This window comes from Truncatella angustata (genome assembly GCF_020726525.1).
Source record: "Truncatella angustata strain MPI-SDFR-AT-0073 chromosome Unknown BKA67scaffold_2, whole genome shotgun sequence".
Lineage (NCBI taxonomy): Eukaryota > Fungi > Ascomycota > Sordariomycetes > Amphisphaeriales > Sporocadaceae > Truncatella > Truncatella angustata.
In genome coordinates, this window is record NW_025763382.1 from 470812 (window position 1) to 1451767 (window position 980956).

At 49.6% G+C, this 980956-nt stretch overlaps 293 protein-coding genes and 7 non-coding genes across 300 annotated transcripts; 153 read left to right on the forward strand and 147 right to left on the reverse strand.

Moving 5' to 3' along the window:
* Positions 1-5901: 5901 nt before the first annotated feature.
* Positions 5902-6360, reverse strand: BKA67DRAFT_531621 (uncharacterized protein; the record flags this gene model as incomplete). Its single annotated transcript, XM_046099406.1, has 1 exon — positions 5902-6360. One exon carries the CDS (start codon positions 6358-6360, stop codon positions 5902-5904), a length of 459 nt encoding a protein of 152 aa, XP_045960577.1.
* Positions 6361-16374: 10014 nt separating this feature from the next.
* Positions 16375-17058, forward strand: BKA67DRAFT_551677 (uncharacterized protein). The gene has a single exon (XM_046101762.1). It carries the CDS (start codon positions 16610-16612, stop codon positions 16811-16813), a length of 204 nt encoding a protein of 67 aa, XP_045960578.1. The 5' UTR covers positions 16375-16609; the 3' UTR covers positions 16814-17058.
* A 2820-nt stretch (positions 17059-19878) lies between these two features.
* Positions 19879-25588, reverse strand: BKA67DRAFT_496656 (uncharacterized protein; the record flags this gene model as incomplete). Its single annotated transcript, XM_046097041.1, has 2 exons — positions 19879-20097; positions 20153-25588. Coding segments are annotated over 2 exons (5655 nt in total), but the record flags the coding sequence as incomplete, so codon positions are not given.
* A 6781-nt stretch (positions 25589-32369) lies between these two features.
* BKA67DRAFT_513314 (uncharacterized protein) lies at positions 32370-33880 on the reverse strand (the record flags this gene model as incomplete). Its single annotated transcript, XM_046097555.1, has 2 exons — positions 32370-33351; positions 33399-33880. 2 exons carry the CDS (start codon positions 33878-33880, stop codon positions 32370-32372), a joined length of 1464 nt encoding a protein of 487 aa, XP_045960580.1.
* A 526-nt stretch (positions 33881-34406) lies between these two features.
* On the forward strand, positions 34407-37438 carry BKA67DRAFT_551687 (P-loop containing nucleoside triphosphate hydrolase protein). Its single transcript, XM_046101763.1, has one exon. The coding sequence runs from the start codon at positions 34626-34628 to the stop codon at positions 37188-37190; it is 2565 nt and encodes an 854-aa protein (XP_045960581.1). The 5' UTR covers positions 34407-34625; the 3' UTR covers positions 37191-37438.
* A 190-nt stretch (positions 37439-37628) lies between these two features.
* Positions 37629-39717, forward strand: BKA67DRAFT_654693 (uncharacterized protein; the record flags this gene model as incomplete). The annotated part of the gene is made up of 8 exons (XM_046106602.1): positions 37629-37839; positions 37936-38168; positions 38373-38394; positions 38462-38514; positions 38584-38957; positions 39018-39389; positions 39448-39637; positions 39694-39717. 8 exons carry the CDS (start codon positions 37629-37631, stop codon positions 39715-39717), a joined length of 1479 nt encoding a protein of 492 aa, XP_045960582.1.
* A 918-nt stretch (positions 39718-40635) lies between these two features.
* BKA67DRAFT_551696 (uncharacterized protein) lies at positions 40636-42565 on the forward strand. Its single transcript, XM_046101764.1, has 2 exons — positions 40636-40898; positions 40974-42565. The coding sequence occupies exons 1-2, from the start codon at positions 40828-40830 to the stop codon at positions 42157-42159; spliced, it is 1257 nt and encodes a 418-aa protein (XP_045960583.1). The 5' UTR covers positions 40636-40827; the 3' UTR covers positions 42160-42565.
* Positions 42566-47988: 5423 nt separating this feature from the next.
* Positions 47989-51551, forward strand: BKA67DRAFT_590459 (DENN domain-containing protein; the record flags this gene model as incomplete). The annotated part of the gene is made up of 3 exons (XM_046104591.1): positions 47989-48607; positions 48735-51026; positions 51079-51551. 3 exons carry the CDS (start codon positions 47989-47991, stop codon positions 51549-51551), a joined length of 3384 nt encoding a protein of 1127 aa, XP_045960584.1.
* Positions 51552-52204: 653 nt separating this feature from the next.
* On the reverse strand, positions 52205-52815 carry BKA67DRAFT_642504 (phosphatase inhibitor-domain-containing protein; the record flags this gene model as incomplete). The annotated part of the gene is made up of 1 exon (XM_046105805.1): positions 52205-52815. Exon 1 carries the CDS (start codon positions 52793-52795, stop codon positions 52205-52207), a length of 591 nt encoding a protein of 196 aa, XP_045960585.1. The 5' UTR covers positions 52796-52815.
* Positions 52816-54675: 1860 nt separating this feature from the next.
* BKA67DRAFT_654697 (uncharacterized protein) lies at positions 54676-55920 on the reverse strand (the record flags this gene model as incomplete). The annotated part of the gene is made up of 1 exon (XM_046106603.1): positions 54676-55920. The coding sequence occupies one exon, from the start codon at positions 55918-55920 to the stop codon at positions 54676-54678; it is 1245 nt and encodes a 414-aa protein (XP_045960586.1).
* A 976-nt stretch (positions 55921-56896) lies between these two features.
* On the reverse strand, positions 56897-60315 carry BKA67DRAFT_153537 (adaptin N terminal region-domain-containing protein). Its single transcript, XM_046095119.1, has 6 exons — positions 59935-60315; positions 59832-59845; positions 59706-59749; positions 59361-59650; positions 58973-59307; positions 56897-58925 (listed from the first exon to the last, which is right to left on the reverse strand). The coding sequence occupies exons 1-6, from the start codon at positions 60084-60086 to the stop codon at positions 56956-56958; spliced, it is 2805 nt and encodes a 934-aa protein (XP_045960587.1). The 5' UTR covers positions 60087-60315; the 3' UTR covers positions 56897-56955.
* An 856-nt stretch (positions 60316-61171) lies between these two features.
* BKA67DRAFT_512052 (S-adenosyl-L-methionine-dependent methyltransferase) lies at positions 61172-62269 on the forward strand (the record flags this gene model as incomplete). Its single annotated transcript, XM_046097443.1, has 1 exon — positions 61172-62269. One exon carries the CDS (start codon positions 61172-61174, stop codon positions 62267-62269), a length of 1098 nt encoding a protein of 365 aa, XP_045960588.1.
* A 495-nt stretch (positions 62270-62764) lies between these two features.
* On the forward strand, positions 62765-63655 carry BKA67DRAFT_153572 (uncharacterized protein). The gene has a single exon (XM_046095120.1). It carries the CDS (start codon positions 63067-63069, stop codon positions 63517-63519), a length of 453 nt encoding a protein of 150 aa, XP_045960589.1. The 5' UTR covers positions 62765-63066; the 3' UTR covers positions 63520-63655.
* A 2683-nt stretch (positions 63656-66338) lies between these two features.
* BKA67DRAFT_672170 (uncharacterized protein) lies at positions 66339-67043 on the reverse strand (the record flags this gene model as incomplete). Its single annotated transcript, XM_046108711.1, has 1 exon — positions 66339-67043. The coding sequence occupies one exon, from the start codon at positions 67041-67043 to the stop codon at positions 66339-66341; it is 705 nt and encodes a 234-aa protein (XP_045960590.1).
* A 741-nt stretch (positions 67044-67784) lies between these two features.
* BKA67DRAFT_551710 (uncharacterized protein) lies at positions 67785-69340 on the reverse strand. The gene is made up of 3 exons (XM_046101765.1): positions 69057-69340; positions 68779-68950; positions 67785-68726 (listed from the first exon to the last, which is right to left on the reverse strand). Exons 1-3 carry the CDS (start codon positions 69162-69164, stop codon positions 68206-68208), a joined length of 801 nt encoding a protein of 266 aa, XP_045960591.1. The 5' UTR covers positions 69165-69340; the 3' UTR covers positions 67785-68205.
* A 117-nt stretch (positions 69341-69457) lies between these two features.
* BKA67DRAFT_551714 (uncharacterized protein) lies at positions 69458-71427 on the forward strand. The gene is made up of 2 exons (XM_046101766.1): positions 69458-71307; positions 71361-71427. The coding sequence occupies exon 1, from the start codon at positions 69648-69650 to the stop codon at positions 70995-70997; it is 1350 nt and encodes a 449-aa protein (XP_045960592.1). The 5' UTR covers positions 69458-69647; the 3' UTR covers positions 70998-71307; positions 71361-71427.
* Positions 71428-74434, forward strand: BKA67DRAFT_551717 (Scd6-like Sm domain-containing protein). The gene is made up of 3 exons (XM_046101767.1): positions 71428-71810; positions 72063-72339; positions 72553-74434. The coding sequence occupies exons 1-3, from the start codon at positions 71794-71796 to the stop codon at positions 73933-73935; spliced, it is 1677 nt and encodes a 558-aa protein (XP_045960593.1). The 5' UTR covers positions 71428-71793; the 3' UTR covers positions 73936-74434.
* A 148-nt stretch (positions 74435-74582) lies between these two features.
* On the forward strand, positions 74583-75859 carry BKA67DRAFT_551719 (uncharacterized protein). The gene is made up of 2 exons (XM_046101768.1): positions 74583-75680; positions 75732-75859. The coding sequence occupies exon 1, from the start codon at positions 75016-75018 to the stop codon at positions 75613-75615; it is 600 nt and encodes a 199-aa protein (XP_045960594.1). The 5' UTR covers positions 74583-75015; the 3' UTR covers positions 75616-75680; positions 75732-75859.
* A 62-nt stretch (positions 75860-75921) lies between these two features.
* Positions 75922-78627, forward strand: BKA67DRAFT_551721 (transcriptional repressor TCF25-domain-containing protein). The gene has a single exon (XM_046101769.1). It carries the CDS (start codon positions 76116-76118, stop codon positions 78417-78419), a length of 2304 nt encoding a protein of 767 aa, XP_045960595.1. The 5' UTR covers positions 75922-76115; the 3' UTR covers positions 78420-78627.
* Positions 78628-79570: 943 nt separating this feature from the next.
* BKA67DRAFT_654705 (heavy-metal-associated domain-containing protein) lies at positions 79571-79977 on the forward strand (the record flags this gene model as incomplete). Its single annotated transcript, XM_046106604.1, has 2 exons — positions 79571-79658; positions 79814-79977. 2 exons carry the CDS (start codon positions 79571-79573, stop codon positions 79975-79977), a joined length of 252 nt encoding a protein of 83 aa, XP_045960596.1.
* A 393-nt stretch (positions 79978-80370) lies between these two features.
* Positions 80371-81094, reverse strand: BKA67DRAFT_153713 (uncharacterized protein). The gene has a single exon (XM_046095121.1). The coding sequence runs from the start codon at positions 80845-80847 to the stop codon at positions 80485-80487; it is 363 nt and encodes a 120-aa protein (XP_045960597.1). The 5' UTR covers positions 80848-81094; the 3' UTR covers positions 80371-80484.
* A 3123-nt stretch (positions 81095-84217) lies between these two features.
* Positions 84218-85499, forward strand: BKA67DRAFT_551727 (uncharacterized protein). The gene is made up of 3 exons (XM_046101770.1): positions 84218-84778; positions 84836-84905; positions 84966-85499. The coding sequence occupies exons 1-3, from the start codon at positions 84356-84358 to the stop codon at positions 85397-85399; spliced, it is 927 nt and encodes a 308-aa protein (XP_045960598.1). The 5' UTR covers positions 84218-84355; the 3' UTR covers positions 85400-85499.
* A 980-nt stretch (positions 85500-86479) lies between these two features.
* Positions 86480-87405, reverse strand: BKA67DRAFT_551729 (uncharacterized protein). The gene is made up of 2 exons (XM_046101771.1): positions 86924-87405; positions 86480-86833 (listed from the first exon to the last, which is right to left on the reverse strand). Exons 1-2 carry the CDS (start codon positions 87055-87057, stop codon positions 86674-86676), a joined length of 294 nt encoding a protein of 97 aa, XP_045960599.1. The 5' UTR covers positions 87058-87405; the 3' UTR covers positions 86480-86673.
* A 538-nt stretch (positions 87406-87943) lies between these two features.
* BKA67DRAFT_551731 (uncharacterized protein) lies at positions 87944-91116 on the forward strand. Its single transcript, XM_046101772.1, has 4 exons — positions 87944-88896; positions 88948-90579; positions 90632-90733; positions 90785-91116. Exons 1-4 carry the CDS (start codon positions 88336-88338, stop codon positions 90848-90850), a joined length of 2361 nt encoding a protein of 786 aa, XP_045960600.1. The 5' UTR covers positions 87944-88335; the 3' UTR covers positions 90851-91116.
* A 2744-nt stretch (positions 91117-93860) lies between these two features.
* Positions 93861-96154, reverse strand: BKA67DRAFT_551734 (maltose permease). The gene is made up of 6 exons (XM_046101773.1): positions 95899-96154; positions 95559-95847; positions 95497-95506; positions 94686-95444; positions 94284-94630; positions 93861-94230 (listed from the first exon to the last, which is right to left on the reverse strand). The coding sequence occupies exons 1-6, from the start codon at positions 95940-95942 to the stop codon at positions 94036-94038; spliced, it is 1644 nt and encodes a 547-aa protein (XP_045960601.1). The 5' UTR covers positions 95943-96154; the 3' UTR covers positions 93861-94035.
* Positions 96155-98669: 2515 nt separating this feature from the next.
* Positions 98670-99976, reverse strand: BKA67DRAFT_531640 (uncharacterized protein; the record flags this gene model as incomplete). Its single annotated transcript, XM_046099407.1, has 4 exons — positions 98670-99075; positions 99130-99225; positions 99279-99739; positions 99800-99976. 4 exons carry the CDS (start codon positions 99974-99976, stop codon positions 98670-98672), a joined length of 1140 nt encoding a protein of 379 aa, XP_045960602.1.
* Positions 99977-101465: 1489 nt separating this feature from the next.
* BKA67DRAFT_590464 (thiolase-like protein) lies at positions 101466-102897 on the reverse strand (the record flags this gene model as incomplete). Its single annotated transcript, XM_046104593.1, has 2 exons — positions 101466-102348; positions 102404-102897. 2 exons carry the CDS (start codon positions 102895-102897, stop codon positions 101466-101468), a joined length of 1377 nt encoding a protein of 458 aa, XP_045960603.1.
* A 2133-nt stretch (positions 102898-105030) lies between these two features.
* On the reverse strand, positions 105031-107557 carry BKA67DRAFT_531642 (uncharacterized protein; the record flags this gene model as incomplete). Its single annotated transcript, XM_046099408.1, has 2 exons — positions 105031-105605; positions 105667-107557. The coding sequence occupies 2 exons, from the start codon at positions 107555-107557 to the stop codon at positions 105031-105033; spliced, it is 2466 nt and encodes an 821-aa protein (XP_045960604.1).
* An 854-nt stretch (positions 107558-108411) lies between these two features.
* BKA67DRAFT_531643 (phosphoesterase family-domain-containing protein) lies at positions 108412-109693 on the forward strand (the record flags this gene model as incomplete). The annotated part of the gene is made up of 2 exons (XM_046099409.1): positions 108412-108534; positions 108596-109693. 2 exons carry the CDS (start codon positions 108412-108414, stop codon positions 109691-109693), a joined length of 1221 nt encoding a protein of 406 aa, XP_045960605.1.
* Positions 109694-109978: 285 nt separating this feature from the next.
* On the reverse strand, positions 109979-112483 carry BKA67DRAFT_531644 (uncharacterized protein; the record flags this gene model as incomplete). The annotated part of the gene is made up of 6 exons (XM_046099410.1): positions 109979-110606; positions 110674-111015; positions 111065-111375; positions 111426-111550; positions 111683-112265; positions 112325-112483. The coding sequence occupies 6 exons, from the start codon at positions 112481-112483 to the stop codon at positions 109979-109981; spliced, it is 2148 nt and encodes a 715-aa protein (XP_045960606.1).
* A 2457-nt stretch (positions 112484-114940) lies between these two features.
* Positions 114941-115297, reverse strand: BKA67DRAFT_654714 (uncharacterized protein; the record flags this gene model as incomplete). The annotated part of the gene is made up of 2 exons (XM_046106605.1): positions 114941-115161; positions 115213-115297. The coding sequence occupies 2 exons, from the start codon at positions 115295-115297 to the stop codon at positions 114941-114943; spliced, it is 306 nt and encodes a 101-aa protein (XP_045960607.1).
* A 3340-nt stretch (positions 115298-118637) lies between these two features.
* BKA67DRAFT_551752 (aquaporin-like protein) lies at positions 118638-120664 on the forward strand. The gene has a single exon (XM_046101774.1). The coding sequence runs from the start codon at positions 118814-118816 to the stop codon at positions 120239-120241; it is 1428 nt and encodes a 475-aa protein (XP_045960608.1). The 5' UTR covers positions 118638-118813; the 3' UTR covers positions 120242-120664.
* A 204-nt stretch (positions 120665-120868) lies between these two features.
* Positions 120869-122817, forward strand: BKA67DRAFT_551753 (threonine synthase). The gene is made up of 3 exons (XM_046101775.1): positions 120869-121063; positions 121125-121497; positions 121551-122817. The coding sequence occupies exons 1-3, from the start codon at positions 120983-120985 to the stop codon at positions 122729-122731; spliced, it is 1635 nt and encodes a 544-aa protein (XP_045960609.1). The 5' UTR covers positions 120869-120982; the 3' UTR covers positions 122732-122817.
* Positions 122818-122858: 41 nt separating this feature from the next.
* On the reverse strand, positions 122859-123628 carry BKA67DRAFT_153941 (uncharacterized protein). The gene has a single exon (XM_046095122.1). The coding sequence runs from the start codon at positions 123424-123426 to the stop codon at positions 122986-122988; it is 441 nt and encodes a 146-aa protein (XP_045960610.1). The 5' UTR covers positions 123427-123628; the 3' UTR covers positions 122859-122985.
* Positions 123629-124344: 716 nt separating this feature from the next.
* On the reverse strand, positions 124345-126293 carry BKA67DRAFT_153956 (uncharacterized protein). Its single transcript, XM_046095124.1, has 2 exons — positions 125996-126293; positions 124345-125943 (listed from the first exon to the last, which is right to left on the reverse strand). The coding sequence occupies exon 2, from the start codon at positions 125917-125919 to the stop codon at positions 124612-124614; it is 1308 nt and encodes a 435-aa protein (XP_045960611.1). The 5' UTR covers positions 125920-125943; positions 125996-126293; the 3' UTR covers positions 124345-124611.
* BKA67DRAFT_153955 (putative transporter MCH1) lies at positions 126294-128642 on the forward strand. Its single transcript, XM_046095123.1, has one exon. The coding sequence runs from the start codon at positions 126616-126618 to the stop codon at positions 128344-128346; it is 1731 nt and encodes a 576-aa protein (XP_045960612.1). The 5' UTR covers positions 126294-126615; the 3' UTR covers positions 128347-128642.
* A 1637-nt stretch (positions 128643-130279) lies between these two features.
* Positions 130280-132016, forward strand: BKA67DRAFT_513877 (Alpha/Beta hydrolase protein; the record flags this gene model as incomplete). The annotated part of the gene is made up of 1 exon (XM_046097608.1): positions 130280-132016. The coding sequence occupies one exon, from the start codon at positions 130280-130282 to the stop codon at positions 132014-132016; it is 1737 nt and encodes a 578-aa protein (XP_045960613.1).
* A 3915-nt stretch (positions 132017-135931) lies between these two features.
* Positions 135932-140256, reverse strand: BKA67DRAFT_551764 (uncharacterized protein). The gene is made up of 2 exons (XM_046101776.1): positions 139575-140256; positions 135932-139512 (listed from the first exon to the last, which is right to left on the reverse strand). Exons 1-2 carry the CDS (start codon positions 139814-139816, stop codon positions 136032-136034), a joined length of 3723 nt encoding a protein of 1240 aa, XP_045960614.1. The 5' UTR covers positions 139817-140256; the 3' UTR covers positions 135932-136031.
* A 7253-nt stretch (positions 140257-147509) lies between these two features.
* Positions 147510-149116, reverse strand: BKA67DRAFT_154192 (uncharacterized protein). The gene is made up of 3 exons (XM_046095125.1): positions 148646-149116; positions 148416-148513; positions 147510-148137 (listed from the first exon to the last, which is right to left on the reverse strand). Exons 1-3 carry the CDS (start codon positions 148971-148973, stop codon positions 147769-147771), a joined length of 795 nt encoding a protein of 264 aa, XP_045960615.1. The 5' UTR covers positions 148974-149116; the 3' UTR covers positions 147510-147768.
* Positions 149117-149543: 427 nt separating this feature from the next.
* On the reverse strand, positions 149544-152964 carry BKA67DRAFT_531655 (vacuolar protein sorting protein-like protein; the record flags this gene model as incomplete). Its single annotated transcript, XM_046099411.1, has 6 exons — positions 149544-150917; positions 150967-151302; positions 151354-151587; positions 151641-152651; positions 152728-152868; positions 152938-152964. 6 exons carry the CDS (start codon positions 152962-152964, stop codon positions 149544-149546), a joined length of 3123 nt encoding a protein of 1040 aa, XP_045960616.1.
* A 26-nt stretch (positions 152965-152990) lies between these two features.
* Positions 152991-154526, reverse strand: BKA67DRAFT_551770 (uncharacterized protein; the record flags this gene model as incomplete). The annotated part of the gene is made up of 1 exon (XM_046101777.1): positions 152991-154526. A coding segment is annotated over exon 1 (776 nt), but the record flags the coding sequence as incomplete, so codon positions are not given.
* A 921-nt stretch (positions 154527-155447) lies between these two features.
* On the reverse strand, positions 155448-156553 carry BKA67DRAFT_154238 (uncharacterized protein). Its single transcript, XM_046095126.1, has 2 exons — positions 156072-156553; positions 155448-156012 (listed from the first exon to the last, which is right to left on the reverse strand). Exons 1-2 carry the CDS (start codon positions 156242-156244, stop codon positions 155724-155726), a joined length of 462 nt encoding a protein of 153 aa, XP_045960618.1. The 5' UTR covers positions 156245-156553; the 3' UTR covers positions 155448-155723.
* A 950-nt stretch (positions 156554-157503) lies between these two features.
* On the forward strand, positions 157504-158292 carry BKA67DRAFT_154259 (uncharacterized protein). Its single transcript, XM_046095127.1, has 2 exons — positions 157504-157844; positions 157937-158292. The coding sequence occupies exons 1-2, from the start codon at positions 157724-157726 to the stop codon at positions 158161-158163; spliced, it is 348 nt and encodes a 115-aa protein (XP_045960619.1). The 5' UTR covers positions 157504-157723; the 3' UTR covers positions 158164-158292.
* A 790-nt stretch (positions 158293-159082) lies between these two features.
* Positions 159083-159982, reverse strand: BKA67DRAFT_531659 (SNARE domain-containing protein; the record flags this gene model as incomplete). The annotated part of the gene is made up of 1 exon (XM_046099412.1): positions 159083-159982. The coding sequence occupies one exon, from the start codon at positions 159980-159982 to the stop codon at positions 159083-159085; it is 900 nt and encodes a 299-aa protein (XP_045960620.1).
* Positions 159983-161605: 1623 nt separating this feature from the next.
* Positions 161606-162748, forward strand: BKA67DRAFT_512353 (uncharacterized protein; the record flags this gene model as incomplete). Its single annotated transcript, XM_046097465.1, has 1 exon — positions 161606-162748. One exon carries the CDS (start codon positions 161606-161608, stop codon positions 162746-162748), a length of 1143 nt encoding a protein of 380 aa, XP_045960621.1.
* A 346-nt stretch (positions 162749-163094) lies between these two features.
* Positions 163095-165462, reverse strand: BKA67DRAFT_154269 (uncharacterized protein). The gene is made up of 4 exons (XM_046095128.1): positions 165213-165462; positions 163754-165126; positions 163507-163699; positions 163095-163452 (listed from the first exon to the last, which is right to left on the reverse strand). The coding sequence occupies exons 1-4, from the start codon at positions 165256-165258 to the stop codon at positions 163355-163357; spliced, it is 1710 nt and encodes a 569-aa protein (XP_045960622.1). The 5' UTR covers positions 165259-165462; the 3' UTR covers positions 163095-163354.
* Positions 165463-168946: 3484 nt separating this feature from the next.
* On the forward strand, positions 168947-171154 carry BKA67DRAFT_654731 (plasma membrane fusion protein PRM1; the record flags this gene model as incomplete). Its single annotated transcript, XM_046106606.1, has 1 exon — positions 168947-171154. One exon carries the CDS (start codon positions 168947-168949, stop codon positions 171152-171154), a length of 2208 nt encoding a protein of 735 aa, XP_045960623.1.
* A 1216-nt stretch (positions 171155-172370) lies between these two features.
* On the reverse strand, positions 172371-173721 carry BKA67DRAFT_154323 (peroxisomal membrane anchor protein conserved region-domain-containing protein). Its single transcript, XM_046095129.1, has 2 exons — positions 172525-173721; positions 172371-172444 (listed from the first exon to the last, which is right to left on the reverse strand). Exon 1 carries the CDS (start codon positions 173600-173602, stop codon positions 172559-172561), a length of 1044 nt encoding a protein of 347 aa, XP_045960624.1. The 5' UTR covers positions 173603-173721; the 3' UTR covers positions 172371-172444; positions 172525-172558.
* A 1765-nt stretch (positions 173722-175486) lies between these two features.
* BKA67DRAFT_654733 (PAPA-1-like conserved region-domain-containing protein) lies at positions 175487-176893 on the forward strand (the record flags this gene model as incomplete). Its single annotated transcript, XM_046106607.1, has 3 exons — positions 175487-176441; positions 176495-176601; positions 176651-176893. 3 exons carry the CDS (start codon positions 175487-175489, stop codon positions 176891-176893), a joined length of 1305 nt encoding a protein of 434 aa, XP_045960625.1.
* A 756-nt stretch (positions 176894-177649) lies between these two features.
* On the reverse strand, positions 177650-178588 carry BKA67DRAFT_513959 (DUF1445 domain-containing protein; the record flags this gene model as incomplete). Its single annotated transcript, XM_046097614.1, has 1 exon — positions 177650-178588. One exon carries the CDS (start codon positions 178586-178588, stop codon positions 177650-177652), a length of 939 nt encoding a protein of 312 aa, XP_045960626.1.
* A 616-nt stretch (positions 178589-179204) lies between these two features.
* BKA67DRAFT_531666 (uncharacterized protein) lies at positions 179205-180299 on the reverse strand (the record flags this gene model as incomplete). The annotated part of the gene is made up of 3 exons (XM_046099413.1): positions 179205-179798; positions 179928-180116; positions 180147-180299. The coding sequence occupies 3 exons, from the start codon at positions 180297-180299 to the stop codon at positions 179205-179207; spliced, it is 936 nt and encodes a 311-aa protein (XP_045960627.1).
* Positions 180300-181034: 735 nt separating this feature from the next.
* Positions 181035-183563, reverse strand: BKA67DRAFT_551797 (fungal-specific transcription factor domain-containing protein). Its single transcript, XM_046101778.1, has 5 exons — positions 183374-183563; positions 183292-183316; positions 183152-183237; positions 181830-183098; positions 181035-181774 (listed from the first exon to the last, which is right to left on the reverse strand). Exons 1-5 carry the CDS (start codon positions 183508-183510, stop codon positions 181186-181188), a joined length of 2106 nt encoding a protein of 701 aa, XP_045960628.1. The 5' UTR covers positions 183511-183563; the 3' UTR covers positions 181035-181185.
* A 418-nt stretch (positions 183564-183981) lies between these two features.
* BKA67DRAFT_154504 (eukaryotic cytochrome b561-domain-containing protein) lies at positions 183982-185250 on the reverse strand. Its single transcript, XM_046095130.1, has 2 exons — positions 184911-185250; positions 183982-184680 (listed from the first exon to the last, which is right to left on the reverse strand). Exons 1-2 carry the CDS (start codon positions 185047-185049, stop codon positions 184082-184084), a joined length of 738 nt encoding a protein of 245 aa, XP_045960629.1. The 5' UTR covers positions 185050-185250; the 3' UTR covers positions 183982-184081.
* Positions 185251-186145: 895 nt separating this feature from the next.
* BKA67DRAFT_590474 (uncharacterized protein) lies at positions 186146-190847 on the forward strand (the record flags this gene model as incomplete). Its single annotated transcript, XM_046104594.1, has 6 exons — positions 186146-186239; positions 186302-187271; positions 188068-188162; positions 188254-188630; positions 188699-189094; positions 189354-190847. 6 exons carry the CDS (start codon positions 186146-186148, stop codon positions 190845-190847), a joined length of 3426 nt encoding a protein of 1141 aa, XP_045960630.1.
* Positions 190848-193062: 2215 nt separating this feature from the next.
* On the forward strand, positions 193063-193703 carry BKA67DRAFT_154628 (uncharacterized protein). The gene is made up of 2 exons (XM_046095132.1): positions 193063-193298; positions 193354-193703. Exons 1-2 carry the CDS (start codon positions 193220-193222, stop codon positions 193581-193583), a joined length of 309 nt encoding a protein of 102 aa, XP_045960631.1. The 5' UTR covers positions 193063-193219; the 3' UTR covers positions 193584-193703.
* Positions 193678-195661, forward strand: BKA67DRAFT_154612 (uncharacterized protein). Its single transcript, XM_046095131.1, has 2 exons — positions 193678-193725; positions 193838-195661. The coding sequence occupies exon 2, from the start codon at positions 193883-193885 to the stop codon at positions 195515-195517; it is 1635 nt and encodes a 544-aa protein (XP_045960632.1). The 5' UTR covers positions 193678-193725; positions 193838-193882; the 3' UTR covers positions 195518-195661.
* Positions 195662-196044: 383 nt separating this feature from the next.
* BKA67DRAFT_514131 (rab-GTPase-TBC domain-containing protein) lies at positions 196045-197094 on the forward strand (the record flags this gene model as incomplete). Its single annotated transcript, XM_046097628.1, has 2 exons — positions 196045-196854; positions 196915-197094. 2 exons carry the CDS (start codon positions 196045-196047, stop codon positions 197092-197094), a joined length of 990 nt encoding a protein of 329 aa, XP_045960633.1.
* Positions 197095-198032: 938 nt separating this feature from the next.
* On the forward strand, positions 198033-198983 carry BKA67DRAFT_642547 (uncharacterized protein). Its single transcript, XM_046105806.1, has one exon. It carries the CDS (start codon positions 198162-198164, stop codon positions 198624-198626), a length of 465 nt encoding a protein of 154 aa, XP_045960634.1. The 5' UTR covers positions 198033-198161; the 3' UTR covers positions 198627-198983.
* Positions 198984-199099: 116 nt separating this feature from the next.
* On the forward strand, positions 199100-200744 carry BKA67DRAFT_551813 (carbon-nitrogen family protein). Its single transcript, XM_046101779.1, has 4 exons — positions 199100-199157; positions 199224-199316; positions 199547-200400; positions 200466-200744. Exons 1-4 carry the CDS (start codon positions 199146-199148, stop codon positions 200485-200487), a joined length of 981 nt encoding a protein of 326 aa, XP_045960635.1. The 5' UTR covers positions 199100-199145; the 3' UTR covers positions 200488-200744.
* A 2552-nt stretch (positions 200745-203296) lies between these two features.
* On the forward strand, positions 203297-204122 carry BKA67DRAFT_551815 (uncharacterized protein). Its single transcript, XM_046101780.1, has one exon. The coding sequence runs from the start codon at positions 203522-203524 to the stop codon at positions 203747-203749; it is 228 nt and encodes a 75-aa protein (XP_045960636.1). The 5' UTR covers positions 203297-203521; the 3' UTR covers positions 203750-204122.
* A 1870-nt stretch (positions 204123-205992) lies between these two features.
* Positions 205993-207142, reverse strand: BKA67DRAFT_654742 (uncharacterized protein; the record flags this gene model as incomplete). The annotated part of the gene is made up of 2 exons (XM_046106608.1): positions 205993-206963; positions 207061-207142. 2 exons carry the CDS (start codon positions 207140-207142, stop codon positions 205993-205995), a joined length of 1053 nt encoding a protein of 350 aa, XP_045960637.1.
* An 832-nt stretch (positions 207143-207974) lies between these two features.
* BKA67DRAFT_551820 (uncharacterized protein) lies at positions 207975-210233 on the forward strand. Its single transcript, XM_046101781.1, has 3 exons — positions 207975-208726; positions 208786-208895; positions 208987-210233. The coding sequence occupies exons 1-3, from the start codon at positions 208389-208391 to the stop codon at positions 210126-210128; spliced, it is 1590 nt and encodes a 529-aa protein (XP_045960638.1). The 5' UTR covers positions 207975-208388; the 3' UTR covers positions 210129-210233.
* A 1620-nt stretch (positions 210234-211853) lies between these two features.
* Positions 211854-212359, reverse strand: BKA67DRAFT_551822 (uncharacterized protein). The gene has a single exon (XM_046101782.1). It carries the CDS (start codon positions 212336-212338, stop codon positions 211994-211996), a length of 345 nt encoding a protein of 114 aa, XP_045960639.1. The 5' UTR covers positions 212339-212359; the 3' UTR covers positions 211854-211993.
* A 15345-nt stretch (positions 212360-227704) lies between these two features.
* On the forward strand, positions 227705-228872 carry BKA67DRAFT_551833 (ARP2/3 complex 16 kDa subunit). The gene is made up of 3 exons (XM_046101783.1): positions 227705-228096; positions 228179-228306; positions 228390-228872. The coding sequence occupies exons 1-3, from the start codon at positions 227842-227844 to the stop codon at positions 228604-228606; spliced, it is 600 nt and encodes a 199-aa protein (XP_045960640.1). The 5' UTR covers positions 227705-227841; the 3' UTR covers positions 228607-228872.
* A 26-nt stretch (positions 228873-228898) lies between these two features.
* BKA67DRAFT_551834 (uncharacterized protein) lies at positions 228899-230536 on the reverse strand. Its single transcript, XM_046101784.1, has 2 exons — positions 230123-230536; positions 228899-230061 (listed from the first exon to the last, which is right to left on the reverse strand). The coding sequence occupies exons 1-2, from the start codon at positions 230218-230220 to the stop codon at positions 228951-228953; spliced, it is 1209 nt and encodes a 402-aa protein (XP_045960641.1). The 5' UTR covers positions 230221-230536; the 3' UTR covers positions 228899-228950.
* Positions 230537-233883: 3347 nt separating this feature from the next.
* On the reverse strand, positions 233884-235004 carry BKA67DRAFT_551836 (CI-B8 domain-containing protein). Its single transcript, XM_046101785.1, has 3 exons — positions 234809-235004; positions 234585-234691; positions 233884-234529 (listed from the first exon to the last, which is right to left on the reverse strand). Exons 1-3 carry the CDS (start codon positions 234845-234847, stop codon positions 234049-234051), a joined length of 627 nt encoding a protein of 208 aa, XP_045960642.1. The 5' UTR covers positions 234848-235004; the 3' UTR covers positions 233884-234048.
* A 167-nt stretch (positions 235005-235171) lies between these two features.
* Positions 235172-237758, forward strand: BKA67DRAFT_551838 (uncharacterized protein). The gene has a single exon (XM_046101786.1). The coding sequence runs from the start codon at positions 235225-235227 to the stop codon at positions 237412-237414; it is 2190 nt and encodes a 729-aa protein (XP_045960643.1). The 5' UTR covers positions 235172-235224; the 3' UTR covers positions 237415-237758.
* A 267-nt stretch (positions 237759-238025) lies between these two features.
* BKA67DRAFT_654749 (uncharacterized protein) lies at positions 238026-241818 on the reverse strand (the record flags this gene model as incomplete). Its single annotated transcript, XM_046106609.1, has 3 exons — positions 238026-239342; positions 239397-240631; positions 240681-241818. 3 exons carry the CDS (start codon positions 241816-241818, stop codon positions 238026-238028), a joined length of 3690 nt encoding a protein of 1229 aa, XP_045960644.1.
* A 1465-nt stretch (positions 241819-243283) lies between these two features.
* BKA67DRAFT_154832 (uncharacterized protein) lies at positions 243284-244984 on the reverse strand. Its single transcript, XM_046095133.1, has one exon. It carries the CDS (start codon positions 244846-244848, stop codon positions 243523-243525), a length of 1326 nt encoding a protein of 441 aa, XP_045960645.1. The 5' UTR covers positions 244849-244984; the 3' UTR covers positions 243284-243522.
* Positions 244985-246290: 1306 nt separating this feature from the next.
* BKA67DRAFT_551845 (uncharacterized protein) lies at positions 246291-248761 on the forward strand. Its single transcript, XM_046101787.1, has 2 exons — positions 246291-246531; positions 246596-248761. Exons 1-2 carry the CDS (start codon positions 246460-246462, stop codon positions 248279-248281), a joined length of 1758 nt encoding a protein of 585 aa, XP_045960646.1. The 5' UTR covers positions 246291-246459; the 3' UTR covers positions 248282-248761.
* A 112-nt stretch (positions 248762-248873) lies between these two features.
* BKA67DRAFT_551846 (dienelactone hydrolase) lies at positions 248874-250337 on the forward strand. Its single transcript, XM_046101788.1, has 6 exons — positions 248874-249094; positions 249148-249190; positions 249256-249296; positions 249360-249511; positions 249569-249694; positions 249747-250337. Exons 1-6 carry the CDS (start codon positions 249031-249033, stop codon positions 250170-250172), a joined length of 852 nt encoding a protein of 283 aa, XP_045960647.1. The 5' UTR covers positions 248874-249030; the 3' UTR covers positions 250173-250337.
* An 854-nt stretch (positions 250338-251191) lies between these two features.
* Positions 251192-253796, forward strand: BKA67DRAFT_687858 (heat shock protein). The gene is made up of 2 exons (XM_046109058.1): positions 251192-251429; positions 251486-253796. Exons 1-2 carry the CDS (start codon positions 251402-251404, stop codon positions 253411-253413), a joined length of 1956 nt encoding a protein of 651 aa, XP_045960648.1. The 5' UTR covers positions 251192-251401; the 3' UTR covers positions 253414-253796.
* Positions 253797-253810: 14 nt separating this feature from the next.
* On the reverse strand, positions 253811-255535 carry BKA67DRAFT_551853 (uncharacterized protein). Its single transcript, XM_046101789.1, has one exon. The coding sequence runs from the start codon at positions 255127-255129 to the stop codon at positions 254281-254283; it is 849 nt and encodes a 282-aa protein (XP_045960649.1). The 5' UTR covers positions 255130-255535; the 3' UTR covers positions 253811-254280.
* BKA67DRAFT_551855 (RNA12 protein-domain-containing protein) lies at positions 255536-258628 on the forward strand. The gene is made up of 3 exons (XM_046101790.1): positions 255536-256002; positions 256069-257865; positions 257939-258628. The coding sequence occupies exons 1-3, from the start codon at positions 255798-255800 to the stop codon at positions 258499-258501; spliced, it is 2565 nt and encodes an 854-aa protein (XP_045960650.1). The 5' UTR covers positions 255536-255797; the 3' UTR covers positions 258502-258628.
* Positions 258629-260952: 2324 nt separating this feature from the next.
* BKA67DRAFT_531688 (uncharacterized protein) lies at positions 260953-261995 on the forward strand (the record flags this gene model as incomplete). The annotated part of the gene is made up of 3 exons (XM_046099414.1): positions 260953-261140; positions 261264-261777; positions 261894-261995. 3 exons carry the CDS (start codon positions 260953-260955, stop codon positions 261993-261995), a joined length of 804 nt encoding a protein of 267 aa, XP_045960651.1.
* A 1203-nt stretch (positions 261996-263198) lies between these two features.
* BKA67DRAFT_155029 (Mif2/CENP-C like-domain-containing protein) lies at positions 263199-265812 on the reverse strand. The gene is made up of 4 exons (XM_046095134.1): positions 265510-265812; positions 265293-265453; positions 263467-265179; positions 263199-263413 (listed from the first exon to the last, which is right to left on the reverse strand). The coding sequence occupies exons 1-4, from the start codon at positions 265590-265592 to the stop codon at positions 263313-263315; spliced, it is 2058 nt and encodes a 685-aa protein (XP_045960652.1). The 5' UTR covers positions 265593-265812; the 3' UTR covers positions 263199-263312.
* Positions 265813-266366: 554 nt separating this feature from the next.
* On the forward strand, positions 266367-267446 carry BKA67DRAFT_512059 (ribonuclease H2 subunit A; the record flags this gene model as incomplete). The annotated part of the gene is made up of 2 exons (XM_046097444.1): positions 266367-267077; positions 267138-267446. 2 exons carry the CDS (start codon positions 266367-266369, stop codon positions 267444-267446), a joined length of 1020 nt encoding a protein of 339 aa, XP_045960653.1.
* A 34-nt stretch (positions 267447-267480) lies between these two features.
* On the reverse strand, positions 267481-270419 carry BKA67DRAFT_551861 (RHD3/Sey1). The gene is made up of 3 exons (XM_046101791.1): positions 269880-270419; positions 268060-269810; positions 267481-267999 (listed from the first exon to the last, which is right to left on the reverse strand). The coding sequence occupies exons 1-3, from the start codon at positions 270374-270376 to the stop codon at positions 267692-267694; spliced, it is 2556 nt and encodes an 851-aa protein (XP_045960654.1). The 5' UTR covers positions 270377-270419; the 3' UTR covers positions 267481-267691.
* Positions 270420-271402: 983 nt separating this feature from the next.
* Positions 271403-273015, forward strand: BKA67DRAFT_155286 (mPR-like GPCR protein). Its single transcript, XM_046095137.1, has 4 exons — positions 271403-271407; positions 271460-272191; positions 272246-272476; positions 272537-273015. Exons 2-4 carry the CDS (start codon positions 271637-271639, stop codon positions 272705-272707), a joined length of 957 nt encoding a protein of 318 aa, XP_045960655.1. The 5' UTR covers positions 271403-271407; positions 271460-271636; the 3' UTR covers positions 272708-273015.
* A 373-nt stretch (positions 273016-273388) lies between these two features.
* On the forward strand, positions 273389-274729 carry BKA67DRAFT_155054 (uncharacterized protein). The gene is made up of 3 exons (XM_046095135.1): positions 273389-273810; positions 273896-274172; positions 274265-274729. Exons 1-3 carry the CDS (start codon positions 273591-273593, stop codon positions 274428-274430), a joined length of 663 nt encoding a protein of 220 aa, XP_045960656.1. The 5' UTR covers positions 273389-273590; the 3' UTR covers positions 274431-274729.
* Positions 274730-275459: 730 nt separating this feature from the next.
* BKA67DRAFT_155056 (RAVE protein 1 C terminal-domain-containing protein) lies at positions 275460-280068 on the forward strand. The gene is made up of 5 exons (XM_046095136.1): positions 275460-275879; positions 275935-278232; positions 278281-278718; positions 278771-279017; positions 279068-280068. Exons 1-5 carry the CDS (start codon positions 275619-275621, stop codon positions 279766-279768), a joined length of 3945 nt encoding a protein of 1314 aa, XP_045960657.1. The 5' UTR covers positions 275460-275618; the 3' UTR covers positions 279769-280068.
* A 2898-nt stretch (positions 280069-282966) lies between these two features.
* Positions 282967-284285, forward strand: BKA67DRAFT_654761 (uncharacterized protein; the record flags this gene model as incomplete). The annotated part of the gene is made up of 3 exons (XM_046106610.1): positions 282967-283295; positions 283443-283671; positions 283749-284285. 3 exons carry the CDS (start codon positions 282967-282969, stop codon positions 284283-284285), a joined length of 1095 nt encoding a protein of 364 aa, XP_045960658.1.
* Positions 284286-286326: 2041 nt separating this feature from the next.
* On the forward strand, positions 286327-288722 carry BKA67DRAFT_512851 (OPT oligopeptide transporter protein-domain-containing protein; the record flags this gene model as incomplete). Its single annotated transcript, XM_046097510.1, has 5 exons — positions 286327-286665; positions 286725-286846; positions 286894-288404; positions 288471-288583; positions 288648-288722. The coding sequence occupies 5 exons, from the start codon at positions 286327-286329 to the stop codon at positions 288720-288722; spliced, it is 2160 nt and encodes a 719-aa protein (XP_045960659.1).
* A 430-nt stretch (positions 288723-289152) lies between these two features.
* On the reverse strand, positions 289153-290979 carry BKA67DRAFT_155745 (uncharacterized protein). Its single transcript, XM_046095138.1, has 3 exons — positions 290814-290979; positions 289626-290752; positions 289153-289574 (listed from the first exon to the last, which is right to left on the reverse strand). The coding sequence occupies exons 1-3, from the start codon at positions 290881-290883 to the stop codon at positions 289398-289400; spliced, it is 1374 nt and encodes a 457-aa protein (XP_045960660.1). The 5' UTR covers positions 290884-290979; the 3' UTR covers positions 289153-289397.
* A 2840-nt stretch (positions 290980-293819) lies between these two features.
* On the forward strand, positions 293820-295494 carry BKA67DRAFT_654764 (uncharacterized protein; the record flags this gene model as incomplete). Its single annotated transcript, XM_046106611.1, has 4 exons — positions 293820-294119; positions 294193-294254; positions 294339-294597; positions 294649-295494. The coding sequence occupies 4 exons, from the start codon at positions 293820-293822 to the stop codon at positions 295492-295494; spliced, it is 1467 nt and encodes a 488-aa protein (XP_045960661.1).
* Positions 295495-296131: 637 nt separating this feature from the next.
* On the forward strand, positions 296132-297895 carry BKA67DRAFT_551899 (uncharacterized protein). Its single transcript, XM_046101792.1, has 2 exons — positions 296132-296579; positions 296683-297895. The coding sequence occupies exons 1-2, from the start codon at positions 296426-296428 to the stop codon at positions 297651-297653; spliced, it is 1125 nt and encodes a 374-aa protein (XP_045960662.1). The 5' UTR covers positions 296132-296425; the 3' UTR covers positions 297654-297895.
* A 1806-nt stretch (positions 297896-299701) lies between these two features.
* Positions 299702-302743, reverse strand: BKA67DRAFT_654766 (uncharacterized protein; the record flags this gene model as incomplete). The annotated part of the gene is made up of 1 exon (XM_046106612.1): positions 299702-302743. The coding sequence occupies one exon, from the start codon at positions 302741-302743 to the stop codon at positions 299702-299704; it is 3042 nt and encodes a 1013-aa protein (XP_045960663.1).
* A 1597-nt stretch (positions 302744-304340) lies between these two features.
* Positions 304341-307806, reverse strand: BKA67DRAFT_531701 (tRNA synthetases class I-domain-containing protein; the record flags this gene model as incomplete). The annotated part of the gene is made up of 4 exons (XM_046099415.1): positions 304341-305449; positions 305505-307209; positions 307266-307619; positions 307732-307806. The coding sequence occupies 4 exons, from the start codon at positions 307804-307806 to the stop codon at positions 304341-304343; spliced, it is 3243 nt and encodes a 1080-aa protein (XP_045960664.1).
* A 399-nt stretch (positions 307807-308205) lies between these two features.
* Positions 308206-308987, reverse strand: BKA67DRAFT_551905 (uncharacterized protein; the record flags this gene model as incomplete). Its single annotated transcript, XM_046101793.1, has 1 exon — positions 308206-308987. A coding segment is annotated over exon 1 (328 nt), but the record flags the coding sequence as incomplete, so codon positions are not given.
* Positions 308988-309271: 284 nt separating this feature from the next.
* Positions 309272-309652, forward strand: BKA67DRAFT_531702 (uncharacterized protein; the record flags this gene model as incomplete). Its single annotated transcript, XM_046099416.1, has 1 exon — positions 309272-309652. The coding sequence occupies one exon, from the start codon at positions 309272-309274 to the stop codon at positions 309650-309652; it is 381 nt and encodes a 126-aa protein (XP_045960666.1).
* Positions 309653-310724: 1072 nt separating this feature from the next.
* BKA67DRAFT_156041 (uncharacterized protein) lies at positions 310725-313126 on the reverse strand. The gene is made up of 2 exons (XM_046095141.1): positions 311792-313126; positions 310725-311725 (listed from the first exon to the last, which is right to left on the reverse strand). The coding sequence occupies exons 1-2, from the start codon at positions 312799-312801 to the stop codon at positions 310858-310860; spliced, it is 1878 nt and encodes a 625-aa protein (XP_045960667.1). The 5' UTR covers positions 312802-313126; the 3' UTR covers positions 310725-310857.
* BKA67DRAFT_156013 (Alpha/Beta hydrolase protein) lies at positions 312952-314955 on the forward strand. The gene is made up of 5 exons (XM_046095139.1): positions 312952-313314; positions 313421-313529; positions 313584-313887; positions 313942-314191; positions 314257-314955. The coding sequence occupies exons 1-5, from the start codon at positions 313101-313103 to the stop codon at positions 314628-314630; spliced, it is 1251 nt and encodes a 416-aa protein (XP_045960668.1). The 5' UTR covers positions 312952-313100; the 3' UTR covers positions 314631-314955.
* A 104-nt stretch (positions 314956-315059) lies between these two features.
* On the forward strand, positions 315060-316981 carry BKA67DRAFT_551910 (Mo25-like protein). Its single transcript, XM_046101794.1, has 4 exons — positions 315060-315549; positions 315621-315678; positions 315730-316211; positions 316271-316981. The coding sequence occupies exons 1-4, from the start codon at positions 315451-315453 to the stop codon at positions 316751-316753; spliced, it is 1122 nt and encodes a 373-aa protein (XP_045960669.1). The 5' UTR covers positions 315060-315450; the 3' UTR covers positions 316754-316981.
* Positions 316982-317603: 622 nt separating this feature from the next.
* On the reverse strand, positions 317604-318497 carry BKA67DRAFT_654772 (uncharacterized protein; the record flags this gene model as incomplete). Its single annotated transcript, XM_046106613.1, has 1 exon — positions 317604-318497. One exon carries the CDS (start codon positions 318495-318497, stop codon positions 317604-317606), a length of 894 nt encoding a protein of 297 aa, XP_045960670.1.
* Positions 318498-319382: 885 nt separating this feature from the next.
* BKA67DRAFT_590488 (uncharacterized protein) lies at positions 319383-325129 on the reverse strand (the record flags this gene model as incomplete). Its single annotated transcript, XM_046104595.1, has 9 exons — positions 319383-319910; positions 319975-320607; positions 320661-320935; positions 321400-321494; position 322199; positions 322700-322967; positions 323021-323255; positions 323544-324543; positions 324649-325129. 9 exons carry the CDS (start codon positions 325127-325129, stop codon positions 319383-319385), a joined length of 3516 nt encoding a protein of 1171 aa, XP_045960671.1.
* A 1468-nt stretch (positions 325130-326597) lies between these two features.
* Positions 326598-327805, forward strand: BKA67DRAFT_654775 (uncharacterized protein; the record flags this gene model as incomplete). Its single annotated transcript, XM_046106614.1, has 3 exons — positions 326598-327080; positions 327130-327243; positions 327299-327805. The coding sequence occupies 3 exons, from the start codon at positions 326598-326600 to the stop codon at positions 327803-327805; spliced, it is 1104 nt and encodes a 367-aa protein (XP_045960672.1).
* Positions 327806-329235: 1430 nt separating this feature from the next.
* On the forward strand, positions 329236-330410 carry BKA67DRAFT_156158 (uncharacterized protein). The gene has a single exon (XM_046095142.1). The coding sequence runs from the start codon at positions 329439-329441 to the stop codon at positions 330381-330383; it is 945 nt and encodes a 314-aa protein (XP_045960673.1). The 5' UTR covers positions 329236-329438; the 3' UTR covers positions 330384-330410.
* A 2462-nt stretch (positions 330411-332872) lies between these two features.
* Positions 332873-334561, forward strand: BKA67DRAFT_531711 (uncharacterized protein; the record flags this gene model as incomplete). The annotated part of the gene is made up of 1 exon (XM_046099417.1): positions 332873-334561. The coding sequence occupies one exon, from the start codon at positions 332873-332875 to the stop codon at positions 334559-334561; it is 1689 nt and encodes a 562-aa protein (XP_045960674.1).
* A 545-nt stretch (positions 334562-335106) lies between these two features.
* Positions 335107-337829, reverse strand: BKA67DRAFT_531712 (uncharacterized protein; the record flags this gene model as incomplete). Its single annotated transcript, XM_046099418.1, has 2 exons — positions 335107-337747; positions 337816-337829. The coding sequence occupies 2 exons, from the start codon at positions 337827-337829 to the stop codon at positions 335107-335109; spliced, it is 2655 nt and encodes an 884-aa protein (XP_045960675.1).
* A 485-nt stretch (positions 337830-338314) lies between these two features.
* Positions 338315-340656, forward strand: BKA67DRAFT_551926 (uncharacterized protein). The gene has a single exon (XM_046101795.1). It carries the CDS (start codon positions 338484-338486, stop codon positions 340218-340220), a length of 1737 nt encoding a protein of 578 aa, XP_045960676.1. The 5' UTR covers positions 338315-338483; the 3' UTR covers positions 340221-340656.
* On the reverse strand, positions 340534-341791 carry BKA67DRAFT_531714 (uncharacterized protein; the record flags this gene model as incomplete). The annotated part of the gene is made up of 2 exons (XM_046099419.1): positions 340534-340733; positions 340876-341791. 2 exons carry the CDS (start codon positions 341789-341791, stop codon positions 340534-340536), a joined length of 1116 nt encoding a protein of 371 aa, XP_045960677.1.
* Positions 341792-342629: 838 nt separating this feature from the next.
* Positions 342630-345886, reverse strand: BKA67DRAFT_551932 (GMP synthase). The gene is made up of 17 exons (XM_046101796.1): positions 345680-345886; positions 345471-345618; positions 345380-345412; positions 345291-345330; positions 345088-345245; positions 344907-345020; positions 344677-344840; positions 344526-344622; positions 344320-344475; positions 344239-344269; positions 344118-344188; positions 344006-344056; positions 343904-343947; positions 343815-343853; positions 343567-343758; positions 343475-343511; positions 342630-343394 (listed from the first exon to the last, which is right to left on the reverse strand). The coding sequence occupies exons 1-17, from the start codon at positions 345722-345724 to the stop codon at positions 343075-343077; spliced, it is 1740 nt and encodes a 579-aa protein (XP_045960678.1). The 5' UTR covers positions 345725-345886; the 3' UTR covers positions 342630-343074.
* Positions 345887-345925: 39 nt separating this feature from the next.
* BKA67DRAFT_156345 (uncharacterized protein) lies at positions 345926-347332 on the reverse strand. The gene is made up of 3 exons (XM_046095144.1): positions 346842-347332; positions 346715-346779; positions 345926-346654 (listed from the first exon to the last, which is right to left on the reverse strand). Exons 1-3 carry the CDS (start codon positions 347209-347211, stop codon positions 346352-346354), a joined length of 738 nt encoding a protein of 245 aa, XP_045960679.1. The 5' UTR covers positions 347212-347332; the 3' UTR covers positions 345926-346351.
* Positions 347333-348160: 828 nt separating this feature from the next.
* On the forward strand, positions 348161-349479 carry BKA67DRAFT_156269 (short-chain dehydrogenase). The gene has a single exon (XM_046095143.1). The coding sequence runs from the start codon at positions 348403-348405 to the stop codon at positions 349372-349374; it is 972 nt and encodes a 323-aa protein (XP_045960680.1). The 5' UTR covers positions 348161-348402; the 3' UTR covers positions 349375-349479.
* Positions 349480-349821: 342 nt separating this feature from the next.
* Positions 349822-351823, forward strand: BKA67DRAFT_551944 (uncharacterized protein). Its single transcript, XM_046101797.1, has one exon. The coding sequence runs from the start codon at positions 350135-350137 to the stop codon at positions 351665-351667; it is 1533 nt and encodes a 510-aa protein (XP_045960681.1). The 5' UTR covers positions 349822-350134; the 3' UTR covers positions 351668-351823.
* Positions 351824-352371: 548 nt separating this feature from the next.
* BKA67DRAFT_511940 (adenylosuccinate lyase) lies at positions 352372-355853 on the reverse strand (the record flags this gene model as incomplete). Its single annotated transcript, XM_046097434.1, has 17 exons — positions 352372-352532; positions 352672-352773; positions 352925-352947; positions 353058-353088; positions 353214-353227; positions 353289-353460; positions 353665-353739; positions 353863-353891; positions 354042-354131; positions 354282-354322; positions 354434-354673; positions 354831-354842; positions 354959-355084; positions 355205-355230; positions 355378-355419; positions 355481-355500; positions 355627-355853. The coding sequence occupies 17 exons, from the start codon at positions 355851-355853 to the stop codon at positions 352372-352374; spliced, it is 1431 nt and encodes a 476-aa protein (XP_045960682.1).
* A 1544-nt stretch (positions 355854-357397) lies between these two features.
* On the reverse strand, positions 357398-363552 carry BKA67DRAFT_654786 (uncharacterized protein; the record flags this gene model as incomplete). Its single annotated transcript, XM_046106615.1, has 2 exons — positions 357398-363371; positions 363458-363552. 2 exons carry the CDS (start codon positions 363550-363552, stop codon positions 357398-357400), a joined length of 6069 nt encoding a protein of 2022 aa, XP_045960683.1.
* Positions 363553-365094: 1542 nt separating this feature from the next.
* BKA67DRAFT_514029 (cellobiose dehydrogenase) lies at positions 365095-366851 on the reverse strand (the record flags this gene model as incomplete). Its single annotated transcript, XM_046097619.1, has 2 exons — positions 365095-366515; positions 366566-366851. 2 exons carry the CDS (start codon positions 366849-366851, stop codon positions 365095-365097), a joined length of 1707 nt encoding a protein of 568 aa, XP_045960684.1.
* A 1870-nt stretch (positions 366852-368721) lies between these two features.
* Positions 368722-370227, forward strand: BKA67DRAFT_551964 (mitochondrial carrier domain-containing protein). The gene is made up of 3 exons (XM_046101798.1): positions 368722-369018; positions 369075-369402; positions 369459-370227. Exons 1-3 carry the CDS (start codon positions 368955-368957, stop codon positions 369973-369975), a joined length of 909 nt encoding a protein of 302 aa, XP_045960685.1. The 5' UTR covers positions 368722-368954; the 3' UTR covers positions 369976-370227.
* Positions 370228-373199, reverse strand: BKA67DRAFT_642591 (TAP-like protein-domain-containing protein). Its single transcript, XM_046105807.1, has 7 exons — positions 372376-373199; positions 372189-372302; positions 372056-372133; positions 371978-372005; positions 371614-371919; positions 371433-371501; positions 370228-371371 (listed from the first exon to the last, which is right to left on the reverse strand). The coding sequence occupies exons 1-7, from the start codon at positions 372700-372702 to the stop codon at positions 370371-370373; spliced, it is 1923 nt and encodes a 640-aa protein (XP_045960686.1). The 5' UTR covers positions 372703-373199; the 3' UTR covers positions 370228-370370.
* Positions 373200-373971: 772 nt separating this feature from the next.
* BKA67DRAFT_504932 (Mechanosensitive ion channel-domain-containing protein) lies at positions 373972-376511 on the reverse strand (the record flags this gene model as incomplete). Its single annotated transcript, XM_046097120.1, has 2 exons — positions 373972-375050; positions 375104-376511. Coding segments are annotated over 2 exons (2487 nt in total), but the record flags the coding sequence as incomplete, so codon positions are not given.
* A 3464-nt stretch (positions 376512-379975) lies between these two features.
* BKA67DRAFT_654791 (uncharacterized protein) lies at positions 379976-382195 on the reverse strand (the record flags this gene model as incomplete). Its single annotated transcript, XM_046106616.1, has 6 exons — positions 379976-380302; positions 380364-381118; positions 381172-381444; positions 381497-381954; positions 382008-382100; positions 382167-382195. 6 exons carry the CDS (start codon positions 382193-382195, stop codon positions 379976-379978), a joined length of 1935 nt encoding a protein of 644 aa, XP_045960688.1.
* Positions 382196-386506: 4311 nt separating this feature from the next.
* BKA67DRAFT_512918 (pectate lyase superfamily protein-domain-containing protein) lies at positions 386507-389856 on the reverse strand (the record flags this gene model as incomplete). The annotated part of the gene is made up of 4 exons (XM_046097516.1): positions 386507-388005; positions 388067-388944; positions 389007-389620; positions 389698-389856. Coding segments are annotated over 4 exons (3150 nt in total), but the record flags the coding sequence as incomplete, so codon positions are not given.
* A 1057-nt stretch (positions 389857-390913) lies between these two features.
* On the forward strand, positions 390914-392209 carry BKA67DRAFT_654793 (uncharacterized protein; the record flags this gene model as incomplete). Its single annotated transcript, XM_046106617.1, has 3 exons — positions 390914-391564; positions 391627-391880; positions 392005-392209. The coding sequence occupies 3 exons, from the start codon at positions 390914-390916 to the stop codon at positions 392207-392209; spliced, it is 1110 nt and encodes a 369-aa protein (XP_045960690.1).
* Positions 392210-392343: 134 nt separating this feature from the next.
* Positions 392344-393783, reverse strand: BKA67DRAFT_531726 (uncharacterized protein; the record flags this gene model as incomplete). Its single annotated transcript, XM_046099420.1, has 1 exon — positions 392344-393783. One exon carries the CDS (start codon positions 393781-393783, stop codon positions 392344-392346), a length of 1440 nt encoding a protein of 479 aa, XP_045960691.1.
* Positions 393784-394835: 1052 nt separating this feature from the next.
* Positions 394836-395687, forward strand: BKA67DRAFT_531727 (uncharacterized protein; the record flags this gene model as incomplete). The annotated part of the gene is made up of 4 exons (XM_046099421.1): positions 394836-394865; positions 394918-395246; positions 395331-395346; positions 395403-395687. The coding sequence occupies 4 exons, from the start codon at positions 394836-394838 to the stop codon at positions 395685-395687; spliced, it is 660 nt and encodes a 219-aa protein (XP_045960692.1).
* A 4904-nt stretch (positions 395688-400591) lies between these two features.
* Positions 400592-402649, reverse strand: BKA67DRAFT_654796 (ARS binding protein 2-domain-containing protein; the record flags this gene model as incomplete). Its single annotated transcript, XM_046106618.1, has 2 exons — positions 400592-402214; positions 402266-402649. 2 exons carry the CDS (start codon positions 402647-402649, stop codon positions 400592-400594), a joined length of 2007 nt encoding a protein of 668 aa, XP_045960693.1.
* A 1574-nt stretch (positions 402650-404223) lies between these two features.
* Positions 404224-405757, forward strand: BKA67DRAFT_552050 (mitochondrial carrier domain-containing protein). Its single transcript, XM_046101799.1, has 2 exons — positions 404224-404537; positions 404641-405757. Exons 1-2 carry the CDS (start codon positions 404437-404439, stop codon positions 405515-405517), a joined length of 978 nt encoding a protein of 325 aa, XP_045960694.1. The 5' UTR covers positions 404224-404436; the 3' UTR covers positions 405518-405757.
* BKA67DRAFT_157284 (Mak10 subunit, NatC N-terminal acetyltransferase-domain-containing protein) lies at positions 405686-408459 on the reverse strand. Its single transcript, XM_046095146.1, has 6 exons — positions 408266-408459; positions 408134-408201; positions 407944-408072; positions 407654-407884; positions 407136-407600; positions 405686-407089 (listed from the first exon to the last, which is right to left on the reverse strand). Exons 1-6 carry the CDS (start codon positions 408372-408374, stop codon positions 405854-405856), a joined length of 2238 nt encoding a protein of 745 aa, XP_045960695.1. The 5' UTR covers positions 408375-408459; the 3' UTR covers positions 405686-405853.
* A 628-nt stretch (positions 408460-409087) lies between these two features.
* On the reverse strand, positions 409088-409479 carry BKA67DRAFT_654799 (mitochondrial ATP synthase epsilon chain-domain-containing protein; the record flags this gene model as incomplete). Its single annotated transcript, XM_046106619.1, has 3 exons — positions 409088-409171; positions 409243-409357; positions 409448-409479. 3 exons carry the CDS (start codon positions 409477-409479, stop codon positions 409088-409090), a joined length of 231 nt encoding a protein of 76 aa, XP_045960696.1.
* Positions 409480-409581: 102 nt separating this feature from the next.
* BKA67DRAFT_552062 (cytochrome b-c1 complex subunit 2) lies at positions 409582-411724 on the reverse strand. Its single transcript, XM_046101800.1, has 4 exons — positions 411241-411724; positions 410985-411159; positions 410088-410926; positions 409582-410031 (listed from the first exon to the last, which is right to left on the reverse strand). Exons 1-4 carry the CDS (start codon positions 411502-411504, stop codon positions 409936-409938), a joined length of 1374 nt encoding a protein of 457 aa, XP_045960697.1. The 5' UTR covers positions 411505-411724; the 3' UTR covers positions 409582-409935.
* Positions 411725-412545: 821 nt separating this feature from the next.
* BKA67DRAFT_654801 (RNA polymerase III subunit RPC82-domain-containing protein) lies at positions 412546-414795 on the forward strand (the record flags this gene model as incomplete). Its single annotated transcript, XM_046106620.1, has 5 exons — positions 412546-412554; positions 412620-412682; positions 412749-412847; positions 412966-413607; positions 413659-414795. 5 exons carry the CDS (start codon positions 412546-412548, stop codon positions 414793-414795), a joined length of 1950 nt encoding a protein of 649 aa, XP_045960698.1.
* Positions 414796-415603: 808 nt separating this feature from the next.
* BKA67DRAFT_618536 (uncharacterized protein) lies at positions 415604-422023 on the reverse strand (the record flags this gene model as incomplete). The annotated part of the gene is made up of 9 exons (XM_046105451.1): positions 420821-422023; positions 419591-420541; positions 419027-419335; positions 418607-418663; positions 418196-418336; positions 418056-418142; positions 417264-417480; positions 416687-417091; positions 415604-416604 (listed from the first exon to the last, which is right to left on the reverse strand). The coding sequence occupies exons 1-9, from the start codon at positions 421811-421813 to the stop codon at positions 415604-415606; spliced, it is 4161 nt and encodes a 1386-aa protein (XP_045960699.1). The 5' UTR covers positions 421814-422023.
* A 597-nt stretch (positions 422024-422620) lies between these two features.
* On the forward strand, positions 422621-426500 carry BKA67DRAFT_687905 (XRN 5'-3' exonuclease N-terminus-domain-containing protein). Its single transcript, XM_046109059.1, has 3 exons — positions 422621-423277; positions 423332-425384; positions 425442-426500. The coding sequence occupies exons 1-3, from the start codon at positions 422968-422970 to the stop codon at positions 426031-426033; spliced, it is 2955 nt and encodes a 984-aa protein (XP_045960700.1). The 5' UTR covers positions 422621-422967; the 3' UTR covers positions 426034-426500.
* A 1304-nt stretch (positions 426501-427804) lies between these two features.
* BKA67DRAFT_552071 (GTPase-activator protein for ras-like GTPase) lies at positions 427805-436949 on the forward strand. The gene is made up of 11 exons (XM_046101801.1): positions 427805-428340; positions 428438-429934; positions 429984-430330; positions 430384-430498; positions 430554-432821; positions 432872-433246; positions 433298-433384; positions 433443-433615; positions 433666-436164; positions 436215-436467; positions 436525-436949. The coding sequence occupies exons 1-11, from the start codon at positions 428287-428289 to the stop codon at positions 436537-436539; spliced, it is 7683 nt and encodes a 2560-aa protein (XP_045960701.1). The 5' UTR covers positions 427805-428286; the 3' UTR covers positions 436540-436949.
* A 2166-nt stretch (positions 436950-439115) lies between these two features.
* On the forward strand, positions 439116-440206 carry BKA67DRAFT_531737 (uncharacterized protein; the record flags this gene model as incomplete). Its single annotated transcript, XM_046099422.1, has 3 exons — positions 439116-439293; positions 439354-439567; positions 439636-440206. 3 exons carry the CDS (start codon positions 439116-439118, stop codon positions 440204-440206), a joined length of 963 nt encoding a protein of 320 aa, XP_045960702.1.
* Positions 440207-446832: 6626 nt separating this feature from the next.
* On the reverse strand, positions 446833-448301 carry BKA67DRAFT_552078 (CipA protein). The gene is made up of 4 exons (XM_046101802.1): positions 448063-448301; positions 447693-447988; positions 447378-447585; positions 446833-447301 (listed from the first exon to the last, which is right to left on the reverse strand). Exons 1-4 carry the CDS (start codon positions 448099-448101, stop codon positions 446882-446884), a joined length of 963 nt encoding a protein of 320 aa, XP_045960703.1. The 5' UTR covers positions 448102-448301; the 3' UTR covers positions 446833-446881.
* A 448-nt stretch (positions 448302-448749) lies between these two features.
* On the reverse strand, positions 448750-453081 carry BKA67DRAFT_687910 (uncharacterized protein). Its single transcript, XM_046109060.1, has 2 exons — positions 452619-453081; positions 448750-452565 (listed from the first exon to the last, which is right to left on the reverse strand). The coding sequence occupies exons 1-2, from the start codon at positions 452887-452889 to the stop codon at positions 448937-448939; spliced, it is 3900 nt and encodes a 1299-aa protein (XP_045960704.1). The 5' UTR covers positions 452890-453081; the 3' UTR covers positions 448750-448936.
* A 586-nt stretch (positions 453082-453667) lies between these two features.
* Positions 453668-454870, forward strand: BKA67DRAFT_590511 (4-hydroxybenzoate polyprenyl transferase; the record flags this gene model as incomplete). The annotated part of the gene is made up of 2 exons (XM_046104596.1): positions 453668-453775; positions 453890-454870. The coding sequence occupies 2 exons, from the start codon at positions 453668-453670 to the stop codon at positions 454868-454870; spliced, it is 1089 nt and encodes a 362-aa protein (XP_045960705.1).
* Positions 454871-456988: 2118 nt separating this feature from the next.
* BKA67DRAFT_514301 (40S ribosomal protein S23-like protein) lies at positions 456989-457588 on the reverse strand (the record flags this gene model as incomplete). The annotated part of the gene is made up of 2 exons (XM_046097637.1): positions 456989-457167; positions 457330-457588. The coding sequence occupies 2 exons, from the start codon at positions 457586-457588 to the stop codon at positions 456989-456991; spliced, it is 438 nt and encodes a 145-aa protein (XP_045960706.1).
* A 264-nt stretch (positions 457589-457852) lies between these two features.
* Positions 457853-459036, forward strand: BKA67DRAFT_552087 (uncharacterized protein). The gene has a single exon (XM_046101803.1). The coding sequence runs from the start codon at positions 458086-458088 to the stop codon at positions 458971-458973; it is 888 nt and encodes a 295-aa protein (XP_045960707.1). The 5' UTR covers positions 457853-458085; the 3' UTR covers positions 458974-459036.
* Positions 459037-460106: 1070 nt separating this feature from the next.
* Positions 460107-460525, forward strand: BKA67DRAFT_654813 (uncharacterized protein; the record flags this gene model as incomplete). Its single annotated transcript, XM_046106621.1, has 2 exons — positions 460107-460288; positions 460405-460525. The coding sequence occupies 2 exons, from the start codon at positions 460107-460109 to the stop codon at positions 460523-460525; spliced, it is 303 nt and encodes a 100-aa protein (XP_045960708.1).
* Positions 460526-463947: 3422 nt separating this feature from the next.
* On the forward strand, positions 463948-466766 carry BKA67DRAFT_552091 (uncharacterized protein). Its single transcript, XM_046101804.1, has 2 exons — positions 463948-466287; positions 466344-466766. Exons 1-2 carry the CDS (start codon positions 464214-464216, stop codon positions 466358-466360), a joined length of 2091 nt encoding a protein of 696 aa, XP_045960709.1. The 5' UTR covers positions 463948-464213; the 3' UTR covers positions 466361-466766.
* Positions 466767-468365: 1599 nt separating this feature from the next.
* BKA67DRAFT_157659 (putative 26S proteasome regulatory particle subunit Rpn8) lies at positions 468366-470056 on the reverse strand. Its single transcript, XM_046095147.1, has 3 exons — positions 469584-470056; positions 469239-469510; positions 468366-469175 (listed from the first exon to the last, which is right to left on the reverse strand). The coding sequence occupies exons 1-3, from the start codon at positions 469765-469767 to the stop codon at positions 468597-468599; spliced, it is 1035 nt and encodes a 344-aa protein (XP_045960710.1). The 5' UTR covers positions 469768-470056; the 3' UTR covers positions 468366-468596.
* Positions 470057-470672: 616 nt separating this feature from the next.
* Positions 470673-472198, forward strand: BKA67DRAFT_552097 (adenylate kinase-domain-containing protein). The gene is made up of 3 exons (XM_046101805.1): positions 470673-471104; positions 471199-471251; positions 471332-472198. Exons 1-3 carry the CDS (start codon positions 470792-470794, stop codon positions 471932-471934), a joined length of 969 nt encoding a protein of 322 aa, XP_045960711.1. The 5' UTR covers positions 470673-470791; the 3' UTR covers positions 471935-472198.
* Positions 472199-472201: 3 nt separating this feature from the next.
* Positions 472202-473724, reverse strand: BKA67DRAFT_552099 (uncharacterized protein). Its single transcript, XM_046101806.1, has one exon. The coding sequence runs from the start codon at positions 473691-473693 to the stop codon at positions 472437-472439; it is 1257 nt and encodes a 418-aa protein (XP_045960712.1). The 5' UTR covers positions 473694-473724; the 3' UTR covers positions 472202-472436.
* A 994-nt stretch (positions 473725-474718) lies between these two features.
* BKA67DRAFT_654818 (coproporphyrinogen III oxidase) lies at positions 474719-475983 on the reverse strand (the record flags this gene model as incomplete). Its single annotated transcript, XM_046106622.1, has 2 exons — positions 474719-475738; positions 475807-475983. The coding sequence occupies 2 exons, from the start codon at positions 475981-475983 to the stop codon at positions 474719-474721; spliced, it is 1197 nt and encodes a 398-aa protein (XP_045960713.1).
* A 1249-nt stretch (positions 475984-477232) lies between these two features.
* BKA67DRAFT_t40 lies at positions 477233-477311 on the forward strand. Its single transcript has one exon. It is a non-coding gene; the product is annotated as a tRNA-Glu (tRNA).
* A 419-nt stretch (positions 477312-477730) lies between these two features.
* BKA67DRAFT_t70 lies at positions 477731-477825 on the reverse strand. The gene has a single exon. It is a non-coding gene; the product is annotated as a tRNA-Leu (tRNA).
* A 226-nt stretch (positions 477826-478051) lies between these two features.
* Positions 478052-479470, reverse strand: BKA67DRAFT_672251 (histidine phosphatase superfamily; the record flags this gene model as incomplete). The annotated part of the gene is made up of 3 exons (XM_046108712.1): positions 478052-479108; positions 479166-479390; positions 479438-479470. 3 exons carry the CDS (start codon positions 479468-479470, stop codon positions 478476-478478), a joined length of 891 nt encoding a protein of 296 aa, XP_045960714.1. The 3' UTR covers positions 478052-478475.
* Positions 479471-484289: 4819 nt separating this feature from the next.
* Positions 484290-485276, forward strand: BKA67DRAFT_531751 (dehydrogenase with different specificitie; the record flags this gene model as incomplete). Its single annotated transcript, XM_046099423.1, has 3 exons — positions 484290-484582; positions 484655-484836; positions 484897-485276. 3 exons carry the CDS (start codon positions 484290-484292, stop codon positions 485274-485276), a joined length of 855 nt encoding a protein of 284 aa, XP_045960715.1.
* A 274-nt stretch (positions 485277-485550) lies between these two features.
* Positions 485551-486121, reverse strand: BKA67DRAFT_531752 (uncharacterized protein; the record flags this gene model as incomplete). The annotated part of the gene is made up of 2 exons (XM_046099424.1): positions 485551-485987; positions 486052-486121. 2 exons carry the CDS (start codon positions 486119-486121, stop codon positions 485551-485553), a joined length of 507 nt encoding a protein of 168 aa, XP_045960716.1.
* A 1000-nt stretch (positions 486122-487121) lies between these two features.
* On the reverse strand, positions 487122-489538 carry BKA67DRAFT_654822 (ATP-dependent RNA helicase HAS1; the record flags this gene model as incomplete). The annotated part of the gene is made up of 8 exons (XM_046106623.1): positions 487122-487497; positions 487661-487766; positions 487861-487962; positions 488012-488058; positions 488114-488187; positions 488238-488540; positions 488592-488822; positions 488987-489538. The coding sequence occupies 8 exons, from the start codon at positions 489536-489538 to the stop codon at positions 487122-487124; spliced, it is 1791 nt and encodes a 596-aa protein (XP_045960717.1).
* Positions 489539-490043: 505 nt separating this feature from the next.
* On the reverse strand, positions 490044-492155 carry BKA67DRAFT_552111 (6-phosphofructo-2-kinase). The gene is made up of 3 exons (XM_046101807.1): positions 491857-492155; positions 491085-491788; positions 490044-491024 (listed from the first exon to the last, which is right to left on the reverse strand). The coding sequence occupies exons 1-3, from the start codon at positions 491960-491962 to the stop codon at positions 490500-490502; spliced, it is 1335 nt and encodes a 444-aa protein (XP_045960718.1). The 5' UTR covers positions 491963-492155; the 3' UTR covers positions 490044-490499.
* BKA67DRAFT_157803 (uncharacterized protein) lies at positions 491845-492543 on the forward strand. The gene has a single exon (XM_046095148.1). The coding sequence runs from the start codon at positions 492003-492005 to the stop codon at positions 492441-492443; it is 441 nt and encodes a 146-aa protein (XP_045960719.1). The 5' UTR covers positions 491845-492002; the 3' UTR covers positions 492444-492543.
* A 2625-nt stretch (positions 492544-495168) lies between these two features.
* BKA67DRAFT_654824 (uncharacterized protein) lies at positions 495169-495888 on the reverse strand (the record flags this gene model as incomplete). Its single annotated transcript, XM_046106624.1, has 2 exons — positions 495169-495580; positions 495791-495888. 2 exons carry the CDS (start codon positions 495886-495888, stop codon positions 495169-495171), a joined length of 510 nt encoding a protein of 169 aa, XP_045960720.1.
* Positions 495889-497640: 1752 nt separating this feature from the next.
* Positions 497641-498931, forward strand: BKA67DRAFT_552116 (uncharacterized protein). Its single transcript, XM_046101808.1, has one exon. The coding sequence runs from the start codon at positions 498010-498012 to the stop codon at positions 498880-498882; it is 873 nt and encodes a 290-aa protein (XP_045960721.1). The 5' UTR covers positions 497641-498009; the 3' UTR covers positions 498883-498931.
* Positions 498932-500044: 1113 nt separating this feature from the next.
* On the reverse strand, positions 500045-500573 carry BKA67DRAFT_157927 (uncharacterized protein). Its single transcript, XM_046095149.1, has one exon. It carries the CDS (start codon positions 500443-500445, stop codon positions 500176-500178), a length of 270 nt encoding a protein of 89 aa, XP_045960722.1. The 5' UTR covers positions 500446-500573; the 3' UTR covers positions 500045-500175.
* A 3013-nt stretch (positions 500574-503586) lies between these two features.
* BKA67DRAFT_531757 (uncharacterized protein) lies at positions 503587-507426 on the reverse strand (the record flags this gene model as incomplete). Its single annotated transcript, XM_046099425.1, has 2 exons — positions 503587-504285; positions 504322-507426. The coding sequence occupies 2 exons, from the start codon at positions 507424-507426 to the stop codon at positions 503587-503589; spliced, it is 3804 nt and encodes a 1267-aa protein (XP_045960723.1).
* A 5347-nt stretch (positions 507427-512773) lies between these two features.
* On the forward strand, positions 512774-515272 carry BKA67DRAFT_654827 (uncharacterized protein; the record flags this gene model as incomplete). Its single annotated transcript, XM_046106625.1, has 1 exon — positions 512774-515272. One exon carries the CDS (start codon positions 512774-512776, stop codon positions 515270-515272), a length of 2499 nt encoding a protein of 832 aa, XP_045960724.1.
* A 363-nt stretch (positions 515273-515635) lies between these two features.
* On the forward strand, positions 515636-517003 carry BKA67DRAFT_552138 (uncharacterized protein). The gene has a single exon (XM_046101809.1). It carries the CDS (start codon positions 515872-515874, stop codon positions 516760-516762), a length of 891 nt encoding a protein of 296 aa, XP_045960725.1. The 5' UTR covers positions 515636-515871; the 3' UTR covers positions 516763-517003.
* Positions 517004-518279: 1276 nt separating this feature from the next.
* On the forward strand, positions 518280-520634 carry BKA67DRAFT_552142 (uncharacterized protein). Its single transcript, XM_046101810.1, has 2 exons — positions 518280-518973; positions 519030-520634. The coding sequence occupies exons 1-2, from the start codon at positions 518457-518459 to the stop codon at positions 520484-520486; spliced, it is 1974 nt and encodes a 657-aa protein (XP_045960726.1). The 5' UTR covers positions 518280-518456; the 3' UTR covers positions 520487-520634.
* An 80-nt stretch (positions 520635-520714) lies between these two features.
* BKA67DRAFT_687931 (uncharacterized protein) lies at positions 520715-522672 on the reverse strand (the record flags this gene model as incomplete). The annotated part of the gene is made up of 2 exons (XM_046109061.1): positions 522175-522672; positions 520715-522094 (listed from the first exon to the last, which is right to left on the reverse strand). Exons 1-2 carry the CDS (start codon positions 522655-522657, stop codon positions 520715-520717), a joined length of 1863 nt encoding a protein of 620 aa, XP_045960727.1. The 5' UTR covers positions 522658-522672.
* A 296-nt stretch (positions 522673-522968) lies between these two features.
* Positions 522969-523995, forward strand: BKA67DRAFT_158152 (uncharacterized protein). The gene is made up of 2 exons (XM_046095151.1): positions 522969-523356; positions 523406-523995. Exons 1-2 carry the CDS (start codon positions 523125-523127, stop codon positions 523939-523941), a joined length of 768 nt encoding a protein of 255 aa, XP_045960728.1. The 5' UTR covers positions 522969-523124; the 3' UTR covers positions 523942-523995.
* BKA67DRAFT_158148 (uncharacterized protein) lies at positions 523882-524953 on the forward strand. The gene is made up of 3 exons (XM_046095150.1): positions 523882-524075; positions 524130-524692; positions 524758-524953. Exons 1-3 carry the CDS (start codon positions 523984-523986, stop codon positions 524799-524801), a joined length of 699 nt encoding a protein of 232 aa, XP_045960729.1. The 5' UTR covers positions 523882-523983; the 3' UTR covers positions 524802-524953.
* A 1063-nt stretch (positions 524954-526016) lies between these two features.
* BKA67DRAFT_552146 (uncharacterized protein) lies at positions 526017-528829 on the reverse strand. Its single transcript, XM_046101811.1, has one exon. The coding sequence runs from the start codon at positions 528790-528792 to the stop codon at positions 526294-526296; it is 2499 nt and encodes an 832-aa protein (XP_045960730.1). The 5' UTR covers positions 528793-528829; the 3' UTR covers positions 526017-526293.
* A 1638-nt stretch (positions 528830-530467) lies between these two features.
* On the reverse strand, positions 530468-531215 carry BKA67DRAFT_552148 (uncharacterized protein). The gene has a single exon (XM_046101812.1). It carries the CDS (start codon positions 531144-531146, stop codon positions 530601-530603), a length of 546 nt encoding a protein of 181 aa, XP_045960731.1. The 5' UTR covers positions 531147-531215; the 3' UTR covers positions 530468-530600.
* Positions 531216-532692: 1477 nt separating this feature from the next.
* Positions 532693-536947, forward strand: BKA67DRAFT_552150 (uncharacterized protein). The gene has a single exon (XM_046101813.1). The coding sequence runs from the start codon at positions 532976-532978 to the stop codon at positions 536672-536674; it is 3699 nt and encodes a 1232-aa protein (XP_045960732.1). The 5' UTR covers positions 532693-532975; the 3' UTR covers positions 536675-536947.
* Positions 536948-539286: 2339 nt separating this feature from the next.
* BKA67DRAFT_158186 (uncharacterized protein) lies at positions 539287-543881 on the forward strand. The gene is made up of 2 exons (XM_046095152.1): positions 539287-541660; positions 541718-543881. The coding sequence occupies exons 1-2, from the start codon at positions 539457-539459 to the stop codon at positions 543660-543662; spliced, it is 4149 nt and encodes a 1382-aa protein (XP_045960733.1). The 5' UTR covers positions 539287-539456; the 3' UTR covers positions 543663-543881.
* A 1168-nt stretch (positions 543882-545049) lies between these two features.
* Positions 545050-546529, forward strand: BKA67DRAFT_514335 (family 1 glycosyltransferase; the record flags this gene model as incomplete). Its single annotated transcript, XM_046097641.1, has 2 exons — positions 545050-545236; positions 545322-546529. 2 exons carry the CDS (start codon positions 545050-545052, stop codon positions 546527-546529), a joined length of 1395 nt encoding a protein of 464 aa, XP_045960734.1.
* Positions 546530-547909: 1380 nt separating this feature from the next.
* On the reverse strand, positions 547910-554329 carry BKA67DRAFT_654836 (uncharacterized protein; the record flags this gene model as incomplete). Its single annotated transcript, XM_046106626.1, has 2 exons — positions 547910-550171; positions 550229-554329. 2 exons carry the CDS (start codon positions 554327-554329, stop codon positions 547910-547912), a joined length of 6363 nt encoding a protein of 2120 aa, XP_045960735.1.
* Positions 554330-556083: 1754 nt separating this feature from the next.
* Positions 556084-557202, forward strand: BKA67DRAFT_590515 (Deoxyhypusine synthase; the record flags this gene model as incomplete). Its single annotated transcript, XM_046104597.1, has 2 exons — positions 556084-557079; positions 557134-557202. 2 exons carry the CDS (start codon positions 556084-556086, stop codon positions 557200-557202), a joined length of 1065 nt encoding a protein of 354 aa, XP_045960736.1.
* A 1238-nt stretch (positions 557203-558440) lies between these two features.
* BKA67DRAFT_552160 (uncharacterized protein) lies at positions 558441-559717 on the forward strand. The gene has a single exon (XM_046101814.1). The coding sequence runs from the start codon at positions 558491-558493 to the stop codon at positions 559502-559504; it is 1014 nt and encodes a 337-aa protein (XP_045960737.1). The 5' UTR covers positions 558441-558490; the 3' UTR covers positions 559505-559717.
* A 189-nt stretch (positions 559718-559906) lies between these two features.
* BKA67DRAFT_552161 (cyclophilin type peptidyl-prolyl cis-trans isomerase/CLD) lies at positions 559907-561752 on the forward strand. Its single transcript, XM_046101815.1, has one exon. It carries the CDS (start codon positions 560068-560070, stop codon positions 561688-561690), a length of 1623 nt encoding a protein of 540 aa, XP_045960738.1. The 5' UTR covers positions 559907-560067; the 3' UTR covers positions 561691-561752.
* A 2644-nt stretch (positions 561753-564396) lies between these two features.
* Positions 564397-566645, forward strand: BKA67DRAFT_654840 (uncharacterized protein; the record flags this gene model as incomplete). The annotated part of the gene is made up of 2 exons (XM_046106627.1): positions 564397-564869; positions 564929-566645. 2 exons carry the CDS (start codon positions 564397-564399, stop codon positions 566643-566645), a joined length of 2190 nt encoding a protein of 729 aa, XP_045960739.1.
* Positions 566646-568133: 1488 nt separating this feature from the next.
* Positions 568134-569205, reverse strand: BKA67DRAFT_642639 (6-phosphogluconate dehydrogenase; the record flags this gene model as incomplete). Its single annotated transcript, XM_046105808.1, has 3 exons — positions 568134-568735; positions 568778-568934; positions 568993-569205. The coding sequence occupies 3 exons, from the start codon at positions 569203-569205 to the stop codon at positions 568134-568136; spliced, it is 972 nt and encodes a 323-aa protein (XP_045960740.1).
* Positions 569206-569969: 764 nt separating this feature from the next.
* Positions 569970-571969, reverse strand: BKA67DRAFT_687943 (aspartate aminotransferase). The gene is made up of 7 exons (XM_046109062.1): positions 571687-571969; positions 571592-571630; positions 571336-571425; positions 570632-571272; positions 570483-570564; positions 570387-570433; positions 569970-570332 (listed from the first exon to the last, which is right to left on the reverse strand). Exons 1-7 carry the CDS (start codon positions 571837-571839, stop codon positions 570179-570181), a joined length of 1206 nt encoding a protein of 401 aa, XP_045960741.1. The 5' UTR covers positions 571840-571969; the 3' UTR covers positions 569970-570178.
* Positions 571970-572699: 730 nt separating this feature from the next.
* Positions 572700-574737, reverse strand: BKA67DRAFT_514480 (amino acid permease/ SLC12A domain-containing protein; the record flags this gene model as incomplete). Its single annotated transcript, XM_046097647.1, has 5 exons — positions 572700-573324; positions 573465-573567; positions 573672-573914; positions 573982-574202; positions 574262-574737. The coding sequence occupies 5 exons, from the start codon at positions 574735-574737 to the stop codon at positions 572700-572702; spliced, it is 1668 nt and encodes a 555-aa protein (XP_045960742.1).
* Positions 574738-575810: 1073 nt separating this feature from the next.
* Positions 575811-577173, forward strand: BKA67DRAFT_654844 (proline dehydrogenase; the record flags this gene model as incomplete). The annotated part of the gene is made up of 2 exons (XM_046106628.1): positions 575811-576301; positions 576360-577173. 2 exons carry the CDS (start codon positions 575811-575813, stop codon positions 577171-577173), a joined length of 1305 nt encoding a protein of 434 aa, XP_045960743.1.
* Positions 577174-577295: 122 nt separating this feature from the next.
* BKA67DRAFT_552172 (pyrroline-5-carboxylate reductase dimerization-domain-containing protein) lies at positions 577296-578549 on the forward strand. The gene is made up of 2 exons (XM_046101816.1): positions 577296-577589; positions 577644-578549. Exons 1-2 carry the CDS (start codon positions 577562-577564, stop codon positions 578501-578503), a joined length of 888 nt encoding a protein of 295 aa, XP_045960744.1. The 5' UTR covers positions 577296-577561; the 3' UTR covers positions 578504-578549.
* A 396-nt stretch (positions 578550-578945) lies between these two features.
* On the reverse strand, positions 578946-581160 carry BKA67DRAFT_552173 (pyrroline-5-carboxylate dehydrogenase). Its single transcript, XM_046101817.1, has 3 exons — positions 580754-581160; positions 579278-580700; positions 578946-579218 (listed from the first exon to the last, which is right to left on the reverse strand). Exons 1-3 carry the CDS (start codon positions 580880-580882, stop codon positions 579046-579048), a joined length of 1725 nt encoding a protein of 574 aa, XP_045960745.1. The 5' UTR covers positions 580883-581160; the 3' UTR covers positions 578946-579045.
* Positions 581161-581425: 265 nt separating this feature from the next.
* BKA67DRAFT_552176 (dihydrodipicolinate synthetase) lies at positions 581426-582732 on the forward strand. Its single transcript, XM_046101818.1, has one exon. It carries the CDS (start codon positions 581638-581640, stop codon positions 582583-582585), a length of 948 nt encoding a protein of 315 aa, XP_045960746.1. The 5' UTR covers positions 581426-581637; the 3' UTR covers positions 582586-582732.
* Positions 582733-583174: 442 nt separating this feature from the next.
* BKA67DRAFT_552178 (L-asparaginase) lies at positions 583175-584500 on the forward strand. The gene has a single exon (XM_046101819.1). It carries the CDS (start codon positions 583324-583326, stop codon positions 584419-584421), a length of 1098 nt encoding a protein of 365 aa, XP_045960747.1. The 5' UTR covers positions 583175-583323; the 3' UTR covers positions 584422-584500.
* A 107-nt stretch (positions 584501-584607) lies between these two features.
* On the reverse strand, positions 584608-585539 carry BKA67DRAFT_672285 (uncharacterized protein; the record flags this gene model as incomplete). Its single annotated transcript, XM_046108713.1, has 2 exons — positions 585391-585539; positions 584608-585340 (listed from the first exon to the last, which is right to left on the reverse strand). Exons 1-2 carry the CDS (start codon positions 585522-585524, stop codon positions 584608-584610), a joined length of 867 nt encoding a protein of 288 aa, XP_045960748.1. The 5' UTR covers positions 585525-585539.
* Positions 585540-586408: 869 nt separating this feature from the next.
* Positions 586409-587770, forward strand: BKA67DRAFT_654850 (FAD dependent oxidoreductase; the record flags this gene model as incomplete). The annotated part of the gene is made up of 2 exons (XM_046106629.1): positions 586409-586618; positions 586673-587770. The coding sequence occupies 2 exons, from the start codon at positions 586409-586411 to the stop codon at positions 587768-587770; spliced, it is 1308 nt and encodes a 435-aa protein (XP_045960749.1).
* A 511-nt stretch (positions 587771-588281) lies between these two features.
* Positions 588282-591012, reverse strand: BKA67DRAFT_552188 (fungal-specific transcription factor domain-containing protein). The gene is made up of 9 exons (XM_046101820.1): positions 590811-591012; positions 590623-590745; positions 590449-590567; positions 590255-590392; positions 589660-590201; positions 589315-589588; positions 589082-589257; positions 588839-589016; positions 588282-588783 (listed from the first exon to the last, which is right to left on the reverse strand). Exons 1-9 carry the CDS (start codon positions 590876-590878, stop codon positions 588323-588325), a joined length of 2079 nt encoding a protein of 692 aa, XP_045960750.1. The 5' UTR covers positions 590879-591012; the 3' UTR covers positions 588282-588322.
* A 920-nt stretch (positions 591013-591932) lies between these two features.
* On the forward strand, positions 591933-593128 carry BKA67DRAFT_552193 (uncharacterized protein). The gene has a single exon (XM_046101821.1). The coding sequence runs from the start codon at positions 592368-592370 to the stop codon at positions 593028-593030; it is 663 nt and encodes a 220-aa protein (XP_045960751.1). The 5' UTR covers positions 591933-592367; the 3' UTR covers positions 593031-593128.
* Positions 593129-593130: 2 nt separating this feature from the next.
* On the reverse strand, positions 593131-594689 carry BKA67DRAFT_552194 (zinc-binding oxidoreductase CipB). Its single transcript, XM_046101822.1, has one exon. It carries the CDS (start codon positions 594305-594307, stop codon positions 593186-593188), a length of 1122 nt encoding a protein of 373 aa, XP_045960752.1. The 5' UTR covers positions 594308-594689; the 3' UTR covers positions 593131-593185.
* A 4621-nt stretch (positions 594690-599310) lies between these two features.
* On the reverse strand, positions 599311-599821 carry BKA67DRAFT_531784 (uncharacterized protein; the record flags this gene model as incomplete). The annotated part of the gene is made up of 2 exons (XM_046099426.1): positions 599311-599516; positions 599578-599821. The coding sequence occupies 2 exons, from the start codon at positions 599819-599821 to the stop codon at positions 599311-599313; spliced, it is 450 nt and encodes a 149-aa protein (XP_045960753.1).
* Positions 599822-601161: 1340 nt separating this feature from the next.
* BKA67DRAFT_552205 (palmitoyltransferase PFA5) lies at positions 601162-602849 on the forward strand. Its single transcript, XM_046101823.1, has 3 exons — positions 601162-601474; positions 601569-602018; positions 602078-602849. Exons 1-3 carry the CDS (start codon positions 601189-601191, stop codon positions 602770-602772), a joined length of 1431 nt encoding a protein of 476 aa, XP_045960754.1. The 5' UTR covers positions 601162-601188; the 3' UTR covers positions 602773-602849.
* A 3037-nt stretch (positions 602850-605886) lies between these two features.
* BKA67DRAFT_513987 (impB/mucB/samB family protein) lies at positions 605887-607921 on the forward strand (the record flags this gene model as incomplete). Its single annotated transcript, XM_046097616.1, has 3 exons — positions 605887-606107; positions 606157-607592; positions 607656-607921. 3 exons carry the CDS (start codon positions 605887-605889, stop codon positions 607919-607921), a joined length of 1923 nt encoding a protein of 640 aa, XP_045960755.1.
* Positions 607922-608682: 761 nt separating this feature from the next.
* On the reverse strand, positions 608683-609482 carry BKA67DRAFT_531787 (uncharacterized protein; the record flags this gene model as incomplete). The annotated part of the gene is made up of 3 exons (XM_046099427.1): positions 608683-608920; positions 608978-609003; positions 609225-609482. The coding sequence occupies 3 exons, from the start codon at positions 609480-609482 to the stop codon at positions 608683-608685; spliced, it is 522 nt and encodes a 173-aa protein (XP_045960756.1).
* Positions 609483-610304: 822 nt separating this feature from the next.
* Positions 610305-612128, forward strand: BKA67DRAFT_158552 (uncharacterized protein). Its single transcript, XM_046095153.1, has 5 exons — positions 610305-610717; positions 610780-610842; positions 610904-610985; positions 611046-611447; positions 611514-612128. The coding sequence occupies exons 1-5, from the start codon at positions 610556-610558 to the stop codon at positions 611873-611875; spliced, it is 1071 nt and encodes a 356-aa protein (XP_045960757.1). The 5' UTR covers positions 610305-610555; the 3' UTR covers positions 611876-612128.
* Positions 612129-616375: 4247 nt separating this feature from the next.
* On the forward strand, positions 616376-619985 carry BKA67DRAFT_511976 (importin-beta domain-containing protein; the record flags this gene model as incomplete). The annotated part of the gene is made up of 6 exons (XM_046097436.1): positions 616376-616465; positions 616611-616689; positions 616799-617265; positions 617327-618701; positions 618753-619745; positions 619801-619985. The coding sequence occupies 6 exons, from the start codon at positions 616376-616378 to the stop codon at positions 619983-619985; spliced, it is 3189 nt and encodes a 1062-aa protein (XP_045960758.1).
* Positions 619986-621562: 1577 nt separating this feature from the next.
* On the forward strand, positions 621563-625271 carry BKA67DRAFT_618608 (uncharacterized protein). Its single transcript, XM_046105453.1, has 5 exons — positions 621563-621997; positions 622049-623080; positions 623129-623594; positions 623647-623951; positions 624013-625271. The coding sequence occupies exons 1-5, from the start codon at positions 621928-621930 to the stop codon at positions 625197-625199; spliced, it is 3060 nt and encodes a 1019-aa protein (XP_045960759.1). The 5' UTR covers positions 621563-621927; the 3' UTR covers positions 625200-625271.
* A 397-nt stretch (positions 625272-625668) lies between these two features.
* BKA67DRAFT_t41 lies at positions 625669-625763 on the forward strand. Its single transcript has one exon. It is a non-coding gene; the product is annotated as a tRNA-Asn (tRNA).
* A 1420-nt stretch (positions 625764-627183) lies between these two features.
* BKA67DRAFT_531791 (uncharacterized protein) lies at positions 627184-628734 on the reverse strand (the record flags this gene model as incomplete). The annotated part of the gene is made up of 1 exon (XM_046099428.1): positions 627184-628734. One exon carries the CDS (start codon positions 628732-628734, stop codon positions 627184-627186), a length of 1551 nt encoding a protein of 516 aa, XP_045960760.1.
* Positions 628735-629952: 1218 nt separating this feature from the next.
* BKA67DRAFT_531792 (uncharacterized protein) lies at positions 629953-631758 on the forward strand (the record flags this gene model as incomplete). Its single annotated transcript, XM_046099429.1, has 5 exons — positions 629953-629992; positions 630557-630795; positions 630893-630917; positions 631281-631607; positions 631697-631758. The coding sequence occupies 5 exons, from the start codon at positions 629953-629955 to the stop codon at positions 631756-631758; spliced, it is 693 nt and encodes a 230-aa protein (XP_045960761.1).
* A 527-nt stretch (positions 631759-632285) lies between these two features.
* BKA67DRAFT_552237 (IMP-specific 5-nucleotidase) lies at positions 632286-634512 on the forward strand. Its single transcript, XM_046101824.1, has 3 exons — positions 632286-632709; positions 632768-632803; positions 633145-634512. Exons 1-3 carry the CDS (start codon positions 632685-632687, stop codon positions 634377-634379), a joined length of 1296 nt encoding a protein of 431 aa, XP_045960762.1. The 5' UTR covers positions 632286-632684; the 3' UTR covers positions 634380-634512.
* A 1331-nt stretch (positions 634513-635843) lies between these two features.
* On the reverse strand, positions 635844-637698 carry BKA67DRAFT_552241 (uncharacterized protein). The gene is made up of 4 exons (XM_046101825.1): positions 637388-637698; positions 636951-637244; positions 636520-636888; positions 635844-636465 (listed from the first exon to the last, which is right to left on the reverse strand). Exons 1-4 carry the CDS (start codon positions 637461-637463, stop codon positions 636035-636037), a joined length of 1170 nt encoding a protein of 389 aa, XP_045960763.1. The 5' UTR covers positions 637464-637698; the 3' UTR covers positions 635844-636034.
* A 9-nt stretch (positions 637699-637707) lies between these two features.
* On the reverse strand, positions 637708-638788 carry BKA67DRAFT_158890 (Molybdopterin biosynthesis MoaE). The gene is made up of 2 exons (XM_046095155.1): positions 638387-638788; positions 637708-638330 (listed from the first exon to the last, which is right to left on the reverse strand). Exons 1-2 carry the CDS (start codon positions 638514-638516, stop codon positions 637843-637845), a joined length of 618 nt encoding a protein of 205 aa, XP_045960764.1. The 5' UTR covers positions 638517-638788; the 3' UTR covers positions 637708-637842.
* Positions 638789-639371: 583 nt separating this feature from the next.
* On the forward strand, positions 639372-641560 carry BKA67DRAFT_158899 (uncharacterized protein). Its single transcript, XM_046095156.1, has 4 exons — positions 639372-639584; positions 639639-639893; positions 639946-640006; positions 640060-641560. The coding sequence occupies exons 1-4, from the start codon at positions 639549-639551 to the stop codon at positions 641472-641474; spliced, it is 1767 nt and encodes a 588-aa protein (XP_045960765.1). The 5' UTR covers positions 639372-639548; the 3' UTR covers positions 641475-641560.
* Positions 641561-642473: 913 nt separating this feature from the next.
* BKA67DRAFT_654864 (OPT oligopeptide transporter protein-domain-containing protein) lies at positions 642474-644925 on the forward strand (the record flags this gene model as incomplete). Its single annotated transcript, XM_046106630.1, has 2 exons — positions 642474-643883; positions 643942-644925. The coding sequence occupies 2 exons, from the start codon at positions 642474-642476 to the stop codon at positions 644923-644925; spliced, it is 2394 nt and encodes a 797-aa protein (XP_045960766.1).
* Positions 644926-646334: 1409 nt separating this feature from the next.
* On the reverse strand, positions 646335-647733 carry BKA67DRAFT_654865 (uncharacterized protein; the record flags this gene model as incomplete). The annotated part of the gene is made up of 5 exons (XM_046106631.1): positions 646335-646508; positions 646561-646692; positions 646750-647058; positions 647116-647300; positions 647355-647733. The coding sequence occupies 5 exons, from the start codon at positions 647731-647733 to the stop codon at positions 646335-646337; spliced, it is 1179 nt and encodes a 392-aa protein (XP_045960767.1).
* A 1652-nt stretch (positions 647734-649385) lies between these two features.
* On the reverse strand, positions 649386-650274 carry BKA67DRAFT_654866 (uncharacterized protein; the record flags this gene model as incomplete). The annotated part of the gene is made up of 3 exons (XM_046106632.1): positions 649386-649451; positions 649505-649555; positions 649627-650274. 3 exons carry the CDS (start codon positions 650272-650274, stop codon positions 649386-649388), a joined length of 765 nt encoding a protein of 254 aa, XP_045960768.1.
* A 1706-nt stretch (positions 650275-651980) lies between these two features.
* BKA67DRAFT_531800 (uncharacterized protein) lies at positions 651981-655528 on the forward strand (the record flags this gene model as incomplete). Its single annotated transcript, XM_046099430.1, has 6 exons — positions 651981-652685; positions 652734-653059; positions 653143-653309; positions 653360-654540; positions 654596-655236; positions 655291-655528. 6 exons carry the CDS (start codon positions 651981-651983, stop codon positions 655526-655528), a joined length of 3258 nt encoding a protein of 1085 aa, XP_045960769.1.
* A 739-nt stretch (positions 655529-656267) lies between these two features.
* Positions 656268-658748, forward strand: BKA67DRAFT_552261 (aspartic peptidase domain-containing protein). The gene is made up of 3 exons (XM_046101826.1): positions 656268-656906; positions 657098-657387; positions 657549-658748. The coding sequence occupies exons 1-3, from the start codon at positions 656333-656335 to the stop codon at positions 658443-658445; spliced, it is 1761 nt and encodes a 586-aa protein (XP_045960770.1). The 5' UTR covers positions 656268-656332; the 3' UTR covers positions 658446-658748.
* A 398-nt stretch (positions 658749-659146) lies between these two features.
* BKA67DRAFT_531802 (uncharacterized protein) lies at positions 659147-666495 on the reverse strand (the record flags this gene model as incomplete). Its single annotated transcript, XM_046099431.1, has 9 exons — positions 659147-660627; positions 660683-664864; positions 664951-665307; positions 665367-665607; positions 665677-665879; positions 665929-665994; positions 666050-666137; positions 666193-666249; positions 666301-666495. The coding sequence occupies 9 exons, from the start codon at positions 666493-666495 to the stop codon at positions 659147-659149; spliced, it is 6870 nt and encodes a 2289-aa protein (XP_045960771.1).
* A 4558-nt stretch (positions 666496-671053) lies between these two features.
* On the forward strand, positions 671054-673448 carry BKA67DRAFT_687971 (drug resistance transporter; the record flags this gene model as incomplete). The annotated part of the gene is made up of 7 exons (XM_046109063.1): positions 671054-671485; positions 671540-671691; positions 671730-671853; positions 671913-672119; positions 672170-672514; positions 672560-672990; positions 673126-673448. Exons 1-7 carry the CDS (start codon positions 671394-671396, stop codon positions 673446-673448), a joined length of 1674 nt encoding a protein of 557 aa, XP_045960772.1. The 5' UTR covers positions 671054-671393.
* Positions 673449-675241: 1793 nt separating this feature from the next.
* On the forward strand, positions 675242-676428 carry BKA67DRAFT_654871 (Intradiol ring-cleavage dioxygenase; the record flags this gene model as incomplete). Its single annotated transcript, XM_046106633.1, has 3 exons — positions 675242-675611; positions 675669-675943; positions 676003-676428. 3 exons carry the CDS (start codon positions 675242-675244, stop codon positions 676426-676428), a joined length of 1071 nt encoding a protein of 356 aa, XP_045960773.1.
* A 410-nt stretch (positions 676429-676838) lies between these two features.
* On the reverse strand, positions 676839-678600 carry BKA67DRAFT_159169 (S-adenosyl-L-methionine-dependent methyltransferase). Its single transcript, XM_046095157.1, has 6 exons — positions 678190-678600; positions 678073-678131; positions 677895-678019; positions 677655-677838; positions 677036-677593; positions 676839-676976 (listed from the first exon to the last, which is right to left on the reverse strand). Exons 1-6 carry the CDS (start codon positions 678304-678306, stop codon positions 676931-676933), a joined length of 1089 nt encoding a protein of 362 aa, XP_045960774.1. The 5' UTR covers positions 678307-678600; the 3' UTR covers positions 676839-676930.
* Positions 678601-679657: 1057 nt separating this feature from the next.
* On the reverse strand, positions 679658-680702 carry BKA67DRAFT_654873 (prion-inhibition and propagation-domain-containing protein; the record flags this gene model as incomplete). The annotated part of the gene is made up of 2 exons (XM_046106634.1): positions 679658-680088; positions 680159-680702. The coding sequence occupies 2 exons, from the start codon at positions 680700-680702 to the stop codon at positions 679658-679660; spliced, it is 975 nt and encodes a 324-aa protein (XP_045960775.1).
* Positions 680703-681509: 807 nt separating this feature from the next.
* BKA67DRAFT_531807 (uncharacterized protein) lies at positions 681510-682614 on the forward strand (the record flags this gene model as incomplete). Its single annotated transcript, XM_046099432.1, has 2 exons — positions 681510-681687; positions 681752-682614. 2 exons carry the CDS (start codon positions 681510-681512, stop codon positions 682612-682614), a joined length of 1041 nt encoding a protein of 346 aa, XP_045960776.1.
* Positions 682615-683651: 1037 nt separating this feature from the next.
* BKA67DRAFT_514279 (glycoside hydrolase family 27 protein) lies at positions 683652-685407 on the forward strand (the record flags this gene model as incomplete). Its single annotated transcript, XM_046097634.1, has 6 exons — positions 683652-683751; positions 683806-684144; positions 684199-684424; positions 684475-684544; positions 684593-684720; positions 684768-685407. 6 exons carry the CDS (start codon positions 683652-683654, stop codon positions 685405-685407), a joined length of 1503 nt encoding a protein of 500 aa, XP_045960777.1.
* Positions 685408-685796: 389 nt separating this feature from the next.
* Positions 685797-686989, forward strand: BKA67DRAFT_552289 (uncharacterized protein). Its single transcript, XM_046101827.1, has one exon. It carries the CDS (start codon positions 685982-685984, stop codon positions 686597-686599), a length of 618 nt encoding a protein of 205 aa, XP_045960778.1. The 5' UTR covers positions 685797-685981; the 3' UTR covers positions 686600-686989.
* On the forward strand, positions 686990-690116 carry BKA67DRAFT_552290 (fungal-specific transcription factor domain-containing protein). Its single transcript, XM_046101828.1, has 7 exons — positions 686990-687305; positions 687446-687810; positions 687862-688041; positions 688156-688252; positions 688305-688671; positions 688725-689114; positions 689166-690116. The coding sequence occupies exons 1-7, from the start codon at positions 687065-687067 to the stop codon at positions 689713-689715; spliced, it is 2190 nt and encodes a 729-aa protein (XP_045960779.1). The 5' UTR covers positions 686990-687064; the 3' UTR covers positions 689716-690116.
* A 716-nt stretch (positions 690117-690832) lies between these two features.
* BKA67DRAFT_552295 (RraA-like protein) lies at positions 690833-692027 on the forward strand. The gene is made up of 3 exons (XM_046101829.1): positions 690833-691048; positions 691100-691274; positions 691460-692027. Exons 1-3 carry the CDS (start codon positions 690990-690992, stop codon positions 691910-691912), a joined length of 687 nt encoding a protein of 228 aa, XP_045960780.1. The 5' UTR covers positions 690833-690989; the 3' UTR covers positions 691913-692027.
* On the reverse strand, positions 692028-693829 carry BKA67DRAFT_552297 (uncharacterized protein). Its single transcript, XM_046101830.1, has one exon. It carries the CDS (start codon positions 693698-693700, stop codon positions 692276-692278), a length of 1425 nt encoding a protein of 474 aa, XP_045960781.1. The 5' UTR covers positions 693701-693829; the 3' UTR covers positions 692028-692275.
* Positions 693830-695200: 1371 nt separating this feature from the next.
* Positions 695201-695808, reverse strand: BKA67DRAFT_531813 (stress responsive A/B barrel domain-containing protein; the record flags this gene model as incomplete). Its single annotated transcript, XM_046099433.1, has 2 exons — positions 695201-695443; positions 695704-695808. The coding sequence occupies 2 exons, from the start codon at positions 695806-695808 to the stop codon at positions 695201-695203; spliced, it is 348 nt and encodes a 115-aa protein (XP_045960782.1).
* Positions 695809-696452: 644 nt separating this feature from the next.
* On the reverse strand, positions 696453-698126 carry BKA67DRAFT_159240. Its single transcript, XM_046095158.1, has one exon. It carries the CDS (start codon positions 697976-697978, stop codon positions 696473-696475), a length of 1506 nt encoding a protein of 501 aa, XP_045960783.1. The 5' UTR covers positions 697979-698126; the 3' UTR covers positions 696453-696472.
* Positions 698127-698935: 809 nt separating this feature from the next.
* BKA67DRAFT_511798 (uncharacterized protein) lies at positions 698936-702757 on the reverse strand (the record flags this gene model as incomplete). The annotated part of the gene is made up of 1 exon (XM_046097424.1): positions 698936-702757. The coding sequence occupies one exon, from the start codon at positions 702755-702757 to the stop codon at positions 698936-698938; it is 3822 nt and encodes a 1273-aa protein (XP_045960784.1).
* Positions 702758-705548: 2791 nt separating this feature from the next.
* Positions 705549-705635, forward strand: BKA67DRAFT_t42. The gene has a single exon. It is a non-coding gene; the product is annotated as a tRNA-Pro (tRNA).
* Positions 705636-706106: 471 nt separating this feature from the next.
* On the reverse strand, positions 706107-707443 carry BKA67DRAFT_552301 (pyridoxamine 5'-phosphate oxidase-domain-containing protein). Its single transcript, XM_046101831.1, has one exon. The coding sequence runs from the start codon at positions 707165-707167 to the stop codon at positions 706304-706306; it is 864 nt and encodes a 287-aa protein (XP_045960785.1). The 5' UTR covers positions 707168-707443; the 3' UTR covers positions 706107-706303.
* Positions 707444-710262: 2819 nt separating this feature from the next.
* On the forward strand, positions 710263-712755 carry BKA67DRAFT_552304 (uncharacterized protein). Its single transcript, XM_046101832.1, has one exon. It carries the CDS (start codon positions 710702-710704, stop codon positions 712556-712558), a length of 1857 nt encoding a protein of 618 aa, XP_045960786.1. The 5' UTR covers positions 710263-710701; the 3' UTR covers positions 712559-712755.
* Positions 712756-714075: 1320 nt separating this feature from the next.
* Positions 714076-714742, forward strand: BKA67DRAFT_531818 (uncharacterized protein; the record flags this gene model as incomplete). Its single annotated transcript, XM_046099434.1, has 2 exons — positions 714076-714492; positions 714542-714742. The coding sequence occupies 2 exons, from the start codon at positions 714076-714078 to the stop codon at positions 714740-714742; spliced, it is 618 nt and encodes a 205-aa protein (XP_045960787.1).
* An 866-nt stretch (positions 714743-715608) lies between these two features.
* On the reverse strand, positions 715609-717476 carry BKA67DRAFT_552305 (uncharacterized protein). The gene is made up of 4 exons (XM_046101833.1): positions 717159-717476; positions 716824-717101; positions 716541-716609; positions 715609-716480 (listed from the first exon to the last, which is right to left on the reverse strand). The coding sequence occupies exons 2-4, from the start codon at positions 717079-717081 to the stop codon at positions 716019-716021; spliced, it is 789 nt and encodes a 262-aa protein (XP_045960788.1). The 5' UTR covers positions 717082-717101; positions 717159-717476; the 3' UTR covers positions 715609-716018.
* A 2173-nt stretch (positions 717477-719649) lies between these two features.
* On the reverse strand, positions 719650-721156 carry BKA67DRAFT_687986 (uncharacterized protein; the record flags this gene model as incomplete). The annotated part of the gene is made up of 3 exons (XM_046109064.1): positions 720814-721156; positions 719881-720758; positions 719650-719831 (listed from the first exon to the last, which is right to left on the reverse strand). Exons 1-3 carry the CDS (start codon positions 720819-720821, stop codon positions 719650-719652), a joined length of 1068 nt encoding a protein of 355 aa, XP_045960789.1. The 5' UTR covers positions 720822-721156.
* A 50-nt stretch (positions 721157-721206) lies between these two features.
* BKA67DRAFT_552310 (uncharacterized protein) lies at positions 721207-722274 on the reverse strand. The gene is made up of 2 exons (XM_046101834.1): positions 721567-722274; positions 721207-721508 (listed from the first exon to the last, which is right to left on the reverse strand). Exons 1-2 carry the CDS (start codon positions 722171-722173, stop codon positions 721492-721494), a joined length of 624 nt encoding a protein of 207 aa, XP_045960790.1. The 5' UTR covers positions 722174-722274; the 3' UTR covers positions 721207-721491.
* Positions 722275-723145: 871 nt separating this feature from the next.
* On the reverse strand, positions 723146-723217 carry BKA67DRAFT_t69. The gene has a single exon. It is a non-coding gene; the product is annotated as a tRNA-Pro (tRNA).
* A 637-nt stretch (positions 723218-723854) lies between these two features.
* On the forward strand, positions 723855-723963 carry BKA67DRAFT_t43. Its single transcript has one exon. It is a non-coding gene; the product is annotated as a tRNA-Ser (tRNA).
* A 278-nt stretch (positions 723964-724241) lies between these two features.
* On the forward strand, positions 724242-726808 carry BKA67DRAFT_159395 (P-loop containing nucleoside triphosphate hydrolase protein). Its single transcript, XM_046095159.1, has 2 exons — positions 724242-726624; positions 726688-726808. The coding sequence occupies exon 1, from the start codon at positions 724565-724567 to the stop codon at positions 726488-726490; it is 1926 nt and encodes a 641-aa protein (XP_045960791.1). The 5' UTR covers positions 724242-724564; the 3' UTR covers positions 726491-726624; positions 726688-726808.
* A 255-nt stretch (positions 726809-727063) lies between these two features.
* On the reverse strand, positions 727064-728126 carry BKA67DRAFT_511831 (uncharacterized protein; the record flags this gene model as incomplete). Its single annotated transcript, XM_046097430.1, has 2 exons — positions 727064-727929; positions 728030-728126. 2 exons carry the CDS (start codon positions 728124-728126, stop codon positions 727064-727066), a joined length of 963 nt encoding a protein of 320 aa, XP_045960792.1.
* Positions 728127-731732: 3606 nt separating this feature from the next.
* Positions 731733-732468, forward strand: BKA67DRAFT_552320 (uncharacterized protein). Its single transcript, XM_046101835.1, has one exon. It carries the CDS (start codon positions 731963-731965, stop codon positions 732425-732427), a length of 465 nt encoding a protein of 154 aa, XP_045960793.1. The 5' UTR covers positions 731733-731962; the 3' UTR covers positions 732428-732468.
* Positions 732469-732700: 232 nt separating this feature from the next.
* On the forward strand, positions 732701-733698 carry BKA67DRAFT_654891 (uncharacterized protein; the record flags this gene model as incomplete). The annotated part of the gene is made up of 2 exons (XM_046106635.1): positions 732701-732884; positions 732956-733698. 2 exons carry the CDS (start codon positions 732701-732703, stop codon positions 733696-733698), a joined length of 927 nt encoding a protein of 308 aa, XP_045960794.1.
* A 148-nt stretch (positions 733699-733846) lies between these two features.
* On the reverse strand, positions 733847-735132 carry BKA67DRAFT_513786 (NADP-dependent oxidoreductase domain-containing protein; the record flags this gene model as incomplete). Its single annotated transcript, XM_046097604.1, has 6 exons — positions 733847-734142; positions 734205-734399; positions 734453-734566; positions 734623-734763; positions 734824-734902; positions 734974-735132. 6 exons carry the CDS (start codon positions 735130-735132, stop codon positions 733847-733849), a joined length of 984 nt encoding a protein of 327 aa, XP_045960795.1.
* A 383-nt stretch (positions 735133-735515) lies between these two features.
* On the reverse strand, positions 735516-737102 carry BKA67DRAFT_552327 (the polygalacturonase). Its single transcript, XM_046101836.1, has one exon. The coding sequence runs from the start codon at positions 737007-737009 to the stop codon at positions 735903-735905; it is 1107 nt and encodes a 368-aa protein (XP_045960796.1). The 5' UTR covers positions 737010-737102; the 3' UTR covers positions 735516-735902.
* Positions 737103-738518: 1416 nt separating this feature from the next.
* BKA67DRAFT_654894 (SGNH hydrolase-type esterase domain-containing protein) lies at positions 738519-739319 on the reverse strand (the record flags this gene model as incomplete). Its single annotated transcript, XM_046106636.1, has 1 exon — positions 738519-739319. One exon carries the CDS (start codon positions 739317-739319, stop codon positions 738519-738521), a length of 801 nt encoding a protein of 266 aa, XP_045960797.1.
* A 1410-nt stretch (positions 739320-740729) lies between these two features.
* Positions 740730-741119, forward strand: BKA67DRAFT_654895 (uncharacterized protein; the record flags this gene model as incomplete). Its single annotated transcript, XM_046106637.1, has 1 exon — positions 740730-741119. One exon carries the CDS (start codon positions 740730-740732, stop codon positions 741117-741119), a length of 390 nt encoding a protein of 129 aa, XP_045960798.1.
* Positions 741120-741286: 167 nt separating this feature from the next.
* On the reverse strand, positions 741287-742198 carry BKA67DRAFT_590545 (RmlC-like cupin domain-containing protein; the record flags this gene model as incomplete). The annotated part of the gene is made up of 1 exon (XM_046104598.1): positions 741287-742198. One exon carries the CDS (start codon positions 742196-742198, stop codon positions 741287-741289), a length of 912 nt encoding a protein of 303 aa, XP_045960799.1.
* Positions 742199-743576: 1378 nt separating this feature from the next.
* BKA67DRAFT_531830 (uncharacterized protein) lies at positions 743577-744554 on the reverse strand (the record flags this gene model as incomplete). The annotated part of the gene is made up of 3 exons (XM_046099435.1): positions 743577-743964; positions 744029-744166; positions 744409-744554. The coding sequence occupies 3 exons, from the start codon at positions 744552-744554 to the stop codon at positions 743577-743579; spliced, it is 672 nt and encodes a 223-aa protein (XP_045960800.1).
* A 523-nt stretch (positions 744555-745077) lies between these two features.
* On the reverse strand, positions 745078-745803 carry BKA67DRAFT_531831 (uncharacterized protein; the record flags this gene model as incomplete). Its single annotated transcript, XM_046099436.1, has 1 exon — positions 745078-745803. One exon carries the CDS (start codon positions 745801-745803, stop codon positions 745078-745080), a length of 726 nt encoding a protein of 241 aa, XP_045960801.1.
* A 2771-nt stretch (positions 745804-748574) lies between these two features.
* On the forward strand, positions 748575-749829 carry BKA67DRAFT_552338 (uncharacterized protein). The gene is made up of 2 exons (XM_046101837.1): positions 748575-749093; positions 749158-749829. Exons 1-2 carry the CDS (start codon positions 749043-749045, stop codon positions 749644-749646), a joined length of 540 nt encoding a protein of 179 aa, XP_045960802.1. The 5' UTR covers positions 748575-749042; the 3' UTR covers positions 749647-749829.
* A 7139-nt stretch (positions 749830-756968) lies between these two features.
* BKA67DRAFT_531833 (uncharacterized protein) lies at positions 756969-757814 on the reverse strand (the record flags this gene model as incomplete). The annotated part of the gene is made up of 3 exons (XM_046099437.1): positions 756969-757019; positions 757240-757391; positions 757460-757814. The coding sequence occupies 3 exons, from the start codon at positions 757812-757814 to the stop codon at positions 756969-756971; spliced, it is 558 nt and encodes a 185-aa protein (XP_045960803.1).
* A 513-nt stretch (positions 757815-758327) lies between these two features.
* Positions 758328-761090, forward strand: BKA67DRAFT_654899 (DENN domain-containing protein; the record flags this gene model as incomplete). Its single annotated transcript, XM_046106638.1, has 2 exons — positions 758328-760422; positions 760471-761090. The coding sequence occupies 2 exons, from the start codon at positions 758328-758330 to the stop codon at positions 761088-761090; spliced, it is 2715 nt and encodes a 904-aa protein (XP_045960804.1).
* A 1126-nt stretch (positions 761091-762216) lies between these two features.
* Positions 762217-763157, reverse strand: BKA67DRAFT_552343 (uncharacterized protein). Its single transcript, XM_046101838.1, has one exon. The coding sequence runs from the start codon at positions 762903-762905 to the stop codon at positions 762288-762290; it is 618 nt and encodes a 205-aa protein (XP_045960805.1). The 5' UTR covers positions 762906-763157; the 3' UTR covers positions 762217-762287.
* Positions 763158-763365: 208 nt separating this feature from the next.
* On the reverse strand, positions 763366-764277 carry BKA67DRAFT_672321 (uncharacterized protein; the record flags this gene model as incomplete). Its single annotated transcript, XM_046108714.1, has 1 exon — positions 763366-764277. One exon carries the CDS (start codon positions 764275-764277, stop codon positions 763366-763368), a length of 912 nt encoding a protein of 303 aa, XP_045960806.1.
* A 599-nt stretch (positions 764278-764876) lies between these two features.
* On the reverse strand, positions 764877-765374 carry BKA67DRAFT_688000 (uncharacterized protein; the record flags this gene model as incomplete). The annotated part of the gene is made up of 1 exon (XM_046109065.1): positions 764877-765374. One exon carries the CDS (start codon positions 765372-765374, stop codon positions 764877-764879), a length of 498 nt encoding a protein of 165 aa, XP_045960807.1.
* A 1535-nt stretch (positions 765375-766909) lies between these two features.
* Positions 766910-768897, forward strand: BKA67DRAFT_654903 (uncharacterized protein; the record flags this gene model as incomplete). The annotated part of the gene is made up of 2 exons (XM_046106639.1): positions 766910-767305; positions 767389-768897. 2 exons carry the CDS (start codon positions 766910-766912, stop codon positions 768895-768897), a joined length of 1905 nt encoding a protein of 634 aa, XP_045960808.1.
* An 878-nt stretch (positions 768898-769775) lies between these two features.
* BKA67DRAFT_654904 (uncharacterized protein) lies at positions 769776-771434 on the forward strand (the record flags this gene model as incomplete). Its single annotated transcript, XM_046106640.1, has 2 exons — positions 769776-769950; positions 770119-771434. 2 exons carry the CDS (start codon positions 769776-769778, stop codon positions 771432-771434), a joined length of 1491 nt encoding a protein of 496 aa, XP_045960809.1.
* Positions 771435-776864: 5430 nt separating this feature from the next.
* Positions 776865-777967, reverse strand: BKA67DRAFT_159625 (uncharacterized protein). Its single transcript, XM_046095160.1, has one exon. The coding sequence runs from the start codon at positions 777687-777689 to the stop codon at positions 777048-777050; it is 642 nt and encodes a 213-aa protein (XP_045960810.1). The 5' UTR covers positions 777690-777967; the 3' UTR covers positions 776865-777047.
* A 1129-nt stretch (positions 777968-779096) lies between these two features.
* On the forward strand, positions 779097-784555 carry BKA67DRAFT_590548 (uncharacterized protein; the record flags this gene model as incomplete). The annotated part of the gene is made up of 2 exons (XM_046104599.1): positions 779097-779395; positions 779524-784555. 2 exons carry the CDS (start codon positions 779097-779099, stop codon positions 784553-784555), a joined length of 5331 nt encoding a protein of 1776 aa, XP_045960811.1.
* A 1612-nt stretch (positions 784556-786167) lies between these two features.
* On the forward strand, positions 786168-788653 carry BKA67DRAFT_159653 (cytochrome P450 6A1). Its single transcript, XM_046095162.1, has 4 exons — positions 786168-786654; positions 786871-787399; positions 787505-787991; positions 788149-788653. The coding sequence occupies exons 1-4, from the start codon at positions 786314-786316 to the stop codon at positions 788337-788339; spliced, it is 1548 nt and encodes a 515-aa protein (XP_045960812.1). The 5' UTR covers positions 786168-786313; the 3' UTR covers positions 788340-788653.
* Positions 788654-789061: 408 nt separating this feature from the next.
* BKA67DRAFT_159644 (uncharacterized protein) lies at positions 789062-791484 on the reverse strand. The gene is made up of 5 exons (XM_046095161.1): positions 790931-791484; positions 790781-790872; positions 790497-790621; positions 789514-790434; positions 789062-789474 (listed from the first exon to the last, which is right to left on the reverse strand). Exons 1-5 carry the CDS (start codon positions 791251-791253, stop codon positions 789139-789141), a joined length of 1797 nt encoding a protein of 598 aa, XP_045960813.1. The 5' UTR covers positions 791254-791484; the 3' UTR covers positions 789062-789138.
* A 350-nt stretch (positions 791485-791834) lies between these two features.
* Positions 791835-793511, forward strand: BKA67DRAFT_159770 (putative vacuolar ATP synthase subunit D). The gene is made up of 5 exons (XM_046095163.1): positions 791835-791971; positions 792033-792121; positions 792205-793100; positions 793226-793237; positions 793285-793511. The coding sequence occupies exons 1-5, from the start codon at positions 791940-791942 to the stop codon at positions 793366-793368; spliced, it is 1113 nt and encodes a 370-aa protein (XP_045960814.1). The 5' UTR covers positions 791835-791939; the 3' UTR covers positions 793369-793511.
* A 142-nt stretch (positions 793512-793653) lies between these two features.
* Positions 793654-794697, reverse strand: BKA67DRAFT_531844 (uncharacterized protein; the record flags this gene model as incomplete). The annotated part of the gene is made up of 2 exons (XM_046099438.1): positions 793654-794570; positions 794646-794697. The coding sequence occupies 2 exons, from the start codon at positions 794695-794697 to the stop codon at positions 793654-793656; spliced, it is 969 nt and encodes a 322-aa protein (XP_045960815.1).
* A 618-nt stretch (positions 794698-795315) lies between these two features.
* On the forward strand, positions 795316-796360 carry BKA67DRAFT_590551 (ribosomal protein S2, flavodoxin-like domain-containing protein; the record flags this gene model as incomplete). The annotated part of the gene is made up of 3 exons (XM_046104600.1): positions 795316-795485; positions 795591-796039; positions 796101-796360. 3 exons carry the CDS (start codon positions 795316-795318, stop codon positions 796358-796360), a joined length of 879 nt encoding a protein of 292 aa, XP_045960816.1.
* An 844-nt stretch (positions 796361-797204) lies between these two features.
* Positions 797205-799043, forward strand: BKA67DRAFT_654911 (uncharacterized protein; the record flags this gene model as incomplete). The annotated part of the gene is made up of 1 exon (XM_046106641.1): positions 797205-799043. The coding sequence occupies one exon, from the start codon at positions 797205-797207 to the stop codon at positions 799041-799043; it is 1839 nt and encodes a 612-aa protein (XP_045960817.1).
* Positions 799044-799178: 135 nt separating this feature from the next.
* On the forward strand, positions 799179-799674 carry BKA67DRAFT_159830 (uncharacterized protein). Its single transcript, XM_046095164.1, has one exon. It carries the CDS (start codon positions 799314-799316, stop codon positions 799614-799616), a length of 303 nt encoding a protein of 100 aa, XP_045960818.1. The 5' UTR covers positions 799179-799313; the 3' UTR covers positions 799617-799674.
* A 1546-nt stretch (positions 799675-801220) lies between these two features.
* On the forward strand, positions 801221-802969 carry BKA67DRAFT_654912 (uncharacterized protein; the record flags this gene model as incomplete). Its single annotated transcript, XM_046106642.1, has 1 exon — positions 801221-802969. One exon carries the CDS (start codon positions 801221-801223, stop codon positions 802967-802969), a length of 1749 nt encoding a protein of 582 aa, XP_045960819.1.
* Positions 802970-805075: 2106 nt separating this feature from the next.
* On the forward strand, positions 805076-805309 carry BKA67DRAFT_513912 (ubiquitin-related domain-containing protein; the record flags this gene model as incomplete). The annotated part of the gene is made up of 1 exon (XM_046097611.1): positions 805076-805309. A coding segment is annotated over one exon (234 nt), but the record flags the coding sequence as incomplete, so codon positions are not given.
* A 540-nt stretch (positions 805310-805849) lies between these two features.
* Positions 805850-807339, reverse strand: BKA67DRAFT_159856 (uncharacterized protein). Its single transcript, XM_046095165.1, has 5 exons — positions 806662-807339; positions 806418-806607; positions 806260-806366; positions 806092-806210; positions 805850-806044 (listed from the first exon to the last, which is right to left on the reverse strand). The coding sequence occupies exons 1-5, from the start codon at positions 807020-807022 to the stop codon at positions 805871-805873; spliced, it is 951 nt and encodes a 316-aa protein (XP_045960821.1). The 5' UTR covers positions 807023-807339; the 3' UTR covers positions 805850-805870.
* Positions 807340-810821: 3482 nt separating this feature from the next.
* Positions 810822-811379, reverse strand: BKA67DRAFT_531849 (peptidyl-prolyl cis-trans isomerase-like 3; the record flags this gene model as incomplete). Its single annotated transcript, XM_046099439.1, has 2 exons — positions 810822-811244; positions 811302-811379. The coding sequence occupies 2 exons, from the start codon at positions 811377-811379 to the stop codon at positions 810822-810824; spliced, it is 501 nt and encodes a 166-aa protein (XP_045960822.1).
* Positions 811380-813363: 1984 nt separating this feature from the next.
* Positions 813364-815260, forward strand: BKA67DRAFT_159893 (arrestin domain-containing protein). Its single transcript, XM_046095166.1, has 3 exons — positions 813364-813626; positions 813843-814727; positions 814779-815260. Exons 1-3 carry the CDS (start codon positions 813537-813539, stop codon positions 815019-815021), a joined length of 1218 nt encoding a protein of 405 aa, XP_045960823.1. The 5' UTR covers positions 813364-813536; the 3' UTR covers positions 815022-815260.
* Positions 815261-816244: 984 nt separating this feature from the next.
* Positions 816245-816352, reverse strand: BKA67DRAFT_t68. The gene has a single exon. It is a non-coding gene; the product is annotated as a tRNA-Leu (tRNA).
* An 811-nt stretch (positions 816353-817163) lies between these two features.
* BKA67DRAFT_531851 (tRNA-splicing endonuclease subunit sen54 N-term-domain-containing protein) lies at positions 817164-818603 on the forward strand (the record flags this gene model as incomplete). The annotated part of the gene is made up of 1 exon (XM_046099440.1): positions 817164-818603. One exon carries the CDS (start codon positions 817164-817166, stop codon positions 818601-818603), a length of 1440 nt encoding a protein of 479 aa, XP_045960824.1.
* Positions 818604-825760: 7157 nt separating this feature from the next.
* On the forward strand, positions 825761-828214 carry BKA67DRAFT_531852 (uncharacterized protein; the record flags this gene model as incomplete). The annotated part of the gene is made up of 1 exon (XM_046099441.1): positions 825761-828214. The coding sequence occupies one exon, from the start codon at positions 825761-825763 to the stop codon at positions 828212-828214; it is 2454 nt and encodes an 817-aa protein (XP_045960825.1).
* Positions 828215-830131: 1917 nt separating this feature from the next.
* Positions 830132-831444, forward strand: BKA67DRAFT_654919 (Alpha/Beta hydrolase protein; the record flags this gene model as incomplete). Its single annotated transcript, XM_046106643.1, has 2 exons — positions 830132-831102; positions 831165-831444. 2 exons carry the CDS (start codon positions 830132-830134, stop codon positions 831442-831444), a joined length of 1251 nt encoding a protein of 416 aa, XP_045960826.1.
* Positions 831445-831740: 296 nt separating this feature from the next.
* BKA67DRAFT_552399 (6-O-methylguanine DNA methyltransferase) lies at positions 831741-832814 on the reverse strand. Its single transcript, XM_046101839.1, has 2 exons — positions 832004-832814; positions 831741-831899 (listed from the first exon to the last, which is right to left on the reverse strand). Exon 1 carries the CDS (start codon positions 832634-832636, stop codon positions 832148-832150), a length of 489 nt encoding a protein of 162 aa, XP_045960827.1. The 5' UTR covers positions 832637-832814; the 3' UTR covers positions 831741-831899; positions 832004-832147.
* A 172-nt stretch (positions 832815-832986) lies between these two features.
* On the reverse strand, positions 832987-834459 carry BKA67DRAFT_654921 (uncharacterized protein; the record flags this gene model as incomplete). The annotated part of the gene is made up of 6 exons (XM_046106644.1): positions 832987-833445; positions 833512-833625; positions 833686-833780; positions 833832-833971; positions 834028-834254; positions 834328-834459. The coding sequence occupies 6 exons, from the start codon at positions 834457-834459 to the stop codon at positions 832987-832989; spliced, it is 1167 nt and encodes a 388-aa protein (XP_045960828.1).
* Positions 834460-836320: 1861 nt separating this feature from the next.
* On the forward strand, positions 836321-838134 carry BKA67DRAFT_654922 (uncharacterized protein; the record flags this gene model as incomplete). The annotated part of the gene is made up of 3 exons (XM_046106645.1): positions 836321-836366; positions 836426-837139; positions 837188-838134. 3 exons carry the CDS (start codon positions 836321-836323, stop codon positions 838132-838134), a joined length of 1707 nt encoding a protein of 568 aa, XP_045960829.1.
* Positions 838135-838450: 316 nt separating this feature from the next.
* On the reverse strand, positions 838451-838951 carry BKA67DRAFT_531857 (uncharacterized protein; the record flags this gene model as incomplete). Its single annotated transcript, XM_046099442.1, has 1 exon — positions 838451-838951. One exon carries the CDS (start codon positions 838949-838951, stop codon positions 838451-838453), a length of 501 nt encoding a protein of 166 aa, XP_045960830.1.
* Positions 838952-840140: 1189 nt separating this feature from the next.
* BKA67DRAFT_531858 (ERCC4 domain-containing protein) lies at positions 840141-842237 on the reverse strand (the record flags this gene model as incomplete). Its single annotated transcript, XM_046099443.1, has 1 exon — positions 840141-842237. The coding sequence occupies one exon, from the start codon at positions 842235-842237 to the stop codon at positions 840141-840143; it is 2097 nt and encodes a 698-aa protein (XP_045960831.1).
* Positions 842238-845262: 3025 nt separating this feature from the next.
* Positions 845263-846851, reverse strand: BKA67DRAFT_642718 (uncharacterized protein). Its single transcript, XM_046105809.1, has 3 exons — positions 846054-846851; positions 845598-845988; positions 845263-845539 (listed from the first exon to the last, which is right to left on the reverse strand). The coding sequence occupies exons 1-3, from the start codon at positions 846435-846437 to the stop codon at positions 845424-845426; spliced, it is 891 nt and encodes a 296-aa protein (XP_045960832.1). The 5' UTR covers positions 846438-846851; the 3' UTR covers positions 845263-845423.
* Positions 846852-847160: 309 nt separating this feature from the next.
* Positions 847161-849358, forward strand: BKA67DRAFT_654926 (uncharacterized protein; the record flags this gene model as incomplete). Its single annotated transcript, XM_046106646.1, has 6 exons — positions 847161-847225; positions 847282-847912; positions 847965-848037; positions 848094-848577; positions 848636-848807; positions 848888-849358. The coding sequence occupies 6 exons, from the start codon at positions 847161-847163 to the stop codon at positions 849356-849358; spliced, it is 1896 nt and encodes a 631-aa protein (XP_045960833.1).
* Positions 849359-851171: 1813 nt separating this feature from the next.
* On the forward strand, positions 851172-852800 carry BKA67DRAFT_654927 (acetylcholinesterase; the record flags this gene model as incomplete). The annotated part of the gene is made up of 1 exon (XM_046106647.1): positions 851172-852800. The coding sequence occupies one exon, from the start codon at positions 851172-851174 to the stop codon at positions 852798-852800; it is 1629 nt and encodes a 542-aa protein (XP_045960834.1).
* Positions 852801-855507: 2707 nt separating this feature from the next.
* On the reverse strand, positions 855508-856587 carry BKA67DRAFT_531862 (uncharacterized protein; the record flags this gene model as incomplete). The annotated part of the gene is made up of 1 exon (XM_046099444.1): positions 855508-856587. The coding sequence occupies one exon, from the start codon at positions 856585-856587 to the stop codon at positions 855508-855510; it is 1080 nt and encodes a 359-aa protein (XP_045960835.1).
* A 7297-nt stretch (positions 856588-863884) lies between these two features.
* On the forward strand, positions 863885-869748 carry BKA67DRAFT_160213 (uncharacterized protein). The gene is made up of 3 exons (XM_046095169.1): positions 863885-864269; positions 864359-868863; positions 868918-869748. Exons 1-3 carry the CDS (start codon positions 864107-864109, stop codon positions 869470-869472), a joined length of 5223 nt encoding a protein of 1740 aa, XP_045960836.1. The 5' UTR covers positions 863885-864106; the 3' UTR covers positions 869473-869748.
* A 674-nt stretch (positions 869749-870422) lies between these two features.
* On the reverse strand, positions 870423-872053 carry BKA67DRAFT_672342 (uncharacterized protein; the record flags this gene model as incomplete). Its single annotated transcript, XM_046108715.1, has 5 exons — positions 870423-871133; positions 871222-871577; positions 871642-871763; positions 871821-871877; positions 871939-872053. 5 exons carry the CDS (start codon positions 872051-872053, stop codon positions 870473-870475), a joined length of 1311 nt encoding a protein of 436 aa, XP_045960837.1. The 3' UTR covers positions 870423-870472.
* A 1374-nt stretch (positions 872054-873427) lies between these two features.
* Positions 873428-873986, forward strand: BKA67DRAFT_552418 (RlpA-like double-psi beta-barrel-protein domain-containing protein-containing protein). Its single transcript, XM_046101840.1, has one exon. It carries the CDS (start codon positions 873455-873457, stop codon positions 873875-873877), a length of 423 nt encoding a protein of 140 aa, XP_045960838.1. The 5' UTR covers positions 873428-873454; the 3' UTR covers positions 873878-873986.
* Positions 873987-875195: 1209 nt separating this feature from the next.
* Positions 875196-875568, forward strand: BKA67DRAFT_531867 (uncharacterized protein; the record flags this gene model as incomplete). Its single annotated transcript, XM_046099445.1, has 2 exons — positions 875196-875332; positions 875373-875568. The coding sequence occupies 2 exons, from the start codon at positions 875196-875198 to the stop codon at positions 875566-875568; spliced, it is 333 nt and encodes a 110-aa protein (XP_045960839.1).
* Positions 875569-877908: 2340 nt separating this feature from the next.
* Positions 877909-878924, reverse strand: BKA67DRAFT_512691 (thiazole biosynthetic enzyme; the record flags this gene model as incomplete). The annotated part of the gene is made up of 2 exons (XM_046097496.1): positions 877909-878555; positions 878606-878924. 2 exons carry the CDS (start codon positions 878922-878924, stop codon positions 877909-877911), a joined length of 966 nt encoding a protein of 321 aa, XP_045960840.1.
* Positions 878925-879877: 953 nt separating this feature from the next.
* Positions 879878-880405, forward strand: BKA67DRAFT_654934 (MGMT family protein; the record flags this gene model as incomplete). Its single annotated transcript, XM_046106648.1, has 3 exons — positions 879878-879992; positions 880049-880172; positions 880231-880405. 3 exons carry the CDS (start codon positions 879878-879880, stop codon positions 880403-880405), a joined length of 414 nt encoding a protein of 137 aa, XP_045960841.1.
* A 1032-nt stretch (positions 880406-881437) lies between these two features.
* On the reverse strand, positions 881438-882396 carry BKA67DRAFT_654935 (histidine phosphatase superfamily; the record flags this gene model as incomplete). Its single annotated transcript, XM_046106649.1, has 2 exons — positions 881438-882275; positions 882341-882396. 2 exons carry the CDS (start codon positions 882394-882396, stop codon positions 881438-881440), a joined length of 894 nt encoding a protein of 297 aa, XP_045960842.1.
* Positions 882397-883729: 1333 nt separating this feature from the next.
* Positions 883730-884560, forward strand: BKA67DRAFT_160728 (uncharacterized protein). The gene has a single exon (XM_046095171.1). The coding sequence runs from the start codon at positions 883995-883997 to the stop codon at positions 884307-884309; it is 315 nt and encodes a 104-aa protein (XP_045960843.1). The 5' UTR covers positions 883730-883994; the 3' UTR covers positions 884310-884560.
* A 558-nt stretch (positions 884561-885118) lies between these two features.
* Positions 885119-887672, reverse strand: BKA67DRAFT_160878 (amino acid/polyamine transporter I). Its single transcript, XM_046095172.1, has 5 exons — positions 887241-887672; positions 887001-887185; positions 886871-886950; positions 886414-886818; positions 885119-886358 (listed from the first exon to the last, which is right to left on the reverse strand). The coding sequence occupies exons 1-5, from the start codon at positions 887373-887375 to the stop codon at positions 885604-885606; spliced, it is 1560 nt and encodes a 519-aa protein (XP_045960844.1). The 5' UTR covers positions 887376-887672; the 3' UTR covers positions 885119-885603.
* Positions 887673-890284: 2612 nt separating this feature from the next.
* On the forward strand, positions 890285-891712 carry BKA67DRAFT_160242 (uncharacterized protein). Its single transcript, XM_046095170.1, has one exon. It carries the CDS (start codon positions 890629-890631, stop codon positions 891508-891510), a length of 882 nt encoding a protein of 293 aa, XP_045960845.1. The 5' UTR covers positions 890285-890628; the 3' UTR covers positions 891511-891712.
* Positions 891713-892538: 826 nt separating this feature from the next.
* BKA67DRAFT_531874 (uncharacterized protein) lies at positions 892539-893486 on the reverse strand (the record flags this gene model as incomplete). The annotated part of the gene is made up of 2 exons (XM_046099446.1): positions 892539-892846; positions 892907-893486. 2 exons carry the CDS (start codon positions 893484-893486, stop codon positions 892539-892541), a joined length of 888 nt encoding a protein of 295 aa, XP_045960846.1.
* A 573-nt stretch (positions 893487-894059) lies between these two features.
* BKA67DRAFT_654940 (uncharacterized protein) lies at positions 894060-895319 on the reverse strand (the record flags this gene model as incomplete). Its single annotated transcript, XM_046106650.1, has 3 exons — positions 894060-894810; positions 894859-894988; positions 895052-895319. 3 exons carry the CDS (start codon positions 895317-895319, stop codon positions 894060-894062), a joined length of 1149 nt encoding a protein of 382 aa, XP_045960847.1.
* Positions 895320-895992: 673 nt separating this feature from the next.
* On the reverse strand, positions 895993-899028 carry BKA67DRAFT_552452 (fungal-specific transcription factor domain-containing protein). Its single transcript, XM_046101841.1, has 7 exons — positions 898817-899028; positions 898671-898753; positions 897681-898610; positions 897432-897631; positions 897021-897369; positions 896812-896970; positions 895993-896753 (listed from the first exon to the last, which is right to left on the reverse strand). Exons 1-7 carry the CDS (start codon positions 898910-898912, stop codon positions 896285-896287), a joined length of 2286 nt encoding a protein of 761 aa, XP_045960848.1. The 5' UTR covers positions 898913-899028; the 3' UTR covers positions 895993-896284.
* A 1147-nt stretch (positions 899029-900175) lies between these two features.
* BKA67DRAFT_531877 (uncharacterized protein) lies at positions 900176-903160 on the reverse strand (the record flags this gene model as incomplete). The annotated part of the gene is made up of 1 exon (XM_046099447.1): positions 900176-903160. One exon carries the CDS (start codon positions 903158-903160, stop codon positions 900176-900178), a length of 2985 nt encoding a protein of 994 aa, XP_045960849.1.
* A 1296-nt stretch (positions 903161-904456) lies between these two features.
* On the forward strand, positions 904457-906094 carry BKA67DRAFT_590560 (glucan 1,4-alpha-maltohexaosidase; the record flags this gene model as incomplete). The annotated part of the gene is made up of 3 exons (XM_046104601.1): positions 904457-905070; positions 905119-906021; positions 906070-906094. 3 exons carry the CDS (start codon positions 904457-904459, stop codon positions 906092-906094), a joined length of 1542 nt encoding a protein of 513 aa, XP_045960850.1.
* A 6788-nt stretch (positions 906095-912882) lies between these two features.
* Positions 912883-914192, forward strand: BKA67DRAFT_161168 (uncharacterized protein). The gene has a single exon (XM_046095173.1). The coding sequence runs from the start codon at positions 913028-913030 to the stop codon at positions 913898-913900; it is 873 nt and encodes a 290-aa protein (XP_045960851.1). The 5' UTR covers positions 912883-913027; the 3' UTR covers positions 913901-914192.
* Positions 913867-915168, forward strand: BKA67DRAFT_552472 (uncharacterized protein). Its single transcript, XM_046101842.1, has one exon. The coding sequence runs from the start codon at positions 913921-913923 to the stop codon at positions 914767-914769; it is 849 nt and encodes a 282-aa protein (XP_045960852.1). The 5' UTR covers positions 913867-913920; the 3' UTR covers positions 914770-915168.
* Positions 915169-917318: 2150 nt separating this feature from the next.
* On the forward strand, positions 917319-919350 carry BKA67DRAFT_552476 (MNNG and nitrosoguanidine resistance protein). Its single transcript, XM_046101843.1, has 2 exons — positions 917319-917881; positions 917944-919350. Exons 1-2 carry the CDS (start codon positions 917713-917715, stop codon positions 919296-919298), a joined length of 1524 nt encoding a protein of 507 aa, XP_045960853.1. The 5' UTR covers positions 917319-917712; the 3' UTR covers positions 919299-919350.
* Positions 919351-919622: 272 nt separating this feature from the next.
* Positions 919623-920501, reverse strand: BKA67DRAFT_552478 (uncharacterized protein). The gene is made up of 3 exons (XM_046101844.1): positions 920311-920501; positions 920119-920247; positions 919623-920047 (listed from the first exon to the last, which is right to left on the reverse strand). Exons 1-3 carry the CDS (start codon positions 920443-920445, stop codon positions 919814-919816), a joined length of 498 nt encoding a protein of 165 aa, XP_045960854.1. The 5' UTR covers positions 920446-920501; the 3' UTR covers positions 919623-919813.
* A 3848-nt stretch (positions 920502-924349) lies between these two features.
* Positions 924350-926576, forward strand: BKA67DRAFT_161259 (high-affinity nicotinic acid transporter). The gene is made up of 7 exons (XM_046095174.1): positions 924350-924995; positions 925051-925058; positions 925115-925291; positions 925368-925541; positions 925604-925695; positions 925754-926033; positions 926094-926576. Exons 1-7 carry the CDS (start codon positions 924487-924489, stop codon positions 926363-926365), a joined length of 1512 nt encoding a protein of 503 aa, XP_045960855.1. The 5' UTR covers positions 924350-924486; the 3' UTR covers positions 926366-926576.
* Positions 926577-927797: 1221 nt separating this feature from the next.
* Positions 927798-930615, reverse strand: BKA67DRAFT_590563 (cytochrome P450 monooxygenase CYP53A26; the record flags this gene model as incomplete). The annotated part of the gene is made up of 3 exons (XM_046104602.1): positions 927798-927800; positions 929028-930015; positions 930068-930615. The coding sequence occupies 3 exons, from the start codon at positions 930613-930615 to the stop codon at positions 927798-927800; spliced, it is 1539 nt and encodes a 512-aa protein (XP_045960856.1).
* Positions 930616-931212: 597 nt separating this feature from the next.
* Positions 931213-933523, reverse strand: BKA67DRAFT_552489 (major facilitator superfamily domain-containing protein). Its single transcript, XM_046101845.1, has 4 exons — positions 932885-933523; positions 932332-932744; positions 931742-932239; positions 931213-931581 (listed from the first exon to the last, which is right to left on the reverse strand). Exons 1-4 carry the CDS (start codon positions 933444-933446, stop codon positions 931555-931557), a joined length of 1500 nt encoding a protein of 499 aa, XP_045960857.1. The 5' UTR covers positions 933447-933523; the 3' UTR covers positions 931213-931554.
* A 2914-nt stretch (positions 933524-936437) lies between these two features.
* BKA67DRAFT_531885 (uncharacterized protein) lies at positions 936438-936944 on the reverse strand (the record flags this gene model as incomplete). The annotated part of the gene is made up of 2 exons (XM_046099448.1): positions 936438-936812; positions 936849-936944. The coding sequence occupies 2 exons, from the start codon at positions 936942-936944 to the stop codon at positions 936438-936440; spliced, it is 471 nt and encodes a 156-aa protein (XP_045960858.1).
* A 1722-nt stretch (positions 936945-938666) lies between these two features.
* Positions 938667-940554, reverse strand: BKA67DRAFT_654950 (uncharacterized protein; the record flags this gene model as incomplete). Its single annotated transcript, XM_046106651.1, has 2 exons — positions 938667-940072; positions 940146-940554. The coding sequence occupies 2 exons, from the start codon at positions 940552-940554 to the stop codon at positions 938667-938669; spliced, it is 1815 nt and encodes a 604-aa protein (XP_045960859.1).
* Positions 940555-942660: 2106 nt separating this feature from the next.
* BKA67DRAFT_552502 (SDA1-domain-containing protein) lies at positions 942661-945430 on the forward strand. The gene is made up of 3 exons (XM_046101846.1): positions 942661-942835; positions 942907-942934; positions 943015-945430. Exons 1-3 carry the CDS (start codon positions 942812-942814, stop codon positions 945198-945200), a joined length of 2238 nt encoding a protein of 745 aa, XP_045960860.1. The 5' UTR covers positions 942661-942811; the 3' UTR covers positions 945201-945430.
* Positions 945431-947491, reverse strand: BKA67DRAFT_552505 (major facilitator superfamily domain-containing protein). The gene is made up of 6 exons (XM_046101847.1): positions 947017-947491; positions 946850-946963; positions 946661-946790; positions 946180-946609; positions 945914-946118; positions 945431-945854 (listed from the first exon to the last, which is right to left on the reverse strand). Exons 1-6 carry the CDS (start codon positions 947342-947344, stop codon positions 945544-945546), a joined length of 1518 nt encoding a protein of 505 aa, XP_045960861.1. The 5' UTR covers positions 947345-947491; the 3' UTR covers positions 945431-945543.
* A 338-nt stretch (positions 947492-947829) lies between these two features.
* BKA67DRAFT_642742 (uncharacterized protein) lies at positions 947830-948987 on the forward strand (the record flags this gene model as incomplete). Its single annotated transcript, XM_046105810.1, has 5 exons — positions 947830-948036; positions 948174-948316; positions 948404-948483; positions 948607-948827; positions 948871-948987. Exons 1-5 carry the CDS (start codon positions 947968-947970, stop codon positions 948985-948987), a joined length of 630 nt encoding a protein of 209 aa, XP_045960862.1. The 5' UTR covers positions 947830-947967.
* Positions 948988-952476: 3489 nt separating this feature from the next.
* On the forward strand, positions 952477-953584 carry BKA67DRAFT_642743 (cutinase; the record flags this gene model as incomplete). Its single annotated transcript, XM_046105811.1, has 3 exons — positions 952477-953131; positions 953185-953342; positions 953421-953584. The coding sequence occupies exons 1-3, from the start codon at positions 952818-952820 to the stop codon at positions 953582-953584; spliced, it is 636 nt and encodes a 211-aa protein (XP_045960863.1). The 5' UTR covers positions 952477-952817.
* Positions 953585-954663: 1079 nt separating this feature from the next.
* BKA67DRAFT_514300 (pyridoxal phosphate-dependent transferase) lies at positions 954664-956159 on the reverse strand (the record flags this gene model as incomplete). The annotated part of the gene is made up of 2 exons (XM_046097636.1): positions 954664-955689; positions 955809-956159. 2 exons carry the CDS (start codon positions 956157-956159, stop codon positions 954664-954666), a joined length of 1377 nt encoding a protein of 458 aa, XP_045960864.1.
* Positions 956160-957594: 1435 nt separating this feature from the next.
* On the forward strand, positions 957595-959812 carry BKA67DRAFT_514699 (Alpha/Beta hydrolase protein; the record flags this gene model as incomplete). Its single annotated transcript, XM_046097668.1, has 2 exons — positions 957595-957686; positions 957739-959812. 2 exons carry the CDS (start codon positions 957595-957597, stop codon positions 959810-959812), a joined length of 2166 nt encoding a protein of 721 aa, XP_045960865.1.
* A 1553-nt stretch (positions 959813-961365) lies between these two features.
* BKA67DRAFT_552518 (glutamate decarboxylase-like protein) lies at positions 961366-963491 on the forward strand. Its single transcript, XM_046101848.1, has 6 exons — positions 961366-961501; positions 961729-962158; positions 962277-962375; positions 962424-962512; positions 962567-963175; positions 963230-963491. Exons 1-6 carry the CDS (start codon positions 961370-961372, stop codon positions 963281-963283), a joined length of 1413 nt encoding a protein of 470 aa, XP_045960866.1. The 5' UTR covers positions 961366-961369; the 3' UTR covers positions 963284-963491.
* Positions 963492-964936: 1445 nt separating this feature from the next.
* BKA67DRAFT_654957 (transcription factor) lies at positions 964937-967396 on the reverse strand (the record flags this gene model as incomplete). Its single annotated transcript, XM_046106652.1, has 1 exon — positions 964937-967396. One exon carries the CDS (start codon positions 967394-967396, stop codon positions 964937-964939), a length of 2460 nt encoding a protein of 819 aa, XP_045960867.1.
* Positions 967397-971484: 4088 nt separating this feature from the next.
* Positions 971485-971986, reverse strand: BKA67DRAFT_552530 (uncharacterized protein). The gene has a single exon (XM_046101849.1). It carries the CDS (start codon positions 971799-971801, stop codon positions 971574-971576), a length of 228 nt encoding a protein of 75 aa, XP_045960868.1. The 5' UTR covers positions 971802-971986; the 3' UTR covers positions 971485-971573.
* Positions 971987-976739: 4753 nt separating this feature from the next.
* BKA67DRAFT_552535 (adenosine deaminase) lies at positions 976740-978114 on the forward strand. The gene has a single exon (XM_046101850.1). The coding sequence runs from the start codon at positions 977024-977026 to the stop codon at positions 978095-978097; it is 1074 nt and encodes a 357-aa protein (XP_045960869.1). The 5' UTR covers positions 976740-977023; the 3' UTR covers positions 978098-978114.
* Positions 978115-980956: the final 2842 nt, after the last annotated feature.

Below are 980956 nucleotides of genomic sequence, written 5' to 3' on the forward strand. Positions count from 1 at the left end.
ACTTGTTTCCACACCGGAACCACAAATAAGCAAAGTTCCAGAAGGAGAAAAAGATCCCCAAAAGAATTTATTACATAAATCCACGCCAGTCAACAGAGAACGGGCCGTCCGGCGTTCTTTGCATTTTTCTTTCCGTGCGTCCCCCCGACGGCGTCAATGTAGAGCTATACACATACGCCCATCGGGGTGCTTGGACTGTTACTTTTATCTAGAGTCAAGCCCCGGGGAGGGGGCGTGGAGGGTATTTACTGTAAGATGACTCTTGCTCATTGATTCATCTCCCTCCCCCTATGAGGTGTAATTGCGTATCATTTGTCGACCCACTCGTCGGTTCGCAAACGGAAGAAAGAAATCTGGGTGGTGTTTTGTCCATGTGTGCGGGCGTTGTGTCTCAGTTTGGCCTGCCGCTCATCTGACACGTTCTTTATGCCAGTTAGGGCTCCTTGCCGCAGCACAAGAATTTGGTTTAGAAAACCTTCTATATGTAACAATTTTTTTTGTTGGGAGATGAGGTCGTAACGGGTCACGGTCTATGTATCGGTCGTAAGATCTTTTGTACTAGAGCTTACTGCCTCTCCGGATCCGGGCATAGCAAGATTTGTATTGCTTTCCATTGTCTTTGCTCGGTAAAATAAAAAAAAATTGTGTAACAGCATGAGTATACCACAACAAAGCAGGCGTGGTGGCTGCGGTTGGAAGGTCGTTGCAGGTGGCCGGCAATGATCCGGCAATTGTGAGACCCGTGGACTGGAAGCCTAAACTACGGAATGAGGTCCCCTGAATTTTTAGATAGTGTGAGACAACATGAGAAAGAATCTTTTTCTCGTTACGTTCCCGAGCCAATTCGTCCATCGTAATGATAGAAAACTTTTCACCTGAAGGGGTGTTCAATCAGACATGGCTCGCACCACCGGTTTCGCCAAGTCTCTACGGGGTGGGCCTCAGCATAAATTATCATCATCGATTCCAAGTGCTACAGAGCCGGTTTTGCCTAGTTTTATCCAGTCTGGTCTATCCCGTATAATTAGTGTGAGTGCAATGCGAAGCACTTATTAACACGACCCCATCCTGCCTACCCGCAGCCCCATAAGGCTGCGACCCAATGTTGCCGTCAAAACCCTTGATAGTGGATTGTAACCAACCACGGGCCGCATTTACCTAAAAACGTACGAGAATTCTGGCGATTCTGGCGGAAATGGCCTTACAAAGCGAAAACTCTTTCGATTGATCATAACTTAGCGGTTTTCTCTCTAGACTCCTGGCGCTTCGACTTTTATGCAATGCTGCCTCATTCGGTTGTCGGCTCATATTTGTGCGTCCGGCGGATCCTCCGCTATTGGTAGAGTGTCAGATCGCGTGCCACAGAGGATCTGAGGCGGGTTTATGGTGTCAGTTTGCCAGCAAGGTCTTATCCGCGTGTAGCAGCCAATGCCCAACAGCAATCATACAGTAGGCAGAAGTGGAGATACCATTCCTCAGCAGACCAGCTAGTGAATCATAAGAGGGTAACATCTTTGCATAGACCCAGAAACACAATGCCCTACCATGATCAGAGCAGCAATTAATTGGAGGGACAAGCTCCGCATACCTCGCTTGTGGTCTGAGCCGTACAAGAAAAACAAATTGTTTTCGCAAGCCCGGAACGCCTTGGAACGTGGCATGGGAGGAGCCGCTCCGCTGAGTAGCAAATAACGAAACAAGACATGGCGAGCTGACCCGACAACAAGCCTGAAGGGCTGACTTTTGAAATGCCGTTAAGCAAGTTTTAGTGTGTTCTTGATATCGTGCGGAATTGATGGGTGGCACAATGGCGGAAGCATTGTGGAAGACTTGGATGTTCCTGAACAGAGCGGGTCAAGCAATCTATGCGAGGTATGATAACTGGACCTAAGAGGCCTCGAACACCGCAGCAAATGCCGTACCAAACATGACGCTTCTCGGGAACCAAGGTCCCTTGCTGTACACATACCAAAGTCACCAGAAGAAACGAAAGGTCCCCCAGAGGAGTCGCGAGTTTCATCCTGGACCTTGTCTTCCCGTGATGATCGACCCCTTGCACGGCAATCAAGTCTGATCCGACCGCGGAAGACGGAAGAATGGGTCAAATGGAACCTGAGAAGCAAGGAACAGTTGATGACAATTTACATAACCAACACCCCTCGGGGATTAAGTACTGGGAAGCCTGTTTATTTTTATTTTTTTTAATCTTTCCGTTCATCCAGCAAACTGCATCCAAGCAATCGGCGATCGATCCTGTACTCGCCCGAGATGTTTCCTTGCATGTGTGTTGGCTAGAGGTTGAAAAATGCCTCCAAGCGAGGCCAATTATGGCTGGTGGACAAGCCTGCTGCAGATGTTTGCTGAAGTTGACTGGAAAAGACCCTTGAACCTAGCTTAGACAGGCTCGTCAAGATAAAATATCCGAAATAACTGGAACCGCGGGACGTCTAGTGAGCCTTGTAAGTTATGTAATGCAGAGGTGCACAGTCATTGGCCCTTTCGATCATCTGAAACTGAGATACACAAGCCGTCCCACACTACGATCGCTGGTGGCTCATAGCGTACAGTAAACATGCCATACACACCCGGCTCGATATTACTGTAACCTTTGCCTGAGCTGTTTTGGGGGGGAAAAATGCACCTCTAGATCGAGATCTCGTCGCTCTCCCGTGCTATCTTGTGGTGCTCTGACTTTATCCCGTCTATGCAGCGAGCATTATTTCTTTGGTTGCGCCGTACTGCGACGCTGCAATTTGTTTACCCCCACGGGCGGCTTGAAGGCTCTGAACTCAATTTCCATTTAGCAAGAAAATAAAATAAATAACTGTGAATGGGAAGTCTTGGGGCCGAAGTGACGTGATAGCACATAAATGGCACCCATGGTGACCGGTACGGAATAACGGAAACTAGAAGAAATGCAAATTGGTGACGTCATGACCCACGAAAGATGTCTCAGAGTGACAGTCGGCTGCGTTCGCAACAAGGCGGTCGAGTAGGCAAGATGTGAAAATGTTCCCGGATTCTCAGTTCCATTGTTTCCTGTTTCCATTTCTGTTTCCCGCTCATTGCCGCCGTCGCTTGCACGTGCGAGCATACAACAAAAAAGAATTTCGTGGACGGGATATGAAAGTGCTGACTGGGAGTCTGGCTGGGAGGTGTCAAACTATCGCATTGACCGGCCGAAACTCAAGGCTCTGGGAGGCATGAAAATTTTTCACTACCGAGCTCAATGTTTGAAACAGTGGTTTTCCGGCTGAGGACATACCTCGAATTAGACGCCCGATCAAATTGCAATTGTCAGTGAGTACATGATACTGTAACCTCCTGGGTTGCCAGTAATTCCGATGGTATGTTGTGTTATGCACGTGAACCTGGTCATAGGAGGGGTCCCCCGGTAGTCCCGCTCCTCCCGTCACCCCCGAAGTGACGCTCCAGAATGGCCCTTCAGTTGGACAAGGGGTCACAGTTGGGGGCTAAGGAATTCGAGACCTTCCAAAAAATCTCTTGCACCTGCATAGTGTGTAGCAAATCAAACAAACAATGCAATAAGTTCCGGGTTAAGCTCAATGCGAATTCATAGTAAGACCTTAGTAAGGGGTGGTTCAGAGGGGGGCTTGGGGGGCTTCTGGATCGGGTCTTGAACTCTAAATGCCCAATTGGTATGTCCATGTGGCAGCGTGAAAATTTTTTGTTTCCCGGTTCCTGCAGTCAGGTCCCCGAATACCGGCGAAAAAGCATACGCATTGAAGTCTTGAGATTCTCAGTCCACGCAAGATTAAGCTCTGCCCTTGCAAGCGAGGCAAGATCCAGATTCTCCCAGGCACTCGAAGATTGAGTTCAGGCTACCATGTGTCTAACCACTCCGTACCTCGAATATTCCAATAAGCGTGTGAGGATGGGGGTGGACATCCCACATTCTGCCTGCACTAGCATCGAACTTAAACTCCAGCTCACCGAAACCCTCATTGCCTCGTTACATCCCAGAACTATGGGGCAGCAGACAGAGGACCGCCGAAAGGTGGTTCGTTGGCAGAACTTTAAACGCCTCTGTGAATGCTGTAGGTATCTCCCCCCACAAGAGGGAAACCGGCCAGGCTGTGAACAGGACTGGATAGGCAGAGTTTTCTTGTACCAATCTCTCGTGAAGAAATAGTGCTGGGTAGATCTAATACCCCTTATTCATATTTTTTTTTTGTCATATTGGCTTCCTGCCTGATATCAGAGGATACTATTATGTTTGTATGATTCCGCCACGATTGGAACACTTGTGTGAAGTTGCAAAGTTATATATGCCTTAGTACTCGCTGGTGTTCCAAGCAGCTGGTTGCGTAACGGTCATGAACACCACTAATTACACTAAAGCCCTGGTGCCCTTTCATATAGATGATGGTGTGTACTGCCTCGGGCTTCAGTCTTTTGGATTGAGCCTGGCGGAAGTCTAGACTGACCGGTGCTTCGGGTCTCAGCGACAAGTGAACACTTCTTCAAATCCAGGCACAAGCGTCCAAGGTTCGCAACCGTCTCAAAGATTGCTGCGAGTAATTTATGAGTATGTTGAATTGATTCATACAGTCCAATCCATTTGCAAAAGTGTTGCGCCTCTGGCACTGCTTGGATAACTCATGTTAGCCCTGGCGTGTCGGAGCGCTGAAATGACTCCATTTGGTGGGCCGGAGACGACACCGGCCCGCAGCACGGTGTCAAGACTGGAAGCAATGGATAGAGCCTTACAGTAACAGTTAGCAATTACATTGTGTATCGTCACCACTCACAATCTTTCTAGCACGGGACCAGAAAAAAATCCATCCGCGCGGGTCCAGAGCCCACCTGTCTACCAAGGTGAGCAACATAATGATGTTGATGGGGCTCATGTAGGCAGAGATAGTTTCGAACTATTGTCAGTCTGGGGTTCACCGAAACAGTTAGTGCGGTTTTGATGCTTGCTGAAGCATTTATCGTTGACTATCGAACAGCGTCGGACGCCTTTCAGTGACTGGGCGTAGAAGCCTTACCAGCGCTGCGAACCTTGCGCGCTCCACTGTTGAGTTGTCCGATCCCCACAATCTTGAGACTTCCCGCTCTGGGGAGCATTGATGACAAGCTCACTTTTACCTAATTAGGGCCAGGCAAGTTGGAGTCCAGAGCTGGTGGGACGACCAGCGGCCGAACCGGCAGTTCGGAGCTGGATTGACTCATCGTGGAGAAACTAGGCGATGAGCAAATGTTTCGTTTGAGTATGACGAGATCACGCAATAGTGGAACAGAAGAAAAGTAGTAGCTGGGAGGCAATGAACCATTCATTCACTTTCTATCCAATTGATGATAAAGACTCGCGATGGAGAATATCGCTAACCAAATGGAATCAAATGCTTGCACAATTCCATTTGTCCACATGAGTGTATCTGCTACATCCCTCACAGATATTGCCAACATGTGATGATCGAAAACGCCTTCGTCTCCCTTGACGAGCTGCATGGCCATGCAAGTGCCATGCTTGGGTAACTGATGCCACAGTCCGATATACCAAACCCAGTTCCTGTTCCCCATATGCCTGTAGAAACACAATGATGTCTTCGCGGTACAATCGAAGTGGCCCCGGTGCCTTCCCTCCGTGATACGCCCTGATAAAATAACCAATTTGAGGAAACTTGAACCGTCCCGGCCCAATAACTTTTCTAATGCTGAGCTCCGGTATATGCTTTTGTACAATAGACCGTAAATGTGTAGAGATATTCTTGTATGCCCAAGCCAAGATAATGTGCAACAAAGTAGAGAGATGAATGATGTAGACTTGAAACGTCCGAGTAGATCGTAAAAGTAGGAAAATGTCGTTGACGGGTATATTGTAAGCGCGAATAAGAGTGACGTTTCGTGAAAGGTGTGTACATTCGATGTACAAATCTAGCAAGATCGACGTCGTTGAACGCGAGCATTCTCGAAAGAGCTGGCATAGTCCCTTAGCTGTTTTCTAGCCTTGTCTGATAGTTGCTTGCCCTCGGCACCTGTTGACGATGTGCTTTGCATCGAGTTCAAACTGCTGTAGGAGCTAGAAGGTGTAAGTTGACCGGTCGACGAGATCGATTGCCGGGATAGGTATGTTTGGGATTGTGTTGTTGAGCCATAAGGCTGAGCATTGCTGAAGTCGTATGCTGGTGAAAGGTAGAACTTGGATTGCCTCCTTGAGCTTGTCCAAGTGAAGCCAGGACCTTCCAATCCAGGTGAGCTCGCAGGTGTGCTGTACGTGGTCGAAGACTTGTCGAAGTCCGATAGTCTGCATGACTCCGAGCAGTATGTAGCACCGTCTGTTTGCCTATCACAGGCCAAGCAGTATTGGTGCTCCCACGACGGGTTGTAAGACATGGTGGAGGATAGTGTTGAGGTTGTAGAGTTGATGAGATAGTGTTTTTCCGAGGCAAAATATCGCCCGACTCGAAAGCTCTCGCAAGAACCTGAGTAAACGCCAGACGCTGGAACTTTTTCAAGGTTGAGCTTGACTAAACAGAAGCCTGACTTGTTCAAAAAGTTGAGCCTCGATCATGTAGTGACTTCAGGAGATGTGCGGGAATATGATGGTATGTCCTATTATCACTCTTAAGAGTTCTTAAGAGGGTTCAGATAGATTGAGAGGAACCGAGGTTGTAAAGAGAAGATGGTGTTTCGAAGTTGACAATCGTGAATTCCGTCAAGGTGTGAGAGGGAGGGAGGAGGTTCATATGTATGAACTGCGAGTGTGGATGCGTCCTTGGTGGGCGCCTTCTCTTGCACTGGCTTGTAGGTACCTTGCCGGCTTTCTTGGGCGAGAGTGTACCTAGTGCTTGGATCTTCAAACACAAATATGCATCGTTCTCCAGATGGTGTGCTCTGGGCGGGACATGACCAAGGAACATGGGTCACTGTGAGGGTGGAGAGAGCGTGACGCTAGAAAGGCGCTACTGCAGAGGTGTGCTTTTGCATCTTTTTGTGCGACTCCCATCTTTTCGAGAGTACTGAGATACGTACCTCATCAAGGCAGTGTGGCAGTCACAGGCATGGGCACATTCTGGCGTGTCCGGCTGTGAGTGCCTGGGGTCCCTGAGAGATGCCTGCGGGGATTCTGCAATCGTGATTCGGCGCTAAGCTTTGCAAGAATTAGCGTTGCAGCATGCTTGAGCGACACTGGTGTGTGTCATGAGAGAAAATTTTCTGGTGTCCGTGAACTAGATGGGGTGGCCGTTGGAGAGGTGTGTGGCCTAGAGGGTGTGAAATAGGGGGTGTCCCTCCAAGCGACGATCATTGAGACCTTGTCGCTAGCCCAATGCCAAGCCGAGCTGTGTGCTGGGGGGTGGGGCATGAGCTGGACTGCAAGGGATGAGCGCACACTGAGTTGGATTGCAAGGGATGAGCGCAGACATGAATTTCCAAGGTTCGCTCAGCCAATCTGCGTTGGAAAGTGTCGTCTAACATCCATGGCCGATTCCGCCAAGCGAAGAAAATTCTTTGATGGTACAATTACAGTCATCCCTAAAGACCACTCTGTCTGATCCTGTACTCCGTAGATATCTCAATGTCCCTGAATGGCGATGTAGGCCTAAGGTCGCCTCTGTCTGCGCAATGCCTACGTCCGCAGAAGACAGCCATGTCCACTTGCAAAGCAACGGAGAACGGATAGTGTGTGGGCCCGTGGGGGCTTCACTGAGAAAGCAGATAACAAGTCCACGATCGTCCGCACGTATTAATTTCAGGCTTCTGAGTAGGCAATATGGCGTCAAGGTGGGAGAGTGTTACACTATGCAGCTTGTATTCGCAGCGTATTGTCAATCGGCTGTGGTTGGAGAAGTGGATGTCCATTTTCTCACGGCGCATAAATCAAAGGACATCAGCTGTTCCTCATTTGACGACATGCATCGTGCTGCAATCTTGCATGGAAATGGAGGGATGAGCATTGTTTCGACAATTCTATTGGTTCTCAAGATTCGAGCTGGTGTATAGCAATTTGAGGAGTCCGTTTAAGTGAACGCGTGAGACACACCAAAGTCGCACGACCCTCCCGTTGAAGGTTTGATACAATAGTATAAAATAATATAGTGGGCTGATGCTCAGTAGATTCATATTATGTGTTTGGGTAGATACTCACACGACAACGCCGGACGACGGGGAATTTTCTCGGTGAGTTGTACATTGTTGTCAAGACTACCAGCAAGATATTCAATTGTGTTGTGTTTTGGCAAATTGATTATCATGTGTGCTTTGCATGTCTAGATGTTTATTGACGGTCAAAGATAGTGCTGCAATGCATGATGGTGCACTTGCTACCCTACATGCATCGAGCAAACCAACCGCCTACACAATACTGCATGGTAACTAATTGAGCGTCGAGTGATGGGTAAGCATGCGTGGCAACTTTTGGCTTAGTCCTTGCGGCTTTTGTAGGATAGATCTTGGTCATTTCTCAAAGTTACGAATAAAGCAGCAGCACCCAGTATTGAGTATGGTACTCGTATGTGACGACCGATAATGAGTAAACTGCACGCCGTCACAAACACTGGCTTCATCTCCCTATCGAACGTGTAACTGACAGCTGGACTGTTAGCCGTAATCTCTCGTGCCTACCAATGGAATCCCCGTGCTGGGCAGTTTCCAGCAGCCTCCGCCCATAACCTCCCACACGGGATACCCAAAGAGGTTATTCGTGGATGACCTGGTGATCCATCCAATGGCAGAGCACGAGGCACACCTGCCGTATGGAGCACTAATTTGGGCGCCCTGGTTATGCTATATGACGAATCTCTTCCCGTCCGTCAAACCAAGTGCCGAAGAACAATGAGATATAAGAGACAATTCCTGAGACAACATAGTTATCAGATGCATTGATTGAGGCAAATTCGATTCAACACTCGTAATAATTCGTTGCTTTGGAGATTTTTGATGTGATAAAAAGAGGGCACTGAGAAAACGGGCGCTGCGCAATGCCTCAAGAGGAAAGATCGCCTCCCCCGCGGGATCGTTCGAAGGGTCGCAAGCGAGCGGAAGATTTCACGACGCTAATGCTTATGAAGTTTAGAGTCATGCGGGAATGGTTTAGCTGCTAATCAGTTGTAACTTCGACACAACCTGGGGCTGGGATGGCGACACTCCTGCATGAGCACACCACCCCCGACAAGAAATCCGCGAGAATTGTCTGTACGATTTCAAGGATGGCACATAATAGCATGATGCTGCAATGCATTCTGGTCTGCACGAAATGGCTTAGCTGTGCACAACCCATTTGCCGCTCGTCTTTCTTGCCACTTTCCACTTTCCCGTCCTACGCGTATACTCGCGACTTCAGATGCGCATCGTGAAATTCCCACACACCTTACATTAGATGGTGGGGACAATGCAGCTGAAGCAGGCAGGAGACCACACGGAAGCTTATCCTCGGGAAACTAGGGACGTTGGAACAACCCCTACAGTATGTAAAGACCCTGAGTTTTGGGTGATCTTCTCCATTGCCAGTCATATGAGGCCGTGACATGGTACATCTTCTTTGGATGTCTCACGACGACTTGATGCGAAATGTACACACTCGGGAATAAACTTGTATCATGCTTTAAACCAAAGTGACGTTTCTGGTCGCCATTCTCGTGCCCCCTTGCAATTAGATCAATGCAGGTGACAGATAACAACAGCTGCGCCTGCAAAGAATCAAAGGATAGGGTGGGACAACATGGTGTTTGATCCGCGTTGCCTATGTCGACCTGGTTAGTGTTGAGATGAATGCTACACCAACCACAGCGACTAACACTTAGCCATTTACGCCGACGTACAAGCAGACTTTGGGAGTTAATACTACGATATGACGGACCAAATTTGAGCTTCGGGCAAGGGATGTGAAGTGAACTCCAGCAATGCCCTGCGGAGCAGAAGTTTTAGTAACCAACACTATTTGGCTGCCATAGTAATACTGTAAATGCCGATCACAACAACACTCGTTCAATGGCACTACAGCCTAACTAAAGGGAACAAAAGCTCCAACTGGTAAGAATGTAGGGCCGCTTGGTTTGTTTTATCGCTGCTTGAAGCAAGTAGGTTAAGAACGTTATATGTTAATTACATGGTCATTTAAATAGAGCAATCCCTCAATCGCGCATCGACGAGCTCGTCGACATACCCAGCCGAGCCTATCGTCAAGTCGCATTCCAGCGCTCCACATCTGGAACCATTGTTTTGGTAACTTATTGTTTTGCAGGTTCCATCGGCCGGGCCACCCGCGAAGTTCCTTATCTTCAGGGCACCAACAACTGCGACTGGAACCAGCGTGTCCATACTCTAAGCTATACGCATATGTAGCCGCCCCAATAAACCCCCCTATCCTATTGCTACTTTCGCGTCAGATATTGATGCAAGAACCCCCAGTAGATACGCAACCATACTCCAGGGCCTACCAGGCTGCCAGGTAGACAAAACATCAAAACCCCCACGCGCAATAGATTAGGTTAGTGGTTCCGTTTCTCCGCAAAATCTGGTATTGCCGGTCGTCCTGCTTTCATGAACAAACCATGGTTCATTGACCTTGCGAAAACGTATGATGCGTACTAAGATTGTGGGCCGACTCGTTGAGTCGAACAATGTGAGTAATCATATATGCGGTTCGGCATTTTCGGGTTGCACGTCTTGACGGACAATCATCACTGCCATGCCCGCTATATTTTAGGGCTGATTTTGGTGACACAACGTGAGGTCGGGGAACTCATTAACCGACTGTAAGTGTCTCAATAGGTGTCAATAACATATGTCGTCAACCATAACACATATTTAACGCTGCACAAGAATACTGCCATGGCGAAAATTGATCTGAGCTCCTTTTCTTTTTCTTTTTCTTTTTTTCTTTTCAACGTTTAGACCCAGCACTACGGCGGTTGGTTCCCAACCAAAGGGACGGCTCGCTACGGTAAAGCACGTCCAATGTTCGATCTCGCGGAGCTGATAGCAGGGTTTATCCCTCTATTGAATTGACGCGCAGGCCAGTCTTCAGCGCTAGTAATGACGACAAATATGGCCCCGATGGCTTATCACGTTATCACTTTGTCCCATCAACACGGCACATAAACACCAACATTACCAAGGCCCCTGCTCCCATCCCTTGAAAGTGTGGTGCGCCATTCCTGACGAGTTTTCCGACTAGTTGGGGCTGCCATGTGCGTGATGAAAGCAGCTCCTGCATTGCGGGATAGGACTAAGACTCAACCTTATTGCGATATCTCACGCTACAACATTGAGGCTGTCATCAGGCGGCCTTCTAAACTGAGCCTGAGCGTTCGGGACTTTCTCTGTGTGGTTTGAAAAGGGTGCCTTATCCAAGCACATTGGCACACAAAGGGCTGACCGAGACCGTCTTAGATATCGCTGGTTTCGAAATGATTCGTCAGGAAGCGGTTCAGCTCCGCAATAGCTTCAGCAGATGGGGATAAGGATCTTCGCTCTCTTCTCAACACGGGGTACGATCTTATCAGGGTCCAGCTGATCTGATATTTTCGGCGTCTCAGCCGTCTTGTTGCATCTCGTCATTGGTCTGAGTCCGATTGCAGCATGGCTCTAGACACTCTTTGGGAGTGAGAGAATGATCGAGGACTCTTTACGGCTTAGTTCCAAGGACTGGGCCACCACTAGGGGTCCGAGATCACTGCAAGATAAGCTTGTGATGACATTCATGTCAAGTCTGCGGACCCGAGAAACTGTCACAGTCTAAGCACTTTCAGGATAGCACATGAAAGGATCATGAGATACCGAGACCATATCGTTTTGAGTAGCCCAAACTGTCCCCAGCGACGGATCAATTGTTGGCGGATATCGCATTTCAGACAGCCAGCACATAAGACGTATACGTTGATCGAGCACACCAACGTATATTAAAATAAAACTCCCAACCTAACAAACCAAATCAAGCTTACGCAAACGCCTGGATAGCAATTCGAATCCGCATAACCTGTCTGCCAAGGTCGAGTTTGGACGGTGATGCGGAGTAGACTTGATAATACTTGGAGTGAGATGGCAAATGAGCGTCAGCACTGTGCCACAAACCCGCAGCTTCCAAAGGTCACATGCTGTCAGCATCAATATCTGGTAACAGGCCCTATAGTCTAGTTTCCAATGTCCCCATCATCGTACGCAGTAAATAGTCTCAAACAGGAAGAGTCAAGTTCAGCCATACCATACGTGCTTGCCGGGCCGGCAGCGCTAGCCGATTTCCTTGTCCTTGTGGGCGATCGCTTATTAACCCACCACAAGGGACAACGTCGAAGATGAACAATTCCCAGAGCGCTTCCTTCTCCGAGGCTAGACTAGTCTTTGTCCGACTCTATTCCTACTCCAGGTGTAGTATGCCTCGTAAATATCACCGCGTATTCAAACACCTTTCATTTAGATGACCCAGTCCACCATCGAGTGTGGTAGAGATATGCGAGTCCTGCTTGAAACGCAGAATTACGATGCGTCTGGCGCTCATCATGATGCTACGCGACTACCCTGGGCAGGTTTTATCCAGGCCGAACCTGGCAGATAGCAAGGGCCATGCTGCATGCTTTACAAGTACACTATATCTACTGGGGTAAAATGATCCTGCTGGCAACAGGGCTTTGCAACTTGGCAAATCGACAGCTCACCCAAACGCAATGAGCCAATGATGATTTGTTCCCGGAGAGCCCACCGTCCCCCATTTGTGGTTGGACAGGCGTCGATAGCAACATCAAAGAAGGGCAGGCTAAGCACACCTCACTCTTAGCAATCTCGTAGGATCCTGCGCTAGTGAGTCTCCACGTTCCTGCAGGCTTATGCATGGGTATATATCTTCTGATCAAGATCGTTTGGGAGCCATTGATACTTAGTGCTGCGCCATGCGTTGTGGGAACGCACTTGTAAGCAAGAAAGTTGGGGTGTTCTGCAAGACAGTGGGCTCCGGCCGTGATTTTGTAATCACGATGCCCTCAGCTCCTCACGGCGTTGATGTTTGAGATGTCTTCCACGCGACGACGAAAGAGAAGTAACGTCTGGAACGTAACAGGTGTGGGAAATACATGTGGTTACAGCGGGTGTTATTGTTTCATCTATTTCGAATCATCACCTGCATTTCAACAATGGGCTGGAGCCATCGAATTGTTATCGCTTACAGCTCACGACTGGCGGTGCTTTGTCCGTCCATGTTCGAGGCCTTCAATATGCCACACTGTTATCTTTTCATGGATCATGACCTCAGCAAGCATATCATATAGACCCTGCTTTTCGCGATTTGAGGTCGCAACAAGTCTAAGCACTAGTTGAACGAATAGAGTCGCAATCTCGCTCCCCCGCATTTATGGTTGCTTGGCAAAACAAAGAATCCTAACCAAGGTACGTAGTACATAGCATGTGGAGGCTTTTCTTTTTGCCAGGGGAAACCGTGACGCAGACAAGCTGACCCCAGGAAATCAAATCCCTGGGATTGCAAGCATACAGAAAGGTCGGACGCAAACTCACACTGGTACGCTCATCGGCCAGCCCAAGTACCGAAATTAGGCTTGTGCTGAAGTTGGTCTGTAATGTATGGATGTACAGCTCTAAGCATACACCCAAGCTGTCGGGCCTCGTGTGGGCTTCCGTTCCTTGCAATATCAGACAATGCTCCGACCCAGAAGCAAGTCGACGGCACAGCTATTCGGCACCAAACACGTGGAACAGCTTATCTCGCTGCCATTACAATGTCAGACAGAGGCACTTTGGAGCATCGTCCGGACTCCGTGATGATTTCGGAATAGCCCGATCGTCAAACGAAACGAGTCGGTTTGGCTAAGTGGGTGATCACACATCGATCAAGTAGCCAGACCTGTCCCATGTATATTGCAATATTTCCCTATCACCCCACGGATAGTGGTTCTAGCAGAAGATCCATAATGAACCGCTATCTGCCATGGGTATGATGGTGAAAAGTCATCGGCTAGTATATACGAATTATCGTGTCCAATAACATTGCTCTCCAACTCACTTTATTTTATGCATTCGTGGATATTAAAACAAGAGCAAAGAGCTTACCATTGGCTACAGTCGAGATAACATGGACTGTTAGATTGGTCGGCAGCCCAAGGAATGAGCCCCTGCACTATTATGATGTATGTTGCGCGGAGGAGGCACAAGTAGACGAGTGGCCGCCGAAGAAATAATTACATGTCAAGTTACACAACGCTTGTTGAAATGGGCGAGACGCGACGACGCAAATCTGCTGATAGTTTCGCGTTGCAATGCGTACAGTTACACAACTTTTGTAACCCGCGGTCAATCGCTCCCCATCGATGCTCATTGATACATGAGCGTTGTGAGAGATGTTGAAAAAGTATGATCGTACGTATAGTATAAATGCATGCCGCATATGTCATGCAGCTCTATTGGCTGCAGGAATCTGAGACCGCATGAGGATGATGGTATTCGGGGGTTAGTGCGTTCCGATGGCAGTGACCTCAGCTTAAACCCCCGAGCGTCAACAGAAATATGCACGTCTAGTTCCTTCACGAAATCGCGTAGTAGGAAAAAGACAACTCTGACCAATCGAGTACGTGGGATCTACGTTAGCAGCACACCCTCTCCCACGAAGATATGGCAATATGCTACGAGCCGAGACACATTGTGTCAGCCCTAGAACGTGTGATGGAATTGCCAAGATTGAATTGCTTTTCGCCACTCCGGTCGAACCACGATGCTTTTTGAGACCCGTTACTACCGAGAGCTCGAGACTTAAAGTTCACGGGAGCAATCTCGTGATACCACATCACGTAACAACGTGGTATTGCGAACGCATTTCCACAAAAGGCATATCGTAGCTCGGCAGCCTTCGTAATTGGCCAACCCCGCATCTGATGCCATCGCCCTCTGCAGGACGCTCATTGCGGCGGTTTCTCCAAGGGTTTAGGAACACCAAACGCAGGTGGCGCTCCATTGGGCAAGACGGCGAACCGAACTGTAGTCGGTGGCTTGCCGGGCTGTCGCCTTCCAACAGCAAGGTAGCCTGAAACTCCATGAAATCGGATCCCTTCGCGAACTGTTGCTCCCGCTTCCAGGTTTGCCTAGACAAGGCCTACGCCGCTATTATGCGCAAGCGCGTTGGTTCCAGCCAGACCGAGACCATGTCGTGATTGGTCGTTGTTTGACTCGACTACGACAGGCTATGCAACCCAGCATCTCAGGTGGCGTTCGGCTCAAGGCGACGATAGTGTCGCTGAAAATATCCCGCCCCTGGGACACCTTATGGGAGGCCCTGCTTATCGAGTAAGCGCAAACCTTTGCAAGCGAAGGAACGTAGGCGGGCTGAGAGATTCCCCCAGTGGCTCCGCTTCCCAACGAAACAGCCTTTCTGCTGCGCTATTCCATCTTGGCTGTGTCAAATTTTGCTCCCAGGACGCGAACAAGGATTGCGGCAGGCAACGCTTATGACTTCTTGCCTTGTGCCTAATATAGTGCTGAAAATTTTCGATCTTACAAGCCCAGTCATCGTGGCCAAGCCAATGGTGTACGAGGTACATAGGGAAAAGAGCGATAAGCAAAAGCAGGCCAAACCCTTGGGAGCGCGAGGGAAGAGGGGTCTGGAACACAGACGTATCGCCGGAGCCCCCCTCGGCACGGCCCCCATCGTCAACCCCCTGCAGCTCTCAAGTCGGGTCGATATGGTCGCCGACTGCATGTCTATGGCATGGTGCTGCACAGCATTTCAGACGTGCAAAATCTGTCCGTGAATGAAAGCAATCGCCCGCCCTCGCAGATGCTTCGAAAAGCCTCCTCATGTTGCCGTTCCCCTGCTCGGAAATGAGCCTCATGCAGGAAAGCGCACTCCGAAGACGTCGTACAAAACTAGGAGGAGGGGCGTTTTCTTCTTCTTCTTCCTTCTTTCTCGGAGCTTCGACCAGAATGGAAGTGGTGTCTTGTGCGACGAAAGGTAGCTCATGATGCAATAATGCCGTCCGTTTCCGCTGTCATGGGAATATAGTGCCCTTGTTTTGTGCAACAGAATAGTGAAGACGTCGGCCACGGATATCAGTATTGTTTCCACACCATGACATGCCATGCACTCAGTAGTGTCCCCTCAGTTAAATGGAATATCACGTAGTTTGTGTTATTAGTTGCAAACTGGTGGATGGCGCTGCCAAAGCACGGTTAATATCAGTTTTTCCATTTGACGTGTCAAGAAATTTTGCCATTTAGAATACCCTAGCTCGTACACGTAAGGCTGGACAATAACGTCTGCCCGTGTTACCTAGTGTTCAATTGGCTTACTGGCGAAACTTAGAAAAGACATATATGGGCACTAACTAAGGTTAGTGGAATGATAAAGCTTTACTGGCATTTATCAGAACGTGAATGTCTTCTTAGAGGATCGATATTTTTAACAATTTGTACGCAAGTTCGCCGCAACCTGGTAACTAAGTTGTGAAGTAAATTATATATCATAGACCTGCAACTTGTGCTACAAGTCAAAAGGAAAGGAACTTTTGTTTCTCCCTAATAGACTATTGCTATTTAGTATCCATGATCAGGACTTCAGGATTCCTGCCTTTCTCAAGCATTATGTTCCCAAAATCGTAACTTGCGCAACTTGATACCACCACAATAGTAGAAGTACCGAACAGGTTAGATGTCCTTGGTTACATTTCGGAGTCTTTTTCCTGTTGCCATTTACTGTACCCAACTCATCTGCAATGGCTATTCGGCGGCGAAACGCCATACAATCTGTGCGCCGCCTCCCCCGCCATTTTTGCACATGACTTTACAATGGTTGACAGAATCTAGGAATTTGTCGGAGCAAATCGCGTGGTGTAACCCAGAGCGGCTGGGATGAGCATTTCCAACACCATCTGGAAGATACACCGGGGGAATAGGTATTGCCCAGGTTGCTTACACAATGGCCTTGTCCTTGGGAATAGTCAATACGTAGTTTCGTTTACACTATTATGTTAAGCACTCGACTCCACGAGTCTTGCACCGAACGAGGATAGTATCTCGATATGTATTCTGTGTTAGCTATAATTAATTTAGGTGTAGCTTCATTGCATAAATATAACGTGTATTCCATCGTCTGGCCAGGGTCATTTATAGAAGTATGTACAAGTTGGAAATGAAAATACACCTCTGAAGCATCCTCATCACAAACTACCCACCGTCGACGTATGGTGTCTATAGGTCAATGTCCCTCTAATAGTTGTGTCCTCATTCAGCCACGGACGGCATAACCCCACGGGCTCCGATTCCTTCGATGAGTTTTACGAGTACAAACACTCGTATGCTTCATGACCGAATCCATCTGACGAACTTGCTCCACCTCTACGTGACCATTTCCTGCTGTGCATGCCTGAAATGGCATAGACAATCGAGTGTTGCCATTGCCACACTGATCAAGTCAACCGAACAGCAGCAAAGATACACTGGCGTTCTTAATTCGTTCCGGCTTAAATATTTACATGCTTCTGACCTGCCGAAAGTGAAACACGACTTTGGAAACCGACCAAGATTTGCGTCATGAAACGACTACCTTGCGGATGGTCGCCGGTGTAACCACATACGGCTTCAGCAATATCATAACATATGGCATACGAATCCAACAGTGCTCCAATCTACTCCATAGCGTTCTTGAACCTTCAAGACATATGTGCGAGTGCTCCGTTGCCATGGAAGAGTTTAGTGTTGTCTCTGTAGCATGATCCAAAATGAAAGCCATCGTGTCTATGGCATCATCAAGGTCAAATATCGACCGTGTAACAAGGTGGCTAGAAAATCCTGGAGCCAGACCACGGATCTAGAGCGCGCGATTGGTTTGATGTCATGCTTCCGGGTGGTGACTTTACATAAAGCGCGTATGAACGGCATAAATCCATAGACGCATGCAACCTTTTGGAGGTTGCTTAACAGCTTCTTGTCTGTCTTCTTCAGCGAACCACGGTGGAACATCAGGTTGAAAGAGTCAAGAAAATTGTGTGCGATAGCGAACTGGATAGGTGAACGATTTATTATATTTTCTCCCTTGTTTTTAGCACATGCCTGCCTTTGCATCTAGAGGTAGACTTAGAACTAAGTTACCGGCAGGATGATTGATTGACTCACGTAGACCCAGTCTGCAAAGAGCTGTGTTGGTTGTATCGGGATCTACACCTAATCATTGTAGTTTGCTTGTACTTATGTTATAATCTCTGCTGCAGAAGCAGCTCAGCGGGCCACCAGTCATCTCATCTCCTGTACGAGAAGCACCTCCGGTCAACAGAAGCTACATCATGCCGCGCATTAAATACATGTTTTCAACCGTAAATATTTCGTGTGTGAAATGAACAGAAAGAAGCTCAACGCATCCAAGCTTCTCTCCCGGATCTTTCGTATCTTTGGGTTTGTGGTTGTAAATGTATTCCCTAAGTGCATTTTCGCGAACTTCTAAGAGGCTACCCTGATCGTGAACCATCGGAGCGTTGTTGATGAGAAGTTCTAGGATTGCCCGAATGGTTTTGCACCACGTGCTGTTGCAAGTGCAGTCAGGTGTTTGTCGTCGCAGGCACCAAGTCTAGCCCTCGGGACGATAATCAGATATCTTGGTAGCCTCAAAGAGGCGTGATTCGACAGCCATGACGGTAGAAATATGCTGACAAGTCATGCCAACCCATCATCGACTTCACATCACTTGTGGCGCCTCTGCTCTTCAAGACCGTCGATGTAGCGTGTTTGTACTTGCACACGTTCTTATATCTAGCATGATCTATAGCCAAAGGCACAACAGTGGCATTGTTCATTTTGGAGCCACTCACCAGACAACCAAACTCGACCAGGTAAGTGGCATCATCCCGTTCCATGGTTTACTACGTCAACAATAAAAAACAAGGATACCTGTACACATTTGTTCAAGAGATAATGACAACTCTCCTAGTTCGAGAGATGGTAAGCGTACGCCAAAGGGATGGCGTTATCGTCATCTAGGCGGTTGATCGCTGTGTCATGGCTTTTTCCAACGAGAAATTAGAGTAAGCTGGAATTGACACACACCATACACATATACAGCTTAGATCAGATTCGTCGCTATCCGTTTTGTCTTAGAATTCCCCAACGTAGAGGTGTCGTCATGTCATAAAGATTTGAGTTGGTACTGGCCCAGAGCGGCCTGATCACCGCACTCCATGACAAAAAGCACAAACTCAGCCGGGATGGTGAACCAAAATATCTTAATATCTTTAAATCGAATTCGCACAGAATTGTATTCATATCTGGAAGAAAAGAAGATTTCGGTGTTCATGGTCGAATTAGTTGAGGCCCAACGTTTGTTTGAGAAAGGCATTACATATGGATTGACAACTATTAAGCTAAAGACATCTAGAGGTGTTGCCAACCTAAAGCGCTCATGAGACCAACTGCAGGTATATCATAGTATCAACAATAGTATTGGTTGAATAGCTAGTAACCGAACAAAAAGGTGTGTATCCTCACTCCCCCCCTAAGCCTTCTAATACCAGGTATCAGGTATATTAGTAATAGTGGTACGTCAGAGCTAACCGCTACCACAGGCCATATTACATGTATTTATCCCACCTCATTTCAAACCTGTTTCATAACCGCGTGTCACCGGACTTTCCCCCGGATGACTCTCCACAAAACTCTTGCGCAAAACAATTGCGGCCCGTGTAACGGGACTCCCTCTGATGCCAATTCACCTTATTCTATTCATCTGGAGCAGGTTACCGCTGATGTCATAACATCCTTATATAGTATGGAAGCATTCCCTAACTCAGTTGACTCCGGCCATGACTGAATATCAACGTGATATGCCGCTTCTCTTTTGACCATGGAAACGCCGACGGGATGCATGAGTGCTTGCTATCGTGTACTTGCAGGCGCTGGTGTGTATTCGTAACAATAATGATAATCCGAAGATCAGAAGAATCTGGACATGGCAGTGCTCAATTCGACAAAGTCAACCGGTTTCGTGACATAATCACTGAAGCCAGCCTTAACACATTTGTCCTGAACGTCTGACATTACGTTAGCCGACAAGGCTATAATTGGCAATTTCTTGTAGTTATTCCTCTTCTCCCATTGTCGAATATCTCGACACGCTTGATATCCGTCCTTACGAGGCATATGGAGATCGCACTAATAATGTTAGCCAACGATGAAAACGTGGGCGCGGTGCTATAATATGACATACCAGGATGAGCGAATAATGACCAGGTGGTTGCGATAACACCTTCTCAGTACATTCGACGCCGTCATTGGCGATCTCTGCAGTGATACCAACCTTTTTAAGATACCTAATCAACACCTTTTGGTTGACCGGGTTGTCCTCAACAAGGAGTACCCTATAGCCCTTGTTGCCAATACGTTTTTCGATCTCAATGTAGCTCTGCTTTTGAGATTCCACCATGAGTGCGGCCGTTGAACGGTTGCGATCTATACTCAAGTCGCGCAACTTTGCTGGATCAAACACAGCAGCAAACCGTGAAGGCTTTACCGGTTTGTAGATGAAAGTAATTAGATTCTGCGCAAATAGCTTCTGGTGGTCGCTGTCAGCAGCGAGCTTCAGCACAGCCTGGCGTTGGTGAGAGTCGGAAAGGACGAGAACCGAGATTTTTCCATTCGACGAAGACATGACCTGGTCGATCATGTTCATGACCTCTTCAGCTGAGGTTAGATTGAGAACAAAATGGGTAAATGTCACCGACTCTTCACCGCCTATTAGCTTCTGCGCTTCCTTGACAGAGGCCACAGCTGTGATTTGATGAGGCACGTCCTTCGGCAAAGTAATTTCAATGTGCTTGGTTGTGGCCTCCCGACTGAATTTCTGAGGGCAAATGATGAGAATTGAGTACATAGAAGGTCGGAACTGGTCAGCCGTTACAGCGAATTTCAGGAGATCTGGAGTTGGCGTATCGCTTGGTGTCACCCCTCCTAAAGGCATCTCAAGCCTCATCTGCGATAGCTCCTGACCGCTTGCTTTGGCAGCTTCGCTGAAGGGGGTAAGGCCAACGTTGACCGACGAAACCGACGACGAAGATGTATTTTGCGTCTGCGTTGAGCGGACAGATGGATCAGAGCTCGCAGAAGAGTTCATTGTGGGGGAGGCAACGCTGGCATCCGATGCAGGACTGCTAATAGATGGGATTTCCGGAGCTTTTCGCGGAGAGAATGGGCGTACCGTTGATCCTGATCTCGAGCTTTCTTCGGATGTGGTTTGCCTAAGAAGAGGCACGCTGACTGGTGATGTGGGGACACCAGGATAATCTGTTGCCGTGGGTAGTCCGAATTTCGCTGTGAACGTGAATGTTGAGCCTTTGCCAGGAACTGCACTTCCGTCCATTTTCCCACCGTGAAGTTCAACCAGTTGTCGTGATATCACTAGTCCGAGACCACTTCCACCATGTTGACGAGTGCTGCTTCCGTCAATCTGACTAAAGGGCTTGAAAATAAGATCAGATTCTTCCTTCGTGAAACCGCGACCAGTATCGGTAATGGAGAATTCCAGCATGATAGTGTGGTCATCGTGCTCCTGCCGTTCTATGACCTGACATCGACTGAACACCTCGCCTTGACTGGTGAATTTGATTGCGTTGCCTATCACATTGAGTAGAACTTGACGAATTCGGACTTTGTCGCCTTTGACCCACGAAGGCACATCCTGCTCAACTACGTAGTTGAGCTCAAGCCGTTTGGCTATCGCCATTGTAGAGACAAGTTCGTTGACATCTTCAATTAGTGAGCGGGTATGGAACCATTCGAAGTTCAGCTTCATCATTCCAGCGTCGACCTTCGACAAATCCAGAATGTCGTTGATAATCATCAGTAAGCTGTTGGCACTTGTCTGTATCGTATTCGTATAATCTCTCTGTTCTTCATTTAGAACCGAGTCTTGCAGAAAACTGACCATACCCGAGATGCCTATCAATGGCGTTCGAATCTCGTGCGACATGTTGCTGAGAAAGCGTGCCTTTGCCTCCATGGCTTCTTTGAGTTTCGCTTCAAGAAGCTTGTGATCGTTGATATCGGTGGCCGATCCAAAGTAAGAGCTCTCGCCGGTCCCGAAATTGATATTATTGATCTCTACGCATCGGATCAAATGCCAGCGATACTCCCCTGTCTTTGACCTCAGCCGAAGCTCAGTCGTGTAGGAGAGGCGTCCGGTGCTATCTGTCGCTACTTTGATAACCCCTTTCTTTGCTAGTTCCTCAAGTTCCGAAGAGGGCATAGAGGAGCTTGAGCCACTGCTCGAATATTTGCGAGACGAAATTTCGCCTAAACTGCCGAGCCGAGTCGGTGTTGCCGTAGCGGAAGCCATCCTGCCTGGAGTGAAAGGCTCCGGAGATTTCGCTGCCTGCTTCTCTGATGGTATCCTACATTTGGCCAGATCTTCCGGGTGAACGAAATCTATGAAACCTAAGCCGAGAGAATCTTCAAAGCTTTGTCCAGTATACGAGAGCCACTGTTCATTGGCAAATGTGATCCCATCTTCCTCGGTAGCGGCAAAAATGATTTGAGGGATCAGATTGGCCAGCAGGCGATGCTTAGCTTCAGAGGCTTCGATCTCCTCCTGACGAGCTGCCACCAACTCCGCGATTTTTTGATCGTGGATGTCCATATAGGAGCCGATGAACTGAACAATGATTCCCCTTTTATCCTTCGATGCAATAGCACGAGCTTGATGCCATCGATAGACACCGTCGAAACGCCGAAGGCGGACCGTGTAAGCAAATTGTTCGCCTGTACGGAGGGAATGAGTCCACTTTTGGATGTAGCCATCTCTATCCTCGGGATGAACAGAGCCCCAAGGATCCACGATGAGATCAGCAACAGTTTGACCTCTGTACGAGAGATACCTGCTATTTACCCATACTATTTCACCCGTGCCAGGTAGGGCCACGAACACATGGGCTGGTAAAGAGTCTAGCATCAGCCCCTTGAGTCGATCTGACGGAGGTAGCATGCTGACCTTGTCTTCTCGCGTGGGTGGCTGGTTCACGTAAGTGCCCGATGGCAACGACTGGAAGGTTGTAGCGAAATCAGCACCATATGAGTGTAATTTTGTATGTTTCTGACCGACTTGCCCCGGACTCGATTCAAAATCATTTGATCCGGCTTCTCTCGATACAGCTCGCCTGTTTGAGGAATTAGGAAGTGCTCTCTCATCTGGGGTATATGTGGCGCTTGCGGAATCATCTGCCGTTGTCCAAGCTGGGGTACCTGGCTGGAGACTTTGTCCGTGGTGATGTAGTGATTTTTCAAGAGAAAAGGACGACGATTCTTTGTAACTTCGTCCTGGGCGATAACCAGGAGTGCGTGGTGGAGCATCATAACCTGAATTGCCTGACTGAGCGGCGGCGGAGAAATACCCGTCAGCAACTACCATACCAGGACTTGTGCTCGTTGTTCGCCTTTCCACAACCAAGCCGAACGAGCTTGGATCCCAGCTGATTGAGCCGCCGGGGGAATTAGCAGCGCTCCGTGCTGCTGGGCCGGACGTATCGCTGGGGCTTGTTATGCTTCCAGTCATGGAGTTTTGTGACGGGTGTTCTGTTGGCGCGAATTTGAGTTTGGCATACAAGACAGGGTCCGCGAGAGGGCGTCCATCGGGCCCAAGGGCACCAAACCCAACTGTGGCAGGTCTCTTCCTTTGAAATCCGGAAACTTCAGTTTCCATATTCGTGTAGTGACGACACATTGAAAATGACGTGGCAAGATGTGGTGCGAGATGATCCAAGGAGTATCGCAAATTCGAAGGATATGGTATAAGAGGACTCGAGATGGACAATATGGCTATAGGGCTCTGGCGATTGTCGCTAAAGGAGTCAGATGATGAAGGGCGCTCACGATAGCCCGACTCTGCTGTCGCATCCTGACGACCGCGGAATGCTGACTTTTGTGCCAAGACTGCCGAATTGAGTTTGAAACTACCAGCTGGCTTCGAGAGCAATATGTGTTTCAGTGGGATATGAAGCACAGTCCACGAATTATCAACCCCAATGGCTTCGGGAGGCTGCATGTTGGTATAATCATGCGGACTAGGACCCGGGTTGAATGAGTCTTCGTCCACCATTGCATCTGTGAAGAAGGGATTCTCTGCAGGGTCCGCTCGAACAGCAGGTGAAGGTGCGGGAGATTGAGACCATGGAGACGGCGGTGCTTGTTCATACTCCTCGAATCTTGGAGTCGGAGGGCGCGGTTCTTCATCGTCCAACACTGATAGTAAGTTGGCGCGCTTGGAGACTCGCTCGCTGCCAACTGGTTTTGTACCCCGGCTTGCGGGCTGTGCCCCTGTTGCATTCCCTAGGATCGAAGATAACTTGGCGCTCGATTCAGCTCGGAAGGGTCTCTTCGGCCTCTTTTTGGATTTTTCGTTCACGGCAGCATCAAGATAAGGGTATGTGCGTGTCAAGGCAATAACTTTACCGCGCTCAATTACACCCTTTATACCATTATGATCAATAAGGGGATCGGCCTCGAGATCCAGTCCTTGCAATACCGGAAGCACTCGGCCCTTGGCTTCGGGTCGTGAAACTAGAGGTGCCTCCCAACTTGGAATGCTCTGTTCTTCCTCAACAGCATCATGCTCTTCGAGCGCTTGCTTGTTGAGCGCCGGTCGAGGCGAACTGGGCACGCGTTTCTCGGTAGTTGGGAAGTAACTTTTACTGCGTGGCATGGCGGCGGGCCTTCGTGGCATTGTGCTCGGAGTTTCTGCTGCTTGGGCTGCCCTGGTATCCTTCTTGTTCTCATAGGATGTAAAGGAGTGTCGGTTCTGCATTCCAGGTCGCAGTGGACCCTCACCTCTGGTGGAGCCGTCCAACGGGGTTGCCATCTCCGACACATCGTCCACAGTGCTCGGCATCATACTGCTTCTTCCCATGTAGCTCATGCTAAATTCATCTTCCTCCATGGGGTTGTAAGTAGCCTTCTGGCCCCAGGGTACATTCTCCAGATCTGTAGCATCAGCGGGCACCGAAAGTGTCACCCGCTCGGCTTTGTAGCATTGCTTCATTATTTGGACCACTGTACTCCACCAAGCATCGAGTCCAGGTTCAGCTCCAAGCATCAAAGCTAACTCGTAAAGATTGGGTGTGGGGAAATCGCGGTCCATTATCAAAGGCTCAGCACCGGTGGGCTGAAAAGTCATGGTCGAGGCCGGTGTTGAAGGATCCGAACGAAGCTGATCGTGCAATACAGGGTTTTCGAACTGACCGCCGGTGGCGCCAAGGAAGCCGCTGTGAAAGGCTCTCTGCAACGCAGATGGCCCATGAGCAGGCGTACTGATCATTCGGGGAAACGGGTATGATGGTGTCCTGGCTGCTAATCCTGGGGTGAAGGCTGGAGTGCTGTCTCCGCGCACGGTCTTATTCGATTCTGTCGATGCTGTGAGTATGTCAGAGCTAGACGCGGAGCCAGGCGGTGGCGAAAGAGATAAGTCCTCATGAATAGGAGATGTGCGCTTCTTCTCGGTAGCTGACAGTGGACTCCGGGTAGCAGATTGAGGATTTCGGACGGCCATTTCGCGGCGTGCGATATCTCGTGCCAACCGTTCTCTATACTGATTAATCACGGACTGCGGGTCGATTATCTCGGGTGAACCTTGGGCAATGCTCACGCCTTTGGGCTTCTTCTTTTCGCCGGAAGCTGCGCTCAGTTCAGACTGCAGGACTTCTTGGATCCGAGGAGCCTTCTTTACGGGTGGGCTCTCTGGGCTGGACACTTTGTCGGGACCGCCGCCGCGAAGTGACAATGATGCGGTGTCGTCTTCGGCGCCATAGTCATGGCTTGATGCTGACTGTGGCCCTGGAAGATCTGGCATGCCTACGACCAAATCATCGCCACTAGTTTCTTTGCGTTGTTCCGTACAATGACTCAAAGGGCGAGCAGGTTTCGCATCGAGGTCGTCTTGGGAGTCGTGCGATGCAGTGAAGGAAGTCCTTGAAAGTCGAGATGGTTTGCGGGCTTGCTGTGGCATTCCTATGAATGCATTCCCGAGCAGAGAAACCGGGAGGTTGTCGACAGCGCGGATGACAGTGTATTAGTGTGTGATGGGACGGTATGGTATGCACAAATGCAAGTCTTTGCTGTTACTACGCGTGCGATCTCGTCAGTGTTGGGTCGAGCAGAGCAGAGCAATGCAATGCAACGTACGAACGGCCTCGATGGTGACGATTACGGTGGCCTACCGGTGTCGCACGTTTTGTTTGTCGTGTGCGTATGCGTGTGTGTGTGTGTGTGTGTGTGTGTGTGTGTGTGTGTGTGTGTGTATGTGTGTGCGCGTGGCAGGGTATATCGAACAGTATGTTATTGTTCCCAGTAGTGTTCTTGTTCGTCTTCTTGTTCCTGTCCTGGTCCTGATCCTGGGTCTAAGGTCGGGCTGAATGGAGTTAAGGTGGAAAAGCTGATGTTGCGGGCGGATATTTCGAAATTCTGGGGCGAATGGAAGGCACTGCGGCTTGTGTCAATTATGACGTAACGAACGAAGTCTTTCGACAGCCTCCAAATATTTTTAGACACACCTGCCTAGGGCCGGGTAGTATTACCGTCAGGTACAGATTCTACAGGCGAGAGGGAATAGGAGTGACCGCTCATTCATGACGGCTTCAACTTGGTCAAGAACAAGCAACAGCAACAGCAACAGCAGCGTCAGAAACAAACAAAGGATTATCTGTCATGCATGAGCGGACGGAGACAGGTAGGCGAGATTGCCTTAGCGTTACCTACAGTAGGAGGAGCGACAGCAGCGAACGGTTCAAAAACAGTAGCCGCGACGATGGATCCTTGCCCACTAACGTTACCATATCTCCATATCCCATATCCAAGTTCAAGTCCAAGTTCAAGTTCGAGTTCCGGTCATGCTGCCCTGGCCCACCCGCTACTTTATCATCTACAGTACCTACTACGTACATACAAGCAGGCATCGTAGACATTCTGCATTCAATCACTGGTTCTGACCCTCGTGGTCTTTTCGAGCTACCTGCTGTTGATTCTCGTTCGTGCTTGTGCTCGTGCTTGACTATTGGATTTCTCCCACCAGTCCACACGCCCTCCTAAGTTAGTTAGGTTAGTGACTTGCTAGCCTTTACAAGCAGTGAAGCGGATCTTTTGCAACCCTGACAATAAGATCCGCTTTTCAATGCCCTCGTGGACCCTTTGCCCTAGACATCAACCGGGCAAAGCGGCAAATCCAAACAAGCTGCCATGTTTGATGCTGTTGTGGCGCCGCGGTCAGATAGTTCTCATTAGGCGAGGCGGCAGGAAGGATACGCCTGTGCCTCTACTCACAATTTTACTCAACGTCTTCACGATGGGCAATCGGACAATTCCATTGCAGCACCGACCGCACTTTGACATGGCATTTCGATACCACACGACAATCCAGTCGACCTTCTACCATGAAAACAATCAACAACAACGACGACGTTCATGGCTTTTGGGTTCTTATCTCCTCGGAAAGGGACCTGCGACAAGTCCCATTCAGCGTTCGACATCATCGGCACCAACAGCCCTGTTTGTTTGGCCACGGATTGACTTTTCAAGTGATGAGATAGGGGATCAGAGTGTCAAACCAGCATCATTGTTGCCCCCCCGATTGTTCGATCGCGATGCCACTGGCAGCCACTGTGTTCACCACGATATAGGTGGTACAACGGCAAATGTCCATTGGGAACCTGATAAATGCCATACGAGCTACTCAAAACTGAAGCGGCCAGACTCATTGTCAACCACAGGTAAGGGAGACTAAGCACTCAACACACCAATAGCTTGGCGTGCATCGTTCCAGATCTTTGAGATCCCCCATCTTTCACAATGCTTGAATTCGAGTAAAACACCGGTTCTTTTCGGCTTTGTCCGCGCATTGGTGCTGTTCAGCAGAACGATCAAGGATGCGCAATCGTTGCCCCGCAGAGTGCTAATATGTGCCTTTGTTCGCGGAGTCTACATCCCAAATTGCGAGTCTAGATGCCAAATTGCCCTCCAGTCCTAAAGTAGAAAGGGGGCTACACAATGCAACCACAAGCTTGTAAAATGAACGGCGGCATCTAGTCTTCAGCCACGTTTGGCAACTTGTCGATTCTGGAGTTTGGCAACACCGCTCCTCGTCGTTAGGCCTACTCTTCGTTAATATATATTCAGGCTAGCCTAGGATAGTTTCAGCTTGAGACCATTTGACTTGTTTTTGCTTCTTCATATCATTGTACTTAGTCAGCGCTATAGAAATAATGCTGTAATGCACTTCACCATGAAGGAATTTCTTTAGAGGAAGTTCTCGTGCGCGAGACTACGGAGACCTTCGAACCAGACACCACTGCTTTGTCCCAACATTTGTGATCCTGAGATGGGTCTATAGAGATACCACAAAGGTACGCACCCGCGGCACCGGCCGCAGATGCTCTGCAGATCGAGATCAAGCACTTCCATTTATGACCATGATCAGAGGTCCTGGGAGCGGTGACACGCCAGGTACGCTTATTTCTGAAGGTTTTCCGCGCGCGGAGCAAATTCAGCGGTTCGCACTCCACCCTGGTCTCTACCATATGCAGTATTGCGCATGCTATGTAGTCCACAACATTTCTGGCCCTATTACCCCGACCAAGTTAGCGACCATAGGCTTCCAACATAACACGGCAGGATGGATAGCATACGAAAGCAAACCAAGTGCTTACTGACTGTCCCGCAGATGAACGTGAATACTGGTATGGAAAGCAGCATGGGTACCTGCAGGTCCCTGATTTTGCTCTCATGGCGCGCGGGTTTATGCGGTACTTCTCCGGAGTCACCTGTATGGCATGCTTTCAACAGCCCAGTTACGGATTAATCCAGACAAATACAGAAGCAGGTCTTCAAAGTTGCAATACTACCAAATCCCATCTTAATCCCATGGCCAGGCGATGTCACAACAGCAAGAGTGGCTTATATCATCGTCCCTATCAGACTTTATTCTATGGGCGACATACGATTCGAGAAATGGTTGGACCATATCTCGTTAGACTTGATTGTCACGAACCTCAAATCATTCATTCTATCGTGCTGCGGCTAGTCACAGATGGCGAGCTGAAAAGCAGATAGTAGCTCGGAATGTGACACCAATACACGCTACCACGCTTGACACATCTGAATCGGCGCCTCTCTTTAGGCTTACAGCCACCACATGATTCGCATACGTCGTCATGTCTTTGGTAAGCCAAATCGTGTGGTACAGCCAAAGCCACGGATATTGAGGCTGGCGAAGATCCGTTTGTGCCTGATGTAGTACAGCTTCCCCTGATCATTTAAAGTTCTACTAACCCGCAACCGGTATCTGTCATGCGTTGGCAGAATCCCAGTACTCCGTGCAGTTGTCGCCATTAGTAACCAGCCACTATACCGCTCCAATCTGAAAACTTCTCTTTATCAAAACCCGAAGAACATGATAGTGCCACTTTATTAATATCGGATCATACGATGTCGCGGCTACCGACAGCACGAAACCACTATTCAAACCCAGTACGTCATGAAACCCTTGCACTCCATCCCAACCTGCAGGCATCAAACGAAGTCCCAGAAAATCCGAAAATCCACACAGAGCTCTTTCAATGGGTTGCTACCAACACGCTGGATTATTTTCGGTGGTATTGCCCACTATTTGCGTTGCGCGCTATGCACGGGCAACAGTTGGCCGCGTTGCCTTGACATCAAGTAGAAAGGAATCATATATTCTGCGACAAGCTTCCGTCGCCATTAAGCGAGAACCTGGCAGGGTCTTCACATACATACACATACTCGACGCGCTATCGAAGTTTATCCCGAAGTCTTTATCATCGACGAGTCATCAGGATTCCATTGATCAATTATTGACACGTGGTGATCACGAAACCTTGCCTAGCAACCCTTTATAGCGGGATTCTGCTGTGGATATCGTTTCCACCTACCCAGAGCGCCGGTTCGTGAAGTCGAACAGACCATGTATAATTATTTTTCACAAAGCCATTCCATGTTCCAATCGAGGAAACTTCTCAACTAAAGCGCTTTTTCTCACTAAGCGGGTCGCTGAGGCACCGGTGTGATGCCGGCCGATTGCGGACCCTCATTGGTTATGGGTATACGGGATGCTTAACATGACAAATATTCAGTACGGTCCGTACATTTGGTCAACGCGACCATATTTTTCTACTCAGCTAACCTAGGTACAAGTAAATCAAGATTCTTAGCTCACAACGCTCCACCTACATACATTCGAAACCCATCCAAGCCCCGACCCCAGTACTGCAGGGATATGGTTGCGGTAGGCACTGTAGACAACAAAGGAATGTAGGAGTACGGTAGTTCATATATTTCAAAGCTTCCATCGTTTGAACTAGCTCTCTGAGGAAGGATATACTCGAGTAAGCAACGATACAAAGGAGTATCGTAAAAATTACCCCGTTGGATAATCTGCGGGTGCGTCGGGAACACTCTGAATTAGCGATAGAAAGTATCTTGGGACAACACGACTGCGGGTTTTAAATCGACTCTGTCTTCAATTATTCGTCAAATGACACTACAGGTCACGAGAACGCGTGTTCCCAACAGTCAACCCGAGTTTGGGCAGCAAGAGCGACGAGCGGTCGACCTGCGAGATGAGGGTGTCGCAGCTTGTTCTCGCAACTAACTGCACTTCAAAGATGGACTGCATTCGATTTCTATGACGTGTGGTCAACTTTTCTCAAACATGACGACTTCTTGAATTCAAACACTGTCGGACATGTGGAAGAGACGACTCGCTGCAAATCATATCAAACCCGTCTCTTCCGGCAAAACACACCATTTTGCAGGAAACCGAATTTCTTTCTTCGGCCCTCCAGCTGGTTCTGGTGTCCTTAGAAGAATGTTTGTAAGCGGTACGGGCTAGCGACCGAAGAAGAGCTTGTGGCTATGTAGATCAATTGCATGATTAGGGATTCAATCCAGGGAAGTTGGCCTGGCGGCAGCCCTTGCCCATAACCATTAGACTATCGACCGGCACGACTCGAATCACCCAGCACACCACAAAGGAACAGACTGATCAATTTCAAAACGCACATAATCGCTTGAGGGCATCGTGCACCGAACTGTTCTACTAATACACTGACGTTGACTTGGCAGCCAAGGCCATACCATCTCGCGGCGACGAAGATGCGTAAGCCACATCAAGCGCGAGCACAGCCTTGCAATATCTCTGCTATACCTGCCAAAGACTTCTTCGCTTTCCACATCCGCCATGACGGCCTGGGGTATACCACGGATCGTCTTGAGCTGTTCCTTCAAGGGGCGAGTCGAAGACCCTGATCCATCTTGAGGTCCTGCTCCTCTAGTCGCTCCAACGCCAGCTCCGTAGGAACCTCGTACGCCGCCCGAATCTCGCTGAGATTTCTCGGTGCTCTTTCTTTGCTGCTCAAGATCCCCGCCGGCTCTGCCCGCATGGTGCTCGAGAGCTGGGGGCGTATATCATACGATAGTACTCACTACGGCCGCAGTCTGAGGAAACTCGATGATGTGACCGATTGATGCAGAGCGTAGAACATACCTCAATCCAGGGCGTGGCAAGTGGGTTTAGGTAGGATTACTAGCGGGACACATACAAGAACACACAAAGTGGTGCGATCTCAGCTCATATGGAATATTTCCATGACAAAGCATGCTCATAAAATAAATCTGGCTATTCATTATCTAATTTTGCATCTATCGTTCAACATTCACGTGGGCAATTCGCACCGACTTTCCGCACTTCCTGATGCCTTTGCTATAGCGATCTCTTTCATTACCTATTACCCAGTTCGTAATGAGCAGTCGACTGCCTGGAATACCAGTTCGGCGTCTGTTTCCACGCTGCGCGATGCATCACCTGTCCGGGATACCACTAACTCCCATGCCCAAGGCGCTGTCCAATAGTTCTTAAGCTCGCACCTTGGCTGTGCAGTTACGTTGATATTGCCTCCACCTTGGAGCGAGAGCGGGAGGCCGCCCGCTGCAAGGGCTGGACTACACGGTCTAGTTCCACCAGTGCGTTCGAGACTAGAAGGTCCATTTTGCAAAGTGACTGCAAAATTATCGACCGAGTTGTCGGGCTGGCGATCTCCATAGGGCCTGAAAGATATATTAGGCACGTTTGTTGAGTTGGTGCGACAGAGGTTGCTCTTTGTGCGACTTCCAGCACGAAACCTTTACCCATGTGAAATCGTCGGTCAATGGCTGACAACATGATCGCACCTATGTTGTCTAACCCTCTGACTTCGACCGATCGACACAGTTTATGACCCAAATCGACCAGCCATTTGGTCATCATGAGCACTTCTATGGTTCGTAGGCCATTCATACCTGTCCCGACCTGCTGATGGCGGCTGCATCTAAGCGATACACATATTTGTCAGAACTTGAAACTTGGAAGCAACAAGAAGAGTGAACCTGTAATCTCATTCTTCATCGCTTTCTTCGAAGTGCTTTCTTGGCCATTCGGCGGCGATATCGGTCTGTTCTCTTGGCCACAACCACTCGCAGAACATAAATAGAAGATAATCAATGACAACACACAGGCAGAACAACTTGCCTGCCCAGATACCGCAGCCATAGTATCTCTTAAGCCGATCAATAAGAGCAAAGCTTCGCACTGCAGAGCGACTCGTGGCGCCCCAAGTCGTTGGGTCGCCCACATCATAACCATAAAACTCAGACTCACTTATGCCACCCGATATGCCATGATAGACGTGTTCAGTACGTTTCGCAATGTTGCTCCAAGAGTACATGACCTTGACCTGGTCATGAAACTTCTCCGTACGAACTCTGCCTGCGCGGAGAGCTGTGATGGCCTTGCCCGTCGCCACGACGATATCATCCTCTTCGGGCTTGGCAAAGACTGTCATGTGACTAGGTAGTACCTCAGGGATGCCGCCGACGGCCGTACACACGACGTACAGACCGCAGCTGGCTGCCTCAACGATAACGGTGCCGAAGGCTTCTGTCAGACTCGGGTGCAAATAGATGTGGCCGCGGACCATAATATCACGAACTTGTTCATGGCGCACTGAGCCAAGCATCTCAACTCTATCTTGCAGTACATTCTGCTCGATCATTTGCTCTAGATCGATAGCTTTAGGTCCGTTGCCGGCAATGATGAAGCGAGTATTCGGATGGTTCTCCAAAATCCGTGGTATCGAAGCTGTGAGCAGATCGGTTCCCTTGTTGTAGAACAGCCTGGAAATGACGACAATGTTGATTGTATCGTGTGGTCCAAGCTGGTTGGCTGGAGGGGGGATTTGGATCTGGTTGAACCCAGCTTGAGGAGCAGGTGATTCAGTTGGGTAGTTTAATGGTCTGAAGTTCTCAGACACCACAGCATTCGGAATGACAGACACCATTAGAGGGTCCAAGGCGGCGCGTAGGACAGTGTTCTCCTTGCTGCAACCCATCAGCATTCACCCTGCCGCGTGTGGATTGTGACATACCTTGTGTGGCTAACGCAAATGACATGGTCCACGTCGCTCAAAATGAACTTGAGCAGCTTGTTGGTCAGGATGCTTGCGGCGTCTGCAAAGCCAAAGAGGGAATGATCTGTGAACACAGTCCTCAGACCCATGGTCCTAGCATGGAGTAGGGCCTCGTGACACAGACTGCTCAGACTGGCATGCCCATGTACGATCTCTATTTGTTCCCGTATCATGATATTCCGAAATATGGGAAAGAAGGAGAAGACGGTTGGGAAGGTGGCAGAACGGTATATGACAGCGAACGGGACATGGTAGACTTTGATACCATTTGTAAGATAACGTATGCCCTTGCGGTCATCATAAGCGTGAGTAACCACAATGACCTTGTGTCCGCGGTCTATCAGCTTTGACGAAAGCTGGTATATATGGCTCTCCACGCCTCCTGGCTGCGGGAAAAAGAAATCGCATACCATGGCGATGTTGTAGGTGCGGCGCGCCATTTCTGCAATGTCACGGCGACGGCTGCGATATGTGCGCCTTTCAGGTATCGAGTTTGCGATGGAGGGGGCAATCTGCAATCTTTGTATGTGTAGTCTTGGGTCGACCGCCAGCCGTCCTGCAATAATCGCAAGGGGTCAAAGAGCACAAATCGAGCAGGAGAGGCCGCAGTAACGAGATCCATCATCCCATACGCTTTCCATGCGTCGGTGTCGGTATCATGTTGCTTTCGTACAGAAATGCGTGGCGGGAAATCAGAAAAGGGCATGTGATTGCCAGTCGCGCTCCAGCAATACTCTGTATGTACGTAGGCCCCAGCCAGAGATGGCACTTGAATTGAGCTCCAGAACGTCGTCACGTCCAGCAGAATCTATTGACTAAGGGTAGTTTAAGTTAGAATCGAGAATCCAGGATCCAGAACCCCCTGAGCTGCAGGGATGGCGGGCGCGCGCCGATAACGATAAGGAGGTGGGCTGGCCGGGGTTCAGCTCCAAAAAGTTTGGGAACTTTTTAGTTCAACATCGTGGGGGAACCGCAGGTCCAAATTGCAGTCCAGTCGCATTTGCGAACAAAACATCTTGGGAATAGAATACGCGATGACTATCTAAGCCAGCGCATCAGCTTCACTGTCGTTCGGTATCCTGCCTCTCCCCAAGGGCTGTGTCAATCATCTGGTTTACCCCCTGGGCAGATATCACCTTGAATCTTTTGTGACCGGGCCAATTGGTCAACTGAAGAGCAGAGCAGATGTATTCACGATATATCCCACCGCCAAAAGGCAAGGCCAATGCTGCGCCCCCAGCACGAGAGCCAGGGCCAGAGCCAGAGCCTTCTTACGTCGAGTCGCTGCCAGCACAGTCGTCAGTACAGTCGGCGACATCGCGGCCAGGGTCCTACAACCGCTACATCCCAACAGCAAAACCTTCACCACAACCACAAAAACACTTGCACTTTGGAGAAGAAGCAGTCGATAATCTCGTCGCCGAACAACCTCCAGCAAAACGCACAAGATTCGAGTCCACCACGGATACTGTGTCGCAGAAAACATCGGAAGGGGTCTCGACAAAAGGCAGCAAGAAAAAGAAGAGTTCAAAGAAGGACAAAAAGTCAAAGAGCCAAGACGATGAACCTATGGCCGAGCCTGAGCCTGAGCCTGTGAAAAACCCCGTGGCGGAAGACACTACTATGGAATCCGTAGAAGCCGCCGATGCTGCTGATCCCGACAAGAAGGAGAAAAGGACGAAAAAGAAGAGGAAGAACCAGGACCAAGCTCAGGCCAACGAGCAAGATCTCGCTTCAGATGATGACCAAATTCGCCGGCGGCACAAATCGGTCTTTGAGAAGAAACAGAAGTCAATGAAGGCCCCCGAACCCTCGACTACAGAGCAGGATAACAGCACAGCTAACGACGATGTTGCAATGGAAGATGCTCCTGAGCCAGTGGAAGCCCACGGGTTAGAACCTTTACCTCAACCTGCACCTGTCCCCGAAGATACGTCATTGCCGGACTTTGAGGCATTACCGCCATGGTTAGCAGCGCCCATACGAGTTTCACGCCAAGCCACGGCGCAATTCACTGATTTTGGCCTTACTCCTGAACTTGGCATCACTCCAGAGGTCGCAGGTCGGTTAGCACAGAAGGGGTACAAGGAAGGCTTTGCTATACAAACGGCTGTTATTCCTCAGCTCCTGCCTCATTATTGCAGAACAATGCAAAGCGACATCCTGGTGTCCGCTGCCACTGGTTCGGGAAAAACCCTCGCGTATGCGATTCCTGTCATACGCGACCTCAGCCAAGGCAATCGTCAGTTGACGAGACTGCGTGCGCTCATAGTCCTACCAACAAGAGAACTGGTTCGCCAGGCGCAGAAGGTCTGCGAAGAGTGTGCTGGCATCTTTGCGCTCGACGGCAAAAAGCGGAGGGTGAAAGTTGGCACCGCGACTGGTTACCAAACCATACAGGAGGAGCGGAAAACCCTGCTGGAAAGAGAGGATCGGCATGACCCCGAAGCTTTTGGACAGAAGACAAAAAGGCTTGCATCTGAGGCTTGGAGCCATCATGACGACATCGACGAAGACGACGAAGAGTTGGCTCAGATTCGCAAACGGGAAGACCAGAAAGAGACCCTTCCAGATTATGTTATTGGCTACAAGTCGAAAGTCGATATACTCATCTGCACTCCTGGCAGGCTTGTGGACCATATCAAGTATACACCTGGCTTCAGCTTAGACCACGTTCGCTGGTTAATTGCAGATGAGGCAGACAAGCTCCTAGGCCAGGGCTTCCAGCAGTGGCTAGACGTTCTCATGCCCCGGCTGCATGATGATAACAAGCTGTCAACTCGTCACCACAAGCAATCACACCTCACAGGTGTCAGGAAGGTTATCTTGAGTGCGACAATGACTCGAGATCTTGATCTTCTCGGTGGGCTCAAGCTCCGACGACCAAAGCTGATTGTGCTCGAAGGGTCAGGAGCGGCTGTCGATTACGCGTTGCCTGAATTACTGCAAGAATCCGCTCTCAAGGCTGATGCTAACCTCAAACCACTCTTCTTGCTCGATTTGCTCCAGAGCTCCCACCTATGCAAAAACAGTGACAGAACAGATACCGTCGATGACGATGACACATCCTCCTCAGGTTCAGATTCATCCACTGACTCAGACTCGGACTCAGACTCGGACTCGAACTCTTCAGATCCTTCAGACTCTTCAGACTCCGAGTCAGACTCGGATACCGAACCGCGTAGAGTCAAGGCAAGAATGGTATCTACGAGACCCGATGTCAAGCCTCCACTACCTAGAAGCACTCTCATCTTTACGAAATCGAACCAAGCGGCATTGCGTTTGTCCCGCCTCCTGGCAATCCTGTCACCCAAGCTTGGCGAAGTTATTGGGTTGCTTACATCGGAGACTGCCTACTCGACCAGAAACAAGACGCTTCAAGCCTTTGCTTCGGGCAAGCTTCGAATCATTGTTGCTTCTGATCTGGTTGCGCGTGGTATCGATTTCGAGCACCTCGAAAATGTCATCAATTACGATATGCCGTCCAGCATTGCCTCATACGTCCATCGTGTTGGACGCACGGCGCGTGCTGGTAGGAGTGGACATGCTTGGACGTTGTTTACAGATGCAGAAGCCCGCTGGTTCTGGAGGGAGGTTGCTGGCGACAAGACGATCCAAAGAAGCAGCAGGGTTGAGAGGATCAGGGTAACAGAAGAGAAGGAGGCTGCTTATGAAGTCAAGAAGGAGAAGTATGAGGCAGCATTACAAGCCCTGGGTGATGAGGTCTATGAGAAGAGAAGAGGCCGATAAGTGATTGGTTGGAATCGGTGCGTTGGATGTTGTCAAAATGTATAGAGCGTAATGTCGGAAATGCTCATGATGCTCCTTTGATTGTCAGGACAAGGAGCCCTGACTTCAGGGGTTCCTTGGAATGTGCTTTGTTTTGTACAGAACCTTTTGTCATAGAAATGGAAGCCGAGGGATGATCATTCTTGCAAAATTGCAAAGTGTGATTTCGATCTGATTCTCACGGGCTGTGCAGTGAGTGATGCATGCACACGATCTCAGCATTTTATTTTCATGTATCATGAGCCAAGGCAACCGCGGCGTGGGGAATTTTACAGCATGCTCCACCCCAGCCTTCTGGCCTCAAATTCCATTTCTAATTTAGCCTTGCGACACAAATCTTTCGTCTGCTTGTCACAACATAATTCCCTACACAACCGACATCTTGCATCACCAGACATCATGGGCGACTCTGAGCAACGTACCGTGAAGAGGTCGCGATTCGACCAGACCGAGCCTGACCCTCCGCGTCGCTCGCGCTTCGATAGACGGTCTCGTTCTCCGCCCGCCAGAAAGTCCGACTCTGGTCGCGATCGCAGCCCGCTCAAGAGTGAGGGCGACGGTGCCCCGGAGCCCAAGCGCGCATCCGCTGTAGATGCAGCTGCGGCTGCCGGTAAGTCAACCTTGATGCCTCTGCTCCTGCTTCCACTTGGCCTGCACTGTGCTGGCTGTCTCCTCGTTTGCATGCACGCTGACTCTGGAGGAATAGCTGCCGCTGCTGCCAAAATCAACGCCCAGATCCAGGCAAAGAAAGGTATCCAACACGTCGATGTACCACCCATTCGATCTACCTCGACCGAGTCACCCGGCCCGAATGCCGCGACTGCGACCCCGAACCTCAACGGCGATGTCTACGTTGCAGATGGCGACTACATCAAGGACATAGAGGTTAACGATTTACGCAACCGATATCTACTGACCAAGGGATCAACTCAAAAGATGGTAAATACTCCTTGTGTACTCCTACTGATTCACTTCAGACTTCCGCCTCTTCTGGCTATATTGTCCCTCCAAGTCTCATATACTGCTCAGTATTTCTTACAAGTCATATACAAGCGTCTGCGGATGGTCTTGCTTACAAGAAGCATGCTAGCTCGCGCGCGAACCCCCTCTGTGGCATCTGCTGACCTCACATTCCTGATCTAGATTAAAGAAGATACCGGAGCTGGTACGCTATACCCCCGACGTGTTGTTGCTTTTACTATTGTACAGAGAACGAAAGTTGACTTGTGAAGATGTCACCACCCGCGGTAGTTACTATCCCGACAAGAGCATGGCCACTGCAGCCGTAAGTCTATTCCAACGCTGTCGCATAACGTCTGCGTCGGTCGCGCCCGCCACTAACACCTTCTCCTAGAACCCTCCCTTGTATCTCCATGTTACCAGCACCTCCAAGACCGGACTCGAGCAGGCAGTCGCAAAGATCGAAGAAATGATGAAGCAGGAACTCCCGAACCTTGTGGACGAACGACGATTCCGACGCCGAGACCAGGAGCAGGTAGAGCGAGACGAGTTTGGCCGACGCAAGTGGCCTGACGCCAAGATCCCCATTGATCTCGAGCCCGTTCCCGGTTTCAACCTACGAGCTCAAGTTGTAGGACACGGTGGTTCTTACGTCAAGCACATCCAGCAGGAAACAAATTGCCGAGTCCAGATCAAAGGACGAGGATCGGGCTACCTGGAGGCTGCTACTAACCGCGAGAGCGACGAAGACATGTACTTGCACGTAGCGTAAGTTCCCGCGCCACCCTTTCACGCCCCTTCGTCGGGTTCAGACTGACATGTTCACAGTGGACCAGATCCGGCCATGGTTGACAAGGCCAAACAGCTCTGCGAGGACCTCTTGGGAAGCGTCAAAGAGCAATATGAAGAGTTCAAGAGCCGACCTCCGCGCCAATACAGCGACCGCGGTGATCGTGGCGGCCATGGCGGTGGCTATGGCGGACGGGAAGACCGTTACAACAGCCATGATAGGTCTGGCGGCCACCAAGGCTATGGAGGTTATGGTAACAGCTATAGCAATTCCCCTACCCCAGGCGCTAACTCAGCCTCGCCTGCACCTGGTGCTGCCAGCGCGGCCAATTCTAACGACCAGTATGCTCAAGCGTATGCCCAGTACTACGGCGGCCAGGATCCCTATGCAGCCTATGGTGGCTATGCAGCGTAAGTTTTCTACGTCTTCCCCATATCGTGGCGAGAACGACTGGCTTACTGGTGATAGATACATGCAATATTACCAGCAATACTACGCTGCTGCTCAGGCTCAACAAGGCTCACCGGCGCCTCCTGCCCCTGGTCAATCTACCTCGCCGCCACCGCCTCCCACCGAGGCCCCGCCTCCTCCTCCAGGTGGTGCCGCCCCTCCGCCGCCGCCATCCGGTTCGCCTCCGGGCGTTGGAGGATACGGAGCTGTACGTTTGCTCTCCAGCCAGATATGGTATGACTCTGTGCTAACACATTGGTTTAGGTTCCGCCCCCTCCCGGCCTTTAATCCAAACCGGGCTGTCCAAAGATTTCAGGAGATAGCAGCTATGCAATATTGCAGTCAGACAGCATCAAAAGGTAGTCAATGATTGTGCTTGGAGCTAAATTAGCAAACAGGGAGAGGGCTACTCGATATATTGATCCCGCTTACTGGCACTGTCGTGCACTCGGACATGTTTACATGTAGACTGCTACTGTATGCTCACCTCTTCCGTTGGCAGTACGAGACAGGTTGTACTGACATGATCGCTGGAAAGAAAGGGCATATTGCTTGTACATGAAATAGCTGCGCTGCTTACACAGTGGTAATGAAGATTGATCGATTTGTTAGGTAATGAAGACTCCAGGTTTCACAGCCTTGATAAGGTTTCTGAGATCCGCTGGTTGCAACTGACTTCGGTGTGGCTTACACAAGCACGGCGTTACGGCCTCTGCCGGTAAGGGTTTATTTTGTTGGCACAATGCATACTTACACTGCTGGACGTAGATGGAACAAGTTCCGCGCCGTCACTTTCACCTCCACCTTCACATGCAGCGCCAAGTGCGAGCGACAGACACAGCTTAGCAATTGACTAACCTAATCGATGTGCCATTGGTGAGGTCCTCCTGAGTATACAAGTGAAAAGGATCCGCCTCGCTAGACTCTCGTCTAGGTTGCGCAATCTAGTAAATGGTGGGTAAACTTGTGTCTACCACATATTTCTTGCTTGGATATTTCAAAAGCACGGAGGCGCAGACATGTCACAGCTCAACCTCAAAGGTGAAGAAAGCAATCTCCTTTAGTCAGACTATACTACGCTACCTAGTCTAGTTCTCCTCATTGGCTTGTTCCATCGTCGGCCTGTGGCTCTCGTATACAAAGTAGAATTATATGTACAGAGGTAACCTCAGTCGGCGACCCCACTATGACTTCGCACCGTTAGAACACACTACAGTGCATACCTAATCGATAAAGCTCCAGTCGCATTGCATCGGAGCTGTCGCATGCCTCAAAGCAACTGCTCCCCCCTGCTCTTCTTGACACTTCACATTCGTTTCTGCTTGTAACATGACGCAAAGCCTTCCTTGATACCAATCGCGACGTGATCGTACATAGGCGACCTTCCATTCTCCCAAGATGAGTCACCAGCGCTACCCCTCCATAGATCCCGTCAAGGAGCCGCACTCGGTGTCCCTCAAGGTGCTCCGGTACAGATAGTCCAACACCATTTCACAATTTCAGTTATCATAAACTAATGCCCGGGGTTCTTCCAACGCAAACAGCCTGTCGAGACCATCCCTTGTGACCCAACATCCACTCACAAACCCAACTCCCTCCCCAAGCACCACCTCGATATCAGATCGTGCGCAGCAAACGATACCGGCCTCCCTGGCCTACAAATCGACCAACGGCAGCACGAACCCGGATCCGTTCCTCCTGACCCCGATCCTGAATCTACCACCTTCTTTCGGCTCTGCGTATGTTGGCGAGACATTCAGCTGTACGCTCTGCGCAAACCATGAGGTGTCGCCCGAGGGTTCAGCAGCAGCAGCTGGGGGCGGGCCGCTTTACACATCTACGAATCTACAGCCCGGAGTAGTAGGAGGACCAGGAAGAGCAGACACGACACATGCCACGCCGGACTCACAACAACAGCAGAATAACAGCAACAACAATAAGAAAAAATGGATCCGCGACGTGCGAATCGAGGCCGAGATGAAAACTCCCAGCTCCAGTAGCGCCGCACAGAAGCTGAGATTAGGATCGTCTTCCTCGGTGGGAGGACAAGGACAGGAGGAAGAAGGAACAGAAGATGACGAGACCAAAGGCACGGATCTCGACCCGGGCAAGACGTTACAGAGGATCGTCAATTTCGATCTCAAGGAGGAAGGGAACCATGTCCTCGCCGTTACGGTGTCGTATTACGAAGCCACGGAGACGAGCGGGCGCACGAGGACGTTTAGGAAGCTCTATCAGTTCATCTGCAAAGGCAGCTTGATCGTCAGGACCAAGGTCGGGGCTCTACCTCCTGCGAGGAGGAGAAAGAAGGTGCAGGATAATGATGAGGAGGATAAGGAGAACCGGGCTGCGACAGACGACGGCGACGAGAAAGACAAAGCTGGTGCGAGCGGCGGCCGGTGGGTCCTGGAGGCACAGCTGGAGAACTGCTCCGAGGACGTCATACAGCTCGATCGCATACAGCTCAACCTGGAGCCCGACTCGGGAATGAGATATCGGGATGCGAATTGGAGAGTCAGCGGGAGCGCCAAGCCTGTCCTGCACCCGGGCGAAGTAGAGCAGGTCTGTTTCGTGGTCGAGGAAGACAGCAGCGCCAGCCAGCGGCCCAAGATCGACGAGAAGGACGGCAGAATCGTTTTTGGCGTTCTGGGCATCGGTTGGAGGACCGAGATGGGCAATAGGGGCTTCCTGTCTACGGGCAAGCTCGGCGCCAGGGTCCCGGGGGTATAGCCTTTTCCTGCAGAATCTTGTGTCCTTTTTTTTTTTTTTCCTAATTGGAATCCCATGGCGACTTCGCCTTGTGTCACCACATATATCTGTACACTTATCCTGGCAAAATGGCTTCTTGTTGCTCTCCGCCTTTACAGCATTATGAACGCATTCGAACCTGAAAGATCCTTTCTGGTAGTAGACCAACGGGAACACACCAAGTGACAGTACGAACCCCCCTCCCCCCCTCTCTTTTAGAATTCACGGAGGGCCAGTCCCGATGTCAGAAGGTTAGGTTGCTGGCAGCGGCTCGATCCCGCTGCCAAGTGCGTGTAGGCAGTAGACATACGGGAGATTAGAGAAATCTTACAGTTGACGCGATCCCTTGTTCTACGTATCTCCATACAAATATATATTTATACACGTGTTCCACCCGTCGCCTTGGCCCCGTATGGCCGGGGAGGAGCGCAGATATGGCTTGGGATATATGCAAATAAGAAAAAGTGCTGTGCCGAACGAGGCGGATCACCGAAGGTTCAAAGTCAAGGCTCATGGGAGCTATCGTCGGTAAAGCTAAGACAGTATAGTGCTGGCTTCAATCTCTTTCTCTTTTCTTCTTCTTCTTCTTCTTGTTCTTCTCCTCCTCCTCCTCCTCCTTCTTCTATTTTACTTTGTTCTTATTTTATTTTAATTCCTTAGGAGATACCATTATGAGAGGTATTCTGTTTCGAAAAGAGCTTCTCGTCACGAATGACTTATTCGATAAGTCTTCTAAATCTCTTTTAAAATTATTTTTTCCCTTTCCAATTATTATGATTTCTGGATCAACCCTGCGTCTTGAACTTGAGGTTTGCGGGAGTGCTCGTTGTCCAATGAAACACCGACGTGCCCAGCAGTTTACGTTGTGATGATCATGAGTCTTTCGCCCCCAGTAAGACATAATAATATCGTCCCACGGCGGCTTCTTCACTCTGACAGGGTACCCGCACGTCCGAGGAAACGCGAAAAAGAAAAAGAGACGAAAGTCCGACAGCTGTCAGAAGCAAGCCACATCCCGCCTCTGTTCCTGTCTCATCCCATATGGGATGGTGAAGACGGTAGGGGGGTGTTTTGAAATGTCTGAGAGCTCGGCTCAGATTACCGAGCAAGCTAAAACGCTTGATCTCCTCTGCCGCTCCCCCCCTACCCTCGTAATGGTTTACCTTGGAAAGCCTTCTTTGTGCACCTGTGTTGGGTTCTATTTTGCCCTGCCTCCCATTGCTGGTCTTTGCACGTTTCTCTGCCCAGCGTTTTTCGCTTTTGACTCTGAGCTGGCCTAGACTAGACTAAATGAAACGTTTTGATCCCATATGCCCCGGTTACTCTTGGAGAATATTACTCTGACGGTGCCAAGAGAGATATAAGTTATATGTATATAGAAAAATGTGATACGCCCAGATTTATCTGCTAGTTATCAGAGATTTCAGAAGAAGAAGAGGGAGGAAAAATGACGCCCCGTCAGAAATAGGGTTTCTCAGATGATGTACGATAGCCGACTTGGCGACTACCGAAAACCATGTTTGGAGCCGCCAAGCTGGGTAAGATTCAGGGGGTCGGGCATAAAGTTCGGGGCGGCATCTTGTAGATGACAAGTTGTTGGGAACAGACACTAGATGCGCAGATTAGGTTTGTCTTTGGCGGCCCTTTGCTCTTTGGTAAACCCGCGAACCTGTGTCACAGATAGACAGCTCAGTCGTAATTATGTGTTGGTTTTTTCTCAAGGGGACGCGGTTGGTTGCAAAGTCGGAGCCGACTCGTCTCAAAACAAGTAGCGCTTAAATTGTATAAGCTACGTAGCTGAACGTAGACGAGCGTGGTTGCGAGGCATATAGCATGTCGGTTATAGGTGTGACAAAAGTGGACGTTGCTGTCATCTCAGTTTCGCATCTGGCGGGCATTGCATCCGCCCATAGATTGGGCCATGCAAGGGTGATTTCGTCTGACCCGGCTTCCAGGGCTGACTCTGCAGTCGTGATGGAAGACACACTATGTATGATAAGGTAAGCTCGGCCCGAGATGGCGGCAAACCTGAAGCAGATCGACATGCATGCGAGCCGATGGAACTTTACAGAAGCGATCTTCGCCATTTGACCCTGCCCATTTTTCGATATGCAAATTCCCACATTGGAATAGTGTTACCGCGTAGTACAAATTGGTTGGCGAACCTACTGTTTACTTGAGGACGCGGAGGAGACGCGTCCGGATGATCAACGAGTCAATTACTTGCAGAACGGGAACTAGCATCGCAGCTATGGCTCGACTGGATCCTAGGCGCAGGATGCAACAGTGGCTGAACGTTTTGCTACATACATTTTGCTTATTGGTGATACAAAGCTAGGCAGATAGCGTGCTTATAGAACAAAGCCGTCAAAACTTAGCAGCATGTTACCTATGCAGGTACAGAGCCCTAACGGGCAGCCGAAACTGCTTGTTAGTCACATGTTAGCAAGATAGTGAGGTGGAGGAGCAACTACTCAAAGCCTGAAGCAGCTGGTCAGTGAGATAGCTTACCTAGTGCATAGTATAAAGTGTTGAAATATGTTAGTGGGCCTCAATTGTATATATTGATGCTAGCGTGCACAAGCTTTAGCAAAAGTTCCTGAGGGTCGATACTTGTACCTGCATACGAGGAAATTCGGATACGCGGAAGTAAATCGTAGGTGCCATCGATGCCGCTCGATTAGACCCCAGAAGATGGCCAGAAGCATCCAGGGCAATCAATCCGTGAAGTGAGGGATAGACGAGACGTGCTGCAGGTTGGCTTTGGGTAACAACAACATGGGTATTTTGCAGTGGCTCTAACATTATGTCGGGTTCCGATTGTGGTTTTCCATGGTGGATCTACTGCATCTCGCCCTGCAGTGTTGGATGCATCCAAACGAAAGGAAACAATTCCGAAACACAGAGCATGTATGCCTGAATGGATGTCTGCAGCTGCGTGGCCGATGTTCCTTTCTTCCGGCTCCCTGTGATTGCATTATTGGCGGCTGAAACGGTCACCCTGATATGTGCTCTGAAGTGAATAGGGTTGATTACGAAGGTGCCAGCGCATTGAACTAGCCGGTTGTGCCATGAGCCGAGCAAGTGCTCGAGATTGATGCTGCTATGCTGAACGAACTGTGCGGCAGAGTAGAAAGTCCAAGGTAGGACACAGTCTTGTTGACATCAACTCCGCACTATATTCTATGTAGGTTACATGGATCTTTGTTAAGGACGGGGGGCCAGGATGGCACTGTCAAACAGAAAGAAGGTTGGGCCTAAATCTTTCTTCCCTCCCGCGACCGTTTGCCGTATTCCATTTAACGACCCGGTTGACTGTAAATAGACGCACGCGATGTGACCTTTTGCCGGCAGCTCTTATAGGTGTCAGGCATAAGCCATGGATTAAAAAAAAAACTGAAAATTAAAAAGTCGGAAAGTGTGAAGCCGTGGACATAGCTTGTGAATTGATAGATGACCGATTAAGGAGGATTCGGGCGTTCCTGTCCCTATCCCCCTATGTGTTCGTGTGCAGGACACTTGACGCTAGACTAGACATGCACGCGCACACGTGCTGATGGTTACTTTCTGAATTTCTCCTATGCGCCGTCTGCCCATTGGCCAATGGTGCCAAAACAGAGGTAGGGGAGCCAGCAAGAGATCGCTTGACCGCGTAACGAGCAGGCGTACTGTATGTAAAGGGAAAGAAAAAAGGGGACGGCTGCATGGAACCGGCTTGCAATTTTGGCAGTAGCAACGAATTATCCTCGGCCGGTACGTAGGCGGGTTTTCCGTCGCTTTCTAGTGACGACTACAGGCCCCCATCTTTTCTTGCACGGCGATTTGGGTCTAAGGATGAGCGGTCGGAGTGGTGGAGATGAAGAAATACCTCGGTGCATCCCCCGAGCTACCTGCGAAGGGCAAGGAGAAATGAACGACACTGGCTTGTTCCGCGAGTGGACAATAGCTAAGCCTAGGCAACTTGAACGAGGTGGGGTTCATGATATCCGTAGACGAAGGCACTTCATTGCAGTCTGTGTGAAGGACTGAGCGGAACTGAGGACTGAGCATCGAGTGCCAAGACAACCCTGGAGAGCGGATTAATGAAGATGGGTGTGAAGTTGACCAGGGGAGGTAGGGAAACTACATAATGACTGGGGGCATTTGATCTGTGGGCTCAATGAATGGAGGATTCCCCGCTACCAGACCGCAGCGTTTTCCTAGCCTAGGTAGCGCTGGCTGGCAGAACATGTAAGTAGTGCTAGTGGGTATCCATTAAATGGCACCTACATCCAGATGTTAATGGCCTGTGGTAGAACGTTCGCTAGAGCGTGTGAGAGATGAGGTCGGCGTTCTCGTTGGCGATCTTCATGGCTTGTTACGGAAAAAGGCAGATCGAAGTGCTCCTGGAATTTATGAAATGTATGCAATACATCCGTTCGGTCGTCTGGCTTGGCCGAAGTCGACCTCAAGGCATGTGTGATGTACATACATATGCAGTAGGGACGATACGATGTTATGATGACCGACTAAGAAGGGGGATCCTGGAATAAATTAGTATCACCTACCAGGGCCGTCCATATCGACACGCTCGCAACCACGCCACGGCCGCGACCCCCTGTCGATACAAGGCATTTAGACTGCTTATTAGCCGTATCGCAACAAAGTCGCCCTCGAGAGTCAAGGTAGGGGTTCAATTTGTCTGAATTGGGAAACCTCATGCTCCAGGTTGCGTGCAACTATCCCTTTGTTTATTTTTCCCTCTCTCTTCCATCTCCTGTGTAGTGTTGTCTTTTTGACTAGATTATCCTTAAACTTCTGCGCCATTATTACAAACGGTCCGCCCAACAAAGTCAATGTGCCCGACTTTGATACACCAGACGCACAGGACTCGACCAACCCCGCGAAGTGAGGAGCATCGAGAAACAAAAGGGACGGGACTTTGATGCCATTTCGCGGAGTTGCATGCCTAAACCTGCATAGAGGCTGCATGAGAACAGTTGGCCCAGACGGGAGAGACTGAGAGCTCGTGTAAATTTTTTTATGATTAAATTTTTCTTCTTCTGACTTCTCCGGTACTAAACCAAATCATTCCAAACCGACTACACCGGGGCCAAACTTTAAGACAAAAAGCAGACCCTCAAAGTCGCGGCGTCCGCTCGAAGCTCTCTTCAAGCTTCAAGCTCAAAGCTCTCGAGGGAACTAAAGTCCGACACCTGCAGCAGCGCAGTACCTATACCGTATACCCATACCCATACCTATACTCCGCTCAGCGTTGGTTTCGGGCCATCGATCGCAAGCAAAGCCAAAAAGCCAATATCTCATATTGACACACGGCGACTGCCATTAACTTGACGCTTCTATTTTGCGGGTAGCGTCGTCTGTGGTTTTTTTTCTTCTTCTTTCTTTCTCTTTTGCATCACCCTGCGGTTGTTACATTCTTTCCGTCCCAGCATCTGCATGAGCATTTGTTGTATTTGCTTCTCCCCAGTCACGGACATTCACCGGCACTTCTACGACGGCTGCACTGCACACAGCTGCCTCGCCTTGATCGCCGACTGTTGGTCGAATTATTGTCGACTTTTAGAACAAAGGGAAACCACGACGATAACTGCCCGCATTGTATTGCATCCCTGAGACCCGATCCAGCAGGGGAACAAAGCAGTTGCAACCTCGACAAATATCCACACACGTCCGCAAGCACAATACAAGACAACACAATAGACACTCGGTCAGTTCGATCGAATCTGATCCCGCCCGCCCGCACATTGCATCGCGGTAACGCGAGATCCTGCGGCAGAGGGGCAGGCAACGCCCTCGACCTGATATGATATGGACAACGCTCTGGCTCCGCTCGCCGATTACTTCTGGATCGCGGGTATAGAACACATTTCTTACCAGGATTTCCCGGTACCCAACACATCGACGGTAGAGACGACTATAGAAGAAGATGGAGAAAACGACGAGGAGTTGTATAAACGTGATTCCAATGTCGGCCCCGCAAACAAGGTCATTGCTCGGCATTCACGCCAAAATTCAGGCAACCGGCTTTCGAAAGCGTCCCTGAAGACTTTGGAGGAGGTCGACGGCAACACAAGGAGTAATAGGAGTAGTGCTACTATACGACCAAACCCACCTCCTGGCGGCCTTGGCATCACATTACAAGATGGTATCCCCGGTTTCTTGCAGGACTTCGACTTTGACGAAGCCCTTTTCAAATTCGCCGCCGAGAGGGAGAACTTCCTGGAGGATCTCAGTTTCACAGCAGGTGCCAACACCAAGGCGAGACCGCCCATGGTCAACCCTAGAGCTGAGAGGATCAAAGCCGACGAAAATGGGAGAATGAGCCCGTTGAAGAATCTCCGGGGTAGTATTCGGGGGAGTATACGACGGAAAATCAGCTTCAGGGACATGAATAGTGTGCGGAAACAGCCTACACCTTCGAAACCTGGTAAGCCGTCCTCAGAACCTGCCCTTCCTCGTGATGTTCGCGAACAGAGCAGAAAGGGGCATTGACGCCCAAGCTCATATCATGACTGCGATACAAGCTGAAAAATGTACTAACATACGCAATCAAGCTTCCGTGCGGACTTCCAAGAGACTAAGCAACTACAATTCTGTTATTCCACCCCCTGAACCACTCAACCTCGACCCAGACATGCACCCCTTGAAGCGACGTTTTGAGCCCGAGCTACTCGACAGATATCCCCCACGAAACGCCACGGAGGATCTCGCCAAGAGAGGAAGATTCCCTGACTATGTGCCCATGTTTGCCTTCCCGAACGACATTCAGATTGTATCTGCCGACGACCGGCCAAGATCGACGTGGCACGGCTTTACGATGACCTCTGACGACAATTCTAAGATATATGGCGTTACCGTTATTGTTTGGACCGCCGTAGCGGCGAATATCGCCGAGGACATTGAACGGAGATGCGAGCGCTGGAGGCAAAGCCACATGAGTGGTGAAGAGAGAGAGCTAGCCACGAGTCTTGGCTCGAGACTTGCGGCTGAAAGGGCACATCTCTCGCAGCTGCTCGCAAAACTGTCCACTGTACCCTCCGGCTCGAGGGAGCGAGACATGATGGATGACAAGATCAGCACAGTGGAGGAGAAGATCAGTCTTATGACGGAGATGCTCAGACCCCTGAGACACGGGGCAGCTTCCAAGATCGACGGACTGACCGCTGGTGAGAGCGGTCTATGGATTCCACGAGCTTTTGGCATCCTTGGGAGGGACCCTACCCGTCTGACCTTTTGGAAGGATTGGCTTAGAGCAGTGGTGGTGCCCATGAATGATGGTGCAATCCTACGAGTCCCGCCTACCTCGCCCCGTATCGGGCGTTGGCAACCCTTGGAACGATACGTCATCAACCTCTGCGCAGAGGCGTTCAGTCCACTCAGTTCCAAAACCCAGGTCGAAATCAGTGTTCGCGAACTGCGCCTCTATGCTCGAAAAGAAGCGGAGAACGAACTCCCGGGTGCTCGCAACACTGATATATATGCTCTGTTTAGGTGCTTGTCGCTCGAGAACATCGTGGCTCTATTCGAGTATACCCTATCTGAGTCAAGAATCATCTTCCTATCATCTCACACAGCCATGCTTCATCTGGCTTGCCACGCGCTCGTCAGCCTCCTGTACCCCCTAAAATGGGCCAGCATCTTTATTCCAATCCTACCCGCAAGGCTTCTGTCAGCCCTCGATGCTCCGTGCCCTTACATTGTCGGCATCGAGCGAAGGTACGAGAACGTGGAGCTGCCCGATGATGACTACGTCTTAGTTGACCTCGACAAAGACACTATTGATGCTACATCACAGCCTGTACGCCTTCCTAAGCAGCATCGACGCAAACTGATGTCGCTGCTACAACTGGCTGCTCCTCATGCACTTAGATATGGTGTTGCTACTGGCCCACCTCCTTACGCCATGGAGTCTTTTCCATACGACTCCTTCTCAGCTGAGTTTGGGTCCATCTTCACGGAGAGAACCGCGCCAAGCACGCTTGGCAAATGGGTTGCCCAGAACTCGTCTACATTCGGAGAGCCAGACGACACTTCTTTACCGCGAGCTCCTATTTTCAACACATTTGCTCACGCAAAACCTGGCACTGCGGAACGTCCTACCACGAGCAAGTCCAACAAGACTAGTAGTCCACCAAACTCAGTCTCACCGACCTCTGTATATTTCCCAGCGTTACCTGCCACCCCGATCTCCAGGAATGACTCTGGCTATGCGCTTAATGCCACGTTGCGTGAGAAGCGATCCGGCACGTTCGAGACGAAGGAAAGACGCAGCTCCTCGTTTGGGCAAGGCCCAATCGTCCACCGCCCGGGGGTATCATACTTGAATGGACACCAGCAGAACATGTCCATTTCAGCCATCTCCGTCGACTCTAAATCATCTTATGGTGGATATGCTCCATCAACATACGCTCAATCGACAATCGCCGCGTCAACTATCATGCCGAACATGCTGGTTCAGCCAGTCAAGAACACTGAGACAATTGTCTGGGTGGAAGGTCACAACTTCAACTTTACTGCCCACGACAGCTTTTCTACCTGCTCGGTGTGCGACGAACGAGCTGAAGGTGATGGCATTTACAAATGCTCAGGATGCATGGCAGTCTCACATGGACGCTGCTTGGGCTGTGTTTGTCTAGTTTGCCCGGCAGCCTTCAGTGCCGACAAGGTTCGCGCCTCGTTCGTTCGTTGCCTTGCCAGTATGTTCTACACATATAGAAGATATATGGGACGTCCTACAAGGGATCAGAAGAAAAACGGACAAATGTATGCTTTCGACATGAATGGATTCATCAAAAGCCTGCCATATGACCAGCAGGAGTACGCTACTATGCTCAAAGAAACGCAAGGTTTGTTTTGATCCCGATCTGACTCAACTAATTCGAACTGACGCATTACTAGCATTCAATGAATTCATACATGAACGCGAAACGCAGCCTGGCGCGTCGCCATCAATTCGGCTTTTCGATGAGATCATCCTCGCTAAGAAAGCGCGTGGCAAAACCGGGTTATCCGGATTGTCTCGACTTTCCACCTTGAGAGCGTCTCACGGAGTGTCCCAGTCAATGCCAGGGATACAGATTCCGAGCAGGCATAGCAAAATGCAGGGTTACCTAAATGATACGGAAGACCATATTTGGAGAACCGCATCGGTGCCAGTCCCTAATGCCAAGTTTGCCGGCGACTACCGTGAGGTGACCACACGTGTCCCTACCAAACTCGACGTCTCATTCATGAAGGAACCCAGAGCCATCGCAGGCGTGCCGAGGGCTGAGCCACGCAAGAAGGGCTTCTTGAGGAAACAAGTCCCGAGTATGATGATGCTGGGCGGTTCTACACCAGTATCTCCCATCTCACCAGACGGATCAGCTTGAGCCGTCAATCACATGATGGCGGCACATGACGAACATGCACAGAATTAAAAATTACTAGAAACACCAACTTGAGAATGTACGATTAGACCAGGGCAATATTCATCCTCATAGCGCAGCGAGCGATTGTATTATAGCGCAAGCGTTTTTGGCAAGGATGGATTACGCTGGCAGCAGCTAGCGGATGGAGGGGAAACCGGGACTTGGATCAGGACAAGGGAAAAGTCGGCAACGTGCGCGACCAGCCAGCCAACAGATTTTGGCGTCCAGAGGACCAAGACCACACTGTATACGGATTTCGCGTTTCGAGTTTCGCATTAATATCTGCCTGAGAACTTGGGGGCACATGAAGAGGACTTGATAACTTCCGGGGCAAGCCAGACTTGAATATGTGAAGGTGGTGTACAGAAGAGACTTAGAAATGATGCGCCATGATAGAAAACGAGGCTCTGATGCGTCATATCAATGATCTGACTTGAGTTACAATTATCATCATATCATGGTCCGCCCCCGATGTGATTAGCGACGAACAATCCGCTGCATCGCGGATGGGTATATTGTATGTTGCTCTCCACCCCTGGACTTTCCCGATCCATTCCACCGTCATCCGTGCTGTTTCTGAAATACCAATCTGCCATGGTTACCGATATTCCCGCCTACGCCGCCACCTTCGGATTTGATCCCAAACTCCCACTGTCACCACCTCCATCCCCGGGCCGCGGCCTCGGCTTGGGCTGCTTCTCGTACGCATTGGGACTCGGTCTCCTCCTCCTCCTCCTCCTCTTCACCTTGCCCCCCGTACCAGCCCCTCTGGCTCCTCCTCCTCCTACCCCTCCACCAGAGTGATCGTGCGAACATCCATCCTCGCCATGCTCGTGACCCCCGCCTACTTTCCTCCTCCTCGCCCTTCCCGAACCCGAATCCGACGAACCCGAGGACGAGTCCGAGTCCGAATCCGACGACTCGGAACTGCTGCTCTCCCCCACCGCCCGCGGCGCGTGGTATATGCAGCACACCTTGCTCGACTTCCGCCCCAGCCCCTCGTTGTCCACCACGCTCTCCGCCCACTGCACCCGCGGCCCGCCGGACACGTGCGCGCCGCGCAGGCGGAGGATCGGCGCCGCTGCAGGGGGTGTGTTCGTGCTGTTGCTCGTCTCTTCGGCGCTGCCGGATGTGGTGCCCGTGGCGGTAATGGTCTGGGATCCCGCGCCGGCGGCGGTGCCGGGCTGGCGTTGGGGCCCGCTCATTGTGTTGTGTGTGGGGGGGGGGGGGGGGGGGGTAGGGAGCTCTCGGGGTATGTGTACGTGTGTGTGCGCAAGAGAGAGAGAGATAAAAGAGGACGGGAAGAGTTGAGATGGAATGCGAGTCTGGTCGCCGATCGATGTAACGCCCTTCAGAGGTTGGCTCGTGATCGAAGAAAACACGCTGGGTGAGCAGTACCCTGTCCCGAGGCGGGTTTGCCGCAGAGGTGAGTATAAGGGGTGTCTGAAATCGTTTCTTGGGCCGTGGTGAGAGGGATGCGGCTAGAGACCGAACATTGCTTGGATGGAAATTGAAATCAGCCGCAACTTCTCTGGTAAAGCAGGATGCGAAAATGATGTGACTGAAAAGAATTACGACCAAAAAAAAAACCACATTGGGCGAGTTTCGTTGCCGAAAGGGACCCTTAGAATGATGGCAAGCGTGGGGCAACCGCCCGCTTCAGTGGGAAACGTCAGCGAGGGGCTGATTAATTTAACTGGCGACGTGCCCCGCGGTTTTCTTTCGGTATCGCCCGGCGAAGGGCCCCGGTTATGTGGTCCCCCCCCTTAATGTACAGGAGCACTTCTTCCACCTGCTATTTTCCTGTTAACCGACGCTCATGCTCCAGAGTCCAAACGTGGAATGAGGAAAAACGTGCTAGACCAAACAAATACTTGTTCTCCATAGACAAGGTCTGTTTTACTTTTTGTACAGAGTCTTTAGGGGATAGTACGACAAGTTAGTCCAGGTGAACAAAATCCCCGGGGCAACAACGAAGATGTAAGATGCCATGATCCAACTATGATTAAAAGACACATCGTCTACGTCTACGTCTCAAGGCGTGTAGACCTGAATTATTTCAATGTTCTGTACAGCTATAGTGAATCACGGAACTGTTATTTTTCCCCTTCCAATAAGTAGTTTTCAACGCATGATGCTGACACTGAACATATACAGTACTACAGCGACTTTGACTCTGAATCCTGGTGTAAGAGAGATTTTTATGGGTTCAGGGCCTAAGAAATGCCTAATCAATAAAGACATCATCACATCAGCATGGACTCAAATGCCATAAGTCGGCAGAGAAGTATTTACTCCGTGGGTTCAATGTTATTCCTATAAGTCCGATATTTGTCGGATGGACTAGGAAAAGGTAAAAAAAAAAAAAAAACCGGTGAGATATCAGAAGTGACATCTGGCATCAGACCATCATATACGTGACATCCACCGCTGCCCCCCCTCCTCCTTCAATACAATATGGTAAGACCTCCTGGCTGCAGCCAAGCTGAGCCGAATACATGCTTCCAACAACTAATTGCCACCCACGCCTCGAGATAGTCGATATATATCAGCTATGAAGAGACTACCCACAAAGATTCGGGCGCTGAACATGGGAAACTAACAGTGCGCGATCATCTATGGAAGATTGGGAGTTCACGGATCAGACGCATAAGAGCGCGACATGGTCAACCGGCATCCCTTAAACATGTCATGGCGCGGGTGTCCTCACTCGGGTTCGAGACAGTCCGTACCAACCAAGACGTTCGGGACCGGGATGCATAAACTTGAAACATAAGCGTCGCGAGGGAATTTTCGTTTTCGAAATCGCTTTTCTCAATCTCGTAGAAGTGGTCGGAAGGCCATGGCCTTCATGGCCACCGGACAACTGGATCACGACAACACACGAAAGTTGCCCGATCGCTTTACAGGTCGCATAGGGTTTAGCATCTGCTGATGTGACTGTGAGAAGCCCTCTTTCCTTATAGCATACACTGACTCTGCACTGTATCATCCTATAACACACATACTGTATACAATCCTCACTGTCCAAGTGAACAACAAATTAAGAGAAAGGAAAGGGCGTGCCCTTCTGCTATGCTACGCTTCACACCACTGCCGACGATTCGTCTTCTCCTGGGACTTGGCCGTGATACTCCCCTGTTTGGTTCTGCGTCTTGGCCCACCAGATCTTGAAACGAGTGGCCTCCTCAATCTGAATCCTCTGCTTCTCGATGATTCTCAGCTGCGAGTCGAGCAAGCCCTGCTGCATCTGGACCACGTCCTGGGCATTGTGGATGCCTTCTGCCAATCGCCGATTCTTGTCCTCTAGGCCGTTGACCCGGGCCTGGAGCTGCTCCTGGGTGCTGCGGATGCTGTTCTGTAGCCGGTAGTTCCTGTCCTCCAGATCCTTCACCCGGGTCTGCAGCTGCTGTGTCGAGCTAGGGACGCCGAGGCAGCCCGAGTATTGTTCCAGCTTCGCCAGGCTGTCGGGGTCCGGATGGATCAGCTCAGCTGTTGCTTGCCGCGCCAGAAGAACGACGACTTTGGCCAGTCGGGGCACGCGCCAGGAGAGCTCGTAGACTGCCGCGAAGAAGCTGGGTAGGCTCTCGCGGTATGGATTGTCGACTTCCCTTCGCCGACTGTCAACTGCCCTTCGACCCGTGCAGGCGAGGGGATTCGCGGCCCGGCGGCGGGCATCAGAGGTGGCAACACCGGCATTGGGCAAAGCTGTTGTGTTCACCATTCCCGGCTGGTTGGTATGGGTATAAAGACAAGGCGTGTAGACATTGTGCGGACGGTCGGTGGCGGGGCAGAACATCTCGCCGGTGACAACATCGGCAGAAGCAGTAGTAGCGGGGCCAGATGTCGTGCTTTGTGAGTGAATAGTAACAGACGAGTGAGCGGTAGATTTGGTGCTCGCTGGAGAAGCGGTGGTGGTGGACGCGAGAGTGACATGAACAGTAGACGTAGAGAAGACGGTCTCTGTAGCAACAGGAAGAGCATGCCGACCGTCAGCTGTGGTGTTATCTACCAGAAGCTTGTCCGCCATGGACACATCTGGTCTTGGCGGCTCGCCGTCGTCGACGTCGATTTTCCCCAGCCCGCGGCGAGTCGTCTCAAGGGTAATGCCGTAGATGACAGCTGTATCCCAAGAACAACACAAATTGGTCAGCATTCCGTCACACAGAAGCCTAGGGGATGAAAAGGAAGGCACCATACAGATGATTGCCAAGAGCGCCACGAGAATGATGAGTAAAAAGCCCGTCAAAGGCATGGCATCTCTCATGTTGATTGGTCTCTCGAAGGTGCGTTGGTACCATTCGCGGGCGACGAGAAAGGGATTTCGCATGGTCACTTTCTTCGATTCCCGGGCTAGAGTTCAGTGAAGAAAGTCGTGGGATGCCGTATGAGTTGTTCGTTGTGGTTGCAGGAGCCAAATGTGAAACAAGTTTTGTGAATAAGTGCACATGAAATCAAGCGTTTGAATCAGAGGGACAACTAGATAAAGAGTTCGATTGTCCAGCCGGGTACCATCAGCGATCCCCAAGCTTACGACATCGAATAATCGAATAGTCAAGCTCGAATAAACCATAACGATTTGAGTGCTAAATATCGAAATCCATATCAGCACAGAAAATCTTACATTTGGCGACGTGACTGCAGTGACCTTGTGTATTCAATACTATACTATTGGCTCTTTACTCGATAGTCATGAAACTTCCAATGCATTCAAGTATTATTTGTCGTTACTCGAGTCATATCTTTGTCCGTCAATACAAATATATACCTACTGCCAGTGGTTTGTGAATTGGTGTACTCCACATAAAAGTCCAAACCTTGGAAACAATTACCAAAGAATCACAAGTAATTATCATGTTAGCAAGTCTCATCTGTTGTGAGAGCCAGATGTTCTCGGGATAGTATCTGGCCTCTAGAGGAATATAATGGTTTCATCATGTATAACATTGAAGCATCAAAATCACCTGACTGGGGAGTGTCATGTCCATTATATTATTGCGGGATCATTGCCGTAATGCGCCTGATGTCGGACGGATTTGCATCATTGGCTGCAATTGAATTAGACAATGCTTGAAAATGTCCCAAAGTATGTGCTGTGCTTTTCCCATTTTGCCGATTAGTACATCCCAGTCTCTGCCGGCCCCCATCGAGCCACTATGCTACCAAAACATTACTAAACGCATCCGTAATCTCTCTCCTTGTTGGGGCTTCCGTCTGTGGCTTTTTCTTAGAAATTCCGAGGGCTAGCCTGTCCTGAAGGAGCTTCAGCAGCACCGGCGGCACGCTGTCGTCCGTTGCTCTGATTGTCAGTCGGATCATCTGCAGATGAGTGTTAGCAGGTTAATGCTCACGGGAGGTAGAAGGGTCATCTCACCTGAGAAGCGTAGTTCGGTTCCAGCCTCAACAAGCATCCAAACTTGCCACCTCCGCTCGTATGCATTACACTCGCACCGACAAAGTTCTTGCTGTTCGGATCAACGCCATCCAGGACGCCCCAGCGGAAGCCCTGGACTGTCTTGCGAATGAACGTCTCGTGTATCTCACGGGTATCGTGTTTGGACGCCAGACCAAAGATTTGTTGAGCTTCACGGGGCGCACCACCGATTTGCTTCCAGCGTTTGAAGAAATCGTCAGCAGCCAGTTCGGCCGGGTCCATGAATTTGTGGGCAGTCAATGGTAGTTTCAAAGTGAATGCTTGCAGGGCGCCGGCAAGATAGCTGATTCTGATCGTCGGTGGTTTCTCGAAGACTTTCTTGCATTCGAACATGATAACTTCTCTTGATTGTTGACCAGGTGAAATCTGACTTTCTGGCATGTTCTTCACGTCCCATGTCAGGTTCTGCTTTTCGCTCTCGTCAAGGTCTAGCGTGGTGGTAAAGGATGTCATTGGCGCCGGTGTCTTGTTGGTGAAGTACAGAATTAGGCAGGCAACTTGCCCTCTGTACTCGGAGCGGACACCAACCTGGATCTGTCCGTCTTCGAATAGGATACCGTCTGCTTTCAGCAACAGCTTGTAGTAGCCCTGTTCCCAGCCGGGCGACAAGTGAGCGGCACTGGCCAAGTTTGGAGGTTTGAGTGCTTTCTGTTCGTTGGGGCCGGCGCTCATGTCCAGTCCCATGAGGTCATTGTTTGCGTGGCCATTAGTACCATTGGCACCCTCATTAGCACCGGTACCATTGCTATTGCCGTTGTTCGAGCTGAACGTCCTCTTGAGACCAGCGTTTTTCGCCATGTTAAGTTCGGCTGCGTCGGCATTGGCGCTCTTTCCACCTACGACCCAAGTTCTCTTGTCGCTGGTATTGGCATGCTTCTGATGTAGCCTTGATAGGAGAGCGGACTGGCGCTCAGGAAAGGTTGGCATCTCATCGCATACCGTCCGTAACAGGTCATCAGTAGGCAGGCTTGCAATCGTCAGGTATTCGCAAGCTCTCTGCTGGAGTTCTGAGTCCAGCGTGTGACTGTAGATCTCGAAGACGTGAAGTAGCTGAGGTTTGATCTCTGGGAACAAGTTGACGTATTTGACAAAAGACGAGAGAATCATGGCGCGTGTACTGGAGGAACAAGCCGGGAGTTTGCCCTGCAGGGCAAGGAACTGCTCGATCGGACTGCAACCACTTTCTTCGGCGATTAAATGTCCGAACTCTCCCAGAATGTAAGCTCCTATCTTGACCAAGGTCTCGTGGCAGTGGTCCTGCTTGATGTGCTGGAGGATATTTTGTGCAGCATAGACCTGAAGCTCTTCATTGTTGGTTACAATTTGAATGACCCGTTGCCAAACCTCGTCACTCAGGTGATCTCCAGCAACAGCAACGAGACGAAGCGAGACATTGATGTACCATTGAATGTCGGTGGCGTACTTCTCGGTAAGGATGGCGATCTTAAGAGCCATCTCTTCTCTGATCGCAAAGTCGGCATTCTGGAGATAGTGTAGCAGCTCGGATACGATAGGCCCGGAATTGGTCGAGTCGCACATACTATACAGCAAGTCGAGACCTTTCCTGCGGACACTAATATCGCGATCCTTCAAAGATCCGAGAATGACGTCCTGGTGCTGCTTGATGGGGTCCAGGTTCTCTGCGCGGGCTGCCAGATGCGTCATAGCCTCCAAACCAAGATATCGCACATTCGTCTCCCTCGAGGTTATGAAGCGGCCAAGGCGTGTTGAGATTTGTCGCATCAGCGTTGTCTCCGTATCCAGATGAATGATCAAGTCGATGGCTTCAAAGAGCACTGCGTTTTGGGCGTTGTTCTGCTGTACGTTCTTATTCGATTCCATGGCAATATTGAGGATCTTCTGCAGCGAATCCCGAATCATGTCGCGAACATGACTATCCTCTATTGAACTGTCAGCAAAGCATATGGGTAGGAAAAGGTCGACGCACCTGATGGAGGAAAGTATTGTAGCAGCCGTAAAAGCTTGACCTGTATCCACGGGCATGGCACTTTGTAGTAGAGATAGTCGGAGGAGCAATCGCCGTCTATCAGGATGCGCTTCAGTCTCGAGGCAGCCTTGACATATGCGCCCTTGTATGCATCAGGGTCATCCTGAGCCACTGCCATAACGAGGGAGGTGACAGAGAGAGCAACGCCGAGGTCCTGGTCGTCCATAAGAGACACTATCCGCTCTGCCCATTGGGGCTGTACAATGCCTGGATGTTTGCGGTAGAGACGAAGGAGAGTCAAGGCCGCCTTCTTCTTGACGAACGCCTTTGAGGTTCTGCAGAGTATGTTAGGAACGACAGCTGCTGGGATCGGATGCACTGCACTCACGGGGAAATCAAAAGCCGGTGAACTTCTCCGCTGAGGGCCTCGCCCATTTCCCTGCCGCCCACGTTGGCGATGGCATGCAGAGCGAGGCAGTTGAACAATTCATTGTGATCGAGTAGGTCTTTTCGTATGCTGTTCACCACCAGGTGTAAGAGTTCGTGCTTCTCGTGGAGAAACAGGGTCACAGCCAGATATCCGATCTGCTTTTCGGAGTACTTGTTGGCGGAGATGAGGTTGACCGCTTCGAGATGGCCGAAATCAACGTTCCAGCCGAGGATGTATATATACAGCAGCTGGGCGAGAGGATTAGAGAGGCTGCTTCGAGCATAGGTGACGGGGTCCAAGTACCTTGCAGACGTATTTCTTTTTATGGTATCCGCTCAAGTTACCATCTGTGAAGACCCACGTCAGACGCCGACTCGTACTGGCTCTCTCCCGGGTGATTGATATTGTCGGGGTCGGGAGTCGACATACCTTTGAACTTCTGCCTGTAGTCGGAGACGAAGGGGTGCGCAATCAGTACGGTGGCTCTCGTGGTCGCGGGGGGCGCAGGTGCTTCGTGCTCTCCTCGGCTTACCTGATGTTCGCCAACTCTTTATTGATCCTTTTCTCTTCGAGTTCGCGTGCTCGGGCATTTCTCAAGTCGGCAATGAACTGAACCAGACCGCGCATGTTCGCATTGCTGCTACTGGAGCGGCCGAGGAAGCCGGCTGCGGCTGAGGATGCCATGGTGTTGTACAAATGCTCCTTCCCCTATTCCTATTCCTATTGGTATTTCGGGCTGCTGTTCCTGTTCCTGTTCCGATTTATAATCCGGGAGCGCAAACCAAGACGCCGTCCACCACCCGCGCGTCAATAGGAGGGTGCAACTGCAGGAATGGTCCCACCAAAGAGGACAAGAGATTGTAGAAAAAGCACGCTCAGTTTGCGGCTATGGTTGTGGAATGGTCAATTCGACATGATCGGGGTTCGCGGAGGTGTATGGAGGTTTCGGTGGGCTGCATGGAGGCTTGGGCGTAGGCTTTTGGGCGTGGGCTTGGGCGCAGGCTTAGGCGTAGGCGTAGGTGTAGTTGACAGGCGTAGGCGTACAGGAGGGGATGGGCCACTTTAGGGTCTCGCCTCGTCTCGTCGGGGGGTTGTCAATCGGCGCGAGCAGCTCATATGAGGGGTGGTAACGTCAAGGTTCAATGCCATTAAGCTGGCAGGGCTCGACGGTGGTTTTGTTTCAGTCAAGAGTATTATGCGACGACCTCATACGAGTGCTCAATCTTGAGAAGAATGTCTCAGGGAAGGCTTCATTCGCCAGACTGATCGGGAAAGGGTGTGGAGAGGACGTCCCAAGTCTGCTGTTGTCACAAGGATGTAAGTTACAGTGCTGTCAGAATTGCATGTAGGTATGTATTCAGCGGGTGAGCTTCTGACTGTTCCGCCCACTGCACTGCACTGCACTGCAATTGGGTCGGGGGAGGGTTTAGTTAGTGGCATTGCGGCCCCATCAAACCACCTGCACATGGCCCGTGGGCCCTCGCATCCTCGCATGCTCGCATGGAGGCGAGGCCGGCCCAAGTCGCATCCAGCTTAGTCTCTCCCCACCTGCCGAAATCTGCCAAGCTCAACATTAGTCTACGTCTGTTAAAGGCTTGCAAGGATGAAAGCTTAAGCTCACTTTTAAACCGACAGGCGCCTGAGGAGCCCCGAGGAGCTATTCAACGTCACGACTTGTATCAAAATAAAATGTTTGGGCATTTCCGTCCCACTCCTTCCCTTGGCGTTCGACTCCAGAATGTGAACCACCACGTAAACAACCCACGAGGATGAAGCCTACTCTTCAGCCACCGACCTCGTCTCTCATCCGAGCATGTAGCACTTCAATTACTCCCCGGCCTTGCACCCTCGCCTCCAGGATACCTTCCATATCCACGCGTAGGTCCTATGCGTTTACCTCAGCCGGCGCACCCTTGTCCCAGGTCTTCAACCGACGAACCAAGTGGCTGCAGAAGGAGCGCGCCGCTGCCAACGTCGCCGAAAGCCGCACTGCCGACTACCTCAAGGATGAGGTAGCCACGCGCCTCTGTGAGCGCCTGCTCGACATCAAGCGCCACTACCCGAAAGTCCTCGACATTGGCGCAAACTCGTGCAACATTGCTCGCGCCCTGGTCACCCCCGACCCAGACCCAGACCCCAACATGCCAGTGGCGGAACCACTCGTCACGAGGGTCGGTCATCTGACAGCCGCCGACTCATCAGAATCCCTTCTCTTCCGGGATGCAGAGCTCGATTTCAACAAGCAGATCAACATGACGAGAGACGTCTTGAAGGACGAGGAAACACTGCCGTACGACGCCAATTCATTCGACCTAGTCCTCAGCTCCGGAAGTCTGCACTGGGTCAACGACCTCGTTGGGTTCTTGTCACAGATCAACAACGTTTTGAAGCCCGACTGTGCATTTATGGGCGCCATGTTTGGCGGCGACACCTTGTTTGAGCTGCGAACATCGCTACAGCTCGCTGAACAAGAACGCCGCGGCGGCATCGGCCCCCACGTGAGTCCACTGGCAGATGTTCGGGATGTCGGTGGTCTGCTCCAGCGGGTCAACTTCAAGATGGTCGGTGTGGACGTTGACGACATCATTGTCGATTACCCCGATATCTTTGCGCTTATGCAAGATCTCCAGGCCATGGGTGAGGGCAACGCAGTCCTGGGACGCGAGATGGGCCCAATTGGGAGAGATGTCCTGCTGGCCGCGGATCCCATTTATAGGAGCCTACACGGCAATGAGGATGGAACGATCCCGGCTACCTTCAGGCTGATCTATATGATTGGCTGGAAAGAAGGTGCAGACCAAGCACAGCCATTACCTAGGGGCAGCGGACAGATCAACCTGAAAGATATACTGGAGAATAAATCATAAATAAAATATATACCCCCCTATCAACAAATAAGGTTGCACCCCGCTGAAGATCGTGATTCTTGCTTGTTAAGGGTCAAGAGCTCATTGCAGGTCGAAACGAGCACTGTACACTCGATGTGCCTGCTGGATGCTGGCAATAGTCGTATACATGTTTGCAGGCCAGATTGCTGCATGGGGTGAGCAATCATTTCCATGTTGCACGAACTAAATACGTAAACGAACTCCCTAGCTGGAGAGGCGTACTCAGCACGTCGCCATCACTGAGAAATCCTTCGAGAACCACGTGTACCTAAAATGTGTACGGGTGCCTACACTACATCAGGTTGTGTCTTTCGAGCAGCAATCTTGTTCTCGTTTCCCAGGTGGATATATAGGGGACGGAGATGGTTCCTTGACAATATTACTCATTAATCTTCTACCTGGAACAGACGCTCTCGCGTAAGCGGAATTTAAAAATGCAACGGCGTAAGTATCCTATCAATTCTTTTTCTTCTCATCATAACGCCTTTAGCGCATTTGCGAGTATCGGCGGACAAGTATGCCTTGTGTTTTGCAGCACTTCAGCTATAGCGTCCCCGTCCTACTACTCATTCCTGCTGCTGCGTTCTCCCCTTGCGCACCCCAACAGACCGGTAGGGGCAGAATGTGGCTGCGATGTTGGAAAGAGGATATAAACCGCCATGATACCTGCGTTCATCCACGGATGTCGCGGTACCTAGACCGAGGCTCGCCAAGACAGTGTTGACATCCGGGACCGGGGTATAGCCGCGACGGCCTTCGGCTTAGGGGTTAGCAACATGCCCGCCTGCCTCGCTCATATAGGCTGCCATTTCCCGATGGCACTTCCTCGTGGGACAGCTCCCAGGGACCGGTATTCGGGCCGTTTCCGCCGAAGAGCATGTTATGTTAGTATGGGCCGATTGTACCTGCGTACTTGCATGCACATGAAGCGTTTAGTTCTGGGTTGTGGTTGTGTCAGCATAACCAGATTTGGGATCTTGGCAATAACTAAGAAGGAACGCCGTATGGCCACTCTCTTTGGAGATGTATTGTCACTCTGTTCAAGGAGTAGGGATTGGGGGGGTTGGGGGCTGGGGGTGGTGCCAGACGACTCAGCTGAAAGCTTTTCATATGCCAAATCGTGGTTGTCCATGTTCGCGGATCTCTCAATTCAGTTATTGGGACTAGATAGGAGAAGTAAGAGGTATGTTCAGTCTGGAAGTAAAGTGAGAAGAGCAAAAGACGCCTAGAGACAACCCTCGCACTTGTGTAAGACTAGAGACGGCACTGCGAGTGCCATGATTTGTTGGCATCGCGGTACACTGGAATTTTCCCTTGAGAAGACATTCAATCGAGTGTAGAATGATGCCTTGAGTCCAAATCGGAAGACTCCCCAGTGTTCGCAGCAATTTGTTCCTACAGGTAGCGCCATCGGGTTCTGTAGCTCTAATCATGGATTCTTGACTCTGAAATCGGTTCGCCGGCTCGACACATGTGTTTCCTCCATACGGTAATTTGTCTGGATGAATTGGTTATCCGGGGTCTTACAAATCCGATGGAGAATTATGCTCTCCCGACCACCTCCGGATAAGTCACTGAATACTGTGCTGATCATCCCTGCACACATGCGTTTGTCCAGATTTAATTGCAACACCTACAACCTCCCCGGCTCCTTCGAGTATGCCATCGAGACCGCAGAGAATGGCCTGTTGGATGCAGTTGAAGCAATAATTCGTGTGATGATAATTATGCGTCTGGTTGATAAAGTATTCTGTTCCATTTGGCCCATGACGGAGCACCCGGTGGTATTCGCGCATGATCCGGTACACGCAGCGTAGCTGATGGATCCAAGCGGTGTTGTATGCGGTTTCATTATTGATTAATTCCGTCGACCTTATGAGATATGTGTAGTCCTGCCAGTCTGGTACTTTTACCAATCCTTACCCATCTTTAAACGTTAGCATTATGCATAACCTTGCAATAGAGAATTAAATAGAATATAAACTTACTTAGCAACATTCTAGTCCAATTCTCAAATATGCTATCGGTCACATTGGGATCATTTGGTCCGAGAACCTAGTCATCCGTCTTGGATTCGAACTTCACAAGCTTTGTTTTGACTGTGCAAACCAAGTTAGTTACGCTTATTATAAAGCCTGTGAAGCGTTGGAAGTGGCAAACTCTTCGTCGTGGAACTATATGCCCGGCTTTACTACCTCTCCGTCTAGACCTCCTAGTATAGTGAACAGAGTAAGTGATTGTGGTTGCAGAACCATACGATCAGGTTGATGGTAGAGGTGCGAAGGAGTAACACGGTGAATATTTGCCGTTGGTTGGGTATTCATTGCAGGTCGTCGAGAAAGGACTTTGGTGTTAGATGTTCATCGCCTTTCAGCACTAAGCTTTCGATAACCGATTCTACCTCCAAGTCCATGGCCGACTGTTTCAATACAGATTGTATTTGGTGGAGTTGCTATTAGGTGATAGGTAAGCTCGGTCCTAGATGTAATTGGGCTCATCAATGCAATATTCGGTTGACTCCAGTCTTCAGCTTCGGTTATGTGCTGATAGCTGTGCCTCTGAAGTGAAGACTGCTCGGAAAGCTGTAATCAGTCTAGTTGCCAATATGCCTAACCGAGTGATCACCCCAGAAAGTTCCATGAGACAGAAAAATGACCTAATTCACTAATAACTTAGAATTAGTATAACTACACCTTTAGTTCTACAAACCACCAATAATTTTATGTCCATCTTCCCATAGAACACTCTCCAAGCCACAAAATCTCATTTTTGGTAACCCAGACAGCTCGTCCAAGCATCAAAATATCAGTTTCTAACACCATTAGAATGAAGATCTCGAATGTTGTCTCAGCGCTCTTTGGTGCTTCTTTCGTCGCAGTAACCCCTGCTTCGCTTCCGCAGATGGTGTCATCGTCACGCTTGCGGTGTTTGGTTCTAAGCGCTCTGCGGAAGTAAAAGCCCTTGCAAACTGTGCATCAAAGAGAAAGCGTGCTGCCGCCCCTACTTCAAAAGAAGCGTAACTAAAAACCAGTCCGTCGCTCAGTAAGTCAATGTAATTGGAAAGAGAAGTTACTCCCTCTGATTGGGTCATGTTGATGACGCAACAGAATCATCGGAGTATTGATGAGCATTGGTCGTAGAACAAAGCAGGCTGGGGGGTTTGCCATACTTCATTTCCGCCACTTTTTTCACAGCTGTTTTCGGAGCTTGTTCCTGTCAATATATATGATACTCAGATTCCGTAAATGGCTCTGGAATTCCGTATGATTGCTTCACACAGGTCAGCCTTCAAACCAATATTATTACCTGGCACCCAGAACGTGTTGTTCCAGTACTATTCTGCAGTGTCAAGGAAGGCAAAAGAGGATCTGGTATAAGCCAATTTACGATATACGTTTTATCTAGCTTGATACGCCCATGCAAACATAGCGATAACATGGGTGATTTGATTGATATTATTGCCAGCTAGTTGATGCAATACTAACTATCTCACCATTGTAAAAACCAACAAATCCTCAACTCTGCTTAGTGTTGGCTGGAACAAAGCCATTATCTGAGAGATACCGATCATTAATTCTTGACCGCTGGGGGATTTTCCGGTTTCAACCCATCTGGGATAATCTTTAATGTCAAGAATTTGTTCCTCACAGAACACGACATCTTTTCTAATGAACTCTGATGCTTCGATCTGGGAATTATTTACCTAATTGCCACATTCCTTGAGTTCTAAATGGTTGAACAGTCTCACAATCTTTTTGAAAAGCACACCGCACCTAGGATTAGGACACTTAAAATTATGTGGTTCAGCGGTGCTTCCCGGAATACGCGATTTATCAGGGGACATTGTAAAATAGTTGGCAAGATCCTTGTGGCGAATTAGTGTGTACAGATGACCAGGCAGGATGTAGCAATCTCCTTTCTCACAATGCTGGAGCATTTCTTTCTTCGAGGGGAACTTCTGCGTGCTTGTCAAACAATGATGTTCGATCTTTGCCGGGAAGTTCTGGTCTGTCGATGAAGTTTAAGACATTGTGGAGACAACACAGCGTTATTGGAAGTCTTGGGAGGCATCGTGGTCAACTGGGGGAGTCTCGTGTGTTGCGCGGTTGCGCCAAACATGATATTCCAACTGTTCTGCCGATGTAAAAGCTTCATCACACTTGATGCAGTAGAAATGAGTGTCCTGATTGGCTTTAACATGTGTTTTGTATGCTTGCTCAGTTGCGAAGACCTTGCGATCAATCGAACACCAGGTGTGATGCTTGTTGGCATGGAACTCATATTCATCCTCCTGAGAAAATATTGTCTTACAAAGCACGCAGAAGTGATGGTCGCTTGGCATGGCCATGAAGTGGTCATGTAACGATTCCAGAGACTTGGTTTCCAGGGAACAGACATCACACCAGGGATGTGCAGTCGATACGGACTTATGGTTGTGAAATGTATCAATACTGTGGTGAACGATGTCTTCAAAGTACAGATTGCATAGGAGGCAGTAATTGTTTTTGTTTTTGTGCTCAGGCTTGTCCCTGAGATGTTGTTGCAGTGCATTTCCATCAACGAAGTTCCAGTCGCACGTACTGCATCTGAAATGCTGGTAGTAAAAGTGTGAAAACAGGTCCTTCTCCTCTGCGAACCATGTAGTACATATCTCGCAATAGGCGTTATATGGGTGATCTGCGCTGTTCCAAATGTGAAGTCTCAGCTCGGCAGCATCTTCGTGTTCCTCTCGACAGATCGCACAATGAGGCATCGTGACTGCCAAGTATCAGTTCTACTGATGATAGAGATGTTTTGCAGCCGTCAATATATGTCAAGTAAAGAGATTTATCAAGTAGCAGTATGTTTAGATGAACCTGACATTGCGGTGTGAGAAATAGACGTGTCAGTGTCACTTACCTACGCACAACAAGGAACAAGTTCGAGACCTGAAGTGGAGACACCAAAGTAATTTTTGCAGTACGTTTATTTATTTATTTGAGAGGGCTGGACTTGCCCGTAGATGAGTGAATGGAGTAACCCTCATAACAAAATGCATATGCTATGAAGCACAGATCCGCCACATCAGGTGTTAATCCTCTTCGAGCGCCACCATTGGCTGAATTCGCTCTTATCATAGGGTTTCGAAAATTCGCTGAATAAAACCGCCCGTTTATGCTCTTCCAGACACTCATCATAAGTAGTCGATATCTTAAGCACTTCCGTAGCCTTTACTTCATATATTCAGGGCAAGTTCCTAATAGGCCCTCAGCTTGAAGGCTCCATGATCTCGATCTGCTGGATCCCCGCCATTGTCGTTGTCACGTGCCATTTTGTTGGCTGATTGTGGTAATTTAAACTTGTTTGGTGCTCGATGCTTTCCTACTGCCTTGATAATTCTAGATGGTGTTTGAGGTGAGATGGCGATTAGTGAACCCAGGATAGCGAGCGCGCTATCTGGCGGTTTAAATAGTTTTCTAGAGACTGTAATCCAGACCTCCAAAGCTCTCGTAGTCTCTTATTGATTATCTTGCAAGGTACCGTATTATGACAAAGCGGTGCACCAGAGCTACATGTCCAATCATCGTGCGTGCCAGCTGAGTTCCTGTGTGCAATTTAACCACCCATGAATCCGTGTCGGCCATTTGATGCTAACTTGAGGTGGAAGTTCAGGAAGGTGCAGGGAACGGGTATTGGGCTGTCAGCGATTCGGATAGGAAGAACACCAACGATCTAATCCTTCTATAATAGCCTTTTGTTTTAGAAGTGTCCTTCGACGCTCACTGCTGGAATTATGTGAGTAGTTAGAGTCTACCTGGGTACTAGAAAGAAGTCAAGACATGAGAGGACTCGAATTGACCACTCATACATCAAGAATAAGCTTCCTGCTTGGTATTTGCTTCCATGTTGGACGCAGCGATGATGAATAGTTGATTCTATACAGTGATCTTCGCCTCACTTTTCGGCCCTCTGATGCCAAAGATCGTACTGCCCACTCTGACCTCGCCTGAGCCCATGGAGATGGCTCCTTCAAAATCCTCACTCATACCCATGCTCAATTCCAGCTCCTTCTTGCCTTGCAAGCCCAATTCCTTGGCCACTAAGTCCCTCTGCTCCCTCAAGCACACAAAATCTTCGTTCTCGTTTTCCGGCGTAGTCTCTTTGCTCCGCGCAATTGCACCGATGGTCATAAGTCCGAGAAGATTCAGATTCGGGCACTCGTTTATGACGAGCTTGCATAGTTCTACCGTGTCCGCACCAGGCGAACATCCGGACTTTGAGTCTTCGCCGGACGTGTTCACCTGGATGTGGATGTTGAGCTTGGGAACAGGTGTCGCAGGATATGCTGACGATATCAGCTTGCCACGGTGCTCGTCCAGCAGCTGTGCCTTCTTGGCAGTGTCGACACTGGACACGCAGAAGAGGTTTGGTATCTTAGCTAGGTTCTTGCAGTGACCTAGATATTGTGTTGGTGGAAAGAGTCATGGAGGCGTCTGAAAGTAACCTACCTGACTGCAGACCCCCTATAAAATGCCATTGAATACTCTTTGGAAGCAACTCCGCCTTCTGGCTCAGCTCTTGGGCATAGTTCTCTCCAAAGTGCAAGTGCGACGTTGGCGGTTGTAACAGTGCCAGAATGTCATTTGCAGGCTTCAGCTTTGAGACGGCAACCAATCGAACCTAGCGTGCGAAGATTTTAGTAGACTGCCGTGTATACACGATGTTTGGAGAAGAAAATGCCATTGGCCGCCCGGAGGAGGATGGCAAGAAGAGGAGTTCGGCTTACGGTGCTGCCCTTAGCAACGGAGGTGATGCGCTCACTGACACTGTTGAGCTGTGAGATCAGAGCTTTGGCTCTGGATGGATCGACCTTCATTTCTGTTTCTTCGCTCATCTCAAAGTCAAACAGTATAGGGCAAGCCAGGGTGCTGTGGCGGTCAATTACAGGCTCAATTTGGGCTGATTTGATTTGATTTGGTTCGATTTGCCGTTCATGTAAAAAGCCGTGATTCTTCTTCAACAAGCTCCGAACAGCGCCGTTTGCATCATAAAATTCGGCCCCGCCACCCGGACTGTCTTGAAAGTAGTGACGGATGCTGCCGAGGATCGTTGCATGTTCCATGACGTGGGGCAGATGAGGATAAGTGTCCCAAATCTGTCCCAAAAAGTTGCTTTCGACCTTTATCTGGACTCTTATCGTGATCTGAGAGCAGATCTCATCACAGCCAGTAATGCTTTTTATTATCCATTAGCTTTTGAGGTGTCTCTTAGACTTGTCACTAATAATCTGAGTTGATAATAACCGAATATCTGTATTATTCACTGCATCGCGCATGCTTAGTTGAGCAAACCTCAGTCGCAACTCCCAACGCCTGTCATGTCCGACGATCCTCTCCTCACTTCTCTTTGCGGAATATGCCACATACGAGACCCGAAATACAAATGCCCACGATGCGGTGCTAAAACATGCTCGCTGGCATGTGTAAAGAAGCATAAAAATTGGTCATCCTGTACCGGCGAGCGCGACCCTACCGTCTACATCCCGCCCGCCGAACTACGAACTGATCGCGGCATCGACCACGATTACAATTTCTTACATAAACTGGAGCGCAAGGTCGAGCAGGCCGAGAAGGAGTTCACCGAAGAACGAGGAATATTGCCCCAGCGAGAGCGGGACACCCGACCGAACAAGCGGGCGAGATTCAGCAAAGGACAAAGTCGGGGAAGGACTACTCTAGGAGAAGGGCTACGACCATGGGCCAGAACAGCGCTCGTACGACTACGCAAACTAGGTATCAACGTTGAGCATGCACCATATGGCATGACTAGGGCAAGGGAGAATAAGACCGCCTATAGCCACAAGCTGCGAGCGATCAATTGGCAAATTGAGTGGCTCCTTTTTGGCTCAGAAGACGCCCCCGCCAGAATTCTCAGCAAGGCGCCAGACACAACACCCCTATACGTGGCTTTCGGAGACTGCCAGTGGCACATACTTAGTAAGGATGAGAGAGAAGCAGAGAAGAAAGTGCAAAAAGCCAAAAGACTGGAAAATGGAGAAGACGAGGACGACGAGCCCGACGTCCAAGGGCTCCAGCGCGCAAACTCGGGGACATGGACCGAGGCCTTCAGCAATTTACAGCTCTCTTCAACCGGAAGATGGAACACGACGACAGTCATGGGGAAGCAGAATTCGAAAGATTCAGGGATACGGCATGACAAGGACAAGTATAAGTTCTTCCTCGGAAACCCTAGGGACCCAGCTAGGGAAGCAAAGAAACTTGTGCCGATTTCTGCGACACACTCTCTGGAGACTATTTTGAAGGGCTTGACGGTAGTTGAGTTTCCTCAGATCTACGTCTTGCCGGCCAACTCAAGCCTTCCTGTCGGATACGTGTTAAACAAGCCGAAGAACGAATCAAAGCCAAATAGCAAGAAACGAAAGAGCGATACGTTGGTGGCATATGCTTCAGACTCGGATTCAGACTCAGACTCGGACTCAGACGCTGGACCCGGCCCCGATATCGGGCCCAGCTCTAAGGAAGAGGGCGAGGTCCGGGAAGATGGGGGAGGGAACGCAAGTGAGCCTGAATTCGAGTTTGAGAACGAAGAGCAACGTGCAGCATTCTTAGCAGCGTACCAGGCCAACGCAGGGGCAGACGGCGACGATACCACGAGCAGTTCCGGTTCTGACTCGCCGGATGATTCCCCAGATATGGATGTAGATTAGTGCTTCACGCGGCGTGGTGTTTGTGGCCTACTAGGATACCCTGTATTATTATCATCCAGCCAGTAAATAGCAAGAAATCCCACCTGGATTGTTCTGAGGTGGCCGGTTGCACTGTGCTGGTTAGAGACAATCATGAATGTATGTGCAGGTGCGCAACGGTAGGTGCTCGGATGTGAAGAAGACAAGGCAGAACAGGTGGGACTGGATGTTGTTAGTATTTAGCAGTTACTTTCGAGGAGTGATTGAACCCCTGGTGCAGTCAGATACTGGTATGCGCCAACTGGCAAAATATCTCAACGCTTGCCGACAGCTGTGATCTTATTAACTTGGGCGACGACTTCCACTAGACTACCACTAACTTACAGAGTAACTTACAGTAACTAGGTCTCTCTCTCGGTTTCACTGTAAAAACAAACAATCAAACAGAAGCAGTTTGGGACCTGAAGCTTGAGCAAGCTTGAGCACAAGCTTTGAGCCTTGTGAGGTCAGCAACTGCCTGCATCCCCCCGCTTCCCAGATTTCTCGATTTCTGGCCATTAGCCATTCGAATTTGACTTTCAGCCTCTTTCGGTCGCAGATCATTTAGCATTTCTGGTTCGTCACCTTACTCGTGCGCGTGCGCCCGGCGAATGTGCATTGGCATTATTCCCACATCAACTATTCCGTATACCAATCAGCATTTACAGCTCCCACGACAACCCATTCGTCCTCAATTCTACCTCTCAAATAAAAAAAAATAAAAAACATCGGAATCACCTGAGTTCTTTGCGCACCGAGCGCACAAAACACAGCCAACATGTCTGAATTCCTCGGGTACGACCACCTTTCCCTCAACCTGCAAGAGCTTGCCCAACCCCCCCAGTAGCTTCGAAGCTACAGCTCAGTTACGTTGTGTTGTGTTGTGTTGCGTTGACTTGAGCTGCCTTGCGTTGCTTCCCCACAAACTGTCCGCTTTGCTTTGATTCGGGTTGATTTGCATATAGCAAATATTCACCTCCATGTTCACATTCATGTGCACATCCTCGTTCACATTCACGTCGTACTGACCTGCCCGCCTCTCTCTAGTTCACGAATATCACTCATCTCCAAGAGCGACATCCGCTACTCTGGTGTACTCCACGAGATCAATTCCGAGGAGTCAACCGTATCACTCGAAAATGTCAGGTCATTCGGTACCGAAGGCCGCAGGGGGAAGCCTGAGGAGGAGATCTCTCCCTCTGACCAGGTCTACGAGTACATTGTCTTTCGCGGCAGCGATGTGAAGGACCTGCGCATCGAGGAAACCGCCCCCGCCAAAGAGAACAAGCCTCCTGTTATGCCCGATGACCCTGCAATTGTTGGCGTAAGTCTTGCACCTCATCCCCCCAACCAATGCCTCATGTGTGCTCTATATGACGAAACATTTCCGGATGTAAACCTACTTGTCATCTGAAGCGCAAAAATAATGTTGATATTTTCCGTTGCCTTCCTTCTGATCCAACACGCACACCTGTTCTCCCTAATCCCTAAACACCTAACTTGGAATCATGTGCTAATTTGATTGCCTCGTTCCCAGGCAAGAGCTCGTCCTGTCGGCCCTCAAGGCCCTCAAGGCCCTGTCCCCGGCCCGCAGAACCCTCCTGGCGGTTTCAACCAACAATCGCCTTTCCAGCAACAACCGCCTTTTTACCCTCCGGGACCTGGTGGACCATGGGGAGGCCAAGGTGGTCCTGGCCCCGACCCTCGATTCGGTGGCATGCCCTATCCTCCTCCACCCGGCTGGTTCCCTCCCGGGCAAGGCTTCCCTCCTGGCCCTCCTGGTCCTTTCAACCCTTATGGATACCCTCCCGCGGGACCTCATGGTCACCCTGGTGTGCCTGGACCCAACATGGGAGGCCCGCCTCAGCAGGATAAGCCCGCCCCCATTGGTGCTGGCGCCGCTCCTGGGCCTGACAAGTCTCGGTCTATTGCGACTTCTTCGCAAGAGCTTGCCGGTGAGCACAGACAAGCCGGACAGCCCCCAAACCAACCCGCAACTGCTTCCGCGCCTACGCCGCCGGTCGATTCGAAACCCTCTGCCGCTGAGGTAAAGGCTACTGCCGAGTCGTTGGCCGCGAACGCACCGGCCAAAGGCCCACAACAACAGAGAAATAACGCGCCGACTGGCCCTAGAAACAACCGAGTACAGCCCGCTGTCCCATTCCCAAACGCTATTCTTCAGAGGGGCTCAGGGCCACAGGGCATTCCTCAAACTGCTGCCGTGGCAGCAGCTGTAAAGCCAGCAGAGCCGGCCAATGCACCAGTCACGGCCGCTTCCCTTCGAGATGCAACGCAGCAGGCTAAGGCAGCAGTTGCAGTAGCCATGGCCAAGCTTGATGCTACCAACGCAGGCTTTGCTGGGCCCTCGGCGAACGGCACAGGGAACGCTGTTGACAACCTCGCCAGCCGGGTGGACGAGATGAGAGTCAATGCCACCCGAGGAGGTCCCAACCGGGGTCGTGGCCGTGGTGGCAATCGTCAGGGAGGCAACGCCAAGGTTGAGGTCCCGGACGCAGATTTTGATTTCGGCGCCGCCAACGCAAAGTTTAACAAGCACGACCTTGTCAAGGAGGCCATTGCCAGCGGCTCACCTTTGGAAGAGGTGCCAACTGGTGTTACCCCCGAGCTTGAGGAGGCTCCCAGTAGCGAGACCGCGCCTCCAGCATATAACAAGACCACGTCTTTCTTCGACAACATCTCCAGCGAAGCCAAAGACCGTGCCGACAGCAGCGGTCCAAAGCCTGGTGGCCGCGAGTGGCGCGGAGAGGAACAGCGCAAGAACATGGAGACTTTCGGCCAAGGAAGCGTTGATGGCGGTTTCCGAGGTGGTTACCGCGGCCGTGGTCGTGGTCGAGGCCGTGGTCGTGGTGGACGTGGTGGTTTCAGACCTAGAGGTGAGAGCCAGGGCGCGCCTCAATAGTCTAGGTCCACGTAACGGAAGGGCATGGACATCAGACACGCCTTTGTCAACGAAACTCGAACGGTGTGCCCGTTCTTTTTGTACAGCTTGTAGCATTACGACATCATATGAGGTTGCTTACGAGGATCACAAAATGAAAAGGCGTCAGGTGGTTTTGATGGTGGCCGAGGATTTGCCAAAGGCGACTGGGATTGAACATATACACGCCGGTCCGTATTTATTGGCTTGATGGCGATCTTCCTTACCAAAGCGGTCGGTTTGAACGCATAGCTCATGCAGCGTTCTCAAAAATAAAAGCCACAAACCACACAAACCAGTCGGTACAGAAAACGATTCGTGATAAACAATGGCTTGAAATTGCTGTGGCCTCCACATGACACCCATGCTGACTTGGGCATCAGTGGCTTCCATTGATGTGCCGCACAGATGAAACGACTATATACCTGCTGTTATAAGTTTATGATGCTTTTCTACTCCCAATCTGTCATTTCCGTGAATATTACATAGTTCAGAGCTGTGACGACTGAAGCTAACCCCGAGGCATTAATCTGAACCCTCTGAAGCGGCTGCGCTGATCATCATATATTCCTCTGATTTAGACAGATCTAACAGATACACCACGGTTATCCTGTCCGTGGCGAACCATCCCTGTCTGTCTGATCCGTGGTTATCCTGTCTCAAGGGGCGTAAAAGCGTTAATATGTGACTGTTTATCATATTTTGCTACCTTTGAGTCAGACATGCTGCAGCACGCAGGAAAGGGTATATCACAAGTTTCGAAGAGGAAGGTGGATGTCGCTCCGCGTCTTGTAGTTTCTCTACTGTCACCAGAGGATGTGGTTCCTCCCACTGCTTCATAAATCCCGGTTTGTTGGGTGATTGCTTGCAGTGATTCAGATGCAGTTTTGGTTATGTGGCTTGACACTCCAATGATTGTCTACCAAGCCACCCTATAAATTTCCCAAAATTTGATGGTTTTCTATAGAGGGGACATATTCTTCCCTCCAAAATAACTGAGACTCAAGCGTATAAAACACCAACAGAAATCAGCGGCTTGTATTACCAGTTACAATCACCACCATGTCCAACACGAGCCACAACCACGATACCAAGCTAGAGCCCGCCAGCTTTAAAAGCGGCTCGAGCAGCAGCAGCGGTAGCGGCGTGCTTCACGTCTCGCGGGACTCTACCGTCGGTGGCGACGGGGGTGAGTTTGCAGTCACCGCACCCTCCGAGATACCCATTCCCGACGATAGGGAGAAGCACCTGAAGAACCACCGCCCTTCACCTTCTCCATCGATATCGTCGAGTTTTATACACCAATCCCTCTCTCACACTCCTTCTAACGCGTATGCCACGTGGGAGGAACTCCTTGATGGCGGAGACCTGTTCCGGGAGATAGAGGAGCTCAAACAGAAGCTACACAGCAGACAGGCCCTGCTGAACGACCTTACGAACTACGTGATGGTGTTTACGCAACGGCAGGCTATGAGCGAAGCCAGGATCGGTTATCTCGAACAGAAGGAGGCGTACCAACATGAGAGACTCACGAGGATGGAGCTGTTGGTTGATGGCTTGATCGAGGAAAGAAGGCCGTACGGCTTGTCGAGCCGTTTGCCAGGCCGTTGCTCGTGCGGACTCATTTCTTCTTTCGACGAAACCAGTGACCCACATGCTTGAGGGGCGTCGCTAATTAGCATGATTTGATGGTTTATGAGTTCCGATGGTTGGTCGAAGCGATCCTACTAGTACTCAACTCAACACAACTAGACGTCACATCACTTGGCGTTGTTTACCTATGCGTTACATGACATGGTGCAATAGATATGTGGTGAAAAGCAAGAAAAAGGATGTATTTGTTTTCGTGTCATTATCAGTCAAACAGATGCCAAACTATGCTAGACGGCTAACACATTTTTCAAGTTGACGCTTGGGAATGCAGTATATATAATGTTTTGGACGTTGCCGATGACACACGCCGATCGGGTTACATCATCGCCAGTCAAGGGATTGCCCCACCATAGAATTCCTCATCCCACCAACATCACCATATTACCGCCTGCAATTTATACTTGCGCAACAGAGTTCCCGGGAATCAAGGTATCTGGGACAGCTACTCAGAACTCTGCAGTCGTTATTTCTTTTTGTCTCGACGTAACTTCTCATCGATTCCTGTCATCATGTCGAGCAGACAGCTTCGCAAGCTGCAGAAGCAAAGAGAGCTTCAAGCTCTGGAGAACCCAGCGTCCGAGAGTGAGAGTGAGGAAGAAGTGCCTATCGCAAAGCCCAAGCCAAGCGCATTTTCTGGGTTTGCAGCGCTGGGTGGTGGCGACGATAACGACGATGATGATAATAATAACGAAGACGACGAACCCGAACCCGAACCGCAGAAAGATGAGCCGGAGCGGGTAGAGACACCGAGGCCGTCAGCTAAGAAGAGCAAGAAAAAGAAGAAGAAGGCCAAGAAGACCGCCGATGAAACACCTACAAGACATGACATGAAAGCAAAGGTTCCATCGGCGAAAGCCGACCAAGAGGATGAGATTGAAAAGGCACTCCGCGAGCTCAACCTCAAAGCGCAAGTCGCTGGTGGTGCCGATTCTGGAACAAGTCCCGAGTCTATAGCCTACGAACGAATTTGTGACCTTCTACGCATCAACACGTATCATCTCAAGGTCCTCAACGAGATGCGCAACTTATTCGGCAAAGACGCCATGGAAGCCGCACGGGCCGAAGAACAGGAGGAGGAGCAGAATCGCACTCGCCGGCGTGGTATGCAGCAGCTACGACAAAACGTGGACCTGGAAACTTACCTCAAGGGACTGCCGGGCAAGACGTTGCCAGAAGTCACCCTGCGAAGAAATCCTTTCTTACCTGGCAAAGAGACCTGGCCACGCGCACCTGCGGACGGCCTCACCATGAGGCAGATCAAAGACGGCACTATCGACACCAAGTGTGGAACGATCGAGTTCGGATTTGCGCATGATGATAACTACGACGCTCAGGAGTCACAGTTCTTTCAGCTTGTGCAGATGTACGATCCGATGCAGCTGGTGCACTTCCTCCACCGTCATCCGTACCACATCTCCAGCTTGATCCAAGTCAGCAAGGTAGCAAAGCAGGACCAGAACAACGCCCTTGCCGGTGATCTTTGTGAAAGAGCGTTGTTCACTTTTGGCCGAGTGTCGATATCGGCCTTCCGCCAAAAGTTGGAGGAGGGTAAGGCCAGACTTGAGTTCAGGCGGCCAGAGAACCGCCAGTTCTGGTTGGCAGTATACCATTACCTGAGGAGCTTGACGATGAAGGGCACATACAGGACTGCTCTGGAGTGGACCAAATTGCTTTTCAGCATGGATCTCAGTGATCCATATGGGGTCATCCACTTCATGCATCCCCTGGCAATCCGTGCCCACGAGTCCAAATGGTTCATTGAATTCTGCGATTCCGAAGCTTTGGACCATTGCGATACCGCACAGGACTACATAAGACAGACTCTCGTATTGGCGCGTCTCCAACAGAAGGACGCTGCGGGTGCGAAAGCACTGGCCGTTGAGGGCATGGAGAGGCTGCCGTGGCTATACAGCGCAATCTTCAAAGCGCTGAACCTCGATCTGCCACGTGCTATTTGGGGCATGGAACCGCGCGATGAACACGAGCAGCTCTTCACCGAGCTTTATCTGCACCAAACCAAACAGTTATGGGATAACCCGCAAGCCACCGGACTACTTAAGGAAGCTGCCGCACTCGCACAGAAGCCTGCTCTATCATCCCTACCTGTGTCACCGGTTGCCGGTCGTAACGTTGGACGGTTTGTTTACCTGGACAACACACCCGCTTTGATGGGGTTGGTGCCTGGGGGTATGCTACACGGATTCCCGAACTGGGATTTTGACCCTCTACCACCGGCGAAGGAGGAAAACATCTTCAGCTACGAGTCACAAAGTCTTCCGTGGAACCCGGATCGTCCAGCTACTGGCGGGGCGTCTGGCGCACGCGGACTTGATCTCGCTAATCTTGGTGGACGCGACGGTTTTCTACGTGTACTTAATCAGGCACGACAACAAGGTGCGCCTGTTGAGGTTCTCCAAGCGTTGGAACAGGCCATGGCAGGACAAGACATCGGTGGCAACGGCGACGGCGATTTCGTGGATAACACAGGCGATGAGGGTCAAGATACCGATGGTGATGATGACCCGGACGCTCTTGATCAGAGGGGGCTGTGGCAGAGTTTCGTCGATATGATAATGCCATTGCGATACTCCCAGGGTGATGATCTCCCAGCAGAGCTTGATCAGATTGACGGGCTTGCATCAGATGAGCTTCAACAAACACCTGGCGGCTGGGTTGATAGCGACGACGAGATGCCTGCTCTTATCAGGGAGCATCTGTCGGAGGATGAGGGAGAGGATAGTAACAGCCACGGGAGACGGCAGCCCACAGTACAGGATGACTCTGATGATGAAATAGCTCGGCGCCAACATTAAGGAGGGGCAAACCGAGTGTTCTGTGTGTAGTAATCAGTAATCGCAGAACTAGGCTGGTTGGCATCAGCATGCCAAGTGCTCGGTGCACACAAGCAGTCTGCAGCAAGGCCACGTGTATCTCAGGTACGATGCAGATCAATAGATATGGCCCGCATGTTATCCATGTAAATATTGAACAAATATTGAACAAGTATTGAGAGGACGCCATTATCTAACGTAGTGTGCTATGTAACTACATACATGGATCTTGTACCCACGTTAAATCTCTAAAGTGACGCTTTTAATAATGGAAGCTTCACTTGGCAAGTGAAACGAAAGCGACTCTGGTCATCAAAAAAACGCAAAGGATCATTTCCCAGCCGTACCATGACCTAAGCAAGGCCAAGCTTCGCGCTTCGTGCCATGCCAAGCGTACAGATTGAAAGCATCTGGGGGGACCACGCAAAACGCAATGAAGAGCAGGGTGAGTTTCAAAGCCAGCCCCGGTACCACATGAGCAAGTTTCATGTGTTAGTTCAAGCCAGAGTAGCACGCAAGCTTCGGCGTGGAAGTCGTCAGTGTGTTCAGGGAGATAGAAACACAGTGCTGCTCACTGTAGACTGCTGTTACGGAGTGCTTTTGGTGCTTGTTCTGCTCCTTAAATACCCAGCTGGAGGTTAGCTCAGTATCACACAAGGTTCTATCAGCTACATTCCAGGGTCCGGACACAGTGCGGCGCATGTCTGGTGGAACCGAAACGTGATTGGCGGTCTCGGGAACTAAGCTTAGCGATTTGTGCGGCGGGGTATTAGCGTTGAGCTGAGTTGATACGTGATTGCTCATCCCATCCCACCAAGCTGCAGCGTGTGGCGGGTTGGCCTCTCAGCGCGAGTCCCTTATTGTCGGCTCACTGTAAACTTGCTCAATTAATAATACTGCTGACTTTCGGAACAAAGACACCGAAACCTATATAAAGACACTTTATTGATTACCCACCCGCTCCCCCTGGGTGAATCTCGTCTTCTGGCTGAAAGTGAAACCACGCGACGACCGTCCATATAAATTAACACTCACAAACCACGAGACCGTTCTTTTCGACGCCCTAAAAGGAAAACCCCCTGCATCTCTGTGACCCCATCTCACGACAAACAACCACCGACACACAAGACACAATGAGCAGCAAGACCTACAAGTTCAACGTCAGCATGAGCTGCGGCGGCTGCTCCGGCGCCGTTGACAGAGTGCTCAAGAAGCTCGACGGTTAGTTTGGCTCCCCCTCGCTATCTGCAGCTGCCCAATGTCCAGGAGGCGCACCTTCCCCACTGCCCTCCTCTCTGCCCACCCAATGAGACGGATATCCTCTCTTGTCCTGGTCCAGGTTCGCTAACACGGTGATGATTTTCCGCCTGGAATAGGAGTCGAGTCATACGACGTCTCCCTCGAGAAGCAAGAGGCCACCGTCGTTGCCAAGCCCGAGCTCGAATACGAGACCGTGCTCAAGACCATCAAGAAGACCGGTAAGAAGGTCAACAGCGGCGAGGTCGACGGTGTCAGCCAGAGCATTGAGGTTGCCGAGTAAAAAGCAGCAAGGCCCCAGAGATATGAGAGGCAGTGTACATTGGAGGGAAAGGGGCAAGACGCCGCAACGAGAACTAGAAGAAGGACAACAGAGGTCCGATGGCACCTTGGGCATATAGCGGATGAAATAAAGCGTCATGATTTTCGGTTAACCATGCTTGTGCCCTTGCGTGTTTTTGGGGCGCTCGGATTGTTCCCAAGCCGGCTTTCCAAGGTCGTGAGGTCCTCAGATGTCTGGAGACGTCGCGCCGATAGATTGTTGGCAGTGTCTCGTCCATGATTTACTCGTTTGCATGTACATTTGTGTCAGACTTATGGCCTGCCGTCTATGCCGAGCTGGGATTCTGTCTTCGTTCAAACTCATCTACCCCACAAGGATTCCGATATCATCAGATTCGCGGGTGGCCTGGTCTTGCATCGATTCACAAAACTGTCTAGCACACACCTCGTTTAAGGCGATGCGCCGGCCCCGGATTCCCCGTAAAGGACACTCAAGGTCAGGAAGGGTTTATCGATCCTTGCTCGACTTGCTAGGGCTCACTGATATATGTAACGAACCAGTCAAGCTTCCAAGGCAGACGGCCAGGAGTCGGATGTAGAGATTGTAAAGATCGCTTGATGGGGTTATCAAAGATATCCATGACATGGACAGAAACATGCTGCATGACCAAGGCAGTGCCTTTGAACTAATTACAAGCTCGGCTTTCGATGCAAGCTTGATTTTCCTTTTTCTTCTTCTTTTAAGCAAGTATATGTACGACATGACACCAATAATGGGAACCCAGTTTACACAAGGCAGCAACAGGGTTTTCCCCGGATAACAAAAGTGCATATCCCTGTTTTGCAAGACAACCAATGGCTTCTCTAGCATTCCTGAAAGTGCTTGGTTCTCACTTACCCTTTGAATTATGAGCTCTTTGGTCCTGGACTAATAAGGCTATATTTCTAAGTCTGCAGACATAAGAACTAGTAGAACTCTGGCACCCAGGAGATCTACAGCTTTTACTGCATAAATGCATTTTAGGACTCGTGACATCAGACGAGATAGCAGAGCACAACGACATCATCATCATCATCGTCGTCATCGAGAAGAGGACGCTGAGCCGTAAGAGGGCGAGGCTAGTTCCACGCGGTTCATCGCCTGCCTCTCGCCCGACTCGACCGACCAGAGATGCCAGGCGGAGTTCTCGCAATTGTAGAAGACGGGACTCTGGTAGTGGTGATGCGTTTGGTCGTTCCCACCGTCACTAAAGCCCTGTTTTGCTGACCAATCATGGGGGACTGCTGTGGAAAATCAGTGACGGCATTGTAGGATTGATAGGGGAGAATGTAACGTTCGTATTGGTGTTAGATAGTGTACAGTATCATGGCAGTGAATGCTGAGCCACAATGCAGCATATCAATTCTGACCTTGGTCTATGAAGTCATACATGGACAAATCGGCCATTTCTTCTGGAGTTGCGGCAATATCACAGTTTGGTGACTTCTCTCGACTCACAGTTAACATCGGATTTCTACTCCCGCTTAATATACTGCAGTTATTGGAATAGCATATGTGGTTCGACACAAATATACGGGAGCGCTCGCCGGCATATTGATAGATATCGGCTTCTCTAGCCATTTTACGCTCGTCCTAAGTCGCGGGAGATCTGCTCTTTTTCATGTTCCTCGGTAAAGGGTGAAGAGATTCCCCCTTTCGTTATATTACAAGGGAAAATAGCGCATAACCTTAGATAACTTTACTTCAACTTTAATTTATACGCATTTAAAATTTACCCTTTCATTGGTTTTTTGCTGATTTGTAGAATATAACATATAGGTATTTATTAGCTTTATAAGCATACTGTCGGTTTAGTGCTTGATTATATATACTTGATTGAGATTGCATACTAATATTATATTCACTATTTCCAACGATTACGAGCACATACGACCATAGCTCTCAGAAAGCTCGGCATCCCGTCCGCTCTGCCCTAGATAAACTGAGAAGTGCCGGATTAGTACTCAGGTGGGTGACCACTGGGGAATCCCTGGTGTTGTATGTTTTTGTTTTTCTATATCTACAAATTTTTTCTTTCTCCCAAGGATTTGTCTATCTGTACATCACTACAACGCCCAACCACCACATACGAACATAGCTCCTAGAAAACTCGGCATCCCGTCCGCTCTGCCCGAGATAAATTGGGAAGCGGTCCTTTGTCTACTAATATCTATGGGAGACGGGTCTCTCTTTGGCGGGCGCGGGCGCACGGATCTTCTTTGACGATACGGAGCACTGACGGTTCTGTGTTACCGTTTTTTGGATCCGGTCCGGTGCCGTTGTGACGGCTTTTTATACTTACGTCCCCTCTTTTTTATCGCTGGTCGTCTTACTCCTTCCCCTTTCCGAGAATTGCCAGGCGCGCGTATGTATAGCGCTGATTTGTCGGATCACGCGGCCAGCTCACTTTGCCATGACCGGGACTCTTGTTTAGCTGCCGGTTGCTTTTGTCTCGCTAACGTATTCGCTTTCAGGATCGCTGGCGTCCCGTGGTTGGTATTTATTTAGCTTCGCTACACGCTCCATCCCATTTCACGGTTACTATATTTATTCATACAGGCGCCCTTAGTCTTATACTATACTGCCCGTTGGCGAATGTGTATCAGACTATATCAGCATGTAGGCACCCGTATTCCACAATAGTTTTCCGAGATTAATTGATAAAATTTTCTAATTTCTTCAAAACCATCTGTTTTCCTAAATACATATGCACTTATAGATCTTAAACTCTCTCTAAGCCCGGATGAATTATTGTCAGCGCCTGTGCCTCGTAACCTGTTTATAGTGTAACTTATAAGTCGCTAAGTTAGCAGCATCTTCATCTCTTAGCGGCCATGTGACCATACGGTGCACGCTAGCATTATCATCTATATATCTCTGAGTGAAATGGCAGCCGTTTCTATCCATTGGCTCAACCGGAGCGCGATTATAGCCAGTAGGACGGTCTTGGGGATGATAGATCACCCCCGCACGTCCTTAGATTCTGTCCAATGGTATTAATGCCCGAAAAGGGGTTGGATCATTCAAGGAAGACTGTTAAACGCGAGCCCTATTGTTGGACGTACTCTGCATTGTTTATTTGTCGGAGGGTAGCTCTACGCCTGTCTATATCGAAGCGAGCGGCAAGAGGAACTTCGTAGAGCGTCCTATCGTTCCTATTCTCAAACTGATGGAAGTTCTGTCCGTGAGGCTCGTCATTGCGATATATAGCCGGGTAATATCCCCAGGGTTGTCTTCTTGAATGTGGAGCCCTGTCGACATGCTGAGCCAGCACTGACATTGGGATTGTCCCTCGGGGAGTCTAGTATTGCTGTATTTATAACTGCTCGTTTGCTGTAATACAGTACTATAGGTCGATATAACGTGAGCAAACACTTACTATGTTACTTGACTCATTATCCGAGTTTCTTCGTGGGCCACTTACAGCTATACCACGATGTGGATCCATTTAGATGTCACGAATTCTTGTGTGAGAAAGAGTGGAGCCTAATATTTGGGTTAAGAAGAGTTAAGACAATGAGTAAAAGGTATCATGCTTGAGATAATCATTCCTAGGATCTGGCGTACAGCTTCCAGAATTTCTCGCTCAAACAGAAAATCCAGCTTTTATCTTCGAATCAATCTAGTCTTTCTTTAAACCTTGTACCTTCTTTGTTACATGAACAGTTAGGAAAGAAATAGTCGGTACAGGTTGCAGGCTGGTGAAGTTGGCTGCAACTGGCGTTTCGGAGTGGCGCAATGGAACGGCCAACATTTGCGGCCATGGCTAGGAGCAACGCCGTGGCGGGATTGGGAAGCACTGGATCCTGGGTGGTGTGCTAGTACTGTGATTTCAAGGCCGATGTGTTTTGCTACCGGGTTTTTGATTTTCTAGGCATGACCAAGGGTGTCGGGGTTGGGAAAGGGGTGGGAGGCGGTTATAGCGGTTGGAGGACAAAAGGAGCGGGTATACGCCTCGGGTAGCCGCAAAAAAAGAAAGTCCTTTGGTGATTCGTGGAGGCTAACGATGGTATCGTGAGGTTAACCTGCATATGCGCGCGGCAGCAGAAATCATATTATCAACCATGGCCCGCACGCTTATACCATACAAGTTGCTCTGATTGGCTTTTCAGGTGTGGTAATGCAGTGGGTGGTAAAATGCACGGCCAGTCAACCCCGCATGACCAGGTGATAAACGATTATGAGCTACGCTAGATCTAACAAAATATATGTGAGCAATTTGTATTTGCTACATTCTTGGAGACCTCAAGTCTTTGCCCTCCCTTTGGTAGCTCTTGAGAGCACTTCCTAAATTCATCGTCTTCTTATTGATCAATAATGTGCCGACAGCAGCATCGCCATGAATAACACAGCAGAACTCCCATCTATTGCCGGCGAAACTTCGCTGTTATCAAAAGCACCATGGCTCTTATATCTAGAGCAAGAGCTTGTTCCAGAATCTTTAAATGATTTCACCGGGGTGGAAGCTAAGATACTAAGTCTCATACGAGATATGCTCCTTTCCATTGCAGCAAGCAACGTCGAGTCAATTGTAGACAACGCCGTTCAGCAGATCCAAAAGTGCTACATAACAAACTACCTGAAGGAAGAGTCTCCAGATAGACAGCAAACTGACCATGGCGCGGAGGGCCTGCTGCATAGCGTGTGCACGTTTGTGTTTGACCTTGCAAGTCAGCTTCCCTACGTCGATGCTAAACACGAGGCTTTAGCACTCCTCTTAGTCGGGCTAAAAGCGAATGCACCGATGGAGTTTAACAACCAAGTAAGAAAAGATCTTTAATATTCTTGGGTAATTTATTTATCTTCTAATATTTGCTAGAATCCACAGCTTATTTATATGAATGGGCCGTTGCTGATGGTATCAGGCGAGGCATGGAATAATTCCCATGGTAAGATACCCCTGCAAATAGAGCGACGGACCCTTGAGTCTAAATTATATTACACTATAGTTGGCGATTACGCCGGAAATGATAGAGATTTAAAAAATAATTGCAGCAAGTCCGTCAACGTTTCGGCCTTCATTGCCCGGCTTTTGAATGAAGGGATGCTGGGTGCTGATGGACTACACTGGGCGGGGCGTGATCTCATGGTTGGCCTTGAGACTGCCGAGTTTGATTCCAAAGACCAGACTCAGGTTTGTCAGGCCACTATTGCCGTATTGTACATCCTGCTTGCGGGTCGTCTAATAGCTCAAGAAGTCAGACAGCCTACGGTAGAATTAACCCATCCATTGACTCGAGGTAGATGGACAATCTGGGCAAGCCGCCTCGAAGATATTTCTCGCGCTGCTCCAGATGATGCCGAGTGGTGTCTTGGATTGGAGGCCAAGAAGGCTCATAAGGGAATGGTCACGCTTTACTCGGAAATCATCCACGAGTATTAAGAATTTTTAGAATCAAAATATAGTACAATCCATGTAATAAATGGTAGACTGACAATCCAACGTTAGAGCTGTCATGAGGTATGCTTGAAAAGGATTTCCTCGGTGCATGGTAGTCATCTTTAAGTACACTTGCATTAAACTTACATTCCCAAGTCATTATCTTCCACAGTGGCTTGAGATAAACATTGCGAGAATTGAAGGCTAGCCTTCCCAAGTAGTGGTAATAGATATGGTTTTAAGTGTTCAGTGTGCTGAGATGATATTTTGCCCGTATATCTTGGCCCGCCTCCTTATCATGCTTCTCCAAGAGTCATTAGCCAAGGACTTTACCAGGTATCATGTAAGGTGCACACCCAGGACATGGGCATTTACAGCCCTAGGCACCACCTAATGTTCAAAGTGGGTGGTCCATAGAGAACACTCGGAAAAGCCCTAAATAAAAAGCCGAAAGCGAACAAAATAATTCATTAGAAAAGGGCTAAGCCGGTACTATAAGAATTTCACAACGTCACTTCATATCACCAGTCTGGGCTGGCCAGGAATAATGTATAGCACTTCGGTTATATACCGCCCTCGTCTACACCCTGCAGTAGGTAACCTCCTCTACTCCCTATCTTTAGCATCCTAGTCAATAGATTATATGATCCCATAGCAAGCAGCTTTAACCCTGATCGACCGCGCAACTATCGTGACACCGAAAGTAAATATGCACTATATATTGCAGTGGTTCAGGGTGTGTAGTAAATACCAGCTGAAGCCCCTAATACCACAATAACCAGTGGGTGGCTATGACTATACATCAAGGCTCACTCTCATTGAGTAACAGCGACTGAGGTGGACTTAAATAAGAAAAGGCGAATAATAAGAGTAGTAATAAGTAACGAAGACTTTCAGCTGGGCTTGTGGCTACGGCAATAGTCGAAAAATAGTGTGTATTGGTAAAGGAATTACGTCTGCGACGCCCACCCTAGAAACCCACCTCGAATAGGTATTCGGCCAGAGCCTGATGAGCCTGATGTGCCTTGGGGAACGAAAGGTCTAAGGTTATATATGTTAGGAGCTCGGGCGACCCGTCCTCCCCCTCCCCCGCGCGCGGTGTTATTAAAAGAAGGCAAATCCGCCCGGCATCAATTTAGTGGCATTCCCAGCTATCCGAGGCCAGAGTTATCCGTGTGGCATTTACCTTTTATCATCCGTTATTATTTAATCGCGGCCTTACCAAATCCGGAGTATCCGTTATAAGAGTAGCCCTACGACAAACCGCTGACCTGCTGCTAACAAATACAATGGCCTATACTTTCAATTACTTCATTATCTTTATAGCCCATACTATATACCTCCAGGTTGCCGTCGCTGACAATTGGCCGGATTGCTAGTGCGTTTCGCTGAGCCGTGCATTGCTTAAAGCGGTATGGGGACGATGGAGATGTAGACCAATCCGTCAGTCAATATTTAAACAATTGGCGTAAGTTGTATAGTTAAAATGGCTGCAGGGAGAAAAAGAAGAAAAGAGACTATTTTTACCTAAGTAATTTGGGCACTTTACTATGGGCGCCGTGGAAACCGCAAAGAGATATAAACAGAAACGGGTTAAAAAATGAAACGTAAAAGGTGCGGTATAAGCTTAAACCAGGTAGATTGAATCGTTTGAGTTTCATTTAGTTATTACCAAGAGATTTTGAACTGGGGTGCTTGGGATGTGAGGTCTCCGTTTTTAGAATACGATTTGTCTGATTTCGGCAATCGTTGCTCCCATAGACAAGACCTTAAAGCGCTGGATTCGTACTCAGCAGCTTAGGTGGGTGACCACTGGGATTCCTCGGTGTTGTATGTTTTTGCTTTTTGCACGAATATATGTCTAGAGAGATATAGGCGCCGTCTTCAGGGCATATGTATCCATGACATAGGAACGACCGTGTGTGCGTGCGTGCGTGCAAAACATAATTATTCTTCGGGTTTTTCGGCAAGCGTCTCGTTTGGTCGGATAGTTGCGACCGATATTGTTGGGCTGCTCTTATTAAGTGTCCTGCAGTGATGATGATTGAAACACCAAGATCGCTAAAGATGCCAATTTGTTGGCTCTGTCAAGTCTGACATATCACTGGTCGCTTAGTGGCGACCTTGTACCAGATGCGGAGCAGAACATCCTTGCTAGTGTTGAGATGTCTCGGATCCGAATATTTAAATGTCATGCTTCCAAATTCATGCTTTGTACATAGTACTCGCCACCTAGAGAACATTCCAAATATTTGCAGCACATATCGATATTCGTCGTTGTCAGAGCAGGCGGTTTACACCAAACACGACAACCAGCACAACAACGTCTGATACTCCAATCCTTCCTGCTGTCCAGCGTTCGGGACAATAGTTGGCCCATAGAGTCAATGCCCACGAAATCCTAACCCTATTGAGGTTGGTCAAGGCTAAAGTTCAACTGGAGATTGATCCTGCGTCACGTGGACCCCTGGCGATCCCAGCCCCGATGGGCACCTCCTACAGGGGGTAAAGGATACCGCCAGCCCGCACGGCGCCGCTCGCCCCGCAAAGAGATGGAATCATCCTAGCCGCCCTGATGAACAGACCCTGGGCTGCCTGGATAGATGGGAGCCAGAACATCATTATGCAAGACCAGTAAATTGTGATCTAACCTGGCACTACCTAGATAAACTTCTTTGCTTCTTGTGCTTAATCTCGGACGTCTCGGCCGAGTATTCCTTAACTTATCTAATTCTCTGCTTACTTTGTTCTTACACTAGACATGCCCGAGCATTCTTCGTATGCTATTCGTGTGAATGACTATCTGAGTGAGCGCTCAGTGGGCGCGGTAGCCCAGCGATGTTAGCCAACTTGCAGGTTCCACTATTCTCGTGTCGTATGTAACCCTGCCGTCCTGTTAAATCGCAGAAAACCTCGGCATCTTTTTGTTCTGAAAGGCCATGGCCGACCACGGGACCCCGTTGTCGGCCCACGACAACAACACCAACAGCCACATCGCCAGCTCGACAACAGCTGGGACGGCCTCTTCCCGTAGCGTCAAGAGGCCCCGACCGGTCAAGTCCTGTATCGAGTGCAGGAGCCGCAAGTTGAAATGCGATAGACTCCTGCCTTGTTCGCAATGCCAAAAGTCAAGTCGAGGATGTCGGTACGCCACAGATGGCGATGCCAACAATCTCTCAGAAGGTTCTGATGCCGATACTCCTGAAAGGCCGTCAAAAAAGACTAACTTAACGACTACTCATGATGGGGCAACCAAATTTCGGGACCAGACCGTCAGCGCCGCACCCAGCCTATTGGAAGAATATGGGGTGAGGTTGGATAGACTTGAAAAAGTTGTACTGTCCAGCATGAACGCGAGAAGTCCGGTTACAGCCAAAGACTATAGTCACCGAGCGCCCCCGCTTGCCTCTACATCTGTCACTATCCGTGGCCTGACCGTGAAAGGGGGACTCCGGACGAGGTTCTTCGGTCAGAATAGCACCAGGGTACTTCTCAATCTGGTAATTAATTTATTCGCGATCCTATCATCTCAAAACTGACCGCATCCCCAGTTCGACGAAGCTAAAGACTTCATGTTCAGAAAGGACAAGCCTCTAGAGGTTCGGGATATATTTACCAATATCCAAAAGATCCACAAGGGTCTACAAGAAGAGCAAACGAAGGCGCTTGCTCCAATCTCTGTATATGTGGACTCCATCACATCGGTACATAAGCGTATGGTCGACGTACTACCAAAGAGGGCCGTCTGCGATCGGTTGCTTCATGTGTTCCTATCCGGCTCCGAGTCTCTCTACCGCACCGTCCACGTCCCTACTTATATGAACCAGTACGAGCATTGGTGGGATGGAACTCTTCAGTCCGAATCCTTTTTGCCGCAACTCCTCTCAATGTTATGCATTGGATACCGTTTCTACGGAGCTGAGAAGGGTCTTGGACCCGACCGAGAAAGCATTCATATTCCGACAGCATGTTCATTGGTCAAGGAATGGCTCAATACGTTGAGGGGGAAGCAGCTCATGGATTTCGGTACTCTGCAGGCGGAAGTGCTTGTTGTGATGGCGCAGCGCATGATCAACCCAAACAACCAAGACTCATGGACCCAGCTAGGCTCGATATTGCGTATGGCTATGACTATGGGTTTACATCGAGATCCGTCAGAATTCCCTCAAAAGATTTCACCATTTTGGGGGGAGATACGCCGCAGGCTGTGGTACACTATTTTGGAGCTTGACCTTCAAATGTGTATTCAATGTAACATGCCAGCTTGTGTCCGCGAAGGCGATTATACTTGCCAACCACCGAGAAACATAGACGACTGCGAACTGACAATCGATATGAGGGAGCTTCCTGAGCCGAAGCCGATCGACCAACGCACAGATGCACAGATCCAAGTTTTCGCTGCAAGCACGCTTCCTGTCCGGTTCAAGGTTATTGATATTGTCAACAAGCTCAATACCCTCACAGACTACCAAGCCGTCATTGATTGCGGCAATGCTTTGGAGAGAATCTTCGAAGACATGAGGTACATCTTACAACGACGACAGCCCAGAAATCAGGAAGAGGCGACACGGCTATGGTTGACGAAGACAACCCTTGACATGCATCTTCGTCGCGCCCAAGTGGCTTTGTACCGACCATTCGCCTTGAGTACGCCCGATGTACCACAAGAGATCTTAACATGCTACCTGCGATCTTCGGTGGTCATGATGACCTATATGGACGACCTAGATGCGACTTGTCCAAACTATACTCAGATATTTCACCTGCACCACCTTGTTCTGAAGCAGGATATCCTACAAGCAGCATTCAGTGTTTGCTATTACATCAAGCATGTCCCCGCCTCGGAGGAGGAACGAATGTCGCCATATCCGTACTCGCACACACCAGGGGTGAGGCCAGACTCATTCGCAGAAGCGTGCCTAATTGCTACCGAGAGCTCAATTTTGCTTTCTCGTTCTCGCCTTATTTCAGTCACAGAACAAGCTCTGGATGCCATGACTAGTCGAATCAGAGAGATCGGCACGGATCTAAAAGATCTCGTATCGCTGACAGTGGTACTATCCCTCTGCCAGGGTGGACCGCCCGACACAGCATATCAGAGAGTTGTTGCTGGGTTGCACAAGATTGTCGACGCGGGCATACAGTCGATGCACACCAGTCAGAACGACATCGCTGCTAGACCAGTGAGTTGTATAATTAAATTATCGCATTCAGCCAACTGACCTTCAAAATTAGATAATGCAGTCTTCGCCGATCACGATGAATAGCTTGAGTAACGCACAGGGCTTCATGAACCCAGTGCAACAATTCCTGATTTCACCAGAGATTTCTAATATGGTAAGGCATCCTTTTGCGGCGTCAATGAACGAATTGTTAATGCTCCTATAGATACCCGATGATTTTACGATGTGGGATATGGAGTTCTGGAACCCGTTGCTCCAGAGCGGATCATAACCGGCGAAAGTGGAGAGTGATGGCCATTATACTTAGCAACTTTAATGAGGAGGCCTCACAGTGGTCCGAAATGTATAATATCCCTCAAGGGAATGATGAACGTGGCAAGCTTCACATTGTAATACAGCCCAGAGTTGAAGGTGTAATTTATATCAGACATTTTTTCCCCCCTTTATTGGTGTATTTGCCTTTTCACGTTAGCCATAACGATGTACATAATAACCAAACTTTCTTTAGTCAAGTCACTTATCGGTAGCACGCTAGACAAGAACCTTGGGTATGTCAAATGACGTTGAATACATGTTCAAGACCAAACGCATTCACGAACTATTCCGCAAGGCTTTCATCATGTGTTGGGTCACAGTATTGTAACCAACAGACTTGCAAGCAACAAGACTGTGTTTTGTAAAGTGATCCCAACCCTCAGGATTGGCCAAATCGTGTGGAAGATATTCACCCACTGGAGCCGGCACGGCAGCGGACTTTGGCCGTGTTAAACGCTTCCGGAGCATGTATTATCGGACTTTGCGTTCCCGCCCATCAGTAGACAAAGCACATGTATCCTTCTACAGAGCTATCAGTATTGCAGGATTACAATTCATAGTCAACAAAAGGTAAATTAGTGCTCTGCACGTACTAGGGCTTATCTTGTAGATATATGCCGCCATCCCGACTGTATACCTAAAGAATGCCAATGTTGTCCGCCAAGAGAGTCATGTTTATATAATGCGTTGACAGCCAGGGACCAGAAGTGGTCCATGATCATAACCGTGTAGCATGATTGTATTCAAGGCAACTTATCGTCAGCAAGATTACCTTTACCTCCCCAGAGACACGCAATTATGGCCACCTCCAGTGATGCCCACAAAATCCACTTACTACCCTCTACCCACCGCTCTCTCGTCCTCAAGAACCCCTCGGAGCCTCTCTCCCTAGCAAAACACTGCACACACCCCTCCATATACCTGTGACTGTCATCGTATCTCCCCTCTACGCAACAGTCTTCCATTACGCCGACGGAATTTCCACCAACGGTAACTCGACGCTGGGCGACGTGCACATCAAGGTCAGGCAGGGCATGCACTAGAGATGGACGGAGGGCACGAGGAGGCTGTTGGCGGGCGATTGGAGAGACGGGAGCTTGTCAGTACATGAAGGCCCCCATGGAGTACGTGCACACGCTCGAGGAGGAGGATGATCTGGGATCTCTGGGCTAGCTGGTCGTGCCATTCGGCGGCCTGTCGGGTGTCGTGGTCCAAAGCGGCGAGATCGTGTTGGTGGCTCCGGTCACGGGCTCGTTTGGCGGTGTCATGGTGCATGTCGCGTTGGCTATGGGGGGCCAAGGTTATCGCTATGGGTCATAGGAAAGAGGCGCTTGACGAGATAGATACAGAAATTGGGGCTCCTCCAGGGAGACTTGATCCTGTGGTCACCAGTGGAGATTTGCAGGATATGTACAAGGGTTTGACTTTGGAAGGAACCTAGATGAATACGCCACAGCAAGCGAAAGACTTGATCAAGCTGGTGGAAAGCGGTTTTCCAAGGAAACAGTGGAAGAGCTGGCGTGAAATTCAATGGAAAATCTCCGCTTGAGTGGTGGAAAGAGACAATGGACGTGGCTACTTCGGAGGCAGGTGCGGGCCGTGGTGTTTATTTGACGCCAAACGAGGAAGTAAAGCGATGAATCTCTATCTTTAGACGACGTTCTATTAGATTGTCCTCGGAATTTTGAGAAACGAAAATGAACTCTCCAGCTTCCGCATCTTCAAAGTACCTAGAGCAAACTGCCGGGAAAGCCTCTGAGCCCACCGCGCTACGAAAACCTGTACAGTCTTTTAAATTCGTTTTTTAATATTTAGATCTGTCCTCCATCAAGGTTCCAATCAATAGCCTGCCAAGATCCGGCCTGCTGCAGACCTCATTCGCCCGCTCCCGAATGGTGATAACGTTCCTTTCATTACCCCAATATGCACTTTGGAGATACGTTTTGGCGTCATTCAGTATAGAAACGTCATGGACATTCAATAGTATATCATAGACATCGGCTAAGTTGGCCACGTTCCGGATACTGTTTGCCAGGTCTATGTCACTGATCGTGCCAAGAAACAGCACCGACCATGGGCCGGATATCATATCTGTCATAGTTACAAATAACAGTGACGTGTATGGTTCTTTTGTGGGACATTTCAACTTCAAGTGCAAGAAAAGATAGTCTCGTGAATGGATAAGCGTAATTCATCGAAGAAGCCAATCAATCAGCACTCCGATGGAGGCAAAGCTTAAGGAACTTGATCAATGTCTAAGAATTACAGGCACGGTAACTATGAACAAGAACTGATGTATGACTATGTTATTGTTATATCTCTCGCATTCCCAATTTTACTTGTAAGAATCCAGAGCGGCTAGACGGCTCTTAGTTGTGCTATGGCTGGGTTTTTGTAAAATCTAAAATAAAATAAGGGGGCGTACTAGCAAACGCCCTATGTAGAAGAGAGGCTGTAGCTCCCTTCTTGCAAGATTTTGTCTGTGCTGTTGTGTCAATTATATAGTACAGAATTCTATTTCAGCATCTTTATTAGTGTTCATAAAACAATCAAGTTTCCCACAGAATCCTGGGAATTCAATGTATCACAGTTGTGTTTTTCAGCAGATGGCGTATGAACACAAAGAGGTCTCATCTGTATTCAGACAATCACAGGTTTGACTGCTAATAATTCATCAATATCCTGGAAACGTGGGAAACAGAGAGAGAAAAAGAGAGGGGGAAAAAACAGCTGGGAAAACCACTTGCGCCTCTTGAACCCACAACCTCACAAAAGTGCAAAAAGAAGTTTGGCTAAAGGGGGGACGGCTTAGCCAGAGAGATAATGATATTGAGATAAGGATATTAATCCTGGGTCTGCGCGGATGACCACTACACCACTGTGGCCTGTGGTTTCGTGGGGTGTTAGTTGAAGTCACTTCATTTAGACTTATATAGCTTTTACTGAAGGACGAAAAGTCATTGCTACTGGTCGTGGTGCACGGATGAAAGAGTGGCTGTGTTACTTCTTGGTGGAACAACAAAGTTTTGACTTGGAATGGGTGAGCAGGTTTGAGAAAGCATCCCGAGTCTTGGAGACTCAATCCATACCCCTAGCCTCTCTGAAACATTCGTTGCCATAATAATTTCATTTATTGCATTTTCAGTAAGTGTCCCCAGTGGAAATGCCGTCGATTCTGTAGTTCTTGAACTTTCTTGCCGGAATATTCTTGCTGAAGAGCAAGTCGAGTTCTTCGTAAGTTCGGCCACGAGTCTCTGGAACACGGAAGAATGCCCATGCGTAACATATAGCAGCTAGACCGCCGAAGAAGAACCCGAGCTTTCCTTGCATGTTGGCCTGTAATATTGGATCAGCGTCATGACAGAACGAAAGTTCTTGATAAACCTTACCTGGTCAGGATTGATCATATACGGAATAGCCACCGTCATTATGATTCCTATCACTCCTTGAGCGGCTGTAGCCACGGCAATCGTCTTTGACCTGACTCGCGCTGCTGAGCACTCGCCGAGCAATGTGAAGCAGACTGGGCCGATGGACAAGTCATATGCGAAATTCCAGATGAGCATCAGCGCGGATTCAGCCCATGCCACGCCCGATGGTCTGCCAGGTACACAGTCAAGGATACCGATGAGCAACTGCAGGACAATCAAAATGCCAAGTCCTTGCACGTAGATCGGCCGACGGCCAAATCTCAGCATCAGGAACCATGAGCCGATTGTACCAACAAATCCGACCGCTATTAAAGTGTTAGATCCCTTTACTTCCATTTATTAAAGGAAAATGTCACTGACCTAGAAAACCAATGCTCATATAAAACGAGTCTTCGGTGGCCAAGCCTGCCTGCTGGAAGAAATATGTTCCATAGTTAATCAGGTAGATGCCGCTCAAAACCTGGGTGCAGTAGACGCCAATGGATATTTCCGTTCGCCTCCAGTTTGCCGATTTAAAGCAATCGAGATACGTGCTACCCGCCTCCATTTCTCGCTCCAGTCGATCCGTCTCAGCAATAACTGCGAGTGTTGCGGTGACATTGACAGACTCAGACGATAGGCGCCTCAGAGAGTTCTCGGCCTCCTGCATTCTGCCTTTCCCCACTAACCACCATGGACTTTCTGGTACAAAGAACATGCCCGGCAGGATTATCAGCACCCAGAACCATTGAAGCGCGAATGGTATGCTATATGCCCAATGGTCTGAAAGCTTGGACGTGCCAGCTGTTACTCCGTTGGCAAGTAATTGACCCATGACGAAACACAAGTTGGTATAGCTGGTTAGATGTCCTCTCAGTGCTAATGGACACACTTCTGATGCATATGCCGGCGCAATGACCACATAGCAACCGAGTACGAGTCCGCCAATGAGCTCTCCGACGAGAAGCACAGGAAGAGAGCGAGCGAAGAATTGGATGAAGACCAGCCCTGCTGTAAGAATGACACAGGCTGCAAACGTGTACTTGCGGCCAAACTTGTCCATAGGATAGGCCGACACCAATGCGCCCACCACCTGGCCAATCGGGTTTCCCATTGACAAGCCTGTCTGCCATGGTGCACCTGGATTTCAGAGTCAGTGATAGCAGCCACTGTGTATTATCGTTTTACGCACTGATAATATACTGAAGATTGCAAATTAGCCCAGTACACGCTCAACAAGTAGCTATAACTCACCTCTCCCTCATACTCGTAGCCAAAATCACGTTGGAACTGAGGAGTTGCGTACAGGTTACCAAGGAGTTGCGGATCGAACGCCAGCATGATTACACCAAGAGACACGAACATAGACCATCCTACAGCTGTCGGGTATAGCTTGACAGCTTCGACGAAGGACAGCTCATGTTCCTGATGAATCGCTTCGGCAATCACCGCATCGCTTGCACCGGGCTTTGTGTCATCTCGTGCACGATCGGATGCCATGGCTGCTTCGGTGAACAGCGGTGTTTCCTCGTCTGACAGGTTTCTTCTTGGAGTGAGAAGCTGCCAAAAGACCGACTTTCGCCGTGGTACATACGATCCAAGGCCCTGGGCCTGTGCAACATGGCTGTCATGTGCCATTTTATTGACCGTTCTTATCGCACCATGCCCTGCAGGTGCCAGGGAGGTATACCCATGTATTCATTTAGTCCCAGCAACTAGCCTTATCAGAAGACGTTCCGGGTGAGGTTGGGGATTGTCATGAGGGGTCGAGTCCTTGGTTTCGTTGGCAATGGGGACTCTCGTTGATTCCGGCGCGAGTTGCCGAACTACTGATAGCGAGGATGGAAACGTTGCATGGGAATTGATGGGCAGCTACAATAGACTAAACCTCGTTATTGTTAGTGAGATAGCGGGTCCAAATGATTCAGTGCTTCGAGCAATTATCTCAGTACCTAGACGCTTAGGGAGCCTCATCTTCGTTGTGAAGTATCGCGGCAAGAACGAATTTTGACTTACTAGCCGCTGGGTTGATGAGATAACATGAACACTTTACACTGAGGCAGCAATCATGTAATTATTGACTCGAGATCTACGCCGAATGGCGTCCTGTCATAACAGCCCTCTTTGGGCGTGCGGATCCGTCCAGCCGCCGGAGAACCGTGTAGGCCCGCATTGTTTGTATCTTGCCCGACAATCAAAACCTTGCGTTGTTTGCTTTCTGAGGTTTCTGTGCGAATAATGAACAGAGGTAAGAGGGAGTTATTCAAGCCCTAGTATCTCACTCAGAGGGTTTAACGTCTCCAGGCGGTAAGGGCTGGCGGTGCAAAGACCGGATAGAATTCCATTTATGGTATACACATTTGCCTTCTAACATCTAACATTCATATAGAAGGCGTATAGATCGACTTTCTTAGCGAACCTGAATATCACTGTTGCTATTTGCATCGTCTAGGCAAAGCCGTTTGACGCTCGGTCTCTCATTTGGCAAATACTCGACTATCTTGACTTGGACCTGGAATAGAGGCTCTCTCGTCGATGCGTTGTGGGACCTTGCTCCACCTCTATTGCAGACAGGTTGTACCGTATTCGAGTCAATTCGACCTCCGAGCCGTGATACTGTTCTAGAATCACGCTGGATTGAATTTCAATGATATTGCTATTTATATACTATCTAGACCTTCGAGAGCAATAATAAACAAGTGCGCCGAAAGTTCTTATTATTGATAGTCACCTTCCTGCCCTAGACGAAGCAAGCATCTTTCCACGTCTCACCGCACTCCGCACCAAGCATCCCTTGCTGGCACAAGCAACACGAAATCGATTACGGTAGTATCCTGGAAAATGCGAGCATGTCATTTCTAGATTATCAGTTTTATTGTCTTAAATTCTTTGCAAATAGAACTCTAAAGACTAGCAACAACAATCGACAACTTGGCACTTCAATGGTTCATTCTCGTAGGATCCTCAATAGCTGGTTGGACCAAGCAGTATTGCGCAAAGCGAAATGACAGGATCATCCCCCTAGGTTCGGATTTCCTTTTGCAATCTATCTTGTCTACGGGGTGGTTTCTTATGTCACACATATTTTGGACCCACAAGATGTAAGTAACAAGCTGCACCTTTCGCATATATCCAGCTAACTGAGGGGTTATGCTACGATGCAATGATTCCGGGAACGCTTACCTTTAACACATGAGTGAGATTTGGATGTGCTTCCAAAGTCTTCTCGGAAGTGTTCACGTCATGTCTACTTCTTAAGTTCCAACCCTTACAACCACGTACTGGGCATGGATATATAGCCTGATACTACAAAGTCTGGTCATGCTAGTCAACTTCTATTTTCACAACATTACAAGCTCCCACCTGAAATTCTATACTTTATTTTGGAAGACTACGATTCCAGAAGAAGTGCCTGAGGTCTATATACCCATATCTCCATCTGATAAGCAGCATGCCGAGCCGATGCTAGACATCGTACTTCCAGTAGTGATGCCCATGAACTGCGTAGCCCGTGAAGCCTGCATGCTCCGCCTCGAATATTGTCGACTCTCTGACCTCCAAGGCCTTATGGTGCCTTGCAGATGTTGCCGGCCTGAGCACAACATCATGCTCGTCGCGCGGGCCAATTAGTCCCATCTCTATGTTCGGGTTTCTTAGGCGTGGAACCATCGTTGAAGAGATAGCGAGAAGTTCGAAGCACATTGCACTCTATACAATGCTCGCCATTAACCAGAATAGCCAATGTGTTACGGTTGCTCGACAGCTTGCGGGCTTCAAGCATTGTGTTCGCTCAGTCCAAGCAGCTCGGATAGCAACTGGTTGCTTAATACGGAGATCTCGTTTCAGGACATTCGCTGTGGTGGAATGTGATGGAAATTTGGCCAGAGGCCATCAGAACCTCTAGGATCCGTCGTGTCTGCTGGTGAATATCTGGCTGCTGCGAGGAAAGTGATGTACATCCATACTGAGTAGTCCGTACCACAATACATGCATGGTTGTGGGCGGATGGGACGTGGAGATTGAGGTCGGATTTCAATATATAGTCGCGAGTTTTCGAAGAATATTGCGTCTGAGACTGGAGGGTATGCGGATACCAGAACTAGTTCCTTGTGACGAGTAACAAGTTAGTCTCTTGGAAAGCAGCATGGCAAAGCAAAGACGTTGCTAATATTCTACAATAGAATCTCCAAGGAGACTAGAAATCCTATTCCACTATATCGTTGCCTATCATTCACTCAAATGACCTAGCACCTAATCGTTAGTCTAGTTATACAGGGTATCGTCTATCTGTCTATGATTCGCTAACTTTTCCCGAACTCCAAACGCTTGCGAAACCCACGACGAAATCACAGAAACCGCACGCCATCATAGATGCCTGTCCCAGTCTTCACGACTAGCAGATCTCTTCATTTCACCAACAGTCAAGCCACGTTCCGGATCCGGCACTCTTTCTTGTATGACCTCCACACTAACGGTCTTGATTATTCCCATCGGCCATACCTCAATGCCGTCGGCGCTTCCGATAAGTTGACCATCGAAGCTATCCAAATCGGGACTCTCCAAAACAAAATGTGATCCAGTGCTGTTTTCTCTCGAATGCATACTGATCTTGGATTTTTTAGACGTCCTAGACAATATCGACACGACGTCGTCATCCTCTCTTGCATTGGCCGCTGCGCTCAAAGCTTGACTAATTGGCCGGATGCGACTTGATAACAACGAGGCGATGGGAAGAATGTTGGCAGCTATAATGCCAAGGTTCTGCTCTAGGCTACATATTCAGAGTTAGCAGAAACATCTTACAGGGGTGGCTCTGTTCACTTACACTGCTAGTATAGTACAAACTGTTTTGTAGAGTATTTGATCATTAGAAGTTACGAGGGAAATATAGTACGTTCTGGCGATTACAAGCGCGGCAATACTATACATATATTAGTTTCCAAAGTTGATTGCGGAAAGAGGATCGGGACTTACGCGACGGTCAAAATTGAAAGGATATAGAACGGCCAGCGAAGTCCTCGTTGAATACCGAGATCCTGGATGACAATGATTGGAAACAAAGCAATGAACAACCCAGAGAACACGTCAAAAGCGCCCTGGAAATATCCAAATCCCTGCTGAATGTTGATACTCCAGCAGTTTCCAGCAATAGACGTATTCCATAACTTCTCCAAAGGTCTGCACTGTAACAGGGTTGTGAGGCAGTAAACGAAGTTGATGAAGAGTAGTGACACAATTTGAGTCCCCAGAACAATCTTCCACGCTCTAATCCGTGACACCAGTCGTAGAAAATACAGACAGATCGATACTTTGCTCAATGTCGAGCCCATATTGAGCCATGGTTGGGAGAGGTGGTCGAATTTTATAGCAACGATAAGGCTCATCTTGTTGGCTCCCTCGACCAATGTGAATATTGCACCAACCAACCCAAGGAGCTATTATTTTTGTCAATCTCTGGTTCCTTCCAAAAGTCCGCGTGGGGTGGAGAAAGCTACCATTGCCAGGCCCAAGAAGTAATCGTCCGATACGACATTGCGATTGATCCTGATCTTCACACAAAACCGTAGTAAACTGGTAAGGAGGGCCACTATAGTCGATATGATCGATACAGCGAGCAATGCCGGTGCCGGTGCCATCTCGGTCAAAGTTGCATCTGGCCCCAGTCCAGACATGTTCACGACCGTGTCCGTGAGCTTTCGAATATCTAACAGGAACTCGCCCGGTAGTTCATTGTGCTGTTGGTGCTGATCAATTCACCTTTTAAAACCCAGAACCCAAGATCTTGAGAGAGTAATGGGTATAATGTGACATTGGAAAACATCTGGCAAAAGACAGGAACCCCCGACTGGCTGGCTGAGTGTGTGGGGGCCTGAATATGTAATATAGAAAACTTCTAGAAACTGAGCCCAAGCAACAAGTGCCAATCACAAGTATGTAAACAGGGGATGCCCAATCATCTAACCCGCCAAAAAGAAACAGGAAGGCCACTTGGGACTCCGCCGATTGGCAAACTAATGCATACCTACAGAAGAACTGGGGAAACAGTTGCGCAGATCGCCATGGTCGGCATCGTAGTCGCTCGCTAATTGCAGCATGCATCGGCGCAATCAGGCTAAAACGGGATCGTTGGTTGCTTTTCATGCCCTGACGAAGGAGGTCCTCGTAAAAGGGTTTCTCAAACGTCCACGGGAGTCAAGAACATTGGAGATCCGGCCCCATAGAATACGTTGTATTATTGCTGTTATATGCGGCCTGTACTTGTTAAGACCCAAAGTGGAAATGGCCAGGCTATCATGTGTCGCGTATATGCACCGGTGAGGCCGGCTATGACGGCGAATTCCATTCATGGCCCGCAGATAAAGTAAACAAGTCCGACTGTGCCGCTGAAAAATGCACCACATGCTTTATGAACCCAGCCTGTTCAATAGTTGCTGGCTTAACCGCTTGTAGAATCGCATATGAGCTCTTTATTCTTCTCCGTTAGCGACACGCAATTAGGAAGGTATGACATGTTGCACAAGATACATATAGCTTGTGTCTGTAATAAATAGATGTGGTGGCTGCGGTCACAGCTTTTGACTCACGAGACACCTCCAGAGCGATCAAGTTCAAAAATACACTAGCTGCCGCGCCAGCTGCGTGCTAAAGTGCCACAGCGATTGTATGTATCGTTCTCTCCGTCTGCATTGATTTTTCTTGGGCGTATAAATAGAATAAGAAGTTTGAGGACAAGGGAGTAATTGTCTGATCGACGTTGTAGAAGCTTCAAATCATTCTCGAAGGTCTCTAGCGCAAGCGCCCAGGGGAGCTCGGCGCTGTCCCCGGAGGTTTCAGTGGACCATATACTGAAACGCCCACTAAATAAGGTACAGCATATCCGAATTTCGTTATGTAGGTAGCTGAGCTTGCCAATGGTTCAGACATCCATGTGCTGTGGTCGTATATCCCCAAGTATTTCACGTGCCAGCAAAATGGTGCTATTATCACCGACCGCATTCAAGTGTTGTCGCACTGTCGGTTGATAAGCTTCATGCGATTAAGCAAAAGCAAATCATACGCAACATGCATGTTGGAACAGACTGGGCTGATGAGCCTATCGCAAGATATTACAGTACTATGAACAACTATACCCAGATTTGACCAGTCTAAAGACCAGAACGACTAGAATCTAGCTTCCACCTTCTTTTCGGTATCTTGCAAAGCCCAAGCGCTCGACCTATCCTTGCTCCGTACAGCTATTGCCTGTGCAGCAGTGAAGCCCTTGGCTTGCACGGCTGGATTGTATCCGAGCTTATTGATCTTTCCCACGGTGGCGGAGTCAACCTTGGGCGCCTCACTCCTATCAGGTCGGCAGTAGACAGTCACGACAGCAGCTCCGCCAAGTCCGAGGTTGTGCTGCAGCGCATACTTGGTGTGCGGGACCCCTCTGTTGTTGGCCCATCCTCTCAAATGCCAGACAAGTTCAGCACATTGCGCGATACCGGTCGCGCCGAGCGGGTGACCTTTAGAGATGAGACCACCAGATGGGTTAATAACCATCCTACCACCATAGGTTATGTCACCGTTTCGTACCATCTCGTGCGCCTTGCCTTTCTCACAAAGGCCAAGGGCGTCTATCGTTATCATCTCGTTGGCCGAGAAGCAATCATGTAGCTCGCAGATCTGAAAGTCACTGGGTTGGACTCCAGCTTCTGCCATAGCAGTCTTTGCGGCATATTGGGACATCTCATAACCCATCAAGTCAATCGAGCTCTTCGAGAACAAACTAGGAGCATCAGTGGCCAGGGTTTGGCCAGCGATCAGTATCGCCTGGTCTTTGAGGTGCGGTCGCGCATCCAAAAAGTCCTGAGAAACAAGGACAGCAGCTGCACCGCCGTCCGAAGTTGGGCAACACTGAAGCTTGGTAAGAGGTTCATGGATCATTGGCGCTTTTAGTACCTGGTCCAATGTGTAGACGTCCTGAAATTGTGAGTACGGATTGCGGCCGGAGTGTTCATGATTGATTCTAGCGATCTCTGCGAAATCCTCTGCCTTTGCGCCGTATCTACGATAATTAAGTCAGCATACGGGTACAAGCCGGTGTCCTAGACGTTTCTTACTTCTCCATATATTCCCGTCCCGCGTTGCCAAACATTTGAGCGGCTCCGGGAGAATTGGTGATGCCTCTAGTTTCTGCCATCATTTGAACAGATGTGCCAGTTGGGTTTTCTCTGTCGTTGAAGAAGCTCTGCAGACTTCCGCGCATCATCTTCTCGAAGCCCACAACCAGGACACAGTCGGCGCCACCATGAGCTACAGCGTTTCTCCCGAGAGCCAAGCCGGTCGAGCCGGTCGAGCAGTTGTTGTTCACGTTCACAATGGGGATTTGTGTCATGCCAAATTGATAGAACACTCTTTGCCCACATGTAGAATCGCCATAACAGTAGCATGCAAAGCCCTGTTCCACATCGTCATAGGTGATTTGTGCATCCAGCATAGCCTTGATACCCGCCTCGAAACCCAGCTCAGTGTAGTCCACCTTTCCTCGGGGCTTGATGAACTTAGTCATGCCAACGCCAAGGACATAAACGGGGGCCTTCTTCTTGGGTGGCATTTTGAAGTTACTATTGCGGCTGTGCTGGAAGATTGCAGTAATGTTTGGGCGATGATGACTGACGGTGCGAACGTGGACGATGTGATTGATTGGGTGGTCAAATCTGTGAATATTAGGAATTCGGAAAAGGCACAGTTCCACATCTAAATAGCTGATGCACGGGTAGCTTCCAGCCGTCGCAAGGTGCAGACGATGAACGAAATGGCAACCGTTTCTGGCACAGTTTCCTCATCGTGCCATCGGGCACTGCGGGGGAGCCGAGGTTGGCTTTAGCACGCCGCCATTCGCTGAATACTATTGGCGTCACCCCAGTACCCCAGACTCCATCATCCTAGGTTAGGATAGTCCGCAGCCAAGGCAGCTTAACGGTTGTCGGTGGGCGGGGGGTTAGTGCTAGGAAACCGAGATTCGAGATTTCGCATCTTGATCATGACAAGGTTCGAAAGCGGACCCTGAAGCGGCGGATCCGCACACACTCGTATAATCTTCAAAGCAGAGGCTTCACATCCTCTTTCTCATAGTTTAGGTTGCTTCGTTGGAAAAGAATAAGCCAAGTCAAGCAGTTAGCAATTTTGTTAGTTCAACGATTCTTCCATCCCTACGGATGTCTGAAATGTGCAGGCAAATGCTTGTACTAGCAAATGACACAGTGAAAGTGCAAGACCTGAGAACATATAACCAAGGGAATAGTACGTAGTTGTCCCAGGACAGAACTGATAAATGCTTGTGCAAAGTTGATAGAGAACTTTAGCCCTTCCTGGCCGTCTTACGTCCGGATAAGCCTCTAACTCATCATTCTTTGAGCTTTGATTGATAGTTGAACCCGGCTCAAACATGCCTTGGAGAGAAGCCCTGGCCTGGTAATGGTGGAAGGCCGAGTGGTAAGGTGAGAGGGACATCGTGACAAGATGGGCGTGTCAAGTATGACTGGTACAGGTGCATCACTTGTAACATCATGTTCTAGGGGACGAAATATCCTCAAGTCTGACCCGATGGAGTGTCCGAGCAGGACTATACTTGCAGGCGATGCTTTCCATCCGCTTTGGTCGAGTCGCCATTAATACATAGGCTTGTGTCGATTATAGAAGCCCCTTTGCTTTTCAGAATCATTACTGGAACCAAGGTAGAGATTGCCGCATCTTTTCTTTGGTCCCGATTATCTGGAACAGTCTGCCTGATACTCGAGCCTTTAGCTCATCGAACGGTGACAGATATTGAATGTCTCTCGTGTCTATGGCTGCAAATCTAAGTTGATGACGCTGGGTTTTATGTGTAATAAGCGTAAGTTTTGTCGGCAATCATCGACTTCCATGTCCAACGATATGAACATGGCATCGGTTGGAACGGCACCATCCTGTCACATCCCTAGTAGTCGTTGTAAATGCCTCGGCCTACCTCTTTAGGGCTTTCTTGAACAGGATGTTATCTTTAGCTGTTGACTTTCGCTTGGGACCCTGCGATCTGATTGCCGTCGGATGAGAACTCGACAGACCTACATTCCCTTGCGGAAAATTCTCGTTATACTGACAGAGTACATTAAGTCTCCACCCGTGAAACTAGTCTAAGTCAGGTTTTTGCATCTACGCGGCACTTCCCTATACCCTCTATTTGGAGATATATCGCACCCAAAGAATGTTTTAAATGAAAGAGAAATACCAATGAAAAGGGTAGAATCTCAACCAAAACATGGTTCAAAGAAACTCAATCAGGGAAAAGTTATCACACAATAAAAATGGCATGCATTATAACGTTCGAAGCACGGCAAATTGATCATATTAAGGATAAATTAGCAGCAGCAGAACTTCAATAGAGGAGAGCCAGAAAACTTGCGTATTGGGGGTTGGTGTGAGGAGAGCTTCCCCTTCCCAGGAGCATCTCTTTTAGCTCCCTGGAGCACTTATCACACGCCTTGTTCCTTCTAGAAAAATAGCATTTTACATACAATATCTAGACACAGTGCAAGACACCTCGTGGAATAGGTGAGAACCGATCCACCATCTATTTTGAACTAAACCAAACCGTATGAATACAATGCGTAGTGGGGTCTCTTGTGAACAACCAGACCAGATATGCAAGGAAGACGTTATATGAACAACCAGACCAAGCTAAACCAAACCAAATATCCCTCCCATTCTACATGAAGTCCGTACCAGTCCAGTCACTACCACTCCATAGATCGTTCAAATCCATTCCAATCATTTCCAGACTTGAGTTGAGCTCTGGATTAGGTGCCATGACCTGACCTTGTGTCAGATTGGTATGTGGCAGCAACCAAGGCATTGAGAGCGGTAGCCCTTCTCGATGAAACGGTGTAGCTCCTAGCTGCATTTGTATTTGTGCTGCTGCAATCCCGGATCTATCTGTTGGATCGAACGGCGCCGCCGGCTTGGCTTGGCTCACGGCTTCCTGCCCTCTGAGCGCGCCGCCTGTCGTGGCATCGTTGTCCAGGTTGTTTGAGAAGGGAGGTATTTGATATGCCAGCAGCTTGTAATGCAGGCTAATGAAGCGTTCTGCCGCCGAAGCCTTAGCGTTTTCGAACGTCTTCTTACCCAGATGGGTTTCGAGAAGGCCGAGGGCTGCACACATCGACGAGTAGCCCCATGGGTCGTTGTTACCGCACCGAAGGACGCGATCTTCTTTGATACCGATGCACTTCTCTATCAGCTTTAGTGTCTCCGCTGAGTTCGACATGATTACGGTAGTAGAATCTACGAGAGGAAATTAGTCACGGAACAAAACAAGCTGCGAACATGTAGATAGCGAACCTACCTCGTGGCTGATGAAGAGTAACACTACAGAGACTGACAGCAGCGTGCATGATATCTTCGCGTAGAAAGTATAGCGTCCTGATGCCCTTCGAAAATAAACGTTCATGCATCATCACAATATCCCGGGCAGCCGTGTAATAAATGAATTCGGCTACCGAATACTTCGAGTTGTGTTGTCTAAGCTTCAGGTATGGTTGGTGGAGTGGAATCAGATACTGTCGCAGCTGTATGTGTAATAAAGCGTGTGCCAACACCGGTTTTCGGGAATCGTTTGTTTTGTTGCACTCTTCGCTGTCCCAAGGCGGCAAGGCATCGATTTCGTTTGTGATCATTTCCGTGTACCGATTGACACGATCCCAATCCAGGTCTGCAGCGGGTCCAGTCATCACACGGTTGAGCTCTAATCTTGTCTGAAGACTTTGCCTAGCAAGGTGCTGGTATGATGCGTATGTGTACTCGGTGGAATCTTTGGAAGGAGGAAGCTCCTCGCTCTCCATCTCGAAATCATCATCGTCAATGTTCCGTGGAGCTTTGGCGTCAATAGAAATTTGGCTTAGTAGGGTTGGGACTCCTTGGTCAAAGGATGCTTGAAGGTCGAACTCCATCATTGTGGCCCAGATTCGTCTGCGCATCTCTCGGTAGTAGGGAGTGATCTTGCTCGAGACCTGATCGCCATCATGGTGAAGACCGACTATGATGCCATCCCTGATCAAAGAACCAGCGTTTGTCCAATACCTCTTCTTCTTAATGACGTTGGCCCGTTTTGCCAGGTACAACATGCACATGATTTGATAGTGGATCATGTTTCTATGTTTGTGACTTTGCTTGTCGAACCATACGTCACAAGCTTTCGTCCACTTTTCAGCTGTTTGAAAGCCATTGGATTTGACGCCAATAAACTTTGAGGTTGCTTGCATGTCCATACAACTAGAGGTCGCCAGCATCGCCAACAACAACGCAGTAAATACTGCATGCCTTGGCTGGTTGGGATCCCAAAACCTCTCATACTCCTTTCTGAAAGTAGGTACATGGATGATACGATGCAATTGCTCGAATTGGTCCAAGTAGACATTTACTAGAGAGTCTGTTTCTTCTCTTGACGGCAGTAACCCTTCTAAGTCAGGATCTGGCGCTTCAAATAATTTCTGACGATCTTCCCTTCTCCTCTTGCGATCCTTCCGCGTGATATTCAAGGGCCGGAGCCATTCCTCTGCCGTTTCCCTCATGAAAGGAGTGAGGCCAGTCAGTTCTTTGAATGACGACCAGGCGTTGTGAGGGCCGAAAAACCTGGTCTTGAAGTTATGGCCTCTGACGAACTTGAAGTCAAGTCCGTCACCACGTTTGCATCGTTGAAGGAAGGAAGGCATCGGGATGTCGAGTGGGCTGTCTTTAGCAAGTCCATCCTTCGCTGTAGATGGAGTCGCAGCTATGGTCGTACCATCAACAGATGTTTGCTTGGACAGTGCACTTCTGAGCTGTGCAACCTCAAGTTCAAGCTTGCGGATACGGTCGTGGTCCTTGGCGGCATCCTTGAGTATGTTGGCATTAATGTCCCGTCCTACACCTCCGCGGCTTAGGTCGATGGGAATAGTTCGACTTCCGATATCAACGACATTAGAAATACTGCCAGGACCGACTGAAGATATGTTCGGGCCGATAGTTGCGCTACCAGGCCGAGTCTCATAATTGCATCTTTCTGGAGTGCCTGATTTGATACAACGATCACACGGCAAGTCTCGGGAACAGGACAGCTTGCGACGCCGGCATTCCAAACAGGAGAGTCTCACCCTTTGGCGCTTGCGAGGGTGGTTGTCGTCTTGATTATCGTCATCGTCTTGGCCATCCTCAGACGGCTGGGTATGTTTGTCCTGATCAGCTGCAGTGTCCGACATCTTGACGGTCGGCAACTGTCAAGTCAGACCACGAAAGGCTATAGCCGGACCAGTCGGATCCGGACGGTAGTTGAAATGGGGGTCTTGGGGCCCTAGCAGGTGGACCTCAAGTAATGAGCATTGGAACAAACTGCCTCCGCGACGCGTTTTCTTCCTCTATCTCCAGGCGGACAAGACAAACTGGTATAGTATAAAGTTAAGGACAAGGTTGTGCCGCACTATTCTAACGGCGATGCAGCCACGTATCACGTCACCGACTTCGGTGAAACTTTCGTATAGAGATCAGATCGATAAGATCAAATGAGGAAAGAGAAGTCCCTTGGGGCGCATTCCATGACATCGACCTGAGTGTGCTTCATTGATGAGGTTGGAGCCAAGAGCCTAACATCCACTGCTACCTCCGAGACCTCTCGGATTCCGAGACGTTGTCTCCGAGCACTAGTCATTAGGATGCTTCTGATCTACCATGGCTCAGACTACCTATCCCATTAACCATTTTTGTGAGTCATGATTATTTGGTAGACGGCTCAACGCGACATGTGATTGAAATTCTTGGGGAGAGCCTCTCTTGGTGTGTGGTCGCATTTGAATAATATAAGAGGAGGGCCAAGCACAGAATGGGTCGGCTTCAATGGCGGCAAATCCGGGGAAGTTGTGGCAGCACACCCCATAACTTCCGAATAACGTAGGCGGTATATTTTGTCAAAACTTGCGCGCTGCTTCGGTCAGACGTCAAAGCCAATTCTGAAGCAGTCGCGTGGCATGAAAGAGTCAGCAAGGGATAAACATGCTGTCTCTTTCTTTCGCAGACGAATTAATAAACCATGATTTGAAAACTGTAATTTGACGAAGTGATGTGGCGTATAATTTCTCTTCTCTTTTCAGGCTATCTGGTCTCTCAGGTAGCCCTCGTGCAAGGTGCTATCGTAAAGGGCAGAGCCTTTGACAGGTTTATAAGTATCTGGCTTGAGAACCAGGTACGCGTCGCACTTGAAGCGCATTGTGAATGATCAGCTGGCTAATGAAACTCACGACTAGGACTTCGCAAAGGTCATTGAAGATGCTGATTTTGCCGAGCTCAAGAAGCATGGCATTTCCCAGACCAGATATTACGCGCAGACACACCCAAGTCAACCGAACTACCTCGCCTCCGTGGCCGGCGATTACTTCGGCCTCAACCACGATGAAGTCGTTCGCGTGCCAAAGAATGTTTCCACAGTTGTAGATCTGCTCGAGGATAAAAACATCAGCTGGGGCGGGTATTTCGAAGGAAACCCAGGGCCAGGTTATATGGCTGCTGGCAGTTATGCCGCGGATGGCAGTGGCACGTGGGACTATGTTAGAAAACACAAGTTAGTGTCTATCGTACAGCTATGGGCTATGTTTCGAATAAGGGTCTATGCTAATATTGATCGGACCAGTCACTTTGTTTCATTCGACAGCATCAACAAAGACGGCTCGAGACTAGCGAAGCTGCTGTCCTTTGAAGACTTCAAGCGAGAGTTGGCGGCAGGGACGCTCCCGCAGTTCATCATGATGTCACCGGACATGCTCAATGATGGCCACAATACAACACTTTCCTACGCAACGAACTGGGCACACGAGTTTCTGTTACCACTATTAGCCGATGACGCGTTTGCGGAGCCTACTGTCATTCAATTGACGTATGATGAGTCGGAGGACTATGGAAAACCAAACCAAATCGTGTCGCTGCTTCTGGGAAACGGTATTCCCAAGGATAAAAAGGGGACAGAGGACAACGATTTCTACACGCACTATTCCGTCCTTGCAACAACTCAAAACAACTGGAGCTTATCGAACCTTGGACGCTACGATGTTGGTGCGAACGTGTTCAAGTTCGTAGCCGGTGTAACAGGCTACGCCAATAAGGACCCTGAAAACGCCGGCAGCGTAGACAACTCGATCTCATATGCTGGCTATCTTAATAATGAGTCAAATGCACAGGCTGAGATTCCTTCACCAAACCTCAAATTGACCGGTGCCGGTGGTCAACCGATCTTAGAGCATATTCGAAAAGCGTGGCAAGCGGACGAGTTCAAGAAAACACCATATGATGATAGTGGGAAGGTGTTTGATGGGGACAAGAATGTTCCGGAATATAAGCTTCAAGAGTGAATTCGAGAAGCGGGATGCCAGTTCAGAAATGTAGCACTCCTGTCGCTCTACCGTTTATCAAATGGTGTACAACGTGGACTGCCATGATCTATGCAGCGAGGGCTCTTTTTGAAATGCACCCGACGAAATTAGTTATGGCCATGTTGTTGTGGTGAGAATTTCAAGAATAAATCAAATATCAAACAAGCCAGGCTCATCATTGGAGACAGCCCAACTCACGTCAGATGACGAGTCGCATTTGTTAGATGGGACACATTCGGAGGATGCATCTTCGTTCATCTCTGACTAATTATTATATCCGACCCACAGATGGTGACTCTCAGGCTGATCAGGTGTCTGGGTTCCTATGTGCTGAGACGGATCCTCCAAAACTTGTTCGCACCAAGCAATATAGCGACTAAGGCTTGCCTCTTCAATGCTTGTCTTAGCGGTGCTGAAAATTCCAAACGGCCATGCTGAATGAACCTCTTGTATCATTCGACTCACCCTATCAGGCTCTTCGTCGATGTCAGCTACTTCCCGTAATAGCTGTACTTCGTCCTTACTCGGTAACGAGCTCTTGAGTAAGCGGAAAAGAACTTCGGAAAGGAAACAATTCTCGCCCTGATCCCATAGACCTTTGGCGCACAGCACCAAAGTGGAACGCACAGCATCTAGCTGCGGCGACCCGTTCTCCTTCATTTGCTTGTAGTCTTGAAGACAACTCCACGCTAACATGGATATAAACAGCATCATTGTCGGGTCGTACGACTCAAAACCGTGCCGCAGATAATATAGTCGGATAAGTGTTTCCAGGCTCGCTTTCGACTGGGCTATGGTTTTTCCTGGGTCTGGCAGTCCCCTTGACAGAAGGCTCTGCACATGCTTCTCGAACGGCTCGAAAAGACCGATTACGAGAACATGCATGTGCATACTGGGTTGTGTTACTAAATTTACGGAGGGGCAAAAAAAAAAAGGGAAAAAAGGCAAGGCCGGCTTACTGAAGTTTCAGGTGGTTTGGCAAGGCAATCTTGTCAGCTTCTAAGCATGCTGGCAAACTTCTGTACCAGTCTTTAATAGCTTGCCAGAAGTGATCTAATCTGTCCAACGACAAACCATTCTGCCCACTGCCATATAGCTCGAGCGCGACAGCGTTCATTATTATGCGAAACCCCGACATAGCCCGGAAGACGTGGCCGTGAGAGATGTCAACTTTATGTTCGCTGCCTGGGTATTTCACATGAATGTTGCCGAAGAAAGCTGTATCCTGTAGTACATCAGGCAGGTCATGGTTTGGTGGCTCATTGAGTAGCGGAGGTTGAAACATGTGGTAACAATATAGTCTATGAGTGTTAGCTTCCTTGACCACATGCTGTGATAACTTGAGCATACGATTGCCAATTGAAAACGCCCCATGATGTGATTGCAGCTGCTTTCTGCCACATTGGATCTGACTCAGGAGAGTGGCTGAACAGGCCAAGTTGCTGTGCCATTTCAATAGCTTTATGTAGCAGCGACCAGCTGAGCTTGTCGAGTGCGTTGGATGTAAATGTTATGCTCATGATACCCATGGCTTGGACAGACGTGATCTTTGCTTTGTCCTGTTCGCGATGCAATAATCGTTGCGCCTCAGCATAGAAACGATATCCAAGGTTGTCTGGGCGCCAATGTTCTGCACGCGATTGAACAGCTTGATAGCCATGCTTTAACGTGTTAACTCAGTTTCCAGATATGATGCGAGAAGTCTCCATACCCAAGCCGCTGCCAGTACAGCATTAACTAGGAGTGGGGTACAGAATCTCTGTCTGCCATTAAGCATATCTTCTAGGAACAAGTCTTTATGGAAGAACGGGTGAAATGGGTATTCGAAAAGAAAATCTGTAGTAGTTGGGGTTAGCTGTCTTCGAATAGGTACAATTTCCAATCTGGTGGCTTTGGCAAAATTGGTTGCCATACTACTACTGTCGTTCCCTCGATGCTGCATGCGGATAGTCTCGCGGGCTTACTCACATATCTCGAGTAATGACCAAAGCAACGAGTTGTTGGCAGGCACTGCAGTCCATTTTGCGACATCCAGTGAGATGCGTCGCGCATCGGGCATTGCTACCGTATGGTACGGCAATAGATACATTCTTTGGTTATCGTTCCTGATAGATTTTGGCATGACTTCGTCCAAATGTTGCTCTTGCAAATTGGTCATGTAGGTTTTCTCGAACAAAGTTGAAGCTAAGTACGGATTCGCCCACGCACTATTCTTGAGATAGGCTGGCATTTCTTGCTGGTAAGGGAACTTATATCGATATCGGAATTCTGGCCGTACGGAAAGTTGCAGTAATAGGTCGCCTTCTTGAATCGTTCTCACTATAGTTTCGATATCAGTACCAGCGCGGATGCGCTGCAATATACTTACTGCTTCATCCTCCTGCTTAGTCCGAAGGATGTCATAGAGTGCCTCGTGGATATCACATCTTGACTGAAGCGTGCTGACAAGTCTCTTTTGAGCTATCAGATGTGTTTCTGTAGGCAGGGTTTTGTATTCGCAGGGTGTATTTCTCTCGATACAGATGCTGCATCGAGGTCGCTCGGCACTACACTGCTCAACATGTGAGCATACATTGTCAGGTATTGTGATGTCAGGCATATGGGACCAACCTTTGACTTCCGTTTTCTACAAGCCTCACACGCAGCTTTTGTAGGGGTACGCTTGATTTGACGTTGACCAGGTCCTGATGAATCTGGACTCCCACTGCCACGGGATCCGCTACTCTCCGTTGCAGGGAGTAACGGTCGAAGAGACGCTGACTGCGACATTCGAGAATCCCAAGCAGTAGTCTTCAAGATCCGACGATCAAAGCCAGCTGCTCACTAAGTCGTAACATATGCCCACGTCAAAGCTAGGTGATTGGCATCCGGCACCAAGTCACAGACCAAGCACCGTGGAGAGCTCTGTTTCCGTCGGTATTGAGTTTGTAGTTAGACCGGTGCAATGAAGGAATGGCTTGATTGACCCCTCAGTCTACGCTCTCTGTAATTCGGCTCCTCGGGGCGCGTTGCGCGTTGAGTCTCAACTTAAGAACATCGAACTTGAACGTCGTGTGTTCATCTCAATCGTCCATAGAGAAAGACAGTGCGTCGTGTGAGAGTTTTGCTGTGCGTTGCGATGCTGCTATTCACGCACAAAAGGGATGCGGCAGTAGGGCCAGCTGTCCAAAAGGTTTCTGTATCTCCCACGATCCAAAGTCATCCAATAAAACCCCAGGTTAAAGTTCGTCAAGAGGTGAGGGCTGGGAATTGAATGTGGATGGACATGGAATTGTGAATCCGCATCACGAGTACCGCAAGCCGGGACGCGAAGGGACTTCTGCGTCCAGAGGGGCGAGGCCGTAAAGTTGACCGTTTTTAGTGATTGTCATTACCGTCGGATGGTTGTATGCAAGCGATTTCAATTTGCAGCTTCACACGGGGCTATTTCACAGCGGTGGACCCTGAGTATGACTGTGAGCTGCTATTGGTGCCGGAGGCTACCCCGTAGCCTATGGGTGAGGTTATTAAAGGCGCTGAACTGGTTCTTGGTACCTGCTTCTTGAGAAGACGTTTAATCATGCCTTTCAGTTAAGATGGACACATAGTGTGAACGAATGAGATCTCCAGGAGATCGAACGAAATCGAGACCACCAGGGATCTAACGATTTCCCAGAGAGTCCGTCATGGTGAGCAAATGCAGTAAGTTGTCAAAAAAAGGTCAGGAACCCAGGAGAGAAGTCTGCCCCATAAACATGTGAGCACCAGCCACATCAAGAAAGATTTAGACTTGAGCGAAGCAGTCGTTCTCGGATCTGGGTGCTTCTGGCCGACATATTAGTTTTCTTGGCATTTGACTAGAGAAACTGTGGTTTGCGAGCTGGCATCCGGATGCTTGTCTGGGCCTCCAGAAAGTGGTCTCAATAATGGGATTACGCAAAAGGCTATAAGCTGGAAAAAGAAGAATCTTGGTCGACCTCTGGCCAGAGTGGAGCTGGCTGTCTCATGGTGGCGAGATGCCTTTCATTTTTATTTTTTTTATTTTTTTTAATATTTAAATAAATTTTATTTTTTTAATACATATTTTTGTTTTTAAATTAATTTTTTACCGTTAGCGTTGGTACTGGCATCTCCTTGACAAAACGCCCTGCTAGAAGACAAGGTCCAAGCAAAGAGTGGCCTGACCATGTTTTCAATGATTATATAATGAAGCACGAAAATATGAAATTCCACATCGTCAAGTGAAAGAGTGATGTTTCCCGGTGGTTGCACAGATGACGCGTGAATGAGAAGCTATTGTATGGCGGTTCGGGGTGTCACCGTCACTTCGTTGTTCCTGATTGGTTATCTCATGCATACTGGGTCTGCAAATATTATTCGCCTCGGGGCCTGGGCACTTTATCTTTACTGCGAACCACTTATACTATCGCTTGCTTTCAGAAGCTTTCATCGGTACTCATACACCAATCGTCGTCTACGGGCAGCTCCGGTGGGCTATGGCTGGCCCTTCACCACTACCCCACTAAGCACTCTAGCCCTTCCATCTGCATGAGAACCCCATAGCCCACATGGTCCCCAGAGACCCCATAGACCGGTACAAGCCATCAAGACAAAAAAAATGCCATGAAACTAGTCTAGCTACATTATACCATCTTCTTCCATTTTATGCTATTGGCTTTTTGTGTAAACCACTTAGTAACTTTAGTGGTTTTGGATATTTACTTGATACGGTACTCTTGTGGGAGGCATAGTGGCTAAGCTAACAAGGCTAAGCCAACGGGGCTAAGCCATTAGGTCTGCCTAAGGCAGCAAGAACTATGGCTGCCTAGGGCATTAAGATAGACATGTGTACATAACCACGGATTGAGGATCCGTAGATAGCTTTGAGATCATCTTTCTACACAACACTTTTGGACCCCATACACTGCGTACTATTATTACTGTGCCCATCATTCAGTGAAAGTCGATTATAGTAGGGTTTCTTGAGGTTATACCGTGCAATCTTGTCGCACCACTTGTCCGTTGAGACAATAGTGGTCGTAATGCTATTGTGACATGATAACTTTTCAAGCCAAAACCAACTATGTTGCCACTGTTCTAGATTTGAGGTTGTGCAATGAATACTATAATTAATCGTGATAGAACTCGCCACAATGACGACCGGTCAACACTTAATCATAAAGAGTTGCCAGAGGCTTCGAATATTGAGGATGATCGCACGCAATACCACAAGTCCATTTTTAGGTATTAATCAGTCTTCAGTATGGTAACGTTCGTGCCACCAATTCCCTCAAGGGTCTCCTGAACTGCTGCATTGGCGCCGTAACCACCTCCAAAAGCCATGGTTTTGAGAAGAGTACCGTAATTACTGCTTCCTAAACGACTGCTCTTTGTTGAAAGCTCTTGCTCCTTCAGTATAAGCGATAGTTCTACGACTACAACCTCGGCGTTGACAATGGAATAGACAACTGAAATCAGTTGTAGTGGATGCTTTCAGTTGAGTTTGAGGCTAGTTCTACCAACATACTGTGGTCCCAGATAATAGATGACAGCTGCACCGACGTGCTCGGTCCTCCCCAAGAGAAGGGCCAAAATATCCGACATTGCGAGAATCAAGGAACTTCTCTTAGGGCTTGGTATAAGGGGACTACAAACGGTAATGAAAAATACAGATATGAACTCTCTCATAATTAAGAACAATCAATGTTCCGGATCTCGTGTAACAGGTGGATACGTAGCGATCGAATGCTACACTGTGGTGTGAGATAACGCCAGTCCGGTGCGTAAAGCTTCTGATCCGCTTGAGTAAGCGCATTATGAATACAGTATGTAGGATATAACGAGGGTGGATCATCCCTATCTAATGAATGATGGCATCTATCTCTCTCCTTTCTTAAAAGTTCAACGAACATTAGGCACGAAAATTCAGCGCAATAACTTAGAGTTCGACCACTCCGGCATAACAATGGTCATCCATATTATCCCATGCTCTGCCATTCACTATTCATTCACAAAAGCTGGGTAGCATGCGACACCAAGTTTACAAAGCCGTTGAAGTGATAATGATAATTCTGCGGCTAATAAGTTTACAGACTCTTGTAGCTATGAATAATTTGGTCAGGCGCCCAGGTCACTTTCATCGACAATCCCATCTGGTCAAACATACATGTAGAGAACTAAGTCTTTAGCGTTAAGCATGCAGGTAATAGTCATCTTTGTTTAAGGTGTCACCATTTTAGTTTTATGATCCTGCAGGAGACTCTCGTTTATTCCAAACCATGTTGTATGTTGTTCCTTCCCTCCACTCTACTCGACTAGACTAGTCTATCATTGGTGCTTCCACTCAACAAGGGCATATTGCCATATTCCAGGGCACTATCCTTAGTGCGAACTGCGCTGGCTATGTGTGTCGTTGCCGCGGGCCTGACCAGCTTGTCGGGCCTGGGAGTTGTTGCTCTCCGCAACCCTCGCATTGCGAGTAGCGGCAGCTTTTGCGCGGGCTGCAAACGCGGGATCTTTGCCACTTCTGCTCTATCGGTAGTTGAGTAAGGTATCATCAAAGCTGATGGGGCCGGTATGACTTACTTGACTAGCATGGATCCGAGCCGCTGCCTTCGGGGTCATATGTGTCTTTGAGCCAGCCATGGTCTTTGGGCTGTGGGCTATCGGTGGCGTTATGTAGGTAGTTTGACGATCGTAACAAATACTGAAGATTTGCTCCTCCCAGATTGCTAGTTGCTGATTTTACACAAATGTGTGTGCTTCTTTTTTAACTATGGTTAGTTCTTCACTCTTTGTTGGGGTTCCTCGATCGAAAGGTACCCCCTATATATCACAATGAATCGCCATGACTTAGATTTCCTCAGATTGGGATATCAAATCATTGACGGCTGCTGCGTTTTAGATCTCGGGTTATTTATGCAGACTTCCGTTGGGTAAGACTGATCGCTGGCGCCTTTCCATTAGCTCTAGAGCCCGTTGACCAAATAAAAGTTATTTGTTGTCAGGATCCGTGGAGTATTGATGCCCTATCAAGCTCATATATAAGAGCTTCTGGGATTTGAAACATGATTTTCATGTTGTACAGAAACATACATGGCTCGCTCTGGGGTTTGTGCTGAGTCTGTTGTCGCACAAGCCATGCGGCCTACTGCAGAGACTTTTCCAGCTCGGTGGGTTCCCGAGATCTTCTTATTAGGATCGAGCCATTGCTGCCCTGTGATGCAGAGCATGCTGTAGTTCATTCAAGCCAGGCCTCCGGGGAGAACTACCCAACGTCCTGAACGAGTCAATCTGAAACATCTATGTGAACCCAACACTAGTTCTAATCCATACCTCACAGCATAGGCTTCAACAAATGTATACCGAAAGCGTTTGGCTAGGCATATATTTGGGAAAAAGAAAATATCAAAAGACTTTACCCATACAGCTACGTAAGGAACCATATGGTCGGTACAACCTTGGAATACTAGGGAAGTTGTGCTAAATCTGCAAGACTAGTCACCCGAGAACCTTGATGCTCACTATTACAAAGACTGGTTACGTTCTTATTGTTATGCTGATTACACTTATAAATGGCAGTGTAATCACAACTTTTCAATGGTAAAATACTCTCTGAGACATGAAAGCTAGCCATTGGATCAAGTTCATCAATGACAATTACGTGCTTCAAATGACGGTTACCAACTAGATGATTGGTGTTAGTAAGGACACGATCTACCAATAAGGGGGAAGCGGTTACAAGCAGAACATAGTCAAACCCATCAGGGAAGGGGGGGGGGATCATGGGAATACAGTCTTGACAAGTTCAATGTCTTGAATAGCTAGGATATTACCCGCACACAGGCGGGCCAGTTTAACGTTTGTATACCTCTACAATAAGAGGGAAGCTGTTTATAAATTGACATTATAACCAATCGCTGCGCTTCTGCATCTCTGTGATCACTTGTACAAGAGTAGCCAAATTCGAACGAGTTCAGGTAGACATTAGGACTGTACTATGCAAGACTGCCGGCAGACCGCATTTCATGAGTCGTATTACCCGGGCCGATGCACTTCCCATTGACAGTCCTTATATTGCTCACCCAACGGTAATTTCCGGCTCGACTGAATCAGTATTGCTTCTCATTTCCACCACTTATGGAGCACGTTAGTGTGTTCCGTATACTACATCTAGGTACAGTATGGTCCGTCTATTCCCCTCGCCGTACCCTTGTCAATCGAGAACAACTTCCATGCTTTAGACTGAATCCACAGGAGATGCCAAGTTTGCTTCTCGGAGCCAGCCAAGATCTTCCAATATTCCAGGGATTTGGCATCGGGGTGACGTGTTCTGCTTCGTACGGCCCCTTAAGCGTGGCAGCGATGATCCCTGCAACCCGCGAAACGGCCAGATGATTATATAGCCAAAGCCCGAGCGCAAACCCTAGAGCCGCATCCATTTGTTCGGTGGGACCCTTTTATTCTCCGAGAGTGCATTGAAGCTCGTTTCAGAGATTTCTCGGCGCTCCTTTAAGTGTTTTCGTATAAGTTTACCTACTGATATCATAGTCCTTTTCTTCTATTTATCTCATAGTACGTGTATGGAGTCTTTTGACAGGCGGACCCTAGCAACACGCCTTCATGCAGATGATGTGTTCCTGGGATCTATCCATGGTCCTTGAGCCACAACTTTGTTGCGAACTTGCGATTCGCGCAATTGTTAAGCTGCTGCTGCTTTACAGCGACAACCGTGACAGCCCGTATTCTTTGCTTCTCATAGTGATCCAGGATACCCTGAACTTTGAGGGATTGGTGATGATAGATTTTATGAGTGGCTTGCAAATAAGAACAAAAAATCAGGGACGAAATGAACCCTGGAAATGATTTACCTGGATCTTCAGGGTCTGGATCCAACAAGAGTCATGTGATGGGAGTTACTCGCTGCGTAAGATATTGGCTAGATTGACTTTGATCCATAGCTCATCTTATAAGATGTTATATAGAATGTGCTGTTTACCTCAAATTGAACGTTATCAGTTTTCTCCAGGCTCGATACTAAGAGGCCAGTTTATAAAGCTTTTTTCTGTTTCACGGATCTGAAACTCATTGTTAAGAGGCATCTCACCAGTCTTACACAGCATGGAGGGCTATCAGCGTAAACATGACTCTCTATCATCAGAACTCTCTCCGATATCACCATCTGCAACAAGCAGACCCAGGGAACTTGTCCCTCACATCTCCGCCGGCGACAGTCCTACGATGCCTCCTCTTCCGCCATCTGTCAACGACCGGAAAAGATCTCGAGACCGAAATCACGGCTATGCCGATCGCGGACCACAAAGTAAAGGCACAGCATTCCGGAGCGGATATACAACAGACTACGAGGGGCCAATGAGAATTCGCTCAATGCAATCTATGAGATCCCAGCGTCCAAACCGCCCTCGGCATGACGATCGAGACGATTGGAGTGAAGAGGATTATTACAATGAGCGCCGCGAGTACTGGCGCGACCGTGACGATATGCGCAACCATGATAGGTACTCCCATCGTCTCATGCGCGAGAACGATCGCCCTCCTCCAGCGTGGCGTAATCGCCACTTTGCGGACGAAATGGATTCCAACTCTACCATAACACCCTCAAAGCAGTACTTCGAGGAGCAGACACCATCTCCACGCCAGAGACGCATCCAGGACGAGGAATTGGGCTACAGCCCAGGCAATAACCTGGAGTGGAACTCACTCACCAAAGAACAGAAAGCCGAAGTGCTTCGTTTGCCTTGGACTCAGTGGATGCACTCCAACTTCAAGAATCATTTTATTGCCACCCTCGGAGAGTTCATTGGCACAACTCTCTTCCTACTCTTCGCTTTCGCCGGCACTGAAGTAGCCAACATTCAATCTCAGGCAAGCGATTCCGATGCCACTGACAGCAACACAACCACCGGAGGTAACACCGGGTTTGACGTCACCGTACTGCTCTACATTTCGGTGTGCTTCGGTTTTTCGCTCATGGTCAACGTTTGGATATTCTTCCGCATCAGTGGTGGTTTGTTCAACCCAGCTGTTACCTTTGCTATGCTTCTTGTCAAAGCGGTGCCGCCGGTTAGAGCCGCTTGCTTGTTCGTTGCCCAGATCTGCGGTTCACTTCTTGCATCGGTTATCGTTCTTTTCCTTTTCCCAGAGAGCTTTAATGTTCGTACAACCCTTGGTACAGGTGTGAGCAACATCCAGGGTGTTTTCATTGAAGCAATTCTGACAGCTGAGCTGGTATTCACCATTTTCATGCTTGCAAAGGAGAAGCATCGAGCTACCTTCATTGCCCCCGTTGGCATCGGTCTGGCCCTTTTTGTCGCCGAGTTGGTAGGCGTCCAGTTTACAGGAGGAAGTCTCAACCCAGCGAGAAGTTTCGGCCCATGCGTTGTGACTTTGACTTTCGATAAAGAACATTGGATCTATTGGGTCGGACCTCTCATTGGAGCTCTGCTTGCTGTCATCTTTTATCGCTTCATCAAGACGTTGGAGTACGAGGTAAGTCGTTTTCTTCTACAGTACCCCGCTAGGTCATGACTTGCTAATGCGCATTTCAGATGGCCAATCCCGGTGCTGACGGCGACCCGGCCATTGACCCTGTCCATAATCCCGAGAAGAAGGCGGAAGTTCAAAGTGGTCGGAGGATGACAATGCAGTAAGAGATGGCTAGTGTGTTCATGCAAAGAAACAAGATGGCATGGTAACGACGGAATGAGATGGGTAACGACGGAACGAGATGAGTAACGACTGAGGCAGCTGTACAATGCCCATTTATGTCTCCACCCCGCGGTATGAGGGTCACAGTACGGATCCGTAGAGGGAACAGCAACGGAATTAATCATCAAGCTATTTACAGTAGAAGGAATGGTCCGATAATAGAATAGTCAGTCACCGTGTTCTGCATGTACTCTGTTCTGAACTCGCGCAAGTACAGTGTTTAGGTCAGGACCACGCCATTACTCCGAGGACGGTTGGGAGCGGCAAAGAACAGGTTTCCCATGGCATGAATTGGAATTGCTGTCCAGGATATTGGGACAAGCCGACGGGCAGACCGGGGAGTGTTGGGCAAGAACTAACGTCATCGGTACTAGTGCGGGGCAGCCGTTGCCATACCGATCTCGCACCTGCCGTGTCGTGACTGATCGCAATTTTTTGACCAAGTCACCCCGCCATTTCAGGGACTTGTCGACTTCCAAGCCGACATAGTCTTTTGGAAAGAGAAGATCATCAACGATAGCTGTGAGGACTATACTGTGTCGACAAGTATTGCTAGCCAAAATGTCCAACGGCACCACCAACGGAACCGCGAGCACTGGCTCTCCTCAACGATATCTAAGTACTAGAGGAGACGACTACGATGTACGGGCCCCCTGATCGGATGGCAATGCCGCGCCTCTAATATTGACTGCCTCATCCACAGCTTTCCTTCGAGGAGGTCGTCTTGAAGGGTCTCGCTTCCGACGGTGGCCTCTATATTCCAGAGCAGATCCCCAGCGCTAGTCAATGGCAAAGTTGGAAGGACCTCTCATTCCCCGACTTGGCTCTCGAGGTGCTTTCTCTCTACATATCATCCAGTGAGATTCCGAGAGAAGACCTGAAAGGAATCATCGACCGCTCATATTCGACTTTCCGCGCACCCGAAACGACACCGCTCAAGCACCTCCACGACAACCTATACCTGCTAGAGTTGTTCCATGGCCCAACGTTTGCCTTCAAGGATGTTGCCCTGCAATTTTTGGGTAACTTGTTTGAGTACTTCTTGGTGAGGAAGAACGTTGGCAAGACCGGCCGAGGTGAGTCTGCCGAAAGGTATTAGCAGGAGAACAGAACACTTACGACATAGCAGACAGGCATCATCTGTCCGTGGTGGGAGCCACGAGCGGTGACACTGGATCCGCAGCCATCTATGGCCTGCGCGGCAAGAAAGACGTATCCGTCTTCATCCTACACCCCAAGGGTCGTGTAAGCCCCATCCAGGAGGCACAGATGACAACAGTGTTGGACCCAAATGTGCACAATTTGGCAGTGACTGGCACGTTCGACGATTGCCAGGACATTGTCAAGGCCCTATTCGCCGATCCCGATATCAATTCGACACTCAATCTGGGTGCCGTTAACTCCATCAACTGGGCTAGAATCCTCGCACAGATTGTCTACTACTTCCACTCTTACTTCTCCTTGGCCAAGACATCTTCGAATTTCAACATCGGCGACAAGGTTCGCTTTGTGGTACCCACTGGTAACTTTGGTGATATCCTTGCAGGCTACTTTGCCCACAGAATGGGTCTCCCCGTCGACAAGCTCGTAGTAGCAACAAACGAGAACGATATTCTTGACAGGTTTTGGAAGACAGGCAAGTATGAGAAGAAGCCGGCCTACGGTCCTGAAGCAGAGGGTGGCTTAGCCGTAGACGGTGTCAAGGCTCACGAGGACGGCGTCAAGGAGACTCTGAGCCCGGCCATGGATATCCTTGTATCGAGTAACTTTGAGCGTCTGTTGTGGTTCTTGGCATACGGGTTCGCCGAGTCGGCAAAGATGGACGACGAGTGGAACAAGAGGCAGGCAGGCCAGGAGGTCGCATACTGGTTGAAGCAGCTGAAGTCGAGCGGCGGCTTTGGTCCTGTCTACCAGGACGTTCACCAGGCGGCCAAGCGCGACTTTGAAAGTGAGCGAGTGAGCGACTCCCAGACTACTGAAACCATCAAGTCGTACTTCAACAAGATTGGATATGTCCTTGACCCTCACACAGCCGTGGGTGTCGCTGCTTCTATTCGCTCGCTTGAGCGTGCTGGCCAGATACCACACATCTCCCTGTCAACTGCCCATCCTGCCAAATTCGCCGGCGCTGTTGAGATGGCGTTGAAGAACGAGTCGGGCTTCAGCTTCGAGGAGAACGTATTGCCGCCCGAGTTTGTTGGATTAGAGGAGAGGGAGAAGAGAGTGTCAGATGTAGATAACGACTGGAAGGCAGTGCGCGAGCTCGTCAAGAAGCAGGTCGAGGAGGAGCTCCAAGCTGGAGCGCATTAGAGCTTGGTGTGTAAATATTGGAATTTAAGAAACATGGGAGCCCAACAGATGTGGCACCAAGGCAATTATTGCATTACAAATTACCTAACACACTTTATCTTCTTGGTAACATTGATTTCGTGCCCGTAGCCACTGCAGGAGATATCGATCATTAGGTCCACCGTGTTAACCCCAAGTCCAACATTAGCCCTCCGGCCTTCTCCTTTTCGCCAAACTTAACCTCATGCCTTGTCATACATCATTCGCCCTCCCGTCTATGGCAAGCTTTGTACTGGGTAGCTGCGGTCGGGGCTCACAGTCGTCCCGTTGCCCAGCTCGGCGTCCCTGTAGGCAGGGTATGCAATCAGCTTGTTCGCATAGTCGACAACGCTGATGGTAGTGAAGCCCTCGCCGGGGCCGAACTGTCCGCTCCAGCCGCTGATGATGGTGTAGGCACCAAAAGCCGTCGGGCTGCCGTTTGCCTGCGACGCGGGAGCGCTCTCGGTGGCGTTGACGACATATACGGCCGGGATGGCGTCGTCGCTGCCGGTGGAGATGCCGAAGTACCAGACACATGTCGTGTCAGCGGCGTCGCAGGCGCGCTTGACGCCTTGCAGCGTCCATTCCTTGGCTGCGGCAGTAGACACTGCGTACGCGGTGGGTGCAGCCAGAGCCGAGGAGGCGCAGAGGGTGAGGAGGGTGGTAGCGAACTTCATGGTCGTGGTATTAAATCGAAAGGCGAAAAAAGCTTGCGTTTCTTGACGAATAGATTGCTTGGGGCTGGGGTCCGATCACTTATATATGTGGGATTGGTGCCGCTTGCCGTTGTTATCCCTTTCACTTCACCAGGATCTTCATGCTATGTATCCCTTCTGCCGCCCACCTAAGCATTTCGCCCCAAACATGAGAAGCAAGCAATCAAGGAGCAAACAAGCGACATTGCAGAAAAGCGTGCCAGACCGCATTTTGCGGAGTGTAAGTCTAAGTGTGTTTCCTGGTTCCTCGTATCCTCATATCGTTGTAACGCTGCGAGCTCCCGGAAACCAAGACCTGGGTGCTGTCTCGTCGCCTGACCATGCGCGACACCTTCCTAGACTAGGTATCCCAATATATCTAGGGTTACCGTTGCAACTCAAATTGCCCAAAAGATATATCTGAGAGGCATGGAGCTTCGTCATAGGCACGGCAAACGAGGAAGATCAACGCATGCCAAGAATTCGTATTTCCTTTTGCACCTGCAGCCTTCTCCACACCTGCAGTGCTCGTTGGACAGCTGTGTTTGTATACTGGCAACTTTTGAGTTATAATGCACGGGATATAGATTGACAGGACCATCTGCGGGGTCTGCCTTGCAGCTGCGGGATGCATCGGTTGGCTGCATATAGATTCAGTTACCTGTCAGAAATAAGGCACGGTGACAGTCTCTTAACCTCGGTGAAGCACTAGACCTCTGAAACATTGTCATGCGCATAATTTGCAGTAATCATGTTTGTAATCGTCGATGATAGCAGTTTGCGACATGTCTTGGAGTGAAGTTTAACCACTATGCATTGCCTGGCGTGCTTCAGATTGAATGGTGAAGGTCAGCTATCGGCGAGGGAGCAAACAGCGTGGCTGACGGTAGTCGTCGGAAATCAATCCGCATAAACGAGTCGCCTTGTGTTTTTCAAAAATGATAAGCGGGCCTGAGCAGCATTCCTTGCGGATATCCCGATATTTCCAAGTTCTCTTCTGTTCAGCCGTCTACGTTAACCTGGTTCAGTACGGAGATTTTATTGCGTTGTAGTTCGATTGTTGGTGACCGATTGTTTGAGCAAACCGTGACCGGGATCTTGCTTGCAACGACCAAGGATGGATTATCGAAAGAAGTGCGTCGGAATTTTTTGGGCATTCTTCGAGAATCACCAAACCCAGTACTGACGCTCGCTCAGCTCAACTGCAAAGTCGTCGTCGAATGTGAACATAAAGCTGTCGTTATGTCGCCTCCCGCAATGGGAGATATCGCGCTTCAAGAACTTTTCATGATACATATCGAACTCGTAGAGGCAATAGCCGTCAGTTTGCTGGTCCCACTCATGACTGATGGGTATGAAGCCCATCAGCGAACTAGTAAAGCGTTCATTAGGCAGCCAACTCATTGCTACGTCATGATCGAAGGTCTCAACATGTTTCCGGTCAACATATTTATGTACCATAAACCGCAACGTGTACGAAGAACTTCTGTACACCTGGCGGGCATATAAAACATTGTCTCGATGTGGGTGAACGAAGGCCTTAGGAAATGTGTTGACGGCTAGAAGCGCGATGCTAAGATCTGGCAACGCCATTGCGACCAAGGGGCTGCCCATGTCCCAGAAGTATATCTCCTCGTTTGTGATAATGGCGATTCGATTCCCGAACGTGGTACATCGCTCTGGTAGGCTGGGCAGGATCCTTCGTTCAGATCTACCACTTTCGATATTCCACGCAAAAATGTATCGATTCATGGTAGCGACGGCAAGTTGAATGCCGAGTGCTGCCAATTTCATCTCCGGCCCCAAGAGTTTGCCTCCAGGGTGAGAGAGGATCTTTCGTGATCTGTTTCGCAAGTCGTCAATCACAACCGTGTGGGTTTCCCTTTGCCAGGCTATTCGGCCATTGGCATACAATGTCTTCTGATTGAAGGGAAGGTTTGGTGATGCGAACTGGGAGTAGTCCTGCTCGTCAAGCTTGAAATTGCTCTCCGATTCCCAGAGGTAGTTCCCTTCAAACTGCCGAGGCGCTCCTGAGGCAGAACGTTTCATCAGTGACAGCCTTTTCCTAAGGCGATACAAAAACCGTAAACGCAGTTCAGCACGGGTGTTGTCGTTCTGAAGAGCATCTTGTGATACTTTCCAGGTAAGCTGCGGGAAAAGGCGGTCAGCAAGGCTGAAAACTATCCGATCGCTCATGAATGTCGTTTTCCATCCGTGGGACACCGTCAAGCAAGACCATATGTCTCTTTCATTCAAGTAATCCGTAATCAGAATGACTAGCTCCACCGGCAGATTAGGCACAATGTCTTTCTGCAATGTCACGGTGGAGAGCAGTTCTTTGAGGAGGCGAAACTCATTGACATTGAGATGACCACATTGCACGAAGGCACACAGAGCCTCTTTCCGAGCTTGAGGATCAGGCTCGCCTCCGGCCAGAACGAGCCTACCTAAGGCTTGGCTTAGGTGATCCTCCATTTCATCGAAATATCAAAACTACGACTAACAGAAAATTATTAGCTGTTACAACTGAGCCTCTGAATTTGCGGCGTACCATCATATTTGTCGGCAGCCCTGACTGAAGAAAACGGCGTTAAGGGCTTTCCTATTGTGAGACGACGATAGCCAGGCATGGATGTGGCAACTGCGTACACGTCTTTCGCGTTTCGTTCAGTGCGTCCGATGTTGGACGGGGCTCGATATCTGTGATAATGGCCGCGTCCAGTAAGCTGCTAGTCTAAGTCCGATTTGGACGAGAACGTGGGCGATTTGGTTCCCAGCTCCAATCTCGCTAAAAACCCAGTGGGTACGAAACCGTTTCAGTGGAGATCTGCTAGTTGTGCAGTGCATAGTGACGCCCTAGACGTTCCCGAGGTCCGCTGGGATGCGCTAATAAGTGCACCTGAGCAATCTACGACTGCGCTGGCGTGATGGAATGCGGTGTCGAAAGAGCGTCACGAACCCGCTGACCTTGATCAGCAATCTATTGCGGATCAGCCGTCTAGCATCATCTTCTAAATTTGCAATGGCATCGTGAATCCTATATCATTTCCTGTTTTCTTAGTTACAATACCTGGAGCTCCCTAATCATAACCAGATGCCTCTTGTATAACCATCTGCACACGATAAGCCCAGTGTCCTCATCTGCCAGTGGTCCGCCCAACTCGGATCACGATGGCATCGCAATCCGAGTCTGACCAGACGCGAGCACCGTTGTTGCGCTCGTCTTCGGCATCCACACTAGGACCGCTCAGCTCGACGAGCTCCCTTCGCGATGTCTTCCCGAATCCGAAGCGCCGGCGCGACGTTCGAACCTTACAGATCCTATCGTTCGCATCCGCTATCATCTCGTCCTTCTGTGTAGGGACTGTCAGCGTCTTTTCTCTCTACGCGCCTAGGTTTCAACAACGACTGCGATTTACACAGTTTGAGATCAATGCGATAGCGAGCGCTATGAGTATATCTTTATATATTCCAGTACCACTGGTCGGGTACTTGTGCGACCGCGTTGGGCCGGGCCCACTGTCCCTCGTGGCCGCGGTACTGCTTGCAGGTGGCTACGGCACAGCTGCTGCTGTGTATCACAAGGGCGATGTGGCGTTGCGAACCATTGACACATACAACAGCCATGCACTAGTTCCTTACATGGTCGTTGCATTCATCTGCGTAGGCGCCGGCACGGCATGCATGTATCTGACTGGCATCTCTACCTGCGCAAAGAATTTTGGTAAGGGCAAATACCGCGGTCTGATGTTGGCAGCCCCATTGACATCAATCGGGCTGGGTGGCATTCTTGTTCCCCAGTTCGGGAGTCATGTGCTCTACGAAAGACTGCCCAACGGAGGCAGAGGAGAGGTCAATGTGTATCATTTCTTCATCTTCCTATCCATTCTTCTTGCCACAGCCGGCTTATTTGGCGGGTTCGCCTTGCGTGTTATCAATGAGAACGAGCTCATTGATGATGCCGTGGAAGAGCTTGAGAGAAGTGGGTTCCTTGAAGGAAGTGGGATACTTCGGAGATCTACTTCGAGTTATGGGGCTCTTAGCAGTTCGATCGAGGATATGGAAAACGCTGGCATTCTTGATCCATCTAAAGACGACGAAGATGAAAACAACGCACTTCTGAAGAAGCAATGGTTGCTCAATGCTGAAACACGGAAGTTTCTTACAGATCATACTATGTGGTCGCTCGCTGTAGGTTTCTGGTTAATCGTCGGTCCTGGAGAAGCTTTTATCAACAACTTAGGCACGCTTATTGGTACGCTATATTCTCCTGGGTTGCCTGGCAGTGGGACATCGGCAGCGACGCATGTCTCAATTCTCGCCGCAACAAGTACTGCTGCCCGGCTCCTGACAGGATCTTTGAGCGACGTAATATGTCCAAGTCCGCATACTCAACATCCTCAGACGGGCTTGACGTCTTCCGGAACACTGCCTCAGCGAAGGTTCTCTGTTTCACGTATCATCTTGCTTGTTGGTGCTGGAAGTCTTCTCTCAGTCGGCACACTCATACTGGCCTCTGGCATTGTCCAAGGTCACGGAGATCGTTTCTGGCTAGTATCAGGTCTTGTCGGCTTCGGGTACGGCGCTCTCTTCAGTCTCACCCCTATCATTGTTACTATCATTTGGGGAGTAGAGAACTTCGGCACAAATTTCGGCATTGTTGCCGTCTCCCCTGCTATTGGGTCTACAATGTGGGGACTTATTTACTCTGCTGAATATCAGAATGGGGCCAAGAACTCACCTCTACTTGCAGACGGTGCGGAGGATGTCTTTTGCCATGGTAAACAGTGCTACACAGGCACGTTCTGGGCCATGACCGTAAGCGTCTGGATAGGCTGTGCCTTGTTCCTATGGGCTTGGAAGGGTAGAAATGGATGGTCAAAGCGTGGTGTCGTTATATGAGGCCGCACTTGATGCTGTAGTGCTATTTCTGGTGCGTATATAAGTAAGTTTGTGTGTGATCGATAGTCTATTTCTTCCGTTGCCTTTGAGCATTATTATTCTAATCGTTTAAGTAGCTTTGTATTGGGTATGTTAGAGACAAGATCATCTGTGTACATTGACGCAAGTGGAACACGTTCTTACACAAGGATGGAATGCGACAGGAAACAAATGAAAACGATGAAATATACAACAACAGAAAAGCCGCCTAATCCTTATCGAAATCCTCGCGATTAAAGTCGGCACGATGTCATCATAGCATCCCACAACGCAGTTCTTCAATATGATAATACTTTACTCGAGCATGTTATGTGAGCAGATAGGTTGTCGATACTTATCCCACAACCCATTATTGTCCGTAAAGCTGCCGGAATAAGCCGATCGTGTGGCCCGTAGCTTCTATCTCAGGCCTTTCGACGACTGCTACTCTTGGTGGAAAGCTCCAGGGGCTCTGACTTCGTTTGGCTCGCTCTATTTTCCCAAGTCTCAACACCATTCTCTTGAGTGATTGGGATCGCTTGTCATCGTACTCGGCTTCTACTGCAATCAATTGCCTAGTGGATGTTCACATGGAAAACGCCATTGCGGCTGGCACACGGCATGAATAACTGAAGCATGTGAAAATTTATTCTTTTCAAATACAGGAGTGAACTACAGCCACCAAAATGGTGTGGGGGTTCGGAAAATAGTGTCAGCGTACATTGCGGTTTGATACTATGCGGATATTGCGGAGGCGGAGACTCTCCACCATGAAAACGCCAGGCATCATTCTCCCGACCGAACCCTTTTGAGAAGATGTGGCAGTATCTCCGAAAACGAAGACGAGAACGAAGCCGCATTGGAAAGCATGCCATGTCAGCTATGTAAAGTTTTACGGTCACGATGGTAAACAACATAATACTGGGCTGCATTATAAGGTAGCATTTCCCCGCACGGGTATTGAATCTGTCAACCCAAACTGCAAGATGACGGTACTTAACCCCCAACCCACATGAATCTGGGGAATTGTGGGGGATGACTGTGGTTCTGCCGGAGCATTCATTGGCCTGATTCCCACCAGATCAGCGTCGCTTGCCCTTTTTGCATCCCCATCGCCGGTCATCATCCACCAACCAGCACTATCAGAATTGTCGACTATTGTAGCCAAGCCAGACTTATCCAATAGCCTGCACACCATCTTTCTCGTCGAGTGCCAACGATAGCGAGTGATAGTTGCCCGCCGTGCATAGCCACCCGCCCTTTCAGTAACATGATCCTCGAATTAGAACCAACTACTTGCATTAGCATGCAGAAATGCCGTGACCCCACGATAAAGCTGCCTCGGTCGCTAACAGTTTGGTGAGGTCGATGTCTCAGAATTTTCATGTGCCTGAGTCTAAACACGAACGATGAACGAGAGTGAAGATGTACCTGCTTACGCCGAGGCGCTATATCAGCGTACGGGGAAGTGATTTGCCATTCCCTCTAGATGCGAAGCTGTGTAGGACAAACTCAGATCTCACAGGAACAAGGTTTGTAGAAAAGGTGCCGAAATGGGGCAATTCCTGCGGACCAGGCATTTACTCATGGGGTCGCATCCTACGATATGCATACAGGGCATCACAGATCTTGGGACCAGCCGAGGCTGCCCCGATGCAAACAACTTCGCAGCATTTCTCCTTAGTTGGCAGTGGATGCCAGACCTGACCGCCTCAAAGCCATACTTCCAAGTAAAGCTATAAGATGAGCAGATGTTCCGTATCCACAATACACTCGTCCTGATGGATAGGCCGGCAGACAATAGTCTCAACTTGAGTTGCCCCGTTCTCTTCTCCTACTCAAGCTCTGACAGCCAAGCTTCTAGACAAAAAGTCTTCCTCCGAGCTGTCTTAAGAATCTGTTTTCTTTTGGCAGAATGAAGTCGTTCGTCTCTCACTTCGTCGCCGCCATTGCGTTGGCCGGCGTTGGCCTCGGTCTCCCAGCACCGGCGCCAGCACCTACGCTGGTACCAGAGCCTGATAAGACTGAACGAGATGCTTTGATCAAGACAACTGTCGCCATTCCTGCAGGCACAGTCGTTGGATCGGTCGGTCTTGTCGAAAACTTTGGCGGCATTCCCTTCGCCAAGCCACCTGTCGGATCTCTGAGGTTAAAGCCACCGGTAAGGCTGACCTCGTCGTTTGGCACCATTGATGCGACCGGTTCGGGACCATCGTGCCCCCAAATGTTCTTCTCAACAGACGACAGTGAGCTATTAACATCAGTTCTGGGGAACCTGCTGAATACTCCGCTCTTCCAGACTGTCACAGGTCAAACGGAGGATTGTTTGACAATAAGAGTTCAAAGGCCTGTTGGTACAAAAGCCAATGCCAAGCTTCCTGTCTTACTGTACATCTTTGGAGGTGGCTTCGAGCTGGGAAGTCCTCAGATGTACGATGGTACTGGCCTACTGCTCAACGGCATAGTCATGGGCAAGCCATTCATCTTTGTCACGGTCAACTACAGGGTTGGCGGTTTCGGATTTTTGCCTGGAAAGGAAATTCTTGCCGATGGATCCGCCAATCTGGGACTTCTCGATCAAAGGATGGGACTGGAATGGGTTGCTGATAATATTGCTGCCTTCGGTGGTGATCCTGCCAAGGTCACTATCTGGGGAGAAAGTGCTGGTGCCATCAGCGTCTTTGACCAGATGGCCTTGTACGATGGAGATAATACGTACAATGGAAAGCCTCTCTTCAGGGGTGGCATCATGAACAGCGGCAGCGTAGTCCCGGCCGACTTTGTGGACTGCGACAGGTGTCAAGGTGTCTATGATACAGTGGTTGAAAATGCCAATTGCGCAGGGGCTACGGACACGCTCGAGTGTCTTCGCGAGGCTGACTATGATACGTTCCTCAAAGCCACGAACAGCGTTCCTGGCATCCTAAGTTACACCTCCGTTGCCTTGTCATATGTTCCTCGACCGGACGGCAAGGTATTGACTGCGAGCCCTGATATCTTGGTATCGAGTGGAAAGTACGCAGCAGTTCCCATGATCATAGGAGATCAGGAAGATGAAGGCACACTCTTCGCCTTGTTCCAGCCAAACATTACAACCACGGACGAGTTAGTCGACTATCTTCTCACAGTGTTCTTCCGGGATGCGACAGAGGCAGAAATCCGCGGCCTCGTCGCCACATACCCGGACAACATCACGATGGGTAGTCCCTTCAATACCGGCATCTTGAACAGCGCCTATCCACAGTTTAAACGCCTTGCCGCGATCCTTGGAGACTTGGTGTTCACGCTGAGCCGTCGTATCTTCCTGAAGGGAACCAATGCGATGAACCCTGACGTCCCCTCGTGGTCGTACCTCTCGAGCTACGATTATGGCACGCCGATTCTGGGTACCTTCCATGGCTCTGATATCCTACAAGTCTTCTACGGCATCTTGCCTAATTATGCGAGTGCCGCCTTTGCGAGTTACTACATATCCTTTCTTTACAACCTGGATCCTAACAATGGCAGTGGAATCCTGCCAGACTGGCCACAATGGAGTGAAAAGCAGCAGTTGATGCAATTCTCAAATATTGCTAGCTGGGTTACAAATGATGATTTCAGAAGTGAAAGCTACGAATACATTGCGGACAATATTGATGTGCTTTATATCTAGGGTTGGGGATTGAGCTTGAGCCATGGCGAGTGAGGCGAGGATTGGTCGGTCGAGAGTTATGGAAACTACCTTTCACCACGAATCTACCACTGTGTTGAGTTAAGGCGAGCTCTACCAGGTAACGATGAAACTCATCACAGGCTTGAAGGATGGTGGTGGGCATGGTGAGGCTATTGCATCTTTGCTAATGTGCAAAATCTATACTACACTAATGATTGATTGTATGAACTCTTCTTGAAAGACCCTGCCCAGTCTGGCCACACACACCTGATTAATCGTATCGCTTTGACTCATGGTTGCCTTGCGATAGTCTCAACTTGTGTGTAGAGTATGTGGCAAGCCCAGGAAGATACGACTCATAAGGTTGTCGCCACAGTTGTTATCATTTTTACAAGGGGCACCTATTCTGCAGCATGAGTATGTCTTTCACATGTGGGCTGTTAGGTTAATTGACTTGCCAGTACAATGATTAGCCTAGCTAAAGTCTTGTGGGAGGCAACATCGGCTGGAGAGACAAGCCAAGCTATCCGAGCAGTCGGTATTAGTCCTGCATGAAGCCCCTGTTGCTCCATTAGCCGATGCTGATTCGCTTCCAGGGACGGACTCCATGGAAGACTCACCAGCACAATGTCCTTGCCAAGAACAGTTGCCGCCGCCACTCGTAGCCTGGGGCTTCACCCGAGCGATCAGCCTCACATACTGGTCATGAATGGAAGCAGTGAAGTCCTCTTTCGATGCAGCGTTCCACTGGGCTTCATCCTTCCACGGAACGGCATTACCGATGGTCAGCTCGCCCATGGCTAGGGTTGCCTCGCCGGTGAAAGAGGCGTCGCGCTCTCCGCCGTTGGTGTCGCCTCAGATTCAACAGGTCTGTGTGTGGTACCTAGGGGTTAAGCGATGGACGTTGGGCAACGAAGTATTGCATTACGAGGAGTGAGGATCGAATTCGATGGTGCTCGCCGGCGTGTCCGGAGTAATGGCCACGACGATACTCAGCGGCAGTACGCCGTAATTTCTCGGGTCGAAGGGTACATTGTGCGGCTGGGTACCCGAGTTACCAAAGACGACGTACGGGTGCACGAACGTGTTTAGATCTGTGATCCCAAGGATCTGATACGCCTGAGCATAGTCGTGCAGGCAGCCATGCTCTGATCCGAAGGGTTAGTTCCACAACGCTCGTTGTCAGGTGCCAGGGATTTTCCGTCGCAGTCCATAGCCATGTTGGCAAATTTGCCGTTCTTGCCTTGAATGTAGATAATGTTCCAGTCGTTTTGCTGGTCGCCGCAGTAGCACCAATCTGCAGATCGATGCGATCAGTCTTGTTACACATATCAAATTGGGGTTCTAAGTTGGGATGAAAGGTGTAAAAAAAGCCAAAGAACCCGAGTCTTGCCGGGTAGACCTCCATCGCATCTCTAGTTTGATACGGCTGTTGCATTACTCTTGTGCTTTTTGCACTGTTGTAGAAAGTCTTGATGTTAGCTGGAACGTCAATGGCTGCCAAGCCCACAGCAAGTAATACTTAAAATGCAAATCTAAAATAACGACACATTGTAAACCATTGATCGTGATTATGATAGATCCAATCGGATGATCTTTGCAAAGGTGGCAAGCTCAGCCACTCAAGGTGTTTATATATCCAAGCTATTTAGCATGTCTTAGGAATGAGTGAGCCAATTCAGGTGCTGTGCTCTTCACATTCTCATTTTGAAAATTGAGTGTGCAACGCAATGCCGGACCTTCGAGACATGGTCCATTTGTGATACACGTGCTTGACGTGAAGCAAAGCTCTAAAGGCCTCCTTGACCTACTGTTCAGCCGACGTGGGCTGGCAGCAGGCATAGGCTAGTCTAGATCATGAGAGAGTCCTGAGACCTGTGTTCCAGCATCAATAGGCACCTGCCAACCGAAGCACACAAAGTCTCAGAGTGCCTCACTACTACCACACTTGGTGGTGCTCACAATTCACTTCTCAAGCTGCTCCAAAAGCTACTCATGCTTTCGTCTTCGGCCTCGACAGGTTCAACCGCACGGATTTTGTAGTTATTATACTATGTCACACATGGTCTACAATCTAATGATGCAAGTGGAATCATCTTGTCTTCACACGACGTCGGAGTAACTTACTTGAATCCATACCATTTGTGGACGCTATAGATCAAGAGCGCTACGTTTACATCCGAACGTAGTTCCCACAGTATTCCCCTAGCAATTATCTTGCTATCTGATATCAACCGCAGACCTCTATGATACCCGAGCCAAAAGTCTAGGTGTACTAAAGGTCTGCTCCAAGTGGGAACATACAGATCATCCCAAGTCCTACAACTTCAAAATACATATTTGTTATCCAAGAACCACAGAACTCATTATGGACTTAATCAGAAACAGATAGTGCAGCTAGAATCATATTTCCGGCTATTTTAGAACCCAGGCATCCGGGACGTACAATCGGCATTAAACAGACAACAACCAAAGAGGCAAAGCAACTCGCACATGCCCATCTATAAATATCTTCCAGGGACTTCCCCCGGTGTCCTTCAACTTTCAAGGTCGCCTTAGCTTCCAGAAACGTTCACAAATGTCGATATCGCGGTCATCACACCGCCGGTCAAGGCCTTCTACGAGAGTGCGTTTGTGAAAGGCGATTAACGGACGGCGGACCAGCACCGAAACGCAAAGGGGAAGAAGCGGTAGTGGATACGAAGCAGGCCCCAGTGCTTCAATCTGGGGATCGTGCTGGTGGACTTGGCGTTGGAGAGGCCTCTCGATTCTCTGAGGCCACATGTGAAAGAGCCACTCCACAACGATGAAATAAGTTTACTGGTGGATTACGAAATCGCCGTCCAGCACTTTGAACGGGTCGAACAGAGAAGCCGAACTGCTGTATGGACTAGCTGTGCGACGCTGCATCAAGTGCAAATTCATGTCCCTTGGCTTGAGTCTAGAGGATGAAGATTTTCGACATGAAGTTTTGTGGCAAAGCCGTCGTGCTGCTCGAGGAGAATGCCAAGGCCATGGGATCATAGTGAGAATCTTCAGCATCACAATTAAGCATAGCATGAATAGCAAAAGTTTGAGACGAGCATAAAATTTCATCCGAACCGCGTACGCACACATTTCAAAGTATCCCTCGAGTACACGCCTATGGGACACGACCAGTTCACAGGAGCCAATACATGGGCTGGATACCAATTCAATGCGTTTGGAAGTAGTGACTGTACTTAAATGATGATGCCACTATCAGAACTCCTTTGAGTATGCCAGTCTATAGCGGATATGTTTTCCGCCCGCTAACACAGACTACATCCCTTATGCTTTGCCCCTTCCAGTGTTGTGACAATTGGTTTCTTATAATCATTCCACCACACTATATCTGGCTTGGGCAGACTAGTATTTGCAAATGATGCTATGAGAGCCGACCTGTACAGGCGGCAGGAAATTCCAAGACCGTCCGAACCGCCTGCAACGAGATGCTGCATTCAAAGAAACCACAACGCCTCCTATGTTTAATTATAGCCTGCCCACCCTGGGATATCACCGTGTCCACATGTCTCATCCCATCGTCATCTCATTCAAATATATAAACAATTTCGCTTAAACCTTCATGACCTTCCAACTGACCCAGAACTACATCTGCTGTGTTGTCCATCCACACGTACACTAGAGAGGAGTTGATTTGAATAGAAATAAAATAATGTTGTGTTCCCTGTCTGAAATGGAAATGAAGACAACAATGCAGTCTCAGCTCGTGCTGTCTTGGTTGATATACCAAAGCCTCTTGCAAACCAATCTAGAGGGGTGCGTGCGCAACGATTGCATGCTTATCTTAGATTTTTAATGCCTGAAAAGTTGTTGAGAAACGTCCGAAACAGATGCCGTTGTAAATGCACAAGCAAAAAAAAAAAAAAAAAAAAAGGCCGACCCATATGCATTGCCATTCTCCAATACTGCCAAAGGAAACGAGCTGAGAAATAGTGTTATATGATAGTTGAGGTAGAGTGATGAAGCCACGAGCTCAATCGCTGTGGACCACAATCTTCTTGGCTGTCTCGGTGCTGCCAACGCTCGTTTGTGTGTCCCTGCGTCTCGCACTGGTCGCAATTCTACTAAAAGGCTGGCTGGTGGGATCTCTGATTGGTCCTTTTCTTTTTGTCTTTGCCATGACAAGACCTTCGTCGCTATCGCTACTGTCGTCATCCTCGACAGCTCGTGATGAGTACATGGACGAAGAATTATGACTGCGCAGCGATGCAGCAAGGTGGAGCTGAACTGCACTGTCTTCACTCTCCAAAGCCTCGAGTGGGAATCCCGTGATTGGTTCTTTATCAAAAGCGGGAGGTGTGAGTGAGTCGGCAGTCTCGATCAGAGATGGTGGATCAACGGAGCCTGGCCGCTGAAGAAAATCGCCCTCGGCATCAGCAGAGACCGAGCTGGCGCCGCTCAAGAGAGCAGGCAGCGATGGATCCGATCGGAAAACCTGCGAGTTCTCTCTGGCACCCTTGCCCATGCTGACAGGGCTTGCCACTTCACTGGGGCTCGTCATCGGTGTTGCAATATTCCCAGTCGATGAACTAGCAGTGATGACGGTTCCAGTAGTATCTCGTCGTGACGGCGGCGGAGGCTTCTCATTGAACACCTCGTCATCCGGTGATGGTGGGCACGGTACCTCCGAAGGATGTTCCTCACCATGAGATGTCACCAGCTCCCGTCGCTTGGCTTGCCCCTCGTCTTCACGATTTTGGCGGCGCTGCATCTTCTCGTGTGCTCGAGCAAAGGACTCCGGTGTCGATGAATGATACATTCTCGGTGGTGGAGTTTTAGCGTCCATCATCATGACTTGTTGGCTTGTTAGGTATCGGTCGCCCGCGGACGCCCAAGACGACTGCCTCTCGTGATGGCTTGTAGAGAGGATGCTAGGTTCGTAGGAAGGCTCGGCGTATTGGTAGGTTCTGACAGCTCTGGGTGAAAAGAACATGGGCGATGGTAGAGGGTCGTTGTCACTCGTCTGAATGTTATCGACAAGACCAAGAGCCGTAGGCCTCCGAGGTGGCAGTTCCACGTTTCCGGGTGCAACCGCGGTGCTTAAGGCAACTTTAGCCTCTGCGCGCTTGTCGGCACTAGCAAACAGACCTCTATCAACAGAACGTGATCGCGAACCATCGTCAAGAGTGTTTGTGTCACGGGCCTTTCGGAGGGACGCCAATGCATCATCCAGGAAAGTGGAATCGGCAGTAGGCGTTGCAGGCGTTGCAGGCGTCGGATGCGGTATGGGTGGGGCATGAGTCAGAGCCAGGAAAGCGTTGGTTATGGAACGCGTGCGCAGGTGACTTTGCTGATGGGCGGCTTTGCTGGACGATGTCGACATTCTCGAAGGCGACCGATACGGGAGATCTGATTCTATGTTAAAATCGATGGCAGATCTGCTAGTACGGCCGCTGAGGTCTCCTCCTACCAACATCGATTGCGTTTGTCCGTCTGAGACGCTGGCGTTTACTGGTGATTCTTGGGGGCTGGCTGTCACACTTTGCGCGAGAGGATGTTCGCCAACGGTGAAATAATCATCGGGGCGAATACTCTTACGACGAACATCTCGAAGATGTAGGTGAGATGAAGCAGTTACCACGCTCTCACCAGATAAGCTGTTAGTGCTGCTGTTAGCTCTTCGTCTAGACTGAATATCTACTTTCTCTGACGGCCGATGAGTAGTAAACTTTCCCACGGCTTTCTTCGCTGCAGACCGAACCCTTTCCAAAAAGGTAAGAGGTACGACAGCGTGTCCGATTTCTTTCTCATCGACCTGGATCTTGCGTCCCGAGGCTCGTCGCGACGGATCGGTATCATCAAGCCACGCCACGACATTGGGGATGCCTTGGGTGACCCAAGGATGACGCTTGACATCGCGCAGTCGAATCCGTTGCTCGGGATTCTTGGTGAGCATCCTGCGCAGCAGGTCAAGCAGGTTCTCATCTAGTGGCTCGTAGATGAGTTCGTCGTCTCCACGATAACCAGCAGCACTACCAGGTCGCGTGTAAAGTGATTGGGTAGATGGGTTGGTTTGGGGGTCGACAGGCTTAAGGCGCTGACGAGGAATGAGGACCTCATCTTTCGCAATCTTTCTAAACATGTGGAACTCGTCCTCAGCCATGAAAGGAATACGGGCATATATGAGACAGTAGAGAGTAACGCCCAAGGACCATACGTCGATGAGTTCGGAGATTTTAGGTTGTTGCCCTTCGTCTATATCGGTGTAACAGAGCTCGGGAGCGAAAAAGGCTGGGGTTCCCACTGTCTTGGCAAGCTCAAGGTCATTATCGAAATCGCGAGCCTCGGACTCGGATACGAACTCGTCCAGCTCACCGTCCCGAATAGGACGGCCGAAATAGGAGACACCGAAATCGGCGATCTTGACTCTATGATCCCGAGTCCACAGAAGATTCGCTGGCTTGATATCGCGATGAACGATGCCCTCATAGTGGAGATATTCTAGTCCCAAGACGGTGTCACGAAAAGTGAAGCGAGCGCTCTCGATAGTGAAACATGGTACAAAGGAGAAGTCCTCGGCGAAAGCGTCGGCACCAGTTCTGTCAAGGTCGATGGATGACATGTGGGAGATTATGGAATCAGCCATGCTAGGTGACCTCCCCCGAAGCATGGCGTCTTCTGGGCTGAATATGGCAGTGTCGAGAGCGGACGAAGAGCCTGCGTGGGGCAGCGTCGGTCCGGGTGTCTCTAGATCACTCGAGTATTCGCCGGCCATTGATGCAATATCCGACTCGGAAGGGTGTGGTGTCCCTGCTCGCGAACGGCCATTGGTAGACGAAGGTCGTGATGTTGCTCTTGACCATTCCTGTTGCCCATTTTGGCGCATCTCTAGCTGTTGAAACAGAGACCGACCGTCCTTTGACATGGAGCGTGGAAGGGAGCCTGGCTCGTCCTCATCGGCGGCCCCATACTCAATGCTCCAGAAATCGTCCGGTTTCCTGCTTTGTTTCTGTTGCATCTTGGCCCTCTTGACTTCCTTGATCGCTCGCTTCTTGTCCATAAGACCGACATATGCTTCGCCTTCCTCGGTGTCCACCTCGCCACGCATCTCCATCTCGATACGACGACGCTCAACGGCACATATCCATGGTAGTCCTTTCTTGCGCCAAACGACCTCGCCCAGTTCGACATGCTCGAGAACCATGTAGATCTTCTTAAGTTCGGGGTCGTCAATGATCTCCAGTAGGGCCACAACGTTGGGGTGTCTGATCTTTTTCAAGATGGCGATTTCCTTCTTGGTCTTGTCCTCCTGCGACATGGCAGTGAGTTTGCCCAGCCGCCGTTTCTTAGAGAAGCGGGCGACGATCTTAATGGCAACGTTTTCGCCATTTTCGAGATTGCGGGCTAGTTTGACCTTCCCGTGCACACCGCGGCCGAGTTCTTCTATGACTTCGTACTGGTTGATGATCTTGCGGCCTGTCATGAGGTCTCGGTCGACGAGGGCCTTGTCAGTCCTGTGACATGGTGTGTTAATAGGAGCGTTACTAGTGAGAATGATGCCCAGGGGTTTACTTACTCCCGCACTTTGTGGCTCTGCAGCGGATGAAGGTAGGGACTGGTAATGTTCCCTGGGGCGGGTGTCGTCGCTTCGGAGGCGGAGATGCCATAGAGAGCCATGTGAGGCCGTGGGTTGGAAGGGCTGAAGAGCCCCGGTGAGGATAACGGGGTGCTATTGGCAGTCCGGGAAAAGAAGTGATGGTGCGGGGTGATGTCGGTATGGAGGCGGTGAGGTTGGTGATGTGCTTTGTCCGGATCCATATTGGTCGCTGAAGACTTGAGGATTATCTCTCACAAGAGGTGCTGTCTTCATTCTGAGAAATCACAGGTCCATGCTGGTGTCGAACGAGTGGGAAGGAATGAGGCGGGGCGATTCGGAGTTGGGCCAATTCAGCGGGCCATTGCGCAGCGAGCAAAATTGTGTGAGAGCAGGTTTTGCTTTTGAAGTCGAAATTGTTGAGATTTGGCAGGAAAAGATCAGCCACCGGGTGTAGAGGTCGAGGTAAGGTGAAAAATTCGTGTCGTCGATGGTCGGAGTGGATGGTTGGAGAGGTTGAATACAATGCAATACGGAAAGAAACGAAACCGGGGAGGTGTGACGAAAGAAGAGCAACAGAGCGAAAGATTCCCACTGGATTCTTGCGTTGTGGTGCGTTGTGATAGCGGTAGCGGTAGCGGTAGCTGTAGCGGGTGGAGAAAGACCAAGACTTGGACTCCAGCACCTACTTACCACAGCGCACCTACTACAACACGTACATACATACATGCATGCATGCGTACCTACCATAATATGTCGATGTCTATTGTGTATTTCCACTGTATGTCTACGGGATCCATACAGTAGTACTTCCGCTATCTACTACCCAACCATATCTCACGGAAGTACAGGTTGGCGGGTGGATCAAATACAGGCCCAGTACTCCAAGCATGTAGGTAATAATTGATGATCACCGAGGTTGACGTCTCCAGTTGCTTGCGCTTGCGCTTGCCCAGCACCCAGGTGCAGGGCAGCGCGCAGTGGAAGTACCAAGAGAGGAGTACCGAGCAAGTACTTGTGCTCAATCCCATCCGTGAGCAGGTACTTGGAATACTTTGGCCGCGCTTTAGTGGGCACCCGGCTCTTCTTGGGTGCATCTACTATGTAAGAACCCACACCCACCCAACCCAACGAATCGTTTCGGTATGGGCCACTGGGCTTCGGGCTACAGGCTACAGGCTACAGTCCCTGTACCGGAAAGTCTAGGGCAAATGTTGCTGTGGAACCGGGTAAGGCACATGTACCTGGTCTCTCTCTCTCTCTCTGTGTGTGTGTGTGTGTGTGTGTGTGTGTGTGTGTGTGTGTGTGTGGTGTGTTTGTATGCTTGGCTGGAGCCGACTATGGTCCGAAAACCCGGCACTGTGCATGACAATGTTGGATACTTGCTCAACGCCAGCTTTGTTGAGTGTTATTGTAGACGCCCATTGTCTTCAGGTGTTGCTGCTGGCCATCTTCTCGGTTGACTGATTTCAGCTGGTGTGGCAACACCTCCCAACCTGTACAAGTGAAAAGAGCCTCCTTCAGTGGACAAGCGGCAGGCTGGGCAATAGATTCAAACCCAACCGACCATGGGAACTTTCAACCCTCTCGTCCCAAGAGTCCTTGACGGGGAAAGGGTGTGTCAGTGCGCCTAGGCCCAAACGAAGCGTTATCTTTTCATGGAACCAAAAGATCAGATCAGATCGTATCATGTTTATTCTGTGGCGGTGACGGAACCGAATCATGAGAAAAGGTTCGATTGAAGGATAAGTGTTTCAAGAGTTTCGTCGTTTACCGACGAGAAATACGCATCTCGTTGCACAACATGAAAACAGACATCAATATTTCTTCCTTTGAATACCAAGGTGTGATTACCCTTTCTCTACAACTCCAGAGTTGGCTCCTAGACTAATAGTAATAATGTAGGAGTATTAGTTCCCGTCTTTTGTCACCTCGAGGATCCTCACCCGGCATTCGTGGCTGCTCTACTAACTACTTGCTTAGTGGTATGTAGTCTCCAGGAGTGGTCTTGACAAATATACATACAGTGCGAACATTCTGGCACCAAGGCAAAAAGCACAGATAAGATCATGAGGAGGAGGGAGGTTGAATCATTAAGCCAAGCAGCGCTAATAGCCCCCGAATTGGTTTTCAAGGCACGGCCCCGGAAGATCTCACGCTTGGTGGAGGAGTTTTGTCAAATCATCTGCTTGGCTTTGCTGGCTTTCAGGCTCGTAAAATGACTTGGTGTGCCCAAAGTGCTGGGATCGTTAGAGGGGCTAATGCTTAAGGGTTCACTGAAAAGCATCCCACCATGCCAAACCCACTCATGTAGCGTCACTTCTGGTGGGAAAAGTGTCCCCGACTCCTCAGCCGTTTTCGCCAGACAATCGTAAAATCCATGAGGTGAACTTAAAAATCGGGAGGCGTAATTATTTCCGGCCTGGTTATCTGAAGCAGAAAAAACAAACCGCCCCTCTGCCCATCTCCAGATCAGGATTGGAACAAGTTTCAAGTCCAGATCTTAATTTTACCCGAGCCACCAAAAGCTGCTCGGCCGGGAGATCCAGATACCTAGCCGCACAAGAAGACTGGGGTGAAGCACGGCGCCGAGTGCTTTGCCAAACCCTCAACCCAAGCGGACAAGCGACCGACGAGAGCGTTGGAGCAAGCAGGGGGACTGGGGGGTAGCTTATCGACGAGCTGGGTTGTTCTTACAGGGTCTGTGTGAGACCTGAGGCTTGACTGCGAGTCGTTTATGACTCTGATAAAGGTCCTCAGTATTTGACTATTTGTCGATGATCCAATCACGTTGCACCCGCTCATCAATGTTCAATTGTCTTCAGATGTTGGGTACACACACTTCCAATCTTCTTCCGGCTACACAACCAATGACGACAAAAGAGGCACGGCTTCAAAGTATATCTCTGGAAGCTTTTCGATAGCGGCACCGTACCTACTTCAGTGATGATTACAGGCAGCTAGTAAAACTTTCCCATCTACCAACAATGCAGTCTTGCTTGTCCCTGTATCGACTATTGGCTGCTCTATCTGCAGGACCAAGTGCCATCGAGCGATCGAATCATCAGTTGTGAGCCGATGTGACATGAAGAGCGACAGATGTCGACGGGACAGATTCATGAATGAAAAAATCTAATAATTAAAAAAAAAAAAAAAAAAATGAAAATGAAAAGCATGCTGTGAAAACATCATCAGGACTAACGTTTCTTGTGTTGAGCCAGCCCAACGGTGGTTCTCATTGACGAAACTTATCATATCAGAATTGTGAAGAAACAAAGTTGACTGCTTATATCGTACGGTCAACGTTTAACGCCATGTATGTCTGGATCACAGGTGCACACTGGCCACATGTAACCAGGACTGTACCAAGTGCCTTGGCTGTCCTTGGTTGTAGACATATCACAGAGCCATAAGTAGTTACCAGTACAGTTTTCTTGCGCAGTCTGGGGGCTGGGTCTTCAGTGACTTGTCCAGATATGAGCCCTGTGCACGCTGCACAGAGTTACAATCTTGACTACCCTGCCAGATAACCGGCAGATCCTGCTAGGTTAAAAGCATTGACTCGAGAGCGGCTCGAACCAGGAGTACATATATATTTTTTCTTAGGCAAGGGGCCAAGTCAGTGACCAAGTGTACTTTGCAGCGCTGCAAGCCCAAACTCTAACTCATTGCCTAACCTTAGCACAATCACCACGACAAGAAGCAATGATCCCTGTAGAGGCTAATGCGCAACCGGCTATGCGCAGGAGCAAAACCTCAGGGCACATTCTCAGTTGATCCCTCATCACCGATTATAGAGCTCGACGTGAGGCAACGCCCACAAGCGGCCCGATTAAGACCTCCTGGCAGCTGTGGAAAATATGTAATACTGTACTCATTGGCACAGGCTTGGGGCGGTGGGTATTCCAGAGAGAATCTCCTTACAGTAATCTGTACAGTGCCTGTGGGGTGCAGCTCTCAGTCCATAATAATCTGGGGTCTTATACTATCACTCTGAATAGTCGAGTTCCGTCTCACTCGAATCCGCATCGCCATTGACGGCTGCCGTCATGATCCAGTTAACTACTTGACGGGCAATAGCGCAAGAACAACCCATCCGATAATGGCGTTTCTTCGTCGGCTAGAAAGTTTATCACGCTTGTAGATACCGACTGGACGATGTGCTCGTGGTTTACTGGTCATAGCCACAAACCTCTTGGGGAGGAATTCATCGATTTCCGGAAATCACGATGCATTTGCCGCCGGGCATCAATAGCTCTGTTACTGACCACAACATTACATGAAAGTACACCCGCTTGCGGGATAGCGGGAGACGTACTCCCATGTCTGAAGCCATTTATTGCTTTGTTCACGATGCCTTCATTCTTCGCTGTCCTATAGGAGACTGCATGGACCCAGGTCTAGACCATGTGCGTCGGCTTACCAGAAACAGTCGAGATGCCGCGGATTTTACCCCAGTGCCTCAATCCTGTGTGGCCGTGACCGTAGCATCGTGAAGTCCGCCTCCGATCGAACTTCCAGTTGCCAGTCTACGCTGTCCCCCGTAACAATGCAAAACAATTACTTGCCCACCATTCTAGCTGCGGGTCAACTCGGAACTCTCAGCGGCATTTTCTGCAACAGGGTGAATGTAACGCATCATCGTGCATGGAATCCTCCTGAGCCCAATTTGACGGAATCATGATACTAAAAACTCATGAACGGGACCTGATTCTTGAACAACCTAATCTTAGCCACCATTCCCAGTTGATAGATTTGAAAATAAACAGAGCACGAGTTTGTGAGCCCACGAATCTCAAGACTTGAAGTTCTCTCCATGTTGCACTATTCTCCTTTCAACTTCTCTTGCATTACGGTCGGTCTAATACCCTCCTGGTTAGGCTTGCTGTATGCAAAGCTAGGGGGTCACACCAAGTCTGTGAGTTCCTTGCAACCGCGAACAAGGTAGATTTGACGGGTCGGTCTCTTCTCCGTCGTCTGTACGGATCCGTGTACTACCGTACAGTAGACAAGGGAGGAAAGTATGATACTACCTTCTGCCACGATAAGCTACTTTTCATTCGATCCACGATGCGTCAGCTGAACGAAGTCATTCAAAGGCTGAAATATATTTCTTTGCTTTGATATTAAATCACCCTACCCAATTACACGCCGCATCGCTTCCGGGACGGCCTTTGCTACATGCTACCCTGACATGCGAGCCTACTGCTTCTTGGCCCCTGACGAATCTCCAGTTCAACGCAACATCTATTGGACCTTGATCATTTAGTCTCCACCAGACTATTCGTCTACGTCACCTGAGAACCCCAGCCAGAAACTCCATCGACTTGCCTCAAGAGAGGTTTCGGCGATGAGACCGGCGGGAACTGCCTTGCGAAAGGCCCGCAGGCCCGCTTGCTGGGAACTCCCCAGAGTATCCACTTGCCGCAATATCGACCAGAACGAGGCAATCACCCGCTGCAAGCGCTGCTACTAATCTATGGAGACATAACAATACATCTGCTGCGTCAAATCTCAATATCAACGAACATGTGTGGAAACGCTTACAGCCGGACAGATGTTTCGTCAACATCGTCCCAACCAAGTAACTGGATGCCCGCCCCCCTCTCCCCCTTTACATTCAACTTAACGAAAGATAGCCACACCTGTCATCAAGAGCTTGAAGGGGAAACGTGGGCTGTCCGTCGTTCCTTGTAGCCAAGGACCGACAGGGAGACGAATGTGATATATCACATATATCATGCGTCTGTTCGCGAACTCTAATCCATTGCCCCAGGACCCCTTTGGATTCCCAATTCAAGCGCTATTGGACAACCATCAGTCCATAATCTCAAACGTCCATGGCAAGCCTGCTTCCATGGCACACGAACATTGGACACAAACAATATCCTGGAAGCAGTATCATCCGAAAGACGTTGTGCAGTATTGTAACGTCTGGTTGGCCATCCGACGACACCTTGGAAGCGCTGATCGTGCCATAGGCCTTGTCAGCCGCTTGATGTGTCAGACAACGAGCTCGCCCTGATCACGATGCTGCTCGGCCGATAACTGTCTACCGCGCGGCTGAGCAACAATTGAATCCCGTAAACCCCAGTTCTCCACATACGACCACCTCCACGGGGCCCCGGATATCTTCTGGATCTTTTTTTTTTTTTTTTTTTTGTCATGCGAAGTGACAGACCAGACAAGCAGTTCACCTTCATCCACTCGCGGAATGTTACCACGTACTAACGGTTCCATCGGAGCGTTGCAGGCAAGTAAGCATTGAAGCATCGAATCTCATCATCTATCAAATGGAGTTGCACCGATTAGATGCCGCTGCCCCTCCATCATTTAATTTTAACACAGCACGTTTCTCTCCGGACAAATGACACTGGCGCCGTTGTGATTGGTCCTTTGCGTCAGCACATGAATAGACTACAACATCACAAATTGGACCCCTCTTCACAATGTTCCATTCATCGAATATCACTCATACGTCTGCAAACCGCCCATACTGGAGTCTATCCGATATTAGACCTTGCCACATAATTGGCCGGCATAATGCATGCGGGTGATGGTACTGGAGCACTCGTGAACAACATCGCGACCATGATAGTATTAACCAAATATCCCTCGTGCTGTACGGAAGGAATGGGAAATATCTAGCGCTGCACGTCATCTCATTATGTTCCGACCTGCATTGCTTATCCAGATCTATCTACCTGCCTCCTGCAAAAACACATGCGGAGGCGGAGAAATTCGGAGGCTCTCCTCCACATACAGAATAACAAAATGCCTTCACTTTTGGTACAGCCTCAAAGTGAGGGGAGGGGTTGTTTCGCTGTTCAATGAATGTAGCTCAACAGAACGGTCTTGACGTATGCTTTGGAAAGGGCAACATTACCATGTGATGGTACTCCAGGGCCTCCTTACCTAACAAGGCTGGCCATTGAAACCACACGAGCCACACCGTTTTGCGCCTTCCATGACCTAGGGACGGTTTATGACTTGATGGGGTTTCAGCACGATCATACGACTTGATCAAGCCACACCACCCTACCCTTCTTTTCGGGGTTCCCAGTCAAATCTTCTTTTTCTCAAGCATTTCGACCATGAACTTACCTACTTACCCCACACAGCCACACACTTTTCTGTCCGTGATCGTGCTGCCTTCTCACAGAGTTGACGCACAATGACGAAATCATCATGTACAAGAATCGCAGCATTGGCCACAGTGTTTCTACAAGTCATTTTCGCACACAGTACTCCTTGCCATCTCTGGATGAGGGTTGATAGTCGAGGAGGGTCGCATGGTATCCTTTCCCTCTAGGTGACTGGCTAGGATAACTGCGAGGCAGAAAATAGTGATCACACAGTCTGGTTTGCTTTCCCGCGCTATATGTTGTCTCATAACTGGACCCCTTCTTTTTTTCTTTCTTTTTCTTATGGACCCTTCTTGCCGAGACTTTGCGACACAAACCTTATCTAGGGATGCGGGCACACGGTTTCCATGTTCTTTGATTTTGGCTTTTTCTAGAGACCGGCTCACATGCGTCTTTTCCCCCACTGATAATCTGATATCCATATCGCCATGTCTATGCGGTACTATATATAATCAGTGGAGCTAGTCAGAGCAAATGGTTTCATGGCTGGATGGGTTTCGCCGGATGAAGCATCAATATAGAAACATGATTTTGGTTATTGTCCACGTTCCGGCTGTCCCCGTTTCAGTGGGATTCTCAGAACTGCCACTTCCCAAATGTCTGTCATGTGGATTTGCGCGGCTTCTGAAATAAGGCATCGATGTGATTGGTAGGCACAGATGGTAGGGAGTTGGCGAAATATGACATATCGTCTGGCCACGGATCGCCATATAAGAGGTCAAGCGATAAATGGTACACGTTTGTTTACTTCCTTTGCCAACGTCAGGTAATATTCGCATGATGATATGGATTGTTACACGTGACAGCCGGATTCCAGTCTAAAACGACTGCTGCATAATGCCAAAGTGAAATTAGAAATTGTGTTAGTGCGGCGTCGTACCTATACCGTCGTAGATGTGTATCTATATTCCAGTCATTCGTGATCTCAAGGACCACCATGTTCACGCCTATGCACACCCGTCCGTCCTACATGAGAGCTGAGAGTAGTTCCCGATCATCCCAGCCCTGCTACTCCAACCCGATACTCCCGCCTAATAATAAACCCTCCTAACCCACGGCGGATCGAGCAGGTCCAAGGCATTTTGTCTGCCCTGGGCCTCTATGGCCAACCGGGTCTGGTTGGCTTGCATCTTCTCCTGGGCGGCCCTGATGCTCCTCTCCCGGACCTGCTCGACGCGCCTCTGGATCTGGGGCGGCATATCGGCGGGCAGGCACCCGCGGGGCAAGGGGCCCAGGTGCGGCCAGACCCCGTAGCGGGTCATGACGGCCTGGATGGCGCGGTGGCCGCGCTCGGGCTCCGCCGCGTGCTCCACGGCCATCATCTCCGTCAGCCCGCGGAGCGACAGGAGCGGCATGCCGCCGTAGGGGAGCGGTGTGCGCCCCGGATTGCGGACGACCACCTAAGATGAGAACTGGGTGTCAGCACGGCACAATAAGCCTTTTATTTTTTTTTATTTTTTTATGAAAGGAGGGGATGGGGGTTTCGCGTATTGCTTTAGATGACAAGTTCACACTTTTGGGGTAGATATACAAAGTCGGAAGGAAAGAAAAGAAAGAAAAAGCGAGGAAGGAAGAAAGAAAAGGTTTCAGCAGAGAACAACATGCAGCCTGATCGAGGTAGACTATAGCGCAAGTTTTCGGCACAAAACCCGAGCCCCGGCCGAAGAATCCCACTTACTTTGTGATCGAACGGCCAGGCTTCACAGGCCGCTTTGAGTTCGGCATCTGCAATGTCCTCGGGCGTGAACATGATGTTCCCTTTGAGGTTCGACTTCCCTATCCTCGTTATTAGCTCATGTAGTCCCTCTGGATTATGCCTCGCCCCATATATCCCACCCCATTTGACCACCTCGTGACCAAAGGATCGGTAGTGGATGGGCAGTAATCAAGATGGAGAAAAATACGTACAAAGATCCTCATCCGGCTGGAACTGATTCAGGGTCAGGAAGATCGAAAGCACTTCCGGACGTATATACCCAGTCCCCTGCGGATCTAGATGGGGGAAAATGGCAGCCATGAGCTGGTCGAACAGCGGCGTCGGAGAGCCATCAGGGTAATACAGCGTAGACCATTGGCTAGGCTGTGCTTGAGCAGGTCTCTGGTTACGCGGGGGTTGCTGGTTCTGCTGTGGCCGTCCTTGCTGTTGTGGGCTCAGCCGTGGAGGGAGACGCGGATTTGCTGGTGTCCTCAGCTCATATCCTGGGGGCCGAGGCGGGATTGGTGGTGGGTTGTCCATTGTTTGATCCTTACACAAATCACTCTACTTAGGGGCCCCGCTGACTGATGGTCAATAATACCCGCTGAACTGACCTTCAGATTGATTCTTGAAGTTCAAGTATAGAAAACTAAGAGAATAAGATACAATTAGTTTGGAAGACGATCACATCCCCATATAGCCATGTGGTGTTGGCGCCCTCCCACATAATACTCAGCCGCATTCACGTGGAACGGCCGGACAATCAAGCATTAGAGCTCAGAGAACTTCATTGGAGAGCTGTCATTGTTTAGCATGCAGGATTGGCCATGCGGCTAAGCCTGACCTCGTTGTTGGGCAGTCCTCGCGGTGCCAAGACACAAGTATTGATTTCCATTTCAGCTGGCTATACCCTTCTGGACCATAACGGACGCCAGCGCGGAATTGGTGCCGCTACACCCTGTTGGCTTGGTTATCACGTTTTACAACGAGATACTGCATCATTGTTTAATGATATGTTTGCCGTTATATCTGATTATACTTCATCCTTTCATGGGAGACGACAAGATAGCTGAAAATGCGATTGTGCTTTGTAACGTATCCTCATGCGATCTATTCCGGAACGCTGACCCCAGCACCCATAACACCCTGACCAAACCACTGCGCCACGGTTTTGAATCTCTCGTCCCCCTTCCCTTTGTCAAGTGCGTCTTTGAACAAGTCATGCCTGTCCGCTCTCTCCTCTTGGCTGCGCTTCATAGCGCGTACTGCCATATTACTGCTTGCACAAAGAGGACACTCGGTCTCGGTGCCATCTCCGCTTTGCTTGAGACATCGCTGGTGGAAACTGTGTTTGCAGAGGAAATGAACCACTGGCAAATCCAAAAGTCCGCCACACCCAGGACAACGTTGTGGTTTCAAGACAGCGGGCTTGGTTCCCAGCTCAGCAATCTCGATGCGCTTTTGCTCTGTCTCTTTACGGAAAGAATTGATCTGCCGGCGGTTGGCCGCAATCTCTCGGCGCTCCCGGGATATGGTTTCTTGCAAATAGGGCTTAATCATACCCATCGTTGCTACTGCATTGGCCCCCAGTGTTTGAATAACCTGCAATGGAGCCATCAAGCTGTCTTCATCGATTCGTCGCAGTACATTTGCGAGCTCCTCCGGACCAGCCTCTTCGAGGACCTTAGTATCGGAGGTGAAATATGCCAGCGCCGCAGGGTAGAGTTGCGGCTCCTCAGGTCCATACTTGCGTAGGGCTTTGATCGTTCCTCGAGTATCCTTGGCGCTAGTGTAAGAGCGGAATATGTCGAACAGAAGGCCGGACTGCTCTTTGACCAACGTGGTGCCATCTCTGAAGTCCGAAAGGTGTGACAAGAGCAAGACATTTGAGTTTTCGATAGGTAGGTCCCGTTCCGATATGAGCTGTTTTGCCTTTCGCTCCCACTCTTCGCGGTCCTCGCCCTTCTTTTCGCTAGCTTTGTGAAGGTACATCTCGAAAAGAGTCGTATATATGTCCGACTTATCTGAGTCTTTCAGAGATTCTTCTTCTAGATATGCTTCGAGGAATATGATAAACTCATCAGAGTGATCGATGAACGACGAAAATGCTGTCCGTGGTGTTGGTGGTGTATATTTTGGCGGCTCAATCAGATCTGGATCTAGTGTCGCGGAAGAAAGGTCGTTCTGCGTTGTCGTGCTTTGGCCCTTACTTCCTGGGTCTGGAGTGCTGGAAATCGAGGAGGTATTCATATAGGGAAGAGGCAAAAGGTTCGTAAGATTCTGAACGGCGTTGGAAGTGCCCGCCGCCAGTCCTCCGAGCGCATTCCCAAGCGCACCAGTTGAATGTATTGGAGCTTCTTCAACTGTTGTGATCTGGATCTTTGGTTTGTATTTTCCCGTGTAATAGTCGATGAATAACTGTGTTGTATCTGATGGGCAATGCTCAAGTAGCACTCGTGCATATTTCATAAGAGCTGGGTATGCCTGCTTTCATCAGTAGAGCACTTTTATGCAAAGGAGTTCTTGTCCTTACCGCTTCTGGCTCAAGATGCCATATGAAATTGAGTGCGTCATTATAGTTCTTCGAGTCTTCGATGAGAATGTCGACTACCAATTCATTCTCGCCATGCTTCGTTGCCAAGTAAGCTGCCTGCTCGTAGTAACCACCTTGTCTGCACATAGCAATTGCTGTATCGGTATCAAATTTGAGGTCACCTTCCGACTTGATGAACTTTTCGAGCTTTTCCACATCTTTCAGCTTTGCATAACAATTCAGAAGTAGCGTCGTGTGGTCAGCAGTCGCTTTGTGGTGTTCGTGTAGCTGCTCCAAATACTGAATGAGATTATGTATCCTTTGTGTGTCGAGATACTGTAGAGAGTCAGCAATCCGTTACCCATGAGGCTGGGTTGATTTCAATACCTTGCGAATGACTTGGGAAGGTTCAGTGTTGTCAATGGCTTGGATATATTGAGCCATGGCACCTTCATAATCACCTTTTTGGTACAAGTGATCGCCGTATTTCCGGAATATAATATTCTGTTGTTGTTCGTCCAAGCCGACCTTCTTGGCTACACTGATCGCAAGTGGGTACAAGTTGCGCTGGTAGAGAAGGTCGAGCCGTTGTTGGAGAGATTTCTCGTGATATCGGTTGACCTGCTCATGCATTAGCCAGTCCAGGCACATAAGCACAGATATCAGTGATTTACCTTTCCATCTTGAGTCAGAATGAACAAGTCTCCCCAGATCTCAAACAAGGCCTGTACTTTAGAGATCATAGTCTCGTTGTGGGCGACGATCTGGAGTGTTGGATCGATCATGGTAAAAGTTGAGGCACTGAACAGAGCCTCCGTACTGCCACCACCAAAGCGTCGCCCGACGCCCGAGTTACCAGCCGATGGAGATGCAGGGGGTGAAACGAGGGCAACGTAGTTTTGATATGTTTCGGCCAACGTTGTCGTGCCATCATTTGCGAAACACAGTCCTCTGCCATCCAGGTTGTAGTAGTACACAGCATCGTCCCTGACCACGATGATATCACCCGTCTTCTTGTTCAGTGTCATGCATCCGACTGCGCAACCCGAGTCCTCGACCGTTCTCGGAGGTTGACCTTGGCCTCTTCCGGTGACGACAACCTTCAATAAGCGCGCTGTCGTCGCGACAAACAGAGTGGTCACCTTGGCTTCCGATATGAACTCAACGCCCGTCACCGGCTCTTCTGATTCGTGCACTATCCGCTGTTTCGTCCCTCGGTCATGTATTAGGTCGCCGCGTATGAGAGTTACGGAGCCGTTGGCGAAGCCGACAGCAAGTTGCGACAGGTCATCCAATGCGGTAAACGCGGATACTGGGAACTGTTTTCGGCCATTGTTGATATTTAACGTGCTTAGGCAAGTGGGCAACCCCGTCTTCTTGACGGGCTTGTCCAGGGCCCAGACCTTCAAGACTGGCTCATTGCTCAGATCCTCGGCGACGGTAACCAACAAGCTCGTCCCCTCAACCTGGCGCATGTGTGTGATTCGTCCCGTCTCGTGGGCGTGGAAGCTCCGAACGACCTTCCAGCTTGCGCCAACGATGCGCACATATCCATCGAAACTTCCAAGGAATAGGCTGTCGGAGCCGGAGCATACGCTGGATATCTCGTTTCTCTCGAAGAAGGACCGCGTCTCGTCGTCGCCAAGCTTGACCGGGCTTACTTCGAAGAAGTCGAACGCTTTCCACTATGTGCAGTCAAGTCAGTACGTGAGCCCTGGGGCGAGGCGGTCGTCTCGAATGGCTACAAGGAACTTCACTGACCATTAACAGAGCCATGATCACTAACTGGGCAATATGGCCGCCTAACTCATTAGCATGGTCTTTTGCGACGTCCGCATCGTACTTGGAAGCTCTGGGCCTCTGGACGGCAGCCTCGCAGCCTGTCGTCACTGGTGCCCGAGGCTGTCAAATGGAGTTTAGCACTTGACCCCAACCTACAGTGGGTTTGCTGGTGGCTAGCCCACTACATACAGTGCCAGGCACCCAATTACAGTACATGGTTAATCACTGCATAGTGCTTTTGACATTGAGCAGTCGTCTGGCTTGTACGCAAGGTACGGCGCCAGATACGACCCTGACTCACTTGCATATAACTTATTGAATCACGGCATTTTACGGAAACACCACATATCTGAACCCGAGCATTGCAAGCCCTCTCTGACTTCTCAACCTGTCGATCTTGGAGTGTCAAATGGCCAATCCCCGTCTCAAGCCTCTGGTAATTTATCTCACAAACTTGCTCTTCTTTTCTTGTTTTTCTTTTTGAAAATGAATATGTATAAGTCTAAACTTTTACAACTATACGGATATATTGTTTCGCTCAAAAATCAACTACTCTGCTCATGACCCCGGCCTGCGGTATCTAGTCAGCATCGAGCCTAGCAACAGGCGGTGTGTCGTCCACCTGGATTCCTCCTCTCTTCTTCTCATTGGTGTCCCAGAACGGCAACCTCCAGCCACCCTCTTCCTCCGGGACGCTCAACCACAGTCTCATCAGGTGGCGTCTAGGCTTGCCAGAGTCAGGGCTCCAGTCCCTGTATGCTGTCCTGGCATGTAGCGTGTGCGTGTTGGCCACGAACTGAATGTCGCCGACCTCTAAAACCATGTGCAGTCTCACCCTGTTGCAGGTGTCCTCCAGGAGCTGGGTAGCCTCAACTTGCTCTGGCGACAGCGGTGGGATCACTCCTGCATCGGAGAATCTCTTTAAGCTGCGGACGAAGTAAGGGTCCCACTTGCAGTACACCCGCTGCTCGCGCTCGGGGTTGGCCGGGTCCTCTGGCTCGAGGTAGAAGACGGCAGTCCGGATATACGGGTCCTCGCCCTCAGAAACCTCACCCTTGCGGTCGAAGTACCAGACGGGCTTGGTGAGCAGCTCGGCGATGTCCGGTCGCTCTTCTTGAAGAATGTTCCAAACAGCGTGGATCGAAGACACGTCAGACTCTCCGCCGAACTCAGCCGTGGAAAGGCACAGCAGACCGACAACATCCGAGTCGTCGGCGTGGAAGAACTGGCGAGCATTTGTTCTGTAAATACGGACTTTGTCGATCTGTGTGCTGTCGTCGCCGAGGTCCTTCACGTGTCCAAGGATGTGGCCCCTTCCATTTTGTGATACAGGGTAGCCAATGTAGGCACCAAGACCCATGTAGGCCACAGCCGACTTGTGGCTTCCCCATTGTTCCGTGGGAAATCCTTTGTAAAGAATGAAACCCTTGCCGTTCAACAGCTCCCGGCGGATCGAGGCTAAGGACGTTGCTAGGCCTGGCAGCGGGAAGTTGTCCTTGCTGATACCGGTCAACGGCAGGTTGAGCTCCTGAAATCTGTCCGCTGCAGCGGAAAGCTCAGCGATTTCCTCTTCAGAAAATTGGTGGACCCATCGCTCAGGGTTGTTGGAATAGTCTTCAGGTTGCCAGACAGTGGGCCCCTCAACGCGCTTGGGGAAAGCACTATATGGGTAGAGCTGATCGTATTTGGGAGGATGTTGACCTATCGCCGTCAATGCTTGCTCTTCCAAATTATTTTTTTCACGTCATAAGGCTTACCTGTCGTCTTAAACCCATCCGGGAAGACATTCTTGTTCACATTCTTGATTTCAGATTTGAGCTTTTGAATGTAGCCAGACTCGGGCTCGTAGTCTACTGCAGTCGGTGCCATTTTGGGTAAGGTTGGGTTGGAAACGTATAGGAGTTTGGCTTAGTATACAGAACAGCTAATGCATAGAGAAGAGAAGGACAGAGGGAGGGTTAAAATAGCAATAGGATTTGCATTCTTCGTTGAAATCTCGAGCCATTTCTTCCGTCACACTAAATTGCATCATTCACACCATACTGGATCCGATACATCTCTCCCGCTTGTCTGCCTTCCGATTTTGGGTGCTGCAGTGCTCTGGTGCGAGGCATTGGCGAGGGGTATCCCAGTTGGAGTTGGCGAGCACGCAATCCAGCTCCAATTGCTCACCATCCCGAAGCACGGCTGTCCGCACCGTTTATTGCCGACCGATCTGCTCGGCGGCCACAATGTAAACGTCATGTTGCTCTGATTAAACATTTGAGAAAATATTAGTCTCTGTGAGCGATAACAATCGCTCATCATTGGACTTGTTAATTGGATAATGTTTTGTGAGGGCTGATCGGAGCCCATCCGTACGATGGCTGGAGTTATATCGTATTTCCCACAATTGAACCCATATATTTGCGACAAGTCGATCATACATTTCAGTTGGTGCCCTAAGAATCTATTTTCTTTTGCCGAAAAGAAGAACCGTATGTAGGCTACAGCTTTATACTCGGCGTGGGTCCCTGTGAAATTCAAACGATTGTATTCATAGGATCTCTTGGTTACAGTTTCGTTGGTGAGCCTACCACACCGCACGACCGTGTACAACAAGGTACGGCAGCATACAGAAAACACAGCGCTTGACGTAACATACGAGGTCTTTGGGCTGAGCCAACTCGGCAGAATCTTTGTAACATTCGAACACTTCCACCAGTTATACAGTATGCTCTAATAAGTCATCATGGAGATCATTTTGATATTTTGATATTTTGACCTGAAACCAAGGCCAAAGTACTCGTAAGATGGTCATAAAGCCATACACCAGCACTATGAGAGGCGACTTCAAAATATTTTGAGTTGTTCCCGTGATTGAGTGAGAGGCCTTGACATAAGTAATTATGTGCTGAAACGCATTCTCGTCATAAGTTCTCATCCAATGGCTGCCCATTTTCATTTTCACCCGGACACCAACGCAGCCAAACATCTCATGGGTTGTCGAGAGTGAAATCAACATTTCCAGTCGATGCACCCCCGACACAAGTTCCACTGATACTGCCCGTGGGACAAACTGCCCTCGCAGCACGAATGCAACCTTCCCAGCGGCCCTTGGAGATATTGATGGTAGCACCGCTCGTCGCAGCCTTGAGGGTGAAGAGAGCCGTTCCCGACTCGCCTGTTGTGCTTTGTGGTGCGCCTCCGCATTTCGTAATGGCACCTGCGATGCCGCCGCAGATACCCAGCTCTGCTACATTTTGATCGTGGAACACAATATCCCTGCGAATCGTCAGTAATCCAGGGTATCGACATCGTTGGGATTATCTATGAGCACCTACACGCTGGGGTTTGTGCAATCCACGCCTGTCACTGCGTTGGGGTCGACCGTGCTCGAAGCACGCATGGCTAGGATCTCGACATGTTCTGAGTATCCAGGTATCACGGGTGTCGCGAAGACAGAGCTTGCGCTGGCCACAAGAAGGAATGCTCCAAGGAAAGCTGTGGACACCATTTTGTGATATTACCAATAAAGAATGACCAGACCTGTGACCAATATAACGAAAAGAATGCAACCCGATCACAGATCGACGAATGGAACGAATGGAACGAACGAAGGCTAAGAGGCAGAGATGACTGATGATCCAACTTGAAATTAAGGTGTGGATAATCTTACATCCAACTTATATATAATGCATCGCGGAGCAACCGATGTATCGCGGAGCTCACCAACCGCTGGACACGTCAAACTAAGCTTATAAAACTTTATGAGATGGCACCCTGTCATGCCCTCATCTCGATAAGGACCGAAGCTGTCCGCAGAATAGAAGCCCAACCAATGACGACTATGCCGCTGATCCGGTTGCGGGCTCAGTGATACAGGTTGAAGATCAAAGGGTGATCTGAGTGCAGTATGCCAAAATGAATCCAGACAAGTACGAAACATGAGATGAAGCATGAAGTTTCTTGAGGCTGAAATGCACGCCGTTTGGCGTTTATGGGGTAAGGAGTTGAGATGTTGAGACGCGCGCTGTGCCAAGTTGGACATGGATATGGCCTCCCAATGCTACCCTTCAATTGGCCATCAATGGGTATCAGCTTAAACAGTCCATTGTAACATTTTCGGATATCGTCAAACGGTATATGTCGATCGGCTTATTTGTATGTTCGAAGAGGTCCACAAGCTCGCACTAGATATCAGTGCGGTTCTCAAAATATTGGCACTGCAGTTCGTGGAGCTGACAACGACACGATGCGCAAGTAGTGATGTACGGCAGCATGTTGCGCTATCTTTGACCATCAAGGAACTACGGAGCAATATCCAATAAACACAAGGACTCGTGCTCTCTGCCTCGATTATCAAATTCTTGTGTATAGGACGTTTGTCAGGATAGCTCCAATGCAGAATATCCATCAACAGAGTTATGATAGCTCAGGATTTATCGTGTGCATAGAGTTATGTATGCTGACGAGGATGAGGGCTATTGCACAAGGTTTTGTGTCGCTTGGCAGGCCATCGATACCACTGAGCCAAATAAACACGCTATCGAAAAGTGGTTACGGGCTCAAGCATAGTCAATGTGTCAACCACAATGGTAGATTCCATCATTGGAAGAAACCGATCAGGGAAACCGATATTTGATTCTGACTACCGAGGATAATTGTCCCCAACCCATGGTCAATGCGGCACTATGCCAGCCATGGCGGCTCTTTGTGGGGAACTATGCTGTCACAATCCGATCGTCCAGTGCATAGTAAATAATAGTGACGTCACGGCAAGCCCGTCCAATGGACAGCACTTGTTTTGTCCCTCAGGGCAGTTCATAGGCCAAAACCACGGAAGAAGCTACAAATTCCAAAGCGTCTACAGACATCGTGAAATTTACATCAACAGCCTCTATCCCGAGCCATTGAGTCAGCTTGCCTTACACTACGAGATAACAAAGAAAGTCATACCTTCGACACTACTAGTAACCTCCCACATATCATCATAATGGCCTCCCGCACCTTCCTCTCGGCTTTCCGCCCCGCCGCCGCTCTGGCAAGCCGACAGACCATTGTTTCGCGAAGCATCGCCACTACCGCTGCCTTGAGACACAAGGAGGACACCCTCCGTATGTCTCCCCATCTGCTTCGCTTCCCCATGCCTGCCGACGTGCTCGAGGGGTTATAGATATTCCACTGCTGACCTGTGTACACTGTTAAGACGAGAGGCAAGAAGACTCCAACTCCTCGGAGCGCCACAAGCAGGACCTCCTCAAGAAGCAAAAGGATGGTCAGGGCCACTGGAAGCCTGAGCTGGCCTCCAATGCCGAGGAAGCCATCAAGGCGGACCGCAGCGGAGATGAGGACATCAAGAGCCTTCAAGACCGCACCAAGGCAACCGCTGAGGAGACCCACAAGAAGGGCACGAGCATGCGTGATGGTTTGTAAAAAGGCAGAGATACCATCCTTTCATATGCGAACTAGCAGCGTCGGAACGAGCTCGTGTATAGTCACGGGTCGGAGTTAGGGCGGCAGGCTCCACGAAAGCCGAATGGTCTGAGATAGCAGGTCTTGTTTTTGCGTGTATATATATTGAGCCACTGGATAATATCGCTTGCCAATCGAAATGTATTTTCAAAGGTACAACCGAAGCTGAGTGATGTACTTCGAAATAAGAGTGAGCTAAAACAAGTGATCACTTTCATATGGCTGTGTTAGCTTCGACGGGAAACGGATCAACAACGCCGAGTTGTCCTGAGAAGAGAGTCAGGCTCACTTCTGGTCAGATGCGCCGAATATGCTTGGCCACAAGAAATCACATCCGTCATGACTATGCCAGCGCAGTGCTTCAACCTCGAGAGAAGAAAGTTATACAAATTTTAAGCGATACCCTTGAGCAGTTTTATCTTGGTATTTGCAACCAACATAGTAAATGCCGGGGCGGCGTTCGCTCCTCATGCACAAATTGAGCATTTCAAATGTGGAAATTCCCAGTATCTTGCGAAAAGAGATCGACACTTGGAAACACTTGCTCTTCTAAATTCTCTCACATACAAATCATACACAAATCTTTCCATGTATACGGCGCAACCAAAAACCATGATCAGTGACTATACACATGCTAGTACCACCACCGACTTGATGTCGAGCAGCTTATAATATCTTCCGAGAACCCGGTGCTCAGACAACTCCCAAACGCCTAACAGAGATGCAATTTACTTGAACATGCTTGGTCTTCCTCTACAGCCGCCCCAGAAACTCGGGGAACTAGGCACAATACCACTGCTTTACGGCGCCCCGTTCAGGTGATGTGAAGCGACAGGCGAGCGAACATACCGTAGTTCTCCTCGGCCTGCGAACTCAAGGTCTACTTCAACAACGCAATAAGCAAGACCAATACCACGATCAAGACGATGATAGCCACCAGCTGCTTGTTGTCGCCCGCCGTCCTGGCAATCTTGTCCACCCTCCTCTTGGCGCGGTCCAGGCGACCCTGATGCCGGTCGACCTGGACGTCGACCTCGTCGAGCATGGCAACCTGGTCGTCCAGCTCGTCGCCGATCTGCATGCTGAGCTCCCGCTGCCGGGAGATGGAGTCGCCCAGGGCGTCGAGCTGCGCGTCCTGCTGGTCCAGGATCTGCTGGTGGTACGCGTGGATCTGCTGGTTGTTCATGTTCTGCGAGTCGATCTCGTCCCGGTAGCCAGCGCTGTCGTCGCTCGGGTTGTCCCTGTACCGGGAGCCAAAGAGCTGCGCCTCCAGATCCGGGTCCCGCGCGTCATCGTTCGACGATGATGGGTTGTCGGAGAACCGGACCATCTTGGAATTGTTGCGCTGGACGCCGTTTGGCCGGAGTGCCGAAGATGCCGAAGCCGACGCCGACGCATCAGGGCTGCCGTCTTTGTTATGCGACAAGGTGTTGGCGTGTGCAAAGTCGGCGGCGAGGGCCGGGTCGTTGGGGTGCGTGAGCGTGGATTCGGCGCCCGGTGACGAGAAGCCGTGGAACTGCGATTGCAGGTCCTTGTATTGCTGCTGCAGCTCGGGCAAGTTGTCGCCTATCGTCAGGGCGCCGTCTTCGTCCCCGGCCTCCTCCAGCCGCCTCTGCTCCTTGACTAGGGCCTCTAGGCCATCGCGAAATTGGTCGAGCGACCGTGAAATGTGGCCATCGTTGGACTCGGCGTCGAGGTTGAGGCTCTTTGCTCGTTGTCGCTCGAGAAGTGAGAGCTTGATGTGGTCCGCCAAGAGGAAGAGTTGGTTTGCGCTTGACATGGCGACTATGGCCCCAATAAATGCACGCCTCAAACAGAATGCACAGAACGAAATGCCCGCAAATGTTTCAGGCTGAACGTTGAGGTTTATGATGGTTCTTGATGATAGATGAGTTGCGAAGCTGTCCAATCCTTGGGAGGATGCGGAGTTTAGGATAGCCAATGGACGGTGTGCCAAGGCGGACGTGGTAACGACTATTGTGTCCAGATGCTGCTGTATCTCGAGGGAAATCGAAGCCCGAAGCCAGGAAATACTTGTTTATTTGTCTAGATATTTAACCATTCTCGACCATGAGTCCGGAAACCTAGATTTGATACTCGGCTCTGGTTGAGTTATTCTACGGCGGTCTGAGGACCGACGCTACGTCAATGCAGCCAACTTGGCGCAAGCTAGACCTCACAATCCGTCGTCACTACACTTCAACACTTAATGTAGATAGCCATGGCGTTGAGGTATCTCGCACTTTCGAGATCGACAGCCAGTCCTGACCGAACTATTTCTCGTCGTCCTTGCATAAGAACATTGCGAATAGATCATCTAAGACATAAGCGGGCCAACAATGTTTTGGGTGCTGCTATACACTGATCTATTGTAATTATCGATAAGCACAAGACGTCACCAAAAAACCTTATGACGAGGGACCACGAGTATCAGACAACCACTCTAAAATCCGTTGGCAGGTGTCGGAGAGACCAATACCAGGGGGCTATCTGTATACACCCAGCAAGCAGTTGCTTTGCTCACTTATAGATAATTTGCAGCCAAGGCCAAGAACAAAAAAGCCAAAACAGCAGAAAAAGATACAACCCCCCTCTCCCCCAAAGAACACATCCCATACTATATATCAGATTCACATTTCACGAGATTCGAGCACTACAGTAGATTAAGTATTTAGGCATGGAGCCAATACTGTCATTGTGTGTTGTAGTAGCCACCCTAAATTCAAGTGCTATGTAGCTCTACTTGCTGGGAGCCTTCGAAATCCCTATTTAATTGCCGTCGCGGCAATACTTGCACCCGCTGGCGTTTGCGGCGACGCACGAGCATGGAGCACCACCCCACTAATAATATGCATCTTCGAGGCCAGACCCCGCGATCCGGCTGAAGACCCAAGACTATGGGACCGCTTTGGATATCGGACAGTGGACTATCCAATCCAATGTCTGCCGTTCTTTTCGTCGCTAAGTGAGCCATGCATGGCATGGCTGACGGGGGCTGCAGGCTGCAGGAAGGGTGTTGATCTGCTGCAGAAACCTAGAAGGGGGCGCCATGTGTCTGTATGATCATACGGTCGACTCAGTCCCCTGACAAATCTCCTTGCTCAATCGAGTACGGCAGCGTGTGTCAGCAAAGCATCATCACGTCGCTATCCCTTTAGCCGCGGGCCGTCAGACCTGTGGATCTCGAGTTTAGACGGCAGATTAATCTTCGAGCTTACCGTCAAGCAAGTGGGGTTTGATGAAATGTTGAAAGACCCTGAACCCCTCATGGCAGCGAAGTCGCTGTTGACTGGGATGGTGGCTGGGTATTATTTTCTCTCACGGTCCTTCTGACGTCTTCCTTTCTTGATACCCATATGCCGTCTACCAGTGTAGAGATATCAGCTGAAGCACCTCAACGATAATGTCTCTTCCCACAGGTGTATACCGCGCCGACCAGGTCGGCTCTCTGCTCCGGCCACGAGAGATTCTTGCTACCCGTGAGAAGGTGGCCAGCGGTGAAGTGTCCAAGGAGGCCTTGAAGGAGTTGGAGGATAAGTACATCGCCGATGTCGTGAAGAAGCAGATCGCATCCGGCCTCCGCGCCGTGACCGACGGCGAATTCAGGCGCGAGTGGTTCCACATCGACTACCTGGTGAATCTGGGAGGCGTCGAGAAGCGCGGCGCCATGCAGTCGACCAACCAGTCCCACGGCGGCGTCATGCCGCCCAAGCTCGTCGTCGTCGACAAGATCTCGCACCCCGAGCCCATCCAGGTCAACGACTTCAACTACCTGGAGTCGCAGATCGAGGCCGCCGGCGCCAAGGGCAAGGTCACCACCAAAGTCGCCATCCCCTCCCCGACCATGATCCACTTCCGCAACTCCCGCGAGACCATCTCCGAGGAGGCCTACCCCACGCTCGAACCCTTCTTCGACGACCTCGCGCGTGTCTACCAGGAGGAGCTGGCAGACCTGTACGCAGCGGGCACGCGGTTCGTGCAGCTCGATGACACGAACCTGGCGTACCTGTGCGATCCAGGCATGCGGGCCGAGGCCGAGAAGCGGCACGGCGACGCCAACGTGCTGGCGAAGCAGTACGCGGCCCTGATCAACAAGGCGATCGAGAAGCGGCCCAAGGACATGGCCATCGGCATCCACCTGTGCCGTGGCAACCACCGGTCGCAGTGGTTCGCCCAGGGCGGGTATGAGCCCGTGGCCGAGGTGCTGTTCAAGGACCTCGACGTCGACGTCTACTTCCTCGAGTACGACGACGCGCGCTCTGGTGACTTCTCGCCCCTGCGCCACCTGCCCGAGAACAAGATCGTCGTGCTGGGCGTCATGAGCTCCAAGGTGGCCAAGCTCGACGATAAGGCCGAGATCATCAAGAGGCTTCACGAGGCCGCCGAGTTCTGCCCGAGAGGTCTGAAGCAATTGTGCTTGAGCCACCAGTGCGGCTTCAGCAGCACCATGGAGGGCAATGAGTTGAGCGAGGACGAACAGTGGGCTAAGATCCGTCTCGAGGTAGAAATTGCGAAGGAGGTCTGGGGCGATGATCTGAGCGTGTAAATAATTATGTTGAGGGGTAAGTTGGAGGAGCGTGTGAATGGGACGCAAAGAAAAAGCATTTGAGGGGAGTTTTAACATCCGGTACATATTCAGAGGCCATGATTCAACACAACTGGGGTTTGGTAAGGGGCCGTGGCAACGAGAATGAGATCAATGACTTGGCACAGTGGGCCGTGATTGTACACAAAGCATTACCGGCAAATATTGCAGTTGTACCTCGATTTAAGTCGTAGCAGAAAGAAAAATCAATTAGCTATGAGCAACTTTTTCGCAACCATCCTTTTCCCAAGAACTATACAAGTATACAGATCGAGTACTATCCCGGGACTCATATCTGCCCCCTTCCTTGAGAATTGCATTACACCGTGCCCGACCAATGAGTACACGTTCGGCATTCAATGGGTATAGAAGAAAGAAGTATCCGTACTGTACAAGCCAAGACGCCGCTCAGTCCCTATGGCCAGTGATCTCGGTCCGATATGAAGAGAAACGGAAAAACATGAACCCGCAATCTGGTTGCACCAAGCATTATATGTGCCAGACGAGTAGGAGTCCGGTCCTTATTATACTCTATGGACATGGATTCGGATCATCACCGTCAGGAGTTTATGCGCCGCCAGGGGGCTTAGGCATTTCGCCGCCAGTTTGACCTTGTGCAGCCAGAGCCTGGTACCAAAGGGCAATGTAGTTCTGGTAACCGCCATCTGAAGACACATCAGTAAGATGACCAGAAATTTGAAATCGTTTGGTGAACTTACAGGCTGCATAGGGGTCAGCGCCGCCATTAGCTGCTGCCGGAGGTTGGCCAGCAGCGACAGGATTGGGCTGGCTGTGGCCGCCCTGGGAATAACTGGGGTTGTCGTAGTCACGGCGACCTTGGGTGTGGCCTCCTCCACGGCCGCCACGACCACCACCACCACCACCACCGCCGCCTCCACTGTTCTTCTGACGCTACAGGTCTAGTCAGTCAAAGCGATACATTGCGTACGTTCATAGTGCACTTACCACTGCCTCAACCTTGTCTTCAATGGCACGCTTTGCTCTACTGATAGCATCATGGGAGCCTACCAATCCGATTTCTCGTTCTGTCTCACCAGGGCCAGATGACTGAGAAACGTTGATCTTACAGCCAGTGGTGTTTTGCATTTCGCGAATGGTCTCTCCGCCCTTACCGATGATCATGCCAACAGCTTCAGAGGGTACAAAGATTGCATCATTGATCTTATCATCACCACCAGCGGGAGCATGGCCTCGACCGCCTTGGCCGAAATCATTCTTGGGGGCACGGTCAGGCTTGCTGGGGGCAGCGGCAGCGCCATTGTTATTTTGGCGGCTGTCACTGTCCACAATCTCCATGATTTGCTCTTTGGCTTGGGCAGCTGCTTCTCGTGTACCAATGAGGTTGACGGGCCGGAGACCGTTGACACTCTTGGACTCACTCGTAATGTTGATATGGCAGCCACTGCGTTCCTGCAGATCACGGATAGTCTCACCACCACGACCAATAATGAGGCCAACAGTTCGATCAGGCACCATGATTTGCATGACATCTTCACCCTCGCGGAGCGGAGCGGGAGCAGGAGCAGGAGTACTGCGGCTACCACCATGCGGGTTATCAGCCCGAGATACTGCGCCCATACCGGAATCTTCAATGATCTTGTTGATGGCTTCCTTGGCCTCGGCACGGCTTGCACGGGGACCAGTTATTCTGCACTGACGGTAGGGACCCTGGTTATCAGGACCAGTGATGAACTGCACGCGGCAGCCCGTTGAAGACTCAACACGACGGAGGTTCTCGCCCTGTCTACCAATGATCAGACCAACTAGGCTCGATTCTATTTGGATGGTCTCAGTATCATCATCGCCGCCCCTGCCATTGTTACCATGGGGAGAGCCATAGGCGCCACGGCCTCTATTGGCACCAGGAGACACAGAACGATTATGACCATAGTTTCCACGGCTGTCATTACGTCGCTCATCTCGGTACGGATTGAAGTTGTCACGATATGCGTCACGGCCAGACGGTGAGCGCGAGCGAGATCTATAGTGCCTAGCCTCACCAGCGCGAGGATCATGCGATTGGTATGTAGGAGGTGCGCGTGACATATCATACGGCGAAGCGCCCTTCTCAGCTGCGAAGGCCTTTGCTTGGGCAATAGCATCGGCAATACTGACAGTTCCAGAATTGACGGGTTTGATAGCACTCAGATCAAAGTTACCGCTGGAGGAAGGCTGCGGGAGTGAATATGCTCCTGCGCCGTAAGGTGATACTCCAGATGGCATACCAGGCGGGTATGCACCAGGTGTCGGTGTCTGCTGGTAGGGCGGCTGCGGCTGAGCAGGGTTCGGCGTCGAGGTTGTGGGAGGTCGCTGTGCTGCTGAGAGGTTGCGAGGTTTGGTCAGTTGCCACGTTTACATCAAAAGCTAGGGCGTGGAATTGGATCGTGAAGATGGGCAGACCTACCAAGTGCAGCCAGGATTGACTCGATACTCCTATTAGCCTCGGCCATGGTTGTTCTTGCAATGCGATGTGATGCGATGTGATGTGACTTGCAGTCGCCGATTATTTTCAGTCTTGGAGAGTGCGCTGGGCTGGGCGGCAAGAATCAAGGCAGCCGACGACGCAACGATCAGTCAGATGCAGACAAAGGTCGATTCTGAATTCCTTGTTCAGAGTGAAGTATGTATGCAAATGCTAGGCGAATGCGAGGTTGCAGGTGACAATGCAAATGGCATGCGATGCGCAGAAATGTCCAGTCAGATCAAGTAGAAAATCGTCGCGTCAAGAATAACAGAAACTCGGATGGTTACGAGTCAAGATTCAATGTGCAAGAGTGGTGAAAGGATGAAGGTCAGAGCAATATTGCCAGTCGCATCAAGATTCACTAGAAGTGGTGAATGAGGTTGGGGGTTGCAAAATGAGCAGGTTCTCAAGAGACGACCAATTCAATCACTTTCCACCTCTGGACGACAAACGCAACATGAATTGCCGAAATTATTCCCTGGGGATCAAAAGAAGTTGCCCTTTCACTTGGAGACCAAAGGAAACGGTAGAATTAATGTTGTGGACAACCACACTGATGAAGTCCGAAGGTTTTGTTTTGTTTTGTTTTGGCTTGGGTCGATGATGGAACTGCAGGAGATGCTGAAAAGAAGAAGTTTATTTATTATATTATTGTAGGAAGTCGACGTGTGCAATAGCGCCTGCCGCAGCCCCTGCCGTGCATTTCTCTACTTACCGCAGTAATCCGTACAGTACAGCTGCAAACTTTGACAAGGGCTTGCAATTGAAGCTGCGGAAGCGCAGGCTTTTTCAGACGCTAGGCTAAGCAAAAAAGCCGTTTCCGCTTTTGTCAATTCTCCACCTCTCTCTTGGCCTGAACAGCTGCAGGGGCAGGCTATCGCTCTTGCCCATAGCAAGGGCCGCACTACATGAGAAAAGGCGATGGTGGAGCAGCCGAGACTACTTGAGGAGGTAAGTTAACTACAATACTCTTCTTTCTCCAGATTGTCGAGCACTATCATGGCTATATATCGACACACCATCAGATTTTCATCGGCCGAGCTTAAGGACAGTCTAAACGGTCATTGTAAAATCGCACACAACCTTTGACTGATTTCGCATCTCCGATCAGAAGGCCACACAAAGATTTGAATTCACTGAGGCAGCATAACAGCCCAGATTGAACCGTTATTAACAACTAGATAAAATCAATTGCTTACATATATACGCAATCAGTGCGAAGACCTCCCACCTTGGCGAATTGCTTTGCCGAATAATATGTTAAGCTTTCAATACCGCGTTATTGTTGGATCGTAGCTTGATTGGTGTTTTGTGTAATGCTACCATGGATCATACCCTTACGATCCCCACGACAATCAGTCAACGGTACGATATAGTATATACATATTCATCGTCAGATTTTCAACAAAGTCTAACTATGTAAACTCAACAAGGCACCAAATAGAGCTGCATTCGACATACTCAATGCTTTGTGAGATGTCGTGTTTGGACTTGATATCACCATCTGCTAGTGAATGCTGTTAGTAGTTATACAAGCTCAGTGGTTCCTACGACAAGCGTTGCGGGAATGATATCTTTCAACGAACCTGACCATCAACCCTCATATAAAACTTGATGGCACAAATGCTTTTTGCGGAAAACTCATCCCACTAGCTAGACAGCCGTTCATCAGGATTTGTTGCTGGCTGTCAAAAGCCACGGAGCTTTGCTCTGATGAGAATGAGCTGCATTTCCCCCTTTTTTTCAATTTTTTTTTTTCATAACTTTTTTCTCTGACGGCCTTACAGACTGTGTAGTCCTTAGGAGTATTTCAAATCGGACCGGATGAAGCCAACGGGTTTGAGTGATTCACGTCTGATTTGCTATCGCACTGGTGACAATCGCCCATGATCAGTTGTCAAAGCACTGCCCGTCGGATTCGACAATCAAGCAGGCACTGGACGATGGTCTGATGGCTGGGCGAGGCAATTATACGTGCAGGGCAAGTCACGAAGATTTTATACATCAACTCAAAAAGCAAACTACCATATAGAGTTTCTAAGAATATCAGAAGCTGTTAGACGCCTTCACTAAGCTTGTCTTGTGTGAATTGGCGCTGGTCAGTCAATTGGCTCAGGTTGTTACTGAAGATTATGGCGCTAAAACAACCTCCACCAACGGGCATTGCCATTTGGGTAATCACAGCCAATCAACAAGTTCCCAAACGCAATGCCTCAAACAGCACTCCGCCGAGTCTCAACTCACCTCTGAAATGGCTATTCCGCAGCTGGGGTCATGAGTTAAACCCGAGCACGAAGATCCCGTTTTTTGGCAGTCGATTAAATCAGGTTTCCTCTCGACTCTGGTGGCAAAGCGGTGGCCCTCGCAGGAGAGATCATCGCCCAAGGTCCTAGCGCACTTCGGCAAGGACTGAATTGACATACTGATTGGGCCTTACCCAACGAGATCCCTTGCGGAGCCAACCCTATTCAAGTTTAACTCACCCTTGAACGGCAATGTTAAGACTGTATCAAGCTTTATTCGAGATAACCTCACTTTTCAACGATCTTGCATCCCTGGGAAAAGATCATGTGGCTGTGCATGTCTCTGCGACCCTACTTGTAGTTTCAGCAATGATCGTCGAGCCGTGAGCTTGCAGAACCACAGTCTCTGTCAGGCAAGAACCTATTCAACTGCAAGCAATGTCGCCACAGATTTTCATGAGACATGTCTGGGCCAAATCCCAGTCGAGTACGCCACTTCGAAGATTTCGGATATTGCAGAAGATGGGCACCATCACTATATCACGTTTGGTGTTCCCTCGCACAATTCCTCGACTACTAGTATATCAAAGTATGTCATACGCACTCACCCGATGCACATGGAGCACCTTGAAATCTAGTCACTGTGCAAAGCCCAGTCAACGAAGAGTACTATTTAAAACTCAAGCTCATTTAAGCTGTCGTATAATACCCTCCCTATATTTGCTCAGGGTAATCTGCAGCTCCGGAACATTTTCAAAGTCCCTCCGGGACTATCAAGTGAGCCAAGGAATTCGCATGGTTCCCAGCCGACCCTAGATGATGGAATCCACTGGCTCACGATCGCTGACAGGCGCTTAAGGCTATCCACCAGACACGCGCGCACTTTCTCGAGCGGTAACCGGCAAAGCCAATTTGGCTCTGTTTGGACTGTGGAAACAAAGACGATTTTTGGATTTTGACTCTTTGAAGCCAGTCAGTTCGGTCAGCTGAGGCTTGACTGATCCGCACAATGTCTGTAAGCCATGAGGTGTGTCGCATTTAGTCTATCTCAGATTCTCTTTTATGCTCCTCCGCCCCTCTAAATGGCCTGACTTTTGACCACTTGCAACTATGAACAATAATTTCTCGTCCTTTCAACTTTCATTCATGCAGGTCATGGGAACAATCGATTTATTCCTTATTCAGTGATTCACCTTTCTTTCATTGTGCTCGAAACGCATCTTTTATAATCACATTCCCGTTTCAAAATCCTGTTTTCAATCACGACACCCTAGTTGTTGGTATATCACGTTAGACCATTCTCTGTTACACCATACGAAAGATTATTACCTTTCACAACGAACCACCTAGAAATATATCGCATTGGTTTTTCGTTCTGAGAACTGAAAATTTTTGGTTTTTTTTTTATAGCGAAAAATCACTGTTGTTCCTATGGAGTCCATCAAGCGAAAGCTTGATATCTTACCCGGTACTCTCAGGAGTCAGCCTGTAGATTCCCGATCATTTAGCGAAAAAGCGAACACATCATCCTCGGACATATGGCAGAGGAATGGAACAACACCCTATCTTGGACTTCAAGCTCGTCTTTCGCAAGTATGGTTCAACAGGTGGACCGTTTTGCTGCTCCTAGTCTTGGTACGAGTTTTACTACTCATTGGGAGTTTGAACGACAACCTTGGAGATGCAAAAGTCAAAGCACTGTCAGCATGTACGAAAGTGGAGGATGTCGGGAGTGCCATGGCATCTATGCCTCACTACCTATCTGTCGGCGTCAACCGCCTGGCGGCATCAGGCATAACTGATGTTGTCCATGGGATGATGAAAGTCTTGGATATGATCCTTACAGCTGTTCAGGAGCTCATCCTTTTCGTCATCAACATGATGACCTCGACATATACTTGTCTTATTGCTGCAGCGGTACACGGAGGTCTAAATGTCACGGCAGTAGTTGTTACCAAATCAACGGATGCCCTCAACGACGTATTCCCAGCAGTGGCAGACGACCTTGGAAGCGTAACCGACGGCGTCAACAAAGCAATCGATGAAGCTTGGAGCTGGATTGATGGTCTCTCCGGTCTATTTGGCGGCAAGCCCAGCAAACCCGATATTGATATTTCTGCCGACCTCGACAAAATCAAGAATTTCAAAATTGATTCGTCCGGGTTCGTTTCCGACCTCGACAAGCTGAATGACGACCTGCCCACGTTCAAGGAAGTGCAGAACTTTACAGCGCAAGCGGTGGCTTTCCCATTCAATCTGCTCAAGCAAGTCCTCAACGACACTTACGGCGACTGGAAATTTGACGAATCCGTTTTCCCGGTAGCTCAAAAAGAAGCTCTGTCGTTTTGCTCCGAGAACTCTGCGCTCAGCGACTTTTTCGAAAACCTGTTTGAACTAGTAGCCAAAGCCAAAATTGCCTTCATCGTGGTGCTTGCTTTGCTCGCTATTTTAGTATGCGTTCCCATGGCTTGGTGGGAAATCCGAAGCTGGCGGCGTCTCAAGGATTACCAGACCACATTTGTTCAGAGAAAATTCGACGAAACCGACATGATGATGATGAGCTCAAGGCCATTCCCCTCGAAAGTAGGACTCAGGTTCTCGGACTGGCTTACTGGCAACAAAGACCATGGGTCTCACGCTGACCCAAACTCGTCGCAACAAAAGCGAGAGACTCTGACGCGTTGGGCTGTTGCTTACGGTACGACTCTGCCGGCGCTTTTCGTACTGTCTCTTGCGATTGCCGGGTTCTTCTCTTGTCTCTGTCAATACATCATTCTTGCGGGTGTAGAGAAAGAAGTCCCGGCTCTAGCGAATCAAGTCGGCGACTTTGCAGGCGAAGTTGTCACATCTCTACAACGCGTATCAGAGAACTGGGCAAACGACGCGAACGGTGTCATGACCAAGCACAGCGACGAGATCAACAACGATGTCCTCGGCTACGTGGTGAATGCCACCGACGCTGTCAACGATACCCTTAATGTCTTTACCGACGAGATGGATAAAGCCCTGACAACGGCGTTCGATGGCACCGTTCTGATGGACCCTATCAAGGAGGTAGTTTACTGTCTGATCGGCCTAAAGGTCGAAGCTGTACAGAAGGGCCTGACGTGGGTTCATGATCACGCTCACGTCACCTTCCCATTGTTTCCGAACGATACTTTCTCAACCGGAGCAGCGAAGTCAATCGATGGCGACTCTGACCTCACCTCTTTCCTGGCCTCCCCAAGTTCAGTAAGCACTGACGAAGTGACTGGCGCGGTGACCTCGGTAACAACCCACATCCGCAACAACATCATTCAGGAGGCTTTGATTTCGACCGCCCTTCTTCTCGTGTACGTCTTGGTCGTCTTGATCGGCGTCATGCGGATGCTAGTCGGCATGGCCGGTCTAGGTTACGAAGCGAAAGGCAGCACGGGGGAGCCGACTACCGCTCCTCCATACACAGTGCAGCCAGACTCCACGATGAGGTCCGTCGGCGAGACCTCCGCAGACAGCAGGAAGGCCGAGTACGCCGACAAAGATGGCGGCTTTGAGATGCAAGACAATCCGTTCGGGAGCGGCTCCTTCCAAACAGGCTCCGCCGCCCGCGTAGCACAACCCTCGGATCTTCCGAGCTATCATCGCAATCCTGGGCAATAATACCGGCAAGGCTCTGTCGATTAGCCTCCGAGTTTCAATGGAGGTATATTAGGCGTAATATTCGGGCTGCCAGGGCCTGGACGGGATCCAAGTTAAAGGCGGTCGCATCGTTTAGGCATTACATGGCGTTTCTTACAGCATTTCCCACCCTTTTTTCTCCCACGAGAAAATGGGTCTTTCGAGAACCTAGTTACATGATATCCCGGCTTGAAGCCAAAACAATAATTTATCAACGTCATTTTTAAGCCTTGTGTTTTGCTTTATGAGATCATCATGGCATGAGGTGTGAATGTGGAAATTTAATTACTTGACAGCAGGGTGACGGACTGCTCGTATATGGATGCTGTGTATGATACCAGTAATTTAGATACGGCGCCAACCCTTATAGCTATCACCTTGAAAGATTCATAGGAGAAATAGACTTTTAACAGCCTGGGAGATTTCTAAAAAGAACTTCACGACATCATATCTAAACCTACTGTCATCACTTACACGTGCAAATACAATAACGAGCTCCGCTAATCGTGCTTGTATTCTTGTATCCTGCGCTGTCTAGTCACTGACACAAATCCTCGCTCTGTATCGAAAGAAATACTGTCTAGCGCATGAAGGACTTCAACCGCATTGTTGCTCCAGTATCAACTTTTCTTCCTGTTCTTCTTTCCTTCGTATTACATTCGTGGTCTGGTTTCTCTCTCTTGGAATTCGAGCTGCTAGCTGGTGGCGGTGCGTGATCGACCATGACTATCTGTGTGCTCCGCGGTGGAGTTGTTTGCGTCATTAAAGACACATCAGTCTCGGAGAAATTGATTGCAAATCGATTTCTTGCGCGACGATAAGGTTAAGACCTTTCCTAGTTCGAATCGTGTCGATATTCATGTCTTACAAAAGGTCGGTGCATAACCGGTTGATAAAATGCCCATCCATCCCCATCGAGTGTGTGGTAGCCGCCGTCAAGGGAATTAGAGCCTAACATGACATATGTACTCGAGCCGTATAAAATCACAAGACTGCTGGGGACATTGGCATTTATGATCGGGCTCATCTTCGAGATACGTGGCCCCGGAAGAGCATAGCTGTGGCTCATAGCAGGTTGTTGGAGTGACATGGGTGGTGAACCGCTCACATGTCCTGCTTCGTGAGATTCCTGTGCAACTCGCTTGTTGGCTATGGTGAATGCGCCTAGCGAAGTAGGAATCTCGGTCTGGTTGCCCTCTGCTCTCCGGCCGGCTTCTATTATTCTGCTATTTTCTGCGTCTTGACTGCTTTCTGCCTCCTGGCTGTGTTTTGCTGTAATGGGAACACCGAGTTAGCTTATCTTGTAAGATGTACATCCTGTAAAAATATGAATCATGAATGCAACAACTTACTGTCGTGACTGTTCTCCTTTCCTTGACCACGATTCTATCTTGTGGTCGTAGCAGGAAACATCCTCGATGATAAGAACATGCCTTTGACGCTGCGTATGGCATCTTTGGTCTTCTTGAACTCGTCGTCTGGCTCTGAAGATCGACCAATTCCAAAACCTGAGCCACCGTAAGACAGAGACTCGCTGGGATATGCCAGTTTGTCGACCTCCTCACGAAACTCTCGTAGTTGCGAGTGGAGTTCAGACGTGTTCTCGGCCTGAGATATATACATGTCGGACAGCTCTTTCATCGAGGTAGTCAGCTGCGCAAGACGTTCAGCTTGCTTGTCGACAACCTTTTCTCCTGCATCGGAGCTCGAAGCAGAAGAGACTTGTGGTGTTGTCTGAGTGCCTATATCGCGGTGAAACATTTCGGTTGGATCATCGTAACTACTATCGTCGTCGACATCGACCTCGGATTTCAGGCCCTTGCCATTCTTGTAGGGTACCTCGCTGACAACGCCTTCCAACTTCTCGACCAAGGTAGACAGCTTCGAATTGACATGAGCGTAGTATTCTGATCGAGCTTCGGACTGTTTCTCAACCATTGGTCCAACGATAAAGCGTGCTACGCCATATGCAAGGGTCCAAGCAGAGGCCAGGACGGTAGCACCGTTTGCCAGACGAGACGGCGTCAATAGTGGTGGCGGTTTTGGCGAATGGGTAAGGAACTCGGGGTACGTGATAATCGGTGGTGTTTCGTTCGACGATGTGCCCGGTGCCGAAGACGGCTCTGGTGGTGTTGCAGGTTCCGGTAGAGCTTCCCTCGGTTCTACAGCGTCGGCTTTGATTTGGGTCTGCCCGCTGCTTGTCCCGCCGCTTGTTTCCGCATTCGCCGGTCGGCTTGATGACCGCTCTTTCAGCAGCTTCTCAATATCCTCATCTGAGATACCTTTACTTCTCAGGAATTCTGCTTTCTTCTCATCACTCGATGACTGCGCCCTCTCATGGTGTAGGAACTTGCGCGCATCCTCGAGAGTCATACCAAGTGATGCTTCTGGCTCTGAGCTTGAGGGCTGGTCTTTCTTTTCATCCGCCATCTTGAAGCAAAATGACGAGGATTGTGATTAACAATTGCTGCTTGTGTTGTAAGTGTTCGGGCGACTGTAAATAGAGTACAAGTGCAAGTTGGTGATAGGCATGTGCCTCGGTTGACGCCATATGCCGAGCTAGGGAGTTAGAGCGAGATGCTCTTGCTGGGCGTATGTCAAGTGTCCGAAATTGTGCATGTGCCACTATCATCACCCGTCGATCGTAGCTGTTAACGCCCGCAGAACAGTCCCTTGCATGATGGCCTACGAGAACAGCTCTATCTTTTGTTTTCAATTTAGAAGCGTGGCTATCTCATTACTCATAGTCGTCCATAATCCCAACTCCCAGGTCGTCTCAACAGTAAAACAGAGGTATCCAGACAGGCGCAACCGCCAATATGCTATGAAATATGCTCATAACCAGGAAATGTATAAACTTTCCACAGTTGCTGCAAAACTGACTTATGCCAGAAGGTTCTACGTAGTCTGGCTTGACATGAATATACATTGTCTTAAAGGTTATTGCATATTTAGTAGGAAAACAACGATCGTGCACATATATTGTACTCATTGCATGTCCGCTGTAGGGGGCCCGTCGTTTTGCACTAACAGGACGGGAATAGTATTCCGTACTCCGTAAATACTTCAAGAATGCATGGGCCTACTCGTACATTTCTGGGGGTGCCCCACGGTGCTCCATTTGATCACTAACCTAGACTACATAACGTTAACAGAACATGCCAGCATTGGGAAGTCTTGACCGAGCTCACCGAAACAAAAGACTCCTTGTTGACCCACGTGACCGTCTACTGGCAGTGAACATTACCACGACGACACTCAGTTTGTGCATCAAAATCTTGTTCGCTTTACCGCAACTAATCAAAGCGACTACTTTTTTCCCCCTGATATACTTGCTACTTGAAATCAAGCATTTTAATCTCCAGGTCTTTCAATCTCCCAGCACCGAGTTCTTCCTAGTCCGCCGCCAATCAGTGCTTACCATTCGCCCCGAAACATCAATCGGCTGCCGGCGACAGCAACCACCTGCACCTGCTGCGGATCTTCAATTTGATTCGATCTATCACATCAAAGTCTAGACTCTTACTTCGCTAAATCTGTTGTAAGCTGATACTCAGATACGAAAATTCGAAAACTGATTCGACAAGCTAAACGACGCAATCAGAACTTCCGCGCTCGGTGGCCCGTCTCATTTCTCCGTGTGCTCATCCAGCAATCAGGACCTAGAGATCCATTTGCCAGGGTCTCACAAGATCCGCCACAAGACCTGCACTTGGGTGAATTTCGGCGCATCAGAGCATCGGTAAGTGTCAGCTGTAGTATGAAGAGCGAGTCTTTCGTGAATATGCTGCGCATTCCATGGTTCGATCGGAAAGGGGGCTCCTCGCTGCATCGGACCAATGGCCATAGATGTGGGCAGATGCGTAACTTCAATTCAAGTGACGAAAAGAAATGGCAAAAGCGAGCCGTGATGGCGTGTAAATGCTAAACAAGTGTTATGCATACCATCGGCCGGCTGTTGGCTGCATGTCTTGAGCCCCTGGAGTCGAGATTTGGCTGTCAAGTTGCTGTGCACAAACGCCAGAGCCAATTGACGCAAACCCGATTCTGGGCACTCGCCTCATCGGTTTCTTGCCGCAACACCGTGTCACCAGCTATCTGACGTCGCAAGCTTAATCCAACATCTCACCACCTACCCTTGCATGTTACCCTCAAAACTCTTTGTCCCCGACCGGCCACGCCTTTTCCGTGCCACTCACATTGTCTCCCACATAACCTGCTCAAGGGGCCGAGGTCAAATACCTCGCCAGCATCCTGCAGCCTCCAATCAACCCGCTCTCAACTACCTTATCAAACACTTCCAGCCTAGCTATCATGGCTTCTCGGCCTCGCCGCGCTGCGGCACAAAAAGCAAACACAGCAATAACTGACATGGTCGATAGCGACAACATCACTAGTAGTCGGACGGGCAAGATCATGTCGTCGAGGGCACAAGCACGCCGATCTGAGGGTAAGACTGCCGTTGCAACCATTACTCGCGGTCCACCTTCTTCGCCCTCGGATTCTAACCAGCATATTCATGTCACAGTCAAGCTTCCAGCTAGCAAGCTTCGCCAAGCTACCTCGAGTCGCACAGGTCAATCTAGCGGCCGAGTCTCCTTGACTAGCAGGGAGAACTTCGAAGGTGGCGAGATCCTAGAGGGTAAAAGATCTCGAAATCAGAAGAAGAGCTATGTCGTTGAATCTAGTGAGGACGACGACGCTGAAGGTGAAGACGAGGACGCCCCTGGCGAGGATGAGGACATGATGGACCTCGGTGATGATGACGCAGAAGGCGAAATTGTGGTCGACGACTCTATGGACCTCGATATAGATGCCGAAGGAGAGGAGGATGATGACCTTGGCGACGAGGACGCAGAAGGTGAAGAGGATGACATGACCATCGACGTTACGCCACCGATCAAACTGTCTAAGCCAGCATCGTCAAAAAGCACGGCTACGTCCAAGGCAAAGCCGGCCGCCAAACCAGCACTAAAGCAAGTCATTGATGATGAGAACAGTGACGATGAGCTCAGTGAGCTGGAAAGTGAGGACGACGACATCCAGGATACCGTAAAGGTCGGTGGGGGAGATGATGACGACGAAGACGCCGAAGGTGAAGACGAAGATGAGCTCGAGATTGCAGGTGCTGCTGATCAAGATGATGACGAAGAACTTCTCAGTGATGACGATGGCAGCAGAGCAGCAACTCCTGACTTTTCGAAGATGACCAAACGACAACGGGCACGGTTTGAGGATGATGATGGGACTTTGCTGAAGCTATCAGATGGTAAATACAAAACACTTGCTATCGATATCATGCACCGCTAAAATTTTTGGCAGAGGTACAAGCCAAAAAACACTTCACCGCCGAGGAGCTATCAATGCGACGTGCAGAGATGGCACGACGAAGACGAAATCTGAGCGAAAAGCGCAACGAGGAGATCAAGGTAACGATGGGTACTCGCTTATTCAATGTACGACTAACACCTTCCATAGGCAGAGACTATCAATAAGTTGCTCAAGAAGCAAGCACCCAAGACGAATAAGAAATCTCAACTTGGTGGAGACGGAACACTAGATGGGGACTCAAACAGGCCGAACCCAATTTTTGTAAGATGGGTTAGCACCAAGGATGGTAACCGTGTCTCCGTGCCTGAGGAGATACTTGCTGCGCCTGCTGGTAGAGTTTTTATTCCTGGTGGGCTCAAGAGTGGTAAAATGGTCGAGGAGGTCTCTTGATACCGAAGGTAGTCTCTCAGGATGGATTCTAGAGTTTAAAAGGAACTGCGTAAAAAGTTAGTCCATGCGTTTGTGGATAACACGTTTCTTAGTGACCACATATTAGACAGTGTCCACTAATGGTCAGCAACAAGGAGTATTGCCAGTGGGCTGGCTGTGTTTCTTCGTTTTGAGGATGCATGGTAGTCAACTACTCACTAACTCAAATGATCATCGATCAACACAGCCGATGAATAACGCCCAAACTTTGGTCGGCCGTTGGGACATTTTGCCCCCAAGAGAACAGTTCGCTCATGATGATATCCTGAAGTCACCAACAGCACTCTCCTCCGTTGTTTGTTGGTATAGAATGATAATAGCTATTCCGATCATCCATACAAATCAGGAGTGCAAAACATCACACTTACTTCACTCATTCACCCGTCACACATGTAGGAAATGAGCCAACAGTTCAATGTGGCATGTTTTGCTAGAGACATGGAAAATGCCATCACCAGGCCCACGGAGCCAGGATGATTCAGTGAGGTGGTAGTCGCAGCATTCTTAATAGCACAACCTGGTTATTGGACTCGTTAATTTGCAGGGAGAGATTGGGTCTTGAATGTCAGCCGCGGCGATCATCACTTTGACTAAGTGATGCGTACCGGCCAGATCAGTGACTATAATTTGTCTTGTCGTATTCCTGTAAATTCGAGAACACTAGTATAATGACTGTCCGTATCCTACACAAACTCGGTCCCGAATTTCTTTTATACTTCACTCATCCTGCACCACATCCTCATCCTTGCTATCGACTACCAGCATATACCCTGGCGCGTGCGCCATGACAGTTCCCTCTATGGCGGCACCGGCTCTCATGACCGCCTCCTGGGGCGTGACACCACATCCCCAGAAAACAGGAACCTCCTCATCGCTCCCGAACGCCTGGCCCAGTGGCCTCCCGTCGAGCATCAGCGGCGCATCGCCCCACTGCGTCTGATCGATGCTCTGGATCCCCAGCCGCCTCACCGCATCCCAGCCCCACGCGATCGGCTCCCCGTGCGTCGCGCCGTACCGCCTCGTGACCTCGCGGACCCGATCCACGCAGGACGCCGGGTATGGCCGCATGGAGACCACGTACGCGCCACCCGCGAACACGCCCGCGGGACACAGCGGCACCGCCGTCCGGTACACGGGGACGTTGCGGCCCATGACGGCGTGGCGGGCTGGCAGGCCCGCGGCCGCGAGCGCCGACTCGAAGCTGAAGCTGCACCCGACGAGGAAGGCAACGTGGTCGCGCGTCCACTCGGCCTCGACGTCCGGGGCGTGGGATTTGATTAGCTTCCCGCCGCGGTATACCATATACGCCGGGGCATCGCGGCGCAGGTCCAGGTCTGCGGCTACGGCGGGGGCACCCGGGATGTGCGATCTCAGGCGGTCGTAGGAGCCGGGCGCGGCGGACTCGGCGATCAGGGGACACGGGACTGGGTTCCGCGCGCAGAGCAGCCGGAAGTCGGAGGCGTAACGGGATGGCAGGACAATGAGGTTTGCTTGCAGATAGCCTGGGGCCAGGCCAGATGTCGGCAAAGCGATTGTGTTAGTTCGGCATGCTAGACGAACGTCTTGGCCTGTGGTGAGTGTCCTGGTCTGTGTAGATGATTCAGGGCGTTGAATTTCAGTCTGGAAAATGCTGGGTTCTACGACAGCTGTGGCCATAATGTCTTCAATTATGCTTTTGAGAAGTTGCTAGTTGAAGATCTGATGAAGTGGATACAACTATTAATACACAAACCATATTATCAGTGGTCATATGATATTACCAACGCTATTTAGGATCTCATCCCATGTATGACTCGGCTATAGTGAGGCGGCAGCGGAACGCCGCCTGAAGCTAGACTAGTTAGCTGAAAAGAACGGGGACGGAACTCCGCTGCGATAGCCAGCTCACCGAGATACACGATCAATTGCCTTTACTAGCCAATCATGAGTTTGAGTTATCAAGATCAAAATGTAAATCGTTGTAGTGCATATTGGATGTAAATCGAACAGCGCTCAGCCTCGGTTTTGACATAACAGCTGGGCGATACCGAGGGTTGTCTGTGGCTGCACATTCCGAGGCTCGTGGCTGCTTTGGGTATCCGGATTACTACAGCCTGGTAGAACTTACAAATACACAGCAGGAACATGATCATGGGTTGGTTTAGTAGATTCATGTCCCTGATGAGGAGCGATGTTGTCTTGTAGTCTCGGGAGATACACACTTGGCACCCAAGAAAATTGAAGACGGCTTGTAAACGGCCAGTTTGAAAATTGCGGCTTTACGCCCCCTGAGTCACTCATCCTCTGCAATACCGATAACCAACCAGGCCCGCACAACTTGCTCTGCACCACTGCGTTTATCCAAACCCCGATACGCGGGAACCAGCTCTTCAACTGGCTCTCCACGGATGGTGTCCGCATCAGAAGTGCAGACGGATATAACAGACTCTTGGTCATCTTCATCGTCGAAGCCATCGTCCTCCAAGGCAGCTTCAAGCTCCTTTTCGAAGTCACCGAAGCCATCCTTGTCCTTGCCGCCCGTGGTATCCTGCTCACTGCTGTTGAGGTCGAGTTCTGGGATGAAATCAACTGTTCTGGCGCTGATGTTGCAGGGCCGCGATATAGGTGGTTCAGACTCGATCTCTTCGTCCTCAGCTACCTCCTCATATCTCTCCTTATCTTCATCCTCATCTTCGTAATCTGCGGTCCATGCTCTGCTGAGTGCTGGGCTTACCAGCCCAGTGGTGGAGTCGTTCTTGTCATCGCCTGCACTCAGCTCAGCCTCTAGTTCAGGTTCTAGTTCTGCCTTCAATGCAGCCTCCAATTCTGCTTCTAATTCTGCCTCTAAATCCGCCAAATTCCCATTCACTGGGTCCTGCACCTTGCTCTACGTGGTGCCAGTTGCATGAGGGGGCGTCGGGTTTTGAGGTCGATTTAAGCTGACGCGCTTGGAGATTGGCTCAGACGAGACAAGATTTCTTTGACGCTTAGCTCCAGAGTCGCAAGAAGCATGTACCTCTATATTATAGCCTGCTGTAAGCGCAAGCTTTTTGTGGCTATAGTCGCCAGTTCTCAGCTTTTTATCTCTGTGAGAGGCTTGTATTGTGGTGGAGGGATGGGTCGTAATGGCCTGGATCATGTTATTATACGCCAGGGGAAATCTCAATCCATAATTCGGATGAAGAAATTCAATGTAGAATCTGAGCTGCTGACGATCATTCAATGGGGAACTCACATCAATAAACCATTGAGGGAGCCTGGTGCCCTCGTATATGGCATGGTTAATTGCCTTTGTGCGATCCTGATCGGTGCATCCAGTGGGATGCTTGGTCCGCAAATGTTTTCTGCGACGGCGAGCGACAAGCTCTCCCTCGGATAGTTGGCCCATTTGTACTATGATTGGGCTGTGTAACAAAGTAAAGTGATGAATTGTGACGGTGGACGTGGGATAATAGGATATATAATTTATCGTATTGTATAGATGTTATCGTGTTACTGTAATTTTGCAAGAGTACGGTAACATGTCTAGCAAGCCAAGATCTCAAGGTAAGGTGTCGTGATACTACTGCAAGGAAAAAAGAATGAAAGATGGTAAATGTTTTTCTTGAAGCTGTAGGTTGCTCTAAAATACTTGGGCTTCTGATTGTTAGGTTGTTGGATTGTTGGTGGTGCGGAATATTAGTTTTGATATATAGTATTCGGCCGAACAATCGGAATGTGAACCAGGTGTATTGAGTGGGTCAAATGAATTGTATTTGGGAAAACTATCCGAGATAAAAATTTGAAGGTCAGATCTATACGTAGCAGTGTGATTTAGTAGTTTCGGTGAGGCTCGGGATAACTTGTGTGTAAGGGGCGGAGAAGACAATGACTGGGCATGGCACACAGCTATTTATATCAGTGACTTAAATATATGCCTACAAAAAACCAGCGGCTGCCATTTTCGCGACGCCGACTGGGCAAGTATGAAACTAAATAATAAAAGACAGTCGCTGAGTTGACAGATACATGGGAGACTACATAGGTAATTAAAGGCCATGGCATCATGATACTTCATATAAACATGGCATTGGATAAGTTCTGGAAGATGTGCAGAGCAATAATGTGAAAAAGAAAAAGAAAAGGGCAGTCGCCAGTTAGGCAGGTATAAGGGGGAAACAATTCTTACAGAGACGTCTTGGTTGTATGACAAACTATAAAATTATTCTAGGGCAGTCATTTATGCAAGAGATATCCCTGGCGAGCCAGTCGCCAAACCGATCGATACATCAAGTCTACATCTGATGATCCATACCAAGAGTCTGACCTGTAAGTGGATCATCAAAAGTAAATTGGCCTGTAGTAAAACCATCATTCAACAGTAGCCATGAATCAGCTTCAGAAATCTGGAAGCCCGAACTGTTAGTGGCAACATCCAGGCTGACTCCGGCGCTGAAATCTCCCAAGAACCCGAAATCGAGTATTGGATCTCGGCCCTGTGAATCTTGTTGGTCGGCAGGTTTCGATTCCATAGCTTTCGATATGCTTTGTCTTATCTCGACGATACACGGCCACGTGTATTTGATGCTATCCATCGCATCGATTACGACCTCTATCGCCCTAGATATCCCGGCGTCTTCCTTGGAAGCTTTCTCAAGGTACCTCTTCATGAGAATGGTGCCAGCTGTCACAGAAAGGGTATGCACAAAGTCAAGGGGAAGGGCCGAGTATTTATAGTACCGGGAATAAATCTTCATCAGTCGCAACATTGCTTGCAGCGACTCGTAGCAGATCTCTACATCCTCGCTTTCAGCGATGCCCGGTTTGCTGAAGAGATGGCGTGGTGGCCGATGTAGAATTATCATGGCCGTATGGAAGAGCATGCTACCCTCTGGTCAACGCTTATCCCAGGATGGAATGAGGACGTAGGTGAACTCACTGCAAGTGAAGCACAAATGGCTGGACTTGACCACTGCTCCACTGGTTCCAGTACAATTTACTTGGCAAGGTGGCCAACCATTTGTGCAAGGATACATGGATTCGTTGTGCGGTTGCAGCCAACACAGCGCTATCGGCGTTCTGTCGCCGGTTCTCAAAAAGGTCTGTAATCATGATATGAACAATCTTATACAGTTCTACTCGGTAGATAAAGCTTCCAGATAAGGCAATTCCGTCCTCAAAGGCAGTAATGGAGGTGTTCTTGGCAATATACGTCTCAAGAAGCCCTTGCCAGTCATCTGGATATGGTATCCGTATACTGTTCCGCACATCTGATTCGTGGGGATATAGTGCTGGCGGGCGACCAAAATACATACTAACCTGCTTATCAGCATTGAAAGCCGCCCAGTATACTCTACGAAGGATCTCACGGTCCCGATCAAGGACAGCTTCTGCTGGGCTGTGCCAATTGTTTGGGTCGAGATGAAGCCCCATCTCATGTGCTAACCGGAAAGCCATACCGCAGAAAAGCCAGCCCTTGGAAGCCTTTCCATGGCCGATGAATCTATATCCAAGCAATATCATTGCTTGGAGTAGTGTCAAGTCTGGCTTGTCCAATGATGTGTAGACCAGAAATTCCGCTTGGCTGGCAAATACTTCCGAGATTGCGAGCATCGATGCGTCCGCTGATGCGAGCGCGCCCATCGCGCAGATGGCGTATAGGAGGACCTCGGAATAGTATCGGCCGACACCCATATCGTAATCTCTGAGAAAGAACTCACGATATACACACATGCTATAAGGGTACTGTTCTCTAAAGAATTGTGCCATCAGTTTCTGGCACATGTCGTCATGTGCCGAGTATGGAAAGTGCCCTGGATCCGAAACGGCTGATGGAGAGAATACGTTTTGGCCAAATGGCGGTGCCTCAAGCTCGTTCGTGCTGTTTGGCGACACCGATGTTGTTGAATCATCTCCTGAATGAATCTGGAACAAACCCATGCCTCCAAAGTATTGCGACGTGCTACCAGCCCTGAGTTTTCTCAGCTGACCAGTCCGGGCGCGCGCCAACGCAAGTTCGAGATCACCAGACACATCAGGCTTCCCATCTCCCGGCGGGCTGGAGATGATAGGCATATCGGACTTACGGACATAGCCCACGAGCATCTCATCTCGTTTCGTATGGTCTGCATCATGCAGCTGTTGTATGAAGAATTCCAGCGATGCGACGCTGCGTTCCAGGGCCTGCACGTAGCTTTTTGGGACAGGTCTACAGCAGCTATGATCAGCCACGGTTTCCGAGCAATGTATAAGTGGGCTGACCTTTGTTTCTCTCCGGATCCTGCAATCAAGCAGGTTGTGCCGGCTTTGTCGCAGCCTGCACATGGCTGCTGACGATCACATTTAATCTACTGCAGAGTCAGCAGCACGACGTAGACTTCGTGAGACTGGAGCGCGCTTGCCTTCCTCCTCCGACACCTTTCACACCTGTATCTATCTGTTAGCCCGGTGTGTTAATGTTGGGAGTTTTGGTACGATACTCACGATGTTGTTGCGACATCCCCGATAGCGGTGGTAGGTTTGGAAGTCATTGAGCAGTCCCGTTGAAGCGTTCTCACCTCAGAATGGACTTCGAGTTCGTGAAGTAATATCAGCAGCATCAACGATGGCGCAGGGTACATATGTATGGAAGCACTATGATTCAGCTACTAAGAAACAGGGCGTCTCAGCCACAGTCTGATAGGCGTCAAGAGGGTGTGATCCACTGCTTGAACTCCGCTCACATTACGAACCAATCGCCTCAAGCCAGACGCTTCGTAGCCTTATCTTACAAGACATTACCAATGGCACTTTGCTTGGCTGTTATTCCCGTTAACTTATGATACTTTGCTTCTCACGATTCCTCTCAACATTAAATCAGTGAGAAGCGAGGCACCCCCCCGATGCTTTGTGTCAACCGTATCACACGTCTGATAACAGGTGTTGGCATTAGTAATGGGATCGGCTCTAAACCATGCTGAAGAGAGGGATTGAAATGCTGGTAGTATTATCATAGCTCATACTTTTCGATGACAGTACATAATCTATTACGAAAGAGCTCAAGCACCGTACTTCCCGCTAAATCACATGTCGCCATACTCATAAAGCATCGTGTCCATTGCATGCAACATGAAAATAACAGCCACGCCGTCACTGTGCTTATGAAACACATGGTGATCGCATGCGTACTGGGTAGCCAAGCTCTGCAACCTCCTAGAAACCCAGCTTCTGCTTCTTGATCCTGGGATAGACACCAACGATGACCAAGACACTAATAAGGATGAAAGCCCACAACTTGAGCCCCAGGACATTGAAGTTATAGTCCGTCTGCGTAGCACTGATAACCGTTGCCTGAAGGAACAAGAAGAGTACATAGCCGCTGATACGGTGGTATTTCCAGATGCCCTTTGCCTTGGCCTCGCTTCCGTACAATTTGGGCGTCGCGTACATGGTGAAACCGACCAGGTATTGTACGAGCAGCCAGAAGGACGCTATAACACCCAGGTAGCCATGTACGGACTTGAAATGTTTCCCGCCGCTCGAGATCTTGTTATATTCGATCGAAATGACGCCCACGGCGAGGATGGTGAAGGCAAGTAGATTGAGACCCGCGTGAATCTTTTGGCCGACGACCTTTTGCTGTCCGGAGTGGGTGGGTTGAAGGATGAGGATCGACTGGACGAGCACAAGCATGCCGAGCGACTGTGCGAGAGGGTGCACCGAGAAGAGGATCAAGGGCCCGTGGAGGAAAACGGAGGCCCATACTGAGGCAACGAGAAGAAGGGATGCGCCTTCGGCGATGATGCCGGTTCCTGACGAGTAGATGAGTTTCGGCATGATCACAGTGGTGTTGCTTGCAGTGCGCTCCGATGTAGTGAAAGGACAGATATGCCTGGTCGAAGGATCAAGCTGACAAAAGACAGGAGGATGGGAGGTTCGGTGTGGGGATTACACCGAGCGAACGGTAGCTTCGGAAAATGATGGAATCTCTTTGTGCTGGGAAGGACAAGGGACTGGTATCAAAGTGGGTAAATTCGCCTACCGATAATGAGGTTTTTCGCGATGGGAGCATTGTGTTTTTGAGATGCGTCGCCCGGACGGCCGAGAAGGGGTTCCATGTCGTCGGCTCCCTGGGTTTCTCGGTCCACGGGGTCATTGGGGATACCCGTTGCGCTCGCCATTGTGCACGAATAGGTCTTTGCTTCTATTATTTCTCGTCTTTTGTCTAGAGTTGTGTGAATGGGGATGATTAGAGATGAGACTCAAGGCGGTCGTGGTTTGATCAAAAAGCCTAGAGCTATTTAGACTGTCTTGTCAGCTCGCGAGCCCGGCTGGCTTTTATGGCAAGTGGTGGGTTTGCAAGCAGACTGTGTTACCGCCATGCGGACTACGAAGATTCACCTGGACAGTCTCGGAGGATTGGGAAGGCAACCTCGAAGGCGCCATCAATCATGGCCATGAGGAACATTGTAATGCATCATTATTGCTGTGGTGGGGGGGATAGTTATTGGGGCTTTAGCGAATCGGAAGACCGTTATTCATCAGCCCCGTCCCTTAGCAGGCCTACACTGTGGGGAACCTTCGCTAAACCCTGAAGGAAGCTCGTGTAGATATAATTCGTGGTTGGCGCGCTACCTTCGAGGTTTGGAGAAGGTGCTCGCTTCGCGCCAGCTTGTTTTCCGCTGCAGCTTGTTTGAAAGCGCTGCCGCAGAGCACGAGCGTTGGACAAGGCCTTGCAGAATCATACACGTCGTTATGCATTGATTGATCTGATGACGTCGGTAAGTTCATGAGGGTTGACAAAGAAGATCAATGATTACGAATTAACTCCAGCTTTGGGGCAAGGAGTGTTTCCCGTTCGTATTCCTTGTCGCGATTTGAAATGACTTGGTATATACAGCGGTGGAGTTCCTTGGCTATCGTTTGCTGGAACTCATCAGAGCCTTGTTTTGCTTAGCCCAGTGGTATGGCACAGAAGCTTTTACTCGATCTTCTCAGGTGATAATTACTCGATGAAAGTTAGTCAGGGCAATCTCGGATCCGGCCGATGTCTGCGATATTTCCTGCATCGCGCCGTTCCCGGAATTGCCCCGCCATGGACTTGGTGGGGTGAACAGCCCGGAGTGAGAGCAAACGGCTACTTCTCAAAATAGTTAAGAATTAGTAATTGCCGAGCTCACTTTTCTTCTGCTGGGTATCTTGAGTGAAAGTCGCTTGCTGGCCTGAAACATTAATACATCGAACCAGATTGCCTCAGTTGAGCAGCATCTCTCCACCATGGCTGACACTATCGAATACAGGCTTGCGCCTGTCAAGGCGACCTCCGTGGCCACGGAAGATATCGACAAGACTTTTCGTTCCAGCAGTATTGGTAAGTGCAGAAGGTATCTAAACACTCTTGGTTTCCAGCTTGCTGATTAGAATACGACGCAGACTTGATCTCTGGAACGCTGGGTGGCAAAATTCTTGGATTCTCAGATGAGTGGTTTGCGGAAGCATTGAATCTGATCACTCCCACTGCACCTATCCGACAGCCTGGTAAGATGGTCTATACCGGAGCCTGGTATGATGGCTGGGAAACAAGAAGACACAACACTGAGCCATTCGACTGGGTTGTGATCCGTCTAGGCGTAGCTTCAGGAACCGTTGTGGGAGTCGAGGTCGATACTGCCTTCTTCTCCGGTAACCATGCTCCTGCTATCTCCGTCGAGGGCTGCTTTAATCAAGACGACGGCGAGGTCCTATCATGGAAGGGTGGCAAGGGAAAGTGGGAATCTATTTTGGACGTTCGGGAATGCGGACCTTCCCAAAGATTTGCTTGGAAGCTCGATGAACCCACATCAAAGCAGTATACTCACGTCAGGCTCAATATGTACCCGGATGGTGGCATTGCAAGGTTTCGCCTCTTCGGACATGCTGTTCCTGTATTCCCAGAAGATACGGAGGCTATCTTTGATCTGGGCGCAGCTCAAAACGGGGCTGTTGCAGTATCCTGCAGTGACCAACATTTTGGTACCAAGGATAACCTTGTGCTGCCAGGTCGTGGCAAGGATATGGGCGATGGATGGGAGACGGCACGATCCAGGACCAAGGGCCACACTGATTGGGCTATCATTCGTCTTGGTGCGCCGGCTCTCATCCAAAGCTTTGTTGTCGACACGGCGTTCTTCAGGGGAAATTTCCCCCAGAAGGCTAAACTTGATGCCATCGAGTGGAAAGGAGAAGGCGAGCCGGGCGCTGATGTTGACGGTTGGACGGAAGTCGTGGAGCCAAACAAGTGTGGTCCTGACCAAGAGCACACCTTTGCCTGCTCAGTGAAGAATAGGGCTTTTACTCACGTGAAACTCACTATTATTCCGGACGGTGGGGTCAAACGACTTCGTGTTCTTGCAAAGAGGTCAGTGTAAGGTGGCACAAACTGGCTCCAGGCAGGTTACCTAGTCAAACAAAGGTCAATCAATAAATTGTTGGAGAAGAAGAAGAAGAAGAAGTAAAAGAAAAGAAGAAATCGGCCTGTATTGGACTTATAAATGCGATGTTTCCAATGATATGGGGAGTAGTAAGTCCTGCGTTCTGATTTATAACCTTAGCAATAGGGTTAGTGACAGCCAAGACTGCTCTGGCGATGAACTTGTCTTTTCTTATATTCTTTTCTTCTATTTTCTTTTACGGTAGAACAAGCACAATCCTCCCTCGTTTGGGTCCGAGTCGCAGTGAATAGTTGCACCAGAAGATCTATTCTCTTTTCCTTTTCAATAGCATCTTATGCATAGCCTCCTAAGAGTGCATTAGATTCAAATACAAGTGGCAGGTTGCTATGATTGATTACTGTGCAAGGCGTCCTTTGCTTGCGACTGACTGACAGTAAGGGGCACCGAAGGATGCACGGGCCAGTGACGTACCCACCTAATCAATGCGCATAATGGAAAGGACCCTCAATCTATCGACAACGAAGAGATCCCATATCAAGCTAGGCAAACACCAGCATAGTTGTTGTTTCTCTCATCAAGAAGGATTGCGATTTGACGACACTTAAGACAGGTTGCTTGCAGCACTATTCGATCAACGCTTGCCTTATTCTGCGAAAGAATGATCCTACGCTGAACGACACCTGCGGGCAACACCCACCCATCTAACGCAATGGACTTTGGAGACCCTGATGGTGGGGGTTTCGAGCATGAGCAGTCAAAGAAGCCAAGAGACCTGCCGGCCGATCTGCCAAAGTCACTGGACGATCGCAGATATGTCCCTACCGAGCTTGCGAGAGAAACAGAGTTCTACGATGGCTGGCAAGGTTAGTATGTCCGGCGCAGTGGCCGACTCGGTTGACTCAGCTCAGCGCAGTCCATCGCAACGGAGTACCGGTACTGACAACCACACATTAGGAGAATCCCAGTTCTTGACAAGCCCCATGCTCGCAAAGCCCCTTCGCTTCGACGAGCTGACCCTGGACGATTCGAAATATGACCAGGACATCACAAAAGGTATTGCCGACAGCGACACGCGACTCATGGAGATGCTGGCGGCCCAAGCCCAACACCAAGGTGGCGAAGGTCTAGTGGATGCTGATGCGATCGCGGGCGACGATAAGCTCTCCGAAGATAAGAAGAAGAAGATATTACAAAGGTCTCTAGCTATGGCAGCCAGCAACGGCGACTTGGAGCAAGTAAAAGCAGTTCTTGGGGGCAAGGCGAAATCCCTCGTGGATGTAAATGCTCCGGATGAAGACGGAACCCCTCCACTAGTATATGCGAGCTGCTTTGTAGGCGAACCCGATCCTGCCCCTGCTCCTGCTGTGTGATACGTATGAACGTGCGCTGACACAGACAGGGCCATGAAAACGTGGTACAAGCTCTAGTTGACGCCGGCGTAGATGTGGACAAGCAAGACCGCAATCAATGGAATGCCCTGATGTGGGCCATGACCAATCGACACAAAGGCATCGCCAAGATTTTACTCGATAATGGAGCCTCGCCTGAGGCCAAGACATCATCAGGACGTACAGCGGCCGATTTCATTGCACCTGATAGCGACATGTCCTTCTATCTGAGCAACAACGGTTACAACATAGGGAATGCAGGCGTTGACGACTTTTACAACCCTGGGTTCGAAGACCGGCTCGAAGAGGAAATGGCCGAGGCTGAACTACGGCGACGCATGATGATGGACAGCGCCAGGGACCTTGAGGTCGATTTGGGCAATGTGGGCATGGATGATCAGCCCGAAGTAAGTTCATACCATTTGATGGCCCATCTTAGTCGCATGGTGTAGAGGGAAAAGAAACCTGGGACCGACTCCTAAGAAGTCGGTCGCTCCACAAAATAACGAAGGGGTGAGCTGGAAAGTCAACGGGAGAATGCAAGATCGCAGAATCTCGCGACTTTTGGACCAGTGTCCTGGATAACATTATGCGATATGCACCTTCGTGGACGTCAGATCATTGGGCACGTACCAGAACTATTGAATGCTGACAAAGTATATGCAGACTACGGATGACTTCGAAGAAGAGGCACAAGAATTCGATTGGAGCCGTTGTCTGCATGATCAAATGTTCGTATTCCAGGAAAGCGAACTCGATAGGTTACTGGATGTAATCATCACCAACATGCAACCACAAAGATCGCCTTCGCAGAGACCAGTACCTGCCAACATGATATTCCTTAGCGCAAGATATGCGCATTATCACGCAAGCCATGAGCTTCTGGCAGAGCTCCTTATCCGAGCTCAAGACAAGATAAACGAAGTCGTGGAACAACATCAATGGGATATGACCATCCTAGCATTTTGGATGTCGAATGCGACTCTCTTGCTACATTACCTTAAGAAAGACGCAGGACTTGTGGAAGCAACCACTGAATTCCAAGCACAGCTTGCTGAGCTCATCAACGAGATATTCATTCTTATCGTTAGGGACGCTGAAAGGCGGCTTGACAAGGTGGTTGATGTAGCCATGCTAGAACACGAGACCATTCCAGGCTTTGAGGACGTTACCTTCCAACATGAATGGAAATTATTCAAGCGAAAGAAGGAAGTCAAGGCAGAGCCACTAGAAAAGCGCATGCGACCTCCTTCGCCAAAGCAAAGGGCAAAACCAGCACCGCGGAACGTGACATCTCTTTTATCGTCGACGTTATACGTACTGGATTTATACGACATTCACTCTGTCATCACGGCACAGATCATTTCTCAGTTGATATACTGGCTGGGAGCAGAACTTTTTAACCGAATTATGAACAACAGGAAATACTTGGCAAGGACGAAAGCCATGCAAATCAGGATGAACGTGTCGGTCCTGGAAGACTGGGCAAGAAGCAACAATCGAACACCAGAGCACTACGAACGTGGCGAGATGACCGCAACCGGAGAAACAACCGTCGACGCAGCACGGAGACACCTTGCCCCGCTTATTCAGCTATTGCAATGGCTCCAGTGCTTCTCATCATTGAATCCTGACGATCTTGAAGCTCTTGTTGGCACACTCCAATCATTACCCCGGTTAACCCCTGAACAACTTCTTTACACTGCTAAGAATTACCGTCCTGAAGTTGGGGAGAAAGGTTTACCGAAAAGCGCCTCGAAGTATCTCGAAGCAATACAGAAGGAAGCAGCAATCAAGAGAGACCGTAGAAGAACCATGTCACCCTCACGCATCAGCGCCCCAGCAACACCGGTCAAAGGCACAAACGGACTGGAACCAGACACCGGCAGTGTGCAAGGCACACCCAACCCCACACTGGATAGTGACGAGGACGAGTTGCCTGACGGTATCAATTTCGATCCATCGCTTATGCTGCCATTCTCGTTACCATCTGTCACTGACATGCTGGTATCCTTCGGCGCTGGGTTTGGGGGCCAGAACCAAGAGAGAGCTAGAAAGTATATTCCGACAGTGCCTCCCGAGTTTCTCGAAAAGCTGGAATCGGGAGCAGGGGGTCGTCGTATGTTTGGAGAGAAAGACTGGGAGAATGAGGAAGTTTAGTGGCTGCAGATATTAACGTGGGTAGTGACCATCTACACCGAGCTTGAATACTCAAACATTGTTGTCTCATGTTATGGACGTGGTGGGCTTGGCGCAGGAGCAGAATAGCATTTACGGGACAGGCACTGGGACTTTTGTGAACTAGTTTCACTAGACACGCCTATCGTCTTTCGCATGAATGAAGACAGCCACATATAGGTCAACCCGCTTTTGGCCGTAGATGTCATCCATATCGAATCGACAGTGATTTCGGCTCGAGTTTCTCTTCCAGACAATCGACTCTAAACGATGAGGAGAACTTCATTACATCCCTGCTCCTCGCCGTGATGCCGTGCTTGTAAGAAACACCTATGCTCCACGGTTTGCGTGGGCACGTACGATAGTGACATGCCAGTGGCACGTACTTTTGAAAAAGCCCATATTTTTCGGGAACAGTCTGTGTAATTTAGGACACTCTATCATAAAACGACTGCTGGGCTTTCTCGAAAAAAAGGAAAAAAGAGAAAAGAAAAAAGCTGGCTGTCAAGTGTGTGCTTCAAACACCAATCCCAATTCGGAAGAAGGTCACCACCCGCATGACTTTTAAGAGTATAGCAGTGTAGCAGAGTATCAGACATGCAGATGCTAGCAGGCGAAGGCGGGAGGGAACACTCCTTGCTCCGAAGCGCAAGCTGCTCACATGGTCAAGAGTGCATGAACTTGACCGCGGCCTCGATGGCGCTGGATGGCTGGGTAATGAAAGAGCCACGTCAAGACTGGTAGCAATAATTTATCGCGGTGGTCGACCGGGGTAAGACGTTCCGTTTGAGCGGTACGACGCATACACTGCATGTATTTAACCTAGGCTATGCAAGCACCCCTCCACTGAGAGAGGCTGCATTAAAAACTCAGAACTTCATTTCGCCCTAGTGGTAGCACTGTTAGCTGCGAACAGGTGCGAATTGCTTATTCGTTGTGGATATTTCCAGCAAATATAAGGTGCTATTTGCATGCACGTCTCAGTGTGTACTGAACAAGCATGAACCTTCTTCACTCGGAACTTGCTCTCTACAGCAGTGTTGGTAACCATCTAGATTGTGACATAGATATTCTAATTTTCAACCCCCTTAGTCAGCCTAGCTACTGATACCGACAACCGATCCCTGGGGTTTTCAGGAGGGCGGCTACTTCATATCTATTTAGTTTGTGGGAAGATTATTGCTCGTAGGCAGAATACCCCTCGTCCATGTTTTACCTCCAATGGAATGATAAGAGTCGCCCCTCCACCATCAAAACAAAATAAAACCCAAGAGCTCATGGGGTGGTGAGGGACGCTTACCAGGATTGTCTCTCGGAAGCAAACGTATCTTTGACGGCTCTTGAAACGTGATGGCGCGTCAGCTTAAGGGAGGGAGGTTGGAAGGTCATTGGTGTTGAGTGTGTGCAACAACCCAACTCAAAGTATACAGCCTTTCGGAGTCCAGCTGTAGATCTCCCGGTAGTGTAATGCGGGGGAGGTGTTGGCGGCGGGACTAGCATATCGCACAAAAGCCATGGGCGACGAGCCGTAACAAGACAATATTGGCCCTTCGCTTAACAAAAAAGCGAAATGACAAAGTCGCAAACAGCATTTTGGCCACCAACCTTTCAGATAGGCTAGGGCTGAGTGAAGCAGAGAAGTAATCTTCTTTTCCTTTTCCTTTTCTCACAAGTATTTTGCTTCAGAGCGGTCAAAGAGGAGTCCTTTTGCAGCCCAACATGAGACTTATTCATGCGCCAAACAAATACAAAAAGGAACAACTCAGAATCGGGGAGGATCTGCAGCAAGGACCCAGCCAATACTAAGCACTGCTCAGCTGGATACCCTACCCAGAATGGCAACGGGCGTACACGCACCCAATTTCCCTGTACCGATTAGGACTACGTTAGATGCCGTGTTGTGAATTGGTGATGTGCATGACTGCCCTTTGATGGGCCTGCAATGGATACAGCTCTATGTGGCCGCGGCTCTATGGAATGTGTGTCGCTTTTGCTGCCAACCAAAGTAGGTCGACCGGCTAGGCCCCGAGCAAAGAGTCACCAATTCTCCATACTTCGCCGCTTCGGCATAATCCTTTTTTTTTTTTTTTTTTTTTTTTTGGCGAAGGTGTGATGGCAGTAGCTCTGGTCATGTCATGACGATCCACATCTTCTCTATCGGTAAATAAGCAAAGTCAGATGACAGCCCCGAGCTATCAAAGCCGGCGTTGGGTTCATACCTACATTACGGGAAGAGCGAAAGTATGAGCCTGAAGAATAGGTACCTGGCCACCTCAATTACATAGCTGGCCATCATTGGGTACATTCCACTGGCCTGGGTCTCAAACAAGAACTTTTGCTTTCTTTTCGGGTATATGCGTATCCAAGATAAATATATCACATCCCTCTCACCACTTCCCGACAGCTTCAAAATAAACAACCGCTGTCGCTCGGGTACCATGCCGCCTCCTTGAAACTACATATATGAATCCTAACCTTGTGGTACAAGCCGAGCCCGAAATCTTTGTCTCATTGGTCGCCCAGATCAGAGCCATCATTCACGTAGCCGCCCAGACCCTCGTGGACATTCAGCCTACCTCGACTTCCAGCTCATATCGACTGCAGTATTTGTACGCAGCCAGCCGAATTACACACTTGACGTGGTTTTGTTTCCTCAGACCGGATCGGAGCACAGTGGGCTACCTGAAGGCCACGACCTTTTGTGTTCAACTACTGTAGAACGGATCGAAGCCACACTTATTAGTGCACTGGTCATTCAGATTACAACGGCGGTTTTCTACCACATCTAAGTGACGGCAAGGAAATTCGCCGGCAACGCTGAAATTTCCGTGTTCGGCTGTCCAACTTGGAGGGGAGAAAGGTATATTTATAAGTTCAGTCACACAACATCAAAAGATCTGCACTCAACTTCGTGTTTGGGGAGAAAAAGCACAGCCTCTCTGGACACTGAAAGTAATATGATGCCTCCGCAGAAATACGCAAGCGTACGCTATAATAGGTCCCGGCCAACCACGCTCATGCCCTTCAAGGACGACACTAGCCTAGTCGCCCTACGGTACGATCAGACTGCTCAGGCGGAGCCGCCTATACCAATCCCACCAGCAAAATCGCCCTTGCGTTACCAACGTGGTGTAGCAAAGCGGCCAGCTTCCTGCATCTCAGCACCGGGTCCAGAATTCATTCGGAGTCAAGCATCGACTCTGGTGGTCATTGCTCCTCCTTTCCCTCCCCCGACGGGGCCTTTACCTCGTCCGCCAACTGCAGAACATCCTGCGTTCAGAAGCGTCCCGGTGGCAGGTGTGGGTGCAGTCGCGGGTGCAGTAGCGGTGCCCCGGACAGATATCGACGACCCGAAACGGGATTCAGGCCACGCACCCACCACCTCGTCCAACTCGCAGACGTTCTACGAGGAGACCAGCGAGGACGAGGATCCCTTTCCTTACGAGAAAATCGATAGCGTCCAGATTAGTCGAACAAGCAAATTCGTTGCATCGCTTCTTGTTCCACCGCTGCGGGTTCGGTCGTCATCGCCAACGTCACTATATTCAGATAATGGAAGATTGGGGCCGGGGGCCGAGTACAGGCACAGCTTAGGCGGAACCAACAGCGACAGCAACAGCCAATCCAGCATTCCTCTGGCTCTGCCCTCGCCAGGATTATCCGAGGCCAATACCGTGTCGCCAACATCCCCTACCACCCCGCCTCCCAATTTCCCTGACAAAACAACAGCTTCGTCCATCTTCTCCCGCCGCTCATTCAGCTTTCGCACATCTATATCCTCAATGAAGTCGACGAGGCGTCTCAGGAAGAAGCACCCGTCACATGCCAATCCCACTCCCACTGCCGCTCCCCATCCTCAGCCCCGGCCCCATGCTGTAGTAGTGGAGGATGACGGTGGAGAGGCCCCTCGGGACCCTCCAGCCCCTGCGCTGGCTGCCCCGTCCCCCAAGGAAGAAGCCAAGACAGCGACTAGTTCATCCCTGGTCAACGCCGCCCCGCCGCTAGATAGCGACGGACAAAGTCAGGGTTTCAACGGTAGTGGCAGTGACGGGGCACGTCCATCACATTCGCCAAAGCTGTCGACGGGTGCTGCTCATGCACCAGATGGCGATGATTTCGCCGACTTCGTCCAACAAATCTCCTTTTCCAAGCGCGGCAGTATCATGCTCGGTGGGAAGCGTCCATCAAAACACCACGCGACTATGAGCGGCGACAGTGGAATCGCTCAGCATGCAGGTGCACCGGCGACCCCCGTCAAGGGGCAGCGTGCACCGCGTGCGTTCCCCCTTGCATCCTCGCCTCCATCGAATCCCCTCAATGTCGACGGCGCTTCACCCTCCATCCTGGCTGAAAATGAGGAGGCGATCACTTCTCAGAGACCCATGACACCACCGCCTCTGCTGAATGCTGATGCTCCAGCAACGCCCAAGTCATCCCAACGCCAGCCCAGTATCCGACTTATATCTGCAGAAGTGGAAAGGGAATCTCAAAAGGTGAGATCGCTCTATGAACCCGGCGAAGGACTCAGATGGGAAGACGGGGGCCGGGTCTCATCGTTTGGTGAATGTCTCGAGCCCACAGTGGAAGTACCGTCAGATGTGGATGAGAACGCGTATGGTTTCCTTGACTATCCGGTACCATTTTTTGCTTGACCGATCTTGATCATGCTAACGTTCTCCTCTGCTGTAGTCCAAAGCCAAGCCAAAGTCTCCGCCCAAATACAAGTCAGGCCGACCGACCTTCAACCCCTACGCCAGCACCTGGGATCCCAGAGTCCACGGCGTCTTCTGTGTTGCGACAAGATGAGCCCCTGAGGAAAACATACGAACTTGCGGGAGGCATAGAAGATTGGAACAATGTACAAGCCGAGGATGTCGATCGCTATGGATTTATTGCGCCCCGGAGACCAACAACGCCCTCCAGTGCCCCCCCAACTGTTATGGACAGCCCGGAATCCTTCTCGACGCGCCGGCATCGTAATCGCAAAGATGGTGCGCAGCACTCTCGGTTTCTTGGGACAGGGCGTGGGCCGAGTAGGAAGGGGTCAGCACGCTCTTTACATACACAAACATCCGAATTTTCTACCACGTCGAGACGCTCCACTCGTTCGGCTTTCCGACAAGCGGCGAATCTACTTCCCCATAACAAGGACAGGAGGTGGATGGACGAGGCAGGGAACATGCTCGCTCAGCAACCAGGATTGACCAGTATTGGTGATAATATCTCAGCTAACCAACTGATTGACGAGTACACGCGGAAGGAGTCGTCACGCACAGAGAAGTGGCGCAAAATGGCCAAAGTCGTCAAGCATGGCAAAGATGGCGAAGGCATGGTCTTTGAGTTTGACTCCAAGCATCCAAAGCTGATTGAGCGCACCTGGAAGGGCATTCCTGACAGGTGGCGCGCTGCTGCTTGGTATTCATTTCTCGCGACCAGTGCAAGGAACAGCAGCAAGCCTTTGGCAACGGAAGATGAGCTCTTTGCCCAGTATCACCTCTTACAGGAGCAACCATCCCCGGATGACGTGCAGATCGACCTTGATGTGCCCAGGACCATCAGCCAGCACATAATGTTTCGACGAAGATACAGAGGTGGGCAGCGTTTACTATTTCGAGTATTACATTCGTTGTCACTTTACTTTCCCGTCACTGGCTATGTTCAGGGTATGGCTTCCCTGGCAGCAACACTGCTCAGCTATTACGACGAAGAGAGGTGTTTCGTCATGCTCGTACGGCTGTGGGAGCTAAGAGGGCTCAAACGTCTCTACTCCCCTAACTTTGTAGAGCTCATGGAATGCTTGCAGGACTTTGAGAAGCACTGGCTCGCAGACAAAGACGTTGCCAAGAGTCTCAAGGAGCTTTGCATCGACCCAACGGCATATGGAACAAGATGGTATTTAACACTCTTCCACCTCTCGATACCCTTTTCCTCCCTACTTCGGATCTGGGACGTTTTCATGCTATTGGGCACTTCGCCGCCCGATATACCAGTTTCCGAGCCTTCGGCTAGCAAACAAGTCACGCAAGCTATCTCGTCCCGGGGTCTTGAGATTCTACATGCTACCAGCACAGCCATCATTTTGGCTCTCGGTGAGCATATCATCGATTCCGAATTTGAGAATGCGATGAAGGCACTCACATCATTCGTTCCTATCAAAAACGATGAGTTGCTGCTGAAGATAGTTCGCGCTGAATACAAGCAGCATACCGGCAAGATGAAGAAGGCGTAGGAGGCCCGTCTGCAATTCTTTGCGCAGCGCTCAGAGGCCACCTACCATGTATTGGCCTCACCCGCAAGACATCGGAAACAGTCTGCCATGGGCATTTGGAGTCGAGCGCATAAACCAAATGATCCCTCGAACTCCGTCTCAAGCCGCACCACCAGCTGGAGTAGTGGCTGCCTGCGCATGGCGACTGCCACTACCCTATGTCAAATCACGTAACAACATTGTATGGGCCACATCATTAGGTCTAATTTTTCTTCTTCTTTTCTTTTCGTTTGTTGCACAGTATGCCTCTTTCTTTGATGGTTGAGTGAGCGATATTTGCACCATTGAGAAAAGGTGCAGGATGGATTTTGTTCTTGAATGGTGAGACTGCAAGATACCCCTTTATGCTTTTCAGTCGGGCAATTTGCTTGTTGTTCTGAGCACGATGTGCTGGTTGTTGATGGTTTGCTTGTCAAGTTTACAGAGGTGGGATAACTGTCTGGGGAGGGGAGAAGCGGCCGAGGTGTCATGATGATGAAACAAGCAATAGGAAGCGTACCGTACATAATATTCGTAATCTTTTAATACTGGAAGTCGGCTCTCGGTGGCCTTCTGCAACAAAGTGCCCATATCCTAGTGTTTTCAATGCCAATGCCGTGTGGAATCCTTCGTCTATCTAACCTTTTCACGTTCGAGATTGATTTGTCGTACTGCTAAAGATCTTCATGAGCAGATGTGACGAAACGGACCGAACCCTTTGCTCTGTTGGTTTATGTGTCGAACAATTGGCTCTTCAGCTTATAGTCAGTCCGATATTGGCACCACAACAATCGTTAGCAAAAATCATTGCACCATCACATCCATTCTGGATACTGCTGTGATATTCTGTGCTCTGCTATTGGCATTACTGTTAACCACACTGTGACAACAATGTTATATCTACGTGCATTCTGGTTAATCTTTAGAAACTGTTAAGACTATCTAATCTTAAGTTACTTAACTCTGACTGTTGTTATACTAGTCACATATCAGCATCCACCGCCAACACAGTCCCGCTTTGGTCATCCTTCGACCGATATATAGCCAAAATGTGTATTAAACGTTATGTCGGTTTCTTTTCCTGTGGCCATCCAGATCAGGGACCCGATGCGATTGTAAGTGTTGAGTTCTGTAAAAGGGCTCACTCTTCAGGAGTTGTCTGCGAAGATTACCGATGGTTTAGGATGCTGAGCCAACAAAACGGTGCTTTGCAGCACGAACCGGTCTATCCACAATGTCGACCAGGTTGGAAAATGATCTGGCAGGATCGTACTGATACCCTTGAGAACTCGCGATATGTTCTCCGTGTACTTCTGAGCAGCGGATTTCTGAACAGCAGACATCTGAACAGCCAAGACCGCGAAGCTCTATTGGCTACGTTCGAAACCTTTCCGGCATATTTAGATGACGCAATCACAAAGGAGGCCCACAAGGGCTCTTCCAACTTGTCAATTCTAGTTCTGAAAGCAGGGTGGCTTTCATTGAAGCGTCGTATAGAGGATGCAATCAATTGATCACTCCGGTCCGAACTGTCGAGGACAGATAGTATTGGCTGCTTGGAAATATCTGGGGAAAAGGCGTCATAAATCTGGTTGATTGCTGTTCTGCAGTTGTCAAAGTTCCATGTGAACATTCATTTGGTCTTATATGGGCATAGCGATCTCCTTTTGCGATTGAATCGATTATTGAATCAAGTCTGCTGTTCATTGAGTTCCGACACTACACAACCGTTCTGAAGTATTGTGTTATTGAGTGGAGATCTAGCCCTAAATCTGAATTAAGTAATTTGGGTAGAAGACTTGGTAGTGAAAGTGGAAATTGAGGATACCATGAACTCGATATCATATGTCTTTTTAGGGATTGGTGATGTTTGACGCATATCCGTCCAAATGGTATACGCTTCTGCGGTTGTTCCTATCGCAGCCCCACATTACCACCGAAAGACGGAGCTTCAATTCGATCACACCATTCTATACCCCTCGTACTCAGCTGCATCACAACTACTCACGGACAGCAAGTACCAGCACTCAATCATGGCAATAGCGGTACGTGAATATATGCCTGATTTTCCCAGACAGTGCAGAGCTGGAGATGCTGACGATTTCGAGCAGGCAGTGGGGCAGATATGCTCTACGGCGTCAATGACGCACAATCTCGAACAATGCATTAAGCTTGTTTCCAAGGCGGCTGCTGCCGGCGCAAAGGTAAATGGAAGCTATGTTTCTTTGATCCTCAAGGCCTAAGTGGTGTACGATCATAGCTTGTCACTATAGACATTGTGGGCTTACGACACTCTTGAAGAATACAAGAGGCCAGCCATAACTAGAAAAGTATTCAGGGGTGGCCTACATTCAGCCAGGTGGAGCAGGGGAACCAGGTTCCTATTTTGGTCGCAAGTCAGTCCATGTGTAACATCTTCTTACATACTCGCCAGGTCCTCTTCCTTCCAGAGGCATCAGATTACATAGCCACGTCTGCCGCCGAGTCTCTCTCACTTGCCAAACCAGTGGCCAGCTCCCCATTTGTGACCGGCCTACAGTCCGCAGCAGCGAAGCACTCTCTTGCCGTGCATGTCGGCATACACGTTCCAGTAACTGTGAAGGCGGTCAACTTGCAGACTACTAATCCGATTCTAACGACCGTTCCGCAAGCGAAAGAGACTTCAAGCTCAGACTCATTCAAAGAAGGGATATCGACCAAGCTATACAATCGTACGATATGGATCAACGAGGACGGCTCTATTAGTGAGAAAGCGAACTACGACAAACTGCACCTGTTTGATTATGCATCCCTGAGGGAGTCTAACTCAACCCAGGCCGGAACGTCCTTCACAACTCCATTCCAGTCTGCAATAGGCCGTATAGGCAGTCTCATTTGCTTTGACCTGCGATTCCCAGAGGCGGCGCTCCATCTCGCCAAGCCACCAGCATCGTCAGCCTTCGCAATTTCACCAGCACAAGTCCTGCTTTACCCATCTGCCTTCACAGTGCCCACGGGACGAGCGCATTGGGAGGTCCTCTTAAGGTCCAGGGCCATCGAGACCCAGAGCTGGGTCATCGCGTCTGCACAAGTCGGTAGACATGGCGAGGGAGCCAAAAGAGTCAGCTACGGCAAGAGCCTGGTGGTCGACCCATGGGGCAAGGTAGTCGTTGAATTGAAAGGAGTGAGAGGGGAGAACGAGGGAGAATGGGAGGCTGAGGACGGTGCTATCGGTGAGATTGGGCTCGTTGACATAGATCTAGAACAGTTAGAGGGTGTCAGGGAGAGGATGCCTCTCATTCGAAGAACGTAAGTCTTTGTCATAATTCGTGACTTGTGGTAAGACATCACAAGCAGATACTGACTTTCGATAGTGATGTATACTCAGAGATTTGATAGGAAACACCAGGGATGACCGAGGCGCTTTGAGACTGGTATTTTTTGTACGTGTTTCCAAAACGTCGATACTACCATCGGTGGATAAGAGTATTGCAATTTCGTTCCTGAAACTGGCCCCTTGCTGAAAGATGGCAAGCCCCGGAACTCCAGCATTTCAAGACTTGTGGCTCAGAATAAATTCTGTTTAAAAAAAAACTTACCTTCTCATCGTCATCGTCTAGACGCTATAAGCCCGAGGTCATATCTAACAGCAGCATATAATTTGAAAGTCAAATTATTATGCTATCGTTTTCCGTGTGACTCTATGGAGACAGGCTCGATATCTCAAGGATCCTCTCACATTGCCACATCAAAGCAGTACTGAACTAGGACAGCTTTGGAAATGTGAGAGCTAAATAAGTTTCCGTTCAGCGTAGCAGAGTGAACACGCTCGGTTCCTCCACATGCTATGACTTTACCGAACCTCGTGAACTTGATCCGTTTCGCAGTATTCTCCGTGATCTGTGGGCGAAGCTTTACTAGTCGTATGTTGACAAGTGATAAGCATGTTATCGGACTCTAGGGCACATTTTCAGGGTATGAATGGGTCCTCTACATGACTGCAATTTCTCCTGGAATTCAGGTCCACTCGTGGAATTATCAGATGAAGGATATCGAACGGTATCGATACGCGGGTGACATCTGCTGTTAAATGTGAGATAGATTTTTGGAAAAATAAAACTGACATTCTCTCGAGCACCTGCACGCCGCTTCCATATGTTACAGACTTGCCGTCAAGTTCCTTAAGCTCGCCATACTCTACGACTGGCTACGCACCTTCATTCCTGTCCATCAACGCAACGCCATGTTCTGGACGCTCCGCGTCCTGATCTAGAACAATGTCATGTACTATGTCTCGGGGAACTTCTTGGAGATCTCCCGCTGCACACCGCGCCCAAAGATCTGGGACCCCCTCTTCGTGGGCGGCACCTGCCCCATTGATATCGCCGCCAACAGTTTCGCATCCGCGCTGATCAATCTAGTCTCCAGCCTCGCAAGTGTGGCTGCCCCCCGGGTGGTTGATTTGGATTTCGAAAACATCGGCGACTAGCAGTTAGGGGTATCTTTGCTGTTTGGGATCGGAAATTTGTGCGTGTCTCTCCACCTGTCCTGCGGCAGAAGCCACGTTCCCTGCTGACTTTCCTACGAAACCGTCACCATCTGCGGTAATGTCCGCCTAGTTTCAACTCTTCATATTCTCTTCAAAAGCGATGAGACGTACTAGATAACCGAGCTTGGCCTGTGGGGTGTGGGCGAAATCACCGCAGGTTTCCTTATCATAGGAATCCCGGCCACGCCAAAGATCCTCAAGAGCTTGCCCATCTCCAGCTTTTTAAGGTCACTCGTGCGACCTTGGATGGGTAACGGGGAGTCCAGCAAGCCCAGTCAGGGTGACGTTGATCTCCCTGTCTGGCGGGAGCCACTATTGCGGAAACGTCGCGGTATATAGCAGATAAGTGAGCTCCATACCTGCGGATTGGTGACGGCGATCTCTCCTCGCGGTGCGGACTCGGCTTAAGCCACAGACTTCGTAAACAACCAACCGCCTCGTGGGGTTATGATAAAAGTACTCGTGGAAGCCCCAGACCAGCCCAATGACTACCGAACAGATTAAACCATGAGATATATGTGGATAGAAGTGGCACATGCGCCGAAAGACAATGATTGGGGGGTTCGAACATGTTGACTGTCCGATTGAGAGAGTCGATCGCTATAGTTAGTTGATAGGATAATGCGTATCTAAGGATATATATCCGACGTTCGGCATCTTTGAAGATTGCAAATGTGAGATGTCATACCACAACTTATGATCGCGGCATTCAAGAGACATCAACTCCATCCTTCGAGATCTCTGAGTCATCTAACTTGCCAGCTGAGCATGAGGACAGACTCCATGTGTGGTAGATCACATATTGTTGGGGACTGGTTCTGCCAGGTCTAGGTAGCGCCCACTCTTCTTCCCGTTTGCTTCTAAGTTTGCTACTTTAGGTCGCAACGACAGGGTGCCGCAAGGCTGCAGCATATTCTCACATCTAGGCTTTACCACAGTTGTGACATTGTAAACCAAATTGCGTGGTCGAACCAATTCTAAGACCTTTGTACTCAAATGTCGATACCCGATAACGTAGCATAGGTCGATCGCAGGTAAGGACTTCCCAGTCACCATGATGTACACGGGCATCTATACTGGGTACTTTGCATCAGTCGAGACACGGCGGATACGAGCCTTCCACTGACAGCTGCTGATGGCGGGTGGCCCCAAGTAACCTTCACGGTCAATAGCGTGGTCCGTTAACTAGTGTCATCTCTGGCACAACACAAGCCGACTTCTTTCAAGGTGGCTGTTGCAATGACTGCGACAAGACCCAGCGACTTTAGTCTCGCCCATCGAGTTCATAAATACTAGGCCATCAATATGATAGAAGGTCGGAAGCGCCCTGGTGTGTTCTGCCCGGATCTGCTGGCCCCTGATCTTGGTGGCTACAGTGCCGGTAGGGCAGGTAGGGCAGAGGATGGGATGTTCACCGATGCTTCCCATTGTCTATGTTAAATATAAAATAAGATGATTCGAAGTGAGACCGGGTAACCTTAAAAAGGCCCTCGATTTGAAGCGCGCATCTCACGGCTTCTAAAGTATTGTGTAATATCATTGGCAGACCACCGATGCAGTGGATCTGTGTTCCGGAGGGACATACTCGGACTAGGAGCCAGCGGGGCCTGCCGTACGGAGTTCCAGGCCGAGCTGGCTGGGTAATCCGACTTCAGAATCGGCTCTAGTGGCGTGCGCCTGATGGATGGAAATTACACACATCTTGAACAAGTTGAGCTCGACAACGCCGTTTTCCATGGTGTCGAGGCCGGGCTAATCATCACGTCGGCACATGAAGCTGACGTGGCGGTTTAGACGGCCATCGTGCATCCCGGAGATGTGGTTGTGTATGATCCATCGGTGCATTCAAGCATACATAAGAGAATCAAACAAAGTCTTGCAATGCAGCGCATCGAGTTTGCACACAGCGTTGTGAACGACTTCCGCGGCACATTGCTGAAGAGCCTGAACACACAACCGCTGGTCAAGCAGGGAAAACGCACGGTGCTTGTGGCGCTGGAGTCCATCTACAGCATGAATTGCGACGTGTGTCCATTGCTGGAATTGGTTGGTACCAGAGGCTACCACGGAGATATTTCACGATCAGGGGAATATTCGTTTCGTTGTTGATGAGGCGCGCAGCATTGGAGTGATTGAGCCTTTAGGAGCAGGTTTGGTTTGCCATCTCGGCCTGGGGAAGGAGATTGCGGTTATGGTTCACTCGTTTGGAAAGGCGATCGGAGCATCTGGAGATGCGTACAGAATCGTGTATCAGAATCCCTGCGGAGCAGTCAGATTTACAGTGTCTGGTATTGTAGCGATAACTCTGGGCAATGGAAATCTTGCAGACTACCATTGTGAATTTTGCACAATCTGTCATTTTTGCTACATCGCCATCGTTCACATTTGTTGCGGCTATCAAATCCGGATACACGTTGCTCGCAGCTGGCCAAACGGTAGAATTATGATTGACCTAATCCTCAATCTCTACATTATTAAAACATATACTAGACTAACTAGTATTCAAGTCTCAGGAGTGCAATCAAAGTCACGCAGCTCTCTTTTCGAGCTGTTAACGTCACATTGCCTTTGGTCTACAGCCGGAAAACCCGGTCTTCGTTCAGTTCCTCTATCGAGACACTGGGAGGACTGTATTTTCTTTACGCATGTCGTCACGCTTGGAACGCGCTGCAAAGGTTGTGTATGCATGGATGGCGCATTATCGTCTGACATGTTTCGGGAAGAGGTCATACTGATATAACGTTTTGACCATATTCAACTTTATCTTACAAGCTTTTGGATCGTATCAGATAGCAGACACCATGGCCTAGACTACGTAGGCATTAACGAGGGTCACATTTGTACTTGCTCCCTTAGTTGGCTGGGCTGACTATGCGCGCCCAGGTGATACAAGACCAAGTCATATGATACGGCTTTAATAAGACGAAGCTACCCTTAAATATGGCGCCCACTGAGAGGCAAATCTCAATCCTGCCCTCAGCGATGGCTACAGTTAGAAAGTCGTGCATGGTTGTGTGTGTGTGTATTGGCTATATAGATGCAAGCTGCGAGTAAGAACCTTCAGGAGCTATGGACACATACATGGACGGCATGCGTGCCACCGTTTTGTACACATCAGGGACCGTAAGCTTGGCTAGGCTAGTGGTATACCTCAAGACAGATCTGTACACGAAAATTAACAAAAGCAAGCCAGTTGGCCAGCACTGACACATTGAACACCACGAAGCCCGCCGCTGAACCTGTTGTTATTGCAGCCGCTCTTTCAAGCTTCCACAGGTTTTGGAAGATGAAGCCAGCTTCTGGAAAATTCTTGAAAAATAATAAAGATGTTTATGCATAACACCATAGCTTGAGTCCCGAGCCAATTTAAATGCATTTTACAAGCCTAATGCCAACCTCAAGAATGTTGTGTATAGATCAAAATTTCTAGCCCTACACGAGCACATTGATGTCTATACCACTGAAACAATTAATAGTTATCTTCGAAGAGTGAATATTTCGCTAACAAGGACCCAGCTGCCTTCGATGCTCCTTTCCTCCCCATCACCTCCAAGGGTGGGAAGAAAAATCAAGCAATCAAATAGGGTATTGTTAACTATTTCGAAGAAGCTGCATCTATGGATCCTCAACAAAGACGGCTACTTGAAACCTCCTATCGAGCTCTGGAGAATGGTACGTGATACGTTCTCTATAGTTTACTATCCTGTTGTGGCTGAATACCAGTAGCTGGGATCCCAGTAAAAGCAGAAGGCGTAGCTATGGATGTTCTAAAGACGCGCCCACGTTGGTTTTTATTTCTAACAAGGAGATTGATAAATCGTGGAGATCGCCTCCAGGACTCAGGGCGGAGCTCCAGGGCCCCGATGAGAACGGGTGAAACGGGCGAACCTATCGGTGGATGCAGCATTAAGAGATCGAGATATAGCAGCTCTGATTACTTGGACCACAACATCACGTTGACCACGATATTCCTTATTGCGAGGTTTTTGAACAGCTGGTAATATATCGTTGCTTCCTTAATTAGGGGAATTCGTGCCGAATTCAGGGACTACAATTTCAAGACACCTATCGCAAGCTAAGTTCTTACTACTTTGACATAATCAGGTTATTCCTGGGCCGTGTAAAAATCGTAAGTCACGATGATAAGGACCTCAAGCTCGTTTGATCACCCTCCGCAGTTGTAGCGGCTCTTATGATCGTGTCTGACGTGTAAGATCCCTGGTGAATGTGACCTTAAGGGGTTCTCTAGTAATTATTGTCTGATCAGGTTTTCCATCATGGTCGTTAAAAGAATTCTTTGTCGATACCAAGCTTCCTATACTCATACTAGGTGTTCAGAGTTGCTTATAAAATTACATCGGAAAACAAGTCATCGCTTCCTTTGCCCTAAGTATTTTTCTTGCCTGTGCCTCATTCTTCTTCTTAGATGTCTGAAGCTGCCTCTCCAATCTCTCTCTGGTCAACATATTCTGTACGGCTTGTTGTTGGCTCGCGACCTGTTGTCGCAGCATTCTTTGTAAATCTTCCTGCCGCTGCCTCATTTGCTCATCGCGCTGCCTCCTCAGCTGCTCGTTATTGACGTTCATGCGCTCAGCTTCCTTGCGCTGCTGATTAATTTCCCGCCCTTGCAACTCTAGATTTGCCTTAAGTTGTTGGAGTTCTTGGCGTGACGCTCGATCTTTTGACCCAATCATTTTCAGTTCGTGTCGTAACTGCGCCATCTCGCGTTCATAGTTTGCTTGTAAGACGGCAATCTGCCCTAACAGTTCCTGCCCGGCCGACGTTTGACTCAGAGATTTGCCAGCTGCCATCTCTTCTTGGATTTGTAGATTGATGGCAGTCGGTCGCTGGCTATGCGCGTAGAGGATATGGCGCAAGATCCGGAGCGCTGATGTCTCACCCTTATCTTGTCGTAAGACTTTACTTCCCTTACGCAGCATGATTCCCCAAAAGGCTTCCTCTGCTTTCAGCTCCTGCTCACGTGCCTCGTAATTAGAACGCCTGTTGACTTCCTCCACATCCCACATGGTAGTGGCCAGCACGACGCCCGGCAAGCCCTTATCACCGCAGAGCCTCTTGAACATTTGCAAGTTCTTCAGAGCGGTTCCTTGCATTCGTGCGTCAGTGATGCGATGCAGGTAGATGATGCCGGCCAGCTTGACCCCGGTTTGATACGAGCGGTTCAGCCAGTCGGCCAGCTCGCTCAAGACATCGGAGTCGCTGCGACCGCCATTTAGATTGGTGTCATCGAATCCGGGGGTGTCGATGAGGTATACGCGCTGACCGTCGATATTGGCTTCGTGGCGCTCAACTTGGCTAGTTTCTACCAGCCAAAATATCAGTTTTGCCGTGCTGGCACCTACTTTGACAATCCCTTCATCCATTTTCTTCCCCTGTCATCCGAAGAAGGGCATTCTTACCTGATTGGAGGGTGTTCCCGATCTTCGCTGTCTGGCAAAAGTACGAGATGAAGGTTGACTTTCCGCTACCTGTCACGCCCATGACTGCTATAACCAAATCATTTTCTCTGTGATGGCGGTAATCGCCACTTGTCGTTAGCTCACCCTGGCATACCGGAAGGATCTTGCGGTTACTATCCACATAGAATAAACTCACACGAAGGATTGTACTTCTTCGGATGACGCGGCAGAAGTTACCTGCGAATTCAGTGAGATGAATGAGTTCAACGACATGACTCCTAGTGTCTCAGTTGTGCTTTAGTGTTCGCAAAAGGACGTGGCGGGGGGATGAAAAGGAGATGGCCGTGGGAAAAGACAAAAGTCAACGAAACGTACTTAAGCTGAGCTCATTCATTACATTGTGCCCGGCTTCTGATTTCTCTTTCATTGCCGCTGGTGTGAGCAGGCTGTGGAAGGCCCTCCTTCCCAATAGCAGCGACGTGCGTATTGACTCCAATTGCAAGGTTCCAAACTTGCGCGGCAATGCAACTGCATGCTCGAAAGACGATAATATATTATCCGACGAGTAGAATTGCCACTTTGTGACAAGCAGACTGGGAAGCGACAACTCCAAGCCCCTGAACCAAGCTGGGTATCGGCGACCACATCAGCATTTCGGTGAGATGTAGATCACCATTGACCAAGGCGAATCAGATAAGCTCATGGGAGTTACACGTCGACCAAAATTATCCCACTATACTTGAAAGGAATTCTACAAGGCTGCGCAGTTCTGTTTCGACATCATTCCAGTTGCAGACACACCAGATTACTGCAGCAATGTCAACAACAGCTTAGAGTGGGGAACAAAAGCGGTAGCGAATGTCGTTCGGTTCTACTATTTAGTCTTTCGTAACATATAAATAGTATCGGGATATCGTAAGAGGCAAATCCTCCTCATTATGAGCAAAGGCGTAAGATTCACTTACTACTAAGTCTTGCAGACGAATGTGTCTGAGCTCACTGAGATAGTGAAGCAGGCTCTGTGTAAGGGTAGCACCAGGAATGCACGATACCATCCAACGCACAACGCATAACGCATAACATACACAGGCATCTGACCGGCCAATATATTATCGACACGTAGACCATCTCTGCCCTGCCGCCGCATACCATTTTGAGCAACTCCTAGGATGCTTTGCTGCCATGCTCCCGGGCTCCCACCCGCTTTCGGCCGTGCCTCATTTGCAAAAGAATGACATCTACGCGATTGCGCGATCCTGTAGATTTTCCCCCAGGAACGCGATTCACATCAATATACCAGGAGTGATCTCTTTACTCAGAAAACAATCATGACGCAAAAGTCGCGGGACAATGATGCTAAATCCCAACGCAGGAGCAAGCACACCATCGCTCGGAGAACGACTTTGCCCATGGATCAGGGAGAGGACGTGGAAGTCCTAGAGTTTAGCTCCAGTGACAGAAAGAGCTCGAAAATAGCATCTAGACGTTCATCGCTATTGTCATCATCATCTTCTGAAGGCAGCCAAGACGACCGACGCCGCCGCCATTATCATCAGTCAAGACCATATTCACGTCATGATTCACAAAGAAATCGTGACGACGAGGCCTCCGCCTCAACCACGGTGCCTTCGCCTCCTAGCCTCCAGCAAAGCGACTTTTTGACCGAGTAAGCATAGACATAATGTAACGGAGCTCTGTGCATGCACTGACATTTTGATGGCACAGAGAAGACGGCGTGGTAGTGATCGTATGTGGAGTTACTGGTGCAGGAAAAAGTACATTTATCTCTCTGCTCGCCGACCAGAGCGTCGAGGTGGGACATACGCTGGAATCGAGTACGTCAACCGCGCCATAACTGACCTCCTGAAGCATAGGTTGGCCTAAGAAAAACCCCTGAAATGAACTTACTAATAGCACCCGGTGTAGATACGACTAAGGTAGAGGTTTACAGTTTCAAATGCAAATCGCAGACAGTGTACATATTCGACACGCCCGGATTTGACGACACCCGCCGGCCTGACGTCGAAATCCTCAAGGACATCGCCTTCTTCTTGGCACAGCTTCGCGCGCTAGGAGAAAAGAGGGTACGTCTCGCCGGAGCAGTCTACCTGCACCGCATCACGGACCGGCGCATGCAGGGATCAGCATTGAGGAACCTGCGCGTCTTTCAGGCTCTCGTCGGTCAGACCAACTTCGGGGCTGTAACGCTCGCCACGACCATGTGGAGCAAAATGGATGATCCAGCTACTAATGCACGCCACGACGAACTGCAGAGCGGCAGTCAGTTCTGGGCAGGCATGATAAGCCGTGGAAGCCGAGTGGTCAAGCATGACGGATCCTGGGGATCTGCGCTGGCGATTATATCGGGACTCGTAGACCGTGTGGCTGACAGAGGAACGGTATTTGATATCCAGCTCGAACTTCTGGATAAAGGATTGCCGCTGGCTGATACGGCGGCGGGCAAGTGCGTTTTCGAGACGCTACGAGACGCTAAGAGAAATATGCTGAAGGACGTGGCTGCGTTGAGCGAGGAGATCGAACAGGCGTTACTCGAGGAAGACGAGGAGACAGCACGCAAGTTGAAACAGGTCCTGCGCGAACTGGAAGACAAGGCGTCGCAGCAGGAAAAACACTGGGAAACCCTGTTAAGTACTGACATGGACAAGCTCATGGTAGAAAAGGGTCCACTATATCAGAAGCTTGCTGAAAAGAATGTCCCAAAGCAGCGAGGACCGGAAGAACAAACTGAGCAGTCAGCAGCAACGAAGCGCATCGCTGAGCTAGAGAAGGAACTGTGCGAGAGCAAGAGACAACGGGAGGTAGAAGGGAACATAGCAATCCTGCAACAACAAATTCTGAGAAAGGAGCTGGACGAGCAGAAGGCTCAGATCAATCGTGATAATACTTACAACGAGAATGTAAGATGGCGGTTGGACAAAGAGCAAAGTCTCTCAAATGTAGCCGACGAAGAAGATTCGTCTTCACTAAGATTACTGTGGCGTATGGGCATGCCCACATCTCGGTATGTTGTAAGGGAAACCACTAGAGCGCGTTATACTCCCCCGTGATAGAAGGAATAGCATAATTATAGCCCAAATTAATAGAGAGGAAAAACTATAGGCTCGGTTTCATATAATCCCCCGTATATCCTATATCAGACGATTGAGGGGTTTCGAGAAATAGAAAAGAAGAAGAGAACTCCAAATGAGCATCCCAAAATATTGTAAAGAATTCGGAATTTTCGTATGCGAAGAGTATCATAAATTGAAGCAGCGAAATTTATTACGATGATGGCGAATAGCAACGGCGTAATCTAAAAGGTAGGAAAAGAAAGGCGGAGAAAGAGAGAGACGGTAGATGGATGGCGGGAGCAGGTTAATAGTGACACAAAACGTGCTCATGAATACATATAATTTATCACGGATCCAAGAGATAGCTTAATATCACAACGCTTGAGCCTTTCGTGTCGGAAGCCCAAAAGTTCCCGTTATGGAGTAAGAAGATCAATAGAAAATAGGACGCAACTTTAAGGCAGCTAACGGGCCGCAGCTATTTCTAGATAAGCTGGCGGCTCAGTCTCGTGAACGAACACTACTACTTGCACGACAGGGTGGCCGGGCATAATTCAGAGGGAAATAAGATAAGGGAAGAGTGAGGGGGCAAAGGTATAAAACGCGGCCATGGTACGAAGAATAAGGGCCGACGAGCCCATATCACTGTCGCCGCTCCGTATCGGTGGCTCAGACCCGTTCGTGAGCATTCCGATAGACAATAGTCCGTTATAAGGATTTAAATCCAGGGTGAATGGACGTTATAATTGAATAATTGATGCTCTAAACATGGAGGCCTTATAACCCCTTTTACCCTAAGTCCGCAGGATCGCCCATCGCGACAAATTGAACAACTGGGTTCGGCACCATGGCTGCCCTGGGTAATATATCACTTGTCTACTCTATATCAGTATCATCTCATTCATTTTGTTGTAGACATGCTCGATCCACGAGTCATAAAACATGTGACGAGTAAATTCCACGGAGAGGAGGGCATTTCCAAATATGCACTCCCAGCAATGCTATATGTCGATCCACGACTTCAGGACGTTAGACACAGCCTGGAACCCGCTGCAACTACATAGCACAGGCCCAATTCCGTCGGGAAGGCGAGCTAGAGGTGGCAGAGATGGAACCGCGAGCCGCGGACCTAGGAATCCATGACATGCCCGCGGATCAATCGGCGGCACAAGAGGCAGTGGTACGCTACCTTCTGACCATGCTGGCTGATGATGAGTTACAGAGCCAAGATATTCACGGGAACACACCGCTACACTATATGGCATCTGTACGGAACTCGAACGTAAGGTTTATTGATTAAGTGAGAAGATAGTCTCATGGGAACAAGCTTGGAGCACGATCAATTCCTGGGACTTTTCCGCCCATGGTATTTCGGAGAGCGTTACTGCGGCACGCCCTGATTGGGCCAAGGTACGTATGCCATTTTGGAAACGTGGCTGAGATCCGACAATGTCAGATCATCAAAGCAGTCAAATTATTTGATAGCAGCAGCGCATGTTATACGTTGAATTGCTATCAAACAGTGTACCTGCTAACGCAGTAGGCATCTCCAAGCAATATGTTATCCCATTCTTCATCAATGCTTGGGTTCTAGTTCTGGAACCATTCAAACGTGATGCTGTAATCGATCTCGAGCGAATAACAGTAGTCACCGCTTACTGCAGTATGTGTCAGCTAAGAGATCCTCAAACTACCGGTGGCCGTGGGCGCTGGCGGGGCCACAATTGTTGAAGGCGACGTTGAGCCACTCGCCAAATTCCAATCAGCCGTAGGAAAGACGCAACAGTATAATCCTGGCACAAGTTTATCGCATGTCTCATCGATATTTGGGTTGATCGCCTCGAGCGTTGATACCAAGTTATTCAAAGCCACAACTTGGCACATGTCTCCGCTGTCATTCGATAGTACTTTTCACAGCCTGAAGGTCGTGCGGCTCGTGAGGGCACTGGAGGCGTAGCGGTTGGGCCCGCAGCTGACAGTTGCACATCTGTCAAGCTCGTTACTCCATAGATGGACTGAATGGAGGCCCACGTGGTGGTGGATGATGCGTCATATTCGGAGAAGGTTGTCGATTGGCGATTTTGGAGGCGGGCAAGCATACATGGAGAGTAAAGGACGTTGGAATCGAGAGAGTTGAGTGAGGTATCTGCTGTACCAATGGAGACGTTTGCAGATGCTGTATAATCTGTGATTTTGAGTTTCAGCATGTTTTGGTCTTTAACATTCACACCTCATCGGAGTTCGTCTAACTTAGTGGCCGCAACCAACAAGTACAATACTCTCCAGTCGAAGCATCAGTAAGGCATGTTAGGTTGCAGCAACTTGAGATCATATCTCTAACGTATGTAATTGCATATCCGGTCGGAAGTTCTGCATCTGACCTGCTACGCGGATGACATTCTCAAAATAGCTTGAGAGAGCAGAACCACATGTGCCAACACAGATAGAGTCCTGGGCAGTCGAGTTAGACAATCAGCCGTAGTAATCTTGGAGTGCGAGCGCGGTGATTCTGGAGTCGCAATCTATGGCTGAATTGTTTGCCGTGTTGCAGGTCTCATCCAAGCCTATTCGGAATCGCGTGAGGTCGAAAGGGTAGACTTTGATGTGGGCTTTAGTGGTGCTACCCACGACGCTCGGGAGGTAACTTCTGCGGCACACCATTATGGCCCATGAAGTTCTACAAGCAGCGGAATACCAAATGAGCAGACAAACATAGCAGCACAAGTTTTCCATAGAAGGTATAGAAGGGGGCTGAGTCGCAAACATCATCTTCTCCACGCGACCGTGAGTCGGCTGAGGTCGGTCTTCCTCCGATACTACCGCACTAACTCAGGAGTCGGACTATATTAACATGAAATGACTCTTAGGGAGATGGGGATATTATTATATAGCTAGCTGGTCAAGTCCACTACCCCTAGGGAGGTCCAAGGCAGCCGCTAATCGGCAGCCCGCTCAGACGTCAAACATATAAACAAACTGGCGGACGCTGCTGTTATAGTGTCCTGGCCATGGTGAGCCGACTGGAAATAATCGATACATCTACCCAGGCTTCGATGTCAATTTCAACTCACATCGACTCCATCCATGAATTACCTGTGCTAACAGGGCAGTCTAACAACACAAAATGTTCAGCCTGTAACTCAAATATATCTCGTTATTTGTACGTTTCTAGCTCGAGAACCTTTCTCGGCAGAAGCAAGATGGCCATAGCGACCACGGATCATCAATAACGGCCAGAATAGTGACTATGGATATTGCCAATTATTTGACTGGAATAACGCCCCAGTGCCAGCATGGATGCCAATGGTAACGCGTCATGTCAGACTGAACGGGTTTTAGGTCCATGTATTTAGATTAACCGGAGTCTTGGTCCATAATCCGATCACGTCAGCGTGAAAATTTCTTCTCGAAGGAATCCCGGTGACGACTTCAGTACATGCAACGGGATGTCTCCCAAGAACCTTGTATAGGGACATCTAGAAGAAGAACATATCCCATGCCCTTATGCTTCCGTTTCATCAGAGTGATACGGGACACCAGGTCATCAAAGAGACATCAGGCTCTCCCCGAAATCAGCCTAACCATGTTGCCCGTCTTTGCCTTCTTGAATAAGATGTAGTCCTGCTAAGGCCGTCAGCTTAGTGTCACTTTTTCTCTCCAAGTTCTACAGCCGTGCCATTAACATCCATCGTAGCAGAGTGTCTCGCACCGCTGAGAATTCGCTGAGACGTTATCTTGAAAACGGCGCGTGGACAGGCCAACTGGTTCGTGTGTGTCAAGATGGTCAAACACAACAGACCAATCGACACGGTGCTGGGGCCGAGTTTTGTGAGAGCTATGGTTGTTTGTGCTTGAAAATACTAAAATTGCTACCTATATCAGGCTGTTGAGGCGGTCTATCGGTGTGCTGGAGGGTTACACATCGGTGAGACTTTGACCTTGGTAACAGATATTGCCGGAGATAATGCTCTCCCCGAGAATCTCGGCGTCGCCGATGGATATGACAGCATGGTGGTTCGTCATACATTAGGACCGGCCTCTTAGATTTAACGCATGCGACGAGTGACATGGCGAACAAAGAGAATGCTTCGGAGCCCGGTGGGATGAGCTTCTAGAACAAGCGGAGATGATATGATTTGCTACGAAGCGTCGCCCTCGTATCCGAAACCTGCAGGCTGTCCCTCAGGAGACAAAGGAATATCTCTATCATAACCCCAGGGTTGTTTACCGGTCCAAGACCCGAATCATCAGGGTCTTCCGAGCCCGACCCTTGAACCACGCGAGCCCCATAGTTCCGAGTAGTTTGTTTCTGCGAGAGTGGAGGAACATGTTGCGAGTTTCTGTGGAGAGAGGACCAAGAGGTCGAACCAATGATGTAATCAAACTGTTGATGCACAAAAATCACAAAGCCAGACGACGGTGAACGTTTGATTATTCCACCTTGATGGATCGTCCCGTTCCGTCTTATACCGCTAACTATTGATTTGAATCATGGACTGAGGTTCAGTTATTTTTTGAGGTTTGTTCCATATTTTATCATTGTAAGACCATTAAAAATTAATTGTACCCTCCGTGAACTGTTTTTGTAAGCGTCACTTTACCACTACTATGTGGACGCACTCAAGAGGCACAACATCATGCCAATGCCGTACGGTTTCGTTCCCCGAGAATGGTAGCATACGCGCAGATACGACATCGGAGAGTTTCCATGCTTTCGGGTTTCGTCTTACATGTGTTTTGGTCGCACGACTCCCCTGCTGGAATCCTCATTCGATGGCGTCCCCCGATGGTGGCTTGCTTACGACACAGCCCTTGGTGAGATGGATGGGGCGGGCTGCCACGAGAAAGCACGCGTACCCTTCCTTTGGTGTGACGTCGGATGCTCTCCTGTGGCAGAAGCCTTGTGTAACTGGGCCACGATCGTTTCGTCATGATGGAAGACCAAAAGAAAACTGGTAGACTTGCGACAAGACGTCTAAGCCTCGCTGCATTCAATTTCGTGGAGGGTCCCGCAGTTCACATGAGTGTCTACTGTAGAACAGGCATTGAACAATAGATTTAGCTGTCTCCTAGGCGTTACGTGGAGTGCTTGCTTGCTACCTTGTAGTCTGCCTGAACGCACTCACAAACGTCCCAAAGATGCTGAAACAGGAAAAGAGGAGACCAAAAGTAATTCCAAGCTAGTGGTCATCTCCGGACATGAATGCAAACGATGACCACTAATATCGACACCAAGGTTCTAGTCAAGGTCACGCAGGATATAATTGCATTTCATGCTGCATCTGGAACATGGCACATAAATTCATCTTTGGGAACGGGGGAGAAAAGAAAAAGTTTACCGGGTCGGCAGGTTTTCTTTTTCTGTGGCTCGATGCGGGTGCCATATAAATCGGGTGAGAGATGCGATCGTGGCTGCTTGCTGCATTATGCCGTTCGTGGGTCATCCCGCTAACCGCACAGCGGACGGGGGTCGTATTCCGGGTTCTTGGGTATCTTCCTTGAAATCACGACGGCGTGGCAGAGGTCCTCGTTCTGTCGGGAAAGATAATTCACGATTTCTTATGCCGTGAATGCTATTGGGGAACAAATAGTCCCTCCCCCCAAAATAGTGACTGGTCAGTTTTGCCGGCATAATGAAGACAGCAGACAGGGAGGGGTGGAGAAAGAGTCATGGAAGCGGTTCGAGGGCCCGTTCTTTGCATCGCTTTGCATCGCGGCTTTTCCACACTGCGGGCCCCCCCTTAGTACATACAGTACATAGTGCTGTAGCTAAAAAGAACCAACGCTATCTTTTCCCAGCCTGCACCTGCTGATACACGAATCCCTGCCCGAGCAGTTAAGGAACCCGACAGCGCGGTCCATGCATGCAGCCCCTTTTAGAGTTGCAGTAGCTTGGGATTCGCTCCCAGCTCGGTGTTTCGTATATTTTGGATTAACTTTCCCAGCTGTAAAACAAGTAGCCTTTTTCGCGCCAACGAAGAAGAAAGTACAGTAGCATTGGGGGCACAGAAAAAGAAAGAAAGGGAAAGCAAAGAAAAAGGTGTTAACGGGAGAAAAGTAAACAGAGTTCATCAAACAAGCTCCTGACCAGCTTCCCCGTCCCCTGTCGCAAATTATGATCGTGACTGATGATGCGTCGACGATTCTCAACGTTTGCTAGTTTGACAGCGGCAGATATAGTGATTTGAAAAGAAAGAAAGAGACAAATAAAGAAATAACAAAGAAACGTTTGCTTGATCTGTGGGAGACATGGCCCTCGGTAGACATACAAAATTTATTAGTTCTGTCATTTCTCAAAGACACAATGGCTTCCGGTGTCACGTTTCTTTTCTCGCGTTAGGGTCGATGAAATCCTGTTTGCTGCTTGTCGGCAAGCTGACACAATTCAAGGCGAAAATTCATCAATGCCGAACTCTTGATTTTGGGTTTGGTCAGGTCTGCATGCTTCCGGGATGCCAGCCTTGTCAGCTGCTGCGGATGTGAGGTACCAGCCGCTGCGTGCATCATCGTTCGTCCGTACATGTACACACCATGCGGGTCTCTATTTTTGTGACCTCATCCCCGACCAAAGGGATGTGCGGAGGGGGGAGAAAGTACCATACTGCATGTAACACAAGGAATGGTCTCGAGATGACTGTATTGCCAAAGAGTCATATCTGATGAGTGTTTGCCATGCTCAATCGCCATTTCTTTGCAGGACAAAGACGAGGGGGGATTTTACGTTCCATCGGACGGGCCAATATGAGAAGAAGCAAACAAAAAGCACATGTGTCATAATGTCTTGATTTCGAGTGCCACACTTTGCAGTCAATTTTTTGAAAGTGGCACCCGAATTCTTTTTTACGATTCACACAAAGTTTGGCAATGAGAAGCAAGGATTGCATAGATAATTGATCCGTCATTTTCCAAACTCAAACTCGAAGCCGTGTAGCTATCGCACTCTCAAGAGTATTGTACAGTACAGTCTAAAAGCAGGGTATCTTCTTTCAACCGGGCCAGCCCAGCCAAGTAACAAAACGGCTGGAAACCCTCAACAAGGTACAGGTTGGCGCGAGCCGTGCAAAGTATTGCCAAATGATCCATCAGCGAAATCAAACCCAGAAGCTGGAGACCTTACTCCATAGCAGTACAAGCCATAATACCCTGAAAAGACAAGTCCCCGCGAAGGGCACGCCAGGTATGACCTGGCGCGAACAAAGGAAAGAGAAATCAAAGTCTATATGCGTTCCCAAAGCAGTTCTTTTCCAATCCGTACCCAAGTTTTTTGTAAACCATACCATTAACCGTGTGCTGTAACCATGATCGTAGAACCGAAAAGGGGTATTAAAAGTGTGTAGATGCAAACGTCATTGCGAACCGAGCTCGGTGACATGAGACAGGATAGCGTGCGCCTCACGCGGATCCAAGGGATGTGTATCCGCAAACTCGGAAGGAGGCATCAGATGTCGTGATGTGATCGGTACGCCGAACTGCAAAGGGCGGCGTGAGCCATAGTCTAAATCTGAAGAGGCCCAAAATGTGTCCAGATCTCCCAAAGCCATCCAGTCTATTTTGAACGCCGTGAAATCAATAAAACTGGCGAGCTGAAATTCCAAAGTGCGCGCGTGTGGTGATCCGTGAAAAGAGATCCTCCCTTGCTGCTGGGAAGCAAGTGGCAGCGAGCCGTTGTGTGTATGTTGTTGGGTGGGAATGTGATGTATTAAAGGTTTATCGGAATGCGGTTCGTGTCGCAAATATTGGTGTACAGTTGAAAGCGAAAACGATTAATACGGTGCATCGCAAGCCTGTGCTAAAGGTGTCGGATGGCAGCGATGAAAGGAAGACTGGCCGTGGAGCGAGTACCCAGGGTAGCGTGTAGAGCAACGCCAATAGCGCAGATCCAGGGGGTCTCTGTCGCATTGATCTCAGGTGACTTGTCGTATCGCAAGTGTTCGAGAATCTAGAGACTTATTGGGGCTTGGGCCTCGGGGGAGGCTTGGGCACACCCGTCGTGTCATAGGCACCGCGGCCCATGTTGGCGGACGATGAGAATCCGCTGTCAATCATTGTGATGTGATAGTCTGTGAGTGCGAAAGCGAGGCTACACGGGAGAAGAATTTCAGGTTAGCATTGTTGATACAGATGTGACTAGTGCTTGTATATATAGATATATAGAATCGGGGTTGCGCGGGAGACGCTGCCATGGGAATCCTTATCGCCGGCAAACATTTGGTGATGATTACATGATTTTGCAAGGCAGCGACGGGATATGCATATGACTATGGGAACAGGGATCAATCGGAGCTGCGCGTCTGACTCACCAAATTAGTCGTCGCAATGCAACGCTGTAAAGAGCTCGGGTTGGGATTGGAGCAAGAGTTGAGGCGATGCAGCAAGTGCAGGGCAAGCGTCGTCGAATAGCGAAACGCTTCAGGCACACACCGAGTTGAAGAGTTGAAGCGTAATGTAATACTGCTAGGCTGAAAGATGTATCGCAGTAATAGTCGATAGCAGCACCAGAGCGTCTGACCAAAATGATGGCAGTCTCTCGGATTTATATATCTGGCGATGCTGAATAGGGCTGCGCGCGTACGAAGACTTATTGTTTGGCTGAAAACAGCAGATGTTGCGGGATGTTGTTCCAAGGCAGGTAACTGAGACGGGGAGAGGCAGAGAAGCCTAGGTCTTTGTCGGCAGTGAATCTAGGAGCTGTAGAATCCTTCGACTGTCACTCAAGTTTCGGGAGCGTGAGCTATTACGGGTTTTATTGTCGTTGGGTTTATTGTTGTCTTGGTTCGTATGTCAGGTACGATGCATGCAGGTCGCTGGGCTGAACGCAAAGCAACGCTTGGAGACTGTTGCAGTTGCAGTGGCAGGTGGATAGTACCGATCGCTAAAATGCAGCACGGAAAGAACAGCGCTGGAACAGATGTTGTACAGCAGGAGTGTCGCCGAGGGGTCTAAGAGAAGTTCAAACAACAATAACAGCAATAACAGCAATAGTACAGAGCTAGAGAGCGACGATGGGGAGGAGTGGGAGCTCTAATGGTACAAGCAGACGAGTTTAGGAGATAGGAAATATTTCCAGGCAAGCAAACTCGGACTAGTTGAAGGGGGCCCAATCTGTCTTATAGCCTGTCGCTCCAAGGGGAAAGAAAGGACGAGGAAAAAAGGGTGGTGGCTCAATTTACCAGCCAAAGCTCAAACTTCCCAGCATGGAATGAGCCCGCCGTGAAAAATAAAAGAAGAAAAAGTACTTTGCTCAGGGAAGCGAATCTAGCGTGTGCCTTGCGACCCGTGGGTACCTGGGGACGAGGCGGCCCTGGAACCGTAGAAAAAGTGACTTAACTTTTTTTTTTTGGCTCCCAACGACGGGGCATGCCCAGTCCGGCAAGGTCTAGCATGGCAGAGGCCTGCGGCTTGGGCGTACGAGGATTGCTTGTCGAGGGGGGCTTTTGTCTTTCTTTCATTATTATTATTATTTTTTATGGTTACCTGCTTGTCTTTCATTGACCCATTACACGTATGTGGTCTACCCGTCCCTCCCTTCCGCGCCAATTCGCCAGCACGCCAAACAACAATCCTAGTGGCCCGGACAGTCCCCGGGTGCAAGAACGGTCCAAAGTGTATGTATGCATGTATATGGGCGTTGCAAGAGTACGATGCGATGACTTGGCACAATGTAAGTACCTTGTACGTCGCAGGTATGCGCGTGGTGTGAATGGCGTACCGCGTACCAGCAGCTCCGAGCCTAAAGGACACTGCAGGGTCAACTCAGACTGGATGGTACTTGGAATCCATGGTTTCCTGGGTCTTTGGGTCCAACGCAAAACTGGAAATGGTGAAGTGCCAGAAATGCCAGGCGGATGTCGCTTCCAAGGGGGTTTCCAACACACTAACAAGGATGTATGGGAGATCCTTTCGTTGTCGGTACACGCTATCCACATTGCTAATATTTCCCCTACGCTAGCTGGGTCCATCTTGGAATTTTTCTCGAATCTTTTCTTCTCTCACTTCCGCTGCCTTGAGTTATGTACCCCCAGGCCATGTCAAGGGCCGAATCCCCCCAACCGCGACCATCCTCGTCTGCTTAAGCACAGTTTGTTATCATGTTTGAGCTTTTCCCAGGGCGCCCAAAAAAAAAACCTTTATACTTTGACAAGTGTCATGGCGGTCACCATCATCGTGATCCATGAAGGATTGTTTTATTTTATTATTTAGTTTTTATTTATTTCCCATTTTATTTAAATTATTTTCCCACACTTCTTCTTAGCTCCAGAAAAAGCGATTTCTTATTTTTGTTGAATGCGGACGCAATGCATGCTTTGCGACAGTGTTCAGCGTTCCCGGTCCGCAAGAGACAGCGGGTCATCGGGACTAGGGGAACTCGGAAGAGAGAAAACAATCAAAGTGCGAAATTTGGGGAACACGAGCCACACGCCCCCAAGTTGGAAAAAAAAAAACCAAGGGAAGATAAAAAACCCCCGACTGTTACGTGTTAGTCTATCACGGCATTTGGGCAAGCCTGAAAAAGAGAGTTGCGTTTCTGTCTTTGTTTGTGCAAATCCAACGCTGTAAGGTTCTGTGCTATGTAGTTTTCTGACGAGCTGAAGGAAGTGTTTCTTGTGCTACCTATTCAGGACTAGGTGCATTTTCCAAGAATATCTACATAGTATCGCCCAGGGGGTGTTCTAAATGTCACCGGTGTAAGCCATGCATGAAGGAAGGACTGAAGTATTAAAAATATCAAATGCATCATGTCAGATGGTTCACTGCCAGGTCTGCCAATGCATAAACAGAAATTATGGTAAGTTCTTCCTCGATGACCAGTCTTAGAGATATTATGAATGTGCATGCTATGTCATCATTCTTTGATTGCTGTGGAAGTGTACGAACTTCTTGGCCGCCGGATGATAGTTGCTAAGCTAAGATTGATTAGACGAACCCTGATCGACAGGAGTTAGAACGTGCGTGGGGGAGTCATGATGGACGATCACAAATTATCATCACGGTACCCCATATTGCCGTGTACAACGACTTTCGAAGATTGTCGTCATTGACCTGAACCATATCTCGCTTGTATTGATAATGACTCGCTAAATTATCGTGGCTCTATATCTGTACAGCAGATCACAAATGTTATTGGCGTCGTGTAATGAGGCACTGCATCCAATGGACTCTATTCTTAGGCTATGCGTGAAGTTGTGCTTATATTTGGTTCACGTTGTCTTCAATAGCCAACAGCAAATTCCACGCCACAACGAGGCTTGTCCCAGATATCCAGTCCGGATATCGTGGTCCACATTCCCAACTTGAAGTACCAGACATGTAAGAGCTGCGGTATTAGACCACGTCGGCCTTCTGCGCTCAAGATAACACGGACGACCCCTCCTCGTATTTGTTAACGTGCAAGACAGGGCAAATGCCATTGGCAGAAATACAATCATATTGATGTGTTGCGTGATACATGCGTCGAAATATCGACATCGCCCCTTTGCCTTATAAACACGCAATATCTCGGGGGAAGAAATACCGGGATGTTGCAAGTCTTGAGTCACGATATTGAATAGGTCGCGATAACCCTGCAAGGCATTGAGTCAGCGAGTTTCTTCGTCCACTTTCCATCCCAACGGAACGGCACGAAACATGCACACGGGGAGTTCAGCGCACGACAACCTGACATTGCAGCGGAACCTGAACGGACCGGGATAATTATGACCACGGAAATGGAGGAGCAGCCCTGCCACCAATACAACGTGGGACTGTGTGACCGCAGACATACTGAGCCGATAATTGGCCTCAGCTACGAATACAAAATCTCCTCGTATTAGCGGTATGCAACTCTAAATGGCGATTACATGTTTCAACAAGCAGCAACTGCGTCATGGCGCCATTGTGAACTTGGAGCTGACGACTGCTGAGATGAGCTCGTTCCTGCAGACTGATCTTAATGCTGTGTAAGCTTAACGACTGGGACTGAGCACTATATGATGCGCCAGATCTTGAATGTTTGATGCAAAGGAGATCAATGCATCTGTATCGTTCTACCTAGTCGCGACGGCAAGATTGGCGTAGAATGTTTTAGATAGGCGAAGCCTCTCAAACCTGGAATCCGAAATAGGGAAAGCTTCATGCAACCACTTTGGCCGCTGAACTATTTGCGACCAGTCGCCTAGAGACCAGATCCGTCTTCTTGGATGGCGCCATACTATGCGTGAGCTGGTTTGCCTAGACTTTATCGTTTCGTCACGGTTGTTTCTGAGTGAATTGCAAGCGAAAAGTGTTCTACATGGTACCACTCTTTGCGAAAGGTGTGGGCTTACAAGACCCCCTTCCCCTGAAGCACCTCAAGCGATGATAAGACATGTGCACAAGTTGATGGGCGTACCCTCAATTCCACGGCCACAACGATCCTTCCGAAGCATAACGGTCCGCTCCAGTTTGTTTGTGATGAGGCGAAGCTCGAGGGGCGTAAATGAACCACGGGGATTTCAAAGACGCTGTGTGGCAAGCTACGTAGTCTGCCATGGCGAAGGACCTTTCGTCTCCCGGAACATGTACGATATCTGAACTCATGTTTCGACCGCTGAGCTCGTTTCCTATCAGGGTCAAGAACCGGTAGCACACGGGCCGCCATGCATACGGACGTTAGATGGTCAGGACCAAGAGCTATCAATCAGAGGCGACTTGCAGATTTGGCCTGAACTGATGGGAGATTTTGGGCGGCTCAGACATGCTCTTCATACCAGCACGGCGACAAACATGAAAAAGACAAAATGTTTGTACAGTCATTAGCAGCCTTGAGTTGATCTATTGAAGTTCACTCAGCGGCAGCATTGTTCATCAGCAGCCTGCAGTATGATCATAGAGCCTGTCACACTTGGCATGCATAGATGCTGTTCTCTTTGTCTTTGATGACCCGTTTCCCCAGGTTCACGATATCCGCCAGACACAAAAGGAGGCTTCTTTGGAACTTCTAGAAGGATGTCAAGAACCGTTGTGGACCGTCTCCACCAACATGCGACAGCCGGTTAACTAGGGTATTTTGTGTGAGGTGATCTTCCACGAATCTTGTCGTCTTTCCATGGAGCAGTAGGAGCAATAAGGTCTAACCAGTTTGGGCACTCGTCAGATAGATTAAGGTTCATTACTTTAATGGCCCAGGGCAATGATAGCCAGTTGCGCTACTTCGTACTGGTGGTAAAGAGGCAGCTGAAAGCCAAAGCCCCAAAAGCAGACGTGAGACCTGCCAAAAATTGAATACGCGATGAACCCCCATCCTCACCATATCACATCAGTTATCATCCCACGCCGAAGGATCAATGCCTGTCTTACGTCCACCAGCAGCATAGCTACGCTGACCAAAATATCTTCCACACACACCTGACGTCTTACCGTCTTACCTAGCTGGCGTCCCGCAGCACCCGGAAGGCCTACTTGTCCTCTTATCACACGTGGCTAGCTGTACCTCGGCGCTTGCCCCTGTCCTGTTTACGTCAAGGCACTGCATCTCATTGATTAACCGGAAATCAGCGCTCCTGAAGCACGAGCTCCCTTCGTACCGAAGTATAGGGTACAACGATCAGCGGCACGCTAGTCGGGATGCTCTGTTCCTGCATTAGCTTTCTAGTATGGCCAAGTGGATTCTTGCTAGGCAAAAATAGGCATAAAACAAGGGGAATTGTCATTGATTGGCAAAAGGCAACAATGCACAGCAAGTTCCGATGATATTCTTGCGTCAGCGCAGCAAGCTTACCACATCCATTTGGCGAATCTCGAGCAGACACGTCGATGTCGAACGTGCTTTTTGTTTCAATTTTTCTTCCCGAGTTCCGTGAAATATGAACGAATACCAGCAGGGCTCGAGTTATCATCTCACTCCAGTTGGAACTGGAGGGACCTATGATGTGATAGTTGTAACAACCGCGCCGCACCTTTAATCACATTGAGGCCGCCGGGATGGTGTGACTGGTGTTCATATTCTCTCGAGTGACAAATCGCTAATGGAATACCACAAATTGGGCTCTATTGGGTTACGCATGATAGTATCGTCATGTGATAATTGGAGAGGGAGGATCTCCCAAGTTAAGACTACTCGAAGACGATCGCTTCGTCATGGGCCAATTTACCCGCGAAATAGTCAATTACCTGCTTTAGCACGCAACTCTCCTATATAGTAGGCTGCTCACAGCCATTTCATGACGCGCAATAACAGCAACACTATGGATAGCTCAATCCCTTGTCAGTCCGCTGATGCCGCTCCGCTCAATGCAGTTCTTATGACCGTTTATCTGAATATGATTTCCATAATGTTCACTTAGCACTCAATGTTGATGTAACAATGCTTGTTTGAGACGCGGAAATTATTTCAATGATGATAGTCTGACTCGTTAAGCAAGCATTATATCATTTATCGCGGCACGGCTGCGATGCCGCGGTCCTTCAACCCTGGTCTTGTAAACTAGCTTAATTCATCTTGTCCATCTTTCTTTCTTTTTTTGGTTCTTTCTTTTTGGGTTTGGGGGTTTTTTTTTCAGTCGAGATGTCCTTCTAACATGTACAAGGGTTCGATTGTCGAACTGAACTTGACGGTTTTGATTGGCCACTACCACTCTGAAAGTGGTCCAGTCCCAGCAGGACAGTTAGTTGCTTTCTGGAATGATCTTTGTGGATCATGAACGACGATAATTCCGGTCGAGTTTGTGGAGTTATGGCCGGCGTCAAAAGAGGCGACGATGACAGTCCGCGGCAGTCAACCCGGTTCCCGCCCTGCATCGCTCATTGATGGTGGCTCTCTTCCACCCCCTAACGTTAGCCATTCGTCTCAACCACTATTCGGATCTGCTACCGATATGCCTTTGGCAAAACCTTGTCCAGAAATTGCAAGATATGTGTTACACTCCACATGAAGCAAACTCACCTATGCAAGCGAGGTGAGAGCAAAGGCAACAGCTGATCTGTGACATCCATTGCTTGCTTCCATATCCCAACAACAAAACCGGCGGCTCCTTGGTCTTTGTCTACATGACCCTTTTGGGGGGGTGAAAGCAGCATTGATACCAATCAATGCCCATGAACATCATCGATTGATAGTAGGGAGGACCCTGATTCCAAACTTGAATGGCTCCATCTATAATGGCTTCTAGCGTTGCAAGTATCCGCTCTGTCGGTGAGACTTCAAGGGACACTTGCTCACCGCAGGACATGAACAGGAGATCCCCGAACACTTGGACCATGATAATGTCAGAAAGATTCTTCTTTCCGCATTCTAGAAACTGATGAGATGCTCCATAGAAGACTTTCCCCAGCCACGTTTCAACCGTCATGCAGCGACCCCACTGAACAATGGGTTGAGCTAGTTTAAACCAAAAGTCCAGCGTGGCAATTGCTCGCAAATAGCACTACGGTAGATTCGTACCTGCGACTATGACATCGTGCCCATTTCAAAGATCTACTTTCCATCACAATCTCCATCTTCTGGACCATATGAGCAGAAACGTGTTATCATCCAAACTAGCTAGGAGATAGCACGCCAACACGAACAAACTTTGTGATGCAAACTATGTTGGTTTTTAAGGCTTGCTGGCCAGTCCTTGACATGTTCAAACTCTCTTCTGACATGGGCCAAGACACCCTTGCCCATGCGTCTCGTGGCACCGGGGAAGGAATCCGTCCATCATCCTTTAACGCACCAATTCCCGAGTCCTACGAGGTCACTGTCATAATTCATATCGCTAATTAAAATGGAACAAGGGAAAAAAAACTTTTCAGACAGGCAAGCCTTGAGATAACCTCACGAGCCGCTAGGCTCTACCGACGTACGGGTATCCAGTCCGAAGCAGAGACCAATAGATGATCTGCGGTTATCCAGGTGGGCACAGATGAACTTGGGACGAACATGCGCATATTTGGCCGAGTCGTTTATCTCATCCCTACGACAATTGGCGCCGGCAAGAAAGAGGGACTCGTAAGGTAGTTCCGCTCTTCAGGGAAATCAGTCAGCCTCATCTGGGAAAAAATCTTGAACATTATTACGTTGATATAGCCATCAGGAGAATATGACAGATTCTTGCCGCGGCCACGGCCGAGCATTTTGAAGCAAAACATGGAATTCTCCATCGCGGTTGATACGCTTCTACGTCAATGCGGTCCTCGGCACGTGTCGCCTGAATCCATTGTTGATGTTACAATGGAACTTAATCCCCCATGCAGGGTGACCGGCTATCAACTTGCTCACAGGGTCGCGGTGCCCATCTACTCGTTATTGAGGAACTTTTCTCCATCCGGAACCAAACTTTGGGGACTTTGTCCCTAGCACACCGGTGAGGGTCAGCCAAGTTACGGTTGCAAACCTGTCCCAGAGCTGTCAGCAAAGATGACTGAGCTCTCGCTTAAATGTTAACGTTCGCTTGCTGCCTCCCGTCTCCCCACAAACTGCTGCGATCCTGCAGTACGCCTAGATTTTTGGCAAGCAGCAATCAATGGGCTGCGTCACACGACATATCGCAATAACAGTATCAATCCGTTTCCCATCCTGTCATACATGCCCTTGTCCCAGGAACGACTACCTGTCTATAACAATCCATCAGAGCTGCACGCTACAACTGCACGACGCGAGACCTGCTGAATCTGGCAGCACGCGCTGCAGATTCCACGTGGCTCTGTACCCAATCCAAACGGCCCAGGGTTGGGTGAGTCTTTCCTGAAACAGGCATTTTCGAGGTCCGCGCCCGTTGGCTCCGACAAAGCCCAGTTGGAGACACCAAACTTCCAACAGTCAAATCTCGGACCACTACAACCAAAGATGGCAAGCAGGACCGTCTGAAGCTACAGGGCTGAAGGAAGACCCAACCTTTCGGGTTTCACAGCCGGTTTTGGATGGTCTTGACGTCTGTTTGGGAGATCATCTTGGGATCCGTTTACCGTAGGCGGTTTTACCGCTTGCTATAGCCTGAACCTTGTTGCCGTGTCATCTCCTACATAGTACGTGTGAGTGGAACTTGCCGTTTGAGAAACCATCACGATCATCATCAGGCATGGGGCATATGTCGGTCCATATTGGATGCGGTGATGGCATGCCAGGTTGCGGATTGCCGATACACAAGTTGCCAAGGTCATCTACGAGCTGCCAGATAATTTCATCATGTGAATGCAAATGCCATAGTAAAATCAATAACCAGAACAACGGCGTATCCCCTTGTAGTGAATGCATCAAATTGGGGCCTGAGCATCGTCAGTTGTACGAATCCGTACCATCACTGAGTCTTTTAGATGATAGGACGTCCCTTGCTGAAGTGTCGATGCTCAATCTACGAAGTGTCTGAAGATGACATGTTGATAATTGACCTTCTAACGCGTTGTCTTGGCTTCAACGGAAGTGCACTATAATCAAGGCGTAACGCGACTTGCTATGACATTTGACGGCCTGTACCACTGTAGCTCTCGTAGCAACCATGCTAAGCCACATACCATCTCGCTGAAGTTCAGCACCTGAGAGACAGGGTTGTGGCGGTGCTGGCCCACTGAGCCCCCCCGCAACAGCTTCAAGAGCTCCAATGGGGGCTGAACAACGTCAGATCCCGCCCCTCCATCCACCTTGGAGTAACTACCGCCTACATCAGGAGACTACTTACCCAAGCGACGACGTCTTACCGAGCCCAGTCTTCCTGCCATCTGATAATTGGAACTCCCTGAGTCGAGTACGAGAGAAAGGGAAGAAATCGAGGCCGCAATGTCGATCATCCAACAACACAACGCCTCATCCCTCAGCGATGCCTGGCGCACCATCAACATCGATGCGCTGGACCCGGAGAGCTCGCAGAACTTCGACACATCTACGCTGCACCCGCCCCTGCCCGAGATCAGTGAGGCCGAGGTTCGACAGCTCAATGGACAGGTTCGGCAACTGCTCCGGGGCGGCGACGCCGAGGGAGCTCTACGAGGAGTTTTGGAGACTCCCGTGTACAACGGCGATCAGGGCGCAAAGGTAGGACTTTTCTGATGAATCCAACGGACAGAAACAGTATGGGACAATTAGAAGGCTAACATTTTCACTTTTGGGATTGTAGGAGGCACATCTCCAGACGGTCCTCGAGGTCCTGCAGTCCATCAAGGCCAGCGAGATGACGCCCATGCTGCAGCGTATTCACCAGTCGCAGGGCGGAAGCGAACTGTTGGACGCCTTGATGAAGTATCTGTAGGTTTTTTTTTTCTTTTTCCTTTTCTACCTCTGTCTGTTGGCAAATGTTGGAGGTGGGGACTGACACACATTGGTTACAGGTACAAGGGCATGAGCGCTTCGGCACCGCGACAAAAGACATCGAACAATCTAACACCACAGGCGACAGGCTTCACCCAAATGTCGGGAAGACCGGGCGCGGGCAACGAGTCGACGGGTGCTGCTATGAGTGTATTGCTGAGCTGGCATGAGAAAGTTGTCGATGTTGCGGGTCTGGGCAGCATCACCAGATCTATGACAGACTGGAGAAAGGTATAAAGAGTTGTCTGCTATTCCGGCGACTAGATCATGATTTGGCGCAGAAAAGTTAAATAGAATAATGAGGCTATGAGTACAGGTCGCGGTGATACTGCCGTACGTAGTTACCCCTGGAAAGCCTTCGTCTTGCATCTACCAGTGCATATGGTGATGTTGAGGATCCAGCTACTTGGGAAATGGTGAGAAAGCCGAGAAAGGCGGGCACTGTAGATATCACACAGCCTTTAGAGCATCTTGAAATGGAGCAACAGACTATTACTACTGAGCACAATCATTTATTCCCACATTGCTCAAATTCTTCAATCCTCCAGCCCTCCATTCTCTCCCGCTCAACACGGGTTGATTCATTTCCACTGACTTCTGCCAAACGTCTTTGCCTTGTGGAAAGTCAGCTGTCGCTGTTGCCGACAGTCATTCACACCGTCATATGCCTGTGCATTTCCACTTTCCCCGAATAAGGTTTGAGTACTGCTGGAAACCTGCTCCTGCTTAGAACCTCGTGTCTTGCGTGGCTGTACCTCCGTCCACTCGGTGTTGTATTGTGTCGGCTTGGACACGCGCACTGGGAGTAAGGCGAGATACATCTTTCCCGCACGAACCTTATCGGCCTCGGCACACTCCTTCATACGCTCGGTCCTGAACTTTCGCGCGAACATCATCAAGTCTTGATCCTCTGCCGTAATCCACTGGCACAGCATCAAAAACCCTCGGAGACGCGATGCATTCCACTCTATCTCGCAGTCCTTCTGCGACAGCTTGGCCTCGGGTGTCCTGCCCAAGACCAGGATGCGAAGTCGGTTGGTACCCGATGCGCTCTGTGCTACCTTGAATACAGCGCCCACCACCGACCCTGCCTTGGGAATACAGGACCCGCATGTATTCGGTTTGTTCGGGGCGCTCATGGACGCCCATACCTTCGGATCGACGTAGATTGGTACCTCCCATGCATCGTAGCCTTCGTTGAGGAACGGGGCCAGCGCTAGATGGAAGTCTCGAGGAGGCCTCTCTGGCTCATAGTTGGTAGGAAGGGATATTGTCGGCGCCGAATTTGCTGCCAGGTTGTCCTTGCCGTCGTTTGCCTTCGTCGAATATAATTGAGTATTGTTGAGCGATCCTTCAAGCGGAGCCATGGCCTGGTTTCTATCATAAGAGAAGCTCGCGTTTGAAGTTAGCTGAGTGCCTGTACTCTCAGACTGACCAAAAGTGTGAGAATAGGGCCGTGTACTACCGATGGCTGAGGTTGTATACGTGGCGATGTCTTCACGACGAGGCAACCACAGAGCGCTGGATACAGGATGACCCTGGTTTGCAACGTGCGTAATCAATGCGTTGTAACAAAGGATCTCCGGGTTGCACTTAACACCAATTCTGCTCCAGATATCACGAGCATCAGCACCTGATGATCCATCAGGGATCTGCATAGATGGACATAAACCAGCATCCCAAAAAGCCCCTGTATGTATAAGCTTTAATCCGTTGCATTTTGATACGGTAACTGACCTGTGTACTCCGACAGTTTAACGAGGACTTCCCAGCAGTATCTCTCCGTGGAAATAATTGTGACCCAACCGAACTGAAGCATGACCCTTTCCGTTGCCCAGAGAATGCCAGCATGGATTGTATCGTCGCGGATATGAAAATTGTTTTTGCGAATTGCTCGCAAGAGGGATTCCCAATCCCGCCTGAAATCCCTCGCCATGATGATGAGTGCTACACGGGAGCTGAAGAGATAACTCTAAAAGGTTTGCTGGTGAACCTTAACAATATCTGTAGTAATGGGAATTGGACAAGGTATTTTTGAGGAAGAGAACGAAGGGAAGGAAGGCCGCAGCTGCCTAACGTGTTGATGGAATAAACACCAGTAGCAAAGTTCCCTGCGGTACCTTGATGGCTCACAAACAGACGCGTCAACCATACTCAACTAAGCAACATGTTATTCCAATTACACTGGATGAACAGCTTTATGTGTTCCGTATGAGAGTCCCTCGACTTCCAGTGTTTCGAATATCTGCTCCACAGGAAAAGTCTTCGAGACTTACATCAGAGACTAGTTGCGATATTTAATATCCTCTGAGAGATCACAGCACAAGGTCTTTGACTTGTGGTTTGTAACTTGATGTTCCATGGACCGATGTGAACTTCGGCATGTATTATCGTAGCGCCCTCGAATAACAATCCAAATTAATCGCGGTACTCCGTATGGCAGCCCACAGTTTCTTCTCCAGCCGTAGTCAGAGATACGTACCTTGAAGTGCCGCAGGATACCATGGCATAACATCCAGAAACTCTGTATTTCACACGTTACTATGAATGTGCTTTCAAATGTGAACAACAACAGCGGGAATGCAAGATGTAAGGACAGAGGAGTCAAGCATCACGACCTAAAAAGACTCTTCGATAGAAGATTTGCTAGTTTATTGGGTACACCATATACTCCTATGCTATCTAAACGTTTCAAATATTTGAATCCAAAGTTCTCTCTTGCTCAACATGAACAACACTCACACACCTCTCAGCTTCCATCTGCCACACTTCTTTACAGGTCGAAAGTCATCCGTGGCTGATCTCGATGCTATCGTCCCACGATTTGCCTGCCGTCCATTGTGTCTTATTTATAGGCATCGTCACTGGGCCAAGGTTTAATGTTGAGCACTGTTGGATTTCTTCTAGTCTCGGGGTTTCTACTTATCTCGTGCCTCTGGTAGTTGGATATCGTCTGCGGCGACTCAGGCAGCCCTGCCAATGTATAGTTCTGCCGCCACTGCAGCCTGTGACCATTACGCAACCGGAGACTATGACCTGGGCACCTCTCATCACGTCCCATTTTCCTCCGCCACTGAGGACAGTTTAATGTTGTTGAGCGTTCCCTCGACCAAAGTTGCGAGTTACTCATCATCTTGAGCCAGGTTTGAGGCCAGGTTTGCGTGGCTGCACACATGCTTACCTTAAGATATTATAAAGGAGTAACGACTGTTGCCATCAATCTGCCGTTCCCTTTCACTTCCCATATAGAATATTCATCGCAGCGAATTCCTCTCGGTTGAACAAATTCGAAGTCAGGAGAGGGCCCAGATGGTCCATAACTTTCGCTTACTGGCGTACAGCCGTCGAGCGGCGTTTCACGAATGGAACGGTGTTTCGTGGGCTAAATCGTCTAGTGAAATGAAAACTCGATATAGCAGCTGGTAACTACGTCCTCTACTCAGCCTGCCTTACGTGAAACCACACGAAACAAACCTTTATCGAATGCAGGGATCTCGAGATTCGGACAATAACTCAAATATGATGCTTCAGTCTGATATGCTTACTTCAACATTCATGTAATTTATCTGATGTTCAAAAATTACCATATGCTAAGAAGAAAGGAAGGAAGAAAAGAAGGAAGGAAGGAAGAAAAGAAGAAAGGAGGAAGAAAGGAAGAACGAAAGACCAACGTTTCCTGGCTTGAATATGGTGGGACCCTTCAATCGAATTTATACGAAGCTGACCCCAAGAGACTTACAAAATATTAAATAAAGTGACACCGGACGTACTGTGGCACAGATATAAATAGTCCGGATAGTATTCGTAGAGAACTTGTAGTCTTTAGGATAGAAAAGTTTTCGTCTTTGTCATAACTCAATAAGCATGCTCCTGGACGAATTAGTTCACCATTGGGACTGTCGACATCAACAACCGCTTCAGCCTTGTTTGGGTACCAGTGGCTGCTCATGAGTGCTGAGCACTTATTTAAGATCCAGCGTCTCCATTTTTGTCGTTTCGAGATATCAATTGTTCATCGTTCGTGGTAAATTCTATTACGTGCCTCAAAGAACCAGCCTTCGCCCGAATAAAACTTCTGGGCCGCAATGGCAACACCCAAGCCTGATACAAAAGCGACCGGAGATTTAGCCGATTCAGTATGGAAGCTGGACGTTAATGTAGATATATAATCCCACTCAGGTCCGACTAGCTGCAAGCCCCACCCACAACCCAGCGACACGAGAATTATCATGTTGGCCAACTCGGCGCTGCAGCGTCGCGGTACATGCTTGTGCTTCTAGGGCTGATAGCCAAAATTTGAATCCTTGACAATGCATTTATCGAGTCCCAGAGTACTTGGAGATGTGGACGACAGAGAGTGTCAGTCAATATGCTGTGGAAATAGATGCCGGCGTAAACGAAGTAACGAGCATAGTGGGAACGAAGCCGTTATGATGACTTGTTAGTTACACATAAAGCTAACATAATGCTAAGCAAACGTGATTGGGTTTATCATTATACCGCCGTTGTATTCCTAGACTATGTGCCATATTAATGGTTATCCTATATTTTATACATATCCACCACGAATTTAGTCGTCCCTGTGTACTTGAAATCGAAATGCTGTAGGTCAATATCCGAGCTTATAGGCTACACGACAAAGTCTTGAATATGTAAGAAATGGCTTCCGTACAGATCTTCGTTATACAGAGTCAAAGTTGGCGCCCGATACGGCACCGGGGAAGGGTGGATAAAGAGTCAAGTCGAGTGCGAACCGGCCAGCTTCATCGCATGGTGTGTCAGTGATGTTGGGAAGCATGAAAGCGGCGAGTTGAGGAATAGATATGGAGCAGCGTGTTAACGGCCGGCCATTAGGGACGACTAGGGTGAAATCGATGCTGGATGCCTGTCAGGTCATCTCAAAGTTGGACTCTGGCAGGAAAATAGTATTTTTTTTTACCTGGCACATCTATTGTCATCGTAGATATAAGACGCCTGGAGACCAGAAACAGCCCAGGCTTCTATCGGTCCTGGAGCCCGACCTGGAATGAGGAATAAGCTCAGGACGGCTGCGTAGAATATGGGAAACGATTCCATGTTGTAGTGTATGGCGAGAAAAATCCGGCAGGATTGTTGAGAGGAGTCCAAGTGCCAGCCACTACTTTATAGCAAATCTGTCCCGTGTTGAATGCCCCTGCTTGTCCGAATCACTGCAGTAGTTGGTAGTCAGAAAGTGGTTGGCAGATCTGACTACCTCTGCCAATGTTCATATCGATTCACCGTCAAACCATGTCACAACACACTGTACACGATCAGAGGTTGGCAACGTTCGCACCATTTGTATCATTTGTATCATTTGTATCATTTGTATCATTTGTATCATTTGTATCATTTGTATCATTTGTATCATTTGTATCATTTGTATCATTTGTATCATTTGTATCATTTGTATCATTTGTATCATTTGTATCATTTGTATCATTTGTATCATTTGTATCATTTGTATCATTTGTATCATTTGTATCATTTGTATCATTTGTATCATTTGTATCATTTGTATCATTTGTATCATTTGTTTCAATTATACAACAGGTTCTGCGCAGCTGCGCCTATATCTACAATGCGCGTAGGCATTATGCAGTGGTACATGGCTCGTAACGAGCTTCAAGTGTCTTGGTTTCCCACGATCGAAGAATCCGACTATTGGTTGGCCAACCTGATGGCCTCTGCCTCCTCCTTGGCTCTCGACAGCATCCTCTCCTCGGCCCTCTTGGTGTCGAGCCACTTCTTCATGATGGCACGGTCTACAGCACCCTTCTCCCGGAGCTCCTCGATCTGCACCATCTCCGATCTCTCTTCTGCCGTAGGGTGTATCAAGGTGGCGCCTGTTTTGTGTAGGAACTCGGCCAGGATGGCATCTGAGTGCTGGTTCTTCATCTCAATGGTGACTACTCTCTCTCCCTCTTCCGGGGCGGGGGCCGGTGTCTCGTTTGTCGTGCTCGAATGGGGCTGCTGTGCGAGTGGTAACGGGTTGGGTTTCAGCACAGCGGCTTCGGCTTCGCTCTGTCGGAAGTAGATGGACATTGTCGCAGATGCGGACTGGTCGGTGTGACGGTTTATTAACATGGGAATCGCGGGATTCCAAAACTTTAAGCGAGGAAGGCATGATTTCCAGAATTTCCTGCGAGAGGTCAGTCTACCAAGCCCGCCGAGACTCGCCACGCGTGCAGGCCTACCTCGGTCCAAAGTGTCCCTCATTCCATCGCATCGCAAAGTTCATGTGTATCCGCGTGATCTCGGGGGGTAATATCGCTGCACCAGGGCCATGCCGCAAGTCCAGCAGCTGCCATGTCGGTTAGAGGAGGGCTCGTGTGCCGTCGGGGCGAAGCATTTACCTTCTGCGAAGCGAGTTAGCATTGGCAGCACAGCACGGAGGCTTGGGGGCGACTCATGTACTTACGGCCTTCAATATGTTCATGCGCTTGCCTGGGTTCACCATCTTGACTGTCGGGGGGGCGCGAGCTCTGCTGCTCGCTTCAAACGTCAAGATACAATGCTGTCGGGTCAATTGCGCCAGGGGTAGCGGTAGCTGTAGCTGATGCCGTCGCGGCTGAGCTGGGACTGCGACCGATAAATTTCGAGGGCCGGAGTTGAAGCGGTCCGAAGATTATTCCTTATCGGGGGTCGCCCAGCCTTGCTAAGGTTTAGTTAGTTGCTGCATAGCACGCGCCTCGTGGCCTGTCCCCCCGCCTTATCGCGCCCGCTAGCTCGAGAATTTCTAGAATCTTTAGGGGAGCTCCCACACCCAGCAGTAGTGCCTCATGTACGACCAAGAAATTTTGTTTTTATTTTTGAACTCCTGGCTATGTATCCAAGATGCATCGCAGCTTTTCCAAGAAATGGCTGAGCACCGCCCTCCGCACAACTGAGAGGTCCTCATCTCTGGAGCTGCCTGTGTTCTTATGTCCAGCTATTGCGCCGTCTCACTCGAGGCCTACAGTAGCTGGTGGCCATGTACCTTCTGGACGGTTGCTATGGAGGGCCCCGGTTCGCGGCTTGCACGTGCAGGCAGAGGCCTCAGCAGCCACAACATCTTCTGGCCACGAAGCTCGTGACTTCAAGCCAGTGAGGAAACTCCCCGCGCAGTGTACGGGATGTGGCGCTTTGTCTCAAACCGCTCATCCTGAGCACCCGGGATACTATGACCTAGGAAGAAAGGTTGTCAGCAGGTATGTTGGCCTGGAACAACCTCAATCGCGAAGGCGCCAAGATGCAGAGCGCCAAGAAGAGGCTGTCTTCCAGAGGACCATCAGCTCTGTCGACCCGGCAGATTTGGAAAGACTGGGCGTCGATGTAGACGACATTGCCCCGACCTTGACACCCCCTGAGCCGGAACCGCCAAGGCGAGAGATGCCGCTCAAGGTACCCTTGTGTGATAGATGCCACAATCTGATGCACCACCAAACTGGCGTCTCTATATACCACCCAACTATCGACTCCATCAAGGAAACGCTTGAGGAGTCTCCCTACAAGTACAACCATGTGTATCATGTTCTCGACGCTGCCGACTTCCCCATGTCTCTACTGCCCAAAATCCACTCGCTCTTACATCTTATGCCACTGCGGTCCAAAAACCGACGGTCAACGGCGGGCAGGTTCTTTCACGGCCAGAAGACGGAAATGAGTTTCATCATCACGAGGGCAGATCTCCTAGCGCCCACGAAGCCTCAAGTCGATCGACTGGTTCCTTACTTCAGGGAGGTTCTGCGCGATGCTCTCGGCCGGGCAGGTGCAGATCTTCGACTGGGAAACATCAGGTGTGTGAGCGCCAAGCGAAGCTGGTGGACAAAGGAGTTGAAGGAGGATATCTGGAAACGCGGAGGGGCCGGCTGGATGGTCGGAAAAGTTAATGTCGGAAAGAGTCAGCTCTTCGAGGCTGTCTTCCCCAAAGGACGAATGGATTGGGACCCATCAGGTCATCAGATCACGGTTGACATGTACGCCAAGGAGGACACTAAGAAGCCAAGGTCTGGCAATGCCGCTTTGAAGATCGACGACGATGACGACGGCGTGATCGCGAAGCTGGAAGCAGACGGTACAAATGAACTCTCTCTACTACCACCAGCGCCCCCGGAGACTCAGTACCCTGACATGCCGCTTGTTTCCGATCTGCCTGGAACCACTGCATCGCCAATCCGCGTACCGTTTGGAAACGGCAGAGGAGAGCTCATCGACTTGCCCGGTCTAGAGCGGACTGGCCTGGAGAAATACGTCAAGGACGAGCACCGAACCTCGTTAGTCATGCGCGCGCGCACGATCCCAGAGCAGATGGTACTGAAACAGGGTCAGTCACTGCTTCTCGGTGGTCTCATCCGCATCACGCCGCGCGTACCGGGCCCCATCGTAATGAGCTACGCATTCACCCCCATTGAGCCCCATCTCACGAGGACCGAGAAAGCGGTCGAGATCCAGTCACAGACCAGCAGCCTCAACGTCGACACCATCGCCGCCCCCGGCACCGGCGAGAAGATCAAGCACGCCGGATCCTTCGAGCTGAAATGGGACGTGACGAGGGAGCGTACGGGACCCATCACAAACAAGGACGCCGTGGGCATCAATGTCGACCGTCTACCCTACCGGGTCCTCGCGGCCGACATCCTGATCGAGGGCGTGGGCTGGGTCGAGGTCGTCGCCCAGGTACGAACCAGAGATCTCTACGCATCGCGACCGAGCTCAGGGCCCGACGTCGAGTCCGAACCACCCCAGGCAGGAACGACGGCGCTGGAGCGACTCGACGCCTTGGCGGACGGACCCAAACCATCGAAACCGCGGCCGCTGCCCGAGCAGCGGCGACAGGAGGGCGAGCTCAACTGGCCCGTCGTAGACGTGTATAGCCCCGAGGGCAAGTTTGTCGGCTGCCGGCGGCCCATGAACGGATGGCTGATGAACAAGCCCAAGAACACAGCCGCCTCGCAAAAGTCGCGGCCGAGGAAGAGCATGAAGGGCGCGAAGAAGCTCGACAAGCACCGGCGGAGGGAAAAGGAAGCCGCCGGCGCGAGCTTTTAATCATGTTGCGAGTGATGGCCACGGAAGGTGTTGGAGTCTTGTGTGTGTGTGTATTATACGATGTACCCCCGAATGTATAATTATTTGGACTCATGAGTCCCACCCAGGCCTGTGGGTATACGGGTCGAGGGTTTTTTTGCTTTGAGTCTCTCTACGCGAGATTCTAGTAGGACGGGAATGGTATACCCAAGGGCAATTCGAAATTATTCGGCATAAAAGGGAAACAAAGGGAGATAGATGGAAGGCGAATATCTCCTGTACAAGAACAGGTCGTTCCAACCAGTGTATGTAAAATAGCAAATCTTGATACCCCTTGTATAAGACAAACTCTACTCATCCGAAAACTCCCATGAACGGGACTAAATCAATAATTACGAAACTTCACCGGGTTGCAAGTAGAAGTTATGGTAAAAAATTTTGGGGGTTTTTTTTTTTTAGTTCGGTTAAAACATTAACGCATTGCTCATTCTGCGATTACGGTATATTATACAAAGTATTTCCCAGCCAACCATGAAGCCCCAAATACTCGTAATCATTACTCGTTACCTATTGTGTTGTCCCCGACCTGTTCGAACTCCGCGCTGGTAGACCCTGCCAACGAGTCAATGCATTTAGACCTCCGTCTCGACATCAGGCTGTCGTCCGCTCAACGAACCCATCTTGGTCATCTTTCTCACCGCGAACTTGGCCTCATCCTTGGCAAACGCTATGTTGCGCATGGGTTTCCACTGCATCAGTCCTCTGTGCTGGCGGTGCAGATCACGACTGCGCGACTTGTAGTCCTTGTACTGCTTGATCGGATTCTTACTACTATGGCTGCTCTGGGAGTTGACGGTGCCATTTGTTGCCTGCGACATGCCGGTGTCGCTTGTGTCAACACTCGCAAGAGGATACGAGCTGTCAACACTGTGGCGACCATTGTTTGCGGAGCGGCGACCTTCGTTTGCTGGCGCGTTGCTACCATCCACGATACCGAGATCAGTACCTGGGTGACGAAGCACGTTGGGCGAGTTCGGCTGGCTGGCGCTCTCGGCTGTGTCATCATCCGACTCGTAAATGTCCTCCTCATCATCGTCATCGTTTTGGCCAGTGTTACGTCTGCTAAGAATCTCGGCGGGGTCTTGACCGAACGCACCAGTCCAGTCGGTACCGTCCTTGGCGAGCCACTTCTTTTTGTCCTCCTCGCTGGCGGTAGCCAAGACGTCCCGACCCTGAGTCAAGGATTGGTCGTGCAATTGCTGGATGACAGGAGGAACTTCTTTAGACACGACTTCCTCACGCACACCCTCAGCAAAGCATGCCTCCCAAGTCTCAATTGTTTCCCGGGAATCGTTATCAGCGACGAATCGCAGGTGGTCACGGTCCGTACCTGCCTTAAAACGACCGCGGAATCGGAGTCGACCAACCTCTTCCAAATTGAGATCGGGAATGCTGCGATAGTTCTGCTCCGTGATATAGTTCTGCGAGAGGCGCTGGTCGTTGTCACAGCGCCAGACAGGGAGATCGAAGTCCTTCTCCTCGTTGTCAATGAGCTCCAACAACCAGAGAGCCGCAAAGCAGTCAGCATGACGCTTACCGCTGGCGTGAAACTCGAAAAATATTGGCGACCTGTAGCGGTAGCGCACTGGCAAGCGTGGAGTGGCTGCATGTTTCTCCTCTCCTCCTCTAATGTTCCATACGAGCTGCCCATCTTCGGCTGTGCATTGATCGCGCTTGACCACTCCAGAACTTCCTCCCGTACGCATCTTCAACTTAAGCTTGCTCTTATCAACATAAGAAGTGGTGATCGTATCGGACGTGAATTCGAATGTCCCCACATCCCAGCCGAGTTGCTGAGGAGGTAGTTTGAGTTCGACAGATCTAAACAGAAGAGAAATACGGATACGGCCGAAGCCAACGCCGCCGTCCAACGGGTACCATCTTGTAGCCTAAGGCAGGTTGTTAGTGCGAACAGTGTTTCCAGAGATAATTGCAAAACGTACCTGACTTGAGGTTTGGAGTATGTCTGAGAGCTTCAGAGGCACAACACCGATGATGGGGTCATGCTGCCTGTTTCTCGAATCGCGAACACTGACAGTCACGATAGCCGATTTCCAGTCTCTTACAAACCGCTCTGTACCGGCATTGTAGATTGGCTTCGAAGAGACGACCTTGGTCCTCGTCTTGTAGACTAGCTCATCGTTCAGGAGGATAGTGCAATAGGCACTGGGCAATCTCTTGCTGGCCTCCTCCTTGATTTCGCCGGCTTCTGGACGAGCTGGCTCGTACTCTTTTCCACCTTTGCGCTTACCACCGTCGCTGCCCTTCATGTTCTCAAGCTCGAGGTTAACGATCTGGTGTACGACAACAGAGAGAATACCAGATGGCCAAAGAGGATCCGGTGGAGTATGGGTGACAGCATCCTCCTCGGAGTTGTCAATGGCACCCTTGTCGTCTTGCAGTTCCTTCTTATTTCGAAGCTCTGGAGGCAGAGTGAGGTCTTTACCATCGGTCCGTAAAGCAGCACGGAACTGCGTCTTGCCAAAGAAGCCAACCTCCCAGTGAAGCTCACCGGGCATCTCACTGTCAGCCTTGACACCTCTGAGCTTGGAAACCTGTTGATACATCTTTCCGGGGTGCTGAATGAGTTTCTGCATAGACAACTCGACCTTGCCGACGACGTCATCAGCGCTGGACCGATCACTGTCCCACAATTCCATTGACAATTGCTCGTCAGCTTTGATGAGATCAGCGGTTACCATAAGCGCACAGGTTTCCTCAAAGACAGGGTTGAGGTCGTCTTGAATAACACGGGTACAATACATGGGCTTGCCAAATTTCGAGAAGCTGACAGTGATGTAAGGATCACTGCCGCCGCCTTCGGAGCCACGGCGATCTTGCTTGGAAAGACCAACAGCTTTGTGAATGCGGATGAAGATGATGCCAAGGGCTTCTGTCTCCTTCTGGATGTCATCGCCTTGGAGCATCTTGCCCAAATCCAATGTCATGCTCTTGGGCGCCACGTACATGCCTGCTGCTGCCTTGATAGCCCAGTTGACGAAGTTTGAGATTACGGGCAGATTCAGGATGTTGACGCCACGCTCAATCATAGGAGTACATCCGGCCTGGACCTTTGGCACACCCATAAGAGTGAATGTGACAGCCTTCAGGAAAGGAGGTTGTGGTGACATTTGTAATCGAATCCGAACGGTACCAACCAAGCCAATAAGTTCGACCCCTGCAATCGTTAGCTGAAACCTCATTTTTCATTTCCACCAAGCACTTACAAATAGGGAGAGGGACACCAAAAAACCCCTTGACACCAAGGTAGAAGATCAGCTGCATGCCCATATTTGCGGCTTTGCCAGAGACCCCTCCGGTGCTCGGCTTAGCGTGATATGCGAAAGACACCTCCAGGTTGTAGTAATCACCACCCTCCTCATCGGCTGCCAATTCCTGGGGATCCTTGATTTTCTCGTTTTCATTGTGCATCTCATCTTTCATGTCTTTCATGTGATCGTCCGGAAGAGCTCGCATGCTGAGAATACGAATCGGGTTGTTGCCCTGGGAGATGTCGGCCACCTTCACATTCTCAATAATGCCGGGTACCGAGGCCTGCATGACATCTTCCAGGGTGTCGGCAACAGCAGCAAACATCTCCGGATTCACAAGACCCCAGACGATTCCAAGTAGTGTGTTCATCCATTCGACAGATTCGGGGATCAGGTTGGCAGTGGCAGTTTCACCACGCTTCTGTTCACTAGACCATTCGATATCTCTTCCTTGGCGGAGGAGATCTTTCATCCACAGGAAAACTCCAGAAGCTACACAGATGGCGAGAGGAATCAAGCCGAGCAGTCTACCGCCAAAAAGCTTTCCGACAAGCACAATAGCGAAAAATATACCAGCACACAAGATGGTAGTTCTCTGCTCAATGATATCGAACATGGGCTCATAGCTGACAGACGGAGTAGGGTGGAACAAAATGTTGGTCTTCTCACCACGAATGGGGACATCTGATGTGGAACCATTGGTAACTGGGTCTGGCGGTGCTGTCACATCTTGGTTGTATCTGTACTCCTCTCCGGACTGTGTCGCTTCGGTTTTCACAGGCGTTTCCTTGCCAAGATTGGCATTGGGCACAGAGAGTTTGGGATTCTCTACAGCCTCTTCGAAATCGAGGTCGGCATCTGCAATCTCGACTTCGTTGCCCGTGACTGGGTCAGTGACTACTTTGCCTCTCCGGCGCTTTTCTGCCTGGTGCGGTAGAACATTTGAGCCATTGGGTTTTTGCGTGGTATCAATCTGCGCATCTCTGTTTTTCTTGTCTCGATCGAGACTTGCGACGAATTCGTGGATATTCGGGATCCGGTTACGACCTGAATAATGGCCGCCCGGAGCGTGGTGCTCCTGCTCGGCGGACATTGTATTCGATGTTAGGCAAGAAGGCTTGAGAACAGTCTTCGGTCGATATAGGCGAGACTAGTAATTACGACTGGAATCTGTCAGCCCTAATGTCGCAATTGATCGCAATGAGCAGTTTGCAGCATTCTTACAGTAAGTTTGGAGATGCTGGGGACCTCTTGAACTGCGTAGCCCTGCTTGAAATGAAGCTTCAAAAGCGATGGCCTGCTACGTCGTTCACACGGTATTGTCTAGTAACTCCTAATGTGATATAAGTGACTATGCCTCTCCGTCGGCAGGTTACGACGATGGTGAACAAAGGAGAATCGTTTGAAAACCCCCCCTAAAAAGCCAGGTCGTTAAGAAATCAAAGCGAACTAAGGTTGATTGATGCTATGCCGTAGTACAAATCGGACGGCTGTTGCATCATTGAATGCGGCCAAACACGTTCCCGTCCTCTCTTCCAGCTGCATGTATGACGTAGGTGTATCGAGTGAAAGAATCACTGCGTTAGCTTGACAAGTGGGTTGGGATACATGATTAGAGCTATAGCGCAAGTTGGTATGTAACTAATCCTTGGAAGCTTAATAGTATTGCTTTTTTCATCCCCTGTATGGCCGCACATCTAACCTTTGAACCCTGGCAGATCCCATCTAAATCCTTGTATATATTCTCGTCTTTTCGTGCTCACTCCAAACATAATGTTCCGAACATAGATTCAATGTCTGGTTGAATGTAGACAAGCTCCAGCTGTCAGTTGAACATTGGAAGGGTCGAGGCTTGCCCAGGCTCCCAGTGGCCTGTAAGCAGTGGAGCTGTTTCCCCACGACCCGGCCTCCCACAAGATGTCTTGCTATAGCTCCGCTGGGCTTGAAGTGTCTGACGCAGGGGGAAGCAAAAACCGGTTTCTGTAACCGCCCACTACAGCAGTAAACTGGTTGAGATTCAACAAGCTGTCGCTGCATGCGCACAAAGCACAATTATCAAGATATGAAAGGTAAATAATCACCTTTGTGTCACAAACTCGTGCGCTAAGTTCATCGATCGAGTTTGCGCAGATAAATAGAGAGTGGGGAATTGCAGTTCAGCTGAAAGATATCCCTGTGCAAACATGTTCATCAGCGTCGCTTTTGGGTTGGCTCCTGGGCCTGTAACCAAGCTTGCCAAGATCACCCTCGGATCTACAACCAGGATCGTTTATATTTGCGTCATACATAGTGGTTGGGGCTCAACGCAACGCTACCGCTCATCGATCTCTTTGAGTTCAACAACGATCGTGCATGTAGGTGTAAAATGCATTAACAGTTTTCTCACAGCACGCTTGACAAGTCCAATAGGCCAGTTAGTTACTTTGTCCTTAGCGTCCTTAGAAGACGAGAGCAATTTTCGAAGATTTGGGCTTTTATTTGTCGCATTCCTGCGCATGATTCGGCCACACAAACTCTGCTTCAGCAAGCAAAAAGTAAGCCTCATTAAAAACAACCAGTTCTAGAGAAGTGCGGTTAAATTTTGTTCGTTTCATTGTCATCATCATCATCAAAACCTTAACTAATTAATAGTACAGTTCGTATAAACGAAATGGTATAACCCAAGACGCCGACGCCAATGCTCCTTTTGCCTTGCGGTATGCATGTAAGTCACACAATGAATGCCCAATCTCTTGCATGAATGTCGACAAAAGAAAATCGACCAAAGTTCCAATTTATGTGCGTGAAAACAATCTGTTCAGTTATTCATAACCAAGTCTGGCGGAATGGGAGTGTCTCTTCTGCTTCCGGTGTCTGGATTAATTAGATCCATAGATCCCAACCTTCCTGCTTTGGCAACTGCTGCATAGGCTGCGGAGGCGGTAGGAGTCTTCATGTCCAAATCGACACTGAAAGGTGTGGTTGCTCGACTGCTGGAAAACATACTGCTTGTATCTGACATCTCGACATCCATCTGTGTGTCTGCATGAGGTTCCGTCGGCTCGACACTGACGTGAAGTGCTGTCAGGGGTTCGGGTGTAGTGGCCTTGAAAGGTATGGCGATGCGTGGTGTTGATGCTTCTGCTGTAGCTCGAAACGCCGCCAATGCACCACTCTCGTCTTCATTTTCCTCTTGGCCAATGGTCCAGACCCACTTGCGTTTCTTCTCCTTTCTCTTCTTTCTGATGCCACCGGGACGTGGGGATGAGATCGGAGTCTCAGATGCCAGGCCGGCCATACGCCTTCTCATTTCTTCAAACGGCCCTGGAGTCTGTCCACCATCACGTGTTTCATCGCCAGTATACGCCATGGTAAGGTCCAGTGCCATCTCAGAGTCTTCAACGGCCGGCGTGGCCGAATTGGGAGTGACTTCCTCAGCAAGTAAGTCCACATGAGATTTGGTGTATCTCTCATTGATGATAGTCTGGGTGAGAGGACTCTCATATCCCACACGCCGGGCCGCTTTCTCCTGTAGCCGCAAGGATTGCCTCCTCGGAGAGACCGGAGACATCGCACTGGAAGGCGGTAGTGGCGAGTTTCTCAGAATACTATGGAGGGAGCGTGGGTGAGTGTAAGGCGGCTTTGGAGCCGGTCCCGCGGGCATTCTTCTGCGGCTTTGTACCGGAGATGCTGGCACCACTTGACTCGGCATCTCATTGGTAACAAAGGAGAACACTCTTGCGCTCGAAGGTTCCACTGGTCCAGCTGATAACGGCGGCGTTGCGGTCATGGTGCTCGGGTATTGGATCTCCATTTGCATAGGTGATCTCGGATTAGCAGACAGAGGTGTATCAGGATATAATGCAGTATAGGGTGTATGTGTTCTTTGTTGGTCCTTGAGAACTTCAGGGTTGGTTTGAAGCTTGAGGGTTTGAAAAAGGTTGATAGCCGTCAGTGGCGTCGATTGTGCCGGTGTTGACCTCTCAATAGCCGTGACATAGACATTGGAAAGGGTGTTGAAGGCAGTCGGAGACTTCGGATCAGTGTCTGGTCTCAATGTGCTCCTTGTCCTAGCCCGAGGTGCGGTTCCTGTTTGAATTTGAAGAGACAACCTCGGTCTCTTGGAAGCGTTTGAGCTCGACATTGCTGCTAGCACTCAAGTCACAGAGTCACAGACACGTATAATTGTAGCTGAGTCGGATGATCCGGCCTAGACTCAAGCATAGGCTGGTTGTGCGTCGATGGGCAACTGAAAACCGTGCCACAGGCAGGACGAGGATACTTTCAGCAGTTTCCCAGCCGGCCGGGATCAAAGCACCTGGAGGAAGTCGAGACTGGATACAATGAATGGGGGGAAACAAACGGCGGCTACTCTAATATAATATCAAACAGTGCTGTCAAGCGAAAGACTTTCAAACTAATGCAGTGCGAAGAACATCCAACCGCGAGGAGATAGGTGGAAGAAGCAAAGGGAGGGGGAAGGGACAAGTTTGAAGGAGCTGGGCAACAAATGATTATTGAGACTAATGCAACTGTTCGTGAGAAGAGTACACGCTGGTTGGCTATAAAAAGAGAATAGAAGCAGGGATGTGCTAGCCGGCGCTTGTGCACATCCCTTAACCCACAACCATTGTGTAAGAAAGCCAATCAGAGAGCATGACGAAGTCGGCTGGCGCATGTGGTCATGCTTCCACGGCGTCTAATTTGAGCCATTAGCAGCCATCACCAACTTGCGAATTGCGGGGAGCCTTTCCCTCGATCCTAGGGTTTGGGCGTGAGCGGTCAACAAGACAGCTACAATGATTCAAAGAATTGTAATATAATTCATGATCATACAGCTATTCGATCAGGCGGCGGCGACATATGTTCTGTACACTGTCCGATTAGATCAGCGACTAGCGGCTTCGTGATCAGGTTGAACAGCCACATTCGCCCCATTTCTTATCCTGGTTGACCCATAACGACAATTTATTTACTGTACTATGTAGATGTTCATTGCCTTACAAGGGAAGCGCAGGCATGCGAGAAGATTACAAGGGCAAAGACTGCCCTGCATCATGTGAAATGTCATTGCTGGCAGCGTTTACGGTGTATATACTTCGTATTGCTGGTAGTCGCAAAGTACGTCAACTTTGAAAAGCTGACTTTATCCCATACATATGTAAATCGAACCCACCGAAACGCAATCAGACATGCTATAGTTATATTCGAAACACAAATACAAAGGCAAACTGTTAGATTAAATATTTTAATTTAGACGGCTGATAAGAGTAAAGGTGTCTGGCTGACTGTCGGGCCAGGGAATGCTGCGCAGTTTCCCGAGTAGAACTGAAGGATTCCGTGTAGACGTGGCAATCATGGAAAGCAAGGGACATGACTCCATTCAGGAATGACTACTAGCACTTGACTCGTGACCAGGGATACGAGCCCAGCAGACTGGTAGAGGCGTTATGTACATGTAGGAAGGCTTGTGGTGAAGCTGGCAAAACAGGCGCGTTGGCGCCTAGCGACAGAGTAGTCCACTTTATTCTAGCAGGCATAGTCGGCGCTCGTGCACTGCCCAACGATTGATTCGACTCCTAAAATGTTGCCTGGAACAACCACCGAACAAAGTCAAGCGCGGTCAACTTCAGTAAACACGCGACTCAACAATCGATTCGCCGTGCAAATGACTGATAAGAGCATTGTCGCAGTCATATGCACCTGGTCTTCGTTATGCGAGATCTCATGAAAGAAACGGTCAACAGTAACAACCATGCTGCCGGCTCCCGTAAGACCAAAGGATCCGAGGATCTCCGAGCGGAAGGATCGCATAATATTGCATTTCGTAAGGGCCAACACTCAAAGAGGAAATTCCTCCTCATGGCTTGTGGGGCTGAACTATTAGGTAGGATTATGATTGCTTCTACGCAAGTGTCTTCGAGAACGAGCATCCTTCACTGAAGTCTCTACCACTCGGAATCAAGCAAAAGAGCATCCTTGCAACTTGCAATTATGTTGCCAGGGCCAAAGGCGTCAAGAAGCTGATGCTGATCTCCGAGGCCCAGAAGATCTGCCCTGACCTAATCTTGATGAACGGTGAGGACCTGACTCGGTTCCGAGATGCATCGAAAAGGCTATGGTCTTTCCTACGAGCGCATTCTTGGAACAAAAGAGTGGAGCGCTTGGGCCTTGACGAGGTCTTCCTAGATGTCTCTGACATGATTTCATACAATCAAGGAGTACTCAATCCAAATGCTTTGGCCGAATCATACTTCCAGCTGAATCGCGAGGATCCCGAGAAAGGCTTCGCTTTTGACGCGACCTCGTTCTTTGGATGCACCTATCCCCACGAGTATAAGTGTTCAGATGATAGCATCCAAAATTTACTCTACGTTCGTTTGATTTTGGCCTCACATCTTGCCGGGTATTTGCGCCACAAGCTAGAAGAAGACTTTGGTTACACTTCAACATGTGGTGTGTCTATCAACAAAGTTTTAGCCAAACTGGCTGGAACGAAGAACAAGCCTAAGAACCAGACAACTTTGATTAGCCTGAGAGTTGAAGATGTACAGGACTTCGTGGGTGCGCACCAAATAAGAAAAATTCCTGGTATCGGTTGCAAGATATCGTATTTGGTGGAAAACCATGTGCTTTCTCGCAGCAAAAAGGCCACTTCTCACGATGAAGAGCAATCTGCTAAAATTACTGCTGATGAAGTACTTGCACATCCTGATATGTCGCCAGAACTACTCGAGAGGGCAATAACACGACCGGGCTCTGAGAAAGGTATAGGCACAAAAATATGGAATTTGCTTCATGGCGTGGACGACACCGAAGTCAAGGAAGCTAGTGACGTCCCAACGCAGATCAGCATTGAGGACACATACATGTCGAACCCCCTCAATGCGCCGTCAGAGCTTATGCGAGAACTCCGAACACTTACAGCTTCACTCGTACGGAGGATGCATGTCGACCTACTCGACGATGATTCCACCGTTGACGAGCCCAATGCTCGGAGATGGCTTGCATATCCAAAGACTTTGCGCCTCGCTACACGCGCCAAGATGAGACCAAACATAGAGAACCAGCAGTCCTTTAGTCGCAACTCAAGAAGTCAGCCTCTTCCCAACTTCGTCTTGAGTCTCAAAGAAAGCAAAGAGGTAATTGTAGAGCGGCTTGTCAATGAAGCTATAGTACCTTTGTTCAGACGGCTCCACCATGAGCGACAAGGGTGGAATCTGGCCCTGATCAATGTCTGCGTCACCAATATGGTCCTTACTGGGAACGAAGAAGGCAATGGTGGCGGGCGAGATATCTCGTCCATGTTCAAGACTCAGGATGCAAGATTCAGGGAGTTTACGGTGTATGCAAAATCGCCGCCTATCAGTCCAGAAGGCGTTCTACCTGCAGTCAAACACGAGGCCATAGCTGGTGAAGAGAAAAACACATCACTTTCGGTGAATATCGATGAAGAGATTGCCGAGTGGGAGGAAGAAGATGATGATGATGGTTTGCTGAAATGCTCAGAGTGTGGATGTGCGGTACCCTCATTTGCCATGGCGGCCCATGAACGATTCCACATTATGGGCGACTGAGATCTGCAATACGAACCAGTAGGCATCCTGACAGCCTGAGAAGATATTGAAAGCCAGCAGGTAAAACATTTGCGGCGATTGAAGGCGAGCATATGGCAAAGAACCACCGGTCATTACCCTAATCGCCGCGGCACTTATAATGCCAAATGTATGGTATTAGTCGCTAAGTAACAGTCCAACTTGTAGCACGAGCATCATGTCACAGGGAATTAGTCTGTCGTGGAGAGAGCTGATCCTGTGGTATACATCTTCCAGTGTACGGGTTCACATACTTTTCATGAGAAGTTTGTTCTGTTGAAATGATCATGCGTATTGGTTTCACAAGCAGCAGAACATGGAATAAGTTCAATTATGGACACAAGAAACTCATGAATCGCCATACTTTTCACTACATTCATGTAGATAAGACTTCATACGCAGCTTATAAAGTTACGAAGTGCCGCATTATCAGCTACTCTGTTACTTCGCGAGAATATCATGATGTCGTTTTCGAAATTCGCAGTCGTTTTAACCAAATGAATGTTTAGTGAAAGCTAACTTAAGAACTTTGCTTAATGGTACTATCAACTAGGCAATGAAATTTGGTGCAGTTGTTGCATTGAGTTCAACGACTCCGAGCCTAGAAGTGGCCGGGTTTGCTTAGGCCCACTTCCGGAGAGCGGGGGTTATGTCTATCGGCTCGGTGACAATTAGCCCATCGAAAGCTATCCAAAGCACCCTTTCCGTCAAGCACATCGCCGAAACCCATAATGTTGATCAAGGAGAGCCACGCCGATGTACAGACGAAGGTGGATGGGAAGGAGACCTCGATGAGTATGATGCTTCACTCATTAAGCAACATGCTCAGTCTGACTTACCCCTCCTAGGGATTTTTCTCTTCCACCCTACCGTTCCTCAATATCCAAACGCGTATGTTGACTACGTCCTACTTTGTCCTTCTTACTGTAGTATAGCTGTTTACTTAAACTTGACAGACGCTTCCCTGGTGTCGTATTATTCAGCGAAATTTATCAAGGTATAGCCTAATGCACTACCATGACATGTCGTCGATAAGAGCCCTGACAAATCGTTTGTATAGTCACTGGACCGGTGGCCAGATTTGCACGTCAGATTGCTGGACAAGGCTACATAGTAGCTGCGCCGTCTTCGTACCATGACTTCACAGGCCCTGATGCTCTTGCTTACGATGTACCGGGAACCGATCAAGGCAATGAGTGGAAGGTGAAGAAGGTTAGCAAAACAGGTTATAACGGTTAAAGTCCAGATTTGCTTATGTCGTAACACTAGACTCTCCAATCGTACGATGAAGACTCATACAAGACGGTGGACTACCTCCTCAGCCTTTCCACATGCACTGGGCAGATAGGCGTTACAGGCATGTGCTTGGGTGGCCATCTGGCCCTCCGGGCAGCGGTACGGTCTTCCTCATCTCATTCATACCAGTACTGAAACTAATTTCAAGTAGCTCGATTCTCGGGTCAGCGCCTGCGTTACTTACTTTGCAACTGATGTCCACAGCCGAACACTGGGCCCATACGAGAGCGCCAACACATCGGCTACGGCCCCTGAAAACAGCAATCACACCATTGACAAATTCTCCGAGCTTAAGGGAGAGGTTGCCATGATCTTTGGCATCAAGGATACGCACGTACCTGATGCTGGCCGCGACCTGATCAGACAGAAGTTGCGAGATGCTGGGGTGGTTTTCAGTTTCTACGAGTTCGCTTGGGCGCAACATGCTTTCATCAGGGATGAGCTCAGTAAGGGTCGCTATGACCCGGCCATCACGAAGGTCTGCTTTGAAGTCCTACTGGAGCTCTTTGGACGTGCCCTGAAGACAGACCTTGGAACCAAGGACAGCAAGCCTGAGAAGATTGAGCATGTCTGCTAGAGCATTCGTCTAAAGCACATGGGATACCGAACGAACAAGCTGCCAAGGGAGATGGAAGCACAAAACACAAGTCCTTCTAAATATCTATAACCGGGCAAGGCACGAAGACAAAGAGCAGCATGCGACTACTCAAATCGTAGCTTCTTGACGATAGCCAATTAAGTTATACCTTTAAAAATGCTGGTGGTATCTAGACTCTATGACCATCCCGACCTATGATGCTATAATTGGTAGAATTCGATGTAAAACGATAGGTTGTGTCATCATTCACTTCTGTTATCCTACTGGGGTTTCTACGTTATTCTATGTTAGGCGACAAGCGTCGAGTCAACGTTCCATATTATTCCAGATTGCGACATCGTATGACAAAGGTGTACATGTTGAACTCGGTGGCCACGTCTGTTATCCTAATGTGATTCTATACAAGGCTTTCTGTTGTTCTATGTTATGCCACAAGCCTCTAGTCAACTTTCCATATTATTCTAGCTTGGAAAATCGTATAACTCAGGGGTGCACATGTTGAAGTTAGTATCCACCGCTTGAACGCAATGGAACAAGATAGACGTAAAGATTTTACTCAGCGATCCACCAATGAAGATCGGGTGTCACCTCTGTTGCTCTGTATTGCGTCGCCACCTGGGCACCACTAGAGAAAAAACCCGATGGCAAGGCAGAAGAAAAGTGGACCATGAAAATTTCCACTTTTGCCCGAACAACGTCACTGTTGCTAGTCAACGATGGCGGGGTCACCGCAGAAGATGGGCTCTATAGAATCACTCTGTAGCAACTGGTAGGAGACTTCTGCTATGGGATGAATTTGAAAAAAGGACAGTTGGATGCGATTCATATTAAAATGGATTGTTCTAGCTAGATTTAGTACTTTCTGGAGCAGAAAAGAGACTGCTAGAGAGTGTTTTGTGTGAGCTGGAACGCACTGGGTGCCTCAGAAGCTGGGTCGCTCTTTCCAGAAGATTCCGTTTCTTTAGGTGGGGTCATTAGCTTGCCTGGAGCTTTCAGCCATTTAATATCTTGAACTTCTGCCAGTTCAACTCATTCTTTCTATTCTCCATTCTCAATCAATTTACATCTCTAAACAAACTCGCAAATCGTCCTCCTGTCATAAGGACCTTTAAACAAGCGAAATCTGACAATTTCCGCAACTGTTACTACACTCATACCCCTTCCATAATCAACACAACTTCTTCACAACTCTAAATATCAACGACAAGATGGTCGCCGCCGTCGGAATTGATCTTGGTATGTGTAATCTTACGAATTATTTTTCGAGCTCCCTTTACTAACAAATATCGCAGGCACGACCTACTCGTGTGTTGGCGTCTTCCGAGATGACCGCATCGAGATTATCGCCAACGACCAGGGAAACCGAACCACACCTTCCTTCGTCGCATTCACAGATACCGAGCGTCTCATCGGAGATGCCGCCAAGAACCAGGTCGCCATGAACCCCACCAACACGGTCTTTGACGCCAAGCGTCTGATTGGCCGCAAGTTCAGCGACCAAGAGGTTCAGGCTGATATGAAGCACTTTACCTTCAAGGTTGTCGACAAGGGTGGCAAGCCCGTCGTCGAGGTCGAGTACAAGGGCGAGACCAAGAACTTCACACCTGAGGAGATCTCCTCCATGATCTTGATCAAGATGCGTGAGACCGCTGAGGCTTACCTTGGTGGTACCGTTAGCAACGCAGTCATCACAGTCCCTGCCTACTTCAACGACTCGCAACGTCAAGCTACCAAGGATGCCGGTCTCATCTCGGGCCTGAACGTCCTCCGTATCATCAACGAGCCAACTGCTGCCGCCATCGCCTACGGTTTGGACAAGAAGTCTGAGGGCGAGCGCAACGTTCTTATCTTCGACTTGGGTGGTGGTACCTTCGATGTTTCTCTTCTCACCATTGAGGAGGGTATCTTCGAGGTCAAGTCCACCGCTGGTGACACTCACTTGGGTGGTGAAGACTTCGACAACCGTCTGGTCAACCACTTCGTAAACGAATTCAAAAGAAAGCACAAGAAGGACCTTTCCTCCAACGCTCGTGCCCTGCGTCGTCTTCGCACCGCTTGCGAGCGGGCCAAGCGTACCCTCTCTTCTTCTGCTCAGACATCGGTCGAGATCGACTCTCTCTTCGAGGGTATCGACTTCTACACCTCCATCACCCGTGCCCGTTTCGAGGAGCTCTGCCAAGACCTCTTCCGCTCGACTCTCCAGCCCGTCGACCGTGTCTTGGCCGATGCCAAGATCGACAAGAGCCAGGTCCACGAGATCGTCCTCGTCGGTGGTTCCACCCGTATCCCCCGTGTCCAGAAGCTCATTACCGATTACTTCAACGGCAAGGAGCCCAACAAGTCCATCAACCCCGATGAGGCTGTTGCCTACGGTGCTGCCGTCCAGGCTGCCATCCTTAGCGGTGACACCAGCAACAAGACCACCAACGAGATCTTGCTTCTCGACGTCGCGCCTCTTTCCCTCGGTATCGAGACCGCTGGTGGTATGATGACCAAGCTCATTCCCCGCAACACCACCATTCCCACCAAGAAGTCCGAGGTTTTCTCCACCTTCTCTGATAACCAGCCCGGTGTTCTTATCCAGGTCTACGAGGGTGAGCGTCAACGCACCAAGGACAACAACTTGCTCGGCAAGTTCGAGCTCACCGGCATTCCTCCCGCCCCTCGTGGTGTTCCTCAGATTGAGGTCACTTTCGACCTTGATGCTAACGGTATCATGAACGTCTCCGCTGTCGAGAAGGGTACCGGCAAGTCCAACAAGATTGTCATTACCAATGACAAGGGCCGTCTGTCCAAGGAGGAGATCGAGCGTATGCTCTCGGAGGCTGAGAAGTACAAGGAGGAGGATGAGGCTGAGGGTCAACGTATCTCTGCCAAGAACGGTCTCGAGTCTTACGCCTACTCTCTCCGCAACACTCTGGCCGACTCCAAGGTCGACGAGAAGCTCGACGCTGCTGACAAGGAGACCCTCAAGGCCGAGATTGACAAGTGCGTTGCTTGGCTCGACGATAGCCAGCAAGCTACTCGTGAGGAGTATGAGGAGCACCAGAAGGAGTTGGAGGCAATTGCCAACCCCATCATGATGAAGTTCTACGGTGCTAACGGTGGTCCTCCCGGTGGCATGCCCGGTGGTGCCCCTGGCGGTTTCCCCGGTGCTGGCGCTGGTGGTGCCCCCGGTGCTGGTGGCGACGATGGCCCTACCGTCGAGGAGGTCGACTAAACACTTCACTTCTCTGTTATACCCTCTGCTTTCAGTTTCGGCGTTCTTTGTAGGTGTCAGTTTTGACACAATGAGGAAATGGCATATCGTTAGAGTTCTCACGTAATGATGATAAAGGACAAAAAGTTGCGGTCATGATGCATGGATGTATTTTAGAAGAAGATCATCCGATGATCAATGAATAATAAGTTCATAAAATAACCACTTCTCTTATGATTGTGATAGGCGTGAAGGCTTCAGAAGAGCTCTTTGTTGCGGCGTTTGCACGACATTCACCTTAGTTGACGGCGAGGGTATTTCCTCTGGTCTTAAGTCGTGGCTAATCGCTTTTTGTTATACTTAAAAGTATTACTTAATAGAAGAATTAAAATAAGAGAATTATCATAATCTGATATAAGTGACAGTATAATACTTAATTTATAAAGAGGTATGGTATTTTATTGTCTGCATGGACCGGACCAGTCGCGGTGGATGTTCAACACATTTAGTAATCTGTGCTGCAAGCAACGCCATTATCGCTTAAACACTACTGTAGAACTCCATCCACGGCACTGATGATCCAATTTCTCAAGCGCCGTACAGCTTCATGATTTACGGGCGGTTGATATTCTCCATTCTCGGTCAGCGATCATGTTGCTGCCAAGCAAAATACGCGGTATCTTGCATATGGCTGAAGGACCGGGGGGGTTGTCAGCAGGAAGGGGGGTTGGTTGTTAGCCGGACTGGTTTCTTTTAGCAGAACACCTAGCAAACGTCTTGCTGGGCATTTGCAGCTCTAGGTGTCTTTACGGTGCGCGAACGACGGCTTAGAGATGGTTTGGAGTGACGACTCTTGTCTATTCCCAAGTATACTTATTATCTTTCCCATCACTTCTTTGCAAGCGCCCCTTGCACGGCTCTTCTGTTCTGTATCTCCAAAGCCCTCCATTCCTCGTCACTGATGTTCGGCGGGTCATACCGCTCGGTGAACGCCGTTCCAGGCTGCACCTTCTCCTCCCGGCTCTCCCAGACATCCGTGCTGCTCGGCCTCCCGGGCCCGTACTTGGCCAACTCCTTCTTCCTGTAGTGACTCCTGATCTCCTCCTCCTTCACCTTACCCCCCATAGCCCGCACCCGCATACAGAACCACAGGTCCTCCCAGTGGTCCGAGCACGACCGCACCTCGCCCTCGCGGTACACGGCGTTCCACTGCCCGCCGGGCGACTGACAGTAGAAGGCGGCGTCAAGCGCGTTGCGGCACGACATGGTCGTCGGGAGGAGCGACTCAGAGATCTCGTCAAGTCGCTCGGGATGCTGCTGTGGCCGCTGACGCGCTGCGGCGCGCTCTGGTGCTGTGTTAGTAGTGTACGCACCCGACGACGATGACGAAGGGGTCTCGGACTGTGCGGCGGGGCCCCAGAGGGAGCGCCATGGTGAATCCGTCGTGCTGGGGGGTGGCGGTGGTGTTGTGTTGTTGTCGGCTTGTTCGATAGGTGTCGACGTCGTCGAGGTCGCTTTCGAGAACGGTTCTGTTGTTGTTGAGTGCGAGGAGGACGGTTTGCTGCTGCCGCCAAATGCGTCCTGGAGGTCGGCCATGAACTTGGCGACTTCTGGGTCGCTGTAGGCAGGCTCGGGCTGCTGTGTAGGCGCCGGTGGTGCTTGGGGTCGTGCTTGTGCTGTGGTGGTATCGTCGTCCGGGCCCTTGGAGGGGGATTGGGAGGACCAGAGCCAGCCCATTATGTCGTGATATGATTTGTGAAAGTAACTGAGGTTGGAGGTTTGTTGTAAATGAGAAAGGGACCAGAGTGACAGAACGACACTCGTATGTTCTTTGGTTTCCCTCCTCTAAGGTTCAAGGGCAGGCGAGGGGTAATGGCTGAATGGTTGCAGAAGCGACTTCTCCAAGTCGGGTGATATGCAGCGATGCGCTATGAGATCGCCGGGCCAATGGCAATGAAGAGGTGGCAGTGCTCGAAATCGGGCTGTAGACTGTGCAAGAAGTCGCTGAGATGTCTTGAGAACAAGTCGAAACTAGTAGTACAAAATGGTAGTTATACAAAGGCCAGAAGGTCGAAACGTTGAATGGTACAATAGTATTTCAGACATGCCGATTTCCCAGGCGCGATACAATTCAAAATCTCCGGTATGTAATCCGCACGATAAGATCAAAGAGCAGTCGTGGCGCAGACTGTGGCGCACAGATCAATGTGGCACATGGCCGTTAATCACGATCAAGACCAAGACGCGACCCGTTAACAGCCGATGACCTCATATCTGGCTGGAGAAAGTCGGGCTAAAGCAATCGAGGCTAAGCAGCAAGCTCAGCTCAGCTCTGCTCAGATATATCTTAACCTCAGTGCCTATTCTGCCACAGGAACAATGGGTTTCTGCTCATAGTGGTTGCAATGATATCGAGACGTGTCGGCCTTGGCCGTAATGGTCTGATGGGCTTTCACAGGCACAACTTACTCACGACAGGAGCTCGGATACGTCCCACATTCGCTACAAGGATCCCAGCCGTAAGATGGGAGTCCACACCTACCACAGCCCCGGATGACACGACTGGTCATATATCGGCCGCTGACAACGAGTCCATTATATGGATTGACAGTGAGTGAGGCCTTGATAGCCATGCGCCTTGACAGTAGAGGCATTTCAAATGCTGATATCCCATAGATTTGTTTCCTCTCAAGCTTACAGGCTTGCTTCGAGCACCATGGCAGAGCCCAGACAAGGATGTATCAAAGCTTCTGCAGAAGTTTCACAACTCAAGCCTCGGAATCATGGATCCCATGAACATGGTAAAGAGAGCTATTCCAGATAGTTTGCCCGTCAAGGTTACAGAGATTCTGCCAAGACTTAAAGATGGTGGAGCATTCGTCAAGTTCACCCATCCATCAGAATTGCCTGCCAAGGAAATCGAAGGAACGATATCGAAGCGTCTTCAGGAACAGCCAATCAAGCCGTTCTTCAGTCCATTCAGAGGTATCCAGACTGGTCTCGTTAAAGGCGTTCCTTGGCTTGAGGATCTGCACAGGTTTCCTTACGCCCGGTTGAAGATCGAATTTGTGCCGCCAAACCCTGGCGAGGAAGCCGCTGAACTATCTCAAGAAGACCTTTACGTCATTTTCCGCAAGTATGGCAAGATTGCTGAGATTATTTCCCAGCCTTTTGACTCCAAGGTCCTGCCCAAATATGCTTATGTTGACTTCGCTGCCGTGAGAAACTCCATCATGGCGCGCAACTGTCTTCACGGCTTTGTTGTCCCAGCAGAGCTAGGCGGAGGCAAGACAGGAACTAAGTTACGTATGTCGTATGAACAGAGGGTGAAAGCGCACAACATCTGGAACTGGATCCAGAATCACCCTAGGATAGTCATTCCCATCCTGGTGGCCCTCCTTACTGGTTTGAGTGTCGTGATTTTTGACCCCATTCGGTCATTCTTTGTCAAGGCTCACGTACAAAGGACTTTCCGCTTGAGCAACAGCAGATTGTACAGATGGCTGAGGCGGCAAACTTCCGATATCTTCTCTTTCCGCAACAAGAAAGGTGAACAAGCAGGCCTGAATGCTATTTGGAGCCACCGAAAAGACCTGATCGATCAGATTCAGAAGTGGTTGATGGAAACAGCAGAGACCTTCATCGTGGTCCAAGGACCCCGAGGCTCTGGCAAGAAGGAACTCGTCCTGGAACAGGCGCTGAAAGGTCGACGAAACGTCTTGGTAATCGATTGCAAAGCAATCGTGGAAGCCCGAGGAGAATCTGCCACCATCAAAAAGCTGGCTTCTGAAGTCGGCTACAGGCCTATTTTCTCTTGGGCAAATAGTATGAGTAGTATGCTCGACTTGGCTGTCCAAAGTACGACTGGTGTCAAAGCAGGCTTCTCCGAAACTCTAGAGGCACAGCTCCAGAAGATACTACAGACGACCGCAGGAGCCTTAAGTGAAATCGATATTTCTGGTCGCAAGAAGGATGACATCGATGCATCTCTTCCCGTTGACGCTTGGCTCGAAACGCACCCGGAAAGGCGATCTGTTGTTGTCATTGACAACTTTCTTCACAAGAATGGGGAAGGGAACACCATCGTCTACGACAAAATTGCCGAGTGGGCCGCAACCCTGGTTCAATCAAACGTTGCGCACGTCATTTTCCTCACAAACGACACCTCCTACTCGAAGTCATTGTCTAAATCACTACCCGATCGAGTATTCCGTCAAGTCTCTCTGGGCGATTTGTCACCTGACGTGGCGAAGCGTTTTGTGATCAGCCATTTGCAAGGTGATGATGAGCCGCTACAAGACATCGAGAACGAGGATGGTGAGGACAAACCCACTCCAAAGCCGAGGAAGCACAACCTCAAAGGACTGGATCAGTGCATTGGAACTCTTGGTGGCCGACTAACTGACCTTGAATTCCTTGCACGACGTCTGAAGGCCGGCCAAACGCCAAAGGAGGCCGTCGACGAGATCACTGGTGAGTTCACATATTTATTTTGGTATGGCTCATTTCATTGAAGAACCGGAACTAATTTATACAATCCTGATAGAACAATCTGCTTCTGAGTTGTTGAAAATGTTCTTGCTTGGAGGGAAGGCAGCAGCTGATGGTACCGGGAAGGTGTGGTCAGTCGAGCAGGCTTGGTACTTGGTAAAGGCACTTGCTTCGAGCGAGAGTCAGTCCCTTCGATACAACGAAGTCCTGCGATCTGATACGTTCGCATCATCTACAACTGTTTCGGATGGTGAAGGGGCACTCGAGGGGCTAGCAAACGCGGAGCTGATCACAGTCAAGAGTCACAATGGCCGACCACAAAAGATCGCGCCAGGCAAGCCCGTTTATCAAGCAGCATTCAGACAACTTACAGAAGACAAGGTGCTTGCCGCTTCCATGGACCTCAACGTTCTTACCGAATTGAGCAAGGTTGAAGGCAAGACTATTGAGAAGTGTGAGAACGAACTTGCACTACTTGGCAGCCTACCTAGACAACCAGCTCAGACAGCGGGTAGAATCAACTATCTGTTGACGAAGCTTGAGAATAGCCATAAGAAGGTGGAAGGTTATGAGAAGGATATGGCACCTTTGAAGAAAGTCCTGAATACTGATTATTGATCAAGATTATCAGTGGTTGTACATATAGTTGGAGATATAATAGATTGGAGCATGTATCGTCGTGGCACGAATCGCCGTATATGTGGGCATAGAACCCTTCTCAATTCCGATCACGTTAACGTTTTGACCCGAATCTTTGTATGTGATAATATGTTTCTTCTGTGAGCCGAAAATGGCCACTGTACAGAATATACGGCACCCGAATGGTTAGAAAATGCTTCTCAGAGGAACCTATCATTTCTCAATGGAATCTGATATCATTTTAGTTGCATGTATTACAATGAGGGGTGCGGCAAAGGTGCTGTCAAGGATGTCACCTTCCTAGGATCTTGAGAGGTTTCCTACGGATGACATGTCATTGTTTGGAAGTGGTGGGACTGCTTTAAGTGCTGGCCAGGAACACCGAGTGGTTTGAGTTTGCTCTATTCATACTTCTACCGGTTCAGAGAGAATTGATAACTGTTAGGCTCTGGTGAGAGCGGTATCCTCTCCTAAGTCAATCCTATTGCTTGACGACGTTTTTGGCGCGCTGGACAATATCACTTCACCCACGGTCTTCAGTGACTTACTGGCCATCAACAATTTACCAAGGAAATCAGAAACTACTTGTTGTTTTAATCAGCACATTTAGGTGGTTATGCCAACTAGTTCAGCGGCACTGTCTCGAACGCCGTAGTTGTGGAAATGTTGGAGTTCTTTTACATAACACTACGCGAGTACATCGGCAAGATGGAGGTGACGATAAAACATGGCTCATCGCTCACAATCGTCGCCAACATGCAACCCATACCGCAGGCATTTGTGGCTCATAGCAATGAGAAAGGTGGTAATGTGCTAGGTTTGGAAGACCTTGTCGCCGACGGCCCACTCGCTGCATGGCTCTTTTCTGTGACTGTCACCGAGGTTGAAGACCAGACTGAGATACTTGGTTTGGCCGAAAAAATTCGTGTCTCTTGTAGAGGGACATGCGAACGATCTGCAGGCTAACAAGAATTGGCATTATCTCAATTATGCGCACATAATTCAAGATCCAATTGCGGGATATGGTGGAAAGTCTATTGCGAAGATCAAAGACGCTTCAGCTCAATATGATCCTGATGGTGTCTTCCAGAATCCGAGGCATTCCGGATTCAAGATACCAAGTTGATGAGCACATACAACGACACAGTGGCCTTGGAAATGATAGATTGCTCCTAAATTCATGTTAGGGCTCCATAAAGTACCGCACCACATTCATTCAGCTTTCAAAGTGTCTCAAAGATGGCATTTACGGAGAGACAAACAGAGGTAGAAAAATGCTTAATATTTAGCGGCGACGTATTGCTCTCAGTATTCTACCATTCGGGCTTCATAACGAGCGGATCTTGTCCTCCTCTGTAGATAGTTCAGGTTGAATCATTGCTAAATCCTTATGAGATGTGGTGTTGTGAGAATATCATCATAGTTCATTTCAATCAGTTTTCCGGGATCAGAGCTCAGCACAACCTGACTCAAAGTCATACTTAATACAATATGTACCTGGCGGGTAGAAAATACAATGCACGGTAATATGGCTCGTAAATTTGTAACAATCCTGATAATTACATTTTAATTATATGGATCTCAAAAAATCAACGGGTAACCCATGGTTAATTTCTTTTGGTCATGGTTCCTTGCAGAGGCACATGGATGGGAATTCCTAACTTTACTTGTATGGATACATAATAACTAGCTAGCCTGTTAGGCTCCTTTTTCTGTGTATTTAATTGTCTGATTAGACAGTCTGGGTATAGATCTATATATATATAGGTCTTATATTCCTGGATAGTGTAGAAGACGAGCCGTACCTCATTTATCTTCCTACTGCTTGGACTGTAGACTGAAGAGGCCGGCAGAGTTGTTCGTAAAGTATTTCAGGTTGATTCTCAGATGGCGGAAATTCACATCGCTTGACTAAGCTAGGTAGTCAAAGGAAAGGATTCCTTTGTTTGTTACTAGAGCCAACGGTTTAAGACCAGATCACACAAAGTAAGGAGAAGCTGCTGAACTAAGTTATGATAATTTTTTGCAGACAAAGGATCTAAGAGGCTTATCACGAATCACTTAAAACCGCAATACGCGGGTCTTCACAAGACTGCATGAGGCCTTTATGATCATCGAATCCCCTTTCAGTCATCTCTGCTCTAAGGGGCAGTTTGCAGTGTTTTCTACTAGTTTAAGACACTGCAGCAGAGTATGCTCAAAGTCTGCTTGTCTAATCTTGTATTGTTCAGAACATTTGGAAGCTGATCAAGGCCTTTGTTATACTTACGACTGTATAGTCCCAAGATAATATTTATATGTTGGAATTAAACCGCATTGTGGATATGGATTTCATATCTTTAGGACCGACGCCCAATCTGCCTGAATATCGACTAGACCAGCTGAATTTCGGCCCAAAACTATCAAGCCCGTAACTTCTCAGCCGCAGCCATGAGTGAGCTACATAGGGACATATTGAGGCGAAGCGGCTGGTCAGATGCAGCCATTAATTTCTTGAAATCCAACTCAATCGAAAAAGCCGCCAGGGGTATACTCAGGGGGGATACCAGAGAGCGATATTCCCACGATCCATCAAGACCTGCGGGTCCGAGCAGCCCATTTTTTAAGGAGCTGTCCCGGTAGGTATAAGGGGAAGGACCGCTGGCGTTCGTTTTTCGTGATTTTCGTAGGAGATTTCTCGGGGATCGAGGATTCGTACACGGAAGCGGTTTAGTTGGACATGACTCTCTGGATATTGTCAGGACATATTTACCAGCGCTAGACTACCTATTCTTCGATGGCCAATTTACTAGTCCAATACTACCACCAAACGAGAACTCTCCAAAATTGGGACAGCCATACGTCGCTAAGAACTTGATTGTATGCCTTGAAATTCGGATTGGGCATGACCCGCAACATATAGGTGCAGCAGTGTACCTCAAGAACGAAGGGAAAATTGTGCTGTATACTCACGACATACCGGAAAACGGGGCAAATGAGATGTCGTTTGAAGAGACGATCTCCAATCTAGCTCACGAAATGGTGCATGCTTGGAATGATATTTTTTCGTATGATGACAACAAAGGCCGGCGTTACAGACACGTCGAGGCAACGCCCGACAGCGAGAAAGGACCTGGCCACGGGATTATCTTCTGGGAACTGAACAGGTTCATTCAAAAAGCTCTTGCAGATTTATTCACCTGGGAAGCCGTGCAGTTTGAGATTGAAGCAACGAAATCGGATGATATGTATGGCTTTATGCTGGATCAGAACAGGGTAATTCGTCTTTCCGCGATTTCTGACATTGTTGACTCTCCAGAAGCCTCATATACATCCTCATTGCTCAATGAGTCATGGGTTCATAATCCCAGCTCGCGTGATTCTGCTCTTAGGACCATGACGAAGAGCACGAATTGCAGTACAAGTCCAAGTTTGCCTGTGAAGAATACCTTGGGTCATCTGACTGCACCACGAAAGGCTTTGCGTGGATTTAAATTACAGTGCATTAAGGAACTTTGCAGGAAAACCCATTTAATTAGTACGATAATGAGTAAAGGGCATTACAATCCGTCATTGACTTACACCAGTGTAACGCTGTAGATGTGATCTGTGCGAAAAAAAAAAAAATTTTCATATGCAAGAGACTTTTGTTAAGTCTGCCCGATTCTGCATCATCATCGTCGTCCACCGATTGAGCCTCTGAAACCTTTGAGCATAAGACCTCTGACATAAACGCATCACAAACAATGAGAACCTCAGGTCCTTGGCTGGGCATACTTACATGCACGGCAAGACATCATAACCGCACGAGCTGCAATGACATGACGAAGAACTTCTGCTTCAAATCCCAGGCCAAGAGAAAGCAACTGACGGGGTCCGCCGTGATGAGCTTATTATAAGGCCTGATGGTAGTAAAAGAAATATCACCAAACGCCCCGAGGATGCTGCAAGCTGCCTTGAACTCTTCGGCAAAACTTTTTGTCTACTAATCATGGCCAAGTTTAAAGCATACACTGAAACGTTTTATCTGGCCAACTGCTTTGGAGCAACGGTTCCTGCGTCTCGGAAGGATTCAAAGTTTGTGGATGAGATGCTCGAGAAAACGGGTAAAAAAGTATAGTGCGTAGCTGGAATCCCAGGGTCATCGTCAACAAAGTTCTTCATGCCATCTTTCGTACCATCCGTCTCTGTGACTTATGCAACCACTTGTTCCTTTACCAGGGACAGCCTCATGCATTGAATAATCAGTTTACTCGTAGAGATAAACAAGCGTCAAGACGTCATGTAAATGAACGAATTTTTAATGAATTATTTTACACGCGCCCACAGCCACCGACAATAGGGTGTGGCCGTGGACGAATGACTAAATGGTATCAATCGATAGCGACAGCTTTTATATCCTCCCCGCAACGCCGTGTTGCTGTGAGCAGCGTCAATTCAGATATATACCCCGAACATCAATCAAAGATACGTGTGCCATCATCCACACCACCATACGTGCCACATATAATCATATACCATGATACGGTAAGACGATGGGGTGACAATGTGGCTGCGATCCCGCCCTCATCTGCTTTCTTTTAAGCTTGATGCCTTGAACATGGTTGATTAGAAATGTTCGTTGGGTACAGCAATGTCAGTAATCTCTCATCCCGTGCAGGTGTAAGTTCAGCCAATCGAACTCATGCTCGCTGTGGTAACATACTTAGGCTCATTGCCTAAAAATTACTTGTCGTGGTAGTCGTGGTACTGCTCGACTATCCACTGCAAGGGACGTAGCCACTGCTTGACAGCCTGTATGCACACAGGGACTACATTTCCTGGCTCTCTGCCGGCTGGGTCATCTCGCAGCCCTGACAGAAGAATAGCCGCGCTGGCTTGTCCGTATCGTTTGTGATACTGTAATTGTTTCCTGTTTAATGTTAGTATCATGGTTCCAGCCACTCCACGCAGAGAAAGACATACCCCTGGGCACAAACCAAGTGCCACCTTTCGTGATTCTGAACTGGTTCGAGGCGACCGTCACGTCCACGTTGCCATAATGCACGAAGAAGACCATCTGCATCTTCCTCGCGTTCTTAGTGCGCTTTTCCGAATGCGGCGGCAAGTCTACGACTCCAGATCCGAAGAATGGCAACGTCAGTGTCTTGGCGAACCGGAATGTGGCGTCCTTGATGTCCTTCATCTGGATCGCGGCCTCGGATATCGCGATCTCCTCCTCTGCAACCTCGACCTGATCTTCATCCTGCGGGGGGCTGAACTCGTAGTCCGGGTGCCAGTAGATGCACTCTCCCACCACACGACCAGGATCGTCCTCCCACTCCTCGCGGTCTTCCTCTTCCTCTTCCGCGACATCGAAAACGGGACGCTTGGGACGACCGGGGGCTGCAGAGGCGGGCCTACCCCGACGGCGTTTGGGTCTGTCCTCGTCGTATTCCACCCGAACGACACCCTTCAACTTGGAACCAATTTTGATGCGGCGGCCTTGCTTGTCCTCGACGACCTCGTCATCTTGATCATCATACTCATAGTGCTCACCACGCCAGAACTCCAACGGTTTTGTTGAGACTCTACCAGACCGAGTCGTCCTGACCTCGAAATTATCGCGCCTTTGACTGACCAGACTGCGTCTCTTTGGCATAGGAGGGCGAGGGGGTACCACTGGCGAACCTCCGCTGCCTACATTCGAAGATTTCCGCTTCCGGCCGGGTTGAGCCTTTGCCGTAGCCGCTTTAGAGGCCTCAGGTTTGGAGCTCTCAGGTTTGCTCTCCTTTCGCTTTGGTTCAGGCTTTTGCTTCTTGGCTCCGCGTGCCTCGGCGACAGCACTTGTTTCAGCTTGGTTGGAATCGTCCTTGTCCTTGTTTAGAGATGGCCTTCCTCTTGGTCGCTTTGCCGGTTTCGCTGGTTCCACCACTTCCGTAGAAGGTCTCTTGCCAGGGCGACCTCTCTTTTTCTTCAGGGGCTCTCCTTGCACCTTTCGTACCTCGGATGCTGGCTCTGGCTCTGGCTCTGATTCAGGTTCGGGCTCCGGTTCGGACGACTCCTCAATGGCTGGAGATGGGATTTTCGGTTTGCGGCCGCGCTTCTTAGGCTGCGGCTTTGCTACCGGGACGGGTTCTTCTTCTGGTTCCTCCTCTTCCACTGATGGGTCTTCGTCTCCATCCGGAAGCTCTACATCGTCGTCTCCGGCGTCTAGGAAGTCCATAGGCTCCTCTTCCTCTTCCTCTTCCTCGTCATCGTCATCGTCATCGTCATCCTCTAGCACAGGCGACGCCGCGTTGGGCCTTCGCCTGACGGGTTGTGCATCGTCCGAGTCGCTCTGCGCAAAGCCATTGACCCTTGTGGGTTTCGAGCCCTGACTCTGTGCCCTCAATGCTTGACTGGATGTCTTGTGGGTCGATCCATTTGGTTGCGACTGTGTTGCGACAGGTTTTATTCTGGGGTCCTTGGAAAAGTCGAGGCGACGCTTCGCGGACTTGGTTGGACTGGGGTGCTCCCGCTCCTGTTCCTGTTCTTCGTCTCCAACGACACTTCCGCGCATGGGCGAAGAGGTGCGCCCGATGTGGGGATTGTGACGAGCTGGCGAATTGAGAAAGGTCTTGCCTGGCGATCGGGACTTGGGGAGGGAGATTCTATCTTTCCTCATGCGGGCCACTGTCGCGGGTCCGAGGGTGGAGGCTGCAAGGCGAGCAGATTAGCATAGCTTCATCTCTTCTGTGCAGTGCAGTGCAGTGTATTGCTGTGCCGTGCTGTACGGCAAGCCAAGGGTGGCGACGATGATGGGCGCATACCTTCATCGATCTCCATATCTTGTTCGTCGTCGGACTCGGATGAGTGGGGCGCATTTGCGTTGCCATATGTGCCTTTCTCGGGCGAAGAGAATAAATCGTCATCGGGTTCCATTCCAAATTCATCGCGCTCTCCCGTGTCTTGGACCATTATGCCCGTTTTCCTGACGGTGGTATTAGAATGGCTTGCTGTACAAGTTGAACGGATCGGAGCTCCCACCTTCCCCTAACGCCCAGGTCATAGACATGCTCGTTTTGCGACGACTGAGGATTGCGCCGTTGCGCCTGAGGCCGGGGCGCCATGTCTGAACTGGGGTTGAATTACGGCTGTGTATGTTTTTGTTTCGAAGTGGCATCCAGACCTTGGCGTCGGAGTTGATTGGGTTCGTGAGCGTGAAGGCTAACGGCTCAGTTGTTCTGACACGAACACGGAGGGTTCACGATAGCGTCACGTCACGACGCGTTACTGTATTGTATTGTATTGTATTGTATTGTATCGTCTAAGACCAGGTGGGGATGTGCCCTGGATGTTTATTTTAGCGAGACGGTTGACGGGCCAGAAGCTCGAGTATATGTAAAGTCGACTTGATTGGCTATCGGAGCTGTCACCCCCCACTAAAGAGCTCAACTCGGGGGGGCTAAGACAAGACAGACGCGTGAAAGTTGAAGAAAGAAGCAGCACCAAGTCGCGTCCCACTTACAGTAGCTTCGCATGGCACTTTCTTTACATGGGCCTTGGTGAGACCTGCAGTAAAACATTATACGAAATCGAGCCTGGAAAGACAGAGTAAATACTCCCAGAGTTCTCATATTGTCAACCAAGTCATTTGCAAATTCCTGGTGTAGAACAAGCAAGCCTCGTTGCATTATATAATCTTGTATACACCCCACTAACCACTTACACGTCACCTGGCCCATGCTACATACATATGCTACATACAGCCCATTGAGTATAAGCAGGAGTGCGAGCGCAGTATTTGCTGTTTCTGTTCTGCCATCTGAGATTGAACTTCACACATAATCTCTCGTCCTTATCCGAAGGCCACAATGGCACACCTCACCAGGGAAGACACGCAAATGACCGACGACACACCCAACCTCGACCTCGAGACCCCCATCTCCGACGTCTTCGTCCCGCCCTCCATCCACCGCGACGCTCTGCTGGGCGGGGAGTCTTACGAGCACTACTCACCGGTGCCCGCCGCCCTTCTCCCGCCATCTTCCCCCGACTCTTCTTCAACGTCACCCTCATCGCCACAAACCCTCGGACCCGAATGCTGCCTCGGCGTCGACGAAGCCGGCCGCGGCCCCGTCCTGGGCCCCATGGTCTACGGCGTCTTCTACCTGCCCCTGCCGCTCTCGGACCCCCTGCTCAAGGCCGCCCACCACTTCGACGACTCCAAGGTGCTCACGCCGGCGGTGCGGTCGGACCTGATGCAGGCGCTCTGCACCGCCGGGTCGGACCTGCACGCGTCGTGCGGCTGGGCGACGCACAGCCTGTCGGCGCGGGACATCGGGGCCAACATGATGCGGCCGGCGGCGGCGTACAACCTGAACGCCCAGGCGATGGACGCGACCGTGTCCCTGATCAAGGGGGTCCTGGCGCGCGGGGTCAACGTCCGGGAGATCTACGTGGACACCATCGGCCAGCCGGCGGCGTACCAGAAGAGGCTGGAGCGCGTGTTCCCCACGACCAAGATCACCGTCGCCAAGAAGGCCGACAGCCTGTACCCGTGCGTGTCGGCCGCGTCCGTCTGCGCCAAGGTCACGAGGGACGCGGCCCTCGAGGTCCTCTACGAGGCGCGCGCCGCTGCTGATGCTGGTGGCGATGCCGATGCCGACAGCGAGGCGACGCAGAAGCCCCAGGACGGGGGCATGGCTTGGGGCTCTGGGTATCCTTCAGATGGCCGCTGCGTCGGTTGGATGCGGTCAAACATGCATCCCGTCTTTGGCTGGGGTCCCGAGTGCAGGTTTAGCTGGGGCACGGCAAAGGACATGCTGGATGCCAAGGGCGGAGTAAAGATCGATTGGCCGCTGGATGAGGAAGAGGGCACGAGCCGAGTGACGGATTTCTTTTTGGATAGCGGTGCGAAAGAGAAGGACGCAGACGAGCTTGGGACGTGGTTTGGGACGCCTGCTGGCCTGGAAGCCTTCTAAACGAAAGCATGGTTTCGCCACATTATGAAAACAAGGGGGGAGGGGGGGGGGGGCGCTTCTAGATATATGTGTATGTATAAGTTGGACCTGCATGGGAGAGAGGCGTTAAGGAGTAACGGTTGAGATTTAGCTTCACTTGACAGAAATGCATGTCAAGCCATCACACGAGTGTGACTTATGATAATTGCTCCATCATGCAAATACCCTATATGCGCCCCACCATTCATCAATCACTATGTTTTACATCAGATCTCGTCATCATCATCCACGGCACTGCCGCCGTTGGCCCTTCGCTCGGCCTTCTTGCCACGGCTGTCCAGCGTGTCCATGCTGATAGAGTCGGTATCGCGGCGTGCGGGCATGGAGATGGCTGCCCGTGCTGTCTCGTTGTTCTCGAGGAAGTCACGCAACTTCTGCTTGCCGATCTCGACACCCTGGCCCCAGGCCGCGCCGCTCATTTGCATCATGGGCCCAAGGAGGTTGAGAGTGTAAGCCACATACGCGCCACCTGCAAACAGAATGAGGAGCAGGAAGAGCACCGGGTTACGGAGAACTGAGATCATGTTAGTGACATTGCTGTTGGCAGTGGAGAACAAAGGGGGCGAGCGCTTACCTGTGACAAGTTCATTCCACCCAAGTGCCAAGAGTATTGCGTAGAAGTATAATGGCACTTGTGAAACGCCGCCAATCGCGCTGCGCTTAGCTTCGACATAAACGCCATCGGCTGTCTTCTTGAACCTGACCACAAGGTCCTGGCGCTTGCTTTCGCTCAAGATTGTCGTCTCCTCCTCGAGGCTTTTACCGTCTTCCTCGTCTACGCCGCCGATGGGCGTGAGGTCATCTTCGTCCTCAGCTTCTACCCCTGCGGGTTGGTTGCCAATGAAATCGGGTAGGTCGGGTGGGCCGTAAGTTTCGGAAAGTCTGAACCTCGAAAGCAGAGGAATGAGCGTCAGAGTAGACTCTCGAGCCTTGGTATAGATGCCCTCAATATCGTCAGTTGGCCGCCAGATCCGGGGAACACCAGCCTCGTCGTAGCGGAATTTGTCCTCGAAGTTCTCCCGGAGCTTCAGCAAAATGTTGCCTTCCATAACCTCCTCCTCAATCTTCTCTCTCAACGCAACCCAGCTCTTGCGTCGAAGGCGCCATAATCCAACCTCCACCTCACCCTGGCTCGCCTCAAAGCTCTTGGCTCTGTCGGTGAAACGGCCCTCTGCTTCTTTGACGACAGAGATGAAGACGTTCCAGATTCGGTCCCAAAGATCCTTTTCGGTAGCTGGCTTGTCGCCTGTCTCGGGCGCGCCAGATCCCGCTCTACCAGACCCTAGCTTGTTGAACTCGAGTCCAACTGCATCTCCCAGGCGAGACTTGACCCAGCGCTCAACCCTTGTGGCCAGCCTGCGCATTTCTTCCTTTCTAAGCTTGGCGCTGACCTGGTCGAGTTCCTGCTCGAAAAGCAAGTATTGCGACTTGAAGTTGGTCCATGGTACACCTTGGATAGCCAGGCTCTGAGCCTCCTTTTTGAAGAACTCCAACGTTTTGGTCTTTTCGGAGTCAACAATGTCAGCAAACTCGTATGCGCCTCCGGACTTCTGTCCAGCCTTGACGGCGCCAGAGACAGCATCGCTGAATGAGGCGACACCCGATTTGTGGATTGCGGAGACCTGGCCGTGGTATAGAGCTTTCAAACGCTGGTCGATCTTGGTCTCGAGTTCTTGATGCTTCCGCTTGTATACACCCTTGTGATATCTACTAGCAGAGCTTTCAAAGCTCTTCAGGCACTTCTCCCTAGCTGTGGTTCCAGTCTGACCAAGGTCCGGTAGTACGGAGGGCTTTCCTACGCGTGCGGCTTCGGCTTGCTTCTCTTCGAGTGGAGTAATGGCTTCATCGAAGGCAACGAGAGCCTCCCTCGCAATTTCGTCGCATCGGAACTGTGCTAGCAGTTCTTGTTGTGTTGGAAGGTCGAGATCCTTGTTGTTGACAATCTGATCCCATATTCCCTCGGCGTAGACAGAAAAGCCATCGGCAGGGATTCTTCGATGATACTCTGGCAGGAGTACACCTCCATCGAGCTCCTGCTGCCCGTGCTGGCCAATGACCTTGGTGCCTCGACTGGCAGTAACAAACCTTTGCCCTAGTTTCTCGGTCTCCGTTACGAACTTGTCGGGTTGGAGAATCTTATGAGGCAAAGCTGAGAAGGCGAAATCGAAGTAGTCCTCGATGCGCGAGTTTTCCAGCCCCTGGGGCTTTGAAATGCCAGCCCAGAGCTTTCCCAGGTCTTGTATAAGAGTGTTCTGGAGGTTCGACAAGGGGGTGTTGCCAATGTGGTCTCGAATAACGAAAAACAGCAGCGATCGTGGAGTAGACCTGGTGTAGGTTACTGTGAGCAAGTTTCTTCCAACTGTCCTGATTCATTCGCGTGTATAGGAGACATACTGTTTGTCCTTGAGGAAGAGCTGCAGGTTGACCTCGAATACAGTCTTGAGAAGTCCCATGTTGGCTCCCTGATACAGACCAACCTGGTGCTCCCAAATGTTGACAATTAGGACCTCGCTGGTGGCCAAGGCGAAGAGGGCGCTCTTTCTTTCAAAGTCTTGGTCTTCGCCACGTTCGCGACCATCGGTGCCTTCGACATCCATGACCAGGATGTTGTCGGCCATGGACCCCTTTTTGTTCTTGGACATCCATATTCCTTTGGTCGTCTGTCGGCGCTCGGACTCGGACATGACATTGAACTCGGTACCAAACAGATGGTTCAGAAGCGTGGACTTGCCTGTCGACTGCGAGCCGAAGACAGATATGAGGTGGTAGTTGAAGCCAGCATCTGCAACATCGGTGACTTGCAGATAGGTGTTGATTTTAGGGCTGCGATCAAGCTTTGAGTTAGCATCGCACAGTCGGGTGGTCTTCCGTGTTGGAGCGACTGCGCTCATGTGACAGGGAAATGACCTACTTGAACAGCTTATCCTCGTCGATAACCTGCACGCCATGCTCGTATTGAGTCTTGGACAGCTCGTCGCCGGCCGTGGCGAAATGGCCGTTCATGATTGCAGTTTGTGTAACAAAACCAAAGAGGAGAGGATCGTGTCGGTCATGAAATCATGTGGAGGGAGACTGTCATTTCTATGTGGTTTCCAGAAAGCTTGTTGCGACTCACAGCTGCTTGGGAGTCAGGACTCAGGAGTGACAATGGACGCCAGGAGACTGGCGGATGGAGACCAGATCACTCGCTCGACATGGCCCAGATTAATGAATGACCCTCCAAACCTGTGTACAGATGACGATGGCATGGACACCCTTGTCGCTCTCAAATGAGCTTAGCCCACCAACTCAAGAGGCGGCTCTGAGTCTCTCTGCACTCCTTTTTGTGTGACTTTTTGCACCCAGCCAGCCAGCAAAGGCCCAGTGCCTCCTAGCGCCTCCCCCCGTCGGGGTGCTTGGAGCTGGGAGGTGCTTACAGTACATGGCCACGGGTGGAATCTAGCCCCACTGTCACATGCGCACTGGCCACCTGAGATCGGATGGCATTGAAATCAATTTCCCTGCTGAAAGCTCGAATTTCTCAGTCAAACTTGTGAGCAAGCGAGCTGTCATGGATTTCCGTCGGCTAACGTCACTGACAGCACTAGTGGTGCAAATTGGCCAACCTTTCCGTGTCGCGATGGCAACAGACGGGAGCTCGTCAATTCGAGACTAACTTATTATTCCCTGGTAACGGCTCGCTTTGAGTCTCTAACGTTAGTTGCAACGCTTTGTTCGTCCAACAATCCGTGCTAGACATCTCAAAGTATCACGATTTCGGGGTGGTATTTACTCAGGTTGAGTGCTTCACTTCTCAGATCGTTGTCGGCAACTTTACCACAATGTTCTGAAATTCCATCGCGCTCTAAACCCCATTCCGGGGCATCTCGATCCGGGGGGATGGGTCCCACGATTTGGGAATCCCCTCCCATACCGTCATATGGTGGGTCGATATGCAAGTCCAACACCGATTCGGTCGCCAACGGATACTTCAGAATTAGGCCATCAGAGCATTTGGATTTTTTTTTCTCTCTCGTTACTCCCCTCAATTATTCTTTCGTAGTTTTGCAATGTGAGAAACGTCTGCTCTTCCACCAAGGTTAGCCTGTCTTTCAGTTTCTGGGTTTCTATTTTTTTTTTTAGGTCCCGCAAAACGATTCTATTCGACCAAGATGTCTTCGGAGAAATCGCGCTCTGGAAGCGAGGAGTGCGAAAAAAGCCGCTCCGAGCCGCGCGCTCTGCCGCTGTCGATCCAGGATCGCAGGAACGATGGAATTTGCCTTTTGCCATTTGAAGACATTCCGGACTGGTATCAAGACAACCCATGGATTCGAAGGGGATATCGTCCTGTATCCAACTCTGCCAAGACATGCATTCGGAGCTGGGCTGGCTTACACAATGAGCTGGTCAATATCCACTCCCATTTGTTCGCAGCCATAGCGTTTCTTTTGGCCGAAGCCTACATACTGGAGCCTCTCCATCGAAGATACTCGGGGGTATCTGCTGGGGATTACGCTGTCCTGGCCATCTTTCTCTTGACCGCAACCACCTGTTTTGGCTTCTCTGCTGCCTACCATACCTTGATCAACCATTCTCAGAAAGTAGAGGCGATATGGCTACGCTTGGATTTCGTCGGCATCATTCTCTTGATTGTGGGATCTTTCATATCTGGTATTTACGTAGGCTTCTGGTGCGAGCAACTCGAAAAGACTATATATTGGGGAATGGTAAGTATCCTTGTCAAGTTAGTACATTTACATGAAAACTCAAGCTTCATTCAGACAGGTGGTCTTGGTGCGATTTCTATCTTCGTGATGGTGCACCCGAGATTTCAAGGGTTAAAATGGAGAACATTCCGTCTCCTTACTCTTGTGAGCACCGGCTTGTCCGGTATTGCCCCTATTGCCCATGGCATTTATAAGTTCGGGTTTCCGCAAATGGCCCTGCAGTCCGGCTTGCCATACTATTTAGCGGAAGGCGGCCTGTTCTTGGTCGCAGCTGTGATATATGCGGTTAGTAGTTCCCAGGACACGAATTTTCGAGTTCTAGCCATTAACGCGGTCAACCTGCAGACGAGGTTTCCCGAGTGCATCAAGCCAGGAACATTCGATATTTGGGGGTCATCTCATCAGATCTTCCACATCATAGTCGTCTTTGCTACAATCGTCCATCTGGTTGGAGTGCTTACCGCATATGATTACAACTACAACAATCGTCAATGCGCGGCACACGTTGGCCACTGATTCGAGGGACATACGAGGACTGCACAAATCATGACAACGATACTTCAAAGTTTGCTCTCAGTTAAACAGCATGTTGCCAGTGTGTGCCTACGTGCGATTGATGCGTCCGGTAATTGCAACAGCAAGAGCCGTTGTAGGTGAATCCACATCGACCATGTTCAGAAAAACGTTCAGGCTTACTGCTCCGGGTGGATCGGAGCGATTGACTGTTCAAGGTAACGAGCGTTGCGTTTGTCAGCCCTGCAGCCCCGCATGATTGCTACCCCGTAGATGGAATGCTATAGTCACGAGGCTGCGTAATTTATCAGCACATGTCATCAGGTCAGCAAAGACGGTCAGCAATCCGAGTTGTTGTGTTGCGGGGGTGTATGTCAAAGCATGAACTAGTTAGTGCCATGTCGAAAATAGGACTTGGCAAGAGGCGCACTGACTGGCAGCGGATTTCGTTGCATATTGTAAACGCGATGGCATTGATGTGATATGACCGTGATTTATAAGCATTTGTTGTTTAGCGTCACTATGGGTTGGGCTCTCACCATAGAATACTAAAACTACACCACCAGGACCGTCGCTCATTGGTTATTGACGTCTGACAGGCATCCGTGTGAAACGCAACATGCATAGTCGAAGGATGGGCTCATTTGCAAGGCTACAAATCAAACTTTATGACGAATACACGCACGAGGCTACGGAGGCTATAAGCTCCCGTAGCTATAACGCATTCGCCAAGATCGGGTATAAAGACAGCTCTGAGCCGCCGCGGCGTTTATATGTATCTCAGTCTTGTAGCTCAGAAGCATATTCATTATCAAACACGAACAGTCGCCTTTGAGCCACGCATCTGGACAATCTTTGAACACGCTGAATCCTACAAGACCTAATCATGTCGACGGTCCTGATCATCGGCGCTGGCCCCAACATTGGCCTGGCAACCGCAAAGGCATTTGCAAGTGCTGGTTACAAGGTCGCCTTAGCCTCTCGAAGCAAGATCACGGACGCCTATAAGCACTTTCCATTCGATGCCGCCAAGCCCGACACAGTCCACCAGCTCTTCGAGGGCGTCCGCAAAGAGGTTGGCGACCCCAAAGTTGTGATTTACAACGGTAAGTACCCACACCTTGACACCGAGACAGACCTACAAAAGGGGGTGTTTTCGTGGCCAGAACCTCGTCTGATACTGGTCTTCAGCTGCGGCTTGGACACAAACCCCGCCCGAGACACCGTTCGCGTTGAGTCTCGATGAGTACCGCAAAAGTTCGGACGTCAATACGACATCGGTGTTTGTGGCGGCCAAGGAGGCGGTCGACGGCTTCGCTCGCACGGGGCCTGGGAGCACCTTCATCTTTACGGGTAACCTGCTGAACGTCAGGCCCGGGCCGAGGTCAGTAGCCTTCGGCATAGGCAAGGCGGGATCCGCAAACTTGATCAAGGCCGCAAGCACCAGCTTCGACGGAAAAGGTTACAAGTGAGTTCTCCCAGCTGACTTACCCCTTACCTCTGGGGCAGATGGAAATCGTGTCAACAGGACAATTTTTGCTGACGTCGGGTGTGCCGCAGGTTCTACTATGTGGATGAGCGCAAGAGTGATGGAGCTAATGTCTATCCTACCGGTGCTGAAGCGCATGCAAACACCTTCTTAGAGTTGGCAAGGGATGACAAGCAGAGAGCTTGGCAGTATACTTTTGTGGATGGTAAGGGATACGTGGATTTCAATGAACGGTAGTTACACTGTCCACGGAAGAAAGGCCTACAGTATGCGAGCGTAGCCCGGGCAGCCTGCAGCACAGGTGGCGAGCCCACTGACCGTAACGATCAGTGGTGTTCTTTAGCCGTCGTGCTCTTGCCCGCAGGTACCTGAGGCAGCATAAAATTTCATCTCAGGCATAACGTCAGACCAACCTTATAGTAATTGAGAAATGTCTTCTTGGGTCCCACATCTTGATGCCCTCTGACCTAATAGCTGTCAGGGTTGCAGAAAGCCAAGGTTGAAGATACGAACCAAGAAAGGAACAAAACTAAGCGACGACATATATATATATATATGTGTGTGTGTATAGATATTGAGAAAGGGGGTATGCTGATTTGGGAGCGATTTCGATTTCAGATATGCATGTGACGGCTCAATGAACCTGCAATTGATGGGGCTCAAGTGTGTACTACAGCGGCAGGTTTGTGCGCGGATCCATAAGATGAATGTTTCGGGCAGGCACAACGCATAAAGACTTGTCTCAAGACAGGTGGAAAGTCACGAGGGGTCGAGAACATGTGTTCTGGCCGATCAAGCAAAGCTAGACAGCACTTGCCTGCGCCGGCTCTTCTCTTATATGTACGGAATAGATTGACGGGTATACCATGCAACGTTAGGGAGCTCGTTCGGTGGCGGCGGTAGCGGCGCCGGGTCAGTAGCTCCTCTCATATATAGCGCTTTCCAATGACCCCACGTCATCACAGGAGCTCCCCATGTCGCGCAGTTGTGCAAGCTGACAGGGACATCAAGCGCGAGGTAGAGGCCGCCTGATTCTATGACTCCTCCATTTAATTTCAAGGCGAGGTCCGATCGAGCAAGGAACTCGGTGTGACATTTTCTCAGCATAGTCTCCCTATTATTACTGATTGGACAATTTGGTGACGACCCAAAGATCAGTTTGGACCTGCTGCACCCGTGCAGCCACGTCGGATTCCGAATTAGCTCCAGGAAGCTGCAACGAAGCGCACTCTCACAAGCGAGCCCGTCCTTATAACGATTGCCTTACCGCCGGAGCTTTGCACAGCATCTACACTTCAATTCGCGCTTAGATACCCCTTCACATTGCTTCTGTGCCTTGGAATTGGCCGGTACATCGCGCTAGAGCCTTTTCCATCTTCGCAAACGGCAATGACCGACTTGCAGGAGCTCTCTCGGTAACCTGACATGAAAGGCATCCTGCCTGGGAAGCCTGAAGCAAGGCTTCAGGGCGTGTCAACTGGGTACTGGGATGGCCAGCGCATCATCGTGTACCTCAGCGGCAACGCGCTCGCAATTCTCTCAGATCCCGAGACCATCTTGCAGACAATCTACGATGACGACGAACGGAAGCTGCAGGCGGTGGCTTTTGACGAATTCTCAGGAAAGATAGCTGCATCTACAGACTCAACAATTAGGATATATAGGCCGTTCGATGGTGAGCAAAGAGTAGGGTTTCTTTCTCTGCGCCTTGACAGACTTTCAGCTCACTTTGGCTATATAGTGGGCACTACAAGCGACATTCGAAATCGACGATGCGCCGACTCCTGCAACCTTGTCCTGGGGAAGCTCAGAAGAACTTTTGGTCGGCCGGGGCTCTTTATGGTTGTACAACACGACTTCGACACCCCCTTCATGCCATTGGAAGAAAGATTTGGCTACACCTGTAAAAGAAGCGAGCTTGTCATATGACTCGGCCTATATAGCCTCGATAGGGCACCACGACCGGCTCGTCAAGATTTGGCGCAGACTCAATTTTAGTTCAGACGAAGTGCACTTCGACTTCGGCTACCTACCACATACCCAAGCTGTGACGAACATACAGTGGCGCAAACCATTCTATGTCGACCAAACGATCGAGAACGTGCTGTACACGTTCTGTGCGGACAACCACCTGCGGGTATGGACCGGCGCTGACGGGCACGGCTGTGAATCACTCAGGTTATGGGGAAAAGTCAACCTGGCAACCGCCATACAAGATGAGGCACTTCATCGGAAGTCTGGAGCGGACACGCGGTGGGCTTTCATCATCAGTCAACGTGACCTAGCCACCGCCACAGAAAAGGCCGTACAAGAAAAAGTAGACGGCCAAGAGAAGGACGTGGCACTACAATATCTAATATCCATCGCAAATAGGGATACCGAAATCTGCATGGTTCTGGATGGCCACGGGAACATGGCAGCTTATGCCTTGGAGAATATCAGCAGCAAGTCTCAAAGCGCAAACAATATTGATAATGTGGCTCTAGCAAAATCTCGAGACTTTGACTTTACTAAGGCTCACGCCGGCACCTTCCCTCATGTGGAAATTTTGAGTTATTGCAACAAATCTGCTGGCCACTTGAATATCCTTTTCCATTATTTCGATGGCACAGTGGAGGTGTTCGAAAGCAACATTGCAGATCTGCTCGACCCTACGTCCAAGCCGGGCAGATTGAATCACCGCGCGACATGGTCGGGTCATTCTGCTCCCATCAAGAAGATCGTACGTAACTTCAGTGGACGTGCGATCGTGTCAAGAACAGAAGAGGGTGAGAGCATAGTCTGGAAACACTCTGCAAATCCCAAAGAGGCAAAATTGCTTCGCCACAATGTCATCCCCGAGAAAAGGCACATCCACAGAATATGTCTTCTCAGGGGAGGCAGTTTTGTTGTATTCTTGCATCATGATGTCATTTCTTTGTGGGACTGCCGGCATCCGGAGCCCCAATTGCTTGGGGAGACCACCTACAACGCGCCCGGCAAGCCTCTTTGCATTGTTGTTCTACCTCGTCACAGTGTCAAGGACGTCGAAGTGGCGCACATTGCAACCATCACATCAGAACATCGTGGTGTGGTGTGGGAGTTGAATCTGCCGATCAAGACCGCCCGAAATGCTAACGAGCTGCAAACCAATGGGCATAACACCGACAAACTGACAATTCGTGAATATTGCACCTTTGAGCTGGACGGGACAGGTAACTTGGCTTACGTTCTGCCCGTTGACCCAGCAGGTTCTTCTGCTGCAATAGCCGGATTTCTCGATGTGTTTGCGCGGGACGTTGCCGTGTCTTACACGCATGAGGGCCGAGTGGAGTTCTGGACCGCGAGAGTGGACAGCTCTCACGACAAAGTTGAATGGCTCTCGACCTCATCTATGGAGACAGGCGTTTCTAAGCCCGCACTGGTGAGCGGTAGTACTATGAAAAAGGCTGCTTTAGTCAACACCGACCGATCTGAGGTTACGATATGGGATATTAAAGGTGCCAAGCTAGAATATGCTCAGAATTTCGAAAGCCACAATACAGTGCAAGATCTCGACTGGACCTCTACACCTGACTCACAATCGATTCTTGCGGTCGGCTTCCCTTATCGAGTGGTTCTTCTATCGCAAATGCGGTTCGATTACCTGAACAAGGGACCTGCTTGGGCACAGATCAGAGAGATTAGCATCCGAGAGTACACACCGCATCCTATCGGCGACTCGACATGGCTCAGTGGTGGTAATCTTGTGGTAGGGGCTGGTAATCAGTTGTTCATGTACGATCGTATGTTTGAGACATCCAGCTCCTTGACCACAACTGGTCGCCTTCCACCTCGTAAAGATGGAATGAGAGACCTGTTTGAGGTAGTGCAGAGGCTCAACGGTCCCCTACCTTTGTTCCATCCACAATTCATAAGCCAAAGCATGCTTTCCGGGAAGAATTATCAGGTCAAGCGGATACTTTTAACTTTAAATCACGCCTTGAAATATCATGTGGAAGGCGATGTTATTGATGACTACCTGGGCATGGATTTGGCTGATTTCTACCTTGGCGACGATGTAAGTGCCCACCAATCTCTTCAATATGCGGTACTGACTTTGCGATAGGCTTCCTCTAGAACCAACCGCGGTGGTCCATCTCATTTGATGAGGCGCATGTCGATTGATGATAGCGAAGAAACTTTCTCCGAAGAAACAGCGGTAGCAATATGTGAAAGATTGCAAAAGATCGCGCTCCCGCAGCTCTCAGGCCATGAACAGATTCAATTGATTGACATCGTAGAATGCATGGGCATGGTGGAGAAGCAACGCCGCTCAATGGACGAGAATGGCGCCCGCTTTATGCTTTTCTTCCGACAACATGCATTGCGCAAAGGCCGGACAAACGAGATCCATATGTCGTGGCGTGAGACCAACTGGGCGTATCACTCAACGAGTCAGGACATATTGACAGATTTTGTCACTCGACAGTATCATGGTACTTTGCTCTGGGAGAATGCCCGGGAGAGCGGCTTATTTATGTGGCTCACAGACGCTGCCGCTGTGGTAAGTTGTACTGTCAGGTGCACAACGTAGTCAAAAGCTTACCAGGTTACAGAGAGCACAATTCGAGGTGATTGCTAGAAACGAGTACACGAAAAGCGAGATAAAGAACCCGGTCGACTGCACTTTGTTTTACCTTGCCCTTAAGAAGAAGGCTGTACTTCAAGGTTTATGGCGAATGGCTAGTTGGAACAAGGAGCAGCGTGCCACGCAGAAGTTGTTGGCCAATAATTTCGAAGACCCTAAATGGAAGACCACGGCGCTCAAAAACGCGTATGCACTGCTAAGCAAGCGGCGTTTTAGTAAGTTCAGACTCGTGCCATATTGCTGTTACACCGCTGACTCATGCCAGATTACGCCGCTGCTTTCTTCCTATTAGCCGACCACCTTCAAGATGCAGTGAACGTGTGCCTAAATCAAATCAAGGATTTACAACTAGCAATAGCCATTGCCCGTGTCTATGAAGGAGATTCAGGCCCAGTACTAAGGAAACTGCTCGAAAACGAAGTACTCGCCATAGCAGCGCAAGAGGGTAACAGGTGGCTTGCGTCTTGGGCGTTCTGGATGCTCAAGCGTCGCGACATGGCTGTACGTTCTCTCATCACACCGGTCTACACGCTTCTGGAGACTCCAGTCAGCCCAGATCTCAAAGCCAAGCTCTTCCTCACGGATGATCCAGCACTTGTGGTTCTATATGCACAACTCCGGCAAAAGACTTTGCAAACCCTGCGTGGGGCCACCAAGATCTCACCACGCACAGAGACGGAGTTCGTGCTGCACAATGCAAAGCTATACGATCGAATGGGCTGCGATCTACTAGGCTTAGATTTAGTGAGGAACTGGGAATACCTGCGCTCGCCGAGCACGATGCAGACGGGGCTCGGCGGTGATATAGTGGATCCTAGGATGTTGCTGCGCAGAAGATCAAGTCTGGTGGTTGCAGATCTGCCCATGAATCCATTGGGAGGGGAAGCAAAGAGCGTGAAGAAACAGCAGCCTACCGTGTTCGAGGAACCCGACGCCGGCAGCTTGTTGGATAGTTTTGGCTTCTAGGTGCTTCAAGTCCAAAGACTTTGGTTGCGGATGGTCAACGTCGTGTAGGAGTAGTATATGAAATTAGCCAGGCGCACAAGAGTAGCAACGAAACTGCAAAAGTCTTTGGCGGTTCTGATGAGAAAAAAAAAAAGGTTTAGCTAAGAGGCATCGTGTTATCGCTGGGTACTTCAAGTCCTTGTTAGTCCATCTTCTCCCCATCTTGGCGCAAACGGTCGCTCGCTGCAGTGGAGCGTCTAGCTTCTGGCTTGCGGTTGGGGCCGAGGCGCCAGCGCTGGCGGCCCCCAATTGCGCTAGAATTTGCGATGGAGTCGTGCCATACATAGTATGTACAGCCACCATTAAAAAAAGAAAAGGTGGTCCTCATACTATGCACTCCTCGAAGGATTGATGGGGGTCGACCGGCCTAGCAGGGCCCGAGAACAATGTCATTGTGCCGCTTTGCAAGTTTGAGAGGGCTGACATCCTTACGGGAACCCGATGGTACTTTGGGCCAGCTGGGTCAAGGTGAGTAGGACATATAGTGGTCGTGTTTGCTTTGTAATGATAGCTTGCCCACAAGGAAATGGGTTTTGAGCGGCTACCTCTGTACAAACCTCATGGTTTATGCCATTGGCCCCCCTTATGCCCAAATCGCTGCAGCATACTTAAGCGAGAATGACAAGGGGGGCACACGCAGCACGCGGGCTGCTCGCGAGCGCATGAATGTTGAACAAGGGCTCAAAGCAACCATCTGTGCAAACGCCTTGGTGGAAATAAATGCTGGGTGTTGCATTCGCTTCTCAGTCGATGTTTTTCTTCACTTATTCAGCGTCGGGTCGTTACCCGCCTCTGCATTGAGCAATTAGTGGTAACAAGGTGCAATGGCTGTCTGACATGCGTCGAGGTGCCAGTGGCTCCGATTGGGCGGAAAATGCGATTGGACGTCGTCAACCCATATAGTTTGGTTGGGGTCCGTTTGCATTGCCGCGGCTTACCAAGTTCCTCTGCGGATGTCGCTAACTACCAGGATAGTCTTTGCATGCCGCTAAGACGTCAGGCTGTGAAGTAGTACCTGGGCTGTAGGGCGGACTGACCTGAGGCAGCCCTAACTCAGCTGATTATCGCATCGTTGGCAGGCTGGCCATATAAAGTCAAGCGGGCGAAGACTTGCTAAATAGGCCCCTATTCCAGCCTGGAAGGCGGTGGTGGCCTGGGAGGCCAACATTGTGAGTGGTTTGCAGCAGATTGGTTGGTAGCCTTAGCTTCGTGATCCGTGATTCCGCGTTGGTACTGCTGCTTGAGACGTACAACATATACCAGACAAATACCCATAATTCGGAAATTGCAAAGTCCGGCGACGTACTTCGTGAATCCTACCGGGGCATGAGTGAGTGAGTGAGCGGCCGCAAAGCAAAAAATGCTTCCCGGGGTGCGCAAATAGTTTGTCCAATGCGGCGGCCGTTCCTAACCTTGCTTCGTCCACAGCCTGCCCTCTGCCATGAATCCTTCCATATGCAACTCGTAACCTTCACACTTGTCGGTTCCGAGGCGTCTTAAACCCCGACTAGTTGGAGACGCGTTGGACTTAACTATACAGTCCACACGATCCTGTCGAGTTACATAAGTACTCGCACGCAATGTCGTACGAGCGGGCCGCTGCCCTGGAAATATCTATCCCTAGAAAATCCCAGCAGTCTATACCTTAAATAGTAAAGTGTCCTGGGCAAACGTGCAAACCGACGGGGCGGTTCTTATTAGTACATTCCACTCATCCCCTCTCCAGCCCTGTGCTGCATAATAAAAACAAAAACTCCATACTTGGGGGACGATGAATATCAGGTTCAACTTGCTTGTCAAAACCCCTTGGTCTGGGTTCAAAATAGTTAGGGTGTTTTCGTTGGTCATCCAGTCATCCAGCGGGTGGAATAGTTCAGAAAATGAACTTTATAGCGCTCACTTGTCTAGCAGTATTTGTGAATACAAAGTGGATACGAGGGAGCGCGGAGAGATCCGAGGTTTGTATAACTTCAGCATCGTCGTCTTAAAGGGACTAGTCTAGACAAACGAATACCTCAGTTCTAGCAGTCTTCAGCGTATTCATTCCAGACAGTCGGAGCACCCGTGACATGACAAGAGCAAACCCTGAGAGCTCGTCGAATAGAAGGAGTGTTGACTTATTCCAGCAGCCACTAATCCCGATACCCTTGTTCAATCCCTTAAGACCCCTGCATAATGCCTGTCTCCCGTCCCATTTTTATTGCTCCCTGAGAGGAAAGGCATGCAGATCTTGTTGAACAATTCTTCAGCAGTCTGTTCTACTGTAAAGCCCATGCAATTCCAAAAAGACACAGTGGCCGCGCGGGAACACGGTATGTATCACCTCTTACACAGCGCATATAGTCAGCTGTGAGTTGCCACATGAGGCTAGAGCACGCCGATAAGGCAGTCAGTCACCTCAGCCGACGAGGCTACTGAGTGAGGAAAAGTAAGTTGACTCATGATTTGAAAACTGCAGATAGTCCGGCCCGTGTGTCATTGTACCATCGTACAGTGCAGTCTTTTTCTGTAGTAAGAAATGCAAAACTCTAAGCATAGCGCCAGCATCGAGATGCAAGCGGTAATTGATCGTAACAGGATGGGATGGGTTAATGGTCATGATCGGCACCACATATCAGTTGTTGAGAAGAAAAGTCCCTGCCATACCGCAATATGTGCTATTTATTCCGTTTTGGCTAACCAAAAGCTGTGGACACGGCGTACCACAGTCTGACAGCAATCGATCATAATAGCTAAGACACCGACTGGGCGGTAAGGTAGACGATAATACGTAGTGATGACCTTGCCAAAAGTTTAGCTATCTGTTGTAAGACATTTAGTTTCGACATATCCTGTGCTATTCCTGGTCGTAGGAAAGCTGCTTTGCTGTACTGTTGGGTCCTGGTACGTATAGTGGATACTTCTCGTGCTGTGCCAGACGACTGCATATATTTAGCAGGGATCGCGACTTGCACACAATGGAATCCCCATATAACTACACTGCGAGCTGCCTCAGGGCTCATCTGTCGCAACTGCCTTTCTTGAGCTTTTAACATTCCTGTCCTGAATTATCCTTTAAGTCGGGAGCGGTAAAAAAATATATATATATATTTATTTATCACCCGGACTCGCTACACGTGGCGCCGCCTATATATCATAGTGGCCGAACAAAGAGGCAAGATGTCCACCACAATAGCACCCTCGACGACAGCAACAGCGGTCATCGCGACAGTGGAAGCGTTGACGACAGAGTTTGTGGCACCTGCGCCATGTTATTCGATGCAATTGACAATGCTCTCATCGCCGAAATACGAAATATGGCTAAATGAGCCACAGCCAGTGCCTGGGACAAAGGTTTTAAGCTGCTATCCCACGGAGTGGGCCAGTGGATATACCAGCATCTTCAACAGCACCTCGTCAATCGTGCCGATGATGAGCCCGCTGGTGGCACCCGAGAACTGGGTAACGGCGCAGGAAATGGACAATGGTTATATTGCGTTATGTCCTTCGTACGTGCATTCTTTCAGTCTATCTGCGGTCTTGTTTGATATCCCGACAGCGGCTTGCAAGCTGGGAGGGTATTACCGCGTACTGCGCGGGAATGCCCAGTAGTTGAAGATTGAAGCACAAAACTAACTTGTAGTCCTGTCTATTAGTGGGTTCCAAATTCATTTACCTGATTCCCCAATCGACACAAATCGGCCCGCGTACGGCGCCACATGCTATAGCACATTCGACGACGACGCAACTCTTGTAATGAGTGGATACGACAGTAGCAAATATACAGGTACTGTAACGTTTGTGGCAAAGTCAACGGATCAGGCTTATGCACATGTGATTGAAGGAAAGAAGGCATCCTCGACGGCTTCAAGCACAGGAGCGGGTGTGAGTACTCCAGCTACCAATGTCATCCTTTTCCCTATCTTGAGATGCTCGGACATGACTCTGACGCAATCTACCAGACCGCCGGAACGAGCACAGCAGCGCCGAGTTCTGATGCTGCGTCAACCGGAAGTTTAACATCATCGGACTCATCAACTTCGTCAAGCGGAGTCAGTGGAGGTGCCATTGCCGGTGCCGTTGTTGGCTCGATAGCGGGTGTGGCCCTTATTGCTCTTGCGGCATTCTTTCTCTTCCGGCGCCGACGTACTCAGCAGACAGGATCTGCCGCTCAGACCGGCCACAGCAACCCGGAAATGGGGGACGGGTACCAATCCGTCAATGGGCATCAGGGGCACAGCGCTTACCCGGACAACAACGCATATCACACCGCTGACAAGGCGCTCCCGTTAATCCCACCAGAGGGTGCGGATATTGTCAGCCCAACGTCTTACCATGATGGAGCAGTGCCTCCGTATCAGAGTTACGAGCTTCCGACCAATCATACATATGAGATGGAGAGCCCGCAGGGTACCCACCCGCAAGCCAGAGAGCTTGATGCTGGCTATATGGGAAACGAGTTGCACAACGCAGGTACAAATCATGCGCAACGGGTATAAGCTAGTCTAGTTGCATGCTTGATGGCTCTTGGGGGAGGTCATGACAATCACATGCTCGAGCTCTCTTCTAATAAGAGAGATGTGTACGACATGTTACAAATGTCGGACCTCCTTGCATATAGTGCCTTCTTTCGTTAGAGCACGGGGATGGCACCTGTAAATATTCGAATATATTCAAGCGAGGAGTTGGAGAAAGTTGTACATACCAAATTTAGTTCGCTGGTCAGAACTTTACATACTACTAATAGACAGCCCAATTCATCTAGTTGACTTATCTTTCGTCCAGAATGGATTCGGAGACCGTGCATTGTCCAGTCCTTGAGGTTTGTTGAAGACCATACACATATGTAGATATATATCGTCCCATCCCTGTGTGCCGCCGCTTTCGTCGTGTAGCGGACTCAGCGACCTTTCGCACAGCGCTTCATGCTTCTAACACCCAGGTATATAGCTCACCCATGGACACTTGGTGGGGGCAGGATAGTAGCGGGAGCGCTGGTAGACCTGGAGCCAGTTTGAGTTGCCGCACTGAGCGTCGATCCGCCTGGATGTGATAGCGCTCAGGATGGGGACGCTACACTTAGCCTTCTTGTCTTCACACTTGAGTCTTCTGGTCGGACACGGTACAACTCTTCTTGTCTTCGCATAGCTCATCGGCGAAGAACTTTAGAGAATAAGCCGCGTGCTCCGGTCACTAAGTAACTAATAAAAGGATTACGCTCTAGGATCGTTGAAATCTTTGATCGCCGGGAATTTCTTTAGAAGTAGCGACCCCAAATCCAGTGCGTCCGGCGACGTTACGGAACGCAACAACCTCGGTTGCCGAATCATAAGTTAGATTGTTGGTCAGTGTTCAAGCCCTGGCTCACACTCCAAGGTAAGGAAGCACAATAGAAGACTGCAACACTGGTAGACAGGCATCCAGAAAACAAGTAACACTCGTTTGTCGGCATGTACAACGCTTCGTCGTTAAGATAGGCTTGTTATGTGATAATTTGATCCATTCCGACTTTAAATCATTTATGTAAGAAATGAAATCGTTTCCGATTGAGTGTGGTCCTTTTGAGAAACTGCGTCGTCAATGTTACCGTCGTATCGCCTCTTATTTTAGCAGCTTGCTTGAAAGAATATCTAGTGACCAGATAGCCAAGAGTAAATGCATTTATAATGAATAAGGCGGATAACCAATCCGCTTCCAACTCCCACGACTACACCGCCAGTTTTCGCAGGTACCTCTATTCAATTTTATGAAGCTAGTGCTTATTCGTAATGACACGAGTAGCATGATGTTAGCCTTCATCTACTTTGGAAGGACCAACACCTCCACGATGTTGACCGTGTCTGGAGGAGGAGCTTACAATGAATACAGAGAACAAGATGATCTGGTCCTCCTTGCTATGACCACATCTGATTTGATCACAACGCACATTTCGCGTTTTGGGCAATGTGTATTTATGGTTTACCACGAATCACTCTGGACGGAGTTCCGTCCTGGTGCGCCGAAAGTCCAGATCAAACACGTTTTGCCAACATTGCAGTGCGCGTGATGAGATCTTCGAATGTGACCTTTGCTAGGCAGGTTTCGCGTCTCACATCAGCGTCACAAAAGTTCGTATTGCTTGCTGTGTCTCACCCCAAGTCTCACGCAGAGCCTCCATGAAAGGACGGTAATTCATACACGTCCATATCTCAAATACTGATGGCCAATATCGATAAACCTCATGGACAAGATGGAAAACAGATCAGTCATTTCCAGTTCCGGAAGGTTGATGTCGAAAAGTGGAGCTAATGGATAATCGCGATATCTCCGCCATTTTCTTCGGGCCGGCATCCGCTGTCATCACTAACGCCATAACGCAATCGAAAGCCATCTCCAATCCAGTGGCAGAACGCTCCGCATCTCTCACCATGCGCTGATAGCCGAGCAATTGCGGTTTTCTCTCTCTCTTTCTGGAACTCCGTGACGGGATTCGAACTGTTAATACCGGACGCCGGAAGTTGTTTGACGTCTCCCCGAAGCATCCTGAGACTTCGGCACAAAATGTCTCCCGACAGAGGCAGTGACGCCGACGCGCCTCCGAGCTTGGCAGAAGGCTCGCACGCTGCTAGGCTGCTGCCAGAGGGCCGCCACTTCACGTTTCGCGGTGTCGCTGTCGGCCTGCTGGTTGGTCTCGTCATATGTTTCTCGAACATGTATTTTGGGCTGCAGACTGGTTGGGTATCCACGATGACGATGCCGGCGAGTCTGCTAGGATTCGGCATCTTCCGAGCGCTGGCGCCGCACCTCAAATTCCCGTTTACTCCAGTCGAGAACGTCTTGGTGCAGTCAGTTGCCGGTGGCATGGCTATTATGCCTCTGGGATGTGGTTTCGTCGGTGTGGTAAGTGCTTATTTATGGAAACCACGATATTGGTCAATCACGATGTTAACGGACGAAAGATGCCGGCCATGAACTATCTCATGTACTCTGAAGAGCAAGGACCTATATTCTTAAGCTTGTGGAAGATGATTGTATGGTCTTTAGGGCTCTGCTATTTTGGGGTTGTGTTTGCAGTTCCATTGTGAGTTGAACTACCCGACATCATTTGTGCTCAACTGACATTCAAAGACGGCGACAAGTGATCATCAGAGAACAGCTGAAGTTTCCTAGTGGCTTCAGTACTGCGGTGCTCATCGGCGTTCTGCATGGAAAGAATCAACCCGCGAGCGGTATGGTCCTGGACTCTTCAAAAGCAGCAACATTTGGAAGTCTTGCCCTGGAGAATCGGCCTCTCCTGGAGCCTGTAAACGCCAACGACGACGATAACAGCACTCTTGTTGATGAGGAGTCACTGAGTCAGCCATACAGCTGGGGATCGAACATCAAGCTGCTGCTGATTACGTTTGGAATCTCGGGCTTCTACACGTTGTGTACCTTTTTCTTTCCTGTGCTGCGCAGCTTGCCTATCTTCGGCACGTATGCTGCGACGACTTGGCTTTGGGATTTAAACCCGAGTCTTGCCTACGTCGGCCAGGGTATCATCATGGGACCAACCACTACTCTACATATGCTTTTGGGCGCAATTGTGGGGTGGGGCATACTTTCACCTCTGGCCAAACACAAAGGGTGGGCTCCAGGAGATGTCAGCGATTGGGAAACCGGAAGCAAAGGCTGGATCGTCTGGGTCTCACTGGCTATCATGCTTGCAGATTCTGTTGTCAGCTTGAGCTACATCGCCTTCCGGCCACTCGTTCAAAATGCTCCATCGTATTTAGCATCCATCAGTCAACGACTTCGTAGTGGAACCGTGAAAGAACCCTTCCGGCCTTCGACAGCTGGCTACTCAGCTGTTGGTGGCGACGAGAACGATCCTCGAAGTTCAACAGGCGCGCGGAGCTCAACATCAGAACTCCTGCAAAGCCCGGCCTTTGAACAGCAAGACAGCCACGAGCTCAGAGTATGGGACCACGATGATGCTCCAGCAGAGCAGCAGGTCGGAGACAAAACTGTCGGCATTGGACTTGTGCTGTCCATAGTTGTGTGCATCGCGAGCATTCATATCACGTTTGGTGACCTAGTGCCGCTTTACGCCAACATCATTGCAATTTTGATGGCACTAGTCTTGAGCATTATGGGCGTGAGAGCTCTTGGTGAGACCGACCTGAACCCCGTATCCGGGATCAGCAAATTGGCGCAGCTTTTCTTCGCCCTGATCATCCCTCAGACAAACAAGGCCAGTGTTCTCATCAACCTGGTCGCCGGCGCTGTATCCGAAGCCGGCGCTCTCCAAGCCGGCGACCTGATGCAGGACCTGAAGACAGGCCATCTGCTTGGAGCGGCGCCTAATGCGCAGTTCTGGGGCCAAGTGATCGGCGCCACTGTCGGCGCCGTCGTCAGTGCATTGATCTACCGTCTATATACCGCAGTATACACGGTCCCTGGTGACCTGTTCCAGGTGCCGACAGCCTACGTGTGGATATTTACAGCAAGGCTTGTTACCGGACAGGGCTTGCCCCCGCTGGCGAGAGAGTGGGCTTTTGGGGCTGCTATCCTCTTCGCTTTCATCACAGCTCTGCGCACCAAAACCATGGACAAATCATGGCAGGCCTACATCCCTGGCGGCATCGCCGTGGCTATCGGTATGCCCGCTCGCTCCCTGCAGTAATCCAATCTGATCTGCAACGGTTCCGCTGACGCTTTCCTAGGAATGTACAACGTCCCCTCGTTCACTTTGGCCAGAACCATCGGGGGCCTGGTCAGCTGGTATTGGAGACAGCACCTGAAGCGTGAGGACACGCCGCTCATCGTCTTGGCCTCTGTGAGTAACCCTTCTCCAATCTTGGCTCGGCTAGAATGTGGCTAACACGAAAAAAAAAACTTAGGGCTTTGTCCTTGGCGAGGGCTTTCTAAGTATTGTCAATCTCATTCTACAAAGCGCTCGGGTGCCGCATCTTTGAACAAGCCGATCTTGAGGAATGAATCATCAAATAATTAAGGACGAGACTCAGATCTGGTGGATCGAGATTGAATATCACGCATTGCAGTCCTCGAGCTACCTTCGCTTAGCTACCACAGTAAGGTCTGTTGAGTATCAAAATCACGGCTTCGTGTCACAAGGGCTGGGACAATCTTGCCCCAAATAAATACACATTACGGGACGAGCCAGAATAAGAAACAAGCCTATGAGAGCTTACAAGCTGTACTTCTACTTGTTAGAGTAGCAAGCCAAAAAAACAAAAACAAAACCAAAAAAGGTACTCAATACATTTTATGTATTAGCGAATAATCTGTGAGGCAGTGATCAAACTGCGTACTATCGACGGTAAAGGCATGAGCGCAGAGGAAAGTGTCTAGCACAATATTCCTCGTTGCTAGTTATATCCCAAAATAAACAATAAACTCCCAAGGTATCTTGTGAGGAACGCTCCCTCGGTCCGATGAAACTGGCCACCGATGTATAAAAGTAAAATTTCGTTTCAGCCAGTCGTCAAGGCCCCCCTCATAAACTCCTATTTGTAATAACCGATCATGCTGAACCCGTTTTTTGTGGACAGTCCGTCCAATCCTTAAGATGCAGATACAGACATAGAAATATAGAAACGTCATGGCAGCTACCGGTCTGGGATACGTCGTTACTTCAAAAGCTCATTGCCCTTCGTGAGCTCTTCTAGCCAGTCAGCAGCCATTTGCAGCACGGTGCTCTTGCTGTAACCACCGTTCCTGAGGTTTGGCACAATTTCTTGGAGGTTGTCGAAACCATCCTTGATGATAGTCCTTCTTCTTTGTTCGGATTTGATATGATTTTTTCTCTACAGACACGATTAGTTTGCGGTCATGTGATCATGATAATTGTGACATACCTTGGCTTCCTCGCTGAGATTTTCTCTAGGTGGTTTCGAACCATTGACATTAGACTTGCGGCGCTTTTTGCCTGGGGCAACACTTGAGGATGAAGCTTCACAAGTTTCGTTCAAGTTGTCTTTCGACTTGCGCTTCCTGGCGGCCAGTTTGCTTGAAGACATCCCAGCCTCATCATCCTCACCGGCCTCGTCATTCTTCCTTCGCTTCTTCGAAAAGCCATCGAGGAGAGGCTGACCATTCACCTTGCCGCAACGTCCGCCTGCAGGTGAGCTACTACCACTTCCCAAAGGACTAGGTGGCTGAGTTGTAGCGGCACTTGTAATTGGCTGGAAAATATCGAGATACTTCATCCGTTCGTTTTCCTGACTTTGTGCAGTATCCCTTTCAGAAGAGGGGACAAAGGATTGATTACCAGCAAAGCTTCTATCTGAGCCCCACCGCACATCCTCGGGTATTTGTTGTACCACCCTGTGACTGCTAGGTCCATGGGGGTGGCCATAAACCATGTCTGCGAAAAGGTTTTCGTCGCGATGCTCCGTCAGTGGCGTGACTGGGGAGTGGATGGATGCCGCGCGAACGGGACTCGTCTGGCTCGTGAGTTGGCTCTGAGTATGCAGTAAGGGGTGTGCTGTCGGACGGCCAGCCGCCTGGGAAGGCAGCATGCCTCCACGACCGACACTATTTACTCGTGCGGTCGGACCATTTTGAAGTCCTGCTAATACTGCAGCTGCATCTGCGGGAGAGTGCGAAACGTGTTGGGGGTGGTGAGAGGTTCTCATGTGCTGCCGTGGAGGTTGCATGATTTGAGGAGCAGCCATGGTCGGATATTGTATCGAATCGAAGAGTGGATCGGAAGAGATATTCGAGGTGAAGTCGAACATGGACGGAGAGAAGTTGGTGGTTTGATGTCCAAAGGATGTCGCAGAACCCATGAATTGAGGCGGTAGTTGCTGCCACGCATCACTGAAGTTGAGGCCTTCCCCGAATTGCATATCAATCATAGGAGTGCCCGATTTGAGTTGCTCTAGAAGGTGGTTGAGGCTTTGTGATTCTTCAAAGGAAAGAAGTGCTGGTCCTGGCGCTGGCTCCGGTGGCTCGAAGAAGAGATCATCTCCTCTATTGACATCTACACCGTGGTCAGCAACTGGTAAACCCGCAGGCGCAAATCTAAAAGGTCCATGACGTACATCCAAACGGCATCCCAGCGCCCTGGGATGGCTTTGACGACCCCATTCTGGGACGCTGTACCGCGAGCATGGATGCTTTTCGGGTGAGAGTTGGTGTGAGATTGCCGGAAGGTGGGCGTGTGAAGTCTAGCGCTTGAGTGAGACCTGACACGAGATTATGATACTGTAGTCGCGTGAGGGCTTTCGCTGTGTAGTGGTCGGACGGGGTGGGTGTAGGTTTTGGTGTTCGGTGCTAAAGAAGAACTTGTGAGAGGATAGTCGTATGGTGTGTGTTTCCGCTGCGAGTATGTTGCGGCGCGCGCGGTCGATATGGGTGATGAAATTTTGGTTTGAGCTGGATATGGCTTTCACGGACCGACAGGCGAACAGCTCGAGATTATATCAAAGCGCCGGGACGAGTCGAGTCGCTCAACTCCTAGTCGGGTTGTGTTGAAGCCGCATCACGGGAGTTTGCCTGTTTAGGAAGGGAACGGAGCTGCGGGTTACAAACTACTGCACCTCTTAGGATCCAGCATTATAGTCGGCTGTGTTATAGAGAGCCGAAGTAGGAGGCAGAGCGATTCTGTAGGCGAGCAGGATAGCAAGTCGTCGGACAGGGTAGAAACATAGGACGGATAGGCATGAATATGACCCATCCCAAGGTGCGGCTCCTCAAGTGGAAGTTGGGAGCTGCGTGAAGACTCCCGAGACTACACCCAGGGCCGCAAAAGGGTGTGTGGAGAGTGGTGAAAGTGACAGAGAGAATGAGCTCGAGGCCATTCGCTGGAGGAAACGACCGAAGATCCCTGTCGCTCCGCGGGTGCCAAGTCTGGTAGGGTAGACGGTGGTCACGCTGCAGAGGAGCTGCAGAGCGCTCAACAAAGTGGAAGTTGTCTTGCAGCTGCAGGACGGTGGACTAGGCCAACTATCTTTTCCCTGTTTTTTTTTTTTTTTGTGTGTGGTTAAACAGCATGATATCGATTTACTGAAGTTGTTGTCAGGAACGGCCATCCAGACCAAGTACTTCTCTGCAGTCGCGATCATTTTCTCCTTCTTTCTCTCTCTTCCAAAGTCAATCCAATGTACATAACACCGAGAGCCAGCATGGGGGCGAGCTAGCAGGTAGAGAATTCAAATCCATAACTACAGTAGGAAGTCTGCGAGAGAAGTGCCCAACAAGACGTCTTCAACTCCCGCCATCTATCCCTCGGAACGACACCCACGACATCGGAGATCTTATTGTTATTGCTCTATTGTATGTATAAACAAACACGTTTCTGAAGATCTGTTCCATAGGAAGTATTACGGAGTAAACCCCTGCAATTCCACAGGGATTTGGACAAGCGATTGACCATGATTTGATCGTTTGATCTCGCTAAGCCAGAAAAACCATCCAAGGTCCGACCCTAAGTGTGCCCGGCCGATCAAAGGTTTAGTTGCATATCATCGCAAGGCAGATACTTTCTCTCTAACTCGTTAGCTTTGCTTTAGTCGGCTTCTCCCCGTCACTAACGTTAGGTTCTCGGGGGTCTGTCTCCTCACTTGCTGGCTTGTCAAGCTTGTCAAGCTTGTCTCTTCACTTCACCTACAGCGGGATCAATCCGAATTTCACATGTCAAAACCAAATCAATTTCCACCTCTACCGTTCTCCGCGTGGAGTTGCTCTTCCTTTCTACTGTAAATCCCCACGTGAGCCTAGGCGAATAAACGCTAGACGGTAGCACGGATCATCCGCTCGAGAGAGTGAGTCCAAAACCATCAACGTCAATTGAAAAAGTCCACCGTCTGCCTGCTGTGTAAAGACCATGTTTCGAGCATGCCAACTTCCCCTTTCTCTAACCTAACTGCCCCAATAAGTCCGATGCATTAAGCTGTAGTCACCCACACCTACACGATAAGGGCGCAAATCCCCTTATTCCAATTTCTTGCTTCTGGGTTTGTCGGAGCTTAAAGGGGTGCCGCAGCATGATTAATGCGCGTTCGCGTTGCATTGTTCTTTGACCAGAACGGAAGGCCGCCAAAATACCACGTTTTCCAAGCGAACTCTTTTGCTACATACAACTTGCCCGTCAGACCGTTTCTTGCCCAGTTCAAATAAATCGAGACTCTATTAGTAGCATCAGATAAGGTTCATCAGGTAGTCATCCAACATTTGCTGACGTACGTACAACGCGCCGTTCGACATCTCAAATTTCAATGTTTGGGTCCGTCTCTAGCCACGCTACGCGCGCTTGAACGTTGAGGCTAGTAGTCCCTGTGTCGCTTTTGTACCTATCCAACAAACATCACATCACATCACCAACAACACCACCACCGCAACGCTTGCTCTCCAAGGGGCTGTTTCGTTGCGTGCACCGTGTTTCCCCACGGCTTGTTTACTGACTTTCGGATCTCTTCACTCCCCTGGATTTTCTGGAACGATTTTGGAAGCAATTCACTGCACTCTACAAACTCAGCCTCTCGGCTTCATGTCCATATTTCTACACACCACCCTCTTTGCTTCACTCGGTCTCGGAGTCTGCCGTACTCGCGTACCTGGATTTACTGCACCTCCGGCACATCAAACGGAGCATCATCTTCGGCGCCTGCCTTTTTCTGTCACAGAGGAACCCACTCGGCCGGGCTCGCACAGCAGGCAATTGTAGGCCACGGAAATTGGACACGTTGCTCGTGGCTTCAATCTGCGCGAAACGTTGCCAATTGGAGACTTCAAACCCCCAACACGGTCACTAATTTATCTGCGTGGGTCTCATGACAGGTTTGCCTACCGGAGTCGCAGTACATGGTCACCAGAAAAGTTACTACATCTCAAAGACAACTTTTCCGGAGTGTAAGCTAGGAGTCAAACATTTTTGACAATTCCGCGATTCCCTTGCTAGACTAGTGGCAAATAACTCGCCAGGTTAGCGAACATACAGTAGTCACATTTTATGGTCGAGGAGACTTGTCACACTGGGCCGGCATAACACTGTTCGGCTATAGCAAGGGCTGGAAATATCGAGTAGTTCAGTCCTCGAGGTTGCAATAATGACATCTTCATTGCAACATCGGCCTACCAGCGTTCGGCAAAGGCTGGACAAGGATATACCAGCCTTCCTGAGACCTCTTATTCGAGCTTACATACTCGGATATGCAACGTCTATCACACCACGAATCCTCACATTAGTGCTACGGCAGTACGCTGCCTCCAGAAAGAACAGGGGTGCTGACGGTCTTACACAACCCACTATCTCGACATCCCTGCTCCACATCCTTCGCGGGGGCCTGGAGCTGCAACGCTTTCCGACCTTTTGTGCGCTTTTGGTAGGAGGCACGACATTTCTAGAAGTATGTACTGCTATGTTATCGTTTGCGGCTTTCCTCTGATGTCGCCTAAACACTGACTGAAACTGAAACCAAGACCCCTCTCTTTGTTGTCATCTCTAGACTTGCATCTCGTCTAAAGCCCCTGGACCGACAAAGGTGAGTTGACAGGTCCAATGACGCCTTGGCCGGTTTCATCATTTCAAATAAACATGTCAACCACAATTTTCTGACATTTCCCAGACTCTCGAGATTTTTGTCATCATTATTCGCAGCCTGGTGTGGTCTCAAGTTACTTCAGTCGAAACAAAGTGATGCATTTACGGACAAGACACCTGTCGAATCCGACGATGCACAGCCACGCCGAGTGCAGTATCGGACCACCGAGTATGCTGGCCGCACTCTAGATCTGACTTTGTTCGCCTTTACGCGAGCCTTTGACGTGATTGTTGGCGAACTATGGGCCAGAAGACATCGGACGGGGAGCCGGCCATGGGCTCAGGTAGGTTACCAGAGCATGTCAGAGGCGTGGCAAGTACTAAATCTGCGACAGGTTGATGCCGGAATCTCGAAGCTTGCCGATCCGTCCATGTTTGCCATTTCCTGCGGCTTTATCATGTGGTCGTGGTTTTACTACCCGTCAAGATTACCTAGAGCGTACTCGCAATGGATTTCCACGGCGGCCGCAGTAGACGATCGTCTGATAGAGGCACTGCGTCGTTGCCGGAAAGGAGAGCTCCGTTATGGTGAAGACACAGGCCAGGCGCCGCTTCTCGAAGCCATGGCGAGAGACTATGGTTGGCCAATGGAATGGGGCGACCCGGCGAAGACGATTCCTTACCCATGTGAAATGGTGCATATGGGCTGCGGACCGTCTTGTGAATACCACTTCCTATCTCGATTCGTTCGCTCGTTCAAGTGGTCGATGACAACATATCTGCCACTCAATCTCCTGCTTGTGGCGCGCAACCCCAAGCTCAAGGCTGTCAAGGCGGCTCTGATATCTGCCAGTAGATCTTCGGCATTCCTGGCAGCATTCATTACGCTCTACTTCTATGGGGTGTGTCTGGCACGAAGTAGAATCGGGCCACATCTGTTTGGCAAAGACGCAGTGTCCCGCACCAAGATCGACGCTGGAATATGCGTGGGTACTGGCTCGTTCCTTTGCGGGTGGAGCATTCTGCTGGAGGCGTCAGGTAGGAGAAAGGATATGGCCTTGTTCGTAGCGCCGCGGGCTATAGCTACGCTGTTCCCTAGGCGGTATGCCATGGACAAACAGTGGCAGGAGACGACGGTTTTTGCTTTTAGCACTGCTGTCGTGTTTACGTGTGTATTAGAGAACCAGAAGCGAGTACGAGGCGTGTTTGGGAAGATTTTAGCAAAGGTTTTGATACCCTAGAATACATGAGCGGAGCGGTGTTAGATAATGTACAATCACGACGAGCAATGCAAAGTAGATTTTCAAGCTTGAGCTGCCAACTACCATCAGCGACATACAGTGGTTGGGTCGCTCGTGTCGGCGCCGAGGAAACTGGAAAGCATGATCTATCGGACTTGGGCCGTGGACTCTACCATGCTGGTATTCTGACGTCGGACCAAACCATCTCGGAGCCGGCGGTGGGGGTGCAGATTACAGTGCACGCAACTTGGTGCCTTCAATGTCAGCGTTGCATTCAGTCACTTTCATAGTTGTATCCGGTGCATGAGGGTCTGAACATGCCAGACAAGGAGGGCTGCGGCGTCGTACTCAGGGTCCCTAAAAAGCGACAAGTCCGGCGGCTATCGGGGTCACATTGATGCCGGGGCAAGTTGGGAACAGAGAAAGGGCCGGTAAACGAGGTGGTATCCTGTATTTTTAGGGACCACGTCTGGAGGTATGATTGCGAGATACCACATACCTCTTCAGGTATTCAGGAACGATGGGCGATAAACGAGATAAATGTTAATGCATTGCATATCATTGTTGTTGCTATTATAGGGGGAGTATCATCTCGCAGCCTAGCATTGAGGTTAGTGGGGAGGGGAGGGGAGGGGAGGTGGCCGGGAAAACGGGGTCCAAGTTGCGGATGAGGTTGAGGTCGACGTCGACGTTTCTGGTTTGGACACTATCGATAAGGCCAGGAACCGATGGAAACCCAAGGCCCAATTCGATCCGTTACATTCATTCATACATCGACTTGTTCATACAGAAGCACAACGCAACGCAGCGCAGCGCAACGTCATTGCTAGCGTCGCAACGAGCTCAAACCGACTCTACAAGAGCCCAGCCACCCGACCCCATCTTTCAGGGCCACCCTCATCTTGCCTCGCGATAAGCATCACCACCAAGGATGACGGAGACGGTACCGACACCCGAAGCTGCAGCAGCAGCTCGCGCCGCCGAGCAAGTCCGCCTGCGCAAAGAGCGCCGCGAGGCCAAAATCAAGGCCGGTGGAGCAGCAAGACTGAACAAGATCACCGGTCTTGGAGGCGGTTTCCAGCGAGGTTCGTCTTCCATGCATGCATTCATTCCCCTGTCTTGTGTCGCACTCGGCTATGCTACGCTTTGCGAGGCCTCGACTAACATGCGCTCTTGCTCTTTCTCCAGATCCCGCGCCAGCAGAAGCTCCGGCTCCATCTCCTCCTCGACCATCCTCTCGGACCAGCACCGCACCCCCACCACAGTCAACTACACCTTCCTCATCGCAAAACCCCAGCAGCAACAGCCAGACCAACCATGACGATCCTGACGAGGTCGACATATCACAACACTACTATGCCCCGCAGCAGACACAGAGGGTCCCCGAGCCCTCGCTCTCCGAGGCCCAGCTCCGACAGATGATGCTTGGCTTCGAGGCTCCTGGCGGCTCCGGCCCTGCCACCCCACCACGCGGAAACCCCTTCTTCGATCCCAGCGGCGCTGGCATCCCCCCAGGCATGGACGGTCTGGCAGACGACCCCATGATGAAGATCATGCAGCAGATGATGGGCGGCGCCGGTGGTCCCTTTGGTGGCGGCGCAGGAGGCGGTAACCCCTTTGCCGGCACCGGAATGGAAGGGCTGTTTGGTCCTGCTGCTGCCGGCGGACCTGAGGGCCTACAAGCCCAGCAGGCCGCTGCCGTGACCGACAAGTCGGCCAACGTTTGGCGAATCCTGCATGCCGTGTTTGCGCTGGGCCTGGGCCTGTACATCGCTCTCAGCACGACTTTCACGGGCACCAAGACAGAGCGGGATTTTGGTGCGCTATCCGCCAGCGGCAGCACTACCACCGTCACCAAGGACGACTTCGGCGATTTCGTAGTCGACGGCAACAGCGCGAAAAGCATCGACCAGGCACGAGCCTACTTCTTTTACCTGTTCACCTCAATCGAGGCCGTCTTGTTGACGACGCGCTACTTCCTGGACAAGAAACGGGCACCGCCAAGCGGTATCCTGTGGACGATCTCCGGGTTCCTGCCAGGACAACTGGGCACCGGCGTCAAACATGCCTTGCGGTACGGTGAGATCTTCAGCACTGTGCGCAGCGATGCATTGGTGTGCGTGTTCGTGTTGGGAGTTTGCTGCTGGCTGAGGGCTTGAGAGTATACCGTTCAGACCGAACAGTCTGGGGAGGAATACGGTGCTCGCTGTTGGCGGATAGGGGCGAATCATGATGATATTGACAGAACTACTAGCATTGGGTATGACGAGGCTGGAGCATGGCAACGGCGTTTGGCGGCTGGCGTTCCTGTACCATGTACCGGAAAGCATTGCTGTGATGAGACACCACACCCCCTCAAAATTAGGCATATAATGATGATCGCAAGTTGATGAGCAATTGTTTGAGTTTCATTGTCAGTGATTCAAAATACACGTGGTTAGAGCCTCAATTCCTCGAACCAGACCAAAGAGAAGATCGCCCGGTCTCATTTCGTATATACCCCATCGCCATTCAACATGGCCATGCACTCATACTTCGTGAGAGGTGCAGCACAATATTTCAATGTACAGTAGTTACCACAGAACTGACACGACTCTCACTAAGATCTGTAGTCGGAATCAAACAGGAAATCTGATACATTTCTTGGCTCATAAGTACCCGCTTGCTTTCACACATCACAGGACGATCTCCAATCTTTTTCGCCATCAATACCACAACATTTGACTACATACGTACAACGTTTCTGCTAATTTGTCTCCGATGTTTCTTGGTGGCCTCAAAATACATGTCCGCACATGGTATCTTGCCTCGGGGTGAACCCTAAATTGGCTCTCGTCACATGATCACAGCTGCGCTTGTCAGCCATGATGTGCGGATTATTGAGGAAGATATCGTTGGGGAACTAATCCATGTAGGCATCCATATCTTATCAGAGTTCAGTCAAACCAGGGTTTCTACACCGTGGTTTGGTCTGGGAGCTTAATGGAGTCCTGAAGTGCTGCTATCCAATGGGGGTTCACCAACCATATACCAACCAATGCCTAGCCTTCATAACGGCACTGGCACAACCCCGGTACCAGGCAAGTCAGATCAAGTTCAGACGATCCATGGTTGCTGTTCCCTCGCCCGTGGCAGCTCTGCTAGTCGTCTCCGATACACAGTCACACCACTACTTATATACCATGATGTCCTATAATCCTTCGATAATATGCACAATAAAATAGACTCCTAATTATGTGATATTCATCCGGTCTTGAGTCTTCCCACCCCTTCTTGATCTGCACGAGAGATTCCCAGAACATTGTCTGGTCCTCAGCGAGGCAGGGAATAGATGAACAATCCAACGAAAGTCAGCAATGGCGACCGCCAGTACTAGTGCTACGGTTCTTGACACACTGGGTGACGAGCAATTCGCAGGCGTAGTCCCACTCAGCTGCACTCGTGGTCAGTTATACGTCCAAACCAACCGACAACTCCGGGAGGAAGAGGGATGTAGAACACGAGCCGGCACTTCCTGCTGGCAGCAGTGGTGGCTCTAACGCCAGAACGGTCCCGGCGGTCTCCCGCTCAGGCGTAACCCCATTCCTTCCGCGACCATTGGCAACGCTCAGGTGCAACATGGGCAGCCCGCCCCTCGGCTGGCACGTCTTCTCTTCCAGTGGACCATCTGTGTTCACTCGCGTCATGCTCGGAGGGCTCGAACATGCCAGTACGATTAACTCGAAACACAACACAGGGTTGTGCGCAAAAGAAAAAGAAAAAGAAAAAAGAAAGAGACAAAAAACCAAGGCCTAGTATATTCAGGGCGCTTAGGAAAGCCCATCTCATTTCTCAACAAAGCCGAAGCACAACGTATGAAGATGGCGTTGCCGAAAAAGCAATGCCGGAAAAGTCCATGCAACTATCTGATCGTCTCAATCACCATCACCATCAACACAGCGCTCTGGACATATCAGCTACCCTTGGGTGATCTTGGAATGCTATGACACGCAATTCTTCCTGCGTATAAACCAACCGTGACCATGTAGATACTGAAATTTCTCTTACATCTTAATTCACTGCGGAATTATGCATCTTCATCGTCATTCAGAAGCATATGAAACGTGTGGAGGGTTGAGGACTAGGTACTTGACCAGTGAGTCTCACCGCAGTAGAGAGGTATAAACATTTGATTCCGTGGGTATCTCCCCTTAACACCGCTGCCATGCTATTGCGCCCATGACACTCTCAAGTTGCGCTTAGAGCGCCCAAAGGCGCGCGACGGAGGCGGCGCGAGTGGCGTCGTAGATGCCCCCGTCCCGAACAACAGACGTGGTCTTCCTGGGGTCTCTGGCGGTCCGACTGCCCGCTTCTTTTGCGCTTTCGCCATCCATGTCTCTAGGCCTTGCCTCATCAACTTCCTCTCCCTATTCAGGTGTTTCTGAGCAGCGTCTCTTCGAGTTTCCAGCTGCAACGACCCGATCTTCCATTGTTTGATTCTTCCCGACAACGCTATATCTTCGAATAGCTCCTCCGTTTCGGCCTGTGACTGCCGGCGACCTTCTGCTTGTACCCTCCACTCGTCAAGCCGTTTCTGTTCTGCTTCAGCTTGCCGCGCGGCCTCTGCATTAGCATGCTCTTTAGCACGCCGCCGCCAACCCACCCAGGCCTTTGCTGTGGCAGCCCAGTCACGGTCTGCCGTAAACTCCTCTATAGCTATCTCCATCTGCTCGTAGCGTATCTCTGAAGTGGCATGCCACTGGTCGATAGCGCGGGCGCCCATATTTTTCTTCACCCTGCGGCGATTCTCTAAGTAGGCCTGCTTCAATTTGGCCTTCCTCCTCTCTTCAGCTGCTGCCCGCCAGCCAGAGAGGACCGAGGTGGTGCATGTGTAGAACTCGGCTCGTTGGGCGAAGGTCTGTAGTTGCTCCTGCTTCGCAACAGCCTTCGCGGTTGCTTCTCGCCATGATGGCATCGTTTTAGTCTTGATGCGATACAGGCTGACACGGTGGGCCATGTGATCGAGTTCCTCGTTGCGGGCTTGGTCTTCTCCGCATTCGTCTCGCCATGTCTCTAGCGCTTCTACCTTCATAGAGGTCTGAACAGCGGTCTCCCTAGCCCGAGCCTTCCACGTCTGTAATGTGCCATGCTTCCTGCGATACTCGTCCCCTCGCTCAGCCATGTGTTGCCGCTGCTGCTCTTGACCTTTGGCCTCCTGTACAGCAGCCTTCCAGCCTTCCAGCGCACTGCCAACACGCGTTTGCGCGTGAAACTGCGTCGCCTTCTCCTCCAGCTTTTTGGGTCGATCGGATTGTTGCCATTGAGAAAGGCGTCGCTTATTTTTTGTAGTGATATCGTCATGCTTGTGTGCCCTGTCAATATCTGACGCACGCTGCCGCCAGGGGTCAAGTGCTTTCGACGTCACAGCAGCCTTGACTTTTGACGCGTACTCCTGGGTGTGCGCTTCCCACGCAGAAAAGAACTTCATCCGCATTAGGTGGCGTCTTGCTAGCAAAGTCCGTTCATCGGGTTCATCGTCAAGTGCATCCAGCAATTTCTCTTTCCTTGTCTTATGGACTGGTTGTAATGGCTTGGTGGGGTTCCGTGATTGTTCACTAACTTCAGGTGGTCGCTGGTTGGTCTCCAGCGCGCGACCAGTAGATTGTTCAGTGGGCGCTTGCGCTCGTTGCGTGGTTGGTGCTGGCTGCCCAGTGGCAGGGACAGATTCTTTAGCAACAACCCCTCGATTTTCAGGAGATTGTTGCGGCTGTCTAGTGACCGGCGATGGTGATCTAGCGGGTTCAAGTGGTCGCGTAGCGGTATACTGTGCCCGTTCGACGGGTTCCCGTGACTGCTCAATGGTAGGCGCTGGTTGTCCCGTGGCTTCTTGAGGTTGCTGCTCCCCGATTGACTGAGGTTGCGCAGTAGGAGGTAGCTGTTGCTGGGCGGCATCCTGTCGTCTTTCAAGTGCGGCTTTCAAGTTTGCCCAGTTTGGGCGACCAAGACCAAACACCTTCCTCTTGAGCGTCATCTCGTGCGCAGCTTTAGCGAGTCTGGCCTTTTCGTTTTCCTCTTCAGCTCGGTTGGCCCAATGAGTGATAACTCGCGACTTGGAAATGATCTCATGTGTGGACTGCGCTACCCGTGCGAGCCTTGGATCTTCCTTGAAGAGGTCGTCCTCCTCTTCCTGTGACATGGCCCGATAATTCCAGGAATCAATCGCCTTCTTGGTCGTCTTGATTTCGTCAGTGCGAATGGCAATTTTCTCAATTCGCTTCGAGTAGACATTGGAGGGCAGTTCAGCCAAGGGCATCTCATCGACTTCGTTGGCGATCTCGTTCCAAGCAACGATAACATTACAAGCTGCATCTTTGAAATCCTGTTTTTGCGCATCTTCGAACAACTGTGTCCTGTTCTTCAAAGCACTCGACTTTTCCTGCCACTTGTGCAGAGCATCCATAGAGCTTATCTTATCACGATGCTTCTGGTACGCGGCGGCAACCTTCTGAAGGGCGGCGTCTTTCGCAGCATCCTGGCTAGGATATGATGGCTGTGACAGTCGCGACTCGGCGCGGTGAAAAGGGGCAGGTCGCGGCTCGATCTGGCGAGAGGGGAGAGGTTGCGACCCATGGCCGTAATCTGATGAAGGTAGCGACTCACTTTCGTGATATGATGGAGGTCGCGACTCGATGTGGTGGTGTGGTAAAGGCGCGGGGCGGTTGTGGTGAGGTTGCGACTCGGCACGACGAGACGGTGGCGAGGGCGACCTGGGATACCCGGGCGGAGAGGGCTCTCTTTGAGAGAAGACGGGCGAGACTGGATTGATGAGAAGGTCCAATGTGTCGTCCGCGTTTTCAGAAGGGTGGGAACGATGGGAGAAGCTGTCATCCGAAGCGTCATCTTCATCGCCATCTAATCGCACAGTAATGTTCATCCTGGCCATGACGGCCTGGAACTTTTCGATGATGGTCTTGCCATGGCGCGAGCCACCAATCTTGAACAGGAGCTTATCGAGCTTGAGCCCGTTGACGGGGTCAACATCTCGCTCATCACAGATCTGGTTGAAGGCGCGAAAGAGGGCATTGGTTGGTAGTCGTGAGGTGGTGGGCAGAGTTGGCAGGACGGCCTCTGCGCGGATGACAGTATCGAGGATGAACTGAAGTTCACTATTAGAGTATTCGTCGCCATCTTCGGTTGCTGGTAGGACAGCGATGCGTGGCGATGGTGATGATGATGATGAGACTGGTGACGGTGAACAGTCAGTCGACATGGTGTAAATGTCGGCCGAACTCTGGGTGGGTGGTTGTCGCACGGAGTTGGCGACATGTTGTTGGTGCCGGTGAGCTGCTCGAAGAGCGTCAACGCACCTCTACTGCATCTTGATCGATGAGCCGCCGAGAGGAATTTCGATATCCAAGAAGAAGAGGAAGAAGAAGGAAAGGCTACTGGGTATAGTCGAGGACTTGGTATAGCTGGTCACTAAGGTGCCGACGGGAATCGCGTTGGATGAATTGAGTTTTCAACAGCCGAAAACGACGAAACAGTATAGTCCAGAAACGGGCGGATGATTGTGAAAATCTGACACAAGCCGCGGTAGATGTAGAAACCTTAGGACTAAGGAATGGCAATTGCAAACCACAGCAGACCAGAGCAAAGCAAAATGAGGTGAAAACGGCGAGGCAAGACAGAGGAATGTGAGCCTGTCGTGGTGGTTGAATGCGCAAGGGACAGCTATGAAGTTGGACGCGGTCAGGATCGCGCTAAGCCCCGCGACGCCGTACAGTGGCCGTCGTACCGTGGCCATAGTGGGGCGGGGGCTGAACAGAAACGCGTCGATCGCGTCCAGCGCTAAGATCGAGGGTTGGCGACCAACTCATAGTATCTATCATATCCCAAAAGTGTTTTACATAAGTGTCTTTCCTAGATACACATGACGTAAGTACTTGCCTTTCTTTGAAATGGTAATGCATCACCAATAATTGGCATTCTTGATAACCCCCCACCAGGCTGTGAGAACGTGCAAGTCTGTCCCTCGATCAGTCCTTTGCACCGACACTTTTCTCAGCCCAGTAGGAAAATACAAATAGATAAATCTCTGTCAAGATGCCTTCGCGCACACGGCCGATCCAAAAATTCGCTGCTGCGGTATCGCAGTGCTCTGCCGAGGTTGGTCATGCGTTTTCCACTGCGGCCTTGATGGTGCTTGATGCTGAGATAAAGATGGCAGGCCTCTGTTTATGGTAAATGCATCGTTGAGGACTACAACTCCGTCCACAAGGACAAATGCGCCAAAGAATTTATGCAGCTCAAAAACTGCTATCTGGTGTGTGCTGCATCCCTTATTCTGCTAAATAGCTTCCGTGACATGTTGTGTGCTGACCGAGGTGGCAAACAGAAAGCCGCGAAGAAGGCCTGACGGGCCACTGGACTCGTCACATGTCAGCTTACCCGACGAGATCTTCGGATGCCCCAAGTATTCTGAAGCCCATGTCATCCCTCAAAGGACATTTCTGGACCATGCATGCGGGGGTGGTGAAGATTGTCTGAAGATATACAATGCTAGCCCAGCCAACTCTGAGCTTTCAGCCGTACCTGGGTCTAGAGATCATTGCGTTCCGCATCGCGACTCGGAGGTACCAGGAGCGGGCGCCATTCCAACAACTTATTCCGTAAGGGTGGAACTGCTGAACCCAGCCATGTTTGCCTACTAAATAGAACTATCCCATCGGCCTAGTAATCACTCCAATATCTTGCAAAAGGACGGACCGTCATGCATTCATTCGCTTACAACACGATTTGTCTATCTAGAGTGGGAGCTCCCCCTATCGGTGCAAATCAAATATCTTTATTTCTAGCGACACTTGCACTTATAACTTCAGAAGTCTCAGCAGAAACGTCGCGTTCTGCACTTCTTGTTCCTCCTCTGCAATGATGCCCTCCTGCTTCTCCTCGGGAATCTCCCCGTTTACTTGCGTGATCTCGTGCTTGTCAAGTGGCCTCCGTAATGCCTTCACGAAAGCCGCTGTTTGGGTGGTGAATACCTCCTGTAGACCAATGTTCTCCGGGTCTGAAATAACCTTGTACTCCATCTTAATGTCGTCGGTCGGTGCAAGACCAGCCTTTTTGCGGAGACGCTGCACGCGGTTGACAACCTCGCGGGCGATACCCTCGTGCGCAAGTTCAGAATACAACTCCGCGTCGAGGATGGTCAAGACGTCTTGATCGGTATTGGTCTCGAGATTCTTCGAAGAAGAGTCCTCCTTCAGCCCGCGTCTTACGACAAGATCGCCTTCTTCGAGACGAATGCCGTCTACAACAATGTACTTGTCTTCGGTGTATTTTCGCACATCATCACTTGTAACATTGGGCAAGGCTTTCTTGACCTTGGCCATATCCTTCTTGAGCTTCTTACCCAGCACAGGCCAGTCTGCGGTGACGCTGTATTGCACGTTGTATTTAGTCTCGTCTGAAGACAACACAAGATCCCGAACGTTGAGTTCCTCTGTAATGTACGTTTCGAGAGACTTGACATCATCCAGGTACTGCTGATCACGATGGAGAACGATAAGGGTCTTAAGCGGTGTCTTAAGACCGATGGTCTTGCGCTCGCGGGACACTCTGGCCAGCTCAATGACCTTTTGCATACGGGCGACTTGTCTTTCGATGACCGGGTTGAACAACTCCTCGCGGACTTCGGGGAAAGCCAGGAAGTGTACACTCCGTGGGTCCTCTGCTTGGAGCTCCTTAGGAATGTGTGGCAGCAGCTTGGCGTAAATGTTATCCGTAATGAAAGGCGTGAAAGGGGCCAGTCCTCTGCATAGGGTGAAAAGGACCTCAAACAAGCTGTTCAAGGCATGCTTGGTGTCCTCAACACCGTACTCTCCCTTCAGACGCTTTCGGTTGAACCTGATGTACCAGTTCGTGGTGTCGTCAATGAGTTGCAGCAGGCGCGGCACGACAGTATACAAGCGATAGGCTAAAGGACGATTAATTTGTAAACATCTCCAAGAGTGTGTTGGGGGTTAACATACCAGCCATCTCTTGGTTGACATATTGCAGCAGACTCTGACAGCTGGCCAGGATCCATTTGTCCATGACGTTCTCGTTGCTGCTCTCCATCGTGGGATCAAACACGTAATCGACATTTTCCACCTTCTTGAGTAGTGCAACTTGTCCCTCGAAGAACTTGTAGCTGTTCCAGAAAGGCAGTAGCACGTTCTTGACAATTTCCTTCACACCTGCCTCCTTGAAGCGCAGAGGCTCTGCTCTGACAGCAGGTGAGCTGATCATGTACAAACGCAGCGCGTCGGAACCGTATTTCTCGAAAATGATCGAAGGATCGGGGTAGTTCTTGAGGCGCTTCGACATCTTCTTGCCGTCTTCGGCCAAGACCATACCGTTCACAACGCAGTTCTTGAACGGCACAACGTCGAACAGATGAGTGCCCAGAACGACCATGGTGTAGAACCAGCCACGGGTCTGGTCAAGACCTTCGGCGATGAAGTCACCAGGGAAACCCTTTGAGAAAATCTCCTTGTTCTCAAAAGGATAGTGCACACTGGCATAAGGCATGCTTCCTGACTCGAACCAACAATCAAACACATCCTCAATGCGCTTCAGGTCACCCTTGCCCTGCTTGCTGGGGATGGTGATGTGGTCAATCTTGTCTCGGTGCAGGTCAGTGATTTCGCCTTCATATCCGCTCAACTTCTTGAGCTCCTCAATGCTACCGATGCAGACTCTCTCCTCCAAGTCCTCACTCGCCCAGATAGGAAGAGGAGTACCCCAGTATCGCTTTCGAGAAACGTTCCAGTCGCGCGCACCAGCAATCCAGTTGGCGAATCGGTTCTCCTTGACGAAAGTAGGGACCCAGTGCGTGCCCTCGAGGTTCTTCAACATCTGCGGGATAATCTCAGGGACGCGGATGAACCAAGATGGTACGGCACGGTAGATCAGAGGCGTATCTGAGCGGTAACACATTGGGTACGAGTGCTTCAACTGAGAGTCCACCACAAGCCTTCCGGTACCTTTGAGATACTTGATAATGTGCTTATCGGCGTCCTTGACGTGCATGCCAGCGAAGTCGGGGATCTTGTCGGTGAAGACTCCACGATCATCGAGGGGATCCGGGGGCGGGCGCTTCTCGTTGATGATGCCGGCGGCCAGAGCGACATTGTAATCATCCTCACCAAACGCGGGAGCCTGGTGAACGATACCTGTACCGCTGTCGTTTGTGACGTATTCTGCATTGAGGACCTTGAAGGCGACATCTCCGAACTCGGGGACAAGGTAGTCGAAAAGAGGGGTGTATTTCCATCCCAACATGTCCTTACCCTTGATGCCCTTCTCCACAATCTTGTACTTGGCCTTCTTCGGGTCTTTGTAGAGCGTTGTGAGAAGCTTCTCCAGGATGATGTAGTTGTTGCCCGACTTCTCGTCGAGCACTTTGATGTACTCAAAGTTGGGGTGTACTGCAAGACCGAGATGGGATGGTAGAGTCCATGGGGTTGTTGTCCATGCCAAGAGGTGGGTGCTGGGATCGCTCTCAAGTGGGAACGAGACGACGACAGCGGGATCACTGACATCCTGGTAGTTCTGGTTCGCCTCGAAATTCGACAATGCTGTAGTAAGGGCGCATGAGTATGGCATGACCTTGTATCCCTGGTATACCGAGTTCTTCTCCCAGAGCTGCTTGAAGGCCCACCACTCAGATTCCATGAAGTTGGTATCCATAGTCTACAGGTGCACGTTTAGAAATATGCTTGGGAACATTTGGGATATCTCCTTCTCACCTTGTAGTCATTGTCAAAGTCAATCCAGCGACCGAGTCGTTCGATGGTTTCGCGCCACTCTTCCCGATATCTCATAACAATGCCTCGACACTCCGAGTTATACTTCTCGAGGCCCATCTCCATGACAGCGGCCTTGCCGGTGATGCCAAACTTCTTGTCGATCTCATGTTCAATGGGAAGACCATGGGTGTCCCAACCAAAGCGCCGGGGAACATGGTAACCCTTCATGGACCAGTACCTGGGGATGATATCCTTGATGGTGGAAGCCAACATGTGGCCATAGTGCGGCAGACCGGTCGCAAACGGAGGACCATCGTAGAAAACATATGGAGGCTTATCTTTGGAGAGCTCGACCTGTTTGTATGAAGCAAAAGCCGTCAGTATGACTGCCCGCATGCGCATGGCACGACAAGACAAGACAAGGACAGCGGAAGCGGAAAGGAAAAGCGAAATGGGCTTGACTTACCTGGCGCTCGAAGGCCTTGATCTCCCGCCATTTCGCAATGACAGCGAGCTCCTCCTTGGGGAAGTCAATGGACATGGTGACAGTGGTTTCAGTCAATCACTTCCAATGAGACCAAGTAAAGGGCCAAAGAGGGCGAATTTGTCTTGGTAGGATGTGGTGGAATGGAAACAGTCGGGCAATCCCCAGCGCCTCGAGACCCGATTGCCCCTCTATAAAATTATGGCGGGGTGAGTCAAGGGCACGGCAGAGTCAGAGTCAGACCCTTGTGTCAACATAAACACAGACCCTTTGTCGGCGTCAGCGTCAGCGCAAACGGCCGTGGGACAAAAGTTGCTTCGCCACAAATGGAGGGGTTAGTTAACGTTATTTCCCCATGGCCATTTGTTATGCTACCACGGCCACAAGCCACGAGCCAAGAGCGCCACAGATGGTAGTTAATAGTCATATTCAACGAGCTGTAAGCAGACCTTTGCATGCTTAGCCAAACCAACGTTGCTTTACAGCAGACATTCACCAAGTTCGAAGCTCCATAGGGTCCCTGGGCATTTACACAACATTAAACTCTATCAATTCATAGCACTGACTGACCCCTTGTGAACACTACGAAACTTCCTCTCGGCTTCGCGTATCGTCCATGAACGCCAAGCACGTAGCGTCCCATGCGCTCGTTTCCCATGAAGCCATTCCATGCCCCACAAGATCCCATTGACCACAAAGTTGTCCCGAGGGTTCAAACCCAATATATGGCGCGTGGGCCTGGTTATTTCGCCCGGAAGATGGATTGGCACCTGATCAGGGTCCGATTGATGGACTGTAACCCATATGAAATCGACTATAGTCGTTGAGGTATCTATGTCACAAGGCCGATTCTTGTAGGACTTGCAAATTACTTTGATCATTCTGGATCTGAACGCTGATTTCCATGTCCGTCGGCACGCCTTCTCACCCAATGTCAAATGGACAGCATCATGGGACGGCTACGTGATATAGGCAGCGCCAGACTACTGCCATCACAAATATCATTGACTCTTTCAGAAAGTTTGACGCTACTTGACTTCCTAACGGAGGATATGTCTATTCAAGAGTGCGGCGGCAGAGGATGGGCAGCGAGACTAGAAGTAGTTAAGATCGAATATATCTTGTATGCACAATTAGGTCAGCAGCTGAGAAGAATAGGTGGCATATAATCGAAGCTCTAGGCGCCCAGCGCTCAGATCAGGTAATCAGCTGACCTAGATATTCCTCAAGAACCCAACCAGAAATGCTGCATTTGTAAAAGTTTGGAATTGGCATAGGATGTGACCAATAATAGCTTGCTAAGCTCTGCAGCCTGCGTTTGCAAACTTCAACAGGAAACTAATGCCCCTGGGACAGTCTGATCCATGATGGTGGGCGTTGATTGTGCCGTTTCCCTCGAATGTGCATTTATTTAACTGATGATGCATCGAATCCATGAAGATTCTCCGTGGAACCCGCAGTATTGCTTCACCGAGTTGGAGCTCACACTCGCAGATATCAAATCGATCAACGCAGTTCCGGAATGGACCGTCACGTGTTCTTTGCGCACAAGGTGATGGCTATCCGCTTCACGACCACGCTTGAGAATGATACAGGAGACGAGGGAAAGCCTGGCAGCCCAGGGGACGCCGAGTGTGAAGGCGACATCGATGGTGCAATTATTCTTGACCATAGTGTTATAAAGTGGCGGAGAGGTGGCAAAAAAGCTAGGCACTTCGAGCTGTCAAGCGAAGCCGAAAGAATCAAGGTATTGAGGGACTATTTTGGCATTGAGATTGGCATTGAGAAAGCTGCAGCCATGATGGGATGTGCTGCCCAGTTAGCTAACAATGGCTGGGGCGTGTTTGATGATGATATGCTATATAGGGAAGCTGGTGCCCCAGCTGGGAGTATGCCTGTCTAGGGTAATTTGCGGTCGGCTCATTATGATGTGGTGGAGGTAAACGGATGAACACGGACAGCCTATTACTTCAGAAAATACCAGTACAACATGGACAACAGCCGATAAACCGAAGCGAAACGGTAATGACTCCGAAACAATTTGATCACCACTCTTCCTCACAGTTGCCTCCATCACTACCGCCTAATATCATCCAAAATAGTCATCCACAATCGAACTCACGCTTCTGTTAAGCCGTATGTTAAGAAGCGTCGCGGTATCCGCAGATGCATTTGCATCCCTAGATAGCTCGTCAATGACGCTTTCTTCCGAAATGCCGAGTTCTCGCCAGAACGAAACACCCTCATTGCCATGGAAGTAGCTGGGCGTCCGCCAGAGCTGACGTAGTAAGGCTATCACAGGCTCGCAGATGCCGAGGGATTGTATGGAGAGGAGCAGTCTCTGCATCGATACATAGTCGGGATGCGAGGTTGAGGACACCCGCTTGTCCAACTCCAGGTGTTCCAGAGATGCTGCGTAGGATCGCGCGCGAAGGCAATTAGTCTCGGCGGCCAGTGTTGTGCATATCTTGCACTGGCAACTGACCCAGAAGTTTGGAAACAGACCAACCTTGTGCTGGGATATATTACGTATACGATCCTTTATACTCTTCAACTGCACTTTCCAGACAGCATCCGACTGCATAAACGGATGGGTGTGAATACTGATCATGACCAGATAGGCACGCCTAGACTCACTGCCTCCATTCCCCTGACCGTCGCCATATATATCCTGGTGCCATGTTGGTTTCTCCAGAGTATCTCCTATTCGCTTGTTGGATGGCCAAGCTCTGCCGAAAAGAGTCCGAGGTGGGCTCCATGTGTTATGCATATACTTTATTACCAGTCCTTGAGTGAATTCCTGGAAGCCGCGCGAAACCAGGGCGAGCAACGTGTTCAACATGTAAAGACGGTGAAGAACTTCAAGTCTGTTTTGAACCCATTCTCTTGATCCACGCTCCACAAGAAACTCTTCGTAGGCGTCATTGGCTTCAGTTGGGACGGTGTAAAGGCTTCGATCGCGGTGAATATGGATTGTCAGCACGGAGAGGTTATCATGTGGCCCATCGAGAAGATGGTCGGCTAGAGAGCAGATTTCGCTACATAGTTTCAGCGGTGGTAGAATCCAATGACTGGAACAAAAAAGAAAAGAAAAGAAAAAAAAAAGTCTTACCTTGAATTCTGGAAACAAGTTGTGTCCCTTCCTTTCAGCAGAAACGGATCGTGACAAGAGTCGGGCATGGTGAGACCAGAACCTTCCGGATCCTCTTTATAGCGAATGTTGGCAATGTGGTCAAGTATATCAGCATCATTATGGCCGAACGTATCGTAGAGCTGAGTTGAGGAGGCGACGGGATCTACAAAGGGCATTTCGTCTAATGGATGAAGCATGCGTGAAGCAAAACTCATCATGTAACGGATGCAATAGGTGTTCTCATTCTGTTCGAGGTTGACAGGAACTGGCGGGTAGATCCTATTGAACATAGAATCCCACTTATCATGGCCAATCAGAAGCTCGTTGCAAAAGTCCTGACAATTATTGGACAACCGGTTGTACTGCAACTTCACTTCTTTGTGTAGCCGTGATGCAAAGAACAGGAGGCTGCGCCTGATCTCTTCGCCGAAAGTCTCAAAAATTAGCTCTGCAAGATATTGTCCACGTTGTAGTAACTGTGCACGATACTCCTTCTGTGTTTGTGTGCGGTCAATTTTGATGGTTTGCCAACTTTCAGCCATCTTGGTGAACTCCAGGACTATCAAGGCCTCGTCTATGGCGAAACGATCACAGTAATTGGTGAACAACCCTCCGGAAACCTGTTTTCGACAGGTTACAAAGCGCCTCGCACGAATAGGTAAATCTGCTTGATAGAGATGTTTATTCGCCGCATAGGACAGATGTCTTTGATGCAAGACCTCTGATTTACCCTTATACGGGTGGTAATCAGTCGGTTCTGACATGAACTCCTGAAGATCAGCGTTGCTGGAGGCTGTGAAGTTAACCAGAGGCCGACGAGAAATCGATGCACCTCCCGGATGCCTAAGCATGGATCAGCGTTGCCAGGAGGGAGCAGACCATACTGGCGGAGGTAATCAGGACTCTTACCTGGTCATTCCGTTTTCTATTAGTAATGGACCGAACATAAGAGCACAATGGGCATTTCCGGCTGGGAAGAAATGTCGGCTTGAGGTCTTCGCGAATAGCCTGTTTACGGAAGCAAGCTTGTCAAGTGCATTGACTCCCAAACTTTCCATAAATCTTCCGTCTAGGTCGTCTTCCCAGAGGTCGAGTTCACGGGCGAAGCCTAACGCAACCTGATCGCCCGCCTTCGTGTACCCTCTGAGAGCTCTTAAGTGGCTTCTGGGATGTGAAGATTTGGGCAGGCACGCCGGGCATACCCTGTATTGCCTCATATCGAATGCTTTCCTCGCAGAATACCAATGGTATTCGGGAGAAATATATCTAGCCGTTCCTCTAGGACCACTTTCCTTAGGAAACACCTTGAACATATCAATATGGCCATCTTCGTCCTTGCAACCGTTTTGACATTCGTAGAAATGGAATGAACGGATCAGGTGGCGGCACTCTGAGCATTGTCTCCCCGTCAAACAATCAACCATCTGTACTACCTGAGGCTTCTGACCCCAGGATCGAAACACAGGGCGCCGGGCTTCACGGACAAAATCAATATCTAGCAGACCCAATGCTTGTAGAAGCACCCGAGCCCTGCGCTGTTGGAGAAACGACGGATCAAATGCAGAAGGCCAGAGATGTTGGGCCACGGTTGCAACGTAAGCTGCTTCCTCGGGACCAAAAGGGTTCCAGAGATCAACGAGCGGTGCGATTTTGTCTGTCCTGAAGTCATTAGCCTCTGCAACCTCGGACCCGTAGGCATCTGGTTGATGTTCCGTGAAATCTACGAAGGCTTCGATGGCAGCTGCAAGCTCTTGGGCCATGCCTTCGCGGTAGAGTCTGAGCAACTCAGCGAACAGAGTCATGGAGTCGGCTTTCCCTCCGGCTTCCGCGTAGATTTCCTTCCAGCCGCCTTCGAAGCCGCTGTCCTGGGAGTTGGACCAGTCGGACCAGAGAGTATCATCGGAGAGGCTTTGGTTCATGGTAGATATGTTGACACAATACTGGGGAAGAAAAACAAGTGCTAATCCGCGAAAGCGAAGTTCTCGATGTTGGAAGAACAGAAAGTTTCAGATTCAAGCTGGACGTCCAGGGAATTTCTAACCGGCACTGCAGCTTATGAAGCGGCTGAACTGGACGCCACGACACATTCCAGCCGCAGCTGACCATCCATCATTTCCGGTAAACATCGGGCACTCGATAAAGCCGTTGCAATCCACAGAGGGGTTTTTCCTTTCTTCACTCAAAATCGTTTCGATTGATATATCACAGCAGTCTTTGCATGATGAGTTCATCTAAACGCGGCTTCATCAAACGGCTCTTCAAACCGAGTCCGGTTGTCCATCATGGAGTGGGGCCGTCAGCTTCAAGTGCCGTTGGTCTCTCCGGGGAGAGCGCCGCAGTGTCTGGGTTAAACAACTCGGCGGCTGCATCGACGAACTTGCGAGCCGCATCTATCGATCTGGATAAATACCTACAGAACGTCGACACAACTGGTATGTTCGACTAATATGTGCCGATAGCAGAATGAAAAGCCGCAGCCTGGTTTCCCATTCATAATCCAAGGTTCGGCGCCAAGCTCATCCAGCTAACGGCAACTAGAACTGGAAAGTCGATCTTCAGATGTGATCTCCATGAGTCGCTGGATTGAGAAGCAGGAGGCTTACTCAAATTCTTCCTTCAGAAATATAGATGTAGAGGAAGTCACATTGTACGTGGGCAAGCGTCTCGCGTCAATCATGAGTATTAATTCCCTGACTTCTAGGTCTGTTCCTGAGTATTTCCTCATTGGTCTGGCAGCTGTGTCTGCGGAAGAAGCATACGACCGTCCAACTCAAACTAGACTGCTAGCCAAAGGGTTCAAACTTGTCGGAGAGGTTGCTCGCTTGGCTGTTGGCCCAACTGGGAGCTCAATCAAAGCTACAAGTGTTGGAATGTATGAATCTACGGGACCTGCTCCTGATACCCAGTACACGATTGTCATTGCAATCCGTGGAACGGCTAGTATACACGACTGGATGGTAAACCTTAACGATGGCCCGGAGATTCCTATTGAGGACGCGTTCATGGTAATGATGGAAAAGTCTTCTCTGTGGTTCCTTGCCCAGCTAACGTGTCAACAGGGCAAAGACATGAGCGACAATCTCTACCGTGCGCATGCGGGCTTTTTAGAGGGCGCAAAAGAGATGCTCCCCGAAGTTGCGATAAAACTCGCCCAGGTTGTGGATAATTTTTCACAGATTACTTCCAAGGCGAAGAAACCTAGCCTGGTCTTCACCGGGCACTCAGCAGGAGGGGCTGTTGCGGCAATGTTATACACACATCTTACGAACTCCACGTCCGGGTCCGATAGCCTGATAGAACTAAAGCACAGTAAGTCCTACACCATTAGCCTTTCGCTGTGAGGAGAATCTCGCTATATGCTTATGGTTCTATAGATTTCAGCAATGTTCACTGCATAACATTCGGTGCTCCACCGATCACTACCGTGCCCATCCAGCCAGTAGACAAGACGTCCGTTCTGCTGTCGATTGTTAACGAGGGCGACCCCATACCTCGTGCGGATAGGCAGTACATCAACTCGCTTCTTAGGCTGTTCGTGACGGCCATGCCGCAGGGTTCTCCGAAATGGCCTCTTCCTCCGTGTGTCTTTGCGAATGCCGGCAAAGTGCTTTTATTACCTAAAGGTGGTGGTAGATTCCTTGCGCCCAGGGAGACTGGCGAGGGGAGCTTGGCGGAGATGATCATGGGCAATCCCAAAGCGCATAAAATGCGACTATACCTAGAGTATCAACAGGGCATGGCATTTTAGACGAAAGAAGGTGTTCGCTGTCATCATGTTATTTCCCATGTTGGTCTTGCGCAAACCCCTTGGTCTGCTGGGATCCGAGAATTGGGCCTTTGTTGGGACTTAGTGAATGTGTGGTTGTCAAAGGCAATTGCTCCTCAATCATTATTCGGCATATAGTATGCGGATCCGTACAGATCCGTAATGATCCATAAGAACTTCACTCTGGTTGAGAGAGATGTTACTGTGCCACAAATGGAGGGGTTATCTCCCCTCGCATGCTTGTTACCTGGCACCAGCGCTGGCGCCACAGCCGACTTGAAGATTCAGGTTACTCTCCAAGGTTAATACTATTAACTAATACGCTACACTGCAGGGACCATACCTGGTCAACCAGATTGAGGTAAACATTGGCTTGGGGGCCATGTCCCCGCATCGATGCCCTGATGCACTGTAAATAGCAACCGGCTCTGAACAACAACCCATGGTCCCGATGCAGATGCAGATGCAGATGCAGAAGCAAGTTCCCTCGATGAAGGCATACGGCTGATCCACATGTGCCAAAACTGACCTTGTTGTCACTCAGAAGCGAAATACAGTAACTGGCGGTGTCGCAAGTGCCCGCTATTACGTCGATTTCAACCCAATCCAATACAATTACCACTAACCTTACCACCACTACCCGGTCCATCTCCGCCTCTTCAGCCCAGTGCTAAGATTCCAGTTTCGCTACATACCCAACACCGCTCAGCCCGGCCCAGCCCATCTCAGCACAGCATAGCCTTTCTCGTTTCGGTCAAGGAGAGACAGTGTGCGACAGGTGCATGGTAGCCGACCACCAAACATGTCTTTCTTATTCGGCAGAGCCCGAACCAGGACCAACACACTCGACCTGTCCAAGCAGGCAAAGGAGCATGTGACAAAGTTGGACGTTGCCGGAAAGGTGAGCTTCGCGGCGCAAAGGCGACGCTCTCGTCCCAGCGCATACGCATACGCATACTGACTGTTGGGAAGGCAGAGGAACTCGCCAAGGTCCTTAGCCAGATGAAACTTATACTACAGGGCACACCAGGTACGTCCGTTGTTCTCGGGCACAGCAAACGGTACTGACTGCTGTCCTTAGAATCCGATAGCACACCGGAACAAGTGTACCAATTGGTCCAGGGGCTCATTGAAGAAGACCTGCTCCTGCTGCTTGCTCAGAACCTGTGGCGCCTACCGTTCGAGTCGCGAAAAGACACCCAAGTCATATTCTCATACGTTTTCCGCTTCCGACCACCGACCGCCTCGCCAAAGACGGACCCCGTCGCCCTCAGCTACGTCGTGAACAACAAGCCCCAAGTACTGCTGGAACTGTGTCGCGGGTACGAACACAAGGAAAGCGCAACGCCCGCCGGTTCGGTTCTGCGCGAAGTGTTGAAGAACGAGGCTGCTGCCGCCATCGTCTTGTTTGACGATGGAGAAGAGTTGGGCTCAAGTACAAAAGGTGTCACCGCAATCGAGAGAGACCGTCTGCAGAGCGGCAACGGCGTGTTCTGGAGGTTCTTCGACTGGATCGACAAGAGTTCCTTCGAGGTCGCAGCAGATGCGTTTACTACGTTCCGGGTACGTCGCCTCCTCTTCGATACGGGGTCATAATGCCTCTCCCACTGACAAATCACCAGGAGCTCCTTACTAGGCACAAAGAGCTCGTCCCGAGGTACTTATCAGTAAACTTCGAGCTGTTCTTCGACAAGTACAACCACATTCTTGTTCAGTCCAACAGCTACGTAACCAAGCGTCAGTCGATCAAGTTGCTCGGCGAGATATTGCTCGACCGTTCCAACTACAACGTCATGACAGCATACGTTGACCGCGGCGAGCACCTCAAAATATGCATGAACCTCTTGCGCGACGATAGGAAGATGGTTCAATACGAAGGCTTCCACGTCTTCAAGGTTTTCGTGGCAAATCCGCATAAATCCATAGCCGTTCAAAAGATCTTGATCATGAACAGGGATAAACTACTCAACTTCCTAAGTCACTTTCTGGAAGACCGCACGGATGACGAGCAGTTCATAGATGAGAGAGAGTTTCTCATCAAGCAGATCCGAAACCTGCCTCCAACACCTATCCCGCCCACCAGACAAATGTCCCAAGGAGTCTAGAAGAGACATACCCGTGTTGAGCCATGCAGTCACTGAGGGGACATGCCGGTCAAGAAGATCATGATTAGATATTGGCCTCAGGGTGCGTGGACAGCCAGAAACGGCTTGCACAGATGCATGTAGTCAGGCGTTCGGATCAAGGCCGCGAGTAGTCATAAATATTGGCAAATGCGCGATGCTCATTCCATAAAAATATATTAATGCTTCATCATGACTTCAAACCAGTCACACCCATACTAGATGTGTCCATCGAGCTCGTGATGACCAATCACTGACTCAAGGGGCACTACACATCGACCCACGTGCTTACATATCTTGGATTACAATGACTGTGCTCTTTATGCCAGCACATTGGCCATGTTCATTCAACTGTTTTCACGGTGATCTAATCTTCAATCGCAACTTCCTCCAGCGATAGTAACTCCCATATTACCCCTCAAAAAAACGTATATCGTCAATTACATCCAGTAACTTTCGTCTTCGCGGGAACAACCCGGTGGCATGAATCAGTTTACGAGCATTTAATACAACGGTAGTTTTGTGACAGCTGCCAACTCAAGGCGTATGCAATCCGATTCGGCGGGAGTCTGTTCAGATATGTGTAAATTCTTTTGGGGCTCGTCTCTGCACTGATTCGAAGGAAAACGTTACGTCAAGATGTGAAGAAACCTTCCGTGAGGCTCTCGGACTTGCTTTTATGCAGAACATCTCCCGCGTCTGTCATCTGCTGACCCCATAACGGTTCGGCGCCAAAACATACAAGACACCGCGGCCACGTCTACATGCCTATACTGATATTTCAAGGCCAGACCCCCAACAGACACCAAAAGGGTTAAGGAGGAAACAGAAATCACAGCCCCTTCTCAATAGACTTGGCATCCTTACTCATGAACTCAGCCGCCTCCTCCTTATACTCCTCCCTCCAGCGACTGAGGGGCTTGCGGCCTCGGACGGCGTCCCCGGCGCTCCAGAGCATCCTCTTTGCGTCGAGGTCCTCGGAGACCTCGTTGTCGGGGCACAGAACCCAGAACTGGCCCTGCTCCATCTTGGCCTCCAGGAACTCGACCACCTGCTCGGGCCACCACGCTGCCGCGGGCTTCGCCGAGCCGCGCCCGGCCTCGTTGTCCCGGATCCCGCCCGCCACGCCGCCCGCCAGCCCCGTCCACGTCCACCCGGGCACCAGCAGGTGCACGCCCACGGGCGCGTCCCGCAGGGAGTAGGACAGCTGCTCGGCGAGGCTCTTGACGGCGGCCTTAGAGGCGTTGTAGGCCGGGTTGCCCGGCGGGTTGGTGATGCCCTGCTTGGAGCCGGTGATGACGACGGCGGCGGGGCGGTCCGCGGTGGCCTCTTGCTTCACCAGGGGCAGGAGGGCGGCGATGCCGTTGAGGACGCCGAACAGGTTCGTCTGCAGGATGGCCTGGAACTTGTCGAGATCGAGATCCTCGAAGCTGTGCGCGCCGCCCGTGCCGGCGTTGAGAGCCAGGAGCGAGATGCAGCCGCCGAGGTCGGTCTGGACCCTGGACTTGAGGGCGGCCCAGTCCGAGGGGTTGCCGACGTCCATCTCTGTCGTCAGGGGCGTGTTTTCCGGGATGGCGGAGGCGACGGCTGAGAGGGATGCCGTGTCGCTGTCCGCGATCAGCACTTTCATGCCGGCGCCTGCGCAGCGCTTGGCGAGGGCGAGGCCGATTCCCGATGCCCCGCCAGTGATGACGGCCGTGTTGGCGGGTTTGAAGATTGCCGACATATTCTTTTGTTTGTTTTGCTGGTGATGATAGGCTACTGTATCAAATTGTTTCTTTAATATGTATAATGTTTGTTTTTAGTCTAGAATATGGTGTTAGTCAAACGAGAATGGCCTCCCAGGTCACAGACAGATAACGTACGTCACTAGTACAGCGTCAATCTGAATAAGGCGTTTCCGATTGGCCTGATTTCCTTTGCCACTTGTAGCTCTGAAAAGGCAAGAAGTGTTCATGTATAGAGACGACACGGTAGAGGGACAGGTCTATAAATCACCGGTGTTAAGATATAAACTCCGACGGAAGATAGTGAGGAGTAGTGCTTTGCATGACATGTACAGCGAAACTTAATAACCAAACAACGAAATTGCCCAAGATTTGGTGGTCAATCATAAATGAAATTGTAAAAAATGAAACTGAAGAATTCAGGCGGTTCAAATAAGAAACCCCTCCCCTAATACAGCGAGGTATAATTTCGGATTGGTGGAAGATGGTCCATAGTCCCTTTCTACATTACAAAGAATTCAGCGACGAACAATATCAGCAATACTCCTTTTCCAACCTGGATATCAAGATACATAACCAGACGCCAAAACTCCGCTCGAGCTGAGCATGTACTACAGTCAGACCTCATGGATCTTGACTTGCAACAATGGTGTGTACCCCCGAAACAGCCCAGGGCGTGCCCAAAAATGCTATACGTGCACGCCAGTCTGCTCGTTTTTTGAACGGTTGCTATCCCTTCCCTTGTTAGCAGATCCGCTACAGGGTGGCCATCCAGTCAATCAAGCCATACTCATCAAAGGCGTCAATGGTGTTCGGGCCGAACCATGGTGTTGGAGAAGCCAATCTCGCATCTTTCTGATCTCGTTGCTCTTAGCGTTACAGGATTATCGCTGCACATGCTGCGGTTGCTTGGCCAGCATCATGCTGACGCTCTCCTTTGCGTTGACAGTGCCCCATACACTATCTGGACCACCCTTCCTCCATTCGTCGCCAGAGGCATCCTCGCTACCACCGCGGATGGCTTCACCCATGACAATCTCCAGGTCACGTTTCTGCGAACTCAGCCAGTTCTTTACGAAGTTCGTAGGATCTTCGCTGAGGGCGGTCAAAAAAGCATGCTTCGATTTCGAGACATGAATGGCCTGGACAAGGGTGGCCAACTGGTCGTCTTGCGTTGCCACTTCCTTGAGCATGCTGGCGTAGCCGGGGTTGCTTAAGAATGTTGACATCTTCTCCCGAAGAGGGCTTTCAACGGAGACACGAACGTCATAGACAGTGGGCTGCGGATCCTTGTGGAAGTCTTCATCCACACGGATAGTGTACGGGAGTTTGACAGGGGGGAGAGGCTTTAAGGCTTGAGTGATGTAGCTTTGTAGTGATGGGATCACGCCGCTCTCAATGCCTCCAAGCGCCTTGACCCAAGTCAGTAACAAAATTATTAAGAGAAAAAAATGGCTCGTCAAGATCCGCACATACCTTCTTGAGAATATCATCACAACGGAAGTTGCGCTTCTCCTCATCCTCCTGAAGTCCGAAGTACTTGATGTAATCCCAGACAGCCATGACGACCTCTTGGCGTGTGGCGGAAGGCTCATCTAGGACCTCCTGCATCTCTGGGCTCAAGGCATACCTCTCTGGCTCCTCGTGGCGGAAAAGATTAATTGTGATGTTCAAGTTCTCGTCTCCGCTTCGCTTGAACGTCAACTCGTCGAAGTCTGCCGCAGCGGGGAGATTCTGCGAGTTGCCTGCTCGTTCCGGCTTCTTCCATTCCACTGGCTGGTCGACGCCCTTTCGGCTGACAGGGAAGTCGACAGTGAGCGATTTGAAAAAGTGAGAAAATCTGTGACTGTGCGACGTGGCGGTCTTAGTGCTGGAATCGCTGTCCTCGTCCATCTTATCTCCATTCTGCTCCTGCTCCTTCTCCTCGCCATCAGCTTCGTCATCCTTGTCTAGATCGTCGTCATCATCCAACAAGCGACCCTGAATCTTGACCTTGTACGTCGGCTCTGTGTTGGAACTAAAATCGAACGAGTCGTTGTTGAGCGCGTTGGCTTGCCAGACCTGGTCTTCAGCTGTGTTGGTGACCCAAATACGCAACGTCTTGTATCGCTAGAAGAGAAGCAATCAGTATTTACTTGCTGCTCGAGTCCGTGCCATCTCACCTTGACACTTCGGTTGACCGAGTCCACGATATCGAGCCGTTTCCGCGTCATAGTAGCATCGAGGGTCCTCTCGAAGTCGCGTAGTTGCCGGTATCGAGCGGCCACGTCGCCAATTGTGCAGTCGTCGACGCCATCGGGCAGGTTCTTGTCGGTGGGCTTCTTGCTCCGCCTCTTGGCCATCTCGACCTGCATTGCTTGTTGCTGCTGCTGTTGTGCAACCTGCGCTTGAGTCATGGGGACTTGATGATGTCCGGGTCCAGCAGACATCATGGGGCCTGTGGGAAGGGGAATAGATTGTCAGTAAGAGGTGTAGGCGCCAGGGTCGGTCGTTGTAATGGGTCACAAAGGCAAGAAAGAAAGAAGGAGGCACTCCGTAGGGTGGGAAAGCACGGCCAGACGTCAATACTGGTTATCCAGTAGTTGATAATCTGTGGAGCCATGAAATAATGTGTGGGGTACTCTGGCCCGGCGAATTGATGGTAGTCTACAGTAGAGTATTCATTCGACAAGGCACAAGCTCAGGCTCAAGCGCAAGCTCAAGCACAAGCATTGCGTGGCGGACGGCGGATGGCGGATGGGGATGGGGATGGGGATAGATATGCGCAGGCATCGTAACCACAATCCGTAGTGGACTTCTGGCCACTAGCAGCCGCACCCGACACACGTCCAGACGCCAGATCGCGCCCTTCCTTGTGCATCACCATAAAGAAACAAAGATCTGAAGGCAGCATATACTCACCGATACCTCCTCTGCGCGGATTGGCAGCATGCGGCGTGCGCTGAGGCGCTGGTTGTTGCTGATATGGTTGTCGATAGCCAGGCTGCATCTTGGGCCTGTGATGTGGTGCGCCGAGACGATGCGGATGCGATGAGTGTGGAAAGGTTCTGAAAATTGATTTTGTTTTTCTAAGGGTGAGACGAAATGCCGATGTGCTGGGATGGGTGCAGCAGCGCTGTGCAGTGCTTTGTTGCGATTTTAATGGCTTCAGTTTTGATCGTTTCGCAGATGTTGGGGATCTGGATCTTTGATCTCGTTAAAAGCGCGCCTCGCGTTGGCGTTGGCGACAATCCCCCAAGTTAGTCCCAATTGATTGAGGTTTTTGGTTTTTGGTTCACTCCCAAAACCTCCCCCGTCAGCTTCAATATGGCCCGTGCGCTCTTTATAAACTGGCAGGGAGGCAGATATTCCTAACCAAGCGATTTCAGAAAGATTTAATTAAGCCTGTTTAACCAGACATTCTTTTCAAGGCTTTCAGAAATATGTCTATCCGAAGCCGTCCCGTTCACGTAATTTCCAGGCATTCAATGCGAGTTCACTATTGTCATGTCACCAAAAAGACGCATCTAAGTTTGTGACATTTCTGTCCATTACCATGACCACTGCCCCTTACATGAAGCATGGGGCGTCTATGACCATTTGGCAGCTAGATCTACCTAGGCTACCGCTTCTTTTTCGTCTTTTTGCGAGATCTCACTATGTACTAGTGATTTCACTATATGGAGGCTCGTGGCCAGATCAACTGCTCAAAATTCAGTACTCTGCATGAGTCTCAAGCCCTGCTGTATGTGAAGCTCTTCAAAGAGGCATCGCCAACCAACACCTTGATGTATGCATTGCCAAGCCGTCTGTGTATGAATGATGAAAGAAGGAGGGAAAAGAAAACAGAAAAAGAAGAAGAAGAAGAAGAAGAAGGAAAAAAAGGTGATGCTGAAGGGAGTTATGGGGACCACCCCTAACAAAGATGCCAAGACCTCAAAGCCCCCTTTTAGTGATGATGATGATGATGATGATGATGATGAATAAAACCGTCAACCGGCGACGCCACGCTTCAATATGCGACAAAAGAAAAGATGAGTAAGGATGCATTTTCCGCAAGGGGCGCGATAGATGGGGTGCTCAAAGCGCCAACCAAACTTTCGCATCAACTTTCGGAACCAAGCTTGTTTCTAGAAAGCTGAACCGAGTCCTTGTTTGGACTGCCGTTTACTGAATCGATTCCGCTTTGTGTTTGACGATGCGTCGTCAAGACTGATCTGACTCTTGCTCAAGTGGTGCCTCTGCGATCTGTCACTGATGCCGAAGCCTTCACCGTAGGCATTGTTACCGCCAAGTGTGCTAGCAGGACTAGACATAGATGACGACATGTCACCAAATCCATTGTCGCCATTGTAGGCGCCAGACATATTCTGCGATACAGCCATGTCCTTTGCTTGAGCAAGGCACTCAAGCCAGTCGTCCGCAGTCGGTCGTGAAGGGTCTAGAGAATTAGCTGCCTTGGGCTCTTCGAACGTGTAGTGGGTTCCGTACTTCTTGCGATTAGCGGATGCAGCTTAATTGATCGACGTCATGTTTGACTTACCGAGTCGACACACCAGACAGTCTGCCCTTTTGCGTCGATCTGCGTTCGCCAAGCGGCATCTGGTGCCAATAGCGATATTTCCTGCTTTGACTTCTTCTCTTCACCTCCTGCAGGCGCCAGGACAATTCGGCCGCTTGAAGTTACCATGACCAGACGCTGTCGCTTCTTTGTAGTGCTGCCTCCGAAGAACCGAGCAAACTTTCTGTGACCATCTTCACCACCTCGTGCATGAGGACTGTTCGGAATGGGCGCCGAGAGAACCAGCAAATCGCCGAGTCTCAGTATCCTCTCATTGGTTTTCGTAAGTACAGGTGACCATTCGATATCCAGTTGAGAAGGAGGGGGAATGTCCGTGATAATTCTACCAGGCGCTCGACCTGATCCATTCACCCCGTTGCCCTGGTGCAGTAGCCTAGACTGTGCTGCATTCTGGGGTGTGTTGGAGGATCCACTGCCGCCAAGGGGAATGATTTTGGGCTCCTGGGGAGGAGGCACGTATGGACGAAGTCTGGGTGCTTTGGACCTCCATAAAGCTTTGCCAAACAACTGCCCATCAAAGAACTGGTGGTTCTTGATATGCTCAATAGTGAGTCTCCTAGATGGGTCCCTCACCAACAATCGTTCAACCAAATCGCGGGCCGCAGGCGGGAATCCAGCAGGGAAATCGTAGTCCAAGCTGATAATCTTTTCGAATGTCAACCATTCAGTATTGCCTTTAAAAGGCGGCCGACCTGCCAGCATCTGATAAATCATGCAACCGAAAGCCCACAGATCACTAGCCTTGCAAGCATTCCTATCCTTAAGAAGTTCGGGGCTGACATACTCTGCTGTGCCGACGAAAGAATCCGCTCTGCTATCATCTTTCTCCTTGCTTTTACCATTAGGGTCGTCCAGCCTCGGCGCTTCTTGCGACGCAGGTAGTCTTGGGTCTGTCAACAAGCGGGCTGTGCCGAAATCCGTGACCTTGATATGCAACTGGTCGTCAAGAAGAACATTCTCAGGCTTGAGATCGCGATGGATAACCCCCCGTGAATGCATATATTCGATCGCGTCCAGGATCTGTGCACCAAAATATTTCGTGCAATCTTCGTCAAACGTGCCCGTCTTCTTCAACACTCCTAGTAACTCTCCGCCAGTACACAAATCCAGGACGTAGTACAAAGAGCTTTCATCTTGGAAGGTGTAGTAGAGACGAACGATCCCTGGGTGTTCGGTAAGGCGGTTCAATGTGTCCTTCTCGATGTTGACGTACTTGATCTTCTTTTCTTTTATAATGTGCCTCTTCTCTAGCACCTTCACGGCATATTCTTTGAGGGTCTGGCGGTCGGTAGCAAGGTACACCGTGCTATAGGAGCCCTCGCCGAGGATCCTGCCAAAGTTGAAGTCCCGGACACCCTTCTTGACTGGTTTCATGATGGTCCTGCCGTTCGAGTCTACTTCTTTCCGCATGCTGACTGCTGCGCCCTTGTCTTTCCAGTCCTCGCTGCTGTTCGACATGGGCAATCGAATACCACCTTGCGGTTCTGGGACGACAGGAACGCCGGGGATGGATGCATAACCACCCCCTTGTCCCTTGGAGCTCCTTCGAGGAGGAAGAGGACCACCACCAGAGGGGACACCCATCTGACGAGCCTGGTTGTAGGACCTGTCTCTGTGACTTGCTTCCCGAGTAGGAATGGCGCCAGGGTCCACTGAGTAGGCGGTCGCTCTCGAATCGGTTCTCGAGGGGGTAGTGTACACGGATGATCTGGACGGCTCCGTTCTCAGAATATTGTAGGAGTTTGCGGCTTGGTCACGCTCGGCCGTCGTATAGAGCGAAGAGCTTGGCCGTACGACACTCGTACTCGAGTAGGCAGCGGATCCATTGGTTGGGTATGGGTGGAGCTGATTCGGAGACTCATCCTGGAATACTGGCCCTAGCGAGGCCGCTGTCTGAGTTCTACTCAACGTCGTATGGGGCTCCGATTGGGTTGGGACGGTACCATCGTCGGTTGTCGAGACTTGGTCGAGCCCGGTGGAAGCTTCGGCGGCAGGAGCTGGGTCAGCGTCGTCGGGATTCGCTATGCGTAAGCCACCAAGGGCTCTTGAGAGACTCAGATCATTACTCATGGCTGCTGCTGTGAGCGAAGGTGGGTTGAGGTGTGGAATGTTAAGTGGTAGGTCGCGATGTCTATCGATTGGGGGGAGTTGACAGCAGCGTCAGACGTACGACCTGCTTGACCTAGAAAGGGTGCGGTGCAAATGGAAGTAGCAGAGCAACTCATGAGGCCCAGTGAATGACAATGCCTGCAGCAAACAATAGACTTGTTGCGGGCGGCAGCTGGCCGTTTTGCTGCGTGGATGAATCCCACGGTGGATGTGAAGGTGAACGAGGGTGGTTGTGGTGGAATTCAACAAACGTGACTTTGGTTAGGTAGGTAAGGCGCAAGGTTGCGTTGCGACCTCAATAGTTACTTGCTCGCTCAGCTGGCAGCTAGGCAAGGCAAGTGAGTGAGTTGAGTGATCGTGGACGCTGGTGCAGGTGGATTCAATTAAGGTAAAGTAACCAAACGTAACTTGCTTGCGCTCAGTGAAAAGGATCTGGTGGAAACCCACTGAAAGTTGAGCTGTAGCAGCTTGACCTGGTCAGAATCGAAAGCGCCGCAGAAACGTCCATTACAGTTGAACAATCGAGCAGGTTGAAAATCATTTCATGAGTGATTGTCGAACGATTTGCGCAATTTCACCTTGACATGCTTAGTTAGCGGATCAAACAAAGCCAGTTGATCGGTCGGCGCCCATGAACCAGATCCAGATCCGACAATTTGGTGGCTTATTGGCACCTAGGGATCCGTACTGTTTATTTTTATTCTATTTCAAGGTAGGCAGGTACAGTAGGCCCGTTAAGTTTCCCCTCATGCCACGCACCTCAGGCGGCTGAGCTCTCCAGGTCTTTTACTCCAATGCCTCAATGTACCTTGGCAGCAGAAATTCTAATTAACTAGCCAGCCCATTGCTGGTGCCCGTCAATAATTATAAGCTTACTTCAATACGCTGCGCTTCCAGCAGTGATTTGGAGGTTGACTGTAGCAGACAAACACAGTTTCGATTGTGCGTCCATGGGACACGCTCATAGGTACGGCCATGTCTTGAATGAAACGTCTGATGAAAACCCCACCAATACACAGAGCGGGAGGTTCCAAGTCGTTGAGACACTTCAATAAATCAAGGACGTCTAGGTACTCTCCTGAGAACTTGGCATAACCGCAATTTGAGGCAAAAGGCAAAAGAGAAGCACATTCTAGGATGCATAGTAGATCTACCCGGTGGGTACGATGTGAGATGTATCCTGTAATACGGAAGGCACAGTTCAGAAGAACATTTGTTTATGTGAAGCAGGACACTAATTTCGATACTTCTGAAGATGGCAGTGGCCACCGGTTACGGGGGGCTTGTCTTGAAGCAAGGGAAGAAACGGGGATCCGAACATCGACTCCTAGGGACAAGATACGCCAAGTGCTAAGAAGTCATCCCTATTATAGGATTTTATCTTGATCTTCTGCGCTTACTGCTAAATAAATCCTTGAAGCCCCTCACAATGCTACGATATCCTCCTACAAAAATCTCCTTGACCTTGTCGGAGGTCATGGAGTTCGAGCGGCATCGCCGATACAGAAGATTCCTTGCTAGAGAAGATGAACGAGCTCGCAGCCAACAAGAAGCTGGCACTGCATCTCAGTTAGAGCCCCAATCAGCTATCCGTGCTAGGTCTATTGGCCAAGACGATAAGCGGCTGGAGCATGGAGATGTAGAGATCATGGCGGGTTCAGGGGATGCAGTGTTGAACCCGAACGATCTGACCCCCAGAAGGCTCTTAGATTTTTATACACCAGCAGCCCTTAGATTCGACCGGCCGGGTGAGTCGAGCTCAAGATTCCATTTAGGATCATCTCAGATTGCAACCTCGGACTCGGACATCCTTCAGCATACATCTGCTACTGCTGCCACTACTTTCCCGTCACTCCCTCCGCCATTCTCAGCTAGCATAAGAATAGTTTCTAGCGAGCACCTGCTGCCTTCTGTAAGCAAGTCAAGTGTCATCAAATTGTTAACATTTCTGATCGCAACAGATACTGCACAACGCCGACCGTGTGTTACTGAAAGATGGTTCTCCACGAGAACCACCTGTAACGCCTCCTCGAACCTCATCTCTAGATAGGAATAGTCCCCTGAGTTGCACTCCTGTCGGTCTAACTCAACACTGCAGACTTAGCATGCCAACTAACAGTGCCCACATAGCTCACAACCGGCAGGAAGAGACTCTTGCGCTCTGCTGTCAGGTTTGTCGAAACATATGTTCGATCGCCAGGTCGTGGATCATCATCTTCATCCAGTGCGCAGTCTCCGGCGACCATTCCCACAGGATATAACAGAGCAGTACGGATCGATGCGGTGGTCCATGGGTCAGGTCCCGCGCTGAGAATCTACAATGACTCTCTGCCGCCGGCAGAACAACCAAGCACTCCACAGCATCTACCGGAGGCACGCCACCAGAGTCGCCTCCAGGGCGCGTATACGGCTCCAGTTACGAGGTATAGTCATCAACGGATCCACAACTCAGGCACAGTTCAAGACCAGCATAACAGAGCTCATAGCCCGATTGGATTAGACACACCAGGTTTTCGAGGGTTGTATGGAGGTGTGGAAAATGCCGATGATCTAACCCTCTACCAAGAAGTTCTCGGAATCCAGGGCAGAGAGGGCCAGGAGGTAGACGATAATGGCAATCCAGTCATGAATGTGTGAACTGAGCTGGTTGTCGTCAAGATTGCGATAAGCAAGGAAGATTATACGTCAATGAGGTCGTCCACTATTCGCAGTAATCCCGCAGAATTAGTTGCCCAAACAAACAGATTTAACATTGAAGAAACCATTTTTCTTGCACTCGATGCAGTTGTGTCAAATAAATGCCAAACCGGTTTCATATCTGTGCTTCAGGAACAGTACTTAAAAGTTTCAACTCGGTCCGGAGCAATGTCTCTACAAACAGCTGAAGGCTTAGGTGTGTCCTGTCTTTGCAGATCCACTTAAAGATCGGGACTCGTACAACTTCAGTGGAAGATCGGATCCGCCAGCGTCATTCTGTGTAACTTGAGCAAAGTGTCCACCTCGAGGAGCACGCAACAAGAATGCTGCGGCAATGATAGACATCAATCCACCTGAATCGTGTTTGCAGTGGAGCCAGCAGTATGACCTAAATGGAACAATGTCCTCCGGTTTTCCGATAATTGCAGACTCAACCCAACCTCCCACTTTTGCCTTCGGCCCATACATGATGCCTGAGGCATCTCTCGCTTCCGTTGCCAGCAAGGATTGGCACACCCTGCGCATTCTGGCATTCCTGCTAACCAAGGGACCCACGTCATCAGGCCAGCCAATGGGAAGACGCACTTAGAAAAGCTTCCGCAGCCCTGGCCCTCACTGAGTTGTGGGTACTTACTTCTTGGTATCTTGGCCGAGAAAGTCACCAATGAAGGAGCTTTCTAACTACTGCGATGGTCCGGGCGTACTACGCTAGAGTCTTCTGGGTCTGTTACGGAATAGGATAGGCTTGCTCGGCTGCCCGGGCTTTCTGCGTCGCCTTTTGCGCCTCTGCGCCTCACACACTCACACTGGAGACAGGAGGACAGACTTGACAGACAAGACGGACGGGGTAGCTCGCGACCTCAGATCAGACTTGCCGCTTCTCGGTCTCAGCCGTCCAGACAAGGGGAAGCGTTACCTAGTCAGCTCTCTCGTTCATACGCCAGTGCAATCAGCAAGCGACTGACTCTGGATGATCCATCCGCACCCCCAAACTCTCATCCATGCACTCCAGAGCAACCACGCCAATCCTTGTACTTATCCTGCGCAGCTCTTCTCGATGCTGCTTCTCGTCTTTTCTTCTAATCCGTTTCTTACATGTATCTGCCACCACCCTACTCATCACTACTGATTTCCTCTCCTCACGCGTCTCTCCCATCCACACACACATTCTCCTCCTGATTACTTACACTCACCTCCTACATCCGTACTCCTAAAATACCTTCTCCTCCATCTTAACCCATCTTTCTGCCGCGCAGATATACTTGATTCACTCTACGCGCTTCCTCTTGTTGGTAGCGTGCACCACCCAGCCGCACTCTGTCGGCGTCTTGACCAACACCACCTCAGGGTATCGCCGACTCGAACTTGTTTTTCAGATCCCTATATTCACTTATTCACATAAATTGAATTGCCTCATCTTGAATCCATTGATCTTTCTCGTAGTCTACTATTCACCATTTAGTGGACCCTCCTCCGGCCCTACCTATCTCGTCGATTGTTTGCAACAAAGTCGCTACGCGCATCTAACCAAACTTGCTGTCTGATATCTGACATCTAGTACTCACAGATCACAATGGGTTCCTTCTCACGTACACAGTCTCCAGTCTTGGCCATGCCGCCAAGCGCTGCTCATCAACCCACATTTGGCATGCCAGTATTCTCGCATCAGCCTTCTCCTCTGACCTGTCCGGGATCTTTTGCTTCTCCCGCTGCTGCACGCTTTCAAATGCAACAACAGCCCTTGCAATCAGCAACGTCACAAAGTGCTGGGCGTAAGCGCTCCAGAGATGAAGCTGCTATCAATCTTGATGTTGAGGAAGCCAAGCTCGAAACCATTGAACCTGTCAAAGAGCCCGAAGACGAGTGGGTCTATGGCCCAGGTATGACCTTGATTAAGAGATCTCAGGCATACATCTCCCAAGCCGACAGCCAGTCTGGCACATGGTTGGAAGAGAAGTCTGCCGAGGAAGAGCTTCGGAAGAACGAGGAGGCACGCGCTTTTAAACAACAAGAGCGCCCTTCTTTTCGAAGCAACAAATCACAACGACTAGACATGAGTTCTTTCTCGGTTTCTACTGCCAACAGGTCGAGTCCTGTGCGCGACATCAACGACACAGCCATCGCCACACCTGGCCTCTCTGTTGACTCAAGCTCTCAGCCTATTATTGACAATTTCACTCTTCACCTTGGCATTGGCTGGAGCCGTATCAGCAATGATGAGCATAGAGAAGCCGCTGCTCGTGGCTGGGCACGATATATTGAAAACCACTTCCCAATCAGCAACGTGCAAATCCAGCTCGAGAGCAGGGGCCTGCAATCGTATCTCGTCGAGGCCTCTGAGGGCTTCTTCCTCTTCGCCGAAGACTTGCAACGCGGTCAATTTATTAGCAGGGATCTCAATCAAACCTTCCAGAACCTTAAGGTCTCTCCTCCCGTGTTTGAGGGAAGCGAGGTGATGGTTGTCGCTGGCACACCACAGCCTGCACCGTCACAAGACGTCGACATGGAGATGGCCTAAGTCAAATGGCGCCTGAGCGCTGCGAGAATACGCAAACCATAATGATTGCGGGTTTTATGGGTAGTTGCGTTGGTTGGTGTGGTCGGACCGGAGTTTGTGACGTGCTTTACGATTTTCATCGACTTTTTTTATTCCACATTCGCGACAGGCGCCGCATGGGTGGGCTTTCCAAAAGTTTCGGCGCTTGTGTTCCTATATGTACAACAAAATCAATTCCAGCCTCCTTTATGAAATTCTAAAGACATCCTTGCCTCGTACCTCAGCTAAATACACATATGTGTACTCGAAGCGATATTGTAATGCTACTCGACGTGGGTCATTAGGCAACAATGAATCAAGTGCTTAGACCATGAAAGCATCCATGCTCAGATTCACGACAAAAACTGATCACCTTACAATAGTAATATTCGCCCTCATCAAAACTTTGTACGCCTCGTGCAATACTCCTACCAATCCATGAACCAAATAGTACAGCGTAGTTGATCATACTCATGAATCATTGTTGATATTTCAATGCGATCTGTCTGCATGGTCATGGCAAGTCTGCGAATGACAGAAGAGATGCGGGCGGTGATCTGTCAAACAATTCAAATGCTTTCCTTATGATGCCGGCGTAATTGAATATATTCCTAACAATTAAAAGGCGTGTTCCTATGCATTCCCAGAATTACTACCAGGTGAGAAGAGGAACCATTTGTAGTAAATCGTCAATTCACGACTCGAAAGAACCTAGAAGCCTCTGCTCTGTATACGGCGGTGAGATTTAATTTTGAGGTACGAACTCGGTCGAGTTTTCATCATGATTGCGCAAATACGATTTAGGTTTGCGCACAATGGACCGATGTAACAGGCTTGACCTTTCAAATTTTGTTACATAGCTAAAAAGAAATTTTAATTTTTTTTTTAAAAATTTACAGTAGATAACGATATTCAGCCAAAAGCGCAGGTAAGATATATAGACACAAGCAATATCAAGGAATTCACCGCAAATTGAATCCACGCGAAGGGTTGGATAAATAAGCTGGGCACAACCCTCCATTGTGGACTCAACACTGAACTACCACTTACAGAGCGCCCTCGTCTATTGCGAACGACCTGTTGTAAACAGATGAACTCGCATGGGGACCGACTTTAGCGGATCTATGTCAACAACGACTGGTATAATCCGGGCCTCAAAAAGTCTTATAGTCCTGTTCCAAGTAAAAGACCCCTGTCTCTCATAAAACAGTATCAGAGGTTCCAACGGTCGCGGTTACTCCTCCTCGAGTCAATTAGGCTTGGCAACCGTTTCCGGCATTAGGACTATCTCGAAACAGGCTGCACTCACCAAGAGCTTACATGCCAGTTGAAAGTCTTAGCAAATTGGTGCACACCAGCCAGGGCATTTAATGAGTATGTTGGATCGGGGGGTTTGACGGTGGCCCCAGTTGCCAGCGAACGACTGGCCAAGACAGCTCGGTCGCGTTCCCTACACAGCTGAAATGGAGTGGCCCCGGAGCATTATCGATAGGCCCACGAGGAGTGGCCGACAGTGGCCGATGGCTGCAAACGGCCAGCATTGCTGAAGGAGGGTGGGCTGCATGATTTAGTTCGGGAGCAAGAGAGCGAAGCCAGAGTCACTCGACCTACTGGGACCGCCGTACGCCGTCGAGCAATAAACACAAGAAACGCGGGAAGGGGGATGCGAATGATTTGGTTGGCGGCCGCGAGTCTTTTGGACGTTTTTCGACAAGCTTGTTGATGGGGAATTGATGCGTTTTAACTAACAACCTCCTAAAGTTAGTGATGTCGCGTGTGGTTACAAGCTTAATCTTGTAGAGTTATAATCTTACTCATCTCGTGAAACCAATTGCTCTCTGACACTATTATTATTATTATTATTATTATTATTATTATTCCACGCCTTCGCTCCCTTGCTTCTAGAAGTATTCCTGCTTGTGCTTGTGCTTGTGCTTGCCCATCTGCCCATCGGCCAAAGTGAAAGCGACCTCCTCGTTAAGCTTGCCAGCGCTTGATTGCATCCTTGCTCATCGCCCCGACCTCCTGTGGCGACAGCGCGGGCACAGCCTCAGAGATTCAATTGATCTGCCCACCATTCACGAGCTTCGGCATTGGAAACAGGGCAGCAAGTCGATTTGGAAGGAAAACAGCGGTGTTTATCTGAGGTATAGCTCAGGTCTCAAAACTTGCTTTGTCTAGCTCACATTTTCGGAGCATTTGCATTTCACGACATTGACAAAAACATCACGAAACCACGAAAAAAAGTCGCGATCGCTTTTGGCTCTGCTATACTCCTGTCATGAGCTCCAGCCACAACAATTGCCCCTCTTCAGCAACCCGTCTCATCAGCGACTGGTAATAGGAAACACGCGAGGCATAGGGAGGGAAAGGGAAGAAAACCTCCCCATGTCTCAGGGTGAACTCAATCTGCACGTTTCTCGCAAATTGTAACAAGGATAAAAAGAAGGTTACGCACCGAATCTCCGGGCATGGTGTCGCAACGTGAGCCCGAGCCGCTGTCGCATTCCCTCACCGTCCGTGGAGCCCAGTCCGTTGTCGGCACGCGACCGTCTCGAGCCCCCCACGTTTCCTCGCGCAGCAAGAGATACAACCGCTCCCACGCTGGCGGCACAACCTATATACCTCAGAATGAATTTCCCTGGTTCAGCGCGTCGGGCGACGTCGAGATCGTGATCAGGGCGGGCGGCAAGGAAAACCGGTATCTGCTTCACCGGCACACACTCACACGGTCTTCGGGTTTCTTCGAGGCATCGACCAGCCAGCAGTGGTCTAAGGCGACTATATTACCGGCGTTACCGTCGTTGCCAGAGGCGCCCAGCAAAGATCTTGCGAGGATAGGACAAGATAGCGGTGTCGATATTGGAAGCAGGAATTCAACAGACAGCGGGAACGAGTTGACGAGACCAGGCGCAGGATCGCCGGGTCCGAGGAGGCGATGGAGATATGAGTTAGACAACGGAACGGGAACGGATGATATACCCATGCTGGTGCAGAAAGAGGCGGAAGGCAGCAGTAGCCTGACAAACACGAACTCGTCGCAACAAACGGGCTCGATATTCGGCGGAGGCACTCCAAGCGCAAACACGTCTTCGACTCGGCACAAGCATTCGCACTCGGCCTCGCACGCGGGCGCGTCCTTTTTCCGATCTGTCGCAAATCTCTCGCTCACCGGTCACCATGCGTCAAACCTACCGGCTCCTGACGAAGGCATGCCCTTGTCGCAGGCAGATGCCGACCTCCTGCGAGATTACGACAACCTCTTTCGCGTGTTTTACAACTACCCTCCGATACTCGACGGCATCAATATAGCGGACGCATACGTGCAGTGCAAGTCGCTTCTAACGCTTGCAGACCAATACGATGCTCTAGCCGTATGCGGCCCACGAGTCGATCATCATCTCCTGCAGTTCCAGTCACGGCTATGGAAGCAGATAGCCAAGTACCCGGTCTCTTACTTGAAACTCGGATATCTGGCAAGATCGAAGGTGATCTTCCAAGAAGCGCTCATCCACGTCGTGGGCCAGTGGCCGTCAGGAGAGCGCAGTATCAGGAATGCGCTGCCCGAAATTGTGCTCGACATCATAGAAGATAAGGTAGATGAGCTGGAAGAGACGATATCACGGATCGAGGGGCGCCTGTTCAGGTTGAACCTAACCAACTCCCGTGGCGAGAGGGTGACCCCCGGCACTTCCTACCTCGACTGGCTAGCTGTGTCGTTCTTCCGCCAGTGGCTGGCAGACAACACATCCCCAGCGCCCCCGCCACCACCACCTCCGCCGCCGTCAGATCGGAGGGGCGGCTCGTCTTCCGGAAACCGGTCTGCGCCCCCGCCAGCCGCCATCCCGAGCCTCGCAAACGTCGGGCGGACATATCGGATGCTCGGGTCGCCGAGCGGCGCCGTCTACCTCACGCACGACGAGTGTAAGCGCTTTCTCAAGCTCACTCCGGACCTGTACAGCCGGGACAACCTCCGAAGGTTCGAGAAGCGGATCGACGAGATGAAGAGCGCGGCGAGGGAGCTTGTGCGCCCTCTCATGGGCACCGGGCTCGAGCTGGAGCTCAGCAATCCGGGCAAGGACGGGACCACGTCGAGCCCTGTTGGCTACCTCACCTGCGTGAGGGTCATGGAGAGAGATCTGCCCTGGTCGGAAGACTAGTTTTGCACCGTGGTACATGCCTCTGTATTAGTTGAGGACCGGGTGGTAACGATGGGTTGTGTGGCGGCATTGCAGGCACTCGGCCAGTCAGCACGGAGTAGGAGGATGATTGTTGCGTCACATTTCATTTTACGAGTTATGATATACGAGAGAAAGAGAGAGACAAGAGGGGGAATGGCCCTTGTTGTTCATTGGAATTGCCTGTTTATAATCACGACGTCTTTCATGGACCGAGAGAGAGGGAGGGGCAGAGAGAGAAAAGGCCGAAGTTTGTATTTACTGCAGGATACCCACATACCCCGGATTAGTTGGTAAATATGACGGATGATGAGACTTCACGATATAGAATAAACACTTTACATGTTCAAGAGCAGGCGCGGTTGGTGTTTGCCAAGGGGCATAAAATTTGCTTGCTCCTCCTACCAGAGCTTTCGTGATCATTTCATTATGCAACAACTAATACCAGAAAGAAGCCCGTGAGCAAACCCATAAGGCTCGTTTAAACCAGACGCCCATGTACGCCATGTTCATGATTTAATACACATTCAATCGTCACCCGTCAAGTCCACGACACTGATGTCGCTCTGTCGCCATCTCCTGTCATTGCTTCTTCTGAGCGACATCCGCTCCGCCTCGGCAACGGTGACCTCGATCTCTCTGAAGAAGCCTGGCTCGCTCTTGCGTGGAACGTACATCTTCGTCGTGCGCATATTGAAGACATCGCTGAGCTTGCCCTGCTTCCTGGCTGCCGGCGCCGCCTTCGTGGCTGATGGTAGCTTCGACGGTACCGGCAGCTCTGACACGACAGAAACCGGCAGTGGCGATTTCCGCGACCATGTTCTTGGTGCTGGGGCTGGCGAGCTATCTATTGTGATAGAAACGACCGAGTCTTGTACCGTGAATGATGTGTCGGCTGAGAGTGTCGATGCAGAAGGCGCAGGATAGTGACCTTTTGGTTTCCCGCCACCGAAGGTACTTAGAGGTGGCAGATCGAAGTCATCCTCGGAATCAAAGTTTTCAAGTTCGGGCTCTATGGCAACGGTATGAGCTCTCGTTAGAGCTGTACTCCGAGCTCCGAACACGTCGTGATTCTTTGCACCCCTTGGAGATTCAGTGGGCATCGACTCTGTCCTCGCTAGTTTTCTGCGTGATTTCACGCCTGCCTGTGGCGTTGGGCTCGGGGATCTACACCTGGATATTGGGCGCAAGTTCTTAGGATTTCCGTCTACCGGTGTTCCAGATTGTCGCTCTTGTGGACTTGTTCTGGTAGTATGAGACTTGCTTTCAGCAGGTGAATAGCTTCCAGTTCGTCTCATGCGCGGGCGAATAGTCTTGGCAGGCGATGCAGGTGGGCTAGATGCGATACATATGGCCTCGGAAGACTTCGTTGTAATGGCAGCAGCAAGCGACTTTTGTTTGCTAGGCAATAGTGAGCTAGCTAGCGACCAAGGATTGACAGTCGAGTCCAAAAGGGAAGCCTTGTCTTTCCCAGAACTTTTCTTGGCCTTGGTGGGTTGCTTACTAGGTACTGCTGATAGTCGTGTTGGTTTCTGGGGAGAATCTTCGATTACGAAAGGCAACGACTGCTTCTGCGGTGGAGACGATAACGGTCCAAGGGGAGTACGGCTCATCGCATAACATGTTGGCTTCTCCACCAAAGAACTTCGTGAAGCCTTGACGCTTTCTGCTACGTTCTTGCTCACCTTGACGAACTTGTCAAGTGCTCCCGCTTGCATGTTCCTCTCCTTGACTTTTTGTTTCGGCTTGGGAATTCTCGTCCTACCTTTCTTCGCAGCTTTTGCACGCTGCGCCTCTTCCCAGTCTTCGACCATCAGTGGAAGTCCGAGTTTCGCGATTGTTTCAGGCATCCAGACCAAGTCTGGTTCCACGGGACTGAATGGTTTCCTGGCCCCGGGTTTTGCAACTGTGCCATCATCGTCGGCAACTGCTTCGAACTCGTCGTCGCTGTTCAAAGCAAGACCATCCCGACCATATGTTATTTCCTCCTCTGGTTCCTCTTCGTAGTTGTATCCAACTATGTCATTTGGAATGAAAGATATCCGAAGCTCCGGTGTTGCATCTGTGCTGAGGTGTTCTCGTCGGGTTGTTATGGCCCGCACTAATTTTCCTTCTTCGCCCTGCATATCCTCTACTTCCCTGGTCTGGGCAGCCCCAAGATGTTCGAGTTGCATGATCTTTCTAACGAGCAGACAAGGAGCAAGAACCCGAATGAACTTGATCGCGCCACCTTGATACTCCCAATCAAATGTTTCTCTGGCGAATTCCCGCAGACCGAAAATATCCAGCTTTTTATCCCAGCACTGATTGCCTAGTTTATCGACAGTTGCCAAAGGTGAGACCACGGGATGTGTATAGTACCTAAGGACGTCGAGATTTGGGAAGTCTTCCGGCACATTGAGGGCCTTGTGCTTTGTCCGGAAGAAGCGACTCCCGTTCGTGACCAACTCGTGCTTGAGATTGTTCCTCCACTCATTCAGGCCTGCAACGTCAGACTTCTTCAGACGGCAAAGCGACTTCCCAAAACCCGCTCTGGCGGCTTCGCAGGCCAGTTTCACACCGGCACCAGGAATGCCTTCGGGCAAGTAGTCACCGCCGCTCATGAGAGCGACTAGAACCATGCCCTCCCGATCCAATCCAGAGTCACCTTGCCGCAACTCGGCTGTGTCGTACATGGATATATGTGTTGGGGTTTTTCCCTTGCCCTCGGCGGACCAATTTCTCATGGTCTTTGTGCAACCAAACATGATTGTATCCACATCTTCACTGAGTACAGCATCAACAATACCATTGAGCTGCAACAAAGCACACTCGGCCTCAGCCTCTCCCGGCGCATCGTGTACTTGAAATCCAAAAAGGCGAATAAGCCGCTTGGCCATCGAGGTAGCTACGCCATCTCCGCGGCCAGAGCGCTTGTTGCGTTTGAAGACTGGCTTGTTCGGGCCATCAAAGACAAAGACGGGCTGGATATGAAGACTGAGCAAACGAAGTAAGCGGTAAAACAGCGTTCGGATAGCTGGATTCGAGCCGCCCCTGGCAGACTGCACTTGGAACTGCCAAATGGCGATATCAATAGCAATCCTCAGTGGGCGACCTGTGCTCTCCAGGTGGTCGACAGCAAGCTTGGCCAGTGACACCCGGTTCCCTGGGCCGATTTCCTTGTAGATGCTACATGACACATGTCAGTCCCGCGGTTCATGTTGGTGACAGCTGGAGGCAACATCGACACAACATACCCTTTAATGCCCATCTTAGACCCCTACTACCCTGAGGACCGAGAAGCTGCGAAACTCATGGAGAAGCAACTGTTTAAAGCAAAGCATGCAACTTTCAAATGCTACGGGTGATTCATGGTGGATTGTTGGACGATTGAATTGGGTTGGATTGAAGTGTAGTTGCCACTAAACAGAGTCATGAAAGCATGACTTTTAGTGCCGGTTGTTGACTTTGGTTCCCCCGGGGATGGTGGGGAAGGCTTTCGCGGGCTACTTTGAGGTCAAGTCCACGACGACGAAAAGAGTGATTCATGAGACAATTAACCAGACTCTGGACCCCCCAGACACATTTCTCTAGTCTAGACTAGGACAACACAGACAGTGTAGATCTACATGGAATATCCGCGCCGCGGAGAATTGCCGTCGAGGCGGACCACGCGACCAATAACATGGTAGCCTCCAAGTATTGTACTTGGGATGAATGTCCTTTTTAGCACGCCAGGATGGAATGGAGCTTCAACGCGACTCTGAGTTACGTACTGGGCGACATCCTTTCTACTGAACTGCGCATGCGACCGACACGCTGCGTAACAATCCCATCCAGTGCTCGACTTCCGATCATGTCCACCGTTTGATCATGCAACGCTTCGAAACAATCCCCTGAACTCGTAGCACAACTACCTCCCATCATGTCCGCCAGCGCCGCCGCAAGCTTGTCGCATCGTACCGTTTCGAGCATCCGCGGTGGTGGCCAGTCCACAAGGGACGGCGTGCCAGCCACGCCCATACGCCCCCTCTCCTCCTCAGTATTGGGATCACCCTCAGGTGGCAGTGGTCGTGTCGAAGAGGATGCGCTCATAGTCGAGCTGGGTTGTCGAAGAATACGTGTTGGCTTCGCGGGAGATCCGACACCGAAACGCATCATTACTTTCGACGCGGAATCAGACAAGCGGACGGGCGACCTACGAGCTTGGGAACCTGGCTACACCGAGAGCTGGCGAACAAGAACAGTCGGCTGCTCGTGGGGGGGCCACCAGGAGCTCTTTCAACTCGAATGTAGAGGGCAAGACCTGGCTTTGGTGGGCGACAGGCTCGAACGTGGGCTGCGAGATGCCCTCGCAAGACACCTCCTGATCGATTCAAAGCCGAGGAGAGTCTCTTTGGTTCTTCCGCCTGCTCTGCCCTTACCGATCCTCTCTTCCGTTCTCGACACCATCTTCACCCGTTTCCATGCGCCGTCCATATCCTTGCTGTCATCGCCGGCCACCACGACCTTTGCTGCTGGCATACGGTCAGCATTGGTCGTCGACATTGGCTGGCACGAGACCACGGTATCTGGAATATACGAATACCGCGAAGTGAACACATGGCGCACAACAAGAGCAGGCAAGATGCTTTTAGAAGAGACGCGGGATTTCTTGGTTGGTGCCATTGACGGCCGAGCACCGGGCATATCTCAGGACACATCATCGGCTACCGATAATGTAATCAGCTTCGAAGACTGTGAAGAGGTAGCAACACGAATTCTATGGTGCAAAAAGCCGCACAGAAAGCCGAGCCAGAATATTCCTGAAGGCTTGTCGACGCTTCACGAGGAGGACGAAACCGAAACTATAGATCCTGCAGAGGATACAGCCCCTACATCTATTTTCCTTCCATCTTGCAGACCACCACGGACTGTACAGATACCATTCTCGCGACTTTCGGAACCTTGCGAAAAGACGTTTTTCGATACACCGTATGCTCTTGCCAGTTTTGATGATGATGAGCTTCCCCTACATTTGTTGGTATACCTCAGCCTGCTTAAACTGCCAATGGACGTACGCGCCGTTTGCATGTCCCGAATCATATTCACCGGTGGTTGTTCCAGCATTTTAGGGATTCGTGGCCGCATCTTTGACGAAGTATGTCTGCTTGCAGAGGAACGGGGTTGGGATCCCATCCAGGGTCGTGGCGTTCACGCGTACCGAAACAATCCCAAACTAAAGCGCAACGGTGATTCTGTCAATGGTAGCGAAGGATCTATACCGACGATACAGACCTCACCATCATCGGAGGGCAAAGGAGAATCGAACCCATCGGTACATCCCGCCCACGTGCCGCCTGAAGAGGACCCAATCGAGACCGCTATCTGGAAAGAGAAGGGCCACAAGCCACCTGTCCAAGGCACACTACGTGTAATTGACTCAATGGGACCATGGGCTGGTGCGAGTCTGGCAACGCAGCTCAAGATCCCGGCGCTTGCAGCGGTAGAACGCGATCTTTGGCTAGCGCAAGGACTCGGTGGTGCCACCAAAACTAACGAAATCGATGTGCAGGCACAGCAAACGCGGACATCAAGACAGAGCATGGGGCCCGGAGGACTCTTGAGAGGCCAAGGGGTAAGTGGTGGAAACTGGACTCTAGGGGTCTGGGGTGTCGCGTAGGAGTCTACAATTTAAGAAAAGAAGAAGACATCCATCCAAGCTTGTATGCCCAACAAGAAATTGTGACGTGTGCAAGGCATTTGGGGCACAGACTGCATTTAAAGTCCTTTCTAGCATCTCGTGATGCATCTAGTATGCTTGTATGCTGGATCGAGTGCCTTTCTCGGTCATGAACAGAGCTTCATGTGCCACCTTATTGGCAAAATCATAACGACGCAACGCTATGCGTACTCACAGTGGATCGACCATCCTTTCTGGTCGCCTCTAATTATCCTCCGTGTCGTTCGGAGGCCGCGGAGTTCTACTCATGATTCTACTCGGATTGCTCTGTGTTGGCTTCCTTAACGGCCGTGGTCTTCTTGCCCTTGCCCTTTCCCTTTCCCTTGCCCTTTCCCTTTCCCTTGCCCTTTCCCTTTCCCTTGCCCTTGCCCTTCCCATAATTCTTCTGGTAAGCCTTGAGGAAGGAACAACGGGTCTGATCGCCGTTGTAGTAGCAGTTGGCACAAGCACCCTCTATATATGACAATTTAGCTTCTGGCGCCGAGAACCTGAGGAAGAAATAGCCACGAACTATCTCGGAAGCTTTAAAAGCCCCGAGTGGTACATGTCGGAATCGACTGAAGAAACGTCTAAAAAGAAATTCTTTATCACTTACTGGTTTCCTCGAGGATCTCGGGGGTGCTGCCGATGATGCAGCCCTTCCACATAATCTTGCACTCGTGCTTGGCTCCGTCCTCGGCGACGTCCTTGGCCTTTCCCTTGGGCTCCTCCATCTCGACATCCTCCTCCTCAGGCTGCACGGGGTCGGGATTCTGATTCTCCGCACCGCCCTCGCCGTCCTTCTTGAGGACGCGCACGCAGTGGTCGCCGCTCTGCTCGCCCGAGACGTACAGCAGCATGCCCACGAGACTGTGGACGGGCTTCTTAACGTTGAACTCCCCGCGGCGGCTGCCGGTCCACGCTAGCTCGCGCCGGGCCGCCCCGTCGTAGAGGCCCGGGTACTCCCTCTTGATGGTCTGCATCTCGTGGGAACACTCCGTGTGCATGAAGCACCAGACCATGGGGGGCAGGCCGCCGACCTGCTTCAGGTAGCCGAGGGCCCTCATGCCTGCGGTGATGGGGATGGGCTGCTGGGTGGCCGAGTACGTGACTCCGTTGATGCTCATGGAGAGCGTAGCCCAGATGCCAGGGGTCGGGGTGCTGGCGGCGGCGGTAGGGTTGGCGTCAGTGTCCATGATGGTAGTAAGATCAACGGCGACGGCGGGGGTATCCGCATCTGCCTTGGCGCTGCCAGCCGTGGCCTCCATGTCGTCGTCCGTGTTAGGTTCGTCGTCAGTGTCCATGCCGGTGGTAAGACCAATGATGTCAGCAGGGATATCCGCCTCCGCCTCGGCGCTGCCATCCGTGGCCTCTGTGTCATCGTTGGCGTCGGCTTGGCCACCAAGCAGGCCAATGGCACTGGTGCGGTCGGCCTCTTCAGACGGCTCAGTTTTCATGATGGGACGGAGCCCTCTGAAGCCCTGGTCACCAAAAGGCGACAGCCGGGGGTTGATCATGTCTTTGTTCACCATTGTGACGTGTTTCTTGACTGATGGTGATCGAGGGTGAGTGAGAAGTAGCAGGCAGTTGTGGAGGGAAAGATGAAGAGAGAATTGGGGTGAGGAAAGAGTACTGAAAACGGATAAAGGATGAATTCTGTGAATTGCGTGTTGTGGGAAACGTGGTTATGCTGATACAAAGCTCACCAAGGGTGAAGATGCGGACACCAAAATCACCAGGGCGATGGCAGACATCGTGTTAGTCTTATTGACAGGTACACGATATGTTGGTCGTCGTTATGTATCTAGGAACAACTGCTACCATCGAAGATTCTGTTCTTCTTCTTCTTCCCCACTTTCTGCATCTATGTTTTTTCCCTTCTTTCTTTTATTTTTCCCGCCTTCTTGAGTATATGCTGATTTACTAAAGAAATCATCATGCTTGTGCCCTCAGTCATAGGCCTGCGAGGACGTTAACATCCACAGTATCCCGACTCAGATATATATGATACTTGCCATCGATCAGGGGTTTGATGTATTAACGAGGCTTTCGGCCCCTGTATTGGGCGATAATGGAAGAAAGAGTCCTATATGATATCCACCACCAAGCAAGGCACTAGGGAATTGTGCTCATATCACACACGCCCGGAGAGCGAGATAGGTATCTACGGCTAATACACAACCAGGCTGGAACACCCAGCCTAGATTTTGCTAGGCATTATCCAAATCCATGTATCCTTATCTCACAGAGAAGGCTATGCGGCATTTACAAGAATGCAACATATTATACTCTAATCAAATGATTACTATGTATAGGTGGATTAAATACCAGGAACTTTTATGCGTTAATAGCTATGTATTGAATACTGATGTTTGGGCCTTGAATACTCTAACTAGTAGGGTGAGTCGATGTATTGTAGTACCGAAACTATGATTATTTGTGCAACGATGAATCAAGGCTTAGGCGCATATGATTCACATGGAGAGCTTCAAGTTCGACATCCCTCTGAGCATTCCACAATAACCGCCTGGCTGTTTGCCCGCGAACCTTGCCGCTTACGCAAGCTGTCCCGTACATGCCGAACAGCTTTATTTACCCCCAAATGGTTGCTGTTGTCCTGGTTTGCCATTTTGACCCATTTGAGCTCTCTTACCAACGCAAATGATAGAGGCTGGCCTCGAATGTGTACGAAGCGTCAATTGCAATTAACTCCGTGAGATTACTTCATGGCTAAGTTCAAGTCACATTCTTAACACAACTATTAAAGAATACACAACATGCCAGCCGTACTAGGGTCTAGAAAGCAGTCTATTCATTAAATCTGGAAAATTACTCTAGCTCGATAGTGCCTACTGCGAATTAGCACTATTTCTTGGGTACGAAGGCAGTGCAGTGGGATAGTGACAGGATAAGGTGAGAGGGGAAACCGAGGGTTTGTCTTACCTGGAGGTTTCTCGGTTGTGTCGTAAACCACCCTGGAGATGCCATCTACTTCATTGACGATCTTTCTGGAGATAGCTCTGAGGAGGGCCCAGGGGAACTCGAACGGCTCAGCACTCATCATATCCAAGCTCTTGACGGCTCTCAGGATACAAATGTAACCATAAACACGCGAATCACCCATCACGCCCACAGCTGTGACACAAGGCCCAGTCAGCATTTATCTTCGAGTGTAGGACCGCTAATCCGCGTCCAAAGACAAGACAAATACATACCTCTGTTGGTGTCAAGGGCAGCGTATGCTTGAGAGATCTGGTTTAAAGTCAGCGCGAAATCTTTGCCGACAAGGATGTTTGTCCGTCCATACCTCATTATAGAGACCAGCTTCCCTGATCATGGAAACGAAGATGTGGTCGGCCTGCCTGACGATCTCGACTCTTTCAGCAGTGACCTCGCCAAGGATCCTGATGCCGATGCCGGGTCCTGGGAACGGCCACCTCATGACAAGATCTTCATGAATACCGAGTTGGCGACCAAAGCTCCTGACCTCATCCTTGAACTGGGGAAAGTTAGCGACGCGTCAGATTAGATGCTTCAAGGAGTTTGGCTACATACGAGCTCTCGGAGAGGCTCAAGCAACTTGAGCTGTGCTTCCTATAATCCAGGTTAGATCATGCCGTAATCATTCTAACGTTTTCACTTACGCCGTTCTGCATGCGGGCCGGCAATCCACCGGCATTGTGGTGGGCTATGGTAGCGGTCAGCTATTATCTTGGATGGCGAATTTGGGAATTGCAGTAACGTACATTTGATTGTCGCTGATGGACCCTTGAAACTCAGACTCTCGATTAGGTCGGCTAGTCAGAGTCAGTATACCTGTCCTTTGGAACTTGTGCAACAACCAATCATAAAACTGACCGTAGAGAGTGCCTTGAAGGAACCATTCCACCTTGCCGGCCACAGCCGTGTTCTCGGCCTCTTTCTCGATGCTATCAAGTTAGTTCTCTATGGCCAGTAGTGTGTTACACGGCGAGCTTACCGAATAGCCTCCTTCTCGAAGAGATCGATGACTATGCATATTAGTACGATGAGTACACAGGGACGCCCGTAACCAACTTACACAGCCCACCAATGATTTTTCGTTTCGCTTCAGGTTCCACCACACCGGCAAGACGGCTCAGAAAGAGCTCTGCACCATCCACAATGGTCAGGTTGATACCAAGATGTTCCCGAAGCGTCTCTTTAACCTGTGGGCATTCGTTAAGACGCATCAAACCTAGAGAGGTATTAGATCCATCCGTGTTGTGTCATAGGGTATCTCCTTACCAGTATCCACGAGGATAGCATGGAATCGTGAACCAATGGCTTCTTTCATAAGTCGGGCCGCCACCGTGCTGTCAACGCCGCCAGAGACGGCTCCAATCTGTAAACGAGAATTAGTCGGTCACCGGAGTAATGGTCTACGGATAAACCATACGACTTGGGCCTTGTCTCCAACAAGCTTGCGAATTCTGATAATCTCCTTTTCACAGAAGTTCTCCATCTCCCAGTTCGCACGAGCGTTGCAAATGTTCTTGGCAAAATTGCCGAGAACTTCAGTACCCCGGGCTGTGTGCGAAATTTCAGGGTGGAATTGGATTCCTGCCGAAGATAGTGTCAGCTTGTAACGATTGGTCACGCAGGCTTATATCAACAGGGAGGACGAACCGAAGATGGGCTTAGATTCGTGGGCAATGCCAGCAAACTCTGCGTTCTTTGTGCTGGCAATGGTAACGAAACCCTCAGGGAGACGAACAAGTTTGTCGAAGTGGCTCATGATGACTACCGAGACAAGAATGTTAAAACCATGTTCCCAAAAAGCCGCCGCTGTTACGTAAGGCGAACATACCGTGCAGCTTGTCACCGAAGCCCTCGAAAAGACGGTCGACATGGCCACCAACCTGATGGATGGCAAGGTCTGTCTCGCCATACTCGCGCGTGGTTCCACGAGCGACGTTCTCGCCGTTGATGCGCCAAGCAAGCTCTTGGCATCCATAGCAAATTCCCCTGTGACTATGAGCAGATATCTCTGAGTCTGGGATAGAAACCTACAGGATAGGAACTCCCAGATCAAAAACTGCGGGATCAACGTCTTCTCATTGTTAGATTACGAATGCAGCGCGAGGAATCAATCATCTTACGAGGAGCGCCATCATCGTAAACGGAAGAAGGTCCTGAAAGTTGCGTTAGAGAGGCATGAGTCATGGCCATGAAAGTTTTATTTGTACGGACCTCCGCTCAAAATAATGCCAACAGGCTTCCAGGTCAGCTCTGAAAGTTTAGTTGTGCATGAGAGCATCTCAGCATAGACATTGAGAGATCTCAGACGTCGCAGAATGAGATGACTGGTCTGGCTACCGAAGTCCAGGACCAGGATGGTCTGAGCAGGTGTTAGTCAATTCTGAGCGAATTCACAGGCGGGCAAGAGCGGGCGGTTTTACATCAAAGGTGGTGTGCGGCGCAGCCGCTTCGATACTGTCGGCCATCGTGAAAAAAGAGTCCTTAACGAGAACTAGAAATTTAAGGCTTCTCACTGGTCTGTCTGGCTTGGGATGTTTGTTGCTGGACAGGTTGTTGATAAAAGGCTTATAGTGTCACGCAAGATTTTAGCCCCACAGATTTGGGAGTACAGTGCAGCGTGTGGGGAGGTCACATGACCTAAGCCCCTAGATTAGCAGCAAACCAGTGTGGGGATTCGAATGTGCACTGTTATTTTCTAGGCAATCTACAGCAGTGGATAGTACATAGTACTTTTACCCATCAGTAGAGCGGGGAGAAAATCTTTGCTTGTTATATGCATCAACAACGTCCACATCCAATCAAGCAGAATTTTACCTGTGGCTCACCGCTATTAGCTGCTCTGAAATGGAAATGGCGAGCATGTCTTGGGTACTTTGAGATCTAGGAATGGTGCGTCGACCTTGAAAGCGTCTCAGCGCCATGAGCGGTACTCTGCAGCGATTATGTTGTTGAAGCTGAATGTTCGCCTGCGGCTTGTGAACATCGATCTGATCCAGATGCATCAGAGTCAAACTCGAGAAGCGCTTGCGGGCTTCGCACAGGACCGCCTCCAAAGAGTGGCAGCACCCGCCTCCGGGGCAAGTATGGCAGCATTATTTGTCAGAACGTCCTTCGACCAGCTCGCCGAGTTGACAACGGACAACAATTATAGCTGCGCCCATAGCTGTATTTCGGTCCTCTCGCGGCGCTAGAAGTGCCCCCGTCAACAGTGCTGTCTGAGGATCTGACAGTATGCCTTTATCGACGTCAAAGCTTTTGGTTATGAATTCGGGGATGCCGAAAGCCGTGAGCCTCGTTAGCATGTGCGCCGAACCTAGGTATTCATTATCGCCGCCTGAGCCTATCTTGGCGAGGGCGAGATTAATGAATTGTAAGAACTCGTCCTTGTTGAAGAGCTGAATAACCTTTCGTAAGATCAGTGCCTCAATTTCCGGGTTTCTAAGCAAGGAGCCTACCTCAGAGACCATCCCCAGGTCAACCGAAACAGCTGGTGTGACCTGCACACAACGCCAGTGGGCGACTGAGTCGAGGAATGTGTTCGTTGCGCAGCAGTGGCTTTCTGTGGAGGGTGGTGTGGCTTACCTACACCAACGATTAGGCCGTTTCCTGTAATTTTCGTCGTTTCGACTGATATGCAGGAGTTGAACGCTGTTCTCTGAGAAAGCCAACAAGTGACGGACAAGTCAGTGAAATTTGTATGAGACCTCGTTGGAGAAATTCGCGCCTCCCTTGGGTTCGGCAAAACCCAGCTCGAGAGTCGAGACGGATGTTGAGAAAGGCCGTGAATATTACCCGTCCTGGAATGTCCAATAGTAAGTCTTACACAATTGTACTTTGTCATACCTGCATATGAAACATGTTGGGATGTTGTCATTTGAAGTTTCAATAACATCACATACGATCCAATTCCCCCCTCCCTAAAATTGACGTATTTCATAATTCGACTGTCCATTTAACGTCTTAGGTGTACTGAGCATAGCACCAAAACTACAGAAATAGTAGAGATGGGTAAAACAACTGCCCTAGCGAAGTGCTGACTTCTATATTGACTTCACAAGCGAATGTCCCTGCCACCCTTGTCAATACCTGACAGGGGCAGTTAAATTATGCCTGCAACTATAGGACATCCCGCAATTAGGAGTCTTGGCTAGTACTGACAGCGTACCTTTTTCATGTAAGTGTAAGACGACGTGCCTCAGAATGCAAGGGGATCCGTCGGAACAATACAGCTCAATAGTACCACTCCAACAGTTGTCCCCGTGGCTCTCTGCGAATATGGGATACAAACGGATAATGATTGGTTTTCATTCAACGCTATCTCTGTGATTAGAAATAGCCTTGTCCATCCACAAGTATATCCTCGTTTACCACCATCCCCACCATTGTGCGTGCTGCTAGACTTAATATGTGGGCAAGACTTGAAATATACAGCGGAATCGGTAGAGTTCTGACTTCGATTATGTGACGATGCTGATATTTGTTGCATCTTGGGCATGCACTCGACGTGATCATGGAGTTGGAGATTAAGTTGTAGAAGTGGGTCTGTGTGGGTCGCATCTGTAGTTGACGCCCTCGGCACTGGGCAGTCGACTGTACGTTGAGGACTGTAATGAGAATCCCACGCTTCATAAGTGTGATGCATGTCGGTCAAACAAAGCATCCGCAACCTATATGACCGTGGTTTAGAGATTGAAGAGGCCCAGACTGCTACAAGTCCGCACGCATGGTTGCAAGGCCTCTCTGCAGACGTGTAGGTATGGTAGGTAAGCTGCTGATGGCCGCAATGTTTGACCGGCGCCCCCCGCGGCTCCCTTTGTATAAGCCGCCAAAAGGAAGACCAACGATTCAAGGAGCAAACCCGCGGGGGACCGTTTCGCGAAATCGAACTCTGCCTTCCAAACTTTATCCCGATCTTAACTATGCCTTCCAATCTTTCTCCCGATCGATGCTGTACGCTTCTTGTGATTAAACCACACCTAAAGTATAAATCTCGGCGGCCAGTCGCATCCCAAAAACTTTGAATCCATTATGTTGGAGACAGATAGGAAGAGTGACAGCTCTCTGCAAACGCTACCGCCAGACACCGCGACTTAACTGATCTATATCACCAAACTCAAAACGCTGTTGCATTATACTGTCCAGCATGGCACCTTCACGAACCGTCGTCGTCACTGGTGGTACTGCCAATCTTGGATACTTCGCAGCTCTCCAGATCGCTCGAGAGCATCCAGAGTACGCCATCATTCTGTGTTCGCGTACCGATAAAAGCAATGCCGCTGTGGCCATGAACAACACGTTGGGCCGGGAACAAGTGACCTTTCTGCCCTTGGACCTGTCCGACGGGGCCGACGTTCGCCGTTTCGTAGACAACTTTGCCTCTCGGAACTATCCTCTCATTCAGGCTTTGCTCTTGAACGCCGCCCTGCAGTTTCCAGCCGAGATGCACTTGAACGGCGAGGGCTTGGAGTCGACTTTCGCGATCAACCACGTCGGACATGCCTTGCTGTTCCACCTCCTCTGCCCCTACTTGGCTCAGAATGCCCGCGTAGTCCTCACTTCGAGCGGCACTCACGACCCTAAGCAGAAGACTGGACTGCCCGACGCTGTTTATACCACGGCCGAGGATCTCGCGCACCCGCCGCCCGCATCTGTGAACAACCCGAGGGGCCGCCAGCGTTACTCTACTAGCAAGCTGTGCAACGTCCTCTGGGCCTACGCTCTAGCCACGCGACTCAAGGAGCGAGTCCCCGAACGCGGAATTACCGTTAATGCTTTCTGCCCGGGCTTGATGCCCGGCACTGGCCTGGCTCGCGAGGGGACCGGCGTTGAACAGTTCCTCTGGCACAAGGTGCTGCCTCGCATGATCCCGTTGCTGCGCGTCGCAATATCTCCCAACATCTGGAAACCCGAGCAGTCCGGCGCCAACCTTGCTCGGTTGGCCACGGCTGACGACGTCTCTGGCACCACGGGAGAGTACTTCGAAGCAAGGAAGACGATCCCCTCGAGCGAGGATAGCTATGACGTGAAGAAGCAAGACGACCTATGGCAGTGGACCATCAAGTATTGCGCAAACGGGGACCGTAACTTGGAAGCGAAGTTTGAGTCGCTAAAGTAGTGCATGGTTAGAGAAGACGGGGAGTCTAGTTGGGATATTGGGATTGTGTGTCGACACGTTATACTCGACGCTTGAGTAGTTTCATAGAAAGATGTTTTAGAAGTATGTATAAGGACTGCTTTCCTTTGCGCTTTGAATAGTCAAGGTCTGTGAGGCTAACCAAAATGCCGATACCATTGCGAAGTTGTGGCTGGGAATCGAGTAATTTGTCTGCGTAGCTGAAAGGAAAGGAGTTCATGGTACTAACCTAGGAAACAACTTTTTGCTGTTGCTTGCATGTGGCGGCACGGCACGGGATCCAGTGCATGTATGGATTGGACCTAAACTATGGCATGCGTAACGTCAGGAGCTGCCCTGCTGCTACTGTACGTGAGATATGCACGTGCGTACTCCCGCACAGTTTTTGTTTCTGGTTCTTGTTTGTTAAGGTTTCTTTGCTTTTACAAGTGGTTGAACTTGTACCTTAATCATATTATAGCTGCAGGCGCGGAGTAAGTGCAGCTCATGTTCGGGTAGCGGGACTTGAGTTAACACTGCAGCACCCCCCTGTGACCTAGGCCCTTTTACTCTGTATGTTTGCGGGGGGACAAGAAAGCTTCAGTTGAAGGGAAGCTCCACCGCAAAACTCGCAACAAGCCAGGTAGAGTCGTGAGACGAGGTCCTCAATTTCACGTCACACGCGACTATTGCAAGCAAGCCGACTGCTATTCTGTTTTGTCGTTGGACGCCTCTGGCTTCACTCGCCTCAGCCCCGGGCAAAATGAGACCTCCGGCGAAACTCTTCATACGCCGGCCATGTCGCATGCAAGCTCCCACGTCGCGCTTCTTCCACGCATCGCCGCCATTCTCCGGTGCGACCCCTAGCTCAGAACCTCTCCCTATCCCAGCGCGGCCAGCTACAGCTCCTCGGCCCAACATTGACATCAAGCATATACGGCAGAACCCAGCCCTGCACCAGCAAAACTGCATAGAAAGGAACTACGCACCGCAGAGCGCCTACCCTGCGCGCATAAGCGCCTTGCACCAGCAATGGACGGAGCACCAGAAGGAAGCAAGGCATCTACGCGAGCGAAGCAACCTGTTGCGGAGGCAGATTGCGAACCCCACAGCCACACAAGATGACGACGCCCCAGCGATAGAGCAGCTGAAGGACATGAGCAAGGAACAGCTGCTCGCCGAAGCAAAACAGCTGAAGGAGAAGTTGGCCGTCGTCGAGCAAAGCGAGAACCGTCTCACCACCGAGATCGACGACCTGGCGCTGCAAATACCAAACCTGACGAGTGAGGCAACGCCGCGAGGCCACGAAGCTGTCGTCTTGTCATACATCAATGATCATCCCGAACCTGAGCCGTCAGCCTCGGACAGGGTCTGGCGTTCGCATGTGCACATCGGATCAGAACTCGGCCTGCTGGATTTCGCCGGTGCAGCAACATCCTCGGGCTGGGGCTGGTACTACCTTCTAGACGACGGCGCGCAGCTGGAGCAGGCTCTGATCAACTTCGCCCTGTCAGTCGCCACGAAGCACGGCTGGAGGCAGGTGACTCCTCCTAGCATCGTCTATGGCCACATCGCTTCGGCATGCGGCTTCCAGCCCAGAGATCAGAACGGCGAGACGCAAATCTACGCCCTTGCACAGTCGCAGGCAGACCGCGATCGGGGAAAGCCCGAGCTGGTGCTTGCGGGCACCGCAGAAATACCGCTTGCAGGCATGAAGGCGGATACCACCATTGAAGAGAGCGATCTGCCCACGAAGCGTATCGGTGTCTCGAGATGTTACCGAGCTGAAGCTGGCGCTCGAGGCGTCGATACCAAGGGCCTGTACCGGGTGCACGAGTTCAACAAAGTCGAGATGTTTGCTTGGTCGCACCCGGATATGGACGCAACGACCGAGATCTTCGATGAGATACTCGACATACAGACCGAGATCCTACAGATGCTGGGTCTTCATTGCCGGATCCTTGAAATGCCATCAACGGACCTGGGTGCTTCTGCCATGAGGAAGTGCGATATCGAGGCGTTCTTCCCGTCGAGGAGGCAGAAGGATAACGGCTGGGGTGAAGTGACCAGCGTCAGTATTTGCACAGACTACCAAACCAGGAGGCTTGCCACGAAATTCAAGTCGGCCGGAAAGGTCTTCTACCCCTGGACGGTCAATGGCACCGCTCTGGCCGTACCTCGAGTTCTTGCCGCCATACTTGAGAACGGATGGGACGAGTCGAACATGACTGTCAAATTGCCAGAGTGCCTATGGGAACACATGGGCAAGGATAGTATCGGGCTCAAACATCGTTAAAATTTGACTTGAGAAAAGAAATTTTGTAAAGTAGGGAATTTGTAAAATACGACGAACGTATGACACGGGGCATAGGATGTCGGGCCCATCTGCAAAGTCTGACCACTAATACTAATGACAAGAATGATATCACCACATTAAGCCATGCCAAGATATCCGTGAGGTGAATCCATGAGGAAATACTGTACAATACCAACGGAGCAGCTATCCGCCGTTCAATCGCAGTATGCTCTGAATGAACACATGCTACGTTTCGTCCGAGTTAATCCCCAGGCTGGCCAGTCCGTACTGTACCTCAGATTCCTGTGGGCAGCGGGGCTTCCCCCAAAATAGTATCCATCCTCTTCACAATCTTCTCTAGTCTGGCACAAGAGCAGATGTGTGTTTGAAGTCTGAAGGTTTTGTGATCTACTGGCACCCAGAAGCAAACCCAAACCAACGAACCATTGCAAAGCATCACATGCGAGTCACTATCTATCAGCCAGAGGGGGGGTTGTAAACCAAAAGATACCGTCGTTGTGCAAAGTTTGTCTCATTGCTTTTTCTGTCTGTCTACACCGACCTGACTCCCCAACATAAAACGCCCTGAACGCCTCTCATGCAGATGGATAAACTTTTCTACCTCCACCAGTCCACATGCCGCAAATCAGAAAACCAAAGACTTTTTTGACCCTGCTCGAAATGGCTGGCACGCCCGGGCTGCCTTAGACATTGAGCTGAGCAGTGGCAGCACCCTGGATGTGAGACTGGTAGGGCTCGAGCTTCTTTGTCAGGACGCCGCCGCTGCCGCAGAAGCGCTCGACAATCTCGACTGAGCGACCAATGTACAGAGAGGGGTCAAGCATCTGGTCGATCTCGCCGTGAACTATTTGAAGTCAGCATGTTCTGTTGTAGTTTGGCAATATCCGGGGGTAACAGTAGGAGAAACACGAAAGCCATTTATGGCCCCCGTGTTCCTATAAGCATGAAAAACTAAAAAGAAATTGAGAACAAAATTTTCGTACTCGGCTTGAAGTAGTCCGTGGACTTAATGCGGTCGATAAGGTCGTTGGAACCGCCCTCTTGCTTCACGACGGCTGAAGCCTGGTGAGAGAGAACACGAATTTCTAATTATTTTGCAGGTTAGCAATCTCTTCGATCAGAGATCTGGGGTAACGATATAGCCTTTCGAGTGTATTGAAAGGATGAACAGCCACATTCAGCAGCTTCAGCTCCTGAGACGATTCTCGTTAGGAATTAAGAGCGTAGGAGACTGACCTTCATGAGCATCTTGTCGGTTTCTATTTACATAAACATGTCAGCTTCTTGGTCCACGCGCACCTTAAATCTCGGGGTTTTGCAAGTGGTTCCGTAAACCACCTGTCTTTTCTAGAAGGAATGGATGACTTACCCGCCCTTTGCCACGATACGCATGATGATGTCTACACATAATATGTTAGCCTTTCTTATCCTTTTGCTGCCTAGAGCCGGCTGAACGAGTGTAGGAAGACACAAGATAGCCTATGTCTTGTCCACACCCAGAAGAATGTGATTGTTAGCCGCTTACTCTCGGTGGCCATGCTGTACAAAACTCGAATTAGCGTTCCTTTTCTCGTGTGGGAAGGATAAGGTCTTGACATACAATGGCAGCTCGCTCATGACTCGAGAGTTGATAACCTTGGGATAGATAACGAGGCCGTCCGACACGTTGTCCATTCCTATCAGAACAGCATCGGCAAGCAGGAACATCTCAGGGATGTCAATTCTGCGAATGGCGGAGTCGTCCAACGTACGCTCCATCCTACGAGGACATCCTTGTTAGTTTGTCTTTCCGTGACAGCAGGGGATATTATGGGTTACGCCTCGTGCTGCAGCCCATGATACATCGTCGACTAGTATATTGCGAACGACAGAGGAGGTTTGAGGGCTCAGAGCTATATTTTGCACATACCACTGCATTGTGAAGGCTGAGCAGATATTAGTATACGTCACAGAAATAATAGCAAGAGTTCACTGACTGTCCTTGAAATCCATAGGAAGATTTGCGAGCTTACGGCCAAGCGAGCAAATTCGCTCACTTCTCATGGGGTTGCCTGTAGTGATTGAGGTCAGTGTCTACTCTTCCAAAGTTGTCTTGTACGAGTTTGGAAACACATAAGACCATATCGGCGAATGTGCGCCCTGGATGATTTCGAAGGGACAAAATATCTGCTTACGCTTGTACGCCATGGCGCTTGAACCAATTCTACAATATGTCAAATCAGTAAATGCCCTGTTGAAATCGGTTGGAAAATTCGGGAGTAGCAAAGCTCATCCCACGAGCACAAGGATCGACTCGGCCAACATTCGCTTAGGTCGAGCTCGAAATCGCTGGGAAATTCATTGGAGGTCTTACTGGTCTTTCTCAAACGGCTCTTCCATCTCCTTGAGATTTGCTAGGTGGCGAATGTCGGCACAGATCTGCTGTACGCTAGCACCCAATCCACTACAAAACTGTTAGCATTCTTCTTTGGGCTGGGTTGTAGGGTTTTCAGGAGTATTGTGACACAATCACAAAGAGCTTAGCCTCGTATAGGCAATTTACGGTCTGTAGGCATGTTGGAAAGGGCAGGGAATTATCTCAAATATCACCTACCAGATGGCGTTGGCAATACGCAAATCGACCTTTCGGGTGTACTACAGCAATCATATCAGCTATTGTTTCTTTAAGACGAGCGAAAAGCCCGAGTGCCTCTGATGGGCAACGCGCTCCTTGTGATATGTCAATAAGAGGAGAAGATGACCTACCGTCTGGGTGGAGATGTCATAGCAGGCAGGGAAACCGGCCTTGCTGCAAAGAAGCTGGTTCAAACGATCGACCTTGCTGCCATCGTTGTTGAAGATCTCCAAGAAGGAAGCGTGAGTACCAGTCGTACCCTGAGCACCACGGAACCTAAGCTCCTTGCGGACATGCTCAATGTCCTCGAGGTCCATCATCAAAGTCTGAGCCCACTGAGCGGCACGTTTTCCGACAGTAATCAACTGGGCCTGTTACAGTCAAAAGTCAGCCATTTACTGTTTGAGGGTCTGAAGAGTTCTGATTGGGGACACAGTGAGCCATTTCAATGGTCTGTTGCCTCAGATAGGCCCTTGGGTCCTCTAGGGTAGGTTCTGACATAAGAAAAAGACTCTATGAGATGCTTACAGGTTGATAGTGCTGAATAAAATTGACGTTAGCTGGCATTCTTTGGTATGCTCCTAATAATGCTTTCTGGCACGAAAGTGAACCAGAGCGCAGCCACAACTCAAACACCACGGAAAGAATGGACTTACAGTGAAACCAAGAGTGGGAACAGCCTTGTGCTTCTCAGCGAAAGCAGCAAGATTGTGGATGACCTTGGCCAACTTGGGTATCAGCAGATCCATGGCGTCTCTCATTAGTATCAATTCCGCGTTATCCTAAAAGAAGGCATATCAGAGTCCAGCCCAGGAAAATAGAATGACCATTTTCAGGTCCCCTTGTTGGAGTCGCGGGCAAGTTGCTGAGAACTGCCAAAAGGGCGTGCTGGGTTTACGTACAGTAACATAACACGAAGTAGCACCATCTGTGGAACAAAAATCAGCATACGTCTCTCTTAGCGGCTCGATAAGTCTTAGGCAGTTTATGAGTGCCTTCTCTTTCCTTGTTCTTGTATAGACACCTACACGCATGGAGAGAAGGCTGTAAAAGAGCTTAGGAGGAGTTCACTTACAATGGATGATGGGAGCAGCAGCCGGAGCAACCTGGCCAAAAGCTGGGCAATCAAGGTCAGTATTACTAAATCAATACGGCAGGAGAATATCAAGTGAGCATACCGTGCACATGTGCCATTACGCTGTCAAGTATTAATAGTTAGTAATTGCCATTTCTAGCTGATTTTGGGGGGTTTCATAGGGATTCCATAGGTATTACAAAACAATCACAAAGAAAGGGGCAAGAGTTGAACTCGAATATTACTTACTCGTGTCGTCGACGCTTCTCCTCGACGGCAGCAACTCCAAAGTCATCGTTAGTGACAGTGAGGTGCTCTCGCATTTGTGTGAGGGCGTCATCGGTAATGGTATCAATACCAAGATCCTTCTCAGCCTCTGCAAGGTACAGCCATAGCTTGCGCCAGGTGCTGTGGCGGGAGCGCTGGCTGAAGAGCTTCTTCATCTCATCGCTAGAGTAGCGAGAGTCAAGCTGCATCACCAATTAGCTTATGTTTATGTTATATTTGTCGTGTTAAATGCTGAGAAACGAAGGTCCCTTCTGAGTATCCATGATTGTAGTACCACTAGCTGGAATGTCTCAATTCAAGGCATCAAGTTGCCCGAATCAGACATCATCTCCTTTCCTGGCGAAAAACAGTTGCTGTTTTCAGATCTTCTAGATCTCCCTCATCTGACATGCATGACTCGACGGAGTGTTCATCTGAAGATATTACGCAACCCAAGCCAGTAGTATGCCTATTCAGTCCATCATGACAACTCGAACATAAGCTGGCAAACAAGAACAATTTTGTTCAAACCCAGCATACTTCAGTGTCTCCATGGAGGGAAAGTACCGTTGATATCTTCAACTGCATTCTCATGGCGCATTGCAATCCGTGATATTTTTCCTACCCAGGGTGGACCCCCAGACGTCATGTAATGGGTATGGGAAAGGTGAAGGGCGGGGCCATATCCAGCATGATACAGCATCGAGATGATCAAAGAAGACAACTTACCGGCGTCTTGTATGTATCGAAGCCAGACATGATGGGCAACGTGTTTTTGGTCGTCGATGTTGTGTGAGGATAAACAAAGTCGAAGTTTGATTTGCTTTGGGTCACAAAGATTGTTGCTCTGACTCGCCAAGTTGGTGTTAAGCGGGTGGGAAGCTTTGGGGGGCCTGAAGATTCCTAAGGTAAGGGGGTTATATAAAGTGAGGTTGACGAACTACTAGAAGCCTGGGAGCCCGGAAATACTGTTGAGTTCACTCGGGAGCAAACCTAGCGACTTCCTTTTCGAAAGCTCAAAAGTTTTTACGGCAGCCAATGAGGATCCGGACTTTGAATATTTGCGCTCAATTCACTTTTTTGGTGATCCTGCCGGTTCGGAGGAAAGCGGGTCTAGCTTAGACGCCCGGTTAACGGTGGTTCTTCGCCTGGTAGGGCGACGTGAAGGCGGGGAACGACAGTCAATCGGCAACATTTTTCTCACCACAATATATAATATAATTTCATAAATACAGTATGTTACCATGAAGCCATAGTTCTACTGAGCGGGTTTGCTCTTGATTGAATTTTTGCAGCCACTATTAGCTGCTCCAACGAATCTGCCAAAGGGATATAAATTTTCGTTGCTAGGCTAGAGTCGTGTTCTCCCCCGCAGCGCGTCATAAGCTTAATTCGCCGTAGCCGGCCGTGGACCCCTTACTTTCTTCCCTTCATGCTGCGCGTAATGACGGCAACAATACGATTTCCCATCACGATATTTTCTATGATCCCTTCCAAGGCCATTGTGTGGGTTCACGACAAACAGTGTCCCTGGGTTGTGATTATGTCAACAGTTTTGACATTATCATTTAATGCTACCTAATCCTACCTATCCCTCATGATCGTGAATCATTACCGTGTACTGGCTTGCTCATCCTGAAAAAAGCAGAGATCGAAACACAAGGGTCATAACAATAGACAAGAACAAAAGAACCCCATCCAATAACTCATACTCCAACACTTGGCCATTAGTAAGACCTAATCGTCTCATGCATTATGCCGCATGCACCACAAGCTCGCCTCCTCCGATGGCCGAGTCTGCAATGCTCTCTGTATCAGCGTAGCTGTCAGTACTCAGAGCGCTCTCAGTTCCAAGGGCACTCTCTGTCCATTCGCTTCGTCCATCATAGCTTTCGTCATCATAGTCCGAATAGTCACCCTCGGTTTCGGTACTCGTGATGACCGTTGTACCAAGACTTGACCTTCGTAACGTGCCAGCATCACTAGTCGTGTCTCCTTCTCTATCCTCGGCGCCACTTTCTGCAGGTACTTCGGTGGCAGCATCATCTGCTTCAGACTCCGCCTCAGACTCGGACTCAGACCCAGATTCGGACTCAGATTCAGCCTGAGAGTTAGCACCGTTTGCTAACACGATGTCTGTCACTGGCACCGGCTCCGCCGTAGTCTCCTCGGATACGGGTTCGGGCTGAATATCGAGATCAGAGGGTTCGTCCACCTCTCGGACCGAGTCAATGGGCTCATTCTCCTTGTCTCCACTCAAGTCGCCGTACTTCTTGCCCAGACCACCACCCCAGCTGGTCTTCCTCAACGGCCCCGCGCCCGCCGCAGTACGAACACTTTGACTGCGCTTGATGCCGCCGGTAGGAACGTTATTCGTGATCTGACTAAGACTTAGAATACGCCTGGAAGCACCGGCAGGGTTTGGAGGAATCAGACTAGCGCGGTTACCGTTGACGGCAATGCTGACTGCTTTACGGTAAGATGCAGTCGGTTGCGCATTCAGAGTTTGGGTTTCGACGGGTGTCAAGCTGGCTCTGGCGGCTGGTACGCGTTTTCGAGACATAGCATCGCGACCCTTAGCGCCGGACTTTGTCATCAAAAGAGCTCGAGAATGATCGAGCACGCCTTCTAAAATGCGACGCTCGAGACCTTCGGCACGGCTCTCCATGTGATGAAGTTCCTCCCTTCTGATTTCCATAGCAGTTTCTAACGAGGAAACGTCGGCTGTGAGGCGGGTCTTCTGGCGAGTAAGGAATTCGCGCTCTGTTCTCAAAGCAAGGATGCTCTCACGGAGTTGTTCTTCCTCTGATCGCAGAGACTCCACGTTGGCTTCGACATGCTCTTTCTCAGCTTGGGCAACGGCAAGAGAGATGTTGGTCTCCTGAAGCTTCTTCTCAGCCTCCTCGCGAGCCTTCTCATGGTCCTCTCGCTCGTCCTCGATGCGTTTCGCCTGGGCTGCCAAGAAGCTGTTGATTTCTGCTGCGGTCTGCACGACTTGAGCATGGACTTTGTCCAAGGTATCAAGCTGTGCATATGCCTTGCCAGCAGCATGAGAATGATCGACCAGTTTGTCTAGCTTGACGTGCATTTCCGTGTCATCATATTTCTCAGGGGGCGGCGGCAGTGCAGGAAATTCTGGCTCCTTCTCCTTGACATCCTCAATACTCTTCTGCATCTCACTGGTAGTCGTCTTGGAGTGCTCGTAGTGCTGACCCACAATGAGAAGAACATCTTTCACCGCCTCCAGGATCTTTGGCTGATACTCGACGACATGTCCCTGGAGTCCTTCGACGACAGTCACAGCGGCCTTGACCTGGTCCCGGGTGATGGAGTGCTCATTTTTGTCGTCCGAGTGGTTTTCCTCAGACTTGCTGAAAAGATCATCAACCCTTGTGAAGACTGTCTTCGAGGCTTCTTCCATCTTTTCCATGGAATCTGTGACAGTGGAACCAAGAGTGTCGATTAAGAGCTTCAGCTCATCGGCAACCGCCTTCGTACTGACGACGGCAGCCTCCGTCTCGGTATCTCGCGCTTCGCCGGACTTATGGCGTTCCTCCATAACCACTCCGAAAGCATCGTACTTGGTAAGGAGTTCCCCAATCTTCTCATCGATTTTGACAGCCAGTGCCTCCTGTGTAGCTTGCAGCTTCTCATCGTTGTCGATCTTGGCACCAGCCACGCCATTCTTGGAATCCTCAAACTCCGATTTCATGACTTCGAACATGTCATTCAGATGCTCAGAGACGTTGGCGTTCCTGTCGACCGTGAGGCTGAGACTTTCCAGGACTTTGCTAAGAGCCTCAAGGCCCGATGTCTCGCTCTCGAGCTTTTCTTTGACCAGACCTTGGAACTCTTCGAAGAAAGTCTTGACTTCAGTTACACGCTCACTAACACCAACGATCTCGGCTTGTCTCTCCTCGAAAGCCTTTTCGTTGGTCTCAACCTGTGAATCAAGTACAGCTTTTGCCTCCTTCATGACCTCTTCCAGCGCCTTCAAATCCTCCTTCGTTGGCAGTGTGGGAATATTGGTCTCGCGTATCTGATCGACCACTGATTTCATATTGCGGCACACAGTCTCCACGGCATCAACATCGGTTTTCGTTACGCGTTCTGGATCTTCCAGAGCCTTCTCCGATCGTTCCTTCATCTCATCGAACGCAGCAATGATCTGCGTGACTAGAGATTCGACAGCGTTTATATCTTCCTTTTTGGAGACGGACTCGAGATTCGTGGTGAGCAAGCCTAGTGCCACCTTGGTTTCAAGCGCCAAAGCTTCGACGCCGTCAATCTGGTCTTTGCGGATGGCCTGCTCGCCATCTAACAAATCATCAAGGCGGCCTTTAGTGTTTCGAAGAAGAGTCTCGATGGCTTCCACATCCTCCTTCGTGGCGGCGTCTTCCATATTCTTCTTTGGCTCTTCTGCCTCCTCGACTTCTTTTTTCGAGTCCTTCTCTGCAAGTCCTGCTATTGACTCCTGAACACTGCGCAGCATTTCTTCCATTCCTGACAAGTCAGTCTTGGAGAGACTGTTTCGGATGAGTTCCTGCATCTCGGATAAGTCTTCCTTCGAAGGGTTGTTGCGTAGGAGCTCTTCCATCTCGGCAAGGTCGCCTTTAGAAAGATGGTCATGTTGAGTTGGTACTGGAAACTCCATTGCTTCCACCTTGATGCGTAACTGAGTAAGCATGACCTCGAGGTTCTTAATATCGTCTTGCTTCAACGTGTCAGCAGGAATGACGGCATCTGGCATTGCGGGAACAAGTGCCCTTTCGGCGTCATTGTGCTCTCGAAGGGACTCAAAGCCACTTTGGTGCTGCTCGCGTAGGGATTCGATGCCGTTCCTGTTTTGCTCACGAAGTGCCTCGAGCTCATTCTGATTATGCTCCCGAAGTGAGTCAATGTCTGCCCGGAGACTATCTAAGCCCAGCTTGAGAGCATCGAGGACCTCATCGTTAGCAGTGAGGTCCGTAGGCTTGTCGGCGATCCTATCAACTGTGGCACGGAGGTCGCCAAAACCTTCGTGCATTGCGTCAAGAATGTCGGTGGTGCCCGCATGCGGTCGTAGGAGCTCTAGCCTTACACGCTCCAAGCCTTCTCGGAGGGCCTCAAGAACCTCCCTATTGTCGATACCCGGTGGAGAGTGTGGCACAAGAGACGAGTTGACGGCGTCGCGCAAGGATTCAATTTCTTCCCTCAACATAGCTTTCGATCCATCGGAAGCCTTGGCGACTAGTTCTGATATTTCTGCTTGGAAGCCGTTCAAGCTGTCCGCAAGGTTCTCGATCAGTTCGTCTTGGTTTGTTAAGCTATTCGCACGGTCGACATAACTTTCTATGTGCGCACGGAGCTTCTCAAAACCATCATTCGTGGCATCGAGTACTTGCTCCGTGTCTCTGCCATTGGCAGCAACATTCTGCTTCGCCTCCTCAGATACAGCCCTGAACTCTTCCCTCATGAACTGCATGATATCGTGAAGTCGCTCAATGACCTCGGAGCTATCGGCGCTGCCATCATGAGGAATGATAGCATTCGAAGTGGTCGGAAAATCGAAGGACTCCAGACCTTGCTTGACGGCATCTACAAGGTCATCTTTTGAAAGCTCGTTAGTGAGAGCTGATGCTGCGACGGGGAACTCAAACTCTTCTAAGCAATCCCTCACAGCCTCAAGCACTTCATCGCGCGACAGACTTGCGGGCGTGTCCACGGGTGGCGGTGTGAAATTCTTCAATGCTTGAGCCACAGCTTCGAAGACTTCATCTCTAGATGCGCCTTGCGGTACGTCGGGGGGCGCAAACTCCTGCAGGCCCTGTTGCAGAACAGCCAGAACTTCGTCTCGTCCAAGACCAATCTGTTCCACGTGGATTTCGGGTTGGTAGTTCTCCCAAGCATCTTTCACAGCGTCTATCACATCATCCCTGCTCAGCTCGTCATCTTTAGAGAGGCTAGCTTGACTATCGTTGAGGGCGGCTTTCATAGCGTTGTAAATCTCCTGATAGTCAACCAGGGACTTGGTGGACGAAACTGATTCGCGGCGGTGATCCTTGAGCAGTTGGGTCATTCGACTCCTCATCTGATCTAGGCCTTCAATCACGATCTTTTCCATCTGGAGTTTAGTTGCCGGCTCAGCGGGTTCGACATCCCTATCGGTAGCGGCACTGACAGCCACCTTTGCGTTGACTTCGTCGATGCGCCGACCAATCTCTCGTCCCATTCCAAGAACCTCGCCGCGTAGCTCTCTGATAAGAGCCTTGACTTCGGCTGTGAGCCCGCCTCCCTGCGCTACGCTGTCTTTCACACCACGAATGGCTTTAATAACGTCCTCGGTGAGAACCTCATTCGAACGATTTGATGGTATAGATGCACGTCTACCGTCCTTGTCTTGGAGGAAAGCGTTGACTCGTTGTGAAACTGCTCCCGACCCACTATGATTCCAGTTAATTTCTCGCAGACTGTGATTGTCATCATCGTCAAAGCTGGGATTCCGCCCCCGGCTCGTGTTGTTGCCGCCACCACCTCGGCCTCCGCTTGCGGGAACAAGGGACAGCTGCTGATTTGTAGTCTTGAGCTCACCAATCAGTTCTTCAACTTTAGCCGAAGAGGCCAGGCCCTCCAGCTTCGCAGCAAGTTCCGTGAGACGCTCAACCACGCTGTCTTGGCCGTCTCTGGTGCCCATCTCCCGAATGATCTTCTCAATCAAAGCCAACGTGGCAGGTGAGTCACCGACCAAGGAGGGTGCAGAGTCCACTGTTGAAGAGCTGATAGTGGATTCCCTGTCTAGCGAGGCGGAGAAAGTTGTGGGAGATGGTATCCTCGGCAATTGGAACGGTTTGAGAGCCTTCGACTGCGGCGAGCTGCCATGAGGCTTGTTGTCCAGATACAGGCCGCCATAATGATCACGATCCTTTCTGGAGTCGGCGTTGATAATGATTTCGCGAAGGCTCTTGCGGATATCCTCGTCTCTTGCATGAGTGGCCTCCTTGAGACTCATCAAATCTGTTGCGTTGTCTCTGCTTCTACGACTGAGCAGCGACATTTCCTTTTGCAAAGCAGTGGCAATACTGGTCAAAGTGAGAATCTGGTTCGATAGGTTATCCACCGAAGGCTGTGTCTTTACCACCGCGGTCGAGTTGTTCGTGATATTACCCAACGGCCTCGGTGCCTCGGTTGAAGGAGTAGCCTCTCGAGATGAGATTGGCGGCATGTTCTGAAGTGCTAGCATGGTCGCTGACTGCGGCGGGGTGTTCTCCCCCAGGATACTGAAGGGTTGCCTCCGAACTGCAGGGCGTATGGCTGGTGTGGAACTGGCCGACACTGGCGTCGGCGCGGTCTCCCTGTCGACTGACTGTTCTCTCTCATTTTCCCGACCGCGGACGGGGGTCGAGGGCCTGTTGGACTTTTCTGGCGATAGGGATCTCGGGGAGCCGAACGAGCTGATACTATCGCGCCGTGGAGGTCCCTCGAGCATCAAACCAAGGTCTCTTACGCTAGTGGGGCCAAGAGTTTGTGTGCGCTTGTGTGGGCTGGCCCTCGATACCAGTGCTCGCTCGGGAGATGCATCGGTATTTCGCTTGACGAGTACCGGCATGAGCGCATGCTCCTGTGCCTTCTCATTAAGGGCGGCATGGGCTGATCGGATGGCGGGCGAGGTGCCGTGTCGCGATGTGCTGGGTGACTGTGGGTTCAATGGGAGAGGAGCCGGCGCCCTCTCGGGGTCGGAGCTGTCCCACCTGCGGTTCGTCAGTCGTCGGAACATGGACATGGACATGGACATGGACATTGCCAACAATGTCGGGGCTGTCATGTGGGCACTTACATGGGGATCAAGGCGCGCCCGTGGTCGGATGAGGCAGAGTGTTTGTGTCTTAGATGCCAGTCGATCACCGGGGCGTCGCGCTCGACCGGTGGCATCATGAATCTGGAGCAAGTGACGACTCCCTATGTAGTGATGGAATGTGGTGTTTAGGGAGGCGACGTATAAGGTGTTTCACTCTGTGGTGTGGGTTGGCGCGTGCAAGTGGGCTGGCATATGCCCGCTATCGCAGCCGAACTGTAAGGCAAAGCACAACGAGTACTGGGTGAAGAATTAAGTTACTGCAAAACGCAGTGCAAATCGCAAACTCTGGTTGATGAAACCCACGAAAAACCTCAAAACTGCAGCAAAATGTGAACAAGGTTACTGGCAATGACCTTGTAATATGCGACCGCCTAAGACTTGGGGGGTGGTTTGACAGCGCACCGCCGGGCTGCACAACAAAGATGATGTCGTCCAATGTCTTCGGTTGCTGCCCGTTTGCAAACAGAGCTATCATGTGTAGCGCATATCTCCACAGCAACCGGGAAGGAGCTTCAAACCAAATTGACCCCACTATCCACTGTTAACCGCCCTCCACCCATGTAATAAGTTAGTGAGCATCCTCCAGACTTCCAGTTCTTCTTCAGCCGCCAGAGAGTGGTGTTTTTCGTGGGATATGTGTTTTGACACTCAATCCCATCCAACTGGGCCATCGTCGCTCGGAATCACTGTTAGGAGCATGTAGCTCTCGTGAACTAAAGAAATCAGGCTAGTGACACGTTCTGGGGCCGCAGGGAGAGTCACAACGGGTTCTTAGACCCACCTCCCTGAGGTTAGTTATCTAACTAACCTAGTGGTCACCCAGCTGTCTCCAACATTTGAGCCATCTTGCGGGCTTCCACCGCCTAATGAACGTTACTGCTTGAGACCTCCTAATCTTCCCGACCACTGGGCATCCTGCCTCTGTTCTACCAACCTCACTGCGCTGTATATGAACTTTTCGTGTCAGTTGAGACGCTGGGTACTTAGCAGAGATATCGTTTTACATGGATCCAAAATGTGAACTAGCACTAGACTAGCTATCAGAATGATGGGACCGTTTACACACGATTCGGTTGGCTATTGACAAAGTCCACATGCAGGCTGTCGTGTCTAGCATATCTGGGACGCAAGGGCGGTCACCTGCATATGTGAGGGAGCTGGCTGCGACATTGCCGGGTCAAGTTGCGGCATCCAACGCCGAAGACTGCTCAGATGTGTTTCCCGTCAGCCCTCCTCTGGCTTATATGCTCATGCACTTAGTCAGCGCGAATTGAAGAGCAGTGGCCACTCGCCAATCGTGTACTCCACTATCCCAGAGATCGTCTCGAGAGGTCTGCACAAGTATCTAATACATGTTGCGAAGGTGTAAGGCCTGCCTCTCCATGGCGGTTCTGATGAGCTGAGCCTGGTAGGGGCTGCACTGGAATTCCCATCTTCAAGTAGATGACAGTGGCAAATTCCACGATACAGCATAGGCTGCTAACCGCACATCGTCTGGTAATTTTACTGTATTGTTGTTGCTCATTATGTCTATAGTCATTCCTATGATCATTCATAATCAGGGGATCGTTCTAGGTAGTCTATTTGTCAAGATAAAGCATCATGGCTGGCGGATCTCATGAATCCAAAGCCAAGATTCTCTCCGCTCCCTTCTCTCCGGCGACCATGGTGCCGAACTGGGGGTTCACCGTCAGGGGCGCGAGTATAGATGCATCGATAACATGGATGTTATGAGTTCCAATGACCTTGGTGTCCGCATCCACACAAGATCCGATTCTGCAGGAGCTCGACCAGTGCTGCACCGAACCGACGGCATAGGCAGATGGCGTCGTGATATAGGTCCGGATCTCCTCGAAGGTGGAGTTCTGCGCAATGTTCATGGGCGTGAGACCTTCTGCGGCGGGCGAGTCGGGCGTCGAAGCGGGCAGAGACTGGAAGATGTCGTGGATAAACGTGGCGATGGAGTCGGCGTCGCGTGGGTCTGAGTAGTAGACATTGGAATCTGGGCCGGGTACGAACTTGCCGTCATCTGATAGAACCACACGACCTGTGGACAGCATGCCGGACGTGCCGTAGATGTTGAGGGTAATTGTCTTGTTGTCGTTGAAATCGCTGTAACCCGCAGAGTCGATTGTGCCTTGGAGACCAGCTTGCGTGCCATCCTCATAATGAATAAAGTCCCAGAACGCCGAGGTCTGAGAGGCAAAGGAGTAGGGACCGCTGCGGGAAGACAGGTACTGATCGCGGTCTGTAGGTTCAGGGTTGCTGTAGTCGTGTGTATGCGATTCAATGGTGGGTCCGGAAAATTCAATGAATGTGTTTGGGTTGTCGAATAGCTCCGCGCCGACTGCCGAGTTGACGATCCAGTTCGAGGAATTATAGGGAGTGAAAGAGGCATTCTTGAGTTTCTCGAGGGCATCGGCAGGGCCGATGCCAGAAAACATCAGGATTGCTGGCGATTGCAGCGCGCCCGTGCTGATGATGACTCTACCGGAGGCAGATAGGGGCACCTCTACCAAAGAACCTGCTGTTTCGACGACAACACTGGAAGCTACTCCACCAGCCTGGTTGATATATTTGACACGCACTCCAGTTTGAAGACGGAAGTTACTGCGAGCCAAGGCAGTTTGAAGGTAGGTCCTGGTCGGGCCGCCACGTTGGCCGTCAATGTAATTGTAGTTGGTGCGGCCAAACACGCGGGCTTTGTCATCCGGCACTTCGTTGAAAGAGACATTCTTGAAACCGGCACCGTCTACAAGCCAGCTCTCGGCTGCGTCCCAGCCGGTCTGCCAGTAGAACTTTCCATCTGGCGAGTATGATGTAACAGAAGGCTGTCTCTGCAACAGTCTCTGGGTTGCAGCTTGAACATCATCATTTTTCCAACCATCAGGATGATATAAGTCCCAATCGGAGGCTGGAGGCTGGAAATAGAGACCGGCATTTATTGCGCTATTGCCGCCAATAGCACAGGCCTGGAATCCGTTCACTACATCCGAAGGACATAATAACTCCGAACCACCAGAGAATATGCTCTTGTCTATAATATGTTAGTGTCCAAGGTATCTTACAGTTAGGGGATATGCATACAAAGCCCTGGAACATCGACTCTGCTCAAATCAGTGCCGTTCAGCCAAGCAGGCCTCTCTCTTCCGCCGGTAATTCCATAAGAGGGTCCGCCTATCTCGAGCAGAAGAGTCTTCTTGCCCGCTTCACTTAGCCTATCGGCGACAATGATACCTGCTGTTCCTGCACCGACTACGATTGCGTCCCACTCTTGGGTTTTCCAACCACCTGACTCCCGGCGATGTACTGGCGAGGCGGAGCATGTCAAGCCTAGGTATCCCACGGCCGCAATCACAATAGATGTCTTCATCTTGGTCGGTATGAATATGAGTTGATAGGTGACGTCCAAGAAGCGAACACTGGTTAGAGAATCTGGGAGGAGCACTATTTAAGACATTTATACGAGACATCGTATTTCGTGGAGCTATTTGAGGAGATTAGATCAAGTCCCTGGTCTCTTGCGCTATGTACCAAGCATAATTAACTCCAACTTGCAGGTTGTATGACATGTTGAATTGCTAGCGCCCGCATCGTGATGTCAAATGGCGATGCCCTTCGTATGCGGTGCGCTTGGGGTTTGCCGGACTAATGATTAAGGACGTCAAATAAGCTCGTATCGCATATGGCTGCTTCTCCGCAACTGAAATTAAGCAGCCCTGCAAACAAGGGTCCATGTGTAAGCACGAGCAACTACCGGGCTCAGAAGGTAAAGTATCTGCCGTAGTATGACACACCGAAGCCAGATATTGTTGCGCACAAAGCTGTCTTTTGTGGAACTAGTAGATAGTCACTAATAAGCCATATGTATGTGATCATGGACTCATTGTTTGAGTTCAGCCACTATCGAGACTATGGTTGGCACACCGTGCAATTTATGAATCAGTCATGATGAATAGAGGCAATACTACGTTTCTGTTGGCCCAGAAACGCAACCAAGGTGTCGTCACAATTTTTGTTGGAGCTCATCATGACTTCGATTGATAAACCTAGTGCTTGAGTGGGCCGTGATATACTCATGGGGGGCATCTGCACGTATCGACATGTGAGGGGCTTTCACTTTTCCACGCCGAATGAGGGTCTAAACTATTTCCGCTGTACCATTCAATGACGTCCAGTTGCATGATGTTACTTTCAAGAGGTCAGAGGACATATTTGTCTGCACGTTTCACCAAGAAAAGCCGGTGACAGAAGAAAAATGTAAATAAGTTGCCGAAACATTGGTAAGTCTATGGTAAAAGTGTCTTGATATCAAGCAAATGTCTGCGCCGTATATTACAAGATACCGCTGTACGTAAAAACAGCAGACCCAAACAACCGGGCCCACTAGATTTCTGAGCCGTGAAGATTCCTCTCCGGATGGAAACAGAGCTAGATAACATCGAGACCAAGTCATCAAGGCATAGTGTATCCGGACCGCAGAGGGGGGCAAAAAAAGTGAATAACAATAAGCTGTGCATGACTCAACACCTACGAAAACATATACTCCACATCAAGAGACCCTTTTGACTGCCATAGACTTCTATGTGATCGCATCACTGACCTTGTCGGGACATTATTCAAGTCCTCTTACGCAGTATGGTGTAGGCACAACTTTGGGGGCTCCAACCTCGGTTGAGTTTGATCGATGGTCGTCATGGACACCTGAGAAATCTGAGATCGAAATTAGCTTCAATCACCTCAAAAGATATGCTTGAAAAGAAGTTTATCAGAGTTTGAATGTCAGATATGGACCGGTATCCACATGAATACAAGTTCGGATAGGGATAACTGTTTTTTATAGGTATTTTGATCATCATTGTAGGGCGCGCAAGAGGCGCGTTGAGGTGTGTTAAGAAAGAGGGTGAGGTGAATCTTACCGTGTGCTAAAGGCGCTGAGGATGATCGAAGCGCATTGCGATTGCAGTTGAAGAGTTTGGACTACTCCTTCAAGCCATTGCTGGTTTAAAAGGTGATCCGCCGCTGTCTGCAGAGCGCGAGATCCTAGGGAATCCCGCAGCGCAGTTCGGACAAAACTTTGCTCTCTCAAGATATGAGTGTGAACAAGACGAGAAGAAGAAAAATCGGTTGAACCTTCTTAAAGAAAAATTTCGGTGGGGTTGATTGTGGAGAGCTACCCAGTGCGCCAGCAATGGTTCAGGGGGTTGCGGCTGCAGCTTTCCCTGTCGCTTGCGATAGCTCCGAGAAAGAAAAAAAAATTCCAAGTTGGACCTCTTCAATCGCGCGAGTGAGTTTCAACGGGCCCCGAATTCGCAGTCTTGATCCTAGCTCCAGTCTCGGTCTTCTCTGTCAGATCTTGCCTATCAAGACCGCTTCTCGAGTTCTGTCCCTTCCTTCACGCACCAGCGATCAGTCTTTCTATTCGCCGTCTTAATACGTTTCAAGTCATTTTAATACATTAAAAATCATACTCAAAATGTCTCCTCCAATGGTCGCTGGTAAAGAGAAGGAGTCCAACGTAGCGCGACTCCTTGGCTCTGGTATGACACATCGCTCAACAGGACTCTGGTGTAGAGTGCAATCTGACAAATCACAGGATCTGCTGGTATTGCCGAACTGGCCGTCTTCCACCCAGTCGATACGATCGCGAAACGATTGATGAGCAACACCACCAAAGTGTCGGGCTGGCCGCAACTGAATGCCGTCATCTTCAAGGACAAGGCCGCTGCTCCAGTTGGCAAGAAGTTCTTCTCCCTGTTCCCTGGTCTGGGTTACGCCGCAGGATACAAGGTTTCGCAAAGAATATACAAGTACGGTGGACAGCCCATTGCCAGAGATTACCTTGCGGAACACTATGGCAAGGACTTTGAGGGTGCCTTCGGAAAGAAGACGGGAAAGGCCATCATGCACTCGACAGCTGGCAGGTAAGTTGCAAACTGCTGGAGAATACTCGTTGCCCAAAAAGCTTACAAAAATCCAGCCTGATTGGCATTGGCGAAATCGTTCTCCTGCCTCTCGATGTCCTCAAGATCAAGCGTCAAACTAACCCGGAGGCTTTCCGTGGTCGTGGTATCTTCAAGATCATCGCCGACGAGGGCTTCGGTCTGTATAGAGGTTGGGGATGGACTGCAGCCCGTAACGCGCCCGGTTCTTTCGCCCTCTTCGGTGGTTCGGCTTTCGCCAAGGAGTACCTCTTCCACCTCGACGACTACAACAAGGCCTCGTGGTTCCAGAACTTCGTTGCTTCCATCGCTGGTGCCTCCGCTTCCCTTGTCGTCTCTGCCCCTCTCGATGTCATCAAGACCCGTATCCAGAACCGAAACTTCGAAAACCCCGAGAGTGGAATGAGAATCATTTCCAACATGATGAAGAACGAGGGCATGTCGAGTTTCTTCAAGGGTCTGACGCCCAAGCTGCTCATGACTGGACCCAAGCTCGTATTCTCATTCTGGCTGGCTCAGACGCTCATCCCTGCTTTCGATGGCCTGCTGAAATAGACGACGTCCCTAAAATAGATGACGGCCCACGAAGATAGATGTGGAAATGTATTAGCGAAATATAAGGATCTCAAGGTCTTTGATGTATATACTAAGGATAAATCTGGCGTTCAAGGGCGGGCACTGGGCGCAGGTGCTTGGTTTTGGCCTCGGTTGGCAGGTATTTGTGCAAACGATTTTGGGCTATAGACAAGACTCGACTCTATAAAGGTACCTCGTTAATGTAGCGTTCTAATCAACGATGTTCTGGCGCTCTGCACATGATCCCGAGACTTTACTATCCAACCACTATCGTCGTGATAACACACCTGCTACACCCCCGCCCCGTTCTTTCTCCAATGCTCCTAAAACGACGTTCGATCTTCACTGGCTCAGAAGAATCTCACAATCCCATCTTAGCTACCAATAGCAACATTCGCCGTCCTCGAAAGCTCCCGCACAGCGACTTGCAAATCACGGTCACTCTCAACCCCCTCCAGGACGGGGGGAGGATCCTCGAACAACTCCCAATCCTGCCCACACTCTGTCTCAGGTGCTGGCAATGTGCCCTGCTGGAAATACTCTCTGATCACCTTTGCCGTACACGTGCTGGGCGCCGCCAGGCTGGCATGGCCATAGGACCTCTGCACCAGGACAACGGAGCCCGGAAAGGCACGGGAGTTGTTCCTCGCGCTCGAGAGCGGCGTCACGTTGTCGGCGATGTTGCCGATGAACAGGATCGGGAAGCTCGTGGTGATGTTGCGGAACGGACCCGCGTACCGCCATCTCGGCCGATCCTGCCTGCCGGCACAGGAGAGCTGCGAGTGCATGTTCGAGGCGCCGGCGTATCTGCTGATGCGCTGCAGCTCCTCGAAGTAGGCGAGGAAGGTGTCTGGCGTCCACTCGTCCGCATCCGCGGCCTCGCTGTCCGCGCACATGATGGCTGGGAATGCGTCGTCCGAGTGCTGGGGGATGGAGGGGACCGTGGGCAAGGTCTCGTTCAGTAAGCAGAAGTCGAGCTGCGGGGGCCCTCCCATATCTTCGCCCCGGAGTTGGTAATAAGGTACGCCATCCCGCTGTTCAAGTGCGGCCATCACCCTTGCTAGGGCCGGGAATCGGTAGATCGGCTTGTACATGCAGCCGCGGATGAGATTTTGCAGCTTCGAGTAAGTGACAAGCTCTGGCATCTCGAGTTGCGTGCCGTTGGTATGCGCTGGTATCAAGACGGGACTCTTTCGAAGACTTGCAAGAAGTTCTAAAAAGCGCACCTCAATTGCATCGGAGGTCGCTTGGTAAAACTTGCAGTTATCTGGTCCTGCCTTGTTGCAGAACTCAAAGAACGCTTCCATGATTTTGTCGGCATCTTGGAGATAGTTGAGCTTTATGCTGGCAAACCAGTCGTGATAGTCCACATTTCCTGGTATGTACCTATTAATTACTTGATAAATACTATGGTCTGGTTTTCCCCTGGATCTTACCATCGCTGACGAGTTTTTCGACTCTGTCTGGGTATAGTGCGGCAAAGGTGCCACCGAGAATAGTTCCATCTAATAGGATTAAGCATATCAGTTCTCTGCTGCCTCCAAGTAGGATATTTCTTGTAGAATCGAGTTCTTCTTTCTGGGCGTTTCTCGCAAGTGCGGAAAATCTTACGCATACCACAAGAAATTAACGGATGTTGCCTGTACTCACAGCTGACGCCCCAATACTTGACTTTACTGAATCCCATCTTCTCTGAGATCTCCAGCATATCTCGTGCATGGGAAGCGGTGGATATATGCGATAGGAGTTCAGGGGTCATCCTGTTCATGTGCGTCTCGCATTGTCTAGAGAGGGCATCGAACTGGGCCAGCGCATCGAAAAGCATGCCTGGATGGGAGTCCACGACGCCTGACATTTGCATGCTCCAGTCGTGTCGTTTCTGTGATGAACCCCAACAATCTACCCGAGGTATTGAGGCTCCAACTACAATAATACATGGTTAGAAAGCACACTGTCCTTAAGGTTTGGCCTCTAGACTCACCACCACGAGGATCCCAGCTCACAATATCCTACTCGAGTAAGATCAGTGCGTCTTCAACTCTGAGAACACTGAACTCACGTGGTTGTTCCCTACGATTGTCTGTAGATAGTCACCAATTCCATCAGCGATCCAGGCCACCCCTGAGCCTCCGGGTCCCTATCAGCTCAAGTCAGCTCAGCCTTCAGCTCAGCATTTCAGGGGCTTGCCTTACCCCTGGATTCACAAAAACCGGCCCCCTGTAATCTTCCCTGTTCCTTGCCGGAACTCGAATAACAGCAAGCACTACACGTTTATCCTCTGATGGTTCTAGCCAGTCTAGTGGTACCTAGCACACGTTCCTGGTTAGCAGGTTGGCTTCTTATGGAATAATATTCGTTGCATTGCAACGGGTCACATACTTCGAGTCTAGCGCAGTCGAATTTGCCATGGTAGCAATTCTTCCACTTGAGCTCTCTGCTTGGTTGCAGCGCCGCCCAGTCAAAGATGTTTTCTGCTATATATCTATCCTCAGAGCTCGTACTCGCAGGCGTGAATAGAAATATTTGAATAAAATGATAAAGTGCAGCCATGCCAAGCAACGCTAGGATTGTAGAAGTCGCCCATTGTCGTTTGATTCTCTGCCCATGTGTGCTTGGGGTAGCTACCCTGACAGCATGTTGCTGCTTGTCCGGGTCAGGGCGAGGACTCATTATGTTGAGGAGTAGCCAAGTTGATCTTGTGGTCATGCGGGCCCTTTGCGAGTAGGCGTGAACCACAGCGCGTTAAGATGAGTACAATCCAATAAGAGACAAGGTTTTGTGGGTGTTCCCCAATGTTGAAGCAATTCACCACCCCTTCAGCAAAAGCAATCAGCAAGAAACAGACTCGCTTATCGGCTTTGGTTAACTCGGACCTACAGACTATGAGCTGTACAAAACACCGAGTTTGTCTCGTATAAGTTCCACTACACATGGAGTATCACTCTGAGGCTTTCTCGTAAGTTCTCGATGTCGCGTTGCAGGTTTGTCGCATGGCAATCACAAGGTATCACGGTGTCCTAGACATGCGCACCGTGGCACGAAGAAATTCGAAACACCAATACTACAAGATAGTTATAGCTTGAAAGTGACCCGAGGACTACGGCACCAACATTCAATACAACGGTAGGTGTTGGAGATAAGAGCAAAACAATGCTACTTCCCATACATAGGTTATCGGCAGCCCTTTCTGCACAGGCGATACTTCACAGTCGGTAAGATGCAACCACACCAATACCTGAGCATTGACTGGTTGATTTGGTCCGAATTGTGCGAGCTATGTGTGGGGTTCGGCGTGTGATCATCCTGCCGGCGTGATAGTCTTCCCCACACAGGTCCTGTCTCCTTATCTCTCGAACACTTGGCGACCCTGTTTGAGTCGTCTGCCGCTATGGAAGAACACTGTCTTTGGCACTAGTTAGTCTAGACCAGGATGGCAGAGATGTTTGAGTCGAAGCAATATCGACGTTTGGAACTCATCCACAGACTAAGGTAACGCGCAATATATAGTTCACCGTTCACAGAATACAACAGTGTTATTGTCTTTGCGGGTGGCTCAGAGTCCAACGTTGTAGGCAAACCGTCTGACTCTTTGCTCTATACAGTCTAAACTAGACCTCTACCAATGCTTCCGAGCCCCCTCTAAAATATATTTGTCGTCACGGCAAATGTTGCCGGTAATCATGCTCAAACCGAGAGAGCGCCAGCTGCAATCTTGCCCGTGCAAAGAAAAAAAATTTGACCAACGCCTTTTCAAAATGCTAAACCCGCACCGAGTTCTTTTTGTACATGGAGACCACTCTATCGCTATTGATAGGGGTTGTTGTTCTGCGTCCGAGTCACACTTGCGCCTCTAGGCCTGGAGCCTCGTGAGGAAGAAGTCTGTAAAGTGTCCGATCTAGTTGCCTGGCCGGCTCCGGTGGCATTGACAGCACCAGGTGGAGAGATTGATGTGAAACCGCCTTGCATTTGGATAGGACTGTGGTAAGCGCTCGGGCTTCCGATTTGAGCCTCCTCGTCATAACGAGCGGCAGAATCATGCTGCGTAACTTGGATACCGGGGGTACTTCCGTAGTGATCCGCTGGGAGCGTCGTGCCAGCTTGGCGCCGTCCACTACGGGTGCTAGCTGTCTTGTTGAGATCGGAACGTAATCTCTCAATATCGCTAGAACGAATTCTCTCAATCCGGTCAGCTGATTGATCACGTGAACCCAGAGTATCGTCGTCTCTGTTGAAGGCAACCCAATCATCTCCAACTGCGAGAGCTGCAGCGCTCATACTGTTGTTAAGTCTTTGAGCAGCTTCCTCCTCATTCAAGTCGGGCTTCTTCTTCAACGGTTCTAGCCGCTTCGCATCCTTCTCCTCGTCGCATTTATCACGAGCCTGTGCCGCTTCCTTGTCACTCACAGTGACGGAATACGTAGGATTGGTAGGTCCGCCCAACGCCTCACCACCGCCACCAGGGCCGTTGATGGGCACTTTCTTGAGGGCCAGAGCGAGTGCACACATGAACTTGCTGCGACGGGTGGCACGCACCGCATCGTTGTGCCAGTTAGACTTATGCTTCATAGCGATGTTAAGCGTCAGCTTGTCCAAGTCATTGACGGCACCAATTCCAATGACGAGATCAGGCTCAAAGTCTCTTGCGTTGTCGGGATGACGAACGAAAGTCTCCATTTCCCGACGAAGAAGTTCGATGTCTTCGAACGAAGTGTCGAATGAAACATTTACGGAAACGACTTCCTTCATAGCCTTGCTGCGAGAAACGTTCTCAATCCAGTAGTTGTTTAGCACAATATTTGGTACTTGGACGATTTGCATTTTATCGATACGATTGAAGATTGTGTAGAGCAGCGAGATTCTCTCGACGATAAGCTGCTGCTTCTCGGATCCAACGATGTCGACACGGTCACCCACGTCGTATGGATGCTTGACGAACAGGAAAATGCAAGATCCCAAAAACTCTTGAGCTGTAACACTAAAGACGAAGGAGAGCGAAAGAAGAGCCGTTCCTGCAGTGGACAGTGTGGTGATGAATGAACTCTGGAAAAATGCCACTGCAAGCTTATTAGTGAAATTGTTTGTACTCCAACCGTTTGACAAGACTTACAGAAGATGAAGATGACAATTAGTAACACCACAAACAATAGTATCTTGTCGAAGACAGCCAAGGCTTGACTGATGTCCTTCATACTATTCGAGATGGCTTTTCTCTCTTTGCTAGTCTCGACGACTTTCCGAGTCATCTCGTCAAGACTAATGTCACCGTTGCCATCGGCATCAATAGTAAGGAAGCACTCCTCAGCATCTTCACGATGCGCCAGACCCAATACTTCGACAATGTCCTCAATATAAAGGGAGTCATTGCCCTCAACAACAAAAGACATCCAAATACGTTTGGCCAAAGCCTCTGAGGTACGAATTTTCTCCAGGGCCTCTACAACAATCGAGTGAGCCGAGTTGGGGTTGAAGACCTGTCTTCCCGCAATTTCAGACGCCAGATTGCCAAACACTGAGGTAACCTTGTCACCAACACGACCAACCTGTCCAATCAATCGCATGGGTGTGGCAGAACCACCCTTTCGACGGCCTTTCTTGCCGCTGAGCATCATCTCGATACTATCGTTGATGATGTAATCCTCCTCGGCAAATTCTTGGCAGTACATTGGGAATAGTGTGCGTGAAGCGTCGTACATGAGTCCAAGCAGGTGGACCTCGCGCTTAGAGTCCTTTATGCGGTTGGCAAAGGATCTTTGGTGGTAAGTGATACTGATCAACTGTACAATCGTCTTTTCTCCAAGTAGAACGGCGGACGAGACGAAGAGGGAGCCGAGCACTCTCTTCATCGTCTCAACCCACCCAACAGAGTCGTACGTGCCATTGAACAGGTTCTTGAAAATGAGCCAGATGGCCAATGTCCAGAAGAACACGGACAGCGGCCATTCAAGGGCCTCGATGACAGCTGCGTACTTGCGAGTTCCAGAACTAACCACACCGCAAACAAACATGAACACTGGCGGAAGCAAATGTGCAACCACCTTTCCGGCCCACAGACAAACCCAGCATAACTCGATCCAGAGGAACAGATGGAACATAGACGGTCCTTGTACATAGGTCGTGTTTCCGTCGGCATCGGTTCCATTAGCGTCTCCTTTACCGACTGGGTCGTTCTTATGGCCGGTAAGTGGCAAGACAATTAGAGGAATGGCGAGCAGTATGGCGACAGGAACGACATAGATGAGGTATCGCGTCACAACCGAAAACCCAATGATCTTGGTGTAAATCCTGCCCATGGCATTGAGTGAGAACTCATCAGAGCCGAATGTATTACTTCGTCCTGGGGGCTCTTGTTGTTTGGCCCGTCTTCGGCCTGCTTTACTGGCGGAGCGGTGGAACAGGCCATGCTTTTCCCCTCCTTCGGGGGGCGATTGACTGCCATCAAGACCAGAGGAGAGTCCCTGGTTTGCCTTCCGAGCGCCAGTCGAGCTGGCATTGCTCTTCACGTTTGTAAGTGGAATGCCTTGCATACCGTCGTCGATTGTATTTGAGCGTGTGCCTCCCAATGGCAAGAATCCTCGATGATCTCTCGGGGAAGAAAGAGGCGATACGGGCATTGCTAAACACAATGGAAGAAGCCCCGTTAGGGTGCGGTGCGGAGTGCGAGGGGACGGAGTGGTGTGCGTCTAGAACATAGACATGTGCGTTCGAGAGACACAAATCCCACTGACTAAGATAGGGTTTCAAAAGTGAGGGAGCTTTGAGATGCACCAGGCGATCGTCGATTTGGACAAGGAAAGTTGATTTACACAAGTGCTGAAAGGATGTACGGTTGGTTTTGTATCCAAGTTCGACTTGGAAGGACAAAGACAGTCTTGTGAATCACCTGATGCTCAGATTGTGCTGGAGGCACCCGTACCGCCGGTTACGATAGGTATGACAGAAATAAGGAAATGCGAGTGCAGGAGTAACGAGAGATGAGGATGGGAAGGTGATGAAGGAGAGGTAGAGGGAGAGAGAAGTACTGAGAACTGGTGATAGAAACCTCCAGTTAAGCTATGAGGTCAGGGTCCACTCGCTACACAGTACATACCTTTCTTAGGTGTATTCAGCGGTGGATTCGCGCCTACCACGATAAAATAAGATAAAAAATTGGTCATCCAAGCGCTGCTGTGCTAACCTTTTAGTCCTGGGTCCCAATGTTGCGAGATCCTCTTGGTCCCTGAAGCTAAACGTATTCGAGCACGCGTTACACAACCCAGCATTCCCGATTGGGGGTGGCAGTTTTGTTGCAGTCGAGTATGGAATCAGGGGTTTGGAAGAATCATTCGCTGGCGGACCCGGCTTGCGAACGCCCCAGCTGCCCCTCAATCGCGGTTGCAGGGATAGTCGCATCTTTAGTCCAGCCATGACAAGCTTGAGATGGCCAACCCGCCAGCCACTTCATGGTTTTCCTTGTTTCAAAATGAGTAGAGGCGTGATGTACATAGTACCATTTAGGGGCCTGAGCCGAGACCCGTTGGTAGTGAATGCCAATAGATACATACGTACTTACTAACTTACATACTCGCCAAATCACGTTGTTGATGCGACGACTGAGACGCAGCACAAAAGCAAAAGGGACACGCCGGTCGAGTTGCTGCATTATCGGTACTCGTAAAACACCGTAATTGAACTGAGTGGGATATCGTTGAAAAGCTGTCGGAGAATGATCCAGTTCGCATGCTCTGTGATGCCAAAACCATGGTTATCCTGGCATGCCAGAACCACTAGTACAAGGCATTCAGCAAGTGAAAAAGCATATAACGGACGGCATACTTTGGTTTTGTCGCAAGTAAGAAGTACTCTCTGTGAAGAGGTTAATCGGCAAAGTTTCGTAACCCATCCCATTCCGAAATATCTCCTACATGTTGCTCGTAGCAGCAACTTCTGCAACCTTCAACTCAGAGATGACCGAGTCAAAGATCATACACAGTAGTATGACAAGACAACGCATACCAATGTGGGCTAACCCTGCCATACGGATCCGTACTCAAACTGTACTCAATGCATGGAGTCCACATTTAGAATATTTGCGTCCTACTCATCTTGGTAAGTTGTGTTTCCTGTTCCAAATATTGGCAGAGCACAGGAACACGATTTCATTCATCAGTAACGTCGCCGCTTTTCACACGTGAGCATCTGGAAACCAATTCGCAAAGATCTACAAGATTGAAAGATACAGTGGGGGAGCTGAAAGATCCGATCTTGGTGACGATCTGCTTCGGTCGGTTATTGCTCATTGCGAGCTCCGCAGATATCTCTCATGGCGAATTCTCACAGGCTTCCAAGTTCACATCCAGTTCCACTGCAGTTCCGCCGATCTGAAAGTCAAGCAAAATCTTGAAAATTGGGTTGTCCCACACTGTGGTTCTTGTGCGCGTCCCTACGCTAAGGCTGCCAGCGGATAGCTCTTTCAACCAAGCCCACACGCGAGACACGCCAACACACGCCGTCTGCAAGCCACAAGAGACGATCCTCATTGACTTCGACCTGAATCGTTCTGCAATTGTGCAACTTGGTTTGACAGATGACCAACTTGCAAACTCACACAATATCGTTCGCGACGACTTTTTAGCGATCCGAAACAGATGTTTGAACATATCAAATCTTGATCTATCACGGCTGCTCTAGACTCCAAAGACAACGACGTATCCGCTTGCTCTAAGGTTAGTCTAGTATGGCTTCGGTATAGACACATCTTGCCCCCTCGTATCCCCACCGGGACTCAGCCCGTGATGGATTTGCCATAACGACGACTTTTTAACAATTATGCATCCCGTGTTAGCCTTAGCCCACAACAAGCTTTCTCGTAAGCAAAAACAGATTGCGTCATTCCAGGCTCTGATACGAAATGCCTCGGCATAAGACGCGTATTGAGCGGTCGAAGTTTCTTCAGATGAATCGACCTGTGTGGCTTCATTGAGACTTTGCAAATCTTCATGATGTCCAACGTTGGCAGATTCGTTCAAAGTTCGACGCCAGGTCACCGTTTAACACGGCCCGTTGCTAACAGCTCGGAAGACCCTGCCATTTTGCAAAGACGTTGGCGCTACTCCCTAACCCCCAACCCTAGCCTGACCTCCTTTGCATGAAACACACCAGAGAAGGCCAATCTAGATTTTTCACATACTCACCATCCAATTCGTCCCCCCAGAAAAACTCAAATGGTAACGCTCAGGATCGTTCTACGTTTGAGGTCTAGAGCGTTCTTTCCAGGAGTCTTCATGTTTCCTGTGTAAAAATTGCCGGGCTCAGCCTTCTTTGCGGAGTCGGCCGTGTGGTAGACAACAAAAAAAGACGCGGCAAAGATATATTGATCGTATCCTGCGCAGCCGCGTAATGTGCTCTGCCCATGGGCCGACTGTCTGACTCGTGTCGTGAAATCTTTCTTAACACGTGGGCGGGAAAGGATAGCCGAGGCAGACACAATGCTTTGATAGCTTCGCGTCCAGCACCAACATGGCAACTGCAAGACATGAGCGCCAGATGGAGGTCAAAAGAGAGGGTTTAAATATTATCCGAATAGTCCAGACTCGAAATATGTTGATTAATTGCTTCAAGAGTGGTGGCCATTCAATTAGGAGAGATCACGACGTTCACGCCGATTCTTAGATGGATAGCAAATTGCAGTTCTTGAATTTGTGAGAGTAATTCAACCGTACGCTATTGCTGAGAGACTATGATCAGAGACATAGGGGTATATTCAACTAATATAGTGGCAAAAGCACACATTATCAACCAAAAGCCGTTTTCGCACTCCACATGACTGGGCCACCTCCCCGATATATGCCAACTGTACCTAGCTGACGCTTCAGACGAATTAAGCGCTCGATACGTCATAAGTCCACATTCTTCGAGTTCATGGGCCGGTACACTCATCCGATTGATGACTTCATCAATACTTTGCAGGTGTGATCTCATTGTCCGCTGGGGCCCCGGCGGGTTACGTTGCTCCTGGTTTAGAGTCGCCAGATAGCTCTGTTGTTTCCCTGAAGTCAGTTTGGGCTTTGCTGTCATCATATTCATTGGTATCCGAATCGTCCGAGTCAAATTGGTAGAGCGGCCTGAGTGTAGCACCCTTCTGGAACAGCACCCATCGCTTGAACCACCATGGAAGAGCCTCGCGAACTTGGTACCGGACGAACTTGGCGGTGGGAAGACCGAACACGTAGTCGAGCTCCTCCAATGTTCTTTGCTTTGTTTCGGGCACCCACAGGAAGATCATGACAAAGGCCACAACATTGAAACCGGCGTACAGACAGAAGGCACCCTGTGAAGCGGTCAGCAATTAGTCTCGGATACGGGGGATAGAAATAAATATTTTAACTTACGATGACGTCAAGATCGGCCAGGATCTTAGGGAATGTGATAGACAGAACTGCTGCCCAGAACAAACAAGTAGAGACGGCCCAAGACATGCCAACTTCTCTATGCGACAGAGGGAATACCTCGGCGCTGTATGTGAAGGGTACGGGGCCTTCACCGGGTGAGTAGAATGCAGCAAACAGATAGATGAAAAGCGCCACAAGACCCAAGTGTGCACCTCCACTGCCCGGAATCAGCGTGCAAAGACCGGCTGCCAACAAGGTCCATGCCATGTTCGGGAACGTGAACAAAAGCAGCGATCGACGACCAAATGTGTCAATGGTCCAGATAGCAGGCCAAGCGAAGATGAAGTTGACTAAACCGAACCCAAACGAAGCGAGCAGTGCATTGAAGTCGCTGGTTCCAGCATTCTTGAAGATTGTAGACGAGTAGAAAGCGATAATGTTGATACCGCACATTTGCTGAGCAATCATGACCACAAACGAGGCTAAAGTCGCTCTTCGGAGTCGCGGAACAGTAAAGAGCTCGATGAAGCGCTTGATGTAGGTCGAATCTCCGATCGCAACTCTCTCAAGTCGGAGTTGTGCATCAATGGCTATCAGATCACGAGCCGCTTGAATCTTGTGATTACGAAGTCTAATGAGTGAAGCCAATGCCTCCTTGTATCGGTTCTTCTTCATATACCATCTTGGGGATTCAGGGCAGAACAGAATCAGCAGTGTCAGTGGGATTGCCGGGATGAATGCAGATCCGACTTGCACTACGAAGGAATTAGCTGTGCTATAATATTGCGTATGCTTTTTAGTTACTTACATCTCCAGGCAATATCGCCGACTTTACCAACGATCAGATTCGCAGTAACACCAAGCAGAATACCGAATGCAGTCCACATCTGCCAGGTCATAACCAGAGCGCCTCGGATTGCGGCCGGACTGTTTTCGGCGGCAAAGACAGGGACGGTTGACGCTTTGATGCCCATACCAATACCAAGCAGTAGTCGAGTGACCAACAACTGTTCCCAGTTCTGCGCGCAAGCACTACCAATGGGAGTAAGTAAGCAAAAGATGGCCGAGATGAAAATAGTTCCTAGTAGGGTCAGCTCCTAATTTATCCATCAAAAGAAATAGAAGAGACTTACCACGGCGACCGAATTTGTTGTTAAGAGGATCAGACAACCAGCACCCAAGGAGAGCAGAACCGATATAAGGCGCAGCATTGATCAAACCCACAAGAAACACATCGTGATCCAAGGTCTCGGAACCGATGCCAAACTCTTTGGGAAAGGACAGATTAGCACCATTACTACCCTCTTGATCCCAACCTTGAACAGCAGCTCCAATTGAACAAGTGATAATGGTCATGTATAGCAGCTTCGGAACCCTCCACTTGTGGGTGACTTCAAGGCTCAACCAGTCAATTTCTTCGTTGTCCAGGGCATGCTCTCCCTTGATTTCTCTGTATCTCTCAGGTTCCTGTGCAACCAGGGCACCCTTCCGAAGAAGCTCACGCTCTTCCTGTAGACCTTGCTCTTCGACGATGTCGTCGACCCTTCTGAAAAGCTCGTCGCGTGGAATACCCTTGAGAGGGTTGGAAATGCTAGTGGCAAGTCAGCCTAAGCACTAATGAATGTTTTCGTGTCATAAACCAACCGGGCATTGATATTTTCGTTAATAGCCTCAGCACCCACTGAATGGCGGCGCCCCTTCTCGGCCAACGAATAATTGTGTGCCTCTGGCGCTGACCTGACGGTATCTGTTAGTTTATTCATGTCACCTGCATTGCACGATGCCAAGCACTCATATACTCACGTCGTGATAGGCTTAACCTCGTCCGCCATGATGGTAAGCTACAGCGTTACCGCAGCACAAAGATGAAAGGTTAAGAATATATTTATGAAGCCGTTGCTCCAGTTGGAGTTGGAGCACTATAATGCAATCGACCAACAGTCCACTTTTGTTCAAGTAACCTGTTTATAGTCCAAGAACCGGTAGACGTTCAACAATATGGTTGAGAAGGGACAATATTCCTTTTGAGCGCGGGGAGGCATCGAGATGTTTTGTATCTGAAGACATGAAGGTCTGAGTCTTGGCAGCATGAGTGATGATGGCTGCTACCTTGCAGCTACCCATGCTGGGGTAGTAAATGACTCCCCGCAAATGACATATGAGAACTCGAGCTAACCGTACTCATTGCTCCCTGGATGCTGGGATAGTGGCACAAACATGCGGAGGAATGGACAAGGGAACAGTGCGGAAGTTGTATTACCCCATCACCAGGCAAATTGCTAAACTTCCCGGCTTCGAGGAACTACACCGGTACTTTGCCGATACTTTTAGACTAGGCTACACTAGTGCTATTCTGAAGTTCTCTCGATTCGACCTAGAATCCCCTTGCCTGATCGAATAAAGCGTCTGGAACTACTCAGTCGGTCTTTAGTGAGAGCGCAGTTGTGCTGTACTGTGGTATTGTGCGTAATGTGCAATGCGCTAGCTGTGATCTGTGGCATTTTAGCATCAACCAGAATCACTTGGTTAAAACCTCTCAAAATATTCCCTCAGCCATGGGTGATCACTCGACGCCATCCAAAGCCAATCGAAACATGATTGACTTGGGCATCGGGCATGCGTCCTTGTCCGACCCTGGTAGCAATCGACGTCATAGCGACTCGGGTGGTCGAGCAACTAACCCTTGTTTGCATGCTTGCTTATTGACTAACAAGGCAGAGGCTTTTGCATGTGTCTTACAGACGACTTAAAAAAATGGTCGAAATGAAATGTAGCTACTGGAAATTTGGTACAACATAAAAATAAAAATAAAAAAAGCAAATTAAAAAATTCATTCATTTTCTTCGTCTTGCAAAAGTCGGAAGCATTATGCATGCTGTCCATCAAGCTCCGGCAGTTATCACGGTTGCAAATAAGGCGGTCCTCCGTGTGGGAAGCAGATGCTTGGGTCCTTAGTTAGCGCTTGTCCAGAGAAAGAACGGGCTTTGATCGAGGTTGCTGATTCGTAAATCGTGGCGCTTTGGATCGACCACTTTCTGCGGTGAGTTCACGCATAGTGATGGCGAACACGTTAAGCGAATACCGCGTCTGCGGCGCAGAAGTACTTGTTGAACAATAAGGGCTTTTGCCTTTGCCGTTAGCTGCCGTTGCAACCCGTATGCCTGTTTCCAAATACTGGTTAGTTCGCAAAAGCCAAACTCCTGCGTGGGTTGTTATGCGATAGATAAATCAAGCAGTTAGCAACGTTAATCTTTCAAGTACTTCCTGACTGGCTAAGCAATCCTTTATAGCAGAAGTACAGAGGTTGGTGTCCAGCTCAGCGGTAAGCCATTGAAGTGAAGCAAAAGAATGCCATCCTGGTGGTCGAAAGTTACAGCGCTGCGGGCAATCCTGCGAGCCTGCTTGAACGGATCCATGCATCCAACCTCCACACGATCCACTAGTATTATATGGGGAGACTGACGCCAGCATTCTGGGGACTTTGGGGAAGCAACTCCAATTTTCCCCAAAGCGAGTGCCCATGGGAATTTCTAGCTCCAGACGAGAAAACAGAATTGACCGTCAGTATATCGTGTAGGTCTTGGGCTAAGGGATGTCGGTTTCTTTAGTTTCTCGTGCGGCTCCGGTGCGTTATGTCCAAACCTTGCTGCCTTGTACTCTTGTGCGATTCAGTCCCACAGCCAAGACGTCTCCGCCGTAGTCAAGAATGACAAGCCCGGCAAGCAATCTTGGGAGCGAGACGGCTTGTCTTGGAGAAGCTTGATGTCGCGACAGCCAAGAGCATTAAGCTATAACAAGGATTCACGCTTATCAATCCTTTGCCTTTACTACATTAAGTAAATGTCACAGAAAAGTCCACTTGATTTGAATTTGCTGTGTATTACAAATCCTCGAGATTGTCTGGATAGTATGCATTTACTTTGATGAAGGATCTCGGTGGGTGGCCATCGCCGTTGGCGCCAACTATCTTGAGTCTACCACACTAATTCAAGGTGCAGTGACGATAGCCCCTTGGCCCCCAGGATTACATGCCGGACGCGATCATCCTACCATTGGCCACCATCGTCCCTAACAATAGCATTGAAACATTGTTCGAGAATGTTAGCTGCCTGGCTGCTATCTCCATCTCCATCTCCATCTCCATCCCCGCCTTTCGCTGAAGACTCGTCCCCCGCCTTTCGCTGCAAGTCGACTACCGGAATTAGTGAGTTGCCCCGGCGGCACCGACTTTTTCAAGGATCAGCACACTGGTGACCACAAACGCCGTACGTTTCCAACCAATCTGGCAAAGACATAGGACAAAAGCCTGAGCATAAGCACAGTCGTGCTTTCGTGTGTTGCAGCTTGCTAACCGTTCAATGGATTCGAGCTCCACAAGTTGAGTTACTAGCCTGTAGGATGTATCCTTGCAAATACTTAGATGTACCTCAGTTGTACAACTGCCTCTTTTTAGTTGCACATTCTCAGTCAGCTTTTCAAAGACCGTGGCCGATTCCTCATTCGCTGTCAACAGTCGATCTTGCGGAAGGATCCCGACTATACGCCTTGAAATACTTAATCCTCTTCTGTGCAGCGTGAACATAAAATGGTCAAAATCCTGGAAACTCCCCCACAATATGTGTATTTCATTCAGGACATTTCCAATAAATCTTCATGTGTGCCAAGAAAAGTCACAAGCTTGCATTTGTATGATGATCCCAGTTTCAACAGAACATTCACAATTCCTCTTACATATATCAAGTCCCAGGTCCCAAGGCGAGAGTTGTGTATTTGTCAATCATACTGCTTGATTAGAGACCCCGCATTAAGACACATAAGTATAGAGTAGTGTCACGTGGCCTCTCCATCATATACGGCCATAGCTCCTAACTTAGAAAACTCGGCATCCCGTCCGCTGTGCCCTAGATACTATAGACTGGGAACCGCCGCTTAATATGAGGGAGTCCGAAGTCGCACCTCCGGCGCTATAAAAAAAAAACCTCCGCGAGGACCTTACCTAGTCTGTACCAATTACTTCGGATACGCCAACAAGTCTCATCTATCACCACCATCACCACTACCATTATGTACATCATCACGAAAATTTGTCACGTTCTTCATGAATAGATCGTTTTTGTGTCTATTCTATATACTTAACTACAACGGTCAGGCAAATCACCCCACAAAAAGATGCCCGATATGCTCGTCAAGTCACAAAATGCATTGCATGGATTGTCGTCATCAGTGGGGTCCAATTGCTCGGGCGTAAACCTCTCGCCAAAGAGCTCGATCTGGAAGCCGCACGAGTCTTCGTCGAAGAACTCGGGGCCGCTGTCGCGAAAGGCACCCAGCTGATCGTCTGCGTCGCACCAATCGAAGCGTGTATTGTCCCTCGAGATGTCGCAAATAGGCGTGGACTCGCCAATGTTTCCGTCGGTTATAAAGACACCATTGCAGGGGTTGTCTTTTTTAACATGAGTTAGTTTCTGCTGCTATCCATGACGTTTGGGGTATTGGAGGGGGGAGACAAACTAGGTGAATAAAGAACCCAAGCGTAGACAGCCAAGTTTGTGGTCGGAGTGGTCGAAAGCCCCACGCACATAGAGACCGACGCCGTCGGCTCCGGAGCAGCCGATGTCGTGGTGGACGAGGTTGATCGAGATGTGGACGAACTCGATGTTGAAGAGGTGGTCGAACTCGATATTGAAGAGGTGGTCGACGACGTCGACGACGCCTCCATGGTCGTGGTCACACCTGGCAGATAGATGTACCCGAAATCACCACCAGCGCCGAGCGTAGGGGCGTCCGCGTTCCCGTCTGTTGGCGTCCATATGGTGATCCCCGTCGGCAGGGGGCAGGAGGATATTGTCCCGGTCGTCTCTTCGCAGCCGACAACGTCTACGCCATAACAGAGTTTCTACTTAGCTTTCCAAAAAGTAATAGAGGGGTTGAGATTATTTTTCTTTTTTTCAAGAAGGGGAAATTTTGAGATAACAACATACCGCGACAGCTAGTGGAGCAAGATGAGGTAGGCACGGTGGTGCAGACCGTGTTACAGGAGCTAAACGTCGACGTCTCGCACTCGTCGGGGTCGTCCGGATCATCCGGGTTGTTAGGATCCTGACCCGGCGGGATGCCGCCTGGCTGGTCGGGGTCTATTCCGTTTATACCTGTTCACTGGTGAGCCACTTGCGTATTATCCGTAAGAAAACATGGAGATTGGCCGCACCTGGAGGCCCAATTCCACAGCCAATCCAGCAGGGCACGCAGATGTCCAAGATACTGTCACCACAGTGCCTTCCACAGCCCGTCACGTGCGTGCAGGACGGCCGTGGGGGCCCACTTGTATGATGCACCGAGGTTGGGCCAGTCGTAGGTGTCGGCGTCGTCGTTCCCGGTTCTGAGAAGCCGGGCCACGGTGGCGGCCAGAAGGTCCGGGTATCGGGCGGAATTGTGGTGCCGTTGATGATCGTCGGCTCGGTGATGGTGAATGGCGGGCCGACGATACTAGGGATTGGATATATGATGGTGGAATTGACCGTCACGGTCTCCTCAAACCACGAGATGACCGAGGTTGTCACTGGCGGGATGCTGATGGTCGTTGTGACGATGGTGATCTGATAGATAGTGCGCGTCGTGGTCGAGCCGGTTACCTCGAACACGGTAGTCGAGTTGTAGCCCATGGTGATGGATGTGGTCAAGGGTGGGAACTCAAAGGTTGTCTCGTCGGTCAGTGTCAATGGTGGAAGGACATAGGTGCAGGGCGGGCTGCATTGCACCGTGGCTGGATCCCCGGGCTCGCCCGACCAGAGATCCGGGTCAATGATCACGATGCCGGACCCGTCGCCGGGCTCGGAGCCGATATTTTCCCCTTCAGTAGACAGTGCTAGCCATGCGGCGATTTCGCTAGTGTATCCATTTTTGGTGGTCGAGTTGAACAGCAGCGGCGAGAGTCCACCCCTGGGCGTGACAATCTCGACGTTGCCTTTGGTGAAGATATTATAGATCCATAGGCTGGAAGCAAAATTGGTCTCAATCAGGGCCAGCTGGCAGTCTTCTTCGGTGGTGCAGCCCAGCTGGTTGTCCTGGAAGAAGGAGTAGAATCCCGCAGCGTAGATGAAGACGTCGGTCGAATCGAGAACTCGCAGAGCCCAGGCGCCCCGGCAAATGTCGTCGGCGCAGTTGTCAAAGGTTGGATCAGACGGAAATCCACCAACCCCTGCCTCGTAGGGCTCAAGAGCACTGGGGTTTGGTTGGTAGTATGGCGTCTCCGTCTGCATGTGGCCGAGAAAAATATTGGACGCATTCTGTAGTTGGTACTGGTACATCTGCGTGTGCTCGCTCGAAGTCCCGTAGAGCCACGTTGGGCCCTGGGATTCGATGAGGACTCCTCGGGCAGCATAGATGGAGATCTGTGTCTGGACATTTAGAGGGATGCCCTCTTCGTTGTTGTACGCTTCGGCATTGAGCGGGTTGTCCAGATCATGGTCAGCGACCCAAGCCCAGACGTTGTCGAAGTACCCTGACGAATCCGATGTGATATGTAGTAGAAGGGATGCAGCCATGCAGTCTGGGTTCACATCGGAACGTGTTGGGCAATCCTCCAGCTGAAGATTTGTTCCCTCGGCGCCACCAACTCGGAAGTGGCTATCCCACATGGCAGCTGTAAGTACTTCATTAATTGGCTGTACTGACGATTTGGAGTTCAGGTAGACTTGACTTACCACTTCCTTGGCTGCTCTCATGCACATTCCATTCCATTAAGATAGCGCCGGCAGTGGGGCCTTGGACCGTGAACATCATGTCACTGATCTCAATGACACCAGAGTCGCCCTCATTGCCGACCTGAACCATCACCTGCGGGTTTTCCTGGTCCTCAAAGAAGGAACCCGTGCCCATGATCTGACTCCACCCTGATCCGACAATGATACTTCCCACAGGAACGTGTACAGTTCCTCGGACGAGGTAGACACCCATGGGAAAGAAGATCACTGAACCCACGTTCCCCTCGAGGAGGCTATTAATGGCATCAGTCTGATCTCCAGTGCCGTCATTGGAGATGCCATTATTCGTGGCGACTACAGGCGAAGCCCCAGCATATTGTGGCTTTGATCGCGAATAATAGGCACCACTACCGTCTAGGAGAGAGGATGGCTTCCTAGGTGCAGGATTCACGAACCCCGACCGTTTGCCGAACGCACCGCTTGAGCTGACTTGAATACCATTCGCCCACGAGTTGAAGTACAGCGGGCCTGAGGATCCTTGAAGAAGCGTATCTCCTCCCGAGATGAGAACAACGGACTCTGAGTTCTCAACCAGGAGGTTGTCGAGCACGATATTGGGCTGTTCGTCTCCATTCGAGGCAATAGTAATGGCGTATGGTACGCCGTTGAAGTGGGAATCGAGCACCGTGATGGACCCCGTGCCCTGGTTTTGACCGCCCGAGTAGGCAGTACAGTCGAGCGCGATGTAACAGGACAGCACATAGATGTTCTTCCATACGAACCCCCAGTTCCAAACGTGGTAAATGGCGGTCAGACATGAAGTAAACACCAGGTTGTTGGCAGTGAACTGCTGACTGCCTGCAAGGAAGCCGATGTTTCTATCACCGACTGTGAGAAAAAATGGCGAAATCAGACGGGTTAGTGGGAAGTGGCAACATACCCTCCGAAGAATGTTATGTCGGCAACTCCACCACCACTTCCATTCTCCATGTAGATGCCGACTCCCGTAGCTCGCTGTGCACCTTCTGACACGGCCATCTGGAAATGGCAGTTTGTGATACTGGTGGCCTGTCCCACCTGCCAATGAACGCCAGTAGGAACGTACTCTTGGTCATTGTCATAGTTGGTCCAATTCATTCCCGTCATGTCAAACTCCAGGTTTCGAATTTGGCGAAGAAAGTTGCTCTGGTTAATATACCACTCATCGCCATTTCCACCAGGAATGTACACGTTGGAATCAACTAGGGCAATGCCAGTGAAGTTAAAGGTACCTTTGATCACAGCCCTATCGGATGGGTTCCCGACAAATTGGGTATAGTAGTACTGGATGATGGGCGTGCTGATAAGATAGGTGCCCGGCGGAAAATACACAACAGCACCTAGAGTAGTTGTCGAGCCACAATCTTCACCGCAGCGAAGTGTTAATAGGTCACTCTCACTGAATGCTGCTGCTGCGCGGTTGATGGCTGCTGTGTCATCGGTCACGCCATCACCAACGGCACCGAAATCTCGCACGTTTCGGAAGAATTGATATCCTGAAGGTGCGAAAGGCGACTATGTACCCAAGTAATCAGTATGTTATGGTATGTAGCTAGTCTGGAAATACATAGGCGGGAAGTGAATCTACTGACCTGCCCCACGCCTCCTAGTGACGCCAGCCAGTAGCTATCGTCTTGTCGAGTCTCCTTCGTGCCGTGAATCTGGTTTAATACGCTTGTGTTGAGCGGTTCCAGAATCGGACCATTCAAGGATCCTCGGTCAGGAGCCGTTTTGAAGAAGTTGTTCACGTCTTTCGGATCAGACTTGGAAATCTTTTATGCTGCGATCATTGGTCAACTTACTGCAACAAGGTTAGCATGGCTTTTTCAAATTCGAGTTGCTGTTGATCACTAACCTATCTTTCATGTATGATGGAGGCGGCTGGAACAATATTAGTTACTGCAGGTAAACCGACGGGCAATGGGCTCACATGAGGCTCCCCGGGTGGTAAAGAAGGCGCATCTCCCACGGGTTCTCTAGGAATGCTGACCTGGGCCGCCGATGGCACGGCCAAAGCCGCTGCTAGCAGCAGTCCATATCGAAGGATGAACAACATTGTTAGCAGTCGGTTTATTTGACTCCATACTTAGTATCATGTGGTGGAGGGGGCAAAGAAGATATTTCTAATAACACCGGTTCCGTTTTCAGATGCCGAGGTGAGGCCACACCTGGATCGTGAGTAAAACGAATAATTTCCCCGTCTTTTCTCACCTCTAATTTTCCGAAAGAGCTTGTTCCTCTTTTCCGCTTATCTTACAATTGAGTCATTAATCAAATCATAAGGAATAAGATAATATCTCGGTATTGGCAATATCACAAAACTATCACATCAGCTAGTCGCGTGGTTGTCAGCAGAGCCTCCACAATCACAACATGTCCTCCAATGAGATTCAAGCGTTTATGCTTATGGCTCTATGCCCCTGATAAAGAAGGAAGCTTGGCAATACGAACGCATAAGGGGCCAAAATCCCCTGCATAACTTCAACTTGCTTGCAGCTTATTATAGATGAGAAAATGGATTCTTCGGTATGAGACAAGGTCCGAAAACTGCTCCATGTGACTTGCCGGCATTTTTTCTTCGGTTTGCTCGGTGTGCTCGGTAGTATTCCTCAGGTTCCTTATCGCATTTCCCGGGTGCATGAATTTGTCCGACAAAGGAATAGACTAATACCACACGACTTACCTAGTTGATACGTTGGGAATGTATGTAAGCCAGAGAAGAGAAGAGGACATATTTGCTGGTCGTATTGCCCCGTATCACTTACCCAGCATATTCCACCTTGGTCAACCAAATCGGCAACCTGCAACATGGCTGTTTTCAAATGCTGGCAGGCCTACTTGATGCTCTTCCTCTTCCTCGTGCTCTCACTCTCTGACATCTCGTCGGCGCTTGTGGACTCGAGAGTGAGTAGCGAAAAGAGTGACGATATCCTGGGAAAGTACCTGAACAACGCGCTCTTGGGTTCCACTCATAGCCGTCGCCAGAACGACGGCTGCACGCCGGAACCAAACTGTAGCCCCTCGACCTGCACCGACACGGTATGCAGCATCGCCAAGCGAAAGACGCGCGCTCTCCCGCCCATAAGCATCGGGGACAGCATCGGCAGCAGCAACCTCACCGAGCTCGAGCTCGAGCTCGACGATAGTCTCGGACTCGACGTCGTTGCTCTTCCCCCGGGCGTAGACAAGCGCGACCTCGCCAAGCGCTTTTTACGAAGCCCGATTCTCCAGAATACAATCAACACCTACCTACAGGGTCAAAACGGAAGGGCAGACCTCGTCAACCTGTGTCCCAGCAATGCTGGCGGCTACGATACGCCCAGCTTCTGCGTGTCATACCGCTTCGGCAGCAGTGCTCCCGTCGACCCGAGCACGGGTCAGCTCCTGATAGGGACGGGAAACACCGAGCTGACGGGATGCACGGTGCTGACGATTGCAAGTTCACGCGGGGTATACATGGTACGCTCAAAAGCAGACAAAAAGGTGACAAGAAGACGCTGTACTAACTGCTGAGCTATCAGTGCCACTTCTGGCAAGACCTCAACTACCCCAACGCAGACAACGGGCGTCCCGATCGTCCAGCTCTGGGATTTCAGCCGGTTTTGAATATGCTGCGCGGAGAAGGGGACCGGCGGTGGGCAGTTGGTCCTGCTATCGACAAGGAGATGTTCGTGGGTCTGGGGGTGAATACCTGGGCGTTTATCTGTACGCCACGATCGGGTGCGGACCTCAACGATGCGAACCGTTATCATTATACTGCGCAGCAGGATCAGCTGTACGTTTCCCTTTTCTTGCCCACACCGTCCCCTTTCCAGGTTTCTTTTTGTGGTCCCCATTCATAGGTTCCCTACTATGAACAGTTTGATGCTTGCTGACGAACAATGAACCACGTCCATCAGAGTCGCCCTCCTGAAAGAAATGATCCCCGACATCGGCATTGTAAACTATAACTACAATTGGAAACAGCCGTACACGGAGTATTACCAGGGCGTCGCGCTGTTTGAGTACGATAATAACGCGGATAACCAAGGAAGTCCCGAATGGCGGCTCTGGCTGGAGATGGCGAACGAGAGGGGTAGACGGTTAGGTCAGGATCCGGCCTAAAAATATGTTGTTACTTATGTAGTCGATCTCGATATGTTTCACGTTTGGATGAGTGAATCTGCTGTATCTAGTCTGCTAGCACACCAGCGTTGGCCGAAGAGGACAGACATGACAGATACAAGCCTGTTGTCGAGTTATGGCGGACCGTATTCTCGCCGCTGATCTTGCAGCCATTTTTTCATCTCAGGAGAACCGACAGGCTGAGGTGCGCCAGTGGGCAGATGATACGGAACCGGCTGTTGAGCTTCCTCATTGCCCGCTCTTCTCAATGTATTGCTTCCGTGTGCACCAACCCAAGTATGGAACCTCGGCTGCCCCACACCCGTGAAGTGTACCAGCTCTTCCCCAACCATCAACTCATCCAAATACAAGTGATCCAGGTTCGGGATTCGGCTGGCAATGTAATCAAAGACGGGCCTAAACGACCCGTTTACCATAGTCACAGTCTTCATGGTAAGTGCTCGGAGAGTTTTGGAGCTCCTCTCCAGAAAGGCGAGCATATCGCTCTCACGGAGAAAGACACCACAGAGAAGACATTCTTCGATGGGAGGCAACGTGTTCAATGTCGCGATGCCGCGCTGGAAAATTAGCTCGCTCGGAATGGCAACCCTTGAATCGAGGCGACGGCGATTGACTCCGTACTGGTGTATATGTAGGATTTTGAGATTCTGGCAGGCGTGGATCAAGCCCGCCAGACCTGTGAAATTGTTTTCTTCGCGTGCATCGGTCATAAGCGCTTCCACGTCTGGTTCCTCCTCCTCCTCCTCCCCGTCATCCGAGCCGGACCAGTCACTTTCGTCTGCCCAGCCGCTCGATGCCTGCGTAATGTCAAGGATCCGATCGGAAACGCTGATAGACAATGATCGGACTGACCCTAAAGTCTGGGACAGTGGATCGGCAGAATAGTCTATGATGCTGAGCTCGTTGCTCGCAATGCTGCATTGGTATAGATGAGAACCGTTGAAAAGGTTCAGATGATCTAGCTGGAGTCGGCTCTTCTGCAACGCCGAGAAGACGATGCGGAATGTCTCCGCTGCGCTTTGCCAGATGAGTCGCCAGCCTTCCCCGCCAGTGGGAGGGAACTGACGCTGGGCATCGATGCGACATTCAGCGACTTCGAGAGACAGGGAATGCAGCTTCCCAGCTACGCCATTCGCCGCGATATTTTTAAATGCATCGCTCAAGCGGCGAACAATCAACCCAGAGTCCTTTGACTGCTCATAATCCTGCTGTCGCTCCTGCAAGATTTGCAAATGGCGCTTGCTCTCAGCATCCTCTGGGCGTGTTTCCACCGCGGCCTCTAGTCTATTGGTGTCGCGCACGACGCCCACAAGCGTCAAGTCGCGAATTTCGCAGCCCAGCGAACCACGCCGCGTCACGACTTCGAAGTCTTCAAGGTGAGGACTGCTGACCTTCACGCGCTTAGACCGGAAGTAGGACCGGAAATGACCCTGTGACGCTTTCGAGCGGAGGCACCGGCTCGTCAGGCGGAGACTGCCGACGTCTGTGACGTCTAAGCGCCCGACGATGCTTTCGACAAGCTCAGTATGACAGTTCTCCAAGCCAACAGTCATTGTGCTTCGGGGGAGGGGTTTGTTTTCCTTTTTCGAAAAGTTGGGACTTTGTCGGATGCAAAGCAGACGAAACTCTTGATCAGGCGGGGTTGGCTTGGTATGCTGTTTAAAGAGCTGCGCTGCCTAATCCAGTGTGGTCAGCTTATGATCTATTCTCATGACCTGCTCGGGCAGGCGGTAAATCTACATTCAGGTACGGCACAACCTTTGGGTCTCTTCTGGGGAAAGTCCTCTTATATACTCCGGTATAGCGGCCTCGGATGAATAAATCTTTTTTTTGGTTTTATCCAATTGCATCCATGGTACTCTGTGCGCCAAAAGTCGCTTATTGCGGTTATGCAGACTTGCTGCACGGCGAAATGTGCATGCAGTGATATTCTACATACAACATGCTAGGCTTTATCCATTTTATTAGCCAATCCACTTTGACTGCTCTGGAACTCAGGATCAGTACAGTTTTGTGGATAATAATATTTCTATCCAGAGCCGCGGGCTAAGTTTCGGGTTATTAACAACAGTCACAGTTGAACGTGCGATGCCCAGCCATTCTGTCTTGCAATATCGTGATTGAGAATCTTTCATCTTGTCCTTTTGCCCCAAAGATGTGGTTTCGAGATTCCTTGGTCGACAACCTGGATAAAAGTCTCTCCATGCCAGTTTACAGAACTAAATTTCGAGCAAATGGATATTACATTACCGTCTTGGTAAGATCGATATCCCCCGAAAAGTTCCTAGTATCAGTGTGTACTGAAAATGAGTTGGGAAATGGCGTAATCGAGCTGCTTGGGCAATATTATCACAATAGGACTGCTTGAATCTTGCCGTTGCAGTAACCATAAACCTAGCTTGCTGGCTGCAGACGTAATCCATCCTCAATACGACTTCTCCGTAACCATGCATATACCCTGATAAATATCGCATTTCCATCATCGAGCTTATCTATCGGGACACCCGACGGTTGAAATACCTCGTTTCTCGCGAACGGCAGTCCATCATCTGTCTGTTTGACACACCAAGTCAAATCTCAAAATCTCCAGCCCACGATTCGCACAATGACTATCAAAACCGTCGCGGTTGTAGGCGTAAGTACACATTCACCATATCCTGGCTTCAGAATCTAATTCTCAATCCAAGGCATCGGGTCTTTTAGGCGCTCGTGTCGTGAGCGCACTCCAGACAGCCAACTTTGACGTCACAGCCGTGACCCGTCAAAAGTCAAACGCGGTATTTCCCTTTGACGCGGTGGTTCGCCGCGCTGATCTGTCTTCCGTCGAGTCTCTGAGTGCCGCATTCGCCGGTCAGGATGCAGTTGTCTCGGCCGTTTCAATAGTTGCAGCCGTCGTGCCTGGCGCGCAGAACCCCATGATTGACGCTGCCTTGGCAGCTGGGGTCAAGCGCTTTATTCCATCAGAGTATGATCTCAACACTAGGAATCTTCAAGGAGAAATACTGGGAGATTGGCTGTAGGCAAAGACTGCCGCTGTCGACTATTTGATGGAAAAGGCGCAATCAAATCGCAATTTTACCTGGACTGGTATTGACACTAGTTTGCTCTTCGACTGGGTGAGCGGTGTTCTGACATGATGAGTGCTGGGATGGCTGAGCTAATCTGTTGGTAGAGCCTCACGCGAGGAATATATGGGTTCTCATTCAAGGACAAGACTGCGACCATCTTTGATTCCGGCAACCAGAAGGTCTCGACAACCAGCTTGGCGTTTCTTGCCAAGATCGTTGCTGCTGTCTTGCAGCACGAAGAGAAGACCGCCAATCAGTACATCGACGTGATCGAGTCCACCGTCACACAGAATCAGCTTCTCGAAATCATCGAGGCTGAGATGGGCTCCAAGTTCACAGTCCGTCATATCTCAACCAACGAGGTGACACGAGAAAGTGGCAAGGGGTGACCAGTATTTTCCCTTTGTGGAATTCTTGATCGCATACTGGTTTCGGGACGGACCTGGACATGCCATCAAGGATGAAAACAAAGCGGTATTGGCGGTCGTCTTCGAGAAAAGCTGCCCCACGGACATATCACCCTGGCATGTATGTCGAATATCGTTGACGACGTTCAAGGCAAACCCCCCGTGTTGGGTCACATTTTTGGTCGTTTCACGTAGAAATTTGTTGCACCCATTCTTAGTTGCTTCTCTGACCAGCTCCTTGCCGTATGAATTTGAAGCCACGGTCTTGACGAATGTTTTGCCAGCTTCTGTTTTGACGAGCTCATCCATCCTCGGCGCCCATTGGTCATGGCTTGCTGGTCCAACTATGGCGGTATCCAAAATACCTTTTTTAAGTCCTTTTTGGACTAAATTTCGATAAATTCACCCGAAGCGGTCGGTACAACCATGTCGAGGGATTTTGTGAGTTTGCGGTGATTGTTCGATGTCGTGACTAGATATGAAATTAGTCTAAGACTGGATTTGAACCCGCTGAGCATGAAGAAGGGACCTGTCCCCAAGTAAGCCTCCACGAACCATAAGCTAGTGTCGAGGGAGATGAAGCACCAGAGATGAAATCTTGTGAATACCTTCTCAGGCTAGAGTGGAAAATCCACTACATCCCAATGCTCTCGATGGAGGGGTAATATAAGACAGTTGAGCATCAAATGTCGCGGTTCTAGCCCTTATACAAGGCACTGTTACACGCACAGTTGCAGATGCTTCCCCTCTAAATCCTGATAAATTTGATAGCTAAATGTAACAGAACAGTCTGCCGTTTGGCTGTATGTATGGCTTATACGTAGCCGGTTTAGGACATCCGAATCTGAGATTATCAAGCTGCCTGTCAAGGTAGTGAGTAACCCATCTGGCCACGTATGACACGAATGATGCAATTCAGAGCTACGTTAAACACACATGGACTGCACTCAAGGTCAGCATTTCGAGTCACAATTCTGCCCGATCGCACAAGCCACAACTAACCCCGCGTAAGTTTCGTAGTACTCATTTTGCCTTGACGTGTAGACTCAATTTTGGACCTTTAATGCTTTGAATAATGTAGAGCCAGCGAATGAATGATGCAATGTGCAAGTATTGAAAAAACATGCTACCATCGGAGGGTGATGTGGATCTGGATCATCGTGTGAGCTATCGGCGGATGCTTCTGGTTCTGCAGTAGTCACGGCAGCAGCAGTCTCCTGCTTCCTGCCAGGTTAGAACTCATGATGAATGCCGGTCTGTCACCTGCTGATTGCAGAAACCTACGACACAGAAGCAACTTGTGCGTGATGGGATACCGCAATGTTTAGAGGTCGTAGCCAACGTCAGGTTGCATGGAAAAGGGGTGGAAAATGGTGTGAAGGAAAACCAGAAGAATGGATCATTTTGTAGCACATCGTGACGCGAGATGGGTAAATACTCCAAATCTGGCGAGCAACCGCCCGAGGCAGAACAAGTGAGCTTTTCCCGGAATTTTTGGGTCATACGTAAGTAACATACCTTGGGTTTTCGAATTTGCAGCCTTGACAGCCCTTGGATTGATGACCAGGACCCATTTGTTCAACCGTTCCTTTGTCGATTGCAATGCTTTTAGTAGTACAATTCTGTTTCAAACCCCCATGGTCACAGGAGGAGAGATTGACAATGATTCCTCGATCAAGGCCAAATAAATAAAAAACCCTTTTCGAGAAAAGAAGGAAGAGGAAATAACGTTAGCTTACAAGATGTTGTTGACACTAGCACCTCGTTGGCTGTGACAGCGCGTCTATCAATTACTGCTAAGCCTAGAGCGACAGCCCCTCCTAGGATCACACTACAAAGCAGCATTGGAAGGGAAAGAGGAGATTGATACTTTGGCGATCCGGTAATAAAAAAAAATCAAGAGTCCTTTAAGGCTCCTCAGGACCCTTAACTCAAATGTTTTACTTATACTATCTTAGTCATCCCGTTATCCACAACACAACGACTAATCGCTACGGCCAAAGAGTTAGAAGATGAACCACATGTGACACCGTCATAGTAGAGTCCACGTCTAGCTGGACTCAGCAAGTTTACCGTAGCACATGCTTATACAGAAAGTGCTAATAGCTTCAAAATAGAGGAGGTCATTCCTAGCCAAGAAAAGGACGTTTTAGCAACGAATTCTTAAGGCAAATTAATATAGTCTGAAGACGAAAATAAGAATACAATCGAACATTACATAGATGAGGAATTATAAGAAATGACGACAGAACTAGAGATGAGTGAGAACAAATGAGGAGCTAGCCATTCACTTTGTACTACTCTATCCGATTTCGGCGAGCCTGCCGTCTAGAACGTGGAATAAGCATTTATGTTAGCATAGTTCGTTGTATTTTATGATCTCAAAACTTTAATGAGAATGACCAAGTCCGTCATCACTTATCTTTATAGTAATGCAAATTTCGGTGCGGGTTGCCAAGGCAGGTTCGCTAGACTACCTTAACTGTCGTGGGATATTTATATTCTTATTAACTGTGGTTATAGCCGCTGCGTTTGTGAGCGATCGTATACAATACATTGAGAACACCTCTCAAATTCGTTCCTTAGTCAACATCACCTTTTCCATAAGTGTGACAAAGTTGTACTCAGCCTGTCGACAGGGTCTTTGCTTGCGCCATGTTGCCCAGTTCCCTATGCTTGTCGTATCCTATACGACGTCGTGTTTATGGACTCCTACTCGACAGAATTGAAGTCATACCCGACCCATAACGCGCCACCAAACTTGAATGAGGAACTACGAGTCGCATAGTGACAAAGCTTAATCAGACGGGATTGTTGCCGTTCACGGGTTATGTAGGTAGGTAGACTCAAGATTGAATTATTGGCCAGGCGAGCTTTATTAAGCAGCGTTATAGAGCCATGTCGGGGCGCGTCTTCATTGGATGCGAAACGCAGTCCCGTGACACATGGCCTTTATTACTGCCCCTTAACCATGCTGGCTGCCTATCCGGCTCGCGAATTTGATTACGCCCATTAGAATCGCCGAGGCAACAATCCCTTGGGTGACGCGGATACAATCGCATCGTTAATAATCCCCGCAAGAATCAACTCGGTCTGTCTTATCACCTAGTATGATCAAGGGACGAAATGGTCCGCGCGGATATGCCAGGAGTCTTCGTGGCGGATCACGGGCGGGGTTCTATGAAGCATGAGTTAGAGGCAGAAATATGCTGCAACTAGCAACTGCAGTTCTACATGGCGTTAGCGATAAAGTCGCTATTTGAGATATCAATAGCAATATATGTGTATCTAAACAGAAAAAGTTTATTGAAAAACTAACGTTAGGGAGAGCATGTCAATAGTTTAGTTATGGGGTCGAGCTGTATAGTGGTGCTATCCAACGATTTCTTTATGCTTTAAAGTATAATGGCTTGGTACTAGAAGATCACTAGGGGAAAACAGGATAGCGCTACATACTTGCTCCCTATCCACTGCCCCGATATCACCCGAAAGGGAGGGGGGGGAGGGGGGGGGGTATGAACTTACAATCTGGTCGTTTAGGGTGGTCTATTAATCGTGACAACGGACGAAAAACGAATATCTACGCGTTCGCACGCAAAGCTACACAGATCAGACATCTCCTAAATACAACATTTCTTGTCTATAGACTTCAAGAAAGCACTCAAACAAGGCTGGTTTTTTTAAGGCGTTAAGCTTAACGTCGAAAAGAGTTGGCAACTATAATATATACATCGATTTTCGTCAATATTTTGATTACTATAAAAAATTGATTCTTGAAATCTTGCAATCCAACCGTATAAAAAATTCTTAAATGATTACAAGGTTTCCTCGGTGTCAGAATATATATCATGATTGGCCCCGGATCAAGTGAGCAGCTTCCGTGATAAATGGGGATGTTGTCGCTAAGAAGCCAAGTTTTAATACGTAATTCGCTAACAATGGTAAGCCTATAGGTCTTTGAAAGAACTGTTGCACAACGGTAATATGCCTATTATTGTCCTGAAATGGGTAGCGTTTCTGACGGACTAGTTGATCTACCCCCTAGCATGACGAGCTGGCAACATGTTACCGTGTCACAAGCTGTGGCTGAAATGATCCCTTTTCACCAGGTAGGTATGTCCTTGAAGCGCTGGATTAATACTCAGGTGAGTGACCACTGGGGAATTTCCTGTATTGTATGTTTTTGCATTTTTGGTTTGAGCCTGTCTGTATTAGTCCGAAGTGGTTAGAAAATTTGGATTGTGGGGTGCACTGTAACGGTCAATACTTGGTATAGGTGAGACAAACTGGGAAAGTGAAATGTCTTGGATTCGGAACTGATAGGGCTGAAATCTGTTCAACGCGGCACAACATATCGTCAGGCACAGATTTCCAATCCCAGTGCCAACCCCGCACGTGTTTAAATAGCATTTTAGTTATACTTTTTTATGCACTGCCATTAATTGGAGAATCCATTTACGTGATCAAACTGTCCATTGTGACAGTGGTTCTGGCGGTGCTTTCCGTCGTGGGGTTACCTGACCTGATGGCACAGTGGTCGTGCTTTTGAACGTCAATGCAAGTCACCATGCAGCATCAAGCCTCATACGGCGAGCTATCAGCTCGTCGAACTGCCGCCAAATTGTCAGAGCTGGGACCGGCCAGTGTTTTACTTCTCAGTTCATGTCAGGCAGTCTCCGCAGGAGTCTGGAGTGTTTCGTTTCACCAATTCTGGCGAGATCCAAAGTATAATTATTTGAAACGAAGCTTGATAATTTGCTATCCAAGCCATAGCGCGGACATTGCATCCGCTATTTGAAAGGGGTATCCATAGACAAGCATAAGTGACTCCCAACTTCCCGCGCACCACGAAACATAGCACTGCACAGTCCCACAACCCGTCGAGTTCACTTTGACTCTTTCAGAGACTCGATAACACTGATCTTCAAGTCTGTGTTTTGCTGATGGTTCATTTTCACAGCATGCAGCAAATCCTCATATTTCTTCTTCCAATGTAGCGCAGCTGCGTGGTCCTCCTTCACTTCATCGAATGCCGGGATATTAGCATTGCCGCTCTCACGCTTCCACGCAATATGTGGGACAGTCTCGGTCAGAGAGAAGTTACCAATCAGGTCACCATAGCGCAAGCCCCATTTGCAAGTATATTTGTTAGCAGTAGGGCCAACCTCGATTCGTGTAATCGTGGCCTTCAATCCTCTCTGTAGTACACTCCCGCTTGCAAGTGCCGCCAAGTTAAGAAGGAAAGTCTCTGGTGTGAGGGCTTGCTTCTGCATATTTCCTATCACCACCTTGGCTATGGCTTCGGCTTCGGCGAAATCACAGGCTGGAATATTATTGCCACTAGCATCGAGCCAGTTGGCAACCAGGAGTTCCGAAATAAATAGGCTCTCAACCTCGTTGATGTTGACCGTACTCTCATCTAGAGACCTACTCATAATCTGCGATGTGACCCCATTGGTATTGGGAACCAATGCTACCGGCCCCCTGTACTGAGGTGACGCACTTGCACCTGCAAGATTTGGGCCACTGTGTTCGCCCGAGGCATCATTGTTGTCCTCTGCACTGACTGTGGACTGCCCATTGACTGTCACGACGGGCAGCGGTGGCGTTGCAAGTCGCACACTCCCACCCTGCCGTTCTGGAACCTGGAGCGAAAGCCGCCCAGGCCGTCCAAGTCGTGCCGACTGAGTTGGCCCTGCTGATGTCGGTGTAGGAACGGAGGTTGGGGCTGACGTCGGGGCTGATACAGGCGCAGAAGTGGGAGCTGGAGCATTTGGAGCAGAAAAAGCGGGTGTAGAAGTAACTATGGCAGATTGAGGGATGTCTTTGTCAAAGGTCGTTGCCTGAAACACCCTGTTGCCATCTGGAGCGGCAGACAATGGGCTATCAAAACCACGATTTATAGGCGGCCGCCCACGTGTCTTGCCGCTGCTATTGGAGCTGGCACTTCGCCAGGCCGAAGAAACAACTTTTGCGCCATGCCTTCTTCCAAGTTGCTTCGCCTTTGAGGGTGTGATTGCAGAGCGAGGCTCATCTGGCCAGAACGCGTTTCCATTGATTGGTGTCATTGCCGAATGTGGGTATGCTGTCATAGGTGTTTGACTATATTCAGACGGCCATGGAAATGCGGAACTGGACCCGGGCAAGATACTTGATCTGACCTCGTCCGTCGGGGGAAACAAGAAGGTACGCTGACCATCAGGATGCGCCGTCCAAGACTCAGAGAAATTTGATCTTGAATTGGTGCCATCGATATTAAGGCTCGGTGACTGTAGCTTAGGTCGCTGTGACGGAGATTTGTTTAAATCATCCTCTGGTTTTCGTCGCCCGCGCCTCGGTCTGATTTCTGGCAACAGCGACCTTAACGCCATGTCATCTTCAGCAAGGACACCATCTCTTCCTTCTTCACAAACTGGATTTGGATCCGTTGGAACTTGTGTCCAGTACGGGTGCTCATTGCCAACAAGGTAGTCGAAGAAGGCGTCGATATGCATTGAATGCATCCACCTCTAATTGCATAAGTCAGTAACGTGGGCATTCCATCATTGCGCTGGACTTACCTTGAGCCTCACGGCATATTGCTGGATCTTTTGGGAACTCTGGCCCTTTTCTGGATCAGGTTGACTGACACCCAATTTTACAGCCAAATCAGCCCAGGTCTTGACCTCTTTGACGTGGAGTTTCTTTATTAACTCGAACAGGACAAAAGTGCTAAACGTTTTTCCATCACTCTTTGGAGGAACACGGAAAGCTTCGGCCAAAACATTGGTGTCTGTTTCAACTGGGACTCCTGGATTACAGTGAAGGATGAAATTGACGTAGGCATCCTCGATTGTTGTGCTGCTGATGTCCTTATCCGGCAAGTCTGGTCTGCCCGATATATTCGTGGCCGAGGATGGAGGCGTTGGGTGTATGCCAGTCATTGCTGGCATAGGAATTGCCATTCTGACATTTGCGTAGCCAGGTTACGTCGTGGTCTTATCTTTGATATGAACTGGATCCACACGTGCTGTTATAGCAAGGTTATAGCCACGTGAGGTGTCGATGCAGCTGACAAGCGTCCAAGAATCTTACGTCTGCCAGTCGAACGTCTTTACTTTGCCCAAAAGTGTCTAGTTCCCCCAAAATGCGCGACGGGACTCGTAGATCGCAGAATTGGAACTTTGCCGGAGAGCGTGCACTGCTGATTGAGGAAGTACCGAGATCCAACGCGTTATGATCAATAGTTGCCGAGGGTAGCCATTGAGACGAACAAGCGACTATCAGGCCATGGGTGCAGCGTAAAATGTGCACAATTCTATCACTTTGAGCCTGACCGATAACGAGATCATGTCAACTAGAAGGGGATGCGCAAAGATTGGCGAAATACTGAAGGGAATTATCGTGTCGTGGGAACATGTTGTTCTCTAAAAATAGGTAACTCCTGCATTAACAGGGGGGGCTGTGGTCTGGGAGGAGACCCTTTCCTCTCGGATGCTTCTTCTATTTATATACATCACGTGACTTATAACCAGCAAACCAGTGAATTTAAGAAGTCTATCCCAAACTTTGGTCACTGTGGACCTGGTTGAGTAGCTTGATTATAAGTCTCATGAATTGTAATTTATCAAACCACGACTTTCTACGTTCACTAGGGCGATTACTTTTATGATCGTCGCCACCTGTCTCTACTGTGCCTCTAAGCGAGAAGCAGATACCCATGAATTTCAAAGGAACTCCTATGATTCGAACCGGTTTTTACTGTCTGTAATAATAAACGAGAGCCTGGCAAGCACAGTGTGCCTTGTGGGATGAGTATTTCTTCGAGTGTTTGATTGTTTTGCGGTGGCTGGTTGGTATTCGCAGTTTATCGCAATCCACACTTTTCTCGCACTGCTTCCCTCGGTGGGCGAAAGCCTTACCATGACGTTGATATCTCTGCATGATTGTACGATTCCACGTAGAGAGCTTGCTGTTTCATTCTACCCAGCTCTACCAATTGCCGATTCCTACCTGCTCCTTTACCTATACACGCAGAATCTTGCCTACATTGAACATACCTAACCTTAGTGCTTGTAGACGATGCGGGCAAGCGAAGGCCAAGAGGCTACATGCAAAGATACCGCGAATCCACACCGCGTTCCATATTGTAGGACCCTTCTGAATGCTCCTGACGCCATTAACTTTATAGCTGTGACGGACAAGTAGCTACACGGTATCGACGTTGCCTTAGTGCGACTCGGTGAGACATAAGGCCTGTCTCTTGAGTGAGTTACCAGTATACTCGAGAGCATTGCGTTTTCTGCATTGTTTGTTCGGCTACAGCAAGCAACCCCTTAAAGCATTCCAAGCATATTCGGAGCTGTGAACAAGGGCCATCAAACACGCGTCTGTAGACATGTGAAAAAGGGGACCACCATTATTAGCATGAATATGAGTATCCTAGAGATCCATGCCATCCAAAGACAGTTGATAAGCCCTCAGGCCCTCCCCCTTCCCTGTCCCCCGCACTGCAAGTGCTCCCGCTAGCACTCGGCTCCCAGCAGCATGACGAAGCCGAGGTCCGATTGAAACTCCCCAAGAACCGACCAGAGATCATCTGCGAGAGTTCTTTATTCATTGTTTCCAGTCATCTTGGGATATGAGCGCAACAGTGACGAGCTTGCCTACAATTCATCATATGTTCCTTGCCCCCGATTGAGAACTCTCTATCAAAGACTCGTTAGTATACTGTCGCACTCGCAAACGAACCATGGCGCCCACAGCTTCGAAGCCCATCGTCATTCCCCAGAATGACAACGTCGCACATGCCCTCGCTGGCGCGGGAGGCGGCGTCCTGTCTATGATCTTGACGTGAGTCTATCTTAACCACTCAAGTCTCCCCCACCCCCCACAAACGGCGAAGCACCTTGGATCTACAAGGAACAAGCCAACTAAAACAACAGCATCCTGCCAGATACCCTCTAATCACGCTCTCGACACGAGCCCAAGTCGAATCGAACCGCGCCGAGACCCCGTTCCTGACGGCCGTAAAACGCATCATCGCGCGCGAGGGCGTGTCGGGCCTGTACGCGGGGCTGGAGTCGGCCGTCTTCGGCATCAGCGTCACCAACTTCGTGTACTACTACTGGTACGAGTGGACACGGGCGTTCTTCGAGGCGGCGGCCGTCAAGGCCGGGCGCGCCAGCAAGAAGCTGACCACGGTCGAGTCCATGATCGCCGGGGCACTCGCCGGGTCCGCGACCGTGATCCTTACGAACCCGATCTGGGTCGTCAACACGCGCGTGACGACGCGCAAGCAGGACATCGAGGAGAAGGAGGGCGCGGGCGCGCCGGAGGCCAAGGGGAAGAAGAGCAGCCCCACGACCATCGGGACGCTGCTGGCCTTGCTCCGGGACGAGGGGCCCCAGGCGCTGTTCCGCGGCGTGGTGCCCGCGCTCGTGCTCGTCATCAACCCGATCCTGCAGTACACTCTGTTCGAGCAGATGAAGAACGTGGTGGAGCGGCGGCAGCGGCGCAACATCACGCCCGGGGTCGCGTTCGTGCTCGGCGCGCTCGGCAAGCTCTTCGCCACCAGCATCACCTACCCGTACATCACGGTCAAGTCGCAGGCGCACGTCGCGGCGCACGGCGCCGACGGGAGGCGCGAGGGCATGGGCCAGGCCATCGCCCGCATCGTCAAGGAGAGTGGGTACAAGGGCCTGTACAAGGGCATCGCGCCCAAGGTCACCCAGAGTGTCCTGACGGCTGCTTTCCTCTTCGCCTTCAAGGATGTGCTATACGAGCAGACTGTCAAGCTCAGGACCAGCGTTGCAAAGAAGTCGATCGCATAACTTGAAGGCTTTCTGGCAGGTATGTTGTGTAAACTACATATACTTCAAGCAGGGAGGCTCAATGCACTGGATCGGAATGGCACAGTGACCCGAGATGCAGCCCTTTGGCGCTGTGGCAATAAGTAGAAGAAAAGGGGAAGATGGCCCATCGTTGGGACATAGGAGTTATGTATGATATGCGAATGCCATAGACGTCTTTTGATGTTATCTGCTTTGGTTAATTTATACCCGAATATGAGGACCTGTCCATCCTACTAGTCGTGTTTTACTTTCTTCATTTCAACTTTTCTTCTATTTATGTTGACGGCAACGGCACCATGTGTGTACAATCCTCCATCAAGCAGAAGGTACGACCTTGGGCACGATCCACCAGTCGTGATATCCATTGCCCTCTTCAGGCATCTCAACCTTTAATCCCAACTTCTCCCCAGCTATGTCCTCGCCATCACCAAGCTTCTCTATCGCCTTCTGCAACGCGGTCACAGCAATGCCAGCAAATATCGTGGCTTTCTGGCAATTCTTGATGTTGGTCAACCACCTGTCATGGCAACCAACCGAAAAGGTATTTTGCTCTTGCATCTTGCTCAGCGCCTCGTAGCCCTTCTTCGCCCCGCCGACAGCATTGTCCGCGTACTTGAGCAGCTCAGCGATTGACGTGTCGGGCTGCTGCGTGGCCTTGGTGAAATCGTCAAACGACGGTAGCTGCGGCAGGCCGATATTGACAAAGGGCTTCATGCGGACCTCGTAGCGGAGCAGGTCGTCACTGTAGGGCCGCGGTGGAGCCCTGATCAGGCCGAGACGTTGGAGCACCGTGTATAGGCAGCAAAGCCCGTCGGCAAACTCCCAGGTGCAGGCCGCGTCGAGCATGGTGACCCGGATGTAGGACATGGACTTCATGTACTTCTCCTCCTTGGCCGCGCTGTATGATTTTGAACTCCGAGCTTCAAACATGGATCGCATCACGAAGGTCTTGATTCGGTCGCCGTGTTGAGCTCGAGTCTTGGCGACATAGTTCAGGTACCAGTACATTCCTGCCAACTCATCGACTTGATACGTGGATAGTTCGAAGCCAAGTTGAACGATCCACTCCATCTGCCGGAGCTTGTACAGATACGCCCACGACGAAAGTGGCAGTGAATAGCCAACTGGCCCGCTCGCTGCTGTGTGCATCTGCTCGTCAAGGTTGATCTGTAGCAAATTATCGATCTCTTCTACATCAGCCTGAAGAAGATCCCATTCCTGAATACTGTGACAAAGGGTTCGTCGGACTCGACAGCGGTTCTGGCAGAATATCCTGTAAAGGTCAAGATAGCATTCGGCGACGCGCTGGCGGAAGATCTCCATCTGAGCAGCTGTTTGATGGCGAGGATCAGTCGGAACTTCTATGGAGTCGTTGGAGGGATCCATCTGAGGCGCATTAGGCAGGCACACAATAGAGAGATCATGATCTAATATGTGGCGAATGCTATATGACCCTAGCACAACCATTTCTTTGAATAAGAGGCTCTGCATCAGCGTTCTGATTATAACCAATGGCTGAGGTTTCTTGGCTTGGAACGATGAAACAAAGGTCTGTGCATATTAGTGAATAAGGTATAAACGCAGAATAGACACTTACCATGAGGCTCTGAGGGTCCGAATATCTCAATATGTCCATCGCCTCTTGGCCATCTTGAGCCATTCGCTTAAAATGAGCATATGTGTCTTCAAACGTCAACTGAACAATAGGACGAGGAGGCATCGTGCTGGCCAGCTTTCGCTGCATCTTCGTGCTGAATGCTTCAGGCACTGGTGTGCCTAGAGAGTGCTGTTTTCTTAGATGCTCCAACAGCCCCGTCATCATAATCCATGGCGTCTTCAGTGATTCCGGGTTTGCCTTGGGAATACCTATCAGCTCCAGGGAGCGAAGAAATGCTATCCTAAACTCGAGACGAAGATCCAGAGCCTCGCGAACTTCCTTGGATAATGAGTTGCCCATGGCTCGAAGATCCGCTCGTGCATTGCGAAGCATATCGTGGATCGGGCCCAAGGAGACATCCGAAAGCATATTGCGATCGTATGTGTTCGTTACAAAGTCTTCCTCCTGCTTCTCATTAGCATTGTCGTAGCATTGTCAAATAGTCTGGGAGAACGTACCTCATAATACAATTCCTCCTTGACAAGTTCGTTCACGAAATAGCAGCCTTTGAGCAATCCCACACAGTATGCTCTTAGAACAAACAAAAAGGGCGACTTCTCTTTGGGGACCTCCAAGCCTCTATCAAAGTTGACTCCCTCCAAGGTTGTCGGCGTTGATTGCATGAGAGCATCCAGGTAAACACTCGTAAAGAGAGTCTGAGACAGGGGATAGCCAAGATGCCAAGCCATCTGTAAGGGGAAAATGTCAGATGTTGTCGTGCTGAAAGAGGCCGAAGAAGTTGTATTACCTCCAAACAAAGCAGTTGATCTATGATGCCGAGAATCTCCTGAGGCAGCAAATTCCTCGTCACGTCGTACTCTTCATCTAGAGACTCGCCATCCGCAAGACAACCGCTGTCCATTTTTGGGTCCATAATCTTGAATTATCGTTAGCTTGCATGGGAACCCGAGGGCTTGTTCTCATCGTGAATTGCTCACCTCGAGAGCCGAGACGGACTCGAAAAGGGTGAAGTAGCCATCTTTGACAAGTTCACCAGGAGCCAGCTCTGGCGTTAAGTGGTTAGCGCATGGTCCCCCGGTTATATATATGACATGCATTGGCTACCATACTCTTTACAGCCGAAGAAAACCTGTCAGTGATATCTGTCGCCATGATGCCTGGGTGAGAAGCGATCTGTGGCAGTAAAGGCGGGTTTGGAGGGCGCCGCTGCTGCTCCATGTTTAAGTTCGGGTCGCCGGACCCACGATGATTGTTCCTTCGTACCCTTTGGGGTAAGTAGGCTGTAGACTACAGGCTACTTGGAAGCGGGCAATGACTAAAGCCGTTTATGGTCTTCTCTTTGGGATTTGGGAAAAAGGGGAAGAGAGAGTGGTCATCACACATTAGGTCTCAGAATGGGAGCAAACGAGTTGTTGTGTTGAGCATTAAAAAGCAGGGCCCCCGCCGAAAGGCTACAAGCTTGGAAGTCGAGCGTTCGAGAAGTTGGCACCCCTCAATGGAAGCATCCGAGCAATTCGCAAGCAAGAAGTAAATGCATGATCCTACTGCTCTGTTGAGTCGTAGTGAGGAAAAAAAACCGGACAGCAGTTGATTACGAAATGAGGTTTCATACGTCGATATCTCAAGGCTTGGAGAATTTACAGGTTGGCAGCGGGTCTCAGTGGTTGCCGAATTAGTGTGCAACATTGCAGCGTCTACTTGCTGCAGGTTCGCAACGCTCAACTTGGTCAATGGTATGTGAGAAAGCAGATTTCAATGGTAGATCAGGTCTATTTTTCGTGGAATTTATACAGCTGTACACGGGCTTGGTCTGTAACTCAGCACCCATCGATCATCGAACTTCCTCCCGTCCACCGTAGCAGAATGCTTTCTTCCCCAGACCATCTCAGCTCATGTGAGCCTCTCGCCATCGCTCCCTATGTTCGATTCGTTTATGAAGCCGGGGCACCAGCGGCCTCCTTGGCGGCAGCGGCGTTGGCATCCGCCAGGTTCCTGACGTCGCCCATCTTGCCGTTCTGTCCGTGAGGGATAATCGTCAGTGTCTGCCCATCCGTCGTGTAGCTGATCCGCTCCGCTCTGCACTTACCGACCACTTTGCGAAACGCAAGTCGGACTCTCCTCGTCGCTCGGCAATGATTCTCTTGTCTTCCTTCAGGCTTCGGCGCACGACGCGCGAAGCGACTGCAAGGTAGCGGTTGTAGCTGTTCGGACGGTCCAGTTAGCAGGAGCTCCGGCAATTGCATAGGGCTGTCGGAGGAGCGAAAAGTGAGTTCAATCTCCAATTGACTCACCTAAGGCCGGCGGTTTTCCAGGCGAACACCATTTTGACTGTGGTTCTGGCTTTCTGCGTGACTGAGAGGGATAGTATTGATTGAGAAGTGAATTGCTCCTTTGCTAGCTCGGCTTTCAACTTGGCTGGGGGCCCGGTTGATTTTCTACCGTCACGTGACGCTTAGCCTGCCCGGCAGCGTACGGTCATATGGCCAAACCCATTAACTCCATATACCGGGTATTCTTCAACAACGCCTGCGAAGACGCATGAATATGTCCTTCTCGTCAAGTCAATTGTATTCGACATATCCCTGACAAGCCGAATGCTTCTGGACAGATTTACGAAATCTAGAGGTTCGGCATGGTCCTTCACAGGGCAGTTTTACTGAAGCGGGCCGGAATACATGTCAGAAGCAATGAAATTCTAATAGATTTACTATATGCACAGGTCTCGATTCTACAGCAGTGAGCTGAATTGTTGGTACAAGTCCTACTCCAATTTCCCAGTCTATACCTTAAGACCAAGCTCCTCGGCATATGGCAAAGCGTGCAGGTCACCGACAGCAGCAACCGAAGCCTTTCCGTCAACAAGTGCCTTAGCAGCCTAGACACGGTCGAGTTAGCATTAATCACATGTTCGTAAATGAAAGCGGCACTTACAGTCTTCAACTTCTCTGCCGTCACACCCTCGAGGCTCTTGATGGTCTCAGCAATCTGGAAAGGCTTGCCAGAGTGGACAAGACCAGAGCCAGCCGCCAGGATAGTTGAGATGCCAGCCTCGCTTGATGCCAAGGCGTCGAACTTGGCCTTGGCAATGGCCTTGGTAAGATCCTCCTTGCTAACACCGCCCTCGACGACGCTCTTCAACGCCTTGACGGCCTCTTGGGCGGTGGTGCGGACAGCACCGGCGGCGCCGGAGACCTGGATGGTGAACAGACCAGCATCAGAGTATGCGAGGTTGCTTGCCGATGCGGTAGCACCGGGGTTGGCGGCAGCGATCTTGGAGAGGAGGGTGAAGCCAGGAGACCACTTGACGTTGGATTGTCCACCGAGCAGAGCAGCAAGAACAGCAACCTCGGGCTTGTAAGAACCGAAGCTTGAACCGGGGAAAGCAACGATCAGGGTGTTTCCGCCAGCGTGAGCCAGACGGGATTCACCGCCGTAGTATGTCGTCGAAGCAGAGCTGGCCGAGGAAGATGCGGACGAGGGAACAGACTGGAAGAACTGCTCGGTCCACTTGGAGAGAGCGGAAGTAGTGGCGCCATCACCGACCAAAGCGATGTTGGACTTGGTGTAGACGGAATCGGCGAACGCGGCGACCTTGTGCTCATCGACGTAGCTCTTGAGAGGAGTAGAGGGCGATGGGTACAGTGGTGAGCCGAGGCCAGTGTGGAAAGCGACGGAGTGGACCGCGTCGAGGGCGAGGGCGGAAACGTCACTGCCAAGCTTGGCCTGCTTCAGGTGCAGGATTCGCTCGACATCCTCGTGGAACTCGTAGGCTAGATATGTCAATGAGCATGAAGCAAGTCCACGGGCGAATGGGCGGATTAGACGTACTGGTGTACTTGGTCGAGGAGATGACCTCGGCGAGCAACTCGGTGAAGTATGGGATGTCCTCGCGCAAGAAGCTGGCCTCGAGAACGAGAGCCTCTCTGGTGTGGTATGCGAGCAATTGACCTCCAAGCAACTCGCTCTCTCGGGTGATTCGCAGGGCGGATCGCTTCGTGGTGTTCTGTAGTGGTACCTAATTAGCTCACGGCTCAGGGGATCCGGGCGATGGTTCGATGGTGGCCGGGGGGGAGGTTCAACGTGCCTTGAAAGCAAACTCCTCGAGAGCAGCGGTCAAACCAGGAGCGGGTGCGTATCGTGTTCCAGCCTTGGCCACGATGGCCAGTCTGGTGGTAGGGCCGTGAGAGTCGCGGGCGGCAACCTTGACGCCGGCTACATCGGCGGTCTCGAAGGTGTGAGAGTCGGGAGCGGAGGATGCAGCAGCGTAGCCACGTTGCGCAAGCTTGCTGGAAGCCTGGCGACGAGCAGCCAGCTGGGCACCTCTCGAAAGAGCCGTCCTGGAGAACATGTTGAAGGGGGGGTGTCGTCGACAATTGACGATGTGATGTCTGTCAAGGCAATTGTTGGAGTTGAGCAACTTTTGCAGCAGGGCGATTTTCGGGTGCAAACTAGAAAGCTTGGGCCAATCTGGGCCAATTGAAACGCTGGGAATACTAAGTGCTGTAGTCTAGGACCTGAAGAATAAGTTCCGGAGCAGCAGTCGGTTACGATGGAAGAATGAAACGAGCCAGCAACATGGCTACTAAATGATTATTCAATGACCTTTCATCTGCATTGCACCAATTCTAGCTGGGAGACCTGGAATAGTTCATCTGTTTACTTTTATGTCGTGTTCAATGCTCCAAGCGATTAATAGCTGTGAGTCTGATGATGGACTACACACGGTTAAGTACATAGGTACTCAACTTGACTCTCAGTGCGGATCCGTACTGTACTCTGTTAGCATGATGCACGAACGCCTATTAGCATGTCCTACTTGACAACGCCGTATTCTTTATGTTGCTCACAATAAAGCAATCGTGATCCAATGCTTTCTTCATGTATTTATTCTATTCAGTATCACTGACAATGTGCCATAGTATCCAATCAAGCCTGGAGTCGAGCAACAACCATGAGCACCAGAACTATTAGTACTCAGTCGAGCCTAGACTAGCACGAACTGCGCATGAGCGCTTGAGCCTGTGCAACATGCGCTGCACAGTACGTAACTAACTGCTACCGTAAGGGTATTCATCAGGTTAGTTCTTTTTCTTTTCCATTGCGGAAAACTGCCCCACCATCAAAGCATTTATTTCTCTCCTCCAGCCAGACTAGCCTTGCGTTCGCCTGCAGGTGAATTTTCCAAGATACCTATACCTCCAGCTACATCAACTTGACTGTCCTGCGCAAAGCAAAGCAACGTCGGAATACTCTTGTCCCTCAGCAAATGACTACAAGGTAGCACCTGTGGCTCTAGGGTTCGTGAGAGGATCTCTAGAAGCCCATCGACGATCCCCAATTACTTTCCGTCACCGGCACGCAAAGGCGCATTGGCGCAAGCACACCAGCCATGCTCGTCGTGAGTCAACCTCTGCTCCCAACAATCAACCGCCTCAACCCGATGCTAACAAACACCGTTGACAGACCAAAAACTCGGCAGAACTCTCTGTTCTGCTCATCGAAGAGCTCTATGGCCAGCTGCCTTCTGTATGTCCCAGTCCCAGCTCCCCGCCCCCTCTAGGCCGCCGGCCAGTTGACTAACAACCCGCCCAGCGCATATTCGATATACTCCTTTCCAAAGGCCGAGCCAATATCAAGCAGCTTAGCCAGGGCACATCCATGAACCAGCGCCTTGTCCGTCACAGTCTAGCGGTATGCGATTCCCAGGGCCTTCTCGGCTGTTCCCTTTATGCTCTCAAGCACCTATCTATTCGAGGCCATCTTTGTCCCCGGTCCATATAGACCGATACTGACCTCGGATCCCCCTTAGGTGCTCATCCAACAGAACCTTCTGTTCCACCACACTGACCCGTTCACACTTGTTACACAATATGAGGCAAGACCCGACGTCGCCTACAATCTCGTACGGACCGGCAAGATTCTCGATGCCATCCACCGCGGCTATGGCGAAGAAGCGAGGGACATAGTCCACCAAGTCATACTCAACGGTCATATGAAGGTGTCCGCGCTCATGCAACTCAGGTCCCATGTCGCAGCAAATGGGAAGGCGCACATGAACGGCCATGCTAACGGCACCACCGAGGCTTCGGCAGGGATAGACGACGATTTCGAACAGTCGCAGCGAACCTTTGAACTTATCGCACACTTGATCGCCATCGGTCTTCTCGAGCCATTGACCATGAGGATGCTCCAGACACCCGAGGACGTGCGCGCCGAGATCGAACGTGAAGTCATGAAAGAGTATCCTACGGGATTGCGTGGTACAAAGCAGAAGAACGAATTCAATTCCAAGACTATGCAGCACTGGCGGGAGCTCCTAGACGAAAGCAAAGATTTGAAGCGCAGGCTTGAACCGGATTATTCCTCCCTCTCCGCCGTAAAACGGCGAAAACTCGCCAACGGTTCTCGAACAAATGGATTCTCTGCCATAAATAGAGACGATATTATTGACGTTAGTGTACCGTACCACAAGTGCTGTCTCTCATACTAACTCATTGCCTAGCCGTACACAATTCTTCGTGTTAACTACCAGAAGTGCCTGGTCGAGCTTCGGAACCATAAGCTGGCACACTACGCCGAAGATGCCATCGGGCCTGTCACAGCACAGGTCTACGCAGCCATGCTTTCCGCTCTCGGCAAGAAAATCACATCTTGCCAGTTGGATACAGAAGATCAGGATGGCGATGTACCTAGCGCCCCTTTGGTTACCACCATGGAGATATACGAATATCTCAAACCTTCCGTGGATGTCTTTTCCGGGATCGGCAAATGCGACGCCGACGCGATCAACACTACCCATGCGGAGAAACTCCAGCGGAACGCACCGGGTTACGATGCCGACGAAGAGCATCACGACGAGTCATCAGATGAAGAGGAAGCGAACGGCGATGTACACATGTCGAACGGCATTCAGTTAAATGGGCACCACGGAGAGGACACCAAGGTCAGCCAAAATGGTGCCAAGGAGGCCAAGGTCAAATTTGCCGAACGTGTTCCCTCTAAAGGTGAACGGATTCAACAGATGCGCCAGCACCTGCTCGTTCTTGCTGAAAGCAATCTCGGGTTTGTTCGTCACTGCGGTACGAGAGAGTCAGGCGAGTGGACGGTCGATTTTCAGGTTCTGATGCCCAAGCTTCAGCTCATCGAAATCGATGCGCTAATCGAGGAATCTTTTGGGAGACAAGGCTTACGCCTCATTAAGATCCTGCGGGCTAGGGGCAAGATCGACGATAAGACCTTGCCTGGTTTTGCATTGATGAAGAAGAGCGACGTCTATCTCAAGATGACTGAAATGGAGCTGCATGGTTTCTTGGAAGTACAAGAAGTCCCTCGTGACAACAATCGTACCGCTAGTCGTACTCTTTTCCTGTGGTTCTTTGACCAAGAGCGCACCATGATGCGCATACTCGACGATACCTACAAGGCAATGTCCCGACACCTGCAGCGACTCGATGTCGAACGACGAAAGAAGAAGAACGTGCTCTCTGTCGTGGAGCGCAAGGATGTACAGGGAATGGAAGAAGAAAAACTGAGAGGCGACATCTATAACGAGTACCGCGAGTTCCTTGATATAGAGAGTAAACTCCTTGGTCAGGTCTGGAGGTTGGATGATCTCGTTGGCATTTTCCGGGACTTCTAGCACAACCCTTGGGATATGTCAGCAAAGATCACTCGGTAGAGAAAAGTACTGCATTGCATGGCGGCGTTTGATTTCATGTTTGCCACGGCATTCAAGGACGGATTTTACTTTTCGTTGGGCGTTGGCCGGGGCGTTGGCTTGTTAGACGCAAAAGGTGTCGTGGAAGCACATAGGCATGCATGAAATATTGTAAAAGTTACCCCTTGGTCACAATTGGACGAGTGTGGATTCCCTAAGACATTACACAAATACGGCAGTTGACGCACGAGCTATCTGAGTATATAGTGATGTCTTGCTGGTTGGTTTTGCATAGTTTGAATAAGACGTCTACAGGACTTATGCGAAATACACCATCGTCCATCTTATTCCCTCATTGTTAATATGTTCCCCATCGAAGACACTTTACGGCTTCCGAGGCAATGTTAATCGATAAGCGGCTGGTTCTTACACCGACCACATCTTATATCTCGCATGTTGAAGATGATTTACAGCACAACTCTTATGACAACGAAATCACATTATTCAAGGACAGAGGATACCCAATGCCTACCACATGTGGCACTATTTTCGAAAATACTTCCGAGCCACGAACAAGGAGAGGTAAGCTTGACTTTTTGTTCTATTGCGACACGTCATAGCCAGTTTCTTTACTGCTGAAGGGGCCTTGTTAGGAGCCCTTCAAAATGCGCTTTATCCGGATAGCTAGATATCTGGATCTGGACTACCCTTCCGCAGATATGATACGGCGTGGCCAATCCTGCTCGCCTGATCTCGTAGAGGACTCTTTGCTCGTGACGTACACACCTCCTTATCGCATATCCCAAGACTGACTGTGCTTCTTGTCCTGGCCCTCTGTGTTCCAGTTCGCCTTGATGATCAACCCTCTGGGCATGTCCTCAGGGGGCGCAAACGTGATATCTCCCTCGATCACGTCGCCCTTCTTGAAGGCCGTCGACTCGCCCTCCTTGTACTTGGCCATCAGGAATCCCTGCCTCCAGTGTGTCTCGGTGTTGAAGGGGCCCGTCGTGAAGGCCACGCGGTCCTTGTTTCCCTTGACCCACTCGTCGGCCACCGAGTTGATATCGACCTCCTGGCCGTCGCGCGTCGGCGCGAAGAAGTTGTCGAACCAGACCAGCAGGCCGTCGAGCGCATCGATGTCCTGGGTGAGCTGTGATTTCCACGTGGCGGAGAAGGTGAGGTCCTCGGCCTTGATGGTGTAGAGGTCGAGGAGCTTGATCCCGGCGGGCTGGCCGCAGACGGTGTCCTTGGGCCAGTGCAGGACGCGGACCTCGTCCCAGATGCCGGGCTGCATGGCCTTCATGTCGAAGCCGTAGACGTCGCGCCAGAAGTGCACGTTGTCCATGACGTACTCGGGGTCCGCCACGGGCGCCACCCACATGTTGCAGGCGCTGGGCACCAGCAGGCCGTCGGGCCGGAGGTACCGGTCCCGCGCGTAGAGGACCGAGGGCAGCATGGCCTCGTACAGGAGGCAGTACCCCATCCACTCGCTCACGATGATGTCCACCTTGTCCACGGGCAGCACCACCTCCTCCATCTTGCCCTTGATCAGCGTGATGGTCGACGACAGGCCCGCCGTGATGACGTTCTCGCGCGCCTTGTTGATGATGTCGCTGGCGTCGACCGAGATGACCTGCGCCGCGCCCGCCTTGGCGCAGAACATGGACAGGATGCCCGTGCCGCAGCCGATGTCCAGCACCGTCTTGCCCGCGAAGAGGTGCTTGTTGTTGTAGATGAAGTCGCGGTAGCCCTCGGTGCGGACTTTGTCCTTGAGCATGGTCTCATGAATATCTGCCACGTTTTGTCAGCAAACGGCACAGATTTTTAGAAAGAAATTTGGACGATATTGATCGTAAGTAGGATCAAAACATACCGTTTCCAGCATATGACTCCCAGTAATAATGCGATGCATCCTCTGGCTTCTTCCGGCCGGCTACCTCCTTGCCGGCAGTCTTGGCCTCCGCCTCCGCGGCATCGGCGTCGCCCCAGCGCTGGTCCAGAGTCTCGGAGACGGTGGCGCGGTAGCTCTCGAACTGGGCAGTGACGCGCAGGAGGTTCTCCTGAAGCTCCGTGTTGCGCTTGAGCAGGTCGTCGACCACGGAGGCGTCTTGTGCCTGTGCGGACGAAGGTGCAGCCTCCGGCACGACATCCGGAAGATCGAAAATCCCGATGATGACGGCATCGTCGTCCAGGACCGGCTTCAGGTATTGGTCTGACTCAATATCGGATTTCGATATGTCCTCAGTTACGGCCTGCCCTTCATGGACCCGCGAGCGGACTAAAGAAAGTTAGCAATTTTGAAATCTTGATTAAGATAAGATTTGTTGGTAGCGATATGCGATCAAGCGGGGAGTTGAAAACAAACATCATTCTTTCAGAAGAGCATTACCGTATATTTAGTGATTCACTGGTGTCTTCTAACACAAAAAAGAAGGACGCAATGCACTTACTATAGTTAACCAACTTGACACAGCCATGGAAATCCAGCTGCAGCTTCTGTCGTAGAGCCAGAAAGTCGAAACTGTGCTTCTCCTTGCAGTAGTCTAACATGGACAGAACATCCGGGAATACCTTGTCGTCGAGCAGGGAAATGACCTGCTGGGTTTCCTCCTCGTCTTGGTCGACATCATCCCAGCCCTCTTCATCCTCTTCTCTGGAGTCGGACGACTCCGAGTCGCTGATCGGGTCTCTCGACCTTCCGGGTTTGAGGGATGCCATCTTTTTATCACCCCTTTTTAAATTTCTGAATAAAATTTAAAATTTACCGTTTGTAGTATGGCTGAAGCACAAAAAAGGAGGAGGGGTGCGAATACTGGATTTGGGGCTAAATTGGGCAATATGCAAATTTGTGGTGGATAGAAGATTCTCAAAGCGAAAACTCAAATCCACGCCATTTGCATGCACAAGCGGATAAATGCATTACACTGCTGCTTTCTATAGCTATTGTGGGTAAACGGGGCCACTTAGGTCGGGTAGCTCTCACATTGGCTCGCGAGTACTGGCACGCTTGACAGCCCGAGAGACATGCACGGGACATTGAGGTTATATATGTGTTGCACATCTGTGTCAAATTTTATTGATTTGTTGCATTTGCCATTGACCTGACCCAGCCTGGCAATGGTACGCTACTTCGTCGCGCAAATCTGCAGCAATGATTTGTTCTCAATAGACGAGATCATTATAGCTATCAGAATTACATTGACTAGGCATTGCTAGTCCGTATCAGAGGTGGTTCAATCGACTTCGTCGTCATCTTCGTCCTCGTCCTCGTCCTCGTCGTCTTCATCTTCGTCTTCTGATACTGTCCCGCCAAGCTGTTCTACTTGTTTCTGTGAGATTGTCAGTACGATACTATGGGTGGCAGCGTATGCATAGGTATTACCTTATACTTCTCAACCTTCTCCTCAAGGTCACCGAAGACCATGAGGAGATCGTCCAACTCCGTCTGCGTAGCCGCCTTGTCGTCATCCTTGGCCTTGAGTTGAGCTTCCTTTTGCCTCACCTCGTCGTCCTTCTTCGCGAGCTGAGACTTCACCTTCTGTAGCTCCTCTTGCGGCTGCTTTGACTGTGACTTGACACTTTGGAGTTGGTCTTCGGCCTGTTTGAGCTGTGCTTTGAGCTTTTCCACTTCTTCATTCTTTTGCTGCTTCGTCTGTGCTTGTGCCTTCTCGAATTCCTCTTCAGCTTTCTTCAGTTGTGATGTCACCTTCTCAAGCTCGTCGTCCTTCTGTCGTGCCGATTCGGACTTGGCTTTCTGGAGCTCGTCCTCCGATTTCTTCAGCTGTGCCTTGACTTTCTCGAGTTCTTCGTTGTTTTGGTGTTTCGTTTGAGCCTTGGCTTGTTGGAGCTCCTCTTCAGCCTTCTTGAGTTGCGCCTTAACCTTGTCTAGCTCATCGTTATTCTGCTGTTTGGGCCGAGACTTCTCCTTTTGGAGCTCGTCTTGGGCTTTCTTGAGCTGTGATTTGACTTTCTCGAGGTCTTCGTTCTTGCCTTTCTGCTGTTTCGAGTCCGATTTGGCTTTCTGAAGTTCACCCTCGGCTTTTTTCAATTGCGCCTTAACCTTTTCAAGTTCATCGTCCTTCTTATTTTGTTGTTTTAAGTCGGACTTCGCTTTCAGGAGTTCGACCGCTTTTTCAGCTTGAAGACTTTGGATATGAGTACTGTGGTCGGCCTCAAGTTCCCGCAAGCGGTGCTCCAGTTGTGCAGTCACTACTGTTGCCGATTCTTGCGCATGTTTCAACTGGGCTTGCACATCTTGAACCCGCTTTTCAGCCTCCTTGACTTTGGCGGCTTCAGCTGTAGCCTCTTCCTTGGCAGTATGTAGTTCTTGCGTATGAAGCTTGTTTGCCTTCAAAAGATCGACTTCCAAGCGACTAATCGTAGCACGTAGGTCTGCGATCTCAGCTCCAGTACGTCTCTCTTTCCGTGCAGCTTCGGCTTCTGACGTCTTCTTGACGTAGTCCAGTTGCCTTTGTATCTCAGCTGTTTTGGCCGTTGCCTGCTCTTCAGTCGACTTGAGTTGCTGCTCTAAACGCGAACTGGCTCTGAGAGTATCACCAAACTTCTGCTTGACGTCTTTGTTCTCAGCTTCAAGCGCCTTAGTTTGGGTTTCGAGTTGGTCAATCTTTCGTTGTAGTGCTTTGCTCTCTTGCTCGTGTTTCCGTTGAGAAATTCTGGTCTCTTCATCGTGTTTGCGCTGAAGAGATTTGACGTACTCTTCAAACTTTCGTTCCGAAGACTTGAATGCGTCTTCATGTTTCCGCTGCAAAGACCTCACTTCCTCCTCGTGGTTTCGATGCAGAGCCTCGTTGAGACCTTTGATCCTTGTAACCTCTCCTACTGCATTCTGCAACTGCTGGTTGAGCTGTTGACTTGAACTTGTGCCATCAACAAGCGTAGACTGCCAGTTCTGGTAATACTCGTCTTGCTTTGCTCGGGCGGCATCAAGTTCAGCACGTAAATCATCGACAAGTTGACGAGAAACACCTTTTTCTTCACCATTGATCACTACGGACGTTTCAATGGCAGGATCTGTGTCGATTGCGCGGATGACGTAGCTGCAGTGGTCTTTATAAAAATCCACAAACGTAGCATCGAAGAAGACTTCCGGTGACTCACCAGAATCGTCTGCTTTCTGAGGGATCAGGTCAAAATCCCTGATCAGGGGATGTCTGAGGAGGTCCCGTAGAGATACTTGGTAATTCCCCCGGCTCATGCGGGTGAGCAAAGCATCATGCAAAGACGCACGCGGAATTGGGGAATCTTTGGTAGAGTATTCGTAAATAACGCCCAAGAGCATTGCACATAAGCCTCGGACCACTGCGTTGCTCTTTGGGTTTTGAACAACCTCAGTGAGTCCTTGAAGATGGCTGCCCTCTCCCAGGAAGTCGGCCACTCCATCTGGATTATGCCACAACCAAACGATGAGCAACATCAAGTATCCAACGATTATTCGCTCATCAATATCTGACTTCATGCCACTGAGTAAATGTGCTGTAATGGTTTGTATTGCTGTGACAACTTCTTCGCCGCTGTCAGCATCGCCGTCGGTAAGAGACATGGCTAATTTCTTGGCCCTTGGTTCTTGAGTGTCCTCATCTTCATGTAGCAGATGTAACAATACGACGGCCGCAAACCAATGACGGTATGGATCGCTAGATGCCAGAGCTGTTGGCTGCAGAAGCGTCGTGAGGACATTAGCAGTCTCGTCACTTCCACTTTTATAGCCCTCGATGGCGCGATGAAGGAAATGGAGGCGGATCTCATCGTGGTTGCGAAAATAAGATTTCAAGCACTGACATGCAGCCATTCGAAGATCGAACAACTGCAGAGAAGTTACAGTCAGAGTGAGGTCCAACAAACCATCAATCACATATACAAGCGTGACGGAGATGCCATTTGTCTTCCCATTCACCCCGTTTACATCATTAGGAAGAACGCTTGGTACTTGAAGTTGTGCAAATCCTTCTTGAAGCTCGCGGTTGTCTCGAACGATTTCAGCGCATACTGATAGCGCTTCGGCGCGTATCGAGATGTCTGACGCCTGGGCAAACGCTAGCTGTAGAGCATGGTATAGTACTCCATGTTGCCAGAAGGCTTTCTGGTTCAAGGCCGTCTCCTTTTCACCTGGCGAAAGAAACAACCGAACAATAGCAAGTAAAGCATACGTGTTCCGGTTTCCCTGCTGCTGCGCCCATTGGGCCACCTCTTCTGCGTCTTTTGCGAGGTCGTATGTGGTTTTGAGCAGCTGCGACAGCTGGGCTACGTATCCTTCTTCGCGAAATGTGTATTGGTTGGACGTGTTTAGCCGAAGTAGATTTACCAGTAACACTAAACAGTCCTCAACGATCCTGTCGCCCTCAGACAAACCACCTTCGGCGGAGATGATCGCAAATATCTTCCCGTATGCCCCCTGAAAAGCCACGGCCTTCTGTATGTCCGGTGATGTGGGTGTCAAGTATGTCAAGAGAGATACGGCTTCGTTTCTAACCGCCTCTCGCCGATCGTCCAAGACAGCTACCAGACTTGAAATTCCTAGAGGAGCTGCGAATACGCAAGCCTCGGTTCTATCAGCGCGTGCTGACAGCACTGCTGCAAGAAGTTGCAGTGAATATAACCTCGAATAGAAGTCGTTGGTTTCGAGGAAGTCGAGGAGCAGCGTCACGTTCTCTTGTCGCTGGGTGAACTCGTCGGCCAGCCATAATGCTATGTCTTCTGAGGCTTCGGGACTGTTCTGATTAGGATTGAAGAGCATCAGGAGGGTCTCAAGGACCACCTTGACTGTGTCCACATCCTCGCCATCGTTTGAAAGACTCCCGATTAAGCTCCTCAGGGCGCCAGAAGCCACAGATGCAGGATAATCTTTCGCAAAGCTCCGGAGGCCGAGAATGGCGGCTCGTCGGTCCTCGAGAAGTGTCGCAGAATTCAGGCGACCACTCAGAACCGCAATTGTCTCGCCTACGGACTGTTTCGCCGGCGCATTCGCGATTGTCGAGAACATGGTGACTTATACGGCGTTCTTGTTCTTTAGGGGAATCTCGAGGCCATTTGGGAGGTCACCGGATCTGATGCATGCAGCTCATCACGGAGGAATAGGAATCGAGAGAAAGATGGATTGCTAAGCAAGAAAGCTTCAAGATAGCTTCATAATGTCTAGGAATTGTTTACGGAGTACTGTGAGCTTCACAAAATATAATTGATCTTACTGCCAGGTTGCCTTTTCCTAGTTGAGTAAATTTGGAATACAAGCAGCTCATATGAAATTAAAGAGGGATATGCAATAACCCGGCATGTCGGTACAGGACCAAGTTGATCTAAACCACCAACCCCAGATCTTTCTCTGTCCTCAAAGTGCATTGTACAAAGATATCTTAAAATTCATAACGGAACATTCTAGGGGTCCGTCTCAGAGAACGGCAGGAACGACGTTTAGACCATCTGCAAAATCCCAGCCTGAATTCGAGATTACATCGGCAACCTTGCATTAGATACTTAGTACTTGGAACTGGTGACTTCCGAAATAAAAGCCGCCGGGGCTATCATGAAAGACGAGATGTTATCAAGCTTTTTTGAATAATGGAGACCATTCCTCGGCCTTCAACTAGGTAGAATAAGGACAAAATATACAAGATGAGCTGGGTTTGCGACCTAGGGTGGATGGAGTATGCCAAATTCGAAATGCGAATAAACAGGGATAAGCTACATACGAAAAGTCGTACATAGCTGAACCCTGAACTTGACCTTGAACTCGACGGTGCTCAGCATTCGCCGTGCCGACTTTTTAATGGGGCATCAACTCCGCTTAAATATTAGATTAGCGTCAAGTATGCAGGCGCAGGCGCAGGCACGGCAAGCTCGCGACAGAGCCGCGCTTTCACTTTTGCGTCTGAAAGAAACCATCTTCTCTTCTCATTGAAGCACATTGTTGCTTCTTTGTCCTCCAAATCCGCATCGTCTTATTACCTCTCAACTTTCGTCGGATGCACTCGGCATCGGCGACTTCAAGTTCTTTCTTTTCTGGGTGTATTCAACCCTCTTGAACCGCCAGTCATTTGTTGTAGTCTATATGCACCCAACGCACTGTCTACAGTGCGACTACACCTACGACTTTCGCAAGGCATTTTTCCGTTGCAATAACGCAGCACGATCGCAAAGATGGGTATTCCCGCAGCTTTTCGATGGCTTTCCACCAAGTATCCGAAGATTATCTCTCCGGTGATTGAGGATAAGCCTATTGAGATGGATGATGGTTCCACGATACCCGTAGATACCACCAGACCAAATCCTAATGGCGAGGAGTTCGACAATCTCTACCTGGACATGAATGGCATTGTCCACCCTTGTTCCCATCCGGAGGATCGACCTGCACCTAGGGATGAGGAAGAGATGATGTTAGAAGTCTTCAGATACACAGACCGTGTTGTGAACATGGTTCGGCCGAAGAAGCTGCTCATGATCGCAATTGGTAAGCTCAAACTGTTTCCGGGTTCGCCATTGCTTGATGCTAACAATGATTTAGACGGTGTCGCTCCCAGAGCTAAGATGAATCAACAGCGCTCGAGACGATTTCGTTCTGCGCAGGAAGCGCAAGAGAAGGAGGCAGATAAGCAGGAGCACTACAAGATGCTCAAGCAACAGAATGGTGGCGTCCTGCCGCCTGAAACCTTGGAAGCTATGACTAAGAAGGCATTCGACTCCAACTCGATTACACCGGGTACTCCTTTTATGGACATCCTGGCTGGCAGTCTGAGATATTGGTGCGCTTACAAGTTAAACACAGACCCAGGTTGGTCCAAGATGAAGGTCATTATCTCCGATGCTACTGTGCCCGGAGAGGGAGAGCATAAGATCATGAACTTCGTTCGATCGCAGCGAAACTCACCCGAACACGATCCAAACACTCGTCACGTCATCTATGGTCTAGATGCTGATCTCATCATGTTGGGCCTTGCAACTCATGAACCGCACTTCCGCGTGCTTCGTGAGGATGTCTTTGCTGATCAGGGTAAGGTCAGGACCTGTAGGCTTTGTGGTCAGCCAGGACACGAGGCAAGAGATTGCCGTGGTGAAGTTAAGCCCAAGGACGACGAGCTGGTAGACAAGAAACCTATGCCACTGAAACCTTTCATCTGGCTCCACGTCTCCGTGCTGCGAGAATATCTTGCCGTTGAGCTGGATGTACCTGGGCTCCCATTCAAATTTGACTTGGAAAGAGCTATTGATGATTGGGTCTTCTTGTGTTTCTTTGTCGGCAACGATTTCCTACCCCATCTTCCTGCTCTCGAAATCCGTGAGAACGGAATCGACACCCTCACCGCTATATGGCGGGACAACCTCCCTGTCATGGGTGGCTATCTTACTAAAGACGGCCACGTTAACTTGGACAGGGCTCAGTACATCTTCCAGGGGTTGGCCAAGCAGGAAGACACAATTTTCCGCAGAAGACGACAAACCGAGGAGAGACGGGAAGCCAATGCCAAGAGACGGAGAATGAACGATGACCAAAATGGTCGAAATGGTAACCGTAATGGAGGCGACAACAGCCAAATGTCAGGTCCTCCGAAAGCACTGACACACGACATGGTCGTCAACCGCGCACCCGTCCCCGATGCCAATACGGCAAACAAGAGTGCTGCCGCAGTTCTCAAGAGCCAGATCCAAGGCTTGGTGGCAAAACCAAGTTCAGAGAGCGCGACTGTGCCTGCAACATCTCCGTCGGCTCTTGGAAAGCGTAAGGCTGACTTGATCGAGCAAAGTGAAGCCAGCACTCCCGGAAGCGAGGCGCAGGCGGAGACGCCACCAGCCCCCAAGGCTGATCCGTCAGAGGACACAGTACGACTGTGGGAGGACGGTTACACCGATAGGTACTACGAGCAAAAGTTCCATGTTGATCCAAAGGACATCGAGTTTCGCCATCAGGTGGGACGAGCTTACATGGAAGGCCTTGCCTGGGTTCTGAGATATTACTTCCAAGGCTGTCCTTCTTGGGAGTGGTACTATCCTTACCACTATGCTCCGTTCGCTCAAGACTTCGTGGATCTCGGCAAGATGGAGATCAAGTTCGAGAAAGGTAGAATTTCAAAGCCGTTTGAGCAGCTACTCAGCGTCCAACCTGCCGCCTCCAAACACGTTCTACCAAGCGTGTTTCACGATCTCATGACCAACCCCAGCAGTGAGATCATTGATTTCTATCCTGAAGATTTTGAGATTGATCTCAATGGCAAGAAGATGGCTTGGCAAGGTGTTGCACTGTTGCCTTTCATTGACATGCCTCGTCTCCTGGCCGCTGCTGAAAAGAAGTATCCACTCCTCAGTACTGACGACTCTGCCCGAAATGGTCTTGGAAAGGAGGTCTTGCTGCTATCAGAGGCCAACCATGAACTTTATGACGACATCATTAGTCATTTCTACTCAAAGAAACAAGGCGCACCCGAGCACAAGATTGACCCTCGACTTGCGCAAGGTCTCTCTGGTAAAGTAGAGAAGCAAGATGACTACCTTCCACATGGAACCCTGGAGTACCCACTCGAGAGGAAGGGCATGCCCAACGTGGATGATGACCGTTCATTAACGTAGGTTTTTGTGACTTTCTACTCAACCTTTCTAGCATAGTACTGATAATTTTACAGGGTAACCTATAAGATGCCGACCACCACTCACACTCACAAGTCGATGCTTTTACGAGGCGTCGAACTCCCAACCCCTGCGTTAAATCGAGGCGATGTGGAAGAGTTGAGAGGTAAGTTGCGAAATGCTGGGCGCAGCTATGGTGGTGCGCCTTTGGGTCGCGGAGGTGGCTACAATGGTAGCCGCGGAGGAAGGATCAACTACGGCCCAGGATCTGGAGGTCGTGATGGCCGACAAGACAGGCATCAAAACTACAACAACAACTATAACCATAATCAGAACCGATTTCCAGGATCTGATGCATTCCCGCCTGTGCCACCTCCTGGCTGGATTCCGCCGCCACCGGGCTCTTTTGGATTCGGTGCAGGCTTACCGCCCCCGCCGCCTCAAGCGAATCATGGTGGTGGCCGTGAATCCTTCGGTGGCCAGCATGGAGGGAATTATGGCGGCAACCAAGGATACTACCCACCTGCTCCTCAGGCGCCATACAATGGTGGTAACGGTGGTTATCGTGGTAACTACAACTCAGGTGGACGTGGCGGGCGTCCATATGACGGCGGTAGAAACCAGCGTGGTGGCCGAGACTATAGATAGCCGATTCAGCAGGAGAAGCTGCCCGGCATGAGCTTGGACGTATTAACTTGGAAAGCCCCGACTGCAAGCTTTCACATATAGCTAATGATGAGCGAGCCAGCAGTTTGCGGCTCCCGCCTCTTGTGTTCGTCTGCTGCATTTTATGTGTGACGAAATTTGGTGATGTGAAGTGCGTTGTTGTACCTTTGTACACCAACTATTTGTTGATATCTGTATTCATCTTGGTCATAAGACGGCTTAAATGGGGTCTGACAAGTCATGGTGGTGCGGCAAACCCACAAACGACCCAGACTGTCGGGTCACATCATCAATCCGCCGAGACCGAGATTACTGACATAAGCAGACTATGGAAGTTCATCCATGGGTGAGACGCATAAATTGGTGCACCTATCAAGTGGGAGGAACAGAAGCTGCTTGTACTTCGGCGACTTTCTGCACTATGTTATTGAACCAGGTACCGTATTTATAAGACAAAGCAAGATGACATAAAAAACCATTAGGATAAAATCACCCAGCAGTATTACATGGAGCAGGAAGTTGATCTTTCAATAAGCATTCATGAGCCGCTACGTAAAGCTGCGAGTGCGCCGCCTTGTCTGCAGGTTTCCTACAACTGTGGGATGAAAGTTGCAAACTCACCACATTATCGCGTTTATAAAACAATATTTAAAAACGTAAAAAGTAAATTACAGAAAAAGAAAACCAGGGAGAACAGGGAGAAGAAGGAGAAGAATAATAATAATAATAATAATAATAATACTAGTGCGTGAGATGAAAGGCGCTCAAGGCAGCGCCTAATGTCGATATCTGTGAGAACAACTCTTATGGTATTCGCCTATATACTCCCTAGACGGCCTGACCTCCGTTCAAGTAATGGGCAGAAGAATCACAGGCGCTAGAATTGACTATCTGTAAATACTCGCTGGAGTACGGATCCGTGCATGCCGGTAGATGTTAGAGTTCATGGCAATTGCAATCTTTCGCTCGCCCCATGTCTATCGCTTGCCACCATGGAATAGGGGGGAGACAAGCAGCGTTGAAGATACCCTGATACCCTGGCACTGATGATCAACGGAAATCTTCGCTGTTTCCAGCTCGTCGTCGCAAGCCATACGAAAAACAGTAACGCCGGAAGGTGTATTGAAATCGCGGCAGCTGAGCCACACACAGTACAGTACAAATATTGACGCCCTTGGATGAGTATGAGGTCATCCGTATTCAGTATATGCCTCCGTAGAGAGAGTATCGACTGTACTCTGTCAGCACTTGAATACTCGTTGCTTGTACGGTTCAGGTGCCCTCCCGAGGTAAGCTCCCACTTTAATGGCGACTTCCGCCTATGAGGTGCATATGGGCCGGACGAATGCTAGTGCTAGGCCCAACTTGAGCCTGCTTCCAAGATTAGCTCGGGCAGGGGACGTCTCCTTCAGTGGACTTGACTGGCTCTCTGCAGGGTTTCCGGAGCTTGACAGCAGGGTCTACCCCGCTGAACATGGCCAAGATAGGTTCAGATGTCGCCATGGTCCACACATGCTCATCACATTTGAGATTTGCAGAGAAAATTCCACCTCGATTCCAAGAAATGAGAGCTGCTGGGGATCTCGCAGCGGTGCAAAATACATTCTGTAGGCTAACGTTAGTCCCCCTCGCCCCTAACCTGCGGCCGGCATTGCGCTATGCGTAGGTAGTTTGGTAGCGTAGGTAGTGTCTTTCCCACGTTGTCTTATGTCCGGCATAACACACCCCCGCATACTGGGATGGCAGGCTGTTGGGCTGCTAAATTCATTTGACGACAATAATTGATTGCTTTTTCGATATTGGAGATTTTCTATGAACACTTTTTCTTCTCCCTTTCCCTCTGTCTCGTTGCCGTGAACTTGTCAAGCTGCAGAGGGCGCGCGAGTCTCAATTAGGCTCTCCTTCAGACATTGCTGGTATCATATACACGGTACCATCGCCCCTCTTCGTTTGGCGCATCGGACGATACACCGGAACCTCACATTTCGCGAAACGAGCACGTCCCCCAACGCCGGACACGACCTCAGAGCTCGAGCTTGGTTTGGTTGCGGCGAGCAACTACGGCGGCGAATAGGACACGCTTAAGAAACGTTGAAGCATTGTGACCAGCTGGTTGTATCACGCGACTGGTGGCCCTTTTATATCGATTTACTGCCCCCCCAAACCCGTCGGGTTCCATGGCACCGTCACGATGATGAGTAGTAGCTCCAGAATTGCTAGACGACGGAATACAAGATGAATGGCGATGCAGGTCTCGTGGGCTGCTTGGTCGAGAGACTCACCACTAGAGTAACCCGTCCTACTCCCGTTGTTCGCTTCGTTGTTCATGACAGATTATACTGTTCTTTGCTCTGCTCGTGCTTCATGCTAACCATCTCTCGCCCAGCTCCCACATCGCACAGGCACACAAGCTACGGATTTCCGCCAAGACGACATAATTGTGATTACACGCGCATCACTGCTGAAGATCAGCGCCTCGTCGATAGTACTCGTGCTCGAGTCGTTAATGACATTACTGGAGGAGCTAGCTCGGCCTTATAAAGGCATAGACGCACTCCCTCCGCACATCTACGCCTCAGCGCTTTACGTATTCGAGTTGCTGGCCGATTGTTGCTCCGCCTCCTGGCAACACCAACGAGATATAACCGCAAATGGCGCTGGTGGTGTGCGCGAGAACGGGAGGGTACCCGTCAGGCAAGTCCTCCCGGAACCCCTCGATGCGGCAGTCGTGGGCAGAATGACGGAGCTATACAAGTGCTTGTTGAGCCCTATACCAGAGGGATGGACATTGCCGGGAATCACACTGCTAGACGATTATACTCTGCATGACGTTCTAAACCCTCAGATCACGGAAGGCCTGGACGTGCTCTTCACGGACCGATTACCCGGCCAGAGCCTAAACAAAGTCAAGGTTCTTCGTGGGATAGAGCTTGAACCTCATATCAGGAAGATTGTCGAGTATTGCAGTGCGTCCAATTGGACTGCTACATTCGACTATCTCAGGACTACCGTCTTTGGCATACGCAGTGCTGCTACAGTACAATCCGGCATACCACAACCTACGACTTTGGCTGAAGATGAGAAAAACTCTCTGACGATACTCCGGCTACTGGCTTACACGTGGGTCGATGCACAGAAGTTAGGAGTCATTATACAGGAGCTTTGCTCCAGCTTTCTCCATTTCAAAAAGTCCTTTCAAAACACGGTCGCAATCGCGCTTCCTTTGATGATCCGGCGATGGATTGACCGATATCCGGAAGAATTCCTCAGGTTGCACAACCAGCATAGAAGACTCGACGGTGGTGCTGACACACTCTTCGATATGGCGCAGACTGCAGTTGACACCAACCAGAGGCGCGCAGTTTTGTCGCCAATGCAAATGTCGCTTTTGTTCCTTTTGCCTGACGTATTTGAGGTGGCTAGCGGCTTACGTGATGCTAAAAGTGGTGCTATAACTAAGAAGATGCAGTATCTTGACGGGCTGAGGAAAGGTTTGAAGAACAGGAACGAATCTGCGGCATACTGCGTACTCCAACTATTGCGTGTTGTGCGGCACTTCGATATCGACAGCGATGCGGCCATTATCAGTTATGCCATGGATATTCAAGACGAGGTCCGCGATGCAACATTTCGTCTGTCGTCGAGCGGGCAAGGAGCTTCCTTTGACCAAGACATGACAACAGCCGCTTTCACTTTTCTCACACATCTGAATCTTGAAGGAAGCGTAGAATCTTTAGCTCAAACTTGTTTGCACCCGTCCTCTCCAATGACTTTCAAGGTTGCGATAATACAAGCTTGCGCATTTTTTGCACGAGAAAAGGATGCAGAGGAATACCAACCCCTCTTCGCTGAAACCATTGGCTTTGTACAGAACCAACTAAAGGTATAATCATCTTTCCCAACCAAGCCGGCAATCTCTCTAACTGGTATAGGCGACATTCAATGTGCAATCGGATTTGGCCAGTGCGAATCGTAACACTCAAAGAAAAGCATCTGAGACCGGTGCTGCAAGCCTCGTCCTGCTGCGCAACATTCTCAAATTTCTCGAACCAACACCAGAGCTTTTATTACAGAACCCACCCGACGACGCTACTGAAGGCTTCTACGAAGATATATTCCAAGGTCTAATCTCCTGCATGGTGTCCCCAGATGACCAAGTAAGAACGCTAGCTGGCGCTGTGGCTAAGAAGCTCTTCTCTCAAGGAGGCGTCTTGGCTCGACTACGTAAATCAAAGCGGTTGGATCAACAAAATTTGAGGCTTGACTTTTGGAGAATGACGTACGTCTTCGCAGCTTACTTATCCTGACAATCGCTAACATATATATGCTTAGTTCGGCTGTTTTGAATACTATTTGCGACGATCACGCCCAGTATGGAGATGAGAGAACGCTCCAGACGATTCATAGCTACCTAGAATCGAGGCTCGTATTGCTCCAATCTATCCAGGTAATTCGTCAATGAACTTTGTGGGCCAACTTGATCATACTGACAAGTGCTGCAGGAATTGAGTGACCCCCCTCGAGAAATCCCCGAGCGAACAGCGACAGCAACGAAGCTCGAGACTTTATTCTTAGTATCATTGTGCTCTCCAGATATCGAAACGTGCCAGCTCGTCACATCCTGCATTGCGCTATTCCAAGAGGAATGCGAAATCATTGATGCGTCTGATGCAACCAAGACTTCACCTCTACTTCGAAACGGCGATGTGTTCAAGGAGATGGGATCTCGCGCGTTCCGCTTCACCGGAGTCGTAGCATTTCAGAAACGTGTGCGCAATTTATTGCGCAGCATGCAGTTCCCGAGTGCCGGTATATTGAATGCTTGGGAAGTGGCGTTTGATAAGTGGTTGCACTTGTCAAAAGACGTCTCGACCACATCAGTGGATTCCGTCGATGACAGGACCCTATCCGAATGGCGCAATTACACCGGTTTTCTTGCATCATTAGGGGGCATCTGCACTGCTGATCAGGCTTACGTATTGGAAGAGCCTGCTATTAGCGGACTGAAATGGATCGACAGGTTGTCTTCTGAGAACATTGAGGAGCCATTCTTGAGCCGATTTCTGCGGCTCAGTGTGCAACTCCTGGCCTGTACCAATGTGCGTGTAAGAGAGACGATGAGAGATGTGTTGTCGACCGAGATATCACCAAATCTCTATCAGCCCCTATTCAAGGCTCTAGAATCCGAACTGGAGGTGCTTTTCACCGGCGCACTTGAAACCACAGGCAAGAACTCAGATGGTGAAATAATCTTTGCCGAACAAGCTGCCTCTCTGCTGAAGGCTTTAGTTGAGCGCCTGCATTCTCCGTCTGACCTAGGAGCAGCCTCATCAGTACATCTTGGGGCCTTGGCACTGAATTTTGCCAAGTTTCTGGAAGGTGGAGTGGACAACATGCACTGTCTGAGAGTCAAGATCAAAGTTTGCCAGCTTTGTGAAGTCCTCAGCAAGAAGAAGGAGCACTTAAACCTCCGGGATGACGTACGCATTCGAAACCAGCTTCTGGAATTCATTTTCGGATGGATCGCACGGCCAAGATCGCCGCGCGGTGACGGTAGCTACGGACCTGGACGCCAAGATGAGGTAATCCGTGTTCAAAAAGATCTGGATAAGGCGTGCCTTCGCTCGCTTGCTGAGCTGACCTTCAGGCTGCCTCTACAGCCTGGTGAAGGCCATAATGACGCGGGTACTAGTGAGCTAAAATCTCAAATGTTCCATACGTACTTCAACCGATTCCTATCACTACTCAACTATGAATCTCAGGAGGGTTACAGAAGCGATCACCTCGTACCACCTACCACTCGTGATGAGTCAACTTCCGCTGCAGATCTTGCCATCACCATTCTATCTAACCTCTTAAGTGCCAACATCGATGTTGGTTTGAAACACTCTTTGAGCATCGGTTACCACGATAATGTCGAGATACGAACCGCTTTTCTCAAAGTTCTTTTCAACATTTTGGTACAAGGCACTGAGTTCAGTAATCTCTCTGATGCTGCTGTCAGTGAGAAGTATGATGAACTCTTGTCGCTTCTTACTCATGATACGCAACTTGCTGTAGCCATAGCATCGGTGTGTCCCAGTGGCGAAGTCGATGAGCTCACTATTTCCTTGCTGAACATCTTTGAGTCACGTGGTATGGCTTTCGAGCTCATGGAGGGGTTGATCAAGCAAGAGATTGAAGACACCGAGAACGAATCCGAGATATTGCGGCGCAATTGTGTTGCTACGAAGGTGCTTTCCATATACGCCAAATGGAAGGGTTCTAATTATCTCCGCGAAACTCTGCAAAAGGTTGTCGAACGGCTTATGCTGACCTCGCAAGATCTCGATCTTGAGCTTGACCCTGCAAGAGGCATCCAAACACAGGAAGAGATCCAAAAGAATGCACTTCAACTCAAGGTCGTAACAAAAGTCTTTATCGACGATATCGTCACTTCGGCTAACAACATTCCGGCCTCGTTCAAGAAGATATGTAGCATCATATCCGACGCCGTACTAGATCGGTTCCCAGAGGCAAAATACACCGCGGTTGGCGCTTTTATCTTCCTGCGATTCTTCTGCCCAGCCATTGTAGCCCCCGAAACAGAGGGGTTGGTTAGCACTCCTCCCTCCAAGGAAATGCGCCGCGGTTTGCTCTTAATTGCCAAAGTTGTACAGAACCTTGCAAACAACGTCTTGTTCGGCGCGAAAGAACCGTACATGTTTCCGTTGAATGAGTTCCTTACCGAAAATATTTATTATGTTACCACATTCCTGCGTCAGATATCTGTAAGTCTATATATGCACAATATATATAGGCATTTATTGACTACTAGCAGGTAAAACCAGACCCTAGCGAGATACGCACACTGGATCCGGAATCATTCGACTTTGGTTCATGTGTTGCCTTACATCGATTCCTCTATGATCATTGGGACCAGGTTCGCCAGAGACTTATGTCTCAAGAAAGGAGAGAATTTGTTCGGTCTCCTGCCGAGCCTCTTCGCGGACGATCACCAGTTTTAGAGCCACTGCGATCTCTAATTACAAACTTAGGCCCTCCTCCCCTCGCTGTGACCTGGAATCGGCCGCAGATGACTGCCAATAGCCCTCCTTTATACTCTCGATTCCAGCAGTTCATGTTACGAAATGCGTTCCGGGGTACAGAGTCCTTCATGACTTCTCGCGCTGTATACGATGGCGGTGAGAGCAAGGTTCGTAATGCATTGTTTACATAATTCGCACCGGCCGCTGACATATCCTAGGATGGGTTATCCATTATCTGCATTATTTTGCGCCACATCGACTCAGATTCTATAGATTATGATACTTTGCTTTATTGCTACTTGAAGGTAAGTGTGGTTCGACTTGCAAATATTCCCAAACACAAATGGCTTACGGCGACTTCAGATTGCGAGTCGCTTGTGGCATCGACCATTTGGCATATTGATTGATGCTACATGCTACAATGGTCAAAACGAACCTCCGGATGATTTCTTCAAAAAGCTTGACCTGCTCTGTCCGGTTGAACTCTCACGCCAACTGACGAGGGTTTACGTGTACAATATGAACAGTGCATTCAGGTAAGTCATGTTCTAGCCTGTCTTACTTCTCTGGTGCTAACGAGAAATAGGAAATGTCTGCGTCGCATTCTTCGCGTGGCTACTAAGAGCGATACCAGCGTTTTCAACCCTGGAAACGTTGACTATCACCTCATCGGCAGCTTACAAGATCTTCAGTCTCACTTTCATCTAAGCCAACTTCACCTTCCCAAGGAGACCATCAGTGTAGTAACGGACACCAGATTTGTCTTTCAGCCAATTACTAGGCTGTCAAAGACAAGGGGCAAAATTGAGGTGATAATCAAGGTCGGCAGTCAATTCGTACAAGTCACTACGGTCCGGAAGCAAGAAGTCCATCCTGGGTTTCGCCTGAACGCGACTGTGAACGATATATTCAGGCTAGGAGAGGTCGAGGAAGCTCCAACGTCGATTCCTACTGAGGACGACTCTGCCTTTGGTCTGCGTGCTGATAATGGCAAGATTGTCATGTACTTCCAAAGTCCCAAAAAGGCCGATGTACTTCAGGCGGTACGCGGCGCCAAAGTGAAGTACGGCAAGGACACGAGGGCACAGAAGTCGTTCGAAAGGCTCATCCGACCGCAGGACGTCCCAGGTACTTTGCTAAACCTGGCTCTCACAAACCTCGCTGCACCGGATCCTGTGTTACGACTGGCTTCTTACAATCTGCTGGGTGCTCTCTGCCGCGCCTTCAAGTTCAAGGCAGCTTCCAAGTTCATGCTAATTAGAGATATCTCGGTGCCTCTGGACCCATCACAGTTCATTGTGAATATCAGCAAGCATCTCGCAGAGGAGGAACCACAGCTCACCGCGGATTTCTTAAACGAATTTTTTGGAGGGTGGGAGAGCGTATCTGATGAACAAAAACCTCTAAGTCTGGCCTACATGGCACCTTGGCTGCCAGGACTTCGTACAGCTCTTCTTGGGGACGAGACAGACAGTGAGAAAGGTAAGGAGAAGATCGCCACCATCTTCCGGAAGCTTATCGACGTGGCAACCATGGATCCCACCTTGAACCTTACCCTAGAGCTCACTGTATGGCCTGCTATCTACAAAGACGAGACACTTTTGGATATCTTCCTTGAGGAGATACTCAAAGCCGCGATGAGTCTAGGACTTTATGATGAGCATACACAGGCACTCACTACCATTGTGACGTCCATCGGCACCCTTACGCTTCGCGGCAAGATCATCTCTCGCCTGAGGAAAGCCTTGAACAGGTCTTCTCAGCGGCCGACAAAGTTCTTACCAGACAACGCTGTCTGGCCGGAGATATGCATTCTCCTCAATTTCTGCTTGTCGCTCTCATTCGACTGCGGAGTGCAATCCCAACTATACATGCCAGAAATCTTCCATATCGTCACAATGTTGGCAAATACAGGGCCAGCAGACATCAGAATTTTGGTCCACAGGCTGCTCATCAATACCATCCATGCAGCCTGCACCTCATTTAAGCTTGACGATGCCAAGCATGCCAGGCTGCGCAGCCATCTTGAGACACTGGCAGAACCTAGGAACGATATCTTCTCGCCACCGCCTGCGTTCGTCCGTGACGGTTCTTCCATGTCCACAGCCCAGGAGACTGGTCAGACACTTGCCTCGACAGAGCATCTGGCCTCTCTACTATTCGAATGCTGCTCAGTAGCGGCACCTTCCGTGGATATGGCCAACGCTTGGCGGTCCCGGTGGATGAGTCTAGTTGCGAGTACCGCATTTCAAAACAATCCTGCCATTCAGCCTCGAGCATTTACAGCTATGGGATGCCTTGCCAGGGAAGAAGTCGATGACGATCTTCTGTATCAGGTCCTTGTCGCTTTACGCAATGCCGTCGGCCGCTTTGGCGAGGACAACCATAATGAGATGATGGTTGCCATTGTCACGTCCTTGTCAAAGATGATGGGCAAGTTGATGACAGCTTCTCGTTATGGTTTGCAGCTGTTTTGGCTTGCGATATCGTTGCTTCGTCTCGTTCCTCCGAATCTTTTCAACTGTGCTGCAAACTTTCTCGAGGCCGTATTGACTAACATTGGCACTGCCGGTGATCTGAGAAACGACAAGATGGCTCAAGTCTTGCTCCAAGGACGGAGTCAACTCGAAGACGCAGCTCTGCCATTGGATGCCGCATACGGCATCCACTTTACAACTGAAACGTTTCACTTCGCTGTTTGCGCTTGTCTTGCTCGTGGTCTTACCGACACTATGACCAAAGCAACGGCCCTGCGGGTGCTGGCGACGTTCTTAGAGATGACGACGACAAACTCACCTTCTGATGCTGATAAGTTGCCACGAGACGTGGTCACCTCACCGTATATGACCCTGATTCAAGCCAGGGCAGTCGAGCCGGAGGAGCTCAAGGATGCATTGTACTTGTCTGGAATTCACCCCTCTAGTGTCTCGAGTCAGAACTTCTCCGTAATGAAGGACAAGGACTTGCTACTGAACACAGCTATTGCGCTCATCGATTTCCAATACTTGGAGGATGCTGTGCAGAACCGCACGCTTACATGGCTGAATGAACTAGCCATTGGGCGCCCAGCAGTACTGTTGCATCTGTGAGTTGTCCATACCATTGCAAAAAGAAACCAGCTAACCATTGCCGCAGGTGCTCGCCAGTCGCACAATCCCTCGACGACATATTGCTGCACTGCCAGAACTCATCCACACTGGAATCTGCTCATACATTATTCCAAACCATGACTTCAAATCCCAAGTTCTCGAGTGCTCTGGAATCAAGTGGGGTGCTCAACGAGATCCTGGAGGACTTGGGCTTTAGTGGACTATGGCGGTCCTGCTCATTCAGTCAGACGACAGAGCCAGACAGACAGTGCTTCGCACTAACTGAGAAGCTTATTGAGGTATGCCCACCATATGCTGTGACTCTAGAGACTTTCTTGCTGACTTTTCAATCCTAGCTGATCATCATTTGAGGCACTCGTAACAGCTGTAGGGAGAGGAATAGACAACAGAAGTATTTAGGCCATCGACGATGGCGCATGAGCATCGTATTCGAGCGATCATGTAGCGTTCGAAATCGTGTATTAAGGGACTAGGTTTGGGAGGATATACCTTAGCATCTTAGGTTCGGAGATTCATATTAGCGTGGATTTGGAGGCAGAGGGAAGTAGGCAATTGAGACCGGAATTTCAAGTTGAACGCAATGATTATCCGGACCGAGCTCGTGAGATAATTCCAGATTAATGGCCAATCTGATACCAGTACGGCCCGTTTACCCTTCGGCTAATAGTAATCCCTTCACGCTGTTTATGTTATTGTTGGTCAAACACCTTTCGAAGAATTTGTAAATGGTGAAAGAGTTTAATTTTTAGTTGTTAACAGGAGATCCATCTTCTTGGCGACAGTCGTGTATCGGAGATATGGTCATGTTCTAAACATAACCCGATTCGCAACGTGTCAAAGCGCCGCCGGGGGCTATTGCACCGGACAATTAGTCGGACACAAAAGATCGGCGCATCCCTAACTTGTTGTCGTCTATTGGCTACCCACTCTTGTGGTTCGAAATCGTTGTAAGAACAATGAGCCGGAAAAAATCCAGTGGTTGATATAGAGTCATCGATAGGGACTTCACTAGCATGTTACAGGATAATGCAGGCATTTCAAGACGTCGAGGCGACTACTCTGGTTCTTGTCTCCTGCCTGTTGAACTGCTGCTCTGCGATATAACGATGACGGAGGGGTTGCAGAGGACTGAGTTCGAGACAATCGGCTGCTTAGCCTTACAAATGACCAATATGGGGGTCTTCACAGTGATAATTGGAATTTCTTGGCTCTTCAATTGATGACCACACTCTGTGACTCAGCCCAGAGGCCAGTTCTGGAACCTTTCAGGAGGGAAATTTCGTACCCCTATTTCATTCATTTCTCTCTTTGCAGCAGATCACATCTGCAGTGTCACACTGGTGTACATCACTGACGGGGTGCAATGCCCATTACCCCTTAACCCACTAAGCTCTCAGTTTCAATTCTAGTGGCCGACGTAACAAAGTGACTACTCAAGGCAAGGCTGTTATCGATCTGGATGACTGATGTGTGGGCGTCAAATATCCATGTGAATCATTTCTTCTGCACCCAAGGAGAAGCGGCAGCATTACCAGCTGACTAGTCAGAACAGGGCTATCAGTGAAGACCTGTAGCTCGACGCAGTTATCTACATCTCCAGAGTTGCTTGTCATGCCTATCTGTCCCAATTTTTGTACTGATGACGTCAACAAATGCAAACTGGCAACCCAGAATAGTAGCTGCGATAGTCCGTGGACCAAACAGTCTAGACCAATGTTCCTACTAAGAATTCTATTTTGTTCGAAGCTTAGTCGTGATGGCCTAAGGGTATACATGACCGTTGAGCATCATTTGTGACATTCAGGGAATTAGGAGCATATTATATACTGAGAAATAGGGTCCTCAGTTCGTCATATCAATAGTATTCCTTTAGACAGCTGCAAATAGCCAGTACATATCCTAGACAAGTTGTTCTTGACAACCAGATTTGTAGCAAAACTAAGGGGAGGAAGCGGTCAGTCATGGCCTTAGCAGTAGTAATACTGAAAAACGGTCTAGCCTTGGTTGTTCAGCTAAGCTTTTTAGGTGCCACATGGTCGATATCAGGAGCGGGTATGCAATTACCGCACGAGCGTCGGCACTAGTATATGCCATTCCTTCTCGGAAAGCTAAATACCGTCGGATCGAGCGCTATCCGTGTGGGGATTGGGTATCTGGGGCAGCTATGCTTATTTTGCCAAGCCATGTCTGAGTTGGGACTACAACTCGCGCAACAACTATTGGAATTTGCTTCGCATTCATTGGTTGGGTGTTTGCCCCTGCAGTAGTAGTACTGCGAACGACCGTTTTGCTCGAGGCGCCGTTCATACGGCAATCTTGCTGCTTTTCGTTCTAGTGAAGCGTCAACGTCTAGACAGGCTAGGGGTGGTTACCACATCGAGCCCACACTACGGTAGCTGACCACTTGAGGTAAGCCTCTTAGTCAAGCTTGACGAAGAGAGAAGATCTTGTTTTGATTCGGTCAAGCCAAGGACATTCCATGTGGTGATGCTAAGGCCGACTTCCGCCCTGAAATCACAACGTCAGACACTAGAATCCTACCTGGATGAGGGAACCAGAACCTCCGGAATGTAGATCTCCTCTTCACTACCTCAGATACATACCAGCGCTAAGAAGCGACAGGTCTTTATCAAAATGAAGCCGGCTCTGGTCCTTCCCGGGCTTGGAGACCTGGCAGTACCAGAGGATCACCAGGCCTCAGTGCCGAACTAGTATAGCGTTCAGGAAGGCAATTTATTTTCTTGTAGCCTGGTGATCTAGTGGAATCTTGGGGGAGATGAAATGAGCGGTGCTCACGCCACTTGAGTATGCAGAAGACACTTAAGAGGCGTTGCTTGCTCTTTACTGTGACAGTCCCTCTGGCTATTCTTCTCTAGCAGTTCCTACAATCCATCGAAACAGCATCACAATCCAACTTCCTATCAACATGCGTTTCTCCAAGACTGCCATTGCGGCTGTTGCTGCTGCTAGCACCGCAAGTGCTCAGCGCCCTTCCAACACCTCGATCTGTGACTACTATACAACAGCATTGTTGAAGAACAACACCGCTGATAACCAGTACACTCTTCTGACACTTGTGGTAAACACTGTTGTCATTGGAAACTGTAGGGATCCCAGTATAATCCGCATCGTATGCCACAGATACTAATATTTTCTCTTCCCAGACACTCAACCCAACGTTGGAATCAAGGTTCCTGGAATTTTGGCTCCAGGAAAGATTAATGGCACTGATGTCAACCTCCTACCTTATTTCGATGGCGAACTTGCTTCCAGCAACCGTGGAGGTAGCTCAGGAGTGGCTATCAACTTCCTGGATGGTGGTGGCGCTGAACCCTTGATGAAGAACCTGCCCGCCAACGACGACACTTCCATGCAATAGTATGTCATAATGCCAATATCTCCTTGAGATTTCTCCGATCAACGTGCTAACCTGTGCTCGATAACAGCTTCCTTCTCACCCATCTTTACCAATTCTTCGGTTCCCTGCTCGGATGCTCTGAGCAAGGTATGCCCGGTTTCGATGCGTTCACCGGACACGCTTCGATGTACGAAGTCCACAAGTTCATGGACCTCAACCCTTACGAGTTGGCATACTTCATCGAGCAAGTCGCCATGTCCGCTGCCTCCTTCGGTGTTGCTGAGGATGACCTCACCGCTGTCGGCACGGCCTTGAACTCCCTCTTCGGCTACCGGTGCGCACCACCAACCACGGTCATCCCTTCCCAGGGTGCTGAGCTGCAATCTATCTGCATCGATGGTGCGTGCCCCGTCGCGGCAAACTCAACCTGCAGCTCGTACCAGCCCGTTGTCATTCCTACGAACAGCACTACGAACAGCACCGCCACTGCCCCTGGCTCCCAGGGCACGGCCACCTCCTCCCTGTCTGGATCGGGCTCATCCGCTACCGCAACTGGCTCGTCAACATCGGCCTCTGCCACTGTCTCGACGGCTGGTGCTATTGTCAATGGAATCAACTTGGCTGCTGTTGTAGGCGGAATCGCTGCTTTTTTGTTGTAATCGCCATGCAATAGCACTTTTGATAGCACGCGTTTCTGCTTGGAAATACACATGACGCATTGTTTAAGAGCGTAAGCAATGTACATAATTGATACCACGTTTTTTAATCACTATTAGCCTAATCATTTCAATTGTGTTATTACATTTATATTAATGATGTCGCTGGTCGCCAAAGGTGTTAGAGATTACCCAAAACTGAGTTGTGAGTAGTTTGCCTTTTGATTAACACTGGATTGTGTTTCGTAAGTTCATTTGCTTCTTTCTTTGTTCATAAGTGCCAGTTTAGTAAACTCGAAACCCACGTTGTCGGCCGTTCTGGAGAGCATGATCTCGATCTCGCTATGCATGCCTACGTGTGATAATTGGTTGGTTCGCTTATGTATAACTCCAGGCGCAGCAATGTTAGGAGGGCACATACGAAACCTCCCAAGAGTCTAGGACTAGCAGAGCGTACAGTAGCGCTTCATACTGTCGCTATGCGAATAACACCTTAGTCAACAATCTGCGAATTGGGTGGTGGTTTCGCGGGAAGGCCGGTAGTAATGTCACAAATTTTTGAGTGTGAAGGACAATTGGTAGACACCAGAGCTGCGCAGTGTTCAATATAGGTTGATACTATATAGACAGCACTCACTACAGTAAAAAGCAATCCAGTCTTCCAATCTGTCCCATCTGTTGCCCAGCACATTCTAGTCTGCAACATTGTCCAATACTTAGTCTTCCACCTTTTCTCATAAGATTCCCCCATCTGAATCTATGGTCATATTCACGGTTCTGTAATATAATTCCATTGGATAGTTTGGTAAGGAATGACTGTGCCAACATTTCTGTCTACACAGGAGAAAAGTCGGCCTTGCCAAGTAGTTTGCCTTGAAACGTTCTGACTTTCTCTGGTTGTCCATTTGGTCACTCATCAGAGCCTTGCAAGTTGTAAAATATGACGAGGCTCAACCTGTGGTAACAATGCTTAGTGAGGCTGTAATTACCGTAAGTATCCGGAACCCCCATGCAGTGTAGATGCCCATCGGAAATCCGCCCCGGTTAGCCGCGCTCTACGAAGGTTGACACCTCAAGATGACCTTGACTCAACAGGGCCATAAAGTCCGAGTCAATAATCGCACACATTCATGTGTCACAGCCACAATAATATTCCAAAGAAAATCATTTCATCGTCTACAGGCGCCCGAGCCATGACCGGGGTCAGTCTCTGGCCGCGATGCACTTCTCGGATTGCATTGCCCCCAATTTCTCCATTGTTTGCGCATAGAAAAGATGCATATCAGGGTGACCAGCCTTCGACGGGCCGAAACGTACGATGGCAGGTTGCGAGGAGCGGAGAGGCTAATCCCTTCAATCAGATCATCAGGTGCGAACAAGATTCGCATGTTGAAGATGGTGAACATGGGAGCGTGGGCATGCCAAGATGTCAAGGATGAGAGAAGTGCAAGCCCCGCCTGCCAGATTGGGATTGTTTTGGGGTCGGTTTGGTGTTTGGCTGCAACTCTCGTGATCCTGTAATTGGTTTATTGGCTCAACATGCATATAAACCCATAGAGAGTGGTGCACACCCACTACCTTGCTGTCAGTCTAGATTGGGCTCCGCCACGACAGGATTAGAACTATTGCACCATGTAAGAGAAGCTATTCCCGCATAGTCACCTTGCATGACTGTGCCAGTCGAATGCGTTCTGCCTGTTGCGGCAATGAATGCTCGCAGAAACTCTCCGCCTTCGCGGTATTCAATTGTCGATACACGTCTGATTATTTTGCACATAAGTTTGTATCAGCCGCCAAAAAAATGAACGATTGTCGGCCATTTTTGGAGGAGCGGTGGTGCGAATAGTTGCACAAGATGCATCGGGCGCCGACACGACAACGCGGGGGCCGAGGCGTCAGTTTCGCTCCGCTGGCGCAGAACGATTCCGATCTCCTCGGGCCGAACGACGACGTTTCACAAAGATGGGAGAATCTGACTGCAACTGATGATATTCGGACCCGTATTCACAGTATTTTCCGGAACACGGCGCCTATGGTGGAAGATGATGAAGATGACGGACTTCAACATGTTCGACCCAGAGGTCATAGTGCTGCTTATGCGCCGGTTGGCAACCTGGTTTCTGGTACAGTGGCGCAAGAGGCGAATATTGCAGAGCTTGCTGGTGCTCCAACCGAGTACTATGCGCCATATCCCCGTGCGCCGTCTGCGCTCAGCAAATTAAGCGATGCTCCAACAGAAACGACTGATTTGGGATCTACATACTCAGGATTCGAGCCTGGAGACAAGTATTTGCATTACGCGCCAAGAATCGCCAGTGTGCAGGTACGGGAAGAAAGCCCAGGCAGTCAGCCACCTGAACTGCCCGACTTCAAGCCATTTGTTCTACGGCGGATATTCCTTTCTGTACTTTTACTCATTGTGACGGTGTTGTTTGTGTTGATGATTGTGGCCATCCGGGTTCTACCAGATGACACACAAAGTCTTGCAACCGGCCTGATATCCCGAAACTCGTCAAAAGTCAAACCGCGATCTCTTGGAGTTGAGCCACAAGTATCATGGATCCCGCACCATATGAATATCCGCCAAAACGGCAATTCGACTGTGATGCCCAGCACCGTGTCCTCGGCGAGTGATCCCATAGAGTCACCGAGTTCCATTCCAAGCACTAGCAGCACGTCAACGTCCACGACTACAACGACGACCACCTCTTCAACGACAAGCACTTTATCAACAATGACCACTTCTTCTACCATAGCCCCTTCGTCAACAGTATTGTCTTCAACAAGCACCCGAGAGACGAGCAGCACGACGACAACGACAACGCCGTCGGATACACAGCCTCAAAAGCCGTCAAAGGGTAGCGATGTGCCGCCTTCAACTATACTTAGTGAGAGTACTGTTGTTAAGCCTACGTCTACTGCAGACACAAAGACGACGGCCACCACTGAGAAGGAACAACCAACGGACACCGGTCCTACTGCCACAGATCACAATTCACCACCTAGCGATGGTGGAAACAATTCCGGAGGCGAGAAGACCCGATCTCATGCCGGGGAACCACAACCAACAAAGAGTGCACCAATCACCACTGGTAGTAATCCAAGTTCCACGAGCGATCCGGCTCCTTCTGAGAACGACTCCTCGCTAACCACCACTGTCGTCACAACAGCTCAACAATCACAACCCAGTACAAGTGATGCCAAGCCGACAGGAGGTGAGAGCCAGACTAGTCCACCAGATGTATCAACAGTAACAACCTCAACTTACCAGATCCCGTCCAGTCAGGATAACCAACCACCGCCAGTATATACAACCAGTTCGAATGGGGAAGATGGCTCACCACATTTGACAACAGGGTTACCGCTAGTTACTTGTACGATTGACATCATACAAACTTATGTTCAGTGGTTCACTATACCAGCGGTTACAGTTAATCTTGGTCTGAGCGTTGGAAGAAGATATGCTGCTGTTGATGCCAGCCGTGTGCGTCGACAAGCTGCAGTATGCGATACGACGGTCACTATCACGCATGATTCCACGATCATGAGGACGACTGCATTGACTACTATCACGATTGGGTTAGGGAACGAGCAGCCTGGTCCGACCCCGACATCGACGATCAATTACTCGAGTGGCTCTGTACAAACTGAAATATACACGGTCCAAACAAGTGTTCCACTCACAGTTCCCACAACAAGTAGTGCTGTTGACGGCACATCTTCTACTTACGACCAGACTGTGCCCGACGATACGGCAACTGGGTCGCCGACCACCCCGGACCAAGGAATCACTTCGACTACGACGGTACAGATACCAGACGCCACATCTCAGCCTGGAGTATCGACTAATACTCAAGGAACTGGCACTCAAGCTACCAGTTCTCAGCTCATCACTCAGCCTTCTGACAACCAACCAACTGGTACTCAATTTACTGTGACTCAATACACCAATACTCAGCCATCAAGAACTGAACCGTCTAACGCCGAATCGAGTCGCCATGAAACAACTGGCACCCAAGCGACTGGAACTGAGCCCACTGATAGTCAGAGCAGCAACAATCAACCAGTCGGTAATCAACCTACTGACACTACGCCCAACAGTCAACCCACTAATGCTATACCTTCTGGTACAGCTCCAAGTTCGACGGCAACCAATGGAAAGTCCGCAACTGTCACAGGCCTCACGACGATTATCTATCCGACAGGATCGACTGTAATTAACAGCTATGCCCTGGATACTTCTCAAGCTGACATCCATTCGTCATTTTCGACTGCAACAGAACTTGTGATAACCACAGATATCAGTAGCTTCACTGAAATTAATACAGCACTAACGGCTGCCGCCAACTCAACCACTTTGGTCGATGATCCACCTCGTCTAGGGCCAAACACGAATGTAGCCACAGTCGGTGCAGTAAGTGCTTCATCGCGCAGTGGTATAGGCCAGCAGGGTCCGATAGAAACACATGAAGAGCCACCAGTCCCGTTCACGACAACAGCCTACGTTATTGAGAGCACAAATGTTGTACAAACAGTGGTATCAAAAGTCACGATTCCACCTAGCACAGCAGAAACTGATAATGCTTTGGCTGTGGGCGCTGTGTTTATGACATCGGTGGAAGTTACATCAGTGTTTTATGATACGCGACTAGCAACTCTGCAAGTACTTCATGGAGTAATGCCGAACTCGGATGACGGCCTCCAAGTGCTTATGGCTACAACTTTGACTGACGACTACGGACACCCTACTTCTACTATGACATTAACGAAGTATGGCTACTTAACCACTCAGACACTCACAGACAGCTTGGGATTCGCAACGTCTACCAAAATCAACAGTGTTCTAAAATATCCATCTGTAACTACCATAACAGACTCGAGTGGAAAGGTCAGGGTGAAGACATACTACAGTAAATTGACAACTGCGACACTAAGGAACAGCAATGGCGTAGCAACGACTACTCAAGTGCTGGAAATCACGGAAACACCAACTGTGGTCACTGAATTTGATGCCGCCGGACACGCAACGAAGACGATCACAAAAATGGTTCCCGACGGAACTTCAACTAGTGTTAGCTGGGTCACCGCCACAAAAGCGTCTAACGCATCGATGCAACAAGTTCATTACGACGCGCTCCCGATCTCGTCCTCAGGGTACTTCACGGGTATACTTCTACCAACTCTGCTGGCAATCGGGTTGGCGATTCCTATCCGCATTCTCGACCAGACTGTGAAGTTGTACCAGCCTTTCAGCGCAATGACTTGGTCGTATGGCGCCCGAACAGCGGACTCTCTCTACTTAAATACGACAGGTATTTGGGGCTTGATATCCGGCCTCACTTCGCCACGGAATGGGAACTGGCTTCTGGCGGTTACAGGACTCCTTGTCGTGGCAAACTCAGTGCTGATAGCTCTCAGTCCGGAGGCTTTTCAGGTTGCCGTACAAAAGTCGGGATGCACAACCTCAGATGACGGTGCCCTCTCAACTTGTCCTACATCGCTTGGTATCAGTTCAGGACCCGCAAAAGTTGTCGCATGCCTACTGTGTTTGATGGTCCCGCTTCTTGGTGTCGCATTATGGGGACTCTGGCGCCGTCGAACTGGTGTCAAAAATGACCAACCTTGGAGCATGTTCGAAATCAGCCAAATCACCAAAAACGGTGAGGTAATGCAGCTGGTGAGAAGCCTTGATCCCGGAGATGGTAGTATAACACGAAATGCTGCCATCACGTCTTTTGGAAAACGAAGATTTGTCCTCGGATACTGGCTGAAAAAGTCAGGCTGGAGATATGGAGTGAAAATCTCAAATGACCAAGGAGATTTCAACACAAAGAAAAAAAGATGTTCGCGGGGGACGCGATCACTAATGCCATTTTCGACTCTGAGCTGGACAGGGAGAGCTTCATTCTTGCTGCTATTACTAGGACTGCTACTAATGATATTGTTATACCACAACACCGGTGGAGGTTTTCAGAAATTTATGGATAGGGAGAACTTCGGGGGTCGATTCATACTAACGGGCCTTGGTGTTATTATCTCTTTGCTTTGGTGGACTTTCTTCTCGTGTAAGTACCCGGCTGCTATACTTCGTGCGGACAAAGAACTAATCATCGACATAGGCGTCGCATTCTTAAGTCCTTATCAAATGTATTTGCAGAAGAAGTCTATTGATAAGGCCGTTTACCTTAGCCCGCCATCTGACCCTTTCTCGGGGTTTTGGAGAGTCATCAGCGGCCAGCCCCACGATATCCATCTGGGAGTCGTCGCGTTTGCCGCGATTCTCTCGGAGCTTCTACCCTTATTTCTAGGCAACATCCCCACGAGATTTAATGATTCGGACAATATCAGCACAGTATGTGTATGGCTTGCGGTCAGCATTATTTGCGTCATGATCATAGCATTGGTGTGGTCGTTCTTGGTCACTTGGCCACCCATGCCAATCGACCCGAGCACAATTGCAGGTGCCATGTTTTATGCTATGCATGTGCCGAATTATAGGGATATAAAGTCGTTGAGCCTGACTGGTGCTAGATCTAGTCCTGTATAATAAAGAAGTAAAACTAGGGCATAAGGGAACAACATTATGCATTATGACAGATATAGAAACAATAACAAAATATTCAGTATAAATACTGCCGAGATGATACAAAATTTATCTCAAGGCAGTCCAAATCGGAATCATGGATAAGTAGCACCCGAATCGATCCTCTGTATGGCTAACTTTGTGAAATCATCAAGACTTTCCTCTTCCAATCCTAGTGCCTCATTGTCAAGGCCTCTCTTCGCTTCGTAGTTGCCTGAGCCATCTTTGAAGAAGGCTCGCGAATATAATAGCTTGCCAAACCCAGCCAGATCACCCCCTTCGAACTGCTTTTTACCTTCGGCGAATCGCTTGGTTGAGTCTTCGTAATCGACCGTCCAATCCTCCAGCTTTGTGCCAGTGACGCGCAGAACGGAGTCGAACATATCTTTTTGGCTGATACAAAAGGATGCCGTGTAGATGAGTTTATTTCTATACTGGGACAAGCTGGTACCGGATGAGGCTTCGAGGGGCAACGAAAGGAGATTTGCAACTGCCTTGCCGCTCTGGGGTAGTGTCTATATATGTGTCCAGCATGTAAGTCACGAATGTCCCAACGTAAGCAAACAGGTGTAAATAAAACGCATCACTCACAATGACATTGATCTTTGTCTCGCCGTCATCGTAGAAAGTCCACTTCCGATTCTTGTAGTCCATGCCAAATCCCCAAGGGGCACAGAGGCTTATCTCGTACCAGAAGCTCGTGACCATGCCGATCCAGGCACTTCTGCCAGAGCCCTCGATCTGCTTCCTAGCGGCACGCTGGGCGAGGCCGAGAAGGACGTCGCTTCCGAGGTTCTCACTGTAGATGCGTCAGATCTAGGAACTCACGATTGTCAAGCCGACATTCTTCGACAATAGATGCTTATGCCATCGTCGTTTCGGGCCAAATGGGAATGGTACACTTACTCGGCGTCGTCAACACCCCAGAAGTTTGGCAATACGAACGGTACTCCTGCTTCAGCCGCCGCCTGCAATAACTTGCCCTGTGTATCCTGTGGTGCCGTGACAGCCAGGGTGATGACGAGGACATCTTGGTCTCTGAGCGCGTCGACCAAGGTTGTGGGATCGTCATAATTGACTTTTGCGACTCTCACACCAGCTGGGATCTTCGAGGTGCTGTCCTCTCTGGTGACAGCTGTCACTTCATGTTTTCCCGTCTTAAGTAGCGATGCGACGATGTGCTTGCCCACTGTGCCGGTGGCCTATTGCGGAGCCGCACCGGTCAGCAGATTCTCGGGTATACAGTGGTCATTCGTGAACGGAGTGGAAGGCTTACACCAATGATAGCTACTCTTTTAGTAAACTTCTGTGTCATATTGTAGGGCGATGAGTCGTGTTGATACGTCTTAAGGTCCGAAGAGGCTTGTTTTCAAGCTGCCCAGTGATAGTAATTATCGATTCTTGGTGACTGACACTTGGAGCTGGAATCAGTACGAGCACAACCGTATCTTGATAGTTGGCCCGTCAGATTACCAATAGAAGGAAATTGGAACTTAGAATCCTATCATTCTGGAGACTACGGACTTGTATCAAAGGCACCGTGGGAGGGTGTTCTGGCGGGTTTAAGTACCAGGAGAGACCGGCGCGGAGCTAAGGTAACGGGGTTAAAGTCTTTCCTGGTTGGACCATGTCGACGTAGTTTCTCACTTCAATTCAGGTTCGCATTATTAATCCTTATAATTATTTCGGCTTCGTCTTGCGGTCGGCGTTAATTTTAGAGTATGTAAGGTATTTGGCCTTGACCAAGTGTGCTGCAACTTCCTAGGTGGACGTTTTATACAAGCTAGAAACTGGTTGTTAGTGGTCTTTCACTGACGCTTACGCAGATGCACCGGAAGTCTAGACGTGCAATATGGGATTAAATGTATGGTTAGCTCATGCGGTAACTTGGAATTATGTGTGTATGAAGGTCACGGTTCAGCAGTTCACAATATAGACGGACTTAAAATGGTACTCTACAAGTCCATATGCATTCCATGAATTTAATTACATACTGACTTCACAAAGATCGAACTATTATGGGTATCTAGCCTATGCTGCCAAAACATGACTCCAATTCCTATAGCAGACCATGTCGGGGGAGGCAACCTTTCAGTGCCTTCATAGTATCTGATGAACAAAGCCATGCTCATTTTGCAGCAGATGGGCGATCAGCCATGGCCGCGGCCACGGCCTTTAGGACGGCCTCTACCTACTCCTCGGCCCCTGCCTCTTCCTCTGGAAACAGTGAATGTAGGCTTCGCAGGTATGCCATCTTCGTCATCATCATCAAAAACACTGTCACTTTCGGACGAGCTAAAGCTATCATCTGACTCTTCCATCCTTACAACAGTGAATCCAGTCGCGTTTCTGACTGGTCTGCGTGCGGCTTCTTTATCATGGTCTGAAGATTCATCAGAAGAGGATCCTTCGGGAGCAGCCTGGGACTTGTTATCTCGTATATGCTTTCGATCACGCAGTCCGCTAGATACAGACGCTGCCGCACCACTCACAGGCTTCGGAGGTGCCTTTATCAGTTCATTTGCCGTAGTTGTTGCGGACGACGAATTGCCAGAGAGGCTTGGACGGCCACCAGTTTTGCCCATCTTGAATCCCCTCTTCCGCGCCGCCATTTTCTCTGCCATAGACATCATTCTTGGCGCAGCTGGTAGAGTCATCGGTTCAGCCTCGACCTCTACAGCTGTAGCAGGCATAGACTTCCTGCCCGGTGGACGTCCTCTTCGCTTCATTGATGGGACAGTTAAGGATGGGTCCGGAACCTGCACCTTACCGTTATCACCCCCACGCATTAGAGCAGCCCCCAGCTCGGCCTCGAGACCGTCGACTTCCACAGCGGCACCATTTGAAGTTGTTGGGACAACATCCATTGCTGTATCTTCGCCGTCATGGGTACTGTCTCCATTTGACTCCCTTGGTGGCCTGGCATCAGATAGCCGCCCCCGTCTAGGGGCCACGACTGTTGACTCCGGTGCAACAGCCGGGGCCCACGGTCGTGGAAGTGCTGGCGGTCGGCCCGGGCCACGCTTTTTGGCTTGCTGTGATGCTCGTGAATATGACATTCCGTCTTGGTGTGTGAGGGTACGTATGGCCTCTGCGGCCAAGTCGACGGGGTTGTTGGTTGCGCTGGGCTCATTCTCGGTACCAACGAGCTTGACCAAATCAACAGGAACTATGTCTTCCGGGTCCTCGCCAACATCTTCGGCTTCTACATATGATTGTGCTGGCTTAGCATGCCGCAGCTGCGGTCGAAGCGGATCTCTTGGCAATTGTGTTCGGACGGGCTTTTGTTTGGGCTTCTCTACTGTGCCGGGCTGTTCGCTGCGAGCCTCATGAGCGGTGTGTCCTTCGGCAGAACTGACCTCGGGACGCGTAGACGTCGCTCTTTGGCTGCCGCTCGGGTCTCCTAGTGTGCCTAATAAAGCAGGATCCAGATTGACAAGCTGATCAATGTTGCCTGTCTTCAGCTTCTTACGGTGATGGCTCCTCGGACCTTGAAAGTCAGGATCATCATTTGTTTCCAGTCTGGCTTTGCGTTTGGCCATCCGAAGCGTTTTCTTGACGAACTCGGATACCTCGGGCTCATTCTCAAGGGCTTCGGCTGAAGGCATTTGAAAAGCGTCGAACAGAATCGGATCTGCGCTGTTCTCCTGATCGTAGAAGCCCATACCCATCATACGGCCACCTGTTGAGGGACTAGGATACGTCGGGTCAGGATATGCTGAGTTCCCTTCGACATTCTGGTGACCCATATCAGCCATTTGTACCTGATGGTCATTAGCGTCTCCATTAACAGGTGTGAAGCCGTGAGAATTTTCGCCGCTCGTTACAGAAGCTTGCAGCGCTGAATCCATATCGCGTGGCGCATCGTCCGCAGCGTCGAGCGCCACCAGAGGATCCCTCGCCTTCTCCGCATCTGCTTGTTCCTTCAATCTCAACATTCTTTTCGTATTTGCGCCACGCGTCTCTTCACCAGCCCCTTTAAGCCATCCCAGATTGTGAATACGGAAGTCTACAATTGACTCAACGCTCCGGTCATCTGCCACTTTCCGTGTATCATGTCCAAGAAGTGTCGACTTTGGCACGTACGGTTTCGTGTTTCCTGTTCGTTTGCACGAGCCACAGTTGCAAATTCCAAGGCATCTTGGACATTGCCAATTTTCTTGCTCCATGGCAGCCTGCGGCATAGTATCGAACGCCCTGAACAGAACTCCGTAGCAATATGCCTCTTGGCACGTGGTACAGTAGTTTAACCGGTAGGTGTAATCTTTGTGGCAGCAGACATGGCAGCGATATGTATCGCCCTTCTTTGGTTTGCGTGACGGTTTCTTCTTCTTCCTGATACGGCCCTCGTCATCTACTTCTGGTTCTGCCTCAGATTCTTGGGGCGTGTCGTTAACGGCTGGCTTCGTGATATCATTCCATGGCCTGCGTCTCAATTGTTCTTGGCAGATCTGTGCAACACACTTCTTTCCGGTCTTTTTGCGGGCAAGCTCCAGTGGTTGTGGAGAATACTCCAGATCTACAAAACCGTCCTGCTTGATGACCATAGCACGCCACATCTCATGCTTGTCTACAAGATCAGACCATTGCCATTGCTCACACCATTGGAGCCCAGAGACACAGACACACGAGCGACCCATCGCATAGCATTCCATACAAACATCGTATGTGTCCTCGTCTCCGTTGATTAGTTGTCGGACGCAGCATTTGCACGTCAAGAAACGGTTGAAGATGTTGGATCTGCAGTAAGAACATGTGATGTTTGAATCGAACTCAATAAACTCAGTTCCAACTTGCTTGTAACCAAACATTTCATCGACGAGTACTTCGGTGAAGAGACCAAAGAGGCGTCGAAAATCACCAGCGATTTGTTTCAAGCGGGGTGAGTTGGCCAATTCCCGTCCCAAGCCCAAAAGACTCGATTCTGCGCTGTCCTCTGCGCTCTGTAGCTCTTTGTAGTACTTTTCCAGGGCATAATATACGGTGGCCTTTGTTTTGTATTGCTCATCTCGACAGACAAGTCTGGATCTCGGCAACGCTTCGTGTAACGCAAGGTCCAAAGTCTCGGGAGTTACACGGTTCCAGGCTACTTTCATTGTCCGTGTGCCCCGGTTCCAGACTTGATGCGGTGCAAGTGGGGGAATGAGAATGAAGTCTCCCACTTTTTGTTCTACCACGTATACTGGGAAATTGGCTTTCTTCCAAGCATTGATTTGAGCGAAATGCTTCTCGATTTCAACGTCGTGGCCGAGCATAGATAGAAAATATTCGCGAACAACTTCACGATCTTTGGTCTCGGTCATGAACCAGACGGAGCTTCCAGGCTTGTTACCATCTTCGCTGCCCGAAGCCTCCACCATGATGTTCTGTCCCAAGGTGGCACACATCTCCTTGTGTGCTGGAGTGTACGTGCCCTCATGCCCGATGTAACACATGAGGTTTTGTGCACGCATCTCTTCTGGCAAGCAGCTCATCAGATCGCCGGCAACCGCAGCGCTGGATTCGGATGCGCCAAAGATGTCATCGTCTGGGCGCACGTCAGCGCCGTTGTTCTCGCTGACATTTTCGTTCATGTAGAGGACGTTTGGTGGAATAATCTTGCGCAAGTGTTCGAACCATTCAGGAGGACAGTCGATATCTTTGAGGTATAGCCGCTGACGACGTTCATCACGGAAATTCGTAGGACTCCACTGATTAGTGAGTTGTCGCATTGATCGGAGGTAATGACCCATGGTCATGGGTATGTCCGATTGTGTACAAAGATCGCGGACGTTCTCCTCTGGAACATGGTCAGTCTGCAGTCACAACAACACCTTCTGAGCCAGAACTGACGCTTCTTGTTGTACGTTTGCTCGAGCCATTTTGCACTAAAGATGGATTCAGGGAGAAGTCGGTTCCAGCCTTCAATGACCAGCGGTCGTCCGCCTTCTATTACATGGAGCTGGACTAGCTTCTCGAAACCAGTCGATCCGAGCCTCCTGATCTGTGGCAGAGATATACGGACGACCCAGTCGAAGTTGGGGGAGCCATCGACGAGAGCGTGAAGATCCAGATCTGGCGGGATTGGATCAAACTTGGCCTGCGGATGCATTGCCGTCGGCATCTTGATGACTTGGTTATGACAGTCAGTAGGCTCGGTCGATCGATCCGTGCGCGCCGCGAAAGGGAATTTACGAGATCCATCAATCTCGCGGTTGGTGAATGCCGGCGCGTGTATTCACATTCACGCTCTTTGGTCAAGTTTCGCGTCGCGGGGCAAATGTCATTTTAGTAATCGACAGTTCTAAAATGTATATTCATCCAAGTAGTAGCTACTGCTTTCACCGCTCAAAATACCTTGCTTGCTGCAAGGCAATCACAGCTCCAGCAGGGTTGCGCGAAGTGATTGAAAGGCAATCAGAGTGGCGTGAAGCTGTACAGATTCAAGGTACTTGTTGCAAAGGAAGCTCAAGTTGCAATCGATAGAGTCGAAGCTCTTACGTTAGAAGCTCAACGCACGGGCCAGTCAACCCCAGAGTCGAGAACCGGATGAAAGAAGAGATTAACCATGAGGAAAACAACCACCTTTCAATTCGGTCATGTCGACAATTTCTGCTTCCCGATATATTAAAATGAGCTGTGAGTCTGTCCAAGCTAGTTATTTGCGCTTGGGATTGGTCAAGATGGTATCATAGACGGTGTCATTCATCTCGGATGTCGCCAAAAATTTATACAGCACGGTCGGGAAGCACGGTAGATTTTCCATGGTGGAATCCCTCTTCTTCCAATAAGCCAGCATAAAACAATCCCATGGGTTTCATAAAACCGCTTCCTTCGATAAATACTGACATATCATCGTAGTGTGACAACGTGGAAGGTCTTGAGTTGATTGACTTGCCATCATGCTACGGATTTCTAGGTGGCCCACCTGCAGGGCCAATCTGCAGACCCCCCTGAGATGCCTCAAGCAACCAGCATACAGCTGGCGATCCGTCCAGACATCAACACTGGTACGGCCGGTAAACTGCAAAAGACTGGCCGTCTCACCACCTCGTCACATCGTTCCTTTCCACAGTTCACCTCAGCATCTCGCCACGACTATCGAGTCACCATCATCACCCCAGATAGAGCAACCATACTCACCTCCCATTACCGGTCTGCTCTCACGGATTCCCTCATCATGGGTCCCGTACGCCGAGCTCATACGCCTTGACAAGCCCGTAGGCACTTACTATCTCTTCTTCCCATGCCTCTTCAGCACTTTATTAGCGGCGCCAATGGCAGCCCCCATGACATCTCCCCTAACCGTCCTCGGTACGACAGCACTATTCTTCTCGGGTGCCTTGATCATGCGTGGAGCAGGTTGCAGCATCAACGATCTTTGGGACCGCAATCTAGACCCTCATGTTACGAGGACTCGGCATCGCCCAATCGCCAGGGGCGCGATCACTCCTTTCAAGGCCCTCACATATACAGGCGCCCAACTCCTGACGGGACTTGCGATTCTTCTACAGTTTCCCGCCAGCTGTTTCTTCTACGCCGTTCCCAGTCTGATATTCGTGGCGAGCTATCCTCTGGCAAAGCGCATAACATATTATCCGCAAGCCATGCTCGGTCTCACCTTCTCCTGGGGCGCCATCATGGGCTTCCCAGCCCTGGGAGTGGACCTGCTTTCGAACAGCGCCGCACTGACCGCCGCGGCGTTCCTGTACGGCAGCAATGTGGCCTGGACGATCTTGTACGACATGATCTACGCGCACATGGATATCAAGGATGATGTCAAGGCGGGGATCAAGAGCATTGCGCTCAAGCACGATGCCGAGACGAAGCAAGTCCTGACTGGTCTGGCTGCTGTGCAGATCGGACTCCTTGGCGCTGCGGGATGGGCTGCCGGTGCCGGGCCATTGTTCTTTGCGGGTAGCTGTGGAGGAGCTGCGTTGACTTTGGGATACATGATCAAGAAGGTCAACCTCAAAGACGTCAAAAACTGTTGGTGGTGGTTTCGCAACGGTTGCTGGATGACTGGAGGTGTTATCAGCTTGGGTATGGGTGCCGATTACCTGTCAAAGTATATAAAAGACGAAGACAAGGAGGAGAAGTCATAAAGCCAAGAGTAAGCTACAATGGGGGTCTCAAAGACCCTGTACCTGTTGTAAGACGTGTAAAATACTGTATCTGACAGATCGATGTACGACCACAAATTTTAAGTTCTCGATCCTATGCATAAGATTTGATGTGTTTGTTTCAATACGATACCGCTCGTACATGGACATCATTTCCACCACTTGCCTAAAGGCCCGGACACTTGTCTGACTGGAGTGACACTTGTTTCTTGAAATACTAACCTGCATCTTCCATTCTTCTCACCTTTGCTGTGAGCATCTTGTCTGTCATTTGTTTCCATCTTTTCAGCCTGATTTCATATGACAGTATGCGAAATGCAAAGGGGGAGGTGAATTTGTTGTGTTGGAATGTTTGGGTAGGCATGTCCTGGCCTTCCATGGCCAAAACACTCAGAGCATTGTACAAACCAAAGATCTTGTGGTTGCCTTCAGATACCAGCTCGAAGAATGCTGTTGTAAAATACAGCACAGCTTGGACGATTAGTTTTGTCACAAACGATAATATCAGGCCCACGAATCGATTGCTGTCATTTTCTTAGCAGAGTGCGCTTCCAACAGAGTGTTCGGCGTCGACGTCAGGGATGAGCTTCAGGCCACGAAGATATGCGTTCTTTGAGTTTCAACGAACGAGCACAACGCATTCGATTCCGTGGGTAATCTGCGATTCTCACATCAGAGAACTGCGATTAAAGTTTCCGAAGTTGTTTTCTTCAATGACTCAGAAGGACGCCTACCTGAAGTATCCTTACATCGTCCTTGAAATACTTCGTGGGGATCAAACTCGAAGATGCTTGACCAACCTTGAATCATGAACAGAAGATCGTCTTCGCAAAGGAAGTGGGTGTTTTATACCTCTGACTATGATCGACCACCGATCCGACTGCTGACGAGGTCAAATTACCGCCGTACATGACGCAGAACCGTGTCGACCACCCCGAGTTCCTGGTGACAATGGAACCTTCTGGCGTAGAAAGATATTCTGGCAGGTTTATCGACTTGACAGATGTGGAAGGAATCCAGACTGAGTTGGAAAGTTTCTCGAAAGATGAACCTAATCTTCCCTTGGATGATTTGATGATGACTCCATTCAAATGACATATATATATCGCTCGCCTTCGTGAGCGACGCCAGGAGTATCTAGTTGGGGAGCTTTACCAACCATGTCGCAACACAATGCAGTTTATGGTCGATATGGGCCAGTCCAAGACTTGTGAAGATGCTGGAGCATCAGGCTTTTATTTGTGGCACACAGATCTCTGGCAGCGAAACATGGTCGACTTGAACTCTACTCCAGTCATCACGGGCTTTGTAGCATAGACCGGTGCGTCCCAGTCCACTAAGTATCCGGCCGCTACTCGGCCGCGGTGTTTGGGGCATTTGTCGGAAGAAGAGAAAGAAAATCAAGTGATTTGAGCGGAAGCCAAAGCAGAACAAGAGTCGGATAATTATGATGAGTCTGAACAAGAGATGTGGAGCCTCTCGATCCCAATGGGGTCACAACCAACAGTCCCAAGAGCGCAAATATCAAGGAAGCATTCGATAGTGTCATGGGAGAGGGATGGAAACGCTAGGCATATGACCCAGAGCATGTTCTCAAGAGAAGGACACTGCTAAGCTCACTTGGAACACGTAGTTGGGGATGATATGAAGCCCAGCAGATGGTTTTGCGGAGAAGCGAACCTAGGTATTCGTAGCTGCTACCAGATATTACTTCTTCATAATGTCATGTCGCAATCCAGTGATGTTCACACCTTGTGGAAGGACCGTGCTGGCCAATAGGAATGTACACGTTCTGCTCAATAGACCTGCTCAATAACATTGTCTCCATCCCTCTAGGCTACAAAATGCTTGAATATGTTGACCTCAAGGAACGTGCACAAGCGAGAAAAACGGACGCATGGTGTCGTTTCGGTAGGGCCACCGAAGATCTCTATTCGCGGATCTCGTGTAACCTATGAATGCGTATCAAGCTGAACCTCGAATGCTGATGGGGAAAATAAAGCAAGCCATTTTGACTCCACAGTTGCCCAAATCAAGTTCAGTCCCTTTTGTCCATTCGTATCCTCGTCCCCAAATGCAGATGTCGTAAGCGTCAATCGTCTATGATCTGGGCTTCTCCTTCTTCTCCTTCCACAGGGCCAACAGACCGACACCGGAAACCTTGACGACCTTGAAACGAACACCGGGAATATCACCCTTGGCCTTGCCCTTACGACCGAAACCGGCAAGGAGGACCTCGTCGTTCTCGTCAACGAAGTTCAAGCAACCGTCATTGGGGACTAGAAGAAGTAGAGTGTCAGCATGAGTCTCCGTAAATCGTGGGCGCGCGGTCATCCAATCCATTCCGTTGCTCTTTTCCTGCAAGTTCTTTGCCGTCTTATTTGCCACCAATGCACCTCCATGTACCGCACAAAACTGAGGATTGAAAAATTGCGACGTACCGAAAGCAGTGACCTTCTTTCCGTTCTTGATGAGCTGGACACGAACACACTTTCGGATAGCGGAGTTGGGCTGCTTGGCCTCGACACCGACCTTCTCGAGGACGATGCCCTTGGCGTGGGAAGAACCACCGAATGGCGAGGACTTGAAGGCGGTACCGAGAGCACGCTTCTTGTAACCGAGATCGGCCCAGCGCTGGTCCTTACGGTGAAGGCGCAGCTTGCGAGCGGCGTTCAATCCTCTTGGCTTGCCCTTACCCATGATTGCTATCAATAATCGTCAGCGGTGATGCTCGTGCGAGATGAATCGAAAATGTCGAAGTTCGTGGTCGATGGGTTGAGGATTCGGCGTTGACTGAGAATATCGAGAGAGGGAGTGACCTACCGAATTGATGTGATACGCGACGGGATTGTGTTGGCGATGGTTGTGAGTTGAGTGCAAAGTGAAGCAAAAGACTCCTATGCCCGCTGGGGAATAATTTTAGGAAAATTGCTGTCGAATTGTGTGTTAATCGTGTCTGGTCCGTGCACACTGCAGCTGGCAAAACCCCGCCCAATTCTTTTTCAGGGATGGGATGGAATGCACTTTGTTGCGGTGGATACCGGAACTGGACCTGGGACTGGAGGCGGTCCGCCACCTCGAACTGCGGCCAATAGCTCATCAGAGCGGATTCGCAACATGCAGCTGCGTCATCCAGCCTCGTAGCCTCGTTGCATTTCGTTTTCACCTTCTCAAAGCTCTCAAAATGCTACGTAGTCATGTCTCAGTTGAAGTCGCGTCTTAATGGCTCCACATCAAAGGCGCGCGATCCGCCGCCTTCATTATTCCTTCATCCATCTCCAGCTGCCTCGAATGTCTCTCTCCCGGGACTGAGCGCAGTTCAAACTGCGTCATCAATGGGTCCTTCATCTACTGGACAGCATCTTGTTCCGTCGACTTCAAATCAAGCCGCAGGTCCTCCAAAACTTACACGCCAAGGATCGCTGTTGAATCCGCGAGGGCGCGGTAACAATGCAGGCCCGATTCCAAGATTGCAGACTGGGGACTCTTCCCGTACAGTCGACAGGACCGACGCTCTATGGGCAGAGATGCAAGCCACCTTGGAAGAGGTTGAGCTCTCAGCATCTGGTGGAACTCATGTGTTCGGTCTGGAGCATGATCGCAAGCTAACAGAACTACGATCAGCTCAAATTGCCTTGGCACAAGCATGGGCAAGGAGTGAGGCAGACGATGCAATTGATACCACAGACGGCGTTGGAAATGAGGAAGTGCGCGACTTGAAGGGAGCTCTAGGTGGTGCCGGGTTGACTGCTGCAGGTGGTGCCGGACCTGGACTGGCTGGAAAGGCGAGTGCTGACGGCACGGATCCTGGCAAGAGCACCGTGGGAACCGGCACCGCAAGACCACCAAGTAGTGGTCGTGGCGGCGAGAAGCTGGGTGCCATGCTTGAGCAGGAGACAGAGTCCGATATTCTGCTGGCACGAAAGAGAAGAGAAGCCAACGACCGGTACTTCAGTAGAGTGGACCAGGGCGTTCGAGATGTGGTGGCTAAACTAGAGGATGTCGCCATCACTATGAGAGCTGTCGAGCAGGAGAGCAGAGATGTTTGGGGTGAGGAGAGTGTTCCTGGAAGCGCCAAGCCCTAGGTCAACGTGCGAGAACAGTGACCGACAAGCACACAAGAACGTGCGACCTATTCATTTGGGGGGGGGGGGGGGGGGGGGGGGGGAGTCTGGCGTCCTACTATACCACTGTCCTTCAAATATTTAACTTCGACGCAATGGCTGCATGCTCCATCCTCAAGTGTTATACTCAAACCAATCTCAGCAATAAGCAGAATGTATTCACCTATTCCCGAAGCGATGCCTATTTGGGATAGCACGTGGCAAGCCAATCATGGATTGTGCGCCGTGCAATGAGCGTCCAATTATCACGTCATGTGCTGCAAAGTTATATAGGCCAGATAGGCAACACAGCAACAATACCTAATGGTGATGCTGTGAGAACCACAATGTTGGGTTTGACTGACATACGCCACTGGTGTACTGATTCAAAGTGATAGCATGTCATCCGGCGAACTGGCCAAAGCCCAGGGGAAGGTTCGGGCGGTCTGCTGTCAGTGAGACAGTGGGCATTACGGGATTCAGTGATCCAAGACCGACTGATTAGCCCATAATGCATCACTGGCATCGCTCGGAAGTTGAATGCAACATGGACAACGCATCACCTCTCGTTGGGCTGATTATGGGTTGATGGCCCCGAACAATCCTTTACGCCTGCTACGGTTAATGATTTTTTCGTACGGTTGCTCCAAACTTCAAAGCAGACAAATCAAACGGGTTCAATAAGCTTAGCTCCTGCCGAATTTGGGGGGGAATCTGGGGCTTGGCAAGCGAGGCGGCTAGCTTGGCCGAATTATGGGGCCTGCCGGATCGCTTGTGCAGGAGCAGCAGCCTGGGAGGGGTCCTGGGGGAGTTGCTTGGGAGTTTCCTGGGCCGCTTGCAGTGATCACAGGTGATCGGCAGGAAGGTCAAACCGCCCAGACCTTTGAACAACACCAATCGTCACCTGTGTTTCGCACCTAGTCAGCCTTTGACTTCTTCATCAAACTTTCTGAAATAATAAATCCGACTAAACCCATCGACTTTCTAGCACGACCTCTATCAGTCCCGAAACTACCGCCACATCAGCTTACAAAAAGCAGTGTCGCATTCGCAAAGCCGTCACAAAGCACCCGATCCACACACCAATTCCAGCCTACCTTCAGGCACACGACAATATGCGTTTCTTCAAGACCATCGTCGCAGCTCTTGCTGTCGCCCAGGGCGCTTTTGCTGTTGACCAGCAGAAATCCATCATCGTCACTTTCCCCAACGAGGTGGGTAGCGATGTCATCAACCGCGCCATGGACGAGATCAAGAAGGCCGGCGGTGTGATCACGCACGAATACAACCTGATCAAGTAAGACGGTCCGACACCGTTCATTCTGTAGCTGCCATCGTCGCATTATCTCATGCTATGAAACGGGGCTACGATGGACTTGGATACGGAGCATACACGGCTAACAAAGTTTTCAGGGGCTTCGCAGCTAAGGCACCTCAGAAGGTTATCGAGTCCATGTCGGTATGGACCACTAGCGAGTACCATGCCACGATTGAGGATGATCAGCCAGTACAGATCTCGAACAAGATCTCCTGAACGCTTTGAGAAAGGAGTCTATGTGGAAGAGAGAGATGAAGGCGCCGGACGACCCATCAATATCGATACCCAGCTTTGCATAAGGAACAACACGGAGACGGAAGACAATCGCTTACATTAAGACCTCAAAAATACGAATTAGGTGGCGTCTGGAAACGAGGTTGGAATTGCGAAGGCATTCGAGCATTTAATTGAACTGATTTACATGTACAACCTTGGTGCAACTGCATACCAGTTAAACTGACCACGCTGGAGGAGTATTACCCTCAAAGCAGTTCTATAACAGCAGGATGCTACTAACCGTTAGTTTCCTCTGTGTCCAAGCAAAGGCCAGCCAATCGCTGCTTCAAGCATGTACAAATGATCAAGGTAAATGGTGGTTAATCATCATTATTGTTATTATTATTAGCATTCATTTGTAGGTAATTCGTGGTGTATCTCTCCAGTGTGTTTACAACTTGAGAGTGTTCTGCGCTTTTGGCAGACGAGCCAGCATCCAATGCAGATGACTCCTATTAGCGCCACGCCTCCCAACACTGCAGCAACTATTAAGCCTTTGCGTACCCCACTGTCGTCTGGACTTGGATCTTCTGGCCCTGCCATTGGAACAACGCCAAGCAATGTGGCACTCGGCGTAGCAGTGATCCCGCTGCCACTTGCCAAAGGCTCGCTTATCGTCACGATGTCTTCCTCCCCAGGTAACCCAGGCAATAGCCACCGCTCCCATGGTGCTGTTTCGTGTCCCAGTTGAACTGCGTAATGGTCTTCCCGGGCGAGGCGGACGTCGACCAGAGAGAGGTCACGCATCAAGGGCAATTAGGTATTGTGGCACTACCAATGGATACTCGTTAATATCGTGGGCAATTTTTCTTCTTCCGTAGCACATCTAGGCCTTTCTCTCACCAATTCAAGACCCCTACACTATTCTCAGCAGACAACAGCGCATCATAGCATCCACTGGCGTACTGCGTCTTTTGTAGGCAGTCCGGGCCTACGCAGCATCCCCTAAAGACGCCCAGTGTGGTGCAGGTCATGCTCTGCACGCAAGTCAGCGCACCATCTGTCCTCGCCCGTCAGCTTTCGCGAAACTCAGAGGACAACGGATGGCGCTTACATGGTGCGGTGGAGAAGAAGAAGGCACAGGTGTAACTTCCTATGGAAGTGATGGGCCCTGTAGATGTAGTAGAACTCGTCGCGTATAAAGAAGTATGAGGCTGTACAGATGCAGGATACGTCATGGGATAGTTGCTGCTACTGCTTGTTGCTACTGCTCCTGTTGCGGCTCGTCTCGGTTGGTCCCGGGTCTGGCTTAGAAATACAGAATCTCGGTATCGTTGTCGAACTGTCGATTGGTGTGGATGGACTACTCAGAACGTTTGTTGCTGCTGTGGTGTTCAAACTCGATGGCGAGTTGCTCATATCTGTAATGTATGGCGGCAGTTAAGTCAAAGGTTGTGGTTTCAGTATCAGGATTGTCTGCATCGACAAGGGCGGAAAATAAAGGCCGATGTAGCAAAGCGATGATATGGAGAACGAATTGTTAGCACGATACGCCTCTTACTATGCGAAACACCCCAATGTTACAAAAAGGGAAGCATAAATAGAAATATGAATCGTGTTCGATGTCTGTAGGGACACCGAGAGAAAATGGAGAAGGAAGTCTGTCCGGATTATTGTGATTTAAGAGTGTACTATGAACACACTTGACGGCGTATATACAAACGATGCATTCACGGATATCCCTTTATTAGAGTGCAAAATATGATCTTAGATATTGGCATAGCACTGGCCGTGTATGTGTAGCCAGGCTGGGTAGGCTTAGAGTTGTCATGTACGAAGCAAACATCCGCGGTTGAGTTCCTGGGACCTGCAGCCCAAAGGGATGATGAGTGCGCAGCGAATTCTATCCAGTTAGGAATGCTTGAGTTGCGAGTATTGAGTAGACATCTGCGATATGAAGGGATGGAGTGAGGCTTGTAGCCTGTCGGTGTTTATTTTGGAGTATATGCGCCTATACTAGTATCGTTACCACGGGGTGAGATCGCGGAGCGCCCGCGAATCCGTTTGGAGCATCGGGAAGCACGAGGCGTAGACATGTACGTCTTGAACGGGCAATGCGGCTGAAGTGGTAACGCGGGGTTTCAGCTTTACTATGTCAACCAGTCTTTGGTTTGTCGTGGGATCCGTCCTCGCCATGTACATACAACCGGCCAGGTGACGTAACACGTTGACTGGCAATGTCGATTAAGTAAGTCATTGCCAAACCAACGCGAAGACCCAGGAAACCAGTCAAAAGCTTGACTATCTATAATACTCAAAATCCAGCTCTAATTCTATCGCATGTTACATAGATATGAAGGTAACCATGCAGAGTAAGCGTGAGAACAAGCAACGTCCACTACACGATAGCACGGAATAATACAGTATAAGAGAAGATGTCCTAACCTTAGCAATATGTCATGGTAGTACGGAGTGCTTTGTGTAAAGATTACAAGAGTGGTATGTGTAGGATAACAGGGGCTGACTGGAAGCGAACATGTCGGCTTTTCTTTGGCAGACGTCTGATGCAACGGCACACAAGACCCCTGTACACGTAGCGGGTGAAATGGACTTTGAATGTGAGAATAGCGGGTTTCGGGTTGATCATTATGGATGAGACGGCGGGACCTGACGCGCGCTAGTGACGCCCGCAGGTTCCCTCGGAGCCCTGACAAAACCCTGGCAAGCCCTGGACTCCTGCAGTCGCGACGGGTTGGCTGCTGCTGGCTGCTGGCTATTTACATATATATGTACGTAGACGTACATGAACAATGTCAAACGCTACCAATAAGGAGTTTAAGCGGCCCTTTGAACGGGATCGTCCCTTGCGACAATGCCAGTGCCGGAACGCATATCAACCCGTTGTTCTGCCCTCTGAACAATTATTTCTCGATAAACGACACTGAAACATTTCGCTCCTCCCAGTTGCACCTGGCTTGATTGTTGAATCGCCGAGCCCAAACCCCCCCAACCCCCATCTCCATAAAGCTACTGCACCTAGGTATCCACGCCGGACGTTGCGATCTATCATAATCAGTTGAATCAAGCTCTCTTTTCCCCTGCGATATGACCTGTGTTCCTGCCACTCCTTTTCGCTCTCTTCACACTTCCAAACGTTAGCACGAATGTTGCCGCCACGTAGCCACGCTTTGATCTACCTACATACTCACAGGCCTTTTTGTATTCGAAGTGCTGCATCACGACAAACCCCTTTTCAGCTGAGCGAGTCAGACGGTCAGGTCACTACGAGCTCAACCTAGCGGCGGGGGACATCTACTCCATTTACCTGCCCAACTGAAGGAACTGCTTGGAAGTCCGGAATTTCGCCATCTGCAACAGTGACAAGCAATCAACATGTCGCATACCAAATTCTCAGAAGAATGGCAGGAGGCCCTGCTGGACTGGGTAAGGCCCGCCCAGAAGACTGATAGCTTGGCAACAAAGAAGCTAATTAGCTGCTTTTCAGGCCCGAAACATTATATCCAAGGACCTCAACAAGCCAGGCCCAGAGACGATTGAGGATTTGTACAATGGCGCAGTATTTTCGGACCTGCTCGTGATCCTAGACGACGAATACAAGCCCGATGAGCTCCAAGAGAACTTGGCCCTTGCCAGCAAAGATCTGCCCATCGAAGGTCGCCAGAGGAACATGCACATAATACGGAAAGCACTCCGGAGTTTTGTCAAGAGGCAGCTTGAGGTTGTAGAAGTCCTGCTCGACGATGTAGATTTCCAATCTTTGGATAGGAACCCCACCAACCATGGTATATGCCAAATCTTGTCCATATTCTTGGTCGTCAGTGTGAACCTTCCCGACAAGTTCGTCTCTCAGGAGATCCTCCAGGATATGCAAAAGACTTCGGAGGACAAGGCCAGATTGGCAGCTCTTATGCAGGTCATGAACCAGTCTCAGAATAGGATCAAGCAGGGCGATCATGCGGAATCAACTGAGCCCTCTCAAGCCGCTGGCTCTGCTCCCGCCCATGTGGCTGGTTTCGATGAACTTGCATTGGAGGCAGAGTTGGCCAAACTTCACCGCGAGATCGAGTCTCTCAAGAAGCGCAACGCCGATCTGGTTACGGTGCACGAGCGTTTGCAAGAAAGCCACCAGGAATTGTTGGATCGCCACGAAAGAGTTACCGAGAACCGGGACAAGCTTCAGGAGATGCTAGAGTCTGGCGCGTACGGAGACGGGGCGGAGAAGAAGAAGCAGCTCCAAGAGCAGAACAGGCTCATTGATAACCTGGAAATGCAATTGGATGATGCTCGTCGGGCAAAGGAGGAGCTCGAAAGAGTAAAGGTACGACTTGAAGCCGAATTGAGCAAGCTCGTACCGCTGGCGCAGGAGTACCAGGATCTGAAGCAAGAGAATGAAGACCTCACCAAGAGGGCCAACGCTGCCGAGCACCTGAAGCAGAAACTCGAGAAACTTAGGGGGCTCGAGAACGAGGTCAAGAAATTGCGTGAGGAGAGGAGCGAATTCTTTGAAGGCCAGGAACAACTCATGAGCTTCCAGAAGCAGGTCATGGCGCTATCGGCGGAGCGCGACCAACAGTCTAGGAATATGCAAGCGTATGAAATCCAGGTATCCGAGTTCAACGCCCAGAAGATGGCCTGGAACATGGAGTATCAGAAGCTGCAGAGACATTTAGAGTCTCTGGAGACCAAGTCCAAAGACGATGAGGAAATGGTCAAGGACCTGCAAGAAAAGGTCATGCTTCTGGACCCTTCAGCCGTAATCGATGCACCACATTCGGCACGAACGCAGAGTCGGTCGCTCGAGGACGAACTAGAGGGGACAACGAATGAGTCACACACATTGAAAGATCTCGAGATCTCGCGGCTGCAAACCGAGAACGCACTTCTCAAAAGCAGTATTGGTACAGATGGCGAGAAGGGTATGCTCTTTCAGCAGATCGAGAGGGAGCAGGACGCCCGTAAAGCGTTACAAGAGAGATATAACACCCTCTTTGAGAAATACACCATCGACAAGGCTACAATAGATGCGCTTACCAACAAGCATGATGATGAGGCGCTTTCTAATCTCCGGAAGCAAGCACAACGCGAGGAGGATCGTGCTAAAGAACTTGCGCGCCAGCTCGAGGCCACACAAACGGAACTCAAGGACAAGGAGCGAGGTTTGACAGAAGCACAAGGTGACTTGCGAGCCGTTCAAGATGGTAACGATGCTCTTGCGGAACTCAAAGGCACTGATGGCATGGTGGCTGTTTCTCTCCGCGCTGAACTGGACTCACTGCGCAAGAAGCTCGACCTCTTGAAACTGGACTTTGATTCACGCCAAGAACAGCTAGTCTCCGCTCTCCTTGACAAGGAACAGCTTCGCAAAGAGATAGAGGCTGCCAACGCAGAACTCCAGAAGGCAGCAGAAGGCGGCCATGCAGTGAATCCAGATGTCACCAAGACGATCGAGAAGATCGAGAAGCTTCGAGTCAAGTACAAGCAGAAGAGCGAACAATGCGACAAGGCAGAAGCGGCCAAGCGCGAACTCGAGAAGATGCTGAAGGCCTTGAAGGCGGGATCCTCCGAAGGAGAGCAGGACAAGACGAAGGACCAGATAATCAAAAACCTCCAGCGTGAAAACGCAATGATCTCTACAGCATGGTATGATTTGACTAGTCGTCTGCAGAGCAACCATGTGGTTCTGCAAAGGAGGAACGATGCGCCAAAGAGTTGGCTCAACAAGCAAAGACAGCTTGTGAATGGTAAGTGCAATCCAGTTCAACTTCCAACTCAACGCACAACACTGACCGCCAACTAGCTACACCGAGGAGATAGGAGCTCCAGGCGTAACAAGCTTTCCCGCTTATATATCTCACGATCTACCGTTATGTCCATAAACTTCGGTTTTGAATCACGGCTCTTGACCTTTGGGTTAAACCCTATACATGCATAGAGAGGGGTGGATGTTTCTTAGCAAACACTGCATTAGCGGCGCGTTCCTCGATTTTCTTTATTCGTTGCCATGGAGCGAGCATTGTTTATATACCCTTCCTACCTTTTACTTCTTATACATCGTCATGCAGCCAAGATTGGCGGTGGGATGTTTGTCGTGTTTACTAGAGGCAAGGATTTTTTTTTTATCGTCGAGGCTCGAGATTACTTCGGAGTAGGCATTGTAGATACACCTATATAGCCTCACAGCCTTGAGGAGAAGCCAGGAATGAAACTCATGTATCACATCTGGGGACTTTGATTGCAAATGATGCTCGCAAATTTATCAAACATGATGCAGCTACGATTTCGTGGCCGCAATTTTCCATAGTAAATCATCAAACAACGGGCAACGTTTTTGCCGCCTCGAGAGATACCCAGATGAGTGTGGACTAGATGGAAGCACCCGTACCCTCTCCAGCCTTTTCAACCTCATCTCCGATGTCGATGTCACACAAGCGAACAAGGCGCTGCTGACTCATGCAGTCTCGCTCGCACCCTTCCCTTCACGTGGTTTAAATTGGCAGTGAAAAACAACGGGAGGTGCTGCCGAAAGGCACAGCCCTACGCCCCTTCATTCCCTTGCGTCCATTGGCTGGTTGGTCCCGTTGATTTGCTGCGGAACAGAGATGCGTTGGGGTGGGGGGAGTCTCATGCCCTTCGCGTGGGTTAAATTTGCAGTGAAACTTCCAGAGCTGGAGTGGGGGCTTCGTTTGCTTTTATTTTTCATTATTATTATTTATCAAAATTTTTTAAAGAAAAAACTTTTTTATAAAAAATTTACCAATTTTAGAAAGACAATCGACAACATGGGATTCGGTGAACCGTATGCGTCAGTTGGCTGGCGTTGTTTCCCTGCAGAACAGATATGCGCTGCTGACATGGGGGGAGTCTCATGCTCTTCGCGTGGATTAAATTCGCAGTGGTTTTTTTTTATTTAAAATTTTTTATTTAAAAAATCTTATAGCAGGCAACCGGGAAGGCTGAATCAGAGGCATTGCCTACTCGCTGCGGTTCCACAGGTTTTGCCCGAGACTTCTCGTTTGCGGTCTCTGGGCCGCGCATTCATTGTTAGGCCGTGAAGGTTTCTTAATTTTATAGATGGGCAATCGATAATACAGGATCGGGCAGAATATCGGGCAGAACATGGTGTCGCCAGGGAGTGCTTGATTATTTTGAGCGTGCACCCATGTTTTGACTGTGATGCTTCGGAAGCAATTGTCGATGATCTATTCCATTAGGGATGACTGTAAAGTTGTGCAAATAGATAATACGGTACGACCGCTATTAAAGAAGGAGCATGCAATGCATGACTGCTCGTGTGCTGTATTTGCAGTGAAAGCCGCCTTGGAACGCCAAAGCCAAAAGAAGGAATCGTTTTTCATTAGTTCAAGGGTGCTTCGGATAGCATATTAACGATGACTTCTTGGATTTCGCAAGTGAAGAACACATGCCTGTCATGTGTTCTTGGCCAGGTAAAGACGAACCACACAGGTTGTAAACTTAATTCGCATGGCTATCACTGACCTAATGCAAACCCAATCCGGAAGATCAGTAGCATAACATGCTCTCTGACAAGCAGGAAACCAAACAGCGACAATATGCGTTCACAGAGATGAGGATAAACTACACCCGGGGTCGACGAACCGGCGCACTCTACACCAAAGCGATCGAAGCTTTGAAGTGACCGCTCGATGCAACCCACTATTTGCAGTTAGCATGCAGCATCATTCGAACGAGTAACTATCTGAGATATCTCCGCAGACGGAGTCTCATAAGACGACCCGTATCCCCGTTTTATACTGTTGAGCACTTCACGAACTCCCGTCACATGTTGGGAAAAGACATATCCTATCGCAGCTTAACCGACTCTCAGGTAGGTTAGTATAGTTACATCATGATGGTGTATACCAAGTGTGTCTTCTCTCGCAGTGTGTCATCTAAAACGGCCAGCTCTCTATTGTTGTTTTAGCATGGTGGCCCGTACCTGGCTTATCTTCCGGAGTCAGGATATTGTACACAATGCCGGCATGTTCCCAATGCGCTGTCCCCAACGCCGTGTCATTACGCATCATCACGCCTATTTCTTCTTCTCCTTTTCGCCAGTCTTCTCTGGCGAGTCGCCATTTACACCGTTGGCGCCGTCCTTCTTGTCCTTCTCGTCCTTTGCCGCGGTCTCTTCCTTCTTGGCCTCCTTCTCTTCTTGTTGTTGACGGTTCTGGATCTTGTTCTCAATCAGATCGTGGAAGGCGGTGATGGCTCGGATCAGACTGCTGAGGTAAATGGCCAGAAGCTGGTCGTTGGTCTTGACGCTCATGGCGTATGAGAGCTCGCTGGCATTCTCCAGCTTGCCATCGCTCGTGGGCTTGGGTGTGGATAGGTTAGGTAGCAGGTTGAAGATGTCCTGGAGGTTGCCCAAGACGGCGTGGTTTACAGGGAGCTGGCCCTCCTGAACCTTTTGTAGATAGGTCTGGATCTCCCGCAACCGCAGGTGTAGACCTTGCAGTGACTGAAGCTGGTTTGTGATTCGTGTGGAAAGGGTGCCGATGGCGACGTCTCGGATATCTCTTAGCAAGTGCTCGACGCCGATTTCTTCTGCCTCCTCTGCCTCAATGGTCGATGGTGTGTGCACGAAGGTCTTTGAGGTCGCTGTGCCGTCCTGTTTGGTTCATATGTGTCAGTGCGGAGTCATGCATGATATGTTTGCTCCGTGTCTACTCACGTCCTTGATCTCCTCCACGGCGAAGTATGCGTCTGTAGGCACACCCGACTCCTTGGGCTGGACGTCGATAATGACCAGGAGGGGGTTGGGTGTGTAGCGCTTGAACAGCTCGTTGATCTCGAGATCGGAAGCGCGAAGCTTGGGACCGGAGTGGTACCAGCCTATTAACTTTTCTCGTGCGTTGACCTTCTTGAACATGTCACGCATGTTCTCGACGTAGTTGTGGTCCAGGAACCAGACCGTGGGATCATCATTGTCCTCCTCAAACGGCACTGAAGGGCAGAACAGGTGCGTCAGCATTTTTGGATCAGTGGGCGGAGAGGCGATCGGCCATGTGTTCCGTACCTGCGAAACTGTTGGATACTCTCACGGTGGTTCCATCGTTCTGTCCCAGCAAGACACCAACAACCCGCTTCCTCGTGCCCTTGGCGGCTCTGTTGTAGTGGTCTACTACGGAGAGCAGAACGAGGGGCGCCACGGTGACATTTTTGGAGACGAAGGCGAGCGTCTCAGCGGTAGTGGCGGGCATTGTGTCGAAAAGTCGACTGGCGATCTGCTTGTCTGTTTGAGGGGTTTTACGGTTGTGGTGGAATGAGGCAAAGACGTGGGTTGTGGATGTAGGATGTTTGTCGATGTGGTTTAGAAGCGGCGGACGAGGCTGCGATTAGTTATGATTTAATTAGGTAGAGCTGAGCTACGTACTGCAACTTGCAACTGCATCTGCGTTGTTGCGGGCGGCAAGCTCACCTCGCACCTCACCTCACCTCAACACCCGCTTAACCGCACTGGGGCTTAGATCGGCTGCATGGGCTAGTTATGATGTGCTGAGCGACCCGTGCACCTAAAGGCTTCCAACGCCTTGAGCTTGGGCTTAACTTGTTTACTTTTAGACGTGGGACTTGGGGCTTGGGACTTGGACTCGGGCTTTTCGCCGTAGTCGGCAGCTGTCTATCTGCGAGTGCAGTGCGCTTCGCTCCCGGAGAAATGGCAAAGGTACCAGACGCGAAGACAACGGCCGGGGCGCATCTCGCTCACCGGCATCTCGCTGCTAGCTATTTACACACGCGGGATAATACCAGACAGAATAAAACACGTAACCAATAATGGGTTACCACGGAACAACGTAATACAACTTGGGGACTGCCAATGGAGAACTCAGTGGCGTAGTATGCACCGGACAAGATGGAGTTATGTTGCTACCGGTATCAAGTACCGGCAGTTGCGCCGACTTCGTCATGTCTGTTGTCCTCGACTGAAGACGGGCCCGCATCGCGACATATCGGCCTGCTGGTCTAGCTTGCGTGTGTCATGGGAATATCACAGGACGGCCTCACTGAACGGAAGCCTCGGCGGCTCAAGGGAACATGTCGATGTGACTTTTGCGTGGGACCTGCTCGCTGGAGTATTTTAGCCGAGCTTGATGCCGCTGGGTACCTCGATTTAGTGCCTCTGCTGGGGTCCGACCACTAGCATGGTCCAATTGCCTGCCTCTACCCACTAGCCTCTGGCCTCTAGCCCGCCTGCCCGTAGCCCGGGGTGAGCTTTTGCAGTGCATGTCCAAGTCCAGGTCTAAATGCCTTTTGCGCCTTATTCCTGATATTTTTCAAGTCTCTACCTCGCTTTGCGCAACATCTCTACTCTTTTCTTTTCTTTCTCGCCCCCCCGAACATCTCTCCTGCCTTGGTCAGGCCTATCTTCGCATTTTCAAACCAGTCAAGATGGGTGTCATAGATAACGAGGTCCACCGCCTCCACGATGTCGTGTCCGCTCTGGAGAAGCGTGTCGAGAAGCTCGAGGAGCGCCGAACTGGCGAGACCAAGTCCGCCGACGGCGTGCGCATGATCCTCATCGGTCCCCCTGGTGCCGGTAAGACTGTCTCGACCTCGCTGCTGTTTTTTCCCGACTGGAGAGCACTCCATTTACGCCGCAATTCAGAGGACTGACTAGATGACGACAATAGGCAAGGGAACACAGGCCCCCAAGATCAAGGAGAAGTTCTCGTGCTGCCACTTGGTACGTTCGCCCTCGAAGCTCGGCGTATTCTTACATGCTTGCATTGCCAGTGACTAACAGACAAACCAAAAATTGTATAGGCCACCGGTGACATGCTCCGATCCCAAATCGCCAAGAAGACCTCGCTCGGCAAGGAGGCCAAGAAGATCATGGACGCCGGCGGCCTCGTCAGCGATGAGATCGTCATCGGCATGATCAAGGAGGAGCTCGAGACCAACAAGGAGTGCAAGGGCGGATTCATCCTCGACGGTTTCCCGCGAACCATCCCCCAGGCCGAGGCCCTCGACAAGATGTTGTCCGAGAAGAAGTCGCCTCTCCAGCACGCCGTCGAGCTCCAGATCGACGACGCCCTCCTCGTCGCCCGTATCACCGGCCGTCTCGTCCACCCTGCCTCCGGCAGATCCTACCACACCACCTTCAACCCTCCCAAGGAGTCCATGAAGGACGATGTCACCGGCGAGCCTCTGATCCAGAGATCCGACGACAACGCCGATGCGCTCAAGAAGCGCCTCGCTACCTACCACCTGCAGACCAGCCCCGTTGTCGGCTACTACAAGAACACCGGCATCTGGAAGGGACTCGATGCCAGCCAAGAGCCCGGTCAGGTCTGGAAGAGCTTGTTGAACATCTTCGACGCCGACAAGAAGAAGAGCGGCATCCTCAGCAAGCTGACCGGAAACTAGAGGTTCTGCGAAACCGCATGGCGATTTTCAGACCACTTTTGCCTGGACGGAGGATGCTACAAATATGGGGGCTCACTACTGCGGAATCTGTATCATGAAAATTACAGGGTTCCTTGGACCGAGGCCCTCTATACGAATGGAGGCCCCTGTGCTTTGGTGTATTAGAGAATTGTACCATAGAGTTCTTGACCTGGTGGTGTTGTATGTACAATGACCAATATAGGCTACCAAAATGAGATTCTAGACACAAACGTTAGACGATTGCATGCATATGGTCTTTTTCGTATTCGCTTTCTCCTTTGTCCTAACTGTACTATCCTCGTCCTCTACTTGAAACCCAATCACCGTGTGGTCCCATGTTCTATAAAATGCAACGAGGGTATCGACCTGTTTTACGCCTCGACCAAAACAAAAACGCCATCCGTAGAACGTGCCCCCTCCCCCCCAAGCCGCTCGCTGGCCACCTCAAGGTCACCAACTCCTATACGATGCAAGATAAAATTCACAAGCTCCCGATCAACCCGGCCGCCTCCTCCCTGCCGACCCTCCTCTCCTGCACATAGCCCCCCATCACGGCGCCCCATCGCTCGGCCAGCACACAGGCAAGGAGGTGCTTACAACAAGGCGGCGCGCCAGACCCGACGACGACGCCGCCGCCGCTCCCCTCGCGCCCATCGAGGCCGAGACCGCCGAACTCCCAGCTGCCCGTCCTCAACCCCGACGGAAACCCGCTACTGAGGTTGTCGTCGGCGTCGTCATCGTCGCGTGGTGAGCTGCTGATGTGGTGGTGATGATATCCCCCCGTCGGAGGAGAATCCCGCGCCGGAAAGGCGGCAAACGCAAAGGCGGCGCAGTCGCAGCTCCAGGCGCATGTGCGCACCATGTACGTTATGCCTGCCGCGAGGGTAGTAGTGCTACTAGTGGTAACAGCGTCGGCTGCTCGCCTTTGACCCCGCCGGGCGGGCTGCGGCCGTGCCGAGCGCACGAGGTGGAATGTGCTGGCACGCGCGTCGCCGGGGCGGGCCGGCTGCCCTGCTTCGCCTGGTGCTGGTGGTGAGGATGAGGGCAGAGATGACGACGAAGATGTTGCTGTGGTCTTAGAGTCCGAGTCGAGAACTAGGACCCGGGTCACGAGACCCCGGTCTAGTAGGTCTAGAGCTGGCAGCAGGAGAGATGGGTAGATGACGTGTAGAGTTGTTAGGAGAGTCCTCGAGCTCGGCGGAAGGAGGGAGAGGATGTTTGTGGGTTGTTGCGGGTTTATCGGTCGTGAAGTTGAGGTTGTGGATTGATGATGATGATGATGCTGCTGTTCTACCGGCGGAGCTGGCTGAGAGGCCAAGGAGTTGATTAGAGACGTCAGAAGAGCCCGCGGAGCAGGTAGAGTGTCCGACATGGTCGACATCATCGTTACCGGTTCCGGTTCCAGTGTTTCCTCGGCTGTGGCCTGCCCGTTGCTTTGGCTGCCGGAGTTGATGCTGACGGGGTCGGCGCTGGCCTCTCGGGGTGTTCGGCGTCGGGGTCTCCGGCCGCAAGAAACACCACCGCCCTCAGCTTCGGGTCCGCCCAGGTCAGGAAATCGTTCCACCAACCAACGATAGTATCTATGACACCGTGATACCAACCCGTAACGGTCCCGGGGGTGGCAATGAGGAAAGTTTGCAGATGGCCCTCCACGTATAAGGAGCATAACCAGACGCCAAATAGGCACCCTGCCGCGTGGAGGAACGAGAACAAGCCCGGGGTCACGGAAGGATTCCATACGCTATCGGGTCAGTACATGAGGCAATAGGGGGGTTTATTTTTAAGTTCTTTTTTTTGGGGGGGGAGGGGGTTTTTATTTTTTTATTTTTTTAAATTCGAAACAACCCATTGAAGCCCTCAAAAACTTACGTGTATTTCATTTTCTTCCAGAAGAATGCAGAAGCTACCACGCAGCCGATGAGTGCCCTTTGGACTGGAGGCGGTGGTTTAGTGTTCGTGGCCGTGCCGTTGGCGGTGTTGGTGTCGTTTGTGTCGAGTGTATACACGGTCTCGTCTTCCTTGCGAGCAGGTCGACCGGCCGCGGTGTTGCTGGCGCTGGCGTTGTTTCGCTTTCCGCCTCTGCCCTTTTTGTTCTTCCCGCGGGCCATGGTCAGGCTGTACACAGGATCGTGCGCTTTGGAGGCAATGTGGCAGAGCCAGAGGTTTGGGTGACGGGAGGTGACCATAAATAGCATGTCTTAATTGTCCAGCATGCCTTCCTTTGACAAGCGTGTGCCATATGGTAGCGACTACCCCTGAACCGTGTAATGACTGCTCAAGCAGTGGATACAAGAGTTCGGCAGCCGCTTTGCAAGTCTATAGACCAGGATGACCCATCTCATCCTTCCTGTGTCATACCATTAGCATTAAACCCCATGATGTCAGATTATACACTAGGCTCTAGGGGGCATTGATAGTTGTGTCATGCCGTGACGATGTTGTGTTTACCGGTAAGTCTGAGGTATGCTGACATTTTATATCCGCCGCCTGACACCGTCTTAGCAACCCTATTGTAAGATCGGCCACGGTCAAGAACAACACCCTGCAGTGTCAGTACCTTGGTACGGCTCTGCAGGCGTACCAAAGTCTTGATTGCTATTTCCGTTCAAGCACTGTTGGGCAATGTACCAGAACTGGGCACAGGGATACAATGTCTTGTCTCAGGTGTTTCCGATTCAGTAATATTTACATCTAACTTGGATTTCTATACAGTTGCTTTTCCTGACGCCGGTCCTTATGGTACAAAGTGAATCGTTTCCTTTTTTACACCCATTCTTTAGGGTTCTTCAGAACTTCCAGAGTCCTGGACTCACGGGTGTTTGGTTCTGGCTCATGCATATACTTCCAAGACGCTGTCCTCGGCATACTGATCAGGATACTCTCGGTCCTCGAGCCGGGGGTCTGCAGGCCGAAAGCAGTTCCCCTGTCGTGGACGAGGTTGAATTCAACATAGCGACCGCGACGGATCTGTTGCCAGTCGACCTCCTTCTGTGTGTATGGCAGGTCCTTTCGCTTCTCGATGATGGGCAAGTAGCAGGGCAAGAAGCTGCTGACCACGTCCTTGGTGAATGCGAATGCGTTTTCAGCATCCGTCACAGTGTCATCCAGATCGTCGTAGAAGATTCCACCGATGCCTCTTCTCTCACCACGGTGGCTGTTGAAGAAGTAGTCATCGCACCACTTCTTGAATTTAGGGAAGTAGTCCTTGTTGTGCTTGTCACAGGCCTCCTTCAATGTTTTGTGGAAGTGGACCGCATCCTCATCGTAAAGATAGTTGGGGGTCAGGTCGCTGCCGCCTCCGAACCACCATGTCTGCGGTGTGCCATCGGCGTTCATGGTCTCAAAGTATCGGCAGTTGAAGTGTACTGTAGGTGCCATGGGGTTGATCGGGTGCAGGACCAGGCTCAGCCCGAGGGCATAGAAGGGTAGTTCGTCGACATTTGTCGCGATGTTGGAGTGGTTGGCCCGCATCTTCTCGATTGCTCCCTTGGTGAGCGTACCATACACGACACTGATGTTGACACCGGCCTTCTCGAACACGTTGCCGTCTTGCAGAACCATGGATAGACCGCCACCGCCATTGGGCCGTTGCCATGTGTCCCTGCGGAACCGGGTGCCGTCGATTTGTTCGAGAGCAAACACGATCTCCTCTTGCTTCTGGCGGATCAACTCCTCCATGCGCAGACGCATTGGCGACTCTTCAGTGATGCCCTCTTCACGCCTCGTGCGCTCATCGAGTTCGGCAAGAGATCGGGAGTCGAGCTTCAAGGGGTCCTGTTGTGTCTAGATCACAAGCCGTTAGCTGCCACCCCTATCCAAGCCCGCGGGATGTGCATGGGGATTACCCGTACCATGCCGTATGCTACAACTGATACCGACAAGGCTGCAGCAGCCGCCCAGACAGTTCGGTTGGTCCATTGAGAGCTCGCACTTCCAGTCCGGGTTGAAAAGAACCTCTGGGGCAGGCGATTCGAGGCTTGCGGCCGGCGCAACGGCAAAGCTATCTGGCAGACACGCCTCTTGAACATGTTTTCTGTTACTCAGTCGATCGCCTTGATCTCGCGGGTGGGTGGTATGGAAAAAATTCTCCCTTCGGTAGAGACGAGCGGAAGCAGCTGCGGAACCTTTTGTAAAGACGGGTATAGGAAGAAATCCAGGCAGATCATACGCTTCTCAATCCAGAATCTCACTCGAACGTTCCTCGCATGGTGTTGAGGATGCGATCAGCCTTCCGAGGTCTCCCAGGGCTAAGGCAAAGCCCCCTGACATTACAGGGACCGCATCACCCCACTAACACGCCATTGGCCCCAGCCTGACAGCGGGCTACGGATCCGTACATGGGGCTTTGCAGCTCTGGAGCTGAACATCACGATAATTCGCAGGAAGGGAGAGCATTTATACTAGAGGAGCGATGGGTTTATGATCAATTGGCCCAATAGACAAGCTTTGGATCCAATTGACCGCTCGGAATCGGCTGACCTGGGTGCGTCTGTCCTGGTCTGGGTCGGCTGAGTTCGAAACAGGACAGCAAACAAAGAAGGAGCACCATCCATCCAATGCGCAACTGCGTTCAGAGGGGTGCACAGACAGAAATCCATGGGTCCTATACTGTGTACAAGATTACAGGGCCAAGTATCATCAATATTCACTGCTTTTGTAGTGAGCTATCAGTAGGGCGTCGCTCCCACGAACTAGAACAACACAGCAAGTCTCAGAGCATAATCTGTACTCAAGGTACATACGATGAGACGACCTTTTGAGCTAACGTTAGGCTAGTCTAGACTAACTTCGCCATGCAGCTGCGGCAAGCTGGCTCGCAGACACTCAACGCGTTCGGCACTCCTGTCTAACATTAGGGAGGGCGGCGAGCACCCACTAGAAGAGCACCAACTATCTCCGGTGACGTATCAGCTGACATCAATCACATCAGGCCAAAATACTGTATATACGTCCGGGTTCACCCCGCCGAAATCATAGTACCACAACTGTTCATTTTTTCCCCTTCGCCTCCCAATCTCTTCGCTGGAGAGTTGGAGAGTCCAAGCGCTCCGAAGTCCCTCCGCCAGTACTCTTTCATGTAGTGCAGCACCGGACATTGTTAGTTACTCTGAGATCTACCGGCGGACCAGATTGACTCGTTTCCCACCTCAGTATCCCAAGCGTGGCCTTGTCAGACTCTCGGCCCGCTGCCCTGTGGAGCTTTGCCAAACACAAACCACCGCAAGGAAACCCGATATGAACCCACTTGCGAAGCAAATTTTCAACATCACAACACATTCCGATATGGTGTAGTGGCTAACATATGACGCTCTCATCTTGATCCGTCATGCCCGGGGTTCGATTCCCCGTGTCGGAGTTCTTTCTTTTGCTGTCGTCCAGTTTTGCTTCTGGTGATGCTAGCTAACACTATACTCACGCTATACTCCTCGACTCACTCTTGTTGGTGTTGGAAGTCTACTCCAACCATGAACCTATCAGCAAAAGTTTTGTCATAATAGAAGTCCGCTTCGATTATCTGTACCGCAGCTGTCTTTCTTCTTACATTGTTGGTTTCGCCTCTGGTGATACTATAGGACTACAAACTCGCCATTCACCTCTGACCGATCGAGTAACAAGCTTCAACCAACACAATCCAATTGAACTAATTTTTCTGCCCCTTCGATTGCTTCAACCTCTTCCAGTGCAAAAAGAAATTGGATAAAAGAGAAACAAAAGAAAGGTTTAAACACGGCAGAACCAAAAACGAAAGGTGAAGGAACAGCTGTTCCTGAACAATGATGAGAGTGGGATTCGAACCCACGCCTCAATGAGACTAGCAATGAAGGCTTTGAACCTGAAGCTAGCGCCTTAGACCGCTCGGCCATCTCACCGATTTTGTTGATGTTGGTGCGCTTTCACTGTCCTATAACCATGTCGTGTCTTGGACGATCATCCCCGGGTGGGCGACGAGAACCTTGGTGATTGTATGGATAATATGTGGAGTAGCGTAGGTAATATGGTCACCTTCAGTTGCTTTCGTTTTGGTTATTTTATTTGACTTGGCACGAGCAGACTCAGATGAGTTTCATAGAACCATGCCCCTTTTGGCATATCCAGGATCGTTTGTGGTCTAAGTGGTCATCGACAGGGTGAAGAACCAGGATTCTGAAAGACGGAGCATCGATTACATGTGAACAGGCTCATCTGAGGTTGCCCAGTGCTCTGTTCTTTGACTATCCCTCAAACATATAGCTCACAGTGGACGAAACGATGAGTAGTACTATGATGGATGAATGCTATTCTGTCCAACTCACAAGATTCCTAGCCTTGTCCAACCTAGTTATCATGATTCAAGCAGTGAAAGACATGCTGTCCCATGTACCCTTCGGTGCTGTTTTATGTTCATCAGCTTTGTTCTTGCGGACATAGCATAGGCCAAGGCGGTTGCTGACAGTGGCCATATTCGATGACAAGACTCGCAATGCTCTAACAAGTTCCAGTCCTGTCTTTGTCCAAGCAGTCATACTCGTGCAGCCAATGACTAGACGATGCTGGGGGTATTGGTCAGCCACTCATCACCGAGTGTCTCGCTTTGTGACTCCGACAACTTCGTGCCCTTGAGAAGAAACACCATGGTGGAGCCAGGTGCCATCTTGACGATCTCGTGCTCAAAAGCGGCCATCATGCCACGACCATTCACGGAATGCGCAGTCACAGCAACGAAGTCGTTCGGCTCGTTAGTGAAGATATCCTCAAGAGCTGCCTGCTGTCGAACGATCACCGACTGCTCCGTCTCGCTGGCATCTGGATCGAAGAGTTCGTCGTTCTCAGCAAAGCCATCCTCAAACACAACCTCGGGGAAGTTCTCGTGGATCCATGACTTGGTGTTTCTTCGATTGCAAGTATTACGACCAGTGATCTCACGCAGCATCTCCTTGACGATGGGTTGGTAATGCTGGCCCTGTCTCTCGGACATATCCTGGAAGATGACGCGCGAAGTTCTGAGGCAACGCTGCAGAGGACTTACGTGCAAAGCAGGCAAGGGCATATCCTGCTCCTCTACCAGCTTCGACCAGATTTGGCCCGTCTCAGCTGCTTGCTGATGGCCCATCTCCGTGAGATCCGAGTCGACCCAAACAGAGGTGCCGTCGCCGTCTAGGAAAACCCACTTGGTCTGTCGTCACAAAATATCAGTCTCATACACGCAAATGCTCTTGATCAACTGCCATACATTCCACTCCTTCGAGCCTACTTCGCCCTCCTTGCGGTTGTGGACGGCCTCGCCGTGGCGGGTGAGGAAGATGACCTTGAAGGAAACCCCCTCCGGAGCCTTCTTGTTGAGGTCCTCGACATGTGCGGCGAAAGCTGGCCAACATGGCGACGAGTTGCCATTCTTTGCGGGTATCTTATTATCCACGTAGGTGCGAGTCAACAAGCCAAGATGATTCTGGGTAATCTACGTGCTTGTTAGAAGGGCTAGCGAGAGTTGTGAAGTAAATGTACCGTCTGGACGGGATTATCTGCCTCACGCTCCATGTCGGCATGCGTAACGAAATATCCTGTCATAAATTCGAAGCTGAAGCCCCTACAAGGAGCCAACTGTTGGGATGATGCCATCGTGATGTGTGAACAACGGGGAGTTGATGTAGTGAGGGTCTTGTCCCAAGCTGTAAGGATGCGGTGAAGATATAGAGAAAATTCTCTCGGAAAACAAGGGTATGCGTCTTGGGCAGAATTCATGAGAGAGCGCAAGTTCCAAGATTAAATAGAAAATGAGACACAATTGTGGAGAAAACTGTTGACTGTCGCCCCTTGGCTGATCAACAAGGTACTGCGCCGGGTGCTGAACGGTGAAACCTCTCTATTGTACGCAGCAGTGACTTGAGCTGTGTTTCTTAGTGGCCAAAATTCACAAACTTGTTTCTGAGCATGTGCTCTGATTTTGGTAGCTTGTTAATATAAAACCAAAAGAAGCAGAGGAACACTTTGTTCTCTGATTACTCCGCGCCGCATTAGCTTAGGCATGCACAAAGCCAGTTGGGAATTCGCCGACTTACATAAATTCACGCCCCTTAGTGTAGGACAAAGATAACAAATCATCGCTCATACACCTAGTGCAGATGACTACCAACAATGAGTAGGGTTCCTACCCTTTTAAATGTTGTGCAGTGATCTAAACAACTACGACAACTCCTAGGCCTACCACTTGAAAGGTAGACATCCTATGTTCATCCAAGCACGGGTTTTGTCTTGCGTGGTGTTTGGAAATGATGCCACCCTTAACCGACTTGTTACTCTCTAAGGTGTAATGTCCTAGAGGCCGTCTTACATACATGATACCTCCGGACAGGTCGTAGAAAATCACCGTTTTCACCAGTTTCAAGAGCCGTCTCATGTTGTTCGCGTCTCATCGCCGACTTTACGTCACGTCCACACTAGGTCCCTGTCTTTGCCAAACCATTCATCGCCAATTTTACATCACGACCACACCAAACTCCCTCCTATCTCTGTCAAACCGACGTGACGGAAGGCGCAGATCGTAATAACTAATATCTGAGTGTGAAACATTTAGGATTAGTAACAGAGGCAAGTCTATGTCCCCTGGTTTGACAGCTCGACAAACGGGGGGATGAGCACCTGTGGCTCCGAGAGATATCACCCAAGTAATATCCGCCCAAAAGATGTTGAGGAGCGGGTCGACGTAAGGCTCTAGTCTCAAAGCAAGTACTATTCGTTACTACAAGACTTATAAGGCTTATGTTCTTCTGGTCGACAGCTAATTTGAGGACTTTGATGGTTGAGGCTCGATTCATCTTCAGTACCACCAGCACCTTGGCAAGCTTTATGTTTCTTTTGACAACCACATTAATAAGGGTCCTGTCACCCAAAAAGAAAAAGAAAAAAGGACCAGTTTCAATAGGCCCACTTCGTCTTATTCTGCAGCGCAATCCAGTGGGTTCCGTGATGACTCGGAAGGCATCAGGTCTGTGCCATATTACAGTGGCTGTGGATTTACATATTTGTTTCCCATTTTCAACGAGCTAGTTATCTTGATTTCGACTCGGGTTGAGTTGGAGAGCTAATACTAGGGGTGTCCTCATAAGAACATAATATTTATGTTATTTGCTCCTCATCGGCCACAAAGTCTACAGCTAGAACGCTGAGCAAGTTGATGGCGTTTGCAAAGCGATGATAGATTTGTAATAGTCAAAACCTAGCTTCCACTATCAATTAATAAGGATCGTAATTCCCTTTCGCAACGTGAGGGCTTTTGCTGCTGAGTTGATGATCGTCCTCATCTAACGAGGTAGACTCGTTCCCACTCACTCCGTTGATGGAGGTGACACGAGGCTAGTTAAGTGTTAGAATGTCCCATATCGAGATTTTGATGTCGAACTGATGCGATATGGTCTCTCACACAGAAGGGAGTTTCCGCTATCTCAAGAGCCTTTGAATATTATTCGGCCGGAAGGCGGGCTGGTAGTATCGAGGACAAATACCCAACCTACACACTGGAAGAACTCATCAACTTCAAATTCGGAGGCCCATTGCATTACAAGCGCTGATAGGAGCTGCTGTTGAGGAGATTTAACACACCACTACTAGTATTTATTGGAAGATTTTGAGGAATCTGCAGTGGCTTTGGAAATATCTTGTGGCGTAAATCTTTGGTGTTCTCCGTATAAAATAGGGGTATCCTTCGTGACATTTTATGAGAGAGTTCCTTAACATACATTAATCAACTGTTTTGGAATATCATAGGTTATTGAGTAGTTCATGAGCGGTCAAGTATGGTATAACATGAATGGTATGCTCATGATTATTCGTATCTGTTGTAACGAGAGGGAAACCGCGCAGAAAGCTGATGGGTAGAGAGGGTATTGTCATTCTAATTGCTTAAGCCATATCGAACATGTAAAAATGGTGATATCCCGCGCAATAAGCGATATTTTTTGAAGGCATCGACTAAATGCTACCTTGTGTCGATCTAGCGAAGAAAGATAAACACTATTGCAAAGAATCACAAATATGATATTAGGGCTTGCTTGACTTAAAAGGTGTAGCTAGATCATTCTAGAAGTTGCTAAAGATATTACATGGCTGGGTGCACTGTGCTAGGGATATAAACTAGAATCTGTCGCATTTCCGGAAGCAAAGTCACTATCCATTCCACTCATAGTTGATGTAAGAGTCAGATACTTATACATCTGATGTTAGCTTTGGTCTACAAGCTTCTAGGGTAGAGTATATGTGAGCCGGAAAAAATATAGAGAAAGATCAGATCTAGGTTCACTTTTGACAGACTCCTAACGCACCATTTTGTCGCTTTGTATCCTGACGACGGCGATCGCTCACGTAATATCAATTAAAGCATAATAGCATAGTGGCTTATACGTGTCGGGTGCCTGTTACTGCCTACCCGGCTGCTACCAATAGTGCTTTTGTCTATAGTTCGATCAGACAGTTCCCGAAAAACACGATGCTGTTCCCCTACTTCGTCAGTCTCGCACTTTCGAGTGGCGTTAGGCTTTTAAAGCTTCGATTCGGCATATAAAGTTGTTCACTGGCGGAAAACTTCCCTCAAAGGCGAACTAGGTTAAAATTCACAGACACCTAGTAGGGTCACCACAAAGGTAATGAGGAACTACGACGTAATGAATTGTAACAGGCAACACACGAAAATATATGGGCAATCTGACAAGCTTCTTAGATTAATCAAATGTATTAAAGCGTCTAGTGCTTAAATAGGATTGGTTTTAGATATAGAAGAGCAGTAACTCTCGGGTATACCACTTATGAAGGGTCAACCGATTTCATATAGTCAATCGTGATATTATCACCCTGTCGTAATTCGAAAGAACGCTCATCCAATACGTCCTTATGACTTACACCTAGACTCATTCTCCTACTTGCCCTTAGCTCTGTTATTCTACTTGCCATAAGGTTTAATTTATCTTTAATCTCATGTTAGAAAATCAACACTTGTAATCGGCTACATATTCAATCCCGTTTTGCAATTTGTAGAACTATAACCGCCAAATTCTGCCTTCATAGCTTATTAGCGAGTCTGCTTCAGAACACAATATGATCAAAATAGTGTAGTGATAGATTGCAAAGAAGGTATTGTAGTTAAGTGCAATATCTGCGGTAGCATCATGAGATTGGCAGTTGTCGAAGTGTGTAGATTCTACTCAAGGGCCAAGACAGCAAGTGAGATAGTAGCAATTGAATGAACCCATGGCCAGGTGGCTTCGTTTGGCTAGAAATCAGCGTAGACATGTCAAGCAAATATATTTCTATTTCGGTCTAATAATCAATACTTGTATTATTTTATTTTGTTAGTGAGATACAACAATATGACGCGCCAGATATGATCTGTTGCATTATTCTCTGGTGCTTCCGGGGATTCGTCATGTTGTCGAGTAATTTAATTCTTGTATGACTTATTATTCTCTTCCGTGCCGCGTGCATCATTAGTGGCGTTGCGAGAACTGCTGCGAATATGTCACAACGTCTTCTATGTAATCTTTGCTTTCGTTTGATATTCCACTTACTGCTTTTGCTTGTTGATACAAAACAGCAGACCATGCGATGTCATGAAGATGTGCGGTACACGGGTGGAATTGAGGAGGTATTTCACGCAAGTCTTCGCTGTGATCGACCACAATGAGTAGATACCTAGTCAGCATGACAGCAGACAGAAGTATATATATTCAAGAGATTGAGCATGGCTATTCGGAGTCCACAAATCTCTTTATTCTATTGTCTTATTTTCCACTCTTAGAGGTTCGATTAGTTGGAACCTTGAGTAACATTGTGACCTCCACCAATTGCGAAGCCCCATCGATTTATGGAACGAGTCACTTTGCAACGAGGGCGTTGTCGCTACGGGTAGCACCGGAAACCTACATTGGACAGCCGAAGATGTTACCGTATTCAAGGAGAATATGCAATCTGATTGGCTGATCACTGCACACATTAGTGCCAATCCCTTGTATACAAATCCGAAGTGGATCCCCACCTTGAAGACTAATCCGTCCGCGGACGGGAAACTAATCCCCCGGCGGCAGAGTCCGGCGTTCGTGAGTCAAGAATTTGGTGATCTTGCAGAGCCTATTGTTCCGTTAAGGGAACAAATCAACCCGGAGGCCGGATACTCTTGTCACAATGAGGGGTGGCATAAGCAAATATCTCGTGCTGAGATTCAGTGTGGCGGAGAACTTATGATACGGTCTTCCAGGTATAAAACGAACGAGTTTGCACGGTTTCAATCATGGGACAATCATCTTGCAAGACAATATCGCACCATACCACCTTGTCCTCTTACTTGACCGCTTTAAAGCCTTCCCTGACCATGCCGACCCCAAACATCTGGCTTATTACTGGCGCAACGAGCGGTATTGGTCTTGAGCTTGCTAGAGCCGCCATATCCGCTGGGCATACTGTCATCGCAGGATGTCGTGATAAAAGCAAAAACACTTCTGTTACTTCCGAACTAGAAGACCGGGGAGCCACTTGGCTACAACTTGATGTGGGCGCTGACGATATCCAGAGCAGAATTGGAGAGGCAGTTCAAAAGTTCGGACATATCGATGTCCTGGTCAACAACGCTGGTTATGCTTTGGCCGGAGCTATTGAGGATGTTAGGTAAAACCTCCCAAAATAATAGACGTTAATTCGACGATTTCTGAACCTAACTGCCGATTCGTTGCCATACAGCATCGACCAAGTTAAGGATCAGTTCAGGGTTAACGTTCTCGGTCCTTTTCTCATTATTCAGGCCATCTTGCCTTCGATGCGGGATCGCAAGTCTGGCACCATCGTCAATATCAGCAGTGGTAACGGCGTTGCCGCTATGCCTGGTTTGGGGCTATATAGCGCCAGCAAATTTGCTCTAGAAGGTACATATCCTGCAGGAACAGCGCGCAAAATTCATAAGAACCGTGCTTAATTGCTACCAGGTCTCACCGAATGTTTGCAACTGGAGCTGGCTTGCTTTGGTATTCGCGTCCTCCTCGTCGAGCCAGGGATGATCGCCACCCGATTTGCCGATCCGAAGGGTTCTGGTGTCGTCGTGTCTATAAGTGACCCATACAAGGGCACTGCAGCAGATCAAACCCTAGGGACGATTTTGAACGCCTATGCTGCCGGGTATGGGGGCAGCGCAGAAAAGTCAGCTCTGCGCATTGTCGAGGCGGTGGACGGTACGGGTTTGCTTGAGGGAAAAGATATCAAGCTGAGATTGCCTTTGGGCTCTGACGTCGCTCAGATCATTGAGCAGAAAGGAAAGGAATGTCTCGGTGCGAGCGTGGACTTGAAAAGCATCTGGAGCAGCATATGAAAAGATGATCACAGCACTCAAAAGGGGGAGGTAGGTTTTAAAAATTTAATTGCCGAGAAGGATTAGGACCTCGAATTGATTGGAAGCTTCCAAAATAACACTTTCAAAATGAAAGGCATAACTTTCGTAGCCTAAAACATGCTACGTTACCTCATGGAATCAGTGTATCTGTTGAGCAATGCCTTGATGACCAGCCCAAAACTCATCGACCAAATCTTTTTAGCAGCATACCAGCAAATCTAGCACCCTGTATCTCACCGTTGCGCGGGCGGAATTAGACCGACAACAAGTTCCAAACGGCCGACCCAGTCCCAGCAAGTGGCAACACGGCCCTGGCCAAATTGAGCCTGCTCCACCTCCCCAGCGCCGTCCTCACCTTCTCCGAATCCTCATCATCCTTCAGCGCAGTTTGCCTCCCCCGGGCGATCATGCCCTCCAGCTCCCCCACGGTCTCCAGGATGAACAGGATCGTGAACGGCACGATACCGATGGTCAGAGCACCCGCGGCCGCGAACCCGCGCCACTCGAGACTCCTCGTGAAACATGTGTACGCCACGGCCGTGTAGGAAGCCGCGATGGCGGCCGCGAACGGCGGCATGAAGGCTTTGCCGAGGTTGAAAGCGATATGCCACTGCTCCAGCATGACTTCCCGCGGCGCGGAAGAGCGCAGGATGGGGGTTATTGTGAAGAAGGAGATGGCCGCGCCGGCGCCTGGTGTCCGGGTGTTAGGTTGGGACGGTGGTGGGATTTCATGTTGAGGGGGGAAGATGCGTACCAGAAGCCCAGGCTGACGCTACAATGCTCGCGATTGCCATGATTGGGACAGGACTTGAGAGAGTTGACATGGTGGCGGTATTGCGTTGTGTTGAACGGTGAATAGAATTTTCTCAAGGTAGCTGGATGGATAGATATGGCTGGTGGGACAGGGTGCTTTGGTCAGTCTATTCGTCTGCACTGGAGTCGGGTTGATCAATTTGATAGAGCCGCATGTAGGTATGGTTACGAATCTTTTGTCTCGAGTCGTGCCAAGCTCTCTTCTTATAGAGTACATTGCTACTCGGACATTTAGACGGACAACTTCTGGATGATTTATGGGGCCGGTATCCACCCCTGGGACCCGGACATTTTCAGTTCTGCGACAGGATCAAATCATTTTAATAGGTCGGCCCCACATGGGGATTGTATACTAGAGTTCGCCGATTTGGTTATAAATTTACTCATGTACACAAAGCGAAGAATGTGGCATACACATTCTTTAAGATTTCCATTAACCACATATAACACACATAAGGGATTGCTTCAGAAATGACGTTTACTGGCATAGTAACCCTGCACTCGTCATGGAGCGGTTGCGAACCCCAATTGGTACGCCGCATTTTTGTCGGTTGATTGAGTACCATAACGATGTTTCGGCTTTAGGCCTATCTTGAATTGTGCTAAAGTATTTCTTTGAATCCTTGGCTAAACTCCTTGTCATTGTTGAAGACCTCACTTAGAGGTTCGCTGTCACCTACAAGGCGACAAGCCATACCACGGATTTTGCCTCCATTGCGGGTACCCGTGAACACTGGCTGGATAACACAAGGTCTCAAGATTCATGTAAAGGTGATCCAAATCGAATTGCGCAGATTCTGTAGTCTTGAGTTCAAATGATTGATTGCGTAAGTTCAAGATTATTCGCAAATGCCACCTATGAACCATACCAGAACTCCTGAACGATGCGCGATCCCAATTTTATAGTCCTAACACCGGGCGACGTGTCTGCTTAGGCATTCAGGGTATAACTTATAACTACTGCTCATGGCGCCGCCCCTTGCGATTCTAGCCATTCCCACAGGCTGTCGCCTATCTCCTATTGGAATGCTGTCTCGATCCGCCTCTCGAGCCTTCACCCTGTCTCGGCTGTTGACCATAAGCCCTTCTACCTTGGGGCTTATCATCCCTTCTCATGCTTGCGTTGAGCTGAATATCAACCCGCGGCGGCGCACTGAAGCCGAAAGACTTTGCGACCTTCTTCAGGTCAAGTTTCGCGACGTCGAACACAGATCTCAAAGAGTGACTGGCATAGGCGTGTATATAGGACTTGAAGCCATCCTTCGCGGACTGGTGAAGATAATAGTTTTGGCTGACCAACTTCTCCAACTGACTCTGGATGTTGATGATCTTATTTGCAGGAAAGTCAAACTCGCTGACAGGCACTCTGGCTTGTTTGAGGTGTCCCCTATATCATCAAGGTCAGCGATCACCTCTTCCGAATGGTCTATCAATGTACAGGCAATACTGTTCGAGGCGATTCAAGTACGTTGCCTCGAAAGGGCAGTACGCGCTCCCTAAAACAAGCCGAAGGGGGGGGGGGGCGAGGATAGACTTGGTAAGTTACTTACAAGAATGCAGCCTCCGAAGGCTGAAGGAACATCAAGCTGCGGCCTTTTGTGTTCGCACGAGCTGTACGGCCAACTCTGTGGATGTAATCTCTGGGGTCATCCGGGGCTAGTTACAGTAATGTGTTAGCGTTCCATTTCCTTGCTGGTGGGTACAGTCTTCCTGAGAGCCGCAGCAGAGGAAAGAAAAGGGGGGGGCTTACGGTCGAACTGGACGATCCAGTCTACAGCTGGGATATCGAGACCACGAGCAGCCACATCGGTACAGAGTAAAGTTCCTTGCTTTGCGTTGGAGAACTCAAAGACTAAACCACAGTATCAGTAGTTGTTCCGACGGTCTGAAGATGTACTTACAAGTATTGGTCCGCTTTTGCTGCTTCTGTTTACCGTGCAGGTCAAGCCTTTCCTCTAGTTAGTATTTCTAATCCGGGCAGATCACTGACTGGTGTCACTTACACAGGGAGGTCGATATAGTTGAGAAGTTCGGCATGGTATTTTACACAGGCACAACTGGAAAAGAAGACAATGATCTGTGGTCATGTCAGCAGATGTCAAGGGTGCTCAGAGATGAGTATCTCACCTTTTTCTTCATGTTTCTCTTTAGGAAACTGAAGAGCAGTAGGAAACGCTTGTCCGGTTCGCACAAAACGTATCCTTGTTCCAGACCCTCAGCAGTGGAATATTGCTTCTCTTCGTCGACATTGATGTACAAGGGGCCTGGACGAAGCGAGATCCTTGCAAGATCCTCGACTTTTGTTGTCTGTGTTGCCGAGAAGAGCATCGACTGTCGCTCTGCCGAGGGGAGAATCTTGATGATCTGTTTCATCTCATCCTCGAAACCAATCTCCAAGATCCGATCAGCCTCGTCGATGACGAGCGCTTTCTAGAATCCAATTAGCTAGCTCTTATAGGGGAGGGTCTTGGGAAGGCGTACCAAGTTCTTGAAAACGAACGGAGTGTTTTGAAGATGGTCAAGCAGGCGGCCTGGTGTCGCGACCAATAGGTTCACTCCTTTGGAAAGCTTTTCAGCTTCCGCCCGTCTGTTGGCCCCGCCGATTACAATGCCGTAGGTTTGCGAGTGGTGAGCCATGAGCTCTCTTGCGACTCCGAAGATCTGCAGAGCCAGCTCGCGAGTTGGTGAGACGATAATCACGCCGGTGCCGTTCTACGTTGGGGGAAGGTGCAAGTTAGTCAACTGTTCTATAACGGCGGGGTATGTTCTCTAGCATTATGGCATGATGAGGACTAGGCTGAGATGGGAGATCTTGGACCAGTACACTCTCTCGAATGACAAGGGGGTTCTGAGAAGCAAGTTGTTTTCATACGTACTCGGGGCTTGAATCGTAACGAGTTGAGCATTTCGACAGCGGGGATCAAGAAGGCCAAGGTCTTGCCTGATCCAGTCTTGGCGGCGCCGAGAACATCTTTTCCGGCAAGCAAAATTGGGATTCCTCTGCTCTGAATCTCCGTCATCTTCTTGAATCCCATGTCCTTGATTGCCTTCATCGTTCTCTCTGAGAGATTGAGCTCGTCGAAAGAAGTCGCACTTGACTCGGCACCCGGCGGGAGGGTAAGGGAACCGTTATCTAGCAGATCGTCGCCCGCGCCGGTCTTCTCAACGGCCTCGTCACTTTCAGGTTCGTCGACTGCATTGCCAGCTCCAAATGCGTCATCTTCGAGTTCCTCCTCGTCCACTTCGTCGTCGCTGGCTTCCTCGGCGTCGTCGTCGTCGAGGTCCTCCTCGCTCGATTGCTCTTCTGGCTCCTCTGGTTCAACCCGCTTGATCTTCTTTGCAGGTTTCTTGGCCGGCGCGTCCGAAGCCGTAGGTTTGGCGGCCTTTGCAGGCTTTGCGGACTCGGAATACTTGCGTTTGGATCCCATGATTGCGGTTGCGTAACTGCTGCAGTGAGGTATCGGATTGTTCGCGGTGATCAGTAGATGGGAAGTGGGATGCCCAAAAGGTTCGACTCCAAATATTTTTTGTCAACGATAAGACCGATAAGCCGGCAGCAAAGCTAGACTAGCACTGCGAAGGCATCCACTTTTCTTGCTAGACTGAACTCGCCTCGGTGAGTTCAGTCTCGTCGGCCAAAACAAAACTAAAAATTAAATAAAACTAAAAATTAAATAAAAGTTCACAGGCACCGAGTACTTGTGGCATTGTCCGAATTTGTTCGGAATATGGAAATTATATCTCAATGACAACTGACAGCAGCCAGAGGTCTCCCTGCTGGGAAGATGCTTTGATGAAAGTATCTGCGGATTCGTAGTCCCAGAGAGAAGTTCTTCCTTCAAAGATGAGTCGACCAGGAGGAAGTCACGCATAGGATGCCGATTCAAGAACTTCTCTGAGCTATGTTATACTTGAGAACACCGGGCTCTACCGTGTTGTAGCCGGACGTCAGACTGTGCAAAGTGCAAAACTCACATTGACTGCTCGTGTGAAAGATTGTATATCATATCATGCCATGCAGTTAAGAAATTCAGCGGTCAAATTTTATACCTAGACTAGTCGTCATCCTTTTCCGTCAGTTTGGAAATATACAATCGTTCATGTCGCGTCATTGTGGTTGTTGTTAGCTGCTAGAGCATACCGCCTGATCCCCGAGATACCTCTATAAACATGCAAGACCTTTTGTCCCGTCGAAGACCCTAAAGATGCATTCCAGTTTGCCTGCTCTCTATCTTCATTCCGGAGCCTCCCAACCTTTCCTATCGTCAAAGCTCACCGTGGTTGTATACTTGGTACAGGGGCTGACTGCCTTGCAAATATAACTCCTAGGAATGAACCAGAAGTCCTACGTAGTTCTGCCGTTGCGGGTGACTGATTTCGGCATGATCATCAGACAGTGGCGGTTCCCGGTACGGGATCCTCGTGCTTGGCCGTACTGCCCTTTGCTCTCCACGTGCTCACTGCCGGGATATCTGCTTGCCATCTCTCCTCGTCGGTTCCGTACGCCCTCGGTGTAAGCTTGATGAGAGTGTGCAGCGGCACGTTCATCCATGGTGATTTCGATTGGTCCTTCTTCATGAAGTAGGCGTAAATGCATCTAAGGATAGCCTGATGCGTAACAATCAGGATGTCCTCGGACCTCTCAAGCTCCATGATAATGGGCTCCAATCTAATCACAACGTCGCGATACGACTCTCCACCCCTGTAACGGTAGTTGTACTTGTCTTCGTCTCGGGCAATGAAGTCTTCGGGGTAGTCATCCTTGATCTCTTGATAAGTCATACCATCGCAAAGGCCGGCATCAAGCTCGTCGAGAGCCTTCCATTGCAGTTGATTGTAGTCGTCAGGCAGGAAACGAGCAGTCTGTATCGTTCGCTTCAGTGTCGAAGTCCATACGGTCAAAGGTCGGTCACTCTGTGCACGCGGCATTAATAGGATATCCCCGATGCATGCCAGACCAGACGCATTACTTACTCCGACTGATTGTCGCACTAGCTCAGGCAGCTTCTGTGCATACTGGTGCCCTCGAGGAGACAAATCAGCGTCTCCACCTATCCTGCCGTCCAGGTTGTACATGGATTCTCCATGTCTCGACAGCCAGACGGATCGCGGGCGAATGTGGAGATTCATTAGGTAGTACACAACGCGACTTTGCAGGTAGTCCTGTATGCGGTTGATAATGACCTGGCTGCCGACGTCCAGGATCTTGAGGTAGGTGTAACTACTCTCGTCGCCGTCACCATCGATTGTCTTGTAGACCTTCTCGTAATTCCTGATACGGTTTCGGAAGTCGAGTGCGGCCTGTTCAGGATCTTGCCCCTTGTAGTCGGGGCTCGTTGTCTTGACATCTCGAATGTTGGCCATGATCAGATCCTCGTTGTCGCACTTGGACTCGACGAACATGACTTCGATGCCCTCGCGCGTGCACACATCTGAAACCCATTTTCTTCGATCTTTAGTAGAGTTGGTCGCATCCAAGATTCCAATGGTACCGCCTTGTCGAAACCAGGCCAGCATGTCTGCTATGGCAGCCTCGGCGGCCGCTTTCCTTCGACGCTCTCCCTCTGCATTGCCCATGTCGAAGAAGTCGGCTGAGGGCTGAGGAGCATCGGTTCGACGGTAGTTGCCCACATTGAATGTCTTTGCGTCGATGGAGAGCCATTGTAGGTAACGTTGAGCTGATCACGCGAGCAACCATCAGGTCAGCCTGTAGTTCTTGGGGGAGGAATACGGGGGTGGGAAATACCCTTTTGTGCAATGTAACTCTTTCCACGTGCAGGCAATCCTACCATTACAACGCAGATCTTGGTATCCTCGACCTGGACGCCTCGGCCGTTAGTGCCTGGTGCCATGGCTGCCAATTTTGTACCGAAATCGCGAGTTTAGGTGCGGATGACGAAACCATGTAGGAGACAACAATTGGGCAGATATCGGAAGCAACTATGGCTGAGGACCAAAGACAAGAAAAAAAGCAGGGTCTTGGGGCTTGAGAAAAACAAGATGAATACTGATCAGAGGCCAGCCTCGGATGTGGTGGTGGTGGTGCTTGGATCAGGCGATGCGAAAAGTGTTTTTGTGTCGAGAGATGCACGAGGAAAGTCTCATGCACGAAATGCCGTCACTCTCGGGATTCTCAGGGCCAAACTTTTGACTTTCCCTCAAGTAACCCGGCTCAGCGGCTCCTGGCAGTGGAAACGCTCGGCATCACCCCGCAGTGGGCATGGATTAGCGAAGCTTTCCATCAGATCAACTAGAAAGCAACCCACTACCAGGGCTGGGGCCAGGGTGTGTTTGCTCCCGTGTCAACTCAACGATGACCCCTCACCCCGATAATACCCATCGGGATGAATACGCCATGCCAATAGATTGCTGAGGATTTCCGGGCGAGTATCGTTCTGAACCGTACGAGTTACCGTAACTGGGAGCTGGAAGCATGGTTGAGGCCGCCCAAACCTGCTCATGCCTTTGCCAGCAGCACACCTGGCGCTCTAGTCTTGCACGGACCGACCCCTGCTCTCGAGACACTAGTCTAGTCATGTTTTGAGGGGGTGGTGACAGTTATTGCAACCATGTTTGCATGGCAGAAGCCCGGCTCCAGGTTTGGCTCTAGATGTCTGCGCGGAGTACTTGGTATCGACTTGCCTAGCCACAGCACTTGTTGCAAGGTTCCACAATCGAGCTCTCAACTCGGCAAGTGCCAAGGACATGATATAAGCCAATTGAGCCTCTCATCTCATAAAACATCGTGCGACCTCTTTCGACTGAAAGTTGATCTTAGTGGACTTCCTTCCGCCCATCTTTGTGGCACTCGCCGTCATGGACGAAGAGGCGCCGAACAATGCTGATGATTACCCGCGCCAACCAACCCCCAAGGTGTCCTCGGTGTGACTAGGCGGCGGACAGGGTTCAGGTACAAATATTGGAAACCCCCGAGCCGCGAGCAGCTAGTTTCGCGGCCGCTGCACAAAACACCGAACCAAAGCTCACGATAGTTGAGATCCGGCCAGTTCAAACACTCCAAAGGGCAGGTCTCCACAATCAGACAGGCTCAAAAGGCACTTCTTCTGTCTCATGACTACCAGAGTAGCGGTGTGACAGTGCCGGGCCCTCCTGGCTAAAGCCTGTCTTCTCGCCACGAAAACCAAGTCAAATTCAACGAGTAAAAGACAGCGCCACAGGACTGAAGGATTGAGAACGCTTACCTTGCTAAAACTCCAGGCATGCTTCCTGTGAGATGGACGGCCCGCCACGACACCTTTCATCATGGCGAACTAAATAGACCTAGAAGTTGTTAGTATATCCGTCTTAGCTTCAAAGTCGTCGCAGGTCGTTCGCTTGAGGCCCTGACGTTCGTGCGGCTTATAAAGACCCCCACTTGGCAGCTTCACGGTGACCCTTACCGTAAGCCAGGGATGGCAATACTATTGAGTGGGGGTTAGGAGTCTGGCTCGAATTGACCTCAACGTTGTCGGAGGGCCCAAAGGATCTATGGTAGGGATGAGAGAAGAGGGAAGGACCAGTTCTCAGCTTCAATACTCGCGTTTGTGTTTGTGTTTGTCGGACTTGGTGCATCTCCTGCATGCCAAGCTGATAAGAAACCAAATACCGCATGAACACAGGACTTCCGTTTTCTTACGTCATTCCAGCTAATGAGCTCCGTGTTGTTTGACTTGCTGACTTCCAGAGACACATGCTTACCGTGGCTTGTCCGATTAACCCTTAAGTACCAATCCGTGGGGGCAGTCAACAAATAATGAGTAGAGCCAATAAGTATTCGATTCAACTGAACGTGTGCTAGTCTATTGTGTATTTCGATGCATCGGATTCCAAGTACTAGTCTAACCTAGACTAGTAGATATATGGACTACGCGTTTCCAAACAATATTGTTATTGCATTTTCCGGGGAATTTCGATACCGTCCCATCCGTATCAATAATAAGTCCAGCTCAAAACATTGTCCCATCACACAGCATCACTTCATGTTACTAAGTGAACTGGGAGGAGAATTGGATCACGCCTGCACCGACATTGAACATCCACATTTGTGAGAAAAGACAAACCAAGCACGAATGGGCCATGGTATCCATTGTTGGTGGTTGTCGCACATAGCCCCGTGAGCGAATCTACCATCTCCTTGTTGATCATGTCATCAGGATTGATCCAGAAAGGGGATCCTTCGATCATGATCCCAAATCTCGGTGGGATCGCGTTGCATGGAACAAAGTATGAGCTGTAACACCAGAGATGAATTGCAGGTGGATTGAACTTAGAATTCACCGTCTCGGCCATATCTTCACGCAACCATGAGGATATTTACAACCCCCCTCCCCAGCACAATCAACATCAACTCACTTGGTGGGACACAAGTCATTGTCGTGCTGCTATCAATGACGAAAGGATAGCTGGAATAATCTTCCGTTGTCACAACCATCTAGCCCGTCGAAATGATTGTATAATAGGAAGGCTGGTATCCCGAGGCGCCTTTGTGAGCTATATCGGCCTGCTCATGTTATTCCAGCTTCGCAATGGTATCCTCAAGGAGGGGAAGCTTAACTCATACTGATCAGATGTGTTTTGGCAACGTTGTGGTCACCGAGATTAACAGGTGGCCTCTCGCCGAACGAGATGAGACCGGTGCTGGAGCTCCTGTCCAAAACCAACACCAGTAGTTTTCCACGCGGCCACTCGTCATCATTGCCGAGAAGAGAGGAGCCTAGCCTATCAACTCTTCCGATCTGTTGTTATGAAGATCATCACCCCAATATGCCGACGTCAAGGAAAGATATGTCAGACCCAAAACCCCACTGGTAGTATTGTCGCCTGTCCAGGAGCCAGCATGAGCCATACCTACCTCTTGACTGTTGAAGCTGACATTAGCAATCTCGATATCAATATATCTCAGCAGACCTGCCACAGTTCCATTGTCATTTGGGCTGGTGTGGAAGTGCTGGGCTACGATATGGCCACCCAGGAAGTCAAGTTCTGGATATGCCGGACCCAGACCACACGATGGGCCTGAAACATTTGGATTGGAACAAGTGAACTTGACACCGCGGACCTAGGTATAGGAGCTGCCTGAACCAATGAGATACTTCATAGGGAATCCGTCGAGCATCACTTTGACGACGTATTGGGTAGCCTTCTGGTCAACCACGCTCACGTTTCCGTAGCCACTCTGACTATCTGACTGCAATGCGGCCGGGCGTGATGCGCCTGACGGATGTCCCGTTGTTGAGACGCTAGGAATTCTCGAAATGACGAGGGGACCTGCTTGCTGTTTCTGCCCCTGGACCGGTTTTGAAGAGATCGCTGGAGCACGACGGAAGCTAATGCCGGGATATGAAAAGGTGCGAAGCACATGATTGATATCACTCAGCTTGGAAGTGGCGGCAAGGCAGAGACCAGCCAGAAGAACGAAGATAGAGAGGATCATCATGACGCATGCGAGCTGGTCAATGGCAATGGTATGCCTGTTTGGACGTAGACCGTTCTCGAATTCAGGTCCTTTATTTTATTTCAAGATGGACATGGATTATAAGGAATGAGGCCTTCTTGGCGAGCTGGATTTCATTCAATAGAAGGAAACCCAAGACTGATTTAACAGATGAGATCCTGCTGGTATGAGATGGAAACTGGTACGGTACGACTCAGTGCATTAGATCATGCCATCGCCCGCTCACGTAGGATAGCTGATAATATACAACCGCAGCCGACTGCGATTGTCGACATCGGCAATATCGGGTTGTTTCTTCACTGGTGCTGGAGATATTGGAGCCATCTTGTCTGTGAGGAAGCACCTTCTAGACAAGCACTATATGTTATGTATGTACAATGCAGTCAGCTGGATACTAACGCCAGGGTTCACTGCGGTAGTAGTACCCGATAATGATTGTATTCGAGTATTCGTCTATGGCTCAAATGGAGCGACTGAATTAGAGTCAGGATGCTCGCTCCCTTTTTGGCAGGCTTTGTGTGCTGCAATGCAGCAAGCTCATAGACAGCATCTCCTCATATCATAGCACATATAGGTTGGTGATTCGTTTATTCTATTTCCTCGACAGAGGGTCAATTCCGGTCAAAGAACATGGCACTACTTTCAAAGCCATCTGTTACTCATTTACCTCGGCTTGAAACAGTCGAGCAAATCTATTCCAACATACACTCGGGTTCTCTTAGATATTAAAGACATCGGGGGGAGGGGACAACAGTCATTTCAGTGCCGTTGAATATTCGTATCTCAGCTTCCTCGTCTCTGCATGCTGGTAGCCTTCCTAATAATTACACTCCACCACAGTCAGATTGCTGCAGCAAGATTCCTTTATCCGTGACGAATGTTGCTACCTGGAGTCTGCTACAAGCTCGAGTATTGCTAATGGCAGCAATCCGTTCTCTCGACGTTCTCGACCCATCAAAACAAACTCCGATCTGTGCGCTGAACCGCAGCCAACACCAGATCGGAACTAGAATTGCCACGATGCACAATTCAGAAGGTCTCGACGTTGCAGGGCATTGACGGATACTCTGCGACGATATGCCGCTAAAATAGTTGTACTTTTGGGCTGAAATCACTTCGATATGTGAGAGTCATTCGTAGTTCTGCCTCTACGATCGGTTTAAGTTATTATTCTCGCAATATCTTGAAGTTGTATAGGTAACTGTGTATACAACCTTCGAAACCTGAACATCTGCCGATGTCAATGTTACCATCAATTGAATTCTATTCTGTCAAACTGGGCTTTCTATTCAAACCATTCAATTCCAGTGATTCTCGAGGCCATCCCGCTCTACATCAGTGAAGTTCGCCAGTGAACAGTCCCAGTAGCTGTTAGTAAAGCCTTTGTGCCCATGGCTTGTTCGTCTCCCTAGCTATCAATATAGTAGATTTCGGAGACCTAGACGCCATACATTCGGAGAGATAATTGCATGAGTGATATGTTCTCTCCGAGGGCGGTATCGGGCGTTGAGCCAGCTCGAAGGTAACTTCAGCTCACTTGATTCATCGTGCTTTTGATATATCACATTCCTTGTTCAATGGTGGAGTGGTCACGGTCGCGGCTCGATATTGAGATCCGCTGGAAGTTGCTCTGTTTAGGCATAACGTAAGATAAGAAGAAACAAAATGTGCTCAACACTGGTTTGAATCCTTTGCTTGATTTGTTGGGATTTGCCACTGAGCATTCGCTAGAACGTACGAACGACGTGTCCTCCGAATCCAAATGCGAATCCCTGCTTATGACTCCTTTATCAAAGCAGTGAGGAACAGACATGTGATGCTAGGCCGTTTCCCCATAGCGCAGGTATCTCATCATTGCGCCACAAAGCAAATCATAGGCAGTTGTTTTGTTTAAACGTCCCGATCAGTACTTGTCTGAGTACCATGTAGTGTCGTGTAGGCTTCCTCCGACGGACAGCCAAATACCGTCTCCAACGGACCGTCGGTGATATTATTGTTGTGCGGTTTCATTACATGTTGGCGTCAAATCACTAGCGCACGAGCTGGTTGCCGTACCCGGTATAATTAACCTTGGCATGGCCTTCGAGAATAATCTGCTTGGCATGCAGGGTCCAGCTTCAAATAAAAGTCTCTACATGACCTGTTTCTTGTCGACAATTTCAACTGTAACACACATAGACGTCTTGCCTATCTGTCAAGGGGACAGGACAAACAACTAAACGCAGGACTACATTTCCAGGAATCTGGTTTGAGAACAAGCCGGTAGCCGAGGTTCCAGTTGTTGTCGCCAAGGCGGCCGCATAAGCACTGCGGCAAGGGGCCTGTTAGGGACTTGCGAACTACAAAGAGTAGGAATATCACCGCCAGCGCGCAACACACGTTCCTCCAAGTCGTTTTTCTTTCTTTTTCTTGTTAAAAAAACCCATACTTCTCCTCTGCTCCGCCATGGCTTCTAATGCAGCCGCGCCAGTAGTGCTGAAGCCATTGGCGGGACTCACCAAAGCATCGCAGTTCGTGTCGTTTTACGAGCCCGTACAGAGTTCGACTAACTCGGCGACTGCCGAAGCGCCCAAGCTGATCCTGGTCGCAAGCTGGATGGACGCCAGAGACTTGCATATCGCCAAGTACATCGCGCGGTATCAATCACTATACCCGACTTCCAAGATCCTACTCGTCAAGTTCATCTTCAAGCACATTGTGTGGCGAGCGGAATGCATCAAAGCGATCCAGCCCGCCATCTCTTATCTCCGATCTCAGGTTGACTCGGGGTATCTGTCCGAGTCACCTTCGAGGCCGGAAGTTCTGCTGCATGTGTTCTCCAACGGTGGCGTTGCTAGCACGAAGCACTTGTTTGAGGAATACGAGAAGGAGACGGGCCATGTCTTCCCCTTGCACGCGGCAGTCTATGACTCCTGCCCGGGGCTCTTCAGCTACTGGGGCGCCTACAACGCCTCGATCGCTGGTGTGCCCAAGGGCTTCTGGCGGTGGGTCATGGCGCCTGTCATTCACCTCTTGGACATTTATCTCTGGATCATGGTGAAACTTTTCCGCCAGCCTTATCATCTGCTGATCAACGCAAACTGGCATAATAATCCGGAAAAGACGAGACAGACTAACCGGGCGTACATCTATGGCAAAGGAGACGAGATGGTCGATTGGAAGCATGTCGATTCGCATGCCCGACAGGCAGAGGGTAAAGGTTTCGTTGTTCGGCAAGAGATGTTTGAAGGAAGTACGCATGTAGCCCATGTGAGGGCCGACGAAGGACGATATTGGAGGATAGTTACAGAAACATGGGGAAAAGCTGCACATACTTAGTGGTTGAGCATTACATCGCAATTTATAGAGAATATATTTATTTAATACGGATACATGTATACGTGAAGTTTGGTCAATTTCGAGACCGGGATTTCGGACCATAAATTGAGCTGCAGTTCCATAGTAATAAGCGTGGAAGTTGCTTTCCATATTTATCGCACCCACAGTTCCTATATTCGACCTTGAAAGCAAATGACGTCGCCCTCCCCGTCCCACTACGCTTCCTAACAACACATTTCCAGATCGTTCCAGTAAAGGAGCAGGAAGCCTTCGTCACTCTCCTCCTCCACCTCCTCCCAGTCATCGCTGAGGTCCTCTGACATCGACGAAGAAGCTGAGCCTCGCACTCTTCTCAAACTGACTCCAACACTATCCTTAGTAACACGCCTAGGCATACAACGAGTGCACTTCAGCACCGCAGTCGTCTCGTATTGTCTCCGAACTCCCTCGTCGCAAAAATCAAGATGTGCTCCAAGCCTTGCAGTCCAGCCGCGCCGCGATGTCGCCGAGTATGCAACACAGGTACAGCCAACGCAAACTTTCTTACGTAGTGTAGAGTGACACATTGCTAGTGGATTGAAGAACTGGGCGTTGCTGATTCGGTGAACATCAAAGAATGTGGCATATTTAAAAAGTTGATCAATGAACTTTTTATAAGACCTTTTTCATATGCTTCACTGATCAAACAAGTGAGCGGTTTTTGGGATGTTGGGAGTTTTTTAATCCCTTGAAAATCGTGTTGGTAAATAATAGCTTGTACTTTCACACATCACATAATGTTGTTATTAGCAGAGGGGAACAAAGAAAAGTGACTGTGCCGAGAAATACCAACGCCACAGCACTCACCCGTGACCTGCAACCTCGAAAAGCTCTGCCATAGCTATGAGCCACGTTATGATGACCAAGTTGCTGATTAGTGTGTCATGGTCGTTTTCAGTTTTGATTTGTACATGTTATAACCAGCTAAGGCTACACCTCACGACACTCAGAACTTTGAACGATCATCGTATAGACGTAAGTCTTGTACCATAAAACCAAAACTGATATACTCAGCTAACTCAGTTCATCGGAAAATACAGCCAAACAGCATATCAGGATAAACATTTTCCGTGTTAGTTTCCAGGTCATCTAGAGGGACGCTTTGCAGCTGCGTGTAAGTTCAGGAATCTCCCTCATATCCAAGCTCAACGTTGGAGCTCTTATAACTGGTATCAAAAGAAACAGAAATCATAATACCGCCCAATCCATCCATGCTACTCTTTTCCAATGCCATCCAATGCCATCTAATATCCATCATCCAGTGCGTTGCCGCTTCTTTCCTCTGTCGTCGCCCTTTTTGTTATTCGTTTGCGTGTCGCCATAGCCCTCCCCGCCCCCCGCTTCTAGACATGAATCACACTCCTGGTCGAATGTGTGTTGGTCCATGTTGACGCCATTGCGACATTCCCCAAACATGCCACTGTTCTTTGCCTCGAGACATGGCAGTTGCTGAGCAAGTTCATCCCAGGAGAACTCCCCTCCGCACTGGGTACAAGAGCCGGCAAATAGTATTAAGCGACACATATCGAGCCACCTTTGCCCCGATGCCCACCTCGAACAACAACTTGTTTTTAGAAAAGGTAGCGCGAGTGGCCTTAATGAAGCGCTGTAAGAGCCCGTATTAGCGGCATAATATGGCCGGCTTTGGTAAGGTGGCTGAACACCCTGGGCATCTACTTACAAGTGATTACTTAGTCGAGATGGTCGCAACGAATGGTCGCTGATCTGGTGCGCGTCCCTTGCGTAGATCCTTCGAGGTCTCTCAAAAAATAGTGTGGGGTATGTGGCATCCAGGATTTTGGCGAGGTCCGACAGAAGAAAAGGGAAAGGTGAGAGATGGTACCGGCCTTTATGTACATGCAAAGTCGCTGAAGGTCAATATCTCAAGTGATCATGGCAAAGTGACAGAAGAGGAATGGGAGGATGGCCAGTCTGTCATGTCTCATACCTCTTCACTCAGAGACAGAGCAAGCAGGGGAAGGACTCAACTCGTATGTTTGATTGTGCGTCGTCCTCTTTGCTGGCATTTGATGTGTGTGGGGTTTTGAAAGATCAGGAAGTCCACGGATGGTGGCCCCTTGTGATGAGGAAGATACGAAGGAGATTTGTCGAAAGTTCTCGGGCTATGCAGCCTACCTGGTAGTGTAGTGTTACTTTAGAGAACCTGCATAGATCCTCACGAGATAAGTCCTCCAGTAATGCAAGCCGCAAGGAGCTACGCCGTCTAGGTGCGTTAAGGTATATGCTGGCTTGCGTGCTCAGAGGAGTGAGAGTCTGCCGTGACGCACTGCCAGGGTGGAGAATGTCGAAGATGCAGTGGAGGATCGATCGGCGACTCTACTGAATAGTTCGCCCTTTTCTAAAATTTCACTGGAGTTGCTGACTGGCTACCTACTGACTAGTTCTCGATCTACCGGAAGCACCCGTTTCTGGCCCCCCCAAATCTTTGTTCAACCGAACAGAAATATATGTGTATTCGTGATCCCCCCTCAGAGACCGACACGATTTCTCTGGGAGGAGATCCCGTGCCGAAAAACGGTGGCATATAACAGGGTAAAACATTCAGCCCTTTCGGCTCTAAATGCACGGCGGCAAGCACGGCGGTCAGGGTCTCTCAATGATTGCAGAGCGGCCCTGGCCGGTCAAGACCTTGCGCACACCCCCACAGCGCGAAAGAGGAGCGGAGGCATTCCCCGGTTCTCGCTTCAAAAGACCGTTGAGACGCTAGCAGTCACCTGCAGATGGCAGCATGGCAAATGTCAACAACCAGTCGCCGCTTTGATGACTGAATTTCCAGGTCCGGCAGGATAGGATAGGTATTGACCGTTAGAAAAGCATGTATCATGGCAGCCCACAAGAGGATCAACATATACAGCAATCCCCTGTCTTTCCCACCCGATGCTGCCGCCAGCCGAATCACAAGGGGGCAGTGGGCCTCCGCGCAGATATCAAATTCATTTCGGCCACGGCGCCGAACCAATCATGATATTGGCTTGACATGTCTCACTATGTTAAGGGTTCGTAATACGTGTTCGTGTCACCTGTCGTTAGGTTTGACAAAACATAGCGGCTCGATGCGCAATGCTGCGTAAAGCCGCCTGCAGGACTGCACGGAAAGCCTGTATTCTGAGGCACAAAACGTGCTGAGGTGCAGTGTATGCATCCCTACTGTAGGCGCTGTGCGCCATGTGGCCATAGAAGGTTCGGCTGTTCTTCTCCATTTGTCCCCCACCATCCGTGCCAGTAGAAGGGCCCTTATGCTTATGCTCAGTGAAATGTGCGTCCGCATGAGCATGTATATTCAACGTGTGAGACCAAGCAAGTACCGATGGACGGCAGCGGATGCTACGGCCTGTAACGCGCTGCTCAACCTACCTGAACATCAACGCTGTCGCGCCACTTATGCACAGAAGAGAGTAACGCTCGGGGATGCGGACCTAGAGATCCCAGAGCTCGTCGTATCATGAACGCCAACCACGTCGAACTTGGGTGGAGATACCGTATCAAGCAAACTTCTGGAAGCTGCCGAATGCTCCAGGTGGTCCTTGTCGAGAGCCTGCAGAGGTATGAATCCTCCGCTGCTAGGATCTGGGGCTGTCAGAGGCTCGGGGAAGCGGCTCTAACAGATCACCTTGCCAAGCAAAAACAAAAAGCGGGCTCCAACATGCCGTGATAACGCAGAATCGTTTTGCGAGGTATCTTTTTACGAAACGCGCATTGTACTTTCGGACGGTATGCACCGAATAGTATCATCCGAAGAAGAAGAAAAAAGTGGATGATAACAAGGCCTGGTGTTTAAAGGAGAATTGTTGCGGCTCTGTTAAGACATCGTGGAGGGCCTGTCAAATCTCGCTGCAGGATGCCGACAGCTGCTACTACATCGCCTGCATTAGCCTTCTAGGGCGCTGACTTGCTTACCCTGGCCATGAATGCCTGATGCATGTGAGATGAATGCAATGCCTGTACGATGAAGGTGGATAAGAGGGAGGGGGTTTCGTGGACTCTCTTTCGTCCTTCCCAAAAGATACATGTGTTACACGAGAGCGAGAGGGGATTGCACAAGCAATCCTGGCGGCAAAAGCACTATACAGAGCCCTCTCATTGAGTGCGTTGCAGCACTTTATCTGCCGTTGGCACAAGGTTTTGGGTTGCACTTCATCCGTACACGTCACTCATTTCAACAGTTTTTGACTTTTCAGTTCCGGGCGGGTTACATTGGAAGATTGTCTACAAGTATTATCATGTCCTCTGACTGCGCCTTTACACGGCAATGCGGATCGTTATAGTACTGCTTTGGTGAGATCTACTCGTTATATGGTGTTGTTCCTCTGTATTGCTGACTTGGACTTATAATATTAGGGCCTGGCCCGTTATGATTTGGTTAAAGCTACTGCTTTGTAGATGTGCAAGACGATTTGTGTTGCCGAGAATTATGTATATGTTATATGTTTCCCCGTACGAGTTGCCGATATTCTCCCGTAGATGCTATGCATCCCGTATGCAAATGGAAAAACAAAAAACACACCAAAAAATCCCTCCTGTGACGCTCCCAATTGCGAACAACGCCGTTGCCATGCTGCGGTCACCTCTCTCGATTAAAAGCACACCGCCTCCAGTAATGTCGGTGTACGACTACGTGTTTGGAAATAAACAAGAACGATTGCATCACGGTACAATGCTCTGCCTCCATCGATCAACCCTATCGTACTGCTGGCCGGGCTGTTGTAATGGCATTGGCAACGTCTGCATTTGCAGGGGCATGCCATTGTAGCCCAGGTTGCCCTGACTGTAGCTGTGTTGCAAAGTATGATAGCCGCCCATGCCTGCCGCGCCGTACACGTTGCCCATCATCACACCCTTCCCACCATTCAGGTCCATTGGCTGCATGCTCGGCGCTTGAATCCTGTGATGACTTGGGGTCCTGGCGTGTCCTATCCCACCCCCAGTTGCATCATTGTACTGCCCCGCCATATATCCTCCTGATCGCTGAGTGTTGGGTGTGCTTAGATTGGTCGGCATCTGTGCGCGGAAGCCAGCTAGTTTGTGACCTTGATCCTTCCTGAACCTGTGTGCCTCCTCTTGTTTGGCCCGCTCGGCCTCTGCTCTGGGATCGGTCAGGATGGTCCGTCGGGTTGCCCCGAGCACATCTGCCATCGAGTGACGTTCTTTTAGCATTGGCGGAGCAGAAGGTTGAAGCGCACCGACCACACCGGCTGCACCCATCTCCTTTTCCCGTGCCTCACGTTCTGCTTGTAGACGGCGTCTACGCTGACCAAGTGTTTCTTCTTCCTCGGGAAGGGCAGCCTTCTCTTTGCCCTTATCGCTAGGTTGCGACGCTTGATCTTCTTTGAATGTATCGCCAAGCTGATTGAACATTTCAGTAGAAAATGCAGTGCTTACAGGACGAGCTTGGGGTAGAGGGTTCTCTTCTTCGTCGCGGGCACGTAAACGACGCATTCGCGCTGCCAATGTCTCGCCTTCGTTCTCGTCCTCATCCGGGGTGTGTACTCTAAGACCCGGACTGGGCGGCCCAAGACCGCCACTCATACCCATTGCACCACGATCTCCTAATTGCAGCAGTGTTTGTCGTGGCGCTAGTACAGGCCGACCCTGCAGACGATCACGACGCCGGCTTAGCGGCTCATTGTCGTCGAGATTGCGCTGCTCCATCAAGCCCAATGGTCGATTAAGCTCTTCTTGCATCCTGGTCATCTGACCATTTTTCCGGGCTGCAAGTAGTCCAAGTGGAACATCCTCATCATCTGATTCATCAACTGCATCGTTTTGTCCCTCCCAGGCAAGGTTGATCTTTTTGCCTTTCCTGTTTTTGAGCTCCATTTCCGCAACAATATCGATTTCTAAGAGTGTAGAGTGCATTCCGTTAGGATAAAGGTGGGTTGGCGCTTTAGTGCGTAGTTTTTGTTGTCGCTTGCGGAGCTGTAGCTCAGCCAAGAGGGTGGTAGGAGGTCCATATGCTTCAAGATCATCGTCACTTCCCTCTTCGTTGTCTTCGTCTTCCTCCTCTTCTCCCTCGTGAGTATTCTCACCATCAACTGATGCAGACAACTTGGTTCTTTCGTCATCCGACTCACCGTCGATCGGATTAGGAAGCTTTGGTGGCTCAATGATAGTATTTCGCCTTTCATCCTGAGTGTTGCCCTTGGTACTAATCTTGCTGGGTGTACGTAAGTGGAATATTGAAGATCGTTTCTTAACATCCAATGCAGTAGCGGTGCTCGCGCTCTTCATGTGAGATTTGCGCTTCTCTGTTCCATAGATCTCGTTGCCTAGTTTTCCAGCGAATGCATGATCAGTGAAGGCCGACACTGGAGCTGCGGCAGACGCGTCTAGGATACTGTCGAGAGTTGCCATCGCTGAACCATCTTTAAGTTCTATTTGTGGTGATTCAGAGGGAATGTCAAAGAACGCACTGGCCCGGAGTTGTGGGGGCAGATTGTCCACCGCATAAGACATACGAGATTTGCGCTTATCAGCAGGGTCGAAGGCAGACATGCGGGACTTCCTGGCTTCCTCGTCCACAGGTCGAGGGTTCGGGCGACGTTGCGGCATTACTTCTTGAGGTTGTGGCTCGGGCTCGTCTTCTAATGCAAGTAGATTGGAAGGTAGTCCAAGGACAGAATTGGGCCTTGCTTGAGGGGTGGGAAGTTGAGAATTAGAGCCAGAAACCAAGGGATCGACAAGAGGCTCTGGCAATACTTCGGGAAGCCACGCCGCAGATTGACGATTTGCTTCAGGCATGACGCTGAGCACTTGGGACTGGCGTTGATTCCTAACAGCGGCTTTAGGCCGCTTTGAGAGCTTCTGTGGTAGGTTAAGCATCATCGGGACTCTTGCCGGGTAATACATCATCTGTTGCCCAGTTTCAGGGTCTAGATACGATTTGGGTCGAACAGTTGGGTTCCTTGGGGCTGATATTGTCGGCCTACCCGGTTCATTGATGGGCATCTGAAGCGAGAGGTCTATGTCCAAAGATGGCTGAAAGGGATCATCATCATCACTATTATGAGCCTCATCTGGTGGACAGTGATGCCCGTCAAAGTCGGCAAATGCCAGCTCTGCCTGTTCAAAAGTACCAGTGGAGCCAGTTGGGGATTTTGCACGTTCCTGATGCTGATGACGTTGTTTCTGTTGTTGTTGCTGGTGCTGCTGTGCTTGCTGTGCTTGCTGATTGTGCGCTGCCTGGGCAACTGCGTTGCCCCAATAATCTTCCGCAGCCGAGTAGTCAGGTTGATACGCATTAGGGGTCAAGTCAACGTCTTCCATGTGTGGCATTCGCATCGGCTCATCCTCCTCGGGAAGCCCAGCCAATTTGTCAGCTTCATCCATAGCAGCTAATGTCAGCCCCGTTGGCTCCATTTCGGCGATATTCGTAAGTAAAGGCTTGGTTGCTGACTTCACACTTCGCATAGAGCTCTTCCCGGGTCCGTTGCGTGTTAGTTGATCGTTAGATTCGGGATCGGATCGAGTGTGAGACGCAGATCGTAAACGTGAAGAATGCGATAGTAGTGAGTTATTGGGGGACATAACATATCCAGCGGGAGAGTAGCCACCGTGACGTGCAGCGTTGTTCGTCTCGCGGATTGAGCTTGTCGCAGACACTTGTCTTGCAAAGGGAAAAGGCTCTTTGTCCTTGAAGTCTGGAGGAAACCCTGTGCTAGCAGCTAGTATAGACGATCTTCGACTATCACTGCGCTTTTGTTCTTCCCGCAAATCTCGAATGGCGTCCTCGATGGACGATGTCATAGAAAGCTTCTCGGCCGTCGCTTCGAGTTGGGCGATATTGCTCACGTGCGAGCTGGATCGACTTCTCACAGACGGGGAGGGATGAATGAGTGTGACACTCTTGGTTGATGCAGTCCGGAGAATAGGTTTGGGTTTGAGGATCGTGGGTTGTTGGGTGTTGCTACTGTGACTGAGTGGTGCAGCTTCCTCCGTAGATGCGCTGCCCAGAATCTGATTGTGATCTGTTGTGGCTTTCCAATTTGCACCATTAAAAGCAGAATTCGTAGGTGCGACGGAGTTCTGCTGTTGTTCTGCCTCGGTGTTAGACCTCGTATTCTGCAGATTGGCAATGGGGCTGGAGCGCGTTATTGAGGCTGCATCCACTGCCCCTAACGATGCCGATAGGAGGTCGTATTCACTTTTGGTAGGCTCTGTTGCAACTGTGGCTCGTGCTGAAGCTGTCACCGATTGGGTCAAGTTCAGGGCGTCCACGGCGTCGGGTTGGGCTGTGGGTGTTTGAGAAATTGACCTCTTCTGGTCTTCATGACTTTCCTCATCATGAAGGAGGTCGGACAACTTGTCCTCGACCCCATTGTTTGGATATGAATCGCTGTCCATTGACACTGGTGTAAACGTCGCATCAACTGAACGGAGCATTGGAAACGGTGAGGATGACAACGCTGGTGATGGAGAGAGCGCGGGCGAAGCGCCATGGTTCTCGTGATCCTCGTTTTGCGCGACCCCAGCATAGGTGCCAACCATGATGGCTGAAAGGCTAGGTTTGAAATGCAATCGATATTGACTTGTCGTGCCTCTCTTGTTGTACCCAGATGCTGATTTGGAGTTTTTTTTTTCTTTTTCTATTTGCTACAGCCGGGAGGGCCCGTTCTCACCAAAGTCGAAACATGGAGAGTGGGCCGTTATCAATGACACTGTAAGTCTGGGACGTAGTAATCCTTACGGGTATTCTTCTTCGCTTCCGTAATAGATGACGGAGCAGAAAGGTGACGACCATGCGCAAATCGAGGTGAAAAGAAGTTGTGCCGCTCTAATAATGAAAGGATTGTACATGTAAAAAAAAAGAAGGGAATGGAGCGCCAGGTGCACGACTCAAGATCTAACTATCTCCCAAGTCTTCCGACTAGAGAAACAACGTGCAAGCATCAGTAAGACGAACCGGGAGTACTCCATACAGGCGCGACACGTCCTTGTCAGCACCGATGTGATCTTTCTTCGACTTTTTCCCAATAAGTTGGAACAGGTAGGGACCCCTGTTATCCTGATGCTGCTTGTCTTTTGCAAGGGTACTGCAATTGGAGTCACGCGTGGCCGCCGCAGGGGAAAACTCTATTACAAATTAAACTGATGAATATATCAAATTTTTGTGAGGAAACATTAGTAGTGTGCCAAATCAGGATAAATCGTGAATGCTGTCAGTGGGTTCTCTGCCAACGACGTGTGCGAAATAACGTCAACTCGCATTGGTGCTGTGCCCGTCTTCTGGCTCTGATGGAGAAGTAATTCATAGCCCGTCTACTGATTAACTGGCTTAGGTTACGGAATACACACCTTTTTTATTTTTTCTGTTTGGGCACTACCAAGTAGCACGGCGGGACGTCTCCAATTACTCTCAATTATCTGTCTGGGGTGTTTGAGGCGTCTAGGCCGTTCTTGCCGGACCTCCCAAAGCAGATCGAGGTTTGCAACCGTAATTGGCCCAGTTGAAGTGTACATACACGAGGTGTGTGCCGTGCTTAGCGTACGCAAAAGCAGAAGAACCTAGTCGGGCAGTGTGCCTTTAGATTTGGCAGCGTCAGTCCCTGTGAGAGTTGATGCCTCTGACAAACGGAAGAGTTCGTACGTGGATCTGTCAATTATAGCCGGGGCTCACACGCGACAGCATCCTGGATGTAAATCAATCTGAACGCCCTCCCTGCCCATCAGATGCGGCAAGCGACCATTCCTTGCCGACTGCAGGCACGGTGTCTGTTTGGAGTGCGCACACTCTAGATTAGAAATCTCTACCCTTTAGAGTTTTCTGGTAGAAACTCACGATCGAGTAATTAAACTTGAAACTCATCTGCTTTGTGCCTCCATTCCTGGTGATGGATTATTTACAACCCAATTTCACAATCATCCTGGCTAGAACCTTTTCAGCCCAGTTCATCCGTCAATCGTACGTCATTAGCGATGAATGAGTGGAGTTTAGTAGACAAAGGCACGCGACTCCATGCTCCAAGTAGTTTACTACAGTATTCGGCCATGGCCCGCCATCACTCTTCCAGAATGTGTTTTATCACGGTCATAAACCCGGTTCCTGAAGGATGACGACTATGCTAACCCTAGAATGGCCAATCCATGGGGGTTACACTGCCCGAAACGGTATCCTTACAGGGTTCACAACCTGCTCAGCCGGCCGATGTCCGCTAGGGTTAAGCTTCTGGAGCTTCAGGATTGCGTTTGCTGCTACTGTATGCTTAAAGCAAGTGAGCTTCGTTCGGGATCCACGGTGTCTGGGTGTCCTCAATATTCCTCACATCAAGGTTTAATATGATCTGCACTGTATTCCCATAAGCAATAGGCTCAACGAACTTTCCTTATAGTTTGAATGTCCAGCCGTTGAAAAGGCCGTGGTGCTGCCTGCAGACTTTATTTTCCAACGTCCTTGAACAAACCCAACCAGCCAACGATCACTCACAGTATGTGGACCAGATATAGGTATTTAATGTTTGCTTCAAGAAGTTACCAACTGAACGGCGACATATTCACAAACAATGATCACTCAGAAAATCAACGTGTTTCCGCCGTGGCACCACACAGTTCCGTTTCTAACTTTAACTGCATGCTTTTATGATCCACCGATGAATAGCGAGCCATCTATTGCTCCATAGTTGTACGTATGTGCCGGAGACTGTGGTGAAATGCGATAACCGACTTATCGGCTGCAATGCAACTGCGGGAAGCAGATCCTTGCAGCAGCAAGAAATTAATTGAATGGCTTTTGCACGCCCATATCGCATTTTACCCTGGCTACTTTGCGAGATTGGAAGTGAGCATATGTTACATTTCAATATTCGTTCAAACACAGACTTGGGACGTAGGGTATAATGGCTCCAGCCATGGAAGTATCTATGAAATGCTCTGATTAGTACTCCGACAGAGGAAAGCAAGATAAAATATCGTGATATGATCGCCAGACCCCCAGCGTTCGTCGCGACATGCGCGCGGGATGTGGGCTGGGAATTCTGCAAGGTTTGGTTCGCGTCGGCACAAGCGTGATTGTGGTTGCCGATAAGGATTTCTCCCACCTATGAAACCCTGGCTTCGAACAGTGTCTGCTATCGGATTATACTCCGATCGAGTGACACTCAACGCCTACAATGATAACGTACCTGTCACCATGCATCTCAGTCTGATAATGTCTTTTTTGGCAAATTGCACATTTCAGTATCAGCAAGATCATTTAACCGAGATTAATATTTGGACCAAAGACTGCTTTTTACTCGCAGTCCTTGATTCCGTGCCCAGGTACAATGCAGTGATCTCCGGAGATGACAAGTTGTTCTTCATACAACATTTCTTCGTGCAACATCTATCTGCAGGTACCCGTCAGGATAATCTTATTGTCTCACATTGTTTTGCGACTGACCAACCTTTGGACAAAACCTGCTTGATGCGACTGGTTTTGCCTGTAGCAACAAAGCAGCACCCTGCCACTACATAAGTGTGGTGGCCTCAAGGCACTAGCCAAAGCAACCCCATGAAGAAGCTGATGGGATCGCTGGCTTCCTTGGTGGAATAGCATCGAAGACATCCGGCACGCCACATGGCGATGCCGCTGGGACGACCTAACTGCCGGTGAATACAGCTAGTCTGGGATCAAGTTTGTCGCGCTTAGAATCAGAAGAGTCGGTGAGGACAATTAGCAAAGCCAGGAACCAAGTTGAGCCACGAAGCCCATAAAGTGGTCCGATGGTCGTCAAGGATGCCCTCAAATAGGCCAAGACCAAGAACTGGCGACTCCAAGCGGTGTATGGATTTTAGACCAACCGTTGAGAGTTGTATAGTCGTGCTTGAAAAAGGATGTGATCCGATTAGTTAGTCCGTGGCTGGTAACCCCCGGCCCCTTTCTCAAAAAGTCATGGCTTAAACACGACGCGATATGGTCATTGCAAAGGATGCCTTTGTAACTAGCTCCTCGTTGTCACGGAAAACCCTATGAAAGATCATGCCATAGATTATCAACAGCAACGCATTACTGGTGCCACGAAAACTGTGCATCTTAGGGGTTCTGTTTGATTTCCTTTGTAAGCACAAGCTGACAGAAAACCATTGCCGTAGGCTGCTGTCAAACCCAATGTAATACCTGTTGGATGGATACTATCTACCTCTCGAGCACGCTTTTGCCATATGAGCTGCGCATCCACATGGTGGCTTGATCTGGAAGTGGCTATTAATAAAACTTTGATGCTAATTCCTTTGAGTTTTGTGTGTTCTCCATGTATGAGAACATATGAGTGAGGAGTGTCACAACGTAGTGATGATCCATTTTCTAGTAAAGCAAATAGTATTCTGGACTGAATATGTATGAGTAGGCATGTAGGTTAGTGTGTTATTTCTCTGTCAAGAGCACAACAAACGTCACATGACGCTGGGATGTCGGTTTCCTTCACCGGGGCCGTGAGCTACGAGTCATGCTGTCTGGGCCCAAGTGGGGGATCAGCTTCGAAGTGCAGAACTTTATCGGTCTTCGATTTTCAATTGTCTAGGCGGCGTTGAGAAATAGTCGTCCGGTGTCTATTTCAAGATTTGAAGGCCACAGAAGGCTGCCAATGGTGATACTTCATTGTCGTGGCCCTCGGGTTCCAAGATGATACAAATCAAGGCATCTGTATGGTGGGAAGTCGCTATCGGATACGGCGTCGGGTCTCCCGTGGCGTGCTCCCACTGCCTAAAGCCGTGGCGCAGAGCGTCCTTCAACGATGCAACACGCCGTAAAAGTCGTCACATAATGCAACTTGCGAAAAGTGACGGACAAGTACAGGACGAGTAAGTTGCAATAACCAGAATAATATTTGATTGTAGCCAGGATGTCGACAGCTTAATCACTTAGGTTAGAGTCTCCGGTCATTGAGCAGACGAGCTTGATGTGTAGACAATTACCTACCGCCGTGCATTGCATCGTCATGTCAGTTGCTGAGGGTTCAACTGGCAATGCGTCCCATGGGCATTGAGGGTACATGTATCCATTTCGGAGCTTTAAACGTCTTTGCACAGTGTTGTAATCCAAATACTTATGGTTGCGCATCAAGTTCCAGCTTAAAAGTCACATTGACTCAGTGAGCAGCCAAGTCGACGTCAAGGACGACGCTCTTTACAAGCCATGGCTGTCACCTGAGATTTCTTATCCAGGCACAGCCGATGTACTTACCTACTTACTTACTTACAGCAGACGCAGATTCATTGGTGACTGCCCCGCGCTATAATACATAGTTGTGCATGGCAATAGTGATTCCCCCCTCCGAGATCGCTTGTGCTGTCGAAATACCGGTGGTATTTAGGTGCCAATCCTTACGATATCTACCCATGGGATTTGTCAAGTGCATGTGACATCCCCAGTTCGCAATATCGCAGCTGAACTGAACTGAACGGCTAGACGAGGTCTTCGACACATGTCAAGTGCAGGCAATACCGCTCTGGATAGATTGCGACTACGACAACCCCGGCATATTCCGGCCTGCACTATTGGATAGAAGCACGAATCGACTGGCCGTGGAGGTGGAGGAGTATCGTGAAGTCCCCACGCGCTCCACAACCCGGATTCGACCGTACTTGTACAGTCAGGTAGTACATAGCTACCAAAACAGCGGTGCGCCAGCCCATTTCCATGTGTTCATCACGGGGTCAAGTCCACTCACTACCTACAAGGGTGTGTTGAGTCTGGATCTGGATCTGGATCAGAATCAGGGACAGCTAGCATGTCTCCCTGAGTTCACATTCACTTATACGAGATCACCAATTCCATGACTTGTACTTGATTGTCCACTTACGTCGATGCTCTCAAGATTCCCCAGGTTAGTCAATCTCACTTCTGGCGCATCACACGACAATGCCAGTCGAAACCATGCCCGATGCCCCTGCGCCCGAGACCAAACCCCGCCGCCGCTTTGCACCTCAGCTGGTCGAGGAGACAGTAAAGTCATCCAAAGATACGAAAGGACAAGCAAGTCAAGAACCTCAAGGAGCCCTCGAAGCCCCCGAACCGGAGACGACTAAGCCCCGCCGCCGATTCGCTCCACAGCTCGTCGAAGAAACAGTAAAGTCGTCCAAGGACAAAAACGAGCCAACCGCTCCAGATCCTCGAGATGGTTCGGCTACAGGGGAAACACCACCTCGCCGCCGGTTTGCCCCTCAATTGGTCGAGAAGACAGTCAAGTCCTCGAACGCAGGCAATCAAGCCAGTTTAAGCACTCGTGATGGCGGCGCTTCCGAGAATCGGACAACTAAAGATGCATCCGTGCAAGTGGACGACATTGAAATGAAAGATGCACCATCTTCGCAGGCCCGACGTCGATTTGCACCTGTGCCAATCGAGACGACGTTTGACTCCTACCGAGTGAATAAGAACCCTCATGGGCCCACGGCAGAGTTGACGCCTGATCCGTCACCCACAGATTCGCTTCCGCCTTTGCCGTCACTCCCTTCAGCGCCCGTCATTGAAACCATAAAAACGTCTGACCAGAAACCAAAACGACGATTCGCTCCACAACTAATTGAAACATCACGAAGAGCCAAGAGAGCGGGGCAAGATGGTCCGGCCACCAAACCTACGGATAAAACAGACATCACTCCTGGTACAAACCACATATATGTTTCCAAACCGAAGAGGAAGCCTCAACAATCTGGTACGGCAAGAACTCCCTCAATTGGTGCGAGCGGAGAGACTGGTAGCGAGAGTCCTCGATTCAGCCTCCTAAACCCACGGCGACAACAATCCATGAAACCGCATCCTAATACGAGACGAGGTACACGGACAAATTCCTTTGCTCCAGAGCTTGAGGTCATTCCATCGTCAGAGTCAGATAAGTCTGAAGATGATGATGAAAATGGTGAATCGAGGGTGCCCGCATTCAGCATTGGGGCGCCAGCTCGCGCCCCTTCTGAAGGAGCGACATGGGCTACAAGGAATCCTGATGCCAAGGACAGGAGAGAGTCTTGTGACGATAACTCCAACCATTATTTACTTGCAGTGGCTGCCAGGGAAGCCTTCAGGCAACGGGAGCTTGAGCAAGCCATGTCAGCCTATCCTAATGGATTGCAGCCCCAAAATGTTGAGCACTTTGTTGTACGGGACAATTCCGGAGATGATGTAACATACGAGGAAGAGCCTTTGAGACATGGCACGTCTAAGCTCATTCGCCGTAAGTCTACAGATCTAAACTGGGCGGTGTCGGAAATGCGGCAGCACGCCGAAAAGATGGCTGCATTAAAGGTAAAGGAGCGAGACATGAGTATAGACGAGGATTTAGATGAGATGGATATAGCGCCTCCACCTGAGGATCCTCTTTGGACAACCGCCGGCCCCCGACAGCCCTCACGCAATCAGCTGAACGAGCTGGCACAAAGTCCTTGGCAGAGCCCTTTCTTGATCGCATCCTCCCCGCGCGTTGTAGCTACTTCGCATGCACCATCACCACGAACCCAGCCTGAGACAACAGGCTTCAAGTCGGGTCCATTCGGTAACCCCTTCGCAGCATACAACCAGGGCAAGGAGGAATCATTGCTTCGACGCACCCGAAAGTCGCCGCCCATGTTAGGAATGGAACTGAAATTTCGCATGTGTCCCAGTCCCAAGGCCACGCGCTTGGAGCCAGATCATCCGTGGCCGATCTATGGAGACGCTTCTCGTCCTGAAGAGAAGCAACGTGACGCTTCAGGCGAGACAGGCTTGTGGCGCGGTTATTGTGTAGCTAGTGGCGACGAGGATATGATCCCAAGCACCTTTCAGCAACCGGAACTATTAGCAACTCCCGCCGAGCCTGCAAATTCTACGGACCCCTTCTCGATGGCATTCGCTTCCACGATAGGCAGTGGCGGCGAGACTCCTCGAACACCAGCATCACCTACGAGGCGTGACCAGCCGAAGGGCCTGCATCTCCTCTCCGGGCTTGACGAGCGTCTCAAAAAGGAGATGGTTCGCAAAGAGAAACAAGCGCGATTACTTGCTGAATTTGATGATGCATTTGTCACACAAGTGTACAACTACGTCAGTCTCGGCTATCCCGCTATGGCACGGCAATTCGATGAAGAGCTCAGTAAAATCAGTGGCCTTCCCATCAGGGAATTGCAGAAAGATGATGACAAGAAAATCGAAAAGGGGTTTATGCTTGATATGGAGCTCAAAATCAAGGAAAGCAACAATTATGGGAGCGACGAAGAGATGAAGACGCCGGAGGAGGACGAGAAGAAGAACAACAAGCCGCCTCGGTGGGCAGCACTAAGGCTGTACATACGTGAATGGGCGAGACAACACCCGTATTTGGGCGACGATGAAGGAAATCAACTAGCATGGGGTGTGCGTGCAAGGCGAGGCAGCTGGGCCATATAGATCGGCGGGGTCGAGGTTGCTTAAAATTACATCAGCATAGAAAAGATGTCTATAGAAAGACGCGCCTATTACCAGGGCTGGGCGACGGATACAGAAGAAGATACAGAAGAAGACCGGTAGAGGGGAATTGGCGTTACTTGCTCATTTTAACCACTATTTGTACGGCATTGTCGTTATGGAATTCACAGCGAAGGGGCAACGCAGTCATTATTCAGGGCGTCTAGGTCAGGCTAGTTACACATTTGAATGAGTTACAAACAAGCATATCCAGGCCCCTATGCCCCCGAAACATGACATATTCTTTGATTAGTCCGGCTGGAAGACCCTACGCTTACCCCACACCTTCGAAACAAATTGTGGTTGGCGATACTCCAAGTTTCCTCGTATAACAATGTGACCCTATGAGTTGGGGTTCGGAGTTCTGTCTTCCGGATCATTTTATGTCATGAAGACGGATTCATGCAGGGTGGGTTCTCAATGCTCAATTCCAGCTCTCTCGCACAAGACTGCATTCTAGTTCTCATGTGCACTCCTGTAATCTAACACCCATTTCCTTCTAGATACAGATGTTGATCTGATGCCGATTTTATCAAGAAGTCATGCGCCGGATTCAGAACCCCACAACGTACCGGACGCAGCTGATCATCGCGGCGATGGTGGCCGTCTTGGCCTTCGCGGCGCCGCTGATCTCCCGCTATATCTCGCCAAGCGCCAGCTCTACCCTGTCGCTGATCCGAGCCCTCGTCCCATTTTCCAACGGGACAATCTCAGCCGCAGAGCAGCAGTTCGCGTGCCGGCCACACGCCTACACCACCGAGATCGTCTCCCTCGACCCCCTGCTCATATACATTCACGAGTTCCTCGCGCCGGCCGAGATCGCCGCCCTGCTCGCGGCCGGCGAGCCCGAGTTCGCGCCCTCCGAGGTGACCAAGCGCAACCGGAAGCAGCACACCGCGGACCGCACCTCGCAGTCGGCGGGGCTCCCGCCGGGCGACCCCGCCGTGCGCTGCGTGCTGTCGCGCGCCCAGCAGTTCATGGGCGCCCTGCTCGACCCGGCCCGGGGCGAGATCGGCCCGCCGCAGCTGGTCCGCTACACGGCGGGCCAGCGGTTCAACGTCCACCACGACTGGTATGAGAGGCCGCAGCCGGCGAAGCGGGAGAAGATGGGGCTGGGGAGGAGCTGGAACAGGGTTGCGAGCTTCTTCGCCGTGCTGCAGGATGACTGCACGGGCGGCGAGACGCACTTCCCGTACGTTGAGCCGGTGAGGCGCGACAGTAGGACGGGGATCGGAGAGGGCGGGGTGTGGTTTGAACGGGATGCGGAGAGTGGAGGAGGCGTTGCGTTCAAGCCGGTCAAGGGAAATGCTTTGTTTTGGGTCAATCTGCACGCGAACGGAACTGGCGATGAGAGGGTTATGCATGCCGGACTGCCGTTGGGCGACGGGCTCAAGACGGCTATGAATATCTGGCCCAGGCAGTATTACCCTTGAGTGTAGGGACAGGCAGGCAGTGGACGCAAGAGCTGGTGTAGGTTGCTTGACTATTACCTTTTGTCGATACAGATAGTGTCACTCCTAATGAACGTTTTATGATATTAGACTCATATCCGAATACTTTGAGTCGCTCAGACGCATCAGAGCTTTCTGGTTGGTGTTCTGCGTAAATAATGGTGTATAAATTTACAGATTGCAAGTTGAAGGGTAGCGAACTCGCGTCCATGGCTTGGCAGGGGATTAGTAAAGTATACATGTGCATATCCACCTTTAGTTGGGTCCTTGGCAGTGATGAGAACATTTTGCTACACAATCATGTTTCTACTAGTAGGAACGTTTTGCGTGAAAATTGACTGGTATGTGAACGAGTGCTTCGGATTGGGCCAATAAGATCCTAGTTGCTCAGACAACGTCGTGCTGCACGTTTTTCGCTTGAGAATCCTGTTGTGTCGATGGTGCTTGATACTATGTATGTACGTAGATGTGGTTATCACGATCCTTACGGGGCCCCACAAATGATACTCCATAAAGGACGTTCTGAGATGGGGCGAATTGTCGATATTGCCAAGATCGAAAATTAATTTGATGGCATGCGGGACAGCATGCGGGAACCCATTTTTGTGCTTCGTGGATTGTGTCATGACGGAATATCACTGGAGTCTCTAATGGATGGCAAAGTGCAGTAAGATCAGCGAGCGCACGACAGCGATATCTACAGTAGGATGCAGCTTCACGTGTCGATAAGTGGTTCCCTACGGAGCACGGCATATCGCATGCGTTTATCGGATCTTTGGATCTTTGTTTCATGGTGTCGTGGGGCTGGGGATGTCCAGACTTTCGATGTCTCTCCTATCTTGGCCCAGGTCAAGGTAGTCAATGAAAAGGATTCCAAGAAGTGATCTGGCGCTTGGCCGCTGGCTTCTCAACCGCTCCTGTGCTAACCTAGTCTAGACGCCAGGCTTTCATTTCGCTAGAGGAGCGCCAGTGCGGGAGGTTGGAAGATCCCGGACGATTGAATTTTGTCTCCTGGGTCTTGGGTTTGGGGGGGGGTCAAGAGTCGTCACAAAGGTTTTCTGCTAGACTAGACTAGCCCGACTAGGTGTGAAAGGGGTAATTGCTCGTGCCGGCGGTAGTATTGTGTTGATTGGGTCTATAATAGATATCGCATACTAGGTTGGCTGTCAGTGTCTCGAGACAAGGCACAAGGCGTGTCATTGAAATCCAAAGGCGTCATGTCATAATTGACTAGGTTAGCGGTGATACCAAACGCTTCGTAGGGCCACTGACGTTGTGCTTGCCAGGGCACGCCTGACACGCTCACACCTTGACAGCCATCTCGGGCCGCCCTTCAGCTGGATGGGCTAGCGTTGCTGGTTACAGGGACTTCCTGTGGCGGGGATCCATGGCCCCTCCGATTCTGTCAGGACTCCAGGGCTCAGAGGAGACCCAACAGTGGAGAAATAACGTCACAGCTGCAGTGTCGCGTACTACGACCCGGGACTTCCAAGTTTCGAGTCAAGTGGTCCGGCTGACAATTAATTAATTCACGGGGGAAATCAAAGCAGGAAAAAACCGCCCAACCTGACTACCGTGACAATCATGTCTGCTGCATTGCCAACCAACGTGCCTTCGTGATATTTCGTGAGGACGGTCTTGTTTAGTTGTTCCAACTGTTCCGTCGCACCCGCACAATGAGCGACAACAAGCCACTTCCAGTGCCGCCGAGCGAGGACACTGAACCGGCAAAGCGGCCCCATCGCTTCCCCAGGCTCGGAACACGACAGTCAGCCATCGGCCTGCGCAGACTCCCCAATGCAGCACCACAGAATCCTGCTCAGGCCTCCGGCAATGCGCCCGCCCAACCGCAGAAGTATCGCTCCATGCTGGACGTCGACAATGATCCAGCAGATCGGGGATCGATAAAGCTGCGAAGGTTGCCGTCAGCATCCGCCCCGCAGCCCCCCTACAACCCGGAGAACCCCCAGAATGTCAGGTCCATGTTGGATCCTGACGACAACACCAATCGAGATACCCAAGCTGCCGACTTTGCGGGGCCAGACAATGCATCGATTGGCAGCAAGAAGCGCGGTCGTTTCGGCCGCATGAAGATTCTTGGTCGGAGACCGCATGCCGGCAATGGTGGTCATGATCAGCTCATCGTCCAAGATGAATATGACCCCAGCATTGTGGACATGCTCGATGTCGTAGGTGAGTTTAGACCAACGCCGATTCCGAGAATGGAGAAATCTTGCTGACAAGACCAGACCCCGAGGTCTCAACGCTCAACTCCATCACCAATGTTCAGAATTCTCTTTTCATCCCTTCGCTGGGGAGGTTTGTCAACAGACGGCCAACCTATAACCTTTCGCGCAATTACCCCATGCCGGGAATGTTTCCGCGTGGACCATCACAAGAGGAAATCCGCTCGGTAGCCGATACCATGAGCATTCCGCCCATACCAGAAGACTCAGCCAGCGACTTGGATACGCCGGGTACAGAGGCACCCCCAGGACGACCGTCTGTCGAGCGAATACCGAGTACCATGACGGACAGGTTCTATGCTGTTCGGCCACATAATACCTCACTGGCTGATTGGAGCGACGAAGACCTTGCTGAGTTGAACGACCACGTGCGCCACATGCTTCATTCGAAGCGCTCCGCTTTCGGTCGCTCCATGAAGGCATTTGGTCAATATGTTCGAAAACCACTGGGTTTCTTCGTCACCCTGTATGCCACGCTTATCACCTTGTTTGGTCTGGCCTGGGTCCTCTTCTTGATTGGCTGGATCTACGTCGGCGCGAGGCAGCTGTATATCATCAACGTGATCGATAATGTGCTCGTTGCCTTGTTTGCTGTCATGGGAGATGGACTGATCCCATGGCGTCTTGTCGACACCTATCACATGATCTTCATCGCGCGCTACCATCATTTGACGTGGAAGTTGCGCAACAAGATGAAGGTTCCCAGCTTGAAGGATAAAAACGACTTGCCGCACGAGCCGGTTGTGTCTGGGCCGGAAGAGCAAAGAGATCTTGAAGCACAACGTGATTTCCATTTCAAGGACGAGGAGTACTCTGTCTTGACGCCTGAGCAGCAGAAGAAGCTCGAGCATCACCAAACAAAGTTCGCCAAGTCACATACCTTCTACAAGCCTCACGAGACGGAGACACACCACGCCTTCCCGTTGCGTCTTCTAGTTGCAATTGTTGTTTTACTGGACTGTCACTCCTGTTTCCAGATAGCCCTGGGTTTATGCACGTGGCTCATCGATTACCGCGTACGCCCAGGTGCACTGACGGCTACTATTCTGTGCTGTTCCATCGCCGTCAACACTACGGGTGGTATCCTGATTACTGTGGGTGACAAGCGCACACGTAAGAAGGACGTTGTGGAGCGTATGTTCCGACAAGAGCTGACCGAGGAGGCCATACGCCGAATGGCACAGAAAAAGGAAAAGGAAGCCAAAGAACAGGAGAAGGCCGAGAACAGACTCCACAATATCGAAGAGGAGGATGGGATCTGGCCACTGCCCAAGCCAACTCTCGATTTCTTGCACAGAAACAGCGAGGACAGCAAGAAGGCTAGAAAGAGCCAAGAGATTAGTAGAAAGTCAACCGACCAAGCGGGCAGGTTTGATGTTTCGTCTGTTAATAAGCATGCAGTTAGGAGCGATACTGATTTACGCATTGCCGGAGCGTTTCCCGAAGCGAAAGAGGAATGAAATGTTTGTTAATTTTAATGTAGATAGATGAGCTAGCGGTCGTGTTTGATTTTTAGGATTCGAAGATTATACCCAGAATATATGGAAATGGTTATGTAATTGTTATCATATAGATCCTCAACTGTGAGACCAGTTTCAAGTCCAACAATCATACCCGTGCTGATCTTGCTGTTGCACTGTACACATTTCTGTCTCCGTCCGCGGTCAGGTGTCTGTTTTATCACAATTCTAACACGCCAGGCCTGCATTCCTGACGTTCTCCTCAAGCAGGGCGACAACGCTGGCATAAAATTCTTGGCGAAATACTTCGTCGTCGAGGCTGAGGTTCTCGCAATTGAAGTTGCAATCGACGCAGCGCTGTATTGCGCTTCCAAAAGTCGAACCAAATTCATTGCCGACGCGCATGGCTAACTTCCGTGCTGCCTCAATGTCCAACCGCGGGTCTAATACGGTCGCTTCATTCCATGGCGTGGCTGATTTTCTAAGTACTTCAAATGGCTTCTGCAGCATGATCTCAATAAGGATAATGCCAAGGGCCAGCAATGTAGGACTCCGCACTACAAACGGGCTACCACCACTATTAGAGGCCGGGTCTTGGGATGGCTCCAGGACGTCCCTCGTGACAAACGCTTGGTTGTAGTCAATCGACTCAGCCCTACGAATGAAGATGATGTTTTTACTGGAAGGCGCGTATGATAGCCAAGGGGTCTGAGATAATTGGAGAACCGCGTATGATATAGCATAAACCATTCTGATCTTATTTGTGTAGACCAAAGTAGCCAATGAATCGTCTTTGCATCTGAGTATGTCGTCCAAGGTAACGATAGTCTCTCTGTGAGAATGGGGTGTTGGAGTGGAGTGGATCTCAAAGTTTGAGAATTGCTTAGCTGTATAGTTTGATACAGTTCCGTAGCAACACGATGCGTTGCCATCGGTCGGTTTTATGACTGATGAACAGATATCCATGATCTGTGCAAGAGCCGGGCTCGACACTGAGGTACCAAGCTTCACGTTCGCCATCGCTATAGGCAGTGACGATGCGGCTAGGCTCATCGACTGTGTATGAGTGATGGTGACTGATTGGGAGCTATATATATTGGTCATGCGAGACACTGTCGAGTTTGAAATCTGAGAGAATTTGGTAGACTTCTTGGATGATCCTGATTGTGCGCTGCTCAAGGTGACTAGCTGTGGTGCTCGAGAATACCGCAGAAGAACTTCTTTCCAGTTCGAGGGACTGTTTGGAGCTGATGACAGACCTATCCGAAACAGAAAACCAGCAACGATTTCCTCGTCTGCATCGTTCTGTCCTGCTTGTGGCTTTGGCACAGAAAGTTCGATGCTCAGTCCATGCGTGCAGCGACAAGAAAAACTGCCCCGAAGAGCATGATAAATGCTTCTTATTACAAGCCGAAGTAAGTTGAAGAATCTCATTTGGAGCCTGGCTCTTCTCTTAGGCTCCAAATCCACATTGTGGCGGGTTAACGTTTCTAGGTAAGTATTGCCATCTTTGAGTGTACACAGGAGCTCTTGATATTGCCCTCGGCTGAAAGTGAAGGACGCTCGCTTTACCTCCCGTTTCCATGAGCCGGCTTCGATCCATTTGACCTAATAATTGTCAGTCTCGCACGATCCAACAAGTCTACTAGGCAGTCCGAGGATGAAGCGATTTGGGAACTTTCACGTACTTTGCCATCAGCGTCTAAGCCAAGCTTTCTCTTAACCTCCTCGATTGCCTCTGCCATGTTCTTTACAGTATCCTCAAAGAGACCGTAATCGCGATAGAGTCTCTGCGACAGCTTGTTCTTGATTTCGCGGTCTTGCCAAAGCCGTCCAAAGGGCTCTTTGACCATGATGTCTACTTTCGACCCCAGGCCAAGATCCTCTAGAAGCGTTTCAAACACATTTGTCAATATGTTTTGTTGCAATTGAAGTTGGCGCACGAGGCTGCTAAGCTCTCGGCCATACTTCCGCCATATCTGAACTGAACGAAGTCCCTCCTTATAATGCTCAAGAGCTGATATCACGAGAGGGATTCCTCCCAATATAATACCAACCAACTCTAATCCGGACATGGTCGTATCGTTGGTGATCGGGCTTAACTCCGGGTCGCACTGAGATGAACTGAGTGGTTCGAGATTTGTTGCAAATTTTCGATTACCAAACGACATTGCGTGCACCGCAGCTGAAAATGGCGTGAGGGGTCAATTCAAGGACCAATTCAATCCTCGCATGGACTTTATGTACTCACGCCCGACCATTTCTTCCGAGCAATCATGGGAGCCTTGCGCAAAAGCCTCATGAAACGGACAACACATCGTCATAAGTCCTGCAAGGTAAGGCCAGCGATTGCGGCAATAGAAGACTTTAAGGTGCAGAGTGTTCCTTCACCTCATTTGACTCATCGTTATAGGCACGACCTGGAGAGTGTTGGTTGGTAAGAGCGACACTACATGAATGTCACCTGAGCACCTGAGTACTGCGGTGGTGTCTGTCATCGTGTCGCCACACAATCCGACGATCGTTCAACAAAAGTGTCGCATTGCTCACCAAAACGGAGTGACTCAATTATCTAAGCCAGGCTAGCATCACCGCACAGCCCGTCTCACAGGTGAGACTGTGAACGAGACTGACGACGATGGAAACTGCTTCCATCGCTGAGAAGGTGCGCCACTGCTTGGAGGGGTTTAAAGCGATCGCGAACGCTGGTCAGGTATCTGAAGAACTTGCTAGGTTCAAGGTCTGGACAGGCAATATAGGCGCTCATCGCAAAGGCAGCAGCTCGCTGGATTATCGGCTTCGTGATGCATCGCATCTCAGGATCCAAGTCATCAGTGTTTTGAGTGACTTAATCGAGGCTTTGTCTGATGGTTCGTCTAACGAACGGCCCATTCAACTGGACGGTACTGACATGCCTAGCTGCCTCTATCCTGAGAGGAGAACAGACACCTTGGGATGAACTCCCAGAGTATAACGATGAGCTCCAAGAGACCAATCCGCCCAGTGTTCTTGGGGAAAACGATGTGGAGTTCGAATCGGAACTCTCACAGATCTATGCTGATATTACGGAAGTAGTTGACTGCTTATATCGTATGTCGGTATCTATACAAAACCCAGCTCCATATAATCGATTTGAACTGGCAGACAAGATTATTGATGCCTCTGTATTTGAGGCAGCCGATACAGCACATGTACAACAAAAATTTCCGGGAATATCCAGGGAAGTCGCATTGCGTCTGGGTCGAGCAAATTCTCGCCGGCGGCAATATTTTCGATACAGGGAGTCTCATCATGAAAAGCTTTCTCAGGGACTAGAATTCGACTCCAACAGGACCGAAGCTGGTGGCCCTAGTACGATAGCATCTTCTATACCAAAGCTCATGAAGGATCCTACTACCGTCATTGAGTTTGAAGAGATGGATGAAGACGCCCAATCCGTGGGTGGGCTCACATAGACATCATATGCAACCTCTGCATCAGGCTCTGAACCGTTGAAAATGCCTCCTCTGCCATCTCTGGCCGCATATGGGCCTTTCGAGTGTCCCTTCTGTTTTATGATGATATCAGCCAGTAACACTCTGGCTTGGAAGTTCGTTACACTACAGTAGTACTGTGAAAGACAATAGTTTGCTGACACTTGCAGGAAACACGTATACGCGGACCTTCGGCCGTACATCTGTTTCGAGCCGACTTGCCGGAACGGTAATCATCAATATGGACGCCGACACGAGTGGATGGAACATGTGATAAAGAATCACTGGCGAACGTGGAAATGCAGCATCTGCCTCAGTGAACCCTTCTCTTCTGCTACAGCCTTGAAAAGCCACATTACACAGCAACATACCCCTTCTGTACCCTCGAGCCAACTTGATGTTTATGTGGAGGATGGAAAGAATCCAAAGCCCTTAGACAGCCCAGCGCAGTGCCCTCTTTGCAACGACATGCCTGCGAACGCCGATGCTTACCAACGACATGTTGGGCGCCACCAAGAAGAGTTGGCTCTATTCTCTCTACCTAATTTAGAGACAGACGAAAAGTCAAACCATAACGCAGAGTTTGTATCGGACTGTTCAGCTTCGGCAACCAGTGTTGACGCGGAAATACCTGGAAAGCATGTTGGAGCCAATTATCAGTCCATCGACCGGTATTTCTTTGACGAATTGCGCGCAGAGAAGCTACTGCTCTTTGATCAAAGAAGCCCCAGAGGTAGAGCAATATTTCTCCAACTCTATCCCTTAAAATTGAATGCGGACACTCATACCTCAATGCAGAACTCTTAGAATCGTTCGAATGGGACTGCACAAGGCCGCAATGAAAGGAGAGATGGTTAGGAGACGAGAACGCGCAAATCAAGAAAGAAGGAAAAGAAAACGAAGACGAAGAGGGGGCGTACACGCACAGGTTGGATGAACCGTTTCGAAACTTCAAATTGAGCGAGCAAGAACGAAATAATGCCTCGGCCCGGTGATGGATCAGAATGTAGCAGAAGGAGGACCAGGAAAAATCCGCCGCGCGGCTGACTTTTACCCGCATGGCGCGTAGGCACCTCTCACTCTAGACATTGCAAGCGTATAATATTGACTATCAGATTGGCCAGGTAACAAACCACCAATATCGCCATATCCATTTTACCTGACAAGCTCGTTTTCTTTTAGGATCCCGATTATGTTTTGATTCGTAGATGGGTACCAGATGATGAGCAAGACATTCTTTGGAGACACACCAGGACCATTAGAGCAGAGCGTGATGGTAAGCTGCTTGAACCAGCCGGAGGCAGGTCCCCGAAGCTGAAGTCTAAGCCTGGTCCAACCCCTGAGCCCTAATTTGAATGGGTTCGTAAAAAGGAGCGCAGGGGAAGTCGGTCCCCATCACTATTGGCGTACTTGGCCGGAGCGAAGCCAGATTGAACAAGCTGCCAGTGGGTTATGCATGAGCTACGGTGGAAGGGGGCACGAGTCCGGCAGCTATGGTGTTATTCGTCAATCATTGTAAGGCGCGGCGACATGCTTGTCCCAATAGGGGTAGCGATTGGTATCAGGGACGAAGCAAGTGGACGACAGTTTTGTGCCACATGGTAGAGTGTTTAATCTTGATTCCCCTCTCTCCTCAATATCGACGCTGCTGCACCAGAGCAATACAATAATGAGACGTGTTAGATATCCCTAGAACGACAGGCATCCTCTCAATGTTGCGAAGGTGAAGAAGGCCAAATGGTAGGATGCCAAATATAGAAAAGACAGTCGTAAAATGCCAAGCCTTGTCAATCTCCATAATCTTCGTCCCAGGTGCAGTCCCCTCACCGTAGATTACTTTTGCTTGCATATCTCTTCTTGTTTTGTCCCATATTAGCCACTCAGAGCAAAGTCCACGACTCCTTGCAATCGAGTCTCGTCGATAAATAAGTATGAAGCTCGACATGGGGCGAGGGCTGTCCAACGGCAGCATACTCTCTCCATATAACAGATTAATCATCATGAATTAACTCGTAGCAACTATGATCGATGCGAATTTTGTTCGTCAAAGATATCTGCAGCTCTTCATCTCTCATTATTAACGTTATCATGCCCCGCATGCATGCCATCTAGTACTACACTAAAAATCAATACATACTTAAACTCCCTTTGAGGCCCATCTCTAGCAGAGCGTTGGCCCTTCTTTTGTAAAACGCCCATGCGGTCCGAGACAGCTTCATCCAAACCAAGTAGAACTCCAGCATGCTCCTCGAGACAAAAAACCCCAAATGAAGCAATAATTTCATACGTTTCGAGCGACGCGTCAGTAATTATACCCAACCATCATAAACTTCATCAATCTTGCCGCACTTCCTGTGTCGCCTCGGACCCATTGTCGGGTTTCTTTTGCTTGACATCGTCCTTTGCGGCTCTAGCTACGACGCCACTGTCCAAAAGCGCCTGCCACACGCTATCTTTCCTCCTAATTTGTTTTCTGTCCAGAGATAGACTATCCAACTCCTTCAGTCGTCCACAACGCTGACTGATTACGATCTCGTAGAACCTCCGCCTTTGCTTTGTGCCCATATCCAGTCTCATGGCGAAGGTGTCGTCTCGCTCTTTACTCGAATCCGGCAGGACGAAGGCATCAAAATCTGTATCACGCTCTATCACAACCAGAGCTTGCACGGGCGGATAAAAACCCAGCGTGGCAGGGTTGTCTCTCAAATCCAGCTTGGCCATATGTGGAAACTCGCCCAGGATATCAGCCAGGGCACCTACGTCAGACACTCTGTTGCCTGCTACTAGGAGTTTCTTCAACCTAGGGATGTAACGTAGGGCTGACAAGTCCTCCAGTGCATTGAAGTTCAGATTCAGAGTGCGCAGGTTTGGCATGAGTTGCCCAAGATTCTTTCCCAGCGACTGTAGCCCACAGTTTGCCAACTCCAAAAGCTGCAGGTTGAGAAAGTCCACCTGCGGTTCGAAAGCCGTCAAAAGATTGCCGGACAAGAATAGTTTGCGGACCTCGTATGCAGTTTTGAGGAAAGACAAGTCTAGAGGCTTGTCGCCCGTCTGCTCACGCAAAGAAAGACTATCAAGTCTGCGAGCACGAGAAAACCCTTTCAAGCTTGTAAGACGGTTGCGATCGGCATGGAGGAGGCGAAGAGAGGGGAACGAAGCTAGGTCGAGATCTGAAACGGCGTTGTTCGACATTCGTAAATACCTGAGTGACGACACGCTGCCATTCATAGTAGTCTTGAATGATGTCAGACGATTATTTTCCATATTGAGAGTTGATAAGCATGGAAGCTGCTCAACGTTTTCGAAAGAGCTGATCTGGTTGCCTTGCAAATCTAGCTCGGTCAGCCGATGGAGTCTTGTTCCGTCGAGATCAACCTCTTCGATAAGATTGTTCCGTATTCGCAGCACTTGAAGGGCGTCATGAAATTTGATCCCATCCAGGCTCGTAATCTGGTTGTTATCGGCGCGTAGGCTCCGCAGATGGACCAGGTCTTTAAACGCATGCAGACTATTAATCTGATTATTAGAGATGTCGACATACTGCAGGTTTGCCAAATGCCCCCAAGCTGTCAACTCCGAGAGCTGGTTGTGGGTCATTTTGAGATTGCGAACAGCCTCAGGCACGCCATCCAGGTGGCTAATGGAGTTGTTGGACGCATCCAATGTAACGACGCTGCCGCAGAACTCATCTAGTTTGTGCAAGCTTTTCAGTTGTTTGCCATTGATGTCCAAGACTTGCATGGCATCCCAGTCCGGTTCAAACGGCTCGACCTCAGTGATCTTCTCCACTAAGCTACGAATCGCCTGCGACAAGACTCGCTTGGATCTATCGCCAGTCACAAGATAGTTATCTCCGACGACGTAACTGACCTCGAGTGCGTTTGAGCCGTCGCCATGATGCATAGTAAACTCAGATAATGGGCTAAGTGAGTACGTGCCCACATGCTCAGCTATCATTGGTGTCGCAGACATCCGAGACATATGCCGCGTCGGAGCGGGCGTCGATATGACGAAGCTGACACTGCTATGTTTCTGCTCGGAATCATCTAGTGCAAGGATACTAGATTCTCCACGAACACTGAGTTGCCGTTGTCCAAACACAGAGGCGTCGACTGCACCGTCTTCATCCTGCTCATCAATCCGTGATACAGGGCGTGGAACGAACGCCTGGCCTTTGACCGACAAATTTCGGCCAATGCTTTTGGAACGGCTTCTCGATCTCGACTGGCTGGAGTCGTTGTCAAACATGTGCTCGACTCTTACGTGCCTGCCTCGCCTTAAAGAGTCTGTTGTGATATCACCAATAGACTGGTCTATGGTGCTAAATTCATCCAGTGTGGTTTCGCCTTCCGACTGCTGAGGGAGGATGTCCTGAATAAAGGAGGCAATCGGCGATGAAAATGTGATCGTCAAGTTCCTCTTCCTGGATGGACTGGACTTCTGAACGCGATCTTCATGAAGTGTTATCTCGTGTTCAATCTCCTCTTCAGCTTGACTAACAGTCTCCGCCAAGGTTCTCTTTATGTTCTCAAAGGTCTCTTTGGTATGACTCAAGATGCTCTTAACATCGAAAGTTTTGTCTGTGGAATGGGGCTTTCTGCCGGATGATGGTGGATGAGGGAAATCTTCTTTCAAATACTCCTCGAGGTCTTCAAGCGGCCCTGTCTTCAAGGCAAGATGCTGTCTCTCCTTGTGTATGTCGACTGAGAGGTCAGGGATACTGGCAAAAGGATCATCCTCACTATCCTCGGACGGAAGGATGCTCATGTCCCGCACTTCAGCCTTTGGCGTCCTTATTTTCATCCAGACCTTGTTCTCCTTGTCCAACTGCATGTTACCAACATGGTCTCCAATCAGTTGGCTCACTGCATCAGGGGCGATCAATCTTCTCGAGTCCGAGCCCCTGGATGTAGGTATGGAGCGGTTTGTGGAGCCACTAGAAGAATAAGATCCATGTGAAGGAATGGGTCCGTACTCGTCATCCGTGGAAGCATCAGGGTTCCGCGACAGTCTCACATTAGAGAGATCGCTGATGATATCCCCGCGATCCATTCCATTGTGCCGCACTTCACTGAAACGAATACTGGCTTGGACGGAATCATTGATCCTGTTGACATCTTGAATTGCCTCCTTGGCTAATCCCATAGAGCGCATGGAGTATGCGACGAGATCCCCCATGTCGCTTACCTCCTCTTCGTACTTCCTCAGCTTGTCGGCAATCTCAGGGTCTTCTTGTCGTATAGGTACGCGTAATAAAGGCCTACCTTCGCGACTTGGCGGGCGAAGGAAAGGTTCCTCGAAGGACTCCTCATAAGAGTCTTCGTGCAGTTCTTCAGGAGTCTCAGACTTTTGCCTACTAGACACCTCAGCTTCCGACTCCTCGACACTGGAGAGCCCATTCTGTAGGTTGGCTGATGGCCGTGCTTTGTTCCTGATCATGGCCATGATCTTCTCTGCTTCGTCAAAGAAGTCCTGAGTCTTGATCGATGTTTTCCTGGATCCTTCGACTGCGAAGTCATGAGCGTGAATTTCAGATTCTTCTGCAGAAATCTCCGTCGCCGTTCCATCCGCACTAAAACTGAGGTCCCCCAATGGCTCCCTTTCGCGCTCCAGGGACGATCTTTGACTCGAAGTTGGCGTGCGAGGTCGAATGTACTGCCGGTGAGCCATGACAGCGGGATCGGCCGGCTGTTGCAGCTCGCCTTGTCGGGCATCTTTTCGTTTCTTGCCGATACCAGACTGCATTTGAAGATGACTTGTCTGAACGGCCTCAATTGCGGGCAGAGCCTTTTCCATGCCATAAGCGACATCCGATCTGTGCAAAGTTCTCCTCCGCTTTGGTGTTGGGTCTTTGGAGGGTGAGGTACGCTGTCTTTTCCCCTCCGAAGCATCTCTCTTAGGTGTTGCAAACGAACTATAACCACTCGTCCCAGCATTAGACGAGCTAGTCGGGCGCGATCCAGAGCCACTAACAGAGTGTTTCGAAGAGCTGCCGTTAGTACTGGATCTGTTACGCCGGCGCCGGAGCCTGAAAGACCCAGCCTCGGAGAAAGAGGAATGATGAGCAAGGTTGAAAGCAACGGTTCGACCTTGAGGCTGCGAATTTGCCATGGGAGCGACGTTCTCCTTATCAGTCAGCTCCGAAGGCTCGCTTTGGTTCAAAGAGATATCTTCGCTGAAGATGTAGTCATCCAGATCTCCAACACCAAAGTTGTTGATTGCACCAAATGTTTCGAGATGTCCGTGACTGCGCTGATGTTCTTTACGCACGTCAAAACCTGCGGTAGTGCTTCGGGTACCGCTAGCTCTCGCTGACGCCTGCCTCACGTTTTGTCCCTGAGCTGAGTCCTCAGGTGAACGATCCTCAAACTGACTGATGCGTCGCATCAATGTCTGGTTCGTGAAAGTGTCGTAGTTACCAAACAGCTTCAGAGGGCTGCCGCCGGCGCTCTGGGCAGTTTGAGGGCGCTTCTGCGAACCAGGGCATGGCACGCGGAGCATCTGAGGGCTCAAGGAGGCTGAGTGCTCTGATGAATCCGTCGGTGCGGTCGTCCTAATGGTACCGGGGAACTGTTTGGGCGTACTAGCTTGCAGCGACGATTCCGGAAGCATCTCCGAGGTATCCGTGGGCAGAGGCGGACTCAACGGACGCCACCGAAAAGATCCCTCAGTAGAGCGGCCACCTCTCTTAAAGTTGAGAAATGCTCCTTGGCGGGCATAGTCCTGTGTTGTGTCGCGGCCATCTTGAGGTGTGTTTGACTCCTGTGCATTCTGTACAATGATGCTCGGCTGTTGGCTTTGGCGCAGTTCATCCAGACGCTTACGCAACGAGTCCGCAGAAAGTTCAATGGGCGCGAAGCTGACTTTACCATCCTCTTTGCTACGCAAGGTAAGCAATATAGGACTGAAATCCTCGTTTCGGACATCGCTCTTTCCACTAATCTTCCGTGACGCGTCGAAACGTTGTTTGGCGGCCAGCGACGTAAAGGACGTCTCGTTTTGGTCTTTGGCTGTGCTGTCATGGGCGGGCACGCTGCGCTCGGACGTTGAATCCTCTTGTCTACTGAGGTCATCTCGTAGTTCCGACGAAAACTCTTTGACTTGGTTTGCGGGCCGGATGTCGGAGAAGTCGTGGCTCGAGTCTTCAAACGTGCCGGTAGATATGCGCTGCCAATTCGGCCTGGCATAGGGAGGCGGGCTTGAAGGCATCGTCATGTCGTGTGAAGTATGGCCTTCCTCGTCGATATGTTCTTGCGTCTCTCCTGGCGGAGGAGGCGGCTGAAACATGCTTTCGAGTCCGGCGCCTGCCGAGCTGAACAAATTCTTGGGCCCGCCGTAACTACCTTGGCCGTGTAGGAGTCTACGCCTCCATTCGGGGATGGAGTCTCTGTCTTTGGCCGGTGATGCGCTCAGAGATTTGTGGTGGATGGTACTGTGAAGCACCGAGCCCGTTGTCGAGGCCGAGAATGATCGACTCAGGTGCCTCCCGCGCTGGGACGGTTGCGATGAGTCGGTCTGGTCGGAGAACTTGGAAGATACACGCTGTGGTGATTGGGCGTTGATCTCGTTGGGGCATCTCGCGCTGAGCGCGTCGTGTGTCGATGGGTGCGGCCTTTTGGGTGACTGTGTTGGGCGTGGTATCTTACTCACAGGCCCGAGGGATATGTCGTGCCGTGAGCTGTCCCGAGGATCTGAGAAGACAGGCAATTGTGACTGGGAGTGGTCGGATCTGGGTTGAGAAACCCAGTCCTCGGATAGCGAATCGAGCCAGGCGTTCGCCATGGCTTGGGGCTTGAGAAGCTGTGCCTAAAATATGCGCTGGTATTGAATCGTCGGCAGCATCAATGCGTTGTGGTGGTCAGAAATGCCTGAACTGCGCTCGGGCTCGGGCTTGAGCACTCCTCGACGCGAGCGAGGTATAGGTCGTTGCGGCGCCGCGAATGGTTAGTGGCTCAAGATATGTAGTATACTTGGTATTGTTTACAGCACTATGTACACTTGGAAGGTGGTGTGGGGTCGTGGATGAGAGGAGATGAAAATGGGCGCCCAAGCACTTGAAATTTGGCGATTGTAGAGAAGGCAAAGACAAATCGCATAGTATAGGCTGGTGAAGTATACAGCAATAGCTGACTACAATGGAGTGCAATGCCGATCAGGTGTTAAGCGATGATGGATAATGCATGCGGCTCTTCAATGGAGAATCGGCCCCAGCTCGACGGAGTAGAAGCACAAGTCGCGAGTTGGCGCACGCGGCTCCAAAGTGGAATCAACATGAGCCTGCCTTCAATTTCAAGCTAGATCGCCATGCGGGTTGCTACGGGCGACGAGCTGGGGGGTTACCACTTCCCTGCTTTTGAAATTTCCGGCAGCCACAGCGCTGAAATGTGCCCCGCGAGAATGCACTGGCCAAATCTACTTTTAGCTACATACACAGTACCGTCGACAGTTATGCTCGTCACCGAAGCAATCAATCGGAAGGAATTAAAAAAGGGAAAGGGGAAAAGCAAAAGAATTGAAATAAATAAATAAATAAGAAGGATTTAAAAATAAAAATAAAATAAAAAGGGGACAAAGAAAAGGTGAACAGATCACCAGCCATCATCTCCAACACATCTCGTACCATGAGCTCGAAAACTTATTACTGGCCGTAGCAAGCTGTGGTACGGGTGATGGCTCTGTGTGCTTTATCCACTTGCTGTGGCCAAGTACTTTGACCACTTTACGCCATTTTCACGCGTTCACGTCCAGCACTATGCAACATAAACGCGTTGGCCGAGCACCACCTTCTTGCAGTCTGTTCCACTTCAAATCCATGGCTTCTACTCTCAAAGTGGAGCAGCACACATCCGCACCCACATGTCAACCAGGCTTCTCCTAACCTACAGTAGTTGCGTGCGTATTGACCGTCTTCAGTCTGAGGTGAGAATTTACAGACCGATTTCAGACGCCTTGACAATAATGCCATCAATCTACCCAGCTCGCCCGATTTGATGCCACAGTGCTGAATGTCACTGGGATGGAGCACCTTAGGGGCAAACAAACACTCCTCGGTGAGGAACCCGTTTATTGCGCCGCCTACGACGACAATGAGGAAATTCTTTGCCTAGGATCTGATGCAGCCTTGAGCCAGCCTGCAAGGGTTGCAACACGTTTGCGGTATGAGCACCACGCCCTGAAATATCTCGGCGGACAGCGCCCGAGGCTACTATCCGCCGCCTTGCGAGGGCCTTTCGACCATGCGTCCGGATGGCGAAACCCCTGGCTCCCCAAGAACCAGTCCGCACCCGCTCAGGGTCCTACCACGAGCGGTATACAGAAAGGGCCACCCGCAAGAGTAGCCAGCGACGCATTCGACGGAATACACATCGAGCCGGACATGGCTGGCGCTAGGAGGAACCAGACACCGGTCATCAGAGACTCTCTTCAATGCCATCTCCCCAGTCCAGATAGCCATCGGGAACTGGACCTCACCGATTGCCCTCAGCTTGATACCGCAGCTCGATCACGCATCAAAGACTGGGCTAGAGATGTTTCTGCCGATGTTCTGGCAAGAGACGACTTTTGGGCACCAGATGATGGGATAGGACAAGCAGCGGATGCGAACGCAACTCCGAAACGACCGGCAGGCAATGAATGGTTAAGGACCAAGTTTCACAAACGCCGGAGGGCCGATAATACATCCTTCGAAACCTCGTCTACCCCGACCCCGTCTGCTGCTCCCATGTCAACGGACAGAGCCACTCCCGCCATACCAACTGTCAAGACTGTGAGGCCGTCGCAACTCCGTATAGCGGCAAGCCAAAGCTTTGGGGGAACAACGCCAGCTTCAAGGCCTGCTCAAGTGACTCAGCAACCGGTTTCTACGTCCGCGACGAAGAGCATCATCCAGGACAACCCCCCGAAACCTCGTACCTACAAAGTGGCAGTCAAAGCGAGTGCGTTTCTCAAGCCTTCAAACAAGGAATCAAGGCCGGCATCTAGAGGTTATAGTCGTCATACCTCTCACGTGCAACCAAGGTCATTGTCCTCCGACGGCCCACGTATAGTTACCGCCTCTGCTGCTCGAACAAGGTCAATATCGGAAATGCCAGACCTCCGAAATGCATCTCCTTCGAACGTTGTTGCTGGGATACCGGTGCCAGCGGGTGGGCCGCAGGTGAAGCATATACAGGACTCGGACCAGGGCGATATCAGCTTTGAGAGCCATCTGGATCAGAGCTTCTACTACAAGGCGCGCAACTTGAAGCCTCAGCCAGCCAAAGTCGGCAAAGAGAACGCCGCGCAGCAACAATCCCAGCCGACTCAGACCGGAACTCCCGAATCAGAAGATCACGGAGAATCAATCAGTGTGCAGCATGAGATGCAGGAGAATCGCGAAGAACCGCACGCTATGTTGGCCCACGAAGCGCGCAGTAACGCCAATACACGTTTGGTTGACCACTTGAACTCGGAGCATATTGCGCATGAACTATACCGAGAAGGACATAATTTCACGGCGACACGTGCTTCAAGCGTTGCTATCAAGATCATGGAAGAGCCATCAGCATCGAAGGAGACTCCTGTATATGAAAGAACAACAATTCCAGAACAACATATTCATCCAGGGACCGATCAAGAACAACTAGACACTATGCGAAAACTCAACACTATCATTCAGGGTTGCAACCCACATCTTGATGGGGCAAAAATAGTTCTTAAAGCTACGAGGCCGTGTCCGCAAGATTCGGCCCCTAATTTCTCGTCAGAGGTCATCTTTGACGAAGGATCTACGCTCATTGGAAACCCAATCGATGCCGACAAAAGCACGCCAGGCTATAGAGTTGAACTAATTGAAAGACTTGAAATTGTCAAATATCCAACACAACCACAAGAGAGGTTGGAGGCCGCCGAGCCGTCCTTGCAGCCTGCAATACATCACCGAGATGTGAAACTTGTCACTGGACCTGGGAGCAAGATATTCGAAGGTCCAAGTATTGGAACTGATAAGTCTGGCAACATTGAACAGACACAACAACATGCTGAAGCTGGGTCTTGGACTGCACTTGCAGAGACGACCTTATTGGCTAGTCAAAACTCATACTATGGCTCATTTACACCTCAAGAAGCATCTGATATGGCGAGTCTCAAGAACTCACATCCCAGAGCTGTCTCGATCCATAAAGACAATATCTTTAGCACCGAAACCTCGGCAGTCGCAATCCCCGTATCGCAGGCCGAATGGCTGCTTGGCGCTGATGGTCCGCTGCCGGAGGCTCCTGGAGCTCATGTTGAAGAGGTTCAACAACCAGAACCATCATACATCAAAATTGAGCCTGTCCTTGGGCAAGAGGAGGATGACACCCAAGTCTCTGAGCATACTACTGCTTTGCAGAGTCATTGCGCGGCTGATGATTGCGAAATCAAAATAGAGCCAGTGGAAGAGGAGGAGTGGGTGCCTTGTTCACATCCTATCAGCGTTGCGAGTTCTCCAGCAGATGTAACATACCAGCTCGGCGTACGCGCATCGCAACAAGATCCTTGGGTGCAAACAATTGAAGGCTCAGGTCAGACTGTCGGCCTGCAAAACTCTATACAATTACAGCAATCTTTGACAGCCGAGCCGCCGCAACCCTTGCCACAACTGTCTGAAGACCAACAAAGCCCGTGGAATGATCCTAACAACCACGTCGTATATTCTGACCAACGGCTAGTTGGATTCTCGTCACAAAGCATGCCACCTCCAAGTGCCTATGTCAACGGCTTAAGGTTATCGAACGTAGAACACCGTCGTAGTTCTGAATCTTCAAGCGTCGATCCAGCATCATCTGCCCCTAAGGAAACAAGATATTCTGGACTGTTTGGTCAGCCTGCTACACCTTCACAGGTCGACAGCCATCAGCCGACCCCGGAGCCACAGCTGTCGATCAAAACTTTTGCGACATTCAACAATAGTCCATCACCGAAACGTAGGCGTTATCCCAGACAGCCGGGGCTTATAGGTGACCGCTTGCCGAGCACACAGGTTCTTGCTGATGCTACAAACGCCAATCCCTGGAGCAGTGTTCGATCAAGTCTACGTTCTAGTGGACGACCTCGATCTCATCTACGGGTCTCTTTCGCTTCCCTAAACGACGAAGATGATCACCCTGATACGCCTAGCCATCCTGTTCGCTTGACTGCTAAAAGAGTGGCCTCTCCTCCACCACAACTAGCACTTGATGCAGGAGATGAAGATGTTGATAACCATTTCCGGAAGCACTTTGATATCACGAGAGAGAAAATTACAAGTGAGCCGGATACCCCCAATTCTCGATTCCCAACCGGTCTGCTGCCTAGCGAGTCACAGCAGAAACTCATGAGCCCAGAGGTTGGCATGATGGCACAGGCTTTCAGGGATGCAGATGTACATCTCACTCTGCGAAGTACGCCTGAATATGGGCCGGAACCGGCAGCTGAGCTAGCATCTAAGCCTAGACTTGATATTGCAGTTGATGAAGCGCAAGATCCAGCAGATGAACAGCCCAGCATTATAAACGTACAGTCGCCATGGCGTGCTGAAAGCCAGAACCAGGGGTTTGACGATGTTGCCGACGTGCTCCAGAATCTTGACGACTTCCTCAATCCACGCTGGGACGTAGACGACGCGGACAAGAGGGGAACCGCCGATGGAATAGAGAACCAGCGGCGAGAGCGCAGCCCGGTTTTGTTTGGCAATAGTATCTGGGACTCTCTCTGATAAATGAAAATTTAGTGAATCATCAGAAAGGTGATCTTATGATCGAAGTGCAGCGTTTTGATACCCCCTTTTCTGTTTCTTCCTTCTTTTTGTTTTTTACGAGCTACGATAGAAGTCCTGCGAGATTTTCACCTGGTACAAGTATTGCTAGGTTGAACTAAGGGACGGGCATGAGGTACTTCAGCATCGGTAGCAGTTGCTAGAATCACACTGCTTCATATAGAATGATAGGTTTTGTTCAATGACATATACGCGACCCCAAGTTCTAACCAAGTTTACGCGCTCCTATCATCTCAACGCAAGCATCTCACGCTCCAACTCAACGAGTTTCATTTCTTCAGCCATAGTAGAGCAATATCGTATTCACGACGACCGACTGGACTATGATGCCGAGGCGGCTCAGTGGCATAGGAGCTAATCGTCACAAACCGGGAACAAAAGAGTTTCGGTCAATGATGTGCCTGAGCGTGCCCAGGACCGGGACCTCAGGACCAGGTAGGTCACGACTACTCCGCTGCCCATGACAGGCCCCAAGACAAGGATCGCATATTGTAAGAAGGTTATGCCTGGTTGCTTGAGTTTTCGCATGTGTTATTACGCCGAGCCTGAATGCCGTGAGTCGCGGTTGATCAGAACACACAAACTACGCTCCCCCCCAGATATGCCGTCCGTAGAGGTACGCTAGGCGCATCAGGTTGCGGCTCTGCAAAGTATTATGGTATCTTCTCACGGCGGCGCACTTGATGGGAGATTTAGTAGCCAATGGCGGCGAACTTGCATCTTGAGCCGAACTTTTCTCAAGCGGCTCATGTGAGCGGACGTTCTTAAAACCAGGATTGCACAAGTGGTGAGGAGTGGGTTTTCACGGTGTTTGGCGCAGATGAATATCTACTTGCGCGTAGCCGGTAGAAGTCCATGGTCTGTCAGTGTCCACGTTCTCGATTGATTGGCCTTCAAGACATCTCCATAAACTTGCATGCTATGCACGGTCTGAGGTTCAGAGTCACAAGAACCTGATTTGTACCGCACATACTATTGGTCAAAGCTAAATGTCTTATAGAGTAACACCATTCTCTTATCTCTGGTATCTTTCGGTCATGGCGCGCCGTCCCGTAGCCGGTGGTAGAGATTTGACCATGGTCTCCAGCTACCCCAGATAAGGCGACAGGGTATGTACTTACCGCCAGAACTACGTAGATTGAGTTATCTATACAGTAATGAGGCGTGGCGCTATACTGAGCAAACGCAATATCACACCGCAGCTCGCCTTAGCTCACAGTTCCACGCTATCGCTTAAGCAATACTCTAAATCGTCAGTGGACCAATCAGAGACGGCAGATGGACTGTGTGGTGAAGATGAATCGATTTGCACGATCCTGCCATCATCATCGGTGCCAGAGGTTTGACGGAAAGGCTGATTCATGCCCCTGGCTAGGTGAGACTCGGGTGGTTTTGTTGTTGATGTTTTTGTTGGGAGTTGTCACCGCTTCTCTACTATGGCCTGTCAGGCGAAAGATGACTGCAACGTGGTCGTTCCGGAACAGGCGTTGATCAGTCGACTATATTAGTAGAAGTGTAACGAGCCAACAAGATGTAGGGAAAATAGGTTCTGAACACTAAAGCAAGCTTGGTTTAAGCTGGATTTGCGGGGTGCATTAACTCTGTAACCTTGATATTGAATTCCAAGTACCCGTACCTTGTATCGTAATTATTCAAATAAATGTAAAATGCTGCTGGGTGTATTGTAAATGAGAAGGCAGACTAGGATGAGCACGGTTAAGACGGCTATCAGTCAGCTCCAGATTTGAGCGGAAGATCCTTGCCTGTTCCTGTTCCTGTTCCTTTGGTTTCCGATGACAGGTGGGAACCGACAACATCGTTCGCAGGTTGGTTATTGGATTTATTGTTGAAGAGCATTTGCCTAGCACGGGGAAGCAATCCGATTGTATCCGGTTGCACGTTCACCGATGTAAGCGCAAAGCCGCAGGGAAACAAGCGACTATCTGCTTTGACCATGGCAGAGGAATTGTCCAATGCCGCATACGCACCTGACACATCGCGAAGATCTAGCACGGACGCGGGGCTGTATGACGTTGAAATTTGATTAATGGTGTCATGTGACAAAGGTTTTTATGGAAGCGTCAACTCAATTTGACCGTGGGTGCGATTGAGCACATGGTCGTTGACGATTTCCAGGTTATCAAACGAAAGGACTTTCGTCTTCAAAAACGGCAGCCGAAGGCGTGTTTGGCGATATGTGGAATTGTCCAAGGTCACTTGGATGACCATTCTTTGATAATTGGAGGCCTGCGGTTTCGATCAGTGTTCTAGTGCGATTCCCCATGTTTCCAATATCTGTTCAGGGCTGTCAAGTTTTTCTAAAGCCTGTCTCCTGCGTCCTGACTTGTCAATGCCGGGGAGTTCTAACTCGTTAGGGCAGGTTTTCAGTAGCGCAGCAGGAGTAGGTACCGCAAAGGTGTCCACCACCCCTCTCTCTTGCTGATAACGGGGCCCGATTTGGGCCCGATGGGCCTGCAATTCCCACTGGCAATCGCTGCAGGGCAGAAGGTACTTAACCAACAGGACGCCACCGAATAAAATCAACAAGTACCTTTTGACCTTGCTCTGACTGACGTGCGTTACCACCGATACCACATTTCTACCTTAATTTTTCCGATCTCGACCACCAACCACCATAGCTCGTCCTTGTACTTTTGGCCCACGCCCACGACTGCGAATCATTTCACCCACATTCTCGCAGCACTCGCCAGATGTTCACCTCATGTCCAGCCCGTCTAGTAAGCTCGAAAATGCCGCACCCGCTGCATCGCTGAGCTCTCCTGCTCCGCCAGAATCGGTGGCTCACCATCACCACCAACAACCGCGGCCAGACGTGAAGCCGGGACCAGAGCCAGAGCCAGCACAGCACATACTGTCTCCTGGCTCAGCTAATTGGGCCACCACGTCCACGTCCCCTTCCCAGTCCCCTGGAATTGTGCATGAGGACGTAGGTGTGGATGCCGCGACTGGGACCACGAATGATGATGCTATCGTTTCTTCTCTAGTGATTGATTCTGTTGAGGACCCCGTACCTGTACCTTTATCTCTCCCTCCACACCCAGCGGCGCATGTCTCTGTTTCGCCGTCCGAGGTGCTAGGTTTAGGTACCCCAGAATCCAATCATGCATATTCGAACCCTGCCGTCCCGTCTACCGCCGACCAGGGCAGTAATAAAAAGTCCCGTCCTCCCATCACTACGTTGCGATCTAGTGGTCCCTCTTTGTTATCCCAAGCTCTTGCTTCCGCCAGGGGCATCCTCCCGAGCTTGCCCTCCCCATCACAATCCGAGACTCGCCGGCCCGAGCAAAGGTCATCGCACTCCTTTGGGGGCTCCCCAAGCAATACATCAAAGGCACCACATGATTATCGAACCGCTCAAGTCGGCAGTGACTCTCATGATGAGACGAATTCACGGGGTGAGGGCGTACCCTTAGTACCGAGAGTGCCTTCACATGATCAAGTGACGTCTGCTTCAACTACTGCGGCAGCACTTTGTACTTCGCCAATTGGTCTTCAAACCCCAGAAACCCCCCATTCCCCCAGTGTCGAGATGCCAGGACGAACGAGCACCACCGTTACGGTCGACGGCTACCGAAGTCTGCTCAATGGCACCAAGGACAGACCTAGATCACTAGAGCGTACCGAGAAGGAGATTAGAACCCTCCAACTCGACGTTGACGGCAGTAGCTCGGCGAATATTGGTGACACCGCCTTATCACATCACGGAGGCATGATTGGGCAACAAAACAACAAAGCCTCAGATACTAAGGGGGCTGATCCCCGCATACAGTATCGGACTTGGCGAGCCGAGCGCACAGTATCAGTCGGCCCTGAGAAGGCCTGGTCGATTGGTAAGGGAGACTTGGCCGGCGCCGAGCCTGGTCAGGTTGAGAAATCCATTACAGAAGCACTTGCCGGTGTTGAGCCAACACGTAGTCGGAAGGCCAGTCACAGTCTCCGATTCTTCAAGGAGGGTTTGCCCGATGAGAAGGGCAAACGGAAGGACGCCAGACGCAAAGATGAGTTAGGCCTACACAAAGATCAGCATGAGGGCAATCAGAAGCAGGGAGCAGATGTCATCCAGCCTGCCTCGCCCTCTCCAAGGCTATTCCAAGACATTATGGGACTTTCAGCCGACCATGCCTACCCATCCACCGGCTCAGCCGTGGAATCTCCTCTTGAGGAGAAGAGTGTTACTGATTACTTTGGTATCAACCCGCAGCAGAAAGACCACGATGAGTCTCGACAGCTGTCGCCAATTCGCGAACGACGTGACAGTAGACCTGCTGATCAAGAATCGTCATCAGGCCCAGCAACAACTAATGGCCACCATGAAATACTGAAAGAATCGACAGATGCGACCGTGGCTGCAAGTACGCCAGAGGAGTGCGATGATTCTGGTGAGGAGAAAATCTCATCGGCCTTTTTCGTGCCCCATCAAGCGGCTCCGGAGGCCAAGCCAGAAAGCCGCTCTGGACGACCACTTCCAATCCATCGCCAGTCCATGGTGAAGGATGTAAGTCCTTGGCTTGTGAAGGCAGATGAGCCAGAGACCGAAGACGGGAGTGCAGAACAACGTCTTGACGGCCACCTTGAAAATCATAATCAAGCTGTTTTGACTCATAATGGTGACGACTTCGCAGTCGAGGAAGAAGCTACCCCTGTCGAGAAATCACACACTGGTCCAGGTAGACTATCACGCCCGGTGTCTCAATACTATGATGACCACGTACGTGATCATCAGTATGAGCCCAAGGGACCTGTGGAGGCCATTGAACTCATTCCTTACAAGCACCAAGTCGGTGGCCACACAACTTTGTGGAGGTTTTCCAAACGCGCAGTCTGCAAACAATTGAATAATAGTGAAAACAAGTTCTACGAAAACATCGAGCGTTACCATCGCGACCTGTTGCCATTTTTACCGAGGTTAGTCATATTTCCTGACGTTCATTCCGGTGTTATCTGTTACTAATAGATATGCAGGTATATCGGTGTGCTCAATGTTACATTTCAGAAGCAGCCGCGGCGACGTTCTGTTATCAAGAAGGATGAGGGCTCAGTGACGGAGCAGCAGTCTTTGATTCAGAATATCGATGTATTGGGCAGTGATGGGAAAACCCGGTTGGACATCCTACAAGCCTCAAGTGAGCCTTCAAAAGAGAACAAGGAGCATCGAAGGATCATTAGTCAGTCAATGCAGTCATCGCAGATGCAGATTCCGACTGTGACTTTTGTGGACAATCAGCATATCTTGCCAAGAAGCTTTTTGCGACCTGCTTCACCCGAAGTGCCTCAGCGCGGTAGGAGTGTATCTATGGCTGTAGCGGAGGACATTGTCGATGCAAATAGATATCAAGATTCCACTGTCCCTGGTACACTTGCCAAGCGACCGGATCTTGAATCTCGCCACGCCAACAGCTGGGGTGCGACGACTGTCAACAAGCGTCTGCGCAACGAGGTCTTCAATGATGCCTTCCTCAAACGACCGGTTCCTGTCCAGAAGCATCAAAAGCCAGCATCACATTCAAGGACGATTGCTCGGCGAGCTGTCCAAGGACAACAGCTTGTTCGCCCCAGCACCGCCGATCCCGACCTCCCTTCCCCACGAATTGAGACGAAGGGAATTTCGGAAGGGCCGCATGGACCCAGTCCTCTTCGGTCAAGTCCTAACCTCCCCCAGATGCAGAGTGATCTTGGTCCTGATGAAAGCAAACTCAAGGTTGAGGGGGCTGAAGAAGTCAAAGATGTCACAGGTACTAGTGCTCCCGAGCCTGACACACTGGCTGAACACTTCCCTCCTCATCAGCGGCGTAAGCGCAGATACTCGGGCACGAACCTGAGGAGAAAACCCGAAGACGTCGATGGGTCCCGTGGAGATCTGAAATACTTTGAGACAGTGGATGATGCAGGTTACAAAGGAGATGCCGAGGGTCTTCTGTCACCATCCAACGCAAGTGCGATCAGCGCAACCACAGGAACCAACCTGACACCTACAGACATGGACCAGGTCCCTCCAACAGAAATCACACTGCCAAAATCATCCTTTTCTTCGGTTGCACCATCTGAGCTTTCCAGTCCGGCGATGGAGCTCAAGAAGATTACTCGCCCGGTCAATCCCAAGGAGGCACAAACTCAGCAAGAATCTATCAAATTCTTCCTACTCTTGGAAGATTTGACAGCAGGTATGAAGCATCCTTGCATCATGGACTTGAAGATGGGCACGCGCCAGTATGGTGTTGATGCCACCACTAAGAAACAAGAGTCGCAGCGTCGTAAGTGCGCAGGTACAACGTCAAAGGAGCTTGGCGTCAGAGTTTGTGGGTTGCAAACTTGGGATGCCAAAGAACAGAGATATATCTTTAAGGACAAGTACTATGGTCGTGACATCAAGGCTGGAAAGGAGTTTCAAGATGCCCTGAGACTTTTCCTTTCTAACGGTATTGATGACTCGAGCGTCCTGCGACACATTCCAACCATTATTCAAAAGCTCAACCAGCTTGAGCTTACTGTGAAACGCCTGCGGGGTTATCGTTTCTACGCGGCTAGTCTTTTAATGTTTTACGACGAGGATACCCCCGGGGATGAGCACGATGCCATCATTGATGATTCGACGACTGACTTCCCAACGGACACGGAGGAGGCATCAGGGGGAAGACGGCGCCGCAAGAAGGAAATTGACTTCAAAATTGCCGATTTTGCCAACAGCGTCACCCCCAACGACATAGTCAGGGACCATCCCTGCCCACCGCGGTATCCGGATGAGCCTGATCGTGGGTTTTTGCGCGGCCTTCGTAGTCTCAAAGAATACTTCCTCCGCATCCAGAAAGAAGTGAGGGAGGAGCTTGGTTTGATATCCCACTACCGGCAGGGAAGGTGTCAAGAGGAGTTTGACGACATGGAGAACATTTATGATTCTGCCAGCGATTGAGGGACTCGGCAAAAATGTCTAGCTTCATGGACTTTCAGCACCGTTTTTGCACAGTTTGGGGGCTTTGTGTCATTAGACAGGAGTTGGCTTGGTTTGCATTTGAAACTGGATTATGAGGAGTCTGCTACGGTTTACTTTCGGCGCTTGGGGGCTCTCGCGGCTTTTCCTAAACAATACCCCTGATCATGCATGTCTCAGGCGTACTGTCGCTTGTTGCTTATTGTTCTTCGGCCTTGACGACGATATGAGATTGTTTTTCTTTGGTAGACGACTACCGATGTCTACACTAGAAAGGATAGTGGACTAGGCGTTGTCGCCAGTTCTGCGACGGTGGCCTATTTTCAACATTGGTAGATTGTATGTGCGACTCTTGTCTTGCACAGAGGAGCTCAACGCGATCACGGCCTCCTCACGACTACAGATAGACTGGTAGATAAAATGAATTTATGCCTGGTTAACATACCCAAGACATCTTTTGACACTTGGCTGAAAATTTCGAATGGACTGTACGTTGACGGCGTGGTACAGGTAATAATTATAACCATGAAGATCGTGCAACATGCCATAGTTTGTCGTTTATTACCGGTAGGACTACGGTGTCGCTTTCGGTGTGTCCACTTCTGGTATTGTAGAAGGTCGTGTTATGGGGGCAAGAGAGCCCGGGCGGATACTGATAGGCAGACGAGACGTTTGTCGTTGGTACGATAGGCCTGCCATTTTCCCAAAAGGAGATGCAGACAACTTTGAGCATGGGCAGGTTGCCAGTAACCGCGCGAACCTTGGATGCTATACTGGACTATACTATACTAAGGTTACTTGATTCGGCCGGGGTTGGCATGTGCCATGTGGTAGGATATGTATGCAAGATCTAGCCTAGACTAGCGCCGGCTGTGGCTCTGGCACATGCTGAGGCCTGACTAACCTGGCCCCCAACCCCCAACCCCACAGTCTAACTCTCCTAACTACCTAGACTAAAATCATAAATCATAAGTCCTGAACATTCTTATCATTCATACCTACTTAACCTATGTAGTAACCTTTGAGTTGTGAACTACCGACTGAAGCGTTTCTAAGTTGAATCTTGTGAGAGTCCCGATGAGCGCGGATCATATTGAACAAGGCGGGTTTTTGTTCTTGTTCTTGTTTGTGAAATTGCCAAAGGGCATGTGAGCTGTGACAACGCCCCGATAAGTCAATAATTGTCAGGGGCCACAACCCAAACGCGCCGCGTCATGTCGTGGCATGTCAAGGGCATGGCGGGGCTGTACTCGGTAGGGCTGAAGAGGCCAGAAAGTAAGAGTAAAACTACAGCTCCAACTTGCCGGTAGCTTCCAAAGCCCCGTCGCCCAACTCACTCAGCTGGAGCATGCATGGCGCACCAGGCAGCATGGCAGAGAACAAAGATAAAGACACCAAGCGCAGGACGATTGTCTTCCTGCATCCCGATCTAGGCATTGGCGGTGCAGAGCGCCTCGTCGTCGATGCAGCTGTCGGTTTGCAGAACCGTGGACACAAGGTCGTCGTTTTCACAAGCCACTGCGACCCCAGCCACTGCTTTGATGAAGCCCGCGATGGTATGTTCCCTCGTTCGACCCTCCCACTGCCAGATCCGGGAGCTGGCTGAGACGAGTCCTAGAACTGACAGCCGGCCACACGTAGGAACTCTCGACGTTCGGGTCCGCGGAGACACCATGGTGCCTTCCTCCGTTCTGTCGCGCTTCAGCATCCTCTGTGCAATCCTCCGACAGTTGCACTTGATCATCCAGATCTACTTCACCTCTGAGCTGGCCGAGCTAGCACCTGAACTCTTCTTCGTTGACCAATTGAGCGCCGGCCTGCCGCTTCTACAATACCTCTACCCTCGCGGCCGCATCTTCTTCTACTGCCACTTCCCCGACCTACTGCTCGCTCAAGGCCGCCAGAAATGGTGGAAGCGCGCTTACCGTGTGCCCTTCGACTGGCTGGAGCAGTGGAGCATGAGCTTTGCCGACGCAATTGCCGTCAACTCCAACTTTACCAAGAGCATCGTGACCAAGACGTGGCCCGGTCTGGCCGGCAAGAGGGATCTAAAAACCGTGTACCCATGTGTGGACACCAAGACCAAGAAGAGCACCGAAGTTGAGGAGGGGAGGCCGTTGTGGAGGGGCAAGAAATTCTTACTGAGCATCAACCGCTTCGAGCGCAAGAAGGATGTGGCACTGGCCATCAAGGCTTATGCCGGGCTGAGCAAGGAAGCCAGAGAAGGTGTGCGCCTCGTTGTTGCCGGCGGATACGACAACCGTGTGCCCGAAAATGTGGCATATCACAACGAGCTGGTCGACTTGGCGAACTCCCTCGGTCTCAGCAGCATGACTACGAAGACCATCACTACTGCTCTGCAGGTTCCTGCTGATATTCAGGTTCTCTTCCTGCTTTCCGTACCCAATCTACTGAAGGAGATGCTGCTCAGCGCAACGCAACTACTCGTCTACACACCGGCCAACGAACACTTTGGTATCGTGCCTCTGGAGGCTATGCTCGCGGGTGTTCCCGTATTGGCAGCTGACACGGGGGGTCCGACCGAAACTGTGCTTGAGGGCGAGACGGGCTGGCTCAGGTCGCCGAACAATGTAGACGATTGGACGGAAGTCATGGATAAAGTCCTCAATGACTTGTCCGAGGACGATATGGCACGGATGTCCAAGGCTGGGGTTTCCCGGGTCAAGAACAACTTTGGCGACGTGCAGATGGCGAAGCGGATAGACGACATCTGTGACGACATGCTGAAGATCAGGACTAAACCGGGCTCCTATGCCCCAATTCTGGTTGGCATTGGCCTCGTCGGTGCTGTTTTCAGTACTGTTCTTGCTGTATGTATGAGTCGATAAATAGCACTATCAAATAGTGGACAAGACAAAACAACAAATGTATCTGTACGTCAAGTGGATTGCGATCCTACCTACCTCCTCTAGACCAAAACACACACGTGCTGAGCGTTCGGCTTGGTGTTACATGCACATAACCTTGGCTCGGTATGATATGCGAGTCCCAGGCGCTCATCCACGGAATCACGGGAAGTGCTTTCGCCGATGGCTTTCAAAGGCGAGATAAGCTTCCCTGCGGTCGGTGGCAGCCTTCCAGCTGTGCGTAATCGGAGCATGCATTTGCAAAGGAAGATTGATGTTTGACAGGACTGTTTTGGTGTCTTCGCCAGGCCCTAGACATAACTAACTTGCAAGCCAACCTTTGACAAACGATCTTGAAGAAACAAAATACCTGGCCTCTGTCCGGGTTTCGAGCCGAGCTTGATTGGGCCATGTTGAAAACTGCTGGCGAGCTCGGCGATCTCATCGGCTGCCATTCAGAATACTGCATCATGGAAGTTCTTGTGACGGAAATACGAATTCATGCGCTACAGATATACTGCCTAAGCCTCCCAGCTCTCTTGATATCATAGCCCCGGCGTTACGCACTGGCTCACGTATGAAGACGTCAGTCTCCTAGACAGACCTTGGGGGTCGAGCTCTAAAGAATTGGCATCTTCGAGAGGACAGCCCTCCAGTCTTCTTCGCGAAAGCCGTCACTGGAGGTGTAGAGCGCCCTTGTCAACTGGCTACAATTTGCCTCAATGAGCTACCCAGCACCATGAGCAAGCAGCATCAAGCGTAGCCGTGTGGTTTTACGACTGATACCTCGCTCGCTGACCTTGATTGCTTTTGATTTGGATGGCACTGAGAATGAGTGTACTCAAGGTTGACTGCACCAAATTTGGTGGCAAGTTGCGACGACAAGGCCTCTTCTCACTGAGCTTGTTTTACGATAGTTTTCTCGACACTGACATCTATAAATTAGCTTTCTCATAACAGAATTTTGAATTTTGAATTTACACCATCTGAATCCATTGCATGCGCCCAATATTTACATTTTTTGTACAGGGAGATGATACTCGCTTGTGTTCCAGGTTCGATCATGCTTGCACCGCTGTCCACATCGTCCCTGATTGTGCAACTATTCACCAACGCCGATTATGTGGCATCCAACTCCAAAACCGAGTAATGCATGGTGAAACCCCAGAACCTCTAAACTACTAAACAAATGGTGGTCGCTATACACCTACTCCACATTCTGATGCACATGTAAATGCCGAGTGAACTGTGTACTCCACTCCTGAGATTATAAAGTACGTCACTTCGTGGTTTTCATAAGTTTCCGAATTCCCGAGTCTTCGCACAGAACCATGCCAGGCCAACTGCGACAGCTTCGTGGTACTAACGACCATAGCGATCACGTGCTCGATCATACATGCTTCGCGATGGGTCCTGTGGCCGCAACTGTTGGTGGAGGAGAGATTGTTGTTGCTGCTCACGAATTTGAGCGTCGCGCATGTCCTGGCCTCGCATGTCCGGGCCAGGAGGCGGGTAGGCGCCTCTGTGATCATAAGGGTTCGGCGTATAGCTTCTCTGCGGGCCAGGATCACGGAGCTCGTGGCCTGGAACAGGAGTATTGGCATAACGAGAGTATGCAGCTGGCGGTTGTGGGGGTGGCGGCTCAGGTGCACGAGTTGTTGGGGCATAAGGAGTCTGCATTGGTGGCTGCATACCTCGATGCGGGGGATACATTTCCCGAGGATCTCTGGCCTCGCGAAGATTTAGAGCATCGCGCGGATCATGGCCACGGGGCGGTGCTGCCCAGGTAGGCTGAGGTGGTACAGAGCTGCTTGGCGGCGGTGGCTTCGGCGTAGAAGCATGTTGCGCTCCCCAGGGCGACTGACTAGGTGGATGTTGAGAAGACTTCGATGCCCAAGCTTGCTGCTGTTGTGCTGCCTGTTGTTGCTGCTGTTGTCGGAGTTCCTGCTGCTGCTGCTGCTGCTGTTGCTGTTGCTGCTGTTGTTGCTGTTGCTGCTGCTGCTGCTGCTGTTGTTGTTGCTGTTGTGTACCAATGCCGGGATGCGAACCGACCCAGCCCATATCTCGAAGAGGGGTTGGAGGAGGCTCGTGTCCCCTGGGCATTGATGGATGATATTGAGGTGGCGGTGATGCTACTGACGGCGGCCCCGGTGCCGGGCCACCATAACCGTAAGCAGGCTGTGGTTGATAGGGCATTTGCCCAGCTTGGTGTTGAGCTGGGTAGGGATGAGTTGTTTGTGGCGATTTCGCTGCCGTCGGATGCGGTGATGAAAACTGGCGCCGGTGATGCCCAAAATACTCACGTTCCTGGCGCTCAGCAGGCGAGTCCATAGCCATTTGTCGTGGAGCACTCAGCGGCTGAGTCTGTGGAGAGGCTGTCGTGTAAGGCTTCAACGGGGGCATTGAAACTGATGATGGCGCTGATGGAGGTGGTCGTCCGAAATGCCCGTAGGCCTGGGCCTCTGCCAGGGGAGTCTGTTGTCGAAGCTGAGTAGGTGCGGGCGGTGCTGGAGGAGGTCGGGATAGGGTGGCTGGCGGTGGTGTAGATGAGGATTTCGCAGCGGACGGCATTTCAGCAACTCTCTTAGGTTGCGCCGGCGGATCATCATTCAGCAAGGACATGATATTGGACGTCTTCGGTTTCGCGGGTGCAGCTGCTGCAGGTGCTGGTGGCGTGGGTTGTGCCGGTGGCGTGCGACTATAATCGGACATAGGACCCATGTCTCGTGAAAACCCCGACAAAGATCGTGATGGAGCCTGAGGCGAGGGGTGCATGTCACTTAGTAACCCACCCCGGGAGGGTGTTTGTTGTAGCATGCTTCCAAATGGCGAAACCTGAGGGGTAGCGGCGGCTCTGGGGGGGTCCGGTGGCCGTGTTACTGGCATTGCCTCTCTCGGAACAAAATGGCTGGCCTGCTGGGGCACAGTGTAGGAATCCATCCGGGTGTAGGGATCCATAGGCATATCAGGCTCTTGTTTAACACGAAGCGGCGTTCTTTCAGGCTGCCGAAGCTGCTCCTTTGATGTTTTGATCTCAGCCTTCTGCCGCTCCAGGGACGAATCTACTACAGCACCGGGTAATGGATGCCGCGCGGAAGGGGGCTCGGAAACAGGCATGGGTTGCACTTGGCTGTGCTGTGGTAATGCCGATCTTGCAGGTGTCTGCAGCGCCTCACGTTCTCTTTCAGGGTAACCAAACGACGCTGGGGCTCGTAATGGTCTGTGAGACGGTGACATTGTTTGTGTCACAGGTTGAGAAAGCGGCTGCGGTGCAGCTTGTGCTTGGGCGAGTGTTGTAGGCACAGGGCCGCCTTGGCTGAAGGGTGACTGCACAATGGCGGCTTGAGGTTGGGCTGCGATAGGAACATTGAAGCGTCCAGTCATGGGCTGTGGGACAGGCGGTGGCTGCTCAAGTTTTGGCGGCAGAGTTTCTTCCATAATTGTGTCGGAAACCATCGATCGGTTGAGTGGCGTGGTGTCGAATTTCCCTTTCTTGACTACTGGAGTCGGCGGAGGTGGTACCGGCAGCGGTTCTCCTCGAAGTTTCTTGCGTTCAGCCTCATTAACACGATCTTCCCAATCTTTCTTGCCTCCGTCCTTCTGTCTAAGATAAAAGTTCTTGACCTGGTGAACGTTAGTATACGGGCGGGCCATTGCTATACACGACTCGAAATCACTTACCATGACAGGGGTTTTGGTGCCCATGTGCGAGGCAATCATGGACCAGTCACTTCCAAACGATGATAGTAGATGCGGGAAATCAGTGGTTTCGGAAACGCTCCAATAACTTGAAGCTTGAGAACCTGCCTTGCGATCCACCGAAGAGCGTTGACCAACATCAAATGGAGACATGATGCCAGGCTGCGGTGGTTCAGGACGTAAAGGTGGCGGAGCCATTGTATCCGGCAGTGAAATGGCGGGAGGCGGAATGGTCCTCTCCGGGCTACGAAGCGGCTGTGCAACCGTGAAAGGTGGCTGCATAGATACTGGAGGCACCGGGGCACCACCAGAACCTAGTTCAAATTGTGTGGGAATCTGAGATACTTCTCCTGATGATGCCGGAGGAGGAGGTGGTGGTGGTGGTTGAATCGCCCAGTCTGTGTTCTGAACACGGGAACTAGACCGAGATCGATTACCCTTAACGGCAGTAGCTGGAGGTGCTGCGGCAAGCGTCTGGTTGGCTCGTGGCTGTTTTTCCTGGTCCTTTTTGGCTCTGCGACCACGAGGCTTACGCTCTGGTTTCTCGGCTCCGTCAGCAGTTCTGGCTGCAGCTCCTCTGCGGCCAGGCGTCGAAGCTCCGGCGCCGGCTTCGCCATCCGCCGCGGGCGTAGCCTCCGAATTGAATGTCGGAGCAGCCGCACGGCGAGGGCGGCGCCTCTCTCCATTCTCACCAGTTTCCTCAGATTGGTCGGGTTCAGCATTGAGCTCGGAAACAAGTGCACTTGAACGGCCTTTCCCGTTTCGCTTCCTACGCTGCCGAGGTCGCCTCTTAAGCTTTTCTTTGAGATTAAGCTCATCCCTGTCTTTCTTGAGATAGTAAAATTGAATGGTAGTCCCAAAATCCCTTCCTGGGAGCGCATTGGCAACTCGGCCCCACTGCTTGGGAAATTCCATGTAAGCCTTCTCAAATGACTTGACCTCTTCTTCCGTGAAGTTTTCAGCCGGCGGTAGAACCTCCCATGCGGCTATAACCTTTTCTGGATTTGTTCGCCCTGTCTCGTCCACGTAAAAATCGTGATCCAGTTGCTGTGAGGTTTGATACTGATCTGGAATGACGGCCTCTTTTTCAGTCCTGTATTTTTCTCGTTCTGCGCGCTGTTGACGCTCACGTTTCTCTTCCTCCAGTCTTTTTGATTCTTCAAGGACCCTTTCAACATCTCGTTCAGTAGCATATCTGCTTCGTCGGGTAGACTCAGGTTTGGGATTCTCACTGTACGAAGGCTTCACAGCTGGGATATCAGGCGCACCAGGTACGTGGGTGAATTTCTCTCTGCTCTGCACAGCAACAGGATCATCCGACAAAGTAAACCGTAAATACGCCTCATAGTTGCCTGCGTAGAGTTTTCTCTGTTTCTGCTGCTCTGCAGCTATATCCTCAGCATCCTCGTTCATTCTCTTCAGGATGAAATTGCTAAAGTGCAAAGGTGAAAGTTCCAGTGTTTTAAGAAAGGGCTGGTCCTCGGCCCACGGGACCTCCTGAAAGTCCGGCAATGAGTCCAGTGGCGGGGTGTTCATATGTACACGAACAGTTTCCACGGTTCGCAGGTCAATGTCCTCGTCGATATCTGTCTCATCGTCATCCTCTGCCGGGGATGGGGTGGGTGTTGCTTGTTTGCTGCCATCCTTTGACAGGGCCGGCTCGTCGTCAGGATACGTGGATGATGGGCGCGACCTTGGGAATTTCTCGCCGTTGACTTGTGGGACTTCCAGTTGCGAACCAGATGCAGGCTTAGTTGTGTTACCGACGTCCTTCATGATTACATCCTCGTTGTTTGCTTGGGTATCTTTGGTGTTGGCTTCTTCCCGATCCTCGGTTGATAGCATGTCGACATCTTGCTCGATCGACGGGTGCGGAAGTTCTGCCTTCGCAATAATTGGTACTGAGGGTAGTCTGGCAGTCACAGGAGATGAAGTCTTGTCAGAAACTGCTGCATCCAGTACCTTGTTTGATGACGGCGCTGAGATGAGGGATTTGATATCGTCCTGAAGTTCTTGTTCCGGCTCATTTGACTTCGTGTCTTCTGCTAGGACATTTGGATCATTTGGTATCAGGTCGATCATGGACTGCAAACCTTCAGAGCCAGTAACAAGTCTGTCGACAGTTTCCAGTGAGAATATGGCGTGACGAACGATGACATCCATGGAACCTATCTCCTCAATGACCTCCAGCTTTCTGAGATTTTCTTCTGCTTTCAGGAGATCGGTCTCAATGACGTCCCCAAATTCCTCATCGTCAGATTCCGAGGATTGATCTAGTACCACAGCTGTCGCTTGCTTTCGTGGAAGCGCAACTTTACCACGATTCATGCTTCGCTTAAGACTGAGATGCTCTTTCGGTGTTGCATTCTCCAACTTTGCCGTTCTATCCTCGCCTTTCTGTCCTGCTCTCAGGACAACACCATCTGCATTGTGGATTCGTGAATTCTCAGGCACCATCGTAGTGGGCGATATTTGTTGCTTGTACTCTCGGTCTAAGGAGCCTGCAGATCGTGGCCTTCGCATGTAATGGTCAGCATCGCCATCAACGTCGTGCATATGCACATCCCGATGCTGGCCACCTGCAGAAGGTCCATGAAAGTCCGACTTGGCATCACTACTCCGCGGTCGTCGATCGGTTTCTGGTTGATAATCCGAGCTCGAACTTTCCGGGCGGTAACCCGGGAACCGGTTCTGCGCAATACTCTGGGACCTGTTCATCTTTGGCGATTCAGGCCCGCGCTTCAAGTTCGGATTGATCCATTGCTTAGATGAGGGGCCAGTCCGTGGAGCATGAGAATGGCCGTGAGCACGAGGACCTGAAGGAATCGGCGGCGCGCCTTCCGAGAAAGGCTGTTTTGAAGGGCCGGTCGGAGGAACTCTTACCTCGCCACTTGTCGCAGACCCTCCCGGGGGACGCTCATCCTTGAAAGCCCGTGGCCCGGTGGGAGGGACTTTACCAGTTGTGGTGCTAATTTCAGATACAGATGCCGTCCGATTTGGCACGGACCCGAAGGATGGAGCGGCGGGAGCAATAGGAGGAGGGGAGACATCTCTCGTAGATGGCGGTGGTTCATGGGAGGTTCTTTCGATCTTAGGGCGGTTGTCGCGTTCACGCACATCACGCTCGTCTCGAGGATCTCGCGGATCTCGAGGACGTGCGTCATTATCAAAGAACCGAGGTTCCCGATCTCGATCATCCCGGTCACGAAACCGCCCTTCCTGAGAGCGTGCCCGAGGACCTGGTCCGTACCGGTCACGATCCCTATCGTCGTAAAAGCCCCTACCACGCCCTCGATCCCAATCACCCCGACCGCGGCCACGACCTCGGCCACCAAAGCCGCCACGATACGACTGGGGTCCAAATGGCGGATCGGAGTTGGATGAGCCAGCCGAGAGAGGTCCATCCCTTGAGCCACGGCGTGCTCGTTCAGCGTCAACACCTAATGGTGCATCTCTGAGGTCGCGGAAATCCCTTCCTGGTGGAGACCTCCCCCTGGGCGATGGACGCCTGCCTCGGAAACTCTCTCGATCTCTGTCGCGCCAGTCACGTTCGCGTTCTCTACTGCGTTCATCGCGATATGTAGATTCGCGTCTGTCTCTGAAGTCAATGTCACGATCCCTTCCTCTGTCGCGGCTGTCGTCCCGCCACCCTCGTCCTCTCCCTCGGCCTCTGCCACGAAAGTCGCCCGATATGCCGCCGCCACGCGGTCCACTTGGTGCATCTAACAGGGCGCGAGGTCCTCTGGGTGTGTCTCTAGGAAGGGTATCGCGAAAGCTGTCTCGGTTTGTCTGGAAGCCCGAATGATTTCCGCGGGACTCCCCCGAGGCCCGTCGTGGTCCCCCATCGCTATATTGAGAGGCGCGGTCATTGTATCGATCAGGCGAGCGATCACGGGATCGTGACCTATTGCGGTTGTCGCCGTCGTATCGTGACCCAGCATAGCGGGAAGCCCTAGATAAAGGTTCACTGTGAGTCTGTGTATATGGATATGGAAATTGGTTGAAGGCAGTGGTAGCGTGTTGATGATGAGGGGCTTGGGGTTCCTGGCGCTTGTTGCGCGGCTTAATTTGGATGCCTCCCATTGGTTTGTGGTGGAAGAATGAGTCTTTGGCCTCAACATGATGGTTCAGATGGAATGCAAAATGATGTTATATCGAGAATGGCTCGCGACATAGCAGCAGGGTTGAGTTAGAGGAAGGGCCCGGACGTACATGTCCGCACACGCGGTAAAAAGCCACCGCTAATCAAAATATGTTTTTATCTTCTCATGGATAAACAAACATTAAGATAGACGCCTGCCGTAAGAAGATTGTTGGTGTAGGATGAGCCAGTATGAGATGGGATTGTGGATGCGGATACGTTATGTGATCCAATGCTGGCAGAACCAGGGCCGGTACGTATCTTGTCTAACACCGTTGGGGGCTAATGTAATGACACGAGGATAACCACTGCGTCGCCAGAGTAGATGGATAGAATTATGTTGTCGTCGCGTAAGACAGAGCCCTTCACATAGGTCCACTGGGCGCTGAAGCAGTCGTTGTTCCAATTGAGAGGATGTTCGTAAGAGGTCGAAAGAGGCTGAAATTGGAGATCTCGAAAACACAACCTTCGCGTGGCGGCGGTTAGCTTGTCTGGCATGGGGTGGGTTGCACTAGGTTAATCATGTCGATTGCATCTGGGCGCCCGCACCATCTCAGAGAAAGCAGAAAGGCACACCCCATCGCATCCCATGGCATCCCAAAGCCGTCAAGCGTCAAGCCCGTCAGGCCGCCCCCTCTTCGTACAGGGTATTTGGTTCAGTACTACTACGGTAGTATTACTGGGTCGGTACCACTAAGTTAGCACCACTATCGACGTACTGCTCCGTCGTGGGCTCCCGTGCCACCCGAAGAACTTCTTGAGAACATTACTATGTACCCGGGACTTGCCAAATGTAACTCCACCTGCTTTTTGACTCAGTACTGTCTACAGTACAGTATGTAGGCAGGCCATGTCTTCTTGTGAACTATCCATCGGAATCCACGCACCCAGGCCTCCAATAGCAGTCTAACCCATGAACTCACTCCATCTTGATTGCGAACAGCCTATTTCGAGAAGATAGGATACCGTTTCGAATTCAGGCACTCAAAACGTCCCATGCTTAACCTAGGTCCTCTGGTTGACTCTAGCGTTCCTCGGTACGGAGTACTACTGTGTAGGTAATGTAATGCAACTGCCAGGCGCAGGCGCCAGGCTGAATTATGGGGTCAAGATGCCGCTAAGGTCAAACAGTGCTGGTGCTTTTTCTTAGTCGCTTCACCCTGCCAAGACATGCATCTTCGACCCAATGATCTGAAAATGTTAAAAAGTGCTCCACTTTGATGTCTTCATTTTTGCCCATTTTTCAGCCCATGGTCCATGAAACTCCGTGGCATTCACTACAAGAATAGCAAAACTTTGCATATCTCGAGCCTACGATATATCCTTATTGCTTGGAAACCCTCTCAAAAGCTCTAGCTGCAGATTGAATATCTTCAATTCCTGTACTAGCTCGTCAGAGATAGCAAGGTGTTACCCCAGACTTGTATCATTCCATCGTCAAACCACTTTGAAGTTTCCTGGCTGGCCACAATATTAGCTCCACAAGACCGCAACAACGAATTTGCGATCTCTTTCCTACCGGAACCTTCTGGGGTCAGAACTCACTTTGGGTTTACTTTGAGCCACCGAATCAACGGTTTAATTGTACCAGGCACCTCGCAGTTCTCACTGTTTGTTTGATCCCTGACCAGCAGTAGTGGGGGTAATAGAACACAGGTGCACCAGCATATCCTAGTAGCAAGGCTCGAGACACACCATGACTTCAGAAAACACCAACTTGCCGCCTTCGGCAGCCACGGATGCAGTTTTGGTTCCTTCCGACGAACTTCCCAAAGACGCACAGAAGGTTGAAGAAATTGACTTCAATGCCTTCAAGGGGCGGCCCATCACCGTGGACGACATGCTCCAGAACATGAAATATATGGGCTTCCAAGCGAGTGCCATGGGTGACGCCGTACGTATTATCAATAATATGCGTGCATGGCGGGGTCCGGAGGGAGAGAAGACGACCATATTTTTGGGGTATACCTCAAACATGATATCCTCCGGCTTGCGCGGCGTTTTCCGATACTTGGTCGAACACAAACATGTTGACTGTATCGTCACGACGGCAGGTGGTATAGAAGAAGATTTTATCAAATGTCTGGGTGACACGTACATGTCTTCGTTTAGTGCTCCTGGCGCAGAACTCAGGTCAAAGGGTCTCAACCGCATAGGAAATTTAATGGTTCCAAATGCGAACTACTGTGCTTTCGAGGATTGGGTAATGCCCATATTGGACAAGATGTTAGAAGAGCAGGAATCTTCAAAGGGAACCGAAGACGAGGTCAACTGGACGCCTTCCAAGGTGATACATCGTCTCGGCAAAGAAATCAACGACGAGCGTTCGGTCTACTACTGGGCCTACAAGAATGATATACCAGTTTTCTGCCCAGCTTTGACGGATGGTAGTCTTGGCGACATGCTCTACTTCCATACGTACAAGGCGTCACCCCTACAATTCAAGATCGACATCGTTGAGGACATCCGAAAAATCAACTCGATTGCAGTCCGAGCAAAGCGTTCAGGAATGATCATTCTTGGCGGCGGGGTTATCAAGCATCATATCGCCAATGCCAATTTGATGCGAAACGGTGCCGAGTACGCAGTCTATATCAACACTGCTCAGGAATTCGACGGGAGCGACGCTGGTGCCCGACCGGATGAAGCTATATCTTGGGGTAAAATCAAACCAAATGCAGAGCACGTCAAGGTAAGCCTTATGTTCTATAAGCATTCATTTCTGGTGCAAGCTAACCCAGTCTAGGTATACTTGGAAGCATCCGCATGTTTTCCATTCATAGTAGCAAGCACCTTTGCCAAAGATGATGCATGAAAGCCCATCTGAGAGAAAAGCTCATTAACGCACGTCTTGGGAACGAGTAACGCATATCATGATAGAAAGATAGATGAGCGCCAATGCATGGCCTAGTAGTACGGATATCAATGATTTCAGACGGCAGTTTGAAATAGTCTTTTTCGGAAACTTACATGTCTTAATTCTTACTAATTTTCATGTATAGTTGCCTGCAGTTGTCTTTCCGCGGAAGAATCTCGTTAATTGCTCAAAGACGATGCTGAAAACTAACACTAAAATAAAAGTCAAAGCAAAACTTTCTCAAGACCACAAAGATGAATGAACATTTTAATCTACCTGATGTGCAAGAGTTCTCTGTTCCGGCATTCTTCAGAGAAAAGTCCATTTTTCACAACTGAGATTTGTGTCTGTCTTGCTCAGTCCATGCCTATTCTTCGCAGCTCCTTACATGATCGATCCATGGATATTTAACTGTATATTCAACTGGCCGGCCGTAATCATTTACATTGATCAGACCTTTAGGGCCATCAAGACTTTTCTCTATTCACTGTCACTACTTTATCTTTCAACGGTACCGTGTAACCGGTTATGTTACCTTACTTCACAGACTTTTAAATTTACTAACTTTCGTTATGTCTTTTCCAGAACGGAGCACTGGAAAACCACCACCGGAATCATATATGCAGGAAATTGTGGACGAGGAAATAGCAAGGAAGAGAGCACAAGACTCGGAGGGGGTAGGGGAAGACCTACCGCAGATTCCAAACCCACCCGTCGCAACTTCCTCGTCTGATAATGCCGTGTTAATTTCTCACCCAGAGGACATCACTGCAGCAACAGCGCTCCTCTCAATTACCCGAGGTTGTCACAATCACCATGATACCGTCGCTTCACAAGACAAGAGAAATAGTATCAGCACACTGAGCAGTGCTTCTCAGCAACCTTCCTCAGCATCACAACAATATTTGGTTTCATCATCACCGGAATCAATATTAGACGAATCAGACCCAGATCGTACCGACAATTCAGATTCGGAGATGGGCGACGAAACTCCGCCACCTTCAGAGAATGGCAACTCGTGGCAGGATGCTGGCGGTGACCAGCAACCACCGCTTCAATCACAGCCACAGCTTCAAGCCAAGCCTCAGACTCTAACATATACCATTTCCCATCTTCCAAGTCGCCCATTATCCTGGGATCGATCGGGGACAGTTTATTTTACCCTGGAACAATTGGCTGAGAAGACACAGCGTACGTGCTGTTTCAATTCTTGATATTCTAACATTTACTGACAATTTTTACAGAGATGAACAATCATCCAAATGCCGCCAGGTTCCAACAAATATACGATGAGGCAGATGCAAAGCAGAAAGGGAAATGGGCCGAGAACGACGCGTTATTCAGATGGGATAAGAGAATACTCAAATTGATCGGCTATCCTGACGGACCTCCAGACGAGCCTCAACTCATGGACGATTGGATGAACCGGTACCTCACCGAAATTGTAAAAGCCGGCAAAAGAGAACATAATCATTATCCTCAGCAGGAGGCGGCCAACAGGGACACACAGCGCCAAAAAAGGGGTGTGATCTCTAGCAGCAATGAGAAGTCGCCAATAACCGTGCAAAAAGAGACAGACAGCCAACGTAATTTGGGAAGACTGGTTAAATACTTAACAACAAGCTCGCCCAACGACGAGGCAGAGTTGGAGTCAGAGTCAGAGCCGGATCAGACCCCGGAGAATACTGCACCTCAACGGTCCCAAGGTTCCAGGGTCAAGCTTGTGAGCAATCGGAAGCCGGTGAAAACCACGAAGAAGGAGGCTATGAGCCTACGCGAAATGATTGGTATGGCTCCCTACCTGGGGCAACCTATAACGCAATCAGGTTCGCCAAACAAGAAGCCAGAGCCTAATCAACGCGACGAAAGAAAAGCTAGACGTGAAAACGACCGCTTCCACATTTACAGCAGTGCGAAGTTTCCTGGCTTCGACTCACAGTCTCGGCCGGATTCGGCACGAGAAGACGAGGGAGCCCTAAGATCTCAGGGATCTCAGGGATCATTCGTCCCCTCTTCATCTTCTCCGTTGCCGCGTAACATGGCCCACGAATGCAATGGGAGTTCTGAGGAGATACAAGACCACGCAGCTGCGATTCCACCTCGAGATACGAGCAGTGTCTCTAATGGCGGTAGCAACAATGGTGCAAAGCGAAAGGTGAAGGACAAAACCTTGAATAATGGTCTAGGTGGTTATTGGGATCCTAGCTTTGACGACAGCGGGGGTAGACTGAGGAAGCACCGAAAGGACTTCTGCGCTTGATGTCCAGGGAAGTGAGGTTAGACAGCTCCAAGTGGTGAACGAAAGAAGTACTGGGAACGGGGGAGTGGGTTCGTTTGTGCTGGGTCGATTCTTTTATTGCGACTGTCCAGTTCAAGTAGTGAATGAAGCAATTCACAACCTTTCGTAGCCCACCTTGGCTTTTCGCCGTGCTTAATATATTGATTGCGCCATGATCAACCCGGATTAGCAAGTCGATGGGTGAGTATACCTAATTGAGAAACCAGAGTGGCGTTTGTAGGCCCTAAGACCTTACTCTAGCCTTTGGAGTTTGTATCCGTATGCGTCGCCACGATAAGATAAGAAGAGCCCAGCTTCACATCCCTGCACATGCATGGAAAGTCAAGAGAGCCAAAGCTCCAACCTTTTAACTTAAGTTGACTTAGTCTAGTAACGTTAGAGCTTCTTTTCTACAGTATTCCGCAACTGGACTTGAGCCTCTTCCATCCCGTCAACTTATCCAGCGATTGCTTGCTGCCCACTCTGGTTCAAAGATATCGCTGGGCTGCGGACGGCCTAGATCAAAGAGAGTATTTGGGTCTAAAATGTCGTCCATTTACAACCTCGAGCCGCAACCAACCGCCTCGGCAATCATCCACACCACCCAAGGCGACCTCTCCGTCGAGCTGTTCGCAAAACAGACCCCTCTGACCTGTCGCAATTTTCTGCAGTTGGCGCTCGATGGCTATTACGACAACACTATATTCCACCGACTGGTACCCGGCTTCATTTTGCAAGGAGGTGATCCGACAGGAACTGGCAATGGCGGAGAATCTATCTACGATGGCGGCGCATTGGACGGCGAGCTGGATCCATGGCCGGCAGACCAGCGACACGGCAAAAACGCGGGACCCATGGGCGTCAACTTCAGGGACGAGTTCCATTCCAGGTTGAAGTTCAACCGCCGAGGACTGTTGGGTATGGCGAACGAGGGCAGGATTGACTCCAACGGGAGTCAATTCTTCTTCACGTTGGACAATGCCGACGAACTGAACAACAAGAACACCATGTTTGGAAGGATCATGGGCGACACGATATACAACCTTGCACGAATAAGCGAGTCGGAAGTCGTGGAGGGTAGTGAGAGGCCACTCTACCCCATCAAGATTACAAGCATCGAGATATTGGTCAACCCGTTCGAGGACATGAAGAAGAGGGAAAGGATAGCAAAACACAACCTACCGTCTGGGCCTGCTGCCAAGAAGGATAAAAAGAAGCCAAAGGGCGGGAAGAAGCTATTGAGCTTTGGCGACGATGAGGGAGACGGCGAGGCAGCGCCCGTTCTGAAGAAAGCCAAATTTGACACCAGGATAGTCATGGACATTGACGAGGAAGAAGCCCCAAAACCAAAGGCGTTCAAGAATAGAAAAGAGGAACAACCTACCACAAAAACCATACCAGTCAGAGAGGTGCCAGCTGAGTCGCCGAAACCCAGATCACCTTCCCCACTAATCAAGAAGGAGGCGACGAAAGTCAAATGGCAAGATTATGCTTTACCTGAGCCGGATCTGCCAAAAGAGAAGTCAGCACTGGAGCAAGCGAATGAAGAGATTGCTGCACTCAAGGCGTCTATGCGAAGAGATGTTCCAGTCGAACAAGTCAAGGAAGTCAAGAAGACCGGTATCGAACAATTCATACCAGAAACGGCGACACGAGGCAGGAAGAGAAGGAGGGGCGTTAATGATGACAGCAAGATGACGCCTGAGTATGCCCGATTTGCAGATTTCAAGGCAAAATTACAAGCCACTGCACCTGAAGTCGTCAAGGAAGAGCGCAAGGTCGATAGCAACGCCAACGAGGATGAAGCAAGCAAACCAGCAGTAGGCGATGACGACGAAGCCGAATTGTGCGACCTGCACTTTATTGTTAATTGCCAGAGCTGCAAATCGTGGGACAAGGTCGAGAATGGAGAAGAAAGCGATGACGAGGGGTGGATGGGCCATGCCCTCAGCTTCGCCGCAGATAAGCTAGGCAAGGACCTAAGTTATCGGAAGAAGGCTGAGGAGGAGCTCGTGGTGATTGATCCTCGGGAGAAGGCCCGTACGCTCAAAGAAGAGAAAAAGGCCAGGACTGAGGCGAGGGCCGGTGGTAGCAGCCGTGAATGGGATCAGGCTCGGAACGCAAAGTTGGCGAGGCAGAGCGCGTTAGCGGGTAGAGGTGCGCGGTGAGGCGCATGTATACCGTTTGTTCGTATTGCATTGCTAGAGAAAACACACTTTATGATACCCAAGTCGTTTCCGTCTAATGCTCATCTACAACAAACCATTCTCTTTATACTCAGGACCTACGCAGGTAACGCCTGTTAAATCAGGACTGCTTGCAATTCGTCTGTTTCATAGTACCTAAAACCGAATGTGCCATCCAGACTTATCTTGAACGGATAGGACATTACAGTTGGGTGCAAATCGACTCCTCTCCGACATGCCACAACGGCAGAATTGAATCCCGATGTGTGCTCAGTATACTCGATCCTTGAGAATTATGCACTACTGTGCCTTATCCACCGTCATCGAGATTCGGCCTTCCACCTATGGCGGATATCGCCGTCGGGAGAATTGGCTTCAGGGATCCGTCGTTATAGAGTCTCTCTCTTGTGAGGCTATTCCCAACTCCGAACTCTATGGAACCCTGGTTCGCACCGGACTGTGGAGCCCAGTTGGCTGGTCGTACCTCTTCTCAGGCATATGTCGATAATTCGGCCGAGCACCTCAGTCTTGATCCATGCAGGTGCACCCCACTATACAGTAGACCACCTGAAGTTTGACACTCGACTCGAAAGATATCAAGCCTGCGTCGAGTTCTGAGGAATGCCCTGTTGCCAAAGAATACACTTAAAGAGTGACTTGCACTGAGAAGCGTAGCACTCGAGGCATACTCTTTTCAAGCGACTTGCAACATCCATGTTGGCAAACCTCAACGATTCAGTTTAGCATGCTTGTGGTTACTCAAAAAGTGAGGATGGTATGGCCAATGGCAGGGCGCCGGGTTCTGTAGATGGACAATACCACAGTAAAACAAGTTCGATAGCAACAGGCGCCGGTGCTTTAGCTCCGGTAATGATATTGAGGCCTGCAAGCTGTGCCAAGGCCCAGAATTTATTTCACTGGAAAAAGTGACTTGTTCAATCAAGACCCTGGTCAGGCCGCCGAGCACTCCGCTTCAGTCCTCTTGCTTTCATGCCAAGGACGTTGCATCTTACGACCTGTCAAAGGGATTTAATTTGAAACCAGACATATAACGTGTGAAATATCCTTTTTTTTCCATCTTCTTTCGCTATCAAGAAAAGAGAAACACCGGGTTCGAGATCTTTTTGTTGCGGTGTGCCTCCGGAGACAACTCCACATAATTGGACACCTGTGGGATTGTAAACAATAAACGGCTGCAGCGGCGTCAAGGTTGCGGTTGCAGTTGCGGGTGGTCTTTTCGGTGACCAGATTGTGTCCACTTTATTCCGAGCCAAGCCAGGCCATTCGGCGACTTTCAGGCCAAAGCTTCAGGTCCTCAGCTCCTCTCATCAGTCCACAAAAATTGTTGCCGCCGCTGGGGAATTTCGAGCGAGCCAGCAGCCAGTTTGTAGTTGGCAGTTGGCTCTTTGGACAGCGCAAGTACAAGCGATGAGGCAGCTTTTGGCCCGTGCTATCCGGTACATCGTACATACATACATGGCATCACGCTTGTGTCTGTATCTGACCCGTGCATCCATCCATCAGCCCCAGCTTTCAATCAACCATCCATCGCGTTGAACCAGTCTGAGTCGTCGGAAGCGTTTCCCCTAACCGGTCCCAACCTAGTATTGGGAGAGGGACAAGAAAAAAAAAAACAAGAGAGGTGCTAGGTGCCCGCAACGTCAAAGTTTTGCAGCCGACTCTCGTGGGGTAACAGCGGGCCCGCCGTTCTTTGCTTCCCCCGGTCTCAACTCAAGTCTGAGTAACGAATCACTACTATTGCTTCGCGGCTTCCTTCCGCTGACTTGGAGACAATCACGTCTGTCTCTCTTCTCTGCCTGGACTTGTTCGAGAGAAGAGAGCGCCGAAACATCTATTCCTCAAGTTTCTGGAGCTGTTTCACCAAGTTGCTGCTGCTTTCTACCTTTTCATTTCATTCTCATCCCTCCGTCCCTATCTGTCTCTCCAAGCAGGAGCGACGGGGTTCATATATTCTTTAGCGCCCTGCCGGACAGCAACAACGTGGGGTGAGTAAAACTGAACAGCCTTTCCTCCCTCGACCGCAGCCGGAACCCACCACCAAATACCCATTACGACAGATTGGCTAGACGGACGAGAAAGAAACTCTGTTCTGCGAGGACAATTCTTGGGCAAACCAGAGCGCAATCCACAAGGACAAATCTGCGCACATTCCTGCGCATTTCCCTCTGCGCCCGCAACCCGATTGGCCAAACCGCAAAAGAGAGCGTTCGGGCCTCTGGCGCAATAAGCATAAGCATAATAACAGCCTCGTGTCGTACAGCAAGGTGCACACAGGTCCGTCAGCCTGCGGCAGCCTCGTGGCACCGGTGCGCGTGCAACAGCGAACAGAGAACAAACTATCCGGCTTGATCGACGACCGTCGTTTTGCGACAGCCTGGTTCGTGAACGATCCTCAGGTCAATTCCACCGCATCGCATCACATCGCGTCGCATCAAACACTTGGCTCGACCAACTCACTCGGACAGTTTACACAAGTCCCGCCCTTATCCGAGGACCGAGTCGTCACCCATCGCACTCGAACGTGCCTGCGCTCAAGACGGGAGGTTGTTGGCTCTTCTGGGTTGCTGAATCATAGGGCGCCAGTCTAAGATAGACCCTATGATTTACCATCCTCAGCTGCCTTACCAGCCTCCATTTACGCAGTCTCTTCAGGCACTGCACCTTCCGATGTCTTCTCCGACAAACTCGTCCAGAAAACGCCGAGCACCAGGAACTGTACCGACTTCGATGCAAACGCCATATTTCCCACCCACCACATCTCTAGACCAGTCCAATTCGTGGAACGTCAACAACCTGAATTACATGGAGAACTCGGCCAACGCAAACCCTTACGGCGTGATGTCGTCTCCACGGCAGGCGCAATTTACACAGCAGGGCATTCCCATAGCAACGCCCTCAACAGCTCTGGCGAGGAGGGGCGTGAACAACCAGTTGGTCGCGACCAACAGGGCTTATTCTCCGCAAGAAAATGAAGTATGGAGCAATTTTGGGGACGGCAGCCTCGTCCCCCAACAGAACGGCGGCCACACGGTTGACGAACATGACAATGTTGAGCTATTGGAGGAGAAGGCGCAAAAGGCAAAGAGGGACGCCCAGGCCAAGCGCAAGCAGATTCCGCCTTTCGTGCAGAAACTTAACAGGTCAGTGGTCCTCCGGATGGAGAATCTGCACCAACGCAAGGAGTACTGACTGCTACCAGCTTTCTCGAAAGTTCCAAGAATACCGAGTTGATTCGCTGGTCAGATAAAGGCGACTCTTTTGTCGTCCTCGACGAAGATGAATTCGCAAAGACGCTTATTCCCGAACTCTTCAAGCACAACAACTATGCCTCCTTTGTGCGACAATTGAACATGTACGGCTTCCACAAAAAGGTCGGCCTATCAGACAATTCCATGAAGGCCAGCGAGCGGAAAAACAAGAGTCCCAGTGAATACTACAATCCCTACTTCCGGCGTGGGCACCCCAATTTGCTTTGGCTCATTAACAAGCCCAAGAGCGGCACTTCCAAAAAGAAAGGCAAGCGCTCTGAGGAGCCGGACGGCGACAGCGACGATGACATGATCGAAGATGCTATGCTGGGGACGAATTTCAACCAGCCAGCTGTCACTGCGAATCGCGCACTACCGGCTCCAGAGTCAGGGGCTTTATCAAGAAAAGATCTGACCGTAGTCCGGGACCAGATGACTGTTTTGCAAGACTCGCAGAGAGCCATCTCTGATGCAATAACCAGGCTACGCCGCGAACATGTTCAGCTCGTCACTCAAGCAAGACAATTCCAGGATCAACACAACAGACATGAGCAGTCCATCAACGCCATCCTTTCATTCCTGGCCAATGTCTTCAAGGGGAAAATCGACCCGAATGGAGAGGCCTTTAACATAAACGACTTGTTTAGTGGCATGATGTCTAGTGGCCAAATCCCCCAAAGCCAACAAAGTGGGACGGTTGTCGACTTGGGCGATTGGGACCAACAGCAACCATCCATGCAGCAGAATTTCTCATCGCCACCTAAGCGGCAGCAACGTCTTCTGCCGCCGATTCCTCAAGATCCAGCAATCAAGCGTTCTGCCTCGGCAAGTACGACCCCGTCGTTGTTCGATCATAGTCAGCACCAAATTGGCACTGTCACGGAACTATTTGACAGTCCCAGTGACTCGGCTCCAACGCCTTCTAATATCATCGAAGACCTCAACACAAATCCTCAGGAGGGTATGATGAGGCTCATGAACGATGTGAATTCCAACGCCAGCAATGGCAAGAATCCTGTTTCTGTTCCAGATGTGAGCAACGCGCCCGCTATGACGAACGCTCAGAGGACTAGGATGTTAGATCTCATGTCAGCACATAACAAAAATGCCACAGCCACTCCGGTTACGTCTGGATTCAGCGCACCGCCGCTTGAGCCTTCACTTATTGCACCAGCCCAAGCAGATCAACCATCCCTCTTGCCTATCATTGGTCCCGCGGCACCGCCCCCATCAATGGCACGAATCCATCAGAACCAAGACGAAATCGAACAGCTGCAACGACTACAGGAGCAGCAAAGCAATAAACTGGACGAGCTCAGTAGTCTGCTAGGGCCCTACAGTCCTTCAGGCAGAATCCCCGGATTAGAAGAAAACGGGCAGTACTTTGACGACCATATCGATTTCGGCCAGTATCTGGACTCGAATGCTTACAATGCAGACGCTCTTCCCAACGAATTTGATTTTGGTACGACCCACTTTGATAACACGAATCTGGACAATATCAATACCGACAACCTATTTGCGGATACATCAAATGGCGCCGGAAGAATTATGGAAACGAACACTCCTAATCACAGATCCCCTAGTACTACGGGGACTGAGGAAATATCACGAGATGAATTCGAAAACAGTCCCGGTCGGGCAGTCAAGAGACAACGGAAGGACTAGAAGGTCTTCCGTACTGGCGGTCATACTGATGATCCTCAAATTCCCCACCTGCATAGCTATTAGACGGAGTTGCCGGCAGAGGTCACATGGTGGCTTTCAGGAAAATCAGTTTCCACAATGGCTATCAAAAGAAGCCCCCGTATTGTTTCAAAACAGTTCTCGAAGCAACGGTGGCGGGTCGCAAAAGTGTTATTGAAGTTTGTCGTGGTGAGAGGCACGGTGATGATACCATTGTGATATGCATGGAGGACATTCGTTCATCGGAAGTTGGTGTTCTGGGCGTTTGATGGAGTCTTACGTGTGTAATATATCGCTAGACCGCAAAGGTATGCGACATGATTACAGACACCGGATAGAATTGATGAAAACGGGCGATATCGAAGTGTCGCAACGAGAACTCGGATTTTATAGTTATCGTCACTGCTAGACTGTGATATACTTTGAGAATCATGGTAAACGCAGGAGCGAAACCATCAAAAGATAAAGCGAAATACTTTTGGATTATCTTGACACCCTATCTCAAACCCCCCCCCCCCCCCCCCCCCCCCCCCCAAAAAAAAGATGACTTGCACCATAGGGCAAAGCACCTGTTACAACGCTCTAGAGTCCCAGTAGAGGCAGTAAGCAATCTAACGTATAAAGTTAATGACGTGTATCAAGGTCCGCTAAACTGTCTGATTGCAAGTTGAACAACCACCTAGCGCGTACGAGCAATATAATCAACCTCAGGCTTGCAGAGTCTTCTCAAAAGATCGTGGTAGGAGCACAGAAGGATAGCTCCAGTATGAAAGCTATCGCGGTGCTTACAATGATGTTTCTACCAGCAACATATATTGCGGTATGTCTTAAAAATGCTTGACCGTCAAGAAAGACTGTGTACCGAGTGCCAACTGAGGTGAGACCACATTCGCAACACCAGGAATAAGCTCGACATCCCCTACTCAAGGACTATACTGGTCGGTCAGTTTGCCGATTACTGCTCTTGTGATCAGTATATGGACCGTGTGGAGCTGGCCATTGACACATAGGAGGATTGATGTGTTGCGAGTCTTTTCCAAAAGAGGCGAAGGAAATGTGTGACGATCTAGTCTCGCTGAGTAATTGACTGATTGCTTGGGCTAGCTTCAGGTGCATTATATGGATTGAGCAAAAGGCAACCACCGAGCAATTCTCTCACGTAATACACCTGCCGCGGCCCTCATGTCGTGGGTGCCGTTGTAGAATTGATAAGAGAGGGTAAAGTTTTGGGTGACAATCATACTTGAATCAGGCATGACCGCTTAAAAGCAAGACTACAACACTTTTCTCAGTCAAATAGCCTTCCATGCGGAAACCCTCGATGTAGAACAGTGACGCTCAATCCACTCCATGCCATCTGGTTGACACTTGATATCGATGGATGCCATGAACCAACAGTATATGAATTTGGGCTGGTATCATGCAATTCTATTGTTTACTAATCGCGACACAAAATTGCTATTTAATTGCCTATGCAACGCTATCTCGCTTTTTGCAAAGATCTGTGTAGAAGTCCAAGCCAGCATCCACTCTAAGTGTGCCATACATCGAGCTGCTGTCCAAAGGCTTGCCCTGCTGGAGTTCTTGCGCGATTTCCAGGTTCTTGAGAGCGACTTCGCTGACTTGAAGTGTAGCACCGACATCTCTTGCACAATTCAGCGCATGCCGCGCATCTTTGATGGCAAGAGCTACATCAAATCCAGCCTTGTCGTTCGGCGCAGGCGCATATGCACCTGTCGTTATTCTTTTGGAATAGCTTCCGATAACCGGACCAAAGTTATCGCTCAACATATCCTCGAGGATGCGTGATCCAAGGCCAGTCTTTTCGGCGAACACGTGCGCTTCAGCGATGACTTCCATAAATGAAACCACGCAAATGTTGCCAGCTATCTTCAGGAGGCTAGATTTAGAGACCTCCTCGCCCATATCAATCACCGAACGGCCCATTACACCTTTCAGATATGGGCTTATCCTTTCTATGGCCGTTCTCGGACCAGCAGTGACGAAGATCAGCCTTCCGGCCTCTGCTACCGGGGAAGCACCGAAGACGGGGGCTTGGGTCGAGGTCAGTACTACAAACGGATCACTAAGGATAGTTTTGAGTCCAAGCTCACCTGCCACAAACTCGCCGCCAGCCTGAACGATCTGTTTCGAAACATCCAAGGCAGTGTCTGGATGCACCGTGGAGCAATCCACATATACTTTCCCCTTGATACTGCCTGAAGCAGCGATATCATCGACCACGCTTCTCAGAACTGCATCATTGCTGACCTAGTAAGAGAGATAAGCATGTGGCCTCCACAGGACCAAGAACGGATCGGACGCTCACACAGGAGAAGATGATAGTTGACCTTTGCGTAACTTCTCGGACTGTCTCTACGGGTTTGGCTCCTAAAGACTTTAGGGAATCGCCTCGAGAAAGTGTTCTGTTTGTATATAGCAGTGGAAGGGCTCCCGTGGAGGAAAGGTATTTCTGCAGGTTCTTGGACATGCCAATGCCCATCGAACCTAATCCTATCCATCCTACCTGAATTGGAGCCATTTCGAATTTTTTGAAAGATGTTGTACCGAAGATGAGAGGTATTGTTATTGCCTTGTATATGGATTATGATTTAGAAGGAGCTACAACCACGTATTCAATGGGAGCTTGTGAGATGATGTCCTCTTGTAGGCAGCTCCATTTTCGTAGGAGCTGCGGCGACGCGGATTGTCCGAAGTTACGAAGGGTACGGAGGCGTCGTTCGGAGATTGAGCGGCATATAGCAATCTCTCGCTCGGTGATCGCAGTATGAATGCATTGGTTGTTAGTCGATGCGCAGGTGCTTCAAAACCGAGCGGCTTGTCTTGGTGAATATCGGGAAGCAATCCGAGAACCGGCTGCGCAAATGCTGAAGAGATAAGAAGCGCCTGTACTTACTAAGCCATGGGCCAGCCGAGCTAATCGTATGGGTATAGTCAAGTCCGACTTCCTGTTTACCGATTACAGCCCAGGATTTTATCAAGTGCGACACATGAATATCGCCGATGTCGCGAATATATTGTTCGTCAAGTTGAGCATACCATCCTGTTGCAGGTGAATGGGCTTACTGCACTGTTAGTAATTTCCGCACACTTACAGCATCAAACAGTATTTTATACCCAAATAACTCTATTGAAATGAGTAAAACTTTTCACTGCATACACCCAGCATTAACATTGAATAATCATCTAGTCTTTTTATATTCAAGGTCAAGCTCTAGGCGCTTAGCTAGTAGTTCAAATTCCTAGAGTTTCAACTGGTATTCCTATTGCTATAGGTTATCTAGCGTGTCGACGGTTAGCACCCAGGCATTACGTTGGCATATACACACAAATCTATACCACAATTACTGTCTGACAATTCCTTTATTCTTTTCTTTTCTCATGCTTGATTGAACTTGACTGCCATATGCTGCTACCAGCTTCCCAGTATGGCGGATTTAGCCACTACCTCGATATCCATTACTGGACCATCCATGAACTTCACAGGATTGACCTCAGCTATTGTTTACCACGTCTTGGATAGCTTTGGCGACATAACCTATATTCGACGGATTAAGCCCAGCCACGTTGATACGGCCGCTCTCGAGCATGTGAACGTGATGCTTTTCCCTCAGCAAGACGCACTGCTGCGGCTTTAGAGGCAGATAGCTATGAGAGTTAGCAGCTTACAACTAAACAGCTACAATGCATGATAGCTCTTACCAAAAAAGACCTTGCGTCGAAGTGATTGAGATCCAATCGCCTGGAGTCTTCCAAATTTTAGTATGCTAAATTCCACCGAAAACTCGGGTTATTTACCTTGAGCTCGTTTGCTACAGCGTTGTAAAGTGTTCTTCTATTGTACAACAATCTTTCCCTCATTGAGTCCAACTCGGCGCGCCTGGAGTCGTAGTCTTGGTCAGTATTTGTGGCCCAAATTTAGCAACGTCATTTATGAGAATACTGACCATATCTTGGACAACTCGGAGTCTTCCAGCACTATAGTCACTAGTCTTGAGCCGTAAGCAGGAGACGATGAGAACTCCCATCGGATCAATGAACGCAGTTGGTCTCCAATATTCAGAGCATTTTCTTCGTCCCTCCCAACTATATGGAGTACACCGGCACGTTCTCCGTATAGTCCAAAATTCTTAGCGAATGATTGCGCCACCACGAATTCAAGACCCAGCTCCACGAAATGTCGGATACCGTATGCATCGGCATCGAGGCCTGCGCCAAGTCCTTGGTAGGCGATGTCAAAGAACGGCAGGACGTCTTTTTCTTTGAAAACGTCCCCTAATTGATCCCACTGCTCTCGCGTCAGATCTGCACCAGTCGGGTTCTGACAACAGCTTTGAAGAACGAATATGCTCTTTGAAGGCGCTGTCTCCACTTTCTGAAGCATTCCAGGGAAATCTACACCACTCTTGATATCATAGTAGTTGTATTTGATAACATCCAGCCCAACGAGACGGAAGATTGGGTCATAATTACCCCACGCTGGCGTTCCGATGTAGATGGTCTTCCCGGAAAACTCGGTAGACCGGCTTAGGAAAAGCGCTGCTAGATGATTCGCGCCTGTGCCAGAGATTGTTTGAACAGATGCGACCTGGTCAAACGGTCAATGCTCCGAACCCGACCAAAGTCCATAAGTCAATCGTTGGGCACGCACCTTCTTGTCTTGGACTGCCTGGCTTGAAGGACCGAATATCAGGTCCGCGGCATGGTTCAGATAAGACGAGTTTCCCACTGTGCTTTCATACTGTTCCACGCCCAACAGTCGTTAGTATAACATAAGATTCGTTTGCACGACGACATCAAGCACGTCGCACAATCTCGCCTGGCATTTATCCATCTCACCAGTACGTAAGTTGTGAGAAAAAGGACCAATTATGAGATTCATAACAGCTATTGTGGGCATAACATACATCGTGCCCAGGATTTCGCTTATCCAAAATTTTCTTGGCCTATCAATGTTCAGAGTCAGCAAGTGACAGGTATCGAGATCAAATAATTTCTTTACCCGTTTGACAGCCTCTAGCTCGTGATAGCCGGACTGCTCGTTTCTGTAGACTCCGACACCAAGGTCAACTTTGTTTGGAGACGAGTCACCGTCGGCTAGTTTCTTCAAGATGAACATAGGGTCCGGCGGACCCGGCAGCGCGCTTTTGAACATGATGAGTTTTGAGGTTAGAATTCAGTTGATGAGGTTGGGTTTGTGACTTCTTCTTGATGTACAGTGCTTGCTGCGTGGAGTCTGAACTAGTAACTATAGCGCCATAATATCGAGCCGTGCTCAAGTTAGCTCCATCCTGTGTTGTGATAACCTAGTGCAATACATCATCTGAGTTCGGACATTGGACCGGTCTCCACTCGGGGTACAACCCGACTGAGCGGCATGCTTGGGGCAGATTCAGTAGGAAAATCGATACCCTTGATCAATGGAGCCTCGACACTGACGATGATGGGGAACAGCTGTGGAATATCGCTGCCTCTGCCGCACGCACGAATGGCAGGACTGATCTAGTTCTTCCAGTTCACCCATATCAACGCTAAACGGAAATTTATCTGTTCTTCAAGAAATACCCTTGCCTTCTATATCCTTTCAATTCCTATCATATCTTTCGTGAGTCCTCTCGAAGCCCGTTCCTGATTTATTGGTAATTTGTCGGGGGAAAAGTGAAGCTCTTGACTTGATGAGCCATATCCTGAAATGCCGCATGGGCTCATATAAATTCTGGGTGATTTTAGTTGCAACAATACCGTCGTCATAGTTGCCGATCGCGGAGATGTAGAGGTTTTTTTTTTCAAATTTTTTTTTCAAAAGCTGTATAGTCGCATTTTAGGTTATCATATATTTGTATCATCGATCAGAGAAACAAATAAGCAATCAGCGGAGCCTTGAATTCATACTCTTGCATTAAAGGTCCCAACCCGCGATCATGAGTATAGTTCGCTACGTTTTATGGTTCTAAAAAAAAGCTTGCAAATTTGATGACGTACATCACCCATTTGCAGAAACATAAGCAACCAAGCTCAATGTGACAAAATTTCCGTCACCTTATTCTTTCGCAAGCCAAAGATCTGCATGATTTCGGTCCAAAACCCGGGGGCTTCTTCAGTATAGGCAGCCTCGTAAGCAGTGATACCAGGAGCGACCCATTCCAGATCAGCCTCTTCCGGCTTGACAAATTTGGTTTTATGAGTGATCTTCCATCCAAAATACAGAATGGGAGCGACTAGGACCATGGTATAGTAAGTGAAGAACGTCTTGATGCTCCACTTGCCGGGGAGGAATACGCTGTAACCGTACGTGCACACGACGGCAGTCATGAAAACGAGACCAATCCAAGCGCAGTAAGGCTGGAAAGCTCCATAATAGGGGAGCGACTTTCGGTCGAGACCTTGAGCCTCGCAAGCTCTGTAGAAGAATATGTATGCGATGCAGATGACGATATAATCAATGATCTGTGCGGCGGTAATAAGATTGATAAACCAGCTCAGCACCTCGGAAGCGCTGCTGGACAGGTTGAGGAAAGCTAGGCATGGGAAAACCATCGTAAACGCGAGACAAAAGATCGGAACACCCGCTTTGGTAGTCTTCCGCAGGAACTTCGGGGCCTGGCCGTCAAGAGCCAGACCATAAAGGCTTCGGGTACCACTAATGAAACGAGACGAGTTAGCTGCTGCTTATATATGGGATTGTTTGGTGTCCTTCCTGTGGTATAGAGGTGAGGTATAACGATTACCGCTTCTCGCGAAAGACCGAGTACGATATCTGTTCCACGTATTTAAACTTACCAGTAGGTATAGGCGTTACCAGCGGAGAAAATGCTAGTCACTAGTAGAGCATTGGTGATATGAGGCAAGATGCCGATTCCTAGATTGTTCATAGCAATAACATCTGGTTGTAACAGAGGCATTAGTTCACCTTTTCAATTTGATTTCATACTAATTTAACATCTCTTTCGGAAGCAAAATCATGAAACTGGAAAGTGCGGCACTTACACGGCGAGGCAGCGGCAGTTCCAGCACCTTCGGAGGAGCCAGAAAGAATGGACACCAGAGTCTTATCGTTGTAGGGAATGACAATGCCAACACACAAGGCACTGCCAATGAAGAACAATGCGAACCGGACGTATGCGGTCTTGAAGGCATTTTTCAGATATCTCCGGGGCAGTTTGGTTTCACCCGCGACCATAGCGACATATTCGGGTCCAACAACAGTGAAAGCAGCACTCCACATGGCACCTAAAGTTGATTAATTCAGGATTCGCATATACCGAACCAGTTTAGAAACCATGGAAACTGGGCATACCTAAGAAGCCTTCAAACCGACCCAGATTTCCAGTTGTAATATGTTCAGCGAACGAGCCAGGGCTTTTCCAGTAGCGGAAACCATAGACATCATGCTTGGGGTTCCCGCCAACCATCGTAACAAAGGTGAAGCAGAAGACGATTGCAAGCAGCAGGATCTTGCCCGTAGACAGCCAGAACTCAGCTTCGCCATACCACTCGACCGCGAATACATTGATAGCACTAATCCGAATCAGCATTACAGCAGACGCCTGAGTTGGGTGGGTCCTCGAGCCACTCACATATAGAGCAGGATGCAAACAGCAACCACTGCTGCAACGGGTATGTCATCGCGCCAAAACGAAAGGACCAGATTCAGAGCCGAAATCTCGAATGGTATCAATAGAGCCTCGTAAATGAAAAAGTTCCAGCCGGCCATAAAGCCTAGAGACTCGTCGACCCACTTGCCGGCCATACGAATGAACGCACCAGTCACAGGCTGAAAGACAGCCATTTCGGCCATGGAGTTATTCACCAGACCCATCACACAAGAGTATATAGTGTAGGCAAGGAACAGACTGCCGGGTCCACCAGCGATAAGGCCATTGGATATGCTCACAAAGGTAGCAGTACCAATGGAGCCTCCTACGGCGATCAGCTGTATCTGTCGGTTGCCGAGATGGCGTTTCAATTGGTCGTCACTCTCGCCGGCGACATCGCCCGCGTGTACACTATGTAAAGTGCCACGGGTATCATTCCGATCGAGAGCTTTACCCATCACGCCCTCCTTCTCATTAGAAGAATCCATTGTGGAGAAATGTACTAGTACCGGTAGGTACTGAAGTCTCGAACCGCTGTGGTCGGGTTTAATGTAGATCGCAGTACAAACATTAAGTACAACATGGAGATTTGTATAGATCAGGAGAAAAATATCTGGAGGTCGAAGGGAGGACCTTATGAGTTATTATCAGACTTCGAAGCGTCAAGGCTCGTCCATGAGCTGAGCAGCAAGGACTACTAGGGCGCCGCACCCCTGCAAGGTTTGCCAGGCCTATGGTACTGTGCGACTATACGGATAGACGTTACTACGAGACAGAGCTTGAGTACCTAATCTCGGAGTCGTCACTACATAGGGTATCGGTAGTCGTATTCAACGCGACTCGGGCCAGCCGACTCCACGCTGTGCTCACGCTAATTCCCCGCTCTTATCACTAGATGCACAGCATATTTGGGCATATCTGGGGTCAAGCGTCCAACTAACCGGGATTTACTCCGTGCAAACCTGGCACGCCGATTATAGCGGAGACCAGGTATGATAACCAGGCCGTCTTGTGCGATAGCTGACACGATTCATATCGGGCCAAGACAGATACCCTATTGCTCGTGTACAGTTGGCCGGGCGGGTTTACCGTCTTGCCAGAGTTTAAGCTACCACTTTGATGCACGATTGGTAATGCCAAAAGTTGGAGAAGTCACAGGTGGTCGAGACCTGATAACACCGTCGCTTCACGTCCCGAAGGTGGCATCGGAATAGCATCCAGCAGTCCGCTTGTGGCCTCGTGACCTCCGATCGCAGCACCCCGCACGTAATGATGGCGATTGATAGCAGCTGCATAGGCCGTAGATAGGCGGAGTTGGGCCCAATTATAGTCCAGAAACCCAATCCTATAGCTGGGCCCCTCACGACTGTACTACATATTAATTATCCTATGGTTGAGATTCAATGGTTGAGATTGTCATCGTACAGAACTATAGCGCACAGAACGAAGTCACACACTTTTGATCTCTCCTCCCATCGCAGTTGATATGGAGAAAGGCCGGGTCGTAACGTCTCTGCGGAACGCCTCGACAATGGCAGCGACGCTGCCGGCGCAAGTTGCCAGTCGATTTCCCCTCGCAGTGCTGCCAACTAGCATGCTGGTGAGATCTCTTCTCATCGCCGGCATATCGTCCAAACGATTCCTTCTTATACCATCTCTCAAATTACTATCTTTTCTTTCAAAACCTGACAGAGGCTTCCTTTTCAATGTTGACAAGAACCCCTTCGTTCACGGGGTGCTCAAGAAAACATTTTATAATCAGTTTTGCGCTGGTGAGACTGGGACAGAGACCAGGCAATGTGTACGCCGACTAAAAGACCTTGGTTTCAGAGGTGTGATCCTTACATATGCACGGGAAACCGTGTTTGACCACAAAACTCAGACTGCAGATGTGCAGGGAGTTGACTCGGACGATATTGCCAAGTCGGCAGAACCTGCCTTCAGTCCTCACATAGAGGAGTGGCGGGCAGGTACTCTTGAAACTGTGGAACTGATTGACGATGGCGATTTTCTTGCAGTAAAGTATGTCTCAAATCACCTTCCGGTTATATTGGACAAGCTGATGATAGTGTGCCTATAGGTTGACTGGAGCTGGCCCAGCAGTGACCAATGCTTTCGCTACTGGCCAAACACCGCCACAGCAATTCTTGGATGCAATTAACGAGATCAGTGCCGAATGTAAGGCGCGCTCAATACGAGTTATCGTCGATGCCGAGTCCCAACATTTCCAGAAAGGCATCGCAGCGGTGACCTTGGGTTTGATGCGCCAGTTTAATCGCGACGGTGCTGCTGTTGTCTACAACACATACCAGGCATATCTGAAACAAACTCCTGCTGTCGTCGCTGAGCATATGGAAGCCGCCCACCAAGAACAGTTCACGCTAGGTTTGAAGCTAGTACGCGGTGCCTATATACTCTCAGATAACCGATCATTGATCCACGACACGAAACAAGAGACGGATAATACCTATAACAGTATTGCGACAGGTGCTTTGAAGAGACAGATTGGCGAGTTTGGAGCAAAAGGCGGCAAGCCTTTCCCATCAGTAAACCTATTCCTGGCCAGCCACAATAGAGCAAGCGTTATTGCGGCTCAAAGACTACACCAAGAGAGACTCAGAAATGGCCTCCCTACGATACCTGTTGGTTTCGGTCAGTTACATGGAATGTCTGACGAAGTGAGCTTCTCGCTATTGTCGGAGAAAGACGACAACCAGAACTCCCCCGACGTTTTCAAGTGCTCCACCTGGGGAAGCATGGGCGAATGTCTGGCCTACCTGCTTAGGCGCGCGGTAGAGAACCGCGATGCAGTCATGCGGACAACGGACGAGTACATCGCCCTGAAGTCTGAGGCTTGGAGAAGGATGAAGACGGCATTCCGCGTTTCGAGCTAGTTTGATTTATGGCGTTGCATAGTATTGAGTGTGTGGCGGATGACTGAACGAAGCAACGAAATAATTTAGCATGAAATCTGATTCTCTACGTTGTCCTTTGTCAGTATCTTGCTTGCTGAACGTTTCACTATATCCAGCCCTCGATAAGCCTCAGACCGGGTCGCGTCCCGATGGCCTCCCCACAAAAGTACAATAGCGCAGAGCTAACATGTCGGGTTTCCCGACATCTTCAATACCAAGCTCAATCCTAGCCACCACATACGTCAGAGGCCGACCCAAGGACGACTTGACAGGGGCCCATGCTGGCTCTGAGTAGTATAGTATAACCTTGCGTATCCCACGAGACTCATTTGGCCTAAGCGTGACTATTATCTAAACCTCATTTAAGATGTCGACTCTTTGCGTGTTGGGTTGTGGTACAGTGGTATCCTTTAAATTATTAGCAACTGGGACCTAACTAGAATCGCTAGGCAATCTCGGAACTGCTATCTTGGAGAGCTTGGTAAAGGCTACGAGTGGTCAAAACTCCTCCTTGCCGATCAAGCGTTTCATCGCATGCGTTCGCAGTGAGCGTTCTCAGAAGCGTCTCCTAGAGAAATTTCCTGATTCCGAAAGCCGCCTGGAAATTTCAAGAGGTGGCAATGTCAAGGCGGTACAGCAGTCGGACTTCATCCTTCTTGGAGTCGACCCGGCAGATGTCGAGGAGGCGTTACAACAACCCGGCTTTATCGATGCACTCGCAGGCAAGCTGCTAATCAGCATCGTTGCCGGTTGGACGAGGGAGCAGATTGAGACCGCTCTTGCGAAAAGTTCGAGTGACAACAAATCTGAAATCTGGGTAGTGCGCACTTTACCGAACATTGCGGCTATCGTCGCCCAATCGATCACGGCTATCGAGAAGCCGGACCCGAAATTACCTTCCCAGCACCTGGAGACTACTGATGCCATCTTCAATTGTATAGGCAAGACAGTGCACTTGGCACCTAGTCAAATGGACGCCTTTACAGCCGTGGGAGGATCGACGCCTGCATTTTTCGCGGTCATCGTCGACTCACTGATAGATGCGGCGGTCGCGGTGGGGGTACCGAGACATGAGGCCAACGCCATAATAGTGCAGAGTATGCTAGGTACAGCTGCTCTGTTACAAAGTGGTGTCCATCCCAGCATATTGAGAGATCAGGGTACATCGCCTGAAGGCTGCACAATTGGCGGGCTTATGGTGCTCGAGGAGACTGGTGTTCGTGGTGGTCTCAGCCGGGGTCTGCGCGAAGCCGTCACGATTGCACGGCTTATGGGTAAGGATCCCCATGTAAATGACACCAGGCACTGAGATAGTACAAATTCCAGAATATCAGCAATGATATCAACATACGAACTGCAATGACTTCTTGTTATCATCATTCAGAAGAGACGTAAACACGACTGTAGAGCAGGCTCAATGTTGTTTGCCATCAAGGTGATAATAAGTAAGATAAAATAAAAAGAAGGCATCCTGAAACTTCATCCAGATTTCTTAAGACATCATTTCCATGACAAATTATGTATTATTCAAACACTTTGCCATGTCTTGATACAGCTGAAAGTGTGGTCTACAATGTCACCCACGCTGGATGGGGAGGAGTCGAAAAGCGACACTTGGTACTTCAAAACCCTGACTTATAAGGATGAAAATGACTGTAAAGATTGAGCAAGTGAGGGCGATTATAAAGTAAGAACTTTATTTGTGTGAGGGTGTAGTGACACATCTGCCTTCACTTCTTTCAAGCATATTCATTGGAATTGACTTGTTTTGACTGCCAATATAACCTTGTGCCAAGTTCAACTGACCGTAGCACAATTGGTATTGCTACAAACTATACTATGCATGACATGCTAATAATTGCTGGGGTACTGAAATCCAGACTGTCCGAAGAACTCTTCCTTGATTAACCTGGGACTAGTGAAGCGTAGCATAACATTGGAGCTACCTGCTTTGTCGTTAGTACCACTAGCTCGGCTGCCACCAAAAGATTGCTGTCCGATAAGTGCTGCAGTAGTTTTGCAGTCTAGCAAGTAAAACTGGTTAGCTATGGGTTTCCAAAGGATAATATTTCGAATCGCTTACTTAGGTAAAGGTTACCGGCTGAATACCTCAGAGTGTCCTCGGCCTCCCGAAGAGCGCCACGGTCGTTGGCAAAGACGGCGCCCGTCAGCGCAAAGCCACCACCACTCTTATCTACCTGGTCGAGAGTGGATGTCCATTGGTTGTCAGGGTACACATGGATGGCTAGAACGGGCCCAAAGATCTCCTCGTCAAACAGTCTGTGTGTTGGTGATTCTGCCAGGTAGACGGTGGGCTCGACATAGAAACCTTCCGAATCGTCGTACTTGCCACCTGCCAACAGCTTAAGAGAAGGGTCGTTGTTGCTAGCATCGATGATTCCCTTGATCTTTTCGAATGATCGTTGATGGATAACAGGACCCATGAAGGCAGAAAGGTCCTTGTCAGGGTTTCCAATTGTGATCTCCTTGATTCTAGCTTGGAGGCCATCGAGGAACTCCTTTGACCGCGACTCGGGAAGGTAGAGGCGAGAAGTGGCGGAACATTTTTGACCTTGGTACTCGAAGGAGCCGCGGATAGTGTGGTAGACAGCACTCTCAATGTCGGCCGAAGGGTGGATCAACGTGAAATTCTTGCCACTAGTCTCTCCGACAACACGGGGGAAATCACGGTAGGTCTTGTTGCCAATGCCCTCTCCAATCTTGGCATATAATGAGCGGAAGACGTCGGAAGAACCAACGAAGTTCAGACCGGAGAATTCGCGATGTGCCAGGACGGTTGAGGTTATTTCTTCCGCATCACCAGGAATGAACTGAATCACATCCGGCGGTAAACCAGCTTCGAGCAGAATCTTGTACACGATAGTGCTAGCATAGATGTTTGATGCCGAAGGCTTCCAAAGGACCACATTTCCCATCAAGGCTGGCCCAGAAATCAGATTACCACCAATAGCTGTGAAGTTGAATGGCGAGATAGCATAAACGAAACCTTCAAGAGGTCGGTAGTCTAGCCTGGTCCACATTCCATCACTACCACGGTCATGTTGTCTCTCCATGATCTCGGCTGCGTAGTTGCAGTTGAGTCTGAAGAAATCAGCCAACTCAGCAGCAGCGTCGACTTCACCTTGCCAGATATTCTTGCCTTGGCCGAGCATAGTCGCTGCGATAAGTTCGTACCGATATTTCGTCGAGACAAGCTCGGCAGCCTTCAAAAAGATGGCGGCTCTATCAACGAATGGAGTCTGCTCCCAGGACTTTTTGACCTTCAGGGCAGACTCAATCGCATGAGAGACTTGCTCCTTGCTTGCCAAGGGAAAGTTGGTGAATGTGGTGGCATGTTCGGCAGGCAGCGGCTGATCTAATGATTGCGATGGCGCTTGTACCTTGCCATTGACGAATATATCGCTCTTAATTGGGAGCTGTGATCGTAGTTTCACCAGGGCCTCCTCTAGCCTTTGCCTTTCTGGCGACCCTTTTCTGTATTCAGGCTAAACCTCGTGTTAGTAAATAAGGAACTGGCAGAATTTGCTTAGAGACTGACGTTGGGCTCGTTGCGAGCATCTGGCAACCTGAAAGGCACGGTCACTTTCCCTCTTCGCGCAGCAACTCCTTGCAGGGCGTTACGCGTTTGGAGAGCCCTCAAAGGCCTCGATGTGACAGATCTCCTCATTTTTTTTTTCTTCAGAATTCTTTGGACTCAACGGTTCTGGCTGATGTAGAGGTACAGATGGAGAGACGCAGCGCTAGCTGTTCAATAAGTTCTGGCCTCGGATTGCGTTTTTGAAGGATATACAGGGAAACTTGTAGTCGAGCTGAAATGGCGATCTTGATCGGGACAAATAAGCATTGCCTCAAGACTGGATCACCAGCCGAGTACGGCCATAACCTCATCCACCATCATGAACATGTCAAGTGACTAGCTAATCATACTGCATTCGGTTCTGAGCCCGCATATCTGAGGTTAGTTCTCGGGTTCTCTACCGGCTTCCCCACTGCGATTTCTGAAGGGTGTATACTCGGAATTAGCCAGGATCCACATTCCCCGCGTCAACTTGCAGGACTGCAGGACTGCAGGACGGCGCGCCCGAACAGATATGCCACTACAGTATGTCTACTCCGCATTTGAATTCGGACGGATGCCGGTTGCGATGTCGTATCATTGAATCTCTTGTCGGGGGATTAATTGAACAGTTTCGAGCAATGGTGTTATGAGTGCGATCTCGGCATTATACACTTGCACTGCACAACAAGAAATGTGTAATTAGAACTATATACACGCTCCTAAGGCACCTGCCAGGGACGTATTATATACTAAGGGTTTGACTGACTGATATTGTGCAAAACCAACCACAAAGCCGCGTGCAATAAGTGATATTCGACAGGTTTCGTTCTATCCTACCGTATTTATTTCCCAAAGACAACAAGATGGCATATCACATCCCCCCTAGTGGCGTCTGGTGCCCTGCCGTCACATTCTTCAACCCGGAGACTGATGAGCTAGACCTAGATTCACAGGCCACTTACTATTCGTACCTGGCGCGAACTGGTCTGGCTGGTCTAGTCATTCTGGGTACGAACGCTGAAGCGTTTCTGCTGACACGCGAGGAGCGCAAGACCTTGATTGATACAGCCCGCAGAACAGTGGGCCCGGACTTCCCTATTATGGCAGGATGTGGAGCGCATTCGACGAAGCAGGTTCTTGAGCTCATCGCTGATGCGGCAGATGCTGGAGCCAACTCTGCTTTGGTCTTGCCACCAGGGTATTTTGGCAAAGCTACCACCCCAGAAGTTATCGAGAGGTTTTACGCCGACGTCTCCAAGGGTAGCAAGCTTCCCATCGTCATTTACAACTTTCCTGGAGTGTGCAACGGTGTCGACCTTGGATCAGACGTGATCGCCAAGCTGGCCAACAAGCACGAAAACATTGTTGGTACCAAACTCACCTGTGGATCAGTGGCTAAGATCACTCGTCTTGCGGCTGCTCTTCCCAATTTTGCGACATTCGGAGGTCAATCAGACTTCATCATCGGCGGTCTAAGTTCCGGATCAGTCGGGTGCATCGCAGCCTTTGCAAATGTGTTCCCAAAGACAATCGTGAAGATTTACGATCTTTACAGGGAAGGGAAACAACAAGAGGCTTTGGAGTTGCATCAGAAAGCAGCTCTAGCAGAACAACAAATTAAGGCGGGAATTGGCGCTACAAAATACGCTGCCGCAATACGGACTGCGACGGCCGCTGGTATTTCGGATCCAGTTACAAAATTACAACCCAGGACCCCGTACGATCCGCCAACGGAGCCTGTGAAGGAAACGATAAGACAAGGTACAGAAGAGGTAGCGAAAATTGAGGAAAGCTTACCCCTTCGATCATGACTTCTAAGATAGGATGCTTGCAAGCACAAATAAACAAGTAATGGATTTCGAAAAGATTTGTAGTCTGTTTCTTCTGAGCGATATCATTGACATTCATCAAGATCCAAGAAGCAGCCCCAGAAGAAATAAGTCGGGAGATAACGCCTGGGCTTGACCCACTGCCGAGCCTCTAAACGGTTGCTCCAAGTTAGTCTAACCTTAGTCTAGTTCAACATTCTGGAGTAGGAACCCCGCGGGCGCCAGCCTCCGACAGCAACGTAGTGGGCTTTCTTATATCCAGAATGACAATACTGTTATCATTTTCGTGTTTCCTTGTTGAAAGCCATTGTCGGACACCTTATAGCATCTGAAAGTGAAATGCAATTATTATCATGGCAGATCGTGGGCAGAGTATCGTTTGATCCTCAATTCGCCAAGGTGACTAGCACTCCCGAGATCCGCGAGAAAGTATCTAGACAACTTCCAAGAGTCGTTGATAATATCGCGCCCAGATAGCCCATGTCAAACTAGTGACTATATGCCTATCTTGAGTAACCTAGCTCCCACTTAGCCTTATCGTACCCTCTAGGTCTTATGTGCACCAATTGAAAGTGTATCTAATTGCTATTGGTGACGTTGGAGAAGCTTTCCTTTCGTAGATGGCTCATAGCCAAGTGAGCATATAAAGCAGTCTCTCCTAGGCTTCCAAGACCATGGCAGATAACAAGCACTTCCAATATTTGTACTGTTGCATGCATCATGGTCGCCATCAACCGCTTCGTCCTCCTCACCTCGTCAGTGGCCATTGCGGCTGCTTCACCTATCTTGCCGCCTGCTGCTAAGCTTACTGTTAGGGACGAAACATCCTACAATGCAAGCTTGCCTAACATAACAATATTCGCAACGGGCGGCACAATCGCCGGCAGTGCGGGCAGCGCGGATCAGACAACCGGGTACCAGGCTGGTGCCCTAGGCGTCGAGGTGCTCATCAATGCTGTCCCGGAGATTCTCAACATTTCCAATGTTAAGGGAGTGCAAATTGCCAATGTTGACTCTGGGAGCATTACCCCTGCAATTCTTCTGAATCTCACGCACCAGATTCAGGAGGAACTGGACAGCCCATATTGTCAGGGTGTTATTGTCACTCATGGAACAGACACCTTGGAGGAGTCAGCGTTCTTCCTGGACTTGACGATCCGCTCCGAGAAGCCCGTCGTGTTTGTCGGCGCGATGCGGCCAGCCACGGCCATCAGCGCGGACGGTCCTATAAACCTGCTGGAGGCCGTCACACTGGCTGCGGACCCTGCAGCTCGCGGTCGCGGCACGATGATCGTCCTGAACGATCGTATCGCCAGCGCGTACTTCACCACAAAGACGAATGCAAACTCTCTTGACACCTTCCAGGCCCACGAGCAAGGGTATCTTGGTTTCTTCATCAACATTGAGCCCATTTTCTATTCCACTCCAAGCACCCCCCTCGGCAAGCCGTATTTCGATGTCACAGACACGGACGTGCTGCCACAAGTCGATATCCTTTATGGCTACCAGGGACTCAACCCCACTCTCGCTACTGCTGCCGTCTCCAGTGGTGCCGAAGGTCTAGTGCTCGCAGGTATGGGTGCAGGTGGTTGGACGCAGCCAGGCAGAGAGGTGATCAAGCAGCTCGTGGAGGAAAATGGGACTTCAGTGGTATATTCTCGCAGGACAATGGATGGCTATGTTGAGCCTCCATCTACTCCTGGATACGGCAGTGGATTCCTGAACCCCCAGAAGGCCCGTATCACCTTGCAGCTAGCTTTGGATGCGAAATACAATCCATCTCAGATGGAGACACTATTTGAGTTTGCCTCAAGTTAGGTATAATGTAATAGACTTGTCAGGGAACCCATCAGATGGTAATTAGTTAATGATAATATGCACCCAAAGTCTTTTTGCTATAAGCATGGCGAGTTGTGTAAAACGATACCACTCATCCATGCTTTCCGCAAAGTGTTTAGCCGTGCCACAAGAGATCTTGCCGAAAATACGCTTCGATTTCAAGTGCTAACTAGTTAACTTGTTCCTCAGAGATGATCGAAGATTACCATTGAAAATGATTCCAAATCCATAAGCCGGTATTAGTCGAAAGGCACGCATGACTGTGGTGGACAGCAGCTTCCGACGCGCACCATTCATCCGCTCCTCAACTCCCTTCCTACCTGGTCGATTGTACAGATCCAGCCCCAACAAATGCACTGGCGTTGCCACGATCTGTGTCATAGCCGGAACAATCAACTGTGCAGCGGAGGCCTTGGCTTGGGCACTTTGGGCCAACCCATCGGGTATCATGGCCGAGAATTGAGGCGCGATAGCGAAAGACCCAAAGACTGTGATTATGTCGCGAACCAAGAAGGCTGCACTTACTGAAGCTGGCATTCTCCGGCGTGCAGCCGCTACCGACGTCGATGCGGTTGTTGCCGTGCTTGATTGCGCCGCGACCACACGGGTTCCAAAGAACTGAGCAAAGCGAACATCCTTCCAGACGCTGAGCGGTGTATTGACAGCGAAGACCGCAGATGAAACGAGGGTTCCGGCCAGAGCCTTGTCCGCATCGAGAAATATTTCTATCAACGTCTCGCTCGCATTTGCTGTCAGATAAGTGGCGGCATATAAACTCCACACAACGAATACGGGCTTAGTTGCAAAGAATATGCGTGGTTGCGTAAATGGGCAAAGCAAATGTTTTGCCAGTGTCCGTACCAGTGGCCGCCCAGTCGTAACGCTTTCCACCACAGATCTGGAAGATGTGTAAATGCTTGGATCTACATACCTACAATGATAACTGACCTGTCGGTGGCTGTGATAATCGGTGAAATAGCGGCGGCCGCGGTAACTGCAGCTACGATGTCCACTGCAAGGTGACTTTGTAAAGCGTTGTTCCGCCAAAGACTCGAGGGTGAAACTGCTGGTTCTTGTGCCATGCTATTTTGTATGCTAGACAATCACGCGTGCAAAGCCATCTAACTTGGTACTTTTGGCGTTTTTCAAAGACGTGCGTTCACACAAGAATTATGGGCGAATTGATAAAGCCGCAGACTATAATATTGGCGTAGAAAGTAGTCTATCAGTATCCACGATTCGACTACACTTCCAGTAGCTTTGACCTGCAGCGCCTTGTCAACTGCCTGAGAATCATTATCTAACCAATATTAGAGCCTGTCGGTGCCTAGTCGTATACAATTGCAATGCCGGTTATAGATACGTGTGTACTTGAGAAGTGATACGGAATAGCCGAAACTATTGTTGGTGCGGAAGGAAAAGACGATTCAGTTTGCGTAAACATTGCTATAGGTTCGGACCTATATCGGCCATGATAATATAGCGGGGCGGTTCTTCAGGCCCATGGGCTCGCATAGTAGATGCGATGATAGCCGTAGACCTCAGTGATTCGTAGGGGCGGTAACGATGGTTTTGGTCCAGTCGGCTTTGTGGTCTACATAATCAATAACCCCCGAATTGTTTTACAGCATCGGTCAGTGGACGAACTAACTTAACTTGCTAAGCCTGCGCGTTCGGCCACATAGCCGAGTGCGGGGGAGAACTGATACACTATTGCTGTATCTTACGGCACGACATCCGGGACTAAACTTGTCCTGCAATTATGATGCCACTTGCTTGCATCACAAGACATTGCGATTGGAATGCGATGCTGCGATTTAGGAGCGGGCACATAATCTATGATGGTGACTACCATAAAAAACGGTGACGTCTTGCTGGTGTTTGGGGTGAAGGATTTGGGCAATGAGCATTTCACCTTCACAACTCAGTTCTCAATTCACATATTGACCTGTGCAATTTCTTAAAAATGGGGATCTCAAAGCAGGATCCCATTATCATCGTTGGCGCTGGTGCGTTCGGTCTCTCAACTGCACTACACCTCTCGCAAAGTGGCTACTCCAATGTCACAGTATTTGAGCAAGATGACGAGATACCTTCTGCCTACTCGGCCGCAAACGATCTCAACAAAATTATGCGGGCTGAGTACGAAGATCCATGGTACACCGATCTGACAATTGTTCGTCAATTCAGCCTCAGTTTGCGCAATTCTATTAACTTACTTGACCGTTAGGAAGCTGCAGAAGCGTGGAAAACACCTCTCTTTGCGCCTCATTTCCACAGAGTCGGTTTTCTGCATTGTGCCTCTGGTAAAGCTCAGCCAAAGGCGGTAGACACCCTGAACAGGTTTCGGGCGGCTGCTGAGAGGCATCCTAAGCTAGCCAAGCACGTCGTGTCACTGGACTCCAAGGACGATATTCAAGACGCGTCCTGGCAACTGAATGGCTCACTGCCAGGCTGGAAAGGATACCTGAACCGTTACGATGGCTACACCCACTCAGCTAACGCCCTAAGAGCAGTTCATAAGGTTACTCAGGCGCAAGGCGTGAAATTCTTCCTTGGCAAGGTTTCCGGCGCCGTTGCAGGGATCATATACGAGCAGACTCCGAATGGAAAGAAGAGCAAGGGCATCAAGACTAAGGACGGCAAGTTCCACAGTGCCGCTCTGGTCATAGTCGCCGCCGGCGCTGCAGCTGCCAAGCTGATCCCTGAGGTTGGCCAAAACGTTGATGCCAAATCTTGGTCAGTTGCTCACATCCACTTGACCGACGAAGAGACGTCGGCACTTCGCGGGATCCCAGTCGTCTATGCCCGAGATCTTGGATTCTTCTTCGAGCCTGATCCTGAGACCAACCTCCTCAAGCTCTGCCCCATGGGTGGTGGCTACATCAATACCAACAAGGGCGTATCTCTCCCTCCGGAGCATCGTGGTGCTAGCTCAGGTTTCCTGCCCGAGGAGGACGAGGTCAAGCTTCGAGAGCTATTGCGCCAAACCATCCCGGCGCTGGCCGAGAGGCCGTTCGTCAGGAAGTCGCTCTGTTGGTTTGCCGACACTGCCGACTCTGACTTCATTGTAGACTACGTCCCTGAATCCTCCAACTCTGTCGTCCTGCTTTCTGGAGACTCGGGGCACGGTTTCAAGATGTTCCCTATCGTAGGGAAGTGGATAACCGCACTCCTGGCATCATCGAAGGGTCAGGACAATACCAGGTGGCGTTGGAAGGCCCCCAAAACCAAGACTGGCGAGGATTGGGGTAGCGGCGTGAGTTGGCGAATCGGTAACACCACGGAATACCGTGATATAAAGCGCGCGAGAGAGAGCAAGTTGTAATAGCCACATAGATTGTATCCATTATTTACGCGTTATCAATGCATGTTATAACATCATGGTTCAAAGCTCATGTTGCACATGGCGGGTATAACATGATAGGTGATATGCACGGACGCTAGCATCATGACCGCAGAAGATTATCGCTGTGTCCTAGCTAGCAGCTCAAATCGTGTTATATCAAGGCAGCAAATGAAGATACGGATGAGCGTATGGAGTTTCTGTTTTCCACTTGAATATAAGTTGAAATTCAACATTTGGGAAGTCTACCGAACTTGCGCAGTGCAGTCGCCTCGAGAAGAAAGGCTTAAATGTCAACTCAGAGGGAAAAAGCGGACTTGAATTAGGCTGCATGCTCAAGGCAAGTACGCTGAGACTCCTCTATGAACCAACTATTACCCACTCTAGTCCACATGACACTTACGGGCGTTAACTTACATAAATTCATCGACGGCTCATGTGATTGGTTTTCACCTATGCGAAGTGTTGATCGCGTTTGCCAAGTATTTTTGTCCAAATTTTTTTTTTTTTTTTTTTTAAATTTCCTTTTCTGTGCTACCAAATGCTATTCTCCGCTATTGCACGGTCCATCCACTCAACATCTTCTTCCTGGATGGAACTAGCGATTGCCAGAATTTGATCTGCTGAGAGATCGTCGCCGTTACAGAGGCTATTCATACTAAGGGGTGGTAGTGGCATTGCATCCTGACCGAGTGGTACAACCGTTTCTGTGAAAATGCTTTGAAATGATGCGCTGGTGCAGGAAACGGCGGAAGGGTATGGAATGCTAGGGCCTCCATCGCCTGGTTCGCTTAACATTTGATTTAGTTTTAGCATTTCTGTTTTTCGCCAGCCAGCGGTTAAATTACCGGCTGTGATCATGCAATCCAACAATGACAGAGATCGCTGAACCCAGGCGAGCCGGTCTTTGATGAGTTGTCCGTCGATCACTGATCCGATGACAAGTATAATCGACGACACGTGCAAGGAGTCAAGATCCAACGAGAGGAACGTTTCTGGAGTATGAATTGTCAATTTCGCTAATCTTTAATCGCGGTAGTTTGACCTTACCCAGTAAGCCCTGTGATTGGAGGCTTTCCAAAATGATGATGATCGACTGGGATGATTCTATACACATCTGTAGAATTGTGCTGAATTTATCCTGGGTGGAGGTCTTCGAGAATGTTGCTGCTTCGAACTTCATTTTCAGGTAACAAAACATTAAAGGTCGAGTCGCTAATACAATGCACTAATTATACAAATCAACCTCCGGAATGAATTGGTGTATTGTTAGCCCGAGTTAGTCATCCTTACCTGGTGGTATAGTAGGTGTAGGGAAGCGGACATCCTTGAAACACCATGCCCAGTTTGATCCAGCCTCAAAGGAAGTGTCTGGCCGAGCTCGGCTGCCAACCCTGCCAACTTCCTCAAGGAGGCTTTTGTGCTTCTCAAGAAAGTTCCTTTCAGTCGACCATTTGCACCGTAGACATCTAAAATAAGGCTGCTGTGTCAGGTGACATAAGTCATGTTGACAGGTGTAGACTTACCGTTATTTATTTCAGCAATGACGCGTGCCAACTTGATATGCATATCAAGTGTTGTAGTTCGTTGATGAGATTCGTGATATACGGGGAGTCGGCATTGGATCTCTGCATCCTGTATAGGATGAGGTAACCCCATTAAAGAGGTCATCTGTCGATCGAGTACAAAAATCGTCCACCAGACTTTGCGACATCTCTGGACGTGTTTCTCGCCGAGTTGATCTGCAGGCATCTCAGTGTGCATTCCATAGGCCATGGCTGTACGCATGGCTTGGCCAATCTTCAACATTCGTTAGTTATCATTGATGAAGACCAATAGATGAGTCGTATTGGGAGTATCGACATCCTTACATAGATGTGCGCGGCGTTTCTGTGGTCAACGCATTGTAGGTATAGTGCTATGCAGCACAGAATTTCGGTAGAGCCGACAGGGTCGGAGGGGAAACAATAGGCAGGGGGAAGAATCTGCATTGCTTTAACGAAGAACTCCGTGCCCGATGGTCTCTTGCCGGTGGACTTTTGCATTATGAAAATCTTTCCGAAGGCTAGAATGAGGAGGAAATGAATGTACCATAGACTACTCTGCCTTGCTGGGTTTTCAGGCTCCGAATAAAATTGCTGGAGGTTCTGATGGAACTCTTCGTCGTCAAATAAGTGATACATCTGGCCGCAGTGGAACTTCACAGCGTTGACCAAATATATTGAATAGTCGGGACTAGGTATTGCAAGCGTGTTTAGGTCAGTAGGATCCATTGGCCCGCCCCAGCCTAGGTCATAGGCCAATCCATCAAAGAGCAGAGCACTTGATGGCAGGGGTGTTTGATGCACATGTTCGTGAGTTATTTGGAGGACTCTGCCCGAGAATGACCAGTTCGACGAGGTACCCATGTAATCTGTTGCAACTAACTCAGCTTCTGGAGACTCATCAAAGCATAGGGATACCAACAAGGTTGCCCGTTTGGCGCTGCCATAAAAGTCGATGGCGAAGCAGCAAGTAGATTGGTCAATGCCGGCTGATTCGAACCCTCCCTAGACGAGCTGATCTGTTCGTCGTCGTTATTCTGTGCGACATTTCCATCGTGCTCTACCAAAGGATACAGTCAACTATTGTTGCCATTAGGGAGCGGTGTAAAAACATACCATCTTCGAGCGTACTATTATCTTCATGTCCGGAGGTTGATAGTGCCGATACGCTTGCTTCGACTGCTTGTGATTGTTGTTGCGACCGTGATGCCTTACGCTGGAGCTCCAAGAGAAATCTGAAGCTGTATATTAGTATCGTTCTAATAGTGAAAAGACCATCTTTGCACGTGCGCTCTTGTCACCACCACCTTATCGCCAGCATCATCGAAGATGCAATTTGCTTTGCGCTTCTTACAGCCCTCACAAGGTTGTAAACCCGAGCATTTTATCTTTTGCTTTCGGCAACGTGTACATCTGTAATTGAGTTATTGCCCAGCCTTTTTTCCAATGTTATTATGGGGATCTGAACAGCAACTTACGCGTTCGAAGATCGTTTTGAGGCCTTCTTTGGTGGGCTTCTAGGGGACGTCGCCTCCATGGCATGCATAAGAACCTGCCGTAGGCGAACTCGAGGGATCCAATGATCCAGAGACAGCGTGATGATGACAACGTGCCGCTCGGTCTCAGCGTCGTTAATCGTCGCTATCTTGATCTCCTCATGTTTTCGTCTTATCTCGAAATGACTCGATGTTTTCTGTACTCCGCAGTGCTAGCAGATAGGCTATACCCGCCTAAAAGCCTCCTTCGCTTTCCCCGCATTCACTGGTGTCAGCTGGGCCGATTCTAAGCCAGCTCTTGTTAGTGGCATTTTGATGCTGTTTGAGAAATTCATAAAGACAAACCAAACCCTGACTGGCAAAAAGTCTAGTGGATGGATTGATGGGTACGTATTCCAATCAACAGTTCTGCCAGAATGCAGCTCCTCAATGGTATGTACCTGCGATCTTGCAGCCGGTGATCGGAGCAGCATTTTTGTCGGTTCCTGACCGAGACCATGGAAACAAACAAACCGAAGAATTTTACCATGGGATATCCGAAATATGACAGACGCCGTTTATGGGAAACATTGATGGATAAGCCATTCTCAGAGTTTGAGTCTATTTATAGAAACATGTGCTTTCTTCCGCATACTATGAAAGGAAAGTAATGCTTTCCTCGATGTTTAGTGTTTCGATCATATTAAGTAGTAATTAGTGCAAGAAACTGCGAATGTAATCGGCATCTCTTATCAGCCGGCCATTAGGCCACATTAGAGGTAATCCATGGCCACAACCCGAGTTTTTCATTCAGTACTCTGTGCGGACAAGACTCGACGAACTAGCAAGGCTAAAGGTTGGAAAAGAAACGGCGGAAATTCAGTAACTGAGGTGTGCTGCCTGCAAAACAATGATGGCTGTGGTTGGTTGCTCGAGTACGAAAATGTCCATTTGTCTGCATAAGCGTTGCGGACCAGGGGCCGATTGGTTCGACCGAGAGTCGGCTGCTGTGCCGACACCTATATCGGCTCATGTTCCGGTTGCGTTTATGATATCATAATAATTCAAACCATATATTATATCCTAAGATAGTAATAATAACCTGGTGTTGATAACAAGAGGCCATGCACGGCGACCATATTGTTAACTTTTGCGACAGTCGGACCTCGATATATCTGAACGTGTAACTATAGACTAGCAACGCAGGGTGGGGTCTTCAACACTACCTACATACATACAGTAGCACCAAGCAGCAACCCGTCCCCGGTTTTTCCGAAGCTCTGTACACCCACAGCACTATCAAGCTCTCGCGCACATGACATAACTCATGCATTGCGACTTTATCCTCTGGACATGACCATGACGTCCTGCAATCTCCCCATGCGCTTCGCCTGAACTCCAACGGAACGTGGCAATCAACAGTCCTTGGGCACTGGGCTTCCCCGACGATAGATAGTCTTTGCACGATCATATCATCAATCTCGTACATCAAGTACCGTAAGACCAACTAAGGTCTGCGTGGTACTCGTTACCACTGAATCACGTTGCGCTGCATTAATCATGGCTCAGCCCAGAAAATACCGTCTACCGCCTACGGCACTAATTCCGAACTCTCCCAACCCACTTCTCTATTATTCCGGCCTTTTCTCAGAGGAGGTACAGAAGTCTCCAAACACAGCAGCAACGACTTGCTTTGACATCTTTGAGGAGAACGGGTGGAGCACGCAGTGGATCTTTCGCTATGGTAAAGCGCAGACATCACACTACCACTCTGCGGTGCACGAATGCATGGTGGTCCTGACAGGCTCTGCTCACATCCGGTTCGGTGTGGCTGATACAGTAGATGATCTCGAGGAGAGCACTTATGGCAGCGGACGGGAGCAGGGTGGTGTTGAGGTCGAGGCTAAGGCCGGTGATGTATTTGTGATACCGGCTGGAGTAGCGCACAAGACGTTTGACTCAAAGCCGGAAGCCGAGTTCAAATTGTTGACGCCTGGTCAGGGACATAGTATTGAGGCTGATGATAGGCGTAGTACACTGGCTAAGCTCGAACTGACCGGGTTCACGATGATGGGAGCGTATCCAATTGACAGCCGAGACTGGGACTTCGCCAAAGGTGGTGAGGATGTCGGTAGGTTTGAAAAGGTTTGGGCAACGAGTAAGCCGCATAAGGATCCCGTTCTTGGTGATGCCGAGAATGGCCTCATTGGAACTTGGTCATGATCGTATCTTATCAGCCATTGCTGGCGAATTAATCCAAAAGAAATATTTATTGATTTCGCAGGAATACTAAAATTAATATAGAAACTGAACATCTAAAAGACGTAACGTACATCCATGGCCAACAAAGTCTCGCGGTAAATATCGAGAAGCCCAGTTTATAGTTTCACAACAAGCTTCTTCGCCGAAACACCTTCAAACTTCAGCCTATCTAGACCGCCTTGGATCGCTCCCAAGTCACTCCCGATGATTTCAGGCTCTGGGGCGCAGGTATAGCTTCCATCCGCGAGAGCTTTCGGAAGAAAATCTTCGAACATCACCTTGCTCACCTCGTTATCTTCGATAGTAGCTCCCCATACAAAGTTGGACCGAACTCCAGCTAACGCCTTCTTGACTACCATTTTGGCGGAGAATGCCATGAATGTCAAGATCCGTGCCGGAGCCCCGGCGTCAGGGTTCTCCGGATTCGGGAAGCTAACCTGAGAAAGAAAGCGATTTCCTTCGCACTTTCCGAGAATATCTGCGCACTTCTCCGGCCCCCCATCGCCGATCGCCATCGCGCCAGCGACTTTCTTGCCATTGCATGCGCGAATAATATCCTTTACCACGGTCGGACTGCGATAGTCAAAGGCGGCCGTCGCCCCAAGAGACTTGACCAGGTCGAAGTTACGTGGGGAGCAGGTCGTTATGACCTCGTAGCCAGCCGCTGTTGCCAGCTGAATGGCGTTACAGCCGACACTAGTCGAACCCCCCCAGATGATTAAATTTTCTCGGTCCTTCTGTGGCTGTGACTTGCCGCCGTGCACTGGATAGCGTAATGCAAGATGGTCCTTCTGAAAAAGCCCACATGCCGCTGTTGTGATAGCCAAAGGTAGAACAGCCGCCTTCTCGGGCTCAAGCGAGTCCGGAATAAGGCTCGCCAAGTTATCTTGAACATTGGTAAACAGCTGGTAGCCGCCCATGGCTGACTTGTTGTGCTTCTTCTCCATACCCAACGCGCATGCGACTACACGGTCTCCGGGTTTGAAGCGCGTCACGTTCTCGCCGACTTCCACCACTGTTCCTGCTACATCGGCGCCCATCACAAACGGATATTTGATCCACTCATAGATGAAGTTGCCGATGCTCTGCTTGATGTATTCCAAAGGGTTCAATGCGATGGCCTCGTTTCTGATGGAAATTTGATGAGGACCAGGTTTTGTGTAAGGCGCCTCGCGCACCGCAAGTGGGTGAACTTTAGCGCCATCGAGATAAGCTGCTTTGTTTTGGTGTATCGACATATCTGATATGTGGGATTATGCGTTCATCCAAATTGTAGTTGTCAGGACAAGCAATTGTTTTGTTGAGATGGTTGGCGCTCAGATCAAATACTGATACTATTCAGTGTTAAGAAGTTGCGTACATAAGAGCTAGGTCGTGGGTTCTGGCGTGATGCTATACGACTGATACTCGGAGCAGGCTAATCAGGAGCAGTTGAATACTTTATAAACTTTTCCATGCTTCATCATCTCACGTCCACCGATTACATCGATCTCGCCCATTATATCACTTGCTGTCGATCGTGGAATGGCTTGGGAATGTTCACGGTCCTGAGTGGCTTGACAGAACGCGGATTTTAAAAATTTCCTTTTCTGTAATGGTGACAAGTCGTGAGAGGGAGGACCCATCTTCAGCATGATTGGAATTTGGAAAACAGTGGATTATCGGCCTAGCTGGCGGTCGAATAATTGAGCCGCTCAACCAATCCGCTACCAGGCTCGTGGCACTTGTTCTGTTTCTAGCTTAGACCTATCGCACTCGCTTAATTAAGGTTGCCAATTAGGGCACTCCATAGCGGGAGTAATACAACTTACAGTACGCCATAACCTCTTCGAGTCAAGTTCTGATCTCGACATCTCTCAACAATTCGACCGAAACCGACCGCATGATGCGTATGTTCCTCATACAATTGCCGCATTCAACTCGTCAAGTCGCTTATTCGCTTATCTCCTCAAATCTCAATGGCACTCTTTAAGTCCGGCCATATAAGCTTCTGCCTACTTGCTGCTTCGGGCCTCGACGTCATGAGCGTCAGCGCTATACGATCCGCACCCTTTATTGTATAATAAGCAAGTAGAAAAGGAGATTATCATAACATCATCTTCATACTAGAATACACCGTCTTTATTGTACGTTAGCCTGTGCAAGTCCGAATCAAAGGCAACTACGTTCTTTCGGTCGGCATGGTTCAATCTTTGCGCAATCTGAGGGTAAACTGGAGATCCCAGCCCCGGGCCATATCTTATACTGGTTGCAATGCGATGCATGACTAAAACTAGTTCGCTGTTGCGTTTCGAAGTTGAAGCTTCGATCACCATTCTTGTTGTTGGCTTCGAAAGCATTGATGTTATCGATAGTTGATGTGCATGCTAGATCACCTACACCGTTACACAAGTACACCCTAGAACAATTTATTAATTCCAATTCTAAGAAGCGGCCATGCACATTTAAGCGTCAATTGCATGGGAACATGAGAACATGCCATCAAAATTTTATATGTTTGAGCCGACAATTTTCGACGTGATTATCATAACGTACCCCCACTTCCCTTCCAGAACTCCCACCCGTTCTGGGCCCGCCTGCCCTCCCTGCAACCTGTGCGAGATCTAACCTCCCTACTGCAGACCCATACCACAACTAACTAAAGGGGGTATACCCAACTTGATAGAACTGTGAAGTTTGATGTCTCTAGATATTGGACAAGGAAAGTATGTGTAAGTGTGCTGCGTTGTTTTTGCTGTTTTTGTGCACGGTACCGTGGTCCCGTACTGTTTTCGGTGGTGCTGTTCAACCCTGAATTCTATGCAAAGAATGGGTTTCGAAAAAGAAAAGGAAAAGCGGTGTCTGAGTTGTGCGCAACGACCGAGCTGAAGTAATTCAGGTTACTGGAAACATGAATCAAATATGCTGGCTCCCCCATGGAGGGCCTCGGAGTGGAAGCGCATCTCAAGTATCGTGTGCTATATCAAAAGAGTTAATCTGGAACCCTTTCCCCGAATTTTTGAAATTTCAAACGTACCCTAACGATGAGAGCTTGTGGCAATCTCTTCCAACTGGCAATATCCGCAACGAGTATGGTTGCAATTTGGTGTGTTGACGCACACCTCATTTGTTGGGAGAAAGTTCTGAGTACCGCATTCGTGCTAGCAGAGGATCAGCTCCGATACTTTCTGATCGCCAAAGTTTCTGACAGGAACACCTACGCAATACCATGCCCAGACACTCCTGGTCTTCTTCTTGCTATCCTTGCCGCACTCGCCGTGTCTGTGACTTCCGCTTCCCATGTTGATGTTTGAGGGCTGAGTGGTATATACTCTTTGACAATATATGAGATGTTTTATTATTATTTCTTAGAACCAAGGTGAATAGGTTGGCTTATGTTCTAGGATGATGCGTAGAAAGTATAAGCTAAGTTAGTGAAGATGATGATTTCTGGGTGATAAACGAGAGCAACTCTACCAGGAAGACCACCATATCCATATATACTTTTATTCTTTTGCTGAGGGCCGTCATCGTGGAAACTTGACATGTTAGTATTACTCGTACATTGAACAAAACATGGCCTCACAGTGCCCGATTAAATCTGCTAAGGCGAAATAATGTGTTTACCCTCACCGGAGGATCGTAGTGGTTGAATCTCTGATGATTCGCCGAGAGAGTTGCCTCCCCGGGCGAATATAGAGGCACTATAGTGGATCTCTGGCCACCATATCAACAAATGAATGCATTGAAAGTTTTGCTTTCATCGTTCGTCTCAAAGGCATCGTCAGAGTGTCTTCAAGCGATTGGGGTCTGGTAGCATGGGTCAAGTCCGGCACTAGGCGCCCGATAACATAGCCTCGATAGGCTCCATAAAGTACTCCAAACTACATCAGATCGTGGTGAGATACGGAGCTGCTGAACTATAGGTCGTAGATGGTGTAAATTTATGCATAAAAATGCATTCTGAAAGAATTCTAGGTAGGTGTTCTTCTGGGAAATGGCTTACATGATACATGCGCCTCGATAGCCCTTGACCGAGAACCGGTAGTCAGGGTCATGGGAACGACTCTAAATTAACGTCTCACGCAAATCAGGCTGATACGAGAGTATTGGACAGATTACGGTCGTCAGTTCCGGCATATTAGGGCGAGATATGGTCATTCGCATACTTCGCCACGCCGTTACGCCTCAAATACACCCAGAGAAGAAAACAAGTCGGAGCCAACGCAATTTATGGGACCATACAGAGGCTTATGACGATATCATATTCCAAAACTACACAATTTGACCTGATGCGAAAATGTTTAGGAAGTTCCATACAAACGTAGGCTATTGGCACAAAACTTCACCTAGTCATTTAAGCTTAGATATTTGTCAGTCTAACCACGATAACCCTATCGTATTTTATATCATACTGATGGATTCTATATAAATCACCTGTTAACTGAGAGGCTTTCGAGATTATTCGATGTCACATTAGTGAAAGTATGTTAGACATCAATGCAGTTTCCGTAGATAGTTGTATTGTCCACTTGACACGCCTCTGCCAGGTGACTGATTGTTTCAAATATAATGAGGATGAATCTGAGGACCACGTCCAGAACAAATCTATAACATGCATGGCGGATTTGATAGTCAAGAATGAATGCTTCATAATAAACAAACAAAATCTATTGAATGAATAATACCACCAGCCTCTATGTACACAGTGAGCAGTATATATTGAAAAATCAAGCAGTTCACAACCAAGAAACACGACCCATGCATGAAGCAATTGCTGATAACAAATAACCAACGCCTCTGAATGCATCCCAGGGAAATGTCCTAGCTTGTGACTCCGGAATGTGCCAGTCGCCATAAGAGTTTCTCACATGTATTGAGGGGTTAGAGAAAGTGAGATAGCCATAGAATCATGTGGTCGGTGCCGTTGAACCCATCATATCTGTCGGATTGGAATTGCTGGATGATAGGCGAAGCAAAACAGTGAACCAAAGAAAGCGCAGTGATAATGAACCCATGTGTATATCAAGCCGAACCGAGAAGGAAATCGAGCACCATATCAAGTTGAGGCCGCTTTGGAGATCAATATGGTCGAACGCAAGGACAACGGTGTTGCTGAAAATCCGACAAGAAACGCACGCTGCATCGGAAGTTGCAATCAGACCAAGCTTACACGACTCAGTGGTCGTGCCTTCAACGGTGGCTTTTGACTTGATCAGCGACGATTGTACAATAGTTGCATCTGATAGTGCCGCAGTTAGAACAGTGTTCATTGTTTGCGACGGACATGTAAGGCGATATGCATTGGCACTAGGCATTGTTTATCAGTATGTGCCCACATGACGATCTTGTGAAACAAGCATACGCATTTCCACATGTACTGGGTTTTCGCTTTCTTGGGTTTGCTTGACCGTTGGTGACTTGAGGAAGGCATGATGTTGCTCTGGAAAGTGGGAGTTCTGGGAATACAAGCTTGGGGACAGCAAAGTCTACGATATGCAGAATGTGATTTGAAACAAGCAACACTATTTCAACGCCGACCTGGTCGCATTAAATCATATCGACGCGACTTGCGACTGTACTCAAACCTTCCTCAAATACATGACAGCGAGTAAGCGACTTACTTCAAAAAAGCCTATCCTGAGCACCTAAGGGCACCGAAAGGTGCCTCCTCAAGCGTCGTGAAACGAAGGTATCCACATTCGGGATAAACGATTGAGGCCAGTAGGACGATCTGGAGAATGTTGGCAACTCAATGGCCTCAGAAAATTCGGTCTACCGTCACTGGTACTGTAAGGACAGTGGCCTCGGGCATGGCTTGAGCGTAATTCGAGACGATCTCGGAAGGTATATTCCACACTGCCCCTTTTGAACCTTGACATACTGCCTCGCAGCTAGTTCATTGGCAAAGGTTGCTCGTTTGTGTGATATTCCGGTGACAAAGCCACAACGAAGGGTGCGTGCCTCAATAATTGCCCTGAGTACTGTGCCCTAAATCAGCCGAAGCAATATCGGTATCAACGCTAAGGGCGACGTTCAACCCAACAACGTTAGCAGAGAGGGAGTCAGATTGCTTGGGACCAGTCAGCTCCCCAAGTTCAACCGAAAGCAAGATGCAATGCAGGCCAGTGGGATATTCGGCGGGAGATGCCAAGCGCCCAGTAACATCTTCTACGTTGTGTGGCGGTTGTTTGCTTTTTTGAGTGATTCCAGGTGAATGCAATGAAAGCAGGGAACAGCACAGGTCCAGCAGTGCTGTCACTTAAGCAACGCTCGGAACATTGTATGCAGCTCTCTGGGCTGCAACGAGGCTGAGCCACTGGCCTGCTGACGATGATCTAATTGGCCCATACGAGTCGGGCGTCACACCTGATCGCAGAGCCGCATCAGCGGCGCCCGGGCGGGTATATCCAGTGCTGGTTAGTCTAGCATGCATTCCCAAGGCGCGGAATCCGCCGATGTTCGTGTCTTCAGTGCCAGACAGTGCATCACATGGGTGAATATGATAGGCGGAGGCGGTACTACTTACCGAGAGTGTGACTGGGCTCAATAGTGCCTTTCATCCATATCGGCATTGGCAGATTGACCTTGGCAAAGATACCAACGAGCTTGCTAGCTGGGTGACCCGAGCTGTTCTTAAATGTATCCCGCGGGGCAACTGCTGGGTGTGAATAGGTGTGCTCACCGAGAGCCTCGTCGCATTGCCCACTGACGTAAGCATCTGGTTTATGCCTCAGCTTAGGGTGCCTGTGTTTGGTCGACGGGCAAGTCATCCAGCCACCACTCCAACGCAAGCACTGTAAAAATGTGTTTGGAAGGGAACGACCTGCTCGCAACTATCCACACATTCGTTAGCAGACGACAAGCGCGGTATCCGCAAACGTCCGCCATCGCAAAGGCCGACCACAACCAAGACTGATGACTGCGACCAGTGCATCGTGCTCCTGACTACCGACACGACTGGAGCATGTATAGACGATTCGAATCGCAGTGCGTATGGTTGGCTATCTCTTGAATTGAGTAACAAGAGGACGTGTATGGTGTTAGACCATGACAGCCTATTGGTAGGCGCCTGTGTTGTCGTCAGTGCTGCGTGGTGAAGTGTGATCGGATCATGAGGAGTTGCGCTTGACTTTATAGAAGCTTTGATCTCGCCGTGGTTGGAAATTGGTGTGGACCAAGCAACCAGGTCATCTTGGGCCATAGATAGAGCCTTACCAACGCCCAATGTATGTTGGGGAGAGGTTTCCGCGGTGCTCGTCTGTTGCTGAGTAGGTTGCTGGATATGAAGTCAAGCGCAGAGCCTCAATGGTCGGCAGAAGGGGTAATCGTCCTTGTTCCCTTTGCACGTCCGCGCTAGTGGCGTTTCCAGCTGATATGTTGGCTCAACGGTACCGTACAAGGCTGTCCCCAAACATCTGATGTCTATGCATTTCAATGGTTTGACTCTGTTGGGCGTTGAGTCGGTTGTCCGCCCAGTAATGGTCAAACCTCGCAATGGGATGTTTTCCAACCCCAAGAATGCCAAGGCCGCCTAGAAGATGCCCTTGCCCTGGAGGAACAGCAGAAAGAAGTGATGCGCCGAAGAGATGAGAGACTTGGACGGGGGAGCAAGATTCCAGGATGAAGGAAGACTATGGTGCGGCTCTTCGGCAATTAGATGCCTGTAAGCACACAAGCTGCTGTGAGACTTCTGAGGAAGGGGATGGTTCTACTGAAGAAGACTGTACGTAACGTCGATATGTGTCTTGGTTGTGGTCAGGAAAGTGTAGGATTGGTTGCTGTTCAACTGCCTAGGTCGTACATGCAAATAGATACGGCAAGATGTTGGGCGGATCGACATGTACGCATGTATGTATATATGTATGTACAAAGCATGTATGCATGATTATAAATTTGATCATGGTTCTGCTGTACACAGTGAGTGAATGAGTTAGGTCAATAAGTTAACCTAGGACCAACAGGCGCGCCGTTACATCGGTTGCGCTGGCGCCTGCAGCGAGGTCTGTGCGGGCTGACAGTTCTGGTCACGGCCATTTGCAGCGCTGTGAGGGTCCACATCAAATTTAGCTTGCGGTCTAAAGTTTCCGAATCTCATTCCCAGCCGGAATTACACTGGAGCTCAGACCGGGCAGCGTTCATGCAAAGCTCGTTGACACCCTCTCACTATCCTCGCGACAACGTGCATCCTTCCCAACCCGTTCGCGCGTCTCGGGGATACATCAGCCTGGTTGTTGGTTTTCCTGCCCTTTTTTTCTTCCTGTTCTCCTCCACCCCCCGACCCGTCGACCATGAGGAGGATGCACTGGAAATGTCAGCAGCTGAAAGCGTCAGAAGCTCGTCGCGGTGGGCTACCCGCAGCATTCCAGTAGTTCTGGCCGCAGCAGTCGGATACGCGACCTACGTCACTGTCTATCGAGTCTGTGGTATGTCTCATCCGTTCACACTCAGCAACTTGACCTTCACATTCGGCGCACGAAACATCTGGGAACCGTCGCTAACATGTATCCGGCCCCGTAGTACTTTTTTGGCTCGATGGACGCCACCATGTCGGCCCAGCCATCGTTATCCTCGTCTTCTATTTTCTGACCCTGCTACTCATGGTCTTCACATACTTCCGAACAATCCTCATGATCAACAAGGATGTCCCTCTTGTGCCCCTCGGCCCCTTGGCGATCGAGCGTAGAGCGAACGAGAAGCTGCAAAGCAATGGGCACGCTGCTCGTCGTGACGGTGATCTCGAGAGCCAGCCATATTATGTGGCCACCGACCCCAATCCCGACAGTCCCGGCTTGGAGCAGTTCTACACCAAAGAAGCATTTGTCTGTGAAAATGACGGCCGGCCCAAGTGGTGCTCGGAATGTTGTAATTGGAAGCCCGACCGCGCGCACCACAGCAGTGAGATCAGCCGTTGTGTTATACGTATGGATCACTATTGTCCCTGGGTAGGAGGCATGATCGGCGAGAACTGTAAGCGTTTCTTCGCACGTCAACTTTCCTCTGCCCCTCGCATACTGACCAAGTTACAGCGTTCAAGTTCTTTACTCAGTTCACCACATACACCTTCTGCTACTGTGGTGTCGTACTTGGTGCCGCAGGCTCGACTTTGAAAACGCATCTCCAAGCAGGCGACGGCGCAGATGCTCATTTGGTCGCCATACTGGCCATTGCTGGCTTTTTCGGCCTCTTCACCTTCCTCATGAGCAATACCAGCTGGAACTATATTGTGACCAACATGACCAACGTCGATATGCTCGGCAGAAGGAAGAAGGTCTACCAGATAGCCGTCAGAGTACCCCTGAGCCATGAGTCTTGCGACAAGTACCATACAGTTACCTATCCGCTGCCAAGACCGGGCGAAACACCCAGTGCCCATATGAGCGGCCTGGCAAGCAATGGACTGAACTGGCCTGAAGAAACGTCGAGTCAAGCCAGGAGAGACGCACTGGCGATCCGGAAGTTTGCCATCCTTAAGACGGACCCCGGCGAGAACCCTTGGGACCTAGGTATATGGAGGAACTGGCAAGAGGTGATGGGGCCAAGCATTATAGACTGGTTCCTCCCCATCAGGAAATCCCCTTGCACCAATCACGACAGCCACGAAAGCTATTATCGCATGGACAAAATGCTCAAGCGTATCAAAGAAAGATATGGGATTGATGACTTGTCGTCTGACGAGACGGACAGGTTAGAGATGCGGGAACTGCAGCGAGACAGACCTTAAGACGAGCACATTATGATACCCCTTATGTAGATGCGGTGTTAGCGGCATCAAACCAATTATAAATTTATAATAACTAATACCTCTCTTAACCAGAACTGTTTCTCGTGTACTCGAACATGTCGCTGTTGGCTCCATCATTTTGCTCAAAATAAACACTCCTTTAACAACGCTCTGCCCGCGGTGTCAGTTTTCCTGGCAAGTGTCGCACCTTGTATGCCCACACTGCGAACAAACTTGATCCTCATGACCCACGTAACTGCTGAACGTTGTTTCGTATCTACATTCGTGACAGTAAAGTTCCTCCTCGATGACCTCGACCACCGGGATATCCTCTTCAGGCTCGTCTGGGTCTCTCTCTGAATCATACCTAAAAGATATGAGCACACCGTAAATTGGAATCCGGCAGCTTGGACTTACATGGTCGGTAGAATATCCCAACTCAAACCCCTGATCTTTGGCTTTCTGCTGCACGAGCTACTCTTGAATATTTCTCGTGGGGGGTTTTTTTTCTCGACAATTTGTTGGTATGTTGCTTCAGAGAACCCGAGACCGTTTGGAGATCATCGCGGCCACATGATTTATAGAAGTGCCCCAGCGCAGTGCCTCGCCTCTTAGACTACGGCAGTCTTGCGGCTCTTCGAGAGTCGCCCATGTGTATTCCTGCTATACAACATAATCTGCCATACCTCAACGATATTCCGAGATACAAGGAAGGTTTGCACGACCACACATCGGGTTGGCCGACGTTCTCCATCGTCAGCTTGAAGGATCACGCCGAGACATCAGGCGATGAGTAGCCATATGGACCGTGGGGTGTGGTCCTGCGGCCCTGTGGCATTGCCAGAGGCATGACTGTTTCTAGGGATTTTGGGTTCCAAAGGATCCGTAGGGGGTCTTGCTGTCGGCAGTCTTCCGGATCCAGGTACCGCGAAAGAATGAGAGGAACGTGGGGACTTGGAAGATTGAGAAACACGAAACTGCTATCTCGGTTGTCTCGCTTACAACATCTAGGTAGAGTTACAATCTACGCTTCGAACAACAAGCGCATGTTCTCTCCAAACATAGTTCCCATTACTAGCCAGCTGAGTAGTTCTTTCAATTTCTGTCCGTACGATTAAATTCAAACGAAGGTAATGGGAAGGCAAAGGTATCTAAGATTTGCTGACTAGCACCTAATTATGGGGGCTGTTGTGGGACACATTCGGGGGCAGCTTGCCTGTGAGGCTCAACTGCCTGTTGAAGACACACTCTGGAGCTCTAACTTGGCTTTGCTGAAGTCTAAATCACACCGAGACCCAGTCCGAGCTTATTCAGCCAGATGTGCTCACCTTGAAGTGCAAACATGCAGTATGCAGCGGTGATCCCCTACCTCGGTAAACCCGTACCCTTTTTCTGGCATCGTTTCATATCTTCCACCGTTCTTGGGGGTCGTTGCTTGCTTTTTTGCACCCATTGCCATGTATTGCTGACACTATCGTCAGCTAGGCTATTGTGTTAACTGGCAAAATCATATATTCGGAAGGACCTGCAGGATCAAGTTACTCCACTTCATGACACAGCCTGGGGCAAAATTTACAACGTCTTTCCTCTTGATACCTCTACAGAATCGATCAAGTGCGGCATGTATTCAAAGGCTTGGCCATTCGCTTTCATCGGAGGACTTGGTTGACGATCAATAGCAAAGACGAAAATAGATTACATTAACAATGACCGCTGCCTCAGCTTTCTCGTTGCTTCAAGAATGCGAAATCAAGTATACGGGGTCATATTCAACCCACTAATTCAACAATGATTACACCACACAACAGTCCGCAGCTACTTGATCGCCATCTCTGCAGCCTCCATTTCGCCTCGAATTTCATCGTCGAGTTCGGGAGGGCATTGGTGCGGGCCGGCCCCCCCCCCCCCCCCCCCCCCTTGGAGCTTACATACCCCACGGGGCCGGGATAGCCTGATCGTTATATGTGCATCCAAACAATAGGTAGCGGTCGCACAAGACGCGGATTGGATTAACACATAGGGACTAACTTAATATGAATCTGTGTCATTCGCCATATGCCGTGCTCGGTCACAGCCCTACCGAATTAGGGTTGACTGGTTTCTATTTTAAGCACCGCCGGGTGCTTGGCAACTTGATGCTATTCCCAACGCTGTGTAACGTGGGGGACTGCGCTGCCGGAAGGTTACTGTATACTGCATCCAATGGGTACTTCGTCCATGCTTGAACGTGGGGGTGCAGGTGACTGGGTCAGTAAATATGAAGTTGTCAGGGAGCAGGTCAGCATCAACAACACGCGTTCGGGGCCGTAGGAGCCACTGCCACAGGTCGATGTCGCCTAAAGCGTAGCATTACTTTTAACCAAACTGAGCCCACATGGGATACCCTGCGGTTCAGTTCAGGCCAGAATGAGCAGAACACCGAGTTCATTATAGTACGACGTATCTCCATTGAAATGACAAGGCCCTGATTTACCGCCAAAAACGATGCAGCGACTAGAGAACAACTGTGTCTGAAGCTATGTCTACAACTTCTCAGTGGCGGAATAAAAAGAAGAAGACTGAGAATCTCTCCACATGAGTGTGGGCGAGTTTTAACTAATAAAAAACAAAAGGAAGGAGAAAAAAAATGACTTGATAACTAAAAGGTTGATAAGCACTTTGTGAATGTTGAATGGAAAAACAATGGTATAATTGAGAATATGACTAGCTGTTACAACCATGCTGATAAATGTCGGAGGTTGTGATTGCATGAAATTTTGTATTATGGCTTGAACATTTCATGCATTTGAGTAACAGCAAGTCAAATCCATTGCATGGCGGCAATAGCGGGATTGGAGGCGCTTGAACTTGACGTCGTAGACTTTCCCCACTCTTTTCCGACGCGGACAAGACCGCGTCTGACCCTTCTCAAAGCCAACAACCAGCTTTGACGAGAAATCGAGGGGCATTGCTCCGTACACACGAGATTGAGCGCATCACGTTTTTTAAAATCACAGCTCAAGGAAGTGCTTGAATTCAATCAACTGCTGACGATATGATCGCACGTCTACCAACCCGCCGATCGCTTGTGGCTTTACCCCGAGATCCGCGCTCACCCATCTTTGAATTTTAATCATGCCTACCTCCTCCCCTGTCTTTCGGCACTCATCCCCGGCTTATGGATCCGGGCTCCGGAAGTCACGATTTACTCACAGGCAGCTTGCATTGTTAGCTTCATACTCAACGACCTCGCCTCTGCGGGTGATCGCTCATATCGATCTCGATGCGTTCTACGCGCAATGCGAAATGGTCCGGCTCGGTACACTGGAAGACCAGCCCTTGGCAGTACAGCAATGGTATGCTCCCTCGAGGTTATGAAACTTGTTTGTACTCACTCGAAACAAGGCAAGGCCTCATTGCTATCAACTATCCGGCACGCAAGTTTGGTATTGGACGGCATTGTACGTTGACGGAAGCGCGTAAGATGTGTCCTCAGCTTATCGCACAGCACGTTGCGACCTGGAAGGAAGGCGACGAGACGTGGGCATATCATGAGGACGCTGCAGCTCAAATAGGGACGCACAAAGTCTCCTTGGATCCTTACAGGCTACAATCAAGGAGGATCTTAGCTCTTATCAAAGAGTTTTTTCCGGCGGATAAGCAAAAAGTCGAGAAAGCCAGTATCGATGAAGTTTTTATCGACTTGTCTGCTTATATACATTCCATCCTTCTAGAGAGGTTTCCGGAATTAAAAAACCCTCCGCCTTATGATGACCCTTCCGAAAAGTTAGCACTGCCACCAGTCACAGCTCTCGACTGGCAGGCTGATGCGTTGGTTGATCTCGATGATGTCGACGCAGAGGCGGATGACCCTGACTGGGACGATGTGGCTCTGTTGATCGGGTCGGAGGTAGTTCGAGATATACGAGCTGAGATCCGCAATAAAATCGGCTACACCTGCTCTGCAGGAATAGCAAGTAATAAAATGCTCAGTAAGTTGGGCTCGGGTCATAAGAAGCCCAACCAACAAACAGTCATTCGTAACCGAGCGGTACGGCACTTTTTGTCTGACATGAAGTTCACCAAGATACGCAACTTGGGTGGAAAGCTTGGCGAGCAGGTTGTATCCACATTCGACACAGAGTCTATCAAGGAGCTCCTGGGAGTTCCAATAGAACAACTGAAATCTAAGCTCGGGGATGACACGGGTACATGGTTGTACAACACAATACGCGGCATCGACACTAGCGAGATTAATTCCCGCACACAAATCAAGTCTATGCTCTCGGCAAAGTCGTTCCGTCCGAGCATCAACAATATTGATCAGGCCAGCAAATGGTTGAGGATTTTTGCCGCCGACATATTCTCGCGCTTGGTTGAGGAAGGTGTATTGGAAAATAAACGGCGGCCCAAGACTATCCACCTACAACACCGACACGGAGGCCAGATGCGGTCCAAATCAAGTGCCATTCCTCAGGGCAAGAAACTTGATGAAACCGCTTTATTCAATCTTGCCAAGCACTTGATGAACCAAATCGTACTAGAAGGGAGAGTATGGCCTTGTGCTAATCTTAGTTTAAGTGTCGGAGGCTTTGAGGATGGTGTCACGGGCAATATGGGTATTGGTGCGTTCTTAGTAAAAGGCGACGAAGCCAAAGTACTCAAAGCCGGCTCCAGGGAGTCAACCACAGAACTATCAGAAAGATCGCAAAAGCGGACGCGGCTCGAGTCACCAACTATTCAAAGTTTCTTCAGGAGGGACTCATCCTCTGGAGACGTCGAATCGCCAGAGGACAGCGATCGCGTTCCTGAAACCCGTCCATTATCAGACGACCAATCCCGTGACCTCGTAGATATGGCGCAAAACACGGAGCGGGCCGGAGAATCCTCACGAGAGAAAGTAGAGAACCAGATACCACTGACAGACCACATGTGCACGCGATGCAAGGCGAATTTTGGGAATGCAGACGACTTACGGAGTCACCATGATTGGCATTACGCGATGGACCTTCAAGCCCAAGACGAACGTGGCAGTTCCGGATTTGCCAGTCAAGCATCAGGACTACGAAGCCAGAAGCAAAAGAACGCCTCTGCATCGACTTCGAAGAAGCCTCCGCGCAAGAGCAATAATAAGCTTGAGCAGGGGCAGAGTAGGCTGAACTTTGGATAACCAGTCAAGGCGCCAGCCGAAAGGAACATCGATGGGAGACTTCAGATCAGGTGTGGGTCTTCCCGTCTTAACGCCCAACTATATTCAAAGCTTGGTTGTCGTGGCATCTAGAAATGGAAGTTTGTTATGCGCATTTGCTTGCATTCGGGGTGAGGAGCGTTTTAAGCTAGCCAGCAAGGGTTTTGCCAGCCAATGCCACCAGCATATCTCATGCATCCAAACACGATGAGTGCAGCAATAGATGAGATATTCAGGAACGAAGACCGAGGCGTGGTTGGTCCGATTCAATTGTCGGTCAGCAGGTCTACATGAGTACCAGATAGCCGTGAATTAGTGGCCTCGCCAGTCGCGAAGAATGTTGTCTCGCAGTGGTATCGAAATGATTCCGAATATTGACACCTCCAGTAAGTCCCAGGTCGCCCGTTTAGGTTCTGGCAAAGACAATGACTTCAATATCTCGTGTGAGCGGTTATTCCCATTCTCATCACTATTCGAGGACCGTGACTACGGTTGCAGGCGGAATAGTTCTGAGTCGGTGGCCGCTCTTATTAAAGCTAAAGCCAGGCACAATGCAATTGTCTACTGTCCCATCTGCAAGCGGTATGATGAGACGTTCGGACATGCAATCTGGAAGATACGACTACGATGATTCTTGGTAGTACTGTGTTACGAATTGATAGTCTATACAATGATTGGCCACTACTTGGGCACCCACATTGACAGCTGTGCAATTATTGGGCTCTGGCGCATTGGTACCCAACCTACAAAGCAGGCACTCCCCAGCCTGCGTCGAAGAGTGCAGCACAGAAGCCGCCTGCCTGCTTGCGAAACACGTTGACAATCCTGGCTGGTCGTGCTTGATGGGTAGTGGATCTCGTTGTCTCGCTTCTCGTGGGTTCGTCATGATGCAACTCTGGAAATGGAACTTTGTCCACTCGGGGCCCGCTCGCCAGAAAGGCGCCTCGAACAAACTTCCGTGTATGACGACAAATCTGAGGCCTTTACAGAGGTCACGCTCAGACTTATATCTGCCGCCGACCCGTAACCACCACTCACAAGCCACTATTCAAGGAAGTCCTTGACTGATAGGGTATCAATAATGAGATCGGCAAGCAGTAACACGGCGCGCGAAACAGCAAAGTCCACGTTACGGATTGGTGCCCTCGAAACTTTGGCACAGTATAATATGAATTATCGGTTCCCAGCTGAGACATTCTTCTGTAGGGCCTCCCTGCTTTCCTTTGCGCTTCAACATTATCGCATAGTTGCGTTCAAGATTGCTACTGTTATTTGCTACACATACAGTTCTAAACAAACCAATTCCGGCTACCGACAACGGCTTCTGCTCACGGTCACCCAAAACGGTAAGGGCTTGACCGAACGGTCCAGCAATAGTGCCTAATCCAACCTCTTGGATCTTGGAGAGTCCTGCGGAACCTCGTGAAATCTTTGGTACTCCAACCCAACAGGAAACCAGAAGAGACATGAGCATCGCATTTTCCATTTGGAATTCGAACTCCTTTGGCCCAACATCAATTTTTGAAAAGAAGCACGCGAACATACTGATAGCTACTCCAACCTGAATTTTTTCTTTGTCTAGTCTAGTCTAGTCTAGCACTGCATTTTGTCACCAGAGACACAGTGTCTCGTTGGCACTTGATACGGGTATCTCAAACCGTTCATTTTTAGTGGTCTTCAGCCACAGTTTTTTTGTCTTGTTTGGGCGGCAGCACCAACCCACCTTTCAAGACATTCGCCTTCCAGACCGACGATCATCCTACTGTCCCATCCTCTCATAGGGCATTGTCTATCACCACTACGACTTGTTCTGCTATGCTTGCAGCGACTTTGCATTGATTTCCACATAAACAGCAGTGTTCTGCAGGCTCTGGACCACCATACCTTGCTAGACGCACTGGGCAGCATCAAGCCATTTCACATTCGCAGCCGGCTTGCTGTCATCTCAGCAGAAAAGCCTTGTCGAGCCAACCAAACACTCCCACGCACACTTTTAAGCATAGAGTGATACTGCTCCACCACATTGGCGCTCGCCTTGTTAATTGGTCCGTTTGTGCTCGACCGCAATCCTCCCAGCAGACGAACAGCCCAGGCATTGTAAGCTGTACCGGCATATCCTTTGTGGGTGTGCATAATCGTCTGTCCTACTATTGCCTACCACTACGCAGAGCAGAGTGATACCGCCCGTCACCTGGCTCTTGGTTCATCACCCGCGAATTCATTGTGGTCCAGTCGCTCGATTGCCACCCGTCGAGGATTGGGCAGGCAGGCCATCATACCACCCTGGTTTGGACCAACGGCGTGACAGCCTGAGCCTTGTCGGGTCAGCCAAACCCTGAAAGAGGCCGCATCGGACGCTAGCGAACGACTTCCTGGACTCTGTCCGTCCTCTTCTAGACCCCACCGCTAAGCCAGCCCAGCGCCTGGCTTCTCTGCTTTTCTCCTCTTCACAACCCAGCGTCCTCTCAATCCATCTTGAGCCTTTCCATTTGCTCCTACCTCACATTCTTACTTGGTTTTGCTACTATCGTGGTCGCATCTCTCCCCCCTTCTTCCCCTTCTCTTAGTCTCATCTTGTCGTCGCCGACATCCCTCCTCCCTCCCCGAACACACAAGATGTCTGCGCGACCCGCACGATCGAATCAACCCCCGCCGTCCGCATCCAACCGACAAAACGAATACTTCGTGCCTCGGGATGGCATCGACCGTGAAGTCATCACGGCCGACGTTTGCCGCTACCTTGGCAACGATGCACTTGTCCGGCCTGGAGTCTACGAGGTATGCATCTCCTATGGTCCAGGTGTTGGTATGTCGGGCGCATGCTTACATGTCTTTTTCAGAGCCCACAAACGGGTCAGGTAGTGCAAGGCTACTATATCACAGCTTACCGAAACTTGACATCTGTGAGTGCTCCCATCTTACACCAAAACTCAAGTCATCGTTCACTAAACGCATGAATGCCAGGCCATGATAGAAGATCTGAAAGCAGATTCTGCACGATGGGATCAAGAAAGGCGGCAACAAACGTCGCGCGGTCCAGTCGGAGGTACCATTGCCTCGAGAGATTCACCTGGAGTGTTCATCCAGAAATCTAACTCTCCAGTAGTCCAGTACCGTAACTCGGACACACATCAGTCCCGCCAGTACTACGGACCTACAGAAGGCGCAGCCTCGGGACAGTACCAGGATAATTCTCGTGATTATGACTCCACTCCAAGGTATCCTGGCACTGGAACAGCTGGGTATAACGGAGCTTCTCAGGGATACCAGGCTCAAGCCTATGGTGGAAACCAGGGTGGGTATGGCCAACAGGGCTACACTACTGCCCAGTCGCAACAGTTTTCCGCTGGTCCCATGGACGTGTCATATTCTGGAGGCGGTTCCATCCCACAGCCCGGATTTAGTCAGCCGGCCGATGGACGGCCATACCAACAGATGGGTACCAACATGGCAATCGCCAGAGGTGGCGACACTGCCATGTCTGGGACATACGACTCATATGCCTCGGGTACGAGAGATCCAAGGATAGCCGTAACAACCATGGCCCAAGGTAGACCAACTTATGTGACAGCAGGTCCATCTGGCAATGCGCAAGGGTTTCCCCCTTCAAGTGCCGCTGGCGGCTTCTACCAACAGACACAGGCTGCCGCTGGGCAATTTATTCCCACAGACTCGAGGGATCCATTCTATGGACGCGGTAAGTATACCAACATCTCAACTAGGTCGGCACTTTCTGATTTTTTAGCTTCGCCCGCAGGCAACCCAGCTTATGGAGCAACACACGATTCCCAGTATGAGACCGCTCCTGTTCCTCGTACCTCTGCGCCTCCTTCAAGTGCTCAGATGGCACCTAGTGCAACCCCGCGCCATGCAAACCGGGACAGTGTGGAACGTGGCGACCGCCACAGGGACAGGCACAGCCATCGCAGGCCGTAAAACCGCCTGGTTTATGCCAATTCCCGGATGCGAGACTTCCCGTCTTGCTCGTGAACTGAAATGCCTGTTCATTATTGCCCACGGATTTGGAGCCTTCTAGTACCATATGATCTTGTCCTGGATCACACCTCACCATCTGGATATACCTGCATGTGAGACTCAGATGAGTCTCCAGGAGTTGCAAGTTTGCATTCTTCATGATTTTACGGGATTATGGCCTCCCCAGGATAATTTTCACCCATCGCTCTTGGATAACGCCTTTTCACTTCTGTTTCTTTCCATATGGACTTCAACCAGATCGGACACGGCGTACAAAGGGACTTACTACGACTTGCATATGGATGGGTACTTGATGATGATGTTTCTGTCATGCTCTTTTACGAAGCTGGCCTGCTCTGCATTATACCAGACCGTGGATTGGCGCGAGAAAAAAGACCTTTCTTTTGATTTTATGATTTCTGAAAATCATTACAACCCTACCACCGTGCTGTCCGGATTTGGCCAAAATGTGGGAGGCTGCTTGGTTATGTTATTTCATTTCTTGTTTTCTGTTACACAGTGGTAGGCGCGATAGTAATGATGAGGCATCATCATGGGACGAAGCCACTAATAGAGCAGGCCAAAATTCGGACAGCACGGTGAGTATAGGAAGGAGTGTATATATATCCAGCATCTCTGAAAGGATCATTTCCACAACTCACCATACTTTTCCATGGTTTACCATTCTATTGGCTTTTTCTTTCTGTTTCGACTAACAAGCAGTGTCTTTCCCCCAAGGACCCTGACTCCTGGATACCGTATCCGGATACTGGACAAACATTCCAATGGCTTCAATAATACCGAGGATACTGGACACAATTACCGGAAACCCAAGGACCGCAACAAAGACCCTGGATCACTGCAGCAGTCGCTGAAAGGACAATGCGACCACATTGAATGAATTTGCATATTCAAGCTCTGTCTTGATACAGAATTATCTTTGAGCAAGTCTGGGCTTGCGGTCCAGTAAGTCTCCTCGTCCAGTGCCGGATTGGATCCACAGTTTTTCTTGCTTTGAAGTTCGTGGCACAACACTCGACATTCGTCTGGTTTCTGCTTCCGGAAAACAAGCAACACACGCACAAAGTATGAAAGTTCTAGAGAACTGTCTTCGACTCATATGCCAAAACCATGTTTCAGCCGGGGCACTATTGATTCACGTTCCATTTTCCACCAATGTCACCACCAAGCTATAGAATTTCTTGGATTCTGTATTAAAACATGGTACCTGGACTGGTAAAACGCAATCTTCACCCCCTTACCATGGATGGATTACCAAACGCATTCTATCCTGGGGCTGCTTCCACCGTGGATATCTTGCGTGTTTACTATCCCGTAGTCAATTGTTTCCTGCTGCTTCCACGGAAATTCGAGCCAGCATGAAACCCACGGCCTCAAGGAATCTGGATCTTGCCAGCCCAGGAGAAACCCTTGGTTTGATTTAGTTCTCCAATATTCACATCCTCCATCTTCTGGATCCCCGGACGATACCTTCCTCTCCTAGGATCTATCAGACGATCGACTGGACGCATGGTGTGTGGAATCACGCAGGGGGGACGGTGGTAGTGTTTTGTGGAAGACTCAGGTCACGGTTTGGAGATTTTGGATTTTGAACCAAAAAAAAAAAACACGAAGCAATGTAGGGTATTGGTCAGATTCTGTGCGATTGTGAAACAATCTATTTCATGGTTCTTCGTGGTAGTCTATGCTGTTTGGAGTGGTCTGTCAATCCGCCGAACTATTCAAGTGAAAACTTTAGTTTTTTCTTCTTTACTTTTGCGAATAAAATGAGCCGGTGGAAAGGCTTTTTTATCTTGTGAAATATGTGTATTCTTCATCCATGAAACTAAGCACCTGAGCGCTGGGTGAGTCATTCGGCGAGTGATCGCCAAGTCCCTCCATGCCCAACCGAGTAGTGGTATGATGTCAGCTGAAGCACGTTGCCGACCTCAGGCTGCCAGATATTTAATACTGATGTAGTTTGGGATATGCTTGTCAAGGTTTGGAACATAGGTTAATATGCAGATCTTCTTTTCAAAAACATATTGACACAATTGGCCGGATTGGTAGTCGCCGGCGGCCTCTAAGACCATTAGCTGCTGCGTGTGATGGTTCGATTCCCTCGCTGGCCGTTTCGTTTTTCCTTTCTTTTTCAAGTTTTTAATCTAATGTATAATTTTTTTTCTCATCTGTTGTATTGGGTTGGGTATGACCGTTCTTGTCATCGATATTGCATTGTTCTCACTTGGAATGCCCATTAGGATTAAGTGCTAAAGTCACCATCGGTCGATTGCATGTATAATATAATATCCGGACTGGAAGTAGCCCTTCGTCTGTTAATGTAAGGTTGACGGATTGATACCTCTACTGGTCAGTCTCGGGGTTTCTCTCTCTTTCTTTTCATGCCAAATGCTTGTTGCGGTTACTTTTGACGCACTTTAACCGTCCAAAATTCTTATGAGTTGGAACACTTGTCATTCGTAATTGTACAATTCGAGGACAACAGCTGAGAAACCCCCCCCCCCCCCCCTGCCTTGCAATGATTACTCTCTGACGTTTGAATTGGTCCCAATCGAATTGTGCATCTCCTTGGAATGCTACAACTGAAACAAACGTAAGCGATGAACAGAAGAAGAAGAAGAAGGAGAAGGAGGAGCCACATCTCCCGGGTCCAGTCGTGGGACAAAATTTAGTCACTACGATATCTACCCGAATATAAACACTCATGGAAGGCTTATAAGGTAGATAGATCCATTGGTATCCTCACATGAATGATCACAATGCATCACGGAGTTCGGCGTTCCAATATTGACGATCCCTTATCGCAGAACTAGGCCACGATAAGTCGCGGGGCAACACTTTTGCACTGCTAGAGCCCAAGTAAACGTACTATTCCATAGCGGGACAAATCCTCCGCTTCTTCTTGATTCTCTGCTCCTGTGCTCTTGTGACCGTGGCCGGTTGATGCCCGCATTCTTGCTTGCAAAACTGGCGAACATTGACAAAATCGACGTCTGAAAAGCACCAGTCCGGTAACATTTTGGCTGTGCTGATCAACAAGTAACGACTAGGTTAACAACAGTTTGATTATAAACGCAGCGCACCAACACCAACGGTGGAGGACCCTGATGAAGCCGATCACAAGCGCCGCCAGAGGAACCCTTGCCAACCTGCGCCTCTGCAAGAAATGGTGCTATTGAAGGCAAAGTGTCAGGATTTTAGCATCCTTCCGAGAAATTGAGCAGGGTACGCATGATTGTACTGTGTTAACCGTTTGTACTCGTTAGAATCTGTTATTCTTAATCATGCTAATTCCTGGCTAGGTGTGATTCGGTCTTGGAGACATATCGTCATATTGTTCTGAATATGTGGGCTTTGTGCTGCCTGAATCTTGCCTCAAGAAAGAAATTACTGGGCATCCCCCACTACTCGCAGGGCCAACTATGCCCACTATGGGTACCCGAACTCCAACCTAAAAAGGGAAACCCCGGTTATTTTGGATTTAGCAGCCAGTCACGTTGGAGGAGTTCCAAGGTTGGGTACATCGCATCTCCCCTGTTGGTCCCTGATTTTTTGCATGCTGGATTTTTGCGTTTTGGCATTGTCCCTTGCCCACGAGATGTGTTGCGTTGCTTTGCACGTTGTTGTCAGGCATGGCAGTTGCATGCGGTGCGTTACTGGCAATTTGAGGCACACACTACAATGCATACATACCACTTCGCACCAACCACAGGGCAGTTGAATTGCATGCAAACAAAGAGGGGGGAAAGAAAATAAAAATAAACATGGAATTGACGTTGGCCAATGCTCCTCGCATGTAAAAAAAAAATATTTGCTACAGAACCAGGAGATCCGCCCTAAAGAATAATAATGTGAGGTTAGTTCAAAGCAATCAAGTCATCTGGACTACGGGGACTGCTATGGTTGTTTATTCCATTACCTGCCCTGCCCAGGTTGGTACATGGAAGTTTCAATTTCCCCTTGTCAACAGGCTAGAATTCATCATCACTGACAGCACAGACCTTTATTGTCATCATTGTTGTTATTATTATTATTATTATTATTATTATTTAATGTTGGTAATCCGTACTTGCTTGACAGACCCCGAGGATCCATAGTTTGAACACGAGCACAAGCACAAGCACAGGCACAAGCAGCACGGGTACTTTTACAGACAGTGGACTGAGCACCTGTTGGCGTCAGTGACAAGTCCCCGTCTGGTGTTGACCGACTTGAAATTGCCCCGCCATTTTCGACTGGCAGAAAACAAATACGTACCTGGTTTTAGATACATAATTTTCGAGCTGAACCACACTCAAACCATATTTCCGAACCACATCCCACCCCCCAAATCGACGACCCGTCAAGGGGGCATATCAAAACTGCATTGACCTCTGATTTCCCCAACCGGTGGAGCTCTCTCTTATATTTACCCTACCCAGCATCTCTCGAACGCCCAGCATGAATGCAGAGGCCATCAGGAGTCGCATCGTCGCGACCCTGTCTTCTGATGCCAATGTGCGGCGGGCTGCCGAGTTGGAACTGAAGCAGGTATGTTGTCGATATGGCCTACCGCCTATGGCATGTCCTCGTCTTGTCTTGTCTAGCCTTGTCTTGTCTTGCCTCGTCGGTGACATGGATGGACACGATACCTGCGAGAAAAACCCCCCATGCTCACCTATCTTTCACCTCTTAGGCCGAACTCCACGCTGGCTTCTGCGATGTGCTTCTCGACATTCTTTCCAACGAGACCGAAGACGCGGTCAGGCTTTCATGTATGTTATATGCACACAACCCGCACCCAGACTCCTCAATACGCACCGAAACTGCTCCCCGGCGGTCGCATATACCATAAGCTGACGAGAACTCTTTGCCCATGAATAGCTGTCATCTACTTAAAAAACCGAACGAATCGAGCATGGTCCAAAAGCGACCACTACCCCGATGAGCCTCTGATAGCCGAAGATGAAAAGGAGAGATTCCGTAACCGTATACTGCCAATCCTTGCCTCCTCGCAAGGTCCCGTTCGCCAGCAGCTGCTGCAGATGATCCAGCGCATTTTGCATTTTGACTTCCCCGGGAAGTGGCCCAACTTCCTCGACGTTACTCTGCAGCTGCTTCACGCCGACAACGCCCCCGCTGTCCTTGCCGGTCTGCAATGTTTACTGGTCACATGTCGCGCTTATCGGTTCAAGGGCAACCAGGACCCGAGCAGAAACGAGTTCGACAAGATTGTCGAGGCTAGCTTCCCCAGATTATTGCAAGTATGCAACGAGTTGGTCAACCAGGACAGCGAGGAGGCTGGTGAGATGCTTCACATCGCTCTCAAGGCGTACAAACATGCTACATGGGTAAGACGATTTCTTTCAGGGGGGATGTGAAAACAATGACAGAGACTGACACAATATCCAGCTGGAGCTACCAAGCTTCCTCCGCCAGAGAGATGCCAACATTGGCTGGTGCGGAGTCTTCCTTCACACCATCTCCAAGGCCGCTCCTGCTACAGCCATGTCGGAAGATCTCGACGAGCGAGAGAGGAACCACTGGTGGAAGGCTAAGAAGTGGGCATATTTCAACCTGAACCGACTCTGGATCAGACACGGAAACGTCACGGCTGTCTCGACACAAAGCGACGAGCACAAGACCTTTGCGAAGGACTTCACAGCCACAGTGGCCCCTGAGATCATGAAGCATTATCTGCAAGAGGTCGAGAAGTGGGTTGCCAAGACCGCCTGGCTCAGCAAACCGTGTCTTTCTTACACATTGGTCTTCCTTGACGAGTGTTGTAGGCCCAAGGAGATGTGGACGCACCTGAAGCCGCATTTGACCAACCTGGTTACTCACCTGGTCTTCCCCGTCCTGTGTCTTACCCAAGAGGATATCGAGAAGTTCGAGGACGAGCCCGAGGAGTACCTTCACCGGAAACTCAGCTTTTACGAAGAGGTTTCCTCGCCCGATGTTGCTGCGACAAACTTCTTGGTCACGTTGACCAAGGTCAGGAGAAAGCAAACGTTCGAGCTATTGCAGTTCATTAACAGTGTAGTTAACGAATACGAAGCTGCTGCTCCCGAGGCCAAGAACCACATTGGCAAGGAAGGCGCCTTGCGCATGATTGGCACATTGGCACCCGTTCTGCTTGGAAAGAAGAGTCCTATCGCTGATCAGGTCGAGTACTTCTTGGTGCGATATGTCTTCCCTGACTTCAAGAGCCCCCAGGGTTACCTTAGAGCTCGTGCTTGTGACACCATCGAGAAGTTTGAGCAGCTCAATTTCAAGGACCAAAACAACCTGCTCGTCATCTACCGTCACATCCTGGACTGTATGGCTGATACTGATCTACCCGTCCGTGTCACTGCAGCTCTTGCTCTACAGCCTCTCATTAGACATGATGCTATCCGTATTAGCATGCAACAAAGCATTCCTACCATTATGCAACAACTACTCAAGCTCGCTAACGAGTGCGACATCGACGCTCTCGCCAACGTCATGGAAGACTTTGTCGAGGTGTTTGCCGCCGAACTCACACCCTTCGCCGTAGCTCTTAGCGAGCAGCTACGTGACACCTACCTTCGTATCGTTAGAGAGCTTCTCGACAAGAACGCCGCTAAGGGCGACGACGGTGATGACTATGGTGATTACTTGGACGACAAGAGCATAACTGCTCTTGGCGTCCTGCAAACCATTGGTACACTTATCTTAACGCTAGAGAGCACCCCCGATGTTCTTCTGCACATCGAAGCAGTCCTTATGCCCGTCATCCAAATCACATTAGAGAACAAGCTTTACGGTAGGTCGGCCTTGTCACACCTGGAGACCCCTTGCTAATATCCACTGCTAGATCTTTATAATGAAGTATTCGAAATCATCGACTCGTGCACTTTCGCTGCCAAGAGTATCTCAGCTACCATGTGGCAAGCTTTCGAGCTGATTCATCGCACTTTCAAATCTGGTGCTGAGCTCTACCTTGAGGATATGCTACCTGCGCTCGACAACTTTGTGCAATATGGTGCTCCCCACCTTGCACAAAAGCCTGAATATGTCAATGCACTTTACAGCATGGTCTCAGACTTGTTTGAAGACCCCAAGGTTGGCGGGGTGGACCGGATCTGTGCGTGCAAACTGGCGGAGGCCATTATGCTTAGCCTTCGTGGCCATATTGACCAGTGCGTCACTGGCTTCATTTCCATGGCTATGACGGTCCTCAACGGACAGGACGTCAGAGTCAAGTCATACAAGATTCACCTCATGGAGATGGTTATCAACGCCATCTACTACAACCCGGTGCTTGCGCTCCATGTTCTTGAAACCAATGGCTGGACGAATAAGTTCTTCAGTCTATGGTTTGGTAACATGGATGCTTTCACTCGAGTCCACGACAAGAAGCTCTGCATCGTTGCCATTGTCGCACTCCTTCACCTCAACCCCGACCAGATTCCTCAAAGTGTGCAGACCGGCTGGCCAAGGCTTCTTCAGGGTGTGACAATTCTCTTTAGGACGTTGCCAAGTGCTATGAAGAACCGCGACGATGCCTTGAAGGACGACTATACCTACGACGCTGCCAGCTATGACTTCGACGACGAAGATGAGTGGGCTGAGGATGAGCTCAACTGGCAGGTTGAAGAAAAGACTGAAGAAGAGCCTCAAGAAGGTCGCGATGAAAGTACTGCCTATCTGGAGTTCTTAAACGAGGAAGCCGCCAAATTCAGTCGTCTGGAGAACCAGTACAGAGACGCAGAAGACTCTGATGACGATCTCGGCGAAGACAGTGTTCTTCTTGAATCTCCATTGGATAAGCTCGAACCTTACCAGCTATTTAGAAATGCCTTGATGAGTAAGTTTCTTCAATGGATAACTACCAGGAAGACCTCATGCTAACATGATAACAGAGGTTCAGCAAGAGCAACCCCAGCTTTACAGTACCCTCACCGCACCACTGACTGCCGATGACCAGGCTGTCATCCAGAGCGCAATCCAGCAGGCCGAGGTCAATACGCAAGCCGCAATTCAGCTCGCAGCCCAAGCGGCACAAAATCCTCAGGGAGTTCCGACTACTGCCGGAGGCACAAACTAGGCGATTTGTCCTTCGACCAGAAGCGGGCTGAAGCTGAGGCGTAAAGGCATACTGATCATGAGATCTGAGATTGAGCGCGCATCCAACGTCGGATATGAAAAGGCTCTTCGCGACATTAAGCAAATTCTCGATCGTTGCTACGGGGTCAAGGGCTACACCGGTTACACCGATTACACCATGATGTGATCGGTAGTCATGGCTGATGGACATTGGGTAGTGTTATATACTTAAGTGGCGCTTGCATCTTCTATCCGGGCGGAGGGATGGGAAATGAGTCATCCGATGAGCCTGAGACAGGGACGGCGGGAGGGACGACCTCATGTACGACGCCCAAGAGAACGCGTTGCCATGAATCTATGATGGCTTGGAGTTTTCTGGGGAAAATGAAACTTGGCAGCACGATGGTTGACGAATGAGTCACTTTGGGAAGAAGATTTTAGATCGTGCAAACACAATATCCCTTTATATGAATGTTGATGAAATGCATTTGTTTTCCCCAGCTCCTCATCGTGGAGCCCGCCACTGTTTACTCGATAATTCATTGCTATTTGGCCGTTCTATGATTTTGTATTCCAAGCCGCACCCTGACCGGTGACGAAAAAGCATATTCTTGTGTCTAGACTACGACTAATTGAACCATTGGTAGTTGTTTTACATAGTATCAGTGTGTTATTCCCGTCTGCTTGCAAGTTCGAATTTACTAATTAGTTGCTAGCAAATTCACCTGGCGGATTACGTTGGTATTGTTGTCTCTTCGGACCGTTCAAAAATAACTTAGCGATGACCACGAAGAATGCGCAGTTCATGTGGCACATCAAATTGACCTTCTTTGGTCACGGTGTTGTTCTTTTATTTCATTATTTATGTGTAAGGCTTTTCGAGGCTGTCTTAATTTGGGAATACCTTGAATGGAAGATCCGGAGTATCCAGGAGTGCGATGGCCATATATACCAGTTGAGTGTATGTATACAGTCTCGATATTCTCACTGCGCCACCCCGACTTTGAGTTTCTCCATTCTATAGTGTAGAGTCCTCTTGCGCGTTGCAACGTGGTTATGTTTGCTAATTTTAGCAGCTCCCTGGTACCTTCAAGATGGATTTACCAATGCTTTCAGCACTCCACAAGTGACACAAGAGCCCTGAATAGAGCTGAAAAAAGCGCCGATCGAACTCTTGTGGTTCTTGGACCCCCTGTGCGCCCAGGCGGGTGGGACCCGAAGACGACCCGCCAGTACGGAGTAAGGTCACTACAGTAGGTCCAGTGCATGATTGGAGAGTTGTAAGTTTCGATGGCGACAAAAGGTTCAGTCCCGATATTTCGGCTTGCGAGCTGTCATGGAGAGATTGGGAACGTTTACCCGCAGGATCGCGCGATCTTAAAGGGTCCAGAAGGGTATTGCCCCAAACTCAGATGTGCATCGATGTATTCAGAGTACTTACCCTCCGCGTGCAAACCGACTTCCTACTTTAGTGCTTGTAGGATTTCAGCGATGTCGTTACGGGTTTAGCGTGTTGGTTCAGAAATAAAAGGTCCCCCCGCCAGCGGCCACTCAAGCCCACGGGGCCCGGCAACTTTGGGGAATTGCCGTCTTCAACACACACAGCAACGAGTCACAGCCTTATGAGGTCTGTTTTGGAATCATGTGATGATCTGTAATCATATCCAATTGCCAGTTTATTGCTAGGAAGCATCGCATTGTCTTGCGGTTCAGACTGACATCATTTCCTCGGGCTCCTGGCCGTTGTGCCGTTCGAGTCTTCATATCGGACGCGCACCAGCTTTTCGGTGTCTGGTTTCTGGCACCATATCAGCATAGCCACGCGCTGGCGTTATTGTCTTGTAGGGTTTCAACAGTCACTCCCTGCCTCACACCTCCGTACGATCGGACCCCCATTGTCAAACCAATCCAAAAGTATTCACTCATCATGCCAATTACCCGCAATGTCGACACAAAGAACAATGAAGCGCTTGGTGGTGCTCGTAGACGGGGCTGAAGAGCGATACGGCGAAGGTGAGTTGATCGCTGTCTGTTCTGAGAACATGCTTGCTAATCAGGGGCTAGCGCAACGAGAATCCAGCATCAAGCGGCTACACAGTCTGGTCACGGATGGACTCATCACTGGTTCTGCTGGACAGAACATAATCCAGACTAGAAGATATTACACATGTGTTGGCAAACCACCTAAACTTGCCGACAAGTTTAAGGTAAAAATATACGGCGATGATACGGACGTCAAAATCAAGAGCATTGTTAAAGACATCTGCTCAACGCTTGAGTCGCCGGAAGATGAGCTGTATCTCTTTGGCTCCGGCCATGGCTCCTTCGTCGCACGAGCAGCAGCGGGAGTGATACATCACATGGGTTTACCTCTAAGAGCGTCTCTGACCAGATTTGATGATATCTATGACTGTACGTGTGCTCTGCAAAAGGCTCGAGCTGAGGACGACAACAAAAATGGACCGAGACTTCTTGAATCGATTCGCCCATACACGGGTCAAGCGCCCCGGATACAGTTTGTGGGGCTTTTCGATAGCTTCAAGATGAGCTCAACGACAACTACTTACGAGACTGGATTTGTCACATCAATCAAGCATATTCGCATGGCATTGGCGCTCAACGAAGCGCGCTCTGGCAGAGGTCCGGATTTGTTAAAGCACGGCAACTTGGATATGAATGAGCACTCGTTCATACAAGCCTGGTTCATCGGGTCAGTTGATGATATGTGTGGCGGCGTACAGCATGATGGGCTTTCATTGTATCCACTGCAATGGATGCTGATAGAATCGATGAAAGCCGGCCTGGCAATAAGCCCCATAGATGAGCCAGCTGTCAAGACCGAAAGTCCATTGACTCTTGTCTTCCCTCAATATGCGGGAGGAATGCCCAATTTAGACGATAGCGAGGACATACATTGGAGCTTCAAGTATACCAATGGTATCCAAGTCAGCATGTTCGATTTGCAAGCAGCACATGCGGGCACGACGACAAATCAATCTGGTTCACATAGCCTGAGACTTGATAACGATTGCTTTTCTCGCACAACACTGCGCAAAGTTTTCAGTTCCACGAGCTTGAAAGGCTGGAATCCCACAGGTAGGCATGTACACCTGATGACATGAGAGAAGTTCTAATTTCCTGCAGGTGCTTACGGAACAATCATTCACCTTTCCGTCTTCTGCATCCTTGACAGGTTCCCGAAATACCTGGAGCTCAACAGTTTCAAGCCACTAAAGAGAAGCCTTGCAGACTATCAGGCAGATTGTGTACTTGACAATGCCACTTCCCTGCCACCCTGGCTTCAAGGCATGCAGTTGCAAGCTAGTGGTGTAAAAGCCTTCCGTATTTTAGTTTGCGGGAAAACAGGGGTCGGCAAATCGACCCTAATAAACAAGGTGTTTGGTGTTGAAATGACTGAGGAATCTTTGTCTTACGATCAAGGAGTTCATGACATCAACAAAGCCTTTGAATCACCGAAGCACCCCGGACTTCTGATCCACGACTCGAGAGGTTGGCAAGCTGGAAGTGATACAGAATTAGAACTGATAGCGAAATTTCTCCGTCATCGGGCATTTCAAAAAGACGCAGCTGAGGCACTGCATGTGATCTGGTAAGAGCTTTGACCCCCAACTGCGCGTCTAATCACTGAGCATGAATTGCAGGTTCTGTGTAGATGCCGATGTGAGTCGTATCGAAGAAGCGGACAAAAAGACATTTGAGACTATTTCCCAGTTTTCTCATGATGTGCCGGTATTTGTGGTTGGCACTAAGAAAGACAAGCTAGTTGGGTACCGCAAGATGCAGCTTTTGGAAGAATACATGGCGAAATCGGGAGACTATAAAGAAGCCATTCGACTGGCGAACGAAGAAGCGAATCAGTCAGCCGAGGATCAGTTCTCGCAGCTTCGATCGCAATTGTCACAGATCAAGCACTACAAAGCTGATGGATACTGCTGTTTGTCTAAGGGTATACATATCCTCGACCAAAACTGAAACAAGAGGGGCAATTTACTGACATCTATACACAGACGATGACATTGGCATCAAGAGTCTTATCACTCAAACTCTTGGTCTCATTGCCGACGAGCGGGTCCGTCTCTTCTGCGTAGCTGCGCAAGTCGTCGATGTGGACCAAAAGATTAACTCAGCAATAACAGAATGTATGAGATTAGGAACTCATGCCATCCGAACTGCCGCCGTGCCTCTTCCATTCTCCGGCATGATTGGTACACCAACTGTCTCACGGCTTATTTGCGAACATGTTCTTCAGTGCTTCGGTTTCCCAAAAGCCACGCCAGCAGAAGTGGAGGCCATCATGACCAACGTCGTGATGGTGAATTTCAAGAAGTTCATGACTGTTTCGTTAACGCAGTTCGTCGTGATCTCTGCTGTCACCCTTGGCGTCGGATTCGCGACTGCGGGCATCGGTACTATCCTCGGAATAGCTGGTTGCTTGCTCAGCGTGCCACCGGCGGCAAGAATGTTACTGAAATGCTCATGTGACATGATACTGATCCTTGAGCGATCCTTCCGGTACGAAGGCAAGTATGTTTCGGTAAAGCAGATTGAGGATGCCGCGCGATATTACACAAGTACGACAATCAAGACCTTTGCTGGGAAGGATAAACGATTACAACAACAGGTTCACGATTCTATCGATGAAATGATTCCGTTGAAAAAGGTTCATATCGGTCTCAAGTTTAACAAACTGAGGGGGAATGTCGAGGATATAATTTACGCCAGCCGATTCGGAAAACCACCTGATTATCCCGCTTCACCCGCATCCTCATCGATCAACACAATGAGTCCAAGTTTCAGTAGAGCGCCAACTGAGTTGACCGGGTCGCCGAGAACTCTATCAGATCTTCATTTCAGCTCTTTTGCCTCCGAGCTAGAGGGTGACACGGCGCCGATCTCCAACTCGGTGACTCTGCGACTCGACTCGGAAAAGGTACTCGGTTCTCTGAGTGATCTAGGGCTGGGAGCAGATAACCCACGTGGTGCAGTCTCGGGAAGACCGGCTGAGCTAGAAGCGCGCAGGTCATCTCGATCTGCTGTGGAGTTGGAGGGTGATACCTTGATAGGCAGTCCTCGAGAAGAATTGCCTGGATCTATGCCAACATTGTTGATACAGCCAAGCGAAGCTCCTTCCGTATCAAAGTCGAAATGGAAACCTTCGTGGTTGCGCTCGAAGAAGTCGAAGAACAAGTTATAACGCTTATCGATCAACGTAGTTGGAATAGAGTACATAGGATGATAGGAAACATAATATATTGCTGCATTAGTCAACGTTTTGGTGTCATTAGAGCTAAGATTAGTGTATAATGAGCATAGCTTAAGACGATAATTGCGATTATATCCATAACACTCGACGTCTAATTGTGACTACAGTATTGGCAACCCAACGTCCCAATGCCAGAGCTTGGCCATGTTTACCGGCTGTGCTCCAATCGCTCACCCAGTAGCTACTCATGACTCGCCCGCATTCTCGCCGCCCACCCTTTTATAAGCCTCTTGAACCATGATTACCGCAAGGTCCACTTAGTCTCGATTCAACATTCTCACACACGTCGTCGCCCACCATTCCTTTCTCTAGAGGGCTCTTATATTATAATGAATGCAAACTGCTCCAATGAAGTCATGTGACCCACACGACCGTTCAGCTGCTATTCTATGGAATAATATGCCCTATGGCGCAATTGGCAGCGCGTCAGACTGTTACATGGTTTAGAACCGTAATGGCATCTGGAGGCTCTGAGTTCGACCCTCAGTGGGGCAGCAACTTTTGTTTCTCAATTCTTTGTGAAGGTACGATTTTGTACTTAATTTTTTATATACCAAGATAATAGTCAATACTCTCCAATGTTTCTGTCGAGTTCAACTAGACTGGATTTGATCACATTCTGATTATACCATCGTCACCGTTCAGATCCTGGTCTGGGGATTGTATCTCTCTGTCTGACTCTGCGGATTACTAATTGTCATGCTACATACGACTTTGGGATGTGACTTTCTGCTCCAAGTGTCCCGAACCTCAGCGAAGGGCTGGAACACGGCTTGTGTGAGTCTACCTATCTGGTATCAACTTTGAGTACCTACATCCGTTCACCACATAGTGTTTGTATGGCAGTGTCCTGAATGCTTCTACTGTGCCGTTACTGGAAAAGTTGGCGACAGTCACGGGGTTACTCCCTGTTACTATAGGGGACCTGAAGCGTATGAAGTCTAGTTTTGGTACATATCCCATGTTGGATAAGAACTAGCCACGTTCATTGTGAATAAATATGTCGTTTATTTCCCTTCACTCTAGCTAAAACGATTCTTTGCCCATGATTCGAGTTGATGCCAATGATAAGAGTATGGTGTCGCACCCCGTCTTTTAGTTTAATGATAGGTACGAGACAAAACAAAAAACGTATAAGTCACCTACACTAGTATCTCTGTACTTTCATTTTGAAAGGGTCTACTTTTGATAGGTTTTGGTACTACTTAATACCGAGGCGAAGACGGTAAGCAAAGAATACAGGCTCCCAGGAGTATGGGACCTGGTCAGCTAGAGACGATGTAGAGCCAGGTAAGATACCATCTTCTGTCTCCTTACCTTGAAAATACTACACACGACAAGCTCATATCCTCTCGTGACCATAGCCATATGAGAATTGAGTCTTTTCAATCTAAAAAATCTCTAATTGATGGTTTGATTTTATTATTGTAGTCCCAATCTGGTAAATAATAACACAGCCGATGTCTACATATACGATACCCCCCGATTGGAAAAATATATAAGAAACTAATCCCCCAATTCTGCACTATGAAAGCCATATACTATGATCTTCTACGACTTTCTTTTTGCCAATTCCTCGACAGGTTTGTACCAACACCAGTCCAAAATGAGCTACATGTATACCGAACAGTAAGCCTGGGACTGATAGGTCTCTGAGTAATGTACAGACCTTCTAACGCGAAAATTAAGAATGTACCTATAGCGATACTCGTGATTGCTGCAAAAATCAGTTGTGAGCAACGCATTAATTGCAGTCCTCGGTTCGACTTACAACAGGATCCTAATCCTTTTGGGGAACACACCGTCCATAACAATCAACTGTACTAACCTAAGCAAATATTTCCATATTTACCTATGGCTTTGCATGCCATTGCCGCGAAGATATGAGGTACTGGTACATGCTGCTTCAAGCAGCCTACTTCAATGAGCGCGTGTCGTCAGAGTCTGTATCGTCCCCAACAAATGGCATATTGAAAGAGGGACCAAAATTGCAAGTCCGACTCAGTGTTCTTCGGATTTGCGCTTCCTCTCTTTCCTCCTTGTTGATGATAGCGGCCAGTCTTTGTCGTGTCGCTCCATTCTCCAAGCTAGTTTCTTTATCAGCGTCGATGGCTACCTGGTCTTTCTGAGCTGCCGAGCCGATGGGCGTCTGTAATTTCGCATCCTCGCCCCTCTGAAACTCTTCTGCTACCTTTAGGCGATCGTCAAACTGCTTGGCCTGTTGTTCTTCGGCGATGGTTGCATAGTGAGATCTGCGGAAGACACCGAGGACGCTCAAAACGAGGGCTACGATCTCCCAGGCGAACAGAATCGGCACTGAGTACTGCAGGTGCGGATTGCAGCCACTGGACCAGATGTTCAGGAGCGTCTCATATACCTCGTGAGCCGGGAACATGTAACCGACCCGGTAGAACGCAGGAGAAAGCTCGAACGGCAACAGAATGGAAGTCACGTTCAAAACAACCCATGATATAAGCGCCATCGGTACGTAGGGCACCGGGAGCCAAATGGTGAACACGTCAAGAACTTGGAAGTTCAGATGCGCAAACAGCCACAAAGTGATCCAGGTCAGAGCCCACTGATCTCCATCCACGTTCCAACCTGAGCGAAAAGCCCAGATCATACCTGCTACGCAGAGGGATCCGACCATGCAATACACGAGCGAGTTGAGGAACCGCATCGTGATAATCCGTAAAGGATGGATTCGGGCATAGATCTTCAAGTTTGCGTAAATACCATTAATGGTCCCTAGATAAAAGAAATCCTGGATTAAAATCAAGATGATGACGAGAGTATTGTAAATCGCTCGGGATCCCTGAGTCGTGGGCTGGATATTGACCGAGCTCAATATCCACGGGTTGGCAAAGACTGAGAGGACTTCCGTATCGGTGAAATTCTGCAAGGCGCCTGTCCTATCAGCGGTGCTGTAAATTATTCTCGCAGTGTTGGAAAGGGTTTGCATGTTTGAAAAAACGGCACCGTCGACGACCGTTGAGTATCGCGCCTGGTTCCAAATCAACGTGATAATGTCTGAGCGATTGTACACCAGGGCTGGCGAGCCGCCTCCGAGGGCATTTTCCAGTCGATCTGAAGCGCCCGATGATACGTAGAGTCCTGCCCAATATCTTGTGCTGCATACTGCTGATAGCAAGTCTGAAGGTTGTGGAAACTCGCTCGGCGACACCTCCTGTAGTGTTGGAAACCCGTCACCGCCTAGACTCTCATATGCTGCCTTGATGGCCGAGCCAATCGCCCCCCCGTCATAATCAAGCAGAGCTATATTGATGTTGTGCGTATGGGTGGTTTGAAGGTAGAGTGCGCCAAAAACATACGCGAAAAGGCACAAGAACAAAACCTGAAGGAGTATAAAGTTCTTGGCTACGGCTTTGAGGAATTTGAACCCAATACCTGAATGCTGTCCCCACCTGATTCGGTTCTCAGTTGATTTGTTGTAACGCCACGTCATGGCGTAATATGAGGATGTGTAAACCTAGTTTGCTTTTCAGAATGAAGAAGTGGCTTGTGAAGTTATTTCCTGCGACTCTGATATGAGTTAACGTTAGAAGGTGCCAATTGAACTTGTCGGATTGGTCGATGAGTAAGCGCCCATGTCGGCTCGGAGTCGTTTGTGCGACACCACTTAGTCCGGAAAGAGCCATATCCGTATTTGAATATGGTCTACTGTATCAAGAACATTGATTTAGCAGTATAAAATGCGGCTTTTTATGCAGTTGATATGTAAGTCAACCATAGGTAAAGATCAAGAGATTGCTCGATATTCGAGATCGTTAGCGCGCTCGATCCGTTACATTCACGCACAGAGGAAGGCGGTACCAACGGTCGACCCCAACGATAATCCAGCGCTTAAGTTACTAACTGGTGCTGGTTTCTAGTGATGAGATGATTTAGAGCCATCTAATTACTGGCTGGGTGTATGTATATAGACTTGAAAATAATATATTGTGGTTAAAAGGCTCGCAGGATTCAGCTAAGTTCAACAATATTGCGTGTTCTATTAAGTGCCCTCCTATAATTAAAGATCGAAAATGAGCTCGGAAGCCTGGTGAAGTGTTCAGGGTTGATCGCATGATAGTTCCAAAATTGCTCGAACTTTTCCTTATCAAATCAATACCACTTCGGCTGCCAGATGTCGGGACAAAATCGTGGAACGAAACCATGTCGGTACGATCGCTAGTTTCATTAATATGACATTATAACGAGGAGACTAGACTAGTAGGGATTTTTGTTGCAGTGGGTGTCCGTAAAATCATCTATATCGTTGTTCAGCATGGTGCAGAGACTTATGGTCAGTTTTTGTCCCTCTAAAACATGGTCCTTTAAGTTTAACTCTATGGTTAGTGAATCTCTTTTCTTCTCAATTGAGTCAGACTTGCTAGCGATGAAAGATCACAGAATAGCACCAGCTATCTATACATCCGCAGGAGATGGTATCTCAGAGCAGCTTTGGAAAGAAACCTTGACCGAGTTTGCATTGACAGATATCGAGGGTATTCTGCAGGATCTCCAAGGTAATTGTGTGGGCGCTGAGATATTTATGTGGATGTTCCTCGTTGTACACCAGTGATACCATCTTGTTGCCAGTAGCTGTAAGATATTTAGGCCATTAGTTTACCGTATGTCTCGCTGACTGTAGTTCCCTGAACTACAACTAGCCCATTTAATTATGGCCAAGGCACTGAGGAGGTCTAACCGAACGGACACAAGTATGTCGGGACTATCCTAGCACAACTTCATTCTCAGAGCCCTGCATTGCGTAGCTGGGAAGCTGGTGTATTATATTGTTGCAAGCGTTCAACTTTCTGGTCAGTTTCTTAACTCCAGGGGATGTGGGCTTTTACTTGCTTTGCGGTGCGCCAATACCATACTGGTCAACGTCTGACACACGTAATCACGTGCGATCACTGACAATTTTGAACAGTGATACATTATGAGATCTTAATGAGCGACTAACTTGGCGATAATGGTATACGTGGTCTTTGGGGCTCCAGGTCCAATATAAAATATATTTGTCGATTTCGCGCCTGACCCAGTATTCTGCCATGACCCGTGGGCAGTCACCAGATTGTCCCTATAATGCCTAACCTAGGGGTCCGTACAAAACAACGACGTTGTCCTTCCTATTGCATACTACAGCACGCCAAACTTGCCTTGTGGTCGCTCCCTAAACCCAGAAAGTCTACGCCATGATGGAACACATAATCAAAGCTTTTATACGAGTTCTCCGTAATGTCGATAATGCAGAATCATTAATCAATCGATTTCTTAAGCTAGAGCCAATAATGCTCACAACCCCTTTGCAATCACCGATGAAGAACGTCGTCTACTTCACTTTCCCAGTACAGAGGTGGGAGCCATCAATTTGACTACCGTCACAAATCTTATGGCGGAGCTTCTCAACTGCGCTACAGAATCAGCCAGTGTGCTCACTGATGCTGAGGTTGAATTGTTAATGATGATATGCCTGGAGAGTACAAATCCAGAACATTACCTTCGAAGCAGTCATCTGGTAAGTATTAATCTACTCGGTTATTAAACAGTCGAAACTCTTGCGAACTGACAGGTGCCCTGTGCACTTATGCATATGTGTTCTAACCTCAACATAGCTCGCCGTCTATGAGGGTTGCTGCGGTAAGCGATTTCCCCGTGTATACACGGGATATCTACACGGCATAGTCGATCGCGCCGCCAAGATGCTGGGCATCTCCCGTTTTGTGCCGCCTCGATAGAACCACATTAACCGATGCCACTTTTAGACTGGGCGGCACACGCGTAGTTTCGCGACCCGTAATTAAAGCTCCACGGCGGCAGGACAATCCAACCTCAAATTCTCTTCAGCATCCCAGCAGGCTGCATCTTTCGAGGCTGGTGAAGTGGCATGAGCACTTGACAATCATTCACCTGCCACCGAAGGCCTTGCTTTGAAAGGCGACACCGAGATCACAGGGCCAAGTTATAAAGTGTTGACCGCAGTCAAACCTATACTTGTTGAAGCTCTGTTTCTTCAAGCCTCTGCGGTACCACTTACCAAAACTATCCCGACAGCCCCAACTACCTCCCTTTTAGCTACCATCAAGATGTACTCCTCAATTGTTCTTATCATGACATTGGCTCTTGCAGGCATCACCATTGCAACTCCAACTTGGGTCTCCGGCCGTGCGCCTCTCGGTCAAATGGTCAAGCGCAATGAGTGGTGCAACGGCACTTACGACAGCGCACCCTATTGGGGTATTTGCACCAATAATTGTCAGTTCAAGCCTGCCATCTCAGGTTGTGTCTTACAGGATTGGGATTGCATCAACGAGTGCTATTGCCACTGCAGTAAGTTTTGATCCCGTACCAAAGCCTGTGGCGCCACGATGCCCCCGGATTTGGCGTCAGAGGAAGAAATACAGACTGACCGCGTACAGGTATAAAGTTCTGCCATGGTGGCAAGCCCGCGAACAATGGCACAGGAGGTATCTGGAAATGAGAACAGCCATCTAACGACGTTATGAGCATGAGATACTTTGGAAATTGAATGAGCTTGACATGTAAAATTTTGGCAATGATGAGATCTTGGAGAAGGAAATACTCTGGCCGTGGCGCATGCTGTGACATGCGCGGGGCTTGGGCTTGCATCTCGACAGGAGCGCATCTTCATGTATGTAGAGCCCGCAATCCGTCGATAGTTTGGTCATGCAATGCAGTCGATGGTTGAAAACGGGTGACATATTGCAGATGACGTTGATCGCGGAGTCTTTCTATGCTGTGAGGACTAAGCCAGTACGCAAGCTTGATGTATAACGGTGTTAAATGAAGCTTTGAATCTTAGGCTGACTCAGATGGTAGAACGCGTATTAAGGAGACACAAGACGCCATGTCCCACCCTTTGGTGTTTGGCGCGTGACCATCTTGGCGGAACCTTGCTTAGCGCCTTCCCCAGCAGATGGTATGTGCTCAGCCAGGGGGGAAGTTGCGTGTCGGTACGGATCCATACATTGTTGCAAAGCGAGTCCTGTCCTTTTCCAGTGTTGTGGTCCACCGGCGAAAAAGAAACTACGTCTGGATCTACATAGATAGGCTCAGGAGATTATGACAAATTACATAATCACCTATCAAGCCGATTCGCAGCAACCGAATGAATGTAGTACAGTTTCGGGGAACCAAGACGCTATGACACCTGTAGAAAGGTGGCGCCCGGCGGATGCCGCTCAATGCCAGCGATGCCAATCCATCCGTCCTGATACACCGACATCGAACTTCGTGATTACAGAGACATTGTCACAACTTTACCCTTCTGTCGTAACATCAGCTGCCTTGACTACCAGTTTCATCGAACCTCAGAGAGAAAAGAAGAGGAAGAAAACAAAGAAAGAAAAACAGACACCCATTATCACCTGACAACTACGCCGCAAAATGACAACACGATACCGAGTTGAATGTGAGTGCCACTGTTCACAGTTCATTGTCTAGTGCATTTTACTAACATTAATGACCAGATGCACTCAAGACCCATAGAAGAGACCAGTTTATTGGTAAGGCAACTCCGCGTATTCAACGTTCTGATGCAATCCAACTTTGGTAGTCAAAAGGGATGTAACGAAGCAAGCTGCCGGCTCACATCCCCAGGCGCTGCGAAGCCGATCATGAATTGGTGCAACCACCATGCCCCACCTTTCATGCTCAGCTCAGCTCAGCTCAGCTCTACTGCCTGTGTGTAAGCATACAATGGCTACAAACTTGCAACACAATCAAGAGACCTAGAATGTAATTGCACATTAAATGTTCTACTAGAGTAAAGCTCGACACATAATATTCTCATCTTACCCTGCAGTTTTAGTTTAACCTTATATGATCCTGAGCTAACACTCACCAGAATGGATCAAGGGTCTTCTAGCGGTGCCATTCGTGCTCTACTCCCAGCCTACGGGAGTGTTTGAGACGAATAGCGTCAGCTTTACCAAGATGTCCGAAGAGGCACACCGGCGGTACGCGGAGATCATGCGGGATGTTGAGTTCATGCTTGACGATCACATAGAGCACCAAAGAGACGGCAACATGCTGCTCTCAAAACTCAAGCTCCTGGTACCAACTATAGGCAACTTCTTCACGCGGTTGCCGCTAGAAGCGGCCTTTAAGTATCAGGACCGAAAGAGATTCATCTCCTCCAGGCGTTTTGTGTCGCCCTCGTTCAATGACGTGCGACTTATTCTCAACTCGGCCCAGATCATGGCCGTGACCACATACGGAACCCTGCAGTTGGCCACGTTCGATGGTGATGTAACACTATACGATGATGGCGAGAGCCTGTTGCCCTCCAGCCCAGTGGTCCCACGCATGATCGATCTGATGCGGAAGAACGTCAAGATTGGAATCGTGACAGCTGCTGGCTACACTACCGCAGATCGGTATTATGGCCGCCTGCACGGCCTCCTGGACGCTATTGCTACATCAACGGAACTCTCGCCACAGCAAAGGCAGAATATAGTGATCATGGGCGGTGAAGCCAACTACCTTTTCGAGTTTGATGCCAACGCTGAGCACCTCCTCCGACCTGTGGCGCAAGATCGCTGGCTGACTCCGGAAATGGCCGCTTGGTCTGACTCTAGCATCACAGCCCTGCTCGACGTAGCTGAGGCCGCGCTGCGAGACTGTATCAAGACTATGGCCCTTCCTGCAGAGGTGATGCGTAAAGATCGCGCCGTTGGCATCATTCCCACGTCGCCGTCGATTCGTATACCACGCGAGTCGCTCGAGGAGACGGTACTAGTCGTGCAGAAGATCCTGGAACTTAGCGTAGGCGGTCGTGACTTTGAGAATAAAGTCGTGCCCTTCTGTGCTTTCAACGGTGGACGTGACGTTTTCGTCGACATCGGCGACAAGAGCTGGGGTGTCAATGTGTGCCAGAAGTGGTTCGGCGGCAACGGTCCCGCTGATGAGGGTATGATCAAGGGCGAGAACACGCTGCATGTGGGCGACCAGTTTTTGAGTGCCGGGTCGAATGACTTTAAGGCACGGAGTGTGGGTACTACGGCGTGGATTGCAAGTCCTGCTGAGACGGTAGAGTTGTTGGACGAGTTGGCGGATTTGATGGGCAAGAAACTTAGCTGAGCTGGACTGGGCTTTACAGTGTGCATCGCTTTTATACTTAATGCATAATTAATCACCTACGAAGTCTCATTAACTATATCACGCATATTATAGTTTCAACTTAGTAAATATCGAAAGATGATATTAAAGTGAGTTATTAATTCTAAATGCTTAAATGATTGTAACAATCATTATATACACAAATAGCTATGTGGGTGCCTTTGGCAGCTATAATAGTAGCTATGGTGTTCTAGCCATGGTGAAATTTCCACCCCAAACCCCAGGATACCGTATCATCCTTGCTAATTTAGGAATCGGTAATTATAACGCTGTGTGGCATTGAGGAGACAGTTCAGGGGTGCATCGACCTCAGATCCTCAGATTGACATAGTATTTAAGTCATGTATACGACAGAATAGCATAGGGCGGAATTTCTAGATTGGAAAAGATTTCAAGTCGAAACTTTCTCATTTTGTGGATTAACCACATTATCGGTCAATATGTGAGTAACTCGGAAAGTAGTGATGGTGATGTTTACTAGGCCAGAACTCGTTATGGCTGACTGCAGCCGGACCAATTTAAAAAGGAAGAAAAATACTTATCTACTCACCTAGGGCAGGTGGACACTTTGGGATTGTAGTTGTAGGCATAGCCGACTTTTACAGTGGCCTTCAGAGCCTATTTAACTAAGGTTTTTTTTTTTTACACATTGAGTGGTTTCTTATTTCACAACAGCCCAGAGGGATGGAAGTGACTATATTCACAGTTTCTGTTCGGTCTGGGAGGCGGTAAAGAGTGGTATGAAGTTGGAAGAAAGATAGTCCTTCACAATTCGGCGGCACACACCACTGTATACTGATAGGCCTGTTACGTGACAAATCTTACATATAAGTACCGTATGTGACGTTTAGAGATTAAAGCATATTCGTAGCCCACTCTTTTGTAAACTGCTTTTGCATTGTTATCGTGCCTAGATTGTCAGCTACATCGTCAGCCTACTTGAATACGGATCCGTAATTAGTCCGATGACCACATAACCAATGCATAGATTGCGTTGTACGATGAAATTGTCTGAGCTGCTTACGATTGATTTGTTCTCCAAATTTTCCATCAAGCCAAATAGGTACCTTGGAGGCAAGGGTGTTTTGCCACCACAAAGAATGGTTGGCTGCTTGAGGTATCTAATAAGCTGGAGGTAAACATCATGTTTGGGAGCCACCGGCCCTACTACTGTCGGCGTACTGTATTATAGAAGAGGGTACGTGTGTATTACGCCCGCGAAAGGGCGCTTCGTTTGCTACCTTGTATGTGCTTGAGAACGTCAAAGCTACTGGGTGTATGGGATTGTCGAAATAGCCATAGTGCTTCAGGATCACACTCGGACCATTTTAAATACGAGCCGTATGTTGGTTATTAACACGAAAGTATCCGCAACACAATTATCTCTTCAGAAGAAGTGAGCATTATCAACCAGCATGCCAATGATATAAGCATATTCCGTATATTTATATAATCCTCTGTACGCTATTGTCACTATCTTCCACAGCCCACAGCCTTGCCAACCATCCTGCATCTTCTGCGTTACGCCGACCTACCCGATGGCCAGAATATCATGCCGTGGAAATTCACGTCCGCGGGCCATAGCAGAAAGGGTGATGTAAGAAATGTATGCACACTCACTGTCTGCTGACAGGACGCAACGGGCTCTCTGTACGGGACCCCCGAGGACTCGAAGCCGCAACAGGGCTGGAGTGTAACAAGACATCAAGCAAGGTGCTGTAGCGGCCCATACTAGAAGCCCCCTGGTCATCCGTGAGTGTGGCTTGCTCTGACTGATCTGAATCTCTGGCTTGCGAGGAAGGATGGTGCACCTCGCGGTCGACGGTGATCATAAATTCGGCTCCGGAGGCCCCGTTCAGCTCGAATGTTTTGTTCGGGACGCGAGGAGTTGGGCTGCGTGTGCTGATGTTACTGCGGCTGATTTCGTTGACGCGGTGGATGTAATCCTTGGCTTTGCGAACCAGAGACCCAAGTGCGGGCAGCGAACAGGTGATGAGCAGAAGGCAGGCCTCGAGGAGGCAGAATAAGTTGAGGAAAGGCAGGGGATCTAGCCGCTATTGATTAATTCACAGCTGTCTTAGCGTTCAGGCGGCAGACTCACAGGTCGGATCTAAGGTTGTATACTTGAATGATGTGCCCAAAATGGACAGCTTGTAGGCTTGCACGATACCAGCGAGCACACCGATGCTGAGAGCTGTGCTGACGGCGATACGTGTTTTCAGCGGCATGTTGAGACGCATGACGAAAGGCACGGGAAAGAGAGCGAAGAACATGTCGAGGAACGCCGAATAGGACGAGACAAAATATTCGATGGCGATAATAGTGCTGTCGGGCAGACAGATGCCGTCAACATCCTTATTCCAGTTCTTCTCCGCTGGGTTGCACTGGATGAAGATAAAAACAGATGTGGAGAAGATCAACACCTGGCCGACGAATGCGAGCCCCCAGAGGACAACGGAAGTACGAAGACCTAGCAGATAGAGTTAGTCGGAATCTATCCATCTTTCGGTCTAAGAGAGGATTGCAACTTACCAAACATCAAGATTCGGCGAAGAAGCGCTACGATAGCAAGCTTGGGTAGCGAAAATGCCCAAATGATGACAGCCTCGATGATGGTATTCCACTTCATCACCTCAATCTGTTGGGGACGACTCAGACCATCATAGTGCCTACCGTTTCCATGATCTGCAGCAACCTGTATGAAGATCTGCGTGAGGAGGAGGACAGCCCAACTCAAGCCGGCGAAAGCATCGTCAAGTCCAAGTGCTCCAAATGGATTCCCTGGTTGAGCTGTGAGTCGAGCATAGAATCGTAGTGCAATCACGACTAAGGAACAATTTTATGGTCAGCAACCGACTGCTCTTGATGTGGAAGAGACATCGTTAGGACTTCCCTGATTAAGAGGCAAGTCCTGTGCAGAAACACCAGAATTCAACAGCCATGTTGTGAAACACGAAATTTGTACATACCCGTGGTGAGCGAGACGAGACACCAGCAGACCTTGTGCGCAATCAGGCCGTGCGACTCGTCGTCCCACAGAGCCATTTCGAAGTTGATGTTTGAGAATTAGGAAGTTGAGACAGACGATTCGCGTCTAGTCGCCAGGGCGATATGGCGTTTTCCTCTGAAGTTGCAGTTGTGTTTATGTGTTTGGTCATTATTGGAAGACGCGTCCACCAACTCCAGCAACTTGGCCATCTTTGACTTTGCTGATCTCTCATCCGGCATTTGCGTTGAGTGACTACCCTCTTCTCCCAAGTAGTTCTAGCAAAAAAAAAAAAAAAAAAAAAAAAAAAAAGAAAGGCTCAAATAGATTAATTTTACATAGGGTAGCCACTGTTGGCATATTTCAAAAAATTCGAATAGATTGTTCCTTCTGCTCTCATGAAGCAAGAAACGGGCATATGGTCGCCTGATACCATCTTTAACTATCATATGGCCCTTGATGCACAACTGCACCATGGCCGTTCTCTCCCGGCCTTCTTGGTCGTATAACGGGACCGAAAGCGCCGTCTTGGCTGTTCTCGAATGTAGGCTTTTCGCCATCCGGAATGGTGGGTTCGGAAGGAGAAATCTTCTCACCCTTGGTGCCATCTCTATTAGCTCTCCAAACCCCCTCTTCACCGTCAAACTCTTCCCGTTTCCATACTTCGACCCGAGCCTTGCATTGCTCGAGAGCTTCTTCGCCGGCTCTCCAGGCTGCCTGTCGATGTGGAGATGACACGGCGATGAGAATGCTCTCTTCGCCAATGGGGACTGTTCCTAGCCTGTGTATCATGGCAATTCCTTTCAGTCCGTGTTTGTTGGTAATTTCTTTGCAGATTGAAAGCATAGAACGTAGTGCTAAAGCGTTGTATGCAGAGTATTGCAGCTCCTTGACGGGCTTTCCCCCAAAATTGTCTCGCGTTGTACCTGAAAGTCTGTTATGTACGAGTCTCAAGATAATAATAATTGCCAACAGCACTAACCAGCAAAAAGAACTATTGCACCTGCTTGTGGGCTACGCACTCGATTCATGACATCTTGCGCATTTAGATACTCATGCGTCAGACTCACATAGCACCCCTCTTCTTGCATTTCGGATAGCTGGGAATCCATGATGGATTTGGTGGTTGTTTGAGCCAAGCCACAAACAAAACCGACTCTGAATCTCGAATGGGCTTTTTTATTTTTATATAGTCTTTGACAGATCGGAAGGCAATCGATAGACCAGATTAATCATTTGCATTGAAGTGGAACATTATTTATGTATTGTTTTGACTTCAGTTGGCACTCAAAAGTTCCGTACAGATGACGGAATGGAGCGCGAATTGACTGAGCTGGACCCCACAGTGAACTTTCCGCTTCCTCCAGCCTTGGGGGCTCTCTAATGTTAACTCACCGGAGAGGGTCCCGTCCACACGGATTGAGATCTCAATGTCATCCATCTTCCCTTCCTGCAACCCCCATCAGCAACAACGACGACGGACGTCGAACGTCGAACCTAGCCAGTCTTTGACATCGGCACAAACAACTCTCTCATTCATAAATAGCAATACGCACTCGATCAGCCTCATAATGTACGACGACCGCGACCATCGATCGCATGATCGTGACGAGCGCGATCGCTCCCAGCGGAGATCCCCAAACTCGAGGGAGAACCAATATCGCTCGCGGCATGGTAAAACTTGATCAGCCTGGAGGGTCATTTTGTAGAGAACGCCGTCATGAGCCTAAGCTGACTTTCCTCTGAGGAAAGACTCTTCCAGGTCACCCAAGAGGAATCGAGGAGATGAATCCTACCGTTCGGAACGCCAAGGGCCTGCGCATGCACATGCACATGCACATGCACATGCGCATTTGGGATATTCAGGTCAGCCGGATAGGAACAATGGAGCAAGGTACGACCGAGACCGAGAATTTCAGAGTCAGGACGCCGGCTATGGCGAAGCCAGATATCGACGCAGGGATTCACCAGGCCGAGGCCGTTCTGCGCACTCTCCAGATCATAATCGAGGCAACAGGGATGTATACGATGAGCGCGACCGTGGCCGATACAGTCCCAGAGGTCGTAGCAACTCCCCCGACGATAGATATCACCAACAAGGCGCCTATCGCCCTGGTCCCGGCCAGCCACACCACACTATCAAGATGGACGATATCCCGAGTAGTATGAACGCGCAAGAGGTACACATTATAGCCTAAAAGATCACAAGAAAGCACTACTGACGGCAGTGATAGATTGAGGAAACACTGCGATCTCTCGGTGCTCAAGGTCTTACCGATCTCCGCGTCAAATCCGATGACCGAAGTAGTGATCGTCGTTGCTATGCCTTCGCCGAGTTCAGTTCGGAAGACGCGTCAACCGCCTTCCTCGAGCAGCATTACCCTGCCCTTGAATTTGCCGCCCTTGATGGGTCTTCTGTGCGTGTACCGATAGCATATAGTCGGGACCGTCGACCTGCTCCCAAATCCGATGATTGGCAATGCACCATGGTAAGAGTCGAGCCCAACTCCCGGCTCTGAAGCGTACCACTGATATGACCAGTGCCATTTTGAGAACTTCTCAAGGCGGGCGACGTGCAAGCAATGCAAAGCTCCCAGACCCTGTAATACTTCCACAAGGCACTATAATACTTCACGTTACTGACTCTACATGTAGCCGAGGATGCCGCCGATATGCAATTAGATGGCAAAAGTGATGAATGCCCACAGCAGACGGCCTCGCAGTTCTTGGTTGTCCGCAACCTACCTCCTTCCATAAGCGAGTCTATATTTGCGAGCGGTATTAAGAAGCTCTATGTTGCCAAAGAGGACGAGCCAAAGCAGCCAGCCGGTGCGCCTGTCAAGCTGAAGAGCACAGCGCCCGTGGGCAACACCTCTGGTCTAGGAGCCAAACCTGGCTCCCTTGCCAGGGTCTTTGTGATTCGCGATAGATATTCCGACGCCAGCTGCAGGTATGGCTTTGCTGAGTTCTCTCATATAGATGAGGCTCGTGCAGCTATGGCGAAGTTTAACGCCACCCCCCAGTTCACGATCGGTTCGAAGCCTGTGAATATCGCCTACATACACTCCGGTGTATTTATCCCGTACTTGAAACCAGTCATTACTGAACAGGATGTCAAGTTCACTTTCTCTGCATCTCACAACCCCTCTTTAAGACTGAGCTATTGGAACCCTACAGTATACGCGAGTGAATATACCGTCTTCAACGAAGATTTGTACGCGGAAAAGTCGACGCAGCCCACAGGCCCTGAGTCTAACGCTGCTGCTAAAGAATCGAAGAAGCGGAAGGCGGAGAAAGACCTTGTTGCCCCGGGCGGGAAGAAAACAGTTGCTATGGCGCCACAGTTGGCAAAGTGGGCGAACAAACATGCAGAATTGCATCGAGGAAAGCCAAAGACTATCAAGGATGATCAAATCCCGGACGAGAAAAATGTCCCTGTCACCGGTCCGAGTAGTCTTGGTGGTAGCGTTATCTCACCTTCGATCTCAGTTCCCTCTACGTTCACGGTATCATACGCAAACTTGGACCGTATGTGCTGCCTACTATGCAGACGGAAGTTCATAAGCGAGCCGTCCCTCCGGCGGCATGAACAACTTAGCGACCTTCACAAGAAGAATCTGGATGATGATGCCCTCATTCAGAAAGCAACATCGGACTTGAAAGCCGTGGGTCAGGAGCCTGTCTCCACTTACAGAGATCGTGCCAAAGAACGTCGTATGGCACACAGGCAACCGACTAAGCCCAAGCAACAACCACCACGGAAGCACAATCCGGCATCCAAGGATAATGAGCCCAAGGATGCGGCTGCTAGTAAACCTACGATCTCCAAGGGAGCCGGATTACTTGCGAAGATGGGCTGGAGCAATGGTGCTGGTCTAGGAGCTGAGGGCGATGGGCGCACACACATCATTGAGACCATGGCGTATACACCAGGTGTTGGACTGGGCGCCGAAGGCGGCAAGATTGGTGATGCTGCTGAGGAGGCTGCTCGTGCCACAACAAATAACTATTCTGACTTCGTGGCGAAGGCCAAGGACAAAGCCAGGCAACGTTATGAGACCATGGGCTAGTCATTGTGACAACGGGTCTCTCTCTGCATGAGGTTATGGCTTCGTTGATGAGATGAAGCTGGTATAACAGCTCGGTGCTTCTCCCTATAATTCGTTGTAATACTACCCCCAAGACGCTGTCGTATCAAATCAATTGTCACCACGTTTGAGTTGTCAATAGCAAGATGGAGCATGTGCTCTTGTTACAGTATGTTAAAGCTCCAGACCTCACCAGAATTAGTTTCTAGTATTCTGCAATTGAATATCACTTCTTTCTTCATCGGAAACCAGCCTATCATAGTAAGTAGTTTTGGTTCTCCAATTATCTTTTCATATTTGTTTTTCCTACCCTCCAAACTTCCCTACTGTCTAGTGCACCGAATAACCACCAATCACTCGCCACTATCTAGATTAAGTGGTTTTATAGTCGTCACACCGTCATACTGAAAAGAGAAAATCGAATCGAAGACATCTTTCATTACCGTTGACACCCTTGATAAGGGCCGCTGCACGTTGAATTACTAGCCGCTACATCAGCTGAAATCAAGTTCCGCTATCTCGCACAGGGTTCGGCTATGGCCCCATCGGCATCAACTAGACTAGATAAACCCCTGCTATCACATCAGTTTCCTCCCCACTAAATAAAGCACACCACACCATTCTGGCACTTCCATTTTAGGCAGGTGCTCGGCCGAGGGCTGCAAGCTTCGAGGGTTGGAATGGATGATTCGGAAGTCGAAAGCAGCGCGCGTGAAAGCTGGAGGGTCTCGCCAGCACAAAGTTATCCTTGCCCCGTTCCCCAGCCGGCTCTGATCAAGGGGATTGAAGACCATGCGGTAGCGATATCACTCGATGCTACCCTGTCAGCGGACATAATGGCTTTGCATCCTTAATTGCAAACTCTACCCCACCCAAGGGTTCTGTTTCCGTTCTACTCCAAATGTTTTCGAGGAAGCCGATAATGTCCTGATACGTAGTTTCTTTCGCTCTACCCCCCGCCGGTAGACGACAGGAGCCAACATGGTCTTCAGCTTCCGCAAGCGCAGCGACCAGGATGAGATCACTCCGTACGTCGTGGGTTACAATGCGGAGACGACCGGGATCGAGACGCTGAACACGCTCAAGTATTGGGAACAGCAGCACAAGCTCGACCCGAACCTGCCACTCGAGGATCTCAACGAGATCGACGATGTTCTGGCGCAAGGCGACTGCGAGAAGGGGGCTGAGGTCGAGGCGGCGCTGATGGAGGACAACAGTCCGTACCCGGAAGTTCGCGCCACAGTCCGCAACTTCGATGTGGATCTGCCCGCCAACACGATCCGTGCCTGGGTTATTGGCATGTTTCTGTGTACGCTAGGTTCGGCCATCAACATGCTGTTCAGTCTCAGGAACCCCAGCGTGGTAATCACGACGTGGGTGATTCAACTGATCGCATATCCAATCGGCAAAGGCTGGGATTTGATCTTCCCCGATAAGGAATTCAAACTGCTCGGATGTAAATTTAATCTCAGACCCGGAATGTTCAATTTCAAAGAGCATGTCGTGATTGTATGCATGTCCAATGCAGCCTACGGCGGAGGCGTCCTTTATGCGACGGATGCTCTACTGGCGCAGCAGATATACTATGGACAGAATTTCGGATGGGCATTCCAGCTCCTGTTTGGCATTACGACGCTTTGCACGGGCTATGGCATGGCTGGGCTCGCCCGCCGATTTCTCGTCTGGCCGGCCGCCATGATTTGGCCCTCGGATCTTGTGAACACCTCGTTGTTCTACACACTCCACGATCACTCTCGATCAGATCCCGAAAGGACCAACGGCTGGAGCATTGGAAGATACAAGTACTTTTTGATTGTCATGAGCTCCTCTTTTGTGTGGTATTGGTTTCCAGGTTGGATTTTCCAGGGTCTTTCTTATTTCACTTTCGTATGCTGGGCCGCACCAAACAATGTGGTCGTCAACAAGATCTTTGGCGGTCTACATGGTTATGGTATCTTACCGACGAGTCTCGATTGGACCGTTATTGCAGGTTATGCCGGATCACCACTTATACCGCCGTTTCATGCCCTTGCCAGTACTGTTGCGGGTGTGGTCGTCTTCTTTATCTGCGTCTCTATGGGAATTCATTTTTCAGGTCATTGGTATGCCGACTACTTTACCGTCCAGTCATCGGAGGCCTTTGATAACACGGGGGAGGTTTACGACGTCACGAGAATACTCAACGAGAACATGATGTTCGATGAAGCAAAGTACGAGGCATACTCGCCATTATATCTCAGCACGCAATTTGCATTGGCGTATGGACTAGCCTTTGCGGCTGTAGCTGCTATCATTGTTCACGTTGTTCTTTATCATGGCCACGAGATCAGGGTGCAGTTCAAGCTAGCCCGCCATCAAGAGGATGATGTGCACATGCGATTGATGAAGAAGGTTCGTTGCTGGCAAAATCAGAATTGAATCAGCTCGATCTATTGCTAACCAATGGTAGTACCGAGATGCCGAGGATTGGTGGTACGCAGCGTTATTTGTCATTATGCTAGCGCTCTCCTTTGTCGTCTGCTGCGCATGGCCGACCGGCTTCCCGTGGTGGGCTTTCATCGTTTGCATGATCATCCCAATCGTCTGGACGATTCCGATTGGTATCATACAGGCGATCACCAATATCCAGCTTGGATTAAATGTACTCACAGAATATGTTGTTGGATATATGCTTCCAGGTCGACCTATCGCTATGATGATGTTTAAGAACTACGGGTACTTAGCGATGTCGCAGGCATTATACTTTGCACAGGACCTCAAACTGGGTCATTATATGAAAGTGCCGCCAAGAGTCATGTTCTGGTCGCAGCTGGTGGCGTCCATTTGGTCGGCAATTGTGCAGATTGCAGTCATGAACTGGGCGCTAGGGAGCATCTCACAAATCTGTACCAACGAGCAGCCAAACTCATATACGTGTCCCGGAGGCAAGGTTTACTTCACTGCATCCATCATTTGGGGTGCCATAGGCCCAGCTCGAATGTTCAGTGGCAAAGCGCTCTATTCAAGTCTGCAGTGGTTCTGGCTCGTCGGTGCGATCACACCCATCATTGCCTGGTTCTTTGCACGGCGCCACCCAAAGAGCATATTCCGCTACTTCAACGTGCCGCTCTTCTTCGGCGGTTCGGGCCTAATACCACCCGCGCAGACGTACACGTATCTGTGTTGGGGCTTCTACGGGACCATCTTCAACTTCTGGATCAAGCGCAGGTGGACGGGTTGGTGGATGCACTACAACTACATCACGAGCGCGGCCCTGGACTGCGGCCTAATCATCGCGACAATTGTTATTTTCTTCACTCTGTACTTGACGAATGCGACGCCGCCGTCGTGGTTTGGGAATGACACTGTGAATAACACGCTGGATCAGACAGGTTTGGCGATCAAAACTTTCTTGGCTAAGGGAGAGAAGATCGGGCCGACTAGCTGGCCATAAGATAGGATTTAGTAGTTTGTGCTTGATTTCACAATATTCATAATAAACATCAATTTGATGCGCCGATCCATGACATCCAAGTTCTGTCGTCCGTTGGTGACATGATTGAAAGCGCAGGTCCACATTTGAAGAAACAGTTTTCCATAGGATCAGGTCACACGCTGATGTATAATTGCTGAGCATCATTGAGATCCAAAGGTACCCTTTGTTAGACAATGGTCACCACCTTATCAACCATATACATCTGAACACTGAAACGAAGTGTAAGAAGCCCTCTCCACTGTGGAAAAGAAAAAGAAGAAGAAGAAGAAAACCACGTCTGGATCATCTAGTGACATTGAAATATTCTTTTTACAGCGGTTGCCGCACAATCAAGTGCCTTTCTTGCTCCTTCATCAGCCCACATAGGAAACCTCCCAAGGTCTTTCCAGATATCGGTCATTATCGGACACAACCCTGTCTGGACAATTCGTCAGTCTAAGCTCCTCTTCTTGAGACAGTTCCAGAGTAGAGCGTTCAAACCCGGACCTTGTTGGCTATTTGTTTTTAATAGCAAATCGTATCTGCTCGGATCTTGCTCGACTTCCATACTGCCGGCAGATCGTCATATGTTGAGTGCTGGAGGACCTAATAAAACGGCCATTTAGCAAGCTACGTAAACCTTGCCTCTCAACGGGAGAAAACGACATACACGGTGATTTTCTAGTTAAAAATAGCCTTTTCTCTTTTAGCAGATGCAGAATATGACATGTATGATCCAACAAGTCCTTAGTAGCTTTTGATGCAGGCCTTGAGCTAGTGTGAGCAGTCATCGAGCATCTCTTGTGGGAATCTTGTCACAGAGAATGAGAACAACCCCTCATGCAATGTAACAAGAATGTGTCAGGGGCTTTAGGTCGCCGGCGGAACATTATAGAAGCTTCAAAGACATCCTCTCTAATATTCACCTCAGAACCAACTAACGTAGTGAAGCAGCTCCTTTTAACAAGTTACGACAAAGGCCATATATTATTACCAATATAAGCATTTAGGAGCGTTCAAGTACGAGCTACTGCAGTGGTTATGTATGGGTAGCACTAATGAATATAAAACAGAACGAATTACTATTTACGAACATAAGTAACCAGGTGCAATCTATGCCTACCGTAACTCCCAGCTACCCGTATTGTATGATTCTACATTCCTAGGTTCTGTTTCTCCGGATCCCGGATCACCCTGTCTCTTTTCCACCATGATTTCATATCAGTTTTCACACTTCAGCATTCGAAGTCAGTAGATGCTTTTTCAAAAATGGTTAAGGGGTCTTTGGGAACTATGTGGAACAGTCATAAGAAGGTCAAGTGCCTTTGATAGGCATTGTCGCCCGTGTGAACATGCTAAAAAGGGTAGAAAATGATTCCGAAAACTGCTTACTGGTCATATCCATAATACCATCCAACTGCAACGACAAATGTGAGGATAGTGAGAGGGACTGTTACTTCAAACCAGCGTTCGAGAGCCAGCCCCGAGTATGAGGTGTATGGTACGGCGTCTTCGTTATCCCCGTCGGGCTGGTATTTCACGACATCCGTGCTGAAGAATGTCTATTCCAAAGTGAGCTGATGCAGACGGCTTCATGTAGAGAGATTGACCTACCGAGACGAAGGTGGCAGGCAGATATATGAGTGTTACTAGTGCGATTACTCTCATGATCTTTGCTTCCCTTTGTTGCTGGATGGTGAGGTTCATTACTCGGTCAGATGCGAGAGTTTGGAGACGCTCTTGGATCTAGCTTTAGTGTTAGCTCGACTTATAGGGGTTTATAGACTACATTAAAATTATTACCAGTGTTTTGCGGTCAGCTGTGATCTTCGCAAGCCCCTCCGCTCTCTCAGAGAACATTCTCATATCGTATGCATAGTCACGCAGTTGCGCAAGGAAATCATCAACGGCATTCTTGCAGTCTGGCTTACTGTGCAACTCAAAATCTTCGTTCTTCATCAATTTCTGATAAAAGGTTGCCAGCGACTCTAGCACCTTTGTATTGGCGTTAAGTGTCATGGCGGCCCTGTTGGTCTTATCTTCCATGATCTGAACGTCAACAAGATCGAACTCTCGGGGGTTGTAGTCTTCGCTAATTAATGCTTCTCTGGTCTGAGGGAGGATTAGTCAGTCTCTTCCGTGTTGTGTATGTGATTGAGTCGAGCTAACCCTTTTCTCGAGCATCTGCTCAAGCCATCGAATATGACCTCTCCAGTCACCGCTTGCATATTGAGCAATCATCAGATGCACCGATAGACTTGCGATGAAGCTCTTCTCGGTTGTGGTAAATGTACGGTCCTCTTCTCTTGACTCTAAGTCATCCTCGTCGGTGGAAGCGATCGCAGTTTGAGAACCTATCGGCGAAATCTTAATTGAAAGGTTGGAGTATAAAATTGACCTCCACTTACCTCTTTGACCAACTAATCTTTGGACTCGTTCTTGAAGATATCCCCGGGCAGCGGTGAGAATCCATAGACTTGTGCCTTCTTTCATGTCAAACTGATGGTGGAAGGCTGCTTGGCGGGTGGACCACACCCAGTCATCTGGGTTGTGTTTTTCTCTCGCCCAAACTTCCGCTTTATCTCGTTTTGTGTTCGAAATACACTTGAGGTTGTAACTTAGCTGATAGCCGCGCCCAGACAGCGCCATATGTGGCAGGTCCAGGCTTCTGTTATCGACACCAAGACGTATACGCTCGCGGAAGCTGCTGAACCGCACGTCGGAAACATCCGCTTCATCGGTTCGTTTAGTGGTGAAAACAGAGATGAAGTCTATATAGCTCGGCATAACTTGGAAGTAAGTAAATATCCTTCTAATGTGAGCAAGCGACACGTTCAGCTTGGCTTGGCTGCTTGTAGCTTGAATGAAACTGGCACGGGTTAAGACATGCTGCAAAGAACAGGAAGTGTAAAAGGCCTACATGAATCTACACCGTATATTCGAAGCAGGGGTACTCCCATCTTGTTCTGGTTCATTAAGCCATGAGTTGATTTCATCATCAGTCCGATATTTTCTTGCAAGAACTGGTATAGTCAGGTTGAGTTCAAAAAGATTAGGGGTACTTTGAAATGCATTACCGGTATTCTCGGCGTTGTTATCATTCTTCAGTTCCAACGTGACCACATCGCTCCTAAGATGGAACAGATCTGGGGCATTCTCTTGTAACAAGATTCGATGGGCTAGCAAACTACCATTATTTGAGCCATACTGCGACAAGTTCAGCGGGTACTTGTCTGCTTTTGCACAACACGCAATGAACTTTGCCGTTGAGCTATGTGTAGGCATGGAAGTTTTGTGGTTGTAATTGATTGGAGACAATCGATATCGTGAATGAACGCAATGACAAACACGAGAGTAATTGACCTCGCTGCTCTATCGGTATTGTGATGATTGCTTTCCCCGTCCAAGAACAAAGGCAGGCCTCATTCTTATTGACGTGTAGTCGAAACCAGGGCATAACGGGTAGGACGCGAGGCTTTCAGAGGTGGCCCGGTGACGAAGGCCGCCGTTCAGCCCCTAGGATGGTCAGCTATGTGTGTGAAGCTGGACATGACCAGATAAAGTGCTCCGCCACTGCTGGCGTGCAACCACTATTCCTGAATGGCCAATCTGGAAATACAAGCAGGTCGCGCGCGACTAGGCGGTTTAGTCATGGCGCAGCCAGCTGAACACGGCACATGAGGGGGTTTTTCGAGTTGCAAACGGATCGCTTACTCGGTAAACATGTCTGTTCCAGTATGATACTTGATTCAGCGGAGGCTGAATGAGGACATCTCACATGTGGAGATTTGAGGTTGTGGCTTAGGTTAAGCTTAGAATCGTCTATCAGTCGACGTATATTTACACTTCCCATTGCCTATGAGCAGTAATAGTAACGAAAGTAAACAGTTGTCGTAGTACTGCAGCAATCCGGAGTGACAGAAATGCGATGAGATGGAATGCAATTTTAACATTTGCTCATTCATGTCTGTAATTGCTTGAAGAATTAATGTGAGTGCCTCGTCCCTTGGTTTTCCCCCCTGCATAATCTTGCTTATGTGGCTGCCAGGCTTTCAAGCAGATTGGTACCAGCAACTGCAGGGGACTTCTGATCTCGATTCTCAATGAGTTCCGCCCAAAATCAGAGGTGAGCACCTGGTAGAGGGCATTTGAGCTCTGCAATCGTGTCTATTGACTACATTACAAGCCTAAGAATATATACAAGCCCAAGATTGTTATCTGTACTAAGTCGGTAACTTCTAGTTGATACTGCTGCAATCCTCACCATACTTTTCGTGACATTGCGCCTGGAATTTCTAGATGCACAAGTTGATATGTTTGTAAATTCTTGCCGTCTGCTCTGGTAGAATGCGTGAGCTACCAATGCAACCATGTTGAATCACCTAACCTAGATTACGAGAATACATACTCAGTGCATGGTGCGAAGCACCAAGAAGCACCTATGGATCAGTCTCTTTATCCGCATCGTAGTCCCATCTCAGCTTGTAGATAGCATCCTTGTCAGACTGTTCGCCAGTATTAGAACATGTTGAATTCCATTGTTTAGGAGGCTGCTCACCTTCGTCAAAGGTCGCGGGGTGGTGAACTTGTAAAGGTCGTGATCAACATTCTAGCACGAATGTTAGTTCGTTGTAACCTTACCGCTAGACTAACCTAGAGCGTTGGCATGATATTCCTTACCTTGGCCCTGACGGGTTTGTCGTCAAAATGACATTCGTCAAAGGTTTTGCGCAGCCACTCAAGAAGAGCACTCCATTCGAGACAATAGACACTATAATACTCCGTATATTCGCCAGTCTTGAGTGGTCTCTTCTCGGCTTTGCTTCTGAAACTGACCGCACTCCTCAGATTGATGTTTATCGATCGCCTTCGTGACGCTGCCGGATCGCGCCATATGTTGGGGTGGGGCGTGTTTGTACCGTTCGCCGGGCTGTTGGAAGTTGCTACGGGCACAGAAGTATTGACGTGCTCAGTCGGCTGGTTGTGGTGGGTCAGCCGTTGTTGGCTTGGTGAACTCTGGACCCCTGAGGGGCGGGGCATAGTTGAGCTCCTAGATGGATCTGGTGTGGCACTGGAAGAACCACTCCAGGTTTGTTGCGCTCTTTGCAGAGAAGAGTTGCGATTCGAAGGGGCTCGATTCGGAATCTGAGTGGGCGTGTTTGGCACAGGCGTTGTGGACGCTGGCTCTCCAGTAAGAGGAGTTCCAGCTGGGTTTAAGGCTGGCCCGCTGTTGCCCAAAACAGGAAGCGAGGTTTGCGAAGCGTTGCGTGGGGATGCGCTTTTAGATTTGTTCGTGAAAACGCGCTGGAACATCTTAGTGAGGTTCATATTGGCAAGATTTCAAGGATCAACAAGGCGATACAGGTGGATAGGCAAGTAACGAATGCCGTACCGATCCAATGGTGCGGTGAACACAACTTATATACAATCTCGGTGTGCTCTCGAGCCAGAACTCTACATACTTAAACACCAAGCATTGATTCAGCTGCACTGCAAATTGGAAGCGAGCGGCTGCAAGTAGAGCTCGCACAGCCCCAGGTCCACCCCTGCCATTTGTAATGCCAGTGCGCATGATAATATTTGTGACGTCTTTTGGGGGCAGAGATCTGAACCATTACGCTTGACATGTGCTGTCATCGATTTCTCACCTCGGAGGCATCCTATAATCATGTATGCAATGATCCAGGCAGAGCCGTTCAAGTTCTTAAAGTACAACATATCCCAGATTGGCGCCAGGGAGGATCCATTTTGAGAGAGGTTTCTCAATTCGTGAAATCGATTCGATCAAGATGTCGGCAAATTACGTCGTATCTGGCTCAAGTTGATTTGACGAGTTGCCACGGCATGAGAAGCAAACTTGCGTGTCGAGTTCGCGTAACAAATTTCAGTTATCAAAACTTCTAGTGAGCTGAAGCGCATGTGGTTTTGGTGGGTTGCTGTAGGTGTTGATGCCACTGCGAGAAGGGGGGGGGGGGGGTGCTGGGTTTCGTAGCGCTACATGGTCAATTGGGAATTCTTCCGGATACCCTGAACTACCTACATACATAGCTTTAGAACCTGTTCGGGTATTCAGAACAAAAGAGATGGAGTAACCCTGGAAGTTGGGAATAACCAGGTTGTTGTCTGTAAGCTGATCGCTAACCTTGGTGAACTGACAATACAACAATGTACTATAATGCGGAAGTACCTGAGTACCCCTCAATGTCTGGAAACTTTGAAAGAACATTCGATCGCATGATACATGATAGGATGGATTGACTAGTCTTGTGATGCGTGTGGCACGGATCATCTAAGCGACGTCTATCACTACTCTGATCATGGATTCATACCAATATACCTTAGGCGGCGGCGGCACCTCCGTATCGTTGCTATGGTTTTCGCGGCCACCCATCGTCAAGCTAACTGCAATCGAACCAGAGATTTCCAGTAGAATAGACTAAGGTTAGGCATGACTTCACCCCAACCTGATCCTAATGTTAGCGGCAAGAAGAAAACCACTGCATAGTGGATGCCTTTCGTGACACACGGGAGTATATGACGAGTTGTCCCACAAAGCTACATTGATCGGTTCTTGAGGCAGAATATGCTTCTTGGGTAATAAGTGAGGCACCTCCGGATCCGTACAGAATGCAAACGCATTTGAACCCGATGAGCCGCCGTTGTCACGCGGTCACTTGATTGGGCGCGCCGGTAATGGGCAGGGGGTGCTCGTCTAGCCTTTTAATGATGCACCGCATCTGCTGCCGCTTGCAATCCAGCTCGAGGTGAAGGCTGAGGCCCTGCCTTTTGTGCTGCAGCCTCCTCTCTCTAGAGCCTTATTCGGAAATGCAAATCGCAAACTTCTCCAATTCATTTGCCTTCTACGATCTCGACGTGTTCATGGCGCGCACTCCCTACTTAGGCTGATCGTAGCGTGTACGCATTGACTTTGCGACTCGGTTACGGACCCGTATACTCGACCGCATCTTAGGTCAAGCCAGCGACCCCACTCGGGGTACTATGGTCAGGCCAAGGCCAAAGAACAAGAGGTGACAATGCCTCCCGAGGCTCTTCGTATCACCTTACCACGTCTACCACCACAGACGCCAATCCAAGAGTTCCTAGCTCAAATCAAAGCAGCCAAGCGGACATCGGCCATTGACGACAGAGATTTTATCCTTGCCAGTCGCATTCTACAGTGGTTTCGATCCCCGTCCCCCAAAGACAAATCATTCACCGGTCGCAACAATGCTGCTCGAGTCCTCCACGCCGTTTGCGGGGTCGACGACACACCACATCGAAATACCAAACTTCTCGATCATATAAACAATGATTCGAGATGCTGGCTGCGCACTTTTGCAGTCTTGTTACAAATGGATCATGAAGATCAGAACATGGGGAGATATATCCATCGCTTTGCAGAGCTAGATTTCTTGGATCAGCGGCTTGGGTGTCCAGTTAAAGACAATCTGAAGGAGGAAGTGTTGCAGTATCTTAACATATCCCCACCAGATGCTGAGAGACTTGCGAAGGAATTTGAAGATTTGCAATGGCAACTTTATACGGACACAACGCTAAACGAAGCGGACAACCAGGTATACCATTATGGAACGAGAAAAATATTGCCTATTACGCAAAAAGTCGTCTTGACCGAGGGAGACACGAGCGCCATCTACCAAATCGAGGTTCCCTGCGAGTGCATTCCGCCAAGTCTGGCTGCTAGAGTCAAGCGGAAACCGTATTCAACACCCAGAGGAAAGGTGTGTCAATTGCTAATACATTTGTTCACAGAGCTGACTACCTCATAGGCGCAACAGATGACACTGAAAGTCATCCACCGTGAGCCTTCATATAATCTTGAACGAGCAGCCTACAAAGCTCTTGACCAAAAAAAGGATATTGTAGAGTGCTTTGGCTATTGGCAGTTCGTCCGCAATCGCAGACGAAAAGAATATCATGTTCTGCTTGAGTGGGGGGCCCATGACTTGAAGGAGTTCTTTAGGTGTTACACTCCGCCTACCACGACAGACGCGATAATTCAGTTCTGGGAAGGCTTCCTATGCATTGTTTCTGGTCTCGCCACTATTCATGAAGTGGTGGTTTCTGGACATGACGGCCCTGAGACTTGGTATGGGTATGTCTAAGTTTTCTGCTCTCAACAATCTTAGCCGCATGCTGCCCTTGGCAATGATCTGCTTCTCTGACTGACTTTGAAAGGTGGCATTGCGACCTGAAACCAGCCAACATCCTGTTTTGTGAAGAAGGCCATCAAAAAGGTTGGAAAGTCGCAGACCCCGGTTTTGCTAGATTCATTCGTGCGGACAGGGTAGAGAAATCGCAGGGACTGCCCATTGCAGAGATGCATGGCGGCACAACTAGTTATGGTATGATTCTCTCCCCAAGCTTCAAATTATACTTGCCTAATCCTGGCCAGGTGCTCCTGAAGCTAGCAACGACAGATCACCAAAGGTCACACAACGTTTTGATATTTGGTCCTTGGGCTGTGTTCTTTCTGAAGCTGCGACCTGGGTAGTTCTAGGTCACCGCGGAGTGCAACGTTACCACGGCGTCAGAAGGCTTGACCCATCTGGTATAGATGGCTTTCATAACCGGCTCGACAAATCAAAAGCCGTTCGCGACTGGCATAGTTATTTGCGACACTCTCTGCGGGCTTCGGATACCATCACGGAAAAGATATTGACGGTTGTGGAAAATTTCATGTTGCAAGCAGATCCACACATGCGACACGATGCGAGCACATTAAAGGCAGAGTTGGATGCCGTCATCGATTTTGCCAAGGCCTCTTTAGACGAGCATCCATCGCCCGAGAGATACAAGATCCCAGATTATTTCCAAAAGGCGATTGATCAAGAACAAGTGGACGAGGCTGAAGAGATGCAAGCTCGTTTGGCAAGCGGCGGCCATGAGAAATGGACCAACAAACACAAGTCACAAGCATTCTACGATGCTACCAAAGTCCCTCTTGGTCACCACGATGAACAAATTCCCGATATGTTGGCCCAAGTCATGTCGCCAGCTTCAAACGATCTCAGCTTACCGACCGTCTACCGGTCAGGCACTCTTCCGGTTGAGCCCTCACGAGACTTTTATCATCAAAAGTCTACCCAAATTGCAAAACAAGGACCTGGCCGGGAGTCAAGCTCGAAAATAATGTCTGCAGATTACTGGGAAGCCCGAGAAATACTTGAGGATAACAATTGGAGGTCTGGAACACTTGAATTTTCAGAAGAGTTACCAGAAGCATCACAGCTAGAAGCCGCGACTCCTTTGACTCCAAAACCAGGAAGCAGTGCTATATATTCTCAGCTCCACCAAACAGCCCCGTTTGCTATCACTTCTTCACAGACTACACGACCAAGGGGCACTTCAGTTCCGGGATCTTTTAAGTCGTTACTGACAAAGAGCTTCAGCCTCAGGCGCAAACGCAAGTCAACTGGATCTATACAAGCAGTCGCCGACAATTCGAATCGGCCACTGCCAACCGTTTTGCAACCATTAGACACCGATATTTCAGCCATAGACATGCTGCAGCCATCGAAATCAGGACAATACAAGTATGATAAACTCGATGATTATTTCCAAGGACGAGATATTGTAAGTCTGAGATAAGATGATCCCCTCTAGCATACAAGGATGCTTACTACCACAGGCCTTCTTGATTGACAATGGTTCGAGTATGCAAAAACACTGGATGTTTGCAAGAGACTTATTAGTTGTCCTTACGGCATTCCTTTATGGGCAGGACGATGACGGGATGGACCTCTATTTCACATCTCGACGTCAGAAAGTTGGAACTTATGAGGAACCCAAGGACTTTTTCGAGGAGATGGGTCGGAACAAGCCACAACGTGCTGCAAAAGGGCAGCCATCCTCCGAGCCACCTAGCATGGCTCGCATTCCTTCGATGTATAAGACGACACCACCTAGAACTAATACTCATGCAACAACAAGCTCGACGGCTTCGAATGAGCTTAACGCAGAAGATATCCGTGACAGTTTAAGAGAGATTCTTGACAATTGGGGCAGCAGGCAGTTCAAGAAGAAAGGCAAGAAGCTGACATTGATCATCTTCACAGACGGCATATGGAACGACGTGAAGCAGAAGCAATCTGTGAGCCGGCAGATTGTGTCGCTTCTCGAATGGTGGCTCGACAAAAATACGCACAAGGAGCAGCTTGAGAATAGAGGGCTCAGTATTCAATTTGTGCGGTTTGGTAATGACACAGACGCCATTGAGGAGCTTGACCGCATGGACAAAAACTTGACCATGAGCGATGGAACACAACTACCGTAAGCCTTCGATATGTGCTATGAAGCCCCATTGCAAGACTGATGAGATTTTAGAGACATAATTGATCATGAGCCCGCAGAAGGAAATATCTACAAGATGATACTTGGCAGTCTAGACGAAAGATATGATGTTGATGACGAGGTTTCTATTTCGGGGGAGCAGGGCTATATGGGTAGTAGCGGCGCGCCAACTCTTACCTCAAGCCCGGTGAGCACACGTTCTGTGCTTCCTTCATACATGAAGCCAAACCCCTCGCAAACATTCGACGTGCGGTCTTCAAGGCAGAACTAAACCATTCGACTAAGACGGATTCCTTGGTGTAATGACTCGACAATTAGATTCGGTAGTTCGGCGCATTATATCAAGAAGTATTGGTCAACTTGGAGTTTGCGAAGGCGTTCAGGGATATACCCACGGGCAAGCCGGCATATGATATCCTCGAAGGACCTTTGAGCGACGGGCGTATATTTTTCTCTTATGATTTATTTTCAAAAGAGTTAGACTTGTTACACTGTTATGCGCTCGCGTCACACACATAAGAATATGTTTTGTGTTTAGTAGATCTCTCGTTCGTGCTGCGCGATGTGTGCAGATGTGACTGATGACTCGGGAACTCTATGCGGACAGCCCACGTCTTGAAGTAGTTATGTTGCACAGGCAAACGCGTTGGTTATTGCAATCAAAGATGCGAGCTCAGCGTCTTGGCATAAGTTGTTTCGTACCATTTGTATGACCACATGATTTCGACTGTCGTTATTCTACGTGAACTCAGACACTATACACTCGCATCAAAACCAGGAGTGGCTGCAGATAAGATCGGCTATGTGTTTGTTCTCCAGTCCGAGCGAACAAACGAAGGTGCGTTACATGATAGCAACAGGATGTCACAGAGCTCGTCAAATATTGGGGTATTGAAATGAAGGCATGAAGCGGTCAGGGCTGGCACAATGATAGTGCTGGGAGGGCATGAGGGTATGACGACATGAATTGCAAAGAAAGTTGCCTCCAAAGTCTAGCTGCAGCCGCATCCCTTTTAGCGCTGGGCCACGCAATCTGTTACCCATGTCTTTGAAGGCTCACAGCCAGTAAGATGCCATGAGAGTCATTAAAACCAACAGCTCCAAGCGCAGCTGCCAGGGTTTAATCAGTGTCCTGAGCCAAGCTTCCCCTACGCAAAGCTTGGCGTGCTTCTTTTGTTTGACATGTACCTCTGGGGAAGACGGCAAATCCTCTCTTCTACCATTCTTGGCTTGGATGTTCCAGTCAATTATTTCTCTTGGATTTTTGCATTTCTCTCGCGCAGCTAGCAATAGCTTTTCACCAGGGTCAATTGAGGAAACCATGAGGCTTGCGTCGACATTCGCAGTGGCAGCGGCCTGCGCCGTTGGCTTGGCGCCACCCGCTGCGGCCCAGAAGGTTGTGCCCGTGGGAATCAAACGATCGGATCACAAGTCGTCTGCGGTGCAAAAACGAGCCACTTTTACACAGAGCTTATTCAACAACATCACGGGCGCTGGTTATTATGCTGATGTGGCCGTTGGTACACCGCCACAGAACTTGAGCTTGATTCTCGATACCGGAAGCAGTGATATCTGGGTCCTATCAAGAGATGCAAACCTGTGTGGAAGCTCAACGCGACAGAACAGATACGGTTACTGCCTTGCTACATGTAAGTCTCTCTCCCATTCTCACTTTTCTTCTTCTTCTTTATTTTAACATTTGTTGTTCGACTTGTTGAATATGGCTTGCACGGTCATTCAGCATACACCATTGACATGGACTGGAATCACCGTCGACGAAGTGTACTTGATTGTCTGCCTAATATATGCATATACATGCACTGACTTTGCGTTCCCTTAGATGAGCCTTCAGACAGCTCAACATACCACAAGGTTTCGAGCAATTCATTTGATATTCAATATGTCGACGGAACTGGTGCCGAGGGTGACTATATCAAGGAAGATTTCTATGTTGGAGCTGCCACAATAACGCAGCTTCAAATGGGCTTGGCGGTCAACTCCACGATCCCTGCTGGCATTATGGGCATTGGTTTTGCGACCAACGAAGCCTCGAGAACTCCCTACCCGAATATTATGGAGGTTTTTGTTAGCGAAGGCTTGATCGGTTCCAAGGCTTATAGCTTGTATTTGGTAAGGTTCTTTCTCTCTTTTGCTTTCAATATGGTATACTATCTACGAAATAGCATTGGATAGGATAGGTCGCGGTTGTCATGTTCCCAAACTAGCGTGTGCTATCACTCATCATAAATAACTCTTCAATGCAAGAGGAGGCATTGCTAACAAACTACCAGAATGACTATGACTCAAGTACAGGGACCATCCTTTTTGGTGGTATCGATACAGAGAAGTACATTGGGCAGTTGACCTCCGTCAAATTGGTAGAGGACTCGCAATCGGGGCAGATCACGTCTTTCACTGTACCTTTGAATAATTTTACCCTGAGTGGCAGTGGGATATCCGACGTGACACTCAACAGTGCGACGCCAGTGGTTCTTGACTCCGGGACGACCTTGTCGTATCTGCCATCTCGCATCGTCGACAAGATCTACAAGGAATTGGACGCCGTATATAGCGAGGAGTACAGCCTGACCTACATTGACTGCAAATATCTATCCCAAAATCTCACCATGGCCTTCCAATTTGGCAGCTCGGATGGTCCCACAGTCGTTGTTCCAGCGGATGAAATGATATTCGACAACGTGCAGGAGCTTGAGGACGCCGGCTACGCTACACCCTCGGACGTCGATTTCGACAACGCTTGCACTTTTGGTCTCTTGGCAAGCGACGACTATTACCTGCTCGGCGATACATTCTTGCGCAGCGCATACGTAGTTTATGACTTGCAGAATTTGCAAGTCGCCATTGCACAGGCAAACTTAAACAGCACGGAGAGCAACGTCGTTGAAATTTCCAACAGCACGACCCAGCTTCCCGACGTCACGGGCGTTGCGAGCCAGGTCTCGGTTACGCAGACAGCAACGGGTCTTCCGGGTGTGGGCGGAGGTAGCACGACCGCTTCGGGGACGGCGTTGCCCACCGTCACGGTAACGGGCAGTGGCACGTCGAGCCCAAGCAGCAGCGGCAACGTTGGAGCGAGGAGTCTTCCTGCCCCCGATTGGGGTGCGGCAGTCGTGGCGGTTCTTACAGCCCTTGGCATGTTGGCAGGTGGTATGATGGTAGCACTTTAAGAGGATTTGGTGCTCAATGTAGCGCTAGACGGCGTTGTTAGCACGGCAACATAGATATGACAAGGACTTTATGATCCCAATATGCTGACGTTGGACGAGCATAATATAGGCATCGTCTATATCTTACAATAAACCGTGGATGAAGAATAAACCTGATGACACGAAAGTATGTTCACCGGATCTGTCTGAACATTAGTGTATATTAGACTGGCACTGTCCATGCATCACCAAGCACATCAGAACTAGCACTACCCGAGGCCTGGAGTGAATACGCTTCCGTAAACTAAGCATAATTTTAAGGACGATTTAACAATATTTATGACCGCATATCTGAGTGTAATTATACATTATGTAAGCCAACCCCCCCCCCCCCCCCCCCCAATATTATCGCCATTCCAGGAAGACAAGGCAAGTAGAGGAAAGAAACATGCCAACAAATTTCGAAAAAGATGGCTATCCTTTTCCGCTAAAATAGACAAGCATACCAAATGTCAACAAATCATGCCTTGCTTAGTAACTTCCTGAAGCTTGGCGATATCCGAAAACGAGCGAGATGTGAAAATATCTGCGATCCTTCGTCTTTTCCCAGCCTAAGAAAAGTGGAGTAATCGCCTATTCCTTTCACCCTTTTATTCTTCTGAATATTCTCGTTTCATGCGGGAGAAAGTATTGTCAGCAAGGACATGACTACCAGTCGTTAGTTATAACGCCGTCTTTCCGAAAGTACTTCGTTCGACAATTATTTTGGCAAACCGTGAAATGCTTGAATCGCTCAGTATCTCGAACACGGAGACATCCACATCGCACTCTCTGTAGACCCAATTCCTCATTGCGACAGCGACAAGGGAGTCTACGCCGTACGCACTTGGCGGGAGACCGTCATCAATGTCTTCCGCCTGTTTGCCCATACTAGTAGCAAGTACCGTGCAAAGACCGACGACCACAATATCGTGAACCTCATCAATGGTTTCGGCATTGGTGAGGAGCATTCTAATAGTCTGCTCTCCTGTCTCCTCGGTGCTATTGATTTCATTTGAGTCTGGTGGTATATCAACTTTATTCAGATGTGTGAAAAGTGCGGTACGAGTCCAATATGGATCGGCAGGCTTGTTTTGCCGAATAAGGCCCCCCGTCCCAACGCCCATAGCGACCTGGGGTGGCATTCGCTCATCGCCTTCTGTGTAGCCCGTAATCGCCCGCTCGACTATTCGCTCGAAATCCTGGAGCCGTACGCCGAAGAAGCCTGTCGCCTTGAGCTTGTCAAGTGTGTGTGAATCTTCGGTCAACATACCGGCTCCCAGAACGGGGCCCAAATCGATGGAGACGGAATGCATCGAGCCTTTACCATTAATATTTCTGGCAAGCGCATCTTGGAATGCGTTACCAGCTGCGTAGTTGGATTGGCCTCGATTGCCGATGACGCCGACCGAACTGGATAGGAAAATGAGAAAGTCCATATCTTGCGGGAATAACTCGAAAAGATTCCAAGAGCCGGTAGTTTTGGGGCGAACGGCTGTCTGCCAGCCATCGTACGTCATTGTGTCGAAAACTGCATCGCGTAAGACAGCAGCGCATTGAAAAAGGCCGCGAACTGGAGGCATGGTCTTCCGGATTTCGTCCACCGCTGTCTTCAACGACTCCTTATCGCAAATGTCAACTTTTAGAACCTTTACATTGACGCCACGATGCTCGAGAAAAGTGACGGCTGCCAGGGAAGCATCACTAGCGGCTCCGGAGCGAGAGAGAAGCGCAATATGTTTGACACCATTCATTGCCAGCATCCGGGCAATATGCATTCCCAGGCCACCTTGTCCAGCAATTGCGTAGGTGCCGTCCGCACGGAGACGTTCTTTAACACTGCGCTGACGTGGTGGCATGATGGGAACTGCCGTTTCTTCCGAGGCTACGCAATAGATTATGTCACTTTGATCGCCTTCGACCAGGCCACTGAAAGCCTGTGGCAGTTCTTGGAAGCTGTAAGCCTTTGGAATGCTACAGCAATCCGGTAGCCACTTGCTGATGTCGTTTGAACAGATGAATTTGAGGGATTCTCCCAGGCGCCATGGTTCTTTCTTGATCAGATAGGCGAAATCCACCGCGCTAAAAGTAAAGCTCTTGCCGGTGAAGTCAACGACTTGGCCTTGGACTGTGTCCTTTCTTGTGAGACTAATAACGTGTCCCACTGTCGAGCTCGATTAGTACTTATTATGACAATATATCTGAGAGGTAGTGCTTACAGTTAGCCACGCATTGACGGTTCGACTCGCGATAATCCGAAGTTGGGTCGAAAATGACGTCCACACCCTTATCAAGAGTCAGGCGGAGTAATGGCTCTATGAATGAGTTGTTGTTGCCATCCAGAATCATTTCCCGCGGAATCTGAAAGTCGTGTTCGAGCACGTGGCGTTGTGCGCCGTTCATAGCGGTAGCAAAAACTTCAGCGCCAATGTGCTGTGCAAATCTTATCGCAGCGCGCCCGAACGAAGTTGCGCCTGCGTGTATAAGAATGCTGTGGTATGTTTTAAGTGATGCTAGTGTATGAATTGTATAGTCGGCCATAGCAAGAGCAGTAGGAAGAACCACAACCGAAGCATCAGTGTCATGTGGGACCTTCTGTACTAAAGACCAATGACACATTACACTTTGTCGAAGAGAACCACGCACGACAGCAAGCACGCGGTCTCCCACATTGAGACCATGAACATCTTGGCCGAGAGCCTCGATGCTACCATAAGCATCAGTTCCTAGGGAATGATCCCGCGTACGACCTGCAACGACATTTACATCGAGATCACTGATCCCAGCTGATAAAACCCTGATTGAGACAGCATCTGTAGCTAAAGGTCCACAAGCTTTTTGATCATCGTCCCAGTAGAAAGTCTCCGGATGACCTATCTCTGCAATTTTCAGTTTCAGAGAGCGGCCTTGATGGTGTGTCATTGGCCCCGTGATTGGTTCTGATGGAACATTGCCCTGCTCCATCAGCCTGTTTAGCGATGGTATGGTCTGGAGTCGAGGCACCAATAACTGGGAATTACGCTCCGCAAAGTCAGTGTCCCGAGACTCAACTTGGGTACCGTTTAAAAAAACTGACAGGGAAAGTGCTGTTATCAACTCCAATGTCTTGTGGTCAACAAGGTTGGTGTCCTTGCTAATGTCGAGGGTTGCCAAGTTTGTCTTTGGAGTTTCGGAGCGAATTGTGCGTGCAAGTGCCTGGAACATGCTTGCCTTGGGATTACTTGGGTCAATCTGGGCGTCCCTTGTAACCCAAAGCAAGCCTCTCGTGGAGCTAAACAAAGTTCTAATGGCGTTGTAATCATCTTCAGACCAGTCGTAGATAAAACTATGTTCTGGAAGTAATTCAAGCAAGCACAAGCAATACGCAGACTGTTTGTGACCTGCCTTGATCTGTGTTAGTGTAATGGATGTGCAGTTCAACCTTTCGCAAAATAATTCACACAAGGATGCAAGGATGCAGTCCATTTCTTCGGGTACAAGTATTTGAACTAATCCTGATAGCTGAGTGATACCTTGCCGAAGCGGAAGTTCAAGATCAAGATCAAGTACTGGTTCCCAGATAATCTGGGAACATAAATTGTGGTGGTCAGGAATGAATCGAGCCGCGCCGAGATCTAGGTTTGTGGAAACACGAGTAAACTTCATGTCCTTGATAATCACAAGTGGTGGCTGAATGGTAGCTGTGACCGAATCTCTCCAAGAGTGATCCGACAGAGTAAAACTGACGCTTGCCTCCCGAAGACCTTGATGCTTAGCTTTAGCGTATCCGACGAATTCGTTCCCGGCTTCGCTTGGTAGTGGAGGGTCCATAGATACATAAATGCTGCTGATGTAAGATGGCACCATTGAGTCGCTGCCAAAACTAAAAGCAGTCTGAAAGACACTATCGAGCGTTGCTGGATGCACAATGTGCGGGTATTCAAACTGCTCTGGCATGATAGCTTTGATGTCCGGAATGCGGACCACGAAAGCACATGTATCATCTCGCTTGCTCAAAGAGATGATGTTCTGGAAGAGGGGACCGTAGTTCATTCCAATTACGTCAAGTCCTTCGTACAGCTGGCGAGGTATGACCGGGTTATCGCAAAATTGATTCGCAGAGAGGTATCTATCATAATGGTGCTTTGTTCTAAGATCGCTCTCGTATGAATTCTGATGACCAGTCAACCCATCAGCAGCATCTACTTTATGATAGACGATTACAATACCGGAGCCATGCTGTTGCCACTCCCCGTCAAAGGGCTTCGAGTAGATCGAGAACTCATAGGATGTCGAAGGTGCCGCTGAAAGTTGAGCATAGCTTGACTTGTGCGGCGTGCGTCTTCTCTCGGTCTCCTGCCTGCTCATGTTCAGAGCATACTCCAAGCCATGTTCTGTCGCTGGAATCATCATTGCTTTCTCTATTGTGAACTGGGAAATTTCGATGCCTGCAGCTGAGACTGAAGCGACTTGTTTGGCGCCTTCCAGAACCATGGCAATCATTCCTGCCGCAGGGTAGATCGTGGTTTTCTGGACTCGATGATGCTCTATCCAAGGATTTTCCATAACGCGCAAGAAGCCCCGCCAACGTGGTTGGAAAGGAATAGAATCAGGAGTTGGACGGCCAATAAGATCGTACCTTCCATGATTACCAAGACGGTTGGCTTTGGATAAATGTGACTCATACCAGTGCAAGCTTTCGTGATTCCAAGGATAATTGGGTAAGTCTACCAGCATTCTTGGGCCTTGCATCTGTATGTTGCGCATCAAGGCCCAGCCCAAGTCAATCCTACAACCTCTGGCCCAGAGCTCACCAACAGTTTCAAGAACTGTCATCGTCGCATCCTCACCACGCTTCAACATGGGAAAGTACTTGGGAGGCTGTCGAATGATGGGGTCTGAATCGAATATCTGTTGGAGAGGGCCCTGCAAGGCTGCGTGGGGTCCCACCTCGATGACGATATCCGGCTTCTTGCCATCTTCACGGTGCATCATTGTCGTCACTGCGCCGTGGAAGTAAACGGGTGACACAAAGTTGGCTCTCCAATATGCAGGATTCAGATATTGCCAATCAATGGGGTTTCTCGTGACGGAAGAGAATACTGTTGTAGTCTCATTTTCTGGAATTTGATCTGGCTTTGTTGCGTCCATGTCAAGGTCAGAAGGGTTCAGAAGTTTGCCTCTTGCATATGGATGTTTCAAGACGCTACGCGCTGGCTCTCTTGAAAGTATATGTGCAATTGAATTACTGTAACCATCCGCGCACCGTAATACGTGGTGAGAATGGTAGGCGATGTCGACGACTAAAAGGCGGTTGAACACTCCATCGCGGTTAAGCATCTGCTGAATCTCCTCGATGGCGTCAGCATCGCCCGAGAGAGTCACAGAAGAGGGACTGTTGATACAAGCAATGGTGATGCGTCCTTTTGCTGCATTTCCCAGGTACCCACCAGCTTCAAATTCCGATAGTCCCACGGCCAGCATCCGACCTTCCACATAGGGCTTGATGTCGGTTAGAGATTTGGCGGCAAGGCCACGATAATATGCTAGTTCCCACGCATTCTCGCGCGAGATTGCTCCACTAGCATAAGCAGCAGCGATCTCTCCTGAAGAGTGCCCAACTACAGACGTCGGAATGATGCCGCAACGATGAATCAGGAAATCGACTAGGGCAATCTGAACCGCAGTAGTGGCTGTTTGGGAAATTTCGGGCTTGTTGATCCTCGAAGAATTCTTATCCTTCAAAAGCTCGGCAAGTAGGCTGAACTCACTGCCCAGCTTGTCAGTCATGTACTTTGATGCACCGGCGATAGATTCCAGATAAACATCAAAACCGAGTAGCTCTCGACCCATCCCATGCCACTGAGCACCTTGGCCGCTGAATACAAGAGCAATGTTGGGTCGTTTATCTTCAGATGTTCGAGTTACATCTGACTTTTTCAAGGCTAGTAATTTCGTCACAAGTTGCTCGGGCGATTTTGCAACAACAGATGTCCTCCAGTTCATTTTCGTCCTCCGGCATCCAAGCGTATAGGCAAGGTTCTCCAGAATGTGAGTTGGATCAGAGTAGTCAACGAAGCTCATTGAAACGTACTGTGCCTGGTTCTGAACCATGCGCAGGAGCGAGTGCTGATCATGAGCGGAGAAAACAAAGACATGTGACTTCGACTCTGGTTGTGGAACAGATTCACCCTGAGATTGGTGCGTAGCAGTTCTCCTCCAGGCCTTGACAGCCATGGCGGTTGCTTTACGTTCATGCAATGGTCTGCAAGAAGGGTCTGGGGTATCGCCAAGGAATGCTGTGTTATGGCTGGCACAAATACCACGTTCCGCAAGGTAGTGAGCGGCATCATCAATGACCGCGTGAGCGTTGGTCCCACCAAAGCCGAATGAGTTCACACTAGCACGTCTGAGACCAGTAACTGGCCAGGGAGTGTTTTCAATAGGTACCTAGTAAATGATAACAGTCAATAAGGAACCAGGACCAGATATAGAAGTGGGGATCAACGTGCCTTGATTCCCCAGCCCTGAAAATCGATAGCAGGATTGCCTGGGGCCTCAAAGTTGATATGTTTGGGAATCATGCCTTTTTCCACAGTCAAAATGCCCTTGATAAGGCCGGCAACGCCGGCGGCGCCTTCAAGGTGACCCATGTTTGTCTTAATCGAGCCGACATAAACAGGCTTTTCGAATGTGCGTGTGCTGCAAATGCTTTGGGAGAGCGCTCTCAACTCTCGCGTGTCTCCTGCTTGCGTGCCCGTTCCGTGGCATTCAACGTATGCAGTCCTAGCAGGGTCAAGTCCTGCACGCTCATAGACGCCTCGCATGTTTTTTATCTGAGCCTCCGTACTCGGCAGTGTTATACCTGCAGTCCATCAGTCAGATATTTTCATAAGACGTAATCTACGAGATCGGAGCGCCTACCAGCAGTCCTGCCATCCTGATTGAGGCGGGTGCCTCGAATGACAGCGCGGATGTTGTCGTTATCGCGTATTGCGTCGGTGAGCCGCTTCAAGATAACAATGCCTATACCTTCTCCACGACCGTAGCCATTGGCACGAGCATCGAAAGTGTAGCATTTACCGTCTGGACTCAGGAAATTCAATGCAGTCATTGGCATCATGGTATTCGGCGTCAATATCAAGCCAGCACCACCGGCAATGGCCTTAGTCTCAATCAGTCTGCGTCCAAAAGATGCGATGGGACTTGAGTTAGAGGCATAATTGATACTTACCATGTCAGTTTCCCGGGTAATAAGACTTTGACAAGCTTGATGCACACACACAAGACTAGCACTGCAACCTGTGTCAATCGTCATGCTGGGGCCGTTGACGTCCAAGAAGTAAGAAATACGGTTAGACATGATCGCAGTACCGTTACCCGTTGCACCATATTGCGGTTGATTGTCGTAGTCACGAAGGCTAATTTGTTCATAATCTATTCCTTATGAGCTCTGATATTGTTCATTTAAGAAATCTGCGGGTACCTTTGACAAATGAACCTATCCATACTCCTGTTTCTGATTTGCGTATAGCATTGCGATCAATGCCAGCTAGCACATATGTTAGTTGCTTCCCTAAGGCGCAAGAGGTGGTCAAGTGACTTACCACTATCCAAAGCTTCTACGGTAACTTCAAGTAACATACGTTGCTGAGGATCGACAGCTTTTGCTTCATCGGCGGGGATGCTAAAGAACTGGGGAAGCTGTTAAACCAGGCTCCTGGGTTTCTGCTATGGTATCCAGACTTACTGAGCTATCGAATGCAGCTACATTCTGTTTCAGGAAATGAGCTCCACGAAAACATATCTGTTACGTGTAAGCAATCCTGGCAATTGTAAGGTTTGACGTTGGTCTTACACCCCCTTGCCGTGATGCACTTGGGTGGAAATATGCTGATATTCTAACACGGTTCTCAGGAAATTCCGACCACGCGCTGTCACCACGCAATAGCATATCCCAGAGAGCTTGAGGTGAGGTCGCATCACCAGGAAAACGACACCCGAGGCCGACAACAGCAATTGGCTCTATCTTATCTGGTGGTGCCACCTCCATGGTTGCAATTAGGTTGAACGACAGTGTTATTCTGACAATGAAAGAGAGAAAAAGCGATTTGCTTTGGCAATGAAAAGAGTGCCGTGAATGAAGTTGATATTGCTTGGTAAATCACAACTTCATGAAAAGAAAAAAGAAAAAAACATCCTTCTGTTGATATGATAATATGTTAGAGAGATTTCATCGACTTGTTGCCGCGTGGACTGATGCTGTGCTGCTCCTGTTTACAAAGGTTGAGCTCAAGCTCCTCGTCGATACCAGGCTTGAGGTCAGGTGGCCAATACTTGGATGACAACTTCAAATTTGGCAAAATGAGTAGCGCCTTCCAAACCAGCTCCTTCCGGTGGTGTTTACAGTTACTTCGTGTGGGAACATTGAGGTCTCAACAAGGCTAGTTTGTCCATCCACATTCATTGCCAGTTGCCTTGATGATCCAACAATAGTTCGTCGTCATATTCAAAATTTCATATGATAAATCTTGTCAGGATACGAAGACCAGTTGAGCCAATATGTGACCGGCCATGTGGCAAGTAACTTTGTACTATGCTTCGATAGCTGTTGACACCAAGAGACCTCGACGAGTGGCGCACGGGTGCGGTTATATCAAGATAATATTTGTACTCTGTTCTTGCGGACGTGCAAGGCTTTCATGACAAATAGAAAAGTATCAACTCGAGACGTTTGATGCGAAGGACACATAAGATCCAAACAACGGTGGTAACCTCACATCAGAAACTCATGCAACCAACACAATATACTTATTGTTTAAGGGGCTGAGGCGGGTTATAAGCACTAAGGCGCCAAGAAAACATAAAGGGAACAAGCCAGTGAACTCACAAGATCACGATGTCGCATCCTATTTTCCACCGAATTAGATGAGGAACAGAATACATTGCCATCATTGTGAGTGCGGCGTCGACCATACGAAATCAAGTTGGCCAATTATTCCACCCACGGTCAACTAAGAAGATCGTGAGATGTGACTGTGACCGCATATTGCTGCTGACTGCACCCCGACCATGTGTCGACAGACATAGCCTATCCGTGGCGAGACCGGACGGAGAGGCACAGGCCGCCGGCAAATTGCCATAATATGCACGGTTGACAGGCTGTTGGTAGTCTTAAGATCTTAGTTGGCGGGACCACATGCTAAATAAAGGTCGAGCCGGAAGCCAGTGTTCAAGGTTTGATGGAGCACTATTAATCATGGAGTTGTTAGATCGCCTGTCTTTGAGGTCCATATCCCATGGCGGCGCTTACTTTTAAAGCGAGTGTGGCAACACGACCTGGGCAAATGCGTGGCCGCAGAGCAGTTATGCGGCTCGATAGTGAACCCCAAACTCTTGTCTGAGCTAGGGACCACCAGGGATGTTAGACATAGCTCAAAGTCCAATCACTTGTTATGCTCCAACTATGTTGCATGATGTAGATAATGAACCAGAGTGTGGGAAGTGACTGGCTATTAATTGAAATCAACCAACATGGCGATTACCGTTTTGCGGGTTTGATGTGCTGGACAATGTTTATGAAGGAAAATTAGTATGTTGTGATCCGAAGGGGTGGAAAAGGCCCTTCTAGCTAAGTAAGGGAGGTTCGGTATCGACAGTTCGTTCAGTATACGTCCGTAACATGGTCAGGTTCATGCCTAGTCTAGTGGAGGTATGAGAAGCTTGTCGTGCCTGGTGTTCCATGTTTGCACCGAATCGGATGTGACTACTTAGTTGAATCCTGCACATGCCATTTGATGCTGATTGATGATTGGCATGTGACAAGGAATTTCGACCAAATTGCGTGAAAAAGTGAAATCTTAGGAGTTTGAGCATGGTGATCGCCCATTCCCCCAAGACTATGTTTCAAGTTCAGCTCAAGTTTTGCTTAGTACATTGGAACGTTGTACTAGATATTTAGTTGGGCAATTTATCAGTCATCCATATACAGTGGCGAAATCGACAAAGTACCAAGAAGAAGAAAAAAAAACTGTGTAAGTTATGGACAGGATAGCCTTATGAAACCGTGCTATATGTTCGGTGGTGATCCAACGGTCGTTTGATCGGCACAGAAAAGCTTGTAGTTCATCGTGAAATCTGACAGCAAGAAGCCGACTTTCAAGATTGCCTACCGTGCCGAAGTCGTTGAGTTTGTCAATGTATTGATAAAGAGGCAAAGTTCTGATTGGACACAAGACTAACTTTGACACATGCGCTGTGTTGTGCCTCTGTCGAGCTCTAGCATCGTAGCGTGATGCGTAAGTGTAATTGACTCAACCGCTCACTATCTCAAGCGGTCACAGTGGACGCTACGATTGATGAGAGTACGTAAGCGCCGGTACAATAGATCGCCATGCTTGGGTCTGGTTGCTGATGAGTTGGTCTCTTCAAATCGTGCAGGCTAGGTGTATCAAGGAGTTTGCTTGCTTCATTGCATCGATAGCGTCACTCTATTGATGCGAACGTCAGCAATAGCTTCATTCTCGCAAGCGCAAAGGAGGCCAGTTGGATGATTACAGGCATACGGTGCTCGCATGCTGTGCCGGTGAGAATGAGTGTGACTCTGTGCTTGATCATGCAGATGCCCCCCTCGCACATAGCATACTTGGTATGCTCCGAAGAATGGGCAATTTTTCAAGAATGGGAACTAGCTAGGTTAGGTGAAATGAACAATGCTGTCTCGGCTCGGAGTTCAGCATATTTGGCAATAAGGAGGGCGTCCAACGCTTCCAAGGTATCAACCCCCGCTTTATATTCAACGACCGAATTGGAGGTCAATCCACACGTAGTACAAAATTATGCGCCATCCGCTTTCTACGCATTCTCCTTATGATTGCGTCCGTATGACTGCTTTGGACCTTTGCCGCGATCTTATCATGCAAGAACCCTCAATTGACTATCTGAGAACCTCTTCGCAGGTGTGATAACCTGCTGCTCAAAAGATCCCTCATATGCAACAAGTACTTGTATGTTGTGCATCGCATTCTAGCCAATACCTCGTCGGCGCCTAAGACTTATTGCTGGGGCGCAGCCTATGGTGTCACCAGCTTGTTGCGGAAGGAGAAACTTGACCCAGAACCAGTAACTCGCTTGCATAACGCGGTCTATGGCTGAATGGCAAGGGCAAGATGCTGAAAACCCAACCAAATTAAATTGATGATTTGTCATCTATCTGTGGACAAGTAGCTCAACTGTCTTCCGTAAGCGGTAGCGATTTCACCAAGCAATGCCTGATTTGGATGGAGGCGGTGTGCGATATGAGCATCCAACCATTCTTACTGCATACGAACCAATGTCTCGGTAAAATGATGAGAACCGGGTATTGTGTCAAAATAACATACTTGTATGCTCTCAATGAGGTTTTCTACCAGACTAATAGTCTGATATCCACCCCCCGTCCCCCTACGTGCGGAGGATCGATGAGCCCGATTTTGAAAAAAAGAAATTTGCGAGAATGCAGAAGACAGCTTAATATTACCCGCTTTTAATGCGCTGGTATTATACAAGACTGTTCTCTCAACTATTTGAAGCAGGTGTTTCGTCCTCAAACATTGTTCAACGAGCTGACCTTGTTTAACATTCCATGAGGCGGGAATCCGCATGATCTCTCAGGGACTTGCCATAGCTGATATTTAATACCGGTTTAGTTAACCGCTCTGCGACAACTCTGATCGAGTCCTGGTTGCTGTCCCAAATAAGTACATAGACACGTTAGCCGCCTTTACGAGCGTGCCGCAACTTCGTATTGGATCATTTCCATGACGCCGTATATCCGCATTACGAGGCAAAGTAAATACTGACTCTAATATGTCAGACCTCGAATCCGACTTTTAGATATTCTCTGAATTTATAGATGATCAGCAGGACCAAAACATCTATCTGCAACTGCCGAGTCTTGTCAATTTCTCACACCAGACAGATTCTGCTGCTTCTAAAGAGCTTCGCACATCTGTAAAAGATTTCTCCCCTTCACTAGACTTTGAAATCTTGCGGTCTGTCTTTATGCAGGCCCGTCTTTGAAACGCGTGTATGCCAACGAACAATGTCATTAACATGTTACAGTTTTCAATCCAAGTCGAGCAGATCTCGTGCTACATTAGAAACCTCGGCTACCCGAAATGTTTTGTCACACATAGCACAGCACCCGTCACCGTCCACATTCAACTTTTGTGCAATACACGCGAAACAAGTATTTACTCAAGGACTGTGAAGAAAAGTTGTAGTACTCAACAGGTCTACAAATTCAGCGGTGCTCAACTTTTCTATGCTTCCTTGTAGGTACGATCCCGTCGTGCATTCCTTTCGGATAAGACACTTTCCACAACAGACAGTTTGACCATACATTAGGCAAGTCAGTCTGTTCTCATCATCTTGGTTTAAGATATAAAATCTTAGGCTAATTGGATGACAGCGTAGCTTTCCGCCTGGATCAAGCAATTGTGTACTTATATCAGTCAACAGCCAATTCCATCCGTTTGCGGAACAAATACTTCAGAAAAAAGGTTTTGCGCCTATATAGCGTTTTCGGACAGTTCTGAGAATGACCATCTTTTGAGGTTTTTGACCTTGATGGAAACCGCTTCCGAGGTACCCTTGGTGGCAGTTGCTACCTTCATGCACTCGCAGTTGCGATCGTAAAGTCGTCGTCTCCACTGCGTAGTCTGGACTTTCCGTCGCCACTTTGGAACGTTTACACATTGGCGGATCATCGAAGCGTCATCCACCTGAAATATCTACTTTTGACGTACGGACCAGCTCCAAGACCACAAAAGCTTCTATTCAAACAACTATCCAGCACTGCGGACAGTCGAGACGTTTCTCTCGGAACTAATCGTTGGATCAACAAGATTCCTCGTTTTGGCAAATCGGCACCGCAATCGAAACCTCAGCGGTCTCGTTAGAAGCGACTCGATGGAAGACTCTTTGCGCCCTGGTTCCCAGGGCGATGAACATTATGGTGAAGATTCGTTGAGCCGCCAACGTCAGACAACACTTGTTGCCATGTTAGTTACTTGAGTCGGAACAGTTTTGCCTACAAGTCATACTCACACTACTAGACTATTGCTGGGTTTGCTTTTCTCGAGTATCGACGCGTCTATCATCAGCACTTCTCTTGTGTCCATATCGGTGGACCTACATGATTTCCTAAACTCTCCATGGGTTGCCCTATCTTACTTGCTGGCATACATGGGCACGTTGCCACAGAAATGTAGTCCTCTCGCTCTTCACCTACTGACTTTTGATTAGGGTTTGCCATCTTATTTGCCAAGCTTAGCGATATATTTGGGCGAAAAGCTTTGCTTGCCGCAGCCTGGACACTGTTTGCAGGGTTCTCTCTTGCCTGCGGTTTAGCATCGGATATGCGTTCTCTGTATGTCTATAATCACACTGGGAATCTTCAGGTATCCTAGCTGATATTCACAATCCAAGAATCATATACCGTGCCTTTCAAGGCATTGGTGGCTCCGGCCTCTATAGCCTAGCCCAAATTGGACTGTTTGAAGTCGGACCTTCAGACAAGCCAAGCCTTCTAGGAGCTCTCATCGGGATGACGCTTGCCATTTCCTTTGTTCTAGGACCAATATTGGGCGGTATAATCACAAGGTTTGCAGGTTGGAGGTGGATCTTTTACGTCAAGTATGATGAAGCTCCATTGATCGTGGCTCACGAAGCTAATCATCGTGAAGTGTTCCCTTCGGTATCACAGCTCTTGTCGGAATATTCTTTGCATGGCCAAAAGGGACATACGTAGCCCGAGGCGGCCTATACGAAATTCTACGCAAAGCTGACATGGTCGGCAATATCCTGATACTCTCGGCTTCGAGTTTTCTCATCTACTCCTTGCAAGAAGCTAGCACTTTCAATTATGCTTGGCATGATCCGGTTATTGTTTTAACTTTATCACTTGCAGCTGTTAGCTGGGCATTATTTATTAGCTGGGAGGTTTATTTGGGATATTACCGATACCAATCTATCCAGCCGGTTTTTCCAATGCGATTGGTGCTGCAACGACCTTTTGTTGCAGCGCTAAGGTATATACCCCTTTGATTTTGGCTCTGGTTTACTAATGTTTTTAGTTGCTCTTTCTTCTCTGGGTTTGCATACTTGGCGATCATTATCATTCTCCCTGAAAGATTCCAGATCGTCAATGGCGACGATTCGCTGATGGCGGGGATTCACCTTCTTCCACAACTCGGTGCCTGCGCCTTCGGATCATTTCTTGCAGGGGCTATTTCGTCAAAACGAAATAATACAGCAATTACGCTCATTTTAGCCTCGTCTCTGCAGCTAATAGGGGTCGGTCTTCTTTCGACACTTTCAAATGTCCTAACTGCAATCGAGGCCCAGTATGGATATCAGACAATTTTCGGTCTCGGTGTCGGACTGTCTTTCGCATCTGCTACAATTCTTATTTCCGTTCGTTCGCATCCTGAAGATCTTGCAGTAGCACAGGGTGCTATAGCGCAAGCCCGCGTTTTTGGTGGTGCTATTGGTATAGCTGTTTGTAGTGAGTACCAGAAGGTTCCTTGAGCCGACAATCTCCTTTCCCGTCTCGCAATCTAGCATCACGCTAGATTCAAACGAATGTACAGGTATGGCGCTGTGCCATGCCGTCGTCCACTTCTGACACTGATCAATCCAGTGATCATTGTCAATACGCAGATTCAGAGCGACCTCACTGAAACTATTCCGCCTGAGGACCTACGTGCGCTTCAACATAACCCTCTCGTTGTGCAATATTTTACGATCGAAAACCAACAAAAAGTCAAAACGTCATATGCAACCGCATTCACCGATGATATCAAGGTCATGATTTGCATCTCTGCAGCCGGGCTAATCGCCAGTCTCTTTGCCTTTGAGCTTGACCCCCCTCCCATGCCTAGCCATACAATGGCCAAAGATACATTAGGAGCAAGACTGGACCAAAGCGAGACAGAGCTGGACGAAATAGCAAGGTACCCCTGAACATAGAGTCTCGAGGGGCGTTCGACTGGATTGTGTGTGCTACAGAGCAGTATGGTTTTGGTCTAAAGGGGGCATGTTAGCTTGCATTCACAAATGCCGTTCAGTCACGCGCCACACACACACACACACACACACACACACACACACCCACCCACCCAAAAACTTTTAGTAGTTCTTAGGAGTATGTATGCGAGAAGATCAGTATAACGCAACGAATGACTCGTAGGGGTTTCTGGTGGCCAACTGCAATTTCATGAATGGGCGGTAACATTTGCATTAGGTATTTGGGGGCGGGGTTTTCGTGGTGTGGTACGTTGTGGGAGCATACGCTAAAGGCTGGCGATCTTTAGCCCTGATTCACTTACTATATGTACTAACCTTAGTAGAAGGGGAAAGTAAGTAAAGGCATTTACCATAGTTTAATTACCTTCGGTCTCTCTCTCTATACGAATCGAATATCTGCCTTTGCTTGTTAAGATAACGAACATCATACTATGAAATTTAGCAATAAACATTTTACCCTCGAATCTTTTTCGTAATACAATAAGGAACTGCACCACCAGCAGATGTGGTGGTAAGTTGAATTTGATTAACCTTTTGGGACATCATGAATAGATATGCATGATCTTTTTATTTCAACTTTTGTAAAGACTACCAAGCTTACTAGATCTACCATGCCTCTACTATCAGGGAATTGATCCCTGATTACTTGAATATATAGAGAAACAAGGCATCATTTTCCCGGTAGCTCTGCTCTCCATAGGGACTCTTTTAATACCAAAGCACTACCCTCACCATCAATGGCATGGCCATATTTGCCATATCTTCAAATGTTACGCCCTCAAGCTCTAGCTTCTATTATATCTTTATAATAAACTACAAACCTCAAAGGCGCTCTTTCATATCATTGCTACATAATGACAAGTCTGTGGGCATCACATTCAAGGATACGCGAACAGAGCATTGATCGCCTTGCTCCTCATGAAAGCGCACTGGGTCGTCTAAATACACAATATGGAGGAAACACCATGCATGTGAACTGGCAAGATTGAGCTTACAGACCCTCACCAAGTAGCTTACGCGGCTTTGCATTACGAGTGTACTGATTGGCGCCGCCAAGACCATTAACGTTGCAACATATAACGCTTCCAGGAACACCAATGAGGAAGTTGGCGGCTCAATTGGCCCAGTTAGATTGCTCAACGTCTCGTACGATGACCATGGTTCATGGATATATACGAGTGGGCACTGAGAGCGAAATACTTACTTATTCTGTTTTTGTGATGTTCGTAGGAGCGATCCAATAGTTTCACTAGTATCCGATAATGCTCATGGTTGCCTGTAGAGCTCAGCAACCATATGGTCAATAAAATGATGCTCATTGCCAGAGCTTAGTTTGAGATATCAATTAGGATGATAGATTCTGGCAATCTATGATTACCTTTACCAAGATCCAAGAGACAACCGCTGTTCAGGATTTGGGAAAAATGGCCGCTGCACAGCTACTCAATGACATTGCAACAGCCCGCATATTGACCATGGATCCCACTCGAATTCTTCCGAAACCAAGCGATGACTCTTCGTGGATGAAACTTGTCTAATTATACTGAGAACGTCCTGTCACATGGAGAATTACGATAATCTCGGGCCCGCGGGACCGTAATCTTGAGTAACAAGCGAGAAGCAATGATGAAAACAAGTATATAACATCTCCAAAGCACTCTTCAAAAAGATTATTCACACGGCATGATAACGGGACAAAACGCAGTTTAACACTAATTATCCAGTTCAACATGCGCTTCTCCATCGTTTTCACCAGCGTTTTTGCGTCTACCTTGGTCTCAGCTCATGGCAGCGGCAGCATCGACCAGGAGCTCGCTCGCCGAGCAGAATTCTTGAAATACTCCCGTAGCGATGTCAGCCACTGCGCAGCCAAAATAAAGGCCCGCGGACTCGAAGAACGTGCTGTCAAGCGCCGGGCTGAGACAGTGGAAGCTCTGCGCCAGAAGCGCGGTATCAAGACTCGTCGTGATCTTGAGTCTGTCCTCAATACCGACCACAACCAGACTGCCAAGGGGTACGACCTGGACACGCCCATCGCGGAGCTATTTGCGACCAATAAGTCATGTGTGCTGACTCCTGAGGGAGAAAGCGGCCCTTACTGTAAGCTTTCGTCTCAAATCCAGGTGGGTCTGACCAGGAACACTAACATACGAATAGACGTTGCTGGCGAGTACATTCGTACTGACTTGGCCGAAGCCGAGGCAGGTATTCCGGTTCACTACGACTTCCAGATTCTTGACGCTACGACTTGCGAGCCAATTTCCGGGGCGTATTATGAAATTTTCAACTGCAACACTACTGGTGTCTATTCTGGAACCACGAACGGTGGCAACGGAAACACCGCGGACGTCTCCGTTCTAGATGCGACCTGGCTCCGTGGCATTCAGCCTACCGACGAGGATGGTGTTGCGCAGTTTGACACTCTTTTTCCCGTGAGCATGCCTTTGTACCTTAGAACATGTGAGATGTTAGCGGACTAATGAAATCCAAGGGTCACTACGGCGGACGCGCGACACACATCCACACTATCCTCCACGCCAACGCGACCGCCCGAGACAACGGCACCATTTTTGATCTGTCGGCGTCCCATATCGGCCAAGTCTTCTGGGATCAATCGGTCCGGGACCAGGTCGAGCTTCTGGAGCCTTACAACGCCAACACGAAGCAGGTCACACTGAACAAGGACGACCGCGTCTTTGCGGCTGAGGTCGAGAATGACAATGATCCCGTATTTAACTATGTCCTGATCGGCGATACTATCGAGGATGGCTTCCTGGCCTGGTTAACTTTGGGTGTCGATACAACGCTGCGTAGCACCATCAACCCGGCCGCCATCTACTACGAAGATGGTGGTGTTGAGCAAGGCAATGGCGGAGGTCCGGGTGGTCCGGGTGGTCCTCCACCTGAGGCTCGTTAGTCATGCGGATCGTTTCGCGCCCACCACAAAGGGGGCTTAGTGAGGGTGCCGATACCGTGATATGAGTCTGCTTGTACTCAGATTGATTATTCCTTTCCAGGTTCTCCGCGAATCGATCCGGTGAAAGCTTGTGTTACTACTGGCTTTCGCTAATATCTAGCTTAACACGTCCAATTGATTGATGCCTTGAACTCTGTAATTTGACCAAAAGAACATCGTCCTCTTCGAGTATGTGAGCCTCCAGCCCCGGCGCCATCGAGTCGTAAAGGCGTTTCGAGGTTAGATGACATGCAACTTCTCTGGCCTTCATTCGATGCATGAGTAGCAGAATACGAAAGAGTAACGACTACCAACAAGGAGAGTCGGGGCAATTAATATGCAATTATCAAAAATTGGCTTAAGTGTTATACATGGTCAGAGGCAGTTTTTTGTATGTACTCAAGGTGAATTACGATAACCCAGGTGTAGGTCGGTCACTGCCGGTTTACTTTGTACTCCCACTTTATTCAGCCGATAGTGTCCTCGGCTTGCGGCCGTATACAACATACCTATGTAAAATTAGCACATTCACCGTCTATCCTTCGGGTTTGGAATCCGAAGCACTTACACCGGGGAATACGCTTTGATCTTGCGATCCTTCAAATCCTTCTCAGCTTTCGTGAGAAACTCATTCAGCCGCTCCCTCGACCAACCCAATTTTGTCATGAAGATCCTCGTACACACGCTCTCGAGCAATCCACATCCTACCTGCGCCAAGAACCAGGCTCCCAACGTTTTTTCCTTAGGGTCTGAGGGCCAGTAAGGGTTGGAAGGCCATCGATAAACGATCTCCGTGACATCCTCAAAACCCACTTCCTCCATCCACTGCCGATAGTTACTCGCGTTATCCCAGCGCATGCCGGCCGACGCCAAGGCTGCGTGCACGTTCTCCTGGATAACAGTTAACGTCGTGCCTTCGATGCTGCCATCCTCCGAGGTTTGCAAATCGAGGTCTTGCATCTCGAAGTACCCGCCCGGCCTGAGATTGTCGTAGGCTTTCCGGAAAACTTCTCTATGTGACTTGAAGCAGGTAGCGCAGGCGCGCCCATGTATATAATCGAACGGCCGCGAGAACAGCCATTCATCGTCAGCATCGTCGATCTGAAACTCGCAGTTTTGAGGAATGCTTCTCCGTGTTAGTTATAACTTACACGCAGCTTACATACTCGCCTCTGACAATAACGTACTATTCTGGTTGTACGGCTGACAGATCAGTACCGGTAACCACAGCGGACGGGTATTTGTTTGCGAAATCGATAGCCCAGATACCCGAACCCGTAGCGATATCCAGTACCCGTTGTGGAGATGGCTCGAGCGGTGCTAGGTGGAGCTGATCATCAAGCGTGATCTCCCACATGCGGTGTTGAAGATCTGCGCTGCATCAGAGATCGCCCATTCACTCATCCGATTTGTCTTTAAAAACGAACCTAATCTGTTCAACTCCGTTTCGTCATTCGGGAGCATGTATTTGCCTTCCTTATAAGTATGGTAAGTACGCCCATTTTCCTCAAGTCTTTCAGCGACACTAGATGTAATGGAATACGTAGAACTCCTAGGTCCTTCATAAGCATGCGAGCGCGAGCACAGGAGAGATACGTGTTTTACCTATAGCTTTCAATATCAATCGCAGAATCATTATCCCCGGCAGAGTTATCATCGTTTTCCTGATACACCATTTAGCCTATGTTACCATTGAAATAGCTCACACCTGCATGCTCCTACCTCTCGAGGAAGGTTCAGCGTTGGAATCACGGCCGGCGCTTGAGACAGTGAAGGTTGTCCGTCGTTTATTTCCCGGTATTGTGCAGCGTCATCCTGATCGTGCGTTGGAGATGCCATGATGACGGGCCACCACTCTTGATTCCTGCTTACGCCTCTTAGTTTCCGGATTTAAGTAAGAAGTGAAGTGAAAACAAGGTTTTCTGATCCGAGATGACCGTGGAAGCACTAGATTTAATAGGCTGGACCGTCAATACACTAAGTTCCCATACCCCAGGGAGGGCTGATAAATAGAGGGGGCATTTAAATTGAGATTTATCTCGTCTGTCTACTACGTACACTACCACAACCCTCCACTGACTAGGAGTGTGATGGAGGCGTACCACGCCTGCGAACCACAAATTGCGCCTTTTATCTTAGCAGACATGGCTGCATTACTGGTCAACTATTCCCGGATGACAGCAAGCGGGCTGGCGGGTAGTCCTGTCAACTAGCGCCTCGGCCGTCTGCCGGGGCGTGTCTGTCTACTTGTGCTTCACGACTTGGCATACGCTGCTTACGGATCTTATTTAGCAGTGCATGGATGCGCAAGGATGAAAAGCTCCTATGTTTTGTTGGGTACGCCGCTGTAGAGTGATCCACGCGCCAAATGGGCTTTGGAATTCAGAGCGCATGTGCGAATCTGCGCTTGCTCAGATTGTATGATTAAATGAATACTGTAAATAGGCTTTGGAGTTTTTGGATCTGCAGCATCACCAAGGACCCAGCGCCAGGGCACCGGAGAAGAATTGTTTCCACTTCCACGTGCGATCAGCCTGAAACCCTTGCAAGAATGGCGTTCCAGGCAGGGGGGCGCCTTGCAGTTACGAAGTTGCGCTGGAGAAATTAACGCGCCGTCGAAATCAACTTTCTCAAACGCCGCCAACCAACCAACCAACCAACCATCCAACCAGACAAGCAATTACCAGCATGTACACCTTGCGTTCACCTCCGTCCGTATCTCTACAGTCTGCTAGGTTATATGGACATGACAATAACATGCGGGCTGCCTATGAACGTGGGATGATAACGGACTTGTAAACCAGTGGGGTATCTGTGTATGATATCAGAAATAAATGCCTGCGAAATCGTATCGCGTCCTGTTTCCGGTATGTAGTCACTATTCACAACGCCGGAAAAGACTGCAGACGCAGGTTTGTCTGCTTTCCTAATTTCTGTGACAGAGCTTGGGTATGGATTTGAAGAAGACACACCGAAGCGCGCCAATTTAAAGGGCATGTAACTATGGTTGCTGACCGTCAAAATGTAACCAGACAATGTAGTTGTGATGAAAATTTCATATTCATGCCTGAGCTCCATAGCCAGCAGTTATACGACTTGTGTCTCCAATGCAACGAACTATGCAGAAACGACGTGATAACGCGAAAGTTTCCATGCATCCAAACGCACCCATTTCCGCCAATAATTCTCCTCAATTCTTGGAATAATGAGCAGATGCAGTATGTCGACTCAATGCAAGCTGGAAGAGGTTTTTGGAAGCATCTCCGTCCATATTGCCCATGAACTGCATACTATTGCCTTCGGCTTGGTGACCCGTGAATTCGTGTCGTTTAGCATTAGGATCGACTTTTCCATGATCACCTGCATGCTGAAAACCATTATCCTTGGCGGAATTGTTCTTAAATGTGTGGCCTTCAGCTGACTGGGTGGCATTGGAGGTTTTTTCAGGTACTTCCTTGCTGACAGTACCTGATGTCGGGACACGGCCAGAAATTGTACGCCCAGCAGAATTCTCGAATACTGTTTTCCGTGTGCTTTCTTTTTGAAAATCCGCCAATGTGTGTATTCCATTCATTTTGAAGTCTCCTTCACTCGTTGAAAGACTTTCCAATTCAAGCTTGTCTACGAGGTTTAGGTTAGCCAGGCGATAACGGGTGTCTGCACTACGTCATGCAGAAGGGCAAGTACTGACCAAATCTCACTACCCGAATAGTGACTTTCTCCAGATTAGTGACGAAGAAATCGAGCTCAGCCAATAAGGAGTTGAATCTTTTCTTGTCTCTGAAAGCCCAAGTAGTACGCTGCGTCAGCGATGTAAGACCCTGGCAAATTTGTTTCTCGGAAATCTCTTGTTGATCTGGCTTATATATCCGTTTGGAAGGCTTCCAGACAATATACCAAGAATTGAGTTTTATCCTGTATGGTGCATATTTGTGACTCAGCTTTGAAGCATCGTTGAGCATGCCAGTGATGCCTAAAAGGCTTTTGCTTATCGTGCCGCTTTCTTCAGGCCAATGTTCCCGCAGCCCTCCATCTTCGCGACCAGGGTACAATACTTGCAGGTCATCCCCCCATTGCTTCAGCCTGATTTTTAGCAGTCCCAATTTCGTGTCTCCCCGCTCGCGATCGCTCTTGATATTCCTCGCATCTTCGATATAGTCCAGGATGTCGAGACAGGTTTGGAACAAACTTGCGAGGGCTATCGTCCCAACAGCCAGACCCGCGGCTTCGGCCATATTCCTACTGGGGGCTTTGCTAAAATCGACGAAGGATTGAGAGATATATTAATAGTTTTCGCCGCCTTCTCAGGAACTGTATCCGCCCAATTTAATGCTGACGATGCTCGATTAAGGTCCTTACTCCAAGATTTTGCGATTACATGGCGGCGGGACGTTCACGGCGTTGGATGAGTTTTGGAGGAATGGAAAATAGCCGGGTCTGCTGTGTCACCACCACTGGCTTCAACCCTGACCAGTCGATTCGGCGAGGCATCCAATCAGGGCAGTGGGATTAGCGGGTGTAGCAGCGGCCATGCAGATGCGGGTCATAGCTGTCCCAGTTCAAATGCTGGCAATACTCAAGAAAGATTGCGAACTTTGTCTGATAAAAGCAAAAGGCGAGTGGAAACAACAATCAAGAGGCTGAAATAGGAGTTTGAAACAAAAAAGAATTATACAAGAAGGTCTAGTTTGTGCTTTATTTTGCTATTTCTCGGATGGTAAGCGATCGGGCGTAATTCTATAGCTCCAAAAAGCTATTTGAGTGGCCAAGTGCTTATTACAACCATGCCTCGGCCGGGAGCCTTGTAAGGCTTGGGCCGCGCCCGTTTTCGGTGAGCGATCCTTGTTGATATCGATAGAAGGTCAACTACATAAGCACAGCCTTGGGGCTTCTGGACAAGCAGATGCACACGGGTAGATGTAGTAATCGTCACTCCTATCGGATTTTGTCTACACACGCAAGGCACCTTGAATTTCGAGCATATTATGAAGTACAACACTGCAGTACTGGGCAGAGATTGACACGTTTCACGGGGCAGCATTATGAATGGGGTCAACGCTCGACCGGGGACACCTGAACCCAGAAAGCATTCATTTCACTACACGAATAACGTGTATCTTGGCTCGCAGGATATCAAAGATAGCTATCACAGCATTGAGGGAAATCAATACAAAGAGAACGTCTCGAAAGGGTCAGCTATTGGTGTATATGGTCAAATAGGTTAGTGGAAGACGCCATTTGCTCATATGAGCGTATGATCGTGTGCCACTGATACAAATCGCAGATCAACGCTTTGTCTCCCAACCTCTCCTTACCCAGGAATCTGGTATCGCGAGAATGTCTCAGCAGCAGCTTCAACGAACTGAGCTAGTACCTTCGTTTGACGAACATTCTAGTCTAGGAACAGGCCGAGGTCGACGGATGTCATTCGAAACCCTCAACATCAACACTGCAGAAACAGCGTTTGAGACTCGAAAGCCTCATTCTTTACCAACCCTACAAGTACCGACCGATCTAAGCTGCAGTTTGAAGGGCCGCAGTCGCAGTACCAGCCCGAGTTCTTCCGAACAGCAAAAGACACCTACAGAGTCAAGAGTTGCATTTGCGAAACTATCTTTGGAGGAATTCCATCGCAGGGAGACTGGGAGCTGGTTTGAGTTCGGCAAGGTTTTCGAAATTTCCGATCAACACCATGATCGCACAATCGCGAATCGTGCGATGGTTGTTGTTGGCAGAGCTAGCGATATCGTTTGCCTGCCACTTTGCAGATATCTGAACATAACCCACCGAGATACTGGGTTTCTGAAAAGCAGGCTCCAGTTGCAAGAGAAGAGCACTGCTCCCTCAAAGCCTGTGATGGGTTCTCAGTGGTCTCCGGTGGAAATGGAGGTTGAAGAAGGCAAAAATATGTTGGGAAATATATGGATCAACTGTGAGAAGCCATATACTATTCATCATCAAGATGTCGATGTAGCATTTCTAGGCTGGCTTACGCCGACAGCTGTGGACACTGTGAGAGATGTGTACCTCCAGACACAGTCTGCTATCACTAGATCAGACAGAGTGAAGGAGTCGGCTGCCACACGACCTTTACTGCGCAGAATCTGGGAATATATCACCGGCACAATCGGCGCTGTGATAGGATAGCATGATGTCAAGGCAACTTTCGGAATTTCGCTTATAAGCCCAGCCGAACTTAGCAACCAACAAATCAGCCAGAGCCTTGGGCCGAATGAATCGCAAGGTAACATAAATTGGATCATGAAACTGATCTCTTCAAGCTCAATGGGCAAACGACTGCTCGCCCAACTCCACTTTGTTGCACACCCGGACTTTATAGGGGGTCAGGGGTTTCGTGCTCTTGGTTGTTCTCGACAAAGTCTTCTTATCAAAGCGGAAGGATCTTCGACGGAACTCGATAAGCTTCTCTTTACAGAAGATAAATTGAGGGGTATCATGAGCGAAAATTTTCTGTCGAGAACAGACGAGTTTCCATTCAAAGCGCCCGTCGGAAAACTCTCCAGTTTGGACGGCGCTCTTGTTGGAGGAAATGTTGGCATGATTCTCTCCAGAGAGGAAAACTGACTAAACCCCGCACAAGCTTGCGGCTTACAATGCGTATACCCACTTACCTGCGTTCTTCCTGGTTGTGGACGAGGGGAAAGTCTTGGGGTTTCAGGGATTATATCCCGCCCCTAAGACATTCCAGGTTAGTGTACACAAGCAAGTCTTGGGACATAGCGGCATCCGAATAGTGACCGTGGTCTCGACTCGTTCGCTTGCCACCTTGCGACCGTATGCATATGTAATTTAGAGAGTGACGTTTGGTAAGGTCTGTCCGGCCTCGGCTTGGTTACCCTGTGAGCCGGAGACGTAACATGAACGCATGTTTTGCTCTCGCTAGTCGAAAGTGACAGCGCCATTGGTCAATTATACTCCATTGTGGGGGAATATCTTGCCAGCCACACTGCTGTGCTGTATACTTCTTCGGGAGGTTAGCCCCGAAATATTACTTCACTCGATCTTCACCGTCATGGCCATATAGAATCGGGTTCGTACTTGGCAGTCAGTGCGGGGACGTACTTGGTGAATCGTTTAGATATGTTCCGGTTCCTCCCTTCTGGTCGTAGCAAACTACATTTTGTGTGCACCGTCTTTACAATAGCTCTGTCCTTGCTTTCATTATGACGCCGTCATGGTATAAAGTTGCCGCACTTGCGCTGTCCGTACGATTCAGCTCAGCAGTCAATAATGGTCTTGCTAGGACTCCTCAAATGGGTTGGGGTAAGCGAGCTATGCACACTGAACGTTTGGCTTGTAGACGCTGACTTTCATTAGACAACTGGAACTCGTTCGGATGCGCTGTTTCAGAGGACTTGTTACAATCATCAGCGCGACTCATTGTGGACTACGGTCTCAAGGACCTCGGGTACCAGTATGTGATCCTTGATGACTGCTGGTCGAATGGAAGAGATGATAATGGTACACTTGTCCCTGATTACACCAAGTTCCCGAACGGAATGGCTGCTGTCGCCGATGATATCCACGAGTTAGGCTTGAAATTTGGCATGTACTCAAGCGCTGGTGTATACACTTGTGGACAGTATGCCGGAAGTCTAGGATACGAGGAGATTGACGCTCAAACTTGGGCTAGTTGGGGTATCGACTACCTGAAATGTAAGTATCAGATGTGTCTTGATTAGTAAAACGAAATACTGACTTATGTTATAGATGACAACTGCTACAACTCGGGTCAAGCTGGTACCCAGCAAATTTCTCACGACCGATACAACGTGATGGCCAAGGCCCTGAACGCTACCGGCAGGCCTATTCTCTACTCCCTCTGTAACTGGGGAGAGGATTATCCTTGGAATTGGGGTTCCACGATTGCCAATTCTTGGAGAATCTCTGGCGATGTGACTGACCACTACGACGCTCCTGACGACCGATGCCCATGGTAAGCCAAGTCGAATAGGTCAAGGTGACTTTCACGCTAACAAACATAAGCGACGGGCCAGATGCTTGGAATTGTGGCCTTCCTGGCTGGCACTGCTCTTTATTGAACATAATCAACAAGGTATGCCAAGAATCCGTAGACCATTCCCAGATATCTCATACTCGATAGGCGTCGTTCATTACCTCAAAAAGCATTCCTGGCGCATGGAACGATCTCGACATGCTGGAAGTCGGTAATGGAGGCATGACCGACGCAGAGTATCTGACACAGTTCTCATTATGGGCCGCAGTTAAGAGGTGAGAGTTTCCGCTCCGGTATCCGCAGTTCTGTAACTAATTGTTAGTCCTTTGATTCTCGGTAATGACCTGCGAATCGTCAAGCCTCGAGATTTGGCAATTGTTTCCAACGCAGCTGTAATTGCTGTCAATCAAGATCCGTTAGGTAGCTCCGCCTCTCGGAGATGGGTATATGAGAGCGACGATATCGATGAGTATGGCAAGGCCAGCTACCAGCTATGGTCCGGTTCTCTTTATTCAACAACAGGGGGCGATTACAACGATATAATCGTTGTTTTGCTCAATGGCAATAACTCGCCCCTCGAGATGAACGCGACACTATGGGACATCTTCACGGACCTGGGCAGCTCTGGCCAAAAGACATATTCTGCTATTTCTTGGGAAGTGAGAGATCTGTGGGCGGATAGAATGTCTAACGAAGAAGCGCAGGCTATTATCGACGCATCGTCGGCTGCCGGCAACTATACTAACGGGTGGAATGAGACCAGCGTCGGCGCAGACAGATATAATGCGACCGCCAAGTCGTATGCTCAGGGCCTGACAGAGGCTGATCCGCGTCTATTGGGGAACGCGACAACGACTGTACAGCCGTCCGGGACTGTCACTGCCACTGTTGATCGCCATGGTGTCGCTATGTTTAGGCTTCGGGCCGTCCCAACTGACGCTGCCAGAAAGCGGGAGTTGTAATCTGTGACGCAGCCCGTTATTTCTCGATCATGCGAATAGCGCATCATGTAGCAGATGAGCGGATACGTAGAATATAGCCACCCGAAACCCTGTCAGGGCCTGCACATCATGTAATATCATGTTTAACAAGCTCAGTCTTTGCGTTGCCATTTTCCACTTTGTTTTTGAAATGCTTGGGCAGCAGGTTCTCAGAATACGAGGGCCACCAAGTTTCCGCTTTACCGTGCTCAGTAGAATGTCGTGCTTGCAAAGTCTTGTAGGATTCTACCAAAGTATGACGGGTGCACGATATTGCGAAGTGAGTTGTGTAAGCGAGCCACTGATAAGTACCACTGGACTCCTGGCCGTTGTACTGTGCAGGTTGACGTGACTGGCGCTAAGCAATTGCTGTGGGGCCTGCGCCGCCACTGTGATGGAGCAGCAAACAATGATGGAAGCCTCGAATGGTACTCAATACTTGCGTCAGCCTTGAATATCGTCATCGTTACCGTCGCGTCGTTCTTTGAGCTTCCTCAAGCTATTTGCTCGTCTCAGCCAGGCGTATTCGTCATACCTGTGGGCTCAATCAGTGATCATGGCAGCTCAGATTGCTCCCAACCAAGCGCCGACGTTCGTTGCGGCCATCCCCACACCGACATTGGGGGAAGGCGGGTCTGCGAGTGTCGCGTTCTCAACAACGATCGCAGCGTCTCCAACAAGATGTCTTGAGATCCTACTGGATCCGTCTACTTATCCCACTTGGAACAGATGGATTCCTCGTGTTGATGTGGTGTCAGCGTCTACTGCTTCAGAAGCTGCCGTTCCCGAATTGTTGGCACACGTCACAAGGAAGCCAAATCAGCTTTTGCCAGGAACGCAATTCGATTTCGAGGTTCACATGAGCGCTTCAAATATCCGAAAAACTGAGCTTGAACTCTCAGTACTGGAGGAGTTCGAGCGCAACGGCCGAAAAGGGTTGCGAGTCTGCTGGAAGACACGAGGCAACCCGTGGCTGGCACCGCGTGCCGAACGCGTCCAGGAGTTTTTAGAGAACGTCGAAGGCGGTTGCGACTATACAAACTATGAGACATTCCATGGACCACTGACTTGGGCTGTCAAGGCGTTTGCGGGCAAACAATTACGGGACGGCTTGACTTTATGGATGAACGGGCTAAAAGCTGAAGCGGAAGCGAAGCCAGACTCGTTAGAATAAGCATTTTACATTACATAGTAGGGACGCGTGGTTTTGCGGCGATCCCGATGTCTCTTGTGGCGACGCATTTTCCTAATGGCACGAGCCTCACTTCTTCCAGCAATGCGACCGAGTTACATTACTATAGTACTAGCCACAGAGTACGCGCGTCACTTTAGATTTGGTTGCAGCGTACCTGTCAAAAAGGCTTAGTTTTGGCTCCCAAGCGAAGGAGCATCTTCAGCGGCCAGCGACTCTGAAACAAGAATATTTAACGCCTAACCAGTATGGATAGGTGCCAAGAACAGCCGGTCTTGGGTCCCCCACCTTACGTGACCCCCTTGCCCACTTGGGATTGCGCAACGAAATCTATCCACAGCGCGCGGCAGCAGTGTTGCATTGGAGTTTCCAGGTTCTTGATAATGAATCGTATCGCCGAAGGGTCGAGACCTGTGCGGCCTGCTTTCTTTTGTCGGATGATTAGAAATGACAAATAGCCCTACAGTGATTCGCCTTAACCAAGAATCCGACCACTACTTCGGGTATAGTTCGACCGCCTATGTGAAGATAGCATCCCGTGTACTCGGAAACCGAGCCCCTCGCGCGACAATGCCAGAGCAGCTCTCGTCTCGTGCTTCAGTTAAGTCAAGTGCGTCTAGTAGTGCTACCGGCCAGCGAGCCCGGACGGGTACCCGTACTCATCGCGGCTTGACATGTCAGAACTGCAGTACGTAAATAGCCACCATCGCCGACTAACGGGCCCGCGGGCCCGCGGAATTATCTTGCGAAACCCGCAATATCAAGAGTTTTGCGCATTTGCAAATTGCTATCAATTCTGCTTAAGACCGTGCTAACTGTCTTTGTCAGGGGTAAGGAAAACCCGGTGCGATGGTACGCAACCGCAGTGCAAGACTTGTGAGGTCTATCAAGATGAGTGCCGATATGAGAAGCCTCCGCCAATGTCACAAATTATGGGCATGGCGAAAAGGCTACAGGAAGCCGAAGCTACCATAGTGGAACTCAAGAGAGCGTTAGAAGAGGCAACGAGCGTAGAGTCTAAGACTTCGCCAACTCCCAACCCGAGTACCGACAGCCCTATAGTACATCGTCTACCTGGACCCCGTATCACGCGTCGGCCTGCGTATGGGCTAGGTAACACAGTGCCCGCATCTGCGCAAGGATCGACAACGGAGGACTTGCTATCTGACATCTGTCTCGACGCAAATGGAAAGGTACCGTGGTTTTGTAAAGTTCCGTGAGAAACGTGCTAAAATCTGTTCCAGATATGTTTCTATGGTTCTACCTCCGCGGTGCACGACCCGGCGGCGTTTGCTGGGCGGTCACCAAATTTTCAGAGTTTCAACGATCAAAGTTCGAAGGTTGATGTGCGCACTTTGCTGACTTCCAATGCTATGGAAACACGCACATGGGAGGAGTTTGCCATTGGCAACGCAGCGGTACAGGCACGTCTCCCGTTATGCCTTCAGATGCTCGTGCTTTCTTGGATCGTGAAACTTGGCCCACTCGGGAAGCTCACCAAACCTTGTTAGGCAATCCTACTAACATCGAGTTGCTAGAATGACATTCCAAGAGAAATCATGTCACGATTATTGAGATTATACTGGACATGGATCAGCCCTATGTTCATGTGGGGCTATCGGCCGGCTTTCATGCGTGAGCCAAGCTTTTTAGGTCTCATCTTGCGGACGACTTACATAGTATCTAGGAGACATGATGACTGGTGGACAGTACTATTCACCCTTGCTCCTGGCCATAATGTGTGGTCATGCGGCTCGATTCCACGAAAGGAGAATCGCCGAAATGCTAATAGCACGGGGGCGATTACTACTTGGGGTAGAGATACATCGACCAAGCTCCATAACAACAGTCCAAGCCTTGCTGCAACTCAGCGCACGAGATTTGGCATATGGAAATGTATCACAGGCATGGACGTATAGTGGTATTGCTTTTAGAATGGTAAGTGACCTGGGCCTTCGTCATAGCAGTGGATCAATATACAGCCTAGGTAGCCTCAATGCAGAGGACCTAGAGATCCGGCGCAGGCTTTTCTGGAGCTGCTATTTTTGGGACAAGTAAGTCAGCCAACTCCCATACAATGAGTCATCTCTAACACTAGATGCTGTAGAGCAATGAGCCTTTATCTTGGTCGAACTCCAGTCTTGACGGAGCTTCCATCGAATCATGCTCCTGAACTCCTAGACGATTTTGCAGAACATGATACGTGGGCACCTGAAGATGGATCAGGAGAAGCATCCGAGAAGGCGGCGACTCCAGCATTTCCACCAATGAAATCTCACGTCGTCTCCTGCTTTGTCAACTCTTGCAAATTGGCGGTCATCATTAGCGACATTATCCTGCATCTATATTCAACACATCACCGTGATGAGGGCGACATGTTTTTAAGAGCTATTAGAGACAGGCTAGACGAGTGGAGGGCTCTTACTGCAGATCACTTGAAGCTTGAGCCTGATAATCTGCCAAATATCAGCCCACCTCCTCACATAGTCAGCCAGAAGTAAGTTCGATGGAATGGCTCATGGCGGCTGAACTAGACTAATTATCATAGTTTACTGTACTTCGCTACGATAATTCTTCTACATCGACCATTTAATTCAGCGACCATCCATCATGCCGCTTGTCGGCAAGCAGCAGACAGTACCGAAAGACTTGTGCTCCTGTTCGAGCGCACCTACGGGTTCACCAAGTTATCCTACCTCTCAGCATACTGTGTTTATACGTCAGCCTCCGTCATGGTGCAGGATGCAAAAGCCGGAGATACGCTAGCGAGACGAAAGACGGAAAACTTCCTTCGAGCTCTAAACGCGGCAGCCAAGACGTGTGATATCATCCAGCGCAGCGTGGATATCATTACCAATAGTCTCAATGCGGAGCCATCGCGCGCGATACCCATCAGTGAGCCAACCCGGGCACCCGAGAATACACTGCTTAACAGGCAGTATCTACCTGCTTTTTTATATCGAGATACCCAGATCAATTTTAGTAGCAATCCGAATATGGGTGGAATGGAAGTTGATGCATCGTCGCTGTTGGACTGCTTCCCAGAACAGCATCATGTGGAGGGTTCGACTGGCAATTGGTATCTGCCACCTTCATAGAAAGCAATCACACGCACGAGAAGCTTCCCGAATTTTATAATAGTAGTGAAGGAGTCTGAGCGTGAAAATACACCAACGAACTGTACGACGAACGAAAAAGCTACAAACTGAAAAAGAAAAAAGAAAAAAGAAGAAGGGTGGGGAATGAAACAGAAAAGTGGCCGATCAATCCATGCAGTGACAGGCCCTTCTGAATTGGGGTTTTCGGCTATCCCATCCTGAAAAGAAAGTCTCTTGTGCCGGACTCAAGCAGTCTCGAGTTCCCAACTCTTCGAGGGCATCAAGATCACTCTTCTCTTGTGCAACACGAGTATTAGGGCTATGCCATCCATGACTTCTTTAAACCTTAGTCAAGCCATAAACGCGTTGTCAAATTTTCGCGCGGTTGCCCAGATCAATGATACCGAGGGTTCCATCGTCGTTCAACATCATGTTAAAAGGTGTAATGCCGTAAGTGAGTAGAGATATTCAAGGCCAGCCGTGACCCTCAACCAAAGCTGCTGTCGCTGCATCGCTCGACGGGCGGTGTTCTCTGGAAAGTAATGCAAATATGTTCAAGTGCCTTGGGTGGGTCATTTCGCCCAGGCTCTGCGTGTAATTTGTGAAGCATAAGCTGGAGACTTGCTAAGGATACTTGACACAGAAAAGAGATTCGTAATCTGGAAAGCCCTCTTTCGTCTACACTGAATAACTTATCACTTTGTCATAAGATTAATGACGAGTATACGAATCGTCATTGTCAAACTAAATGCTCAAAGATCTCATTTGCCTGAACGATTCTTATTTTGGTGCATATATTGAAATAGGGGGAACCCAAGAAATTGCATCCAAGTCGCAAGCCGGAAGAAGAGTACAAGGACATATGGGATACCTTCAATTCGCTTTGCCGCTGGTGCCATGGGTATACATGAGTGCGCACACACTTATAATCGACGCCTTGTTGACGCTTGATCCATACAAAGGTTCTTCAGGTCTTCGAGCGCGGATGAAAGCAGTCAAAACCGCATGACTGGTGACAACACGGGGTATGGGTCACCCGGGTCTCCGGAAACCTCCGGTCTAGGCGGGGCCGGACCTGTGGCATCTCGCGCACTTACTGAGGCCGCGGCATGTGAAAGCCGAACATCATCTACGCTTCTTTTCGTCAGATTTGCCCTTACAAAATCATCGTAGCGATTAACCTTAGTTGGTTCTTGCTTGTTCAACTTATCCTCGTTATGCACATGCATCATAGAGCCGCCTAACAGTACATCTCCACCAACCCCCGCTCCAAGATGGCGTCTCATTTCTACGAATCAGACCCGATAGTCGAGGCTCTGAAAGAGTACACCACGTATGCACCATCTCCAGATTTAACGAATCGTGCATGGCTAATCGAGTGCAGATGCGACGTATCAGATGCCTTGATCAAACTCAGCTACCGCAATGGCGGTTTCCTCTCCGGCCTGACTATGTGGTCGCCGCAGCGGCAAGACACAGACACCAAGATCGTCGGCCCGGCCTACACGGTCAAATATGATCTGCTGTCCAGCTCCATGGCCAAGAGGCCCGGCCATTACGTAAGTGATCCCTCCTGCCTTTTCCACCTCTCTCTCTCTCTCTCTCTCTCTCCCTCTCTCTCCCTCTTCCTCACTCTTCCTCTCTCTGCCTCTCTCTCTCTCTCTTCCTCTCTCTCTCTGCATCCCGGACTGCGTTGAAAAAGTGAAATCCTTGCATTCCCTAACCACGAACGGGGTTTCTCAAGATCGACACCGTGCCCCCGAACTCCGTTCTCTTCATCTCCACGCCACCGATCCCAAACGCCGTCTACGGCGGCCTGATGTCGACGCGCGCCTCCCATCTCGGGGTGGCAGGGTCGATCATCGACGGGCGGTTCCGGGACGTCGCTGAGCACCGGGCTCTGAACTATCCCGTCTTTGCGCGGGACACGGGGACCGCGCCGCCGGCGGAGCTGGTCAAGGTCGTTGCCGTGAACGACAACGTGGAGCTGCAGAGCGGGGATGTGCAGGAGCGGATGGAGGTGCGGCCGGGTGATTACCTAATGGGCGACGTGAATGGGGTCGTCGTGCTGCCGAGGCAGCTGGCGGGGCAGGCTCTGGAGCTGATGAGGAAAGGGGTAAAGGCGGATGAAAAGATGGCGGAGGAGATCAAGAAGGGGATGAGTTTTGTGGAGGCCAGCAAGAAATATAGGGGCTAGACAGGATGATGACTCTGAGTTCATGGTGCAAGAGAGCATGTGTTTATCTATTAGGATGAAGTGACATTCATGTCTGATTCACAGGGATGGCATAATATGCCGGCAAGTTTATAAATGTGTATGCTGACTCAGAGGCCCGGTATAATAAGAGACTGAGCGTGTCTAAAGCTGTCACAAAGTCTATGGTAGTAATTGGTGCCACAATTTTTGTTCCTTGTTCATAGTCCGTCATTGCGCAATGCATGATTGTAGTCACGCACTTTTCATAAAACCAAACAAGCGCGATAAGATTCATCACAACCCCCATCCCCTAAATTCCTGTAACGGTGGAACTATGATCGTCCGTGCCCCGTCACTTGTGTATTAATTGTAAATGTCAGTCCAATCCGAGTCATCGCTCATGCTGTCACTGTCTGCTGTGATATCGTCTGGATTTGCGGCCAGGCTCTGAGCATCGTCGTCGTCATCATCATCTATGTTGTGGGAAGATTCGATGTCCCCCACCTCATCTGATTCGCTGGCCATGCCAATGTCATCCATGGCGTTTCGCAGACTTCTGGTACTCGAGTCGCTGAATATACCAATTCCTCCCATTGCACTCCGCATACTCTTGGTATCGCTATGCATCAAATCCAAATTCTCCAAATTGCTTGTCTCCGAAGGTGAGACTTTTACAAAGCTTCCTGTTGTTTTACTAACCGAGGCATTTGTGTTGGCGCCCGACTGAACAGCTTGAACTGACATTCCACCACCAATGATCGTAATGTCAGAATCGGCAGTAGACGACGGCGCAATAGTCTTGCCAGTTATATATGCAGGACCAGGTTGATTGGGGCCCATGTCGGTATCGGGGACATCCATATCGTCAAATACGGCACCGGTCTCATCATCAAGACCACCGGCCCACAGTGGTAAGAACTTGAACTCGTCTTCGGCAAAACCCAGCGCCAGGTGCGTAGTGCGATGAAGTGGGACCTCGAGATTTCCGTAAAATGGAACCCAATCCCTCGACAGTTTATCGATCTCTCTGCAGAGCTCATCGTGGAACGAAATTGGGCCGAGAGGTACACTCATTGGGTGTTCCGCTCGCAGACTTGAAAACATCCCCTCCCCGACGGCCTTGTTGAGTAACGTGGTGAGCATAATCATCTCGCGCCCCGCATTGCAGCAATCACGGAAGGCCTCATACTCGGCAACTTCAATCCTTAGTCTATTCCAGAAGAGGGGCATTAGCAGGATCTGTTCCTTTGACATCGATGTCATGATCTGCTTGGTGCTTTGAAAGCCGACGTCTCCATTTGCATAGGCGAGTCTATCGTTGTCCATCTCACCTAGCCGATTAGCTCCAATTACTGTGCCGGCCTTCACAGCATCAAACGCGCGAGAGATTGCAGACGTGATGTAATGTAGGAGACGTCCGTTTACTCGTTTATGGTGCTCACATATTTCTTCAGTTATCTTGTCGGTAAGCTGCATATCTCCAGTGGCGGCAATATCAGCAGCAAGAACTGTACCAATTTGCATGAACAGTCCCCAACTAGGTAGTTGCAGCCAATCGTAAGGATTCTCGGAGAAGATATTGTCGCTAGCTTCCTGGCACCGAATCCGTATACTTTCTGTAGCGTGCTCAACCACGGTACTAATGTCGTCGGAAAGACTGGTGCGGGGACGACCAAACTTGGTCACATTGCTGATGATCCGACTGTGAGCTGGCTCAAGGGCTCTTTCCACGACAAGTACGCGCAGCGTAGCTCGAGCGAGATCAGAGAGTTGCAATTTCCATGCCATCTCCAAGGCAATTTCAGGATGGATGTCGATGAAGCTGCTGTTACGATGATCTTCCAGCCAAGCGCGAACAGGAGAAACCTGGTCACAAAATTAGTCTACGATAATTTAAAGTTACCACAATTACACTTACCACCAGGTTCACCAGGTCAAGCTGCTTCGCTAGTGCGACTATTGTGTACACACGTGGTGCCGAATTTAGAACAAGATCGTAACCAGCAACGACGAGAAGGAGTCTGATGATGTTTGCCCTATGGCGTATTTCGCAGTAGTCGCGTATCTCACGAGGTGCGCAAGGGAGACAATGCTCCAGCCGTAGGGTGATGCCGTATTTGGTAGCATCTGCACTTTGATTCCTAGTCGTACCAGACTCCCAATCCGGGCTCTTCACACATAAACTAGAAATTTCTGCGTGGTCGCGGCAGTGGTCATCGTGGCCAGATACAAGCTCTCCAGAAACACCAAGGCGTTCACGAGCCATCCACCAATCACGAACACCAACTGGAAGAGACAACTCGCCCACGAGGAAAGCCGTCTCGTCGCCCTCGGGTGATGGAGTCAAGTCAAGAATATACTTGACCTCAGGCGGGATAGATTCAAGAATGTGTTTATGTCGCCGCCGGTAGCGATGCTGGTTCTGCTCTGATAGGCCGGAAGTGATTACAGATGAGCCTATCCCAAGCAATTTTTCTGAACTCATTCGGAATTGTGCACTGTTCCAAGTGAAACCCCGGCAGTTGCGAGCATCCGACGGAGGAAACTCCACGATGACAAGCGTGTCGCCTTCCAAGCAGGTCAAATGAGGCAGACTCACTCGCAGGAGATCGTCCGCTTCCCGTTGCTCGGGGATCGGCTCCCGGGACATCAAGTCGTCCTCCATAGCAGACAGCGTGTTGTAGGATGTCGATGTCACGACTAGGAATATCGGTGTGGTTGACGAGGACTATGAGATACAGGCATTTACAATCTTTGATGGTGGAATAGTTCTATAAACGTGATAAACATTGAGAAAGCCCTGTGGTTGCTGACGTTGTTCTGAACATAAGGCTGTCAATCCGTTTGAGGCCGACAGGCAGCAACCAAAAACCTCTAGGAATAACAACAGGTCAATGTGTCAGCCACTGGCCAATTAATTAAACTTGCCACTCATTCAATCAACGCTCAGATAAGACAAAGGTCTGAACTGGCTTTTTATCAGCATTGGAGAGTCTCCGTCTGTTGAAAAGCTAACTTGTTTGGCCAGAGATGTGAGTCAACTGACAAGACAACGTGGCACAGCCTCGATGAGGGGCAGACAGAGACCGTGAGAGAGTTACCAGTGACCTGTGAATTTACAAAAGCCAAATGCACTGCAATGCTCGGTAGATGCTGCAGCTAACAAAATTGTGAAGGTGTGCCTAAAAAAGCAAAGTTCTGCAATGCGCATCATGGTTGCCTTGACGCATCCATGCAACCATGTTATTACAGGTCATTTCCACCCCCCCAGAGCTCTATATTCGTCCTTCAAGTAGAGCCTGTAGCTGTTGGCTCGAAATAAACAGTCAAGACTCCTGACGGACCACCTTGAATCTTCAGGTTCCCCTTCGCAAAAGCCTTGAGCGCCGCGTGCGCCTCGCACTTGTCGTCGTAGTACTTCATGTCATCTAGACTGGCAAAATCTGTCTTACTGACCACTGTGAACCCCTGCGAGCGAGCATCGTCCATGGCAATGCCTGCGTTCAGCGACAAGATATACGGCTTGCCATTCTGTTTTCTTCATCAGTCCACCATCTGTTTCATTGTTGTTGTGTGTAGTGAAATGGGCGATAGTCGATACATGAGGGCAATGTGTATGCTGTGAGCCCCTGCGAGAGGGCCGCGAACTACATGGATAGAGCTCTGGGAATTGCCTAATTAGGCACACGGGGGCGCTAGAGGCATGGGGGCTAACAAAGATCGCCCCAGACGGCAGAAATCGAGAACAAGAACTCTTAACATCTGCGGTATTGATGTGAAGAGAGACTGACCTTTTGCTGGGACTTGTTGAGGGTTTTGTATGCTTCAATCAACTTCTTCTGATCCTCAGGCTCAGGGACCTTGAACATAGTCACTCTATGAATGCGGCCGGCCATAGTGGTTTCTGAAATCTGGGTGTAAGCCTTGCACAACTGACGGTGACGTTCCCATGATATATGTTGTGAACTCACTGCTTAATGTGCTAAGTTAGCGAGCTTTGAGAATAACATCTACTGGATGAAAGGACCAAGATAATGGCAAGAGACAAATGCATCGGAGTGCTGATGTATACTTGTTATTATACCTCGGCGGATAGCCTCGGAGGACTCCGCAGTGGACATCCGTTGGGTGTATAAGGGCTTTTGCATCCAAACCAGAGTGTCATAATTTCGAAGTCCTGCCTACAATCGATTAAATGGCCTGCTGCTTGATCCAAAAAAAAAAATTTTATTAAAAGAAGAAGGGAAAAAGAAAAATCTAGTATCAATATCATAATCCACATAATCGCTTGGCGGTGCACTTGATCAACCTTTAACATAGAATTGACTCCTTCAATATGTGATTCCGGATTTGTAGCTGATATGATGCATGCAGCGAGACTACAGCGATTGTGGCGACGGGGTTCCGGTGGGGGGGTTACGGAGCGCTTCAACTGCTTCAGGCGCAGGAGAACAAACACTTCGACGTCGTCAACTCCAATATACCAGTCAAACACCAGTCTTCCTTTAAACATATTCTAACCCTTTACCAATACACCACATCTATTATAATATATCGAAGCTATTCGATGGGACTGACATGCACCTGCCAGAACTTGCCCATACCCGCTGGAAGTTTCCTGATTTCTTGATTGTATTTCGGGTGGCTTACAGGCTCATTAAGAGCACCATGGGTTTTGCCATCAACCAGGTAGGTCAAGAAGTCCTTGGAAATGAGCACATACTGCATCAATCCCTCCTTGACATCGACTGTGGCACCCGTGGTCCAGCCCAGGATCGTAGGTTCAATGAGCGGTGCATCCGTGACCGATGGGTGACTAGTCTGCTTCGACGTCAGGAACCACCCAGCTTTCTTGCCACCGTGGAATTTGTCCCTGATACTCTCCACAACTCCCTTAACGGTATCGAAGTGTGGTCGCCCGAAAAAGATTGAGCGTTTCGCGGACCAGGATTGCGAGTGGATCACGAGCAACGGGACATCAATATTGGAGTTCAGAGGTCCCGAGTTCTTGCCGGGGTCGAGAGCGATGCCGCCTATGAAAGGTCGCAGCTCGGTGGGTGCACCCTTGAGCGCTTGCATTGCGCCGGTTGCGCCGTACGAATGGCCTGCCATGATAACCTGATCAAAGTTGAGGCGCTGGTGCCAATGAACCAGCGTGTCGCCTTCTTTTCGTGTGTTCGCGCGGTGGATGTCTTGGCCATCTCCGTTGTTTATGGCCCTGAGAACGCGGATAGTCTCCTCAATCTCAGCTTCGCGCAGGGACAGTTGTACCTTCTTGAGTTCTTCGGTGTCAGGAATAGGAACGAGCGCATCTGCGGGTGCGTGGAAGACGGTCTTCTGTGTGCCATCTGCCCTGTACACGATTGTTCCGGGTCCGCTGCCATCTCTGTGCTCGACAGCAGCCACAATATAGCCACGAGAGGCCAGCTCGCCAAGATAATGCGTGTAGCTCGTTCGACCTGATGCCATACCGTGGGAAAATACGACAATTGGAAACTGCTCTTTCTTGGTCTCTTTCGTATCCCCAGCCAGTATTGCCTGGCCTTCCTCCTTTTTGACGACCTCACTCTTCCCAAGCCATTCGGCACCTTGTATCGGGACGTCGACCTCGGCTGGGATTGTCGTAGATCCGACCAGTGACCACAGGCTACCTTCGAACAGCTTGTTTGTAAACCAAGTGTTGATTCCAGCAAAGCGTGCATAGCCCTCGGCGTACAACTTGCCAGATTCCGGGATCCACATGTGTTTCGCTCCCTTGCCCTTCACTCCTTTCTCGGAAGGGTAAAATATACTAAACATGACAGTCTCGAGTTCGAACGCCGCATCGCCAGTCTCCCTGTGGACGACATCACTAAACTTCCGAGGGTGCGCTGCCGGCACTTCTATATCGACGGTACCGACGTCGTAGGGACCTGAGTAGGAAGGAAGGGCATCGGACAATAGGGGCTGGCCCGCGAGCCAGCGTTTCGTGGCGTACATGGTGATTAAAACACAAATGATGTAACGGATAGCAAGGCGTGTACGAAGACGTGCCATGCTGCTTTGCGTAGGTAGTGTTACGAGCATTGATGGAAATGTATAGAAGGAGGTCCTCGCGTAACCCGTCAGTGCGACATGATATTTTCAGGGAATCGCTACATCATAAGGGACAGCCATTCTTGCCACCGGAGATGCTGAGCCTCTGGTGGTTGATTCACGGCTAGGAGAAGCAGGCTTGGCACGATAGCTGAGTGAAGCGGCGCTGCCGCTAATAACGTCATTGTCGCACTTGAGCATTTGCGCATTTGACAGCGCCCCGCTATAGCTTGGCAACGAAGCAAGTTTAAGTCTTTGCCGCGGCCAGCGAGAATTCGGTTCAGACATTGCGGATGACATTGCTGACATTCTTACACGTTATGGCATGTATGCTGGTCGCAGAAAGTATGAGCTCATCGAGCCATATGTCTATTCCGTTATCAACTACAACGAGTCACATAACCACGACCAACGGCCAATATGCCAGGGGGTCCGGTCATTGATGATGTTCATAAAAGAAATCAACGAACGGCCCCGTTGGAATATGTCATTCTCAGCACCTCACGATCATCTAAGTTAGGGTTCGACGCTTAACACTGAGCAGGTCGATTTTAGGCAGAATCGGTGACGGACCTAAGCAGAAAAGCCAACAATCCAGAGGGCGTGATATTCGAGAATGTAAACAAATGGATTAGTTCATCACGAAGCAAATGTTTTGGATGGTCAAATCTCATGTATTCAGCAATATGGCGCGAATAGCTCCAATATTCCTCTTCCTAACCAGGACTTTTCCAGATCAACAGCTCGTGTTTTCTTGCCCTACTGCAACAGGGGTATCATTATCAGAAAGTTTCATGGCAAAAAGCTCAATGGCTATCGCTGACCACCGCGTGGCTCTTCTTCGTTTCCGTTCTGTGGCGTCAGACGTCGGCCAAGGCCGCAGAAGTCCAAGATCTTCGCCATCTTCTCCTGCAACATAGATCTTCTCGGCCGAGTCTTGCCACACCCTCATTCACTCGTCTCCAGCTCGCCCGCCGCGGTACCTAGCTTCTCGCTACCTCGCGTTCCTCCTTGTGACTCGGTTGAAGACTCAACCTTCTCTACGCTTGATTGCGCATCTGCTGGGGTTTGCGGCTTCTCGTCATTTCGTGCGACTTGTTGCGTGTCCAGTCGTTTAACGAGCGACTGCATAACTTTGATCAGCTCGAGAATCTTGTAGGGCTTGACAAGCACGTCGTCGCAGCCAGCGGATTTCGCCTCTTGAATTTGTTCACTTCTTGCATTCGCCGAAACCGCGATAATCGGTATGCGAGGCCCAGTCAGCTTCCCATCCCGCTCCAATTCTCTTATGTTTCTTGTGCAAGTCAAGCCATCCATGATAGGCATCTCCATATCCATCATGACAACATCTAGTGGAAACTCGCCGCCCATTCTGTTTGTAAGCTTGAGTTTCTCCAAAGCCTCTAGGCCGTGGTTAGCAACCTCAATTTTATAGCCCTTATCCACAAGGCCACGGCGCGTGATCTGCTGGTTGATCAGGTTGTCCTCGACAATTAAAACACCCTTCACTAGGCTATCCACGGCTGCAGTGGTTTGGAGTCGCGACGATGTAAACTTGTGATTCTTTGGGGCTGTGTTGCTGGTAGGAGTCGCAGCTGCGGGCACTATGGTCTTTGCTGTTGCTCTGGCCTCCTGAAGAGCTTCTTTATCTGGGACAATGGCTGCGATGTAGAAACCAAACGTGGACCCGTGGCCGGGCTGAGAGGCAACGCCGATTTGTCCGCCAAGCATCTCAGTCAAGCGCTTGGAAATGAACAAGCCTAGACCGGAGCCGCCATATTTGACGTGAGTCTTTGGGGATGCTTGGACAAAGCGCTGGAATAAAGAGGACTTTTCTTCCGCAGTGAGGCCTTGGCCAGTATCTTTGACTTCGAAGGTAAGATACACTACATCTGCATCGGTCGCGGTATGTGTAGTCTGAATGGCTGGGCCATCTGTAGTGTGTGGTATATATTGAACGGTTGATGTGGCATCGGTTGGACGGTCCCTCGAAGCACTGAGCTTGATGGACACATTTCTTGTTGCTTGTGTCTTGGTGAATTTCAGTGCGTTGGTGAGTAAGTTGATCAGAACTTGCCGCAACCGAGAGGGATCAAAGTCTAAAAAGTCGATCTTGAGATCATCATAACCCTTGTCGATAGCCATGGTGAGATTGATGTCCACTCGTCGAGCCTCGACCTCAAACATCTTCAGTGACTCCGTTGCTACTACCCTGGGATCGACCGTGGCTGAGCTTACGGCGAGCAAATCCGAGTCCATCTTAGACATAGTGAGAATATCGTCAACGATATGTCTCTGGTGTTGTGCACATATATCAATAGTCTCGGCGTTATCGATACATGTGGATAGCAAATGTAACAACTCCTCTCGGTCGTCTTTGCTCAAGAGCAATGATTCATCCTTGCTGTTACCATCCTGGGACCGGAGGATCTGCTCACCTCTGGAGCTTGAAGCAACCACAGAATCTGCACACTGGACAATAGCGCTCAGGGGATTTCTCATTTCGTGAGACGTCATGTCAATGAAGTTCTCTTGTTGCCGTTTGGACTCAATGGCTTCATCTTTACGCTGTCTCTCCGTCTCGAATTGCTGGCGTTGTAAGGTCATGTCGACAAGACAGCCCGTGAAAGTTTCAATGACACCTCCTTTGACTGGTCTGAAGGAAGCCAAAATACATCGTGGAGCGACAATTTTGCTGTCTGCGTGATCCTCTTCTGTCCACAGCGTATTGAGGCGGATCTCCGCAAAAGCCTTCTTTCCTTTGGTGGTCAATCTTTCCAAGGCTTGGTAAAGCAGCGGCTTATCCTCTTCCACGACGCAAGACTCGAACGGCCGTACCTCGTACTTGGCAAGATCAACTTGGTCCAAGCCACACATCTCGAAAAAGGTACTATTGGCCCAAATCAGCCGACCATCTGTTTGCATTTCGTACATGCCAACTGATGCGTTCTCAGCTAGCTTCTTCAGGTTCTCTGCTTGAGAAGCCTTTCGGATGGCTGCATCGGCGGCTTTTTTGTGCAAAGTGACATCTGTCATACAGGCAAAGACTCGTACAATCGAACCGTCGTCTTCAACTTCTGCCTTGAGGGCAGCGCTGATATAGCGCTCCCGCGTCTCCGTAGTGAAATCCAGACCGATCTTTTCGAAGGCTGGAGAGCTTCCAATTGGTTGTGGCAACGGCGCCTCTTCCTCGCGGTGAATTCTGAATTCGATGTTTACTGTCCCGGTGTCCTTCATTTCCTTATAGGCGCGAGACACATTGTGACGATCCTCTTCAACAACACGAGACAGAAACTCTTCTTGTGTTATACGATTGGATTTAGGAACGCCAGTGATGTTGTGCCACGCATCATTGGCAAAGGTTATCTCTCCTTCAGGGCCGCCAAAGCACATGCCCACTGGAATGAGCTCGGCAATAGCTTGGAACTTGGATACCCACTCATTGACCACATGGGTTTGCTCTGCAAGCTGGCTCTTAAGTTGCGCCCTGTCATTTGCCGCTTGCTCAGAGATATTTCTGTTTCTCCGAGCTTCTTCCTCAAGCAGAACGGTTGATGCAAGAGTTGTTGTGAGCTTTTGGTTTAGGAGATTGATGTACTGCTGATACTCGGAATCGTACGGTCGCCGCGGGTTCAGCCCAAGTACAAGCAAGCCCATGACACGTTCATCTTTTATTGGTCGAATTGGACAAATAATAGCCTCATGACATGGATCGTGGAATCCGCGCCAGTGGATATCATGAAGCAGCTCTTCAGGGAGTGTCCCGTCTCTTGTCGAGACAATGGTAGGGCTTCGTGATTCCATGGCGGATCGGAACGCCGTGCCCAGGCCTTCCTGGCTTGAAAGCAGAGCCATCGTTTCGGGTATCAGTCGGTGGCCCTTTGGCACACCTAGAGAGCCTTCCAGGTGACAGACACTGTTATGTCCGTGTGCTGTCTTCCGGTCTTCCGTCACTGAGTAGAGGATGGCCAAAGGAATGTCGTAGCTTGGCGAGCATGTCTCCAATGCCTCAAGCATCTTTCGCCAGTAGGATCTTGCATCTCTCGCTGTGACCAACAATTCGCCGAGGTCTATGAGCATCTTCATTCGTCGGTCCCAAAGGTGCATCTTGGTGGTGTCACTGACTGGCTGTAAGAAGCCAACAGGCCTCCCCTGCTTCTCTGGTATTATTGGAACGATGGACCATTTTAGGTAGGTTTCTTCTGAACCGCCATCCTCGTTCTCGATGAAGAACCGCCATTCATTTTCGTCGCTAGCACGCCGCTTGTTAATGCTGTTTCTCATGGTCTCCTGGATTTTATCGCTGAAATCAGGCCAGGCGTCGTCGAGGGGCTTCCCAAGCAGGCCTGGGTGTTTTGCGCCGCAAAGCTTGGCAAACGCTTCATTATACAATATTGTTAGGCGGTCGCCCCAATACAAAGCGATCGGTCTCGAATCTGCGAGGATCTGATTGAATGTCTGTTGGAGTTGTACAGGCCAGTGCACCATCGGCCCGAGGGGTGTCGATGACCAGTCGAAGGAGTTGACAGTCAGGACAAAGGGTTCTTCTTGCTCTGGCGTGAGGCCGGGGACAGTGAACTCCTCTTCACCGTCTGGTGTAGAAACGCCGCCCTCCCGGCTAGCGGAACTGGTGGGGACCTTCAGGAGGGTGTGGCTGCTGTCATTGTGTCGTATTTGGGGGCGTTGAGGAGTGCTCGGTCGCCGTTGCTCATTGCTGGAGACAATGATATGCCGTTCCCGGAAGACTGAGAGCGTCCAGAGGCAGTCCATATAGGACATGGACGTCCTGTGGGCTCCTTCTTCTGCCTTGGTCGTAGCGCCGTGGATCCATTTCCACAAATGGCCTTCGCGGCTGCCGACAGCCTCGCGGACAGCGTCGTGGAGTCTCGCGTCGGCTTGGAGGGCGGCGTTGGCAAAGGCGAGGGAAATTGACGAGGGCGGATCTTGGTGCAACTGGGCAACGAAGGTCGGTCGGCGGTCCCCCTGGAGAAGCTCGAGGAGCACGCTGTCCAGCGGTGCTTCTGGGTTTCCCATTATTGCAACCAGTTGAGAGATGGCCGGCGGTAGTGTCGAGAGGCGGGAGGCATTATCTGGGGTCAGGGAAATACAAAGCTACCGTCCATCCGCGGATCGCAGGCGACAACTGAGGGGACCGTGTGCTTTCCTCAGTGTCAAAGGGTGATGAAGGCCATCGTCAGGCTGGGGTTGTCGAATGCAGAGAAAAGAAACGGCCTGTCCCGTACTGACGGGCACGGAAGAGAAATGTCGCAAAGGTGGAATTCTAGACTAGTTCTAGCGTGCATTCAGCCGGCCAACCTAGTGAGATGACAGGCCTGTCCAAGCGCACCGCTATGTCATCTCCATCTCCCAGCTCCGTCTTTCCCAGCCAAGCGGCACAGCGGTCGACGCTTAACCTAGTTGATGTGATGGTCCCTAAGACGAGTCATGAGCCCCTCGTGCTCGGCGCCTAGCCGCTGCATTGTACTGAGACACAAGGTTTCGGCAGGCAGCTTACGCGTTGTTCCCCCCCTGACCAAGTCGGCAGAAGCCGAGCCTGTTGCTTTCTGCATCAGCGGGTGAGGTGACAGACATGCGCAAAGTTCAGCCAATGCACAGTCATGAGCCCTTGATCCAGCGTCTCTGTTCACAGTTCGAGAAAGCTCTTTTTGCATCGTGGCCTATGCGCATCATATGCGGCTGACAAGTGAACATATAACTCGTGGCCTACCTAAGCCACTTGGTATTCATGTCCACCGTCACCTTCCTGTTGCTGCTTAACTTGGCCGCATCCTCCAAGTATACACTGCAGGTGCTTTGCTTGTCCTGTGGGTTTGGATAATGACTAGGTTGATGGCTTTCAGACGGCCAAACCACGAACTGATCACAAGGAAAGAAACGCAACTCATAAAAACTCCCTGTAATAGCAGTGTTGCCTGGCATAGATAGGGAGAATGTGCGTCATTTCAATCCTTCTATCAAGTGCCAGTGTGCCGGCGCTTGCTCCAGATTTCTCAAATTCTTCGAATCTTCGGAGCGAACCTTCAACCTTTCTGGTCTTATGCTCTGCTCGTGTTTCGAACGTCGATATTATGCGTCCGTGTCAAGTTAGAATGAGAATTTGACCGTACTCAGCCACACAAAAACAACTATATTGGTGCTGCACGTTGCAACAACTAATTAGTGTAAGCATATTATTGCATGATCTACAATCCAATCTCGTGGACGGGATCGAATCTGGAATTGATTATCAACCAATTTCATCGGCCACGCCTCAATACCGATAGTCCCTCCCACCGGATATCTTGCTAATTGATTGCACAAGTCTCGTCATAGTAGCTGTGTATATCACAATCTTTCTCTTCAAAAATAAGATGAACAAAAAGAAAGAAGAAGAAAGAGCCACGTGATGGTCGGGTGTCTTCATGTTGTCTCCCCCCACCCCCCTTGTTTTTTTTTTTTTTTTTTTTTTTTTTTTTTTTTTTTTTTGGTTATGTTGGCTCTGTCATTCTTGCTCGAGATCTCTGAACCTCAAAACAGGGAAGTGATACTGTAACACTCCGTGGGTAACATGATACCGTCTCTTACCATGTAGGGAAGTGGCTTCATCACGTCTGCAAAGTACAAGCAGTCTTGTAAATTACTAACTGGGCCCTTTTACATACCTACCGCCGACCGTTTATCTCAAGATAACCTATGAATCGAAGAAATTAGTGGTAGGACCAGCGGAGTTGCTGTTCGGCCTGGTCCTTACGCTGGAGATATATAAACACACCAACATATATTAATAAATCGTTATACCTGTATACAGAACGGCACCAAGCTAGTAATAAATATTCAAAAATCATGGCCCTTAAATTGGATCACTCGATAGGTGTATGAAGTTGCTTATATCTTCCTCTGCGCGGTCAGAACAGAACCATCCTTTTCCCTAACCTCCGGCTCTAAAACCGAGACGAGACAGGGCTCAAGGTCAAGACACCATGGCGACCTTTGCTTGAGTCTTCATCCGTGACCTTGGGCTCTTGTTGTTGAAACTATGTCTCCGCACCTCTATTGGCCGCTAATGGCCATTTACAATGGGTATAGCAGTAGAATATATAACTGCAACGACTGCGTAACAGCGCACAGCCAAATATCATGGCGGACTCTCGACGCATATGTGATTACTACAGTCGAAATCTGAGATGGCCGTCGACTTTGATATCATAAACACTTGACTGGTCTGGCCTTCCTTGGTCCCGTAGATAAATATTCTATTGACAACATTAACAACTACTTAGATAATTATGGTTCCCTCAAGATTTGGTATCACTGACCTTCCTTGATCACACACACCAATACTCTAGTACCTACACTAAGCTCATCTCTCGAACCCTTATAGCCCCATAATATGTATCTCCCTAATCCATCCTCATAGAACTTCTGATCGTCGTGGCCCACCTTGGTATACAGAAAATCATCCCCACCGATGGCATGATATTCTACTTATAAAATTTCTTCCGGCGATCCACATGGTATCAACATGGACTCTGTTTTGGCTTAACTGTGTCATCAATTCGTAGCCCGGATGGTTTAGTGGTATAATTCTCGCTTAGGGTACACCTGAGCAATTTGCGAGAGGTCCCCGGTTCGATCCCGGGTTCGGGCCCAACATCTTGACCTAGTCAAGACCGCTTTTTTATCTCATCTTGGACAAGACCTCTCGAATTTCTATTAGTTATGCTTCGTCCATTGGTCGGCCACAACGTGGAGTTCGAGACAGAGAAAATCTTTGTAGAAATGTGGGTCATACAAGTCATGTGCATGACTACTTGGCGGCGGCGACATGGCTTGTCCAGGAGACTAATGATGGAATTGCTGTTTGTTTCTGACATGTACTTCTACTTGTAAGTCTTATGTCCAAACTGGAATACGTTGAAGTTGAGATCGCAAGCCTAGCAGGCAATTCAACTATTATGTAGATAGAATACATCCCTCACTACCGGATCAGGCAAGGCCCACTGTAAGATACCTTATCATAATCAATAGTATGTAAAGATACCAACAGCTTATATACACCCAGTCGAGATGTCGTCAGGTTCATACAAGTATACATATAATCACCTAACAAGAGCTGTAGAGACAGATGGTTCGACGTTTGTCAACTAAATATCTAGCATGAAAACTACGTACTCTTAGCCATCGCCATAAAACTACACTATTAGAGACATCAGTATGATTTTGGCATACTACGGTAATTATGTTTTGCAGGATGAATCTTCAAGGCCATGCAGGCTTTGAGCAAGACTACAACATGGTGGTCACATGTGTCCTTACTCACAGCTCTTGCAAGAAATCAACCGTCCACTCCTTCCAGCCCTTCTTTTCTCCGGGCAATCTCACACTTTCCCATTCGTCCTTGGTGATGTTCCTCCAATCCTCGGGGTTCAGCCAGCCAATATAAGCGCGGTCGCCAAATCCACCGATCCAGTAGACCTGTTGCACAACCAGTCTGACAAACTCAGCCTCGTGAATTCGGTTTCCAGGCAGCCAGTACTTGGCATCGGGGTGCGCCTTCACGAAACAGGAGGCCAAGCTGGCTGTCGTCGGCAACTTTTCAAGATATCCGATGAGCGAAAAGCGCGGTAGGTTAGCAGCTGAGTAAGGAACCGGCTCTTTTTGCTCGTTCCTGTCGTCATCCTCCTCTGTGTGGCACTGGCCTAGCCAACGTCCAAGGGTTCCGCAAGGTACAGACGTGATCCTTTTCGCCGGTGGGTAAGGAGGTGTCCACTGCAAGCCGACACTGATATTTGACCCAGCAGCGACGTTCTTGAAAGACGTCGCAATGTTGATCGCCAGAATGGTGGGGTTGCCCTCATCCTCGCAATCGGCAATGTAGTCCATCAAGCCAATAGGCACACCCGCGAGACCAGAAGGTCTATTCTCAGAGTCCGATATCTCATTGCCGCTGGATTCAACGGCTGACTTGGAAGAGTCCGGGAATACGGTCGAAAGGGTGCCGAGAGGTGTCAGGGCTAAGATTCGCCGACCTTGGACAGCAGATTCGTAAGGTGTTGGTATCTTGTAGAGAGCTGCAGATTGGTCCTCTGGCATGGAGAAGACGTATTGAGGCCCAGCCGAAGGGTCGGCCAGGCAGGAGCCGGCGCCAGCAGCGAGTGGTAGTATACGTGAAAGCTTCATGGTTGTTTAGGTTGGGACTTCTGAAACAACAACCCTGGCAACGTGTCGGATACTTATAAACAGTATACTTGTCTAGGTGCGTGGAAGTTCCGAGGATATCTAAAACCGTTGTTAATCACAGACTGAGAGAGAGATATGTTTATCAGATCCGGCCTCGGCTTGCCTCCCGTGATGCTGGACCCACATCATGAAAGGATCGCGTGCCCGAAAATAGCTTAGCGTGCGGAGCTTGCCGACTGGGATTAAGAATTACGGAATCTTGGGGTTTATGGCCACTGTATTTGCGTGTCTACTATCGCGAGAATTTCAAGTAAAGTTTTAATGAAGTGTCATATAAAACTGCTTCTGATGTAAGATTGCATTGGCAAGTTGTGGACATATTGGAATCATGAAAGGCTAGAAGCCAGCAACCGCGATTTTGATAGGATTGGATAAACAACATGCGAATCGAGCTTATTCGACATCGAATTCTTCGGTAAACCGGAGGCGGCTAGTCTAGATAGATATTCTTTGCTTTCGTTGCCCCCATTACATCACTAACTGCTATTTGCTGGGCAACTCGTTTTCAAAACAGCCCACCATATCTCGAAGAGACAATTGCCATATTGGCAAGCCGTATAGTAGAAGCCCAGTGCGCCAAGCGCGGCTCCAACGCTTACAATGAGGCAAAAGCTGGTATAGCAACACCTTCATCGCCAGCCCACTCAGGAGTTGCATCTATGGTTTCAAGCCTCACGGTCTAGCAAAAGTATATGATAATTAATATAAGTACTGTTTACACTCTCTTTGAAATGCAAAGATTCGAGAGGCAAAAAGGAAAAATAAAAAAATAAACTTGAAAACTTATAACCGTGTTTTATAAATTGACTAATCATTTCATAATAATTTATATCTTTAACTTTGTATTAATAGATGATTTGATGTAGTTTGATTCTTGTTACTCTTTATCTTCTTTTTAAATCCTTACTTATATATAATAACCGTTCAGCATTAAGTTCATCTAAAACACATATTCCATCTATCACCAATTATTTATTTCGAAGCACTTATATGAATAAAACAATTTATAAGCATATTAAGTTGTCGGACCATGGACATTCGCAGAGATATCTTCCTCGTCGCACACTTCGATAGCATTATCACAAGCTCTCATACAGACACCTTTCCCCATTGATGAAGGCTATCCCGACAAGGAACATGGTCGTAGATCACGAACGACACACGGACACCGAGATCACCGTTAAAAAAAAAAAAAAATTAAAACCCTCGGGCCAGGCAATACAAACGTCCGGAAGAGTAAGGAGAGTCCGGCCCGGTTCGTCGACCGGATCGCCAGACCGGACCCCTAACATATATAGTGTTTCGTATCCGTTAAATCGAACCCAAGAACCGCATCGCCAATTTGCATTGTATACATGTCAAAGAAAACACCATGGCCAGATAAATACAGTGCCTCACCACTGGTCTCATAGCTTGTGATTCATTGTGTGTTCTTGTTTTCCAACTTGAGAAAATGACCGAAACCCAATGACGTATCAACCTACGCCATGTTGACAGCTTTGGGTCCCTCATGAATGCCGCAGTATTACCTTGAAGCCAAATCATCCAAATGTGTTGACCAAACCCATCTTGAAAAGGAATAAGCCTGTCGACCACGAGCGTTACAACAAAATCGATCCCATCTTGAGTGACAGACGAAAGAATGAGGCAGCCAATTTGCCTAAGGAGACGAATTCAGTGTAGCAGGCAGATTTTGACTACATAGAACTACTATAACAAATAGGCTGTGTAATCACAATGTCGATTGTCGAACACCAAGCCATAACGGGTCACGGAGCCCGAGGCCGAGGGCGAACCTGTAAGCAGATATTGGCGGAGGGCTTCGAGGCTGGTGGCTGAAGATGTTTAGACGTTCCGGCGCTATGTTCATGCCGATCACGTAGTTCGAAACTCCTGCAAGTTGAAGCTCACTAGAGTTGAGAATAACAATGAGCTAGGAACGCCACTCCACAGGGGCCACCACAATATCGACCCACCGAACCGAGCTCGATGGGATGTGCTTAAAATGAACAAGGCATACAAGACAGAAGGTAAGGGTTGCAAGTGAGCGGAAGGCTTGAATAAAGAATGATTCAGGATACTCTAAATGAATGAAGGAAGGCCTGAGGGCAAATTTGATTATGTGTCGTCAAAATCATGGAGAAGGAAGAAGAAAGATAAATTCTGAATGTGCGAAGCTTCCAAGGCATGTATAAGGACACCGAAGCAAGCTCCACCATGGTGCTGAGTACGTTTGGGTATTTATCACTTTCACAGCCTATGAGTATTTCCATTAAGTATTCGTATTGTATGGCACAAGCGTGTCAACGGGATTTGACGTATGGTCGTGACCGGGACTGAGAGCACGGAGAAGAATCACATGGCGCGAGTTTCTGTAGCATTCCTGTTACGAACTATTAGACATCGAACTTAGCACATGTACCGCAGCCAGCAAAATCGGATCACGCTGTGCAACTAAATTTATATTTTCCCCAGACGAATCGTTCGAGCAAGCACGCGAGGGAGAACAAGGAGGATACCCATGGTGTTCATATACCACCAATAAAAGCACAGTCGGAGAAGTAGGATATTTTAAAGGCCGTACGAGCATTTATCTGGAAACCCAAAAGCTCCCATGCATGTTCGAGCCAAGTGTGAAGCATATCATACATTGGAAAAGCCGCGATAGTGCGTTTCTGGTAGCTGCTCTAGTAGCATTCATCGTGTCTGATGGTGAAATGTTCTGCTACTAATGCATGCGGCTAATCATGTTCTCAGCAATGTGACAACCTCGCCGAAGCCGTCTCCCCGAGAAAGTGAGCACGTTGGAGTTCTCATGGTCAGTATCGCAGCCAGCCAAACGCTTGACGGCACCAAGACTAGGAAGTAACCAATGGGTGTACTGTACGACCGGCCCCGCCACACTGGTCTGAGGTCGTGTCGTGCGGTGGGAAGATGTTGGTCCCGGGAAGTGCCCTATTCGTTTTCGGAAGGACCCCTATCGCAATTGCGCCGTTTGCTGCAAGCCCCTGAATGGAAGGTCATTACTGTAAGACACATATTATGGTCAGGCCAGTTGGCCCCTGCGCCATGCGCCCTGCGTCCTGCCCCGCTACCGCTAAGGTAGTTAATGACCGGAGCCTAACGTTAACTTGCAGGAGGCTGCATTTGTCGCAGCAGCGCTACTGATCCGTACGTTGTGAGAAGAGGTTGCGCGTCGCTCGCTTGTCCGACGTACTTCACTTTATTTGATTCACGAAACTTTTGTCAGACTTTCCGGGAGGACGAGATTCAGTAGGTGATCTCACGTCCTACACCAGCCCGGTCGCCCCAATTAGCATCGTTATCGTTCCGTGTAGATGGCGGGCTTTGGAGGGTGCTTTGAATCGTCGTGATAACCCAGATTACCACCCATTACTTGTCCATTCCGTCCGCTCGTTCATCTTTATTCAATTTGAAGCTGACGACAGTCGGACACTGTCACCCTGGTACAACATGCCGAAACAACATACACTATTTGGCCGGCCTGTGCGACTAGGGTCGCGTCGCATTTCCTTCCTGCTCGTTGGTTTGGGCTTGTTTGCCCTCTTCACTCTCTTCGTCACACTACCGGGCTCGATACCACAGGGCCCCAGCCTGTCCAAGACCCTCGCCGAACACAAAATACCTGTGCCCAAGGTGCATAACCCCTTCTCATCGAGCATCCTGAACCCATTCCGGCCCGCAGCCCACAAGCCCGACGAACAGAAGAATTCTACTTACGGTGGAAGCTCCTGGTACTCGAATTGGAACTGGCGAGCACCGTTCTCGTCCTCGGTAACTCTCGACGAGAATCGATCACTACTGCCGCCGATCAAGCCAAGGCCACCAATCTACTGCTACTACGACCCAACTCTGCTGAAGGAGGCTTCAACCAAAGAGGCGGAAAGTGATTTGCTGCTCACATGGCGACGTGCGTGGTGGGCACAAGGCTTCAAGCCTATCATTCTGAGTGCCGCCGAGGCAATGAACAATCCCTTGTATGACGAGGTGCAGCGAATGAACTTCGAGCCGACTTTCAAGACGGACATGATGCGCTGGTTGGCTTGGGAGAACATGGGAGGCGGCCTGCTTGCGCATCACCTCCTGTTCCCCATGGCCCCGCGAGCTGATCCATTGCTGTCCTTCCTGCGAAGAGGCGAATACCCCAAGCTATCAAGATTTGAGGGCTTCGACGACGGCCTGTTCGCCGGCCCCAAAGCTGACATCACAGCCGCTGTGACGACCGCCCTGCGACATCCTCAGATCAAGGATGCAAAGGACATCATCACAGCTGTGCCTGCAGATACCTTCGACGTCGACCCCAAGCATGACGGCTTGGCTTTCTACAATTCTAAAGTCGTCGAAAAGCACTACATCAAGGTAGCAGACCAGCTTGTGGCGAACGTCCCAACCGGCCTCCAGAGCTTGAACTACCTCATCAACGCGCATCTTCATGTGGCCTGGCAGGACGCATTTCCCAAGGGTATAGCCGTTCTCAAGCCATTGCCTCAACATACCACTTCCATGGTCGAGCCCGCTTTGGATCTTGCGACTTGGCTAACTTCGTGCCCCGATTCGCCAATACCCGCCTCGTGCCCACCCAACATCCCCAAATGCACTCCTTGTGTATCATCGCATCCCATGAAGATCGCGACCCCCGCTCGCTACCGAAACACCACGGGCCTGTACACCATCGGTACCGTGCCACACCCCTACACCATCGCGGCTCTCAACACCCTGAAATCCGATATCGACATTCCTTGGGTTCGTCGAAAGATGGAGCGAGACCTGTGGCTGGCCGAACTTACGAAGGAGCACTCCGGTACGGGTGTGTCTGGCAGTGCCCGGGTAATTACCTTCAAGGAAGCTGTGGCCGGCGAGTTCGCAACATCACACTCCCTATGGCTGACTGCTGAACGCGATACGCTCCCCCACGATCTGGATTGGTGGTTCGGCTTCGCTCTACCTGTTAATTCTACCGGCAATGGCCAGTCTGAGACGCCTGTTCCCGGTCCCGAGCGGCGGCCGAAGCCTGTCCATGATCCTGCCGATGGACCCGAACCCACACCGGAGGATCTTAGACAGGAACCGGATTTGATGAACAAGGCAAGGGCCATTGGCAAGAGCGAGGAAAAGACTGAGATAAGCCTTCGTGACGCGATCGAGGCCTGGAATCTGGCAGATACGGAGGCGTGGAAGTTCGCCCGTGCTTTCCTAGCCCGATCCCGGGTCGAGCGTCTGAAGTGGGAAGAGGAAGAGAAGAAATACGCTGGCGGCGCAGGCAGCGATAAGGAGAGCAAGCGCAGTGGCTGGAGCCGATGGACTGAATAGTTGTACATGATGTAGGAAATAGGGTGATCATAGAGAGAAGGCAAGGCTATGCCCTCATTGGATGTACCAAAGTGAAACTGTTACTAATGGTCCTTGTCGGTCTGGATGGCGCGGAGTTTCGGAGTGTTTTGAATTTTTTGTTTGTTGAATAGACCAAGAAAATATTTCGATTCGTTCAAAATGTCTTTACATGGCCGAGAAGACCTCGGAGTGCGTGTTCCTTTGCACTATTACTCAGAAGACAACAAAGTCATTAGCAACATACCAAATACAGGTATGGCAGGCTGCAGGTGCGGTTCTGGAGATCGGTGTAGAGCCTTGTTTTAGCCACCCGGACGTCTACAGTTATTTCTCCCTTTCCGCGTGCAAGCTCTTAAATAGGAGGGTCAGATTTTGTACGATGTATCTAGGCAGAACCATAACTTATGTAGTAGGACACAATCAAGAGATCTGGTAGAGTGATGCAGCGATACAGAGAAATGTGATCAGAAGCTTTAGGGGAATATCTGTATGCGTACATTCCAAACCCTCTAGAAGTTCATGCAGAGTCTGCCCCCAACATGATGACCTTGTCGCTGCGTGTACACGGTTCGAATCATAGAGTGTTAGTAACCGCAAAACAGAAATCGTGAGTGTAATTAGACCAAAAATGTACCGCTAACATATGACCTGCGATCAAACTGCATTTACTTTAGCCCATCCTCGACTCTTGACATTTATGAGCAGATTGTAATTACCATGGACGGCTGTTCACCGACATGTAACTAATCTTCTGACCAAGGCTTCTTACAGGAGGCCAATGAAAGGAAGCACTCTGCCGCACAGACGCGCAGCTCAGCTTCACCGGCGGCCATAACATGCGTATTCGTTCTCGATAGAAACTCTGCAGGCTTCGATTACGCAATGTGCTTAGGTATGTCAAAACGATAGCTTCGTCTCTGCTTTGCCGAAATGGACGAGTTTAGGCAGTTGTCATGGGATTTAGTGGGAGACAGCATGTTCAGCACCCTCAGATCTACATCTCATCCTTTAGAGTTGTTTGGCTTTGATGGGGAGTCGAAATACAAACCCGGTATCACGACGCTTCTCTGTCGACAAGAACATCCGTTAGATTTTTCCTGGTTTTAAGAGCCGGGGCTCAAAATGATAACTATAGATACCGACGAGCAGGGAAGCATGATAATCGATCGTTACGTCTTCGAAGCCTCATGGCGGCTAGAATGTATGGGGTTTGCTGATGGCATTCTTTGGCTGCTCAGGCACAAATACGATGGGTACCATCCTTCCGTGGCTTAAATCAAACTAATACCTTTTATTTTGGAAGCGCATTTTTCGTCTTGGTCTGGACATTCAACTACCGGACTGGGGCTACGCGGGTCATCAACATCATGCGAGTTCTCTCACGGCAAATTGCCCTTGCCTTCCTCGAGAGATTAGACACAGACAGGCTCCTAGATTGACTCAGCCTGCGGGAGGCGCTCATAAAGAATGCATCATACCTCTATGCGCCAGAGTTCATGGGGTATACCCTGGCTCTTGTGCTTTGTGATCACCTTGATCGATTCGACACCACAGACGATCTCGCACAAATCCGCGAGATTGAGAAAGCCACTGGATTTGAGTATAACGGAAAGCCGGTGCGTACTGGACATGAAATCGGCCATCTCACACGGTGGTTACAGACCAGTGGACAAGTTCTGATCAATATCGCGGCGAGGAGGAAGACTCTTCGGAGTGGGGTCCGAATGTTGGACCACATGGACGAAACCATGAACACAGAGGAATCTCGTCATCCTGACACAGATATCCAGGCTCGAAGAGCAGAGTCCTCGCGACGATTGATGGAAGCAGTTCCCCCCATGAGATGTCGTATCCAGACCTATAATGAATACATGGACTACATGGCAGTGAGAGTGGAGAGGCTTTCTAGTGTAGTAAGTTGATGGTATAATATCGCAACAAGTGGCTCTTGACACGAAGTAGCTAATAACGTTATTGACACACAAAGATGCCAAAATCAGCATCGAGTTGGCACATGCCAGTCAGGACCTTGCAGAAGCAGCGAAGCGGGACAGTTCAGCTATAAAGACAATAGCCGTGATGACTATGGCTTTCCTCCCAGCCACCTTTTTTTGCAGCTCTTTTCGCAGTCCCGTCATTGGAAGACACCGTGCTCCAGAGTAATCACTGGATATACTGGGCAATCACACTCCCTGCCTCGGTGCTCGTATTCGTCATTTGGCTTCTGTTGAATAATCGACACTGGATGATGGAAGCATACGTCAAGCGATTCGAGCACAAGCGAAAGAGGGCCAAAGGAATTGACCCGCCGTTTGGTGGTCAACCGTAATATAAACGCTCGTGTTCCGTAGCTATGATGAATTATGTATTACAGAGAACATGATTCGCATTCAGCTGTAAACGCAAAGTCATGTCAAAGGCCATAGCCCACGTACCGGATACAAACTGTATTATTTGGTACATCACTCTGGATCACCGGCGTTCTGGCTCTGCCGAGTCTTTGGTTGAAATTCGCTATATACATGCAAATCTAGCCAATAAGAACAAGCCGCACCAGATCATAGCAGATAACAGCCAAGCATCAGCAGCCTGCTTCGCTTGAAGATATACAGCGTGCAACACACAATCTGCCGAGTGCAGTGCCCAATGACGAAGGTACATTGGCGCGGCTCAAGGAGTTGGATGGTCACATCGAACCGATGTTCGTTCCGATTTATATCAAATCGGACAGTAATCGCTCAAAAAAGATGTTGTCGCATTATTCCAAGCAGATGATGGGGGGCTTCATGGATGTCGACCACAGTGCTGTCTGACTACGACCGAACAAACACGATGGTTTCCAAACGTTCCCAGGCAAAAGGCGTCAAAGCGGGATTCTTCGGCTGTTCGGGACATGTCCTCTTCTGGTCATATAAATATCGTAGCTAAGCAACATGAGGGCGTTTTTTGTTAGCCGCAACCGTCAGTCCACTAAAGCTCGGAGTGATCCCCCCCCCCCCCCCCCCCCCCCAAAACACGAATTCTCGAAGCTGGGGAGTCCCTGGTGCAATACCAATCGCATATGGCATCGCCCTCGTCTCTTGGGATATGTCACAAAGCTTGGCAAGTTTCGCCAGTCAGGATTGGTCAAAAATGACAGGTTTTTGCGCTCCTGACTCACGAAAACGCTGTGGGACCAGCATGGAACAGTCCAGAGCAAGTCTCACACAGGCATAAGTACGCCGCCGACGCGGTGGGAAAGTTTGCACGTCACGACTGAATGTATGGAATGAGTGAATATAAGTCCATTTTGAATCAGCACCAAATTGTTGAAAGTTGGCACTTTACTTGTCGTGTTGAAAAAAAAGAAAATTGACAAAGAACTTGACAAAAGAACAGTCGGTCAGATGGTGAGACCAGGCATGAATACAATCAACGCCCGGGATATCACCATCTGACTCTAGACAGTCACTGTAGCGGTGTCGCCGCCCATCTCGCCGCTCAGTTCCCTGGACGTCGGGCCACGTCTAGTTTGGGACCCGCCAAGCTCGCGGCTACCAGCAGAGAGGCCTTGAGGATGAGCGTGACCAGATTGTGTCAGCTCGAGATACGATTGTAAAGCCAATCTAGCGGACTCGACGACCTTTTCGGCATGTTTTACTGCATCCTTCAAAGCCAGCGCTGTTGGGTCCTCGGTAGTACCCTGTCCGTTACTGACGGTGCCATTGCCGTTCTCAGACAACTTTCCGTTCGCGGCGGGTTTCTCTTCCAAAAGCTCGCGAATATGTCCGTTGATCCAGAGGCCTTTCAGCTGCTCTGAGGTCATGTCCTTGGCGCCGGAGATTCTTCCGCGGCACGTGGGCTTACCGCAGAGGCAGTCAAAGGATTGCGCCATATCCCATTCGGTGGAGGGGTAGAAGAACTAAGCAGAGGTAAGCAGTTGGAACCAAGTGCAGAGAATTCTCCTCGGGGAACAACAGACTGTCAACTCCTCGCCAGCCTGAACCCCATTAGGTCCTGCTAAGATATTGAGGTTTCCAGTATCGAAGATCTGACAATAACATTAGTCCTCCTGTTATTTTCGGTCTCCGCTCAATGTCCGAGTACAGTTTGGCTATGCTTTTTGGATGTCACAGCGAGCAAGACATGCCAAAACCAACTTGCTGTCATGTGAATTATGCGTGCATTCACATCATGTTTCCACTTGTTAGTCAGCCAAGCAGGCTGAACTGTACTGGGTGCAGAGAGCATCTGCAAAGACTGACCAATGAGGGTTCGCAAGAATGGTTGATGTACAACAAATCGCTGTTGAGGTTCAGATGCTTGTCCTTTCCCATCTGAACTGTGGCATATGTCGGCTCGTCGGCCGGGGTGCACGGAGGGAACTCCATCTTGGCGTATAGACCGAAGGGCGGCAGCGTGACCCTGGACAGGCTCTTGGAAGTGAACTCATGCTCATTGATGATCACCTCCTGAATGGCCGCATGAGACGGCTGCTTCCAGTGAGGCTTCAAGGGAGACATTTTGTTTTGGATTGGTTAATCTACCAGACCGTGATTAATTTGCCCGTGTGCCAAGCCGTAGAGCGTGGATGACTTACATGTTTCAGTGAAATGTGCTGTGCTGTGCTCTGCTGTGACGTCCGTTTCTATGGAGGATGCAGTGCAACAGTATATGTCTTGATTATTGGTTGTAAGTTAAAGCTGAAGAAGACCAATGTAAATCTCGCAAGATCGGAATTGTGATGCGGCCGGTGCAGGATAATCCTGTATGCTTTTCCGGTCGGCATCTCCCTTGGTCATCACAAGGACTAGATGCCATGTGTTCGGGGTAGTCTTTGCGGGGTATAAGGACCGGACCACAGCGATTAGTTTAACCTGTCATTCCTGTCCTATCAAGGCTCACACTCCCGCCCACATTCGGCAACCAAGCCTGCAGCTATACGGAGGAGGTTAGGTGACTGGGGCCTAGAGCATGTTTCGCAGTATGCATTTTCAGGGATTGGTCCGGCTGACCGTGGTCCCATAATATAGGACCGAGGTACGCTTGAAAGGATGCGAAGTGACAGGAGGACCGTCGAACGAAGTATTCTGCAACAGCCCGCATACCGCACTGCGTCATTTCAGGCCCCGAATGTTCGAGAAAAGTTCCATGTGCAGAGAAGCATGCACGCCATCGCACAATGTAGGAGATGCCAGGGAATGTCATGTGCGCTTGGACAAGAATGGACCCTTGTCAGCCACACACCAAAAGGCTCAGAACGCGTTCAGAGTTCGTGTTCAATATTAACTTCTGTATTTGAAACGTTTGCACATGATAATTTTGACCGGCGAACCATCCCAAAGAGTTGTTTGGGCTTCGAGCATGACACGGAGTTTCTGTGTGCGACGCGTCAAGGTCCTGTCCAGTTCAAACGGCCCTGCGTAGTCATGCATGTTTGCTTCAATAACCATCAAACGGGCTCCCTTCCCTCCCCGGTTTTCATGTCGCTTCGAAAGACTCGTGTTCCAGATTTGGGGGATGTATTATTGAGTTCACTGGATATCTAGGGACTTTGAGGCTGGTTTTCGGCGTCCCCTAGCGGCGCTGCTGCTTGAAGCAATGTCAACCGCCTCAAGGCCCTGGCATTTGCTGTGGTAGCCAAGATCTTGGCTGATCTTCCGGCTTGTGGCAAGGATCAAAACCTGGTTCGCAAGCCGCATTGAAACAAAAGACTGCAATGCCTATTCGATAAGAGCTCAAGAGAGTCAAGGCGCACGCTGTCAATGTTTGACATTGATGCGTGTCATCAACCGTCATAACAACCGCCTACTGACCACTGTTTTTAAGTTCCACATTTCCCGGGCATGCGAACTGCAGGAACCACACGGGAGCCTCCCGAAAACGTGGCTGTCAACGTCAATGGGTGTCGTCTATAGAGGTTTCCTAGTCGGCGCATTCGGGCGTCTTCATCTTAATTTAGCAGTCTCGTAAAGCACGGCCCTTATCACATTTCCTGTCTGCGACTACCACTCGTCTGTCATGTTCACAGAAGCCCGTGCGTTGTGACATGAAGGCTCACAGCATAATGGCAGTCTCCAAGAGCCGGCTTCAATGGTCATGGTGAATCAATCGAGAAATCATAATTATGCCCAAAAGGCTGTCAATATCCTATCTATCGAGGATCAAACCCATCGAAAGGTTTCAAGGCACACCGGTACCAATATGGTTCGATAAATATATGACCCTCCAACCCGAACTCGGTCTCCAGGTTTGAAACGCATGCAACCAGAAACGGAAAATGGCTTCATTATCTGATCTGCTTTTCCGATTTTAAGCTCAAGCTGCTTCATTTCTCAAACGAGGTGGAAATTGTCAGTGCTTACAATTAGATAAATACCTTGCGATGCTAACAGTCGTTCCCACAAACATGCCAACTAGTTCTCATCATCTCATCTTCGTTGCAGTGGCTCCCGCCTGCTAGTCGATCCTTATACCGAAATCTATCAGGCCCACTAGAGTAGCACATTATAATACGCCATACAAACGGCTACGTGCACCATGCCTGAGTTCTCCAAATCATCAGACTCCTTTGACTTGATCAATCATGAGAAACCGAGACCACCACCAGGACCGGAGCCTGACCCACCTCGTCCGGAGCCACGTCGCCATACACAATTCTAGATTTGATAAATTCGACTTCCGCCTATTTCAAATCAATATCAAACATCAATTTGTTTCCATTGGCAGTGTTTGAGCATTTATGTTAGCACGAACTGAACACCCGTCACTCTCAACATACTAATGCTGCATTCTCAGGTCTTTCAAGGCTAGCAAACTTTCACAAAAGCTGTGATACAGTAATAATATGATCGTGGCCGGGCTCTTGTTTGGATTAGAAGTTTATATGTACGGACAGGAAGAAATCCAATACTATCACTGCAACGGCTGCTGTGGTTTTTGCTATTAGTTTAACATAAATATTTGTTAATACACGAATGTGCTGTCATTACTGCGTATAATAGTCTCGGAAGCATGGTTATCAGTTCTTCAAGCTAGTCCCTTGAGTAATTGCTGATAGGAATCACGGTGTCATACTGCTTACTCGGAACCTATATGGTGCGCTTGTTCACCGCACCTGTGTTAGTAAAGCCCCAACTATGAAGCCAGTCAGCCGTCTCGCCCATGCCGTCGATCGGTGCTTCGCGCGCTTCTGTGCGGACTCCGGTGTCTATGATGATGCCTATGTCTCCGTCTTTCTTCGTATTCGTCTCCTCGGTCACGATTATTCCTTCTGTCCTGGCTGCGGTCAGTATCGAGACTGAACCCCTCTAAGCCATCACTTTCATTGTCCCGCTCATCCCGACGTCGCCTTTTCTTTTCTCGTCTTCGCTCTTCTCTGTGCAGTCTTCTCGTCTCCCTCTCTCGCTCCTCGTTCGCTGTCTTCCTTTCTTTTTCTACCTCTCTCACTTTCGCAGCACCCCTCCTCATCATGGCCAAAGGATCGCTGGACACAATCCGCGCCACATCACGGTCTTTCCTTCCTGGATCTGGCCTCCCAAAGGCGTCCTTGCCCTCGTCTTCGCCCTCTTGTTGTCGCTTAACGCCTGCAGCAGGAGCATACCACGGTCCCGAAGCCGGCGCCTTCAACCCTGCAGCGTTCGAGAAACGCATCGTGTACTGATCCTCATACTCGCGCTTCTTGCGCGCCTTCTCGGCCTCCGCCTCGGCATTCTTTCGCGTGTCGCGCACAGAGGTGGAAGAAGAAGAACCACCAAAAAGATCGATATGCCCGCTAACATCCGTCAAGGGCGCATCGCTGCTCTTGTGTGGTATCAGCGCCGTTGCACCACCCTCATCGCCGCGGGAGTAAGCAGAGGGCCCAGACGCCCGCTCCTGCGCGAGACGCATCTCGAAATCCGTGTCGTCCTCGCCCTGGCGCTTGCGCTTCTTGCGCTCCCTGCCTGGCGCATCTCTATCTCTGTCAGGCTGCCTGTAGCTGCCATCCTCCTTCGCGTTGGGCCGGTCTGAGGGCTCGTCGGTCGACGGCAGAGGTGGAGGGACCTCGCCTCTCAGGATTGCGAGACGTCGGTCGGCGTCGATCTCTTGAAGACGTTGCTCCTCGGCGTGCTCGCGCTCGCGGGCTACGGCCTCGTCGCGGCGCACGCGCTCGATGTTGTCGCTGTTGTAGACGTTCCATGATTTCTTGCCGAGAAGATGGCTAACACAATCTCGTTAGCACCAACTTCTGCAGAAAAGTATTAGGCATAACTTACAGAGGCATGGTGAAAGATGACGACAAGCTGTGCTACAAGTTGAGCTCAGGCGGAACTGGTGCTATTTGGGAGCGTTGGAGGGGCAGTTTGGCGCTGCTGGAGCTAGTACTGTATGGCTAAAGGTTAACCCTCGCAGGGTGCTGTAATAGTGCCCGACCTATAAACTAAATTCTTTGCCAAATGCTTCTTATTTCTTAGCTAAAAATGAAACATATAAAATACGTATGAGGACTCGACACGAAGAAACATAAAAGGTGATGTGCTGTATTAGAAAAAGCTGTAAAGAGGGGAAGGCATCCGTGGACCCGTGGTTATATAATCATATTCGGATAAGTAGCTTGGTAGTCGCAAGTTATAGCCAAGGTTGGCCATCCTACCATGACGTTTTGAAAAGAAAAAGAACCGAATCACGAATAGAAAAAGGTCCGCGAGCTATGTGTTGTTGTATACTTTCGCTCGTAGAGGCGTACGCGCACGGCATCGAACCCCCGTCAAAGAATATTTAGACCCGACACACAAGGCATCCAGCACATTAAGAAAATCATTGATAGTTGACCTCCGTGATGCCATACTAGGGATATTTTTCCATTGTTCCTGAGCAGCCAGATATTGCGCTATCGTTGTCAACACTTCCGTGATGGTACCACACATTATACATGGGCATCGATGAGAGCCTGGCTACATTGGCATTCTATGTATATCTTGCTCATCTGGGTAGCTGCTGCTGCAATGTCACTAATTTCACTGCGCAAGGATTCGCAATGTTGCTGTCGGGGACATGCCCATCATGCGCAGCTCCCAATATGTCGAACAAGAAACTCTGCCGCTGATCTAATGACGAGATGTCGTGGGCACATACATCTGTGTGCACGACGATTCGGAAGAAGTCCATCTGCTCTAAAAACAAAACAAGAAATACACTGCGCACCTCTGCCAACTGAACGATCTCCTCGTCACTATCATTATCTTCGAAATCTTCCGACTCTATCTCTTCGTTCTCCGTGAGCCAATGCATATCTGGAAATGGGACATCGTCGCCTGGGATCATGAGGGCCTCGCTCAGCACAATAAATACCACTCCGTCGTTGGGGTGTTCAGCGTGTTCGAAGACGAAGGGGAAGTGTCTTTGTAGTAGTGTGTTGTGTTGTGGCTTCGAAGTGGGATCGGCTCGGAAGAAGAGTTGTCTTTGGATCCTGTGGGATTCCGTGATCATAGTGTGCCATGTCATGGAGACACGCAAAGCAGAGACAAGGAGTGTCCGCATGTCCACTCGGAGCAGAATTATTTCGAGGAGTTCTGGAATATGTATCATCATTCCAGCCATTGCGCTTGTAGGAACTCTGCTCGAAGAAGTTTGCATGTTTAGCTATTTATGTGGTTGTCTTTTGTGTTTGATAGAAGGAAAAAAGACCATCTATCTAGCTATTATTAGTTGAGTTTGATTTGTACTAAACAGCCAGGCGTATGTATGATGTAGTCGTTCAGTAAAATGATCGATTCACAATTCCAATACCAGTCGTTCATGGGCACTTTGGTCATATGATTAGCATACTGCCCTGAACAACCCTGTCACCTTGTTGAGATAACGTGATTACAAATTGGATCACCATATTCATAAACAGCAACAATTATGCTTTTCATATCTTGATATCACTCTCTAGGAAAAGGGCCTTGCACCCCTCTGTTACGTGCCACTATAGTCACTTTACTTGGCGGCGTACAGAGATGTCCTAACATTATTGAATACGAGAGCTGCAATAACTCACGCATCGCTATCTCCTGAGGTTGTCATTCGCAAAATTTATTTGGCATGAACGCATGCGACCATTTAGTCTTAGGCCTTCAAGCTGATTCTACTGATTATGTCTAGCCCACCTCCAGCTTCATATGTATCATATATACACTTCATCACGGATGTATAGCACTATGACTGTAACAAGCAAGCCTTGCTCCCCTGAAACCTCTGAGATGGACTATGCTCCTTGTGCTGCAGGACACTCTCACGTTATACAATAACCTGTACAAGCTATCACCACAGAAATCCGTGGGACTCGCATAAACTTGGGTTAGACGTCATTAACTGATCTAATTAGATTACCTTATCTCTCCCACAAGCTTTCCCCTAGGCATATTTATAGACAAAGATCTTGAAGAGGAAAATATGCATCTCTGCGTTGAGCAAAACCAATGCGAGTCAACGCGACATGCCTCATGTATGACCTCACCCTTCACCGATAGTGTCGATGAGCCTAACCTTAGGCTAATCAGATGATGATAATCCTGATGGAAATCACAAAAAGTACTGAAAGAAAGAAAAAAGATAATATAGTAGGGCCCGAACCCGGGATTGAACCGGGGACCTCTCGCACCCAAAGCGAGAATCATACCGCTAGACCATCCGGGCTTGTTGAAATTTGGCTTTTTATTGAAACTAATATCTATGACACATCTGGGAGGCCGCAGGGGTGGAGGATAGCAGTTATGCAAGATCGCGGGATCATGCCGGTCGTTTCCAACCCAACTATCACCCTTGTCGGGCTTGAATGAGCTACGGGGTAGTTCGAGTGGATATAGGCATCGTACCTGTACGTATGTACTTCATCCGATATCTCCTATACAGAGGAGCGTGATGATGGCCAAAAAGGGATGGTATATGTGGCTTCGGGAGAATCTTGACCATGCTCAGAGGCCATGGCTCTATCGGCGTATCATCTTGGAAACAATGGGATTCGCTTCTAGTGGATGTATAGGAACACCATAAACCTTGACAGTGTCTGGCTGTCACTTGTTGAACAAAGTCATTACGATAATTGCCAAATACAGCCCGGGATTGCTTCACAAACAAACTCATGGAAGTGGTATTTCTCGGCTGAGTTCAAGGATCACATGTGTAATTTGTGGTTGCAATAACATGATGGCAGAGCAATAAAGAGATATACTCCAAGTGAATCATTGAATGATCTGCTTGACCGACAACCCGTAAGACCCACGTATGTGTCATATCCTACCATAAACCGCTTCTCAGCATCAACCAGCACCAAGGCACTTTGGCGGAGTGGTTAACGCGCTGCCCTGCTATCTTCTGATCTCATCAAGGATATCGGTCAGGCAGTTCCCTCGGGAGCGTGTGTTCGAATCACACAGGTGTCGGTAGCACATCTTTTGCCATTTCCGGCGAGAGTGTTTGTTGTTTTGGTTGCTCCGGTCCGTGATGGTGCTGTCTTTGGCGCAAGACTCACTGGGCTGAGCCAACCATGTTTTTATTTGGCATGCACAACAGAAAGGATAATCGACGGGTGGGCATTTGAAGGAGGAGCACAGTCGATCACAAGAAGCAGCGTTGGTGCGGACGCGAATTGGGCATGAGTCACTTGGCCGAATTGTATAAAGTCGATTTGTGAAAGCGCACGAATTATAGCCGGCCCCTGTTGCCTCTTAACTATACCTTCGTCTTAGTCTGACCTTAGCTGGCGACTGGCGGACAGCTGCGAGCCGTGTGTGTGGACTGGACCGAGTATTGGCAGATGGGTAATCCGTATAGTACCTGAGTACCTACAGTACGCGGCTACGCTCCTGTGTACAGTGTAATCCACAGTCGCGGAGCGCTAATGTTGGCTTGCGGGGCATCGTTCTCGATAAGGCTTATCGTCGAGAAATTTCCAAGAACCATCGTCAACTTTTTTGAACTTTTTCGGACGCGAGACCTCGTTAAAGTGCAATTCGGTCTTTGCTGTTGGACCGGGCACACACAATGGCACCAGAAACCAAGGTCGTGAAGAAGGAGGCGAAAAGGGACACCCGAGCTTGGGATGCGCTCACCCCGCCCCTGGCAGAATGGATTCTTGACTACCTCTCGAGCTCTGGCTTCGATCGCATGACGCCCGTTCAAGCCGCCGTGCTCCCGCTTTTCAGTTCCAGCAAAGATGTCGTCGTCGAGGCGGTCACAGGCAGCGGGAAGACTCTCAGCTACCTCATCCCCATCATCACCCGATTGCTACGGATGGAAGAACCTACGAAACCGCGACATGTAGCAGCCATCATCGTCTCGCCGACGCGAGAGCTGGCCTCGCAGATCTTCAAAGTCCTCACCGATCTCGTACGCTTCCACCCTACCTCGGCCGAGCTGCTTCCTCATTTGGACGGCGACGAGAAGCGACCTGCGACGAAAGAGCCCTTCGTACTGCCACAACTCCTCGTCGGCGGCACCACGACCCCTGCGCAGGACCTCAGCTTTTTCCTGCGGCACTGCCCGAATGTGCTCGTCGCGTCCCCGGGGCGGCTGGTCGAGTTGCTGTCTTCGCCGCATGTCAGCTGCAACCATTCGAGTTTCGAGGCGCTTGTCCTGGACGAAGCCGACCGATTGCTTGATCTAGGTTTCAAGCAGGATCTCCAGAACATTCTAAGCCGCCTGCCCAAGCAACGGCGAACGGGACTCTTCAGTGCCAGTGTCAGTGATGCCGTGTCCGAGATCATCCGTGTGGGTCTGCGAAATCCAGTCAAGATTCAGGTCAAAGTCAAGAGTCTGAAAACGGGTGGAGTTATAGAGGAGCGAAGGACGCCAGCGAGTCTGTCCATGCGATATCTCCTGGCGCCGGCGTCTCAGAAGCTGCCTGCACTGGCCCAGATATTAGAAAAGCTGGAACCGAGGCCACAGAAGACCATCATCTTCTTTTCTACGTGTGCCGCGGTGGACTATTTCCAGCATGTCCTCCCCTTGCTTTTACCGCAGGGTTACGCAATCATACCGCTCCATGGCAAGCACCAATCAAAAGTACGGCAAAAGAACTTTACCAAGTTTGTCAACTCCGCTGAGCACACCATCCTCTTGACAACAGATGTCGCTGCCAGAGGTCTGGATGTGCCCCAGGTGGACTTGGTTGTCCAGATTGATCCGCCATCAGACCCCAAGGTGTACCTCCACCGATGCGGCAGAGCCGGCAGAGCGGGAAGAAAAGGTCTGTCGGTGTTGTTTCTCCAGCCAGGCAAAGAAGAGGACTACGTCCCATTTCTCGAAATTCGGAAGACGCCCATCGAGGCCTTGACATACCCCGGAATCACGCTCAACGAGCCTGACGCGGGCGCGGCTTCAGACAAGATCAGAGACCTCGTGAGAGAGGACCGCGCACTGTACGACAAGGCGCAGCGCGCCTTCGTGTCGTGGGTACGGAGCTACAACAACCACACGGCATCCTCCATCTTCCGGGTCGCGGACCTCGACTGGACCGACCTGGGCAAGGGATGGGGTCTCCTCCGCCTGCCCAAGATGCCCGAGGCCAAGAAGTGGGACGGCGACAAGTCCTTTGGCATCGAGATGGACTGGGAGAACTTCGCGTACAAAGACAAGGCCCGCGAGAAGCAGCGCCGCGACGAGATAGAGAAGGCGAACGACCCCGCGACGGAGGAGAAGGCGGTGGCGTTCAAGGCCAAGAGGAAGAGGAACACGGAGGCCTGGAGCGACAAGAACGAGAAGGAGGACACGCGCGTCGAGAGGAGGGAGAAGAGACAGAAGAAGAAGGAGGCCGAGAGGAAGAGCACCCTGACCGAGGAGGAGCAGGTCAAGGAGCGTGACCTGGAGGATATGCTCGCTCAGATCAGGAAGCAGAATAAGGCAAAATTTGCCGCCGAGAAGGCCGCCAAGGCCACCAAGGGCGACGACGAGTTTGAGGGGTTCGAATAAATAGATACCCGCGTGGGATAAGCGAAAAAAAAAACCCCCCCAATTTAATTTGAAATGGACTTTGCATTGCCGTGGTAGCCTGGATATTGCTCTTTAATTATATTACGAGCTTAGCTACGCTGAATACCAACCTCGTAAGTTCGTCGTCGTATCTAGACTATCTGTTACTGTTATCTATCATCCTAACTTTTGTCGAGGTACCGTTGCAGTATCCTGGGCTGCAGCACCTGGTTCACCTTGGTCAAATAGACGTTTGCCTCACCCGGACATTGAGCGGCTTCAAGCGAAATGCACGTTTGGTGAAACACTTTCTGTCACAGTGGCAAGTTTTCAAGTGATACAGAAAGAGAGAATCCATTACTCATGTGGCATGGCGCCATCGGGAATTACCAAGAGAACTTGAACCTTTGTAAGGCTACTACTAAACAGAAAAGTCAAGCGAACGATGTTGGGTATCCATACGGGGTATCCGAAAACAACACAAAAAAGCAGAACCTAAGCGACCCTTCATCGTGAACAAGTCCACATCAAGTCATTTCTAGTCGTACAGTAGCGGTCTGGTAGAGAGAGACCTCAAATGTTCTCAACGATGTGTGCGTTCATCGCGCGCTGAAATTGCGGGTCGGTACTGCCGAAGTCGGCTGCCGAGTTAGAGCTCTCCCCGATTTCTTGCTGAAAGGCCTGCTGGAAACCCGGGTTGCCTTGGCCCATAGTCTGGTTGGCGGCTGGAAGGAAGATGACCTTGCTGTTGGCAGACTTGGCCATTGCCTGCATGGCCTCGAGGTAGCGGATCTGCATGGCAGGTGCAGAGGACAGGATATCAGCAGCCTGGCGCATGAGCTTGGCACTCTCAACCTCGGCCTTGGCAGCAATGATCTTGGACTCTCCGATACGCTTGCTTTGGGCAGCCATGGAAAGAGACTCTTGAAGGTCTTGCGAGAAGACGATGTCCTTGATGAGCATAGACTCGACAGCGACACCCCAGCCGGCGGCAACATCTTCGATAATCTCTCCGATGCTCTGGGCAATCTCCTCGCGACGCTCAATCACGTCTTGGAGGATGCGGGCACCGACGACGTGGCGCAGCGTCGTCTGGGTGCGCTCGATGAGGGCCTGACGAACATTGGCGATGCCGAAGGCGGCCTTGTGCGGTGAGACGATGTGGTAGTAGATGACGGACGTAAGATGGACGGTTACGTTGTCCTTGGTCATGCAAACCTGCTTCGGCACCTCGACGATCTGGATCTTGACGTCGACCTGGAGCAGGCGTTCTGAAAGAGGGTTGATCTGAACCAGACCCGGGTCCACAGCCTTGTAGAACTTTCCGAATTTTGTGACCAACCCCACGTTACCCTGGTGTACTTGCTTGAATGGGTTTGGACAGCAGATGCAGCACGGAACAGCACCAAAGGTTCCCATGCATGCGCCGAGAGCATTGACTATTTGCCCGAGTCAGTTATGTGCAAAGACATGGAACAATTATGTTGTAGGACATGGAAATGCCAGGAGGAAACAAATGGAGAGCCGGGGGCCACGTACTCATCGTACCATACCAACCCTTTGGGTTGGCGTCGTGCTCGACGATGGAGGCATATTTGGGCTGCAATTCTTGAGGCTTGGGCTGCTCGATGCGCATCTCTGCCTGGGGACGGAAGCCAACCACAGTGGAATCACCGCCGTTGGTAACGGAGGCATTGTCCTTGCGCAACGGCGCCGAGCTGTTCCCCGTGGTAGACATGCTTGGCCTGGAGATGGTGGTGGTGGCGAGAGTCGACGACTCTGGTAAGGTAGCCAGTTTGCTACTTCTACTATATGTTTGTGTCGTTTGCGTCTCGGGTTATCAACTCCCGAAAGAGACGTGAGTGGGAATTGGCTGATGGGAGGATGCCAAGAAGTGATGAGGCAGCTTGCCAGATGGGAGGATGATGGGAACACGCGGTATATGTATGCGCTCCGAGAACTTGTGGTAGGATGTGGTCTGATGTGAATCTCTGACGCTTATGAAGGGGATTCCGAGTTGAGAGAGCTCCTTCTCCGGCTTAGCGTGAGCACCTAAGCAGGGGTCCGGTGCAGACGTGGGCTGTAGTGGAACGCCATCTCAGACTCTGCGGGGAAAGCTAAGGGGCTGTGTTTTCTTGGGTAACCAAATATGTCAACGTTGGAGAATGCCTAAGAAAGTACCACTAGGTTAGATGGCAATATACGGGACAGAATGATCGGCCACAAAACCTTCCTCTGCTGCCTCTCCAGCACAGGCGCGATAGCACACAATTGGTCTTTACGTTTGTTTGTCCAGTCCGCCGTGGTTTACAAATAGTATCATGTCAGGTATGTCCGCAACCCCGCCGAGGCAATGCTAGGCTGAAGCGTTTTACACCATGGTTCTCAATTGAAAGTCTACACACAACTACAAGTACCGCCGACTACAGGCAGTCGAGATACCGGGGCTTTCTGGGGGCACTGAGCAACGAGGAGCAAGTGCCCCCAAGGCAAAGTGCTAGACAGGGCTTAGGGAATGTTGTTGTGGTTGCCATGCCTGCCATGACCTGCCATGCTGTCAATAGCGGTGCCGCTTACCGGTTGTGGAGGGTCAGTCTTGCTTCTGAGGGGCTGACAGGGCTGAGGTCCCGTGCGTACGATCCAAGAGAAGTTAGAGCAGGAAAAGCTTGGCCACTGCAGATCCCTTGAAACTCTTTCGTGTTCCCCCTGCGCAAGAAGCGAAACGCAAAACATTTGTGGTCGAGTCTCCCCGATCTTTTCGTCATCTGACCAGAAGGAAAGTTTGTCGGGCATTCTCAATATGGCCTTCGTAGCTCCGAGGTGCAGCGGCCACGAGACTCGTTTTTTCTGATCGGGACAGGCTCTAGCGCTCTAGATGCCGGTCTTGGCAACTCGATGCGCGTTCGTCCGTTTTCTTACTTTGCGCTGGACATCGCTAAAAAAGCACTTTGGGAATCCACGCCACGATATTGCAGACATCCATCGTATCTTCAGCGGCCACTCCACAAGATGCTGCGCTTTTTTTTCTCCTCGCTCGCATATCGTGAACTGACACCGCCCCGATCTGACAGCGATAAGACGTGCAGAATGACGCCCGGCTACCGCAGAGAAATCGATACCCACATGCAGGCAATGATACTACATACATAGGTTAGGTATGTAGGCTTAGCGGGGCCCTGTCAGACGTCAATTAACCTCCCGGGGCATCCCGCACCGGTTCGTCTCTTACGAAGGTTACCATACCACCCGGTTTCTAGTTCTACCTGCAGTAGTCATCCACAATTCCAAATGTTTCGACAACACACCGGGTATAAGGGCCCTTTGAATTGATGCGAAGATCGGAACCCCAGATGATCAGGTGATGGGATCTTCAAGTGGCGAATGCCCAGTCCGGCCCGTCCTTCGTGGCCATGCAAGCAAGGCGTAGAATTCTTCTCGAATCCTTCCGCTTTAGGCGCAAGAATTGAGAATCTACCAATGAGAAGGATTCGCCTAGTCCGAGCTCATTTCGATGGCATCAGGCAAATGTTGCGGTTATTTTCGCATGAAATAATAGACTTTCAGGATCATGTGATTCCCGACGTGCATTTACGTCTTTGTCTACGGAATATTTGTTTCATTGGCAGATTGGGTTCTCAATTGAGCGCCTGAACGTTTCGATCGTGATCAATGACCAAGAAACAGCACATACGGTCAGGATTGCTTCGCCCCATTTAGTGAAAATAGTGTCATCCACAAGTTGCCCTAGCAAGAGGCAGTTCAGCCCATGGTCTTATTCCTCCCAAGAAACATCGAGTTTTACGGAACCTGGTGTCGGGTCCAACAAGCGGTCAACCTTGCGAACCGCCTTACCCCGATGTTTGATCTGACATCACGATGGTGACGAGCTTGTCGCGGCGATAGGAGTAAACTCGGAGCATTGTCTTGTCGAGGTAGCATTGAAGTGACTTGCTGGCACGATCCCCAACGATACACTTTCAGTCTCCATTGTTGCTATAACTGGTTTCGGGTGCAACTCCGGGCAGTAACTGCCAGCGAAGTTTGAACTGGTAACAGCGTCGTAAGAACCCGAAATTTGCCTTGACACATGCACGTCATCAAAGTGTGCCTTTCTTATGTCATAACTTATCATAGTTTCTCGGTACTTTGCGTACAACAGGGACTTGTTGGAAAGTTTCTTTACGAAACAAAATAACATAGAGGATCTACGAAGGGTTTGTAGCTATGCCAGGACCAGCCTCCAATTAGCGTGTTCATGAAGCGAAACTGAATGTCGTTGAGGTTTGCCATTCCATCTGAACGCGAAGATGTATTTTAAACTACCCTACCGAAACTTGAATTGCTAGTTGTTGTTTCGCACTTCTTCTGTGGCGTTGGCTGATGGTACGCCGAGTTCTCATCGTATATCGTGTTGGGTGATGTCATGTCTACCCTACTATATTCTTCAACATCAGAGTCGGCAATACTTAGTGGTTTTCAAGCTTTCAGCCTAGTGGATGCAATGTCGTCCTATGGCTCGATTTACAATCGGAGATGTGATAACGCGATAAAGGTGTACGAAAGACATGCCTTGTTCCTTGGGTGCCGCAGTCATGCACTGCTTGAGGGCCCCTCAGACTCACGATATAGAGGGCCCCTCAGACTCACGATATAGAGATGACAACTTCTATATCGTGGAGCAATGCACTCAACCGCATATGTATTTGAAGCACCGAATTAACCCCACTAGTGCGATATGCAAAGCGATATCCAATGCAGGCTATCTGCAATTTGGCTTATTATGATGGTAAGCAGAGGATTCGCGAACAGAAAGATGACACGCCATACTCGTTCAACTGCTTTCGACCTGGTGTTAAGAAGCGAACTACGTGAAGCCTTCCTATAAACTTCGCCCAGTCTTTTAGTGTCGGATTACAGATGACTTAGAGTCGTGGTTGCAAGATAATTATAGGTGGAGAGATCAACTCACGAAAGTCTGCGCCATGGAATCCCAGGATCGTCAACTCATGATAAGCTATGCCTCGAGCCATAATTCGAGTATCCAAATCGTGTTTTCTGCAACTTTATGCCACCATGGACCATAGCCTGCAGTGGTATTGCTCCCCGTTTGCGAGATACAACAATAACCCTTGTATTGTGATATTGTCGACATGGCATGTTCCCAGTTATGCAGCACGGACGGACTTAGGAGTTAACGGACGGTCCTCACATCGTTACGGTAGAGAAACACCATAACAACACACATCAGACCGCTAGAAAAGCTCCCCATGATCTCCGGCATAGACGGATATAGGAACGTAGTAAGTCCTTGTGTATAGTTGTGGTAAGCTAATATTTCAGCAAATATATACTTGTTACTCAAGTCTTTCTCAAAAGCCAAGAAAATCATACTTTATATGGCGGCAGCAACTAGTCTAAAATCATTAAATTATTGTGCTGAATTGTTTCTTGTTTGTGTCAATAGTTATCACCATGGCTCTTGCACTCCCTGCCGAGCTTGCCGGCAGCCTTACCGAACGCGAGGCCATTGCGGACACGCTTCACCGTGCAGTCCTTGCTTTCGACAACGCCGACGATGCACTACTCCTCTCGGCCATCACAGAGGACATTTCTGTCGAGATGCTCGGCTTCTCTGCGAAAGGCGTCGCGGAGATCAAAGCTGCCGTTTTCGATCGTGTATCTAAGCTCGACACAACACACTTCCTGTCCAACATCCGCGTCTCCATCGAGAGCGCCACTACGGCCAAAGTGACATGCTCCGCTTTGAGTCAGCACGTCCGTCCTGGAAAAGGTCTGGAGCCGGGATCGTCTAAATTTACCGCGGGTGGTATGTACCTGTGCGATGTAGTCAAGGTTGGCAGCTTGTGGAAAATCAGCGCTTGGAAAATGAATATTGTCTGGACGGAAGGTGACCAGACTGTCATGGAAGGGCAATAAGTAGGCGCTGCAAGAGGATATATGTATAGGGTTTAACAGCCGTTTATTTTTCTATCTCGGCCAATTGGCTACATATGGCTTCGCTCCCTCCGCACGCAGCTTCGCTAATGCAGCCTGCTTATGCTCGGTGGAGCCCCTAACGTTGCACAATGACTCGCTTATCTTGCCGTTCGGAGATAGTGGAAAACTTCTTATACTGCAGACCCCGGTCCTAGTAGTAAGCAAGCTGCAGAACCATGATCCTTTATGCTGACTTTCACGATTCATTTCAGTATGACTTCTGCGATGCCGTGCGGTAACACGCCTGCCACGACAACAACGGCGGCGTCAGAAGCCCTCGTGGTGGGGGTAATGCCCCAGCAGCGCTATGTACGAGAAAAGGGCGATGATTGGACTGGCGTCACCAGCACCTCCGAAAGAAGAAAATTGCAAAATCGACTAAATCAAAGGGCCTATCGTTAGTGTTCGATTTTTGACTTTGATTGGACTAATGTAGTTTTGTGCTAACGAATGGGTATACTCGTACAGGCCAGAGGAGGAACGTAGTCGTCCGAAAGAAAAGAACGATAGCTGCTTTCCTGGAACTGGGGATAGCTGTCAGCTCTCAACCTAATAAAGCGGACGCAGTGCCGATTAATGGCCAGAAACCAGGAGCTGCATCTATAGTGGACACGGGCGAAGGGCCCAACATGCTGATATTGCCGCAGCACCGGGAGGAGGTGCTTAGGTTAGCCAGAGAGGCTTACGAGCATTATACCCTCGGTACGCCTCGGCCCGCCCAGCTTAACTACTTGATCAAGCTCAACGTTCTTAACGCCCTGGCCCGCAATGCCACACTCATCGGCATACCTACCCACCGTCTCTGTGCAGATGAGGCCGTTTCGCCATTCAGCCAATCAGGACCGTTGCCGTTACCGGATCAGGCATCCTGGCCGGAGTCTCTACGACCGTCTAGTACACAAATTTCCGTACAACACCACCCTTGGGTCGACTTGATTCCATTTCCTGTCATGCGAGATCGAGCGATCCGGGCTTTTGATTCGGGCTTATTAGATGAGGACGAACTGTGTTTGGATCTCATGGAAGCTGGGGGTGACCGCTCCGATGCGCCATTTCTGATTGTGTGGGGAGACTCATCCGACCCCTGTGGGTGGGAGGCGAGTTTGTCATTTCTTGAGAAATACGGTTGGCTCGTCTGGGGATGCACGGAGCTCTTTGAGTCAACTAACAAATGGAGAGCCAGACGAGGCGACAAACAGCTCGGCTTATGAACTCATGATATCACGAAACTTTGCAGCCATGGTTTGATTGAAGTCCATTGTTTTTGCTTGAGCTGGATTCAAATTTGGAACTCGAATTGTATTAAACGGCGGTCCAATTGGAACGACTTTACCATGTCGCGATTTATATGACGACCATCTAATGGCCCACCATCGCCTGGTGAGTTTCGGAATATCTGTTACCATGCGGCTTGGCAGCATCAATAATCCGCCTCATATCCTCCTTCTCTTCATTCGTTAGTTCGACGTCCCTTGACCCCCAGTTATTTTCCAAGCGGTGCGCCTTAGTCGTACCGGGGATGGCGATCATTCCCTGAGCAGCGACCCACGCAAGTGCAATTTGCGAGACGGAGCATCCCTTGCGAGAAGCCAACTTCTTGATTTCTTCGACAATGGCCTTGTTCTTGTAGAAGTTCTCGCCTTGGAACTTGGGGACTGTGGGCATGAGTCAGCGGGAACGTTCCAATTCGAGTCTGTTTGCAGGCGTCTTGACTCACCAGTTCGTCTGAAATCATCTGGCGCAAAGTCGTCGGGTGACTGGTATGGGAAATCGTCCACGAGCCAGCCGTGACCCAGGGGGCTATAAGCAACATAAGCTACGCCCAACTCCTTAGCAGTGTCGATCAAGCCGTCTGTTTCGTGCAGAGTCTCAAACGCAGAGTATTCTGCCTGAACGGCGTCAATCTTGGCGACTAAAACCAACATTAGCTTAGATCAAATTCGGCGTGGAAAAAGAGAGACTTACTGGAGCTGGCTTTGCGTAATGTAGCGGCAGAGCATTCGGAAAGACCGATATACTTGGTCTTGCCAGCCTTGCGGATTTCATCAAGGGCTGGAATTGATTCTTCCAATGGGGTTTCTTCGAGGCGTATTAGTTTAGCGAATGCAATTTTTAGGCATGTGATTCACACGTACTGGGATCGATTCTGTGCAGATAGTACAGGTCTGGCGCAAAGCCAAGTCGCTCAATAGTGCCTTCAATGTACTGCTTGATATGCGAGGCAGAGTTTGTGACGCCACCACCACCGAAACAATCGAATCCGCACTTGGAAGCAACTGTTGAACAAGTTAGTCCCAAATAGCCAAGCACTATCAAACAGCCGCGACAAGACTTACTGAACACCTTGTCACGCACGTTGTGTTTGCGAATGAATTCGCCTAAAAGCTTCTCGTTGACACCTGCTTGGTAAACAACCTATTTCGCAGAGTGTCAGCGTAGGTGACATTGGAATGACAGTGGCCACAGGTTGCGATGGTTGAGCTTACCGCTGTGTCCCAGAAGGTGCATCCAAGCTCGATCGCCTTCAGAAGTACTGGTTCGGCCTCCTCGAGGCTCAAGTTGGTTCCCAATCCGAAACTGAGGCCCATAGCACCGAATCCGGGAGACGGAACTTGGATGTCCTGAAATTGCAGTGTCTTCACCATGATTGCGTTTCAAAGTACTTAGGAGCTAATTAGAAGTTGCTGATTGAGTATCCCTTTGATGACGATTATTAATTTTACTGTTCAGAGCAGAGCAGAAAACTATATATCAATAGCTGCGTACGATGCGAAATGTCTTGTCCGTTATCTCCATCCAGCTAACAACGCTATATGCAAGCTGCTTACCATTTACGTCAGTGTGTATACCACTGCCCCACCAATCAACATATAAGTTTGTGTCTATAGCGCCTCAGTCCACTCAACTTTCCTTCGATCCAGCAATCGAGGTTGAGTGCACGAGCCAAGTTCGCTAAAACTAATCCACATCATAAGTGATTGCATCGTGCGTACACGTATAAGTTTCTTATCTAACGCCGGTCGCGACTGTTGCCAATGTCTCTACATAGATCATAACTCCGATATTTCCGTGTTGTTGTCAACAAAGTGAGGCACGGAGCCCCCACCCCCACAATCATCATGAAAATACTGTCAATCGCATTTGCCACTTCTGCAAAATACACCATGGAACGGGAATTAAGGGTTCTCGCCGGAATACTCGGAACAAGCAGATAGTATTTATTGACGCCAGAACTATGCAGTTGATTTTTTTATGTGCCAGCAGCTGTGCAAAACGCTGTCTAAATATATACAAAAAGATGAGGAACGAACACTCACAAATTGAGGTCCAACCTCTAGAAATAAATGCCATGTACAGTATATCCAGAATCCTAACCGATCCACTGTTTCCTTCATAGCTTCAAGTCAGAGATCGTCTAGCACGAAGCTGCACTGGGGACGTTGGAGCACTTGGAGCTGGTAGAGCCACCAGTGATAGAGACACCAGACCAGGACCAGTCGGAGCAGGCACCGGAAGCGCAAAGGATGTAGACATCAGTTCCGCCGCTGACGGTACCGGTTACATCGCTGACAGTGAGGTCGGTGATGGGGACACCGGAAGTGGGGGTTCCGGTAGGGGAGCCGTTCTCGTAATCCTGCTCAATGACGATACCGTACTTGGTGATGCCGCTAAGGGTGATGCCAGTGTAGGTAACGTTGTTGACAGTGCCCGTGGCGTCGTAGACGGTCTTGATGCGAACACCGTTCTGGGAGTCACTGATGGTAGAGTCGGCGATGTAAACACCATCCACGGTGTTGTCTGTGCGACCTCCAACACTGCCGATGGACAGACCGTGGCCGCCAGAGCAGGTACCGCCGGTGAATTCGATGTTGGTACCGGAGTTAATGGCCAGGCAGTCGTCCTGGTTCTTGACGTTGGCACCGATGATGCGGATGTTGGTGGAAGAACCAACATCAAAAGCGTCAGTGTTGTGGCCGAGGTCGTCGGTGTCTCCATCACTGTTGTCGATGGTGATGTCCTCGAGGGTCAAGTCAGTGGCACTGTTGATCGAGAAAGCCTGGACAGGGGTATTCTGGACGTTGAGGCCCTTGATGGTCGATTGCTTCAGGCTGTGGGCGTAGAAGAACTTGGGCTTGGTGACACCACCGTTGGAGCCCTCACCGTCCCACCACTTAGCACCATTTCCGTCAATAACGTGACCGGAGGCACCGGTGACAGTGATGTCAGTACCGGACACGCTGATGAGGGGACCGGACCACTCCTTGTACTCGAAAGTGGTGGTACCCTCGAAGGTGACAGTGGTACCGCTGGTCAGGCCAGTCAAGTCGAGAGTCTCGCCAGCGGGAACCGTGATACCGCTGAGAACAATGTTGGAGCAAGAGGCCTTGCTGGCACTGGCAGAGGCAGCAGAGGTGAAAGTGCAGGTCGAAGCACTGCTCTTGGTAGTCTTGGTAGACTTGCTAGGAGCTGCGGCAACCAGGGCACTGGAGCCGAGCAAAGCGAGAGCTGCAGCAGAACGCATTTTGATGTGAATGGGTAGTGAGTGTGGTAAAGAGACAAAGACTATACTGTATAAGTCGATAATATAACTGTAAAAAAGGACTAGCCTCTAATGAATGAATGAATGAATGAATGAATGAAGAGTGTGTCTGACGATGCCAAGCTTGAAAGGTCATGGTGATAGATGTGGAAGCTCGGTAAGCTTTATACTGGCATACCATTGATGCATTGGGAAGAGCCTCAAAGCTAGACCCGGTAGTTTACCGATTTGATGGAGTCCTTATAATTGGCGGAGACTTGAGTGCGCAAGAGACTGCAGGATATAGATTGAATGAGTGGAGGGTTGACTGTATCTAGCTCTACTATGGTATGGTATGGTATTGAGGGTCAGAGATCACCATGGGGCAGGCATCGGGCTGATAGCAGGGGTGTTTTTACTACGTTGTTGAGCTCGCAATCAATTGTAGTTTCCATGCCAATATACCCGCCCCACTGTGCTTTTCAATGCCTGGTACATTATATTTTGGACAAGCTCATCTCGTATTCGACGTTGCTGGCGTGGTACATCGGGCGCTTGTGGCAATTGAAGCTGGGGGATATGTTTGAAAAAAGACCAAAGGCTCTGCAGCTTGCAGGCATGCGGTAGTAAAGTCAGGCTGGCGGTGATATATTGCTTCCCCACATCAAAGACAAGCTTTGGCCAAGCATCGCCAGTTATGCTAAAAAGTCAACCCCCTGAAGAACAGCGGCTAACAGCGCATGGGGCTTCATTAGATTAGACACAAGGTCCTGAAACAAGATCGACTCGCGTCCTTGATCCGCTACATTTGGACGTCTGCCGGAGATTCTAGGCCCCCGAGTAGAAGTGCGAAATGAATTTCACTTGTCGAAGACCAAGAAAAACATGTACTGGCCACTATTCAATCCACCTATCCAACGCATCATTGGCGGGAAATCATGCTCAACTTGAGGCGATCTCAATCTTGACGTAAATTCACGGTGGCCTAAGTGGTGCCATGAAGTGCATGAAGCAATACAGGTGGGCAATATACCCACCACAACTACGCCATGTCCATGTTTTTTGAACTACGGTCTTCCTTGTCATCAACATCACTCGAACCACCGAAGGCGTGTCACCATCTTGGCTTCGAGATGGCGGCTGGGCACAACCAGGGTCGAAAGCTTAGATTTCGATCTTAAAATGGTCGTTCTAGATCAGACGTTTCACTCAATTGTGGTGTAACTGATGTGGCGGATCAAGCACTGCAATTTATTGCCAAGATGGCACTCGGCAGCCAAGACAGCAGACTTTCGTTGCTTGAGCCAATAATGGTGTCTTTGCTTCAACCTGTGTTCTGGGGGTCGAACTGCTTATCTGGGTTCAACTTGTCGCAATTACCGTCATTATCCCCAATCCAAAGCTAACTGTACATGCATCCAGATATGCAGAGCATATGGACTCTTTCCGAATAGCGATGGGTTGTACTCTTCTAGTGACATGAAGGAACAGGAGCTCATCGAAAGCTCGAACTCACGCAAGGCCAAGTTCTGCCAGCTTCCGAAGAACCATCTCCGCTACTGCCTTCATACCCTCAGCGTTGGGGTGATATCCACACATCGTATACAACTCCTTCACTCCGAATCCATTCACCCAAGGCTCTTTCGACCCAAGGCCGTGCCCCTTGCTAGTATCAGCAACAGCAACTCTAGCACACCACTGCTCGCGACCCTGGATCGCTCTAGCTGTTGCATCTTGCACTTGAGCCGCCTTTGCTTCATGTCTCTCGACACGACTTCTGTCGAAGGGGACATCGATACCTGGTCGCAGGGCTGGGCCTAGGAGAGAGAGATATTCGACAACAATTACTTGGGCTTTGGGAGCCATGTTGTGAGCAGCATCTAATACTTTGCCGTATCGTCCCACCAAATCATCCACGCTCAAAGTAGTGGCATCTTGCTCGGTGCTTCCCGAGGCCCAATTGTAGATACCCCATATTATGCGAATGGCCGCATATGCCTTGAAGCTGTCTCCGAATAATCCTCCGATGTAGCCCATGTCGTTGCCACCGCCAAGCACCAAGACAACATCTGCATCAATCGGTATATCGCTGACCTGAGGCGCGAAGGTCTTTCCGAGTTTTACCTGTGGCTCCTCGAGTAGATTGAGTAGGGTCGCGCCCGACACACTCAAATCAGTAAGTTTTGCGTTGAGCTTCTGGGCCACAATATTCGCGTAGTTCTCGCCGGAGCGGGCGGCAATAGGTTCGACTTGCGGTGGGATACCCGGCCCCGCTGCAAAAGAGCTCCCAATATTTACAATGTGTAGCGGCATTTTGTTTGGTAGCAAATTGTTCGTTAAGACGCAGCTAGACATGCTTCACACGAAACTGCTGGTGAACAAATACTGGACATATTGTCACGAGCGAAAGCTGGAATCCATCTCAGCCTTGCTCTTGTGGCCCGAAGCCATTCGACTGTCCCATCGGCGTTAAATCAATGCCCGTGTTTTGTTCGGCCATTGCGATCGTCGTAGACACATTTTAATGTGTAGCACATCACTGACATATACTAATTTGAAGGCAGACTAACGAGATTGCATTTCATAATTTCAAGACTGCAAATTGTATCGCTTCAGATGGGAACGCTGAGTTAGTGCAGTCATCATGTAGTCAAGCAGTAACGGTGCAGAGCCGCCACAATCAGACTTTGAATCCTTTCAAGTAGATCTGGGCCATAGAGATACCAACACATGATGTCAAGCCGTATGCTCTCATTCGAAACCTTGCATACCAACAAACATGTCCAGTGGCAAAAGAAATACGTCAGTCGTAACGGACTTTGATCGCGTAATCGGAATTATTCTCGAATGTCGTAGACAGGTCATGGAGCTTGACCAGGACATCCCAAATATTTTGGACAGGCAAGGCAGGGTAGCTCAAGATGTTCGTATCTCTAAACGGATGGCAGCGCTGGCTTCGAAGTTGGGAGACGATGAGTCCTCTACTAGAGTCATGCGGGCTTTGCTAGAAACCAGAAAGAGGGCTCGGGATCTGAAAACCGAAATCATGGTAGCTACGAAGCGATGTCTTGATCTGGAGGAGGAGCTCCGGGCGGCTTTCATCGTCGTACAGAATAATCCGAAGTTGACATGACAAAAAAGAAAATGCTCAATTTTGTCGTTCTATTTTCAAGCCATGCAATGTTCTCAGACGAATTACCAACTTTTTTTCTTTTTCCACGCACCGATCTTTTCCTACGTCTTTCAAGCTCTTGCCAATGCCGGGTTATCTGTGATCTGGAGCAAGGCTTGTCTCGGGCGAGTGATACACGTCAAACTTGAGGCTCACCGAGATTTGGTTGTGGAGACAGAACACCAATGTGCATTTTGCGGCCAGTAAGACAGTCTCTGAATGGATACGAGATTCCATTGGAATCTTGTAAAAGCCAGGCAATAGATGCATCGAGTTGACATATGATGCTGCAGTTAGGCTGCATATGGCTTGCATGATAAGATGCAAATAATACCAAGCATACGATCCGATTGGTTCAGCTTATGCTAACTCTTACCTGGTCTTCAGTCACCCGCCATGACTCACGTAACACCGGCGTCTTGGTGTGCTTACAGGAAGTGACAAGGCTGCGCCCAGCCGTCAGGTTTGCTGACTATATAATAGTTGGGGGCTGAGTCGCGCCTGCGGGCAGGCTGGCAACCAAGTAAGAGCAGTCACAAGAGTCAGTCACAATGGCGAAACGCTCGTACACAAGCATGCCATCAAAGAAACAGAAGGACCCGTCTCAGCTCAAAGCTCTCGCCCAAGAAGTCAAATCAAAGCCATCCAGCTCCAAATCTCAGCTACATACCAAATATCAAGAAGCATTGCCACCTACACTTTCACAAAGGCATGCGCCATCCGGCCGCACGGCAAATGAGGCCGCGCCGCGCCGAATTGCAATGCCACGGTCAAAACTACCATCCGTCCACAATCCACGGATTCAGACGCCATGGGAGAATGTGAGGCCACCGAGAGAGGGCCAGCGTGATAGAACGGACGAGTTGCGCGCTGAGATGGAGTGGTATTTCAACCTTCCGGACCAATTCCCAGCAGCCAGGAAACCCAATGGCTATCACTAATTCAAAACAATATGGACGGATGCAACATGAACGAAAGGAATCGTGTCAATTCATCTTATTTTCTCCACTCAAAACGCTTCCCATGGTACAACCCATCTTTAACACTACTGGTATCTTTAAACAAATATCGAAAATTAGCTATTTACAAGAAGGCGGCCACTCTGAGTTTATTGCACCATGGACTTTCCGATCTCGGATTGCCAATCCTTTGCCCTTTCGAAACCGTTTGTGTGAGTTTGGTAGTCGAAAAGAGCCTGGTATACTTCCTCCTTACTGCTCAGTACGAATGGGCCATATTGGACAACCTCCTGTTCAAGGACTTGGCCGGCGACCAGCACGAACCGCGCACTGCTCTTGGCGTCTTCTGGCACAGAAATCTCTACCAAGTCGCCCTCTCGCTCGAACACAACGTTATGATATTGGCCCACGCTCTTTTCGTCCTTTCCAGACCCGAAGTTGGCGACGCCTTCGAGCGTGTATGCAAACGCATTCCAACCTGTCGGCAGGGGCTGCGCAATCTTGCCCCCAGGCTTGATCTCAATGTCTAGGATCCAGACTGGCGTGTAAGCCAGATCCTTGACACTGTCGACACCAGCCGCCCGGCCCGAAATTATTTTGACATGCACCTTGTCTTCATCAATGTCGACTTGGGGGATCTCCTTGGCTCTCAGGTCACGATAGCGCGGCTCGCACATCTTCAAGTGTTTGGGCAGATCGACCCACAACTGCAGTCCAACATTTGCGCTCCCATCTGGATTCTGTCGCGGCATCTCGGCATGAATTATTCCCTTTCCGGCCGTCATGAACTGCAGGTCGCCTGCCTCGATCGTGCCAGCGTTACCAGCAAAGTCCTCGTGGTCAACGCCGCCAGTGAGGAGGTATGTAATGGTTTCTTGTCCACGATGAGGATGGTCGGGGAACCCGGCACCGGGCTTGATGCTGAAATGGTCGAGCATCAGAAAAGGCGAGAAGTTGCGTAGCTGTGGTGTTCCGATGGAACGGCGCACTCGAGCACCAGCGCCCTCGGCTTGCTCAGTCGCGAGGAAGACTTTACGGATGGCTCTCGGGGCAGTCGTCATGTTGGTCACGGATGTAGTGGTATCGGCAATTGTGTTGTCTTTTGGGGTTTGCTCTTGCTTTGTTGCGCTTGTTTGATCGCTGGGACCGTTCTTGCTGTAGTTGCTCACTGTCTCAAAGGTAGCAGTAACGTATTCAAAAACTTGTTCCTTAAAGAAGACGATTGAGACGATTGCAACAAGTATAGAAATTGAAAGCGAGATGAACTTCATTGAATCGAGTGGGGAAGTCGCTGATATACTACTCTAGATGGTCCTAGCTAGATTTCCGCAAGGAGAATTGCTCCTTATGTGGAATTATCATGAAGATTCGGCCGCCTCTATTTGGCATGCTTTTGCTGATGCTTTGCGATCATTCACTAATTCTCCCAGCACCCCGCCAAAGCCTTACTAACCTTTACATCAGCGATGGGCCGCGGGATGGTTCTGCTGCTAGGCCGAGATGGGCTTAGTGACGAACATGGCCCAGCAATGGGTTGTGCTGACAAAAGAGCACGTAATCCCCCGCCGAGATTGGTTGGGGGGCCACAAACGTGCATGCTTGATCATCACCTCGATTTAGGGCAAACTACGGATTACAGGATCAAAATCGTTGGACACGGCCTGGCACTTACATGCCTGCCGTTGAATCGCCAAGATTCTGGCCCGGCGGTTTTGTGGCCATCTCAAGACGAGTAGCCCCCCTATAGAATTACACAAGTCTTCACGCATCTCTATATATTAAGATACCACCCCACTATTACAACATGAAGACTGGCTAGATGGACAATCCAAAGATCCTCCGTCGACGGCTTATAATGATCACGGGATAAAGTGGGCGGCTTCGTCTATGCCAATGGTTACAATGTCAACTGATCGCCATGTATCACTGCCCATAGCTATTCGACTAATATTCCGCTCTCTTCACACTTCAGGTATTGTCGGACAGTTGCCTCGAGTTCATCCTATTGAATCCTCCTCCAAGCACATATTCGGTACTGGCAAAGAGAATTAATCGACACTGCTTGGTGACTACTACCATATCTACGCCCAGCACATGCTGGCGATTGACTTGTGTTGAACGACCCCAAGTGGTCTTGTGCGACAGCCTTAAAACTCCTCAATTATGAAGCTGGTTATAGCTATTGCGTGCTCTTATCTCTGCGGCAGCGATATTCTTAAAGTTTCTGATGGCTCGTCCGATGGCAACCATCTGCCTCCCTTGTATGTTGTTGGAAGTGGCGCTATTTCCATCGCTTGAGGGCCAGTTCCCAATATGTGCAAGACCGTCTATGCTGTGTCAAATGATCGCCTCCCATGCGGTTATGTGTCTTTACGGCTCATTGGTGGCCCCTAACCATAGCATCAGACTTGTTTTTAGTCATTTCTTCTTTTCGTTGTCTCACAAATTATGGTCGTGCTCATGTATTACTTGTCGGTACGCTGGGGGCGGTGCCGTTGGCATATGGTTCCCATCCTCCAATCGTGATGGCGACAAGGCTACGCTACAGGAAACGTGATCTATTATTCTTTTCCCCTGCTCCGGATTCGTCGAGTACAGAGGTGGAGGCGGACTCTCCTGTGAAGGTCGACGGAATTCGATGCCCCTGTTTGACTGGGATGGTGATGGCTGCCTCTTCATTGTGCTGCGGCGGCGGCATGCAACGCAGCAGCAGAAGCAAGACGTGATTGCGACGAAGAATATCGCCATCACGGAAATGCCAACAATGGCCGCTGTCGTCAAGATAGGACTCTCAGTGGGTGATCCTTCTGGGATCGTTGTATAGAGACTAGACAGTATTTACATCAGTCATTCTTCCCTCCGTGCCGATGGTGTAGGTAGCAGTGGCATACTCGTGGTAATGCTTGAATGGATATGACATTGCGGGCGTGTCCCTGGTGGTAAGTGCGACAGCGGGAAAATCTAGATTGTGAATCCTAGGAACAACTTGGGCGTCACTATCAAGAATGCAACCGGGAATAACCTCGTAACTGTGGTTAAAGGATATATTCGTAGAGTTGCAGATGTATTAGTGACTGGCTACTGCACAGCAGAATATGCAATTCGGTAAGCTGGTCGAGAAATGAAGTTCTGCTCCGGTCTTATCATGGTCAGTTCTCATGCTCATGAGCGGGCAGGCTGACATTATGTAGGGTCCGCACAACGAATAATCACCTTGTCCGGCTGAATGTCATAGCTTTGGACGATAAGTCAGATACTACTTGATGCGTACCGTAGGCGACCAAAACTTAATTTGGAAAGGTCCCGCCATGAAGCCGGCAGAAAGTATCGTGCCGTCACTACTAAGATGTCATCACCCCTGGGCACTGAGTACGCATAGAATACGGCGAAGCGCCAAACCGTGTGATAAGAGAACATGAGATTCAATGTATTGTTTGTGAGTATCTAAGAACGCAGTGTGTGGTTTGTACTAGTCGTCTTGAGCAAGGTAGAGTGTCCATCAAGTATCGCATGATTCGGAGATATTGCTCCTAGTAGAGATAGGTTGCACGCAGCTGACTTATAACTATTCAATCAGTTGTTATAATGCTACTTCTTGAACTGCCTGCAGCATGTGTCCCATTACAACTTGTGCATGATCACCTGTTGGATGTGCCTTGGTGTCACCGTAGTTTTGGTCGTAACATTTGTTGATTGACCTAAACCGAAGGTGTTGCCGTGTCACAAGGTAATGCTGAGATCGTTCAACAATGCAATCGTTTATAAACATCAAGTAGGTATTAGGCAAGGCGGCTATTCGGAGTGAAAAATTATTGAAACGACATCGCTCAATGGAATGCTTGCTAGCTAGATCTCTCGTAGCAGTCTAGACGGAAAGTACAACAAGTAGTTATGAAAGTTGTAGATAATTGTTCCCTTCCTGATACTGTTAAACTAACCCTCAGATATTGTGCTCAACTTGTTCAATAGTGGGCAGTTTGTTCAAAGGAACACCAAAGTGACCAGCGATCGAATGCACACAGTCCCACACGACCTGCATATCCTCTTTCGATAGCCCGAGGCGTCTAGCACCTTTGATATGCCATTGAGTCTCTCGCCTCAAATTCTGCATCATGATCGCAGGAAGTACAACCAGTTCTGAATCAATCTCGTCCAAGACCTGTCGGTCTGATAGGTATAATCCGTATGTGATCTCCGTCGAAAGCCATGCGAAATCACGATGAGAATCAAAACTCTTCAGTCTCTTTTCCGAGCTCGCGTAGATGCGTTCGAATGACTCCATTCCCTTCTCGTGATTTGCTTTGTTGCATTGCCACTCTCTTCGTGTGCTAGTATAATCCTTGTCCTCGTCGTTCTCAACCTCGTTGATAGTGACAACAGCCTCGATGGGCTTGCATACGCCGATTATGGCAACACACTTGACCAAGGCCTCTCGGAGGCGTCGCATAAGCCCTTGGCGTGACTTGGCAGTTGGATAGTACTGCTCTCGCAAATAAATATAGAGCTGAGCCGCCAGCTCCGGATCTGGCGACGCCACGATGCAGGCTACCATCAAGATGTACCAGCTCTCAGTGCTGAGGCTTGTTGCCTCGAACTTCTTCTCAACATCACGAAACAAGTGCACAAGGCTGATGTCCACGGCGAAGGCAGGAGTGCTGGAGCTCATGGTAAATAGATTTGTCAATAATTCTCAAGAAGAAGACTGAGGTTCTGCTTGATTCGCAGATGTTTCACTGCCAGCAGCCTGTGAGACTATTATCTGGAATTGATTATGGTGCTTGGGAATTGCGCTGGGATTGGGAAATCTTTTGAACTCGTAGGACGTCAATCACCAGATCGGCCTGCAAAATATCATTTCTATGAAGTTACCAGGTTATTTGGATCATATCGTCGGGTTCGACGTACGAAATGTACGTCAGAATGACAGAGTTGTACAGGGACATTCGTGTGAGGGGTGACAGGGCTTACTACAAACACAACCACGATAGGGTGGGAGATGCTACTGCCAAGTGAGATTTGATCGAAGCTCAGAATTAATAAGTGGATATCCAGCTGATCATTAGAAATGATGCTATCATAAACAACTGGAATTTCTCACGGAGTCTACAGATGCGATTATAAGCTGTGCAGCCGAGTATTCGAGAAGGCAGCTTACGAATGGTACGAGTGAATGAGAAAATGATTTGGCCAAATGGTACTTGCTCACTATGACAACCACAACTCAGACGTCTACCTTATTCTGCGCAGATTTCTTCCTAGTGGGTCAAAGGAGTCAATCAGCGCAAGCAGATGATCGAGATGACAAACAGCTTTGATAAATCCAGCTCCAAGATAGGTTCGGGCTTATATGATGTCTCATAATACCGGTCCTTTGTAGCCCGCGGCTGGTATATCTTATGGAATTAGCACCGGCACGCATACCTTGGCTGATATTTGCCGTAGGCCAGGGACTTATATAGACGTGTTAAAACCCCGAGTTGAAATTGTGGCAGTTAATTAGCACAACAAGCTTGTAGTGCATGTGTGCACCACCATGGCGCATGAGGATTTGAAACGAACTCGTTTGCAAGGCAGCATTGCTAACTATCCACCTGCTTATATACTCGGGTGTCGAAACGCACCTGGAAGAGGATGGCTAGAGAGAAACAAACGGGTTTGAAAAAATTATGTATTTGCTGCTTAACCAATAAAGGCAGCTGTTTTTTTTATGATGCCTATGGTTTTGTAGTTCCAGTCAGAAGATGGTTTCGTGAGATGCAGGCACTTGGGATAAGCACTAATTAATACGCGTACTAAATGTAGCGCTGAAGTTGGTAATCTGGCATGCGGCTCTTACCAAGAGGCTCTAGGCTGGTCCAAGACTGCCTTTAAATTTGTCGCTCGGTTTCTCGGTCTGCCTCATGCTTCCGACGCCGCAAGGCCAAGCATATGAAAAATGTTGTAGGAGTTTTGGCAATTAACATGACTGTCTTCGCTGCTTTCGTCGCTGACATGTGAAAGTATAGTGGGATGTTCCCCTGGAGATGTGGCTGGTACAGTGGAGCCGGCGGGCTGGCCCAACCCTTGATGTTCCATTGAGGGGATCCAGAAATATTGGTTGTGGGCCGATGTCATGCTTGGGATAGGAAGATCTTGGGCTTGTCTATTCTCCGTTGGAGTTTTCGTTAGGACCTTTTCTTTTTTTTTTTTCCTTTTTTTTTTCCTTTTTTCCACTTGCCTGAATTAGATTGCAAAGCAAATGCAAAGTGCCTAGGCAGTCGGTTCAGTTCTGACTACTGGACGTGGCAATTATTGGTAAAGTGACGAGCCGAGGCGGGTAGAAATGAACCGTGCTATAATATTACTTCCCGAGACATAGCAACGCATTTCACACGGCACATGAAAGATGCAAGGCTTAAGTTAACATGGTCGGTCGACTCTGGCGAGTCGTTCTGGGGCAATTCGGTAATGACGAAGCCGTTACGAAGCATGCACGGTGTGCTTGAGAAGGTGTGCTTGAGAAGGTGTGTTGCAATCGTCGCTCATTTGTCACGGATCTGTTGTCATAGTTTGCTCAACTGAAAGGATGCAGCTAACTGCACTTCGATCTGCACGCCGGCAGACTTTTTGTGTTTCATCAACGTCTGTCAACCTGTGATTACACAGCAGACGCTCGTGAAACAGGTACTTGGTATGCAGCAATAAGAGCGATACCGAATTTAGCTGAGCTGGAGATAAGCTGCCCTTTCTCCTAAATGGACAGGGCAAAAGCGGAGTCAGACACCTTGGCATTCCAAACCAGCTGGGCACAAATATCAAAGCTTGCCGTTCCAGCAAAGTATTGCGAAAGCATTTTCTGAGGTGGTCACCGGGAGCGCCGTGTGAAGAGGGCCTTTTGTTTGAATTAGATACAGCTCGCAACCTACGTGTGTGACATGTATGCATTCGCGGGGATGAAAAAAGATAAGAGATTGTGATTCAGCTATGCTTTTAGGGTTGCAGAAAAAGCTGCGAAGCTGGAGTGAAGTTAGAAAGCTGGCGCCTATTCTAACCTAGTCTAGTTTTGCGCCACAACCTGCAGCACTCAAAAGACAAACTGCACTCTCACATGTCAGAAAGCTCATTGATAACTAGTGCTCTAGGCCAACCAGAGCTCACCATGGCCCTGCCGGCTTCCCTGTTCCGTCCTGCTAATGATGTGCTATCGGCCCCCACCAAAAACCCACCAAGCGTAGGCCCAGCCAGTCCACCATAGCTTTAGGATGATTCTGTCTCTTTTATGCACCTCTTGAACAGCATTGTAGCTGCCATTGAAGCATCCCAAAGATACAGGCCGATTCTTAATTGAATACAGAATACTTCTTGAAGGGTCGACGGCCGACGATCAGCTCGACCATTGGGTACGCTCTAGGTCTGGCGAATTAGGTTGATAGCTGGCTGAAACTGTAATATGTTTAAGGTGCGATAAGTGACGGTACTTGGTAGAAACCTGCGAGCTATCGTCAGGCTCGATACACGTCCTGGGAACCCGATGCAGCCGAACACGCTTACAAGCCAGGAACGAGGTGCCCTTGCACATGCTAAACATCCTTCTAGGCTTGCTTGCTCATTGGTGTGGCGTCACCTCCGAGAGGTACGATGTGATTTGCCTCCAAGCTTTGATAAGTGCATTGCGCTCGCATGTTCGCCGAATGTCGCGACTACCACTTCTACTCCTCCAACCTAAAGCACTCTTCCTCCTCATCTAGACTCTCTCAACGCACCTTCTTTTCGGACCACACTGACCGATACTCGTCTCTTATCCGAGACAACATCACAACTTCGTAAGCGACAACCTCGTGCTAGTCTTACCTTATCTTACCGTTGACATATTAATCTATAGAGCTTATAGCAAGATCCCACACCATTACATTGGACTCTGATAAGATGGCAGCTCAAGTTAATGGCGAGCCGCACCCGTCCTCCGCAACACTGTCGGTAAGTTAACGCATCAAGGACTGCGCACAAACAATCGGTTGCAATTGACTAACAGGATGTTCAGCACATCACTGGCTACCCCGTTGTCAACGATGCTCTCTTGTATTACAAGAGCAACCCCTACGGCAAGAAGTCGATCGAAATCGGCGACTCTGCTTACCAGATCTTTGGAAAGCCCATTGTGCCCTACCTAGCCAAGCCTTACGAGTACGTCTCGCCATACGTGAAGAGAGCAGACCACCTCGGTGCTGGCGCTCTCGACAGGATTGACAAGAAGATCCCCATCCTCAAGGAGTCCACCGAAAACATTCAGGCCAAATCGAAGCAAGTCGTCTTCTACCCGGTTGTCAAGACTAGGGAGACTACGGATCACTTATTCAGCGTCTACAACTCCGAGTTCAAGAAAGTCGGTGGACAAGGCATTGTCACCACCGGCAAAGCTCTCATTTCCACCGGGCTTGTGCTGACGACTGAAGCCCTCAACTGGTTTGGCGATATTCTGCGGGCGAGTAAGGAGAAGGCTAAAGAGGCTGGGAATGAGGCTACCCAGTAAATGAGACGCGTAAAGCGCGGGTCTTGTGCGTACGTGGCTGCTGAAACATACGCTTTTCGTTATGATACCATGTTTTGATACGTTATACTAGTCGAGTAATGGAAGTTGAAGTTTGCAGATGGAACACTAGGGGCAATTAGCGGCTATTTTTGCGATGATGATTAATAGACTTCCCTTCTATAATTTCGTTGTTGGTTTGTCGTAAGGATTAGTTGTGATCATTATACTCTTAAGAAAGCCAGGCGACCCCGGAAGCAAGCAACATGTTCAAAAGAGAGTCAAAGTTGTGCACCAGAACATCAAGAATACACAAAGAACAGGTCCCCTTGCTCTTATCTAGGTCTTGTTTGATACACAAACTTCCCCAACAGTACATCCTTCGTAGCATGTTATCCTCCCACGATCATCGGGAGATTTTAGCAGACAGAAATTGAGGCTCCGTGGATGGATCAGTTGCAATTCTCTGCTAGTCATAGACCAAAGTTGCAGTAAGCTCCGCCTCAACCGTTACAGTTGAGAGGCGACGATCAAGCCGCAAGTCTGCGCAGGCGTAATTTCAGGCCTCGATAGTTATTTCAGTTGTGCAGAGATCTCAGCCACTGTCAGCTTTCCATGCATGATTCAATTTCGAAATCGGATTGTTGGATACTTAAGTTCTTTTTTTCTCTTTCGTCTGAAGAACCAGTGGTATCATGATATTCAGCATGGTAGCAATAGCAGCACCCATAGCATATGATCTAACGATTGACTATAGGGATGGGATATTGTTAGGTCTCGAAGGAATAAAATACAGGCTGCGGACAACATTGAGTAATGCATGCCTATACCTGACCATAATACAACACCTGTCACGATCTTGGCAAACCCATGATAGGACAACGCTGAGCAGAGTAGTGCAGGTGTTATTGGTTTTCCGAATGGTCTCGGACTGGTACACAACCAGCTTTCTGAAATAGAAACTCAAGTCACACCACTGTTCATTGATCTGTTTACATGTCACTGTTATACAGACAACATAGTTTCAAGAAATAATTCGGGTAGTCCTTGACAAGCTCACTGCTTTGCAACCAAGCTTTGTCTCAGGTGGGCCATAATTCAGATTCAGCAAGTCAGTTCTCCCATCATCGTGATCAAGACCTTGCCACTTTAGACTGGTCAAGATCATTCGAGGACAACTGAAGAAGATGACGATCTTCAAAGCAAAGACAATAGAATATTTGCGAGTGGTAGACTCGGAAGAGCTGTCGATATGTTTCGACCATTCAAGATGATGGCCCTTCATTTGCTTTGATGTAGTCTAACTCCATCTTCGTTGAATCTCAAACATAATCTCCATTGACAAAAACAACATTGCGTTACTAGGTACTTTTAGTCACCATGGGCCAATCGCTTAAGAACATCAAATGGGAAGAAGCTCCTCGGATTCTCTATGCATTGTTGCTTTTTGCTCGTGCGCCCCAAAAAAGAAAGAAAGAAAGAAAGACGTTGTACATCGATTAGGGGTTGGCAAAATCTGATTCGCCAGAGCCGTCGTCGAGATATGATAGGGGTAATACGAAGACAGAGTAGCAGAAACGTCGAATACCGAGGTATTAGTCTTCAAGTAGCTCCTCGCTACACCAGGAATTCATCCTCAAATATATCTTCTGCTAAGGGTCTGTCTCCTGATAATCTCGAGTAACCAATATATGATCTTCCGTACAAAGGCAAGGAGCAACTCCTAGTCTTTCCCATTCAGCCGTCTCTCACGGGTCTCAAGCAATTGGCTAGGGATCGGCGTTGTAGCAATCCAGTAACCTATCAACGCCACAAATTCTTTTTTAGTGGCAGGCATACCGTCGTGGAGTACAGCGTGACTTATCCTTAGCGTTCTAGTACTAACGACACTTCTCGCTTCGTTCCAAGTTTTAAATTGGTGGGTTTTCTATGACGGATACTGTTTCGGCAATATGCTGCTGGTTATTGAGATGTCCGTCTTTTACCGTGTCAAAAAGCTTTTCCCTTTCGAATAAATCCTAACTCTATATAGTGCCATATTCGCTCGTTTCGTAATAAGAGGGATATTAAGTCTATAATCTATGACTATAATGGACTATATATCTATCTTAAGATCCCATTCTATACCTATGATTATTTCTAGAGCGCAATAAACGCTAAGTATAATATCCCGAAGGAACTTATCCCGTACCTTAGTAATATTGAAGTCGTAAATCACTGGGAGTCTATAAATAATAAGTATTAAATGAGAAACGTAAATAATTTAATCCGAGAGAATTTCACGCGAAATTAAGTCCTAATCTCATTTTATTTAATTTTGAAAAATGTTAATATATCTTAATCTTTAACTAAAATGATATTATTAAGTAATATATCTAGATAATTATTGTATATGTTGTGAGAGTATAGGTGCGATTAATAGAGATTGTTAACAATAATGGTGTGAGACAACAAGCCTATAACGCCACGAACTGTAAAGTTGATTTGGGCTGTAATGTGTCTTGACTAGAAAACAATTCTAGGTCGAGATTGTGCGATCTCTCTATATAGCTGCCCTAACATGGATACTATAACAATAGTAAACTTAGTAAGGGAAGAAAGTAGAGAATACCCGTATATATGATGCTGGCTTAGTAGAATAAGTTTAGACTAAGAAGAATGAGTTATAAGGTGAACTCTATACTCATGTTGTTTCCTTTTCTTTTTAGAAATAAGTTTCGAAATTTGATAAAGCTAATACCTAGTTGATTAAAGAGCAAGTATTGATGTGTTCCGTATAGCCCGTTTACCTCAAAGTAACCTAACACTAGCCGTAAGAGCTGCTTTCTAGGGTGTTTAGCATCGATAGATGTGATATTCAAAGAGATAGCAACTTTATTGGTTACCGTTGTTGCCTCTTTCCCTCTAATATAGATCTTCAAAGTTAGAAACCCGCCTTTTCTGAAGATGACATTAATAAAAGAAGTATTAAAGAAAAACTGACTCGGGTATATAGTAGAGATTCCGGAAAATCCAGATAGTTGACGCCGTACCAAAACTAAATTTTGCAACAACTGGATATCGAGACCTAATTATACATGATAAAATCGGTCTGCCCTATAATTTGGAAAGGTCTCCTTCGCGATTGCTCCTATCTTGGAGAGCTTCTCAAAGCCGTCTACTGGAATATTACGAGCAAGAGTTGATTTTGGCGTTGTCGTGGGAGACAAATACGTCCTGCAAGAAAACTCGACGGGCTCCAATATCTGGCGTCCTCGGCGGCAGATGTAAGATTTATACGAACGCTGTATTCTAGCACGTTGCCGTAAAAGCGACTTTGATGCTCTCATGTTGATGTACAACAGATGGGGCGATGTTGCGGTGACATGTTGGCTATTGGCTTCGGTGTTGCTTATGTTCCAAGCAACACGTGCATCGATGGGCTGGTGAAGAGGCGAATTATCCTTACGCGCTGAGATGGATGTCCATCAGCTGTTTAAGCTCCACCTTTCCCCATCCGATGTGAAGCCCCGTTAATATCACCAGTAGTGCATCATCGCATTGTAGATGACGACCTGCCTTGCTATGTACATCCTCAGGATCTAGTATCGCAACAGGATTTAATCCTATGTTGCAAGCATACTACAGCATGCGATTCTCCATCGTTGATATTACGGTGCTGCAAGTTTTTATGCTATACAAGAGTGAAAATTTTTCGCAGATGACCTTATGAACCGATCGTAGGAACATGACAACATATTTTCACGATGATTCTTGGCGGGTTGCCGGTGGCAATGCAATCTCAATGATCAATTAATTCTTTGTGGAGCACATACGTTTTACGGAGCATGCTTGGCCAACAGTTTCGGACATATTCAAAAATTCGTTGCCTTGTAATAGCTAACATTACTGACGGCTGAGTATTAAATAGCCTTGATTCAATCTTGGGTCTAATGAAGCATACTAAAGAACCAAACGCGAAGTCACCAATCTATCAGAATAGCTTCTTGCGCACGAATGAACATGGAGGTTGTCGCTCGAAGGCCAAGTGATATATGGACGAACTCACACGGGGGAAGGCTGCTTTGTGCAATTTCGATCGTAACAGATAACATGATGACACAACCTGCGTGGAGTAGGATCTAGACTTTGATCCGCCATGGAATTTCTCACTGAAAATACGAAATAATGCTATGCTATATGCCGATGTGCTCAAAGGAAGTTCCTTGAACGAACTTGAACTGTCTCCAGTTGCGATACAACGCATGTCGATACAACTGTGGAGATGAATCGCGTAGCCTCGAAGCCAGGCAAGTTACGCGTTGAAGGGATAACCCAGTGGACTATTTGATCCTAGAGACCCTGGATTTTACGCTGTACCCGCCCAACAACAAGTATTGCCTGCGTCTAAAGAGGGGCCACGGATTATGTGACTTCCAGAATATCCTCTTCTCAATGAAGTTGGCCACCACTCAAGTTGAGACACCGGGTCTGACTGTCAACCTGCTAGGGTCTGGAGAGTAGTGGCTGTCAAAATTTATTCTACCTGTGCGCTTCCACATCGAAGGATCATCCCCGCCTGTTACACTTAGAATGATCCTCAATTGTCGGCTCTAAAGCGTGAGGCGACTAAACACTTTGCATATGCTAGTTAACTAAAGTACGCCGCATCGATCGCACCAATTCGGCATTTGTCGGTTTGCTGATGGGATGTCCTTGGTTGTCGTAGATTTAAGCCCCATCAAGCGAACTTGTACTATGTACTATAGATCGGCTTTAAAATAGTGTGGTGGGACGCCTGATTGGCTTGGGAACCGTTGCGCAACTACGGATCTGTGGGTGAAAAAATTTAGTGCTCCATATGATGGTCTGTGAGCTCGCAGTGAGAGAATCTGAATAATTCTCTCGATAATATCAGTAGTAACTTCTCAGACTCTCCAACGGTATTGTCTAAAATATGAATCTTACGATCCATTATTTTTATGGTAGATGCCCGATTATCATTTCGGAGACGTTCCCATAGCATTTTCCTTGTCTGTTTTAAGAAATTATTATCGCATACGGGCCGAATCTCAGGCTGAAAGAATAGAGTTTTGGGGGGAATTGCGCAATAACTACCTGGGTCGGTTGCTGGCCATTGGGCTAAGCCTTGAGCCCCGTACTGAACCTTTGGAACGTACCTGGAAATAGATCGAACGAGGTGAGATCTTCGACACTGGCACCTGTTATGCCCGTAGATCTGTCCATATACACTGGTGATCGAAACGTGGGTTGATCTGATGAACATCAACCTAAATTTGCCCATGTTTGAGCCGCAAAGCTACGGCAGCGCCCTGCCACTCGCGAACCATCAAAGATGCTTGCTTCTTGATTGTGCCATATCAATATCTACACTCAGGGCCAGACAGTACAGAACGAATCGAGTTGCCAACGGGCAAACTGGCGTCTAATTTCTGGCCTCACCAACACATCCCCGATGGTAATTGTTGATAACGCAGTATAGTATTGCACACAGTGACGAGAATAACAACCAATGAAACGGGTATAGCCAAGGGTCTTCATAAATCTATGCACATTGCGACTCAAAACCGTTTCGTATCACTTGTTGCTAGTTTCCGAGCATGGTCAAACAGGGTGCGTGGCTGATATTGCAAACCGGGAACTATGCTCCAATAGCAAATGTGATGATACATCCCTACCTTGACCGCAACCGTCGTCCCCTGCTGAGATGTGACGAAACGACATCCCGCATTCGTGTTGCTGGCAGATGCAACGTTAGGTTGCGCGATCGGGGCAGTATTACAGGATCGCTCATTACAAATTGAGGGCCAGTGCAGTGGTCCAAGCAAATTGCAAGTGTTTCTTTTATCGACAGCAAGAGGAAGAGACACGGCAAGAGGGTACTTGCTGCGAACAACGTGATGTCCGCGGGAATGTACCGTATTAAGTTCACCAATGAGCTGCTGACAGGCGCTCAAATGGGCTACTGTGTGACATTTATTGATGAATCATCGGCGACGGGGCAAGCGCTTGCGCGCATGCCTCCCGAAGTTACCAGGGATTGTGTGCAAACGAGTGGGATCACAAACGGCGCTCGGAGAGCGTTGGTGCGGAATTCCAATCAATTACCTGCAAACTTGATAGCTCATGTGTGGCTCCGAGCGCAGTTATGACTCGCAGCTATACTGATCTGGAGTTGTACAGCACGTAGTTTGCCCTCTACAGTATTCCAAAAGAGCCATTATGCTTGCGTGATGGTGTGCGGGTTGAAACATGATTATCAGCGACGATCCAGCTGTTGAGAGGTCTCAGCTAAGATAGCGCCGCCACAAGTCATCGACCACGCTGATGATTTTCCACTAAAGCAAGGCCCCGGCAGAGACGACCAAGCAGCTGGATGGGTCAAAGCGTACCGAACATGCAAAGCTTGCAGAGCGGGCATGCAGGCGGTTGGACGGGGCTGCCTATCGGAACTCAGCACATATGATGATGAGCATTGCAGCTAATTTAGCGATTGCTTGTAGCGCTGCAATCTGCATCTACTACAGCTGGAATTCAAAAGAAGGATACGTGCAGTGCAGCAGCCGACTGGCCGGTCTGTAAATGCCATTGGAAATCAACAATCATGAGTCGTGCATTTACCATGGTGAAATAGAGATGGGATCATGAATAGCAGCGCTAGAAGAGCAATATGCATTCAGATCGTTGGGAACAGGTGCCAGCAAGGATACATGGTGCTGTGTACTTGCTTTCAAATCAGCCCCGCGCACCAGGTAGCGAGTGCCCCTCTAAATGCACTCCATCATTTGCTGGCCCCTTTTCATTCAGCTAGATCCCGGTCAGGATGGCTGCCATGTGCTCACAACCCTGGTTAAATTCGTTCGTTTGACACCCGATATACCTCCAAACTTCAGAAGCAATGGGAGGCTGGTGCTCAGTTCGTCGGTCGACCATGTCTCCGTTACTAAAGGGTATGCCAGCACCTGGCACTTAACGGAGTTTGTGACGACGAGATGTGGAACTTACGAATCTTGGGGTAGTATCGCTCCAAAAACTGGCATTGATGGATCCGATGCACTCCTCGGCCGGCGAAGCCTTTAGATGCTCCTTCTTGTGGTACGCCGAGCAAGCCGATGAGAGGAAAAAATCCAGAGTAATACCAAAGGTGGTAATACTGGCTACGCATAAGACTTCTCTAGAACCAATCGGCTATTTCGGTGACGCAGTATACTAAATTCGGGGGGCGCTGCCAGCAATGTCTTAATTGTCCATCGCCATTGTCGCATCACCTGCCCTGATGTTTTTCGCTTGAATCAGAGCGTGATTTGTTTGCACCAATGCGACTTTCAGTTGATATCACCGAGTTGAGACGGTCCGGGCGTTGGATGGCTATTTGCCTAGCACTAGGTTAGGTTAAAGTTCATCTCACCATGATAACCCCTCCGACTTCTGGACAGATAGACAAACCTAAAGGTCGATTTCCTTGAAGTGTCAAAATCCGCAATCAATCTGTCTCAGACCGTTCGATGGCTGTCATCCGGCTTCTAGGCCGAATCTTGCATATCTCCTTCAGTGATTCAGTCGTGATTCGGCTCGTCAGGCTCGGTGTGAGCACACAATTGAAGCTACACTTTTCAATAACTCCTCGACCAGCTGATTTTTGTAACATTCATCTCCCGGGAAGACAAATTGCCTCCATCGGAGGTTCCACATATCTCCCAGCCCTTGCTCATAATTACAATCCTTGATTCGCTCGTCACTTTCAGTACCTGGAATGGTGGAGCAGTCAAAATTTAAACAGAGCAGGGGCAAATGCACTAAGGGACAAGAACGTTACCATTCGAGATAACCAGTTCAAGCAGCCCGTTGAGCTGTTTTCCGGGCGGGAGGTATTGGTGACTGTTGGCAAGGCCTCGAAACGCCCTTCCGAGCAACGACTTCTCGTACAGGGTACCCATTTCCATCCACTTCAGCCCTTGTCCTTGCATCACCGACAGACCCAGTGCATCGACAGTGTTGGCTCCACCCCTTGGAACATCTGCACCTCTTTTGACTTGATATCCTCCACAAGCCCTGGCCTTTATTTCCCCATCCCTAGTTGCGTGGAGTGTACGCATACGAAAGAGCTTGATCAAAGCAGTGTACTTACTCCGTGCGCTTGTGGTGTTACTTTGCTCAGGCCGTGCTACCATTCTAGTTAGATGTGGATGCTCCGGCTTTTGGGCCACACCTTTGTTCCCTTTCCCCTTCCTCTAGTGCTGGCAGCCGCGCCCTTTTCTACTACGCCGGATCCTCTACATCGGTTGGCAGTTTTCTCTCTTCTCTTTTGAGCGAAATTCCACACTCCTTCGGCCTGCATATTCTCTGCTTCCTTGAAGTAGCCGACTGCTGTCTACTCGGTCCCTCATCAGATCGATTGACACAGCGACGCGACCTCGAGCGAATCAGGTGCGAACGTGCTGTCTTCAGCTTCGAACTTCCTTGTTAGCTAGAGCTTAAGGTTGAGAGATAGTCGCGGCCGTTCAAGCTTCACGGTTGAAAAGTAACTACGAAACGAGACCCGGCAACAATTTTCTTCTTTTAGTTTTCGTCAGTAGCATTAGGTTGGCACATCGGCCTAATCACCGTTGCCCAACAGTGTGGACGCCCAAGCGCCAGGAACTAATAAATACCTGGATGAGGTTCGAGGTCGACAAGTCATCACAATGGCGCCTTCATTGAACACACATTCGTCCTTCACGCGTCCGCGTACCAGTGATCGGGATGCCCGTCCCGGCACTCGTGACAACAACGACAACAATTTAATAATTCCAAGCAGAACTTCGTCCTTGCACTCCCGAATCACCCAACCGATTCCGTCTCAGCTCAACTCGAAACCCCAGCAGAGAACCCCAAAGACATTGACCCATGCCTACATGGTATGTGGTGTTGGACGGGAGCCATCACAATGGGTCAAGGCTCCTGGCCCCGCGCAGGGTAAAATTGGGCATATGAAGGGAGCTGTTGGGCAGTTCTGGCTCCCGGAGATTCTGGGCAGCAGTCCTCGATTAGAGCAAGATAACGAAATCGCTCGCGCCCTTCACGCTGCTATGAGAGCTTGCTTCCCTCATGATGTCGAAATATGCACCGGCCGAAGCCAGCCACACTGTGTTCATCACGCCTTCGTGCTTCAGCAGGACTCTTCCCACACGCTCTACGGTATCTGCTTGCGCGTATGGTCGAGAGCCGACGAGAAGAGAGCCGAGACTATTAGGGATCTGAGGAAGCGCACCGAGCCTGACTTCTACGACAACCCGGATGAGACCTACTGGATTCCGTACTGTTTGTCTTTCCTTTCGAGATACCCCCTTTACAACCTTCTGGGCGACTATCTCCGCGGTATGTGGATTCATTGGAACAAGGCGACCAACCTGTTCCATGCCGAGGAGGTGTCAAGAATCCTCAGCTTCCCAGCTCCTCGCCTGAATGACTTGGTCCGCATTGATATGAAGGACTATGCACTATGCTACCAATTCCCGTCGTCCCCAACCGGGTTCCAGAACTTTGCTATGTGGCCGCTTTGGGCTTGCTTGTCTATTCCCAACATCGTGGGTGTCATTGAAGCCGCCATTTCGCCTACCCGACGAATCATCTTTGTCAGCCACTACCCAGCCATGCTCACTATGGCTGCTGAGACTATCCGGTTTTGTGTAAGGGTCTACGAGTGGAGTGGTCTGTATGTCCCGGTTGTGCATGCTCGACATGCCACCGAGCTCGTCCAGGAGCCCGGCCCATACATTCTTGGTATCACTGCCGAATGCCGATCCCTCATTACAGCCCCGAGTGATGCTCTCGTTGTGGATTTGGACCGCAACTTCGTTCTCACCTCGAGCCCACCGACTGCTTTAAATCCCGGCCAGCGCAATAAGTTTGTGTCTCGCCTGACTCAAGCACTCAATGGTGATGTCGCTCCATCTGGTGTACCTCCTCATTTACGCTCCGCTTACGGCGGCGGCAAGTTGGTCCCGGCTGGTCAAATCATTGTCATGCGCGGTGAGGTCGAGTCTATTCAGGATCCCGAGTGGTGGAATCAGGATGCTGTGATGGCCGTCATGGACCACGTCTGCGAGAAATTGGGCAGAAATACTGGTCTGAAGGCTGTATTCGGCGGTTCTGTCAAGAAGCCTCTTATGACCAAGGTCTCTATGAGGCATCTCAACGAAATCGTTAGAGAGCGCAACCAGTATTCTCGCGATGCGATGGAGGCATGGCAGGATTTCATCAACCTCAAGGGCCGCATGGACACTGAGCTTGCTAAGGTCACCAAGCGCAACAACTACCTCGTCGAGGAGCTCGAAAGCTGGAAGACGCAGTTCCTCAAGTTCCAGGCATTTGCTGAGCAGCTTACCAAGGAGACTCAGGACCTCAAAGTCAAGATTGAGACCCACAAGCGTGAGAACCGTCGTCTGGCAGGCCTCATCGACCAGCAGAAGGACGACAATGCGAGGTTGTCTGTCCGTCTTTCTGGTACTGAAAAGCAACGAGACGACGCTTTGGAGGCTCTGGTACTCCAGCAAGAGATTGCTGAAGAACTCGAGAGAGAGCGCAAGCGCAACAAGAAGGAACTGGCTGCTCTGCAAGCCACCAACTCCACGATCATGCGCCAGCGAGACGAAGCCCGCCGCGTGGTCTTGCACCTGCGCAGCTTGATTGGTGGCCAATCACATCATATGGAGCACCTGGTGCACTCTCTTACCAAGCCTGAGGAGCTCAACGAGGAAGTTGAGGCTGGTTTCGATGGCGATGGCGAGGAAGCTCATTGTAAGTCTGGTCTAAATCACAGGATTGAAACGGTATTAACAAACACAGCCGCTACTGATGAACGCCTCGGCGAGACTCTTACTCGAGCCCACAATGCCAACAAGCGCTTGAGCTTCCTTGACGTTTCCGACCGCCATCTCAAGGACAAGACGGACGCCATTGCTCATATCATTCGCAACATTGCCGAGCAATGTCAGGCTGCAGTGGAGAGCCTGCAACTCGCCAACGATGCTGAAATCGGTTCTCTCAGTTCCCGCCCAGGCTCTCGTGCCAGCTCTCACCGCAGCTCTATCGCCAACTCTCGCCGGGCCAGCAACCTATCCATCGCGCAAAGCGACGCGTCTACCTCTGCTTCGGACGTCGGTGATGATAGCCGCCTCCACCCGTCTGGACGAGCTTCCAGCATTCCGCCTACTCCAGACTTGATTCCCAACAGAAGCAGCACGTCCATGTCAATCGCCTCGACCATGACTACACCCGAGCGTTCTAGCCAGCAGTACATGACTCATGCTGATATTCCCACGAAGATTGTCGAGGACGACGAGGAAAGTCTAGCTGAGCGAAGCGACAATGAAACCGTCTCCCACGAGCCTGGTATTGTCGGAAAGCATGATTTAATGCACCGCCCATCTGGTGCCCGAATCAGTGCTCTTGGTGGTACTCGATGAATCGCATTTTTGCGTGATCGTCGAATGAGTGCCCTTGGCGGTACTCAATGACTTGGGTTTGCAAGGTCGACCACACTTCATGATCTGAGGATAACAACATCGCCTCATTACAGCGAGGCTTTTTCACATTGTTCGAACTCGTACGAATTCCTGTGCATATGGCTTTTATTACAACTATACCATTATACTTTTTTACTTTCAGCACAAGGCGTTTCGGACCGGGCTGCTTATGCAATTGCACAAGCCGGCAATCTTCGTCCCCAGGGCATGGGGCATAATTTCCTTGACTATTATGGCGGAGAGCAGACATGAGGGGAGGGCTGTCATGAGAGTTCAACATGTTACTTACAAATATTTCAGTCAAGCCTGAAAGGCATACCTTCCTGGCGGTGGTCAGACGAATCAACGAATTTCACTGTAGTTTTATGTGTACAACTTTCAAAAAACCTGTGATGAAACAGTGGTACCTGCTCGGTGATTGTTTACTCAAGTTGTGTTAAGTGAATGCTTAGTTAGTGAAATGCGAGCAGTTGACAGTTCACTCCGTATCTCAACTGTCCCCTTTTGAACAGGCCTGCAATCTGAATGCTCATCAGTGGTACAGCTATACTTTGCTTTTGGCGAGGAAATGGCACGCCTCTCGACTTCGCATTGCAACGTGTCTTGTCTCTCCCTCTCAAGCCATAGTGTCTCACACTTTTCCACGGTGGCCCGGCAGAATCTCATACCGCCTCGCATATTTACCTTTCAGCGAGCGGCAGGGGAATTGCTTCTTGACCGCTTGGACCGTACCACTGGGAATTAGATTGAACGATGCAACGCACGTGGTTACCCACACGGAGCCGTGGATCGACTGGCAATCCAATGGATCTAGGGCGCAGAAGAACTCAACTCTGACGTCCCGTATCGTCGATGCTTACAAGTGACACAGAAGGTTCATTGGTTACCGCCGTGCGGAAAGCAGCCATACGGTCGCTCCATGCATCGCACCAGACAAGTTGATCAAGATACAGGCCAAGCAGTAGAGAAAACACTGTTGAACCTTAGTAAGTAATACGTAAGAAATTGTTGATAGCATAGTTGATTTCATGTGCTTGAGGCTAAATCGGAAGCTGCTTAGCCCCCCCCCCTCTTCCTTTTGTTTTTCTTGAGTGACCAAAAGCTATTCAACACTCAGGCATCTACCATTTGTTCAAATTAGGAATGGTCACGTATGGTCCTGACCCATACAATGCAGTCCATCATGCTGACCAGCTGTACCACGGTGATGAGTGCAGTAAAGTTCTGGTCCAGCTCAAAGAGTCTCGAAGCGCCGTTCGCTGATGTCCAATGTGCTAGTTCGGCCTGTTGAGCGCACATGCACCCCTGTATTACGATGGCGGCAAAGATCGTGACGGCGTTGCAGAAGATGAGGATGAGCAGCCTCCAACGGATCGACTGATCGTTACCGCCTTGGCCGACAGCCTGGGCGTGCGTTGCGGGATTTGCGTTCTCCGCGGCTCGTGCCTCCTCTTCCTCACCGTCCCTATCCCGCAGGAGACTCGGATCCCAGACATGGGCAAATGGGTCCTTGGCTCGCCGAGCTGCCGCAGAGTCGGGCCGCTTCAGCGACCAGAGCTGGTGCTCGAGCCCTAAGATCTTGGCCTCTAGTTGGTCTCTGTCTCGCATGTTTCCGCCCTGCATCATATTGAAGACTGCGCATTGCTCCTCGTCTAGCGACTCCTTGAATTTTTGGATTCGGTTGTTCAGGTCGACGGTAACAGCGTCTAGTGTCGCCTCGTTTTCTCTGGCGATTTCGGCATCTTCTAGACTCATGTTGGGTACAGCTTTTGTATTCGATACGGCTGAAGCAAGACTAGATGTCCTTGCGAAGCAATGGGACTGATGGAGGATTACCGGAGGGCTAAGCTGCAATTGTCAAGGAAGTTAAGAGATGTTCGGTGGTGAGAAAGTGCCAAAGTGCTCCTCTACTGTCAATAAATACTTGTCGAGCCGCATATTCTTTGTGTTGAGCCGTAAGCGGACGGTCAGAACAAGGTGCTTTGTTCTACAATAACGGAGTTTCATAACACTCATACTAGAAAACTAACAAAAGATTGACGGATCTTTCAGGCAGGCCCCACAATTAGCTATAGTAGTAAGAATAAGCAATGATTAGAATAATGCATTAGATTAGATATTCACAACTACAAACCTTTCTCAAGTATAATAGACCCACAAAAATACTCTATGATAATGGTGTCTTATTGTGTTAGCTCCAGCTCTTTTCGAGTCGTCAGACTATATCCCACAAATCGAGCATGTCTTCATAAAGTTTGGCTGCAACTTCTGCGTCATTAATAAAGGCCAGACCTGCTGTTGGTCCAGCACAATCACGTAAAGTGCATGCAACAAATCTGTATATTGACCAAAACGCTGGTCCGTGACCTTTGGTGTATCCATGAACAGGAGGTTTGTAGCCCACATGCAGCGTACGTCTAACGACGTCGTCATCCCACGCAAATATATCGAGAAAAGCATGCACGAGCTCGTGTGCGAGAGTAGACACTACCTGCGGTAACGTGAGTTGCTGCACATGGGCACCGCTTACTCCGTGCGTGTACATCTCCACAGTCCCCATGTACCATTTCGCGATCATCTTACCGCTCGGTTCGGCACCGTGGTTCACCCGCAGTTTGGCTGTGTATCTGCGTGGCATGAAGAGCTGCCCATGGGGTTGGGTGTCTGCCGCTACACTCTCGGGATTAGTGATCAGGCCATCAAAAAACATGTAATCTAAGGCCGCCATGTAGCTTTCCAATACTTTATGAAAGTTGTAAATAGAGAGCCCGTGAGCTTCAAAGTAGGCGACGTCTCTGTCGAACCGCTGGCGGAAGTTCTCTAGAAGCAGGTCCTTATCGGAACCCTTGACCCTGCAGTGTATCAGGAGATATTGGACCAGTTCTTTGGCATGGTAGGACTTCTGGCCCGGCGTCGGGCTCTTCCAGTAGGCTCCCATGTTTTTATCCCGGCAGCGGAGGACCCACGTTATTGCACGATACTCCAGGGCGCTGTGCATCTCCTGGTATGAGTCGAGCCCTTCCTGGGCGAACCCGGCGTTCCGGGAGATTTTGCGCGGCGACCACCGAGAAATTAAACCTTCCAAAAACCCAGCACGGCGTAAGATGTCTTTTTGTTCTTCGCTCATGTTAGTATGGTATATGTGGTAACTGAGTTAAATTTTTGGTTTCTAATGTGTCTCATCTGCTACCTGAATCAGGAGTATGCACTGCACGGGCAAGAGGAGAATATCTTCGTTCATCTCAACAGCAAGGGGCTCACTATATATTATATATTTTATCGTCTAGTTTACAGGCCAGTAACAAGGCAGAAAGTGCTTGCTTTCCTGGAGTCCAACGTTGGCAATTTATAAATGAACATTGTGGTCAAGAATTATGCATTGTTCGCGAGACAAAGGCGGTCGTTAAGACTGGGTCCACAGGTTTGGGACCTGAAAATTGCCAAAGCTGCCAGCAAAACTCACTTCAATGTCTGCATAAATTTTCCTTATTGCGTATTTCTCCCCTGCTTCAGGACTTGGGAAATATTCCCCAATTCCTCTGCTAGTCCGTCAGTGACAGTTACTTAGACAATGTGCATAGCGGCATAGTTTCAGGAAGGAGCCAGGCCGATCCATGGCAGGATGCACTATTCCTTATGTTCAGATATCTAAGATATTTGCAATGGACAGGTGATATGTAAATGGAGAGAGAGCAAGCCATCTCCGGTTCTGCAATTAAACCATGGTTACTTTTTGAAGAGTTTTCGGATCCTGCAAAGAAGACCATGGGCTAATTGGGCGGGGCGATCGAATTCAGACACTCCTGACCTGGAATTGTCCCTCAATGTCCGCGTAATGAACCTGGTGAGCTCCCCGAACGCAGTCCCATGTTCAGCCTCGTACCTTGGTGGCGCGAACGACACTTGTTCTGTACGCCTCGCTGCATCATCGTCGTAAGCGAAGATATCCATCCAAGCGTGCACCATTTGATGAGCAAGGTTGATCATCATGGTAGTGAACGATCGTGGTTGCCCTCCCAGGTCTATGGGCTCGTGTGTAAAGATTATAAAGCGACCTTGATCTCTGTCCCACTTGGATTTCATTTCTGCTGCCAGGTCGGAGCCGGCTTGTACACTCAGGCTCACAGTCGATGGATATGTCATAAATCGCTGTCCAGGGAACTCGTTGTGCAAGTCGACGGGTACTGCATTTGTGAAGAACCCGTCGAAAAATATGTAGACCATTGCAGCCAAGTAGTTCGAGAAAAGGAGATCGGTATTCGCTGCCGTTGCAATGCCATGGTTTGATCAATTTTCAAATCCATCATAAACCGCAACCTGAAGTTGGATAAAAATCGCGCTTGTTAAAGGGGCCGATGACCTTTGAGGATAGAGCGAGATGCTGCTTTGGTTGGCTAGCTTAATATAATATGGTATTAGACGTCGCAACTTGCCAGAAGTCCTGAATGGCGGTTTGACGACGACATCTCTGTCCGATCGAAGTTCGACGTGCCCTACAGAGCCGCATACACTTCGCCTGGCTGCCTTGTCGCACCAGTCCCCAGGTCTCGCACCTTGTGCGTGATAAACTCAAACCCCATCAGGGTGATAGTCTGCTCAATGAAAAACTATGGCGTCTCAAGAAGTCGATGTTTCTTTCACTCATGGTGCTGGGGATACGGGGTTTGAAGAGTGACACTTGTACCTTTCAAGACTTATTTTGAGAAAACATGGTCTCCTGCTACGTGGCTGCTGCGATCATGACGAAAATACATTTTATACGGAGAGTAGGATCATATGTGGAAACATGTTGACAAAGGGCTCGAGGAGTCGCTTTGGTGAACCCAATATTGTTTGTTGGCTAAACTGGGAACACCACTTTGTCTTGAGTGAGGGCAGCTGGCCGAGAGGGAAAATATTCATGTTTGGGATTTAAATAAATACAAGGCCTTGTTCTGGACAACAGACCAAGTGGCCAAGTCGGTACACGTTGTATGCTTGGTATCCAAAATTCAGCAGGCTGATCCTTTGTTCATATAATTTTATCGAATGAGCTCGACGTTGTCATCAGGGGCGACTGGGACTAGCTGAGAAGTTTGTGTCGACATCACCAAACAATTTCATGGGGGAACGACGGCTCAGCAAAGCGGCATTTGCCAGTGGTTACGTTCTATAGAACGGTTTGTCACCATGGCATCAATGCATAGTATTGAAGTGTATTGCGTTGCGAGAATTTGAAAGTGCCTAATTTGTCGTGGAAACAAATCTTCGGTGGCGGACGACGAATGCCTCATGAATGGAGATGAATGAGCAGCTAGGTTAGTCTAATACTGTATAGAATGCCCTCAACGTCACCGACATATGGATGCGGACTTCCAATCAATGTCTATCAACCGATCAATTACAGTGGAGCTGTGCGCTAATAAATAAACCCCCCTACCACTACCCTGCTGTAAGTTCTACTTGTTCTGTCACGGTGTTGACCTGGAAACAACGATAAACACCCGACGCATGTGGGTGCCGCTGCCCCCATCTGATGATCTCCAAATTTCAAGGCAGCCTCCCCCCCCCAATTGGTACCCGAACACTCAGCTCAAGCTCAAGCTCAAAGCGTGATATGCAAGCAGTCGCAAAGCATATACATCATCCACAATCCATATTCGATTCTGAGTTGCTCGTGACACGTGCTGGAAATTGCTACACACCACAGACTGCATTTCTTTCTGCATGAAAACCCCAATAAAATACATCCATCACCACAACACAGACAAATTCCCAGAATGGCAGAATCCGAGAGCCTACCGGGCTCCCCCGGCGGTGCGACAACACCGTTGCAGCCCCTGACACCAGACCGCGTCAACCAACAGCGCGACTCATATTTCTCCTCGCCCCGTGGATCGCCAACCCGCGGAGACCACCATCGCGACAGCAGCATACACGATAAGATCCAGCAGTTCAACAACATGGCCAAGGTCGGCCCCCACACCGCCGCCTCCATGACCAAGCAGCTCGAGCGCAAGACGGCAGACGCCGCCCTCAAGCGCGCCATGCTCGGTCGCGAGGAGGCTGAGAGCGAGATGCGCCGATTCAGAGAAGAGACAAGGCTACTGCGCAAGCAGGTCGACGAGGGCAAGGAGAGGGAGAGGAGAGTAGGCGAGCGACTCGAGACCGTCATGGTAAGCATAACATTGCGCGAACCTTGCACAAGATTGCCATTCATCTTCTGTCCACTCGAGCTGACTTGTCGTCTCCCTTACAGGAGAACTATGGACGAGCAAAGGAGACATATGCGCACACACAAGCCCTGTGGGAAAAGGAGATCCGTCGCGCCCGAAAAGAGACCTTCAAATCACAATCGTCCATCGTCAAATTACAGGAAGAGCTCAAAGCCGCAAAGGTTGCCACAAGGTCCACAGAGGAAGTCCTCGAGCGCGAAAAGGAGAGAAGCCAGGCCAGAGAACAAGAGGCCTTCACGTCACGCTATCAATTAGTCGGCGTTCAAGAACAACTCGAGCAGGCACTGGAGCGCGTCAAGGTCATCGAGCAAGAGCGCGACGCCTACAAAACCCTCGCACAGAACGAAGAGGTCGCACGAATAGCTGCCGAGGGCCGCCTGCCTCTGCCCAGTTCCGAAGAAAGCGACGACGAATTTGCGTCGCCAAAGAAAACGAACCCACGCCTATCTCTTACCACCGCCGATATTGTCTCCTCCGCCGCTAGTGAGGAAGAGATCGAGGAGCTGACTCGCCTCTGGCAGTGGGAAAGGCAAAGGGCCAACCGCACACAAGAGCACCTGGAGTTTGTGGAAGCCGAGTCTTCTCTGAAGACGTGCACGTGTGCCAAGCGCTCGAGGCGTAGCCTCTTGGGATCAGCTCGCAAGCCCCGCCCGGAGCCGGTGGCCATTGTCGACCCAGCAGATCTGGCCATCTTAGGTCAGAAGCCCGAGTCGCCTGTAGAGCAGCTGGGCGCAGCCGAGAAGATAGTCATGCACCATCTCGCCCCTGCAGCAGCCACTGACGATGAGATGGAGGTTGACCAAGCTGAGGAGGACAGACCGGCAAAGAGGCCACGACACAGTCTAGTGTACCAACCCACTGAAGGCACGTTCCGTACACTGTCACAGATGGAGGTCGACGCAATGGAAACAACTGAGGAGCCCGTCCCAACAGAGCCTTCCACACCTATAGAACCAGTGCCCGAGCAGCCTCGCTATGCCCGTACGCCTTCAGCCGAACCGCCGACTTTCGCCATGATGCGCCAAGAACGCACGTCGCTCATGTCGCTTCTAAATGCACCGCGAGAGGATGAGTCTGAGAAGCCTGTTCTCAACATACCAACTACGCCAGGAAGCGATCCTGCCGAGGGTGAATCCGAGGAGTCAGAAGAGTCCGACACCGAGGTACCAGCCTCTACCGAGCGAGAAGAGGCCGAGCAGGCTAACAGGCCGCACACATCTGCTGCCTGTTACGCCGTCACAACGACTACTACTTCAGTCCCCCTACGTAAGGACGAGGACGTCGATCCGCGTGAATATGCGACGGCGGGAAGGCGAACTCAAAATCGGAATCCGTCGTTCGACCCCAACAACCCTGCTTTGACACCTACTATGACACGTGAGCAAGCATTGGCCCAGATCAGAGAACGTCGAGGTAGAGCAAGGAGTGCTGCTCAAGGAGCAGCAACGCCGCGAAAGCAGATGGTCACTGGAAGCGGCGAACGTAGGGATGTCAGCGCGCCGGCTGGCAGAGCAGCAAGAGGCAGAAGTTGACAATCAAAGCTGAACCGATCGGTCTGAGTGATGATCGCATGCCACGAGTAGAGCTGTGTACGAAGGCTATAGGAAGTCTTGGATGTCGTTTCTGCATTAGTTAGGCGTTTTGGTCTTCATAGCACAGCGGGTTTGGAAACACGGTTGCCAAAAACTCGCATTTGCGCTGGTGTTACGGAGTTCAGAAGCGATCTTCTACTCATGACGCCGTTACGGTTATATACCTGTTGGGGGTTAAAGGAGTTGAAGGTGTTTGGTTGGTCTTGGTTGATGGATACCATTGTTTTTCAATACAAGAGAGCCGAGTGTTTGACTTGCCTGGATTTTCATTGCTTAGTACCATGATAAGCTTGTGCTGTTCGATATACTGATGACGCTAGAGTCCTATATTACCGCTATCCTCAGCCATGTGATAAGCAAGCCATCCATGGAAACATTCCAGGACAAGGATGCCATGTAAGTCCATCGATTTACAGCATTTCCGGCGCAACTGACCTGAACGTGCTCCGGGTGAGATGCCCACCAATCATGGCCCGCAGCCACAATGAATGAGTAAGCGGACAACCGGGCGACTGCCGAGTCTGCACGCTTGTCCAATAACGTACTGGTCCATGCTTTCGTGTCCTGGCCTGCCAATCTTTGCTGCCGCACACAGCGCCTTATTCAGCGGCGCCGGTTGTGATCGAGTTGTTGCAGTTCGGACATGTTGAAGAGTCAAACGTACACACAATTAATTTAATGAGGTTTTGGTCTCTTTGTCGGAGTCGCACATTCTCGCCAATCCTCTAGAAAACTCGTGGCCATTCCCTCAATTGCATTGAGCTGGCGCACAATTGGTTGACCATGTCTGATTCCTGCAGCGACTCATAAAAGAAGCGATGAGCGAGACCAATGTATCTGAGGCCTCGACGGCATTCAGTAGATTCCATCTTCCGCCTTCACACCCGCAACTTATCTCAAAGATCCCAAAGATCCTGCCACATGAGCGCGTCTTCCCAGTCCAGATAGGCTCGGAGCTTTTTAAGCTCTCGGGAGCCTCGCTCTCGTCAGATGGTCAGTATGAATTCTCTCTACCTATGATTTCCGCACTACCTATTGCTTAAGTAATGTGAACGAATGAACTACTTTTTCTGATCATGCGCACCGCGCTCATCAGCTCCATGTTGCTCATGCATAAATACTGCCATATCGACATGTTGAACCATGACTAATTCCTCTCAGCGCCATCTTATTTCTCACAATATTTCCTGTGCCAGATTCGTCAAGCAGAGGAAAATGGGGAAGATATCTGCTCCGCCATACGGACGCTATACATAGACCGCGATCCAGAGACCTTCAAGGACATCTCTCTGCATCTCCAGGGCTACCATGTCTCACCGCGGGATGGCACACACTTTGTGCGTCTCTTTGCGGATGCGCAATTCTACACTCTGCCCAAGTTGATGTCTCAGCTCTACGAGGCGAGCATCTTCATGTCCATCGGCCACAGAGAATTCCAGATTCCGCGGGACATGTTCCAGGGGCCTGGAAACAGCCCCAATTTCTTTTCCCTGGGCTTCGCCATTTTCTTCTCCTCTCCCGACGAGATATTTCCCGGTCTGGAGCGTGAAGGTCTCATCAGACCACCATCTATCCAGCCGCCGGCCGTACCAGGTCGTTCTGCTGAGATTTTCTCCGATATTTTGCATCTTCTGAGAGGATACTCCATTCATATCCGTGACGAAGAGCACCGCGCGAGTCTACTCCGCGACTGCCGATACTTCAATTTTAAGGGCGTTGAGCAGAGGTTGATCCCGCACCAGATCAGCTACAACCAAGCGCGGCAACGTAGCGAGATCGTGCTGCGGCTTGAGGATATTCTCAAGTCTGGCATCTCGTTTGCGCATGATCAGATCTCGACGCCGACATATGGCGACGTCAACATGAACCAGGCTCCCGCCATCTCCGGCTGGGTAAACTACGCCAGGCCGTACGTAGATGATCAGCCCTACGAACTTATTCTGGAAATCGGCGGCGAAAATAGCAAGATTCACCTCCACCTGATGCGCGCCGAGTTCTTTGGACAGATTAGAGCCCGTATCGCAAAGTTCTTCGAGGTTATTGCCGCGAAGCTGAACTTGCCTCCCACGACTCAACCACTGGGCCTGCTCATGACAAAGGGTGGCGCTGGAAGCCAACCACCCACGCCAGGCAATACGGCGCTGAGTGAGGACCTGGTTAAAATCTCTATTGAGCCGGAGACGTATATTGAGCTCGACGGCAGGGTGTACCCTACGCATACCACAGATGGCGATGACGTCTCAATGGGTAACAGCATGGGTGGTTCATCTGGGCCTTCGCGGAAGAGGAGGAGACTGGACGTTGGAGGCAGTGGTGGACAAGGCAACGAGTGGGTCGTGAAGAAAGGCCAATGGAGGCTGAAGATCCAAGGAACACAAGGTGGAAAGAGCGCCGTGGAGTGTGTACTCGTTGCAGTCAGGCTGGAGGCATATAGCAATGAACAAACCAGGAATGCTCAGAGGGGTTTCTTGAGCTGAGGAACTCACTTGCCAAGCCAACTATTCATTCTTTCAGCAATGGCCTGTGGGGAGTTGAGTTCTCGTCTATATCTACGTACCTATGTCCATATTCTGGGACACCCTGCGCGAAGCAGTCGTTGTTTATAGGAAGTAACCACGATGTTTTCACTTTTCTTCCGACAGCCCGTAGATGCTTTTTCTAACTTCCACCTGTGCTAACGTTAAGTGTGGCGGTATTGGCTAAGACAGTATGCTATAATCTATGCGAACCTATCAGGTTGGATCATTTCATTATTCGGCTTCTCATCCTCTTCAGGCGTCTGGTATAGACCAACGAGATCGACATCACCGCCTGATTCGTTTCATATTTCCACAATCTGGTGGGCGCTGGGGGCATATAGCAACTGTTCTTTCGCAATGGTGAACTCGAGGATTAGATTCTTTCTTTCCTGGATATCAAGTGATCTCACCGCAAGCACGAACGTAAAGCTAGTCGCCAAGTAAAAATTATCCCAAGGGCCGAGTGATTTGTGACCTTTCTTTTCCTTCACTAAACGCCTCCACCAAGCCTAGGTAATCTACTTCTTGGGCCCCAGATCGTACGTTTCCCTTTCTTCAATGCTGCAAATACTTCCATGAGGTCTTTCAGAGTTGAGCACCTTTTAGTAGCCCCGAATACCGTTGGGTTATACTTCTTCTTCCCGGTGCCTTAATTCTGCCCCTTGCGGCAGACGCACCATGCTACGCCAATGTCAACCTTCTCCATTGAGAACGAACCTACTGCTGTGATATCACTTCCATCCGCGTTATAATCCTTCAGCGCACCGGTCTTCCCTAACACTCTCTCATTGTAACTGGCCAGGTGGCTCTGTTATATTCCCCATCACCGACATCTACCATGAGGTTGGCCACCCTAGTGTTATATGCTATAATAGCTCTCCCATTGTACCTCCTACGGGACGGATGCCTCGTGAAGACGTGAAGAATTGCAATTGTCCTAGAGGTATATCTATTAATACTAGCGTGCTACGTCATAATAATGATACTAAGACTGATCGTTATTAAACGTTTTGTGTTTGGGGGGTGAACTTTCCTCAACCCCTTCGAAGCGGTGCGATTCGCACTCTGCTCATCGAGAGAACCTGCCAAGCCGCAAGTACATGGCCAAAGTGGGATCTCCGTGGCGAACGGCATCAGTCCACTGGCAACGCCTGCAGCTCTTCTGAGTACAGAGTTAACAGCAGTACCTAGAGTGTGTATGGCCATCTTCATTTTTCTTGACGGGTACAGTGGGTGTCGGCAACCAATGTGTGAGTACCAGAGCATCCACTGGCAGCATCGTCCTTCACGGGATTTTCATCTGTTTCACAGAGAACCCGTGGTTGAACTAGGAATATGAGAAGACAGTATTTAATGTCAAAACAAGTCGAAAAAAAAAAAAGAGACCGGGACCGGAGCAGCCCAAGAACCGAATCACAGAAAAGAAATAGTCGAAGTAGGTGATGAAGGATTAGATCAGGAGGGTTCCATTTGTCCTATTCAACGACAGTGTGACTCTACTCAGTCCAAGAAAACACAGGCATGTAATGCGAAGACTCAAACGCGTCGAATAGAATCCAGATATTCAGAAACGTCAACACTTAGTAAACAGGATTACTGTCGTCACCAGTGTGAGAACTAAATCTTGATGCAAGTAGTCAGCCGGCAGCCAGTATGCAATACGCATGTAGAAATGCTTAGGACACTCGAGACTGCATTTTGCCTAAAGAATACTGTCGTCTCTCCATTAACACGTCAACTCAACTGTTTTAAGCAACATTACGTCTGGTTCCTGAAAGCTTCAGACCCCGCCTGGGCTGACTATTCGCATGTCTTGCATTTCACCTACGCACATAGCCGATGGAGGACTTAATTGAACCACGCAATTAGGAGGGGGGGGGGGGAAACAGTAAAAACTAACGCTATGTTATGTTGCCCTACTGCCAGCGGAAGACGAACGAGCATTGGTTTTTTTTTTTATTTTTTTTTAAAATAAATAGAGCGAAGACTTCCCATGCTCCAACATGCGCAAGAGCGGCTCAAAATTTCAGGCAAATCGAACTTTCTTATTGCTTATGAAGCTGTAGCTACTGCAACTGGCATCAAGACCTAGCACTTTTAAGAGTACACTCCGAAGCTACTTGCTTGATATATATAATGTAATCAGAAAGCATCAGACGTGGTTTTTCAGCACAATGCTTTGGCCGCCTGCCGAAAAATTTGATAGTGGCGTGTCAGATTGTCATGCATGTCCCAAAGAATATGACTTACCGGTACCACCGGGGAACATCCATTTGCATGGCTGTCATGTCTTCTTGCACCATGGCAGGTCGGAATGGCTACTTGAGAGTAGGATTTAGAGCGTGTCTTGCCCTTCAATGTTCTTCAGGGACCGGAAGAGGTCGTTCACATCCATTGAAGCTCAGCTGGAGCTCAACTAGTTCAGAGTCGCGGAGTACAATTGGACGCCGGTTTGGCTAGAGTGCCGAGACATCGATCCGATCTCCCCGGCACCCGGCGTTGAGCACTCCACCCACACGGCGTGCTGCTTGGTCTGAATCACCAGACTCAAAGACACTGCCTGTAGCCATGTTTCCATGTGAGACATACAAGTCTACCCGGACACAGCAGTCACCGTATTTGATTGCCAGATATAGCAAACGTCAAGGCTTTTGGAAAGCAATGATCCAGATGACGACTGACGATGGATCCATTCTGCTTATTTCGCATGTCCACTGACCGCGGATAGCTCATACAGACTCGTCCATCTGCACACCCTCTTCCGAATCCTTTAGAGAATATTGGCGCCATAGCCGTATAGCATCAAATAAGCTTCTCGCTCTATATCGAGCACTGCTCCTTCCTCTGGCCCCGAAGCACCAATCATCTCATCCTACCGTTTCGAGTACCGATGTGAGTTTTCATTGGCGGCAATTACTAAAAATCATGTGCGCAGTGTGACCACCCACGCTGTCGGCATATTGGATGATGATAATAATAGCATGCGAGGATTGGCTTAGGTGGCAGTGTGGGTGGGGGCCCAAATCCGCGGGCAGGGGCCTTCTTGATGCAGGCGAGAACAAAACCTCTGGTTCTGCGACATGCATCGACTATTGAGGATGGTTACATTTTTGGTGCACATTGGCTGCATGGACGTGGAGAGGAAACTTTATCTGAGGCTTTCGATTTGGGAGATCGAAATGTGATAAAGCTTTGAGATTGCGTTGCCGGCTCGGCGGTACGCATTGGATCTCTGCCGGCGCACCTCGCTACAGGAACATGGCAGTGATGCGAAGGATGCATTAGCTGAATGGCCGAATCATCTGACTGGAGTTTCCCGGTGGCCGATGATGACTTGAAGATTGATTTGCATACAGGATAAGTGTGTGCAAGTAGTCGTACAAAGGTTTCATGCCATAGAGGAATGTGCACCATCTGCAAGATCCGACCAGAAGCACAACTTTCCAGCATCTGCGCTCTCAAGGAGCGAGAGCACCGTCATCAGCTTCTCAGCCCCATCGCCCCAAGGCAGAATTGAGATTGGGTCGATGGAAACATAAGCAAGTATTTTTCAGCGTGCCTGCAGGTTCATGAAAGAAAGTGGGCGTCGCGTCGCGTTTAGAACGCGCGAGACCGCGAAATGAGCACTGGGTCGAAATCACAGCGCACCCCGCTCAAAGTCAGAGACATAATTAGATTCCTGAGCCTCACCGTATTCTGGGACCCGGAGCACAAGGCATGTCCAGCCTTCTTCAGCGGGACAAAAAAAATTAAAAATTTGTTGGCCTGCCTGCGAAGCTGATTGATTGAGTTGCGACAGGCATGAGGTTGCACTGCTGACAATGGTAAGAAGGTATGGCGGTACTGCCTCGTGTAGCAAAGTCCAGTAATAAAAAGGCAGGCTGATCAACGTGCTTGTCTTGAGTTCCCTAGGGCCTAGACACCATGAGAATCTATATCAGGTGGGTTTGCGAGCATGCATCATCTGAGCATTATTGCTTTGGAAAGCTTGTTTTTACAAAGAAAGGGTAGAATAGAATCAACATTGGTTGGCACTGACCGTACCAGCTCGTCGGGTCAGCTTAATTGTGTTTGCATAGCTGCTCAATATACTAAAATAGGCCACTGTATCATGTGGCGGTTTCACTTTTGCCATGGGTGAAATAAGCTGATAAGGTCGTCTGGAACAATGTAACCCGAGTGTGCCTCGGTTCAGATGATCATTCTGGAAGCTTTGCAAAGTGCAAGGCAGATTTCCTGATAAGCGTCACAGCGAGGAAGGGATAAGTTTTTTGCGCTGTTGACTGCGTGCCAAACCACAGCTCACGTTCTTTCACCAATAATTGGTTCAATATAGAGGTAACACGCAGTTGGGGCAGCTTCAATGCTAGAAACCATTGTTAGTACGATTCCGCACATTGCAATGATTCTCAACAGGCGCACTTAGTGGTGACAAGCGGAAACTAAACAGTGAGCATGCAAGTACATTGGCGGTTGGTACACTTGATCGAAGTACTGTGATTCCTATTGTACCAGTCATGACTCTGTTAGGAGAGTTACCCCACCGATTTTCTTCAAACGTACGTAGTTTGTATAGGACTACTTATCGAAAAAGGAGGTGTTCATGATTTTGGTTGTCATGACCCGCGCAGATCGCGGAAGCACGGGCGTATATGCAGCTACTGAGTCACCAAATCTGCCACGACTCACAACCACTAAGTTACCTTGGGCTGGCCAGAAGCACACTTTCAGGGAGTCATGGCGTGCGCGAGATTCTCGATCTCGAGGAAAGGCTGGTGGTGGATGCAGATTCACTACAAGCCGTTTTGACTCCTTAGCAACTCCGAGATGAGATATTCGGAGGTGTTCCCACACCTCTATGGCCACTTTTAGATCTGCCGGTGGATTCTCACCACGTGCAGGTGTTCCTAAAAAGAGATCAGTGAAGCTTAAATTGGCTTGCATTTGCCCCAATCGAGAATGATCATCGAATATGTGGAATTCTAGAGGGCTTCTAGGTCGGGGTTGGGCATCATCAACAGAAAGCCCGTTGCAAATTTTTTTATTTGTATTTTTTTTTTGCGGCGGCAGTTTCAACATTCCAACCTGATCAACAACTATAGAAGTAATTGACATCGTGCTAGTGACGGATGGGGGCTGCAGTTGATTTGAACTAGGGCATACAAATCCGTGCCCCCCGTATACCAGCAAATGCAGCTGTAGCATTTTGTGTGCAGGGCGTATGCACTTACTTGCAGGAGGATTCCGTTGTGTATGATTGGATCCTGGAGGACCGCCTTGTGGGTGTGCTTTAGGTGATCAAGTAATTTTCCAATGGAATTGTTGTCTGCTTGCGCGGATATCAGAATTAGACCGCGGCCCCTCCATTGGTCCTGGTCAGATGAATCTTGCCCCTCACTTCGTCTTGGTCATGATCTGTGCTGTAGCGAGAGCATGCTCTCGCTTGGACCTTTAGGCCCGTTGCTACTCTTGATTTACGCCGGAGCTGACTATAAGATAGACTCCGCGTTATAAGGACATCTCGCCCGGGCCGCTCAAGGGGAACTTGGTGTATGAGAATGAGAGCACATGTCAAAGCGAATGAACACAGCAACTGCTGTGGACTGATGTGCCCCTGCTGATCGTGGGGCCGACATTTTGCTGACACTTTCGCTTGGTCGAGTTTTCGCGGTTGGAACCGAACGGGTCGGGGCCAGCCAGTGAACCGGCATTGCAACACAAGCCGAACAAGTACGGTAAACCCTCGGTGCCAATGGCAAATCCTGGATCCCAAATCGCTTGCATTGCTGAAGATGGGACGAAGAGAGCAGAACAGTTCATTCGTGGGCCCATTCTCGGGCGATTGATAATATGACAAAATCGTTCGCCCCAAACATCAGAGTAGATGCGATTTGATGTCCCGTCCGCCTTGTACATCACCTGCGAGCATAATCGCCGATTCCAGTGCCATGGCCTCTTAACCGTCATCTCCTGCCTTGTTCGAGCGTTACAGTCAAGCCTATTGACGTTGCATGCACTTTGTCTTGCCGGATCAATTGTCCCGCTCGCGCAAAGCTGGAGTTCCCCAGCCACAACCATAGCACCTCTCGCAGATGTCGCAAAACAGCGACATCCGCCAAGTCTCAAGGTCAGAGCCCAGGAGACAGGAGAGTGCAGATATGCAAGAGTCAGGTGGAGAGTATAATCCTTCCCAGGCCCCGCTTGGCAAAGCATCTACATACATACATAAATAGAGTGAGCGTTCTTCAATTCAAGCACCCACTCGTCAACAAAAGTCAACCCGGAACTGGAGCTGCAACTTTGGATCGCTCGTTGCCCTGGTTGCCCGAGGATCAAGAAGCCTTTGAACTAGTCTAGCCACACTAGGCTTTTCCTAAGAAGAACCCTTGTTAGCTCTGGGACATTGGAGGCACTTCACGCTCCTCTCCGTCTCCTCGGTTTAATCAAGATCCATGCTCCTTAATAAAGCTTTACCCGTGCGCCGGACATGACGATTTGACCTGCGGGTGGGAAAAAGACCCCCTGTCGCCAAGCAGGTAGAAAGCGGTAAGGTGCGAGAATCTGGTCTGATCAAAGCTCAGGTAGAGCACAAGTAGCGGAAAAGGATGGCTAGGTATAGCCTCAAACAACATTGCGGCAGGTATACTTGTCTCAGTGCCCCAACCTTGGGAGACGGCACTTGTGTCCGACCATGCCGTCCCTTGGAGTGCGTTAGCGGGAGTCCCCATGATTCCCGAAGAGGCTGGGCCAAGTCGACGCCTGCGAAATTACTGGCTGGGAAGATCAATCAGTCACTGCGTAGGGGATCCGCAGCTGCAATGCTAATGCTCAATGTGCCTGTTCCATGCAATTGGCCCCTTGGCCCTTGGCCCTTGGCTTACAGCAGGCTTTGGGTTGGGTTGGGGTGTGATGACTCGTTCCTGTCCTGTCTGGTCCTTGTCCCTGTCTGTCTCCTCCGGTTTTTGTCGTAATTGCCCAATGCGCTCCGCTGGGAATTGCTGTGCTGAAATCAACCATCCCAGTCCATTCTTCCACCTCTACCCACTTGGTGGTCAATCTCGACGTCTCAATCTTTCAACAGCGCAGCAGTGATCGATTTTCGTTTGTTTGTGCAGCTCTGTTCCGTTCTCTGCCATTTCGCATTGCGTTGCGCTTGCGCTTCGACCTGGAAGGAGTTTGTGTGTTTGCAGCAGATGTCTTTATAGAAATAAACACAGCACTCGCTTTCCGCAAATCAAAACAACGCTAGAAAGCAAAAGGGTCAAGCAAGGATCGCCTCATATGGCGTCTACCACGCAACGTTGACGCGGCAGCACCACGAAAGGAAGAAAGGAGGAAAAGATTGTCTGACAGCAGGCACAGCAAACAAGTAAAATCCAAACCCGGCCGCCCCACGTCAGAACATCGTACAAGAAGTTTGGCTTTCAAAATAATTTTCTGTGTTTTTGTCAATGCATTGCTGCGACTGCCACGACCGAAGCAGACTGCGCTCTGCCGCGCCGTAACGAAATGGAGGCCAACCCTCTTGCCTCGAATCCCACGCTGCCTGCGCGGTACAATTCAATTGGCGCACGAATACCTCCCAGAAGGGATCTGTCGACCAGAAGCCAGAGCCAAAGGATGCAGAAACAGGGCGCATTGCGAGAGTCCAAAGTCAGAAAATCACCGCCTCGCCCCTTGGGGAGCATACCAGACAAGCTGGCAAAAACGAAAGCACGAGTGTCACCAACTACAAATTCCAAACCACTGGTCCCCGCCGCCGAGAGGAGGAACGCAACAGAAGATGCAAAGCTTGGCAAGATCAAGAAGGATTTAGAGGGTGAGAAATGGGACATCACCCCAGACGGAGGCTCTGCGGGCCGCGAAGGTAGACAGTTCACTGTCGCCAACGTGGGGAACAATGGCAAAATATACTTGAGGTAGGTTGCTTTTGTTGTTGTTGTTGCTCATTCTATCATCTTGTTATCCCGCACACGCATTCCAAACAACAATGAATGCTACGCGGACATGCTCTCTCTATAGTTCAATAGTGCTCACATTGTCGCAGGCCTACCATCCGGCCTGCCAATCAGCGCTACCCTCAACCTAACTTCGTTTTTCCGATAACGCCACCAAGTACGGCAGGCTTTGATGTTCTTGCCGTTTCTGGAGACCCTCAGGAGGATATCAGCGAGCTTCATTCAGGCCAATGGACGCCTACTCCGCTGACTGCGCCATCTTCACCATTTGCGACAAAGCAGAAATTCCTAAGTGCTACGAGGCCACCTGCGCGGCCGCGACATCGCCGCGCAATGTCGGATTCAACCGTGCAAGATGTGAGTATAGCCCACGAGTCGGAGAGCGGGGGATTCAAGGTCGTCATATCAAAACCGCGCGACGATGCCAAGGCCAGGACTACCGAGGATATCAACCCCGATGGCTCTCCACTGCTCCAAGTAAGCATTCCATCCTGGAGGATTGGGACACCTCGATTTTCTATGCGCGGAACAGCGCTCATTCGAGGATCATCTTACGCACCGACTGAGGATCCTCGATCGAGTAACGTCTCTTTCTTCCAAAAATCCCAAAGGGGTGGAGGTGATGTCAACTCCTTATACCCCGGAGCCATGACCCCCAGAAAGCCTAGCCCCATTCCCACACCTCATATCAGATTTCCGTCCCCAAAATTACATAGCCCCTCGTCACCAAGGTTTCCGGGTCCGGCGCGAGCAACCTATCTTTCGACGCATGTGGTTATTGAGCCTAGCATGTTTGATACTCTAACTTTCAAGCCTGGCTGTGATGACCGGTTCATCGTTCGCTACTCATCAACAACTGGCTCAGTAACAGCTGCGATACCATCCCGACTGGTTGCAGAGATCACTTCGCCGAGCTTTCTGGACTACGAACTGATATCGGATTTCTTCCTTACTTTCCGCGCATTTCTGGACTCGGCTGATCTGGTCCGTATGTTGATTGCAAGACTTAGATGGGCAGTCTCACGTGACGATGAAATCGGAATGATAGTGCGAGTGAGGACATTCGTCGCTATTAGACACTGGATTCTCAACTATTTCATGGATGACTTCGTGGTTGATTACCATCTGCGAGTTACGTTCTGCAACCTATTGAACGACTTCGTGGAGGAGGTGTCGCATGATACGAATGAGCATAAAGTTCAAATCAAGATTCTGGCCGAGCTCAAGAAGTGTTGGAGACGTATTTGTGCTCAATATTGGGATGGTCCTCAGTTCGACTCGAATCTTGGCCCTGAAATTCCCATTGCACCTGGCGGAATTGCCGGTCATCGCAATCCGAGCTTGGATCCCAGCATCTGGGAAAACGAAAGCATCGAGCCGCCCCAGCTTCACGACTTTGGCTTTATTCAAAACACTCAAGACAAACAGCCTACTGAGACGAGCTTCTTCATTGATGTGGATAGAGCGGGTCACATTGACTCAATACTCAACGGAAGGGAGGAGACTGCTACACCTCAACAGCGACCTAGCACTGGAGAATCTTTCAGGCGTCATGCAGCTTCACCGACAAGTATTGGCAGTATGGACGTCATCTCGTGCTCGTTCCCAACTAAAAGCTTGCGGACACCAGCAGATCCGATGAGGCGACCTCTCGGGGCTCATCCAGTGGACCCCGGCTCCATCTACAACACCCCGGATCCCATCGCGGCAACACCCCGTGCTTTGACTGGGAAGCGTGTCAGGGCTCAGCAGCCATCGCATAAACGCAATAACAGTCTCACGGATTCCATGAGAGAGCACGCTACAACGACAGAGAAGGTTCTATACAAAAACGCCGAATTCTTGTTAACTCTGCCTTATGCCGGTAGCCTGGTACGGGGTAATCTGCTGCCACCTGGGCAAGCTTTCGTTGAGGTCGTTTCCCTAAGCTCGTCGGCAGCCAGCAGAGACACTACAATGTTCCAGCCTCAGCCTCATCTTGCGAACGTACGGACCTACAAGAATGGATCTGCAATGTCAGGTCAGGGAATGAAGAAGCTCCTTGGCAATGTTCGGAGAGCACTAAGCCATCGCGGCCAAGCACCAACACATGGCAACTCTCTCGCTCTTGGTCCCATTGGCCCCCGAGGTGCAACCACAAACCGACCTCCGGGAACCGCCATTGTGCCTCAGGCTCGCCCATCGCGTCCGAACGGGTTCAGGCCGGTCGTCAGGATCGACATCCTGGGAGCTGAGGTTGCCGAGGATTTCAAGAAGGCTGTACGTGAAGACGCTGCTGCTCAGTCGAGTGAAAGGAGCGGCAGTGGAAGCCTCGCCAAAATCACAGCGGAGGATATCGAGTATTCAGTTGCACATCTGGATTCTTCATTCGAGCTTCAAAACGAAGCACAATGCCGTCCTGTCAGCGATGCAGCGATAACTCAAGGAAGCAAATCCATTGTTATTGTCGATGGCACGGCTCCTCCCCATGTGCCTATCATGGCCGGGGCTCTTCCGATCACGCCAGCCCTGAATACTTCAGTGGAGGATTTCGCCGACAGCTTCTTGCCAGGAGGTGATGCAGGCCCGACACCTCCAAACACGCCACCGGGACAGGCTGATGTGGACGTGCCAAGGAGATCCTCCTATATCCTTGGCCAACATGCTATCAAACCATCTCTAGAGACTGATCCTCTACCTCCGTTCATTCCGGACCTGTCGACTCTCGGAGTTGGACGGTTATCAGAAGATACCAGTGACCGGCCTTCAATGGACGAGCCGTCCGCACCGTCCGTACTTTCCATTCACCAACCTTCCAGGCGACCACCGCTATCGAGTTTGCGATATCGCGGTCATCGGCGCCAGCAGTCTAGCCGTAGCTTCCGGTCGCAACAATCTCTAGCTCATCGGAAATGGGCATCGATCAACAGTGCGTTCCCACAATCGACGGTAAGAAGCTTCGACGCTACAACGGTTTCGGAGAGTTCGAGAGTCTCGGAGATAATGCCTCCTCCGCTTCGGGTCCTTCGTCGGCGACCCGGCGGTGATCTCAGGGGTGCTCAGAATGTTGCAGATCTCGACGCCTTTCCTTTGCAAAGGTCGCGATCGGCTGGCTCCTTGACAACGTACTCTGAGTCCCTAAGAAGCTCTTACCTCCGCAGCCCGGCCCGAGACTCCAGTGGCTATGTCGACATTGTTAGCAGCGATTATTCGCGTAACCGTGGAGAAGTGTTCTCGTTGGGAGCTATGGCCGAGAAAACGCCTGCTAAACATCCTCTGTCCCTCTACAGCACCCATTCGTCCAAGCCTGTGATGCGTCCATCTTTTGAAGCTGAGGCACAGAAGCTTGCTGCTATCCCCGATGATGTTGACGATGATGGTGGCATTGAGTCAGCTCTTGCTAAGCTTGAAGGCACTTTCGACAGAAGGAAGTTATCCATGGAGCCCCGCCGCACATCTGCGCCAGACGTCATGGAAATGCAGCACGAGACTTTTGACGAAAGTCCAATTGAGCACCAATCTCCAGAAAAAGTCAAGCACCGTCATCAGCACGTGGGTGACGATGAGTTGGTTTCACCTCAATCGCCAAGCCGAACAGTGCCGGAATCAAGGGCCACGCTTGAGGTCCCGCACAATGCAGATGTTATGTCATTCTTATCTGATGGCTCCCGGGAATCCTACAATTCTATTCCTTTGCTCGAAAGAGGTTTGACCGACGACGGCCGGAGTAAGGCGGACACTCAGCTTTGGGCCGACCAATCCGTTCTTGAAGATGACGATGACCTCACGCCCGGATTAGAGAGCGAAAACCCGCTATCGCACGCGCCGCGGACCTTCGAGTTCGTGACAAAGACTGACAGTATGGAAAGAATCCTACCAAGCGAAACTGCGCCCAGACACGTCTCCAAGCCCAGCGAGACGCTATCATTCCTAGACGTCGAAAGTGATAACGAATCAGATTTGTCAACCGAGATCTCCATGGATGTTTTAAGCTTGAACGACTCTGGCATGCTCAATAGGGCTGATGTGCCCAAGTCGGGCATTGTCAATTTCCAGCTGCCGACTGATGCCATTGCCGCTACACCTTCACCGCCAGAGAGCAACCCTCCATCTCCTCCAATGACTTTGGCTCAAGCTTTGAGGATGTCACCCCAGCAGGTGCTACGTGAGCCTAATCTTCAGGAGTATCAGGTCTGGGCACAGAAGCCATTACCGCCCACGCCAGATGCTACGCCCACCAACGCCTTACATCAGCAGCAGCAAGTTGTCTCTCCTGTAGACCCCACTGGAACTAAAGAAGCATTACGTAATGCTCCACAGATTGAAGAGCAACTTGGTCGAAGGTCTTCAGTTCACCTGCCCTTCATCCTTGCTTTCGACTCCGACACCCTTGCGCAGCAGTTCACACTGATTGAGAAGGATGCTCTGAACGAAATTGATTGGAAAGAGCTTATCGACATGCGATGGAAAAACTCACATACCGACACACGTTCGTGGGTTGATTTTCTGCGGAACAGCGACGCTCGAGGTGTGGAGGTTGTTGTCGCTCGTTTCAATATTATGGTCAAATGGGCAATCTCAGAGATTGTCCTAACACAGAATGACGTCGAACGTGCCCGCTGCATCGTCAAGTATCTTCACATCGCGGCGCATTGCAGAAGGTACCGCAATTTCGCGACTATGAGTCAGATTGCGATAGCGCTCACTTCGAATGAGATTGCCAGATTAACAAAAACGTGGAACATGATTCCGCAGCAAGACCTTCGGACGATGGAAGATCTAGAGACATTGGTGTCGCCAACTAAGAACTTTTACAACCTTCGCGTGGAAATGGAGGGTGGCGCGACGGAGTCCGATACAGGATGCATCCCATTCGTCGGCATATATACCCACGACCTTCTCTTCAATTCTCAGAGGCCATCAGAGATTGCCAGCTCACCTAGCACTCCGCCATTGATTAATTTTGAGCGCTGCCGTATCGCCGCTTCTATTGTGAAGACACTGCTGCGTCTTCTTGAAGCCAGCACACACTACCAATTCCAGCCGATCGAAGGCATCACAGAACGATGCCTCTGGATGAGCGCACTGGGCGATGACGAAATCCGTCGATGCTCGGAAACCATTGAACCACTACTTGCATAATTTCGAAGTGGAGACCTTCACTTCGACCTTACGAATTACGATTAAATCTATACCCACTCTGTACAACATGTACTAAGCAACACCCCGCCACTTCTACGTCTTTCTTTTTCTTTCCTGCATTTACAAAACGTCGGCATCATCATAGAATACATAGCAGCTCGCGCAGACACCCCTGTATTAGTACGCCGTTGCGACTATACTCTGAAAGAATTTCTCTTCGATCACTCAGCATAGATCTATCGATCTAGGCATCCGCATTATACCTTACTGTTTACGAGCGTCACAATAATCATACGGCAATTACGATCTCCTGTACGCAACCTTCTGTTCGCACACATCAAATGGCGATGTATAAAAAGGATTAGCATCATACCATCCATCAAGGAGAGGAGTCGTGGTGTTTTTCTCTCGTTTGGAACTTTTCTTTTCTTCTTGTCGAGTTTAACGTCTCATCAATTATCAAGGTGTTTGCTTTTGCCACCTCATTGCGTTAAGGTACGATGGGCTAGCAAGAGCGCAATGATACCCTAGGAGAGGAGACGGTGGTTGTGTGAGGAATGAAGATGATTCTACAATACTCGATAGAATAAATAGCTATCTAATACTGAGAAAATAGTCAAGTACACAAGTTAAACCATGATTAATCTGAGTCATCTAGGTGGCTAGTGTGTAATTTTCAATCGGCTTTGGCTCCATTACTTAACAGTACTGTTTGTTGTCGTTGTATCACTATTACTGTTATGACAAAGCCGCGGATAGATAAAACCTCTATTACCCGGCTGTGACTATACATCGCCACTCTACATGCTACACGATGCTCTCTTGGCAGAGCTAGGATTGTAACCCCATCCTGCAGGCTCGAGTCCAGGCCGGTGATCGAGCCGCATAGTCGCAACTAATAAGCCCATAAATCGAATGTTTCGTCAATTTGCGCCAAATTTTCTGGGCAGTCAAAAGGCAATGTGTGCCCTCTCCCCCCAAAACAATTTTTGGGAATTAAATGGTTCGAAATCTAATCGATGGTACGGTAAATCAAAGGGAACGACTCAAGAGATACACGCCAGTATCATAACCGAAACTGCCACTGAAATTTAGGAGCGACAATGCGCTGTATGATAACAAGGGGTGTCACGAGATGCGACGTAGCATTTGATGTTTGTACCAAATGGCACATTCTGAACTTTTTTTCTTCTTTTTTCTTTTGTTCCAGATAATAGTCACGTATAATTTCGGGCAAGTGGTGCCACGCCCCATTCAAACTACAGTATATTCGTATCTAACATTTCATAATGCGCGTATTCGGGTACGCGTATTCGGGTACAAGATCGGATACAATATTGAATAATGAGATCTCCTGGCATCATTACAAACTAAATCAACCGGCCACAAATACTCAGAAGACACGTTTGGAAGCAATACTTAAGTCGATGATCGAGACATTACCCTACTGTAAACCAGGAAAATAAAATGAAATGATCCTCATTGCTTCGGTTTGGTCCCACTTGAGCTTCTAGCGCCAACGGCATTCAGCTTGCCGGATCGTACGCCCACTTTTCCGACGTATGCGGCCGCCTGGGGCCCACTTACTCACACGTCCGGAGGACCGCGGTCCCTGAGCCGCCTGCAGCAAAGCTTCCTCTGGTTCTTTATTCCCTGTCGTCGGGCTTTCTCACTCTCCCTTTTGTTTCTCTGTTTCAACACTTGACCGAACACCGTTCTCGGGTCTTTGCGGGCACACACATCCACTGTACCTCAGCGATGAGCCCCTCTCTCCTCAGCGCCATCCTCTCGCCTCAGAGCTGGCCCGCGTCCATCTGGGCGCTGCTCCTCTCTGGCGTCGCAACGCTCGCCTACCAGTACCTCGTGCGGCCCTCGCTGCCGCCCAAGGCGCCCGCCTTCTGGAAAAAGGATGACGTGCCCTTCTTTGGCGCGCTGCGCTTCTTCAGCGCCCGCGCCGACTTTATGAATGACGCCCTCAGATCCCCCTCGGTGGGCAATGATTTCAGCTTCTATGTCGGGCAGAAGCAGGTCGTGGCTTTGCATAGCCAGGAGGGTCGGAGGACGTATTTTGATAATAAGGATTTCAACTTTGGCGCTGGGTAAGTTGATAGAGGTTATTCTTTGCTCCTGTATATGCTCGATGGTAATTGGAGCTTGGTTGGTGCCCGAGGAGAGATGTTGCGCCTTTGAGTGGTGAGTTTTCTATGCGGTGTTCTCGCTCTGTGCGAAGATCGGCCGAGTAGAAACGGGCCTTGGTGGTGTTGCGATGTCCAAAACCCGACGAGGACGTATCAGGACTGACACTTGGATACTAGATTTGGCGAGCTCTTTGCTGGCGGGCCGGCCAATAGTGCCAAGATGGAGGACTTTTCCACCTTCTTCAACAAGTCCCTCATCAGCCTGCTGAAAAAGGAGAACTTCGTGCGCAACATCCACCTCCTGACCTCGGACACGCGCGCCATGTGCGAGGCGCTCGATACCTCCCCGACCTACCGCTCCGCCAACGGCAGCGACTGGCGCGTCTTCAACCCCTTCGACGACATGTACCGGCTGGTCTACCAGCTTACCATGCGCACCGTGGGCGCGACGGAGATCGTCGAGGACCCGAAGATGCTCAGCTACACGCTCGGCATCTTCGAGGCGTTCGAGAGGAGCACCTCAAACCTCCGCATCATCTTCCCGTGGCTGCCCACCCCGAAGCACCTTTACCGCATGTACAACGGCGCGAGGCTGTACATGGTCTTCGACAAGCTCGTCAAGGAGAGGCAGAGGACCGGCACCAAGCATGAGGACGCGCTGCAGTTTCTGATCGAGCAGGGTGCTGACGCGCAGGACATTGTATCTGTAAGTATTTCTCGCGTGACCGGTGCCAGTATCTCATTCACCTAGGAGGGCCTCTGGCGGCCTCTTCGCGTAAACAAGGAAGGGCTCATGCTCATATCGTAACAGTTCGAACTCGGCGCCCTCTTCGCCGGGCAGGTCAACAGTGGCATCAACGCCTCCTGGATCCCGCTCCACCTCTGCCTCTACCCAGAATGGAAGGCAAAGGTGCGCGCGGAGATCGACGCCGCGATCGCCAGACACCGGACCTCGGCCTCCCAATCGCGCTACGACGTGCTCGACACGCTGAGCCTGGACGCGTGGGAGAGCGAGTTCGGCCTCATCGACCTGTCGCTGCGGGAGTCGATCCGCCTGGGGATCCCGGGGTCCAGCTTCCGCAAGAACACGACGGGCGCCGACATCCCTATCGGCAAGACGGGCGGGGTGGTCCCGGACGGGGCGTTCGCGACGTATCTGCTCGACGACGTGCACATGGACCCCGCGATCTACAGCGAGCCGATGAGGTTCGACCCGGGCCGCTATATGCCCGACCGTGCCGAGGACAAGAAGATCCCCCATTCGTATCTGGGGTGGGGTAGTGGGAGGCATCCTTGCCGTGAGTTTGTCTTATCTATGTCATATTTGGCTTCTTCTTCTTCTTTAAAATTGGGGGTGGAAAAAACTTTTCCTCTGCCCAAGAAGCCCCTCTTCATGTTTCAAGACTCCCCGTATGTTATGATGGGTGAAAAAAGTCAGCTAACAAATGACGCCAGTGGGCATGAAATTCGCCAAGCTCGAGATGTCCCTGATCATCGCATACTTTGTCGCAGAGTACGACTTTGAGCTCTCGGACGCGCAAGGCAACCGGACCTCGGAGGCCCCGCCGCCAGTGGACAGAAACCAGAACCAGGCGCAGAAGCCGTCGAAGACGACGTATGTTCGGTATAGGCGGCGGCAGGATTAGTTGTACACACGATAGCGATTATGGAATACTTGAGTTGGATAACATTCAGGATCCCCCGACGGAGTGTCCCGCTCAGGTTCAATAAAATAGACGACCAGGTCATCTGGTTCGGCTTTCGCACGTGAATCCTCAAAAAATGTGAAAGCTTGTGTTAGCAGTCAACCGGGCACAGGATGCAGACTCAACCTGGCCTTCAAGGACAGGAGCAGGTCATGTATTGATGCGAAGATGCGGGCTTGCTTCCATTACTATGTAATGGCGGGGGGCGCGTCTGCAACAACGGTCACATGATACCAAGGTGTTTCGTTATGAATATAATTCTTGTCAGAGTTTAAATGGCAACGGAACTCTCCACCCGGGTCGGGATACGTCCGGACATCATGCATGAGTAAAACCATCACAGATCGGTGCGTGGCCAGGGAATACACAAGCGGACATTTGCCACCCCCACAACTCCTGCGCCGAGACCCGAGCAGTTTAGACAGAACAAGTTGGAATGCGAGGCGTACTGACCCGAGCGTGCCGACTGGTCATGCTACCCAACAGCACTTGTCGACTCAGGTTCCGAGACATTCTCGGTTCAAGCAATGCAAGCACGATGCGGCCAAAATAAAAAGTTATCGTCTTTTCATATGCAGTAGCTAGTGAAATGACTCCTGTAAGCAAACAATGGTATGTCCAGCCAACCACCTCCTGAACGCCGTATCCGTGAAGATTTGATGATGAAAAACAACCAAAAGACAGAGCGAGCAAGCTTTTATACAAATGGACCACAGAAACGTAGACATCTTTGGATTGTCTACGACTTCTCCTTCTTGGCCTTCTTGCTCTTCTTTTCCTTGGGAGTCTCTCCGTTGGCGGCGTCAGAATGCCTCCTCTTCTTGCTGCTAGTCTCTTCAGTGGCCTCAGTCTCCTTGGCCTTCTTCTTCAGGTCCTTCTTGCTAACGACTGACGGTGTGCCGTCAGCGCCCAACTCTACATCACCACGCTCATACTTCCTCTTGAACTTGGTCACAGAAATACCGGCCTTGGCCGCAAGACGCTCGTAATCGGCCTCTGAGAGAGCACCAGCATCAGCCTTGGGTGTGAGAGGAGCGATCTCAGTTGCGCCGGATTTCCTCTTCTCCTTGGCAGCCTTCTTAGCCTCCTTCTCCTTCTTCTTGGCCTCCTTAGCCTTCTGCTTCTCGGCTTCAGAGTCGTCCTCGGAGTCATCGTCCTCGGCATCGGCCATAGGCGTGTCCTCAACCTCCTGGATCAAGGGCTTCCCAGAGGTAGTGAGACCATCGGCGTCGGCGTTGTAGTTTCTTGTCGGCTTGACTTCAAACTTGGACGACCCAGTACCGTTGGGGGCAATCTTGCTACCCTTGGTTTGGATTGGCTTGCCCTCAAGTCGGCGGAGAGCGTTCTCGAGCTTTATGCGGGAGCGGATGCCAAGCTCTGCTCTCTCGTCGTCATCAATCTCGATATCACCACCGTCGGCGCCCTCGTTCTGGAGCTCAGACAGGGCATCGACACGAAGAGCCAAAGCGGCCTTGGCAGACAGCATACGAGCAATCTTTCCCTTGTTCTTGCCAGTTGCTTGACCAACGAGAGATGCGTGGTAGATAAGACCATACTTGGGAGTGTCGTGCTTGGTCTTCAGCGCACGGAATAGAGCCTTCTCGGCACCAAGAATCTGGATGGTAGAACCAGGGCTCTTGGCGAGCTTCATGAGAGAGCCGGCGTGGGCAATGAGGCGGGCACCGACAAGCTCACCGATAAGCTCGGTCATGTTGGGAGCGATGGCCTTCATGCGGGAAGTAAGGTATTGCGACAGCTGTTGACGGTACTCGGTAAAGCTGATGACCTGTTCGGCCAATAGCTTGATGTTCTCGAGATCAAACTCGCCGATTTCTGTGCCCATGGAGACTTCAGCTCCAGCCTTGAGACGTTGCTCGATGTCTTCTGGCAGGATCTCGGACAAATCGACGTTTGCATGGTTGTCGCGAGTACCCATAGCCATGATAATACGGGCATAAGCGAGGTTGTCGTTGACAATTCGATCCATTTCGGGGAAATGCCATCCGTACCACTCCTTTACTCTCATGGCGTAGTTCTATCCATCCCAGTTAGTTTATCCTTCCATTATAAAAGGGATGTTGCTTGGGAGTATCATACGTTGAGCTCCTTGTCAAGATCGTCCAAAAGCTTGATTGCCTGCACAATCATGACATCTACCTTGTCGGCAGAGAACTTGAGCTTGTGTCGGGAGATGGAGTGGGACAGAGCCAGAGCCATGTTGCCTGGGAAGAGGTTAGTATCGCTTCATTTATTAAGAGAGAGAGAGAGAGAGGGGGGGGGGGGGGGGGGGGGAGACAGAGTTGGCCTCAGGCCATCTTCTGAGGCATAGAATTATGGTGGTTGAAAAGAATGATCAGGGTGTCGGGGGGTGAGTCGCATACCAAGATAGTCCTCAGAGAGCTCGGGAAACAATTCCGGGAGGTACTGCTTGATGGCTCGGAAAAGGTCGTTCGTAGAGCTGTCGGACACAGGTCTGTGAAGCAAGAGTAAGCGAGGGCGTCTGAGAGCACAGTGTGGGGGGTTGGGCATACTTGATCAAAAGGCCGGGAAGGACGTTGATGGCGTTTCCGAGCTTGGGGTCGACGACGGCAAGTTGCGACTTCTTCTCGTCCTTGATTTCGTCCAAAAGCTGCTGCAGCATGGGTGTAACCTTTCCCTCGGTGATGGCAGAGTATTCGGACAGGGCCTGAGCGGAATCCTCGAACTTGACCATCTTCTTCAGGGTCAACATGGAGTTGATGGCCTCGGAGGTGGTGAGCTGGGACGCGACATCGCCGCTGGAGAGGAGCTTCTTGTCCTTGGCCTTGAACAGACCGTAGCCGGCAGGCGTCTCTGCAAGCACGAAGAGACCCATGATGACAGGCAATTGAGTTGTACAACTACAATATAACTGCTGCTCGGCCTAGAAATGTTTCCTGGTGACCTGATGGGAGGGTCTGGGATGTTGGGGGAAAAAAGAAGGAAACGGCCTGTGGTTAGCTGGACGCAATTGATACTCAATTGTGTCGACGAGCTTTTCAACTTTTACAGTGGGGCGCGAGCAAAGAACCCCCAAGACCCGCTTTGCATTTTGTGAGAGCGAATAAGATAGCCTTATCTACGAGGCGGTCTTGCTGGGCAGAATTATCTCATTGTGCTTTGTACTCATGTTGCTCTGCTATGCACGCACCTGGCAGTCTAGACCCCTCTGGGACTGGCGGGTCTGGGAGAGCGAGTCCAGCGAGTGAGTGCGGCGGAGGCCCAGTCTCTCGAGCCAGTCCGCCAGCCGAGCCAGTCCGGAGGGCAGAAAGGCCAGTTTGGGTCCCCAAAGTGGGGCATGGGCAGCGCTAGCCAGCGTCAACGTCGACGTCAACTTCCCTCCTTTGCAGGTGAGAGAGCGACAGCTTGCAGTGCAGTCCAGCTGGCAGTAGTCATCCAGCCAGCCAGCCAGAAGCAGAAGCAGGCAATCACCAAAGACCAGAGATCAACGATCCGGGATTGCGTGCACTCTTTCCACGACAACACATTCTCAGCAAATCACACCACAAAGTAGTAGCCAAAATGGAGGGTCTTTTGTTCAACGTCAATAATGGGTAGGCAACTCCGTCTTCCGAACGACCCATGTGCTGCAGCTCACTAATCGCATATCCCTAGCTACATTGAGGGTATTGTTCGGGGATATCGCAACAGCTTGCTCACCAGCTCCAACTACAACAACCTGACCCAGTGCGAGAACATTGACGGTATGCGTCTCCTGGAGACACCCCTCGAGTCTACTCGTTCGTTCGCGCCGTCGTAAACATGCATGCTGACTTGGGAACCCCAGACCTCAAGCTTCAACTCGGCCCTGCGTATGGCGACTTCCTCGGCTCCTTGCCTCCCAACCCTTCCACATCAAGCCTCGCCGCGAAGACGACAGACAAGCTTGTCTCCGAGTTCCGATATGTTCGCGCCAACGCTGTCGGCTCGCTCGCCAAGTTCATGGACTACCTGACCTACGGCTACATGATCGACAATGTCGCCCTGCTCATCACCGGGACCCTGCACGAACGCGACACCAGGGAGCTGCTCGACCGCTGCCACCCGCTTGGCTGGTTCGAGACCATGCCCGTCCTCTGCGTCGCCACCAACATCGAGGAACTCTACAACAGCGTCCTCATCGAGACTCCCCTAGCTCCCTTCTTCAAGGGCTCGCTATCGCACCAGGATCTCGATGAGCTCAACATTGAGATTGTGCGAAACACCCTGTACAAGAACTACCTCGAGGACTTCCACAACTTCGTCAACACGGAGCCCGACATGGCCGGAACACCTACCGCCGAGGTTATGAGCGAGATCCTCGAGTTCGAGGCTGACCGTCGCGCTATCAACATCACACTCAACAGTTTTGGCACAGAGCTTAGCAAGGGCGACCGCAAGAAGCTGTACCCGTCCTTTGGTCGCTTGTACCCCGAGGGCACACTTATGCTGTCGCGCGCCGACGACTTCGAGGGCGTGCGACTGGCTGTCGAGGGAGTCGGAGACTACAAGAACTTCTTCGATGCAGCAGGGCTCGGTGGTGGTCCTTCGGGGCCCGGCAACATGGCTGGTGGCTCTGGCGGAAACGACCATCGGAGTCTGGAGGACATGTTCTACGAAAAGGAGATGCAAATCAGCAAGAATGCATTTACGAGGCAATTCACCTTTGCCATCGTGTACGCTTGGGTGAAGCTCAGGGAGCAGGTACGTTCCTTTCTTTCCCCCGAAACACCACTTCCAGTTCCACCTCTTCATCACCCAAACCCAAACCCAAACCCCCACCCCTGTTGGCCCCAATCGGTTTTGTTCGACCATATTCAGCTGTCTAGACAATGCCTATGGTAAGGTAGCTGTATCAAACCCCGTGACTAATGTTGAGTTATCACAGGAGATCCGCAACATCACGTGGATTGCTGAGTGCATAGCTCAGAACCAAAAGGAGAGGATTGGCAATTACATCAGCGTCTTCTAGTGGCACCGAACCCTCCCTGTATTTGTGTATATCTGCTGTTTTGTAGCATAATGAGTTTGTTTATCGGAACCCCCTGAAGCATGATTGGTTTTGTTAGTTTACCGCGGCGCTATTTGGCATTCAAACAATTAGAAGATGATGGTGGTGTCGTAGCTCTTGAATCGAGCTTGTCTGTATTGTACAAAAGCAAATAATAGTGTCCTTTTGGCTCTCTGAATTGCCATGCTCGTATGATACACGTGTGCTTCCCGTTCAATATACACTGACCTCTTGGCCAGAAGCGCCCTACAAGGTGATCTGCCCCTTGAAGGTAGCCTCACTCAGTCCCAAGGTCTGGACCAGGTGATGCCACCTATCGCTTCCCCTCTCCTTGCGCTGCATGTACTGCAACAGCTTCTGTCTCCTGTGCACGAGCAGCCGCAGATCCCGCTTGCCGACCTTGTCCTTGTATCCCCTACCCTTCTCCAGCTCGTTGGCCAGCGCCCTGATCTTGGCCGTCAGGATGGCGATCTGCACCTCGCTAGACCCGGTGTCGGGACCTCCCCGGACGGGCCTCTCCTGCTCCTCGACACCCCGCGCCAGGGCCCTGGGCCGCAGCTCCAGGTCCGTGCTGTGCCTGCCGAAGGTGTCGACGATCCGCCGCACGTTGGCGTGCAGCCGGTCCTTGGCCGAGCCGTTGTCCAGGTGCACGATCCGGTTGATGGCCTCGACGGCCGTGGCGTGGTTGCGCTCGTGTTCGGCCTCCAGGTCACGGGCACCGGCACCGGACCCCGAGCCCACGACGGCGCCCTCGGCCTCGGTCAGCGGCTTGGTCAGGATGTAGGCGTGCCGGATGGCGTCGTCGAGCTCGTCCCGGGACACGAGGTTGTTGAGCACGTCAGGGCTCGTGGGCAGGGCGTGCGGCTCCTCGACCAGGTTGCCCTCGTCGTCCGTCCAGGGTCGGGATAAGGGGGCCTGGCCGGCCGAGTCGAGGGACTCGATGAAGGGCGTCTGGAGGCCGCGGACGGGGTCGCCGAAGGCGGCTTGACGCTCGGTGCCCAGGCGCTGCTTGATGGTGTCGTGGGCGGCCTTGCGCTGCTGCATCTGTTGCCAGCGGTAGGGGTCTTGCTTGGCGATGCGCTTCTTCTCCTTGGTGGTGAGGGTGGCGGTTTGGGTCAGGGGCAGGAGGGAGGGTGTTGCTTGAGGCGCCGGCCGCAGACATACTGCACGGGGTCCAATGGATCAGCATGTTTTGAGCTTTTATATCAGGGATTATTTAGCAAATCCAGCGAGCTTACGGTTGAGTGCGCCGAAGCGCTGTGCGCTTGGTAGTGGTACCCGGGGCGGCATTTTGAAGTTCTAGTCGGTAATGCTCCTCACATGCAATGCTTCAATTTCCCTTGACGGCCAACGCTGCTGGATCTGCATTGCGACTTGGGAGTTGGATATCTTTTTTGCCAAGCTTTGATAGCAGAGCGTGCGCCACAGCTGGAGGTGCCACATGTGGCTTGCGTCTGGAGATGCTCAGCTCCCGGGTCCCAGTATCCGTGGGAGTCCGAGTTTTGCCAATCATCCACTCCAACCACCAGTTATTGCTATGGTATAATCCAGTAATGTGCTACGACTGCCCTCGTGTAGCAATATGGCTCGATTGGCCATGATTTCCCCGAGTTTAGCAAAGATTGGGTTGGATCTTGTCGTCTCAGTCTGTCCAGCCGTAGGTATACTTTGAACGTTGCAGGTCAGCAGCGGCAGAAAGTGCCCCACCTTAGCTCCTGACCCCAAGCCAAACCAATCCACGCGAAAAAAAAACCCTGCCCACAAAAGTTGGCGGGCTCGTCGAAAATAGCTTCAGGTCACCAGAAAAGTTCGCGACTGCACTCGACTTCACTTTCTTGTCCTTCACGCACACCACCAACAACATCCATCTTGCCAGTACGCCGCAGTCGCGCACCCAAATCAATCAAGATGGCTCCCCAAAACCTCCCGGCGATTTTCAACTCCACCTCCCAGGACATTGAGATGCTCCTGGCCGCTCAAGCCCACCTTGGTTCTCGCAACCTTCAGGTGCACATGGAGCCTTACCTGTGGAAGACCCGTGCTGATGGTGTCAACGTGATCAACGTCGGCAAGACCTGGTATGTCCCTTTTTTGTCTTCTCTTTTTTTTGCTCCCCCTTTGCTCCGCGGTCGAAACGTTCAAATCGGTGCGACAGTTGGCTAATATTCCTTGCGACTTGACAGGGAGAAGATTGTCCTCGCGGCCCGCATCATCGCCGCCATCGACAACCCCGCCGATGTCTGTGTCATCTCTGCTCGTCCCTACGGTCAGCGTGCTGTCCTCAAGTTCGCCGCTCACACCGGTGCCACCCCCATTGCCGGTCGCTTCACCCCCGGTTCATTCACCAACTACATCACCCGATCCTTCAAGGAGCCCCGTCTGATCATCGTCACCGACCCCCGCACTGATGCCCAGGCCATCAAGGAGGCTTCCTACGTCAACATCCCCGTCATTGCCCTCGCCGACACTGACTCCCCTACCGAGTTCGTTGACTGCGCCATCCCTACCAACAACAAGGGTCGCCACGCCATTGGTACCGTCTGGTGGATGCTTGCCCGTGAGGTCCTCCGTCTCCGTGGTACCATCTACAACCGCGAGACCCCCTGGGACGTCATGGTCGATTTGTACTTCTGTATGTCCTTCTATTCGATATAATGCCCCCTTACACAAAACTCAGACTAACCTATTTTCAGACCGTGACCCCGAGGCTGAGGCCGAGGAGAAGGTTGAGGAGGAGAAGGTCCCTGGTGTCGATGAGGTCGGTCCCGCTGCCATTACCACTGGCACTGGCTTCAACGAGTCCGGTGGTGACTGGCAAGCTTCCGCTCCCGGCTTTGCTGGTGCTCAGGGCGGTAACTGGGATGGTGCCAACGATGAGTGGGGCAACGCTGCTGCTGCTCCTGCTCCTACTGGTGAGTGGGGTGCCACCGAGGCCAAGGACAGCCAGTGGTAGATTCGCGACGCTGCCGGTGACCAAGGTAATGAGGAACCTACTGCCAACAATCAGCAAGAGGTTCAATGGTAAACACTGCCGCTCTGCAACAACACCGACCTAAAAACTCATGGATGTGGCGCAAGATCGGAAATCAAGGGAATATTGGTCTGCACTAATGAGGGAAAGATACTCTTAGCCATTCGTATAATTCGATTCTCCGCTGTTCGTGGCAGTGGTTACTCTCATTTATCAGTCTGGAGAGAGGGAATGCCCTGTGCAGCCAAAGGAATGGACTTGATCGTTATTCCACCTTGTCTTCTGATAGCGCATCAATGAAAAGCAAACATATGTCTATAGTGTAAATGTACTTTGTGCCACTGCTTTAGAAGCGTGCAGGTAAGCCATGATACTAACAGTTAATGCCATTCATGATGGACATATCATGACATAGAGCCTTGATCTTGGGGATTCTCGTCTCGTGCCTTATACGAGCAATCTTTAAGTGTTGTAGATCCTAGTATATTGCGTTTTGGTTGGGACGTGCTGTAAAGTTTTGTGAGGCTCCGTAAATTACCCGAAAATTGAAAGCTAGTTAGTCCCGGTTTCCAAGAGCTCGTAGATGGACTGTCGCAAGCATCTGTCCTCAATGATTACACGCTTACACAGCTCCTAGCCTCTATCTTCATTGAGTGTCTATTGTTTGCTCACATCGAATGGAGGAACGGTTCAGCAAAGCAAGAAGCCGGTACATCCGCAACAAACAGTTCAACCACGTTTCCTGAGCCGCCAAGGCCGGAATGCTTGGAGCTGATACCAAGGAATCGGAAGACCATTCTCACATTAGCTCTCATCTGTACAGAATATGGAACACTTGGGCGGTGACGTGGATCTTGCCGGACTGTACCGGCGGCTCTCTGCACTGGAGCTTCGAGAGCATGAGATACACTCGGAGTCCCGACCACATATCAGAAAACGTCAAATAGACATCGCAAACGGTATATCCAACGAATTCGCCTCTGCAGAATGTGCAACAAAAATTGGCTTGCTTTTGGAGGGGCTCGCCAGTGTTCATGACGAGCGAGGCAGGCTGCGAAAATCTATCAATGACATCAGTCGATCAAGAATCGGATGTACCACCGTCCTAGATCTACCTAATGAGCTCCTCGTGGCCATTTTTGGCCATGTCCGTGATGAGCAACTTGATCTCAACCGTCGCGAGCTGAAAGTTGAAAACGGCAACTGCGAAGATATCAAGAATATCCGGCTCACATGTCGACGCTTTTGCGAGACAAGTTCTCATTTACTCATGAACTGTGTCTATGTCGATTTCACGACAGCCAGTATCGTTCGTCTGACTGAAGTCTCTGAACATCCCCTGATCTCAAGGGGGATTCGATCTGTGCAGGTCAATGTGTACTACTACAGCCATCGCCTCGCGGCGGATTTTTCAGCTTTTAAATCATTGGCAATGGATAATCTGGGCGGCGCGAGATTGCCATTGTTGGTTTATGTGAAGCACACGGAACAAGTGGGTGTCGAGGATGATTCTTCACGGGAGATGGCTCTTAGCATAATGAGTCAAGTGGGATATATAATCAGGCTATGGGAAGAATCTAGCGACGAGATCCGAAGCTTCTTAGATACTCCTGGGGACGATTCATATCACAAGCTCCTTGCAGAGACCTGGGAACAATACGGCAGACGCGAAATCAAGCAGCGTCAACTCTGGGAAGACGGGAACTTCTCACGCATGCTTGCGTCAGCTCTCGCAAAAATGCCCTTGGTGAACAGGATGCGCATCGCCGACAATACCAGATGCTTCAAAAATGATGACGGGGCCCTCCTTACACGGATATTTACACACCCCGATGAGGGGGCTTCTGTGGCTAGCGTTTTACGGTCACTGATGCTCCGACCGACATCATGGGGATATGCTTGGGGTGACGAACTTGAAGTACCACCAACCGAGTTTCTGACTCTTATACCCCTGGCCCTTTCGAACGATGGGGTCTATCTTCGTAACTTCAATATTAGCGTATCTGCGCCGAAAAGTTTTGAACTGCAGGTCAATGACAGCAACCGCCACGCACTGGAGTGCGCCGCTCAACATATTGAGTCCTTCACGTTTGCAGTGACGCATGAAGGTGGCGAGGCGTGGTTGCAACCCCACCAAATACCACATGAGCTCGCCAGCCTCCTGGAATACATATCCATCATGATGAATCCTCGTAAAGTCGAAACCCTTTCCCTAAAAGTCCCGCCTCTCGCTGAGAGGGCAACGCCGTCTGCGAGCCTAGGGAACCTGCTCACCGCACCGAGATCGTGGCCGGAGCTAAAAACGATCCACCTTGACGGTATTCCGTTGCGTCTCTCCGAATTCAAGAAGTTCATACACAAGACACGATGCGGCCTACAGAAGTACGATACCGCCGGACGATTGATTCTCAAGGAGGAACGCATCAACGTCGCACTTTGTCACCTCGACCTGATCACCGGCCGATGGGAAGACCTTCTCGACATCTTGCGGAGATGCTGCGGCTTCGCATCTGAAGTCACCCATCACACTGGTTGGCTCAACTCTGATTCTGAGTATCTCCGTGCCTTTATTGCGCGAGACATGAGCCGCCCGAATAGCAATAGGGCTACGGCTTACATTCGTCGACGCATCAAAAATAATCCACTTCGAGACAATTCAGACTAAGTTGAAACACCGGATGATCGTGGCATCGATTAAGAAAGACTGCTAGATTGCGCTACTCGATGCACAACTCTCCGTTGTAAGTACTAGTCGCCCAGTACGGGGAACTCCTCATAGTTTTGCGGAACGGCTTTGGTTGTGAGCTGTTAAGATATCCCGGTTATACAGCTTCGCCTGATCTGCGCCACCATATGCAGTTTGTAAACTTAGTATCGTTAAAGGAATGTGAATGAGAAGGGATATCACCTGCGGACATGTCGACGGCGCAAGCTCATGGTTTCCCTATTACCGGCATGCCCGATCATCGTAGTCATGGCAAGTATCCTACACCTTCTAAACGAGTTTAATGTGATAACAACGTTGAAACAGGACCTCTCGCCCAAATGCTCGTTTTATCGACTTCATTGCCAACAATGCGAAGCGCCCACTGAACCCACATATCAGAATGGTCTGGCCAGAATATTTGACGCCATGTTATCCTGTGTTTTCGCATTCGTGGTTGCTAAAGTAACAAGCCGGGTTTACGGTTTGTGCAACTCAAAACTCGAGAGGAACTTGGTCGAGCGAGCGACATAAAAAAAAGTTGAACATGACCACAACTCTCTCATAGAACTACCACCTTTGACCGTGCACATGCCACCGTAATTCTTTAGTCCTAGCGTATGAGCTATGGTTTTGCTTTTTTGAGTCCGTCAAGTATGAGCACAGGAAGTTTCGGTATATCGGGCTCTAGCAAGATTTGGAACTGAACTTAGGCCTCTTGGCAGCAGAACTGAACGATCTACAGTTTTCTGGCCACACAATGAGAACTCCTTCATTCTCAAAAGGCTGTGCTGTCGTTCATCGAAACTGTGAGATTGTAGAGAGAAATAGCAAATGAGTATCACCACCTGTTTGTCATTGCTCATCGACGGTCCGAAACTGGAGAAGCTATAGCTCAATTTCTCTTATTTTCAGCTAGGCGGAATTGATTTGTAAGGAGTTCAAAAAATATGTTCATTGGGAAAGATATCCATTTGGGTCATACGTAAGCGTCTCATTATACGTGGATCATGATTGGTTCCGAGTTCGTGAGTGCGTAGAGGCGAAGAAATCAGTGTACAGAGTTACTTCTGCGCGTTGAAAGATATGATACACAAATCGACGTGCAGCTCGCATATCTTTGACATGCAGCTCTCATCCATGACTATTAGAGAGATTCGCGAGATAATCGCTTTGATGTTTTGGCCCTGATAGTTTGGGGTGTTCTTGTAAGGACTTGGGTAGTTGACCTCATGTGACGCGGAAGAAACTAATCGATATCGTTCTCATCACCACAAAGGACATTAAAATATTTTAACGACTATGAAAAGAGATGCTTTTCGGAGTAATCTGAGTTTACTAATTATACTTTTGCAAGGAATTACTCAGCTCGCAATCTTTAACTTTCGGTAGCATCGCTTGAGAGAGAACCGGACAGGTAGTTGTACGACGACACACTTGGCAGTCAAATTTATATATGTATTACGTAGTGGAAATGCTCATTTGTGAGGACTTCAGACTCTGTTCATGCTCATGTCACCGACAGCGTGGACCTTCAGGTAGAAATCATAACAAAAGTTTGCCAAACCGTTCTTGTGGAATGAAAGGGATCCCCCGACGTAATTAGTAGTAGAAAATCAGCACAATCTATAAATGGGACTTTGATGCAAACGCGATACACTTTCCAATGAGGAGTAATCTGATATGAAGCTGTGTGAAGAGAGAGTTCAACGGAGCAACTGGCATTCGAAATAGCAAATCAATCCAATAGCGCAGCTGCTCTAAAAGTGAATCGTCTTAACCATATTTTACCTATACCTACCACGGCAACCATCCAACGAAAGCACCACAGCAACGCATTGTTTCTATTCACAATTATGTTGTAGTTGCTGCCTAAAAGGGCTCAAGCTCATTTTGTCACATTTTTCATACGTTTCGAAATTTGAGTATTGGCAAAGATCATTGCATTCGCATCTAAGCTCGACCAGCAGCCACATGTTACTACACCACCTTCCACTTTCCACCTCCTACATCCCACTTCCGTCACTACCACCCACGCCCATCATTTATTTTAATCTCATTACTTGAGTTCCATATTCACAAGAAACAACGAGACTTCGGCAAAGCTCTGTCCATCTGAGATACCTATCTCTACCACAATGGAATCCCCAGTGGAAGTTTCTCTGGAAGAGCTATACCGTAGGCTTGTACAGCTAGATCAGCCTGCACAATATCTGGAGGATCAAATCAACATATACACGAAGATCAATGACGATGATGGTTGGAATGTCGGTCCCACCTACCCTGTCGACTACAAGCCCTTTATTGACGGCTTGAGCGAGTCAAAGCACCAGATCGACAAACTGCAGCAATCCCTCCGAGAACAAATCAATAACATCTCTCGCGCAATGATCAGAACACTTGGCATATTCGACCTACCTGACGAGCTTCTTATCAACATATTCGAGCACGTCAAGGAAATTGACAGCCAGATCGTTCATCCCCATACGTTGAAGCCAGCTGGCTCTCAGAACATCAGCAACGTGCGCCTGACCAGTCGCCGTTTCTGTGGTGCTAGCTCTCATCTTCTCCTGCAGTCTGTCAACGTGTGGGTCACACCAGATTCAGTGACTCGTCTGCGTGAGATCTCCCGTCATACCAGCATCAGAATTGGGGTTCAGGAGTTGGTGGTGCGTGGAGCATACTTTAGCTTAGAGGTCGCCACCAACATCCACAACTATGCTCGCATAATCTTGGATGATCTGGCTAATGATCTCGACACCGTATTCCACTGGGACCTTGATATCTTAAGTCATCTTGATTCCAGATCGTCCAAACTATTAGAGAAAAAGGGCCACCATATAAGACACTCACTGGACAAGTTTGTGCGAGACAATGCAGAGGCAGAGCCAGGTGGACAATACTCGGAATTTGTGGAAGCCCTTCGCGAAGCCCATTCAGAGTACACAGAGAGATATCAAGTACAAAAATGGCTATTAGAAGATGGTATATTTGTGGAGGGAATTTCCAAGGTCGTGGCCCGTATACCCACCATTCAGCGCATTACGATCCACGACAACGAGAGAAATATGAATCTCCCAGTCAAATATCGCACGAAATTTCTGGACCAGCTGGATACCCCAAGGTTGTTATTTAGAGCATGGAACCAGCCAGTCAATTGGGAAGAAAGGGAAGATATACCTATCGACCTCATCCACGAGCTGCCAGCAGCCCTATTCAAGGACGACGTCATTTCGCTCAACGAGATGACAGTTGCAATCAGAAAACCTCCCAGTACCGCCTTGGATCTGACGCACGCAGATACTCAACGCTTAGCTTGTGCATCCAAAGGTCTCAAGCGTCTGAGCATTCGTGTCATTCCCCAGCGCGACACGGACTTCAAACCATGGCACTCCGAAGAACTGCTTGCATTTCAGCTATACCTCACAGCACTACTCAGCGGACACAATCTAGAAACCCTGTTTCTCAACATGGGTAACACCTCACTGTTTGACGTTGACAACATCCACAGCAACGAGATCAGTATGGGACACCCCCTTACTTGTCAGTCATGGCCAGCATTACAGTCCGCGAAACTAGTCAACTGCACTTTTCATTTCACCGAGCTGAAGTCTTTTCTCAGCAAAACAAGTGGCGGACTCGTCATCGAGTTGGAGAACTGCAGACTGTTGAGCGGAACCTGGTTGGACACGCTCGACCTCCTGCGTGCGAAGTCAAGCTGTGTGCTAGTGAAGCATGTAGAGGGAGGGGAAATCGATGAGATACCCTGGGGAGAACTGACGGCGATCTTCTATGATCGGTATGGGTTTCCCGAAAACCTAGCGACTCAATACGTCAAAGGGCTGATGGAGACAAATCCTTTGACAGATCTGGACGACCGAGAATAACCTTGGCCGGGGTGGAGAAGACAATTGGATTCTGGAGGCATGGATGCATGGGTTGGACTCTGGAGGCTTGGATGCAGGGGTCGGATTCTGGGGATTGGATTCTGGGGATTGGATTCTGGGGATTGGATTCTGGAGGCCTGGATACAGGAACATCGGAGCTGTGCTTTGGGGGAACCTTGGGTAGACACATGCTATTCGAGCTAAACACGTTGACGCTGAACGAAGAGACTTGTAAATGCTAAGGTTCAGTACTGCTGCAGCCCGAAGAGTTTGTACCGCAATAATACAGAAGCAGTTTATTTATGTTCTCTTTCCTATGCCTGTGACAAAAGAATGTGCATGGTGTGACTGGAGACAACCTATAAAATAAACCATATGTAATTCCATCACACCTTAGCTTTAACGATTTTGACGACACCAATTTGGATACAATCTGGTACATTTGCCGCCATCGCCCTTAAAAAGTCGTAACATAGTATCCATGGGCCGGTAACCAGTATATGGCGGCGTGGCGGGAGCGAGAGAGAGAGAGAGAGAGAGAGAGAGAGACAGGAGAACCGCTCCGTGACTGCTGACGTTTGTCTGAACGAGATTCATCATCGTTGTCATCGTCGGACCTCCATCAGATAAAGCCAGCGCACACGAGCGGCCTTGGCTGAAGACTTCTTCTTCTCTCTGGTCCTGGGTCAGGTGGTGGCTATGAAAATGACTTCGTGTAAGGCTTAGACTAGTCGAGGATGTCGTAGTCTGACTACTGTCCATGCTTCGGAAATTTGGCTAGCTGAACAGGCACAGATCCGCATTTCATATGTTTCCTGGTGTTTCAGCTTCTTGGGGCTGTCTGAATGAGATTGTTCCATACCCTCGCCGTTCAGAAGATGAGAAGAACAAAGGGCAATATTGCTCTCATGGCACAAAGAACGGAGTGTTTGGTCTAGGGATCAAGGGTGATTCGTTCATCTTTACCTTGTTCTCTTGCCGACAATATGCTGGAAAGCGCAACATGGCGTACTCGCGACCGAAATTGTCAACTGTTCAAGATTTAGTCCATCACTTGAGGTCAATTAAGCAGACATGGTATATTCAGTACCGCAGGAGAAGGCTATTATCCACGGGGCATGTTAAAAACATATGGAGACACTATGAACCAAAAGAAAAAGGAAAAAGCTTATTATTGTGATTTCATCTTTTACTAGTAATCCATTCACAAACACAAGTATCACTCATGACCACCGCCTCGAATCGCAGACCATTTAATCCGACACGAGCTTTGGGCGAAATCGCCGGCATACAATTGAGTACGAGTATAGGTAAAAACCAGAGTCCCCACTCAATGCCGAAAGCTCTATATGCCCGTCTCTCCACTAAAATCCGCACCCCAGCCCCCAGCTAAGCTCCTTCCTTGGGCCTGGAGCATCTTGTTACTAGACTAGCACTACTTGCGCAACGCGCAAAACTAAACACCAACGTCATCGCAACCACCGTCGTGACAACATTCTTTTCTTCCCCCTCCTCTACACAACTCACCGCAATGTCTGACGGCGAAGTATCACCGCCGGCCAAGCGCCCCGCGCGCGACTCCCCACCCCCCAGAGACGCAGCCGCAGCCGCAGCCGCTCGCCCAGGAGACAAGAAGACCGACGTCGCGACACCAGCAACAACAACGCGCACGGCAGTCGCGACCACCGGGACCGCAGCGCGGACCGCAGGGACAGGGGCGACAGGCGCGGCGATGGCAACGACAGGGAGGACAGACCGCGGCCCAAGAAGAAGAACTTTGGCGGGTTTGCGTACAAGGACAAGCGAGGCGGCGACGACAGCAACAGTAGGGATAGGGATGACAGGAGAGACGATGATCGCCGTGGCGGCGGCGGCGGCGGCGGCAGTTCCTTCAGAGGGTATAGAAACCGATCGCGATCGCCGCGCCGGCGCCCGAGAGATGACGGGGATGACCGCAGAGGTGGCCGAGGAGGTGGTGATGGTAGAGGTGGTAACAGCTACAGAGGTGATGGAGGCCGGCGCGACGGCGGCAGGCGCGAGAGGGAGGACACGACGAGGCCGCCGAAGCGAGCGCCGGCGCCCGAGGCAGCAGCGGCGAACCAAGGTTTTATCGTCGTCCACGTCAACGACCGTCTCGGCACAAAGGTCGGCATCCCATGTCTGCCGTCTGACACGGTCGGACAGTTCAAGATCCTGGTGGCCTCGAGGATAGGCAGGAAGCCCGAAGAGATCAAGTTGCAGAAGCAGGGGGAGAGGCCGTTGAAGGATATGATCACGCTGGCAGACTACGAGATCTCGAACGGCAGGCAGTTGGACTTGGAGGTTGGCACCAACGACTGAGATCCCGCATTCCATACCGCGCAGACTGAAAAGTCATGTCCTTTGGGACTATTGTTTTTAGTTATTCGTCTCAGGTTGTGGAGCATTGTAAGCCAGTAGGTTTGCCCTTGACGGACATTGCAATTCCAACCTTTGAAGCTAATTGTGTTCTTTATGATCCAAGAACCCCAAGAATCAATGAATCCATGACCACATATTACAGTAATTTTACATGCCAGTTTTTCTCACCCACAGTTGATTTGGTAGGATCATTGTTGGAAATCAGATGGCTTTCATGCTTTAGCGAAGTCATGTCATTGCAAATTTGCGGGAAGACAGCCGCCACGAACTTATGGGTTCGGAAGAAAGCCGTGCCCAGAGAAGAACGAACCGTTGTGTGTTGAAATCTTCTGATGAAATTGATCGAATAGCAACCAATGCAAATAAATGTAAATACAGCAATCCTTGTGTCTTTTCATTACACGGGTATCAAATAGCATCCGTACGCCAGCCTCTAGCAACCAAACCTGCGCCAGCATGACTGTCCCTGTTTTCGTTGCTTGCCTCGTCAAAAGATTTAGTTTAGTCATCATCATCACCATCATCACTAAGGTTGATCACCTCTACCCTCTGACCGGAGGCAAGTCTTGTCATCTTGCCTTTCCTTCCTCTTGGAGTTTCGTCCCGAGTCAGGTCGAACACCTCGCCAAACTCCCGCTTGATCGGACGACTACTCTCCTTCTTGACATTATTGTCCTAGCAGGATTAGTGTTTAGCACACTGCAAGGTGAATCTCAACTCACACGAAGTTGCTCAAATCGCTCTCTGGCTAGTCGGCGCATATCGGCTTCAGTCAAAGCAGCGAAGGCGGGAGGAGGAGGAGTCGGTGATCGAGGTATAATCAACTCTCGCTTCAAAGCGTCTGTTATAAGATTAGTATATGCAGGTCATGCATGGACTGGTAGCAGTACCTCGCGATCTGTAAAGGAAACGAAATTTGGCGATTGGGCCGTCATCCTCATTGAGCCGCTCGAATTTGATGTAATTTGGTTTCGACGTCTGCTGGACGGCGCCAAGACTGAACATGGATCAGCTCCCGACTTGGTTTTTGGAGATCATTTGGTCATACCTAGTCCCGTGCGAGACAGCCTTGCCTTTTAGTGACTTCTCAGCAAGCTCAAATTTCTTGTTTGCCACCTGAGCGCCCTTGTACGATGATCGGCCAAGATCAGTGCCACGTTCGACGCGAACCTCAATGATACCGAGATTATTGGCTAATTTGATATCCTTCTCGACGCGATCTTTCTTTGCGTCGTCGACTGAGACTACACGTTAGTGACCGGACGTGAGAGCAGACGGGGGGCCCCTCTGACCTGTCTTAATAGATGTGAACTGGAGTCTGTGCAGCAGCCAGTTGTCAGTTCCGGGCTCAGGCTCTTCTCGTCCCTTGACGATAACAGGAAGTAGATCGCCTTTTCTAAAGATCTTGCCCATTATGAAGTGTCCGTCAACATGAAGATTGAGCGACAAGCAATGTGGCATCTCGTCCCAGTCATAGTCACCGTGGATCTGCAACATAACACCGAAGAGAGCCTGATCGATACATTCAACGTACTTGGTGAGCGTTGGGGTGTTCTCATCTTCATCGCCAGCATCAGGAGCATCGTACTCCTGGACATTAGCACCGTTGATTTGTACGCCGACTTCAACGCCAGGGATGTCCTCGTTGAACATGTTGAGTAGGTACACTTGAACTATTCTCAACGGTGGCCGCCCAATGCGTGATTGTGGGGAGTTATCCTTTGTTGTAATACTGCTTAGAGTACCTCTCACGCTATGCTGGGTATAATTCCAGGGGTTTTTGATGTATAACAGTACATGAATCTTGTATCAAGGTTGATCCGACAGCTTGCCAAAAAGTGAATGAAACGGAGGGAGCGCGTGCTGCGTGCTTCGTGCTGCACACGGACAACTTCGAAATTTAATTGCTTTTAGATTGAGTGCATTTGCTGGAAATGAGGCAGGTGGGGGGTGGTGTGTCACGGATTGGGTGGGAACACGCCTGAAAAAGAGGCCGTAGCTTCTGGGACCCTTGAAACCTTAATACTGTACATGGAGTACATATGTCCTTGGAAAGAGACCACCAACAACACCTGTGTGCTTCAAATCACGACTTGCCAGGTTTACGTTATCCATAGTATCATACTCAGGCTTGAATGACGAGTCTAGAACAACTTTACCGTAATTGTGTGCACAAATATTTGTGATAGATACTGATACTACTCAGGCGGTGGTCCGTACATGTTTTCTCTTTAGCACCTGAATTAGATGGGTAGGGCGGCTCCAGGTGCACTCACTCTTGGTGGTTTGCGGCTTGCTTTTGATGCCTCAGATGCTGCAAGCGAGCACAGGCCACGGTGTGGGTAGAACTACACTTCGGAAATCCCACGCATGGGATTGTGCCAAGGCACAGATATATTTTTGTGTAATGTCAAATAATGACATTAAAAAAATAATTCGAGTTGTAACAATCAAGATAGTTACAAGTGCATGGATTATATCACCGTGCACATATCGTCTTATAATCCGTTCACAAATCTTTACCCGCCGAGTACCCATATGGGTAGGTTATTGGCAGGTAATTTAACCATAGATGGAATTTCCTACGGTCAGGCAGAGGAAGAATGTGTAGCCTACAAATCCCCGATATGCACATAGTCGCGATCAGCACGCAAATGGATACCTGTTAAAACCTTGAGGACGATCAGAAGGCTTCGATTCATGAACATATTGAGACCTATCTACAGACCAGGTCTTAATGAAAGTCCAAGATGCCATAATCACATCGGGTTCCACATCTGCTGTTATGGAAGCATCTATGGTCTATGCCGAGCATGAGGGGTGATAGCAAGACACATACGCCACAAACTTGGCGTATTCATGATTCTGAGAAGTCGTATTCTCGCATGTCCATCTACTTTGATAAGAAGTCCACAACTCGAGCATGTCGAAGCAGCAGACATACTGTTTGATCTCGCCATTGTCCCCACATGTTGCGAAATTGTAAGCATATCCAGGGTCGCCAAGAGATGCGGTTAGCCCTGGTCGGGGGATGACCATGAACATGGCCACCGAGAGTAATTCAATACAATTGGTGTTCTAGGTGCTTGTATAGCCGCCTGTTCCCCACATTTCTGTTAGCAATGCCAAGTAAGTCCATGTGAGAGTTGTTCACTACAGTCTTCAGGTGTAACAACAAAAAGCCTTCACGCCTCCAAACGATCTTCTGGGAATGCAATGGGAGTATGTGGCCCTACTACGAGCTCATATACGTTTGCCATCGCATGAATCTATTCGCTCGATGCCACCCTCTACAAACCTAACAAGATTAAAGTTCAAGCCTTTACTAAACACAACCACGACCATACGCAACTTTACAGTTTGCATCCATCCAAGTCGTCCGCCAATCGTCGAAAATGTGAGTAGTTCACTATCGGGGCAAGAATAAGTCAACTCTGTGTTCGTATATCGATATGTCTATACTGTGAATATTTCTACCTATAGTAATTTCATAACCTGAACTTGTAGGTTCTAAAGTGCCACTACGGTTCTCATGGATGTATACTGTAACTCTTGATGAGCTGTTGAAAGTTCTAGAGAGATGTGGGTAACAGGCTGACTAGAACCGAGAGACGAGAGAATAAATGGATCTTCACGCAACAAATAGACATGGGTCGCCGTGGGTTCCAAGTATATCTCAGTCGACCAAAGTGAACTTCCTGTCTCAAGAGCCGCCGTCTCCGGAAACCTGCCGACCGATGATCAGGGGGATCAACAAAGATAGCTGCTGCTAACGTCGCCCGTGCTGCTTTCCCACATCGTGCAGTCAGTGTTACTAACACCACCTGACAAAGTAAACCAGCGGAAACAAACTGGACGATTCAAGGTTTTACCGAAAGAACTGACAAACCTATTGCAAGTGTACATCATTTTCGTAAGGAATAATCTCAACTGTGGAGGCTCTCCACCTGGCAACTATTGTCCTGACAAAAGAATTTTGCGTTCTTCATTGCCCTTAGACTAAGGCTTTAAACTGCCTCATCGTAAATTCGGTGGCCAGCACGTCACCCTGGAATGCATCTCCACCGTCCCAAACGTCTTCGCCCGACCACAGCATGATGAAGAAAATTATTGTGCAATAACGGTATACTTATTGGCCTCGGCTCATATTCATGCCAGCCGACTTCCCGGTTTATTTTATTTTATGAGACGCTAAATCTTTTCTTTCCAGCTCAAAATACTTATTACAGAAACCAATTTGCAAACCTCAAACTCGCAACCTACAAAAAGAAAGACGGCCAAGGGAGGATGGCTCGACCACGAGATAATAATAATGATAAGTCATAGATTTGAGCGGGTAACCACTACACTACACCATTGTAACCCGTGGTTTCGTGGCATGTGTCTTGAGGCAGTTCTATTTTGTCTGATACAGCCTCCGATCAAACACGATAATTTAACGATTCTCCCACTCATCCAGACACAATAGAATTTGGCCCCGACCTTCGGTTTGTGCTAGTGCTCGTCCCTCCGATTATATCAGCGTAGTCGCATGGTTCTGATGGCTTCTCAGCGTTGACCCTTCTCATGATTTGCTGGAGGATAATTAGAATTGATAGTCCTTATGGTCCACCGCCATCCAAATGGACAAGTCAGCGCCAAAATTGTGTATTTCTTATGCGGGGGCTTAGACTATATGACAGGCACTGTAAAGGAGAAACATCTCCACTGCTCGATGCATTCAGGTTTGTTCGCGCCGTTGCATCTTAACACGGTTGCTGATACCAAATTAGAGAAGTTGGAATGTCTACAGTGCAGACAATGCATGACTCGAAAGACGGGAGTTTCTCTTTCTTTTACACCTTGAGAGTCTCCAATGGAGCAGCGTCTCTCTCATCGATGACCGTTTCCTGCCAGCATCTCAAGGGCGGGCATCCCTGGAGGGCGTGTCACACAATGCTGCTATTCCAATGATGAAACCGAAGGCGTGCGCTCAGTGTGCCGCTTCATACATGTTTGCAAGGAGGCTAGCCTACAATCATGTCAAAAGAACTGGTGTAGATGTGAATCCTTAAAAACTTGTATGGCTGGTAGATTGAATCTGAAGAATGCCCGGGATTTTGGTTTGTGAACGAGTCAGCGCGCAGAGAGTGCTTTGAAGTGTTTCAGTGGTCGACCTGGACAGTCTGGAGCCGTCTTCGTATAGCTGGCGATCATGGTTTAGCAAGTGATAGAAAGCGGATGTAATGTTATTCAAATTGCTTGTGAGTAACAATTGCTATGAACGTGGTGCTCGGGGTATGTTTGAACTTCTCCGAGGTCGACAGAAAACCATACGCCCGGCCCTGGACCAGGGTTTAGTACCACAGCAAGATTTAGCCTCTAGATAATGCTGGCAGGTCGTAAGTGAATCAAAATAGATTACAGGATTCACCTTTGGTTTACATTGCTATAGGTAGATTGTACTGTAGGGTTATGCAGCAATCGGATTGGCATGTATCGTGACTTTCTCAATGAAGACTTTTTCCTTCGGACGGCTCTTCTTGTCCACTTCGATAGATTCCAGCTTGGCCAAGGTCACGACACTGTCATCGCCTATGAGCTTGCCGAAGACCGTGTTCAGGCCATCCAGATGTGGCGCCTTGTCGAATATGATGAAGAATTGCGAGCCATTGGTTCCAGGTCCTTTGTTTGCCATGGAGACAATACCGCGCGCATTGTGCTTCAAGGTTGGCCGTATCTCATCCTCAAATGTTCCTCCCCAAATGGACTGCCCACCCTTAGGATTTTCCGGGGTTGGATTAGCGGGTCCACCTGTCTGTACCATGAAGTTGGGAATCAAGCGGTGAAATGGTGAGAGATCATAGTATCCGGAGGCGCAGAGGGCCAAAAAGTTCTGCTTCATGCTTAGCATTGCGTCACGTGGCCAAGAAATGTTTTCGTGTGTACTTACTTCTGAAGTCTTAGGGACACTTTCGCAAAAAACCTCGATCTTCAGATCACCGATATTTGTATGTAGTGTGACGGACATATTTGAGGTTCTTGATTTGGGTTATGTGGTCGTTGTGACGGCCAAGCACTGGCCCTGACCCCACGTGCGAAGTTGTCGCTCACTTTGTTTTGACAGCTCTGATTCTTCAGCCCCACAACGATATAAAATGTAACTCAACCATGTGGCCGGAGAGCCGCAACTGTGTAGGGACGATCACTACCATCAATGTAGTAAAACCTGAGAGATCCTGTGCTAAGGACTTTCAGTAAATGCTCTCACTACTCGGATTACTGAGTAAAAGATCGAAGCTACCACTACAATCGAAGCAGTGTGCGTGTGCTTTGTAGTCACTCAAGCTATGAAGCTCAGGATTTACCACCGAAAATGACTTGGTAGATGCGCTTGAAATTCGCCGTACGGTCTGCGGTCATCTGACGTGGCTACATCCGATTAAGCAATTGGCTATTTTCATGTCCTGCAAAAATAGGTCTCAACATTTTTATCTCCCTCCCTCAGAGACGAGGATGTTCGTACCTGGGTTGTTATTATCCATAGGGCTTAGACACGGGGCAGATCAGGGGAGGTCGCGCTCGCCCCGCAATAGCGTAACCTAGGCAAGTTCTGGCCCCCAAAAGTCCTAAATTCGAAGTCAGCCAAACGAGCATTGTGCATGTCAACAGCGTATCAATATTATCTTTTATTTTGTAAGTGTGTGTATCTAGCTGACGCTCTTCTGGAAGACTGTAAGCCACGTGCCCCAGACCCAAAAGTTTGGGACCTGCAACCATCCCTTGGCAATATTGGTGGTGTACACAGACATGGTGTTGACCCCGGGGTGACCTACACAATGAAGAGATCTCAACGGCAGTGATCTATCGTCTTTCCAGTCTAGAGCACTGACTGACAAATCTTTGTTTGGGTATCTGAGACATACCAGCTTCATCATTGATAATGAGCCATTATTCCTTGACATTGGGTTCAAGCTAGCGGTCGCAAGCATCACGGTCAAGTCAAGCCAAGGTTTAATTATTGCAAATAGGCGAGCTGGCACTGCTAAGCATGATGCAAAGCCAGATTGTTGGCCAACGATAGTCCAATACATCAGCGAGGGTCATAGACCTATGGAACCTCCTCTCTGTGTCTGCAATATTAGTAGTTGTAGTGTTCTTTGATGGCAACGGTTCCTTGTTGCGATTGTTTTAGGCGAAGAAGTGCCGCTGGATCAGCGCATCACTCTTCGAAATAGGATCTGACAGAGGCTCAGCCTGCTCCCCACATGCAGTGACGGGGGTAGATCCTAGCCGTCTTGCGTTAATAGCTGCAGCCAGATGCATCTATACGGTGAGAATTGCTTGGTTCCGGCGCTCCAACAAAGAAAGAGGGAAAGGAAGTGGTCGGGTAACCTAGTGAAAGGAACCCAAACAAGCGCAGTAGCTTACAGTAGTACTAGACTTGTTTCTTCGTTGTTGAGAGGGCGAGGCAAGGTTGTCTTCATCATCTCCAAACCCCGTAAGGTAGCGACGAGCTACTACCTCATCGACGGTTAACGTTTGTTGTCAACACGCCGTAGCGCTGGACTACCACCACCTCGTCCACCCGCTAAGCATCCTCACCTCGCCTCTACCCCGTCGAGCGCCGAGCTCTCCAACCCACCCGGAAACGAGGCGGGCTGCTCAGTTGCGAAAATCAGCTGCAAGCAACAATTCTAGGTTACCGCCTTGGCCATAACACATAGGCGTGCAGGCAAGACATAACCCTGAGGTGCACAATTTGACATACAACCACCTGGGCAACAGGCGACTGCGAGAGAAAATTGCGGCGCCCAACAAGCGACGACGGTGACGGCGCATGCGCCCGCACTAAAACATTCTAGAGCCAGCAGAGCGGCGGCCCCCCATCACATCCATCCGTCACATCACTCCAGCGAAGCGAAAGCGAAGCGAAGCCAAAGCAAAGCAACGAATCTGACATGTAATGACCGGGCCTCGACGGCTGCGCAACCCACGATCACGACGACACTTCCCCTTCGCGTTTGCCTTTCCCTTTGCCTTCTCCCTCAAGGCCCCGACGCCAGCAGGCGGCCGGAGTCGACGAATACATGCTACAGCTTCGGATTCAGTCCAGGGCTCGTCCATTGCAGCCGATTCCCCTCCACAATAGTCCTAGACTGTCCACCCACCACCAAGTAATCTCACCATGACAGACAAGATTCCCGCTTTTGTCCGGGTTTCTGGCCCACCAAACAGCAATTTTCTAGTTGGCTATCCAGGCATATCAGCAACATTGGTGAGTGACTACTATGATGCATCGCCATTAGGCGGTGCCAAGTTGTTTGTTTTTGTTTATCGCCGACGATCTCTCCCCGTCGTCATGGCCTGTCAACTCTACCAGATGCTGCTTTGCGACGAATGTGGGGGGCGCCCCCAGCCTAGTATCAAGACCACGATTCGAAGCCTCGTCATGTCAAGTTCAGAATCAAGAGACTAACCAGAAGTCCTGAAGCCGCGCATAGAAGGGAAAGTCGAAATCAGACCGTCGCAAGGCTATTCGGCGCCTGTCGCCATCTCGTTGGTACGGATATGTCTTCAACGAAGAGAGACCATACATCCGGCCGCCAGGAACCTAGCCAAGAAACATTTGGGCACCCCACGAAGAGACACGACAGATGTAGTTGGCAAAGAGCTGTTACTGTTCCGGTGCGCATCCGGGAAGGAGGCCGAAAATGTCATAGCCATGGACCTGCCCTTCGTCCTCTTCATTCCATTTGGCCGGGGTGGTGAAGAAACAAACAGGAGGATACCGCCAGCCTCGTTACAACTCGCCAGCAGAACCGCTGAGACGTACTATGAATTGGTGGTCACCGTCCAGCAAGGAGCAAGCCAGCAGAACAAGTACGCCTTCCCCATACCTATACAACGGTACGATACGCTATCCACATTTGGAATGTACAATCGACCCGAAACAAAGATCGCAACCGCCGACAACATAGTCACCCTAGGCATATCCTTGCCGAGATGGAGCTATGGACCGATGGACCCCATAACCGTATACATCAAGATTGCGCCCAATCTCGACTGGATGTCAAAAGCACGAAAAGTCATCATACAAAAGATCACTCTTTCCATCGAAGAAGAGATTACATACAACCCCGAGGGAGACGAGCCTTCTAAGGAAATCAACAGGCTACACAAGCATGTCCAGACCGTAGGAACGAGACTACCAGAAGCTGGATACGTCACCAACATGGGCGTCATCTTTCCACACAAGGACTTGAGAGATGCACAAGGTATAGTGAGAAGAGGGCAGCCTGCATTTCCCAATTATGAAGTTCCCTCATTCACTACTACGTCAACTCTCTACAAGATTGAGTTCTTCCTTAATATCAAGGTACGCAGCTGTGTTCAGTTGCTATTGTCACAATACTGACCGCATCTATAGGCTTCCATGAGTTCAGCCAAGGATATCACTTTGAGGCAACCCATCGTGATATGTCCTATGGATCATCAAGCGTGTAAAGAGGAGATGGATGCGATTGAACAGGCTGCAAAAGACGCCTCTTCGGTTGACCCGCACAATCCTATGTTACCAGCTCGGAATATCGTGCTAGCAAACGACTACAACGCCCTGAAAACCCTGGGACTGTGCATGGTTGGAGGACAAAAGAGACCTCTGATTGAATGATTTCTTTTGGGCTGGGCTCGAAGAATCGCAGCAGCAGCAGCAGCATTAGCACAAACAAAGGCGCGAGGGCCTGGCATTATGAACGCGGCCCGGATCCGGGTGTCCGAAAGACACCTGATTTCTACAGCAACATAATATCGCCTCTACCTGGAAAGAACTCGGCACAGCCAATGGACAAGCGAATCGATACGACACAGGGTATTAACGCGCATCCGCATATATTAGTGCTGGTCTGCGTCCATCGGATCTTGCGACTTGTGACTTGCGACTTGCGACTCGTTCTCAATGGAGAGCAGCATACACTCAGATCTTAAGCGCTGTGCGTTATAGTACAACAGAAAGAGATATGCGACGGTATCTAGGGAGAGATAATGGTAATGCGAAAGCAAGGGCGCAGACCAGCAGCGTGCCTTTGCGCTCGGCGACCCGATGATTTGAGTGCTTGCAGACGGGCGTTATCATGGGCGTGCATTGGCCATGCATCACGAATTTTGCATGGAGTCACGAAACCATTCCAGATGTGGGGGGGGTAAAGGCATATACCCATGTGCATTATGTCTCTCGGAGTTCAGGAATATGGGGGAGCCTTCATGGTTTGGCGGAGTTTTTGGTTGCAGATTGATCCAGCGGTCAGTGTATCTGGGTTCAGGCTGGGCATCGTTTTGGATGTCGTGTCCAATCGACACGACGCGAGGTGCCTGAAGATGCAAGGACCTAGGTTAGTGTAGTGGTGCGAACGGGGCGCTTACGCATACATGTATAATGTATGTATATATATACATATATAGATATATATATATATGTTGTACCTCACCGCATATGTGTCCACCGAATCATACGAGTAGATTCTCAGCGAATAGAAATACGAAATATGCAAAACATTCTCGTACTGCACATCTATCCATGCTGTGGAATTATGCTCATGCGTGTCTAGATAAGGTACATAATCCATGCTAAGCCGCCGGGAGGGCTCACAGTCTGGACGGACTCAGAACATGAAATGCTCTGTTTGTACCAAAGTCACATGTTCATAAGCCCGCTTTGCATGCGAACTAAACCTAATCCATCGTAGCAGGCCATGTTTGTTGCAAAAATGAGTGAAGCACCTGCTATGTCAACCACGCCTCACAGACATCCGCAGACCTGGCGTATTCATCCGAATTTCACCACCAGAACAAAGAAATGCAAAAATAACATCTCTACTGCATCGTAGGGACTATAGCTGATGAGAGTGGGATTCGAACCCACGCCATTACTGACTGCGGTTCTGGGTTGTTGCGAAAGCGTAACAGACCTAAACACAGCGCCTTAGACCACTCGGCCATCTCACCTGTTGTTGAAGGTTGGGATGGTAATCTAGTCTATATTCAAAGTGCGCAGAGTGGAGTAGTGAGTAAGATGTGTTCCCACCATCGGACGCAGCATGAGTGCAGCAGGTGGAGCAGAGAGAGTACCAAGTAGACACCAGCAGACCAGGACGCCGATACCCACTATTACTTGCTCTCTTGACTTCAATGCTGAATGTTTGGACCTATGTATGGGAGATTCAGTCGCCAGGCTCTAAAGCAGAGTTCGAAGAAACAATAGCTGGGCGTATTGTTCTTTCGAGACCTGCATATGGCGGACGGGGGGACGGGGACGGGGGACGCAAGAATAGAGAACTTGCCCCCGACGGTTCGACGGGCCACCCATCCTTCGTAAGCAACTGTATGATACAAGCCCAGTGAACACGAAAACCGAAGCGTTTGGAATTAATAAAAATCATTGAACGAGAAGCCATAATACCATGTAGATATCGAAGTCAAGACAGACGATGCGCGACGTGAGACTTGATTATTCCATCGCATCTCAATGATCTCTCAAATGATTCCCAAGTGATTATTCGCCTGCAGCGGCCCGCTGAGCTAACCCACAGGCTCGGGACGTTCTGGACCTTTAGCGCCCTTTGAACCCTGTCAGAGCGTTCTGGTAGCTCGACGCCAAAAAGTTTCGTGGGTTTGGGGTCGATTCTCAATTCGACTCCCCATGGTCATCGCAACATCAATGTGGTCGCAGACACAACACAACAAGCCAAATTCGACCTCCAATCGTCCGGACCGGTAGCCGCCTCGAACCCGCATGCGCCCCTAAAGTCCGGCAATCATGGCATACGACGACGAGGACCCCGCTTCGGGGCCCCTCCAAACATCTCCCCCCTCCGGCGCAATCCCCGTAGAATCGAGCGCAGGCGTTGAGGAGGAGGAGGCGCCGCCGACGGCCGAAGATGATCTGCAGGACGAGGAAGTCTCGGACTTCCGCAAGTTCGCGAGCGTGCTGCAGCAGAAGACACAGGTCTCGGGCAAGTCCATCCGCAAGGGCGAGAAGGACTTTGAGTCACACGGCACGCGCCTGCAGGAGAGCGCCCTCGAGGCCAGCCGCAGGGCCATGCACGAGACTCTAAGCTATACGCGGACGCACATCCCGACTGGGTATATCAGGGGTTGGTACTTCCCGGATCACTTCAGCGAGGAGGCGGAGGAGGGCTGGGGTGATAGGGTGGTGGTCGTGGAACAGGACAAGGGCGGTATGTTCAAGGCCATGGGAAGAGTGATGAAGGGCCGTGGTGCCAACTTTGCGCCGGCTTGGGACCGCACGTGGTTGTTGCCCGAAGAGGCTTTGTACATGGTCGAGAGAGGCGATTTGCATCTGTGGTGGCCGGAAAGGAGCATCGGAGAGGTCTTCCCACTCAAGACGGAAGGCGAGGGTGATCTTGCCAGAGATGACCGAGATCAGATGGGCTTGCCGCTCAGCTTCCAGGCAGCATACGCGTTGTTCATTGGTAGGGATGGTGACAGAGGCAAGATATCGCTGGAGAAGTACCAAGTATATGCCAACTTACGGCGCTGTGGTTATTTTGTCTTCCGGGCGAGTTCGTCGAGAGATTCTACAGCCCTCGTACCTACGGCATCATCACAGTCGTTATGGCAATGGCTCTTCTCGCTCTTATCGCACGATAACTCGCGACCGCCAACGTGGTATCCAGCCCAGGGACCGCTGGTAAAGCCTGGTCTCTACCGCTCATATCAGCCTGTCTTTAGACAACTCCACCTTATACCACGTCATAAACCATCCTCACAACCCACAGAGCCAACTCCACCCCAGGCGCCCTTCGAGATCTTTTATCACGTCTACAAATCCCGGCCAGGTTTCAGCAAGGCCAGTCCGCCACCACCCGACTTCCGCATTGCGGTCGTCGACGCGAGGACGACATCGGTGCCGACAATAACAGAGCTCAAGGGCATGCTGGAGTCCACGCCTTGGTCTCCGCCGGATGAGAAGACGGCAAATGGACAGGGCGTGGGTTTCATGTACAAGAGGCTCAAGCACGGATGGCGGAACGCAATTCTCGCCGTCGTCGATAGCGGGTTTACCAGTTATTTGAGGTTCACGGAGATGGCGTTTGGCGAGGAGAAGCTGTTTGACACATTCGATAGGTCACAGGGCAGGGGTGGGAAGAAGGGACGGGGTAGTCCAGGTGGCAGAGGCGGTAGGGGTGGCGGCAGAGGTGGACGAGGTGGTAGAGGCGGTAAGCGTGGAGGCTGAAGCGGCCTAAGAGTCAGGTAACGATAAATGCTGACACTTTGGTGCTTTGTCCGATGCTTCGGTGGGTTTTCCAGCATCAAGCAGCACCCAGTCTCATGAGCAAACAGATGGCTTTGCAAAGCAGCCAAGCTTTGCGGGTCAAAAGTCGGAATAGCTCATTTATTTGGTTCGCCTCATGTGGATCACATCGTGCTGATCCGTGGACGGAGTAGATGAACTGAAGGCGAAATCCCACCAGATAACTAGGTGTAAGCCCAGACTGTACAGCCCGTCCCAAAGCACATCGGTCATCACCAGAAGATAATGTCCAAGAGTTGGGAGGGATCACAAGAGGGACGATGCATGACTGGCAAGATCCTATCCTCGGACTGGCGGCCCCGACGTTCACAATATGTCAGCTTCTCTGACGCCGGTGTCACTTGCTGGTTATTTGAGAAGTTGCGCAATCTCATGTTCACTATCGGCATCCATCAACGCCACTTACAGACATTAATACGACGTCGAAAATAGACAGAAGAGCCCAATTTATTTAGAATCAGAGCTCTGTCATGCGGGATCTTCACGGGTGTGGGAAAACAATCCATAGCATAAGAGACCGTGCGTATTGTTCTTGTGTGGACTTTGGAAGATGTGCAAGGTATTGATAATATAGAAATTCGCGAGGCCGCACAAAGTCGCATAAACTCGAGCGTTCACTGGTCTCCACAAGATGACCCATCTTATCCCAGGTTATACTACTAGATTTCCATAGCAATGCATGTAAAATCCAGTGGCTTTCCATGTTATTCGGTTCTATATTAGTGAAAGCCTGCTGGGACCTAGCTACAGCCTTCGTGAACTTTTGTATGCGCCACTCGGATGTGTCACGTCTACTTGGCATATCACTTCCAGCGAGTGTTGAGTGGGAATCAGTGGACATGCAGAACCAGAACAAGTTTATACATGCCCTTTCCATTTCATGAGGCAAGGCAGCTTGGATTATGTAGTGGAATGACCATTAAGCAAGCTCAATCGGTCACGAACACCAAGCAGGCTATCATGTAACAAGCTATACTTGTATATGAAACACTGCATGCAGTATGTTCACTTCTGTGGCGATAACAAGGTTCGTTTTCAGTATTTACCTCCGTAATATACAGTTTTCTCGAAAGGCCACCATTGGTCAGACTCATTGAAAGCAGTGGCAGACTGCTTGAACATCTATGGGACTTTGTTTGGAAGCTTCACTCGACATTTAAGAATTGGGGGACGTACTGGAAATCAGATGCACATTACAATATTTGGTTAGATAGGCTCTGGGTCGTAATACATGAAAGTAAAGGCAGTCAATCCACAACCGCAGCGGCTGAAGAATATCATGTCAAATGGTATTGTTAGTGAATTGTTATCCCCTTGTCAAGAAGAAAAGTAGATGGGCTTTATGCTAGGTTCAAGCGTTTTCATAGCAGCACGTACTATCGTTTTCTAACGAAAGTGTAGACGAGTATTGAACTAACCGTGAGACCATATCCACTGAACTTTGGCTGACATGGCTGTGACTAACATATATATTCTTGTGTAGAGTACTTACTACTACTATATTGCTCTGTGGCCTACTTGCTTGAGATAATTGCCGTGTCTATTTTCCCAAGCAGTCACTGACTAATAGGCTGTACAAGTCATGTAAATAACTTCTATAGCAGTAGTACTTTCAAAATGTGACTCGGCTTCACCGGGCCGTCAGCGACACCAGTGAACCATCTGTTCTGCGCCGCCGACACCGTCAGGTCAGTGGCATGAAATTTCGAAATTCCCACAGATAAGTGCGGCTCACTAATCAAAGCTATAATCCAGTCTAGAACCTGCGCACTTGAAGATTTTCTTCGAAAGTATTCGCGTATGTTGACTTGTTTTCTTAAAGTTTGTCGGACTACGGGATTTGAATGTTTGTATCCGTGGATAAATCGGGAAATATAGAGAAGTCCGTGAGTAGTAATCACATTGCGATATGATAAACATCCCGAAACCTTAATTGCTATGCTGCTCCGGGGTAACCTCGTTCTATGCCGTTCTTACATACGGGTGCCTGGCAGCAGTACAAATCCCATGGAAGCTTGTCTATGTAAGCTAGGCTGGTGATGGTCAGCTGCTTATCCTCCATACTTTGAGGGGTCCAAAGGGTATGAGGCTGAAGTACTCTGCGCATTATTAAGAACCCTAGAACGATTTTCCATAAAGCTTCTTCCTTGAGACGTCGAGAAAATATCAAACCCCGGCCCCCACAGACAGATTGTGAAAGTGCGAAAAGAGTACTGGAAATCGCAAAACCGGAAAATTCGACACCAAGAAAACAAGTCATCACATCTGAGTGAGAACAACACGCGAGGCAGGTAAATTCGCGATTATTGAATAGATTTAATCTCTAATTCTTCTATCATACAGCACTCGTGAACATGACCCACAGAACTTTAGTACTTAAGGCAAGACATCCAACAGCTGCAGGGTGGAAACAATCGATCCTTGCACATGTTTGAAAAATTCAGGCGAACCGGTGCAGTTCAATTGGTCAGACTTCACGGTACAAGCGAAATTCCGACGGATGTGGGCTAATAAAGTGATGGCTGAACGAGTTACACGAGTTCCTCTAAACGAAGCACTGAGCGCATCGTACGTCATCATACTCAAGAAAGATTTTGTGGATATCATTCCTTATTTGTACATTCAAAAGGGAAGATAACGTTGAGGACGCAAAAAATTAAACCTTCATGTTATAACTAGTAATCAGACGAACACTACACAGAACCAATAAGTGAAGCAAATGAAAATGGATCATGTAAGTAATTTTCAAGGCACACCGCTTAGGTACACCTAGTTTGACGAGGAAGGACATGATGATGATATGATCTTTCTGTCAATCTCGCTGATCTTTCCACTGACCCCACGATTCACTTGATGGTTAAGTGCGATCATATGATTGACTCCAACACCGCTGTAATAATAATTCTCTCAAGCCTACAACTGCAAAGAACTGCTGATGAGGGCAGTAGCTGTGCAGTCAGAATGGTTCGGTTGTAGTTGAACACAAAAAAGGATAATATTAAAACTGGTCGATGAGGGCTGTATGTGATATCAGGCTCGCGAGGACATTGATATCAGTCCTAAAGGGGAGCCCTGACGGTGGCTGCCAGCCTGCCGAATCAAACGCTCTAGTCAAAATGGAAAAACGATACAAAACTCAAAATCCTGAGAGGTAAGATTAATAGACAACAGCTGCAGTGAAGGAATGCTTCCCAATCCTACCGATGCATCAACGGCGTGACTAACCCTTACGCGATCTCGCGTGAGCATCCCAATTGTTGTTAACAACGCTTCAATGTTACATCAAGGGTCACACAGCTTAGTAAACCTAAAACAGAGAACCACATTGTCGCAACATTGTTAGACGTGACCAGGCCTTTGCGGCCAATAGGTCAGTTGATGCTTGATTTTTTGGTTGCACAGTCAGGCATCGGTGTTACGAGTCTTGCTCAAAACAGACGAGCGCTACTTGCTGGGTTGATTTGCTCGTTGCGCCACGGTCTCACCATTTACAATGCTCCTTGCTTGGATTGTTCAATATATGGTGATTGTGCCGGTGGGCCGCAATGCGCTCTATCAAAGTTAACCCTTTTGGTGTTCCTATGTCTTTATCCTGCCAGGATGAATTTGGTTTGGTTTTTGCGATGCAGATACCCAGGTCTTGGCTTCATCCGACCCGCGGACCCACCACCTTAGTTGCCACCACTCCATAAAGCGAAACTCCGATGACAACACTATACATGAGAGGACGACCTATCTGATGTATGACCATATCATTACACCATGCACCTTTCAAGTATTAATATAGACGATGCCTTCACGTTTTCGAAGTGCTGAGATTGAAAACCAGTGCCAAGTATTGGTGGTTATCTGTCCAAAGTCGTTAGGTAACACGAGTATCATGTAATAGAATCCCAGTTGGCTTGGCGCCATTTGCATTGTACCTTGGACGAGAAGCGCAGATGGTAATCAAATTCCCTAGGCCGTTGTCGTTTGGTTCGTGCCTAATCAGGTGACGGATCTTACCAACTAACTTTTGTGATATGGGCGTTGGGGACCGAATAATCGAGCTTAGTCTAGTCTAGCAGCATTCCAGGAGTCTGTTGGTCCGCAATTGTCTAATAACTTGTCATATGGGAACCTTCCCACCTGCGGGTTAATGATACGACCTCGTCTGAGTAAGGTTCGGGTGGGTTTTGCCCCCCTTGAAGGTGGATCCCTGTCAATCAAACGCTCTCTGCCACTGGCTCAGCCTCTATGCCTTGATAAGCAACCATAAAATTGCCCACCATTAAGATCCTCGGCGCCCGAAAAGAGGACAATTGTCGAATACCACATTAAGTGGTTACCATGCCGCCATATCCAACTACGATGACGACGGGCGTCAGACACACGCGGTGCGCAATCCGGCCGTATCTGACGCTACAATGAAAATAGTTGGTTGGTGCTGACGCGCATTGTTATTCATTAGGAAACGAACCAAGGCCGAACACCTCAGAATTGCAGAATTGGACTTCTAGCTCCACTATACATACATACATAAATACATACATAGTAAGAATGAGCAGGAAGTGTTCCGTTCAACCCGCCAAATAGGCAACCAAGCAATTGAGTCCCGAGACTGCCAGGGACATTGTCGTCAACTTGAAAGACTTTTGGTGTTAGCGTGCTTATTTCGGGAGGTCGATCGCATGCAGGCTAGGATGAAATACACTTGCCAGGGCCTGTCAGAAGAAGGAGGATACGATGGTGGGACTTGGGGGCAACCCGCGACAACTCTGAAAAGGTTTGTGTGATTCACAGGAACACCTAAGCTGAGCTATGACGCGTTGAAACCCGCCAATCTCTGGAATGCCAAAATAAATTCGCTCGTAAATATTTTGAACCAATAGTATGCAGCTTTCGAAAGGCAGCCGTAATTGGTTTATTGCCAAGAACTCTACAGCCTTTCTTTACTTGTATGTAAAAACACTTGAGCTGCAGTCTGACAATATTGGTCGAGGTGAGCCTACTGTACCCGTACCTGAGGTTAGATCAATCATGGTCGGAATTGACCAAATGGGCAACGAGGTGAACCATGGTCGCAGCCGCGCCTATTTTCTGTTGCGCGAGTAAAAGTAAAAATATAATTCTGCATACAGTACATACTGAACACAGCCATCTTCTAACGTTGAGTTAGTAGAGAGAGATCCATGTGAAAATCCCCAACTTAACTCTATAGCAAGACAAAATTTTGTAAATTAGTGATTGACAACTACCACTGTTGGCAGTATTCAACCTCTCAACAAGACTTTTAGGACACCACCCATCGACATGCAAATCTCTCCGTCACAGATGTGAGCGCGTAGGCCCGATTGAGCAACCAGCGGATAATAGAGTTGCAAATGCTTCTCGCTTAAATATGAGTTTCCGCAGATTTTAATAGCGCTGGTCTCCACCTGACAGACCCTCCCAATCAGCTTCTGCTCCCTGGGTTTCCTCAGCGAGAAAGGTAAAGTCCGTTGCCCCCACACCTGGCAATTCTATGTTTTTTCTCCCCAACTCGAAACCTGACAACACGTTTCATTTCATCACATATTATATTCGCGTTCACTTTTTTTCATCAACCTAGCTTGACTGTTAGCCTCAACTATTCTGTTCGCACCGATACATTCGATTCATCTTCGCAAAAGGTCCGTGGGCACAGGTATACGCCTTTTGACAGGGCACCGACCGCGAGTCGCGTGGCACTCCTCCTGCGCGGAACTGACCAACGGTACGCTTGGTCTTTTGCAATCGCCGAATGCGTCCATAAGCGATTTCTTCGCAACCACCAACGCGACCTCAGAATGGCCGAAGATCATGCGCAACGCGGCCAAACTGCGCATATCCAAACTTCTCATCCAGACTCCATTACCCCAGCTGCTGATAGGTATGTATATGTGTACTGCCGAAAGCAGACATTTTCTTCAAATCATATCATCAGTTGTTACTTCCTCTTGGCATCAGATGCTTGGTAAGGTATCGTCTTGGTTAGACCCTTCTTCTCTGCTGTACTTGCCTTTCATGAAATAAATTTTTTTATTTTATTTTTCAACTTTCGCAATTCCCCGGGTGGGATAGCAACAACGGCTGAGAGTTCTAAACCTTTACTGCACTCACACATGACCTACTTCTTCGTCAAGCCTTTCCCAAGGCTCCGGAAGCGTCTTATTCCACCCTGCACCCTACCTCCCATACTGCCCCAAAACACTTGAGACCCAGTCCTTGTTAGCAACGCAACTGTATACAAGTCTTGTGTCGTCGATTTTATACTCCGCCACGTCTTTGCGTTGACCGTTTTTTACGCTGCGGGACGCTGAATCGCCACGACTAGTAGTCGCTACTTCCTTTTTTGCCTTCCACCCATCCTCTCGAGCTTGTCCCTGGTACAAGCTCCCATTCCATTGGATTCGGTCCAAAAACAAAAACAAAACCTGTCAACCTCATGCCTTTCAATATGCCATCAAGATATACTCTGAGACGGTAAGATCGCTTTATCGTGCTTTACCCTTCCAAGGTTGACTTGCTGTGTATCCTACAAACATTACATACTGTCAACTTTTCACTGTTGGGACGTTATCGATCTGCGGATACAAAACTGCCGCCTTCAATGAGGAAGCCTCATGGCGTCCCTGTTCACATCCCCATCTCAGTCTCAGAAACGGATCTAATTGCCTGGTTTCTGCAATCCTAAATATCACATGCCCATATTACAATTTACGAAGCGTTCAAGCCGTCATTCGATTGCAATGCTTTTGAATACTTCCCACCACCATTTCATCATCAACTGATGACGTATCCCACACCCCTGCTCTCAGCACAACACTATAAACCACTAATGGCTCAAAAGCACCATTGGCAGTTGGCACATCAGTATACAAAATTATATCGCAAGCTGACAGGTCATGTGACTACATGCCACTATTTTGCTCATCCCGTCGCACGTCTTATTCTTTGTCATGTTGATTTTCGTTTTGGTTTTCTACCATTTTCTTTTATTTCTTCTTCTTCTTTCTTTTCCCCTCTATCTCATGACGACGACGTTCATTCGTATCAATAATCAGTTGCTGACTTAAGATATGTGTAGTCGTGGGCCTCTTCCTGGTTCGGGTTATACCTACGACGATGACGATACAGCAGATGAAGGCGGTCTTAGTCCTCCACCGTCCAGCTCAGTTTCTAGTGTCAACCCCGATGAGCTTGGTGATGAGATTGTGGTCGGGACCGGCAATCAAATCTCAGCAACGAATGGTGACAAGTCATCTCCTCTACGAGTGACCTCAGACAAAGAGGATGTCGACATGGCTGATGCTCATGATGGCACGCCTGCTTCTCATTACCCCAAACGCAAACGCGCTTCGGTGTACGAAAATCTTGGCGAAGACAAGCTTGAGGGAGGCTTGCTTGTAGGTGCCGATGATCCCAGCATGGGCAACCGTGTCTCTAAGCAGGCCAAGTCCGCCCCTACGTCGATGAAGGGTGTTTTACTTGGGTATTGGCGGGACTCTCCTGTGCCGAATGACGCGAAGAAACATGCTGTTATTGGATTCCCTGATGTTCGCGATCGTCTTCGAACCCGCATTCAACCTCAAACACGTAGCGGTGAGACTATTAATGCCCGCTTGTTTCCAATACCACCCGGACCCGGAGGTAGCTGGACCACTTTTGATCGAACTGTCTTTGATGATCACTTGGTTGGCCTTGACCATAACGAGATCAAGGAGTATATCAGAATACGCTTAGAGACTGGAATCAACGAGGAAACTGAAGAAGAGAGGCTCAAGGCCGAGCTTGCCGCTATAGAGGAAGCCAAGCGTCGTCTAAAGGCTAATCCACCACCTGAGACACCGCAACCTCCTGCAGTGGCATATGGCAAGTTCCTCCCGGAAAACCCCCAGCATGGGCATCGGGGTGACACTAAGCGTCGTCGCACTGGTAGTACCACAGCGTCTTTCAATGTAGTTACTTCAACCCCTACACCTGCCCCTGCCGCTGCTCCTACTCCTGCCCCGGTTCCTGCTCCTGCTTCGGTTCCGACTCCTATCCCTGCTATGGTGTCATCTCAGGCGAGCACGCCCACGCCTAAGCCCGAGGCTCAGCAACAGCCTCCTCCAGCCCCTTCAGCTCCGATTCCCGTAATAGCTCCTCAGCAGGATGTGCTCCCGGAGGTTCAACACCATCATCATATTCTGCACCAACTACCTTCACAGGCTCAGGGCCCCCTTACTCCGGCTTCAGTTCCTGTTACAGTACCAACGCCACCACAGCAACCTCAGCCTTTGCCACAGCATATATTACAGCAACACCACATTCCAATTCAGCAGCAGCCTATGCCGCTGCAGGGCCCACCTATGCACCAACACATGCGGCCTGACGACGCTCAATATATCGGAAACCTCCCCGGCCAACGTCCTACGCGTATTCTGGTTGGGTGCTGGTCCCGAAGCAGCGCGAAGAAGGATGCCGACAAGCATGCAGTCTATGGCATCCTTGGTGCTAATGACATGTTCCGTGTAAAATTGGTCCGCGAGACAATGGATGGCCGGTTCGTTGATGGCAATTTCCCCACCGGCGCTGGAGCGCTGTGGATTGCTTACGAGGAGGTCAATTTCCTGCCTCATATTCGGGATCTCAACAGGACTGAGATGAAAGAGTATGTACGCGTGCGACAATACCAAATCGATAGCGGCGAGGCGGAGGAAGAACGTGTTGCAAACGAGACCAAAGCCGTATATGAGGCTCAACGACGGGCAGCCCTGAATCCTAAAGCTCCAACTGGACCACCTGTTCATACTGGGCGACACAGTCTCAATGCATATCCAGAGGAGATGGCCAGTCCCTCAATCAAACCAGACCTCAGCATGCAGGATATGAGAGATCCTCGACGAGGCGTCTTGCAGGACATCCGAGGCAGACCTGTGCAAGAGGTTGATTACCGCCAGACTGGTCGTGCAGCTAGTATCGATCCCCTTGAGCGAACAAACAGTCTCGCGCGACGTGAAGTGCACAAGATGGAAGCTGCCCAAATGCGACAAGAGCGTGGCCATGGTCAACGTAGCATGTCTAGTGCACCCATGCCCACTCCTCCTCCTGGCATAGTTCCTTCTGACAACCGACTTATGTTTCAGGATAATATCAAACGTCTCAACGGTGTCTGGAGTTCTCGGGAGACTCGACTTCAGGAGCATCAGCAGCAGCAGCAGCAGCAACAACAGCATCAGCATCAACATCAGCAGCAGCAAGTTCAGGCGGCACAAGCGGCACAAGCGGCTCAGATGATGCAGATGCCACCTCAGCAACCACCGCCACAACCGCAGCAGCAGCAGCAGCAGCAGCAACCGCCGCCCTTACCATCTCAGCAAATGATTCCAGGACCTAATATGGACGAGGTCAGAGTCTTGGGTAACATTACCTACACTCGGAAACAGAATGGTCCGTTCGCAGGCAAATTGGTTAGCCGTGGAGAGATACTAACCATCGATGGTGAGGATTATGTTGAGTACAGAGTACTCACAAAGCCGACTTTCTTCTAAGGAAATGGTGTTCGGCGCCCTTTTCATTACTAGTGATGGCCATCGGCTAGGGTTTTCGCAATGGTTTCCTTCTGCTAGGCATCAGTGTGGCACATATACCCTTTTCCTTACTTGGTTCACATGTTTTTACCATTATTATCAAGGCCTTGGACTGATCGGCGATCACTAATACGAGCCTTTGTACTGATATACGGCGACAAGAAACACGGAACGCCGATGCTTAGAAGTTATCTTATTGTGGCGGAATAGTGGACTCTCTAGGTTGTCATCCACAACAAGGGCAATTTCTGCCTGATTACAGCCGTGTGGCTTGACTTTTTGAAGTTGGCAGAGAAGCGGTTCGCTGGAGGGCTATACAGCACAACGTTCACACTGATGATTTGTTGGCGAGCCTCCTACCGCTAAGGAGACAACGCCTTATTCAAGTATTATTGCTAGAATTAGTCTCTTGGACTTGGCTCGGCCGGATCGGCGTACACCACCGACCAACGAACCGCATGCCATAGTCATGAATAAAAAATTGATAACCATTAATCACCCTTGACACTAAACTTGATCAAAGGGAGACATATCACGGTCAAAATTATTGGCAATTCCGTCTTATGCCAGCGCGGTTTTCGGACTGTTATTAGGTCGGTCTATTGCAAATATGATCTCCGGCCAGTGACTTTCTTCCTTTAGCGGATTATGGGAGACGTATGGTTTAGGGCTTGCTATGAGAATCGAAACATCAAGTCTAGAATGGAACGTGTTAATGACTATAACATGTAGTGACTGGGTGTTGACAAAGGTTGTCCAAATTTGGAAGGAGATTTCCGTGCCGGGTATTCATACCAGAATCTTGACGGGCATGATCAATCGACTGCGTTCGGCACAATCGGCACCATCATCGTAGGTAAAAACAACTTATGTGTTTGTGGCCTGTCATTATGTGTGATTGCGTTGACTAAAACAGAGAGCCTAGAACCTGTAATCGTGTTGCCAACATGCAACGGCTTTGTTGAGCTAGTGATACCATTGCTGTATTATCACGATGATATACCTTCTATATGGCATGCTGCACGAGGAGACATAAAAGCCCCAGACCGTGTTGCGTCATCGGGCGCGATATTTTGTCACCAAAGATAAGTCGGCGCTCTTCTGTTGCATCATTTGTGGGTTGGCTGTTGGGATGGACACGACATTAGCTCCACTGCAGACGCAGAGGCAGTTCTCAACAGAAAAGATAAAAAGAGAAAGGAAAAGACACCACCCTTTGGTGTTTCAAGTCTCACACACGATGATACGACGGTCCGGTTATCAACTCCAGGAATATTGAACATTGCCAAAACGTGGTGCCTCGGGGTATAGCGGCTCTTCTGGCTAGTACTATGCCAAGAATGCTTGTCAAGACAAATCGACCTCGAGCTTCCAATACGACCCCGCCTTCTCCGCTTTGAGCCCTACCTACTACGTGCAGCTTCAGTGCCGTCTTTCTTGCAGCGGCCGAATGATCACTCAAGGAAGAACTGAAATGCTGGCCGCAAGGTTGAACAAATAATGCGGGCCTGACCCCTCAGGAAGCTTGAATCATGTTGATCTTTGGTCAGAAGATATACTTGCAGCGTGACTTGCATGGTGCCCATGCACAAAATGTGCCAAGAAGCCACACAAAAGCTTGACCACCCACCCTTCGACAGTAGAAAGGGATGAAGGGATGAAGGGATGAAGATGCTTTTCGTCATTAGATATTGGTGTGGTATTGCGGCGATGTATAGCAGCGCGCTTGCCTCGGATCTGGCTTGAGATACCCAGTTATATATGAGCCCATCTGCTGCACTACAATCTGACCATGTCGTGACCGTAAATCGGCGGATAGACTTCCCGGGACTGCTTTCGCTGGAAACTCCCGTCACACCCAACAGGTTATAGCCCGCCATGATTTTAGTCATCCCTCTCATTGCTCTGCTGGCTGCATTGGCGGCAGCCTCTGAATCTCAGACAGGCTGCAAAGCAAGTGAGCCACCTGTTTCAATTGGCACGCGGCATAAAACCACGCTTTCGCCTTCGAATAGGACTTACACATATTTTCTTCCGGAAAAGTACGATCAGAAAAAGGCCAACCCCCTGATTATCTCCTTTCATGGCGCATCCCGAACATCGGACTGGCAGGCGAACCTAGATCTTCTGACAGATCCCTTCTTCAACAAAGATCATGTTGTCGTATATCCACAGGCATTGCAGTACGGTGATAGCAGCCAATATATTTATTGGCAAGGTGCGCCCAACGCGACAGCCGACGACGTAAGCTATGTCAACGATGTCCTGGGCGACGTTGAATCCGAACTTTGTATCGACAAATCCCGTATTTATGCGACGGGCAAATCACAAGGCGGTGGCATGGTTGGGATCCTTGCCTGCGACGCCGAGCTTTCGCGACGTATCGCAGCTTTCGCGCCCGTGTCTGGGGCGTTTTATACAACCGGCTCAGAGTCGGACCTGGTGTCTTGTGCAGACCCCCGGACCCTCGCCATCACGTGCAACCCGGGGCGCGAAGACATTCCGGTGCTTGATTTCCACGGTGGGAACGATACTACAATATCCATCGACGGGGGCTCTCGCAATGGTGGGTGTCTGCCAGATATACGACATTGGGTCGATGATTGGGTGGAAAGAAACAACCTGACGGTGGCATCGTCTGAGACGGAGAAGCTGAATGGTAGCGCCGAGATATATCGGTATGGCAAGGGAAGCGAGAAAGGACTGGTGACTTTTGTCTATGACGGCGACCACGTGAATCACGACTGGCCGGCTACAGTCAACAACTCCGACAGTTGGACACATGGGAGCGGCCCGGCTACTTTCAATGCGAGTAGCATCATCATGGAATACTTTGCCAGATATACGTTGTGAGCACACCACTTCGGGATACAGCCTGCCTGGCTTTAAAAAATGCTGACCATCACTGTAGGCCGCAGGAAGACAATGATACCTCCACGGGCGTAGTGACGCTGCCTTTCACCATCCAAACAAGTACGGCAAGTGGTTCGGCGACGGACTCGGGTACGGTTGGGACGACAAGTACCAGTGTCGCAACAAATACAGTGACAACAGGCTCCAGCACTACAGGAGCTAGCTCTTCAAGCACATTGACCAGTGCTGCAATCGCAGTTACGCTGTCACGCGGTAATGATTTGACCATAACCATTTGCCTTGGTCTTTCCTTGATTTGGGGAGTGTTTGTAGCTTGAGCAGGTGCGGTAATTCGCGACTGTCGAAAGAACATCCGCAGTCTGCCGTAGGAATTAAGTATTGTTCACTAGAAGGTAGTCGGTGTTAGAGATACCCATCGAGAGTGATGAACATGGAAGAAGCAGCTATTGCGACACCTTATCAGCCAGGGTTATGTAGCCTGAATACACATCTCGAGCGAGTTGTCCATACAAATATTCATGAAATTGTACAAACCCCGAACATCTATTCCTCTAACAGTAATAACCTGCTTTATGTCACATTATGTTATTGGCTTCTGAATTAGGGTACATACCGAATGTAGTAAATGATAGACACGTAACATATAGTGATCAATAGCAGTCCCTTGATAGGAAGTGTGGTGTAACGGTGAGGAACAGAGCTATCTTCTGTTCTCCTGAAAGCTACCTAAAGTGGTTGCCATAGGTGTGTACCTGATTTATCAGGTGGAAACCTGAGGCACCCATTAATTAGTAAATGTTCAGGGTTGTTCTACTGTACATTATGATAATGGGAGCTCCGTTGTAGCGTCTGTGAACTCCTTTTTGCTCCACTTACCCGAGAACTGGTCATTAGAAGGAATGTAATCTTCAGAACGCAGTCCGCGCTGCTCAATACATCTAAATATTATTCAATATGTACCCCGAACACCATGTTTGGGTTCTTTCCGGTTGACCACTCCTAACCCAAGCAAAATTCGAATCAAACAAAAGCAGCCCAAGGCGTCCCCAACACTTTTCCACTCGGATCAATCTTGACGCCTTCTTTTCCTAATAGCTTTTTCTTTTCGTCGATAGTGATACCCTCCCCATTTCTGGACCAATGACCTTTGAAACCACCAAGCTGTCCGCCCGTCGCCACAACTCTATGACACGGGACTCCGGGTGCGAATGGATTTCTTCTCAGCGCGTTACCGACGGCTCGCGGAGATGAGTTCAGATGTGCCGACATGAGCCCGTAGGTCGATACATGACCCGGCGGGATTTGACATAAGAGAGACCAGACTTTCTTCTCAAAGAGTGTGCGATCTGAGAGTGCGATGAGCTCGAGCTGGGCTTCGGCGTTCCCGGGTGTGGTGACGGGGACTGAGACGATGTCTCGCGTGGTCTCGAGAAAGGCACGTGGGACTTTGATGGGTTTGACGGCAACGACCTCCTCGGTTGCACGTTTGCGCTTGCGATCCACGGCCATGGTTGAGGTGCAACACCTTAAGAGATGTTCGGAGGTAATGATGGTTTTAGCGACAATATGACACTTCAAGAGAACACAGGTGCTTCATGGGTTCAACGACGTCTTCTTATAGATTTGCCGTGAGCAAACTGTAATGCTGATTGACTCATCGATCAAGAAGTGTTAGTGGAGTGTCATGCGAAAGGCGCGTCGACCCCGCGTGATTTAGTGTGAGCTTTCACAAGTCTAATCGCGTCTTGACACGCCGGCTCACGTGACAAGTATACAATTAATGGTCTAAACTAATGCGCCCGAGGGCTCTATCTTATAATCAATTCGTATATTCAGCAATAGCTCTTAAATGTGTTTGCTCATTTCATCACTGCCCTTGCCGAAGAACGATGGCCTAATTCACCACCCTTGTCAGTGCCTTTCGCGCTTTTCGAATGCGTCATCTCATGCGTGATCGATACCTCATGGGCGATCACGATATCTTTGCTTGCTTGAGTGGCATGTAATTTTGGATTACCACTAGCAGTCTCTGTCCGCAGGATGTGATCGGTGCTACCCCATCGTGTGTTTCGTGAAACTTGGCGCGATTGTGAGTTGCGTCGGTTACCGATTTCGTACGCATCACCGTTGCGCTCTTGACTGCCCAGTGGATGACTTTGGCCCATTTTCGTCGTTCTACTGAACAAACCGCTGAGTCCTATTTTACTAGCGCCTTGTCGGATGAGAGGTTGGAGTATGGGCAGATTGGCCACGACAATTGCCACGAACGTTTCGCGGCACGCCCATTCGCTTCCAGTGACTGCACCTTCAGGCCCGGACTATGGAAAGCAAGTATCAGTATCACATGTCGTCGTTGCGATGTGCAGGACGTCAGAACAGCTTACCGATAGAATGACAACAGCACGAATTGTCCCAGCCATCATGACGAATATAGCACCAGAAAATAAGAGCATCAACGAGAGCTTCCTGCGCATACCAATGTTGACAGTCCATAACAACTAAGACACAAGTATTAGCGAGGGACTATTCCTGTCGGCCCAAGGCATCGCTAAACATACCGGCAATGGGATTGATAGTAAGTACATGTCCGTGATAACGTTTGGAATCAGAACAACCAGCACATATAGCTTCGATATGGTTGGCTGGCAGAGGTCTAATAAACGATTAGTTGATAATCAACGCGCCACGCATATTTGATACTGACTGCCGGGATTTGGGTATATCTGCCAGTATTTAGACATCGGCTGACAACCGAGTAGAAGTGACAATGCCACACCAAGGTACGTCACCCCAAGCAGACCGTAGGCAATGCGCACTCGCAGTCGTAGATGCACTAACCCGTTTCTGTGTCCACCGTGTTAGTTTGAACATCCTCTTCTTTACGAGGATTGATGACATACGTCAACCTTGAGTAGAAGATTGCAATGGAAAATTTGAGCAGCCACAGAATGCAAGCATAAAATGACCAGCCAATTATCTGGACTTTTGAGCCCATTTGACGATTGTAGTATTCTCGAGAGTTCGGATCGAGGTTGGCGCGTTCTTCATCCGTCATGTAGCTATTTGTTAAACCCCCGTACAAGGCTCCTACGAGATATGCTGCAACAGTCTCGAGCGTGAAAACTAACTGTAAGACAGCGGGGAAGCATTAGCAACCGCAGGCAACACCGAAGATCTGGAATGCGGAAAGGCTCTCTTACTCCTGTCAAAGGCATCAAGTAATCGTCTAGCTGCCATTTGGACGGCCCAACCTGCGTCCACCGTACATAGATGCGTAGCGAAATGACAACAAGCCCCAGCGAGAGGAGCGTCCAAGCCTCTGCAACGCCCATCGTGAATCAACACAGGAAGTTCTGTGCAAAAAGTATTTGACGGTTGATCAAGCATCCAACAGAGTCGAATGGCGAGACCGAGTGATACGACATCTCGGCGGGAGATAAATGGGGTATTCAGATAATTGAGGTCTTCTGATTATGCTGTATCATATAGGTGTTAAACGCGACGATCCCACTAAACACTCACCCTTAGGTACATAGTAGAAAAAACTCGTAGCCTGAAATTACTAATAGTCGTCTATCCTTTTCTCCATCTGGATTGCGACGCGACTCAATCCTGCATTGAATGACAGAACTATGTTTTGCCTGCAGCCCTGCAGCCCTGATACGCAATGGTTCAAGTTGTTAGTCATTGTGTGCCAAGATGGCTGCATATAAAAAACTACAAGGGCCATTCATACCTGGTCCTTGTATAACAATCACCCTTGTCTCAAATGCCTTAGGAGATTTACACATGACTCGTTCGTTGATGCGATTTGTTCTGTCAAGAGGGACTATATTGGCGATCAGTCCCATGTGGGGCAACGCCTAGCATTTCAACACATCAGCGGTTGATGGTGTCTCATTCCGGGTGGAGCTCGACGGTCTTTCATAACTTAGGCCATTTCCCCTGAAAACGGCATTGCTTTTTGTGGACTCTTCAGCCTGTGCGAGAAGGCTGGGGAATATTGTCTCTCCCGATAGAGGAGTGTAGTTGACCTTGGTGTCGCCTCCAGAGGAAAAGGTGAGCTCAGTAAGCACACGACTCGTGTCTTGTAATCAGGAAAGACCCCAATCCAATCACCTCGTACGTTAGGCCGCGCTCATTTTAATCGAATCCTTGCTCCGATAGGTAGACTAAATGGTCGAAGATCAGCGCTTTTCAACACTCGGTGCAACAAGATACGACTGTGCCATCTCGAAGACTCGAACTCAGTAATGCCTGAATGCCTTGAAACTAACCCTGGAGTTATCCACTGTGATACCTTAAGTAGAAGTAAAAGCCTCCAGCTGTACATACATAAGGGTCGGGGTGCTTCGCATGTGAGAGAACCCAGTGGGGCGGTACCCCAGCCTTACTTGTGTTAGCGCAATATTAATATATGCCGGCCATTGATGATCCCGTACTGTGGGTACCAAGCCAAAATGACCACAACGGGGTAGGCCTGATAGGTATCGGGTCGATTGCGTCGGTGTTTTCTCACCCTGTTAAGCTCCGAACCAGTTATACCTCCCTCTCGAAAGACCTGCTCCATTGTGGTTGCTTTGACCTGGTACCGTGGTATCTAATTTCTTGGCATCATTCGGCAGAGCGGCAGGACGGGGGGATGTTTGATAGGGTCTACGAATTACTCACCAAGATCATGGTTGAAACGGAGGACCTTGGGATGTCTCCAGCCAGTCGCTTCCACCATTGTTGTCTCGCAAAAATCCACCCACTAATCCTCCCCTTGTAAAGTGTACTTCCAAAAGGATCACACTGGGGCCAACTAAACTTTAGCTGCAGTGAATATTGCGCTCGTCACCGGTCTAAACTCTTGGTGGCATGCGTACATGGTTGGGGGGCGTTCGAGGCGTAGGGCCGGCTGGAAGTGCGTTTTGGAGTACGTAGTACATAGTAGCTCTCACTACCATCTTCATGCGCTACGGCTGCAACCTCGCTGCACGCGCGACCCTCAGATCGGCATGTCGCGCACGTTCGGAGCCACCTCCAAGCAGACATGGGGGAAGTGGGAAATTCCCACGCTAAACGACGGCTTGTGGACGCATGAGCTACGGTAACTCGTGTCTATTTGTATAGTGAAGTTGCAGGTTGATCTGCTGAGCGCATTGTTCTTTTGTTCTTCTATCTAAACTTTGTAAACCACATCGAAAAACCATGGGTAGCATCGCAGCCGAGACGTACGATTTTATAGTAGTTGGGAGTCAGTCTATAAAGCTCTCCCCAAATGACGCGTGTAGCTAGGTGACTAACAATCTGCAGGTGGACCAGCTGGTAGTGCAGTCGCAGCTGGCCTGGTAAATTCGACGAAAAGACCATCCGTCCTTCTTCTTGAAGCTGGTAGCGATAATGAGGACAGAGACCTTCGCGTCGACGGACAGCGGTGGCAAACTTTCATGAGACAAGGCATGAACTGGGGCTATCAAACCGTGCCACAGAAGCAAGCCGGTGGCCGTGAGGTTGACTACAGTCGGGGCAAGGGGCTGGGAGGGTCAAGCGCCATTAACTTTGGTGTATACACTGTCGGCGCCAGGGATGATTATGACGAATGGGCACGCATCGTCGGCGACAACGCATTCGGATGGGACAAGATCCAAGCTCGATTCAAAGCATTGGAAACTTTCAATGGCAAACTGCCGCCAGGGGTTGATACCAAATACGCGGCACCAAAATCTTCCGATCACGGCAGCTTAGGACCATTACACGTTGGTTATGCGGCCGAATGGGAGGACGACCTTCCGCCACTGCTCGACGCTTTTGAGAAAGCGGGATTCGAACTCAATCCTGATCATAACTCAGGCAATCCCATCGGGATGTCGGTCTTGATTAACTCAGCCTCCAATGGTCTTCGATCAACATCTAAGGACTTACTTACGCCATACCCAAACAATCTCACGGTTATTACTTCATCGCCGGTTCAGCGCTTGATTCTCAACGGTGATAAGGCCGTCGGGGTCGAGAGTAACGGACAGAAATGTACGTCATTTTGAACACACCTGAAGGTCAATGCTAACCTGCTTCAAGATCGTGCTTCGAAGGAGGTTATCCTATCCGCTGGTGCCCTCAACAGTCCAAGTATCTTGATGCACTCTGGTCTCGGGCCGGCGGACCAGCTACAGAAGTTCAACCTCCCTATCAAACAGGATCTGCCGAATATTGGTAAGGGACTTCGTGACCATATGTTCTCACCCCTGGTCTTCACACGTAAGGAAGGAAGCACTAGCCGAGCAGCCTTTTATGGCGACGAGAAAATCATGCGAGAAGCACTCGAGCTGTGGAAAAAGGACGGCACGGGTCCATGGGCCAAGTTCGCCTGCGAGACCGGCATTGGTTTTTTCAAGCTCGACACGATTACATCATCCCAAGAATTCCAAGATTTGCCAGTCGATGAGCAGAGATATTTGAAATCGGCAACCGTACCCCATATGGAAGTAATTACACATTTCCCTATGCACTGGTTCATTCCCAACTTCCCCAAGGAAAACCTCGATTACAGCTGCCTGCTGGCGTTCTTGTACAACGCGCAGAGCCGTGGCGAGGTGACTCTACAATCTTCGGATCCAAACGTGCCCTTGCTATTCGACCCAAAATTTCTCGATCATCCCTATGATCGCCGAGCAGCCATTGAGTCTTTACGGGCCGTGTTGAAAGTGGCCAATTCCGAGGCTTACAGCAAGGACAGCATAGCTCAGCTCGCAGGCCCAGCATCAGAGTCCGATGAGGACCTACTGGAATATTGGAGACAGACCATCTCGTCGAGTTGGCACATGACTGGTACTCTAAAGATGGGAAAGAAGGACGACGCAGATGCGGTCGTAGACCCCGACTTTAGGCTGCTCGGAGTGCAGGGACTCCGTGTTGCTGATATGAGTGCCGTTCCGGTCTTGGTCAGTGCCCACATTCAAGCCGCTGCCTATGTGACTGGGATGACGTGCGCTGAGAAGCTCGTGGCAGAGCATGATCTCGCTTAGTAAGTGTGAGCCCATACCAATTGGATTGAAATACACAGATATCGAACAAGCCAGTGTTGGATTGAGTAATAATTCATGATTTAAACTATCAGTGTCTCCAATGTGAGACACATTATTGTGCGATGACAATGCGTCACTCCTGGTTTATAAAACATTTCCTGCTGCCAAAACCCCATTTGGCCTATATGTAATGGACGCAACTCCTTAATAGAAATCCCCATTCAAGACCCCTCAATGACGGCCGATCTACCAAAACAACATCAGGAACATTCCCGATATGGTGATACATGCATCGCGCCGATCTCAAAGCTGATATTTATGTTCTGAACACGACAGCCACCACAGCCGCCAACCCACCCACCAAGGAAAACGCGCTCCTGAGCAAATTCATCTTCTTCCAGCGTCTCAGCAGCCCCACAACCTCCTCCTTGTCCTGTTGCCGCTCCTGGTCACCTTTCAGACTATGTCTCTCCTCCAAAGTAGCATCTTCGCCAGCGAACTTGAGAAGCGTTCGGCTAGTCTCCGTGACCACAACCCTTGTGAATGGTAAGCTGGCAAAAGTGGCCACGGCAGCGACGATCCATTTGGCTCGCTCGTGACCCGTGGACTGGACCGCTACGAGCGCCGAGGTCAGGGTCGAGAGGACGGCAAGGGGTGCGGTCAGCCGAGCGCCCCGGTGGTAGAGGGATGCGAAGGTCGCGGGCGTCTGGACGTCGAGACCGTGGAGAATGGGCACGGTCAGGTGGAAGGCGCCGAAGTTGATGCCGGAGAGGAAGAGCGAGGTGGCGAGGGAAATGAGCTGGGCTGTATGGAGCATGGTGTTATGAGCCGACATCTTGTTGTACTGCTTTCGATTGTTATAGAGGCACTCGAGGCACCTGTGGCGATACAGTTCTGATTGATTGGGATAGTTTCGAATTATACGTTCGTATGAGAATTTGAAAAACTTTCATAAACCCATACACTCATTTATAAATGGCGATTGTCAATTAAACTGTGGCCTAGGATATATCAAATTAATAATCACTGCGCATGCCATACAAGATTGTTAATGCCGATATGGTACGGGGAAATGGTATAGCTGGGTGGTGTGGAGCTCAGTCGCCGGAGCGCCTCGGAGTTGAAGATATCCAAGTGTCTCTTTCGAGTCTGCCTTTGTGAAGTCGGGCAGGGAACGCGGCATACATTCTTGTGAACCCAGCCCTTGCTGGTGCCAGAAAACATCGATCTCACTCGTATGGATGTCATTGTGAGAGCTGCACCAGGCTATTGCTAACATTCCACGCAAAATATTTGCGTTTCGCCTGGTCTCATTACATTGAGTCTTATTAAGTACTTTGGATTAAAGGGTCTAAAAAGGTTTCTGGGAGTGGTCGAAGCCGAAGCCGAAGCCTACAAACACCCAGTGTCGACAGTCGTCACTAACTTAACTACTAAGTAAACTACTTTAACTGAATCTACAAAGCAAAAGCCCGCCAAAAGAATTCTATAATAGCCTACAATGCAATTTCCCGAGGGCGCCAAGCCGATTCGTGAAGGGGTCTTGCCCCACAAAGACAACGAGGTTACAGCGGAAGGATGACCAGGTCTGCTAGGTGTGCGTTAAACCAAGATTAGTCGCAGCTTGATCGACCCGGAGGTTTTGGTCATTGGAAAGGAGAGATTTGAGGTACACGAGCAATGGATAATAGCGTTTCGTGCCTTAAGTAATGAAGTCCAGGCCTACGCCACTTTTACTAGGTTACTTACGAGGTTAATAATATTACTAATTTACATGTTGATCTTCAATTATTGATGCGGTAGAATTTCGACGCTTAAAATTCGATATCGAACAAGAAGACGATATCTCATATGTTGATGCGCCAGAGCTCGAGGTATAATAACTCTAGTCTCGTTGCAAAACGTATGAAGCTCGTGGTGGTCCACATAGTTGGAGCGTCAGCACTGTGAAAGCGCGAAGCTTTAAACCGGGCAATCTAACAAAAAAAAAAATTGCCCTTCAAACATCAAATGTCTGTACTCGTCGGATCTTCAGAAGTGAAAATCTTGTACAAGCGCTTGCTGATAGCTTGGCCAATTCTCTGATCTGTGAGCCGGCCATCCTTGTTTGCACTCTTCCTCAAATCCTCAAGCGCCAAGGAACCTTTTTGTTCTAAACCTCTGACGAGCTCAGTGACTGTTGGATACTCGGCCACAATGCCATAAGCCATGGGTGCAGTGACACGGGCAACTTCCTGGAGCATTAAAACGTAGGTCTCTTTCATAGATTCGCCGGTCTTGACCTGGCCCGACTCCACACTGAAGCCAGCATCCGTCGATATATCGTCGCGCAGCTTGCGGTAGGGAATGGTGGAAATGTGTTGAGTGAAGATAGCGATCCACTGCGCCGTCTCAACTGGCGCATTTGTCTTGTGGATCAACACTCCATGATCCACTTGCAGAGACAGCAAGGCGTCCTCTACTACATCCTCGTCAACAATTTCATACGCTTTAGCTATTCGGCGTGTCTGAGCCCCTGACGAGTTTGCATCGTGTCGTGCAGCATTCTGAAATTGCCTGTTGCGGGCCGTCCTGTTCTTGCGAAACCATTGATCGAGACCTTCAACGAGGTAGATTATGCTGCTTTCGGGGAAAGCAACTTTCATCTTGAGCACATGCGCATCAACGTCAACACCCTCACTGCCGGTTGCGAGCTTAACAAATTCGGCAGCAGGTATGGCGACCAGCACGTGCTTTTCCTGTTCTAGGTGCAGAGGCATGGGCTCAAAGTAGTCCTTCTCCTCGTTGAACTTCTTGTCCACCTTCCTGCGCCATCGAACAACATGCTCAACGGGACTGTCCCAGGTTTTGTGGTCAATGCTGTGCTCATTCAGCAGCGTCGTGACTTGTGCATTGAGACCGGTGGATAGAGACTTCGGCAAATCTACGATCATCTCAACCTGGGCTACCGATTTGTTAACTCGGACCTTGTTGACTTCTGCAAGTGCTTTAGCCTTGTCTTTCTCTATTGCCTTTTCTCGCTTTGCACGCTCTTTGTCAATGCGTTTTCGCTCGTTCTCGGCCTCTCGTTCCCCGGCTTTGCGCTTTTTCTCAAGCTCCTTTTCTTCTTGTGTCTTCGGGGGTGGTTTCTTCGCAGCTGTGTTTGCTGGTGCTGTTTTCGATCGCTTCAATGAACGGGGCGACGCGCGACGGGAGATTATCGCAGTATCTGCCTTTACTTTGCTGAGCTCTGGAAATTCGTCTTCGGAGTCAGGACGGTCCGAATTGTTCAAATCTATAACATCCACCTTCCTCTTCGGAGGCCTTGGAGGCGAACTGGGTAAAAGGCTATCTTCATTACGCGCTGTGCTCATTTCTGGCATAGAACTTGAGATGGGATCCCAGTCACTCTTCTTCTTGGGCATACTGGGTCGAGCTTGAACAGGCGACAAGTCCGAAAAATCACTGGTCAGATCGTAGACCTTCGAAGACATTGTAGGCAATTTGTTGCCGGCGGTAGAGGTATTGCTCAGGGGTGTAGCTCGGTCAGGCTGCTTGCCCTTTGAGGTCTTGCTTGCTGGTGAACTACTGGCGAATGGATCATCCTCCAGGTCGATAGCCATTGGACGTTGAGGTGAACTTGTGTGTTGAATAGGGTCTGCAACCGATTTCCATCGTTTCAGTCCAGCGGGCTGTAGCGGGCAGTTTGACTTTGTTCCCACAGTCGCAGAAGATGTACGCATCATTGAGCGGGCATTGAGCGCTTTGTTCCTGGTGGCGCCAGGTGAAGCTTGGGTGTTGCGAGTCGCATGATAGCTGAGATCCCCGGTTGTATCAAAATCGTCAGAAAGAAATAGAAAATCATTGTCGTCCTGGCGGAGCTGATTGCTGCCATTGTTGCCATTACTGCCTGTGTTATTTGTCCTCTTTAGAAGCCCCTTGGATATGGTTGCACGAGCTCTAGACGTCCTTGTCCCGGAAACAATTCCAGATATGTCGGGGAACTCATCGTCGTCAGACTGTAAGTCATGTGGTTGTGCCTGACGGTTCTGAGCAGGAAACTTTGCGTTTGCCGGAGATGGCTCGGAAGGACTTGACAGCAAGCAGATAACTTCAGGCGCCATTGTATCCAAAGAATAGCACTGGATTCACCCAGTGCAATTGACAACATGCGCACGTGGAGCAAAGCAATACAATCCCAGTTTGTGAATGACTGTTGCACTCAACTAAAAAGAAATGCTGACGCGGCGACACACGCGCCGTAGGTCACGAAGCAAACGCGCATCACGTGATATCACTTAACCTGGTTTCCGCTCCACTACTTTTGGCTGTGGCGCCGGCTCCGGTATCCATGATGCTAAACAGTATACCCCGTACTGTGAGTGGCGCCGTCTTTGCTTACTTGCGAACGAGTTCCTATGTGTGAATCGACAATTAGCCTACTGACCATGATAACCCGAAACGTCTTCCCAAGTCCAAATCTGTAATCTGGCTTCCAATACATCTCACATGCCCGGTTTGTGGACCAAGCGCAACTGCACTAGGTTTTTATTTTATTCATTATGGTTTTTATTTTGGACAATCCCGAGTTGGTGTTCGACCATGTTGGTACTTTCAAGTGAACCGGTTCTCAAACATGGTCAAGGGCAACCATTTGTGTATAAAGCGGACCGACCCCGGTAGAGCTAGCATTGTCGTATTCGGCCAACTCTGATAAGTGGTCCGATGGACTTTTGTCGCGTCTATCACGGTAGCCTTAGGCAGCGCCTGGTGCGAAGTAATTTAGGTATCCATTCTTGAGTTGGCGTCAATTGCCACATATACAACAAACTTTGGATCACCCTTTGGAACGGGGCCTCCATGTCCTGCACGGAGGATTGACGTTGGAAACCAGCATCTACTCACCGAGTGACTCGCAACATACCTTTAGTGTAAATTCACACTTTAGTTTAGATCCTTTATAAACCGGAGATGACGGGCGCCAGAGGCTTAGTACCCTTGACCCATGCCATGGTCAGCACCATGGTCAGTGGTTGAATCGCCCCTCTATGAAAGCTATATCTAGGGTCTTGACTATTATGTTCCCGAAATTCAGGGAAGGAGTGCCGTCTGTGAAGGCTGCAACAAGCCTTATTTTGCGTCGACAAACTCAACGCAGCCTTAGTATTGCATCTTTGCAAAATATCTTCAAGATCCTTCCTAGTCTTCAAAGCATCAACTTCGAACCATGGAGGGAATTCTTCCGATATCCCCCGGTATAATCAAGATCCACATAAGTTTAATCCTTGATTGAAAAATTCTCTCCTTTAACACCCCAAGGTTGAATATTATAGATTATCGGAACATTCTCTTGAAAACATTGCCAGAGATACTCAAGACTCTTACAAGATTTGAAGACTTTAACGAACAATATAAAATCGTCCATTGCTTTCACTATATCACGCGAGTGTGGCCATATATGTTTTAGAGCTTATCAAAATCACGAACCCTTCCATTGGCGCCACTCTAGCATATTGGAGCATTGGCCCACATGAACACCTGGGCAGGTAAGGTACCTAACCTTGGCCTCGGTTTACTAGTGTTTGATCAATACTTTCGATTCGTTGGCGGCGTATACTGCGATCGGCGGAGGGTGACTGCTCACCCATGTTCGTAGTGTCGGTGTAACTACAGTAGAAACTGTGGGTCGTCCCGCAAACAGGTCATCGTTGAGAATAACAACCTGAGTCAGTGACATGAGCAGCAGAAGCGCAGTGCGGATTCGTGCCCTTGTCGTAAGACTCGATATTACTGCGGATATTGTGCTTGAGGACACCGGGGTGGGGATCGATCTCGACGCTCCGGGTGGCTCGCATATGCTCAGTGTGGTTAATGAGCTGAGCAAACTCGTCATCATCGCCATAGTCATCAAAAGCTGCGATAGCGACGGTCTGATTGTACTGGGCTGATGAAATGGCCACTGATAAGCGAGAACCAGAACAAAATCACGCATAAGAACGAGAATGTTTGTGGCTCCCGACAGATTATCAACTATCATGCTTAGCGGTTTTCGGGTCTACCATGGCTGTCGGTGATAAATCTGGGAGCGTTTTAATTTCACGATTTCTTGGATTGATTAGAATTAAACTTACGCTGTTAATCTTTCGTTATTAATGTCACAGCAGCCTGCGATACTTACTAGGTTGTAAACTATATATATCTTAATTTGCAACTGGTACCTGCTTCGAACTCAAGCTTTTCTTCCTCTTTTTCGGATTTTTTTGTGTCTTGTAATTATTTCCGCTCACTTATGATTCCCAACTGGTTCCTTCGAAAACAACTTAGTTTAGAGCAACCAGCCACTACTCAGCCGAGCGTATTCAGACCAGGCCTACACAAGTAGTTGCCAGGCGGTTTCCGGAATACACATTTATAGTCCATCCGCAAGAGCCACCGTTCCTCAAAACTCAAGTCTACTTCGAGGATTTCTTTAAGTATAGGGGGTTTTCAGTGAGTCTTGGATCAAGAATTGAACCAGAATTAATGACGCAGTAAAGTTAATAACGCAACCCCCGAGCTTGAGCCCGTGCTGGTTCTTGACACTAGAGTCGTTCACCCATGTATCGGTGTCATTTACAAGGACTATCATATCTAGAGTCGTTGGCGACTAAAATATGACCTTCAAATCCTAGCTGCTGGAATTCATCTAGGCCAAGAGTCTCATAGCGGTCAGTGGATCCCAGCGTGGACGACCGATGCTTCCCTGACCGGCCTACTACCGGTAGGTGGCCAATAAAGGCGAGTTGGGCGGTGATTATGTTAGAAGAAAAAGGCCACTATAGATGTTACCGCTAAGCTCGAAACCAGAGTGTGTGGTTGCTATATTCAACGGCACTTATCTACCAAAAATTTGGTGCTGGCTGGCTCAAAGCCTCCAAAATTGTGTTTCCTTCCTGATGGACATGCACCACCATCACGACGAGTTCCTTTACTTTGGAGGCAACGAGCTCGACACGTCCGGAGCTGTTGTAACTGTCCAGAGGACTTTTCAAGAGCGTATGCTTATCATGACACGATAAGGATTGGTTACTTAGACCGTCGACCGTATGTAGATGCAAATCACTGACTGGCCCTTAAATATGGCACATCTTGAGCACATGCAACCGCGGAGGGTGTAATATCTCTAGATCACGACTTTACGCGAGGCTATTATAGTTGTATGAGTGCAACAGCCTCGTGCAGTGTGTAAAGTTGTGTCTATGCAGCGAGTTTTTTTTAATACGTGGTTGGGTAAGCCAAGATAAGTATGTCCGAGCGGATTTTGATGACATTCAATCTTCCGCAAAATTCTCCTTTTCAAGATGTACCTCGTCACCGGCCAACAATTTCCTGTTATGTTTTCGAGCCCAGGACTGAGTTACTTCGCGATTTCTTCGACCTGTAATGACTGTGCAAATAATGATCAGAAGAGCTAACCTCTACTCATGACTAGACATGCGACTTACCTGCTCGTGCATGATGCAGAATCATATGGCTCAGACCTTTGAAGGGATAGCCACACTTCTCAAAGTGCTGTTCTGCCCTGTTGTTGCAGAGTGGATTCTTGGAAAAGACTGGGTTGCTGCAATTGTCAGAGGGGCACCGCAGGACGTAATACCCATACGTGTCGAGAGTACGGTATTCAAAGACCCAGTAGTTCCCTCTATTGACTTCGGCGGTCTTAATGGGTAGTTGTTCTGTTTTCAGAGGACATAGCTTCGCTGGACGGGTACGCAAACCGCGACTAGTCGGCACGTCGCCAGGCCCAGTGGGCTCTACAATTGGTGCCTTGAGTGTTGGCAATGGAGATTGGTCAGGTTTGACCAGCTTCTCTAACTCAACCGCAGCGGCTACACCCTGCATCAGGTTAGACGGTACTGAACAATAGAGTGACAGAGGAAAAGAGTAATGTAGTAACCCACATGGTAATCGCTCTTAATATCCAACGGTTGGTTTGGCTGGATAGATGTGATTGGTGAGCTGGTACCTTCCTCGGAGTTCGGCTTGTACGAAAATATAATGTCAGGTGTAATAAAGATCCCATTGTCTGGCAGGGGGATATTGTATGACTGAGCTAAAATATCGGCAGCAAAGGGAAACTCGGGTGATAGTTGCTGTATTATCTGAACCCTTTGGGAAGCCAAGTCTTCGCAATGCTTTTTGTACACACCAAGGGCGTTGATGAAAGTTTCGACGAAAGTGTTCTTGGCAGATAACCAGGATTTTTTGACATCCCGAAGTTCGACTTTACCTGTCTCATACGCTGCTTCCTCAGTCCTTCCGCTATCTGCACAGTGTTTAACCATCTTCAAGACCGCCCAGAATATAGACAACAAAGTATCTCAAGTTATGGGTGGTGGAGAAGATGTCGATAAGTTCTACGAGCCTTCTTTTCTGTGTCCAAGTGGGGTGAGTACTTGCAGATTGAGTGGCTGGTAGGGTCTTGTCACCGTAAGGCTGTATCCAACCCAACTGCTACCAACCTAAAAGATGAGTTGGCTCTTATGAACCTGTAGAGGCGGGTCTGCTCAAGGTATATCCGCGCCAGTGGACTAAGTGCGTAAATGGGAACGAGCAATTAGGGGTCGGGATGCTCAAAATTCTATCCGCGCGACCGGGTGCTGCCAAGACACGAAACGCGACAGACGCGAGCGACACTGCACTGGGAGGGTGATGAACAGTTCAATGCAGTCGTTCACGTTGATTGTCGGGAAATTGGCGCTGAAAATGTGAAGATGGGAGGGGGGAGGGAAAAGGCAATTTAGACCTATCACAAAACAGGGGTGGGTTGCAGTGACCTGGTCAGCCACTCATTTCGCCAAGTTCAATTTCAAGGCTGCATGTGTTAGGGCGTCGAGGTACACTCAACCACCGTGGAATTGCTTGCTTGTTTCTCCTTTTACTTTGCCATAAATATAGAAAGTCTTCCTAATAATTAACTTTTAGGAATCAAAAGCGTCCCCTGAAAATACAGTTGTAAAACTATCTTGGGTGCTTTATGTGAAGCTGCGTGGACGGCTAAAGATATAATGGCTCCATCTCACACTGCAACCCCGAGCTCTCCTATCGAAGACTGCCAAGAGCGATCAGAAGTGTAAGCTCTTGACTCGATTCTGATACTCTACATATACTCACAGGATGTCGATGTAGCACACTGGGTATTGACTTTGGCAGCACGAGCACCCGAGCCTACCTCTGGTGTCGGAGAACGAAAGTTGGGTGGTACGTCGAGAGCAAAGGCAGAGCTAAAGCTGGCCATCGGTTTTCGAACGGAGACTTTTCGTCCATTGGCTACCCTTTTGATGGCGACGAGGTGTACCTGGGCGAGAGAAGTAACGCGGCTCGCCAGTCCATCTCTCTGAAGTACGCATTTTACATATTGGCTGATACTTCAGACGAAATCCTCAACCAATACAGAATGGCCACACCACTTCGACAACGTCAGAATGATCAAGGATTTCGTGATCGACTACTGGAAGGATTGAACAAACTATTTGCGGCCGTACATGAACGCGTCTTAGAAGTATGTGAGGAAGAGCAACTACGCGTTACCACTATTGGACTGTCCATTCCGTCACAATGGACACTGGACTTTATGGATCTTTACCGCGACATCGTCGTCAAAGCTTTCAGACACGACCCGTCAACCATATTCTTCGTGACTGAAACAGAAGCACTGGCGCATTTCTTGTGTGTGAAGAAACTCGATCGGTTGGTAGCACGCCCCAACATTGTTCACCATGATGTCGTATTGGTGCTTGATTTTGGAGGCCACAATATGGTTAGTCTCGCTTCCCAAAACTGGCATACCAATCTAGCTAAATCCTTCTAAGAACACTTGTACACTGAACATTGTTTATGGACGAGATAGAGCACCGGCTTTCTATCTTATCGGGGAGCCCGATGGTGAGCTACTGATGTGCCTAACTCGCAGTGAATGAATACTAATGTGACAGGACCAGGCGCTGGTGGTGGGAGCGAGTTGTGGGAATATCTCGTGACCGATTTGATTCTTAAATACGTTCAGCGCGTTGATGGACTCGCTCCGTCAGCGCAAATGAGACAGAAATTGCTAGACTCGTTCAACATTGCAAAAGACGGGTGTGGGCCAGAATTCCCTGGGGAAGGGTTCGATTGCGTCGTGAAGGATCAACATGACCAGCCCTACAACGTCGCTCTCAATGAGGCAAATATCGCAGATTGTTTTAATGAAGCTATGGCCCTACCCCTGGCTTTGGCTAGTGACAGAATAGAAGGACTCACGAGACTCTTGGCGTCCCAGAAGACGGTTCATTCTTCACCGACCACACAGGTTGGAAAACCTAGAGTGATTCTGGCGGGGGGTACTGCAAGGCATGAAGGAATTCGGAGAAGAATCGAAGATATCTGCCAACGCAACAGCCTTTCGAATCCAGTCATGACGGACAATATCATCAACCAGTACGAGTAAGATTCACTTTTCAGAGCGCAGTGCTTATTGGATAACCACTAACCGAATCCTCAGCTCTGTAAAGATTGCTAGCGGCGCGGCATTCGCCGTTGCTTCTCCCTTTACCATTGAACGGTTCATGGAGAGAGGCGCGGCTTTTGGCATCCAGATGCGGCAGAAGGCGAAGCGGGACGAGACAGAATCAGAACATGAATGGGACAATACGGCATCCTTTCTTCTCAGCATGGTCAGTCTTGTTGGCCTACAAAATTCTCATCTTCTATCGTTCCATTCCAAGGCCCTTGACACTAATGTTTCAATTTTCAGCGGAGAACGAAGAAGAACTTCAGTATTTTCGTCACAGGCAATGATGAACTTAAGATTGTTTGCGACCCGTTCTTTGAAGACGATAGCAACGATAACAAGGACCTCTTGCAATACCACAAATGTTACGACATTGCCGACCTCGGACGACCCACAATAGGGCACTGGTGGTTCACATTAGCCCTGGCTGGCCACGGCGATCAGATGTGGCTGACTGTCGAGAGGTCAAGACAGCCTCCACGGTCCAAGGAGAAGCTACCATGTGAGCCTGTTAAGGTTCCACTGCACTACAACAAAGGCAGCAATAGTATTCACATTGGTGACGAGGCATGCGACGCCAGAAAGTACATCTCCAAACTTAAACAATATCCGGAACGCGACCAGAAAACGCTAAAAAGAAAGAATTCTCCGCCACCTGTACCTGAGAAGCGCCGTCTGACTGCACGTAGGACATCCAAGAAGATATTTAAGTAGACTTCACTATTTGCGGTTGACTCTAATCAAGCAGCTCAAGTACTGGACATGGCGCTGCAGCCCATGAGCACGCGGAGTCTGTCGACATGATAATAAAGCTGGTGATGATCCCAGAGCTTTTAGTCTCGTCAACCACCGTAGATAGAGATGAAAAGAACTCTCAGGATACATAAATAGACTGGAAAGGCTTGTGAATGGGTAGACACGGGATATGTTTGGATATGACTTAGTGTTCCTAATGGAGATATGAATTCCAGTGTGGCCAAATTAGCAGTTGCGAATGATCACAAAGGGGTTCCAGGCGCTTTTTTCAGGCTATGTTACTCATGTTATACCATCTTATTATTCTTAAATCCCCACCAGAGTATAACCTAAATAGTACACCAAACATACGAGGTGAGGAGGTCTGGTTGTATTGCTGAGACGAGGCAAAGGAGCATGACCGATCATATTCATAACCCTCTGGGTATGTTTGCGTCACGGAGAGTACTTTTAAAGGTGCGGGTAGATATTCACAAGTAGCAGTACCTACCTCGGCGGCGACTGGGGTAGCTATAGGCATTGATTTCTGACCATGTTTACGATTGAACTGAATATTTCTCGACGCTTTCCTGTCTCGGTAGTATGTCTCTATTATCGCTCGGTTTGTTCAAAATTGCTTCGGAAGATCTCTTTTAGGATATTGCACCATTCCCCAACGATCTTTGAACAGCACTGCTGTATACCATTTCACTAGCCGGCCTGCGTTTAGGCGATTAAGCGATTAAGCCACTGCGAAGAGTGCGCTGTCAGCACACAAAGAACTAGGCTTTTCTTACTCGATGTATGCGGGGGCAGATTAAGAGATGTTACAATGGGAACAATTGAGAGAAGGAGGATGCTCGCAATCGGTTACGATAAGCACGTGTATCGTGGGCTATACCCTTGTTCTAGAACAGAGCGCTACAGTGGGTTCGTAGTAGTTCGTGACACAAAGGTAAAACTGCCGTTCATTGGTTTACCTACTTACGTAGCTCGTCATAATCCCGTGCTATAATCCACTAAAGCTAGTCACTAGTTAGAAAAACTAGTTTAATTAAAACATTTAAATGACATAAAACGTGTTTAATAACTTAAAGTTTAAATGTATACATTTACTTCTCTTGTATAAAATATATTATCAATTTGACAAAACTTACATATTTATTTAATATTGTTAATAGTGAATAGTTTAACAAACGCACTATTGTAGACAGAGTCGCCTTTGAGAGCCAGTTTGGCGGGGTAGATTTGTTGCAGGCCGCACCTTTACATATATTGAAATTATAGTATACCACGCATATATGGCTGCGAACCACAAAGTCAATACCCTTTCATGTTGCAGTCGATAAGACCAAGTCTGCCACGAGCCGGTGCAGGAATCTACGCTGATTTTGGTCAATGTTGCGACAGATATTTTCAGCCACTTTTTACATTCGCCTGGGAATAATGTGATGCGGCTTCTCTTCAGTCGAGCAGCTCCGTCGACTCATTCGGCTACAAAACTTACCCAGTTTGATTGGTGCGCTTGGCAACCGTCAGCATTATCCCAGGATATACTCCAGCCAAGCCGCCACTGATTCCTCCGGGATCCACTGAATCTCTAGAATTGTCTTTCATTTGCTGGACTACAGACAATATTCACCGCCAGGATGCGTTTGTGGGGCGACCGAGGTTGCTTGATAGATAAGGGCACAGAAATCCGCCAACGCCATGGATCAACAACGAATGGTTCTTCACAGTTGAAGCACTGCAGGAACGACAGCCGTGCTTTGACGCCAGCAAGCTGCCCAATATGCAGCTCGCGATATTGTCCCTCCTTGCGCTGGCGACCGATGCCGTCCTCGGCCAACTGGCCAAGTGCCCGGGCTCTGACAATCTCACCGTCCAAACCTCCACGGGCACCTTCACGGGACTTATCGATCCCGAGTTTCCGAACACTCTCCAGTTCCGCGCCATCCCGTTCGCAGAGCCGCCCGTGCTGTCACGCCGCTGGCTGCCGCCGCAGAAGCTCTCGTCGCAGCCAAGTGAGCATCACTATGCAACGCGGTTTCCGCCGTCGTGCCCGCAGTTCGTGACGGCGGTAACCTCGCTCTGGAATCAAAACCTGACCAAGGGCAACTTAATCTATAACGGCCGCCAGAACGACTCGTCGGGGCTGGTGGGCGAGGCCACTTCCGAGGACTGTCTGTACCTAGCAGTGTGGACGCCGACGGTCGCAGCGCCGCGGCCCAACGCCGGGCTCCCTGTCCTTTTCTTCATGACAGGGGGCGGCTTTGTGATCGGCGGCATCGATATACCGTGGCAGATGCCGACGTCGTGGGTCGAACGGTCGCAGTCGCATATCGTTGTCACCATCAACTACCGTGTCAACATATTTGGCTTCCCTAACGCGCGCGGGCTAGCGGACGGCCACCAAAACCTCGGCATCCTCGACCAGCGCGCTGCACTCGAATGGGTGCGCGACAACATTGCGGCCTTCGGCGGCGACCCGAACCGCATCACGCAGTGGGGGCGGTCAGCTGGGTCCATCAGCGCGGATATCCATGCTTACGCTTTCCACGAGGACCCCATCGCCCAAGCCTACTTCCTGCAATCGGGGACGGTCTTTAGTAGCTCGCCGGCCGAGGATCCGACGTACTCCAACTTTAGCTTCGTGGCGCGCCACGTTGGGTGCGAGGCCCCGTGCGGCGGCGACGAGGACGAGCACGGCGCGGCGGAGCTCGACTGCATGCGGCAAGTGCCGTTCGCGCAGATCGAGAACTTCATCGGACAGTACGGCGATCGGGGCGAGACGCCCGCGCTGTCCTTTAGCTTGGTTCCTGACGATCGCATCGTTTTCACTGACTACGAGGCGCGGTCCGAGGCCGGCAAGATCGCGCGCGCGCCGGTCATCATCTCCAACACGGCCAATGAGATGTCGTCGCTGGTACCGTATCCGGAACAGAACCTGACCGCGGGCCCGTACCAGCCGGCGGTGACCGCTGGCAACATTGCGTTTGGGGTATGTCCGACATTCAACTCAACCGTATATCGGAACCGGATGGGCGCTGGGGTGCCCGTCTTCCGGTTCCAGCATGCGGGCACATTTCCCAATTTGAACTATTTCAAGTGGCTCGGCGCGTACCACGCCAGCGACGCACCGATAGCCTTTGGGACGTATGGGCTTCTGGATCATATAGCGAAGACTACCAGGTTCGAAGTTGAGGTTAGCCAGTCGATGCAAGACCATATTCTCGCCTTCGTCAAGGACCCATATTATGGCCCGCAGAAGACAATGAACTGGAAGCCGCTAGTCGCCAGTGATCCGCATGGTGGAGATCTCATCCGCTTTGGCGCCGATGGCAAGGTATCCCAGCACGTCGATGGTGTCGAGGTCGACGGAGTATGTCAGGGATTACGAGAATACAATTCGTTCCCGTGAGCAACGTCCAAGTATAAGATTCACACCTATCTCGACAGGATCCAAGGCCAATGGTGGTCATTGGGACTATGGGGGACACTCTAATCTTGCAGTGTGTTTTCCCACCTTCTGCTTCAATAGATCTTCGTAGCTTTGCAATTAATAGTGCAATAGCAGCTCCAAATTCAAGTACGGTAAACTTGATTTTCCCTTGATGGACTGGCATCAGACCAGTCCCGACGTGTATACGTTGCGGGCCAGATTCGTGCGTTTGATGATTTCGTGGCCAAGAAGATAGTTTGTAGGTCGGCTTTATGATCCACCAGTGCCTCATGTTTCCTGCTCTTTACTCGTTCTTTCGTTGTAGCTTTGCGATAAGTACAGTTTGCAGCATTTCTCCTTCGCAGTCTGCTAGTTTCCGAATAAATGATAGCTATCATAATATTCCCAAAATAAGCAGTTTGCTGATTGTTAGTCAACTAAAGACGTCCAACTCCCTCGCGAACTAAGACTCTTTATGCTTATTCCACTCACTATGCAGCGCATCGCCACATCTACCTGGGAGGCTTCCCGCTTCCGCTCTCGCTTACGTTAAGGATCTCAGTTCGTTGCCGCTGATCCATCGCGAAGTATTAATGTCCGGTTAGGAGGTCCTCATGAGGCGTTCGTCATCGTGTCCACAAAGACTCGAGATATACTCAAACCATCCCGGTCTGCAATTTAAAGGAGTATTGTCATGGCCCAAGACTACGCTTGTCATATAGCTGCTGGGTAAACGTAATTTAACAAACTAGTATACGTATCTGCTGGAGGAAGAAGTACTGACATATAAATACTAGATATGGTAGGGTCATTACAAAAACGGCCAAATGAAAGGTGCCAGTAAACCCCCCCACCCCGTATGGTGTACGGAGTAGCATGGCCTAATTCTGGAGCACAAACATGCAATATGCACGTTTTAGAAAAACGGTGACATTTTCCAGCCGCTTTTGGTAGGCGGTAAGACAAGCTATGGGGGCTAGCGTGTAGAAAACCCGCCTAATCCGGCCGGCACTTCTTACCCTGTGGCGGCATAGACGACCCTACCTGGCTTTTAATTGGATGAAAACGGCGATTCGACGGCTGATGCCAGTAATAAAGGCTAGATGCTATATCCTTTGAATATAACAGATATCCACCATATCGCGCGGGCTTCTACATTAACCCTTCCCAGGACCACCTTAGCTTATACGAGGCTGAGAATGTCGCCTTTATCAAGAATGTGGCTACTGGGTAAGACCGTAATGTTGGATTCTTCCAGGCGCAGGTTTCGAGCGGGTTCAAGATGCCATATGTAGAGTAGCGACCATCCAACAATCAGTCGTATCTTCGTGAAATTCTCCCATCAAAGCAGTAAATGGTTTTCTCATCTGGTCGTTGAACGATCGATTCAAAACCTGGTTTTGCCCAGAAAAGTCACATGACGGTTCAGAAACCAAAAGTCGCAGAAACTCCTGTATTGCTTTTTGGGAAGATCGGTGGAGAACACCAAGCTAAAATCCATTGAAACATGTTCATGCTTCGTGTTCTTCGTTCTCCGACGCGTCATTTCTATAGGAGGCTTCGATTTGTTCCGTATCTTCATCCATGGCCTCTAGTCCTTCATCCGGCACTTTTGCCCATAAACGGCCATGAAGCTCCAGCAGTCTTTGTTGCGCATATCCATGCGCATTACAGAGTTTCTTGCGGCCTTCTTTGACTTCAAAGGTTCTATTCATTCAATGTTTCGCAAGTTTCGTTTGATAATATACTCCCTTCCCTGTCTTTGATCGTCGTATAATGACCATGTATGATCAACACCTCCGGATTTATGGTGAATGTTACGATTCTCGACATAATTTTCTTATTGGCCTTTTCTTCATGGGTGCCTAAGATTATCAATCAAACGTTTGCAAGCGCAGCATCATCATGGGCTGCATATAGAAGATATTCGTAGTGGTCGCCTTGATGGCTCTTGAATTTCACAGCGAAGTGTGGTAAGGCTAAGGAATTTAGGTTCCTGAATGGTAAAGCCTCTCTACCTATTCCCTTTTTACCTCAAAAGAAACGGAGTGGTCTTTTCTGTAAGCCGTCCAAAAAGCCTGCTTGAGGCTTGGGTGACTTATTATTGAGGTTTTGCCCTAGAGGCAGTCCATGCCATGCCTGATTCGGAGCGTCTCTGAAAAGCGAATTGACTGGTCACACTGTTGGTAGAAAACGTCTCTGGCTTTGGTTATGGTGTTAATGAAGTAACGTCCTTAAACATATAGCTTTCCGTTCCACGTACCTCAACCTGATCCTCGCTGATTGTATGGTCCGTTAGGCCCGGCTCTGTCGATCTCCGCGTTTTCCTTAGAAGCTTTCTCCGGTATTGCCTTTCGATCATGTGGAATGAATGAGAATCTACAATGGGGCTATTGCTATCGTATTAGACGCATATAGGTAGGATCTCGTCACGACTAACCCCTATGAGTACTTCGCAGGATTGACTGTCTCGAGTTTGCCCTCACTGTGTCATGCTTGTAACATACCAAAGAGGGTAAATCTAAAGACGACGTAGGGATAAATTTATACTTAAATTTTATTACAATCACATAGTTCATCATGCTCAGACACCCGGACACCCTTCGTCTTTGTCATTCTTTGAAGCATCCTCGTTATCAGATTCTCCAGAAACCCTTGACTCCTCAGGCTCCTCAATTTCTGTGAGTTACTTTTTCGGTACTGTTGCCCTCAGCCGATCTCGAAGCTCCAATGTTCTCTCTTGGGAATATTGCTGCGCGTTACGGAGCAACATTCGACCCTGCTTCCAGCCTTCGAATGTAGCCATGTTCTGGGCAGCAAGTAGTGTTTGATGGTACTCTTCTTCACCTTCGTCATTTATCGACGAGTGATGGCTGTATATGGACAGAGATGTCGGCAACAAGCAGAAAGACGTAATTACAGCTCGGGTCTTCTTCCACGGCCGCTTGCCTTCGTACGCAGCCAGATGATCGAGTGCTTTCTCGTACCCATTCACAAGTGCAGCTCCGTCATAAGCCGCCTGACGCGTAGCTTCGTACTCGGAACCTTTGCCGCTTTTGAGCTCTCCCACCAGATGCGGCAATGCAATGGAGCTTGAGTCTGAGAAGAAGACCGCCTCACCACCAAACTTCTTCCTTACTCTGAAAGGTTTGAAATTTTGTGTTTCCAATCCTTCCACCAGATCGGGTTGAGGTTTGGGAAGCGATTTATTGAAATTCAGATCAGGTGGTAATTCTGAGAATGGACGGTCAGATTGCCACTTGAAACCTACTTCCAGATGCCTCCAGTTCAAGAGCCTTGCGACGGCATGCTGGCTCGTCGAGGCTTCATTAGACCCACCTCCAACCTGCGTTTCGTAATGCTTGAACTCTTCTTCAGTTGGTTCTGGTGATTGACGCTTTTGCAGGAGCTGTTTCTTTCGGGCTTTATAGTTAGAAGGTGTCTGTGAATATCGTGGAGATAGTACTCCATTTTCGGCCAACTGCTGGTCAAATGTGGCGCTCGTTGAGGTAGTCTTTGCTCGCTTCGCTGTCCTAGTCTCGCAAGCCGATGGTGATTCATGTCCTGCCATTTTGTTGAACCTTTGCAGGTTTTCTCTAGTTAAGTCTATGCTCTTCCACTGTTTTGTTGTGCACTCTGTATCGACCTTACAAGGGCGTTCTCGCACACGTTCAATAGTAAGCGGACTGTAAGTTCTTTCCTCCAGGCTTGTATCTTCTCCAATATCAGACCTTCTAGCCCGTAGTCTAGCACGGGTTTCCGGCATTTTGGATGGATGGGATTTAGGTCGTTTACATATCGACGGTTCTTCAATTGTGTCCCCAAAGAACTATCAATTATTCCAGAAGACAATGGCACTGTTTGTGTTGAGGATGAGTGATACCAATACAAGTGAGATGTTGAGAAGATGGTTGTTAGTTGTTGGTCAAAAGAAATTGTCGAAGGTAAGTTATTGAACGAGTGTGCGTATCCAATACAAGCATGCTCTTGCGACAAAGGCTATGAATTGTACCGTTCCCGTCAAGATCTTTGCTGCTGCCATTTTTAAAACAAAGAGCTCAACGCAAGACGAAATTTGAATGTATAACCTGTACACGGCATACCCCGTCTAGACACTATTATGTCGGAGCCTGTGCGAAATTATACACAGCGTTATGAAGCCGAGGCTCGCAGATGGTCACTAAATTCTATCTGTCTACCCTTAACAGCTCTTCAACAGCTTCGGCACCATATCTTGAGTCAGGTACTGATATGCACAAAATAAAGCAATGATAGATTGTACAATACACACCGGATCAAACTTTACGAGCGAAATGCAGCTACGTCAAAAATTCGAACCGGATTTGTCCATGCTGCCGCTGTTTTTGTATTTTTGAATTGAGTCCATTTATCACCGTCGGACCCTAATTTCGCTGAGCTCGCAGACGATCTCTCAATCTGACGATTTCCTCATCGCATAGTCCTTTGCAGTCCTCGACTGGTTCCTCTCTTCCTTCCAGATGGCGAATCATGAGTCCAAGTAGTGCCTTGCAAGAAGCGTCTGGCGATACTGTATTTCTCCCATGTTTCTTTGCCACATGATGGCAATATTTATGCGATGTACAGCCATCGACCATGAAAGTTGTGATTTCCGCCTTCGCTTTGTTTTTGGCCTGCTTTTGCTCCTCAACCGGCTCTCCCAAATATGATAAAGCCTTTCTGCGGCCATTTTTGCATAACAGCTCTAACATATGCTGCACACGATCCGTTGTAACACCAGCATCGACTTCCTCAGTCGAAGTGAGGTAAGGTAACGAGATGGAGCCCTCCTTTTTATGGTTGAAGCTTGTCAAAAATATCCCACATCAGTGTCTAGGGGAGGGGATCAAATTCGAATTCTCATATACCTTTCCACGATGTCTGGTATAAGAGGCGATAATCCCTATCGAATTTGCAAATCTGTAGGTAGACTTGCAAAGGAGCAAATTATGTTGCCCACCGCTTCTCGGCAATTTTCTTCGAATGAATTTTGCGGCTTATGGTTTTCATTATTACGGTATCGATTCAGGAGTTGACTTGAAGGACCACGAAGCCAAAAGATTAACAAACGATCTCTTTCCGACGATGGGGGATCGGATCATAGTGTCTAGATCCGGTAGCTCCTAAGACAAAGACCGACCGCATCTAGCGTAGCAAAAGCAAAATTAGTAACGACATGTGCTAATTGTTCATTTACTTTTGCAAAGCTACATTTGCTGTCGATAGTCGACAGCCCACCACGTGGTGGAAGTAACCAGATTCTTGCAACGCTATACCAATGTGTATAAATAGAGGTCAACATTCCGCGATTGACACTGCCATAGTACGCATCATCCGACACAGCTAACAGCTTTCTGAGAAGGCATCACACAATCTAGCAGCACACCTAGTTGAGCTAACCAGAGTAATATGTCCAGTCTAATCAGCAAGTTCAGCCAATCTGAAATGCATGTACTAATCTCGTTCCTCTATGTAGTCTACCGTCGTTCATAGCTCATACTAGTCGTCAGCACCCCTCAATAGAACCGCCTCAGAGCTGAATTCTAGAAGAAGTTAGGCTGCATAATGAGGGTAAAGGTCCGAGCACGATCTTCGGCAAATGATCATGGTATGAATTAACCTAGTGTTGATTGTCTCCAGCGACCTCGTGGAGAAACAATAACGTTATTCCCGGCATACCCAGTTGTCTTCGTGCTAACATCTACAAATTGGGACTGAAACATGCCATACTCGATTGCAATGCTCTAGTTCTGCTTATTAACTATTTACAAATTTAACACGCAGGGAATAGTGGGACTGAGATCGATTATAGAGTTCAGACTGACAACATCCTAGCGGCGATCGCCACCCCACGATGGTCCAAACTAACTCTCGAGCTGCTAAAACAGATGCCGCGAAAACACCAGGCTGTATATCGGAAACTGGATCTAGCCAAGGTTACCGCTAATGATGTCCAGCACGCCAAATCTCGGGGTACAACGCATCGAATCCCAAACGTTTATCCTGCCACTGAGGATACCGCGGTTAATATGTGCACGGGCGGGAACGATCATAGAGCTGAAGACTGTGGCCACCCTGGCGGTGATCACCACGCGTGAGACCAATATCGGAGAGCAGTTCGTCCGATGTTAAAGTCCCGATTGACTTTTCTATAAAATCTGGACTAACACAGCTGTTAGCCCCGACCTGCACGTACTAGTGCCTAAAAAAGCAGTCTGCGCCGATGAAGTTACCAACCAGATGGAAAGCGTGATGCGGGAGTGGCTATAATGTTTAGTAGAGTCACTAGTCCACACGGCAGGCGAAGAGGCGAGTAGAAGGTTTGACGCCATCGTGCCATTCAACCTTATTTGTTACCGTGAATGGGACTTCAAAGGCTGGGCTTTAGGCAGTAGAACATCATCTGAAAAAGCAACGTGAGATTCCTTGATGTTAGCCGTAGTGTATTCTCCAGACTATAGCGTTTGTGTTAAGGTCTGGTCTACATGGCGATAAATTGGAGAGGCGGTACTTGACGTTGTACAGAGGTTTGGCAAGTTGAATGTAGGGTCCAAGGCAAACCTCTGATGTAGACAGGTCGGTAGTATTTCATGTTCGCCAGGTTGTGATAATGGCTGGAAGTCGAGGTTGCACGTGAGCGTGTAACTAGATGGGTTAGAGTGGAGATACTAGAATCCAAAGAATGCCAAAATATGGTAGGCTAAGCCTGCAACCGCACAGGACTTTTGCGGGCAGCATGCAACGCAATCAATCATCGTAGTTAGATCACGCTCCTGTTATGACCTCAAAATGGGAATAAGAACAGTAAAGGCTAGAGAACGTCTCGTGCACGGCCATAGTTGTTCGGGTGGCGTTGTGGAAGTTCCGGGAAAGAGGCTGTGGACTTGTTACGAAAGAGGCTCGGGGAAGGATGGTTTCATTAGCTTCAGCCAAGATAGCACAGTTCATTTGTCCAAGTCACTCCTCCCGCAATCCTGCCGCTCCTTGCAGAAGGCGACCATAGGGTCATCCGAGGTCATGGGGGTACAAAAGTGGCCGAAAATGCGGGGGATTAAGGAAATGGTTGCGGTAGTTTGAAATTTGAATATACAGCTAGCGTGAAGGTATACCATCACGACTGTGAATGCTAATGCTCGTCTTTGACCATATAGACAATAGATCATGTCACGTATGTGGCACCACCGCAGTGCAATGCCAATTACACATCTGCCGTGGTACGACGGTAGCAGATTGCGGGGCGCACTAATAATACACAATAGTTATATAGTCCAAGCTCAATGGATTCAACCGTATTGCCATAGAAACCAAATGGTCCATCTGCTGATGGTGTTAAACATACTATGTGATCATGTGGCAGTCGTACTTCGAAGGATGATGAAAATGACCAGCATATCCCTTGAGGATGCCGTCTCAAGCCAACACGGATTTGACGTCCTGCCACGTTACATCGGATCAGATAGCAAATACTAGTATATGGTGATCTTCAAAGCGTCGATTTGGGTGCCAAACCAACACTAGTCAGCCTCAGTGACCTGCGCATTGAATGCGATGCATACATATGACTCAAGACCGGTGTTTTGGGTCTGCATGTACCTTTTCATATGTATAGATATATACATATATATTTCGACAAATGATAGCTTTCAAGCGCTGCTACCCCTGTGGCACCATACAGGCTAAGGATGCAAGTGCTGTGAAAATAGACAGAAATATATCGGAACAATCTTGCTGAACGACCGTGGTGGTGAAAATAATGGTAAGCGTTGCGTTGGGGCAGTGACGCATGTCCTGGTGTTTGCGATGTGCTATGAGCTCTTCATAGAGCGAAGCCTTTCAATATCGAAATCAAGGGTTGGCGGCAGTGTCTGGGATACGGAATTTCACTCCAATTCGTTTATGCCGTACCACGATTGAAGTATGATCAGGTAATTTTGAGTTCTGTGGGCAAGTGATGCAAGGTCGGGTCAAGATATATAAATGGGTTTGCATACTGCGCCGATATTTGGATCTGCTTGACCGATGTGGACTACTGTAGTAAAGCGTGTTCTGCCGAAAGTCTATGCTGAATGGCGTGTATGGCTTTATTAGAAATGCCTGAAATCCTGCCAGGTGGTCAATGTTAAGAGGGCGATCAATCGCATGTGTTTTGACAAGCCCACGAAAGAATCATTCTCTGCGATGCTGATTGACGATGATATCGTCAAGTGCCGTGAAATAGAGGATACGCTAGCTGGGTTGCGAAGATGAAACACAATTCTCGCTTCTCTAGCGCCATCCAAAGAAGATGTCAAGTCTCACTGGGCTGAGCAATGATCGATTAGCTACTTAGGCGAAAGGTGAACCGGTCGTTGTCATGTGTGGGCTTCGGTATCGACTGCAGGCCACGATAACAGCCTCAACGACTAATATTTTTTTTTGTTGTATGCTGGAATCACCGGTCTTGTCAGTAGAAAATCTCAAGCCCGTGAGTGATTCTCGGCTCATGGTTTACTACGCGCAAGGAGGGGCGAATTTCCCGATCTTTTGCATGTTTGTGTTTGCGAGCATCCACTCAATAACAGATCCGCGGATGTGATTACAGTCATATCATGGTTTTACGTGTCATCTGCGTATCCGTGTTTCTAGTTGACAATGAGGCAAGATGTGCGTGATTTTTCTTCTTCTTCTGTTTTTGCAAATATGATCCTTCTGTGGAAGATCATTGCAACAGACAAGAGAATCTACTGTATATTCCATTTTGTGTGCTTACCCCATCCACGAGTCAGTCAATACCTGAACCGAGTGCCTACAGTATGGGGATTGTCGTTGCGGGACTCGCGGCACAAAACTCGGAAGGACGAGATGGAGGTCAAGTAGCTTGCTGTCTGTGCCTTATCGAGCGTAATGATAAAATTGGATGCGCTGCAAGTGTGGCACCATTCCCCATGGGCTTGAGCAGACAGATTCCCTTTTAGAGCTAGGTTGATTCCTACACACGTTAATTGGGAGCGATGCTCAAGGTTTTTTCTTTCTTTTTCTTTCCCGGCATGTGTACCAAATGGGCTTCGGGGTGCAAAGTCAACTCCGGATTGAGTAGCTTGAGCGTTCTGGGTTAGGTTAACGCTCGGGGCTTTAGACCAGTGCAATCAGTAATTACTATGTATGTAGATTGTGGCTTCTGCTGTTGCAGATAGTGTCTTTGAATTCAGACATCCAATGTCTTTCTTCATCGGACTCCGGCGTCGTTTATCAATGATAAGCGAGTGAAGGATGAAATCCCTGGCTGGAGCAAATCAAGGCGATGGCGATTTCAAGGTCAAAAGTGTCGATGAGGGTATTTCTCCTCACTTGTTCTGGCCAAGGGGAAGAGCAAACGGGAACCAGGTTTGATGTTTGCGGATTCCAGATTGCCATTTTGGGGTTAGTGCTGGCATCTTGGGCCTAGCACACTAGTCCAGGTAGCGCACAGCGTAAAGCCCCATCGGATCCGTTCTAGGACTGAGGAGTCCGACTTCCTCAGAAATGTGCCTGGTCCCTGAGCAAGTGCGCTCCACCACAACATGTATTATGCACTAGGTTAGTATGCAGGTGCCAGGCAAGCTTCCTACTGTACGGGCCATTGCTGGCGGACTACTGCACCCACCTGCAGCTGGGCACAGCGGTCCAGTTCAGGCCCACAACCTCACCCGCTGTCACTTTTCCTGTGCAGCACCTCGATGAGATCGCCCTCCCCTTTTCCCAAGAGTTCGGACGGATTTGAGGTGTTGCTGGATGAAACAGTGCCATGCATAATCGGATTGAGCGTGCTTGATTGCAGTGGAGGACGTCGACTTAGCATAGCATGCTCGCATCGGGATTTGTAATGCTCGATATTTATGATAAATCATCCTCTTGGTCTCCCTATCTGGGTACTTGTGTACTTTTAAGGACGGGCTTGGCCTGGTCAGGTGCCTCTAGGGGAAGTCGCCAGCTCAATCAATCTCGTGAAGACCCGAACCGTTCGATTGGCACAGTGATTGCGAATCGCAGCACAAACCATTCTGAGACCAAAGTTCAATTGTAGGCGCATCCTACCTGTGCGCCTGGGCATGTGCTGTGTACCTAGCGTGCTCATAGCATAAGAGCCCGCAGCTGTAGCTACTGTCCTATCCCATCTCCGTGTGCTGCGCAGCCCCTTTTGCTTCTCTGTGCCCAGTCCGCGCGGTACAATAGACATGCACATCGTCCCTCTCCCCTATTCCGTCTACGTCAAATCGGATCGATAGCTGCGAGTGCACCTGCCGCGGGTTCGGTCTCGAGTGTCGACGATCGTGGACCGTTCCAATCAAACGGTGGAAAAGGCGCTTGGGTCTCCCTGGGGTCTCCTTTTCCCACTAACCAACGCGTGTTTAATTTGCCATGGACATCCCCTGCCACTAGCACTGCTTAGCCACTAAGTTACAGTAGCTGCACCCTGGTTTTTTTCTGGGTACCTCACAGGTTCGGCGCTATCACAAACAAGCAACTACCCCGAAACTCTACCTCACTCTCATAATCGATTCGTTCTGTCCTCTCGACTGAAAGTGAAAGCGAAAGTGGAAGTGCAAGTCGAAAAGAGGAAAACCCCCCCACCCCATTTTCTGCTTGAGTTGGGTGCTCTCTTGCTTTCTGGAGTTCTGTCACTTGGAAGACTCGAGTTTCAAACCCACGCGACAAGACATATTTCGGGTCCCTGGCAAACAGTACATCACATCACATTACAGCACAGCACAGCACCGCACAGCGCGACTCACCTCACCTCGGCAACGGTGACAAACAGAGACTGGGTAGAGCAGTGTTTCCGGAGCATGCCCCCAGCTCAATAATCCATCTAGTCACTCGTTTAATCTCTACATTTTCGACAGCTTACCTCGACTATTTGCGACAGCGTTACGCATGCCTTTTCTATTCTTTCCCATGAGCGAGGAACCCAACAGCAAACAACTATATCAGTAGAGATAGTGGTAACGGGACGGGAGAGTTGTGTCTGTCACCCTGCCGATTCGGCGCTGCATAAACTCCTTGACTGGGGTCGTGTTTTGCATTCCTCACGGTTACTTCTACTCTCCCGTGATTCATATTCGACAGAATCACGTTCCAGCGGCTCATCTAGACCAGGGCACATTGCCGTCCTTTTCAAACCGCAACTCAATCCCGCGACCCCCTCGTGGCTCGCCTATTTGGCTCGCTATCATTAGCATTCCACCAAGGGCAGTCACGTTCGATTGGCGTCGCATAATTTAATATCAGCGACAATCCGGCCGCCAAACATGGCGAGCTCACCGCCATCGTCGCCTGGCATGATGCCCCCACGTCCTGTGAGCGCCATGGTCAAACCAGCGTCTAGGAGTACGAGTCGATTGAGCATGAGCAGTAAGGCAGGTGGTGGAAGCAGGGCATCGGACGAAGATGGAAGAACTGCGGTCAAAGTTGGTATGCAAAAAAAAAACAAAAAAAACTCCCCCACACTGCCAATCACTCGATATGACCCATTGCAGCTAACACAGTTCCTCGTGTCACAGCGATTCGCGTGCGCCCACCGCTAAAGCCCACAGACCCGGGCTTCGAACTAATACCACAAAGATTTCAACGATCCATGGTCCAGGCCACGTCTGCCACGAATATAGCCATCGATGCGCCACAGGGCAAAAAGCTTTTCGTATTCGACCGCGTCTTTGGGCCTGAGATCGACCAGGAGGGCGTTTGGGACTATCTGAACGAGAGCGTGGGTGCTTTCCTGCAAGGTTACAATGTTTCAATCCTTGCATACGGTCAGTCTGGTGCTGGAAAGTCTTACACTATGGGCACGTCCGGGGAGCAAGCAGATTTGGAAGTAATGGGAGTCATTCCGCGAGCGGCTACCGCTCTCTTTGAGAGGCTCGAAGGACCACCTCCCCCAAAGAACCCCAACCGCAATTCCATGTCACAATTGAGGACTCCATCACGATATTCTGTGTCGGCGTCGTCGTCGACACCGAAAGGCGAGAAAAACTGGCAGCTGAAAGCAACATATGTGGAGATCTATAACGAACAGCTTCGAGACCTACTGGTCCAGGAAGAAACACCAGTTCACGAGCGAGGCAATGTTGCAATCCGCGAGGATACCAAGGGCAACATTCTTCTGACCGGCCTACGGCAGGTCGATATCAACTCCGTCCATGATTTAGAGAATGCATTGAGTTTTGGTTCTATGATTCGGCAGACAGACTCCACGGCCATCAATGAAAAATCGTCTCGTTCGCACGCCGTATTTAGTTTGAACTTGGTTCAGCGCAAACAGAAAACTACTGCTGCTGCGGAAAAGCGATTTTCTGTACCACTCGAAGCCATGTCAGGAGCAGAAACTTGGGTCACAACTGACAGTAAGCTTCACTTTGTTGACTTGGCCGGCAGTGAGCGTCTGAAGAACACAGGCGCTCAAGGTGAGCGCGCCAAAGAGGGTATCTCCATCAACGCCGGTCTGGCTGCTCTTGGCAAGGTCATCTCACAGCTCTCGTCCAGAAACCCTGGTGCACATGTCTCTTACCGAGATTCTAGGTTGACGCGTCTGCTTCAAGATTCGCTTGGCGGTAATGCTATAACATATATGATCGCCTGTGTCACACCAGCCGAGTTTCATCTCAGCGAGACTTTGAATACCGTGCAGTACGCGCAGCGAGCCCGAGCAATCCAGAGCAAACCTAGGATCCAGCAGGTAGAGGAAGGCGACAAGCAAGCCATCATCGAGCGCCTCAAGGCTGAAGTTGCTTTTCTGCGAGAGCAGATCCGCAGTGCCGAACGTGGTGGCAGTGAACGACGCAATCCCGCGGCAAGTGAGAGACCCGAGCGACACAATGAACGGGAAAACGAGTTACAAAACCAACTTTTGGACGTTCAGGAAAATTATACAACTTTAAGTCAGCGTCATGCCAAGCTCATTGCGGAGATGGCTAGGGCCAGGGACAACGAGGTATCTTCCGAGGGCCACTCTGACAGTATGGGCGATACAGCCACGGAACGACTCAACCGGTCCAACTCCTTTGCGCAAGCAGTCGAGCAGGTCGTGTTAGAATACGAGAAGACCATACAAACACTCGAACAGTCCCTCTCAAGCACTAGAACCAGTCTTTCTAACACAGAAACAAACCTCCTGGAGAAGGAAAGCAAGTGTGCCTATGTTGAAACCATCAATACGCAGCTCCAGGCTCGTTTGCAGAAGCTGATGGATCGTGAGGTTAATACTGAGAGCTACTTACACGATCTAGAGACCAAGCTTGATGGCCACACGTCTGGGGAGGAAAAGAATGCGACCATCGTCTTGGAGTTACGCAAGGAGATCGCACGTGCGAGAGAAAATGAAGTAGCCTGTGAGGACTACATTTCAACCCTCGAGGAGAGGCTAGCGGAAGCCGATCAAGACAGCGAATTGATGCAGCGTGAAATCGACCGTCTAGAACAGGTCATTGAACGGCAACGAAGTCTGGGCAAGCTCGACAACCTACTTTACGAGCTGGACAACATTCAGAAAGACGGTACTGACCAAGCTGAGTCAGAAAACCCCAATGGTTTCGGTCACCGCCGCAATTTCTCTGAGCGATCGGTTAAGAGCCACATGAGCCGCACGTCGGTCAGCCATGCGCGCCGGGACCTCCCTGACGTCGGCGAGGAAGATGCCGAAGAGGAGGCAGGTGCCGATCAGGTTGCCAAGGGCAAGTCTGCCCAGTCCGCAAATGCGATTACGCCGGAAGAAGATAGGACCAAAGTCGAAAACAGAGAAGGGCCAGCTGACTTAGAGTTCCCACCACCAAGTCCAGCACAGAGTAAATTTGTCGCTGACAAGCTCGAAAATGTGACCGAGGAACTGATCCATCTTCGTGTTGAGCACGAGACCACATTGAATGATTACGACACCCTCCAGGCCAAGTATGAAGAGACACTGAGGACATTGTCTGAGCTCCAAGATGCGATTGATGAGGCTAAGCACCCTAGTCGTAGCCGAGACTCTCTACTGTCGGTGAACTCTCCAGACCAAACCCGGCCTCCGTCTTTTTTATCCGACGCCAAGACCAACGACACAAAGGATGGGACCCGCTTCTCATCGCGATCGCTCTCCTCGGAGTTATCCTCAGCTATGGAATCCCCAGCCACTATCGATTCGCCAACTGATGTTGAGACGATCAAGCCAACAGAGTCTCTCGACACCCTTCCTGAGGAGCCTATGGCTTCAGCACACTCAAGTCATGAAGAACTCACATCCGAGCTGGAGCAGTTGAAGTCGTTGGCAGCCGAAAAGGAGGCAGCGGAGAAAGAGCTTACCGAGAAGTACGCCGAGCTCGAAGAGAAGCACAGCGCTACTTTGGACATGGTTGAAGAGCTCAAGACCGAGATGGCAAAGGCCAAATATGCCGAGCCGCCATCTCCCCGAAGTGCTACACCAGTGATTCGCCGCAAATCCAGTCAAAATGTCATGATCATTGACAGAGCGCACAGGTCGTTCGCACAGCTCCGAAATATTGCAGCTGAAAATTTCGAAGACGAGCCAGATGTTATGCAAAACTTCGAGATCAACTTGAATGCTGCGATGCACGAACTTCACTCCAGATCGGAACGCATCCAGGAGCTTGAAGCCGATGTTGCGAATGCCAAAAAGGAAATGGAGACAAAAATGACCATTATTTCTGGTCTTACACGTGAACGATCAAGTTTGAAGTCAAGCCCAATGGATATGTCGGTCATCTCGACATTGAAAACCCAACTTGAGCGTAATGAGCAACAGCTCAAGACACTGCAAGAAGCATATACAGCGCGGGAGTCAGAGCTTACGGCCGAGCTAGAGGCCCTTCGCAAGAATATTCATGAGACTTCTGTGATCGGATCTGCCGCAACGGATGACGAGAGCTCCAGGGAGCTTTCTGCCGTCAAGGCCGAGCTTGCCGCTGCTCAAGAGAAGAAAATCACAGATCTTGAAGTCGAACTGGCCAACTGGGAGAGCAAGCACCAGGCTGCTTTGGAGACCATGCAAGTCACTGAGAAGCAGATGAAGCAGACCATCGAGGAGTTAGAGGCGCAAGTTGCCGCAGCCAATGAGAAATTTAACGAGACGAATGAGACCATCCGTGATGAAGACAAGGCAAAGGAAACTGAAGCCAAACATCAGGAATTAGTCACAATCCTACGAAATGAGATCGATGAGTACAAGTCCATCATCGATACGAACGCTACCAAGGTTGCCGAGCTCGAGGAAGCACACTTCGCCACCAAGGCTCAATTGGGCGAGGCTACTCAAGCTCGCGAATTGGCTTCAACTTCCCACAAGGATGTTATTAGCAAACTCGAATCTCAAATTGGTGAGCATGAGCAAGCTCTAAAGACTCACCAGGAAAGTCTACAGCAAGTTCATGCCGACTATGCCAAGAGTATTGATGACATCAAATCTAGCTCGAAGCAGGAACATGAATCCCAACTTGCTGTTCTTATGTCTGAACATGCCGAGCAAGTCAAGCTGTTGGAAAATGACTTGGCCGAAGCACGCGAAGAGCTCATGAGTGTTGCCAACCAAGTTGCACTCGCTCTTGGTGTCGATGCTAGCATCGGGAAAATCAACGAACGAGTGGAGGAACTCATCGCAGATCAGAGAGCTTTGGTCGCTGAGCAACAAAAGAAGGTTGAACTTGAGAGCCATGTCAGCGAGTTGTCATCTATCAACAACACGATCATGCGTGACCTTGAGGCTGTGAAATCCGCGCTCAACGAGATGCTCAAGGTGGATGGCGAGAACGTCAAGAGCCCATACCCCTCTGTGGTCGAGCAGCTTGCAGCGGTCAGAAAGAAGTTTGGGGATCTGGAGGTCAAGAACAAGAAGCACTCTCGCCTCGTCGAAGAACTGGAAGATCAACTCCAGACCAACTACGATCAGGCTCAGGTTACAAGTAACCGTCTATCCACACTGCAGTCGGAGCGTCAAGCCCAATACGAGGCAGCAACGACCGCAAGGATCAAGACCCAGTCTGAATTGGAGCAGCTCCGCGAAGAACATGCTGCACTTCAGGTGAGATATTCCACGCCGGTCCATGCTATGTCACATCCGCTGACGTTGGTTCAGACTCGTTTTGAGCAAGCTCAAGGTGTCGAGCGATCAAACTCGATCAACTCACAGCTTCGCAAGACTGCATCGCATGCGTCACTTCCGTCACCACCGCCCGCCATTCCCCTTCCTCCTCTACCTGGTGGTGGCTCCACATCACCTCCCCCAGGTGCACAGCCACCATCTGTTGGCCGTCCCGTGAGCAACGATCTTGCTATGGTTCAAATTAGAGAAGACCAAGAAGCTCGCATTCGTACGATTGAGCGCCATCTTAACGCGGAGAAGCAATTGACTTCCACCTTGGAGGAGGCTCTCACTGACTTGGAGAGACAATCCAACAAGGTCAAGGCCGACTGCGAGGCTTGGCGAAAACGCGCTGTAGAGCTGGAGGGCGAAGTCAAAGAGCTCAAGGACAAGCCAGTCCAAGACAGCAGGTGGCGTGACAGTCTTCACCAGGTTGAGGAAGAACGCAAGAAGCGGCAGGACGCGGAGAGGGCCGCTGCGCATCTCCAAGAACGGATGGCAGCGATCAACCAGAAGAAAAAGAAGAAGGGCAGTCTCAATTGCTTCTAGGTCAAGTTTTGTCTGGCAGTGCTCATTCTCTCCATCTTGGCGTTGGTTATATGCTTTTGCTTTTTGGTCTTACGGACTTCATCATCTTCGTCATTACCGCATATCCCGACACATCACGAGCAATTGCATTACACCTGCTCTCGGCAAGGCATTATTGCTTGGCCGTTGTGTTTTGCATGAACATTTCTCAAGTTCTGCTTATTAATCCCTACATCGCCGGTTTCCACCTATACCCCATTCGAGCGGCGTCGCGGTACAGACTCTAGGTCCGTTTACATGGCGTTCCGACGTACTTCTCTACACAATTCGACTCCGCCGACTCACCCACAACTACCACAACATGTCACGCATATATAGAACGATTTGGACGGGAAATGAAGCGATAAGACGGTTCACTGCAACGAAACTCCATAATACCCTATTTTACGAGGTTCTTTTGTTTCTCTAAAACAGACATGCCGAAAGAGAAGGCTCAAGCCGCAGTGAGAAGAATACCTTCTGAGATACCACTTTTGCCGTTATTCAGTAGTTTACTTTGATTCTTTACAATTTTCAAGCGACGTTTTCGCGGCGGTTTTGTTCTAATTCTAAAGCAAAGGCTGCTGGTGGCATGTTAGAACCAAGTCGGCACTTTGGGTTTTGTCTTTGCACACATATATGCGCCATGCTCCTGTCTATATAACTTTGTTTTTGCAATGTAAAATGTCTTTCGTCTGTGTTGAGACTAGGTCCCACAGCGACTAATGTCCCATATCCGTATCGTGAAGCTTTTTGTTACTGATCGAGTCTCCGAACGCGCCTTCTTTTGTCATTTCTGTAGGTTGTAATTCTTGGTGACAAATTTAGCTTGGACTTGGTTGGGTGTGGAGGCTACAAGTCGTGGAACATGAACAAAACGGCATGTAAACATCGGATGGCATAGCTGTAATAAGGCATTTATATGTCTTAACCGGTCTTCACGGTAGTACGGCTCATTTTTGATTGTCCATCTTGGCATTGATCATCCTGATCCATGAATCGTGTGTTGCATTATATCCTTGAACCCCCTTGGCTTCACCTCCAGGGCAACAGACTTCCCAGGACCATAACTTACACTTGTATCATAAATGCAAGTGATGCCCAACTCCTGATCCGGTGCGAAAACCTCCGTTTGTGCACGGATGAGCGTCCCCGCTCTTCCCTTGCCCAACACATTGCGCTCCAACGAGTCATAACTTTGACTGGGGTCTTCATCATCAATACGACCAAATCCGATATGCTGGTACGCCATCTCGTAGTTTTGGCCTGCGCCAACGATATTCTCGCGAGAGCCAGGATGATTAGCGCTGCCAGAGGCAAACCCGGAGTCCCTGAACCCAAAGTTTCGACGTTTGTTGTTCTCACGGCGGCGACGATTCTTCTCAATTGTCGTGGAGCATGTACCACCGTTCGATATATGAGGAGTTGATGGTGACTTCGAGTACTGACGTAAGTACGGAGCCAGGAGCTCGGGGAGGAATTGGGTGAAGAAGCGAGTGGTGATAGGTACGCAGCCGCAGATTATGGCGCCATTTGTCTCGGCGAAGCTAAGAGTCAGCTGGTTTGAGATGGGGTTCGAAGATGTGTCCCGCGAGGAAATAAAAGTCAGAATCGTCACTCTGTAGGTGGATATCGCGCAAACACTAAAATCTAGTCAGCCAGCATGATCCCTTTTCCTTTTTCTTTTCACAATCCAAGCACATGATATCATGAAAATTCCTCGATACTCACATGGCGCCAACACCGAACAAGCAGATTATTGCGATCTTCCTGCGTATGGCCATCTGTAACGCCCAAACCACACCAATCGGCAACAACAGAATTGCAACATCAACAAGGATGTTGGAGATGCCGTAGAACATGCTCAGAGCCTGGTCTGCCGCTCTTATCTTCGACTCTGCGTTATTGTCGAAAACCAACAGCGAAAGCACAACCGATAATGAGGTATTTAAGCCCAAGAACGTGCTTACCGCATGGACGGCCCAGTGGAAGGAGCGGACCGGCGACAAGCGTAGGTAAAAGACGAGGATTGAGAGTCGGGCAAAGGTAAGCGCCAGGGCAAAAAATATGCTGGTCACCGCATTGAACTGTGAAAAGGAAGATTAGAAGGCGATGCGATTGCCGGCTGACCGAGCGGCAGTAATGGCATACGCGGTTAAAGCCTCTCTCGTAAACTCTCTCGACTTGATATGCAAAGAATTGTTTCAGTTCAGGGTCTGTCGTAAGCTCAGATTTGGCTTCCGCTGCCAGGAGCCGGTCGATCCATGGGTCAACTACGCGGACTATCAGCGTTTTGTGACAGAGAATGGAAAACATCTTTTACAACATACAGGGAAATATCAAAATGGCGAATATCCATGCTGAAATTAAAGCGGCGATGTTCAGGTCTTAAGAGCATTTAGCATCTCAGCTCAGACAGCAAACGTCGAATTAGGAGCAAAAACTTACAGTCAGAGAGACCAAGGTTGTCATGAGTAATCTTGACTCTGGTGAAAAGACGAATGCCGACAAATACTGTGGCCACCACCGTGGTAGCAATACCGACAGCTTCGTGTGTCTTCATCGCTAGACTTTTTCTCAGACTCAGCTCAAGTTCAACTGTCGTTCTTACAAAGTCTGTAGCTTTGAGTAGGATGAGGCCAAGACAAGATTTAAAGATGTAGTCACGCAAAGGAGATGATCTCTGGGAAATCTGCTTCAACGTTGAGCGGCTTGACGGATCTCATACGAAGCAACATAGCTAGTTAGAAGCACTCATAGATCATTCCGGAATCTCTGCAATAACTCCCTCGTTTCATCCCGAACACAGACCACGGGGAGCACAAACATGAACCCGTATGGTGAGGCGCCGACTCTGAGGGAAAGCACGTGGAGGATTGGTGATCCCAAGAGAGATTGGCTTCTAGCTGTATGCGGGAGACCGTGTTTTGCCAGGGAACTTGCCTTCGTATCCATGCTACTGTACGAGTTGATACGGAGGCATCGGGATGGTAGCAGCCACTGGTTACACACAATTGATGATGTCGTGTAAGCCGCAAACTATTGGTACTACCCACCCTTCGACATCTCCCGTGCTGTATATACTTAGACATGCAGATGAGCGTATTTGTATCGAACCTTGTTAATTCATAAATCGAAATACTGTTCTATAAGTCCCTAAATGTAATGGTATTCATAAGAAACCGTATTACCTAATACTTGGTAGTCTTTGTTATAGTTGTAGTTTGATATGATTAGGAGCTTTTGATCATCCTGCATGACTTTATTGTAGCATCAGGAAATGTGGAAATGGCACTTCAAAAAGCAAATTGAATTACCAAGTGTTGAACATGCATACCCAATAACCAAACAAAGTTTTATTAATACGAATCTTCTGGTAGAGAAGAGATCGTACAAACTTCCCTTCCTGGCTTAAGACTGCTGTAAGCGTGGACTTGAACAATCTCTGTACTTGCCTTGACTCAGATGTCGAGTTGTCCGTAATTAGGTAAACACTGCGCGCAGGTTCAATTATCCAGAAATCTCATAATTACGTCATTGTTCTAGTTTATTACAATGCAAGGCTCGTATACAATTGCTGAAAATAACTTTTAGGCTGCCAAGAAATGGATACTACACGTTGCCTGAGGATTCCTTCTCTTGGCATGCAGCAGTCAAGAATTATTGTATGAGGTAACACCCTCATTAAGGCGAAGGGGCTGCAAAGAACATATGAGTGCCGGGAAGGAAGTTGAATTATCTGAAATACCTATTTTGGTCTTCGCTCTCAACCTACTTGATCCTTCGATGACCTCAACGTCGCATCCTATGATCCAACTACGTACTATGTGGATCCGGTGCTAAAGTCCTCCAGGGTTTTTGGTGATCCTGCTTCATGCGATGGAAATATAAATATCGACATTTCTAGGAGGAAAATGGGTAAAACAATCGTTATCCTCAATTTTATTCACAGTCTAATTGAATCATGCTCCAAAAACGGGTTTTGACACTTGCCCTTGCTCCGCTCGGCTTTGCGCGACCAGCTCTCGAGCACGTCCGGGCGCTCCCCAGCGAGGTCTTCAACGGCCACATGACCTGGTACGATAGAGAGGGTGGTCTGGGCATCAAAGAAGGCGCATGTGGAGAAATCAACTATAGCAACCAGAAGATTGTCGCCCTGAACAAAGACCAGTACGTTGCTTTGAGCAATAGCGAGAACCCCAACAACGCGGCTGTCTGTCACGCCAAAATTCGCATCCAGCACGAAGGCAAGGAGATTGAAGCACAAGTTACCGACAGATGCGATGCATGCCTTTGGGGCGATATCGATGGCACACAAGCTGTCTTCAATGAACTTGTGGGCGGGCTTGGGCCTGGCAATGTATCTGTGACTTGGTCGTTTGAGTAAAACCTAAGCGGTTCTTTTTGATTACAGCGAAGGCGTTAGGTTAATGATACCACGCAATTTTACGTGGTGCAAGGAGTGCAGGGAGTTGTTTGCTTCTAGTGGTCAAGCGTCTGTCTTTTTCAGCGTTACAATATAGGCTACTTCCAACCTTTTCTGCGCGCGATTGCCAATGTGCGTCTGTCGCGTTATCCTGTGCCGTTACTTTGTGAGTAAATAGTCTATGGTTTGCGGTTCGAAACCATCGAAGCAATCGTTGACGGTGTCGATTTGCAAACAGACTACCGTCAGCATGTGCCAGAACTTTACCATATCTGAAAATTCGATTATTTGAATTATGGACGCAAGTTACCTGAGTCGTCAATTGAGCCATAAACGAGTAATGTACTGAAGACTCTGGCTTGTTATGGTTATAGAGCTGCGGGATTTGACAAGACTACAAACGTCTGCTTATTGAGGCAGCCACTGGCCCCGCCTCCTGCTGTTGCTCCGTCTTATTGAGTGACGAGAATTAATAGGAAGTTATGCTAGCCCATCATTGTCCGAGGGCGTACATAATTTGATGCTTTTAAATTCATCTGTAATTTCATTACAGATGTGTCATGGACATCTTGCAAACTAGGCAATCATAATCAAACTGGGGGTTTCATTCCCGTAGACCTGTACTTATGGACTCTTTCCTTTACATAATCTATAAATATCAAATCGGCTGGCTCTATTTGTCTCTTATAGAACAAGCTCTGACTAGTTCCGGCCTCTTTGTGGTTGTAATAGAAATGGTCTTTCTGAGAAACATGTATTATTTTTAATGTAGTATAAAAGGACCTTCCCGTTAAGTGAAGGGTGATTTGGATGTTTCCTTTCATGAACGACTCCCCAGGGTTAAAGATTCAATCAGGCCTTTATTTTGATCGCTTCTTATCTTATTATGCTGCTAAAGAGGATGATATACTATATATTTATTTGTTGATGGCCCTGGCTAAACCAACGACTCTGCGACGGTCATACTATTTTGCTAGTTGTAAAAAGTTGACAAGAGAACTTTTGCTGACAACGATTGCAAATTTGGCATGCTAAGTCGGTATTGCGGGCTCGTTTTGAAAATCAACGTTGCTTGTTGCTGCAACCACTAGTTGTTGTCGCGACGTTGCGCTGCATTGCCACCCTCGCAATATGGCAAATATACACGCCTGCATGGCATTGCTGAGGGCAATGCCAACATCTTTGGGGCATGGGTGTTGGGATTAATGGCAAGGGGGGTTTAGTTACTCTCTTTCCAATCATTTCACACACTTCTTTTCTACACATTCTACTACGCACAATGGCCAGGCTCGCCTTCTTCGATATCATATACCTCATCGCCGCCGCGATTGCGCGTCATCTCCTTCATTCTGAGTACGATGTGTCAGTGAAAGAAGTCTGCAAGGGTGCTATAGAGAAGTGGGAAAGTTATGTCTAGTAAGAGGAGTCTTCGCGCTCCGCAGCTAATTCATCGCAGCGACACAAGTGGCTTGATCACGCGTGACCTCTCCACACCGCCAAATGTCACCACAGGCATCTTCGTTGCAGTCGCGACGCTCACGGTAATCTTTATGTTCTACGTCGACGTCTCCAGATTTTGGTGCAAACTCCTCACCAAGACGTGCGAGTGGCGCCAAGTCCGGCATCAACTTGGTTCCAAAGATGGCCGCTAACAGATTATTTCCAGCTGATCAAATAGATCACAGGAAGACTCAGAAAGTGGTGACATATTCAGGCCGAGGGTGATGAATTATAAAGGAGAAGGAGGCCGTTCACAAACGCCATGATTTAGCCCTCATGGCTTTAATAGCAAATATAAGTAATGGGCACACAAGCTGCATTATCACTAAAGTGACCAGTGTGGCAACTGAATATTAGCCATTCGTAGACTTTGATGTACCGTGTTGTGGCTTTTCCAACCAGAGCCACTTCACACCGCGCATCCTGAACTCAGTGGCGATGATAAATATGAAGAATATTAACGCTTTCGAGATTGCTTGATTCGTTATCCCGACAACAATACTATTATACGCTGAATCTACTCACCTAGATAGTTGAAGACGTTCCCACGTCATGATATCACGATAACTAAACGCCTGACGACATGATACGGTGCCCAGCTATATCTTCGACGGCAGCTGGAGTGTTGGGAGCAGCGGCGGTGGTACTGCTTCCACCAAAACTGAACCTACCACATGTATTGGCTTCGGCTCCTGCTGGGTGAGTATATAGCCCAGAAGTTAAAGCTTAATGCGTCACTTTATGCTGCTCAAGTACAAATTACTGATATTTGAGTAGCATTCCACACAAAGACAGCCAAAGCATATCCTATACGCACTGGGATATGTTACAGCTTCATTTGTCCCACCAACAGGAAGTCAGTCCTGATCGCTGTCTATCGACATTGCTAAGTGGGTAATCCAGGCAGGTTATGACAAGCTATGTTAGATACAATTACAGGGACAGGTGTAAAAGAGTGTTACAGAAGTTGATCTGCTGATAGCGGGGCGGTTTCAAACATGAAAGAGGAGAATGGTCGTACTTTTTCGTTTAAGCTAAACAGCAAATATGTTGACGGATAAAAACTTCAGACCCTTTATGTGACAAATAGTTACTTATAGAAACAGAATCCATACAACTAGGTGGAGAAAACTCACGACGGCATCTTTGTCATCTAGACATGTGGAATAAATGCCGATTATGAGCTCCGTGGAACTAGTGATAAATATCGTGATGGTGGACATCGAATATGTAGTTTGGTATATGCGGTCAAGTCTTAAGTCTGATAATATTCAACGAGAGCAGCCCGTATCTGCCTCAAGGTTATGTGTTGCGACCGCTGACGTAACAACTCAACGGTCGCAAGTTAGTTGAACTCAACCGACACCCGGTCCAACTACAATGACCACCACACAGGCTCCTTCTTAGATGACAGTGCCCTCAGACGAGACCCTTGCTGCACTAGCGGGCGTCACTTCGGAGGCTTCGGCGGTGGGAAGCAGCGGGGCGGACTGTGGAGGCTTCTGACCGTGTCGTCGCAAAGAAGGTAGGCCAAACTATCCCTATCGAAACATTATTCTAGAGGTGAAATGATAAACAGAGTTGGGGAAGCTTAACTTAATGCAACAATCCCCGCCTACACAGATGCTGTAAGCAACACGGGAAGACCCAAAAAAGTAAGTCGTACACCGCATACCTACTGTTATTGTCATGAACGCTAACACATCTTACAGAAAACATTGATAGTGGTTTAAAGCGTTGAAGGGAGGATATGGAAGGGGAGTCGGAGAGGGATGCAATGTAAAACTCTTTCATATAGCATATTATTTGGGCGCAAAAAGCTCGCGCTCTGTCTTTGCCAACATGACCAAATCTTTCTCAATTTCCTTTGTTATGGCCGCATCTGTTCTATACTGATTTCTACATGTAATTCGATTTTGGAGACAGACAAACCAAGCTGGAGCATAATAGCATAGAGTATTGTGGATCCCATTGATAACACTCTCGTAATTGCGGCACGAAATCGCCTACCTAAACAAAGATATGACAAAAGGACGTAGGGGACTAGAGGAGTTTAGATGGAGTGACGAACAGCGATTTCACATGAGCAGACCACAACGAAGTGAGCATCCACTTGCTCAATCCTTGTAGACTTCAACGGGAAGGGCCTGGCCATCGTCAAGAAGACAGAAGTGGGGATCCGAATTTGCTTTTAATAATACAAGCCAACATATCGCATGACAGTTTGTGGGAGGGAAGAGAATACAGTCAGAGGAGCTTGGGGTCATGAGTACGAGAACACTCAATACATGACCCGTCATGTCACACACAAAAGCACAGGTTCTAGACATATAAGAGGTAGTTGAACGCAAAGCAGTGAACGTGTTCTGGTGCCTATATATCCTGGCCACAACCTCTCACCATTCAGTGATCCAAGCCGAGGATAAAAAGAATGAATACCTTCGCGTGCAACAAATCTTACATGCAGCTCATGTAACCACACCCGAACAATTCTAGATAGAGTTCTGCTTCTTGCGAAGATCAAAGACAGCGAGAGCCTCCTCGGCAGCCTTGACACCAGACAGAGCCATAGCACCGAAGGTAGGTCCCATGCGATTGGCGCCATCGACCTCGCTCAGCTCCATGCCTCCACAGATCAGACCGGGAACAATCTCGCGAGTTCCTTTCACGATGGAGTCCTCAGCAGTGTTCATGTCCAAACCTCGCATGCCGCCGAGCTTCTCGAGCGCGCCCATGGAAACGAGTCTCTTGGCGGAGAAAGCACCGAAGGGGCCGTCGTGGCCGGTCGTGCTGACGATGATGGGTGCGTTGATGGTCGATGGATCCATGCAGGACTGGTCATCGTGATGCATGGCGACCAGGGTCCAGTTGGTTACAACACCGGCAATGCGAATGCCACCTGGGGCAGTGTCATCACGACGAGTGATGAGGTCCTCAACGGTAGTTGCATTGAAGAGCTTCACGTTGGGAAAGGAAAGGACCTTAGAAAGGAGGGTCGATGTAAAGAGGGCGGCGTGCTTGACGACGACGTAGTTGCCCTCCTCCTCGAAAGGTACTCCGATCTCAGTGAGGAAAGCGTCAGCTGGCTTGCGCATGACCATCGCGCTGAATAGCTGACCTCCAAGCCAGGCACCACCACCTGTGAAAGAGTCAGACACGAGACTCAAGGGACGGTTCGGAGCTACTCACCTGGCGAGACACTAGCCTCAATGATTGCAATCTTCAAGTCGGGACGGGCCTTGGCAAGTGTATAAGCAGTGCTTAAGCCACAAGAACCAGCTCCGACGATAACAATGTCGGACTCGGCATATTTGTCGAGGTCGTTGAAGTAGCGACGGGCCATGGTCCTAGCAATCTGCGACTCGCGGATAGGCTCGAAAGTGAAGTTCTTCCATTTGCCATCCGCAACATCGACGGACGCCTTGTCGTTGCCACCGAGCTTGGTGCTACCCACAGGGATACCGCCCTTGTTAGGCAGAGTGGCGGGCTCAACGACATCTACGGACATAGCAGAGGGAGCCATGGTGTATGTTTATAATAAAGTTGTTGGTCTAGATGAGTCAGCTATAGTTCACCATGGGAAGGGGAGGCATTGGAGCATGATCCTTTCGCTGGTATTATCCAGATCAAGTTAAAAGGCCGTATAATCTCAGAACAAGATCTGCAATGCCCTGTCCCCTTGAGAATCTCCACCATGCACATCTCAAAAGATGCCAAGTGGGTGGATTCACGAGGAGACTGGACGCAGAATCCCGAACACCGGCTCATGGCTCACTTCGAGTCATTACCTGACAGACTTCATCGTCGATCATGTGAATTGATCAACACCTAATTTGGATAACCCATTCCAGGACATGGTTTCCGTCTTTGCCGTCGACATGGCGACGCGTACCGGAAAGTATTTCTAGGAAAAGCTGGTCAGTACTTCCACACACGGCATATGCTGAAAGGTTACATTGAGAACGATGCATACGATAGATAGTAGGATTAATTTTGGTGGTTTCAGTAGGGACTTATGAGTTAAGATGATGAGGACTATTCTGGGAAATGGAAGTTCAAGGGTCGGTTTATATGCTATCCAGGGAGCGGGGTAAGAGAGTTTGTCGTCATGGTGCTACTAAACGCAGTTGCATTTCTGCGAGCATCGGAGTATGCATCGTCCTTTGTATGCGGCATAAATGTGGTACCCTCCCAAAGTAACGTCCATCTCTACTGGATCATCGTCAAATGGTCGGCTTGTCGTTCGCCAGGCTGAGAAGGTGCCGCCGAGGACAATGCTTAGCGCAGCCTTAGGGCCCCTGACTAGTACCACTGTCTCCACTTGGTGACGCTCTCCAGTGGGCACGAACCACAGAACTCGTTTACTGATGAGCAGTTAGCCTTAGCTATTTGTGCCTCTCCCAAGAAAACCGACCAGTTATGTGATTACTGCGTGATCGTCACACAAAGTATATACACCTGATGGCGAGGTCGGACGAGGCTGCTGCATTTTTCGCAGCTGTCTATCGGGCGGTACAGGAGATCCCGCCTGGCAAGGTAACGAGCTATGGGCATATTGCGAAGCTTGTTGGTACACGTGGGTACCGCCTCATCACGTACATATCAAGCAGTTGATGTTGACATGTTCCGCAGCACAGCGACCGCGTCAAGTCGGTGTATGCTTGAAGCACCTACCCCAAGATCAAGGTGCAAGATTCAACAACGGTAATGTCCCCTGGCAGCGCGTCATCAACGCCAAGGGTGTAATTTCGCCGAGGTGAGCCTGTGCAATCGGATAATCTACTACTGAGCAGGTAACTGATCGTCATCACCAGGTCGCAACCGTCAGGAGCCCGCACACAAGCTGCTGCTCTGCAGGCAGAAGGGGTTGTGGTTTCAACAGGATCATTAGGAGAGTTGACTGTGGATTTTGCTGAATATGGTTGGTTTCCACGCTCATTGCCGTCAGAGGAAGATGACGAGATAGACGATGATGATGACTCGGACTGAATGTTGTGGCGTGGCAACAAGAAAATGGCTTCTGGGAAAGATCATGCAAACCTTATGGCTAGTGTCCAGCAGCCTCTGATGTTGCCAACTGACCATAAACTGTCGAGGCTGTAAAATGTTACAACATTGCTCATCCGGTCTGTTCCTTTCCATATCATGTGCAAAAGCGATTCAAGGGTGGCACCAACACTGCACGTCACATGTGGCTGACAGACACATTGCATTGACACTCATGTCGTGTTCAGTAATAGTTCATTGTATTGTTTGTGTAATGCAAATTGTCGACTGCGAAGAAGACATTATTGCTGTAAAACTATTGGCCTCAACATGGAATCATTCAGGAACCTACACTAATCCGAAACTTGATACACTCGCCGGATGCAGTCCCGAATATCACAATATCTTGTGTGAAAAACTAGTCTCTTGGCCCAGATGACCCTACGATGAAACGGAGTCATGACGGATTGCGTTGAAACAAAGCCAAAAAGACGGGTCAACGATTAGTGATGAACCAGACTCCTATCAAGGCAAGAATACTCCGCACTGGAGACATGCAAAAGAACTTTGGCATGAGAGGTCATCTTGGACTTCAACCATTCAACCACTTCTTCACTTCGATTGCCCAGAAGCGCAAGGTTTCGACTTTTTGGGTCTTACAAGACTGAGGCAAGTGCACAATGCTCTCTATCACGGCACGACCGCGGTTGCCAGAGATGCGCTATTGGTAAAGTGGCTTCCAGCGACAGGACGGGGCAGTCACCTTGATGTCTGTTTATCGTAATCCAGTTAGCATGAATACTTCAAAGTAATCCACAAGAAGTTGCTAGATGGAGAGTGTCATATAGCGGTTGGACATTTTATCCACATTATAGTTCAGAACAGGTCTGTGAATGTTTCGGTTCAAATCATTTAGAAGAAAAGTGTAGTAAATATGTGCGTACGTACCATGTAGACAGATGACTGCGGAGTTGCTGAATGGTGAGCTAAGTGAGGCTCGGTCGAGTTGGTTTACGTCATGAGGATAAGCCGTAGTCACTGCATATAGTCCTCTGCTTTACGCTTTTTTGAAATGGGTGTAAAGAAGGCAGTAACTGGACGTTGCCGCTCGTCGAACTTGGCGCTACCAATACCACCCCTGGTCTTCTTCAAGCCACCGAGGTGATCAGTATTGTTGATGTGCTGCACCGTCATGGTCAATCGACTCGAGGTAGCGTCAACATCGTCACCAATGCCTGATTGGGCAGCACGGTCCAATGGAGAAGGGGTTCCAGACAGAGCGGCTGTGGTGCGAAGGCTAGCAACCCCTTCGATCTTCGCTTGAAGGACGCCCGTATTGCTCCAGGCAGCTCCAGGTCGACCGAGTTCTGGGGATGTCGCAGATGCGACTTGAACAGGGAAGCTAGTGATTAGAGCTTGCAGAAGCGTACCGAGAATAAGTCCATGTGCAACAATGGCGGCAGTGACCTTCTCGGACTGATGCGCTTCGAGAACAGAGACAAGCTCATCGACAATGAAACGGTTCACTCGAACCATCATGGCCTCGCGTGTCTCCGAGTCTGATGCGATAGAGCCATCAGCTCGGCCAGTCGCGAGTGCCTTGTACTTGACCCCTTCGCCAGATCCAAAGTCTTTCTCGCGAAGCTCGGCCAGCTGTACGACCTTCAGTGTGGCAACGTTCTTATCTGAGCCCGCAGCAGCTCCTCGTTGTGCCTCAGCAATAGCTTCAGCTGTACGATATGCTCGCTGGAGATTGGACGTGAAGATGTGCGTGATGGGCCCGATAATACTACGACGCGATGCGAGGTGAGCACCTAAGCGTCGTGTCTGTAGTACGCCATGACTTGTCAAAGGAGAATCGCGAGACCCTGCACTTGGGCAATAGTTAGATTGTGTCAGACGGCACCGAACATGTCGATGGCAAGCATATGAACTTACTAGAGATTCGCGACATTGTCAACACTCTCACCGTGACGGATGAGGAGCAGATGCATGATTGCAAGTCATGTTGCCAAAAGACAATGCGTGTCCATTGTCGGGGAGACAAATCGTCGGCACAAGAAGTGCAGAGGGAAAGATATGGAAGGAAGCTGGAAAGAAAGTTCTTGCATCGAGTTTTGTAGTTGGGAAATTTGTGTAGTGGAACACGATAGTGGGCTTTCACGTAACGGTCAAACAAACTTCCGCTCATGGCTGTTGCTCTGGCTCACTGCCCATTGCAGGCGTACGGACTACGGAGTAGGTGCAGCCGCAACAGGCCCACACGCAATGAAAGGACAAGCGTGTCCTACTTGCTGCTGAAGGACCTCGAGTCTGCAAGCACAATCAATTCTCTTCAAACGCCTCACGAAAACAATGCAAGCCAGGCCATCCTTCTTCTACAGTTCGCAAGCCACCACAAGGCGCTGCATCATGTGTTTCCAAGGCGATGCATTTAAATTCTCTCGCCACATCACAGCAGTAGCCCACAGATCGGCCCCTCTGAGTAGTTCCAACCCAAACGATCAACCAAAAAATTGCTGCGAGCCCGCTCGTGGTCAGTGGTCGGTCACGAATTGATCAGATCAGCACCGTGTCAGACGGATTATTGCACGTTCTGTACAGCGGCTCTCTCTCCGGTGGGGACAGTGTCCACCCGCCCCGTCCGACCCACCAGCGGCGCGTGAATCTGGGGAAGTCTGGGGCTTAGCGTGAGACCCTTAGTATGTTCTACGACTACAGCGCACGTGAGATCGATTTCTGATATGGTGATTGTATGGTCGTATAGTCGAACTTGTCTAGTCGTCGTCATATTGAGGCTCTAACCGCAACTTTTTAGAGCAGAGCCTCATGAAATAACTAACGAGTGACGGGAGTGCCTTACAGGTTCTTTTGCAGCTATCGGTGGTGGTAGTAGTCGCATGATCGAACCCCCAAGCACCCTCCCCAGGCGTTTGAGTTTGTGGCCACACGTCAGTGCCGTGCGATACGACGCCTCGAGTCAGCCAGCATGGCCCCGACCAAAGCGTCCCAGCAGCGGACGAAACGCAAGGGCGACGGCGAAATTGGCACAGCCCATGTGAGCTCACATTGACCTACACAAGCAGATCCAGCTCTGGGGAAAAGGGCTTTAACTCCAATGGCGCAACCTAATAAGCAGCAAATCCTGGTTCATTTATCGTATGATTGGCTCATCATCCCATACCGCAACAACATGGCCTGTCGTTATTGGTTTACCCCGCTTCCATTGTCCGCATTCCCCAGACCGGATGTGATCAAGGTGAGAACATAGTGAGTACGGGAGATGTTTGGGCAAATCCGGCCCCCTATTTAGAGACATCTCTCCCATCTTTTCATTCATCTCTCCTTCTTCTCGTGTTACACCAGATCTCTCCCATCCATCCAATCCATCATCAACTTTTAACAAACATCTCAAGAAACAACAATCTCTTGTAGATTACCTCGCCAGATTGACCACAACAACCTGTCATCGCTGCCTGATATCACTCGAACAGGCGTATCCTCTACAAACACAACTGAAGCTGTAGTCATCGCGGCACAGTTCGTCACCACAATCTTAGAACCCTACAACATAAATTACATTTAAATCATCATGCCCATCAGATTCCCAAAGGCCGGTCGCACCGAGGGTGCCGCCTTCGCCGCAGCTGGTATTGCCGGCTTTGCTCCTCTTTACATGATCCTCCCCGGCGCCGAGGAGCGTATGGCCGCACAAACCCTGAAGTGGGCACCCAGATGGGAACGCAACATCTCCTACTTCGCACCACCCGCCCAGCGAGTCGCTCAACGTGTCGAGCCCCATGCATCCAAGAATATGAAGAAGCTTGATGATCGACTACCCCTCGAGAAGATTGCACAGAGCGTCCACCGACGCATGGAGAAGGGCATCGACCGCTTCCAGAAATAGGAGACGTCAACTATTGCACTCCAGATGAAACACTCTTTTCGTATCCTCATCTTTTTCACATTCAGCATGCATCGCCACAGGCCTCGAAGAATGATCGATGAGTTTTCGTCTTCGAATCACGTACTGTTGGAGCCACGGTATATCGAGCAAATGAGTGCTCTGGCCTGTTGGACTGGAAGGATAGCATAGCACAGCATACGCAGTATGAATCAAAGCAAATAAACTTTCACTCTCCGTCTTCGTCACCACTTTCACCATTGATGCTGTATATTGTCACACACACCGAGCCACCTGCTCCTCCTTCTGCGCGTTAATGTTTCCCTACTCTACGACAGTTCCAAGAGTTTATACATCATTATCAACTTTTTAAAAGTCCACAGGCGCTGTCAACTGACCCCCTTTTTTAAATTCGTGGCCTTTTCATCTCTGAAGCGTGACCCTCCGCCCCTCAAAGGTCGCCACCTCGCTTCTCGACTGTTGCGTTTCCCCAACTCGTACGATATGCACAACGATGCAACATCAGGCACTGTCCCCCCCGACTCCCGCTCTGCCCGCATCTTTCGTCGTGCGTCATTGCACCCTCAATGCTTCCCATATGACCCTGGGCATCAGAATGCGTCTCGGAACGTTTTTGCAAAGATATCGTCACTCACAAGAGTTTGTTTCCGACTTTGATGTGATAGAAGAATTTTATCAAGACTTTGGCAGCCCGTGGACATAACATTCCCCGCATTAGTCTCCGGTCCTGTGATCACTGGGCATGACTTGAATCTTTCCCACTACTCCGTTATCATGGATTCGCGTCGACGAATCCAGGTCGCTCGCTGAGTGCCGGCGGCTCATTGTTGTTCTATTCCCGTACTGTATGATTGTGTGTAGCCTATAGACCACAAAGCTGAGGTGTGCCCAATCTCGTGACCATATATTTAATGGATGGATCTGCAGACAGGCTCTCTTGCTCTGAAGTCACGTCTGAGGAGTTACTCAAGTCCCTTTTAGTTATTTATTCATTTTGTCCTAAGTGGCCGCATTGAGATAGTAACAACTTTGTTTCAATTATCCTTCATTCATTCTCTACTTGGCCTCCCATCGGGGTGGGATGCTCAAAGACTATGTGCAGCCCAGACTGCCTGGGAAGTGTCAACAAGCCAGGTGGAACTACGGCCACAGATCAGCCATCTCGGCACCGAAACTATCCAGAAAACAAGGCTGTAATTTGACTGCCACCGACAGTCTTCCGATATGACACCAAGCCAGGCTGTGGACAAACTGCACAAGCAATTTCTTGCTAAACTCATCCGTACCTCTTGACTGGCATCCGGAACCTCTTTCTCCCATTGATGCACCAATCGGCCAGCGCCAGCAAGACCATGCCGCCAAAGATGGGGCCCGCATAATTCATGTTGTCCTTGTCGACGGGGAGCACCGACGGGAACGGCATCCAGGTGATGATGAAGGCCAGATAGCACAGGGCAAAGGCGTTGACGAACATGCCGGAGCGCCTGGCCATGCGGAACGGGCCGTACGGGGGTTCCGCCGCGGCGCCGCGCAGCTTGCGCAGCAGGATGAACAGGATCGGGAAGAAGTACGAGGTGTACAGGCCCAGCGTCTGCAGGGAGATGATGGCGTTGAACGCGGTGGCGCTGCCGATGTAGATGAGCGACAGCAGGACCACGATGGCGCCCACGAGCATCAGGGCGTTGGTGGGGACCTGGAGTGTCGGGTGCACGTAGGCGAAGAAGCCGGAGAAGGGGAGTCCGTGGTCGTTCGCGAATGCCCAGATCAGGCGCGAGACAGAGGCGAATATGTTGAACATGGCGCAGAAATAGATGATTGAGATGAAGATGACGAGGACGTTTGTCGCAGGCTTGGAATTTGTTGCGTCATAGAGAACGTAGATGAGAGGCAAGGGGGCTGTCGTGACGTTGTTGAGCGGTCCGATAAAGAACAACAGGACAACAACGAAGATGAATAGCATAACAGAGTTAGTAACGCAAGCCCATATGATGCTGTAAGGAATGTGAGTCCAGACATCCTTGACTTCGTCGCCTGACACTCCAGGTCAGCTTTCTGGTCCGTGAAGGGACGGGGAGATCATACATACTCATGTGCAGCACGCTGTCAACTCCAGATAACGAAAACGTGGCAGAGAGTAGGCCCAGACACCATGCAACTCCTGGATCTGACCACCCACTGACATCATGGGTCAACGTCCTGAACACGAAATCCGTGTCGCTTTTCGACCCCATTGCAGCAAGGACGGCAATGAAGACGACGAAGAGGCAAATGTGCAAGATGCCGCCAAATGTCTCCAAGATATTCAAGACTTTTCGGAACCAGAGATTGCACAGTAGTGGAATGATCATGGTAGCAATCATGATCAAGCTCGTGTGCCAACGTTCTGGGACATACGTTTCCTGGTTGAACGTAACCAGTGACGTTATCAAAAGCGACAGGGATGAAGTCGGCCCTGCGCAAGCAAAGCACCAAGCTGATACTGTCATCCAACCTGGCATAAAGTTAGCAAGTACAGACAATCTGGGAAGCATTCCGTGGCATGCCTTGCATGAGTCCCCAGAATCGTGGAGCGGCCGGGGCTAGGTTTGCAGACCAGCGATACTGGGCACCTACAGTCGGGTCACTGTAGCAATCAGATAAAAGTGTGAACAATATTGGTCTGGGTGTTTTTACATTGAAGCCAGTTCGGCCAGAGATAGTCCAATCGTGATCACGCCAATACCGGCGAGAATGCTCCCATAGAGCATGGACGCTGGCCCACCATTCAACAGGGCGAATTGAAACGTAACGGCAAATGATTCCCACGATGCCAGAAGAACCACACCGAAGAAGACGATGGTTGGAAGCCGGATGTATCGCTAGGTTGTATCATCAGTACACGTCGAATGGCAAGAAGCTGGTCAAGTCGCTTACTTCAAGGGAGTTTATTGTGTGGCGCTTCTGGTGAGGAGTCGCTTGGGTAACTGTCTCAGTCTTTTCGTGGCCATATGAGTTGTCGTCCTCCAAAGTAGTCTCAACATCAACGCCGGTATCTATAATACGTGCCATTAGTACCAAATCAAGAAATCAACGATTTTGAAGTCTATTCGGGAAAGTGAGGACATGAACCCATTTTGGTCTTGGGCATTCAGTATTATATAAAAGACAGTCGATACACTATTTCCTTATCGGACTGCTGGTGCTGCTTACGACACTTGCATTGCGATGCAGAATTGGCCCTGTAAAATGAGGTTACACTGCATGTAACGAGGGGGCTCGTGCTGCAGCTTCGGTGCGGCCAGTATCGTCTCCCAACCAATCCATGTCGATTACGAACAAGACCCTACTCTAAGAATCTCGCTCTGTATTACCCATGAACCATAATGTGGATTCAAAGCGGTACATCTAGTGGTTTAGCAGCCGAAGATCGGCTACTCTGATGCTGAGTTGTGGGGGACGAGATGCCTGCCGTAGATTCCTGGTAGTGGAAAGAGCACCATTGCCAAAGTGGCAGCCAAGGTACTTTATATATCCACAACCAACCTTCGGTGCAACATACTTGGCTGGTCCAGGAATTCAAACCCTTAAACGAGTCTAAAATTTCTCCAGTTTCACTCCAACTTCTCGCAATCCTTCAGGCGCTACTTCCAACAGGTCTGACTCTCACTCGTACTTCGCATGTTGAACCGCCATCTCGTTCAGAATAATAGCCGGATCACATATCCATGTGCTATCTTGGAAGTCATAGACAGCGAAGTTCAGATTATCAATTTCATCTTGGTTTCTGAAGTCAGATCCTGGCTTATAATGGATGGGAAGACTTCCATGAGTTGCATCACCTGATATTAACCTCTTAGTATAACGGGCTCCCAAGACCTGCCACGAGCTAGATCGGGTTGGTCGACGAATCATTAGGCTTGGACAACCAAGAGTTGTCTTATTATTTCTCCAGGTCCCGCGTCAATTGGTACAAGCCCATTGTAGCCGGTAATACTTGTGAAGAAACAACGACCAACAAGATTTCGATGATATAAGGGCAAATACGCTTTCGCAGCAACGGCCTGGTCTGTCCATGTGAGCTCACACCAAGAAGTTGTGGACGTCCAAATCAGTTCCAATACTTGTTGGCATTTTGTAAACATCTCTCGAGACAAGGGCGTGGAATCAGGCAAATGGCCGTCTTCAAAGAATTTCAAAGCGAACGCTCGACGATAGCTCTATAAATGTTTCATGCCATACTGCGGCATGGAGTAGTCAGCCCGGTCAGCGCACAGTTCTGGGCGCATTTCTCTCAGGACGTTGATGACAGCATAGTGACCTCGTCTGCTCGAACCTCGGTCCGCACACATGATCCAATCGATCTATCCTAATTCCGGCAAAATCAAAGATATTTCTGCGAGCTCGGCATGGGCGGACATCTAGGCGCTGGCGCTCCAGATTTCGTGTGCAAATCCGATGTTACTGTTTGGCTTGCCCAGTTTGGAGCCCGACTCGGAGGGTGTGACTGAAGCCAGCTTACAGGTGATGAGAAAGCTAGTCGTCAGCTGCTCTTCTACTACTCGACTACTCGAGTTACCTGTTTGTGAAAATCTGCAGTTGAGAAACCAGCCCTGGGCCGCGGTTGAAGGGGTCCCCATTTTGACCGCCTGAGGAGCATTTGTGTAGTTAACACTTTGTCCCGCGAATCTGCACAAACAGGATTACGAAGAAGATCCCGAAAGGTGTCGGAACGCCAAATACCAAAGACGTGAGCTGCAAGATTGAGTAGCAGTCGCCGGCGTGTATTACAAGACCTGACATCCGTATCGTTGAAAGTACCAATATCGAATGTCATCGCGCATAGATAAGCACACAGTTTTCGAAATTTGACCCATTCCATGTCAGCTTCCTCTACCAGAAAATCGACGACTTCGAAGGTCAGATTACCATCGTTGCTTTCTGCACCCAGCCAAACAACGCCTTGCTTGGACCGATCGTAAGTGGAAACCCATAACGGAGATCTGACTGTTATTGGCCGAGTCTGCTTGATGATAGAAAGGTCATCAATCCACATGACACGTGACCGACCCTGGCAACACAAACGCCGAACGGCAACCTCATGATAATCAGTAACGTCAAGCTCGTAGCGAGTGTCCATGGAGTCAACAATGGCGGGCTTGTGAATTTCTGTTAAGCACCAGACGCATGACAACGCCTCAGAGCTGAAAGGTCTGGATTTCGTGCCGGAAGTCTTCCATATTCAGACTCGCTGGGCTGTCGGGATCGCCATCCAATACTAATTTAACAAGAATGGTAAACGACTTGGTATTGCCGGGTCTACCTCAAAGAGACTAATTGCCTCGAAGGAAATACATATCTGGATCGAATGTACCAGGGTGGACTTCGACAAGCCCTGCTTGATGTGACGCCGGCTGTCCACGGAGGGTTGGCACAAACTGGATTGCACTTGGGTAGATGTCGTCAACTGTCCAACACTGCTGTGAAAACGCGGCTGATGCTGGGCCATCAGCTGAGAGAAGAGCCCCGCCCCACACCGGATATACTCAACCTTCTTCTCTGCCTCCTGGTAGGGGTCTCATCGAATCCGAGTGGCCTCGACTAGTTGGGAAACTTCAATCTCAATTTCTCAAGTAGATTGTATGCATGCTCGTAGTGAGGATGCCGAGCGCAGGCGGGAGGGGGAGGGAGAGGGAGAGGGAGAACGAGGGCGGCACTCCCCCTGGCCCGCAAGGCAATCGTGCCGGTATAGTCACATGTGAGGGGCACTTGGATACCACGGGCATGGGTCAACGTCTGTGCCTTAAAACGTCCGGAAAACTGGAGCGAACCCTTTTTCGAGATGACATAGATATATGTAGCTAGGGCAAACTAATCCTGTCAGCAAGACGTCAACTGCGGCAGCAGGCACTGGAGGGTGGGATAAGGTGGCAGAGCGGGCGGCAAGTTGGACGGCCAAGGCTGCGGGCCAGCCAGGCTAACCTGAGATCGGCAACAAGGGGGGGTGGGCGAACACCATGGCCATGGCGGGGTGTTCAGAGCGCCACATCGATTTCTGCCATGACATCCCTGACGGCGCAGGGTGTGTGTGGCCCGCCGATCAGTCAAAATTGTGACCTGATTCGGCATCCCTACTCCCAATCCCAATCTCAATTGAAAGGGCTCCCGACTCCCAAGCCAGTCCGCCTCCAGCCGTGCACATACACATACACATACGCATACCCATACGCATACGTATACATACCAACTCGAAGCAGAGCAGATACAGTCCGATTGCTGCAGATGGATCGCGCATAGGAGCAATAGCCTCTACAGGCCAATTGCAATGTCGCAACAGCCACAATCGGCCAAGCGCATGCGCAGCAACACATCCAACGAGTTCACCCCGCAGACTGCTCCGGCACTCAGAGGACGACCATCGCAGCTCGACGTCGCCGGCGCCGCAGACGTCAACGTCGCCCTGTACTCCCACTCCCACTCCCACTCCCACTCCGCAAACGTGAACGTGAACGTATACGATAGCACCTTTGCTACGATACCTTCCACCCGCCAGGACGTCGGCTACAGCTCGTACGTCTCGGCCGCCCAGCACAATGACTACCCCGCCGCAGCATATGGTGAACCGTATGACCCGCATCCGCACGCCAATAGTTACACCATAGCCCACGGTCTGCCGCCCCCGAGCGACTACAGTGCAGCCTTTGCCGGCTATTATAGTCCTGACATTGTCTCGAGCATCCAGAACCCGCCCTTTTCTCCCGTGACCGCACGCAACTCGACCTCCACAGGTGCAGAGACATACTCCCCTTCACCCATCCCCGGAAGCAGTGCTGCCACGTCGCTCTCGGATCTTCAGGGGCACTCCGCAGGTTCCGTGCCACCACACGGCCTGTCACAGCAGTTTGATGATGTATATGGGTCCCAGTCCGTCCCGCATCCCACCACCCACCATGCCCAGACTTTGTCGTATCCCGACGCTGTAGTCAACTCCCAGTATACCCCGCCATCCGAGGCGGTGATCAACTCCCAGTACAGCATTCCGCCGCCTAACCGAACAGGCGCCAATGGACATCACCAGAGTCCAGCACTGCCGGAACCGGATGAGGGGGACAGCGACGAAGACGCTCAAGGGGAGACGGCCGACGAGGCTGATTCCATTGGGGTACGTAATCATCTTCCAGCGCCGAATATTTCCCGCACATTCTGACTCTTCATCTCCAGATAACTCCCAGTCCAGTTCCGAATGCCCGGCCTGGCCCAAGTCTCAATCGAAACACCAGCGACGAGCCCACGAAATCTTCGGAACCCAGATGCGCCTGTAAAAAGGGCAGAGGAAAAAAGAAGGCCTGCACATCGTGTGCTTGTAGCAGATATGGACGGAAATGCGGCAAATTGTGCTCCTGCGGCCCCGCCTGCGGAAACCCCTTTCAGGACTTGACAACGTTTTTCGGGCCTCCCAGCAAGTTTCCTAAATCCTGCGACGCGAATCCTTGTTTTGCAACGTGGTTATCGAACCAACCAAATATCGACGAGTTGGACGTGGATCTGATGGTAGATATGCTGTTGTATGACGACGCGTCATGGGCGTCTATAAAAAAGCAGAACAGGATTTTTAAAGATTGGGAAGACAAGTGGTTGAAGGCCAAAAATTCCAAATCGAAAAAGCTGAAAGAGGACCGCGAGCGTTTGGAATTCGAGCTGCTGCGTGGCGCGTTAGGGAATTGCAACCCCAACGATTTCCATGGCTTCTGGTACAGCTTTTGCCGCGGTCAATGGGTGCCCATGGACGACTGGGAGCATTGCCGAGAATGCAAAGCCTGCGCACCGAGCAACGAGTGGCATTGTGAACAGCACAACCGATGTACGACAAACGGTACTTGTTCGGGTTGTACGGGAAACACGTTATATCCCGAGCTGGCCTCGTATCCTGTTGCGGTATAGACATGGCTTGGGATTTTCCTCTGTTTGGGAATGATGACATAGAGTGATGAACAAAGGAGTTCTGAGGAGTCAATTGTGTTCCTAGCATATATACCAGCATTTGGTTGGAGTCAGGATGTAAACAAGTGCGTTTCTAGAAATTTGGGCAAATTGAAGCCTTGAATTACTGAAGAAGAAGAAAAAAATGCCAAACATTATTTCTCCGATATGGGACATTTGACAGACAAGCACGAAAGGGTTGGTCGCACCCTTCTCCGATAAATGGAAAGAGCAGTTCAGGACTACTCAGGATATCTAACATAAAAGTACAAATACAACCCCGACCGTACTTAACGCCATACCAACGATGCCTACTTTCAGACTACTACCCCCAGCCACTTTACTGCCCGGCGTAGTCGTCCCGGCTCGTGCAAGGACGACCTGAACATGATCCTCTGAAAGAGCCCCAAGGGTCGTGTTCGTATGAGCCCAGGTTATAACAACCGGGTACGATCTAGTACCGAAGTTGTTATAGTCCGATAAGTTATCAGCTTTGTCCACAGTGTCGGACCAGTAAGTGACTCCATAGGTGGCGAGGAACCTATCCGTGAAGCTATATGCGGCTGGAGACAATATCAGCCAAACCAGGATCTTTCAACAGGGGGAGGGGAAGCAAGTTTTACCCCCATATGAGTCCCCGACCCAGGGACATTCCCTTTTCACGCCCGAGTCCTGCCAGAAATAAGCGCAGTTGCTTCCACTGACGATCCGCTGGTCGTTTGCAACGGCCCTCTGTATGTTGGCGGTACACTCCGACGTTATTGGAGATGAGACTCCGTCCATGCCGAAGACGGTGAAACAAGTTACCCATGAGTCCCGATCCGCCTTCAAGATCTCCGTCCCATTCCCAAAGTCTTGAACGAGTTCTGCGGGGGGGAGGAGCTTGAGTCCGGCGGCCGAGATGAATCGGCCAGCTTTGGACCCATCAGTGATTGGCACGTTGGCAGTGACGTCGATGCTGAGCTCCCAGCCGTTCTGGTCTCCGTCGCCATCGATCATGGTCCCCGGATATACCTCCGTGACGTTTGGTCCGCTGATGGGAATTCGGCCAGTTGCGTTGGGTGCCTTGAGTCCATCACTTATGGTGCTGGAGTCAATGTCGCCATCATAGTTGATGATCATGCCGAGGCCATAGTCGTCCGCACTGCCAGCTGCGATGGCAATGCAGGAAAACGTGTAGACTAATTTGGTAAATAACGACATTGTCGGTAGTGATGGCTTACAACAAGAAACTTGGTTTGTGCAACCATAGCCTGCGGCAGCAGTCACTGGTCTTATAATATTATGCGGGATCGGTCAATATAAATAGTCAGCCAATTGCAACTCAAGGTCGGCCATGGAAGCGTATTGCACCAAGCATGACGTCTGTTTCTGACACTGCCGATCTCTACAGCCCGCTCTGCGGCACAGTCTTGTTGGGTCGCAGATCGCAGCAGGCATGGGATTAAAAAGCCTCTTGCGCCAAGAGTTTAGTGCCGTCAGGATTCGACAGGATCATTGAGAGCAGGTTATTCCTCAGCCTCAATCGACGAAATTGCACAAATGTCATATGATAGCTTTTTGCATAACTTCGTGTCGAGTGATGCCTGGGCTCCGAGAAACCATATGGGATGTCGTTGGCTCCAAGATTTCCTGCAATAAGAAAGACGCCTGTCAATTACAAAATACATTTAAGATGAATGACAGCATTATCGCAAAGTGTTTGGACGATGATAAATCATTGCTCTACCGGATGACTAATAGAGAGAGAGAAGAAAAAAAGAAGGAAAAAAATGGCTAGAGCGGTGGAAGGAACTTGGCAGCTCTCATCCTCTCCCATGAGCTGATGTAACCCTGAACGGTATCAACCACTTCCCTGAAGCCGACCTCACGCGAACGCGTCAGATCGTATTCTCGGTCAAAGTCAAAGTCCACCATCATGAAGTGAACGTGGCCCCAGCCCTGCTGTTCCACTACCTTGTCATTGAGGCCGTGCCTTTTGGCGATATCCTGCCAGACGTTCTTGTGCTTCTCGACGAACTCCAGCATCGGGATGGCAGATGGATCAGGCCCCGTTCCTACCAGCCCGAAATGCTTGCACAACTTAGGCCAGACCTGAGCCCAGGTGACCGCCTGACCGTCCGCAACATTGAAGGCGGCGCCGCCGCCACACTCGTCTGTGTTCAGCGCGGCGTGGATCTCCATCTGCGACAGGACATCCTGGAACGTGTCTGAGTGCGTCGAGTTGTAGCCGCGCTCGTAACCCGGGAAGGCGATCGAGGCGCTCTTTCCGTTGACTTCTTTGTAGAGCGAGAGGTACAGAGCGATTCCCTGAGCCATGTTCATCGCGTTGGAAACCGGGGCGAACCCCACGATGCCATCGGGTCTAACCTCGGAGAAGGTCCACGACTTGCCGCTCGACAGTTCCTTGAGTACGTCGTACTGCGTGTAGTAGAAGATCTTGCTCTGATACGGCTCAGGAATGCGCGGCGTGCTCTCCTTCAGAGGGGGGCTGATTTTCACCTCCTTAGGGAACTCAAGTCCATACCTTGAAAATAGTTAGATTAGACCTGCGTAGGATAAAATGTGTGCTTACCCTTTACCACCGGTCTGAAGAATGATAGACTGAAGTTTGGGCGCAACTGCCTCAATGGCCCGTGCAGCAACTTCCAACAGCGAAGTATTGGTCTTCTTCAAAGATTTGAAATCATCTTCCTGAACGTAGGCTGAACGCATCAAGTATTAATACCGAGATTGGAAATCTTCCCGCTTAAAGTGGCTATCCACACCTGTGAAAAAGACATGCGTTACTGTGCTTATGTCCAAAACCTTCTCCTTTAGCATAGATATGATCTCGTCGACCGACTTTGTGAGGTCGACGCCCGAGACCAGTTGGATTCGATCATCGTTCGGGATAAGCGCTTTGTCCAGTGTCAAGGGGCGGTTGGTCGTGCCGGTAATGCGGGCGAAAGTGTCCGGCGACGGATAATTCCTCGTCTGGTTCAGTAAAGACCATCCCGAGATGCCGGAAGCTCCAAATATGAATGCGTGCGCCATTATCGGTCTTGTAACAACAATAAAAGGCGGCAAGGAGATTGTTGCTGCACAATTGAAAGGGACGGAGTCAAGCACACCAGCACTTGAATATATGTCGCTTGTTACCGCCTGATTTCCAATATGGAGATATGTTTTGCCTGATTTATAATCTTGGAGTCCAGCGTCGTCTCAATCAGGGTCCCACTCGGGTTCTATATTCCAATATTTTCAAGCTATGACTTTACCATTAGTTTATCAGACTTGGTTTTGAGCCGACCTCTTAGACATCAAAATTCGTGAACAGCGTAGAGATCACTAAGGTTAGGCTCTTGTCCTAATCAAACCAGGGAATAGAAATTCAGGGTACGCTTCGCTCGTAACATAAGCAGCATAGCGGGGTGGCACATTATTTCGTATTGAGCCATTGAGGAAGCTGCAGTGAGATAATGATTCGGCCTGCGGCGTTGCTACCCGCTCCTTTACGTCCAAACTGCTATTTTAACCTTAGGTATGATTGAAATTGAACCCCACAATCCATTTCGCGATTCACGAATCCCATGACTTAGCACTCTGCTGGGCGTCTTTAATGTGCTGATGGGGGCGTAGATCTAGGTTTTCGTTCATTACGTGCCAAAAAAACAAGAAGAAAAGGAGCAAAGGATATTAAAAATTTGTTCGATGTCCCAAAAGCTCTGCTTCCCAGCACAATTAAGCAATTAATATTATCTACTTCGTCCCTCCTCTTTCCCACATTGTTCTTGGAGTTTCCATCGTTAATGACTACATACGTAATACCGGTAGTGAGCCTCGGAGGGCTTCCGAGGGTTGAAGGTTTCGTTCTACTCATTTTTGAACTCAAACTTGCACCACCAAAGGCACTTGGGTGTATAGAGAAAACACCCCTCCGTTTGTAAAGGAGGCGGGCTGTGATAAACAAAATAAAATTGAGAAGTACACCACTCCCTTGGTTCTGATTGGCAGCGTTGTTATGAATCAACAGCCCGCCTCTTTCGTCCTTCTCCACGACCACGATGTTTTGGCCGCTTTTGTCCGAGTCCTGCGACAAGTCTAGCTTGCCACATTCTCTTGACCGAGAGTAAGATATCTAGTGTTCTCGTCGCACTTTTGTAGACGTTTCCTAGCTCGGCAAGAGCTTGGCAGCATGCATTCAAGTGCGATGTCAACTTTGCTTGTACGTCCGGCCTGTTCCCTGATATCGTCGCATATACTAGAATTAACGCAGCTGTGAAAGAGTAGTGAACCACCAAGATATTCGCCCGGCGCAGGGTATATCGCTTATCGTACTCCTGAATGAGAATAGCTATTTCTGTGGCGGAGCGCACACACATGTCACGTGCGTGCTCCGATCCTTTGCCAACCAGGGGGCTCGGTTGTATATAGTGCTTTGAAACGAATGGTCTGTGTAGGGTGATGATGAAAAAGGCATATTGCATACTACACAAATATCTGTTAAATCACCTTAAGATTTTAGAGAATGGCAATGAAAACTTACTGCATTATAAGAGTCTGTGGAAGATGTATCTTTGCGTCTAACGCGTTAATATCCACAGCCAGTTCTTCCGGCATGTCAGATTTCCATTTCTCTAGCTTGTTTAGTGTTTCTTCGCCCAATGCAACTAACTCAATTTTTGTGACATCTACTCGAAAGTACCTGAAAAATGGTTAGTCTCACTTCATCATACACCGTCCAAATGCTCTTACAAACTATGTCCGAGATTAGACATTATCTCGTACAAAGCCACCCATCTCGCCGACAAAAGCTCTTGCGAGCTAGGTAACGCTGGCGGATCTCGGCCGGGAGTACCGTATGGTGCCCACGTCTGCTTGGGCGACTCTGTACCGTCTGTTGAAGGTCTTTCGACGTGAATATCCTCAAGGTTATTGTGAAATGGCCTGCCAAGATAGAAACCCCACATGCGATCCGTCGAAAAGGCACCCCAGAAGGCCACCCTGCGCACTCTTGCCTCTTCCGCCGACATCACACCGCTGGTGACATATTTTGCTGGCGATATATGAAGACCAAGGTCATATGCAAGCCGAATGGCCATTCCTAAAAGGCGAGCGTGGTTAACACTTCGCGTGACAAATGCCCCATCTGAGCGACAACCATACCACTATAAAGCCATCCACGAGTATCCTGGGAAGTCGCGCCTTCGTGAGTGCTCAGTATGGTAAGAGCCTGTACTGTACTTATTCTAGGACTTTCTAAGTCTAAGTCTAGTATAGTCTTCGCGCGGTTCGCAAAGAACTCGTTCAAAGGACCGGGAAGCTCGGGGTGTCGCTCTCTCTCAAACGACGCTCCGATTGCACATCTGTGAGCGATTAGAATGGTATCAAATATGTATAGCAGGGAACCCTCACATTGAATTCACTAAAAGTTCGGAGTAAAGTCCGGTTTCTTCATAGCTGTCGATGTATCTTTCCCGGGCAGCCTCGAATGCGAATCTATCAACTACATGCAGACTCGGATCTTGCCAGGTAAAATAGAGGTTTGCAAGATGTGTGATGAGCTCACGGCTTACAGAATGTCCTAGGCCTGCCTGTTCGAGGCGGACTTGGGCTTTGTGGTGCCGCTGATCATGAGGTGGCGGTCTTGCAGCGTGTTCGTCACGCATAAGATGTAGATTTGAAGTAGCGCCGTAAAATCTCCATTCGCCATTTGGCGCGCGAAGCAAAGTCCCAAGTCTGCCAGAAAGCTGAGCTGTGATTTCAGAGTGCTCCTCATCATCTGTGGATTCGTCATCCTCTGGTATCGTATGTGTCGTGCTTGAGTGGTCATCATGCCTCTGCGAGTCTGCTGGCAATGAGCCCATCGGCCACAACGGGCAAAAGTCTGACATCTTGCCATCTATTCCTAGATTCGGAGCAGGTAACATCAGCGAGCTCCATACGAGATCTGCGTCGAATGTGAAGTCGATGCTTGAAAAAGGCCCTGCCTGAATACCCTCCAAGACTTGTCCTTGCTGTGACACATCATTGGCATCGGAAAGAGGAAAAGAGCCATTCCCAAATAGTGCCGATGGACCGGATTCTGCGTTCACTGTTTGATCAACGTTCGATTGAGAAGAGCTCGCACAGACATTGATGTCCAACGTTTCAAGATAATTATGGACAGGTCCGCCCACGGCGAGTGTCGTATCGGATGGTGGCGCGTACGAGTCCGTCAACCATTGTAACATGTTCGCATCAGCATGAAATGGCTCCGGCACGGAAATTCCGCATGCTTGGAGGTACGATTCAAGTTGGCGAACTCGCCGAGAAAACATCTCGACAGACTTGCGCAATGAAATTCTACAACGCGGTTAGCTAATACTTCACGATTGGCATGAGTACGATGAAGGGTTTTCTTGCTTCCTTTTATCTAGTATCTCGCCGTAGTCGCATTGTCGGCCTCTAGACGCACAACCGCGGCATGTTGGGCGCTCGCCACCGCACTTCACGCATGTAAGTTGACTTAATAATGCTAACGGTCCCGTACAAAGAGTCTGCATACGCACCTTGACCTTGCTCTCGCGGCACGCTTTACAGGCAGTCGTGACATGGCGGCGCCGACCAGATGGGCGGCTGTCCGGATCGGACATAAGACGTACCATGCGTCGACGATGGCCGATATGATCTATCAGCCCCAGTATACAAAACTAAAGCTTCAGGGCCTGGCTGGTATCCCGGCTCAATTGACGATTATGTTGATCCCAAGACACAAGTTTTAGGTCCAGGGATTTCCCCACCCCAGCCAAGAATTCATTTGGCCTCTTTCAGGGACCCAACCGCCCGAACAACCGCCTAGGTTAGCTCCGTCAAGTCGACCACTAAAACTCATTTATACTACGACAAGGATGCCAGTTGTGCGTTTTGCTGGCTATACATACCTCTTTTTTTTCTTTTTTTTTTTTTTTTTACAGATATGCACACTGATAATATACTTTCATAAATTAACAGAGATTTCAGCATCAATTGCCGTTGAAACCCTTGGTTTCAACCCCGATTTCTTCCTACACGGTCAAAATCGTGCCACAGATCTGATGAATGCTGCTTGCTCGGAAAACGAATTCCGACCGCCGCAAAGTCTTAGAGTAACATTCGGTTCGTCCAACCTCGCCACCAAAGCTATAAGGCCACCGTCAAATGGATAATATATTTTTCAACACGGTGTGACCCCTCATGAAGCAAAATGAGATTTTGTCATTGAGCTAGATAACGTACTTTAGTCCTTCGAATCGGTGATATTCATCAAGTCCAACCTAGCACAGCTCTCCATGGATTGCCATTTTACTCGACGCCCAAACACAACTGCGCTTATTTCTGGCAGGACTCGGGCGTGAAAAGGGAATGTCCCTGGGTCGGGGACTCATATGGGGGTAAAACTTGCTTCCCCTCCCCCTGTTGAAAGATCCTGGTTTGGCTGATATTGTCTCCAGTCGCGTATAGCTTCACGGATAGGTTCCTCGGCGCTGATGCCTCATCGCCAACGTTGTTGAAACGTGGGTAGCTTTTCCTGATATGCTTCGCGCGGGCGCATAACTCTTACTAGGAACGGTAGCAGAGTGTCTCTCGAAATGGACATGTAGTCGGCCTCCGAGACAATGAGGCGCTTCTATTACGGTTTTACCGATGATAAGACAATATAAACAGCACATACACCGAGTTTAAGTAAATTTTCTTAGTAAAGCACCGTTTTGATACTAATATGACGTCCTATTGGTGTAACTAACCTATCTAAATAATCGCTAACTAACCTAGTTTCATTGAACGTTTCATACACAAGAAATCAATGACTCCATCGTATGCTTCATTATTCTTGGTTACTTGATGTCGTAAGACTCTTCCATGCAATATTATCCATTACGTTTTACATTTCAGTTTGCCTCAAGCAGCATGCTGTCGTCAACCCGCACACCGGCGCCAATCTCGGGCACCCCACCAACAGAGGGCATATCAGCCTCGAGCAGCATGCTCTCATCGAACCACATGCCAACATCAATTTCAGGCATTTTGGCATAGGCGGTCATGTCATTGGTAGCGGGCATTTCATCAACTTCGGTCATCTCCTTAGAATGGACCCACAGTTCCAGATCGCTAGTGGGTTCTGAAACTGGTGAAGTCTCGGTCGCGTCGCCTGGATATCCCCAGAGACCTAAGTCGCTAGTAGGCTCAGATGTTTCCGAAGTTTCTGTCATAGTCACGGTAGCCTTGACTTTCATGGTCTCGGTTTCCGTAATTGTCTCGATCCTGAGGGTTGCAGTTTCGGTGACTGTCTCTACGACTTTGACAGTTGTCTTCTGGGTCATTGTCTCCTGCGAAACAGAGTGGACTACTTCAGGCACGATGGTGTTGTGTTGCTGTAGCTCTTGGACCAGGGAGGTCGTCATGGATGGTTTCTGGACGGGCGAGGCACTAGTTGGTGCAACGCTCTCTTGGGCAACAATCGACTGAGTTGAGGTGCTCTGTGTATTCGCAGAGTAGTTAACGGTATCATCAACGACTGAAACCTTTTCTCGCGCATCAACAGGCGTCTCTATCATATCGGCCGCCTGCTGCACTTGTGGAGCGCTTTTATTTTCAAAGAGCATGGTATCCATCATTTGAGACTGTTGTGAAGATCGTAATGCCATTAGGAGAACGAGTAAGCTCAACCCAATAATGAAAATATTTCTTGTGTCTTTCATTAAGACTCTGACAGATTGCATGAGCAGTTCGAAAAATGATGCTGACTGCAGAGACTGGCGGCGAGCTTGCAGGCGCTCATAGGCTTCTTCTGACGGTGAGCTTGGCGATGGTAGCTGAACAAAAGAGTCAGCATGCAGCTGATGGGTGGATGCATCTGGTTGTCTTGGCTCAATCTGCGGGATCGGCGTACTACCACAGATCTCGCGTGGACGACACTCATCGCGCAAGTGACGTTCTTCGCCCAGTGACTCGCGATCCGGTAAAGGCTCAGGGCGGGCGGGTGCGATTTCAAGTTGTGCGTGGACAAGATCAGGACGTTGGTCGAAAGAACGATCTAGTTGTTCATCGACTTGGTCCCCAACATGCTGGATAATGTTGGCAGCGAGCTCAATCTGCCGATCAGCAGCCGCTTCGCGCTCTTCTTGAAGAATGACTAGTCGAGCCAGTTCCTCATTAACGCCTGGCTCAATGACAGGTTCCAGCTCAATGTCTACCCGTTCCATCTCCTTCCAGCAAGCGTCCCAAGCACCGGCCCTCATGAGACCGTTGCTAGCGTAAACTTTGACTCTGAAAATCTTTCCAGGGCCGAGAGAATCGTAGTAGATTTCACTCTTACACGTCTTGCACCAATGTCTCTTGGCAACTGGACGATCCATCTCGTAGTCATCTTCACTCTCCGAATCATCTCCTATTGTCGTTTCATTGGCCGGTCCGAGGTAATGGCCACATTCCAAGATTCGAGCGCGCCGCCGTAGTGGCAAGTCGAGGGCTTCGAGCAGGCGTTCCTCAAGAAGTTCATAATCATTCTGAGGATGGCCGAGAAGAATACCTCTCTCAAATACAGTATCGCCCATACGGTCCTGGAGCATGCGCCATGACTCACGCAAAGTCTTTGCCTCTTCACTCATTTCTGAAGCCTCAAAGGTATTGATAACATCGCCCCACATCCATCGAAGGGGTAGGAGGGTGACATGGAGGAGTACCAACGGTGCTTCCTTGACCTTGAACCTGGAAGGTGTTCGGTTTTTGGGCGAATATTGTACCGACGGTGTCGGGCTCCCCAGACGGGACACGGTTGGGAAATGACGCTTGCTCGAACGTGAAGAGCCGATGACGGATCCCCGAGTGGAGGGAGGTGGAGAAGACATCTGCATCGCACGAACATCCTCAGGCGTGCGGAAAGGCGGTCTGCGTCTGGAAGTACCCCGGATAGTTGGGATGAAGTCTTCATCTTTGTAGTCGTATTGGGAGATGTTGGAGATACGAGGGGTCCGTCCAGAAACAGAAGTATCGTCCCCAATCGCCGTCCCTTTGCCGGACTCGGAACCCCCATCGTAGGATCCCATAGAGTTTCTTGCACTGTTGTCGCTGAAAACGTCTTCGTCCGTACCGTGTTGCGAGCTGCTGTCACCACCCTCATCGGCTGTGTTTGGTACTTGGCGTTCCCCGGGCACGGCCTCTACTTGGCCTCCCATCAAAGATAACTCGCTAAGTTCTTGTTGGTCTTCCGAGACATCTCTATGGGAGCTAAGCACAGACTCATCCCCTTCCTCGTATTGTTGGCGTTCGCTATTGGGGCTTCCAAGCCGAGCGACGATATCTCTGGCCGCTTGTTGTATAAGAGCTTCTGTTCGTAAAGATGTCCCTCGCGGTGTGCCAATGTGCGACGATCTGTCGTCTTCGAGAAGGGAATCGTCTAAAACAGAGATTTCGTGTGCCTCATTCTCTGCATCGCTCTCAATACTAGGAAGTATGGAACCTTCGTGACCCGAAGGCGCTTCTTCTTCCCCCTGGTCGTTTGCTTCCTCTTCGTAGATCGAGTCCTCTGCATATGATATGTCCTGCAGTGCCTCTGAAAGATCATCGTGGCTCAATTCCGAGAAGTCGGCAGCAGTATTTTCTGTGGACCCGTCCCCCTCTACCGTGTCGACCATATCTGGATCCAAGCTTCTATCTTCAGACATTAGACTAGTGTTTGCGGCATCGCCGTCGTGTTCGATCTCGTCTATGTGCGGTTCGGGAAGATCCTGTTGTGTTGCTTCGTGGGTAGGTGCCGCGTCTCCAGCGACCTCTATGTCACCTGACTGAGATCTGTTTTCTTCTTCCATTTCTGCACTGAGGCAGGAAGGGTCGACATGAATTTCAAAATCGTAATTGGGTCTGCGTCGGGGCATTGGAAGTCTGGAATTTTGGACTGCCGCTGACGGCTGAAACTTTGTTGATTATATTGGATTCCGTGGGCGGGAAAGTGTGAGCCTGCAACCTCTCCGAAACTCTGATTCGGTGAATAAATCGTGTTTCCACAGCAGAATGTGCTGGCACGATGCGGTTCGACGTCCTGGTCGAACTCTCTTGGCCGTGCACTCTGGTTGGCGAGCCACAGACCGCCTTTGTTTACTTCCCGTTGCTAGGTCAGCAACCGCCGTGGGGAAGTCTAGCTGCCGCAACGACCCAACCACGGACCGTATGAAGCAGTCCACCAAGTTGTGCAGATGGATGGTGATCAGACAGGATGAGTGTCGGTCTGCCTATTCCCAGAGAGGGCTTGGTACGCAAAGCATTCAAAGTTTCTGGACGACCGTTTTATCACGTTTTCGGCTTCAATGAGAACATGTGTATTTTGAGACCATTTCTAACGATCTCGCTATCCTGTGTCAAGCCACGCTGTCTCACTCAGCACTCTTGACGCTTTGGCGTCATCCACCCTTGCTCAATTGGCGCCTTCTGTTTCGCCCCAGATTTGTACTTTTGAGAGGAGTAATTTTGAGGCTCAAGGTGAGCTGATAAAATGGAAGAATTGCCGACAAGTAGAAGGATTAGGTAGGTAGTGGGTCGCAACTGTCCAAAGCAAACTTCACCGCTTTACAACACCCAAAGCGCCATGAGCCGAACCATTTCCCCAGCCGACAACCCTTTTAGCGGGGACCATGAAAAAGACATAGCGCTTTTAGCTCTGACGTCACTCGGTTTATCTTGGACTCGGATTACGGATCCGTACATCCACCCGCAAGGTCTAGATCTGTGGCTTCTGACTTCTGTGCATGAGCTATACCTGGATTCTATACGAACCAGTCTCAAACTAGGCCACCAAGCGGTGCGCCCGTTCCATTAGCTGGCTCTCCGAAACCTGCAAAATCTTGAAAGTGCCCCTGGCTGAATGCGCGATGGCCGCATCTGACCACTGCCGGCTGTTGGCGCGCGATGAAATCCCCTGACTAGGCCCCCAACAAGCGGTGCCGCGCCGCTGACTTGCGCGATATATCCTGATAAGGGTTTTCTACAATGTGGGAAAGCAGGATCAGCCAACAGGTGGGTAAGCGGGAGGCTCCTCCGGGTGAGCATAGAAGTAACGACGTGTCGCTGTGTCTGTTTCCCACTTACAATTGACCATTTCTTGTCCATCAAATCACTTATTTGCCTTTCGGTGTTTGTCAGGGCAGAGTCATCTGACCAAGGGTCGAATATTCAAAATGGCGGAAGAACAAAAACCTACGCCGGAGAACATGACAATGTTGCAAGGCTTCGAGTGGTATGTGCCTGCAGATCAGAAACACTGGGTTCGACTCGAAAAGCACGTCTCGCAGCTCAAGAAATGGGGAGTTGACAACATCTGGATTCCCCCGGCCTGCAAGGGCTCTTCCACGACAGGCAACGGGTACGACATTTATGATTTGTATGACTTGGGCGAATTTGACCAGAAGGGAGGTGTGTCCACGAAGTGGGGCACCAAGGAGGAGCTCTTGAAGCTTGCTGACACCGCAAAGAGCAATGGTGTCGGACTCTACTTTGATGCCGTCTTGAACCACAAATTTGCTGCTGATCACAAGGAAAAGTGCCGTGCGGTTGAGGTCGACCAAGAAGACCGGAACAAGAACATTAGCGATGAGTACGAAATTGAAGCTTGGGTTGGCTTTGACTTTCCAGGGCGCAATGGGAAATATAGCAAAATGAAGTGGCACTGGTATCACTTCAGTGGCGTCGACTACAATGCTGCCAACGAAAAGACAGGAATCTTCAAGATCTTGGGCGACAAGACGAAAGATTGGGCAGAAGATGGAGAGGTTGACGGTGAGAAGGGCAACTAGTAAATATCCCGTCTGTGGCTCCCCGGACGCCTACTGACGCATGGCAGCGACTTCCTGATGGGATCTGATATCGATTACGACCACCCGCAAGTTGTGGAAGATACCTTGAACTGGGGCAAGTGGCTGGCCAAGGAGGTCCCCCTTAAGGGTATTCGTTTTGACGCCATCAAGCACTATAGTGAGGAGTTCTTACGTCATTTCATCACCACAATGGATGAGGAATACGGCCAAGGTTGGTTCTTCGTTGGTGAATTCTGGAAAGACTCACTTGACGACATGACCCGGTATCTTGACCGTATGGGCAAGAAGTTCTCACTTTTCGATGCCCCGCTAGTCTACAATTTCAGCGAGATTAGCAAGGCTGATGGGGGCGATTTGCGCAAGGTTTTCGACAACACGCTGGTGCAAGTGATGCCAGTCAACGCCGTAACGCTTGTCATGAACCACGACACGCAGCCGTATCAGGCTTTAGAGGCCCCTATTGAGGGTTGGTTTAAGCCGCTAGCCTATGCACTCATCCTGCTCCGAGAATCGGGATACCCGTGCTTATGGTACGGTGATCTCTACGGAATAGATCCCAAGGGTGAGCACCCTTTCCCACCATCTTGCGGTGGTGCTCTGCCTAAGCTTGCCCTTGCTCGTAAGTTGTACGCATACGGTAAGCAGGCAGACTACTTCGACTATGCTACCTGTCTGGGCTGGGTGAAGTACGGTACATGGGATCGTCCCTTTGGATGTGCTGTCGTTATCAGCAATGCTGGCCCTGGCGAAAAGAGAATGCATGTCGGTGAGATGCATGCTGGTGAAGTCTGGACTGATGTCCTCGGCTGGTCGGACAGAGAGGTGACAATTGGCGATGACGGTTTCGGTGTCTTCGTCTGTGGAGGCACGAGTGTAAGCGTCTTTGTGAACCGTGAAGCCGAGGGAAGGGAAAAGTTTTCAGAGACATTGTGAGTCATGGCATTAATGAGATTGAAAACGCATGCTAACAGTCGCAGTAACGACAAGATTTACGACGAATAGACCTAAATGACGAGCACATACCCGGATAGAGGATAGACATCGAGGCTTAAGAAATTAGATCTAGATTGTTATGTCCTTAAATACTGAGATTTTGTGGATTTTTTTTGGTTGCCAGAAAAGAGGTTACATATGCACCAGAACAACGGAATGGCTACTCTCAGAGCCGTCAAAAAAAATATGACCCGTTCTACTATGATATGACTCTTACCCACACCCACAAGTAGCACGAAGGCTTACACCATAATGACACTCTTTGTGTCACTTAGAATGCCACTCTCGTCAGTCTTGGCATTCACCACATTTGCAGCAGTCCCATATTCACTCGTCTCGGTCGCAACCTCTGAGAGCTGGCCGCCTCAGGTACTCACCACCACCGCGACAGAGGGGCAGAAGTAGCCGCGATACTCATCGCCAAAACATGGTCGATCTTACTTGAAGAAGGCCAGACGCAGGAGGGCTTGCTTGAGCTCCTGTTTCTTTGCGAAGCCAGCAGGTTCATCTCCGCACCGTCCCACATCTTCTGCGAGGCTTTGATGGCCATCGCAGTACCCGTTCCCTTTTCTTTTCCGTTTTCTTTTTTCTTAAAAAAAATTTTTGGGGGGTGTCTCTCTCGCAGTCAAGAAAAGCCTAAGGTATAGGAACGAGTGTCGCTCCATTTGGATATTTATACGCATGAGGGAATGTGCTTTCATCATCGGCGGATTGAGTAGTTGACGCTGTTGAATGGATTGTCGCAATTCCAACCACGGCATCCGCAGGTTTCGGGGGTGCATTTATTTACCCCCATTTGCTGCGCACGCAATTACGACAAAGCCATTCAGTAGAATGGCTGTATCTGCAGCTAGACTAGTATTTCGGTGCCTGAACTCGTTTCTGGCGATGAGATCAGGAAAATACCTCTATAGGAGCACACAAATTCTCACCTCGGTCATGGGGGCATTCTTGTAGTAATTTGGCGCCCCGAATCTACAATCAGACTCATGATCCGAGTCGCCGTCCGAGTCTTCATCGCCTAGCTCATCGGGCTCCTTCTCCTCATATTCCCTAGTAATGGAGGCATTGCGGCCATAAATTCGTACTGGGATTCTCTGTTGAATGGAGGGTCCTTGAATGTCGAAAATATCGCACACCACCCCATAATCCCAGGTGTTCACGAGTGCTGCCTAGCCAAGCCCCCTATGGCATCGACGATGCTCTGTCTTGGAATGTCATGCCCTCCGGTCGAATCCCTTCTAATCTCGTACCAGTCTGCTGCATCCTCTGCGAGGAACGAACATTTGATATGAAGATCCATGAGGCACAGACGGTTCCACCCCGCCCCCGTCTCCAACAAGACCTCACGATATTATGCAATAGTAGTTCGTTGGCCTGTGAAGGGAAAGCAAATTAAGCCGTCGCGGGCCACACCGGATTATACTTCGAGATATCCATCACTGACTCTGAGTGATCAGTTTCTCACCGAAAAGACGACGGAGAAAGAACGAGGGGCAGAATGAAGGCTCAAGGGGAAGCGGAGAGATAGGGTTATTCATTTGCGCGTGGACACTGGGTAGTCCGCGTCCAGAGCAAGTCTCCCAGCAACGATGAACCCCTATCCATCTAGTCTAAAGTCTTCTTGAAAAGAATAGTCATTATAGAACATAATGCATGAACATCAACTGATCGAATTGACTACGGGATCAGTACATGAATAGCTTTCTCAGCTAGAAAGTCAGTCAATGACTAATTGAAATGGACCCGGCACTATCGCTGCTGCCAATGATCAGGCTATCCTTCGAAGGGGTATATCCTGCTTGAGCCAGCTGTGATCTGGTGTTGCACTTCACGGCAGATGGGACTTATGACTAAGGCAAATTAACGGCCCTTACGAGCATTTTCAACCCCCAATTTTCATACTTAACCATGAAGACCAGCAGGCTCGTTCTAGCTTTCACAACATTGCATGCGATTGAGTGTCGGCAAGCACGTGTATTGCCATAAATTCAAGAAGACCAGCAAGTAAGATATATCAGGTAGAAATATTCAGATTGAGCTCAGTTTCGAAGATACCTTCTTGGCCAGGGGTTTAGAATCAATATCATGCCTCAACTGCAACCATTCATGTTTGCCTACTGCAGTTTATATCCCATCAGAGCTGGGTCACTGACAGGGGTTGTCTCATTGAAACAATACTTGAGATGGCCCCAGCGCCATGGCTTCCAGTGCGGAACAAGACTGAATGACTGATTGGTTTGTTTAGATCACGGGCAGAGTAATCATTCGGTTCTTACGATAAGCGAAGTCACTCAGCGTTGGCTGACAAACTCATCGGTCATGACGGGCATAAGATATTGATATGCCCAACTTTACCAAATCGAGTGCCATGACATCTGGAACCCATCGTTCAACAAGTAACACATAATCCCACGATCGTACATTATTAGCTCATCTGAAGTCGAGTTTCATATCGAAAAGACTAGTAAGCTCATCATTGATCCTTGTAACACCTCACTATTCCGAATCCAGGGAACATAGCCTAAAACATAGAATGATTGGATATATGTCAGTGGGAACACTGGCACCCTGGATAGCTCCCCGGTCAGGGCTGTGGTAAGAGAAGCGCAGTGTAGAATGGCTACAACTAGTTTTGGCCGTATTTGAGTGGCCCAGAAACGAGACCAGTGTCCATTTGGGATCTCGCAGTAACAGCAGCTGGCCCGGTACTCTTGTCATGAGCATCATGCTGGAGATAATGGAGTAGGTCCATGTCCCGAAGTTTCACAACGCTTCCAGCCGTCAGACAGTCCTCGCGCTATCTAGTATTGGGCCAGCTCGAATCATATGGCAAATCGGTGACGCGCGGGTTGAATATTTTCGGGTTGGTACAAGTTGCAAAACAGTAAATAATTGTGCTCCATCATCCGTAATCGAAACTACTAGGCGTCTGGGAATAGTGCCCAACTAGAGCCCGGAAACGTCGGGAATTTGGACGGCAATGAACAATAACATGTAAGATACCGGTACCGATATATCTAGCGCAACAGCTTCCTACGTACTGTAGTACTTCTAATTCGAACGTCAAGGATTCAGCTATGTAGATGCCAAGATAACTTTAGGTTCTTGTCGGGCTGATCGGTTCTTGGTAGAAGAATAAGCTTACTGTAAACGTGGGGACTTTTAAGGCCAGAAAGATGAAGATACCTTGCTGCTTTGATCTGACGGTACGATTAAGATTCTCCAACGGTCGCAACGGCATGAGATCGGCGCCGTGGACGCCGACTCTCCGGACCTCGCTACACCAAAGTGGTCAACTTGTCGCGCAGGCTCTCGTTTTTCAGGCGGCGCCTGAACGAAGGTCGTCCGAGGCTCGAGAGTTGCTTTTGCCATGAAAGCATGACATAGCCACAGCCACACGGCCGTTCCACCTCAGTCGGCAGTTAACCTACTTGAGTATTTCCCAAGATCGTCCGTGGGTCCCTTTTTCGCGGGCGTCGCTTTCAACAGCTGGCACGGCCCAAAAGTTGCATAGCCCATCGCGCATATGCAGAAGTGATGACATAAACAGCTTGACAGAAACGGCTTTTGATGCCGCGTCTCTTGTCCATAGTACTGTCTATTAAGAACTATGGTTTAAAGATAGAATACAAACATGTCACTTTGTTTCATCCCTTTCAAATCTGCCTTGCATGAATATGCCAATCGGAAACACTAGAAAAGCCGCGAGTCCTGTTCACAGATGGGCTTGAGCTCGTCACAAGGCGAGCGATTGCGGTGGGGGGGTGAATGATTGCGACCCACCAGGAGACGGTCCCTGTCAAGCTGAGAGCAACCTTCCAAGCCTCTGCACGAGCCATTTCAATGGATTTGCTGTTGAGACATGAGCGGGCTTTTGGGGGCCGATTGAAAAGGGATGAAAGGTTAATTTGCGGATATAAGCCTGTTGATGGCAAGTTCCGTTATCAGATGGATGGGGTCTGGATATGATTCTTTCATACCCTTGCCGCTATGCTCGAGGCTCGTGATTATCATATGGCTATCGTAATGAGTTAGAACCATCATGACATGAGCATCACCCAAAACCCCCTAAGCAGATCTTGTGCAACGACCGGACGAAAACAGTTCTTTCGAGACGGGCCTTTCCAGGATCAAGGCAAGTGGGAAGGAATGTGGGAGGTGAATGGCACCCGCCTGAGTAAAACCGCCCCAAAGTTGAAACCTCTTATGTCTCTTCGGGAGTTGTCTCCCACCCGGCTCCAGATACTTGATAGCTCGCCGACAGTCTAGACCATTTTTGGTTGCGTAAATGGCAATGCCGAATGACGATCATGGCGCCAGGGCATTTTCCTAGTGACGGGCCCGCGGGACCTACATACCTTTTGAGTCTTGACACCGTCATGGTCAAAGCATTCAAGCAGGACGCCGGAGAGTGGCATCTTGACCCGGGCTGCGAAGACGATCTTGGAGCCAGGTGAGCTTTCGCATTGCTCACATGCGATGAAATCGGGCAGATGAAACACGGCCACCGAAGGACGACACTATTTTTGTACCATTGATATAACCCTCCGGGCTATTGATATTGTCGAGGTTGAGAAGTTAAGATCATCAACATGCCGCCAATAGTGATGATAATGCAGGAAATAGATCATATCAGATCGACCATAACTCCATCGCAGAATCTAGTGCCCTGCCGGTATTTGAGTACATATTTCCGTATTTGATTCTAGTACTAGTCGTATGATCCGCCCTAGAAGGTTCCGAAGCACGCCAGAAACTAGCCAGATTTGCTAGTATTCGAGACCAATTTGGTCGTGAGTGGATCGGGGTTTCAAAAGCACCGATGAACCGCTTCATTTTGCTTCATTTTGCTTCAAACCGTGCGGCCACTCCAGTCCCTAATCATCGACAAGCAAAATTCCAATCCGTTTACTGCAAGGTCTGCCAGGGCCAGTTGGCGAGTTTGCATTGAGGATATCCACTGGGGACAACCACGCCCGATTTTCAACAATTCTATTGCGGCTTCTCCAACAGACCTGGTGCAGCGCGAAAATTTAATGCAAACTGTACTTGTAGACCAGCCTCATCAGAATGAATGAAGAACCTGCTGCTGTTCTGCTGATGCACTGCAGATTCCCATCACAGTTGCAGAGCCAGCCACAGTGATAGAGCTGATCATTAGTCGCCCGTGCAACCGGGCTTCGCCGCAACGCCGTCAATTCAGGTGTTGAACACTCGATGGTTTCGTTCCGAAGTGGGCTTGGATCAGTTGCGATGATTTCCCGATTGGATAGTACTCACGAGCGATTGCATTGCTGGTGTGGCAGTGCCTTGTCCGAGTTCGTACATGCCTAGTCTAGGTACTAACTAATTTGTTCTTCAATACAGCAAGCCGCAACGTAACGCACCGCAACAGAAAAGTACACCAGCGGAAGAACCCATATCCCCTTCAAGGGACCCCCGAGTAAAATCTATACTAGCAATTCTCCCCAAACAAATGATGGGTCTCGACGGGTTTGTGGGACAGTTTCCGTGAGCCAGAACTCAGGGTTTCATTAATCTCCTTGCAAGTGCATTGTACTGCCAATCAATGGGAAACGTTATTGTATGGATTACCGTATGTGGTGAGAAGAAGGCAGTTAGCAAGTACTTTCCACGAACGGCAACATCGATGGATTCGGAGTTCGAGGCATGCTCATCCATCTGAACCAGCAGCGCTGACGTTCGAGGCACAGTCAACTGGTGTAGATGCAATTAGCGCTGTCGCTCTGCATGCAAGATGCACCTTGAGCTGAGGTGCACTCCAGGCAGTCGTATTTCTTTTCTCCCTAGCTCGATGATGTTGCGGGCTATACTGAGTTCTCCCAAGACATTCAGCGGGAGCCTATTTTTCGAACGTGAGGGGGAACAGGCGGTTTGTCAGCACTAGCCCCCCTCATCTTCTGAAGGCCGAGCATTTGCTGTGAGATGTTTGTTGAGCTTCAACGCTGTTTCGTCTTCATCGCGTTGTCGTTGTCTCTCATCGTCAGCGCATCCCCCAATTCTGGTTGATAGCCAACCATTGTGAGGCTCCGAAGGCAATTGCAGATGTTCTAACGTACATGGTGCTCATGTTCATGGTCTAATAGTGAAGGCGTCGTCATGCTCAGGCCGCAGGCACCGAGATTTCTCTGGCGAGGACTGGCTAGCACTGGCTGCCGCTGCGCCGTCTCCCTCAGGTGTCGGGGAGTCTCTGCGGATTGCCAGCCAACGGTCTGTCTGCCCGTACCGTACCACACCAGCCAGTGCTACGAGTACAAGCAATGCGTACATGCTGTAGTAAATCCGAGCCATGGTGGCTTTGATTGGCCCGGACTTGTCGCTCTCGGGTCTCCAGACTGGGAGGTGATTGGTGGTCTGGGGGCAGGACGGAGTCTCTCGAGTTGAGAGAGCTTACGCGTCCTCTGGCCCCAGCCGAGCCAAGGGGAGGCTTGCACAGGCTTGCACCCCCGGTCGACCTACCGAACAGGGCCAAGTTAATGCCCGGGGCCCTTGTGTCCACTCTCCCACCCCATCTAGTAAGTGGGCATTTTTTGGACCGCCTTTGGGACCGCATTTGTGTCCCCCTGGCACTTGTAACCTGCAGCTTTAGGCCACTCTCCCAGGCACCCATAATCACCAAACTCCCCATCTCTCTTGTCTGTCTGCCATTTCTGTCGCGCTCTTCCCACTCCCATACCCTCACTAGACACTAAAATACAGTATCCCAACGTCGAAACTAAGGTCTGACACGACGTTCAATTTATCAGACACTTTTGTTACTATTCACAGCATCTCGACCCCAGCATACGCACACACATACACACACACATACACACATACATACATACATCAACCTGGTCTGGTCTGATTTGATCTAAATCCACAAGCCATCTGGATCATCAAAAACCACGTCAAACCACATCGTCGTACAATAAAGCCATGTCGGCTTCCAGTCAGTCACAGCCGTCCGATCCCCTCGACCTTCTCGACTTCACCGAGTACGACGGCCTCCCATACCAGTCCCCTTCACTGTCGCCTGCTACCAGTTCAAAGCCGCAGTTCAGTCAGCGTCGAGCGCCATCAGTAACACCCGCCACCATGCCTTCCGGTCCTCAGATGCACGGCCCTAGCCATCGCTACGATCAGTACAAGCAACAGACTCCCTTCGTCCCCGGCGCCCTGGCCACCACCATGGCTGTCAACCAGCAGATCGGTCACATCGGATACACATTGGACTACAACCAATCGAGTGTGAGCCCGAATGATGACATGTTCGACTTCAACGCTGGCCCGTCTCCCAACATGGAGATGGACTTTGAGTCGCAAGCCGAGCCCCCGTTCTACTTCCCCGGCGAGACCATCAACCCCACCGCCATTGGTGGACGGGAGCAGTCCCTGCCGTCGCCGCCCGCTCTGCAGAGCAACATTGGCAGAATGTACCCTGGTATGCACCAACAACAGGCCCTCGCCAAGGCTCAAGCACAGCAGAGGCAGCAGCAGCAGATCATCCAGCAGCAGCAGCAGCAGAGGCAACAGGCCAAGCAGAAGAGTGTGTCGCCTTCGGACCCCATGGTCGAGCAGAAGATCACCCAGCTCCTCAATTCCATGAGAGCCAAGCCTAACGGCATGGATGCACACGATTCGCCTATGATGAACGTCTCCAGGCCCAGGAAAGACGAGGACGATATGGATGAGGACGAGAGACTCCTGAACAGCGAAGAGGGCAAGAAGCTCAGCAGCAAGGAACGCCGTCAACTGCGCAACAAGGTTTCCGCTCGTGCCTTCCGCTCGAGGAGAAAGGGTAAGTACTAGCAGCACAGCGCATCGAATAGATGAATCATGCTAACAACTACATAGAATACATCACTCAACTAGAGGCCGAGATTGCCACCAAGGTTACCGAGAACGGCGACCTGCGCGGTCAAAACCGCGCTCTCATGGAGGAGAACAAGCGCCTCTCTGATCTCACCCGCATGCTCTTGGCTTCGCCATCTTTCTCCAACTTCTTGGACCACCTCAGCCAGAACCCCAACGCCGCTCCTCAGCAGCAGCAGCTTGCTGCTCAGATGGAGCAGAGGCAACCCGAGCAGCGCCAGATGCCCAAGGATGTCAACGCCTACGCCGCTTCTCGCCAGGCGCAACAGCAACAGATTGGCATGGTCATGATCCCAGAGCAGTCTATGGATTTCTCCATGCTGAACATTGCCGAGGTTACTGACGCTTACAACTATCAACCTCAAGTTTTCACTGTCCTCGACACTCCCGAGATGCCCGAGATTGACACTGCCATCCTGTCCGGAAAGACCTCTGAGATTGTGAGCGAGCCATTCAACGCCAACGAGAAAGTAGAGATCTCTCTCCCTGAGGTTCCTGTCCTTCTCGAGTCGGCCAAGGCTCAAGCTCCCCAGGCACCAGTCGAGCAGACCAAGACCGAGAAGGTCGTTGCCGACCTTGATGCTGATATCTTCGATGACGAGATGACGGCCTCATCCGCTGTCGAGAGCATTGTCGATGGTCTCTTGGGCGTCGTGATCCCAACTGAGAAGTCTTGCGTGTACGAGCTGGTCAGTACTACTGAAGACGAGGCTGTCGCTTCAAGGGCTTTGGCAAGAGTTTCAAGGCTTACTGCCAGCATCGAAGCTACGCTGGCGAGGTTAGAATGTCTTACCTACGACCTCTAAGCTCCTTGCACACTCTTCTCTCTGTCTTTGGGTTGGCGTTTCTGCATAATGGAAGATACCGGACTTGACTTGACCTGGCTTGGCGTTGGGGATCAGATCAAATGCATTGCTACATGAGCGCTTTGGCTTGGGTGGTGACCATCTGTTACAACTATATTTCGACTGTCTATATGTCCTGTGGTCCCAACATGGATCATTCTTTTTATTTTCTTTGTATAGAGTACCCTGGGGGCGAGTGGCAGGAGAACGCCATGTCTTGTCTTACGATGATGATGCCGGGAAAGAAATTGGCTGGGACGGCGCGGTCGTTGGATCGGCTGTAATAGATATAGCTGGCAATATGCCACTCAACACAAAATCAATTTGTAAAAACAATACAAAAATATTATAAAAACCTTATAACAACGCCTCTCACCTTTGCGTGAACCCGTGATGTGACACTCTGCTATAAGATAAATACAGTTGATTTAAGTATAGGTAGCGTTGCAATATGATTTTCATTCGTGATCATTTGTCCGCTGCTTAGGTTTATTGTCTAGCTTCTCGCTCATATTACCGACGAAGCCAAACCCACTAAATGAATCAAGCTGTCACGCTGGTAGTGCAAATCATTTGCTAAGGTTACGTTTAAAGATAGCGACACGTTTAGAAACAAATCACGATGGACGTTTTGTTCTGGATTGGCTGCCACTATGCGTCGCGGTTGGCCCCATTGGCGGGCCACATCAAGGTTCCTAACTAGCATGGTCAACCGTCCACATTATACTATAATATCCAACCACATCAAGCCAAGCTGTCACTGCTACATTTCCCAGAGATTGTAGCATCCACAATTCTGCCTCCATGTACGTACATGAGATGACTCATGAAAACCTTTACTACGTAGAAAAGACCGAGGCATGTTGGGAAATGATGCAGGATACACGAAGGTGATACAGGGCATGTGCCACGTTGGATACGTAGGAAGACGTTCACACCACCCGAATGTTTCTGATTACGAGAATACATTGATAATACGCCGAACGAGAAAAGCGGCGACTCTGTAGTCCGATGAAAGCAAACAGATTACCTGTCCATAGTTGAGCCGGTAGATTGGTTAAACTTTGTAGTTGTGCTACAACCTGCCATTCTCGACTATCCAGCGCATATGTATATAAATTTCCCTCATCCTCAACTCGTCTTACATCCGTTCCTCGAAAGTTCACCATAAAAACGCTTCCCAACACGGTCTCACATCTTCATTCACTATTTCCACAAAATGAGGAACGAGTCTCGAGATTACTGCACCTTCGTGTGTCAGCGTGACTTCTGCCCATGACTAGAGTTGGAACGACATCGGGACTGGCTGTACAAGAGCTACCATATTCTGGCATCCGAGTAGTCAGCGACCCCTTCGAACCCTAGGGTCGTTTGAAGGGACAATTATAACTCCATCATCAGCAAGCGGGCCAAACTTCCCAGTTGGCCCAGCCACGGGTATGGCATGGCAGTCGCCTCCGTGCTGATCCTCGAGAAGAACTTTGGACACTTCACCGAACCCCCACCCGAGGTCACTCCCGACACAATTTCCAAAAGACGGCGGTCTTTTAATAGCATGGACTAATGCAGTGTCGAATTGTCTTTTATTGCTTTCTGACCTGCGACATACCGGCAAGGCCTGGGCGTCATCCGTAGTCCATTACGCATTCCGACAGACACGCCGGCTGGTATGTGGAGGGAGTCTGATCCAATGAGACTAGTGGGGTGTTCGAACACAGAAAAAGGAACCTAGAAATATTAAAAAAATTATTCCGATCACGAATGTCGTGTCTACGGAGCAGACAACTCAAATGATTCACAGTACCGGCGTCAAGGTTTCAGCCTCGGCGAGCATCTTCGGCGTCGAAATAAGTATCAGCTTAACTGCCAGTCCACTCCCGAGAAGTCCCCGTCTGACGGCGAGTTCAGCGAGAGTGAGGTCACAGAGAGATCCACCGCATATGCATGTCATCTTACTGTCTTGCTCTTCAGACACACCAGGCTAACATACAAGTGTGCCAATGGCTCGAAAGATCGAATTGGAATTGCTTGTAACAAGGATATTTGTTTCGTGGAATGTAATCTGCACGGAGGTTCTTAGGTGGAAATATTGAAAGCAAGAGGCGTGATTGGTGTCAAGGCTTGATAGGAGGGCAAGGTCTGCGTTCTAGAAGTCTCACCTGCAATGAGGCATATGGCTGTAGGGGATCAAGAGCGACATTCGAGGTGTGAGCACTAGCCGCCAGAATTCCTTTTCAACATGACGACTTTTGGCCTCGTTGTACAAACCCGATGAAATCCAATAGTCATAGGTCGTGATTTTAGACTAATGGAACGGGCCTATGCACAGTGAAACAGGGTGGTGAGCATGCGGGCTTACAGCCGCCACGATATTTCGGCGTTAACACACACCTTACTGCCTCTCGATCGCCGACAAATCTTTTTATCTTATTTGGCGGTTCCATAGTAACGTCAACCCAGATAAGTTGCGATTGAGGTTGTTTTGTGTTGAGTCTCTCTGTAAGCGCGGCATTAGGGAGGTCACAGCACTCCGCAAAAGCCGAACGAAAGCCAGAATTATGACATCATTAAAAGCCATCTCTTACCTTCAACATCGCCCAATTGCCCTTGATGTTGACCAACAAGATACCCCATTTAGAACTTGCCGGGGTTTTGATTAGTCGCAAAATGGAGCCTCCTAAAGCTTGTGGGCGTCATCAGCACGTTCTGCGCCAGATCTGCATGCTCCGCCTAGGTATAGGGCAGTTCTTATACTCTGGGCCTTCCCTCTTGATGGACTTGCCATTTGAGTGCACATTAGCCATATATGAAGCCAAACCGGGCACTTCGTCCCCATGATATACTATCCGACCGGTCGCATAGCTACCGAAGACCAAATTAAATTTGTCTTTACAATCAGGCAGGATGATGGAACGCAGCCATTTCAGTCAAGATGACTCTAGTAGGACGCTCAGCGAAAGTAGACAAGATGCAGAAAATGGAATCGCAAACCAGCCACATCACTCGGTCGGGTTCTGGCACCACAAGATGGGAAAGGTCAGAAAGCATGTGCTGAGACTATGGGCCCAGACAGGTAGGACATATTATTCCATAAAGCCCGAAAGTATGTGAGTCATGTGTTAACGCACACGACAGTGCTCATCCTGATCTGCTTTATCATGGCGGTCCTCGCCCTCTACTGGGCTGTGCTGTTCCATGTAGAGGACAACATGCGAGCCTTGCATGTCCAAGTTGTGGACTTTGATGGCCAAGGCTATGGCAATATCGAACCATTCATAGGGCCAATGGTCACTCAACTTGCACAAGAGACCTTCGATATGCCCCAGCCGAGTCTAGGATACGCTGTCCTCCCACCTTCTGACTTCAATAATGACCCTTTCGCTGTCCGTCAGGCCATCTATGATCAAAATTGCTATGCAGCGATCATCATAAACCCCAACGCGACCGCTCTTCTACTTGATGCAGTCTCCAAAGGTAATGCAACGTATGACCCCACCGGCGCCATCCAGATGATCCTCACATCGGCACGCGACGAAACGACGTATTACAACTATATCCTTCCCCAATTCCAGATCTTCAGCACGATGCTTATGAGCCAGTTTGGTCCCACTTGGGCTCAACGACTCGCAAATAACGCCTCCATCACGAAAGAGATGCTTGCCGCCGCTCCAAGCGCCGTCAACCCCGGCATCTCGCCTCTTCAGATCGACCTGCGGCCTTTCCAGCCGGCGACCATAACACCTTCGGTCACGATCGGACTGATTTATCTGATCATCATGGCGTTCTTCTCGTTCTCGTTCTTCCTGCCGATCCACCAGAAGTACATCACGCCGCAGGGTCACCCGCCCCTACACTTCTGGCAATTCATCGTTTGGCGGTGGCTAGCCACCGTCGCCGCCTATGTCTTGATCTCTCTAGCTTACTCGCTCGTGTCTTTGGCATTCCAGATCCCGTTCTGGATGCCGCCAGCATCGCCCACGGACGTCGCGTTCAACGCGACCGCCTACGGTCGCGGCACCTTCGTCGTTTACTGGATGTTAAACTTCGTGGGCATGATTGCTCTGGGTCTCGCATGCGAGAACGTCGCCATGATCGCTGGGCAGCCGTGGACCGCCCTGTGGCTCATCTTCTGGGTCATCAGTAACGTGTCGACGGCCTTCTACACCATCGACCTCGCGCCGGGCTTCTTCCGGTGGGGCTTCGCCTGGCCGCTGCACAACATCGTCGAGGCGAGCAGGTCGATGCTGTTCGACCTGCACTCTCGGATCGGGCTGAACTTTGGGGTGCTGTTTGCTTGGTGTGCCATCAATACTGTCCTGTTCCCCCTCTGCTGTTACTTCCAGCGCTGGAAGATGGAGCACGACAAGCGGAAGGCCGAGGAGGACAAGGATCGGTATACGGTCAATACGGAAGATGGCGAGAAACAGTTTTCGAAAGAAAAGGGGGCGAAACCACCAATCAGGAAGCGAGGGTTCATGAGAGGCGTCTAGGCGGCGTACTATCTATACATAACTACTTATAAGATTTGATTGTGATCGTCTACATTTGTATTTTGCCTTCCAAATACTCCAGAATCTTTCTTCTGCCCATGTAAATGTGAGCGGAATCACCCCCGATCTGCACTGCATAATTCTTTGGCAGCCGCGTTTACAATTAAAAGTCATTGCGACTACGCGGCCTCTCGGTAGTATTCATCAATGTGAAGTTTTGACTACCCAGACTCATCTACGATACGCAAAATATCTCGCCAGGAGACGGATAGTTCAATATCTCTCTAGCCAGTCCGAATATGCGAAGACCAATTTCTCGGGTAAGGCTCTCAATTATTTACCATCAAGACCAGACTAGAAGCTAAAGTAAGAGCGCTTTGATAATATACCAGTCTCCATTCCCGCGAGCCAATTACACTGCGATTTGAACAGTTCGTGTTTTGTGGCCACGTCAGGTCTTGACCACTTATACGCAGGCGTGCCTGCAACGCCCCGAGCGCGGGCGCCCTTCAAGATTAGGAGTCGTATGTCGAGATGGCCTTCCCGAATGCACCGTCAAGAGAACCCTTGCTACTTTTGCATTCCTTGTCGTGGTGAGGGATCGAGTCGATGATATTAAAAACCAAGGCATCGACAGATTCTTCCAACGCCCTGAGTACCTGGGTGATAGGCGCAGTAAGGGCTGGCATCGACATCACACCATGTTTTGCAGTTATCCTGTTCAGAAGCTCCTGGTGTACTCTCGTGAACTATGGATGGGTGGTGTTACATTAAAAAAGTGTTCGGACGAGCAGGAGTGGTCTGCAGTGCAGCAACTCACGTTCTTGAAGGCTTCGTAGATCAAAGATTGATCAGATTCTTTCAAGGATCCAGCTAAGTTGCCATTTCCTTGCGCAGAAATGTCTTGCGAAACCTTGTTTATGATTTCTTTCAACTTGTTCACGAGATTCTGTATGGTACAAACATCCAATCAGTACCGATTATTGAATATTAGTAGCGAACGTAATCTCACCGGAACAGCAGTGAAGAGGTTCTGCGCATTGATAGAGTCGGCGGCCTGTTTGGAATCTGCAGACTGGAAGGTGAGAGATTGTAAGTTCTCGACAAGCTGATTGGCCGACATGCTGATGATAATACACAATAACATCTAGAACGTCTTCTACATCTAGAGAACGATATTGATTTCGGTGATTTTAATAGCATCAATTTTTTCTAAGAAAATCAGTGGTTTTATACTTGACCCGAAAGTATCATGCAAATCTTTGCATAGTCACCCGTAGCGTTTTATTGGCTAACTGCATTGATAGTACGCATCATACGGAAGTCAATCGGAGCGACTTTATTTAACAGCAGCACCATCTCACGGCTGACACCTTAACTTAATCTGTGATTGATCTGGCTTGTCAGGCATATTAGCTTGCTCCATCCAGACCTTTTTAGGTTCTGATGCGCAGCCGAGGTGAAAACACTGTCTTGCCATGCCTGCATACGCTCGATCCTGCGCCACCGGTCAGGCAGTCCTACGGTACACATGGTCTACAAGATAAGTTCTGTCAAGTTGCAGTACAGTTGAATACGAACACAACCGTTTTAGAAGTGTGGTCTCGTTATTTCCAGCTACATAATCATCACGACCGCCAACCACGAACGGCCGCTGTCATTCGTAGGGTGCGCATAGCTAACAAAACAAGAATCAAGACAGGGGGCTGTGGTCCAGACTCGAGCAATGTATGAGATTGATGAAGCAGCAATGCCGTACCAATCGCCATTCATCACTCAAATATAATCTCATCCCTTCGACGTAAGTTTCGTTTATGGCTGCCTTGATCGATGATCGCTGGGCTATAGACTATCTGGCTGCTTTGGACTATTTGACAAGATACTACCATTAAAGACCCCTCGTTTTAATATACTAACATTATTTAGGCAATATTATGTTCCCATTAATATCATCTTGCAGTATGATGCCTGCGATGGGTTCCAGCAAGAAGGTCACAACGGTAAATCCATCTTTGTAACATTTGATTAGGAGATGTGTATCATGAGAAGAGCTAGTGCCGTCCTCCTAGTCATTCATTGTTGCTTTTCAACACTAGGCCTGATTTTATGCGTCAATACCACAATTTAACACATGCATGTATGATGACACTATCCTCATTGAGCCGACAGGGATTGATGCTTCTTGCAGAGCGGTCCTGCACGAATACCGGCCTCCCAATGCCCGATCGGGAATATAGACCGGTTGTTGTTGCTTAAGCCGCCACGGCCACCCACGACTCATGGTTGATCGCGCCGTGACCCATTCATGTCCATCTACCGGGTTGTACTGTTTACTTGAATTGTACGACGGTATTGAGATAAGCTGATCTTGCACAGCGAGCACTGATATTACGCTGAGGTGTCTGTCTGCCATTCATTATTTCAAGAGACGTTCAAAGATAGGGGCTTTGCAACCATTGGTATTATCGGACCGATGGTTGCAACAGACGTGAATCACTGGGCGTGCCACGCGCCTAACGACGGCTTGCAGTCTTTGCCCGATGGTTGCCTCTATTCGTATATGGATCATGTTGTGAGAGCTACCTACTAAGTCGTTTGGATGCAGAGGTTTATAGGCCGCGTGTGCCGTTCTTGATGCTGATTTCTATCATCATCGGGCCGGGAAGGAGACGGTCACGTAGCTGCGACTAGGAGCTCTTTAGCATAAATTGATGAAGTGTCATAACTGACCAAGCGTCTTGGCTAATTGTAGGTGCGGGATTCGCTGAGCTTTTCCTTGTTGAGGGATAAACACAGGTCATTAGTGGCGTCCCGATGCTGAGACCTGCTGGTCCCACAACATATGGTGCCAGCAAGGGCAAGAAGAAGTGTGCGAGGCTCGCCAGTTGTGGACCCGGTGCCGAGTTGCTTCAGGGGCTTGCATCGTTCCGAATGTTTGGTACCCGCAAATGTCGTTTAAAAAGACTTTTAATTGTTCCATTCGCCAATCCATAGAGTTCTGCGGCTCTAAGGTTGCTTTTGTTTACCAGCGCAGCATGCAATTAATAACGACAAAGGCGACACCGTTTCGAGGGGCTAGACCGTAGCCTTTCTCCTCTACGGACGGCAAGGTGACCTACTACAAATTTTGGGACTGGCTCTAAGCGAGGAGTTGCATCGTAATTCAAGGCATCTTCGAGCTGAGGGCCACTTGATGTCGTCGCATGGGAACCGCGTTCGGTCCCGCATATATCGGGTTGCTTACGCGGTTTGCTTGGCTCTACCGTTCAAATGCATGCGAGGACCACGTGAAATCCGGCCGCGTCTCAACGAAGCGTTGCTTGCATCCCCATTACTCTCGGTAGCTGACCATCGATCTTGGATAGTCGGCACGAAATGTGGTGGGCTGTGTTTGTGCTAAGAACAGCCATTAGATCATCCAAGAATCTTCGGCATGGCTGATCGCGTTTCCAAGAGCCATGGCGGGATGGACGAGCGGGATGTGTGAGGCCCTCACCGGTGTTGTGCTTGGCGGTGGCTGCTGACAGTGTCGTGGATTGGACCTAGATTGGAGGGCGCATCGGGAGATTGGACGTCGCCTGCACCTGGCCCTTGCCAGTTGAAGACGAGATTGGGCATCTGCCTTGCTTCACCTATTCAGTACATTGTAGACAAGTCCTGGCAGACTTGGCACAGCTTGGCAAGCCACTTATATTTATCTTCCAGGAAGGGTTGACGAATCTTGCTGAGAGGAGTTGCTGATTGACGGCCTTTTCGGCCCAACTCTCCATTGTGTCGGGCTAGGAAATGGCGAGTCTAAAGACACGTGCACGGAAGCGGATGCGCCAAGATAGTTTAAGCTCAAGATGTAGATAACAAACAGGAGACGGAGAGTGATAATAATAATAATAATGATAATACTAAGGATGGCGGCGGTGTTGATAGTATTAGGAGAGAGGAAAGCCCCCTAACGTTGACCTAGTCTAGTCTAGTAACCGTTTGTCTTGTCCCTTTGTCCCGGGTTGACTTGGGAGCTGGTGATTCTCTAATTTACCCCGCGTTGGGGACCCCAGGAAACCAGAATGGCAAGGCCCACTTGTGTCTATCCACCAAGTCCACACGGTAACCATTATTTCAAACTCAAGTCTGACTCTCTTCTTGGGGCTTCGTTAGTTGGTCTTGAAATCACTCGGCCTGGACCTCAACAGAAGCAGATGCGGACACATGTGGACACATGGAGACTTTTGGGCTCTGCGGAGTCCGGGGAAGTGGTAACCTTGGCGAGTTCGGGCCAATTGCCTTTCTGTTCCAAACGAGGAGAATGAACCATCTTGGCATCTGTAATTCTAGACCATTGAAATCATGGGCCTTGCTTTCGCTGATGCAGGAGCGCGGCGTTGTTATGCTGTTTCGGTTAGTGTGGATGTACCAAGGGCTCGGCAACAGTATAGACCCTGGCAGACCTGGTCCTTTGAACCCCGACCAATAAAACATTCAACAGGGTCATTTTTTTGGGAACGAATCGAAGATATGATCTGATGAGATTACTGCAAACATTAGGTTTCGTTTAACGTACCCGCCTGCATTGTACTTGCTCGCAGACACTTGCTCAGGCTTCACGAGACCCTCAGAGACTGAGACATTCGAGCGAGGAGCGGTTCAAAAGATTGACATTTAACGGTCAAAATACCAAGGATGACAGCCAAAGTTTGATCATGGAACGGATCAATGGATGATTCGTCCACGCCACCAGCTTATCATGACGGCAAGATTCGTGAAAGACATCGATCAAGCATTCCGGCTTGCATTAAGATAAGCGCCAAGATAGGACAGCATACACCACGCGGTGGCACTCACTTTGCCAGGCTTAGTTCCATGCGAATATTTGCATTATTGCATGCTTTGATGGTACAGAGGTACTTTCTATCCCCGGGCTACCCTCATTTCTCAGCTGTGTGTCAGATCCCTTTGAGACATGGACTTTTGAGAGAGCTCGTGTTGGATACAAAACCTTGGCTACCTCGCACCCCAGAAAATTTCTTTTTGTGATGTGAAGCTCAGCTTTAGCTTCTGCCACTTTTGCTCATCGCGGATGATTTGTTCTCTCTTCATCTCGTTACAGCTTAAGTTCACCTTGCTTCAATTCTAATCAAATTGGTTGATTACCACAGAAACAACCACATCGTGGTAACGTGACATTACCATTGCGATGACCATCGACGAAAAGGTTCATAACTCTGGCGACTCGAGCCCTCCTAGCATCGATGTAGGGCACAAGGAACTCGTTTCAGAGACCGCTGAAGTCGGTACTCTTGAGAGCAATGGCTTCGACGCCGCTGCGACCAAGACGCTTGTCCGCAAGATTGACTGGGTTCTCATTCCCTTCCTCGCCCTTCTCTACTTGCTGAGCTTTCTTGACCGAACCAACATCGGAAATGCTCGTCTTGCGGACCTTGAAACGTCCCTTGGCATGGATCCAACCAGTCTTCAGTACAACACTGCTCTCAGTGCCTTCTTCCCTTGGTATGTCGCCGCTGAGATCCCGTCCAACCTGGCCATGAAGCGCTTCAGACCTTCTGTCTGGATTCCGACTATTATGGTTGCATGGGCTATTGTTTGCGTGGCTATGGGACTTGTCCACAACTATGCCGGTCTCCTCGCTGCGCGGATGGCTCTTGGCTTAGCTGAGGGTGGTCTCTTCCCTGGTATCACATATTAGTAAGTTGACTCCGAAATTCCAAGCGCAATTCTCGTAGAGCTAACGTTTTTACAGCATCACCTGTATGTCAACATCGAACGCTTGCTCTCCCACTATATAACGTAACTAACTTTCATAGTGTGGTATAAGAGACATGAGTGTGGTCTCCGTATGGCTATCTTCTTCTCAGCAGCCACCGCCGCAGGTGCCTTTGGTGGACTGCTCGCTCGTGGTATCATTGAGATGAAGGGTATTGCCGGACTTGGCGCATGGCAGTGGATTTTCATACTTGAGGGAATTCTCACATTCATTGTCGGTAAGTTCAGATCAAGCAAATGCGTTTCTTTTTTTTCTTTTTAGATGGATGACGACTAATACATGCTTTATCGCAGCCGTTATTGCCTATTTCGTCATGTATGACTATCCAGATACCGCCAAGTTCTTGAGTGCTCCCGAAAAGGAAGAGGTCATACGCCGTCTCGAAGAGGACCGCTCTGCTCTGGCTAACGAATTCGACATGAAATACTTTTGGCACGCTATCAGAGACTGGAAGATATGGGTTCACAGTAAGCATATTAAGAAATCACCGAGCTAAGCCAGGCGACCACAATCTGATTCGTTTCAACAGTGTTCATAACCATAGGTGTCTACACTCCTCTCTACTCATTCTCGCTTTTCTTGCCAACCATTATCAAGAACCTGGGTTTTACAGATCCCAAGGTACGTTGGAACTTGACATGTTCTGAGCCTCAAACGTTCACGCTGACGTGTTCATCAGACCGCACAATTGATGACCGTACCTCCTTACGTTGCCGCTTGTATTTGCTGCATTGGCGCGGGCTACCTGGCTGACAAATGGGGAACACGTGGTGTCTTCATGATCTTTTTCAACTGCGTCGCCATTTTTGGCTTTATTCTACAAATCGTCTCATCAAATCTGGGTTTAAAGTACGCCGGCACTTTCTTCGCCGCTATGGGCATCTACCCCAACGTACCTCAGGGTGTCGCTTGGAATGGCAACAACATTGGCGGATCGACTAAACGTGGTGTTGGTATTGGTAAGCTACCACCATACTTCCAGTAAATCAAAGTTCTCACTGATTTGTTTCCTTCCACAGCCATGCACGTTGGATTCGGCAATCTCGGTGGTGCCATCTCCGGATTCTTATACCGCACTAAGGATGCGCCCATGTTCTACCCTGGTCACGGCACCCTGATTGCTACTGAGACCATGTCGTTAATTCTCTGCATCTTCATGACCATCTACCTACGCCGCGAGAACGCCCGCCGGGACGGTGAGTACAAGGCACCATCTGAGTACACTCGACAGGAGATGGAGCTCGAGCGCGAGAAGGGTGACAACGCGACATTCTTCCGCTACACTGTCTAATATCAACGACATGTCTAGATAGATTCGTCGACTTTTGTTTTTTGTTATTAGAGCAAGCGATAGAGCGAAGCGAAATGCTGAGTTATTTTTGGGTACCTAGTCACCCCGTTGAAACGAAGGACCGGAAAAATGTCACAATTGTATTTACCCTGCCGCGCAGATATCATACTGTGCAAAACCACATTCATGAAATATTATGATACTCAAACAACTTGATCGAGTTCTGGTTTGCGAACTTGCATTACGATCATTGAGCCTGTAATATCTAGTAGATGGACCAACTGTGCCGCCAACCAGTGGGCTCATGCCCGTCGCACCCAGGTTCTTCGCTTCGATGCCTCCTAGCATCACTACCAGAGCAGGCATCGGCATACATCTCATGGTAGTCACCAAACATTCCGAGACCTTATGCATACAACAGAGGATAATGACAGCAAGCATTGGCTCCTTTGCGAGATTTCTGCATTTTTTATATATTTGCAAAGCCATATTCGTCTGAGATTAGGTTGTAATTATCATACAGCATCAAGATATATAAAAGAACTGGTCGGGAAATTGAAAGCAATGTGAGATTAAATTGCTGTCACAGCACCGGGAATTGCATATTATTACAAATTGGATTTGCAACGAAAAGAACAAGATAGCTACTGTCACTGACAGGCCCACGACAATTTAACACATTGCATACTAGAGACTCACAGCATTCGTTGCACCTAGCATGCTCTATAACACATCAAATATATGAGAAACTTATAAATTACTAGATTACACGAGTATACTGGATTCAGATAACTTGGCGGGGCTCTTGGCCCTATTTATATTCTGCTACTGCTTAAATCCGTTCACAGAGTCGCAGCTGCTAGTATGAGGCAACGAGTAGCAAACTAAGATAGAATAACAAGTCATAATATATGACCATGTCTTCTGCTCGGCGATCTAGAATACTAAAGATAGGTTTTGTTATGATTGAACCGCAGTAATCCCTTACAATATTCGAAGCTGAATGCCTGATAATATTTGCGGGTCGGCTACAGTATGACTACCAAATGTGGGAACTATCATCTAACCAATCCAGTTGCATGGGATTTGGACATCCTTATCAGTATTGTAGCAACCGCCACCCTGATACATGCAATGCTGCGACGGTCGCAGGAAGTCGAGCTGAAGCTGTTGAGCCGCAAATGCCATGATGGCGACCACAGATCGCAAGGCTGATATTCAAGCCTCAATGTATGCGAACCAGGGTGGTGATGTCTGTGTAGCAGACATTGAGAATATTGTCGAAAAACGTTGCTCACGGAAACTGGATTTTGATTGTGCTTCCTCTCAAGTTGTCTTTTCTGAACGAGTCTGACAGGACGGGTGGGGGTGGGGGTTCAATGATTGTTTGGTCTCAGTGCTCTTCTATATTTCCTATGGAACCTTCAACATCTCACTTACGATCGCGGCGCGGCAATATTCACGAGCAGTCGTGATACCAGCCTTGTTGCTTATCCGGGGAGCCATCTCGACCACGTCCGCAGTAGTGATCGGCTTCCGAGGCATACTAGCTGTTCGAATCTGCCTTGCTGTTGTGAAGGCTCGGTTTTTTCTTCTTGTTAAAGTGTGATATTTTATTCTATGTTGTTTTACATCCCGGCAGAGATCGCAAAGTGAATCAGTCGTTCCTCCATGGTGGGTTTTGTAGCGAATGGTTTTAGTATGGTTATTTCTTGGAGCGTTTTTCAGTGGGATAAGCCTCTACATGTGAGTCGGCCTACTACTGACAAAGCGAGAACCTCAAATTGATCATGGGGTAGTATTGGTGGTGCCTCTTCATCATCGAACAGAGCTTGATCTTATTCTTGACCGTTGCGTCTCTCATATGCTACCGCGCTCAGTGGAGACTTCTACGTATTTTAGCACAAGTTGCGAGGTGGTTGCGAAACATCGAGTAGCAAGATGATTCCAGCTAGAACCAAGGGCATCTACCTGATGGTTTACACTGATTCCTCTTATTCAAGCAGAGACGTGGTTTCACGGTGCCATAGCCCTATCGTACGGCGTGGCATGCGCATCCGTTTCCAACTTCCTGCCGACAACGACCAAGAGGTTGGCTACAGACACAGTCAAGACGAACCTATACGCCATTGCACCAAACCTATCGGGCGCAACATTCATCATCATTATGTGTGCATTGTCGGATCACTTCTTCAAGCGTGCTCTTTTCATCATGCTGAGCACTGTTGTTTTTATCTCAGGATCTATCCTCTCTAGAATATTAGATCTGACATGTCTGGTAGGCTTGCGTTACTTCTTTACATTCCTTATTGTATTTAAAATATTCAATTCCGCTGAATTGGTGCCGGCTTATGCGTCAAGCAACATCGCATCGCCCTCTGCGAGAGCGACAATACGTGGGCTGATATCTGAATTTCAAAACCTTGTAGGCATCATCAGCAGCGTTGCTTTCAGATCGCAAGATGCGCCAGTATATCGTCCAGCGTTCATCGCAAGTGGTCCTTTTCAGGTTTTTGTAGTTCTGCTAGCTGCAGCTGGCTAGATCTGGTATTGTAGGAAGAATGGAAAAGCCCGGCATATGGACAAGAAATAATATAAGGTGTGGTTCGCAGTACAACTATATTCAGCATTGACTTTTGTATATACATGAATCAATTTACACGGAGGCTCTCTTTTTCAGACCAATCTCCAAGGCTAATGGTTTTCTGAGGAAGCCCTCGCGTGTCTCCAACTTGTCTTGTCGCAAATAAACATCGTATCGTCTGGCCCACGTGGCGACAATCATCTTCATCTCCATCTCAGCCACGTTTCTGCCGACGCAGGAGCGAGGACCATAGCTGAACGGAATAAAGGCATTCTTTTGGCGCTCTGTAAGTTTCTCCCATCTTTCAGGTCGGAATTCCATAGCATCGGAACCCCAAATCTCCGTGGAGTGGTGAATGCTATAGGTAGGCACACTGAGAACTGTACCAGGCGGGAAGTAGTAGCCTTGCAGATGCAAACCCTGCGAGTCAAAAGGGATTTGTCGAGGAAGACCAATGCCGGAAGTCGAGTGGTGGCGTAGAGTTTCGTTGATGACATTCTCCATGTAAGGCAGACTTTTGATCATATCGTATGAGGGGACCTTCAATCCATCTGGGATCGCACCGTCGAGCTCGGCCTGTAGCTTCTGCAAGACACCTGGAGTCTTGGCAACGTGGAAAAGCAAAGCACATGATGAGTTGCTCGTGGTATCAGAGCCGGCAATGAGCTGGGTTAATGCCTCAGCCGTCAACTCTTCCCTCCCTAAGGGTTCGCCCTTCTCGTCGCGGCCTTCCATGAGACGCGCAAGCAGATCCTTACGATTGATATCCGGAGGGTTCTCAAGACGGGCCTTCACTCGAGCAATGGCAATACCAGCAAGATTTTGAACTGCCTCGGCACCCTCACTGAAAAATGGATCAGGAGACCATTTCGCCCAAGGTTTCAACTGAGGAAGAATTCCCAAAGCAGCGGAAACCTCACCACGCTTGTTCAGGATGTCACAGGCGGGTGCGTACGTAGGTGGTGCGCTTGGTGAAGACCTGATTTCCGCAATATCGGCGCCTGCCTCAAGCATTCCAAAAGGGGCACCAAAAGCAAGATCACCAATAGTGTCAAATGCGACATAGCTTTGACGTGTCAGCCAATGATTTGCCAAAGACATATGCGATTACGACTTACTTAAACCAAGATAGGCACTCAACGTGCGCATAGCCATCAGCTTGGCGTTGCCTGTCAACAATCTCATCCCACTTTTTGACAAAAGTCTCCAAGTTTTCATGAATATAGGGCTCAAACTGTCCAATCGACTTCGGGGCAAATGTATGAGACACGATCTTGCGCTTCCGGGTGTGCTCTGCACGATCCCTCGTGTTGAACAGCCCGCGGCGGATAGAGACAAAGGCGTCATAGAAATCAGACTTCAAGAAACCATTGCCATGGCCATAAATGATTTGTATCGCGGCGTCGTCGTTGATGCTGACATGATTTGGCTGGATTCGGACGACCGGACCGAGTTTCTTGTGCACTTCGTCGACGACCTCATAGCGGTTTCCCCCGCGCCGACAAACCAGGAGCAGCCACAAGTTCGTGAACTGAGCTGGAAATGGTGCCGGGATGCCTCTAAGCTTCCCAAAAGTGATGAAGTATGGTACGATATAATAAAGCACCAATGCAACAGGTGCCAGTGCCAGCGTCCAAGGTGACGCGAGAAGGTGGGCTATAGCCATGGGGACGAGTATGAAGTTGTGTTTGTGATGTTTCTGGCCGGAGTGCTGATTGAGCCTTTTGTGCGAAGAGATAACCAGTCATCAAAAGAAACTCTGGTCATCCGTGATCTTCTAACAAGCAGGCGAAGTTATGCTTATATGCTCGATCTTTCGCTTATGTTCATTTCGTTGCTTGTGCTTGTCACCTGCATCTCCAAGACGTGTCCCCGCCATTTCGAAAACCTAAACATCCAGAGAACCGCCATAACCCACTAAGCATCATCATCTCCGCAGTCATTGGCCACCCCGCGTTGTGGAGAAGCGCGGAGTTGGAAGCTTGAGTGCCGGCAATAGGCATCGGCAGTCTTATTTCTTGCCAGGTCTGCCAATATATACTAAATTTTGTATGCGAAGCCTAGATTGACATTCGAGCGAATAGCGAAACGCGAGCACGCGATCTCGCGTGTCTCGGCATCGATATTGTACTACCCACCACGGCATGTAGCAGCGGGTTTGCATGCAGGTGCCTTGCAACGACCAATCAGCGGTCCGGCGGTGTGGTTGATTACCACGTAGGTATCTTGCATATTGCTTGCTCTCCATTGACTTTACCATTTAGACCCCACTTGAATACCAAAACTCGGCGATCCTAGCCATTTAAATTTGTCTGCCATAGAAAATAGTCATGAGCGAAGCTCTTATTGCATGACTCTATACCAGGTCGCGCTACGAGATCGTAACAGTCGCGAAGTGCAACCCAGAAGTACGACCTTTTCGCAATCTCGTTTCGACGTCCGTAGCTGCATCGCCTGGAGGAGATTGAAATTTCGTTCTGGTCGTTTTGTCGAGTGCGGCGATCTCAAGAGGAAATCCACGAAACCCGTTTTCTAGATCAACAATCATCGCACCGTTATTTATGAAGAAACGTGGGATATCATTAGTGCTTTACAGTGCCCCCAATCAACGCGGTTCATGGTCGGAACGGAAGTATGCAAACCGATTGACATTAATTTCATTTCTATTGGTCTATTTAAGTTTGAACGCTCTTCTATAGAGCTGAACCACATTTCCCAACGCAAACTAAGCATCAAAAGAATGAAACAACCATTTTGACAGAAGAACATATTTCTAATCCTTAACATTTCAGTTTCAGATTCAAACCAACCCTTTTCACTCTCGCCGTGAGCACTAAGCAGAACCCTATCAACAGCACACAAGCTGCCCATATCTGTGCTCCCATGAACTTACCTCCATCTGCACCTTGAAGTGCTCCGCCAATCGGCGGACCTGTTAGCGAGGCAATCGAAACGATACCAAAGCCAATCCCGCTTCTGCTACCTACCATACTGAGCTTGGGTGTGAGGCTCGCCATGCATGTCGGTATCAATGACTGAACAGCTCCACTTGCGGCTCCGAAGAAACATGAGAAGATGTAATAACCAGTAACATCATGAACGGCAAGCCAGCAAAATGCCACAATGGTCCATATGAACAGGATAGGCACCTGAACATTGATGGGTCCTATACGGTCCGCAATGAGAGGCACAGTAAGTCGCATCGGAATACCGACGGCGTTGATTATGATGATGAGCGTCGTTGATGCCGAGTAGGTCAACCCCAGAGTTTCCCTGCCGAACGATGCGATCTGCAGGAAGCCGTAAGTCTTCTTCACTTCGTAGAATTCTAGGATTCCCGGGGTGATATTCAAGCAACCAACCTGCGAAATCGAGTACTTACATAGTAAAAGGTATAATAATTTGCCCACATCGCGCAAAATATAGCCAAGCAGAAGGCCATGAAAACAGGATCTTTAAGAGCAGACGTGTCGATTAGTGGACCTGACTTCCGTGGTGGTAGTCGTGGCTTCAGGAAGACCAATGCAACTGAGAGACATGCCAAGTTGATAAAACCCATAACTCTTGCTGTCCAGCCAAACCCAATTTGAGGCAGAAGTTGTCGTGCAATAACAGGGTATATGGCCCCACCCATCGAGTTCCCAGTGGTCACCAATCCAACTGCAATGCCACGTCTTTTGTCGAAATACGTGGTAATCATGGCCAGAGTTGGTGTAAAGAAGATGCCATTGCCGAGGCCAGTAAGGATGCCCTGTGTCAACATGAGCTGCCAATACTTGGTTGAGATACTCATGACTGGTTGCGGAAGACATGTTAGCTTTGTTTCCGCGAAGATGCCGTGCATATGACCTGATGATGCCGAAGAGAGACGGTATTCGCGCATCTTGTCAATAACCCAAAGGTAAACGAAAGAGAAAACACATTCGATCACTTACGAAACACGCCGACTATCTGAATCGTGGCACCCACAATGTAGGTCGGGTAGAAGTACCCAGCATCCAAAAGCCGACCTGTGAGGACGCCGAGGGACAAGCTCAAAAAGATTTGCACGGATCCAATCCAAGATATAGTAGAGGCGGATACCGGAAGCACTCCAGTGTAATACGCCTGAAAGGCTCCAAATGCGTTGACGTAACCCCAAGTTGTGAATATCACCAAGAAGCCACAAGCAACCTGACTCCAAGCTTGGAGACCGCCATCCGGTGGAGGTGGAGGTTCGTCACGAATCCTCGTGGATAGCCTGGATAGGGCATTGCTCAATACATTGCTTGCTGTTCTCCGTAGATCCCTGGATGCTCTGCTGGTCGACTTTTCGCTAGTTCTCGACCTCCCGCTAGCTTGCTGTTCAAGATCCTGCGAGGCTTCCCGAATAGAATCCATGTCTGAGTGCATTCCTGGGTCTGAGGAAGAATGCGATGAAGGGCCAATTCGAAATGTATTATTTACAGTCACATCGTTCTTTTCAGATGGATGCAGAAAGTCACTGGGTGCAGCCATGGTAGTTGTTGAACAGAAGTTTAATTTTATGTAGATGACATCGAAGTGAACAATTTACCACATTCCCAGTGTCATTGCCAAACCAACACTCACACGAAATCTAAACAGAAAGAGCGACCTGAGAAGTTTTATTCCCGGCAAAAGATTCACACTGGTCCGCCATCGGACCTTGCAAAACCCACAGGCATGTCGGATTAGGCAGTTTAGAACGTACGCGATGTGTATTAGCGGAGCCTTTATCACACGGAGCCGCGATCAAGCCCAATAGTGGTCCGCTAATTACAGCACCGACTCAGTAACCCCCACGGCCTCGTCTCGCGGGCAGGTTTTTCTCTTTTTCTTCCTGAGATGTGAACTCTTTTTCGAGTATACTCTGTTGTAAGACAAAACGAACGAGGAGAACGCTTGATTACACAAATAATTCAAGAATACCGGAGCAAACTAGCTACACCCTAGGGAAAAAAAAAAAAAAAAAAAAGACCCCTCAACAAAAAGCATGCAAACGCTTTGGATATGGCTGTAATTGGTCGGTCTCCGGCACGGGTAATAACCGATCAATGACCGAAGAATAGTGTTTCTGCGGGAGGAGCACCTGCACCAGAATTTGAATCCCGAGCAGCTCCTCCAAGATTATCGCCGGACTTGATTAAGTTAACGGCTGATAACGACAACGATATGAGATTTCAGATTATGACTAAGACTGTACGATTTCGAAAAGTATTTTTCAGCCATAAGAGAGAGGATGTTGGTCAGGTCGGTGCCACAGCGCGAGATCGCTGAGTGTTTCCATACTATGCTTTTGAACCAGGACACGTGTGAACCATGTACGGGTAGCACTTCACCGCCAACTCAGAGGAAGTTGTTTTAAAAGTTTTTTTTTATTTTTTTTTTAAATAAACGACATGCGTAGTTAATTTAATGGTAGTGAGAAGGAAGTTATATTTTACTCCTACTTGTCTCTGAAATTGCACTTTCCGCGTTCATAGAGAGATGTTTTCCTAGCATTAATTGCAGCCAAACAACAAACCTACGGGTGATCGAACGCCTCAGACCAGCTTGAAGCAACGCCTGGAAATCGTAATGTCGCGATGGGAGGGATTGGAATGGCATCCTCTTGAAGCACGAATTGGCCTCTTTTCTAATGTGACGGGCCGTATGGACTCTTCTTTACATGTATAATAGAACTGCTAGCCACGACCTTTTGTCCCTGGGAGCACGTGCTGGCTGCTGTCGCAGCCACCGCAACGGTGTTAAACAATAAAACAAACAACAGAGAGATGTTTTGGCAACTTTCTACGTTCGAGTCATACACATGCATATGGCGTATCAAGTCTAGCCAAAAAAAAAAAAAAAAAGGACAAAAAGACTCCAGGCTCATGCTGCATCAACAGAGCACTTTCACTGAGGCCTTGAAGTATTTGGAAACTGCAATTTCAGGTATAGGCTCAAATGATTGTTTCGGTTGCTTTGGTAACATACTGTTATGCCAGCATTTTGTTGTACACAGATACGAATTTGACCAAGGCAAACTCGGACGACGTTGGCCACTGCCCTGTTTGACCGAGTTAAAGTAATTTGAGAACTGTAACATATATTCAAAACGATTTTCTCGACTGGTGAAGTATCAAGCCGCGATATAAGATGACGTCTACTTAGATCCAATGTCCCGCCTCCAACAACAATAGCAAGAGCAACAACGAACCACCAGAAATGACCTCGTCTTATTACTAGCTCATATTTTCTTCGCCAGCTTAATTAGCTAGTTCAAAGCATAATATTAGGCTTCGGTTGTGTACATAATCACAACTGGTCAAATCCACATCCGGAACGAATTCAATTCACTCCTCAAGTAGTGCAACCACGACAGATACAGCTCGGTCCTCAAGCGCCCAGATCTCATTCGTAGTCATTCCTGCCTATAGTCGCGCCTTGGTCAACCTACAACCAGATTCTCTTGATTGGTGTCTTATCAACATGAAATGTTCACCCGAATACCAAGAGAGGTTGGGTTACATATACATTTAGAGGGACTGCTAATTTAGCCGGTTGACACTGGCCACCTGTATCATGGCTTGGCTCATATGCGAATCCCAATACCGGACATTTCTGTCCTTATACTCAACAGTAACATAATCGCAGTTACTTTGCACAAACATTGCTTGTTTATTAATTCATTAGGCCTGGGCGTTCAAAGAGTTGGCCAGAGTTCTTATGCACTTCCCCACTCTTTTAGACTGATTAGGGGTATTGACTTAATCTGGACTGAGATACGCATCGTAACCAATTCCCAGCATGCTGGAGTATAGAATCAAATCCATTACCTTAAATATTGCTCAGTTAGATTTTAGAGAAGAATTGTTGTTGTGGCATTTTTCTCTATGACCGGTTGTGCAATATTGTATATTCAGTTACAATGTTCATCGTAACACTTGTAGCCACCACCCTAAACCCAGTCAGCAGCGGTGCCGACACCATAATTAGCACCCGATCAATTCCTACGGCAATGAAGGCCAGAAGACCATCACTAAGGTCGCTGCTTAACTAAACGTAGTCGACCAACAGTCCATAGTCATGCGTCGCAGCGCTAGAGGCGATACCATATTCCTGTGGGAGATGTATTGCTGCGTGTTGGCATTGTACCGTTCATGCCCCTCGGCGGATTCGTTGACGGTTTATGGGAAATAAATATGGCCAACATTGTTTGCCTTGCCGCTGACGTACGTCGTAGTGGGCAGAAGAGTGGCGTCCTTGCAGGAGATGACGTGGATATGGTTCAGTCGTTTATAGTAGTGACGTGGGAAAATGGCGGTGGATTGCACTATGCATTGAGCATCGGCTATGCTGGATTCAAGGAGGAAATGGATTACAAGCTAGCCTAGCTAGCAAGATCGGGAATAGATGCCTATTGCATTAAAGTACCAATGGTGTCAAGGATCAGTGTCTCAATATCAGGTCGAGAGTGATTTTAGTAGGTAACATGCTTCCCAGATTTCAATAAGCATGATTGATGAATTGCAACTCCAAGCCCATCATTAAGCCCTTCTGACCCTTGTTGATGCCCTCACGGAACAGCTCAATAGAGACGAAATAAGGGCTTAGTATTTGCTTAAAAGTCAAAGTAGTGGTTGAGTTGGTGTCAAAGAGGATCTGAGGGGGGTCAACTGCGTCCAATCCCATCCAAGTCTCGTCGTGGTGGGTTAGCTCCCATTTCGCAAGGTCATCCTTAACCTTAACGGACGTCGGCTCTGGATCTAAGTCAACTTGCTTCTTACAATGCGTTGTCGGACTTATCCTCACCATCAGTGATGGTCCTTTTCTCACGAAGAGACTGATCGATTTCAGGGCGTCGCGCAATATCACGATCTCCTAGGGCCGTAGCAGATGTACCATGGTGATACTGACCAAAGCTGCGATAAGCCTTGGCAAGCGTCTGCTTGTGGATAGTAGCCTCTCATTTGACTGCCGTGGTGTTCTCGCCCAAATGATAAAATACACCATCACTAAAGCAAAAAACAGCTAATCATCAACAAAATCTCTTTCGTTGAAGCTAATCATGTCTATGATGTGTATGTTTGTAATCGCCAAGAATAGGGGAAATAGGGGAATGCTGATAAGAGTTGTCTTTGTTCCGATGTTTAGATTGTCAATAGAGCAAACACCAGTCTAAGTTCTGAACTTATAGATGTTCGGATGACCGGTTTTCCGAGTTCCTGCCAGGGGTTTGTAACAGTGAATATGAGAAAAGGTTCTTGCCAATCACTGAGATCTGCAGCCAGATTCGTCTCTTACACTCAATTAGCAGACACACGTGTTTGCCTTGTTTCAGAAATTGAAATGATGACATTCAACATGAGATTGAAATACAACACTATAGGTTTACAATAGACTAGGTTAGATATCTGGGAGCATAGCCTAAAGATTGCTCTGAATTGGACTTGTATAAAAGACCATTATCACTGCATCATAAGCTACGGAGTAAACGGACGTTGCTCTAACCTTTATGTCTCTGGCTCTACTACTGTAGCTATGGTAAATCTGAGATTCCTGTGTTCTGAGTGAAGGCTGTATTTGAAATATCTGGAGGAAGTGTACAATCGTGGTGTCCATCACAGAGTTACATTCTTTAACATCGACAAACTACAAACTCGTCCTTTGTCTTCTATAATTTATGTATGATTGGCAGACCTTGCAGCTCCGATACTGACGATAATCGCAGCCCATACCACACAACCTTAAAAGTAAGAGTTTCTGCAGCGAGGAACCGAGACCACTTACGGAACTTGGCATGACTAAACATCTCAAACCTGCTCAAAATTGCCACAGTCAAACTCTGTTCTTCAGTGCATCCGTGTACCACGAATGTACAGGACAATCTGTCGCTGTTGATCCAAAGAATATATAAGCCTGGACAAAAAGATCAACACTAACAACCCACGAAACCACAGGTCACAGTGGCGCAGTGGTTATCCGCATACCTAAGAATTATCCATATCTTCTGGCTGAGCCGTCCTCCCTCAGTCAACCTTCCTTTTGCACTTTCTGCAGGTTGCGAGTTTCGAGACGCAAATTTTACCCCTGACGATTTTCTTTTACTGCTGTTCTTTTTTGGCTTGACGGTTTCTGGGTGTAGCGCCTTCCGAGACGGTTTGGTGATGTCCTGTTACGTCTTAAATTGCAAACTACATGAATTTCTCTTGTTTGAGGTCAGTAAGTCATTTGAATACCGTCAAGATGCTGAAGTCTACGAGTAGCAGTAGGAAGCTGGAACAAGTGAAGACACGAACGCCCTTTCATATGCTGCACAACATCAGTGCGTTTTGACAGTAGCAGACACATGGACAGATGGTTACAATACATCAGCACACGACCAAAAGAAAAAGAAAGAGAGGAAAAAGAAAGGAAAAAGAAAGAAAGGAAAAAGAAAGAAAGGAAAAAGAAAGAAAGGAAAAAGAAAGAAAGGAAAAAGAAAGAAAGGAAAAAGAAAAAGGCAAAGGGGCTCCTACATCAATGTATAGTACGAATCAGACAGTAGAAGCGAATTGCTATGTGTATTTTCCAGGTAATCTAGAACTCCTTTTGTCTAATACTGCAAATGATTGCTTGTACCACTGCAGCTATAATTGCTAGAAAAAGGTGTAACTTCGGAACACTACCCAGGAGTGTTCGCCCCCTCCTCGATCACGCTGCAAGCTGGGAAAGATTCCAAGAGCCAAGACGATACTAAGCACCAGTCAAGATATCTTCACTAGCCTTCTCCGCGAGCATCATGGTAGGACAGACAGGGAACGCTCCCGGCACGACGGGGAATGCACTCGCGTCCACGACTCTCAGGTTCTTGACACCATGTACCCTGAACTTGCTATCCAGAACCGCCAAGCTGTCCGAAGCCGGCCCAATCTTGCACGAGCTGGTGGGATGGTGGCTATGGGCCTGCAGCTTGAGCGTCTGCTTGAGCTGGTCGTCGGTGCAGTTCTGGTTCTTGCCTGGGCAGGGGTGCAGCTCGTTGAAGGGGCTCAGCGGCGCGGGGGCGCCGTGGAAGACCTGCCGGAAGACCTTGACGGCGTCGGCCATCTCCTGCAGGTCCTGTTCCTCGCCGTGCTCGAAGAAGCGCAGGTTGATATCGGGCGTGTCCCGGGGGTCTGCCGACTTCAGGCGGACGTAGCCGGCCTGCGACTTTGGATTCATGTGCACGAAGGCGCACTCGTACTGAGCTGGACCGTAGTTGTTTGGGAACCCCGGCCAGTAGCCCTCGAATGAGAATGACGAGCACCACCCGTAGATGTTGCGATGGCCTGTGCTAGACGTGGGCGTCTTAAGCATGACCGAGATGGGAGCAGCGCCAGGTCCCTGGAGGGGTTTGCCGGCGAGACCGAGCACGTAGCCTTCGTAGTTATCGGCGAGATTCTCGCCGACGCCGGGCAGGTCCTTGACGACAGGAATATTGAACTTCTTTAGCTCATCTGCAGGCCCGATGCCTGAGAGTTTGAGGATTTGCGGTGTGTTGAAGGCGCCACCTGCGACGATGACTTCTTTGTTGGCGTATATTCGTTCGACTGTGCCCTGAGTGGAAGCGTCGTACCTAGGGTCAGCACTGTACTGTGATTTTCCCCTAAGAAGCTCCACGCCGATGGCCGCAGGATTCGCGATGTCGTCATTGAAAAGGACCTTTGTCACAAGGCTGTCTACTTGAATAGTCAAGGGATAATTGGCGGCATCAGCGAGTGTAGCCTTGAGATACGAGTTCGTGCCAGTACGGATACCCTGAGTATTGGCATGTGAAGCTAGGCTGAAGATACCAGTATCCTGATCTCGGTTGGGGTCAAATGCATTCATGTCCTTGGAAGCTAGTTCGTGTATGTTTGCCGGGTCCTGTCCAGCGGCCTTCACGACTTCCTGGTCCATGGTCTTGATGTCACTTGTCCCATTTGTCCAGCTGACGTCTCCAATAGTTGTAGATACCCAACCATCAAAACCATGACCTGGTGTTCCACTAGGGAGGTACTGATTCTGCTCCATCTTGACAAAGTACTTGCGCATGTTCTCAGCGCTCCATGTTGTGTCACCGGTGGTGTTGACAATAATGTTCCAGTCATCGTCAGAAGGAAGGGCACAAACGCCAGCATTGTCTGCAATGATGCTGATTAGTACCGAGTTTTACAGCCACAAATTTCCTTTCAAGGTTGAGGAGAACAAGCTTACGCATCGCACAACCTCCCAGAGTTCCTGTACGAGGATACCAGATACCTAACTGGGTCGAGCCAGCTGGGGGATTCAACCCAGTATAGAACTGCCCATCAGGTTGCCGCCACACCATATGTTCATACTTCAATTCTCTTTCGGGATCATCAGAGTGTTTTACGAAGATGTCCCAGCGAGCTTTTTCATCATTTGCCGCAAGGTTGAAGTTGTTCATGATCGAGATGTTAGGGTTATTAGCCTGGTCGTCACCGGCTTCAAGCAGAACAACGGTATGACCAGCTCGAGCAAGGTTCGCTGCCAGAGGCGCTCCTCCTGGACCCGACCCAACAATGATATAGTCGTAGCGTGTCACATTTTGAGCAACAACACTGGCAGCAAAAAGCAGCACAGTGCCGACTTGATGAAGCATCTTGAAGTCTAAGGTGTTGAAAATGACTGCACACTTCAGTGTACTGACTACCGCAAGTTTTTCATCAGCACGGATCACAGTCTCTTTATAGCTATACCACGATAGTACATGACTCTGCTATTACCTATTTGGAGGACTTATCGGAGAACAGCCCAGGCCGGGCACCTTTGGCTATCGGTGTAGAGGAAAGGCATGATGGAGGGCGTACTAATGATATCGCAGCAAATGGTTGCATTGCAGGAATGTCAATATGCTAGCTTGTGGTTCCGGATAGCTTGGCAGGTCCGTCATGGCTAAAGTGAGGATATAGCTGACGGATCTGGGAGGCCAAGTCGATCACCCCTGAAAATGACGTGGATATCAGCAACTGGCTGGGAGATTGATTAAGTCCATGTCGGCAGATGTAGAATGCTGCCGACTATGCTACTAGACTACCTACAAATATCTCGTAGGGACTTAGCAAGCCTCAGCTTGGATACTTTCGATACCTGTATTCAACTAGTGTAGTGTCCTAGCAATCATGCTAACAATACCTAACAAACTGAAGGCAGAATAATGGCATGCACTGCGCCTGCCATTTTGACTCTGCTTGTCATATACTGCTCATTGTCTTCCTACCGCATCACAATCGTCTTGATTTTGCCGAAACCCCAAAGTACTGTTGAGGGGTGTTACACAAGCCGAACACTTAATTCAGCGACCGATACTATACTACTTGCAGCTGGCAGCACGACTCTGAAGCGGTGTGCCGTTAAGCGAATGGCAAGGTCCTTCTAGGCAGCGTAGAGAAACCGGTCGTTTTTACGATGAGTACATAAAGAAGTAAAGCATTCAGGTCTCGATCGCGCCAACAGAATGAAAAACTGTGATGACGGGGTATAAACAGACAAGAGACAAACTACGGCCCACATCATGTATATTACTGTGCAATACCCGGGCTGATGGGTATGCGTAGAAATTGCACGGCTAAAGTGAGACACCAGTCTCCCGGCGTGAGGGTCATGCATATGGTGCGGTGTAATACTTTGGACCTCGTAAAGCATACATATGAAGGCCCTTTTGGCTGTAGATGTATTGACAAATCATCCAACCAGACCTGTATAAACTTCGGCGACTCAATGCATACGTCAATAGTGAGGAAACCGTAGGACTCGCGGTTTTGTTTCGAGGTTTTGTCCAAGTAGTGAAACCGAAACCCCAACGAGGCAGCATAAGGAGGCTCGGCGAAGCGGGGCATAGAGGCAGCGATGGCCAGATGTGATTAGGTCTGCTCGGGTGTGGAAAGGAACCAGGAACAGAGTGCGATTGTTCAGCAACTATTTATCCAGTCATGCTTTCCATAGAGAGCATCAATGGGGCATATACCTGGATCAACTGCATAGTCCTGTCTTGTCTTCGCCACGATGAAGTGGCGGGACACTGTTCAGTTAGTCTAGTAAGGGAATAAGTTACAAGTTGACCACGCTGTCTCCAACTCGTAGCCAAGGAACTCTTGAAATGCGTCGTTGATACACGGGGCTTCGGCTCTTCTCGCGACTACTCTGAATTGTTTCTTGATTGTTTCTTGATCCGCTTCCACAACAGGCAACTGTTCTTTGATCAGTATATCAGTACCCGGGACTACAAGGAGCGTGTTCTCTACGGTTAGTCAAATCACGGCAGGTGTGACGGCAGAGACACGTGAGTGATGTCCATGTTTTGCGTGCTCGTTCAGGGATATTGTGAGACTCGTCGAGGCCGGACATTGAGAAACTCGATGGTCATATTTCATCAATGATGCGGATGCAGAGCTGAGAGGACACCAGATATGCAGAGTGCTGATTGTAGATGGAATGCTTGACGCCAGGAGATGTGCTGTGGGTCGACTTCAAATTTCTACTCCATAAAGCCTCACAGATGTGTACAGTAGAGGAAGCCTATCAATTCATAATGATGAGTGTGTCTATGCTTTCCATGAACACTTTGGTGGGCTTTAGTGCTACGATGTACATACCGGGTAGTGCAGTGCGGAGGAGTATAGGTAGGGAGGGGCCCGGTGGCCTTTCCTTCTTCCCGTCTTTCTTTCACCCGCCCCCGCCCCCCCACTACAACTTTTACATATGCACTGTAGCCACGCGATAAGATAAGATAGCCCGATAACCAAGAACATGCTAACATTTTCGCCTTGGATTTCACACCTCCCATCTGGACTCCTCCTGTGTCCCACGACAACCACGACCAACCTCACCTTACACGCCGTCATACATAACAAATCGCCATGGCCCGAAGGAAGGTCACAGCCGTACGTCGTCTTCGAAACCACCGTTCCCCATTCTCTTGCATTGATAATCGCTAACCCTAGTTCGTCGACAGCTCGAGAAAGTCGAGGCTGACTTGGCCGGTATGCGACCCCCGAAGAGGCTCGATATCGCCTTTGTCCCTGTGTAGAAAATGTAATGCTGACCTCTGGTTCCTGCGCAGGACTCCAATACAGGATCCGCCGCGACCCTGCCGCGTATGAAGCCGAATTCCTCGAGCACCTCAGACAATACGAGACCTCGCTCGACCGGTTCAACTTTGCCCCTCTCAGCAGTGACTCCGGGGCTCTGGTATCGTTCAGGGAGCAAATCGATTTTCTCTCCCACGTCGCAGAGCTTTATCCGACCCAGACGGCAGCGTTCCCCGATCAGCTGAAAGATATCCTGGTCAAGCACCATGCCATTTTGGAGTCAGAGTTGCGCGAAAAGGTGGTTTCATCACTCGTGCTTCTTCGAAGAAAGGAGGTCATTGACTCGTCCTATCTCTTGATGACCCTCATTCCTCTCTTGACCACCACCCCTAGCAAAACGTTACGTACGCTGTTGTTCACCAAGATCACCAGCGACCTCAGAAACGCGAACTCCAAGCATACCAACCACAAACTAAACCGGATCATCCAGACCGCCCTCTACACCCTCGTTACCTCCGATAGAGCTAGCCCGAAGAGTCTCTGGGCAGTAAAACTAACCAGAGAAATGTGGAAGCGACAGTTGTGGACAGATGCAAAGCCTGTCGATATCATGCGGGAAGCGTGTCTGTCCGACAACGAGAAGGTCGTTATTGGTGCCGTGCGCTTCTTCCTTGGCAGCGACCAAGAGCGCGAGGAAAACCAAGAAGACGACGAAAGCGACGGAGACAACAACGTTGACATAAGAAAGGTCAAGCACCAGATTGGTATCAACAAGAAGACAAAAAAGAAGACCAAGGCTCTCGAGAAGGCTGTCGATAAAGTTAAGAGACAAGAGCGGAAGAAGCATGCACCGACTGCGCTCAATTTCTCCGCCCTAAATCTCCTTCACGACCCTCAAGGTTTCGCCGAGATTCTGTTTCAGAAACATCTGCAGAGCGCCAAAGCCAGATTCTCTCTGGAATCCAGATTACTGGTTTTGCAGCTTGTCACACGTCTCGTTGGTCAACACAAGCTTACCATCATCGAGCTCTACTCTTGGTTCATCAAGTACCTCACCCCCAAACAACAATCCGCGACGTCATTCTTGGCAGATCTGGCCCAAGCGATACATGACCATATCCCGCCGGATGTGATTGAGCCGTTGATTGAGAAGATCGCAACCGAATTTGTTTCTGAGGCCGCTGCCGCCGAGGTATGTGCTGCCGGCCTGAACGCCATCAGACATATATGTGTTGGGCAGCCTCTCGCTATGCAAGATACGTTGCTTCAAGATCTGGTGCAATATCGCAGATCCAAAGACAAGGCAGTTTCCATGGCCGCTAGAGGTCTATTGTCGCTGTACCGTGAGAAGGGTGCTGAACTGTTGGCCAAGAAGGACCGAGGCAAAGATGCGACAATCAACCTCAAGAGCGGTGAGCAGAAGCAGAGGAAGTTTGGTGAGGCAGAGATCGGCGGAATTGAAGGTCTCGAACTGCTAGAAAAGTGGAAAGAGGAGCAAAGAGCGAAGAAACGAGCAGAGAAGGGATTGCCCGAGGATGCGGACGTCGATGAGCTGCTGGATGAGGAGCAAGTAGAGGAGGACGATGAATGGGAAGTTGCCTCGATGGAGAGCAGCGATTCGGGAGATTGGATTCGGGTCAGCGATTCTGAAGGCGAAGAAGACGAGCCGGTTCTCAAGAGGCGAAAGACAGACAATGATACCCCTGGGGAAGAGGACGACAAGGAGAATGCAGAGGTAGAGATTCAGACACTCTCTAAGCTGGCTACGACATCGATTCTCACTCCGGCTGACTTGGCTAAACTGAAGGAGCTCCGCATGGAAGCCGGCGTCGACAAGGCAATGGGCAACCGCAAGCGCAAGCAACAAGAGGCTCAAGCACGGCATATGGACGAAGGTCTGACCGCTGAAGATATTGAAGCTCCGGCCAAGTTGCGAAAGACGACCAAGGAAGAGCGTGTAGCCATGGCCAAGGAGGGCAAGGGCGAGCGTGATGAGCACAAGTCTACACAGGCCATCCGCAAGTCCAAGAAGGAAGCGGAGGGCAAGTCAACCACGAACAAAGAGAAGGCCCGCAAGAAGAACTTCTTGATGACCTTGAGCAAAGCCAAGAACAAGAACCGAAGAAGTTTGGTGCAAACGAGAAATATCCTGAAAGCCCACGTGGAGCGGTCAAAATCTGGTGGTAGGAGACGGAACGGTATGACCAAAAGCTTTTAGCGCGTTATAATGCAAACTTCTAGACGTACAGTCATATTGACCGTCGGAAACTGAGATGAACATCGCCTTGTCCTTGAACATGCACTCAATTTAAGCACTAGCGTGCTCCGTGACGTTTGTTGCTCTTAAGTTGTGTTGGAAATTGATAATACTACTTAGAATCCAAACAGCGACAAACCCATTCAAGTATAGTAGTTCTGCAGATGTAACTATAACAAGTGGAGGTCGGTGGCAGTCATGAAACAGCCAGAATAAGCTGAGTGTTTACTATGTGATCTATATAGATGAGGAGGGAGCAGAACGAGTACATGTTTGGAAAGATGCATATATCATCGGTGTCCTATCAAACCGCATCCTCGTGCGAGGAGCTCGCGGGTCTCTCCTTCTCTCCGATCGGCAAGAACCAAACAATCGCTGTAGACACCGAAATCATGGCGGCGGCGAGCATGAACGGCAGTCCAATCCAGTTTCCACCAATCTCAAAGCCTAAACGAAGACTCCCAAACAATGCTGGGGCGGCTACCATGAGTCCCACCATTTCCAATACTCCAATGAGGGAGTTGAGAGTACCCATATGACGCGACTCCACCATGCTGCTGAGCAGGCTACGGATTACGGCCGTCATGCCCACGTTGATTGCAAATACTGATAATCCTGGGAAGAGATCAGCCTGGGGTGGGCAAGGGAGGGCAGCATCATCGCATTCAACATACCAATAATCAGAACTGGCACGTTGGAAGCAAAGGCAATCGTCAGCGCACCAATGATGCCCGCGAGCCCTGTTATGCAGCTAATCCAGACATCTTTTTGCACCACAGACATCTTGGCTCTGGTCATCAGCAAGTGATTTAGGGCTGGCAAGATAACTACCAGCGCCACGAGACTGACCGCACTCCGAGTGGTCAGAAGAAACGATGCCTGGTTTGGTATATGTGAGCACCAAAACCAAAACAAGACCGAACGTGTTGGGTGCACTTACTTTGCTCCAGCTCCAGTTATACCTTTTTGTTGTGTATTGCAAGAGCATCTCTTGGACGAGTCTGGCGAGAGCCACGAATACGAAGCAGAGGGTAAGGATAATCACTTGTCGATGTCCACTCAGAAATGAGTGTATGTCCCGCACGCTTTTGCGAGCTCTCAGAATTGACTCTCTGATTGGAGACGAGTTGTGATGGTCTTGTGGTTCAGTTCCACCTCCATCATGGAGAATTTCGTGCTGGTCGTGTTTCCTCTCAGCCAATTTCAGCGTGTCGGGGAGGAAGAGTGAGGTGACTGTGGCAATAATGAAGAGCCCAAATGCCAGAAACATTAAGCACCATGTACTTCGCATCAGAATAAGGCCAGCAAGGGGACTAGAAGCCAAATCCGAAAATATAAGCAGTGCTGAGAGTTGTAAGAAGATGCGAGCCCTGGTTTGTAGTTAGTTAGGAGGCAAAGGAGATACAAGTGGACTGTGTTACCTCGCGCTGGCAGGAAATATATCGGCTATAGAGGTATATACCATGGCCGATATGACCGTGACGCCACCACCGAGCAACATTGGCATCGGTGCTGCCAGCAATGCTTCTACAGGGATCGCATCAAAGTAGACTTGAATCTTTCGTCAGCGTCAACGGAAGGCGACAACCGGAAGAGGTAGAAAGACTCACGAACCACGAAATAAAAGGCCATGCTGAGATCAAATCCAATGAACGCCAGAGTATTGACGCGATGTCTGCCCCATTTATCTGATAATATCCCATAGGGCACTGTTGCTACGAGGCCTACTGATAGATCAGGAGCAGCCATGGAGGTCGCGGGGGCTTCGTTTACAAACCTGGTAGGCATTCCATCGTTGTCTCCCACCCTCTAATAGAAGCAAGCTTGCCTTGGACCGCGGGAGCCTTGCAGTCCATGTCCACAGCCTCCAGTCCGGCGTGGATCTCGTGGCATATCTTTTGTTCCAACACGACGGTTATTCCGGGACCCAGAAGGCTCGCACCGAAACCTGTAAAGAAAAGAAGGGCGAACGACACAAGGATAACCCGACGTTGGTAACCTTCGACTGGTGGAATTGCGGTACGTTGTTCTGTATTCACTAAGGGAGTGGCTTCTGTCACCTCTCTATCACCAACAAACGTGTGATTATCATCGTGTACAGTCATGTTTCTTCAATTGCGGGCAAGTACGCGATATTGCAGCCAATCGAGAGATAACTAACATTGATTTAAAAGGTTCAAACGTGTAGTCAGAATCCCAAGTATAAGACATTAAAGGCCAGTATCAAGGTGGCCCAAAGTAGGAATTTCGTGGTTAGTGCTTGAAGCAGGGATCGGCTTACCTTTTGCCGTACGGAGTAAGACACCCTCGGAATAGGGCGCGAAGACGCCGAACAACACCGACATAAAGGACCAGTCGGGGTATGATACATTTAACAGGAAAGAGAAAGAAAACGCTTTCATTGACTTCAGAACTATGTTGAAATACTATAAATCTGGTTCGGAAATTTGAAAAGAAAAGAAAAGAAAGCCAGTTCAAAAGGAAAATGCAGAACTTTCAATTGCCATGATTATGTGAAAAGATGCTAAGATTTGAGGGCCGCGCATCGCAGCCTTTACACATTTATTGACAGATACAAATTCTTCTGACACTATTCTTAGGGTCCATGGCTGCAAATATATCTATAAAATATTTCATTCCGTGTTCCCCGTCAAACTAGAATATTCTTTATTCTCTTTGACTCTTCGCCATTCCAATGCAAAGCTAGCGAGCGCAGCAAGGACAGAAAATGCGGCAGTCAGATGCTGGGCGTAAGAGTCAGTCAGTCACTAGTGAGCAGAGTCAGGATATATCGCATGTAAGTTCGTGCGAAAAATTTGCGTCACAGCCAGATTATATGCCTGGAAGAGCCCAGGCATTTGCGCTGATAAGACCAAACTTCGCCTCGGCTGCGAAGACCATGTTGACATCGATCTCTGGCGCATAGTACTGTAGAAGACCGGGCTACCGGCTGTTGAAGATGGTCTGACACGCCGATACAGATACAGCAGCCCCGAGTTGCATGAAGAGGTTTACGACACCACGACACACTGCGTTGTCGGCCGCAGGAACGAATTCCTGGACGATGGTAAACGGCTGTGAGTGGTAGTAAACAAAGAACCCCGCTAAGAGAATTCGTACGTGTCGCAGACTTACAACTTGAAATGCTATGCCGCGACCAACAGTGGTAAGAATTTGGCAGCCGAGCCATTGGCTGGTCGAGTCACCGGCATTCAATGTAGCGTAAAGACCCGACGCAACACTGGTGAGTGCACTGCCACACGATGGACCGAGATGGTATATAGTGTAGCTTGCGCACGAAGGACCAGGAAAGCGCGTTACGGAGCTTGAAGTGGCTAAGGCGCTCACTAAGAGACCCAACTCAAAGATGACCAGACATCCAAGATAGACGAATTTGAGAGGCAATTGATCTTACGTTTTACTCATCAGGGAAGCACATCTGCGGTATATCTCAATGAGGATATAGTCCGTAGGCCCGCAGACTCTCAGATAACTCACAATGCCCACACATATGCAGACTCATACCAAGCTATATCGGCCAATGTGCCGAACTCGTTTGTCAAAGTTGAGATTATTGTTGAGAACATCGTAAGTTCCAAAGCCACGAGATAAATACTATGGAAGATACCAGCGAGTATCAGCCAGAGCTTTGGCCATGAAGTGTCCTTTGTTGGCCCAGTTACTCTTGACGGGCTTGACTTTCATCCTCATGGTTTTCGTTGTTGCTTTTAACCAATACACTGACTAGATCACCTGCCTCTCAGCTTGCGGGAGTAATGTTTTCCACATGATGGACATTCATCATTAACAACTAGAAAGAGATACATAAAGCAGGGTGGTATGTAATTAAAGAAATATACATTCATAATACCCTATGCACAATGTTTTTGTTTCACTGTGCCACATTGGTGCGTGTTTACTTTACTGACCCCGAGACATGAGCATGGGGATAGTGACCAGCCGACAGGACTCTAGAACTTGACTGAAGACTCACGCCAAGATACAAGCTATACTATAGATCAGGCTTTCGCCAAAAAAGACTTGTATGCAGAAAGTCGAATCAGGCAACCATCTAGACCAAACAACACCAAGTTTTCAGGCAGTTGACCCACATACTGTAATATTTTAATTAATAGTGCGTTTGTTAGGAATACTGTTATCATCGATTCCCATTTCGCTTGCGCGGTCCCCAATATTGACCCCTGTCAAAAAGACTGGCTTGGCGGTCCCGAAGTGCCCTCGGTTCGAAACGATTGATTTCTTGTCGCGGGTCAATGATCAAGATCTGGAAGGCATATTGAATCTTCCATATACTGCCGTAAGGGACGATCTAAAGAGTGCACAAGGACACGGCACACAACGCTATTGGCAAATGAGAAGCGGCCATATTATGTTAAATAACACGGCACGATATAAGTACCGTTTTTCATTAGAAATAGTTACAGACAGTGTATGCTGCTGTTCGTTGAGTTATGATCAAGTGTGATTTCCAATGGTGTATGAGAACTACATGGGCAGTCAATGATGTAGTATAGCTCATGGTCTAATGAACATTATCAAGAGTTGCAATGTAGTTTTCCTCGAGGAGCGCCAGCTTATCTAGAGTGAGATTGATAGTGTTCCATGGTAGCGAAGTGTTATCTTCAACAAAGCATACTAGTTTAGGCTATGAGCGGAGTGTAGCCGGTCATGCCGTACGCAAAATCCGCCTATTGTGGCCTACAAACCTGTCAAACCAGTGCGTTGTTCTCTCGCAATTCTCTTGGAACCTAAGTAGGTATGGCTGCCCATATTATGCCCGCATGAACTAGGCACGAATTTTACGTCTACGTAGTCAAGCACGATGGTCAATCAAGATAAACTTTACTTAGATATCAGTTTATTATGAGCCATCTTATCTAATAGCTCGGCTCTAAAAAGAATTTGAGAGTTGATTGAGGTACGATAGGTCTTTCTCGCCCATGGCGTTCCTTTCATCTTGTCTCTTACCGAAGATGCTTTTTCTTCGACCTTACTTTGTCATCAGTCGACCGTTTCTCGGATTTCTTCTCCGTGTTGCCTAGCTTCCCTTCAACTTTCGTGCAGTTTGTCCCTGATTGGGGGGTACCCTGGCGCCACAGCACATCGTCCCGAGACAAGGTTGAATCTCCCATGCTTGCGAACAACCATCGAGTCACAGGGTATGAAATTTCGGTACCAAAGTTCGAACTTACACGTTCGATTATCTGTGATGTGCTCAGATTTGGAGCTTGTGAGTGAATAGTCTTCATGCAGTCGATTTGACGGTGTTCCTCAGCGGTGAACGGCATTGCGACGAAGTACTTCAGAATGACAAATTCTGTAAGTTTGTAGGTTGTGTGCTTCTGAGATCATAATTATACTTTCTCAGTTATTTATTGTAACAGGTGGCCCAACGATAGGATGCCAAATAAAAGGTAAGTAGGAGTGTCTGCGAAAGGTATGGATTGCGACTGAGCAAGTTCGCAGAAACGGGCATTTATCTAGAATATGCTGACGCTAATTCACTAAGACAAAGCCTATCGAAAGTGAACCACAGGTCATTCATGTGTTTATTTACATTCTTTGATGATGGCAGATCGAACAAAGATTTTGTGTGAATGGCTAACTATCCACTCCGACTCCTGTCATGCGGAGCAACTGCGATCGACGCCTATCCTCAAGCAATCTTGGGGAAAATATACCTCCACCCATTCTTCATTGTTGAGCAGGTCTTGCAGACATTGGGTGTGTCTTTTTGAACCCGTTTCTGGGTCTCTTCCCCTTGCCGCCTAGTTTCCTGCCGGCAAGCAAGGCATGCTCTGTGCACTGCACGGTGGTTGTCTACGAAGTGAGAGAACTTGACATTCCGCTTGCAGGTATCGCAACTCTTGAATTTATCAGCGGCTGAGACCATAATAGTGATGATGTTGTCAGCTGAGAATTTAATATAGAAGATGAGCAATATTGCACCAAGGTTTTTTTGACCTGCGCTGCAATGCTTGTTGCTCCATCATCAAACCACTTTGGCGGATGCTTTATAGATATATGAACAAATTTTGGTTCAAAGACCTTAGATTTATTTTCTGGCAAAGGGGGCTTTGGTCTTTGATCATTTTTGTCTTGAAACCGTACAATGACTAATTTGTCCAACTTCGCTCTGGGCCTTTTATGGCGTGCGCTGTGGTACGGTCGAGATTTATGAAGGCCGACATCATAAGTGATGATATATGAGTGCCTAATAGTCTAATTCAGCAGGTAGTTTTTCATTTCATTCTTTAAACACCTCAAGTAGTTTTTCGGCATAGTACTGAAAACCGTGTCCTTCAAACCCTTTCAAATGGCTCAAAGCCGGGAGTAGGTGAGGCTCGATGGAAGCTTTTCCAGTCTCGCTAGTGGCTGGCAGCCATATTTCCAAATTGATTCTGAGTAGTGCAATGACTACTAATTAAAAATCTGATGTCATCATTGTTGGTTTATTTGCTCTCGTAAAAACCTGTACCGAAGCGATAAACAAGACTACTGAATCCAGCTCAACATAGTTAGACACTAATATCGCTTTGTCGATATGTCTGTTCCTGCCACGATAATCAATCCTCTCACAACGCAACATGGAAAGACCGCCCATTGAGAACCCGAGATAGCACTTCTCGCTATCGTTCTGAAAACATAAGTTAGCCATGGGAAGGATGATACACCACCCAGACTACGGCACAAGCGAGCACTTCAGCACAACAACTGACGATGGTTCATGGCAGAGGCGCAAAGATTTTCAATTCGACCTCGGCTTGGAGATATGTTGGCCAAGGGACTAAATATCGAAACATCATGCTGCTATGCACGTACTTGGCGAGCTTTACCCTAAGTGGTCAGCACCACGAGCCGGCAGACACGTTTGCGCTGGAACATCAGGCCATAAGTCGATATTTGCCATATCGCCCGATCGGATCAACACTGAAAAATTGAAATATGTTGCGAGGAATGAGAAGGAACCCTCCGTTCGTTTTCGGACGAAGCTAGCATCGCAGTGGCTCGTCCCAACTTTTGCGACAAGCGGTCCATTCAAGAAGTCACTAAGCCTCAACCCCCGTGCGTTTCAAGATCCAACAACAAACAGCAAGGAGACCAATCGCATCTCTTCCTCTCAAGGTTTTTCTCAAAAAGCGCCCCGAGTCACCTTTGCTTCTACATTTCTTCTAGAAACACCATGCCTGGTGCGCTCAGTGCTCACCGTGTAGATCGTCGGAATACGCTTAAATAGTGGGTCATCGGCCGAGGCATTGAGTTCGTGACAGCTTGGCACTCGCCATATTTCCTCTTTGGGATCAGGTCGCGGGCCGTATGCGACCGTTTCGGTGACAACCAGTTGTCTGGGGTTGAAGGTTTAGATGTCATTCGGAGCGTCGCGGTAGCCAGGCTATAGAACACCCAAATGATATAAAGACCATGGTCGTCTCAAGAGAGCCCTTATCACGGCTATATGGATAGTTAGAAACCTATACCAGGAACACCAAACACTCTTTTTCGTTTCTTTTGACACTTTCTGGATTAGTCCAACCCTTCGCTCCTGGTTGAACGAAGATGCCTTCCCTAGCCTCCATCCTCCTTCTGGCTCTGGCCTCCTGGGCTTCAACCACCGTGGCCACGCCTTTTGACAAGCGCCAGAGTCTGGCAGGCATCACACAAAACGGCTTGTCTGGATCTTGCAAGGGAATGACTGTCATCTTCGCGCGTGGAACTACGGAGGCAGGAAACGTGGGATCCGTGGCGGGGCCTCCGTTCTTCCAGGCGCTGTCAAGCAAGGTCGGCGGCGATCTAGCGGTACAGGGCGTCGAGTACCCTGCCGACATCCCGGGTTTCCTGGCCGGCGGTGATGCTGCAGGAAGCAAGAAGATGTGAGCCAACGCCAATTCTTGTTGGAATGATGTGAGCTAACCGAATAACCAAGGGCCTCACTCGTGTCACAGGCTATGACCAAGTGCCCGGACACCAAGGTTGTCATGGCGGGCTACTCGCAGGGGGGACAGCTGGTACACAATGCTGCGAAGATGATGTCTTCTGCGACAGCATCCAAAGTGGCTGCCGCCGTCATTTTCGGTGACCCAGGTATGTAGATCACGCTGCAAATAACCCCCCTCTGGAAACAACACAGTTTTGTGCATTCGCTGACACTTATTTCTCCAGACAACGGCGATGCTGTCCAGGGTGTTTCCAGTGCCAACACCAAGGTTATCTGCCACACCGGCGACAACATCTGCCAGGGAGGCGACCTAATCCTGGTGCCACACTTGACGTATGGCCAAAACGCGGACGAAGCTGCTGCGTTTGTTGCATCAGCAGCGGCATGAGGGATAAAAAAATATATTAATACTGGTTGCATGGGGTGTAGCTGGAGAATGCTCATGAACGGTGCTGGTCAACCACATGAGCGCTGTCTGGATGCCACATAATAATATCGCTCTTCTTTGGATAGTTTGACCGACGTATATCGAAAGTTTACTAACTAATTGCCTCGCAATACCGTGATTCATTCGTGCAGCTTGGCAAGTGGTTGACGCCAGCTGAGTCCATATTAACCCTCCACAGATCACTTTCGTAATGGAGTATTTAGGATTTACCATTTGCCAGGTGGTGCCACCTTTTCCGCATTCTCCTGAGGCCACCCCAGAAAGGCTCCGTGGAGCATTCACATTCTTGGGCATCAAGGTATTGTAGCGAACAGTATTGACCCCTGAGAAACATTTGTCGCCTTTTCTAGCTTAAATGCCGTGTGGTTTCCACGTTTTGTCCATGTGTTGTAGGAGTAACCCTTCTTGACATGTCTGATGGCTCAAACCATTTACCATTATAGGGAATTGTCAACCCTGGTTGTTAAGGTTGCCCATGACATGTAAGCTTGGAACCCATCTTACTAGTTGTGTAACCCGTGTTTTTGCCCTTGTCGCACCTGCAGCAGCTCGAGTCCATTCCCCCAGTACGTGAGCGACAGTTTTCAATGCCGCACAAAACGAACAAGTTTTCGTTTGAGGGTCGGATTTGTGAACGCGTTAGATGTCAAAGCTCTTTTTAATAGGAAGTTATGGACTGAGGCACCGTGCTGGCTGAGAGGAAGAAGTGTGGTTGGTGGTTGAGAGAGAAAAAGATTTGTATTGTTGTCAAGACTATGCTTTATTTATAGAACCTCGGAGAACATGACATGAGGTAGTTAGGACAAACGAACTAACGAGTGATGCTACAGCCTTCCAAGGTCATATTTGCATATTTGGCTAGAGACTGAACAAGATTAAGATGAGCTTGATAGCTGGTGTCAAGTCACACACCAGTTTCCTCCACTTGTCTATGTGCAAACAGCTAAATAGCCTTTTTAACGCCGCAACACCTAATGCTTGCAACAAATACAGATATGCTCGCGCGTCCAATTCAAAGTCTATCGAGTCGACTCAATGGCTCGTTCCAGAGTGTTCAGACCGCTCTCGATCTCCTCGGGAGTAATGGTCAATGGGGGCACGAAACGTAAGGTGTTGGTGCCACATGAAATGATGAGGAGGCCCCTTTCTCGAGCAGCCTTGATGATAGAGGTAGGATCTTGGGTCAATTGAAGACCAAGGATGAGACCCTTACCCCTAACCTCAGTGATTAGGTCGGGGAAACGTTGCCGGAGCTGATCAAACCTCTTGCGGAAGATGTCTGACTTGACGATCACATCCTTTTGAAGTTCAGGATTAGTCAAGTGAGAGACCACATAGTGCGCAAGTCGGCAAGCCATCGGATTGCCACCAAACGTAGTACCGTGGTCGCCAACCTTCATTTTCTCGCTGACATTGCTGTTCACGATGGCGGCACCGATTGGGAAACCATTGCCAAGAGCTTTAGCAGTCGTGATGACATCGGGGTGAGCTTCCTGGGGAAGATGTCCGTGTGCCCAGAAATTACCAGTCCGTGACATGCCGCACTGAATTTCGTCATACACGAGAACAGCACCAACTTCGCGGCATCGCTTGGCCAATGCAATCAAGAACTCATCCGTTGCCACGTTCACACCTCCCTCTCCTTGGATTGGTTCAATGATGACCCCGCAAGTTTTGTCAGTGACCAGGTCCTTGATACCAGCGATGTCGTTGTATGTGCCATATTTGAAACCGGGCAGCATCGGCGCAAAAGGTTCTTGATACTTGGGGTTAGGCGTAGCAGACAGACTTCCCATTGTTCGGCCATGGAAAGACTGGTGGAAAGAGACGATCTCGTGCTTAGCACCGGATGGGTCCAGCAACTTTCCGGTTTTGCGAGAGAACTTAATCGCAGCCTCGTTAGCTTCGGATCCCGAGTTGCATACGAACACTGTGGCAGCATCGTGCATAGCTCCAGACTCTAGCGTCTTCTGCACCAGAAGTTCTGAAAGAGCACCAGTCCAGGGGTTGTAGTAGAGATTCGAAGCATGCCATAAAGTCTTGGCCTGTACAATAAATTAGTTTTCACAGCACAAATAAAGCCACCAGGTTAGAGACGCAACCATGCCGGTCCGGCAACCGCTTGAGTGAGTTGATTGCCCCAATGATGCTGGCCACTACTAACCTGGTCTGCGATTATCCTCGCCATACCTGGGTCACTGTGACCAAGGCTATTGACGGCGATACCCGATGTGAAATCCAAGTACTTTCGATTCTCCAAATCATACAAGTAAGATCCTTCACCCTTCACAAACACCGGAGGCGGCCGAGCATATGTTGCTAGCATATACTTCTGATGTCCGCTCACTAAGGAAGCGCTGGCGGACGTCTCATGGGGGTCTGGATGCGATAAGGCCGCATCTCGGGCAATGGCCTGCTGAGCCTCCTGGGACAGGTTCGACGTTGCAGATGGTGCAGATGAGATATATCGTCGGCCAGAGGCCACGACTCTCCGAGCATGCAGTCGGAAAGCCATTTTGAGCAGTATAAGATTGGCAATTGATTACAACAGCAATGGTGAGTTGCAATGACAGCTCTTGAAGTACCAGAAAATCTCCATACACTAGTCTCTTATCGCGATAAGGGAGGCTGCCTCTGCCCCTTCACCGCCGACGTCGGCAATGGGAACAGAATTCAATTAGGTTAGGACAGACCGCAACAGCAACAGCAAAACCTCGATATGTCGCAACGATAACTAATGAATGAGTAAAATATCATAGTGGGTATGCATTGAGCAATTTAGCGTGGAGCAATCTGTCCATGTGTCGCAGAAACTATGACTGATTACGTGTCGAAGAAAGCGCTGCGTACACGGATGCTAAAAGGTGTGCCGGCGTACTCTACCGTTGTCGACATTACCTATTAATGAGTCACTCAGTTTTGTGAACAGTCAAATATTGACGCTCGGAGGACGTAAAGCGACAGGGCAGTCCGTCGACGAAATGTTGCTTGGATGTACTTCCACATACTCCGTACGTGTGAATCCTGCTGCATCCGGCAATCAAGAACAACCCCCCTACTTATGGTGCCTTTGCAGCCATGCGCGGTCTCAGGGTAACGTGTTTACAGGGACGACTGCACGAGTGCGAAGATATCGGGGGCTACCGCTACCGTTGTGTCAAGCCATGCGATATAGTCTCGCTTTGTTTGGAATGTTTGAGCAATACAGCCTGATGATTTCGCCTTCACTCGAGAGGAGTAGATAAAAGTCGCCTCGCCGTACCGATTATGAGGCGGGTAGAACGCATAACGTTGGATCGTTTCTGGGGAGAAAGCATAATATTTATGCAGGCATGTGAGCACACGTGGACTTCCATAAGATGTCCCATGTCCTATGCATGTCAGTTACTATATGCACATAGTATGTACGGATGCGTAGGCAAGGTTTGTTTGCGGGATGGTGGGGTTTAGCGTGCCTGGGGAAGACGTCAGGTGGGATGCTCATTGTCACATGTCAGCAAGCGAACGCTGCAAACGTCGTCAGATGTGACCATTCGCGGCCGTCCACTCATCCAAAGTCGCGACAACTTCTGGTTCCTGCGGTCATCAACCAGCATGGCGCGCCCCCAAGTTGTTGCCAACTCGCCCCCGCCATTCAATGCTCATCTTCTCCATTGCTTTGGAAGAATCCTTGTCGTTTTAACAGCGATGGAAGACCAGCTTTCTTTCAATTTGCCTCTGGATCTCTCCCTGCTCCGTCTCATGTTCTGGCGCTAGCTGACTCGGATTGCCGGGAACCATGCATCGGACTTGTGATCTCCAGCCCACAACACAGCTTTGCCAGTCAGCCAAGCCTGCCCTGTGGCCGAGGTTGATCGATTGACTGATTAAATCGGAACATCATCCTGGATCGCTGTTTTCTTTCGTCCTTTGTTCCATGTTTCTTTAGAATTGCATTGTCGGAGTTCAGCATGATAGATCACGTACTCGGTAAACCGTCAGTCAAATCCCGGAGGCTGCAGGTGCTCGCTGTCTTGACCTTCTGGTCAGTGTACATCTTCAAGTGAGTCAAGTCTCTTTATCGACAGGCCGCCGAAATACTGACTTGCCTACAGAGGTGATCGCCATGGACCACCCGTGCTTCGTTCTCTTTCGAAGCTGTTTTCGAAAAGGCTGACAGCATGGCAAACCGTGCTATTCACCATGCTGTATCTGTACGCAGCCAGGAATTTCAGCACGCTTGTTGGACTAGCCAGCCCCGAGCCCATGTCAAACATGTACGACAAAACATATTTTCGTGCAACCTGGATTTTGACAGCTCTGGATGCCGGCTTCTGGACAGCAATGAAGATCAAACAAAAGTGGATACGAGACATCGCGAGTTTGGTCTTCTCCGTCTTCTACATGTTTGCGGCAGAGCAGGCAGATGAGAAAGTCCGCAAAGTTCGGGGGTTGCTGACAGTCGAGCATCTGCGAGTGAGCTGGAACAAGGGCACGACGCCATATCTGCAATTTTTCCAAGGCTTGATGCGTCCCCGCTTCACTCGATGGCCACCAAGAGCGATACGAATACCGAGGCCAAGTACAAGCGATTACAGGGAGCCTGTGTCCGGGTGGCTGTACTACGACGGGCCGATTGCGGATCTTGAGCACATCAGCAAGATGATTCTTGATATCCCCGGAGGTGGCTTCGTGGCCATGGACCCTCGATGCAACGACGACAAGCTGTTCGCATGGGCGGGAAAGACAGGTTTGCCTATCCTAAGTTTGGATTACCAAAAGGCACCAGAATATCCATACCCATATGCTCTGAACGAGTGCTTTGACGTCTATACCACTATCATAAAGAGTAAAGGGCGGTGCATTGGAATGTCGGGCAGGCAGAATCCAAAAGTTGTCTTGACTGGCGACAGCGCCGGAGGCAACCTGGCGACAGCTCTTACGCTCATGGTAATTGAGAGCAATATTGGAAGCCGGCGTCCAGGGTTGGCGGCAGGAGAACTGCCGATTCCTGATGGCCTAATCCTCCTATACCCAGGATTGGACATGAATATAGGCAACTGGATGTCCGATGAACAAATGGCGTTAGTAAAAGATCGGAGGATGCGCGGGACTAACAAAGACTACCTGAGAAGGAAAAACAGGCAGTACACAGATGTGGCCGGGACACCTCATGAGTCAGAAGACGAAGAGGAGGCGCAGGCGCAAGACGTGACGGCTTCTGTGCCCTTCGAACCAAGCTCTGCCATTACGGATGAAGGCATGCGTAGTCCTCATCCTGAGTATTCACACGCACATCCTCGGACATGGTCACAGTCATCGAAGCCTATCTCGTCAGTCTTGGAGAAAAGAGACAGTAAATTGGGCTTACGCAAGCCTCAACCTTTACAGACTCGACTTGCGATGGCCTCCATGATCTCATACTTTAATGATCGCGTGCTGACTCCCGAAATGATGCGCGCAATGATCATCCTGTATGTGGGACCCCACAACAGGCCAGATTTCTCGCAGGACTACCTGCTTTCACCCATATTAGCACCAGATATCCTTCTGCAGCGGTTCCCAAAAACACACTTCCTCACCGGCGAGCGCGACCCCTTAGTTGATGACACAGTCATTTTTGCCGGTCGCCTGCGCAAGGTCAAACAGGTCTACCACTCGCAACACACCTCCCAGCGTTTGGGGTCCTTGGATAATATTTCCGACTTTGACGAGAAGGATGTTGCCGAGGTGGTGCTTATCCCTGGAATTAGTCATGGGTTCACTCAGTTTCCGACTCTCTATCCACCAGCCTGGAAGCTGATTGACCGATGCGCTCTGTGGGCTGTAGAGCTCCTCAACACTGCAGAATCACGCGAGCAGCAAGAGTTTCAACGGCGCGCCAGTCGGCATCATCGCCGGGTCGAGTCCAGCGGGGATGAGGATCGACCTTTGGAGATCAACATGACCAGAGCACGAGGTCGCACTATCAGTGACGAAGGTAAGAGCAAAGCTGAATCAACTGTTCAGCAGTCTGAAAAGAACGAAGATTCGGATGAGGCAATCAAAAAGCAGAGAATAAATGGCAAACCCCGGTTCACCAGAAAGTCTAAGAGCATCGTCAAGCTCAACAGCTCGGATGATCTGCTGGGAAGACGTATGCAGGGTTTGGCCGGGCCTTTGACAGGTATACATGACGAAGACGATTGAGTTAACCACCGAATTTTGGTCCAACCGTATCAAGAAACTATAAATATACAGAAGCGTAGATTTGTATGAGAATTTCACTGGATGTTGGAATTAACTTGTCTGAGGCTACGCTCCTGCTCAAAGTCGGTGACAGTAGTACAGGATTGCCGTATCAGGACATCTCGTCAGGCTAATAGCAATACTAAAGTAACATGAAGTGGAGGAAAGCAAACTAGCATTGTGGATCACGAATGCAGATGCGGAATCTGTACCGAAAGATCTACAGTAATTAGTGGCAGCAATGATTCTGCAGCGCAGTAATGCAGACCCAGAACTCGGCTCAAATTGTTGGTCCGCTGTAGCAGAGCAAGCCTATCTCCGAACAAATTGCCAGTTCTGCGCGAACTTGAACATGAGGGAACTTGAACATGAGGGAACTTCAACTCCGGGTTTCGATTTGGAGCACTTCTTCAGAATACAATGATGTCATAGATGGCACAGACCTGCAGCCCCCAACGAGCAAACTCGATCAATCGTAGAAGTAAAACAGTCATAAGAGAGCCTGGACCTCAGCTTCAGCTTCCATGATACCCACCCGAGAAACCACGCAAGCAAGCAAGGCGGATCTCCTCCATTCACGACACCATGCATTTAGTGATTGGATCTATCAGCACCCACGAAGCTGTATCCCTGTCTAGTGCATTGACAGCGTCCCGCATCTAGAGCCAAGCTTTTTTGCCAATGCTACCGGTTTTCGTGGCGCTGAGAAGCTGAAATCATGATGTCGGTGCTACAACAGCACGTTTTCATACCAGTATCTTTTGCTGCTTCATGCCGATATGTAAAGTAATGGTAACCAGACTCTTCAAGACTAGGCAGATGGTATTTGAACAGCAGAGGCAACATGCAGTGCATGCCAGGAAGGAGACGGAAAGGTGGGGGTGCTACTGCGTTATGTGCCGCCTATGCAAATCATGGAAGAAACCTAGCTCAAATAGGCGACCAACAAGACCGAGCTGCTGCATTCTTGACCGGCTTTCCATTGCTTCTGTTACTTGTTCCTGCCTGGTACTAGAAAGCCGAGACCAGTTGATTGCTAGGATTACTACAAAACCCGCCAAGCCCTGACGAATCGTAATTCACGTTCTGTCGTAAACATACGTCGTCCTTTCTACCCCGCATCACCATCACCGCTCACCATCACCACTCACCAGCCCCTAGAGGTCTGTATAAATACGTCTTTCGAAGACCAGTGAGTTCACACTTCGCGGTTTTTCTGGACTACCTTTTCAGTTTTGAGCTGCCCCGTGTCTCCGTTGAACTCGATTGAAACCCGCATACACAATTGAGCCGCCAAGATGGTCCACCTAGCTTCCATCCCCAAAGACAACAATATTGGCCGCCTCCCTGAGGCCGTTAAGAAGGTCACCCTCAAGCTCGCCGAGGAAGAGGATGAATTCACCACCAGCGTCTATGCCTCCAAGTTCGCAGCTCAAGACCTGCCCCGACATGAGATGCCTGATGGCGAGATGCCCAAAGATGTCGCCTATCGCATGATTAAGGATGAGCTCAGCTTGGATGGTAACCCCATGCTCAAGTAAGCAAACGAATTCCCGGGGCCGCCCAGCACTGCTAAACGATCGGTATACGGGAAACTCTGCTGATAGTTGTACTGTACACAGCTTGGCTTCTTTCGTTACTACCTATATGGTAAGTTGCGCATCACCTTGAATTTGTTGGAATATGTGCCGGGTCATGGATCTGTAGAGGCGAAGACAGAAACCTCTGATAGGCAAGATTGGGATCCAAGATGACCCCACACGACTACACGCTGAACAAACGGCCACAGACAAGTGTAGCTACAACGTCAATTGGCTCGCTGTTCTGCTTTCCTCGTGACGCTGTACATGATAATTGATTGGCTTACATTCCTGCAGGAGGAAGAAGCTGAGAAGCTCATGGCCGAGAGTTTCTCCAAGAACTTCATCGACTATGAGGAATATCCTGTTTCAGCAGATATTCAGAACCGTTGCGTTTCTATGATTGGGCGGCTATTTCACGCACCTACCCATGATGAAGCCGAAGGTGCTGTCGGTACTTCAACTGTGGGTAGTTCAGAGGCCATCATGTTGGGAGTGCTTGCCATGAAGAGACGCTGGAAGAACAAGAGAAAGGCCGAGGGAAAGTCGACTGAGAACCCGAACATCGTCATGTCTTCCGCTGTCCAGGTCTGCTGGGAGAAGGCGACGCGCTACTTCGAGATCGACGAGAAGCTCGTCTACTGTACACCAGACCGCTATGTAATCGACCCGGAAGAGACCGTCAACCTCGTGGATGAGAACACCATCGGTATCTGTGCTATTCTTGGTATGTATCACGTGTTGATGTTTGGTGCCCGCAGATACATGGCTTGGCGGTTCTCGGATCAGTTTCTGAGACGACCAAGCGTCTACCCATTCAACAAACAGCTAACAACACCGTGTAGGAACGACATATACCGGAGAATATGAGGACGTCAAGGCCATCAATGACCTATTGGTGAAGAAGGGTATTGACTGTCCCATTCACGTCGATGCCGCCAGTGGTAAGTCTTGAAAAACTTGGTCACTCGAACTGAGCTCATGCATTCAAGGTGGTTTCGTGGCACCGTTCGTAGTGCCCGATCTGGAGTGGGACTTCCGTCTCGAGAAAGTCGTGTCAATCAATGTATCCGGTCACAAGGTATGCAAACCTGACAGAACATGAACTCAGCCGCGGCTAATATTAGTCACGTAGTACGGACTTGTCTACCCTGGTGTTGGTTGGGTCATCTGGCGTAGCGCCGAGTTCTTGCCGCAAGAGCTCGTTTTCAATATCAACTATCTCGGAGCCGATCAACAATCGTTCACTCTCAACTTCTCCAAGGGCGCCAGTCAGGTTATTGGACAGTACTACCAGCTAGTCCGCCTGGGCAAGAAGGGCTACAGGGCCATCATGAGCAACCTGACCAGGACGGCCGATTATCTAGCGGAGTCGGTTGAGGCCCTGGGCTTCGTTCTCATGTCTAAGAAGTCCGGTGAAGGTCTACCACTGGTTGCCTTCCGCCTCAAGCCCGATCAGGAGCGAGAATGGGACGAGTTCGCACTTGCACACAAGCTGCGTGCTCGCGGCTGGACCGTTCCGGCCTACACCATGGCACCGCACACGGAGAACTTGAAGATGTTGCGTGTGGTGGTGCGTGAGGACTTTACCAAGAACCGCTGTGATAGTCTCATTGTCGATATCAAGCTCTGCATGGAGATGCTTCAGGACATGGATAAGGAGTCTATCAAGAAGCACGAGCAGTTCCTCAAGGAGCACTCTGTCAAAGGCAGAAGGGCTACCCACAACCACGAAAAATACAAGGTGAGACGTTTTGTCACAAAACCCTGCAGGACAAGATGCTAACCATTTCCGTAGAACGAGAGGCACTCGCTTCAAGGAAAGACAGGCAAGACTCACGCTGTATGTTAAGCGACTGTAAATGAGTCGGTGTGGCTAAATAGAAGACCTAGACCTCTGCGCTACTTTGAGGTTAGCACAGAATGAGGACGACCAGGTGAAAAACGAATGCATGGAGCACATTCTGCGCATGAACAGCGAGATGCGGGTAACTATGTGGCCGCAACGAATATGCGAAGATTAAGATATATACAAAGCTAAAAGACACATTACCTTTATACTTTTGAAATTGCCTTTAAATGGTTCTTGATTTTGAGTTCATCCTAACCACGGGACATGCAAAACTTGGAATAGTATGTTTTGTCCAGTAACCTTTTTGGGGCCTCTACGTCCTGATGCACTGCAACCTAACGGTACTCGGCAGCCGGGTGTCGTGGGCAGAGCGTAGTATTCTGAGCCACATGGCCTATGATCCCACCAAAGTCCCATGTCTCGGCGTCGATCTTGTGCATTTGATTTCGGGGCAACATACCGAAATCTCACCATAAAAAAAAGATCGTCAGCTTCCTACATGCCCTTTTTTCGAACTGCCGTGGTTTCCAGGAAATACGTACTGCTCTCGAGACCGGTGCTTAGAATTACCTAATAGGTACATGGCACTAAATTTCCAAGTTTCGCTCCTACCCCCTGTCCGGCCCCGTCGTGTCAGGGGACCGTTACATTTCTCGGAGGAATTTTCAATAGTGAGCCTTTTAGGTGCCGGTCGGAAGAAGGAGCCGAGTCCAGGCAGGCCTACTCTGGTACTCTCCCTCTTACAAACGAGGGAATGCGAGCAGGGAACCCCCACAAGTATTTAAAATCATGATCCCATTTTGTGTGGAGCAATAATATGATTAGAATTCGCCAGGCTGCAGGGCGGCAATAGAAAAAAGAAAGAAATCAAGAAAGAAACCAACATGGCACTCCGGTTGCAGCCGGTCTGGGCATGGGTGACTCGGTAAAAAGCAGCGGATCTTGGAGCAGTGGGACCAGGGGTTGTGAGCTTGGTCAAGTTGAAGATGCAATGCAGAGAGACGCATGTCAAACACCATGTCGTATTGTGCTGGATTATATTGTCCCATTATCAAGTGGTCATATAAGGCAAACATGCGCGCACAATCCCCCCCCTTTCCTAGCTTATCATCACGTCCTCATTAATACTATGTGCCAGCCATACCACCCCTGTCATCGTTACCACCACGGTATAGCTGGAGGTAACGATATATGCTATGTGTCGTGGCGCCTGTAAGGGCATATAAAACAGATACGTGTGAAATAGCAAGTGAACAAAACGATAGAGACAGATCTTGCCGTTGTTGTGCGGGTGTTGTATTAGAGATAAAAACCGGATTCAAAAAAAAAAAAAAAAAAAAAAAAAGGAATGGTATCGTCATGGAACATGAAGCTGAAAGTTGCTTCACGTGGAATGCTGAACGTATGCTAATGCTGGAGAGTCTTCGACACTGAGCTCCCTTCAAGAAATCTAACATATTCAGTTGGCCGCCAGGAAAAAAAAAAGATTATACAATAAACGGTGCCACCAGTCCCACCATGCAACGCTCAGCAATGATCGAGAAGGAAATCTACATAGATAATAGCGTTAATGCGTCTCACAACTCAAGTTTAGAGTTCATGAAAGTGATTCAGGCCAGCATTCTTTCAGTGCAAAGCCAGAAAGTGAGCCCACTAGATGATGTTGGCGATGCTAATGCGCTCGGTGTTGCGCTTTACTCCAGGAACTGGGCTATTCCCGGCACTCTCAGGTGCCGTCGTGCCCGTTCGAGGAACGGAAGCGCTTCCCTCCATTTTTATTGGCGGAAGTGTCGGTGGGAGGGATTGTGAATGAAGTGGCGGCGTATATGTCGGGGCGGAAATCCATGACCCTGTTATACCTGCAGGCCCCCCTCGAAGAACACATTCCAGACGATCCCAGCCAGCCCAGTCTTGAAGCTCTTCCTGTGTAAGGCCAGTCCGATTTTCAACACGAGTTAGCCCACCGCCTACAGGGGGCGACCCAACAAGGGCATCCCGCTCCGCCCCAGCCCATATCCAGCTTCCTTCTCCATTAGCTTGCAAGTCTGTGCTGACATAAGTCAACAGCTCTTCGTCTGCGAGCAGGCGCTCCTGTATTGCTTGTGTGGATGGAGGTTGATGTTGGTAGCCTTGTGTTGGCACCGACCGTGGATAATAAGCTGCGAGCTCAGCACGTTTGCTTGAGACGATAGACGCCAGAAACGAGAGAAATCGACCGCAAGGTATAGTCACATCTCGGCGTTTATCGATCGATTTCAACGCTCGTATACATGTCGCTGCATATTCATGGTGGCCGGTAAGAATCAAAAATGATGCTGATCGAAAGATATGTGTTGTCAATAGTGAATTTGCCGTATCAGCTAGACTCGCGTTCGTCCTTCCGATCAGAAGCGCTGTTTCGATTGCTGTATGGGTGCATTGTTCGATAGCCACCGCACGTACGCCTGGGGGGCAAGCTGGAGCAAGATTATGCCGATGAAGGAGAAGTCGGGTGCTGAGAAGGTACGCCAGTGGCATAAGCATATGGGGAGGGATCGGCAAGCTGCTTGAAGGTTCGCAAGCAGCAGGAAACGCCCTTTGACAGGCTGCGAAATGCGCATCAAAGGTCGATAGCCGTGTCGGCGCTATAGGTGAAGAATTAAATGCCTGCATAATCGCAGGAATAGAACGAACGACGTTGATGATTACGTGGAGAGAGTGTGTTAGAGGCTCCGCGTTCGGGGGATGCACTGGGCCTTCGGGCGACAAGAAGTGGTCGTCGATAGGCTCAGGAAGGGCAACATCGCACTCCGAATCGTTGATTAAGGCAGGTCGACCTAGTTCCAAGGCTGTTGTTCGATCAACTATGTATATTGCCCACCACACCCGCCGCCTCATATCTGCATCCAGGCGGGAGCGTGTCCCTGTTTCGAGGTGCAAGCCGAGATCTTGCGCCACTCTCACAACGCTCCCCAACCATGCCCATGCTGCAGATTTGAGATTGAGTTCCAGCAATGCCAAGACTGTCAGAAAGGAGGCTCGAATATTGTCGAGGTCAAAATCGTTATTCCATGCATCTGTTAGACCACGGGATATCTCTAAGAACTCTCCTGCTCGGTAACTACGGTCCGCAGGATCGGCACAAAACAAGCTGCCTACGGAGAGTATTGCGAAGAACATGGAAAGCCACGACTTTGGGGCTCTCTGCATACCACCTGGCTGGTACAGTTCATCGACACCATGTTGTAAGGTTGGCCAGTGTAAGATGGGCTTCATCACATGCACAGCCCCATAATATGAATGTAGCAGAGCAGTTGTCGCCGCTCTAGGTGGTAATTGCGGCAGTGGAGGATCGAATAATATGGACGATGGTGGTTGTCGGTATGGCATTGGCGGTTTGAAGAGTCCCTTTGAGAAATTTCGAAAGTTCGCCCGTTCTCTGGCTGGGTCATGATTTGGCACTGCCCTAATCCGTTGCTTGGGGTTTGAGTTGATCTCAGGAATCTGTACTGGCGACTGATCGATTCCTTCCATATCAACGTCCATCATCTGTCCGTCGCGCTCGCTCAGCATCCTTCTGAGACTGCTATTTTCCCTCCGGACTCGCTCAATTTGCTTCTCAAGGTCCTGTACTTGCTTGATAGAAGACATGCGCCGGTTCGTCTCCTTAGTGAACTGACATTTGACGTTTCTACTTGAGCACTCTGAGCAGCTGGTCGTCTCTGTCGCATCGCACTTGACCTTTCTCTCCCGGCAGGCGTCACAGCTAGGGTCTTTCCGTCTTTGACGATACGCGCGCTTCTGCGCCTGAACATTGGCTGACAGTTGTGCATTCGACAGCCCTGGTGTGCCTACCACTGAATCATTCGATGGTAGAGAGTCTCGGCCCATCACCGAGTTCCCTGTCATCGGTGTGTATGGCTGGAATGCTGACTGACTGGCGGATGACAGAGGGGGAATACCGATAGGCTGAGGAGTATGAACAATGTTCGACCTTGTACTTGTGCCCATGATACTGCCTATGTACTGGGTTGAGGGCCTGGGTGAAGTTGCCGACGACACAGAAGATGAGTCGTATGACCTTGTTGATAGATTGGGCGATCGAGGGAAAAAGTTGTGCGACGATGCCGCCATCGTGGAAAACTTGAGATTCCAGTAGTCCTCTGCCTGATTGGGTAAGCTCTCCACTGAGTCTCCAATGGAATGGATTCTAGGAAGTCGCCGGTCAAGGAACATGCAGAACGGTGTTGCAAATGTCTCTTTGGGATTGGTTAAGTATTCAAGGCAAAACCAAGCTGTATCTCCACAATGGAAGAGCTAGAATGGTGAGTATGTAGCAAATAAATCAGATCACGGGCTTGGTCTACCCCGTCGTACTGATGCTAACACAGGGCCCGGGCTCGCAGGCAAACCTCTTCAGTGTACTCTTGGAGATTTTATGGACCGCACGCTGGGAAAGCGCTGTACTACTTCAGTGCCGTAATGGTCCTTTGATCCGCCTTTGTCTGGTGTACCGGCGCAATAGAGGTCGTGCAAGCTCCAGATCCGTGACAGAGACCATATATAGTGGTTTTGCTGTTGATTACCCGGGCATCGGACTCAGGCCAATATCGTTTGCGGCTCTGCCCTTGGTGTGCGTTTATGCCCAGTATGGAGTTGGGTGTTATCGAAGGAAGAAATTGCCTAAACGGGAATCCAGACTTTAGAGTTGGCGACCCAAGGGTAACAGAAAGAAGAGCAGAGCAGAGCTTTCAGTACTTCAAGCTTCTAAGAAGTTCCGGGCTGTATGGGTTGAGAGTTGAGCTCGATTAAACATCACCTGCGGCAAGACAGTCTTGAGGATTAGAATAGAAAGAAGTATCAAGTGGCCATGGTCTGAGGAGGAAGCAAGCGAGTTACAATCTAGTCGGTTCGCGGATGTCCATCGTGGTTATCCAACTAGACAGCTTCCCTGGTCGACTACCGGGGCTCTCCGTGCACCAAAACAGAATCGGAAATATAATCTGGAGGGGTGAATCCTCCCAGGGGCCCCCTTGTACCCTGTAAATGACAAGAGGAAAAAACCGAGCAGGGCTGTGAGTGATGTTCGTGGTCCAAAATCGCTAACGTGTTTCGAGGTGGAGGTGGGTCGTCCTGCTCGAATTCCTCGGACGAGTCACTGGGAACCCTTGACCCCTGCCCACCCATGGCGGCCATGGGATGTGGGTTTATGGCAAGTTGAAGGAAGCATGATGGCGAATCGGCTACCACTCAAAATAAGGTCCTGTGCCGCAGCTAAACTGACATCTACCCGCCCAAACCGTAGCGTCTTCTAGGCCATTGCCCAGGGCATCAATAGTGTGCCAACGTCTCGTCATCAGTGATTCTAGAAAGCTGCCCGGTGTCCAACCGCTACGGTAGTTTTTAAATTAGGAAAATCAAACTTACACAACTTTACCAGTCCGGCAGGAACCAGAAAGTGGCCATGGACCCGGCTCTAGTTTGTGTGGGATCTCGTGCTAGATGATATGACTACTACCCAAGCAGGCGACAGCTGGTCCACGGAGTTGGACAAAGTATGTAGGCCCTCCCATAGATAGCAGCAACAGCGGCAGCAGCAGCATCATACCTGAGGTCTCTCTACAAGGGCATGAAATCTTGGTGGATCTTTCCGCGTGCAAGGAACGTGGGTGGTAGTTTGGTACGTTTGTATCTACAGTAGAGGGTTAAGTAGTTTGTCCCCCTTGGGGCTAGCCATATTGGTCCCATGTACTTATTCATCCTAAAGCCATCCAATTCCATACAGTTGATGACATTACGGATTACATTGGGCCCAACTCCAGTATGCAACGTCCGCACTGGAGACTCGGGACTACCAGTACACCACTTCCCTCACTAGCGCCAGATGGTTGTGACGGTAGCTTTTTAGTCGACCAGCAGGTCGGCTCAGTGTCCGGTTATGCTAGTCAAGCCTGCATTGGCAGGTATGGTGCACCATTCTAGACCTAGGCCCGAAAGATTTGCAGGATTATCGCGTGAATTTTATGCCGCATCACTGAATTATTCTTAGGTACCGGCACACTCTACTCCAACTGTACATTCTGCCTCAGTGCCTGTGTCACAATAACCTGGTGCGCACGCCCACTTACATCCTGCGGGTATTTCTGCTTGAAGATCATTGGGCGGGTAAGTCGTTGAATGGTGGTGCAAAATCGGACAATTTTGTTGACGGCGTGGGTTCGTAGCCATGTCCTGCAAGGTTCAACGACAGGCATTGCTCAGACCACAATGCAAGTGAACACTGCATTGGGCAAACGCGTGTATCCCTCGATCGGTTTAATAGGTACATGCATTATGAAAAGGGCAGAGGCCTGCTCACTGTGGCTGTCCAATATAGCTTGAAACGTTGCTCCCCCAAAAAATGAGCCCGGCGTTGGAACGCAGCCCAACCGACGTAATGGGATGAACTCGGGATCATGTCCCGTATGCGGTATGAGCTCGACTCAAGTACTGTCTCCGCACAAAGTTGCAGGGCATGTACATACTCCGAAACTAAAACATTCGGGTCCGGGGACGGCAAGACGCTGGCCCGGTGTTGGTCTGTGTCTTAGGTCATGATCTGGAGAGAGATTTGTGACAGGAAATTCTTTTTTTATCGTTTGTGCTGGTCGTCCAAAGTGCGAGCTGCACATCAGAAAAGAAAGGTGAAGGGGGCTCCCCAATCACAATTCCCTCAAACATGTGGCGCAAGACGGCACTTCCCTAAGCTCTAAATAAATGACCCACCGTTGACTCGGGCTCTTTTGCTTGAAGTGTCGCGTCAGCAATACACACAACACAATAGCCAAGAAAGTATTCGTTGAATCAAATAGCGAGATCAGTGGTGCAGCGATCCCGTTGAGCCGTCACGTACCGGCCAAGTCATCCCGAGCGGTCCCTGCTTTTGACATCAGTGGGTTTTTGAGTGCAATCAAAACCTTCTGCTTCTCATCCTCTTGAAAAGCCTAGACCCCCAAGGGCTGCGTTAAGCGTCACTATTCCCATGGCCTGTTCCTGCGTCCTATGTAACCTAACAACACGCGAGCTTGGGAACTTTAGAGCAGTGGGGAGGCTTGCATACATAGTAAGGCTATGGCGCTCCCTAAAGAAAACCATGGAGGCGGCTGTTAAATTCCCGTTTTGGAATGCAGTACCCGCCATCTCTCCAATACATAAACCTCCTGGCTCATGTTCGAGTCAAGTACCTGGCCGTAACGTTTGTGCTTCGCAATACAATGTCATGCTCTTGCTCTCGGATAAGTCATAACAGGTGGACATGAGTCTAATGATAATCGGCACCTTCCTAGTCATCACAAGAGTTTGAAGAGAGGATCCCCTGTCTCATGGATCTTGGTTCTTGATGCGGCGGTCTGACACACGGCCATGTGGGTGTGGAGCTGTGCTGTAATATCAACGCGCATGGTCGCGGTTATAGACGCCGGACGGCAGAGGACTTGAGGATCTAGATACTGACGGGATACCTGAGGATGCTGCCAACGCGTGGAATTCCAACTCCAAAGAGTATGATTACGCACGTGGTAACAGAGTTCAGCCATGCCCGCGGCACATGTGCCTTCAATTGAAGATGTTCCGGAACTACGCGACAGGCTAACTCTCCCAGGACAGATCATAGAAGTGTAACTGCACCTTCATGGTCCTGTCAACACAAATATCCATCCGAGACCCTGGAACTTGCAGGAGAGTAGCCGCGATCTAGCGGCGCCGGTCGCCAGGGTCCAGGGCCACAACAGCCAAAATGAAGGCAATAATCGACGTTCATTTTACAACAACCGAGATCTGCCATGTCCGTCTGGGGTCACTCGGCGTTCGTTTGGGCAGATTTGACTCGTAATTTCACCTAGTCTAGGTGGGAATAGTCTCAGTACAACAACCAGGGGTCAGAGTGCATACTACTGGCGCAAGACGATGATCATTGCATCTCGCCAGCTGTCATGATCCCAGTACAAATGCAGTCTGTCGAATATTGTTTGAATGCTCCAGAGCCTGGACATGTTTTCCGTAGAAATCCATACGGTTGATTTTGGCCATGTAATAGCATTGACGGTCATGGTCTAAAGGACCCTATTCCTTAGGCTACCCCAGCAAATTGGCACCTGTCGTTCGAGCTTACTGGTTGTGATGGTGTAGCATCTGGTGGCTACGACAAACTGCCACAAACGCAACAATGATGACTGTGATAACAACTCAAATGTTGTTGACATCATGTAAGCAGTGCGTCAAGTTAGAGCCATATCGATTCTAGGAAAGACGGCCCAAAAATTTAGACATATCTTTAGGGGGCTTGTGACGGCGGGATGTCCAGACCAAGCTTGAAATCATAATGCTCATTAGTGTTAAGCCTGAAATGTCCGGTCTTTGGACAGGGTGAACAAGGTGGTGGAAACAGAAACGCGTAACTATCTCGACATGATTTGCGCACAAAAGGGGGGAGTGAATGTATTCCACACGCAAAGGAACCCCCCCACCCCACCGATGAAAACATGAAAAGAACCGAAGTCATGAACGTGGTTATATGCAAAGCAAATATGATCGCCAAGTGAAACTCTACATGAGCAAGAATAATCCTCGTTGCGCTAGACCCTTGACATGTATGAATGAACACATTGAGCGACAACTTGATGTTGACCGCATGCTTGACCGAGACAAAATAGACGCAATGCCGCCGAGATGTAGACAGAATCGGCCCAGTGCGCGGAAGCTCGCTGATTAGAAGAAATATCATGGATGGCACCAGCACGCTCATTACCGTTACCGGTGGTTTCATGGACGCCCCACTCCCAGGTCTGCCAGGTACTGGGGCACAGCTGCGGGGCGCTAGACTACGGGAATTGCGCCGGTCGAGGCTGAGTTTTCGGTACCGTGATGTCTCTTCCAACAACCACGCAAACATTCATTCACATCGAGCCTAAGCTTCCCTGAAAGGGAGGAGCCAAGACACGAAGACTAATGAGCCAATGTATGTCTGGCCTAAATGTGCAATCTCAGGCCAGTGAGTCTCACGTAATTTAAAGCTACCTTGAGAACGAGCTTGTTCAGTGTTGGTCCAGCGCCGCAAGAGTCATGAATTCAGATTCTAAGATTGCCGTAGCTGTGATCAGCAGGATCCGAGATATGGGTTGCGTTTCACAGTGTCGGAAGCCTCCCGACTTTAGTCCTTGCCAGTTGCTTTCTAGCTTCCTGAACTCTTGGAGAACGCATCTTTACTCGGGTGAGAGATCAACAAAATCTCACCATGCGTAGCTGTGTGCTGGCTGTGTCCAAGTCTATGGCATTGGACGCCCCAAGCACACAGACCCTAAACATAGGCTATCACATATATGCATCCATCTGAACCATCATACTGGTACATCAGGAGAGCTGTCCCATTCTCCTCAAGTCAAATGTTCAAGGAGACAGCATGTCGCATATGTGTGTTACCTGCAACCACCCTACAAGCAGGGCTCGCCTACTGTAATACTTGTTCAAAGGCAGTCTACCGCCAGTCTCGTCTAGTTCACTGGGTCTTTAGCGCATTGGGCTGTCGTGTGTGTTCAGATTTGCGCGACTTCTTATTACCAGTGGAACGAAACAGGCTGAACCCTAAATTATAACCGAGACACCATTTTCGGGTTGATGATGACGCTATAAAGCTAGCGAAGTCGCTCCGCTCCGTAGCATATTTGAATTTCTGGGACGGCTGGCGCGTCAATCACTTGGGTCTCACTCGGAACCTTCCGAGTATACCTTACATAACATGGGCAAGCCAGACATGAAATACCCTCAATGTTAATTCTCGAGTGCCGGCGTGCACTCCAGTATTGGCACAAGGGTATCTACTTGAGAATGGTGATCTACAATATCTTTGATGGCGGTCGCCCTCGAGCCATGGGCCGACGTAGACCCTTGCTCGTACTTATGAAGACTACTTGGTCTATGCTCAAATCCTCACCTCTCAAGCCTCTTTGCTGCGGGCTGTATGAAGCCGCAACCTTGCAACGTGGTGGGCACGCAACGCAACTAGAGAATCGCTCCAAACAATGACGAGAACGGCGGCTACATGCGTAGACAACGATTCGATTGTCATGAATGCGATTGTTCTCGAAGGCGATACATATGCAGTCGTCCGGCGGGAGCAAAGAGCCTCGAGGACATATCGCTCAATGTTGAGCTACGTAGTCGTATTCACGGTTCTGTGCATATTCTATGCCTTTATCCGTCCGCTTCTTTGACTGGGGGTTTTTCCCACATTCCTGCTAGCGTCAAGATCTCGGGAGTTATACTTTTCGAGGTACACAAGGGGCCGACGGTCTCACCTGTCGTAGAGCGTCGAGCGATACAACACCGTCTACCATGTTTGACAACTGCGCAGAACATGCTGGTAAGTACAAGCTGGGCTCGAGAACACATTAACTCAAAGAGGACATTTGCATACGTACAAGCCAAGATGCCGCGAGCAGCCGGGGGTGTTTTTTTTTTTGCCCTTCACGGTCATGAGCTTACCGCCTGCAATTTTTTCGTGGCAAAACAACGCGAACGTGCATGGTCTCCATCTTAACGGTTTATGTTTAACTCCTTCGCTGTAACCGATTCATTGAGAAAAGGAAAATACTTCGTCCCATTGTATAGGAGAATGACTAATCGGACTTAATTTGCAAACAGAAGGAAGTGGCAAATTGGTGTCGGCTGCCCAGTTACTAGAACCCAGTATAGCGGTGCATTGCTAATCCTGATTCCTTGCTACTCAGCAATAATCACGAATTATTTGGGTACAAATCACAATCGAAGCGCCTGGTCGTAGAGTACAATGATGTATTCCGCGTGATACCCACGATGCACTTACCTAATTCCGTCTTAGTCGCTCTGGGAACCTTATACATGAAGCATTCTTGTCAACGATGAACCTAGATATAGCAAGATTCAAAAGTCTGAACCCCGCCAAACGTGTGGCCCAACAGTGTCGTATTGCAACCCATAGGACGGAAGTTCCCAATGGAGCGTGTGGAGCCGAACCGTTACAGCATGTATGGGTTGCCCGATTACCGAATCTACGGGGACAAGAGATCGGCCCCGCAATGGGTGTTTCCTAGGCATTGTATATGAGACAAGAGCAACGCCCGGAACATCTGTGGGCCAATTCGAGCTCGCTCCGGCGGAAAAATGTACTACGAGCATGATTCACCAAACGTGAAACCATAGATCATATGACATCGTAGGACTTTCAAGAGTGTGAGATCAACCCGAAGAGAGTCGTACGCGAGGCGGTTATTCTCAATATGTGTAGAAGCGTATCTTTGAGGTACTTGCAGCAGTAAACGATCGACTAACCTTACAGACATGTGTAACATGACACATCAGAAAGATCGACTCCTGACTTCTACAATCGAATGTGGTTCCGAAGACCATCAGTCTGACATAATGCTTGACTGGATAGCATAATCACATCTCTTGCCATCGAGCACGGACGGTCTCCGCCCAATTACAACTCAGACATATGTTAAGATCCTTTTTTCAGTGATACTCACAGCAACTTTCTTACCTGTCTTACAACGAGATCTTCAAGCCAGAATTGTGGAACATAAGCGGCAATACTGCAAGGGCGATACTTCCTGACAGGCATCTCAGCCATGCCCTTGTTATGCTTTTTGACGAGCCGCCCCGTCAGACTAGATCTAGACCATCTGATACTACATCACCTAAGGTACTTAACGCTGCTGCACAGACTATGCATGGAGAACACAGACCGCTGTGAGGACTTGCCAGCGGCCAGCGCTTCACGGAGCAGTTCCGCGGCACTCGCGAGCAACTATGCATGGGCGCAGACACAAATGATAAGCCTAGCGACGTAACATGAGCGTTCTGCGGTGTGCATCCACCAATTGGCTGTATACACAGCCGAAGGAGAAACTTGCGCTTGCAGCTGGTGCCCGTGCAGTGACACCCAATATGCTCATCCATGCTCCTGGTTATGATAGACATGATGTTCTCGAGGATGCAGATTGGTACAAATCATGTTTCTTGAAACACAGTGGAAACGGACAACAAAGTGAAAGATACCATAAACGATTACTTGGATCCCAACAACCTCGCTTCGAGCCGGAGAGGAGAGCTTCCGATTCGTACTTTACGCAGGTGAGGGATTCCCCTCGTGACGCTGTCTCCGCCTCCTGGTTGCGCGAGGGTAAAGTGTTGTTGCAGTAGAAGGGCTTGGCTATTTACGATGCACCGAAGAGTGGTGGAAATGTACACAATCCTTGCTCGCATGAACTTCAAGTTTATACTAGTCCAGCTTCGAGCCTAAGATCCGACGGCGGCGACCAAATGCCAGGGATCAGACGAAGGGAAGGGCTGTTTCAAGTTGTCAGCCGAATTGATTGTTAACTTTCGCTGAAGTTTGAAACATAGTAGCCATGACTCCACAGTCATATAACGGCTGGGTCGGCATCATACCCTTGCCATAAACCACGAGCCATGACCCCAAGAAGCAAAATGTCTGTTCACTTCAGATGATCCTTCCTGTCTATCAAACTTGCCAGCGCTGCTATTTTGGTTCTTAAGCTTTTCGGTAAGCTCGTGCTCTTCGGGACGATCTGATCTGGACGGGGAGTCTAGAACCTGCGACAATTCGTGTCAGGGAAGTCTTGCAATTGTTCACACGTTACCCCTCAGTCGCTGTCCGAATGGCAAGGAGCCGGCGTCCTGGTGATTCTGTCAATGCCAGAAATAGTAACAGATGAAATGGCCCCTTTCAAGTGCTTGTCAATCAAACTCTTGTTTGTCTACACGTTGTATCGCCCTTGCAAGAGAGAAGCTTTGGAGGTCGTCTTTCTCGGGAACGTGCCTGGATCCCAGTCGGAACAGTTCCTTTGCAGCGCAGATGGTGGCTAATCCTGGCCATTCAGCACATTATTCTCGTCACATCGAATTAGGGTGACTGCTCGATGTGGAAAGGCCAACCTTACCTGTGCCCGTCGAATGGCACTGGAATCACTTGCTTTTCATGTCTGGTTTGCTTCGCTCTGTGGCATAGAGACTAGGTTTTATATCGCCCTGATCGACATGGCGGGTTTATTTATATCCCGCGTCCATGTTACAGGCTCTCAGCGCCGATTGGTACCCCAAATTTCGGGTTCGGGGCCGAGAGCCAAACTTTTTTTTTTTTTCCTGCCATTGATCGACCAGGCCTTTCCTCGGCATATCAGCAATTCTCTGTGTTGTTTTCGCCTCCAGCAACGGTCAGGCTTACCCACGAAAATTGTGACTGCAACGACGAAAATTTTCAATGGGTGGGTAGAAATGGAAGATGCCGATGACGACTACAGAGTACAAGCGAGGTTTTCCCTTTGACCTCCTGCCCAGCTAAAGGCGATTTGGCGCGTCCGCAGGGGCCGCTTGATCTACTTGGCGGCGAGCGCCGAACACCTCAAAAAACTCTTTCTTCCAGAGCTTGACCGCCGTCGATTGTTATCGTGAAGTGACGGTGATGCCCTTTACTAGGAGACAGCCTGCCATGACTAATGATATCCACACCTCAGGTTTTTCATATCAGTGCAAAGATTGTTTCTGCGGTTTTCCATAACAATTCACGTAAACAAAGTAACTTGCTGAAAGAGTTTAAAACCACGTCCTAGACTGCGCCGGCATAAACTTTGAATACTGGTTTGATCGTTTATTTCACCACTAGATTGCATAGGCCCAACCCTATCAAGAGTTGTATCGAAAAACATCTAGTCTCATATAATCACAATGTGTAAAACGCCTATGCATGAGTTCTTGGCTGCTCTGCCAAAGTGCGAGCACCATCTGCACATCGAGGGCACATTCGAGCCCGAACTACTTTTCGAGTTGGCAGCCAAGAACAACATCATATTACCTGCAGACAAAGATGTCGTCTTCGCTTCGATCGATAGCCTCAAGGCCAGATATCAGACATTTGCCAACCTAGATGACTTCCTTGGCTACTACTATATTGCTATGTCGGCACTGATCGACGCCAGCGACTTTAAGAAACTCGCGTACGCATATTTCAAGAAGGCTGCCTCCCAGAATGTGCGACACGCCGAAGTCTTCTTCGATGCGCAAGAGCATACCAGGAGAGGCGTACCCTTTGAGACAGTCGTCTCGGGTCTGAAGGCTGCACAGAAGCAGGCAGAGAAGGACTTTGGCATGACGACCGAGCTTATCATGTGTCTGGTGAAGCATCTCCCTTTGCAGAGTGCTTTGGAGACGTTCGACCATGCCAAGGATGGTGGTTTCTTCAAGGACGGTTCGCTCCTAGCCATTGGTATGGACTCATCCGAGAAACCTTTCCCGCCCAAGATGTGGTCGGAACTATACGACGCCGCGAAGGCAGCTGGTGTCAGGAGAACAATCCACGCTGGTGAGGAAGGCCCTGCCGACTACGTTGTACAGTCTTTGGATCTGCTGGGTGCGCAGAGAATCGACCACGGCTTGCGTACCTTCGAGGATGAGGCACTGGTCAAGAGGGTGGTGGAGGAGAAAATCATGCTGACAACCTGCCCAATTTCGAACTTAAAGCTTCAGTGCATCAGCGCCATGTCTGAGTTCCCCTTACGGAAGCTCCTGGATGCCGGTGTGCGTTTCAGCATCAACAGTGACGACCCAGCCTACTTCGGCGGCTACATCCTCGAGAACTATTGGGTGCTGCAGGACACGTTCGGCCTTACTCTACGGGAGTGGCAGGGCATTGCCAAGGGTGCGGTGTTGGGTAGCTGGTGCAGTGAGGAGAGAAAAGCGCAGATACTGGCGGAGATCGACGACGTGGTATCACAGTGGAGCAGCGTCCTAGAGCAGCGATAATGAGTATAATATAATGCCTCGATGGTCGTATCTATTCTGAAGGGTCTCGTTTATGCGGCCGCATGATGTTTCGACACGTTCGTTCTGGGCTCGTGGTGACCTTCCCCTTTTGTTCCCCTGGATGGCTGAAGTTAGCCGAGCTCGGCCTCAAACAAGCGGTTGACAACTGCACCAATTACTTTCGAATGTCCGCCTTTGCCCAATAATCTCATAGAGACGTGGTGTCGGTGACTGCCTACAAAGGAAACGATCAGTTGTCTCGGTGGTGCTTCGAATGAGCAGAATATATTATTCGTCTCGAACGATGCCGGACTCGCCTCGACCACGTCTTCAAGCTTTTTATCCTCACTCTTACTCGATATATTTCTCTTCATCCACCAGCAATATTATCATCAGTTCCCGGTCCGTCTGTTGGTCGATTCTCTTCCTCTTCCTCTTCTCAATTCCTTAGACATGCCACTGTCCAGAGTCTGTAGCCATTCTACGATCTTCGGTAACGTCGTCCGTAAATATTCATTATTGCCGCTATAATTTCGATCACTTCGGGCTCTTCGGAGCGAAGTGATCACGAACAAGATCACTACCACTGTCCGGTTTCTTAGCCTGTAGCCATAGTCAGCTCTACCTTTGTAAAACGGTCAAGTCCTACGGCTCATTGGACACAAGCAGAAGTCGTACCTCTCTACTTCACTTTAGTTATACGTAAGCCTGGGCTTCCCGCCGTTTGGTGCTCTTTTTCGTTTCTTGAGGTCTGCTGTTAACTCAATCGTGGAACTCGTTAGCAACAAGCCAGGATGAAAATTATTTGACGAGATGGGATCATCCTACTCAGGTCATAGCGTATCCTAGGAGTGTCCTTCTCGACCATATGTATTCATCCTCGTGGCTCGGATGTCGTTTGATGGAAGCCCCTGACTGTCTCTTTTGTTCTCGTACTTTTGTCAACTCAGCCGTCCTAGCAACCGAGTTATGGTAAAATCGCAAAGCCTTGTTCTCATCTTGACTTGACGAGAGAGAATCCAATGTCGTTTGCTATATGGTAGTCTCTATGCACTGTTCTTTGGTTGTTACTTTGGCGTAAATTCTTTCGGCTCGGTCTCTCTAGGCGTCGTTGGTTTTCTGTTCTTACATCGGCAGTATGGTCAACGATCTTGCTCTCCATTATTTCCCTAGGTAGCAGATTACACAAGAAGACAGTATGGTTGGAAGCAGGGTTGGACTCACTCCGGACCACTGGATTGCCTACTTTCTGACTAGCTCACGGGTGTATCAGTCATCCTTTTATTAGTCATATGCCATAGATCCTTGCACGAGCACGACATCTCTGTCAAAGCCAGAGTCTCTGATCTTATCAGCTGGCGCCGTGACCTTCACAGTTAACGGGCCGAGTGATTTCCTCACGAGATCTTCTTGCTGTGGTAGACGAGCCGGCGCAGATTGTCCTTTCTTTCTTTCGACGAATCGGTCTCTCTAATTCAGCAGCTCTCTAAGTTTAGTTACAGATGAACCTACGTCCGAGGCATTGTCTGTGGACAAGGGCTGCTGCTTGAATACGGATTACTCTTGTTGGGTTATACATACAGCGATCCGGCGACTGACCATGTGTTGTGGAAGCGCAAACCAATGTTCCTCTCCCGCCTTCTTGAATATATGTTGGTATCATCGTCTTCGTTGAGAGTGGTGCTGTAATGATTGCGAGGATAATGATGCCACAGTTGTTACAGTAAAGATGGTTCGTCGTCCAGACCGAGTCAATGGAAGATATCTCAGTACTGTACTTATGTACTTTCTTAGTTCCAAACAAGAAATTCGATAATTTAGAAAAAGTTGATCAATTAGTGATGAATCAAGTATACTTGAATCACCATCTCATATTAGATACATCATGTGGACGATCATATGACTAATATGTTCAGGAGTATTATTTTCGATCAACCTCAAACATGCCTCGCTCTATGCTTCGTTGATATTTGCCAGCTCTGGAGCAATCTGAGCATAGAGTTGTCTCAATAACTGCCTTCTGCTAAGCAACAATTCGTCTTGTCAACGCCGCTCGTCAGGTTTCTCATTCCAAAACATTCAAATCGACGAGTGTGATACTACTGTTATTTTCATGGCAGTTGCCCTAACAAATAGAATTAAACGTGGATACTTAGGTCGTCTCCCCGTTTCTGCCAGAGGCGCTGTTTCGAACTGCTTCACTTTCACAGCCAAACACACCGTTTTCTAGAAAAATTAATTCCTATGAGTCTTCTGGAGCCCTAAATGGTCGTTAGTAAGTCTTCTACTTTCAATTTTACACGTCTCATCTGTGGTTGTTTGGGGTGTTGCCGGACATTTTTCAAGTCCATCCTCACAACACGGTATCAAAATCGTCTTACGTCACCGTGCTATAATACTTTCAAACACTGACACATTGTCCATAACAGCACTCGGAACTCGGAGGTTACAAAGAATCCAACACACTCAACTCAAAATTCGAAGCTTCAACTCAATATCATCACTCAAGGAAGAAAGCAGCTCTATTTTCCGTTTCATGCATCGAATCCATCACTTTAACCCCATCACCATATTCCCATCACCTTAATCTCATCACCATGGATCCTCCTCGTCACATTACCCGGCTGACTTGCGCCAGGAAGGACTCTGATGAGCATCCGATGTGTAGCAACATACCGGAAATCGATTGTCCGAACTGCGGTCTTGTCAAGGTAAGTGTATCTACCGGTTGTGTATCTACTCACTTTCTCCAGACTGACAGTAATTTCACCTCTTAGTACTGCAGTGACGCTTGTCGAAATGCCGACAAGAGTGGAACTCATCAAATTCTCTGTGGTGACCGCCAGAGTGCCATCAGAG

What these genes read in the sequence shown, in the direction of transcription:
- BKA67DRAFT_552097 (XM_046101805.1), top strand. Translation starts at nt 470,792, where the DNA reads ATGTCCAAGTCCAGGTCTAAATGCCTTTTGCGCCTTATTCCTGATATT. An exon ending in CATCGGTCCCCCTGGTGCCG is followed by an intron (nt 471,105 to 471,198) that starts GTAAGACTGTCT and finishes TGACGACAATAG; the next exon opens with GCAAGGGAACACAGGCCCCC. An exon ending in AGTTCTCGTGCTGCCACTTG is followed by an intron (nt 471,252 to 471,331) that starts GTACGTTCGCCC and finishes AAAATTGTATAG; the next exon opens with GCCACCGGTGACATGCTCCG.
- BKA67DRAFT_552343 (XM_046101838.1), bottom strand. Translation starts at nt 762,905, where the DNA reads ATGAGTCTAGAAGATGCCGAAATCGCCAGAGAAAACGAGGCGACACTA.
- BKA67DRAFT_551853 (XM_046101789.1), bottom strand. Translation starts at nt 255,129, where the DNA reads ATGGGCTGGCTCTGGTCCTCCCAATCCCCCTCCAAGGGCCCGGACGAC.
- BKA67DRAFT_551846 (XM_046101788.1), top strand. Translation starts at nt 249,031, where the DNA reads ATGTTGATCAAGGAGAGCCACGCCGATGTACAGACGAAGGTGGATGGG. An exon ending in ATTCAGCGAAATTTATCAAG is followed by an intron (nt 249,297 to 249,359) that starts GTATAGCCTAAT and finishes TCGTTTGTATAG; the next exon opens with TCACTGGACCGGTGGCCAGA. An exon ending in ATGAGTGGAAGGTGAAGAAG is followed by an intron (nt 249,512 to 249,568) that starts GTTAGCAAAACA and finishes TCGTAACACTAG; the next exon opens with ACTCTCCAATCGTACGATGA.
- BKA67DRAFT_687910 (XM_046109060.1), bottom strand. Translation starts at nt 452,889, where the DNA reads ATGCCGACGGCAATGCATCCGCAGGCCAAGTTTGATCCAATCCCGCCA. An exon ending in GCAAACGTACAACAAGAAGC is followed by an intron (nt 452,566 to 452,618) that starts GTCAGTTCTGGC and finishes ACCATGTTCCAG; the next exon opens with AGGAGAACGTCCGCGATCTT.
- BKA67DRAFT_687858 (XM_046109058.1), top strand. Translation starts at nt 251,402, where the DNA reads ATGGTCGCCGCCGTCGGAATTGATCTTG. An exon ending in CGCCGTCGGAATTGATCTTG is followed by an intron (nt 251,430 to 251,485) that starts GTATGTGTAATC and finishes CAAATATCGCAG; the next exon opens with GCACGACCTACTCGTGTGTT.
- BKA67DRAFT_552173 (XM_046101817.1), bottom strand. Translation starts at nt 580,882, where the DNA reads ATGAGGAGATCTGTCACATCGAGGCCTTTGAGGGCTCTCCAAACGCGT. An exon ending in ATGCTCGCAACGAGCCCAAC is followed by an intron (nt 580,701 to 580,753) that starts GTCAGTCTCTAA and finishes CACGAGGTTTAG; the next exon opens with CCTGAATACAGAAAAGGGTC. An exon ending in AGCCGGTAACCTTTACCTAA is followed by an intron (nt 579,219 to 579,277) that starts GTAAGCGATTCG and finishes TTTACTTGCTAG; the next exon opens with ACTGCAAAACTACTGCAGCA.
- BKA67DRAFT_156041 (XM_046095141.1), bottom strand. Translation starts at nt 312,801, where the DNA reads ATGAACCAAAGCCTCTCCGATGATACTCTCTGGTCCGACTGGTCCAAC. An exon ending in ATAGAAAACGGAATGACCAG is followed by an intron (nt 311,726 to 311,791) that starts GTAAGAGTCCTG and finishes ATCCATGCTTAG; the next exon opens with GCATCCGGGAGGTGCATCGA.
- BKA67DRAFT_552146 (XM_046101811.1), bottom strand. Translation starts at nt 528,792, where the DNA reads ATGCAGTTGGACAAGGAGAACAAGGTCTGGATGAAAATAAGGACGCCA.
- BKA67DRAFT_551926 (XM_046101795.1), top strand. Translation starts at nt 338,484, where the DNA reads ATGTCCGCCAGCGCCGCCGCAAGCTTGTCGCATCGTACCGTTTCGAGC.
- BKA67DRAFT_154238 (XM_046095126.1), bottom strand. Translation starts at nt 156,244, where the DNA reads ATGGTGTCCACAGCTTTCCTTGGAGCATTCCTTCTTGTGGCCAGCGCA. An exon ending in GATTGCACAAACCCCAGCGT is followed by an intron (nt 156,013 to 156,071) that starts GTAGGTGCTCAT and finishes GACGATTCGCAG; the next exon opens with GGATATTGTGTTCCACGATC.
- BKA67DRAFT_552161 (XM_046101815.1), top strand. Translation starts at nt 560,068, where the DNA reads ATGTCGTCCATTTACAACCTCGAGCCGCAACCAACCGCCTCGGCAATC.
- BKA67DRAFT_154832 (XM_046095133.1), bottom strand. Translation starts at nt 244,848, where the DNA reads ATGTCGAGCTCAAACGCTTCCAAGAGACCGAGGTTGTCTCTTCAAATT.
- BKA67DRAFT_155029 (XM_046095134.1), bottom strand. Translation starts at nt 265,592, where the DNA reads ATGGCGCCCCGGCCTCAGGCGCAACGGCGCAATCCTCAGTCGTCGCAA. An exon ending in GACCTGGGCGTTAGGGGAAG is followed by an intron (nt 265,454 to 265,509) that starts GTGGGAGCTCCG and finishes TACCACCGTCAG; the next exon opens with GAAAACGGGCATAATGGTCC. An exon ending in CACTTGGTTTGTGCCCAGGG is followed by an intron (nt 263,414 to 263,466) that starts GTATGTCTTTCT and finishes AACATTAAACAG; the next exon opens with GAAACAATTACAGTATCACA.
- BKA67DRAFT_552160 (XM_046101814.1), top strand. Translation starts at nt 558,491, where the DNA reads ATGAACAATCATCCAAATGCCGCCAGGTTCCAACAAATATACGATGAG.
- BKA67DRAFT_551836 (XM_046101785.1), bottom strand. Translation starts at nt 234,847, where the DNA reads ATGGTGAACCCAGGCAAGCGCATGAACATATTGAAGGCC. An exon ending in GCATGAACATATTGAAGGCC is followed by an intron (nt 234,692 to 234,808) that starts GTAAGTACATGA and finishes CCGACATGGCAG; the next exon opens with CTGCTGGACTTGCGGCATGG. An exon ending in GAGGGACACTTTGGACCGAG is followed by an intron (nt 234,530 to 234,584) that starts GTAGGCCTGCAC and finishes GACCTCTCGCAG; the next exon opens with GAAATTCTGGAAATCATGCC.
- BKA67DRAFT_153941 (XM_046095122.1), bottom strand. Translation starts at nt 123,426, where the DNA reads ATGAAGTTCGCTACCACCCTCCTCACCCTCTGCGCCTCCTCGGCTCTG.
- BKA67DRAFT_642718 (XM_046105809.1), bottom strand. Translation starts at nt 846,437, where the DNA reads ATGGTTAAACACTGTGCAGATAGCGGAAGGACTGAGGAAGCAGCGTAT. An exon ending in ATATTAAGAGCGATTACCAT is followed by an intron (nt 845,989 to 846,053) that starts GTGGGTTACTAC and finishes AACCTGATGCAG; the next exon opens with GGTGTAGCCGCTGCGGTTGA. An exon ending in TCTGCATCATGCACGAGCAG is followed by an intron (nt 845,540 to 845,597) that starts GTAAGTCGCATG and finishes TTATTTGCACAG; the next exon opens with TCATTACAGGTCGAAGAAAT.
- BKA67DRAFT_154628 (XM_046095132.1), top strand. Translation starts at nt 193,220, where the DNA reads ATGCGTATCCAAGATAAATATATCACATCCCTCTCACCACTTCCCGAC. An exon ending in AAACAACCGCTGTCGCTCGG is followed by an intron (nt 193,299 to 193,353) that starts GTACCATGCCGC and finishes TTGTGGTACAAG; the next exon opens with CCGAGCCCGAAATCTTTGTC.
- BKA67DRAFT_159395 (XM_046095159.1), top strand. Translation starts at nt 724,565, where the DNA reads ATGGCACCAGAAACCAAGGTCGTGAAGAAGGAGGCGAAAAGGGACACC.
- BKA67DRAFT_551734 (XM_046101773.1), bottom strand. Translation starts at nt 95,942, where the DNA reads ATGGCACATGACAGCCATGTTGCACAGGCCCAGGGCCTTGGATC. An exon ending in CAGGCCCAGGGCCTTGGATC is followed by an intron (nt 95,848 to 95,898) that starts GTATGTACCACG and finishes CACTCCAAGAAG; the next exon opens with AAACCTGTCAGACGAGGAAA. An exon ending in TATGAGCATTGGTTTTCTAG is followed by an intron (nt 94,631 to 94,685) that starts GTCAGTGACATT and finishes ACACTTTAATAG; the next exon opens with CGGTCGGATTTGTTGGTACA.
- BKA67DRAFT_552295 (XM_046101829.1), top strand. Translation starts at nt 690,990, where the DNA reads ATGGCGTCTCATTTCTACGAATCAGACCCGATAGTCGAGGCTCTGAAA. An exon ending in GCTCTGAAAGAGTACACCAC is followed by an intron (nt 691,049 to 691,099) that starts GTATGCACCATC and finishes AATCGAGTGCAG; the next exon opens with ATGCGACGTATCAGATGCCT. An exon ending in CCAAGAGGCCCGGCCATTAC is followed by an intron (nt 691,275 to 691,459) that starts GTAAGTGATCCC and finishes GGGTTTCTCAAG; the next exon opens with ATCGACACCGTGCCCCCGAA.
- BKA67DRAFT_552530 (XM_046101849.1), bottom strand. Translation starts at nt 971,801, where the DNA reads ATGACTTCGGTTCTTTTCATGTTTTCATCGGTGGGGTGGGGGGGTTCC.
- BKA67DRAFT_160213 (XM_046095169.1), top strand. Translation starts at nt 864,107, where the DNA reads ATGGCGAGCTCACCGCCATCGTCGCCTGGCATGATGCCCCCACGTCCT. An exon ending in AAGAACTGCGGTCAAAGTTG is followed by an intron (nt 864,270 to 864,358) that starts GTATGCAAAAAA and finishes CTCGTGTCACAG; the next exon opens with CGATTCGCGTGCGCCCACCG. An exon ending in AAGAACATGCTGCACTTCAG is followed by an intron (nt 868,864 to 868,917) that starts GTGAGATATTCC and finishes ACGTTGGTTCAG; the next exon opens with ACTCGTTTTGAGCAAGCTCA.
- BKA67DRAFT_552176 (XM_046101818.1), top strand. Translation starts at nt 581,638, where the DNA reads ATGGCATATCACATCCCCCCTAGTGGCGTCTGGTGCCCTGCCGTCACA.
- BKA67DRAFT_159169 (XM_046095157.1), bottom strand. Translation starts at nt 678,306, where the DNA reads ATGGCATCTCCAACGCACGATCAGGATGACGCTGCACAATACCGGGAA. An exon ending in ATTGATATTGAAAGCTATAG is followed by an intron (nt 678,020 to 678,072) that starts GTAAAACACGTA and finishes TGAAGGACCTAG; the next exon opens with GAGTTCTACGTATTCCATTA. An exon ending in TCAGCCGTACAACCAGAATA is followed by an intron (nt 677,594 to 677,654) that starts GTACGTTATTGT and finishes AACACGGAGAAG; the next exon opens with CATTCCTCAAAACTGCGAGT.
- BKA67DRAFT_551797 (XM_046101778.1), bottom strand. Translation starts at nt 183,510, where the DNA reads ATGTACCCTGCGCCATCGTTGATGCTGCTGATATTACTTCACGAACTC. An exon ending in GGGGATGTCGCAACAACATC is followed by an intron (nt 183,317 to 183,373) that starts GTGAGTATCGTA and finishes AGATAGATACAG; the next exon opens with GTGTGAAAGGTGTCGGAGGA. An exon ending in CCATTTGTGCTTCACTTGCA is followed by an intron (nt 181,775 to 181,829) that starts GTGAGTTCACCT and finishes ACCAGAGGGTAG; the next exon opens with CATGCTCTTCCATACGGCCA.
- BKA67DRAFT_551729 (XM_046101771.1), bottom strand. Translation starts at nt 87,057, where the DNA reads ATGAAACTCAAACGATTCAATCTACCTGGTTTAAGCTTATACCGCACC. An exon ending in AAAGTGCCCAAATTACTTAG is followed by an intron (nt 86,834 to 86,923) that starts GTAAAAATAGTC and finishes ACTGACGGATTG; the next exon opens with GTCTACATCTCCATCGTCCC.
- BKA67DRAFT_155054 (XM_046095135.1), top strand. Translation starts at nt 273,591, where the DNA reads ATGTCGACGGTCCTGATCATCGGCGCTGGCCCCAACATTGGCCTGGCA. An exon ending in CAAAGTTGTGATTTACAACG is followed by an intron (nt 273,811 to 273,895) that starts GTAAGTACCCAC and finishes ACTGGTCTTCAG; the next exon opens with CTGCGGCTTGGACACAAACC. An exon ending in TTCGACGGAAAAGGTTACAA is followed by an intron (nt 274,173 to 274,264) that starts GTGAGTTCTCCC and finishes GGTGTGCCGCAG; the next exon opens with GTTCTACTATGTGGATGAGC.
- BKA67DRAFT_158152 (XM_046095151.1), top strand. Translation starts at nt 523,125, where the DNA reads ATGGAAACTGCTTCCATCGCTGAGAAGGTGCGCCACTGCTTGGAGGGG. An exon ending in AATCGAGGCTTTGTCTGATG is followed by an intron (nt 523,357 to 523,405) that starts GTTCGTCTAACG and finishes TGACATGCCTAG; the next exon opens with CTGCCTCTATCCTGAGAGGA.
- BKA67DRAFT_154504 (XM_046095130.1), bottom strand. Translation starts at nt 185,049, where the DNA reads ATGGCGAGCGCAACGGGTATCCCCAATGACCCCGTGGACCGAGAAACC. An exon ending in CGCGAAAAACCTCATTATCG is followed by an intron (nt 184,681 to 184,910) that starts GTAGGCGAATTT and finishes TCTACTCGTCAG; the next exon opens with GAACCGGCATCATCGCCGAA.
- BKA67DRAFT_552535 (XM_046101850.1), top strand. Translation starts at nt 977,024, where the DNA reads ATGTGTAAAACGCCTATGCATGAGTTCTTGGCTGCTCTGCCAAAGTGC.
- BKA67DRAFT_552301 (XM_046101831.1), bottom strand. Translation starts at nt 707,167, where the DNA reads ATGAAGCTTTCACGTATACTACCACTCGCTGCTGGCGCCGGCTCCTGC.
- BKA67DRAFT_552304 (XM_046101832.1), top strand. Translation starts at nt 710,702, where the DNA reads ATGCCGAAACAACATACACTATTTGGCCGGCCTGTGCGACTAGGGTCG.
- BKA67DRAFT_552099 (XM_046101806.1), bottom strand. Translation starts at nt 473,693, where the DNA reads ATGGAATCCTTCCGTGACCCCGGGCTTGTTCTCGTTCCTCCACGCGGC.
- BKA67DRAFT_158186 (XM_046095152.1), top strand. Translation starts at nt 539,457, where the DNA reads ATGTCCAGCCCGTCTAGTAAGCTCGAAAATGCCGCACCCGCTGCATCG. An exon ending in CTGTTGCCATTTTTACCGAG is followed by an intron (nt 541,661 to 541,717) that starts GTTAGTCATATT and finishes ATAGATATGCAG; the next exon opens with GTATATCGGTGTGCTCAATG.
- BKA67DRAFT_552472 (XM_046101842.1), top strand. Translation starts at nt 913,921, where the DNA reads ATGAATCATGCTAACAACTACATAGAATACATCACTCAACTAGAGGCC.
- BKA67DRAFT_552193 (XM_046101821.1), top strand. Translation starts at nt 592,368, where the DNA reads ATGGCTCAGCCCAGAAAATACCGTCTACCGCCTACGGCACTAATTCCG.
- BKA67DRAFT_159625 (XM_046095160.1), bottom strand. Translation starts at nt 777,689, where the DNA reads ATGCTTTGCCAAGCGGGGCCTGGGAAGGATTATACTCTCCACCTGACT.
- BKA67DRAFT_552476 (XM_046101843.1), top strand. Translation starts at nt 917,713, where the DNA reads ATGATGGAACGCAGCCATTTCAGTCAAGATGACTCTAGTAGGACGCTC. An exon ending in GAGACTATGGGCCCAGACAG is followed by an intron (nt 917,882 to 917,943) that starts GTAGGACATATT and finishes CGCACACGACAG; the next exon opens with TGCTCATCCTGATCTGCTTT.
- BKA67DRAFT_552111 (XM_046101807.1), bottom strand. Translation starts at nt 491,962, where the DNA reads ATGGCACCAGGCACTAACGGCCGAGGCGTCCAGGTCGAGGATACCAAG. An exon ending in GAGTTACATTGCACAAAAGG is followed by an intron (nt 491,789 to 491,856) that starts GTATTTCCCACC and finishes TCGCGTGATCAG; the next exon opens with CTCAACGTTACCTACAATGG. An exon ending in TAGTGCGACAATCAGTCGGA is followed by an intron (nt 491,025 to 491,084) that starts GTAAGTAATGCG and finishes CCGCGTGCACAG; the next exon opens with AGTGACCGACCTTTGACCGT.
- BKA67DRAFT_552241 (XM_046101825.1), bottom strand. Translation starts at nt 637,463, where the DNA reads ATGGCTCTGTGGGACGACGAGTCGCACGGCCTGATTGCGCACAAGGTC. An exon ending in TCTCGTCTCGCTCACCACGG is followed by an intron (nt 637,245 to 637,387) that starts GTATGTACAAAT and finishes ATTGTTCCTTAG; the next exon opens with TCGTGATTGCACTACGATTC. An exon ending in TACAACCTTAGATCCGACCT is followed by an intron (nt 636,466 to 636,519) that starts GTGAGTCTGCCG and finishes AATAGCGGCTAG; the next exon opens with ATCCCCTGCCTTTCCTCAAC.
- BKA67DRAFT_157927 (XM_046095149.1), bottom strand. Translation starts at nt 500,445, where the DNA reads ATGTGTCGCTTAATACTATTTGCCGGCTCTTGTACCCAGTGCGGAGGG.
- BKA67DRAFT_551714 (XM_046101766.1), top strand. Translation starts at nt 69,648, where the DNA reads ATGTCCGACGATCCTCTCCTCACTTCTCTTTGCGGAATATGCCACATA.
- BKA67DRAFT_552297 (XM_046101830.1), bottom strand. Translation starts at nt 693,700, where the DNA reads ATGGCATGGAAATTGCAACTCTCTGATCTCGCTCGAGCTACGCTGCGC.
- BKA67DRAFT_552489 (XM_046101845.1), bottom strand. Translation starts at nt 933,446, where the DNA reads ATGGCTGCACCCAGTGACTTTCTGCATCCATCTGAAAAGAACGATGTG. An exon ending in ATTATTATACCTTTTACTAT is followed by an intron (nt 932,240 to 932,331) that starts GTAAGTACTCGA and finishes GGCTTCCTGCAG; the next exon opens with ATCGCATCGTTCGGCAGGGA. An exon ending in GGGTTGGTTTGAATCTGAAA is followed by an intron (nt 931,582 to 931,741) that starts CTGAAATGTTAA and finishes CGGTTTGCATAC; the next exon opens with TTCCGTTCCGACCATGAACC.
- BKA67DRAFT_551899 (XM_046101792.1), top strand. Translation starts at nt 296,426, where the DNA reads ATGACGGAGACGGTACCGACACCCGAAGCTGCAGCAGCAGCTCGCGCC. An exon ending in TGGAGGCGGTTTCCAGCGAG is followed by an intron (nt 296,580 to 296,682) that starts GTTCGTCTTCCA and finishes CTCTTTCTCCAG; the next exon opens with ATCCCGCGCCAGCAGAAGCT.
- BKA67DRAFT_551944 (XM_046101797.1), top strand. Translation starts at nt 350,135, where the DNA reads ATGAGACCTCCGGCGAAACTCTTCATACGCCGGCCATGTCGCATGCAA.
- BKA67DRAFT_159240 (XM_046095158.1), bottom strand. Translation starts at nt 697,978, where the DNA reads ATGCTCGTAACACTACCTACGCAAAGCAGCATGGCACGTCTTCGTACA.
- BKA67DRAFT_618608 (XM_046105453.1), top strand. Translation starts at nt 621,928, where the DNA reads ATGTCGACACAAAGAACAATGAAGCGCTTGGTGGTGCTCGTAGACGGG. An exon ending in GAGGCACTGCATGTGATCTG is followed by an intron (nt 623,595 to 623,646) that starts GTAAGAGCTTTG and finishes CATGAATTGCAG; the next exon opens with GTTCTGTGTAGATGCCGATG. An exon ending in ATACTGCTGTTTGTCTAAGG is followed by an intron (nt 623,952 to 624,012) that starts GTATACATATCC and finishes ATCTATACACAG; the next exon opens with ACGATGACATTGGCATCAAG.
- BKA67DRAFT_552418 (XM_046101840.1), top strand. Translation starts at nt 873,455, where the DNA reads ATGCTCCAAAAACGGGTTTTGACACTTGCCCTTGCTCCGCTCGGCTTT.
- BKA67DRAFT_156013 (XM_046095139.1), top strand. Translation starts at nt 313,101, where the DNA reads ATGATGAGTTCATCTAAACGCGGCTTCATCAAACGGCTCTTCAAACCG. An exon ending in GATGTAGAGGAAGTCACATT is followed by an intron (nt 313,530 to 313,583) that starts GTACGTGGGCAA and finishes CCTGACTTCTAG; the next exon opens with GTCTGTTCCTGAGTATTTCC. An exon ending in CTATTGAGGACGCGTTCATG is followed by an intron (nt 313,888 to 313,941) that starts GTAATGATGGAA and finishes ACGTGTCAACAG; the next exon opens with GGCAAAGACATGAGCGACAA.
- BKA67DRAFT_153537 (XM_046095119.1), bottom strand. Translation starts at nt 60,086, where the DNA reads ATGGCATCCTCAGCCGCAGCCGGCTTCCTCGGCCGCTCCAGTAGCAGC. An exon ending in AAAAGAAATACGTCTGCAAG is followed by an intron (nt 59,651 to 59,705) that starts GTACTTGGACCC and finishes CCTCTCGCCCAG; the next exon opens with CTGCTGTATATATACATCCT. An exon ending in CACCGGCTTTTGATTTCCCC is followed by an intron (nt 59,308 to 59,360) that starts GTGAGTGCAGTG and finishes CATACTCTGCAG; the next exon opens with AACCTCAAAGGCGTTCGTCA.
- BKA67DRAFT_159893 (XM_046095166.1), top strand. Translation starts at nt 813,537, where the DNA reads ATGACAGACAAGATTCCCGCTTTTGTCCGGGTTTCTGGCCCACCAAAC. An exon ending in CAGGCATATCAGCAACATTG is followed by an intron (nt 813,627 to 813,842) that starts GTGAGTGACTAC and finishes GAAGTCCTGAAG; the next exon opens with CCGCGCATAGAAGGGAAAGT. An exon ending in AGTTCTTCCTTAATATCAAG is followed by an intron (nt 814,728 to 814,778) that starts GTACGCAGCTGT and finishes CCGCATCTATAG; the next exon opens with GCTTCCATGAGTTCAGCCAA.
- BKA67DRAFT_551753 (XM_046101775.1), top strand. Translation starts at nt 120,983, where the DNA reads ATGTCCAACGGCACCACCAACGGAACCGCGAGCACTGGCTCTCCTCAA. An exon ending in CTAGAGGAGACGACTACGAT is followed by an intron (nt 121,064 to 121,124) that starts GTACGGGCCCCC and finishes CCTCATCCACAG; the next exon opens with CTTTCCTTCGAGGAGGTCGT. An exon ending in CGTTGGCAAGACCGGCCGAG is followed by an intron (nt 121,498 to 121,550) that starts GTGAGTCTGCCG and finishes ACGACATAGCAG; the next exon opens with ACAGGCATCATCTGTCCGTG.
- BKA67DRAFT_551822 (XM_046101782.1), bottom strand. Translation starts at nt 212,338, where the DNA reads ATGCTGAAACTCAAAATCACAGATTATACAGCATCTGCAAACGTCTCC.
- BKA67DRAFT_551710 (XM_046101765.1), bottom strand. Translation starts at nt 69,164, where the DNA reads ATGAGCGAAGAAACAGAAATGAAGGTCGATCCATCCAGAGCCAAAGCT. An exon ending in CCGTTGCTAAGGGCAGCACC is followed by an intron (nt 68,951 to 69,056) that starts GTAAGCCGAACT and finishes TTCGCACGCTAG; the next exon opens with GTTCGATTGGTTGCCGTCTC. An exon ending in TATAGGGGGTCTGCAGTCAG is followed by an intron (nt 68,727 to 68,778) that starts GTAGGTTACTTT and finishes CACAATATCTAG; the next exon opens with GTCACTGCAAGAACCTAGCT.
- BKA67DRAFT_551838 (XM_046101786.1), top strand. Translation starts at nt 235,225, where the DNA reads ATGCATCGCAGCTTTTCCAAGAAATGGCTGAGCACCGCCCTCCGCACA.
- BKA67DRAFT_552290 (XM_046101828.1), top strand. Translation starts at nt 687,065, where the DNA reads ATGACAAATAGCCCTACAGTGATTCGCCTTAACCAAGAATCCGACCAC. An exon ending in CTATCGGCCGGCTTTCATGC is followed by an intron (nt 688,253 to 688,304) that starts GTGAGCCAAGCT and finishes CATAGTATCTAG; the next exon opens with GAGACATGATGACTGGTGGA. An exon ending in CCTCACATAGTCAGCCAGAA is followed by an intron (nt 689,115 to 689,165) that starts GTAAGTTCGATG and finishes TAATTATCATAG; the next exon opens with TTTACTGTACTTCGCTACGA.
- BKA67DRAFT_157659 (XM_046095147.1), bottom strand. Translation starts at nt 469,767, where the DNA reads ATGCCCGCCACTACCGCTGAGACGCTCGCCTTCGTCTCCAAAAATGTC. An exon ending in AGTATCCAACAGTTTCGCAG is followed by an intron (nt 469,511 to 469,583) that starts GTACGGAACACA and finishes TCTGCCCTTCAG; the next exon opens with TGCCGTTTGAGGAGGACAAT. An exon ending in CCGTGGAGGAGATCAAGGAC is followed by an intron (nt 469,176 to 469,238) that starts GTGAGTAGACAC and finishes TGAACCAAACAG; the next exon opens with GACGGCACAGCGACCTCAAA.
- BKA67DRAFT_161259 (XM_046095174.1), top strand. Translation starts at nt 924,487, where the DNA reads ATGACCATCGACGAAAAGGTTCATAACTCTGGCGACTCGAGCCCTCCT. An exon ending in CTGGAAGATATGGGTTCACA is followed by an intron (nt 925,542 to 925,603) that starts GTAAGCATATTA and finishes TCGTTTCAACAG; the next exon opens with TGTTCATAACCATAGGTGTC. An exon ending in TAAACGTGGTGTTGGTATTG is followed by an intron (nt 926,034 to 926,093) that starts GTAAGCTACCAC and finishes TTCCTTCCACAG; the next exon opens with CCATGCACGTTGGATTCGGC.
- BKA67DRAFT_552078 (XM_046101802.1), bottom strand. Translation starts at nt 448,101, where the DNA reads ATGACACAGAAGTTTACTAAAAGAGTAGCTATCATTGGT. An exon ending in AAAGAGTAGCTATCATTGGT is followed by an intron (nt 447,989 to 448,062) that starts GTAAGCCTTCCA and finishes GCTCCGCAATAG; the next exon opens with GCCACCGGCACAGTGGGCAA. An exon ending in TGGGGTGTTGACGACGCCGA is followed by an intron (nt 447,586 to 447,692) that starts GTAAGTGTACCA and finishes ACGCATCTACAG; the next exon opens with TGAGAACCTCGGAAGCGACG.
- BKA67DRAFT_153955 (XM_046095123.1), top strand. Translation starts at nt 126,616, where the DNA reads ATGGCATCGCAATCCGAGTCTGACCAGACGCGAGCACCGTTGTTGCGC.
- BKA67DRAFT_154259 (XM_046095127.1), top strand. Translation starts at nt 157,724, where the DNA reads ATGGCCTCCCGCACCTTCCTCTCGGCTTTCCGCCCCGCCGCCGCTCTG. An exon ending in ACACAAGGAGGACACCCTCC is followed by an intron (nt 157,845 to 157,936) that starts GTATGTCTCCCC and finishes TACACTGTTAAG; the next exon opens with ACGAGAGGCAAGAAGACTCC.
- BKA67DRAFT_155056 (XM_046095136.1), top strand. Translation starts at nt 275,619, where the DNA reads ATGAAAGGCATCCTGCCTGGGAAGCCTGAAGCAAGGCTTCAGGGCGTG. An exon ending in CGTTCGATGGTGAGCAAAGA is followed by an intron (nt 275,880 to 275,934) that starts GTAGGGTTTCTT and finishes TTGGCTATATAG; the next exon opens with TGGGCACTACAAGCGACATT. An exon ending in TCACAGACGCTGCCGCTGTG is followed by an intron (nt 278,719 to 278,770) that starts GTAAGTTGTACT and finishes ACCAGGTTACAG; the next exon opens with AGAGCACAATTCGAGGTGAT.
- BKA67DRAFT_552518 (XM_046101848.1), top strand. Translation starts at nt 961,370, where the DNA reads ATGGTAACCCCATGCTCAAGTAAGCAAACGAATTCCCGGGGCCGCCCA. An exon ending in CTTTCGTTACTACCTATATG is followed by an intron (nt 961,502 to 961,728) that starts GTAAGTTGCGCA and finishes ACATTCCTGCAG; the next exon opens with GAGGAAGAAGCTGAGAAGCT. An exon ending in ACAACCACGAAAAATACAAG is followed by an intron (nt 963,176 to 963,229) that starts GTGAGACGTTTT and finishes CCATTTCCGTAG; the next exon opens with AACGAGAGGCACTCGCTTCA.
- BKA67DRAFT_552327 (XM_046101836.1), bottom strand. Translation starts at nt 737,009, where the DNA reads ATGCGTTCTGCTGCAGCTCTCGCTTTGCTCGGCTCCAGTGCCCTGGTT.
- BKA67DRAFT_159653 (XM_046095162.1), top strand. Translation starts at nt 786,314, where the DNA reads ATGAGCCCCTCTCTCCTCAGCGCCATCCTCTCGCCTCAGAGCTGGCCC. An exon ending in GATTTCAACTTTGGCGCTGG is followed by an intron (nt 786,655 to 786,870) that starts GTAAGTTGATAG and finishes CTTGGATACTAG; the next exon opens with ATTTGGCGAGCTCTTTGCTG. An exon ending in ACGCGCAGGACATTGTATCT is followed by an intron (nt 787,400 to 787,504) that starts GTAAGTATTTCT and finishes ATATCGTAACAG; the next exon opens with TTCGAACTCGGCGCCCTCTT.
- BKA67DRAFT_552150 (XM_046101813.1), top strand. Translation starts at nt 532,976, where the DNA reads ATGGAGCACCTTAGGGGCAAACAAACACTCCTCGGTGAGGAACCCGTT.
- BKA67DRAFT_552172 (XM_046101816.1), top strand. Translation starts at nt 577,562, where the DNA reads ATGTCGACTCTTTGCGTGTTGGGTTGTG. An exon ending in TCTTTGCGTGTTGGGTTGTG is followed by an intron (nt 577,590 to 577,643) that starts GTACAGTGGTAT and finishes TAGAATCGCTAG; the next exon opens with GCAATCTCGGAACTGCTATC.
- BKA67DRAFT_158148 (XM_046095150.1), top strand. Translation starts at nt 523,984, where the DNA reads ATGCCTCCTCTGCCATCTCTGGCCGCATATGGGCCTTTCGAGTGTCCC. An exon ending in AGTAACACTCTGGCTTGGAA is followed by an intron (nt 524,076 to 524,129) that starts GTTCGTTACACT and finishes TGACACTTGCAG; the next exon opens with GAAACACGTATACGCGGACC. An exon ending in TGATCAAAGAAGCCCCAGAG is followed by an intron (nt 524,693 to 524,757) that starts GTAGAGCAATAT and finishes ACCTCAATGCAG; the next exon opens with AACTCTTAGAATCGTTCGAA.
- BKA67DRAFT_157803 (XM_046095148.1), top strand. Translation starts at nt 492,003, where the DNA reads ATGACGAAACCATGTAGGAGACAACAATTGGGCAGATATCGGAAGCAA.
- BKA67DRAFT_687943 (XM_046109062.1), bottom strand. Translation starts at nt 571,839, where the DNA reads ATGTTCAAAAGCGCGCTGCCGGGTCCGCCGGACCCTATGTTCATCTTG. An exon ending in AGCGAAATCCTGGGCACGAT is followed by an intron (nt 571,426 to 571,591) that starts GTATGTTATGCC and finishes GGCGTGGAACAG; the next exon opens with TATGAAAGCACAGTGGGAAA. An exon ending in TCGACGCAAGGTCTTTTTTG is followed by an intron (nt 570,333 to 570,386) that starts GTAAGAGCTATC and finishes TAACTCTCATAG; the next exon opens with CTATCTGCCTCTAAAGCCGC.
- BKA67DRAFT_551820 (XM_046101781.1), top strand. Translation starts at nt 208,389, where the DNA reads ATGACGCAAAAGTCGCGGGACAATGATGCTAAATCCCAACGCAGGAGC. An exon ending in CAAAGCGACTTTTTGACCGA is followed by an intron (nt 208,727 to 208,785) that starts GTAAGCATAGAC and finishes TTGATGGCACAG; the next exon opens with AGAAGACGGCGTGGTAGTGA. An exon ending in GGGACATACGCTGGAATCGA is followed by an intron (nt 208,896 to 208,986) that starts GTACGTCAACCG and finishes CACCCGGTGTAG; the next exon opens with ATACGACTAAGGTAGAGGTT.
- BKA67DRAFT_551813 (XM_046101779.1), top strand. An exon ending in CGGCTGCTGCCGGCGCAAAG is followed by an intron (nt 199,317 to 199,546) that starts GTAAATGGAAGC and finishes CATACTCGCCAG; the next exon opens with GTCCTCTTCCTTCCAGAGGC. An exon ending in ATGCCTCTCATTCGAAGAAC is followed by an intron (nt 200,401 to 200,465) that starts GTAAGTCTTTGT and finishes GACTTTCGATAG; the next exon opens with TGATGTATACTCAGAGATTT.
- BKA67DRAFT_552305 (XM_046101833.1), bottom strand. Translation starts at nt 717,081, where the DNA reads ATGTCTCCCTTGAAGCCTCACTGGAAGCAGCCGTCTCATGCGGCCATT. An exon ending in ATTCTTGCGAACCCTCATTG is followed by an intron (nt 716,610 to 716,823) that starts GTCAGTCTTTGC and finishes TGTTATTGTCAG; the next exon opens with ATCTTCGATACTGGAAACCT. An exon ending in AGGCTGGCGAGGAGTTGACA is followed by an intron (nt 716,481 to 716,540) that starts GTCTGTTGTTCC and finishes ACCTCTGCTTAG; the next exon opens with TTCTTCTACCCCTCCACCGA.
- BKA67DRAFT_552452 (XM_046101841.1), bottom strand. Translation starts at nt 898,912, where the DNA reads ATGGTACGTCTTATGTCCGATCCGGACAGCCGCCCATCTGGTCGGCGC. An exon ending in GCCGCGAGAGCAAGGTCAAG is followed by an intron (nt 898,754 to 898,816) that starts GTGCGTATGCAG and finishes ACATGCGTGAAG; the next exon opens with TGCGGTGGCGAGCGCCCAAC. An exon ending in TCGTGGATGGCTTTATAGTG is followed by an intron (nt 897,370 to 897,431) that starts GTATGGTTGTCG and finishes CTCGCCTTTTAG; the next exon opens with GAATGGCCATTCGGCTTGCA.
- BKA67DRAFT_156269 (XM_046095143.1), top strand. Translation starts at nt 348,403, where the DNA reads ATGGCACCTTCACGAACCGTCGTCGTCACTGGTGGTACTGCCAATCTT.
- BKA67DRAFT_154323 (XM_046095129.1), bottom strand. Translation starts at nt 173,602, where the DNA reads ATGGCGGATGAAAAGAAAGACCAGCCCTCAAGCTCAGAGCCAGAAGCA.
- BKA67DRAFT_552310 (XM_046101834.1), bottom strand. Translation starts at nt 722,173, where the DNA reads ATGCAAACTTCTTCGAGCAGAGTTCCTACAAGCGCAATGGCTGGAATG.
- BKA67DRAFT_551719 (XM_046101768.1), top strand. Translation starts at nt 75,016, where the DNA reads ATGTCCAACACGAGCCACAACCACGATACCAAGCTAGAGCCCGCCAGC.
- BKA67DRAFT_642591 (XM_046105807.1), bottom strand. Translation starts at nt 372,702, where the DNA reads ATGACCACAAGATCAACTTGGCTACTCCTCAACATAATGAGTCCTCGC. An exon ending in TCGACTGCGCTAGACTCGAA is followed by an intron (nt 372,303 to 372,375) that starts GTATGTGACCCG and finishes AACGTGTGCTAG; the next exon opens with GTACCACTAGACTGGCTAGA. An exon ending in CGAAAAACTCGTCAGCGATG is followed by an intron (nt 371,372 to 371,432) that starts GTAAGATCCAGG and finishes GGTACATACCAG; the next exon opens with GAAATGTGGACTATCACGAC.
- BKA67DRAFT_551932 (XM_046101796.1), bottom strand. Translation starts at nt 345,724, where the DNA reads ATGGCCGACAGTATCGAAGCGGCTGCGCCGCACACCACCTTTGAT. An exon ending in GATCTGGGAGTTCCTATCCT is followed by an intron (nt 345,246 to 345,290) that starts GTAGGTTTCTAT and finishes TCATAGTCACAG; the next exon opens with GGGAATTTGCTATGGATGCC. An exon ending in TTGGAGACAAGGCCCAAGTC is followed by an intron (nt 344,623 to 344,676) that starts GTATGGTTTATC and finishes TCTCGTTTACAG; the next exon opens with ATTGGAGCCGTCTCTGGCGG.
- BKA67DRAFT_552237 (XM_046101824.1), top strand. Translation starts at nt 632,685, where the DNA reads ATGACAACACGATACCGAGTTGAAT. An exon ending in AACACGATACCGAGTTGAAT is followed by an intron (nt 632,710 to 632,767) that starts GTGAGTGCCACT and finishes ATTAATGACCAG; the next exon opens with ATGCACTCAAGACCCATAGA. An exon ending in TAGAAGAGACCAGTTTATTG is followed by an intron (nt 632,804 to 633,144) that starts GTAAGGCAACTC and finishes AACACTCACCAG; the next exon opens with AATGGATCAAGGGTCTTCTA.
- BKA67DRAFT_153572 (XM_046095120.1), top strand. Translation starts at nt 63,067, where the DNA reads ATGCCCGCCTGCCTCGCTCATATAGGCTGCCATTTCCCGATGGCACTT.
- BKA67DRAFT_154269 (XM_046095128.1), bottom strand. Translation starts at nt 165,258, where the DNA reads ATGGCCGAGGCTAATAGGAGTATCGAGTCAATCCTGGCTGCACTTG. An exon ending in GTCAATCCTGGCTGCACTTG is followed by an intron (nt 165,127 to 165,212) that starts GTAGGTCTGCCC and finishes GCAACCTCTCAG; the next exon opens with CAGCACAGCGACCTCCCACA. An exon ending in AAGACAAGGTTGAGGCAGTG is followed by an intron (nt 163,700 to 163,753) that starts GTAAGTGCACTA and finishes CTAGACCTGTAG; the next exon opens with CGTCAGAAGAACAGTGGAGG.
- BKA67DRAFT_153713 (XM_046095121.1), bottom strand. Translation starts at nt 80,847, where the DNA reads ATGCTAGAGAAGCCATTGGTTGTCTTGCAAAACAGGGATATGCACTTT.
- BKA67DRAFT_552091 (XM_046101804.1), top strand. Translation starts at nt 464,214, where the DNA reads ATGCACATAATACGGAAAGCACTCCGGAGTTTTGTCAAGAGGCAGCTT.
- BKA67DRAFT_155745 (XM_046095138.1), bottom strand. Translation starts at nt 290,883, where the DNA reads ATGCTCGCGGTACAGCGTCCCAGAATGGGGTCGTCAAAGCCATCCCAG. An exon ending in CGCTGGGATGCCGTTTGGAT is followed by an intron (nt 290,753 to 290,813) that starts GTACGTCATGGA and finishes ACCACGGTGTAG; the next exon opens with ATGTCAATAGAGGAGATGAT. An exon ending in ATCTCAGCGAGGAAGCCAAG is followed by an intron (nt 289,575 to 289,625) that starts GTATGTCACAAT and finishes TCGTGTCTGTAG; the next exon opens with AGAAAAAATCATATCAAATC.
- BKA67DRAFT_158899 (XM_046095156.1), top strand. Translation starts at nt 639,549, where the DNA reads ATGGACGATATCCCGAGTAGTATGAACGCGCAAGAG. An exon ending in ATGATTGGCAATGCACCATG is followed by an intron (nt 639,894 to 639,945) that starts GTAAGAGTCGAG and finishes TGATATGACCAG; the next exon opens with TGCCATTTTGAGAACTTCTC. An exon ending in ATGCAAAGCTCCCAGACCCT is followed by an intron (nt 640,007 to 640,059) that starts GTAATACTTCCA and finishes CTCTACATGTAG; the next exon opens with CCGAGGATGCCGCCGATATG.
- BKA67DRAFT_552142 (XM_046101810.1), top strand. Translation starts at nt 518,457, where the DNA reads ATGAGCGACAACAAGCCACTTCCAGTGCCGCCGAGCGAGGACACTGAA. An exon ending in GGACATGCTCGATGTCGTAG is followed by an intron (nt 518,974 to 519,029) that starts GTGAGTTTAGAC and finishes TGACAAGACCAG; the next exon opens with ACCCCGAGGTCTCAACGCTC.
- BKA67DRAFT_551721 (XM_046101769.1), top strand. Translation starts at nt 76,116, where the DNA reads ATGTCGAGCAGACAGCTTCGCAAGCTGCAGAAGCAAAGAGAGCTTCAA.
- BKA67DRAFT_158552 (XM_046095153.1), top strand. Translation starts at nt 610,556, where the DNA reads ATGTCTGCGCGACCCGCACGATCGAATCAACCCCCGCCGTCCGCATCC. An exon ending in TCCGGCCTGGAGTCTACGAG is followed by an intron (nt 610,718 to 610,779) that starts GTATGCATCTCC and finishes TGTCTTTTTCAG; the next exon opens with AGCCCACAAACGGGTCAGGT. An exon ending in GTCGCGCGGTCCAGTCGGAG is followed by an intron (nt 610,986 to 611,045) that starts GTACCATTGCCT and finishes ACTCTCCAGTAG; the next exon opens with TCCAGTACCGTAACTCGGAC.
- BKA67DRAFT_161168 (XM_046095173.1), top strand. Translation starts at nt 913,028, where the DNA reads ATGTCGGCTTCCAGTCAGTCACAGCCGTCCGATCCCCTCGACCTTCTC.
- BKA67DRAFT_159830 (XM_046095164.1), top strand. Translation starts at nt 799,314, where the DNA reads ATGGTTTCCCTATTACCGGCATGCCCGATCATCGTAGTCATGGCAAGT.
- BKA67DRAFT_551752 (XM_046101774.1), top strand. Translation starts at nt 118,814, where the DNA reads ATGGAGGGCTATCAGCGTAAACATGACTCTCTATCATCAGAACTCTCT.
- BKA67DRAFT_551717 (XM_046101767.1), top strand. An exon ending in ATGACCCTGCAATTGTTGGC is followed by an intron (nt 72,340 to 72,552) that starts GTAAGTCTTGCA and finishes CCTCGTTCCCAG; the next exon opens with GCAAGAGCTCGTCCTGTCGG.
- BKA67DRAFT_551727 (XM_046101770.1), top strand. Translation starts at nt 84,356, where the DNA reads ATGAATAACACAGCAGAACTCCCATCTATTGCCGGCGAAACTTCGCTG. An exon ending in CGATGGAGTTTAACAACCAA is followed by an intron (nt 84,779 to 84,835) that starts GTAAGAAAAGAT and finishes AATATTTGCTAG; the next exon opens with AATCCACAGCTTATTTATAT. An exon ending in GGCATGGAATAATTCCCATG is followed by an intron (nt 84,906 to 84,965) that starts GTAAGATACCCC and finishes ATTACACTATAG; the next exon opens with TTGGCGATTACGCCGGAAAT.
- BKA67DRAFT_552194 (XM_046101822.1), bottom strand. Translation starts at nt 594,307, where the DNA reads ATGTCGATACACCAAAACAAAGCAGCTTATCTCGATGGCGCTAAAGTT.
- BKA67DRAFT_551677 (XM_046101762.1), top strand. Translation starts at nt 16,610, where the DNA reads ATGTCCTTGGTTACATTTCGGAGTCTTTTTCCTGTTGCCATTTACTGT.
- BKA67DRAFT_551815 (XM_046101780.1), top strand. Translation starts at nt 203,522, where the DNA reads ATGCAGCGCATCGAGTTTGCACACAGCGTTGTGAACGACTTCCGCGGC.
- BKA67DRAFT_552087 (XM_046101803.1), top strand. Translation starts at nt 458,086, where the DNA reads ATGTCTCAGTTGAAGTCGCGTCTTAATGGCTCCACATCAAAGGCGCGC.
- BKA67DRAFT_157284 (XM_046095146.1), bottom strand. Translation starts at nt 408,374, where the DNA reads ATGGAGCAGCAGCGGCGCCCTCCAAACCCGCCTTTACTGCCACAGATC. An exon ending in GTTTTCTTCGGCTGTAAAGA is followed by an intron (nt 408,202 to 408,265) that starts GTATGGTAGCCA and finishes ACTTAACGCCAG; the next exon opens with AGCTGGCTCCTGGTGAACTT. An exon ending in ATCAACTGCTTTGTTTGGAG is followed by an intron (nt 407,885 to 407,943) that starts GTAATACAACTT and finishes TTCCCCTTACAG; the next exon opens with ATGGCTTGGCATCTTGGCTA.
- BKA67DRAFT_552478 (XM_046101844.1), bottom strand. Translation starts at nt 920,445, where the DNA reads ATGTTATTGTGTATTATCATCAGCATGTCGGCCAATCAGCTTGTCGAG. An exon ending in ACCTCTTCACTGCTGTTCCG is followed by an intron (nt 920,248 to 920,310) that starts GTGAGATTACGT and finishes TGTACCATACAG; the next exon opens with AATCTCGTGAACAAGTTGAA. An exon ending in TCTACGAAGCCTTCAAGAAC is followed by an intron (nt 920,048 to 920,118) that starts GTGAGTTGCTGC and finishes ACCCATCCATAG; the next exon opens with TTCACGAGAGTACACCAGGA.
- BKA67DRAFT_552071 (XM_046101801.1), top strand. Translation starts at nt 428,287, where the DNA reads ATGAATGGCGATGCAGGTCTCGTGGGCTGCTTGGTCGAGAGACTCACC. An exon ending in CATTCCTGCGTCAGATATCT is followed by an intron (nt 432,822 to 432,871) that starts GTAAGTCTATAT and finishes GACTACTAGCAG; the next exon opens with GTAAAACCAGACCCTAGCGA. An exon ending in AATATGAACAGTGCATTCAG is followed by an intron (nt 433,616 to 433,665) that starts GTAAGTCATGTT and finishes AACGAGAAATAG; the next exon opens with GAAATGTCTGCGTCGCATTC.
- BKA67DRAFT_552050 (XM_046101799.1), top strand. Translation starts at nt 404,437, where the DNA reads ATGGCGCCCACAGCTTCGAAGCCCATCGTCATTCCCCAGAATGACAAC. An exon ending in GTCCTGTCTATGATCTTGAC is followed by an intron (nt 404,538 to 404,640) that starts GTGAGTCTATCT and finishes GCATCCTGCCAG; the next exon opens with ATACCCTCTAATCACGCTCT.
- BKA67DRAFT_552289 (XM_046101827.1), top strand. Translation starts at nt 685,982, where the DNA reads ATGGCAGCTCAGATTGCTCCCAACCAAGCGCCGACGTTCGTTGCGGCC.
- BKA67DRAFT_552205 (XM_046101823.1), top strand. Translation starts at nt 601,189, where the DNA reads ATGCAAAGCTCGTTGACACCCTCTCACTATCCTCGCGACAACGTGCAT. An exon ending in CACTGTCTATCGAGTCTGTG is followed by an intron (nt 601,475 to 601,568) that starts GTATGTCTCATC and finishes CCGGCCCCGTAG; the next exon opens with TACTTTTTTGGCTCGATGGA. An exon ending in AGGCATGATCGGCGAGAACT is followed by an intron (nt 602,019 to 602,077) that starts GTAAGCGTTTCT and finishes ACCAAGTTACAG; the next exon opens with CGTTCAAGTTCTTTACTCAG.
- BKA67DRAFT_552178 (XM_046101819.1), top strand. Translation starts at nt 583,324, where the DNA reads ATGGTCGCCATCAACCGCTTCGTCCTCCTCACCTCGTCAGTGGCCATT.
- BKA67DRAFT_153956 (XM_046095124.1), bottom strand. Translation starts at nt 125,919, where the DNA reads ATGGAGGATCACCTAAGCCAAGCCTTAGGTAGGCTCGTTCTGGCCGGA.
- BKA67DRAFT_551964 (XM_046101798.1), top strand. Translation starts at nt 368,955, where the DNA reads ATGTCTCCTCCAATGGTCGCTGGTAAAGAGAAGGAGTCCAACGTAGCG. An exon ending in AGCGCGACTCCTTGGCTCTG is followed by an intron (nt 369,019 to 369,074) that starts GTATGACACATC and finishes GACAAATCACAG; the next exon opens with GATCTGCTGGTATTGCCGAA. An exon ending in ATGCACTCGACAGCTGGCAG is followed by an intron (nt 369,403 to 369,458) that starts GTAAGTTGCAAA and finishes ACAAAAATCCAG; the next exon opens with CCTGATTGGCATTGGCGAAA.
- BKA67DRAFT_159770 (XM_046095163.1), top strand. Translation starts at nt 791,940, where the DNA reads ATGGAGGGTCTTTTGTTCAACGTCAATAATGG. An exon ending in TTGTTCAACGTCAATAATGG is followed by an intron (nt 791,972 to 792,032) that starts GTAGGCAACTCC and finishes GCATATCCCTAG; the next exon opens with CTACATTGAGGGTATTGTTC. An exon ending in CCAGTGCGAGAACATTGACG is followed by an intron (nt 792,122 to 792,204) that starts GTATGCGTCTCC and finishes TGGGAACCCCAG; the next exon opens with ACCTCAAGCTTCAACTCGGC.
- BKA67DRAFT_552502 (XM_046101846.1), top strand. Translation starts at nt 942,812, where the DNA reads ATGGCCCGAAGGAAGGTCACAGCC. An exon ending in CCCGAAGGAAGGTCACAGCC is followed by an intron (nt 942,836 to 942,906) that starts GTACGTCGTCTT and finishes GTTCGTCGACAG; the next exon opens with CTCGAGAAAGTCGAGGCTGA. An exon ending in AGTCGAGGCTGACTTGGCCG is followed by an intron (nt 942,935 to 943,014) that starts GTATGCGACCCC and finishes GTTCCTGCGCAG; the next exon opens with GACTCCAATACAGGATCCGC.
- BKA67DRAFT_154612 (XM_046095131.1), top strand. Translation starts at nt 193,883, where the DNA reads ATGCCCTTCAAGGACGACACTAGCCTAGTCGCCCTACGGTACGATCAG.
- BKA67DRAFT_552261 (XM_046101826.1), top strand. Translation starts at nt 656,333, where the DNA reads ATGAGAGTCATTAAAACCAACAGCTCCAAGCGCAGCTGCCAGGGTTTA. An exon ending in CGGTTACTGCCTTGCTACAT is followed by an intron (nt 656,907 to 657,097) that starts GTAAGTCTCTCT and finishes GCGTTCCCTTAG; the next exon opens with ATGAGCCTTCAGACAGCTCA. An exon ending in AGGCTTATAGCTTGTATTTG is followed by an intron (nt 657,388 to 657,548) that starts GTAAGGTTCTTT and finishes ACAAACTACCAG; the next exon opens with AATGACTATGACTCAAGTAC.
- BKA67DRAFT_642547 (XM_046105806.1), top strand. Translation starts at nt 198,162, where the DNA reads ATGTGTATTAAACGTTATGTCGGTTTCTTTTCCTGTGGCCATCCAGAT.
- BKA67DRAFT_551731 (XM_046101772.1), top strand. Translation starts at nt 88,336, where the DNA reads ATGGCCGACCACGGGACCCCGTTGTCGGCCCACGACAACAACACCAAC. An exon ending in ACGACATCGCTGCTAGACCA is followed by an intron (nt 90,580 to 90,631) that starts GTGAGTTGTATA and finishes CTTCAAAATTAG; the next exon opens with ATAATGCAGTCTTCGCCGAT. An exon ending in CACCAGAGATTTCTAATATG is followed by an intron (nt 90,734 to 90,784) that starts GTAAGGCATCCT and finishes ATGCTCCTATAG; the next exon opens with ATACCCGATGATTTTACGAT.
- BKA67DRAFT_552148 (XM_046101812.1), bottom strand. Translation starts at nt 531,146, where the DNA reads ATGCCAGGCCGAATTGGCAGCGCATATCTACCGGCACGTTTGAAGACT.
- BKA67DRAFT_687905 (XM_046109059.1), top strand. Translation starts at nt 422,968, where the DNA reads ATGGGTATTCCCGCAGCTTTTCGATGGCTTTCCACCAAGTATCCGAAG. An exon ending in GCTGCTCATGATCGCAATTG is followed by an intron (nt 423,278 to 423,331) that starts GTAAGCTCAAAC and finishes ACAATGATTTAG; the next exon opens with ACGGTGTCGCTCCCAGAGCT. An exon ending in GATGATGACCGTTCATTAAC is followed by an intron (nt 425,385 to 425,441) that starts GTAGGTTTTTGT and finishes ATAATTTTACAG; the next exon opens with GGTAACCTATAAGATGCCGA.
- BKA67DRAFT_155286 (XM_046095137.1), top strand. Translation starts at nt 271,637, where the DNA reads ATGTCTTCGGAGAAATCGCGCTCTGGAAGCGAGGAGTGCGAAAAAAGC. An exon ending in AGACTATATATTGGGGAATG is followed by an intron (nt 272,192 to 272,245) that starts GTAAGTATCCTT and finishes AGCTTCATTCAG; the next exon opens with ACAGGTGGTCTTGGTGCGAT. An exon ending in TCGCAGCTGTGATATATGCG is followed by an intron (nt 272,477 to 272,536) that starts GTTAGTAGTTCC and finishes GTCAACCTGCAG; the next exon opens with ACGAGGTTTCCCGAGTGCAT.
- BKA67DRAFT_552399 (XM_046101839.1), bottom strand. Translation starts at nt 832,636, where the DNA reads ATGGCCGTGGATCGCAAGCGCAAACGTGCAACCGAGGAGGTCGTTGCC.
- BKA67DRAFT_552320 (XM_046101835.1), top strand. Translation starts at nt 731,963, where the DNA reads ATGGCTCTTGCACTCCCTGCCGAGCTTGCCGGCAGCCTTACCGAACGC.
- BKA67DRAFT_551696 (XM_046101764.1), top strand. Translation starts at nt 40,828, where the DNA reads ATGAGTCACCAGCGCTACCCCTCCATAGATCCCGTCAAGGAGCCGCAC. An exon ending in GTGTCCCTCAAGGTGCTCCG is followed by an intron (nt 40,899 to 40,973) that starts GTACAGATAGTC and finishes CAACGCAAACAG; the next exon opens with CCTGTCGAGACCATCCCTTG.
- BKA67DRAFT_551861 (XM_046101791.1), bottom strand. Translation starts at nt 270,376, where the DNA reads ATGAGCGCAGTCGCTCCAACACGGAAGACCACCCGACTGTGCGATGCT. An exon ending in CTCTTCCTCAAGGACAAACA is followed by an intron (nt 269,811 to 269,879) that starts GTATGTCTCCTA and finishes AACCTACACCAG; the next exon opens with GTCTACTCCACGATCGCTGC. An exon ending in GTGGAATGAACTTGTCACAG is followed by an intron (nt 268,000 to 268,059) that starts GTAAGCGCTCGC and finishes ACATGATCTCAG; the next exon opens with TTCTCCGTAACCCGGTGCTC.
- BKA67DRAFT_159644 (XM_046095161.1), bottom strand. Translation starts at nt 791,253, where the DNA reads ATGGGTCTCTTCGTGCTTGCAGAGACGCCTGCCGGCTACGGTCTGTTC. An exon ending in CTTCCCGGCCTTTTGATCAA is followed by an intron (nt 790,873 to 790,930) that starts GTATGCCCAACC and finishes CTTGCTTCACAG; the next exon opens with ACCTGTGTCCGACAGCTCTA. An exon ending in GCTCTCTGAGGACTATCTTG is followed by an intron (nt 790,622 to 790,780) that starts GTATGCGACTCA and finishes ACCTCTTCCCAG; the next exon opens with GCAACATGGCTCTGGCTCTG.
- BKA67DRAFT_552505 (XM_046101847.1), bottom strand. Translation starts at nt 947,344, where the DNA reads ATGACTGTACACGATGATAATCACACGTTTGTTGGTGATAGAGAGGTG. An exon ending in GGCCTTTTATTTCGTGGTTC is followed by an intron (nt 946,791 to 946,849) that starts GTGAGTCTTTCT and finishes GAAAGATTCAAG; the next exon opens with TCTACTTTGATGCGATCCCT. An exon ending in ATATTTCCTGCCAGCGCGAG is followed by an intron (nt 946,610 to 946,660) that starts GTAACACAGTCC and finishes ACTACAAACCAG; the next exon opens with GGCTCGCATCTTCTTACAAC.
- BKA67DRAFT_552188 (XM_046101820.1), bottom strand. Translation starts at nt 590,878, where the DNA reads ATGCATGCCATGGAGGCGACGTCCCCTAGAAGCCCACCAAAGAAGGCC. An exon ending in TCAAAACGATCTTCGAACGC is followed by an intron (nt 590,746 to 590,810) that starts GTAAGTTGCTGT and finishes ACTCAATTACAG; the next exon opens with ATGTACACGTTGCCGAAAGC. An exon ending in TAATAGTACGCTCGAAGATG is followed by an intron (nt 590,393 to 590,448) that starts GTATGTTTTTAC and finishes ATCCTTTGGTAG; the next exon opens with AGCACGATGGAAATGTCGCA.
- BKA67DRAFT_551845 (XM_046101787.1), top strand. Translation starts at nt 246,460, where the DNA reads ATGCTGCCGGCTCCCGTAAGACCAAAGGATCCGAGGATCTCCGAGCGG. An exon ending in ATCGCATAATATTGCATTTC is followed by an intron (nt 246,532 to 246,595) that starts GTAAGGGCCAAC and finishes ACTATTAGGTAG; the next exon opens with GATTATGATTGCTTCTACGC.
- BKA67DRAFT_156345 (XM_046095144.1), bottom strand. Translation starts at nt 347,211, where the DNA reads ATGGACAGTCGAATTATGAAATACGTCAATTTTAGGGAGGGGGGAATT. An exon ending in CGGCCTAATCGTTGGTGTAG is followed by an intron (nt 346,780 to 346,841) that starts GTAAGCCACACC and finishes TCCTCGACTCAG; the next exon opens with TCGCCCACTGGCGTTGTGTG. An exon ending in ACCTGGGGATGGTCTCTGAG is followed by an intron (nt 346,655 to 346,714) that starts GTAGGCTCCTTG and finishes AAGGTTATTCAG; the next exon opens with CTCTTCAACAAGGACGAGTT.
- BKA67DRAFT_551834 (XM_046101784.1), bottom strand. Translation starts at nt 230,220, where the DNA reads ATGCTGGCATTCTCTGGGCAACGGAAAGGGTCATGCTTCAGTTCGGTT. An exon ending in GCTGGGAAGTCCTCGTTAAA is followed by an intron (nt 230,062 to 230,122) that starts CTGTCGGAGTAC and finishes GCTTATACATAC; the next exon opens with AGGGGCTTTTTGGGATGCTG.
- BKA67DRAFT_552138 (XM_046101809.1), top strand. Translation starts at nt 515,872, where the DNA reads ATGCGCCGGATTCAGAACCCCACAACGTACCGGACGCAGCTGATCATC.
- BKA67DRAFT_160878 (XM_046095172.1), bottom strand. Translation starts at nt 887,375, where the DNA reads ATGGCACGTATTATAGATACCGGCGTTGATGTTGAGACTACTTTGGAG. An exon ending in ACACAATAAACTCCCTTGAA is followed by an intron (nt 887,186 to 887,240) that starts GTAAGCGACTTG and finishes GATACAACCTAG; the next exon opens with CGATACATCCGGCTTCCAAC. An exon ending in TGACAGCGTGCTGCACATGA is followed by an intron (nt 886,359 to 886,413) that starts GTATGTATGATC and finishes CTGGAGTGTCAG; the next exon opens with GCGACGAAGTCAAGGATGTC.
- BKA67DRAFT_552338 (XM_046101837.1), top strand. Translation starts at nt 749,043, where the DNA reads ATGGCAGCTCAAGTTAATGGCGAGCCGCACCCGTCCTCCGCAACACTG. An exon ending in CGTCCTCCGCAACACTGTCG is followed by an intron (nt 749,094 to 749,157) that starts GTAAGTTAACGC and finishes CAGGATGTTCAG; the next exon opens with CACATCACTGGCTACCCCGT.
- BKA67DRAFT_158890 (XM_046095155.1), bottom strand. Translation starts at nt 638,516, where the DNA reads ATGGATTCCCAGCTATCCGAAATGCAAGAAGAGGGGTGCTATGTGAGT. An exon ending in TGCAATAGTTCTTTTTGCTG is followed by an intron (nt 638,331 to 638,386) that starts GTTAGTGCTGTT and finishes ACAGACTTTCAG; the next exon opens with GTACAACGCGAGACAATTTT.
- BKA67DRAFT_551910 (XM_046101794.1), top strand. Translation starts at nt 315,451, where the DNA reads ATGTCTTTCTTATTCGGCAGAGCCCGAACCAGGACCAACACACTCGAC. An exon ending in AGTTGGACGTTGCCGGAAAG is followed by an intron (nt 315,550 to 315,620) that starts GTGAGCTTCGCG and finishes ACTGTTGGGAAG; the next exon opens with GCAGAGGAACTCGCCAAGGT. An exon ending in ATGCGTTTACTACGTTCCGG is followed by an intron (nt 316,212 to 316,270) that starts GTACGTCGCCTC and finishes ACAAATCACCAG; the next exon opens with GAGCTCCTTACTAGGCACAA.
- BKA67DRAFT_552062 (XM_046101800.1), bottom strand. Translation starts at nt 411,504, where the DNA reads ATGTTCTCCAGGACGGCTCTTTCGAGAGGTGCCCAGCTGGCTGCTCGT. An exon ending in TCGAGGAGTTTGCTTTCAAG is followed by an intron (nt 411,160 to 411,240) that starts GCACGTTGAACC and finishes GTACCACTACAG; the next exon opens with AACACCACGAAGCGATCCGC. An exon ending in CTCCTCGACCAAGTACACCA is followed by an intron (nt 410,927 to 410,984) that starts GTACGTCTAATC and finishes TGACATATCTAG; the next exon opens with CCTACGAGTTCCACGAGGAT.
- BKA67DRAFT_551687 (XM_046101763.1), top strand. Translation starts at nt 34,626, where the DNA reads ATGTATTCACGATATATCCCACCGCCAAAAGGCAAGGCCAATGCTGCG.
- BKA67DRAFT_551764 (XM_046101776.1), bottom strand. Translation starts at nt 139,816, where the DNA reads ATGGATCCGGACAAAGCACATCACCAACCTCACCGCCTCCATACCGAC. An exon ending in CAGAGCCACAAAGTGCGGGA is followed by an intron (nt 139,513 to 139,574) that starts GTAAGTAAACCC and finishes ACCATGTCACAG; the next exon opens with GACTGACAAGGCCCTCGTCG.
- BKA67DRAFT_551855 (XM_046101790.1), top strand. Translation starts at nt 255,798, where the DNA reads ATGATATCGAGACGTGTCGGCCTTGGCCGTAATGGTCTGATGGGCTTT. An exon ending in GTCCATTATATGGATTGACA is followed by an intron (nt 256,003 to 256,068) that starts GTGAGTGAGGCC and finishes GATATCCCATAG; the next exon opens with ATTTGTTTCCTCTCAAGCTT. An exon ending in GGCCGTCGACGAGATCACTG is followed by an intron (nt 257,866 to 257,938) that starts GTGAGTTCACAT and finishes CAATCCTGATAG; the next exon opens with AACAATCTGCTTCTGAGTTG.
- BKA67DRAFT_552116 (XM_046101808.1), top strand. Translation starts at nt 498,010, where the DNA reads ATGGCTTCTAATGCAGCCGCGCCAGTAGTGCTGAAGCCATTGGCGGGA.
- BKA67DRAFT_160242 (XM_046095170.1), top strand. Translation starts at nt 890,629, where the DNA reads ATGTCGCAACAGCCACAATCGGCCAAGCGCATGCGCAGCAACACATCC.
- BKA67DRAFT_160728 (XM_046095171.1), top strand. Translation starts at nt 883,995, where the DNA reads ATGCCCATCAGATTCCCAAAGGCCGGTCGCACCGAGGGTGCCGCCTTC.
- BKA67DRAFT_154192 (XM_046095125.1), bottom strand. Translation starts at nt 148,973, where the DNA reads ATGGACAACCCACCACCAATCCCGCCTCGGCCCCCAGGATATGAGCTG. An exon ending in CCAGCCGGATGAGGATCTTT is followed by an intron (nt 148,514 to 148,645) that starts GTACGTATTTTT and finishes TAACGAGGATAG; the next exon opens with GGAAGTCGAACCTCAAAGGG. An exon ending in CCTGGCCGTTCGATCACAAA is followed by an intron (nt 148,138 to 148,415) that starts GTAAGTGGGATT and finishes TTCTCATCTTAG; the next exon opens with GTGGTCGTCCGCAATCCGGG.
- BKA67DRAFT_156158 (XM_046095142.1), top strand. Translation starts at nt 329,439, where the DNA reads ATGGGTTCCTTCTCACGTACACAGTCTCCAGTCTTGGCCATGCCGCCA.
- BKA67DRAFT_551833 (XM_046101783.1), top strand. Translation starts at nt 227,842, where the DNA reads ATGTCGATCATCCAACAACACAACGCCTCATCCCTCAGCGATGCCTGG. An exon ending in ACGGCGATCAGGGCGCAAAG is followed by an intron (nt 228,097 to 228,178) that starts GTAGGACTTTTC and finishes TTGGGATTGTAG; the next exon opens with GAGGCACATCTCCAGACGGT. An exon ending in GACGCCTTGATGAAGTATCT is followed by an intron (nt 228,307 to 228,389) that starts GTAGGTTTTTTT and finishes CATTGGTTACAG; the next exon opens with GTACAAGGGCATGAGCGCTT.
- BKA67DRAFT_159856 (XM_046095165.1), bottom strand. Translation starts at nt 807,022, where the DNA reads ATGTTCAACGAGGACATCCCTGGCGTTGAAGTCGGCGTACAAATCAAC. An exon ending in GCTGTCTCGCACGGGACTAG is followed by an intron (nt 806,367 to 806,417) that starts GTATGACCAAAT and finishes ATCCATGTTCAG; the next exon opens with TCTTGGCGCCGTCCAGCAGA. An exon ending in TTTCCTTTACAGATCGCGAG is followed by an intron (nt 806,211 to 806,259) that starts GTACTGCTACCA and finishes ATCTTATAACAG; the next exon opens with ACGCTTTGAAGCGAGAGTTG.